General features: G+C 46.5%; 5 protein-coding genes and 1 non-coding gene across 7 annotated transcripts in view; 3 read left to right on the forward strand and 3 right to left on the reverse strand.

Annotated features, from left to right (window-relative positions):
- LOC144763997 (uncharacterized) overlaps nt 1-6,862 on the forward strand; it is an 8,990-nt gene extending 2,128 nt beyond the window's left edge. The window contains exon 2 of the mRNA XM_078650118.1: nt 4,315-6,862. Within this exon, the coding sequence (XP_078506244.1) occupies nt 4,880-6,373 (1,494 nt within the window). The 5' untranslated portion in view covers nt 4,315-4,879 and the 3' untranslated portion in view covers nt 6,374-6,862. The remainder of the gene's footprint in view (nt 1-4,314) is intronic.
- A 37,202-nt stretch (nt 6,863-44,064) lies between these two features.
- Nucleotides 44,065-648,583, forward strand: LOC144762020 (uncharacterized). Of its 2 annotated transcripts, none has more exons than XM_078647186.1 (5): nt 44,065-44,195; nt 265,885-266,050; nt 355,036-355,179; nt 435,185-435,328; nt 648,093-648,583. In XM_078647186.1, exons 1-5 carry the CDS (start codon nt 44,184-44,186, stop codon nt 648,107-648,109), a joined length of 483 nt encoding a protein of 160 aa, XP_078503312.1. In that variant the 5' UTR covers nt 44,065-44,183; the 3' UTR covers nt 648,110-648,583. The 2 variants fall into 2 exon arrangements, with proteins under 2 accessions (XP_078503312.1, XP_078503311.1); XM_078647185.1 differs by having other exon boundaries at nt 44,106-44,237.
- TRNAV-CAC (transfer RNA valine (anticodon CAC)) lies at nt 183,795-183,866 on the reverse strand. Its single transcript has one exon. It is a non-coding gene; the product is annotated as a tRNA-Val (tRNA).
- A 153,968-nt stretch (nt 648,584-802,551) lies between the features above and the next one.
- On the forward strand, nt 802,552-1,079,413 carry LOC144763999 (tyrosine-protein kinase FRK-like). Its single transcript, XM_078650119.1, has 10 exons — nt 802,552-803,192; nt 921,520-921,638; nt 989,575-989,735; nt 999,781-999,946; nt 1,031,166-1,031,330; nt 1,053,265-1,053,320; nt 1,057,588-1,057,741; nt 1,063,320-1,063,451; nt 1,073,880-1,076,569; nt 1,077,029-1,079,413. The coding sequence occupies exons 1-9, from the start codon at nt 802,921-802,923 to the stop codon at nt 1,074,077-1,074,079; spliced, it is 1,425 nt and encodes a 474-aa protein (XP_078506245.1). The 5' UTR covers nt 802,552-802,920; the 3' UTR covers nt 1,074,080-1,076,569; nt 1,077,029-1,079,413.
- Nucleotides 1,079,414-1,091,782: 12,369 nt separating this feature from the next.
- LOC144762980 (coiled-coil domain-containing protein 166-like) lies at nt 1,091,783-1,092,751 on the reverse strand. Its single transcript, XM_078648294.1, has one exon. The coding sequence runs from the start codon at nt 1,092,749-1,092,751 to the stop codon at nt 1,091,783-1,091,785; it is 969 nt and encodes a 322-aa protein (XP_078504420.1).
- Nucleotides 1,092,752-1,119,030: 26,279 nt separating this feature from the next.
- CCDC121 (coiled-coil domain containing 121) lies at nt 1,119,031-1,120,381 on the reverse strand. Its single transcript, XM_078647187.1, has one exon. It carries the CDS (start codon nt 1,120,370-1,120,372, stop codon nt 1,119,431-1,119,433), a length of 942 nt encoding a protein of 313 aa, XP_078503313.1. The 5' UTR covers nt 1,120,373-1,120,381; the 3' UTR covers nt 1,119,031-1,119,430.
- Between the last annotated feature and the right edge of the window lie 33,052 nt (nt 1,120,382-1,153,433).

Here is a 1,153,433-nt window from a genome sequence, read left to right on the forward strand (position 1 = left end):
TATACTCCTTGGAATAGAGCGGATGTTATGGCCTTAAAGAAAGCGTTACCTGACCCACGGAAAAATCCTGCTGCCTTTTATGAGGAAGTTGAGGGGGCTTTGAATTCTTGTACTATGACATTAGCTGACGTTGATTTATTCTTTGGTCTTATATTACCCCCTGACATGTGGAGATCAGTACGGAAAATTGATGATTTAGTGACGTTTAAAGCTAAATGGGAAGACATTGAGGAGGAGGACAGAGCTAGGAAACCTGCGCAGAAACCACCCCAGCTCATTCTAGACCTCCCTGCTGCTATTTTGATTAAATTAAAGACGATTATTCCCCCTAAAAAGATTGACTGGACTATGTTAGCATCTTGCAAGCAAAAGACAGATGAATCAGTTTCTGACTTCTTTACGCGATTTGAAGAAACTTTTCATGATTTTAGTGGTCAGTCTCTGACGGATGACACGGGTCGACATCTGTTTGTAGACAAGTATGTTTCAAATTTATTACCGGGAGTAGCAGCTCGGTTGAAAGCGAGTGAAAGCTCCTGGACGACTTCGACTCCGGCATCCCTCCTGACTATGGCTCAGTATTACGAGCGTCAGGAATTAGAAGCAAAAAGTAATGAAGATAAGAAATCTAAGGATTTGAAAACAAAAGTTATGTTAGCACAAGTGTATGGACCACCCCAGAGAGGAAATAATAGAGGTGGTCGGGGTTTTTATGATTCTACATATAACCGCACAGACTTGGCTAAAGATCAATGTGCATATTGTAAGCAACGAGGCCACTGGGCCAATGAGTGTCCTTTAGCGCGAGAACACAGGGCTATGGGACGGGGTAGAGGTTTTGGGAGAAATCGTGGGGGTTTTTCTGGCCCACGAGGTAACCTAAATGATAGGGCTAGATTCGAATCTAGGGAGCAACAACAAGGAGGGTCTAATACCTTTGATAGACGAAATCAGTATCAGATGTCTGACTATGTGCACCCCGAAAGTCATGATTCCCAATATGCATAGGATTGCGTAGGATGGGGGGAGGAATCAGTTGAAGTACCAGTAGATCAGAGGGGTCCTTATGTTACAGCACATGTTTTGGGTTCTACTGATCAGTTTTTGGTTGATACAGGGGCTACTCGTAGCGCTTTGTCTAAACAATTGGTTCCGAGGGCTCCCCTGTCTGGCTTAATGATCACATCTGTAGGGTTCGATGGAACACCTTCTCTTAGCCCATTATCCCAACCCCTTGCATTTCATGTCGACAAATTTACAGCACCATGTCCATTCTTGCTTTCCTCAAACACGCCTGACAACATTGTGGGTCTAGACATGCTGAAACATTTTAGAGCCACAATCCGCTGCTCCCCTGAAGGAGTACGCGTGATTTTAAATGACAATTACCCTGCAAAAGAGAGAGTGTGTATGGTCGCTGAAAGTGCTGCATTAGCCTCTTTACCTCACACGTTGTGGGCTACTTCAGACACTGATGTGGGACAGATGGTCATTCCTCCGGTTCACATTAGTGTGAAGGAGGGAGCTGTGTTACCACGCCTGCCTCAATATAGGATTTCACAGGAGGGTGAGGAGGCGCTCATACAGATTGTGCAGGATCTCATCCGAGTGGGGGTGGTGGAAGAAGTCCCATACAATGTTTGTAACAGTCCTATTTTACCAATCTTGAAGAAAGACACTGATACTAGGGTATATCGATTTATTATTGATTTGCGGGAGGTGAACAAGATAGTGGTGCCCCAATACCCTGTTGTTTCTGACATCACGACACTCCTTACCTTGGTTCCACCAACAGCGACAACATTCTCGGTTGTCGACCTGAAGAACGCCTTCTTTTCGATCCCTATTCACCCTGATAGCCGTTACCTTTTCGGCTTCACTTTGAATAATCGATCGTATAGATTTTGTAGAATTCCACAGGGCTATACTGAGAGCCCTAGTATCTACAGTCAGGCGTTGAAAAGACAGTTGGATTCTTTTGTCTTGCTTGAGGGGGTAGTGCTTATTCAATATGTCGATGACATTTTGTTGGCTGCTGACACCCCTGAGCAATGTGAGACTTGTACGTTGTCCTTGCTTTCCTTTTTGGCTTCTCACAATCATAAGGTATCTATGAAGAAATTGCAATTCTGTAGACCTAAGGTGACCTACCTAGGCCACCTTTTGTCTAAGGAGGGGCGTGCACTTACATCAGATCGTATCCAAGCCATCCTGGACACACCAACACCTTCTACACAGAAAGATGTTCGAGCATTTTTGGGTCTTACGTCCTTTTGTAGGCAGTGGATACTGGGGTTTTCACATATAGTCAAACCACTGTTAGCGCTATTGACAAAAGACACTCCAATTCCCCTTCCTTGGACAGATGAATGTGAAAACGCTTTCCAACAGTTACGTCAGGCCCTTTGTTCAGCACCAGTGTTAGGCACTCCTGATTACACGAAACTTTTCACATTATATGTACATGAGAGAGATGGATGTGCGTCATCTGTGTTAGTACAGATGCACGGGGACAGGCAGCGTCCGTGTGCATATTTCTCGGCATTGCTCGATCCTGTCGCTCGGGCATTGCCGGGGTGTTTTCGTTCGGTCGCAGCGACAGCTGTGTCAATACGTCAGAGTGAGGGAATAGTGTTATCTCACAAGCTGTTAGTGTTGGTTCCCCATGCTGTTGACGCCCTTTTGAATCAAACAAAGACGCAGCATTTAACAAGTGCCCGTCTGACCGGATATGAACTAACGTTGCTGGCTCCCCATATCACATTGAGGAGATGTGCTACGTTAAATCCAGCAACATTGTTACCATTCCTGACGACTCAGCCTGAGGCACAAGAAGCACATGATTGTATTTTTGTGACTGAGGAACAGACAAAGGGTCGTATCGATCTCCAGGATACGCCTTTCTCAGATGTAGATGGAGAATTATGGGTGGATGGCTCCTGCCTGAAGCTACCGGATGGTACGACTTCGGCAGCATATGCCATCACTACTTTGTATACTATCGTGGAAACAGCACGCATTCCACAGAAATCAGCCCAGGCAGCGGAGCTGATAGCATTGACACGAGCATGTGAGCTTAGTGCAGAGTTGTGTGTGAATATTTATACAGATAGCCGCTATGCTTTCGGAGTAGCGCACGACTTTGGCCTGCTCTGGAAGGAAAGAGGTTTTCTGACATCACACGGAACACAAATTATGTATGGAGAACTGGTGCACAATCTTTTGACTGCCCTGACATTTCCTAAGAAAATAGCTATAGTGAAATGCAGTGCACATAAGAAAGTTATTGACAAAGTAGGGCAAGGAAATGCTTTCGCTGACCAAGTAGCACGAGAAACTGCAATGAGACCTGACTCCACTTCAATGTATGTTGTGAAGTCACAAGCAGAACGATGGCATGATGCTAGGAAAGAAGTGAGGGAAATACAGAGAGTTGCTTCTGATAAAGAACGAGAGCAATGGTCTGAAAATGGAGAACTGGATGATGAAGGTTGTTGGCGCAACAAACAAATGGATAGGTGGAAGTTGCCCACAGCTTTTGTCCAACCTATGGTTCAAATGGCACATGGGCTATCACATGTTGGAGCTTCAGCGATTGTGAAATTGCTTGCGCAAGTTTGGGAGCATCCAGAGATTGCTAGCACGGCCAAGAGAGTGGTACAGACCTGTATGATCTGTCTTAAATACAACCCAGGGAAAGGAACACGGACTCCAGCAGGAGGATTTGAAATACCTACTGCACCTTTTGAAGTCCTGCAAATGGACTATATCCAACTTGAACGCTGTAATAATCTAAAGTACGTCTTGGTAGTGGTGTGTGCTTTCAGTAAATGGATTGAAGCCTACCCTACTAAGGACAATACTGCAATGACTACAGCAAAGGTGCTACTGAAGGAGTTTTTCCCTAGGTATGGTGTTTGTAGACTATTATGGAGTGATAACGGGCCTCATTTTATAGCAGACGTTATCAAGTACGTTCTGAGAGGTCTGGGGATAAAACAGAAGTTTCATGCAGTGTTCCATCCACAGTCGGCTGGCTTGGTGGAACGCTACAATGGAACACTGAAGCTTAAACTAGCAAAGATCCAGGCTTCCACTTCCCTGACTTGGCCCGACGCTTTGCCTTTGGCATTGTTGTCAATAAGATCAGTACCTCACTCCCGAACCGGCCTTACACCGTATGAGGTGGTGTTTGGTCGTCCCATGAATATTTGGGGAGTGCCCAAACCAAGTTCCGTATATGATGTACCTTGTGTATTGATGAATGACTATCTGGCACAATTAACTGATAACTTGGTTTCTATTCATCAACAGGTTCGAGAAGCACTCCCTGACCGGTCCACAGGTGAGGGTCATAGTCTCCGACCCGGTGACTTCGTCCTCATCAAGGCGTTCGAGAGGACGAGTGGCCTGGAGCCCCGATGGTGCGGTCCCGAGCAGGTTCTGCTCGCAACAAGAACGGCCGTCCGAGTGACCAACCGGAAGAACTGGATTCACTCCCTTCATTGTCGCAGAGTGCAACCCGGATTGGTGGAGCCTGCCGTGTTGACTGACCATCGAGAAATCCTGACTACAGAGAAAGGCCCTGCTGTGGTACCTGATGAGCAAGAGGAGTTCTTCCCGGACCCGACGACTTCTGGAGTAAGAAAATACAACCTTCGACCCAGGAAGAAGTTTTCTGCTGTTTAGACTGCTGTCAGAACGGCCTCTTGGTTGGTGCAACGGAGAGCCGATGAGGCAAGGGGGGGGGATCAGCCTTGCATTAGAGTAGTGACACCCGTCTTGGCCCGTTGGTGAAGAAAACAACAGCCGCCTTGGGGGAAGAGTTCTGACAGCCTTTTTTTTAGTTTCAGGAAGATTTGCGAGACATTTGTTCAACATGGAGAGAAAGAAAGTGATCTGCGCCTTCGGATTTATTGCTAGTGTGGCAGTTGTTGCCATTATCACGTGGTTTGTTGAGGATGTAATTCCTGCCCGTGATCTATATGTGGTTTCTACACCGGTGCCAGAGGAGCATTTCTTTTATACGCTCCCCTATCAGGAATCAAAACACCGCTTGTCCTTTGTAAATAACACCTTCATTCAGATGCTACATCATACCCACACTGCTACAAATGAAACAAATTGCTGGATATGTGGTATGATGCCAGCGCACCAGAAGAAGGGGGGAACACCGTTTATACCTCTCCCTTTCTCTCATAATGGTTCTTGTCGTGCCTGGTATACTCTTCTATTTGCCACAAGAAAGCCTGCTGTTGGAAGATTACTTTTTAGACTAAACAAAGAATGTCACCAGAATAAAGAAGGCTATCCACAAGCCAATGGAACTATATGGGAGTGGGAAGAATATCGACCGGACAATGAGTCTACTCCCTACATTTTTACGAACACTAGAGACACTGTCGAAAGTGAAAAATTTGTGATCTCAGTTGCACAAGCACAAGCGGACTTATGCGTACAAAGTGTTGGGAACATCCCTGTAGGTGTTAGTGATTGTATTAAAGTCTTAAATATAGATGGTCTGAATAATAGCACATTTTTAGCATCCCATAATACATATTTTGTATGCGGTAATAGAGGATATTATCGATTACCAGCTGGCTGGTCAGGAGTATGCTATGTATCGTTTTTATTACCACCAGTGTTTTTAGCACCTGCCACTTATCATAAAGACTTGAAATTGTTGAATAATGCCACTGTGAATAGATACAAACGTACTTTATCTATCGATGATGTGGACCAGACCGACACTAGTTTGCAGCAATATGTAGATTTTAACCTAGGGTTATTCTTTTTTGTTGGAGCTGCCCTAAACAGTAGAAAGATAAGAAGATTAACTAGAGTTGTAGAGGCAGTGACCAACCAAACTGCTGCAGCACTAGGAAACGTAACTGAAGAGTTGCAAATTACTAGAATTGTTGCCCTGCAAAACAGAATGGTGTTAGATGTCATATTAGCAGAAAAAGGAGGAGCTTGTAGACTTATTGGAAGTAGCTGTTGTGTCTTCATCCCAGACAACTCGCCTTCTGTTTATAATGCCATAAATAAACTGCATAAAATAGCTGCTGACATACATGTAGATAATGGTACATGGACCTTCTCTAGTTGGTTTTGGACCTTATTTACTACATGGGGTTGGAAGATCCTCACTGGCCTTTGTATAATAGTAGTAATTCTTTTTACTTGCTGTATGTGTATTCAATGTGGTCCTATGATATGTTCTCTTTGCATTACCTCTTGTATACCCAATAAGAAAGCTGTTTCCGAAGCTGCTTATCAAAAGAGTCTAACTAAAGAGATTTCTAACATTATGAGCATTGACATTCAAGATGAGTTTGATGACTACCCTATGAAATGGAATGGCTTCAGCTAACGCTGAAAGGGTCGTCTGTTGTAAATAAAACAGCGGTATTATTAAGCATTAGCTGAAGCCATAATGCATCAGTCCAAATATCTAGTATAGGGATTCCATTTTGTATTTCGAGTCCGCCATTTTTCATGCCCTACATTGCCATGTGCTCAATGTTCTGATTGTCCTACCTCTCTGCCAGTTACACTGTGGATTCTACCTAGCAACAGTTATTATTAGTCCTTCTTGAGAGTGTAGCGCATGCTCAGCAGAAGTAACAGTTGTTCCTTATTAGCATAGCCCTCCCATGTTCTAGAAATACTGTTAGCTCCACCCACTGATATATTTGGAAATGTCCTTACGTGGTTGCAACCTCTGTCTAAGCTGTAAGCTGAACCCCTTCCACTGTGTATAAAAGGGGCCATGTGCTTGTATTCAGTGTGCTACTCTGTACAATACTGTAGAAGTGTTGTGGAGGTTGTATCACCACCTTTAAAGGTTTATTAAACTATGTTTTTGTATTTCCAGTTTCCTTGCCAACTTCATTTGTAAGTCTAAGGACTTTGTACACAGAAGGGCGAACCCTTTCGGTACCTTTGGGCCTTGCTGAGGCCTGAACTCATCAATTGGGTTTAGACCATCTCTGGGCTAACACTGATGTAACATGTTTTCCATCAAAGATCATCTTGAAGAAAATGTATTGGGCCATGGTTCGGTCATCTGCTTTTTGTACTGGTTCGAACTCCAAATTAACTTGACGGTTTCTTGATGTTAAAACAGTACCATTTTGTGAACTTTATTGGGACATTATCGAAAAACCGTTCGACAGAAAACTGTATTTTCAATTCAGATTTGGAACTCTCCCCCTAAACGTATTTACACAAAATTGGTCTACGAACCGGGATGAGAAATGCCACTACTGTAAAGACCTTGTTGAGAATGTTTCACATTTACTGTTTGTGTGCCCTCTTTATCATTGTCCACGTCGAAAATGGATAAAACCAGTGTGTCGTAATTTAGGAACACACAGGCATATAGAGGCGCTTAGAATACTGGAATCAGATTGTTCACCATACTTTGCGATTGCTGTTGCAAAATTCCTAGGATGGGCTTGGTCTATTCGCACCCGCACTTTACAATTATCTGACGCAGTCTAATGAATTATTGTTACCATGGTTTTTATATACGATCGATTTTTATATAATTCTTGATGGAATATTTTATATTGAGTAATGAAACTGACAGCATATAAGTGTTTAATGTATGTTTTAAATATGAATTTTAGGCTTAGTATTTATTGTGTAGCGCTAGGATGTAATTGCTTTTATGACTTGCTGTCGAATAAAGCTTTGAAATTTGATTTGTATATATTTACTTCTCTTTAAATATTTTACATATTCATATCATATGTCAAAATATGTCAATCTGAAAGTTAGACCTCTTACTTCAATTCATAAACATACATGTAAACAAAACTTTGTTGACGATAAACCTAAATCTCACAATAAATATACACAATGTACAATGTGAAGGGGATTACACTCATGATAAATCCAGTCAATATTCTAAACAGCAGCCAATATCATAGTTATTTTTCAATTAATCATTTTTTGAAAGGCCGCTGCCTACTGGGGACACCTATACGGCCTGTCGAGGCAGAATTTTACATCAAGCTGCTCCCTGCGGGAATGTTTGGCTCAGTCAATGTATGCCATAAACTATGCCAGCATAACAGTGTCAATACCAGTAGAAACAATGTCAATGTATGCCATAATCTATGCACGTATAACAGTGTCAATACCAGTAGAAACAATGTCAATGTATGCCATAATCTATGCACGTATAACAGTGTCAATACCAGTAGAAACAATGTCAATGTATGCCATAAACTATGCCAGCATAACAGTGTCAATACCAGTAGAAACAATGTCAATGTATGCCATAAACTATGCCAGCATAACAGTGTCAATACCAGTAGAAACAATGTCAATGTATGCCATAATCTATGCACGCATAACAATGTTGATATCAGTAGAAACAATGTCAATGTATGCCATAATCTATGCACGCATAACAATGTTGATATCAGTAGAAACAATGTCAATGTATGCCATAATCTATGCACGCATAACAATGTTGATATCAGTAGAAACAATGTCAATGTATGCCATGACAACTCCATAGGCTGCCCATAAGAAGCAGAAAGAAATTTAAAGCTCTCTGTATTGCCTACAAAGCAATTAGCAATGCAGGACCAGAATACTTAAAGAAAGCCTTTTTGGCTTACACACCAATTAGATCTCTTCGGTCAGCAGACGCTAAACTCTTGGTCGTCCCTAGAACCAAGAAAGGCAATTGGTGGTGACAGAAGCTCCATAGTTTCCACAGTCAAACTGTGGACTTCTCTTCCCGTGCAGATTAAGGGTAGTCCCACGCTGCTATCATTTAGAAAACAAATAAAAACTTGCCTCTTCAAGCATTAGGCTTTCTGACCAGCTTTTGCATACCTTTTCAGCAAATAGCGCTGAGACACCTACGGGTATTTGTGCGCTTTACAAGTTGCTAAAATAAATAAATAAATAATAAATCTAGTCACGTATACCAATGTTAGTATAGACAATGTCATGTACGCTATGACAACTGTATGCACAATACTGAGGATGTAGATGAAAATCATATCAATGACCGCCACATTATTTGTAGAAGTTCCAACAAACTCGTATCATTGCTGTCGGATTCACCCAAGGTGACCTCTCTATCAATATATATATATATATATATATATATATATATATTACCTACTGGCGGTCGCCAGTAGGTATATATAGTTAGGATATTTTCTCTATGGGATTTTTGAAAATTCTATGTCTAATAACTTTGGCGTTTGTGGACGGAATTGGCTGAAATTTTCAGGAAAATGGAACATTTTGTTTCTGAGCAGCCCCTGAAAATTTGGGGGGGGTTCGTCAAGGGGGGGCCGAGAAAAAAGGGGGGTCCCAAAACGTGTTTTTAACATTGAGTTTTCCATAGGGCGGTTGGCCTCACTTTTAGCCCGAACGGCTGAATGGATTTGCACGAAACTTGGCAAAATTGTAGGGACTGGTAGCCCGATGTGCCTTTGCTAGGTCTCAATATATGTGCTCCAGTGGATTTTGAGAAATTAACGTTCAAAAAAAGATATATATCTGTAACAGCGGACCAGGCAGCGCTCCGGTTCGCGGACTTTACGCGTTACGGAGCTTTGTGAAGCGAAGCTGATTGGTTCTCCGGCGTCTGTAAACATTCCAAACAGTCCGTAGCGGCCGCCATCTTGTCTCTCGGTAGGATCGAGAGACAAGAGGAGGCCAAAGCGAAGGGGCAAATGACCATAAGGGGGCATAGTAGATCCTCCCTGACCCTCTAGGTTTGATGTGGAGGTTTTAAAAGGGCCCCGCGGGGCAAAAAAAAAAATAATAATAATAATCGAACGGCTGAATGGATTTGCACGAAACTTGGCAAAATTGTAGGGACTGGTAGCCCGATGTGCCTTTGCTAGGTCTCAATATATGTGCTCCAGTGGATTTTGAGAAATTAACGTTCAAAAAAAGATATATATCTGTAACAGCGCTCCGCTTCGCGTACTTTTCGCGTAACGGAGCTTTGCGAAGCTGATTGGTTCTCCGGCGTCTGTAAACATTCCAAACAGTCCGTAGCGGCCGCCATCTTGTCTCTCGGTAGGATCGAGAGACAAGAGGAGGCCAAAGCGAAGGGGCAAATGACCATAAGGGGGCATAGTAGATCCTCCCTGACCCCCTAGGTTTGATGTGGAGGTTTTAAAAGGGCCCCGCGGGGCAAAAAAAATAATAATAATAATAATCGAACGGCTGAATGGATTTGCACAAAACTTGGCAAAATTGTAGGGACTGGTAGCTCGATGTGCCTTTGCTAGGTCTCAATATATGTGCTTCAGTGGATTTTGAGAAATGAACGTTCAAAAAAAGATATATATCTGTAACAGCGCTCCGCTTCGCGGAGATAAAATTATCTCTGTATTACCTAGCTGTTGCTAGCACCAGTTAGCGACCGCTAGTAGGAGATAGCGACCATCTTGGGCCCCACTTTGCATGTCAGTGATATTTATCACTAATGACATGCAAAGTGGGCATGCCAAGATGTTAGCGACTTGAAACAGTCGCTAACATCGCTATCTCCTATTACCAACTTTTGGAGATATTCGCGCTAAGCGCGAATATCTCCAAAAGCTAACACCTGCCCTGAGCAGTTCTTAGCCATGTTATCCAATGGGAGGTGGATAACATGGCTAAGAGCATTAGCTCGGTAATGCATGAATATCGCTGAGTTTTCAGCGATATTAATGCATTGCGGTCGTTTTTTATGGCATTTGCGATAAACCTTGATAATAGCAAGGTTTATCTGCGATAATTTCTGACGATGCTTAGCGGTAAAAAATTCGTTGCTAAGCATCGTTAGGGATAAATATCGCTTAACTTTGGTAATATGCCCCAACGTCTGTTAACGTTCGATTCGAAGGAAATCAGGAAGTGTTGAAAAACATTGTCTGCGCCATCTTGCCTTTTTTCAAATGCCACACTTTTGTCGTGCACGGCAGTCATTTTAGATGCCTTGACCAGACCCACTCTCTGCACGCTGTCGATCCTTAGCATGGCTCCCCACCCTCGCAAGCATCTCCCCCAGGCACTGGTCACCCCCGCTCTCTGTCTTATGCATGGGTAATAAACCTCCCCCCATCTGCGCTGCTCTTCCCTGAGAATCACACCCTGTGCCCGCCCGACACCTCCCTTTCGCCCTATTCACTACCGCACCCTCTGACACTCCTTTTCCTCTGTGTCCGATTGTCCAGGCCGGTCCTAGGCTATCAGCTAGCCCTGCAGATGTAGTTTATGGCCCCAGCTGTAAAGAATCACCCCTCTTCAAAGGAGTTATAGTAGATCAAGACCCACACTCGATGAGATCCGTCACAGCACACGCGTTCCTACTATCTGAAAACCATCCTGTATTGTGATTGGGAAGGGGACCGAGCCTGAAGCGGAAGATTCCAGGGATGACTCTTTGTACATCAAAGTTTTTACAATTATGTGTCACATTAAAAATATATAGCACTCCAACAAAGTAGTAAGATTATAAAACTTTAATAACTTATAAATATATACAACAAAACAAAAACAGTAAAAACATATAAACATTTTTAGGGAAAAACAACGAAGTAGCGGTCGGCTGTGCGAATAGTCCCAACGCAGCACAACGTCCAGATTTCTGGACGGCACCCAGGTGATGTTGCCTGGGTGCCGCACTGATTTCGGCATCCGGCGTGGGGCGTCGCGGGGGGTGGGTCATCAGTAGCAAACTGTTGTGCGAATAGTTCCAAGGCAGCAGAACGATGGCACCAAGGTGATGTCCAGTAAGTTGCCGCACTGGTTTTGGTATCCTACAATGCTGCTCCGAATAACGGCGTGGGGCGCCCCGGGGGGGGGGGGAGGCGGCGTGAACGGGCCTCTCCAGGTGGAGTCTCGTCTGTTGTAGTGGGGCGCCCCTTTACCGTTTCAGTTGCCATTCCGTCCGCTTTTGGTCCACTGTGTCAAAAGCCGCAATTCAGCTGAGTTGCGCCCACTCTTGCGGTGCAGCGATAGGCGGCTGCCACAGGACTCTCAAAATGGCGGCAGGCTCTTTTCTTTTTGGGCCTGGTCCACTGAAATGGCCCTGGGACACCTTGGAAATCGGACGACTGTCTGCTAGGTCTTGGACCCCATTCTCGAAAGCGTCCCCTCCGCCTTGAGGATTCAACAAAAGTTTTGGGGGCCCCCGACTCCTGCAGGCTTCTGGTGGGGAGCGGCTGCCATGATTGCTCGCGGAATGACCACGACGGAGCCACGAGATGGTGGTGCTTTCATGCTGACGCCAGCTTCAGTCTGAAACATCCAGAAACAAGGTGGGGCTTTCATCGTTTGGGAAAAAAAAAAAGTTTTCATCCAATGAAAAGTGTTATTTTTAGGTCATATGATCAAGCCTTCCATCATTAGGAAACCAAAAGTAAAATGAACCAATGAAAAGTTTTATAAACAAGTCACATGACCTGTTATGCGGCATAGGGTATAAAATGCGGAGAAAATACGTTGGCACGTGAGTTCGCGTCAGTAGCGGACCGATGTGCGAATAGGCCGAAGGCAGCACAACGCGCCAAGATACGGATGGCACCGAGGTGGTGTCTAGTAAGTTGCCGCACTGGTGTGGCCATCCTACAATGTTGAAAGTCGGCGTGGGGCGCCCCGTTGGCCTGTGAGATGGCGTCAGTAGCGGACCGATGTGCGAATGGGGCCAAAGGCAGCGCAACAATATTTTCGGAATAGAAGACACCACAAGGCGCTGAGATGCCAACATCCGGATGGCACCGAGGTGGTGTCTAGCAAGTTGTGGCACTGGTGTGGCCATCCTACAATGGTAAAAGTCGGCGTGGGGCGCCCTGTTGGCCTGTGAGATGGTGTCAGTAGCGGACCGATGTGCGAATGGGGCCAAAGGCAGCGCAACAATATTTTCTGACTAGAAGACACCACAAGGCGCTGAGATGCCAAGATCCGGATGGCACCGAGGTGATGTCTAGCAAGTTGCTGTACTGGTGTGGCCATCCTACAATGCTGAAACTCGGCGTGGGGCGCCCCATTAGCCTGTGAGATGGCGTCAGTAGCGGACCGATGTGCGAATGGGGCCAAAGGCAGCGCAACAATATTTTCTGAATAGAAGACACCACAAGGCGCTGAGATGCCAAGATCCGGATGGCACCGAGGTGGTGTCTAGTAAGGTGCACTGGTGTGGCCATCCTACAATGCTGAAAGTCGGCGTGGGGCGCCCCGTTGGCCTGTGAGATGGCGGCAGTAGCGGACCGATGTGCGAATGGGGCCAAAGGCAGCGCAACAATATTTTTGGAATAGAAGACACCACAAGGCGCTGAGATTCGGTTAGCACCGAGGTGCTGTCTAGCAAGCTATGCAGCTGAGTTGCGTGCGCACTTGCGGCGAATAGGTCGAAGGCAGCACAACAATGTTTTCTGAATAGAAGACACCACAAGGCGCTGAGATTCGGTTACCACCGAGGTGGTGTCTAGCAAGTTGCTGCACTGGTGTGGCCATCCTACAATACTGCTCCGAATAACGGCTTGGGGTGCCCGAAGGGGGGGGGGGAGGCGGCGTGAACGGGCCTTCCTAGGTGGAGGCTCGTCTGCTGTAGTGGGGCGCCCCTTTACCGTTTCAGTTGCCATTCAGCTGAGTTTTGGCCGCTCTTGATGCTACAGCGACAGGCGGCTGCAACAGGACTCTCAAAATGGCGGCCTGTTCTTTGGATTTGGGCCTGGTCCACTAAAATGGCCCTGGGACACCTTAGAACTCGGACGCTCGATTTTTTTTCCTTTCCTCTACATGCAAAAAAAGGTAAATGCCCGGTACGTTATACGCTTCATCTGCCACGATGTACTCTCCAGAGGAACCGAAAAAAAATATAGTTATGGTAACTATACCATGCATCGTCATATGGAGAGGTGGCACCAATTAATTATAGTGCTGCATAAAAGAGAGATTTGGAGGAGAACCCCCGACCTGCCAGTACATTCATCAAAGAAGTGGCACTGACAGCATCAGAGGCAAGGGAAACGGTCCCAAATATTTAGAAGAACTTTGCAAAGATTAAAATGACATGTTTAGATTGTGGCAAATTAATTTCATGTGGACAGATGAGTGTTACTCTATAAATACAGCATATGAACATCATCATAGTCGATGGTTGGTAGAGACATTTTGACTATATCCTGGACCTGCCCGTCCTCGCCCAAAATGGCGCCGGAATAAATGGGACTCGTAACTCCTTGTTGTGTACTGGTTGCAGAACCTTGAAATCACGAGATACGTATGCAGTTTTGAAGCACATGGCGGGCGGGGACGAGAATTGATTGAGTATTTCGACATCCCTATTGATATTAAGTTCTGATGTGTTATTGATTACTGTACTATTGAAAGTTCGAATTAACGTCACGCATGGTACTTGCCCGCAAATGTATATCTAGATAATTTTATTGTAACTGGCCCTGTCGTATTTTAATTATAAAATGTACGTCCACCGATTCCGCAACTGTTAGACACCTTAGTTCTTGCAACCTAATGGCCCGCCCGTTACGTTCCTCTACAGTGTAAATGTCTACTCATCATATACGATTACAGTTTGCTCCGTGGCCGGCCCACGTGGTTATAGGCTCGTATTTGTATAATGAAATTTTCACAATAAAGGTTTTTAAAAGAAAACATGGTAGTAGTATATACATTGGTAAAGTTTTTAATAATAGTCACTGTTTTAGAATCATTAAAAGGCAAGTGAAATAAAGCAGACCAATTACATGAAGGGTAAAAGGTATAATACGCAGGAACGCAGTAAAGATAAATGGTCAAGGGCTGTTGTGTTTTCTACTCCTGCAACATAAAGTGATCGATAAGAATCTCATATTCAGGCGTATCGGCGACTAAGACAGCAGGTCGACCCTCTTTTGCTCAACGGCTCCGTCATGGGACGAAGAAACGCCCTTTTTCTCGAAAAAAGAATATATTTTACTTGCAGGACAGTTGTAAATTTTCCGGGAAAGTACATTAGCCTGGAACATTATAACATATATTTAAGAAAAAATAATGTTCGGAAGTAATAAAAAGCGTAATTTTTAGGTCATATGACCAAGCCTTTCATCATTAGAATAAGAAAAGTAAAATGAACCAATGAAAAGTTTTATTAACAAGTCACATGACCTGTTATGCTTACGTTACGCGCTGCGCGTCGCGCCCCGGATGACTTCCGGATGCGCTAACGCGGCGCGTCATATGACGCATTACGCGACAACGCAGGTCCAGAATATAGTCAAAATGTCTCCACCAACCAGCGGTCGGAACACAACCCCTTTCAGCAGGCTAAATAGTTCTGTTAAATGACAACAGAAGGGACAGGCAACAAGAACCATCAGTCAAAGAGGGGAGGGCTAGTTCTTCTCTACCGGGTTACATTGGGGCGCTACCGGAACTGATCGAATTGGTAGTCTACAGTGTTTCTGGATGTTTCAGACTGAAGCTGGCGTTCGCATGAGAGCACCACCATTTCGTAGCTCCGTCGTGGCCATTCCGCGAGCAATCATGGCAGCCGCTCTTTATCGTTATTTTGGGCGGGGTGGGTGGTGGAGCCGAGCTGTATTGCAGCCATCATGGTGTGGAGTTCAGTTCATCTCACTAGTTTCGTATTTGTCATGAGGGGTTGTTCTTAATGTTTCTATTTTAGCGAGGTCAAAAAGAGATCCCATTAGTGGCCTACTGATTTTGCTCGATTCCTTTTGTTTTTTTACACGATTTTTCGTTATCTGCAAAGACTAAACAGAGTATTGCGACTCTGTGTTTGTTTGTAAATAGAGAATGAACCAAAGAGAACCAATTCTAAAACAGTAAATGCTTGGATAACAATCAATCAAATGGAGAGAGAAGCAGGCACGACGTATTACAACGGGGGCAAAGGCCTGCGTTAACTACCTTTCACTATCTGCAAAGAGAGAGTACTCCTAATAGAAATGAGGGGGGGGGGCAGCATTCAAAGCAGATCAGTGTGCATAAACACGAAAATGTTTTTACTTACCACGTACTTGACATTCGACAGCTTATGATATTTGCTATTAAAAAACCATTGAAATTCACTGAAAAAACCATAGGTTATAGACCATATATAGTTAGGAATTAGCATTTACAAAACCTTGAAAATTCACTGAAAAAACCATAGGTTATAGACCATATATAGTTAGGGATTAGCATTTAAAAAACCTTATTTTACTCACACAAAACCATTGAAATTCCATATATAGTTAGTTGCACTAACTATATATCGCGCACCCGCAATCCACTGCTGATGATGTCACATATTACATCATTCATGACATGGTCAGTGACATCACTGATGACATCACTGATGACATCTCAAATGACATCACTGATGACATCACTGATGACATCTCAAATGACATCACTGATAACATCTCAAATGACATCACTGATGACATCTCAAATGACATCACTGATGACATCACTGATGACATCTCATTTGACATCAATGGCCACATCACTGATGATATCATTCATGTGACAATACAATGCATCTCCTCACACTTTAATATAACCTCTGTTACACCCAGTGTTAAATACAGAGTATAATTTTTGAAACCATTGACACACCAATACTAGTTACTACATACGCACTCAGTGATTCCTATGTTTACACACACATTCACTCATTTACCCATACAATCATTCATACATACAATCACTCATCTTTACAACACTATCATATGCACTCATACACCTATACAGACTCTCACACTCTGTCACTCATCCATGGAGTTACTCACACACCTAGTCAGTCCTGTAAAGAATCAATCACACTTCCATTTTCTAATCTATACAGTTAAACATAGAGCACCTTACATTTTGAAACATATACTAACACATACTTACTCTCTTATACAATCATTGATACAAGTACACATTGATCTGCACAGAGTCACACACCTCCCAGCCAGCCACACACACACTCAGTCTCCCATACAAATACTTGGGCAATCAATCAATAACCCATATAGTTACTCATATAGCTACTGATCAACACATGCAGCAGTTTACAGAACAACAGACATAATGATGCACAAATTAAGACAGTTTAGTCAGTAACCCATGCACTCAGTGAGACACATTTAATCACTCACTCATACAGTCAGTCACGCACCTACTAAATCCTTCATCCAGACACTTCTACATCTACTCATTCTTCAATATGTAAAACATATTTAAACTTTACAGAAACACACAGTCACTGGATGATGTCATCAGTGATGTCATTTGAGATGTCATCAGTGATGTCATCAGTGATGTCACTGACCATGTCATGAATGATGTAATATGTGACATCATCAGCAGTGGATTGCGGGTGCGCGATATATAGTTAGTGCAACTAACTATATATGGAATTTCAATGGTTTTGTGTGAGTAAAATAAGGTTTTTTAAATGCTAATCCCTAACTATATATGGTCTATAACCTATGGTTTTTTCAGTGAATTTTCAAGGTTTTGTAAATGCTAATTCCTAACTATATATGGTCTATAACCTATGGTTTTTTCAGTGAATATATATATCAATAAAGAGCATGATACCTGGGGGGACCGTGATTGAATTTCTAGACAGAATGAGAGAACGATGGGGGCAAGAGGCAGGACAACCCTGGACCGACACTGGTCCCCAGGTTGCATTCTTCTACACCATCCTCAAAAGGGGACTACCCCATGAGATCCAGACCAAATTAGATGACCTGGTAGGGCTAGACACCAAACCTTGGCAGGAAATACAGGCCCACTTATTACACTATTACCGGAAAAGGACACGGAAAAGCAGAAGCAGGCCCAGTCAGACACTGCCAAACTGGCCCAACAAAAGCTGAAAAAGACTGTACTTGAAGGAGCCTCGATGGCCGAAAACATCCAGATGGCACCAGTCTCAAGGGCAGCTCTGCCTGAGGACCCAAGAGGATATCCTCCCAGTCCCAGCGTTCGTGTTCGGGGAGGCTGGGTCGAAACCTGCTTCACAGAGTACTACTAGTGTCACAGAGTGGGCCACATGGCTTACTGGTTCCATCTAAAAATGTACCATGATCAGAATGGAATACTCATAGAGCATCCACCCCCAAAATCAAGCCCAAAACAACGCAAATGCATCGCACAATCAGCTTCGAGGAGATCAGGGTGCAGCCACCCCACCGCAACAGGGGCCAGATGGTGTGGCAGAATACAGGGCAACTGCTGCAACAGACAGGAAGCTCAGTCCAACAGGGACAGAGCCCATAGCTACAGCAAGGAGGAGTGACTGTCTGGGTTGGCCATGCCCATCACAATCATAGGGTACAAACACGCAGTAGGTTCAAAGCCAATCCCCGAAATGACCTATCCCCCTCATACCGCTTCCAGTCACATTTTCTTACATGCATTCACAGCCAGCCTTTAGGGCCATCCTTCTAAGTTGACAGGGAATCCTCACTAGAGTTCACCGTCCAGGTGCCCGCTGGGACCTGGGCTAGCTCCACGGTTGATCCCTAAGGGCGGGGTTGACTTATGACAGCCCTGGGGGGGGGAAGACAGTCTGATGAGTGGCAGGGCGGGCCCCAACTGGAGCATAAAATCGGCACCTAGATCCAGCAGTCCAAGGTCCAGCCTTGGGCGAACTATGTAGGTTTCATCAACCCCGGGGTTTTCACCACATAGAGGTCCTCCCATGGTTCCAAAGCGAGGCAAATGCTCCAGTGATGTGAGCCAGGTTTCTAACATGTTTAGGACAGGGACATCCTCAAAACTTCGGAAAGAAGCAACCACACAACCCCAGTCCATAGGGAAAAATCTATTGATCACATTAGAGTTACATACAGCACGCCGAGACCCAATGGGACCCCAGACTCTTGTTGAAAAAACACAGGCATTCCCCGGCAGGTCCGTTTTGGGGCTGCAAATGACCCCCCCCCCCGACTACCTCCAGCATGTAGAGTTAGTGGCAGCAGCACCCAAACCACAGGAAACGTCCAACAGAATATGCACAAATTAGCCCAAACACTGCAACCTTCCAGAAGGAGGGCGTAACCCAGCAACATGACCCAATTATAGAAAACCTCGTTCCACACCACTTGCAGAGACCCAAGGAACCTTCATGTGTCAACGGAACATTGGGCTAAAAATTAAACATCAAGTTCCCCCCACAATTGCTCGCAACTCATGCAGGTCAAAAGGACACCTCTGCACAAGTTAAACATCACACCTTTAAATAGAGAGTAGCCGACAGAGGAGAAGGGTGAACCAAAATACAAATAGAACTAAATTACCTTAAAGTCAACATTCCCCAAAAAAACCAACATCTCATTCCAGTACTTCACTAGGAAAAATCACCCTCAATTAAACCGCAGAGTGAAAATGCAGGAATTTTCCGAACAACTGCCTAACATATGTGTTTTTTCCAAGCTAACCTGCAACCCACAGCTCTTATCCTACAGGTCTGGAATTGAGCTGCAAGTGCACCATCATTGCCGCAGGCCACCACCCTTTCAATCAAAGCTTTCAAAAGGACTGTCACAAGGCAACCTCTCAAGTAGCACAGACTACAAATTGACTTTACAACCATTCTTATAAAAAAACCTTTTTTTCTACTGTATCAAGACAAGATTCCTCTGCGTGCCTAGATGACAAACATTTCCCCTGAAGATTATCCTACAGCCTACGAATTTTTTCTAAATTATGTATTTTTGTACACGCTCTTGCGCCCCTCCAGAGCCAGAGGTATGCCCAGTCACATAAACTTTATTTCAACATTCTTGCAACGCATGCGCAGAGAACTCCCTCCCATTGTACACCTATACTGAACCAGATGCTAGCATTCCTCAAACACTACACAGCACACTCCTACACAACACCTGGTACCAACATACCATAGGTATTCAAACTACAAACCAGTAATTCTACATATGTTCACTGATAAACCACATCATAGGCACAGACAGGCTTTAGTTATCCCAGGAGACAGCCCCTGAAAATTCAGAGTGCCTCGTGCATATGTACCTATCGGGGCCTAGATTCAACCCAATAGAGTTGAACACGGTAGGGCAATAGTAAACATCACACGTTATAAGACCAACCCCACAGCACTGTACCTTTTCACCAATCTTAGTGATAACCAAACCTTGCTAGACAGGGTGCTCAGAAGGGTCATTATAGAGAGGACACTGTTTGGCCCTGGGACTTCATAGAAAAGAGGTTCTTGACAGTAGCAAGACCACTGCATCAGTGCACAAATACATCGGCTCCCTTCGTTAATGACAAGTGGACCCGGTACAGGAAATTCCAGTACAGGGTTGCTCATCTCGATTATGCTAGGGGAAATGAGTCTCATAAAAGGGGGGTCCAACACTAGTATAGACGCTCCATGCCAGGAAATCTGGGATACCGAGATTGATAGGTACACATGGTTGGAGCAAAAGGAGCAACCCCTAATTGTATGGAAGCTTATGCTGTATTCTTTGTTTCAGAGGCAAAGGACCATACCGCACGACAGCAGCAAAAACTGTGGCGCGATACTACATATACCAAATGCACTGGGGCACCTTAACGTTAAAGAATATCTACAGGCAGTGTGGTGAACATGCCTACAACCAGTTTGTCCATGGATGGCAGGGCCTCTGCACCCTCATGACCATACACACCCCAACGCTGGTCATCCCTGGAGAAGATCTATCTGAGTTGTCTCAACATCCATTACAGAAGAAAAGAAATCAGGCTCAGGGAAGAAGAACTGCTTATTATTTTGGTTGGACTCAGTACAATGACACTCCAGAAAAATGTAAAAACTTTACAGAGACTCAAGTAAATGCAGGAAGGTCGAGACATTTCTTTACCATACAAACAAAGACGAATGCCCGCTGGTTACTGATAACCAGGTGGGAGTTGCTGAAGATGATAAATGACACTGAGCTTGACATAAATGCTATCAAGGAAGAACTAAGAGCGTAACGCCTAATGCCTTATGGCAGTGGTTCTCAAACTTTTTTGCCCTGTGGCTCCCTTGACCTAATCGGCAGTTGGCTGTGGCTCCCACCATTTTTTTACCACGCCCCTTTAAGAGACTCCCCCACCACACCCACAGCCCTCCTCTGGATCCCACTTAAAACACTGGTTAAACCCCTCCATGCGTACAAAAAAGGTCTCTGGTGTCAGTGGTAACCCCAGCCCCCGTGCTTTATAATGTGCTGCCACTATCACCACGTCGCAGAACAATGTTGAATGTCTACATCAGTTTGCCTGACCAACACAACGCTGGACCAGAGCTGCCAAGGTTTCAGATTTCTATGTGTGACATGTTCATAATTTCAGTTTAATTATGAGTCACATTTTAGTGACTATGAGTGACACTTTCTCTCGCACAATATCAAGCAATGAAGACTAGGGAAATAGGCATAGGACCGAGTAAATAACACTTAACACAAACAAGTACAGCGCATTGTGAACAAAACTGTAATATTTAAAAAGTGAACTCCACTCAAACACTAATAAGCTGCGTGCAAACCGGGGGGACCTCTCTGGGTTAATGGTTTATTAGTCTTATGTCACAAATAGCAGTCTTATTTATGCAGTCAGCGGTACCGATCACACCATGACCCACAGACTATCACAGAGGCTCTGCTGACTTTGATGACGCTGCTGGCACGGAAAGTAATTTGACGACAGGGGCACCACACAATCAATCAATCATATCATTTGTAAAACGCACTAATCACCCGTGAGGGTCTCAAGGCGCTGGGGTGGGGAATGCTGCTACTGCTCGAAAAGCCAGGTCTTGAGGAGTTTTCTGAAGGTCAGCAGATCTTGGGTCTGCCGTAGGTGGATGGGGAGGGTGTTCCAGGTCTTGGCGGCGAGGTGGGAGAACGATCTGCCCCCTAAGGTCGCTCTTCGGAAGCGGGGGACTGTAGCGAGGGCGAGGGCGAGGGCGGTGGAGCGGAGATGGCGGGTGGGGGTGTAGAAGCTGAGTCATCTGTTGAGGTACGATGGTCCGGTGTTGTGGAGTGCCAGGTGGGGTGTGATGTGGCTGCGACAAGGGATGTCGAGGATCAGGCGTGCAGAGGCATTCTGGATGCGTTGGAGCCGTCTCAGGAGTTTGGCCGAGGCTTCTGCATAGAGGGCGTTTCCATAGTCCAACCTGCTGCTGACAAGGGCCTGGGTGACTGTTCTTCTCGTTTCAGTGGGGATCCACTTGTAGATCCTACGGAGCATAGGGAGGGTGTTCAAGCAGGAGGAGGAGACCGCGTTGACCTGTTTAGTCATGGAGAGGGTGGAGTCAAGGATGATCCCTAGGTTGCGTGCGTGGTCGGTGGGTGTTGGAGCGGTTCCCAGTGCGGTCAGCCACCAGGAGTCATCCCAGGCCGAAGGGTTGGATCCGAGGATACGGACCTCCGTCTTGTCCGAGGTCCGCTTCAGTCGGCTGTTCCTCATCCATTCAGCAACGGCCTTCATTCCTTCGTGAAGGTTGGTTTTGGCAGTGTGGGGGTCCTTGGTGAGGGAGAGTATCAGCTGGGTGTCATCGGCGTAGGAGAGGATGTTGAGGTCATGCCAATGGGCGACGTGGGCGAGCGATGCCCTGTAGATGTTAAACAGAGTTGGGCTGAGGGATGAGCCCTGGGGTACGCCACAGATGATCTCGGTGGCTTCGGAGCGGAAGGGGGGAAGGCGGACGCTCTGTGTTTTGCCGGAGAGGAAAGAGGTGGTCCAGTCCAGGGCCTTCTCTTGGATCCCAGCGTTGTGGGGGCGTGTTTGTAGTGTGTGGTGACAGACCGTGTCGAAGGCGGCTGACAGTTACAGGAGGATGAGGGCCGCCGTTTCTCCGTTGTCCAGCAGGGACTTGATGTCATCGGTGGCGGCGATGAGGGCAGTCTCGCTGCTGTAGTTGCTGCGGAACCCGGACTGGGAAGGGTCCAGGATGTTGTTCTCCTCGAGGTAGCGGGTCAGTTGTTCGTTGACGGTCTTCTCGATGATCTTTGCCGGGAATGGGAGCAGGGAGATGGGCCGGAAGTTCTTGAGGTCCTTGGGATCCGCCTTGGGTTTCTTGAGTAAGGCGTTGATCTCGGCGTGCTTCCAGCTCTCCGGGAAGGTTGCTGTCTCAAAGGAGGTGTTGATGACTTTCCGGAGATGGGCTGCGATGGATGTGCTGGCTTTGTTGAAGATGTGGTGTGGGCATGGATCTGACGGAGAACCGGAGTGGATGGTGTTCATGTTCTTGATGGTGTCATCGTCGTTGATGTTGGTCCAGTAGAGTAGGCGGTTGGTGCGGATGGTGGTTGTGGGGGTGGAGGTCTCAATCGTTGTCGGGCGGTCGTGGCATTGAAACTCTCGTGGATGTCTGTGATCTTGCGGTGGAAGAAGGTGGACAGCGAGTCGCAAAGGTCTTGCGAGGGTGGGACGTCATTGGTGTTGGAGCTGAGGTTGGAGAGTTCCTTCACGATGTTGAAGAGCTCTTTGCTGTTGTGCGCGCTGTTGTCTAGGCGGTCTTTGAAGGAGGCCCTTTTGGAGGATCTGATGAGATGATGGTGTCTGCGGATGGCATTCTTGTGGGCGGTGTGGCTGTCCGATGTTCGTTCACGGAGCCAGATCTTCTCCAGCTTTCGGCAGGTTTGCTTGGAGGCCCGGAGGTCTTCAGTGAACCAGATGGCTTTCTTGTTGGTATAATTGTTGGAGGGTTTCTTGATCGGGGCGAGGGTGTTGCGCAGTCATTGATCCACTGTCTGAGGTTGCGGGCGGCGGTGTTGGGGTCGGTGAGTGGGCTCTGGGTGAGGGTGGGGGTTAGCTGGTCTTCGGTGACTTTGCTCCAGCAGCGGTGAGGCATCTGTTGGGTGCGGTGGTGCGTGGTGGGTTTCTTGAAGGTGAAGTGGATGCAGCGGTGGTCGGTCCAGTGGAGTTCGGTGGTATGGTTGAAGGAGACGTGTGGGCTTGCGGAGAAGATGGGGTCAAGCCTGTGGCCGGCGGAGTGGGTGGGTGTTGTGACGAGTTGTCTGAGTCTGAGGTTGGCTAGGTTGTCGATCAGGGTGGTGGAGTTGGTGTCGTCATTGTTCTCGAGGTGGAAGTTCAGGTCCCCGAGGAGGATGTAGTCCGTGGAGGCGAGGGCGTGTGTGCTGACGAAGTCGGCGATGGAGTCGATGAACTGTGGTCGGGGTCCGGGCGGTCTGTAGATGAGGGTTCCTCTGAGGGTGGTGTTGGGGTCGGTGTGCATCTGGAAGTGAAGGTGTTCGGCGGTGCTGAGGGTGTCGTCGGTGTTGGTCGAGACTCTGAGAGTGTTCCTGTGGACGATGGCGATTCCTCCTCCCGCTCTGTTGGTGCGGTCCTTGCGGGTGATCTTGTAGCCTTCCGGAACGGCTATGGCTATGTCGGGTGCCGAGGCGGGGTTCAGCTAGGTCTCCGTCAGGAAGGCGACGTCTGGGGAGGTTGAGTCGAGTAGGTCCCAGAGTTCAACGGCATGTTTTCGGGCGGAGCGGGTGTTGAGAAGGATGCATCTGAGGTGGTTGGGTTCTTTCCTGGTCGGCAGCACGGTGGGGCGGATGCTTGTGAAGCTGCAGTTCCGGCAGGTGAAAGCTCCGTGGGTGCGCTTCGGGGCGGCCAGGAAGCAGGTGTGTGATCGTCCGGTGTTGAGTGCGTGGAGGGTTCTGGCATCGTAGCGGTGTCGGGCGTCGTGGCATTCGTGGTGTCCAGGGGTCCTGGCGCTGGGCGCGGTCCAGGCACGGACGGGCACAGATGGGCTTGCCATATGAGGGGATGTGGGGGGGAGGGGATGTGGGAGGGAGGAGCAGCTGGGAGGCGGGAGCGGGGCGGCGAATGGGATTGCAGGTGGGTGGGGCCGCAGGGACTCAGCGGCGGGAAAAATAGGCGGGGGCCGCGGGAGAACTGGGCACAGGAAGGAAAAGCAAGTTTAGACAAGAAAACAAGTACAGGCACAGAGGAATAAAAACAAGTCTGGGCAAGAAAGCAAGTACAGGCACAGGGGAATAAAAACAAGTCTGGGCAAGAAAGCAAGTTAGGCACAGGGGAAAAATACAAGTGAGTCACAGTGTGACCCAGTGACCCCACCGTCCCAAAATGAGCTGGTGTGTTATCACAACACATACCCACCAGGCGCGCAACTCCCATTGGACTCTAAGGGCTTCAAGCCCCCTCGCCCCCGCCCCTCTCGTCTGTGTGTGTGCCCGGGATGAGACAGCTCCAGGGCACACACACAGGCGCACTCGAGAACTTCACAGGTCTTTAAAAGACCATGTGCATTTTAATGAGGCATTGCTGTTGTTTCACCCCTTCAAAGAGCCCCTGCAGCTCCACTATGCCACAATGTCACACAGTCAGCTATACACAGGCATCTGGTACACACGCAGGGGCGCGTTAAACAAAACCCACATGTTGGACCCGGCCTCGTGGCGTGGTCCTACCCCTCCCACATGGCGGGCCCCGGACGACATCGGCCCTCCATCCAGCCCGGGTCGGCCTCGGGCACACCTCTGCACGCCCTCCAAACCACCAGATCCGCCACCCGGCAGCCCACAACCACTGACACGGCACACTCGGGCCGCCCCAGCATTACCGGTCCGGTGCCCACCCCGGACCCACATTCCAGGCCCGACGCCATCTTGGGCCCATCACGTCACAGACACGTGGTCCCGGACCAGCCGCGGCCACGGCCCCAGCGAGCCCGCCATGGAGGCACCAAGAACCCTCCGGGTGGTAGAGTGGCCACTCAACCAGAGACAAGGAGAGGGGAGTTTCGATGGCTCTCCAACCGTCCCCGGATGCCTGGTTTCGATCGACCTCCGGCCTCCCTGAGCGCTGGCCCCAACCCCTGCTGGGTGTCTGGACACCATCATCCCCGCCCCTCTGACCCCCAGGCGAGAGGGTCCGGACATCAAAGGACTCCAGACCTATATCTGGGCCAGCCCCGGAGTAGGACGGCAGTTGTATCCCGGAGTCGAGAAGCCCTGCTGACGCAGTCGCGGCTGACCCTGAGACGAACTCCCCTTGCTGCTCTACCTGGAACCTGCTGGCGCTGCCGCAGTCCATCTTCGCTGTTGTAGTGTAGTTCCTATTATCCCAATAGGCTCTGCGCATTGGAATAATATCTTCAATAGTATAGACGTAGGACAGAGGTTAACTAGGTCTTCTACTGACGATATTAGACTTAAAGTTTAGTGTTTGCCAGCTAGCTCAGAGTTCACTAGAAACGTTCTCGAATAGACAAGGAGGAGTTTAACCTCCCTGGATAGACAAGAAGGGATTTAGTTTCTGACAACCATAGAACATGACAACTTTGCTCTCCCCTAATCAAGAGTGTATCTCTAGAGTCGTGTGAAAACAAAAGACAACTTATTTTACTCAGTCAGTTCAGTGCATTCTTAGTTTCACCAGATTGTAGAGAAAAGGAAGAGACGGGCGTGTTCAATAAAAAGATGTTATTTATTGATCAGTCTCTTTTCTCATACAAGAGAAATGAATCGCTATTATTGCAATACTTATAGTTAAGTAAAGTGCATACAGTAATAACAGAATTATAAAATAATACTGTAAAAGCATTGATATGGTTTCTTAGCCATATGATACTTAAAATGGATAAAATAGATACATACATATATACATTGACTAATCGTACTCAACTGGTGCTTCTAACTACGCCTACCCCAATGTACCTGACCTAAGCCTAATACGTGGGCGGGAGTAGATAAGTAGCAGTTTAAGTTAAGTTTGCTTTGCCAAGGGTCTGCTTCAAGAATTCTCTGCAAGGGGTTATTCAGTTCAGTACCTGGGATTTAGAAGGCTGGAGGGCTGGTATCTCTATCTCAGGGCTTGATATCCCAGCTGCCTGCAAGGGCGGCTGGAAGCGCCGGAGCTGGATTTCTCGGCAGGAGAAAAGGCAGCGTCTCCCTCTCAGCGCGTCAGAAAGGAGGGGCAGCGTCTGTGGGCTTCGCTGTCAGCTGGGCTCCTCGGCAAGTCTCGCTGCTCCAATCTTGTCACCACCTCGTGTGTTTGCTTAAGGCAATGTCGGTATTATTTATACCTGAAAGGTGCCGAGATTGACGTAAGGAGGGACATAAATACGTCAATAAGGATGTCATACGAACTGATCGTTCGCACATTCTTTACTGAAGTTCTCGGCTAAATCAAAACAATGGCTGCGGGGATTTCCTAGGTCGCTGTAGGTTTGATTTGTTTTGAGAACACCGTATGCCTATTAGGGGGCTGGAGAAATAGTGCTTGCCTAATGAGATGGCATGCGCTATGACCTAATCAGATAACGGGTTTCTGTGCCGTTGTATGGCTAATCAGATAACGGGTTTTCGTGCAGTTGAATGGCTGCTAGTTAATTGTTAACCAGACAAGGGTCAGAAATAGGGGGATCGATACAGTACCCATAGTAAATACATCACACTGTAACCACCTTGGAGCCTGCTGGCGCTGCCGCGGTCCATCTTCGCTGTAACCACCTTGGAGCCTGCTGGCGCTGCCGCGGTCCATCTTTGCTGTAACCATCTTGGAGCCTGCTGGCGCTGCCGCGGTCCACACTCGCTGAACCATCTCGGAACCTGCTGGCGCTGCCGCGGTCCACACTCGCTGAACCATCTTGGAGCCTGCTGGCGCTGCCGTGGCCCCCACTCGCTGAACCATCTTGGAGCCTGCTGGCGCTGCCCCGGTCCACACTCGCTGAACCATCTTGGAACCTGCTGGCGCTGCCGCGGTCCACACTCGCTGAACCATCTTGGAGCCTGCTGGCGCTGCCGCGGCCCAACCTTCCGGAACCCCCCAGCTCGAGGATTGAGAGCTGTGCGTAGGGTCTCCTTGCAACCGACCATCTATAAGACTGTCCCGCTACCTTGCCCCTTGCCACGAGACTTTCCAGATCTCGGGATCTGCTGTATATATATTGAAACGATACTAATTGCCCGATAAAGATTGAAAACTCTATCTACGTGTGGTGTATATTTGTAGTGGTGTGGTTACTCTGCTGTACGATTCTAGGAGAGGGCCCTCCCGTCGGAGGCCTCTCGACATCGCTCGGTCCCTTCTCTGAAGGAGGGGTAGACCTAGGGGTGGTCAGTCAGACACCTTCTGCCTCCCCCGGGTTCACCTTTCTAACATTGGTGGCAGGCGCTGCGATCCGAGCCAACGCAAAATCGTACAGAGAGTGATCTACCCGCTACGACGGAAAAACACACAGAGACCATGACGACCCAAGGAACCAACCTACCTGCCGAATTCCAGAAAGAGAAGATAGAAGAATACAGCCACAAAGAACTAAAACAATTCTGTAAAGACATGGGTATCGCTACCACTGGCCTGAGCACAAAAGAGGACTTCAAATCGGCCCTACAAGCCTGGGTGGAAACCCGAGACAGACCACCCCAAGAGGAGAGTGGCCCGAACGGGCAACAGGAAACCCGCGCACCCCCCACGGGGGAAAGAACCGCAACACTAAACGCGGACCTCATCTATGAAGACGCTCGAGAACGAGAGCGCAACCGGCTACACGAAGTGGAGCTTGCACGACTCCGGCTAGACGGAGAACTCCAGCTAGCGGAGAAAAAGATAGCCCTCGAGCAACTACGGCTGGAGGGGGATCTAGAAGAGAAACGGAGACAACGTGACCTCGAAGAAAAACGACTAGTATATGAACACGAACGAGGCCTGAGAGAACTAGAAATCAAGGCCAAGATCAACGAAGATAGCGCGGCCGGGGCCAAGACCTCGGCCCCTCCCGTGGACACCAAGGTTCACCTACCGAAAGATGTAGTCAAAGAATACTACAAGAACGATGATATCCAACAATGGTTCAAAGCCTACGAGGTGGCCATGACCGCCCATCGGGTGCCCCTGAAGGATTGGGGCGCCGGCCTGTGGGGGAAGTTCGTCAACGAAGGGAGGGACGCCCTGCTGGAACTCCCTGACACCGAAATGACCTCCTATGAACACATGAAAACGGCCCTACTCACGCGCTACGGACTCACCCCCGAAATGTACCGGCAGAGGTTCCGAGACTGTAAAAAAATCCCCGGTACCACTTGGGTAGAATATGTGAACTTTTTTAGCAGAGCCTTTGAGGGGTGGGTCAAAGGCAGTCAGGTCACTACCTACCAGCAGTTGGTCGACCTGATGTTATGGGAGCACCTCTCCAACAACTGCTTCATTGAACTACGACAGCACCTCCTCGACAGCAAGTTGACCGAGCCGCGAAAGCTAGCGGTCGAAGCAGATCGGTGGGCGAGCAACCGCGTCCACCGGAACACCACAGGAGAATACGGACGGGGGTCCCCGGGGAACCACCGGCCGCGAGGCGGCGGGTCTGGCATCAGCCGAGGCCGAGACCTCCCGCCGGGGTCTTCGCCCGCCTCCTCTACACCAGCCTCCAGCCCGAGGGGGACCCATCCAGCCCGACCGGGGCCACGCCCCAACGTTACGTGCCACAGATGCCAGCGGCTGGGTCACTATGCCAATGATCCTCTCTGCCCCATGAACCAGCGGCCCGGCACCACCGGGCCCCCCGGTCGACAAATCACGGCAGCTGCTCTGAGCGAAGAAAAGGATGAAGAAGAGGAGGTCCCTATGGAACCCGAAGAATGGGAGTCCGCGGCCATGTGCCTCGCCTCCCTGGGCGACAAAGACATGATCCCCCGAGACCAGATTCCGATCAACACCCAGAAGTACCGCCAGTGGGTCACCATCAACGGACGCCGGGCCGAGGCTCTCCGTGACACGGGGGCCAGCATAACCGCCGTCCGCTGCCATCTGGTGACCCCAGAACAAATCTTGCCCCACGTTCTGTGCCCTGTCCGGTCAGCGGACAATTCCGAGAGCCTGTGCCAGATGGCTCGCATCCCCTTCGAGTGGGGAGGAGTGTCCTGCATGCTGAAAGTCACCGTCCCAGACGATGCCCCGGTGGACTGCCTCCTAGGGAACGACCTGGAAAGTTCCCCCTGGGCACAGATCGAGCGAAGAGAGCATCTGGGGATGCTAGGCCTTCCTGAATGGGTTTGCGTAACGACCCGATCCATGTCCACCCATGACGCCGCCCCAACCAAAGACACTCTGCCCGAAGAACCTGAATGGCCGGCACCTCTGCCACCCGCCACTGCCACAGCCGAACCCGAACTGGGGCCGCAGGGCCCCAGCCATGAAGAACTTCCCGAGCTCGGGCCCCTTCCCAAACTAGCCCAGTGGCGCCAAGAAGGGGGCTCCACCCGCGAGCAGTTCCGTCGGGAACAAAAGACATGTCCTTCCCTTGAGGGACTCCGACAACAAGCCGCCACGCAAGCCACAGGAGACTCCTCGGGGTCCCACTGGATCTATTGGGACCAGGACCTCCTGTACAGTGAACAAAAAATCGCCGAGCTGGGGGCCGGCCGAGTGCTAGTCGTCCCCCTCCACTTCAGAGACTTTCTCTTAAACCTGGCCCATGATGTGCCCCTCGCCGGGCACCTGGGGCAGGACAAAACCTACAGCCGCCTGGTGACCCACTTTTTTTGCCCGAAGATGCGCCGCGATGTGTACAACCACTGCCGAACCTGTCCGACCTGCCAAGCCAGCGGAAAGAGTGGGGGGAAAATCAAGGCCCCACTCCAACCGTTTCCCTTGGTGACCACTCCCTTCGAGCGAGTAGGGATCGACATCGTGGGTCCCCTGGATCCCCCAACCTCTTAGGGGCACCGCTTCATCCTTGTCCTGGTGGACCATGCCACCCGCTACCCAGAAGCTATCCCCCTCCGGACTATCACAGCCCCCGTAGTGGGTCGGGCGCTAATGGGGATCTTCTCCAGAGTCGGCTTCCCCCGAGAGGTCGTCAGTGATCGGGGCACAAACTTTATATCGAAATATATGCGGTCCCTGTGGCAACAGTGCGGGGTCGCGTATAAGTTCACCACCCCGTATCACCCTCAAGGGAATGGACTAGTGGAGCGATTTAATAGGACCCTGAAAGGAATGATCAAGGGCCTAGAAGAGCCCCTCCGGCGCAAATGGGACATTCTGCTGCCGTGCCTCCTGTTCGCCTACCCGGAGGTACCCCAGAAGTCCCTGGGGTTCAGCCCCTTTGAACTATTATATGGACACCCGGTGCGAGGCCCCCTCAGCCTGGTCAAGGAAGGCTGGGAGCTGGCAGCCTCCGATGCTCCGCCTGATGTTTTCCGATACCTCTTGACTCTCCGCAACCAGACTCGGAAGTTCCGGGAACTGGCCGAAACCAACCTTAAGGCCAGTCAAGCGGAGATGAAGCGCTGGTATGATGAAAATGCCTCGTCCATTGAATTCGAACCGGGCCAGCAGGTCTGGGTCATGTCCCTGGTCGACCCCGGCGCCCTCCAGGACAAATGGACGGGGCCCTTCAACGTGGTGGAGCGCAAGAGCCCCGTCACCTACCTAGTGGACATGGAGTCCCCCCGGAACCCTCTCCGGGTCCTACACGCCAATCGGCTCAAGCCCCACTTTGTCCGCACCGAACTGAGCCTGTTGTTGGCTACCGATGACGGAGCAGAGGACGACTCCGAGCCTCTACCAGACCTCCTGAGCACCTCCGAGAAAGATGGCTCCGTCGAGGGGGTCTCCCTCTCTCCCGCGCTGACACCCAAACAGCGCCAGGACTGCCAGAAACTGCTGGGTCAATTTGCGAACTTATTTTCCCTCACCCCCGGAGTCACCCAGTGGTGTGTTCACGACGTCGACACCGGGGACAGTCCGCCCGTGCGGCACCGAGCCTACCAAGTCCCCGACCGAGTCCGGGCCTGCATCCAAGCCGAAGTTTCCAAGATGCTAGCCCTAGGGGTAGTCGAGCCCTCAGACAGTCCATGGGCCAGTCCCGTTGTCCTGGTCCCTAAGGCCGCCGCCCCCGGGGTGCCCCCGGAGCTGCGGTTCTGTGTCGACTACCGGGGACTGAATGCCGTCACCAGGACCGACGCCCATCCCATCCCCCGAGCGGATAAACTGATCGATCGCCTGGGAGCCGCCAGGTACCTCAGCACCTTCGACCTCACGGCCGGATACTGGCAAATCGGCCTCACGCCAGTGGCCCAAGAACGATCCGCTTTCTCGACCCCCGATGGCCACTTCCACTTCAACGTGATGCCCTTCGGCATGAAGAATGCTCCGGCCACCTTCCAGAGACTAGTGAATCGGGTGCTGGCAGGGCTGGAAGAGTTCAGTGCCGCCTATCTGGACGATATTGCGGTGTACAGCCTCTGTTGGGACGAGCACCTGACCCACCTCTGGAAGGTCCTGACGGCCCTCCAACGGGCCGGACTAACAATAAAAGCCAGCAAGTGCCAGATCGGTCAAGGGTCCGTGACCTATCTGGGACACCAAGTGGGGAGCGGCCAAGTGGCTCCCCTCCAACCCAAGATCGACGCCATCCAGGCCTGGGAGCCCCCCGTCACCCAGACCGCCGTCCGAGCCTTCCTGGGGCTCACTGGATACTATCGGCGGTTCATAAAAGACTATGGGAGCATTGTGGGGCCCCTCACAGAACTAACCTCCAAGAGACTACCCCTGAAGGTGCACTGGACCCCCGAGTGCCAAGTAGCCTTTGAGACACTAAAGACTGCCATGTGCACCGCCCCGGTGCTCCAGGCCCCCGACTACAGCCGAGAGTTCATCGTCCAAACGGACGCCTCGGAACACGGCATTGGGGCCGTACTGTCCCAAATGAACTCTGACGGAGTTGACCTCCCTGTGGCCTTCATCAGCCGGCGCCTGCTGGCCCGAGAACAACGATGGAGCACCATCGAGAGGGAAGCATTCGCTGTCGTATGGGCCCTAAAGAAGCTCCGGCCCTACCTCTTCGGCACCCACTTCCGAGTACAGACCGACCACCGGCCCCTGCGGTGGTTGATGCAGATGCGGGGCGAGAACCCGAAGTTGCTACGTTGGTCCATCTCCCTCCAAGGGATGAACTTCACCGTGGAGCATCACCCTGGCAACGACCACGCCAACGCTGACGGCCTCTCCAGATTCTTCCGCCTTGGCGAGGAGAATCCCCAAGAAGATGGGTGACTCTCCCCCGCCTTCAGCTGGAGGGGACGTGTGTTGGACACGGCCTCGTGGCGTGGTCTTACCCCTCCCGCCTGGCGGGCCCCGGACGACATCGGCCCTCCATCCAGCCCGGGTCGGCCTCGGGCACACCTCTGCACGCCCTCCAAACCACCAGATCCGCCACCCGGCGGCCCACAACCACTGACACGGCACACTCGGGCCGCCCCAGCATTACCGGTCCGGTGCCTACCCCGGACCCACATTCCAGGCCCGACGCCATCTTGGGCCCATCACGTCACAGACACGTGGTCCCGGACCAGCCGCGGCCACGGCCCCAGCGAGCCCGCCATGGAGGCACCAAGAACCCTCCGGGTGGTAGAGTGGCCACTCAACCAGAGACAAGGAGAGGGGAGTTTCGATGGCTCTCCAACCGACCCCGGATGCCTGGTTTCGATCGACCTCCGGCCTCTGGCCCCAACCCCTGCTGGGTGTCTGGACACCATCATCCCGGCCCCTCTGACCCCCAGGCGAGAGGGTCCGGACATCAAAGGACTCCAGACCTATATCTGGGCCAGCCCCGGAGTAGGACGGCAGTTGTATCCCGGAGTCGAGAAGCCCTGCTGACGCTGTCGCGGCTGACCCTGAGACGAACTCCCCTTGCTGCTCTACCTGGAACCTGCTGGCGCTGCCGCGGTCCATCTTCGCTGTAACCACCTTGGAGCCTGCTGGCGCTGCCGCGGTCCATCTTCGCTGTAACCACCTTGGAGCCTGCTGGCGCTGCCGCGGTCCATCTTTGCTGTAACCATCTTGGAGCCTGCTGGCGCTGCCGCGCTCCACACTTGCTGAACCATCTCGGAACCTGCTGGCGCTGCCGCGGTCCACACTCGCTGAACCATCTTGGAGCCTGCTGGCGCTGCCGCGGCCCCCACTCGCTGAACCATCTTGGAGCCTGCTGGCGCTGCCGCGGTCCACACTCGCTGAACCATCTTGGAACCTGCTGGCGCTGCGGCGGTCCATACTCGCTGAACCATCTTGGAGCCTGCTGGCGCTGCCGCGGCCCAACCTTCCGGAACCCCCCAGCTCGAGGATTGAGAGCTGTGCGTAGGGTCTCCTTGCAACCGACCATCTATAAGACTGTCCCGCTACCTTGCCCCTTGCCACGAGACTTTCCAGATCTCGGGATCTGCTGTATATATATTGAAACGATACTAATTGCCCGATAAAGATTGAAAACTCTATCTACGTGTGGTGTATATTTGTAGTGGTGTGGTTACTCTGCTGTACGATTCTAGGAGAGGGCCCTCCCGTCGGAGGCCTCTCGACATCGCTCGGTCCCTTCTCTGAAGGAGGGGTAGACCTAGGGGTGGTCAGTCAGACACCTTCTGCCTCCCCCGGGTTCGCCTTTCTAACACCACATGGCACAGTAACGGGTATTCACCTTTTCACACAACTAAGCTATGTGGTTGTAAATATTGTGATTCGTGTCGTTGGAGTGATGCCGTAAGCAGGTATTGAGTCTCTTCACACGTGCAAGGGTGCACGTATCGTTACTGCAGCAGGTGCAGTGTCACCGGGGCATAACGGCCCGTAAACTCCACTGCTTCAACGTCATGAGACTTTTTAATACCCTACCGATGGGGGCGTTTTTGTTCTTTACAGTAGGGCTCGTTGCCCTCAGACTACACCACTGCATGCACGTAAACATGGATGACGTGAACGTAACTCGTGGAGGTGCTGAGAAAACACTCCACGTCACACTTGCGAAGGAACGCATTTACGGCATGTGTGCGCTGTTCTTAGCTTGTATTGTACGCATACGCAGTGGTTGAAGTACATGAAAGTATTGGAACTGTGATCCCGAGTGCAGTAAGGGCGGGGGTCAAAGGTGTGGCTAAAAACGAACAAAATATTCCGTAACTTCTGAAAACGAACTGCAAATGTAACTAATCAGTGGGTAATCTTTTCTTTTATGCAATGACATCCCAGCTAGTTACTGTGATCACTGCAGAAGTCTGTGTGTGTAACCAGGGAGTCCTAGTTTTGAATCCTGGTTGACACAGTTTGAAAAAGCGGATTTGCATATGTATACTGCTACACGGTCCTAGTTTGTGACAGAAATCATTGCGAATATGCAACTTATTACTTTAAAATTGTTTTACACACAGTATAAGATAAAGTGCCAAAAATGAGACCGCTTCCCAGGGACACACAGCCGCACCCGAGCACTTCACAGGTCTTTAAAAGACCATTTGCATGTTAATGAAGCATTGCTGTTGTTTCACCCCTTCAAAGAGCCCCTGCAGCTCCACTCTGCCTGCTTAAAGATTCAGCCCCCCGCCTCCCGCCCCGAAATTTGGCTCTAGTTGAGCCTCTGAAAACTACTCTCTCCCTGCCCATTACTGGCTAGCATGCAATTTCCCTCATCGTGCGCGCGGCGCCCCTGGCACCTCATTACGGCGCACCATGGTGCCGCGGCGCAGTTTGGGAACCACTGCCTTATGGCGATACAACATCGATACATGTTAAACTTGATGACCGCGATGGAGGGTGGGGTGTGTATGAAGATTGATGCTTCCAGTTGTACTTTTATTCAAGGAAATGATCTCGAAAACGGAACTCGGATATCTTGCGCTTGTCATCCAAGAACTGCATCGTCTACTAGCTGAAATGAAGAAGGAAGGAGATGCCCCTGAGCAGAACTGGTTGCATAGTATCTTTTTGTGAATCCCCCTATGGGTGTCCAAACTATTCAAGTCACTATATAGAGGACGTCTGTAAAAATAATATCGATGACCGCCACATTATTAGTAGAAGTTCTAACATACTTATATCATTGATGTCTGATTCACCCAAGGTGACCTTCCTATCAACCCTGAGTCAGAGATATGAGGTCAGACAGGCCCTGCAACCCTAAACCCACACCTTTCAAGTGACAGATCACAGGTGGGGTCTCACTTAGCCCAAGACAAACACGTACCATGTGAAAACCCTGATCGACCCCACAAATAGACAGTTTCACCACAAACAGGCCTGTGGAAATTGGCCCCAATAAAATGCGTTTGACCAGAGGCAAATCAGGACACAATATGCACACCACATATAGTGATCAAGCACTCCCCACACCAGATATCTGGACACATTCACACTGGCCAACACTAGCGGTCCCCGAGGTCGAGTGCCATCTGTGTCCCCTCATCAGATGACTGTACTTGTTATTTACAACTAAGAAGCTTTTCCAAGAATGCAGAATTGTTTTTTTGTACCTCACAAAATGTATATATTGTCATCCAAAACTCTGTACAGGTAGAGACTTTCTTAAGGTGCAACTCTGTTGAAACGCTCTCGGCCGCTGCGTTTAGTTAAACCAAATTGTTCCTGTTTTGCCAAATGCCTCTTGTCATTTCATTTGTTTAAGGTAAATTCATATCCAAGCAGCAAGCAGTTTCTGCTTCTTGAAGCAATTTTAATTTAAACCTTTAAAATCGCATATCTGTGGTTCTACTGATTGGATTTTTGTCATTTTTGTTATTGTATTTATTAAATTTTACTTTATCATTCTAAATTAATGTGGGATGATTTTTGTGTTGTGTGTTCACCTTATTACTGTTTGTGTGCTGTATACATACTTAACACAGTGCCTCTAAGTTAAGCCTTACTGCTTTTGTGCCAAGCTACCAAAGGGTTAAGCACGGGATAATTTTGTGTCTTTTGTGATTCACCCTGACAAGGATTGTGATGGGTGCTTAAGAAAGGTTTTCACTCCCTCGATCAAAAATCTAATTTCTTACAATGTTATTAGGTCTTGTTGAACTTTGCACTAAACTGTTGGTGTTTAGATGGCACATTGTAGAGAAGTGGTATGAAATTTGTCCCTATGTCAGAAATCCCAGTTTTGGTAAATCCGAACCTGGATTAGATTACCAGGAGTGCCCTTGCTAATAGCCAAGCAGTTCTGATTCTGAGAGGCACCGCCTCTGGATACCGATTGGTATGGTCCACCATAACCAAGATGTACTGGTTGCCTCACACAGAGGGCTGATCAAATTAGCCAACAAAGGTAATTCTTTCACGCTCAGGCAGTTGGACTAATGGTGACATGGTCTTACCTCCTTCGTCGGCCAGTGACAACAGAAAATTATTATGCATTAGAGGAATTAATAGCCTCTTGCTAGCTCTTGGCTCTGGGGTCACAGGCTCAATGAACAGCAATCCCTCCTCCCAGTCAAGATAATGCCTTACAACACTTTTTTGCTTACCTGTTCCTGGGCTTCTTTCTGAAGTCCTACAAATGTAGATAGCTAAAATTGTGTCTGGTGCAATTCGACCTGAGTAGGCCCTTCAGCAGCAACAAAAAGTCTGCAACTCTGGGAGAGAGACAGATACCAACACGTTGTCTACTTCGGTTACACCATCCTTCTCTATGTCTGTGGAGCATCGAGGCTTCTGGCCCTAGTAGTAACACCTGTGCAGTCAAGACATTGGCTAAAAGTCAACTATGGCTGTTTTGCATTAGATTTCTACCTCTGCTGTGGCAGGTTGGCACTTCATGTTTTCATCTGTCATTACCACTGGATACCAAGACGGTCCCATAGGCATCAGGGAGAACCTCATTTAATGTCCTTCCTCTCAACCATATTCCTATAACCACATCTATCTTCAGGGCAGATACCTTCCCTCCATTCATACTAGCTTCTAAAACAAAACCCATGGTGTTTGGATGGCTGTGTTTCAGGTCATCCGGGCCCATTTCCTCAAGCCCAGATCAACTAGGCTGAAAGGTATAGGCCTTCTTGGGTCCAATCACCAACAGTTAACACACTATTGTGGCTATAGCTTGTGTTGCACCTGACGGTCCTTTTTGGTAATGCCCCTGCTTGTGGCATCTAAGCAAGTCAACATTTTCAGGTGTAGAGGAAACTTCCTTCCCTCCATTGTTCTTGTGCTCCTGACTAGGAACCCAACTGCGTCTCTGTTTGCGTCTGGTCATGGATCCTTGGGAAACTGCTTGGGCAGTTGGGAACCACACCGGACTTTTGTAACTGCTTTTGTCATAAAACCTGGCACCCCAGTCTTTTGTTAACCCTGTTAGCTAACCACTTGTCAGCCAACAATGGAAGTTTCTATGGATACTTCTCTGTCAGATCTGGTATGTACTACCTAGGAGGGGCATAGCTCCCATTAACTAGTTAGGGATCTGAAAACCTGCACTTACATCCCTCACATCCACCCATTCCACACAACATAGTTGAACGTTTCAAATGGAAAGCCATCCCCTCTGTCTCAGTTTCTGAAAGTACTAGGCTGATTTCAGCCCAAACTATCTAATCAGCGCTTTTTTCGGTCACTCATAGTTCATTTAATCAGTTTTAGGCATTCTCCCAATGACAAGTGTTCCTTCTAAAGACAAACAACTCATCAGTGCAGCTGCATCAGCTATGTCATCAAACGTTCTCATTCTACATGCAACTACAAAACTTTCAAACAATTCCACAATATATTTGCCTTTCACATAGAGGTGCAAAGCTCTTTTGTAACCTTTACAGGTAATCATGTAAAATTAGAGATGGAATCACTTTTCCCAGAAGTAGCTTTCTCTTCATCAATCCTGAATTTGCATTTACCTCTCTCCAATCCTCTTTCACTTTCTTGCCTTTAACTTTCTTCTCCCTCACCTCCCATTCGGTTTCCTTTTATTCCTGGGATCACTCTAGTTTACCCCAGCTCCCCCATCTCCTTTCCTCTTGTTTCTGGAGAGCTAACCTTTCCAAAAAACAGTAGTCCCATGCCCAGCCAAGGGAACACTTTTGGCACTCATCCATGACCTCAGAGCCATGTTCTGGGCATCAGTGTCAATTTCGGGATAATTCCTGTAGTGCACGTGTGTGCTCAGGCCAAAACAACGTTAGGATACCAGCTTCACTTGCTCAGTCAGCCACTCAGGGCAGGGTCAAATTTATTTTACCGTGCAGGAAGACATTCTTGTCCCATCACAGGCTGACCCATGGAGTCAGCATCAACATAGCCCTTGAATAGGATTTCAGTACTCATTCAGACAGGGGCATAGGTGATGTGCTCAGCAGGGGGTGTACCTATTATTGGTGTAAAGGCTGCAGTGGCACTGGAACCCACAGTCCTGAGGGGCACATAGAACCCTGATAGCTTCTGTCATTTATTAACCCTACAGCGGTTAAAGGGGCATTTTTAGGTTTTGCCTCGCCAAAAAGATGCGCTCTGCGCATCTTTTTCGGCGCAGGCGAAAACCTGATGAGAACAGTAGTGTGGCTTTGGTTCGGCCCTCGTCATTGATTGGCTGGCTCCGTAAACGGAGCCTTGCCATTGGACGAGGGGCCTGTCCGTCAATGCCGGACCAGACACGGGGGCGTTCCCGACATTCTTTGGCTTTTGCCGACGTCACGGGACGCCGGGAACGCCCCCGAGTCTGGTCCGGCATTGCCGGCACCCGCCTTCCGTCGTCAGCGTCTCTCCTCCCCCTTCCTGCTCCAAGGCCGTCGTCGGCCGTCGTCAGCGTCTCTCCTCCCCCTTCCTGCTCCAAGGCCGTCGTCGGCCGTCGTCAGCGTCTCTCCTCCCCCTTTCCCGCCCCCTCCCGCACTCCTCTGAGACACCTCTCTTCTCCTCTGAGACACCCCTCTTCTCTTCTGAGACACCTCCCTTCGTTTCTTCCTGCAGACTCTACCTCCGCCTTGGAGACACCCCCTTCCGCTCGCAGACACTTCTCATCACCCCCTCACAGACACCTCCTTTTTCCTCGCAGACACCTCGTTTCTCTCTGCAGACACCCCAGCTGCCCCCCCCCCCCTCTTCCCGGTCCTTCAGTTCAATCCGAGGCGGTCTTTCGACAGCACCGTCGCCTCTCCGAGCAGGAAGCAGCCTCGTGCCTTTTGGGGCCTCTCTGAGATAGACATCGGAGAAAGAATTCATTTCCAGCGGGAGAGCTGCTCAGAGCCGCCTCATTATCAGCAGGCCGCGTCCGACACGGCGCAGTCAATCCCTTTCCCGCCCCCTCCCGCTTGTTTCCTCATGGCCGCCTTCCTCCTTCCCCGCCCCCGGAGCCCGGACACAGACTCAGCGCGGCGGCTGCACTCCACACGGACCCGGCTCCTGGCCCCCTCACCCTACCGAAACGGTTCCAGCAGGTTTCTGGGGCCCAACACCCCCGTCCAGCAGGTAAGAACGGCACCCCGGGAGGGAGGATGTGCTGCAGGGGGAAGGGAGCTGGGAGGAGACAGCCGGATCGGTCCGAGCCCGGAGACCAGGCAGGTAGGACAGTGGCACGGGGCACTTGGTTATTCTGTGGATTATTGTAGCCGTCCCAAGTGGCTAGGCTTCAGGGCGCTTCATCTGTAACTGGAAGACAAGTCCCCGAGGGTGCGGGCATTGTGTGCGCCAAGCGATACCCTGCCTGCCTGTCTGCTCTCTTTACTGGAGCGCTGCAGCCAACTGTGTGAGTACAAGTTGTGTAAGACCCTTCATTCACATTTCGTTCTCCTAACTGAATGTGCCTGTAGCTCTCGGAGTCTTCTCAATGTGTCTGTTGGCAAGCTTGAAACCCTTGCTTTAGAGTCCAGCTCTACACCTGGATCTGATGGGTCCCTTGGTCTTTTTTTCTGCCCGACACCTCACAAAGCACTGTCGCTTTTCTGAAAAATGTTATTAATGTTGCACATTCGATTCTTTTTCCTGCTTCACCTCATCATGAATCATTGAGTTAGTGCAGCATATGCTCTGAGCTCACAACTTTCTTTACTGCCCTTTCCTCAAACACGTTGACATTCTCGAACACGGCACAAGGCGCTGTGGTGTACTGGTAGAGGTAAGAAAACAAACTGTGTGCGTTTCCCCATATCTGCTTCTCTCCGACACGCACTCACCATCATCACTGCTTCATCTACACGAGCATGACACTGACTAGGCACTCTCTCAGTTCTATGTGGTCATATACCGAAGTCTTTTTTGGCCACAAAATGTGGTGTATCATCTAGAATGTTCCCTTGATCTTTTGTGAGTGCTTTGCAAACGTGACCATAATGCATAAAGTGCTGTATCCTGGAGTGTACTATACGCCTTCCTAGCTTCTCTTTTGTTGAAATCCATAATTCAAACTGGTTGCAAATTATGCAAAATACGTAATTTGTAACTATGAACTCATTCCTGCGAGAAACAACTGCTGAAGCTATAATTAGTATCCAAAACCTTAAAAAGCATGCACTTTGCCTATTTGTGGTTCGCAGTGGTACCACTGCCTTCCCAAGTTCACTGCCTATACACTGCAGACATGCCTTGTAGCCAAAATTCCCTTGCTCGTGGTAATCTCTGGGCATGGCAATGCTTCACTGGCAGAGAGCACCACTCACCTTCAGCCAGTACCCATAGGGCATGCCCTCAGTAGGGCCTCCTTGATCTTCTGCACTGATGCCCTGTTCCAAGTAGGCCTGATCGCAGTCTGTACGTGTGGTACGGTCAATGTCAACCCCATTATATCTGTCATTCATTAACACTACGACAAGCTGCGCATTGCAAGTTACCGAATGTACAAGTACTCGCGCCACCTTCAAGTGCACAGCATTGGCAAAGTCCTGACGAGCAAACTAGCGAAGAGACGGACTACTTAATGTTTGACATAGAAATGTATGAATTTGGAAAGTTTGCAAATATCTTAGCTACTTGTAAAATGCCTGTTCAACGCAAGGGCAGTTTCAAAGCGCTGCAAATGTCACCAGCCTTGGGGTTGGGAGGACCGAAGCAAGAACCGGGACTCGAGCCTGTGATCGCAGGTCCCACCCACAGCTCTGCCCGGGGGTGCGATGAGGCATCTCGAGTTCTATAGTAAATGAAACATTACCGTTATGGCTTGTTAAAATATAGGGCTTCAAGACGGCCTCAGTGTTGAGCTTTCATGTATCAACCTGTTGTATTGTGGGAGATGTAGTCTTGGCCAGTTTCAATTAAACAAACGGGACCAAGATACCGGTTAACAGGAAACGTACAGGGCATAACATTCATTAGTCATGAAGACAGCTTGTACCTCTAAAAATCCGGAAACCCTGCATGCGAATATGATGTTACGTTAAATGCACTTGAATCGCACAATCCCAACCTTTCACGATCCGCGTGCCCTGTCCGGCTCGCCCATTCACTGGCGTGAATGCGGTTGTGTGTAGAAATGTGTCCCTCAGAGAGGCGGGCAGGCTGGGAGCAGACTGGTATGTGCATTGCTTGGTGGTGGGTTATAGTCAGGGAACAAATCCTAAAAAAATAAGTGGGGATACAGAGTGCAGATACAGAGTGCAGATACAGAGTGCAGATACAGAGTGCAGATGCAGAGTGCAGATGCAGAGTGCAGATGCAGAGTGCAGATGCAGAGTGCAGATGCAGAGTGCAGATGCAGAGTGCAGATGCAGAGTGCAGAGTGCAGAGTGCAGAGTGCAGAGTGCAGAGTGCAGAGTGCAGATGCAGAGTGCAGAGTGGAGCTTCAGAGTGGAGCTTCAGAGTGCAGAGTGTCAAAAGCAATGCCAATAGCTCTAACTTTAACAAAGGCAAAACCATTGCATTGTAAATGCTTGTTCTATATTAACATCAGGATCCATAGCACCTTTGCTATGCTAATGTTGCCCAGTGCAGGGCATGTTTCAGAGAATCCACTACCTGGTATCAATTTCAAGATCGCTTCTGTAGGAAGAGATGAAGCGGCATGTCACCAATGAAATGTACAAGCTGATATTGTAGGCTTTAATGAAGTAGCTCAGTAACAATGTATAGGAGAGATGATAGAAAAGATCCTTGAGGTTCACAATAAGTGGAACTCAGTTCGAATAGAATGATCACAGCTCAAATTGGTGAGTCTGGTTTGTTAGGAAGGAATAGGGCCAGGTTGAATCTTTCCCATTAAATACATATTGGCTTTCAAAGTTATTCAAATAGCGTTCTGTGTTCGATGGCACTGAAGGCCACCGACAGGTCCACAGAAAGAAACGTACAGACACAGTTAGCGACTTAGAAGTCTGAGTCTTACTCATTGTACAGGTAGAGTGAATAGATGTTTTAAACAAAAGAAGGAGACATTTTGCAAAAATAGAAGTAGGGCTAAAATTACACATCGATTGTGGGGTGCAGAATTACTGAAAACACCATGCTCACCAACGCAGTAAACGGAGACACCAAGGCTCTAAGAGGAATACATTATATACAACTTTTACTGTAAGTGCTAATTAAATTGATTTCTGAAAAGGCTTCTGCCTAATCCTGCCCGGGTACATATAAAAGCTTGTTCAGTCGACCCTGTCTGAGAATGGGAACAAGTGCTGAATTTAGTGACATTTGCTGGGACCAACGATTAAAAGCTGGGACTTCCCAAGAAAATCCAGGACACCTGGTCATCCTATGGTTAGGCTTGGTGAGGAATGCATCTTCAATGCAAATGATACGAGTCACAGGGTTGAATTAGCAACCATTTGCCCTGAGGGAGATCTAAGAATTCAATCAAAAAATGTAAATAATATTGAGCCCCATTGCTCAGGTGTGGTAAACTGCTGAGGTGGCAGGGGCCCTGCCTCAGGCAGCAGGGCAGCAACCTGGTCACCGTAATGTGAGCTCCACACCAATATTGTGGGAACCCTTTACACAACCTTTGCCAAATTGCAGCTATCTGTCATGCTCTTTATGGTCCTCTTAGTGCAGTGTTCCAAGTTCTCATACGCCAACAGTATTAGTATTCTGTATAGAATGTATGGGGGGTTCAAGAGAGACCGTGGAGAACAATCAAGTTACAAAGATATAAATAATAAAAAATAATAAACAATAATAAATAGTATTATTAAATAATAATAAATAATAATAAACAAGTGCCCTCACACTTTCTGTGCACTTGTCACTGTGCAACACTGGTACCCAGGCACCACAGACCACCTCTGAGAGCCCACAGAGGCATCATATTTAATGATATTCAATGGTGACGTCAGAGTTGAGAAACCACTGCAAGGTGGGGCCCTCTGGATGTCATCGCCTCTGCTGTGTTTACTGTTTTCAGACCAAGGTCGTCGAACCGCCACGTGGCACGCTCGCGCTGCGCACCCGGAGGAGCGAAGGCTCGTGCTCGGACGCAAGCGCCGTCCTACCGTGCGTCAGCACGCAGAGCCACGTGCCATCAACCTCCATAACCGCTACCGGTTGGCTGCTGAGCCCTCATGAGGGTCGAGGTGAGGAGAAATGCTGTCGCTTTGCACTGGAAGGAGACACGGGTGAATGAATTGGGTTATTTTGTGTAAACGCCTGCCTTATATGCCAATAGACCCGGTTTAATGTGAAAATTAATGAGCTATTACCCACCTGAAATTGCTTTGTTTCATAGAAAACAATGGGTAAAATCCATTCCCCGTTTTTTGTTTGTTCAAATTCACCTTTTCTGTTCTTTAGTGTTGCCATGTATGTCGTCTGCATTGTTTACACAATTACACAGATTACTTGTTACAGGTGGTAGAGCTGTTGTAAGGTCAAGGCAGTTATCTGGTCTGGCTCATGGCACTTCTAAAATAAAAAGAGGAGACTCTCTTGGGCGTGCACCGAAAACAGCTTATAACAAGGGCTCCTGGTTTTATGGTATTTATTTTTTTGACATTTCTGTCTGTATTTATCCATATTTATTTTTGGGTCATTTTATCGGTATTTATCCACATTTATTTTTGTAGCAAGCAAAAGAAGACGCTGCAGCCAGTATTTTTCCAAATTTATTTAAAGTGGCACTGCCCGCTTACACTCAGTTGTAATAGGTTTAGATATATTTATATATATATACATCAAAGTAAGTAAACACAATCTATTCATCTGAAAACTTTGCCAAAATAATTTAAAGAGAACGTAGGCCTAAACAGACCTTGAGTAACTTGCATGAGGAAACCTTTACTGTGGGGCTGTGCAACCTACTGACCTTTAAATCCTGTCCTTCTCTTGTCACATTTGATGTGCCTTCAAAGACAGAGGTCAAATGTCAAGCTGTGTCTTTGAGGGAGTAACCCATTCTTTTTTCCCACTGCAAAACTATTTCCCTGGGATTATTTAGGCCTACTTAGGAATTATTTTGGCAGATTTATCTTCCATTTTTTTTAAACGGAGAAGATAATTTTCCAGCCTACACTATGATAAATATCTATTTATAACTTGCTAAAACGCAAGGTGACTGATCATTTTTTTGAGGGGAGGAGGGTGCAAAATGCTTTGTGTCAGTATCAGAAACAGTCTTCCACCAGAGCCAACACAAAGTATAATTGAACTGGACCCGGAGGTATTGGAGAACTTTACCAGAGCGTCAGTTCAATTTTACCTGTTCATATGCATTGTTTACAGGCATGTGGGAATGAAGTGATATGCTCAGAATCACAATTGTTTTCCGATGCAGCGTCCAGGATTACCCACTGAAAGTATTTAAATGTATTAACTGGCCAAAGTGTTTCCCCCTGCAACAATGGGGCTGCAAAAATGTGTACACAATAACGCAATGCACTCCTCCCCTTTCTTCTCTGGAGTGAATCTGAAGTCAAGGGACTGCTGAAAGCACGGACCCAAGTAAAGCAATGCACATTCTCTAGGCGAAGGCACCTAGAGGCAGGAGCAACAGTCCTCAACACTGCCCAAGCTCACCTTAATAAAGCAAAGCACTCTCAGACAATCAGACGCTTCACACACCCAGAAGCAGGCACGTAACACCCATTGGGCTCAATGGGCTTCAGCTCCCCCTCTTCTCCCCCCATCACTGTCTTTTCCTTGCCCCGGCCATCAGTGCTAGATGTTCACACTGCCCACCCAGTTCTTCACATTACCCAACAGTGCCACATTCTAACACTGTTCACCAGTGTGACTTTACCATTCTGAACCCCACAGCCTCTTACTCACAATGTTCATTGTGGCAGCATCTTAAACTGCCCATCACTTGCAACTACACATTTTGCCCTCACTGCCCATTCTTCATACTTCCCACTTGGGGAGATCCTCACATGCCCCCAATTGCCAGTCCCTCATGCTGTCTATCAGTGGCAGCATCTCACACTGCCCGACAGGGTCGGTCCATCACATTGTTGATGTATGTCAGTAGCTGACACTGCCCATCAGACTCAAGGCCCATTTAGTCCTAGGACTCTTTGCTGTGACTAAAAGCTGTAAGACCATGTTTGTGCCAGCTGTGCATGAGTGAAGTGAGGGAACGCAAGGAGAAGTGGGGTGTAAGGCTGAGAGTGGATTCAGTGGGTGAGTGTAGAGTACGCGCAAGGATGGAGGCGGGCAGTACATGTGAGCTTGAATTGTAAAGTGAGAAAAGAGATTGTGTGAAAAGGTGAGTGTGTGTGGTGGTGCAGATTGGAGTAAATGAGAGAGTCGAGCACGTATGGGAGTGGACAGTACGCAGTGGAGAGTACGTGGGGAACCCTGCAGCATCAGGTACAAGGCGGCTCTACCTGGCCTGGCCGACAAGATGAAAGCCTCTGGAAGTCAGGGGGGCCTCTAGTGGCCCAAACATGCTCCAAATGACCAAGAGACAAGCAACCTCCATCTGTGCGTCAGGATGTCGAAAAGGCCCTTCTCCAGAGAGGCTTTACAACCCCTAAAGTGGCCAGATAGGAGCCGAGGGGGCGCCGCATCACTGAGTACTTAATGCGCCATTGACACGGGTTCTCGGCCCCTAACCCCTCGCCGCGGTCCGAGTCCACAGCATATACTGGCTCAGCAAAGGTAACATACAGTATTGAGCAGGGTACAGGTGAGGCACTGTAGCGAGTGGGAGGGGACTATGACTTCTGCTGGATGTGCCCTCTTCATCGCCTCTCCTGGAACCAGCGCCTCCCTGTACTCTCTACCCTTCTCATTACACCGTCTCTGATCTCTTCCCTTTACTCTCATCCCGTGACTTTACCCTCGGCCGTTACCTCCCCTCACTTCTCTTTCCGTACCCTTTAACCTTGGTCTCTTTCACTGCAGTCATCAGGTCTGGTCCTTATCATCTTTCTTTACTCTCCGATCTTATCTGTCCTATGCAGGCGATAATAGCCCCCCCCAATCCCCCTTTTGTGTGTGTCTGTCCGGGCTGAGATGCTTCCCGGGCACACACACAGCCACACCCGGATACTTCACAGTTCTTTCTAAGATCATTCACTTCACTTGTTAGCGAGGCTTTGTTGTTTTTTTCACCCCTTCGGCTGGAAGAATTAGCTCCCCACCCATCTGAAATTTTTATTGCGCCTCTGCCCAGAAGTGATACGGGGGAGAGCATCCCAGATGGGGATGACTACCCCAGGCTCCCCTCAGGGGTCCTGATGAATGACGTGTGAAGGGAGCGTGCCAAATGCGGCACTAAGAGTCCTCCCTCTTAGTAGGGCGCCTTTCATGTGCAGAGAGCAGCCTGCATTCTATGCATCAGATCAGGCGACCCTGAGCTGAAGCACTTTGTCAGTATTTTTCTGTTTATATTTATAAATACAGACGAAGGACAAAAAGTTTTCCGTTTGCATTTATAAGTAAAAATCCGTTTAAACGGAAAACCGGGAGCCTTACTTATAACCAAATATACAATCAGACACTCGTCACCCCATGTACACTATTATCTCAGACACATATAAGTGCATCCATACAAATGGAGTCACAAATCTGGACCCAAAAAGCAACCATATATTGCACAGAGATAGAGAGCCCAAAAGAAATAACACAATCAGGATTTATTTAAAATAACAATAGAGAAATACACAAATTTACACGTTAAAAAGTATTAAAAAAACTTCATGAGAGACAAAGAAGTGTCTGTGAAAAATACAAATTCATCAAACAGTGGGTGTTACCAACAAGAATCAAGTGTATAAATACCATCAGTCTATTCACTCATTGGTTGTATTAGACATGAGGCTGTTCCTGGATATGACCCAATGTAAAAATACATTACATTGGGGCATACACAGGCCTGCGTTGCAGAGAGGTGGTCCAGGCCATGTCCCTTTTTACACCTCTCTGCAACACAGCTCTGTGACGCTTCCTGGTGGTACCTGGTGGGCTAATTGGACCCCAGGGACCCTCAGGATGCAAGGGGACTTAATCCCCCAACTTACAACGTGCCGGGGGGGCGCGTTTGCAGAGTGGTGGAGAAAGGGGACATGGCCTTTTTCTACCTCTCACCAATCCCACTGCGTGGGGCTTGCTGGAGGTAAAAGGTAGGCTGGTTGGCCCCTAAAGGACCCCCAGCAGTGAAGGGGACTTCAATCCCCATCCAAGAGCGTGCCAGGGAGAGTGGTGGGCAAAGTGGGCATGGTCTGATACGAGTACTTACCAATGCTGCTGTGTGGGACTGACTGGAGGTAATAGGAAGTCGACCCCCAAGGATGTCCTTGGGGGCCAACTACCCCTCTTGTTACCTCCAGTAAGTCCCACACAGTGGGATTGCTAAGACGTCTTCGGAGGCCATGGCCCCCTTTCTCTACCACTCTGCAAATGTGTCTCGTGGCAGATTACGGGATGGGGGATGAAGTCCAATTTAGTCCGGAGGGAGTTTCGGGGCCAAGGATCCCTCCTGGTACCTCCTGTAAGTCCTACGCAGCGGAATTCCTGAGCGTTGGTTAGACGCCCAGCACCCTTTCTCCACCACTCTGCAAACACGACTACTAGTTAAAGTAGCATATTTCTGCACCTGTGACTTAGAGGTAGTTTTAATCCCCCTGCTTATTATGTACAAGGGCCTTACAGAGGAGGTCATGCTAATCACAGGGGTACCCCAACACATAGTGTTCCCTAGTGTATGTAGGTGTTTTTACTGTATTCTAAATGTCTTTTAGCATAGCACTGCCTCTAGGCCTGGTTAGTCAGAGTCAATTACTACCAGTACCCATCTGAAAAAGTTGTGGGCACAGGATGATTTTACAACAAGGCCTGTTCGTTTGTTGGTTCTTTCAGCACATTTCTTCTTCTTCTTGCACTTTTCTTCGTCTTTCTGGACTTCTGTTGCCTCTTTCTGCATTTGTCTTGCTTCTTTCTGCGCTTTTCTTCCTCTTTCTTCACATACCCTACCTTTGTAGGCATAGTTAGAAATTTCCATTTAAAAAACCTTAGAAATTCACTAAAAAAACCATAGGTTTTAGGGATGTGATAGTTAGTTGGAGATTTCACTCGTATAAAACCATAGAAATTTGTCTGTTATAGTTATAGTTAGTAGACCTAACTATAACTCGCGCACCCGCAATGCACTGCTGATCACGTCACATATTACATCACTCAAGACATGCTCAGTGACATCACTGATGACATCACTGATTACATAATCTACTTGATCATCTGATGCAGCTCCTCATACCCTAATAAAACCTTTCATAGACCCACTCTAAAATACAGACCACCAATATCGAAACCATAGACAGACCACTAGCAGTTAGTACATAGCTGCTCAGTGATTCATACATCTATACACACATCCACCCACTAACCGTACTGTCACTCATACACACAGTCATTCATCTACACAGCCACTGATATATCCACTCATGAACCCATATAGACACTCACACACTGTCACTCACCCAAAGAGTTACTCATACACCTGGTCAGTCATGCAAAGAAACTATCACACACCCATTTCTTTGCTTATACAGTCATACACACACCAGCACACTTATTTCTACAGATACTAACACATACTTACTCGCTTAAACAATCACATATAGAAACACACACTCATCTATACAGATCCTTTTGCAATCCCTCACTCTCACATATAGTCATTTATATACTCCAACACTCACATATACTGCTTTAAAACATATGTAGTTACTCACACATGCACCACTGAGACATCCATTTACTCATCAACACACCCATAAACACACTCACCCACCCATACAGGTGTTTCCATATGCACTCTTGAACCTATACACCCAGTGAAACAACTACTCACATATCTATGCACAGAGTCACACCCCCCACCCACCCACAAAGACACTCAGGCACCCATACAGATACTCAGACATCCAATAAATAACCCATAGAGACACTCATGTAGCTACTCACTAAGCCATGCAGCCGCTTACACACTAACAGACTAATAAAGACATTCACAGAGTTTAGTCTCTAATCCATTCATTCAGTAAGACACATTTAATCACTCACTTATACATTCAGTCACACACCTACTAAATCTTCCATTCAGACACTCATACACCCACTCATACTTCAATACTCCTTGGCATATATATATATATATAAAACATATTTTTATACTTTATAGAAACACACATTCACTGGATGATGTCATCTGTGATGTCATTTTAGATGTCATCAGTGATCACTAAGCAAGAGTGTTCCACATGGGCCGTATTATTTTAACACTGATATAAATCTCAATTTTAATTTTAGAAAAGGTGACAGATACACAACATACTGATTAATTATTCTTCAAAGATAAGAAGTTTATTATTTTCATCTTATAAGTGCTTATATATTTTTCAGTATAATTTCATTTTATTTGAAAAGTCATTTTATCACAAATACAATACAATGTTCTAAAGATATATACAATTTCACAAAAAAGAGAAGAAGGAAACAATCTATATAATTCTGTAAATGCAAAACAGAGACACAAAATACATTAAATAAATAAATAGACCCCTGGAAAAACAAACTCAAGCATACAACAACTCACACTATCATACACATACTTCATCCACTACAAAAACGACTGAAAAAAGGAAAACTGGAATCAAAATGGCAGAGTAGTCGTGCCAAGTAATCGGTCTCAAGGAATGAGAACCAGCACTGGGTCATGAGTGATGTAATATGTGACGTCATCAGCTGTGCATTGAGGGGGCGCGAGTTATAGTTAGGTCTACTAATTATAATGGCCGAATTTCTATGGTTTTATACGAGTGAAATTTCCAACTAACTATAACGCCCCAATATATATATATATATCTGGGAGCACACTGCACTTCCCTGAAAAGATTATGAAAAAAGTGTTAGTTGGACTAACTCACCTCCATATGTGCTGTCTTACAGAATTGCGTGGGTTATCGTAGACTGATACGGTTAAACCTTGCTGGGTAGAAGTTGGGAGTCTGTATTGTATATATGTATGAGAATGTATATATCTGTATATATATATACAAAACAGAATTTGCAGTATATGTTTTACAATGCCCCTGTCAACTCAGATATGTGGGCAGCACCAAACATGCTGTCCACAAACGTATCCTCCAGCACCTACGTGCAATCACAAATGGCGATAATACCTATCCTGTGTCGCGTCATTTTAGAGATGTCCACCACAGTGATAACACCAGCCTTAAATATTGGGTGATTGACGCAGTCATGAACATTAGGAGAGGAGGGGACAGGGATGCCAAATGAAGAAGGCTCAAAACTAAGTACATCCTTTTGCTTAATACAAAGACCCCTGTAGGCCTTAATGTAACAGAAGATCTATATACATGCTTGCCATAAAAACTTATTATATAAAGAATCTTGTTTGTTAAATGGTCTCCTCCCTGTGGTATGCATATGTCGGAAAAACCCGGCTGGGTGAAACCACATACGCACCATGGGAAGGCTGCGACTAGATCTATATCTAACAACAATTACTGAAATCTGCTGCTACCTATAATGAATTGTAATTTGATTTTAAAAATCACCTTTGTTGAGCACTTTACACAGATAGGGACTGTATGGAACTTTATTCCCAAGGAGTACTCTGTGATTTAATTTTTGGGATTTTTTCAAACATTCACACAATGTATGGACTATTTAGCATATGTTTATTTATATTGATTATGATAATATGGTAAATCATGTGGGTTGTCAAAAGATATGAGCAAACCAAAAATAACAGGTTACTAATTTGATATAAAAATAACAGCTTTCTGTATATACTAGACATATATTTTACCTCAGATATATTGTTCAAATAATCAACATTTGGTATAGAGTGGGACTCTGGTTTAGGATAGGAGAGAGTAGCGTATTTTGCACATGAAGATGGGGGATATTATGCCCAACTTGCTATATTTTGCACATTTTGCGATATTTTGCACTATCATTATGTACTGTAGGCAATATTTGCTCATCTTTAGGAAAGCACTTGCACTTTAAACTAATCCCTCTCCATGAGTCAATTTTCAGATATTTATTTATTTCAAACAGTATTATCGAACAGAAGACATAATCTGCTTTTTGATTATCATACAACATTGTATAAAACCTGAAAAATCAATCTTGCTCATACTAAAAAATGTATTTGACTATGAAATTTTCTCTTTATTTTAACCCACATTTATCTATTCTTGAGATGATACCAGCAAACGTATTTATTTACGGTATTTTACTGAAATTAGAACGTAAATATTTTGATAAGATTGCTGTATTTCACTTATCAGATTGACGAAGTATGTCTTTTATGTCCATACCAAAGACTCACAGGTGGTGTTAATTATGTTATAATGGAGAAGTGTGGCTCACTGGTTAGAGGCGGCAGACCCGTAAGCAGAGAACGGCCTGGGACCAGGGTTCGATTCCCGACGCGGCAGGGTCGTGGACCAGGGTCAGCGGACTCGATAATTCTCGCCTCGGTGCCTACTCTAGTCAGAAACCACACTCGGCAACTCTGGGCATCAGCTTGCCTCATCTTCACAACGGCCCCCCCAGACCGCCGGGGATGCTTGGTCGCACCTTAGAGATACCCATCAGGGACCATCTCTCAGGGTGAGCCAGGACGGGTTCCCCAGCGGTCGAAGCGTGGAGATACTCCTCCGGGAGTCGATTCCTAGCGCTATATAAACCCGCAATTAAATTAAATTAAAATAACACGTGCACTTTAAAAGGGCTGTCCTCTCAAAGTAACGTTGTCATGTGAACAAGGCTCAGTTGAGCCGAAACGTCTTTGACTTTTTTCTGCTATTAAAACTACACCACCTAACTGGTCCGTGTACTGCTTGCCGGCTGGTGAGACTCCTAAGTGCAGATAAAGTAGGAGACGGACCACTGGAATCACAGGTTCTTACTTTATTGCAGCTGGTAAAACAGGAGGGCAATGCGCGTTTCGGGCTTCAAGAGCCCTTGTTCACATGCAATGAACTAGTGCAACTTTTTTGTTTTTATAATGCTTAGTGAATAGCATAGACTCCGCCCTTCAAACAGTCACATGACTATAGACATAGACAACATCTTGTGTGTTCTATGACAATTATCCGTGCAAATACGCAAAAATAAGTTAGACACATTTATACATAAGTTAATTATTTTCTTAAACATAACAATCATGATTTTATCAATTAAAATTTATACAAGTGTCTCTAAATGCGAATTTGTAAACCAATAGCAGGATAAATCCATTAAACATTGTGTCTCTGAGTCTATAGTAGGAGTATTCAAGTGTTTTTGAGGCAGGTTAAATATAAAGTGCAAATGACAGTGCTGGACTAGATCAACGTCTAACTGTGCGTAAAGTGCAATCACGCGTGCTATAGGGAGTAGCAGTGTAAAATATTACAAATACATGATAAAGTGACCTGTGTAAAAAATGCATAAATGCTTAATCCGACAATTAGGATACACTCTCAATTTTGTCATTCTAAAAAGCATCATTTAAAACATTTTAAACATGTATAAAAATATTATCATGTTAAAAAAGTGATAAAAACACCCATGAATAAAAAGTGCTAAAATCCTAAATAGTGATAAATATGAATATATACAAGGAAGTGAAGAGTAATTAACTGAAGTTACGTTACCGTGGCTAACAAGGAACTTGCCTAGCCACGGAAAACAGGGTATCGAAGATCAGATATAATTAGAGAAAACTAGGACATACAGTTCATTTCGGGAGTGATCATCTCTAGGTAATAGGGAACCTGACTACCTGAGGATATTTAAGTTATTAGGTCCCGGGGCTTGTATCAGAGAAAGTTACGTAAATCCTCAGTATTGTTAAGCCCGTTTGGCCACATGCTGTCGTATTCGAGGATAAAGCGAGATTCTAGTTGCCTTGGTTTAAGCTCTCGATTGCCACCGCGCCTAAGAATGGGAACTGAGGCTACAACATAATAAGTTAGGCAATTAACATCTTTATTATGTATACTCTGGAAATGACGAGCCACCGGGTATGATTGGTCACAGTGCAGGATGGCCCCAATATGCTGCAGGATCCTGACGTGCACCTGCTGCTTGGTACTGCCTATGTAATTGAGGCCGCAGGTGCACGTCTGGACGTATACAGCATATTCAGTTTTACAGGTGTGGTTGCCAACAATGGGTGTATCCACTGATTTGAACGGGGTACTGTAGTGAGTTTTATTGATGCCGAATTGGCATGCTCTACAAATAGAGCACGTGCGGAACCCAGATGCCGGTTGTAGCCAGACAGCTTTTTGTTTTAATTCTGGACTACTTTGGTCCAGCACTGTCCCCATACTTTGTGCTTTCCGAAACGTAACTAGTGGTTTGTTTGGCAACATGTTTGCTAACACTGTGTCCGTCAGAATGGTTGGCCAATACGGTTAATAATTTTTCTGATCTTTTTCTCTTGACTACTGAATGCAGTAATACATCTAGGACAGTCATTAGAAACTGCCACTGTTGAGGTTACTGCAGTAAGATTATTATCAGTAGTTTCTGGGAATACAGAAGATCTAGGTCGTTTGTCGGCTCTAGCCAGAGCTCGATCAAACACCTGATCAGAATACCCTCGAGCTTTTAATCGTATCCTTAAATCCATGACACATTTGAGAAATTCTTCATGAGAGCTACAAATTCTTTTGATGCGAAGGATTTCACCTAATGGCATGCTTTCAATGGTGTGCATGGGATGGAGACTAGACGCATGCAGAGTTGTGTTACCTGCAGTGGCTTTTCTGTGTAGGGTCGTTTGTAACCTGTTGTTTTTGTCTATATAGATTCTGACATCCAAAAATTCAATTTCTTTGGCACTGATGTGGGACGTGAATTTTAAGTTAAGGGCATTGTTATTGATTTCATCAATGAATTGACAAGCTTCCCTTTTGTCTCCCTGCCAAACTATAAAGATGTCGTCTATATAGCGTAAAAATGTAACCATTTTTTCTCTGGCCCAAACCTGGTGTGTGACGTTAAGAACCCGCTCCTCCCACCAGCCCACGTGTAAGCACGCGTAACTGGGGGAGAAGCAGGCCCCCATCGCCACACCTCGGAGTTGTTTCCGAACCTCTTTTCCAAAAGAAAAGTAATTATTGTGTAAACACCATTCCATTAAGCTCAAAATCATTTTGTTATGCTGATAAAATTCCAATGGCCTTTGCCCTAAAAAATGAGCTGTCGCATTTAAGCCACAACTATGGGCAATGCTAGTATATAATTGCTCAACGTCCAAAGTTATAAGTAGCATATCTTCCTGCCATTCTAGGCCTTCTATTGTTTCCAAAAAGTCACTCGTGTCGCGCACATAGCTGGGCAGTTCGCTTACCAAGTTTTGCAGAAAAAAGTCAATGAAACGTCCAACATTTTCCCCACTGCTCTTGATAGCGGAGATAATTGGCCTGCCAGGTATTGGTGATATTCCTTTGTGAATTTTAGGTATTAAATAAAAAACCGGTAAGACAGGAAATTCGTTGAGCATGAATTTGAGTTCGTCACCTGAAATGAGGCCTTCCCTGCGCCATCTCTGTAACAATTTTTTCAAATTTTCATTAGCCTTTTTGTAGTCTTTAAGATTGGATTTAGCATAGCATGCATTGTCCTTTAGCTGTCTTTGTGCCTCCTGGATATAATCTGGTTTTGGCCAGATAACAAGGTTGCCGCCTTTGTCGGCAGTTTTTACCACGATATCAGGGTTGTCATTAAGTCTTTTGATCAGATCATAGTAATTGGCTCTTTTCTGATTAAAGGTTTGTCTCTTCTGATTGTTAATTTTCCTGTATAGATCTTTAATTTCAGTAATGATACAGTCTTGAAAAACGTCCACCGCATCTCTGGTCATTAGCGGTACAAAATCAGATTTGCCTTTGAAGGGGGTTATGCCCACCCCTTTCTGTACAATGTTAATTTTCTCCAGTCTTCTTTGGGTGTTGAGGTCTTGTTCTGGACCCATAGGTTGTGAGTCCGTTGCTTGATTTAAATCATGACAGTCAAGGAGCGCTGGAATATCAGCCACTACTAACTGGGGGTTGTTAGTAGAAATCTTAGCCTTAGCTGGATTGGCAATGTCTGTACTTGATTTGAGATGTTGCATTTATATGAAAGAAAAGGTTGCCCTGCATGAGAACGCACTCACAGGAAGTAAAGCCACTTAATTTGAGGACTGCAACTCGTTCTGGCTCCATCCGCGAATCCTCCCAAAGGGGCCTTACGCGTTTCGAACACCATCGTTCTTGATCACAGGGGGGAGGAGCGGACCCACACCAGTCAGCTTACAGGCAGCAGGGAAGCACTTACCACGATTACCATTCCGGTGTTGGGCGCTCGAGAAGGCGCAAGCCGAAATGCATTCGCCGCCACGGGAGCTGTACTAAACAAATAAAGCCTTTCTGAACTGTTCCCCTTGGGCTTCTACTTCTTCCTTTTGGAGGGAGGTTATAGACACATTGTTTGCACTGGCCAGCAGCGCTTTTCTGAAGTCCCCGCCACGATTTGGGTCTGGACTTTGGCTGGCTCGCTTCACATCAGTTTCCTGTTCTTTCTGTAATGAAAGGTGTCCAGTACCCGCCCCTGCTATTGGAGGACCTGAGCAGTTGAGGTATCGCACCTCTTTCTGGGCAACTTGCATTCCGCTGTTAGTCCCTGCATTTTGGACTTTCTATCTCGGGGGCTGTGACGGTACGAGGGGACATGAGGAAAGGCTGGAGGTGTTTGGGACAGTTTTTTTTTGTAATGTGTCCTGCTACATTTGGGTTCTGCTACAGGATTATTACTCTCTCTCCCCCCATGTTTTCACCAACCCGAGTTGCTGTGACAAAAGGCATCCTGGGAGTTGCAGTTCGGAGGATCTGAAACGATCTGCAACAGGTGAACAGGGTTGTAGGGGGGAGGAGTGGACCCACACCAGTCAGCTTATCGGCAGCAGGGAAGAACTTACCACGATTACCATTCCAGTGTTGGGCGCTGAAGAAGGCGCAAGCCGAAATGCATTCGCCACCACGGGAGCTGTACTAAACAAATAAAGCCTTTCTGAATTGTTCCCCTTGGGCTTCTGCTTCTTCCTTTTGGAGGGAGGTTATGGACACATTGTTTGCGCTGGCCAGCAGCACTTTTCAGAAGTCCCCGCCACTATTTGGGTCTGGACTTTGTCTGGCTCGCTTCATGGCAGTTTCCTGTTCTTTCTGTAATGGAAGGTGTCCAGTACCCGCCCTTGCTATTGGAGGGCCTGAGCAGTTGAGGTATCGCACCTCTTTCTGGGCAACTTGCATTCCGCTGTTAGTCCCTGCATTTTGGACTTCCTATCCCGGGGGCTGTGATGGTACGAGGGGACATGAGGAAAGGCTGGAGATGTTTGGGACAGTTTTGTTTTGTAACGTGTCCTGGTATATTTCGGTTCTGCTACAGGATTATTACTCTCTCTCCCCCATGTTTTCACCAACCCGAGTTGCTGTGACAAAAGGCATCCTGGGAGTTGCAGTTCGGAGGATCTGAAACGATCTGCAACAGGTTAACAGGATTGTAGGGGGGAGGAGCGGACCCACACCAGTCAGCTTATAGGCAGCAGGGAAGAACTTACCACGATTACCATTCCGGTGTTGGGCGCTGATGAAGGCGCAAGCCGAAATGCATTCGCCGCCACTGGAGCTGTACTAAACAAATAAAGCCTTTCTGAACTGTTCCCTTTGGGCTTCTGCTTCTTCCTTTTGGAGGGAGGTTATGGACACATTGTTTGCGCTGGCCAGCAGTGCTTTTCAGAAGTCCCCGCCACGATTTGGGGCTGGACTTTGGCTGGCTCGGTTCACGGCAGTTTCCTGTTCTTTCTGTAATGGAAGGTGTCCAGTACCCGCCCCTGCTATTGGAGGACCTGAGCAGTTGATGTATCGCACCTCTTTCTGGGCAACTTGCATTCCGCTGTTAGTCCTTGCATTTTGGACTTCCTATTCCGGGGGCTGTGACGGTACGAGGGGACATAAGGAAAGGCTGGAGGTGTTTGGGACAGTTTTGTTTTGTAACGTGTCCTGCTACATTTGGGTTCTGCTACAGGATTATTACTCTCTCTCCCCCCATGTTTTCACCAACCCGAGTTGCTGTGACAAAAGGCATCCTGGGAGTTGCAGTTCGGAGGATCTGAAACGATCTGCAACAGGTGAACAGGATTGTAGGGGGGAGGAGCGGACCCACACCAGTCAGCTTACAGGCAGCAGGGAAGAACTTACCACGATTACAATTCCGGTGTTGGGCGCTGAAGAAGGCGCAAGCCGAAATGCATTCCCCGCCATGGGAGCTGTACTAAACAAATAAAGCCTTTCAGAACTGTTCCCCTTGGGCTTCTGCTTCTTCCTTTTGGAGGGAGGTTATGGACACATTGTTTGCGCTGGCCAGCAGCGCTTTTCAGAAGTCCCTGCCACGATTTGGGTCTGGACTTTGGCTGTCTCGCTTCACGTCAGTTTCCTGTTCTTTCTGTAATGGAAGGTGTCCAGTACCCGCCCCTGCTATTGGAGGACCTGAGCAGTTGAGGTATCGCACCTCTTTCTGGGCAACTTGCATTCCGCTGTTAGTCCCTGCATTTTGGACTTCCTATCCCGGGGGCTGTGACGGTACTAGGGGACATGAGGAAAGGCTGGAGGTGTTTGGGACAGTTTTGTTTTGTGACGTGGCCTGCTACATTTGGGTTCTGCTACAGGACTATTACTCTCTCTCCCCCCATGTTTTCACCGACCTGAGTTGCTGTGACAAAAGGCATCCTGGGAGTTGCAGTTCGGAGGATCTGAAACGATCTGCAACAGGTGAACAGGATTGTAGGGGGGAGGAGCGGACCCACACCAGTCAGCTTACAGGCAGCAGGGAAGAACTTACCACGATTACCATTCCGGTGTTGGGCGCTGAAGAAGGCGCAAGCCGAAATGCATTCGCCGCCACGGGAGCTGTACTAAACAAATAAAGCCTTTCTTTTTTTTTTAACATACATTTTTATCGAAAGCGTTGCAGAGTCAAAATCAGTGTACAATTGACATGGTCAAGCAAAGTCATGGTACAATCACAATAAGAAATCATCGTGCTGTTCAGCCCAGTAGTCTAGTCCGGCTCATGGCCAGCTCCACCGTGGGGGACTCACAGATTTCACCTCGGTAAATGTTCCAGTGGCCCCACTTCTTGTCCCACTTTGCGGGGCAGCCACGGAGCTTATAAACAGTTTTTTCGGCCAACATGCACCTGTCCAGTTCAGCCATCCAACCCACCACCAGAGGTCTATCAGCAGCACCCCACTTCATTGCAATTGAACGCTTAGCAATTAAGAAACTCAAAGCGGCCCATTGTAACTCTAGGTCATTCAGGTCTGTGGCACCCCAGATATTGAGGACGGCTTCCTTTGGTGACAAAGACATGGTTTATCCCAGTGAGTCTCTCATTTTTCGGGTGACCCCCTCCCAAAAGCGCTGTATCACTTGACATTCCCAAAATATATGCTAGAAGGTGCCAGTTTGTCCGCAACCTCTTAGGCATCTATCATCCTCTCTCCTCCCGATTGTGGCTAATAGAGTTGCAGGCATGTAGGTCTTGTGTAGGATTCTCAGTTGGATCAGTCTGAGTTGGTGATTAATCGCCACTTCCCTGGGGGACATCAGGGCCGCCTGCCACTCGTCCTCTTCCAGGTTGCCTAGGTCTGTCTGCCATTTATCTCTTAGGGGCTGAAATGTATTTGGGAGGTTATTACAGAGCTTACGGTATGTGTAGGAAATGGCCTTTGTCCGGAGGGGTTCTGAGAGTAATCTGTCTTCCAGGGGGGAGGACTAGGGCAAGGAGGAGAGATCAGGGACGGCAGAAAGGAGGGCGTGTTTGATTTGGAGGTATTGGAAGGCCTCAGTTTGTGCGAGTGTGTATCTGGCTTGTAAGTCTGTAAAGGTTAAGAGTTTACCCTTATGTATCAGGTCTCCTATTGTTGAGATGCCGATTGTGTCCCACTTGTCGAAACCCAGCTGGAAGCAGAGGGTACCAAGTTGTTGTGATGCCCACAGTCGGGTGGCTTTAGTGAGTCTGTTCGACCATCCCAGGCGAGCCGTGGCTTGATGCCATATTTTGACCGTGTGAGCCATAGGGCCAATGTATCTATTCTTTTTGGGCTTACTGTATAGGGCCCCAAAATATCCCTCCCGTCCAGTCTGGTATCTGTCAAGGTGGAAGGCTGGGTCATTGGGTGAGCCGTGTATCCAGTGGTTCGTGGCAACCAGTTGCGATGCCCAGTAATAGAGGCGCATGTTGGGGAGTGCAATGCCTCCGTCATACCAATAAAGCCTTTCTGAACTGTTCCCCTTGGGCTTCTGCTTCTTCCTTTTGGAGGGAGGTTATGATCACAGGCCAATCAGCATAGGAGCAGCTACTGCATTGCCGAACCAATTTGTATTAAAACAATGTCCCGCCCCAGTGGGCTGTGCCAAAGTGCATACTGGTAGTTGTGATTCTGGAAATGTTCAAAACCCTTGTGGGTGTAGCTGTCATCCTTAATTCTTTAAAAATATAAATACCCAACAGTGGGTTGATTCGTCGTTGGATACACTGAATCCGCTGCCCATTATTGTCCAGCAAAAAGGAACTTCCCGCTCTGTCGGCATTAAACCATCAAAGGTCGCCACAGATCCGCTGTTGCTTGCGGCGGTGCGTTCTCACGGCTGAGCGGGCCGCTGTATTTGACAGAAAAGGTTGCCATGCATGAGAACGCACTCACGGCAAGTAAAGCCACTTAATTTGAGGACTGCAACTCGTTCTGGCTCCATCCGTGAATCCTCCTAAAGGGGCCTTACGCGTTTTGAACACCATTGTTGTTGATCACAGGCCAATCAGCATAGGAGCAGCTACTGCATTGCCGAACCAATTTGTATTAAAACAACGTCCCGCCCCAGTGGGCTATGCCAAAGTGCATACTGGTAGTTGTGGTTCTGGAAATGTTCAAAACCCTCGTGGTTGTAGCTGTCATCCTTAATTCTTTACAATTATAAATACCCAACAGTGGGTTGATTCGTCGTTGGATACACTGAATCCGCTGCACATTATTGTCCAGCAAAAAGGAACTTCCCGCTCCGTCGGCATTAAACCATCAAAGGTCGCCACAGATCCGCTGTTGATTGCAGCGGTGCGTTCTCGCGGCTGAGCGGGCCGCTGTATTTGAAAGAAAAGGTTGCCCTGCATGAGAACGCACTCACGGGAAGTAAAGCCACTTAATTTGAGGACTGCAACTCGTTCTGGCTCCATCCGCGAATCCTCTCAAAGGGGCCTTACGCGTTTCGAACACCATCGTTCTTGATCACAGGCCAATCAGCATAGGAGCAGCTACTGCATTGCCGAACCAATTTGTATTAAAACAACGTCCTGCCCCAGTGGGCTGTGCCAAAGTGCATATTGGTAGTTGTGGTTCTGGAAATGTTCAAAACCCTCATGGGTGTAGTTGTCATCCTTAATTCTTTAAAAATATAAATACCCAACAGTGGGTTGATTCGTCGTTGTATACACTTAATCCGCTGCCCATTATTGTCCAGCAAAAAGGAACTTCCTGCTCCGTCGGCATTAAACCATCAAAGGTCGCCACAGATCCGCTGTTGCTTGCGGCGGTGCGTTCTCGCGGTTGAGCCGGCCGCTGTATTTGAAAGAAAAGGTTGCCCTGCATGAGAACGCACTCACAGGAAGGAAAGCCACTTAATTTGAGGACTGCAACTCGTTCTGGCTCCATCCGCGAATCCTCTCAAAGGGGCTTTACGCGTTTGAACACCATCGTTGTTGATCACAGGCCAATCAGCATAGGAGCAGCTACTGCATTGCCAAACCAATTTGTATTAAAACAACGTCCCGCCCCAGTGGGCTGTGCCGAAGTAGATACTGGTTGTTGGGGTTCTGGAAATGTTCAAAACCCTCGTGGGTGTAGCTGTCGTCCAAATTCTTAAAAAATATAAATACATCAAAGGACCGGGGCACCCCGGGTGTGGAGACAGTTGCGCGTAGTGCGTCAACAGCTGGCGGCACTGGACCAAGATAGGGCAGAATATGCTGCACTGCGGGTGAGACATGCGTACTACACAGGGGGCGACAGGTGCGGGAGGCTGCTGGGCCGCGCTCTCCGTGAGCAGCAACAGCGACACACGGTGCAGGAGATCCGCACGCAGAGAGGGGAATTAGTAACCGAGGATGGAGCCATAGCGAAAGCCTTCAGCGACTTTTATACTGCACTGTACGAGGGGGCTCAGCTAGATCCTGCGGACAGTACGGCCTTCCTGGACTCAGTGTCCCTTCCGGCTTTATCGACGGAGCAGTCGGAGCTCCTTGAAAGGGCGATCCGTCCCGAGGAGGTAATTGTGGCGATTGCGCGCCTCAAACTAGCTAAGGCGCCGGGACCGGATGGCTTCACCACCACCTTTTACAAAACTTTCTGCCCCCAGGTTGTCCCGTTACTGACTGCTCTCTTTAACTCCTTCTCAGACCCCGGCGCCATCCCGAGGGACCTGATGGGTGCCATGATATCAGTCATTCCCAAACCGGGGAAGGACCGAGCACAATGCGGGGCCTACCGCCCTATATCATTGCTTAATGTGGATCTAAAGCTCTACACCAGCATACTGTCGAAACGGTTGGGCCCACTTATGCAGGGTCTGATTGACCCGGACCAAGCCGGCTTTATCCTGGAGCTACAAACGGTCGATAATACCAAAAGGGCGCTCCACCTGGTGGAGCGGGCCTCTAGGTTACCGGGAGAGTTCATGATGTTGGCGATCCCTGCGGAGAAGGCCTTCAATCGTGTCCATTGGCCGTACTTGGAGCAAGTACTCATCAAGGCAGGGTTAGGAGCAAAATTCCGCACGTGGATTCTAAATTGCTATACCTTCCCCACAGCGTCAGTACGGGTAAACGGCTGCTCATCACCCACATTCCCCATCGAACGCAGAACTCGGCAGGGGTGTCCGCTCTCACCCCTGCTTTTAGCGCTGTATATGGAACCTCTGGCGCAGGCCATGCGTACGAATCCAATCGTTAGAGGAATTAAGTTCGGGGCATATACCCACACGATACGTTTATATGCCGATGACGTCCTGCTCTCCTTTGCCTCCCCTGCGACATCCTTACCGGCCGGCGCGGCAATCTTGGATGCGTTTGCAAAGGCTTCTGGTTTTAAAGTTAACTTGGCAAAGTCAGTAGCCCTCGATCTCTCCCTGGAGGCACAGACGCGGGCTTTGCTGGAGGCACAATTCCCCTTCCGATGGGCGGACGGTGCAGTCCCCTACCTGGGCATACAACTGGCGGCCACACTGCCGGACACGGTGCGTATCAATTACGCCAACCTTAGTCGCACTATTCGTACAGAGGTCGGGCGGTGGCGTCATCTCCCGCTCTCCTGGCTGGGCCGAGTGGCGGCGGTAAAGATGACAATTCTCCCGCAAATTTTGTACGTTTTTCGGGCTATCCCGCTTCGCCCCCCTGAGGGATGGATCCGTCGTACACAATCGGAGTTAGCGCAGTTCGTTTGGAACGGGAAGCGCCCCAGGCTCAAGCTGAGGTTAGCGATGCTTCCTCCGGAAGGCGGTGGTTCGGGCCTGCCGGATTTACAACTCTATTACCAGGCGACCCAGCTCCGGACCCTTGTGGAATGGAGCAAATGGGAATCGGAACGACATTGGCTGTTCCAGTAACAGGCGGTGGCGGGGCGTCCGTTACAAGAGGTGCCCTTCTTGCGTCGCCAGCACCGGCCCCCAAATCTATATGCCTCATTTATTACGAGGGTCCCGCTTGAGGTCTGGGATCGAACTTGCATCCTGCACGGCTTGACGACCTTTCCGTCCCCCCTTACGCCTTTGTTGGAAAATCCAGACTTTGGCCCGGGCAGGGATGTCCAGGCATTTGCGCGGTGGCGCCCAGCGGGATGCCGGTGCCTCTTTCATGTGTACTCAGGTGAAGGAGTGATGCCTTTTGAAGAATTCCGGACGGCCTATGGCCTTCCGGAAGCCGAACGTCTTAGGTACCTGCAGGTCCGACACTGGGCGCTTCACCCCCTGACCCGTGAGGACGCAACACGCAAGCTTAGCAAATACGAATACTGGCTTCTTTCGCGCACCACAGACAAGCGGCTCATCTCAGACATATATCGGCTCCTCTTGGACAGATACTCGCGTGTTTATAATGCAGGACGGGCAAGATGGGAAAGGGAACTAGGGCGGACTCTGCGCAACAAGGAATGGGAGGACATTTAATACCGCGCCCGACTCTCAGCCTACCACATGGGGTTGACAGACACATTTACCAAACTAGTAACCTACTGGTATTATACACCAGAACGCTTGCATGAGATGGGCCAAATGGGGGATGCGTCCTGCTGGAGAGGTTGCGGGGAGAGAGGCACCTTGACACACCTTTTGTGGGACTGTAGACACATACAGGGCTTTTGGAAATTGATTCTGGATGAGGTGGACGCCCCCTTTGATACGGAGATCCCGCGATTTCCGGCCTATATCCTGTTGGGGCTTCCTAATGCTCTAACCTACCCATTACGAGCTCGCAGGGGTCGATTGATAGCGATAGCGCTGGGCTCCGCTGTTCAGGCCTTGTTGGCCTTGTGGCGAACCACGCAGGTCCCCACCATTCAGAATTGGCTGTGGCGACTCTGGTCTGTCCTTGGTATGGAGAAACTCTCCTTGGTGAAAGCAGGGGAGGGGGCGAAATATGCGGAGTTGTGGCAGCCTTTTCTGTCCCTGCTAGCCACTGAATTTCGAGAAGTGACCTGTCCTAGGTATTTAAGGTTGCTCCGCTTGTCACAGGTGAATGACGGAACTGTATAAAGGTGTGAGGTGGTATTATGGTGTGGGAGGTTGGATCCGGAATGTGGGAGAGGGGTGGGGGGTTGGGGAATAGTTCAGGGGGGGTGGGTTGAAGTTACGTTTTTTTTCCTTTTGTGGCTCTAAGGGCACTGGACAGACTCTGCCGGTTGGGCTCGCAGCTCCCGAAGCTTATCGGACAAAGTGACTCTTTCGTAAGGTGGAGCTCTGCTGAGATTGCTATAACATTGGGCGCATTGTTATCTGCACTGTACCTTGATATCTCGCAGCTGTGTGTAAGAGCCTTTCTTTTTGCAATAAAAAGATTTAATACTAAAAATATAAATACCCAACAGTGGGTTGATTCGTCGTTGGATACACTGAATCTGCTCCCCATTATTGTCCAGCAAAAAAGAACTTCCCGCTCCGTCGGCATTAAACCATCAAAGGTCGCCACAGATCCGCTGTTGCTTGCGGCGGTGGGTTCTCGCAGCTGAGCGGGCCGCTGTATTTGAAAGAAAAGGTTGCCTATATATGTATGTGAATGTATATATATATATGTGTATATATATATATATATATATATATATATATATATATATATATATCCACAATGTCTTCCTTGAAGAAGAAATCAGCCGCACTCCGACAACGGAGCTTGCATTATTTATTAAAAACCAACGGCAATCCTGACATGTTTCGTTCTCTCTCGAACTTTTTCAAAGGTACGCTGTAACTTCCATGTTCATTTTTGTGACACCACTCCGCTTATGCTTAATTTGTAGGTTTGTCCCCGCCTTTATTGGCTTGCAGTGTCTTCTGGTTCATGTGGTTCACTAATTGGAATGCATTTACAACCCTCCATTGGGTAATTATTTCGAAGTTAGTTTTGTCCTGGTTTGATAAAATGCAAAGTTCTATATATATATATATATATATATATATATATATATTTTCCACCAAAGGCCCAAGCAATTCGAAGGACGCACTCACAGCCAGTGCGAACCAAGGTTCATAAACAAGGAATCAACCGGCAATGATATTTCCAGGATTTATTGTCGATGATTTGTAATGCTGCGACGCGTTTCGAGGCACCCGCCTCTCATCAGGCAGCTAGGATATATATATATATATATATATATATATATATATATATACCTACTGGCGGTTGCCAGTAGGTAGTTATAGTTAGGACCTATTATCCATAGGAAAACCGCAACATTCTATTGCCAATAACTTTGGCGTCGCTTGATGAATCTTCTTGAAAGTTTCCACACTTTTGGCCAGCTCAGTTCCGCCCCTTCCCTGAAAGTTTGGCGGTGATTGGTCAAGCCGAGAAAAAAGGCGGGTCCCAGAATGTGTTTTCCCCATGCAATTTCCCATAGGACCTTTAGCCACGGCTGAAGCCCGAACGGCTGAACGGAATAACACCAAATTTGGCAGAGAGGTAGTCCTCAGTTTCGACTTGTGCCTTTTGCCTATATGGTGTTAATCTGTTCAGTAGTTCCTGAGAAAATTAAGGTTAAAGTCATTTATATATCTACTAGCAGCCCGCACCAGTGTTGCCTGGGGCAGAAAGGGGCTGGGGGCTGCATTTGAGGCTTGCGTGCACTCCCGGCCCCCTCCCGCCCCCGGCCCCCTCCCGCCCGTATCCCTGAGAGCCTGATCCTTACCTGAGCCGCCGGTCCCGCTCCAGGCGCCCCTCCCGCACAGGCCGCCACTTCGCCCAGCAGCTAGCACCCAGTCCACCCAGCAGGTCGCGATCTTCGGCGCCATTTCAGGAAGTGTTGCCATGCAGCGCAAACGCAAATGATGTCATCACGCAGACGTCGCGGCCGGCGCTACTTGCAAGGGACTACTTTATTTTTATTTCGAAATTTTTTAAACAACGTTTATTTTTTATTTTTAATAGCCTATGTCCTTCTGCTTGCCCTGAGGTTTTCAAAGATGTCTTGGGTGTTTTGATTGGTGGTGTACTTTTCGAGTTTACCTGGCTCAAAGGACACAGTTCTCTCTTTATAATAGTAGTATAGATGGGTCCGATGGATCCGCCGACTGTGCGCGAATTGTCATCGTATTATAAGCTCACCGTCCCGATCACGCGCTCAATGCTAATTGGCTGTCAAGCGGTTATAAACATTTGAAACCAGGAACTGTTGGCAGCCATTTTGTGCCTCAGTAGAAGCGAGGCTGAGGAAGTCAGTTTAATATGTGTTCAAAACACAGCGTGTAGGGTGGATGGACTGTGCCGTAAAATAAATAAAGAAAAAAAGTTGTTTTCTAAAAATAATTAGTCTTAGAAGAATTAAAGTCCGGGGGCAAAATTATTAAATTTTATGTGGGGCCCAGAGGGGACCCCCAGCCTCGGGGATCGTCAGTGCCCAGGGCTAAACAGAAAAAAAATGGTGGGGGGAGGGGTCGAAGGTCCTAAAAGCCGCTGGGACCACCACCCGTCGGGGGTTTATGTAATGTGGGAGGGGGAATACTACGTGGCTCCCCTACTGGAGCACTCGAGGGCCCCGTTATCCACTGGGGCTACGAAGAAAGTATGGCTAGGGAGGGGGCCTGTAAGGTCTCCAAAGCCCCGGGCACCACCACTCCCCGGGGCTTTATGTATTGTGGGAGGGCCGGTTCCCGTAGTGTTCAGGGTTGTCCATCCCGCCCTCCCATAGCAAGGAAATCTGTTCTCTCTTTCAAAATCAAAATCAGATTTCTTTTCCACATGGGGAGTTGTATGTTAGTAGCTCGTGATGTGGAAAAGTAATGCCGAGTCCCAAACGCGTAGAAGTTGTGCATCAAAGGCGCTGAAGTCGTGCACCGTACAGATTATGATTTGTGAATCCAGCGGGTGCACACCAGGGGGCCGCACTGAGCACTGCGCTGGGTGCACGACTTGTAATTTTACCATAAAAAATAGCCCCTATTAGTCATTTCTAATATCTCCGGGGACCCTATCACCCGGGTCTTATAACAAATGTCGGGGACCGTGAGGGGAGCTACAATGCCCCCACGGTCCCGCCGGCTTCCTGTGTTCTTCGGGAGTCGGCATTGCTTTTCCACAAGGGGAGATACTAACTTATATGTGGAAATGCAATCTGCTTTTTATTTTGAAACTGAGAACAGATTTCTCTGCTCTGTCTTTCAAAATGCAAACTAAGTCTGTTATGGGAGGGCGGGAGCCATGAGATTCCCGTCCTCTCAAAGCAAACAGCAGTGTCCCGGGGGTAGGCACCTTGGGACACTGCATGAGCCGTCCGTCGGGCGTTGTGGGCTCCAGGACTCTTGAGGGCTGTAGGCACAAGGGTCACGCAGTCTGTCTCTCACAATACACACATTTCCGGGGGTGGTGGTTCCCGGGGCTTGAGGGGGGTCATTGAGGCCCACACACTTCTAATTTTGTAGGGTGGGGGCCTTGGACGCGAAAGTGGTGCAAGGGGGTTGTAAATCTAGTACACAGTGTTTTGTTTTAGTTTGCTTTCCTTTTTGGTCTTGTAGAGGATCCAGGGTTAATATTACCGTTAGTCGTAGGTATAGACTCTGGTAAAGATCTGGTAAAGAGTTAGCCTCAGAATTATACTTCAAATTATAAATATAATTTCTATTGGGGACCGCTTACCACCCCCAAACAAAAGACGTATATACTTTTTTAAAATTAACTTTAATTAAAACAATAAATAACTGGAAATGTAACTTAAAGATAACAATACAATAAATAACTAGAAACATAACTTTAACAAAACATTATAATAAACAAAATGTGATATGGAGTCCAATAGAAGTACGGTAGGTAATCTGCAGACCAAAAAAGATAATTAGTGTTTAAAATTAGATCAATGTGACTAAATGAGGTCAAACATTACAAGTCAAAATAACAGTTGAAGATATTTCCTTCTTTTAACGTGTGCATTGTGCCTGATACATTTCACTTGTCTTATAGGCTTGCGTTCAAGCGGTGTCTGTATGGAAGAGCCTACTGAGTCATATTTACATTACAGATCAACAGGTCTTTAAAATGATTTAGAGATGAGACAGAATTAGGTGAGAGATCAAGCCATTATGCAGGACAATATTCTTTAGGGCTTATTTACAAGACTCTTGCGCCAGTTTTGTGTTACTTTTCTCATGTTGAAAGTGGCGCAAGGGGCTTGTAAATAAGGTCTTTCATTTCTAATGCATTTAATCGGAGGCATTCAAAGGTACGCTGTAACTTCCATGTTCATTTTTGTGACACCATTCCGCTTATGCTTAATTTGTAGGTTTGTCCCCGCCTTTATTGGCTTGCAGTGTCTTCTGGTTCATGTGGTTCACTAATTGGAATGCATTTACAACCCTCCATTGGGTAATTATTTCGAAGATAGTTTTGTCCTGGTTTGATAAAATGCAAAGTTATATATATATATATATATATATATATATATATATATATATATATATATATATATTACCTACTGGCGGTCGCCAGTAGGTATATATAGTTAGGATTTTTTCTCTATGGGTTTTTTGAAAATTCTATGTCTAATAACTTTGGCGTTTGTGGACGGAATTGGCTGAAATTTTCAGGAAAATGGCACATTTTGTTTCTGAGCAGCCCTTGAAAATTTGGGGGGGGTTCGTCAAGGGGGGGCCGAGAAAAAAGGGGGGTCCCAAAACGTGTTTTTAACATTGAGTTTTCCATAGGGCGATTGGCCTCACTTTTAGCCCGAACGGCTGAATGGATTTGCACGAAACTTGGCAAAATTGTAGGGACTGGTAGCCCGATGTGCCTTTTGTAGGTCTCAATATATGTGCTCCAGTGGATTTTGAGAAATTAACGTTTAAAAAAAGATATATATCTGTAACAGCGGACCTGGCAGCGTCCCAGGACGCGTACTTTACGCGCAACGGAGCTTTGTGAAGCGAAGCTGATTGGTTCTCCGGCGTCTGTCAACATTCCAAACAGTCCGTAGCGGCCGCCATCTTGTCTCTCGGTAGGATCGAGAGACAAGAGGAGGCCAAAGCGAAGGGGCAAATGACCATAAGGGGGCATAGTACATTGTCGCTCACCCCCTAGGTTTGATGTGGAGGTTTTAAAAGGGCCCCGCGGGGCAAAAAAAAATAAAAATAATAATAATCGAACAGCTGAATGGATTTGCACGAAACTTGGCAAAATTGTAGGGACTGGTAGCCCGATGTGCCTTTGCTAGATCTCAATATATGTGCTCCAGTGGATTTTGAGAAATTAACGTTCAAAAAAAGATATATATCTGTAACAGCACACCGCTTCGCGTACTTTTCGCGTTACGGAGCTTTGCGAAGCGAAGCTGATTGGCTCTCCGGTGTCTGTAAACATTCCAAACAGTCCGTAGCGGCCGCCATCTTGTCTCTCGGTAGGATCGAACAGCTGAATGGATTTGCACGAAACTTGGCAAAATTGTAGGGACTGGTAGCCCGATGTGCCTTTGCTAGGTCTCAATATATGTGCTTCAGTGCATTTTGAGAAATTAACGTTCAGAAACAAGATATATATCTGTAACAGCGCTCCGCTTCGCGGAGATAAAATTATATGTGTATTACCTAGCTGTTGCTAACACCAGTTAGCGACGGCTAGTAGAATATAGCGACCATCTTGGGCCCCACTTTGCATGTGAGTGATATTTATCACTAATGACATGCAAAGTGGGCATGCCAAGATGTTAGCGACTGGAAACAGTCGCTAACATCGCTATCTCCTATTATCAACTTTTGGAAATATTCGAGATAAGCGCGAATATCTCCAAACGCTACCACCTGCCCTGAGCAGTTCTTAGCCATGTTATCCAATGGGAGGTGGATAACATGGCTAAGAGCATTAGCTCGGTAATGCATGAATATCGCTGAGTTTTCAGCGATATTAATGCATTGCGGTCGTTTTTTATCGTATTTCCGATAAACCTTGATAATAGCAAGGTTTATCTGCGATAATTTCTGACGGTAAAAAAATCGTTGCTAAGCATCGTTAGGGATAAATATCGCTTAACTTTGGTAATATGCCCCAACGTCTGTTAACGTTCGATTCGAAGGAAATCAGGAAGTGTTGAAAAACATTGTCTGCGCCATCTTGTCTTTTTTCAAATGCCACACTTTTGTCGTGCACGGCAGCCATTTTAGATGCCTTGACCAGACCCACTCTGTGCACGCTGTCGATCCTTAGCATGGCTCCCCACCCTCGCAAGCATCTCCCCCAGGCAGTGGTCACCCCCGCTCTCTGTCTTATGCATGGGTAATAAACCTCCCCCCATCTGCGCTGCTCTTCCCTGAGAATCACACCCTGTGCCCGCCCGACACCTCCCTTTCGCCCTATTCACTACCGCACCCTCTGACACTCCTTTTCCTCTGTGTCCGATTGTCCAGGCTGGTCCTAGGGTATCAGCTAGCCCTGCAGATGTAGTTTATGGCCACAGCTGTAAAGAATCACCCCTCTTCAAAGGAGTTATAGTAGATCAAGGCCCACACTCGATGAGATCCGTCACAGCAGAAGCGTTGCTATTATCTGAAAACCATCCTGTATTGTGATTGGGGAGGGGACCGAGCCTGAAGCGGAAGATTCCAGGGATGACTCTTTGTACATCAAAGTTTTTACAATTATGTGTCACATTAAAAATATATAGCACTCCGACAAAGTAGTAAGATTATAAAACTTTAATAATTTATAAATATATACAAGAAAACAAAAATAGTAATAACATATAAACATTTTTAGGGAAAAACAACGAAGTAGCGGTCGGCTGTGCGAATAGTCCCAACGCAGCACAACGTCCAGATTTCCGGCGTGGGGCGTCGCGGGGGGTGGGTCATCAGTAGCAAACTGTTGTGCGAATAGTTCCAAGGCAGCAGAACGCGCTGAAATCTAGATGACACGAAAGTGATGTCTAGTAAGTTGCCACCCAGCAAATAACGGCATGGGGCGTCGCGGGGGGTGGGTCATCAGTAGCAAACTGTTGCGCGAATAGTTCCAAGGCAGCAGAACGATGGCACCAAGGTGATGTCCAGTAAGTTGCCGCACTGGTTTTGGTATCCTACAATGCTGCTTCGAATAACGGCGCGGGGCGCCCCGGGGGAGGCGGCGTGAACGGGCCTCTCCAGGTGGAGTGTCATCTGTTGTAGTGGGGCGCCCCTTTACCGTTTCAGTTGCCATTCCGTCCGTTTTTGGTCCACTGTGTCAAAAGCCGCAATTCAGCTGAGTTGCGCCCACTCTTGCGGTGCAGCGATAGGCGGCTGTCACAGGACTCTCAAAATGGCGGCAGGCTGTTTCCTTTTTGGGCCTGGTCCACTGAAATGGCCCTGGGACACCTTGGAAATCGGACGCTTGTCTGCTAGGTCTTGGACCCCATTCTCGAAAGCGTCCCCTCCGCCTTGAGAATTCATCAAAAGTTTTGGGGGCTCCGACTCCTGCAGGCTTCTGGTGGGGAGCGGCTTCCATGATTGCTCGCGGAATGACCACGACTGAGCTACGAGATGGTGGTGCTCTCATGCTGACGCCAGCTTCAGTCTGAAACATCCAGAAACAAGGTGGGGCTTTCATCGTTTGGGAAAAAAAAAAAGTTTTCATCCAATGAAAAGTGTTGTTTTTAGGTCACATGATCAAGCCTTCCATCATTAGGAAACCAAAAGTAAAATGAACCAATGAAAAGTTTTATAAACAAGTCACATGACCTGTTATGCGGCATAGGGTGTAAAATGCGGAGAAAATACGTTGGCACGTGAGGCGGCGTCAGTAGCGGACCGATGTGCGAATAGGCCGAAGGCAACACAACGCGCCAAGATCCGGATGGCACCGAGGTGGTGTCCAGCAAGTTGCAGCACTGGTGTGGCCATCCTACAATGCTGAAAGTCGGCGTGGGGCGCCCCGTTGGCACGTGAGGCGGCGTCAGTAGCGGACCGATGTGCGAATAGGCCGAAGGCAACACAACGCGCCAAGATCCGGATGGCACCGAGGTGGTGTCCAGCAAGTTGCAGCACTGGTGTGGCCATCCTACAATGCTGAAAGTCGGCGTGGGGCGCCCCGTTGGCACGTGAGGCGGCATCAGTAGCGGACCGATGTGCGAATAGGCCGAAGGCAACACAATGCGCCAAGATCCGGATGGCACCGAGGTGGTGTCCAGCAAGTTGCAGCACTGGTGTGGCCATCCTACAATGCTGAAAGTCGGCGTGGGGCGCCCCGTTGGCCTGTGAGTTTGCGTCAGTAGCGGACCGATGTGCGAATAGGCCGAAGGCAGCACAACGCGCCAAGATCCGGATGGCACCGAGGTGGTGTCTAGTAAGTTGCCGCACTGGTGTGGCCATCCAACAATGCTGAAAGTCGGCGTGGGGCGCCCCGTGAGTTTGCGTCAGTAGCGGACCGATGTGCGAATAGGCCGAAGGCAGCACAACGCGCCAAGATCCGGATGGCACCGAGGTGGTGTCTAGTAAGTTGCCGCACTGGTGTGGCCATCCAACAATGCTGAAAGTCGGCGTGGGGTGCCCCGTTGGCCTGTGAGTTTGCGTCAGTAGCGGACCGATGTGCGAATAGGCCGAAGGCAGCACAACGCGCCAAGATCCGGATGGCACCGAGGTGGTGTCTAGTAAGTTGCCGCACTGGTGTGGCCATCCTACAATGCTGAAAGTCGGCGTGGGGCGCCCCGTTGGACTGTGAGATGGCGTCAGTAGCGGACCGATGTGTGAATGGGGCCGAAGGCAGCGCAACAATATTTTCGGAATAGAAGACACCACTAGGCGCTGAGATTCCAAGATCCGGATGGCACCGAGGTGGTGTGTAGCAAGTTGCCGCACTGGTGTGGCCATCCTACAATGCTGAAAGTCGGCGTGGGGCGCCCCGTTGGCCTGTGAGTTTGCGTCAGTAGCGGACCGATGTGCGAATAGGCCGAAGGCAGCACAACGCGCCAAGATCCGGATGGCACCGAGGTGGTGTCTAGTAAGTTGTCGCACTTCTGTGGCCATCCTACAATGTTGAAAGTCGGCGTGGGGCGCCCCGTTGGCCTGTGAGATGGCGTCAGTAGCGGACCGATGTGCGAATGGGGCCAAAGGCAGCGCAACAATATTTTCTGATTTGAAGACACCACAAGGCGCTGAGATGCCAAGATCCGGATGGCACCGAGGTGGTGTCTAGCAAGTTGTGGCACTGGTGTGGCCATCGTACAATGGTAAAAGTCGGCGTGGGGCGCCCTGTTGGCCTGTGAGATGGTGTCAGTAGCGGACTGATGTGTGAATGGGGCCAAAGGCAGCGCAACAATATTTTCTACAATATTTTCGGAGTAGAAGACACCACAAGGCGCTGAGATGCCAAGATCCGGATGGCACCGAGGTGATGTCTAAGTTGCGGACCGATGTACGAATGGGGCCAAAGGTAGCGTAACAAGATTTTCTGTATGGAAGATACCACTAGGCGTTGAGATGCCAAGATTCGGATGGCACCGAGGTGATGTCTAGCAAGTTGTGCCACTGGTGTGGCCATCGTACAATGGTAAAAGTCGGCGTGGGGCGCCCTATTGGCCTGTGAGATGGTGTCAGTAGCGGACTGATGTGCGAATGGGGCCAAAGGCAGCGCAACAATATTTTCTGACTGACACCACAAGGCGCTGAGATGCCAAGATCCGGATGGCACCGAGGTGATGTCTAAGTTGCGGACTGATGTGCGAATGGGGCCAAAGGCAGCGTAACAATATTTTCTGTATGGAAGATACCACTAGGCGTTGAGATGCCAAGATTCGGATGGCACCGAGGTGATGTCTAGCAAGTTGGTGTGGTCATCCTACAATGCTGAAACTCGGCGTGGGTCACCCCATTAGCCTGTGAGATGGCGTCAGTAGCGGACCGATGTGCGAATAGGCCGAAGGCAGCACAACGCGCCAAGATCCGGATGTCACCGTGGTGGTTTCATAGTTGAGAGGCACTTCATCTGCAGTGGGGCGCCGAGATCCGGATGGCACCGAGGTGATGTCTAGCAAGTTGCTGTACTGGTGTGGTCATTCTACAATGCTGAAATGTAGTGGGGCGCCCATTTACCGTTTCAGTTGCCATTCAGCTGAGTTTCGGCTGCTCTTGATGCTACAGCGACAGGCGGCTGCAAGAGGACTCTCAAAATGGCGGCCTGTTCTTTGAATTTGGGCCTGGTCCACTAAAATGGCCCTGGGACACCTTAGAACTTGGACGCTCGATTTTTTTTTCCTTTCCTGTACATGCAAAAAAAGGTAAATGCCCGGTACGTTACACGCTTCATCTGCCACGATGAACTCTCCAGAGGAACCGAAAAAAAATATAGTTGTGGTAACTATACCATGCATCGTCATATGGAGAGGTGGCACCAATTAATTATAGTGCTGCATAAAAGAGAGATTTGGAGGAGAACCCCTGACCTGCTAGTACATTCATCAAAGAAGTGGCACTGAGAGCTTCAGAGGCAAGGGAAACGGTCCCAAATATTTAGAAGAACTTTGGAAAGATTAAAATGACATGTTTAGATTGTGGTAAATTAATTTCATGTGGACAGATGAGTGTTACTCTAATAAATACAGCATATGAACATCATCATAGTCGATGGTTGGTAGAGACATTTTGACTATATCCTGGACCTGCCCGTCCTCGCCCAAAATGGCGCCGGAATAAATGGGACTCGTAACTCCTTGTTGTGTACTGGTTGCAGAACCTTGAAATCACGAGATACGTATGCAGTTTTGAAGCACATGGCGGGCGGGGACGAGAATTGATTGAATATTTCGACATCCCTATTGATATTAAGTTCTGATGTGTTATTGATTACTGTACTGTTGAAAGTTCGAATTAACGTCACCCATGGTACTTGCCCGCAAATGTATATCTAGATAATTTTATTGTAACTGGCCCTGTCGTATTTTAATTATAAAATGTACGTCCACCTATTCCGTAACTGTTAGACACCTTAGTTCTTGCAACCTAATGGCCCGCCCGTTACGTTCCTCTACAGTGTAAATGTCTATTCATCATATACGATTACAGTTTGCTCCGTGGCAGGCCCACGTGGTTATAGGCTCGTATTTGTATAATGAAATTTTCACAATAAAGGTTTTTAAAAGAAAACATGGTAGTAGTATATACATTGGTAAAGTTTTTAATAATAGTCACTGTTTTAGAATCATTAAAAGGCAAGTGAAATAAAGCAGACCAATTACATGAAGGGTAAAAGGTATAATACGAAGGAACGCAGTAAAGATAAATGGTCAAGGGCTGTTGTGTTTTCTATTCCTGCAACATAAAGTGATCGATAAGAATCTCATATTCAGGCGTATCGGCGACTAAGACAGCAGGTCGACCCTCTTTTGCTCAACGGCTCCGTCATGGGACGAAGAAACGCTCTTTTTCTCGAAAAAAGAATATATTTTACTTGCAGGACAGTTGTAAAATTTCCGGGAAAGTACATTAGCCTGGAACATTATAACATATATTTAAGAAAAAATAATGTTCGGAAGTAATTAAAAGCGTAATTTTTAGGTGATATGACCAAGGCTTTCATCATTAGAATAAGAAAAGTAAAATGAACCAATGAAAAGTTTTATTAACAAGTCACATGACTTGTTATGCTTACGTTACGCGCTGCGCGCCCCGGATGACTTCCGGATGCGCTAACGCGGCGCGTCATATGACGCATTACGCGACAACGCAGGTCCAGAATATAGTCAAAATGTCTCCACCAACCAGCGGTCGAAACACAACCCCTTTCAGCAGGCTAAATAGTTCTGTTAAATGACAACAGAAGGGACAGGCAACAAGAACCATCAGTCAAAGAGGGGAGGGCTAGTTCTTCTCTACCGGGTTACATTGGGGCGCTACCGGAACTGATCGAATTGGTAGTCTACAGTGTTTCTGGATGTTTCAGACTGAAGCTGGGGTTAGCATGAGAGCAGCACCATTTCGTAGCTCCGTCGTGGCCATTCCGCAACCAATCATGGCAGCCGCTCTTTATCGTTATTTTGGGCGGGGTGGGTGGCGGAGCCGAGCTGTTTTGCAGCCATCATTGTGTGGAGTTCAGTTCATCTCACTAGTTTTGTATTTGTCATGAGGGGTTGTTCCTAATGTTTCTATTTTAGCGAGGTCAAAAAGAGATCCCATTAGTGGCCTACTGATTTTGCTCGATTCCTTTTCTTTTTTTTTACACGATTTTTCGTTATCTGCAAAGACTAAACAGAGTATTGCGACTCTGTGTTTGTTTGTAAATAGAGAATGAACCAAAGAGAACTAATTCTAAAACAGTAAATACTTGGATAACAATCAATCAAATGGAGAGAGAAGCAGGCACGACGGATTACAACGGGGGCAAAGGCCTGCGTTAACTACCTTTCACTATCTGCAAAGAGAGAGTACTCCTAATAGAAATGAGGGGGGGGGGCACCATTCAAAGCAGATCAGTGTGCATAAACACGAAAATGTTTTCACTTACCACGTACTTGACATTCGACAGCTTATGATATTTGCTATTAAAAAACCATTGAAATTCACTGAAAAAACCATAGGTTATAGACCATATATAGTTAGGAATTAGCATTTACAAAACCTTGAAAATTCACTGAAAAAACCATAGGTTATAGACCATATATAGTTAGGAATTAGCATTTAAAAAACCTTATTTTACTCACACAAAACCATTGAAATTCCATATATAGTTAGTTGCACTAACTATATATCGCGCACCCGCAATCCACTGCTGATCATGTCACATATTACATCATTCATGACATGGTCAGTGACATCACTGATGACATCACTGATGACATCTCAAATGACATCACTGATGACATCACTGATGACATCTCATTTGACATCATTCTTGTGCTAATACGATAAACCTCTTCAGACTCTAATATAACCTTAGATACACTCAGTGTATACAGACACTCACACACTGCCACTCATCCATGGAGTTACTCACACACCCAGTCAGTCATGCAAAGAAACAATCTCACCTCCATTTCTTCAACTATACAGTTAAACACACCTTACTTATTGAAACATATACTAACACATATTTACTCTCTTATACAATCCCTGATACAAGTTCACAATGATCGATACAACCACTCACTCATTCAGTGGCTCTCATGCACAGTTATTTATATATGCCAACTCTCACATGTACTGTGTTTAACATATGTACTTACTATGACATGTAGCATTGAGATATCCATTCACTCATCAATACACTCATGCACACAGTCAACTGCCCATGTAGCTGTTTCCACATGCAGTCTTGAACTCATACACCTAGTGAATAAACTGCTCACACATCTATGCATAGAGTCACACACCTTCCAGCCACCCCCACACAAACTCAATCTGCCATAGAAATACTTGGGCAACCAATTAATAACACATATAGCCTCTCGTATAGCTAATGATCAACACATGCAGCAGTTTACAGAACAACAGACATAATGATGCACAAATTAAGACAGTTTAGTCACTAACCCATGCACTCAGTGAGACACATTTAATCACTCACTCATACAGTCAGTCACGCACTTACTAAATCCTTCATCCAGACACTTATACATCTACTCATTCTTCAATATGTAAAACATATTTAAACTTTGCAGAAACACACAGTCACTGGATGATGTCATCAGTGATGTCATCAGTGATGTCACTGACCATGTCATGAATGATGTAATATGTGACATGATCAGCAGTGGATTGCGGGTGCGCGATATATAGTTAGTGCAACTAACTATATATGGAATTTCAATGGTTTTGTGTGAGTAAAATAAGGTTTTTTAAATGCTAATTCCTAACTATATATGGTCTATAACCTATGGTTTTTTCAGTGAATATATATATATATATATTTTCCACCAAAGGCCCAAGCAATTCGAAGGACGCACTCACAGCCAGTGCGAACCAAGGTTCATAAACAAGGAATCAACCGGCAATGATATTTCCAGGATTTATTGTCGATGATTTGTAATGCTGCGACGCGTTTCGAGGCGCCCGCCTCTCATCAGGCAGCTAGGATATATATATATATATATATATATATACCTACTGGCGGTTGCCAGTAGGTAGTTATAGTTAGGACCTATTATCCATAGGAAAACCGCAACATTCTATTGCCAATAACTTTGGCGTCGCTTGATGAATCTTCTTGAAAGTTTCCACACTTTTGGCCAGCTCAGTTCCGCTCCTTCCCTGAAAGTTTGGGGGTGATTGGTCAAGCCGAGAAAAAAGGCGGGTCCCAGAATGTGTTTTCCCCATGCAATTTCCCATAGGACCTTTAGCCACGGCTGAAGCCCGAACGGCTGAACGGAATAACACCAAATTTGGCAGAGAGGTAGTCCTCAGTTCCGACTTGTGCCTTTTGCCTATATGGTGTTAATCTGTTCAGTAGTTCCTGAGAAAATTAAGGTTAAAGTCATTTATATATCTACTAGCAGCCCGCACCAGCGTTGCCTGGGGCAGAAAGGGGCTGGGGGCTGCATTTGAGGCTTGCGTGCACTCCCGGCCCCCTCCTGCCCCCGGCCCCCTCCCGCCCGTATCCCTGAGAGCCTGATCCTTACCTGAGCCGCCGGTCCCGCTCCAGGCGCCCCTCCCGCACAGGCCGCCACTTCGCCCAGCAGCTAGCACCCAGTCCACCCAGCAGGTCGCGATCTTCGGCGCCATTTCAGGAAGTGTTGCCATGCAGCGCAAACGCAAATGATGTCATCACGCAGACGTCGCGGCCGGCGCTACTTGCAAGGGACTACTTTATTTTTATTTCGAAATTTTTTGTATATCTAGGTCACTCTGCTTACCTTGTGTAAACACTGAGGCCAACAGAGTTCACAACTTGAACTCAGCTTTGGTTGATCACGGCACAGTGGACAACAGCGTCCATAACTTAAAAAGAGAAAGAGAAATTATGTGAGAGGGCGAGAGAGAAAGAGAGAGAAAACGACATTAAAACTGTGAGAGAGTGAAAGTTATAGATGGAGCAGTTAATAGTGGAAAAAATACTCGTAGCTCACCTTTTGTCATGGTTGTGTGTCCAAGTATGTGCTGGTTCATAGTGCACCCTCCAGTTTAGTGATCTGAAATATAGTATATAGAGTTAGTCATAGTATAGTACATATAAAAGTGGCGTAAGGGGCTTGTAGATTTGTCTCTCAGACTGTTTAATCTATCTATTGTCACTGCTCGGAGGTAATTGTACATTCCTATGCAGTAAAGCTGCTGCACACTACCCACTCTCTCCTTTCATAGATGACTTGTCGTTGTTTCGGAAAGAAGCTTTTTTGCTCACCTTGTGCCATTGGCGTGATTCAAAGAGGGTGCACCACGTGTCGTAGCATCCTTCTCAAACGTTGTTATGATGGCCACGCATCATCGCAGAATCCTCGAACGTTGAGTTTTGGAGGTGTTGGGGGGGCACCAATTTGTGAAACACAACCTATAAGATAAAAAGGAAGTTAACATTGTGTCTAATTTTTTTATGAAAGGAGAGAGGAAGTGAGAGAGTGACTGCGAAGAATATTCGGAGCTCAACTTTCTGTCACCAGTGTGTTTTTCACCACGTGCTGGGACATAATGCACCCTGAAGCTCTACATCTAAAAGATAGTAAAAGAAAGATGTTATGTTTGGTAATTGTTACTATCTTAATGTGGAGTTGAATAACATCGGCCTTTCACACACATTCCCTCTCACATTTAAAAGAACTATTTGTATAGTTTATATTCCGGACGTTTGAACGATTATAAAAACGTTTCTGCTATGGGAAAAAAAAAATTTACATGTAATTTGACACACTATATAGGACTGTGCTTGTCTAAATCGCTGCGTCGTTTTCTTGTATCCAGTCTGCTGCAGCCTATCGACTCCCTCCGATGCGCACCCAGGCCTCACTGCTCACCTTTTCGTGGACAGGACCTTCTGCATCATGTAGTCCCGCTCTGCCACCAAGAAGTCTCATATATGGTGCCGAGTCTTGATATCGGTATGGCTAATGACATACTCGTGCTCCCATTATCATCGCTGGTTCCTCACCCGCTCAGTGCTTCTGATACCACTAACTCAGTGACCAAAGAGGCCACACACGTAGTGGTGGGCCCCCCTACTCGGTGGTTAGGGCCTACATGAGGCGTTTGAATAACTAGTGTAGTATCGAGTCTCAGCAAGGCCTTGTTATGCTGCTAAAAACCCTTAAACCTTAGAATTGAAGTTGGCACGGAAACTGGAATAGAAAAGACAAAGTTTATTAAGACCTCATGAGGTGGAACTACATTCAGACAATACCCTTCGGCAATGCATGAAGTAGCACCCCGAATGGAAGGCACATGGTCCTTTTATACCCGCACAGGGGCTCAGAAAATAGGTGGCACAAACACAAGACGAATGTATGTACATATAAGGACATTTTCAGTGCACATTCAACAAGTGGGAGGAGCTAACGGTTTGACCAGTTTGGGGTAAACACATCTCGACAGTGATTTATCAGAAACAGATGTGGCTCGATATAGCATGCGCATATTTGATAGAAAGCTAAAAATAGCTTGTTACTAGGTAGAATATATGAGCAAGTAGCAGAGAGGTAGGACAAAGCACATGGCGAGCACGAGGTAATGTAAGGCATACAAAATGGCTTCCGAAAACGGGCAACATAACAGTGGAAAACACATTAGCTTCAGCAAATACTAACCTAATCGTTGTCAATTTACAACAGACGACTCTTTTAGCATTTAGCTGAAGCTAGTCCTTCATTCTAGATAGTCGGGGTATGCATCGTATACATCTATTAGCATTATTTCGGCTATCTCTTTACTTAACATTTGTTGAGCTTTTGTCTCAGCAATATTTCTCTTGGAAGGGATACAAGCATAAATGCAAATAGAACAAAGCATAGGACCACATTGTAAACATATACAGAAAATAAATAATATCGTAATTATTACCCATAGAATAGTCAATAATTTCCAACCCCAAGTGGTAAATAATGTCCATATCCAACCTAAAAATGTCCATGTACCGGTTTCTGGATGAATTTCTGCAGCAATTTTATGCAGTTTGGAAATTGCACTATACGCTGAGGGCGAATGGTCTGGGGTGTAAATACAGCAACTACTTCCGATGATGCGACGTGCACCACCTCGATCAGCTAACATTACTTCAAAGACCATTCTATTTTGAAGCGCTACAATTCAGCTCCTCCGTGATATTTCCTAATGCCGTAGCTGTCTGGTTAGCAACAGCTTCTACAACACGAGTTAATCATCTTATCTTTCTACTGTTTAGTGCAGCACCCACAAAGAAAAACAGGGCTAAATTAAGATCGACATATTGTTGCAAGGTAGTATCAGTTTGATCCACTTCGTCTATACTTATTGTTCTCTTAACTCTATTTACAGAAAGGTCATTAAATAGTACAAAATTCTTATAATATAATACAGGGGGGCAACAGAAAAGATATATAACACACCCCTGACCATCCCACTGGAAGCTGGTAATATCCTTTATTTCCACATATGAAGTAAGGGTTATGAGAAGCCGTAAAAGTGCTATTATTTCTCCCGTCAATAGTCAGAACAACAGTACATTCACTTTCCCCTACTGGAACTGTCCCCACACTTCCAATACATAAATCCTTTTGCTTTAGTAACAGAAATCACAAAAAGTCCATCCGTATTTATTTTTCTTGTTTTGGTGAAAACATATGGTGCGGAAGCATTGTCTGGCTGGTATTCTTCCCACTCCCATTTAGTTCCTTTTGCTTGAGGGTAACCGTCTTTGTCTTGGTAACAAACTTTATTAAGGCGAAAGTTAATCCCGCCTACTGAAGGTTTTCTAGAAGCAAAGAAAAGCACGTACCAAGCTTGACAAGAACCATTGTGAGAGAAGGGAAGAGGAATAAAAGGTGTTCCTCCTTTTTTCTGGTGGACTGGTAACATCCCGCACACCCAACAATTGGTGATGTTCGTAGCATTATGCGTATGATGTAACATCTGGATAAAAGTGTTACTCAAATAAGATTGTCGATGTTTTTGCTCATGGTAGGGAAGAGTAAAATGAAAATGCTCAAGCGGGACAGGAGTAGTGGCAAGCAAATATTTTCGAACAGGGGCCACCTTTTCCACAAACCAAGCTGTTATCGCCATAACCACCATAGCAACATCAAATCCTACAATGCAAATGAGCCTGTTGTTACTCATTTTGGCAAAAATGTAAATGAACTTTCTATAAAACTTGTTGAAACAATCGTTGGAGTGCTTAGCCCTAGGGCAGCTGTTGATTTCTTCACCGAAGGTTAAGACGGGTGTCACTACACTAGGCAGGGCTGATCCCCCCCTTGCCATATCGGGATTCCCCTTCACTAACCCAGGGCGGTAGCTCAGCCAGTCTTCTTTGGCAAAACAGATTCTTTCCTTGGTCTCAATTGATATCTCGATGCTCTAGAAATTGTGTGTTCCGGTAAGACCTCCTCAGATTCGTCAGGTGAGATGGCTGGGTTTTTCTCCATATCCAGGATTTCTCGATGGTCGGTCAGTACAGCAGGCTCCACCAAGGCAGGTGATACCTTTTGACAGTGGGTACCATGGATCCACCTTTTCCGGTTCGTCACTCGAACTGCTGTCCTTGTAGCCAGGAGTACTTGTTCTGGACCTCGCCACCTCGGCTCTAGACTGTTCGACCTCTCAAAGGATCGGACCATCACCTGGTCTCCGGGTCGAAGATCATGAGCCTCACCCGTAGATCTGTCAGGAAGAGCTACTCGAACCTGTTAATGAATAGAAAGTAAATTATCTGTTAATTGTGCAAAAAGTCATTCATCAATATACAGGGCACATCATATATGGGACGTGGCTTGGGAACACCCCAAATAATCATTGGCCTTCCAAATACCACCTCATAAGGCGTAAGGCCAGATTGTGAATGTGGCACTGATCTTATGGATAGTAATGCCAGAGGTAGAGCGTCCGGCCACTTTAAAGACGTGGAAGCCGCAATTTTCGCTAATTTGAGCTTCAGAGTAGTATTGTACCTTTCCACCAATCCTGCTGATTGCAGATGAAAAACTGCATGGAATTACTTGTTTGATTCCTAATCCTTTCAGGACATGCTCAACAACTTGCCCAATAAAATGGGGTCCGTTGTCGCTCCATAAAAGTTTGCAAACACCTTATCTGGGAAAAAATTCCTTCAGAAGCACCTTAGCTGTGGTCAACACTGTATTATCCTTTGTAGGGTATGCCTCTATCAACTTACCAAAGGCACAAACCACCACTAGGATGTTAAAATCTGGATTGTGGCGTAAACATTATCAGCGCCATCTTGTCCTTTTCAGATCCATACGTGCGCGTAAGCAGCAACCATTTTGATTGCCATGGCCTCTCTGCCCACTCCCGATAGCCAGCGTCTCTCTCTCCCCCTCACTCCCCAGCCTCGCAAGCATCCCCAACAGACCCCGGTCTCTCCTGCTTGGGTCATAAACGCACCTCCAGCGCGACCCTGTCTCCGAGCCACATCCCGTGCTGAACCCCCCTCACTCTTTCATCTCATTCATAGAACAGGCCCTTTTGATAACCTCTTCCTCCCTGCCCGATTGTCCGGCCAGACCCCAGGCCATCAACTAGCTCAACAGATGCAGTTTATTGCCCCCTACAGTAGGATCTCGCCCCACATCAAAGGAGCGGGGATTAATCAATGCCTTCACACCCCTAGATCCGACCGATCGCCCACATTCCTGTTCCCAGCGGAATGTCCAGCTGCGCGATAGCCATCATGCTGAGATTTGGGTGGGGACCTCTACTGTAGATATGTGTGAGAACGGGCCTGAACCGGGGATTCCAAAGATGCCTTTGTGAACTTCAAAGCAATACCACGGATGTCATAAATGTAATAAAGCCATAAACCTGTGTATAAGAGGCCAGGCCTCAGAGATGCGGTTAGAGCACCTCGAGAAAATACTCTGTTGTCTGATTTGACGTGTCTGCTCCGTCGGAATAAACTCCTGTTTCCTGCCTTCCAGTCTCCAGCGCCTGCCTCTTTATTTGGTAACCGTGAGTTGGGTGAGAGGCGGCTAACGCCGGGCAAACCTTGAAAAGGGGTAATCGACCTGATCTGCCTGACCCTTTTTCCTCAATTGGCGTCCCAAACGTGGGGCCCATCAGCGACACGTGGATCCAGTGGGAGAGGTCCTGACGACGGAGTGAACGACTGCAACGATCGGGAAGTGCACCTGCCCGATAGACCCTCGTCTGGCAGCCGATCATCCGAACTTCACTGGTTCCGAGCAGACCTCTCTCGAGTGATCTACGGTCCTGACTGGGAACCATCAGGAGTGCCACGACAGAAGATAGAGGACGATCGGGCGCTGGAATCGGAAGACAGGAAACTGTCCATGCGGTCCGGGTAAGGTCGTGTAACACGACAAACTGTGAAATATTTGATTGATTGATTGGAAAATACTAGTATTACTCTCCGAATTGTTGGTTCTCTTGGAGATTCTCTGTCTGCAAACGGAGAGGAATAGAAAGTATTCTCTCTTCCTTTGCAGGTAGTGAAGGGTAGGTAACGCAGGCCTTTGCCCCCGTTGTAATCCGTCGTGCCTATCTTTCTCCCCCACTGATTGATTGTTTGCCCGAACATTGTTTGTTCGAGGATTGTTTTCTCGAGAATTCTCTGTCTACAAACGGGGAAGGATAAAAGTATTCTGTCCTCCTTTGCAGATAGTGAAGAATAGGTAACGCAGGCCTTTGCCCCCGTTGTAACCCGTCGTGCCTATTTCTTTCTCGCCACTGATTGTTTGATTGAACGGACATTAATTGTTCGATATTGGTTCTTTGGAGGTATTCTCTGCTTACAAATAACGTGGAATAGAGATATTCTGTCTAGTCTTTGTAAGCAGTGAAAGGATAGGTAGTGCAGACTTTTGTCCCCATTGTAACCCGTCATGCCTATCTTCTCCCCATTGTTCAGTAGTTGGTTCAGCCCGGACCGCTTATTGTAGGTGGATCATCCGGCTCCTCTGGAGGGCACCCCTAATAAGGATATGTTTTTAAAGTATGGACTAGTCGCCGTAGCTTATAGTAAGTTATGGCATAAATATACTAAAAAGGATCGAGAAAGTCAGTGGCCACTGATAGGATCCTTCGATGACGCAAAAATAAGCGTGCTGGAAACAGCCCTTTGTAACAATAAAACAACGCCCACTATGCTTGATAGTTTCGGCATGTGGCGCAAGGAGATGGAACAACGAAAGAAAAGAAACGAAGTCAGACTAGAAAAAGAATTGCGAAAGGCAGCTCATTTAGCCGCGAGCAAGTTGAAAGAAGAGATAAAGGAAAGAGAGGGAGCTAGACTGAAGCAAGAATCCAAGACATCGAGCCAATGTCCCGTTAGAACACCCTCTACTCTTTACCCTGAGTTACCTTCGAAGCAACGAGCGAACGATGATCTACTACTAGGTCCCCCGATCATCTACATGCCCCCTCCATACGCCCCTTCCCAACCTCTAGTGCAACACACGCAGCCCCCTAGCACAGGTGAGAGCAGTGCCAGAGCCTCGGTCCTCACGGCCTCCGCGCCGGCCGAGCCCCTTACTCAGCGCAGCGCAAACAGCAACATTAGATGAGCCCGAAACTGAGAAGAAAGACTCTGCTAGGCTCCATCGATTGAGTAAGGATGAACGAGCAGGGATTGATAAGATCGCAAAGACGCTAGTAGAACGGAAAGAAAACGAAGATTACGTGACAGATATATGCAATACATATGCTGATAACCACAAACGACACTTTGTTGCACGTTTCTGTTACCACACCCTTAACGCCTATGAAAACCGGTATCGTAACAAAGGTCCTGAAAGCCTAACGACTCTGTATAGAAAAGTTGACATTGGAGAGCAGGGCGAGGGTGATGTGACGGACCTCTTCTCGCGCACGCTTGAAGTCTTCCGCCACCTCACTGAACAGAGATTAGAGGCCGACACCACGACCCCTGTAGCGACTGAACCTCAACCCGAGAGAACTGACGCCATGATGCCAATAAGAGAAGCGGCACCTTATGTTATTTTATTTTATGTTACGGACTTTTGTACTGCGCACAGCTGCCCCAGCTAAGGGGCGTCCTGGCGCATGGCAAGTAATAAGCAACACCTACAGGGAACATAACAATGAAGAAGACAAAGGCAAATTATTCAAACAAAAAAGTTTTTAAAGCTTTACGAAAAGCTAGAAGATCAGCAAGCAATCGCATCTCAACAGGAAGAGAATTCCAAAGCTCAGCCGCTCTGACCTGGAAAGAGCGGCCACCTACCCGACACAACCTGTATCGGGGGATCACTGTAAGAGCTTGACCCAAAGATCTAAGAGACCGGGCAGGCACATACCAGGACAAAAGGTTGGCGAGAATTTGAGGACTCCCACCCCTCAAAATCTTGAACGCCAGACACAGCACTTTAAACTGGATTCTTGGCCTGATAGGCAGCCAATGCAGTGATCTCAAGATGCCGGAGACGGAACAGGTTCGGGGTAAGCCAACAATGGCTCTCGCCGCGGCATTCTGAACGCGTTGGAGGCGGGTAACCTCCGCCACATTAGCCCCGACCAGAAGCGAGCTGGCATAGTCCAGGCGAGATAACACTGTGGCCTGGACTATCAGCTGCCTGGTGCGATGGTCAAAGAACTTCAAGACGGGACGCAGCGACCGTAGTATGCCAAAGCAACAGGCCGCAGTTCTCTTCGTATGGCCCACGAAGCTGAGGGAGGGATCCATCCATACTCCGAGGTTCTTCAACTCTGTGACCGGAATGGGGGCCGGCCCCAGTTCCGCTGGCCACCATCTGTCTCCCCATAGTTCCGACCTCCTACCGACGATCATGATCTCCGTTTTCTTTGCGTTGAGCTGGAGACAGTTGTTCTTCATCCAGCTCGCCACCGCCCTAAGTCCACTCTGAAACCTGGGGGCATCCCGGTCCGCATCCCCGCTGATCGTAACCGCTAGCTGAGTATCGTCGGCATATGAGACCATGGTCATGCCCCATTGCTTGACGACCTCAGCCAGCGGTCTCACGTAAAGATTGAACAACGTGGGACTCAGCGAGGAGCCTTGCGGCACCCCCTGTTTCAGAGGATGGAATTGGGACTGGAACGGTGGGATAGCAACGCTAAAGAAACGATCGTCTAAGAAGGACCGGAACCACTGGAGGGCCAGACCACTCAGCCCAATCTCCTCCAGGCGATGCAATAGGATGGTATGCGAGACAGTATCAAACGCGGCGCTCAGATCTAATAACACGTGCGCCGCTGTCTGCCCCGCATCCATCACCATGCGAAGATGTTCAGCCATGGAGAGAAGGGCGGTCTCCGTGCTGTGCCCAGCACGGAACCCGTTCTGGGTGGGATCCAAGATGTTAGCATGGATGAGGTGAGCTGAAAGAACTTTGTTAACATGGGCCTCCAATACTTTGGTCGGCCACGGGAGCAAGGAGATAGGCCGGTAATTTTCAGGTTTCTCTGGATCCAGGGAAGGTTTCTTCAGAATGGGAGAAACCACCGCCCGCTTCCAGCTAGCGGGTACCGTGCCTGACTCCAACGAGATATTAATCAAGGAGTGTACCACGGCCCGGCCCACGAATGATCGATCTCTAAAAAGAGTCGGTCTAAGCGGATCAGCGGGGGACCCCGATTTAACCTGCTGAGCCAGGAGGTCAAACCACTCAGATGTCAGTGGGGGCAGCACGTGCAAAGAGGTGTCTCCATGGATGTTGATCGGAGACTATTGGGTCCCCTCACGAGGACAGGGAACACACGACGATATTAACCACCAAGATGCGAAAGGGAGGGTAGTGTACAACTGGGTCTACCAGCCCTGGGATCGGCAAGACATCCTGACTTTCCGAAAGTCCTTGCCCGATCTACGAAAGAACCCCACTGCCTTCTACACAGAATTAGGTACCGCCTTGGGTTCGACGATTATGACCCTAGCGGACATCGACTTGTTTTTCGGGCTATGTCTGCCAGCTGACGTGTGGAAGCAAATCCGGAAAGTCGACCACCTTGAGCTGTTCGGACATACCTGGTCGCAACTCGATGGCATAGACAAGCAGCGAGAGCCCGGACAGAAACCCTTGAAATCGATTCTAGACTTGCCAGACAAAATAATACTAAAACTGAAAACCATAGTACCAGAAAAGAAGGTGGACTGGTCGGTAGTAACGGCCTGCTGCCAGAAACCACAGGAAGACGCCTCAGAATATTTTTCCCGGTTCGAAACGGTGTTCTCCGATTACAGTGGCCAGGACATGACCTCTGCGACCGGACATCACTTGTTCGTCCAGAACTTTGTAAAAGGCCTGACACCAGAAGTCTCGCAAAAACTGCAGACTAGTAAAAGTAGTTGGGCTGCCTCCAAACCCGCGGCTATCCTTCAGATGGCTCAATACTACGAACGGCAAAAGAACGAGAACGATAGGGCGACTGAGAAAAAGAAAAAGGACTTGAAAGAACGAGTGATGATTGCTCAATTGCAAGGAGTGACGACAGGAAGGGAACAGTATAGAGGAAACTACCAGTCGAATGCTCATAGAAATCCACCCCCTAGAGACCGCACACCCGCACCCGGCGCTCCACGAACAGACCTCGATGAGAACCAGTGTGCGTTTTGCAAAGGATATGGGCATTGGAAGTCCCAGTGCCCGGTCCTGCTAGAAATGTACAAAAATAGGGACGCAAAAGACGTAGCGGGTGGGCCGAAAAATAGAGGACAGGGACGAGGGCACGCGAACGACGCCAGCAATAACAGATCAGGCAGTCCGAACACTTTTGACCATCCCCCGACAGAACCAATGCCAGCAGACTGACTGTGACGATGCCCGCGACTTCGCATAGGACTGCCTAGGGCAAGGGAGGGATCCAGTCGAGCTCTATGTTGACCAGCAAGGTCCTTATGTCACCGCTAAGGTCCTAGGTACGAAGTCTCCATTTCTGGTAGACACTGGCGCGACACGTAGTGCGTTATCTAAACGACTGATTCCATGGCACCCTTGTCTGGCACACGCATAACATCAATAGGCTTTGATGGAACGCCCTCCACTAACCCCTTATCCGCACCGGTTTCCTTCGACTTGGACAGTAACCCCACTGACACAATGTTTCTGCTTTCCTCCAACACCCCCGATGCCATTATGGGACTTGACTTACTGAAGCATTTCCGAGCTACTATCAGGTGTTCACAGGATGGAGTTCGAGTCATTCTGTACGATAACCCGACTTTGCTCAGACCTCATCCCGCAAGACACATGTTCTCCATCTCTGACGCTGACGCATCCTTACTTGACTCTCTACCTCTGTATCTGTGGGCAAAAACTGACGCTGACGTAGGACGAATGATGATCGACCCCGTGCACATAACTGTTCGCCAAGATGCGATACTCCCAAAACTCCCACAGCATCGGATATCGCCTGAAGGTGAGAAGGCATTGGTAATGATAATCCAGTCCCTGGTAGAGGCAGGAGTGGTAGAGGAAGTAGTCAGCAATATTTGCAACAGCCCTATCCTACCCATTGTGAAGAAGCAGAGCGAGGGAGATGAGAAAGCGTACCGCTTCATCATCGACCTTCGAGAGGTCAACAAGGTAGTTGTACCTCAGTACCCCGTAGTCTCAGATATCGCCACCATTCTGACCCTGATTCCTTCCACAGCCACCACCTTCACTGTAATAGACCTCAAGAACGCTTTCTTCTCCATCCCCTTTCACCCAGACAGCCGCTACCTTTTCGGCTTCACGTTAAAATCCCGCTCATATAGATTTTGTAGAGCTCCCCAAGGTTACACGGAAAGTCCCAGCATCTATAGCCAGGCCCTCAAGAGACAGCTGGACGCCGTTCAGCTACCGGAGGGAGTGGTGTTGATACAGTACGTCGATGACATCCTTTTGGCGGCCGACACCACTCCACTTGCAGTCACAGCCACCATCCAACTCTTGCACTTCCTTGCGGAAAATGGCCACAAGGTCTCCAAGAAGAAGTTGCAATTCTGCCAACCCCAGGTCACCTACCTAGGCCACCTCTTGTCCAAAGACGGGAGAAAGCTTACACCCGATCGAATTCAGGCCATTCTAGAAACCCCTGTCCCAAAGACCCAGAAACAAGTCCGCTCCCTGGTAGGCCTCACCTCCTTCTGCCGGCAGTGGTTGCCAAATTTCAGCCTCATTGTAAAGCCACTACTTTCCCTACTAGCCAAAGATGTCCCCTTCCCACTCCCTTGGACCCCCGAATGCCAATCTTCCTTCAAAGAACTTCGAGACGCCCTTTATTCTGCACCAGTCCTAGGAACCCCTGATTACACCAAGCCCTTCTCTCTCTACACTCACGAAAGGGAGGGGTGCGCTTTGTCTGTCCTGACTCAAACTATTGGCCCCAAGCAACGACCCTGTGCCTATTTCTCTGCCACCCTTGACCCCGTAGCGAGAGCCTTGCCTGCCTGCCTTCGAGCCGTAGCTGCCGCTGCTGTCTCTATCCGACAAAGTGAGGGGATCGTACTATCGAATTCCCTCACGGTATTAGTGCCCCATGCTGTTGACATCCTCCTGAACCAGACTAAGACGCAACACCTGACTAGCGCACGACTGACTGGATACGAACTGACTCTGCTTGCACCCCACATCACGCTGAAAAGATGCACCACACTGAACCCAGCCACCTTGTTGCCTCTGCCCGAAAACGACCCAAATGTCCCCCTTACACATGACTGTGTGACCCTCACAGACGAACAGACTAGGAGTAGAGTTGATCTTCGAGACACCGCCTTCACAGACCCTGACGGAGAGCTATGGGTAGACGGCTCTTGCATCAAACTCTCCGCCGGCACCACCTCAGCTGCCTATGCAGTAACGACAGCCCGAACAGTAATTGAGACAGCCCGCATCACACAACGATCCGCACAGGCGGCAGAACTGATTGCCCTCACACGAGCATGTATTATAGCGACAGGGACCACGGCAAACATTTACACGGACAGCCAGTACGCCTTTGGAGTGGTTCACCATTTCGGACTCTTGTGGAGAGAAAGGGGATTCCTGACGTCCCACAGCACGCCCATCCTCCACGGAGATCTAGTCTCCGCCCTGATTGAAGCAGTCCTCCTCCCCAAACGATTAGCCGTAATCAAATGCCAAGCACACAGGAAGGTGACGGACATCATAGGACAGGGAAACGCACTGGCCGACATCACTGCCCGAACCACAGCTGAGAATAGGACGACGACACGCATGTATGTGACCAGGTCACAAGCAGAAAAATGGACTGACGCTAGGGAAACGATTAAGGATATCCAGATGGCCAGCTCACCACACGAATTAACTGAATGGTCACGGGTGGAATTGAAAGACGATGAAGGCTGCTGGCGGACAAAAGACACAAACAAATGGTTGCTGCCTGACTCGTACCTGATCCCCATACTGACTATGGCACACTCCCCCGCACACATAGGATCTGCCCCCATGATCGAACTCATCTCCAAGGTCTGGCACAATGACAAAATCCCCGACTCAGCCAGACGCCTGGTCCAGCAATGCCTTATCTGCCTGCAACACAACCCTGGGAAAGGAACTGTGGTACCCCGGGGAGGGTTTGGGGTCCCCGACCATCCCTTTGAGGTCCTCCAGATGGATTACATCCAACTAGAAAGATGCCAAAGCCTGAAGTATGTATTAGTCATTGTGTGTGCCTTCAGCAAATGGGTAGAAGCCTATCCAACCCGTGATAACACTGCCATGACCACTGCCAAGGTACTACTGAAAGAGTTTTTCCCTCACTACGGTCTTTGTCGAATTCTATGGAGCGACAATGGCCCCCACTTCATAGCTGAAGTTATCCAACTAATCTTGAAAGGGTTGGGTGTAAAACAGAGGTTTCATGCAGTCTTTCACCCCCAATCTGCTGGCTTAGTTGAGTGACACAACGCCACACTGAAACTAAAACTGTCGAAGATAGTGGCCACCACAGGACTTAAATGGCCAGATGCCCTCCCACTGGCATTGCTATCGATGCGCTCCACTCCCACTAAGCACCATTTGACCCCCTACGAGGTTGTATTTGGGCGACCGATGAACCTCTGGACCGCCCCTAAACCGACCTCCATTCACGACGTCCCGGATGTCCTACTGTCTGATTACTTGTGCAAACTGACTAAAACGTTGTCTGTCATTCATCAGCAGGTGCAGCAGGCCATCCCCAATGCTTCCAGGGGTCCGGGTCACGATATCCAACCGGGGGATTATGTGCTGATCCGAAATTTCCAACGGGCGAAGAGTCTGGAACCCCGGTGGACGGGCCCCTGGCAAGTACTGATCACCACCCGGACGGCTCTTCGAGTGGAGGGGAAACGACACTGGCTGCACACACACCACTGTAAGAAGGTCTCCTCGACCCTGGCCACGACAGAAAACGTCAGCACCCAAGAAGAGCTCCTGAACAAAGACCGGCCATCACTGAACTGTTATCCTGATACCGAGGCACTCGAACTTGCAAAATTCTCTGATCCCACTGTGCCATCCAGGGAAGGGTATTTCCTGCGTCGAAAGGAGGGAGCTTCGGCTAAGTAGACCACGGACTAAGTTGAATCTCAGAACTGTAGCCTAACCACAACCAAGGGTTACCCGGAGAGAAGCTAAACGAAGTCTGCGGTTCTGCCCACTACCGAGCACCTCGAAGATGATGGAAGCGCCAGATAAGAAGATGATGGAAGCGCCAGATAAGAAGATGATGGAAGCAACCGGAAATACCCACTACAGGAACCCAAAGACTGACAGTATGCACAAATCAAAGACAATTGCCCTTTTCATTGTCCTCCTCTTTTGCCTCTTCCTCATGACTTCCTTCTGGATCGTGGAAGAGAGCGCACCCGCTCATCAGATATTGCTGACCACTGCATAGCCAACCACTATAAAAGAGCATCACCTGATCTCCCTTTCACCTCAGCTCCGAGAAAGGCGTAAGGAGTTCTGGAACAATTCCTTTGTGCAACTGTTGCACCAACACAACCTTGCCGCCAACGCCACAAACTGCTGGATCTGCGGGTTGCTCCCGCATGCCACCGGACACTCCATCCCTTTCATCCCTTCCCCTTTCTCAGTTCATGGCTCCTGCCTTGCCTGGTTGATCCTCTTGCAAGAGAGCTACAAGGACAACGCCACTTCTGGTCAAACAGTGTCACACTTTTACCATGGGTTCTGGCTGAACAAAACCGGGAGGACATCTGCTCCCTTTTGTCCTTTGACCTCTGGTTCCTCCTTCCATATGGACATCCCTGCCAAGGAACGAGTTGAAATGCAGGTGTTCCATAATCCAGCCAGACCCACCTTCTCCTACCTACGGAAACGAACCGCTGCCACCCTGACTGTGGCTCTGTCTGTTATCAATGTCACGGGCCTCGTATGCCTCGAAGGCCTGGGAACACAACTGGTGGGTCACAGTTCCTGCCACATCACCAGAACATTGGACTCAATTGATCCCCCCTCCTTTGTTGCTTCTCCGAATATGTACTTTGTTTGTGGCACCAAAGCTTACACTTGGCTTCCAAAAAGTTGGGGGGGTACTTGCTACATCGCCTTCGTTCTCCCTCCAACGTACGTGGCCCCAGCAAACCATCACCGGCAGAAGCACGCAAGAGACATTGAACAAGCCGACTCCACCGGAGCACAGTTCCTGGATGCAGTGAAGGGACTTGTTCCTCTGTGGGGCCCAATGGCAAACAGCCCCGCCATCCGACACCTGACCCAGGCAGTAGAAACGACCATGAACATCACGGCTGGCATCCTCACTAACAATACGGCCGAGCTTCAGGCAGTCCGCCTGGTGGCTCTTCAGAACCGCCTTTTTCTAGATGTGGTTCTAGCTGACCGTGGAGGAGCATGCCGCATCATCGGATCCAGCTGTTGCACCTACGTGCCAGATAACTCGCCCTCAGTCTACAAAGCAATCGAGCACCTCCACAGACTTTCCTCAGAAGTCCACCAGGAGCAAGAAGGATGGTCGCTTGGGAGCTGGTTTTGGGGTACTTTGAAGGACTGGGGATGGAGGTTGTTAACATTTATATTGATACCGGTCGTGGTACTGTGTGGGTGTTGCTTAGGTATTCAATGCTTGCCACCTTTGTGTTCACTCATTGCTAACTGCATGTGCCCTAAGACTCCGAATTTCGAAGCTGAACATATGAAAGCTTTGTATGATATCGAAATACGTAATATAATGGGGATAGACATAAACTGACAAGCTGGCTAGATATGTTGAAAAGGGAGGACTGTTAAAATCTGGATTGTGGCGTAAACATTATCGGCGCCATCTTGTCCTTTTCAGATCCATACGTGCGCGTAAGCAGCAACCATTTTGATTGCCATGGCCTCTCTGCCTACTCCCGATAGCCAGCGTCTCTCTCTCCCCCTCACTCCCCAGCCTCGCAAGCATCAGCGACAGCCCCCGGTCTCTCCTGCTTGGGTCATAAACGCACCTCCAGCGCGACCCTGTCTCCGAGCCACATCCCGTGCTGAACCCCCCTCACTCTTTCATCTCATTCATAGAACAGGCCCTTTTGATAACCTCTTCCTCCCTGCCCGATTGTCCGGCCAGACCCCAGGCCATCAACTAGCTCAACAGATGCAGTTTATTGCCCCCTACAGTAGGATCTCGCCCCACATCAAAGGAGCGGGGATTAATCAATGCCTTCACACCCCTAGATCCGACCGATCGCCCACATTCCTGTTCCCAGCGGAATATCCAGCTGCGCGATAGCCATCATGCTGAGATTTGGGTGGGGACCTCTACTGTAGATATGTGTGAGAACGGGCCTGAACCGGGGATTCCAAAGATGCCTTTGTGAACTTCAAAGCAATACCACGGATGTCATAAATGTAATAAGTGTAAGAATTGGCTTTTGTAGTCTGGTCTGCCCTGTTCCCATGATGCACTGGGCCAGGGACAGACTAATTTGCATACAGCCAGGTTCTGAAACTGGGATGGTGCAATGAGCTAAAAAACGGTGTTGGATCTAGCCCTGATCTCTTGACTGGGTGAGAGTATTCTGCTTAATTCAGAGACTCTGTCCATCACCACCCCTTGTTGTAAATATAAATGTAATAAAGCCATAAACCTGTGTATAAGAGGCCAGGCCTCAGAGATGCGGTTAGAGCACCTCGAGAAGATACTCCGTTGTCTGATTTGACGTGTTCTGCTCCGTCGGAATAAACTCCTGTTTCCTGCCTTCCAGTCTCCAGCGCCTGCCTCTTTATTTGGTAACCGTGAGTTGGGTGAGAGGCGGCTAACGCCGGGTAAACCTTGAAAAGGGGTAATCGACCTGATCTGCCTGACCCTTTTTCCTCAAGGACATATTTTAGATTGTTGCAGCGTTCAAGTTGGATATAATCCATCTGCAAAACTTCAAAAGGTGCAGCTCGGTGTAGCAACCCCTCCTGTAGGAGTTTGTGTCCCTTTACCAGGATTATACTGCAAGCAAATCAAACAGGACTGTACTACTCTCTTAGCTGTGCTGGCAATCTCAGGATGCTCCCAAACTCGCATAAGCAATTTCGTTATTGCTAGAGCTCCAACATGTGCCAGCCCATGTGCCATTTGGACCATAGGTTGTAAATAGGCCGCAGGTAATTTCCACTTATCCATATCCTTGCTGCACCTGCAACCTTCATCATCCAATACTCCTTCTTTGGACCATCACTCAAGTTCTGCTTCTGAAGCAGATCTCTGTACATCTAGCACTTCCTCTTTAGCATCATGCCATCGCTCAGCTTGAGACTTCACTACATACATAGGGGTGGCATTTTGTCGCATCGCGGTCTCACGAGCTACGTGATCAGCAAAAGCATTTCCTTGTCCTATTTCATCAATCACCTTCTTGTGTGCACTACACTTCACAATCGCTATCTTCTTTGGATATGTTAGTGCAGTTAAAAGGTTGTGTACCAATTCTCCATGCATTATTTGTATCCTGTGTGATGTTAGAAAACCTCTTTCCTTCAAGAGTAGGCCAAAATCATGGGCCACTCCAAAAGCATAACGACTGTCTGTATAAATGTTCACACACAAATCAGTACTAAGCTCACATGCTCGTGTCAAAGCTATCAATTCAGCTGCTTGGGCTGACCTCTGTGGTATGCGAGCTGTTTCCACCACCGTCTCAAGTGTCGTGATTGCTTATTCGGCTGAGGTCGTGCCATCTGGTAGCTTCAAACATGATCCATCAACCCACAGTTCCCCATCTACATCTGGAAGGGGCGTATCTTGTAGATCAATGCGACCCTTTGTCTGTTCTTCAGTAAGGAAAATACAATCATGAGGCGCCTTTGACTGAGATTCAGTCACAGGATATTGCAACAAAGTAGCTGGATTTAGCGTCGCACACCTCTTCAAAGTTATATGAGGCGCTAGCAACGTTAATTCATATCCTGTCAAACGAGCACTAGTTAAGTGCTGCGTCTTAGTTTGATTCAACAGGGCATGGGGTACTAGTACCAACAGTCTGTATGACTAGACTATCCCTTCACTCTGACGTATGGACACAGCTGTTGCAGCCACTGACCGAAAACACCCAGGCAACCCTCGAGCAACAGGATCAAGAACCGCTGAAAATCATGCGCAGGGACGCTGCTTATCACCGTGTGTCTGCACTAAGACTGATAATGCACACCCATCTTTCTCGTGTACATAAAGCGTAAAGGTCTTCGTATAATCCGGTGTGCCTAACACTGGTGCAGAACAAAGAGCTTGACGTAACTGATGAAAAGCATTCTGACATTCATCTGTCCATGGAAGGGGAATTGTAGTGTCTTTAGTCAAGAGTGCTAGCAAAGGTTTAACAATGTGTGAAAATCCTAATATCCATTGCCTACAAAATAAAGTCAGACCAATAAAAGCACGAACCTCTTTCTGAGTGGAGGGAACTGGTGATTCTAAAATTGCTTGAATGCGATCTGGTGGCAGTGCACGCCCCTCCTTCTGTCTATAATATTGCAATTTCTTTCGTGACACTTTATGATGGTGTGTAGCAAGGAAAGAAAGCAAAGATAAAGTATTTTCTTCACACTGTTCAGGCGTATCGGCTGCCAGCAAAATGTCATCGACATATTGTATGAGAACCACTCCTTCGTGCAAATCAAAAGAATCAAGCTGCCGTTTCAATGCTTGACTGTAAATACTTGGACTCTCCATATAGCCTTAAGGAACTCTGCAAAATCTATACGATTGATTATTCAAAGTGAAACCGAACAAATATCGGCTATCAGGATGAATAGGGATCGAAAAGAAAGCGTTCTTCAAGTTTATCACAGAGAATGTGGTCGCTGTAGGAGGAACCAAAGTAAGTAGTGTCGTTATATCAGAGACCACAGGATATTTTGGTACTACAATCTTATTCACTTCCCGCAAATCAATAATGAATCGATAGATCCTAGTGTCAGTATCTTTTTTCAAAATGGGAAGAATAGGACTATTGCAAACATTATAAGGAACTTCCTCCACAACCTCAATCAAGTCTCGAATAATGTGTGTTAGTGCTTCTTCACCTTCTCGTGAGATTTTATATTGTGGCAATCGTGGTAACAAAGCACCCTCCTTCACACTGATAAGCACCGGTAGAATAACCATCTGCCCTACATCGGTATCTGAAGTGGCCCACAGAACACTCGGGAGTGAGGCTAATGCAGCATCCTCTTTAACAAGACAAAATCTTTCAGACACAAGGTAGTTCTCATTCAAAATAATACGCACCCCTTCGGGAGAACAGCGTATCATAGCTCTGAAATATTTAAGCATGTCTATACCCACAATATTATCTGGTGTGTTCGGAGAAAGCAAGAATGGACATGGAGCAGTGAACTCATCAATATGGAATGGAAGTGGTTGTGACAATGGGCTAAGGGAAGGTGTTCCATCGAACCCTATAGATGTAATGGTCAAGCCAGACAGGAGAGCCCTCGAAACCAATTGTTTAGACAAGGCGCTACGAGTAGCTCCTGTATCAACCAGAAACCGATCAGTAGAACCCAAAACATGTGCTGTAATATAGGGACCCCTCTGATCTACTGGAACTTCAACCAATTCCTTACCCCATCCTAGGCAATCCTATGCATAAGCTGAATCTTGAAAATCAGATGGCACACTATCAGATACTAGATATTGGTTCCGCCTATCAAAGGTAGTATACCCATTCTGTCTTCGTTCATTAGAATAAAACCTAGCACGATCAATCGTACTTCCTCTAGGGCCTGAATATCCAAATCGATTCCTCACTTGGCCCTGGCCACGTTTATTTTGCTGTGCACGTAACACTGGACAGTCGGATAGCCAATGTCCAAACTGTTTGCAATTCGCACACTGGTCAACCGAAAAATTAGGACGAGTAAAAGACGGACCATAAGATCCACGTCTACCTCTATCATTGACTCTAGAAGGCGGGGCATGAGCTTGAGCCATCATAACCTTTGTTTTCAAATCTTTAGTCTTTTTATCTTCATTACCTTTCGCTTCTAATTCCTGGCGCTCATAGTACTGAGCCATAGTAAAAAGAGAAACCGGAGAAGAGGTAGTTCATGAACTTTCACTTGCTTTTAGGCGTCTAGCTATTTCCGGCAAAAGGTTTGTAACATATTTATCGACAAACAGATGCCTACCCGTGTCATCTGTCAATGATTGGCCACTAAAATCGTGAAAAGCGTCCTCAAAACGTGTGAAAAAATATGAAACTGATTTGTCAACTTTTTGTTTACAAGACGCTAACATAGTCCAATCAATCTATTTAGGGGGAATAATCGTTTTTAATTTAGTCAAAATAGCTGTTGGAAGATCTATAATCAGTTGACACGGTTTTCGTGCAGGTTCCCTATCTGTATCCGCTAGTTCTATATCCTTCCATATAGCCCCTAGATTTGCACGATCATCAATTTTACTAATAGTTCTCCACATATCAGGTGGTAATATTAATCCGAAAAATCAATCAATATCAGACAGGGTCATAGTACAAGAACTAACAGCACCTTCTACTTCTTCATAGAAGGCCGCTGGATTTTTCCGCGGATCAGGCAATGCATTTTTAAGAGCCATAACATCCGCTCTATTCCAAGGAGTGTAAACCCAATTATAACCAAAATAACCCTTTGCATCGACAGAATTGTTTTCATCATCTGTTCCTTCGCCTTTAGGAGGAATATACAAAGGTGCGGCTTCCCGCATGGGTTTCGCATGAACTATCATACTCTTCTCTGATCCGAAGATAGAGGCTTCTACTGTGCCGGTCTGAGACGAGCTAGCAGCTGCGTCCGCTGTCTTTTTCTCCAAAGTCGAGCTGCATCATCACGTACTTTAACCAAACGCCTAATGAAATCAGCTACCTGTGGAAAAGAGAAAAAGACCATTACGCATGTTCTTATAGTCATCTGTTATATCATTATGTTCCAAGTCATCCGAATAAGTCCTAAACCGTTCAATAACTTCTCCAGCAAAGGCTTCTGTAAAATATAAATGCTCCTTTTCTGACCAAGTCCTCATACCCTCTAAAATATCAGGGACGGAGGCAGTATTAAGGTTAACTTTATGAGCGAGAGATCGAAGCTCAGCAGAATGTGCATTAGAAATCATGGAACGAGTGCCTTGTGCTTTATGCCGGTCTTCAGAGGATTTCCCGTTGGGCACGTCAGGATCCGAAGGAAAGACATACGGCGGCGGAGAACGATCTAATAACGAAAAATCATCAAGTTGTTTATTAAAGACAGGATAAAGAGGTTGTCTAACAGCGTACTGACCATTGATCTGCAAATTACGCTACCTTTCCTCTCTTTCTTTTTGCTCCTTTGTTTCCTTATCTTGTAGCTGTAAAGCTTTGACATGAGCAGCCTTCTGTTGTTCCTTTTCAGCTAAGGCCTGCTCACGCTTCATTCGCTCACGTACCACTTTCTCCCACATTCGTACACAATCAAACATATCTTGTCTAGACTTTCGCTGAAACATACACTGCTCCACATACTGAATCTTTCGCAAATCAAATGACCCATGCATAGGCCAACGTAACTCAGGATCCTTTTTAGTGTATTTATTCCATAACGTACTATACATTATGGAAGAAAGACCATACTTAATATACATATGCCTATTAGGTGTCCCTTCTGGGGGAGCCGGTTGCGCTTCATCTAATCTTAAACTGGTACCACTACAAAAGCAACACATCCTTCGAAGTGCGCTGAAAACAGGTATCCCAAAAATACTGCGAAATATGCAATATTATGATCAAAGTAGCGCTTAAAGTATCTACGTACGTTGCGCCGTTCAAACAAATATAAAAGCAGAGAAAAATCTCCTCATTACCTGCCTATATGAATTGCAACTCATATATTCCTTAACAAGACAAAAATCAAATGTTAGCTAACGCATACAAAAGCCACAGTGGGTGTCAGTAGACTACCTTACCAATCAAAAGCTTCTTACCAATCCTTTTAGCATACAGATTCCAACTGCCAAGTTCTCGAATCGGCCAAACGGTCACTGCACGGCGATTCAACAGAAGAGATCTCAGTCGGGGACCGGCGCCACTTGGATGGTCAGATCGGAAAGAAAGGGAAAACGCCGTAGATGCAAAGACGTGGGTCTCCTCCGGCAGTGATCACGTCCAAAGCGAGTTTCCAATCCTTCGTCTCGACCAGTCCTTCGGGCATCCGAGTCGCCGATGAGCCCCACGTTGGATGCACCAATTCGTAGTATCGAGTCTCAGCAAGGCCTAGTTATGCTGCTAAAAACCCTTAAACCTTAAAATTGAAGTTGGCACAGAAACTGGAATGGAAAAGACAAAGTTTATTAAGACCTCATGAGGTGGAACTACTTTCAGACAATACCCTTCGGCAATGCATGAAGTAGCACCCCGAACGGAAGGCATGTGGTCCTTTTATACCCGCACAGGGGATCAGAAAATAGGCGGCACAAACACAAGACGAATTTATGTACATATAAGGACATTTTCAGTGCACATTCAACAAGTGGGAGTAGCTAACGGTTTGACCAGTTTGGGGTAAACACATCTCGACAGTGATTTATCAGAAACAGATGTGGCCCAATAGAGCATGCGCATATTTGATAGAAAGCTAAAAATAGCTTGTTACTAGGCGGAATATATGAGCAAGTAGCAGAGAGGTAGGACAACGCACATGGCGAGCACGAGATAATGTAAGGCATACAAAATGGTCGATAGGAATACAAAATGGCTTCCGAAAACGGTCAACATAATAGTGGAAAACACATTAGCTTCAGCAAATGCTAACCTAATCCTTGTCAATTTACGACACTAGGACGCGCCATCACAGCGCTAGGGATGGGAGCAACTCTAAAATAGCGTAGAGCACGTGCGCCCCATCTTTTTTATTGGTCGGTTCACGTGTGTTGTGACGCAGGTGCTGGATGAGTGTGGTGTGGGTGTATTCCAGCCATGAGGGAGTGTGTGTGTACCGTTCTGACAACTAGTCCTGCAAGTAAGAAATCACTACAATTAAATCTGGGCAATGTTTCCTTGTTATGTTTTCCTGGAAGCGTAAGTGGAGTGGGCTGGCCTGACGTCTGCTAGTGCTGCGCGAGACTCTGAACCATGATTCCGAAGCTATGGGCGTGGTCCTGTCGTGAGCTATATGAGAAATCAAGTGATTCGGGTGTCCGTTTTGTAGTGCTGACGTCACCCGGGTCTTAAAAATAAATGTGTCATTATATCTGTAAAGTCCCACAACTTGGCCAACATGTAAGGTACGGGGTATCACTGACTTTATATTCGTTCATAGATGCATACATAAAAGATGGTGGACATGACACATTTCTGCGATTATGAATCTTTGTTATACATTCAGTGGAGCGTTGTAGCTGTAGTAATACAGGGCTGTGAAAGGTTTAAGTTGCAGTTTTTGGCACATGAAGGGCAGCTTATATATATATATATATATATACGTATGAGGTTATTCAGTTACACTGTAGAACTTGGTGCTGGAAATCAGTGTTCGAGCCTCGGAGTTGCGTCCACATCGTGTTATTGTAGAGTAATGACGTAATGTACGCGTGCCTGAAAATTTATTTATTTCGAGTTGATTTTGCGCTATATAAATATCCTAAAAAAAAAAAAAAAATGGAGGAATAGCCCGCACTTACTGTCACAGTTAAGATGGTTTCATACGCTTTTTATAGCACAATATAATGTGGTAGGGCGGAGGAGCAGCATTTTACAAACACAATAGATACACAGACACAGATAGATAGTTGAAGTGGGTGCGAGCACGTGTGCTTGACTCCATTTTATTACATTGTTGATAAGAAGTAGAATAGTAATCATGATATCATATACAGATATTTAATCATAAACGGTTTATGACTTCTGCTGTACAAAGGTAGGAGCATTGTATATCAAATAATACACAGAAGATTCTTTCGTAAAGAGTTCATGAGTTGTGGTGGACTGAGGTAGGGGCGGTTTGTGTGGAGCGTGCGATGATGCGTGGTCTAGGCATACTGCACTGGTAAAAATGTGTGTTGGCTATTAAATTTTCCTTAAAAAGGGCACGTGGCTATTACTTATGGTGTACTGAGTTAGTGGTACGTCTGGTGTTTATCATGTGCTCACCCTGCGATAATGCGTGGTCTGAACAGGCTGCACTGAAATCATTCTCTGTTGCATACTGGAGTATATGAACTTTGAGGGGGGGGGGGGGAAACTAGCATCGATGGTTATCAATTGCTGTGAAAACTAGGTGTACTGATTGCTCCTCATAACAAATTACACAATTCCTCTTCACGCCGTGCATTGTAACTTTCACAAATTGGGGATGTATGTCAAGTGGCGATGTTGAGGGTGATACCCCAGATGTACTTGGTATCGCTGGTGGTGGAGGTACATTTTGGCGCAAACTTGTACATTGTTTGTTATCATAGTTCACATGATGCAGCTACTGAAGGTGCTTGCACATACTAGCAGTGCAACAGCACTATTATTTTCTCTGCTTTAAATAAATTGGGGCTGAATTTAATGCTGTCTTTAGTGTAGATGAAAAAGTAAATTCAGGTTGAGAACCCTGCTGTGCACAGTGTACATAGAAGCTAGTAGTCGGTACAGTTATAGAACAATGTTTTTTTCACAAAATCTGAATATATACAGTATAATTGTCTCTGCATTAAATAAATCAAGGTTGAATTTCCTACTGTCTATAGTGTAGATGCAAAAGTGAATTCAAGTTGTATACCCTGCTGTCTGCAGTGTAGATCTTAGGGTGGAGTGTATCATTAGCAACCATAGTGGAAGTGGAAGATCGAACATGTATGCATCGTGCATTTTATTATTCAACTAAATGTAAAAGTGATATAAAATAAGTTTTCCAAGAAAGCATAATAAAGGGATATTGTGTAGGGTTTGATAGGTGTTATACTTAGTTTGGTTTCTACTGAGTTAGTGGTATCTAAAACAAGAAGGTTCTGTGGAGCCTGCAACGATGCCTGGTCCGGGCAGGCTGTACTGATAGTAATGTTTTTTGTGTTGTGAATGGTGCCTTAACAAGGCCACGTGATAATCATTTTTGGTGCACTGAGTTACTAGCACCTTTGGTGCTTAGCGTGTACATATTCTGCGATGATGCGTGGTCTGGGGGAGTCACAGTAATTGGAGTAATGTCTTTTGTCGATTGGATTCTGCATAAATTCCACTTAAAAGTGATAGTATGCCTCATTGCTGACATAAAACTTCACTCTTCTTTCCGATGATTTATGGTGCACTGAGTTAGTAGTATCTTTGGCACTGAGCTTGTACGTACCCTGCGATAATGCGTAATGCAGGGGGGCTGTACTGGGAGCAATATTTTTTGCCTAGTGAATTCTGCTTTAATAAGGCTACGGGAAAATGACTTGTGGTGCAGTGATTTAGTGGTACCGAAGAAGTCAGCGTGTGTGTACCCTATGATGATTCAATGTTCAGGGGGTGGGGGTCACAGTGGTATAATGTCTCTTGTCTGCTGGAATGCGTGATGTACAATCGTCATTCTATCTGAAAAAATCTGAACACATACAATACAATTGTCTCTGCATTAAATTAATCAAGATTGAATTCCTTATTGTCCGTAGTATACATGCAAAAGTGACTTCAAGTTGTGAACCCTGCTGTCTGCAGAGTACATCGAAGGCTGTAGTTGACACACACATCGATGAATGCTTTGTTTTGTTACATACTTTAACAAAATCTGACGACATAGTACTATTTTTCTGCCTTAAATAAATCAAGACTGAATTTTATGTTGCCTGTAATGGGCTTATGCGCCACTCGTATCAAGCGGTAAACTCTTTTTGTCGCAGTGTACATTTGAAAACAGAACTCACTACAGTCATTGAAGAATGTTTTTTTGTGGCAACCTTTAAGAAAATAATCTTTGCCTTACATAAGTCAAGGATATCTTGAATGCTGTCCGTAGTGTAGATGGAAAGCTGAATGCAAGTTGTGAACCCTGTTGTACGCAGTGTAGATTTAAGGCAGTAGTCGACACAAAGATCGAAACATGCTATTTTGTCACAGAATCTGAGGACACAGTACAATTGTCTCTGCCTTAAATAAAGGAAGGCTAGATTCAATTCTGTCTTTAGTGTTGATGCAAAACCTGAATTGAAGTTGAGAACCCTGTTGTACGCAGTGTAGATTGAAGGCAGTAGTCAGCACTAAGATCGATGAATGCTATTTTGTCACAGTTAACAGAATCTAAGGGCACAGTACAATTGTCTCTGCCTTAAATAAAGCAGGGCTCGACAAATCCTAAAAATGGTACTAGTCCTGCAGGTCTAGTACCATGGAAAATCCCCTCGACCTGACTGCAACCCACTTGACCTCCGTCTCTGAAAACGGAGCAAAAGTGACAAGATAACAAGATTTAAAGGCATCTTTATTGCTCATTCCCTCTGTGAGCAATAAAAATGCCTTTAAATCGTGTCATCTTGTCACTTTTGCTCTGTTTGCAAAGACAGAGGACAAAAGTTAGATTGATTTCCTACTCGCCAGAAAGGGCGAGTAGGACCTAAAAATAGCTCGTCCTCATCCATTCTCCCTCGCAAATGCGAGCGGGCGAGTGGATTTGTCGAGCCCTGTAAAGCAAGCCTGGATTCAATGCTGTCCGTAGTGTTGATGCAAAGCTGAATTCAACTGGTATCAAGTTGTCAACTACTGACAGCAAAATAGATTGTAGGCACTTCTCAGCACAGATACTGAAGACAAATTTAGATCCAAAGTTGAATTCAAGTTGTGAACCAAATTGCTGTATTCACCCGGGCCAGATCCCCTTTTTTCCTCTGAATCAAGGGGTCCCATTTTAGATGATCATCAAATAAGACCCCAAGATAAGAGAAAACACTTGTGCGAGGAATTTTATCATTGCCGGATCTAAACTGTAAACTTCTTTTCGTGTTTTTCCCTATTTTCATGACATAGGACTTCGAGTTGTTAATAGTCAGGTCCCGATCTGTCATAAATCCCAGGACGGCAGTTAAAAGGGTTTGTAAACCCAATTCAGTTCTAGAAATTAGGACGGCTTCATCTGCGTAAAGCAACACAGGAATGCCTCGTCGTCCTACATAAGGGAAATCAGCTCCGGTTTCCAGCAACACTCTTTCTAAGTCATTAATATAAAAATTAAATAAAAATGGTGCCAGAATACAGCCTTGCCGGACTCCTTTCTTAATCTCAATGTCCTTAGTGACCCGCAAATCCTGTGAGAACCTGACATTCACTTTGGTCGATGAATGCAGGTCCTCAAGAAAGTTAACAATGCTAACTTCCACCCCCATTGCCTCCATGGACTGCCACAGCCCTGCCCTGTTGACACAGTCAAAGGCAGATGACAAGTCCATGAAGGCAATGTGGATGGATCCGAAATGCGCAACAGTGTATTTACTTAATATCATGTACAGATGAAGACACTGGGCAATAGTGGAACGCCCCGGCCGAAAGCCGTACTGGGCGTCCAACATTATCCTATTCTCATCAGCCCATGTAGTTAATCTTTGTAAAAGGACCCTACCCACCACTTTGACCACTGAGTCAATAAGTGAAATGGATCTATAGCAGTGAGTGCTATTTCTGTTGCCCTTTTTACAAACTGGTACTATAGTGGAAGAAGCCCAGGACTGGGGACACTCAATCCTAGCCGCTGCATTAAATAGAGACTCTAAAATCGGGGCCCAAAACAAAGGGTCTGACTTAAATAGATCAGGGAGGACCCATCTGGGCCCGGGGCTTTGTTGATAGTTAGCCCAGAAATTCCTTCCAATATCTCGCTTCTATCAAAGCTGATCACAACATCCTTCCTGTTCCGGGGTTCACTACAGTTCAGATCAAGTGGGCAATCAAACATGGTTTTGAAGTGGAGTACCCACTCCTGCTCAGTTTGTTATGTGCGCCACCATGCCCTGACCCCTTCTTTGTCAAACAAGGGCCCATTCACGATGCTCCAGAACCTCGAGCTGTTCCTCAGGGTACTGGAGTCAATCTCATTCCATGCATCTTCTTTCAGGGCTTCCTTACGTTTGGCCAGGGCTATCTTGTATTCTGTGCGACAAGCTCGGACCTCAAGTTGATTTCTTGGTATGGCTGACAGAGCTACCCTCAGCCGCTTAGCTGATTTGGCATTTCTAAATAGAACCACAAATGTCCATTGTGCTTAACTGTTGTGGTATCTATTTTTGGTCAAAACTTGCTGTGATTTAAAACTGAATGCAGGTGGGCAGAGCTCAAAGTCTTTGCCTGTATTTCTGTTTTGGTTCGATTGTCTGTATTGTTACCCCATTCCCCCACACTTCCCGGTTCCTTAAAGGTACAGGCTTGTTCCTCACTATTTATGCTGTTCTAAGTATTTCTGACTTTATTTTCTCCATTGTAAAAATAAAACTCCATTGTCCGGCTGGACACTGGATGGCTAGAGTAACCCATCGTTGGTTATCTTCTAATTATTTTGTGTACATTATTATTTGCTTAGGACCTTTGTTCCTTGAAATAGCTTAGCTGGTTTGGAGCAGTATGAGTCAACCCATCTAGGGCCCTGTATAGTGTTACCACTAGCCGGGACATTTAACAGTTCCCCTACTTTTTGCACTAATACTTCATATGCTCCAAGAATCTCGTTAGGAGTAGAACAAACAGATGTACACGTTTTCAGTTCTGGCGCACAAGATAATTTCACATTGTTATAGAAACTATCAGGGGATACTTGGGACCACTTTAGTCTGCGCTTTCCATCCGTCGGTTTCAAAGTGCCTCTATTGGGGACCTTGAATATTTTTATTGCTAAAGGGCCCAACATATTAACTGTTACAGGATTATGGTCACTAAATTCGCTATCTAACATTTTAAAACCATTAAAAAAGGATTGCAATGACGCAGAAATTAGAATAAAATCAATGAAAGATCCTCTTCCGTTTCCTTTAAACGTCGCTACAGGGAACTTGGTGAATGGTCAGGTAAGGACATCATAACCATCATAGCTAATTTATTCAGCATATTATTCAGCAGTTCCCCTTGAGGGTGGTGTTCCAAAGTGAAAACTCGACACCCGAGGGCATCCCAACTCTGAAAATACAGGATGTCGAAGGATTGCCACAGGGGTGTATATTAAAATCACCAGAAACCAGAAGATTGTAGGATCCAGATCCCATAGTTTTTTTATAAAAACCTCCCAGATTAGTGATATTACACTCCTCTTGCGGGAGAGCCACCGAGTTATAAAAATAAAGAATACCCCATCTAGAATCCCCCCTGGTTGCAGACAATGCCAAAATTCCCCTATATGGAGATGGGGATCACCTACATCTTGCAATTAATGGCCACGGAAATAAAAGTAACTAACCCACCCCTGGGTCTTCCACTCACCAATAGGATAGCCGGGACAAAAAATGCCTTATAGCCTTCCAGGAAAAGATTGCAATCCACCGCCCATGTTTCTTGGAGACTAATTACGGTGTATTGCTTCACATAACGTACCCACCTTGGATCTTGGAATTTATTAGCCAGCCTCGCAATATTCCAAGATAAAAAAATATTATTGGGCCTCACATCTACAAGCTTCATGGCCTTAGCACTTAAAATCTGGGGTGATCTAGCTGAATTAGGTCCAGTCGGTGCAGAAACCTGCAGTCAATCACAGTTTTCCACCCCAGACAGGGCAGCAAATCTGTTGTCAAGCACCAATGTTTGGGAGCTATATAGCTGTCCATCTGATTCAGAAGCGTACTGGGCTGGGGAAGAAGGGAGTTGCCGAGGAGCTTGTTTGTTTAAGCAACCTCCTAGTTGGTATACCCTGTGACCATGCTCCAACATTTCCCTAAGGGAGGCTGGCTTGTAAAAATAACGCAGGGGTAATGCCTTCATAGCAGATCCAGTTAGTGGGGTGAGACTGATGCCCCAAGATAAAATGCGCCCGGTAGTAAAGGGATTATCAAAATTAACAATAACACAGTCTCCACTATCCGATTTGCGTGAGTTGCCTATCCAGCTAACCCTACGTGCCATTAAGATGTTTTTGGATACGCGATGGCCCAGTGTGGTATTGTGTGAGAACCAGTGGGTTAGTTTATTTCTTAGCTGCTCAAAATCTTCCTTTGCCGTGGTGGGAAGGGGAGGTACATTCCCCAATACCACTACATATGGGGTGGATTCAGGTGGAAGGTCTATGGTCGGAAGGCTCAATGATTGGTGGTCCCTGCCCTCCATGCCCCTTTCCCTGTAGGGCCCAGATGATCCTGCTCTACTAAGGGGCTGGCAGGGGATAGCCCTGGTATCTGGGCCTCTAGGCCTAGTGCTAGCGAGACTACTCTTGTCTTGTGCCTCGCTGTTAGCTACAAGCCTTACTGTAGACCCACCCTCCATCCCCTCCCGCACATCTCTTTTACCCCTCATGGCTGTGTCAACTGGGTAATTGGATGGGCTCACTGTCGGGATGACTAAAGGGTTACAGCGAGTGACCCCTCTAGTTGGGCTAACCTAGCTTCTATCATACATATTTTTTTATAACATGGGATCTAAAAGGGTGGATAACACAGTTTGCAATCTTATTCAAAAATTCCCCTCCTCATAACTATCAATTGGTTGCCCTGCCGTAGGGTGATTCATAGCAGTTAAGTTACCCTCATTATCATCACTTGGGGGGAGAACAGGTAAAACGGACACTCCAAGCGTTCCCTGAGCAGGTTTTAATTTTGTACACCCTTGGCCCTTTCTTTTTGTAGTAGGAGAATCGTTGTTACAGACTGATTTTAGCTTGGCCGTCTGCCCTCTGGTGGTCACCAGAGTAGGTTCATGCTCTTTAGAGGGACATGAACCAGAATTTATCAATGTTGCTGAGGGTGCAGGTGGAGATGGACTCCGGCTGACTGGGGGAACATCATGGGTTAGTGCCAACGAAGAGTCGGGAAAGGCAGGGGTTAGGGATAGTCTACCTAACGGGGATTTTGGGTCAAGAGATAACCTTTGTTGTGTCAATTGTATTTTGTGAACGAGGGCAGATTCTGCCCTCAAATTGAAGGCATCTAACGTACCGACCACACTATTCCCCGCTTTTACTTTCCGCGTACTCATTACTGTTGATCTTTGGGCACCCTGTAAAAAATAAACCAATCCCTCAAGAAATACAGATCTGCAGAAATTGGGCAATTACTTAATCTAACATTCACCGTGCAAGATGCAACCAACAATGTGCAAATATACAATTCAAAGCTAAAACATAATAAGCTAAAATGACTTCAAACAAGAACTCCTCTAAGTCTGTGATGCAATACTCAAAAGTGCAGAGTGCATATATAAAATAGCCTACGGCATCCAAAAAAAGGCAGTTGATCGGTGGAATAACCTTAAAGTGCGCAGTGCGAAGTCCAGGCGCTCCGGACAAAGTCTATAGCCCAATAAAGTTTACAAGTGCAAGTTTAATATGGAATAGGCAGTTCACAAAACACCCAGCATGGCAATAAACGGTCTAGGTTTGCAGCACTCCAAATAGCACCTCACTGGCCGGCAATAAAAATATCAGTTAGCACGGAACAGTAACACTAGTATCTTAATAGTAGATGAAGGGGGGGTGGCCCTGTCCTGTCTCTTCCTGGCGATGACGGGCGCAGGACGGGCCCGCCAGGGCACGCCCGCACGCGTCCCGCGCTGCAGGAGGGCCTCTGTGAATTTGAAGGCCTCTGGCGCCTTCAGGTGACACCCTCAGTCAGCGCCGCTCAATGCCTGCTGGGAATTGTGGTCTTACGTGAGAGTCAGTGATTGTGAGAGGGGCTGTATGGATGAGTACGTGGGTACTGAGTGGATGATTAGAGTACTGCATGGAGAGTGCATGGTGATTTTATAACTGCCTGGGTTTTGGCGGAGTGATTGGATAAGTACATGATGCTGGATGGGTGATTTCAGGAGTGCATGGGTAGTGACAGAGGGATTTCTGGACTGCATGGGTACAACCTGGGTAATTGGAGGAGTGAATCAGTACTGTGTAGGTGGTTAGAGGTCTGCATGGGTAGTGCACAGGGGATTATAGCAGTGTATGTGTTAGTGCCTGGGTCATTCCATGAGTACTGACTGGATGATTAGAGTACTGCAAGTGCGTTGGCTTTGGTGGAGTAATTGGATAAGTACATGGTGCTGGCTGGGTGATTGGAGGAGTGCATGGGTAGTGACAAGGCGATGGCTGGACTACATGGGTACTGCTCAGGGTATTGTAGCAGTGCTTGAGTTAGTGCATAGGTCAATGCATGAGTGCATGGGTAGTGGCTGGATGATTAGAGTGCTCCGAGAAGAGTGCATGGTGAATTTATAAGTGCATGGGTTTTGGCGGACTGATTGCATAAGTACACACATGTCACATCAGGCCCTGCCCCCTCCCTTCACCACTGTGCAAACGTGCCCCCTGGCAGGTTCTATGTTGGGGGATTAATTCCCCTTAAATCGTGAGGGTCCCTGGCGGCCAACTGGCCTACCAGGCACCACCAGTAAAAACCACAAGCTGCGTTGCAGAGAGGTGTAAAAAGGGGGGTGGCCTCTCATCACCTCTCTGCAACGCATCTCCCTGGGGCATACTGAAAGCACCTGGTGGGCTAGTTTGCCCCCAGGGACCCTCAGGATTGAAGGGGACTTAATCCTCCAATTTGCAATGTGCCAGGAAGGGCATTTGCACACTTGCTATATTCAGGCCCTACAGCCTCCCTTCACCACTGTGCAAACGCACCGCCTGGTGCATTTTAAGTTGGGGGATTAATTCCCCTTGAGTCCTGATGGTCCCTGTGGGCCAACCAGCCCAATAGGTACCTCCGGTAAGCACCACAGAGCTGCGTTGCAGAGAGGTGTAAAAAGGGGCGTGGCTTCTGAACTCCTTTCGGCAACACAGCTCCCTGGTGCATATTGGAGGTACCTGTTGGGCTAGTTGGCCCCCAGGCACCCTCAGGTTCAAGGGGACTTAATCCCCCAACTTAAAACGCGCCACAGGGCGCATTTGCACACTTGTCACTCGTGCCACACCCCCTCCCTGCACCACTGCAAACGCACCCCCTGGTGCGTTGTAAATTGGAGGATTAAGTCCCCTTGAGTCCTGAGGATCCCTGGGGGCCAACTAGCCCACCAGCTACCTCCAGTAAGCACCACAGATCTGCGTTGCAGAGTGGTGTAAAAAGGGGGCGTAGCCTTGGACCACCTCTCTGCAACGCAGCTCTCTGGTACATACTGGAAGTACCTAGTGGGCTAGTTCACCTCCAGGGACCCTCAGGATTGAAGGGGACGTAATCCCCCAATTTACAATGTGCCAGGGGGTGTGTTCGCACACTTGCTATGTCAGGCCCGGCCCCCTCCCTTCACCACTGTGCAAAGGCACCCCCTGGGGCGTTTTAAGTTGGGGGATTAATTTCCATTGAGTCCTGATGGTCCCTGGGGGACAACTAGCCCACTGGGTACCTCCAGTAAGCACCACAGAGCTGCACTGCAGAGAGGTGTAAAAAAGGGCGTGGCCTCTGAACACCTCTCTGCAACGCATCTCCCTGGCACATACTGAAGGTACCAGGTGGGCTAGTTGCCTCCCAGGGACCCTCAGGTTTCAAGGGGACTTAATCCCCCAACTTCAAACTTGCCACTGGGCGCATTTGCACACTTGTCACATCAGGCCACGCCCCTTCCCTGCACTACTGTGCAAACACGCCCCTGAGCAGAGAGGTGGTCCAAGGCCATGCCCCCTTTTTACACCACTCTGCAACGCAGCTCTGTGGCTCTTACTGGAGGTACCTGGTGGACTAGTTCGCCCCCAGGGACCCACAGGATTCAAGGGGACTTAATCCCCCAACTTAAAATGCACCACACGTTTGCACACTTGTCACATCAGGCCATGCCTCCTCCCTGCACCACTGTGCAAATGCGCCCCCTGGAGCGTTGTAAATTGGGGGATTAAATCCCCTTGAGTCCTTATGGTCCCTGAGGGGCAACTAGCCCACCAGCTGCCTCCACTAAGCTCCACTGAGCTGCATTGCAGAGAGGTGTAAATAGGGGCGTGGACTCAACACCTCTCTGCAACACAGCTCCCTGGGTCATACTGGAAGTCCCTGGTGGGCTAGTTCGCCTCCAGGGACCCTCAGGATTGAAGGGGACATAACCCCCCCAATTTACAATGTGCCAGGGGGTGCGTTTGCACACTTGCTATGTCAGGCCCGCCCCCTCCCTTCACCACTGTGCAAGTGCGCCCCCTGGGGCGTTTTAAGTTGGAGGATTAATTCCCCTTGAGTCCTGATGGTCCCTGGGGGACAACTATCCCACTAGGTACCTCCAGTAAGCACCACAGAGCTGCATTGCAGAGAGGTGTAAAAAGGGGCGTGGCCTCTGAACACCTCCCTGGCGCATACTGAAAGTACCAGGTGGGCTGATTGGCCCCTAGGGACCCTCAGGATTCAAGGTGTCATATAGTTACTGCTTATCTTGTAGTGTGTTATCTAGGAAACCTGAATCGATATTCCTATTTCATGCCCTTGTCTGGCTATAATCAATAATATCCATACAACGGCATAATAATCATATCCATAATTCAGTCGTAGCACATGCTGTCACATTAAGCAAGGCTACTTTTCCGGCCCCCTAGTCAGACCCCCCAGGATATAGCGGCATGGATTAGCAAATTTAGCGGCACAAAAATGGAAATTTAGCGGCACAAATATGGAAATTTAGCGGCAATTTTGCGGCATTTTATTTGGCCATTTTTCCTACAACAAACACAGATATCTTAGTTTTTTTTGTTATTTAACAACATGAAGCTATGTATGTATACTAATGTAAGCATTCCTCCATAGAAACACTCTTGATTGTGGGTTTAAGTAATTCCCTTTTCCTACAGCTTGACAGTTACACGCAATGAATGTCCACAATGTAGTGGTAAAGCTCTGGTTTAGGTGTTACTTTTTGTTAAATGCTAATGCCCCATTAAGCCCGGAAAGTTATTCTTTCGTGCTTCTGTGTCCTTCCCGCCCGCCCCAATAAACAACGTAATACAGATAGTGCTGGCACATATGTTGCGCCAGTGCGCTCTCTCAATAGGGCGTTCTCTCCCACCATGCTGATGAGGGAATCTCTTTACATCTGCGCCCACGATGTATCATGGACGCGGGCGCAGAGGTAAAGAAGCTGTCAGGAAGTGGCACTGAGCCCTCGGTCTACACAGACACATCTCTCTGAAGGACCCTGGCACCGAGCCCCCGGTGCCCACAGACAAATCTCTCTGAAGGGCCCTGGCACTGAGCCCCCTGTGCCCACAGACAAATCTCTCTGAAGTGCCCTGGCACCGAGCCCCCGGTGCCCACAAACCCTAGCCTGTGAAAGGTCCCTGGCACCACCGACCCGGGTGCCCTACAGAGGGAGCCCATCTGAGGCCCTTCCACCAGGGTTACCCGGTGTTGCCACTCTGACACATCTCTCTGAGCTGAGAAGGAACCTTGGCACGAGTAGGTCCCGGGAGCCCCTGTGTCCCATGGTGGATTCTGTTACTGTTACTTTTGTACAAAACACGACTTATTATTATTAGTCGCGTCCCCGCGGGTGTCAAGTGTACCCCCCCCCCCATCCCCGCAGCCGTCTCCTGCACAAACAAGGCTTTCTGCAACTTTATTTGTCTCTCACATCTCTTTTCATCCCACAAAATTTGATCGGAATTTAGAGGTGGGTAGGTGGACGGACGGACAGATGGATAAGTGGTTGCCTAGGGGATGGATAGATGAATGGATAGTTGGGTGTGGTTGGTTTTATGGAATGGTGGATGGGCGTGGTGCTGGGTGGGCGGAGGGGATGTATAAGCGGGTGGCTGATGGATGGGTGGGTGGATGGAGGAATGGATGTGGATGGATGGATAGGTGGGGTGGATGGATATACGGATTGCTAGGTGGATGGATGCATGTAAGGACATTAAAGCCAGGCCTATTGGCGTTACCAGTGCTTGTTGAATGAGTTCATCTTGCTGGTGACGCAAGGGTCTTTCCGGTTCTTTTCATCCGCCTGTCCCCTCCGCCTGGACTTCTACGTGCATCAATACCCCACCCCCGAGCCCATATAGCTGTTCCCCTATAGATCTACGATTCTACGGGACCAGAAACTTCAACTTCCCATAATTCTGCAAAGCCCCCCATACAAAATACAGAAATTCGCATCCTGTTTCTTCCTTGCCCGATGCATTTCGGGACAATTAAGTCCATGCCTCAGGGGCATACCTGAAACCCATATAATACCAACACTTTTCTGTATTATGTAAAATATTACAGTATAACTTTTGATGCTAAAAAAAGTTTAATGTAAACTTATGTTAGAGAATGTATTGCTTAGGTGATGTATGAGGCATTGCAAACAATGTGAATACAACGAACTAAGGTTGTAACAAAAAAATTAAAAATTAAGTATCAGAGAACTTTGTATATTGTTATAAATTGATAGGTTGTTTATTGGTGAACAATGCACACTCCATTCGAATACCGGCTTTGAGGGCCCAAAAAACCCAAAATAGCATTTTCCCATCTAACTTAATTTTGAGATTGTGCCACAAGGATGTTAGGAGTGAACCTGACATATGATTACAGAGGCGCTCTTATTTATTCGTAGCAAAGCAGTGATTGTGTCAAGAAAAATAGGTTCAGAGTGGGTTATATGCAACTGGTTTAGAAAGCGCAGGGCTGCTCGCCGTGCCCAGGTTAACTGCAGCAGGCGGGGTGGCTTCAAGAGCGAGACAGAGGGGGAGGAAGGGGAGAGGTGAAGAGACAGTCATCAGAGAGGGAGAAGAAACAGAGGGTAGGAAGGGGAGAGGTGAAGAGACAGAAGACCGCCCAGAAACCAGGAGGGCAGTGAACAGGCGCTCAACACCCATTGAGCTCATGGGGCTTCAGCCCCCTCCCCCCCGTCGTGTGTGTCAGCCCGGAGACAGCTTCGTGGGCTGGCGAGCATCTGATTCCAGCCGCAGCCGAGTACTTACTTAACAGGTCTTTAAAAGACCATTTACATGTAAATGAGGCTTTTTTGTGTGTTCACATATTCTTACAGCCCCTATGAAGGTACATTTGCTGGTCCCGAGCTGCCCCCACCCTCATTGGGTCACTCAGCATTACAAGCTGCCTCTAACCCTCAGGGCCTCGGGCACGTCCACCTGCATCCCTTGGATTCCGCGGGCACTTTAGAAAAAATCGCGGCATTTACACAAAACTGCCGATTTCGCGATTTTATTGCAAATCGCGAAATCGCGAAATCCTGGAGGGTCTGCCTAGTAAGCACACCGAGTTCTCTAAACAAAACCAAGCCTCCAGCAACCTGGGAAATCCCCCTTGCTATTGTTTTGATTTCGTCCTAGAACTCCTGTAAAGCACTGTAAGAACGGCCAGTTCTTAGTGACATCTTTATTGACGTCTTATGTCCAACCTTACGTCAAACCCGGCACCTTTCAGGTATAAATATACCAACGCTGCCTTAAGCAAACACACAGTGGTGAATCTGGAGCAGAGCAGCTATCTACTTCCGAGAGCCCAGCTGATGCGAGAGCCCACGGACGCTGCCCCTCCCTTTTGACGCGCTGAGAAAGACGCTGTCTTTTCTCCTGCCGAGAAATCCAGCTCCGGCGTTTCCAGCCTACCCTTGGGGGTTGCTGGGATATCGAGTCCTGAGAGAGAGATACCAGACCTCCTGCTTTCTATTACCCAGGTACGGAGCTGACTAAACCCTTACAGAGAATTTTTGAGTCAGATTCTTGGCAAAACAAACTTAACTTAAACTGCTACTTACTTACTCCCTCCCACGTATTAGGCTTAGGTCAGGTACACCGGGGTAGGCGTATTTAGAAGCACCAGTTGAGTACGATTAGCCAATGTATATATGTATGTAAATATTTTATCTATTTTAAAGTATCATATGGCTAAGAAACCATATCAATGCTTTTACAGTATTGTTTTATAATCCTGCTTTTACTGTACGCACTTTATTTTACTATAAGTATTGCAATTGTAGCAATTCATTTCTCTTGCATGAGGAAGGAGACTGCTCAATAAATAATACCTTTATTGAAAACGCCCGTCTCTCTTTTCTCTGCAATCTGGTGAAACTAAGTACGCACCTTTTGACTGAGTGAAATAGCTGTCTTTTGTTTTCACACGACTCTAGAGATATATTCTTAATCAGGGAGAGCGAAGTTGTCATGTTTTATGGTTGTCAGAAACTAAATCCCTTCTTGTCTATCCAGGGAGGTTAAACTCCTCCTCGCTTATTCGAGAAAGTTTCTAGTGACCTCTGAGCTAGCTGGCAAAACTTAAGTCTAATATAGTCAGTAGAGACCTAGTTAACCTCAGTCCTACGTCTACACTGCTGAATATATTATTCCAATGCGCAGAGCCTATTGGGATTCTAGGAACTACACTACAATCTATATACCGTGTTAAGTTAGCATGAGCTTATTAAATGTTTAAACGCCATTTTTTCCTTTTTGCTGCTTTTGCACACGACACATAATTGTTGATTTAGCTTTCAGCCTAGAAGAGCGTTGTGATTTACATGAGAATAATATGTTATTGCTCTGATGTCAGCTTTGCTTCGTAAATTATGTCTGTACAGTGAGTGCTGAAGCTTCAAGGATAACTCAACACAGAATTGTTGTGAGGTCTGATCTCCGCACCTTCATAGACATAACATAAGTGCAGCTCCTGCCAAATTCAGGCTTTAGGCGCGTTTTATATTGCTTTGCTCAGGGCACACAAACACACTTGATGCTGTTCGCATGCAGAGAGCTGGTGGAAGCTGATGTGATCTCTTCATACTAGGATCTTGAGGTATGGGCCCGCCCTGCTAAAACCCAAAGAGACCTTCTTAGATATTAATATGATATGCTAGTTAGGGAGGGTGAGAATTAGGTGTTGTTAACCCTTATTCATTACAGCATCTTAGCATGCTATCACCTTTTGCTTTCTATGGACTAGTAACTATGCTGTTAACTTTGCTTCTGATAATATGTTTCCTTGTATTATCGAAGAAACTGCGCTTGAGAAAACGGCATTAGTAAATAAATATTTCAAATGTGCACGTGTCCTCATTTACTCCACGTTCTGGTTTGAAATGATTGTATAACGAAAGAGTGTTCATGTGTTCCACGTAACCTGAGGTATCGTAAGTTCATGTTCTGGTTTGTCTAAACATTGGGAGTTTGTTATGACCAATGAGACACTGTAGCTAGCCTGATAAGGGGATTTTGGGTACTGAGGTGAGTTTTGGGCCACCCTAATTCGCCGAGGTTCCAAATCTCTATGCACAGTTCTGTAGAACGGAATTCCCGCTACATGGCGCCCATTCGTTGGTGGTCTTATATCATGACACTCGAGTAGTATATCATTCAAACCTTAACCCCTTCACTGTCGTTTCCGGAAAACGGTGGTGTCGGACGAAACCTATTTTTGAAATAGGTCTTTTCAAGCTTAAATCTTTCTAAAACGGTTTCCTTGAATTACTACCCAGTTGTGCTACAAAGTTTGCTTTGTTCTTCTACGTTCCTGTGCTGTCATGGCCCAGCTAGTGGACATTCCGCAGCATAGTCGCATTGCGGTGCGCAATCATTTGCAGACTTACAATGTTCCAGTTGATGGCATGGCTGTGATTTTGGTGGTGAGTGCGGAAGCAGCTTACCCATACGAACTCTTTTATTCGTGGGTGACGTTTCCGGCTGTGGACGCTAATTCTGGTGTGTTCCACAATTACACTCCCTCACCTGTGCTGAATGAATATGTTCCGTACAGGGCACTGGAGGTACCTATTGATCATTGGCAGCATCGCGTTTGGTTTGGTGGCGCCCTACCCAATTCTTTAACCGCTCCGAGGTTAGGTCCTTTGTCCATTCCAGGCGCAAATTGGCCTGTTTTGGCTGGATTTACTCCTCATCCTCAACACGGCAACTGTACCTTGGCGGAGGTTCGTAGACTACATGTAGTTTCAATTGCCGTGATTCGTGCATTAGTGCAATACATAGGTCGTCATCTCCCGTGTGGGCCCCCGGGGGGTCCGGCTCTTCCGGCAGGACAGTGCGGTTTGAAGCTCAGTCCTGTGATAGTCAATGCAGTAATGGGTAAGCGTCCCCAGGAAAAGGATGATTTTCCTTTCTGGCTTGCCGAGAAATTTGACCAGCTGGAAGCAGTATTTCCTAATACAACTCCTGGCGATAAACATAGGATCTTGACGATTAGTTTACCGAAGGATTTGGCCCCCGAACTCGTTGACTGTGAGACCTGGGGAAAAACATTTGCGGCGGTCTATGCGAGGTGTTATGGCACTCCGTCTATGGCTGTCCTGCCTACGATCATTAAACGTGTTCAAGATGATCACGGACCGGAGGCAGCGGTTGAATTGGGTATGTGCCTGTGTGGCTCCTTTGATATAGTTTGCGATCTCATTCTTGCTAATGTCAAGGGGGATGCAGTGAACTTTCAAGTGGCTAATGCTTTGGAGGCGGTTCCCGATGCCGATAAACCCAGGCAGATAGCGAGGATTATTGTGGCTGCTTATAGAAAAGTGGGTCGCAATAGCAAGGGTCTAAAGCCTTTTTCTGTCAAAGAGAAAAAGCAACCCCAAGGGCAGACTTCAGAAACGGAAGTTCAGCCCAAGTCCAAAAAACAAAATTGGCCTAAAAAACAGAAACAGGGTAGGCAACAGCAACAACAGCAGACACAAGAGTCTCGCCCTGCGTCTCCGATGCCTGCGCAAACAGAACGTGTTTATGATTTGCACGATCGCGCGATGATTAAATCACCTGATCGATTTCAGGTTTCTGATCAACGCTCTCCTCGTTCCTTTCAGGACTCATCGGCCCGAAGACCGGTGGTGGAGGAGGCGGAAGAGGTCGGGATGGTCAGCAAGGACGTGACCAGCCCCGCCAGACAGACGGTACAGGAAAGCAGGACGGCTCAACGCCGAAGAGACCGCAGTTTGCCAAAAAGAAAGTTGCGGCTTTAACAGCGCATCGATATGCCACAGATAGTGAGAACGCGGCTTCGGAATCTGACATGGGCTCTGACTTTGCTGGACAGCGGAGATTACCATTGTGAGAGAGGCCCTGCGTCCACTGCTGAAGGTGACAGCGACTGATATTTATGTTGTGATAGAAACAGCTGATACAAGAGTTGCTCCCCCTGATAGACTTTATGAAATTGTCCTGTTAATAGAAGGTGACATGCAACGTACCATAAAAGGGTTATTTTGGGAAAATCTTTCGTCTACGTATGACATTTTGCTTTCGGAGGCTGATTGGCCCCACCTTTTGTTCTTGCAGCACCGCGAGGGGAGGAGGTAATCCTCCCAAGTTTCGCGAACACTGTCTCGAGAGAGCATGCGCAGCAGTTTGCAGAAGAGTGGGCTAGGTCTCTAGCACCGGCTCTGTACCGCAACCAATGGGGTTGGGATAAATTGTCCACTTGCCACGAGATACCTTTGCGGTCGCTGCCGCTGCTTCAACCTCAATATCCCATTCGGCGAGAAGCCAAGGCTTCCGTTGCGGCAATCCTTGAACAATTGGAATATCAGGGAGTTATTGAAACATGTGTGTCACCGATGAATAACCCTCTTTTTACTGTGAACAAGCCTGATGGTTCATATCGTTTGGTATTGGATTACCGGCATTTAAACTCGCATTGCCGTAACTGTGCAGTACAGAATACTCACGGCTCTGCCCTAGTGGATAGTCTTGTGCGTAAGCGTTTTAAGACCACGCTTGACATTTCCAACGGTTTTTATGCCCATCGTTTGGATGGTCTTAGTTCCCAATGGACCAGCTTTACTTGCGCCGGTGTCCAAAAACATTTTCGGCGTCTCCCAATGGGCTATAAGAATAGTCCTGGTATATTTACCGCCCGCATAGTCTCTCTTTTGGAGAGAATCGACCCAGATGCTTGCTCGTATGTGGATGACATATATCTCACAGACGAAATTTGGGAGCATCTGTGTCGAGTAATCTCAATAATTTGTACCTTTGCAGACATGGGTTACAAATTTAACTTTGCAAAATCGCACATTGCGGAGTACACAGTGTTATTCCTGGGCTATGAGCTCAACAATGAAGGTAGAGGCTTGGCTCCTCACTTCTTGGAGAAATGCGCACAGTTGCGCGATCCTACGACACTGAAAAAAATACAGTCTTTGCTGGGTTTTTTAAATTTCGGAAGGACATACATTCCGGAATATGCCCAGCGTATCAAGCCTTTGTATGCTTTGATACAACCAACTTTTACCAAATCATGCTGGCTGCCTGAGCACTCAGCCATCTTGCAATCCTTGCAGGCTGATCTGCTCGCTTCTAAATTTTTACTGACTCGTGATAACCACACTAACCTGGTGATAAGAATCATCCCATGGTCGGTGGGTTTCACGTACCTTACTTTTAATGAAGGAGACACAGTACCTATTGCTTACAAGTCACACGTGTACACTTCGGCTGAAATGCGGTTTTCCACTGTGGAGAAGGTTTTGACGGCTGTGCAGATGGCGATACTTAAGGAACGTGCTCTGTCACAGGGAAAACGCATGTTGGTTGTTACACCCTGCCCTCATTTGGAGGCGGTTACAAAAGCCAGTGTACCGAATTCTAAAGCTTTGCACCCTCTGTGGATTCAATGGGCTGCTTCCTTGACGTCCACGGATGTCACGTTTATTTTTGACGCCTCATTACGATCGCAGGAGTACTTGCAGTATGAGTTTGTTCATCCTGCTCCTCTAGCTATGCGACCTTTGGAGGACTTCCATTGCATCATTTACACTGATGGTTCGGCGCAGGTTGCGCATGGCTCTAAACACGCCTACGTTTCCGCATGCGCCATTGTGGTCGGTGCCATGGTGTTCAAGTCCAGAGTAGTGCACACGCAGACTCTAGGGGACTGCACCGCACAATTGGCAGAGCTTCGTGCTCTCTTACTAGCATTGGAGTACTCTGACCCTAGTGTGGCTACTCTTATTGTGAGTGATTCTTACTACTGTGTCCGGTCTTACAATGAAAACGTGTTCTTTTGGATTCAGAATGATTTTCGTGATTCCAAAGGTAGCACAATAAAACACAAGATGATCTGGGTTCGAGTGGCTGAGCTTAAGGCTCAGTTGCCACTCGTTTTTGTAATTCATACTCTCGGCCATCAGCGTGTTGGAGTTCACGCTGTCGGTAATTCGCTTGCGGATGAGGCGGCGAAATCAGCGGTATCTACATATTTAGTTGCAGCAGTTACACAGTCCAAAAGTAAGATTGATGATGACATCTTGGCGGCTGTTGCTGCCACTGAGAAGGGAGGTAAACATCCTACGGGGTTCCTTTCGAAGTACACATACCACTTAAGTCCCGAAAAGGTTCCTTTTGTGACAATTTCTGAAGTTGGGGAACGTTTGATTCCCAACTCGTATCGCAGAGCTAGCTTGTTTACAGCGGCGCATGAAGGTGTGGCGTCTGCGCATGCAGGCGTCTCGGCCACTGTAGCTCAATTACAACGACGTTTCTGGTGGCGGGGACTGTACATACAGACGCGAGACTATGTCCTTCAATGTGACATTTGCCAGCAGATTAAACCGACTGCTGCGCGTCAGCCACAGACACAGTTGTACATATCTAATAAACCGCTAGGTTGTGTTTATTTAGATCACTGCGGTCCTTTTTCCTCTGATATTGCGTATAAGTACATCTTAGTAGCAGTTGATTCATGCACACGCTTTGTGTGGGTTTGGCCCCATCGCAGCGCTGATTCACGGACTGTCATAAGAGATTTGCGTGTCTTTGTAGGGATTTTTGCCTTTGGTACCTTCCATTCGGATCAGGGTCCGGCTTTCGCCTCTAAGGCGTATAAGGATGCCATGACTTCGATGGGGGTCCAAGTCAAGTTTTCGTCTCCCTACAGACCTGAGGGTAATAGTGTGGTGGAGCGAATGAACCGTGACTTAAAGCAATCATTGACAGCTCGAGTTATAGGCACTGGCAGAAACTGGCTGGCCCACCTCAATGGCATGCAGTGTGCACTTAATAATCTCCCTGGAAGGTCTCTGGGTGGGCGGACCCCATACGAAATGCTCTTTGGCATCAAGATGTACGTCCCTGACCTTGATGGTCTAGACTGCGTGGCTCGCGCCACAACCTTTGACGTAGATGAACATTGCAATGTTTTACAGGATCTACAAAAGACCAGAGACAGTCTTGCAAAGGAACATATGCCCTCCACATCGGATGTTGCGCTGCAGATCCCGGTAGTTGGCTGGATACCCCAAGTTGGAGAACTGGTTCGAGAGAAGATCGATAACAAGAAAGAATTTGGATCTTCCTATCGAGCTCCGGTTCCGGTCCTTGGAGTGAAGGGCACAAGAACAGTCATTTTACCACCGCTTCCAGGTCGTAAGGAAAACAGGTTTATCTCCATTGACAATGTCAAGATCCACAGAGTGGCCGATTCTTCTTAGTATGACACCGGCAGTTTCCTGTCCTTATATTGTGAGGAATTCTGTTTTGGCCACTGCTTCTAATCCTGAACCAGAAGTGGCCATTGAGTTACCTGCAATTTCCAGTCCTTTATTAAGTTCTTTGCCTGGTACAGACCATGATGCCATTGATTACACTTACCCCACTGACTTATCTATGCCTGACCTGCACGTTTGGCCACGGAATCCAGATTTTCTTTTGACACTGTTTCTAATGCCTCACAGAAGCCCTCACGGTTTGCAGTTTATGCCAGTTTGTTTAAAAAACACTTTTTGATTCCCCCTTGGACATATATTTGGCTGGTGCTTTTTTCAATTTACCTTTTTATGTCAATTGGTTTTGTGTTTTATTTTTTTGAATTGTCAATGGACACTATGTCGAGGAAAGACCATGCATTCGGCATCTCAATGGAACTTTGGCCCTTCTTTCCTCGTCGCATTCTGCACACAGACTGAAGAGAGACTTGACATTTGTTAACATCATTGCTTGGCCTGTCCTAGATGGAATTGTGTGGGATGCCGTTAGATTTCAAATTCATGGCCCTACAGAGGTTGTCAATGTCCCTAATGTGCTTAGAGTTAACATGGGGGATGTACATACATTCTGATGATTGGGATGTTCAGGCCGTAGAGACTTTGTTTTCTGATTTGAAATACTATGCTGCCTTTGATGCTGAGGATTTGTACTTAGAATCTGCTAATTATGGTGATTTGTTTTGCTTTCAACATTTTGGCAATCACTTCTTACATAAAACTGCTTCCAGAAGGAATACTGTAAATTATACGCAATGGGAGCATTGCCCGGCTCCTATACAAGGCAGTTCAAGTACTTTTCTGAAAAAGTACACTTATTTTACTGACTTCAATCAGTCCAATCCGGAGTCCTTTTATTTTAAATTGACACAGAAGCCAATGTCCAAGGTTAGACTTACCGATACCAAATTATTGTACTCGAAGTCCTTTCTTGATCAGCTGGCTATTGGCGGCTACGAGTTGTGGAAGGAAACTATTGAACTTAAATCTGTTTGGGGTTCTAAAGGCTGGCAGGTACAAGGCACTGAGGCTTTGCACCGTGCATGTCTCATCCCGAATCATATGTTGTTTTTGAATTCCTCTATTTCACAAACAACATGCTTTGGATTGGCTACTTCTAAAAAATTAAATACTCCTACCATCCCTGAATTAGAAGAATACTCTGGCTGGAGTAATTTTACTCAGTTTTCCATTAGGGACTTGCAGACCCTTTTGCTAAATTCTTCCTTTAACATATCCAGTATGGATCCAAAAGGCTGGCTGATGTGGCACAGAAGTGCTGATTCATGCCAGCACCGTTTTCTGGGTTTATCTGATGGCTTTAAATAGGTCAGACCTGATCCACGTTTTGAAGTTGACCACTCTGTCACAACTTACTCAGTAGGCAAATTATGTCAAAATTGGCTGAAACACTCTACCTTGGCTGCGGTTAAACTGCATCTATCCAAGCTGAATGAAGATGTGGATCTAAATGATTTCATAAAAGGCCCAGCTAGTGGTAGATCAAAAAGATGGATATATGCGATTTACAATGAAATCTGGAAAACTTCACAGATTGAGGCGGCAACACGCCTTAGGGCTATTGATCAAGCTAATCTAGAAAAAGTGCTTGCAGTAGTATATAACAGTATTAACAGGCTTTCTTCACACATTTACACGTTAGATAACATTGTGCCCTCTGTTGTGGATATAGTGCAGGATGAAGTGTCTGTATTGTACCATGGTCAAAATCAATTGCGTTCTATCATGCAATTTGCGTGGACCCTGCAGACACTGAAGTCTGGCAAGGTGCCATGGACCTACATGAATGTGTTCTCCCTTTTTGCCCCCTTTAATTTAACTGACAAGCAGCGCTTGCTTTCTATGCGTGATGCCTCTTTTTCCATGTTACATATTGAGAGGTTAGAATCTTTGCCTTTTTCTGTGGCAGGGGCCACTGCTGCAACGTGGCTTATCCACGGGTTAATAACATTACCATTTGCTTTATATAAATTTACAAATTGTATGCGTTATGTTGCTATCGGTCGATATGAACCTTTAGGTAAGGCATTTCTCCATGAGGTCTGGTCCCTCCCATTTACTTATAGATGTTTAAAAGACGAGCAGGAAGTTTATCTGAATGGAGAGGAATGCACGGAGACACCAGATCACTCTTTAATGTGTAGACACATACAATTGCACGGTTCTTGCAACCAGGACCGCCCTAACTTAGCCTGTGTTTTGAAAGGAACACCAGTTCCCGCAATCGTACCCACTTTCACTTTACTGGCAAACAGGAGTTATTTACTTTTAAATAATGAGGATTGTTGTGGGTTAATTAAAGGTGTTGCTTATGTGGTGACAGTATCTCAACGTGTGGTTTGCTGCAAAAATGTACTGTACCCACCCCCGCATGGGAAAAGGGATGTTTCCATCTGGCCGCGCATCCCAACCTTGACTGCGGAGTTCAACGGCATGAGTAGAATAAGAGCTCTTTTGTCCCAAAAAGAAGTGGCCTTGAGTTCGGCACGAGAAACATTTGTGCTTCACATAGCTAACACCCGCACAGAGGTGCAGGCCCTTTTAAATACTGATTTGCCGTTGCATTTCAGCGAATTGGTTCATTCAATCTTTAACGCGTCCTCCACGACTGGGCTCGCGCACTTTTTTAAGATAGTCAGCAGTGGTCTCGTGACTTCATTTGAGAAAATATTTGGGGTCATTCCTGCTTTCTTTCATTCCATTTTTTTGAGTTTGTTTGGTGGATTCCCAGTTTTGCTGGCACTGGCGGCAGGCGTTCTGGTGATATTTCGCTTTATTAAACATGGATGCCCTTCCTGTGCAAGAAGCCGCGCAGCCCCTCCTGGCACTGTTTCGCAACAGGATGCTTGAATACTATGGCACTCTGCCGCTTGCGACTTTAAGCACGGCATATGGATTATCGTTTCGATTTTCCTATTTTACATGTGTCCAGCCTGTGTTTCATTGCCTCAGCTGTGATTTTGACTGGGCCCTTGATTTGTGTCTCTGTAAGTCGGTTTCTCCTGACGTCGGTTTTAATCAACTGATGGGTCCTATCGTCACTCACGAGTTGGTTTGTTCTGATGAAAGGATTATGGCCTTGGCAGCGATGCATGGACTAATGGGTCATTGGAATATACTCGCAGCAGCGCAAGATTTCTTGGCACAGAGCTTTCTTGAGAACCCACCGAGCTGTCCTCTGATGGTGATAGAGGCTCCGGTACTAGAAGAGCACGTGTGTTCTTTCCCGCTATTAAATTGGATGGCTGAACTGTTTTCGGATGAAGAAAGTGACTTCATGTTGGAGGCTGTTGCTGCATATTTTACATATTCGGTCTTGCCCTAAAAACTTTCTAGGTTTCTGATCATGACACCTTTTTCTTTGTTTTTTTGCCTCCCAGACCTATTGGCTTGAGTAAAAGTGAACACTGTATTGACATTTTGGAATTTTTCATGAAAATTTTTTCCATCAAATCTTAGAATTATGATACTGCTCATCGTTCTTGAACTCTGCTTTCATGAGGAGGTCCTTATCTTATCTTATCTTATCCGTGCTCGGATCATGGGGGGGTGTCATATAGTTACTGCTTATCTATATACCGTGTTAAGTTAGCAATAGCTTATTAAATGTTAAACGCCATTTTCTCCTTTTTGCTGCTTTTGCACACGACACATAATTGTTGATTTAGCTTTCAGCCTAGAAGAGCGTTGTGATTTACATGAGAATAATAGTTATTACTCTGATATCAGCTTTGCTTTGTAAATTATGTCTGTACAGTGAGTGCTGAAGCTACAAGGATAACTCAACACAGAATTATTGTGAGGTCTGATCTCCGCACCTTCATAGACATAACATAAGTGCAGCTCCTGCCAAATTCAGGCTTTAGGCGTGTTTTATATTGCTTTGCTCAGGGCACACAAACACACTTGATGCTGTTCGCATGCAGAGACCTGGTGGAAGCTGATGTGATCTCTTCATACTAGGATCTTGAGGTATGGGCCCGCCTTGCTAAAACCCAAAGAGACCTTCTTAGATATTAATATGATATGCTAGTTAGGGAGGGTGAGAATTAGGTGTTGTTACCCCTTATTCATTACACCATCTTAGCATGCTATCACCTTTTGCTTTCTATGGACTAGTAACTATGCTGATAACTTTGCTTCTGATAATATGTTTCCTTGTATTATCTAAGATACTGCGCTTGAGAAAACGGCATTAGTAAATAAATATTTCAAATGTGCACTTGTCCTCATTTACTCCACGTTCTGGTTTGAAATTATTGTATAACGAAAGAGTGTTCATGTGTTCCACGTAACCTGAGGTATCGTAAGTTCATGTTCTGGTTTGTCTAAACATTGGGAGTTTGTTATGACCAATGAGACACTGTAGCTAGCCTGGTAAGGGGATTTTGGGTACTGAGGTGAGTTTTGGGCCACCCTAATTCGCCGAGGCTCCAAATCTCTATGCACAGTTCTGTAGGAGAACGAAATTCCCGCTACAAAGGGGACTTAATCCCCCAACTTAAAACGCACCACAGGGCACGTTTGCACACTTGTCACACCAGGCCACGCCCTTTCCCTGCACTTCTGTGCAAACGCACCCCCAGGTGCATTGTAAATTGGGGGATTACATCCCCTTGAGTCCTGTGGGTCCCAGGGGGCCAACTAGCCTACCTCCAGTAAGTGCCAAAGAGTGTAAAAAGTGGTGTGGTCTCTCAACACCTCTCTGCCCGTAAGGCTACATCCTCTCTCCAAGATAGAAATATCCTCTAGATACTGGACACCTAGCTTGCCTCTTGCCTGTGGCCTCAGGTCCCTGCTTGTTTCAGATTGATACAGTGACACCGCAGCTGCCTGGGTTATCCCACTGAGGTTTTCCCCATCAGGTATTCTCACTCACCGTTCTTCCCGCTAACAGAAGCCCTGCCCACCCCAGGACCTAATCAATGCAGGCCCCAGCACGACCGTGCCAAATGGAAGCCAGTTTGCAGCTGTCTGTGCCTTAACCACGCCCAGCGTCATGGCCCTTTGCCCTCCCGCCCCCAAAGATACACCATTGCTGAGCTCTACAACCTCAACCCCAGACACCGCAATAAACACTGCCACCGCGCTGGTCCATGCTCCACAGACTTTTCCACTGTGCCCACTGCTGCTTCACCCACCACTGCACACACACCAGCCCCACCCGAACACACCACAGACACCACCTGAACAAAAACACAACTCGCATGTTCCCTTTTCAGCACAAGCTCACTATGCAAGTATTATACTGAATTCTGGGACCTCATTACCACCCTCGCACCTGGCATAATTTCCTCACTAATACCTGGCTCAACCCTACAACCGCCCCAGACATTGCCACAGCTATCCCAGACAAATAAAAAATCTCTTACCAAGGCTGCACCAACAAGCCAGGAGGAAGGACAGCCATCATCCACAAAGAGACCATACAGTCTCCAGGACTCACATGGACCGATCCCTCCATCATCCACTTCAGCATCTCCAGACCAGGCACTGCCACCCCCAAGATGACCAACACCCCCTCTCTGCTACTGCCACCAACCTCAAACAGGGAGTGAAAAACATCAACACCTGGATCACTAATTGTGCAGACAACATCGCCCCCAGCAGGAGCAACATCCAGAGAAAATCCTCCAAGAAGGCCAGCTGGTACACCCAAGAACTCAGAACAGCTAAAGAAGACACCAAACAGTTGTGGAGGGGATGGCACACCAGCAAGGATACCTCCAACAGGGCAGCCTGCAGTACTACCCTTAACCTCTACCACAACCTGCTGAGGGCAACAGAAAAGACAGCCCTTGTTGCATGCATCATAACCAGTGCCAACAACCCCAAATAACTTTTCAACATCTTTAAGGACTTCCCCAATCTGGCTGCCAACAAAACATCATCACATCCTCACTGGAGCTGTGCAAGCACTTCGCCCACTTCTTCCACTACAAGATCACAACCATATACAGAAACTTCAAACCCCAACCCACACCTACAGACTTCCTCAACAAAAATGCCACCACCGTAACTGACTCAAACCGTACACCCACCATCTGGAACATCCTCTCCATCCAGGACACCACCTCCATCATGAAATCCATCCATTTGGGAGCTCCCACAGACCCATGGTAGCACCAGATCTTCAATGTCTGAAACCTAAGGATGAGGCAGGAACTCACCACCATACTCACCACCTCTATCAACACTACAATATTTCCCGACACCTGGAAACACGCCGAAGTCAGACAAATGCTCCAAAAAAAAAAACCACCAACCCCAATGAACTGAAAACTACTGGACAATCTCCCTTCAACTCATTCCCTGCGAATGTACTGGAAAAGATCATCAACAATCAACTCACGACACACCTGGAGTAGAATCACCTACTTGACACCTCCCAATCCGGCTTCCGCAGCAATCACAGCACTGAATCTGCCCTGATCGCAGCCACCAACGACATCTGAACCCTCCTCGACCGATGAGAAACAGCAGCTTTGATCCTAGGCAGCCTTCAACACAAAATCCCACCACGCACTGATCGAAAGACTCCACTACATCGGCATTCAAGGGGACACGCTCAGATGAATCACCTCCTTCCTCAACGTAAGAACCCAGAGGCCCACCTTTCATATCTGAATCCAAGGAGATCACCTGCATTGTCCCTCAGGGCTCATTTCTCACCCCCATGGTCTTCATTGCATATATGACCCTGCTGGCCAAGAGTCCAATACCACGGTCTTAACATAATTTCCTATACCACTCACCCTCTCACTCACTGACGACCCCACCACCACCAGAACCAATTTCCGTAGATATATGACAAACGTCACTGACGCAGACAAGATGGAAGCACTGATCAGACCTAGGACCCGCACCCTCTTCCTCCAACCACACCAGAAACCTCGGAATCACTATGGACAATAAACTCACCACGAAATCATAGATCAAAGCCGTCTCCTCTAGCTTCTTCCCTACTCTGTGCATGCTACGTAAGATCTTCAAATGGCTACACCTGCACATGAGACACACTGTAATACAAACTCTCATCGCCAGACAACTGGACTGTGGCAATGCCCTCTACATAGGAAGTGATACACACATCGTACAGAGACTTCAGACAATACAGAACGCTGCAGCCAGACTCATCCTCGGATTTCCCAGATGAACCAACATCACAAGCCACCTGAGGAAACTCCACTGACTCTCCATACAGAGGAGATGCCAATTCGAGCTGCTGAACCACTTACACAAGAGTCTACACAACCAAGGACCCGCCTACATTCACCACCGCCTGAACTTCCTCCAACTGTCAAGAAGACTACGCTTCGCCTTCTTTCACTCGTCCATACTCCCCGCATCTACTGAAGCAGAAGTGGAGGACGCTCCTACTCCCACATCGCATCAAAGACATGAAACAGCCTCCCCATGCACCTCTGGACCATCGCCTAATTTCAGAAATTACAAACGGCCCTCAAGACCTGGCTGTTCGAATAAGCCTCCAGGGTCTGCAAGTGCCTTAATACCCTATTGGGTATTTAGCCACACTTTATAAATATAAAAGTATAGCCTCTTTGATTATGCCAGGGCTGATACTGAGGTAGGGTTTGAACACTATCAGTTCCCTTGTTTTGCTACCTTTCTGCAGATCTACATGCTGTGTCTGGCAGTAGCAGTAAGTTCCAGAGTTGGAATTCCTTTTTGAGTCTGTGCAAACTTACTAACTTGCATGTTCTAGAGGTTTCCCTCAGCACTTCTCAATGTTTTTCCCATACTGAGAAAGTTTGGAAATTTTCTCCTGAAAAGTGCCGAAGTAAACGTCTTCCAGGTTTGCTAAAAAGTGGTTGGAGGAAAAGTGAACTTGTAAATGCTCAGCAGGGTTTCTCATAAGCAAATCTACACATGCAGATTTGCCCGTGTTAAAATGCAGCACGCAAACATTTTCTAGAAGTAATATTTTCTGGCCTATTTCTTTAAGTTCTTGTGAATTCATGAAAGACGCAAGTCTGCAGTAATGCAAGGACATATAACATGGGTGCACTATTCAGATTTTTTTTTTTTTAATCGGCCTCTAATTAGATCTGCTGTTTATCCAGACATTTTGTTTTTATTAAAATTATTTCTCACTCTCTGTCTGTCTATTTGTTGGTTTCACTTGAGTGACAGCAGTCTACTGTTGCACAAGGAGCCTATCAGCACACAAAATTGTTTTGTTCAGTGGGACTACTGTGGTAATGAGTCCTTAGTGACTTTGTGTGCTGTCTGAGACCAAAAATTACTTTTGCTTTTTACCCATGTTTGGTATATTGGTGAGGTCCTGCCAGCTCCCACAACTATAAAGTTTTACAAAAACCACGTCAAAACAAGATACCCATTGATAAAACTAAAAGGCTAACCACCAATATCAGACCTATTATCTTTGAATATGCTTGTTTATTTTCATGTTTGACATAACCTTGTTGAAATTGGTTACAATGATTTTCATTATAAATATTTTATTCTGAAATAGAATCACGCATCAACATATTTTACAAAATGATACTTCAAAGAAATGGTTCCTAAAATTTCACAATCGTTTAGCAAAACATTTTTTTTCCTAGTTGAAAGCAATATGTGAATATTTACATCTACTTGGAGAGCGTTTTGGGAGAATTAAACATAGCCTGTATTACCTCAACTGCAGACAATGTCCTTCCCTGATCCAGAATGTGGCACTGTAAACTGGCAGCCAAAGGGTTGTGTTGCAGGGGACTGGGCCTACGTGTACCCAGGACAAACCAAGCATGAAAACCTGTTGTCCTTGATCCCGAACAATATGTCCATGGTGCCGAGCTATAGGAATTCCACACCCCTGCATCTGATCTGGCTGCCCTTTTTGAGGATCTTCTGTTGCAGCAGCAGGTGAAGGCTCTCTCTCCCGAACTTGTCAACGCTCAACCTCTTTGCGTGGAGATTTAGCGGTGATAGTTGACAGCTTTCAACTTGACACTCAGGAGTAGTTATTGAATCCATAGAAAATAACTTCAGTTAGGATATTGCTGGATGGATATGAATCAGCTGGTTGTAGTCCCTCGTACAGCTCAAATAGATATATTGTACCAATGTGCTTCAAGCGCTCCCCAAATACATCTTTGTAGATGCGCTCCGAGGGCTAATTATACACAAATTTAAATGTTACCTTTAACACATAGCACACTGGTTCCTAAACCTCATACCCAATAAGTCTTGGTAATAGTTACGTGCACAACTCAATAAACGCCCATCAGTGGATGGGAAAAAAGTATTACTTGCCGACACATGCAGGCACTATGCTACATGCACTTGTTCAAAGACATCAGATTACAGGCATGGCAATGTGCTTCAGGTTCAAGAGCACACAATGTTTTACACAGTGCTCCTTGAAAGTGTGCAAAATCAATCAAGGAAACACAAGAACGCTTCCAGCGTGTGCTGAACACTCAACTGGGGTAATGTTGATTCGCTTTGGTACATATGCATTGTACATATAATGTGTTCCCTGTGCATGTGCGTAAAACAATGGAAATTCAATATCACTCTTCCTGTATGTGTCGGCCAGTCTTAGAGAATAGTACATGCGCTTCCTGCACCTATTGCAACACCAAGCCTGGTGCAACTGAATAAGTGCTCCACACGTTGGTACTCATGGAAATTCTGGGAGGAGGTCAGATTGCAAGAAGCGGTATCACACGCTCCTTCGGTAAGTCTCCAAGTTGCAGTAGAGCAGCTTCCAGGTTCAGAATAAGAGGCAAATCTCTGCCAGAAATGTGTATGCATACTAAACACATGCTACGTCCCGGAAGCTAGCTAGCCTCACGATGTGTGCCAGGAATTGTGCATGGATGCCTAATTGAATGCAAACGTGGAATTTCTCTGGAGCAATTCAGCACGAGCCATGACAGTGCCCTCCCCCAGAGACAGAAGCCCTAAAACCAGTGTCGCCGGACGTGGTTTCATTTTCAACGGAAAACATATGTGGAATGCATGAATCAGACTAGAGGCATGGCAGACATGGGAGAGAGGTTCCCAAGATCGTTCTTCAGGACCATAGCCTTTCAAGTCCACAAGGTAGTATAATCGTCCCCTAGTTCTATGGGAATCCAAGATGGCTTTCACTTCATACTCCTACTCGCAACCAAATCACAAGGCGGTGAAGACACGAGTTGGCATTCAGGATGTACCCTTTTTAGAAGAACGACTTGGACAACAGGATGTATTTTCATGGTGGTGGGTAGTTCTATTTTCATGGATATCTCATTGATGACCTTGGCTATGCTGAAAGGACCCAAGTATCATGGTAGTAATTTCTTAGAGCCCTGCAGATTCCGGTTCTTCAGGGATAGCCTGACTTTGTCTCCAGTGACGTAGGCTGGTTCAGTTTGTCGATGGGCATTGACTGTTTGTTTGTAAATGTCTTTGGCTTTAGCAAGTTCAAAGTGACCACACTGTGTATGTAAGAAAGAGTGGAATTCTTGCTCGGTAGGCATCGGGCTGTTGTATGGGTTTTCCCATGGGAAGGCCCGTGGATGTGTCCGTGGAGACAGAAGAATGGGGGAAAACCTATGGATGCGTGTTCAGTGTTATATAAGCATACTCAAAGACCCACACTACTTTCGACCATTCCTTGTCGGTGGAAAGTAGTAGGCATCTCAACTACTGTTCCATGGTTTGGTTTGTTCTCTCTGCCTGACCATCAGTTTGTGGATGGTAGGCAGAAGAGAGGCTCCACGTTCAGTAATGCGCATAGTTCCTTCCAGAAACGGGATATGAATTTGGAACCTCTATCTGTGATAAAAACAGAGGGCAGACCATGTAAACGTACCACTTGTTCCATGAATATTGCGGTGAGCTAAACAATGGATGGCAGTTTCTTTAGGGGGAACAAAATGTGCCATTTTAGATAGATGGTCTACAATAGTGAATATGGGCGTGTGTCCTGTCTTGGTTTTAGGTAGTTCACCCATGAAGTCCATGGACACAGTGTGTCAAGGGCACGGAGGTATAGGTATTGGATGTAGCAATCCTACAGTGGGTGTATGTGGTCTTTTGCCGCCTTGTGCACTCTGCACATCTAGTGATGTCCCCCCTTTGTATCCTTGGGTATGGCAGGCCATCAGAAGTGTTGCTGGAGATGCTCTAAGGTCTTATGATATCCCGGATAAATGGGCATGAGATGCTCATGGCATCCATATAGTGCCTGTTGCTGTTGTTCTGTGGAAGGCAGAAAATACTTGTCTTTATACAGGAGCCCCTCTTTGTATGTGAGATCACTATTGTTTCTAGTCCACTCTTCCTGTGTTTTCTTGCATACCTCCTGTTACACAGTTCCCAGAAAAGCAGAGGGCAGGACCAGAAAAGCAGAGGTCAGGACCAACCCTTGGAAATAATGTGTGGAGATGATCGGAGAGGGTTCCAGGATCGGTGGATCTCCTTCTTCCTCTCCAATCCTAGACAGAGTGTCTGTTTTAGCATTCTTTATCCCTTGATGGAATGTACAAAGTCAGAATAATTTAAGAATAATCTCCATCCCGAATGTTGTGCTGTAAGGGCTTTAGCTGCTTGCAGGAATTGCTGATTCCTGTGATCTGTATAGATGGTAACTGGACGTCTGGTATCCATTAAGTGATGTTCCCATTCTTCAAAAACGGCCTTGATAACTAAACGTTAAATGGTCAGCAAGGGTGTAGTTACACTCCCCTGGGAGGAGTTTTTGTGAATAGCAGGCTATGGGGTGAATCTGTCCTGTTTTACTATCCCTTTGTGACAGAATAACCCCTAAAGCCAGTCAGTCAGTCAGTTCATCTTTATTCGGGTACAGCAGTACCCATAAAAGCACAGAAAAAGACAATACATTTTAAAAATTGACCATTCAAGTAATCTAAAAATATACATTGTACAAGTCAAAAGTGGCTTAGTGCAAAGTTTAACATCGTCACAGTGCAGATAAATTCTTAAGCTACAAAAGCAATAAAAAGACAGTACAGGACTATTTATATTAATGTCAGACTTCAAACATAGATCTGCGTGCTCTTACTGCCGATTTTAGAAAAGTGCAAGTGCGAAAAATAAGGTCCACATCATCTAAAGCTAATATGGAACCAAATGCTGCCTCTAAGCTAATTGGTCTTCTCTTAGTAAAATACGAACATAAAAACTGTTTAAAATATTTAGCATAAAATTTACAGGAGAAAATAAAGTGCTTAATAGTTTGCTCACTCCTCACATCGCAAGGGCACAAAGACAGATTTAAATTGGGACTGTGACCAAGTTAAAAAGAGAATGCAAAGCGAATTGTGCCAGCTTTTAAACGGAACAGTAAGCTTGTCTCCCAACGGGTCATTGGTAATAACAAGTAGAGGTGGAGTGGATAGCTAAAACGTTCAATGGCCATGTAGTTGCGCACAGTATTTTTTCTGGCCTCTGCTGCCACCCGCTCAGTCTTATATAAGGAGTACAGAGCTTTCTGCATGTCCTTTTTTGCGACTGTGGCAGCAAGTGTAGGGTCCCAGAAAATACTTTCCATGTTTATACTGCGCAAACTACTCAGCACTCCGCCCAACCATGGGATATCTAGCCCCTTAGCACAGCCTAGACAATCCTTAATGATTGACTGAGTCAAGAAGGCTGCTTCGTTCTTCCACACTGCATTCCACATAAGTGCCGGGCGCGCCCTAATAAAATCAGTGATAAAATTAATATTGAGCTCTTTGTGGGATATGTAGTGGGAGGTTGAGATAGGAACATTTAGTAGTTTTCTACAAAACCTATTCTCCTCCTGCTGTATACCAGAACAGTTGGCCATCCCCCATATCTCGGCACCATAAGTTGCTACCGGGATACACTGGAGTTTGTAAATCCTTTGTACAGCTAATACTGCGCCCGTCGTCTTAGGGCGAGGGATGCTTAGCATCGAATTGTTGGCCTTTGAGAACTTGCTCCTGGCGTGAGCTAAGTGCTCACTCCAGGAGCTGTTTGCAGCAAAGGCCAAACCCAAGTATACAAAGGATTTTACCAAGGTCATTTTATGACTGTCTATTACAATCGGGCGTATGGCCTGTTTACCTTGGCCACTGCTCATTAGAAAAGATTTTTTTAAATTGACTTGCAGGTCTAAGATTTTTCATAAAAATATTAAAATCTTGGACAAGGAGGCGCAATGAATTAGGTGTACGATCTATTAAAACCGCATCATCGGCGTAGAGCAATGCAGGGATGGGTACTTTGTTAATATGTGGGACGTCTTGGGCAGCCAATTTCAGGCAAACATTCAGGTCATTAATGTATATAATAAAAAGCAGGGGGGCCAAGACACAACCTTGTCTGACCCCCCTGCCAATGTCAATGAGTCCTGGTACAGGTACACTCTTCGGAGCAAAGGTATTTGGGGACAGGAACTAGCTCCCTCAGAGAGTCTCTAAGGAGGCACTATTCCAAAAACTATACAAGTGGAGTAAGTGACCTCCCGTACACACGCGGAGGGAAGTAAACCTGTGAGAGCAAAAAATAAAAAGCAGGCTAAACCTGTCAGCACAGTGAGCTCTCGCGTTACCCCCTCCCTTCGTACCTATTTTAAGGTTCAAGCCCAAGCCCAAAATAAAGTTCAAAATATGCAGGTAAACCAAACTACCGAGGAACACGAGAATTTAGATACAGGGCTCCCTGGTAAAATTAGTGCCAGAGGAGACTTGGAGGCTATGGAGCAGAGTGAAAACATGATCTCCTTGGAGAACAGTTTTTCCTGTTTAGCAGGGCTGGAGGAAGATGAAGCCACGCCACAAAATGAACAAGATCTAGTATCAGTGCAGAATCCCTCAGATACCATAATTCTAGCAGTTAGTATTAGAACCTCTCTCTCTTCAGATACTCCTCAGGGTTCTGACACCACGCTCGATGGCGCACCAACAAAATTAGCTGACCAAAGGGGAGGTCACCTAGAGCAAGCAATGGGGTCCAACACCAAAACAGAGAGTCTGCTTTTAAACTTAATTTTAGAGATGAGAGAAAAGTTCACAATATCAGAAAATAAGCAACTAAAGATTCAGGGGACTTGTGAGACTTTGGAAACCAAATTAAATGACATAATGGGTCAAGTTGAAGCAGTTGAAGCAATAGTTGAGAGTCCCTCGAAACAAGTTACAGAAAACACAGGAGAGATCAAGAGGTTAAAACTGAAAGATAAACTCTTAGCAGAAAAACTGGAGAGTTTGGAGAACAGCGCTAGGAGAAATAACATCCGGATTTTAAACATTCCAGAAGACCTCGAAGGGGGGATATAAGGACCTTCATAATTGATCTCCTAAATGATATCCACCCCGAAATTGAGAAATTGACCCTACAAAATGATATCCAGAGAATCCACCGAGACCCGTTTAATAGACGGCTAGGAAAGAAAACGCCAAGGAAAATACTAGTGAATTTTAAATCATATTCCATAAAAGAAGCTGTCCTCTCACAGGGGCTAAAAAGGGGGGATTATACCAAGAGTGATTGGTCCTTCCGCATTAGATCGGACATTTCTCGCACCACTCAGGATAGGCAGTGGGAATTGGGAAAGCAGGTACAGGAGCTGAAGAACCTAGGGGCCACCACAAAACTCCAATTCCACGCCTCTCTGAAGGTAATGTGGAAGAATAAAATGTTCCATTTTAAAGATCCGGAAGAAATTAGCTCCTGGATTCTGCAGATCAAAAGCTCGTCCAACTAAGGCATAAACTCTAACTTATATGTATTATTCCTGTTCGACTTGAGAGGGTGAGAGCCCAAAGGAGAGAGGCATCTAGTATGCCTCTAGAGATGAGGGAGGGTTCCCCAGGGAGGGAAGGGGAGGGAGGGCTTAAGGGTAAGCACCAGAACACAAAAATCATAAAAGAAAAACTTTTAATCACTGGGTGGGGGGTGCATTTTGTGAAAAAAATTAAAAATAATTGTCCTCACTCACAAAAGAGTGCTAAGAAAATATGAGATATTATGGCCAAAAAGTTCGCTTTCACAGAAGTCGCTCTTTTTGTTAATTATGGGTAGCTCCCAAGTTCTAAGGATTCTATCCTGGAACGTGAATGGGCTCAGGTTCCCTGTCAGAAGAAGAAAAGTTTTGGAATATCTGCGCCTCACTAACCATGATATTATACTCATCCAAGAATCACACTTCGCAAAAGAAAAGTGGGCAGGAACGCTTATAAACCATAAATGGATCGAACATTGTTTCTTTTCAACGCAAACAGTCCCGACAAAAGGTGTAGCTATTTCTTTTAGGAAGAGTAATTGGGTAATCATTGGAAAAGTTGTGGCAGATACCCACGGCAGATGGATAATTGTCAGGGCAAAAATTAGAGCTATTTGGGTAACGTTTGTTAGTTGTTATGGCCCGAACACTGACGATCCGTACCATCTTCAGCCCCTGTTCCTCCAACTGGTCGATATAAACGACCAAATTATAATAGGAGGAGATTTTAATGTAGAATTAAATCCCAATTATGACTCCACGTCCACGAGAGCTGCAGGGGCCACCCCAAAAACTCGAAAAACACTTAAACATCTATTGAAAGAGGGTGGTCTCTTAGACATATGGAGAGAAAAAGTGCATGTGAGAGGGTCAGCAGGGGGAAAGTACACCTACCATAATAAGAAACATAATCACCACTCAAGGATCGATTTTTTCTTGGTGGATCGTATTACCTGTAGAGACACAAACAAAATTACCCATCTACCAGATCACTCTGCCATCTCTTTAGAAATTACAATATTACAGCGTTCCAACCCTCGTAGATGGACTCTGAATCGGGTAATACTCCTTGAACTCTCAATTATTGATAAATTAAAAATAGCCACAAAAGTGCTTTTTATATTTTATAAAAACTCAGCATCCCTTTCTATTGTCTGGGATTCCTATAACGCCCTTTTAAGGGGATTACTAATTTCACACTCTGTTATACATAATAAAAAATAAAAAGAAGATATTGAAAAAATAGAAACTAAAATTGCTCAAATTACTGGCAAAAGCAAAAATTCTTTTGTTCTCAAAAATCACACATTGCATAGTAGTTCCTGGCACTGAATAAAACAACTGTGTGTCGAAACGCTCCGTGTGAAAGAACAGAATGAAGTCACTTACAGTGAAGCTAGCCAAGAGAGAGAGAGCAAGAGAGACAACATTTTATTAAACATAAAGGTCATGGTTAACGCCAGACCTAATTAGGGGCCCAATTATTAAATAAAGTGCTCCCATGTCCTTGTATTATATGCAGATATACAACTTTTGTGAATTCACAAGACTACAGAAATAGGCCAAGAAATAGTACTCCTAGAAAATATTTGTGAACTGCAGTTAAGCATGAGCAAATATGCAGGTGTAGATTTGCTCAACCGAAAATCTGAGTGATTGCAAGCTCCTATTACTCCTATCCTTTGTAGTCCCTGGCGAATGCACTGCATTTGAATGTATTTTAGCACATTCCACCTTACAATCTAATTTGTTACAACAATATTCTCTTCAACTCTGAAGAACCGAGGAATAAAAAACATTAATATACATACACATTATTTCTTTTAGATACACATATAAAACAGCACTTCTCCTTGCGCCATTCAAATAGTCAAAACCCTTCAAGAACGCAATATACCTAGTACTATTATATATATGGCGGTATTTCTGTTGCGGCTGATCACCTGTCCTCTTCCTCTTTGGGCTCAGGAATGATGTTCACAAACCATAGTCACACAATACTCATGTTGACTGTCTTTGGAAATAAAAATATATACTGACAGTCCCTCGCAAAAGCCGAGGAAGTTTGATAACTGACTATCATAAATTCTCATGTGCCAGTCACAAGACATATAGTGGCACATCTTATCCGGGACTCTGAACCGCTCCTGACCCCGCAAATAGCTGAGATTTGCATCATCAAAACTCCTTGCCTTCCTGCACAGGCGTAAACTCTTAAACACAAGAGGAAATCGTTAACCTGTTGGCCAGACAGATACGGTATTCCTACTTCTTTCTCAGGACTACTGACTGAGAGATATCCCTTCCCTATCAAACCTTATAAGTAGACAGAGGTATACCTTAAATATATTTTATAACCAACCCAAAATTGAACACTGAAAGATGCCAGATGCAATCTTCCCTTCCCTGTCAGTCCTTACAAGTAGACAGATGCCCGTCCCTGACTCTCAGAGAAGCACCGAAAAAACCAGTTATAACAATAATAAAACAAAATAATAACTGAAAGACGCCAGACGCAATCTTTCCTCTGACTCTACGAGAAGCACAGTAATAAGGTATGTCTACAATATAGAAAGATAAATACATAATTCAAACAACTTCCTAACGTCACTCTTTGGCTTAGAGTTCCACTTCGCACACACGTTTCCTCAGCTTGGGAATGTTCTTTAAATAAGGGAGACCAGCTAGGCTGGGAAGAGGACCGATAGGGACGCAGATGTCTCACAAGTGCTCCTCCAAAACTGTTCCCAAAAAAGACACAAGCACATCAGGCAGTCATCATAACTTACCCTAGCGCTGTTCTCCGTGGTTCAGTCAGAAAAGAGGAACGAGTGTTTAGGCTGCATCCTCGCTCGGTCCCAGCTGTCTCCTGTCAGCTGGAGTTGCAAATCTGAGTCATGGCACCAAATATTCGAGGGAGCGTTTTTCTAAAGGGCAGGGGGGCACTGGGGCACTTCACTGAATGATCGAAGGAGTGATTTAGGGACAAAAGGGGCACCTTAATTTGAGGTGGGTGTCTGGGAATGCTCGCCCTAAAAATGAAGGAAACAGATGTGTGAGTCATGGAAACCAAGCCCAAAGTTTAACAGATGTATTTAAGAGGCACAGTGTTGAGAAAAAGGCATTATTAGTGCAAAATACAGAATATAGTGACAAATGCATTTCTGCATGAACGCATTGAACTGTTTGAGAGAGACACTAAACCTCAGACACATTAACAAATACACTATAAAAAAGTATAATTCAAGGAAAATGTTTTCAAAATGCGCAACACATTTGATCTAAAATACTGAGAATACTCGCATACCTACCTAAATCCTAAAAGAAAGCAGCCTTGCAAGTGTAATACAAGCTTTAAATTCTCAATAAGAAAACACCAATTTAGAGACAAAATAGCATATATAGTATATATAGCAAATATATTGGCAAATTAAATTGTATCTTAAAAACAAAAAAAAGAGCTCTTGGGCACCACCCACACCCGCCTGCCATCTACTAACAGACGGGTGGGGTAGTACGCCGAGAACCTCACTGGCTCCCTTTTTATACTTTTTAAGGCAGTGAGAAGTGCGTACACGTCATCTCACGCCACTTCTACCTACGCCACTTATACCATGGTTCGTACATCTATTAGACATTGTTGCGCTTATTCTACTAAATGCGGAACATAGACTAGGTGAAAGGTTATATTCTCAGGCCAAGGGCTCGTCGTAAATTGCATTGGGCAAGCAGAAAATATATAATGTAAGGAATAGGATATATAGCAATGTCTTGGTTGCAACATCCAACACCCCAGCTTGACGTGGCTGCAGTGGGAACTTCTCTATTCTCATGTTCAGACCCAGGATGTGGTGTGCTATATGTCGACAGGATAGAGAGACAGTGAACTCTGCGCCAGTGAACTTTGCACAAGGGTAGGGTGTGGGCAATCCAGTTTGGAGCAGAAGTGCCTCGCAGAAGAGGAGCTGGATGAGATTTTGGGTCAGACTGGCTTGGAACCTGCTGTACAGAAAAATGGCAGAACTATGGTCAATTTAACAAAAAGCCTGCAAATTAAACAAAAGGGCCTACTTAGAGACGGCAGGGCCTACATAGGGGTTCATGCTGGCTGAGTGATGAGGATGTCCCAGGGCATTTGTTATATAGTAAAACCGGAACCTCTGGTCAATTTAACACGGCCTACAAATTAGGCTGGCAGGGCAAGGATACGGGTCTCATACCTCAGGTGTGGGCAGAACAGTCCTGGGGTACCCTATGATAAAAATAGAACCTCTCTCAGGAGGTTAGATATCCAAGCCCTAAAATGCAAATGGCATTGATTACAAAAAACACAAAAGCTTCTTGTTATCACCATAGAAGCACTCGGATGCTGCCAAAGAGATGGGATGTGGTGTGATTGCCTGTACTTGTGTTGGAATACCTGGGTTTTGTGGAGTTTTCTCAGGTAACGACGGTACAGTGCCACCAGGGGAAAATATAGGTGCCCTTAGCACCTACTTCTGTTTAGGTTTAACTGATGTGTCCGGACTGGGATATGAGGAAGAAAGACTGGGTATTCCGGAATAGTAACAACAATGCTATGCAGTGAGGGTTCCCTACTTAAAGCACTTAGTGAAATCCAATTCTTCACACAATCAAATTATAATTGTTTTAGACACTCAACTTGGACTGGCCCACCACAAAGGCCACTACAACTGAAAATTATATACAAAACCAAGGAGTATCTTGTATTGAAAATTCAATCTATCAAGAGTCATATGTGGACATAATTCGTACAACAATAAAAGAAACTCTTTATAGCAAGCTTGCTTCTTCTTTTGTGTTTTTATTTTTCTTTCCACTTCAAGTATTATTTTTCAAAGATGCTTCAGAAAAAAAGATGATCAAATACATCCAATTCAATTGATGGTCAAATACATCACAATACAGCCTACGCGTTTCGTCCTCAATGGGACATCATCAGGGCTGTAAAGATAAAGAAGAAAAACAAATATAACTAACCATTCAAAAATATTCTAGTTAACAAACCTACTTTTCATAGTACCTTGACTATAAATTCCTTCTAATTCTACCTATATAACAATCTAAAACAATATGAAACACAGCCTGACTATTTAACATTCTACCAAATAATGTTATTTAATTGAGAATTTTAAACAGAACAACTCCTCCTGAGTGTGACATGTAACCTTTCACCCTTCTTGTTAATTTACCAAAACAAAAACATTTTGCCACAAAATGATTCATTTTGTGTCCACGTGCACCTTATAATTGACAATTATCCCCTATTTATGAATCAATAAGTAATAAATGGTCGCTCACCTAAATTTATAAAGAAAAACGGGAGAAATTCCTCCGTTAAAATGAAATGGTTTTTAACGAGGCGGTTGAGAAGTCTCCAATTTTAAGAACACGTCACTCTTTTGGTCCACTAGTATAAAACAAGAAGAAAATGTGTATATTTGAAAAAAATTTTTTTTTACTTTTTTTTACGTCCTAATATAATTTAAAATCAATGTTTAGAGAAAAAGGAGAAATGTTCTCAGTCCCTTTAAATTCAATCGATCTCTTTTTAATATGAATATTGTGCCTGCACCTAGAAAAAACGTACGGTCACCCTAGATCCAGTACCAGGTAACGAATTCTAGGTTCTTGGTGAGACACTATATCTATTCAACAAGAAATTCAAGTTTAAATATTTCCTACCCTTCAAATCTTGCATGTGCTGTCTGTTCAATCAAAATGCCACAAAATTATCTTCCATACGATATTTCGCAATTCAAACGATTTCCTACGAAAAAAATCACAAGGGCAAACATGGAGACAAAATGATTAATAGTCTCCTTTCAAAAATAGCCCTCATCTCTATTCTAAACGAGACTGTCAGCCAAGTAAACCTCCTGTCTATCAAGCGCTTACCTCTATCAGTAAAGGTCTGCTTCTCCCGCATCTTACATCCTCGGCGACTCGCTTGGTAAAGAGTCGACAGTTCACTATGAGTTCCTGCCTCTATTTGAATCCTCCATTAGCCAATAAAAATGTTTCAAAATACGCGCCAACACCTGCCTCTATTCTTAGGATCTATGTTCCCTAATACGTCCGCTACCGCACGTGACCGGAAATAATACATAAAGACATTATTTTAATCTGTGAATACGTCTGTGCGGGTCACAGTATGCACCAACGAAGATCAATGGAGTGTTTCCGGTTTATTTCTAATGTTCCGTGATAGGTGCAAATACAAGTAATCTAGTGGTCAATGTTACTGACCGGAAATGTTACATAAAGACATTATTTCCATATGTAAAAGCATTTGTACAAGTCACGGTGTGTACCTACGGAAATCACTGAAGTATTTCCGGTTTGTTTCTGCCCTTCAGTGATAGGTTCAAATGCAAATCATCTCTCGGCCAATCATTGTTAGTGATTCGAGACATAATATCGTATGTTTAACTATTCCCTGTAAGTTACTGCATATAACCATGCGCGCCAGTTACCACTTCTATTTGTTAGACCATGTTCCCTCATCGGTCCGCACATCGGTATAGCAGGAAATACTAGCATTCCCCACGACAAAAATAAATAGAAAAATGTATCCAGTTACTCTCAACTAATCGAAAATAGGAAAAAACAGCTATTATTTTTTTACCTTTTTTGTAAAAAGTGATATTTGACAAAAAAAGCGCCTAGGTTAATTATTTGCATCGGTGAATGAAATACGTTTATCCGCTCGAGTTTGCCATATCTTCATCAATATGTATAATCTATCTCGTATTAAACAGGTGCAAACATGCCGTGACCTTGTAACGCACAAATGTATCTATTGATACGTTTTAGCATTAGTTTTCTCATGACTAAAATCCTGACGGCTAGTGTTGCCTGTTCAATTTCGAGTAAACAATATGGTTCAATATGAGTTAATTGAACTATATTAAGAGGAGACCCCAATTGTATCCTCTTGTGTTTTAAATGCTTGATGCCTGGGGAAAGATCTTTAATTTATTAGGATGAAGGCCAGTCAGCGACCTTATGTATAGCTAAACATAATCAGAAATGTAAAACACACCTCCTGTACATGCAATGATATTCATAATCAAAGTGATGTCACCACATATGTAGAATGATCCTGAATTTTACATGTTATAAAAAATGGTGCATTTCTGAATCGCTATTGAGACCGTCTTTCACCATCCTACAACGACTTATCCATCTGGCTTCCTCCTTCCTGATATGTAGTTCCCAGTCTCCACCTCTCACATTAGGTTCTATTTTTTAGAGACCATGGAACTTGAATTCTTTTAGTCTTTCATGGAATCTTTTTATATGTACAAATATGGGTGAATTGTGGTCTTCATTTAGAATAGCCCTTCTATGTTCTTGCATGCAAATCTCAAGAGCTCTCTTCGTGCTTCCAATATAAACTTTATTGCATGCACAAATCAATGCATATACCACTCCAGTACTATTACAGTTAATAAACTGTTTGATTTGATAAGTCTGTGTGCTATTGTACCGGAATTCTTTAGTCTTGTTCAAACCCCAGGGACACATGTTGCATCCGCCACATGTAAAGAACCCATTAGGTGTTATAGGCATCCACTCCTGTCTGACTCGTTGGATGGGCTGAATGTAATTTCAAGTGATAAGATTACTGATAGTGGGGCTCTGTCTGTAAACTACTTTCGGAGTTTCTCCAATTTGTCCTAATAGACCAGGTACACCCATTAGCAAGTGCCAATTCCTTTTGAGAATCCTAAAAATTTTGTCTTTGTCTGTGTTGTATGTTGTTACAAATGCTAACGGTCTGTTTGACTCTTTTCTGTCTTTTGATTTGGGTGTCAAAGTTGTGTGTCTTGCTATCTGACTTACTTTCCCGCGTGCAGAATCCAATAATTTTTTAGAGTAGCCCCGATTTTTTAACCTGTAGCAGAGCTTATCAATTTCTTCTTTAAAATCTCCATCCTCACTGCAGTTTCTTCTAATTCTAACCATTTCGCCAAATGGTATGCCCTTAATCACTGATGCTGGGTGTGAGCTCTCTGCCCTCAAAATGGAATTAGTTGCGGTCTCTTTTCTAAATAGTTTACTTTTGATTGAATCTCCCTCTACAAATAATTCCACGTCCAGATATTCAATTCTATCAAATTGCAAATTCATAGTCAAAGTCACATTGAACAAATTATTGTTCAAGAAAAGTAAATATTCTTCCATCTGTTTCCTAGAACCTAGAAAAGAGTCAAACAGACCGTTAGCATTTGTAACAACATACAACACAGACAAAGACAACATTTTTAGGAGTCTCAAAAGGAATTGACACTTGCTAATGGGTGTACCTGGTCTATTAGGACAAATTGGAGAAACTCCGAAAGTAGTTTACAGACGGAGCCCCACTATCAGTAACCTTATCACTAGAAATTACATTCAGCCCATCCAATGAGTCAGACAGGAGTGGATGCCTACAACACCTAATGGGTTCTTTACATGTGGCGGATGCAACATGTGTCCCTGGGGTTTGAACAAGACTACAGAATTCCGGTACAATAGCACACGGACTTATCAAATCAAACAGTTTATTAACTGTAATAGTACTGGAGTGGTATATGCATTGATTTGTGCATGCAATAAAGTTTATATTGGAAGCACGAAGAGAGCTCTCAAGATTCGCATGCAAGAACACAGAAGGGCTATTCTAAATGAAGACCACAAATCACCCATATTTGTACATATAAAAAGATTCCATAAAAGACTAAAAGAATTCAAGTTCCATGGTCTCCAAAAAATAGAACCTAATGTGAGAGGTGGAGACTGGGAACTACATATCAGGAAGGAGGAAGCAAGATGGATAAGTTGTTGTAGGATGGTGAAAGACGGTCTCAATAGCAATTCAGAAATGCACCATTTTTTATAACATGTAAAATCCAGTATCATTCTACATATGTGGTGACATCACTTTGATTATGAATATCATTGCATGTACAGGACGTGTGTTTTACATTTCTGATTATGTTTAGCTATACATAAGGTCGCTGACTGGCCTTCATCCTAATAAATTAAAGATCTTTCCCCAGGCATCAAGCATTTAAAACACAAGAGGATACAATTGCGGTCTCCTCTTAATATAGTTCAATTAACTCATATTGAACCATATTGTTTACTCGAAATTGAACAGGCAACACTAGCCGTCAGGATTTTAGTCATGAGAAAACTAATGCTAAAACTTATCGATAGATACATTTGTGCGTTACAAGGTCACGGCATGTTTGCACCTGTTTAATAAGAGATAGATTATGCATATTGATGAAGATATGGCAAACTCGAGCGGATAAACGTATTTCATTCATCGATGCAAATAATTAACCTAGGCGCTTTTTTTGTCAAATATCACTTTTTACAAAAAAGGTCAAGACATAATAGCTGTTTTTTCCTATTTTCGATTAGTTGAGAGTAACTGGATACATTTTTCCATTTATTTTTGTCGTGGTGAAAGCTAGTATTTCCTGCTATACCGATGTGCGGACCGATGAGGGAACATGGACTAACAAATAAAAGTGGTAACTGGCGCGCATGGTTATATGCAGTAACTTACAGGGAATAGTTAAATTTACGATATTATGTCTCGAATCACTAACAATGATTGGCCGAGAGATGATTTGCATTTGAACCTATCACTGAAGAGCAGAAACAAACCGGAAATACTTCAGTGATTTCCATAGGTACACACCGTGACTTGTACAAACACTTTTACATATGGAAATAATGTCTTTATGTAACATTTCCGGTCAGTAACTGTGATGTATTCCTATAGGTTCTGAATCGATCCCCCTATTCCTGACCCTATTCTGGTTAACAAACCAACAAGTTAACTAGCAGTCAGCCCATGAGGCAGCAAACCCCCATGATGCAGATACCGTTATCTGACGAAGCCACACTACGGCACAGGAACGTGTTATCTGATTAGGTCATAACGCTTGCGATCTAATTAGACAAGCGATATTCCTCCAGCCCCTGATAAGGCATACGGAGTTCTCATAACAAATCAAACCTATGACAACCTGGGAAAAACCCTGCGGCCATTGTTTTGATTTCACCAAGAACTTCAGCAAAAGAATGTGCTAACGACCTGGTCGTACGACATCCTTATTGACGTATCTATGTCCATCCTTACGTCAATCTCGGCACCTTAAAGGTATAAATATTACCGATATTGCCCTATGCAAACACACGCGGTGGTGACGAGACGGAGCAGCCATACTTGCCGAAGCCCAGAGCAGAGCAGACCCCGCTGGCGCAGCCCCGCCTTCCTGACGCGCTGAGAACGAGACACGCTGCTTTCTCCTGCCGAGAAATCCAGCACCGGCGTTTCCGGGTAGCCCTCGCAGGCAGCCTGGAATATCGAGAGCAGAGAAGAGAGATACCATCCCTCATTCATCCTAACTTCCAGGTACAGAACTGAATAACCCCTCACAGAGAATTCTTTAGTCAGTCACTTGGCAAAAACAAACTTAACTTAAACTGTAACTTTCTATTCCCGCCCACGTATTAGGCTTAGGTCAGGTACACGGGGTAGGCGTATCTAGAAACACCAGTTGAGTACGTTTAGTCAAATGTATATGTGTATGTAATATATTTTATTCATTTTAAACCTTCATATGGCTTTTAAACCATATCAATGTTTTTACAGTATTATTTTATACTTCTGCTTTTAATGTATGCACTTTACTTAACGATAAGTATTGCAATAATATCGATCCATTTCTCTTGTACGAGAAAAGAGACTGATCAATAAATAACATCTTTTATTGAACACGCCTGTCTCTTCCTTTTCTCTACAATCTGATGAGACTAAGAATGCACGTACTGACTGAGTAAAATAAATTGCCTTTTGTTCACACGACTCTCGAGATACACTCTTGATTAGGGGAGAGCAAAGTTGTCATGTTCTATGGTTGTCAGAAACTAAATCCCTTCTTGTCTAATCAGGGAAGTTAATTCCTTCCTGAACATTCGAGAAAGTTTCTAGTGAACTCTGAGCTAGCTGGCAAACCCAAAACTTTAAGTCTAATATCGACAGTAGTAGACCTAGTTAACGTCTGGTCTAGGCCTATACTATTGAAGGTATTATTCCAATGCGCAGAGCCTATTGGGATAATAGGAACTACACTACAAGGCGCCCAACGCGTTTGGAAAGGGCGATAAAACTAACGTAAGACATTTAGAGTAACTCAGTCGTGCTTTCTCACTCAGACCCCTTTTTCCCATAATACTCCAAAGACGTCTGGAGTGGGTGAAAGGTAATATCCGCCAAACATCGCAGGAGGAAACTCCTATGTATGGTACTTGGTTTAGTCAACGTTGAAGGATAAACCGTTCCAAAATATTGTGCATCTAATCTTTGTTTCCATAAGAAACCTGATCTGCAAACAAACAAAGTAACCATCCTGTCGGTAAAATGGTAGACAGTGATGATGAAAGAGAGGCAGTTAGATTAGCAACTGAACTCGCAGCAGCTGATACTGCACTGCAAGACGCAGACCCGGATATAATACTCATCCCGGTCATTAAAAGGAAATCTATAACTTTAAAACTTATAGAAAATGGACTGACACCTAGAGGTGGTACAGTCATATTCGTAATTGAGGCACACGAATATCGGCAGACAGAGGTATACTATTCATGGATAAATTTTCCAGCAGCAAATGCTGTAACAAAGTACTTCCACTATTACAAAATAGAGGAACCTCCTGAAACGTACACTCCTTTCGAGGAGGTGGAAGTACCACTCAAATTTCAAGAGCACCTGCTCTTATTTGATGGCGCCCTAAAACATAATAATCACATCACCAGGCTCGGTCCCTTAGGAAGACCAGGAGCAACGTGGCCGGTCCTAGCCGGATACACACCACATCCAGACATCGACGGGATGTCTGCAGCAAACCTTTTAACACAGCTAAAACAATTAATAAAAATACATAGACAATTAGTCCAGTATGTGATGCGGACTTCTACAATTCAGCCAGCAATTAAAATTCCACAGCTGACCCCTCACCAGGGGAACACAAATAAAATTACACAACACAACATACAGTCCTGCCTAGGTAAAGTACCAGCTAAACGGGAACAAATACCATTCTGGTTGGCGCAGAAAATAACCCAAATAGAGGCGGTGTTTCCTGACACCACCCCGTTAGAAAAACACAGGATTCTGACTATCTGTCTTCCAATGGGAATCGCACCACACATTGAGGACTGTGACACTTGGGGTACAGTCTTTGCTTCCATTTACACAAAAACGCACGGTGTTCCATCCATTTCGGTTATACCAGATGTGCTAAAACAAATTCAAGACGAATATGGTCCAGAACCCGCTTTAACTCTTGGTATGAAATTACTAAAAGACTTCAAGCAGGTCTCAGCTATATTATTAGCCAACATAAAGGGAGAAGCAGCAAACGTGGCGATCCGCCAGAGGTTAAAGGAGACAGATATAGCAGACCAACCAGCTGAAATTGCCAGAATCATAGAAAAATCCTATGAGGAACTAGGTAGAGATAGTTTAGGTGGAATACCAGTAAAACCACAACTGATTGAAAGTCCTGAAAAAATATTTTTTAATAATAATTCAACATCACAGAAAAAGAGCTGGGATGGAAACAAACAATCCAATCCTAAAGAAAAGAAATTCCAGTCCAGAGGCAGGTCTCCAAGGCGAAGAGAAAAATCTCCGAACCAAAGACACAGGTCACCCCAGAGTGACCCCTCTGGGAAAAGATATAACCTTAGAAATAGGGATAATATAAAAAAGCCTGATAGATATCAAGACATTGATACACGTCCCTCTCAATCTTTTCAGACTTCCTCGCAGAAATCGGAAAGAAGAGGACGATCAGAACACAGAGAAGAGCACGCCAAGTCCAAAGACAAGGAACCTGCTCAGCTAAAAAAGAAATTACAATTTCCAAAAAAGAAGGTAGCCAGTATCAAGGTAGTTAACAATGCCGAGAATACTGAGGACACAACTGAAAAACGGAGAATGGGCTCAGACAATGCTAGACAGCGCAGCAGAAGTGAGCATAGCTCGCAAAGTCCTTATGAATCATCTGGAGACAGTGGACACGAATGAATATCTTCAAGTGGAAACTGCAGACACCAGAGTTAGCAAACCTCACAAAATATACGAAATAACATTACGTATAGAGGGAGATAAGACTAGAAAAATAAGGGGACTATTTTGGGATAATCTCTCCAAGGGCTGTGACATCCTTCTAGCTGAAAAAGTCTGGCCACCAGAATTTGTCAGGGAGTGCCCTCATGGCGAAGAAGTAATTATGCCTGCCTTCTCAAATCACATCCCAATTCATAAAAAATACACACTTGCTAGAAAGTGGGCAGTAGCTCTAGCTCCTGCTTTATATAAAAATCACGTAGGATGGGATGAGGACTCTCCTCCTCACAAAATCCAGTTAAAATCACAACCTACTGCACAAAGGCAGTACCCAATTAAGCAAGAAGCTAAAAAACAGGTAAAAGAAATTCTAGATCAGCTAGAATACCAGGGGGTGATTGAAACTTGCACCTCACAAATGAACAACCCTTTGTTTCCGGTCTCCAAACCAGACAATTCATACCGTCTAGTTTTGGATTACCGACACCTTAACTCATGTTGCAAAACTTTTGCAGTGCAAAACTCACATAGTGCTGCACTAATGAATAACATAGTGCGCAAAAAATACAAAACAACCTTAGACATCTCTAATGGATTCTTTTGTGAAAACATAGCACCAGAGAGCAGATATTTGTCTGCGTTCTCAATAAATGGCACTCAAAAACAATTCTGTCGGTTAGCCCAGGGGTACAAGAACAGCCCGGGAGTATTCTCAGCGAGAGTAACAGAATTACTACAAATATATGACGACGAAGCATTATTGTATGTCGACGACATATACTTAACAGATGATGACTTGGAGACTCACTTGAAGAGAGTGAACACCATAATACTTGGGTTCGCAGCAGAGGGTTACAAATTCAACTTTAAAAAATCCAGAATTGCCCATCTGACAGTCCTGTTCTTAGGATATGAATTATCAAGTGAAGGCAAAAGCCTGGCTGACAATTTTCTAGAAAAATGTGCCGTACTCCAAGCACCTAGAACACTAAAAAACCTACAGTCAATTCTAGGCTTCCTAAATTTCGGAAGAACATATATTGCAAATTACGCAGAAAGGGTCAAACCCCTTTATGATCTAATAAAACCAGATTTTAAAAGATCTAATTGGACTCAAATACACACAGAAATATTGAGATCCTTACAAACAGACATGCTAATTAAAACAAAATTAGAAACACGTGATAACACACGCAATCTTGTGATCCGAGTCATCCCAGGGAGATGCGGATTCACATACCTGACCTCTAATGAGGGAGAAAAGGTACCAATTGCATTCAAATCACACGTGTACACTAAGGCTGAAATGAAATTTAGCCCAACGGAAAAAATTCTTACCGCAACACAGACAGCTATAGCAAAAGAACGAGCCCTGGCACAAGGTAAACGAATAATAATCGTGACACCGATACCAGCCCTAGAGGCTGTAACAAAAGCAAGCATTCCAAATGCTAAAGCTCTCCATCCGAGATGGATACAATGGGCTAATTCTCTTGCTGCAACAGACGTGGCGTACGAATTTGATCCTTACTTAAAAACACAAGAATTTCTCCAATATGAATTTGAACGTCCTCCGCCGACCGAAATTCTGCCTCTAGAACACTACGGCTGTATAATATATACAGACGGATCAGCACAACCCGCAGTGGGGGGTAAGCAAGCTTACAGTGCTGCGTGCGCGATCGTTAAAGGTCGCTGGCACGAAGGAAAATTTAAACCAGCAATCACTAAAACACAATCTCTAGGAGATTGTACAGCTCAGCGAGCTGAACTACTGGCGTTCAAGATGGCGCTTGAAAATACCGATCGAGAATTCCCCACACTCATAGTGTGCGATTCGTATTATTGCGTTCAGTCTTACAATGAATACTTGCAGATCTGGCTTCAGAATGGTTTCAAGGATGCGAAAGGTGGCACAATCAAGCATAAAATGCTCTGGGAACAAGTAGTTCTTTAACAAAAAGAACTACCAAAGACTCACGTGATACATACGCTGAGTCATCAACGTGATGGCGTTCACGTTGCAGGGAATTCATTGGCTGATGAGGCCGCGAAGGCAGCTGTGCAAACGGCTTCCGTAGCTGCCATCACCCGGTCAAAAACAAAAATAGACAGCGAAATATTACAAGCTGTCAGCACTTCAGAAAAGGATTCGATAGAAACACTCCCGAAAGGCTTTCCAGTAAAATATTCATACATAACTGATACAAACAATGTTCCTTTTGCTCGAATCCCTGGAGTGGGGGATAGGGCAATTCCAAACATGGAACATAGGTTAGGACTAATATTAGCGGCACACGAAGGGCTTGCTTCTATACATGCTGGCGTCTCAGCCACAGTATCATTATTAAAACAGAGATACTGGTGGCCACAAAGGAGAAGACAAACAAGGAACTATGTTCTAGAATGTGAAATATGTCAAAGAATGAAAGTATCAACGGTGAGACGTCCAGCGCAGACGCCCCTTCTAATCTCGGATAAACCATTAGCCTGTGTTTACCTAGACCACTGTGGTCCCTTACAAAGGGATGGTAACTATAAATATATCTTGGTTGCAGTGGACTCATGTACGAGATTCATATGGATGTGGCCCCAGCGAACGGCTGACGCCAGAACTGTTATAAAAGATTTGCGAGTCTTTATCGGCACATACGCGATTGGCATGCTGCATTCGGACCACGGTCCTGCTTTTAGCTCTAGAGCTTATAAGGAGGCCATGGTCAGCATGGGCGTGACATTGCGGTACTCTTGTCCATTTCACCCTGAGGGGAACGGAATTGTTGAAAGAAAAAACCGTGACATAAAGCAATCTATAACGGCAAAGTTATTAGGTTCGGGAGCTGGGTGGGTCAAACATCTAATAAGTGTCCAACGTAGTCTAAATAACTTGCCAAGAAATTCTCTGAAGGGATTCAGTCCGTACGAATTATTATTTGGAACTAGGATGTTGATCTCTGACCTTGATAGTCAGACTTCAGTGGTGAAAGAAAAAAGCTTTGATATCATAGACCGTTTGGCTATTTTGCAGGACTTAAACAAAACAAGAAAAGACCTGAGCAACATAAAGTTGAAACAACAGCCAACAACCACTGAAGAACCACCACCTGTCCCAGCAAGACCTGTCTGGATTCCAAAAGTCGGGGATCTGGTCAGAGAAAAGATCGCGGTAAAGAAGGAATTTGGGCCTTCTTACAGAAAAGCAGTTCCTGTCTTGTCTGTCAACGGGACAAGATCAGTTGTACTACCGCCGCTTGCTGGTAAAAAGGAGAACCGAGTTGTATCCATCGACCTGGTAAAACCACAATCATGTGGCCGATAACAAATAGTAGGCCAAGTGGACTCCCAATAAGTAGCAGAACACCAAGGTTTGCTACCAGTACAGAGGTCCTAACTAAGAGGCTCATTACATTCGAAACGCCTACAGAAGAACAACAAGGACTATGCAACAATGCAATGGAACTTAGACCTCTGAAAACCCAAATAAAAACATTTAGCAGAGACACACCAATCTATAATGAAGTACCAAGTGCAAATGCAAGAAACAGTGATCCTGAACCAATTGGAACAATTGACAGAACTGCATCCGGCTACTTCATAAACTTCGATGATTCCTCTGAAGGCTTCAGTGAATCAAAGACACAGCCATCATCAAAAACCTTTAAAGATAAAGCTAAAGAACTTTTGAAACAACTGAAAGAAACATATCTGGTTTCTCCATGGCTTGAATTTTGGGTGGGTTTTGGTGCATTTATCCTCATACTTTGGCTCATCATGGTACTAACTTTGGGACGCTTCATTGAGGGAAAATATGCTAAAATGGACACAGCAAGTCAGAAAATCAACTTGATCCTCAAACCACACACATCTTCACACGTCGAGAAAAGAGAACTTTCTTCAGCCAACTTCACAGCCAATCCTATACCGGGTGGGGTAGCATGGGATAACACTGACTATGAAATTTATGGTCCGGTCGAAATCCTGAAATATCCACACCAAATTAAGATCTCATTGAGTGACTTTGTAAAACCAAGCTCATTTGCTGATGATTGGGACTTCGAAAGCATTAATAATATGATGTCTGACTTAGTAATGTCTGCTAAATTTACCAAACATGATTATTTGCAGGGTTCTACAAATTATGATAGTATGTACTGTTATAACCACTATGGTAACCATTTTCTACATAGATCTGCACAACCTAGAAATGTTTTAAATTATAATCAATGGGAACATTGTGCAACCCCTCCAAAAGGAAGCTCAAGAACCGTTTACGACAAATATTCATATTTTTCAGGTTTTAACATAAGTAATGCTGAAACATTTTATTTCAAATTGTCAAATAAGACAGGGATGAAGACCATGATAACCAACACGAAATTGATATATTCAGACTCATTCTTTGAACAAATGAATACCTTTGGTTTTGATTATTGGGACAAAAATGTTGAATTGAAAAGTGTTTGGGGTACAAAAGAATGGCAAGTACAGGGTATAGAATCTTTGTTTAGAGCCTGCATGATCCCAGAACAAATTATATTTTTAAATGACACTGTTCAACAAACCACCTGTCTTGGCCTAGCCAAAATCAAAGACTTAAATAAACCGTCTATTCCAAAACCAACAATGAACAGCAATAGTTCTACAGAAGAAGAGAAAGACGTAAATTATGTATTAAACCAAAACAGAACACATCCAGATTGGAAACAGTGGTTGATCTGGCCCACAGATACTAATAACTGTCAAGACAGATTCCTGAACAAAACACAAGGGTTCAAAATGACCAGGCCAGACCCTAGATATCCTCAAAGACAACACCCAGGGATAATAACCACCTACAGTGTGGGCAAATTATGCCTTCAATGGCTATAAACTTCCACACTGGCAGAAATTAAGCAACACCTAACTTTACTTACTGATGGTGCTGACTTGCGTGATTTCACTATGGGACCACGCAAACAGCGTCAAAAGCGTTTCATAGCAGCCTCTGTATATGCAGCATACAATGAGGCCTGGAAGGTTACTCAAATTGAAACAGCAGAGAGAATACGGGAAATTGAACGTATTAGTTTGGAAAAATCACTTTCTGTAGTGGACAATGGGTTAATGACTCTGTCCTCCAGAATTTTTTCTTTGGACAGCATTGTGTCTTCAGCAATCGACATATTATCGCAAGACTTACTGTTATTACAACACGGTCAGTCCCAATTGCGTTCTATTGTACAGCTTGGCTGGACGTTACAAAATCTGCGTTCAGGCTTTGTGCCTTGGCGTTTAATCAACACAACGTCACTATTCTATATCTTTAACCTTTCTGGTAGACAAATCAGTATGGCCCAAAAGGGAGCTGATTATACAATCCTGAGCATTGAGAAACTTGAGAGATTACCAGTGACAATGTCAGAACGACCTGTCAGTGAATGGATAATACATGGGATAATAAATATTCCAATCTCAACCTTCAGGTTTCAATACTGCCAAAAATATATACAGGCTGGCATGTACGAGAAATTGGGAAAGGGGTACATTAAAACAACATGGGACCTGCCCTATTCACATGCATGTGTCAGTAATAAAGGACAGAAAGTGTTTCTTAGTGGCAATAATTGTGCAATGTCACTAAGCGGTACACTTCTGTGTAACGGAATTAGTTTGCACGGAGCCTGTGAAGGGAACTCAAATAACCTTTCATGTCACCAGCAAGGCGCACCTGCAACAGAGATAGAACCATTCTTTCAAAGACTCTATAATGGGAGTTACATTCTAATTGTAGATCGCAGATGTTGTAGTCTTATGCCCGGGACTCCTTATCTCATAACTACGACTGCGAAGGTCAAGTGCTGTGGACACTCATTGTTCCCCAGCTCCTTCCCAGACAGGGAGGCAAGGGCATGGCCCAACTTAAAAATTACTTCTATTCGAATAGATACTTTAAGCAGAATGAAAACAGTGCTTCTTCAGACGCCGACCAGGCTCACGTCATCAAAAGAAACATATGATCTACAAGTCGCAAGGACGACTGCAGAGATACATTCATTGTTATCAACTAATTCCCCCATACATTTCGCAGAAATCCTGAATGAAATCTTAAATATTTCTGATACCAGTGGGGTCTCACAAGTATTTAAGACAGTATTTTCAATGGCATTAACACCATTCAAAGCCATACTGGGTATTTTTCCAGACTTCGTCCATTCGATTTTTGGCGGACTTCCCCTCATTTTAGGACTGATTGCAGGAATCCTATTCCTAGTCCTTATTTTTCGTTATGGCAAACCATGTCACAGACAAAACACCTGCGACAAGGGAAGAAACAATCCTAGCCATTGGATACCGGGACCCGATATCAAGAATCCTGGGACTATCCCGGCTTAGAGACCTGAACATGACTTGGTTTCTATCCTTTCGACCTATGTGGCAACGATGTGTTTTACCTGTATTAAGGTGCCTTCTATGCGTAGAAGAATGCGTGTTAGACACCTGTCTGACGCTACAATCGGATGCGCCACTGGATGCAGAAACATTGTTGAGTCCGATCAAGGCTCATGCTTTGTGCTGCCCTCAAAGGCTACCAATCCTGATGACGGCATTCGTGGAAGCTTCACCACTACGATTAAGGGGTAGTGAAGTACAAGATGAAAGCAGCATCGATCAGGTACGACCTTCTGTCAGCAATCCAAATCAGAATGTCAATGGAGACAATCATGCGCATGAATGCATGGTTACACCTATTTCCGAGTTAGTGGAACTCTCCCAGGAAGCTGTTGACAACTTTTTCGAAAGCCTAAATGATATGATGTTCTCACCAGAACAGAAATAGGGACTTTTGAACAAACTCGTACACGGCGTTCCCTGAATTTGGCCTTCAACTTTAATAATATAGTCACATGAACAGTTTTCCCTCCAGTTCACGGACAGCAATTTTTTCAGCAGCCCCAAATTATTTTTTACAATTTTTCGGGACACTTATCTTCTGCTTAAAGTAAGAAACTATTCCTAGAGAACTAAGATTTCTATTTTTAGACAGCTTATAGACATTAGCTGCCCGCTGGTATGTTCATTGTATTATATTCTGTGATGAAGTGGTCTCGAACTTTTTTTCTGTATTGAGAGCCATTTCATGTGTAAATCTCATATACCAAATAGCAATAATGTATACAAATGCGTTATTACTTTAGCATTATTCTACAGCTTGAGTGCATACTATACATATGACTGCATTTCTTCCGTATATTTGAAAATTTCAAAATGCGTTTATGTATTTTGGGGTGGTAAGGTATACACAATACTCTATAAATATATTGTACTATGTTTTACTATGCATAGATTAGTAAATATGACCATAGTTAGCGTGGAGTGGGTGTGATGTATTCCTATAGGTTCTGAATCGATCCCCCTATTCCTGACCCTATTCTGGTTAACAAACCAACAAGTTAACTAGCAGTCAGCCCATGAGGCAGCAAACCCCCATTATGCAGATACCGTTATCTGACGAAGCCACACTACGGCACAGGAACGTGTTATCTGATTAGGTCATAACGCTTGCGATCTAATTAGACAAGCGATATTCCTCCAGCCCCTGATAAGGCATACGGAGTTCTCATAACAAATCAAACCTATGACAACCTGGGAAAAACCCTGCGGCCATTGTTTTGATTTCACCAAGAACTTCAGCAAAAGAATGTGCTAACGACCTGGTCGTATGACATCCTTATTGACGTATCTATGTCCATCCTTACGTCAATCTCGGCACCTTAAAGGTATAAATATTACCGATATTGCCCTATGCAAACACACGCGGTGGTGACGAGACGGAGCAGCCATACTTGCCGAAGCCCAGAGCAGAGCAGACCCCGCTGGCGCAGCCCCGCCTTCCTGACGCGCTGAGAACGAGACGCGCTGCTTTCTCCTGCCGAGAAATCCAGCACCGGCGTTTCCGGGTAGCCCTCGCAGGCAGCCTGGAATATCGAGAGCAGAGAAGAGAGATACCATCCCTCATTCATCCTAACTTCCAGGTACAGAACTGAATAACCCCTCACAGAGAATTCTTTAGTCAGTCACTTGGCAAAAACAAACTTAACTTAAACTGTAACTTTCTATTCCCGCCCACGTATTAGGCTTAGGTCAGGTACACGGGGTAGGCGTATCTAGAAACACCAGTTGAGTACGTTTAGTCAAATGTATATGTGTATGTAATATATTTTATTCATTTTAAACCTTCATATGGCTTAGAAACCATATCAATGTTTTTACAGTATTATTTTATACTTCTGCTTTTAATGTATGCACTTTACTTAACGATAAGTATTGCAATAATATCGATCCATTTCTCTTGTACGAGAAAAGAGACTGATCAATAAATAACATCTTTTATTGAACACGCCCGTCTCTTCCTTTTCTCTACAATCTGATGAGACTAAGAATGCACGTACTGACTGAGTAAAATAAATTGCCTTTTGTTCACACGACTCTCAAGATACACTCTTGATTAGGGGAGAGCAAAGTTGTCATGTTCTATGGTTGTCAGAAACTAAATCCCTTCTTGTCTAATCAGGGAAGTTAATTCCTTCCTGAACATTCGAGAAAGTTTCTAGTGAACTCTGAGCTAGCTGGCAAACCCAAAACTTTAAGTCTAATATCGACAGTAGTAGACCTAGTTAACGTCTGGTCTAGGCCTATACTATTGAAGGTATTATTCCAATGCGCAGAGCCTATTGGGATAATAGGAACTACACTACATAACATTGACCAATAGATTACTTGTCTTTGCACCTATCACGGAACATTAGAAATAAACCGGAAACACTCCATTGATCTTCGTTGGTGCATACCGTGACCCGCACAGACGTATTCACAGATTAAAATAATGTCTTTATGTATTATTTCCGGTCACGTGCGGTAGCGGACGTATTAGGGAACATAGATCCTAAGAATAGAGGCAGGTGCTGGCGCGAATTTTGAAACATTTTTATTGGCTAATGGAGGATTCAAATAGAGGCAGGAACTCATAGTGAACTTTCGACTCTTTACCAAGCGAGTCGCCGAGGATGTAAGATGCGGGAGAAGCAGACCTTTACTGATGGAGGTAAGCGCTTGATAGACAGGAGGTTTACTTGGCTGACAGTCTCGTTTAGAATAGAGATGACATGGCTATTTTTGAAAGGAGACTATTAATCATTTTGTTTCCATGTTTGCCCTTGTGAATTTTTTCGTAGGAAATCGTTTGAATTGCAAAATATCGTATGGAAGATAATTTTGTGGCATTTTGATTGAACAGACAGCACAAGCAAGATTTGAAGGGTAGGAATTATTTAAACTTGAATTTCTTTTGAATAGATATAGTGTCTCACCAAGAACCTAGAATTCGTTACCTGGTACTGGATCTAGGGTGACCGTATGTTTTTTCTAGGTGCAGGCACAATATTCATATTAAAAAGAGATCGATTGAATTTAAAGGGACTGAGAACATTTCTCCTTTTTCTCTAAACATTGATTTTAGATTATATTAGGACGTAAAAAAAAACAATATATTTTTTTTCAAATATACACATTTTCTTCTTGTTTTATACTAGTGGACCAAAAGAGTGACGTGTTCTTAAAATTGGAGACTTCTCAACCGCCTCGTTAAAAACCATTTCATTTTAACGGAGGAATTTCTCCCGTTTTTCTTTATAAATTTAGGTGAGCAACCATTTATTACTTATTGATTCATAAATAGGGGATAATTGTCAATTATAAGGTGCACGTGGACACGAAATGAATCATTTTGTGGCAAAATGTTTTTGTTTTGGTAAATTAACAAGAAGGGTGAAAGGTTACATGTCACACTCAGGAGGAGTTGTTCTGTTTAAAATTCTCAATTAAATAACATTATTTGGTAGAATGTTAAATAGTCAGGCTGTGTTTCATATTGTTTTAGATTGTTATATAGGTAGAATTAGAAGGAATTTATAGTCAAGGTACTATGAAAAGTAGGTTTGTTAACTAGAATATTTTTGAATGGTTAGTTATATTTGTTTTTCTTCTTTATCTTTACAGCCCTGATGATGTCCCATTGAGGACGAAACGCGTAGGCTGTATTGTGATGTATTTGACCATCAATTGAAGTGGATGTATTTGATCATCTTTTTTTCTGAAGCATCTTTGAAAAATAATACTTGGAGTGGAAAGAAAAATAAAAACACAAAAGAAGAAGCAAGCCTGCTATAAAGAGTTTCTTTTATTGTTGTACGAATTATGTCCACATATGACTCTTGATAGATTGCATTTTCAATACAAGATACTCCTTGGTTTTGTATATAATATTCCGGAATAGTAGTCCCTCTGAGTAAGCGTTGCTATACCTTTAGAATAATGGGAATAGTGTCAGTACTGATAAATGTATTTGTGTCCCGTCCGTGTATTCCCTCCCACTATTGGGCCGTACCCTTACTTATAAAGGGAAGGGATGTATGCCGATGAACCTTTGTGATTGATGGAATTAGGACTGTAGTATTGGTAAGTTGTAGAGCACTCAGGAGTAATTTCTGTAGTTACTCAATCCATAGAAAATAACTTAAGTTAGGATATTGCTGGATATGAATCAGCTGAGTGTAGTCCCTCACACAGCTCAAATAGATAAATGTTCCAAATACGTCTTTGTAGATGCGCTCCCAGCGCTGGCTATGCACAAATTCAAATGTTACTTTTAGCACACAGCACACTGGTTCCGGTACCTCATAACCAATAAGTCTTGGAAATAGTTCCATGCACAATTCAATAAACGCCTGTCAGTGCGAGGAAACTGGATATTATATGCACAGACACATCCAGGCACCATGCTCAGTGCACTTGTACAAAGAAAGCAGGATACAAACTGGCAAAGCGCTTCAGGTTCAATAGCACACAACATTTCACACAGTGCTCCATGCATGTGTGTAAAACCAATGAAGGAAATACAAGAACGTGCTTCCATCGCATGCTGAACACTCAAGTGAGGTAATGTTGATATGTGCTTCGGGCGCAGAAGCTGACTATTGTAATGGACTCTTTATGAACTTCCGCAAACATTGCCTCAAGAAACTGCAGATTATGCAATACGCTGCAGCGTGGCTTCTGGTAAATATCCCTAAACACAAATCACTCTCCACAGCGCTCAAAAAGATACCCTGGCTGCCAGTGGAAAGGCAGATAGAATTTAAGGCGCTCTGTATTGTGTTTAAGGCCACTCACGATGCGGGCCAGTATTTTTTTAAATGAACTTCCAGCCTTATGTTCCTGCCCGCCAGCTCCGCTCAGCATACTCACACAATCTGGTTGTTCCCAGGTTCAAAAAGTGTGCTTGGGGGGGAAGGAGCTTTCTGGTCAGTACGACCCGACTCTGGAGTACATTACCACTGTAGGTTAAGAAAGAAAATCAACTGCTGTCTTACAGGAAGGTGTTAAAGGCGTGGCTCTTCAATCTTTGAGCTGGCTCTATCGCCCTTTTCTGTTTTGTGTGGAGCCAGTGCCATAATACCTTTGGGTGAATGTTTTGCGCTCTATAGGTCTCCATTTCTTTTCATTTCATATACATTGTCCATATAATGTTTTATACGCTCCCTGCTCGTGTGTAAAACAATCTGGAAATTCAATACTGCGCTTCCTGCACGTGTCGGCCAGTCATGGATAAAAGTACATGTGTTATTAGCACCTTTTGCAACACAAGCCTGGTGTAACTGAATAAGCCCTCCATGCGCTGGTACTCATGGAAATCTTGTGAGGACCTTAAACTGCAAGATCTGCTACAACGCGCTCCTTCAGTGAATATCTAAGTTGCAGGACAGTGGCTTCCAGGTTCAGAATGAGAGGCTAAGCTTTGCCGGACACGTGTATGCGTACTAAATATGCGCTACGTCCCGGATGCTTGCGAGCCTCGCGATATGTGCCAGAAAAAGTGCATGGACCGCTAAAAGAATGCAGAAGTGTAATTTCTCGGGCGCAGCTCAGCCCAAGCCATGACACTGGGCCACGTTTGTGGCATGGTGTGCAGAGACACAGGTTGACCCTATTTCTGCTCCCCTGTCTCAGGTCCTTCTTTTGATCCTTTTCCTTGACAAGCTATGTTTCTTTTATCTCTGTCTCTTTGCAGTTATCTGACCAGCCATCTCTCTTTAAATCCCCTATTGTACATAGCTTCTTGAAAGATTTGCAACATATTTTACTTCCTTCTCTCGCCATCGTGCCTCATGCCCGGAGGGTCAGTGAGCTTCAGGCTTTGTCATTCAAGCCTCTATACCTGAACATCTACCCAGACAACAAGCTGGTTGTTCGCATTAGAGCTTCCTTTGTGCCCAAAGTGTTTACTCCTTTTCATATTTGCCAGTTCTATAATGAGGCAGTTTCCATGCAGGAAAGAGGAGGCAGACTCAGGGCTCGGTGGAAGGTCACTTTATTAATTGGCTTGTGATCGCGGGAGAGCGCCGAGCGTCCTCTCCGCTCCGATCCGCGGTCTCTCCTTGCGCGTATGCGCACTCGCTCTGACTGAGTGTCTTCGCGTGTTGCGTCATGACGCAACGCGCGAAGACTAGAGCACAACTCTACATATCTCCCCTTTTTACACATACACAAAAGAGTCCTCTGAGTCCCCAGGGGCTTAACATTCCCCTAGTTCAAAGTCTCTGAATCGATTGGGTCTGACCACCACTCTACCAGCGCGTGTGCGTCTTACCGGCGTGGAGGCTTCTCTGGTGCAGCTCTCTGCAGGGCTTACAGTCTTGTCTCTCTGCTGGCTCTGCTCTGCTCCTTTTGGTGTTACACACCTTTCTCCCAACGTTCCCTCGGCAACGGGCTTTTCTTGATCTCCCAAATCCTCGTGAGATCCTTCTTCCGTCTGGCACTCTTCCCTAGCTGGTGTACCTCCTTCCCTGTCTCTTGGCCCTGGATCTTGTAGGGCTCTCTCTTCCTCCGCAGGCCACTGTAAGATCTTGTTGATTTTGGCCATGCGGTCTTGGGACCACACGTTCCCGTCGCTGAGCAACGCCGCTCTATCATATACTTCTTCTACTTGCAGGGGCGGGCAGTATTTGCTTTCTCCCTTCCTTTTCAGTACTGCCAGTTTGACTCTCACCCACTCCCTTCTTTCGAGTGCAGTCTCTTGGACGTTTCTTCTCCGGTTATAATGGTCGGTATATACCTTCTGAGCTTTCTCTAGGTTATGTTGTACTACTGCAGGAGACCATTTGCTGGTGATGGTCTTTTCTCTCCAGGCCACATTGTCCTTAGTGAAGGGGTGTCTGCCTCTCAGGATTTGGAATGGGCTGTACCCGGTGGAGGTGGGGGTAATTCGGTAGGCCCATATCATCTTCAGTATCTCTTTTTCCCAATCCTTGCCTTTCATGATGGAAGCTTGGATGGACCCCATGATGACCCGATTGAATCTTTCCACCTGTCCGTTGCTCGAGGGGTGGTATATAGAAGTGTGTTTGGCGTTGATACCATTCCTTTCTGCAAACTTGTACCATTTCTCAGAGGTAAATTGCAGGCCATTGTCGCTCAGGATGGTCCTCGGGATCCCTTCTCTTAGGAAAACCGACGTGAGGAACTTTGTCACAGTTTCGGAGTCCATTTCTTCTTGGATATGAATTTCCGGCCACTTTGAGTATTTGTCCACCAAGACACATACATACTTCGGCACTCCTTGGTTGTCCAGAACAGGTCCTAAGATGTCGACCGAGACATCTTCCCAGGGGTCGCGTGGCTGGTCAAATTTCCCCAAAGCTGGTCTTAGTGGCTTCAGGATTTTGTCAGCTCCTTGGCACTGGCTACAGTCTCTCACATGCCTTTCCACTTGTATGTCCAGTCCAGGCCACCAGTACATTTGCTTCACTCTCATTTTGGTTTTGACAATCCCGAGATGCCCTTCATGTAACTGTGTTAACAGGAACGGGATCAATCTTGTAGGAGGCACCACTGTGTCTCCTCGGTATAGAAAGATGCCCGAGTCACTCACAGGCAGTTCCTTGTGGACTTCATAGAATTTCCGGAGTTCTTCCTTCACTCTCTTCTTTTCGGGCCAGCCCTTGATTATGTTTTCTTTGACCTCACGCATCTCTTCATCCTCATCATATGCCATGACCCATTCCTGCTTACTGATCACTCTTTCTGGATCATCCGTTATCGCTATCATCTCTTCATCCTCATAGGAGAGGGTTGGGGCTTCTTCCATGGCGGAGGCTCTACTAAGGTAGTCAGCCACCTTGTTGCGTGTCCCTGGTATGTACTCCACGTCATACCGGTGCTCCAGTAGCTTCAACGACATCTTGGCTATGCGAGGCGTGGCAGTCGCATGTCCACTCGAGGTTAGCACTTTGACCAGCGGCTTGTGGTCCGTCTGCAATCAAAATCTCGTGCCCCACAGGAACTGCCGGAACTTCCCCATGGCCCATACCACCACTAGCATTTCTTTCTCAATTACACTAAATTTCTGTTCTGTGGGTGACAGAGTCCTGGAAGCAAAGCTGAGGGTCTCCACGGTACCGTCTGTTCTCCCCTGTGCGAGGACTGCCCCCAGACCCTTCTCACTGGCATGTGTCGTCAGTATGGTCTGTCCCATGGGGTCATATCCTTGTAATGGCACCGCTTGACTTATGTTCCTTTTCAACTCTTCAAATTCTTTCTGCGCTTCCTCGTTCCACTTGAACACTGTCTTGTCTCTTATCAGCTGCCTCAGGGGATGTGTTTTAGTAGCGAAGTGCTGAACAAACTTGCTATAATACTCGGCCATCCCCAGGAAGGATCTCACCTCCTCTTTACCTTCGCGCGCCCTGGCCTCACAGATTTCCTTTACGTTCTCTTTTTTTGGCGTTATTCCGTGTTCTCCTATTTCGTGTCCAAGGTAAGTGACCGATGTCATTCCTAGTCGACATTTCTCTCATTCTGCTGTCAGGCCTGTTTCTTGTAGTACACCCAGCACCTTGTCCAATTTCCTGTCATGGTCCTTCCGGTCCTTCCCCATTACCAAAATATCATCCTGAAAGTATTGGATGCCCTCGATGTCCTTGAACAGACGATGCATTAGCTTTTGGAACACCGCTGCAGCTGAGGCAAGACCAAAAGGCATCCTGCGAAATTGATAGCATCCAAAGGGCGTTATGAAGGATGTGAGTTTCCGGCTTGTGGGGTGTAGGTCTATTTGGTGATAGGCAGATGTAAGGTCGATAGTGGAGAACCACTTTACTCCTCTTGTTTTGGCCAGCATTTCTTCTATGCAGGGTAACGGGAATGTTTCCACGATCAGGCACTTATTAAGTTCCCTGAGGTCCACGCACAGACGCACCTTGCCATTTGGTTTTCTTGCCACAACCAAGGGCGCCAGCCACTCCGAACTGTCTATGGGTTCGATTATTCCCTGTTCTTCCAGTCTACGCAATTCTTGTTGTACTGCTTCCTTCACTGCTAGGGGCACATTCCTAACCTTGTGGGACACTGGATTGGAATTCTCCTTGAGCAGAAATTTGTGCGAGAACTATTCTAGTTTGCCGACCTTCCCTCCGAACACCCTCGGGAAGTCCTTCTTTAGTTTCTCCAGGTCCGGCCAGCTCTCAGGGACTGTCATCAACACTCGAATGTCTCCTCCAGGGTCCAGTTTTATCCCCAAGTCACCTTGATCCATCCAACCTAAAACCGATGGACCTTTTTCTGCCACATACAGCTTGCACTCTGCTGTAAATGTAAATGTCGGAATTTGTAAAGCGCACAGCTACCTCCACCGGAGGTGTCCCGGCGCTGTCCGTATACCGCTTAGGAACCCTTCCTGGCTTTCCTGGGAATTGTCCACTCCTGGGCACCCCCCAGGTGCAGCCAGGCATCCCAGCGCTTTTGGGGCCGTTGTGGAGACTAAGCAAGCTATTGCCCAGAGTTGCAGCGTGGGACCCATGATCAGAACAGGCACTGAGGCGAGAATATCCAGTCAGTGGAATTAATGAGCCGGAGACCCGCCGAGGCGGGAATCGAACCCTGGTCCCTGGCCAGAGCTCTGCATCAAGGTCTGCCTGCTCTAACCATTGAGCCACACTTCTCCTGTCCTTCCTCTGAATTCAAATGTTAGAGTCCTGTACCCCACCATGGGGATGGGGGTGTTCAAGTGTGTCACCGGCCGTATGTCTGGTGGTTCCAGTCTGGGTCCTAGGCTGGGCTCGAACTCTTCCTCCAATACTGATTTTTGGATGATGGTGAAAGGGGAGCCCAAGTCTATCACAATCTTGATTTTCACCCCTCCTATTACCATGTCGCATTGAGGTTTGCGAGAACGTTTGTTCCCTATTCCCAGCACCTGCTCCTCTATACACAACACATGGTCATCGTCATCCAGTTCGTCCTCTTCTCCTTCTGTGTTACGTACTTCACTACCGGTCTCTTCATTTTCCTGCGACTCACTTTTTCATAGTGGCCCAGTAGGCCACAGAACATGCATTTCGCCCGGAATGCCGGGCAGCGTTTATCCTGGGCTGCGTGGTTCGGACTTCCACACCTGTAGCACGTGGACTTGTTTTCCATGGGTTGTTTCCTTGTCTGTCCGATTTTTTCCTCCCATCTGTTAGTCCCTTTGCGTCCTCCTGGCGCAGTTCTATTCCTTGCTAAGGTTCCGAATCTTCAATTCTGTTCACCATGGTCTTCAGGGTGGATTCCCTTTTCACTGCTTTGGCACATCGTTTCGACAATTCCGCCTTCTTTACCATGGCTATGACTTCTTTCAGCGTAGCTTCTCCGTGTGCCCATAGTTTATCTTGCACAGTCCTGTTGGTGGTGTGCATGACAATTTGGTCTTTTATAAATTCGTCATGCAGAGCTCCATATTTGCACGTCATCGCTAACCGTCGTAGAGCAGCGACATAATCATCGATGGTTTCTCCTACTTCTTGCTTCCTTTGCTGGAAATTGTAGCGGTCGATGGAGACACATACAGCTGGGCGGTAGCGATTGTCTAGATCTTCTAAGGCATGCTTGAAGACGTCGACATACGCTGGTGGTCTGGTCGTGGGAACTAAGTTCGTGAAGACTCTTATCCCCTCCGGGCCCAGAACGTGCAAGAGTATCCTTCTTCTCCTCGCACTGGTGAAGGGTTCCCCGTTTTCATCTTCCAGGGCCTCAAGATAATTTTTGAAATACTCCCTCCAGTCTTCCCACTTCATCTGGGGTTCACACGGTTTGGGCAAGAACGGGACTGGCGCAGTGAGTGACGACGTCTGCATCTTCATTCTGGCCTGTTCTTCCGGTTCTGCTCCCTGGTTTCTTGGGCTGCCGGGCGCGCTTGCGTTTCCACCTTGCGTCGGGTTCGGTCGGGGTTATCCTGCACCCCCTTCTCTGCGGTCTTCTAGTTCCACCAAGGTCTCTGTGGGGTTTTATCGATTGGCTCCGTGCTTCACCCCCTTGGTTCCCGCCTTCTAGCCTTGTGCATGTTGTAGGTGCTCTCCGCCTGTTTGCGCTTCTGCCGCGCTCTCCCTGCGATCTTCCTGCGCCCTCCTGGGCGTTGTTTCTTCCCTCGTCGTCCCCTGCCAGGGTGGGCTATGTGGGGTGTGTTTCCCTCTTCCTTGTGCTGCTCTTCCGTTTTTTTTTTTTTTTTATTTTTTTTTATCTTTGTGGGCAATCCCAATCCTCGTCGCCACTATAATGAGGCCGTTTACATGCAGGAATGAGGAGGCAGACTCAGTGCTCTGGGGAAGGCCACTTTATTAATTGGCTTGTGATCGCGGGAGAGCGCCAAGCGTCCTCTCCGCTCCGATCCGCGGTCTCTCCTTGCGTGCATGCGCACTCGCTCTGACTGGGCGTCTTCGCGTGTTGCGTCATGACGCAACGCGCGAAGACTAGAGCACAACTCTACAAGTTCCTCACCCTGGATACTTTTTACACTCTGCCACATCCCTCGAAGGCAGAGTTCTTCAATCTGTGGAGCGCGACGCCATCTCAGGGGTGGCGCGCACTCCCTAAGATCTTTCCTTTCAGAGTCTATTACTGCCCCAGAGGCGTGCAAGTCTTCACCCCTTCAAATGGAGTCTGTTTATTGTCGAGCTCCGGTAACTGAGGGTTGGAGGGGGAGGGGGAGTGAGGGGAAATAGATAAGGCACGGACTTGTGCTTTTGTGATGAGGAGAGCTAACAGCCTTCCCAGGAGGGGGTTAATCGGTAGAGCTGGGATGCTTCAGCTGCAGTGGGAGGCAGGGTCTCCTCTGCTAAAAAAACGAAAGCAAACCAACAGGCAGTCCTGTTCCTTTGTGTTCGCTTTCATAGCAGAGGAGACTCCTTGCTTCCCACTGTAGCTGAAAGGACAGTCTTTACTTGCTTTCAGTTTTAGCAAAGGAGACATCCTGCCACCCAAAGCAGCTGAAGCATTTCAGATCTACCAGTTTAACTCCGTACTGTGAGGAAGCTCTTTGCAGAAAGGAGAAAAAGTTTCTTTTAAATGTGCACAGGCAGGCAAAGTTTCTTTTAAATGTGCACAGGCAGGGCAGGCACCGCAACACCCACAGGGCTTCAAGTTACCAAGAGAAAAATGCCAGCCATCCATGTGTTTTTTAAACAGCATGCACATTGCTTGTCTTGACACCAAATATGCTTAAAAATAAATAAGTGCGTATACATTTGTAATGTGACTTTTCTGTCTTTGTTCCGTTTTATATTTTATTATCAGTCATGGACCATTCAGGGAGCCCTAAAACACAATTAAAAGTGCTACTATTTATATTTGCTGTTCAAAGTATGCACAGACAAGTGCTGACAATACAGCTTTAGGTGCCTATTTATTTTTGTACCAATTGGGCCATCAAAATAATGAGCTGGCAACCCTAACCATAAAACTGGAAGTTTGTTGAAAGATCAGCACATTTATTTCTTCCACCTTGATCCATGGTTAATGCCATAATAGCAATAGTTTAACATATCTGAAACCCTACGCTGCCGTCAATAACCTGCTGAGTTACTTCAAGTGTCTGGGAATGCACCCTGCATTCAGACAACTCACTCCTCATTCTCGCTTTTCACTTTCATGCTCACTCTGCACTCACAGTGATGACAGTGCACTCACAGCGATCACAATGCACTCACACCATTCACCCTCTCACCCTGCACTCACACTCATAACCTTTCATTCACACCATTCACCCTACACTCATAGTGATCACAATGCACTCACACTGATAACCTTTCATTCACACCATTCACCCTGCACTCACAGCAATCACAATGCACTCACAGCGATCACCATGCACTCACAGTGATCACCATGCACTCACACCATTCACCCTGCACTCACAGCGATCACAATGCACTCACACTGATCACCATGCACTCACACCATTCACCCGCTCACCCTGCACTCACAGTGATCACTCTGCACCAGTCACAATGATCACAATGCACACACTATAATCACCATGGGATGTATGACGATACGACGCGGGCTATTACCACACGTACCGTTACAACGCGTGTTTTACAACGCAAGTCGTTACCACAACTTGCGCTGTAGGGTACGGACTTAGGAATAGTTTAATTTACTATTCCAACACCAGTCCCCGTGGATAGTAGGGAAGGTGTTGGAATAGTAAATTAACTATTCCTTGTCCTTGAGCGCCCTCCAGCGCAAGTCGTGGTTACGACTTGCGTTGTAAGAGACGTGTCGTAATGGTAGTGCGGGGTAACATCCGCATCGTAAAGGATGTTCCCCTCACCATGCACTGACCCTGATCACCATGCACTGACTCTGATCACCATGCACTCACACCATTCACCCGCTCAACCTGAACTCACAGTAATCACTCTGCACTCACACTGATCACCAGGCACTCAAACTGATCACCCGCTAACCCTGAACTCAGTGATCACTCTGCACTCACAGTGCACTTGTGCTGTTCACCCTGAACCTCACCCTGCAATCACACGAGCACACTACTCACTCTGCACCAATGAAACACTTCACTCACATGTCCCCCTTACTGCTCAATGTGCATACTCACTCAAATAAGACCATCACTAACCATACATTAATTTGTCCCACTCTGCACTTACATCCGCACCCAAATTCATATGGTCACCTCACTCACCCTGCAGTCACTCCTCTTACCCTACTCCCACACTGTCGCATCGCTCAACGTGCACTCACATGGGTACTTCTGACACCCGCACAGTGCACAGGTTTAATGTGCCTGCTACAAAGAACGTGTACCATGCAGATCAAAGAACTGAGTGTGGGTAAACTATGAGTAGCGCGATTAAAAAAATTAAATGTTTACCAGAAAGGTGCTATAGAGAGATGAGGTGCACTGTTGGGGAGTGGTAGTGTGGAAATTCATGGAGGAGGAGGATATGGGGAAGGGGCACCAAAACAGACTGTTGCACTATGTGCGACCAGTGTTAGTCCCAGCCCTGGATGGGAGTGTTAGCCCCCCGAAGTTCGGGTCTTGTTGCGCCCCTGTACACAAGTATGGGCATGTCGTGCCCCATCAAGGTTTTCCTCCTAAATTACAAAAGGACATATTTACATGCACTGCAATCCAGACTTTCAGGGGTTCCCTTGATAGAGGCAGCTCTGTTTTTGCCCTGATGGCCTGGAATAATTCCTAAACAGATTCTTGTAAATACTGTTTTGTTTCATTTCTTTTTAATGTGATTGATATGAGAGAGTCTATTACTATTTGCAGAGAAATGTTTTTGTTTCATGCAATTCTAGATCAAAACGGGTCCACACATTTATGTTGGTGGTGTTATTACTAATCTAGGTCAGGTGTAAAACAAAGCATCCTAGTAAAAAGAATGTGCGCACATTTTATCTTGGAAAATTGTGTTTTGAGCTGTGTAATAAACCTCTGTCATTTCACCACACCTAAACACAAACCTGCAGTTTACTAAACACTCTAATTATGTAAAACATTATTTGCCGAATATGGTCCGTGATATGCACATGGCAGACAATTATGTAGTGTACCAGATTCCAGAAATTTCTGTAAGGTGGTGGGGGGCCCGACATCTAAAAAAATTTAACTGGGGGGGCTCAGCCTACAAAAGTTTGAAGACCTCTGCTCTAAGGAAGAGGAGCGACTTCCACCCAAAAAGAGCATTGTTGTTCTACTTTGACTGGACGAAAGTGTTCCCGGTGGAAGACCAACTCTATGTTGGAGTGAAGAAAGGAAAGGCCGTGCAGAAGCGAACCATCTCCAGATGGATTTTGCTCTTCATTAAGGTCTGCTACGCATTGGCCAAGAAGCAACCCTCTGAAGGTTTGCGTGCTCAAGCCAATGCTACGACCACTGCGTTAGCACTCGAAGTTCAAGTCCTGGACATCTGCCAAGTAGCAAATGTGGGCGTCTCTGCTTGCGTTTTCCAAGCACTACTGCCAGGACAGTCAGGTCCCTCTGGACGGACACTTTGTCAGCTCAGTCCTGCAGGATTGTTATGTGTAAAATTGATCCGCAGATCCACTTCTGGGGAGGTATTGCTTGGGTATCTATTCTAAAGTTAAGGGCTCTGTTGCTAAAATCTCTGTCAGATGAACAAGTTACTTACCTTTGGTAACATCTATGTGGTAGAGACCCTATCTAGCTGCATTTTCCTTACCGACCTACCCACTCTCCCCACTCTCGCATCAGAATTCTAGGGACAGGGCTGTTCCCTTTTCAGATCCCTAGTTTTCCACACCAGTGGTTAGTTTCTTTTTGTCGCTCTGCACTGCTGCTGTGGAAAGTTGCCCAAAAAAATCTGTCGGCAGCATGCTGGGATGGCGCCTATAAAGGCACCGCGCACACCATTTCTGGTGCAGACGACGCCAAGCGGACGTGAACTACACCATCTACCGGCATGCATGTGTATGCTCACATAAAATGTCTTGATCAAGTCTGACGCCTGTGGATAATTGTAAGGTAGGGAAGCGATGGCTAGATAGAATCTCTACCAGATAAGGCATCACCAAACGTAAGCAACATGTTCATCAGAAATAATAGGATGTTTGTTGCATGTGCCCGCTCTACAGTTTCTTCCTCATTAAAATGGCCATCATGTGCCTCATAAAGCTTTTGACATCGTGAAAACCAGCGCTGTCCATTTTTAGGTCACGCCTGATCCAGCTCATGCGCTGGTCTGGCCGAGCCATTTAGTAGCTGCTTTAAAAAGTGCTACCAAAGCTGCCACCAGCTTACTGTCACGCACATCGCGCATCCCTAGCATGCTTTAGCGCGTCATCGTGATCGCTTTTTATTTCAGAGTGATCGCGATGACTTGCGCTTTCACGGCCGTGCGGTGTTACTTTTACTGCCGTGCGGCCAATGCTTGTTTTTCTTTACCATCCGACCTTAGTTTCCCCGAAGTTTCAACGAGGTGCTTTGTAATTTACTCGCTCGCATGCGCATAGAGGCAGGCTTTGATCGCTCCGAGGTCGACAGGATAATTAGCATGTTGGCTCACCCAGGAGCTCCAATTACAAACTCCTAACCAGTAAAACAACTCTGTGAATTATGCGATGGGTCACGGATTGTAATAGCAGCTGCCATCGGGGCTGACCCAGGCTTTGATTGCTCCAAGGTCGACAGGATAATTAGCATGTTGGGTAATAAACAATATTACAGCACAGCTCGCGCTGTCTATCTGTACTGTGAGTAGCGGTACCATATTCATCTCACTTTCCCTGACTACCTACCTAGGTAACTGCAGACATTTGCCCTTCCCATCTGACCTAAAATACCTTGAAAGGTCGTTGAGGAACAATGCGCCATACTTCCAGATAAATGGCTACCACCGATCAGTGTATAGATTAGTGTATATATTTTCCACCTCTTGTAGTGTAGTTCCTATATTCCCAATAGGTTCTGCGCATTGGATTGATATATCCTATAGATTAGACGTAGGACGTAGGTCTGAGGTCTACTCGGTCTCTATCGAATATACTAAACAATAGTGAGTGCCAGCTAGCTCAGAGGTCACTAGAAACTTTCTCGAATTCACAAGAAGGGATTCGTTTCTGACAACCGCATAAACATGACAACTTTGTTTCCCAAGAATAAGAAATATATCTCTCAGAGTCGTAGAAACAATAGATAAGATTCACTCAGTCAATTGTGCATGCTCCGTTTCAACAGAGTTGTAGAGAAATAGAGAGACGGGCGTTTTCAATAAAAAAGGTTTATTGAACAGTCTTCTTTCTCATACAAGAAAAGTGAACTGCTACAATCATTATGCAGACTGCAAAGTATAATGCGTACAGCGAGAATAGTATTGTAAAATAATACTGTAAAAGCATTGTATGGTTTCTAATCCATATAAAAATACATACTTAAATATACAGGCTAAAAGTACTCAACTAGTGTTTCTAAAATACGCCTACCCCAATGTACCTAACCTAAGTCTAGTAGGTGGGAAGAAGTAAGTATTGTGTAGCATAGGTTACGTTTTTCTCTGCCAAGAATCTACCAAAGGTTTCTCTAGGTTCTAATCAGCTCCTTACCTTGGTTTAGAATGAAGGAGGTCTGGTATCTCTGCCTCGGGACTCGATTTCCCAACACCCCGCAAGGGGAGCTTGGAAACACTGGATCTGGATTCTCTGCAGGAGAAAGGCAGCCTCTTGATCAGTGCCTCAGCTGGAGAGTCGGCTTCCTTCTGCACTTGCTGTAGCGAGCTGCGTCGGGCAAGTAGATAGTCGAACTGCTCCGAACCACCGTAGTTTGCCATAGCAAGTGAAGGCATATTTATACCTTGAAGGTGTTTAGGAATGCCATAGCTTGACGTAAAGTCGGGCATATGAACGTCAGGAAAGAACCCCTAGGGAATAGTTGTTCTTTGCAAAGTACATGAGTTCTTGGACAAATCAATATTCAAGCAAGGGGAAGTTCCCTAACTGCTTAAGCCAATTTTCCAAGAAATCGTTGTGACGTTTGGTACGGGTGGAAGTAGCCATGCCTGTATTTGGGTAGCATGGGCTATGCCTAAATAAGGAATTGATTTCTATGCCTATATAAGGGCAATGTGAATTGTACCTATACCAGGGCATGAATCGGGAAAATTCACTCTGAGCTCTAAACGCCACACAACACTCTTACCAAGTACCAGCACTTCTTCGAGAAGGAAACGCGTAGAAGCGAGTCATTTCTACTCAATTTCCTCACTCACTCACCCAGCGTCGCCAGAGGCTTTGGCAGTCCCCGCACTTCCTCGCGAACCAAGCGCTTAGAAGCGGCTCATTTCTAAAAAGAAGCTACTCACGTTCCTCACTAACGCACTTACCCAGTGCTTTTACCTTTCCCCGCACCTCCTCAAGCAAGAAGCACTTAGAAATGGCTCATTCCTTAAAGGACACTACACAAGCTCCTCGCTCACGCACTCACCCAGGGGCTTTGCTCCCCATCTCTCACTCTTCCTTGAGCAAGTAGCACTTAGAAGAGTTGCTCCCCAGTGCGGCCATAGGCATCTATCCTTACCTGTGCCGGCTGGCAGTGTGGTGCCCATTCCGCAACTGGGACACGCCCTGCGCCGTCTGCACATGGTTCTGCGGTGCCATGCTGCCCATGTACAGGTTGTAGCGGTGTGGGTAGTTGGCCACCGGGGCCCCCGCCAGCAGCAGCAGGGCACAGCCCCAAATCCACATGAAGCGAGCGGCGGCAATCCCAGCCCTGAGATCCAAGAATAGCACCTCCCAAACTTCTAGGCACTGCGCAGTTGGGCAGGAGAAATCTCACACGAGGGCCACCCTCACGCAAACATTTTCAATCGTAATCCTGTGATGTCCTCCCAAAGTAAACAGAAATCACAAGCTCCAACCCAAGTACAAATCTGACCTCGAAGAGCCTGCGATGCGCCTCGGACCACAAATCATGCACCCATGCTGCACTTTGAATACTTCACCCTCAAAGATTATTTGTTGCACTTTAAATGGATGCACTGTGTCAGTAGGTAAAGGACCTGGCTCCCTTCTCACAGCACTTTACACGAATACACCGTTCGGCACTGTAAGTGCACCTATGTCAGCTAAGCGTTATTCAGAAACGTATTTAGACATACACCCAGCAACCCTTTCAAAGCACATTACCCCCAGGTCCCTCCGTCCTCGACACCTTCATAACAAAGTTAGATAACCCATCTCACTGACAGAAAAAAAGAACGAAGGAATGCTGGACCTACCCTCCCCCTCCCGCTGGGAGTACATAAGCGTACTGGTCCCAGCATTCCCTCTGTTCTTTTTTTCTGTCTCTGACAGAATAGGACGTGTTTGCTGCTTACCAGATTCTTCGGTGGATTCCTCTTCCTGGTCCGTGTCTCCTGGCCTGCCGGGCTTGCTGGGAGTCGCGTTGATGGGCGCCCGCTCCTCCAGGATTCCTTCCGGGTTGCTGAGCGCGTCTTCCTATGGCCAGGCCTGTTGGAGGACGCGCGGTTGCGCCTGTTCTGGGGGCCCAGGGGCTGCGCCGGGCGGTGCTCCTGGTCCCCCTGTCTGACTTGATGGCGTGATGGCAGGCTACCCTTCTGGGATACTCCGGGGTGGAAGGTGGTGATGCCTGGTGATGCCGAGGTTTGTATTGGTGGGTGGGAGGAGCACTCAGGGTTTTTTTCAAAAGTTTAACAATAATACTGAAATGTTTCTGATATTTTTTGATATTTTTCTCTCAGCGTGCTGCTAAGGTAGCACGTTTGTCTTATCCGTGCCTACACTAGAAACTTATCTTAAGTGTCTGAGACACTTAACCTCAGCGCACTGTCGCTCTGCGCGGTTGTAAAGCAAACACTCCGCCTTAAATTTTTTTTCCAATAAACACAATTATTTTGCTTTCAAGAATGTACTTTTTATCGTAAGATTAACCACAAATGATTCGGTAACTTTTCCTCAGTTACATAATGCTTTCATTCAAAGGTTTATACAATACTAGAAAATTCACATTGTAACATTTTCAAACAATAACAATAGATGACTTTATCATGATGCCCAATGCATTTCAAGCTCTGACGAGCTCTTCCTCAGGGGCCTGTGGAGTAAATTATACGTGTAAGTTATTCTATATTGAAACAGGAAACACTACATCACTATGTACAAGGTGTCCAAACATTGAAAACATGCTTTGCAGGTTAAAAACACACATCACCATCACCTCGGTGAAAGCACCTCACCGTGCTGAAAGAAACCCAAAATCACGAGGAAACAAACTTACTACGCCGTAGTCACATAAGACTTCAATCTAAACCCTAAACAAATGTGGGAAACAAATGAAAGACCATGTGAAATGCTGCTTTCAACTATCTAATAGTCCAAGTGAACTGGCTGGCCGGTCACACAATTCTCTCTTACCTTATGGTGAACGCTCTGTTCAAACACGTGGGGATCTGCTATTACGGAGATTAGATCTGCGAAAACAAACCATGCCACTTAACCCTGGGTTTCAAAACCTCGTGACCAAGTATCTGCGTAAACAGAATATTAAGAAACCCCTTACCGGATTCTAATGGGCTGCGCTTCAAACTTTTCTCCACTGCTCTACAATACTCCGTGACTGCTGCACAATGTGCCGACACGCTGTGTACATTGCACCGCGGTCTTCCTCAATCCACAACGGGACGACTGGGGGTATAAACACTGAAAACAGACTAAACTAACCAGCTAAATGTCACTAGAAAACGGGCGCCATATTCAAAGGGTCAAAAACGACTCTATATTCACACGAAAATGCCTCAAAGAGTGAAAAATTAAATAAACAAAAATAAATAAAACGGACCCTTACAGGGGACAGTGTGTGTTTTTTTAAAGCATGGATAAAACTCCTACTTAGCATCATTTTCTTTCTATTCTATGATGATCATGACATTTTACACAAAAAAGCAGACATCAAACTGAAACAGTCTACAGGGTGAAGAGACTCATATAAAACACGATAAATCTATTTTTTCATTTAACCCTTTGGGTTCCTGAGTGGCCAAAAATTTAATCCAATGAGTTTCTCTTTGGAGGAGGGATCTGGAAAGATCAACCCCCTCGTGGACTTTCACCACTTCAAGAATGGAGAACTTGATCTGAGCTATGCCATGGTTGTTGTCATTCCAATGTTTTGCCAGATTGCTTTTAACGTTTTTGTTTCTTATTGTGCTTTTATGTTCAGTTATTCTCGTTTTGAGTTTTCTCTCCGTCTTACCTACGTAAATTTTCCCGCAGGGACACTTGATGTAATAAATTAAATTATTTGAATTACAGTCTCCATTGTAGTGCAGCTCAATTGCTTTCCCAGTTTGTGGATGGTGTAAAGTTTTCCCTGTGATCACATTGGAACAATGAACGCAATTCGCACATTTCTTCATCCCTCTGTTAGACACTGCTCTGTCTCTTACCGGAGTCTGCAACAGTTCTTTAAGGTTCTTTGACCTTGTGTATGCGAATATTGGTTTGTTATTGAAAATTCCATTAAAATCATCCTCGTTGCTTAAAAGATCCCAGTGCTTGTTGATAATAGTTTTCAGTTTTTGAGAGGAAGTTGAAAACTTAGATACAAACACGTGCCTGTCCGTGGTCTTTTTTGGTTTCTGGATTAGTAAATTCTCCCTACTATTTGAATCTACCCTTTTTTCCGCTTTTAGCAGAATTTCATCAGGATAACCTCGTTCTTTGTAGCGTAGATGTTGGGTTCTGAGGTTCTCTTTCAGATCTTCCTCTTGAGAGCAAATCCTTTTAATCCGCATGTATTGCGATACTGGTAAATTGTTCTTTAGGTTCTGAGGGTGGAAGCTGTGAAATAACAATGAATTGTTCACATCAGTCTCTTTTCTGTACACTTTCGTTTTTATCTGGGTATCCTCAATATTGATCAAGACATCTAGAAATGGCAGTTCTTTGTCGCTGATAACATGGGTAAATTCAATGCTGTCTACATAGTGGTTCAGTCTTGCAATTTCAAATTCTAGACTCTCCTTTGTGCCAGACCATAGTATAAATATATCGTCTATAAATCTACGATATAAAATTGCATGTTCGTTCCAGACGGTGTTCGTGTAAATATGGTCGGCTTCAAATTTGGCCATGAAGGTGTTAGCATATGCCGGGGCCCCAGCAAATCCCATGGACGTACCGTTCTGTTGAAGATAAAACTTTGATGACCATTGAAAATAACTATGATACAAACAAAAATGTAATAGTTCCAAAATGAAAACTTTTTCTGCCTTTACGGAGGGTTGTTGGAGCAGAGCCCATTCCACGGCCTCCATTCCTGCTTGATGAGGGATAGAAGTGTACAGCGACTTCACGTCGATAGTACACACAAGAATGGGACATGATATTTGAGTTTCTTTTAAAGTCACTAAGAAATCATTGGTGTCCTTAATGTACGACGGCCATTTTTGTACAAAAAACTGTAGAAATTTGTCAATGTATTGACCCAATGGTTCAAATACCGTCCCACAACCGGTGACTATGGGACGCATTGGTGGATCTAGTAGATTTTTATGCACCTTGGGGAGCATATAGAGACGTGGTCTTCTGGGAAATTGTACTGTCAAAAATTGTTTGGTCTTCGCTGAGATATGCCCTAATTCAAGGGCTTTTGTCAGAATATCATTGAGTGCGATTTGTAGATCTTCAATGGGGTCTTTGTCCATCACTATTATGGCGCCTCCTTTATCAGAAAGCTGATAAAGGAGGCGCCATAATAGTGATGGACAAAACCATGTACAACCGAAAGGTAGAAGAACATGTGGCTGACACTTCCATTTATTTTGAGTTGGACAAAGACCCCATTGAAGATCTACAAATCGCACTCAATGATATTCTGACAAAAGCCCTTGAATTAGGGCATATCTCAGCGAAGACCAAACAATTTTTGACAGTACAATTTCCCAGAAGACCACGTCTCTATATGCTCCCCAAGGTGCATAAAAATCTACTAGATCCACCAATGCGTCCCATAGTCACCGGTTGTGGGACGGTATTTGAACCATTGGGTCAATACATTGACAAATTTCTACAGTTTTTTGTACATAAAATGGCCGTCGTACATTAAGGACACCAATGATTTCTTAGTGACTTTAAAAGAAACTCAAATATCATGTCCCATTCTTGTGTGTACTATCGACGTGAAGTCGCTGTACACTTCTATCCCTCATCAAGCAGGAATGGAGGCAGTGGAATGGGCTCTGCTCCAACAACCCTCCGTAAAGGCAGAAAAAGTTTTCATTTTGGAACTATTACATTTTTGTTTGTATCATAGTTATTTTCAATGGTCATCAAAGTTTTATCTTCAACAGAACGGTACGTCCATGGGATTTGCTGGGGCCCCGGCATATGCTAACACCTTCATGGCCAAATTTGAAGCCGACCATATTTACACGAACACCGTCTGGAACGAACATGCAATTTTATATCGTAGATTTATAGACGATATATTTATACTATGGTCTGGCACAAAGGAGAGTCTAGAATTTGAAATTGCAAGACTGAACCACTATGTAGACAGCATTGAATTTACCCATGTTATCAGCGACAAAGAACTGCCATTTCTAGATGTCTTGATCAATATTGAGGATACCCAGATAAAAACGAAAGTGTACAGAAAAGAGACTGATGTGAACAATTCATTGTTATTTCACAGCTTCCACCCTCAGAACCTAAAGAACAATTTACCAGTATCGCAATACATGCGGATTAAAAGGATTTGCTCTCAAGAGGAAGATCTGAAAGAGAACCTCAGAACCCAACATCTACGCTACAAAGAACGAGGTTATCCTGATGAAATTCTGCTAAAAGCGGAAAAAAGGGTAGATTCAAATAGTAGGGAGAATTTACTAATCCAGAAACCAAAAAAGACCACGGACAGGCACGTGTTTGTATCTAAGTTTTCAACTTCCTCTCAAAAACTGAAAACTATTATCAACAAGCACTGGGATCTTTTAAGCAACGAGGATGATTTTAATGGAATTTTCAATAACAAACCAATATTCGCATACACAAGGTCAAAGAACCTTAAAGAACTGTTGCAGACTCCGGTAAGAGACAGAGCAGTGTCTAACAGAGGGATGAAGAAATGTGCGAATTGCGTTCATTGTTCCAATGTGATCACAGGGAAAACTTTACACCATCCACAAACTGGGAAAGCAATTGAGCTGCACTACAATGGAGACTGTAATTCAAATAATTTAATTTATTACATCAAGTGTCCCTGCGGGAAAATTTACGTAGGTAAGACGGAGAGAAAACTCAAAACGAGAATAACTGAACATAAAAGCACAATAAGAAACAAAAACGTTAAAAGCAATCTGGCAAAACATTGGAATGACAACAACCATGGCATAGCTCAGATCAAGTTCTCCATTCTTGAAGTGGTGAAAGTCCACGAGGGGGTTGATCTTTCCAGATCCCTCCTCCAAAGAGAAACTCATTGGATTAAATTTTTGCCCACTCAGGAACCCAAAGGGTTAAATGAAAAAATAGATTTATCGTGTTTTATATGAGTCTCTTCACCCTGTAGACTGTTTCAGTTTGATGTCTGCTTTTTTGTGTAAAATGTCATGATCATCATAGAATAGAAAGAAAATGATGCTAAGTAGGAGTTTTATCCATGCTTTAAAAAAACACACACTGTCCCCTGTAAGGGTCCGTTTTATTTATTTTTGTTTATTTAATTTTTCACTCTTTGAGGCATTTTCGTGTGAATATAGAGTCGTTTTTGACCCTTTGAATATGGCGCCCGTTTTCTAGTGACATTTAGCTGGTTAGTTTAGTCTGTTTTCAGTGTTTATACCCCCAGTCGTCCCGTTGTGGATTGAGGAAGACCGCGGTGCAATGTACACAGCGTGTCGGCACATTGTGCAGCAGTCACGGAGTATTGTAGAGCAGTGGAGAAAAGTTTGAAGCGCAGCCCATTAGAATCCGGTAAGGGGTTTCTTAATATTCTGTTTACGCAGATACTTGGTCACGAGGTTTTGAAACCCAGGGTTAAGTGGCATGGTTTGTTTTCGCAGATTTAATCTCCGTAATAGCAGATCCCCACGTGTTTGAACAGAGCGTTCACCATAAGGTAAGAGAGAATTGTGTGACCGGCCAGCCAGTTCACTTGGACTATTAGATAGTTGAAAGCAGCATTTCACATGGTCTTTCATTTGTTTCCCACATTTGTTTAGGGTTTAGATTGAAGTCTTATGTGACTACGGCGTAGTAAGTTTGTTTCCTCGTGATTTTGGGTTTCTTTCAGCACGGTGAGGTGCTTTCACCGAGGTGATGGTGATGTGTGTTTTTAACCTGCAAAGCATGTTTTCAATGTTTGGACACCTTGTACATAGTGATGTAGTGTTTCCTGTTTCAATATAGAATAACTTACACGTATAATTTACTCCACAGGCCCCTGAGGAAGAGCTCGTCAGAGCTTGAAATGCATTGGGCATCATGATAAAGTCATCTATTGTTATTGTTTGAAAATGTTACAATGTGAATTTTCTAGTATTGTATAAACCTTTGAATGAAAGCATTATGTAACTGAGGAAAAGTTACCGAATCATTTGTGGTTAATCTTACGATAAAAAGTACATTCTTGAAAGCAAAATAATTGTGTTTATTGGAAAAAAAATTTAAGGCGGAGTGTTTGCTTTACAACCGCGCAGAGCGACAGTGCGCTGAGGTTAAGTGTCTCAGACACTTAAGATAAGTTTCTGATGCCGAGGTTTGTCCCACCTTCTCCTGCTGGGCTTCTTCCCCGGTTCTGTGGAGGTGCTGCTGGCCTTCTTCCTCTCTCTCGCCCCTGCTGTTCGTGGTGTCGTTGCAGGGGCTGGATTTGTGGAGGTTGGTGTTGGACCTGGTTCCTCCTCCGGTGGCTGCAGTCCTCTTCCCTGCCCAGCGCTGGTGTCTTGGGTGGCGCCTGGGCTGGCTCTTAGGGGCAGGTCGCTTGGTGTCATTCCTGCCCCTGTGTTGAGTACCGCGTAGCGGTTTCCGTTTTTCCCAGTTGACTCGCACTTGCCTGCTGCTCTGGCTGTGTGTCTTGTGCTTTGTATGGGTTGGCCTGGATGTTTTTTTCCCTTTGCAGGTGCCTTGCTGCGCGCGGGAGTCTCCTGGAGATGCCGGGATTTGAACCCGGGGCCTCATGCATGTGGTGCATGCGCTCTGCCACTGAGCTACATCCCCGCTGCTGTCCTCCTTGGCGCGTCGGCTCCCGGGGCTGCCTCCTGGTGCTCTGTTTCATGGTTTGGGGTGATGGTGTGGCGCTGCGGCCAGGGCGTCTGCCGACGAATGCTGGGGCTCTAGTAGCCACCTTCGCCTCGAGTGTGGTTTAGGAATGTTTTCATTTCCTCTTGGTGGGGGTTTCCGTTCCTGCTTTTCCTACTGCTGCCTCTGCTCCCTGCTGCTCCCAGGGGTTGGTTGCCCTGGTCGAGTGTGCCTTCGGTTGGGTCTGTGCTTCCTGTGTGGGCTCCATCCTGGTGCTCTTTGGGGCAGTCTCTGCCCCGCCTTCCGCCTTGGGTGGTTGTGTCTGTTCGTGTGGTGCCATTCTGCCCGTGTCTATGCACTGGCCGTCTGCCTCCGGGTGCTTCTTGTTCATGTGCCTGCGGCCCTGCCGCCCTGCCTGCACCTGCTCTCGTCTGCTCTCCACTCGCTCGTGATGGGGTGTGGTGCTGCTGTACTGGATTCCCTTGCAGTCGGTCACTGTAGTTCCGGGTTCGGTGCTGGTCGTTGCCGCTGGATCCTGGGCTCCTCTCCCTTGGTCTCCATGGCCTGCTCTCTCTTTGTTCTGCGTGGTCGGGCGTGCTGGGGGTATTCTGCTTTTTGGGTCGCTTCTTCCTACCTGGTTTTGGCGTGGGTTCCTGTCGCCTAGGTGGTGGCTGGTTCCTTTTTTGGCTGGCTGTGCTTGTGCTTGCTTTTGGGTTCCCTGTGTTGTTGGTGTCTCCCTGCCTGCTTGCTTATGCCTTGCCCTCTGTTCTTCTTTCCCTGCCGTCCTGCCCTCAACCCCCCGCCCCGGGTATGTTTCCGGTGGGGGGGTTCGCCTTTTGGTCCCTGGGGTTCGGGCCGCTGCTGTCTGGGTCTGGTTGTCTTTGCTGCTTCCTTGTCCCGGCGTGCCGCCTGGGTTTCCTTTTCTGCAGTTCTCCGGGTTGGTGGCCTGTGGTCGTGTTCCCCTTTTCTGTGCCGGACCTGGGGGTGATGTCCTGTTACTTACCTGTAATCATGTGTGGTCGGACCGGGTTGGTCCCTGCCTGACCTACTGGGGCTGCCGGGTGCTGTTGGCTTCTTCTTCCATCTGCACTTGGGTGTGTTTGCTCCCCAGGTTGTTCTGGTCTCGGATGGTTCCCGTGCCTGGGTGTCTGCTGGGGCTCTCCGCTCCTTGTCGGGCTCTGTTTCCTTGTCTGGGCTCTCTTTTGGGTCCTGGCGGGGTGCTGTGCTGTTGTAGCGGCATCCTACTGGGTCCTTCTGGGGTCCTGTGGATCCTGGTCTGTGGGCTTCCTGTTGGTCGGCTGGCCTCGGGCTGTGCCTCCTGGGTTCTTTGGCTGTGCTGCCCCTTTTTGGGCTGCTGTTGGGGGTGTTTTGCCGATGTTTCCTGGTGTGGGTCTGTTTGGGTGCCCCTCCCCCACCCTCTGTGTTTGGGGTGCGGTTCTGTGGTGCTCTTGCCTCTGTGGGCCTCTCCTCCGGGAGTTTTCCTGGTGCTTGGCCCTCTGCCTTTCTGCTTCCTCCTGATTCCGCTTTGGCCCTCCGTCAGGTCCTGCGGTGTTGTGCTGGTGGTTCCCGGTTCCGGCAACACAAGGTATACCTGTAGTCTAAGAAATGTGTCAGTAAGCATAAGTGGAGTGTCTCTCAAAATTTGCCACAAGTGAAAAAGTTAAGGGGGAAGGGGAGACATCCCTTAAGGATAAGAACCCTCACTCACCCGAAGGTGACATGCTTCATCATTTGGGTCCTCCTTACCAATGCTGAAAACCTAGTCAACACTGGGAGCTACTACTTCGGGATTACTTAAGGAAGGAGCTCAGAGATGTTTTGATTGGTAAGGAATAGGATGATAATCCCATATGAGAGCTGTAGGGTGTAGTGAGGTGTGCAGCGCTGTGAAAAAGTGGTGACGTTAAAACTGCCTAGGTAGAATCACAGAAAACTACTTTAATTATGTGTTATACCTGACAGGATTAAAAGAGAGAACAGCACAGTGGTATTGATTTAAAACCACTGTCACTCAGTGGTCAACATGTTTCAGCCTCTTGATCACTAACCGTGTATCAGCGGCTTTCTTCAGGACCAGATTGATTAAGTGATAATGCTGCTGCACTGTTAAGTGTAAACCATATGAAATGATAATAAAGATTATTTATACAAAACCGGTATTCCTGCTTGTCTTGTCTGTCAGGTCATACCCAGGTATCCTCAAATGTAGGATATTCCTGCCTCACCTCTACCTGGCAGACTGCTCTGGAAGGAGGCCCCGCTCTATCCGTCGGTACCTCGACACCCTCGAGAGCCAGTCCCGGGAAGTGGATCCCGGTTCCTCCTGCCCTTTGTTTTCGTCTGGGCTCTGCGTGGCCTGCTTCTGGGATTGTTGTCCCTGCCAGTCCTCCTGCGTGGTCGGGTTGCTTGGCTCTGGTCCTCGCTTCCTGGTTCCTTTGGCGTTTTTTGCCCTGCTTTTTGCTGTTTGCTTGGCTCCTCTCCGGTGTTGCTGGGTTCGTGCCTTCTGCTTGTGGCCTGGTTGCTGTGCACCCTGACGCTTTCCTTTTGTTCGCTGCTCCTGCCCTGGCGGTTTGCCTGGCCTGGGTGTGGGGTGGTGGGGCGATCCTTTGCCATGTGGGCGCCTCCTTTGTGCTATCTTCTGTGCCTGGTTTTGGGGCTGCTGGGGTTTCAAGTTTGCTCTGTGCTCCCCTCCTGCCTTGTTTTTCCTCCCTTTTTGGGGTTGGGGGTATCTGGGGGTTGTGGCCGGTGGCTCTGTGCTAGCCCTTGTTGGGCTTCTTTTTTGTTGGTTTCCGGTCTTGTTGGCCTCTCCTTGCTTGGTCGTTTTTCGGCTGGTGTCTGGGGGGGTCTCTGTGCGATGGTCTTTGGATTGGGCTCCTCTGCCCGGGCTGTTCTGGGTTTGGTGGCCTTCTGGGTTTTGTTGGTGGCCTCCTTCCCTGTGTTTTTTTTTGGTGTTCTGGGGCTTGTGGCTTTCCCCTTCCCTGTTTGTCGGTTTGGTTCAGGTCTCTTTGGGCCGCGATCCTTGGTTTGGGGTGGTAGGCCGGTTTTCTGGCCTGTGCTTCTCCTTCCTTTTCTGGTCTGGGTGCTTGTGTCTGCGCTCTGTTGGCCGTTTCTTTCTTTGGCGTTCTTGGGGGTTGTCTCGGTGTTTTCTTCTGGGACTGCCGGGTCCCGTGTGCCTTCCTGCTGGTTCTGGGCTTGGCTGTGTTCGCTCCTGGTTTCTTCTGTTTTTGTCGGTAAATCCCTGGGCTCTTTGTGTCCTGGTGGTTTGTTGTGTTTTTGGATGAATGCCGGGGTTTGCTTTGGTATTTCTCACTTTGTTATGAAGGTGTCTAGGACGGAGGGACCTGGGGGTAATCTCCTATTACTTACCGGTAATCTTCATTACTCCGGGTCCCGTAGTCCTCGACACCTTCATGGATTCCCTCCCTCCCTCCCGATCTGCCGGCCTTCATCCATGGCTTGGTATTTCAGAGGGAATGCTGGGATCAGTATGCTTATGTACTCCCAGCGGGAGGGAGAGGGTAGGTCCAGCATTCCTTTGTTCTTTTTTTCTGTCTGTGAGATGGGTTATCTCACTTTGTTATGAAGGTGTCGAGGACTACGGGACCCGGAGTAATGAAGATTATCGGTAAGTAATAGGACATTACTCATTTGATTTACACTTTACATTCATGCACTCATTCAATTTACGCTTGTGCACAATAACTGGACTTTAAATCCATACACCCCTGTCAGTTTGTATGTACAGATGTCGCCTGCACTTTAACACATTCTAACCGTAAACATTATACTAGACACCGCCGCTGTACTTCGGATTCACACGTTACGCGGTACGCTTTAGGTTTGAATCCGAAGTGCGGCGAATCCCTTTTCTTCCACTGCACTTTAAAGGAATTTTCTTCAGCTAAAGTCTCCTTAACTACCCCCGCGGCACATTGAGTTCACATCCACTCTGCACTTTGTTATGTATTAATAGTTTACCGAATGCATTTAGGATTAACCGCCACTACTTTTTCATTATTTGCTCCACGTTCACTATTTTTTTCTCCGTCTTCAATTTTTGGGGAGAGAGAGTGTTAGAAGGGGCAATCTCCGAGGGCCAGGTTGTGCTCACCCAGACACCCCAAGATCCACCTCTCCCACGGAACTTGCCGAGTCTTGATTGTGAGGTCCTCACCGGGGAGGACTTTGGGTCTGGGATCGTACACACTGAGCTCACACCACACTACGAACAGACACTACACCGTTGGATTTTAGGAACAAGTTCTTTATATAAGCAAATAACGAAGGAAGCACTCTTATATACACAGTGGCCACAGGACCACAAAGTCTCTGAGGATTCGGGAAGAGGGAAGCGGGACAGTCTTTTAGTCTCTGGGTCAGTACGAGGCGTACCCTACGCACAGCTCTCAATCCTCAAGCCGGGGGGTACGGGATGGTGGTCGTACTGGTTGCCTCACCTTCGTCGAGTCGGCTCGGTCGTGATGGTGGTCTCGCTGGTCCAGCCGGACCAGAGTACTCCTCGAGCCGCGACGAGGTCAGCAGGGCTCGATCGGGAGGGGTTCGTGAGAGCCGCGACAGCGTCAGCAGGGCTCGGATGGTCTTAGAGGTCGAGCCGCGACAGCGTCAGCAGGGCTCGGATGGTCTTAGAGGTCGAGCCGCGACAGCGTCAGCAGGGCTCGGATGGTCTTAGAGGTCGAGCCGCGACAGCGTCAGCAGGGCTCCGATGGTCTTAGAGGTCGAGCCGCGACAGCGTCAGCAGGGCTCCGATGGTTCAGTTCCTTAAGGCGGAGAAGGAGCCGCGACAGCGTCAGCAGGGCTCAGAGGTTCCAGATGAGTCTTCTTAGGGTCAGCCGCGATCAGATCAGCAGGCTTCAGGTCCAAGATACAACTGCCCGCTAGTTATCAGGCGGCCCCAGTTATAGTCCTTCTACTCTTTGATCTCCGGACCCTCGCAGGCAGAGGTCTCCTGCCCGGGGGGCTGGTCGTTGGCGAGGTCCGGCGGTTGGCTCTTTTATCCCTTTGAAAGATGGGTCCGGGAATTCCCAGACGCCCAGCGGGTCTGGAGCCAGCCCTCGGGGAGGCCAGAGGGGTGATTGAACCTGGCCCACAGGGGAGGGCCAAAGGTGTGACAGAAACCAGCCCCTCAGGGGAGGCCGGAGGTGCCATCGAAACTCCCTGGCTTATCTCACTCGGGAGCCCTTTACCCCCCCAGCCGGGACTGGCGCGCCTTTGGAGTCTGGGCTTCGCTGGGGCCGGGGTCACGCTAGGCCTAGGGAGACAGGGATGTCGGGAAGGGAAGATGGCGTCCGGGCCTTGTGGGGCAGGTATGGTTAGGCGCTCGGAGCCGGGCGAGGAGCGGGAAAGGCAGGCCTGGTCAAGGTTCTCGGGGGATCTAGGCGTCACTGGGTAGGACGACCAGGCTCGGGTTGCAGGCTACACTAACGGGGAGGCCGCGCAGGGGACTCGGGGTACAAGCCTACGCTCACAGGGTGTGGAGGGACAGAGGTGAACCACGCCACGAGGCCGGGTCCAACAGAGAGGATATAGTGTAACAGCCCAAACTGTCGACTTTGAATCTGGGGAACCGGGTTGGAGTCTCAGCGTTGGCACAACGCCCTGTGATTCTGGGCAGAACACTCACTCTCCCTGCACCTACGAAAAATGAATGGGTTCTTGCCTATTGTAACCAGTGCTCATGTAAAGCACTCCGATACCTTCGGGTTCGGTTTGCCCTATATAAAACTGCAACAAAAAACAGTTCTTGCTGCTTGGACACCACTTGTCTGCTATGCAGGGAATCCATGCTTCAGGCCACACTCAACATCTATATCCTCTCCACCGTTACATTTTACATTGATTAGATGTACATTGTTGCACTTTCAATGACTATCCTCGCCCCATGCACTTTACACTAGTAGTTACGGATGGCACTTTGAAGAGATATACCCCACGACCTCCACAGAGCTTTGTACTGGTGGTTACAGGTGGCACAGAATGGACATCACCACACAGCCCTCCAACCCCAAAGACACAGCACTCCACATGATTATTATGGCGGCACTTTGAATATTCCTGCGTTGTTTTGGTTAAGGCGTGACTACATTTTTACTCCTCTCTTCAGACCCGAACTTTGACATCACACTCCACAACAGTCGGGGGTTGTGCTCACTTCGCTTCTCCCAAAGTTGAATTACAAGAAAAGGACGGTGCAGCCGACAACACTGATTAAACATCACAAAGTAAACAACAATCAAAGGCTCCGACCCAAGTTCAAATCTGACCTCGAAGAGCCAGCGAAGCGCCTCGGTCCGCATCTGACCTCGAAGAGCCAGCGAAGCGCCTCGGACCGCATCTGACCTCGAAGAGCCTGCGAAGCGCCTCGGACCCCATCTGACCTCGAAGAGCCTGCGATGCGCCTCGGACCGCATCTGACCTCGAAGAGCCAGCGAAGCGCCTCGGACCGCATCTGATCTCGAAGAGCCTGCGAAGCGCCTCGGACCGCATCTGACCTCGAAGAGCCTGCGAGGCGCCGCGGACCGTATCTGACCTCGAAGAGCCTGCGAAGCGCCTCGCACCGCATCTGACCTCGAACAGCCTGCGATACGCCACTGACCGCATCTGACCTCGAAGAGCCAGTGAAGCGCCTCAGACCGCATCTGACCTCGAAGAGCCTGCGAAGCACCTCGGACCGCATCTGACCTCTAAGAGCCTGCGTAGCGCCTCGGACCGCATCTGACCTCGAAGAGCCTGCGAGGCGCCGCGGACCGCATCTGACCTCGAAGAGCCAGCAAAGCGCCTCGGACCCCATCTGACCTCGAAGAGCCTGCGAAGCGCCTCGGACCGCATCTGACCTCGAAGAGCCTGCGAAGCGCCTCAGACCGCATCTGACCTCGAAGAGCCTGCGAGGCGCCACGGACCACATCTGAACACGAAGAGCCAGCGAAGCGCCTCGGACCCCATCTGACCTCGAAGAGCCTGCGATGCGCCTCGGACCGCATCTGACCTTGAAGAGCCAGCAAAGCGCCTCGGACCCCATCTGACCTCGAAGAGCCTGCGAAGCGCCTCAGACCGCATCTGACCTCGAAGAGCCAGCGAAGCGCCTCGGACCGCATCTGACCTCGAAGAGCCTGCGAGGCGCCGCGGACCACATCTGACCTCAAAGAGCCAGCGAAGCGCTTCGGACCGCATCTGGAAGCGCTTCGGACCGCATCTGACCTCGAAGAGCCTGCGAAGCGCCTCGGACCGCATCTGACCTCGAAGAGCCAGCGAAGCGCCTCGGACCCCATCTGACCTCAAAGAGCCTGCGATGCGCTTCGGACCACATCTGACCTCGAAGAGCCTGCGATGCGTCTCGGACCACATCTGACCTCAAAGAGCCAGCGAAGCGCCTCGGACCGCATCTGACCTCGAAGAGCATGCGAAGCGCCTCAGACCCCATCTGACCCGTCCCAAATTATACAAACCGAGAATGATTCACAGCAACAACAAAACCATTCAAGCACAAGAATAAAGCAATAACAAAATAACAAACAGTAAAGCAATATAATCATATTTAAGAAACTACAAATGAAAAATTAATTTCGGAAAAGACAACTGGTGACTAAAAGCAGCAAAGATTCAGTAACCATTCAGGATTGGCAAAGCAAAACGATGTTTACAGACCGGTTTCACATGCTCTCTGAAGATAACTACTGTCTGCAATATCGGGATGGGACACGGAGGGAAACGCGAGGAAAATATTGGCATTGGTTAACAGGACGCTCGAGCTCTGAGTACCTACCAAGGCCTGTTCTTTCCGGATCTGGCGAGTCTACTTCAGTAATTTCGTCTGAATCTCCCTTCTCTTTACTCCCTCAACACTGCTTTTCTTCTCCTCTGCTCATGGACTGGACAGAGATAAACCTCTCACTTCTCACTCATTTGGAGGACGTCACATTTCTTAGACTCATCTTCACAAGACTCCTAAACAAACATGTCGCCCACAGACTTCACTGCGATCAACAGCGCTGAAAACTTTACACGTCTTCCCCCAAAAATTCATCCATTAAATTCAATAGGTTCTCCCTCCCAAACCACCCCATCGCTGGAGACTCAGCCTGCACGTTACTTCGAGCAGCTGAGAGGCACCCCGTGTACTTACGGCCCGCGACCAGATGTCCATGGAGCAGACATAGCTGCACCACCAGCGGCAACAGCATTCTCGGCCTGGTGTTGGAGGGCCGCTCTCAGGCACATCTCTTCAGCGCTCCTCCTCCCTTCCTTTGTCCGAGTGCAGATAGGTCTGAAGAGCTACACACACCCAAAACAAGCATTAGCATAGCCAATAGGTCTTGCTATTGGGACCTTATAAGTATTTAGTTCTCTTCCAGGGGATACTCATTAATAGTCATAAGCACTGAATTATCTCCGCCCATGAGCGGGAACCCAGAACACATAACAATATACATATATATGTGTAAATATATCAAAAAGTACATTGTACTAAAATAATTATACACATATACATGTATAACAACCATAATATGCAACCTAACATATACACATAGGCTAATAAAGCCAACCTTACACATGTTCTGAAGCATGAAAATATGCTAAATATAAATGCAATAAACAGGCATGAGCCTAAAATGCATTACATAACCATGAAAAAACTTTTATTTTCATCAAAGAACCTGTTGTAAACAGTTATTAGCCTAAAAGGCTGCATATGAAAATTTGTCTGTGTACAGAAAATCAGACTGGCACCCTGCCTTTAAGGCCCCAGAGAATCTGCACACTTTGCATTTAAGGCCTCTAGGAGAACTCTGTTCCCATCATGCACCACAGGTGACAGTTAGGTCAGTTCTTTTTTCCGGCTTGTTCTGTGAGGAACCTGGAACTTGAGCTCTGCTCATTTGTAGTAATTTCTGTCAGAAGTTGGTTTTTTCTTGACATTTTTTGACAAATAGTACTTTGGTGGTGTTTATTACCTTTTTTCTGACTAAACTGTTGTGAATTTTTTAGTCAGTATGCCACCTTTATTTTATAAATGTCCTTCCTGTGGGAAGAAAATGGCAAAAACTGATCCACACTCTGTTTGTGTGGTGTGTCTTCCTGATACTCATAAGGTGGAAGATTGTTATCATTGCCTCAACCTTTCTAGTAGGACTTTAAAAGAAAGAGAGAAAATGAGGCTTCTGGGCCTTCTGGAGAGAGAGAATCGTGGTGAGAAGAGTTCTAAGGTTTTCTTATCGACTTCTAAGCCACCTTCTCAGCCTAAACGTCGAAGATCAGCGTCTCCAGAAGGTAAAACGAAGAAAAATCGACTCCAGGAAGTTTTTCCTGCGAAAAAGAGGCGTTCGACGTCGAGATCCAGATTGCCGTCAGCATTGTCGGCGTCGAAGAGGACTCCGTCGACGTCGAAGAGGCCTCCGTCGACGTCGAAGACTTCGCCGGTGAGGCAGAATACAGCGTCTCGACCTTCGCCGTCGAGATCTTTATCGACGTCGAGACATCTGGTGTCGATTGCAGTAAGGACGACGTCGGGGGTTCAACGCTCGACGTCGAAGGAGAAGAAGCGTTCGACGTCGAAGGATCATGGGTCGACGTCGAAGAGTAAAGTGTCGACGTCGAAGGATCATATGTCGACGTCGAAGAGTAAAGTGTCGACGTCGAAGGAGATTCATACTTCGTCATCGAGGAAGAGATCGACGTCAAGAGGAAGATCGAAGGATTCGACGTCGAGGTCTAAGAAGAGGAGGTCAAAGTCTCCATCGCGACGTAGATCGGCGTCGAAGCATGCTTCGGGCTCGAAGCATGGAATGTCTAGGTCTCCCCCACCTGTGCACAGGTCGGCGTTGAGACTGTCACGATCAGCCTCTCGGACCTCAGTTAGGTCTTTGTCGAGGTCAGACATAAGTCCTGAGCCTAGAGTGGTTTCTTCACCGCAGGATCAACAGAAAGATGCGGTGGGACACGAGACAGTGCATCAGGATTCTTCTATGGTGGCTCAGTCGGGCTCTACCTCAGGCCAGGCAGATGATAGACAATTGGTGCCCAGTCAGCGGACTCCATCTAACTCAGTGGTATCTGAGCACAGTGTAGTCTCCGGAGCTTCCAAGTCTTCAGCAGACCTGAATATTGTGCAGGTGTCACCTGAAGTTTCACCTGAGCGTGTAGGTCGGCCCATCAACTTGTCACCGAGATGGCTGGAAAGTCTTCGGCATTGGAAGATGCGTCCATTATTGGGTGACAGAGCTCCGGTTCCTCGGACGGAGCTGCAAAGAAGATCACGTTCGAGATCATTGGAAAGAGAGAAATCTCGATCAAGGGAGCGAAGGAGGCAGCGATCTGCAACTCCTCAAGAGAAGCGTAGGACTCCTGCTCCATCTCCTAAGTCTGTAGAAGGACGGAAATCTCGTTCAAGGGAGCGAAGGAGGCAGCGATCTGCAACTCCTCAAGAGAGGGGTAGAACTCCTTCTCCGTCTTCTAAGTCGTCTTCGTCTTCTACAAGATCTTCATATAGAGACTATTCTCCCACAATATCATCTACTCCTCCGTCCAAAGTGTCTCCAGTGGATGATTTGGGCACATTTAATGATGTGTTATGTCGTGGGGCGAATAAGTTCAAGATCAAGATGGCAGTTCCTCAAATAGCAATGTCCGTCATCTTTGAAACCCTACATCACAAGACGACTGGTAGGCCTCTTCTACCGTTAGTGCCCGGGTTGATAGAACCAGCGATGAAAACTTTCTTAACTCCGGCCACAGTGGGTTCAGGACCTTCTAGGATTGCAAAGAAGTACAAGGCTCCAGAGGAAGATCCTTTATTTTTGCGTTCTGACCCACCTCCAGATTCTCTTATTGTGGCGGCAGTCAGAAAAGCACATTCGGCAACATCTACCTCTTCTGCTCCTCCAGAGAAGGATAGTAAGAGTATGGATTCCTTGGGGAGACGAATGTGCAACACCTCAGGTTCAGTCATGAGAGTGGCCAGTGCGTCAGCCTTATTGGGCCGCTATGATCGTCTGCTGTGGGACTCAGTTTCTCGTTTTGCAGAAAAACTCCCTAAGGAGGATCAGAAAGACTTCCTGGAAATAGTGGAAGAAGGAGGATTGGTGGCTAATCAAAGCATTAGTGCAGCTGCTGATGCGGCGGATCTGTCAGCTCATGGTTATGCACATGGTGTTTGTGCTAGACGTACGGCTTGGCTTCGCCTTACGGGTCTAAAACCTGAGGCTCAGAGAAAGATGGTAAATCTACCTTTTAATGGTTCGACTCTGTTTGGATCTCACGCCGATGACGAGATGTCTAAAATGAAAGTGGAGTTAGACACTCTTAAGGCCGTTGGTCTTGAAAAGAAAAAAGAGTTTAAGCGTCGAGGTAATTTTCGTCCCTATGACAAAAGATCTTTTCAGCAGAGGGGCCAACAGACGAATTGGTCCTCGCAAAATCAAGGCCAGAGTCAACAGAGATCGCAATTCCAGCAGAGGCGACCTGGACGAGGCAGAGGCAGCGGAAATAGGCAGCAATCATCAGCTACCAAGCAGCCTCAAAAACAATGAATGGAAGCTTCCTCCACAACCGTGTGCCACTCCGGTTGGAGGAAGTATTGTGTGTTATCTGGAAGAGTGGAAACAGATCACAAAGGACAATTGGGTACTCAATGTCATTCAGAGCGGGTACCTTTTGAAATTCAAGAAGCCACCCCCTGTCATGCGTCCTCTGAAAATGGTACAGTGGAACTTAATGCGCTTACAACAGGAAGCGGATGTCCTTCTGAAGAAGAATGCCATAGAACCAGTGCCTTTTCAACAGAGAGGTCAGGGCCTGTACTCTCGGTTTTTTCTTGTAAAGAAAAAAGGTCCAGTTACGGAGTTCAGACCCATTCTGGACTTGAGGCGTTTGAACAAATTCATTCGGAAGGAGAGGTTTCGAATGCTGGCTCTTCATCAGATTTTCCCTCAATTACACCAGGGGGATTGGATGTGTTCCATAGATCTGAAAGATGCTTATTTTCATGTCCCAGTATCCAGAAAACATCGCAAGTTTCTCAGATTTCAAGTAGGGGCTCGTCATTATCAGTACGCAGTGCTCCCCTTTGGCCTGAGATCAGCTCCCAGAACTTTTTAAAAATGTATGGCGGTAGTGGCTGCTTGTCTTCAAAAACAACGGATTTTCATTTATCCGTACTTAGACGACTGGCTTCTGAAGAGTTCATCCCCATCTCTACTGGAAGAACATCTTTCGATATGCCTCCAACTCATGTACAAGTTGGGTCTTCAAGTCAATTACAAAAAGTCCATATTGAATCCCACCCAGAAGATCCACTATCTGGGTGCACAACTGGACACGGCAAAAGAAAACGTGTGTCCTTCGGAGGAGAGGTGGTCATCCATCAAGACAAAGTGTGTGTTTCTCCTTCAGTCTGCACGTCCGACAGGTCGACAAGTGTCCTCTCTTCTGGGATCCATGGCATCGTGCATCTTCATAGTGCCAAACGCACGTTTGCAGATGCGTCCTCTACAGCAGTGTCTAGAAGATCAATGGAAGCAGAGGACGGGATGCTGGGAGGATCAGATTCTTCTCCAACAGTCTGCAAAAGATTCCATTCGATGGTGGATGAAGAAGACACACTTGATGAAGGGAGTTCCTTTTCATCAGGACCCACCAACGCAGACTCTGATCACAGATGCCTCTCTCCAAGGTTGGGGAGCACATATGGGCCCGCTGCAAGTACAAGGGCTATGGTCAGATTTCGAGAAAGGGTATCATATCAATCTACTCGAACTCAGAGCGGTCCATCTTGCTCTCAAGTCCCTGGCTCCATCTCTTCAGACTCGGTCCCTCTTGGTGCAAACAGACAATACAACTACAATGTATTACTTAAACAAGCAGGGGGGTACCAGGTCCAGGACTCTGTCCATAGAAGCTCAGACCATCTGGCACTGGCTACTTGCACAAGACCTGTCCATAACGGCTGTTCACTTGCCAGGGAGCCTCAACACGCAGGCGGACGACCTCAGCAGAGACTTCGTCGAAGCGCACGGCTGGGTTCTCAACGAAGAAGTCGCGCACAGCATTTTCCAGGCTTGGGGAACACCAGACATCGATCTGTTCGCAGACGCGGCAAACGCAAAATGCCCCGTCTTCGCGTCCAGGTTCTCCCAGAAAGGATCTCAAGGGAATGCCCTTTTGATAGACTGGTGTCAAAATTTGCTGTACGCCTTCCCGCCGACACCGTTGATACCAGCAGTGATCAACAGGATGTACAAGACCAAATCCAGAATGATATTGATTTGCCCAGAGTGGCCACGCCAATGGTGGTTCCCAGATCTCCTCCAGTTGTCAATCAGGCCACACAGGAGATTACCTTGTCGCCCGGATCTTCTGTCCAAACAGGAGGGGCGTGTGTTTCATCCCAATCTGCCCTCCCTGCGCCTGGCAGCATGGCTCCTGAAGTCATCCAGTACGGGCATTTACAGTTAAATCCGGAGCGTATGAACATTCTTAAAGAGGCAAAGCGGCCTTCTACAAGACAATCCTACGGATTTAAGTGGAAACGCTTTTTTCTTTGGTGTCAAAGCAAGGGTCTTAACCCTATTCGAGGCCAAGAACAGGTGATCTTGCCTTATCTTCTTTATCTTGCTGAGTCTGGTTTGCAGTTTAATTCTATCAGAGTCCATCTTGCTGCAATAACTGCTTATAGAAAATCACCAACACAGATATCGTTTTTTCGGATGCCTGTGGTGAAGGATTTTCTAGAGGGATTAAGAAAGGTGTTTCCTCCAGTCAGGTCTCCTTCTACACCTTGGGAGCTTAATGTGGTGTTGGCTAAGTTGATGGGCCCACCCTTTGAGCCCATACATAAAGCGTCATTGCAACACTTATCTTGGAAAGTAGCATTCCTGGTGGCTATCACGTCTGCTCGTAGAGTGAGCGAAATTCAGGCTCTGTGTTGCAAGGAACCGTACACAGTTTTTCATGCAAACAGAGTGGTGCTCAGGACTCATCCTTCTTTTCTACCTAAGGTGGTGTCGGATTTTCATATTAACCAATCCATAACATTGCCTACTTTCTTTCCAAACCCTTCAAGTCCGGCTGAGCGGGCTTTGCACTCTTTAGATCTAAAAAGGGTTTTGAAGTTTTACTTAGATAAAACCAAGACTATGAGACACACAGACCGTTTGTTTGTGAACTATGGTCCTACGAATACTGGTTTGGCAGCATCCAAGAGATCCATTTCTAGATGGATAGTGTCATGTATCTTACTTGCCTATCAACTAGCCCACAAGTCTTTATCAGGTAGACCTAGGGCTCATTCTACGAGGGGAAAAGCTTCTACAACAGCTCTCCTCAGGAATGTGGCTATGTCAGAGATATGTAAAGCAGCTACTTGGCGTTCAGTGCATACGTTTACACGCCATTATTGCTTGGATTCTGATGTGCAAACAGATGCTCAAGTGGGACAGGCATCACTGAGAAATGTGTTTGCTACTTCTAGTTAAACACTGTGTTGTTTGAAATATAGCTATGCGTTTATCTGTTCGCCCGCTTCTAGTGGGTATGAGCTTGCTACTCTATTCAGTGCTTATGACTATTAATGAGTATCCCCTGGAAGAGAAGGATTAGTTACTTACCTGTAATCCTAGTTCTCTTCCAGGGGTATACTCATTAAAGTCATAAGCACCCTCCCGCCTCCCCGGGCGAGCAGTGGCATTGAAGTTTTCAATATATAATGTAAAGTTTTAAGGGCAGTTTCCTGCTAATGTTTACTGTACCGTACAAAAGAACTGACCTAACTGTCCCCTGTGGTGCATGATGGGAACAGAGTTTATTGCATTTATATTTAGCATATTTTCATGCTTCAGAACGTGTGTAAGGTTGGCTTTATTAGCCTATGTGTATATGTTAGGCTGCATATTATGGTTGTTATACATGTATATGTGTATAATTATTTTAGTACAATGTACTTTTTGATATATTTACACATATATATGTGTATTGTTATGTGTTCCGGGTTCCCGCTCATGAGCGGAGATAATTCAGTGCTTATGACTTTAATGAGTATACCCCTGGAAGAGAACTAGGATTACAGGTAAGTAACTAATCCTTATGCAGCACAATATCCTTGGTGCAACAACATCAACTGTTGCATAGCTAAACACTTATAAGGTCCCAAAGGCGAGACTTACTGGCTATGCCAATGCTTGTTTAAGTTTGAGTCATTACTGTTGTTTTTAAAAAATATTTGTCCTATCTCGCACTTAGTTGCAACGTGAAACAATGGGTATTACTCTTATGTTTTTACAAGCAAAGCTGGGATAAATGTTGGTTTAATATTAATATGCTTAAACATTTCTTTATTAACAAAAGTCACTTCGAATGAGTTATTGTCCATACCATGAGTGAATTATTGACTGCTTGATAAATAGTCATCAGAATTTAAGTGATAGCTGTTCCTGAGCGGATGCTTTTGAAACATGGCAAGAATTGGCACGTTTTGTTGATTATTAATATCACTCGTAATGTAATTGTTAGGGCTTACCCCAGCCATTTGGTCCCACAATAAAGGGACAACCCCTGAAATGCATTGGCCCATTGGATTGCATTGAAACTTTTTTGACACAACTGTGACAAGAAGTGACATGAACATTCTTCTAAAAAGAAAAACATATGTTTGAAAGTTGAGACAGTTCAATGCAGGGAATGCTGTGTGGTGAGTCACACCAATTCATCGCGACAGAGATCTTTCTATGGTTAAGTATAGGGAAAACTAAAAACTTTATTAAACTTGAAAATAATAGTTAAAGTGTTTTATATTAAATATCAATGCAAATTAATGTTATATAATAATTTTGAACATAGACCCAAAAAAAAAGAATTAGCAAGACTGTGTTTCTATGCAGTTGGTGTTATGGGTGGTCAGCAAGCATTGTAGGTACTGTTGCAGCAGGTGCTTTACATGTACCGTTTGTTCATCGTTCTGCAGATGATGGGTGGAGGTCAAATGGACATCAATGTCTAAAGGTGCACTGAACACGTGCCAATATTTTGTCACAAACTGAGGCCCCTGATCAGTGGAAATAGCAGCAAGAATTCCGTTTAGTAATACAATATGTTAAATAAAAGTATCAGTCAGTTTCTTGACACTGTGTAACTTAAGGAGGGGAATGAAATGGGCTATTTTGGTTAATGAACACGTTTGTTTGTACTGGATGCAAATCAGTTTCTAAGTCCATACTGATAGTATGTGAAGTGAAATCTGGATAAACGCCTTTGTATCCTTAGTGTGGATTTTTCACCAACACCAACATTGGCTGGATGGAAGAGTTGTAAGCTCTCCTGGATGTGTGGAACAACATCAAGGAAGTGCCTTCAACACAAGTCAGGGAAAGCTACATATAATGCCCATTATTTGAAGTACAAACCAACAAAAGTGTTGGAAGATTTTACCACTACTTAAAGGGGTTTATAAGAACAGAAACAAAACAGACATCATCTAGAAATGTGTCTAAGGCTATTGCACCCATCATGGTTCCTTCCTTAAGAATCACATCAGCCTCCACCTACAGGGCTCGACAATCTTTAATTTTTACTAGACCTGCTGGTCTAGTTACCTAAAAAAGGTACTCGACCTAACTGAAATGCACTTGACCTCAGTTTCTGGAAGCAGAGCAAATGTGACAAGTTAACCAGATTTAAAGACATTTGTATTGCTCTCTCACTTTGTGAGCAATAAAGATTCCTTTAAATCTTGCTAACTTGTCACATTTCCTCTGCTTGCAGAGACAGAGGTCAAATGTAAGTCAGCCTTCCTACTCGCCACAAAGAGGGAGTAAGACCTAAAAATAGCTTGCCCTAATTGAATCTGGCTTGCAAATGCAAGCGTGCGAGTGGTTTTTTCGGAGTCTGACGACAGGTGCTAAGATGAAATTCTCTTTGAACTTTGGGAAGATAACTTCTGCAGTGCAGGAAAAGAACCACATATTTCTTAGGAAGATTGATTCTAGGAGCTACAAGTTATTAATAAACCGCCTGCAGAAATTCCTAGGAAACTTTGAACTTCCTTGATTGTAGGCCAGTTCAAAGTGTCATGGGCCTTTGTTTGGTCCATTTGTGTTCCTGCAAAGGTGATAAAGAAGGAAAGAAATCCAACATTCATAGTGTGTGTTAGACCTGGCACCATTGGCATGGGTCTCCCTTCCACTTTTTGCTGTTGCCTCTTATGTTTTTTCTGGTTTTAGATGCTTTTGGGCACTGTACCGCTGCTGTTCAGTGCCATAGTGCAAGTGGTCCCTATGGTAAATTGATGTATGGATTAATGTCTCCATGATTGACTAGATTGGTTTACTTGTCAGACCGTAGTAGAGTGCACTGCATGTGCCCAGGGCTTGTAAGCAATGCTGCTGGTGTGCTTGCAGCACTGATTGTGCCACCCTCCTGAGCAGCTTGTAAAGTGTGTCTCAGGCCTGCCATTGCAAAGCCTGTGTGCAGACTGGTACTGCCATGTTGACTGGGCAAGTGCACCCACTTACCGGTCCCTAAACCTTCCTTTTTATACATATTAGTCACCCCTATGGTTGGCCCAATGGCACGGTGCATTGTAGGTAAAATGTAGGACATGCCCTGATGTGTGTGGCATGTTCTAATCGTGATTAACAGCAATTTTTGTGTTTCACTATTGCAAGGTACCTGTTTCCCATAGACCAGAATGGGCAGTTAGATTATAACATTTTATAATCCTAACTGACTCAGGGAACTAGGTAGAAATTCGAGTTTAGTATGCCTGAACTCGGAATGATAAAATACAAGTTTTAGTGAAGTTGGTTTTAACATTCTGTGTTTGAAAATACCACTTTTAGAAAGTGGGTATTTTCTTGCCTAACTATCCAAGCCTGCCTCTGCTGGGTTGTGTATTCCTTGTCTGGAGTTTGAGTGACAGGGGCTGGGGGATTCCAGAGACAGGGTGAGTCAGCACAGGGCTGAATAGAGAGATCTGCATGCAGATGGGAGGGAGGAGTTGCACTTGGGACCTGAATAGGGCTGTGCCTTCTCTCCACAATGCTGGCTCCAACAGTAAAAGAAAAAGAAGGAGTCCTGTAAACAAGGTGCTCCAGGACTGACCGGAACTGGTTTGGGCTAGGTACAGACACTCTCTGCCTTCAGAGACAAAGGATTTTGGTGTATTAAAGAGGGGACCCAGACCCCACAACTTTAGATTACTTCTGGGAATTAAGACGAACCTTTGCTGAGGAGAAGAACCAGGAAGCTGAAGGAGGAGACTACCCCTGTGCTGTGTGTTTGGGGGTTGACCTGCAGTGGTTGCTTCATTGCCAAAGAGAGGGGAAAAGGACTGAGTGTGCTCTCTATCAACTTGAAGAAAAATCTCCAATGGCTTGAACTAGAGCTTGCCTCCTGCCTGAAGTCTCAGGGATACAACACTTCACCAACCAGCTCCACCCTGAATTCCCTTGCTGGGAATTGAAGTGCCTGCTGTTGTGCTGGGCCTTCCGAGAGACTATACAGAAAAATAAAGAGTCCCTAGTAGAAGGAAGCTAATATCCTCAAGCTAACAATAACTGTAAAAATATAAGTGAAGAGATACTAGTGCCACAATATTCGATATACCACTGTGCAAAAAACAACACAATACAAAAAGGAGAAAAGATTTATCGCTTATCGTATATTCTTCATTTTATTCAATACAGTATACATCAATATTCATGTCTCCCAATTGATCACACACAATGCATAAAAGTTACAAATTTAAAATCACATGATAAAACAAATTTTTTGTGACGTTACAATATTCAAGACGTGGTTGTCGACGCAGAGTTTCGGTTTTTAGGAATAAAACATCTTCAGGACAAATTCTCAAAAATAACAATTTTCAAGACAATCTCGATTTTGTTTCAAATATTTGGGTCGTCAGAACATAACTGAAAATATATTGGTTCTGCTTCTCACATCTGGTTGTTTATCCTCAGATTGTGACTGTGTGTCCTTTTCACGTACAGCGGAGCCACCGATATTGATTAAGAGATTCAAAGTTGAGTCATTTTAAAATCTGACAATGATTTCTATAGCCGCAGCCTCAATTTGGACTGTGCTTATATGAACGGCATATAGTACGTGGGTTGTCCTCCCGTGTTCTGATGAATTATATTTATTCAATCACTGATAAAAAATCCGGCCTCCCTGCTCCATCTGTCGTCAGCTGTCTCTTGTGGTCTTTTGTGAGACTGCGTGTCGCCGGGATCTGGAAGTGCGACGTAACAACGAGAAGTGTGTCACCGCCGCAGCTGCTGTCATTGCAACGCTGATGAAGCGAGCTGCCGCTGTCATCATCGCATTGCCGAAGCGTGGCGCATCGCTGGAGAAGTGGGACGCTGCCATGGAGTTAATCGTCGTGCCACCGGAGAAGCGCGACGCAAGGCCTGTCGCAGTTCCAAAGATCATCGAGTCGCCGCACGGCTGTTGGGCATGCATGCATCGCACCAACATTGTCGCATCACAACCGAGACGCCATTTTGTCGCATCGCACCAGAGAAGAGAATCGCATCGAGATGCCATCTTGTCGCATCGTACCAGAGAGCAGTAAGAAACCAACGCATCACCTCCCCACACAGTAAGGAAGCGAGCATCAACTCCCCTGCGCAGCAGTAAGGAACCGACGCATCCACTCCCATGCATGTAAGGAACCGACGCATCAATTTCCCTGCGACCCTTTTGTTTTCTTTGCGTTACGCATTCCAGGTACATTGCGAGTAAAGTGTTGCATTTACAACTTGAGAGAACTGAGCACTTTTATAACCGTTTAGAGACTATTTGTGAGTATGGTATTGTGGATTTTTGTCGTTTGGTCTTGTGTTAAGTCTTTATAAAAATACTTATTTTTATAATACACCCTGTGTGGTGCCCTTCTGTAGTGTTGTCACTGTATTACTGCATGTGTTCACAAATGTTTTACACACTGCCTGAGATAAGCCTGCCTGCTCGTGCCAAGCTACCAAGGGTGTGAGCAGGGGTTATTTTAGGAGTGTAGCCCCTTACCCTGACTAGACGCAAGGGTCCCTATTTGACACAGGTACTTACCTATGCCAACTAGAGACCCCCAAACCTAACAGTGTGGAAAATGCATTTTCTAAAAGATAGTACTCACTGTTAGACCCGCCCTAAGCATTTGTACCCCACACTAGGACCACAGATCCACTGTTAACACCTTCCCTAAATCGAGAGGGGCAGTCTGCAAAGAAACGTATCCATTGATGAATCTGTTTAAACGTATTTAGGTCAATTCTATTATATGAGATGACCATTGCTTCCCAGTTTTTCATATTTTAAAGAGGAAATACAGAAGCTTTTCTCAAAACAGACTTTTATACAGTTGGTAGACAATGAATTGTTACAAGAAATCTTTCAGGACCTACTGTTGTATCTGACAACATTTAACAGATAAGTCACTGAAGCCAATTGGCCTGAATACAGAAAAGGATCCTTAAAATTGAGCTAAAGGATCTATAAGCTAAAGTTGTGGACCCCACCTGGAAAACTGTAGAGAATTAATCAAACTACTGATTATGTTAGATCATATATTATATGAGAGACAAGCTGAAAAAAACTAGAGGCGAAACAAAGATAATGGTGGTCAAGTATCATGACAGAAAGGTAGAAATCCGTAAGACCATGGACAATATTCTGAAACCTACTAATAGGAGGAATCTGAGGACCTCTATTTAAAGGTGAGTTGGGGAAAAGAAGAGTAGGAGAACAAAAAAACAATCTCTGTCTCTACTGTGATAAGTCGTAACATTTCATTAACAATTGTTCCTCAAAACCTAAAGCAAAGTTTGGTCCAGGGAACCCCACCCTGCCCTTTCAAAAAATATCTAAGTTAGAAAACTAGCAGGTTCACCATTGGAATAGTTTGCTTCTTTGAGTTAATCGAATTAGGAGATCTCTAATTCCCTGGCTCATATTCATAATCCACATCAAAGTCTTTAAGAGTTGTTAATCTCCTTACAAATCACACCAATTAAAGCAATCCAGGTGTCCATGGTGGTTGATTTAAGAGCCACCAGGAATGTATGGACCTTGCTTAAGCCAAATAATTTGAGTTACCATTTATTTTTAAAAAAAGACACCCGAATTAGTCCTGGCCATTGATGGCAAGGAATTGTCATCTGGGCCTTTAACATTTACCTCATCCAATTAAAATGTATGTTGGGAAGGAACAAAATGAAACCATGTAGTGTGATGTAATCAATGTTCCCAAAATACAATAAATTCCTAGTGATGCCTTGGGTAAAAACCATAACATAGCAGTAGACTCGGTCTAAGGAGTGGTAATAATAAATTTAACTTTCTGTAATACACAATGTAAACCTGTAGTAAACACAATTACATATGTCATTACTGAACACTGTGTGAAGAAAATTATTTTTGAGGAATATCATGAAGTGACTAATATTTTTAATAAAATCAAGGTTAGCACATTACCACCTTACAGATACTGTGATTGCCAGATTGACGTAATTCCTGGCTCACAGATGTCTGGTTGTGGCATATAAACTCGAACTGAACCTGAGAATCAATACCTTAAAGAATATCTGAAAAGAAATCTGGCTACAAGGTTCATCTTGCACTCAGTCATGTGTATCTTCTCCTCCCTTTTTTGTGCCAAGAAGGTGGAAATGTGAGCCCATGAACTGATTATTGTGTTGTAAATAAAATCAGTAAAAAATCGGTATCCATTACCATTGATGTTCTATTAGAGCAGCCGAGAAGCATACTAATCTTTACCTAGTTGGACCTATCATCTAGTTACAGTGGGAAGGGTTGATAAATGGAAGATCACATTTAGAACAAATGAAGTCTTTAAGAATACCAGGTCATGCCCTTTGGACTCTTCAATGACCCAGCAGATTTCTTATTCTTCATTAATGAAGTACTGCACAATTTCATAGATGGATGTATTTTATCGTGTAGATTGATGACATTGTAATGTATCCAAAGGAGTATTCAGAGAGTTTTTTCTAGCCTTGAGAAAGAATAACAATGTCACAGTGGAAATCATCTGTGTCTGTAAAGGAAGCTCAAAATGTCTTAGGTTTCACACATTTTTACAGTTATAGTGTTCATTTTCCTACAACAGCAGCACTAATTACTAAACTATTAAGGAATGAGTGACCCTTTGACTAGAGCAAAGAAGCTGAGCAAGTATTGAACCCTCAAAATTACATTTTGTATCCGTACCCATACTCAAGCACCCAGACAGTACGCAGCCTTTTTTGTTAGGAGCATGTGCTTCTTCAGTGGTCATAGGTGAAGTTTTATGGCAGCTGGAACCTAACTCAGGCCAGTTACACCAATTAGCCTTTCTGTCTCATAAATTAGCTCCAACTAAAATCAGCTATCTAGTTGCTGCCCGATATCTGCTATCCATAAAAAGGGCTTTTGAATAATGGAATCTGCTTCTTCTATTTTCCGGGGCACATCATACAGTTATTCTAACTGACTACAAAAACGTACCATTTTTAGAGTCAGCCGGAGCTCTATCCAATAGACTATCGTCTTGGATTCCATTCTTTAACAAATATGACTCTGTCATCCAATATCAGCCTTGAAAAAAAATCTGATAAAGAGGATGGCTTATCTAGATATGAGTGTCCTGTTCAAAATAAGATCTCCAATCTAGAGTCACCAATAATCTTTGCTGAGGCAAAATGTGTAAATGTAGTATTATATACATCTTAACTCCTCTATAGCAAGTTCAGTTAAAAATTGGCTACAATATTGTGACTCAGAAGTAGTCACCATTGAAGATTGGTGGTAATACAAAGATCAATCCTCATACCAACCTACAGAGTCTCTAGAGAATCAGCCACAAACTGGTGTCCCCTTGCAAACGGCCCAACAGGAAAGAAAATGTTAAAATAAGGTGAATGATATTTTTTGAGGTCATCTATGTCTTAAAACGTTAAAGAATTTGTTGCTGTCTGTGTGATATGCACTCAAGCCAAAACCAGTAATCAATCTTTGGAGGTTCTATTACAGCCGATTCTTGTTCTCCCATCCCCATTCACACAGCGTTTAGGAATTTAATAGTTGGATTACCATAATCCCTAAGAGGTTACAACACTATTCTAGTTGTTGTTGACCATTTAACTGAGTAGGCTCATTTCCTTCTCCAAAAGGAGTAACATCAGAATCTAAACTTGTTACAGCATTCTCATAAGAAATAATTCTGCTACATGGGATACCATTAGAACTATTCACCTACAGAGGGATCCAGTTTGTTTCCTGCTTCAGATTAACTCCTCGCCTGTTAGTAGACATTAATGCTAGGTTATAGTCATGTCACTACCCACACCTTGACAGCCAGACATAGAGAATTAACCAAACAGTGGAACAATTCTTACACCGTCAACAGGTACAGATTCAGAAGACTGAATTGATACTCTCTGTTGGGTGAGGTTGCCTGCAACAATATGCCAAATGCTTCTTCTGGCTTTTCCACATTCTACTGTACATATGAAGCCCAAAATGCTAGAGACTAGGCAAAAACAAGAGCTATTATTGCCGCATTCACTGCATTGGGAGGGGTAGGCAACAGAGCAGCGTATCCACTGATGAATGCGTGCAAATGTGCATTCGTTCCACGATCTCGAGGGAATACCCAGAGATCTTGTAAACATCAGCAACCATCTATGGTGTGGCATTTGTATAAATGCAACATCTAAGTTATAGCCAACTGTCAGTTCTTCCAGGAATCCTGAGTAGTAGAATTGCGTCACTGACTTCGAAACCCGAACACCCATAAGGAAGAAAACTCCGGTCTTCAGAGATCTTGCGGTAGAAGCTCCTTGGTACCTGTGCTAATACAAAATACAGAGAAAATTTATAGAAGAATCAACATTCAGGAAGGAAGAAAGATTACTGCAATTCCAAAAAGGACGGAAAAGTTACTTATCTGGCCTCCCGAAGCTTGTTTGTTGTAATGTCCTACAAATCTTGAGAACCTACCAAAGGGATACAAAAGAACCTGAAAAATAAAAGAAAGGACTAACTCTGATTTGAAGATGCATAGGAAAGGAAACTGTACAGACTCTAAAAGAGAAGTTGGACTGGGCAGTCAAAGAAAATATATGCCTTAATGTATGCTGTAAAAGGTTGCAACTATTGAAAAGTAAGAGACTCAGGGCCAGATGTAGGAAGGCCTTTACCGGTTGGTAACGGCCGAAAATCTGTATTTTCGGCCGTTACCGACCGGTATTTAGCTTTCGGCATGTAGGAGATCGAAAATCATCCGAATCGGTAAATTTACCGAATCGGTAAAATTACCGAATCGGAAATATTACCGAATCGGTAAATTTACAGAATCGCAAAGGTTTCCGAATCGGTAAATTTACCGAATCGGTAAATTACCGAATCGGTAAATAAGAAGTGGTAAAAATGGATATTGAGATGTAGGGAAGCTCTGAAATACCGATTTTGCTTGAAATTTGGTATTTAAGAGTCGGTATTTATCATGGATTGGAATCAGGTGGTAAACAGGTGCAACCTATAAAAATGGACCCAAAATGCAATTCTTCTTACACAATGGCGGCATTTTATGTCATTGCAAGACGGCTACGGCTACAGGAGGAAGGAGAGAGGGAATGGCTGAGAGAGGAGCAGGTCTACAGGCAGAGGATAACCCTGTTCATGCTCACAGAGGCAGAGATACTCCAGAGGTACAGGTTGGCCCCAGACACAATCACTGACCTCATCAGGGACCTCCACCCACTGTTGGATCACACTACCCCAAGGGCACACGCTATTCCTCCCCATGTGCAGGTGCTGTGCAGCCTACACCTGCTTGCCTCTGGGAGCTATCAGAGTGTGGTTGCTGCGGTAGGTGGGGTGACCCAGAGCAGCCTGTCAAGGTTTTTCCACAAATTCCTTGACGCAATGTTACAGAGGATGGAGCATTACATCTCATTCCCTGCAACCCATGCTGAACTGGTCCAAACAAAATCTGACTTCTACCAGATGGCACGTTTCCCCAATATCATTGGCTGCATTGATGGCACGCACATTCCTATTTGTCCCCCAGCTGCCACAGAATACATCTACAGGAATAGGAAGTCCACCCACACCATCAATGTGAAGGTGATCTGCAATGCAAAGTTCGCCATTACTGACCTTGTGGCAAAATTCCCTGGGAGTACCCATGACTCCTATATATTTCAGAACAGTGGCATCTATGCACGGCTGACTGCTGGTGAATTTGGTGAAGGATACCTCCTAGGTAAGACACAGTTGTGCGACCCCTATAAGACTATTGCAGTAAGCAGTACATGTATGCATGTGAGTAAATTATTCCCTTTACATTTTAGGAGACAGTGCATACGCCCTCCGCTCCTTCATACTCACTCCCTACCTCAACCCCTCAACACCCAGCCAAAGGAGATATAACCGGGCACACAAGAGCACACTCAATGTTGTAGAGCGAACATTTGGTATCTGGAAAAGCAGGTTTAGATGCTTGCACAAGAGCGGAGGTGCAAGGCAGTATACCCCCATCACGTGCTGTAAGATAATTGCTGCCTGTGCTATGTTGCACAATATTGCTGTTAAGAGGGGGACTGAGGTGGAGTTATCAGACTATGAGGATCATGACGACGACAATGCTGTGCCTGAAAGACAACCTGCTGGAGTGTCAACACCAAGTGATGGCAGATACAGACGTGAGGAAATAACACGCAACTATTTCTGAGTAAGTGATGACACTGAGAGCTATATTGAAAGCACAAGCTTCTGTTTAATTAGATTATTTCAAGATATGTTAAAGAACAGAAGTGCAACAGTAAGCATTTGACAGCAATGCTCACAGTGAGCAAACACACACAGACAGGTGTTGAATCCACCCACCGTAGTTGTATATTGTCACTAGGCAGGTTGAAATGGCACAAATGTGCAAATGAAACTTTATTAACTATGATTCAAATGTCCAATGGCAGTAGGCCATAGTTACAACTGTTCATTTGCGGCCACGCTTTGCACTGGCAGGTGTATGTGGCTCAGCCTGTTCACTGGGCGTTTGGCCTGTACCCTCACCCTGTCGCCTGCTGCTCCTCCTTGGCTCAACGCCATGTTGGCTTGCTGTGCTGCTCCTACTGGTGCTAGCTTCAGTGTCCGGCACGTCAATAGCAGAACTTTGTGCACTTTGAGCATTGAGTAGGGCCTCCAGCGCACCGGTCATTCCGCCTATGCCCCTTGTCAACTGGTTGCTGTTATGAGTCAGGGCTTCCTGACTATTGATGCTACGCCTGCATAGCAGGGATGTGGCTGTTGCCAGGCGGTGGATGGATTTCTCTGTTCTCTGTGCGCGCTGCTTCTCCCTGCGCCTTGATGTGATTTCAGAGTCCAGTTTTGAGCACAGTTGCTCCATGGATTGGGACATGTCATGTATGCCTGTTGCCATGCTTTTGTTAACCTCCACCAGCTCCATGATGCCCTTGCCAATTTCCTGCATGTTGATGTTCAGGTTACGCATTTGTCTTTGACAGGACATGATGCCCTTGCCCTGCATCCTCTGAATCCTGACCATGGTTCCCTCCAGGCCCTGGAAGACGCTGGACCCCTCCCCACGTGCATCTACACTCCTCCCTTGTACTGTGCGGCGTCTAGTGGTGCTTGGTACAGGCTCTGTGCTGGGCTGCAGTGTGGCAGTGATGTCAGCTTGAGACAAGTTCTGTGAGTCATCACCCACCATTTCATCCGCAGCTGTCTCCATTTCCAGCATGGGGGAAACGACATGCCTCCTGCTAGGGTGTGCAGCAGGTGTTTCTACTACTGGGGAAGCAGGCATTTCGGGTGATGAGACCAATTGTGGTGACTGTGAAGGAATTGGTGAGCCCTGCATTTGAAAACTGATGTCAGTTTCTTGGGAGGGTGGCTGCCCACTCGGAACACCTGTGTCCTGTGATGCACTGGGCCCAGGCTCCTGACTGTCATCCCTCTCGGGTGCCGTGCCTTCTGCCTCCTCAGACTGCCTTCTGGATGTGTGACCTGTGGACATATGAGCACATATCAGCTAGGTGCAAATGTGTCACAGCCACTACAATTAAAAATATGACATTGCACTTTGTACATGCTGCCTGCCCTTCATTTTGTCTGCATTCATTTAAATGACTTGTTGGTTACAGTGCTGTGTGACATGGTCTTTCAATAACTGACTACGTGTACCATGATGCATTGCTACAGTTTTGCACAGACACCCTGGACCTGTGGTAACTTAGCTGCAAGGGGTGAGGGATGGATGGGGGTGTGAGGGGGATTGATGTGCATGCTTCTTACCTTTTTTAGTTGCAGATTTCGCCGAGCTGTCCACTTCTCCCAGTCCATGGACGCTTTCAGACTCCAGGGTTGTGGCTACCAGCTCCTCCAGGTCAGTGAGGGGTGGTGCAGTGTTCTTTCCTCCACCTGTTTTCGAGGCCTGTTTGTGGTGGTCAGCCATTTTTTTCTTTGTGAGGCTCCTTAGGTCATAGAACCTTTTTTTTAAATCTTCAGTGACTCTGGTGGTCACTCCCACTGCATTTACTTTCTGTAAGATTTCCAGCCAAATCTTCCTTTTTGCTGATTCAGGCACAGTAAGGGACTGCTTTCCAAAAAGTCTGTGGTGTACCTTTACCACCTCCTCAACAAGGACCTGTAGCTCCATGCTACTGAATTTAAGCTTTCTTTTCCTTTCAGCCTGCTCCGTGTCCCTGCTGCTTGCCATGTTAAAGTTTTAAAAAAACACAAGCTCTGTCTGCTGCTGCTGCTGCTCCCAGTCCCTCTGCTCCAACTGCCTTTCCAGAACCTTCTAATTAGTTGCAGCTGCCTGGGTAGCCACTTCCTGGTAGGAAGGGGGAGGGTGGTTGCACCTGATTGGCTGTTGTGTTAAGTTTCACTTTTGTTTGCTGCCCGATTCGGAAAATACCGATCGGTATTTACCGATCGGTATTTACCGGTCGGTATTTCCAATGCATTCCTATGGGCCTTTTGGCCTATAGAAATGCATTCGAAATACCGAACGGTAAATACCGATTCAGTAATTACCGAATCGGTATTTTCCGAAAGTCCGATACCGAATTTTACCGAATCAGTAAAAAATACAGATTTTTCCTCTACATCTCAATTACCGATTTTTGAATACCGATTCGGTAAAATTCGGTAATTTTCGGTAATTAAGAATCGGTAAATCTATTCTACCTACATCTGGCCCAATATTTTCCCAAAGGTAAAATGTAAATTTAAGCAATTCTTGTACCAATATGTTCTTGTTAACAGAGAAGCCAACTTGCTTTATCTGTTTACTGGTAAAAACGGTAAAACATTTTAGGAAAGAGTACTCCAGGTACAACCCATCCAGATAACTCAGATAATTAAGATATAGGGTGTAGTATGATGTTTAAAACAGATTATAAACTATGGATAAAGTTGTACAGTAGTGTTGTGGCTAATTATTGCGTCATTCTCTAATCAGATGACTTTGAGGACCTCAGGTGACCACCCCCAGAGAAAGACAACTTCGTCTTGCTGACACTTGGTGTAGGAGGGTGGATACCTGACTATCGTTACCCCAGATTTTTTTTGCCTTGTGTTTAGCTGGTTTTCAACTTAGTTGGCCTGGGATCCTGCTAATCAGGGCCGCAGGCTATCTGCTCTCTTTAAATGGACTCCATGTACTATAGGTACATCACCAATTTGGTACTGGACACCTTATCAGTCCCTGTACAGTGCACTATAGGTGCCCAGGGCATAGGTGCATCCAAGGCCACCAGGGGCTGCAGTCTATCTTTTGCCACCCCTGGCTGGTCACTTAAATCGACACAACTGGCTGATCACTCAGCTGGGGCAAGGTGGTGTACTCATCCCTTGCTTAGATATAGTATACCTATGTCTAAACCTATATCTGGACACATATACACATATAAGTCACTCCTATGGCAGGCCTTTACAATTCTGGAGGCAGAGTGCTTGGTTTTATGTGAGATGGTGCTCTAGCGTGAGCTGAGCCTGTCTGCAGTGTTCGGAACCATTTCCTTACTGCTGTTCCAGTGATACTGCCATACCATATACTCTTAAGTGCATTATAATCCTCGCGGTTAATGCTAACTTTGGTTTGGCTTTATCAAAACATGTCGTGTTTGGTGTCATACACTTTGGAATACTACCCCCTCGCCAGTCCTGGCGACGGGGGTAGCATTCCTCCCTTCTAGAGGGAGAAGACATGTTACTGTACTTAAAACGCGGTTAATCCTAACCACAAAATGGATGCTGCTGCCCCGACACAAGTCTGACCTCCTGGTGCTGACCGAAACTTGGCAGGGGAGGCCTGGACAAAGGGTTTCCTGTCACAGGGAGGTGCTACACCACCCCAGACAGGAGATAGTGGATTGGAGCAGGGAGGGTTGAAAGAACCTAGACACTGCCTGGGGCACAAAAGGTGTCCCATGCAAAATCCAGTCAAACCGGTTCTGGGGCACCCCAGCCCCAGCTCTGGCAAGAAACTGGACAAAGGGAAAGGGGTGTAACCACCCCCTTCCTGGGTCCCACCCATAGGAGGGACCTAGCAGGTAATCCAGCCCCTTGATTTGGAATAAAAGTAGAAGCTGTGCTGATGCACATCAGATTATCCTGACTGAAACTTATGAAACGAAACTCTGGACCCTTCGACATTCCACTCGACGTGGAAGACTGAAGAATCTCCCTTGTGGTCAAGGAGTGACCACCCTGTGCAAACAGGCACCATTCAGCACCTCACCGTTTGCTTTGTTGCAGTTCCCGCCGGAACTCGAGCGACAGAGATCGACAAGATCCAGCGTGCCTGCCTTCTAACAGCCCAATCCACAGTCCCTGCAAAGCTGAGACCCGTGGAGGCGACCTGAAGCATGGGGCCGGCCATCTTGGAAAAACTACGAAGCGCTGACCGTGCAGCATCCGAGGCTCCCACGAAGCTGTACAATGGAGTTTGAGAAGCTCCAGCCCCGAGCAGCTTTTGCACCGAAGCTCACCCCTCCACACTCATCGAGTGCTGCGTGGGGCCCTTTTGCATTTTCCTGCTCGACGCGTTGGTCCGGTCGCTTGCCCGTTGGCTAGTGACCCCAGTACCGACGAACCTTTGAATTTGCTCTGCTAGTCTGGTTGCTCCAGACTGGCCCTCGCTCCCCTGAAAAGGAGCACCCGCTCAGACCTTGCTGGTCCGAGTAAGAAGCGATCTTGGAATCCTGCGTGGGTTGCATTTGCCAAGGCCTGTTGACTCCGATCCGGAAGCCGACACCGCCGACAGCAAGAGCCTTCGTGGGACAGCTCGTGATTCACTCCACGACATCCTCAGTGCCCCAGAGACCACGAGGCAGCGGAGACAAGCTTCACGACAACCACCTGATTGCGCCCGACATCGCCTGGTTCCTTGCTGGTTCCTTCCTGGTCACTGGCTAGTGACCCAGACTCTGTCCCCTCTGCTTTCAATACTCTACATCTTCGATCCACCCTTGGATCACACCGGACACTTCTCTTCTGGACGCCTGCAGCATCTTCATCTCCAGGCACCATAGATCTTCGTGACGAAACCCGACACATCTTTGCACCTGTGCACCCGCTTCCTGTGGGTGAGGTAACTCTTGAACGCCGGTGCTCCTGTAGTGGTTTACACCTCTAGTGTCTAAGTCTAAAGTTTTGTCCTTCTAGTCCAGTCTGAAGACTCTTAAAACTGTAACTCGATAACTTTTACGCACCATTGACTTTGCATTGGTGCATGCGTGTGCTTTTAGCGCTGCACCCGAATCCCGCGGGCTACTCCCATCCCAACTGGTGTTAGTCCAGTGTAGTCCCAGTGATTCCCAAGGCCCTAGGCCTTACCACTGATCGAATAGTGATACGTATACCACTTTTTTGATATATGGTTTGAGTGGCCACCGGCCTCATCCATAATTGTGCAACTTTCATATGTTATATTGTGCTTTTGTTTAAACGCTTGTGCTTCTATACTCAAAAAGAGTACAGGGGATTATTCTGAGAATAAATACATATATTTTTATAATATATAACTTGTGTGGTGTACTTTCATTTGATATTACAGGATTGCATATGATAAAACAGCTGGCTTCACATGTCCTCTTGAGTTAAGCCTTTAGGCTGCTTAGTCCATGCTACCTCTAGGATAGCTTGTCTTTAAGGTTGACTTACAACCACCACCATAAGAGATTGTTTGGACTGATATAAGGTGCCCCCAGAATTGGAGACATCATACATCAGGCCAACTTCTCACATTGGTGAGCAGCGGTACGGATTTGAGCTTTGCTGTTGTTTTACCATTGCAATCTTTTATCAAATTGAAAGATCACATTAAGTACCATAGGTACATATAAACAAAGCTTAGCATATTTAAGTTCTACTGAACTTAGTAGTTGTAGATAAAAGGGCTTAGCACACCCTGACTACAACTCACTAGCAAGGTACAGGAGGAAAACACTTAGTGTAGGTAAGTGCATCACTTACACCTCACTAGAGTCATGTCTGGCACAGGTGAAGCTCCAAGCTCTCTACCTGTGGTGGTTGACCCTCCACAGGCAACCTCCAGCTATAACAAATTCAGCCATAGAGACTTGAGTGCCTTGTGCACTGCAAGGAAGCTGAAAAAGGGTCACAACCCTACCATTCCCATCCTGATAGGCATCCTGGAGAAGGATGATCTTGAGAAAGCTAGAATAGTTCCCTCATGGTCAGGAGAAGGAGTGAACCCCCCAGATACTGAGAACACCACCCCAGACGTAGAAGATGAGGAGGTGGACCCTGAATCAGAAGGTGAAGAGTCAGATCAGGATCAGAGGGAAAACCAGGTACCAGTTGGGAGGCTTAGCCAAGTCAACTTGGTCCTACATGGGAATGGAGAAGGGCACTTCTCCAGACCCAATAGCAGAATTCTCCCAGGCAATAGAAGAGAGAGATCTCCTTCCAGGGATTCTCACATTTCTAGTGCCTCAAGAGAATCTCAGAGGGGAATGACTTCCCCCCAGAGGAAAGAGCATAAGGCCAGGATGAGAGCTGTTAGACTCCAAATAGAGAGGGAGGAAGTAGCCCTGGCCCAAGCTAGACTTGCTTTGGCAAGAGACCAGAGATTGAGTGGGGAGATACCCACTGGTGGCAGCATTATCCCTAAGGATAAAGACAGGTCCTATGACCATAGAAACCTGAGTAAGATTGTGCCCCCCTACAGAGATGGGGATGATATCGACAAATGGATAACTGCTCTGGAGAGGGCCTGCATGGTACATCAGGTCCCTCAAGATCAGTGGGCAGCAATCTTGTGGCTCTCCTTTTCTGAGAAAGGGAGAGATAGGCTCCTCACTGTTAGACCTGAGGATGCTGAAAACTACTCTGTCCTGAAGAGTGCTCTTATTGATTGGTGTGGCTTAACCACTGAGCAATACAGGTTGTTGTTCAGTAATACCCAAAAAGCTCAGACTCAGGACTGGACTGATTTTGTAGATTGTGCTACTAAGTCTCTGGAAGGTTGGCTACATGGCAGCAAAGTACATGACTATGGAGCAGATCCTAAGTAATTGTCAGAACCAGCTTTTGCACCAGCACCTGATGGACTCAGATCTGACCTCTCCACAAGAATTGGGTAAGAGGGCAGACAAATGGGTCAGAACCAGGATTAGGCCTAAGAATCAGGGTAATGACCAAAAGAAGGATACTTCCAAGGCTCAAGAGAAGGGTGGGGATAAATCTAAAAACAAATCTCCCACAGGGCCCCAAAACTCCAAGGATGGGGGTGGGTCCCAAAACACTTCCTATGACCAAAAGAAACCTTATTGCCATGCTTGTAAAAAGCCTGGCCACTGGAAAACAGACAGCTGTGGTCCAAAGAATAGTAATAAAGAAAATATACCTCCAAGTACAGCTCCAACACCTCCTGTTACTATCGGTAGTAATCCCCCAGGTGGTGGGAGCACCCCCAAGAATTTGGGTGGGTTTACTTTTGGAACTCAGGTGGACTCTGGCCTAACCAGGTCCCCCAATGCAGCTACTCTTGTCTGTGAAAATGGCAAGGGGTTTGCCAACTTCACTGATTGCCCAAACACTTTGAGCAAGTATAGACAGGAGCCCATCATCAATGGTCAAAAAGTTGAGGCCTACAGAGACACAGGGGCTAGTATCACTATGGTGACTGAGAATCTAGTCCCCTCAAGGCAACTTTTACCTGGTGCCACATATCAGGTGACTAATATTGATGGAGTGCAGAAAAATCATCCCATGGCAGTAGTAAATCTCAGCTGGGGAGGTGTCACTGGCCCAAAGAGAGTGGCAGTGTCAGCAAACGTGCCTGTAGATTGTCTACTTGGGAATGATTTAGAAATCTCAGCCTGGGCTGAGGTTGAACAGGAAACCCATTCTAAAATGGTAAATGTCCATGGAAAGGTTAGTGGGGCTGTGATGGCCACAGCCCCAATCCAAGATGTCCTTCCTGAAAAGGTTGGTAGGGCTGTGCAAGACTCAGCCCCATCTTCAGCAGAATCCCTTCCTGAACAGGTTAGCAGAGCTGTTATGGTAACAGCCCATACCCAAACTGAGTCCCTTCCTGAAAAGGTTGGTGGGGCTGTGATGGCCACAGCCCAAACTAAAACTGATTCATGTGTTGTGTAGCCTGAAACTATGGATCACTCCACACAAACAGAGAGCATTGAGGAGGAAGAGAAATTTCCCTCTCACCAGACATTAGGAAAGGATCAGCCTCCTCAGGGAACTGATCTTACCCCTTGTGAAGAAACTGCCCCAGAGGTAGTCAGGCCTAGCCTGGCAGAGCCCCTGATGTCAGTGGACCTTTCCAAGGTGGGACCCAGTCTGGAGCAGTTAACCTTCCCCTCTCTACCCTGCCTCAGTCAGCCCAGGGCTACAGAGGTCAAGGAGGTCAGTGAGCCCCAAAGGACCCCCTGTCAAATAAAACACCCCCATCAGCAGATTAGGGGCACCAAAGCTAGCAGCCCTATAAAGGTAAAAACTTAAAAAAATTCCTGAGGGATCCCCTTACAACTAGTTAGGGACCTCCCCTAAATGGACACTGCTGGGCACAGCCAAACCTGGGACCCCAAGGCCCCAAACCTGATCTGTCCCTCCAGTAAGCCAACAGAAGGGACCCAGCCTCCAGCTGTAGGCAGCCAGAGGTTGACCCTGAGAGCACAGTGCAACTCAGTCAAGGAAAGAAAGGCACACATGGTGGAAGAGGATTGGAGGAAGCTGAGCCCTACATTAGTGGAGCCTCACTTCAGTACTCCATCTCAACACCAGCCTTTTACTTTGCCAAAACACACCACAGGTAGTGATTTCCTATGGTGGAGACCCTCTGATACCCCTAGGGTGAGGGATTGCTTAGTGGACCATGAGACAGGAGGTAACCATGCTGGTGCAGGTACTTCCTGATATGGCCAGTTAGGCAATATAGGCTTACCTGGTCAAAGATAGCCTTATCTCCTTTCGTTTGGGGGGGGGGGGGGCTATGTAGGAAGGTGGATACCTGACTATGGTTACCCCAGATTTTTTTTGCCTTCTGTTTAGCTGGTTTTCGACTTAGTTGGCCTGGGATCCTGCTAATCAGGGCTCCAGGCTATCTGCTCTCTCTTTAAATGAACTCCATGTACTATAGGTACATCACCAATTTGGTACTGGACACCTTATCAGCCCCTGTACAGTGCACTATAGGTGCCCTGGGCATAGGTGCATCCAAGGCCACCAGGGGCTGCAGCCTATCTTTAGCCACCCCTGGCTGGTCACTTAAATCGAAACAACTGGCTGATCACTCAGCTGGGGCAAGGTGGTGTACTCACCCCTTGCTTAGATATAGTATACCTATGTCTAAACCTATATCTGGACACATATACACCTATAAGTCACTCCTATGGTAGGCCTTTACAATCCTGGAGGCAGAGTGCTTGGTTTTATGTGAGATGGTGCTCTAGCGTGAGCTGAGCCTGTCTGCAGTGTTCGGAACCATTTCCTTAGTGCTGTTCCAGTGATACTGCCATACCATATACTCTTAAGTGCATTATAATCCTCGCGGTTAATGCTAACTTTGGTTTGGCTTTATCAAAACATGTCGTGTTTGGTGACATACACTTTGGAATACTACCCCCCCGCCAGTCCTGGCGACGGGGGTAGCATTCCACCCTTCTAGAGGGAGAAGACATGTTACTTTACTTAAAACGCGGTTAATCCTAACCAGAGCCTCAGCATCACAAAATGGATGCTGCTGCCCCGACACAAGTCTGACCTCCTGCTGCTGACCGAAACTTAATATAACAGAACAAAATGCCTACACTGATGAATGGATCAAAACCCTTACTGTGACTCAAATAGAAGAACAAATTATTTCCACTGGAGTTTTTGCTATTTAATAGCTCTTTTACTCATTTAAATAGAAACACGAAAATGCAAAAGTTTATACACTTTACATTGAGAAAACATTGGACACAACATATTTCAAAAAGAATAATATAAACACAGTCACTCTTCAAACATATCACAGTCATTCAAAACATATGAACCCACTCATACAAAACCTGGCACACTCAAAAGTCCCGGTGTGTCAGTGCAAAAGAAAAAAAAGGAAAAAGGATTCGAAATTGCTCTGTGGATCAACACATTTGATTATCAATCAATATAGCACGAAAATATATATTCAATACACTTTTCTGTTTTTCTACACAATTTAAACACAAGTATATACAATATCATGCAATTTAGAGTGAAAGAAATTCACTCCGCGTTTGGAACTTCATAGCAGAGCAATTCCTAGGATAAGGGCCTACGCGTTTCGAATCCCAGCGGCTCAAAGGGGAGGGATTCTCATCAGGGCCAGCAAGTATCTAAAAAGACAGAGAAATAAATGCCACTTGTCAGCCTGAACCATCTTCATTAAACGAACACAAGTGAGTGATGGCCACCATCAAAACACTCAGCTTACCTTACTCAAATATGAGACGTGTTTCAGATGTTGTGGAAGAAAGAAGATTCTGTGGGAGTGGAACAAAGGAAGGCGGGGAGCTTTTTAATAACAGATTATTCAAGAAAGGTCAGGCATCAAAACGCAGGAAGAAAATTGCGTGGATAATTACCTGTCCGTGGGGACAAAATTGCCACGGCGGAACCGGCGCGCTTATTCACTCACAGGGAACCGGAAATTCTTTCTAATGCCCAAGCATGTTTGAATGGCGAGCAGATAAAATTCTGGCTGGAAAGAGGAAAGATGGGCAGATTAGAAAGGTCCTTTCTTCCAGCGGGGGAGGGGTTTAGTCCATTTTAATCACACGTGGGCTTTGGAACAAACAGTGCAGGTACGGGATTGAAAAAACCCCGGCGTCTACCTGAAGTCTCAAGTGTGTAGGTCCACATTTTAGTGAAGGGGACAAGGTCATTTGGGGGAAACAGTTGGGGTCGAATTATCAAAAAAGTACCTGTTTGGCGAAATTCAGCACACTTATCTAGAAGGCATGCAAAATCGGCGGTTTTGTTTAGGGAGGCTTGACTGCTCACAGCGGTAAAGTCGGATCTGAAACATGACAAAACCGTGGTGCAGGCGTCATTAAAAACCAGAATGGAGCGCATCCTTTCCCTAAAGTTAAGGGGCAGTTATGCGCAGCTCAAATAGAATGGGTTCTCACCTCGTAGTCAGTCGAGAATAAATCATGAAGGCCAGCTCGAAGTGTGCTGGCGGCGTCTACGGAGCACTACTCACTCACGCACGCGCCGTGTAGCGATGCAGCGGTGGGGGCGAAGTGTCCTAAATACATGTACCTGGATGTCAAGTGTCCGCCCACAATTACAGAAAATCACTTGGGGGCACTACTCACTCGCGCATGCGCTGTGTTGGAGTGCAACGGTGTAAATGGAAAATACTGGTAAGGTGTGACTGAATCAGATATGTTCGCCCACCAATGCAGAAAATAACTGGAAGGCAATAACGTGTCTGACGGCTATGTCGAAAAGATGAACTGCTTAAAAGCAGGGACGATTATGACACGGCTTGTCAGGGGTAGGGCAAAGAGAATTACAGTTTGTAAATCTCAGACAGCTCATTTAGTCCTATGACAGCTGTATTGAATTTCACAATAAGAAATGCTTCTCGTTTCGACAGTTTAGAATCCCAGTCTCCCCCCCTGGAATCACGTTCCACTTTAGAAATGATAGTCCACTTCAGATCTTTAATTTGGTGGTTGAGTCTGTTCCAGTGATTAACCAGGGGTGCTGATTCTACTCGATTCTTTAGCCTGGATTTATGTTGGGAGATTCTCTGGCGGGCCTCTTGGTTCGTTTTTCCAATGTAGAGGAGTCCGCATGGGCATAAAATCCTGTAAATGACATATTTAGACTTACAGTTACTAAATGTTTCGTGTTTCCATGAAACACCTCTATGTTGAAACAATGCTTCCTCGATTGTGGTGTCGCAACACAAACAAGTCCCACATTTGTGGTGAACTGTAATGGGATTCAAGCCCAACATTTGGCGAATCGATGGAACGGTTTCCTTTGAGATGGCTGCCTTTACTACATAATTGGCAATGCTGTTCTCTTTTTTAAAAGCAAACAGGGGAGGCTGGTTAAGGGTCTCATCAAGGTTTTTTACCAGGTGCCAATTTTGGCCTATAACTTTCTTTAGTTGGTTTGCATTGGGGCAAAATGTCTTAACACAAACCTGGCGCTTTAGCTGTGGCTTGTGACGCCGTTCTAGGAGGGTTTCCCTAGGTGTCCAGCGTGCTCTTTTCATTGAGTTTCTTACCAATTTTTTTGGGTAGCCTCTGTCACATAGTTTAGACACTAGGTTCGTGGCATGGGTCTTAAAATCTTAATTAGATGTACAATTTCTATGCACTCGAAGAAATTGGCCATATGGCAGGTTCTCCCTAAGGCTTCTCGGATGGTTGCTCGAGTACAACAGTGCTTTGTTCCGGTCAGTTGGTTTGACAAAAAGTGATGTGACTAATTTGCCCTCACAAGGGAACACTTCCACATCTAGAAAAGATATTCTTTTGTGGGAGGAAGCCATGCTAAACTTAATGTCCGAAGTTCGTGCATTGAGCCAGTTGTAGAATAATTTGAGGTCATCCTCTCCTCCCTTCCAAACCATAAAAACATCATCTATGAAGCATAGCCATACTCCTATATGATTTTTAAAAGGATTATTGTTATGAACATATGTGTCTTCATAGAGGGACATGAAAAGGACTGCCAATTCCGGTGCGAATGGGCAGCCCATCGCCACTCCTTTTACTTGAAAGTAAAAGTCCTTCCCAAAACAAAAATAGTTTTTTTTCAAGGCAAAGGCGGCCAAGGTAGCCAAAAATTGTGTTGGCACTTGTACCGGTCTCGGTCTCAGATCCAGGAAGTGAGTGAGCACTGCCACTGCCTCATCCTGGGGGATCTGCGTATACAGGGAGGTAACGTCTAGCGTAACCAATATGTCTTCTCCTTCAACAAACTCAATTGATTCCAGTTTGTTAATAAAATCCGTCGTATCTTGTAAGTATGATAAAACCTGTGGCATAAACTGTTTCAGGAAGCAATCAACATATTTTGCGACCGGTTCCAGCAGGGAGTCGCATCCTGCCACAATCGGTCGACCAGGGGGCTTACTTTGATCTTTATGGACCTTTGGTAGAATGTAGAACAAAGGTACCTTTGGGTGTTTGTTAAGCAGGAATTCAAATTCTTTAGTGCCTACATAGCCTTGTTCAAAACCCTCTTTGATGAGGGGAAACAGCTGGTTCTGTAGTTCCAGTGTCGGGTACTTATTAATTTTGCGATAGCAAACTGGATCATTAAGTTGTCTGAGGACTTCTGTAGTGTAATCCACAGTGTCCCAAACCACAATGGCCCCGCCTTTATCGGCTTGTTTAATGGTCACCGTAGAATCATTTCGCAATTCAATGAGGGCTTTAGTTTGTTCTTTTGTAACATTGAATTTGACATATTTTTTCTGTTTTTCCATTTCGGAAATAGCAGAAAGTACAGTCTTTTCAAATATCAATATTTCCTTTGGTATTTTATGTCCTGGGGGACAGAAGGTAGATTTTTTCCTCAGTCCTGTGACTTCCGATGATTGGGGAGCAGGAGTCTCTGAAAAAAACGTCACTAATCTAAGTTTACGGCAAAACTCTATGAACTCAGTTTTCATTCTGACAAAATCTGTCCTTTTTGATGGTACAAAGGTTAAACCTTTTGAGAGGACACTCTCTTCTGCCAAGGTCAATGATTTAGAAGAGAGGTTGAAAATAGGTGATGCCCTTAATTTTGATAATGTTGACGGCGGGTTGTCATTTCCCATCTCACTTTCCCCCTCGGTCTGGTTTGGCCTCTCCCTAAAAAAGAGTTCTGAGTAGAGCCTTGTGGTTGTTGGTTTTTGTTCCATTTTCGATTTCTATTTGGTTTGCTATTACTATTATTGCTGGTGTTATCACTGTCACCACCGGACGAGGACGTATCTGAAAACGTAATAAACTGGTTCCTAGATCTACCGCGATTATCTGGTAAATAGCGCCTGGAGTCGGCTTTTGTATAAAAGTCAGTTTGCAAATAAGGATACACGTTCTCTAACAAAAAGTTCTTTTTATCTTTTTCGAACTGGTTTGTTTTTTGTGTTATGGTGTAATCCTTAAATTCCTGTATTTCTTTTGAGACTTTATCTAACAATGCCTTGGCGTCTGCGATCGTGGGGTTACTGTTCATTTCAGACTCCAACTGGGCTATCTCCTCCAGTTCTTGTCTCGAGATTCGAACTGCTGTTTCCACAGTGAGGACCATAAGGTCCCTACTGCATTTTGTTTCAATTTGACTAAAACCTTTTTTAAAAATGGGGTCCTCAACAAAAATAACAGGTATATTTTTGATTTGAAGGCCCCCCGGGATGGTACCTTCCCGTAAGTGTTGAAGCAAAAAATGGCCGTGTAGGTCAGTTCCTATTTGCTTCTTTTTTAAACAAAGCAATTTCTCAGATTCGTTTTGCGAGGTTGCCGAGACACTTAGGGAAACTGAGGTAAATACAGGTGGATCACTCAAGAGGTTCTTAATATGGTCTTCTGTATAGGCAAAGGTGTCCTTCTCTGCCATAAGGAATAGATGGGAAATGTGAAAAACAAAAAATGAAAAATGAAAAGATATTAAAATACAAATAACTATATATATGTCTATACACAACTGAACGGGGGCGTCTGAGTTTACCCGAGTGTGCCTAGTGTGCCTAGTGTCTAAACTATGTGACAGAGGCTACCCAAAAAAATTGGTAAGAAACTCAATGAAAAGAGCACGCTGGACACCTAGGGAAACCCTCCTAGAACGGCGCCACAAGCCACAGCTAAAGCCCCAGTTTTGTGTTACAACATTTTGCCCCAATGCAAACCAACTAAAGAAAGTTATAGGCCAAAATTGGCACCTGGTAAAAAACCTTGATGAGACCCTTAACCAGCCTCCCCTGTTTGCTTTTAAAAAAGAGAACAGCATTGCCAATTATGTAGTAAAGGCAGCCATCTCAAAGGAAACCGTTCCATCGATTCGCCAAATGTTGGGCTTGAATCCCATTACAGGTCACCACAAATGTGGGACTTGTTTGTGTTGCGACACCACAATCGAGGGAGCATTGTTTCAACATAGAGGTGTTTCATGGAAACACGAAACATTTAGTAACTGTAAGTCTAAATATGTCATTTACGGGATTTTATGCCCATGCGGACTCCTCTACATTGGAAAAACGAACCAAGAGGCCCGCCAGAGAATCTCCCAACATAAATCCAGGCTAAAGAATCGAGTAGAATCAGCACCCCTGGTTAATCACTGGAACAGACTCAACCACCAAATTAAAGATCTGAAGTGGACTATCATTTCTAAAGTGGAACGTGATTCCAGGGGGGGAGACTGGGATTCTAAACTGTCGAAACGAGAAGCATTTCTTATTGTGAAATTCAATACAGCTGTCATAGGTCTAAATGAGCTGTCTGAGATTTACAAACTGTAATTCTCTTTGCCCTACCCCTGACAAGCCGTGTCATAATCTTCCCTGCTTTTAAGCAGTTCATCTTTTCGACATAGCCGTCAGACACGTTATTGCCTTCCAGTTATTTTCTGCATTGGTGGGCGGACATATCTGATTCAGTCACACCTTACCAGTATTTTCCATTTACACCGTTGCACTCCAACACAGCGCATGCGCGAGTGAGTAGTGCCCCCAAGTGATTTTCTGTAATTGTGGGCGGACACTTGACATCCAGGTACATGTATTTAGGACACTTCGCCCCCACCGCTGCATCGCTACACGGCGCGTGCGTGAGTGAGTAGTGCTCCGTAGACGCCGCCAGCACACTTCGAGCTGGCCTTCGTGATTTACTCTCGACTGACTACGAGGTGAGAACCCATTCTATTTGAGCTGCGCATAACTGCCCCTTAACTTTAGGGAAAGGATGCGCTCCATTCTGGTTTTTAATGACGCCTGCACCACGGTTTTGTCATGTTTCAGATCCGACTTTACCGCTGTGAGCAGTCAAGCCTCCCTAAACAAAACCGCCGATTTTGCATGCCTTCTAGATAAGTGTGCTGAATTTCGCCAAACAGGTACTTTTTTGATAATTCGACCCCAACTGTTTCCCCCAAATGACCTTGTCCCCTTCACTAAAATGTGGACCTACACACTTGAGACTTCAGGTAGACGCCGGGGTTTTTTCAATCCCGTACCTGCACTGTTTGTTCCAAAGCCCACGTGTGATTAAAATGGACTAAACCCCTCCCCCGCTGGAAGAAAGGACCTTTCTAATCTGCCCGTCTTTCCTCTTTCCAGCCAGAATTTTATCTGCTCGCCATTCAAACATGCTTGGGCATTAGAAAGAATTTCCGGTTCCCTGTGAGTGAATAAGCGCGCCGGTTCCGCCGTGGCAATTTTGTCCCCACGGACAGGTAATTATCCACGCAATTTTCTTCCTGCGTTTTGATGCCTGACCTTTCTTGAATAATCTGTTATTAAAAAGCTCCCCGCCTTCCTTTGTTCCACTCCCACAGAATCTTCTTTCTTCCACAACATCTGAAACACGTCTCATATTTGAGTAAGGTAAGCTGAGTGTTTTGATGGTGGCCATCACTCACTTGTGTTCGTTTAATGAAGATGGTTCAGGCTGACAAGTGGCATTTATTTCTCTGTCTTTTTAGATACTTGCTGGCCCTGATGAGAATCCCTCCCCTTTGAGCCGCTGGGATTCGAAACGCGTAGGCCCTTATCCTAGGAATTGCTCTGCTATGAAGTTCCAAACGCGGAGTGAATTTCTTTCACTCTAAATTGCATGATATTGTATATACTTGTGTTTAAATTGTGTAGAAAAACAGAAAAGTGTATTGAATATATATTTTCGTGCTATATTGATTGATAATCTAATGTGTTGATCCACAGAGCAATTTCGAATCCTTTTTCCCTTTTTTTCTTTTGCACTGACACATCGGGACTTTTGAGTGTGCCAGGTTTTGTATGAGTGGGTTCATATGTTTTGAATGACTGTGATATGTTTGAATAGAGTGACTGTGTTTATATTATTCTTTTTGAAATATGTTGTGTCCAATGTTTTCTCAATGTAAAGTGTATAAACTTTTGCATTTTCGTGTTTCTATTTAAATGAGTAAAAGAGCTATTAAATAGCAAAAACTCCAGTGGAAACAATTTGTTCTTCTGTTTGAGTCACAGTAAGGGTTTTGATCCATTCATCAGTGTAGGCATTTTGTTCTGTTATATTGGTATTAGTGCTCAGCCTCACTGATTAGAGCCAGCTCTTGTTTGTTATTGGGCTGACCGAAACTTGGCAGGGGAGGCCTGGACAAAGGGTTTCCTGTCACAGGGAGGTGCTACACCACCCCAGACAGGAGATAGTGGATTGGAGCAGGGAGGGTTGAAAGAAACTAGACACTGCCTGGGGCGCACAAGGTGTCCCATGCAAAATCCAGTCAAACCGGTTCTGGGGCACTCCAGCCCCAGCTCTGGGGCGAAACTGGACAAAGGGAAAGGGGCGTAACCATCCCCTTCCTGGGTCCCACCCATAGGAGGGACCTAGCAGGTAATCCAGCCCCTTGATTTGGAATAAAGGTAGGAGCTGTGCTGATGCACATCAGATTATCCTGACTGAAACTTATGAAACAAAACTCTGGACCCTTCAACATCCCACTCGACGTGGAAGACTGAAGAATCTCCCTTGTGGTCAAGGAGTGACCACCCTGTGCAAACCGGCACCATTCAGCACCTCACCGTTTGCTTTGTTGCAGTTCCCGCCGGAACTCGTGCGACAGAGATCGACAAGACCCAGCGTGCCTGCCTTCTAACAGCCCGATCCACAGTCCCTGCAAAGCTGAGACCCGTGGAGGCGACCTGAAGCGTGGGGCCGGCCATCTTGGAAAAACTATGAAGCGCTGACCGTGCAGCATCCGAGGCTCCCTCGAAGCTGTGCATTAGAGTTTGAGAAGCTCCAGCCCCGAGCAGCTTTTGCACCGAAGCTCACCCCTCCACACTCATCGAGTGCTGCGTGGGGCCCTTTTGCATTTTCCTGCTTGACGCGTTGCTCCGGTCGCTTGCCCGTTGGCTAGTGGCTCCAGTACCGACGAACCTTTGAATTTGCTCTGCTAGTCTGGTTGCTCCAGACTGGCCCTCGCTCCCCTGAAAAGGAGCACCCGCTCAGACCTTGCTGGTCCGAGTAAGAAGCGATCTTCGAATCCTGCGTGGGTTGCATTTGCCAAGGCCAGTTGACTCCGATCCGGAAGCCGACACCGCCGACAGCGAGAGCCTTCGTGGGACAGCTCTTGATTCACTCCAGGACATCCTTGGTGCCCCAGAGACCACGTGGCAGCGGAGACAAGCTTCACGACAACCACCTGATTGCGCCCGACATCGCCTGGTTCCTTCCTGGTTCCTTCCTGGTCACTGGCTAGTGACCCAGACTCTGTCTCCTCTGCTTTCAGGTACTCTACATCTTCGATCCACCCTTGGATCACACCGGACACTTCTCTTCTGGACGCCTGCAGCATCTTCATCTCCAGGCACCATAGATCTTCGTGACGAAACCCGACACATCTTTGCACCTGTGCACCCGCTTCCTGTGGGTGAGGTAACTCTTGAACGCCAGTGCTCCTGTAGTAGTTTACACCTCTAGTGTCTAAGTCTAAAGATTTGTCCTTCTAGTCCAGTCGGAAGACTCTTAAAACTGTAATTCGATAACTTTTATGCACCATTGACTTTGCATTGGTGCATGCGTGTGCTTTTAGCGCTGCACCCGAATCCCGCGGGCTACTCCCGTCCTAACTGCTGTTAGTCCAGTGTAGTCCCAGCGATTCCCAAGGCCCTAGGCCTTACCACTGATCGAATAGTGATACTTATACCACTTTTTTGATACATGGTTTGAGGGGCCACCGGCCTCATCCGTAATTGTGCAACTTTCAAATGTTATATTGTGCTTTTGTTTAAACGCTTGTGCTTCTATACTCATAAAGAGTACAGGGGATTATTCTGAGAATAAATACATATATTTTTATAATATATAACTTGTGTGGTGTCCTTTCATTTGATATTACAGGATTGCATATGGTAAAACAGCTGGTTTCACATGTCCTCTTGAGTTAAGCCTTTAGGCTGCTTAGTCCATGCTACCTCTAGGATAGCTTGTCTTTAAGGTTGACTTACATCCACCACCGTAAGGGATTGTTTGGACTGATATAAGGTGCCCCCAGAATTGGAGACATCATACATCAGGCCAACTTCTCACACTTGGGAAGAAAGCAAAGCCTCAACAGTCTCCGTATTTCTCTTCTCTTATCCGAACCCATTAGCCCCTGTTCTACAACATCGGCTCCCAGGAGGAACTCCTGGGCGTAGTTATTGTTCAGTAGAGTTTGGTGGGATTTCTCATCGCTCCTGGTAGCATCAAGACTAACAGGTTAGTGGGCTAAGGGTCTGACACTCAGGTAGATGATTAAAGACAGCCCACATCTTTTCCACATACATCCAGAAGTTCCTCATTCATAAAAAACTGGAAGGTCTCGGTGTACCTGTTCTTTATGGTGAATGTGTTAAAAGGATATGTAGTTTAGATAGTTCTTTATTTCTTCCTTCTTTCTCAGTACACAAAAGAGTGGTAAGGACCAAAGATGTTGAATTTTTAATAAACTGGTTGGTCAGGACCTCATCAAAGTATTCTTGCAGATGTTCATTTCCTTTCTCTGTTAAGGCATATACTCAACTGCATGGTACAATTGCGCCTGGTTGCAAGTCTATTTGGCAGTCAAAACTCCAGTGAGGGGAAAGACGTTAGGTTTTGTTTTGCTGAATACATCTTGGAAATCAGTATATTGAGCTGGTAGACAACCCTCAATAGTGGTTTCCACCACTGCACAAGACAAGGGGATATCTCACTGTGGAGGTTCATGTTAACAATTCTGATAACAATGAATAGAGTAAACATCAGTCGATCTTTGGATTATGTTCATAGAACCAGGCACAAAGGCTGTGTTCCTGTGGGGATTGAAGCTGTGAGACTGGGCTGAGGGTTGGGTATCAGAACGCAAGCTGATTGCTAAAACGATGTAGGCCTAGGCTAGGTTGTAACTGGCTTTGGCTTAAGACCAAGAATCTCTTCTGTGTTGTTACATTTCCAGTTCTGCCCTCGGGGCTTGCTTCTCTAGACAGAAGGTCTATAACTCTGTCTGAATACTAGCTAGAGTGGCTACGACAAAAACGTTTTACTGTCGTCCTCTAGGACCGCAGCTATGTTGTGAGAGTCCAGAGTGTGTTCAGGAGGTCAGGACTAGGTTTCCCACACCATTTACGTTTTGGTGACGCCCTCAGTGGGCCCGATGGCCAGTGATTCTTTGAATCCGAGAGTGCGGTTCTTACCTACAGGCTGCAGGGGACTAGTACCTCGAGTCCAAGGGAGATCTAGTGTTGCCTTTGGCTTGCAGAGGGGTTCCTCTTTCCTTTGGAACCAGTCTCTGGTTACAGGATGAGTCGTAGTCGTGCAGTTGCAGGGTGGTTGCCACGTTTGAAGTCTTTGGCTCCTTTTCTTTGTGCAGGTTCTGAAGTCAAAGACTGAGTCTCTTCTTTGTCCTTTGTTGCAAGTTGATCAGTGATGGGGTTCTTATGCCAGGGAAGACCCTTATACCGTAGATTATGGGGTGTTACGGGTGTGGTGCGATCTAGCAGCCAATGGGCTACCATCCCCTGCGGCTAAAATCCGACTTTTGGAAAAAGTTGGGCTTGATGCAACAAGTTGTTTGATACAAAAATTGGCTTTCTTGGACAGCCTGTTTCTGACCCATTTGTTATCTATGTTCCCTAGCTCTCTGGAAGAAGACAACTTAGAAACTGCCAAATGCTGATGCAATTTTTCTGTGGTACAATTAGTTACAAGGTTCTCTTTCATAATCTGATTATAAAAGCCCATCATAAGTGTCCCCCTCATTGTTTTTTACCCAGCCTTCTAGTGCTTGGGCTGAGGCTTCTACAAAGTCAACCCATGTCTGGTTTTGACCTTTTCAACTGTCCCTGAACCTCACTCTGTACTCTCCTGTGGTGAGTGCAAACCCTTCTATTAAAGTTCCCTTCATTGTGCTTGTAGCCACGTTCTCATTAAGGATCAGAAGTCTATTTCTGCCCTTGACTGAGAACAACTACCACAGTGGAGAGCCCCAGTGCTGGTGACCTATGTTTCTCATTTTGCAGGCCCTCTCAATGACTGGACACCATTTATCAATGTCATCACCAGCACTAAACTTGGGGACGATCCCTTTTCAGATCTTAGGGTCAATCGTTTCCTCTTGGTTCCTGTTTAATTTGCTGCCAGCACTATCTTTGGGCTTTAAGGCCCTCTTGACCCATCTTTCTTCAGGGGCTAGTCTCCTTTCCTACAGTTCAGTATTTTTCTTCTCTAGTGAGAGGAGGTTGGGCCCTTCCTGAAGGTTAACTACCACCTTACCAGTCGAGGTGTTAGTAGTGGGACTTTCATCACTCACCTCTGGTGAAGGGGGTCTGGTGAACGGTAGAGAGTTTTGGTCTTCACCTTCTTCCCCCTCATTTTCGACTTGGGCCAAAACATCATCCTGATCCTCTTAAGGATTTTCTTCTGGGGAATGGCCTTCCCTCTCTAACTTTTCTTTCTCATAGGAGCTTAGGGCTCTCTAAAGCTCCTCCTTTGTGGTTGTCTTTGGGAAACCATGGGCCTAATTGTGCACAAGGCTCCTAGATCACTGATCTTCAGAGCTGGGAGTGTGGACAGGTCAAAGTTCTTTTCAGCCTCCATTATGCACTAACCTTTTATCTGAAAGTTGGGTCCTTTTTTTCAAAACTTAACAAAAACTTAATGTTGGACCCGGGGTTACCAATCCACATAGGGTAGCTTGGCTCGGAGTGGGAAGGCCTATCTCAAAGGTACATGTGTTAAGCTTGCGTCTCACCCACTCAGTAACTCAGTGTCCATCCATCCAAAAATGACCCTACACCTTAATTTTTATAAAAGTAGAAAAGCTTTATACCCACTTATGGTAGATTCTTGTTTTTCTTTTAGTCGCCTCTAGGACCACATTTACATTACTTGTTTTACTATTCGCCAAAATCATTCTGGACTATTTTAACTCCACTCGGGTGGTATTATTAAGACCGCTTCAGTTTTCAATCCACCCGGGTATGAACAATTTACACTCCCTCCATTTCTTATTCTAATCCTTCATATCGAGAAGAGTAAGTTATTACTGTCCATTAGTATGTTGCCATTACCAGATTCAACAAAAAGGAACCTCTGACTTCAGTTACATAAAAATCTCACATTGAATTAGTTAGGTATGACATCATTCCAGTCTGATTACAACTTTCCTTGTCTAGTTCACCTCCCTCCTGGTTCCACAATTACACGGTTGTTGCCACTCTGATATTGCTTTGGTTCCCCCTATTCAAGGATGTTTTTGTGCTGAAATAATTCACTTCAATTCCTTTTCAGACACCGTTTGAGCCGATTCCCCAGTTCTCTGTGACTCACCAGCCCTCGTTAAATGTTGAAGGCTCCCCACGGTAATGTCAACAACTTCCTTCACTCCCCCCCACCACCATGCTTACTTTATAGTGGTTGATCTCGCTGCTGTGAGGCAGTTTCAGGGGTTACGGTGGACACTCGGGGGGTAATTACGTGACAGTACGAGGGGATCAAGCAGGGGAAAAGAACCCGTCTCCTGGTACCTGTCGAGACGCTCTGAACCCGAGCGTTTCCCTCCTCGAACATCTCTGTGAGAGGCAGAGGACAGGGCAAGGGCTTCCCTCTGAGGAGGCTTCCACACAGGGCGGCACAACACGCAGGAGTCGGCCCCAGCTTCGTAGCTGAGCACCCGGCAGTCAAGTACCTCCGCTCCTGCGCAGTTCGCTTGCTACACGCCTCCCGGTCACGCCTCCTCCCCGCCTCTCTCTCCCTTTCCGGCTCCGCTCTCCCACACTGCGGTTTGCCCCTGTCAGGAGACCTCCGGGCACCGGCCTGATGATGGCCCGCTCCTCCGCAGCTAGCGTCTCAGGAGCCCGTCTCCCTGCGCGTCCGCCACCTCCTCACCTGGCTCACTTCATGAGGCGCTGTCGGACTCGTCCTCACAATGCGGCACCCCTTCCGCTCCGAGCCCCCACAGACTCGCCGCCTCAGACCACACAGATGCCGGGCTAGGATAATGCAGCAAAGTCCCGGTAAGGAGATAGGTGAGGGGAGGGCACCTCCGGTCAGCGTTTCAAATCCCACAGCCAATTAAGGATTGTGTCAGCCCTCCGCTTCCACTGCTGGGGGACGTATTACGAAGAGGCTTCTTACTTCCCTACTGGAGGTTGACCTCTCCACCTCCACCTGGCAGTTTCTCTTCAGTTCGCAGCCTGTAGTCTTTTCAGGGTACGGTTCCGCCGGGTCAGATCTATAGCTGAGGGGGGATGTCAGACAACAAAGAGAGCAGCCCCAGGGGACTGTCAAACTCCTTACTAAGCGCCCACCTCCTCACTCCACAGCCTGGACTCCAGCTGACCTCCTCTCACACCAGTACTACACACAAAATGGCCGCACAACATTCCACTATATATAGCCTAGGGCCAGTGGCTCTAGAATGGACCAGAAAGTTCTGAAGCCCCTCTGTTTACCCAATGGCCCAAGCCCTGAGGTAGCAGTTGGCAGTTGGCAGGACACCATTTTATGATTCTGTTTTTCACCATTTTATGGAGGCAGCTTGATTTAGGAAAAATAGTGGGGCGAAGAAGCACCTATCCCCCAGGACAACACCTGAAGAGTCCAGTGGACATCAAAAATAAAAGGGTTGAGGGGCAAAAAGGGGACAAAAAAAATAAATAAACAAATAGGAGGGACTTCTCAAAGGGCAGACAGGTCTAACACGCGTCCCCCCCAGCTGAAAGTGGGGAGAGCTACCCAACCCCTTGGGAGTCCTCATCACTAAGGCGGAAATACCTAGAGAGACCGTCTGCATTGGCGTGGTCCACTCCAGGCCGATGTTCCACCCGGAAAACCATTCCCTGTAGGGAGATGGACCATCTCAACAGCTTGGGATTCTCCCCCTTCATTTGCATCAGCCAACGAAGGGGGCGGTGGTCAGTCTGAACCAGGAAGTGCGAGCCAAAGAGGTATGGCCGCAACTTCTTCAGAGCCCATACCACTGCAAAAGCTTCCCGCTCAATTGCTCTCCACTTCTGTTCCTGGGGAAGCAGTCTCCTAGACAGGAAAACAACAGGCGGATCCAGACCCTCTTCATTGAGTTGCGATAACACTGCCCCAATGCCATGCTCTGACGCGTCTGTCTGGACAATGAACTCCTTGGAGAAATCCGGGGCCCTCAGGACCGGTGCTGCACACATTGCTTGTTTCAGCTTCTCAAAGGCTTGCTGATAAGCCTTTGTCCAGACTACCCGTCGAGGGTGCTTCTTAGATGTGAGCTCCGTGAGGGGCGCCACAATAGTGCCATACCCCTTCACAAAGCGACGGTAGTAACCTGTGAGGCCCAGGAAAGCTCGGACCTCAGTTTGGGTCTCGGGGGGCTCCCAGGCCATGATTGCCTCAATCTTTGCCTGGAGGGGCTGTACCGCTCCCCTGCCCACCAAGTGGCCCAGGTACACAACCGACCCCTGCCCGATCTGACATTTACTGGCCTTGATTGTCAAGCCAGCCTGTTTCAGGGCCTGGAGAACAGCTTGTAAGTGACACAAATGGTCCTCCCAACTGCTGCTGAAGACCGCAATGTCATCCAGATAAGCAGCGGAGAAAGCCTCCATTCCAGAGAGGACCTGGTTCACCAGCCGCTGAAAAGTGGCAGGGGCGTTCTTGAGCCCAAAGGGCATCACACAGAACTGGGAGTGGCCCTCAGGCGTGGAGAAGGCTGACCTTTCCTTTGCTCCATCGGTAAGGGAGATCTGCCAGTACCCTGAAGTGAGGTCAAAGGTACTTAAGTATTGGGCAGCTCCTAGCCGGTCAATGAGTTCATCCGCCCTTGGGATCGGATGTGCATCAGTCTTAGTTACTGAGTTCAATCCCCGGTAATCCACACAGAACCTTAGTTCTGGAGTGGTGCCCGGTGGGGCAGCTTTTGGTACCAGAACCACCAGACTGGATCAGGGACTACTGGAAGGTTCGATAACTCCTAGCTCCAGCATCTTTGTAACTTCACTGTGGATGCTGGCCTTCACCTTGTCTGACAGCCGGTAGGTCTTAGACTTCACTGGTGGGCTGTCTCCTGTGTCCACATCATGGGTACACAGGTGGGTCCTTCCCGGGACAAGGGAGAACAACGAAGAGTACTGCTCCAATATCTGGCGGCAGTCCTCTCGCTGCTCAGGAGTTAGGGATGGGGAGAGAATCACTCTCTCCACCGACCCATCCTTTTCCTGAGACGAAAAAAGGTCAGGGAGAGGCTCGCTTTCCGCTTCCTCTCCTCCATCAGTCACCATCATCAAGATGACCTCAGGCCTCTCATGGTGGGGTTTGAGGCGATAAGCATGCAGCACCCGTAGGGGCTGTCGAGGGGTCTTAAGATCCACCAGATAGGTGGCCTTACCCTTCTTCTCCAACACCTCAAAGGGGCCTGTCCAGCGATCCTGGAGGGCACTTAGCTCTCCAGGTTCCATCACCCACACTTTCTGGCCAGGCTCCAACTCCACAGGGTGAGCGTTGTGGTCATACCACTCTTTCAGTGCACAGACATAATATCGACTCCAAAATATCGTTTGGACAGAATATCGAGTTTTAAATATCGTTTGGACAAAATATCGACTAGACAGAATATCGACAGCCAAAATATCGTTTTTAAGGTAAGTGAAGTAATATCGACTGTAAATAATATAGACAGTGAAAATATCCAAGTATATAATCTAGATAGTAAAAAATATCATTTTTTAAATAATATTTAATTATTGATAGTGTTTTTAGGTTATAATATGTTTGAAAAGTGTCATTTTATGTTATAATTATTTTTAATTAATGATTTTTTTTAATTATTGTGTAATTTTATTCTGTAGCGGGTTGTGGGTTTATAGGGGAATAGGGTGGGAAGTAATTTAATTATAATTAATTAAATATGTAAATTTATTAATTGGTAGTAATAATTAATTAATTGGTAATTAAATAATATATGATAATTTAATTATAATTAATTAAATATGTAAATTTATTAATTGGTAGTAATAATTAATTAATTGGTAATTAAATAATATATTATAATTATTTAAAATTTAATTGGTAATTAATTTAATTTAATTGATTAATTGCTAATTATGTAAATTAAAATAATGTATTTTCTGTAGCGGGTTGTGGGTTTGTAGGGGAATAGGGTGGGAAGTAATTTTATTATAATTAATTAAATATGTAAATTTAATAATTGGTAGTAATATTTAATTAATTGTTAATTAAAAAATATTTGTTAATTAATTAAAATGTAATTGGTAATTAATTTAATGTAATTGATTAATTGCTAATTATGTTAAATTAAAGGGGTATTTTTAGGGTTCAGGGTCAGTTTGGGGTTTTTGGGTAAAGGGGTATTTTTAGGGTTCAGGGTCAGTTTTTAGTTTTTGGGTAAAGGGGTATTTTTAGGGTTCAGGGTCAGTTTTTAGTTTTTGGGTAAAGGGGTATTTTTAGGGTTCAGGGTCAGTTTTTAGTTTTTGGGTAAAGGGGTATTTTTAGGGTTCAGGGTCAGTTTGGGGTTTTTGGGTAAAGGGGTATTTTTAGGGTTCAGGGTCAGTTGTTAGTTTGTGGGTAAAGGGGTATTTTTAGGGTTCAGGGTCAGTTTTGGGTTTTTGGGGTACATATACAATATTGGCTATTATTTAATTAAATTTTGTTAATATATATATATATGTTTTAAGAAATATGATTAAAAAAAATTATTTTTTTACTTTCATTAATTATTTAATTATTAAAAGTTATTTTAAGTATTGTTAATTATATTTTAGTAATTAATTTTTTATATTAATGGAAATAAACATTGTTTTTAGTAAAGTCGATATTTTTTACAACTATATTTTTCTAAACGATATTTTGTACTCGATATTTTTGTACTTACCTGTTTGTAGATAGAAACTCGATATTTTGACTGTCGATATTTTCTCAACGATATTTTGGGTAGTCGATATTCTTTCAGTCGATATTCTTTCAGTGATCCCACTCTTTCATCACTGCTTGGCTGGCTTCCAAGTTGTCAGAAGCTTGCTTCCACAACTTAGCCATTTGGCTCCGGAAAGCCAGCATGTAGCTCACCAAATCCTGAGGAAGCTTCTTGGGAGACTTTTCCCATCCATCTTTCACCAGGCTGAGAGGTCCACGCACAGGGTGCCCATACAGAAGCTCGAAGGGGCTGAAGCCCACTCCCTTCTGTGGCACTTCCCTGTAGGAAAACAGCAAACAGGGGAGGAGGACGTCCCATTTCCTCCGCAGGCTCTCAGGAAGACTTCTTATCATGCCTTTCAAGGTCTTGTTGAACCTTTCCACCAGACCATTGGCCTGTGGGTGATAAGGAGTGGTAAACCGGTAGGTAACTCCACACTCCTTCCACATAGCCCGCATGTACGCTGACATGAAGTTGGTCCCCCTGTCGGACACAACCTCCTTGGGGAAACCCACTCGGGTAAAGATCCCCATCAGGGCCCTAGCCACTACAGGTGCAGTGACAGTCCTCAGAGGAATTGCCTCTGGGTACCGTGTGGCGTGATCCACCAGAACCAGGATAAACCTGTGACCAGCTGTAGTTGGTGGATCCAATGACCCCAGAATGTCGATGCCCACCCTTTCAAAGGGGGTGCTAACGACAGGAAGTGGTTCCAGGGGAGCTTTCAGCTTCACCCCTGTCTTTCCACTGGCTTGGCAGGATACACACGTCCGACAGTATGTGTCAGATGCCACTTTCATCTGAGGCCAGTAAAAGTGGGGGACAAGCCGGGCAAAGGTCTTGTCCTGTCCTAAGTGTCCTGCCAAGGGAATTTCATGAGCCAGTTCTAAAAGAAAGGCGAGGTACCGTTGAGGGACTACCAAGGCCCGTGATGACCCGGGCAAAGGTACCTTCGGTTCACTGTAGAGGAGTCTGTCCTCCCAGTAAATATGGTAGTTCCCAGCAACGTTCCCTGCTGCCTGGGCTTCGGCCTGTGGCCTCAGTCCCTCAAGGGTAGGGCACTCCTTCTGGCCCTTACAAAACTCCTCCCTGGTAGGCCCTTCTTCCACATGCCACTCAGCAGGGATAGGTAGGTCCTCCAGGTAGACTACTCCCCCCCCCACGGACTCCTGGTCCACCACCGCAGGTGGCCGATCTGTCTCATGGGGCGTGGAAGCCGAAGCAGGCTTCTCCTGACCTCGGTTCTTTCCCTTTTTGGCAGCGGGTTGGGCCATTGTTCTAGGCCCCAGCCCATCCGAACTCCCTCTCCGGGTAGTCGCAGACCTTGTGCTTGCACAGGCCCAGTCAGGTGTACCCAGCATCTCCGAATGAGTCCGGTATTCCACCTCCTTCCAAGCATTGTGCTCCATGTCATTTCCCAAAAGACAATCGACTTGCACGGCAGGGCTTACGGCAACTCGAAGTGAACCTGCAACCCCTTCCCACTCAAAGGGAACCTCGGCCACAGGGTAGTGGCCCAATCTGCCGTCAGCCATCGTGGCGGGGTGGAGTACATGTGGAATCACCTGCTCTGGAGACACCAGTTGACTCCTTACCATAGTCATACTGGCTCCTGTGTCTCTCAGAGCCTCCCCTCTTTGGCCATTGATGGTGACCCATTGCCCATACTTTACAGTATTTGGGGGCACCTGGATCTTAGGAACCATCTCCCGATCTCCCAGGGACACTAAGGTGACACCCGCCCACTCACCCCCCTTATCTAAGGGCAACTCCTCCCCGAGCACTACACTAGCGACTCCCGGGGCTTTTCCTCCGGTGGGAGGGGGTGGTCTTTTTGGGCACTTGACATCTCCCTTATAATGTCCAACACCACCACACTCAAAGCAGTGGACAACCCTTGGCTGCTGGCTTTGGCCAGGATGAGGGTTTCGGGGCGGGTTAGCCTTAGGGGTGAATCCTGTTCCCTTTCCCTGGAAACTGTTTTGGGGCCTTTGAGAACTCCCGGTTTTTATCTCCCCCCTCCTTCTTCTGGGGGGCGCCCTGTCCGGCCCTTTGAGAATCCCCTCCAGTCCCCTTTGAGGACACCCGGGTACTCGCCCAGATGTCCGCCTCCTCTGCAAGCTTCCAGGGGTTGGTCAGCTTGCTGTCCACCAGGTGTTGACACAGCTCGGGAAAACATTTCTCGAGTAGGTGCTCCTTGAGTATAAGGTCATACAACCCCTCATAGTCTTCTACCTCGCTGCCCTGTACCCAGCCCTCTAATGCCTTCTTTGCGTAGTCCAAGAAATCCACCCAATTCTGTGTGCCTAATTTGTGACTACCCCTGAACTTCTGCCGAGACTTCTCTGGGGTCAGTCCAAACTTTCTTATTAGCGCCACTTTCATGGTGGGGTAGTGGGTCTGCTCTCCCTGCTCTAGGGCCAAGAGTGTATCCCTTCCTGCAGGAGGCATGTATTTGTACAAGCCACCCCCCAGTGTTTTTCCAGGATCCCATGGGCTCTTAAGGAGAACTCATAGGCAGCCAGCCACTTGGCGATGTCATCCCCTGTACTGTAGCTGGCGACTACATCCTTGGGTAGGTAAGGCCTGGGTTCCCTGGTCAAATCCTTTGATTCGCTGCCACCATTTGGAGAACTGGAAGTCCATGCCTGGAGGGCCTTGAGATCTAACTCTCTGAGTTTCAATTCGTGAGCCATTCTCTGCTCCTCTTTCTCCTTTTCCAACTTGGCTAACTCCCACTTTAGCTGTCTTTTTTCCCTCCTGTCCACTAGTTTAGCCTCGGTTAAGCTTCTTCCGGAGACACTGCTGCCCTCCCTTGAAAGGGTCCTAGGTCCTGGTAATAGGTTCCCCATCTCAGGTTGGAACAACCCATCTACCCCTATGACCGTGTCCCGGTCCGTCCCCTCTTCCTCCTCCTTCCCCTCGCCATGTGCTGCCACCCATGCCCTCAAACTGGTCTGGAGTTCCCCCTTCTTAGCACCACGCTTAAAAAATACTCCCATCTTCTGGCAAAAGTCTCTAAGCTGGGCTGTAGTATAGGTCTCCAATTCTTCCAGAGCAAATTCCATTTTGCTAATGATAGATATAGGGACAGCCACTCGGAAGGAATTGGTTCAAAGGATAATTCAAAGCTACCTCCACCCACCACCAGGAGTAAATTTGGAAAAACCAAAAGAAATAATTAGGAAGTCCGCCAGGAGAAAACTCCAGGTGTAGGCCTATGGAGTACACTAGGTTACTATAGAGTGGACGCAAGCACAGTTCTCATCCCACCACTGGACACCAATTATGTTGGACCTGGGGTTACCAATCCACATAGGGTAGCTTGGCTCGGAGTGGGAAGGCCTATCTCAAAGGTACATGTGTTAAGCTTGCGTCTCACCCACTCAGTAACTCAGTGTCCATCAATCCAAAACTGACACTACACCTTAATTTTTATAAAAGTAGAAAAGCTTTATACTCTCTTATGGTAGATTCTTGTTTTTCTTTTAGTCGCCTCTAGGACCACATTTACAATTCATACAGTGCATTTACATTACTTGTTTTACTATTCGCCAAAATCATTCTGGACTCTGTGGATCACTATTTTAACTCCACTCGGGTGGTATTATTAAGACCATTCTGCTTCAGTTTTCAATCCACCCGGGTATGAACAATTTACACTCCCTCCATTTCTTATTCTAATCCTTCATATCGAGAAGAGTAAGTTATTACTGTCCATTAGTATGTTGCCATTACCAGATTCAACAAAAAGGAACCTCTGACTTCAGTTACATAAAAATCTCACATTGAATTAGTTAGGTATGACATCATTCCAGTCTGATTACAACTTTCCTTGTCTAGTTCACCTCCCTGCTGGTTCCACAATTACACGGTTGTTGCCACTCTGATATTGCTTTGGTTCCCCCTATTCAAGGATGTTTTTGTGCTGAAATAATTCACTTCGCTTCCTTTTCTGACACCGTTTGAGCCGATTCCCCAGTTCTCTGTGACTCACCAGCCCTCGTTAAATGTTGAAGGCTCCCCACGGTAATGTCAACAACTTCCTTCACTCCCCCCCACCACCACGCTTACTTTATAGTGGTTGATCTCGCTGCTGTGAGGCGGTTTCAGGGGTTACGGTGGACACTCGGGAGGGGTAATTACGTGACAGTACGAGGGGATCAAGCAGGGGAAAAGAACCCGTCTCCTGGTACCTGTCGAGACGCTCTGAACCCGAGCGTTTCCCTCCTCGAACGTCTCTGTGAGAGGCGGAGGACAGGGCAAGGGCTTCCCTCTGAGGAGGCTTCCACACAGGGCGGCACAACACGCAGGAGTTGGCCCCAGCTTCGTAGCTGAGCACCCGGCAGTCAAGTACCTCCGCTCCTGCGCAGTTCGCTTGCCACACGCCTCCTCCCCGCCTCTCTCTCTCTTTCCGGCTCCGCTCTCCCACACTGCGGTTTGCCCCTGTCAGGAGACCTCCGGGCACCGGCCTGATGATGGCCCGCTCCTCCGCAGCTAGCGTCTCAGGAGCCCGTCTCCCTGCGCGTCCGCCACCTCCTCACCTGGCTCACTTCATGAGGCGCTGTCGAACTCGTCCTCACAATGCGGCACCCCTTCCGCTCCGAGCCCCCACAGACTCGCCGCCTCAGACCACACAGATGCCGGGCTGGGATAATGCAGCAAAGTCCCGGTAAGGAGATAGGTGAGGGGAGGGCACCTCCGGTCAGCGTTTCAAAGCCCACAGCCAATTAAGGATTGTGTCAGCCCTCCGCTTCCACTGCTGGGGGACGTATTACGAAGAGGCTTCTTACTTCCCTACTGGAGGTTGACTTCTCCACCTCCACCTGGCAGTTTCTCTTCAGTTCGCAGCCTGTAGTCTTTTCAGGGTACGGTTCCGCCGGGTCAGATCTATAGCTGAGGGGGGAAGTCAGACAACAAAGAGAGCAGCCCCAGGGGACTGTCAAACTCCTTACTGAGCGCCCACCTCCTCACTTCACAGCCTGGACTCCAGCTGACCTCCTCTCACACCAGTACTCCACACAAAATGGCCGCACAACATTCCACTATATATAGCCTAGGGCCAGTGGGTCTAGAGTGGACCAGAAAGTTCTGGAGCCCCTCTGTTTACCCAATGGCCCAAGCCCTGAGGTAGCAGTTGGCAGTTGGCAGGACACCATTTTATGATTCTGTTTTTCACCATTTTATGGAGGCAGCTTGATTTAGGAAAAATAGTGGGGCGAAGAAGCACCTATCCCCCAGGACAACACCTGAAGAGTCCAGTGGACATCAAAAATAAAAGGGTTGAGGGGCAAAAAGGGGACAAAAAAAATAAATAAACAAATAGGAGGGACTTCTCAAAGGGCAGACAGGTCTAACACTTAAGAACACTTTTTATTTACTTTGGATTGGGGGTCTACACACGGCCTAACAATTCCAATTGAAAAAAGTTTTAAAAAAATCTAAATAAATATTTTGGGTCTAATGTCAATAGTGGATTTTGCGTGCAAAAACACTTTTGACCAATTGATACTGTGAAACACAAGTTCAGGATCCCACCACCGTAACACTAATGGAGGAAAGTGGGTTATTGTGTAGTGACACTTCACTATATAATAACTTCACTTTATCCCAAATAGGTCCTTGGATTCACACTAATAAATCCATAGCTTAACATGTGTTAAGTATTTCAAAGCACCCACATGGGTGATAAGTATTTGTAATGACTCAAAAGAAATCTAACAACAATTTATAAATCTAAAGCAGACTTTTATATAAAAGTAGACACCAAAACTAACACAATCATATAAATGTAACCGGGGTTATTGATTTTTAAAGAAAAAATATACCCATGCACTTCACTCCTGCGAAACATTAACGTTGCAGTCAGTGGGGAAATGAACTAATGGCCATCAGTCACTTGTAGGTTGAGTTCAGTCGAAACTACTGGGGCGAAAGGTGAGGCAAGTCCCAGTTCTGGACAGTCAGCTGATTTTTGTCTGGCTCATAGGATCCATGTACAGAGTAGTCCTGTTGGTCCCTGGTGCTGCAGCGGGTGCTGACTAGATTGCTTAGACTGTGCTGGTGAGGAAGGGGATGGAAATTCTCAACAATGGGGCACCCTAGAGGGAGAGCGTCGAACAAAGGCGGTGGTAGCCTGATTGGCCAGCAACAAACCTTGGCAGTGGCAAGCTCAGCCTTCGCTCAGTGCAACGTCCTGGAGTCCAGGGGAAAACTGTAGATGCCTGAAACTTGCTGGAGGTCAGGCCTACGTTTCCCACAGAGCACAAGACCATTTACTTTTGGGCATTTCGGTGGGCCCCATGGCCAGTGATTCTTTGGTCCTGGAGTATGGTTCTTGATTGTAGGGGATAGTACCTCTAGTCCAAGGGAGTTCTGGAGTTGTCATTGGCTTGCAGAGGGTGTACCTCATTTCTTTCGAACTGGTCTCTGGTCCCAGACTTGTCGTTGTTGTGCAGTTGCTGGGTCGTTCCCACAGTTGCAGTCTATGCTACCTTTTCTTTGTGCAGGTATGGAAGTTGCAGACTTGGGTCTCTGCTTTGTCCTTTTTTGCAAATTGATCAGATCTGAGGGTCTGGGGCCTGGGTGGCCCCCTATATCCTAGATTTAGGGCTGTAGTAGCTAATACACTAATGGGTTACTAGCCCCAATGGCTCATCCATCCCTGAGGTGACCACTTCCTGGGGAGGGTGGTAACTTTTCGTCCTAGAATCCTCTATTCTTCAATGTTTTAAAATGGCAGAGCCCTTCTATGGCTGTACAGACCAGAAAGCCCACTTTAGGTGTGTGGCTAGCCTTCTCGGGGTGTACACCTCCTGACTACCTAATTTTCCTACCTGCCCAGGTTGCAAATGTGCCTGGGGTAGGGGGTTGACTTTTCCTCCTAGGAGGAAGCCTACTTGTATATCAGAGGCGGTGAGAGCTTTGAAGCTCACTACTGTGATATGCCACTTCACTAGCCATCCTGTCAGGGAGGGAGGTGACACCTCCCGCCAAGGCAGGCCTTTGTTTCTAACTCCTAGGAGTGTTCCACCTCCTGGCAGGGGATAAGATTCCTGCCCTGGCAGCAGCACCTGCAAGCTGTCAGCCAGGGCGCAGAAAATGCTGGGGCAACCAGGTGGGCAACCTCTAAGGCATTCACATGGGTGCATGACACATTAAGTCCGCCTTTGGGAGAAAGTCAGGTTTGAAGAGACAAGTTGCTTGATACTAAACATGACACTCACTCTTCAAAGGGTCCATAATGGAGCTGCCAACATGAAAATGCCCATGTTATCCTTTGGCCCCCCCTGAACACCTATAGTAGCCCCCATTGCTGAAGTTTGACGTGACCTGGACTACTAAAGCTTTTACTTAGAGGAGGCAGATGGAGAGTGAAGCGTGGGCGATGTTGAAACAGTCCGTAAGGCACTCTGTCGGTATTCAAACTACTTTGTCAATCAAGCCATATTTATGTGCTGGATTATCAAACTAAAACAGATATTTTCTTACTAGATTTAGTATGAATCTCTTTCATCATTTATTGATCTTGCCTACGGGATGGACCAAAGATTCTGACATTTTCCCGTGTAGATGTGACAGCATAGAACACTTTTCGTTTTATTATGTTTTGTCCAATGTATTGAGTACACGTAGGAGCAAGATAGAAAGGTAACCGGCCTCATTTAGGTAGGTTAGGAAGGCCCTCACTCACCACCTGGTGGTGACATGCTTCATCATTGGGCCCCACTAAAGAGGCAGAGTGCCTCTTTAGTGTGCTTCGACGCCAGATCTACTGCGGAGCAGGATTTGTGAGTTTAGGGCGTGCAGTGAAAATAAATTAAATGGTGGTGAGGGGTATATAAAAATGTCTAAGTGTAACCAAAAATGATTTATTATATGGTCACTTAGGGCATATATTTAAAATTATGTGTTGGGAAAATCGTCCACAATTAATTGTGTGGTTGTTTCCAATAATTATCGTCAGTCAACATGTTTCTGCCTATAAAACGGTGTAGGGTTACCAGGCATTCTTCAGGACTTTATGAGTGTTCTAGACCCTGGTGGTATGGACGCGCTAAGGCTCACCCTTGCCTAGGGACGTGAAAGTGAAAAGTGGGTGTAAAAAAGTGCAAAAAGGAAGAAAAATGGTAAAAATTATCTTCCTAGGTAACTCCTGGTTTAGGAGGCTTCTACACATTAGGTTTCTGCACCTGTGGAAGAAAACGACAAGGACATACATACAAGACAAGACATACAATTAGCGGGTTGTCTTAATCATACAGGTCGGTTTTTGGGTGCTCCATACATGGTGGGTGGGCAGTGAGCAGCATCATAACTGTACGTTTAACACCACCTCTTTACCCGGGGTAATACGCCCTAGTCACTGGGACGTGCGCGGTGCTAAGAGTGAAGTAAAAAAATGGTGATACTGGGTATTTAAAAAGGAAAACCATTTCCAACGGTTTTCTCTCCAAAAATGAGGCGGATTTCCTGAGCACTAACAATAGTGTTACACCATACTTTTACACATTGCCTAAAACGCATAAAAATAAGATGCCACCACCCGGACGTCCCATCGTCTCTGGCATCGGCTCCTTGCTAGAGCCATTGTCGCAATTTTGTGACCATTACCTAAAGCCGATTGTGCAAAATACTCCCATCTACTTAAAAGACACAAAAAGTCTACTCCAGCTCTTGCAAGACCTACATTTTGCCGAAAACACAGTGACACTAGTCACATTAGACATCGAAAGTCTCTACACGAGCATTCCCCAGGATGATACCATCAGTGTTCTCGGCGAAGCATTGAATACAGTGGTTTGGAGTTACCAAACCCCAAAGGAGTTTATCATCGAATGCGCCACACTAGCACTAAAAGAGAATTTCTTTCAGTACAAGGGCCAACTATTCCTACAATGTACGGGTACCTCTATGGGTAGTACCTGTGCCCCAAGCGTGGCAGGCCTGTATGTCGCAGATTTTGAGGCTAAACATATCTCACCACCCAATGGTCTTTTCACCTCATCCATACAGTGCTGGATAACGTTATATCGATGACGTTCTTTTGATCTGGACCGGCAGGGACGAACAACTAACAACTAATCTAACCTGGATCAACACCTTAGATCACAACCTTAAGTTCACTTAAACAACTAGTAGAACTGAGGCGGTCTTTCTTGATATAACAATCACGGTTACTGGCACAGGCTTTACAACGAAAACACACTATAAGCCAACCGCAAAAAACAATTTATTGGAGTTTACCAGTTTTCACCCTCGCCCTTTAAAAGAAAATCTACCGTATGGTCAATACCTACGGATCAGACGCAATTGTTCAAAGGTGCAAGACTTCAAAGCACAATCTCTAGACCTTACAGAAAAACTGAAAATAAGAGGTTATCCCCAGACTACCTTGAGTAAGGGTTACAAAAGAGCACGCAACCAACCACGGGAGGCTCTTCTTGAGGATAACAATAACCACCTCAAGGACATTCCACTCACCTGCGTAACTACTTACAGTACCCTCTCAAACATCATGAAAAAATCCATCAACAAAAATTGGAAGATAATAACTAGCACAAAAAAACGTGGTAGAAGCCTCTTTTCTCCTTCAAGAAGGGACGCAGCTTGAGAGATGCATTAGTACACACGTGACCAAGGGAGCCTGCAGCAGTAATAGCAAGATCAGTGACAGATACATGGGGCCTTCCCAGAGTTACGGGACATTTCCCTTGCTCCAATTGTAGCGTTTGTCACTTGACTTCACCAACAAAATCCCTTGCACTTGAACCTGGAAAAGTATGGACGCAGAGAGACCATACCAATTGCAACTCTGCAAAAGTCATCTACCTCATTACCTGCCCGTGTGACCTACGTTATGTGGGCATGACGAGTCGGAAAGTTAAGCAGAGGATCTGCGAGCACAGATCAAACATCAGGTGTAAAAAAACTACAACCAAAATGAGTAGACATTTTTTGGAGAACAATCACACCACCAACGATATGCGGTGGACTGTGATTGAGCAGCTGAACACTGGTAACAACATAAGCAATCGTCTGTTTGAAAAGGAGCAAAGGTGGGTCTACAGACTGGGGACCCATCAAACTGGACTGAATGACGACATCCCCTGGACCTCTATATTAACCACATTGGTGCTAAGGCAATTCCCGCTGGGTGCTGAACTCTCCAGATGTACATTGTTCATGACAAGGTCAGCTCGTCATTAGCACAGCTCCAGTGTGTCTCATGACGAGCTGACCTTGTCATGAGCATGGAAGGGGTTAAAGTAACCTCCATTTAAGTCACTAGACTATGTCTAAATCACCCATTATCAACTGGCACACCGACACATTGTAATGGTACCCCGTGATCAATGTCCCACGATAGCCCCTATCCCAAACGATTAAACTTGGCTACCAGCCACCAGTACACCTCGGATTCACCGCGGGGGATACCTTACACCTGACGCTTTGACTCATAGTGTCATCGATCCTGGCTGTACCCAAATATGTGATACCCCTAATAACCTTCTTCAACTAGTGACCCCACGTAATCCACCTCCATGTAACAGTGTCGGTTACCCTGAGGGCTCTTACTTGTATGTCACCTTATTTCAAAATCAATAGATGCGTGAGCCAACAAAACCTAGCACAAACACATGCGCATCCCGCATATACTCTCTCAAGTGACTCCTCGGACCTTCCTTCTGATATACGCTAGAACCAACAACCACGCATTATTTTGTGTGCATTTGGTTTGCAACAAAGTTCTCTCCCTTTCAATAGCCCAGACCAAGTCGTGCTTCCATGGTAACACAAACACCGTCTACGGCCGCTCACGCGTGCAACGTGACTACCCGCGTCACGCGTCGATCCCTGCCCTGGTAGGCTAACCCTTTCCGGCCCCGCCCCTCACCGGCAGGCCCCGACCCCGGAAGATACTGGATATATTCGACTACTCCGGCCCCGTTCTCCATCGTCGGGGTCCGGTAAGAGGACATTCGCAGGTACACTGCGGGTATCGGGCGTCAAGGGCGTAAGTGGACTACAATATTGGGGCAACGACTTTCGTGTCGACATATCTCTAAGCTAAGTACCGCCCAATGTGTGTGTCATTTTGTGTCTGACTCTCTGCCTGTTTTTCTCCTTTTAAAAGGGTGTGCCAAATACGATTCCACCCCCTCCTGTGACCCATGGTGTCCCCTCGATACACCATAAAAGTGAGAAATTTTAATTTGTGCATTTAGCGATCGCCATAACAACAATGTTATTCCATTGATAGCTATTAAGAAATGGTTTTCCTTTTTAAATACCCAGTATCACCATTTTTTTACTTCACTCTTAGCACCGCGCACGTCCCAGTGACTAGTGCGTATTACCCCGGGTAAAGAGGTGGTGTTAAACGTACAGTTATGATGCTGCTCACTGCCCACCCACCATATATGGAGCACCCAAAAACCGACCTGTATGATTAAGACAACCCGCTAATTGTATGTCTTGTCTTGTATGTATGTCCTCGTCGTTTTCTTCCACAGGTGCAGAAACCTAATGTGTAGAAGCCTCCTAAACCAGGAGTTACCTAGGAAGATAATTTTTACCATTTGTCTTCCTTTTTGCACTTTTTTACACCCACTTTTCACTTTCACGTCCCTAGGCAAGGGTGGGCCTTAGCGCTTCCATACCACCAGGGTCTAGAACACTCAAAGTCCTGAAGAATGCCTGGTAACCTTACACCGTTTTATAGGCAGAAACATGTTGACTGACGATAATTATTGGAAACAACCACACAATTAATGTGGACGATTTTCCCAACACATAATTTTAAATATATGCCCTAAGTGACCATATAATAAATCATTTTTGGTTACACTTAGACATTTTTATATACCCCTCACCACCATTTCATTTATTTTCACTGCACGCCCTAAACTCCCAAATCCTGCTCTGCAGTAGATCTGGCGTCGAAGCACACTAAAGAGGCACTCTGCCTCTTTAGTGGGGCCCAATGATGAAGCATGTCACCACCAGGTGGTGAGTGAGGGCCTTCCTAACCTACCTAAATGAGGCCGGTTACCTTTCTATCTTGCTCCTACGTGTGGTCTTACATAACCATACAACACTCTTTTGTTGTTTGAACAGACATAACCGGGGAATAAGAGTGTTACTTACCTCTCCCTACCTCTCTTCTTGTTTATACACAATGTATTGAGTACTCAGAAATGGTAATATTGACCCTATTCTGAATATTTCTTAATTTTAAACAGGTAAGGCCAGTGCTCTTATATTTACAGAATTTACTGAATATGAAAGTCTGTTATTCAGTTGTTTGTTTTCTTGCTGGGCAATGAGAGAGAGAGAAGAGTTTTAGGTGATACATGAATTATGTCCAATTTAAAAAGAAACATTATGAAATGGTTTTTATGAAGTGGATGAGATTCTTTGTAATCTTTACTTAAAGTATGATTTATGATTGATGATGTTGTACTTTTATGGTTTTAAAGTAAACCGAATAAAGTTGGTTGATTGACTATGAGTTGTGTGATAATTATCACACCCACAAATTCTTCCACTAATAAATGATGGCTAGTCAGACATACAAACATTTTTTGGAGGAGGGGGAAAGCCCATAAACAAAGGCAAAACATGATAAATGTGGTGTGTTAAACACTGATAAAGCAATCTATGCCTCATCTTCAAATTCAAACCTCAGGATATTTACCATTGGTAATAAATATATCATCCTTGGATTAACGATAAATACTCCACCCTTTTCTGCCCAACCTTTAAATAGGGCTTAGTGTGCACATAGTGAATGGAATATTGACATAGTAGCATGAAAATACTGCTTGGTAAAACCATGTGGCAATGTTGTACAGCTCAGTGACTCAGCAACGAGTGACGAAAGATATATTGAGCACATTGGAGAATATTGTGAATAATCTATCAGTTGTAAAGCTAATTGACTAAGAGGATATAGTTGTGATATCCATTCTTCATTTATCCATTTCAACCTAACAATCACCACACAGGATTATCCTTCAAGTTTCAAGGCAATCTTAATGACCTTCAGTGTCTGATCTTTAAATGTAGTACATTGTAATACTTGCCCGAGTTCTAGTGAACAAAGTGAAGAAGCTCACTTCTTGTGTAGGGTTTTCAGGATGTTCAATCTCAGAGAATTTGTTGTAAAGAAAAATGTGATCAAGTATTGGATTTTAAAACATAATTTTCCCACTCATTTGCTCAAAATCCATTGGTGTGCCTAGCCAATAAAACCTGATGTTCCTCATGGATTGGCCACATTTTTTCAAAATTTACAGTGGGATGCCACTCATATCAACGGATGCCCCTTATCGTTAAAATGATGTCCATTATGCCTGTGCCAGCATTTTGTGGCTGGTGTGCAACATTCCAAGAGTTTCTTCTATTCTGACAATGTCACATTTAGCCACAAGAGCCTCTTAGTCCAAGAATTACATCTAATATGCCAGTGCTAGCATTTTTCCATGGGTATCCCAAATGACAGGATTACCGACAGTATGCCAGGGTTAGCAGAATACGTGCAGGAGAAACTAACTCACTAATACTTACAGACTCATGTACACTGCTTCTCTCTCTCACTCTCACTCCTTAACTGATTTACTCTTACACCTGCTCTCACTCACACTTGCTCTTGCAGTCTAAGGGCCTGATTTACAAAGGTAAACTTAGACTAAAAGTTTAGACCTGAAGTCTAACTTTAGACCCAAGGTCTAACTTTACTAGTAGTAAAGTTAGATGTTTGGTCTAAGTTTAGACTAATGTAGACTTTTTGTCTAAACTTAGATCAAAATTTAACTTTACTACTAGTAAAGTTAGACTTTTGGCCTAAACAAAGACTTCAGGTGTAAACTTATATTTTCGTGTAAATTTACTTTTGTGAATCGGGCCCCATCTCTCTAATTCTCACTAAGAGCCCAATTAGGATGCCCGCCACCATATCGGGAACCTAGACTGCCCGACAGGTTGTCGGCGGTTCCTATGAGACATTACAATGTGACTGCCACCACGGTGGTTACAATGCCTATAGTTTGCATTGTGGCGGGTGCTGCTGGCTGCAGTATCTGCCGCAATACAAAATAGGGACACTGCACATATCCCTGCACTACATGGCAGGCACCATGTGCTGCCTGCCACAGGGTGCTGGGATATGTAGGGGGGCACCTATGCCCTCCAGTGCCCATATCATACGTCCAAGGAGGTAGCTGGACTCGCTACGGGCCCCCAAATTCCCCCTGCCTTTTCATGGCGGGTTCACCGCCATGAAAGGGCCGGCGGAAAGGAACATTGTAATGCCTACGGCGGGGCCTGGTAGGCGCCACCACCTTTATAGGCATTACTCCGCCTCTGATGGACCGTCGGGCTTCTTGAGCCCATTGGATCCGTGGGGGTTGGTCTTACCGACCGCCACACAGCCGCCCGCTGCGGCAGGCCCACCGTCATCGTAATTGGGCCTTTGTAGTCTCACTCATTCTCCTTCTGACTGACATATTCTCACTTACAAATGCACTCACTGTCATTTGTTCCCAATTATTCACCCACAATTTCCCTGTCACTCGCTCAATTTCACTTACAAATACGTACAGGCATACACATTTACATACACACACTCTCTAACCTACACACAGGCAATCGTATCATTCACGGATACCCTGGACTCTGTGAGTTTGAAGCTTGAATCACCCAGGCTAAGTTTACAGGCGATTCTGCATGGAATCATTAATGGGGAAGCACTGAGGTACATCTGACCACAGAGCCCAGGGTTAGATTTCACCAGCCCTGGAGAACTTCTGTCATAGCTGGTACAAGCAAATTTGTATGCCTGCGCTATCTTTCTGATAGATACATCTGCCAGTGGATTCCTCACCTTGTGAATATCTCCTTGCGTCAGCTACATTCGGAAATTCTTTTTGTAGCTTCGCGCCGACGTGGACGACGTCACAGAGGCACGGCATCGCTCGCGACTCCGATGACGTCACCGACACCATAATAGGCCCACGCCGGCGTGATGACGTCAGTTCTTTTTTTTCCGCGTCATCGACGCTAACGGTTTCGGGGAATCTCTGAAGCTGTTGGTCATTTTGTTACTGTTTTCTTGCTTCTTTGTCTCATTGAAGATGTCGACTAAGAAGACCGGATTCAAGCCATGTAGAGAGTGAGGCAAAATGATGTTGATCACGGACCCGCACGAAGACTGTATCTGGTGCCTGAGTTCGGACCATGATGTCGATAGCTGTTCTTCGTGTAGGAAGATGAATCCGAAGGCGCTTCGAGAGAGAGAGAGAGACTAAGCTTTTAATGGCGAAGTTAAGAGGAAGTAAAGATAAGAAGTCTTCGAGATCTCGTTCGAGAAGGGCGAGGTCGAGATCAAGGTCAAGATCACAATCGGCGTCGCTTTCGAAGTCGTCATCCGGTCATGCTTCGAAGTCGAAAAAGAAGCATAAGAAGCGAAGACATGATTCTCGACGTCACTCTGGTAAGGATTCGGACTCGAGACCGAAGTCTCCTAAGAGGAAGGCATGAGAAGGATGTAGTGTCTCCATCACCAGAGGTCTTGGATCCAGAAGGTGAGGCTTCGCCTTCGGAGTCGCAGGTTCAATCGCCGACTCCGGTTGTGAATCCGTCTCAGGCGCCGTCTTCGGCTCGAGAGGATGAAGAAGTCCCTTTGGATGAGGGTTCGATGACACGACCACCTGTGGAAGAGGAGGCGATTCCGGAACCTCTGAAGGGTCAGTCTGTGGGTTCTTACCCACCTTGCCCAGCTCCAGGTCAAGACCCTACTGCGTTTTTAAACGCTATGTATGGTGTCTATTCCAGAGCGTGGTACCCCTCTGGTGCACCTTCGGGTCCTATGGGTCCTCTGGCATATAATTTAGGAGTTCTCCACTCCTATGCTTCAGCTCCCTTTATGCCATTTATGCCGGCTCCGAAGCCGCCTTGGCATTACTCGGCACCGCCGAGGTCGTCGACGCCGATACCGACGTCTCCGACTCGACCTCGAGAACAGCGCCCTGGGCCTGCGGATTCGATCTCGACGTCGATACCGGCTCCGTCGGAGTCGTTCACGGATCCAACGGCGCGGCTGTTAAAAGAGAGATGCAGAAGGGATGCTCAGCGCCTCATTGAGGAGCAAAGATATAGAGAGGCTGAGGCTGAGATGGAAGAAGGAGAGCTTCAGGAGGACTGTTTTGAAGATCTAGGAGAAGCTAGTTGTTTGGAACTTTCTCCAGAATGGGAGCTGCCATCTGTGTCTGATGCCCCTTCAAAGGATGTTAGGCCATACCACATGGTCATGAGGAAGGCTGCAGAACTTTTAAATTTAACCTTGCCTACGGTGGAATATAAGTCCAGTCTCTTGACTGAGGTTCTCCATTCCCCAAGTTCTGTTATTGAACCGTTACTTCCCTTTAATGAAGCATTAACTGAACCTATTTTGGAGGTTTGGAGCAAGCCTCTTACTGCTCCTGCAGTGGCTAAAAGTGTTGCAAGGAGGTATAGAGTTGCACCTGGGGATCAGGAGTTTTTATCCTCGCATCCTTCGCCTGAAAGTCTGGCTATTCAGGCAGCCTGTTCAAAAAAGACTGTGGGTGCTTTCCCTCAAGTGCCTGGGGATAAGGAATCCAAGAAACAAGATCAGACTGCGAAGAAGTCTTTCTCATCAGCAAGTATGGCTTTAAAATCAACTAATGCCACTTCCTTATGGGTAGATACATACATGCCCTGATGGATTCTTTGCGTTTGTTGGCTCCTAAAATTCCTGATGACAACAGGAAGGATTTTGATGAAGTATTGGCTGATGTGCAGGCAGCTGCACGTCAAGTGATCCAGAGTGGACTTGACACCGCTGATTCAGTTGCTCGCATCACAGGAACTGCTGTTGCCTCTAGAAGGGCTGCCTGGCTGAAGTCATCAGACTTTTCGGCGGACATTCAGGCTGCGTTGTTGGATTTGCCTTTTAACGGTGTTGGTCTTTTTGGTAGAAAAGCTGATGCAGCCTTGGAAAGATTTAAGGACAGTAGGGCTACTGCCAAATCTTTGGGGCTGCAGACTAGAGGTTCATCTACCAAAATGTTAAGAGGTTTTTTACGTTCTTCATTTCGTCCCTACCGTCAAGGTCAACACCAGCAGCAACAGCAGAATCCACTGTATAAATCATACAGGGGTAGGCAAAGAGCTCGTCCACGAGGACGTCAAGCCTCCTCCTCCACCACCTCTTTCAAACCCCAGCCACAGAAAAGCAGCCCTAGATCCGCCCTTCCGGATCATGTGGCCCAGTGGGGGCCGGCTTACCCATTTTCTACGGGATTGGTAATCGGTTACATCAGATCTTTGGGTTCTCAATCTCGTAGAAAATGGGTATGCTCTTCCCTTTCGGGAATTCCCTCCGAATTACCCTCCTTGCCAAGGTTTTTGCACGGAGGAACACCTGTTTCTCCTGCAGGAGGAAGTCCAGACATTGTTAAGAAAGGGTGCGATAGAGATGTTTCCAGAGGAGGAAAGGGGTCAGGGGTGCTACTCCGGTATTTCCTGATTCCCAAGAAGGATGGCAGACTTCGTCCAATCCTGGATCTCAGGATCTTGAACCTTTATCTAAAACAGGAGAAGTTCAAGATGCTCACCCTTGCACAGGTTCTTCAGGCGCTGATGGAAGAAGACTGGATGGTGTCAATAGACTTGCAGGATGCATATTTTCACATCCCTATCCTGCAGTCACACAGGAAGTATCTCCATTTTACGGTGGGATCGCAACATTACCAGTTTGTGGTTCTACAGTTTGGTCTTACTACTGCGCCTCGAGTCTTCACCAAGGTGATGGCTGTGGTGGCGGCACATCTCAGAAGATCGGGGTTACCAGTATTCCCGTATCTGGACGATTGGCTGATCAAAGCAGAATCTCAAGAGAAGGTGCTCCATCATCTGCAAGTGACAACTCAGATGTTGTACAGGTTGGGTTTTTCAGTAAATGTACCCAAATCTCACCTGGTGCCCTCCCAGCGCAACCTGTTCACAGGTGCGGTACTGGATACAACTTTGTCGTGCATTCCCTCCTCCACAAAGGATTTGCAACATACAGGAGTTGATTCCTTTATTTCACAATGGAGAGGTCGTTCCAGTCTTGAAGGTCCTTCGCCTGCTCGGTCTGATGGCTTCCTGCATTCTGTTGGTCAACAATGCACGCTGGCACATGAGGGCACTCCAGTGGTGCCTCCGCAGGCAGTGGTATCAACACAACGGGGATCTCAGGGAGTCTGTGAGGATCTCCAGAGAAACTGCAGCGGATCTGACTTGGTGGGGAGTGGAAGGCAACCTGTCTCAAGGGAAGCCTTTTCAACTGCCTCCAGCTGTGGCCACAGTGATAACGGACGCATCCACTCATAAAAAAAAAAAAAACGGGTTAACCGCTAAAAACACATTGATGCTTGTGACTTAAAATTCATGAGTAAAATACACATTAATTAATAACTTCACATTAAAAACCTTTTTGATCAGTGAAACAGAGGAAACAAAGAAAAACAACAGTGCAATTTGTGCTTTTAGTCTTATGATGATTGTTCTAGTTTGGGGTGACTTTTTCTTATTCTTAAATTGGCTCGAGATGATTATCTAAGAGTTTTTCAGAGTCAAGTTCCATGTCTTTCTTTTCTAGTGCTTTTGCCGCCAGGCTTAGGAATTTTAATGATTTACATGCCAATTGCACTGTTGATCCTCCTAAACATTTTATTACTGCGGATCTGCAGGTCCTTATCTGCTCTTTTTTCATTGACGGCCGCAGAAGTTCCTTCCGTTTGGAGGATAATGCCGAACAAATACAAAGTAAGTGGAGCACTGATTCATTTCCTTGTCCACAGAGGCGGCAGTCCATTGAAGGCCAGGTGCGTTTCCATATTGGCGTTAGATCTTTAGTCGGATACACTCCCAGCCTCATTAAAATTAGTTGCTGTTTCATTCGGTTTGCAAAGTGTTCCAAAAGATATGATTGGGGCTTTAGCTTTTTATATGTTGGCAGCACCATCCATGCATGTGTTTTCTTGGACAACGTGGCTTTATCCTGTTCTTGGGACCTTTGATTAATTATTTTGTTAACCAATTGTTTAAACTCCGGATAGGTCGATATGGTGTGCCATGCTTCCTCTAACTTTAAAGCCTCGATCGATTTCTTTAGGATTGAATAAACAGAATTACTCGATTTGGATTGTTTTTCGACCTCCAGCCAACAGTAATGTGCCAGAGAGTCGTCCTTTGCTGCCCGCATTCTCCAGTAGTATTTTACCAGCGCTCCTTGTCTTGACATGGTCTGGTTTTTTAGCCCAAATTCAAGTCTAATTCGATCTTTAGAGATGTGGCGTGGAATATTAAACAATTTTTTGAAGAGGCTAGTTTGGGCGATATTCAGAGATGACGTATCCTTTAAGTTTAAAAGTTCAGAACCATATGTAATTGCAGGTAGACATTTTGATGCCACAACCTTTAGTAAGTGAGTGGTAGACCTATCATTAAGTTTCTTTTGCAAAATTTTAAATGCAAATAATAGCTGTTTGGCTTTTGTTTTTCGCTGTTCTTGGTGTAGTTTGTAGTTAAGATGACAATCCAGAGTAAATCCCAGATACTTGTAAGTCCCCTCACGGTCCAAACAGTTGCTGTCAATCGTCCAAATAATTTTTGGTATTTTTTTCTGTAGACTAGAAAAACACATGACCTTTGTTTTTTTGAAGTTTATCTGTAGTTGGTTTAGGTCTGTGTATTCTACTAGTTTGTTAATCAGTCGTTGTAGCCCGCGAGGAGTTTGGGAGAGCAGCACAATATCATCTGCATATTGTAGGCTTGCTATTCTCACGTTCCCCAGTTTTGGGGGGTCCCCTAATGACGAACGTAGGTTGTAGTCTAGATCAGCTGTATATATGTTGAATAGACAGGGGGCCAAAACGCACCCCTGTTTTAGGCCATTGGTGGTTGTAATTTTGTTTGTTAGGGTTCGGCCGTCTCCCATTTTTACTTAAACCCATGTTTTTGAATAAAGGTTGATAATCGCATTCAGTAGATTTGTCGGTGCACCCCAAGATTTCATTTTTTCCCACATGGCTTGTCTAGGGACCTTATCAAAGGCCGCCTTGAGGTCTATAAAACACGCGTACAATACTTTTGAGTTTACAATAGCTGGGTTAGCTAGGAGTGTTACGGCGGATATGTTTGTTTAGGTACCCATTCCGGCTCGAAAGCCCGTCTGTGTATTGGGGATCGGTTTGATATTCTCTACCCAATCTTCTAGATCTTTAAGCAAGTTTGCCGCGTACATTTTTGCCTCGACATCTATGAGGGCTATTAGCCTATAATTTGCGGGATTTGCGTGAACCCCTGATTTAAATATTGGGTGCAGAATACTTCCTCGCCAGGAATCGGGGATAGTGTGGGATTCCAAAATGTTCTCAAACAGTATGGCTAGATGGTTGGACCAGAATGCTAAATCTTTTTTGAATAGGGCGTTTGGCAGACCATTAGGTCCCGGCGCGCCCCGTCTGATCTCTGTTTTTTTATGATGTTCTTTACTTGTTTTTGTGTAGTGTGGAGGTCAACAATTGATTGATCTGACCCCGCTGTTTCTGGCTGATCTTGTAGCGATTTTCCTTCCATTTGTTTTTGTTGTGAGTTGTTATTTTGTTTCTGGTTCAGCTTACTTGTCGTGTGGTATGGAGCAGGCAAGGATGGTATCTGTATCTCTGCCTTCCTCTGCTCTCTTAACTGAGGTTTCCCTGGTTTAGTTCTATCGCCATCCGTATGTCAATTTCGGTAGTAGTCTGTGAGTTATATGTAGCTTCTATGTGAGCTCGCCATGCATGCTCAGTTATATCGGAGTTGAAATGCCGTTTTTTCCCATTGGATAGAGCATTAATTTGGGCCCAAAACTGTTTGGAATTTTGTTGTTGACTTACGTAGAGCATTCTTCTCCATAATTGCTCATTATATGTGCGTTTGGCATCCCGGGTCTCTTTTGTTAGGTCACTTTTCATTTTTTTAATTGTCGTTAAGACCTCCTGGGAAGGTTGCTGACCGTGAGTTCTCATTTGTCTCAATGCTTTATTTAATTTTGTTTTTTTATCCTCAGAGAGTTAGTGTACCATTCTGACCTGCTGATCTGTGACGTATTTCGGTTTTTGGGGCTGTGTATAAACTTTCTGTTCAAGTTGTTAATTAAGGACTCCCACGCCTCTATCCCCAATGGTTTTTCACCTATAGTGGTCAGGAAAGCTGTACAGAACTCCAAAATTTTGTCTATGGTGTTTTCGTTACATATTAACCGGTTTAAATTGTACGGTTTAGTAAATTGGGTCAAGGCTCTTGATGGTAGAGGCTTTTTTCTGAAATCAATTAGTGTAAAAGTTTGAGGGTAGTGATCACTCTCTACTCTTTCTAGTATTTGAAAATTTGTGATACTGGGGAATAGATCTGGATCTGCTAAGGTGAAATCAATGGTTGCTCCTGATTTTGCCGTCACTCTTGTGAAAGCTGCCGGACTATCTTGTGGGCCTCGGCCATTTAGCGTATATAATGCTTGTTTGTCTAGCAATGCGGCACATTTCTTTCCAAATGTGTCACGTCTGGTTGTGTTGTCTCTCCTGACGGTTATTCCATTTGGTAGATTTTTCTCTTGTGCTTGCATCAAATTCATATTGAAATATCCAGACAATATTATGTTGGCTTGTGGTTTTGTTGCCTTTAGCGTTTTGATAGTGGCGGCCAATTGTTGTATATCTCTCCCCTTGTGCTTGTGGGCTGGGTGGATGTATATGTTCATAATTATCAATCTACAAGCGGTGTTTACTGCAAGTTTAATGCATTGCATCCAACTTGAATCCAGGTCAATATTTTCTTCTTCCCATCGGATATCTGTGGCGATGTATATTGATAAGCCACCCTTGGCTCTTCCATGTGCTGACTCTTTTTTTAGCTAAGTTTAAATGTTCTTTGTAGCCTACTATCGGAGTAAATGTTGTCTGCCAGGTTTCCTGCAACAGCGGTATATCGTACTGTAATATGAAGTCAGCAAAGTCAATTTCTCCTATTTTGGATGCTAGGCCATTCACATTCCAAGAACAGATGTTAATGTCTTGCAATGTTTTCACTTTTCTTTGAGATTTTATTCATGCAACTCCTTGTTGCTTGGTTTGAGATCTCAAATGTTGATTGACCTCATTTTTGGCTTTATCTGGGTGTGAAATTGTGACTGTGATTTCTCTTATGAATTTGACGTCATCCTTTAATTGTTCACGGGTCTCTGGTCCTTTAGCTCCTTTTAGGACACCCTCTATGCGGGGAAATTGTTGTAGGGGGCTCGGGTAACGAGGGGGTACCACCTCATTTAGTTCTATACCCCATTCTTCGAATGCCTCCTTGTGCCTCAAAATCTGTTCAGTGACTAAATGGTTTGTCCAAGTGGCTATTGTTATTTCTGCCCCCTTTTGGTTTGGAGTAGATTTGAATTCAATTCTTTCCAGGTCGCCAGATGTTATATGGCTCAGGGCAGGTAAAGATTTGAGTAGCTTTATTATTGCGCTTCGATTTAATGTGTCATGAGATCCTCTCGATTTGTAATGTGGAATCAGTTCTATATGGTTTTGGGCAATGGGTGATTGTGTTTTATTGTAATTGATCGGATTGCCTGTAATTACTTCTGTTGGATCTTGTCGCTGTATTTTGACATGCTGGGTTGATTTGACTTCGTCTTGGTGTATGTTTTCGATGGGATCTGTGGTACTATATGACTGTAAATTATTTTGGGTTTCTTTATTTCTTGTTGATGGTTACACTGAGTGGGGACTCAGGTCTGGAGGCTCCCAGGTTCTGTGATGGTCTGCGGGAAGTGGCTAACTGGATGAATTCCAACTGTCTCCAGTTAAACACCAAGAAGACGGAGATTATGGTGGTTGGTAAACAGGTCGCTCTGTGGGGCGACAAATGGTGGCCTTCGGATCTTGGTGTGACTCCCCTCCCAGCGTCAGAGATAAAAAATTTAGGGGTGTGGCTTGATCCGTCTCTCAGTTTCATCTGTCATACCAAGAAGGTGGCGGCTTCTTGTTATGGCATTATTAGAGGACTTCGACCCATTCTCAAATTCTTTGATGCACCCACAAGACAACTGGTGGTTCAAGCTTCAGTGCTGTCCAGGCTGGACAATGCCAGCTCACTACTGGCAGGGGTCAACCAGTCAGAACTTCTTCGACTGCAGCGGGTCCAAAACGCTGCGGCCCGACTGGTGACAGGCCTGCCTAGGCGATGCTCGGTGTCCAAATCCCTGCGCTCTCTCCACTGGCTCTCTATGCAGCAGAGGATTAAATTCAAGGTGCTTTGCCTTGCTTTTAAAATCCTCAAGGGTACTTCCCCACAAATTCTGGAGAATCTGCTGATTCCTTATGTCCCCTCCCGCACTCTTAGATCTTTAGGCCAGAACCTAGCAGTGGTCCCGCGTTTTAAACTGAGCAGAGTTGGTGGCCGCTCCTTTCGAGTTCTGGCGGCGAGTTGGTGGAATTCTCTTCCTCTGCAAATCCGGGCCATTGACGAGCTCTTTCAGTTTAGAAGGGCCATTAAGACCTTCTTGTTTGTTTAGTCCCTCCGAGGTGTCTCCTTTCCTTTCTGCCTTTTTGTAGTGCTGTGTTGTGTTTACCTTTTCAAAGCGCCAGGACGCCCCTTTGCTGGGGCAGCTGTGCGCGGTATAAATAAAAATAACATAACATAACATAACAATTCCCCTTTCCCACTTTTTACTATGTCCTGCGTGGTGGTTTCTTTTTCCTTTAGAGTTTGAGTTGTATCTGATTTTACGTTTTTTCTTTTTTGACTTTGTCCTTTTCCTTCTCAGCTGTTGATTTGAATATGTCGTAAATTCTATTGGTTGACTGATTTCCCTTTTTTGTTTCGTTTTTGCCATCGTGAGTTTTTATGGCCGCAATTTCTTTTGTTGCCAAGACTTTATGGTTCGTCATGCTGAGTGTGTCACTGTTACTTTCATTATTTTTTTGATTCGTCGTAATAACAGTATCTCTATCCCTTTCGTCATTTTTGTCTTGTTTTTCCTGGGTTGATGTCAGTGATGCTTGTTGGAGGGCTTTGACTTTGTTCGTTTTAATTTTCCTTGCTTTCCTCATGCGTTTGCGTTCCCGTTTCGAGAGAGGTTTTTCAAAGTTTTCTGATTCCTAGCTTTGTGCCAGTGCCTACGATGAAGATCTTTGATTCAGGCATGATTTTGAGCTTTCTGAATGCTGATGTTCCTCTATTCGTTCCCCGCCTTTCTCGGTGACTGAGGTATTTCTACCTTTGCTTTCTTGCGGGTTGTTTTCTTCTTTTATTGGTGTAATGTTAGTTGCAAGGGCATCCTTGTAAGTTCCATCTGTCTCCTTGAGCCCTCCCTCCATTGTAGTTGAGGAGTTTAGTTGTGTTTCCCTTACTATCCCCAACAACTCTGACATTATAGTCGGGACGGCTGCGAGCTTGTCAATTATTTGATGGCAGTGACACGTATAATATGTGGTGACCCGTGCTTGTTGTACCCTTGTTATCATTGCATTTAAGTCATATAGTTTTTGATCTATTCCCTGCACATATAAAGCTAGTGCATTTAATAGCTCAACTTGGCTATCCAGCTTGTCAGCATGATAGGTTACAGCTGATCCGATATTCTTCATGGTGCCTAATAACTGATCCCAGAATAGTCCGGTTGATTGGTCTTCTTGTTGTTCCGTGGGGTAATGACCCTCGTGTTTCTTGGTGCATCGTCGTGGAGATGGTAATTTTTGGAGTTCTTGGTGACTAACAGGACCAATTGGTTCAATCTCTTGGGGATTTTTAAGAGGTGATACGTTTGTCTTACTTTGACTGGGCGTCTGTGTCAGGTACTGTGCCATTAGTGGTTGCTTGAATCGTGGATTCAAGTTTGTAGGAAGTTGTTCCTGTGCGTTAGTTATTTGCCCCCCTTTCTGAGCTAGAAGTGGATCAAGTTGTAGGTCTGCGGGTGTTCTTAGTATAGCGCAGGAGCTGTCATAGCTGTCTTGCCCGAGCACCAAGCGCATCCACTCTAGGGTGGGGTGCTCATCTGGGGGATCTGGAGGTCAAGGGTCTTTGGTCTCCAGAGGAAAGGTTGCTTCACATCAACCTTCTGGAATTGCGGGCGATACGTCTGGCGCTCAAGGCCTTCCTCCCTTCCCTTCGCGGTCGGTCGGTTCAGGTCCTGACGGACAACACCACCGCGATGTGGTATGTCAACAAGCAGGGAGGAGTAGGGTCGCAGTGTCTCTGCAGAGAGGCTCTGCGGCTCTGGTCCTGGGTTCAGGATCATCAGATTTGTCTGATGGCAAATCTACTGGCCGGAGTTCTGAACGTTCGTGCAGACAGTCTCAGTCGGCAGTTCTCAGCCGACCACGAGTGGAGGCTTCATCCAGAGGTAGTTTGTCACGTCTTTCGGACGTTGGGGACTCCTCAGGTGGACCTGTTCGCCACTCACGAGAATGCTCACTGCCCGTCATTCTGCAGCCTCCAGGATCCGATGCAGGGAGCCTTGGGGGACGCGTTTCAGTTGAGTTGGGACTCGCAACTCCTTTACACGTTTCCTCCCATACCCTTGATTCCTCGGGTTCTGAGGAAGATTCACCAAGACCGGGCCCAAGTTATATTGATCGCCCCGGATTGGCCAAGGATGGTGTGGTACACAGATCTTCTCCACCTCTCCTCGTGCCCGCCTCTCCGTCTCCCTTTTAGGGCAGATCTCCTCTCTCAGATGGAGGGGCAGGTTCTACACCCCCACCTGCAGACCTTACACCTTCATGCCTGGAGATTGAACGGGGCAACCTGAATTCCTTTTCTCTCCCACATGATGTGGTGGATGTCATTCTTTCGGCCAGGCGTGACTCCACCAAATCAATCTATTCTTACAGATGGTCTAAATTTGTCACTTGGTGTGGAGAGAAATCTGTTGACCCTTTGAAGGCTCGTTTGTCTGATATTCTGCAGTTTGCTCTTTCTTTGGCGCAGCAAGGGTTTGCTGTTGCTACAGTCAAGGGTTATCTTTCGGCACTGTCGGCATTTCTCTGTTTGCCGGATCAGCCGTCATTGTTCAAATCTCCTGTGGTTTTAAGATTTTTAATGGGCCTTACAAATACATTTCCTCCTACTCCCTTTATTGTGCCTCAATGGGACTTAAATCTGGTGCTTACTTTCCTGATGGGTTCTCCTTTCGAACCTTTGCACAAGTGACCCATGAGGTTTTTGTCTTTTAAGACGGTCTTCCTTGTTGCAATTACCTCGGCAAGGAGGGTAAGTGAGCTTCAAGCTCTTAGTTCAAAGCCCCCATTCTTGACTATTCATGCTGAACGAATGGTTCTTAGGACCAGGTCTGCTTTTCTGCCTAAGGTGGTAACTCCCTTCCATCTAGGACAGTCTATTACCCTTCCTACCTTCTATCCTCCCCCTCACCCTTCCAAGGAGGAGGAGAGACTTTACCGCTTGGACCCGAAGAGGGCGGTGAGCTTCTACCTGGACAGGACAAGTGAGCTCAGGGTGGATGACCAGCTGTTTGTTGGATTTGCTGGCTGCAAGGAAGGAAAAGCTGTGCACAAGCGCACACTTTCAAGATGGATCATACTATGCATCAAGATCTGCTACTCCCTGGTGGGTAAGGAACCTCCAGAAGGTATTAGGGCTCATTCTACTAGAGCAAAGTCTTCAACATCTGCTGTGCCTGTTGAGGACATTTGTAGAGCGGCAACTTGGGCCTCCCTCCACACTTTTGCGAAGCATTACTGCTTGGATACCGAGGTGAGGAGGGACGGCCACTTTGCGCGTTCTGTCCTCCAGGATTTTCTGGTATAGGAGAGGGGACACCCTCCTCCGGGAGTGGGGACTGCTGTGGGACTCTATTCACAAGGTGAGGAATCCACTGGCAGATGTATCTATCAGAAGAACAAGTTACTTACCTTCGGTAACGCTTTTTCTGGTAGATACAATATCTGCCTGTGGATTGCTCACATGCCCACCCGCCTCCCCGTTGTCCACTCTTCTATACCTTAGATAATGGCAATGTCTTAATATATATATGTTATTCTCAAAAGCAGTGTTTTATTCTACTTGATTTACTGCATTACACTGTGTGTGTTATCTTGACTATTGTATACTGTGTATATATCTACTGTTGTCGGTCCGTCCGTGTGCCTCGAAGGCACGGACAAAAGGGCGGAACTGACGTCATCACGCCGGCGTGGGCCTATTATGGTGTCGGTGACGTCATCGGAGTCGCTAGCGATGCCGTGCCTCTGTGACGTCGTCCACGTCGACGCGAAGCTACAAAAAGAATTTCCGAATGTTGCTGACGCAAGGGGATATTCACAAGGTGAGGAATCCACAGGCAGATATTGTATCTACCAGAAAAAGCGTTACCGAAGGTAAGTAACTTGTTCATCTGACAGTCACTGACTCAAACAGGCTGTTGCTTATTGCGAGGGTCAGCATTTTGTTACATCAGGAGTGTATAATAGGCTATTATTTATGGTTAGTATAATAAAACATAGTGAGGATACAAGTAGGGCAGAGGCCCAGGCACCTATGGTGAGTAATCATTGGTTACCTTCCCAGCTAAAAAAAACAGTGTAATGCATATACCAGAAAGCGTTACTTCTCTCACTGTATCCCTAGACTCTTGTCTCTAATTTACCTTTATCCCCATCTGGGCACTCCCAATCTCTGTGCTGTCAAATCAGTCAGGGTTGATGAGACCTGAAGGTGGTCTTCAGGGAACACTCTGCGTTCATTGTATTGTATAGTCAGCAACAACAATAAATATACAGTGAGGACTGAGGATCACCAGTGGCTGACAAGTAGAGAACCTGTTTTTTTACTAGCGACTCAGTAGTTCCTCAGCTATTCATGGTGCTAATCTTTCCAGTTGTCTGCAATAGGGATACTCTTCCTTATCGCTCACAAACTTTGCTGCCACTACACCAGGTCTGCAAAGCTCCCCAAGCCATTAGTGATCCTCTGCTGTTAACTTGTGTTTCTCCTGTTTGAGAACACAAAGCTGATGACTGCATTGGAGCCTTCTGTAGGTGCACCTCAGCAAGCACTCCCACCCCTGAAGAGTCTCTCAGGCCGGCAGTATTAGATAAAGTCAAAACAGTATGCCTGTGTGGTCAAAGGGCACTGTAGTACAGTAGACCTGTGCTGCCGTGGTCTTCATTTCCATTGTGCCTGATGCTCTCCCTAATCATAGATTCAGTTCTACACCTTAAGGACTTTACTCTTCACATAATTATTGTCATTGAACAACCCACATGAAACATACGAATACATCAATCATGTGTTGACATTTAAAAAGAGAAGATACATATAATAATGTCAACATTATTTTTGCAAACACAATGGTAACAAATCTTGACTCAAGTCTTGACCGGAGCTTCTGCTCCTTGAGTTATTTGTGGACACCTGCAGTCAGTTATTGAATGTTGAAATGAATGAGGTCATGTATGAGGGTACTGTAGTGATGCATTAGTATGAGTGCCCATTGTTATACATACTGCAGGCAGCCCTTAAAGGTTTGTGTGGCACCCAGTACCTCCTGATGTATACCTGTGAATTTCGATCTCCATTCTGTGAGACAACAGCTCAATGAGATCTTCCTTGGGGCCCAAATTGTTGAATTTTCAGAGGTTACGTAAGCCAGGAAGCTTAGTGCTTCTTCTGATGCTGAACACTAGGCGGGAAACTATTCCTATTTGTTGTAGAGATGTTTGAAAATACATTGCACAGTTGCCATCTTGTTTTTGGTCATGTCATCTGCTTAAGTTGTCTTGTTCCAGCTGCAGGATGGTTGTTTGCTGTAGTCGGGGTTTTCACCCAATATAACATGCACGCAGGAGACCTTGTCTTTTCTCGACCCATGGAATACAGCGTCTCTTGCCCATCTTTGTATTGTTGTCCTTATAGTGTAGTAGACCTGTGCTGCACTGCTCCTGCCCTGCTTTAAAAAAATTCTGACTAACTCAGTATGTTGTCCTACAGAGGAGTGGTGAATTCTGGTAGAGATGGGATTGACCCACTGAGGTCTCTTGTTTTAATTAACACTGGATTTATCTTTAAAGTTGAATGTTTCGGTGACTGCACAATCACTGATATTCATTTCTCATCAAAATCCCATCAGGCAGTTGCAGTGTTGCAAAATATCTGTTTTTATCTTAGTAAACAAGCCTGACTGAAGAAATACCGTTTATAAATGTACTGCCTCTTGAATAATGCTTCTTATTTTGACATAAACATTTTTAAAATAGTTATATTTGTCTGGTGCTCTGTCTCCATTTGTCACTATCAGGGTCAGCCTTCCCTCCTGCTCCACCCATGTTATCCAGTAAATCCCAGTCACAGATGCAGGAGCGATTCAGGTTTTGCTGCCGACATCATGATGAAGACAACTGGTGTCATCTTGCTTCTTGCTATCCTCTTTGTGCTTCCTGTGGAGGGATTGGACCCTCCTCCAGGTGAGTGCATAGTGATTGGGCTTTCAGTACTCTCCACATCTGATTGGAAGTTGTGTCTCTTTGACTCAATTCTAAGTGAAAAATAATTATCTTGTGTCAGGGACGTCCAGACTACTACGAGTGAAGTCTGCCCCATAGCGGTTTATCTAAGAAAGGGCATGAGGAGTTTGAGGCTAGAGGATAAAGAATGTCTATTCAGTGTTTTTGTGTCAAGAGCATAACTTATGTGTCTGAAGTCAGTGAGCTGCGTGTGGCGGTTTTCCTCCCAGGGCCTTTGTTCTTTTTTGAGTTTCATATAGCGCAAACTAGACACAAGACACCGGGTTTCAGAGCACTTTACATGAGCACCAGTTTCATTATAGAAGGACACATTCATTTTTGTTAGGCACGGGGAGATTAAGCGATTTGCCCAGAATCACAAGATGTTGAGTGTTGTTGCAGAGACTCAAACCCGGTTCCCCAGCTTCGAGGTCGCCTGCTCTAGCCGTAAGGCTAGTGCCCGATCTCACAGTGAGCAGTAGAATAAAAGGGAGCATTTTGATGTTTCCATTCACTTTCATACATTACCGCACGAGAAGATCAAGTATTACAGCTGCCAGGTTTCACAGATGTAAGCTTGACTAGCTGCTCCAGGCCTGATTTTTGAGTTTCATTCTGCGACTTGTAGTTCTGATTTTAAAACCAGGTAAACCCAACAACAAATCTAAATTCAAGAAAACCATCAAGTGGTTCAGCCAGTTGCACATGGACTTGGGAAACTTAGCAGGGCTGTGTCATGCTAATGTGGAATTCAAGACCTCAGATGGTACTAGCAGACCACCACTCCATGCCAACATTGAGCAGTCCTGCAGTCATGGGTCCGCAATAATCACAGTTTTCAGGTGTGCTAGTTCAGTTGAAGTGAATCAACACTACAAGTCCTGGAATGCTTTTGTTTGCTACAGAGAAGCCCAGCACTTGGATACACTGTGCCTGGCATGGACATGTGAAAGTAACAATGTCAATGTTGACGACCTGCTCCCCCATTTGAAAATCTATAGTTTTCTGTTGCCCCAGCAGCCAGTAATGCCAGAGCCACTGGTCCAGACTGAAGTTTCCATTAAAATCAGATGAGGTAGAGACCGGGTTGAGAGGTTTGGGACTGTGGTACACATCTAATGTGGAGGGTGAATATGACTCCCAAAAGGAGAACACATTGACAGCATATCACTAACCTGCGCAAAAGAAACTTATCCTTCCTGGGATGTGTGTGTGTGTGTGTGCGTGTGTCAGGTGAATATTACAACAGTGGTCGTAACCTGTAATCATAAGACCCCTGGGGGTCCATGACTGTTTTATGAAATAAAAAATATTTCTATGAAAATGAATAAAGTATATACAAATAAAGATGCAAAACTGAAAATGTGAAAACTTTTCCTAATTTTGTTGTGAATTAAACAACATATTTAAATATTTGATCATTTGGTGTGTACTTGTTTTCATATTTTTGTGTATTGTTTTTGAGGTTCAAATCGTAGAAATTGATTAGGCTGGAGGTCTCTGGTTCCCAATAATGACTCAGTGGGGGTCCCCGGATTCTAGTAGTGTTCGGATCTACAGTAGTCAAAAGGTTAAGAACCACTGTATTACAGCACATGCATTGAAATAGAGCTTCTTGAGTCGAGGTAGCGCCAATGAACTCTCCCTTGACATATCCTGGAGTAAAATGTGCTTCTCGAACTTTGGATCTTTTATATATTCACTGGTTTGAATCATTCTTCATCATCAGGCAGGGAATACCAGGTACACCAAAATAGCAGTACACAGTGTTAAATTACAGTATACTATATAAAATGGCCATAGGTCTGAAACATTGTAGATTTATTAACACATCCACCTCATTTGAAAGCAACCAAACGTTAGCCAGTGAGGTGGTAGCTTAAGCTCTCCTACTCCCTGTAGAGACGTGTGTGAAAGAGACCCCTGACAGAGCTCTGCTCTAACCTTTGAATGAACCCAAAATGTGTTACTTTCTTGATCTGCCGTCAGTTTGTACAAGCACTGTCTTCATCACTGGACTACTGCGAGTTGTTGGTCATAAGGAAAGTTTCAAGGATAAGGAGGCGAGGATTATGCATTCTATTCTTCACTTTATTACATCAGAAGCCTTTAAAAAACCAATTAAAGAAGAACAACAGCAGACTACATATTCCCTGAACCCCAGAGGCATGAGTCTCTATAGTAATCAGAGTATATTCACAGTCCATCCCCGTATATATAACATTATGACGTTCCTTCCAGTTCCTCTTCTTCACTGGAGGAATTCAACCTGGAACGCATTTCCTAGTCGAATTTCTGATCATTTCCTACAATAGAGAGGTAACACCCATTATCCAAATCTTTGTAATATAATGTGGGTTCAATCACATCCATGAGCCTTCAATTTGATAAACACATACAAATTACTTTACTTACTGATAATGAAGTGGGTCCAGAGATCATTCCATGATGTACCCCGTGTGGGATAAGCCTAGCCTCATTGTCCTTAATAGAAGTCAAACTTTCCTTCTTGCTAGCTAGGACATTTTTCATTCTATGTCCGGACCAGAGGTGAGGATTTTGCATGTTCAACACTTACTTACTACCAGAGTGGTGGCCTCCTAAATGGGTTTGAAATAGAACTTTTTGAAGGTAGACTCGGATGACCAATCCACAGCATTCATGATGTCTTCAAATCTGCCACTTACCTGAATGACCTTAGATACCATTGCCCCTCTGGTGGAGTGGGCCTGAACGTATGCACTTTCACACCAGCTTCGGCCATGGTCCACCATACCCACCTGGCAATAGAAAGAGTCAAAATTGCAGTGAACGTTTTTTGCATGGCAATTAAAAGTTGTTTCTCACCTGCCGGCCTAATGACTACTGTCATCTCCTCATATTCCATAATGCATCTGACTACACATAGTTTAGGATGTTCTGAGAATGAAGGATAAGATACCCATGGTATTAGTCTTAGTTCTCGTAGAAAGGTAAACATGACTCCTTACAGTATGAAAACTCTAGCAGAGATATCCAATGCCCTCACATCTGATACCTGTTTACACTAAATGAGGCATAGTAAAATAGGCAATTTTTCGTAGAGCTCCTTCCATGACAGGTCTGGTTATCTTGACAGTAAGGATTGCTGTGAGACATCATTAACATCCCATAGGCCCGCATATATGGCTCCAGTGGTCTAGAGACCTCATCAGCTTACAGACCCAAGAGTGTTCTCCTGCCGGTTTGTTATTAATAGTGTTATGTCTGGCTGATTTGGCCGACCTAAAAGAATTGATGGTATGGTTTGCCATCCTTGAATGTGTTTAACCTCTGCTCCCAAGGGATCCAGATTTCGCGCCACACACCAACAATACCATTGTCTGAAAGCCGAGTGATATCTCTTGATGGTGCCTGAGGCTCTGGCTTGCTGTATAAAGTTTGCAGCATCCGCTGAAAGTTGGTTGTCTTCCCTGCGTCCCCGGAAATTCTCCAAGCCATGTGGGAGAGGTATCCCTGAAGGACCAGGGGATGCTGGGAACCCTGTAGGTCACAGAGAAGGGAAGGGAATAATGGCAGTGCAATGGGAAGGTCCCAGGACAATTCCAACAGCGTTGTGAACCATGCCTGTGACTTCCATATCGGTGTGACCAACACCAGGGAGGCTGACTGTTATCCGACCTATGCTGCTACCTTGTGGATCATCAAGAATAGTGCCTGGAAGAAGGCATCAACAGCTATGGCTTCTGGGTCTGGTCTTCAGCTCATGTATCGTGGAAGTTGATGGTCAACCGTGATTTAAAAAGGTCCAGATCTCAAGGACCCCATCTGTTTTATCAGTGTCTGGAAAATCTTGGAGCCAGCTGCCAATCGCTGCTATCCGAAAAGTTACTGGAATTCCAGTCCGCTACTGCATTCTGTAATACTGGTGGCTACTTCACTGTCACAGAAATCTGTTTTGAAGCTAGTAATGGCAGAAATCCTTAGTCAGATTCTAAAGAGTCTTCGAGCGGGTGCCTCCTAATCAATTCATGTACTGGATCATCAAGATGTTATCCATCTGAAGCAGAATGCAACAGGACACCACCCCCACCTCCCCCATTGACACATCTTCACATCTGGCCCCCCAGCCCAGGCGGCTGCCATCCAATTCAATGACGATGTACGACGTGGTCCTAAAGATCACACTCTCATTCCAGGAATCCATGATATCGATTCACCATTGAAGTTCTGTCCTGACTTCTTGTGTTAGGGATATCAGCTCCAAATAGGTCAGACCTCGTCGTAGGTGAGTGGCTTTCATCCTCTGCAGGGCCCTGTAATGAAGCAGGCCCAGGAAGATGGATTGTATGGACGATGATAGTAGTCCCACAATCCGGGCCAATTGCCGCAAGGAGATTCCGTCCCTCCGTAGGACTGTTCAGAGTTCCTTCGGATCTTCGATACCTTGGAGGATGGTGGGCTCAGGGAAGCTGAGATAGAGTCGATGAGATACCCCAGTAACGCCATCTGTTGTTGATGATGAAGTCTAGGTCTTGTAGTAGTACAATAGTCATGCTCAGATTGCGTGTGAGTTATATGGGAGACTGTTCCATGAGGAGGATGTCGTCCAGGTAAATAATCACTCGTACTCTCCTTGTGTGCAGGGTCTCTACCACTGGCCGCAGCAACTTGGTGAAGCACCAGGGGACCGATGACATGCCGAAGGTAAGCCCTTAAAACTCGTAAATGTTCCCCCTCCAGTTGAATTGTATGAATCGTCAGTGCGTCTCGTATATGGTAACCGACAGGTAGGCGTCCTTGAGATCCAGCCTGACCACCCGGTCCTCTCCTAGAAGTATATCCCTGAGTATATGGATGCCCTCCATCTTGGAGTGGCAATACACTTGTCACTTGTTGAACTCTTAGCTTTTGGGTGAACTACTGACCTGTAAATGGCACTTTTTTGCGCAAGCTCTGCTTCCTCGAAATCTATTAGGTGCATGTCCTCGGTTGAGATAAACCATGGTCTCAGGCGTGCATCCTGCACGGAGGATCCGTAAAACTATATGTTAAATCTCCTCACTGTTTGGTGGACCCATGTGTGTACTGTGATCCTCCCCCAATTGTGCATGAACCACAGGAGTCTCCACCCTAGATCTTAAGGAGAAGAAGGGGTAAGGCTTACCAGAGTTTCCTCCTGTAGTGTGGCTCTTTCCTCTGCCGGAGCCCCTGCTGGGGTAGAATGTTCCCTCTAGGCCAACATTCCAGCTGTTGTTTCATTTGAATTGGGCTCAAGAGGGAGCTTGCTGGTATGACCGGCCGGAGGAGCGGCCCTTGTCTCTTCTGGCTCCTATAAAAACCTTTCTAGCAAAATTCTTTTGTATAGAGACTTCTGCCTTGTCAAGGGTAGAGAAGGTAGTCACAAACTTATTTAACTCCTTGACAAAAGGTTCCACAAATACGTTTACCTGAGCTAAGGCCCCTGCTTCCAATGTAGCCGGTTCACCCCAGCTTAGGATCGATCTTGTTGAGGAGAGATCTCCTCTTTCCTGCTGTTAGAGTGCAATTAACATTGCCGAGTAGGCAGATAGCTGTCTGTGCACAGCCAGACACTATCTCCGTGGACATGGGAACCCCTGATTGTTTGGAACGTCCGCCATCTGAATTATTTGAGTGAGAGGTCCCACTACATCCAAGAGCTTATCCTGGCAAGTCCCCCAGGATCTATCAATGACCTACTTGTGGTCCCTCATGTATTTGCTAAAAAAGGTGCAAAGCTTGTCATCTATATTGGGTGTGGTCAGTCACTACTTTCCCCTTCAGAGATGGCATAGGACATTCCCCCCTGAGTCTTGCCCTGAACTCTTTAATTCAGGGGCTGGCGATTTTTGCCAGCCATGTACTCGGCAACCTTCTGGTCTGGGGTCCACTCTACTGACCTAGGATGGTATATGTCAGTTGGGTCAAACATGTCCGAGTATCCCCCGTACCCGTCCGGGGATTCAGAGAAGTTGGATCGGGCACCATGGTCTGCCCGAGTCCTGATCCTCATTGGAGGAGAAATCCCTGTCTGATTCACCCTCCCCTCTACAGGAAACCCCACTACTAGGGTCAAGATTTTGGGGGACCTCACCGCAGTTTTCTGTAAGTTTCTCTTCCTCCCGGTAAGGTAAATTTTTTAAGCGTGCACGCACTCTTATGGAAGATTTGCCTAAGCCTCTCGAAACCTTCCAGGTGCCCTGCGTCGCACTCAGAGGCCTTGTTTCCGCCACTACCACTAGGTCCCGCTTCCTTAGAAGAGAGTCATTGAAAACCTTGGGAATACATTTAGTTAGTTTGTCTACCAGATCCCCAATGGGGGGGGGGAAGGGGCAATGCCCTGGAAATAGCTTGGGACAACTCCTGACCACAGCTGGAGGAAGGCATTCGCGAGGCCATTCTTCCTCAGCCTCCTGAAAGGATGAATATTCATGGTCCCTAGCAGGATTCATCTTTAATGAGAGTGAGAGCACACAGTCAAATATAAAGAAAAATGCCCTTTATACTCCTTAGGGCAACCTCCTTGCAGGTGCTCGAACTGCAGTTTAACCGGCTGCAATAATACCAAATCGCCACCAGGTGGCGCTGCAATGCTCTGTGTTCCCATGGAACTGTGGCATACCTACATCATTGGTAAGTGTTCTATATTACATCATTGTTAGGTGTTCTATGAGGCTGCACTGTCTTGTTGTATTCTAAAATTTAGATAGTTCAGTTAGCTGTTGGACTTGCTTGTATGATGACCTGTCCTTGTACCTGCTTGGAATAAATACTTCTATCAAATATATCTGGAGTATTGGATACTACAATGGCGACAGGATGGGATAATTGAACTCAAGAACTCAATTAAAACCACCTCCAGATTATTTTCTTCGTTCCAAGATCTTGAAGATTTTAAAAGACTTTGATTAAGAACATAATATTGTGAGCAGCGCAATTTTTTTTTGTTTGCCAAGCAGAGCGCACTGCTCATTTGAGGAAGGACAAGAATAAAGAAGATATAACAAAAATCGTGTTATTGAAAAATCGGTAACTACAAGTTTATTTTCTTGTCTATGGTGTGGCTGCATTTAAACTCCATATACAGTGAGTGGAAATCGTGAGTAATTTCATATTTGTGAAGCGTGAATTTTGACATATTTTTTGCACAAGAAACGTGTTTTAGAAAATTAAGAAACTCCTACCGGCTCAAGTGCATCTTTTGAGTCGTGGCAACGTTCGCAGCATGAGCGCTGGTTCAGCTTGACTCGCGCTGGTTAAGCTTGACTCGCGCTGTGAAACAGAGTGACAACACACAACGTATCTTGTCATCACGTGGAAACGTGTACGCGGCGATGTCATCACGCACATCCACGCAGCGGCCATTTTAAAGAGCGTCTGTTACCAAGATAAACGTTTGCTTAGCAACTAATCTACGCGTAGAGATTTCATCTATACCAATTGAGTTTGCAAGTGTTTTGACATTATTTTGCACTAAATTTCCAGCGCTAAAGTAAGTGGAACAATTATCTGACATTCTTATATGGAATTAAAAAAATAAAAGTGTGAGTACTAACATCTATCGTAGAATAATCTACAATACATTCACCACATCCACAAAGATCTACTTATCACACCTAAGAGCAAGTTTTATAATTACTTGTTCCCTCACACAAATATGGCTTCACAATCTACAGGGTTGGTTACTCCTGTTCCATTTCTTCCTCGACCTGGTGAGCCTTCCATCAAATGGATTGATTGGAAAGAGTACTTTTTAAACTATGTAGCAGCTCTCGAGGAAGAAAATTATGAGGCTTTCACACCATCAAGGAAAAAAATGCTTTTGCATAATTTAGGACCAGAAGGAATAAGGATTTATTTACAAACGGAGAAGAAAACAAGTGTGGATAGCAGCTCAGACATTTTTCTGGATACCTTAGCTGATTTAGACAGATACTATCAACCGACTGTCTGTGTTGGAATAAGCCGATATGAATTTTTCCAAAGGAAACAAAAGAAAACTGAATCTGTGGAAGATTATGCATCATCCTTAAAGAAGTTATCGATAAATTGTCAGTTTGAGAATCTTCATGACAGTTTTGTCAGGGATCAGCTTGTCATGCACTGCAATAACGCTTCCATTCAGGAAAAGCTTTGGGTTTGTGGGGATTCTCCATTGAATGAAATAATAGCCATTATTAAAAAAACAGAAATGTCTAAGAGGTGCGCCCAAGTGGCACTAAAAAAGGATTGTGATAATAAAATAGTCGCTATTGTACAAGAGAAAATAAAGATTGATGGCAAGAAATATGATTATCGCAACAATAGAAAAGATAATTATAAGAACAAAAATAATAGTGATAATAAGAATACTTGTTATAGGTGTGGATATACAGGTCACACTGCATTTGATAATAAATGTCCTGCTTTGAACTCTAAATGTACGTACTGTGGAATACTGGGCCATTATGCTAAAGTATGTAGAAGACGAGTTAACAAAAATCAAAAAAAGCATGTAAACTATGTTAATGAAAAAGAGGAAAAAGATAGTAATAATGAAGTAAGTTCTGATGATGAAGAAATACATTGCATATTAGATTTTGATGACACTGACAAAGGTGTTTTGAATGTCAGTGTAAATAGGAAAAAGAAACCAGTATGTGATATTGACATTGGTGGGGTAACCATTAAAATTATTGCGGATTCTGGATCCCCTTATACTATTGTGCAGAGAGCAGTTTGGGATAAAGAATTCGCAAAGTTCATCAATAAGGAATTAAAACCTCCAGATATTCATCCTGTTACATACACTGGTGAGAGAATTCCCATGGTGGGGTATGTAGAGGAACTTTTCAAGTTCAAAGATAGGTCTACCATGGTGTTGGACTTGGCCCTTTTCACGGAAATTGTTTGCTTTTTGCTTCCCCGAATTCAGGATGTCCCCCCTTTATAATGTAATTGTATAGGCCCTGTGAGGTTGTAATGCCCTGGGTAATGTTAAAATCCATGCTAGGTGCAGGTGCCCTCTACCCTCAACATGGCTGCTGCCACTGACCCCTGTTACTGCAGCGTGGTCTTGTTAAGGCGCATTCTAGTTGCCAGGAGCTGGCAGGGACCCCAAACATTGTTGCCATTCCAGCCTGCCTTGCCTGCCCACAGTTAGAGTAGGGTGCTGCCTCTTAAGTTGAGTGAGGTACCCTGAACGCCGATTTTCGAGGTACCGACGGACAGAGCGGTGCTTCCCCTGGTCAGGTGGGGTAAGGTCTGTACCTCTTACCAGTCTGAGTATTCACACGACTCAGAAGAGTGGAGAAGAACGATGCGGACACCTAGTGGATTCAGGTGATCTCTGTATCAGTTCTATCTATGTTGGTTTTGAGCACTGTTTTGTTTCATTAATCACTTTGTTGCAGTAGCCATCAGTATATTTGGTCCTGAAGAAAGCAATGACATAACGTGTCGATAATTGCTGAAACATGTCGACCTTATAGTATATCCGGGCAGTCTAAATTTTTGTGGCTGTTACTGACTACTTTTTAATGTTGGAAGAGTGGGTAGCATCAGAATAAAATCACTTCCAGTACCCCCCATCCAATTTTATGACACCTTTTTATTTTATTTTTTCACACACCTTTTTGTGCACTGCAACATCAGTCCCTCTTTTGTGCCAATATCCTCATAATTGAGTAACAAGACCATAGAAAGACCTGGCTGATCGGTTGAGGGCTCTTTTATCATCTGGGCCCCCCTCTGTGAACACCCAGTGGCCGCCTAGTGGTGGTCTTGAAGGAATCCCAAATGATGAAGGGCGGTTCCGTGTGGTGACTGATGGGCATCCTTGCCTGACCACTATGTGGGTCTGTTGAAGGGATGACCTTAGATAGATATACACATGGCAGGGACATTTAGGTTTTCTTGTTAGTTTACACCTTGCGTACACATTTTCTTGTTAGACCCTCTGATATTTTTTGTGTTGTTCAGTACATGTAGGGAACATATCGGAGCCTGGTCTTTAAAAATTCCCTTTGGTCCTAACCAATAGTTATTGTTTGACCCTGAACTAACCCACTGATCTGGCCCGGCGGGAGGGGAGAACCCAGGGACCATCTACAGTGACCTGCTGACAAGCCCCCAACTTAACCCCCCTTCAAGAAACCAAGAAACTGCTATTTACAAGGGCGCCAAAACCATCAAGCGCCGAGAAGAAGTCTACGTACGCTTACCAGGTACTGGGCTGTGTTACTTCTGCGCCCCTTTTGTCTGGACCTGGGCCCCGGCGCTGTCCTGTATCATCCCCTCTGCTGTCCTGCTTCGCCTGGACTGTTAACAGTCCGAAACCTGAAGTAAATTGGGCTACCTGAGTAGCGCTGGGGGGGACTGCCGATCTGCTGAGCGCTATTGTCAAAAGAGCGCTGTGGTAATTGCCCCTTTCAAAAGCGCTGACAGCCTTATTCCTGCCCTGCTTGCGCTGTGGCCCAAAGCGCTGCTGTCCCTGAAGCCCCCCTGCCGAGGCGCTGCAGAAATACTCACCGCCGCCACCCCGGGCTACCTGCTGTGCCCTGAGGAGCGCAGATTCTGCCGACAACTGCCCCCTGCGGCCCCCGGTGCCGTGAGAGGGCCGCCGCCGTGTGCTGTGGGCCGCGCTCGGCCCGGAAGAGTGAGGGGGGAGAGGCGCCGTCATCCGTTGTGCTGGAGGGCAAAAATCACCGCCGCAGCCCAGCCCGAACGTGGAAAGTCCCTGCGGCGGCTCCCGGGACCAGGAGAGGGCCGCCGTAAAATTCCAGTCAGGCCGCAGTAGGCCCGACGAGGCCTGAAGCCGAGGAAGCCGTTCTGCCGGCCTCACGTGACGGGGGTGCATCAAGCCACGCCCCCGCCACGCAGTGATTGGCCGTGTGGCCGGGCCCCTTAAAAGCCGAATCCTGATTGGTTCCCGGGCCGTGAGCACTACGGAAGGCCCGGGAACAGCCTCTCCTCTCCAGAGGGCTTAGCGAGAGTGCAGGGTCCCCCACCAGCCTCGGGAGGAGCAGCGGAGCGAGCGGGCTTCCCTAGAAAGGCCCCCTCCCTCCCGAGGCCAGCTGAAATCTTTGCAAGGGCTCCCCGGGGAGCCGAAGAACCCCGGTTAACCCCTGCAGTCGCCGGACCTCACTAGAGGGCTCCAAGAGGAGCCGGAGCCCTCCCCCAGAGCTTACGCAAGGGCCTTGGAAAGGCCGAAGAGAGAAGGTAACCCCAGGGAGGTGGGCGGGAGGCCGGAGAAGGCCCCGGGTTCGCCCCTCCCTGGGGGAAAGTTGAAGTTGGGCCCCTTTGGCCCTAATTACCCACCGAAGGCCCGGGGTTGGGCCAGAACATGAACTAAGCGCATCGGGGACCCCCCCTCAATTGGGCAGTAGGCCTGTGTTGACTGCATGGTAGAATGCACCCCTGACCTGGGGGTCTGTTACTGTTTATTATTGCCTGCTGAAATGCGCATTCTTGCAAGATGAAATGTTTAGCCTTGCCTAAGAGGATTAATGAAATGTTCACTTTTCTCCTTTGATGGAATATGGTCCTTTGAGTTAATGCTACCCACGTTAAAGGAAATATTTATCCCCGAGTAAGGAAAGGTTTTGCTTATGCCTAAAGAAATGGTTTCCTTCTGCAAAAGGAAATGGTTCATATGCCTAAGCCAAGTTTTATATGTTTAAGGCTATGCTGATCTCGAGTGTGAAGAGGTGCTCATGTTACTGCAGGCACTGCTTCTTACTGCCTTAGGGAATGGCTTTGAAGTCTTGTTAAAATGGTTGCCTAGTGAAAGGGCCGGTTTCACCCTACTGAAATGTGTACTCCTCATTAATTAAATGTTTTACTCCTGTCTAGGGTAGGGGTTCCTGAATGCCTACAGTGATATAGGGAAATGTTCTACTCTTAGCCTTATGTATGGTTTAACCTGACTAATGAAACGTTTCACTCCAGCTAATTGAAGGTTCTACCTTGAAAGAAATGTTTAGGCTCCTGTTTGGCACTGCATCCCCTGAATGCCTGCAGGTGAATAGCGATGGCTCTACATAAACTGTACTCAAATGATTCTTTAATGAATTCTTTGCAGGGGCGGGCTTCATGAAATGTTTATCCTATCTAAGGAACAGTTGCCCAAATGCCTATAAGTGCTATACTGCACGGGTTGTTTATTAAGGAAATATTTTACCCATGCTGGAGGCAGTGTGTAAAATTACCTGATGACATGCTGGTTTATACCTGATGAAATGTTTTACATTTAATGAAATGTTTTATCCTCATGTAATGCACTGCTTATTTCTGCGGAATGATATGTTTTACTCTTGCAAAGGAGTTTTATGTAATGTTCACCCTTGCTTGGTGAAAAGCCAATTGATTTGCCTACTGAACAGGTTACTTACCTGAAGACCTGTGGCCTCTTGCTACAGGATATGCCCATCCTTGCCTGATGAGCTGGTTGTCCAAGCTAAATCTTTCATGAAAAGTTTATTGTTAACTAATGAAATGCTAATACCTTCATGAAATGGTTTTTGCAATATGATACATTGATTATTGGACTGCTCCCTTTACTCCCCTCTGATGAAATGCTTTGATGAGTAATTGAAACTGTGATTTTCCACTCCTGTACCTCAATCTTATATAAAAGTTATTTGATTTTCAATCAAACTCACTGGAGTGGCGTCAGACATTGCGTGCCTTTTATTGTCTCAGTGGTGGCGTGTGCTGTGTAGTCACTTAACACCTAAGCTTTCGGGTGCCTACCTGCTCGTGCCAGGCTACCCCCGGGGAACTGGTGACCCCAGTTCCTACACATGGGAAAGCATTATGTTGCTGAAAAAGGTCCATCTGTATTGGGATGGATAGATCAGGGGGAGTTGGGAATCATTTTAAATCCCAAAGCAAGTGATCAAGTCATGCTTATAGATGACTTTGATAAAGTCTTTATCGGAAATATAACAAAGAAATTTCCAAAGGTATTTTCAGGTGATGTTGGAAAACTAAAAGGGTTTTCTCATAAGATCATCTTGAAAAAAGACAACACTCCAGTATGTCACAAAGTAGGGAATATTCCTTTAAGCATTAAAGATGATGTTTTGAAGGAATTAGATATTCTAGAAAAAAAAGGGATTATCGAGCCTGTGGAGATTGCTGAATGGTTGGCTCCATTGGTTATTGCACGCAAGCCAGATAATCGCCTTCGCCTATGCATATACTTAAGAGATTTGAACAAGAATATCGTTGTAGATAAGTTCCCTCTTCCAAAGATTGACCAACTTCTTGCTCAAACCAAAGGTGTGAAGTCGTTCTCCACTCTGGACGTAACGTCCGCCTACCACCAGGTGGAATTACATGAAAGTTGCAGAAATTTAACAGCATTTATAACATCTTTCTGGTGTTACAGATTTGTAAGAATGCCGTTCGGTCTTGCTAGTACTGCTGCTGTTTTCCAACGATTAATGCACCGGTTATTCAAAGGGATCAGCGGTATTACTTATTTTCAAGATGACATATTGATAATGGGACATGACCTGAGAGAACATGATGATAGACTGGAGTTAGTGCTTAATAAATTAATGGATAAAGGGTTGACAGCAGAATTGAAGAAGTGTAAATTTAGAATGAATTTCGTAACTTACTTGGGACATCAAGTGAGTGATAAAGGTATTTCACCGAAAAAGATATTAATGGAGGCTATTGAAAAAGCCCCGTCCCCTACTTCCAAGGATGATGTGCGATCCTTTTTAGGATTATCAGAATTCTACTCTAAGTTCATAAAGAACTTTGCTATAAAAACTTTTAACTTAAGACAGCTTCTGAAAGTCAAGAATGAATTTAAATGGAGTGTAGATGTAGAACAAGATTTTCAGAACATATAAACAGATTTGACAAATGCTTTTCCTTTGCAAGCCTTTGACAATTTTGCTCCTAGCATTATAACAATTGATGCAAGTGACAAAGGATTGGGCGCTGTCCTTTCTCAAATTAATGAGTTAGGTAAAGAAATCACCATAGCTTTTGCCTCACGCTCATTGTCTCCAGCGGAGGTCAGATACTCTGTGATTGAAAAAGACATGTTAGCTGCTGTGTGGGCGATGACTAAATTCAGGCAATTTGTGTGCGGAACCAAATTTCTTCTACGCACGGATCATGAACCCTTATTGAAAGTCTTAACATCTGAGAGTAGTATTAAGGCTACTCCACGTATTGCTAAAATGAGTTTGAAGTTATTGGATTTCCATTATGAAGTGGAGTATTTACCGGGGAAGAGCAATCAGGTTGCTGATTATTTAAGTAGGTCTCCCATTCAACAAGATTTAAAATGTTGTAAAGAGGATGGTAATTTCAGTGTGGCTGTAGTACTAGAAGGTTCTGAAGCCATATCTAGGAGTTAATGGAATAATGGTTTATGTCAAGATGTGCTTTTGTGTCAGGCCAAAACGTTTGTTACTAGAGGGTGGCCCAATAAAAATGATTTAAGTGGAGATTTAAAAGCAATGTGGGAAATACAAGACGAGCTGTCCTTCGATGATGATGGCTATGTTTGTAGAGGTGGGAAAGTTGTTGTACCACAGATTTTAAGGAATAAAGTTTTAGAAATTAATCATGAGGGCCATTTGGGTATTTCTAAATTAAAATCAAGAATCAAATCACTATATTGGTGGCCTGGCGTAGACAAAGATGCTGAAAACTTTGTAAGGAATTGCTCTATTTGTTTGGACTCTGAAAAATCTTTGAAAACCTAAAGACCTACCCTTGGATTGAGATCTTTACCTGATAATCCATGGGAACATTTGTGTATTGACTGGTTAGGGCCTTTTGAAGATCAAGTTGGTGTCAACAAACATGTTTTGGTTGTTATGGATTATTTTTAGAAGTGGCCTGAAGTAGATGTTACAGAAAATTTTGATGCAAAACATGTTATAAACTTTCTTCAAAGTTTATTTATCAGGGAAGGTATTCCTAAAGAAATTTTGAGTGACAATGGTCCTCAATTTTCTTCAGTTAAATATGGAAAGTTTTTGGAAAGAAATGGTGTCATCAGAAAATATACACCCATTTACAATCCTGCCGGGAACGGATGTGTGGAGAGATTTAACAGGGTTGTAATGAGTAGCATTCAGGCTGCAATTAATAGTGGTAAGGATTGGGAAAAGGAGCTTCTGGCAACATTATGGGCATATAGGATTACCCCTACAGGTATTGGATTTAGTCCTTTTAGGATTTTGAGGGGAAGAGAACCTTTTTGTAAAGATAATGTGGCTTGGAGTACTAAGAAGATACATAGTAAATGGTCTCTAGCCCTTGTTAGAGCGAATATGAAGAAAATGTATGATTCTGGGAAGGTCCAGTTTGACAAAACACACAATGCAAGTGAATTCTCTTTCAAATCTGGAGATGTTGTCAAGGTAAAATTACCTAACAAAGTCAAAAAGGGTTTGAGTAAATATTCGCCTCCTTTACAAGTAATTACTCCATATTCTAAGTCTGCAAAACTTAGTGATGGAAATATTTGGCATTATAATAGGATGTGCATGTATAAGAACAAAAGTTCTAATATAAATGAGATGATTCCATCGTCCTCTTATTCTTGGATGTGGGATGATGTCATGGACTTTGATTCTTTTGGTGTAAAAAACGTACCTAATAGTGAGTTAATCTCTCATTCTTCTGGTGATACCACTGTTCCACAGGAAAATGTTACTGATTCACAGGAACGTGTGTGTACTAGTTCAAGTGTTGATGCACTTAATTCACAAAGAAATGTTCAAAATATTTGTAGTACTACCCGTATAGGAAGGGTTACTAAAGTTCCTGCTAGATACAGGAGTTATGTTATGTAATTTTTTTTATATAAAAGAGGAGATGGGAATTGCCATCTAGTCAATTTATGTTATTTTCTTATTCTAATTTTGGTTGTTTTAATATTCTGTATTATATGTTATCCTTGTCATTTTATTTATGTAATAGGTTCTTTATTCTATTGTTGTTTATTTTAAAGAAGGGAGATGTGGCATACCTACATCATTGGTAAGTGATCTATATTACATCATTGTTAGGTGTTCTATGAGGCTGCACTGTCTTGTGTGTATTCTAGGATATAGATAGTTCAGTTAGATGTTGGACTTGCTTGTATGATGACCTGTCCTTGTACCTGCTTGGAATAAATACTTCTATCAAATATATCTGGAGTATTGGATACTACAGGGACTACAACCGCCAGAAGTGGTTTAAAGTGCGAGTGTTGGTGGGGCAGGAAAGCTCTGCTAAGAGATTCCCTCCGAAACGTGCTAGTGTTGCGGGTGAAGCGCTTGTCAAAGTTGCCTTAAATGGTCGTAAGCGCAACTGACCGGCTTGAAGGCACACGCAGCAGCATCCTCTCAAGACCTGCCGAGGAGCGGGAGACTTGGTTGGGCTAATAAGCCTACTGTGTGCGATAGCGGCCCCATGAGCCGATTTCAACAGAGCAATCCACAACAATAAAACACTAGTAAACCACAGTAATTTAAGCATAATGTAGACAGTATGAAAATGACTTAACTGATGAACAATGAAGAAAGAGGAACAGGAAGGGACGTCATAATGTTTTATACACCTGGCTGAACTGTGATTGGACTATCGTTACTACTAAGAATTGTGCCCCTTGGGTTCATGGGATATGTAGTCTGCTGTTGTTTTTCTTTAATTGGTTCTTTATGCTGATTTAAAGTGAAGAAAGAAATGCATAATGCTCGCCTCCTGTCCTGACATTGAATTATGTAAGATTCTAGGCCACCAGGTCTTTCTGCTTGACAGCCGACTGCCTCCAGCTGTCACCATGGCTGACAGAGACAAGAAAACTCTTTTTAATGCTTGTTCATCCTGCGGTCTAAAAAAGATTTTCTTTGAATATCCTCATTTAAAGTGTATTATTGGCTTCCTCCAAATCATGAACATCCAAGTATGATATTTGTAGGAATTTTTCAACGGAGACTCTTAAAGACAGAGAAAGGAGGTTAACTTTGGATCTGATGGCTTAAGCGAATTTTCCTCCTTGTTAAGGAGAAGTCCCCTCTTTAGAGGAAGGTTCAGTGAAAAATGCTCCACCAAGCCCTTCATGAAGGCAGTGCAAAAAGGAAGCTTATTCAGTTTCCTGAATTGGACTTGTTTGCAACAGGGCTTCCAGCCACCCTTTCTGTGACAAAACAAGGAAAACTTGTATCTAAGGCATCAGAATCCGCTAAGATTCAACCTCTGAAGACAAAAAATCTACATAATTTCAAATCTCTTCATTGACAACATCGTCGCTTACAAGACCGTTGAGAACAAGACCATCGGCATCATCGGTGATAGCTCAATTGACAGTGAACCTGACTACCCCGTCCACGCCGACTTCATCGCTGCCGATCTGCCGCCGATGGAACCTACATTGTTTAGTGCCCTGGTGTCTCACTTTACTAAAGCCAAAGAGGGTAAAAATATTTCTTCACCCGGGCCGTCCCCGTCTTGGTAAAATAAAGAGTGCCTACAGGCAAAGTCCACGTTAATCAAGGATGTCAAAAGGGGAGATCATGAGGGAATCCAGATAGCCCAATCAAATTATAAACAACTGACCTCTATTAACAAACAAAATTGGGTGAATGTGAATTGGGAAGCCGAAGTTGAGGCATTCAGTCACAACGACTTGCAGAAGTTCTGGCAAATATTTTCCCATGGCTGCCCATGTTCTGTTAACCCATAAGAATAGAAATTTGCCTAGCACGGTAAAGGTAAGTTTCAATCCTATTATCTAGGGATTCTCGATCTTCCTGGGTCATTAAAGGGAGTGTGTGCATCACCAAAATAGGCAACTATCTGTGACTCCCCTGCTAGTGTCCTGGCATCGTAAAACCCTGTATAGAATCGGGCAAATGCCCCCGTAATGGCGTGTGCTGTGATGTGCTCATCTTCATCTTCCCATATCATGGCCACAAATCTTGCCTCTCTTTCGGTCCTGCCAAACCAGGCCAGCAATTTCCCTGCCCAATCTCCCGACTCATAGAGTCGGTGATGCGAGGTCTGAATTTGGGTCTGTACCTCCCTTTCTGTCAGGGCTCGGAGTTCCAGGCGTGTGAGTGCGATTTGGCATAGCCTGGCCGTGTCCACGTCCGGGTCTACGTCTTTCTCAAGTTGTAGGAGCTTTCTCTCCAGTATCTCCACTTGGTGGACTGCCTCCCGTCTTTTGTGCGCTATGACGTCCTGTATCTTGCCTCAGATTACCCCCTCAAGGCCTCTCATAGGGTTGTCGCCAAGGGCACTGAACCCTCAAGTTCGCTAAAATAGTTCAGTCTCGGTTGTTATCACTCCCTTAAGTGTTTTGTCATGCAGTTCCCATGTATTCTGTCTCCATTCTGAGTATTGTCTATGTGCCCTGCCTCCCACCGTTAACCAAAGTGGCGAGTGGTTGGAGATTCCTCTTGCTATATACTCTGCCTTTTCTATGGTTTTTATTTCCCCTCAGGGGCGAAGAGGTAATCAAGTCTAGTGAAGACTTTGTGCACCCTAGAAAAGTATAAATAGTTATGAGCCATCGGGTGGTGGCGACGTCAAAGGTCCGTCAGTCCCAGTGAGTTTGCGAACTCAGCCAGTAGGGTGGGTATGGGGGTCCTGATACCTAAGTGCATGCGGTCTAGTCTAAGGGCACTCACGTTGTTAAAATTGCCACTAATTATGTGTGTAGAAGGGCCGGATTCTAATAAGATTTTAGCAACGGGCCTAATGTCTGGTTCTGTAGTTGGGGCGGAACATAAACGCTAATTAGTGTCAGCTCCCACCATCCCCATGTGCCCTGCACAGCCACGAACAGCCCATTGGGGTCGTTCCAAGTCTTCGTCTCATGGAAGAGTGGGGTTTTCTTAATTAGCAGTGCAACACTTCTATGAGCACCTTGGTGTACGAGCACAGTGTATGTTCCCCTACCCAAAAAGGCACAGTGTGTACCTATTAAATTAGTGTCCTGCAGAAAGACGATGTCAGATTTGTGTCTCTTGAGAAATCTCGTGACTAGCCTTCTCTTGACCTTATTCCCTAATCTGTTGACGTTCCACGTCAATGCTGTGTATTCTTCCTCACCCATTTTGTGTGGTACTCTCCTTCTATCTCCTAGTTTGGGAGGGCTCATTTGTACCTGTCTCCCCTCTCTTGTCTCTACCTGTGACTCTGGGTCTCCTACTGCTGACAGAAAAAGAAAGAAAAAACGTAACTGCTAATCTACCAGTAATTCTTAGTTCCCTGAACTTGTCCCCCCACCCCACGCTCTCCCACTTACCACGCCCATCCCTCAAATTGTGAACATGACAACCTGGCATAGGTATAGCCTGAGAGGTCTGTACTCTCACCCCTTCCCTTATCTACCCTACACTCAAACAAGCAAAAGGATATGAACTTTGAACAGATCGGTCAGCTCTGTAAGACTGAGCGTACTAGTGTCCTGGGGGCTTCTTAGCCGGCTACTGTTTTCCTTCCTGCGGCTAAGGCCATATCTCAGCCTTCCTCGCTGGCCTTGCCAGGCCGCTGATGGAGCGTCTCTGAGTTTTCAGTTTCGGTGTTCGGTTTTTCCATACGATTTATTTTCCTAAGGAGCGGGTGGTCGCTGTCTGTATTGGTGAGGTATTCCGTATCTGAGAGTTCGGAGTGGGGACTGACTCGTTGGTTGGAGCCTAATTTACTATTTTTGGCTTGTGTCGAGTCCCCTTCAGAGTCGCCGATTCGCTCTCCCTCCAGGGTGTTCAGGGTTCCCTTCTGAGGTGTCCCCATGCGGATCCTGCGCAGTCCTAGTTTTTTTCCTTTGCCGCTTGGGATCTGGTCTTTTCGGAGTGTCCCTGTGTGTTGTGCCAGCAGTTCCTGTCTCCAAACTTAAAGAGGGATGCTCTTCATTCCAGGCCCATGCTTCTTCTTCTGGAGTCTGGAAGAAGTGAGACTTGTCCTGGAAGATAATTTGGCTGGGAAGAGTAGCATGTATTGAAGTTGTATCGGACTTTTGCCGAGTCAAATGTGCGCCGCATCTTCTGGACCTCATGTGTTTGATAGGGGGAAATCATTGTTTTGCTGTTTACATATTTGATTTCACCCACTCGTCGCGACTCGCGCAGGATCAGGTCACGATCTTGAAAGTTTAAGAATCAAGCAATCAGTGGTATGGGGGTGGCCCGAGTGGTGGCCTTGCGGCCGGCATCCTGTGGGCACGTTTATATGACAGGGTGAGAACCGTGCGGCCGGAAGGGAATCTCTGAGCCACTCCAGCAAGAAGGCTCCAGGGTCTAAGCCCTTTGTCCACTCTGGAAATGCTATGAAGCGCAGATTGTTTTTCCTTGCCCTATTTTCAGCATCGTCCACTCTCCATGTCACCTCTCTCATGGCTGCCTTCAGGTTGGAGATGTCGGTTTTTAAACTGTGCGACGTGTTTTCCACTTCCCTAATATGGGCCTCTGCCTGGGCCACTCTATCTGAGAATTTATGCATATCTTGGCATAGCAAGGTCACTTCTGAGCGTATCTCTGTCATCTTCCCCTCAATGGCCTCTCTGGAGGCATGGATCCCCTGATGGAGGGTTGTGTTGTCAGGCGGTCCCTGAGGTTCTCCCTCTCTCCCCGATGGTGGAGGCAACACTTATTTGTATTTGTCCATCTTGCCTTGCTTAGAGGTTTTAGGATCTTTGTCTCTCGCCATCATTAATTTGTATGGGGTAGGGGCTTACACAAATATCTCCTATTCCTCTTCCTCCCCACGCTGTTTCTTAATCTTTGCTTTCGTTTACCATTGAAAGGTATTTGATGTCTTGAGTGGAGGGTGTCCCTAGTTGGGTTACCACAGCTGGATTCTTTTGGGTGCCTGGTTTTAGTATCCCTCTGTTTCTGGAGTACTGTTAGATTGTCTTGTTCAGCTCAGGAAGACACGGTGAGGTGGTCTCTGTTGTCTGCTGTTGGCTGCTGGTTGCTTGGTTGGTGAGCTATTCCAGCTTTTTTCCCCTTCTCCAGGTCACTTACTTGTCTCAAGCCAATTATGCCAATCCATTGTGACAGGCCGGTGGGAGATCTCTGTAAGATCCCAATTTTCAGGCTCCCCCCCCAACACTGGGTATTTCGGCGACTGACGTTTACTCCACTACCCAAGAGAGGAATCTCTCTTCTCCCTCTTTATTATTTGCCCAGGCCCTCACTTGGAAACGGAGGGGGAGGGGGGAACCGGGGCTGACCTCTCAAGTCACTGTCCCTTTCATCTGTATGTGGACTCGGTCCTCCTGGCATGTGTCCTCGAAAGTTGGTTGTCAGCTTGCCTACACAGGTCCTCCCCCGCCTCTGGGCATGTGATTTCCCCCTTCTCTGTACCGGCAGCTCTCTATGGAGACAGGCCTCTTCTCTATGCACCGGGGTCCCAACCACGTTTGCCCCAGGGGGCCCACCTCGTCCACTGGTAAGACTACAGGGGAAGTCGGTGGGGAGTGTTGTCCTGTCTTCAACTCCTCACCTCTGTCTACTTGAGGTTGAGGGGGGCCACCCGATTCGTTCGGCCCGCTCAGTCCCTCTCACCTGCTTGTGGGTCCGGATCAATCCGTCTCAGGAGACCCAACATCTCACTGCCTCCACCGGCTGCATCACAGAGGAGCCCGGGCAGGGAGTGCAGTCGTATCTTCCGCTCCTCACCAGCTGTTTCTTTAGGCCCCTCTCAGGCCGTCGCTATGCCACTCGACAGCCACACGGCAGCCCCCCCCCCCCTTAGGGATACAGTATCTTCCCATCTTGGGCCAGGGGGGGGGGCCGGTCTATTCAGACCTGTGCAGTCCCTCTCACCTGCGTGCCTGCCCTCCACCGGTTCGGCCGCTCGTCCTCCCTGTCGTCCTCTTCGCCACCGGGTGGAATCCTCTGTGGTCGCAAGTTGCTGATGACTGCCCAATGCGACACTTTGTCTTCCCTTCTCCCGCCCGGGACGGGCGCCACAAGTCAGTCTTCTCAATCCGCCATTTTGGGCAGCTTCTCGCCAACACGAACCTTTCTCGTTTTCATCCCGTCTCACTTCTCGGGCTGCGATGGTTTAATCCAGTAGGTGCCCGCTCCGTGTGGGGAAGTAACAACACCAATTTTGGGGGGTTAAAATGCGTTCTGAAGGTCAGCATCATACACAGGATTCCGTGTTGGCTGCCGGCGCTCCGGCAGAAGCTGTTAGCCAGCCATGATCCTGGCCATACCCTGCCCCTCTCCTCCCTCCCCCTTCCCCCCCAAAAAATATAACCTTCTTGGACAGTTTTGCAATGCTATAGCAAGCTCTGTGGCAGTGCTTTTTTATACCTAAATGTAAGCCTCATGGTGGCCACGAACTACTGCTTGCTGAGACTGACATTTCACTCCCCCACCCAATCACTGGTTAGAGCCTAGTTAGAGGCCTCCAAAGATTCTCTGGCTCTCTACCAGCCTTTCTGATTGACTGTGAGCCCCAGAGGGCCCACAGCCTGTATTATTTACATGATCTAATGTCTACTTGTCCTTCTGACAAAATAGACATTTAGGGCCAGATGTAGGTAGGCATTTACCGGTCGGTAACGGCCGAATTCGGCCGTTACCGACCGGTAAATGCAATTTGAGATGTAGGGCCCTGTATTTTACGGACTCGGTAAATTTACCGATAGGTAAATTTACCGATTATGTAAAATACCGAGTCGGTATTTTTAAGGAATAGGGACAATTGATATGTAGGTGGGACTCTTCTGAGTCCCACAAGCATTAAAAAATCGGTATTTTACCATCAAATACTATTTGATGGTAAAATACCGATTCTGGTGTGCATGCACATGTGTGCATGCACACCTATGCCATATGACAGGCAGACCTGCCCTTAGGGCAGGTATGCCTGCCACATGGCCCCCAAACCCGTTTTGGGGGTGCTAGAGGGTGTCAAAGTGACACCCCCTGCACCCTTGTGTAAATCGGTATTTACCGATGCGGTAAATACCGACCGGTAAATGCCCAATCATTCCTATGGGCTTCAAAGCCCATAGGAATGCATGGGCATTTACCGGTCGGTATTTACCGCATCGGTAAATACCGATTGTTTCCGAATCGGTAAATGCACATCTGCATTTACCTACATCTCGGTACTTTTATTTTACCACTTCTTAAATACCGAGTCGGTATGATGCGGTATTTAAGAGGTGGTAAAATAAAATGTACCTACATCTGGCCCTTAATCTTCTTCTCTGTCTCAAAAAACAACATGGTTTGGGTGAAGGGCGATCTGATTCCCCACCCTTGCCTTTATTAAAAGGAAAAGGAAAGGGAATATGAGACATTGTTAGACAATAGGCTGGTATTCAAAGAATAGTAGAGAAAACTGGCACTGTGCCTTTAAAAACCTCACTGTACACCCTGTGTACTTGCGTCAGAGGTAAAAGTTAAGCCGTTTCATTTTTCCGGCTACTGCAGTCAGGATCTTGGAGTACTGAGCTCTGTCTTTTGGTATGAAATCTCTGGAAAATCTTTCCAAATTATTGTCTTCAAAAGTTATTTGACATTTTCCAACACCTAGAGTGTATATAGCCTTTTTCTGACAGAAAATGTTTCATTTTCCTATAAAAAATGCCTTCACTTTTTGTGCAGTGCCATTATTGTGGGATGAAAAAAGCCCAGGCAGACCCCCAGTCTGTCTGTAGTGCCTGTCTTCCAGAATCTCATCAGCCAGAAGTCACTGTCAGACGTTTTCAAATTTACTTTGAAAGAGAGATAAAAGATCCAAATACATGGTCTCCAAGAAAGAAGGACAACTACTTCATTAAGGGACCTTGGGGAAGGTCAGTATTCCTCCAAAGAGCCCTCCTCTCACTCCAGAAAGGGACACTACCATCACAAAAGAAGATGTTCCCAGTCAATGTTGAGAGGGATGATGTTGAGAACGGTACACCGTCAAACACCATTGAAGGTAGGGGTGAGTTACCACTCGACCTCAAAGCATCCTCTGCATTCACTATCAAAGACACAGTTGATGGCGACAGTCCACCACCCATAGACATTGAAGTCAAAGTCAAAACTAGAGGAGAAGCCACCATCTACGTCAAAAGGAAAACATTTGAAGCCGCAAACAGCGTAAAAGCCTACGTTGACATTGAGAGAACAACATTCAACATCAAAGGACAAGTCACAGCCTTTACCAGTGCCTATAGCTCATTTGAGGCCTTGTTCTACATCTAGAGCTAGTTCCCACTCACCTTTGAATATTTCTCCACGCTGGCGTCAAAGTCTACAGCATAGACATGTGCCCCATACTTCGGACTCTGCGTACTCTTGTACGTATTTTCAATCAAGATTCACACCTGGCGTTCTCATTTCACGTACACATCTCCTATAGGGGCTGCATCTCCAGTTTTCTCCAGGTATACGGTCTGCGCTACATGCGACTCCAGCAGGCCCCAAAAGTAACTCACATATGCCATCTGCGACATATAAGTCTCACGAAGATCTAGGAGTCCACTGTGTCACTGCTCCAGATCTAAAGTCACATCCAGAATTAGATCTACATCCAGATGTAGAAGATCAAGCAAATTCACATCTAGACACAGAAGAAGGAGATCTCCATCTTAGACTATGAACACTTGCTCTCCTACTCTGATAGATACACCTCCTGCAAGAGTGTCCCCTGTGGATGATCTTCTTACCTTCAATGAAGTGTTAAAACCATTAAATATTGATATCCCTACAACCACAACATCGACGGTGAGTTTTGAGACCCTACATCACAGAACACATACACAACCACTGTTTATCCTGTTTCCCGGTCTACAGAAAGCGGCGATGCAATTATTTATTATGCCTACATCAGTGAAGTCTGCTTCATCTTGACTTCTTTGTTCAAGATGTTCCTCAGACCCTCCTCCTACATTGTTTCTCCTCAGACCCTCCTACTGATTCAACCATTATAGCAGCAGTAAGAAAATCCCACATTGTTTCTTTGTCTTCTTCTGTCCCACCAGACAAGGAAAGCAAACAAATAGATACTCTTGGCTAAAAGATGTGTGGAACTTCAGCATCTACTATGAAGGTGGTCAGTGCTTCTGCTTTGTTGGGAAGGTATGATAGGCCTTTGTGGGATTCCCTAAACAGGTATATGTAAAAACTCCCAAAAGAGGACAGACACTATTTCCAAGAGATCTTAAATGAAGGTCGCTTGGTATCAAAACAGATTATAAGATTACAGCGGATACATCAGATATGCTGTGCATGGATATTGTCACCAATGGCGGCTCCTCCATTGGGGCGTTTTGGCATTGCCCCACTGCTTTCTCGCAGTGCGAGAAGTAGAAACATAAAATGGTAAAAACAACCATTTTGTGTTTCTGCTTCTCGCACTGCGAGAAAGCAGAAGTGCCTGGTTGGGGGCGGGTGGGTGGGCGGTCCTGCTTGAGGGCAGGCAGGGAGTGGCTTACCCACTGTTGTGGGTGTGGACTGTTTTGGTCGGCCCTGGAGCCGACCAAACAGTCAGGACCCACAACAGTGGGTAAGCCACCCCCCGCCCGCCCTCGAGCTGGACCGCCCACTCTCCCTTTTTCTCTATGTAGGCAGCCTACATAGATAAAATGGCGTGGCTGGGGCGCTCTCTGCTGTGCCTCACCAATCACAACAATGCCATTGCCGCGTTGTGATTGGCTCCCATGAAAAGTCGCGGCGGCGGCATCATGACTCGCGGCCCGCGACTTTTGAATATGCTTCCTTAAATTGTTGGTTTCAGTTTAAAACAGGTACCTTTACTTTTGAGGGATATTGGTGTTTCAGCTTCTGGAGGAAACTCTGGCTGTGGTGTGAGCCGAGGCGTGGAGACTAACCCCCAGATGCATCAAGCACCCACTCTGCGAATGCTAAATAGCGAAAAATACCGAATCGCTATTTAGAAATCACAGAATGGGATGCATCACCAAAATCGGTAAATATCTCCAAATGTGAATTCGCTAAAATCGCTATAAAATTGCAGAATCGGCTGTTTCCTACCCCAAATTGCGATTTCGCAATTATTGAAATCACAATTAGCGATCTCGCAGATTGCGAGATCGCAAAAACGTGAAGTCGCATTTTGAGCACAATGATGACATCACTACCAGGAAGTAGCCTGCTCCATGCATCATTTGGATCACAGAGCTGGATACAGGAGGAGGCAGAGCACTGAGATCCAAGAGACACACCCTGCAGTCCCAATACAGGATACAAATAAATACCACAATGTCCCAGGAAGCTGCAGGACAAAGTGAAAAACCCAGGCAGCGTAAAATCAAATTCTCAGAAAAAAAACTGGAATACCTGATAGAAGGAGTCAGCAGGGACGATGACCAACTTTTTGGGAAGCTGTCCTGGAAGGTGCCCAAGGCTACCAAGAGGCGCATCTGGGTGCGCTTCAAGGCTAAGGTGATCGCGGTGGGAGTCACGCACCGGTCCATTGATGACCTAAAAAAGAGGTGGTACGACCTCAGAGGCCGTGCCAAGGAGCGCATTACGGAGAGACTGGGGGAGAGACTGGCTACGGGAGGAGGACACTCCACAGTCCCTGAGAACACAACCTTGGAGGACCTAGTGGAGGACACCATCAACCTTGCAGCATGCATGGGCGTGACTCAACTGGACACCTCCCGCGCTACACACCAATCTCAAGGTAAGAGCCATGCTACAGTGACCCCGTACACTAACAATGCCCATGCCCCCAGAGAAAGCCATATTTGTAACCCCAGTAATCCAGTTCCTGCTCCTTCCAAACGCCCAAATGCATTATGGGACCTGTAGTGTGTCAATGTGCCCTGATAGCTACACACAATCAGAATAGTCAAGTGAAACAGACCCCTAAAGCCAGTCAGGGAATGCAAGCCTGCATGCATGTTGCTACATCCCAGGTGCCTGAATCATATCATTAATCATGCACTCATCCACATCACAGGTACTGCAGATGCTGACACGTCTGACAGTGAGATACTCCACATTGCGGAGACACCTGATAAGATGGAGGGAGAGAGCCGGCCAGCACCAGCACCTGTACCAGCACCTGGACCAGCACCTGTACCAGCACCTGGGTCAGCATCTGCACCAAGACACAGGGTCACCCCTGCAGCACCAGGTGGAGCACAACCTCACCACTCGGCACACATGGCAGTGGAGCAGATACCACCCCCACCCAGGAGGCCGACACGACTCCCAGCAAGTGTGCGGTCCCACGCAAGCAGCAGGTTGAGGCAGCAGCGCTCTGTGCTCACCACAGCAGACATGGAGCAACAGGCACACAACTTGGGCCTGGGCATTGAGGCTCGGATGCTTGCTGTGCACCATAAACAGGCGCAGCACATGGCAGCAATCCAGCTGCAGCTATATAAAACTGCACGCAACTTTAGTCTACTCACTGAGAGTGTGCAGGAGCTGACCACAGCGATCAAGCAGAGCAACCAACTGATCGTGGCTCAGCAGGATATCACCCGCAGACGCCACAGGCAGCTGCTCACACGGCTATCAGCCTACACACGTTCAAACCACCTGATTGGGAACGCCACTTCCCAGCTCTCGCGCAGATCATTGGCCATGCAGATCCAAATGGTCCAATGCTGTGCTGATGTTGCAAGGGCCCTGGAGCAGGTCACCACCGCTGTGGAGAACCAACAGGCGGCCGACCATGGCAATGGAAAGGGGGGGATGGTGCCAGTGAAGGGACATCTAGCTTCAGCAGCCTGTCTGTGCCGGTGCAATCAGAAAGGCGCCGCAGTTCATGGCCCAACACTGCATCACGACAAAACAATCCCAACGTGGACGGTGAGAGGCGACAGGGTGCGTCCGGCAGGAGGCGCTAGTTACTAGACATTTCCCGCAGTGCCGTGGTGCGGTAACCACGCACGCCTGCTCAGGTTACATGAGCCTGTATGTCTGAATACAGTTGCACTATTGTTTGCTGATCGAGAGCTTGTGAATTAAACAAAAGCTTTATTTTGAACACAAATCTTCCTCATGTCAATCATTCATGTGGCTTGCATGAGTGCAGTGTTGTGTGAGGGGAATGGGTGCACTAGAAATAGTTCTGTGTGATGTTGGCGCGGCCGCCTGTGACCTTCAGCAGGATTCTCCCTGTGTGCATGATGCACATGTGCACGTGGCATGTTGTCCCCCTCCGACTCACTACCAGACACCTCCACAGGTATCCTCCGCTTGGTGGCAATATTGTGGAGTGTAGCGCACACGGCCACAATGCAGCAGCAGATCTCAGGCCGGTATTTCAGGGCGCCGCCAGTCTTGTGGAGGATGCGGAATCGACTCTTTAACATGCCAAATGTCCGCTCTATCACATTTCTGGTGTGTATATGCGCAGCATTGTACCGCCGTTCCTGTGGTGTTGCAGGGTTAAGGTATGGGGTGAGGAGGTATTCACGGAGTCCGTAGGCGCTGTCACCTGAAGGGAGGAGCAGAGGGTCAGTGCCTGTTATGCGCGGCAACATGGTCTTAACATACTGTATGTGGGCATGTGTACTTACCTAGGAGATGTCCCTCGCCAAATTCACCCCTGGCCAAGCGTGTGTGTATGCCGCTGTGCCGGAAGATGAACGAATCATGCGTGCTTCCAGGGTATTGTGCCACAATGTCTGTGATGATGGTCTTCGCATTGCAGACCATCTGGATGTTGAGGGAGTGGTATGACTAGCGGTTCCGGTACATGTATTCGGTCTCTGCGGGTGGACAGATGTGAATGTGGGTGCAGTCGATGCAGCCAATTACATGGGGAAATTGTGCGGTGTGATAGAAGTCCAGTTTTGTTTTCATTAAGTCCTGTTGGGTTGTTGGGAAGGTGATGTAGTGGTATATCCGGCTCAGCATGGCGTCCAGGAAACTCTGTAGGCAGCGTGACAGTGTACTCTGTGATATACCCCCTGCATATGCGACTATCCCCTGGAAGCTGCCCGAGGCCAGGAGGTGCAGGCAGCACTGGACCTGTACATGGGTGGGCACGGCATTGGTCCTCCGTGTTGGGTACTGCATCAGGGGGTCAAGGTCTCTGATGAGCGTATTAATCATTGCCCCATTGAGCCTGTATTTTGAGTAGATCTCCTCTTCAGTCTGTCCCAGGAGTGTAATCCGCAGCCGGAAGATGTGCTCCTGGATCCTGCGTCGGTTCTGGGCTGCAGCCTGGAGCCTCAGCCGCCTTGCCACAATGTAGAGAACTGGCATTGTGACTTTCCTCATGCTCCTACTGAGTCTCCTTAAGTGTGTTTGATATACCCAACACCTGTTTCTTGTAAGAATGTTTTTTTTTTTCCACCATTTGGACTTCATGTTTACCACCTGGTTTGGCTGCTCCTTAAATTGCGACTCGTATTTAACGATTTTGGGTATTTTCCCAATTTGCGAATTTTGATTAATGGGATTAGCGATTTATTAGCGAATTCGCAATTTGATTGCAAATTCGCTATTGATTTCGCAAAATTTGTGGATAATCGCTGTTAAGGAATCGCAATGGGGGTTTCAAAATGGTTTTGCGAATCTTTGTTTTGCGATTTCGCTATTTGCTGGTTTTGTACTTGATGCATTGCTGAAGTGGGAATTGCAATCGCAATCACTGTTTCGCAGCGATTGCGATCGCAATATCGCTTGATGCATCTATGCCTAGGAGCACGTTATCAGGGAATCAGCTCGGAGCACGATGCAATCCGAGCGATGAGTTTCAGCGTTCCTCGTGCTGCTGCCTTTAAAGGTACATTAATTCATGGCTTGGGGAAATGGGGGCTTTAATTTTCCTTGTTTCCTCAAAAAAAGTAAAGCATTTCCAAACTTCATCCCCATCTGATAAAGCAGCTTTTTATTCCTGTCATAACCCTTATCATCCGAGCACCGATAAAAGTTTTCACACTAGGAAGGCGGAATAATTACTTTCATTACTGGTCCTGGGGCACCAGCATCATAAAAGTATTACAAGGGTCGGCACAACCTGAGTTCAATCTTGAAAATCTTTCAACAGTTTTTTGTTTAAAATATGTGATGTTTGGCCTGCTCCAAAAACATTCAACTGACAGTATTGTGTGATGCGTGTTGTGACAAGTATTCTCCCAACAACCAACCGTTGTTCTGTGTGATGTCCTGTGTGTTGCTGTTGTGTTCTGTGTTACTATTGTGTTCTGTGTGATTTCCTGTGTATTACGGTTGTGCTCTGTGTAAGGTCCTTTGTGCTATTGTTGTCTTCTGTGTGTTTCCAGTGTGTTACTGTTTTGGACTTTTACGCCTCACTACTTTCAGATTCCACCAGCCGCCACTGATTGTAAACACCCTACAAAGCAGAGAGGGATCTTAAACACCCTACAAAGCAGAGAGGGATCTTCGATCCAACACAGAAAATCTCATTGCCGTCCCTAGAGTGAGAAAAGCTAACACCGGTGGCCGTCGCTTCTCGGTCCACACGGCAAAACAATGGAACCAGCTACCTCGAAAACTTAGGACCGAGCCGAACTATCTTCAGTTCAGAAAGAACTTGAAAACTTTCCTCTTCCCGCTAATATAATCCCCCAGTTGGCTAAAACCCCTGGAGACGCAGTTTCAGCGCCGGGATGCTCCTCGGAGTTACTGTGCGCTTTACAAAACCATTAAATAAATAAATAAAATAAATAAATCTGTGCATGCAGATCATCTTGGCTCAGACTAACCCGCCTTAAGCTAGAGGCACAATATTGGATTTGAAGTTTACAGTTTCCAGGCAATACTCTTTTTGGCTCCCATGCAGATGAAGAGATGTCCAGAGTAAAAACTGAGATGGACACTTTGAAGGCTGTTCGCTTAAAGAAATTTAAGGAGTATTGTAGGCAATACAAGCCTTATGATAGAAGGTTTTTCTCTCAGAGTTCATCCTCAGTGTATAGACGCTGAGTCTTCCTACTGCCTCAGTACCCAAAATCCCAGAACCGACTAACTATAGTGTCTCATTTGCTCTCCTACATAATCACAAAGCTGCAAATGATTAGTCAACCCAGAACACAACACCCCGACTCCTGAATCGCGGTAGCAAGACGTACCCTTTCGCTCACTCACTCGTACCTGTCCACAATAAGAATTGACAGAGTCACTGTTATAGTTCAAAATGTTTTTTTTAACTATAGTGCTCTATAATGCAGTATACAAGCCGCTACCAGCAGCAAAAGGCATAAACCTAAAACAGTTACAATTGTAGCAAGTCCATATATTGTAAAGGGGGATGCCACTGTATGTAGACAGTGGATAAAGGACTATAAGGCCTAACCACCCTCCCCTTGGTAAGAAGAAGTTTTATTATATAAAAGAAGATCCCTGAGCTTTGTCAGCAGACCCCATTTTTTACATCATTGGAACAGCATAGCTCTTCTCCCCTGAAAGATCCCTCTCCAAGCGTGTGTTAAGCCAACATGCATCCCCATAATATTAAAGCACGAGTTTCCAGCAGCCGCAGCTGTGTTAGCATGTTTTCTCTAGTGGCTAGGGACCGATCAGAACAGAATAACAAGGGCCATTTTTTATCGACTTTGCACACCGTGTTCAGACTAAACTTCAGTAACAGGAAGAGAACGCAGAAAGCAGATGGTTCTCATGTGCAAGGCACAAACAGAGTTTTGCAAAATAAAGTCATGGAGTAATGTGCGCAAAAGCAGCATCATGGCAGCAGAGCTCATGCTAACTTAGCAATGTCAACAATGACCCTGACGGCCAGTTTGACAAATGTTGTTTCCATGCCTTTCTAGCTGTGATACCTAGATCCTTCTCCAATCCTTGGTGCACAAATGTCTTAATTTTTTTCTACAGACTTTTTGACAAAAGGGCTTCCTCAGTTTGATTTAGAGTCTGATTCTGCCCAAGGTGTAAAGTGCTGAAATTGGTGAATGGGTTTCAATTTGTGACTTCGATTGACTCATATAATGCACAGGAAACAATTTTTGTGTGTTAATCTGGTGATAAGCTGCTTTTGTGCCTCTTTAATTGATAAAGATTTGCATGAATCATCAGTGACCTCGCACCCTGAAAATTCATTTGTGAGCACTCTGGTATTCAACACTTGGAGACTGGTAGTTTGGTTCTCTTTTAATTGGAGAGTTGGTGTGGTAGAACAGTTTAGAGAGACTTGCATTGGGAGTCAAACCAAGTGTGTTTCCTTCTTTTGATTTTTCTTTGTGTGTGCGCTGTAGTTAATGATAAACTGACAGTTTTCTTTAATATGGTGACCTCAATGGTGTGATGTTCCTCTCCTTCACAAACCCTCCCTTTCTTACTCTCTTTTCTATTCCCGCTCTCTTACTCTCATCGGATGCTCATCTTTTCTCTCTCCATCTCTCTATCCATTTCATTTTCCCTGTCTTATTTCTTCTCTCTTCAACCAAGTCTCAGTTTTTATTTTCTTCCTCTCACATGCATCAACTAACACAAAAACACAGCGTATACGGTATAACTCCTTGGGGTATTTCTACACAGTTAAAAAGGAGTCAGTATGTATATAGTCAATGGCATGTCGACCACGTAAGGGTATACAGTCAAAATATAGAATTGCATTAATAAAAATATAGAATTGACTAAATATCGAATAGACAGAATATAGACAACAAAAATATCGAATGTAATGGACAAAATATCGAATGGACGAGATATAGACAACAAAAATATCGATTTTGAGGTAAGTAAGTTAATATCGATTTACATTAAATATAGAAAGTCAAAATATCTAAGTATATAATATAGATGTTACGTTTAAAGTTGTTTTTTATGTTAGTATATGTGTGAAAATTTTATATTTATTTTATAATTCATTTTAAGTAATGAATATTATGGTATTTAATTTTTGCGAAATTTAATTCTGTAGTGGGTTGTGGGTTTATAGGGCAATAGGGTCAGAAGTAATTTAATTATAATTGATTAAATATTTTAATGTATTTATTGGTATTTATCTTGAATTAATTGTTAATTAATTTTTAATTGGTAATTAATAAATTATAATTGGTAATTAATTTTTATTAATTGATTAATTGATAATTATGTAAATGTTATGAATTTATTTACTATAGCGGGTTGTAGGTTTATAGGGGAATAGGGTGGGAAGTAATTTATTTGTAATTAATTACATTTTTTAATTTATTTATTGGTATTTATTTTTAATTAATTGTTAATTATTTTTCAATTGCTAATTATTTAATTGTAAATTAATAATTAATTTGTATTTCTAATAAATATTTTTTATTTGTATTTTTAATTGAATAATTATTATATTATATTAAATTTGTAATATTTTTTTAATATTTTGTAATTGGTATTAATATATATTTTTTTTTAATTATTATATGAAGTATTTACTTTCCCTACTGTTGCACTCAGTGGAGTGGGAATAGTAATTTTTACCCCTACGCTATTCAACGCTTTCCTTACTGTTGCACTCTCTGGAGTGGAAATAGTAATTATTACCCCTACGCGATCCAACGCTTTCCCTACTGTTGCACTCACTGGAGTGGGAATAGTGATTTTTACCCTCCCGCTATCCAACGCTTTCCCTACTGTTGTACTCTCTTGAGTGTGTAAAGTAATTTTTACCCCTACGCTATCCAACGCTTTCCCTACTGTTGCACTCTCTGGAGTGGGAATAGTAATTTTTACCCCTACGCTATCCAACGCTTTCCCTACTGTTGCACTCTCTGGAGTGGGAATAGTAATTTTTACCATCCCGTTATCCAACGCTTTCCCTACTGTTGCACTCTCTGGAGTGGGAATAGTAATTTTTACCCCTACGCTATCCAACGCTTTCCCTACTGTTGCACTCTCTGGAATGGGAATAGTAATTTCCCCTACGCTATCCAACGCTTTCCCTACTGTTGCACTCTCTGGAGTGGGAATAGTAATTTTTACCCTCCCGCTATCCAACGCTTTCCCTACTGTTGCACTCTCTGGAGTGGGAATAGTGATTTTTACCCCTACTCTATCCAACGCTTTCCCTACTGTTGCACTCTCTGGAGTGGGAATAGTAATTTTTACCCCTACGCTATCCAACGCTTTCCCTACTGTTGCACTCTCTGGAGTGGGAATAGTAATTTTTACCCTCCCGCTATCCAACGCTTTCCCTACAGTTGCACTCACTGGAGTGGGAATAGTAATTTTTACCCCTACGCTATCCAACGCTTTCCCTACTGTTGCACTCACTGGAGTGTTAATAGTAAATTTTACCCTTTCCGCTATCCTACAATACAAATATTGTAATTTTTTAATTAATAATATGTTTATATATATATATATATATATTCCAAGAAAACAAATTCCGGTGTTTCACCAGTCACGCTCACGGGTGGGTCGGAGTAGGGCTCCCGGTCACCCACTATTTTCTCCAAAGTACTCCATTCATTCGAACAGACGTCTCCGACACTCAAAAGATTGCAGTGCACGTAGTATTTAATCAGCAGGAAAACAACGCGTTTCGCATTACAGCTTAATGACGTTTACAAATTGGCACCAAACAATTGTCCTTTTACTCTTTTGAACAACATAGAAAATGGACTAACACCCAAAAGTGTGAAATTCGGTACTGATTGTAGCAGACATTTTGAAAGAGTCAATCTGTAAAATACATGTCATACATTTATGTTCAAACACGAATCAAACAATGACATTTTGCCACCAATATTCTCCATGTTTATAGTCAGTGTTTATGTACCTAAATTTTTGCCACAGAATTGAAATTTATCACATTTTGTGTGTATCACTATTCAGATAGTTATATTCTTGGGCAAAATAAATAAATGAACTGTCATCATTATTTATCAGTTTGAGAGGATATAAGTCAAACATATTTTAAGGAGTTGGTATCCCTACCGATACTCGTATATCCCGCCCAAGTGTGCACACGGGTAAATAGGTCTAGTCATATTTACCTACATCACGCCCAAGTGGGCAAATAGTTCCAAAATGTCTCATAATGCACACAACATTGGTTCAATAAAGTCACAATTATAGCTGCGAAATTCAAGCCCCAGTGGGCAAAATCCTCCATATCTACCTTCAATAAGATAACAGTTCGTTGATAAATCCTTTCGTAAACAAACTGACTGAAAAAGTATATATAATGGGCGGCTATATGATCTTCAGCATTCAAATCTGATTGGCTCCATAATCACTGTCACCTAGATTCCTCAAAGTACCTATAAATAAAATACATAGAAACATTTTAAAAGAAAGACCTATAAAGATCCATCAGCGGACAGTTTAACAGTTAATATACATATCAATTTCATTATCATGCAAGGTGTACAGCTAATTCCTCGTTAATGTTCAACCCATTAGGATCCATATATTCGAAATCAATGATATATCTCGATTCCATTTGTCGTAGAGCCAGTTTTCTGTTTCCCCCCTGGATTCCCAGATTCACTTTATCGATGACCACCATCCTCAACAGATTTTCATTTTGAAAATGATGGTCAAAGAAATGACGAGCTACAGGATATTGTACATTGTGGTTTTTAATTGCCCTACGATGCTGTAGAACTCTTTCTTTTGCCTTTAGAGTAGTGCTGCCCACATACCACCTATCACATGGACAGATGAGTATGTACACGCAGTACATTGTGTGACATGAGAGTGATTTTTTGATTGTGAACACTCTCTAGTAGGAGCAATCAGCTCTTTACAGTTTGTGCTAATTCGACAGGCTTTACATGACCCACAACATTTGAAGCCTGGATTTTCTTTAGGTTCCATTTTACTCCTTACAGCATTAGGGCTAAGGTCATCTTTTAGTGATCTGCATTTTCTGAATGTTATCTGGGGATTTGGGTTTAAATGGGGCTTCAGATGATTGTCAGTCAGAAGGACATGCCAGTGTTTGTAAAAGATCCTTCTGATCTCATGTGCCTGACCTGAATAGGTTGTAATAAACCTGACTTGATTATCTTCTTCCCTGGTTCTATTTGGGTTGAGTAGCTCATTTCCAGTAGTACTGTCAGCTCTTTTACATGCCTGTGCAATGATCTTATTTGTATAGCCTCTTTCTTTGAAGCGTTTACACATAGTGGATTTTTCCAACTCGTAAGCCTCTATTGTACTGCAGTTTCTTTTTGCTCGCAACAGTTCCCCATAGGGGATACTGTTTACGAGACTTCTAGGATGTGCGCTTTTAGCATTTAAGAGGCTATTGCCTGCAGTTTTCTTACGAAAGAGGCTGGTTGTTATATATATATATATATATATATATATATATATATAACCAACAAATTGTCCTGTCGCAACGGGAGCTCTGTTGCGGTGGGTGCCCGCGAAGAGACCAGGGCAGTGTCTCTAATCAATTTTACACAAAAAAGAATCTCGCGGCACACTTCTTGGATGGATGCAGTTATTTATTCAAAACGTGGCACAACACCTACGCGTTTCGAACCGTAGTTCCTGGTCACGGTAGTGATTGTGATTAGTCCCTTTTCACTGTTATTTATAACATTGCATGCACCATTGATTTGCTGGGGCATACTGGTCTTTGTAGTTCAAGCGATTTCACTGTTGCATTACTTCATGCGTTTGGGTGCTTGCTATGTACAACAAAGGGGAGTGTTTAAGTCACTGCTTATGGAGGCGTGCCTAGTTTTACAGGGTCTCTCGCTTCCAAAACGCTCGTGAAACTCGCATGCGTGTTTAATCCTGCCTGCTGTGTACCTGTAGGCTGGATTTAAAGCGTGACTACAGACTGATTGTCTTTTGCAATAAAGGGCTGAGTGCCCTACGTCCCCGTTGTTGTCTTATGTCAAGCATCATAAATTAAATTCTAATAGTGAGTTACCAAAAATATACAGAATGTTCGGTCTGTCACTGCCATTAACTGATTGCTATTATTCAAAGATATGGAGAGTCTGCTGTTCATAAATGGACATAAAGTTCTTCATCGCCATTGAGACCAGCCGGCTGTTTAGTTTTGAACCTGATTATCAACTTTGATTCGAGACGTCTCAATGTTTGTTTGCGGTTGCCACCTCTTTCATGTTCAGGAATGTTCGCCAGTCCAAAGAATTTCACATCAAGCCAGGTTTTTGATTCATGACTGGCCATATGTTTTGCTATTGCATAAGAAAAGTCTCTGTTTTGAATGGCACGAATGTGTTGCAATATTCTTGTTTTCAATGGACATGTCGTGCTTCCTATATATGCTTTACCACAGAAACATTGTAGCATATATACAACAAATGACGACTCGCAGGTTATGCTGGTCCTAATGATAAAGGTTTTTCCTTCTGGATCTGTTAGGTTCTTAATGTTTTTACCAATTTTACAGGCCTTGCAGGTTGGACATTTAGTGAATCCTTTTTTCCTTTGGTCCAACCAAGATTCCGGTTTGTTCATTACAAAGTGACTTTGTGTTAATTGATCTGCAAGGTTGGGAGCTCTTTTGTATGCTATCAATGGATGGTCTCCGATGGTCATACCAATATCAGGGTCTTTGCGCAAAACATGCCAATATTTCATCATTGTCTTTTGTATTTTATAGCTCTCCTTGCTGTATGTTATTATCAGCCGCGGCTGCTCCTCCTTTTGTGCTGCACTGTGTAAATCAATGTTTGTCAATTGGTTTGTTTGTTGGTCTTTATTTACGAGGGTGTCTGCTCTGGTTTTGGTACGTGCTCTTGTTTCACATATTTCTAAATCAGTTTTTTTATATCCTCTTTGTAGGAATCGTTCCTTAGTTTCTTTGAATTTCTTTTCCATTTCGTGGTCTTCCGAACAATTCCTTCTCATCCTTAGAAATTCTCCATACGGAATGCTCTTTTTTAACTGATGTGGATGAAAGCTCAAGCCATGTAGGAGACTGTTTGTTGCGGTTTTCTTTCTATGGACAGTTGTTTGTATTTTGTTGTTGGAAATATACACTCTTGTGTCCAGAAATTCAATCTCTTTGGCGCTTACTGTATAGGTGAATTTTAATCCCAAGTTGTTATTGTTTAAGACTTCAAAGAAAGTGAGGAATTCCGATTCAGTTCCCTTCCATAAGAGAAAAAGATCGTCGATAAATCGTAGCCAAAGTGCCACTTTGGCCATATGGTGATCATTTTCCTCTCTCCAAGCCACGCTCCTCTCCCACCATCCCATCACGAGATTCGCGTAGCTTGGAGAGAAGGACACTCCCATCGCTGTTCCGCAGCATTGTTCATAAAGGGTTTTGTTGAACAGAAACACATTGTTGTGCAAACACATGGAGATCATTTCCTTGATCATTTTCGAGTGTTCCCTTCGCGTGATAGGTAGTTGGTCCAGAAAGTAACTAATTGCCTTAAGCCCAATGTCGTGATTAATGGATGTGTATAGTGATATCACATCGATTGTTACCAGCAGGTAGTTCGGTTGCCATTCCGTGTCCATGAGTGTACGCAAGAAGTCGCCTGTATCCTTAATGTAGGAACTTAATGTGGGCACAATAGGAGCAATGAAGTGATCCACATAGCTGGAGACATTTTCATAAAGACTGCTGCAGCTCGAAATTATAGGGCGTCCCGGAGGTTTGTTTAAGGTCTTGTGCACCTTTGGCAGGAAATATATGGTCGGGATAATTGGATTCTCGACCATTAGAAATTTCTTTTCATTCTCCGTCAGTAGACCATTCGATTGCCAAGTAGTTAGTTTGATTTCAAGTTCTTGTTTCATCTTGTTGATTGGATTTTTCACTACTACTTTGTAATTGTTGGTGTTGCTTAATTGTCTAATTGCTTCCTCCACATAATGGTCCTTGTCCATTACGACAATGTTGCCGCCTTTGTCAGCGGGTTTGATCTCTATTTTATGGTTGTTCCTCAGACTTTGTATTGCCATGCGTTCTCCCTTTGTTAAGTTCTCTTTTTTGTTTTTATTGTGTGTTTTGAGTATTCCTTCAATGTCATTGATTACTAATTCATGGAATGTATCTATTTTGTTGCCCGGATATAAAGTTGGGCAAAATTTTGATTTCGGTTTGAAGTTCGTATGGCAATGTTCATCTTTTGTGATGCCCATTTCGTCTAGCACCTGGGTGTCTGGTATTTGCGTGTCTTCAATCTCATTGGCCAACTCATAGGCGATGCGTAGATGTGGAATTTCTGATGTTGAGTATCCAACCATTTGGTCTGCTGGTGTTGGTTCCACTTGAGTTCTGTCTACATTCTTCATTTTTTTAGCAAAGAATTTCTTCAATTTTAGTTTTCTTGTATATTTGTAGATGTCGATTTTTGTCTCAGTTAAATCATGGTGCATTTCAGGGCAAAACGAGAGTCCCTTCTTTAATAAACTCTGTTCATTGGCTGTTAAATTATATCTAGACAGGTTTATCACTAGATTCGGGGTTCCCCTGTCAGTTATTTCTTTGTCACCGTGCGTGCCCTCAGGTTGTATCTGTTTCCTTCTTCGTTTGCTGCGCCTTGTTTTGCGCTTTGGTTTGTTTGAGGAGCGTAGCCCCTTCCCCGTGGTCTGCGTCTGTTTTGTCCTCTGCCTCTTGTGTTGCCTCGCGGTGTTTGTTGCTCCTGATAGAGCAACTTCATCTCGTCTAAAAAAGAGAACCGTCGTAGTCCTGGTCTTCTTTGTTCTCCCTCGCTGAGGTCTGATTCGGAGCCACTTGTTAGATCGCCCGGGGTTACGGTATTTGCTCCCCACTGTTGTTTGTGGATGTCATATTTTCTCGCGAAAGTTAGGATGGTGCCATATTTGTAATCATCTTGGTCTCTGCAAAATTTTCTTTGCTTCCGATTTTGGACCTCCTCCTCATGTCTGTCAAGATTTTTCTCCATTTCAGTTCTTAGTTTTGTGAGGACACTCTTTTCCTCATTAGTAGCAGATAATTTGGTTTCTATTGCTGCAATTTTGTCATGGAGTTCGTCCACTTCTATTTTGGCAAATTTGATGATTATTAGCATCATGTTGTTCGAGCAGACCATATTGTTTTGGCCCCATTCTTCTAACATTTCGGGCTTAGTGTCAGGGTGATTTGGTAAGGTGAATATTCTAAGTCCTCTCGGTACCATTTTGCACTCCACATATTTCTCCAAAGTTAAAATCTCCCATTCTCTGGAAATTTCTTTGCGCATTAATTTTTCCAATTGAATAAATAATGTCTTAGTGGTGGTTGCTGTCTCTTGTGGTACCACCGTTGCTTCATCCCTATTTTCAATAGTAGTGTAGTGTAGCTCCTATTTTCCCAATAGGCTCTGCGCATTGGAATAGTACCTACAGCAGTAAAGGCCTAGGCCAGACGTTAACTAGGTCTACTACTGTCGATACTAGACTTCATTTTTGGGTTTGCCAGCTAAGCTCAGAGTTCGCTAGAAACTTTCTCGAATGTTCAAGGAAGGATGAACTCCCCTGATTAGACAAGAAGGGATTTAGTTTCTGACAACCATAGAACATGACAACTTTGCTCTCCCCTAATCAAGAGTCAATCTCGAGAGTCGTGTGAGCACAAGGCAATTATTTTACTCAGTCAGTACGTGCATTCTTAGTCTCATCAGAATGTAGAGAAAAGGAAGAGACGGGCGTGTTCAATAAAAGATGTTATTTATTGATCAGTCTCTTTTCTCGTACAAGAGAAATGGATCGATATTATTGCAATACTTATAGTTAAGTAAAGTGCATACATTAGAAGCAATAGTATAAAATAATACTGTAAAAACATTGATATGGTTTCTGAGCCATATGATGTTTAAAATGATTAAAATATATTTACATACACATATACATTTGACTAAACGTACTCAACTGGTGTTTCTAAATACGCCTACCCCGTGTACCTGACCTAAGTCTAATGCGTGGGCGGGAATAGAAAGTTACAGTTTAGTTTAAGTTTGTTTTTGCCAAGTGAATAACTAAAGAATTCTCTAGGAGGGGTTATTCAGTTCTGTACCTGGAATTTAGGATGAATGAGGAATGGTATCTCTTTCTCTGCTCTCGATATTCCAGGCTGCCTGCGAGGGCTGCCCAGAAGCGCCGGTGCTGGGTCTCTCGGCTTGAGATAGCAGCGCGTCTCTCAGCGCGTCAGGAAGGCGGGGCTGCTGCCTGCGGGGTCTGCTTCTGCTCTCGGCTTCGGCAAGTATGGCTGCTCCGTCTTGTCACCACGCGTGTGTTTGCATAGGGCAAGGTCGGCAATATTTATACCTTAAAGGTGCCGGGATTGACGTAAGGATGGACATAGGTACGTCAATAAAGATGTCATACGACTTGCTCGTTAGCACATTCTTTACTAAAGTTCTCTGTGAAATCAAAACAATGGCCGCACGGATTATCCAGGTTGTCATAGGTTTGATTTGTTATGAGAACGTCGTATGCCTTATCAGGGGCTGGAGGAATATCGCTTGTCTAATTAGATCTCAAGCGTTATGACCTAATCAGATAACACGTTCCTGTGCCGTAGTGTGACTGCGTCAGATAACGGTATCTGCATCATGGGGGATTTCTTGCCTCATGGGCTGACTGTTAGTTAACTAGCTAGTAAGTTTAACCAGAATAGGGTCAGGAATAGGGGGATCGAATCAGAACCTATAGAAATACACGACACCCACTCCACGCTAACTATGGTCATATCTACTAATCTATGCATAGTATAACATAGTACAACATACTATAGAGTATAGTGTATACCTTACCACCCCAAAATACATAAATGCATTTCGAAATTTTCAAATATACTGGAAAAATTGCAGTCATATATATTGTATGCACTTAAGCTATGAATTAAATGCAAAAGTGAACACGCATTGTTATGCATTATTGATTGTTGGTATATGAGAAATACACATGAAATGGCTCTTAATATGGCTATACAGAAAAAAAGTCGAAACCATTTCATCACATAAAATCTATTGCGAACATACCAGCGGGCAGCTAAAGTCTATAAAGTCTATAAAGTATCTAAAATAGAAATCTTAGTTCTCTAGGAATAGTCTCTTACTTTAAGCAGAAAATCAGTGTCCCGGGAAAAAATATATAGAAAAATATTTTAGGGGCTTGCTGAAAAAAGTTGCTGTCCGTGAGCTGGATTGTAATTGTTCATGTGACTTTATTTTTAAAGTTGAAGGCCGAATTCAGGGAACGCCGTGTGCGAGTTTACTCAAAAGTCTCTATTTCTGTTCCGGAGAGAACATCATATCATTCAGGCTTTCGAAAAAACTGTCAACAGCTTCATGGGAAAGTTCCTCTAAGTCGGAAATAGGGGTAACCATGCATTCATGCGCATGATTGTCTCCATTGACATTCTGATTTGCATTGCTGACAGAAGGCCGTACCTGTTCGATGCTGCTTTCATCTTGAACTTCACTACTCTTCAATCGCAGTGGTGAAGATTCCAGGAATGCCGTCATCAGAATTGGCAGCCTTTGAGGGCAGCACAGTGCGTGAACCTTGGTAGGAACCAACAGTGTATCTGCATCCACCGGCGCATCCGATTGTAGCGTCAGACAGGTGTCTAACACGCATTCTTCTCCGCATAGCAGACACCTTAGTACAGGTAAAACACACCTTTGCCACATTGGTCGAAATGATAGAAACCAAGTCATGTTTAGGTCTCTAAGCCGGGATAGTCCCAGGATTTTTGATATCCGGTCCCGGTATCCAATGGCTAGGATCGTATCTTCCATTGTCGCGAGAGTTTGATCTGTGACATGGGTTGCCATAACGAAAAATAAGGACTAGGAATAGGATTCCTGCAATTAGTCCTAGGATCAGGGGAAGTCCGCCAAAAATCGAATGGACGAAGTCTGGAAAAATACCCAGTATGGCTTTGAATGGTGTTAATGCCATCGAAAATACTGTCTTAAATACCTTTGAGACCCCTGTGGTATCAGAAATATTTAAGATTTCGCTCAGGATTTCCGCGAAATGTACGGGGGAATTAGTTGATAATAATGTATGTATCTCTGCAGTCGTCCTTGCGACTTGTAGATCATACGTTTCTTTAGATGACGTGAGCCTTGTAGGCGTCTGAAGAAGCACTGTTTTCATTCTGCTTAAAGTGTCTATTCGAATAGAAGTAATTTTCAAACTGGGCCATGCCCTCGCCTCCCTGTCTGGAAAGGAGCTGGGGAACAAAGAACGTCCACAGCACTTGACCTTCGCCGTCGTAGTGACGAGATAAGGAGTCCCGGGCATAAGACTACAGCATCTGCGGTCTACAATAAGAATGTAACTCCCATTATAGAGTCTTTGAAAGAATGGTTCTATTTCAGTTGCAGGTGCGCCTTGCTGGTGACATGAAAGGTTGTATGAATTCCCTTCACAGGCTCCGTGCAAACTAATACCGTTACACAGAAGCGTGCCGCTTAGTGACATAGCACAATTGTTGCCACTAAGAAACACTTTCTGTCCTTTGTTACTGACACATGCATGTGAATAGGGCAGGTTCCATGTTGTTTTAAGGTACCCCTTTCCCAATTTCTCGTACATGCCAGCCTGTATATATTTTTGGCAGTATTGAAACCTGAAGGTTGAGATTGGAATATTTATGATTCCGTGGATTATCCATTCACTGACAGGTCGTTCTGACATTGTCAACGGTAATCTTTCTAGTTTTTCAATGCTCAAGATTGTATAATCAGCACCCTTCTGCGCCATACCGATTTGTCTATCAGTAAGGTTAAAGATTTGGAATAGTGACGTTGTGTTGATTAAACGCCAAGGCACATAGCCTGAACGCAGATTTTGTAACGTCCAGCCAAGCTGTACAATAGAACGCAATTGTGACTGACCATGTTGTAATAACAGTAAGTCTTGCGATAATATATCGATTGCTGAAGACACAATGCTGTCCAATGAAAAAATTCTGGAGGACAGAGTCATTAACCCATTGTCCACTACAGAAAGTGATTTTTCCAAATTAATACGGTCAATTTCCCGTATTCTTTCTGCTGTCTCAATTTGAGTAACCTTCCAGGCCTCATTGTATGCTGCATATACAGAGGCTGCTATGAAACGCTTTTGACGCTGTTTGCGTGGTCCCATTATGAAATCACGCAAGTCAGCACCATCAGTAAGTAAAGTTAGGTGTTGCTTAATTTCAGGCAGTGTGGAAGTTTGTAGCCATTGAAGGCATAATTTGCCCACACTGTAGGTTGTTATTATCCCTGGGTGATGTCTTTGGGGATATCTAGGGTCTGGCCTGTTCATTTTGAAACCCTGTGTTTTATTCAGGAATCTATCTTGACAGTTATTTGTATCTGTGGGCCAGATCAACCATTGTTTCCAATCAGGATGTGTTCTGTTTTGGTTAAGTATATGGTTTATGTCTATTTCTTCATCTGTTTCAGAGTTATTGCTAAACATTGTTGGCTTTGGAATAGACAGGTTATTTAAATCTTTGATTTTGGCTAAGCCAAGACAGGTGGTTTGTTGAACGGTGTCATTTAAAAATATCATTTGTTCTGGGATCATGCAGGCTCTAAACAAAGCTTCTATACCCTGTACTTGCCATTCTTTTGTGCCCCAAACACTTTTCAAATCAACATGTGTGTCCCAATAATCAAATCCAAAAGTATTCATTTTTTCAAAGAAAGAATCTGAATATATCAATTTTGTGTTGGTTATCATGGTTTTCATCCCTGTCTTGTTTGACAATTTGTAATAAAATGTTTCAGCATTAGTTATGTTAAAACCTGAAAAATATGAATATTTGCCATACACGGTTCTAGAGCTCCCTTTTGGAGGTGTAGCACAATGTTCCCATTGATTAAAATTTAAAACATTTCTAGGTTGTGCAGATTTATGCAAGAAATGGTTACCATAATGGTTATAGCAGTACATGCTGTCATAATTTGTAGAACCCTGCAAATAATCATGTTTTGTAAATTTAGCAGACATTACTAAGTCAGACATCATATTGTTTATACTTTCAAAGTCCCAATCATCAGCAAATGAGTTTGGTTTTGCAAAGTCACTCAAGGAGATCTTGATTTGGTGTGGATATTTCAGGATCTCGACCGGACCATAAATTTCATAGTCAGTGTTGTCCCAGGCTACCCCACCAGATATTGGAATTGCTGTGAAGTTGGCTGAAGAAAGTTCTGAAGAAAGTTCTCTTTTCTCGACGTGTGAAGATGTGTGTGGTTTGAGGACCAAGTTGATGTTCTGACTTGCTGTGTCCATTTTAGCATATTTTCCCTCAATGAAGCGTCCCAAGGTAAATACCATGATGAGCCAAAGTATGAGGATAAATGCACCAAAACCCACCCAAAATTCAATCCATGGGGAAATCAGATATGTTTCTTTTAGTTGTTTCAAAAGTTCCTTCGCTTTGTCTTTAAAGGATTTTGATGATGGCTGTGTCTTTTGTTCGCTGAAGCCTTCAGAGGAATCATCGAAGTTGATGAAGTAACCGGATGCAGTTCTGTCAATTGTTCCAATTGGTTCAGGATTTTTGTTTCTTGCATTTTCACTTGGTACTTCTGTATAGATTGGTGTGTCTCTGCTAAATGTCTTTATTTGGGTTTTCAGAGGTCTAAGTTCTATTGCATTGTTGCATAGTCCTTGTTGTTCTTCTGTAGGCGTTTCGAATGTGATGAGCCTCTTTGATAGGACCTCTGTACTGGTAGCAAACCTTGGTGTTCTGCTACTTATTGGGAGTCCACTTGGCCTACTGTTTGTTATCGGCCACATGTTGTGGTTTTACCAGGTCGATGGATACAACTCGGTTCTCCTTTTTTCCAGCAAGTGGCGGTAGTACAACTGATCTTGTCCCGTTGACAGACAATACAGGAACTGCTTTTCTGTAAGAAGGCCCAAATTCCTTCTTTACCGCGATCTTCTCCCTGACTAGATCCCCGACTTTTGGAATCCAGAAAGGTCTTGCTGGGACAGGTGGTGATTCTTCAGTGGTCGTTGGCTGTTCTTTCAACTGTATGTTGCTCAGGTCTTTTCTTGTTTTGTTTAAGTCCTGCAAAATAGCCAAACGGTCTTTGACATCAAAGCTTTTTTCTGTTACCACTGAAGTCTGACTATCAAGGTCAGAGATCAACATCCTAGTTCCGAATAATAATTCGTACGGACTGAATCCCTTCAGAGAATTTCTTGGCAAGTTATTTAGACTACGTTGGACACTTATTAGATGTTTGACCCACCCAGCTCCCGAACCTAATATCCTTTCTATTATAGATTGCTTTCTGTCTTGGTTTTTTCTTTACACCATCCCATACCCTCAGGAAGGAAGTGAGAAGATTCCCGCTGGGCTGTGCTCATTTGGCCATTCTTTCCCCCCCCCAGGCTGGATTGCCTGAGAAAAAGAAAAAAATGGTCGAACGTAGCATGCTCTTAGCGTATATGCCATTTAGACTCGCAAATCTTGTATAACAGTCCGGACGTCAGCCGAGTGCTGTGGATCTACATTATAAGTGGGAACTAGCCTGTATATGTTAATCGCAAGCCATTCTTTTTAGTGGTGATGTTATCTGCCTTGATACGACGAGGTATTAAACTGCTTCTCTCCCCACTGCGATCTCTGTTGCAGTTTGGGCAGTTTTTTACAAACATGGTGTAGTGCAGGCTCATGCCTGGCCACCAGTACCGTGATTGTAATTCTTCCAGAGAATCTTTTAATTTAAGGTGTCTGAGACCCTCGCCCATGTGTGCGTCTGCGATTTAACAAGTGTCTCCTGTCCATGTTTGGAATCACTCTATCCCCCACTCCAGGGATTCGAGCAAAAGGAATGGAGTTTGCATCTATGATGTATGTGTAATTGAGTGGATAGTTGATCGGTAACGCCGAGCAGTCGCCTTTTGATGACGTTTTTACTGCCAGCAATGTTTCGCCGTCAATGTATTTTAATGTACGCTTTTTTCGATCTACGGGAGCCGGTTTACTGGCTGCCGCTGCGGCTGTTTCAGCCAATGAATTCCCTACAACGTGAACGCCATCACGCTGGTGACTCAGTGAGTGTGTCACGTGAGTCTTTGGTAGTTCTTTTTTCAAAAGAGCTACCTGTTCCCAGAGCAGTCTCTGCTTTATTGGTGCATCCGTGTCATCTTTGTAATCGTTCTGAATCCAGGTCTGCAAATCCTTGTTATATGCTTTGACGCAGAAATATGAATCTGACACTATAAGTGTCGGGAATTCGCGATCCGCATTATCTAGCGCCATTTTCAAAGCTAATATTTCAGTTTGTAGTTCTGAATTAGTTTCTACTGAGTGTGATTTTGTTAACAGAGGTCTTAGTTCACCTCCGTGCCACACTTCTTTTGTAATCTCACATGTGGGATTGTATGCATGTTCTCCCCAAACGGAGGGTTGAGCATGTCCGTCTGTATAGATTACACAGGCGTAATGTCGTAGAGGCAGAATGTCGATTGGCAGAGGATACGTTTTTTCATATTTTAGATTTTTTAATTCTTCTAGTTCTGGATCAAAGAAGTAATATACTTTGTCCGTTGTGATTGAATTTACCCATTGTAACCATTCTGGATCCAATGTTGTTGTTGGTAAATTACACGGTGTTGTTAATGCCTCAAAGGCTGATTCTGCTGTTCTGACTGTGATATGTCTACCGTCAGCTATGTCTTTTTCTCTAGCTATTGCGGTTTGAACTGCTTGAACAATTTTTCCTTTGTTGTTGAATCTCTGTTCAGCTTTTGTGTACAAATGTGATTTGAATGCAATTGGTACCTTATCTCCCTCATTAGAGGTTAGGTATGTGAATCCGCATCTCCCTGGGATGACTCGGATCACAAGGTTGCGTGTATTATCACGGGTTTCTAATTTTGTTTTAATTAGCATGTCTGTTTGTAAGGATCTCAAAATTTCTGTGTGTGCTTGAGTCCAACTGGATCTTTTAAAGTCTGGTTTAATTAGATCATAAAGGGGTTTGACCCTTTCTGCGTAATTTGCAATATATGTTCTTCCGAAATTTAGGAAGCCTAGAATTGACTGTAGGTTTTTTAGTGTTTTAGGAGCTTGGATTACGGCACATTTCTCTAGGAAATTGTCTGCCAGGCTTTTGCCTTCACTTGATAACTCATATCCTAAGAATAGGACCGTCAGATGGGCAATTCTGGACTTTTTGAAGTTGAATTTGTAACCCTCTGCAGCGAAACCAAGTATTATGGTGTTCACTCTTTTCAAGTGAGTTTCCAAGTCATCATCTGTTAAGTAAATGTCATCGACATAAGATAATGCTTCATCATCATATAGTTGTAGTAATTCTGTTACTCTCGCTGAGAATACCCCCGGGCTGTTCTTGTACCCCTGGGCTAACCGACAGAATTGTTTTTGAGTGCCATTTACTGAAAATGCAGTTAAATATCTGCTCTCTGGTGCTATGTTTTGACAAAAGAATCCGTTGGAGATGTCCAAGGTTGTTTTGTATTTTTTGCGCACTATGTTATTCATTAGTGCAGCACTGTGTGAGTTTTGCACTGCAAAAGTTTTGCAACATGTGTTAAGGTGTCGGTAATCCAAAACTAGACGGTACGAATTGTCTGGTTTGGAGACCGGAAATAAAGGATTGTTCATTTGTGAGGTGCAAGTTTCAATCACCCCCTGGTATTCTAGCTGATCTAGTATTTCATTTACTTGTTTTTTAGCTTCTTGCTTAATTGGGTACTGCCTTTGTGCAGTAGGTTGTGATTTTAACTGGATTTTGTGAGGAGGAGAATCCTCATCCCATCCAACATGATTTTTATATAAAGCAGGTGCTAAGGCCACTGCCCACTTTCTAGCAAGTGTATATTTTTTATGAATCGGTATTTGATTCGAGAAGGCAGGCATAATTACTTCTTCGCCATGAGGGCACTCCCTGACAAACTCTGGTGGCCAGTCTTTTTCAGCTAGAAGGATGTCATAGCCTTTGGATAGGTTATCCCAAAATAGTCCCCTTATTTTCCTAGTCTTATCTCCCTCTATACGTAATGTTATCTCGTATATTTTGTGGGGCTTGCTAACTCTGGTATCTGCAGTTTCCACTTGAAGGTATTCATTCGTGTCCACTGTCTCCAGATGATTCATAAGGACTTTGCGAGCTATGCTCACCTCTGCTGCGCTGTCTAGCATTGTCTGAGCCCATTCTCCGTTTTTCAGTTGTGTCCTCAGTATTCTCGGCATTGTTAACTACCTTGATACTGGCTACCTTCTTTTTTGGAAATTGTGATTTCTTTTTCAGTTGAGCAGGTTCCTTGTCTTTGGACTTGGCGTGCTCTTCTGATCGTCCTCTTCTTTCCGATTTCTGCGAGGAATTCTGAAAAGATTGAGACGGACGTGTATCAATGTCTTGATCAGGTTTTTTAATATTATCCCTATTTCTAAGGTTATATCTATTCCCAGAGGGTTCACTCTGAGGTGACCTTTGTCTCGGGTTTGGAGATTTCTCTCTTCGCCTAGGAGACCTTCCTCTGGACTGGAATTTCTTTTCTTTAGGATTGGATTGTTTATTTCCATCCCAGTTCTTTTTTGGTGAATTATTATTAAAAAATATTTTTTCTGGACTTGTAGTCAGTTGCGGTTTTACTGGTATTCCACCTAGACTATCTCTGCCTAGTTCTTCATAGGATTTTTCTATGATTCTGGCAATTTCAGCTGGTTGGTCTGCTATATCTGTCTCTTTTAACCTCTGGCGGATCGCCACGTTTGCTGCTTCACCTTTTATGTTGGCTAGTAATATAGCCGAGACCTGCTTGAAGTCTTTCAGTAATTTCATACCAAGAGTTAAAGCAGGTTCTGGACCGTATTCATCTTGAATTTGTTTTAGCACATCTGGTATTACCGAAATGGATGGAACACCGTGCGTTTTTGTGTAGATTGAAGCAAAGACCGTACCCCAAGTGTCACAGTCCTCAATGTGTGGTGCGATTCCCATTGGGAGACATATAGTCAGAATCCTGTGCTTTTCTAATGGGGTGGTGTCAGGAAACACCGCCTCTATTTGGGTGATTTTCTGTGCCAACCAGAATGGTATCTGTTCCCGTTTAGCTGGAACTTTACCTAGGCAGGATTGGATGTTCTGTGGTGTGATTTTATTTGTGTTCCCCTGGTGAGGGGTCAGCTGTGGAAGTTTAATCGCTGGCTGAATTGTTGAAGTCCGCATTACATACTGAACTAATTGTCTGTGAATTTTTAGTAGTTGTTTTAGCTGTATTAACAGCTCTGCTGCAGGCATTCTTTCGATGTCTGGATGTGGTGTGTATCCGGCTAGGACCGGCCACGTTGCTCCTGGTCTTCCTAAAGGACCGAGCCTTGTAATGTGATTATTATGTTTTAGGGCGCCATCAAATAAGAGCAAATGCTCTTGGAATTTGAGTGGTACTTCCACCTCCTCGAAAGGAGTGTACTCATTAGGAGGTTCCTCTACTTTGTAATAGTGGAAGTACTTTGTTACAGCATTTGCTGCTGGAAAATTTATCCATGTATAGTATACCTCTGTCTGCCGATATTCGTGTGCCTCGATTACGAATATGACTGTGCCACCTCTAGGTGTCAGTCCATTTTCTATAAGTTTTAGAGTTATAGCTCTCCTTTTGGCGACCTGGATGAGTATTATATCCGGGTCTGCATCGAGTGCTGTAGTATCAGCTGCTGCTATTTCAGTAGCTAATCTAATTGCCTCTCTTTCTTCATCACTCTCTGTCATTTTACCGACAGGAAGCTTATGTCTTTTGTTTGCAGATCAGGTTTCTTTATGGAACAAAGATTAGGTGCACAATATTTTGGAACTGTTTTATCCTTCAACGTTGACTATACCAAGAACCATACATAGGAGTTCCCTCCTGCGAGGTTTTGGAGGATATTATAACCTTTCACCCACTCCAGACGTCTTTGGAGTATTTGGGAAAAGGGGTCTGAGTGAGAAAGCACGACTGAGTTACTCTAAATGTCTTACGTTAGTTTTATCGCCCTTTCCAAACGCGTTGGGCGCCATGTAGTGTAGCTCCTATTTTCCCAATAGGCTCTGCGCATTGGAATAGTACCTACAGCAGTAAAGGCCTAGGCCAGACGTTAACTAGGTCTACTACTGTCGATACTAGACTTAATTTTTGGGTTTGCCAGCTAAGCTCAGAGTTCGCTAGAAACTTTCTCGAATGTTCAAGGAAGGATGAACTCCCCTGATTAGACAAGAAGGGATTTAGTTTCTGACAACCATAGAACATGACAACTTTGCTCTCCCCTAATCAAGAGTCAATCTCGAGAGTCGTGTGAGCACAAGGCAATTATTTTACTCAGTCAGTACGTGCATTCTTAGTCTCATCAGAATGTAGAGAAAAGGAAGAGACGGGCGTGTTCAATAAAAGATGTTATTTATTGATCAGTCTCTTTTCTCGTACAAGAGAAATGGTTCGATATTATTGCAATACTTATAGTTAAGTAAAGTGCATACATTAGAAGCAATAGTATAAAATAATACTGTAAAAACATTGATATGGTTTCTGAGCCATATGATGTTTAAAATGATTAAAATATATTTACATACACATATACATTTGACTAAACGTACTCAACTGGTGTTTCTAAATACGCCTACCCCGTGTACCTGACCTAAGTCTAATGCGTGGGCGGGAATAGAAAGTTACAGTTTAGTTTAAGTTTGTTTTTGCCAAGTGAATAACTAAAGAATTCTCTAGGAGGGGTTATTCAGTTCTGTACCTGGAATTTAGGATGAATGAGGAATGGTATCTCTTTCTCTGCTCTCGATATTCCAGGCTGCCTGCGAGGGCTGCCCAGAAGCGCCGGTGCTGGGTCTCTCGGCTTGAGATAGCAGCGCGTCTCTCAGCGCGTCAGGAAGGCGGGGCTGCTGCCTGCGGGGTCTGCTTCTGCTCTCGGCTTCGGCAAGTATGGCTGCTCCGTCTTGTCACCACGCGTGTGTTTGCATAGGGCAAGGTCGGCAATATTTATACCTTAAAGGTGCCGGGATTGACGTAAGGATGGACATAGGTACGTCAATAAAGATGTCATACGACTTGCTCGTTAGCACATTCTTTACTAAAGTTCTCTGTGAAATCAAAACAATGGCCGCACGGATTATCCAGGTTGTCATAGGTTTGATTTGTTATGAGAACGTCGTATGCCTTATCAGGGGCTGGAGGAATATCGCTTGTCTAATTAGATCTCAAGCGTTATGACCTAATCAGATAACACGTTCCTGTGCCGTAGTGTGACTGCGTCAGATAACGGTATCTGCATCATGGGGGATTTCTTGCCTCATGGGCTGACTGTTAGTTAACTAGCTAGTAAGTTTAACCAGAATAGGGTCAGGAATAGGGGGATCGAATCAGAACCTATAGAAATACACGACAGTAGGATTGCGTTGAAAAATGCTCTCTGCCTTGGTTAATCGTTTTGCTCTCCTTTCCTCCATTGCTGTTGCACCAGTTGCCGTTTTGTGACACCGAATAAACTGCAGCGGTATTAGTGAATAATTTCTGGAATGTGGTGGACGTTTGTTTCACTTTCACTAATGGTTCTTTGTTGGGGGGAGGGGTTATTTGTTGATGACCCCTGGGCACGTCAGGAACTGCTTCCGAGAAAAGCTTACATGGACTCCGTGTGATTTCAATAGAAAGTCTGTGGGGTTACAGCGCGTTGTTCACGTTTGACACGTAGTGTAGCTTCACCGCGGCTGCTGTGTTTAAATAGAAGTAAGTCGGAGTGTCTCTTACCTGGGAGACTCCTGTACTCGCGCTTGGTCCTCCGACTTCACGCGCCGGCGCTCAACCAGGGCTGGACACTCCACGTTGTTTAATGGCTCCAACGTTACTTCTTCGGTTCTGCCTCGAAAATCCCAGCGGCTTCTTGCGTCGCTTCAGGGCTCAGAAGAGTAACGAGGTTTCGAACTGTAGCTCGCCGGGCTCCCCGTTGTGTGCTTGTACAACCAACAAATTGTCCTGTCGCAACGGGAGCTCTGTTGCGGTGGGTGCCCGCGAAGAGACCAGGGCAGTGTCTCTAATCAATTTTACACAAAAAAGAATCTCGCGGCACACTTCTTGGATGGATGCAGTTATTTATTCAAAACGTGGCACAACACCTACGCGTTTCGAACCGTAGTTCCTGGTCACTCGTAGGTGTTGTGCCACGTTTTGAATAAATAACTGCATCCATCCAAGAAGTGTGCCGCGAGATTCTTTTTTATGTAAAATTGATTAGAGACACTGCCCTGGTCTCTTCTCGGGCACCCACCGCAACAGAGCTCCCGTTGCGACAGGACAATTTGTTGGTTGTACAAGCACACAACGGGGAGCCCGGCGAGCTACAGTTCGAAACCTCGTTACTCTTCTGAGCCCTGAAGCGACGCAAGAAGCCGCTGGGATTTTCGAGGCAGAACCGAAGAAGTAACGTTGGAGCCATTAAACAACGTGGAGTGTCCAGCCCTGGTTGAGCGCCGGCGCGTGAAGTCGGAGGACCAAGCGCGAGTACGGGAGTCTCCCAGGTAAGAGACACTCCGACTTACTTCTATTTAAACACAGCAGCCACGGTGAAGTTACACTCCGTGTCAAACGCGAACAACACGCTGTAACCCCACAGACTTTCTATTGAAATCACACGGAGTCCATGTAAGCTTTTCTCGGAAGCAGTTCCTGACGTGCCCAGGGGTCATCAACAAATAACCCCTCCCCCCAACAAAGAACCATTAGTGAAAGTGAAACAAACGTCCACCACATTCCAGAAATTATTCACTAATACCGCTGCAGTTTATTCGGTGTCACAAAACGGCAACTGGTACAACAGCAATGGAGGAAAGGAGAGCAAAACGATTAACCAAGGCAGAGAGCATTTTTCAACGCAATCCTACTATTGAAAATAGGGATGAAGCAACGGTGGTACCACAAGAGACAGCAACCACCACTAAGACATTATTTATTCAATTGGAAAAGTTAATGCGCAAAGAAATTTCCAGAGAATGGGAGATTTTAACTTTGGAGAAATATGTGGAGTGCAAAATGGTACCGAGAGGACTTCGAATATTCACCTTACCAAATCACCCTGACACTAAGCCCGAAATGTTAGAAGAATGGGGCCAAAACAATATGGTCTGCTCGAACAACATGATGCTAATAATCATCAAATTTGCCAAAATAGAAGTGGACGAACTCCATGACAAAATTGCAGCAATAGAAACCAAATTATCTGCTACTAATGAGGAAAAGAGTGTCCTCACAAAACTAAGAACAGAAATGGAGAAAAATCTTGACAGACATGAGGAGGAGGTCCAAAATCGGAAGCAAAGAAAATTTTGCAGAGACCAAGATGATTACAAATATGGTACCATCCTAACTTTCGCGAGAAAATATGACATCTACAAACAACAGTGAAGAGCAAATACCGTAACCCCGGGCGATCTAACAAGTGGCTTCGAATCAGACCTCAGCGAGGGAGAACAAAGAAGACCAGGACTACGACGGTTCTCTTTTTTAGACGAGATGAAGTTGCTCTATCAGGAGCAACAAACACCGCGAGGCAACACAAGAGGCAGAGGACAAAACAGACGCAGACCACGGGGAAGGGGCTACGCTCCTCAAACAAACCAAAGCGCAAAACAAGGCGCAGCAAACGAAGAAGGAAACAGATACAACCTGAGGGCACGCACGGTGACAAAGAAATAACTGACAGGGGAACCCCGAATCTAGTGATAAACCTGTCTAGATATAATTTAACAGCCAATGAACAGAGTTTATTAAATAAGGGACTCTCGTTTTGCCCTGAAATGCACCATGATTTAACTGAGACAAAAATCGACATCTACAAATATACAAGAAAACTAAAATTGAAGAAATTCTTTGCTAAAAAAATGAAGAATGTAGACAGAACTCAAGTGGAACCAACACCAGCAGACCAAATGGTTGGATACTCAACATCAGAAATTCCACATCTACGCATTGCCTATGAGTTGGCCAATGAGATTGAAGACACGCAAATACCAGACACCCAGGTGCTAGACGAAATGGGCATCACAACAGATGAACATTGCCATACGAACTTCAAACCGAAATCAAAATTTTGCCCAACTTTATATCCGGGCAACAAAATAGATACATTCCATGAATTAGTAATCAATGACATTGAAGGAATACTCAAAACACACAATAAAAACAAAAAAGAGAACTTAACAAAGGGAGAACGCATGGCAATACAAAGTCTGAGGAACAACCATAAAATAGAGATCAAACCCGCTGACAAAGGCGGCAACATTGTCGTAATGGACAAGGACCATTATGTGGAGGAAGCAATTAGACAATTAAGCAACACCAACAATTACAAAGTAGTAGTGAAAAATCCAATCAACAAGATGAAACAAGAACTTGAAATCAAACTAACTACTTGGCAATCGAATGGTCTACTGACGGAGAATGAAAAGAAATTTCTAATGGTCGAGAATCCAATTATCCCGACCATATATTTCCTGCCAAAGGTGCACAAGACCTTAAACAAACCTCCGGGACGCCCTATAATTTCGAGCTGCAGCAGTCTTTATGAAAATGTCTCCAGCTATGTGGATCACTTCATTGCTCCTATTGTGCCCACATTAAGTTCCTACATTAAGGATACAGGCGACTTCTTGCGTACACTCATGGACACGGAATGGCAACCGAACTACCTGCTGGTAACAATCGATGTGATATCACTATACACATCCATTAATCACGACATTGGGCTTAAGGCAATTAGTTACTTTCTGGACCAACTACCTATCACGCGAAGGGAACACTCGAAAATGATCAAGGAAATGATCTCCATGTGTTTGCACAACAATGTGTTTCTGTTCAACAAAACCCTTTATGAACAATGCTGCGGAACAGCGATGGGAGTGTCCTTCTCTCCAAGCTACGCGAATCTCGTGATGGGATGGTGGGAGAGGAGCGTGGCTTGGAGAGAGGAAAATGATCACCATATGGCCAAAGTGGCACTTTGGCTATGATTTATCGATGATCTTTTTCTCTTATGGAAGGGAACTGAATCGGAATTCCTCACTTTCTTTGAAGTCTTAAACAATAACAACTTGGGATTAAAATTCACCTATACAGTAAGCGCTAAAGAGATTGAATTTCTGGACACAAGAGTGTATATTTCCAACAACAAAATACAAACAACTGTCCATAGAAAGAAAACCGCAACAAACAGTCTCCTACATGGCTTGAGCTTTCATCCACATCAGTTAAAAAAGAGCATTCCGTATGGAGAATTTCTAAGGATGAGAAGGAATTGTTCGGAAGACCACGAAATGGAAAAGAAATTCAAAGAAACTAAGGAACGATTCCTACAAAGAGGATATAAAAAAACTGATTTAGAAATATGTGAAACAAGAGCACGTACCAAAACCAGAGCAGACACCCTCGTAAATAAAGACCAACAAACAAACCAATTGACAAACATTGATTTACACAGTGCAGCACAAAAGGAGGAGCAGCCGCGGCTGATAATAACATACAGCAAGGAGAGCTATAAAATACAAAAGACAATGATGAAATATTGGCATGTTTTGCGCAAAGACCCTGATATTGGTATGACCATCGGAGACCATCCATTGATAGCATACAAAAGAGCTCCCAACCTTGCAGATCAATTAACACAAAGTCACTTTGTAATGAACAAACCGGAATCTTGGTTGGACCAAAGGAAAAAAGGATTCACTAAATGTCCAACCTGCAAGGCCTGTAAAAATGGTAAAAAAATTAAGAACCTAACAGATCCAGAAGGAAAAACCTTTATCATTAGGACCAGCATAACCTGCGAGTCGTCATTTGTTGTATATATGCTACAATGTTTCTGTGGTAAAGCATATATAGGAAGCACGACATGTCCATTGAAAACAAGAATATTGCAACACATTCGTGCCATTCAAAACAGAGACTTTTCTTATGCAATAGCAAAACATATGGCCAGTCATGAATCAAAAACCTGGCTTGATGTGAAATTCTTTGGACTGGCGAACATTCCTGAACATGAAAGAGGTGGCAACCGCAAACAAACATTGAGACGTCTCGAATCAAAGTTGATAATCAGGTTCAAAACTAAACAGCCGGCTGGTCTCAATGGCGATGAAGAACTTTATGTCCATTTATGAACAGCAGACTCTCCAAATCTTTGAATAATAGCAATCAGTTAATGGCAGTGACAGACCGAACATTCTGTATATTTTTGGTAACTCACTATTAGAATTTAATTTATGATGCTTGACATAAGACAACAACGGGGACGTAGGGCACTCAGCCCTTTATTGCAAAAGACAATCAGTCTGTAGTCACGCTTTAAATCCAGCCTACAGGTACACAGCAGGCAGGATTAAACACGCACGTGAGTTTCACGAGCGTTTTGGAAGCGAGAGACCCTGTAAAACTAGGCACGCCTCCATAAGCAGTGACTTAAACACTCCCCTTTGTTGTACATAGCAAGCACCCAAACGCATGAAGTAATGCAACAGTGAAATCGCTTGAACTACAAAGACCAGTATGCCCCAGCAAATCAATGGTGCATGCAATGTTATAAATAACAGTGAAAAGGGACTAATCACAATCACTACCGTGACCAGGAACTACGGTTCGAAACGCGTAGGTGTTGTGCCACGTTTTGAATAAATAACTGCATCCATCCAAGAAGTGTGCCGCGAGATTCTTTTTTGTGTAAAATATATATATATATATGCATTAACAAACCAATTTCTATGTTTTTTTTAACTTACATTAATTATTTATTAATTTTAAGGTTATTTAAGTATTTTAAGTATGTTTAAGTAATTATATTTATTATTTCATTAATTTTTTATTACTTTAAAGCATTTAAAAAAAAAACGATATTTTGACTACCTATATTTTTTACAACAATATTTTTGATTCAATATTTTTGTACTTACCTGTTTGGAGATAGGAGTTCGATATTTTTGCATTCTATATTTTTTACTCGATATTCTTGTAGTTCTATATTTTTGACATCGATATTGTTTCAGTGATCCCCTCAAAACATGCGCCTTGAGACCCTCCGGGTGAGTAGTGCGCTCTATAAATGCCTTGATTGATTGATTGATTGATTGAGGTCCTCATCAGGACAAGGTCTGTGAGCACCTAGTATCTATGAAAAATAGAAGAAAAAAAATCGGTCATAGTCTGTATTAGCAATTGCCTACATGTATTATTTAGAGGTAAATGAGGACATGCTTGATAACTGGGTAGGGAATTATTCCTACACCTAGGGTTTTCCCTCTGGGGAGGACACCTTGGAAAGGGCCGTCAAATGGCCTGGAAAAAAAGGATGCAATTAGCCTCACTTGAAGAGTCCCTGAATGGACGTGGTGGGGAGAAAAAAGGGGTGAGGGAGTGAAGGGAGTGAAGGGCGAGAAGAAGAGTAGGGGAAGGGGAAAGAAATAACGGAAAAAGACATGGAAGGAGGGAAATGATAAAGTAGTCTAGAAGAAGGGAGGGGAAGGACACCTTGGAAAGGGCCATCTGGGGACCTGGAAGAAAAAGGAGGTGATTAGCATGACTCAAAGCGTCCCTGAATGGACGTGTTGAGAAAACAGGATGCAGGGGGGAAAAAGAGGGGAGGAGAAGGGTAGGGGAGGGGTGAAAAAGAAGTGGAAAAGAACTGAGAAGGAGGGAAAATATAAAGGGGAGTAGAGGGGGAAGCCTAGGAAGGGATGGTGAGAGGGCCAGAACTACCCTGTGTTCAAACTTTAGTTCACCTGCAATGGAAGCGAAGTCCTGCAGGGAAGGCTGTATTTTTAACAAGGCACTGTTTATATTGCATTTATTGTGGAAATCGTGTTGAGGCAGCCTTTCTGAATACCCAGTTAATGCTGGCAGGCTAAAAGTGTAAAGATTTAGAGAATGATTAATAATAATAAGCCAGATCTTGCTGCAGCCACTCTTTCTATCACTCTGTTTCTCTCTGTTTCTCTCTGTCTTTCTACTGCCAGCTCTCTCTCTACATATATGTGCATAGCTTTGATTGCTCTGTCCCTGTCTCATTGTAGCCATTTCTTATACCATACCTCCTATTCTCCCTCTTTCTCTGTCTCTTATTCTGTCATCCTCAGCTTTCTTTAGCTCCATATCTTAAACCACCTCTCCTTTACTCTCTTTCTCTCCACTTTCCCCTCTTTCTCTCACTTAATTGCTCTGCGCTGTTACTCCTCTCTATCTCACTCATCTCTCAATCGCTCTCTTTTGATCACTCTCCACTCCTCCTCATAGGGTTCCTCTGTCACCCGTTTCCTTTCTCAACACAAATCCACCTGCATTCCATTCATCTGTATGTACTATATAATCTCCTCCCTTTTTACCTTGTCAAGGGGGTAATGGTTTCAGCTGTACCTATCCCACGGTTGACACAGAATTAAACTAAGGTCAGGTCCTGGCAGGGACTTGCAGCTGGGGAGAAAAATTAAACCAAATAATCTGTACTCAAAAAAGCTGTGTTGTCCTCATTGCACTTAAGGATATATTTGATGGCCACATTGCACATAAGGATATATTTGAGGTAGTTTAATCCATGGAGAGCGCTTTCTAAACTACATACATTTTACTCATATGCATTTTTACTTCTAATTTCACCTTAGTGAGGTCATTCGCATAAAAGAATGACTTCATCCACATTTTTGTGTCAGGAGGTTTTCCGTTATGAAATGAGTTCCCTCACTCTGCAAGGGTCAGTAAAACAAATGACTTTCTACATCGTCTAATTACTTTCTTAAATTCATGGTAAAGTCATGTGTGGTAAAGGCACAACATGGTTAAAACCTCATTGTAAAGGCTGTTTCCCATGAATAGTACCTCCCCAGGTTTCACACCTATTGCTGAGAACAAAAGGTCTTATAGCACTAAGTGAGCAAAATACCCCTCCTGCCCGGACCTGGCTATCCAGGCAGTAATTGATTGTGAACCTGTGGACTGACACCCACATCACTGCCTAGCACATGTCCAAGACAGGCACTCTCTTGGCTTTGGTGGAATGAGCCGGCAGGTCTTCCTGTGGCTGTTTCTTTGCCAGTCTGTAGCATATCTACTCATAGGGCAACCCATCTAGAGATGGCCGCTACTACACTGCTTTTCCCGTCTTCATCCCAGAGAATCCCCAACAAAAAGCTGATTGTTCACCTGATAATCCTTGATGCAAACAATTTAGAAGGTAAGGATTCTATTGGGATCTAAGCTATATAGCCTTTCTTCCTCTGAAGGTAGAAGTGGGACAAAGTACCTCAACAGGGCGGTAGACTGCCCCATGTGGAAAGGTGTGACAACTTTTGGGAGGGTCGCTGCCTTAGTTCTTAGCACTAGCTTGTCCGGAAAGAAGGTGGTGTACAGTTGCTGGACAGAGAGTGCCTGTAGCTCACATGCGAGACAAGCTGATGAAGAACACTGTCTTCAAGGTTAATACACTTGGAGAGCAACTGTGCATTGGCTCAAATGTGGTGGACATCGGAAATGTGAGAACTAAATTCAGATCCCACTGGGGCATCACAGAACGTTTTGGTGCAGATATTTGGGTCAACACTTTTATAAAAAACGCTTCACAACAGATGATTTAAAACTGTGAAAAGGCCTAAATGGCTGAAAACCTTTAACCGTGGCCATAGACCTTGCTGGGCTAACAAAAGGGAGAAAAGAAGGACATCAAATAACTGAGCTTGCAGGGGCTGGATATGCCTAGAAAAACACCACACAACAGCCATCTCTCAGTGTTCCACATAGATGGAACACTGAGAGATGGCTGTTGCGGAGTACCCCAAGGCTCATCCCTGAGTCCGACACTCTTTAACATATACGTGTCGGACCTTGCCAAAACCATTCGTGCTCATGGGATGAGCCTTACATCTTACGCCGATGACACCCAGTTGGTTTTAGCCATCCGAAATGACTGCCAAAAAATCGCCAATAATTTCAATCTGGGCATGCAGGCCATAGGGAATTGGATGGCATCCAATTGCCTTAAATTGAACTCGGATAAGTCTGAGGTGGTCATCTTTGGAAGCTTAACCCCAGAATGGTCCTCCCGCTGGTGGCCACAGTCTATGGGTCCTCCCCCCACTCCTGTCAGCAAAGTGAGGAACCTAGGTGTCATGTTTGACGACCGTCTCACTTTTTTCCCTCATGCAAACCAGATTGCCTCCTCTGCTTTCTATAAGCTACGAATCATTAAAAAAATCCCCCCTTTCCTTCCTGCGTCAGCTGGTAAAACCCTGATCACGTCCCTGGTCCTGTCCACCTTGGACTATTGTAATGCCCTATTCTTGAACTCCCAAGAAAAAGTCCTCAACAAGCTGCAAACCATTCAAAATGCTGCTGCCAGACTGCTGGGTGATATCCCCAAGTTTCAATCAGTCTCAGGAACCATCAGAGAACTTCACTGGCTTTCCATCAGGAACAGAACTAAATTTAAAGCTCTGTGCATTGTTTACAAGTCGTTGCACAACCAGGGACCAGCCTTTCTCACGCAACAACTTGTTCCCTACCGGCCCACTAGGTCCCTGCGGTCTTCTGACCTCTTCCAGCTGGAAATACCCCGTACCAAACTGGTTTCATGGGGTGACAGAAGATTCCTCGTTTCAGCACCCAAGCTCTGGAATACTTTGCCACTATCCATAAAGAGCAGCCCCTCCCTGTGGTCCTTCCGAAAGCACCTCAAAACGTGGCTATTTGACCAATAATCACATCCTCCTGTAGGGCCGAATTTAGCAGATACTCAGCGCCGAGATGCCCACGGGCCGTCGTTGCGCTTAATAAGTGTTTACATAAATAAATAAATAAATAGATGGTTTTGATGGAGAGACGCCTGGGTGCCAGAGTGACATTCAGTATCTTGGGAGTGAGATCTAAACAGTCAACTGACGCTGCTCAGTCTTCAAGCATACAGGTGTAAGTTGTACATATATTTCATATGTAGGTCTGACAGTGAATCCAAGGACAAGATATTAAAAATGAATAAAACTCTGATACTCTGCTAGAAATCACTGTGATGGTCAATGAGTATCTATAGGCAGCAAGAGAAGAAGAATATTCTCATATATACAGTAAGTATATTAGTTTATTTTCCTTGTATTAGATAGATACAACCCCGCGGGGGACGTAACCAATCCAGAGACACCGCCGTACGGAATGACGTCTCGACCGTCCTAGAAATCACGATGGCGGAAACGACACACCAAATCGCTGCGGAAAAACAACCAACCTGAACACGGCGGATTCACCACAGCGGAGAGGCAAAACATTGCAGAGATACCCACCTCAGGCAGACCGCCGTCATGGACCCAGCTCTACACGCATTTCCGCTACTCTTCGTGCTCCACCACCAGCAAGTCATGGACAGTCGCCACAGACGACGCAGGTACGTAAACACACCAACCGCTGTCGGAAGGGGAGTACCTGTCAGGGCTGTGACGTGGGGAGGGGGAGTTGCATGTTGGGGGACAATAATGTATGGCAAACGGATGTATGCAGGTAAGTAAACATAGAAATGATTCGTACGAATATCTTAGCGTCCACTGCATCGCATTTGGGTATGCAGTGCACACCAAGAAAATCTAATGTTCACTTACCTGCAAACATCCATCTTCCATACATCACAAACCCCCAATGCCCCTCCCCCTCCCCACGTCACCACCCCAGGTACTCCCCTGCCAACCACGGTTGCAACACACACACCACACACGTGTCGGAGCCCCTGCCCACAACAGAACACCAGCTCTGGAGAAGAAAACACAATCATGCACCACCAGCAAAACCACCTGGGCACAACAGACCCGACTCACCCAGAACACACATGCACCGCTAACAATCAGCCACACCACGGACAACGCTACGGAGCAGAGCAGACGACGGAAACCATGCCCACAATCAACTAGGCAGGCAGACACAAATGGCAAGGCCACACAGCTCACAGGCCCACATACACACACCAACACACAAGGCATACCACACTTAAGGAGACATGCTGGCCCACCCTCAGTCAAACCCCACACCTACCCCACTAACAGACAGAGGCCCATACACCACACACCACAAAAAACAACACTGCTGCACACACATAAACAACCAACACACACACGATGAGCCCTGACATGTACACTGACAAAGTCGACACTGAACAACCTACTGTGTACCCACAATTCATGAGTGTGACACATGCACCAAATGAAAAACATCCACATAACCTGCAGTGCATGGTAAGCCACTGTTGTCCCCAAATGAGACTCCGAGTGCCTCCTCCACCCTTACACAGTCCACAGCCACATTGCAATGACTATCCCCCCAGCCAAAGTAAATGAAAAAGTGCTGGGCAATGGTAATGTGAAAGTGGCAGACACAGCATGTACGACAGCAACAATATATCAACGATGCAAGGAGACAACCAGGAATGACACAGAGAAACCACTACAGAGGAGTAACTTGCTTTATTGCACATAATAGAGGTTGACTCCAAGAGTAGCCAGGAGCATGGCCACTGGATAGAACAGAGCAGGTACGTCTGAGGCAGCACATGAGTAGGGCAACGAGCATCAACAGTCCATGGCACAGAACAGGTACATCTGAGGCAGCACATGAGGGGCTAAGTGCATCAACAGTCCATGGCAGAGAGCAGGTACATCTGAGGCAGCACATGAGAGGGGCAAAGAGCATCAACAGTCCATGGTACAGAGCAGGTACATCTGAGGCAGCACATGAGAGGGCACAATGCAGCCTCCTAACAGCAACAGGGCAGTGTTCATAACAGAGCAGGTACATCTGAGGCAGCACATGAGAGGGGCTAAGTGCATCAACAGTCCATGGCACAGAGCAGGTACATCTGAGGCAGCACATAAGAGGGGCAAAGAGCATCAACAGTCTATGATACAGAGCAGATACATCTGAGGCAGCACATGAGAGGGGCTAAGTGCATCAACAGTCCATGGCACAGAACAGGTACATCTGAGGCAGCACATGAGAGGGGCTAAGTGCATCAACAGTCCATGGCACAGAGCAGGTACATCTGAGGCAGCACATGAGAGGGGCAAAGAGCATCAACAGTCCATGGTACAGAGCAGGTACATCTGAGGCAGCACATGAGAGGGGCAAAGAGCATCAACCATCCATGGTACAGAGCAGGTACATCTGAGGCAGAACATGAGAGGGCACAATGCAGCATCCTAACAGCAACAGGGCAGTGTTCACAACAGAGTAAGTACACCTGAGGCAGCACAAGAGAAGGGCTAAGTGCATCAACAGTCCATGGCACAGAGCAGGTACATCTGAGGCAGCACATGAGAGGGGATAAGTGCATCAACAGTCCATGGTACAGAGCAGGTACATCTGAGGCAGCACATGAGAGGGCACAATGCAGCATCCTAACAGCAACAGGGCAGTGTTCACAACAGAGCAGGTACATCTGAGGCAGCACATGAGAGGGCACAATGCAGCATCCTAACAGCAACAGGGCAGTGTTCACAACAGAGCAGGTATATCTGAGGCAGCACATGAGAGGGGCTAAGTGCATCAACAGTCCATGGCACAGAGCAGGTACATCTGAGGCAGCACATGAGAGGGGCAAAGAGCATCAACAGTCCATGGTACAGAGCAGGTACATGTGAGACAGCACATGAGAGGGGCTAACTGCATCAACAGTCCATGGTACAGAACAGGTACATCTGAGGCAGCACATGAGTAGGTCAACGAGCATCAACAGTCCATGGCACAGAACAGGTACATCTGAGGCAGCACAAGGACGTGTGTCATACGCACCGTCCCATGGACAATAATAATGCAAGGGTGGTTACAATGGACATTCCTGATATCAATTACAATCACATTTCAGTGATGTGAGCTGCACCTCACAGCACAGAATCAGGTGGACTGTGTGAGCCCGTAGCTTCGGACACAGTCGCAGGATCTGATACAGAAATGGGAGATACAGGCCCAGTACTAGTGACAGACACATCAGCCATAGATCCAGACACACTGGCAGCACCAGATACAGGAGTGTGAGACACAGCCACAGCTGTAGTGACTGACACATGAGCCATAGACCCAGACACACTGCCAGGACATGTCCCTGTAGAGTGACCAACAAATACCATGCCAGCATCTGAGACATGGGAGTGGCGGACACACACAGTGGCAGTACCTGAAACAGGAGAGGGCACAACTGACACAGTCCCACTATCTGGCCCATGAGAGTGAACTGCAGCTGACCCACTAGGACCACTGAAATGATGAGCCACAGGGATGTATGGTCCAGGAGGCAGGGTGGCTCTGGGAGCTGGGGACAGCTGTACTGGAGCGACATAGGGGTGGTCAGGTTTCACCGGTGTGTGTTTCCATTTCTTTGGGATATGTACGGGCACCCTGGACATGACTGAACTGGTAAGTGGTGTGGCCTCATCAGAAACATCACCCATCAAAGGTGGATCATGTGCTGGTGGGGGTCTGCTCTCTGGGGACGTGCTGGACCCTGCTTGACGTTTGCTGTGGCCCTGCCTTCTGCCCTCTGCATCATGTGTAATGGGGGATGCAACAGTGTACTCCTTCCTCTGCTTCAGCGGGGTGTCGATGGGAGTAGAGGTATGGGGGGACTTCACCGCTGACACATGTGTTTTACGTTCCTTCACCAACACCAGCCGCAGGGGTGATGTATGCCGGTCCTTGGTGGAGCTCGTGTCCATGGGAGAACCCTTGGCCCTGGGAAGTGACTGCTCCCTGGGAGGAGCCTTGGCCATGGGAGACGCCTTGGCCGTAGGAGGTGTCCTGTCTCTGGAATGTGCCTTATCCGTGGGTGGTGCTCTGTTCCTGGGAGTTGGCTTGTCCTTTGTAGTGTCCCTGCCCATTGTAGTGTCCCTGTCCTTGGGAGTGTCCCTGTACTTGGGAGGTGCCCTGTCCTTGGGAGTGTCCCTGTCCTTGGGAGGTGCTCTGTCCTTGGGAGGTGGCCTGTCCTTGGGAGTGTCCCTGTCCTTGGAAGGTGCCCTGTCCTTGGGAGGTGCCCTGTCCTTGGGAGTGTCCCTGTCCTTGGGAGGTGCCCTGTCCTTGGGAGGTGCCCTGTCCTTGGGAGTGTCCCTGTCCTTGGGAGGTGCCCTGTCCTTGGGAGGTGCCCTGTCCTTGGGAGTGTCCCTGTCCTTGGGAGGTGCCCTGTCCTTGGGAGGTACCCTGTCCTTGGGAGTGTCCCTGTCCTTGGGAGGTGCCCTTGCCTTGGGATGCCTGTGTGCCATGTGAATCCCTGTCCCCCAATACCCCTTGAGGATCCTGTGTGTCAACTCAAGAGTAGCTGGTGTTGTGTTCTATGAAATAATTCCCTGTTCCAGGGGATGGTGTCTGTGGCCTCCGTGCCCTGCCTTGCTGCCTGCGCCTGCTTCTAGTGCAATACCCAGAAAATGAGTCCTGTTCTGAAATGTCACTCTCCCCAGAGACATTAAGTGGTGTGGATGGGGGAACTGAAGTAGAACCTTGTCTATGCGACTGTTGAATGACTGCAGACACTGTGTTGGATAATGACTGTACTGTTCTGTGGAGACCTGCAACATCGCCATACATCCCCTCCATGGATGCCACCACCTGACCTAACTTCCTATCGTGGTCCAGGAATGCATTAATCATGTTTGTCTGTCCTACACACAGCTGTCGCAGCAGATCAACCGCCTCAGCACTAAGGGCAGTTTGTGTCACATGGGCAGGAGCAGCGGTGCCTGCACCGAAGGCCACTCTGCTCCCCCTACTCTGGCGAGCACGAGCAGTACTTGTTGCAGTTGGTGGCAGTGTGGGCCCAGTGTGCTGTGTATCTACTGAACGTGTAGATTGTACACTCCCTGTCTCCACCAACAGTGCAGACTCACCACCACTGTCTGAAGAGGAGGACGATGGGCTCTCCACATGAGAGTCCTCGGGGACAGTTCTGTCGCCCTCTCCAGGGCTGCTCTCTTCAGTCTCAGTCTGTGTGTGTGTGATCTCAGATCCGGATGCATTGCCACCACTAAGCTCCGTCGTTGTGGGTCAGTGCCCTCGTCCAAAGCTGAAAAAGAGAGAAAAGAGGTATACATAAGTGCCACACTCACGTACTACAAATTCAAAAAGCCAAACTTCCTTGACTGCCGACCAACATGTAGCACCCATCTTGCACACAAACCACCCCTACCAGACATCCTCATGTCAAAGAACCAGGGGTGCCAGTGAAACATGTACATCAAACAAACAGGGAAAGTGCATGCAGACCACCAAACATGTTTGTGGGTGAACAGTGTGTGTGTAGTTATCTGTAGTGCCCTATATTTCTGTCATGTCACACATACAATCAGTGTCTGCAACATGTATTATTTAAATTGTGTTGGTCAAGATGTGATAGTGTGCCACAGCTGTGCGGTGTTGGACGATTGACATCTGCTACCATCTACTCCCACACAGGAGGGCTCCAAATGTGCATCGACCATACACTGTGCTGGAGGACATGGTTGAAGAGGAGGTGATCCGCAAATTCAGGCTTGATCGACCGACATTGAAGGAGCTTGTAGCTAAATTGGCACCTCATCTGCAGCCCGGCAGGCCATATCCTAGAGCAATTACACCCACAGCTAAGGTGATGGCGACACTTCACTTCTTTACGACAGGCATATACCAGTACACAGTTGGTCATGCCAGGGGGATGTCCCAATCCATGTTCAGCATGGTACTGCAGGATGTGCTGGAAGCCATGATGCGTTACAAGGATGATTACATCCATTTCCTTTCTGGCAGAGTTGGCTGCAGTGAAAGGGGACTTCTATGCCCTGGGCCAGATTCCACACGTAGTGGGTTCCATCGATGGCACACATATTGGTCAGGGTCCACCACAGGCACGTGAACCCATCTATCGCAATCGGAAGCACTACCATTCAATCAATGTGCAAGTGGTGTGCCTGGCTGACAACATCATCTCCCATGTGTGTGCCATATTTCCCGGGCCCGCACATGACTCACACATCCTGCGGAGCAGCATTGTCTCCCAACTGATGGCAAATCTGCGTCAAGAACGTGCGTGGCTTTTTGGTGAGTGTGCTGTGATGACTACTGTGTTGTATGTGTGCCATGCTGTTCACACCAGTCCTGGTAATGATGTATGTGTCTGTCATCCCCCCACCTAGGTGACTCTGTGTACCCAAACCGGCCGTGGCTGCTAAGCCCCCTACGGAATCCTACTACCCCAGGTGAAATGCGCTATAATGAGGCCCATGGAAAGACACGTAGGGTTGTGGAACGTACTTTTGGACTGCTGAAGTCTAGGTTTCGCTGCCTGGATAAAACCGGAGGGGCACTGCCATACTCACCTGCTGCATGCTCCACAACCTGGCCTTGCGCAAGGATATTGAACTGATCATGGACCCTGATGACCAACAGGTGGCTCCGCCTCCCATCGCAACCATGTCCAGTGATGAGGACAGTGGGGAGGAAGAAGGTGTGGACCAGAGGCGTCAGCTCATTGATTGGTACTTTCCTTGATTGTGAGTAACTACCTCTTGTGCTGCTGTTCAATGCATGATGTATGTCTGCTAGTGATGGGTTGATGTGGTGTGTGAATGCTGCCTGTTCTGTTATGTTCTGTTTGCACATGTGTGTGGGACATGGTGTACGAGCAACGCTCCCTGATGTGTGTCCTGTGATCCGCTTACTTTGTGATGATTGTGGTTTGTGGGATGTTGCAGTACGTTGTTGTGTGATGGCTGTGATTCAGTTTCCTAACCTGTGCTTGCTGTTCTCTGATTGTCCCTAGGTCACTCACACAGAGCCATGATTCCAAAGAAAATTGATCCCTGCACCTGCTGATGATGACAACAAAGACAAACCTGTGTTTAAACATGGAGATCACACAGCCTTGAATGTTTCCGTGAGTTTTATTTACAGGGTGTTGATTTGTGTTAGTAGATATTTACAAATGTGTGGTGGAGGGGAAGTGTGAGTTGAAGGTCAAGTCAGATGACACCACCGTGGGGACACCACATTGTGTGATGTACACCTAGTCCAGCAGACGTGTGCCAATGCTTGGCAATGTGGGGCAAGATAGTACACAGAGTCAATGCCAGGCTCAAGGAAGGGTGTAGTCAGTGCCGGCCCCTCTTCATGTGGGTGTCTGGTGCTTTGCCACTGCTCTGTCCTGGATCCAGCCTCGGACGGCCCCTCCGTCTTGGAGCCTGAGTGGAGCCAGCTGTGGGGGCAGGTTGTTCGGGGGACACCTCCCTGTCAGTGGCCTCAGGTGATGTTGGCAGTGGTGGTGGTTTCCTGTCCCTCTGGCCACTTGGGGGAGGGGGAGGTGGTGTGGCGCGGGATAACCACTCCCTCCAAAGAGTTGTTTGCTGCCCCATGAGGTCCACCATTTGGCCCATACGGTTGTCCATGGACCGCAACAGCTGGCAGGTGTGATGTGAGTCTTGGCGCGCCCGATCCGCCTGTGCCTGCGACCACTCGTACAACGCTTGCACTCTTGCAATGGCATCCAGGGTCTCGGTCTCAGGATTGTGTGGGTCTTGTCCCCGACCTCGCCTTGCACCTTCCCTCGTGTTCGTGAGCTGTGGCCTCACCTGTGTCCTCCCCCGTCCACTCTCCCTGCTAGCCTGTGATGTTGATGGTCCATCATCGTCCGATGGGTCAGGCAGGATGGCACTGACAGGAGTAGTGGTGGTGGTGGTGCTGGTGGTAGCTGCACAGGTCACAATGGCAGTAGTTGCTGTTGTTCCACTGGCCGAGGTGGTGGAGGCAGGGATGTCCGGGGAGCCTGATGGCCCTGGGAGTGGAGTTGGACCGGCATCGTCCTCCGCACCCGAGTTGTCCAGGGAATCATCACCGGAGAGTCAAGGCTGTGAGGGGGTGGACTGGTGCTGGCGGCTGGTGTTTTCTCCTGTCAAGTCTCGGTCACCTGAGGGACAAGAATTTAAGAATCAATGCTATGGACATGACATGTTTCTTGTTGTTACATTTCAATTTTCTAGGGAATCAGGACATGGTTGTTGGTGTCATCAAATTGGTGTGGTACACAGTACTGGGCATTATGGTGGTGTGGATGTGGGGAGACAATACTTGGATATATGTGGTCCTGTCCTGCTATTGGATGGTGCCCCTGTGAAGATGGCTATCTACATGTAACTTTGAAGAGGGAGATGCAGTGGTCAGCACATGGTGGGCGGAGTCCATCTTGCTCTGGGATGGGACATGGGGGCCTGTTGGGAGTTGTAGTGCTGGACCAACCCCCACCCTCCCTGTAGACATGGGGGGCATGTTGGGAGTTGTGGTGCTGGACCCACCCCCACCCTCCCTGTTGACATGGGGGCCTGTTGGGAGTTGTAGTGCTGGACCCACCCCTACCCCCACCCTCACCCTCCCTGTAGACATGGGGGCCTGTTGGGAGTTGTAGTGCTGGACCCACTCCCACCCTCACCCTCCCTGTAGACATGGGGGCCTGTTGGGAGTTGTAGTGCTGGACCCATCCCCACCCTCACCCTCCCTATAGACATGGGGGCCTGTTGGGAGTTGTAGTGCTGGACCCACCCTCACCCGCACCCTCACCCTCACCCTCCCTGTAGACATGGGGGCCTGTTGGGAGTTGTAGTGCTGGACCCACCCCCACCCTCACCCTCCCTGTAGACATGGGGGCCTGTTGGGAGTTGTGGTGCTGGACGCACCCCCACCCTCCCTGTAGACATGGGGGCCTGTTGGGAGTGGTAGTGCTGGACCCACCCCCAGCCCCAGCCCCACCCCCACCTTCACCCTCCCTGTAGACATGGGGGCCTGTTGGAAGTTGTAGCGCTGGACCCAGCCCCACCCTCACCCTCCCTGTAGACATGGGGGCCTGTTGGGAGTTGTGGTGCTGGACCCACCCTCACCCTCCCTGTAGACATGGGGGTCTGTTGGGAGTTGCGGTGCTGGACCCACCCCTACCCTTACCCTCCCTGTAGACATGGGGGCCTGTTGGGAGTTGTAGTGCTGGACCCACCCCCACCCTCACCCTCCCTGTAGACATGAGGGCCTATTGGGAGTTGTGGTGCTGGACCCACCCTCACCCTCCCTGTAGACATGGGGGCCCGTTTGGAGTTGTAGTGCTAGACCCACCCCCACCCTCACCCTCACCCTCCCTGTAGACATGGGGGCCTGTTGGGAGTTGTGGTGCTGGACCCACCCTCACCCTCCCTGTAGACATGGGGGCCTGTTGGGAGTTGTGGTGCTGGACCCACCCTCACCCTCCCTGTAGACATGGGGGCCTGTTGGGAGTTGTAGTGCTGGACCCACCCCCACCCTCACCCTCCCTATAGACATGGGGGCCTGTTGGTATTTGTGGTGCTGGACCCACCCTCACCCTCCCTGTAGACATGGGGGCCTGTTGGGAGTTGTAGTGCTGGACCCACCCCAACCCTCACCCTCCCTGTAGACATGGGGGCCTGTTGGGAGTTGTAGTGCTGGACCCACCTCCACCCTCACCCTCCCTGTAGACATGGGGGCCTGTTGGGAGTTGTGGTGTTAGCTGCTTGACCACATGCAAGCCTGGGAACGTAGAAGGCTACATTTGTGGTTGATCATGGTGGGTGCATTTGAGCCCTGGCCTTCACATTTGGGTGACTGTGTTGTCCACATGCATGGATTGGAGCCTGGGAGATGTGTCTTACCGGTTTGCAAGGCAGAACATGACAGTGTGATAGTGGTCATTGGTTTGTACTTACCAGCCTCGACTCCCTCTTCTATTCCTTCCAGACTCTCAGGGTGCAGTATGCCTAGCACCTTCTCCTCCCATTCGGCGTATGGTATTTGCTCCGTGGGACCGCCACCGCCAGTGTCGTGTGCCCGCAGGTGGTTCTTGGACCTGATGCCTTTCACCCATGCCTTGAGGTCATGCCACCGCCTCTGTATGTCGTGTTTGGTGCGTGGCACGGTCCCTGAAGCATTGACTCTGGTCACTATCCTGTCCCACATAGTGGTTTTAGTTGCCAAGGTGGTCTGCTGCACTAGGGTACCAAACAAATGTGGTTCGACACGCATGATTTCATCCACCATGACCTTCAACTCACTCTCTGTGAACTTGGGGTTTTTCTTGGGTGCCATGGTGTGTGATGTGCAAGGTGTTGGTGGTGTGGGGTGTGCAGGTGTGTGGTATGTAGGGATGGTGTTGTGGGGGTTTGTGTGGTGGGTGTGTTGGTGTGCAGGTTGTATGTGTATTTGTATGTGTCTGTTGTGTGTGATGTTCTGCCTCTTTCTTCCAGCTGTGCTGTGTTGCAAAGGATTGTGGTTATGGGAGGTATTCCTTTTATACTCTGTGTGGTGCTTGTGTCCCATTGGTTTTTAGCAGTCAGGTGTTCTGTGGGTGTAGTGACTTGGGTGCTCTTGTTTGTGCTGGGGGGGTCATTGGGGCGTGTAGTTGTTGGGGGTGGGTGTTCCAGGTGGGTGTGTGTCCTGTTTTTTGGGTTTTCTATTTACTTCCGTCCACCATTTTAGTATCGGTTTGACGGCAGGGGTGATGTTCGTTTGGTCCTTCCGCAGTCATGTTCCGTTTGTCGATGCTTTTTTTCCAAGGCGGTCGAGGACGGTGGTGAGTTCCGTTGGGATGGCGGGGTTATCCTAATCGTGCGCCTGGACCCTCCACAGGTCTGGAGGCGGTAGGCTCGTTTCCGCGGTCATTGCGTCCGCGGCGGAGGGTGTTTCTGTGGTTTCGTCCACGTGCGGTGGTCTTTGATGTGATCCATCCGCCGCGGTCGGTGTGTGATGACAGAAATATCCTAATCGCACCTGCAGTTTATCCGCTGTGCGGTCGGGAGTTTATTTGCCAAGACCATGGCGGTTGGACCCGTTTCCGTCCGCCATCGTAATCAACGTCTAAGTGTGGATTCAATCCAACAAACAAAGAGAAAGGAAAAAAGTCCTGTTCTTTTAGGTATGTGCAACATACTCGGTGAACAAGATATGAACGGTGTAAATTAAATGAGAAAAATAAATAACTCTAAAAGGAGCTATGCATATAGATATATAGGACCTTAATAAGTAATTGTGTGGTATGTTTTTTTAATGTAAAAAAGTAATCTAGTAACTAGCCATGGGTCACTAGGAACCTTGTGTTTAAAAAAAATGACCATACCATTAATTAAAAGTGAGCTGAGGTAGATTTATTAGGACACAGAAATTTTGTAGTATGAGAATGAATGAGGTGGATACATAGAGGCATATATTTGAAAAGTGTAATATCTATACACTGAGCCTGTTTATATAAATTTGTCTTCGAAATATCGTAAATTGGATTAAATAGATTAATATTGTTTGTTATTTTTTTATAGAAATATATGTCTTTTAAATAGATTGTTTGTCCTTAAGAAGGTGGAGTGCATTGTTACAAACACCCACCGAAATGCTGTGTTGAGAACTTGTGACAAAGATTTTAGTGCTAAATGATGTTGTGATAACTGTTGGTATATTTGATATATTTAAGGATATTGTCATCCATAACCATTTGTAGAAGATTACCATTTGGAGATGGATTTGTGATGAATTATTATGTTTAATAGCATGTGATTTTCAAAGGTGAAGTCTTTTAATGTAATGTTATTTTTATAAAATTCTATATATAAATATACAATAAACTTGACATTTTTACATAAGACAGTGTTCAGTGTTTAGAGAGTGTGGAGACTCATTAATAGATAAAAGATAAAATGTCCTCTTTGTTAAGAAAAATTGAGATCTATAGTTACGAATGGTGTGAATTGATGTTTGTGCGACAAAAGGGATTCTTATTTTTTTTATTAAGTTTGAGACCCTGTCCCTTTGTGTAATGGAAGGGTACCTTTCCAAATTGTGTGGAGTAAGTTGTGCAGGACCCTGCCTTGCTGTTGCAACAGAAGATCCTTGCGAAAAGGCAGCCAGATCGGTGGACAGATGCTCGCAGCCAAATGTTTGAAATACCACACTCTCTTGGCCTAATCCAGAGCCACTAGGATGATTTGGGCCTGGTCATTCTTGATCTTTTGAACTTTAGACAGGAGAAGTAGAGACGGAAAGGTGTTCAGGAATCTTGCACTCCAGTCCACCCGAAAGGCATCTCTGAGGCTGAGTCGCCTTGGGAGATCTAATGTGCAAAAGTTTGGATATTGCACGTTCTCTGCTGTGGTGAAAAGATTGAGTCAGGGTTTTCCCATTCCTGGAAGATATTCTACACTACCTATGAGTGTAGCTGCCATTTGTGATCTGCTAGCAATTCCCGATGAGTTTGTCTCCCTGGCGTATACAAATGCTGCCATGATGTGTATGGCCTTAGAGATGCCCTAACTACTTAACCAATTCCAAAGGTGTAGGACCTCCTGGCACAGGATCCATGATCCCATTCCGCCCTGCTTGTTGAAGTACCACATGGCAATGGTGTTGTCTGTGAGGACCTGCACCCATTCCCCCTTGATAAAAATGACTGACGTGGAGTACTGTGAGCTTCACCTCTCCCAGATGACCTTCTTAACCCAGAAACAGTGCATCCATCATGACCATTAACTCTCAGTGGGGCAGGGATAAGAGTCTGCCACCAGTCCAATAGCAGTTCAGTATCCACCACTGCAGATCTTTCATAGTCTCCTCCATCACGTGGATGGCAACTGAGAGGTACCCCTGGAGCTGAGCCCACTACGGCTTCAAATCTTATTACAAAGCCTGCATGTGCTACCTGACGTGGTCCACTATCAGAATGTGGTAGACCAAGAAGCCTCAGAGCTGCTCTCACTGAGATCAAGATCAAAGGTTAAAACATCATGACAATTGCCCAAATATTCTAGACTCGTTGAGACAGAGGAAAAGTTTGAAATAGCACCGGATCCAGCATGGCTCCAATGAAAGGGATCCTCTGTGATGGAGTCAGGTGTGACTTCTGTACATTGATGGAAGACCTCAGAGATTTCAACAGGTTGACTGTTGTCTGTAGATGGTTTGTGACTTTTTGAGACAAACTGCCTTCAGTAACCAGTCATTTAAGTGTGGGAAGACCAGTATTCCCAACCTCGAAAGATAGGCAGCTTCCACCACTATCACTTTTGTGAACACCGTCGATGCACTGGTAAGGCCAAAAGGGAGCACTGAGAGTGAAAGTGCTCATGACCTACCTGAAACCACTGGTTGTTTGTGTGGGGCTGCAGGACAGAGATGTGTACATAGGCATCATGCTGAACCAGCACCACCATCCAATTGCCTGAATACAGGGCAGACAGAAACTTGATCTGAGTGTGGATTTTGAATTTGTCCTTTTTGAGGAAAAAATTCTGAGGATGAAAGTCTAAAATAGGACAAAGTCCTCCATTCTTTTTCGGCACCAGAAAGTAGCGTGAGTAGCAGCCAGTCCTGATCTCTCATGCCTGCACTCTCACTATGTTTTCCTTGACTAAGAGTGTTTTGACTTCCCTCTGTAAGATGGACAAGTGGTCCTCTGGAAGCTGTTGTGGTGCAGGTGTTGTGTTGAAGGGTGGATAGTAAGTGAAGGGCGTAACCATCCTGGACAATGTGAAACACATATCTGTCCGATGTGATGTTTTGCCACCTGTAGAGGTAACACCTTATCTGGCCTCCAACCAGCTGACAGTGCACCGCTGAGAGAAAACTAAAGGGGTTTTGCAACAGTGGGGGTAGGGGGTGTTGGGATTGGGTGGTGCATTGCCACTGGGGGCCTATGAGCTGGTGGCCAGATCCCTCACTTCTGTCTCAAAAGACTTGTGAGGCAGATTTCGGCATTGCTTCTGCTAGATGTCTCTTCTGAAGCCTTGAAAGATGTGATATTGATGTAGAAACTGATGTACATGTGGCACAAGGTCAAATAAGTGTGCCATACCGTTGCTGTCTTTAAAACACTGCAGGACTGAGTCTTTCTTGTCCAAGAAAAGAACAGGAGAGCCTGCCCTGCCTGCAGAACCTCTGTAAGGACAATAGTTTTTACCTTCACTAAGGGTAGCTGGAGGTCAAGAACCTCTACTGCTCATCCAATGACCATTGTAATGGAAGTGAATTCCTCCGTAGAGGCACCAGGTAGAGAAGTGAGGTAAGTACCAGGAGGTGTCAAGGCCACTGGCCTCCTGGAGGACCGAAAATGAATTCTCATCATACAGTTGCGATTTGCCATTGTCGTATGGCTCCGGGTCAGAAAACTGTTATGGCAATGGAAGCGTTCCTTTGGAGTCTGATGGGGTTGAAGCTGAGCTGGGAATGTGTCGATTTGCTTTGACTCTCATGGCACTATGGTTTCTTTCTCTGGGATCGGTGGCGCCGCTGTTGGAGTCAATGTGCAGGGGGCCTCTGATGGTCTTGGAAGTGGAGTCAGAGCGGGCGTCGCCCCTGGAGCCAGGGTCGAGAGGCCCAGTCAGCATCGGGGACAACCCATCTGCAGGCCTTCTTGGATCCTCTGGGGCCTGAAAGTGTGCCAGAGAGATCTGCAAGAGTAGAAAAAATGCAAAACATGATCTCCTTGAAGTCTTGTATAAGTTACACCAACGCTAGGAAATCAGACTGAATATGGGCTAGCTCTGGGATTTGTTCCATGGTGGGAGACCAGGACCTAGAGTTAACTGACATCAGCACGACTTCTCCTGCGGAAAGTTGTGAGAAGAAGGGGAGCCATATTTCGACTTCTTGTATTTCTTCTTTCACTTGGATGTACACGAAGGTTTGGAGTAAGACGATGACTGTATTAGAACAACAGGAGAGGGGCCCCCTTAACCAAAGGGACAGGGCACCAAATTGACAACCAGTCAAAAATAAACAATTTCCCTTTGGATAAGTATAAAAAAAAAAACTGATTTAAAACCGCTCACTCATTCATCCAAAATTAAACCAAGAAGTACTATTTGAATTTATAAAGAAATATACACTTTTATTTAAAAAACTGAAAGTTTCATTAGAACACATTCAATGTAGCAATAAATATGTGCAAAACAGGTTCATCCATAGAATTCTATGTTCTATATGAAAATTCAAATACACACCAAAATTGTACTAAGTTCAGATTGACAACCCTAAATAAACACATTAAAATTCATATTCACACAGGTAGAATACCACAGACATTTGTTTTTGTCATTGAAAACCACTAATCCATCAAGTACCGCTCTGGCGAAAATGGGCTACAGAGATCACCCCGGGTGTGGGAGGGGGTGTGGCCAAGAGGGAACATTTATTCATATCATCTGGGAATGTGTCCACATTAAACGTTATTGGGCAGAGGTGACCCAGTGTATGGCGGATGTGCTGGGGAAGCAGATAGATCCGAATATGAATACAGGGCAGACAGAAACTTGATCTGAGTGTGGATTTTGAATTTGTCCTTTTTGAGGAAAAAATTCTGAGGATGAAAGTCTAAAATAGGACAAAGTCCTCCATTCTTTTTCGGCACCAGAAAGTAGCGTGAGTAGCAGCCAGTCCTGATCTCTCATGCCTGCACTCTCACTATGTTTTCCTTGACTAAGAGTGTTTTGACTTCCCTCTGTAAGATGGACAAGTGGTCCTCTGGAAGCTGTTGTGGTGCAGGTGTTGTGTTGAAGGGTGGATAGTAAGTGAAGGGCGTAACCATCCTGGACAATGTGAAACACATATCTGTCCGATGTGATGTTTTGCCACCTGTAGAGGTAACACCTTATCTGGCCTCCAACCAGCTGACAGTGCACCGCTGAGAGAAAACTAAAGGGGTTTTGCAACAGTGGGGGTAGGGGGTGTTGGGATTGGGTGGTGCATTGCCACTGGGGGCCTATGAGCTGGTGGCCAGATCCCTCACTTCTGTCTCAAAAGACTTGTGAGGCAGATTTCGGCATTGCTTCTGCTAGATGTCTCTTCTGAAGCCTTGAAAGATGTGATATTGATGTAGAAACTGATGTACATGTGGCACAAGGTCAAATAAGTGTGCCATACCGTTGCTGTCTTTAAAACACTGCAGGACTGAGTCTTTCTTGTCCAAGAAAAGAACAGGAGAGCCTGCCCTGCCTGCAGAACCTCTGTAAGGACAATAGTTTTTACCTTCACTAAGGGTAGCTGGAGGTCAAGAACCTCTACTGCTCATCCAATGACCATTGTAATGGAAGTGAATTCCTCCGTAGAGGCACCAGGTAGAGAAGTGAGGTAAGTACCAGGAGGTGTCAAGGCCACTGGCCTCCTGGAGGACCGAAAATGAATTCTCATCATACAGTTGCGATTTGCCATTGTCGTATGGCTCCGGGTCAGAAAACTGTTATGGCAATGGAAGCGTTCCTTTGGAGTCTGATGGGGTTGAAGCTGAGCTGGGAATGTGTCGATTTGCTTTGACTCTCATGGCACTATGGTTTCTTTCTCTGGGATCGGTGGCGCCGCTGTTGGAGTCAATGTGCAGGGGGCCTCTGATGGTCTTGGAAGTGGAGTCAGAGCGGGCGTCGCCCCTGGAGCCAGGGTCGAGAGGCCCAGTCAGCATCGGGGACAACCCATCTGCAGGCCTTCTTGGATCCTCTGGGGCCTGAAAGTGTGCCAGAGAGATCTGCAAGAGTAGAAAAAATGCAAAACATGTTCTCCTTGAAGTCTTGTATAAGTTACACCAACGCTAGGAAATCAGACTGAATATGGGCTAGCTCTGGGATTTGTTCCATGGTGGGAGACCAGGACCTAGAGTTAACTGACATCAGCACGACTTCTCCTGCGGAAAGTTGTGAGAAGAAGGGGAGCCATATTTCGACTTCTTGTATTTCTTCTTTCACTTGGATGTACACGAAGGTTTGGAGTAAGACGATGACTGTATTAGAACAACAGGAGAGGGGCCCCCTTAACCAAAGGGACAGGGCACCAAATTGACAACCAGTCAAAAATAAACAATTTCCCTTTGGATAAGTATAAACAAAAAACTGATTTAAAACCGCTCACTCATTCATCCAAAATTAAACCAAGAAGTACTATTTGAATTTATAAAGAAATATACACTTTTATTTAAAAAACTGAAAGTTTCATTAGAACACATTCAATGTAGCAATAAATATGTGCAAAACAGGTTCATCCATAGAATTCTATGTTCTATATGAAAATTCAAATACACACCAAAATTGTACTAAGTTCAGATTGACAACCCTAAATAAACACATTAAAATTTATATTCACACAGGTAGAATACCACAGACATTTGTTTTTGTCATTGAAAACCACTAATCCATCAAGTACCGCTCTGGCGAAAATGGGCTACAGAGATCACCCCGGGTGTGGGAGGGGGTGTGGCCAAGAGGGAACATTTATTCATATCATCTGGGAATGTGTCCACATTAAACGTTATTGGGCAGAGGTGACCCAGTGTATGGCGGATGTGCTGGGGAAGCAGATAGATCCGAATATGAAATTATGTCTTCTGAATGTATGGGAACCTACTGACTTAAGCAGTAAAGAGAAAACCTGAGTGGCCTTGGGGATGATAGTGGCTAAGTGGAGCACTGCCAAATTGTGGAAAGCACACACAGCACCATCATTAATTGCATGGAAGAGAGACATGGACTGGTGCATGGTAATGGAAAGGACTATATATGTGTTACAAGGTTGTCCCAAGAAATGGTCATAAATATGAGGAAAATGGAACGAATTCAGAGGGAATATTTGTGCAACCCCCTGCAAGTGACACATCCCCCGGACATGTACATAGAGTGAGAACAACATAGAGTAAAGGGATAGTCTTAAATTTGTTAGATGCTAGAGATAGGAATGTAAAAGCATGATTCATTGTAAATGCATTTATCTCAGTGATGCTCGCTACTACAATTGTAATGTGTAAACGTTGTTATTAATAAGAAGAATTATAAAAATAAAACACTAATCGAACAATAAATCATTGGTTAAACCATAACTATAAAAGAAAGTCTCTTTTACAACCATTGTTGAGTCGATTTAGTGTAAAGACGTTTCAGCATAGACGCATTTCAGTGGGTTTTAAATAATACAAACCACCTTCATCAGGAAAAGAATAGATGTCTCCCACTAGTTGAAATCTATCATAAAACATTTAAAAAACAAAAAAATTAAAACCATTTTCAGATGTAATACAATCTCTACATTGTAAGACAAAATATAGTTGTACACTAGATGGTACTTCGTACATGCACTTGAAAATATATGTTTAAATATCTAGGTGGTATAAAAATTGCAATTATTCTAACTTAAGTTTACTTCTATGAGTAGGTCTTTTATAAATATGTTAACTCCTTCTATGCTCATGACAGAATGGTTCTGACATAAGCATAAGTGCCAGTGTGCTCATGACAGAACCATTCCGCCCTGAGCACACATTTAAAAAATCTCTCTGCTGTAAACACCAGAGGGATTTCCCTTTTTAGGTCTCGCGACCTATCTCAATGCGCATGCGCATTGAGCGGGAGCGAGATATATAGGGGCTTAAATAAGCTTTACCTAGACTGGCGATTGACTGGCGATTTAATGCTGTGCCCGTGCGCTTTTAGGTCAATGCGCAAGCGCATTGACCTAAAATGCGCGTGCACATCATCAAATCGCCAGTCAATCACCAGCAGCACTCCTCCCACACCTTTGAAGTGAAGCTTAGCTTCACTTCAAAGGCCCCTGCTGCTTCACACCCTCATGCCGCTCTCCCCGTTCCGCCCCCTCCCCTGCCCGCCGTGTCGCATTTCTCCTCCCCCCTCCCCACAGCAATGCCCTCCGCCGGCCGTACTTTCACTTTGACGGCCGCAGGCCGTCTCTCGTGTTTCTCCTCCCCCTCCCAGTGTACTTTTTTTTTTTCTTAAACTTGTTTTCTTTTACAATTATAAAACACAGTCTTTATTTTTTCAAAGCGCAACATGCCGAACTTTCACTTAAACAATTGTGGCTGCGTGCCTTTTCTGTATCCGCGGCTCTATGTGTTCACTTTTAAAAAACATCAGGTCTTTATTAAAAGTTCCACTTTCACTTTAGGCATGCCTTTATTTTTCATAATTGGTGCCCCTTGCAGAGCTGATCACTGCTCGTTAACACGCCTTTACTTCTGCACGATGTCTTGCAACTCCTCCCTTGTTAACTGCTTCCCATTCCGAGCAGCTGCTCTTCGCTCCCTCTCCTCGGCCACAACTGCCTCCTCCCTATGCTTCTCCTGTGCCATTGGAGCTTCAAAAGGATGTGACGAGAAAGATGGTAATTATATTTTTTTATCAAGTTTAAAGGCACATTCCTGTCACAATGACAACATGCCATACTTCCGTTTCAAAGGTGGAGCGTGTAGCAGGCCAATGTCCGCAACGTAAATTTATCGAAGCGTCTCGAACAATCAGCGCCCTATTGACTCATAATTAAATGCACCCTATACAGAAAGCGCAGCTGAAACGAGTACTAGTAAAACATTTAATTAGCACATGTAAATCAGCTGCACCCTTACGAGGCTCTGCCATGCTACTGGATTGGACTAATGAACCAAATAACAATAATTTGTAATAAAAAGGCAAGACTCGAGACCTGGAATCCAGATAACAATCCCTCTGGTGAGATCATAGACATCAGCAGCGATAAACAAAGGCTCTTCCACACAATAAACAAACTAAAGACACACCTATTATTTTTAAAGCTCCCAAGCTTTCCAGAACTGCCTAGTAATTGCTATCAAGTGTGTAACAAAGAAGAGTGCTGGCAAAAGAATTCTGCAGCGCCATATTTACAACACACCGCTTGCTGATGATATAATTAAAAAGACTGCTATTTTTACACAAGCTAAATCTGATTCGCACAGTATTGTTACTTTTTCAAAAATTACATGTATTGTGCGAAAATCACTCGTTTATTCATGAGCATGGAAGTGGTTATTCTCATCTTCATCTCCCCCATGGTTACTCCTTTCCCAGGTCTATCTCCATTGCTCTGCCTTCCACCTCTCATGCCTCTCTCCCAAACTCATCTTCTCCCTTTCTATACTCCACTCTCTCCCTTTCTATACTCTCAGACTCCCTCTCCTGCTTCTCTCTCTTGCTTCGCTCTTGGGCTCCCTGTCCGTACTTCTCGCCCCTGATACACTCTGTCTCCCTCTCCATGCTTCTGTCCCCTGCTGCACTCTCAGGCTCCCTGTCCGTGCATCTCACCCTTGCTTCACTCTTGGGCTCCCTCTCCGTGCTTCTCTTCCTTGCTGCACTCTCTGCTCCCTCTCTGTGCTTCTCTCCCCTGCTGCACTCTCGTGCTCTCTAGAGATGTGGCCTAACGACCAGAGCTGCCATCTAAGTCACGTTAATACAAAACATGTTGCATTCCAAATGCTATAGGTGTCACATTCGCGTAAGTTATAACTATTGGAACTGTAAATGACAAAGCTATCCATTTAGCTATTTTAAAAACCAACACATAAATAAAATATTTGTCATTTACAAGACCAATAGCTCCAACATTTCTAATGCGAGACCTATTGCATTTCCAATGCTTGTTTTGTTTTTTTTTGCTTTGGGAGATGGGGAAGAGCTTCCCCAACCTCCCAAAGGATTGTGTCTGTTTTCATTGTAATGTCGATCGTGCGCATGGCATTCTGTTGTCATTACAATGAAAACGAAACTGAAACTTAGTTTTAGTCTCACGGTTTTGGTGCTATCTCAGCCCCCCGAGCATTGAAAAACATGGGAGAGGTATCGTTGGAAAGGGGAGAATCCACCCACTAGCGACCAAGGAAGGGGGAGCGGCCCCTTGGGCAAGGGCCTTTTCTCCCCCCCTATAAAATTATGGCAGATAACCTTTCTGCCTCCCGGGGGGCAGATGGGGGAGATAGCCCCCAATCTGCCCCGGGGGAAAGAAAGCACCTTAGGCGCCAGGGATTTGTTTTTACATGCCAGGGGTGGGGGCTGCCCAGAATGGGTATACCAAGTCCCCCACCCTACCCCCCAAAGAAGGCACAATACTTTCTGCCCCCCAGGAGGCAGCAGCAGGGGGTAATAGCCCCTGATCTGCCCCTGGGGGGAGTAGAAATCCCACTAGGCCCCAGGGTCCTTTTTATTTTTATATATACATAATGGTGGGGGCTGCCCAGAATGGGCATGCCAATACACCCCCCCCCCCCCCAAAAAAAAATTGTAGTCTTTCTAGCCCACTAGGCACCAGGGATTTTTTTTCTTCAAAGTTCGGGGCGGGGGCTGCCCAGAATGGGAATGCCAATGCCCCCAGCCCCTAAAAAAGACCAGTCTTTCTGCCCCCTCCCCTTAAGGCAGATGGGGCAGTAGCCCCTGATCTGCTCCCTCTCCCCGGGGGGCAGAAAGCCCACAAGGTACCAGGGATTTTTTTTTCCATATACGTAGAGGTCGCGGCCACCCAGAATGGGTTTTCAAATGCCGCATCCCCTAAAAAAATTGCAAAAGCCCCTTATCTGCCTCTCAGGGGAAGCAGAAAGACCAATAGGAATCAGGGAATATTTTTTTTAATTAAGGGGTGTGGGCTGCCCAGAATGAGCATGCCAATGCCCCACCACACCCCCAAAAATGCCACAGTCTTCTGCCCCACCAGGAGAAAGATTGTGGCAGTTGCCCCATATCCGCCCCCTAGGGTGCGTCAGAGAGCACAATATGCGCCAGCGATTACGCTGGCGTTTTTTATGCGTGGGGGCTGCCCAGAGTGGGCATTCCAATGCCCCCAAACTAATAGCGACAGTCTTTCTGTCAGTATCATTTTACTCGGGAGACTGAGGGAAACGCTGTGGGGTAGGACATTTGTGCCGGCACGGTTATTCCACCCAACAATATGTGGAAAATGCGTTTTTTAAAAGCTAAATTTGAGGTTTTCAGGGGATTCTGGGTAGGAAAACATTGGGGGATCCATGCATGCCATACCTCGCTAGACTCCCCTGGGTGTCTAGTTTTTAGAGATATGTTGGTTTGGTAGTTTCCCAAGATGGCCGCCGAGTCCAGGCCAAAAAACCCAGGTGACCCCCCTTGCAAAACCAGGTTGTTTTGTGATAGGTAATTTTGATGTCTCCTCAGTACGTTTTGGGCCCTTGCCTGTCGTGGGTACTTGACCCACCCACACGAGTGAGGTACTATTTTTACCAGGAGAACTAGGGGAACGCTGGGTGGTAGGAAATTTGTGGGTCCATGAAGAGTCCAGAACCTTGTAGTAATCAAAAGGAGCAAGCTACTTGGATAATATTGGTGTTCTATGTGTCTTATTGGGAAAACCTATTGGTTTTTTAGAAATCCCTCACCCTCCAACCTAGTTGGTGGCATCCTTCATCATCGGGCCCCACCCGAGGCACCTAGTGTGCCTCAGGTGTGCTACGAGGCCTGATTACAGCGGAGCAGGTTGTGTTAGGCGAGTGTGCAGTGAAGGTGTTTAGAGTGGGGTTAAAATGCTGTCCCAGAGGTCCCAAACGGGTAATATATTAGTGGGCCCTAGGCAGAGTTAAAAACAAGGCTGGGGCCCGATGATGAAGCATACCACCAACTAGGTTGGTGGGTGAGGGCTTTCTAAAAAACCAATAGGTTTTACCAATAAGACACATACAACACCAACATTATGCAAGTAGCTAGCACCTTTTGATTACTACATATCCCATAGGGAAGTGAACTAGCTACCCTAGTTCCTCGCTCTCTTTGTGATTCAAAGTGATTCCAGAACCTTCCCACACTGAAAGAAGTTTGAGAATTTTTTTATTTGTTTCAGCTAAATTTGAGGTTTGCAGGGGATTCTGAGTAGGAAAACGTTAGGGGGCCCAGGCAAGCCATACCTCGCTAGACTCCCCCGGGTGTCTAGTTTTCAGCCCCGTGCTTGGCGGCCATCTTGGGAAACCTACCAAACCCACACATTTCTGAAAACTAGACACCCGAGGGAGTACTGCGAAGTATGGGTTGCCTGGGCCCCCAAACGTTTTCCTACTCAGAATCCCAACAAACCTCAAATTTAGCTGAGAAACATAAAATTCTCAAATTTCTGTTTGGGAAAGTTCTGGAATCTGCATGGATCCACAAATTTCCTACCACCCAGTGTTCCTACAGGTCTCCCGATAAAACTGGTACCTCATTTGCGTGGGTGGGTCAAGTACCCGTGACAAGCAAGGGCCCGAAACGTATTGAGCAGACATCAAAATGACCTATCACAAAACAATCTGGTTTTGCAAGGGGAGTCACCTGGTTTTTGGCTCTGGGCATGGTGGTCATTTTGGGAAACCTACCAAACCCACACATTTCTGAAAACTAGACACCGAGGGAGCCCAGCGAGGTAGGGCTTGCCTGGGTCTCCCAACGTTTTCCGGACCCAGAATTCCCTGTGCAAACCTCAAATTTAGCTGAAGAAAATCACCTTTTTTTTCAAATTTCTGTGTGGGAAAGTTCTGGAATCTCCGTGGATCCACAAATTTCCTACCACCCAGTGTTCCCCCAGGTCTCCAGATAAAAATAGTAAAATATGTTTTTTTGACAAAGTTTGAGGTTTACAAGGGATTCTGGATAACAGAATCTGGTGAGAGCCAGACAAGTCACCCCATCCTGGATTCCCCTGGGTGTCTAGTTTTCAGAATTGTATAGGTTTGCTAGGTTTCCCTAGGTGCCGGCAGAGCTAGGTTTCAAAATCCACAGCTAGGCACTTTGCAAAAAAAGAGTCAGTTTTCACAGTAAAAATGAGGTGTGTCCACGGTGCGTTTTGGGTCGTTTCCTGGCACTGGCACTAGGCCTACCGACACCAGTGAGGTACCATTTTTAACGTAAGACTTTGGGGAATGCGTGGTGGGTGGAATTTTGTGGATCTACGCAGATTCCAGAACTTTCCACCACAGAAACGTGAGGAAAATTTGTTTTTGTTTTTTACAAATTTTGAGGTTACAGACCCTGGTGCGAGCCAGACAAGTCACCCCATCCTGGATTGCCCTGGGTGTCTAGTTTTCAAAAATGTATAGGTTTGCTAGATTTCCCTAGGTGCTGGCAGAGCTAGGGTCAAAATCTACATCTAGGCACTTTGGAAAAAAAGGGTCAGTTTTCACTGTGAAATTGTGGTGTGTCCACGTAGCATTTAGGGCCCTTTCCTGTTGCGGCCACTACACCTACCCACACAAGTGAGGTATCATTTTGATCAAGAGAGTTAGGAGAACACAAAATTGTTGAGCATCTATTATTACCTCTTGGATTGCAATGCTTTTCTGCCTTCCAAATGTAAGACAATGTGTAAAAAAGAAGTCACTATGAAAAATGACCTATAATTCACATGCTGGTATGGGTACTCAAAATTTCGGAGATGTGCAAATAGCTATTGTTTCTAAACTCTATATTTTGTTCCCATTCCAGAAATTCATATGTGACTCTCATACCGATTTTTCCCTGTTTATATTTTTCCAAATGAATTGCTATGTACCCAGTACACAATAAAAAACCATTGCAAGACGCTGCTCAGTTCATGGCTCTGGGATCCTCGGGTTCTTGGTGAACCTACAATTCCTATATAACCCCACAACCAGAAAGGTCCAGTGGATGTAACGGTATATTGCTTTCAAACATCTGTCATACTTAGTAGAAGTTACAGGTGAAACCGTTGGCACAAATAGCTGATTTTTGTAACTCTTTTAAATTTGTTCTATTTTCAACTGTAAGTTTCTATACAAAAACCTTGAAGGATCTACACAAATGACCCATTGCTGAATTCAACATGTTGTCTACTTTTCAGAAATGCATAGCTTGCCAGGATCCATCATTTCTTTCATACTGGAAGGAGGTTGAAAGCACAAAAAATAGCAAAAATAGGCTATGTCCCATAAAAATGCTAAAACAGTGTAAAAAAATGTGGTTTTCTGACAAAAGTCTGCTTGTCCCTGAAAGCTGGGAAGATTGTGATTTCAGCACCACAACCCCTTTGTTGATACCATTTGTAGGGAAAAAAACAAACAGACGCTTTCATCTGTAGCTCTTCTTTCCCTTTTTTCCCCAAAAAACAAAATTTTGCTGTATTTTGGCTACTTTCTGGGTCCCCTCCTGGAGAATCCACAAACCCTGGGTACCTTTAGAATCCCTTTGATGTTGGAAGAAAAGGGCTCAGATTTGGCGTAGATACCTTATGTGGTCAACACGTTACAGGGGTCTTAACGCGAACTACCCTAATAGCCAAAAAAAAAGGCTTAGCACAGGGGAGGTGGGGGGGCCTCGCAATGAAGGGTTTATAAACCTTGTTAAACATGATTTGGTGATATTGGGATTATGCACACTCAGGATAACCCATATGCATCTCACTCACACACAACAACCATGATCCCTACCATTTTTATCCCCACCCTACTACATAAAGGTATGGGGATTGACCCGCCAACAATAAAGGTTTAGTACCAAGCATGTATTGCTCCTTTTTAGATGAATCCTTGAGTTCTTATGCCTCACACGAGCTCGATATTTAAACATATATTTTCAGGGGTATTTATTAAGTTCTATCTAGTGAACAACTATATTTTGTCTTACAATGTAGAGATTGTATTAAATCTGAAAATTAGTTTTGTTTTTTTAAAAATGTTTTAGGATAGATTCCAACTAGTGGGAGACATTTATTCTTTTCCTGAAGAAGGTGGTCTCGATCATTTAATGCTGAAACGTCTTTACACTAAATCGACTCAACATTGGTTGTAACAAGAGACTTACTTTCATGATAGTTGTGAAACCAATGATTTATTGTATGATTTGTGGTTTTTAATAACAAAAACGAATGTCTATGGTATTCTCCCCATGTGAATATGAATTTTAATGTTGTTTTTATTTAGGGTTGTCAATCTGAACTCAGTGCAATTTTGGTGTGTATTTGTTTTTGCATATAGAACATAGAATTCTATGGATAAACCTGTTTCGCATATATTTATTGCTACATTAAATGTGTTCTAATGAAACTTAGCTTTTTAAATAAAAGTTGATATTTGTTTATAAATTTGAATACTACTACTTGGTAATATTGGTTTAATTTTGGATGAATGAGTGTGCGGTTTTAAATCAGTTTTTTTGTTCATACATATTCAAAGGGAAATCGTTTATTTTTGACTGGTAAGACAATGACCTCCTGAATAGGAATGCATAATCGTCTTTGACTGGGACTGAGTCTTTTGAGGATTCCTGTGATTCTCAGTGATGTAAAGCTTGGCCTCTTTGCCCTGGATGGCATAGGATTCATCCGAGCGTAGTAGCTCCACGATTTCAAGTCATGTGCGAAGCCCAGACTCCAAGGTGAGGGTCTGTCCCGGGCGATCCCTGCAGGTTTTAAAAGCTGCGGGGAGACATGTTCCTTGCACATCTGAAAGATTTGGAAATGTCTTCATTCAGGTGACAGAATTTGAGAGAGCAAGCTCTGAATCCACGTCGGTAAACGCAGAACGAAAGGATCTGATGTTGAAGCGTGGACGTGGTGCTTATGTGGTTCCCCCACATCACTTCCAGGGCGGGGCGGCCCCGTCGCAGATCAGCACCACATCACCTACCGGTATGCTGGAGAAGTGTGGCTGTCAGTGAGTCCCTTTATGCACGAGCTCACAGTGTTCACAGTTGCAGACCACTTTCCTTGTGATCCTGTGGGGCGAAGGCCTGGTCTACTAATATAGACTGGATTGCTTTTTTGAAGTTAGATCAATGGCTGGTTGGAAATGGTATGTCCCCCTCTGAAATTACACCACTGATGTATAAAAAAGTAGGATGTAATGTAACGTTATCCACGAAAATCCCCAGGGCATTTGCATGCATTCCTTTTTCATTGCCTCTGTTGTAGTATACATTATTAAAAGGGATTTGCACACGGCACTACAAGTGGGCCGCTATAATCCAATCAGAAAGGATTCCTATATTCAAAAGAACCCGTTTTCATCTGTGTTCATCCATGATCCTGTGATCGGCTGGTGTACCTCCTGTTAGCTGCACAGCATTTTTCCATCTTTAATAAAATCACTTTACCACTTCATGCTTTGTCCTTAACCATCCATCCACTCCAGTCCCGTCTTTTTTCATGTTTTGTAATCATTTTGAACCTCACATTGGCACAGCGAATAGAGAATTGAAATGACAGAATTCCCTTTTATTGTCAAGTACTGACCCGTCAACTGTCAATATGATTATTACTTTGCTGTTACTAGCATATGTAAGCATTTCTAATACTAATATAATCATTTGAACCACACCATGTCTCCAGTAAGGACATGTAGAAAGAAAGCTGGGGGTGGGTTAGTGAATGTTATGACTGTAGCTTTCTCTCCTACAGTAAGACCTGGTGTGTGCCCGACGCCATCTAAGTTGTGCGCCGCTCCGGTGCCATCTCCAAAGTGTACTCAAGACAGTGACTGCCCGGGAACGCAGAAGTGCTGCACCCCAGTGTGCACCCAGGAATGTACAGACATCACCACAGGTAAGTGAAAGACTCTTTTGTAGGATTCAGAGCTGAGAGCACTCACCACACGACCCCAGAGGATGCACACACATTGGAGCAGTGCAACGTTTTTTGTCCTTTTTCTGCATACATTGGGGCGTACTTTTGTGGGAGGTGGCCATGGTATAGACCCACTTCCTGTGTACCATACGGACATCCCTCCTCAGGCCAGGTGCAGAGGACCTCAGTGGGAGGGTCTTGTAAACATATCTATGATTAGCTAGAAAGGAATGTTATAGTTTGGAACGTTTCACGATAGTTGTATCCCTCATTTTAGCAAAACAGTTTTGAATCTATACAATATTTTGTCATATAATCAAAAATGATCGCTTGATGGTGTTCCCTGCTGTAATGAACCCAGTTTGTAATCTATGCTAAATGGCACAGTAATGTAACTGTACTGAATTGTTAATCACTCATTTAAGACCAAACCTTTGTCAGCAGCAGCACCCTTCTCCGGGTCGTCAGTTATCAGTTTGGGCTTAGGCTGGCTTGCTTGCTCTACCCCATCGTACACATTCGGATTCGCTGATGGTAATGAGATGTGAGCACATAGAACATCACCAGGTGACGGCGTCCACTAGCTGTACGTTTCAGACCATCATCATGTCTATTTTGGGGCGTTCTGTTGAGCGTTGTTATTGTCAGACACTTTTGAGACAGTCGGAGATAGGTATTCAGACCCCAGTGTGAAAACTAGGTCACTCTATTTCTACGTCTAATCTGTAATAACATCGGGGTTAAAAGCTCTGTAAGCCTGTTGCTATCGACAGTTTGGAAACATGTTTTCTCTTCCAGGGGATCCTCATCAATAGTCATAATCGCTGAATATTCCCGCCCATGTGCGGGGACCCTGGAAATAATATATACAAATTAAATATGGAAATCATATATATACAGCTCTACATATATATATATGTATATATATATATATATATATATATATATATATATATATATATATATATATATTCACTGATAGGAATTAGCATTTACAAAACCTTATTTTACTCACACAAAACCATTGAAATTCGCATATATAGTTAGTTGCACCAACTATATATCGCGCACCCGCAATCCACTGCTGATCATGTCACATATTACATCATTCATGACATGGTCAGTGACATCACTGATGACATCTCAAATGGCATCACTGATGACATCACTGATGACAACATCCAGTGACTGTATGTTTCTGTAAAGTTAAAATATGTCTTACATATTGAAGAATGAGTGGATGTATAAGTGTCTGGATGAAGGATTTAGTAGGTGCATGACTGACTGTATGAGTGAGTGATTACATGTGTCTCACTGAGTGCATAGGTTAGTGACTAAACTGTCTTAATTTGTGCATCATTATGTCTGTTGTTCTGTAAACTGCTGCATGTGTTGATCAGTAGCTATATGGGTTATTGATTGGTTGCCCAAGTATTTGTATGGGAGACTGAGTGAGTGTGTGGGTGGCTGGGAGGTGTATGACTCTGTGCATAGATGTGTGAGCAGTTGATTCACTAGATGTATGGGTTCAAAAGTGCATGTGGAAACAGCTGTATGGGCGTTGACTGTGTGCATGAGTGTATTGGTGAGTGAATGGATATCTCAGTGCTACATGTCAAAGTAAGTACATATGTAAAACACAGTACATGTGAGAGTTGACATATATAAATAACTGTGCATAAGAGCCAGTGAATGTGTGAGTGGCTGTATGGATCATTGTGAACTCGTCGTCGTAATAGGTGGCCGCGGAGAGTCTTGAAGAATGCCATATTGAGCACTATTGGCACGTTCACGAATAAATAAAGAAACCTGGGTAGCACGACCATTTTGATTAATGCAATACGGTCCGCGAGCGACAATGGTAGCGAAATCCAGGTCTCGACCATAGCCTCCAGTCTCACGCACGCTGTGCCATAATTTTCCTTGATCACAACCGTGGGGTCCTGGTGTACCCACACTCCCAAATACTTAACCGGATCCTCGGACCACATCAGGGGGAATTCTAGTCCTGGCCGTGCAGTACCAGCCGTGAGCGGAATTATATAGGACTTTTCCCAGTTTATCTGCAGACCAGAGATGAGACCGAACCTCACATATTCCCGCAGCAAGTGCGACAAATATCTAGATGGCTCACGCACAAAAAGAACCATGTCGTCCGCATACAGCGATATTGCAATGCGGTCTCCCTGTGCCGCTGCCGAATGACACATGCCAGTGGTTCGAGAATAATCGCGAACAGCAATGGCGAAAGAGGGCAACCCTGCCTGGTTCCTCGCTCGATACTCAGTGCCTCAGATGTGAACCCGCCCACTCTTACTCTCACCATCGGAGCCGCGTACAGCACTTCGATCCATTGTATGAACATTGGGGGGAACCCCTATACGACATAGCACCCGGAACATATATCTCCATTCAACTGAGTCAAACGCCTTTGCGGCGTCTAGTATTACCGCCGCAGCTTCTGGAGTAGGTTCCAAGACATGAAACAGAGAAGAGTGTGCGAAGATTGTGCGAGGTGGATCGTTCCGGGACGAATCCCGACTGATCAGGCAGTGTCAGCCCTTGTAGCAGTGGTTGTAATTTGGTTGCAAGGATCTTTGCCAAAATCTTGGCATCGATGTTCATTAACGACAGTGGGCGGTACGACTCGCAGAGGTCCGCCGGTTTGTCTTTTTTGAGCAGGGTGACGATTAGTGCCTCCCTTAATGAAGGGGGAAGCATCCCCTCTTCGTGTGCCTCCGCATAGACTTCAAGCAGATGTGGCACTAGAAGGTCCGCGTATTTTTTATAAAATTCCACCGAGAGCCCGTCTGGCCCTGGCGCCTTCTCATTCGGCAGCGCCGCTATAGCCAGTTTTATGTCTTGCTCGTCTATGGGGAGACTAAGATATTTACGCTGCACATGGGACAGCCAAGCGCATGCGATGTCTTCTAGATACTTATCAAAATCCTCTCGGCTGTGAACCTCTCGTGCTGTATAGATCCGCATAGAACACGCGGAACTGGTCGGTGATAGCTTCCGGAGCGTAGTGCTCCTTTCCGAGTCATCCACTATCCTGTCCACACGTTGCTGGTCATGACGCTCTCTGATCTTAAATGCCAGCGCACGACCCGGCCTGCCCGCCTCGCCATACCGTCTAGCTGTGTGTCTACGAGATAAATATTTGATCTCCGACTCTGCAAAGGAGTCATAATCCTGGATCAATTCTTGTATCCGGGCTAATTTAGGTATCTCAGGCTGATACGCATACTCACCTTCAAGAACACGCTGATCATTTTCAATTCTCTGCATTTGTTGTCTTATATCTCGCAGTATGCCCGCTGCCGTTCCCATACACACTCACCTTATGGTGACCTTAAAGGCCTCCCATAGCGTTGCCGCCCGATCTACTGTGCCCTTATTCAATGTAAAGTACTGTACTATGGCGTCTCGTATACAGGGTCAAGAAGTGCCTCTGAGCGCAATCTCCACGTGAACGGGCGATGCACCCCTTTCGAATAACGTAAGGACAATCTCATCGGATTATGGTCCGATAGTGTGCGAGCCAGCGGTATCGCCTCATCAACCCATTCCATCAGTTCACCATCAACTAGCCAATAGTCAAGCCTCGACCAGCTTCCGTGTGTGGGTGTTGCATGCGTACCTTCCCTCTTGTGCGGATCCCCTCCCCAGACAATTGGTGCAGACGGCCACTCCCGCAACTTTCCACACATACGGTCTATACATACTGGGTCATCCGCTATCGATCCATACATGTTAACAATTGTAATCAACGCACCTCGCAGCTTCCCACAGACCATTGTGCACCTCCCTTCCTCATCCACATATGTATGTAGCTCTTGAACATCAACCCCTTTCCTGACCAGTATCATCACACCTCTTGCATACGATAAGTACGAGGCAGCCAGACGGAATCCCGCCCGCCTACCCATCACACCTGATGCTGCTAGTGGCGTCAGATGTGTTTCCTGCAGCAGAGCGAGCTGTATCTCATGCCTATTCAAATACGCGATCACCTGTCTCACCTTCTTCGGGGAATTGAGGCCGCGCACATTCCAGGTCAACATTGTACATTTATCTGCCATCAATCAATAGTAGTTCCGATAATTACTATGCTCGACACAGAGCCACGAGGGGGCACAACGCAAGCAGCAATGGAGCAACAGAAGCATTACTAAAACATCTTGCCTTGACATGCACATATTGCCAAACTTAATGCCAAAAGAGAACCAAACAAAGAAAAACGTCCCGGACCCGGCCTCCCCCCCCCACCACCCACTCCAACTTCCCAATCAGGTCAAGAACTATACCCACCCTCCCCTCGCCATACTACTACCATTTGGGTGATGCCCTCTCAGGGAAGAGGTACAGCAGCGTGTACACGCACCAGGGTGCGGCCGCCGAAGCTATTGCCACCAAACCCCGTCAGGACCAATGCTGAAGAACATTATAATCCACAAATTGCAATCCCCTCTCAGAACTCGCACAGAGCATTCGAATTGGACCGACATCTGCACCCTCCTCCCGGCCAACCCTCTCAGCCGTGGCAAAACAACATAATGTCTAAGGCAGGGTCCGCATGTACGCTCTGACATGCGTAGCGAGCGATCTTATGTAGTATCCTGTCTCTAGTCAGCGTCATCCAGCCCTGATGCCGCCGGATCATCCTCGGCCCGCTGCCGTCGTGGCTTCAGCTTACAGACATGCTTCGCGAATTTCAGTGCAGACTTCGCATCTGTAAAGAAGTGCGACTGTTCTTCATGAGTAACTTTTAGCTTCGCCGGGTAGAGCATTGCATATGGTACCGCCGCTTCCCTCAACAATTTTTTCACTGGCACAAACTCCCGGCGCGCGGATTGCACGGCCCTTGCCTCTCTCAGGATAGCGTCTCTATCGGCATAGTTGAGTAATCGCGCGATTATCTGGCGCGGCGCTGCTCCCGGCTTAGGTCTGGGCCCTAAGGACCTATGCGCCCTCTCCACAATCACGACACTAGATAGGGCCGATCCAAAAAGCTCACATAGCATTCCATCAATGAAGAGCTCCATTTTGGAAATCGGAGTGGTCTCCGATAGGCCGATAATTCTAAAGTTATTGCTCCTAGAGCGTGCCTCCAAATCCTCATTCTTCGCACTTATCACCTCGAGGATTTTCTCCATTTGTAGTATCTGTGTGCGCGCCTCTGCCTGTGCGTCATGTTCGTCTGACACCCTGTTTTCCAGAACATCTAGACGGTGTTCATGTTTATCCACTTTTTTTTTCACGACGTCCAGTCCGGTCGCAAGGGCATCGATTTTGCTGTCTATAGATTTCATTCCGGCTCTCAGTTCCAACAGGATCGTTCTGGTGTCATCTTCAGCATCATCCTGGCTACCCTGAGCTCCCCGCTGGTCTCCATGTTCGTTAGACCCGTCTGCGGTGCGCATCTGTCTTTTATTTTCGAATGTCAGTTTCACCTGATTTCCCCACGGCGGGCAACTGTGAGGGCCGTCGGTCGAATCGCACCGGCAAGTCGGCTGGATGGGAATATGTGTGCCGCTGCAAACAGAGCGTGGCCCAATCGTTCCAGGCGCCCCGTTGGGCTCGTGACTCCGTGCCGTACCCACTAGCGCACAGGTCCGGCGAAGGACAGTTACTTTTGCCAAGGGTCCGCTCCGCTCTCAGCGGGCCATCTCAGAGGACTAGCAATCAGCCAAACCAGTAGGGTGAACAGAGGCCAACCCCAGCCTCGTTCGCCACTGATCCAGGGAATAGCCGTCCAGCCGCACGAGGGGCCGCTGTAATCTTAGTTAGACAGCTGTAAGTCTCATGTGGCGCACAGATGCAGAGAAGCGCAGAGGCGCCAGAAGCAGGGCCAGCCCCGCATTCTGAGTATCTCCACCACCTTGCGCAGCCTGTGTCCCACCGGGTCAGCCAGCGAATATGGTCTCGCCGGGCGTTCCAGGCAGTCCGCTGGAGCCCAACTCAGACCCTGGCGCCGACCCCGGGCGCCCCCGGGGCCCCCTGCCTCCCCTCGGACGCCTACTGGAGAAAGACCTATGCCGTTGCATCTTCTTACACTGTACCACCAGACAAGGAGAGCAAGACACAAGATGCCTGGGGACAGAGGGTGTGTGGCACCTCGGCTTCCTTGCTAAAAGTATCAAATGTGGAGGCGCTCCTGGGCCGCTACGATAGATCCCTGTGGGATTCTCTACAATGCTTCACTGAGAAGCTTCCTCAGGAGGATCGCAGGGATTTTGAAGAAATCCTTACAGAGGGCAAAAGTGTTTCCTTCGGAGGAGAGACAGTGTTCCATCATTCAGAAATGCCAACTGGTTCTGCACAACAAGAAGTTACCGGTGCGACGGATTGCCACCCTGCTAGGGTCAATGGCATCCTGCATCTTTCTGGTCCCCAATGCCAGAGTACGAATGCATCCTCTCCAGCAGGATCTGGAGGACAAGTGGGACCAGCAGGCAGGTCACTGAGACGACAAAATAACTTTGTCAAACGCAGCTCGAGAGTCCATACCTTGGTGAATGAAAAGACGAAATATGCAAGTCGGAATTCCGTTCCATCAACCTCCGCCTGCACAGACACTGATCACAGGTGCCTCGCTACAAGGTTGGGGGCGCACATGGAACATCTCCAGACACAAGGACTGTGGTCTCCCAAAGAGCGCTCCTACCACATCAACATGTTGGAGTTGAGGGCTGTCCATCTAGCCCTCAAAGCTTTCCTGCCCTCGATTCAAGCAACATCAGTGTTAGTACAAACGGACAACACCACCACCAAGTACTACTTAAACAAACAGGGAGGAACACGTTCACGTACCCTTTCCCTGGAGGCACAAAATCTGTGGCATTGGCTTCTGGCTCGGAATCTGTCAGTCACAGCAGTCCATCTTCCAGGAGAACAGAACGTGAGAGCGGACGCTCTCAGCCGTCATTTCGAAGACAGAGAGCACTGGGTTCTCAACAACGAGGTCATCGAAGACATCTTCCAGTCCTGAGGTCATCCCTCCATAGATCTCTTCGCGGACAACGAAAACACCAAGTGCCGAGACTTCACCTCACGGTTTTACCGCACAGGATCGAAAGGGAATGCCCTTTTGATAGACTGGTCAGGGGCATTTGTGTACGCCTATCCACCCCTTCCGCTGATCCCGAAGGTGGTAAACAAGCTAGCTCACTCGTCCACGAGGATGATTCTCCTTGCCCCAGACTGGCCGAGGCTGTGGTGGTACCCGGACCTTCTATAGCTATCAGAGTGTCCTCACAGGAAGCTGCCGTGCAGGCAGGACCTGCTATCCAAGATGAACGGGAGGATTCATCATCCCATTCTTCCCTCACTGAACTTGGAGGCATGGCTCCTGAGGTCCTACAATACGGCCATCTAGGACTGCTGCAGACCTGCATGTCCATTTTGAAAGAAGCAAGAAGACCTTCTAAGGGGCATTCTTATGCATGCAAGTGGAAGCGTTTTTACTTGTGGTGTATGCAGAACAATTGTAATCCTATCAAGGGTCAGGAAGAGATCATTCTCCCTTACCTTCTTTATCTGGCGAAAGCAGGGTTGAGGTTTAATTCCATTAAGGTGCATTTGGCAGCTATAACGGCTTATAGACGCTCACCCTCTCAACCCTCTTTTTTACAATTGCAAGCTGTAAAGGATTTTCTGCAGGGTTTGAAAAAAGTCTACCCTCGGTACGACCCCCGTCGCCACCCTGGGAGCTAAACCTGGTGCTATCGAAATTGATGGGTCCACCTTCTAGCCCATACATAAAGCAACCTTGCAACATATTTCTTGGAAGGCTGCTTTTTTGGTAGCAATCACGTCAGCTCGCAGAGTGAGCGAGATACAGGCACTCTGTTCCAAAGAGCCCTGTACAGTTTTCGATCTAAATAGGCTGGTGTTGAGGACACATCCCTCTTTTCTTCCTAAGGTGGTGTCAGATTTTCATGTGAACCAGACCATCTCTCTACCCACCTTTCTTCCTAATCCCTCTACTCCAGCTGAAAGGGCTTTGCATTCTCTGGACCTGAAAAGGGTTTTTAAATTCTATCTAGATCGGTCCAAATCTATAAGTAAATCTGATCAACTGTTTGTCAACTATGGGTCAATCATATCTGGTTTTGCAGCTTCAAAACGTTCCATTTCCCGATGGATAGTTTCATGTATCAAACTTGCTCACCAATTGGCACAAAAGCCCCTGGGATTTTCTCCCAAAGCACATTCCACCAGAGGAAAAGCGGCTGCTACAGCTTTTCTCCAGAATGTACCCATGTCTGAAATCTGTAAGGCGGCAACCTGGAGGTCCGTCCATACGTTTACCAGGAACTATTGTCTGGAGTCAGACACCAGAGCAGACACCCAAGTAGGCCAGGCCTCCTTGAGGAATCTGTTCAACAGCTTATTTTGGCTGTTGCATTTTGTTGGGTCATGGTTTTTCTCATTTACCTGCAGGTAGTTGATGGGCTTGCTATTCTATTCAGTGCTTATGACTATTGATGAGGATCCCCTGGAAGAGAAGGATAAGTTACTTAACTGTAATCCTAGTTCTCTTCCAGGGGTTTCCTCATCAAAGTCATAAGCAACCCACCCGCCTCCCCAGGTAAATGAGACACTGTCTAAGTGTTAACCCCTTCGCTGCTAGGCCTTTTCCCCTCCTTTGCTAAGCCTTTTTTTGGCTATTTTGAGTAGTGCGCGCTTAGGCCCCTGTAACTTTTTGACCACCTAAGGTATCCACGCCAAATTTACATCCTTTTCTTCCAACATTATGCGGATTCTAAAGGTATCCGGGGTTTGTGGATTCCCTTGGAGGGGTCCGAGAAATTAGCCAAAAGACAGCAAAACGTTGTTTTTTTTCCGAAAAACGGGAAAAACGATCTATAAATTAAAGCGTCTGGGTTTTTCCCTGCAAATGTTATCAAAAAAAGGGTTTGTGGGGTTGAAATCACCATTTTCCCAGCTTTTAGGGAATAATAGTCTTTTTGTCAGAAAACCAACATTTTTTACACAGTTTTGGCATTTTACTGGGACATAGCCTATTTTTGCTATTTTTAGTGCCTTCAATCTCCTTCCAGTTAATGGTAAAAATGAGTATGAAAGCAATAGTGGATCCTGGAAAACTATACATTTTAGAAAAGTAGACACAATTCTGAATTCAGAAAGGGGTCATTTGTGTAGATCCATCATGGTTTCCCTATAGAAACTAACAGTTAAATGTTGGAAAAATGTAAAATGAGTTGAAAAAAACAGCCTTTTGTGTCAACGCTTTCTCCTGTAACTTGACAGCTCTTTGAAAGCAATGTACCTCTACATCCGCTGGACCTTCCTGGTTGTGGGGATATATAGGACTTTCAGGTTCACCAAGAACCACACGAACCCGGAGTAAAAAACTGAGTAGCAGTTTGCAATGGCTTTTTATTATGTACCGGGTATATAGCAATTATTGTGTGAAAATGTATACATGGAAAAATCGGTATGAAAGACTCCTATGTATTTCTGAAATGGGTACAAATTATAGAGTTTAGAAACACATACATATTTGCACATTTTCAAAATTGGGAATACTCATACTAGCAAGAGAATTATTGGTCATTTTTCAAAAGGACTTCTTTTTAAACAATGTCTTTCATTTGGAAGGCAGAAATGCATCAAAACTCAATAGGTAATAACAGTTGCTTTACAAATCCGAATTACCCTAAGTCTCCTGATAAAAATGGTACCTCACTTGTGTGAGTAGGCATAGTGTCCACGACCGGAAAAGGCTCAAAACCCAACGTGAACACACCACATTTTCACAATGAATATTTACCCTTCTTTTGTAAATGTGTAGCTGTCGTTTTTGAACCCTAGCTCTGCCAGCACCTAGGTAAACCTAGCAAACCCATACATTTTCTGAAAACTAGACGCCCAGGGTAATCCAGGATGGGGTGCCTTGACTGACTGCCACCAGGTTCTGTTACCCAGAATCCCTTGCAAACCTTAAAAATTGATTAAAAAAACACATTTCCCCCACATTTCTGTGGTGGAAAGTTTTGGAATCTGCGCGGATCCACACATTTCTACCCACCCTGCGTTGCCCAAAGTCTTACAAGAACAAGCATTGGAAATGCAATAGGTCTCGCACCATTAGAGTTAGTGCTTTTAGAATTGTTTATGGGTTTTTTTTGTAAATGTTTAGCATTTTTGTTTCCTGTAGCCAATGCTAAAGTATTACAAATAAAAAAAACATAAACATTTCTAAAAGCTCTAACTGAAATGGTCTGAGAACTATTGCACTGTGTGAGGGTGAGGGTGAGTGAGGGTGAGGGTGAGTGAGGGTGAGTGAGGGTGAGGGAGTGAGGGTGAGTGAGGGTGAGTGAGGGTGAGGGTGAGTGAGGGTGAGTGAGGGTGAGTGAGGGTGAGTGAGGGGTTGAGGGTGAGGTGTTGAGGGTGAGGTGTTGAGGGTGAGGGTGAGTGAGGGTGAGTGAGGGTGAGGGTGAGTGAGGTGTTGAGGGTGAGTGAGGGTGAGGGGTTTTGGGTGAGTGAGGGGGAGTAGTTGAGGCTGAGTGAGGGTGAGTGAGAGTGAGGGTGAGTGAGGGGTTGAGGGTGAGGGGTTGAGGGTGAGTGAGTGAGGGTGAGGGGTTGAGGGAGGGTGAGGGGTTGAGGGTGAGTGAGGGGTTGAGGGTGAGTGAGGGGTTGAGGGTGAGTGAGGGGTTGAGGGTGAGTGAGGGTTTGAGGGTGAGGGGTTGAGGGTGAGGGAGGGTGAGTGAGGGTGAGGGGTTGAGGGTGGGTGAGTGAGGGTGAGGGTTTGAGGGTGAGGGGTTGAGGGTGAGGGGTTGAGGGTGAGTGAGTGAGGGTGAGGGGGTGAGGGTGAGGGGTTGAGGGTGAGGGTGAGTGAGGTTGAGGGTGGTTGAGTGAGGATGAGTGAGAGTGAGGGTGAGTGAGGGGTTGAGGGTGAGGGGTTGAGGGTGAGTGAGTGAGGGTGAGGGGTTGAGGGTGATTGAGGGTGAGGGTGAGGGGTTAAAGGTGAGTGAGGATGAGTGAGAGTGAGGGTGAGTGAGGGGGTGAGTGAGGGGTTGAGGGTGAGGGGTTGAGGGTGAGTGAGGGTGAGTGAGGGTGAGGGGTTGAGGGTGAGTGAGGATGAGTGAGAGTGAGGGTGAGTGAGGGGTTGAGGGTGAGTGATGGTCAGGGTGAGTGAGGGTGAGGGTGGGTGAGGGGTTGAGGGTGAGGGTGAGGGTGAGTGAGGGGTTGAGGGTGAGTGAGGGTGAGGGTGAGGGGTTGAGGGTGAGTGAGGGTGAGTGAGGGTGAGGGGTTGAGGGTGAGTGAGGGTGAGGGTGAGGGAGGGGTTGAGGGTGAGTGAGGGTGAGTGAGGGTGAGTGAGGGTGAGGGGTTGAGGGTGAGTGAGGGTGAGGGGTTGAGGGTGAGTGAGGGTGAGGGGTTGAGGGTGAGTGAGGGTGAGGGTGAGTGAGGGTGAGGGGTGGCCAACATCGCTATCCTCGTTAAACCAGTTGGCTCATCAGTGTTTGTCAACAGTGCGCCTTGTTGAGTAAGCAGAAAGAGATCGACGCCGGTTCGATAATGCCACAGCTCTGTGCTAACAAAAATGCGGAAAAAATAAGCATTTAAATCATTGGCAAATTCAGTAAGCAGAAAGAGATCGACGGTGGTTCGATAATGCCACAGCTCTGTGCTAACAAAAATGCGGAAAAAAGTAAGCATTTAAATCATTGGCAAATTCTACGGAAATTGATTGCAAATGGGAGCAGCTCTGCTTGCAAATCCTCCCTCCGTCGCCCAGGCTGCTGGACTGGAATTGCAGCAGCTAGAAGTGAGGAAGAAAAAAACAAGCAGCAGAGCACGGCGTCAGTGTTGGCATTGCTGGGGGGTAGGGGGGAAGTGGGGATTTAAAAAAAAATGCGACACGGCAGGCAGGGGAGGGGGCGGAGCGGGTAAAATAAACAAAGCGCAGAAAAACACACCAGGGCTACATTTCACACATATTAAAGAAACCAGCAAACAACTACAACATAATGCAAGGCAAAATAAATACTAATTAGAGCAATGGTGCCAAGTACTAATCCTGCGTAAGCATGTGTACTACACTAAACAAGCATATGTAAAATGAAGAATGAAGGAAACAGTCCCAAATTTTGTGAAACTTATTAGTAGCAGCTTGGGTTGAAGACCGGAGATACAAGAAGAGAGATAACGACCAGGAGTTAGATGGTGAAACGTAATCCTCACGCTGCATCCAACACCAGCAACAACCGGAGGCCAAGCGTAGCCTGGCAGCCGGTAGCACGAGCCAATAGGGAGCTTGATTACAGACACAGGCAACAGCAGACAACCGCTGCAATCGCAAAGGACCCTGAGCTGAAAATAGCGTCCACAACCTCTACCTTCACTCTCATTTCAAAATCCTTCTTGGTTTAGTAATCCTCTGAGGGAAAAATGCTTGTGACGTGTGTCTGTTTACAAAAAGGACAGGCAAAAATACAGAAAGAGCTTCATAATCCAAACCAAATTTAAATCCGATAAATATTTAATAATATTTCACAAGCAGAAATGATCAAAGGTGGATCAGATCATCAGGGAGAGCGGGCTTTGTAATGTAATTGACACGGCCGGCCGGTCGTGAAACTGAAAGCATGGCCGGCCGGCCGTGAAAGCCTTTGATGCGGCAGGGGAAATGCGAGACGGCTGGGAGGGGGCGGAGCGGGTAAACAAAGACGGACGTGCACGCGCTTTTAAGCTCAATGCGCATGCGCATTGAGCTTAAAAGTCACGGGCACTGCAAGGAATCGCCACGATTCCTTGCAGTGTGGATAAAGAGTGGATAAGTCCCAATACTCTCGCTTGCTCGATGCGCATGCGCATCGACAGGCGAGACCTAAAAATGATACCTTACTTGTGTGGGTCGGCCTAGTGCCTGCGACAGGAAACGGCGCAAAACGCAACGTGGTCACACCTCAATTTCGCAGTGAAAAATGACCCTTTTTTTTCAAAGGAAACCTAGCAAACCTATACATTTTTGAAAACTAGACACCCAGGGGAATCCAGGATGGGGTGACTTGACTGCCTCCCTACAGGTTCTGTTACCCAGAAACCCTTGCAAACCTAACAAATTGTCAAAAAAAACAATGTTTCTCCAAATTTCTGTGGTGGAAAGTTCTGGCATCTGCTTGTATTCACAAATTTCCTTCCACCCCGCGTTCCCCAAAGTCTTCCGAGAAAAATGGTACCCCACTTGTGTGGGTCAGCCTAGTGCCTGCGACAGGAAATGGCACAAAAGGCAACGTGGTCACACCTCCATTTCGCAGTGAAAAATGACCCTTTTTTTGCAAAGTGCCCAGCTGCAGTTTTTGAACCCTAGCTCTGCCGGCACCTAGGGAAACCTAGCAAACCTATAAATTTTTTAAAAGTAGACACTCAGGGAAATCTAGGATGGGGTGATTTGACTGCCTCCCACCAGGTTCTGTCACCCAGAATCCCTTGCACACCTAAAAAATTGTCCAGAAAAAACACATTTTCCCCACATTTCTGTGGTGGAAAGGCCTGGAATCTGTGTGGATTCAGGAATTTCAACCCACCATGCGTTCCCCAAAGTCTTCCGAGAAAAATGGTTCCTCACATATGTTGGTCAGCCTAGTGCCCGTAACAGGAAACGGTGCAAAACGCAACGTGGTCATACCTCAATTTCACAGTGAAAATGACCCTTTTCTAGCAAAGTGCCTAGCTGTAGTTTGTGAACCCTAGCTCTGCCGGCACCTAGGGAAACCTATCAAACCCAAACATTTCTGTAAAGTAGACACCCGGGGGCTTCTAAGGAGGTATCGTTTGCGTGGATCCACCAACGTTTCCTTACCCAGAATCCCTTTCAAACCTCAATTTTAGCTGAAGAAAATCAATTTTGTCACACATTTTCGTGTGGGAAAGTGTGGCATCACCGGCTCACACAAATTTACTACCACCCAGGGTTCCCCCAGGTCTCCCGATAAAAACGGTGCCTCACTTGTGTGGGATATATATTAAGAACAACAAGGGGACCCAATTAAGTCAAAAGGGACCTTGGGAGAGATGCTATTCAGACAACAGTGGTCCCTTAAGGAGAAATATATACAGTGAATAAATATGGAGACAATTGTAGCTATATTGGTTAGGACTTATCCAGCCGGACAGAGGTCTAGTATTAGCTTATAGTTGAATATGAGGAGGGTTACACAACAATTCACAAAGTGGGGCACAAGCCTGCACCCTACTTAACACATGTGCAACAACATTCAATGGCAAAACAGGAACACAAGGGCGCGTAGGCAAAGAGCAAGAGGTTTGAGGTACCAGTAATTGCACAATGTCATGGTACATCAGAACATGACCAACACCTTTACATTAGTAATACATATACGGTTTTGAACTTTGTATAAGGTGTTTATGAGAAGTCGGCGGCGTTTCGATCCATGGTCTTGATACAAGGATCATCATCAGGACATAATTATTATGCCTAACAATTGTGGCTTCAGGTGCCTAACGGGGAAAGGGGAAAAAAACACAATGGGCAAGGGGAATTTACATTAAACCATCACATGCTACGTGCTAAGATTCATTCCATGCACATTCCAGTGCATAGGTGTAAACGAGATAGGAATACGAGGGTGACTTAAAAACAATGTGAAGGTAAGTGAAGGTGACGTTTACTAGGACTTGTGTGGGAGGCGCATGTACCCGCGACAGGCAAGGGCCCAAAACATAGTAAGGCGACATCAAAATTGCCTATCCCAAAACCACCTGCTTTTGCAAGGGGGGTCACCTGGGTTTTTGGCCCTGTGCTTGCCGGCCATGTAGAGAAACCCACCAAGCCCACACATTTCTGAAAAGTAGACACCCGGGGGCTTCCAAGGAGGTATGGCTTGCGAGGATCCCTGAACGCTTCCTTACCCAGAATCCCTTGCAAACCGCAATTTTAGCTGGAAAAATCTGATTTTTCACACATTTTCGTGTGGGAAAGTGTGGCATCACCGGGCTCACACAAATTTCCTACCACCCAGCGTTCCCCCAGGTCTCCCGATAAAAATGGTGCCTCACTTGTGTGGGAGGCGCAAGTACCCGCGACAGGCAAGGGCCCAAAACATAGTAAAGCGACATCCATCAAAATTGCCTATCTCAAAACCACCTGCTTTTGCAAGGGGGGTCACCTGGGTTTTTTGCCCCGTGCTCGCCGGTCATCTAGGGAAACCCACCAAGCCCACAGATTTCTGAAAAGAAGACACCCGGGGGCTTCCAAGGAGGTATGGCTTGCATGGATCTCCCAACGTTCCCTTACCCAGAATCCCTTGCAAACCTCAATTTTAGCTGAAAAAAATCTGTTTTTTCACACATTTTCGTGTGGGAAAGTGTAGCATCACCGGGCTCACACAAATTTCCTGCCACCCAGCATTTGCCTAGATCTCCCGATAAAAATGGTGCCTCACTTGTGTGGGAGGCGCAAGTACCCGAGACAGGCAAGGGCCCAAAACATAGTAAGGTGACTTCAAAATTGCCTATCTCAAAACCACCTTCTTTTGCAAGGGGGGTTACCTGGGTTTTTGGCCCCGTGCTCGCCGGCCATCTAGGAAAACCTACCAAGCCTACACATTTCTGAAAAGTAGGCACCCCGGGGCTTCCAACGAAGTATGGCTTGCATGGATCCCCTAATGTTCCCTTACCCAGAATCTCATCAAACCTCAATTTTAGCTGAAAAAATCTGTTTTTTCACTCACACATTTTTGTGTGGGAAAGTGTCATCACCGGGCTCACACAAATTTCCTACCACCCAGCATTTCCCCAGGTCTCCCAATAAAAATGGTGCCTCACTTGTGTGGGAGGCGCAAGTACCCGCGACAGGCAAGGGCCCAAAACGTAGTGAGGCGACCTCAAAATCGCCTATCTCAAAACCACCTGCTTTTGCAAGGGGGGTCACCTGGGTTTTGGGCCCCGTGCTTGACGGCCATCTAGGGAAACCTACCAAACCCACACATTTCTGAAAAGTAGATACCCGGGGGCTTATAAGGAGGTATGGCTTGCGTGGATCCCCCAACGTTCCCTTACCCAGAATCTCTTGCAAACCTCAATTTTAGCTAAAAAAAAATCAGTTTTTATCCCACATTTTCCATGTGGGAAAGTGTGGCATCACCGGGCTCACACGAATTTCCTGCCACCCAGCGTTTCCACAGGTCTCCCGATAAAAATGGTGCCTCACTTGTGTGGGAGGCGCAAGTACCCGCGACAGGCAAGGACCCAAAACATAGTGAGGCGACATCAAAACTTCCTATCTCAAAACCACCTGCTTTTGCAAGGAGGGTTACCTGGGTTTTTGGACCTGTGCTCTCCGGCCTTCTAGGAAAACCTACCAAGCCCACACATTTCTGAAAAGTAGACACCCGGGGGCTTCTAACTAAGTATGGCTTGCATGGATCCCCTAACGTTCCCTTACACAGAATCCTATCAAACCTCAATTTTAGCTGAAAAAATCAGTTTTTTCACACATTTTGTGTGGGAAAGAGTGGCATCACTGGGCTCACACAAATTTCCTACCACCCAGCGTTTCCCCAGGTCTCCCGATAAAAATGGTGCCTCACTTGTGTGGGAGGCGCAAGTACCCGCGACAGGCAAGGGCCCAAAACGTAGTGAGGCGACCTCCAAAACCACCTGCTTTTGCAAGGAGGGTCACCTGGGTTTTGGGCCCCGTGCTTGACGGCCATCTAGGAAAACCTACCAAACCCACACATTTCTGAAAAGAAGACACCCGGGGGCTTCCAAGGAGGTATGGCTTGCATATATCCCCCAACGTTCCTTTACCCAGAATCCCTTGCAAACCTCAATTGTAGCTGAAAAAAAAGTTTTTTCACACATTTTCCTTGAGGGAAAGAGTGGCATCACCAGCTCACACAAATTTCCTGCCAACCAGCGTTCCCCCAGGTCTTACACAAAACACAAACAAATTGCAAATAGATACAAACATACTAACACAAAATCTGAAACTAAATACATTGCACTAATGCCAACCTTGAAACAGAATAAACATTTTTAAACAATACAGACCAGGCAATTCACATTACCACTCATAGATACTCCCCAAAATTCTTTTGCGTGTGGTACGCTCTAAAACAAGCAGGCACACACAGCCCAGGGTTAGAATGACACCCGGGGTAGAAAAGACGAGTCTCCTTCCGCAAACCTCTTTGCCAACAGTCTCTACATCTCCTAGTGGGAAAGTCTTTTGTAGATGTGGGAGGAATGTAATCAGGAAAGTGGCGATCTTTCAATTGAGCCACATCCTCCACCACTCCAAATCTAGGAACACTTACCTGTTCCACAACAACAAGCCTAGCTATCACAGAGTGCTGAAACTGAAGAAATGTCAACTTTGACGCAGGAGAGCACTCCTTGAACACAATAAAAGCATTGAAAGTTGCTAAGATGAAAAAATGGATGGCCAACTTCTTGTACCAAACATAAGCCTTCCGAATAGCAGTGAAAGGTTCCAACCTCTGATCTACTCTGTCAACACCACCCATGTGCCTATTGTAGTCTAGAATGCACAGAGGTTTGTAAACTTCAGCAACCTGGCCCCAAACAGGCACAAATGAAGTACTCTCATCATGGATGGTAGTCAGCGTGTACACATCCCTCCTGTCCACAAATTTCACAGCTAGTAGTTCATCACTGCGCAAGGAACTGCACTGACCCCTCTAAAGTTTTTTGCAAACAAGCTCTTTCGGATAACCTTTGCGGTTAGAGCGGATTGTGCCACATGCAAAAGTGTCCACTTTAAACAATTCCTTAAATAACTGCACAGCAGTGTAGAAGTTATCAAGGTACACATGGTGGCCTATGTTAAACAGTCTTCTAGCAAGAGCCCGCACAATTTTTTCTGAAACTCCAAAAGTGGACGGACAACCAGGGGGGTCAATAGTGGAATCTCTACCAGTGTACACATGAAAATTAAAAACATATACAGCTTAATTCCATAGCGTGCCATCTTGCTAGGGATGTACTGCCTAAAACCCAAACGACCCTTGAACAAAACCAAAGACTCATCAATAGATATTTCTTTCCCTGGAATGTATATCTCAGAAAATCAATCTACAAGGTGGTCAAGAACAGGCCGAATCTTAAAAAGACGGTAACTGTCAGGGTGACTACGTGGCAACGCTAAATAATTATCAACAAAATGCAGCATGCGTAGCAAAAGTAAATACCGATCACGAGTCATAACTGCAGGAAGAATAGCTGTTGCCATCAATGGGCTGGAAGACCAATATGAAGTCATGTTCGGCTTCCTTAGCAAACCCATCAATAAAGTCAAACCCAAAAAGTTCTTAATCTCTTCCAGATTTGTGGGAGTGCACCGGGTAGCTCTAGAATGGGGCCTAAGTTTGTCACTGTTGTCCCTCAAAAACTGTTCAGCATACAAATTAGTCTGCTCAACAATCTCACCCAAAAATACATCATCCAAAAATAACTCAAAATACTGTATAGGCAAAACATTTTCACAATCCACTCTACACCCTGCATCACCGCTAAAGGCCGGCAACACCGGCTGCACCATGTTTGGATCAACCCAGAGTCCAACACTTCCAGTAGAAAGCCTAGCAGCCTCAGGCTGCAATCCAGATGCCTCTTGCACCATCGGCACAGCAGTATCCTCCTCTAAAACAGGCACTTCATCTGCACCGAGAGAACCTTCATCATCCGATGATTCCATGTGGAGAGAAAACTCATTGCCAGAATCTTCCCCTCCCTCCTCTCCCTCGGACGCACTGTCAGTCTCATAATCCGGCTCAGAGGAAGATTCAAGAAGCATACCAACCACCTGCTGAACAGTTATTCTACGGATAGCCATACTGATTAATAATAAAGGTAACTTGTCAAACAAGTCAACAACAACAAACACTTTGTAAAATAAGTAATAAACAAAATGCACCTTTATCAAAAATACCTATACACTCCAAAACGATACCACTCACTTGCCAGAAGCAGCTAAACTCACCACCACATACTCTGCACAGACACAGTATGGATCAACACTATCCCACTAAAAAAGAGAGAGAACAGAAAATAACTTATAAGGCACTGCAAAACACATCACAAAGATTTTCATGCTCAAAACACTAACCAAATGCCACTTACAAAAAAAAAAATGAATACATTACAATATTACTCATTTGGAGTGCATAAAACAAAAATGTTTTTCTTACATAAAAAAATGAAACTACACAAAACTGCAGAACAACCACTGTCGAAACCGCAAACAGGAATCAAAAGCTTTACACTAGATTTAAAATGAGAAACAAAACATTACAATCACATCTGCAAATAATGACCCCACCAACCCGGACGACACCACCCACAACCTCAGACAATGGATCAACAACTGCGCCAACACCCTCGCCCGCTCAAGAAACCCTCCAACAGCCACTCCAGCAACAAAGCACCCTGGTTCACCAAAGAGCTCCAGACCTCCAAACGTACTTGCCGGAACCTGGAGAAGATATGGCTCCACGATTGTACACCAGACAGACACGCAGCCCACAAGGATGCCACCGGCAGACATCGCCAACTCATCAGAACAAGAGATCTTCCTTCAAAGCCCGCCTGGACATCAACGCACACAACATCAAAGAGCTTTTCAGCATAATGCACCAGTCCACCTGCCAAGCTAAGGGGTAGGCGGGCCTAACAGTATAAATTCAATATTCACCCCGTAAAAGGGAAGCAACCCTTGCCCTTGAGGCCACCCCCCAAAACAAAATTTTTAAAAACTCTGGTGTCTGGTGGCTTCTGCCCCCATTGGGGCAGATGGGCCTAAACACATACTGCTACTCTGCTACTCAAAGAGGGCAGAAAAGGCCACAATCATCCTCCTATAAAGGGGAACAACCCATGTCCAAGGGGCGGCTCCCCAACATAAAAATAAACCCTGGTGCCCTAGTGGCCCTACAAAAAAAACAGCCAATCTGCCCTTCAAGGTGATACCAAAGGGGATGATGGCTGGAGCGCTTGAGCAAATCTAACACTCATCCCCAGTCAACTGATCTTGGTTTAATCCATCATCATTGTTTAGCTCACTTCACCACCCCATTTCAGACATGTCTATATTCAAGTCAGACTGACCTTGTGCGCTCTGATTGCTCTAAGTTGGCAGACGTGGGTCCCTTGCTCACTTTGCAACTAGACTCAAGCTAACCTGGCTGATGACGGCTGATTAGCCAGAAACCTGTCCCACTATGGTTGTTTCCGGGCCAGGGAAGATATGGCTTGGCAGTTCGGCCTGGACTGTTCCCACGAGGCACAGGGTCAGACTAATTTGCATATGGCCATATCTGAACTGGGGTGCTGGAGTGAGCTACCCCAACCAAAACCTAACATCATGAGCATACCAAAATGGCCCCCAAAGGGGAGTGACCCTTGCCAAAGGGGCCTCTCCCCAGTACATTTATTACATTACCCCAGTGGGCAGATGTTTTCAAAATAAATAAAAAAATGCCCCCTCAAGGGGGCAGACAAAAAATAAATGCCCCAAAAAGGGGAGTGACCCTTGCCCAAGGGGCCACTCCCCACTAGATTTACTCAATTGGCCCAGCGTGCCAAATACATTTTTTAAATGTTTTATCTGCCCCCCCCCCCCAGGGGGGAAAATAAAGCAAAAATGATGCCCCCCAAAAGGAGAGTGACCATTACCTAAGGGGTTGCTCCCCCCAAAAAAACAAAAAAAATTCCTAAAATGGCCCTCAAGGGGCCACTACCCAGCACATCCTAAAATGTACACTAAATTTCCCCCCCCCCCCCGCCCCCTCCGCGTCATTGATGACGCGGAGGGAGCGCGGGGGGAGGCAGGGAAAGGTCTTCTTCTGCCTTCCCCGTAAAAAACTTTAGGATCGCGCACCCACGGGGGGAGCGCCAGCGCTTTCCCCGTGGGTGGGTCTCATGACGAGCTGAGCTCCTCATGAGCACAACGCGACTGTATGCCCTGACGAGCTCAGCTCATCATGAGCATACAAGGGGTTAATGGATAATGTTTAGCCCTGACTCTCAGGGTTATGCAAAGAACAACTGACCTAACTGTCACCCCTGAGGCATGATGGGAAGCCCAGGGTCATGACTGCCTTAAAGGCACGTACCAGTTTTGTTGAAAATGCTTTCATTGTCTATGCTTTTGGTTTGCAATGCAGCATGTAGGCTAACAATGTCTACTTTATTTGCAGTTTTCATGATATATGAGTGTTTGGCTCATTAAAAAAACAGAGTTCAAGTGTTACTTGCCCTCATGTGTTTTTTATATGTTTGCAAATAATCTTTATATGGGTAATTCCATTATTTAGCCTCCTATGCGGAGCTGCATTGTTATGAAAAAAAATGATATATGTACATACATATTTGTAGAGCTGTATATATGTGATTTGCATATATAATTTTTATATAATTTCAGGGGTCCCCGCACATGGGCGGGACTATTCAGTACTTATGACTATTGATGAAGATCCCCTGGAAGAGAACTGACGGTTCCCTCCTCTTTCCCTGTTGGATCGCCGGCTTTGATACTGTGATTTCTGCTGACCCTGTTGGTTTTGGTTCTTTTGCCAATGAGGGGTTTGAACAATCTGTTGGAAAGATCACCGATCAGTATTGCGGTAACGGCGACAAAACTCTTTTCTCTTCTCCAGCCCTACCACCTTCAGGGTATCTAGCTCGGTCTTCATCCGTGCCATCTCTTCATCGGTGTGCGAGCCAAACAATGATGAACCGGTAAATGGCAGGTTGAGAATCCTGGACTGCGCCTCTGGCTTCCAAGTTGTAAGGCGAAGCCATGAAGATCTTCTGGCACAAATTCCGTGGGAGTAGGAGTGTGCTTCCATTGTTTAGCCTCCTATGGGGAGCTGCATTGTTATGAGAAAAAATTATATATGTACATACATTTGTGTAGAGCTCTATATATGTGATTTCCATATATAATGTGTATATTATTTCCAGGGTCCCCGCACATGGGCGGTAATATTCAGTGCTTATGACTTTGATGAGGAAACCCCTGGAAGAAAACTAGGATTACAGGTAAGTAACTTATCCTCCTCTACCTCGACGAAAGCTTCAGCCAAGCAATGAGTTTCTGCTTCCTCCAGTAGCGTTCACCACTCCAGTTGGCGGAAGTTTTTCAAATCATCTGTAAGAGTGGCGAGCCATCACGAAGGATCAGTGGGTGCTGGCTACGGTGCAAAATGGGTACTCTCTAGGTTTCTGACGTCGTCCTCCCTTGATCCCTGCGGTACCATCATCAGGCTACCAGGTCAACATGCTACAGAGGGAAGTGGGCATCCTTCTCCAAAAATCTGCCATAGAGAAGGTCCCACGGTCAAAATGAGGTCTAGGAGTTTATTCCAGATACTTCCTGGTAAAGAAAAAAGGTCAAAGGACGGAATACAGACCCATTTTGGATCTGCGAGCACTCAACAAGTCCATCAAACGAGAACATTTTTTGCATGCTGCCTCTCCACCAAATATATCCTCACCTCCGCAAAGGGGATTGGATGTGTTCGCTGGATCTGCAAGATGCCTATTTTCATACACCGATAAATTGACATCACTGGCAATATATACGATTCATAGTCGGAACTTCCCACTATCAATTCAAAGTACTCCCCTTCGGACTGAGATCAGCTCCCCGGGTGTTCACGAAGTGCATGGCAGTGGTGGCAGCTGCTCTGCGACGCAGAGGCATCTTCGTCTACACAGGGCTGGCTTTAGCGCTGGTGGCGCCCTGTGCGACAATGTTTGAAGGTGCCCCCCAACCACCACCTTCGCCACAGATTCCCTCACTACCACCCTTTAGCAGTGCCCCTCAAGTCCCCTTAATTACTTTCTTGCTGAGATGCATTTATTTAGGTTTATAGCGCCACTCATACCAGCGTTGGATGTCAGAGCACTTTACGTCACACACACATTACACAGAGACAATCAGTCATACGTGTAAATCGGTGTATACGAAGGTTACCTAAGATAGAGGACTACAGGGTGTAGGAGTCACATGCCATCCATACTGGTAGACAGTATGATTTAATAATGCTTGGCCTGGAGAAGCACAAACTTAGAATTGAAAACATAACACCATAGTTGGAGGTTACATTTAATAATAAGAATTGATTTTTTTGCAGTATTTTGTTTTACTATTTTGCAAGGTTAGAATAATGAAAGGCTGGGTGGAAAAGCATAACGCTCTAATGACTTATACCTTGCAGTTTGCATGCAGCCCTTTGATGACACTGGTTAGCTCGCTGGTCTATATTAGGATTTTAACTGATACACTGCAATATACAAAAGGATCTCTCTTCTACTTTTGGTTGAGTCAAAACTCCCAATAAACAAAACTCCTATCTCACTCCAAGAAGAACATTAATCACCGGAGTTATGTAGCCATTTTTTTGTATGAAAATTTCTGATAGATACATCTGCCGTGTGGATTCCTCACCTTGTGAATACCCCCCTTGCGTCAGCAACATTCGGAAATTCTTTTCGTAGCCTCGCGCCGACGTGGACTTGGACGTCATAGAGACACGGCATCGCATGCGACTCCGCTGACGTCACCGACGCCTATAACAGGCCCACGCCGGCGTGATGACATCAGTTCCCTTTTTTCCAAGTCGTCGACGCTAACGGTTTCGAGATACTTTGTAGCTTCTAGTAACTCTATTACGGTATTTCTTCGATTCTCCGTTCTCTGACCTCTTTGCTCTTTTGTCATGTCGACAAAGAAAACGGGTTTTAAACCCTGTAGAGAATGTGGAAAAATTATGTCTGTTACGGACCCACACCAAGACTGTATTTGGTGTCTGAGCTCTGACCACGACGTGGATGGGTGTTCGTCGTGTCAAAAGATGAATCCGAAGGCTCTTCGAGAAAGGGAGTCTAAACTTCTTGTGGCCAAGCTGAAGGCCGATAAGGTTAGAAGATCTTCAAAACACTCGAAGAGGTCGAAGTCGAGGTCCAGATCGAGGTCTCGAGAGGCGTCTGCTTCGAAATCATCATCAGATCACGCTTCCAGCTCTCGTAAAAAACATAAGAAGAGGAGTCATGAGTCCCAACGTCGTTCGGGTGATAAATCTGACTCGAGGTCGAAATCTCCCAAGAGGATGAAGTCGAAGGTAATTCCTCCACAAGTATCGGATCAAGAAGGTGAGGCCTCGCCTTCGGAGTCGCTAGTTCATTCTCCGACTCCGATTCCCGATCCGACTCCAGCTCCGTCTCCGGCTCCATCTCCGACTCCAGAAGACGCCGGTGGAGTTCCTGTTGAGGAGGAGACTTCGACTCCTGTTATTGAAACAGATTCGAATCTACCTCGAGGTTGACCTGAGCATCCACCTTTTCCAACACCAGGTCAGGATCCTTCGGCGTTTCTTAACGCTATGTATGGTGTTTTCTCTAGGTCATGGTACCCCTCTGGAGCGCCTTCGGGTCCCATGGGTCCAATGGCATTTAATTTGGGTGTACCTCACTCATATGCCCCGGCACCTTTCATGCCGTATATGCCAACACCGACCCCGCTGTGGCAGTACCAGGCTCCACCGAGGTCGACGCCGATATTGACGCCGGCTCGACCGAAGTCGACGACTCCAGCACCGACGTCGCCTGCTACACACAAGTCTATGGAGCATCCTTCAAAGCCCTCAGATTCGATTCCGACGTCGGCTCTGACGCCGTCGGATTCGGCATTGGATCCGGCTGCACTCCGCGTTAAGCAGAGGTCTAGGAGAGAGGCTCAACGTCTCCTAGAAGAACAGAGGTATTGTGAGTCTCATTCTGACTTAGAAGAAGGTGAGCTGGATGAGAATTATTTCGAGGACCTAGCAGAGGCGAGTGGTCTTGAGTTTTCTCCAGAGTGGGTTTTACCATCAGGCCCTGATGCACCCTCTAAGGATGTTCAGCCATATCATGTGGTTATGAGAAAGGCAGCGGGGCTTTTAGGTTTAACTTTACCTACTGTCGAATTTAAATCAAATTTACTAACTGAGGTTCTTCATTCTCCGAGCTCTGCTGTGGAGCCTTTGCTCCCGTTTAATGATGATTTGACTGAGCCCATTATGGAAGTATGGAAGAAGCCTTTTTCTGCTCCTGCTGTTTCGAAAGGTGTGGCTAGGAGGTATAGGGTAGCTCCTGAAGATCCTGCCTTTTTGTCGTCTCACCCTTCTCCTGAGAGTTTGGTGATTCAAGCGGCATGTTCTAAGAAGTCGGTTGGTGCCTTTCCACAGGTGCCTGGCGACAAAGAAGCTAGAAAACATGATCAAGTGGCCAAAAAGACTTTTTCTTCTGCGAGTATGGCATTAAAATCAACAAATGCCACTTGCCTTATGGGAAGATATGTACATGCACTTATGGACTCTATGCGTTCATTGGTCCCTAAGGTTCCAGAAGATTGCAGGAATGACTTTGAGGAAGTTTTATCTGACACTCATGCAGCAGCTCGTCAGGTCATCCAAAGCGGCCTCGATACTGCGGATTCTGTGGCAAGGATCATGGGCACGGCGGTTGCCACAAGGCGTTCAGCTTGGTTAAAATCATCTGATTTTTCGGCTGATGTACAGTCTGCTTTGTTGGATCTGCCTTTTGATGGTGAAGGACTCTTTGGCAAAAAGGCAGACACGGCCTTGGAGAGGTTCAAGGATAGCAGGGCAACTGCTAGATCTCTTGGTCTTCAAGTCAGAGGTTCTACGACCAGGAAATTTAGAGGTTTTGGTCGCTCTTCCTTTCGTACATTTAGACAAGGTCAGCAGCAGCAACAACAGCAGCAGCAGCATCAAAATACCTTGTATAGGTCGTACAGGGGAAAGCAAAGGGCATGTCCTCGAGGGCGTCAAGCCTCTTCCTCCTCCACTTCCTCCAACCCCCCAGCCACAGAAAAGCAGCCCTAGATCCGCCATTCAGGATCATGTGGGTCCGGTGGGGGGCCGGCTTACCCACTTTCTACGGGATTGGGAATCGGTTACATCAGATCTTTGGGTTCTCAAACTCGTAGAAAATGGGTATGCCCTTCCCTTTCGGGAGTTACCTCCCAATTACCCTCCTTGCCAAGGTTATTGCACGGAGGAACATCTGTTGCTTCTACAGGAGGAAGTACAGACTTTATTAAGAAAGGGTGCGATAGAGGTGGCGTCAGAGCAGGAAAGGGGTCAAGGGTGCTACTCCCGGTATTTCCTGATACCCAAGAAGGATGGCAGACTTCGTCCAATCCTGGATCTCAGGATCTTGAATTTTTATCTGAAGCAGGAGAAATTCAAGATGCTCACTCTTGCGCAGGTTCTTCAAGCACTGCTGGAAGAAGACTGGATGGTGTCGCTCGACTTACAGGATGTGTACTTTCACATCCCAATCCTGAAGTCGCACAGGAGGTATCTCCGTTTTACGGTGGGATCGCAACACTATCAGTTTGCGGTCCTTCCATTTGGACTTACTACTGCGCCTCGAGTCTTCACCAAGGTGATGGCAGTGGTGGCGGCGCATCTCAGAAGATCAGGGATTCCAGTTTTCCCTTATTTGGACGACTGGCTGATCAAAGCAGAGTCGTCAGAGAGAGTGCTCTATCATCTGCGAGAGACAACCCAGTTGTTGTACAGGTTGGGTTTTTCGATAAATGTACCCAAGTCTCACCTGGTGCCCTCCCAGCGCAACCTGTTCATAGGTGCGGTACTGGACACAACTGTATGTCGTGCATTCCCTCCTCCTCAAAGGATTCGCGACATTCAGGAAATGATTCCTTTATTTTACAATGGAGCGGTCGTTCCAGTCCTGAAGGTTCTTCGCCTGCTCGGTCTGATGGCTTCATGCATTCTGTTGGTCAACCATGCACGCTGGCATATGAGGGCGCTCCAGTGGTGCCTCCGCAGGCAGTGGTATCAACACAACGGAGATCTCAGGGAGTCTGTGAGGATCTCCAGAGAAGCTGCGGTGGATCTATCTTGGTGGAGCGTGGAAGGCAATCCGTCTCAAGGGAAGCCTTTCCATCTACCTCCATCGGTGGCCACAGTGATAGCGGATGCGTCCACTCTAGGGTGGGGTGCTCATCTGGATCTGGAGATCAAGGGTCTTTGGTCTCCAGAGGAAAGGTTGTTTCACATCAACCTTCTGGAATTGCGGGCAATTCGTTTGGCGCTCAAGGCCTTCCTCCCTTCCCTTCGCGGTCGTTCGGTCCAGGTCCTGACGGACAACACGACCGCGATGTGGTACATCAACAAACAGGGAGGAGTGGGGTCGCAGTGTCTCTGCAGAGAGGCTCTGCGCCTCTGGTCCTGGGTTCAGGACCATCAGATTTGTCTGATGGCAAATCATTTGGCCGGGGTTCTGAACGTTCGTGCAGACAGTCTCAGTCGGCAGTTCTCTGCCGATTACGAGTGGAGGCTTCACCCGGAGGTGGTTCGCGACATCTTTCTGATGTGGGGGACTCCTCGGGTGGACCTGTTCTCCACTCGCGAGAATGCTCACTGTCCGTCATTCTGCAGTCTCCAGTATCCGATGCAAGGAGCCTTGGGGGATGCGTTTCAGTTGAGTTGGGGAAATCAACTCCTTTACGCGTTTCCTCCCATACCCTTGATTCCTCGGGTTCTGAGGAAGATTCGCCTGGACCGGGCCCAAGTCATATTGGTCGCCCCGGACTGGCCAAGAAGGGTGTGGTATACAGATCTTCTCCACCTCTCCTCTCACCCGCCGCTCCGTCTCCCTCTCAGGGCAGACCTCCTCTCTCAGATGGAGGGGCAGGTTCTACACCCCCACCTCCAGACATTACACCTTCATGCCTGGAGATTGAACGGGGCAACCTGAATTCCTTTTCCCTCCCACCTGACGTTGTGGATGTCATCTTGTCTGCCAGGCGTGACTCCACTAAGTCCATCTATTCTTATAGATAGTCAAAATTTGTCACGTGGTGTGGGGAAAAGTCTATAGACCCTTTGAGAGCCCATTTGTCTGATGTTCTCCAGTTTGCCCTTTCTCTGGCTCAGCAAGGGCTTGCTGTTGCCATGGTTAAGGGTTATCTTTCTGCGTTGTCGGCATTTCTCTGTTTGCCTGACCAACCTTCTCTTTTCAAGTCTCCTGTAGTCTTAAGGTTTTTGAAGGGCCTCGCAAATAAGTTCCCTCCTACTCCTTTTATTGTGCCTCAGTGGGACTTAAATCTTGTCTTGACTTTTCAGATGGGTGCTCCCTTTGAGCCTCTTCACAAAAGTCCTATGAGGCTTTTGACTCTTAAGACAGTCTTCCTCGTTGCAATAACCTCGGCAAGGAGGGTAAGTGAGCTTCAAGCTCTTAGTTCCAAGCCCCCTTTCTTGACCATTCATGCTGATCGAATGGTTCTTAGGACCAGGGCTGCTTTTCTTCCTAAGGTGGTTACTCCTTTCCACCTTGGTCAATCCATTACCCTCCCTACCTTTTATCCTCCCCCACACCCTTCCAAGGCTCAAAACATCATGGCGGAAAAAGATTTACTGAAGGGTTGGGGCAGCCGTGTAGATAAATGTCCAACGGAAAAGTATCCCCAAGAACTATTACAGAGGCTGTACACACAAGCGGCACCAGCACCACAGAAAAGTATTCTAAGGGGCATGAAATCGATCCTGAGTCAATTCTGCGACAATATCATTAAAATCAAGCTCCCGAAGGGTGATGCTGCCAGACATTGCATGGAGGTAAGAGCATCTCAGGATGTCACATCAGAGGACTGGGCCTGAATCTCAATGGCACTGCATACCAATGGGAGGGCAAATCCCTATCTGAAGAAATCCTTCAATCTTGCCCGCACTCCCAACAAAACGGCATACCAGGGAAGGCTCAAACCAACAATCTCGGAGGAACACAAGAGGTGAGAATAAGAACGAAGATCAGACTAGTAAGTTGGAATGTGGTCGGGCTCAGATCCACCTTAGCCAACAAAGAAGCCATGGATTTTCTCAAAACAGGAGATATTTTATGCTTGCAGGAAACATGGACAGTAACACCAAATTCATTCAAAGGCTTCCAGGCGATCCACACATTGGCCAACAAGAAAAACATCTTTGGAAGAGCGATCAATGGGGTTTCAATCTTTGTCAAATTAAACCTGCAAGTAGGAAACGAGGAATGGCCTAGGCATTCACCTGACGTCCAGATCACCACTATAAAAGGAATTGGATTAGAGGGTATCCCGACCACAATCGCAGTAATAAACCTCTATGTTAATCCAAACAAAAAGGCAAAAATCGCAAATACCAGGATGATTACTGGACTGATTAGAGAATATTTCTATGAGAACCCTGGGCACAAATGTATTATTACCGGGGACTTCAACATGGGAGTTCTGTGCTACCCGGAACAAAGTCAAGGGGATAGCGGACAGAATATCATGGAAGCCTGTATCAACGAATTTAACCTGGAGTCCTTGAACCAAGTAGGGCAGCCTATTGGAAACAACAACCTACATTTAAAAACATCTCCACGCTTGTTTACATCTTTCTGAGCAGGAACCTTCTGAAGAGGTGTGAAGAATATAAGGTGTCACACACTACTGCAAACGATCACCATCCAATATCCATCCTCGTCAATATAAGCACCATGATGCATGAGGAACACCTAACTGCTGGTAAATAGCTCAATTCAAATAATGAAACAGCACTGATAAAACAAATTAAATGGGGACCCATAAGCCAGGCTAGATACAACAAGTGGGAACAGGTCATATGCACAACTGGCCCTCAGAAACATTGGCCAGAAATCATATCCTCGCTATCTAATGCACCAATTGCAGGAAGGCAACCCACATATAAAGGAAAACACACCGGAAATGGGCCAGTCAACTTCAGCAACATCAAAGCGTTCAGAGAGAGTAAAAAGCGTTGCCGTCTGGCAGAGTTACAGTATAGGAGAGAAAAGTGCCCACAGACGGGAACACTTTTGAAAACATATAGAAAACTGCATAAAAACTGTTTGGCAGTTGAAACAAACCATCATAGAAGAAAAATGGAAGCACATCTATGCTCTGCTAGCACCCAATGAGAACAGGGAGTTCTGGAGCTATGTTAATGGTCTAAATGGTGAAAGCCACATCCATAACGCTGTACCTGCCAACAAATGGGCTGACCACGCAACAAGGTTATATGTCGACCAAGACGAACCCATGGAAAAAACCATGGAGGTGGAAGGCAATTACGCTGATGAGAATGAGGCTGAGGACCATGCCCCAACAGAAAAAGAAATTTGAACCGCCCTCGAGGGAATCAGGAAGGATGGGGCTCCCGGGCCTAATGGGCTACGAGGCAGCATCTTCAATGAAGATCGAGATTTTTGGGCCCCCGATATGTATAGCCTTTTTAACCACTGCTATAACACCTCAGCAGTACCGGACTTGTGGAAAGGTCCCATCCTGCAACCCATTTATAAAAAAAGGGATGCTTCACAGTCAGAGAACTATAGACAGATCGCATTATTGGACGTCGATGGGAAGGCATTTGCAAAAGTGCTCTTGAATGAGTTAGAGGTATGGATAACAAAAAATCAAATCATACCGCAATACCAGACAGGATTTCAGCTGAACTTATTGACCCTGGACAATGCCATTGCACTATATCTTGCAACAAAGGCCACAGATCGCCACCCCTCCACTATATGCATGTTTTGTGAACTATAGTGCCGCTTTCAATGGCATTGACCGCAACATACTGTGGGCAAAACTTGCAAAGTGGGGTATTCCGAGAAAACTCCTGGCGGCCATCATGTCACTCCATACCGGCACTTGGGTCCGCACCAAGCTCACACAGACATGTGCAACAGCCAAGATCCACACAAACAAGGGACTAAAACAGGGTTGTGTGATTGCACCTACACTGTTTAACTTATACACTGCGGACCGGGTAGAAGCCATCTTAGACTACCGATCATGCAGTATGCGGATGACCTTGTCCTATTGGGTCAAACTAGAATAGGCATGAAAAGGGCCGTTGGGGACATTAGATCTTTACAATACAGAAACAAACTTCAAGCCAATACAACTAAACCTAAGGTGCTGGTCTTTGGCCACAAACCCCAAAAAAACCCTACTGAGTTGGCATCTCGGCCCGTTAAGAATTGATACTGCCAATAAGTATACTTATCTGGGAGTACAATTCTCAGACACTGACAGAACAACACTGCAGACCAAAGCACTTGAGGCAAAAGTGGCCATGGTTACACATGCCCTATGTAAATTAAATCATAAGCTGCTAAGCCACTCAACGGAGGGCATTTAACGAGTAATGCAAGCCAAGCTAATTCCAATAGTGAGCTATGGCCATCTTGCTTTCCCTGGCCTGTTGGCCGACAAAGTGGAGCACCTGCACATCATGGCTTTTAGAAAGGTTTTTAAGCTTCCATATTCGACAAGGCGCACACTGATTCGCCTAGAATTCAGTATTCCAGCAATGGACATAGAATGTAAAAAAGACATAGTAAAATGTTATCATCATGTGATTAACACCTTCCATGCTCATGACAAGGTCAGCTCGTCATGCAGTACACTGGAGCTGTGCTTATGACGAGCTGACCTTGTCATGAACAATGGGTTTTTGCAATTTTCAGCACTCAGGGTAAAATCTGCACAGCAGTAAAGGTGTTAAGGCAGGTCCTGGTACAATCAGGGAAGCACTACAAATAGTCTTCACCGACTACATTAGTCACTGGGCAAGGTACCTCTTGATGGCCAATAAGACATTGGGTCTGCCAGCTGATCTTCTAACGGACACACAATTAACAATGGCCAGCCTATAAGACCTGCTAAAGAAGCAGGGAAAGATCATTTCAAGTCAACAGTATCTGAAACGGATCAGATCTATTTGTGGCGCAGAGGGCCATGACTACTCACACAAGCTATCTCATGCCAACCATACCTGAAAGCAGGATTGGGGAAGCAAGCTCTACAGAATTTACTGAGGACTAGGCTCCTAACATTACCAATACAGGATTACAGGGCACGCTGAAAAAATACACCATCAAGAAGCAGTGGATGTCGTTTGTGCCAATATCATATAGAATCTGCAGAGCACGTTATCTGCTGCTGTCCAGTTTTGTCAAGCCAGAGGCTCCTATATCTAAGAACTATGTTCATTCAAAATGGTGTAAGTTCATGCAAGGAGGCTCTAATGTTCATCTACACCACTACAGTGCCGATGGAGCTCACACAAATTGGGAAGTTCTATGCAGTAGCTGGAATGACTCTGCGATCAACGCAAGAACAGAAGATGACAGTAAAATAATATACGAGCCACAGATCACCAACTCTGGCAGCAACCTTGGCATCATGACTCTGTACCTCGCCCATTTGCACTATTACTCATCATTTAACACTGTACAGTTCGCTTTGGGAGGTGCATTATCCCTCAACTTATCCCACATGCCTATGTATATAAAAATCACATGCATGCTTCTATGATACTCTTCCGCATGCTCACGCACTCATGCCTCTCAGTCCTATTCTGTGACGTCGCTCTATCTTCTGTTAGGTCCTTTCATTGTTCTCTTACGGCTCACATATGGATCATTCTATCCATCTGCCTGGGTACAAAACGATAACACATATGCCTGCACTGTCCCTCAACTTATCCCACATGCCGATGTATAAAAATCACATGCATTCTTCTATGATACTCTTCCGCATGCTCACGCACTCATGCCTCTCAGTCCTATTCTGTGACGTCACTGCGTCTTCTTTTTATGTCCTGTCATTGTTCTCTTATGGCTCACAAATGATCCATTCCATCCGTCTGCCTTGGCAAAATAATCACACTTATGCCTGCATGACGGATCTATGATGTTACAACGCGTTATTTTACAACGCGTTCCGTTACAACGCAGATTTTACAACGCGGGATCCATTACAACGGATGTCATTACAATGCATGGCATTACATCGCAGGTGCTATTACAACGCATGGCATTACATCGTAAGTATAGATAAGTTGACTTTTTTTTTAAAATGTTATTTAGTTTATTGTAATTAAATTTTTTTAAATAATTTAATTAAAAGACATTTAAAAATTGTCATTAATTTAATTTAATAAAATAATATCTATTTAATAAATGCAAATATAATAAAAATTGTAATTAATTTAATTAAAAAATGTAATTAGTTTAATGTACATATTTTTTATAGTGAAATTAAATTAAATTAATAATATTAAATTATTTAATTTAATTAATTTAATTAAAAAATGTAATTAATGTAAAATAATTAATTTAATTTATTAAATATATTTCATTTAATTTAAAAATGGTAAATATAATTTAATTATCCCTAAAGCCAAACCCTGCCCTAAAACCTAAAAACACCCCTGTACCCCAAAACCCAAACCCTACCCTGAAACCTAAAAACACCCCTGTACCCCAAAACCCAAACCCTACCCTGAAACCTAAAAACACCCCTGTACCCCAAAACCCAAACCCTGCCCTGAAACCTAAAAACACCCCTGTACCCCAAAACTCAATCCCTGCCCTGAAACCTAAAAACACCCCTGTACCCCAAAACCCAAACCCTGCCCTGAAACCTAAAAACACCCCTGTACCCCAAAACCCAAACCCTGCCCTGAAACCTAAAAACACCCCTGTACCCCAAAACCCAAACCCTACCCTGAAACCTAAAAACACCCCTGTACCCCAAAACCCAAACCCTACCCTGAAACCTAAAAACACCCCTGTACCCCAAAACCCAAACCCTACCCTGAAACCTAAAAACACCCCTGTACCCCAAAACCCAAACCCTACCTTGAAACCTAAAAACACCCTGTACCCCCAAACACCTATACATATACTCCTATACTCATATTTATTTTAAAAATTTCTTAAAATAATAAATATTTATTTATAATACTTAAAATAATAAATATTAATTTATAATATTTAAAAACATAAATAAATATTTTTATTTATTTTTATTTATAATTAATATTAATTAAATCATTTATATAATATTAAATAAAAATAAAATAAAATATATACTTACCAATACTTACGATGTAATGGTATGCGTTGTAATAGCATCTGCGATGTAATGCCATGCGTTGTAATGCCATGCGTTGTAATGGATCCTGCGTTGTAATAGCTGCGTTGTAACAGCATTACGACGTAAAAGTTGCGTTGTAAGTGATACACACCCTGCATGACATATTATTGCACGTTTGCACGCCTACGCTCCCTTGCCTTTCAGTCTCGCTCCTTTTTTCTGCTGCATCTCTTTTTCCTTTTCAGATGTTCTTATAATTTTTTAGAACTTTTAACCAACCAAATGCACTTTTTTCTGATGTAACATGTATTGTATTTGTAAATGATTTTAGGGAATCATACGATAAAGAATTACTAGTGTTTATTTTTTATTGGCAAAAAATCTCCTCTCTCGCATAGTTTTCGCCTTCATTCTCCGTCCAAGAAATCAAAATTCTACTTACCTCTGGGGTTAATGAAGCTGCGGTGGCAACATCTTTTTAACTAACAATCAGTACCTCAAAAGTGACCAGCCAGTATTAAGGGAAGAAGTTTAACTAAACACAGTGTGTTTTTCTCTGAAGTTATTTTGGGAAGAATACTCTCTCAAAACACAGCAGCCTAACTTTTGGAGTTCTTTAAATCTTCCCGGTGTCACTGGTGAGGTGTTACCATATAATAATATTAGCCCAATAGTATTGTCTTTTCTCAGATATATTAACACAGTAGTGTAGTTTGAACACTAGTGCTCGACAGTACGTGCTAAAATTGCAAATAATTCCAAACCCGACATTTCCTAGGTGCGGTTCAGACCCCACTGATTTCTTTCGCATAGTACGGACATGCCCACACATTGCCTCCTACTGGATTGCCTTAGAAGCGGAGCTCACCGAGGTATTAGGATGGGAAGTTTCACACAACCCCCTGAACATATTACTGGGCATCACTGACGGATTGGATGGGTACAGGGCAGACAAGATATTCCTGGGAACTGCTCTAGTCCCACCCCGCCCACTGTAAATAAATGGCGCCGGTGAGTTGACTGGTGCACCACACAGGAGCTCTCGTTGTACAAAGCCAGAGGTTGCCCTGCTAGACACTGAAAAATCTGGGGCAAATGGCTGGGTATGCTGGACTCAGTGCCGCCTATAGATCTATGGGTCTAGTTCATTATGCCCTGGGGGAGAGTGATTATACTATACTTTGCAGTACCTGTACCGTGTGCCGAAATCCACGTTATGATGATGCCTGATATGCTGTACTGTTTGTTCTTAGTTCTTTTTCACTTCTTGGAAAAATCAATAAAACTTATTATCAAAAAAAAAATTGGGAAAAATTGCCTCTGCACACGGTGCTCGTTTTTGGACATCTGCTGAGGTCAGGGACCTGCTAAATAGAAGTTAGGTACTATATGTTCTACGTAAATGATATTAACGTTTACTCTTGAAGTGCAGATGCTCTGGTTACGGCACTGGCTAGATGTGAAGTTTGGACACAAAGCTGGCCTTTAAGGGTGCAACATGCATATCATAAAGAAGAGGAGTCAGACAGCCATGTAGAGTTACATATGAGCATAGTTATTTGACTCTTAAGTAGGATATCTATCTTACTGTGCAGAAGTATGTGCCATGTGGTATAGAGTGCCACATCACAATCTAAAGTCATGTCATAGTATACCATTTAAGAAAAAAGCATAAATAGTCCTAAATTGATACAGTGAGTCTGGTGGCAGTGGCCAATACCAAAATTAATGAATAGATGGTATTTTGGCAAAAGGCAGGCCTCAGAAGACCAATTATAATTATCTACTTTACATTTTGGAATATGGACGTTAAAACATTTTATGAGTTTTCCCGCCAGGGTGTACTACAGAGCATAACTACTTCTCTTTAATTAAAGTAAAAATTAATTAGCAAAATTGAATGGCCTTGCTCTGGCCACCTGTCAGTGTTGAAAGGAATTTCTGGGCAATAGCAAAAGATGAGCGTGTGGAGCTATGACGAATTATCCTGGTTTTGCGTGGAAAGGCTTACCATCCCCGATTGGCTACTAGTTTCAAAGCAAATTACTTTCAAACTTGCCTATATAGGTTTCAAATGCATTAAAGGCACAGGCCCATGTGTCCTTAAGGAACAAATCACTTTCTCCAACATTGGATCTTTTATATATTCACACGTGGAGTGGTGTGGCTCACTGGTTAGAGGCGGCAGACCTGGAAACTGAGACTCACCCACAGAATCCGGAACCAGGCGGCTCCCTGTTTCTGCACCTGACGGCCTGAGTTTGAGTGGCCCAACGCCATGAGGAGGTCTTCCCAGCGACCCTGACCTGGGATCTCCTGATCCCTGATCTCCCTCAAGCCGACGCCTGCAGCCTCAACCTGAAGGGTCCCCTCGTCCGTGACCGGAGCTGGTAAGAAGACTCAACGCCAAAAGACGTTCCTGCACCTGATGCCCCACGGTCCTGGGTGGGCCAACCGACGGTGTCCAGGCATCCCCAAGAACCAAACTTACCTCTCCAGCCAGTAGTTGCCTTCAGGAAGTCTCCCTGCCCGAGCCTCCAGGATATTTGCCAAACTGAAGGTCCTTATCGGAATCCACAGGTTCCCAGATGTTTTCTTGTCACACTGCACTCAACCCCCCCTGTGCCACTGGTGGTGCATCTCCTGTGCTGATTTTTGGCTCCTACAGTGCTGACCTTACCCCCAGGAGCTATGCTCCAATTCCCGAGTCGCCAGCAGTCCGTAACGTAAGCCCCCTTAGCCACATTGGCTAACATTAGGCCCCTGCCTTCTGCACCGAGCCACCCAGTGTCGCTGGTGGTGCAACTTGAGTGCCTATCTAGACCTTGTGGAGCCTTGGTCCTAACCCCCAAAACTCCCACTCGTAAGTTGTTTGGTTACCTTAGAAACCGCTAAGACTTTTTCCCATAGGAACCCATGTTACAAGTTTTGTTCCTAGAAATGTCCTGTAGAGCTGAACTTTGTACGAGAGAAAAAGTAGCTAAACTGTAAACCTTGTATTTTTTTTTTTTCAAAGGTATGTTTATTGTTTTAACCAAAAACATGCTACAATCCCGCACATCTTCCCACGCATGGGGGAGCAATTAAACCAAAGCCCAAGTACAACAGGTTGTAACAGGCCCAGCACCCCAACTAAACAAAGACCCCTGGCTAACAAGACAACTCTCTGAGGGTTAAAGCTTCTGACAGAAACGGGGTGTGCCATGCCACCTGTCATTTGAAGAGGATAGGTTTCAAAATCTCGGAGCGTCCGCACTCTAGTCATCAAGTAGAATGTCCTGCACTTCCAAGACAGAAAGTGATATCTGCCTCAGTGCGAAGCGTGAGTCGGAGCGTCTCCCCGCTAGGCTCTTCTTACGGGCAGTGTCGTAACAGAAGTAATAGGAAAGAACAAACACAAAAGCAAAAATCAAATACAAAACCCAATCCCCCCTTCCCATACCACTCCCCCACCCCAGTGGTGGCAGTTAACATAAATTGGAGGTCAAACTCACATACTGTCAAGGATTCAGAGCTGGAAGAGGTGGAGGGCTCTAACACTAGCAGGGCAAACTGCAGACGGAAGGCCTCTGGAAAGAAAAGCAACCATGGGGCCCCACCGAAACTCAAAGTTCTTAAAATCATCCCTAAAGATGTCCGCCATGCGCTCTAGACTCAATAGCTTCCATAAACGCGAATGCCAGAGGGAAATGGCCGGTGCCTCTCTCTTCTTCCACGCCACCGCCAAGGTGAGCGTGGCGGCCCCAATGCTAAGCCACATAATCTTTTTATCTGCCTTAGTCTGATGTTCCAAGAGTGGATCACGGAGACCGAGAAGGGTAGTGGCCATTGACGTGGGGATGGGGTAACCCAGCATCTCTTTAATGTGGGCTAGAATTTCCTCCCAAAACGGACAGATAATGGGGCAGTCCCACCAAATATGTTAAAAAATCCCCTAAGAACCCACACCCCCTCCAACACCTATCGGAGGTACCGGGAAAAATCTGCTTCAACTTGGCCGGGTATAGGTACCAATCCATCATGGTCTTCAAGTGCGCCTCCCTAAGTTCCAAGGAGTGGTTAAACTTTGCGATATCTGACCATAAATGCGCCCACTCCTCGTCAGTGATATCCTGTTGAAGAACTCCCTTCCACATAGACATGTATCGGGGCCTAGGGGAAATTGCCGTGGAGAGTAAGAACCCATATATGAAGGAGATAACACCCTTCATCGAGGAGGTCTTGGTGAGAAATGCCTCAAATTTCGTGAGAGGGCGTGTAGCTGCTTCTCGCACCTGTGGGGAAAGTGCCCAGTGGAGTAGTTGTGCATGATGGTACCTTTCAGAGTCCCCAACCCCATAGTCCCTCTTACAATTTACGAAAGTGAGCGGGTCGAAGTTGTGGAAAAGGTGTGTTAATACAAGGCAACCTCCCTCCTTTCATGCTGCAAAGGGACCCTCTCCCAGTGCTGGGGGGAAAGCGGGATTGAAATGTAATGGTGTAAATGGGGAGGGAAAGGTAGTCCACCTATCGTCTTTAGACACCAAGTCCCAAACTCTTAAGGTTGTGCGGGTGGGGGTGCTAATATACACATTCTTAGGTCTGTCACATTTGGGCCTCCATACCAAATGCCAGATTGTCCTACCCGCAACACTTCGATCCATATGCAGCCAATGTTTTTCTGATTCCAACTGCGTCCACTCAACCAACAGCCGAAGTTGTGCTGCTTTATAATACAGTTGAATATCTGGAAGCCCCACACCTCCCTCTCCCCTTGGTCGGCGCAGAATAGAGAAGGAAAATTGTGCTCGACCACCCTGCCAGATAAAGCGCAATATCATAGATTTCACTCGCCGGAAAAAGTCCCCGTCAAGCTCGAGGGCTTGGAACTGGTACAACAGTTTAGGAAGAAGGGACATTTTAACAGCGTGGATCCTCCCCAGCCAGGATATAAACATTGGTTTCCAACGAGCGAGGACGGCTTGGATCTTAGCCAGTATCGGGGGGAAATTGGCCGAATATAGTTTCCCCAACGTGGAAGTCAGGTGGACCCCAAATATTGAATAGAAGACCCTGTGAGAGGTGTGAGTGCCTTGAGTCTAAGTACTTCGGAATGGGGGAGAGTGAGATTAAGGTAGTATGACTTGTCAAGGTTTATTTTAAATCCCGCCACTGCTTCGAAACGCTCCAGTTCCGCCTGCACAGATGGAAGGGAGTGAGCCGGCTCAGAGAGGGAGAGAAGGATATCGTCCGCGAATAGAGTGATTTTGTGCGTCTCTCCAGTGAAGGGCAGGCCCCAGATATCGGAATTGGCTCTAACCGCCAGCGCCAAGGGTTCTATGCTTAAGGCAAAAAGCAGAGGCGATAAAGGACACCCCTGCCTAGTGCCCCTTGAGTGTTCAAAAAAGGAAGAGTGGTGCCCGTTCACCGCGACCCTAGACCTGGGGAACAGATAGCATGAATCATAGATAAGAATTTAGAGGAAAAGCCAAAGGCTGTCAGTGTCTGAAATAAAAAGCCCCAATCCACACTATCAAATGCCTTTTCGGCATCGAGCCCTACTAGGACCACCGGGATTTTAAACTTATTGGCCTTCTCAATCAGATGCACTACACGCCTAGTGTTATCATGGGTCTGGCGACCTTTAATGAATCCGGATTGGTCCGGATGAATGAGCGCCGGCATCAGATCGTGAAGCCATTTCGCTTATGGAGGAGTATAATTTCGCATCTAGATTCAGAAGGGCAATTGGCCTATGGGAGGCACACCTACTAGGGTCCTTCCCGGGTTTGGGTATGATTGAAATCAGGGCCTCAGCCATAGTTCCCGAAGTCTCGCCATCGTCAGCCATACGGTTAAATAAGCGCATTAGATATGGACTGAGTTCAGAGGAGAAGGTCTTATAAAATATAGCCGTGTACCCATCTGTCCCAGGAGCCTTATGGGGTTTCAAAGCCTTAATGGCAGCGACCACGTCCTCCCTAGTGAAAGGAGCAGAAAGCGTTTTATTCCATTCTGCCGAGACCTGGGGCAGCGGTAAGGTCCGTAGGTACTCACGTTGCTCAGATGGGTCAAGAGAATCCCCCGAATACAGATTCTTGTAGAAGGCACCGAAGAGCTCGGCCTTGACTTCGTCCCTGTGTGTGATTTCCCCCACGGAATCCTGGATCCCCCCTATATATTCCCGCTCTCTCTTGTCTCGTAGTTGCCTAGTAAGATGTTTACCCACCTTGTTACCCTGAGAGTAAGGAAGATGCCTCAGTTTCAACAAGGTATATTCTGCCTTGTTATTATTGAGCGCCCGAAGTTTGCCCCTAACTGCCGTCAGGTTACGTTGCACTTGTCTAGTGGGGTTCGCCTTGTGGGCTTTCTCGAGAGTGGACAGCTCCTCCTCCAGTTGCTCCCTCTCCCGACCACGCTGTTTATTGAGAGCGGCATTTAGAGCTAGACACTGCCTTCGAAAAAACGCTTTAAAAGCGTCCCATGTGTTGTAGACTGATGTGTCCCCCGGTTCATTAAGGAAGAAAAATTCAGTGATAGCCCCCCTCAGAGTATCACAAGAGGTTTTGTCTCGGGCCAGGGATGCTGAAAAGTACCATCTAGGAGTGGCTTGACCCCTCACACCCCAGTTAAGGCAAATTGAGAACAAGCTACGATCAGAAATGGACAGCGGGAAGATCTTGGCCTCACGCAGATCACCCCGAAGGGACTGGGTAAGAAAGATGTAGTCTAATCAGTAATAGGAGCGATGAACGTGGTAGAAAAATGTGTAGTCTCGGGATTGAGGGTACAGAGCCCGCCAAGCATCGAGAAGGCCTAGGTCGCGAATCTTCTGTTGCGTGTAAGGAGAAAATGAGCCCATGTCTGATCATTGCGGGTGAGTGCTATTGAGATCTTTCTGCCACACCAAATTAAAGTCCCCCATGAGGATCAACGGCCCCTCAGCAAAGTCTGTAATTTTCCCCAGGAGAACTTGGAGAAACCCGGTCTGGCCAGTGTTAGGAGCATACAGCACTGTAAAGGTACACTGTCTCCCCCACAATCGGCCCTTCACCATAACCCAGCGCCCCTCTTTGTCACTCTGAACCCCCAAAGGCTGAAATTGCAAGGCCGAACGGAAGATAAGGGCAACCCTCCTGTGCTTCGTGGAGTCAGAGGACCTATAGATGAGCGGGAACTGTTTGTGCTTGAGACGCGCGTCTTCCGTTTTAACTAGGTGGGTCTCTTGGAGGCCAACTATACCCAGTTGGTGATCTATGACATATTTCCAAAGCTTTTGGCGCTTCTGGGGAGAATTTAGCCCCTTGATGTTCCATGTCCCAATAGTTACCGGCATCAGAGATAGGGACAGAATCGCTGCCCTTTAAGAAGCTCCCCTCCCTTCCCAACCTGGGGGGCTACCGTGGAGCTGTCCACCCTGACAACCCTCCTCTCTAAACCTCCCACTGCGCTCTGAATTCGTCCGAACATCACAATCCTCCCCCTTTCACGGGATCACCCCCCCTGCTATTCCCCACCCCTCCATACTTCATCCTCGCATTTGCAGACCCCCAGAGCCTAACCTTGCTGCAAACAAACAAAATATTGCCACCACCACTGTCCCTCCCAACCCACCCCCCAACCCCTACAAAAACCAACAAAAGAAGAAACCAGAACCAAAATCTAGAACCAATGTTCAGTCGCATCGTAGGGCGAGTACGCCCCCACATGGACTAGGGGGGACCACGGGTCCTGGGACCCAGACCGCACCCCACCTCGGCGAGAACTCATAACTGAATCATCAAATTATTCAGGCTGCTCAGTTTCAATTCAACCCTGGCTATGCAGCTAAAACACAGGGCCCATACAGAAAGACCACTGCTGCTGTCGAACTAATCATTTCAAGATTGAAGTTATCTCATCACCCCCCATCGGAGCAAATATATGGCTCAGGCCCTCAACTGAGAGTTCAATGAACAACATAAGTCTCCGGAGTCATAACAGCAGCCCTCGCCCTCTCCCACAGAGAGCTGGAACAGGATAACCTAAGGGGGGGTACAGCAATTAACATGGGGAGTACGTAGTCTCACCTCTGTCGAGGCTCAGGACTCTAGGAAATCCTCCAGTCCCGAGCATGGTGGCCCGGAACTCAGCATAGCCCCCACAGTGGGGCAGGCAGATTTACATTGATGGAGTGACCCTCGACCGCTGTCAGCCTTCGCCCTCTTCTCGAGCTCGGCACCCAGGACGAAATGGAAGGTGCACCCTTCGCAGGGTCACCAGACGCTTCAGAGGAAGTACCCCCCCTCTTCCGAAGGGAGGCCCAAAAGATGCAGTCCATCCTGCAAATCGGTGATGTGGCGCTTCTTGTTGCGATATTCGAAACTTAGACCAAAAGGGTACGTCGATCGGTATCTGATACCGTCCTCCTGGCGCTTGGTAGAGATAGGTCTCATCGTCTGCCTGCACGCCAGCGTGGATGGAGCAACGTCTTGGAAGATGGAGCATGAGAAGTTCTGGAAGGAGATAGAATCCTTCGCCCTGGACGCCTGCAAAACCGCCTCCTTGGTTTTGTAGGAGTGGAACTTCACCAGCACATCACGGGGCCTCCTCCGATCACCCTTCTGCGGGGGGCCCACTCTATGAACTCTGTCCAGCTTTATCTTAAGTGCCTGGGGGCTCAGGATTTCCGCAAAGAGGCCCTCCATAAAGGCTTTTAGGTCTGTCCCCTTCTGCGCCTTCCTCAAGGTCCCTGACCCGAATGTTCTCCCGACGTGCGCGGTTTTCCAGGTCCTCGGCCTTAAGTTGCGTCTGCTGGAGTTGTTCCTTAAGGGAATGGATGTTGTCCTGGAATTCCCCAACCATTTGTTTGTGTTCCTGGTTTTGCGTCTCCAAGTCCAGAACTCTGGTGCCTACGGAATCCACGTCTTGCTGGAGAGAGGCCAGACGTTCGATAGGTCTGTGCGCAGTTGATCTATAGAGGATTTAATGTCCTGGCCAAGCTCAGAGCGGAGCTCGGATTTAAAGTCTTTAAACATGGATAGTAGGTCCGCTTTCGTGAGGGCCATGTTCGTCTTGTTGTGCCTCCCCTAAGAGCTGGCCGATTGTCAGCGGTAGCAAAAAAAATCCGACACCTTGCCTGTCCCCTTGTTCGTGCCCTTCTTCAGTGGCATAGAGAGGTTCACCCCTATGAAACTCAGTGGAGGCTCAGGAGGGGGCCGATCTTCAGTACTCCGTACATTCGCAGAAGTCAGCGGCGGTTAAACCTTCAACACCCCGGGTAACTCACCGTCCGGGTGGTGTCCGTTCTCGGGCTATGCACCCCGCATCCAACCGCTGGTAATTGGGGGAAGCAGAGATCACAAGTGGCCCATAGTGGCAGGGACTCTCCAGCGTAGAACCGGGAGGTCAGCAGTATAGTCTCCTGGGCCCCATCTGCCGCCGCGACCTTCGTGTGTGCCCACAGCCGGCATCAGAGGGGCCCTCTTGCCCCCATCGCTGCTCATCACCTTTCGCCACTGCCCCACGTCCGCAGCTCCAAAGTGTTGTCCTCCGACGGCGGAGAGCCTGCAGGGATCCTCAGTGTCTCCCTGGCCGCCATCATAAGGTCAGGCAAAGGAGAGCACACCTCAACCAGGGGTCTAAATCGTCGCAGCAGAGCCAGGACTCACCATCAATGCCTCCGCTGCCTCGGAGTCCCCGGCATGTCTTCGCTGCCGCCTCTGTCAGCGCAGGACAGCGCGATCTCGCAGCCCTTCAGGGCCGAGCGCTGGCCGCCATTTTGTCCCCGGGGTCTCCCGCCTCTCCGAAATCGGCGCGTGTGGACCCCCGAGACCACGGAGAATCGCCGAAAACGCCGTCAGCGGTGCCTCAGGTCATCCGCCGCCTGGGGATGTGCCGTGGGGATGATTCCGCTCAGGAGTCATCCCTCTGAGTATGTGCCATCAGTCTTGATCGAGTGAATGCAATAAATGCTTAACACACCCTCTGGATATGCCTAACTGCTCGTTCACACTACCTCAAAGAGAGCTGTTAGTACTTACCTAATTTAGCCTCTGCTAACCCTTTGTGGACTCCCTGGACTCTATGCACACTGTACCTTACTTTGGTATTGTATATAGAGAGCCAGCTTCCTACATTGGTCGCTCAGCAGGTGGGATATAAAGCCTTGCATTTATTGGACTAATTTAGTCAACTTCTAATCTCATGATAAGACTCCAGAAGTTGCCTCTAGTACAACTCATTCTCCAGTATTGGATCGTTCATAGATTCACATGCTTGAATCATTCCCCGTCGTCGAAGTGAGAGTCCCCCATTATTATATCAAAGCAATCATATGAATAGCATAGGCTACAAGGCCATAAATTGAATAGCCTATCTATGACCTTTTTAAAACAAGCATTTGCAATGCAACGGTCTCGCCTTTAGGATCTTACAAGTATTTACCTATGCAGCACATTATCCTGGCTGTTATATTAAGTCTTGTCATTTAGCCTTACACAATTGCTATAAACGGATGAAAAGAGCTTTTGTTTTCATTAGGGCGCCATGTGACGCCGATGCCGACAGACGGCTCATGTGGTCAAACTGAGAAACCTTTTAGAGTATATTCGTTTGTGTTCTAGCAGCTGGGTTGAAGATTTTGCAGCCTGGATAGGAACACAATTAAGAACAAGGTGGGCCTTATAATAAAGGTGTGAGATTCAGCAACAGGTGAGTGAAATTGTTACATGTTGAACAATGTAAGCATTTTGCGTCAAGAGCAGATGGAGTCGGATCTCGGACCAATGAGTATATCATGGTATGGCATATGCAGAATGATTTGAATGTAACAGTACATAAACTCGCATAAGCACTTTTATTAAAAGTTGAACAGTCTACGACAGTGTGTATCTTATATAAGGTCGATCTCCAAAAGCAACCAATTTAAATACAAGTTCCATTGCTACTCTTTTCCATCATCCCTCCATCAGTCTGTAGCATCTTTAGAAGAGTAGAGTTTGTTACCATCACCCCTCGGTACAGTTTGCTGACGTTTCCCGTCACACTATGGATATTCCTGGCCTGAGTGACCATCAAAACCCCGATGCCAGCCCACCTGGAGTCTCATTTCAGACTACATTACTCCCAGATATGTCACAATGAGTCCTTTCAGCACCAATCCATTGGGCGCTCCATCCAGATGGTTAATACTCCTGGACAGACCAGACACTTCCTTGATACTGGAGGAGATCGCCACTGTGTAGCCCGAAAACTTTCAAGAACGAACAGATCATTACAATTGCTTTAGGACAGTAACACACTTACAAGCTGTGTCTCATGTTCACTCATACTTACAAATATGTAAATAGGCCAACACATTTCAGACTGCCATTTGCACTTTACCGCTAGATAACCAACTTTAAAGCTGGGCTCTAGCCAGAAAAACAAAACTGCTCCGGATTAGTGACAAATATTCCTCAATTGCAGGAGCATGCCGCTACTGGGCTGGGTTTTGGGTACACAAAAAGAACAGAACAAGTAACAAAACATGAACATACGGTATAGATAGCATACCAACATCAGAAATCTCTCCCAAGCTATTGCAACTGTATGCAAATACATTAATTCACCCATTACCAAATTGAAGACTAGTTCCAGAGCACCAGAGGTTTGATATCAGAGAACACAACCAACATCAAAACCATCAAGATTAAAAAGCAAACCATCTTCTGACAGGATGAATATCTTTACCCTAAATTAAGGTTCTTTCAAGTGAAAAAATAACACAGGACATCAAGGAATATATTTGTATTAATCAATGGAGGAGATCGCAGACAAAGCAGGTTGACCAGGACATCATCAGCATTAAAAAAAATGTATTACAATATCAACGCATAACAAGTTTAATTAAAAACCCAAAACATTTAGTTAGAGAGCCAGCTCAACTCTCATTACTGAAATCAAACGGAACCACGGTGCGACAAGTGAAACCAGTAACAGCGAAAGACAGCCAGGACCAGGGCAACACCAGGCACCGCTGACAAATTAAGAGGGCCGGGCCCAGACCTATAACAGCCGCAAAAATCACTCTGTCTTGGCTTCACCAGCCACTCAGGTACCAGGACTCTGGCCGTGACACGTTCAGTGGTGACATCCACAGACAAACAGCCTGGCATTTATCACTCACAGAGGACCGCGTGCATGCATTTAAAAGCCTCCTACCAACCAAAACAAGGAATGGAGAATGGGTCCCAATGGTCTGAGCCTCGAATGGTGTCCCGCAAGGCTCTCCCCTATCCGTTTTAGCATACACATGAACCTGTTAAATGGGCTGTTAGCTTCCTGGAGGATTGGCTTTGACATATACTCTGATGATATGCAGCTCGTGCTTTCTTTGACCGGAGATTACCAGGCTGGTGTTAAGCATCTGACTAATCTATTTGAGTACATTTCTAATTGAATGAAGGAGAGTTAGCTGGCTTTTAACACCAACAAATCCCAGCTGTAACCAGTGCTTTCAAGGGTCGTACCAAAGGAACTGCTGGTTACCCATAAAGTGATGCCGATAAGGATTGCGCAAACGATGCTCTTCGAAAAAGACCATGTCGGCTATCTTACAACATTTTATGGCTTTTATCTTCACGTACCCACACTTTAACTATATCTGTCTGAAAGCATCTGCGAAGCTCTGACTTGGACTGTATTACTGCTGCTCTTTGTACCTTTGAACTATTAAGAAAGTCTTCAGAAGACTCCCAAACTCTACACACTGCTGCAAGACTGGTAATGGATGGAGGTGGGTGGGAGCGTATCAGCCCTATATTAAGCAGTTTACATTGGCTCACAATTGCTGATTAGATAAAAAATTAGCCTAGATAATGTTGCACGAAGTAATCCATCATGCACACACCATCCCTCCAGTTTGAGGGTCCACACATTGTGTACACAAGCGGCTGCACATCGAATAGAATGTAACTGACCTGCCTTGCTTTAATGCATACATCGTGCAGGACGCCGGAAGAGTGGCTTCTGGTTTTGAAATAGAGCAAGGGGTCCCTTAGGTGTAGGGGAGGGCAGTGGGCGGCGGTGGAGAGAAGGCTGTCGCGGTATTGTACATGAAACGCGGGCCCTTGTGCTCTGCGCTCCTAATCACAGCAGTCTGGCTGGGTGCTTTTATGGGATTCCTATTAGGGCCATTAATGGGAACAGTAGACCTTCTTGGGGGAATGACTGCTTTACAGGCTCTTGGAAGTTCATAAAACTGCGTCGGGGTGATGTTACCAGGCCTGAGCCGATCGGGTCCTGTATGAGTTGCCCGTCTCCAGGAGCTGCTCCAGGCCCTGATCAAGCATGAGGCCCCCTCTTTACTCCTTCACACACCGACAGTGTTTGAGCTGGTCTTTCTTTCTCGCGTTTAGAAGTGGATGCTGATCCGAATGAAATAATAACAAGCCGTGAGCGTGCACACTCCCGAACTTCCGGTTTCGGCACTTCCGGTTTCGGGATGTGCACGCTCACGGCTGTCGTGGGGCGGGACTTCCGTCTTTGCGAGAAGCCTGCGCCCATGGAGTGGATGGCCCAGAGGACCAGTGGCAGCAGGAGTCAGGAGTGGCGGCTGATGCGGTAAGTGGGGCTTTGGGGGCTTGGCACGTGTGTGTGTGTGTGTGTCTGTGCGTGTGTGAGTGTGTGTCTGCGCGTGCATGTGTGCGTCTGTCTGTGTGTATGCATGAGTGTGATTGCCTTCGGCCGGCCTGCTGTAAGCGCGTCCACAGACCCCGAGGAGCAGCTCGTGCACCGCTCTGTCGCGCTCGTGACCCTCTCTAAGTCGCTTCACAGGCAGCTCAGCCACAATAGGTCTCCAGCGAGACCTAAAAAGGACTAAACTTAGTCACCAACCAATCAGGCAAGAGCATCCTATAGAACCTTCCGACAAAGGCTAGCTCCATCACATTTTCTACTGCACGTCGTGTGGAGGGAGTCTCCATGAGCTCTGCTAAGTTATTTCTTCTGGTTACAAGAAACTTATCTTCTCTTCAGGTCAGATATATATTCCTTTCTATATTGGGGCGCTTGAGGGCGCACACGCAGTATGGCCGCACTTACATGAGGCTCCTGCTGCCTGGATCATTTATCCTTTATTTATCCTGTTCAACTGGGTCGGTACAAGGCTATAACCTTGCATAACCAAAGCACTGGGGACGCTCTTCCTCGGTGTGAGTTTGGGCTTGATCGGCCGCTGTATGCCCTGGCGCTGCTCGGTCCGAGAACTGACTGACTGCTGCACTGCTGAGAGCTGGATGAGAGGTGCGACATGACATATTGGGCGAGACCGTGGCCCCGATAACGGCGACTGGGCCACGCCGTGCTGCAGGCGTTTGAGAGCTGCTGGCGGGAAGATGCAAGTGACGGCGGCGCCGCCGAAGTGAGAAGAGATCCGGAGCGCAAGTGTGGCCAACGGTGGAGGTCGGAGCAATGAAGGCGGCTGGGGAACTGGAATCGTCAGAGAAGCGCAAAGCTTTGGAAAGCCGGAGGGTATCGTTTGCCCGGGAAACCTCCAGGAGTGCACAGAGACGTGGCAATACCGGCGGGCAGCTGACAGTGCGGTAATTAGACTCAGCGGCAGGAATTGGGACTGTGGGTGCCTGGACTGCCCGAGAGCTGCGGGACGCTGCACGTAGCGCGTGCGGCCTGGAATTAGTGACGGGACAGTGACGCATGCGGCCCACATTAAAGATTGAGCTGCACAAGGCATATAGGTCTAATGGAGTGTCTAAGGTGACGGAAGTAGGCACTTATTTGTATTTGTGCAGAGGAACTTTAAAGCTGTGGCAGGCGGAAGAGTGGAGAGGTGCACCCCCTCCCCCTGAATTAGCGTGCAGGGAGATGTCAACGTGATCCTATGTAGGGGGCCCGCGAGAAGATTAGGAAAGTAGGGCATTACAGTAATACTTTGCAGAAGACTGAAAAACGGATACGCTCGCTGTGGGCTGGGTATGCCGTATATCTCCAGATAACTGCCGGAGTGTACCAGCAAATTCCCAGAGCCCCCAGCTGAACGGAGTGCGGCTGCATTCACGCCCGGATACCGGTCAGGAGTCCCTAGGGCTAGAGAGGAGCACTATCCTTGGGACTGGCTTGGCATTCGGAGGGATGTGGCAGAGTGGCGTATAGTAACGTCATAACCTCACAGAATCGGAGCGCAGGGGGCAGAACGGGCAAACCTGATACCAGGCAGCCCAAACTTAATTTTGACGGAGCCAAAAAATCGACCAGGCCCACGCAAGAAGATGACAACGGAGGGAGGCCCGGCGGTGGTGCCGCAAAACAGCCTGCAGACATGCAAAACATCCTTCAAGAAATGAGGCACGGGTTTGCAACAGTTGTCGACAAAGTGGATCGCATGTCCTCTAGAATGAACGCAATCGCGCACAAATTGGACTCGCATGAGGAACGTATTAAGAGATTGAAAGACGAATATCTGACACGGAAGACGCGGCGGCCGGGCTCACAGCACAGATAACGCGCATGGATAAACTACTGAAGGTCATAGCGGCCAAAAACGAGGATTTGTAAGTGCGTAGCAGGTGGAATAACATTCGTATTATAGGTATTCCAGAGTCAACCAACACGGGCAGGATGGAGGTCTATGTGGAGAAATTGTTATTGACAGCCATTGGGTCAGAGGCGTTTTCCTCCCAGTTCATAGTTGAAAGGGCCCACAGATCCCTAGGTCCACGGCCAACACCTGGTAACCCTCCTAGGCCCATCATAGCGCGCCTGCTGAATTATCGAGATCGGGACGTGGCTCTTCGAGCAGCGAGAACCAAGCAGCCTTTGAGCTACGATGGAAACACGTTCTCGATATATCCGGATTTTACGCCCATAGTGCAGGAGGAGAGACGTAAGTTCACCGATGTGAAGAAAAAACTTCGGACGGCACAAATCGATTACGCATTGCTCTACCCGGCGAGGTTGCGAGTCACGCACCAGGGAAAACAGCAACTCTTCACCAACCCCCAACAAGTTGAAAATTCCCTCCGTACATCGGGGCGGAGAGGGCCCTGGTTCTTCACAGCAATCTTCATCCACAGGTGCAGAGGAGGACTCACAGTGACTTTGGGAATGTCGGAGGGACAACGGAACGAGTGAGTATGAAGGAGGACGGTTGACGTAAGTGAGGGTCGAAGAGATGAAGCAGTTGTTCGTAAGTACTTTGATCCAGGCTCCCCTCCCTCCAAAATGGGGCCTGGGCGGAACACCAAAAGGTGGCCTTTCGGAGGGAGGTGTGACTGTGTTGTCATCTGGAAATTACCCCCAAAGGGAATAACCCAATAACTGAACACTGCACAAGATGTGCGGGGACCTTAAAGGTGGTTTTAGCTTCGTTGGGAGGGCGGGATGGGGGAGGGAAACAGATGCTGGCAAGTTTGGGTTGCTTCAGTGGGAGGAGGAGGGGGAGGGTGGGAGTGGGGTAGTTTGTTATTCGAGAATGTATGTATTAGCATTAGACAATTTGAGGTACAAGTGGTTCTGTTGCGTTATTCAGTGCATCTACACCAATGCGCTATGCCAAAGATGCGGGAGGGGTACTGGAGAATGGGCACGCTGATAGGGTACCACTTGTTGTACGACCAGTATTAAACGGCCATGGCTGAGGCGACTGAAGGCACGATCAACATCATCACATGGAATGTGAGAGGACTGCGGGATCCCAGAAAGAAGAGGCAAATCCTATTGTATCTTGATAGGCACAATGTGCACATAGTGATGTTGCAAGAAATTCATTTTCCACGGCACACATCAAACACTTTCGCTAACAAATGGGCGGGACATAGATTTTTATCTTCCTATTCCACATATGCAAGGGGTACTGCGATACTGATTAAGAAGCAGACACTGTTTCAGCTGTCGGGCGCCTATTGTGATTCGGAGGGGAGATATTGTATTGCATGGGGACGGATAGGATCCCAGTCAGTGACACTGGCCTGCTGCTATGGACCCAACACAGATGATCCTGATTTCTTTGAGAGGCTTTGGGCTAAGATATTTGAGACGGACTCCGCGCACATAATCTGGAGGGGAGATTTTAATGTTACCTACAGTCCCACTGTGGACAGGTCCCAATCAGCACCACACCATTACACAAAAACACAGGCAGTAGTAAAAGTGATAATAGTAGCCTACCAGCTGACTGACGCGTGGAGACATACACACCCACAGACACTGAAGGGTACACATTTTACCGCACAAGTTTGGTCTTGGGCTAGATTTGATTACTTTCTGGTGACTAGGTGACTGACTCCAGTGATAGCTACTACTAGGCACCTTGCTAGGACCTATTCGGATCATGCTCCGGTTCTGATGGCGCTCACCTCTACCGATTTTAATGTGCCGCGCAGCCCTTGGAAACTCTATGCACCCATGCTCCTTGATGCTGTTTTCCAAGAGGAATTGCGAGAGGAGATCAGTGAATTTTTTAAGCACAATAAAGATTCAGTCGATAATGTGAAGACAGTGTGGGAGGCATTCAAAGTAACGATGCGGGGGTACTGCATAGCGAAGGGGGCGGGAGTCCTAAGGGACATACAGGCTATGTTACATAAGTTGGAGTCTGAGCTTAAAACTCTGGAGACAGAGCTCGCTTGGAACCCCAGTGGCCCAACTCAAGCTGCATTTAGGGACAAACTTACGGCGTACACGGAGGAAGCACAGAGAGAAGTGAGGTTCAGGGGTAAATATTGGGTAGCCAGGAACTATGGAGAGGGAGATAGGCCTGGCAGGATCCTAGCACAGAAAGTGGGTAGACCTCGCTGCTCTACTTATATAACGGGAGTAGAAACTTTGGAGGGAGTGGTGTGCCGTGATACAGCCGTAATACTTAACACATTTCTGAGGCATTATAGACAGCATTATACTACGACATGGCGAAACAGCCTTGACCTGGACGGCTTCCTCGGGGATGTGGCCTTGGGATGGCTCAGCGATGGGCAGAGGGCTTTTCTGTGTGCGCCGTTCGAGTTGGATGAGGTGAGGGACGCGATAATGAGTCTGCAATCTGGCAAGGCAGCGGGCACGGATGGGATTCCTGCCGAGTTCTATAAAACTTCCACTGACCTGATGGCCCCCATCCTTAGGGAAGTATATGAGGATGCGCTAGACGTGGGACATCTACCCCCCACGATGAGGGAAGCTCTCATATTGTCATTATTGAAACCGGGAAAGGTACCTGCACATTGCGATTCTTATAGGCCTCTCTCACTCCTTAACTGTGATGCCAAGATCTTGGCCAAACTCACTGCTACAAGACTGTGCCTGCTAATGGAGACTTTAATATTGCCTGATCAATCGGGCTTCGTGCCTGCCAGAGCCACCTTCCACAATTTGAGGACGCTCTTTGCGATCCTAAACAATGTGACCCGAACTTCCCTATGGCGGCGATTTTCTTGGATTCCACTAAGGCATTCGACTATATAGCGTGGGATTACATTTTTGGTGTGATGCTACGAATGGGGTTCCCACCATTGTTTCTATCATGGATCAGACTCCTGTACACCTCGCTAGCAGCAAAGATTCTGATCAATGGGCACACCTCGCATTGCTGTTTGCCATTGCTGTGCAGCCGCTGGCAGCTAAATTACGGCAAACACATAATGACAAGGCCCTGAGGTGTTTTCAAAGGCAAATTCTCATATCCCTATATGCTGACGACATTACCTTGTATATCCGCGACCCACAACAGAACTTGAATCCGGTACTGCGTGAGTTCATAGTGTTTGGTCATCTGTCTGGGGTTCAGATAAATTGGGGGAAGTCTAATTTCTTTCCACTTACAGAGGCTACTGCACATTTCCAGATGGACTACCCGTTAGAATGGTGTGAGGTGGACTTGAAATATTTGGGGATCAGAGTCACCAGAGATAGGGGGGAGCTTATAAGAATGAATTATGGGACGGCCATCACTCGAATCGCAGACAGCCACACGCTGGGTGGCCTTGCCTTTGTCTATGGCTGGGTGATCGTCATTGATAAAAATGGTTATTCTGCCCCAGTTGTTGTATTTGTTCTTAAACATACCCTTCAGGCCGGGAGCTATTTTTTTTTAAGAGGCTTAGATCAGAGATGATACGCCTTGTATGGGGGGGCAAGCAGCCCAGACTGCAGTGGGAGATACTGACTCGACCGTATTCGAAGGGCGGGTTTGGAATGCTGAATTTTGAGCTATATTTTATTGCTGCACAGGCACATTACGCGTGGTTTTGGGTAAAGCAGCCAAGATACATGCCACAGATGGCGGCGGAGCACTGGCTGGCACACCCTACACCTATTGAGGGATCGCTATACCTTCCTGTGGGGGATCGAGAACGCCAGCCTCACGCCCTAGCATGTACGATAATGGCGTGGCAACATATTGGACGTATGCTAGAAGTGCCCCTGTTGTACTCTCCGTTACTGCCATTAGCATATCACCCAACCATTCCGCTGCTTCAGGAGAATGTGTTCCATCAATTTAAACAAAGGACCAACATTAATAACTGGGGGGATCTGTACTTTGAAGGCAAGTTTCGTTCTATTGATCAGGTTTTTCCAACAGAACTGAAGACACCTCTTGACGTCTTCTTGTACATAAGGCTAAGACAGGGGATGCGGTTGCTTACTCCTAACTTTCCCAAGGAGCCTCCAGTGCTGGCCCCCTGGAGCTCTTCTTGCACAAACCCATGGCCAGGAGATTGGTATCCCAGATATACACGACAATAAATACACAGAGAGAGCTACCGGCTACGATGTCGCGTATGCGATGGGGAGAGGAATTGGGTACTGACCTGACGGATGAACAGTGGGAGACATGTTGTTTGCAGACTGAGCGCGTCTCCGCGAGCAGCAGACTCCAAATTATACATTATAAATTCTTGCACAGGTTATATTACACTCCGGCCAGGATGTATAAGTATAACCTCAGGGCAGACGATAGATGTGATAGATGCCATGTTGAGGGGGCAGATTTCCTACACCTGGCATGGGTCTGCCCTGAGGTTCAGGAATATTGGGTCCAAGTGTTTCACGCATTGCAATTAATGATTGATACTCCACTGGCTCCGTCTCCCCTGCTGGCTTTGCTAGGGTATGTCAAACCCATGCGGGCAGAACACCGAAGATTTGTTACTATAGCGCTGTTACTGGCTAAGAGGAGAGTGGCATGTATGTGGGGCAGGGGGCGAGCGCCCAAGTTCAAGACGTGGATGCAGGACTTGATTATGTGTCAGGAACAATTAGCTACTTATGCGGAGCTGCTGCCTGTGTCCTCCAGACCTAATGATATATGGGCACCATTGACATGTTATATGATTGCCCACCCGAGGGACGAGAATGAGCCTCCTTGAAATTGCTGTTAGTGGGAAAAGCACTTATTGTAATAATGATCTGGATTTCAATGTACCTGTGGTTTGAGGTCTATGCTAAGTTATATGCTTAGGTAAACTGTTTACTTGCATACCGAGTTAGGAGATGTCTCTTGGGTCGGGGAAGATCAGTGGAGTGGAAATGTGCCTGAGGGAGCCTGCCAGTGATACCATTGAAGGCTACAGTGGTGGAGAAGGACGAAATGTGTACCCTAACCAAACTGATATGTCTATGATACTGCTGCACAGATACTGTTACTTAACAATATGTATATGAAATGTATAAAATGCCATATTGAATCTGATTTGTTTGTAAAGAAGATGTCTATTTGACGTTGTAGTTACCAGTAACCTAAAATCAATAAAACGAAGTTTAAAAAAATTATATATATATATATATATATATTTATTTATATATATACTAGCAGCCCGTCCCGACGTCCGGGAGCAATTAGGCTTTAGGGCCCCCGCCCGCCCCAACGTTGTCCGTGGGTCCCCCGGAGCCTTCCTCCATATATTGCAGTATTATACCTCTATGTTTACTTTGTACGCTTTTTTAACCTGCACACGTCACTTTTTCCTCCTGTAATGCCTGTAATGCAGTATTATACCTCTATGTTTACTTTGTATGCTTTTGTAACCTGCACACGTAACTTTTTCCTCCTGTAATGCACCGCTTGGCTCACTTTTGTAATGCTCCGTTTGCTTCCTCTTGCTCACGATGTACGCTTTTGTAACCTGCACACGTAACTTTTTCCTCCTGTAACGCACCCTTTGGCTCACTTTTGTAATGCTCCGTTTGCTTCCTCTTGCTCACGATTGTCATTTTTGCTTCATTTTTCCGCCGCTCACCGCTCCTAACTAAATAAATAACCTACCTCATCCGCCGCTCACCGCTCCTCCCCGCCTGTCCGCCGCTCCTCACCGCCTGTCCGCCGCTCCTCACCGCCTGTCCGCCGCTCCTCCCCGCGCCATGTCCGCCGCTCCTCCTCGCGCCCCTGGACGCCGCTCCTCCCCGCGCTCCTCACGTCAGCATGCACGTCGCGGCCGGCACTTCTTCCAAGGGACTACTTTTTTTCGGTAAATTTTTTAAATAACGTATATTTATTACGTTTATATAGCCTATGTCCATCTGCACACCCTGACAATTACAACGATGTATCGGGTGTGTGGATTGGCGCTGTGGTTCCCGAGTTTACCCACCTCAAAGGTTCAAAGTTCTTCCTTTATAATAGTAGTATAGATATATATACATATATATATATATATATATATATATATATATATATATATATATATATATATATTCCTTTCTATATTCCCACGGGACTTTTTGAACATGTCAAACCATTCTAAAAAGGGATTGTCAGGTCATGTAGCACCTGAGGCAAAAAGAGCCTTTACATTGAGTAGGAAATGTTGACTTGCACTAATATCGAGTGCAAAATACGAGATACATAAATATCTAATGCAAGAATATCGTGCTCAAGAATATCGAGTTTCAGGTAAGAAATATCGTTTTCTAAAATATCGAAGTTATTAATATCGTTTTCAAAAATATAGTTGTTAAAAACATTGGTTTTTTAGTTAGTGTTATGTATTTTAGTAAGTATTTTAAATGTATGTGCTCTATTTTGTTGTCTAAGTATTGCATTTGCTTTTTAATATATGTGTTAAATTTTTAGAAGTTATTAATTTTATTTTAATTAGATTTTGCGTTTTATTTTCGTTGCGGGTTGTGGGTTAATAGGGGAATAGGGTGGGAAGTAATTTCATTATAATTCATGTATTCATATTTTTTATTAATAAATATTTTTTATTAATACATATTTATTTAGTTTATATTGTTGATTGTGGAAATTATTTTATTAATTATTTATGAATTGGCTGTTAATTATTATTAATTAATTAGTAATTATGTTAATTGTGTCATTTCTTTAGGAGCAGGATGTGGGTTGATAGGGGTGTAGCGTGGGAAGTAATTTAATTATAATTATTTAATTAATCTTTTTTATTAATTCATATTTATTTAATTATATTTTATATTGATAATTGTGGACATTAATTTATTATTAATTGTTTAATAATTGGTTGTTAATTATTAATTAATTAGTACATATGTTAATTGTGTTATTTGTTTAGGAGTGGGTTGTGGGTTAATAGGGGAGTAGGGTGGGAAGTAATTTAATTTTAATTCATTTATACATTTTTTTAATATATTATAAAATGTTATGTTATAGTGTTAATTGTGTTACTTTATTAATAATAATTTATATTTGGCTTGTTAATTGTTAATTAATAATTGTCAATTAATTATGTTAAATGTGTAATGTTTTACAAAATTGGTGGTGGCATTTATAGGGCAATATGGTGGGAGGTAATTTATTTATAATTATATAATTATTTCTTAATTAATGCTAAATAATTAATTAAAATGTAAATATGTCAATTGCGTAATAATTTTGATGTATGAGCTGTGGGAGTTATAGTGGTAAATGGTGTGAAGTCATTTTTTTAAATTAATTAATGATTTGTTGTTAATTGATGTTAATTTAATAGTGTAAAATTAGTTAAATTAATTAATCATTACTTGATCATTATTATTAAGTTATTAATTGATCAATATTTTTGGTAATTGTTTAGTTTTTATTTTGTTGGGGAATCCTCACCATTTGAATTCTCCCCTGCGCCATCATTCCGCGGAAAAAAAAATTCTAGCTCTCCCTCGTCGACGAAGACGTCACAATGGCATGGTTCTGCTCGTGAGTCCGTCTGATGTCATCGGAGCCACAAATAGACCTCGTCGGCGTGCTGATGTCAGTTCCCATTTTTCCGTGCCAACAACGCGTAACAGTTTTCTGGGACTCCCTTCACTTCTTAAATATACTTTGTTTCTGCTATTCCCCTTGGAGTGGCAGTGCGATGGCATCAAAGAAGTCAGGTTTTAAACCTTGTAGAGAATGCGGGGGCCATATATCAATCAGGGACCCCCATGAAGACTGTTTGTGGTGCATTTCCTCGGACCACGACGTCGATGGTTGCACCAGCTGTTGGAAGATGAACCTGAAAGCTTTGAAGGAGCGTGAAGTGAAGCTAAGCTGTTCTTGGTGAAGACAAAAAATGAGAAGAGGGGTCAAAAGAGATCAAAGTCGAAGTCGTCAACTTCGCATGATTTGGAGTCGAAAAAGCACAAGAAAAAGAGAAGGAATGGTTCTCGAAGTCGTTCGTCGAAAGGTAGGGCATTGAGATCCGAGGCGTCGCTCTAGAGATGTCATCTCTCCATCGCCTTCTCCTTCTCCAGGGACTCCGGCTGTCTCTCCGACGTCGAGAGGTTCTCCGGCACGTTCACCGACGCCGAAGGGTACTCCTGTGCCGAGTTCTTGACCGGCGCCGTGGGATTCTCATGAACCTAGGATGCCCTGTCCTGTGCCTGCGACCTCTCCTGTCTTGGGTCCAACGTCACCAGCGCCTTCTCGGCCTTGTGTGGATCCAGATGCGCCTCCTTATCCACCCTTTCCTGGGCCTGGGTCGGATCATTTGCATTTCTTCAAGGCAATGTAGGGCATGTTTACCAGGGCAGCCTACCCTACCGGTGTGTCGTAGGGCCCCGAGAGTCCCCTTGCTTTTAATTTGGGCGTTTCTGAGCAATATGCCAGGCACCTTTCATTCCATTTATGCCAACGGCGCCATCCTGGCAGTTTCCGGCTCCGAGGTTCTTGACGCCGTTCTCTCAGTCTCTGGCTCCATCTGGTGGTCATTCTTCTTCTTGACTTCAAGCGGCATTGCCCACGATGGAAGCTTTGCCTTCTACGCCGGCACCAGTTTCATCGGCGCCGCGCGTGGCTCCATTGACGCAGATTCAGGATGAGGCTGAAGAATGTGAGATTGAAGAGGATGGGTTTGAGGGCCTTAAGGAGGCGAGTAGTTTAGATACTTCCCTAGAAGGGGAACTTTCATCACCAAAGGCTTTACCCTCGCAAGATGTTGCACCATATCATGCAGTTATTAGATAGGCTACTGAACTTTTAGATCTTCAGCTACCCACTGCTAATTTCGGACCAAATATTCTGACAGAGGTTTTACACTCTCCTTCCATTGTGATTGAGCCTCTTTTGCCGTTTAATGAGGCTTTGGCTGAGCCTATTTTAGAGGTGTGGCTGAAGCCCCTTTCTGCACCTGCAGTTCAAGGACTATTGCAAGAAGGTACAGGCCTGCTCCAAATTATCCTACTTTTTGGCTCATCCTTCTCCTGAAGGTTTAGTGGGGCAGGCTTCTTGTTCAAAACAATCGTCAGGGTCTTTCCCTCAGACTCCTGAAAACAGAGAGTTGAAAAAACTGGAATAATCCGATACAAAGGTTTGCTCCTCTTCAAGTATGGCTTTGAAATCCACCAATGTAACGTGCTTGTTGGGGAGGTATATTCATGCCTTGATGGACTCAGCAAAACAGTTGGTTCTAAAGTTGCCGGAGAAGGTTCGAAATTCCTTTTTAGGGATCATGGCGGATACGTAGGCGGCTGCTCGCCTGGTTATCCAGTCTGGTTTGGACACTATGAATTCAGTGGCAAGAGTGATGGGCTCTTCTATTGCTACAAGGAGGCATGCCTGGCTTAGGTCTTCAGGGTTCTCTCCTGATGTACAGAATTCTCTTCTCAGTCTTCCATTTGATGGATCCAAGCTTTTTGGGGAAAAGGCTGATTCTGCGCTGCAGAGGTTTAAGGATAGTAGAGCCACAGCTAAATCTTTGGGTCTCCAGTCCTAGAGGGTTTGGTTTTGAGAGGTATTGTGGCTTTGGCAGGATGTCTTCCTTTCGAGGCTGTCAACAACTTCAGCAACAGCAGCAGCAGAACCTCCAGTACAAATCTTACAGAGGAAAGCACAGAGGTCATCTGCGGGGTGCAGCCCGTCAACTCTCCTCCTCCTCCTCCTCTTCTGCCCCTACCACTGATGTAACTGGAAGGCATCTCTAGATCCTCCATCTTGGAGCATGCTGGTCCTGTAGGGTGTTGGGTGTCCCATTTTCTACAAGATTGTACATCCATCAGATCAGACCTTTGGGTTTTGCATCTTGTGGAAAATGGATACGCCCTTCCCTTCCGGGAGTTTCCTCCTCCTTACCCTCCTAGCGAGGGCTGGTGCTCAGAGGACCATTTGCTGCTTCTGCAGCAGGAGGTTCTTGTATTATTGTAGAAAGGTATCATAGAGGTGGTCCCGGAGCAGGAAAGGGGTTGGTAATGCTACTCCTGGTATTTCCTGATCCCCATGAAGGATGGCAGGTTAAGGCCTATTCCGTACCTCAGGGTCTTGAATTTTTACCTTAGGCAGGATAAATTCAAGATGTTGACCCTAGCTCAGGTTCTTCTGGTGCTGCAGCAAGAAGACTGGATGATGTCAATCGATTTGCTTGATGCATATTTTCACATTCCCATCCTGAAGTCGCATCAGAACTATCTTCGTTTCAAGGTAGGGTCCTAACATTACCAGTTTGCGGTCCTCCCGTTTGGTTTTACTTCCGCGCCTCGAGTCTTCACAAAGGTGATGGCGGTGGTAGCCGCACATCTCAAAAAGTCGGGAGTTCCTGTCTTCCCTTACCTGGACGACTCGCTGCTCATAGCAAAGTCGCCAAAGATGGTGCTTCATCATCTGCAAGTAACAGCTCGGTTGTTGTACGTTTTGGGTTTCTCGATAAATGTACCCAAGTCTCACCTGGTGCCCTCACAGCGCAAACTGTTCATATGGACAGTACTGGATACTACGGTGTGTCAAGCCTTTCCACCTCCGCAGAGGATTCTCGACATTCAGGAAATGATTCCCTTGTTTCCAGATGGAGGGGTTGTTCCAGTCCTGAAGGTCCTACTCCAGCTTGGTTTGTTCGCTTCTTGCATTTTGTTGGTCAACCATGCACGCTGACACATGAGGGCGCTCCAGAGGTGTTTCCGCAGGCTGTGGTATCAGCACAACGGAGATCTCAGGGAGTCAGTCAGGATCTCCAGAGATACTGCAGTGGATCTGTCTTGGTAGAGTGTACAGGGCAACTTGTTTCAAGGACAGCCCTTTCACCGGTTGCCACAGCGATCATGTATGCCTCCACTCTAGGGTGGGGTGCTCTTCTGGGGGATCTGGAGGTCAAAGGTCTTTGGTCTCCAGAGGAAAGGTTGCTTCACATCAACCTTGTGGAGTTGCGGGCGATAACTTTGGCACTACAGGCCTTCCTTCCATCCCTTCGCGGTCAGTCAGTTCAGGTCCTAGCGGACAACACTACTGTGATGGGGAACATCAACAAACAGGAAGGTGTAGGGTCGTAATTCCTTTGCAGAGAGGCTCTGCGACTCTGGTCCTGGTTTCAGGGCCATCAGCTTTGTGAGATGGCGAATCATCTGACCGGTGTGCTGAATGAACGTGCGGAGAGGTCTCAGTTGGCATTACTCGGCCGATCACGAGTAGCGGCTTCATCCAGAGGTGGTCCATTTTGTCTTCAAGATGTGGGGGTTTCCTTGGTTGGACCTCTTTGCCACTCATGAGAACGCGCACTGTCCGTCGTTCTGCAGTCTCTAGTTTCCAATGCAGGGAGCATTGGGGGATGCGTTTCAATGGATTGGAGATCGCAGCTCCTTTAGCCGTTTCCCCCATGCCCTTGATTCCTCCAGTTCTGAGGAAATTTCGCCAAGACCAGGCCCAAGTTATATTGATCGCCCCGGATTGGCCACAAAGGGTGTGGTACACAGCGCTACTACACCTCTCATCGCACCCTCTGCTCCGCTTCCCTCTCAGGACAGATCTCCTCTCGCAGTCGCAGGGGCAAGTTCTACACCCCACCTCCAGAGCTTGCACCTTCATGTCTGGAGATTGAACGGGGCAATCTGAGTTCTTTCTCTCTCCCACCGGATGTGGTGGATGTTATTTTATCATCAAGGAGACGCTCTACCAAATCTATTTATTCCTCTAGGTGGTCCAAATGTGTTAAATAGTGTGGAGAGAGGTCCATTGAAAGCCCGTTTGTATAGCATTCTAGAGTTTTCTCTATATTTGGCCCAGCAGGGTTGTGCTGTGGCTACAGTAAAGGGATATTTGTCAGCCTTGTTGGGTTTTCTATGTTTGCCGGACCAGCCATCTTTATTTAAGTCCCCCATTGTTATGAGGTTCATTAAAGGCCTTACCAATAGGTTTCCTCCCACTCCTTTCATTATGCCTAAGTGAGATTTAAATCTTGTTCTTACATTCCTAATGGTTTCTCCTTTTGAGCCTCTTCATAGTTTCCAGCTGACTCTTCTTTCTTTTAAGAAGGTCTTTATGATCGCTATTACCTCGGCCAGGAGATTAAGTGAGCTTCTGGCTCTTACTTCCAAACCTCAGTTTTTAACCATTCATGCAGAAAAGTTGGTTCTCAGGATCAGGGTTGCTTTCCTGCATAAGGTGGTTACTCCTTTCCATCTTGTGCAATCCATTACTTTACCTACCTTCCATCCTCCCCCCCTTACATGAAGGAGGAGAGACTTCATCACCTGGATCCTAAGAAAGCTGTCAGTTTCTGTCTGGACCGAACTAAAGATCTGATACTGAACGATCAGCTCTTCGTGGCCTATGTTGGTCGAATGAAGGGCAAGGCTGTGCACAAGCAGACTCTCTCCAGGTGGATCATCTTGTGCATCAAAATCTGCTACGCCTTGGCCAAGAAGGAACCACCAGAAGGTATTAGAGCTCATTCCATTAGAGCTAAGTCTTCTTTTTCTAATGCTTTGGCTACAGATGCTCCTGTTGTCGACATTTATAAGGCAGCATCTTGGGCCTGCCTCCACACCTTTGTGATGCATTACTGCTTGGATTTGGTGGTTAGGAAGGACAACCATTTTGCACGCTCTGTGCTTCAGGATTTTTTGGTATAGGTTGGTGGATACCCTCCTCCGGGAGCGGAACTGCTGTGGGATTCAATTCAAAAGGTGAGGAATCCACAGGTAGATGTATCCATCAGAAGAACAAGTTACTTACCTTTGGTAACGTTTTTTCTGATGGATACAGTATCTGCCTGTGGATTCCTCATGGTCCCACCCTCCTCCCCGTTGTCCACCTTCATATGCGAAAGCTATTATTGATTATTTGGCATGGTTGTTTTCCTGTGTCTGTTGATTGCCTTGCTATTGGTTTATAGTAAATGGTTTGTTTCTGTAGCTTCTCCTAATTTTTATTATACTATGTGTATTTGTGCTTATATTGTATACTGTGTATACTTCAATTATGTTGTCGGTCCACCCGTTCACCTCGGAGGCACAGAAAAAATGGGTGGAACTGACGTCAGGACGCCGAGGAGGTCTATTTGTGGCTCCGATGACGCCCGACGGAGTGGCGAGCGGAGCCAAGCCATTGTGACTTTCTCTTCGATGTGGGAGATCTAGGAAAAAAAATTGCGCAGAATCCTCGCGCAGGGAAGAATTCAAATGGGGTGAAATTCACAGGCATATACTATATCCACCAGAAAAAGCATTACCAAAGTTAGGTAACTTGTTCTTTAGGTTCAATAGCTGTAATGTTTGATTTGTAAATACATTTTTTATGTGTTTTATGATTATTAATATTTGTTTAATTTATAATTAATTGTGTTAATTATGGAGGTACACTTTTTAGTTTAATTTAGATGTGTGTTGTAAATTGTGTGGTGTTATTGGGTAGGAAAATAAATATGACATGTATGTGATTTTTAATTTTTTGATTAAGATGAATTTCTATTACAAAATATTTGTTTGTAATTTTTTACATTTCAAAAATCAATATTTGTATGTCAATTTTAGATTTTTGCTACATTAAAATATTTGTATATGTTTTGTTAATTTTTATATTTTTATATATGTTTTGTTTTTGTTTTTTAAAATTATATTTTATATTGTAGTTGATATATTGTTTGTTTTTAAATTTGATTTTTGTTCTGTGGGAACAGTAATTTTTACCCCTCCCCTATCCACCACTTTCCGTACTGTTGCACTTGCTGGAGTGGGAATAGTACATTTTACCCATCCGCTATACAACACTTTCCCTCCTGTTGCACTTGCAGGAGTGGGAATAGTAATTTTCTCCCCTCTGCTATCCAACACTTTCCCTACTGTTACACTCATTGGAGTGGGAATAGTAAATGAATACCCTCTGCTATCCAACACTTTCCCTAGGGAATTTGTTTTTGAATTTAATCTTTATTGTTTAGTTAATTAAAACCATAACAAATTTCCTTTACAATACTCATCCAAAGCTTAAAAGTAAAATCACATTGATTATATTCAATTAAAAGATAAATAGCAACATGATAAGATCCAAATCATACATCTCCGGAAAGTGAACTAAAATCGATATAAAATGTCAAAGAAGCAAAATGTTTTAACCATAGACCTGATAAGTCTTAAAAATATTAGATTGCTTTCAGGCGTTTCTCAAAGGTCAGCAAGAACTTTACCATCTTGCAGTTTATTTGAGGGGACGATGAGTCCAAGCCACCGATTACTGCAGTCCTGCAAGTGCGTAGTCTCTTAGCCAAAAAGATGTTCTTTAAAAAGAGTCTTTGTTCCGTTTTCAACATCTTACAGTGACATATGATGTGAATTAAGTCTTCTTTTGTGTTTCCACAAAGGCGACAAATAACAGAATTAGTATGCTTCCAGACAGGCTCATCGGCCAAAGTTGAAATTTGCCGAATCTCACGGCCATCAACCTTTTTTTGATAATAACGGAGTAGGTTGTATCCAAGTAAGCCGCTGGTGTGAGTGATTTATAACTATTGATCACAGCCCAAGAATGAGAACGATGAGAGAAGATTTCTTTGTCCGTGATCAGTGAATGAAATTTCGCAGCTTTATTTAATGCCTCTTTGAATGACGTAAATGGCAAGTTTTTATCCCAAAGCTTGGCAGTGCATGTTAACTCCAAAGCACTAGAAATGAATTTGTTTGCCTCTGATTTTTTTTGCGTTTCTAGTTCCTGCCAAAAAAATGTGTTCAGATTATTATCGATGGCTTTCTTCTTGATCTGATACCACACCTTGATACATGAGTAAAGTTGACCCCATGACTCGTTTTTTAAACCGAATTCAAGGCACATTTGCGCAGGTGAAGCAGAGTTGGGGAGACGTAGGACCTTTTTGTAGATTTTAGTGATTAAATTGTTTAAAAGAACAGAATCCCTGCCATGCATAGCGACGCTGGCATAAGCTAAGGTGGGCAAGGCTTTGTTAGCAATCACAGTTAGTAATGTTTTTAACGATAGACCTTCCAATTTAGTTGCCAAGGTACTGAGTGCAAATATTAAGGCTCCTGGACCCGCTTGAAGACCTAGTTGGCGGCCTAGGATCTCCGTTGATGACTAGTTCCTCTTGATGATATATAATAGTAAATTATTCCCCTCCGCTATCCAACACTTTCCCTACTGTTGCACTCACTGGAGTGGGAATAGTAATGTTATACCGTCCGCTATCCAACACTTTGTCTACTGTTGCACTCATTGGAGTGGGAATAGCAAGTTATTCCCCTCCACTATCCAACACTTTTCCCTACTGTTGCAATTGCTGGCATGGGAATTGTAAATTATTCAACACTTTCCCTACTGTTCCACTAAATGTAGTGTAAAATTACATATTTTAACATTTTGATTTATATTATAATTTTTTATTTTTTATTTTTTATTTTTATGTTACAGGTGTATTATATATATATATATATATATATATATATATATATATATATATATATATTTATCTTTGTTTTTTAATATATTTCTAACACTTTATAATTAATTAAAATTATTATTTTTAAGTAAATATATATATATATTACATTTTATATATGTATGTTTAATTTATTTTTAAATGACATTTATTACACCATAATTGTTAACATTTACAAATTAATCTAATTTTTTTTAAGTTAAATGTATTATTTAATTTATTTTACATTATTTATAATACATATAAAAAACTATATTTTGTACTTCGATATTTTTAACAACTATATATTTTTTTGATATTTTTGTACTTACCATTATGAAAATAGGAGGTCGATGTTTTTGACAACGATATTTATGTCCCGATATTTCTGTAGGACAATATTAGTGTTGTCGATATTCTGTCAGTGATCCGATGACAACTATTTAAAAAAGGGCTGGGCTCACTTGCTTCCCATCACTTAGTGGTTTGGTTCAAAGTGGGGGTATTTTAATTTTCTGGCTACTCCCTTATAAATGTAGTTTATCCAAAGTAATTGTCTTACTCTTTTGTGGGTGTGTATTTTCATTAGCAAACCTCGTCACTTCCTTAAATGTCCTTAATTCCCTTTTATGAAGTTGTAGATAGGCTTAATGTTCCTGCCACTTCTCCAGTGTCTCCCCACACTATCTGCTGAAATGTACACCTACATTGATGGAGATGTCTGCACAGGTAAGATAGAAGAGGCAAAGACTGAGGTCTCCACCCATGCACTTGTGTGGAGAATTTTGTAGTATACGAGCAGTACTACTTCAAAACTACTTATCATGATATAAAATGCAGCTTATGAATAGACTCCATAATTTTGTGATAGATTCCTTACTTTAGAATTACCCCTGCGCGTCGGTAGGCGTCGTCGTGTGGCTTCGCATACGTCATTGGCATCATAGATGCCAAGATGACGTAGCTGGAGCTACTTAGACGCACCCATGCACGCTGATATCAGTTCTTTCTTTTTGCGCGCCAGCAAGCGCAGATCCGGAGAGAGCGGTACCCCCAGTCAATTTTTGACTTAGTTTTTGTAGGACTTTTATCTCTGTTCTTTGAGTCTTTGGCTCCTGGTGTATAGGGATGCCCGGTTTTAATGTCAGTGATGGACCCACACCGTGAGTGTCTCTACTGCCTGGGGCGCGACCGCGACCACGACTCCGCGTCGTGCCCCGAGTGCTGGGCCATGGCTCCAAAAACTTTGCAGGAGCGGTCCCCGAAAGTTGCTAGAGGCCCCGGAGTCAGCTCCGTGCCATTCAAGGTCCCAGTCCCATGGGAGGAAGAAGGACCGGTTGCGGAGCCACCACCACCTTCATTCGACAAAGTCTTCGTACTCGGAGTTAGGTCTTCGCCTTCCCCTAGCCTGTTGTGCGACGAGGCTGAGGGTTTGGGTGGTTCCAACCCCGCAGCTCCGGCGGAGCCTGCGCAGTTCCTGACGGCCTACCCCCTGTTCCAGGGTCCATTGGCGACTCCGGCCCAGCTGCAGGAATTTCTGTCAACCATGACCTGCTTCTTTGGCCCATCGGGCCCTGCTGTGACACCTTCGGGCTCCGCGGGTCCAACTTGGGGGCCTCGCTCTTCTTCGTCGCCGGCTACGGCCCCAACGTAGTCAACAACTACGCTCTCTATGCCGCGAGACCCCCATGGATCCATGCATGGATCCCAGCCGATGTCGGGTGGCCTTGTCACTCCTTGGCCAATGCCGTCCCCGACTTCCACCCCGACGTGGAGACGGCGCTGGACCGGTGTCGATTGACGCTGATTCCGACGCCGATGGGTAATTTCTATCCCTTTCTCCATCCGCCTCCTTCTTTTCCACCTGCCCAGCAGGTTGTGGAGGACGGGGAGGACTGGGAGGGGTTTGAAGACCCTCTCGCAGCCCAATGCGAGTTAGAGGATTTGGAGGATGCAGGTGAGCTGGATTTTACTCTAGAACCTGGCGCACTGTCTCCTTCTACCATGACTACGGAGGAGGTTGGTATATATTCTGTGGTGTTGTGTAGGGCAGCAGAGGCACTTCACATCGAGCTCCCTACAATATCCGTTAGGACTAACCTCCTGACTGAAGTGCTTTGGCCAGCATTTTCCTCTACAGAGTCACTGCTGTCTTTTAATGACGCACTTTTGGACGTTCTAAGGGGAACCTGGTCCAGGCCCAACACAGAGGCTCCTGTGGATAAGATCATGGCCCGACGCCATTGCCCAGCCCCGGGCGATCTCCCATTTACCTCTCCCAACTCCCTACCCCTGAGAGCTTGTTTGTCCAAGCATCTGCGCCCCCAAGCGCATTGTCTTCCGCACCGCCAGACAGGGAATCCATGAAACTGGAGCAGTTTGAAAGAAATATTTCACTTCTGGCAGTTCAGGGCTGCGGTCTGTGTACACCGCATGCCTCTTGGGCCGTTATTCCCACTCTGTGTGGGATACGGTTGCGCAGGTTCTGCCTCAGTGTCCGGAGGAGGCCCAGAAAGTGCTCTCCCAGGCTATTGCTGAGGGGAGAGATGCAGCCAAGCTCACAATTAATTTTGGCCTTGACACCACCGACTCGCTGGGCAGGGCGATTTCCACGACAGTGGCGCGACGCCGTCATGCCTGGCTGAGGACCACTGGCTTTTCCGGGGATGTCCAGAACACTCTGATGGACATGCCCTTTGATGCCACTCGCCTTCAATGTGACACGGCAGACAGTGCGTTGGAGCATTTCAAGGACTGGGCTACTGCCAAGTCCTTAGACCTTTCGGCCATGCGCACTCCTTCCCCTTCTGCTTTTCGCTCCTTTCATGGCCAAGGAAGAGGTGCCCAAACATTTTTGTTGCGCTGAAACAGTCTCAGAGCAGCCAAGGACGTGGGACCTGCAGAGGTGGAATTTATTTGAGGGTTGGCGAAGCCCTCCTGTTTTTACTCTGATTTAAATTCATAAGCGTGCTACGGAGGACAAATATTCCAAAGAATTTCAGGAAGGGAAACTGAGGAAGTTTAAACGAGATACGCTGGATTATAAGCTAAATGAGGTGTATACTTGGGTGGAGGTCTACGCCAAAAGAAGAGTTTACCCTAAGAAGAAAGCACCGACAACATCTGAAGAGAGTTTAGTTTCTGATAGTGACTTAAACACCAACAGACCACCAGCACAGACACAAATTACAGGAGAACAAGCATCTGCAGAGCCAGTGGAGAGAGGAGCAATAAAAGTAACAGGAGCCAGCCAGCATTTTTTGTCCCAGGTAGGGGATTCAAGTCAACCCCCAGGGAAACCAAAATCAACAGGAAAACCCGGAGAGGCAGTGGAAGGAGCACGAACAAGGAGTCACAGACAAACTTAGTGATAAACATTTCCAAAACTGAATTGACTTGGGATGAAATAAGAGTCTTAAACAAAGGTTTGGGGTTTGTTCCCACCTATGATACCAACAGTTTGGAAATCGAAATTGCATTATTCAAATTTATGAGAGTGTTAAAATTGAGACACTTTTTCACCAATGTTGTACCTAAACAACCAGAGAAAGAAAAAACTGAATTTTTGGAATTTGAACCTAAATCAAAATTTCAAGCGCCAGTTTCACATAAAATTCTGGATCCTTTCGAGAAATCAGTGAGGAACGACATTGACCGATCAAACATGCGGAAATCCCACAAGAAGAATCTTTCCGTTCAGGACAGAAACATCCTTAAAGGTCTTCAGGAAAATGGAAAAGTGGTAATCCAAAAAGCAGACAAAGGGGGAGCCATCATTGTTATGGATAAAGATATGTACCTTCAAAAAGTGAATGAACACGTGGCAGATAAGTTAACTTATTTTGAATTGGATAGAGACCCAACGGAAGAATTGAAAACTACTCTTCAAATCATCCTAGAACAAGCTTATGACTTAGGTCATATTTCATCAGCAACAAAACAATTTTTATCAGTCCAATATCCCAGGAGACCACGCCTCTACATGCTCCCCAAGGTTCATAAGAACCTACAGGATCCACCAATGAGACCCATTGTGACCGGATGTGGCACCATTTTTGGGCCACTTGGTCAGTATATTGACAAATTTCTTCTACCTTTCGTACAACAATGGCCATCCTACATTAAATATACTAATGATTTCATATTGAAACTCAAGGAAACCATGTCTACAAACAACATGCTATTGTGTACAATAGATGTCAAGTCTTTGTACACATCGATCCCCCACAAATCCGGTCTGGAAGTCATAGAATGGGCTTTGTTGCAACAACCTTCCGTCAAAGCTGACAAGGTGTTTCTTTTGGAACTTCTTCATTTTTGTTTACATCACAGTTATTTCCAGTGGAGTGCTAAGTTTTTTCTTCAACAGAATGGAACATCCATGGGATTTGCTGGGGCGCCTGCCTACGCAAATACCTTTATGCTAAAGTTCGAGGCTGATTTTATCTACAGTGACAGAGACTGGCAAGACCAAGCAATCATATATCGTAGGTTTATTGATGACATTTTTGTGTTATGGTCTGGAAGCAGAGCAAGCTTGGAAAGGAAAATAGAGAGACTCAACGAGTGTGTGGAACAAATCAAATTCACTCATATCATCAGTGAAAAAGAAGTATCATTTTTGGATGTAGCTATCAGTGTGAAGCAGTCCAAGATTCAAACTGAAGTCTTTTGAAAAGAGACGGATGTGAATAATTCACTATTGTTCCAAAGTTTTCATACTCAAAATCTAAAAAACAATTTGCCTGTTTCACAGTATATTAGGAATAAGAGAATTTGTTCTGAGATGGAGGATCTAGAAAAACATTTGGATTTGCAACATCAAAAATACATGGAGAGGGGGTACCCAGTGGAAGTTTTAGAGAAAGCAAGGAGGATACAAACTTGTGATAGAGAAAATCTTCTTAAACAGAAACCGAAGAAAACAGTAGAAAGACATGTTTTTGTCTCAACAGTTTCCACATCATCCCAAAAGATCAGGAACATTGTAAACAGACATTGGGAATTACTACAGAATGAACCAGACTTCGAAGGAATTTTTTCCCAAAAACCAATTTTCGCTTTTACCAGATCAAAAAATTTGAAAGAACTTTTGATGACACCAACAAGGGAACAAGAAGTTTCCCATAAAGGAATGAAAAGGTGTGCAAATTGTGTGCATTGCCACAATGTAATTATAGGAGGGATCATACATCACCCACGGACTGGGAAAGAAATCGTGTTACACTATGATGGAAAAAGTTAAAGCACACGAAGGAGCGGATCTAACTAGATCCCTTCTTCAAAGAGAGATATATTGGATCAAGAGATTGGAAACACAGGAGCCGAGGGGGCTAAATGAAAAAGTAGATTTGGCAGCGGTCTATGTGGGGGAGGGAGGTCCTTCTATAAAATCAGCTGTGGGCAGAGATCTTTGCTACGAGTGTGGGTTGGTGGCAGCTCCCATGCTGACCCGCTTTGCTTTGCGGCCATATTCTTGCTATTTTAAAATTTTTATTCTGCATATCGACCTGTGTTACATTTTAGAATTGTTTTGCACTACTTTGCACATTTGAAGACTCGCGCTCTCGAGTCCATGTAATTTCTGGCGCTGGCTTTTTAAAACCTGATTTAATTATTTGGGGGGTGCTACGACCTTCCAGATTACTTCCCTAGGGTGAGGTGCACCTTCCCTGCCCCGTTCCACCGCGGCTGCAGTGCCGTTTGTGTGGAGGGCGGGTGGCCATCTTATTTATTTATTTTTATTTATTTTGAAAGTTTTATATAGCGCGAACAAGATCTTTGCAGATAACAGAGCGCTTTACAAAGGCAAGTGGAAGGGTAGGGAAACGAGGGAGCATAGTAGGAAGGTAGGCCATCAAGTTAATGTAAATAGTAAAAATATTACATATAGTACAGGTATGAGGTAGCATGGCATAGTTGGAAGGTAGGTCATCAAAACAATGTAAATAGTACAAATAAAGAAAATAATACAGATATGAGGGAGCATGAGCCTGAGCAATTAGGCCAATACAAGTAAAAACACATGTGCATAGGAATCGGACCGGTAATACTGATCGACGCAGAGTAAATCAAACGTAGTTGTTCAGGTGTATTTAGCCATGAGGATATTTTTTACTTCTTTCTTAAAAAGAAGAGTGGAGGAGATGAGTCTGGTTTCAGGAGGGAGTGAGTTCCAGATCCTTGGCGCCATTCCTGAGAAGGAGCGTTTGTAGGTTTTTTCCTTCCGGAATCTTCGAGGCTTCAGCAGAAGATTGTTTGTACTTCTGGTGGTTCTGGACCCGCCGGAAATTGTCAACTTATGAGTGAGGTAGCTGGGTGATTTCAGGTGTATAGCCTTGTGCGTCATGCAGGCAATTTTCAGCTGTATTCGGGCTTCAAGAGGTAGCCAGTTCAAGGATTTAAGGTCAGGGGATATATGCGAATGTTTTTTAGATCTAGTGATGAGTCTTGCTGCCGCGTTTAGTGACGCTCTGAGGGGTGCAGTTGTAGTTAGCGGGAGGCCGCAGAGGGCCACGCTGCCGTAGTCTATGCGAGGGATGACTAGTGCTTGTACTGCAGTTTGGAAGTCTTTGGCTGGGAGGAAGGGTTTAAGTTTCCTCAAGGTATTTATTTGGAAGTTCGCCCCCTTAGTTGCCTTGCTGATATGCTGCTGCATGTTGAGGTTGGTGTCAAGTGTTATGCCCAAAGATTTTGCTGAATCCACGATGGTCGGTTGGACATTGAGTGCTGTTAGGTGCTTAAGCCATGTTTGTGTGAAAGATATTTTCATGGGAGGTGAGATCAGGAGGAACTCAGTTTTCATAGCATTGAGTTTGAGGTGGTTATCGGCCAGCCAAGATTGGGTGCTTCTGATCTTCCTAGTTGTCCTGCACCCTGGCTGAACCTGTGGCAGCTGTCTAGCTGGGGGAGGGAGGTCCTTCTATAAAATCAACATGCCCTCTCAGACGCACAGCGGTCGCGCGTGGCGGGTACGCCAAAGGCGCGCCCAAGGTAAGCCAAAGGTCAGCCCATCTGCGCCCGTCCGCGCCTCGGCCGTGGCGGGCGCAGGACTCGCTGACCTTCTGTCGCATGCTCCAGACAGAGCTGACATTTCTTACACACGTGAGCAGCTGAGCTCTTTGCGTCCTTTGGGTTGTCTGGGCTCAGGACGGGGTGGGGAGATTTTTGACCTGTTCAACCCCTGCTCTGCCTGTGGGTTCAGCTGTGCTGCCACACTGATTGATCAATCTCCTCCTTTGAGTGTCTCTCATTCTATCTCAGCGGCTTTGGTTAATGCTCGATCGTTGAGCAGGCACGCTGCGGATATATTTGAACTTCTGGTGGAGGAGTCTTTGGACATTCTGTTTGTGACAGAAACCTGGCTTAACAACGCCAGTGCACCGGATGTTGAGTTGGCCATTCCTAGAGGCTATAAAATATGCAGGAAAGATCGGGCCCTGGGAAGGGGAGGGGGACTGGAAATTATTCTGAAAGAATCTTGGGTTCTTCATGTTGATCCCCCGGACGAGTTAGGAGTCGGGGAAGTCCTGAATTTTTCTCTGGTCCTCTCTCCCCATTTCACTCTAGGTGGCACCTTAATCTATCGGCCACCAGGGCCTTCTGGTTCTTTTCTTAAAGCATTGCTGGAGACTATGGTGCCTCTGGCCCTGAGGTTTCCGTGTTTTCTGCTGTTGGGCGATTTTAATATTCATGCTGAGGTGGCGGAGCTCCCTGAATGTAAAGCTTTGTGGGATTTTTTCAATCTGGCCCACCTCTCTCAATGGGTCTCTCTGCCTACGCATTCGGGGGGTCACACGCTTGATGTGATCTGTTCGAACTTCCCCCTTCGGGTGGAACCCCCGCAAGCCCTCATGTGGTCAGATCATCGGCTAATCAGATTTGCGTGGTCAGCCCAGAAAATTACCCCTACAGCGGTTAAAACCGTGTGTGCCAAGAAAATTAATATGCGTACTTTGTCTGCCGCCCTGAGTGAGAGCCGGCCCGTGTTGGGCGATGAGCTGGCCAAGGCGGTGCTGACTTTCAAAGAATGGGTTGCAGTTGGGGTGGCTTCTTCTTCCAAAAGTGGTAACACTGGCAGAGCCCGCTCTTCCCCTTCCAAACCTTAGTTTTCCCCCATGTTGCGCGCACATAAGCAGGCCTGTAAAAAGCTAGAACTGGCTAAGGCGGCTCTGCGGGGGGCACAGAGGAACTACTATGCCTGTATTAAAAGAGCAAAGGGTGAGTACTTTGCAAGCAGGATTGATAAGGCTAACAACAGCAGCCGTGAGATCTTTGCGATTGTCAAAGGTTTTCTCTCCCCCTGTGCAGAGCAACGGATGGTCCCGGCCTCGGTGGCGTGGTGTGAGAGTCTTTCCTCGTTCTTTGAGCAAAAAAGTGTTGCTATTCAGTCTAGTTTTGACTCTAGTAGCACCTCCGACTTCATTTCCGACCTCCCCCCGCCCTTAGGATCATCCTCCCCCAGGATGGCGGAGTTTGTGCCACCATCAGCAGTCGACACTCTGGCCGTGATTAAATCCCTGAAATCAGGGTCACCAACTGACCCCTGCCCGGCGCGAGTGCTCGCCGGTATAGCTGAGGTGGTGGTACAGGAAATTTCACATATCATTGGCCTTTCATTCAAGTCGGCCATTGAGCCCGCTGACTGGAAACTGGCTAAACTGCTGCCTTTGCTCAAAAAGGCGGGTGCTGATCCTGCTGTGCTCGCCAATTATCGCCCAATCTCATTACTTCCGGCTATGGCAAAAATTGGTGAGAAATTGGCATTCCGTCAGCTGAACGTTTTCGTTGAATCGTCAGGGGCTCTCCACCACAGCACGGAGTCTGCATTGGGGGAGATCTCTGAAGCGGTTAGGGAGTGTCTGGACAGTGGCGGCAGGGTGGCTCTAATTTTATTAGACCTCTCTGCCGCGTTCGACACTGTGCCACATCAGTGCCTTCTCGCTCGGCTTGCTGATATTGGTGTCACGGGCTTAGCTTTGGACTGGCTGAGTTATTTTCTCTCGTCCAGATCCCAGCAGGTCTGGCTTCCCCCCTTTTCGTCTACGGCTCAGCCTCTCTCGACGGGGGTCCCTCAGGGCTCCACATTGAGCCCTTTGCTTCTTAACGTCTATTTGACCCCCTTGATAAAGATGGCCGAACAACTGGGGGCTAAAATTATTGCCTATGCTGATGACACGCAGCTGCTATTTACGTGGCCTAGCGATGTCCTAGACACAGTGCTGATTCAGTCCTGTCTTTCCTCGGTTTTTAATTGGTTAGCTGCCTCACAATTGAAATGTAATGAGGACAAGACGGAAATTTTGCTGTATGGTCATTTTCCCCCTAGCTTTAGAGAATTACTTTGGCCGGTCGGCTTTCCGATGCCCTGCTCAGTTAATGTCCCCGCTAAGAATTTGGGGGTCTGGTTCGGAGAAGACCTCCGGTTCGAGGCGCACATTAAGAAACTGACGGGGGGTTGCTTTGGGACCCTTAAAGCGCTATGGAAGTTTTTTCCTTATCTTCCTTCCACAGCAAGAGAGTCAGTAGCGAGGGCATTAATTCTCTCGCGCCTTGACTATGCCAATGCCTTGCTGAGCGGCTCCCCGGCCTATTTGGTGAGGCGTCTCCAAGTTATCCAAAATGCTACCGCCAGACTTCTAGGTAATATTTCCAGCTGTGTGAGTGTAAAGAATCATTTGCAGAGATTACACTGGTTGCCAGTTCCACAACGGATCATTTTTAAAATTCTTACACTTGCTCATAAAGCTATAAATGGTCATGGTCCTGCCTATTTGATGAAACGATTTAGCCGTTACTCCCCCAATAGACCATTGCGTTCTGCCGCTCAACATCTGTTGCAGGTCCCACGTTTCCGACGTTCCCGACCTTCCATTATTTTTGCGAGCTACCCTGAACTTTGGTCCGTTTAAAAAGCTTTGAAAACCCATTTGTTCAGGCTGGCTTTTTAGCTGTTTCCTATAGTTACTCCTTTCTTTCTGTCTCTTTCTTTCTCATTTCGCGCCAGGATACTCCGGAAGTAATTGAACGCGTAACAAAACAGCATAATAATAATAATAATAATTTGTTTCTTATGAAGTCCTGTATTATCACCCTGTACCTGCAGGAAAGATGCATGTATCTCAGTAATGTATTTCATCAATGTATTCCACGAAGGAAGTCAACTTCTTTGCGAAAAAATCACCATGAAGTTAAAAGTTTAAGATTTTGTGATACTAAACATCATTGTCATTTTTTGTCATTTTTTGTGAGCAATTCTGTCCCAGCGTTGCTCTGCACTTGATTCATTTACTCAGCAACACACAATAGTTTCACTCTTTATCTTTTTATTCTTTGGGGTGTTAGTTGAGAGTATTGGATTACATAAGGTTAGTGATGATCACCACTTTTTAGTAGAAGGAGCCACATTCCAAGATGGCACCCGGAGTTGAGGCAACGGGGAGTCCGTTTTTAGTGTTTAGATCACTGATAGTAGAGCGTGAAAAAGTGGAGGAGTTTGTACTCGTTTGTGAGGGCACCGAGAGATTTGGAGATAGACTGAGGTTTTTGAAGCGCCAAGGAGAGGAGAGTGTTGAAAGCTTTTGTACACAGGTATGGCCAAGGGCGGTTTTTCTGCCAAATGGGAGAGTTGGAGGCTCTCCTCATGAGCTAGCGTCCCGTTAAACACTTTAATTTTCCTGATTTCCAGGTGATAGGACCAGTTTGTTAGTTTTCGACAGCGGAGTTTGGCATAGCAAGTCATTTACGAGGGAAGAGAGGGTAAGAACGCTCAGTGGGTCTTGTGATAGTATCATCATGGCAGAAATAGCGTAAGTTTTCATTGAGGTTTCATTTTGTTTTTTGTTGTAACAAGTGGTGTGTTGAGGATTGTAAACTCAGAGAGTGAGTATGGTAGTTTTGTTTGTTCATTATTTTCAAGCACAGCAGCGGTGAGGTGTGGGGTATCTTCTATAAACATCACAACACCCAATCTAAAACACAAGGAGTAACAGATGGTATATAGCAAAGAACGTCTTGCACTATTTGGATGTTAATGCAAAGGTTCATACTAAATCTATTTACATGTTTAGTTTACAGGCCCCTGAAGAAGAGCTCTCAGAGCTCGAAATGCATTGGGCACTGAGGGGAATCATATTTGAAGTATTCATGAATATGATCAATTGGATTGTATAAAAAAGAAGATGTTGATTTTGGAATTGTGAATTGTATGTTATTGTTTATGCTTTAATTGAAGAAAATGGTAATACCTCATATGAAGGTATAAAATACATATGTGAGAAAAATTTATGAAGTTATAAAATACATATGTGAGAAAATGTCATGAGATATAGTATGTTTATTTATTGTTTAAACTTGTAGAAAAGAAAGTGGTGTTCTAGCCCTAGAATCACACCAGCAACAGTGCACGGAGGTTAAGTGTCTTGTTCACTTAAGATAGGAGGTTTACCTGCAGCGGTGGGTCACGGGGCCAATGGGCAGGTCAGTCCACCACCTCCCCTGCTGCCACTGCCTCCAAACCGTCCTAGTCCGGTGTTTCAAGCCCACAAAGCGCCAGTGGGTGGCAGGATTCGCCATCATTTCCCCCACTGGTGCACCATCACTTCGAACAGGTGGGTTTTCAAGATAGTCCGAAGGGGTTACTCCCTTCCCTTCGAGACTACCCTTCCAGCAATGCCACCACAGTACCACCGCATGTCGGGGTTTCATTTGGCACTTCTCCAGCAAGGAAGTTACGGCCTTCTTGGCCAAGGGGGCCATCGAGCGCATTCCGAAGCCAGAAGTAGGTCGTGGTTGTTACTCCCATTACTTCTTGGTTCCAAAGAAGGACAAGGGCCTGCGTCCCATCTTAGATTTCGGAATGTCAATAGCTTCCTCCAGAAGGAGAAGTTCAAGATGCTCACGCTTGCTCAGGTCTTGTCTGCCCTAGACCCGCAAGACTGGATGGTAGCGTTGAACTTGCAGGACGCTTATTTTCATATCGCCGTCCTGCCGGCCCATTGGCATTACCTACGGTTCACGGTAGGCCACGAGCACTTTCAGTTCGCCGTGCTCCCCTTTGGTCGAGCGCCCCTCGTGTGTTCACAAAAGTAATGGCGGTGGTCGCAGCTCATCTGCGCAGATCAGGGGTTTCAGTCTTCCCTTAGCTCGACGACTGGTTGTTGAAGGCAGGCTCGCCACAGGCAGTCGTCTCCCACCTCCAGACTACGGCCGACCTCCTGCATTTGCTGGGGTTCTCCATCTACGTGCCAAAGCCGCACCTGATTCCCTCTCAGAAGCTCCTCTTCATCGGAGCAGTTCTGGACACAGCGCAGTTTCGGGTTTATCCTCCTGAACAGTGAGTCCAGGACGTTTGGGCTATGACTCCGATATTTCAGCCCTTGTCCGGGTTTTGATTAGGATGACCTTGAGGCTGTGGGCCTTAAGGCCTCCTGCATCCTGCTGACCAATCATGCCAGATGGCATATGCAGGCTCTGCAATGGGACCTGAAGTTCCAGTGGGTGCAGCATCAAGGGGACCTGTCCGAGTACATCCAGATCTCGGAGGGCACTGCGCAACAGTTGCGGCTCACAAAATCAGCATTGGGTCAGTGGCAGATCACTCTTCCTTCCCCATCCGGAGCACACAGCGGAGACGGATGAATCCCTCCTGGGATGGGACGACCACATGGGAGAGGTGGAGATCAGAGGCCTCTGGTCTCCGCCGGAGTCCAGGCTGCATATCAACCTTCTGGAGCTCTGGGCAATCCTCCTTGCACTGAAAGCATTCCTTCCCTCTGTCAAATGGAGAGTAGTGCAGGTGTTCACGGACAACACCCCCGCCATGTGGTATTACAACAAGCAAGGCTTGGTTGGGTCGTGGACCCTATGTCAGGAGGCTCTGCGTCTCTGGACATGGCTGGAGCATCAAGGCATTTCCTTGACGGAAAACACTTGGCAGTTTATTTGAAAGCCAGGGCGGACAAACTCAGCCACAGGTGCATGATTGATCACAAATGGCACCTTCACTCGGCAGTGACGTAAAGTCTCTTTCAACAGTGGGGAGAGCCTTGGTTAGATCTATTTGCTATCAAAGAGAACGAGCAATGTGATCACTTCTGTATGTTGGAATTTCCAAGGTGGCACTCGCTCAGCAACGGTTTTCGTCACAAGTGGAGCTGCGGTCTATTGTATGGCTTTCCACCTATACCACTTCTACCCAGAGTGCTGAAGAAGATCAGACGCGATCGGGCCCAAGTCATTCTTGTGGCCCCGGACCGGGCTCGAAGAGTTTGGTATCCCGAGCTACTCAGTATGATCATGGATCACCCGATCCGACTGCCTCTTTGGGAGGATCTTCTGTCGCAGCAGCAGGAGATGGTCCTCCACCCGAACCTGTCCAGCCTCCTACCACATGCATGGAGATTGAGTGGCGACAGTTGATTCAATTTGACTTGCCTCCTGAAGTCTGTGATATCATTCAGGCAGCCAGGCGTCCCTCCACTAAATCGATATACGCCTGCAGGTGGAACAAATAAGTGGCATGGTGAACAGCAAAGGCTGTGGATCCCCTTTCTGCCCCTCTTTCAGCAGTCCTTTTGTTCCTTCTTTCTCCGGCCCTGCAGGGTTCTGCTCTGGGCACTATTAAGGGTTATCTTTCTGCAATTTGGACCTTTCTCAGGCTCCCTGATCAGCCCTCTCTTTTCAAGTCCCCTGTTGTAAATAGATTTCTCAAAGGCATTACTCACCTTTTCCCTCCTATTCCGTTTGTGATGCCGCAGTGGGACTTGAATCAGGTTCATACTAATTTGATGTGTGCTCCTTTTGAGCCGCTTCACATCTGTCCTCTTCGTTTATTGACTTGACACAAGAGGACTATCTCCAGCTTGGTCGTCTTGTGTATGAAGGCCTGTTATTCTTTGGCTAAAAAGGAACCTCAGGTGGGGTTGTGCTCCCATTCTACCAGGGCGACAGCAGCTACTATTGCATTAAGACGTGGAGTCCCCCTGCAAGATATCTGTCAGGCAGCCGCTTGGGCCTCGCTGCACACTTTTACTAAGCTTTATTGCCTTAACAGTCAAGTGACTTCTTTGGTCATTCTGTTCTCGGTGTGATCTTTGTTCGCAGACCCACCACCGGGGTTGGTATTGCTGGGGTATCTATTCTAAGGTAAGGAATCAGATGAACAAGTTACTTACCTTTGGTAACAATATATCTGTAAGAAACATTAGTTAGTGATAGATTCCTTACCGCCCCACTCATCCTCCCCGTTCAGCAAACTGATTTCTAGGGTTAAGGTCATCCCTTTTAGGGCCCTGGTTTCAATGCACCAGTGGTCAGTATCTTGCATAGCTCTGCGTTCCTTGCGCTGAAAGTCGTGTACTGAACTGACGTTGGTGCGCTTGGGTGCGTCTAAGTAGCTCCAGCGACCTCATCTCGGCGACTACAACGTCAACGACGTATGCGGAGCCGCACAACGACGCCTATCGACGCGCAGGGGTACTGCTGACGAAAACTTTCTGGATCCAGTCTGACGCCTGTGGGTAATTCTAAGGTAAGGAATCTATCACTAACTAATGTTTCTTACAGATATATCGTTAACGAAGGTAAGTAACTTGTTCTTTTCTGCAAATGGGATGATGCTTTCTAACATACTTTCACTGAATCTTATTAAAAATGTGTCCCCCTCAATGGCATCAAACAATGTAAAATGTTCATGTTCATGTTCATCCATGCTCTTTTTACTGGCTTGTCTAGAACCCATCATCTGTCTGCTTGGGACTTACATCATTTCCTTCACTCCTGTATGTTTTATTCTAGTTTTGAACCTTAGATAATTCAAATGTCATAATTGTATTTTATTGTCAGTTATTGACCTTTCGCTGGATTATGAGCCATTTCTCATTCTTTATACCAGTAGCTATTTTTTATAGTAACATATAAATTAAAACTGGAGAAAGCAGAAGATGGCTTTGTCTAGGTTTGTTAACTGTGGCTTACTGTCTTACAGATAAACCTGGCCAGTGTCCAGTTTCGTCTTCAAAATGTCCATCTCCTCCACCACCTCCAAAGTGCAAGCAAGACAGCGACTGCCCAGGGGCACAAAAGTGCTGCACCCCAGACTGCACCCAGGAATGCACAACCATCACCAAAGGTAACAAGTAAATACCATATACAGGATTCAGATCTCAAAGCATTCCCTGCATGAGAAACCCCAGTCATTCCAGGCAGCTCCATCTGATAAGCAGCGAAGGTGCAGACCGAGCTAGGATCTCAGGATAGGGTACAAACAAAATTAGTTTATTTTCATTGCTTGCTGAACAGTAAATATAGGCACATTTGCAGAAGGACACACATGCTGGGGCACAATTGTTTTGTCCGGTTTCTGTGTGAATAGAATGTGGCCAAGCGTATTTGACATCCCGTCCGGTGCTCTCTATGTACTTATCCCTCATCGGGCCGGGGCTAGGACATCATTCAGTGGTTATTGCAGTTGCCTTTTGGATTAGCTTTTGCCTGATGTATCATCACACATGGCAACATACAGAAAGGAAAATTATACTTTTGAAACGTATGACCATAACAGTATCGCTTATTTAACAAAATACATCTTTAATCTATATACATTTTTGTCAAAGAATCAACAATTAGACCTTGATGCTGCTCAAATAAATCAAGATTGTAGACTTTACTAAGTTACACATATATGTAATGTTAAAACCAAGTATTGCTCCTTCCGCTCTCCACGCCCTTCGGAAGAGGATCGCTCGCGCCAGCGGAGCACGCCGGACCTTGAAATCTAAACATAACAGTTCAATAAGACCATCACTCAGGGGGTAAATCCAAGGGTAGTTGTATTGATATCCAGTAACGCGTTTCGACTGTCTTGCTCACATGCTGGATGCGAGTTACATCACAGAATACATACAGAACCTTCAAAATAAAAGGCGGACATCAGAAGGCTGTAAGCCACATGCAAACATGGCATCCATATTGAAATGTGTAATTACATGAAATCCAAATGCAAATTGCTTCATAATATAAACATGTATAATATACATACTGTACATATTTCTTGTTCCTAATTTTCTATGCAAATATAAATATTGATATTTACCCTTGTATTTACCCCCTAAGTGATCGTCTTATTGAGCTGTGACTTTTGGCTATATGTAATGTTGTAGCATCCGGCACCCTTTTGGAATTTGAATAGGTGATTTGATGATGTTTTTTTCTTTGCTGTCTCTATGCTTTTACATTCTAATTAAATTCAGATACATTGGCTTGACAAGATATATTTTTTTGTAGATGATTGACCAGTCCATGCCCACTTATACAGTATTAGAGTATCTTTCAAAGATTCACATGCTTGAATCATTCCCCCTCTGTAAAAAGTTCATTCGGGTCGGGGACAATCGATATTTGCCCGGCGGTATTGCCTCTGTGACCCTCTAGTTATTTAAATCAATGAAGAGGCAGGCGCTGGAGACTGGAAAGCAGGAAACAAGGTTTTTTTATTCTCTCCGGAGGAGAACACAACGAAACGGACAGAAGGTATCGTTCTGAGGTGCTCTAACTGTATTTCTGAGGCCTGGCCTCTTATATCCACATTTATGACTTTATTGCAGATTACACATACATGTTTAAAGCTTTGATGTGCGGAAAAGACATTCTCGGAACTCCCCTTTGGGCCCGTTCCCACACACATTTACAGTTAAAGTCCCCACCCTAGTCACAACAGGTGATGAGCATCGCGCAGCTGGATAATCCGCCGATTCACGGAATGTGGGGAGTCTGATCGGATCTCATGGGGTGGGGGGGCTTTGATCAACCCGGGGATTCTTTGATGGGGGAAGCTTTCTATTGTACGGGGAGGGGCAAGGATGGTATCGGCAGAGCTGGGTGTCGGCTTGGGAACGGGGAGGACAAAACGGGCTCACGGGGAAAAAAGGGGGTTCGCATCTAAGGGCCGGAGATCATGAAAGGAAAGCAGGGAGGTGTCGCGCTGGGAACAGGATGAGGGCCGGGGGCAGAGCAGCGCCGAAGAGGGGTTTATGACTCAAGGCAGGTGCAAGCAGGGGGTGGTCAGCGTGCAGGCGTAGAGAAGGCAAAGGGCTATGTCAGGGGCCAGCGGCATGCAAAAGGGTTTGTTCTGACCGGGGCATCTTAAAATGGCGAGCGCACGACAAAAGTGTGGCATCAGGGGAAGAGGCAAGATGGCGCAGATAATGTTCACCAAAACGCACTAATTTTCCACAGTCCCTCCTTTAACATATTCAAGACATCTTGCTGGTTCATTTTCTACTCTGGTCTATTGTGGTGGGCATGAGAAAGAAACCGGTAGGAACCCTAGAAAAAGAGTTTGTAAACAATACATTTTGAGGTTTCTAGTTTTAGGAGGTGCACCTATTTGATAAACTTTGATAAATTTGTTCAGCAGGAAAGTCATAGGAATGAAATACAAAAAACGGCGAGCAGCAAGTACATATCATAACGTGAACTGGCAGGTTAATACATATTTCAGATTCGGTTTGGAGCAGGATCAATACAATGGCGGCTGGGAGAGAAATGAGGCAAAAAAACGGTGATTGAGGATGTCAAATGTTCGAAGTTTTACGAGTTCTCATTGTTCTTTGTGGTCTTTCGTTGGCGCTGTTGAGCACCGGCGGTGGAGCTACAAGTCCAGCTCTGTTCTAAGTTCTGCGTTGCAGGGCACGACCCTTTCCTCGCGTTTCTGGTCGGAAAGGTCCTTTTCGCCCTGTGTCCTTTGAGGTGATTGTCAGAAAGTTCCGATGGAAGAAGAGCGTTCAAAACAGTCCATAGGGTAGGTCAGAGGAAAAAGGGGGATGGAGCAAGGCCAAATTAGGAACAAACTAGGGGAACGAGAGACTTCAAATAGGCGGGCGTGTGACGGAATTCAGAGAGCGGGGACTTGTCGACAGGCACTGGACGTCGAGCAGGGGCATCAGGTCGACCCTTTCTTTTCACGCTGTCGAAAACAGTGCCTCGTCCTGCAGCTCTTTTCAGTCGTGGTCTCGCCTTGACTAATGTCGCAGGTGTCCCTTAGTCTGCAGTCGGGCCTCGTGCTCCCACATCCGGTCCTTCTCTCCTCCAACAGCAGTACCCTTAAACAAGTTTGAAAAGACAGTCTTTTAGAAAATTTGCGGATGAAGATAATCAAAAAGTCTATTTCTCTCCCAGCTCCAGGTAAAGAATGAAAAAAGTCCGTTACATTTAATGTTCACAACCGGCATATGAATGACCGGTGGCGGACCTGTTGGATTTACTAAGACTTTCCTTCATAATCATTTATTACAGGCATGACAGTTCATCTGATGGTAACCCACCTCCGGGAGACAAATCTGGCAAAGATATGCCGTTCTCTAGAGTTTCACATTTACAAAAGGGTACAGTGAGTCGTCAACATGGTACTACACAGGTATTTTGCTGAGAGACGAACATGGCTAAACATTTCCTTTCTATCGGTGCATCCTGTTTTTCACCTACTGCGGGGTTCATTTTGATGATTTCTTTACCTTGGTCTAGTCTGTTAACCTTGTAAAACATCATTCTGGGTCCTACGTAACCTTTTACAGCCCGGTTACTTTAACTAGGAAGGACAGGGGTTTTATGGGAAACAACCAGGGACATAGACAGGGGAGGTAACGGGGGTGATCGTTCTTCTGGGTTGGGTATTGCGACGATTCGGGGAGGGGAGGGTCGCGTATTCTGAGGTCCTTGTTTTATACTATAGGAGCCGTTGACATGTAGTTCCCTTATTTCGGGCCAGATTAGGGAACCTCTGTCGTCTTACCTGTCCTTTCCCTTACGGCCCAACCTGGGTTCATTGACTTCTAGCGGAAAAGGAGAGGTAATGACGTGGCCTCAGGGTGATTGTATTTAAAGACAAACGTTTGTGCAAATACTGACGGTATTTGAAGCCAATTAGGTGGGGTGCTAGGGGTGGCAATCTGCCAATTTCGGGGCTAACCACTCGGGAGAGTGGTAGTGCAAAAATAGAGAGAGAGAGAGAGAGAGAGAGAGAGAGAGAGAGAGAGAGAGAGAGAGAGAGAGAGAGAGAGAGAGAGGGGGAGAGAGAGAGAGAGAGAGAGAGAGAGAGAGAGAGTGCAACGGCAGGCTAAATAGTGCACGTGCAACGGAGAGGGCGGCAGTGCATTCAAGAAAGGCTATTTAGTGCATTACACAGTAAAGGGTATTCACGAGTCCACGGTAGAATCTTGTAATCATGCAGTTTGAGCATTAGGCAGGGTAGAGGGGACGTGCTTTGAGAAAAGGAAAGAAGAAAAAGGAGGTACCATTTTGTCGCACTTTCTCGCATTCTCGGTCCTTTGACCAGTTGGGTCAACGCCTCAGTCACACACACACACACATTCCCTCACAGTTTCGCATCATACGTGACATGGGTTCATTCTTCCGGTCTGGTTTAAGGGTGGTCACTTTTTATCGGGTTGTGCTAATTTTTCGGGCTTGTTCGATACGTGAGTAGTTTGCAGGCGTGCTTGGGCACCACCCTGCGGCGCTAGTCCGTTTCGTGTATTTAGACATGGCAAGGTCTCAGATCTTCGCCACACCTCGGCTGTAATTTCTGACGTAACCTGCAGAGGGAGGAAAAGAGGGGGGGGTGGGGGAGACAGCATTCGCGCGCATTCAAATACATGGATTCATAAGTCCTTTACTTACCTCTTACTCGTCTTTTCCTCCTTGGGGCAGGGTCCCCGGGGATATGGTTTTCGGAGTCGGGGGGGTAGTGTGTTCATGTAGGGCGTGTGCGGGGAAACATAAAAAGGAAACCAGAGGGGCCTAGTGCGAGGTATCTAGTCAAAGGATATATCTCACTATCGGGATCCTTAAACCTCTTTCAACGCCGTGGCGTTCTAAAGTTCTTCGGTTCTTGGGTCCCTGCTACTTTGGAACGTTGTGCTTTACAATATTTACATTATTTCATTTTACCCTCCTTTTACATTCCCTCGTTTACACCATTCGTTTTACCCATCCTTGGAAGTCACGGTCTTCCTCTACGCGAAAGTTCATGAGTCAGTCGCGTATTTTTAAGACGGAGTGTCGTGTTGTCGATCCGATCCGTCCTCCAGGGCTGGGCAACCATCTTCCTTTAACCTTAAAGAGAGAGCAGAGTAGGGTGCACAGAAAAAGAACTTTCCTACCCATCCCATATTGTTTTAAAATAAAGCATGCAATACCCGTCCATAGTTTCAAAGACTTTATTTTGCAAATTCATTTCAGCATATGGTTTAGGAGGGTGTGGTCGTACTTGGTCGGTCGTGGCAATGGCTAAAGTGCGTACAGTGGGGGGGGTGTCGTTGGCAACAGTAAAAACATCGGAAAGTTTTACTCATTCATTTGTGAGAGACTAAAACGTCTATTAATTGGCTGGGGGTTCGGGGGCATATATTTTCATAATTTAGAAACATAATCATAACAGTCGTAATCAGATTTCTTATATGCATACCGTACGTATGCATCGTAAATGAGGTTTACATCAGTTATAAAAATATAATACACTGTATATTCGTAATCAACATTTGTAACGGGGATCTTTTCATACTGTTCGTCGAGTGAGCTCTCCTTGTCTTTTCTAGCCAAGTGTACAAAGGATCACAAAAATCTCAGAACATCAAGTTTATATTAGTGCGAAGGAACACCACGAGGTGTTCGTAAGTTCCGATTGATACCAGCGCCATTTTGGGCGGGGCCGGCACAGTCCGGAAGCAGCATCAGGGGGAAATGTTTCCATTACTGGCAGTTTGGACCAGAGTCCTTTTCGGCAGTTCTAGAATTCACGCTAACAGAAGGTGTGGCAATGTCATGTTTGTTTCGTTGGCGATCGAAGCAGCCGTCCCTTACCGGAAACCTGCAAAGGCCGAAGGCTCCGCCGGGGACCTTTGTATGATCTTCAAGGCTGCGAAGATGCTGTCGGAGATGGGGGCTCGTGCTCCATGGGACAAATGTTCGAGTTGTATGGCTGGCCAGAGTTACTCTAGTGGCCGGGGCCCGCCTTCCAGCGGATCCAGACGCCATTTTGAGGCCCTACAGGGGCCACTCTCGTCGAGTTTGCAAGAATGGAAGAGACCCTTCGGAGTGAAAGGAAGAGGTCCCTGTTTTGTGAGAGCGGGACGTTCAGCTGGGGTGCAGCTGTGATGCCCTCACCTGGGGGGGGGCAAGGGAGACTCGTTCACATCGTCTCCTTCTCCCGGTGCACTCCATGCCGCTCCTTTTCATCGCCCCGCATGAAGGCCTCTCCACATCCGGTGTTCCCCGAGTGCCACCATTGTACGTTCGGTGCTGCGCAAATACTGGGGTGCCACCATTGTGTGTTCGGTGCTGCGCAAGTACTGGGGTGCCACCATGGTGTGTCCGGTGCTGTGGAAGTATGGGCACCATCGCCTGACTGGGGGTGTTCGGCGCCGGCTGGGGGCTGGGAAACCTCCTACCGGTGGAGGTGGGAGAGGCTCGTCCGCGTCGCCTCTCCCTCCCAGCCCAACTTGGACAGATTGTTGTGGAGGTACGTGCAGGACATCCCGCCGTCCAGGACTGCTACGGCTGTGACGGAAGAGAAAAGGAAGAGGTGCCTCGTTCTCCTTTTGACATGTGGCGGGACTACCTTAGTCTTTCCAGGCCCGTTGCGGCCGGCCAAGGAGACATGTGGCGGGACTACCTGCAAATGCCCAGGCTGCGGGCTCCTGCCTCTCCTCCGGCTCCCCCATACGTTAAGATTTCCTGACCAAGAGTTGGCGGCGGGGCTCGCCTTATATGGGTTGCCGTTGGTTGGGCGTAGCCGTAACCCTGCCCTACTTTGGAAGGTTCCAGAATGGGGGGGGGGGCGAATGTTCTGTTTGACTTTCATTTTCTACAGTTTATCGTTATTATTCCTTGTTTGTTGTGTTAAATTAAAAGTTCAAGTTTATTAATGGTCTACGGATTTTGTTTTATCATTTCTTCCTTTCCAGGTTGCTTTTATGCTAAGTTTCTGCTAACAGGGGTCGAGTAACACGGAAACACGTGTAGAGGGATGACGCAGATTTGTACATTACGTACACACGAACTCAGACGGGGGACAGTACAAGTACGACATACAAAGACCCAAGACAAATATAAAAACAGTTATTGGTCATAATTATCTCTTTCCGTCTGTGAATTTTAAACGAGGCTGGGTTCCCGTCTTGACATTGCCCGACCTAGGAGAACTTGATCATGCCGCTGAGATTTTCCTGGCGAAATCTGTGCCATCGGGCATAATCAAACGTGGTGGTTCTGTCTGGTCTGTCTATGTAAGTCGAGTTCTCCTCTGTCTCGCGCCTTTTCTCGTACTGTCGGTCTGTCGTTCTTGTCGGCCCTTTGCCTTTACTCACGCTCAGTAGAGTCGGGCATTGGGCTTTCCAGTGTCCGACATACCTACAAAAAGCGCATTGGTCTGACCCTAAGTCTGGTCGTCCTTTGTATAGTGTCGGGGGATAAGTTGTGGGTAGCGGTGTCCTGGGGTTGTCCTGTCGGTATATTTCCCTACTTGGTTTATCCTCGTCTTTTCTCTGTCGTTTCGTAGCCTCTCTGCGCCACATACCGAGACTGTCGAGCATAATTGGCGTCGTCTTATTATTTCGAAGGGCTATTTCTAACGTTTCTATTTTATCAAGGTCAAAGGATCCTGCCAGTGGCCACTGTTTGTCTTGGCTATCTTCGGTATACCTGTGCCATAATTTATTATAAGCTATGGTGACTAACCCATAGTTTATGAACATGTCCTTATTAGGGGTGCCTTCTAGTGGAGCCATATGGTCCACCTCTAACACCCGGTCCGGGCTAAACAGGCTATTTATCAATGGGGAGAAGACAGACATGACGGCTCGTAACGAGGGACTAAAAAGTCAGCACTGCCTATCTTATCACTAGGTGCAAAGACTAGACAGAATATTTCTATTCTACGTTGTTTGCAGGCAGTGAATACCTCATGGAACCAAAAAAAACAAAAGACCAACAAAATAACAATGGGGAGAATGAGTAGGACCGCAAAGATCTGCGTTACCTACCCTTTTCACTATCTGCAAAAAGGATGGTCTCTTCCCTGCTTGCAGACAGAGAATCTCCAGGAAACAATAGTTTGTGAACAACAGTTCAGTTTCAAGCAATTATTGAGTGGGGGAGAAAAAGAACAAGCACGGCTGCTACCCTACTTATCCTCCACTGCTTGCAAAGGGAGAGAGAGCCTGTTGCTTCTCCGTTTGTAGACAGTGAATCTCTAAATAAAAATAAACAAGGCAATACTAGTATTTTTGACAATCAAGCAATCAAAACAAATTCTTTCGCAATTTGTCGTGGCAACACGACCTTACCCGGACCATGTGGACAGTTTCTTGTCTTCCGAATCCAGCGCCCGATCGTCCTCTTTTTCTCGTATTTCTCACGGCACTCCTGATGGTTCCCAGTCAGGACCGTAGATCACTCGAGAGAGGTCTGTTCGGAACTAGTGAAGTTCGGATGATCGGCTGCCAGACGAGGGTCTATTGGGCAAGAGCTCTCCCGATCGTTGCAGTCGTTCACTCTGTCGTCGGGACCTCTCCCACTGGATCCACGAGTCGCTGATGGGCCCCACGCTTGGGACGCCAATTGTAAAAAGTTCATTCGGGTCGGGGACAATCGATATTTGCCCGGCGGTATTGCCTCTGTGACCCTCTAGTTATTTAAATCAATGAAGAGGCAGGCGCTGGAGACTGGAAAGCAGGAAACAAGGTTTTTTTATTCTCTCCGGAGGAGAACACAACGAAACGGACAGAAGGTATCGTTCTGAGGTGCTCTAACTGTATTTCTGAGGCCTGGCCTCTTATATCCACATTTATGACTTTATTGCAGATTACACATACATGTTTAAAGCTTTGATGTGCGGAAAAGACATTCTCGGAACTCCCCTTTGGGCCCGTTCCCACACACATTTACAGTTAAAGTCCCCACCCTAGTCACAACAGGTGATGAGCATCGCGCAGCTGGATAATCCGCCGATTCACGGAATGTGGGGAGTCTGATCGGATCTCATGGGGTGGGGGGGGCTTTGATCAACCCGGGGATTCTTTGATGGGGGAAGCTTTCTATTGTACGGGGAGGGGCAAGGATGGTATCGGCAGAGCTGGGTGTCGGCTTGGGAACGGGGAGGACAAAACGGGCTCACGGGGAAAAAAGGGGGTTCGCATCTAAGGGCCGGAGATCATGAAAGGAAAGCAGGGAGGTGTCGCGCTGGGAACAGGATGAGGGCCGGGGGCAGAGCAGCGCCGAAGAGGGGTTTATGACTCAAGGCAGGTGCAAGCAGGGGGTGGTCAGCGTGCAGGCGTAGAGAAGGCAAAGGGCTATGTCAGGGGCCAGCGGCATGCAAAAGGGTTTGTTCTGACCGGGGCATCTTAAAATGGCGAGCGCACGACAAAAGTGTGGCATCAGGGGAAGAGGCAAGATGGCGCAGATAATGTTCACCAAAACGCACTAATTTTCCACACCTCGTCGAAGTTGGAGTCCCACAGTACCATAATCAAGCAGTAATACAAACTATCATAGGCTAGATTGGCCCTAGGCCACGAATGTAATAGACTATCAATGTCTGTTTTTTTTAAAAGTACCAACCTTGAACACTAACAAGTCAGCTGCTCGCACCCTCTACACTCCCAAGAAAGGCTTAGTCCCTCAGATTTTCACAGCACGTCGTGTGTGAAGAGAGTCTCCCTGAGCTCTGCTCAGTTTTTCTAATTTCAAAACTTGTTCTTCTGCTTATTTATTTATTTATTTAGTTAGTTGCTTATATAGCGCAGGACTCGACCCCCGTAGGGGTATCTCTGCGTTTGGTTCAACTAACGTGCAAAAGACTGAGCTATAGGAAGGCATATGTGACTATGCTGTAAGGAACAGGTGTGTCTTAAGTGTTCTCCTAAATTTAAGATAGTCTGTGGTTTGTCTCAGGCCAGGAGGAAGTTTATTCCACAGGGTTGGGCCCATATAAGATAGGGCTCGCCCACCCTGTCGTGCCTTTCTAACCGAAGGAATCTGTAACAATAGTTGGCCGCTGGAACGAAGAAGACGTTCCGGGTTGTAGATGTTAAATATTTCAGCCAAATATTGAGGGCCAGAGCCAAATAGACTTTTATGTATGGTACAGCAGATCTTAAACTTAACCCGTTGATAAATGGGCAGCCAGTGGAGTCTATCAAGGAGGGGGAGAGAAGGTGTTCTAGGGGGAAGATTTAAGACCAATCTTGTCGCGGTATTCTGGGCCACTTGCAGTCTGCTGAATACCTCTTCATTAGCGTGTGGAAAAGTAAATTTTGCCATGTTCTGTGTCCCTACGCTTCATCCATCATATGTTATGTGTGCATGATCAATATGCATATGTTATTCCCCATGTCCGATTAAAAACGCAATTACAGTTGTGTCCACCTCTAGTATGCTAGTTTCCAGTCCTCGTGAATACTACGAATATCAGGCCTATGTAAAGCTACGTTGCCACGTTTCTCAGTGTGCACGTTATTCCATTATAAAGTCCCCGTTTCCAGGCCTCAAAAGGGCCCGGACATCAGATTCAGCTCCTGTCTCCTGAAAGCCTCGCTGAGGAGCGATACAGCCCCCACCTGTATCCTCGACCCTTCACTTACTTCCTGCCTCGCAGTGCCCGGTGCAGCCCGGCTCTGCCTCTGAGTCTGCCAAGAGTATGTTATAGTTCCAGCTATCAGTTCAGTCCTCCTTCCCTGCATTCCTAAGCTACTGAACTGCATCAATAGTTTCCGTCATTGTCTAGCCTTCTCGTCTCCATGTTAGAGAAATACTGTATTTAATGGTCATTTAGTATTCTTCATCACGCACTACATGTAGAATAATGCATGGTCCAGTCTTAGAGTCAAGTTAGCTTTTCCCCTCATGACTTCTAGTTTATATCAATATGTTCCCTAAACATCAGATACTAGATAGGGTTTAGGTACATGTCGCTCCGACCCTCCAGACTCTAGTCTCTGCTCCTAGCACAGAGTTCGTAGCCCCCAGCTTCTCCTAGTAACACGTCATTGCCAGTTTTCGCGCACCATTAGGTTAGAGGTCCCGGCTCCTTAGGTAGCCCCCTCCTATGTTTCCGCCCATTCATGACATATTCTGTTACGTTTGCATCACATGTCTATGTATACTCCCAGTTACACCTACTTTTACTGTTATCTCTCGCGACTGCTACGCGTCACGCCTTCTGCTCCACCCACTGTTACGCCTACTGCAATGTAATGCTATGTGTTTGCGCTATGTATATAAGTTGATGTATTGTTATTAAAAGTTAGCGCGCTCATTCCAGATCAAGCCCCGGCAGCTGCTGGGCCCCGGTTGTCCTGCCGGGCCCTGTTACCCCCGTTCTATGCAGGTTGTCCTGATCCTGTCCTTATGCTGTAATAAACCTGCAGAAACTCCTACTACCTCGAATCTTGACTCTTATTCTATTGAGCTATCTGTTATTCATTCATTCATTCAAAAATAGATCCGGTATTATTTATTTATATACCACATAATGGCGCCCGAATAGGGACTTGCCCTTTCCCCACGCGTCGGTGAAGCCACGCCGACCCCCTGACCCTCTGCAGTCGTGACGGAACCATACCGTGCACTGGCAGATATTTCTGCTCCAAGTATCCCTCAGGCCCACGGAGGAGACGGAGGAGGCGGTCCAGCATCCAAGCGAGACGGTGGAGGAACGCGGCGAGTCCCGACCAGAGCCCAAGCCGAGAGTCCAAGGTCCGAGGTATCCGGAGGCCCACCCGTAACTGAAGTCCGAAGTTCGTCGTCCGTCGTCCAGTCCAGTCCGAGGCCTTCCGTTCCGTGCTGCCCGGTGAGTACCATTGCTGGGGTAGTATCTAGACAGGACCAATCTAAATTGACTCCTGGTCCGTGGGTTGGTGGTGCCCAGACTCACAAACGAAGTGTTCACCTAGGTGGATACGGGTCTTGATGCGTCCCTTTATGGGACCGGTATGTTCCGTACTGTTACAGCAGTGCATCCAGTAACTCTAGTCTGTTCCGTTCTCGAGAAATTCTGTTCTGTTTCTGTTCTCAGTATTTCAGGTAATATTCTGCTCGAACTGTTATTTATAATGTTCTTTATGTATTTTAATGTTGTGGTATGAGTGTGATGTGATTTCGTGTTTTTATTGTGTATTGTATTGTGTCCAGATTACAGTTCAGTCATGCCTATATTTTCCAAGTTACGTCAGTTAAAAACTAGAAAGGGTTTATTAGAAGAAGCAGTTCCTGTCCCGCCCAGGGACAGTCCAGGTCACTTTATGTATCAGAAACATGGCATAAGCGCCATATTGTATCTAGATTTATGGGTAGAGTATACCAAACAGTTAGAAGAAAAGTATAGATGGCCCGTATCGGGTACATGGGATGCCGAATGTATCATGCGAGTAGAAGAAGCATTATGGAAAAAGAAAGCCAGACAGTCACAGAAAGATGCCATCGAGTTATGGCGTAAAGAAGCGCATAGAAGAACTGAAAAGGAAGTCAGAAAGTCAGAGTTAAGTAGAGAATCCCAGGAACGAGCCCAAGAAAGAGAATTAATCGAGATAGGTGAACAAGTCAAAGCCGAACAGTCAGACAGACAGAGGCATGCCCTCATTAAGGGTATGTATCCTCTTCTTGCTGAAGGCTTGCCAAAAGCGACCCCGGAGGCATCCAGTAATTTTCCGCCACCATTAGTTCCGACCAAGCTACGTCACAAACCGACCGCAGCTGATATTTTTATTTCGTCCTATCTGGACGACACAGTCCCAGAATATGCAAATCCTGTTCGCGCTCCGCCAGTCCCTGTAAATCAGGCACTTCCCGCTCCTCCAGACACCGGAGTACCTGTTACGGTACCCCCGGTCCAGCCACCATTTCAACTTCCCGCTCCGCCACGAAGAATGTCCGTCGATGATTCCAGTTTAGGGGCCGCAGGAGGAGGTCCTCCTCAAACCCCGCCGCCACACAAGCGTTTAACGTTAGCCGAGTTACATGCACAAGCATCACAGCGTACGCCCAGATATCAGTCTGTTGCAGAAATAAGAAAATCCCTTGCCGAATGTTGCTATGATCCAGTCCCAGGCGAGGATAATATGGTTTTATATTCATTCCGCGTAAGAAAGGTGGCCGAGTATCTAGTCACCTTGCCGAATATGAAAGAAGATCTAGACAGAATATATCGTTTCATCCGTACAGGGGATGATCCAGAAAGTATTGGCGAGATTATGTCTCAAAGGAAAGCCGAGATTCAGCTCATGATATTAAAGTTCCTGATCAATTGTCTAATAAGAGAACAAGATTACCCGTCTAAAGATTCTGCCGAAATGAGAATCCTGACAAGGTGGAGTGATAATATAGCCGAGGGTAAGCACAAGACCGTCGGTGCCATGGAGAGTATGTACAAGAAAATTCGTAAAGAAATAATAAGGTTACACGACCAGCGTAAAGCAGCACAAGTAAGCGAGAAAGAAAGTATCTCTGATCCTGAAGAGGAAGACGAGAATTCCGCCAGAATAGCGTATGTAGGAAAATCTAGATTTCCAGATCGCCATTTACGTCTAGAACACAAGTCTATTTTTCATCATCTAGCACCAGAACAAGGTTCCCTAGAACAAGTATTTCAAGCTACCGATCACATTCTGAAATCACGAGTTGGTTACAGTGAGTTAAGTACCATGCATGAACAAGAACTAGCCCGATCAGCAGTCCGATGGATTACTGACTCTACCACTTTTCCAGACGAAATAGTGGCACAAATGTTTCTGAAATTGCCCCCAGCCGAGCAGCGACTGGTGGGTATGTATATGATTCAGCACCTAATTACTCTGTATGAGGGTCAACATACTGATCCAGGTCCGTTACATGATATCCTGAACGAGTTACTCCAGTATAGATGGAGAGGTCTAGGTACCGATTTAATTAGTGTCATTCTAGAACAGCGTCATAAATATAGAACGTTTCTGAACCCGCACTTTGTTCATGTCTCACCCCCAGAAAGTAAATCATTCTACATAGACAGACAGAATCCGTTACGAGAAGTCCACCCAGTCAGAGGGACGGGTGGCGAAATGCAACGAGTGTTTGTATACACTCCAATTACAAAGATGGAACTTCTTGAAATGAAGAAATTAATTCCCTGTCATGACAAAGATCCAGCAGGGTTCCATAGAGAATTAAAAGACATGCTCCGTATGGGAGAATACACCTACCCAGATATCATTAAAATGTTAAAGGTCCTGTTACCCGCAGGGGTGTATGAAAAGCTAAAGGAAAAAGAATGGGAGGTGGGAGAGAAAAAGATAGATTGGGCAGCTCTAGAAGCTGAAGACAAGGCACGAGTACCAGGTACCGGTCTTGGAGATAAGTGTAAAGAATTACCAGAATTATTGATTCAAGTTTTACCCAGATTATTGACAACGAGAAAAGAAGACTGGGATGCAATCTCAGCCTGTAAACAGAAACAAGATGAAGATATTAGTGATTTTTATTCTAGATTTGAAAAATGTTTCAGTATCAACAGTGGTCTCAAGACAAGTAGTGAGTCATACCCTCACCTTTTCGTTACTAAATTAGTCGAGAATTCAAGTCCACAAATTAAAAACCGAGTTTTGAAAGTCGAAAGCACCTGGCAAGCAAATACTCCGTCCCAAATGCTCCAGATGCTCCAGTATCACCAGAATAGAATCAGGGAAGAGCAAGAACACGAGAGAAAACGTATGAAAGACACGAAAATGAAAGTGCTAGTTGCACAATCTGTTCCTCAAGACAGCCAGAAGAGGGGTCCGAATCAAGCCAGTCATCCTGCAGCTCCCGTTAAAGGGAACTGCAATTATTGTAAACAGCCAGGTCATTTTATAAACGAGTGTGCAGTTCTGAAACATAACATAGCTACTGGTAAGACTAAAGAAAGACCACGTCCGCCTAGACAAGAACAAGTTTCACAGATTCCTCAGTCACAGAATGCACAACAGACAGTTTCCGCACCGCAGCCTATTGCTGCAACACAGCACGTTACATCGCAGATGTACCAGTATGCTCAGACAGAGTATCCAGAGTACCAGCCATATTCATGAAACAGCCTAGAGAGGGAGGTAGGCTTGCCTCTCATCGAGATACCTGTAGATCAAGAGGGTCCCTATGTTCACAGTCAAGTATTAGGGAAAGACAGAAAGTTTTTGATCGATACAGGGGCAAGTAGGACCACTATTAGTCACGCCGAAGTTCCAGGGGCTCCGCTCTCAGGCTCAAGAAATGTTTCCCTTGGATTTTCAGGAAAGCCAATAGTTAATGAGATATCAAAGCCAGTTACTCTAGAAGTAGGTCCATTGTCCCGTACTACTGATCTGTTACTTACTAAGTCATGTCCAGAAAATCTATTAGGCATTAAGACACTGAAAGAATTAGGTGCAGTTATTTGCTGTTCCCCAGAGGGAATACGTCTGTTCCTACGTGACTTTAAGGGTCACTATGTATTACGAGATTTTGATTCAAGATTGTCTAATGTTCCGCAGCATTTATGGGCGCAAGGTCCAACTGATGTAGGTTACATGCAAATCACACCGCATCGTGTGACTCTCAAACCAGGTGTAGTGTTACCCCGAATCAGACAGTACAGATTGCCACCTGAGGCTGTAGCAGCCTTATCCAAAATTATTGACGAGCTCATGGCTCAAGGAGTAGTTGTAGAAACTGACTCCAATGTATGCAATTCTCCGATCATTCCAGTCATGAAACGCACTGATCCAAATGCACCCCCAGTATATCGATTAGTGATTGATTTACGAGAGCTCAATAAATGTATTATTCCTCAGTACCCAGTTGTCCCAGATATTTCTTCCCTGTTAACTGCTATTGATTCCGAAGCCACGTTTTTCGCTGTCATAGACCTTAAGAATGCATTTTTTAGTGTTCCTATTCATCCAGACAGCCAGTTTCTTTTCGGATTTTGTTTAAATGGAAGGAGCTATATGTTTACACGCGCTCCTCAAGGTTTCACAGAAAGTCCTAGTATTTACAGTCAAGCACTCAAGAGACAACTAGACAATATTCACATGCCAACTGACACTGCCCTGCTCCAGTATGTCGATGATCTACTGATCACAGCCCGTTCTGAACGTGACTGCGAGCGAGCGTCACTGACAGTTCTGTATTTCCTTGCCGAGATGGGGCACAAGGTGTCACCTTCGAAGCTTCAATTCTGTGTCCAGCAAGTGGTATACTTAGGACACTTGCTGTCCAAGAGGGGTAGGCAGTTGACACCCGACCGTATCCAGTTAATAGCGAGTCTTCCCCAGCCCAGAACCCGGAAGGAGGTACGTGCCTTTATCGGCCTTACTTCTTATTGTAGACAATGGATTCCCCAGTATGCATTTCTAGCCAAGCCACTGATACAGTTAACGACACAGGAGGCAGCCGTATCGACTGTCCTCCCTTGGACATCTGACCATACACTTAGTTTCAACGAGTTAAAGAAAGCCCTATGCCAAGCTCCAGTTCTAGCTACACCGAACTACAGTAAGCCTTTTACACTTTTCGTTACTGAACGCGAAGGTACAGCATTATCTGTTCTCACACAAGATCAAGCAGGACAATCCAAGCCCTGTGCTTATTTTTCGAGCACACTAGATCCAGTCGCCCAGGCGTTGCCTGCGTGCCTCAAGTCAGTTGCAGCCACAGCACTAGCTATCAGACAAAGTGATTCCATAGTTTTAGGACATTCCTTGACAGTACAAGTCCCACATTCAGTAGAAGTTCTTTTAAACCGAACACAAACTCAGCACTTGACAATAGCACGTTTAACAGGTTATGAATTGACACTGTTCCAGCCACACATAGAAATCAGACGCTGCAACGTTCTGAATCCTGCTACACTGTTACCATCAGTCAATTCAAATCCAGACACACATGACTGTGTGGAAGTAGTCAACATTACGACAAAGCCAAGACGAGACCTGACAGACATTCCGTTACCAGATCCCGACCTGACACTTTATGTGGATGGTTCATGTATGAGAACTAGTACAGGAGAACTAGTCGCCGCGTATGCAGTGACTACTGACACCGAAGTTATTGAAACACACCGTATTGACACCCTGTCTGCTCAAGCAGCAGAGCTAGTCGCTCTGACACAAGCCTGTATACATGCCAAGAACCTGAAAGTTAATGTTTACACAGATTCACGTTACGCATTCGGAGTTGTACACGACTTCGGAGTGCTCTGGCAGGAGAGAGGTTTCATGACTTCTCATGGAACCAAGATTCAGCATGGTCTCCTTATTCAAGCCCTGTTAGATGCCATACATTTGCCGACATCCATTGCCATCATGAAATGCAAAGCACATACGAAAGTTACTGACATTATTTCCCAAGGTAATGATCTAGCAGATCGCACAGCCAAGCTTACAGCACAGACTCCAGACATTCCAGTTAACATAATACATACTCCAGATCCGACTACATGCATGACAGTTAAGGACCCTACTCAAGATGTCATAGATATCCAGTTACATGCTACTCCCGATGAAATCAAGAAATGGTCTGAACAAGGAGGGGTCCAGACAGATCAAGGATGGTTAACGAAGGGTAGAGCCACATGGTTTCTCCCCGATTCTATGGTTCAAGTCATTATCAATACCGCACATAGTCCAGCACATTTAGGAGAAAAAGCTATGTTAGACAGTATCCAGAACATTTGGTTCAACAAGCATTTACGAGCTGCAGCCAAGCAGAAAGTCCGTACCTGTATGATATGTTGTCAGTTTAATCCAGGTAAAAGTGTCCCGGTGGAACAAGGTGGTTTCCAGCCCCCTGACCACCCTTTTGAGGTCCTCCAGATGGATTATATTCAGATGGAGCGATGTCGAGGTTTCAAGTATGTCCTTGTAGTTGTATGCGCTTTGTCCAGGTGGACAGAAGCATATCCAGTCCCAGATTACACAGCCGCGACCACTGCCAAGCAGTTGGTTCGTGAATTCTTCCCTAGATATGGACTCCCTAGAGTCGTATATTCTGATAACGGTCAGCCATTCTCCTCAGAGTTAATGAAGCACGTTTCCCTGTTGTTAGGGTACCAGTGGAAGTTCCATTGTGTACGCCATCCTGAAGCAGCCGGTCTAGTCGAGAGACATAATCAGACCCTGAAAATCCGCATTGCCAAAGTCTGTAAAGAAAAAGGTGTGGACTGGCTAGTAGCTCTGCCAGTCGCTTTGTTTTATATGCGCATGGTCGCACATTCCAGATCAGGTCTGTCCCCGTATGAGGTCGTATTCGGCCGCCCCCCTAACATGTGGGGTACTCCTAGACCCCGAAGTATTACCGATGTTTCATGTAATATGCTGACAGATTACCTAGCTTCCTTGATGTCTGCCCTCAACTCATGTCGTTCACAGGTTGCCGCCGCATTTCCAGACAATACCGAGGTGGCACCGCATGAAATCGTTCCAGGTTCCCTTGTGATGGTCCGAAATTTTGACAGATCAAGTCCGCTGGAGCCTCGTTGGAAGGAGCCACGTCAGGTCCTCTTGACCACCCGTACCGCCGTCAAGTTGGAAGGCAGAAAAGGATGGATCCACCTTTCTCATGTTAAACTTTTCAATGGATTAAAACCGGTTTCTAAAAACATTTCCAAGGATTCCCAAGATTTTAAAAACTGTCAAGACATTGTTTTAAAGGACTGTCCCGCAAAAGACATTATTACAACCCCTCCCCTGTTAGAGAAAACTCCGCAGCAGGAGTATAAGTTAAAGCTCAGGTCTAGTAAAATAAGTCAGTCAGTTTGATTGTATAAGTCCTCCCCTAGGTGAAACGGTTAGATTGTTTCTGACATGTATAAAATAGACCCCCATAGTGAGAGAGTCAGTAATAACTCAATTCCTTGTATCGTTTTTCTGAGTTTCATATTATTCATCAGCATTTTGATTTCCTGCACCAGCTATGCGTTCTATCTGTATTTTCCAGTTCCTCATGCTAATATGTCTGCTAATGCTACAGTAGAGCACACGTTTAGTGATCTGCCTCCTCACGAATATTCTTACCGCCTTGCTATGCGCAACAACACATTTATCCGTATGTTACATTACTCACACCAGACCAGCAATGCCACTAATTGTTGGGTGTGTGGTCGACTCCCCCCTTTCCAGACACCGAAGGGAGTTCTGCCACTCTTTCCTTATCCATTTTCACATAACGGTTCATGTGGAGCATGGTCCACGTTAACGTCATCCTCAACAGATATGTCTTTTCTTAACAGTACATGTTTTCCAGACAAGCAAGGTTTCCCCCACAGAACAGGTTTAGATCTAGAAAATGAAGTATATAATTTAGGTAATTATTCGTCGAATTTCATGGTCCTGAATGTTCAGTCTGATACTACTCCAGACTTACCTGCTATTTCAGTACTACCTGTCAAAGGCGAATTATGTGTCCGTAGTTATGGTTCCATACATGTAGGTCATAGTGAATGTACTACTGTTATCCAGTATAGTGACAGTGGGAAATCTGTTTTCAAAGCTTCACGTCATTCTTATTTTATTTGTGGTCAAACCGCATATGTTCGTCTGCCCCTCGATTGGGAGGGAACCTGTTACATTGCTTTCCTACTACCACCTGTTTTCCTAGCCCCATCTGATTATCACAGAAACACACATCTAGTACACATTAGACATAGAAGGGAGTCCCCGATTGTCGATTATACTGAAACTACTCTAGAACAGTATACAGATTTCAATAAAGGTTTCTTCTTCTTTGTAGGACCTGTCCAGAATAGTAAACTGATCCGTAGGTTAACAAGAACCCTTGAAGCTGTAGTTAATGAGACTGCCTCTGCTCTAGGTAACTTAACCGAAGAACAATCTGCTATGAGATTTGTCGTTTTGCAAAATCGTCTCGTCCTTGACGTCATACTGGCCGATAGGGGCGGGGCCTGTAGAGTCATCGGATCTAGTTGCTGCATTTTCATTCCAAATAACGCGCCGTCTGTTTATTCAGCTATAACCAGACTCCATAAAATTGCCCATCTGTTACACCAAGATCCAGGCACCTGGACATGGTCCGGTTGGTTCTGGAATATAATTTCCGCATGGGGATGGAAAGTCCTGTCCTTTCTAGGTATTGCAGTAGCGATCATATTCAGCTGCTGCCTCTGTATACAATGTGGCCCTGCGATTTGCAGCATGTGTGCTACCTCTTGTATTCCTAGTCCCAAGCCCCGTTCTAAATCCCGTTCCAAGACAATTCGAGATGAGCAAATGATACTGTATGAAATGATAGATGGTATCATGAAAATTGATGTTTCCTGATGGAAACGTAGTGACAAGGAGGGAATGTGGAAAAGTAAATTTTGCCATGTTCTGTGTCCCTACGTTTCATCCATCATATGTTATGTGTGCATGATCAATATGCATATGTTATTCCCCATGTCCGATTAAAAACGCAATTACAGTTGTGTCCACCTCTAGTATGCTAGTTTCCAGTCCTCGTGAATACTACGAATATCAGGCCTATGTAAAGCTACGTTGCCACGTTTCTCAGTGTGCACGTTATTCCATTATAAAGTCCCCGTTTCCAGGCCTCAAAAGGGCCCGGACATCAGATTCAGCTCCTGTCTCCTGAAAGCCTCGCTGAGGAGCGATACAGCCCCCACCTGTATCCTCGACCCTTCACTTACTTCCTGCCTCGCAGTGCCCGGTGCAGCCCGGCTCTGCCTCTGAGTCTGCCAAGAGTATGTTATAGTTCCAGCTATAAGTTCAGTCCTCCTTCCCTGCATTCCTAAGCTACTGAACTGCATCAATAGTTTCCGTCATTGTCTAGCCTTCTCGTCTCCATGTTAGAGAAATACTGTATTTAATGGTCATTTAGTATTCTTCATCACGCACTACATGTAGAATAATGCATGGTCCAGTCTTAGAGTCAAGTTAGCTTTTCCCCTCATGACTTCTAGTTTATATCAATATGTTCCCTAAACATCAGATACTAGATAGGGTTTAGGTACATGTCGCTCCGACCCTCCAGACTCTAGTCTCTGCTCCTAGCACAGAGTTCGTAGCCCCCAGCTTCTCCTAGTAACACGTCATTGCCAGTTTTCGCGCACCATTAGGTTAGAGGTCCCGGCTCCTTAGGTAGCCCCCTCCTATGTTTCCGCCCATTCATGACATATTCTGTTACGTTTGCATCACATGTCTATGTATACTCCCAGTTACACCTACTTTTACTGTTATCTCTCGCGACTGCTACGCGTCACGCCTTCTGCTCCACCCACTGTTACGCCTACTGCAATGTAATGCTATGTGTTTGCGCTATGTATATAAGTTGATGTATTGTTATTAAAAGTTAGCGCGCTCATTCCAGATCAAGCCCCGGCAGCTGCTGGGCCCCGGTTGTCCTGCCGGGCCCTGTTACCCCCGTTCTATGCAGGTTGTCCTGATCCTGTCCTTATGCTGTAATAAACCTGCAGAAACTCCTACTACCTCGAATCTTGACTCTTATTCTATTGAGCTATCTGTTATTCATTCATTCATTCAAAAATAGATCCGGTATTATTTATTTATATACCACAAGCGGATAAGAAGAGGCCATTACTGTAATCTAGTCGGCTGACTACAAGGGCCTGGACAAGGGTCTTTCTGAAAATGTCCGACAGGAATGGAAAAACACCCCTCAGAAGTCCTATCATCCGGAAACAGGACCCGGTCACCTGATTTGCATGCTCTTTTAGCAGCAGTCCCTGCTCCAATCGTATACCTAAATTCTACACTGTCTGTTTAGGGGAGGGAACAGGTCCCAAGTCGAGTGGCCACCAATCCGGAGACCAGAGGAGAGGAGCCTTCCCGAAAAGCATGACCTCTGTCTTGCCCACATTACATTGTAGGCAGTTAGAGGCCATCCAGTCAGACACTGCTCTCATTCCCTCCGCGAAAGAGTGTTTAATTGCGGGAGTGAGGGTCTGAAATGGAAACAGAAGCTGAGTGTCGTCAGCATACGACACTGGCGTGAATCCATGTATTCTCACAATGTCAGCTAAAGGGGCCACTTACAGATTAAATAATGTGGGACTTAAACTTGAGCCCCGTGGAACCCCCATGGTGAGCTCCCTAGAGATGGAATGGTAGGAGCCTAGGCTGACATTTTGTGAGTGGCCTGAGAGAAAACTCTCAAACCAGGACAGGGCCAAACCTCCAATCCCCGCCTTCTGCAAGCAGCCGAGCAGAATATCATGCGAAACCGTGTCGAAGGCTGCGGACAGATCCAACAGCACCAGAATCATAGAGCCCCCTCTGTCCTGTGCCATCCTGATGTTATCTGTCACAGAGAGGAGCGCCGATTCGGTGCTGTAATTGGGTCTGAAACCTGATTGTGAATGGTCAAGCCCTCCTGATGCCTCAATGAATTTGGACAACTGGGTGTTCACATGTTTCTCGGTCAGCTTGCTTAAGTATGGCAAAAGGGAGATAGGGCGGAGATTGGAAAGGTCTGTCCATGGTAAGGCCGAGTTCTTACGAATAGGATTAACTACCGCTCTTTTCCAATCTTGGGGTACCCGACCCTCCATAAGAGAAAGGTTTATTATTGATTGAATCATAGGGCCAAGTAGGTTGCATAAGAAAGCAACCACTTTGGCAGGCAGGCAGTCCAAAGGAGACCCTGTTTTAATATGACTTGTCAATAAATTGATGTCATCTAAACCTATCTCCGGAAAGACAGTGAATGTAGGTGCAGGCATTTCACTATTGTGTAGGCTTAATGATGGAGAAGTGCTAGCGGTGTTGCTCTTACCATTAATTACTTTTAACCATTTTCCATAAATTAGCTTTATTTTATTTTCAAAGAATAGGGAAATATCATCACACAGGGACTGTGAGAAATCGTCAGGACTCTCACAGGCTATAGGTTTCACAAATGTCTGTAGAATCCTGTAGAGTTCTTTAGAGGAATTGCCTGCCTCTGTCAGCTGTGAAGTGAGACAGCTCCTCCTGGGCAGACTGATATTTTTGTGGTATAAGGACAGGGCAGCAGCATGTTCTTTCCTACTTTCCTCTGTGTGGTTCTTTCTCCATACTTTTTCTAGTCTCCTACATCCCTGTTTCTCCAACCTAAGTTGTTCAGTATACCATATTTCATGTTTAGATATGGGGTGCTGGTTATGCAGTTTCATAGGGGCCAACACATCAACCGCCTCTAAAAGGGAGGTATTAAGCTTAGATAAGGCAGAATCCACATTGTCCGTAGCTAGGACCTTAGGTTCTATCCACACTTTCTGTAGGTCATCCAGTGTCACCTTATGCCATTGTCTACGCCACTGGGGCGGAAAGGCCGGCTGTTTGTTAGGTTTGTCCAGGCCAAGGAGAAAGAATTCCAACAGAAAGTGATCGGACCAGCTTATTTGTGTCGAAGGTCTACACAATATCTTAGCGCAGTTGGAAAAGATTAGATCCAGAGTGTGGCCTCCTATGTGAGTGGGACCTTTATTGTGTATTTCAAGCTCTAAAAGGGAGAGATCTGAGAACAGAGACAATGTCTCAGGAAGATTGGGGAGATCTACGTGGATGTTGAAATCCCCCAAGAGAAGAAAGTGTTCTTTAGCTTTGAAGTGTGGAGCTGATAGCTTGGTCAGAGCTAAAGTAAATCCTGTGCTAGGCCCAGGAGGGAGGTAAACTAGTGCTCCCTTCCAATGGACTTTAGATGTCGAACTGATCTTAAAGATCATGACTTCCATCAGGGAGCAACTTCTTTGCTCAATTATATTTACCTTCAATCCTTCTTTATAGACTATTGCAATGCCACCCCCAGTTTTTATCGGACGGTCAATTTTTAACATTTTATATCCGGCAGGGATCCCTAAAGCAACAGCAGGGATCGTATGCGGTTTTATCCAAGTTTCAGTTAAAAAGCAAATTTCGGGCCTTGTCGTTGTGATAAGGTCCCAGAGTTCGCAGTGGTGCTTTGGTAGAGAGCGAATGTTAAGGAGGAAGCTTTTCACGCCCTTAGGAGCCGGCGTCGCCTCTATCTTATAACTACTGAAGGTGCCATTGTGAGATGCCTGAAAGTGGCAGTGAATACACGAAAAGGGGCCTCTGGACATGGCCAGGAGCTACGAGCGCAGCCCACTAAAGGCACTGGTTGCAGATTTTTAAGGGATTGGGCTGTATATTTGATGTAATGATCTCCTGTGGGGTACGTGCCGAGTTGAGCAGAGTCCATAGCCCCTGGCCCCGTCCAGTCACGGACGGGCACAGACGGGTGACTCTTAGGCTACTCTTCGGCTCCCCTGCGCGCGACCACTGCGCGCTCGGGAGGGGGCGAGGGCGAAATAGCCCTGTGAATACGACCACTAGAGCGCTAACCTCTCAATAGTGGACAGGAAGTGCCTGGCTCTCCCTGACCCGCCCTCCGTGCAACGGTACTGGCTACCGCGTCGGACCGGGGCGGGCAGGAGTGGTGATCGAGCCCAGGCTTCCCAAACTGCCCTGAAGGTACCGTCCCCCCCCTTTTCAATCAGGATAGGGAGAAGGTGTAAACAACAGCGCAACTCAGGTACAGGCTAGCGCTAATGAACCTGCAATTCCAATTTTCTGATTACCAATTTTTAAAATCAGCAACAAATTAAATTAAACGTTTTAAAATATCACATGCGCAGCATAGAGCACAATTTAGGCACATCAGTTGAGCTAGCGGGTCGGGGAACTCTGCCACAGCCTCCCTACCGCAGCTTTCCGGTGCTCGGGCTCAGCCTAAATAGCCCTGTGAATACGACCACTAGAGCGCTAACCGCTCAATGGTGGACAGGAAGTGCCTGGCTCTCCCTGACCCACCCTCCGCACAACGGTACTGGCTACCGCGACGGACCGGGGCGGGCAGAAATAATGATCGAGCCCAGGCTTCCCAAACTGCCCTGAAAGTACCGTCCCCCCCCTTTTCAATCAGGATAGGGAGAAGGTGTAAACAACAGCGCAACTCAGGTAGAGGCTAGCGCTAATGAACCTGCAATTCCAAAGATTTCCAATTTTTAAAATCAGCAACAAATTAAAATAAACGTTTTAAAATATCACATGTGCAGCATAGAGCACAATTTAGGCACATCAGTTGAGCTAGCGGGTCGGGGAACTCTGCCACAGCCTACCTACCGCAGCTTGCCGGTATTGCTATGTCTGACAAGAAAGCCCTCTGTTCGAGGCAAATGAGCTGTAGATCATATGCTTTGCATATACCACCATCTAGTGTGGGGTCCGGATGTTTGCACTTGTTTTTTTCCCAAAGAAGTCTTTTCCAGTCACGCAGTAGGTGACTCCTCCTTTCGGTGAAAGTCGGATGTTAGTCGATATGCTCCGGTTCAACACCGTTCTTCGGTTTCCCTCGGCGCACAAGACATTCTACCTCCGGTATTGTTTCCGATCCCGTATTCCATTCTTCTCTTTTGATCGGAGAGCTTGTGGTAGGCCGTCAGGCATACCCTCGTCGGTTCGACTCGCAGTCGATGGAACTGACTCCATTTAAATTGTGCCCTCAGGGCCACATAAAGTACCTGCGCACCATCTCGCACGAAGTGTGTTACCTGGGCTTGTCCCCTGAGCACCGTCAACAGGACTACGACACATACAAAGCCTTCCACACCAAGAAGACGCTTCGCAACCATCTGGCTCGACGTCGCAACATGCAGAATTGACAGAAAGGCTCCATACCTGACCTCTTTGGGACTGAATCAGAAGAAGGAGCCGGCGATGCTATCTGGGCCGAGGAAGAACAGGAACCGATCTCCGTTTCCGAGTACGGCTCCGACCAGGATGAAAAATTCACACAGGGACAGCGTACTGTAAGTACAGATCCTCCCTCGCCCCGAAATCCACAACAAACAAAGAAAAAGGATACGGACCAACTCACGCCATTGGGCTCTGGTCAGCACTGAGAAAACGCTTCTAACACCCCGCTTGCTGGCATGACACCGAAGCCCACGAAAAAGCCTTTTGATGGATACATCCGCCTGTGGACTCCTCACCTTTTGAATTACCCCTGCGCCAGCATTCAATGGAAATTCTTTTCTTAGCTCTCCCATTTCGACCAGGACATCATAATAGCACGGCTCCGCTCGTGACTCTGTATGAAGTCACCAGAGCCAAAAAGAAGACCACGTTGGCGTGCTGACGTCAGTTCCCTTTTGTCCGCGCCGTTGACGCGTAACGTTTTTTTCTGGGCCTCTCCATTTCTCTATGATGACTTTTTTTCTTCCATCTTCTTCGCGGTTCTGTAGGAATGGCTACTTTGAAGAAGTCAGGTTTCAACCCTGCAGGGAGTGTGGGGACAATATGTCTATACAGACCCTTACGATGACTATCTTTGGTGTCTTTCTTTGGACCACGACGTCGAAGGGTGATCGTGCGGTCGAAAAATTAACCCAAAGGCGCTGAAGGAGTGTGAAGCTAAACTCTTCATGGCAACGGCGAAAAAAAGAAGAGCGGTCGTAAGCGCTTGAAGTCATCGACCTCACATGCTTAAAAGTTAGAGAAGCATAAGAAGTAGAATAGAAGACACGGTTCACAACGTTGCTCTTCGAAGGGCAAGGCTTTGAGATCAGCCTCACCTGTTCAGCGGCGCTGAGAGAAGGACTTTGTCTCTCCGTCGCCTTCTCCTTCACCGTAGGCAACTCCGATCCACTCACCGGCTCGAAGGGGTTTGCCGGCGTCCAGACACTCTTCAACTCCCAGAGGTTCTCCTGCGCCCAAGAATTTTTCGCCTCCCAGGGAGTCTTCTTCTGTTCCTGCGGCTTTGCCTGTGCGGGCGCCGATGTCACAGGCTCCGCAGCCCCAGCCTCCAGTTTGGCTTCTGATGGATCCAGACAAAGGGGGTTCGGATCCTTACCCACCTTTCCCAGGAGCGGATCCATCGCATTTCCTGAATGCAATGTTTGACATGTTTGCCACGGCATCCTACCCTACTGGTGTGCCTTCTGGCTCCGCGGGTCCGCTTGCCTTTAACTTGGGCATCCCCCAGCAGTATGCCCAGGCACTCTTTGTGCCTTTTATGCAGAGGGCTCCATCGGGGCAGTTTCCGGCACCAAGGTTTTTGACTCCGAAACCTCAGTCTTCGTCTGGTGTTGAATCCGTGCTATCTCGGATTCGATCGGCGCCGTTGCCTGTTTCGGAAGGTCCTCCTTCGATGCCGGCATCGTTGTGACCAGTGCTGCCATTGCCGATCCCGAAGCTGCGATCCAGGACGGAAGCACAAAGATTTCTATAGGAGAATGAGCACCGGCAGGAGCAACAGGAAGGGGAGATTCTCGACTCCGTAGATGGATTTGAAGGTCTACATGAGGCTAGTGTCTTGGACACTTCCCCGAAGTGGGAGCTCTCTTCTCCAAAGGCTATTTCCTCTCAGGATGTTCCCACATATCATGTGGTAATCAGGAAAGCTGCTGAGTTGTTGGACCTTCTGTTGCATTCAGCTGAAGTAAAGCCAAATATCCTGACTGAAGTGCTTAATTCTACTTCTTCTAGTGATCCTCTATTGCCTTTCAATGAGGTGTTGACAGAGCCAATTATGGAGGTGTGGCAAAAGCCCTTCTCTGCTCCTGCAGTTTCAAGGTCAGTGGCAAGGACATATAGACCTGCCCCTGGTGATCCAGCTTTTCTTTCTGCCCACCAAACTCCAGAAAGCTGGGTGGTTCAGGCTTCTTGCTCCAAGCAGTCGTCTGGGTCCTTTCCTACCACCCCTGGGGATAGAGATTCAAAAAAGTTAGAACAGTTGGCCAAAAAGGTGTTTTCTTCAGCAAGTATTGCGCTGAAGTCTACAAACGCCACTTGTTTGCTTGGAAGGTACATTCATGTCCTTACAGACTCAGTTAAGCATTGGCCCCTAAACTTCCTGAGGAAGATCGAGTTCATTTTCTTGAGGACCTTTCAGATTCACAAGCAGCTGCCCATCAGGTCATTCAGATGGGTCTGGACACTGCAGACACGGTTGCCCAGGTAATTGGTTCTACGAGAAGACATGCCTGGCAGAGATCTTCAGGTTTTTCGCCTGATTTTCAGGCTACTGTACTGGATCTGCCTTTTTATGGCTCTAGATTGTTTGGTACCAAAGCAGACTCTGCTTTGCAGCGTTTTAAAGACAGTAGGGTTACTGCAAGATTGTTGGGCCTACAGTCTCAGCCTAGGGGCGTTGGCTACAAGAGATATAAAGGTTTTGGGAAGGCGCTTCTTTTCGAGGCCGGCAGCAGCCTCAGCAACAACAACAGCAGAATACTCTGTACAGGTGGTACATGGGAAAAAATAGAGGCTGTCTATGAGGAACCTCTCGGCAGCAGTCCTCCTCCTCTTCTCCTGTCCCCGCCACTGGTACCACGGGAAAGCAGCTCTAGATTCCCCATCTTGGAGCATGTGGGTCCTGTAGGGGGTTGGGTGTCCCATTTTCTACAAGATTGGAAATCAGTTACCTCAGACCGTTGGGTTTTGAATCTTGTGGAATTTTGCGGAATATGGGTAGGCCCTCACTTTTCTAGAGTTTCCCCCTCCTTACCCTCCTCGCCAGGATCGGTTTTCAAAGAACCATTTACAGGTCTTACAACAGGAGGTTCTTGTCTTGTTGCAGAATGGGGCGATAGAAGTGGTTCCAGAGCAGGACAGGGGCCAGGGATGTTACTCCTGTTTTCTCCTGATTTCCCAAAAAGGACCTCAAGGTTATGAATTTTTACCTCAGGCAGGAAAAGTTCAAAATGTTGACCTTGGCTCAGGTTCTTCTGGCACTGCAACAAGAGGACCGGATGGTGTCAATCAAATTGCAGAATGCATATTTTCATCTTCCCATCCTGAAGTTGCATCAGAAGTATCTCCCGTATATGGTAGGGTATGGTCGCAGCAGTTTGCAGTCCTTCTGTTTGGTCTCACTTCTGCACCATGAGACTTCACAAAGGTGATGGCAGTGGTGGCAGCACATCTCAGAAAGTCAGGGGTTCCTGTTTTTCCTTATCTGGACGACTGCCTTCTAAAAGCCGAGTCTCCAGAGAATGTGTTGCACCACTTGCATGCGCCAAAGCAATTGTTTTTCAACTTGGGTTCCTCGATAAATGTACTCAAATCTCACCTAGTGCCTTCTCAGCTCAGCCTGTTCATAGGGGCAGTACTGGACACTACTGTGTCTCAAACTTTCCCGCTTCCGCAGAGGAGTCTTGACATACAGGAGATAATTCCTTTATTTCACCATGGAGCAGTTGTTCCAGTCCTGAAGGTCTTACGCCTGCTTGGTCTGTTCGCTTCCTGCATACTGTTGGTCAACCATGCACATTGGGACATGAGGGCACTCTAGTGGTGCCTCCGCAGGCAGTGGTTTCAGCACAATGGAGATCTCAGGAGAAGCTCATAATCTCCAGAGACACTGCAGTGGAGCTGTCTTGGTGGGGTGTGCAGGGCAACCTGTCAAAAGGAAAGTCCTTTCAGCCTCTTCCACCAATGGCCACGGTGACCACGGATGCCTCCACTCTACGGTGGGGTGCTCATCTGGGGGATCTGGAGGTCAAAGGTCTTTGGTCTACAGAGGAGAGGTTGCTGCACATCAACCTTTTGGAATTTGCGGGCAATTCATTTGGCTCTCAAGGCCTTCCTTCCCTCCCTCTGCGGTCAGTCGTTTCAGGTCCTGACGGACAACACTACAACAGTGTGGTACATCAACAAACAGTGAGGTGTAGGGTTGTATCGTCGCTGCAGAGAGGCTCTGCGACTCTCGTCCTGGGCTCAGGGCCATCAGATTTGTGTGATTGCAAATCATCTGACTGGGGTGCTGAATGTACGTGCGGACAGTCTCAGTCGGCATTACTCAGCCGATCACAAGAGGCATCTTCATCCAGAGGTGGTCCATCACATCTTCAAATGTGGGGGTTTCCTTGGGTGGAACTTTTTGCCATTTGAGAGAACACGCACTGCCTGTTGTTCTGCAGCCTTCAGTATCCGTTGCAGGGGGTGTTGGGGGACGTGTTTCAATGGATTGGAGCTCACAACTTCTTTACACGTTTCCTCCCAGACCATTGATTCTTCGAGTTCTGATTAAGGTTCGCCAAGACCGGGCCCAAGTCATTATGATCACGCCGGATTGACCTAGAAGGGTGTGGTACACAAGTCTACTTCACCTCTCGTCGCATCCTCTGTTCTGTCTCCCTATCAGGGCAGACCCCCTCTCGCAGTCGCTGGGGCAGGTTCTACACCCCCACCTCCAGAGTCTGCGCCTTCATGCCTGGAAATTGAATGGGGCAACCTGAGTTGTTTCATTGGGAACTAAGGCTGGATGATCAGCACTTCGTGGTCTACATTGGACGAATGAAAGGAAAAGCTGTCCACAAACGAACACTCTGCAGGTGGATCATCCTGTCTATCTGCTACACCCTGGTTAAGAAGGAGCCGCCTGAAGATATTTGAGCTCATTCCACCAGAGTTAAGTCTTCTCTTTCTGCTTTGGCTGGAGATGTTCCTGTTGTGGATATCTGTAAGGCAGCGACTTGGGCTTCACTCCAAACCTTTGCGAAGCATTACTGCTTGGATTCTGAGGTTAGGAGGGACGGCCATTTTGCTCGCTCTGTGTTGCAAGACTTTTTTGTATAGTCAGGTGGACACCCTCCTTCGGGAGAGGTACGGCTTGGGGATTCAGTTCAAAAGGTGAGGAATCCACAGGCAGATGTATCCGTCAGAAGAACAAGTTACTTACCTTCGGTAACGCTTTTTCTGGTAGATACAGTATCTGTCTGTGGATTCCTCATCACTGACCCACCCACCTCCCTGTTGTCCTCCCCTTTTATACTGAAAAAGTTCTGGCTGTCTGACATGGTTATTTTTTATATATAATTTTCATGCGTACAGTTTGCTGCTAGGAATTGCTTTGTTTTTTTACTTTTCCTTTATGTTTATGTATATACTACTAGCAGCCCGCCCCAGCGTTGCCCGAGGCAGAAGGGGGCTGGGGGCAACATTTCAGGCTTGCGTGCACTCCCGCCCGGCCCCCGCCCGCCACGACATTTCCACTCCTCCCCGCAGCCCGCCCTAGCGTTGCCCGGGGCAGAAGGGGTCTGGGGGCAGCATTTCAGGCTTGCGTGCACTCTCGCCCGGCCCCCGCCCGCCACGACATTTCCACTCCTCCCCGCGCTTCACTCAGCCGCACACGTTCCGCCTCCTCCCAATGCTCCCGCGCTTCACCTACCTCAGCCCGACTTACCGCTACTCGTTCCGCCTCCTCACATCAGCCAGACTTCACCGCTCCTCGTTCCCGACTTCACCGCTCCTCGTTCCGCCTCCTCCCATCAGACCGACTTCACCGCTCCTCGTTCCGCCTCCTCCCATCGCTTCTCTGAGCCGCACATGTTCCGCTCCTCCCCACTCTTCATGTATCTCAGCCCAACTTCACCGCTGCTGTCCGCCGCTCCTCCCCGCGCTAGATGATGTCAGCACACACGTCCACGTTGTTAGCGCACACGGCCGGCGCTACTTCTTAGGGACTACTTCTTTTTTTATTGTTTATTTTTTAAATAATGTTTATTTTTATTTTTTTATAGCCTATGTCCATCTACAGGACCCCCACTTTCTAACGCTGTATTGGGTGTTGTGATTGGTGGTGTACTTTTCGAGTTTACCTGGCTCAAAAGACACAGTTCTCTCTTTATAATAGTAGTATAGATATGAATTTGTATATATATTATGTATACTGTGTATTCTTGTGGAAATGTTGTTGGTCTGCCCGTTGGCCTTGGAGACTCGGAAAAAAATGGATGGAACTGACGTCAGCACGCCATCGAGGTCTTATTACGGCTACGGGGACATCAAATGGAGTCGCGAGCGGAGCCGTGCTATTATGATGTCCTCATCGACATGGGAGAGCTAAGAAAATAATTTCCGTCGAATGCTGGCGCAGGGGTAATTCAAAAGGTGAGGAATCCACAGGCAGATACTGTACCCACCAGAAAAAGCGTTACCGAAGGTAAATAACTTGTTCTTCTGGCTCCGAAAAACCCCACGCCAAATCGGGTACCGAGCCGAAACCTTCAGGATCAAAACCTAAGTCTAGTTCTGATCCATAGCATTGGGTGCCAAAACATACTTGGGATCCAAAAACACCGGCCCCTAAACCTTCGATACTGAAACCTTCAGCGCCGAAACAACCACAGGCGCCAAAATCACCCAAAAAGCACAGTTTTGACAACCCTCCCGATAAACCGGACCCGAAACAGAAAATGCTTTACATTCATCCACAAACTGGACATATTACAACCACAGTGACTTTAAAAAGACCAACTGATGCTGAAGAGGAATATCACATTCCTTTGAAGAAGAGAACTGTCGGAACTAACCCTTCTCCTCCTTCTCTTCCTCCTCTTATCCCATCTCCCACTTCTCCACAGTCTATAACTGTGCTTACTTCACCTCAGCACTCACCACATACACCTGATAACCAGGATGATGGTTATGATAATGGGGACGGGTATGATGATGGCCAACCAATACATGCAGACTTAAGGGACGATTATAATGTTAACTTGCCCACAGGGAATGATCCTGACTTATATCCTACCAAACACTCTCCTCCCGACGATAGTGTGGGATACATTGAATTGCTCGGTAGGGCTGCTAATTATCATGGGGTGCAGCTCCACAAAGATTCACTTGAAGACGATTTCCTTTTCGAGACCCTTAGCACTACTCAAAAGTCATCACACACTTTACCAATGCTCAAGGATATGGTCAGACATGTGGATGATAGCTTTAATGATCCTGTCAGGGCACGTATCATTATACCTAGAGTAGACAAAAAATATAAGTCTGCCCCATCTGACCCAGCGTACATTAAGGGAAAATTACCGTTAGACTCGTTAGTAGTGTCTAACGCACGCAAAAGGTCTTACTCCCAAACCACAGGAGATGATCTACCCCCAAATAAGGAATCAAAGCTTCTTGATGTTACGGGGAAAATAGTTGCATCTCAGGCAGGAATCTTCTGGTGCATATCCAACACACTAGCCTTGCTAGCTAGATACGACTGTGCGCACTGGGACGAGATGGAACAATTAATACAATATTGTAGGAGAGTAGGGTCTGCTTCCTATGGTCACCCCCACTTTTTATTGTGATTCTCTGTTTTTTTTCGACTTTAGTGTGGCTCTGGGCCTGCTAATCAGACTCACAGCCCAGCTGTATTCTCTCTAAATTGATACCATGCTCTTTAGGTGCATACCAGATTGGTTACTGGGTCACCCTTGTGAGCCCCTGTATAGTGTACCATAGGTACCCAGGGCATAGGTGCACCCTAGGCCTACCAGGTGCTGCAGCATTTATTGTGCCACCTCTGGTTTGCCTTCCAAACTGACACCACAGGTCTGTTCACACAGCCTGGGTAAGGTGGTGTAATCACCCCTTACTTAGATATAGTATACCTATATCTACCTTTACATATAGACACATGTACACCTATTAGCCACTCCTATGGTAGGCCTCGACAATTCTGGAGGCAGAGTCCTTGGTTAAATATGAGAGGGTGCTCTGGCATGAGCTGAGCCACTCTGCAGCTTTCGGAACCATCTCCTTATAGCTGATCTATGATATAGCTATACCATATACTCTTAAGTGCATTATAATCCTCGTGGTTAATGCTAACGTTGGTTTGGCTTTATCAAAACATGTTGTGTAAGGTGTCAAACACTTTGGAATACTATCCTCCCACCAATTCTGGCAGCGGGCGTAGCATTCCACCCTTCTAGAGGGAAAAGACATGTAAGTTACTGCTTTACCCGGTTAAAGTTAAATAGAGCCTCAGAATCACAAAATGGATGCTGCTGCCACAGACACGAGTCTGACCTCCTGTTGCTGAGGGACACTGCCTGGGGCACACAAGGTGCTCCATGCATAGCCCGGTTCAAACCAGTTGCTGGGGCACTCCAGCCCCAGCTCTGGCGCAAAACTGGACAAAGGGAAAAGGGTGTAACCACCCCCTTCCCAGGTCCACCCATAGGAGGGACCTAGTCAGGTAATCCAGCCCCCCTTCTTAGTTTAAGTATAGGAGCTGTGTCCCCAGGACTTTAGATCATCCTGGACGAATCTTAGAAAGACATATCTTGGACCTTCGACATTCCATTCTGACTGGAAGATGGAAGACATCTCCCTTGTGGTCAAGGAGTGAACACCCTGTGCAAACAGGCACCAACAGCAACTTCGCCTGTCTGCAGTTTCAAGGCTCCCGTCGGAACCAGAAGACTCTGTGACACAAGAACTGGACTTCCAGACTTCTCTGACCCCGACCCACACCCACAGCAAAGCTGAGACACGTGGCGGACACGAGAGACATGGGTCCGAACATCTTGGACATCCTGCATTTTGCTACCTGCACTCCTTGCCTGAAGCCTCAGTAAGTTGTGTATTGGGGCCTTTGCATTTGAGCTCGACGCGTCTTCCTGTCTCACTGGCTTGTGAGCCCCTGAAGACCTTCCTTTGAATGTAACTTGCTTTCCTGGTTGCTCCAGGCTTGCTCCAGCTTCCCTGAAAAGGAGAAACGCCACAGACATTGCTGGTCTGCAACAGAGCCAATCTCGACATCCTGCGTGGGTTACGCTTGCCAAGACTTGTTGGGTCTAATCCAGATACCCATGCCGCAGTCATCTAGATCCATCGTGGGACAGCTCGAATCCAGCTCCTGGTCATCGTCGATGCCTCCTGGACCTCGTGGCTGAAGAGACAAACTCACCTTCTTCACCTGCAAAGCACCCGACATCGCCTGGTTCCTTCCTGGTCACTGGCTAGTGACCCGGACTCTGTCCCCTCTGCTTTCAGGTTCTTCACATCTTCGATCCACCCTTCGATCCACCCGGACACTTTTCCTCTGGTCGCCTGCTGCACTTCTTTGCTTCTCCATAGAAAACAACGACGAAACCCGACATGAAAAGACACCTATGCACCCGGCTTCCCTGGGTGAGGTAACACGAGTACTCCGGTGCTCCCGTGAGTCTTGACTATCGAAGTGTCCTAGTTTAAAAGGGTTCCATCCTAGTCCATCCGGAAGTGTCCTTAATTTGTAATTTTGTAACTTTTACGATCTCCATTAAAAGTCAATGGGAACCCGCGCCTGTGTTGAGACACTGCACGCGTCTTCCGTGGGCCTCCTACTTCCTAACCTTTGGTTGTTTAGTGTAAACCCCAGCGATTCTACAGGCCCTAGGCCTGCTTTCTAACTCTCATGTGGTACTTATACCACTTTCTTAGTATGTGGTTTGTGAGGCCCCTAGGGCATAACGTATACTGTGCAACTTATCGTATATTAACTGTGTGACTTGTATTGTATTTTTACCTCTGACCTCATAAAGAGTGCAGAGGGGTTGTGTTTAGATTAAATACATATATATTTGATATATACCTTGTGTGGTGTCCTTTCATTTGGTATTCAAGGGATTATATATGGTAAAACAACTTGCTTAACTCGCCTACTGAAGTCTTTGCCTGAAGACTGCTGGTTCATGCTACCACTAGGATAACTTTCTATAAGGTTGACTTTACAACCACCATCAATAAGGGTCGATTAGACTGGTGCAAGGTGCCCACTAGAACTAGTGGGCATCATATGCCAGGCTAACTTCTCACATTGGTGTGCAGCGGTTGGGATAAGAGCTTGCAATTTGTTTGACCAAATAATCTTGTAATATCATCTGAAAGATCATATCAAGGTACCTGTAGGTACATATAAATCAGGTCTTATGTACATAAGTTCTACTGAACTTAGTAGTTGTAGGTGGTAAGGGCTTAGCACACCCTGACTGCAACTCCTGTAGAGGTTCTAGTAGGAAACCATTTAGTGTAGGTAGGTGCACACACCACACCTCACTAGAAAATGTCCTTGGAAGCAGGCCCTAGTGGACCTCTTCAAGAAGAAACCCAGAGGGTTCCTTCTAAGTATGACTCATTCACTTTTCAAGAACGGAGAAGCCTGCGTGCAGTCAGAAAGTTTAGACAAGGGCAGAGTCCAACCTTTAACCACCTGGTAGATATCTTAGTGGCGCATGATGTAGAGAATGCATCAGACCCAGGTAGCCAAGGGGGTAGAGAGGGGGGCCATCTCTCAACAGAGGAAAATACCACTGGAGAAGATCCACTGGTCTCTGATGAGGATGCTGACCAGGATGCAGTTGATTAAACTGACCTGGGCAACCTAGGACTAACTGGAAGTGGAGAAGGCCATTCACCTCAGTAGGCCAAACACTGGAAACAGAAGGCACAGGTCACATTCCAGTGATTTGATTTGATTTGGTTATTGAATTTGTAGAGCGCACAAATGTTCGAGGGCGTCTTGGTGCTGAAAATGACTTAAGACTGCCAGTAGTGGGAGAGCAGAGGTACGTCAGAAACGTCGGGGGTTAGTTGAACAAAATTATTTTGAAAAGAGCCAAGTCTTTAGAGACTTTCGGAAAGATAGCAGTGATGAGCGATTTTTTATTGCTACTGGTATCTGATTCCAGGTCTTTGCTGTATGCAAAACAAAGCTTCCCCCCACCATCTATGCTGATTAAATCTGGGGATCTTAAGTAGCATGGCACTGCTAGACCTGAGGGTCCTCGGTGGGTCATATTGTCTTAAATTTTGTTTCAGAAACTGGGGGCCTGAGCCCTGCAAGGTCTTATATGCGAGGCACGCTGACTTAAATTGAGTTCCCTTCTCTATGGTTAGCCAATGGAGACTGCTCAGTCTGTGAGCCACCGGCTCAAATCTGGGTGTATCTAGGACTATCCTGGCTGCCGCGTTCTGGAGGCGTTGAAGCTTTAATAGTAGCTGTTTTTTAAGCCCCGCATACAGAGCGTTTCCGTAGTCCAGTTTAGATAAGGCAAGCATTGTTACAAGAGTTTTCCTGGTGTCTAAGGGGACAAATGGGAGAAGCTTTCTTATCAGCTTCAGAGTGTACCATACCGATGAAGAAAGCTTGTTGATCTGGGCCTTGAAATTTAATTTGGAGTCAAACATAAACCCCAGGTTCCATACGCTATCCACCGGTGATGGACAGCAACCCAGACTATCAGGCCACCAGTCCGGTGACCAAATACTGTGTTCAGCCCCCAACAACAGAACATCTGACTTGTCACCGTTTAATTTTAGGCAGTTTGCCTGCATCCAGTGGCTGACCTGGCCCATACAAAGCCTAAACCTCTCTGCTGTCTCACCTGTGTTGTTCGAGATGGACACCACGATTTGGGTGTCGTCAGCATAGGATATAGGGATAAAGCCCCAGTTCCTGATGATGTTTGCTAGAGGGGCCACATATACGTTAAAGAGGGTAGGGCTTAGTGACGAGCCCTGTGGCTCTGAGCATTCTGATTCCTCAGTAGGGTGTAGTGCCTCTGCTCAGAGGAGGATGACTTCCCCTCAGAGGAGAGAGCACAACGCTAGGATGAAAGAAGTCAAGCTTAGGATCAAGAGGCAAGAAGTTGCCCTTGCAAGACCCTGGCTCTTGAAAGAGAGAAAAAGTTGAGTGGGCTAGAGCCCACTGGTGGCAGCATAATTCCTAGAGATAGGGAAAGGTCTCATGACCATAGAAACCTGAACAAGATTGTCCCTCCCTATCAGATTTGGGATGACATCCACAAACGGATAACTGCTTTGGAGAAGGCCCCCCTGGACGTGTCACAAACCAGTTTCCAGTAGAGAGAGGAGTGCGCCAAGGTTGCGTGTTAGCGCCAACCCTCTTCTGTCTCTACATCAATAATGTGGCAAATGTCCTGATTGAGGCAAATGTTGATGCTCCAACTTTAGCAGGCGCCAAAATATCAATTTTAATGTTTGCCGACGACTGTCTAATTATTTCCAAGACCCCAAGTGGCTTGCAAAAAGCACTTGGGATCTTCGAAACATTTTGCATTGACCACGGGTTGGAAATTAATGTTTTAAAATCCAAATTTATGTTTTTTAATCAACACAAGTCATTCAGAGGGAAGGTATTGATGAATAACTTACCCCTGGAACAAGTTAAATCATTCTTATATCTGGGCGTAACCATCCAGCATGACCTGCGATGGAACCAACAGATTGACTTAGCAACCCTAAAGCATAGGCAAATCTCAGGGGTATTGATCAGTGAACATGCCAAGTCCCTGACAAAACCGGTGGCCCCTGCAATCATGGTCTACAATGCGAAGGCTGTGAGCGCAGCGCTCTATGGGGTAGAGATATGGGGGCATGGGAATCTAAGTAAGTTAACAGTCTCTGAAAATAGGTTCCTACGTAATCTTATCATGCTACCACATAGTACCCCCATGGGCCCGGTCTTTCAGGACCTAGGCATGAAACCAATCGAGATTATTGCAAACCTCCGCCCAGTATTATACTGGAGGCGAATATGGGTAACGCCGGAACTAAAAATATTCGCCATGGGACTCCTGGACATTATTAAAAGTGATGTTTTCCACCAGATAAAATGGCTCTCTGGAATTGGAGTGTTCTCAGAGAACTGGGTCTGGCGGAGACTTGGGAAGACCCAACTAACGCTATATTTCCTTCAAAAAAGGCAATTAAGGGATTGTATTGGGGGATGATATCCTCCAAACTGTTCAGGACCACCTCTCCACTCTCATTAGCTGGGGTGTTTATGGAGTTCAAGGATGAGACTCGTTTTCAGTCATTCTGGGACGACATAACAAAGCCACTCTGCGCAGAGTCTGGTTGCGACCCATGGCTAAACTGTTGGGTACTCGGAGTGGAATAGTGGCCGTTAGAATCATCTGTACAAACCCAAGCCCTCTAATATATATAGCGGTGGTGAAATTTCTAGGATGGTCATGGGTCATCAGGAATAAAAATGTAAAGGGATAAGTTATTGAATGACTATTTTTCTCTTGATCACTTGATGTATTTTAACATGATGGAAACTTTTATTGCGATGAATTGTAGATCATTTCTATGTATTTGTGTACTTTTTTATCTTTATTGTTATAAATACTTTTCTACCTGTAATGCTTTTATGACAATTGTCGAATAAAGCTTGTTTGACTGACACTCTGGGAAGGAATCGGATTCGAGATCGAAGTCGACAATTAGGAGACGTCGTAAGGAGATATCTCCTTCTCCAGTTGTGGATCCGGTAGGTGAGGTTTCGCCTGTGGAGTCGCCGGAGCATTCACCGGCTCCGGTGTCGAATCCCTCTCCGGCGCAGTCTCGATCTCCAGTTCCAGAGGAGGAAGAGACTCCCTTACCTGAGGGTTCGAGGACTCCGGCTCACCGACCGGAAGAAGAGGAGACAAATCCGGTGCCTCCTCGAGGGCAACCTGTGGGTCCATACCCACCTTTTCCGGCCCCAGGCCAAGACCGTACACAGTTTTTAAACAAGATGTATGGAGTTTATTCGAGAGCTATGTACCCCTCTGGAGCACCGGCAGGTCCATGGGTCCATTGGCATACAACCTGGGAGTCCCCCAGACTTATGCTCCAGCTCCGGCGGGGAGAGAAGGGAACTGCACACAGTGGGCCGGCGTCACAGGGATCGGGTTTAAATATGGCTTCTATGTTGACACGCTCTATCCGGAGCCTCCCCATCACAACCACATCATGGGTAGCACGCTTCAGTGCAAGATCTGTGAGCTGCTCTTCCCCGCTCAACTCTACTGCTGTGCAGACCAAGAGCAAGAAAACTCTATCCAAGCCTGGAGTGATGAATGTGGTGGTTGTTGAAGCTATCTCGTACAACTGACCCCTGACGAAGGGCACTACGTTGCCCTAAATGCATTGGGTTTTTACCGAATAAACACTGTCCGCATCTGTTCATGTTTTTACAAGAGGCCAGAGGAGCACAGTTTAAACATTAAGAAATTTGGAAATGGCGTTTCAGAATCCATGTGGGTACTAAATAGGAGAAAAATGAGGACAAATTGAGAACATTGGGAGAAAAGTTCACGAAAAAGTTTGGATTAACTATGTATACATGTTTGCCAATGAGGCATTTTCATACTGTGCGTTTGGTTGGGGCGGCATCCAGCCCCATATCCTACGTCCAGCTCTGCTTATGCCATTTATGCCGGCACCGACTCCGCCTTGGCATTTCTTGGCGTCGCCAAGGTCTTCGACGCCGATACCTTCGTCACCGGCGCCGGTCCTACCTCGGGTATAGAATACACAAAAATGCCTCAACCACACTTACTTCAAACAAAAACCTTTCAAGGAATGGAAAAATATTTATTCAAACAAACCTGGCAAATTAATTTATTGCCAATTATTTTTATATTTCATCAAAAACTTTTCATGTTTTAAACAACAGAAAAAACACACTGTACATTGAAATATTTTACACTTTTTGTACATAGAAACCTAAACAATATTTAGACCAATGTACTAACATCAGACATCATACAAAGGAATAAATACATTACACAAAAACCACAAATACATGTTTTTTTGGTGGAATACAATTTCATTAGTTATGACAACTAGGACTCACGAGTCCAGTGAATAATCTATTACTGTCATTTATTTGACAATATTCCCCATGCACTAGATCTTTTCATTCATTGATTGTTCATATATGTATTTGTGGTTTTTGTGTAATATATTTAGTGGAGGCTTCATCCAGAGGTAGTTCGTCACGTCTTTTGGACGTGGGGGACTCCTCATGTGGACCTGTTCGCCACTCGCGAGAATGCTCACTGCCTGTTATTCTGCAGCCTCCAGTTTCCAATGCAGGGAGCGTTGGGGGATGCGTTTCAGTTGAGTTGGGACTCACGTCTCCTATACGCATTTCCTCCCATACCCTTGATTCCTCGGGTTCTGAGGAAGATACGCCAAGACCGGGCCAAGTCATATTGATCGCCCCGGATTAGCCAAGAAGGGTGCGGTACACAGATCTTCTCCACCTCTCCTCAGGCGTGACTCTACTAAGTCTATCTAGTCTTATAGGTGGTCTAAATTTGTTTCTTGGTGTGGAGAGAAGTCCATCGATCCTTTGAGGGCTCGTTTATCTGACATTCTTCAGTTTGCAGTTTCTTTGGCTCAGCAAGGGTTTGCTGTAGCTACATTTAAGGATTATCTTTTGGCATTGTCGGCATTTCTCTGTTTTTATTTAAATCTCCTGTTGTCTTGAGATTTCTAAACAGCCTTACAAATAAATTTCCTACTACTCCCTTTATTTTGCCTCAATGGGACTTGAACCTTGTACTTACTTTCTTGATGGGTTCTCATTTTGAACCTTTACACAAGTGTCCCTTGAGACTGTTATCTTTTAAAACGGTCTTCCTGGTTGCAATAACCTCGGCATGGAGGGTAAGTGAGCTTCAAGCGCTTAGTTCAAAGCCCCTTTCTTGACCATTCATGCTGAACGAAGGGTACTTAGGGCCAGGGCTGCTTTTCTGTCTAAGGTGGTGACTCTCTTCCATCTAGGGCAGTCAGTTACCCTTCCTTCCTTCTATCCTCCCCCCCACCCTTCCAAAGAGGAGGAGAGACTTCACCGCTTGGGCGGTGAGCTTCCCACCTTGACAGAACCAGAGAATTCAGAGTGGATGACCAGTTCTTTGTAGGATTTGTTGGAGCCAGAAGAGGCAAGGCGGTGCACAAGCGCACGCTATTAAGATACATTGTCTTGTGTATCAAGATATGCTACTCTCTGGCGGGTAAGGAACCTCCTGAAGGTTTGAGAGCTCACTCTACTAGAGCAAGGTCTGCTACATCTGCTTTGTCTAGCGGTGTACCTGTAGAGGACATTTGTAGAGGGGCAACTTGGTCCTCCCTCCACACTTTCACGAAGTATTACTGCTTAGATACCGAAGTGAGGATGGACGGCCACTTTGCGCGGTCTGTCCTCCAGGATTTTCTGGTATAGGAGAGTGGACACCCTCCTCCGGGAGTGGGGACTGCTGTGGGAATCTATTCACAAGGTGAGGAATCCACTGGCAGATGTATCCATCAGAAGAACAAGTTACTTACCTTTGGTAACGCTTTTTCTGGTGGATACAGTATCTGCCTGTGGATTCCTCACATGCCCACCCTCCCCGTTGTCCACTCTTCTATACCTAAATTTATGGCAATGTTTTATTGTATAGGTTTTATTTGAAGAAATATTGTTTTTCAAGCATTGTCTTCTCACTGTGGGTGTTACCTTGACTATTTTGTACTGTGTACACTGTATATACATTTATTGTTGTCGGTCCGTCGGTGTGCCTCGAAGGCACGGAAAAAAGGGCGGAACTGATGTCATCACGCCGACGTGGGCCTATTATGGAGTCGGTGACGTCAGGCGGAGCCGCGCGCGATGCCGTGCTTCTGTGACGTCGTCCACCTCGGCGCGAAGCTACAAAAGAATTTCTGAATGTTGCTGACGCAGGGGATATGCACAAGGTGAGGAATCCACCAGAAAAAGCGTTACCGAAGGTAAGTAACTTGTTTGTTTGGTATTCAAGGGATTATATATGGTAAAGTAACTTGCTTAACTCACCTACTGAAGTCTAAGCCTGAAGACTGCTGGTTCATGCTACCACTAGGATAGCTTTCTATAAGGTTGACAACAACCATCATCAATAAGGGTTGATTAGACTAGTGCAAGGTGCCCACTAGAACTAGTGGACATCATATGCCAGGCTAACTTCTCACAAATATCTATCCCAATTAGAACACAAATCTAAGGCTGAAGACCTAATAACACCTAATAAGGGAGGGACAACTTATTTCCAATAATCAAATTAGGTGTTCCCTCAATGCTGCAGACAGCTGCCAGAGCAGTAAATGCCAGTGTCCATTTAAGAAGACACGCCTGGCTATGTATCTCTAGATTCAAACCCGAGGTTCAAACCTCTATCTTAAACACACCTTTTGATGAGGAACACCTTTTTGAACAGGTGGTGGACTCTTCACTAGAAAAAATGAAGAAAGACACTGAATTGGCCAAATCCATGGGGGCGCTTCAGTTACCACAAGTACGTGGTTCCTTTCTACGCTCTTTTTATCGAGCTGGGTCCAAGAATTCTTCCTCAGAAAATACCTCCACCTATTAGGGTAATAACCAACCCTCTGGCTCTAAGACCTACTTCAGAGGGGCTTACAGAAGAAATAATGGTAAGGGAAGAGATAAAGGTTCAAACACATGCACCTTCCCCTTTAATAGAAAACAGTGACTTACCTCTCCTTCCCCCGACCACCTAACACCTGTCGGAGAAGAATGTCAATTTTCTTACCAGCTTGGCAGTCAATAACAACAGACAAGTGGGTTCTACAAATTATCAGTTCTGATTACTGCCTGGAGTTCATCAATTCTCCTCCAAACATTCCCCCATCGTCACACAAACTCTTCTTGGACCATCTACACCTCCTCAAACAAGCGGTACAGTCTCTACTCTTCAAAGGACCTATGGAGCCCATACCACTACAACACCAATGGTCGGGCATGTACTCCTTTTACTTCCTAATACCACAAAAGGAAGGGCCTCTCAGACAATGTTAGATCTTAGAGAACTTAATTTTACATACAGTCAGATCATTTTCACATGGTCAAACTTCAACAGGTAATTCCTCTGTTGCAAAAAGGCGACTTCCTGTCCACCCTAGACTTAAAAGACGAATACTTTCACATCCCAATCCACCCTGCTCATTGCAAATTTCTCAGGTTTGTGCTAGCCGGCCAACAGTACCAGTTCAAAGTACTCCCATTCGGGGTCACCACTGCCCCCTGAGTCTTAATAAAATGTGTGGCAGTAGTAGCTGCTAATCTCAGGAGACAAAGCATCCATGTCTTCCCATACTTGGACGACTGGCTCATCAAAGCCAGCACCTACCAAGAGTGTCTCAAAAACACTTATGTAACCATCAAGTTACTACATCAACTAGGATTCACAGTTAATGTGCCAAAGTCACATCTCCAACCAACCAATATTCAGAACTACCAAGGAGCTACTTTGGATACTCAAAAGCCTCTAGCATTTCCCAACGCAGCCAGAATTCTCAACATTAAGGCTTTGGTTAATCAGTTTCAACCCAATCAATCTCTTCCAGCTCGGAGATGATGGCATCCTGCATAATGATTGTGCCGTACGCCAGACTTCACATGCGTCCGCTCCAGAAATGCTTAGCCAGTCAGTGGAACCAGTCAAAGTGTCTATTAACTGATCTAATGTTGGTAAGCGTCCGTACTCATCGCTCTCTGCGGTGGTGTAGCACACAAAATCTGTCAAAAGGACAGCCCTTCATAGACCCGGTACTAACAGCGGGAGCGTCTCTAACTGGCTGGGGTGCCCATCTACATCAACACACAGTACAAGAACTGTGGAGCAACCAACAAAAGTTGCTTCATATAAACCATTTATGGCTGATGGCCATATTTCTAGCCCTCAAAGCTTTTTAGACCCAGCTGAAAGGGAAAACTGTCCTAGTTTGTACCGACAACATGACAGCCATACATTACATACAGAAATAAGGGGGAACACACTTCGCCCAATTGTTCCACTTAGCCCAGGAAACCTGGAAGTGGGCCATTTATCACAAGATCTATCTGCTAGCAGAACATCTCCCAGGAGTAAACAATCACATGGCAGACCTGCTAAGACAACGCAAGTCCACGAATGGGAAATACATCCTCAAGTTCTCTTCCCATTCTTCCAAATGTGGGGCTTTCCAGATATAGACCTGTTCGCCAAGCATTAAACGCAAAATGTCCAAACTTCGCGTCCAGGTATCCACACCCATTGTCCAGAGGCAATGCACTATGGATAAACTAGCCTGGGATATTTGCTTACGCTTTTCCACCTCTCCCACTCATTCCATTAGTGGTTCAGAAAGTCAAACAAGCATCCCTGATACTAATCCTTGCTGCTCCCACATGGGCACGTCAGCCATTGTTCACAAGCCTGTTGGAGCTCTCTGTAGTTCCTCATCAAAAGCCACGTCTTACACCCACTCTCCTCATACAGAGCCGTGGAGACATAAGAACCCAGATCCCCGTCAACTCAATCTGGCGATCTGGCACCTTAAGTCTTAGAGTTTGGCTATCTTAATCTACCGCCAAAATGTATGAATATCATCAAGGAAGCTAGATGACTTACCACAAGTGCCTGCTATTCAGCAAAGTGGAAGCGGTTTGTCATTTACTGCAATAACAACCACATCAACCCGCTTGATGCTTCTGTCCAGAATATTATTTGCTATTTGTTACATCTACAACATTCCAATTTAGCATACACATCCATAAGTCTACATCTAGCTGCAATAGCTGCATACTTACAAAATAGACAACATCTATCTCTTTTTAGAGAGTCATTAAATCATTTATGGAGGGACTTGTAATGAATGTGCTTTTTGCTAAAAGGATACACCGTAACCCAACATTCCCAAAAGGCGAGGTAAGACCCTGCACTCCCTTAAGGCGAGGTAAGACAGCAAATCCCAATGTATGTAAAGTAACACACACAGAAGTTTATTAATGCAACATTTTAAAAAGGCGGGCCAAATATATCAGTCATGGCAGACTCCCATATATTAAAAGGACAATTGAAATAAATGAGCAAAATAGAATGCAGTATATATACAAGTAGCAAAGATTGGAAAATATGTACAGATGTGGTTAGAAACACCTCACCGACTGATTCCGCAACATCCTTGCCAACTCTAGCTGTGGAAGTCCTTTTCAACAGCACAGGAAGGAGTTCAGTCAGGACCCAAGTTCCGTCACCTATCAACAGCAATACGTCTATTCTGTGGTGAACTTCCACCTGGCCCACGAAAGCTCCCAGTTTTAATACCATTATTCAAAGTGGGATGAAGCTTCTAGAAAACCCAGCCCCCTTCAAATTGGAAAGAACCGGGCTGGCTGGTACCATTCTGCGTCAAGGCCAAGACGGAAGCTGGCCAAGCTCCCGTATTTTGACTGAGAGACAGAGTTGTACATTCCACAGATAATATCCAGTTCACTCTGGCCGGTGAGGAACAAAAAACAAGTGAGGAGCGAAAAACAAGTGAGGAGCATAAAACATGCCCTCCCCACTTTGCAGCTACGTGCGAGCACAGAACATGGTGTAAGTTATGAAAATCGAGTCAGTTATGCAAGAGCTGCCATGCACACAGAAAAGCCTAAAGCAAGTTGGAGTTAGAAGCCAAGATGACATGAGGCCATGTCAAACCTAATATAAGCACTGCCGGGAAGCAAGGTAAAGTCATAGAGCAAGATGACATGAGGCCATGTCAAAGCCAATAGTAGGAACTCTTAATATAAATGTACTGTTCTACTCCGTGACGGCTCCCACTTAGCAGGCATATGCAGGGCCGTCCTACATTAAGGCTAGGGTAAAATAACACACTAAAGTCAGTTTAAGATGGTGATAGTTGACGGTCATCATAGGGTGCTCAACCATAAGAGTGGCTCTTTCACTACAGGACTCAAAAGAGTTATTTCCCCGAGACGTCCACCTGCTCCAGTGTGGAATCTCAACATTGTCCTCACCAGACTAATGGGCCCACCTTTTAAGCCATTGCACAAATGTGAACTACAATTTCTTGCATGGAAAACTGCTTTCCTTGTGTCTATCACATCACTCAGCAAAGTAAGTGAACTTCAGGCATTAACTATAGAAGAACCTTTCTTACAAAGGCATCAAAATAAAGTAGTTCTCCAGACTAATCCTTAATTCCTTCCTAAAGTAATTTCTGCTTTGCAATTCAATCAATCGGTTGAGTTACCAGTGTTCTTCGCTAAACCAGATTCAGTAGCAGACCGTGCTCTACACACATTAGATGTAAAAAGAGCATTGCTGTATTACATAGAAAGAACAAAACCTTTACGTAACACAAATCAACTTTTTGTCGCTTTTGTTCCACCGCACAAGAGAAATCCCATATCAAAATCAGGAATTGCTTTGTGGATAGTCAAATCCATTCAAATCTGTTACGCAAAAGCAAAAAGAACATTAACAGTTTTCCCTAGAGCACACTCTACACGCAAATTGGGGGATTCAATGGCATTCTTAGATGACATATGCAAAGCTGCAACATGGTCTACATCTCACACATTCACAAAACACTATTGTGTAGATTTTTTAGCAAGACAACAAGCTGGAGTGGGCGAGGCAGTTTTACGTGTACTATTTCAAACCACTAGAACAGATACAGGTTAGTCACTGCTTGGGAGATAACTGCTGTATACTACAACAGATACAGGTTAGCCACCGCTTGGGAAATAACTGCTGTATATTCAATGCAAAGCATATGATCTACGAACAGATAATGCTACTTACCCAGCATGCATCTGTTCTTGGCATATAGAGCTGGAGAGTCATATGCACCCACTCACCTCCCAGGGTACTATATCTGTTGTTGTAATATCTTACTTAGATACATGCATTTGTGGGCATCTCCTTTTACTACTTCTACTATCTCCATTATCACCCTCTGCGGGAACACAATCTAACAATGGAGTTGATGCTCATTCGGACTATCACCGAAACGAGGAGTCACCTACCTCGTGACCGGAAAATACTTCTTTGAAGAAAAACAAAGTGCAAACATCCAGACCCAACACTAGATGGTGATATACGCCAAATATATGACTCAACAGCTCTAAATGCCAAGAACAGATGCATACTGGGTAAGTATAATTTTCCTTTTAGAAATTGTCTACCACTGCAAGTCTTGACAATCAGCATATAGTGTGCTATTCCTAATCCAGACCTTGTTAAAAAGTAGGTCCCCTGCTCCAAAGAACTAATTGTGATATGTCACAAACAAGATGTAGGGGACACAGAATAGGCCATTTCACACTGTTTACATGACACTTGCACATCTGCCAACTGGCAGATGATGCAGTTGTGTCACATGCGTAACTCACATAGAAGTCAGAAGTAGAATATAGGCTTTAAAAAACAAGATTCATATCTACAAGTAGTGTCATGTCAGCACAGGGCAACAATGACATAGTTTATCAAAAAACCTCAACACTGTAAACATTAGTGCATGTAAACAAAGCTTATAACACTGCCACTGTCAATGATTGCATATTGCTTAAAAGGACATGTGGCTTAAAATACCTCCAGGCCTTGTAGAATCCTTAATTGTGCCCATTATAGGAGTGGAAATCATGTAACTTAATACCTAGAGGCAACACTACTTACAAGCCTTTGAATAATGCTGATATCCATATATCACCATGACAAGTCAGCCTATCCCTCCCTGATAAATATCATCATTCACATATTGACCCGCATGGATGCAAATGTGTTCCTCACCTGAAAACATCTGCCCTTCTCAGAGGTATGTTAAGGCACAATTCCAGACTGGTCATTTATGTTTCCAAACTAAGGATAGTTTCCCCATGACATGTTGATCGCCCTTGTGACATCCATCAATGCCATTGGGAGTGTGTTACTCTTACATCAATGTAGTTACCCACCCCTCCAACCCCAGTTACTGGGCAACACCTACTCTGTTAGCCAATCACAAACATATGTTGTCATCTCCACATAGGCCTAAACATGCAATCATCTTGAAAACAAATAGGAGGCAATCAAGTCCTTACTTAAGGTAAGGGCCAGCCTAACATGTGACATCATTACACATAAGTCCACACCTGCCTGCTGGACAACAAATAGCACTGGTGGTGTTAGCATTTTCTTCACACCGATCATTCACCACTTATCAAAGCCTGCAATTACACATTGCCTGCTGCCTAATTGTATTGCATGGCATGTCACAGTCAAGTGATCCAGCATCACTTATTACAGAAATGTTGTTGTTCAATACAGAGACTAGGGTAAAAAGTGGCTTTTTTGAGGAAATATGTTGTGCATGACTAAAATACGTAAAGGGTATTTTCTGAGACACTGTGTAGTCATGTGCCCATTCTACAATGGAATAGCACACTCTGCCTCGTTTAGCCTTACATGTCCCTTAATTAATGGACATTACCATGGACCTACTACTATTCTTGCATATGCTACATTTTACACATTACATGGGTCTGGAGTCTCTCCATACCTAAAATTTTGAGCAACTAGCTGCAATACATGAACATGCATGGTAATGTACAAAGTTTATCAATGCCCATACTCACCCCTCCTTGCTGCTGTCTGGCTCTCAACTGCCCATTGAGGTTGGGACAGGCCACTGCTTGTATGCGGCTCATTGGGGGGGGGGGTCAGTTGCGCTTCCCTTCCGCCTGGAGGCGACAGACCCATCTGGACTTCAGCTGTTTGCTTACTCCAGCCTCAGAAGTCCTGCAACCATTTGCTACAGTGGACACTGCGCCAATATGTGACCCCCAGGGACTGCACATTTCGGGCAATGGTTCTCAACAGGAAAGCCTTTTGATGGGTGTTGACCTGTAAGGATGACATGGTATCAGAAACTTGGTACATGTGCAAGATGTAGATCTACAGCTAGTTTGTCATATAGGTCAGACTACAGCTAGCTTAAGAATTTAATAAGTTAGCAGATTACACATTTTCACACTGCACATGTTGCAAAAATTCCAACATATTAACATTTTAAAAAATTGTTCAGTTCCCGCTGGCACCAACCTCCATCCTGACCTTGCCCTCCACATCTCTTATTACACTGTGAACAGGACCACACCACAGGTGGCATGAAACCTTTTACCAACTAACCCAGCTCACCATTGTGTCCTCTGGAAGGGAACAGTAGCACTTCAGCCCTGGACTTACACCTAGCTAGTATTGACTATTTACCATAATCACACTGTCTAAAATAACACTGAAATCTGGTCATTTTGTTCAGTAAATGTTGTTGGGAGCAACGTTAAGGTAGTATACGTGTGTAAGTTGTTGATCACACTCAGTGTAACAATGGACTTGTGTCTGAACCAATAAGACAACAAATCACGGTTGTCTGTGTTAGCCTGTGAAAACTCAGTTTCCCCCCAAAAAATGTATGCAATATGTGCCAGTGTGAAGAGTGTGAAGGGAATAACAACAACATATCATTGAACAACAATCATTACCACAGTACAACAGTGCATGTGATGCACTTATACTGTGCACTGCAGTTGTCCCAAAATATCTACTGGTGACATGTTTGAGATCACAAATAAACACATACATCGTGGCATAACTCATGACACTCTAACTGCCAACCGGTATAGTAAAGTGTTTTATTTTCAAGCAAACATACTTGGTGACAAAATTTGTATATATCCCTGACAACTTGGTCTGTGCCTCACAACATGTACATGAACTTATATTGCTACACTAAGAGCATAATTGTCAAACCATAGTCCAATGAGACTTGATAAAGCCGAAAAAGAGGTCATGGAAATCAACAGACGGAACAATCTGTACAACAGTCACATTGTCCACATACATGTGCTCCAGCTTGGATAATGGTCCATACAGTGCTTACAACCTTGCCTGTGTGTCAGCTCAGCATTATTGCACTGTTATTGAACATGATCATCAAATTGCCTGACATAACATAATATACTATACACCCCGTGGCATTCCTCATCTCACATGACCATTGTTGAGCATTGTGAATTGCTTTGTTAGGTGTAATGATATGGCTGACTTAACATTAAAATGTTATGTTATGTTATGTTATGTCCACTTGTAGCGCGCACGGATACTCATGAGTGTTCCAGCGCGATGCAGAGGGGTAAGGGAAGAAACTTAACAGGCAAATAGGTGGGTCTTGAGTTTTCTTTTAAACACAGCAAAGTTCTGAATGGACCGCAAGGAAAGGGGGAGGGCGTTCCAGGCTACACTGGCCTTCACTGCAAAGGAACTGCCACCCATCCTCTGAAGCTTAAAGCGAGGAACCCAAGCAAGACGCAAAGACATAGATCGAAGCGCACGCGTCAGAAGGTAGAAGGAGAATCGCCTCTGGAGGTGGAGGGGGCCAGAACCATGGAGAGCACGATGGGCCAAAACTAAAGATTTGAACCTGACCCTGTCAACAACAGGAAGCCAGTGAAGAGGACGTAATAGAGGGACAGCACTATTCCTCGTCGAGATGCCCAATGACAATCTGGCGGCCGCATTCTGGACTACCTGAAGCTTTTTGAGCAGGTATCCAGGGGACCCAGCAAAGAGAGCATTGGCAAAAATGGCCTCATATGTGTTGATTTGTTGTTGTGACTATACACATCAGCAACTTATCCACATATGCAACTAACAGTTTACAAATACCATTTGAGTTTAAAGAGCTATCACTCCATAAGCGATTCTTTGTTAGTAATTAACAGAAATCAAAATTAACTTTGTGTTAACGTGATGTATGCATGCATACCTAAAACACCATACGATGTATGATAAGATATGCACATGACAATATTGATGTAATTTCCAGAACATTACTGTCACACAGACAGCAGTGAACTTGTCCATAACCACATGAGCTAGTATGATTTTGTTATCTGGTTTTATTTTTCAGACAACCATGATTATGTGAAATACCACAATATGGATAAAAAAAAAAACTAATGGAGTGAAGGTGTCTGGGTTGATTGTTGAAATCATACAGAACAGAGCCACAGTTACTGGAGTCCAGAGTCCAACAGAGTTATTGCATTTGAGGTGGAACATTTGGGATGAATAGTTGAGAAAGTGAACGGTTAGCACACAAAGAAGGATATTAGGGGCACTGTTTCTTACTAACTGGGGTTTGTGCACTGCCATCTGACCCTCCTGGATTTTTCTTTGGACATCCCACACCATGTCAGGTAGGGGTATCCGCAATTGCAGGCTTCAGACTTACTGAGGATTCTCCACCCTGCTCAACGTCACTCCCTGTGGCTTGCGCAGGTGTTGAGGGGACAGATTTAGGTGTCCCACAGGGAGGGGTAGTTGTCTGTGCAAATTTCTGTCTGAGAGTGGTACTGATGTCCCTAAACACCCCTATGACCTCATCCATTTGGTCATTGTGTCTTTCTAGTCTGTGATCTAGGGACACCTGCAGTTGTTTAATTTTCTGAAGTTCATGAAATACCTGGCCCATTGCTTCCTGGTACCCCTCATAGGCATCCATTCCTTGTGGTAAATAAATAATTAATTACCGGTACTATTTTTGAATATATTAAATAAAACAGATAGCTCAATAAATAAGAGGCAGGATCCGAGGAATCTGAGTCTAACAGGCTTTAATCAGGCACAAGGGAAGGGACAGGATCGGAACAGCCTGAAATAGAATGGCATGGACTGGCAGCTGCAACGTCTCATTAACAGTACATGGTATATATAGTAAAACATTATAATTGCATTACATACAGTAGGCGTAACAAGTGACAAACGTAAGATAAGAACAAATGGGCGTACAAAGAAGGCGTGCACAGGGCGTGTACGTAGACATGTGATGAGAACGTCACAGAAGTGTCATAAATGGGTGGATACATGGAGGGTGCTACCTGGGCAGCTGGAACCTTTAACCTACTGGTGCGTGCAAACGGGCCATGACGTGTAACTAGGGAGAGCTGGGGGCTATGACTTCTGTGCTAGAAGAGGAGACTAAAGTCTGCGATGTCAGGACGACATGTACCTATATCATATCTGGTATCTGGTGTTTGGAGAACATGTTGATAGAATCTAAAAGTTATCAGGGCAAAGGCTACTTGACACTTAAGACTGGTACATGCATATATTCTTCGTGTATTGCGTGTGCTATGAATCTTCTATGAATATTAATTCAGTAATTCACTTGCATGGAGACAGAAAGACTAGACTATAGCTGGAGATGTTTATGCGGTTCGTTAGCTTAGGAATGTGAAGACGGAAAGCTGAACTGATAACTAGAGGCATAACATATTCTTGGCAGACAGGCAGGCAGAGCCAGGCCGGGCACCGCGCTGCGCGGCAAGAAGTAAGCGAAGGGTCAGGGATGCGGGAGGGGCTGCATCGCTCCTCGGAGTGGTTTCAGGAGACTGGAGCTTGAATCTGGTGTTCAGGCCCTTTGAGGCCTAGAAACGGGGACAGTTCGATGAATTAACGTGCATAATGTAAAACGTGGGCAACATAGGCCTAATACTCGTTGCTTTCACGAGAACTGGAAACTGGCATACTAAAGTTGGACACAACTATAATTGCGTCTTTAATCGATCATAGGGGGACATATGCGTATCGATCATGCACATATAGCATAGGATGGGGAACACGTAGGCACACATGACAAGGCAAAATTCAATTTTCCTCATTCCCTCCTTGTGCCCTACGTTTCCTTCAGGAAACATCAATATTCATGATTCCATCTATCTGTTCATAGAGCATCATTTGCTCGTCTCGGATTGTCTTGGAACGGGACTTAGGACTAGGAATACAAGATGTAGCGCACAAGCCGCAAATCGCAGGGCCACATTGTAAACAAAGACAGCAACTGAATATGATCATTACTGCTATACCCAGGAATGACAATACTTTCCATCCCCAGGCAGATATTATACTCCAGAGCCAACCGGACCATGTCCAGGTGCCTGGATTCTGGTGTAACTGATGGGCTATTTTATGAAGTCTGGTTATAGCTGAATATACAGACGGTGCGTTATTAGGAATGAAAATGCAGCAACTAGATCCGATGACTCTACAAGCTCCGCCCCTATCGGCCAGTATGACGTCAAGGACGAGACGATTTTGGAGCACAACAAATCTCATAGCAGATTGTTCTTCAGTTAAGTTACCTAGAGCAGAAGTAGTCTCATTCACTACTGCTTCAAGGGTTCTGGTTAACCTACGTATTAGCTTACTATTCTGGACGGGACCTATGAAGAAAAAGAAACCTTTATTGAAGTCTTCATACTGTTCTAGAGCAGTTTCAGTTTGATCGACAATTGGGGACTCGATCTCCCTTCTATGTCTGACGTGTACTAGATGTGTATTTCTGTGATAATCGGATGGGGCTAGGAAAACTGGTGGCAGTAGGAAGGCAATGTAACATGTTCCATCCCAATCCAGAGGCAGACGAACATATGCGGTCTGACCACATACAAAATAAGAATGACGTGAGGCTTTGAAAGTAGATTTCCCACTGTCACTATACTCAACCACAGTATTACAATCACTGTGTCCTAGATGTACTGAACCATTCTTTCTGACACATAATTCGCCTTTCACTGGTAGAACTGTAATAGCAGGCAAATCTGGAGTAGTCTCGGACTGAACATTCAGAACCATGAAATTTGAGGAATAATTACCTAGATCATATACTTCATTTTCTAGATCTAACCCTGTTCTATGGGAAAGACCTTCCTTGTCTGGGAAACATATTCTATTCAGAAAGGACATATCGTTTGAGGATGACGTTAACGTGGACCATGCTCCACACGAACCATTGTGTGAAAACGGATAGGGAAAGAGTGGCAGAACTCCCTTCAGTGTCTGGAAAGGGGGAGTCGACCACACACCCAACAATTAGTGGCATTGCTGGTCTGGTGTGAGTAGTGTAACATTCGGATAAAAGTATTATTGCGCATGGCAAGACGATAGGATAACTCGTGAGGAGGTAGTTCACTAAAAGTGTGCTCTACTGTAACATTAGAAGACAAATGTACATGTGAAACGATAGGAAAACATAGATGTAAGGCATAACTTATGCAGGTAACCATAAGACTCAGAAATAACAAAAATAATAGAGTCACAATGCAGCGACTTCGAAGATTCTTACAATAACGTATTCTCTTAGAGCTTTGACTAACTCTCTCACTATGGGGGTCTATCTCATACATGTCAGGAACCTGTCTAACCGCTTCACCCGAGAGGGACTTAGACAATTAAACTGGCTGACTTACTAGACCTTAACTTTTCTTTATACTCCTGCTGTGGAGTTTTCTCTAACAGGGGAAGTTTAGAGTCAGTATCTGGGCAGTCCTTGAGAACGGGGCAGTCCTTGAAAAAAGTTTTTGGAGGGAGTCCATGAAATCGCTTCACGTGACTGGAATGCAACCAGCCTTTTCGACCCTCGACCTTGATCGCCGTTCTTGTTGTCATCAGGACGAGTTTTGGTTCTTTCCATCGGGGCTCCAGCGGACTTGAACGATCAAAATTACGAATCAGAACGAGGTCGCCTGGTATGACCTCGTGCGGTTTCACTTGGGTGTTGTCTGGAAAAGCAGCGGCAACCTGTGAACGACAAGAGAGTAGTGCAGACATCAAGGAAGCCAGGTAATCTGTCAGCATATTACTGTCAACATCGGTAATTGTACGTGGTCTAGGTGTACCCCACATGTTTGGGGGACGACCGAAAACTACCTCGAAAGGGGACAGACCTGAACGGGAGTGGGCAACCATTCTCATGTAAAAAAGGGCGACTGGCAGTGCTACCATCCAATCTACGCCTTTCTCTGCGCATACCTTGGCAATGCGGATTTTCAGGGTCTGATTATGTCTCTCGACGAGACCAGCTGCTTCAGGATGTCGTACACAGTGGAACTTCCACTGGTACCCTAACAGAAGGGATACTTGTTTCATGAGTTTGGATGAGAATGGCTGGCCGTTGTCTGAATACACGACCCTCGGTAATCCATAGCGGGGGAAATATTCACGAACCAACTGCCTGGCAGTGGTCGCGGCAGTGTAATCTGGGACTGGATATGCTTCTGTCCATCTGGACAAAGCGCATACAACTACGAGGACATACTTGAAACCTCGACATCGATCCATCTGTATATAATCCATCTGGAGGACTTCAAAAGGGTGGTCAGGAGGATGGAATCCACCTTGTTCCACCGGGACACCTTTACCTGGATTGAACTGACAACATATCATGCAGGTACGCACTTTCTGCTTGGCTGCTGCTCGTAAATGCTTGTTAAACCAGAGGTTCTGAATGCTGTCTAACATGGCTTTTTCTCCTAAGTGTGCTGGACTATGTGCGGTGTTAATAATGACTTGAACCATAGAGTCGGGGAGAAACCATGTGGCTTTTCCCTTCGTCAACCATCCTTGATCTGTCTGGACCCCTCCTTGTTCAGACCATTTCTTGATTTCATCTGGGGTAGCATGTGACTGTTTATCTAGTACGTCTTGAGTGGGGTCCTTAACTGTCATACAAATCGTCTGAACTGAAACATCTGTCTGTGTCGTGTTAACTGGAATGTCTGGAGTCTGGGCTGTAAGCTTGGCTGTTCGATCTGCCAGGTCGTTACCCTGGGAAATGATGTCAGTGACTTTCGTATGTGCTTTGCACTTCATAATGGCAATGGCTGTCGGTAAATGTATGGCTTCTAACAGAGCTTGAATGAGGGGGCCATGCTGAATCTTGGTTCCATGAGAAGTCATAAAACCTCTTTCTTGCCAGAGTACTCCAAAGTCGTGAACGACTCCGAATGCATAACGTGAATCTGTATATATGTTTACTTTCAGGTTCTTGGCTCGTATGCAGGCTTGGGTCAGAGCGATGAGCTCTGCTGCTTGAGCAGACAGGGTGTCAATACGATGTGTTTCTATAACTTCAGTTTCAGTAGTCACTGCATACGCGGCTACTAGTTCTCCTGTACTTGTTCTCATACATGAACCATCCACATAAAGTGTCAGGTCGGGGTCAGGTAATGCAATGTCTGTCAAGTCTTGTCTTGGCTTTGTCATGGTGTTAACAACTTCCACACAGTCATGTGTGGCAGGATTTGAAGTAACTGAGGGTAACAGTGTAGCAGGATTTAAAATGTTGCAGCGTCTGATTTCTATGTGTGGCTGAAACAATGTCAGTTCATAACCTGTTAAACGTGCAATTGTCAAGTGCTGAGTCTGTGTTCGGTTCAAAAGAACTTCCACGGAGTGTGGGACTTGTACTGTCAGGGAATGTCCTAACACTATGGAATCACTTTGTCTGATAGCTAGGGCTGTGGCTGCAACTGACTTGAGGCACGCAGGCAGAGCCTGGGCCACCGGATCTAATGTGCTAGAAAAATAAGCACAGGGCTTGTGTTGTCCTGCTTGATCTTGCGTAAGAACAGATAATGCAGTACCATCACGTTCAGTGACAAAAAGTGTAAAAGGCTTACTGTAGTTTGGTGTCGCTAGAACAGGTGCTTGGCATAAAGCTTTCTTTAACTCATTGAAAACAAGTGTATGTTCTTGGGTCCAAGGGAGGACAGTCAATGTGGCTGCCTCCTGTGTCGTTAACTGTATCAGTGGCTTGGCTAGATATGCGTACTGAGGAATCCATTGTCTGCAGTAAGAAGTGAGGCCGATAAAAGCTCGTACCTCCTTCTGAGTCTTGGGCTGTGGAAGATGTGCTATTAACTGGATACGGTCAGATGTCAACTGCCTACCCCTCTTGGACAGTAAGTGTCCAAGGTAGACCACTTGCTGGACACAGAATTGTAGTTTCGAAGGGGACACCTTGTGCCCCATCTCGGCCAGGAAATACAAGACTGTAAGTGACGCACGTTCGCAGTCACGTTCAGAACGGGCTGTGATCAATAGATCATCGACATACTGGAGCAGGGCAGTGTCAGTTGGCATGTGAATACTGTCTAGTTGTCTTTTAAGTGCTTGACTGTAAATGCTAGGACTTTCCGTGAAACCTTGAGGAGCTCGTGTAAATTTATAGCTCCTTCCACTTAAACAGAATCCGAAAAGAAACTGGCTGTCTGGATGAATGGGGACACTAAAGAATGCGTTCTTGAGATCAATAACAGTAAAGAACGTAGCTTCGGAATCAATGGCAGTCAATAGGGAAGAAATATCTGGAACCACTGGGTACTGGGGTATGATACATTTATTAAGTTCTCGAAGGTCGATCACTAATCGATAAACTGGAGGTGCATTGGGATCAGTACGTTTAAGGATCGGAATAATAGGAGAATTACATACATTGGAGTCAGTTTCTACAACTACTCCTTGAGCCATGAGCTCGTCAATAATTTTGGATAAGGCTGCTACAGCCTCAGGTGGCAATTTGTACTGTCGGATTCTTGGCAATACAACACCTTGTTTCAGAGTGACACGATAGGGTGTAATGTGCATACAACCTACATCAGTTGGACCTTGCGCCCATAAATGCGGTGGTACATTCAATAATCTTGGATCAAAATCACGTAATACATAATGACCTTTAAAATCGCGCAAAAACAATCTCACTCCTTCTGGGGAACAGCATATAACTGCTCCTAATTCTTTCAATGTCTTGATGCCTAGTAAATTTTTCAGGACATGATTTCGTAAGTAACAAGTCTGTAGTTCGGGACAATGGACCAACTTCTAGGGAAACTGGTTTCGATATTTCATTAACAATAGGCTTTCCTGAAAATCCAAGGGAAACATTTCTAGAGCCTGAGAGTGGAGCCCCTGGAACCTCGTCATGACTGATGGTAGTCCTACTTGCCCCTGTATCAATCAGAAACTTTCTGTCTTTCCCTAATACTTGACTGTGTACATAGGGACCCTCTTGATCTACAGGAACCTCGATGAGAGGCAAGCCAACCTCCCTCTCTAGGCTGTTTCATGAATACTGCTGATATTCTGGATAATCTGACTGTGCGTACTGGTACATCTGCTGTGTAACGTGTTGTGTGGCAGCTATAGGCTGCGGTACTGTAACTGTCTGTTGTGCATTCTGCGGTGTCTGAGCATTCTGCGGAACTTGTTCTTGTCTAGGAGGACGTGGTCTCTCTTTTGTCTTACCAGTAGCTATATTGTGTTTCAGAACTGCACATTCGTTTATATAATGACCTGGCTGTTTACAATAATTGCAGGTCCCTTTAACAGGAGCTGTAGAATGACTAGTTTGACTCGGACCCCTCTTCTGACTGTCTTGTGGAACAGACTGTGCAACTAGTACTTTCATTTTCGTGTCTTTCATACGTCTCCTTTCGTGTTCCTGCTCCTCCCTGATTCTGTTCTGGTGATACTGGAGCATCTGAAGCATTTGTGACGGAGTATTCGCTTGCCAGGTACTTTCGACTTTCAATACTCTATTTTTAACTTGCGGTAAAGAATTCTCAACTAGTTTGGTAACAAAAAGATGTGGATACGATTCACTACTTGTCTTCAGACCACTATTAATAATGAAACATTTCTCAAATCTAGAATAAAAATCACTAGTGTCTTCGTCCTGTTTCTGTTTACAGGCTGAGATGGCATCCCAATCTTCCTTTTTCGTGGCTAGTAATCTTGGCAAGACTTGTATCAGTAACTCGGGCAATGCTTTAGCTTTATCCCCAAGACCGGTACCTGGAACTCGTGTGTTATCTTCAGTCTCTAATGCGGTCCAATCTATCTTTTTCTCTCCCACCTCCCATTCTTTTTCTTTAAGTTTTTCATATATGCCCGCAGGCAACAGGACCTTTAACATTTTGATAATATCAGGATACGTGTATTCTCCCATACGGAGCATGTCCTTTAATTCACGGTGGAACCCCGCTGGATCTTTGTCGTGACAGGGTATTAACTTTTTCATTTCCAGAAGCTCTATTTTCGTGATAGGGGTGTAAACAAATACTCGTTCGAGATTTCCTCCCTCTCCCTTAACTGGATGTACTTCTCGCAACGGATTCTGTCTGTCTATGTAGAATGATTTCCTTACTGGGGGTGGAACAGGAACAAAATGTGGATTCAGGAACGTTCTATATTTGTGGCGCTGTTCTAGAATGACACTAATTAAATCGGTACCTAGACCTTTCCATCGGTTTAGGAGTAACTCGTTCAGTACATCATGTAAAGGACCTGGATCAGAATGCTGATCCTCATACAGTGTAATGAGGTGCTGGATCATATACATACCCACCAGTCGCTGCTCGGCTGGCGGTAGTTTCAGAAACATTTGGGCCACTACTTCGTCTGGAAACGTGGCAGAATCACTAACCCATCAGACTGCTGATCGGGCTAGTTCTTGTTCATGCATGGTACTAAGCTCACTATAACCTATTCGTAATTTCAGAATTGTATCGGTGGCCTGGAATACTTGTTCAAGAGAACACTGTTCTGGTACGGGAGGAGGAAAAACTTTCTTGTAATCTAGACGTGAATGTCTGTCGGAAAATCTAGTTCTACCTACATACGCTATTCTGGCGGGATTCTCGCTGTCTACCTCTTCACTTGAAGAGTCATTTTCTTTCTCGGTTGCTCTTTTTGCTTCCTCCTTCTGGTGTATACTTATAATTTCCTTACGAATTTTCCTGTACATACTTTCTATACTACCTTGTGACTTGTGTTTTCCCTCGGCTATATTGTCACTCCACCTAGTCAGGGCTTTCATCTCGTCTTTATCTTTATCAGGATAATCTTGTTCTCTTATTAAACAGTTAATCAAGAATTGCAAAATCATGCCTTGAATCTCGACTTTCCTGTGTACCATAGCTTCGTGAATACTTCCTGGATTCTCTCCTGTACGGATAAAATGATATATTCTGTCTAGATGTTCCTTGATCTCGGGCAGGGTGGCCAAAAAGTTGGCAACTCGCCTTAAACGTACTGAATATAATATCATGTGATCTTCGCCTGGAACTGAATCATATATGCAGTCAGTAAGATGTCGCTTGAGGTCTGCGTATGTAGTTACTTTTGGCGTGTGCTGTAACGCTGCGTCTCTCAGCGTCAGTCGTTTTACTTGAGGCGGGGTGATAGGAGCACCTCCCCCCGCTCCTCCTGAACTGGAATCGTTAACTAATACTGAATGTGCGGGTGCTGGTAAAGTGACTGGTAGGAGTACGTAATGTGGGTTGATCCTGGGGGACTGGCGCATGGACAGGACCAACGACTGGAGGCACAGGAATTACATTAACAGGAGGCTGGACTTGAACTTGGACTGGCGGAGTAGGATCTGTATTAGCATATTCTGGGACAGTGTCGTCTAAATAGGACGAAAGGAAAATTTCAGCTGCAGTCGGTTTATGACGCAGTTTAGTCGGGACTAATGGTGGCGGTAAATTACAGGGTGCTTCCGGGGTTGCCTTCGGCAAGCCCTCGGCAAGAAGAGGATACATACCTTTAATAAGGGCATTTCTCTGTCTGTCTGACTGTTCTGCTCTAACTCGTTCACCTTCTTCTAGAAGTTCCCTTTCTTGGGCTTTTTCTGAGGATTCTCTACTTAACTCTGCTTTTCTGAATTCTTTTTCGGTTCTTCTATGAGATTCTTTGCGCCATAACTCGATGGCATCTTTCTGGGACTGTCTGGCTTTCTTTTTCCATAATGCTTCTTCTACTCGCATGATGCACTCGGCATCCCATGTACCTGATACAGGCCATCTGTATTTCTCTTCAAGATACTTGGTATAATCAACCCATAAATCTAGATACAGTATGGCATCTAAGCCATGCTTATGATACATAAAATGTCCAGGACTGTCCCTAGGAGGGACAGGAACTGCTTCTTCGAGTAACCCTTTTCTGGTTTTTATCTGACATAACTTTGAAAACAGAGGCATATCTGAATCGTACTTGAATTAAAACACAATACACAATAATCACAGTAATGAAATGGCAAACAAATCACTCATACCACGACATAAAAAAATACATTAATAACAGTTCGAACAGAATACTACCTGATACATTGAAAACATAATACTTGAATTTCTCGAGAACGGACTTACTAGAATTACTGGATGCACTGCTAAAACAGTACAGAACATACCGGTCTCATAAAGAGACACGTCATACCGTATCCACCTAGATGGACATGTCGGACTGGATCTGTGTACCCAAACCCATCGGACCGGAGACAAACTAATGACCCCGTCTAGATACTCCCCCAGCAACGGTACTCACCGGGAAGCAAAACTTGAAGGCCTCGGACTGGACTGGACTGCTACGACGTCGGACTACGAACTTCGGAAACAGGTGGGCCTCCGGATACCTCGGACCTTGCTCTCTCGGCTTGGGCTCTGGTCGGGACGAACCGCATTCCTCACCGCCTCGTCTGGATGCCGGACCGCAGTCTCCGTCTCCTCCGTGGGCCTGAGGGAGACTTGATGAAGCAGAAATATCTGCACGTGCACGGTAGAGTTCCGTCACGGCTATAGAAGGGTCAGGGGGCCTGCGTTACATCGCCGGCGCGTGGGGAAGGGGCTCGTCCCTATTCGGGCGCCATTATGTGGTAAATAAATAATTAATTACCGGTACTATTTTTGAATATATTAAATCAAACAGATAGCTCAATAAATAAGAGGCAGGATCCGAGGAATCTGAGTCTAACAGGCTTTAATCAGGCACAAGGGAAGGGACAGGATCGGAACAGCCTGAAATAGAATGGCATGGACTGGCAGCTGCAACGTCTCATTAACAGTACATGGTATATATAGTAAAACATTATAATTGCATTACATACAGTAGGCGTAACAAGTGACAAACGTAAGATAAGAACAAATGGGCGTACAAAGAAGGCGTGCACAGGGCGTGCACGTAGACATGTGATGAGAACGTCACAGAAGTGTCATAAATGGGTGGATACATGGAGGGTGCTACCTGGGCAGCTGGAACCTTTAACCTACTGGTGCGTGCAAACGGGCCATGACGTGTAACTAGGGAGAGCTGGGGGCTATGACTTCTGTGCTAGAAGAGGAGACTAAAGTCTGCGATGTCAGGACGACATGTACCTATATCATATCTGGTATCTGGTGTTTGGAGAACATGTTGATAGAATCTAAAAGTTATCAGGGCAAAGGCTACTTGACACTTAAGACTGGTACATGCATATATTCTTCGTGTATTGCGTGTGCTATGAATCTTCTATGGATATTAATTCAGTAATTCACTTGCATGGAGACAGAAAGACTAGACTATAGCTGGAGATGTTTATGCGGTTCGTTAGCTTAGGAATGTGAAGACGGAAAGCTGAACTGATAACTAGAGGCATAACATATTCTTGGCAGACAGGCAGGCAGAGCCAGGCCGGGCACCGCGCTGCGCGGCAAGAAGTAAGCGAAGGGTCAGGGATGCGGGAGGGGCTGCATCGCTCCTCAGAGTGGTTTCAGGAGACTGGAGCTTGAATCTGGTGTTCAGGCCCTTTGAGGCCTAGAAACGGGGACAGTTCGATGAATTAACGTGCATAATGTAAAACGTGGGCAACATAGGCCTAATACTCGTTGCTTTCACGAGAACTGGAAACTGGCATACTAAAGTTGGACACAACTATAATTGCGTCTTTAATCGATCATAGGGGGACATATGCGTATCGATCATGCACATATAACATAGGATGGGGAACACGTAGGCACACATGACAAGGCAAAATTAAATTTTCCTCATCCTCAGGAAAGGTTGGCCTGGACATATGTGACGCCAGCTGTTGGACGATGTGGACCCACATGCCTCATTCCACCACCCTTACCCCCAGGGGCTGGCACAGTTTGTGCCTGCACCGTTGAACCAACTCCTCCATTCTGATTGAGTGGGTTTTGATTCCTCAACTCTGGAGTAGACTGTAGTGCACTGGAAATTATGTGGAAGTGTTCAGGAGAGTCGTTATCGCCTGAGAGCTCATTCCGGGTTGGAAATTGAGGCTGGTTTCCAGCCTCGATGTGTTACCAGATCGCCCTGTTGGTACAGATATCACAGTTAATTATGTAATTATACCTCAACAGGTATACATTGAGTAAATGCCTGGAACATGAAACAGATTTAAATTTGGCAATTGGGACTTTTTCTATTAAGGTCTTGCTCCATCTCATTGCTGATATGGTCATTGTCACAATTAGGAGTGTAACATGGCTACTGACAGTGACTAGAACCTCACACTCTGTAGATGACACTTGAGGCTTATTGAATTCAAATTCCAATTTGTTGGCAGGACATACTTAAACATCAATTGGTAATATTTCGTTGTTGGTATTACTGTGTGCTGTGCTCTGTGAATGTATCAAAAGGCACATTGAACTGACAGCCTTACACCAAAACAGTTGTAGGATTTTATGTACAAATTGTAATGGTGTCAGTAATGTGCTCATTATTTTCTACTCAAGAGTCTTGGGTAGAGCTGCTTATGTAGGCAAACGTGTCAGAGCATAGCATTGTGCATACACCGCTCAGTGAACTGTTCTTACACTTAGGGGACGATTTCGATACGGCCCGTAAAGCCTCCGACCTATGGTCCGAGCCTTTAGGGCTGCATCGTAATTGCCCGCTCTGCTTCCTTTCCGACCTCCTCATTTTGCTGGAGGCGGTCGGAAAGGAAGCCGTCCGCCAGTTGGAAGCCGGCAAGTAATCTCAAGGGCGGGTCTTTCCACCCTTGAGATTATAATCACGGTTTCCGACATGGTTTCCATTCTGGTCTGTCCAACATGAAAACCCTGTTGGAAAGCGCGTTTGGGGGACACCAGCAGGGCCCCAGCTCGGCCTACATCCTCCGGTTGTAGGCCGAGCTCCCCTGTTGATCCCTTTCGGTGCCTGCTATGGGGTGCAGGGATGAACTGCACCTCCCTTTCCTCAATATGAGCTTGTGTTAGGGGTGGTTTACGGCTGTAACACAAGAGCCCATTGAGGAAAGGGACCAGGCTACAAAACTTTGTTTGGTCGCATTGAAATCAGTCAGTCGGGACCGCCGACAAGGTGTCAGTTGATCCCATGACCGAGTCGGTGTCGGCGGAAGAGATTCCACCCGACATCATAATAAGCCCCTAAGATGTGAGATAAATGATTACCGAGGTACATCACGGGTGTCTGTTTTTGTGAGTTTGGGTTAGAAGGCCTGATGGTAGTTGTGGTTATTTTTAACACTCCTCCCCCCCACTTGATCAATAGCTTCTTGCCATTGAGGAGAACATCAGTTGAGAGATGGCTGGCACAGGTAACTGTAGTTTGGAGAAAGGAGTACACGGCCTGATGATAGTTGTGGTCAGTGCAAAGAGTTCTCCTCCCACCCAGCCAACCCACTACTTGGGCCTACTGCTTCCTGCCAGTGAGGAGACGTTCAGTGGAGAGATGTCTGACACAGGTGGCTGTTGTTCTTAGGTGGACTGATGGTAGGTGTAGTCCTTTACTTTTGCAAGGACTGATTACTTAATGAACTGGTTAGCATTACATACCCAGTAACTACTTACGCTAGTTATAGTCCATGTTTTAGGATGTTGACAGATGTTGTTTTTGCTGCCACAATGACAATGGATATGCACTTACATCCTGCATGTAGACATTTGTAAATGTCATTGCTTTGGTTATTTTTCATCTTATGTGCAATTATACAGGTTGTCGGCATTAATTACCCATCTCGAATACTTTGGCTACTGCTTTCCTAAAAAATCAGATTTACACAACTTTGACCATTACAGTAATATATGCTAAGGTGTAATGGATAACTTGAGGAAAATGTTTACGTATTACTTACCAGACTCTGTTCCTTCAGGTATTCCATACAACCTTTCAGGCGGCAGGATGGCATGCACCTTCTTCTCCCGGACAGTAAGATGTACTGGTGGCATTCGAGGGCCACTGCCAGTCTGTGTTGCTGCCACTTGGTTCCTGTTGGCCAAGGCCTTGACCCTCTTCTTGATGTTGTGCCACCTCTTTCTGATATCATCCTGGATGTATGACGTTATAACGCATACTTTTACTCCGCAGACCATTACAACGCGACTTTTACACCGCATACCGTTACAACGCATAGCGCCTTGGGGCGCTGGATAGTGGTAAGTATAATTTACTATTCTAACTCCAGTCCCCGTGGACCCTAGGGAAGGTGTTGGATAGTAAATTATACTTATTCCCTATCCTAGAGCGCCCCCCAGCGCAATGCGTTGTAATGGATGCGGAGTAAAAGTCGCGTTGTAATGGTAGTGCGGAGTAAAAAATGCGTTGTAACAGGTGTATACCATCATCCTTTGTGTACAGGGTGCTAGCTATTGCATTTACCCTGTTGGCTATCCTGTCCCACATCAGATTTCTCTGGGTGACTAAAGTTTGTTGGACTTAGGCCCTGAATAACTGCGGCTCAACTCTGAGGATTTTTATCCACAAGCACTGACAATCCCTCAAGGCTGTTTCTCTTTTTGGACAATTTGCCTGAATTAATGAGTGGGAATGTGCAATTGAAGCAGTGTACAAAAAGTGCAAAAAAATATGATATGTGCAGTGAATGGTGCTATGACAGTGTGTGAATTGTGTGAAGTGCTGGCTGCTGTGTGACAGGAGAAAGCAATACGGTCAGTCAGACTCTGCAGAAGTCTGTTAGCAATGGATAATGGTCTGGTATGGGTTACTTTATAGGTGAATTGGTAGGTGTGTCTACTCTTTCAATTGGCATCAGCTGTGTAGTTTTGTGAACGCATTCTATGATTGGTGTTGTCATCCTTAGCGTGAGTTTCTCGAAATCCCACTTGCCGTGTGGCCTATAAGCTGCCATGGAACGGCAAGCATCGGATGCATCATAATCTGCTTGGTGGTACAACAGATGCAAACACAGAATTAGAATCCCTATGAACAGCCTTTCCGACCGCCGCGGTCCTGTTGGAGTCGTCTCCAACCGCCGCGGTCGGCCAATAGACTGGTATACATCATAATACGGCGGTGAGAGACATAGCGGACTAGTCAGTCGGAATCTCACCGCAGCCACATCGGTTGGACGGTCATTTCGCCCGACCTCGTAATCAAGCCCCTAGTTGTTTAAAATATCATTTTTTTAATTATTATGTTTTTAGTACATACTTTAAATGTATAAAATGTTATTCTTTTTTGTTTAATTATTGTTTGTTTTTTACTATATTTGTATAATTTTTAGTAGGTATGAAATGTAAACACATTTTGTGTTTTTTAGTTCTTTATGGGGTTGTGGGTTTATAGGGGTATAGGGTGGGAAGTAATATAATTATAATAAGTTAATGATTTTTTTTTCATAACACACTTTCTTGCATTTTAAAAACACAATGGCCGGTAGGCCATAAAGATTTATCATGTAACATATTAACAAATTAATGATTTTTTTTAATGTAATATTATTTATTTTATTTATATTTAATTATGTTAATTGTCCTAATAATTTATAATGTACACTTCCCCTACTAGTAAAGAATATGAATTAATTGATAATTATGTTAATTGTGTATTTCTTTTAGGTGAGGGTTGTGCGGTTATAGGGGTAAAGGTTGGAAATTAATTTATCTTTAATTAATGAATAGTTAAATGATATTTATTAATGAATTATGTTAATTGTTTAATTCGTTTTAGGTGTGGCATGCGGGGTTTGTAGGGGTAAAGGATGGGGAGTAAATTAATTTTAATTCATTAATAATTCATTGTCAAATACTATTAATTATTTAATTGATAATTAATTATTTTAATTGTAAATGTTGTAGTACTTGAATAGCGCCCGAATCACCCCACATGGGGTCTCTCCGGCTCTTGTACGCATACCGCTGTGGAACCCTTCCTGGCTTTTTCCCTGTGAGGCGCCCACTCCTGGGCAGCCCCAAGGTGCAGCCAGGCATCCTAGCGCTGTTGGGACCGCTGTGGAGATTAAGCAAGCTATTGCCCAGAGTTGCAGAGTGGGACCCATGATTAGAATAGGCACCGAGGCGAGAATTATCAGGTCTGAGGAAATTGAGCCCAAGACCCGCCGAGGCGGAAATTGAACCCTGGTCCCGGCCAGACCTCTGCATCAGGGTCTGCCGCTCTAACCATTGAGCCACACTTCTCCACAATTGTGTAATTAATTTGTTTTAAATTTTATTTTAGTTGCAGGTTGTGGGGTTTATAGGGGTAAAGGGTGGGAAGTTAATTAGTTGTAATGAATCAATATTTAGTTTTAAATAATATTTGTGTAATTGATAATTATGTTAATTGTACTATTACATTAGATGTGTGTTGTGGCTATTGTAGTTGTATGGGGTGGGAGGTAAAACAATTTAAAGTAATTCATAATTATTTTTTAATATAAAATATTAATCTGGTGACTAATTAATTATAATTGGCTTATTGATTAATATTTATATTAATAGTGTATAATTATTTTTTTTAAGTTTAGTTTTAAGTTGCAGGTTGTGAGTTTTGTGGGGTCATAGGTTGGGAAGTAACTCAAATAAATTGATGTAATAAATAATGTTAACAAATCATTTCTAAACGAAAATATTTATTTGTAAAAAAATTATTTTTATATTTTACTTATAATAATATTTGTTTGTATTTGTGATATGTATTTCAAATTGTAATATTTTCATTTTTTTAAATAAATATATTGTTTTTTCATTCAACATATTCATATTTTTTACTTACTTTATTTTTGAAATAATTTTATTATTTTTATTTTTTTTATTTTTTTTAAATCAAAAACTTTTATTGCATCATTCAATTACACTGCGGAATGCCTACAACCTGATGGGCTGGCCGCTATGTCATGGTCAAAGTCTCGATGCAACACCACATAAATTTCGAAGGAGTATTCCACAATACACAGAGCATTACAGGAGTTTCAAGAACAAGTTGCGGCACTTACAGCAGTTGTCCAGAAAATAATGGTTTTTGATTTCCCATTTTTACAACCAAGAAAACAAACAAAGTAACTGTTAGGAACAAGAATGTGGTAATTTATAGTAAATACTGATCATCTGTAAGTATCTTTCCTAGGTATCCCATGACAGATCCTTCCTGAGTCTCTCCATACCCCATAAGTGTCAAATCTATATCTAATCATGCAGACCTCTAACGCGGAGTTCCATGCACTTCCGGCCCTGTGTTCTTGCGAATCAATGTGTAAAGGGTCCCCGTTCCCTAAACCCCGGCCCCTTTGCTCTCACAGAGCGTGCAGTCCGCTATCCCTCCTCCATCCGATTCATCCAGGTCATCCTCCGGCAAGGGATCACAAATCTCGCCTCTGTATATATTCCATTTTGACCAGATTTTATTCCATTTCCCCGGGCAGGCACGGTTAGAGTACACCGCCCTTTCTGTCACCATTACCTTATCCATATTTAAGCACCATTGCGACTTGGTCGGCACTTCCGGCACCCCCCAGCGCTGTGCGACATCTCTCTTCGCTACTATCAATCCTACTGTAACCCAAATACGTCCATGTCTGGAGAGATCTGTAGGTTCCCATACATTTAAAAGGCACCTCTTCGGGTCGGGTAATAGTGTTATTTCTAGTGTTTGTGAGATTGTTCGTAGTATCTGTTTCCAATATTCCTGAATTCGGGGGCAATCCCATATGGTGTGAAAGAATGTACCTTCCTCCCCACATCCTCGAAGGCAGTAAGGGTGTTCGATCCTGTGAATACGGTGTAACATCGTTCTAGTATAATACACCCTGTGTACGATTTTCAATTGCACTAGTCGTAGTCTTGCAGAGATGCCGACCTCCCTAGGTGACGCCAGTGCCTCATTCCACTCATGTTCATCCATCTCACAAGTGTCCCCCTCCCACTTTGTCTTTAATGTCAGTGTTGGGTCTGGTAAATTGTTAAGTAGTTTGCGATAGGTAAGGGATGTTGCGCGTTCAACCATGAATTCAGTAAGAAGGCGATCCTCCAGCGGGGAAGACTCAGGCAATTCTGTGTCTACGGGTAGAACCGCTAGCAGTGCATGCCGTATCTGGATGTATCTGTAAAGTTCCCTCTCACTGAGGTCATACATTTCCTGCAGCCTATTGAAGGGTATCACCCCTCCCCTTTCCCAAAGATCTCCATTTTGTTTGTTTTTAATGTTGTACTTACTGTAATTGGAACAGTAAATGTTACACTTACGCATTCCAACACTTTCCCTACTGTTGTACTGACTGTAAATGTAATGTAATGCAACTGTAAAAAAGATTTCTATAGCGCACTACTACCCTACGGGTATCTTGGCGCTGAGAGAATACTTTCTTGTTATAAGCGTGCTAGATCAGTCACCCCAAAAATGACAGGAATTTAGTTAGAGAGAGCGGGGGAGGAGCCAGACGAAGTCAGAAAATGGACCAGTAACATTGCATCTGTATATTATTTCTCGGTCTGGAATAGCCATGTCTTTAATATCTTCCTAAATTGCATTACTTTCTCACTCGGCCTGATGTTGAATGGAAGCTCATTAATCCACTGTCGTGAGGCCACTGAGCTAAAGCTCTTCCTCCTGTCCTTGCTCTTTTAAGTATCAGGATGTTGACCAGATTTTCTGTTACCAAGCGGAGATTTCTTACAGGAGTATACCACGTAAATGTCCTCCGCAGTGGGCTGGGGCCCAGGCTATGTATTGCCTTGACAACAATGCGGAGAGATTTTAAATAAATCCTCTGCTGTATCGGTAGCCAATGATGGTCTCTTAGAGCTAGGGATGCTGAAGATCTACGCTGCTGATTTAAGGCCAGCTTTGCTACTATTGTTTGGATTCTTTGTGGCTTCAGTAACGTGGAGTTAGGGGCTCCAAGATACAAAGAGTTGCAGAAGTCCAACCTGCTCAAGATAACACTCCTCACCATTTGTATTCTTGCAGAGGCTGGTAGTAGCGGGAGAATCTTACGTAGAGCTCTGATCAGCGAGAAGCAAGTGAATCCAATTTGAGATTGTTGTCCAACAATACCCCTAGATTGCGTACTCTTGTAGTTGGAGGTAACAAGTTCTCCGTAGGAGTAAGCTGGAAGTCAACAGGAAGGGGACGGCTATTTTGCTTGTAGTGCAGAAGACAACTTCTGTTTTGTCTCTATTAAATTGGAGAAAGTTATTTCTGAGCCAGTTTGTAGTGCTTTCCATGCACTGATGAAATGTATCCATGGAAATTGCTTTATCTCCTTCCAGCGTGAACATGAGCTGAGTATCGTCAGCATAGTTGACCAGTTCCACTCCAAAGGATTTAATGATGGGGATAAGTGGGTGCAGGTAGATATTGAATAAAATCGGACTGATAGCAGAGCCCTGCGTGACCCTGTGCGGAACAGCAGTCCTTAATGATGTAAAAGGTTCACCGTGCCAAATGCTACTGACATATCCAGCAGCACCAGGACAACCGATTATCCATTTTCAGCCGCATTCTCATGTCGTCAAATATAGTTACTGGGGCTGTTTCTGTTCCGGACGGATTCCAAACTGTAATTCATCTAGCAGATGATTAACCTCTAGATAGTGGGACAGAGACTTGCTCACTATTCGTTCGAGGATTTTTCCTGGATAAGGTAGTAAGGAGATAGGTCTGTAACTGGACATCTCAGAAAGGTCAAGTGTTGGTTTTTTAAGTAACGTGGTCACTACTGCTTGTTTCCAGCATTCTGGGACCTCTCCTTCCTGTAGCAATTGGCAGCATATCTGACGCAACTTGGGGGAAAGTTCTGCCTTAAATTCCTTGCACACCCTCTGAGGTAGGGGATCCAGAGGTAATCCTGAGGAAACGATCAGCGCTATATTATTAAACGTTTCCTCCAAAGGCAGTTGAAACCACTCCAAGGTAGGCTGATGGTTACTATCTAGGGTCTCAGTCTGTGTCTCCAGCACATTTGGCCCTGGTAAATCATTCTCCGCCTTTGTAGGTGTATTGGTATCACCGTTCACCCCAGTCTGCTTCTTAGAATTAAAACTGTTGATAATTTTGTTAATCTTTTCATTAAAGTAGGTTGCCAAATCGTCACACAGCTTTTGTGAGGCTACTATCTTATTACGCAAATTGGCTTAGAAAGATCCTTTACTATATTAAAAATAGTTCTAGCCTTATTCGATGATTGCAAGATGGTATTTGCGAAGTATTCAGCCTGAGATTTGGCAATTGCCTCCTCGTACTTAAACAATTGAGTTTTGTACGTTTTTTGCATCTTTTTCATCATATATCCACCTTCATTTTCTTTCAGCCAATTTGCATTCCTTCTGCTTTAACCTCAGGTCCTCGCTGAACCATGGGGCGGAATGTTTATATCTGTTTTTCAACCTCTTTACAGGGATTCTTTGATCTAGGGTATCTGTTAGAAAAGTTAAATATCACAAATAATCATGAAGGTCATCGATGTATTCTTTAAGTGAAGTTTATTCAGTCTTCAAAAGTTCGGGTAAATCGTACAATGCCGCTTCAACCGCAAACCACCCGCTAACCTCCCCATCGAACCTCCATCAAAACATAACAACCCATTGCCAAGCGTGAAAGTCAAGAGCGGAATGAAAAGAACACGCTTGTGACTGACACGCTTAACACGTTTCATATATACAACACATCTTCCCCCCCCTTTTAAAAAAAAAAATGAACTCATGACGAAGTCCTTGAACCTCCCAGGAAGATGATGGACACGCATCCTCCTAGTAGGACGACGATTATGGTCGGGATGAGGCAAATCATGGTTGATTGGAACATTACTGTGCTCAACATCTAAAAATACATTTCTGCTGGAATCCTTAGATAAATGGCTTAGAGGTTCTAGACACTTCCACCCTCATTGTTGAAAGCTTCAATAATTCTCTTGGGATGTGACCAAACTGGAGAACCCTTTACAAAACCTTCTTTCTTTTTTAAGTGAATAAAATCACCAATTGCATTCCTTTGTTTACTCGCAGTACCGCTCTTCCTATCCATGACTTGTTTCAACTTTAGATCTCGCCTACGCAGCGCGTATGCGCTGCATAGGAAAAAGATCTTTAGCCAATGCTATTCTTTTGCAGGCAAAATCGTGCATGCGTTGCATTGCTTCCAATGGTAACACGTGCACATTTGGCGATTCCATTGCGGGAGCGAGCAGCGACGCCATATGTTAGCAATTATCGTGCCATGCTGCTCACTCCCGCAAGGGAAACCTGTGCAGGCCCCCTCCTCTTTCCCCTCCCCCTGCTCCCATGCGAGGCACAACTGCGGTGCTCTTTTCTCTTTTTCAGAGCGAAATTGCAAATTGAGATGCCCACATAGTGAGGCAGAATGCCCCCACATTTAGAGACTACCCCAAGACCTATAGATAGAAACAAACTGACACACAGGAGGACACATATCGTTTTGGTTACTATGTGGCAGCAAAGAAGTGACACTTCAGCCATGTCTGTCCGCCTGTACATAACTATAGTACTCTGTAGCGCCAAGAGAGGTTTGTTGCTGTGCCACATCACAGCGAGGGGCGCTGCTTACTTTGAAAGGTGCACCCGAGGTACGACTCGGGTGTGCCTCGCTCCCTCCTTGTTTCCAAGAAACTTTCTCTCAGGCCGTCCTTCCCAGGGTTATGTTACAGCTGCGTAACTGTAAACGGGAACTTTCTTCCGAGTTAGGGAGCTGGCAGCTGCCCAAGACTTCAGCCAGGCACAGACAGGGAGCTGAGATTACAGCAGCTACGCGCGGCTGGCCCCGCATCTCTCCAAAAGTCCAGTCCTCACGTGTCGAAGTGGAAGACAAAAACAAATCACAATAAACATGGCGTTGGACTGTACACCGCAGCTTCAGTGCGCTCTCTATTCCTTACTAAGTCCCTCGGTGTGTTGTACACACCTGCCTTCTTGTTACACAAAGATTTTTCCATGTTCAGACACAAATGCCCCCCTGGTGGGAGGAGGCCTGCCGAGTAACTCTCAATGGCACAGCAAGGGATTAGCAATATAAATCACTGCTTTATCAAGAATTGTGCAACACAGTGTGCGTTGCGCGAAAAGCACAAACAGTGCAGTGCTGCATTTATTCTCTTTCACGCTCTGATGATGCTATCAACCTTGTTCACACCAAAAATGGCTACGTTTAGAGCGAAAATAACATCACGATTTAGCATTGCGCTACGACGCACTGTACAGGCAAATAATGTTTTGCATGCAAGAGTAGATCGATGCTGATTTGTGGGTCTCTTTGCAGAACATATCACCACTTACTGTCGCATGAGCGCTGGAGCTAATGCTTAGTAAATCTTGGCCATCATGTGTTTACAGGGCACAAGTTCTTAAAAAGAAGTGGGAAGGCTAACCAAGGTAGGCAGTATGCAAGTGAAATCATGGCAGGTGACATCACAGTCTGTAACATCTCACTGCTGACATCGCACATGGCATCATAGGAAGTGGCATCACAACCCATGTCCTCACAAGAAGTGACATCACAAGTAGTGACATCGGATCTTAAGCCCTCACACATATGTTTAGCAGGTCTACCACGAGCATATTTGAGTGCATTACAATTTTTAACAAACTAGATTTTGCGTTGGGCTTGAGCCAAAAAAGTGACACAACCCCAATACAAAATCTGGGCCTCAATTTATACAGTTATAATTTAAAACCCTGCTAGAAAGAAATTGACAACAAGGAGAACCAGGGCAGTAGATCTGTTGTGCTTAATTGGTTACAAAGTTTACATTTTAAAATATCTTATGGGGTAAAGGTACCTGCTGAAGAGACTTTTGTGTCCCAACTACATTTCAGGGAACAATAATAATGGTAGGATAACCTGAGAGGTTAATGCATTTGCGGAGAAATCTGTGTTTTATTTAGTCCCAGTTTTGAATCAAAGCGAGGGTTTATATCTCTCCTACAAAGCACAGTATGTTACACATAGATGACAGCTTTTCATCCTATGTAAATGGGTAAGTGGGTCACTGCTTTTAACACAGAACCTTTTGTTACTTGCAGTTCATACATTGTAATCCTAATATAGCACAGCGAGCTATTAAAGATATGTGCCTCCTACACCTTGTAACCCTCACTGTCTTATGTAACACATCCAGTACATTGATTTACACACATATGATTTATTTTCAATGTATAATGTGTACATGTGATTCCAAGTACTCTGACACCCTGCAGTGGGATAAGTAGCACTATAACGCTATGAAAGAAATAAAACAAAATAGGTGTATTTAAATTGTTATAAATATAAATACTGGAACAGACCAACATGACATTCTTACAGTGCTCACATATCTCCTATTTACAGGAACTGAACAAAGTCAAAAACATGCCTCTCTTAACCGCATGCGTGCGGGCGGAATTCCGCCCGTACGCTGAGTTTTGCGGAAACGCATGTTACGTGACGAGCTGGGCTCGTCATGAGCGTGCGAGGAGGCTACGCCATGACGAGCCCAGCTCGTCATGAGCGTCGAAGGGGTTAAGTACCTGTGCAGTAATAAGCTGTGGGCTTTTGTTTTCCCTTCATTAAGCCTGTGGATCCTGATACCTCCGAGCCAGGACATTTCAACAAATGTAGGCAATGTTGCCCCTTTCCTTCGGCCTCTGTTATAGGTCCGGCTGGAATCTTATAAGCCCCTTCTCCACCCGCGCTTTGCTGCTCTGAACGAAAGCAGACAACATGCACTGGTCTGCCACCACTGTGCTTTCACAGGGACTTAACTGGATGCCATTTCAGGTTCTTCCCTAAGGCATACTGACAACTCTGACTGAATACTGGTTTGGCTGTCACTGTGTGAGAGTGAAGCATTTGTTCTGATACTGCTGACCCTGTTTGTCAGTTCACTGCTTCCGATCCAACCCACAGAAGCCACTTCGAGAGCCGCATAGGAGATGTGCAGATGCCTTTCAGCTGCCGCTACAAAAAAATACCTTACCTCTTGCCACAGCTCCTCTCCGCCTGTGCCCGCTGCTGACATTGCAGCCGCTCGCTCCTCATTGCTGGTCTGGCATTGGGTTTGAAGTGTCGCGTCACCTAAACCATTGTTGTGCCTGCCCCTGCACCACCCACTGAACTGCTGTGGCGCCCTCCTCCATGGCGTTGTTTAGGTCTCGTCTACGCAGCGCACATGCGCTGCATAGGAGAGACCTTTAGTAATCGGTTTGCTTTTTCGCCCAAAAACGTGCACGCGTTGCATTGCTTTCAATGGCAACGTGTGCACGTTCGGCGATTACCTTGTGGGAGCCAGCTTTCAAATCCATCTCTTTGTAATTAATAGATGGTTCCTGTTTGCTCCCGCAAGGGAAACAGGCGCATGCCCCCTACTCTCTCTCCTCCCCCTGCTGCAGTAAATTATCGCTGCAAGACTTGAGGCTCGCAGCCGACTTACGGAGGGGGTGCAGCCAAGCCATCAGCGTCTTCGTCCCTGCAACCTTGTTGAAGTTTATCTTTGCCTTAATAACAATATCAGGATTAATGCCTATCGCCGAGGTGCTGGCAGCAGGAGTTGATGGAGGTAGGAACTCTTTACCTACTGTTACAGCTTTATTTGCCGGCATCCGCAGCATTGCTAGCATCGGAGGATTTGTTGCTGCTTGGGCTGCACTGTCATTGCTGTTTATAATAGTCTGCATGTACCGGCAGGGTCGTTCGTCAGGCAGCATGCTTGGCTGAGATGGAGCAATTTCACTTTGTGCCTCAGTGTTGTTCTGTAGGCAGCATGCTTGGCCAGATGGGATGTATCATTTCACTTGGTGTCTCGGGGTGTTCAGCGGGCAACGTGCCTGGTCGGGTGGGTTGGAGTCATCAGTTCACTTTGTGTCTCGGGGTTTCAAGCAGGCAGAGTGTTGAGGGGGTGGGTTGGGGTGATTTCACTTTGTGTCTCGGGTTGTTCAACAGTCAGCGTGGTTGTCGGGGTTTGTTGGAGTGGTTGCACTTGGTGTCTTAGGGTTGTTCAGCAGGCAGCGTGCTTGAGGGTGGTGGTGGGGGGGTGAAAGGGTTGGAGTGACTTCACTTTGTGTCTCAGGGATGCTCAGCAGGCAGCGTGCTTGTCCAGGTGGGGTGGAGTGATTTCACTTTGTGTCATGGGTTGTTCAGCAGTCAGCATGCTTGTTCGTGGGGTGGGGGTTGGAGTTATTTCACTTAGTGTATCGGGGTTGTTCCACAGGCAGCAGGCTTGACCGGGTGAGTTTGTTGATTTTTTTTGTGTCTCAGGTTGTTAAGCAGTCAGCACGCTTGTTCTTTAGGTTGGAGGGAGCCCAGTATTAGGGTGATTTCACTTAGTGTCTCAGGGTTGTTCAGCAGGCAACGTGCTTGGCCTGGGTGGGTGGTAGTGATTTCACTTGGTGTTTCAGTGGGTTCAGCAGGGAGCGTGCTTGGCCAGGGGGTTGTAGTCATTTCACTTGGTGCTTTTGAGGATGTGGTTTGCAGGTGTCAGTGTCTAATTCCGCTGTGTTGAAGCGGTCCATTGTCAGCTTCGCTGCATCCACGATGTAATCTTTTGCAGTGTGCTTCTCTGTGGTTTGATGGTCTCTGCTGTGTCGGCGCTCATTCTGTTGCAAAGTTAACAAGCATTGGCATAGCCAATAGGTCTCGCCTTTGGGACCTTATAAGTGTTTAGCCATGCAGCAGTTGATGTTGTTGCACCAAGGATATTGTGCTGCATAACTAAATACTTATAAGGCCCCAAAGGTGAGACCTATTGGCTATGCCAATGCTTGTTTTTATGTAAGCATTCACTCTGTATCTAACTAACTCATTCATTTCATTTCATAAGGCTTTATTCGGAACATAAAAGAATGTCCATAAATGCACACATAGTAGTTAAAACAGGTCACAGTTACAGTACAATTTACATAAGCAATTAACAATCGTTGTTAAAAACAAAACATAATATACAGGCGGGGACAGAATAAATATTTAAAAATTCATACTTTTCCTAATGCTAATTGCTTTAAGCAAAAAGGTAGCAGTAAAAAAACAGACGTCAGGATGGTGCAGGTTAAAAAGCAATTTCATAGAATCATGGACTGTCCTTACACCAAACTTGACGAAAATCGGTTTTAAAAAGGTTTTACGATAATTCCCATACAATTGACACAGCAGAAGAAAGTGCATAGTGCTTTGTGCAGAGATATTGTCACACGGACAGGGGCCAACGGGGTGCTTGTTCACGGAAGGGAAAGCAACTAAATTATGCACAATCCCCATCCTTAACCTAATTAAAACAAACTGATGGGATACTCTGGTCACTTGGGTCAGATATTGTTGATAGCCCCCAATTTCATTCATACTGTTGTAGAAGACACAGGTGGATAACTTGCCTTCCTTACAGGTCCTCCTCTCTGATTTACAGTTCAAAAAAATATTCTTCATATCAGACTTAGAGAAGTCTACAGCGCCATATCGGTCAGTAAGAATATTAAGACCATAGAATTCCTGGAAGTTGTCAATAATATATTTAATCCAGGGAATTTTTAAATGGTAATCCACAGTGAGACAATCATTAATAATATCTCTAGTTAGAGATGTCTCCTCTTTCCGCCATATGGAGCGCCACAACAATAGAGGTCTCAGAAGAATCAAATTACTTAAGTATTGGATTCCGAGTTCTCTATGGACTAAATCATTAGAGGTAGATTTAGGCAGACACAATAATCTTTTTAAAAAGGCCGTTCTCCTCCACCTGAAGGCTCCCAGCAGGGGCCTGACCCCAAACCCCAGCCCCATAAACAGCAACCGCAAGACATCTGGACTGAAAGATCTTAAGCCTGTCTTTAATCTGTTTGTTCCCTATTTTGGTGGCAAAAGTGAACACCCCGTTGGCACTCCTCAGCATCTTAATCTTAACATTCTTATGCTCGCTGGCCCAACTGCAATTCTTAGAAAAAGTAATCCCGAGATAGCAAAAGTTATCAACTTTTTGGGCCCTTTGACCTTCTATATAATAAGACTGAGGCTTACTCGGGCCAAGCCCACACTCCATGACATAGGTTTTGCTTTTATTAATCACAAGTTTTCTATCCTTAATAAATTGCGGAAACCTGTCCATCAAACGTTGAAGGCCAATCGGAGTCCTTGCCAGCAGCACCGCATCGTCCGCGTAGAGTAATACAGGAACATTAAAATCATTAACTCTCGGGACATCTGCCGCTACTGTCTGTAAAACCGAGTCTACTTCATTTATGAAGAGTGTAAAAAGCAAGGGGGCTAAAACACACCCCTGCCTTATACCCCTCCCGATATTACATTTGGTGGAACACTCCCCGTTTCGGCCATATTTAACGCTGGTACGTAGTTTGGCATAAAGGCGGGCCAAAAAGAAAATGATACCCTCAGGTGCCCCCATTTCGATCAGTTTTGTCCAGAGAATAGCGTGGTCCACCATATCAAAAGCGCTACTCAAATCTGCGAAACAGAGATTGCCTGGGTATATTTTCCGATCAGAAGTTCGAGATTTAAGCCCTGCTCAATTGTTCCACGTCCTTTCCTAAACCCAAACTGGCAGTTAGCTAAGATCCTGTTAGTTTCAGCCCATTCTTCCAGTCTAACCAGAAGTACCCGGCTCATAATTTTCACCGAGGAGTCCAACAAAGAAATTGGACGATAATTTTTCACATCCCCCCGGTCACCTTTCTTAAATATGGGGATAATAATTGATTCCTCCCAGGTCGCGGGTATCCCATAAACATACTGCTACATTAAAAACTTTAACCAGCAGTGGGCCCCATACATCCGGGGCTGTTTTATAAACATCAATGGGGACCCCATTAGGTCCCTGAGCCTTTCCCCCTTTGCTAGCTCTAATGCTGTCCAGTACCTCTATAATAGTAAAGTCCAGAGGGACAATGGGCTACCCATCCATACAATTACCCAAGGCTTTGTCTGAATCAAAGATAATAGAGAAGTGGGCATTCCATGATTCCATACTAATCATAGAAGTTAATTCTGGAACCTTCTCATCTTTGAGAAACGGGCAATTAACAGTGGCCCAAAATAGTGTGCAATTTTTTTAACTCTGCCGCCTCATTCAATTTATCCCATGCCTCAAGCTGAAGCTCTGTCTTTCTTCGTTTTAAAATTATCTTATAGTTAATTTTAAGCTGGGACACCTGATTCCTATCTCTGGGTTTGACTGCCAGAGCCTCCTTAAGCTCTTTTAGTGCAATAGTGCAAGCATGGTCAAACCATCCCCTTGATTGGTCGGGCTTAGGGCCAGCTTTTTTGGTAAACTTATTGTCAATGATGGAATTAATTTTAATAAAATATCCGATCAGTTCAACAGTGACATTAGCTTGCTTGAGGATCACAGTGATTTCTGACAGGAAACTACTTATAATAAAATCTGACGTCATTTCAGCCTTATCCCCCTTCCATCTTAACCTAGTACCATTAGGTCTATGGGGTTCAATGTTAACAATAACACCTGGATCAGGTACAGGTTTTTCTTTCCAGAGTGTGGCCTCAATGGTTAAACAGTTATGGTCGCTAAGCATTATATCCACGACCCTGGGGGCCAGACTCCAAGGGACAAGGCTAGAAGACATACATATAAAATCAATAACAGTATTTGCCCCCCTACCTACAAAAGTGGGGATACATTCATCTAAATCATTCCTCATATTCTCCAATATTTCCATATCAAGTACTGCCAACAAATTGTTCAAGGATTCACCGTACAAGTTATGAGGAAAATGGAGATCTGCATCCCCAACACGGTTGGTAACCCCACATATACCGTGGAGGGAGAGGGGACAGACTGCAATATTAAAATCCCCTGCCAAAATAAATTCAAAAATAACATTTGAGCCATCTATGATGTCAACCAGAGCACTCTCTACTGCATTAATCACCAAATGCCTGGTACTATTGAAAATGTTATTGTAAAAATTGATTAAAAGAATGTTCGAGGCATGTGGGCTGCTAAATTCATATCTATTGCATAGATCGCCGCCTAGTGTTGGGTCCGGATGATTGCACATTGTTGTCCTGGAAGAGTCTTCGAAGTATCACGAGATAGGTGGCTCCTCCCCTGGACTACAGTGCGCATGGGCATCGACTCCATCCCCAGATTGTTTTTTTCCGCCATTGGGTTCGGATGTGATTTCGACGTCTCCTGTCGGAATCGATAAAAACAGTTCTCTAAAGGCCAAAAGGCTTTCTAACCTCGTCGGTATTGTTGGCGTTCCGTTCTCGTGTATACTCCAACTCTTCGAGTCGGTTTTCTGGGGAGTCGTGTGACTCTTCGGTCATCGAGGCCCTTTGACGCAGCAAGACCCCGACGAAACTACAATGGAACGAAGTCCGTTCAAAAAGTGTCCCGTGTGCGGTTCGAAGTACCCACACATCGACGTGCATCCTGTATGCAACAAGTGCCTGTCGCCGGACCACAACGAGGCCGACTGTATGGCCTGTTCGAAGTTCAGGTCGAAGAAGACGCTCAAGATTCGGCGCGTGGCGCGCCTTGAGGCCCAGCGATCGGCACCGGCCCCGGTGGACATCTTCAACGACCCCGAAGCAGACGAGCAAGAGCTTCAGCTTCAGATATCGCCTCCATCGGCAGAGGTCGAGGCCGACTACGGAGAGGCCGTGGAGAGCCTGGACCTAGACGAATACGTTGAGGAGGTAAGGGACGACGAGGAAGTTTATGGGGCCGCGGAAGATAGCTCAGAGGAAGAGCTATGCCCCGTCCGTACCATAACTAAGGCTCAGGTCACGGGATCGCCACTCGGCCTTACCCAAGACCTTCCACCTAAGTCCTCGGCCCCGCCTTCTGGCCCGGCTACAGACATTTCAGCGGAGCCTCCGTTACAGAAAACAAAACCGAAACCATCGGCTTCGACTTCTTCTAAGATGGCCGACGCGCCATCGAAACCGAAGACGGCAGAGACGGCTTCAAACCCGTCGTCTACGGAGGCTTCCAAGCCGAAAAAGGCAGTCGAACACGACAAGGCACCCAAAGGGGCCAAGGAGGCAGGCTCCAAGAAAGTCGTTGAGCATGTGTCGAGTAAGGTGGTGGAGTCGACGTCCAAAAAGAAGACTGTCGATACACCTTCACCCAAGACTGCCGTGCCGACCTCTGAGACCACAACGCAAAGGGGAAAACCTGCCGATCCGAAGCCGGCGGCGTCCACGCCTAAGGCCAAGACAGGGGACCGGACCCTTGCTGTCCAGGGTGCGTCCGCGCACAAACAGAAGTCGTCAAAGCTCAGATCCTCACCTGGTGGTGGATCGAAGGCCTCGGTCGGATCGACGAAGCCGTCCGCTTCTTTTACTAAGCAGGTCGCGGACTCCCTGAAGAGGATACGGGACAAGGCGTCGGAACCGATATCGTCCTCGGTACCAACGGGGGATGTCCCGCTGAAGAAGACCTCGTCGCCAATCCTCTATACTCTGCCGCCGAAGGTAGCGCCGAAGGCTTTCGCACCTCGTACGGTGCCCGATGCCTCAGAGGGGCTGCAGCAGACTCAGCGTACTAGCAGCTCTGCTGGACAACTTTCGCAGAACGAAGATTCGGAGCATTTCATCGACGCCGACACGGGCAAGTTAATGCTCTACAAGAGGAAAATTACATCCCAGCCAGTGGACTCCTATGTAATCCCTCTAAAAAAGAAAAGGCCTGCACCAGATACTCCAGAGCTTGTGGAACCCATTCCTCAACAGCCTAGGAGGAGTCCGACACCTTCACCCACCTACTCCGATGGGGATGGAAATAAACAGAATGATGAGTATAGCTTCCCTGCCAATAATGACCCTGATGTACAGCAGGACTCATGGATAGACACTGGTGACCAGGGTGACCAACAGGTGGTTAGTGACCCACAGCTTTATGGAATAAAGACTTCTCCTACTGAAGACTCGGCGGCATTTAATGCCTTAATTGAACGGGCGGCTGCAAATCACAAGGTGGAGATGCATGCCGACCCTGTGGAGGTTGACTTTTTGTTTGATACATTCTCTGCATCCAAAAAGACTGTTAAAACACTGCCGATGCTTAAAGGGGTTCTCAAACATGCCAATGACATTTTCAAGGAACCCACCAGGGCTCGGGTGGTCAACCCACGTATAGAGAAGAAATACAGGCCGGCACCTGGGGACCCTGCTTATATACGAGGCCAGTTGCCTCTGGACTCTTTGGTCGTTTCAAATGCCCGCAAGAGGGCTAATTCACAGACAACGGGTGAAGCTCCTCCCCCGGACAAAGAGTCAAAAGTGCTGGAGGCAGGGGGCAAAAGGGTGGCAGCACAGGCTGCAAACATATGGCGCATATCCAATACACAAGCCCTGTTGGCTAGGTATGATAGGGCGCATTATGACACCTTGGAACAGCTTTTGCAACACCTTCCAGACGAGTTCAAAGAAGGAGCTGAAATGTTGATCCAAGAGGGCAAGCTCATTTCTAATGCTGCGATTAAATGTGCGCTTGATGTTGCAGACACAGCTGCAAGGGCGGTGAACACTAGTGTTATGTTGAGGCGTCAGGCTTGGCTCCGCATCTCAGGGTTCAAGCCCGAGATCCAAACAACTATCCTCAACCAACCCGTCAATCCAGACAGACTGTTTGGCCCGGAGGTTGACACCACCCTTGAGAAGATTAAAAAAGACACTGAGACGGCTAAGTCCATGGGTGCACTTCAGTCTCAGCAATACAGGGGCAACACTTTTCGTCGCTCAAGTGCAAGGGGTGTTGCCAGAGGACACTTGGCACAGCAGACAAGTTTCCATAAAGGAGGCGCCCAGGCCTCTTACCCCAAACAGAATAGAGGTGGTTACAGAGAAAACAGCGCCAAGGGCAGAGGCAGAGGCAACAATACTTCCCGTTCCTCTGCTGCCAACAAACAGTGACTCCCTGTCGCTGCCCCCCGACCATCCATCACCTGTCGGGGGCAGACTCCAACAGTTCCTGCCAGTCTGGAAAAACATCACCACAGACAGGTGGGTAAGGAAGCTTATCCAGTTCGGGTATTGTTTGGAGTTAACGTCCACTCCCCCCAACATACCCCCAAGACAACGTCCTATGTCAGCAGAGCACTTGCACTTGTTGCAGCAGGAGGTTCTCGTAATGCTGCAAAAAGGAGCAATAGAGCTCGTGCCAGTGGAGGAGGAAGGCACAGGGGTTTATTCCCTGTAATTCTTAATACCAAAGAAGGACGGCTCACTCAGACCCATTCTAGACCTACGCCCCCTCAATCTATACATACGCTCGGAACATTTTCACATGTTAACGCTACAACAGGTTCTTCCACTTTTGACCCAGGGAGACTTCCTCGCAACCTTGGACCTCAAGGATGCTTATTTTCACATACCACTCCACCCATCCCACAGAAAGTACCTCAGGTTTACCATACAGAACAGGCATTACCAGTTCAAGGTCCTACCCTTCGGAGTGACCACTGCCCCCAGAGTGTTCACGAAGTGTCTGGCGACCGTGGCGGCGCACCTCAGGAGACAGAACATACATGTCTACCCTTACCTAGACGACTGGCTCGTTCAAGCAAAGTCAGAACAACAGTGCGCCGCGGACATGTCCCACACTATTCACCTCCTTCACAGTCTGGGGTTCTCCTTAAACTATCCAAAGTCGCACCTCCAACCTGCCCACGTGTGGCAGTATCTGGGCGCTACCATCAATACTCTGGCTGCCACAGCACAGCCAAACCCGGCGAGGATCGACAACATCCAGTCGCTAATCCAGAGGTTCAGACCCCAACACTCACTCCCAGCGAGGGTGTTCATGCAGTTGATAGGCATGATGGCCTCCTGCATCTTCATAGTCCCGCACGCAAGACTGCATATGCGTCCGCTCCAGGAATGTCTAGCACATCAGTGGACACAGGCTCATGGACAGTTGAAGGACCTAGTGTTGGTCACCGGTCGGGCATACAACTCTCTGCATTGGTGGACTCCACACAACCTTTGCAAGGGCCGACCGTTCCAAGAGCCTGTACCACAGATCATCCTCACGACGGACGCCTCTCTCCAGGGTTGGGGGGCTCATGTGCTCCACTACACGGTGCAGGGACTATGGACGACACAGCAAAGGAAGATGCACATCAACTGCCTGGAGTTGATGGCGATCTTTATGGCGTTAAAGTCCTTCAAAGTACATTTGTGCAACAAGGTCGTGCTGATCTGGACGGACAACATGACGGCCATGTACTACATCCAGAAGCAGGGGGGTACGCACTCTCCAGAGCTGTCTCCTCTGGCTCAGAGCTTGTGGAAGTGGGCAATTCAGAGGAACATCTTCCTCATGGCGGAACACCTTCCGGGCAAGGACAACCAGATGGCGGATCTGCTCAGCAGGTACAGCCATCAAATGCACGAGTGGGAGATACATCCATCTGTACTCCGCCCGTACTTCCAGCAGTGGGGTCATCCAGAGATAGACCTGTTTGCCACAAGGGAAAACGCAAAATGCCAAAGCTTTGCCGCCAGGTTCCCTCACCCACAGTCGCAAGGCAATGCGATATGGATGAACTGGTTAGGCAGATTTGCGTACGCTTTTCCCCCAGCACCTCTCATTCCGCTGGTGGCAAGAAAGCTAAAGCAACACTCGATGACGCTCATCCTGGTTGCTCCAACGTGGGCACGCCAACCATGGTACACCACGTTTCTAGAACTCTCCGTGGTACCGCATCAAAGGCTGCACCTCACACCCAGGCTCTTGACGCAGAACCATGGCGACATTCAGCATCCAGACCCGCAACAGCTCAATCTGGCGATCTGGCTCCTGAAGTCCTAGAGTTTGGCTACCTTAATCTGCCTCCTGAATGTATGGACATCATCAGAGAGGCAAGAAAACCCACTACCCGAGCTTGCAATGCAGCGAAATGGAAGCGTTTTGTCATCTACTGTACAGAGCATGACATAAATCCGCTAGATGCATCCATTCCAAACATCATTTGCTACTTGTTACATCTTTACAAATGCAATCTAGCGTACGCTTCCATTCGAATACACTTGTCAGCCATAGCAGCTTATCTTCAGAACAGGCAGCACCTCTCTGTTTTCAGGGTGCCTGCCATTAAAGCTTTTCTCGAAGGGCTGAAGCGGGTCATTCCTCCCAGAACCCCACCCGCTCCAGTTTGGAATCTCAACGTGGTCCTCACTAGGTTGATGGGTCCACCCTTTGAGCCTCTACATTCATGTGAGATTCAATTCCTGACATGGAAAGTGGCTTTCCTCATTGCCATCACGTCTCTCAGACGTGTTAGTGAGCTACAGGCGCTCACGATACAAGAGCCATTTATTCAAGTTCATTCCAACAGGGTGGTGCTCCGCACTAACCCCAAGTTCCTTCCAAAGGTGGTGTCACAATTTCACGTCAATCAGTCAATTGAACTGCCCGCATTCTTTCCAAATCCAGAGACAGTAGCGGAAAGAATGCTCCATACCTTGGACGTTAAAAGGGCGTTGATGTACTATATTGACAGAACACAACCATTTAGAAAAACACAACAACTATTCGTTGCCTTTTCCGCTCAGCACAAGGGCAACCCCATTTCCAAAGCGGAAATAGCCAGGTGGATCGTTAAATGTATTCAGATTTGCTATCAGAAAGCTAAACGCACTTTATCGATCCCACCCAGAGCACACTCCACACGCAAGTTAGGAGCCTCCATGGCATTCCTGGGAAACATTCCTTTAGAAGACATTTGCAGAGCAGCCACGTGGTCCACACCACACACGTTTACCAAACATTACTGCGTAGACGTGCATTCCAAACAGCAGGCAGCTGTAGGACAAGCTGTTCTCAAGACTCTATTTCAAACTTCTGCAGCTGGCACGGGCGGCCGCCGTTAATGGAGGGACTGCTATATATTTTATGCAATAGATATGAATTTAGCAACCCACATGCCTCGAACTGAATATGCTACTTACCAGTATGCATCTGTTCTTGGCATGTAGGGCTGCTAACATTCATATCGCCCACCCTCCTCCCCGGCGCCTGTAGCAGCTGCAGCTTGCTTCTTGCATTCAATCATTAGCATGGACATCTTTAACACTGTCATACTCCATCTTTGCCGCAATGGCTAAAAACAATCTGGGGATGGAGTCGATGCCCATGCACACTGTAGTCCAGGGGAGGAGCCACCTATCTCGTGATACTTCGAAGACTCTTCCAGGACAACAATGTGCAATCATCCGGACCCAACACTAGGCGGCGATCTATGCAATAGATATGAATGTTAGCAGCCCTACATGCCAAGAACAGATGCATACTGGTAAGTAGCATATTCAATTTCTTCCCTCCTCCTGTGACAACCATAAAATTTGAGAGTGAGCCCCCACGATAACATATTTTTTAACGATTATAGGTATTTTAACAGAAATCAAAACCAAAAGCCCGCCCTTAGCTCTACCAGAGGTTGACGCCGTAGCGGGCAGATGGTAAGACGCAAAACCATTATAACCAGAATTTGTTTTACACCAGGTTTCCTGGAGGCAAATAATATCAAAGAGGTCAACAAATTCCATCCACCCCAGACAATCCTCCTTAGACTTTAGACCCGCAACATTCCAACTGGCAATAAAGCAGCTCGAAAGCCCGGTAGGTGTATGCATAGTATCTACAGTAATAATAGTTGGATTGATACAATGGTTGTCCTGTGCAGCATTGGGATCTATATAAGTTGAACTTAACCTATCTACTGTAGGTAAACCCTCGATATGCCCATCAGAATCAACCAAGGCACTGTGAATCATCCGATTAACATGTTGCTTACTTACAATAGTAGTAGACCCTAAATCATTTCCTACTACTACTAATTCTCACCATGGGGTACACTTTTTACTACAGGTTGAGAAAGGGACTGGTCAAAGTTCAATCAATAATTGGAGTTTAAATCACTCAGAGGTTGGTAACGGTTAGATGTTGCCAACTCAAAACCCCTAGACATACTGGAGGCACTGCCTCTTCCCCCAAAATCGTTAATTGGCTGAGCAAATAAATGTCTATAAAAGAACTCCAGAGGCCTTAATGAGATCCCCTGATCATTCGGTGGGCGGGAGGTAGCTCTAATCAGAGAGGTAGTGGCTAGATGGGGATTTTTAAAATTAACTATTACACAATCGCCACTAATATTTTTATGTGATTTCCCTATCCAGTTGGTTCTAGTGGTAGTTAAGATCTGGTCAGACAAAGCTACAGGGAAACCACACTCTCGATTGAGCCAACCCACAGTTTTGTTCTTCAGGGATTCTTGAGTTTCCGGATTGCCAAATAATCCTGACTCCCTGACTGGTGGAACATTGGTCAAGACTGCCACATAAGGGGCACAGTCAGGTGGTAAATCGGGTTGCGGATAGCCATGTCGCCTTGACTTCTCTTTTACTGGCCCTGGCTTATTCGCAGAAACTGTTGCAATAGGGGTCCTTAAACACACCGTGGGCACAGGGTTAGGTATAGCTACGTTAACAGGACAAGGTCCCTCATTGGGAATCTCTGGTATCTCTATCACAGGACCATTAACCCTAGTACTGGTTTCTGAGATAACATTAGACCCTGCGTGTGAACTCAGAAGACCTCCCAACCTTGTTACCTCCCCCGAGATAGTATCAAGTTTTTCCATTAACGGTTTCATAATTTTATCCAACTTTGCGTCAATAATGCTGATCAAGAGCTCTAACTGTTCTGGGACCAGTTTAACCTGGGGATTGTTAATAACAGCTTCTAAGTCGCTTGTGGCGCTGTTAGATAATGGCTCTGGTCTTTTCTTGCTGTGCTTCCCCCCCCCCGTTTTTGTGTATTTATCCTGCTGATATTCCTCCCAGATCTTAATACCCACTGGGCTCTTGGAGCCGGAGAGTCAGAAACTGTTATATCAAGAGGAGACTCGGGCATAGCCACATTAGGCTCAGGTTCCATAGGGGTAGCCACAGGGAACTCCGGATTGCAGCTTACTTCGGTTAGAGAAGTAGACAAGGATATGGTTGGCTGGGGTGGGTTAGAAAGAGTAACAGAGGGGCTCCCCCGCCCCAATGAAAGTCGGCGATCTTTATTAATTTTATCTACTACCTTAACAAGATAATTGTCAAGAGTAGCTAGGGCGGGACGAGTATTTACACTGTTACATTTAGACATTATTAACACACTCAAAATACTACACAAAGAATATTACAATTCCGAAAGCCTTAGTCAGGAACAGAATATAGTTCCAATACACAGTTAAAATATGATTCAATACAAACACAGTCCAAGGAACGAACCGGCAAAAAGCAGCTGGGAAATTACAAATACAGGCTTGAGTACCAGTAACAGAACCGGATAGTTTAAGGGTACCTCAGCTTGTTCCAGAGCCAAAGTCCATGGCCCTGCCCTGCCCCTATCTGTCCCGGACTGTGACAGACTGTCCGCCCTTAGTCCGGGCTTCGTCCGGCGCGTCCCGCGCGCGACCCGCGCGCGTCCCGCGGATGCGGGAGGCGTTCCTTCCTTTTCAAGTACCTCCGGGCGCGGTAGTCTAGCCGTTCCCATCACGGCGTTTGCGGGACACTCTCCGGTGCGGCCGTTCCCCTCACGGCAGGATAGAGTGTCAGGTAGGTTTCCGGCAGCCTTTTCAACGTCCCCCACTGAGCGCTCGGCGCTCCTTCCTTTTCAAGCGCCTCCGGGCGCGGTGTTACCGGCATCAGGTGTGCGCCGCCGGGGCACCTGGGGGCTGTAGTCCAGCCGTTCCCCTCACGGCGTTTGCGGGACACTCTCCGGTGCGGCCGTTCCACTCACGGCAGGATAGAGTGCCAGGTAGGTTTCCGGCAGCCTTTTCAGCGTCCCCCACTGAGCGCTCGGCGCTCCTTCCTTTTCAAGCGCCTCCGGGCGCGGTGTTACCGGCGTCAGGTGTGCGCCGCCGGGGCACCTGGGAGCTGTAGTCCAGCCGTTCCCCTCACGGCGTTTGCGGGACACTCTCCGGTGCGGCCGTTCCCCTCACGGCAGGATAGAATGCCAGGTAGGTTTCCGGCAGCCTTTTCAGCGTCCCCCACTGAGCGCTCGGCGCTCCTTCCTTTTCAAGCGCCTCCAGGCGCGGTGTTACCGGCGTCAGGTGTGCGCCGCCGGGGCACCTGGGAGCTGTAGTCCAGCCGTTCCCCTCACGGTGTTTGCGGGACACTCTCCGGTGCGACCATTCCCCTCACGGCAGGATAGAGTGCCAGGTAGGTTTCCGGCAGCCTTTTCAGATATTGTGCTGCATAACTAAATACTTATAAGGCCCCAAAGGTGAGAACTATTGGCTATGCCAATGCTTGTTTTTTGTAAGCTTTCACTCTGTATCTAACTAACTCATAGTCTACCTTTGTACAAATGTTATCCTCACTTAAAAAATGTTTTAACCACCAAGGAACCAATTTGGTACTCTGCTTACATCACCTTTGAAGTTTAAACAGACTAAGGTGACTGAATTAGATGATGTCCTGTACGCTAACAACATAGACTGCAAAGCATTATGCCAATTAAGTCCACCTTTAATAGATAGTTGAATAGCTTCCTTCACAACACGGTTAAAATGCTCAACTTGCCCATTTGACTCAGGGTGGAAAACAGCTATTCTTCTATGAGTAATTCCACTCTTCTCTGGAAAAGATTCAATTTCCTTACTAATAAATTGAGGTCCGTTGTCTGTGACTATTTCCTGTGTTATACATTCTCTACGAAAAATATTGTCAAGAAATTCAATTACACTTTGTGAAGTAACATCCTTAACCATCTTGACCTCTGGCCATTCTGAATAATAGTCAATATGAACAATGCCAAAACGTTCATTTTTGGGTAAAACATGAAATGGACCAATAATGACCAAAACCAATTTTCGCCACGGAGCAAAAGGAAAATCCACAGGATGAGATTCAGCATGCAAAACAACAGCTGACTTATCACTGTCTGAGCAATTGGTACACACACACACAAAATGCTTAACATACACATCTATCTATATCAGGCCACAAAAACACTACTCTGATCCGTCTCCTAGTAGAAGAAATACCTAAGTGCTATCCCCATAATAGTGTTTCTCCAGGAAAAAGGCGGAATAATCTTATCACCTCTCATAACCAAACCATTTTCAATAGCTAATTCATCCTGAACTTTGAAAAAACTCATCATATCTCCTGATAATTTCCTCTATTCCGGCCACCCTTGTACAATGTACTTTTTAACATTGTTTAACTCAAAATCCTTTTCAATTTCTAAAAGCCAGACCTCTTCGCAAAAATTGGATTGTTCACATGTAATAAATTCACATCAAGTGTAGTAAATGCTGCTTCACAGTCATCCTCGTGACACATTTCCTCACTAACTATAGGTAATCTAGACATGCAATCAGCATGCATATTCGCTTTCCCTTGAACATGTTCAATCTGGAAATGAAAGGATTGTAACCTTGAAGATAACCTAGCCAGACGTTCGGACATAGAACGACCTCCACCTGGTTACATCAAGAATACAAGGGGTTTGTGATCTGTTTTGATAATGAATTCAGTACCCAATATGAAACTTCTAAAATGTTCTGCACCCCAAACACAAGCAAGTAGTTCTCTTTCTAAAACAGAATAGTGTTTTTCTGCTTCTCTTATTGCTCTAGAAGCATATGCTACTATCCATTCATTTCTGTTGTCCTTCTGCAATAATACACCTCCCAGACCAGAATTGCTGGCATCTACCATTATGATGCATTTTTTCCTCAGACAAAAGGTTTTAAACACGGGGCATTGATAATTAATTTCTTCAAACTTTCAAAAGCATCAGACATGTCATTAGACCAAATAATTTTTGCATTTTTCTTAAAAAGACATCTGGAGGAATCTACATTTGATGAGTAATTAGGTATAAATTTTGCATAAAATTCAATTAAACCAAGAAATGCTACTAATTGTTCTTTAGAAGAAGGAAAAGGAGCATTGATAATACTTTCAATATGTTAGGTTTAATGCCTTTTCCACTAATGGTTTGTCCAAGATATTCTACCTCTTAGCCTTGATTCTGCATTTATCCAGACGAAGAGTAAGACCTTTCTCAGATAAGGCAGCTATAACATTACGTAAATTATGATCATGCTCCTCATCGTTCTTGCCATACACCAACATGTCATCTGGAAATGCAATTGCACCAGGTAACCCCTCCAGAGTTTCTTTCATTAATCTCTGGAAAACAGATGCAGCAATAGCAAGACCAAAAGGCATACAACAATACCTGAAAAAACCTTCAGGTTTTATAAAAGCAGTTACATTTTTTGACTCTTTTGCAAGAACAACCTGGTGATACACACTCACTTAATCAATGCATGAAAAGCCGGGGTTGTTACCATTTTGTGCAAATTAGCCAGGCGATGAGCATCTACCCAGATGCCACGATTTAGGCTGCGTACGTCTACACACAATCTTAGGTCGCCTGAAGATTTGATCGAAATAACAATGGGAGAAACCCATGGAGAAGACTCTATGGGTTATATAATATTTTCTTTGCATAGATTTTTAAACATGTCTTTCAACTTGTTCCTGTAAGAAAGAGGAACATTTCTTACCTTATGACAGATAGGTACAGCATTATCATGTAATTTAATAACATGCTCAAAACCTTGATACTTCCCTAATTTCCCGCTGAATACACTGGGAAACGCTGCAATCAATTTATCAATGCAATTTGAATTAGATTGAGCAACTGTATTAGACTCAACAGCATAAACAGGAGGATCAGCTCTGGGATCAAGCCTGATGACCAACTGCTCTTGATGTGGCCATCCTAAAAGTGATTGTCCTGACTTCGCAACATAAACTTTACTAAATGTGTGATGACCTAAAAAGGTTAGATGAGCTACAAAATAACCTACTGAATCAATTTTGTGTCCTGTATAACCTCCAGGGGACACATCAGGAGGGAACAGAGCTCTATTAGGCCATCTGTCGTAAAAGATATCTGAGGAAATGATAGTCTACCATGCACATGAGAACAACAAAAAATCTCAGTTTGATATCATCTACAATAATGAAACATGAGGAACATTTGGAGAAACCTTCATCAGTACAAACATTGATGACCATGTTGATCTCATTTTCATCATTGTCACAAATAGTGTCATCACCCTCTAGACGTTGTATATAATTCACTTTCCTGGAAATAGTCTTACAAAACTTCCCAAACTGGCCTTTCTTATTACATTTTGAACAAATGTTATCAAAAGCAGGACAAGCTTCAAAATTGGCCAAATGGCCATTACTTCCACATCTGAAGCAAAGTAATTGTAAATTCCGTCTTTCATACTCTGTATTAGCATTCCTAGATTTGTAATCAAATTTAGTGGTATTGTCATTTCTTTGAGTAGATAGTTTTTTTGTTTCTCTGTTTCCTTAGTTTCCTTGGTGACATTGAATACATCACCTTTCTCGTTGCCTCTAATTTCTTTTACAAATTTTTCTGAATGTTCTAGGGGAGTAATAAGAAAACATTATTGTTGATAAATTAAAAACCTTACAATATAAAAGCATGCATCATGTTCATGAAATAATACTTTTTTTTTTTTTAAATTGTTGGAATAACATTTTGGTTAAAACTCTACTTAGCTTCTTAACTGGTGTTGTAAGTATCGCGGACCAGGGGGCGCTAGGTGGCCGCTCTAGCTTAGAGCTCTTGCCCTACCAGGAATAAACATCATCATAATCCTGCCTTCTCGCCGAAATCTAAGACTGTCACCGATGTATTCAGGAGGCCGAGCTGCTCACTCGGTGTGAATCTGGAGACTGTAGCTGTCACGGCGAGCCCGGAATCAGCGGTTGAAGCTGCCGCGGGAAGAGGCTGCTGCACTGACTGGTCCACCGTGCGGCCAGGGAAACTACGCGAGACCGGTGCTGCGTGGCCCTGTAGGCCGCCGCAGGATACAAGCCCGGCGCTCCCCGGAACACTTTGCTCTGGACTCGGCGCCTCTGCGCTGTATGCGTGGCCCCCCCTTCCCCCCCCCGATTCTGCTGCGGGGCATACCTGATGGCGGGACGCTGCTGCCCTCCCCACCTACCTCCGCCGATGATTCCTGGCTTTGCTGGGGTTGCCGGGAGAGACCGGAGGCCCGAGGCAGCCCCCACGGACATCCTGGACGCTGCTGCAGAGGGGATGTGTCGCCTTCGTGGTCCAGGGGGCAGCGAAGACCATACTGCATGTGAGGGCCGGGGGCGTTGCAGAAGGGAGAAGCCGTGTCCGCCATCTTAGCAGCCCTGACCAGCCCGGGTCCCTGAGCCTCTATACATAGTGCCTGCTCGGGACTGTCTTGAGCCCCATCTCCTGGCTAGTCCGTCGCTTGGCGGGTCGTGCAGTCCTGTTGGGCCACCTGCATTGAGTGGGTGACTGAAGCATTGCCGGAATCGACACACACATCGGCCGCCATTTTAGGGTAGACTGTGGGGCTGCTGCTGCCTCTCTGCCCCGTGACCTGCCTTGCGGCCATACAGTAGTAGTCGCGAGCCGTGTCCGAGCTGGGAGTCCTGTACCCCCGAATGTGCTGGAACCACGGGGGACGCAAGCACGCCCTGCCTCATCCTGTTACATTGATTTTGGACTTGAAATGCGTTATCCAGCATTGTCCACTGCCGTTCCATGACATACATATATACAAATGGCAGACTCACATGGTCACTGACGCTGCTAGAGGTCAAGACAGCAGGAGAGCAACGAGTGGCGCGTGTCCTGTCCATGCCAATTGGAAACTACAGTGCCAGCTGATCAACCAGGTATCCAATTCCCCCCTCCCCTCACATGACGGGTGGTGAGGTGCTGGGCCACGATCGCTCAGGTGAACTGACTTTGCTGTGCTCTTGCTCATTACTTTCTCGAACTGGACCTGCGCAAACAGCTGGGTGGACGTGCAGCGGCCTCCCGATCCCCTACCTCACCGCGTTCGCACACTGCCCGACCCGCCGTGAGGGGGAAAACTGAACCAAGGCAGTCAAAATTGCTATTCGATGGACACAAGACATCGGGCGCCAACTCTAGGTCCCAGGGTGAAGAGGACCCTCCCGAAACACGAGATGAAAGCTGGAAAGCACTCCTAGTCACTATGCAACAAAGTCTCACCTCTATAGACTCTAAAATTGACTCCATGAACCACAGGTTGGATAATGTAGTGGCAAAATTGGATGGGCACGAAGAACGCCTTAAAGAGGCTGAACAAAGAGTATCTGATCTGGAAGATGGCGCGACCTCTACCCAACAACAAGTGACACAAATGGACAAACTATTGAAAGTAATAGCTGAAAAGAATGAGGAGTTGGAGGCGTGCTCCCGAAGAAACAATGTCCGCATGCTCGGTTTGACGGAATCCACCAACACAGGCCGACTAGAAGACTACATGGAGCGCTTGCTGAGTGACCTCTTCGGACGAGAGTCTTTCTCAGCACAATTGGTTATCGAACAAGCACACCGCTCCCTAGCACCAAAGCCTCCTCCGGGAGCGACACCCCGTCCGATCATCATAAGGTTCCTTAATTATCTCTACCGGGATACCTTACTGCGCCTGGCAAGAGAGAAGGGAGAGGTACATTTCGAAAACACCGTATTGTCCTTTTATCCGGACTTCACCCAGGCGGTACAGGATGCTCGGCGTAAGTTCCTCGCGGTGAAGAAACAACTCCAATCCCGCAGTATCCAATACGCGATGCTCTACCCTGCGAGACTGCGGATTCACCATCGAGGCCGTCAGCACATCTTCCAGACACCCCAGCAGGCCGAGGAATGTTTGAAACGTGACAGGAGATCGGCCTCGCGTGAGGCGGCTGCCAGTCTCCGCTCGCGCTCCTATTCACCCATGTCAGAACCTTCCTGAGACGCTATCTCCTCGCAGGATCGACCTAGAGCTGGTGATCCCCCTCCTGGAGGCATGATGAAGACCGACTGACTGGTGATGTATAATGATCCTATCGACATGAGGGCACTTTATATTTCCTGGCCGCTCACCTCCTCCCCGTCGTTTCGACCCCTGTGACCCAGGTGGTAGTAGATGGGTGAAATAAGGAGATGGAGTGGAACGGGCATGATCCCCTAGTGGCCCCCCGTCAGAGGGCATTACCCATTGAGATATAATGACTGTTACATTTTGGGATTGTTTCTGCTGGGAGCAACGACTCAGCGGTTTGTTTAGGGGGGGATAATTCTTTCCTGGCTAGTTGGGGTGGCCAGTGTGGGAGCGGGGGGAGATGGAGGAATTGTGTTATTCAGTCCGAAGTATCACTGTTCTGTTCATTGTACATGGTATGTGGCGCTATTTTCTCAACTGCTCACTTAATCTATCATTTGCCACTGACCTGCCTATCGTATCATGCCGCATACGCCTCTGTTTACTATGACCCGTCCTGAAGCAAGTCAGATTATCAGATTAGTCTCCTGGAATGTAAGAGGCCTAAATGACCCTAGAAAGCGTAGACAGATTTTGGGATATTTAGACAGACATGGCATAAATGTGGCTCTTCTACAGGAAACGCACCTAGCCCCTGGACACGCTCCGCAATTTGCAACCAGATGGACCTCCAGTCGCACCTTCTCACCCTATTCTAATTATGCTAGAGGGGTCACGATTTTGATAAAAAAGGGAGTATCCTTTACACCCACAGGGTTTGATGCTGATAGAGAAGGCAGATTTTGTCTAGTATGGGGACGCTTGTACACGCACGATGTTCTTTTAGCTACTTTCTAAGGCCCCAATGTGGATAAGCCCTCCAATCTGCTGACATTGTGGAGTAAGATACATACACTGGGCATCACGCATGTTATTTTGGGAGGAGACTCTAACACAGCGCTGCAGCCTACCCTTGACCGGCCTCGTCCACTTCCTTCACACTATACTAACACACAACGCACGCTCTGTGACATAGTAGTAGATAATCACTTGACAGATGCCTGGCGATACCTACACCCCGCATCAAGGGAAGGCACACACTATTCTACCTTACACTCCACCTCGGCACGAATGGACTATGTTTTTGTCTCTGCAGGTTTGGCTCCCTGGCTGCGTCACGCAACCCACCTCGCCCGCACATTTTCTGACCACTCACCAGTCCTCTTGGAACTACAGATCTCCCTGAATAGTTCCCCTTACCTGTCCTGGCGTCTTAACCTGGCTCACCTTGAGCAAAGTACGTAACCTGTGGGTGCTGATTGGCAAGGACCTCCAGTTGGAATCACAGGCCAATAAGACCGCCAATGTCTGCTTTGCGTTGCTACGCATGCTGCGTAAAATTCTGCCCTTGCTGCCTAAAGAGGCTCGCCCACTGGTAGTTAGTAGCATAGTGGGTAGCAGGCTGGATTACAGCAACTCGTTGTATCTAGGGGCCCCGTTATATATTCTACAAGGGCTCCAAAGAATCCAGTCTGCGGCAGCTAAACTTGCCCTTGGTTGGCAACGCCGCTCCTCGACAACAATGGCATTGAGGGAGCTGCACTGGCTACCGGTGACGGAACGTATTCGCTTCAAGTCCCTGTGCCTGGTTTTTAAAGCGATACATGAGTTAGGGCCAGTCCCTATGCAGGAAAGGTTCTCTAGGTATCAACCCCCCAGGCAGCTGCGATCATCTAGTGTCTCACTACTCACGGTGCCTAGGTTCAAACGTGCCAGGTTAGGAGGTAGAGCATTTAGTGTAGTTGGCGCTCGGCTGTGGAATGGACTTCCCCAGAGCCTTAGTCAGATTAGCGCCTTGCTAGAATTTCGCAGGAACCTGAAAACCTGGCTCTTCCCCAAAGCCTAGTAGGAATCCTCTATTCAGGTAAAGGCTGATGTAACCTATTTAATCGTGACTCCGTTTTTAGTCGAAAGCGCCAGGATACTCGTGGGGTGACAGTAAGCGCTATACAAGTTTTTAAATCAAATCAAATCAATCACCTTCAAGACGCGGCCTTTAAGGCCGAACTTGAACGGGATATTCGGGAATTTTTTTAACGCAACATTTCATCTGTAGATAGCGTTGTCACTGTTTGGGAAGCCTTTAATGTGACCATCAGGGGCTGGTGTATTGCTAAAGGGGGTGGTATTTTGAAATCTTTACGCACTGATCTGCATAAGCTTGAGACCGAGTTGAGGGATTAGGAGAGGTCCATTGATCACTGCCCTGCAGATCTTGAGATCCATGTACGCATTCGACATAAACTTTATGAGTACACGCAGCTAGCTGACAAAGAGAGCAAATTCCTAGGACGCCCACACTTGGCCCGTATATATAGGGAGGGCGACAGACCCGGGAAAGCCCTGGCGAATGCTGTTAAGCCCCCTAGATTCACTACCTACGTTACCGAAATACATGATGAGTGTGGCGATATTCATAGGAACCTCCTTGACATAATTCACACTTTTTGTGACCACTATCAGGCGCTATACTCCTCGCACAGAACTGAGCCCCTTGATCCCTCCACATACTTTGAGGATGTTGCACTGGCATGGTTGGGGGACAGCCAGCAGAAGTTCCTCCACGCTGAACTAGAACTGGATGAAATCAGCGAGGCCATTATGAGCATGCGATCTGGTAACGCCCCGGGCTCGGATGGCCTCCCTATTGATTTTTACAAACTCTTTGCCCCCATACTGGCCCCCATTCTGAAACAGGTGTACTATACCGCTCTGGAGGAAGTTAGCCTGCCGTACCATGCGTGAGGCTCTTATTACTTCCCTGCTTAAACCAGGTAAATCCCCCTCGCACTGCGACTCTTATCGCCCGTTATCTCTTTTAAATTGCGACACCAAGATCCTTGCCAAGGTGCTAGCTACACGACTCAACCTACTCATGGAACGCCTAGTTCTCCCTGACCAAGCCGGGTTTCTGCTCAATCGCGCTACCTCCCATAACCTCTGCACTCTTCATGCCGTGCTTCAAGACCTCAACCCTAAATGCGACGCCGTGGCAGTGTTCCTCGATGCCACCAAGGCTTTCGATTCACTAGAATGGGATTACCTGCTAGGCACATTACAAGATATAGGGCTGCCTTTCAGCTTCCTGGACTGGGTGAAATTACTATATCATCAACCCACGGCTACTGTGCTACTCAACGGGTCTAGGTCCACTCCATTTATTGTCCAGAGGGGAACCCGTCAGGGCTGCCCACTATCCCCCATTCTATTTGCCCTAGCAATCGAACCCTTAGCCGCAATGCTCCGGCAAAAACACAATCATCGCTCCCTCATTTATCGTTCCCGACCACTCCTCGTCTCGCTTTACGCTGATGATCTTACGCTTTATATTGAGAAACCCTGCAAGAATTTAAATCCAGTCCTATGTGAAATTACAAAATTTGGAGGCATTGCCGGAGTACAAATTAACTGGGCCAAATCTGCAGTCTTCCCGCTCACTGACAGCACGCATCCATTCCAACTTGACTACCCGCTAGTGTGGGAGCAAGATGACTTGAAATATCTAGGTATCCACATCCACAGGGACAAGGAGGCACTGATGCGTGCCAACTATGGCACCACACTGGATAAAATCATGGACAACGTCACTAAGTGGCTGCACCTCCGTCTTTCCATGGCGGGCCGCATCGCGTTAATTAAGATGAATATACTACCCAAACTGTTATACCTTTTTGTAAACATCCCGTACAACCCAGGCAATTTTTTCTTCCGCTCTCTTAAGTCCCAGATCACGCGATTAATTTGGGGTGGGAAACAGGCACGCCTCAGCCTTGACACCCTTATGCTTCCCTTTCACCTTGGCGGATTTGATGTACCCAACTTTGAACGATATTACGATTGCGCACAGGCTCACTTCGCCGTCTACTGGTATCACCCACCACCATATATGGCTCACTTGGCTGTTGAGGAGGGCTACATGGCTCCTATAGTCCCAACTGGCTATATCAACACCTTGGTGAGCCAGAGAAGCCGGGATCCCTCCCCTGTGGACTGCACTGTGCAGGCATGGAACCGACTTGTGCGGGCTCTTGATAGTCCATTTGTTTATTCACCCAATCTCCCCTTATTGAATGATCCGAGACTACAAGTCACCTGCGAAGTAATTTGTCATAAACTGCTCCGGAAACAAAAAATTTGCTGCTGGGGAGACTTGTACGTGCAGGGCACCTTCCGTACAACGGAGCAGTTTTTTGGGGATGTGTCCCCATCCTGCATTGATACTTTCCTGTTAACTAGACTGAGGCAAAATGTCCGAGCCCTAACCCCTTCATTCCCCACTGAACCAGACACATTTGCTCCGCTTCACGCCATAGTACAGCCCGACGCACCGCGGCACGTAGTATCCATGCTTTATAAACATGCACAGACCACACCTAGGGTCGCCCCTACTAGGGCTAGAATGGAGTGGGATAGAGACCTTGAGTCACCACTTACGGACGAACAATGGGAAAGCAGCTGCACTCAAACACAGGCGTTTACAGGCAACAATAGACTGAGGCTCCTACATTATAAATTTCTTTGCAGGCTGTATAATACACCTGCCAAGCTGAAAAGACTTCACTTATGCGACTCTGACTGCTGCCTTCGCTGTGGCGCCGCTGGTGCCGATTTTATACATCTAGCGTGGTCCTGCCCCCAGATTGCTAGGTATTGGGAACAAGTTTTTGCTGGTCTTACAAGCATGCTAGGCGTGGCACTGACTCCATGCCCACTCCAAGCGCTGTTGGGGTTGACGCAGTCTGTGGTTACTACCCACAAAAAGTTCCTGGCACTCAGTCTTTTACTCGCCAAGCGCTTAATAGCGTGCCGCTGGGGTAAAGGTCGTGCCCCTAAGTTGAAGTGCTGGATTCGCTCTATGTCTACATGGCAAGAGAGCTTACATGACTATTCAGAACTCCTGCCCCCTAGCTCACAGCCAAAAGACATATGGGCACCATTCATGGCGTATCTCCTCAAGCTGAGGGTAGAAGAAGAAGATGACCAGGTTGAAGAGGCTATATCCACTAAAACATTGCCTCATGCACTGAGTGGGTAATGCTCCCTCCACATGCACTTCGCAATTGCTCACCTGCTTGTTGTAGGGTAACTGCATGTTCCTTGCTATGCCTGATGTATGAATGGGGTCAACTAGTGAACCTCTATCAGGGACGTTGTTTGTATGTTGTGTCTACTGATGGGACTTGCGTAATTGCTTGGTTTCGGTGGTGAAGGTCTCAATTTCCCAGATGTGGCTTCAGGACTTGCATATGCTGTTTCTTGATTACTTCGGACATTTGCTCACTGTATTAGGATACTATGTTAAGGGGGAGGGAGGGTGATTGCGGTTATGCATCGGTTATTCTTTGTGTACCAGATATTTGTTCAGTACTGCTCTGCATGGGAAGATGCCACTTTTCTGCTTAACAATACTATGTAGAAGAAGCGGCATTGCTCTTCTGACTCCCCCCGACACTCGCGCGACACGGCCAGGCGTTCGGGCGACAGCGCCCACGCGGCTCCATCGGAGCCACAAGCGCCCCGTCCAGCCCCACACCTGCCAGTCCCTGGAATGCACGCGACGTCGGAGGAGATCAGCACCTTCCTCACGGCCATGAGGTCGCGCTTCCCTCTGTCGGACCCCGTGGTGGTGCCTTCGGGCCCCGCGTGTCAGGGATACACATGCAGCCATCAGTTAATCTCTAAGACATTAATCCAGTTCAGTCAAGATATGTTCCTTTATTCCAATATTTGCCTACTGTTTAGTTAAACTGTTGTAGGTAGCAAAGCTTGTTGATTTCCCACTAGGTTGCAATGGATGTTGTCTAATCTTTTATTTGGTACATGCGTTATGAAAGCAGGAGGGGCCCCACGTGCGGCGCGTGCCTAATTGCTGCAACTGCCATTCTCTGACTCTATAAATGGAGCGATCGCTAACGTGACGGTGCTTCGGTTCTTTGGCATCGCGTCACGACGAGCGATCCGGTCCAGCTCTCCACCCTTCGAGTATCCGCCCTTCGAGTATCCTGAGCACTGAGCAAGCCCTCCACTTACCTGGATCCTGTTTTTTCCGACGCGCCTTTCCAGCTCCATCGGCAACCTCGATCTTCCTCCGGAAACACCGGAACCTTTCCCCACCTTCAGGAATCCCTAAACCCGGAACAGAGAAAAGGACAGTAAGCTTTCACGTTGCTTAGCAACACTCGTTTTCAAGTTTATTCTAAAACGGAAAAGACTCTGTTGGTTTCAGAACATTAGCAGATTGATTGTATGATTCAAGGTTGATAAATAAGCATTGGACAATGTAACTAATGACTGAAGATTACAGAAAACAAGCACAAGTAAACCCAAAGAAGGTTTAGTCAATAACGCATATGATTGTGAGTTCATTACTTGAAAGAGACATAAGGAGCTAAACAACAAGCATTGGTAAAGCAAACTCAAGTACTGGACATTTGATAACAAGCACTGAACAATTCAAATCTAGATCCAATAAGGGCATTTAAGTGTATAGAAACTGTATAATGTATAAGTGTGAAGTAACACTTCCAGACTAGAACCCCAATTACTGCAAGTCTTCCAGGGTCTTCAGGTATGTGTATGCAATGTAGAGTGTACATGTTTAATACTGACACTATTGACCCAGTTTATGTTCATTTATCAAGAGACCTGTTCATGCTCACTGATTAAGAGTTTTTTCTTTGCTACTTAAAGGAGTTACATTTAAGATAAGTCAAACTGACTGCACTCCAGACCTATTGAAGTGAAGGCAAGGGCCAGGTGACAAAAGGTGTGCATTTTTGGAATAGGTCTGTTAATAGAAGAATAAGTTCTGAATATTTGGATTGTTTTAACTCACTTTGGGTTTCTTGCACTGTGAAGACATCGTGAGGATCCAAGGCCCTGAACACTTCCAAGAGAAACGACGCCTGGACGAAGACCAGTGTTGTTTGTTTGTTTCTCTCTCCGCTTCCCCTTTCCCTTGCGGACAAGTTTGCCTATCAAGAGTTTATATCCTTGCTAAGTTCACTGGTTCGTGAGGGGGTTGGGACATTACATCACCAAGAAGGAAACAACTGGAGCGCCTTGTGTGATTGCGCAACACCGCGGGTCCGTCTGGGAACCCAAGCGGGCCGGCGGCTGTGGCCCCGGCACCGTCAGGTGCTTCGGCCCCGGCGCTGTCGACGACTCCACTCCCGACGCAGCAGGGTTCCTCAGGATCCAGGCCTGGATCCGTGACAACCTCGACCTTACGACCCCTCCGCTGGCGTCATCACCAAGGGTGTCACCCCCGATCCCACCCTGGTCCGGATCCGGCGTCGGACCAGCGCTGCCTTCGATGCCGATCGGTGAGCCCTTCACCGATGACCCAACTCCATAATTTATTCCTGACTTCCAGGAGATGGATGATGAGGGGGATTGGGAGGGGTCTGAGAACCCTCTGGCACTGCAGTGCCAGTTGAGCAAGGACTGGGCAGATGAACTGGGGGAAGCCAGAGGTCTGGAAACTTCGTCCGACACTGGATTTGTCTCCCCTCCTACCGTGGCTACAGAGGAGGGGGCTGCTTACAGCGTGGTGTTGACTAGGGCTGCCAAGGCCTTGGCTCTTGAGCTCCCAGTCGTGGCGGTGAGGATTAACCTCCTCACTGAGGTGCTCAAACCGCAGGCAAGCTCCTCAGAGCCTCTCCTGCCATCTAATGAAGCCCTCACTGACGTTCTGTTGGGCACCTGGTCCAAGCCCTCTACAGGCCTCCCTGTAGATCGGAACAGGGCCCGACGCCACCGCCCGCCCTGGGCGACCCCAGTCTCCTGTCCGTTCACATCACCCCTGAGAACCTGGTCATCCAGGCCTCCATCTCCCAGACCGCATTCCCGACCGCCCCTCTGGATCGGGAATCCAAAAGGTACGATCAGTTCGGAAAGAAACTGTTCTACTCACTGAGTTTGAGGTTGCGGTCTGTCAATACCGCTTGCTTTTTTTTCCGTTATTCCCACTCTCTGTGGGATACGGTTGCAGAAGTGCTGCCACAGTGCCCGGCGGAGGTCCAGGCAACGTTTACCTAAGCCCTGGCAGGAGGACGGGATGCAGCACGCTATTGTATTCGGTGTGGACTGGATACCACAGACTCGCTAGGCAGGGCGATTGCAACAACAGTGGCGGTCTGCCGCCACGCCTGGCTGAGGTCTGCCAACTTTTCGGGGGATGTCCAAGCCTCCCTTATGGACATGCCCTTTGATGGCCGTCGCCTCTTTGGCGACAAGGCAGACCGTGTGCTGGAGTGTTTCAAGGACTCTAGGGCTACGGCAAGTCCTTGGGCCTCGGCCAACACCAGCAAACTTCCACCTTTCGTCCCTTTCGTGGCCATGGAAGGGGCGCCCCCCACATGTCCTGCTAGCCACAGGCCGCAGAACCAACCTCAACGCGGTCGCGGATGTGGGAACTGCCGTGGCGGTGCATGGGGACACCGGCAAGGTCAGTCCACACCCGGCCCTCAGCATCTGCCTCAAAATCCTCCTAGTCCGAGTTTTCAGGCCCATTCGACGCCAGTGGGGGGCAGGGTCCGCCATCACCTTCTCCACTGGCCCTCCGTCACGTCGGACAGGTGGGTGCTGGAAATCATCCGAAGGGGCTACTCCCTCTCCTTCGAGGTGACCCCTCCAGCCATTCCACCGCAGTGCCACCGCATGTCGGGGGATCACTTGCAACTTCTGCAGGAGGAAGTTACGGCCCTCTTGGCCAAGGGGGCCATCGAGCGCGTTCCTGGGCCAGAAGTAGGACGTGGTTGCTATTCCCACTACTTTCTGGTAACCAAGAAGGGCAAAGGAGGCCTACGCCCTATCTTGGACCTACAGAACGTCAACGGCTTCCTCCGGAAGGAGAAGTTCAAGATGCTGACTTTGGCTCAGGTCCTAGCTGCCCTGGATCTAGAAGACTTGATGGTAGCGTTGGACTTGCAGGACGCATATTTCCACATCCCAGTCCTGCCGGCCCACCGGCGTTACCTGCGGTTCACAGTAGACCACGAGCACTTTCAGTTTACCGGGCTCCCCTTCGGCCCTACCAGCGCCCCACAGGTGTTCACGAAAGTGATGGCGGTGGCCACAGCTCATCTACGCGATTAGGGGTTTCAGTCTTCCCCTATCTCGATGATTGGTTGTTGAAGGCGGGCTCACCCCACACAGTCGTCTCCCACCTCCAGACTACGGCCGACCACCTGCACTCGCTGGGGTTGTCCATCAACGTGCCGAAGTCACACCAGTGTCCCTCTCAGAAGCTCCTTTTCATCGGAGCGGTTCTGGACTCAGCGCAGTATCGGATTTATCCTCCCGAACAGCGGGTTCGTGATATTCAGGCTCTGATTCTGATCTTTCAGCCTTTATCTTGAGTCTCGGTCAGGTTGACGCCTCGGCTCCTGGGGCTGATGGCCTCCTGCATCCTTCTGGTGCATCACACCCGGTGGCGGATGTGGGCTCTGCAGTAGGACTAGAAGTTTCAGTAGGCACAGCATCAGTGCAACCTGTCCGACCACGTCCGGATCTCGGAGGGCACTGCAAGACAGTTGCAGTGGTGGCTCACGAACCGCGATTGGGTCAGCGGCAGATCTCTCTCCCTACCCCAACCGGAGCACATAGAGGTGACGGATGCATCCCTCCTGGGATGGCGGGGGCCCCATGGGAGAGCGGGATATCAGAGGCCTCTGGTCTCCGGCAGAGTCCCTGCTCCACATCAACCTGCTGGAGCTGCGGGCGATCCGGCTTGCACTGAAGGCATTCCTTCCCTCTGTCCAGGGAAGTGTAGTGCAGGTGTTAACGGACAACACTATCGCCATGTGGTACTGCAACAAACAGGGCGGGGTAGGGTCGTGGACCCTTTGTCAGGAGGCTCTGCACCTCTGGCAATGGCTGGAACACCAGGGTGTCACCCTGGTGGTTCAACACTTCGCAGGTTCCCTGAACGCCAGGGCGGACGCACTCAGCCACCGGTGCATGATGGATCACTAATGGCGTCTGAACTCGGACGTGGCGCAAGCCCTCTTTCAGCAGTGGGTAGAGCCTAGCTTAGATCTATTCGCCACCGAAGAGAACGCGCAATGTCATCAGTTCTGCGCGTTGGAATTTCCAAGGCGGCACTCGCTCGGAGACGCTTTTTGTCGCGAGTGGAGCTGCGGTCTGTTGTATGCCTTTCCGCCTATACCACTTCTGCCCAGAGTGCTGAAGAACATCAGGCGCGACCGGGCCCAAGTCATCCTTGTGGCTCCCGACGATACTGGTATCCCGAGCTACTTAGCATGTCAATCGATCCCCCGATTCGTCTGCCTCTCCAGGAGGACCTTCTGTTGCAGCAGCAGGGGACAGTCCTCCACCCGAACCTGTCCAGCCTCCACCTCCATGCGTGGAGATTGAGCGGCGGCAGGTGAGGCCATTTGACTTGCCTCCTGAAGTCTGTGATGTGATTCTGGCGGCCAGACGAACCTCCACAAAATCGGTATATGCCTGCAGGTGGAAAACATTTGTGGCATGGTGCACAGTAAAGGCTGTGGATCCACTATATGCCCCCCTTTCTGAGGTTCTCCTCTTCCTCCTTTCTCTTGCCCAGCAGGGCTCTGCTCTGGGCACTATTAAGTGCTATCTCTTTGCCATTTCAGCCTTCTTTAGTCTTCTTTATATTTATGAAATTTAATTTGGTGGGTCGCTCCGGTGTAGTGGCTGCCTGCACTGTGGATGTTTTTTCAAGAACAGTGCTTGGTCCTGATCTGTCGGATGTTTTCTCCCTCATCTCCGTTGCCGGTGCCCTCTCCTCCCTCTCCTGCGCTGTACTACGCGATGACTCTGCTGTGGGCAGATATGGACAATGGGTCAGTAGTGTTGTTCACCTGTGTGACATTATTAAATCACATTCCTATCACACAATTGCCTAGTCCTCAACTGCTTATGGGTGTAGTGTGTGGCATGCCATGCTGATTTCTATGTTGACTGCATTGATGTATCTTCCTATGACTACGTCTCCTATGATGCATTGGTGTTAAAAACTAAAACCAGTTCTGGAGTGTGATGCAGACACGCACATTGGGAAGGGGTCTGGGAAAAGGGTGGGAATTTATGAACATGCATCTTACCTTGTTTTCTTGAAGCTCTGGCTGAGCTGTCAGCATCCTCGTTCCCATGGATACTGTCTGGCTCCAGGGTGGATTCCACCAGCTGCTCCAGGTCTGTCAGTCTTGGTGCACGGCTCCTCCCTTCACCTGTGGCTCGGGCTTCTTTCCTCTGTGTGGCAAGTTTTTTTTGGTAATGATCCGCAGATCATACCACCTTTTCCTTAAGTCATCTATGTCCCTGTGTATGACCCCAATGGCATTGACCTTGGACTGGATCTCCAGCCAGGTGTTACTTTTTACAGACTCTGCAACATGCAGAGACTGCTTGCCAAAGAGCTGGGTGTTGCAAAAAACACAGTTGATGGACAGAATGTAGAACAATGTCATACATTCACCCCAGTACAAGGATCTGGGCCTAAATCTATCGTTTTTTTGCACTCCACACCACCCTGGGTTAGACACTGGCTATATGCAAATCAGCTCTGACCCTGTGCCTCATGGGAACAGTCCAGTCCGAACTACCAAGCCATTTCTTTCCCAGACCGGAAACAAGCATCCAAGGACCGGTTTCTGGCTATCAGCCTTCATCAGCCTGGATAGCTTGACTTCAGTGGTGTGGAGAGCCTGGGACTCACGTCTGAGCATACCCAGCCCACTCGGGGTGAAAATTGCAAAAAACACAGTTGATGGACAGAATGTAGAACAATGTCATACATTCACCCCAGTACAAGGATCTGGGCCTAAATCCATCGTTTTTTAGCACTCCACACCACCCTGGGTTAGACACTGGCTATATGCAAATCAGCTCTGACCCTGTGCCTCATGGGAACAGTCCAGTCCGAACTACCAAGCCATTTCTTTCCCAGACCGGAATCAAGCATCCAAGGACCGGTTTCTGGCTATCAGCCTTCATCAGCCTGGATAGCTTGACTCTAGTGGTGTGGAGAGCCTGGGACTCACGTCTGAGCATACCCAGCCCACTCGGGGTGAAAATTGCAAAAAACACAGTTGATGGACAGAATGTAGAACAATGTCATACATTCACCCAGTACAAGGATCTGGGCCTAAATCCAACGTTTTTTTGCACTCCACACCACCCTGGGTTAGACACTGGCTATATGCAAATCAGCTCTGACCCTGTGCCTCATGGAAACAGTCCAGTCCGAACTACCAAGCCATTTCTTTCCCAGACCGGAATCAAGCATCCAAGGACCGGTTTCTGGCTATCAGCCTTCATCAGCCTGGATAGCTTGACTCCAGTGGTGTGGAGAGCCTGGGACTCACGTCTGAGCATACCCAGCCCACTCGGGGTGAAAATTGCAAAAAACACAGTTGATGGACAGAATGTAGAACAATGTCATACATTCACCCCAGTACAAGGATCTGGGCCTAAATCCATCGTTTTTTTGCACTCCACACCACCCTGGGTTAGACACTGGCTATATGCAAATCAGCTCTGACCCTGTGCCTCATGGGAACAGTCCAGTCCGAACTACCAAGCCATTTCTTTCCCAGACCGGAATCAAGCATCCAAGGACCGGTTTCTGGCTATCAGCCTTCATCAGCCTGGATAGCTTGACTCCAGTGGTGTGGAGAGCCTGGGACTCACGTCTGAGCATACCCAGCCCACTCGGGGTGAAAATTGCAAAAAACACAGTTGATGGACAGAATGTAGAACAATGTCATACATTCACCCCAGTACAAGGATCTGGGCCTAAATCCAACGTTTTTTTGCACTCCACACCACCCTGGGTTAGACACTGGCTATATGCAAATCAGCTCTGACCCTGTGCCTCATGGGAACAGTCCAGTCCGAACTACCAAGCCATTTCTTTCCCAGACCGGAATCAAGCATCCAAGGACCGGTTTCTGGCTATCAGCCTTCATCAGCCTGGATAGCTTGACTCCAGTGGTGTGGAGAGCCTGGGACTCACGTCTGAGCATACCCAGCCCACTCGGGGTGAAGATTGCAAAAAACACAGTTGATGGACAGAATGTAGAACAATGTCATACATTCACCCCAGTACAAGGATCTGGGCCTAAATCCAACGTTTTTTTGCACTCCACACCACCCTGGGTTAGACACTGGCTATATGCAAATCAGCTCTGACCCTGTACCTCATGGGAACAGTCCAGTCCAAACTACCAAGCCATTTCTTTCCCAGACCGGAATCAAGCATCCAAGCACCGGTTTCTGGCTATCAGCCTGGAAAGCTTGACTCCAGTGGTGTGGAGAGCCTGGGAATCCCGTCTGAGCATACCCAGCCAACTCCTATGATGCATTGGTGTTAAAAACTAAAACCAGTTCTGGAGTGTGATGCAGACACCCACATTGGGAAGGGGTCTGGGAAAAGGGTGGAAATTCATGAACATGCATCTTACCTTGTTTTCTTGAAGCTCTGGCTGAGCTGTCAGCATCCTCGTTCCCATGGATACTGTCTGGCTCCAGGGTGGATTCCACCAGCTGCTCCAGGTCTGTCAGTCTTGGTGCACGGCTCCTCCCTCCACCTGTGGCTCCGGCTTCTTTCCTCTGTGTGGCAAGTTTTTTTTTTGGTAATGATCCGCAGATCATACCACCTTTTCTTTAGGTCATCTATGTCCCTGTGTATGACCCCAATGGCATTGACCTTGGACTGGATCTCCAGCCAGGTGTTACTTTTTACAGACTCTGCAACATGCAGAGACTGCTTGCCAAAGAGCTGGGTGTGGTGTTTGACCACCTCCTCCACCAGCACCTGCAGTTCTGCTGGGCTGAATTCCATCTTCCTCTTATGCTCAGCTCCATCCTTCTCGCTATCCTGTGACTCCATCATGCAGCTCAGCTATGCTCAGGGCAGCCTGCTCCTTATGTTTCCTCCAGCTCTCCAAACAGTTCAGTGGCTCTGCACCTGCATGGGTGTGGCCACTTTCAGGTACTGGGGATGGGTAGTTGCATCTGATTGGTTGGTTCCTCTGTTGCTTTGTTGTGGGGTGTGGTGGGTGTTCCTGATTGGTTGACTGGCTCACATGGGTTATTTTTGTTTTACCGAATCGGTATTTACCGAATTGGTATTTACCGATTCGTTAAATACCGATTTGGTATATCCCATTCATTCCTATGGGCCTGGAGGACCATAGGGTTGAATGGGTATTACCGAATCGGTATTTACCGAATCGGTATTTACCGATTCGGTAAATACAGAATGGGATATCCGAATGTTACAGAATCGGTAATTTTTATCGATTTTTTAACTACATCCCGTTTTCCGATTATTAACCCCTTGCATGCTGGTGACGAACCCCAGCCGTCACGCTCCGCGGTGCTCGTGTGCGGATGACGGCTGGGGTTCGTCACGGCCCCGCCCTGTTCGTTTGTTTACCGCACAGCGGCGGAAACGGGCCAGCATCGAAGGGGTTAAATACCGAATCGGTATGATTCGGTATTTAAGAATCGGTAAACTGGGATTACCCACATCTGGCCCCTAGTCTCTTCTTTATGTTTCTTATTATCCCCCTTCTTAAAAGATTCGGGCTCTTGGTTTGAGTTATCCTTTTCAGAATTACTCTTAATGTGTGGTTTAGTAGGTCTGGCTCCTGAATTATCTCTGCCTATGGATGCATAGGTTTACTCAATAAATGTAGTGCTCCTGTTCTCTTGTTGTCAAGTTAGGGAGTCGTTGGCATAATGCCAACACTGCTACTTCCCCTGTAATGTTACTCAACATAATGGGGGCTACTTCTGCAAAGTTGCCCATCTGTTTGATCCCAAAATCCAGGGGAGGGTCTGCCCGTACTTATTTAGGATCTGTTTAAGCACATCTAGCATAATAGCTAATGAGGGTGTGCCATGTATTCTATGGCAGGACCTAAGGTGAGGATTATGCTCTGCTTTCTTTATTTTCCAACACCAGCAGATTAAACATTTACAGAAAAACTATTTTTCCCAAGGACCACAGGGAAAGGGTGGTCCGGGAGGTCAGCCAATCAGCATCCATGCATGTCCTGAGGGTCAAGGGATTGATGGAATAACTTCTCTTTCTTTTCCTGCTCACCAGCAGATAAGTCACATTCCATTATTCTCTATGGTTTTGCTGTATTTTGTTCTTGCGCATATCTTTGTTTCTATGCTTTTTTTTTAATATTGGCATTTTGCAAGGTTGTAGCGCGAGCGCTTGTGTGCTTTTGTTTCATATTGGCATTTTTATATTTGCATTTTGGTGACCGCAGGAGCGCTCCTTTCGCGTCTTTGAGCGCGGGCTCACAGTGATGCAGGCGGCCGGCAGAGGGCACCGGTGTAGCGCGTTTCACAACCTGTTGCTCGGCGGGAATGCTTTTTCCTGTCAGGAAGTTCCTGTCAGTGCGTCCCCTGCCGAGAACGGAGCCTGCAAGCCTGGTGCTTTGACACCCGACTTCGTGTCTGTGTTTCCTGCAGCCTGACGCCCTTGAGTGGGTCGGTAGCATCCCAGTGAGCCATTATCTGTTTTTAAGGCTGTCATCACCATCAGGGGCCCGGTCCAAGAGATAGATTACTGGTGCTCATCATTATTGACAGTGCCTCAGTGCCCATTTTTTCAGTGGGTGGTAGGCCCCAGGGTTGGTTTTACATAATTCCTTGCTTAGCAAGCCAAAATTACAGGGTTAGTCCTGCCAAAGTGTGAGAACCTTTGGTTCACCAAATTTCGACCTGACAGTCTGTTCCTAAAATTAATATCCTTTCACTAACTATGGAAGGGGAATATGTGGAGGAAGAGACCTTTCAGGTTCTTCCAGTGGATGATGATTTTTGCGACTCTGCTGACTCTTCCATCCACCATGCCGTCGCTGCAGCTAAGGGACCCTTCAAAAGGCGCATTATGAAAGTCGCCTGCGCCTATGCCTCGGGGGAGCGTCAACCCTCCCCCCCACCACCACTCTCCCACAAGAGGGAAAGCCGAGGCGGCAGTGGATGTAGGGGCTTTTGAACGCCTTATAAAGGCCTTCTTGGCGCGGGCTCCTGTGTCTCAGGTAGACCCTTTAGATGAGGGAATCCCTTTATCCCCAGAGGGCGATGATTATGAGGGCGATGATTCCCTTGATAGAGTCCCTGGATGGAGTCCCTGGGTTGAGCGCCAGGCCCTGTCGCCCAACCCAGAATGTGGCAGAGGCCCCTACGGACATGCTTGTCTCAGAGGATTTGGTCAATCCTCGCTCCTCAATGTGGACCCCGAGCGATAAGGTGACGCAATTTGTCGCCAGCTGAATGAAGAAGGCCGTAGAGAAGCAAGTTAGGGCCTGTTTGCGGGCGGAGTGCCCTTGCCCTGCCGGGCAAGGTAGCTGTCACCCCCGAGATAGATGCCAGAATGGCCACTTTCCTTCAAAAGTATATTCAAGACCCAAAGAAGGGGATCGATAGGTCCTGGAAAGCTTGCCAGGACAAGCTCCTGGACGCCTGCGGCCCTCTCACTAAGATATTGGACCTGGCGGAGGAGGCGAAGGCCTCTGGCACAGCTCTTTCTCCAGAGTTGGTTTGAGGTTGGGCCCAGCGGGCTATCGTATTCCTGGGGAATGCGAACTGCGCCCTCGCGGCGGAGAGAATGCGCTCCTTGTTACTTAAAGTGGACCCAGAGAACAGACAACATGACCACCCTCAAGCAAGCCACCCGAAAACACCACCAGCTGATCCACACCACCAAGAAAACCGCATTTTTAAGGAACGACTAGAAAACAACGCCCACAACACCAAGGAACTCTTCAACATCGTCAAAGAGCTCTCGAACCCTAGCGCCGGAAACAACGACATCACAAGACCTCTGCAACTCGCTCGCCGCATTCTTCCACAACAAGATCGCAGATATACACAACAGTTTCAGCACACAGCCGACGCACCCCACGACCGCACCAACGCCCCCCACCACCACCCTCCGCGCCTGGACCCCGATCAACACCGAAGACACCATCCGCAAGTTGAACTCCATCCACTCCGGATCACCAACCGACCCCTGCCCGCACCACGTCTTCAACAAGGCCGACTCCATCATCGCACCTCATCTCCGAGACATAATCAACGCCTCCTTCGACACCGCCACCTTCCCAGAGAGCTGGAAGCACGCCGAACTCAGCGCCCTACTGAAGAAACCTTCAGCGGACCCCACCGAACTCAAAAACTACCGCCCCATCTCACTTCTTCCTTTTCCTGCCAAAGTCATCGAGAAGACCGTCAACAGACAGCTGGCCGCCTTCCTCGAGACGAATGGATCCCTCGACCACTCGCAGTCCGGTTTCAGAGCCAACTACAGCACCGAGACCGCCCTCATCGCAACCACCGAGGACATCCGAGCCCTGCTCGACAACGGGGAAACAGTGGCCCTCATCCTCCTGGACATCTCCGCAGCGTTCGACACTGTCTGCCACCGCACCCTAGTGCAGCGCCTCAGCAACGTCGGAATCCAAGAGAAGGCTCTGGAGTGGATCATCTCCTTCCTCGCCGGAAGAACACAGAGAGTCCGCCTCCCCTTGTTCAGATCAGAGGCCACCGAAGTCATCTGCGGCGTACCACAAGGATCATCGCTCAGCCCCACACTGTTCAACATCTACATGAGCCCCCTCGCGGCCATCGCACGCCAACACAACCTTAACATCATCTCCTACGCCGACGACACCCAGCTGATCCTCTCCCTCACCAACGACCCCGCCACCGCCAGAACCAACCTACACGAAGGGATGAAAGACGTAGCAGAGTGGATGAAGAACAGCCGCCTGAAACTGAACTCAGATAAGACGGAAGTCCTCATCCTGGGATCATCACCCTCCGCCTGGGACGACTCCTGGTGGCCACCTGCCCTGGGCAGCGCACCCAAACCGACGGACCACGCACGCAACCTGGGCTTCATCCTGGACTCCTCCCTCTCGATGACCAGACAAGTCAACACCGTCTCCTCGTCATGCTTCAACATCCTACGCATGCTACGGAAGATCTTCCGGTGGATCCCCACCGAAACCAGGAAGACGGTCACCCAGGCGCTCGTCACCAGCCGACTGGACTACGGCAACGCCCTCTACGCCGGAACCACAGCCAAACTTCGGAAAAGACTCCAGCGCATTCAGAACGCCTCAGCACGACTCATCCTGGACATCCCCCGACACAGCCACATCTCTGGACACCTGAGAGACCTGCACTGGCTCCCAGTCAGCAAGAGAATCACGTTCCGCCTCCTCACCCACGCACACAAAGCTCTGCACAACCAAGGACCCAGATACCTCAACGACCGCCTCACCTTCTACGCTCCCACACGCCAGCTGCGATCGACCAGCCATGCCCTCGCCGCCGTTCCCCGCATCCGAAGAGCCACAACGGGAGGAAGATCCTTCTCCTACCTGGCTGCCAAGACGTGGAACTCCCTCCCTATCCACCTCCGCCTGACCCAACACCACCTCTCCTTCAGGAAGCAACTCAAGACCTGGCTGTTCGAGCAGTAGCGGACCCCCAAACGCCTTGAGACCCTCCGGGTGAGTAGCGCGGTATACAAATGCTTGATTGATTGATTGAGTGATTGACCCAAAACTAGGCTTGGCCTCCTCGGAGGCAGGAGCAGTTGCTGACGGGGGACTTTTCGTTGAGCCTTTTGTAAAAGAGCTCACAAAGTTTGTCTCAACCTTCACCACCCTGGATAAGGCGCAAGCCTTCATTAAGAGAGTGTTTCACCCAAAGATTTTTGTCGAGGTCGGTAGTGGCCGGGGGCGCTCAACCGGCCGCTTCTACACTTGGGCCCTTAACAAAGGCTTCAAGAAGGCGAGTGACCAGCCAAAGCAGGAATTCTCCCAATCTCGAAGAAACAGAAGAGGCCGAGGCGCAGGGGAGGAGGCAGGGGCCAGTTCCAAAATTAATCAGTTGAGTCTCTCCCCCTACTCCCATTTGCTAGTGGGGGGCAGGCTAGCTTTGTTCCCCCACAATTGGGAGGCCATTACTTCAGACTCATGGGTCCTTCATACCATCAGGGGTTTTCACATAGATTTCTACGGGACCCCGAAGCAGGAATCTCGGCCACGGCCCCTGGTAATCATGTCAGCCCAGACTGCTCTGGTGGACGAAGAGGTTCACTATCTTCTCCGCAAAGGGGTGATAGTGTGCTCCTCCCTCCACCCAAGCGGTTTCTTAAGCAACATCTTTTTGGTGGACAAAACAGAACAGATGGGGGTCAACGACTGGTTATCAATCTGAAGGAGTTCAACTACTGGTTGGGGTATTGCCATTTCAAAATGGAGGGAACCCACCTGCTGTGCGACATCCTGCGGCCAAACGACTGGATGGTGCGCTTCGACCTGAAGGACGCTTATCTTTCCGTACCTATTTTTTGCCCACATCGCAGGTTCCTTCAGTTTCAGTGGAAAGGGCAGGTTTATGATTTCACCACACTGCCCTTCGGTCTCTCCTCAGCTCCTTGGTGCTTCACCAAGGTGCTCAAGCCAGTGGTGGAATACCTCAGAGCCTGAGGCTTCCGCCTCCAGATTTATCTCGACGATGTCCTCCTCTTGGCTCAATCCCCAGCCTTGCTTACAGAGCAGATCCGGACCATGATACATCTTTTACAGGGCCTAGGCTTTTTTTCATCAACTGGAAGAAATCCCTTTTGGTCCCATCCTAGCAAACAACATTTCTGGGTTTCATCATACACTCTGTCAAGAAGACGTTGAGTCTCCCCTTCAGGAAGGTTTTCAAGATTCGTCGAGAACTCAGGCGGTAGTTAAGTTCTGATTAATTTGATATTCTTTCACTTCTTTCAGAACCTGAAACACCTAAAACGGACTAATGGAATTTGTTAATGACCGGATGATTCGCAGTCAAAGAGGTGGTATTGCAGCAATCCCCGGACCCTCAGGACATGCATGGATGCTGATTGGCTGGCCTCTCAGACTGTCCTTTCCCTGTGGTTCTTGGGAAAGAGAGTTTTTTCTGTAAATATTGACTCTGCTGGTGTTAAATAAAGAAAGCAGAGCATAATCTTCACCTCCGAGTCCTTAATAGTATTGAAGCTTTCCTTTGTGTCTACTAGGAAATATTTCATTCTGGTACGTACTGCAGCAAACAATGTACCTCAAGTGGCTCAGTCCTCCACCGGGGGAGCCAAACCCATTGGCAAGCAATTGTAAGACTTCAGGTTTTTTTTTTTGTTCCATATGGGAAAACACTGCTTCAAACCGTTTCGTTTTTTAGTGTAATCCAAAACGTTATTTCCTTCCATCTGACGGGAATATTAAGCATGACTTAATTTATTGTTTGTGGACTAATTCCAGGAGTATTTAATTGTGGCTGTGCAGCTTGAGCATCCTTCCCAGGATTTGTCATTGTTCGCATGACAAACTGTTTTAAACATCTATATTTTCTAACCAGATCTGGGTTTAATGGCTCGTAGTCCTTCAGAATTACAAGTGAAATGTCAGGACTATGATGATGATGACCAATATTATGAAGAGGATTATGAACAGTATCCTGCATACATACCACAAGATCAACACGATCGTTCTATCCAGATTCCTCTGGATTTAGTAACCACCCTGCAGGGCCTGCTAAAAGATTATTACAAATATCAAAAAGGACTAGCTAGATTAGTAGAATAAGAAAGACTCTATAGGTACGTCGAGAAGCAACATAAAGTGGGGAAAAGCATTGTTTTCCTCATAAAGCCCTCACCCACCGACCTAGTCGGTGGCATGCTTCATCATCGGGCCCACCACAGTGGCACCGAGTGTGCCCCGGGTGTGCTTCAACGCCAGGAGACTGCGGAGCTGGTATGTTGCTGAGTGTGCGGTGAAAAGGGGTGAGATAGTGTAAATTAAAAGCTATGCAAGAGGTCCCAGCACCCGAGGGTAGATTATCTTTAATGAACTGGGCCTTTGCTAGCAGATAAAAAGGCAAGGAGACGTGGTGGAGTGCTGATTATGACCTCCAGCGTCTGGTGCGGTCTACATGTTTCAGCCAGTGCCTTGTTGAATTTAAGCTGGCTTTCCTCAGGACCTTTTAATATGTGCAGGGTGCAAAATAAACTTAATTTAAGTGAGAGTGGTCATTTGGCTATGTGTCGCGCTCGCTAAGGCGCTATAACTGTTTAGAGGGGATTCCCTCAAGCTTGACTACATATAACACATAGGACAAAGAACAAGACGTACAGGGTAGAGTCATGTCAATATAGTATAATTCACTACAATGAGCCGGCTTATAAGGTGGTGTACGGCCTATAAACGGCTATTGTGGGCTCATGGCACGTGCATGAGACAGGTGATGATTTTATCAAAAACCGGTAGTGTTTAGGTGGTGGGCTAAAAGAGCGTAATCACAAGGTGAGGTACAGGTAAGTATGGTACTAGGTCCTCACTCTGTGTTTCCTTGTAAAAAGCTTCATGGGTCGCTTGGCAGAGAAAGAGACCCTGTTGGCAGAAAGGTAGGTTCAACAAATATCCGACCTGTGGGAGGAAAAAGGTGGCTTACCCTGTTTGTGGTTGTAGCGATTCAAAGTTACTCACGAGATTTTCGGTCTGGTTCCTCCTTGGACCTATTCGTCCTTCCGCGGCGCCCGTTGTAAGAGAAGTGGGACTTGCCGCCTCTACTTTATACTGTCCGGTGGAGTAATTTCACCTGTGTATAGTAGAGATAGAGGGAGGGGAAACACGCTAGCAGCCTAGTCATTGCGGGCTGAGCGCGCGGGTGCCGATGAGTAGTGCGTGGTCTTGCGCATGCGCTGAGAGGTAGAGGCAGGTTCCGGTGCACGTGCCGTTTCAGTGCGCATGCGTGTATTGAGACGCTAGCGCAGGAATGATGCGCATGCGTGTAGGCGTCAGGTGAAGTCCTACAGAGGACTCGGATATGGGCATGGTTTGCGCGAAAGGGTTGCCACTTTAGCGTGTACACAAAGTGCTAGCCAGCCTCTAAAAACATTAACAGCAGATGCAAGATATGTGTATACTGGCATTAAGGGGAGAAAGCCCGTTAGATAGAAGAGGAGCATGGGTGAACACGCTCATGCAGGGGATGCCCTGACATTGGTATCTCAAGGTTGTGCATTCTAGTGCCCATGGTGTGGGGTTTAGACAGCTAAGGAGTTCCAAGGTATGGCATCATTAAGACCATTGGTGTGAGTGGACAAACGGTATATCCAACGTTGCTCTTTTTGGAGAAGAGTTTTTTCATTGATTGAGTTGTCAAATTTCTCAATGACTGTCCACGAGAAGTCATTGGGGGTGTGGTTGTGGGTAAGGAAATGATCTGTAAGTTTGCTGATATTTTTGCCACATCTTATGGTGCTCCTGTGTTCAGTCATACGTGTCCTTACTTTCCTGGTTGTCATGCCAATGTATCTGAGGCCGCACCGGCAGGTTATAAGGTACACCAAGTTGGATGAGTTACAGTTGGTTAACTGTCGTTGCGTCCAGACTTTGCCTGGTTCTAGGTCCAGAGTTTTTGAAGGGGACGTGAGGTGGCACACACTGCAGTTGTTGCAGGGGTGGTGGCCTGTGACTTTCGGGAGTCCCCAGATGTTGACTAAGGTATTGTCGTTGGTGTTTACCTTCGGCAAAGGTCTGGTTTTGACTAGTTGGTCTTTCAGATTTGTGGCCCTTCTGTATGCGAAGCGTGGTTTTTCCCAATTCCTGGTGCCAGAATTGATGATCTTCCAGTTGCGTCGTATGATATTGGCTACCTGGTTGGATGCTGTGTTGTAGGTTGTCACACACGTCAGTGTGGGTTCTTCCTGCTGTTTTTCATAGGTTTCCAGGAGTGCCTCTCTGTTCTGGTTCCTGGCTCTTTTGCAGGTTTTGTTTATTATCCTGGACGGATAGCCGCGTTCTTTTAGTTTGTCTGTAAGGTCGTTGGCCTGTGACTTGTAGTCCTGAATGCTGCTGCAGTTACGTCTGATGCGTAAAAATTGCCCGTAGGGTAAATTCTCCCTTAGGTGTCGGGGGTGGAAGCTGTCAAGTCTGAGTAGGGAGTTCCTTGCTGTGGGTTTGTAGAAGGTGCTCGTCACTAGGCCCCCATTCTGTGGTTTTATTTTCAGGTCAAGAAACGCCAGTTCAGTTGCACTGCTGGTGCTGGTGAAGCGTAAGAACAGGTCTTGAGTGTTGATCCAGGTCATGAAGGTGTCCAGTAGTGCTTGATCGCCTTCCCATATCAGTAGCACGTCGTCAATGTAGCGACGCCACATTTTGATGTTGGCCAGGAAAGGGTTGGATGGTTGTTGTATGTAGATGTTCTCAAAGTGTGCTACATACAATCCGGCCACACTGGGAGCAAAGACACTGCCCATGGAAGTACCATTGGTCTGAAGGTAGTAGGTACCTTCGTATTCAAAATAGTTCTCTTTGAGAGCCAAAGTGGCGCAGTCCATGATGAAGCTGCGGGGGGTGTTATATTCCCAGGGGCTCGCCATGAGGACATCATGTAGTACCTTTAATGTAGCGTCCTGTGGCAGGCTGGTGTAAAGGCTCTCAATGTCTAATCCTACTAGTAATTCAGAACTGGGGTTGAACGTGATGTTTTGGATTACATTGAGGAGGTGTTTTGTGTCCTTAATGTAAGAAGGAGCTTTTTGAACCAAGGGATTGAGAAAAAAGTCGCAATAGCGTGAAAGAGGCTCCCAGTGTGGCCGGATTGTATGTAGCACACTTTGAGAACATCTACATACAACAACCATCCAACCCTTTCCTGGCCAACATCAAAATGTGGCGTCGCTACATTGACGACGTGCTACTGATATGGGAAGGCGATCAAGCACTACTGGACACCTTCATGACCTGGATCAACACTCAAGACCTGTTCTTACGCTTCACCAGCACCAGCAGTGCAACTGAACTGGCGTTTCTTGACCTGAAAATAAAACCACAGAATGGGGGCCTAGTGACGAGCACCTTCTACAAACCCACAGCAAGGAACTCCCTACTCAGATTTGACAGCTTCCACCCCCGACACCTAAGGGAGAATTTACCCTACGGGCAATTTTTACGCATCAGACGTAACTGCAGCAGCATTCAGGACTACAAGTCACAAGCCAACGACCTTACAGACAAACTAAAAGAACGCGGCTATCCGTCCAGGATAATAAACAAAACCTGCAAAAGAGCCAGGAACCAGAACAGAGAGGCACTCCTGGAAACCTATGAAAAACAGCAGGAAGAACCCACACTGACGTGTGTGACAACCTACAACACAGCATCCAACCAGGTAGCCAATATCATACGACGCAACTGGAAGATCATCAATTCTGGCACCAGGAATTGGGAAAAACCGCGCTTCGCATACAGAAGGGCCACAAATCTGAAAGACCAACTAGTCAAAACCAGACCTTTGCCGAAGGTAAACACCAACGACAATACCTTAGTCAACATCTGGGGACTCCCGAAAGTCACAGGCCACCACCCCTGCAACAACTGCAGTGTGTGCCACCTCACGTCCCCTTCAAAAACTCTGGACCTAGAACCAGGCAAAGTCTGGACGCAACGACAGTTAACCAACTGTAACTCATCCAACTTGGTGTACCTTATAACCTGCCGGTGCGGCCTCAGATACATTGGCATGACAACCAGGAAAGTAAGGACACGTATGACTGAACACAGGAGCACCATAAGATGTGGCAAAAATATCAGCAAACTTACAGATCATTTCCTTACCCACAACCACACCCCCAATGACTTCTCGTGGACAGTCATTGAGAAATTTGACAACTCAATCAATGAAAAAACTCTTCTCCAAAAAGAGCAACGTTGGATATACCGTTTGTCCACTCACACCAATGGTCTTAATGATGCCATACCTTGGAACTCCTTAGCTGTCTAAACCCCACACCATGGGCACTAGAATGCACAACCTTGAGATACCAATGTCAGGGCATCCCCTGCATGAGCGTGTTCACCCATGCTCCTCTTCTATCTAACGGGCTTTCTCCCCTTAATGCCAGTATACACATATCTTGCATCTGCTGTTAATGTTTTTAGAGGCTGGCTAGCACTTTGTGTACACGCTAAAGTGGCAACCCTTTCGCGCAAACCATGCCCATATCCGAGTCCTCTGTAGGACTTCACCTGACGCCTACACGCATGCGCATCATTCCTGCGCTAGCGTCTCAATACACGCATGCGCACTGAAACGGCACGTGCACCGGAACCTGCCTCTACCTCTCAGCGCATGCGCAAGACCACGCACTACTCATCGGCACCCGCGCGCTCAGCCCGCAATGACTAGGCTGCTAGCGTGTTTCCCCTCCCTCTATCTCTACTATACACAGGTGAAATTACTCCACCGGACAGTATAAAGTAGAGGCAGCAAGTCCCACTTCTCTTACAACGGGCGCCGCGGAAGGACGAATAGGTCCAAGGAGGAACCAGACCGAAAATCTCGTGAGTAACTTTGAATCGCTACAACCACAAACAGGGTAAGCCACCTTTTTCCTCCCACAGGTCGGATATTTGTTGAACCTACCTTTCTGCCAACAGGGTCTCTTTCTCTGCCAAGCGACCCATGAAGCTTTTTACAAGGAAACACAGAGTGAGGACCTAGTACCATACTTACCTGTACCTCACCTTGTGATTACGCTCTTTTAGCCCACCACCTAAACACTACCGGTTTTTGATAAAATCATCACCTGTCTCATGCACGTGCCATGAGCCCACAATAGCCGTTTATAGGCCGTACACCACCTTATAAGCCGGCTCATTGTAGTGAATTATACTATATTGACATGACTCTACCCTGTACGTCTTGTTCTTTGTCCTATGTGTTATATGTAGTCAAGCTTGAGGGAATCCCCTCTAAACAGTTATAGCGCCTTAGCGAGCGCGACACATAGCCAAATGACCACTCTCACTTAAATTAAGTTTATTTTGCACCCTGCACATATTAAAAGGTCCTGAGGAAAGCCAGCTTAAATTCAACAAGGCACTGGCTGAAACATGTAGACCGCACCAGACGCTGGAGGTCATAATCAGCACTCCACCACGTCTCCTTGCCTTTTTATCTGCTAGCAAAGGCCCAGTTCATTAAAGATAATCTACCCTCGGGTGCTGGGACCTCTTGCATAGCTTTTAATTTACACTATCTCACCCCTTTTCACCGCACACTCAGCAACATACCAGCTCCGCAGTCTCCTGGCGTTGAAGCACACCCGGGGCACACTCGGTGCCACTGTGGTGGGCCCGATGATGAAGCATGCCACCGACTAGGTCGGTGGGTGAGGGCTTTATGAGGAAAACAATGCTTTTCCCCACTTTATGTTGCTTCTCGACGTACCTATAGAGTCTATCTTATTCTACTAATCTAGCTAGTCCTTTTTGATATTTGTACATATAACCTAGGGGATCTGGCCTAGCTTACCTAGTCCTCTCTCTCCCTTCATCTAATCAAAAGATTATTACAAGCAGTTCCCAGGACCTGTTTCTTCTACTCCTACTTCTCGACTGCAACTAAAAAAAAATACTATCTCCACAACATGCGCCACCTCTTTGGTCGTACACATTGCACATCTCAGGTACTATTCAACTCCACCATTGGCAGATCCACCTGTTCATGACCCTGACACTTCAAATGGCGATCAGAAAGAAAAGGGAAAGATCATGCATCCACCATTAATGAGTGGGATGACTATTTGGTTGTTACACCATCTCCTCTGGTTCCACCTCCAGTGGATTCCGCGCAGGATGATATGGGTGGTTTTCATAACATCATAGAGAGGGCACCGAAGAGTTTTCAGGTGCCTTTCACTACCAAGCAAGCAGTGGCGGCAGTTATGCCCAGATTGGATAAGAAATATAAGGCACCGGATGATGCTCCATCATGCCTTACTAGACAACCAAGACCGGATTCCATTATCAGTCAAGCAGTCCAGATATGCTCAAGGAATTTTTATTCCACCACTAACACAATATCACCAGATCGGGATGGACGTCACTTGACACTATTGGTAAACATTTTGACAGATAAATGTGGTCAGGTAAGGCACAATATGTTGATCTACCTCCAGAGGAAGTTAAACCTGATGCTAAGAAGATTCTCTTGGAAGGCAAACTAGATTCTTCGGAAATAATTGACTATGTGGTTGATATCTCTTCAACCAGTCTTCGGCAACTAGCTGGTGCAACAGTTCTTTGCAGACTGGGCTGGCTTAAAGCAACAACATTCAGGCCAGAAGTCCAGACAAACAGTTTGGATATGCCCTATGATGGAGAAGCATTATTCAGAAAACACGTTGACGAAGCTATGCAAACTATTAAAGTGGTACAGGCTCTGCCAAGTCCGTAGGATCTATACAATTTTGCAAACAACCTTTTTGTGGGGTTAGAAGAAACAGTTCCTACTCTTACAGAGGAGGATACCAAAATTATAGAGAAAAATACCAATCTTATCAAGGCCAATATAAGCCACAATATGCACAACAGTACAGACAACCACCTGCCGTTGCTTACAAACAACCAAAGAGAGGAAAACAGCCCAGTAGGGCGCGAGATGTAACCAGAAAGCAATGATCTTTCTCTTGTGCTGGCTACTTGCCATCATCCCAGGGCGCAATTAGGGGGTCGTTTTTCTCATTAGATCCACCAATGGTCCATGATATCATCGTACAAGTGGGTCCTGGACATCATAGCTCGGAGGCATACCCTCGAATTTATCAACGAGCCACCGAATGTACCACTAAAAAGAACGTTTTTTCCCCCATATCTAAAACAATTGCTGAAAGAGGTCGCTATCAAGTTACAAAAAGATTGGCTAGAGAAGGTCCTGAAGCCTCAGAGGGGCACATGGGTTTTACTCCTGTTTCTCCTGGTAAGGAAAAAGTCAGGAGACTGGCACACTATCTTGGATCTTCGACAGTTGAACAAATACTTGAAAAAACAGTCATTTTGAATGGTCACCCTGCAAGACATTTTTCACCTTCTCAACCATGGGGACATGACGGCTCTCGACCTTCAAGACGCATACTTTCACGTCCGAATTCAATACAAACATAGGAAATGCCTATGTTTTCAGATAGCTGGCATGCACTATCAGTTCAAAGTGCTCTCTTCTGGTCTGCGATCTGCCCTACGAATATTCACAGTGTGAATGGCCCTGGTGACAGCCTGGCTAAGGCTAAATGGAATTCAAGTTTACCCGTATTTATGTGGTTGGCTAATAAAAGCCCCAACGTACCGACGAGCCAGAGCGGACACAACACTGTTCCTTTCATTGTTCAAGAAATTGAATCTCACACCAAACCAGCAAAAATCGGCTCTCAACCCGACAACACTGTTAACGTTTCTAGGAGCAGTCTTAGACACTAAGTCAGACATTTTTGTCTCCCCAGAGTGACAAAACAAGATCCAGCTATTAGCACAAAGGCTTTGCAAAAGGAAGTCAGTTTCTGTCTGACTGTACAAGTTGTTTCTAAGAATGTGTTCCTCCTGTATTCCCTGATACCAAACTACAGGCTACATATGCGTCCTCTACGGGGACAGCTCGACAAGCAGTGGGTGCAAATTTAGGGGTCATTCCACTATGTAATCCTCATAACCCAGACAATGGTCATGGCTATGCAATGGTGGACAGTGACACACAATATCTCACAAGGGATGACTTTTCTTAATCAGACAACAGATGTCCGTATCACCACAGATGCATCCCTGGAGGTATGGGGCACTCATCTTCAGGATCTCTCAGTCAGTGGCAAATGGACAACCTCCGAAGAAAGGATGCATATAAATCTTCTAGAGCTGAAGGCCATAGACCTGTTTCTGTTCTCATTCCTCCCCAGAATTGCATGCTCGTCCATACTTATCCGTACAGACAGTACAACCAGCATTTATTACTTATACAATCAAGGAAGAACAAGGTTGGATGCTCTATCATATCAAGCGCGAACAGTTTTTAATTGTGTGTGTTTCACAGTACTTTTTAAAAAAAAACGCTGTGTGTGTGTTTCACGGGAAGACTCGATTTCCCTTTAAAACGCTGCACTCACCCGCGCTCCTGCACCTACTCGATCCCTGGTCCTTGCACAGCGATTTACAGCTGATGCTCCGAACTCAGGGACAGAAGCCATCTTAGAGAGAACAAAGGGCAGCGCTCTAGTCTTGCGACGCCTCCCACCCTCCTCCACCACTATATGAAGACCAACACCTCCCGTCCGCGCAGCGGGCGCGCCGGTGGCGCGCCGAAGGCAAACCCGTCTGCGCCCGTCCGCGCCAAGGACGCGACAGGCGCAGGACACTCTGGACCCCCTCTTCCCTCCCTTCTGTATCAGGCAAGCGACCTTCATGCTTTTAATAATACAAATTCCTGTGCCTGCACCATGAATAGGACTATGATTGAGGGAAAAGTTGCAAGTGGACCTCCCTCGAGCCCCATGTTGAGATTACAGTCCCGCCTACCATTATGCACACCGACATTCCAACTTTTAAAGGTGGACTGATAAATGCACGTTCCATGGGTGCCCATAGTCAGGACATTAATGACCTCATTCTGGAACAAGATCTGGACTGCCCTCTCATAACTGAGACATGGCTTACGAATAGCAGTAACCCAGACTTAGCAATAGCTCTACCTGACGGCTATACTATTGTTAGGCAGGACAGAACGAAGGGAAGAGGAGGAGGTCTTGCTTTGGTGTTGAGAAACCATATAAAATGTCACACTTTTAACTTAGACTCTCTGCAGGGTTCTGAGGGGATTGGATTCTCCATCAAATTAAACGACACCACCTCCTTCTCAGGAGGACTAATTTACCGCCCACCAGGATCCACAACTAAGTTTTTAGAGTCACTGAGCGACTCCCTAGGCCAGCTCCTTCTCCGTTACCCTCACTTCACACTCTTGGGAGATTTCAATTTACATCTGGAATCCAATACAGACACCCAGGTGCTTACCTTCCACCAAATTCTGGAGATCTTCAATCTACAGCAAAAGATAACCAAACAGACACATCAAGCAGGCCATATCCTGGATGGGATATGCTCGAACTTTCCCCTTTTGAATGTCCACACTCCCATTCCACAAATTTGGACAGATCATAGTCTGATACCCTTTAACATCAAAATAACACGCCCCCCTAATTCATCTAAATTGAATCAACAGGCAGTAAATAGTATAAACTGGACTAAGGTCAAAGATAGTTTTAAACTTCGACCCACAATACAGAATCAGACTCCTAACTTGTCCGGCAATGCAGAACTTGACTCAATACACTTCCACGACTGGATGGAGCAAGAGATCACACAACGTGTTCCTCCAAAACATCCCCGCAAAATGGAAAAAAGAGGAAAGAAGAATGCCCCCTGGTTTATACCAAAACTAGCAGAGCTCCACCTATCATGTAAGAAAGGGGAACGCAACTGGCGCAAACCTATGATCCTGCCCACAGAATCCTTTATGTCCAACAGAGGAAAATATACCTAGCCTCTATTAAAATTGCTAAGAAGGATTACTACACTAATGCTATAAGGGAAGCAAAACAAAAACAAAAAACATTATTTTCCATCGTAAAGACCTTTACGCACCCAAAATTCCTACAGCCAGAAATTCCACCCTCCTTAGAGCTCTGCAACCAAATTGCAGACTTCTTTGTGGAAAAGATTGATCTTATACAAAAAGACTTTCCAATTCCTAAAGTCGACCAGCCCTCAACTCCCTTTCACCAAGGAGCAAATACAACTGACAATCTTAACACCTTCACACCAGTATCGCTTGACCTCACCAGGGAAGTAATTCTCGCCTGCAAATCAGGTGCCCCTTCTGACTCGTGCCCCCCACGAATTCTCCATCAGGCAATCGAAGTGGTCAACCCTTTGATAAACAAGATTGTAAATACCTCTCTTAATACAGGCATAGTCCCTCGCCAATGGAAACAGGCAGTCGTAAAACCACTGATGAAGAAACCCAACAAACCCCCCACAGAGCTGGCCAACTTACGCCCAATATCACTTCTCCCAGTTCTGGGCAAGATTACAGAACAGATGGTACATAAAGAACTAAAAAGGTACGTGGAGGCCAACAATATTTTGCACCCTCAACAATCGGGTTTTAGATCTAGCCATTCCACAGAAACAGCCTTGATCGAACTCTCCGACTCCATAAAAATCTTGCAGGACCAAGGAAAGAACGCCGTCCTAATCTTATTAGACCTTACAGCGGCATTCGACACCATCTCCCATACAATACTGATAGGGAGACTTAGAGATATCGGAATCTCAGGGGTAGTATTGTCATGGATTACTTCTTTTCTGACGGAGAGATCACAAACTATCGCTCTAGGCCCTTTCCTATCTAAGGAAAAAAAGATCATGTCAGGAGTTCCCCAGGGCTCTATTCTGAGCCCACTCCTGTTCAATATTTACATGGTCCCTCTCATTTCCCTCATTGAATCATACGGCATACTGGTAACATCATATGCCGATGATACTCAGCTCATTGTTCCTCTGGAGAAGAACTCTACTAATGCTGAGCATAACCTTAAGAACTGTTTGAAAGATGTGTTTCTCTGGATGGACAAAAACCATCTTAAATGCAATATCAGTAAAACAGAGATTCTTCCTATGGGAAAGTTCCAACATTTCTGTCCCAGTAAATGGTGGCCTGAAGACTCTCCTGTTCCCCCACAAACTGTGACATCAGCAAGAAACTTAGGGGTTTTATTCGACACCGAGCTTTCATTTGACCAACACGTGAGGAATGTCGCAGGAAGTTGCTTTAGCATCATCAAATCCCTAAAGAAATTCTTTGACTTCCTGCCCATTGACTCCCGAAAAGCCGTCACGGTAGCCCTAATTCTCGCACGCTTGGATTATTGCAATGGCCTGATGGCTGGCGTTAAGAAAACTACACTAAAAAAACTCCAAAGTGTACAACACGCGGCAGCCAGACTGGTCCTTAAATTACCAAGAAAATCCTCAGCGTCGGCTGCCCTAAAAACCTTACATTGGCTACCCCTCCACAAGAGGATTTTATTCAAAATCCTGATTGTTGCCTTTCGAGCTTTCAATGGCGCCGGCCCGAAGTATCTTACTAAGCGTTTCCCCCCATTACACTCCAACTAGGACATTACGATCAGCAGGAGAAAACCTCATTAAACTGACCAAATTCAATCTCAAAACAAAGGGGGGTAAGACCCTAACTTTCTTATCCTCCAAGGCCTGGAATGCTATGCCCAAACACCTTAGACTGCTCACTCAGGAAAAACAGTTCAGGAAACATCTGAAAACCTGGATCTTCAGTCTTCCAGATGAGTACGTAATGACAGCCATCTAACCCAAAACCCGCAATTGTATGCACTTTGTTTTAATAGCGCCAAGATGCTCCTTCCGGAGCGATAGTTGCGCTCTATAAATAACCAATACAAATACAATTCGGGATTGGGCCTTGCAGAACAATGTAACACTGAGAGCAGAACATGTTCCAGGGGTATCCAACGCACTGACGGACACTTTGAGCAGAGTAACAACCAGTTGTCACGAGTTTGAACTCGATCTCTGAGTTCTGCAAGATATTTTCCTTCTCTAGGGCACACCACATCTCGATCTATTTCCAACCAGGACAAACAAGAGATGCCGATACTATGCATGCTGGCATCCCCGGAAAGGATTGTGGGGAAATGCTTTTTGATCGGATGGTCGAAAATATTTGCTTACGCTGTTCCCCAATTCATTTGATACCAAGAGTTCTCAGAAAAATGAAAAGAGAACAATGCAGATCAAATCTCATTGCTACAAACTGGCCTCATCAGTTCTGGTACAAAGAAATGCTCCTTCTCTCGGAACAACCTAACGTTCCTCTGACAATCACTCCAATGTTGCTCTCCATGACCAGGGGTCTGGTACTTCATCCCAATCCGACCTCTCCATTTGTCGGCCTGGCTCCTGACTACCAATGTGTCCTAGCAACCTTAGATTTCTCCAGAGACTACAGAGAAATCCTCGCTAAAGCTCGAGCAGATTCCACTAACCAATCATAGCAACTAAAGTGGAAACTTTTCTGTGTATGGTGTCATGAAAAAGAATTATATCCGTTCCTCCCTACAACAGTGCAGAACTTACCATATCTTCATCCAAGTTGGGCCTTGCACATTCATCAATAAAAGTATATTTAGCAGCGATATCTCACTTTAGGAGATCTGGAAACTCTTGCTCTCTCTGGTCCGCAAGAATCGTTAATCAGTTCTTCAAGGTTTTTCTTTTTAACTTTTCCACCTGTGAAGGAACCTCCTCCTTCCTTTGCATCACAATGTGGTGTTTAGTCAGTTAATAAAAAGCCCCTTTTGAGCCAATCCACGAGGCAGATCTGAAATATCTTTCTTGGAAGATGGCGTTACCATTAGCATTAACATCAGCTAGAGAAGTACTAATCCTAAATTCATTCCAAAAATACCTTCGGATTTCCACCTTAACGTGCCAATTGTTTTAAAGTCATTTTTTCCAAACCCTCATACTGTTGCTGAAAGGTCTCTACATGCCTTAGGTTGTAAAAGTTGTATTAAGTTTTATCTGCACAGAACAAGGCAGTTAAGTAAATCTGATTAGTTGTTTATTGCCTTTGGCAATTTGCGTAAAGGGCTACCAGTCTCTAAACCTTCCATTGCAAGATGGATTGCATCACCATTAAATTCTGCCATAAAGCAGCAGAACTCAGTTAAGGCTCATTCAACGAGCTGTATCTACATCCACCACTCTATTTGCGGGATTGCTGATTCAGCAAATCTGCATAGCGGGGACATGGTCCACCGGGCATACCTTTACCCAGCATTACTGCCAAGTGCTGCAGAAAAAGAAGAAGCGGCCCTGGGGCAAGCTGTATTGCACCATCTATTTCAGTAAGGTGAGCCTTTTATCAGATTCTTTTCGCACCATCCGCCACTATTATTTTGTTGTTATTAACATTATTGTTCTTATTATGACTAGTGTTAATATTTGCATTATTACTGTATGCTAATATTTGATCATGTTTACTGCTAACTATTTTGATTCAAGCATGTGCATATCACTTTTCTTTTATTCCTAAAGCTGTAAAATATCACGCATAAATCTGTGAATATGTGAGATTTTATGGCTTTAGGAATAACCTTAATTTGCAAGGAGAAAAGTGATATGCAAAGGCTAAGCATTCAGCCTTTATCATTGTCAGCATTGCAAATAATAGTGTATTCATGTACCTACTATTCAACACCAATATATTGTAACAACAAGTGTTAGAAAAACTTAACAAGATATGTGAGGAAACACTTCATTAGTTTAAAGCATGAACTAAATGTTATAAGTTGGCCGCCGTAGGCAACTTCAAGAAAAAGTCCTACTTTTATTGTTAGTGGTGTAAATCCCTAGTATTTATGAACTGATTGTTCAAACGTAACTGACCCAGGATCGAGGAGCTACAAAACACATTGGCCATTATTGAAAAAATCAATGACGCTGAAAGGAATTGAGCCGCGGCCCATCTCTTCTTTTACGTTACTCCTGTATCTGAGATGGGGAGTGTTGGAGTAATTAGGGGTTTGGTACTTCTCCAGGGGCTCGCTATCACAAGAGGCGGGTGAGTCAGCGGTTCACTGGTGATGGATTTAGAAGTTTTACCAGCCTCCCTCTGCACAGAATAGAGAATTAAGGGCTAGCAGCACAGACCAGTGGAAGACAGAGCCTATGGGGAGGTGAGGACGCACCAGCAGAGTTTAAGGACAGCTGTCTGTCGATCTATACACTAATGCAGTAAGTGTCATTTACTACCACCGGGCTAGCCCCCCTTAATATTGCTATGAAGGAAGACTGATGGAATGGACGACTGTCTTAGTTACGGGCTAGTCGTTGTGATGCGTGAAGGTGATGTTTGTCACCTCTAAGCCGTTTGCCCAATAAGATTTTTGGTGCAAAACAATTGCAGCGAGTAGAGATTTGAGCTGGAAAGAAGCAACTGAAAATACCTGTTTACTCAATCTTCCAGAAATGGGACAGAAAGTGATCAAATTGATTGCTCTAATGTAAATGATATTCACACCAGAAAGGAATTATGGGATAAATTATGGAAAGGCTCAAAGCAAGAACAGGTCAAATGGTGGGAGACAACCACTCTGCAGAAATATGTGGACTGTGAAAGAATCCCTGGGGGACTCAGGATTTTCATAACCTCCTCCTTTAACAATCCAGATCCAGAGCTTATTTAGAAATGGGCTCCTAACAATCACAACTGCTCTACAATTATGTTGAAATTGCTGATTAAATATGCCACGAAGGACACAGAACGGCTATCAGTGGAAATAGATAAACTGACTAGTGTGTTGAAAGAAAACTACACTGACAAAGAGTTTGATTTTGAAATGAATAAATTAAATATGAGATTGAAAGAAACAAAAGAGGAGATGAAGGCCATAAAACAACTCGAAATTTTACAGAGATCAAATTTATTATGAAAAAGGATACATTTTAACCTTTGCATGCAAATTTGATCATTTAAGAGAAACTAATCAAGAAAAAACTTAAGTAGTAGAACCCTCCACCTCCGCCATAAACAACTTGGGGAGAAAAGGAGGCAGTGACTGCCAATTCATGACAAGCGGATCAAACAGAAAGCGATGTCAGTGAGAATGACGCGTCTGTGCAATCTGAGATAGTTGGAGTAAAATCCAGAATTTTAAAACAATTCGACCTGATGGCACAAGGAAGATTGTCAGCACCATGCAACCAAGGGGCCCAGAGATACAGAGGTCGAGGCGACAGGGGAGGTAGCAAAAGAGGTGCAAAAAACTAAGGCTAAGTTGAGAAGGCTACATTGGAAGGCAAACAAGACGCCAAGCAGCATCCAAGTAATGGATACATTGACTGTGGTAAACTTATCAAGTTTAGTACTTTCTCTACCCAAAATTGAAGTTTTGTCCCTATGTTTATCCTTTTTCCAAGAGCCATATTCAATTATACTAACAGTAGAATTGATTTATTTCATTTCACCCGTAAAGCTGCTTACTTTACTTAGGAAATCCATTCTAGTAGCAATCCAACCAAGTATATTTTTAAAATACTAAATGATTTTAAACTCTGGAAATCTCCTACTACCTTTGTTATCATGTCCAAACAACAATGTAAGGATCTCGCCACCTTTTTTGTTAAAAAGGTGAGGTCAATATATCATTTCTTTCCTCAGGTCCCTGTAAGTCTTAGGCTTGTATCTAGGCCACTGATCGTTCACTCTTTGACGGTGTTCCCTCCTGTTGATCAGGATGAGCTTTGCCTGCTCTGTAGAAAAATTAAATCTGGCTTCCCTGTAGATCCTCTCAAGCCAGACCAGTTTTTAAAAACAGTGCCTGTGGTCGCGGCGCCGTTGTCTCAACAAAAAGGAGGGAAAGTGGGAGGGGGCTTTTTAAAGAGGTCCAAGGTCCGTGCCCACCTGAGTAATGCTCAACAAAGCGAAGGGGAGCTGTTCCTCTGGAAAGGGAACCAACCACCAATCAGTATTGAGGGTGTTGGTAGGGGGTAGGAAAGGAAGCGGAAGTGGGATGGGGGATCCCGCTTTCGCGGAACTAGGGTCCTCACACACCCAGCAAGCTAGGTGTCATGCTTCATCATCTGGACCTGCTCCTCGTTGGACCGGCGCTGCAATGTCCAACGACCACCCGCGAAGGGGCTCTTTATCAGAGATCTTTTGTTCCTTTGCCGTATGATGAAGTGGGGGTGTGTGGCCCGTGTGTGTGTAGATACTAGGTGGTGCAGTGAGTGCGTGGATGGTTAAAAAAGGTTGGATATTCCAAGTACATATATTTATTCTGGCTGGTAATCCACCTTGCTAAAAAGAAAATATATAGAATTATAGAGTGGCAGTTCCCTGTGGCAAGGGTGATCAGTTGCTATACTGCTCTACTCTCTGGGTCAACATGTTTCTTGCCCTGTTGGTTAAAAATATACCGTGGCAATTCTTCAGGACCAAAAAGGGTGTAAAAACAGTGAAGTTGTTGTGTAATATCTACACTGAATGGTGCTTCTAATGATATGCTACCAATCAGTAGTTACTACAAGTCAGGGGAAGTCATGTAGTTGTTTAAAAAGTACCCGTGGAGACAAGGAATGTAGAGAAAAACGGTATAGTCAACTATTAGAGCGCTGTCTTAAAAGTGACTCAACGTTGAATACATTCGTCTCCCAAGTGGTCCACACCTCCTCAATGTGACACAAACAATGTGAGACAATTTGTAGTCTATAACAATAAAAACATTAAAAACTCTCTCTCAGCCAAACTCCAAAATCACTACTCTCAATCATGCTGTTATGGTCCCACTCAGTGTGAGGGAATTAAAAGCAACCCTGCCCAGGTGGCTCATAGCACTTCATAACTCACCTCTCTTCTTGGTGAGAGGGACCTCCACAGGGGCAGACAGGTAATGTAGGCGCCTCAATAGTAGGTGCCCTACGTTGGTGAAGAAATTATAGACAATTGTTAGGGAATCCACTCCCTCGCCAACGCTATGAGCAGGAGTTCGCAAGTCTCCCGGCAACCAGGGGAGGACAGCGCTAGCCACGGCCACCCGCGGCCGACGGTCGCACACACAGGGTGTGCTGTTTGTCCGCCGCTGGCAGAGACCGGAACAACGCGCGCCCCAGCCAGTCCCCGGAGCAAGAGGCCTCTATTACTCAATGGCGGCTCGGTAACAGGTGAGTAAATCCTCTCCTATCTAATGAGCGCGGGGGCCCACAACTTACTTGAGTCTCCGTAGTCAGACCTACCCAAGCTGTCCGTCCCTGGACCGCTGGTGACGTCCTTGTGTTAGCGTGGCCATAAGTAAGAATCCAAGAGCGAGCGCCTCAGTGGGGGCGTGCGCGTAGGTTGGGGCGTGTCCTCTGGAGAGCACTTCCGGTGTGGAGTACCTCGCGGAGGTTCCATGGCTATTGGCACAGTCTGGTGGCCATCTTGGAGTCTGTCGATGGCACGGGGGTACTAATGTACTGTTGCGGTCTACATAGAATATGTATATAGCGTTGCGTGTGTTGCAAGACTAAATTAAAGCCCCTTCAACTGGACGTAGGTAGCTGGTTATACGTATCAAATAGCCCCGAATACTGTGGTGCTCGGGTAGTACGGGTACTCGGGTAGTTCTGGCTGACATTTAGAAGTGTGGTAGAAGTACGCTATCAAGCGTGTTTAATTACTTCCGCATAAGGTGGGTTAAAGTGCGGTGTAGGTACGATGTGAGGCGTGCAGGATACTTCAGCATGAAGTAGGTTTCTGTTCAGGCAGCTGTTGCGCTATACAAATCAGACTAACATAACATAACTTAAATTAAAATTTAACCTTTGACAATAGACTATCCCCGGTACAGCCTACAAGGGATACTCCATGTGATTTACCTATACAAGATATGGACATTTTACACACTATGGGGAAACTTGAAGGCAATGACAATTGGATTGACATTCCAGTTTTGAATTTGATTAATGAAGAAATTGATGTTGATCAGGCAAGTGTGAGTGGTTTTACACCAAAATCGATTTCTTTTTTTTTACCACAAATGACTAATGAGGCTATAGATGTTTTTAAAATAAGGAGTTATAAATGAAATTATGGAATTTGACAAAAAGAGAAAGTTTATTCAAGGTACCTTAGGTACACAACAGTTGAATGCAATTCGAAAATTAAAAGAAAATACATCAGTAGTAATAAAGAAATCGGATAAAGGAGTGAATGTTGTAGTAAGGCCTGTTGAAATATATTTAAGAAAAGGGAAAAGGCAATTAAGTGATAGGAGTAGTTATAAAAATCCAATAGATCGACCTATGAGAAATGTAATGAGACATACCGGAAAAGTTTATCCGTATGGGGAGATGAAACATTAATAGAATGGGGTGAATGCAAGTTTTTAAACTGTAGTTTCCCCAAATTGCCAGCCCTCTACATGTTGCCCAAACTACACAAAGACATAGGTACTCCCCCCTGAGAGATCTATAGTTTCCTCAAGAGGAAGTATGTATGAAAACACCTCTAAATACATAGATTATTTTTTAAGACCTTTTGTACAGGCACTTCCCTCGTATATAAGAGACACAGGGAATTTCGTATGATTGATCAATGAAATAGTAAGGGAAAAGAAGTACTTACACATGTGTTATGATGTGAACAGTCTCTATACTGATGTATCAGTTGCATACTGAGATGCTTTTAGACATGATGTATATTTTTCTGACCAATAATTCTTGAATTTTTTTACCAAGTGATATACAGACAAACTCAAAGGATGGTGATGGGGACCTGCTTTGCCCCCAGCTACGCTGTCCTCTACTTAGGCTGGTGGGAGGAGCAGGTCTTCAGCAACATCAGACCCTTTGAACACCACATCGTTCTTTGCGTTTGTTACATTGATGACATCTTTTGTATTTGAAATGGCAGTAATAAAGAAGCTCAAGAAGTTGTTGACTTTTAGAATGCAAATAACCTAAACACCAGGTTTAATAGTCCGATACATCCAGAAGAAATCGAATTCCTCTATATTCGAGTGAAGGTATGCAACAATAAATTGGAAAGTAGCCTCTTCTGTAAACAAGCATTTGCAATGCAATCAGTCTCGCCTTTGGGACCTTATATGTATTTAGCTATGCAGCACATTAGCCTGTGTGCTGAAACATCTACTGTTCTTTATCATGGAGCGAAAGTAAGCACCAAACATCGTGGCACACCAGATATGGGAACACATGGAGAGAAATATTGCCTTACAGTGGGAAAGCTCTGTTTTTAATATAAAATCAGGGCCTTTGGTGGCCATATCATTAAAAATACAAGAATTGAAAAAAATATTATTGTCTACAGGTGCTTGTGAAAGACAATTTCTATGGACGTTTTTTTTTACCTATATTGTTGTAGGTAGTATGGAGACCACCAGATAAAGAAACGAATGCAAGAGAGCTATAATATATCTTGGTCGGTTCAGGACAGCTGGGCGACCATTATTTTATTCTGTTTTTGATTTATGTTGGTTGATTTGTTTAGTTTGCAATAAGAGAAATGTACAATTGTAAGAGTATGATTAAATGAAGGGCCCACTTGGGCAGAATGGTTTAAACCAGCCTTGCACAGGCAAGATAATGCCAGAGTACGAGTATTGGACTCAATTTTCTTATGAGCGTCTTAGCCCACTTGGGCAGAATTGTGGTGCACTAATATCTGTATGAATTGAGGTATAAGCAGAAATCTGTGAATATGCTATATTTTATGACTTTAGTAATAACCTTATTTTGCAAGGAGAAAAGTGATACGCAAATGCTATGCGTTCAGGCTTCATCATTGTCATCAGTGCAATAAATAGGGTGTTCATGTACGTACCATTCAACCCCAATATATTGTAACAGCGTGTGTTTTAAATGCTTAATCAGATGTGTGAGGAAAGGCTGCATTAGTTTAAAGCATGAACTACAATGTTATAAGATGGTCGCCGTAGGCAACTTCAAGAAAAACTGCCATGCAGACCTACTTTTATTGTTGGTGGTGGAAATCACAAATATTGAATAACTGATTGTGTGAAGGTAACTGACCTGTGACCAAGGAGCTCCGAGTTCCGTAATCTGTTGGCATTTATCACGCAGAAAGGAATTGAGCCGCGGCCCGTCTCGTGTTTTATGTTACTCCGCTATCTGAGGAGGGGAGTGTTGGGATCTATATATATATATATGTATATATCAAACACAGCCAAGTTGCGGTTACTGGCTTGCTGCCTAATCACAGAAGGTGCAGGGGAGAGAGCTACCACAAATCAACGAAAACCTACTTTCGTCAAAAGAGAGCCTGCACTCGAAACATTCTTTGTCTTTATTGCTCAGTGTTGCACAACGAAGAATCCACTTGTTTTTTCACCGGCGACAGAGTTAAAATCCATTTTTTTTCATACTGATAGCAGAAACATATCAGCTGACCTCTCAGCCTTTCTCAATCCAAACTGAATATGGAACAAATACTTTGCATTTCTCGCCTGCAGCCATCATCAGCAGAATGTAATTTGCTGTATCACATGTATAATATTGTCTGCAGCCTTCCAAACATTTGATTAATAAACCTAAAATAGGTAAGTAACTTGCATTTTATAAATAACATTTGGTATTGTCATAATATTTTATCAAATAAACATGTGCAGCGAGGAATGGGTGCTTGTTTGGATGTGTGAATGGGTACATCAGTGGTTGTTGAGAAGTTGTATGGGTGAGTGACTAGGTGCTATATTAGTGAGTGACTAGGTATGTGAGTGGCAGTATGGAGGAGTGAATGGCTATGAGTGACTATGGGGAAGTAAGTGGGTGTGGGAGTAGCTTTGTGGATGATGCCATCAGTGATATCATGAGTGATGTTATTTGAGATGTCATCAGTGATGTTACTTACCATGTCATGAGTGATGCAATATGTGAGGCCATAAGATGCATTGCAGGGGCTCGAGTTATAGTTAGCTGAGGCAACTACAACTGCTGCATTTTACTGGTTTTGTATGATTGAAATCTGAGCCTAACTATAACATCCCTGTAACCTTTGTGTTTTTTCAGTTAATTTCTAAGAATTTTTAATTCCTCCTCCTAACTATATTTAGTCCCTATAACCTTCGTTTTTTTCAGTGAATTTCTATATTTTTTTTATTCTATTTCCTAACTAAAATGTACCTGTAACATTTGTTTTTCTGGGAATTTCAAATTTATTACAATTGTGGTCTCTGAGTGGGGGGGTGAGTAGTTTTGTGGGTGTATGAGTGACTGGATGGGTCTGAGAGTGGGTGTGTGAATGACTGTATGGTTATCTACACGGATGTGTGAGTACCTGTGTGAATCTGTGAGTGGGTATGTGAGTTTCTGAGTGGGTCTGGGAGTGGGTACGTGATTATCAGAGAGGGTCTGTGAGTGGATGGATGAGTCTCTGCATGGGTGAGTGAGTGCATGTGTGAGTGTTGTAATGGGTCCGTGAGTGGTTGTGTGGGTGTGAGTATCTAAGTGGGTCAATCAGTGGGTGCTCGGAGTGGGTGCATGAGCCATAATGGGTCTGTGAATGGGAACATGAGTGTCTGAGTGGGTCTGTGAGTGGGTGCACAAGTGTCTGAATGGGTCTGTGAGAGCGTGCATGAGTCTCTGAGTAGGGTTGTGAGTGGGTGCATGAGTATCTGAATAGATCTATGAGTGGGTGCATGAGTCTTTGAGTGGGTCTCTGTCTCTGAGTGGCTTTGTGAGTGGGTGTCTGAGTGGGTCTGTGAGTATGTTATTTAGCCTCTCTTTGGGTCTGTGAGTGGGTGCATGAGTGCTTGAATGGATTTGTGAATGGGTGCATGAGTGATTGAATAGCCCTGTGAGTGGGTGCATGAGTGTCTGAGTGGGTCTGTCAGTGGGTGCATGAGTATGAGTGGGTCTTTTAGTGGGTGTGTGCTAAAAAAGCTGGGTACAACCACAACCACAAAACGTGCCTACACCACCCTTCTTTATACTCAATGTTATTTATCAAGGTCAAACAACCATTTTTAAATTTGACCAGGTATTTTTATGTTATACCATTCATTTTCTTTTTTCTTTAGATAAAATCTTTATCAACACATTAATGTCAGAAAACGAAACAACTGTACATTCATACATTTACACTAATATACAATACAATTTACAAACATGGCTGGAACAATACATATATACATAAAAAATAAATTCTTAACATCATCCATCCCAAAAAGAATTTTAGAAAAAACAAGACATTATAACTTCATGTATAATCAATTTCAGGAAATGAGAGACAAAATCAAAAAGCGGGGAGTGCAATCAATAAATGAAACCAATCAATAATCTTATAGACTAGCTGCTGCTAGTCTATACTGTAGTTCATTCACTCCTCCAAGTATGCCGACGCGTTTCGAAACCAGGAAACCAGTTCCTGGAATCTCATCAGGGCTTTTTCCTTTGGTCTACATGAGATGTAAAAAACAATAACGTTTTATTTACAATTGTGTGTGCTCTTCTCTCTTACAGTTACACTTATTCAATTTTGAACCTGTCTGACTCTAACTAAATCAACCTACCAGGTTGTTACAGGAAGCAGGGGGCTGTAGAAAATGATTTCTTTATTCCCACTAGAGCGTTCGTTCTTGAGTTGGAATGCGCTCCACACTCATGGTATTCAGGTCTTACTCCTGCTCCCAGATTTACAATCCACGCACCACTCTACCAAAGAAAATGACAGAAATTAGTCATTTCGCTGTGGTACAGTTACTTCGTTTAAAAAAAAAAAACATCTGTGTTTACACGTACCTTTTTTATCTTGTTACAGTGAATGCGAATCGCTTTTTTATTTTAACTTGCCGAATCACCACTTCAACCGGCATGTTGCATCTCGGCACTGTTTCAAAAAAATATATACGAGGAAACATTTGTAACTCTTCAGACATCCCTTGCCAGTTAATCCTATTAACCGCCTCCAAAAAAAACACACGCAAGGCGTACCTGTGTCGTTTTGCCAGTAGCTGCAATCTTTATGAATTTCACAATGAGCGCAAGACCTAATGAGACAATATCGGGTATTTAGGTAAATATGTATGCCTTAGTGCTCTAATACCGACAAACAAATCTCGGGGAAAGCAAGCAACATTACCTTCTACTCGAGCTTTCGAGTGCCTCCGCTGTCTGGATCCCGATAGATTCAAGATGAAGGCCTGCTCGTATGTGCTCAATTTGTTTGGAAGTGCTGTTTCAAAGGATTATGGGACCTGTAGTCACCCATTTCGTGATATCCAACAAACTCATACGAAGTTGTGCTAATTCTTTACAAACAGCTTTTGCGACCTTCATTCTATTTACACATTATTTCTATGGCCCGATTGCGTGTAAAAACGCATCGGGCACAACTTGCAAAGAGAAGTCATGGAGTACTTAAGGAGCATGTAATATTATTTGGCTTGTGCCATGGGTTCAAAACGTGGGGGAGTCATTTTCGGCTGCAATCTAAGTTCGCATGCCCTGACTACCAAGTCACCTCGCAATAAAGTAGAAAAAACCAATAAACACCTTGTGCAAAAAGGTGGTATCATGTACAATGGCATTTTAATCTAAAGGCACTATATAATTCAGAACCTGCTCTATCATCCTAATTCTTTCAGGTCTATAATCTTGCTACTTCGGACAAGTTATTCAGCCCTGTCTGGGTGCTGTTGAATTTCAGGATTAAATAAGTCTCTTTTTGTAATAGCATTTTATCTACATCTGGGGGACGATTCGTTTGGTTCATTGTGAACAAAAGGGACCATTTAAAATCATTCTCTTAATGCCCCTTTTCCACAAAATGCTCTACCATTGGGGCTGTCAAAAAAGGTGGGGGCACACAGGGCCTCCCTCCTATAGCTTGTCAAAATCTTCAAAAAAGATATAAGGGTACCATGTAGGAATACCTTGCCCCCCTAGATCTGGTGGTGGAGTCCCACAGGGACCCCGCCGGGTGTTAAAAGCCTTTTTTTTAAATGTTGCCAGATAATCATGGGTGGATCCTCGAATTTGTGGCAAAATTGAAAAAGAAAACAGTACGGTATCCCATCCTTTTTTATATTATAGCCCCGGGTAGGCCAGGTACTGGGGGCATGTGGGCATATTGAAAAGAAATGTGGGGGGGCGCACAGGGCCCCCCTCCTAGGGTCATTTTAGCCGTGGGGACCAACAATATATATGTTCATTATATTGGAGGAGAGCGACACGGACCCCCCTCCTTTGGGCTTATTGAGCCCTTGGGGCCATTACCTCCCAGGAGCTTTATTTTATCAAGGGGGGGTGTGCATAACCCCCATCTGGGGCATTACCATATTTCGGGGTCCACCACATCCCCAGGGGCTAAATTTAAAAATAAGCATGGAGTGAGCGGATACCCCGGGTCCTGGGCACCACCACCTCTCCTGCGCCTATTTAATGGCCCCCTCCCCAGGCCTATTTCAGCCCTGGGGGCCCCATCTCCCGGGGCCTGGCCATGTCTACCTGGGTGCCCCAGCCTCACCCAGGGAACCCAGTGTGCTTTGATGGAGACTGCAGGGAGCATGAATAGCCCATGGTCCTTGCCAGCTCCCTGCCGCCTGCGGGAGCCGGCATTGCTCTAGCACACACGGAGCTGCTAAATATGCAGCAGCTCCCTGCATGGAGGAGCAATATTTCATCTGTTCCCTGCCCTCTTGAAAGTGGGCAGGGAAACAGATGAAAATTTCGCTCCCAGCAAGAAGCAGCAGTTTGGCAGTTCCTGCTTGCTGGGAGCCAAGTAATGTTTACTCTTGTTTGGCAGGAGTTGTCACACCTCCTGCGATCCAGCTATCTACCGAGGGTGGGCATCCCCCAGGCGATAGCAGAAACTGACCCTAGGGGGTGGCGGCCCCAGGACCATTGTTGGCTTCAGTAGGAGTTCTGCATGCCCCCTCCTTTATTGTGCATGGACCCCCTATCAGTTTTAAACGTCTTTGGCCCTAGAAGTTGGTGATCACTGGGGGGTGGTGGTCTTGGGGCTCAAGAAGCCCAATGAAGGGGGTCCGCCAGGCACACCTCCAATATACTAAAAAAAAATCCCCATGGAGGTGCTGGTCCCTTGGGCTACAAATTCTCCTTTCTTTTTTTTTATGTCCACATGTCCCCCCTTTTTCTCGGTTCCCGCTTGACGGATCACCCAAACTTTCAACACTACAGCTGAACAGAGAGCCGTATTAATTTTGAAGAGTAGGTATATGTTCAAGGCATATGAGCTGCAGAATTCATACTTTTGCATAGATCGCCATCTGGTGTTGGGCTCGGATGCTTGCACCTTGTTGTTGTTTTGGAAGAAACGTTTGTAGTCACGAGATAGGACTCCTCCCTTGGACGATAGTGCGTATGTGCATCGACTCCATCCCAAGATTCTTTTTTTCTGCCATCGGGTTCGGATGTAACTGTCCCGTGAACAGGATGATTGCCCGCGCCACTGCCTGGCTCCGGGCGAACCCACTTTCCTTTCCTAACATCCCACCCAAGAAAGCTTGGTAGTTCAAGTTTCTACCTCCAAGAGTGCCTTCCCTACCGCTCCACCGGAAAGGGAATCCGAGAAGCTGGACCACCTTGGCAAGAAAATGTTCTCTTCCGCCAGCTTAGGACTGCGGTCCGTAAACACTGCATGCCTCTTGGGCTGTTATTCACACTCAGTGTGGGATATGGTGGCGCAAGTGCTGCCTCAGTGTCTGGAGGAGGCCCGGGCAGTGCTCTCCCTGGCTGTTGCCGCCGGGAGGGATGCAGCTAAGTTTACAATATGTTGTGGGCTGGACACCGCAGACTCTCTGGGCAGGACCATTTCAGTGTCGGTAGTGCTTCGTTGCTGCACCTAGATGCGGTCCACTGGCTTTTCAGCGGATGTCCAGAACACCTCGATGGATCTGCCCTTTGATGGCCGTCACCTTTTTGGCAACAAAGCAGACAACGCCCTAGAACGCTTCAAGGACTCACGGGATATGGCCAAGTCCTTGAGCCTCTCCACCCGCCCGGCGCAGTCTGATTTTTGCCCCTTTTGTGGGTATAGAAGGGGTGCCCCTCTATGTCCCACCCAGAGCCACGGGCCGCAGCATGTTGCCCAACCTTCGTGCGGCCGGGGACATGCGGGAGCCAGCAGGCGGGCCAGTCCACCAAGCCTCCAAACCCTCCTAGTTCAACCTTTCAGGCCCATCAAACGTCAGTGGGCGGCAGGATTTGTCATCACCACCCCCACTGGCGCACCATCACAGTTGGTTAGTTTTGCTAATAGTATGAAGGGGCTACTCCCTCTCCTTCAAGAGTACCCCTCCAGCCATGCCACCGTGATACCACCACATGCCGGAGAATCATCTGGCCCTTCTCCAGCAGGAAGTTACGGCTCTCTTGGCCAAGGGAGCCATTGAGCACGTTCCTGTCCCTGAAGTAGTTTGTGGTTGTTACTCCCACTACTTTCTGGTTCCCAATAAGGACAAGGGCCTGCGTCCTGTCTTGGACCTCAGGTACGTCAATCGCTTCCACAGCGAGTCCGGAATATTCGGGCTATGATCCCGACCTTTAAGCCTCTATCTCGGGTTCGGTCAGAATGACCCTGAGGCTGCTAGGCCTCATGGCCTCCTGCATCCTGCTGGTCGATCATGCCAGGTGGCATATGCAGGCTCTGCAGTGGGACCTGATGTTCCAGTGGGCGCAGCATCAGGGGAATCTGTCCGATTGCGTCCAGATCTCGGAGGGCACTGCTCAGCAACTGCAGTGGTGGCTCACAAACCAGGATTGTGTCAATGGCAGATCCCTCTCTCTTCCCCAGCCAGACCACACTGTGATGAGGCAGCCGCATGGGGGATGCGGAGATCAGAGGCCCCTGGTCTCCGGCGGAGTCCAGGCTTCACCTCAACCTTCTGGAGCTCCGGACGATTCGTCTTGCACTGAAGGCGTTCCTTCCCTCTGTCCAGGGTAGAGTAGTGCAGGCGTTCACGGACAACACCACCGCCATGTGGTACTGCAACAAACAGGGTGGGGTGGGGTTGTGGACCCTATGTCAGGAGGCCCTCCACATCTAGACATGGCTGGAACATCAGGGCATTTCCTTAGTGGTTCAGCACCTGGCAGATTCTCTGGATGCCAGGGCGGACGAACTCAGCCGCAGGTGCATGATGGATCACGAATTGCGTCTTCATTCGGAGGTGGTGCGAGGTCTCTTTCAACAGTGGTGAGAGCCTTAGTTAGATCTATTCGCCACCGAAGAGAACGCACAATGTCAGCCATTCTGCGCGTTGGAATTTCCAGGGCGGCACTCGCGAGTGGATTTGCGGTCTGATGTACGCCTTTCAGCCTATACCACTTCTACCCACAGTGCTGAAGAACAGGCGCAACCTGGCCCAAGTCATTCTTGTGGCTCCGGATTGGGCACGAAGAGTCTAGTATCCCAAGCTGCTCAACATGGCCATCGATCCTCCGATCAGACTGCCTCTTCGGGAGGATCTTCTGTCGCAGCAGCAGGGGACGTTCCTCCACCAAAACCTGTCCTGTCTCCACCTCCTTGCGTGAAGATTGAGCGGCGGCAGTTGACATCTTTCGAATTGCCTCCCGAAGTCTGTGACATAATCTTGGCAGCCAGGTGTCCCTCCACAAAGACGGTATACGCCTGCAGGTGGGACACATTTGTGGCCTGGTGCACAACAAAGGCTTTGGATCCCCTTCCTGCCCCTCTTTCTGAAGTTCTTTTGTTTCTTCTCTCTTTAGCCCAGCAGTTCTCTGCTCTGGGCACTATTTAGGGCTATCTTTCAGCCATCTCTGCCTTCCTTCGGTTCCCAGATCAGCCTTCTCTTTTCAAGTCCCCGGTTGGTAACCGTTTCCTAAAAGGCTTAATGCATCTTTTTCCTCCAATCCCCTTTGTTATGCCTCAGTGGGATTTGAATCTTGTGCTAAACTATTTAATGTGTGCTCCCTTTGAGTGCCTGCATAACTGTTGTTTGCGTCTTTTGACTCTTAAAATTGGTTTACTGGTAGCCATCACTTCTGCTAGAAGGGTGAGTGAGCTCCAGGCTCTTTCTTCTAAGCCTCATTTCCTGTCTGTACATCCGGACAAGGTGGTTCTCCAGACCCGTCCATCCTTCTTTCCTAAGGTGGTTACTGCCTTCCACATCGGGTAGACCATTACTTTGCACTCCTTCTTTCCTCCTCCGCATCCTTCAAAGGAGGAAGAGAGGCTCCACCGTCTGAACCCAAAACGTGTGCTCTCCTTCTATCTGGATGGCACAAAACAGTTTCGGGTGGATGATCACCTTTTTGTTGGTTATGTGGGCGCAAAGAAGGGTCAGGCTGTACACAAATGCACCATTTCTCGATGGGTCGGGTTGTGTATTAAGGCTTGTTACTCTCTGGCTAAAAAGAAGCCTCCAGTCAGGCTACGCTCTCACTCCACCAGGACGACAGCAGCCACTACTGCCTTGGGAATGGGAATGCCTCTGAATGACATCTGTCAGGCAGCCATGTGGGCATCGCTGCACACGTTCACCAAACACTACCGCCTGGACAGCCAAGTCCGGTGAGATGGCTTCTTTGGCCGTTCTGTTCTCCAGGATTTTCTGGCGTGATTTTGGTTTGCGGACCCACCACTGGGGTTCGTATTGCTGGGGTGTCTATTCTAAGGTAAGGAATCTATAATAACGTGTTTCTTTCAGATGCACTAGTTACTTACCTTCGGTAGCAATAGATCTGTAAGAAACATTAATTCGTTATAGATTCCTTACCGCCCCACCCATCCTCCCTGTTCTGTGAACTGATTTCTAGGGTTAAGGACATCCTTTCACAGCCCTACTTTTTTGCACCAATGGTCAATGTCTTGCATAGTTCTGCGTTTCTGGCGCGGAAAGTTGTGTACAAAACTGACTTCAGTGTATTAGGGCAGCATCTACGTAGCTGCTGCAACGTCATCCCATCGACCATGACGACAGACGCAGAGCCGAACAATGTCACCTTCTGACGTGCAGAGGTACTGCAGACGAAAAACATTCTGGATCCAGTCTGATGCCTGGAGGTAATTCTAAGGTAAGGAATCTATAACTAACTAATGTTTCTTATAGATATATTGTTACCGAATATTTTCATTCTCTTTAATACTCATATAAATAATTTTTGTTTCAATTCAAAAGCAGTATCTACTACACTTTCAATGTGTTGCTTCTTCTTATATGCTGCTGATCTTCTTTTATACTTTTTGTAATCTTTTAATAAAGTTTGAATTACTCTACTTTGAAACATTCGCACACGTATCTCTTTAAATTGTTTTTGTCTTTTTGTGACATGTTGTTTTTCCAAAAATGAATGTTTTTTTCCATTACAATTCTTCATTTCCTTGTGCTCTGTTGTAAATATTTTCTTGTTTCTTTCATTACTATTGTCTTTCTTCAATCTCTCTGCAACTGTTTTAAGAGATTGTTTAGTTCCCTTACCAAACAAAATAATTTTCAAATAAAAAAAGAATAGTTTCAATAGTTTCTTACATCATTTAAGTATTTTAAATTAATTACATGTCAATATTCATAATAACTAGTAAACAATTACAATTACATTGTTATTCTCTTTATAACAAATAAAAAAGGGTACTGAAAAAACAAGAGAAGTTCAGGAAAAAAGCAACAGAGATAAGAGAGGTGTAGAAAGATGCAACATATATGTAGAAAGAAGCAACAGAGGTGCAGAGACATTCAAGAGAAGTGCAGAAAGAAGCGGGAGAACTCCAGAAATGCAAAACAGCAATCATTTGCAATATTACTATTGTAAGTCTCACCATGTACCTACAAATATACATACAGGCATCTCTACCTTTTGCTGCTGGCATCACACATAGTAGAAGCATACAAATTGTTCTATACCTGTGTTACACACATCTAGCATCTTCAGATGCGCAACATGTATGAGAATACTTGTGCAAGTACAGACATACCTCAGTCACAAGACCATGCAGACCTTAAAACTTCACAGACTGCACTCCCATTTCAAGCAGACACGTAAAATTATGCAGCGTATTCAAAGTGTACCTTTCCGCAGACTCATACAACCTAGCCTAATCACTAATCTCTCTGCAACATGTTTTAAACCTCACTTTTGTGCTGTAGCTGCACCATTCTACTACTCTCAGGGTGTTGGACCTAGCCAAATACAAAGCAGAACCCCTTTGTGTGTGTCTGTCGTAAGTCTCACCATATTCCAGAAGCATGTATGCATGTGCCTTTGCCTTTTGCTAGTGGTATCCTATTTAAAAGTAACATACAAATAGACGTATACCTGTGTTTTACATGTCTAGCATCTTCAAATGCATAACACATATGGGAATACATGTGCAAGTAGAGACATATCTCAGTCACAAGACCATGCAGACCATAAAACTTTACAGACAGTAGTTCCCATTTCAAGCAGACACCTAACATTGTGCTGTACATAAAGTGTACCTTTCCACAGACTCATACAAAGTAGCCTAATCACTTATCCCTCTACCAACATGTCCTAAACCCCACGTTTGTGCTTACGCTTCACTATTCTGTGACTAATCAAGGTGTTGGGCCTAGCCAAATATAAAGCAGTAACCCTTCGCATGTTATGTTATGTTATGTTATGTTATTTAATCTTTTGTATAGCGCACGGCGACTCAAAAAGAGTATCCCGGCGCTTTTAGTAAAGGAGAGCTGCATCATAATAACATAACACGTTTAAAAGAAGGGGAAGAGAAAAAGAAAAAAAAGAAAAAGAAAACCAGAAAAGCATACAAAATAAGATCTACTGAGTAAACAACCATGTTTTAAGGCCCTTCCTGAAGGCAAGTAAGCTGGTTGCTCCCCGCAGAGAGAGCGGCAGGGAGTTCCACAACTGCGGTGCAAGTAAACCAAAGGAGCGACCACCCAAACAGGCTCTCTTCACTCGCGGAACAACCGCCAGGAACAGAGACTCCGACCTCAAAGAGCGAGTCGGATGATAAAAAGTCAGTCTCCTTTGAAGATATTTTGCTCCCACCGCATGAAGGGCCTTATAGGCCAGGGTCAGAGCCTTAAAGGCAATCCGTTTCCGGACTGGAAGCCAGTGCAAGGTCTTCAACAGCCCTGTTGCACTAGCCCGCCTATTTAAGCCAAAAATGGCTCTTGCGGCAGCGTTCTGCACCACTTGGAGCCGTTGCAGCAGGTACTCTGGCAGGCCCAGGTAGAGGATGTTAGAATAATCTAACCTGGACCCGATAAGAGCCTGTACCGTCAGCCTCCTGTGCTCCTCAGACAGCAGGGGAAGGAACCTCCGCAGCATCCTGAGGAGGCCAAAACAGGTGCCCGACACCCCGAGAATCTGGGATTTTAAGGTAAGCCCATTGTCCATCTTGACCCCCAAGTTCTTAGCCATTTTGGAGGAACAAGACGGAGGAAACATGTCAATGGGCCACCAGGCCTGCCAATTTGGCTCGGTATCACACCCAAAGAAGAGTACCTCAGATTTCTCGGAATTGCACTTGAGGCTGTTGAGTTGGAACCAATGGAAAACAGCCCCAAGGCAATCCCGGATACTCTCCCCATCAAAATCTCCTCCTCTCGTACATGAGAAGAGGAGCTGGGTATCGTCCGCGTAGGACACGATCTGGGCCCCAAATGACTCCGCCAACGCCGCCAAAGGAGTCATAAAGATATTAAATAGGGTCGGGCTCAAAATCGAGCCCTGAGGGACCCCGACTCCCAAAGGCGGCATTGCGGCGGAATCTGGCGAGGCCCAGACCGTTTGCCGGCGGCCGGCTAGAAAGGAGGAAAACCAGCCGAACACCGTCCCCCGCAAACCTATCTCATAGAGTCTCACGAGAAGGCCGTCATGGGGGACGGTGTCAAAAGCCGCCGACAAGTCCAACATCACCAGCATGGCTTTGCCCCCCGAGTCCAGAACACCTTTAACAGTCTCTGAGACCTCAAGGAGCGCAGTCTCTGTGCTGAGATGGGGACGAAAGCCCGACTGGGTGGCGTGCAGGATCTCATTAGTCTCAAGAAAATTGGAAAGCACCACCTGAACGTGCTTTTCCAGAATCTTGGTGAGAGCCGGCAGCAAAGAAATAGGCCTATAGCTGACAGGGGCCTTCGGGTCCAGGCCTGGTTTCTTAAGGAGCGGGATCACCATCGCCTGCTTCCAGGCCGACGGGACTACTCCCTGGCTCAGCGAGAGATTTAATAACGGGTTCGCCAGCGGATTGATCACCTCTGCCAATTTGTCTCTGTTGTACGTCTCACCATATTCCTGAATGCATGCATGTGTCTGTACCTTTTGCTAGTGGTATCATATATAAAAGAAACATACATATAGATGCATACCTGTGTTTTATTCATCTAACATCTTCAGATGCATAACACGTATGAGATTACATGTTGAAGTAGAGACATACTTCAGTCACAAGATGATACAGACCTTAAATCTTGACAGGCTGCACTTCCTATTTCAAAGACACACCTAAAATTATGTGGCGTACTTCAACTGTACCTTTCTACACACTCATACAAACTACCATAATCACTAATCCATCTACCAATGTACACATATTGGTATGCACAAACTATTTCAATCATCATTTCAGTGCAATAAAACAACTTCAATACATTCTGTACATTTTGTAACAATTTCAAGCATCACACTTCTCACATAATTTCAAAACTTTGAAAATAAAGCTTTTCAAATCTAAAAATATCACTACAAATAGTAAAACACTACTACATAATACATAACACACTTAAAAAATGTGTAACTAACCTTTCAAATATTATTTCAGAATATGAAATAACACAAACTCATTAAAGATGTTATTTTGCACAATAAATATAATTCACCACTCTCAACAAAGTAAAACCTGTAATGACAAACTTTCCCTCTCTTTCTGCACACAAATAAATGTAAGTAACAAATCACATTGCTTCCTACAATATTTCAAATTGTGATACGCATTTCTATTGGTTAGATATATAAACCCTTTTTAACTGTCTACTAAAAGTGCCCAAACTGGTTCTGTGATTTTCTGGAGTCTCGACTCCTCTGCGGTGCCGCAGGGTAGTGTTGGGATGGAACCCTGAACTCTTACGGGAGTTAGTTCAAAAACCTATTTCTAATAATATTAGTATTTTTTTAACAACACACTACTTCTACACACACTACTGACTTTAGTAACATATCACTTATATATAATTTACCATTTCACATTTTAAATCCACAGTTAAGTTTCAAGCTTTCCCCTATTCTGCTTAATCCCAGTTCCATAGTAACAGTTTCTGCAACATTCAACTGTTTTGGCAGATCACAAGTTCACCATATTTTCAGGTTCAGCACAGTAGCTTACAAATGCAAATAGTAGGTGTGGTTGACTTTTGCAACCTTATCCTATCTACTGTACCTTTCAAACATTTTTAATCACCAATAAGAAACATGCTTCTTCAGGAAAGTAACATGCATCTTATTTTTGAGTGCACAATGTTAATGAACAGCCTATCACTTATCAGCATTTTCGAAAACAGTATCTTCTCCACCATTTTAGATGCCTCTCATTCCACTCTCCGACTACCTCAGCTAAAGACATCTTTTCATTCCTTCCAGACATCCCTTCAAGATGTTTACAGTATGGGTTGTTGGGCACAGCTGTTTTCCGGTGCAAAAAGTATGCTGAACACAGAGGTATTGACAAAGATCTAAGTTTGCAAAATGTGGATATTAAATAGATTGCACAGAGAAGATTAAAGTGGCACCAATTGATGCCTTTGGTTAAAGCCTTTTTGCATCTCCAGCCCCCTAACCTCATGATTGTGCACTATGGTGGCAAAGACCTAGGCACATTTACTTTGGTAGGTCTGGAAATCCTTATGAAGGGTACCTTTACACAATTGATGTTGCTTTTGCCTCAAACTGTCTTTGTATACTATATATGCCAAAGACAGAAATGGAAGTGGTCAAAAAAATACTGTCCACAGATTGTGAAAGCTAGGAAGAATATCAATAAAGCTGTTTCTGCTTACCTTAGAGACCATAGGATGGGCCCCATCCTTAACTACATTGTACGCGTTTTGATATGGATGACATCTACATCATTGATGGAGTTCACTTCACAGTTGAATGGAACAGAGTGTTCCTCAACAACCTTAAGCTGTGCATCCACATTTACATGTAGCTCCAACAAAGTCATAATAATAATAATAATAATTTGTATTTGTATAGCGCACATATCATCCCCAGGGGGGTCTCAAAGCGCTGGTACGCATACCGCTGTGGAAAAAATCCTGGCTTTCCCTGTGAAGTGCCCACTCCTGGGCACCCCCAAGGTGAGGCCAAGCATCCCAGCGTTGTTAGGGCCATTGTGGAGATTAAGCAAGCTATTGCCCAGAGTTGCAGAGTGGGACCCATGATTAGAGTAGGCAACTAGGCGAGAATTATCGAGTCCGCGGACACTGAGCCCAAGATCCTGCCGCGTCGGGTCTTGAACCCTGGTCCCGGGCCTGACCTCTGCTTCAGGGTCTGCCGCCTCTAACCAGTGAGCCACACTTCTCCACTAATGAAAACAAGGGCTCCTTTTAGAGCCACCCGATTACCCAAAAGTGAATTTTTTTTTTTTTAATATATATATTATTTTTAAAAGCACAAATTCAATGTACTACAACACAATACACTTTCAAGTTTAACTTTTAATTTAAATTTTTTTATTAATACTAACTCTATCATATTTAATGTGATTATTAACTTCAATCTCATTAACTCTATAAAAAAAGTTCACACATGCAACACTGCCTTCTGAATTATATATTAATTACATTATTTATTTAAGGTAGATACGCAAATCCACTGCGACGTTACACTTTGGAGCCATGCTGAGAGCTGTGATGGGTTGCGACTCCTATCACAAGAGGAAAAAATAAATAATTAATGCCTCCAGAGCCATTACCCGATGTCTACCTCGGGGACCCCATCCCTCGGGGCCCAACCATTTTTATTAAACAAAAAAGGGAGAGGGGCCCCTTGGCCCCCTCAACCCATCGCTGCCTCCCGCCTCCCTCACTTTTAATTCTATTTTTTTATATTATTACTAACTCTGTCATATTTAATGTGATTATTAACTTAAATCTCATGAACTCTGTAAAAAAGTTCACAAATGCAACACTGCCTTCTGAATTATAAACGAATTAATGATTTATTTAAGGTAGATACGCAAATCCACTGCGATGTTACACTGGGGAGCTGCGATGGGGTTGCGACTCCTATCACGAGAGAAATAAATAAATAATTCCACCCAGTTCCATTACCCGATGTCTCCCCGGGGACCCCGTCCCACCAGGGCCCGGCCATTTTTTATATAAATAAAGAGAGAGGGTGTAGTGTAGTTCCTATATTCCCAATAGGCTCTGCGCATTGGAATAATATATCCTGCAGCTTAGACGTAGGACTTAAGTCGACTAGGTCTCTGCCGAATATATTAGACTTAATTATGAGTGCCAGCTAGCTCAGAGATCACTAGAAACCTTCTCGAAAGTACAAGAAGGGATTAGTCTCTGACAACCATACAACATGACAACTTTGTTTCCTCAAAATGAAACGTATCTCTAGAGTCGCGGAAACAATTTCACTCAGTCAGATGTGCATGCTTTGTTTCACCAGAGTTGCTTAGAAATAGAGAGACGGGTGTTTTCAATAAAAGTATTTATTGAACAGTCCTATTTCTTAAGCATGAGAAATGCACTGCTACAATTGAAATGCTAGTTAAGAAGTACAAGGCATATAATACGAATATTATTATGAAATAGTACTGTAAGAGCATGATATGGTTTCTAAGCCAAAAACATAGAATACATAAAATGCATAAAATACATACAGTGATAAAATAGTGGCTAAAAGTACTCAACTGGTGCTTCTAAAATACGCCTACCCCGGTGTCCCTAACCTAAGTCTAGTACGAGGGAGGAGTAAGTGTGGTGTAGCTTAAGTCTAGTAATTTTCTGCCAAGAATCTGTTCCAAGAATTCTCTAAAGGTCTAATCAGCTCCGTACCTTGGTTTTAGAATGATAGAGGTCTTGTATCTCTCTCTCAGGACTTGATCTCCCAGCAACCCGCAAGGGTAGCCTGGAAACACCGGAGCTGGATTTCTCGGCAAGAGAAAAGACAGCGTCTTCTCAGTGCGTCAGTTGGAGGGTCGGCTTCCTTTGGCACTTGCAGCAGCAGGGCGTCGGGCAAGTAGTTAGTCGATCTGCTCCTAAACCACCATGTGTTTGACTGGGCAAATGTAGGCATATTTATACTTTGAAGGTGCAGAGTTTGACGTACGATTGGACATAATATAGTCACTAGTGCCTCAGTTCCTTGAAAACTCCAGGAGTTCTTGGCTAAATTAGTATTCAAGCAGGGGGAAGTCCCTGACTGCTGAAGGCTGGTTTTTCCAAGAAATCGTTGTGGATTCTCGGAGTTTAGTGGAAGTAGCCATGCCGTATTTGGGCTGCACAGGCTAAGACTAAATAAGGTAATGATTCCTATGCCGATATAAGGATTGGGTGAATTATACCTATATATGGGCATGAATCGAGAAAATTTCACTAGGGTCCTAGATTCCCATATAACACCCACTCCACGATTATTAAGTTCAATAATACCTAAGCACTGAACATATCTAAAGCAAAGTGTTCACAATCCCACCCCAAAATACAAAAATGCATTTGAATAGGCTTGTTCACATGAAAAGAGTATATGTAGAAGTTATAGGCGTCATCTGAAATCAAGAATAAATCATGAGCATATATTCTCCCATTAAATAAAACAAAAGTACATTCATCAATTGATACCTGAAATCTGTCCCATAGCATGAGTTTTTTTTTTTAACTCTGTTTGTTTTCGAGGTTGAAGCCAAATATTGCCATTTTAGGAAGTTCAAACATGAATAGTTCTACTTTAAGCAGATTACTCCGTGCCAAAAAGTTCTATTTTGGAAAAGTTCAAATTAGTGGATTGTTTTGAAAAATGAAGGCTGAATTGCAGTGTTCAGGGAACGCTGTGTGAAATACTCGGAAGTTATTCTCAGGAGTGTCAGGAGAAAACATCAGATCATCTAGCTGGCAAAGAAACCTTCTACCGTGGTAGGTGAAAGTGGAACCACTTCAGTTAGCAGATCAAAAGTGCAGAAGTGTGGATCATCGCCGTCAGCGTTTGATGCATTAGCAATGTCCGTAGTAGATGGTACCTGTATGCCTGTAGTTTCTCGTATCTCACTCTCAGTTAGACTTGCCGGTGAGACTTCAATGAATGCCGTCATCCAAATAGGCAGCCGTTGGGGGCAACACGAAGCATGAGCCATTACTGGACCTAGCAAAGTGTCAACATCCGATGGCAGTACTGATGGAAGTGTAAGACAAATGTCCAACACGCATTCCTGTCCGCAAAGCAGGCATCGAAGAACAGGTAAGATGCAATCTTGCCAGATTGGTCTGAACGATAGAAACCACGTTGTGTTCAGATCTCTTAAACAAGCCAAGCCAAGAATCTGTGAAATCCTCTCACGATAGCTCATGGCAAGGAGGCATTGTTCCATGGTAGTTTCGGTGTTGCTGGTGAACGGACTTGCCATATCGGAGCAGAAGGAATAAAAATAGAATTCCTGCTACTAGTCCCAAGATGAGAGGCAGGCGACTGAACACAGAGTGCACGAAATTTGGAAAAATGCAGAGGACTGCTTCAAATGGTGTTAACAGTCCCGAAAAAATCGTCTTAAATACATGTGCGATGCCGCTGGTATCAGACATGTTTAAGATTTGACTTAACATTTCTGCGAAATGTACTGGGCAGTTTGTTGATAATAATGCATGTATCTTTGCAGAAGACCTTGCTACTTGCAGATCATACGTTTCTCTAGACGAGGTCAGTGGGACTTTTTTTGTAAAAGAATGGCTTTCATTCTGCTTAAAGTATCAATTCGTATAGAAAAGATATTCAGTGAAGGCCATAAAGCCGTCTCCCTTCCTTTCTCACTTTTTGGATACAATACTTGCATACAACAAGTGACCGTGGATGACACAGTTACGAGATAACTTTTTCCTGGCAACATGCCACAACAGCTGTGATCATTGAGCATAACGTAGCTGCCATTGGATAGCTGCCTGAAAATTGGTACTATCGCTGTGGAGGTGGAACCGTGCAGGTGGCATGAAAGGTTTTTACAATTCTTTCCACTAAGGAATACTTCATGTCCCCCATTCCAACATCTGTGTGTTTATGGTAAAACCCAGGTCGACTTAATGTATTCTTTACCCAACCTTTCATACAGGCCTACTGGTATATGTTCCAGACAATACTGAAACAGGAACGACATCACTGGTATCGTAATGGTGCCATGAATTATCCATTCAATGACAGGTTTCTCAGAAACTGTTAATTGTAATCTTTCGAGTTTTTCAATGCTCAGCACCGTATAGTCTGCTCCTCTTTGTGCCAAAGAGATTTGTTTATCTGTAAGGTTAAATACAGCAAACAATGACGTGGTATTGATTAGATGCCATGGCACATAGCCTGAACGCAGATTTTGCAACGTCCAGCCCAGCAGCATGATAGAATGTAATTGAGACTGGCCATCTTGTAACATTAACAAGTCTTGTTCTATGATGTCAATGGCAGATGACACGATGCTGTCCAAAGAATAAATTCTAAAGGACAGAGTCGTTAACCCATTGTCCACTACAGAGAGGCTTTTTTCTAAATTTATACGGTCAATTTCTCGCATTCTTTCTGCAGTTTCCATTTGCATCACTTTCCATATTTCGTTGTATGCCGCATATATTCCGGCATATATGAAATGTGTTTGCCGTGGTTTGCGAGGCCCCATTAAGAAATCTCGCAAATCATTGCTTTCTTTGTTATGTTATGTTATCTTATACTCTATTTCTAAAGCGCACGGCTACTCAGAGTGTCCCGGCGCTGCTACAATGAATCCCCCACCGCCCGCCTAAGAAGAAAGCATCACAAGAAAGAACTCAGAACAAAAGAGTTTTCAATTTCTTCTTAAAGACTAGCGGGTCCGAGACCCTCCTAAGCGCAAGGGGAAGCTCATTCCAGCCAAGGCCAGCTTTGCGAGTGAAAGAGCAGCCCCCCAGCCTATGACGCAGAAACCGCGGGTTTTGTATGAGGAGTTGGTCCGATGACCGCATATGCCTAGATGGAATATAGAAAGCGAAGCGCTTCTGAAGATAGAGTGGGCCCTGTCCATACAAGGCCCGTTGGACAACGGCCAGCATTTTAAATTTAAGGCGAGCCTCGACTGGGAGCCAGTGAAGGTGCCGGAGATGAACCCGCACACTCTGCCTGGACGAAAAACTACCTGCAGTTTTTTTATCAGATAGCCCGGGCAGCCCACTAGAAGCGCGTTGGAATAGTCTAGCCTGGAAAGAATCAGCGCCCGGACCACCGTTTCTTTAGCCTCTGCAGGCAGGAGGGGGAGAAATTTGCGCAGCGTTCTCAGTAAGCCAAAACAAGTCCCAGTGAGTTTTTTGACATGCATCACAAAATTCAGATTTTCCTCAAACCAGACCCCTAAATTTTTTGCAAGACCTTTGTCAGATTGAGGGAGCGGAAAGTCTGGAGGCCACAGTCTGGCTCTGAAATCCGCAGGAAGCGCTCCGAACAGGAGCACCTCAGATTTCTCCTCTTTACATTTAAGCTGCGCGTTGGACAACCAACGAAACACAGCAGAGAGACAACACTGAGCCGAACTGACCGAATCCTCGCCCCTTCTCCAGGTCAACAATAGCTGCGTGTCATCCGCATAGGCCATCACCTTGGCCCCCAGTGACTCCGCCAGGTAGACCAGGGGAGTCACATAGATGTTAAACGAAAGGGGGCTAAGCGAAGAGCCCTGCGGGACACCAGTGGAGAGGTGGGATGGAGACAAGGCAAATGGCGGCAGCCAGACCTGCTGAGATCTATCCTCCAGAAAGGATCGAAGCCAGCTCCAGGCTGAGCCCGCAATACCGATGGCGTCCAGCCACTCAAGGAGGAGAGCGTGGGGAACCGTATCGAATGCCGCCGAGAGAACCAGCATACCTAGAGCTGCTCTCCCGCCGGCATCCAAACAGTCCCTGATAGCCTCCACCACCTCTAGCAGTGCCAACTCCGTGCTATGGGCGGCTCGGAACCCTGATTGCGCAGGATGCAGCGCGCCCGCCTTCGCCACAAAGCTAGTAAGCTGCGAGGTGACCACCTTTTCGCAGACCTTGGCCAAACTAGACAACAAAGAAATGGGTCTGTAATTGGCGGGGAGCGATGGATCCAGGGTGGGCTTCTTGAGCAAGGGGAGTAGGAGAGCCTGCTTCCAAGCATGCGGAACATACGCCTCGCGAAGCGACTGGTTAATCAAAAGATTAACCTCCGGATTGACCGTGTCGGCTAATTCAGCCAGCATGCGAGCCGCGCAGGGGTCGTTGGGGGAACCAGATTTCAGTGCCCCAAGGATTCTGCGGGAGGTCATAAGATCGATAGAGCTAAAGGCCAAGAAGGAGTGATCCCAGTCCTTCACTAGCCCAGACCTTCGCATGCACAAGGACGGCATCGGATTTTGGGGGAAGGAAACTTGAATATCCCTGATCTTCTCCCTAAAATGATTAGACAGCGTGTTTGCCCAAATGGCTGAGGGGGTAACAGCTACCACCTGCGCTCTGGGCGCCACAAAACTCTGCACAATGGCAAAGATTTCCTTCGCATTATTATTCGCCCTATCAATGCGAGTGGCATAATGCGAGCTTTTAGCCGAGGAGATGGCAAGATAATACAATTTCTGTTTGGCCCTAAGCACCAGTTTGGCCATAGGACAGTATCCCGTGGCCCTCCATGCTCTTTCCAAAACCTTACAGGAGTGTTTGAGGTCCCTCAACTCCGAAGTAAACCAAGGCTTCGAGGGGGTTTCTCTCCCCAGCTTATAGGGTCCAGGGGCCGATAGGGTGGAGACAGCACCACTAATCCAACTCGAAAATGTGGTGACATTGTCGTGAAGGGCACTTACTAAGGTCGGGCGCGATACCGCCAGCTGAGCCCTTAGAAGAACCGCATCAATCTTCCTGGCCAAGGGGGCACGGTGGGAAGATGGCGGTGGACGAACGCGATGGGCAGGCCACGAAAAGAATACTGGGAAATGATCTGACCAGGTGATTGGGAGAGGTTTTTTGACATGTACCGGGAAATTGGAACAAATGGGATCGAGAATGTGGCCCCCCTCATGGGTTGGGTCAGTCACCCATTGTGAGAGCATAGCTAGCTGGAGAATATCCCTGAACGCGGTGGCGTCAGACGACTCAGCCAAGTTAAGATCGCCCAGCAAAAGGAAGTTGGAGAACCTTAGGACTCTCTCCGCTAAAGTGTCACCACAGCCTTCCAAAAAGACTCCCGCTGGACCCGGAGGGCGATAAAGTAGTGAGCCACCCAAGGTGAAGTGGGGAGACGGTTGGAGGCTGAAGTCCAAAGCCTCACAGCCTTCCCAATTGTTGGGAGATTACCACTGAAAAACCCAGCAGTCTCTAAACAGGATCACTGACATAATATCGACCTCACAAATATCGAGATACAAAAATATCGAGTCAAAAATATCGATTGACAAAATATCGACTCCCTATCTTCAAACAGGTAAGTACCAAAATATCGACTCCAAAATATCGACTTACAAAAATATAGACTGTCAAAATATATTTTTTTAAATGTCTTAAAATTAAGTTAAAACTAATATAGTAATAAATATATTTAATATAAACTTAGAAATAATTATTAAAAATATGTAATTTTAATAAATAATTTATATAATTAAAAAAATTATATCACCAAAAATAATACATATATATATATATATATATATATATCAGGAAACAAATCTCCCATGTACAAGGAAACGTACGACACTCCAGGAGTTGCTGTGCTTCAAAGATTTATTTTGGCAGCAAAACAAACTATATATATAAACATATAATTAAATAAACATATATAACATTTTTAGCGTAGCATAGAAAATGGTTAAAATGTATTGTTACAACTATAGTGAGTTCAACATTAGCAAAAGTGTTGGATAGCGTAGAGGTAAAATTTACTATTCCCACTCCAGTGGGTGCAACAGTAGGGAAAGCGCTGAATAGCGTAGGGGTTAAAATTACTATTCCCACTCCAGGGATGTATGACGTTACAACGCATACTTTTACAACGCCTACCATTACAACAAAACTTTTACAACGCAAAAACTTTTACAACGCATACATTTACAACACAAGATTTTACAACGCATATACCTTTACAACGCATACCATTACAACGTAAGTATTGGTAAGTATATAATAATGTTTTTAATATAAATTAATTAAAAATATTATAATATAATTTAATTTTATTTAATTTTATTTAATAAATTTAATTTAAATGTAATTTTACTTTATTTTTACAAAGTACCCCTGTACCCCAAAACCCCCAAACTGACCCTGAACCCTAAAAATACCCCTAAACCCAAAAACTGAAAACTGACCCTGAACCCTAAAAATACCCCTTTACCCAAAAACTGAAAACTGACCCTGAACCCTAAAAATACCCCTTTACCCCAAAAAACTGAAAACTGACCCTGAACCCTAAAAATACCTCTTTACCCAAAAACTGAAAACTGACCCTGAACCCTAAAAATACCCCTTTACCCAAAAACTGAAAACTGACCCTGAACCCTAAAAATACCCCTTTACCCCAGAAACTAAAAACTGACCCTGAACCCTAAAAATACCCCTTTACCCAAAAACTGAAAACTGACTCTGAACCCTAAAAATACCCCTTTACCCAAAAACCCAAACATATAACATTTTAAAAATAATTATATACTTACCAATACTTACGTTGTAATGGTATGCGTTGTAAAGGTATCTGCGTTGTAAAAACATGCTTTGTAAATGTATGCGTTGTAAAAGTTTTTGCGTTGTAAAAGTTTCGTTGTAATGGTAGTGCATAGTAAAAGTTGCGTTGTAAACGTTGCATACCCACTCCAGTGGGTGCAACAGTAGGGAAAGTGTTGGATAGCATAGGGGTTAAAATTACTATTCCAACTTCAGAGAGTGCAATAGTAGGGAAAGTAAATACTTCACAAATAGATATAAATAACATAAATAGTAATACCAATTACAAATAATTAAAATATTTTACAAGTGTATAAAATATATTAAATATTTATTTATAAATACAAAATAAAATTATTTAATTATAAAAATTGCCTACTCATACTAATTAATTACCTATTAACAATAAATTAATTTACAATTTAAAAATTAATCAATTAATTTTAATTAAAAATTATATTGTAATTTATTTCCTATTAATAATTAATTAACAATTAATTCAAAATAAATACCAATAAATTAAATGACATATTTAATTAATCAGAATTAAATTACTTCCCACCCTATTCCCCTATAAACCAACAACCCGCTACAGAAAATAAATTAATCAAATTAATATATTTATCAAGTAATCAATTAAAATTATTTACCAATTATATTTTAATTAATTACCAATTATTATTTAAGTAACAATTAATTCTAAATAATTAACAATTAATTAATTAACATATTTATTTAATTATAATTAAATTACTTCCCACCCTATTCCCCTATAAACCCACCACCCGCTACAGAAAATAATTTAATAAAATTAACATATTTATAAATTAATCAATTTGAATTAATTACCAATTATATTTTAATTAATTACCAATTATTAATTAATTACAAATTATTTCTAAATAAATATCAGTAAATAAATAAACTTAATTACCACCCTATTCCCCTATAAACCCACAGCCCGCTTCAGAAAATAAATTACCAAAATTAAAATATTTATCAATTAATAAATTATAATTAATTGCCAATTATATTTTAATTAATTACCAATTAATAATTATTTAACAATTAATTCTAAATAAATATCAATACATAAATTAACATATTTAATTAATTATAATTAAATTACTTCCCACCATATTCCCCTATAAACCCACAACCCGCTACAGAATAATATTACACAAAAAATTAAAAATATTATTAACTTACCTTAAATTCGATATTTTTGTTGTATATATTATGTGTAGTCGATATTATGTTCATTCTATATTTTTGATTCGATATTATGTCCATTCTATTCGATATACATTTTTTCTAGTCGAGATTTTTGTTGTCTATATTATGTCTAGTCGATATTTTGTCCATTCTATATTTTTTACTCGATATTCTGTCCAGTCGAAATAAAAAACTCGATATTATGACTGCCCACCCTCTAAACATTATGGCTACACCCCCCTCGCCCCACTGGGTGGTCCGTCCGATGTATTTTATATCCAGCGGGGGTGGCCAGGTCGACTGTAGGGTTAGAAAACGCATCTTGCCAGGTCTCCGTAACAAATAGGAGATCAAGATCATTATCCAGGATCAAATCGGCAATATCTGCATGATGCCGTTTAAGGGATCTGGAATTGATGAGGCAGGCTTTAAAGCTGGCCGGGAGACGGGGGTCACCACTCCGCACCTCAGACAGGTGAAGGGTGGAAGGAAGGAATCCACAATCTGGACAAGCCAGGACACTCACAGGGTTGACAGTATTCATAGGGAAGATGGGGCAGCATGTTCCCCACAAGGACCTTAGAGCCATGCTGGAGCACCGAATCCGCGGACCGATGTGGTGAGTGGGAGCCAAACCGGCAGCATGGCTCGCCCTGAGCCCTGCCTTAGTGCTGACGGGCGCAGACGGGCTTGCTTCGGCACGCCAACGGCGCGCCCGCTGCGCCCGCCCGCTGAGCGTACGGCCAAGGCACATTTAAATAGGGAGTGGACAGTGCCGGGGGATTGGAGCCACAACTGGACTGCTGACCGCGCCAAGCGCGTGTCAGGTGCAAGATGGCCGCTACCCGGGCGGAATTAATGTCCGGAATGCAGCCAGGCAAGAGGGAGACAAGCCCCAAGCGAAATCGAGCTGCGGTAAGAAATGCAGTATTTAAAAAACAGTAGTAGCCCACACAGAGCCTCGAAAATAAAATAATATAAGAAAAACCAGGCACTCCCCCCCAAATTCCCACTCAAGCGCTCCCCCCCAAATTCCCACAGGCACACAAAAAGAAATATAAACAGCGAAGCAGTTTTAAAATTGAGCACTAGCACTGGCAGGAACGGTGCTCACCGTAGCAGCATTCACCCGCACTGGGCCCCTCTAAATAGATTTGCTCAGTGCCGGGGGATTGGAGCAACAACTGGACTGCTGACCGCGCCAAGCGCGTGTCAGGTTCAAGATGGTCGCTACCTGGCCGGAATTAATGTCCGGAATGCAGCCAGGCAAGAGGGAGACAAGCCCCAAGCGAAATCGAGCCGCGGTAAGAAATGCAGTATTTAAAAAACAGTAGTAGCCCACACAGAGCCTCGAAAATAAAATAATATAAGAAAATCCAGGCACTCCCCCCCAAATTCCCACTCAAGCGCTCCCCCCAAATTCCCACAGGCACACAAAAAGAAATATAAACAGCGAAGCAGTTTTAAAATTGAGCACTAGCACTGGCAGGAAAGGAGCTCACCGTAGTAAAGTAATGATAAGTGTTGTTTGATTTCTGGAAGTGTAGATTTCTGAAGCCACTCAAGGCACAGCTTCCCTTCACTGTAAGTTGTTACTATCCCTGGATGTTGTCTCTGGGAATATCCTGGATCTGGCCTATTCATTTTGAACCTGTGTTTTTCCCAGGAATCTATCATGACAGTTATTAGTGCCTGTGGGCCAGATTTACCATTTTTTCCAATCAGGATTAGTTCTGTTTAGTTTAATGATATATGGTACGTCTACCTCCTCATCTGAAGTGCTATTATGTCACTTGTGGGTTTAGGTATAGACGGTTCATTTAAATCTTTTATCTTAGCCAGGCCAAGACAAGACGTCTGTTGAACAGTGTCATTTAAAAACATTATTTGTTCTGGTATAATGCAGGCTCTGAACAGGTCTTCTAAACCTTGCACCTGCCAGTCTTTTGTGCCCCAGACAGTTTTTGTCTCGATGTTGTCTTTCCAAAAGTCAAAACCTAATGTAGACAGCTGAGCATAAAAGTTTGCAGAATAAATGTATTTAGTATTGGTCAACATTGTTTTCATTCCTGTCTTATTCTCATTTTTGAAATAAAACATTTCTGGATTTGTAACATTAAACCCTGTGAAGTATGGAAACTTTTCATAGAACGTTTTTGAGCTTCCTTTTGGCGGCGTTGGACAATGTTCCCATTGATTGTAATGAAACACATTTCTAGGGCTTGCAGATTTATGCAAATAATGGTGACCATAATGATTAAAACAATACATTTGTTCATAATCTGATGACCCTTCTAAGTAGTCATGTTCTGTAAATTTAGCTGACATTTCTAAATCTTTCATCATGTTGTTAGCAGTCTCAAAGTCCCAATCATCAGAAAATGTACTGGGTGCGACAAAGTCACTCAAAGAAACCTTAAACTGATGTGAAATCTTCAATAATTCCACCGGACCATAGATGTCATAATCAGTTCTGTCCCATGCTATACCCCCAGCTATAGGAACGACTGTGATGTTTACTGCTGACAGGCCTCTTTTTTCACATTGAGATGATTTGTAAGGTTTCAGGACCAAGTTGATTTTCTTACTTGCTGTGTCCATAGTACTATATTTTCCATCAATCATCCTTCCTAAGCTTAACACTAGTACGAGCCAGAGCAGGAGTAAAAATACACCTAATCCAATCCAAAATTCAACCGATGGTGAAACCATATATGTTTTTTCCAGTAGATGAAGAAGTTCTGTTACTTTTTCCTTGAAGTTTGTCTTTGCTGGCTTATCCTCAGGTTCACTGTGATCCTCAGAAAAATTAACGAAGTTGATAAAGTAGCCAGAAGCAGTTCTGTCAATTGTTGGGATTGCATCAGGATTACTTGAAATCACTGTAGCTGTTTCTTGTTTCGTCATGTTTGTATAGTCAGATGTCACATCATTGTAGACAGGTGAGTCTTGACGAACTGTTATTTGGGTTTCCAGAGGTACAAGTTCCATGGCTTTGTTGCAAAGTCCTTCTTATCTTACTGCAGGTTTATCAAAAGTGATAAGTCTTTCAATTTGAACCTCTTGGATTGTAGCAAGATTTGGTCGTCTGCTACTTCTCGGGAGTCCACTGGGCCTACTACTTATTATCGGCCACATGTTGTGGTTTGACCAGGTCGATGGATAGAACTCTGTTCTCCCTTTTACCAGCAAGGGGCGGTAGTACAACTGATCTTGTTCCTTGGATTGCCAAGACAGGTACTGCTTTTCTGTAAGAAGGCCCAAATTCCTTCTTAGCCGCGATCTTCTCTCTCACTAGATCCCCAATCTTTGGAATCCAGACAGGCCTTGCTGGGACAGGTGGTTTTTCTTCAGTGGGCGTTTGCTTCTGTATTGTATTACTCAGACTTCTTCTTGTTTCATTTAAGTCCTGTAAAACAGCCAAAGATCTTTGACATCAAACGGTTTTTGTTCCTCCACTGAAGTCTGACATTCGAGGGCTTCGATTATCATTCTAGTACCAAACATTAGTTCATACGGAGTGACTCCACCCAGAGAATTTCATGGCAGATTGTTAAGACTACTTTGGACACTTATTAGATGTTTGACCCACCCATCACCCGGACCTAATACCTTAGCTGTTATGGATTGCTTTATGTCATGTTTTTTTCTTTCCACTACCGCATTACCCTCAGGATGGAAGGGACTAGAATACCGCAATGCAACGCTCAAGCTAGCCATGGCCTCCTTGCAAGCTCGAGAGCTAAACGCAGGGCCCTGGTCAGAATGTAGCGTGTCAATTGCGTATGTGCCGATAAAGACTCGCAAATCCTTTATAACAGTTCTGGCGTCAGCCGAGCGCTGGGGCCACATCCAAATAAATCTTGTGCAGGAATCCACTGCGACCATGATATACTTATAGTTACCATCCCTTTGTAAGGGACCGCAGTGGTCCAGATAAACACACGCTAGCGGTTTATCTGAAATCAGGAGGGGCGTCTGTGCAGGACGTTTCACTGTTGACACTTTTATTTTCTGGCAGATTTCACATTCTAGAACATAGTTTCTAGTTTGTTTCCTCATGCGCGGCCACAATATCTCTGTTTTAATAATGATACTGTGGCAGAAACTCCTGTGTGAGCAGATGTCAGTCCTTCATGTGCTGCTAAGATCAGTCCTAACCTAGGTTCCATGTTTGGAATTGCCCTATCCCCCACTCCAGGGAGTTGAGCAAAAGGAACATTATTCGTATCAGTTATATATGAGTACTTTATTGGAAAGCCTTTTGGGAGTGTCTTACCACTGTCTCTAACTGAAGCAGTGACAGCTTGCATTATGTCGCTGTCTATTTTTGTTTTTGACCGAGTAATCGCAGCTACGGAAGCCGTTTGCACAGCTGCCTTCGCGGCTTCATCAGCCATTGAATTCCCTGCAACGTGAACGCCATCACGCTGATGACTCAGTGTATGAATCACGTGGGTCTTTGGTAGTTCTTTCTGTGCTAGAACTACTTGTTCCCAAAGCGTTTTATGCTTAATTGTGCCACCTTTTCAAGCGCCATCTTGAAAGCCTGTAGTTCAGCTCGCTGAGCTGTACAGTCTCCGAGTGATTGAGTTTTAGTGACCATAGGTCTGAATTTACCTTCGCGCCAACTACCTTTAACGATCGCGCATGCAGCACTATAGGCTTGTTTACCCCCAATTGCGGGCTGTGCTGATCCGTCTGTATATATTATACAGCCGTAATGTTCTAGAGGCAGAATTTCGGTCGGCAGAGGACATTCGTATTCGTATTGTAGGAATTCTTGTGTCTTCAAGTAGGGGTCAAAAACGTATTCAACGTCTGTTGCAGCAAGAGAGTTAACCCATTGTATCCATCTTGGATGTAAAGCTTTAGCATTTGAAATTAAATGAAATGAAAAAGACTCTTATATAGCGCATGGCTACTCGGGAGCATCCCAGCGCTTAGGAGTGACCAGAAGGGAAAGGGCAGAGTACGGAAAGCCCAGGCAGCCTGGGGATCTAGGCCCTAGGGAAGAGCCAGGTTTTTAACTTTCATCGGAATGCGAGGAGATTGGGCTCCTGGCGAAAGGACGGGGGCAGGGATTTCCAAAGTTTTGCCGCATTATATGAAAAAAGACGGCCGCCAGAACGGGCCCTATTGATTCTAGGAATCTCTGCAAGGTTCAAATCGTTAGAGCGCAGAGTTCTGTGGGGTTTTGTATGGTCTGATCATCATGTCTAGAATGGGGGGGCCTCTGCCATGGAGAGTTTATGCACCATACAGAGTGTCTTGAAATGGATCCGTTCCTTCACCGGAAGCCAATGGAGAGCATTCAACGCGGGTTTGGCTGAGGAGCGAAGACTGGTACCCATTAAGAGTCTCGCCGCCAAATTCTGGACGACCTGAAGTTGCCGGATCACCGATGTTGGTGCTCCTAGGTAGATCGCGTTACCGTAATCTAACCTAGATAGGATTAGGGCCTGGCTAGGATTTTCTTGGCTTTTTCTGGCAATTGAGGAAGGATTTTACTGATCGTCTTCAGTAGCCCAAAGCAAGTGGCTGCTGTTTTTCTTGCTTGAGGTTTAAACGAAAGGTCCACATCGAGCCAAATGCCCAAGCTCTTGATCTCGGTTTTGGGGATGGGGCCGGGGCTCATACAGGGAGGCCACAGTATGGAGGTGTCAAAAGTGGCCTGCATTCCTAGTAGCATCAGCTCGGTCTTTCCCCCATTCAATTTGAGGTGAGACTGGTCCATCCATTTAGCTACTGATTCCAGGCAGCTGCACAGATTCGTGGGGTGGGGGGCTCTGCCTGGTTCAAAGAGACCACCAACTGGGTGTCATCAGCGTAGCTTACTAGTTGAATCCCGAAAGGGGCCACTATCTCCGCTAAGGGAGCCATGTACACGTTAAACAGTGTGGGGCTGAGGGAGGAGCCCTGCGGCACCCCACACTGCAACGGTACCGGGGAGGAGCAGTTGTTGTCCGCAAACACCTTAAAAAACCTGTCCCTAAGGAAAGATTCGAGCCACGCAAGGGCTTTGCCCGTGACTCCGATGTTAGTAAGGTGAGATAGGAGGATACGGTGATTAACCGTATCAAAGGCGGCGCTGAGGTCCAGGAGGATGATGGCCACGCTGCCACCTGCGTCCAAGATCCTCCTGGACTCCTCAACCACCCTCAGCAGAGCTGTTTCCGTTCCCTGCCCTTTGCGGAACCCTGTTTGGGATGAGTGAAGCAGATTAGATGTTTCTAAAAATGAGGCAAGTTGACTGTTTACAAACTTTTCAGTCAACTTGCTAATGCCAGGGAGAAGGGAAATAGGGCGATAATTGGAAAGGTCACCAGGGTCGAGGTTAGGTTTCTTTATCAAGACCTTAACCATGGCCATCTTCCAATCTTGTGGGACTGTGCCTGACTCAATCGAGGAGTTGACCAGATTGACAATGGGCTTACTAATGTGGGGCAGGGCTGAGTTTAGGATATTCATCGGCGCAGGATCAAGCGGGGAGCCGCTCTTTATGGCATTCAGAAGAGGGGGTAGGAGGTCCACACTAAGCGGAGAAAAGAAAGAGAGCCGGAGAAGCGTCGATTGAGTATTAGGAAGTGGGGGAGGTTCAACAGAGGATATGGGAGAAAGGGTAAGGAGGATCTTTTGGATTTTTGTAGCAAAGAAATTCGCCAGTTCTTCACAGCGGGCACCTGTTTCATCTGGGATGGACGGCGGGTCAGGGGCTTTTAGCAAAGTTTTAACAATTCTGAACATCTCTCTTGGGGCATTAGCGGAGGCCTCAATTTTATCTGCGTAGAAGATGGATTTGGCGGAATTTAGGGCAGATTTATAGTTCTTTATGGAGGCTCTATATTTACTTTTCTTCTCAGGGTGGAAGTCTTTCCGCCACTGTCTCTCCTCCCGTTTACACTCTTGTTTAAGAGTCCTAAGTTCCGTGCTAAACCACGGTTGATTAGTGGGGCCCTTCTTTTCAATTATAGATTTTTTTGGGAGCACGATGTCAAGTGACTGCTCTATCCAATGATTGAATTCACTGTTTGCTATATCTATATCAGAATTGGTGGAGGGTTCATTCGTCCTCAGAATTTCAACCCAATCGTGGACCTCAAGTTTGGGCCAATGTCTAGCTAATGTTCTAAAAAAAGGTTTAGTTGGGCCGGGGCAGGGAACCTTACAAATAAAAGGGATTACCATGTGGTCCGACCACGGGATTGGATACGGGTCCTCAGTTGTTAGGCCTGGGATGTTTGAAAATATTGGGTCCAGGAGATTACCTTTAGAGTGGGTAGGACACCAAACTTTTAGGCTCATATCACAAGACCCCAGATCTTTGGTCAGATCTATGGCTGTGGAGTCTAGTGGATCGTTAAAGTGAAGGTTCATGTCCCCCAGCACCGTGAAATTGGATGCTGTGCTAGCCAGGTCCATTACTGCTTCGACTAGTCCCTCGTAAAATTGTCCTGGGGGTCCAGGTGGGTGATATATCAGGAGTCCTGAGAAGGAGGTTTCTGGGGATAAAGTGATGGAGAAATGTACATTTTTACAATCCGGGATAGGGCTGCCTAGTAGACGACACTTGTGGGACACCCCCGCGCCGCACGGCCACCAGCTGCTGCGTGTGCCCCCAGTGCCTGCCTCTGCCTCAGCGCCGGCCTCGCTGCCGCCCTGAGCGCTCTCCTTTGGTTTTCGCCCGTTTTTGACTGGTATTTGTGCTTGTTTTCTCCCTGTGCCCCAGATCGTGTGTTACTGTCTTTTTCCCCCGTTTTTGACTGGTATTTGTGCTTGTTTTCTCCCTGTGCCCCAGATCGTGTGTTACTGTCTTTTTCCCCCGCTTTTGACTGGTATTTGTGCTTGTTTTCTCCCTGTGCCCCAGATCGTGTGCTACCGTCTCTTTCCCCCGTTTTTTCTTGAATTTGTGCTTGTTTTTTGTATTTGCCGTTCCCGTCGTGTTTTGCACTCCTCTGCAAATTGTGCCTGTCCCCTTCCTGCTTCCCCGCCCACCTCGCCGCCCCCCGCTCCCGCTTCCCGCCACCGCCATTAGCCCCGCCCCTTTTTCTCTTCGGTTTCCCTCCCCGCTCCCGCCTCCCAGCTGCTCCGCCCACCCGCGCACTTGGCCTTAAATGGCGACCGTGCGACGCAGGTGAGTGTGACCCACTTGTGGGACACCCCCGCGCCGCACGGCCACCAGCTGCTGCGTGTGCCCCCAGTGCCTGCCTCTGCCTCAGCGCCGGCCTCGCTGCCGCCCTGAGCGCTCTCCTTTGGTTTTCGCCCGTTTTTGACTGGTATTTGTGCTTGTTTTCTCCCTGTGCCCCAGATCGTGTGTTACTGTCTTTTTCCCCCGTTTTTGACTGGTATTTGTGCTTGTTTTCTCCCTGTGCCCCAGATCGTGTGTTACTGTCTTTTTCCCCCGCTTTTGACTGGTATTTGTGCTTGTTTTCTCCCTGTGCCCCAGATCGTGTGCTACCGTCTCTTTCCCCCGTTTTTTCTTGAATTTGTGCTTGTTTTTTGTATTTGCCGTTCCCGTCGTGTTTTGCACTCCTCTGCAAATTGTGCCTGTCCCCTTCCTGCTTCCCCGCCCACCTCGCCGCCCCCTGCTCCCGCTTCCCGCCACCGCCATTAGCCCCGCCCCTTTTTCTCTTCTGTTTCCCTCCCCGCTCCCGCCTCCCAGCTGCTCCGCCCACCCGCGCACTTCGCCTTAAATGGCGACCGTGCGAACGCGCAGCGGTCACGCGCAGCGGGCGCGCCGATTGTGCGCCGAAGGCGTGCCAAAGGTAAGCCCGTCTACGCCCGTCCGCGCCTGGACCGCGCCCAGTGCCAGGACCCCTGGCCCCCGAAGAGCCCGACCGACCCGCCTGACGTACTCCGCCGCCACCCTCACCGCTCTCAACACCGACCGACTCCCAGATTGCCATCAAGCCACTCCACGACGTACCCACGGACCTTTCAGCTGCCACGCCTGCAAGTTCTCCTGCATCCGGACCTGCCTCGCACCAGCACCCGCCAAATCGAACACCAGCAGCACCCACCTCAAGTGCATCCTGATCAACACCCGCTCCGTCCACAGACACGCCATCGAACTCTGGAACCTCCTCGACACCACAGCCCCTGACGTTGCCTTCCTCACGGAGACCTGGATGAACACCTCCTCAGCTCCCGACATCGCCATCGCTATCCCAGAGGGCTACAAGATCGTCCGGAGGGACCGAAACGCCAACCGGATGGGAGGAGGCATCGCCATCATCCACAGGAACACCATCCGTCTCACGACCAGCACCGACAACACCCTGACCAGCGCCGAACACCTGCATTTCCAGATCCACGCCAACCCGAACACCACCCTCAGAGGCACCCTGATCTACCGACCCCCTGGACCACGCACACAATTCAGCGAGGACATCGCCGACTTCGTCAGCCCGCATGCCCTCCCCTCCGCTGACTACATCCTCCTGGGAGACCTCAACTTCCATCTGGAGAACAACAACGACCGCAACACCAGCACCCTGCTCGACAACCTCGCCAACCTGGGACTCAAGCAACTGGTGTCCACCCCCACCCACCTCGCCGGACACACACTCGACGCCGTCTTCTCCTCCAGCACAGACATCGACTTCAGCCACGCCACAGAGCTTCAATGGACGGACCACAGCTGCGTCCACTTCACCTTCAAGAGAACGACGACCCACCACCACCAACAACAGGCCGCCCGCAGAAGCTGGAACACGATCACAGCAGACCAGCTCGCCACCTCCCTGAGCCAGCACCCTCCTGCCAGCTCAGCGAACCCCAGCCAGGCCGCCGACTACCTCACGAAGTGGATCAGCAACTGCGCGGACGAACTCGCCCCACTGAGGACCCCGCCCAGCAGACCCGGCAGCAAGAAGGCCCCTTGGTTCACCGACGAACTCAAGAGCTCCAAGAAGAACTGCCGAGCCCTCGAGAAAGTCTGGAGAAGGGATCCGACACCGGACAACAGGACCTCCTTCAAGCTTGCCACCCGGAAACACCACCAGCTGATCCGCGCCGCCAAGAAAACAGCATTCAAGGACAGGCTGGACAACAACGCACACAACAGCAAGGAACTCTTCAACATCGTGAAAGAGCTCTCCAACCCCAGCGCAGGAAACAACAACATCACCCCATCGCAAGACCTCTGCAACTCCCTCGCCTCATACTTCCACAACAAGATCGCGGACATACACAACAGCTTCAACAACCAACCAACGCACACCATGACCAAACAACCACCCCCCACCACCACCCTCCACGCCTGGACCCCGATCAGCACCGAAGACACCATCCGCACGATGAACTCCATCCACTCCGGATCGCCGACCGACCCCTGCCCTCACCACGTCTTCAACAAGGCCGACGCTGTCATCGCACCCCATCTGCGAGACATCATCAACACATCCTTCGACACCACCATCTTCCCTGAGAGCTGGAAACACGCCGAACTCAGCGCTCTACTCAAGAAACCAACAGCGGACCCCACCGACCTCAAGAACTACCGCCCCATCTCGCTCCTCCCGTTTCCAGCCAAAGTCATCGAGAAGACCGTCAACAAGCAGATGGCCGCCTTCCTCGAGACGAACGGATCCCTCGACCCCTCACAGTCCGGCTTCCGAGCCAACCACAGCACCGAGACCGCCCTCATCGCCGCCACCGATGACATCCGAGCCCTGATGGACAATGGAGAAACAGCGGCCCTCATCCTCCTAGACCTCTCCGCGGCATTCGACACGGTCTGCCACCGCACCCTAGTGCAGCGCCTCAGCAACGTCGGAATCCAGGACAAGGCGCTGGAATGGATCATCTCCTTCCTCGACGGAAGAACACAGAGAGTCCGCCTACCACCGTACAAGTCAGAGGCCTCCGAAGTCATCTGCGGCGTCCCTCAAGGATCATCTCTGAGCCCCACCCTCTTCAACGTCTACATGAGCCCCCTCGCGGCCATCGTACGCAAACACAACCTCAGCATAATCTCCTACGCCGACGACACCCAGCTGATCCTCTCCCTGACCAACGACCCCGCCGCCGCCAGAGCCAACCTGCACGAAGGGATGAAGGAGGTAGCCGAGTGGATGACGACCAGCCGCCTGAAACTGAACTCGGACAAGACGGAGGTCCTCATCCTGGGCTCTTCACCCTCCGCCTGGGACGACTCCTGGTGGCCTCCCGCCCTGGGCACCGCACCCAAACCGACAGACCATGCACGCAACCTGGGCTTCATCCTGGACTCCTCCCTCTCCATGACCAGGCAAGTCAACAACGTCTCCTCGGCGTGCTTCAACACCCTACGCATGCTACGGAAGATCTTCTGGTGGATCCCCACCGAGACCAGGAGGACCGTCACCCAGGCCCTCGTCACCAGCCGACTGGACTACGGCAACGCCCTCTACGCCGGTACCACCGCCAAGCTCCAGAAGAGACTCCAGCGGATCCAGAACGCCTCAGCCAGACTCATCCTCGACATCCCACGAACCAGTCACATCTCCGGACATCTCAGAGACCTTCACTGGCTCCCCGTCAGCAAAAGAATCACCTTCCGCCTCCTCACCCACGCACACAAAGCCCTACACGACCAAGGCCCGAGCTACCTCAACAGCCGAGTCAACTTCTACGCTCCCAAACGCCACCTTCGATCAGCCAACCACGCCCTCGCCGCCGTCCCCCGCATCCGAAGAGCGACTACAGGAGGAAGGTCCTTCTCCTACCTGGCTGCCAAGACCTGGAACTCCCTCCCTCCCGACCTGCGCCTGACCCAAGACCACCTCTCCTTCAGGAGGAAGCTGAAGACCTGGCTGTTCGAGCAGTAGCGGCACCCCCCCCCCCCAGCGCCTTGAGACCCTACGGGTATGTAGCGCGCTTTACAAGTGTCATTGATTGATTGATTGATTGATAGAGGATCTTTATAAAGGATGGCAATCCCTCCTCCGACCTTGGATACTCTGTCAGTATGCTGGATCAGGTATCCTGGTGGTAGGGCCTGGATAATATCGGGGCCAGAGTTGGGTCCCAACCAAGTTTCGGTGATAAAGAGTATGTTGAGTGCCAGACTGTGCAGTAGGAGGGAAATTTCAGTGGCATGCTTAGGTAGTGATCGGCAGTTTAATAATGCCATATTTAGTTTCACCTCCGGTTTCCCTCTGGTTTCATCGGGGCTCGTCACTTTGAAGGGGCAGTACTGGCATGAGAATTGACGGTACGCAAAGTCTATAGAGTGGCTGCATGAGAATGGGGTTTCAGCTTTTAGTTGAAGGAGTGTAGAACGAGAGTAACTAAGTTGGGAATTAGTTGCCGGGGCAGAGGTCCTGGTCTCTGGGCCCGACCGTGCGCGAATGGGTGCAAACGGGCTTACCTCTGGCGCAACTCCGGCGCGCCGTCGGTGCGCCCGCTGCGTGCCGTCGCTGCGCGCCAGTGTTTCCAGTTCTCGTTATCGGGGTGAAAACCCGTCCCAACCACTAGAGCGCCTCCCCACCTATGGCCGCCACTGATGGAAAGGCCTGCCTCACTCAGCCAAGATGGAGCGGCCGTGTGAAGGGAGTGAGTGTTCCCGCTCAAGCGGCGGGTGCCCATTAATGATTTTAAAGTGCGGGTAAGTGGGGGTACAAGTCAGATTAAAAAGCGGCGATTATTTTTAAAAGATTTTACAAATACAATTAATCATGAATCCGGACATTTACACAAAAACAGACAGAGGCTGATGCTCTTCGCGCTCCACAGAAGTAGTAATCACTTCTGTAATCCTTGAAGATGCGCGAGCAGTTCTCCCTCTAAATACTGTCAGCTGTAAACCCGTCCCAACCACTAGAGCGCCTCCCCACCTATGGCGGCCACTGATGGAAAGGCCTGCCTCACTCAGCCAAGATGGAGCGGCCGTGTGAAGGGAGTGAGTGTTCCCGCTCAAGCGGCGGGTGCCCAGTAATGATTTTAAAGTGCGGGTAAGTGGGGGTACAAGTCAGGTTAAAAAGCGGCGATTATTTTTGAAAGATTTCACAAATACAATTAATCATGAATCCGGACATTTACACAAAAACAGACAGAGGCTGATGCTCTTCGCGCTCCACAGAAGTAGTAATCACTTCTGGAATGCTCGCTTTCGTCACTGCCTCTAAGGCAGGTACAGGTGTAACGATTATTATGCGTTTACCCTGCGCGAGAGTTCTCTCTTTTGCTACTGCAGTTTGAACTGCTGTCAGAATTTTTTCTGTTGAAGTGAATTTCATTTCAGCTTGTGTGTACAAGTGTGATTTGTATGCAATTGGTACCTTTTCACCTTCATTAAAGGTCAGGTATGTGAATCGCATTTCCCTGGGATGACACGGATCACGAGATTGCGCGCATTGTTGCGTGTATCTAATTGTGTTTTGCTAACTTCTGTTTGTACTGAACGCAACATTTCTGTATGTCCAATTTGTTGGTTTGAAATCAGGTTTGATTAGTTCGTAGAGAGGTTTAACCCTTTCTGCGTAATTTAGAACATAAGTTCTTCCAAAATTCAGGAAACCTAGAATTGACTGTAAGTTTTTCAGCGTCTTCGGAGGTTGGAGCAGCGCACATTTCTCAAGAAAGTTTGCTGCCAGGCTTTTGCCTTCACTTGACAACTCGTATCCTAAGAATAGGACGTTGAGGTGGGCAATTCGTGATTTCTTAAAATTGAATTTATACCCTTCAGAAGGGAACCCAAGTATTATGGTGTTCACTCTTTTCAAGTGCACGTCCGAATCATCGTCTGTAAGATATATGTCATCGACATAAGATAATGCCTCATCATCGTACATTTGTAGTATTTCTGTTACTCTGGCTGAAAATAACCCTGGACTATTCTTGAATCCCTGGGGGAGACGGCAAAATTGTCGCTGTGTCCCCAAGATTGAGAAAGCGGTCAAGTGCCTACTTTCTCGTGCAATGTTGTGACAGAAAAACCCATTTGAAATGTCTAATGTGGTTTTATATTTTTTACGCACAATGTTATTCATCAGTGCTGCACTATGTGAATTTTGTACCGCAAAAGTTTTGCAACAAGAGTTTAGGTGTCTGTAATCCAAAACTAGACGATGTTGGTGCTCCTAGGTAGATCGCGTTACCGTAATCTAACCTAGATAGGATTAGGGCCTGGCTAGGATTTTCTTGGCTTTTTCTGGCAATTGAGGAAGGATTTTACTGATCATCTTCAGTAGCCCAAAGCAAGTGGCTGCTGTTTTTCTTGCTTGAGGTTTAAACGAAAGGTCCACATCGAGCCAAATGCCCAAGCTCTTGATCTCGGTTTTGGGGATGGGGCCGGGGCTCATACAGGGAGGCCACAGTATGGAGGTGTCAAAAGTGGCCTGCATTCCTAGTAGCATCAGCTCGGTCTTTCCCCCATTCAATTTGAGGTGAGACTGGTCCATCCATTTAGCTACTGATTCCAGGCAGCTGCACAGATTCGTGGGGTGGGGGGCTCTGCCTGGTTCAAAGAGACCACCAACTGGGTGTCATCAGCGTAGCTTACTAGTTGAATCCCGAAAGGGGCCACTATCTCCGCTAAGGGAGCCATGTACACGTTAAACAGTGTGGGGCTGAGGGAGGAGCCCTGCGGCACCCCACACTGCAACGGTACCGGGGAGGAGCAGTTGTTGTCCGCAAACACCTTAAAAAACCTGTCCCTAAGGAAAGATTCAAGCCACGCAAGGGCTTTGCCCGTGACTCCGATGTTAGTAAGGTGAGATAGGAGGATACGGTGATTAACCGTATCAAAGGCGGCGCTGAGGTCCAGGAGGATGATGGCCACGCTGCCACCTGCGTCCAAGATCCTCCTGGACTCCTCAACCACCCTCAGCAGAGCTGTTTCCGTTCCCTGCCCTTTGCGGAACCCTGTTTGGGATGAGTGAAGCAGATTAGATGTTTCTAAAAATGAGGCAAGTTGACTGTTTACAAACTTTTCAGTCAACTTGCTAATGCCAGGGAGAAGGGAAATAGGGCGATAATTGGAAAGGTCGCCAGGGTCAAGGTTAGGTTTCTTTATCAAGACCTTAACCATGGCCATCTTCCAATCTTGTGGGACTGTGCCTGACTCAATCGAGGAGTTGACCAGATTGACAATGGGCTTACTAATGTGGGGCAGGGCTGAGTTTAGGATATTCATCGGCGCAGGATCAAGCGGGGAGCCGCTCTTTATGGCATTCAGAAGAGGGGGTAGGAGGTCCACACTAAGCGGAGAAAGGAAAGAGAGCCGGAGAAGCGTCGATTGAGTATTAGGAAGTGGGGGAGGTTCAACAGAGGATATGGGAGAAAGGGTAAGGAGGATCTTTTGGATTTTTGTAGCAAAGAAATTCGCCAGTTCTTCACAGCGGGCACCTGTTTCATCTGGGATGGACGGCGGGTCAGGGGCTTTTAGCAAAGTTTTAACAATTCTGAACATCTCTCTTGGGGCATTAGCGGAGGCCTCAATTTTATCTGCGTAGAAGATGGATTTGGCGGAATTTAGGGCAGATTTATAGTTCTTTATGGAGGCTCTATATTTACTTTTCTTCTCAGGGTGGAAGTCTTTCCGCCACTGTCTCTCCTCCCGTTTACACTCTTGTTTAAGAGTCCTAAGTTCCGTGCTAAACCACGGTTGATTAGTGGGGCCCTTCTTTTCAATTATAGATTTTTTTGGGAGCACGATGTCAAGTGACTGCTCTATCCAATGATTGAATTCACTGTTTGCTATATCTATATCAGAATTGGTGGAGGGTTCATTCGTCCTCAGAATTTCAACCCAATCGTGGACCTCAAGTTTGGGCCAATGTCTAGCTAATGTTCTAAAAAAAGGTTTAGTTGGGCCGGGGCAGGGAACCTTACAAATAAAAGGGATTACCATGTGGTCCGACCACGGGATTGGATACGGGTCCTCAGTTGTTAGGCCTGGGATGTTTGAAAATATTGGGTCCAGGAGATTACCTTTAGAGTGGGTAGGACACCGAACTTTTAGGCTCATATCACAAGACCCCAGATCTTTGGTCAGATCTATGGCTGTGGAGTCTAGTGGATCGTTAAAGTGAAGGTTCATGTCCCCCAGCACCGTGAAATTGGATGCTGTGCTAGCCAGGTCCATTACTGCTTCGACTAGTCCCTCGTAAAATTGTCCTGGGGGTCCAGGTGGGTGATATATCAGGAGTCCTGAGAAGGAGGTTTCTGGGGATAAAGTGATGGAGAAATGTACATTTTTACAATCCGGGATAGGGCTGCCTAGTAGACGACATACTAGATGATCTTTATAAAGGATGGCAATCCCTCCTCCGACCTTGGATACTCTGTCAGTATGCTGGATCAGGTATCCTGGTGGTAGGGCCTGGATAATATCGGGGCCAGAGTTGGGTCCCAACCAAGTTTCGGTGATAAAGAGTATGTTGAGTGCCAGACTGTGCAGTAGGAGGGAAATTTCAGTGGCATGCTTAGGTAGTGATCGGCAGTTTAATAATGCTATATTTAGTTTCACCTCCGGTTTCCCTCTGGTTTCATCGGGGCTCGTCACTTTGAAGGGGCAGTACTGGCATGAGAATTGACGGTACGCAAAGTCTATAGAGTGGCTGCATGAGAATGGGGTTTCAGCTTTTAGTTGAAGGAGTGTAGAACGAGAGTAAGTAAGTTGGGAATTAGTTGCCGGGGCAGAGGTCCTGGTCTCTGGGCCCGACCGTGCGCGAATGGGTGCAAACGGGCTTACCTCTGGCGCAACTCCGGCGCGCCGTCGGTGCGCCCGCTGCGTGCCGTCGCTGCGCGCCAGTGTTTCCAGTTCTCGTTATCGGGGTGAAAACCCGTCCCAACCACTAGAGCGCCTCCCCACCTATGGCGGCCACTGATGGAAAGGCCTGCCTCACTCAGCCAAGATGGAGCGGCCGTGTGAAGGGAGTGAGTGTTCCCGCTCAAGCGGCGGGTGCCCAGTAATGATTTTAAAGTGCGGGTAAGTGGGGGTACAAGTCAGATTAAAAAGCGGCGATTATTTTTAAAAGATTTTACAAATACAATTAATCATGAATCCGGACATTTACACAAAAATAGACAGAGGCTGGTGCTCTTCGCGCTCCACAGAAGTAGTAATCACTTCTGGAATGCTCGCTTTCGTCACTGCCTCTAAGGCAGGTACAGGTGTAACGATTATTATGCGTTTACCCTGCGCGAGAGTTCTCTCTTTTGCTACTGCAGTTTGAACTGCTGTCAGAATTTTTTCTGTTGAAGTGAATTTCATTTCAGCTTGTGTGTACAAGTGTGATTTGTATGCAATTGGTACCTTTTCACCTTCATTAAAGGTCAGGTATGTGAATCGCATTTCCCTGGGATGACACGGATCACGAGATTGCGCGCATTGTTGCGTGTATCTAATTGTGTTTTGCTAACTTCTGTTTGTACTGAACGCAACATTTCTGTATGTTTCTGAGTCCAATTTGTTGGTTTGAAATCAGGTTTGATTAGTTCGTAGAGAGGTTTAACCCTTTCTGCGTAATTTAGAACATAAGTTCTTCCAAAATTCAGGAAACCTAGAATTGACTGTAAGTTTTTCAGCGTCTTCGGAGGTTGGAGCAGCGCACATTTCTCAAGAAAGTTTGCTGCCAGGCTTTTGCCTTCACTTGACAACTCGTATCCTGAGAATAGGACGTTGAGGTGGGCAATTCGTGATTTCTTAAAATTGAATTTATACCCTTCAGAAGGGAACCCAAGTATTATGGTGTTCACTCTTTTCAAGTGCACGTCCGAATCATCGTCTGTAAGATATATGTCATCGACATAAGATAATGCCTCATCATCGTACATTTGTAGTATTTCTGTTACTCTGGCTGAAAATAACCCTGGACTATTCTTGAATCCCTGGGGGAGACGGCAAAATTGTCGCTGTGTCCCCAAGATTGAGAAAGCGGTCAAGTGCCTACTTTCTCGTGCAATGTTGTGACAGAAAAACCCATTTGAAATGTCTAATGTGGTTTTATATTTTTTACACACAATGTTATTCATCAGTGCTGCACTATGTGAATTTTGTACCGCAAAAGTTTTGCAACAAGAGTTTAGGTGTCTGTAATCCAAAACTAGACGATATGAATTGTCTGGCTTGGAGACAGGAAACAAAGGATTGTTCATAGATGAGGTGCATGTTTCAATCATCCCTTGATATTCAAGTTGATCTAAGATCTCCCTGACTTGTTTTTTAGCTTCTTGCTTGACTGGATACTGCCTCTCTGCAGTAGGTTGATTTTTTAACTGGATTTTATGGTGAGGAGAATCCTCATCCCATCTTACGTGATTTTTATATAATGCTGGAGCTTGAGCTACTACCCATTTCCTGGCATAGGTATACTTTTTATGAATTGAAATGTGAATTGAGAAGACTGGCATAATTAACTCTTTGCCGTGTGGTCACTCCCTAACAACTGCAGGTGACCAGTCTCTTTCAGATAGAAGTATGTCATAACCCTTGGAAAGCTTGTCCCAAAAGAGAGCTTTTATTTTTCTAGTTATGCCCCCTCCATCCGGAGTGTTACTTCATATAACTTGTGGGGTACACTAACCCTGGTGTCGGCAGTTTGAACTTGAATGCATTCATTCAAGTCCACTGTCTCCAGATGATCCCTCAGGATCTTGCGAACTATGGTTACTTCTGATGCGCTGTCTAGCATTGTCTGAGCCCATTCCCCGTTCTTGAGTTGTGTCCTCAGAAACCTCGGCATGTCTGATCTTTACACTTGCTACCTTCTTCTTGGTGAATTGAGTTTTCTTATTTTTTGGAACGTGCTGTTCGTCTTTGGATTTCACGCGTTCTTCTTTCTGTTCTGACCGTCCTCTTCTTTCTGATTTCTGCGGTGAAGTCTGAAAGGTACGAGAGGAACGTGTATCATTATCTTGATATCTATCAGGTTTTCTTAAAGTATCCCTATTTCTGAGGTTGTACCTCTTTTCAGAGGGCTCCCGTTGGGGAGACCTACCTCCTCTTTGGGGAGATCTGAGATCTGACATCCTTTCAATGTCTGGATGTGGTGTATAGCTGGCTAGTACCGGCCATGTTGCTCCTGGTCTACCTAGTGGACCGAGCCTGGTAATGTGATTTTGATGTTGTAGGGCGCCTTTAAACCAGAGCTGATGCTCTTGGTAAGGTAATGGAATTTCAATGTCCTCGAAAGGAACGTATTCTGCTGGAGGTTCCTCTGCTTTGTAGTAGTGGAACTCACGTGTTCCCGCATTTGCTGTTGGAAACTGAATCCATGAAGAGAATACCTCTGTCTGCCGATATTCATGTACCTCTAGAACCAAAGATTACGCTGCCACCTCTTGCTGATACTCCATTGTTTATTAGTTTGTAAGTTATACTTTTCCTTACATTTACTGGGATGATTATAGCATCCGTATCATTTTCTAGGATAGCAGCGTCATCTAAGACCGCTTGAGCTGCTGCTGCAGCTCTTTCCAATTCGGTATCTCTATCCGGCATTTTAGTTGGCTGAGAGTTTGCAGAACAAGTTTCAAGGAAACAAAGATTAGATGCACAATATTTTGGAACACTGTATCCTTCAACATTGAACAAACCAAAATCGAATACATAGGATTTTTCGTCCTACTCAGTTTAGGCGGATATTATACTTTCACCCACTCCAGACGTCTTTTGGAGTTTTTACGGGAGAAAAGGGGTCTGTGTGAAAAGCATGACTGAGTTACTTTAGTATCTAGCGTTAAATTATCGCCTTCCCAAACGTTGGACGCCATGTAGTGTAGTTCCTATATTCCCAATAGGCTCTGCACATTGGAAGAATATATCCTGCAGCTTAGACGTAGGACTTAAGTCGACTAGGTCTCTGCCGAATATATTAGACTTAATTGTGAGTGCCAGCTAGCTCGGAGATCACTAGAAACTTTCTCGAAAGTACAAGAAGGGATTAGTCTCTGACAACCATATAACATGACAACTTTGTTTCCTCAGAATGAAATGTATCTCTAGAGTCGCGAAAACAATAGACGGCTATTTCACTCAGTCAGATGTGCATGCTTCGTTTCACCAGAGTTGCTTAGAAATAGAGAGACGGGCGTTTTCAATTAAAGTATTTATTGAACAGTCTTATTTCTTAAGCATAAGAAATGCACTGCTACAATTGAAATGCTAGTTAAGAAGTACAAGGCATATAATACGAATAGTATTATAAAATAGTACTGTAAGAGCATGATATGGTTTCTAAGCCATAAACATAGAATACATAAAATGCATAAAATACATACAGTGATAAAATATTGGCTAAAAGTACTCAACTGGTGCTTCTAAAAAACGCGTACCCCGCTGTACCTAACCTAAGTCTAGTACGAGGGAGGAGTAAGTGTGGTGTAGTTTAAGTCTAGTCATTTTCTGCCAAGAATCTGTTCCAAGAATTCTCTAAGGGTCTAATCAGCTCCGTACCTTGGTTTTAGAATGATAGAGGTCTTGTATCTCTCTCTCAGGACTCGATCTCCCAGAAACCCGCAAGGGTAGCCTGGAAACACCGGAGCTGGATTTCTCGGCAAGAGAAAAGACAGCGTCCTCTCAGTGCGTCAGTTGGAGGGTCGGCTTCCTTCAGCACTTGCAGCAGCAGGGCGTCGGGGAAGTAGTTAGTCGATCTGCTCCTAAACCACTGTGTGTTTGAGTGGGCAAATGTAGGCATATTTATACTTTGAAGGTGCCGAGTTTAACGTAAGATTGGACATAATATCGTCACTAGTGCCTCAGTTCCTTGAAAACTCCAGGAGTTCTTGGATACATTAGTATTCAAGCAGGGGGAAGTACCTGACTGCTGAAGGCTGGTTTTTCCAAGAAATCGTTGTGGATTCTCAGAGTTTAGTGGAAATAGCCATGCCGTATTTGGGCTGCACAGGCTAAGACTAAATAATGTAAGGATTCCTATACCTATATAAGGATTGGGTGAATTATACCTATATATGGGCATGAATCGGAAAGATTTCACTAGGGTCCTAGATTCCCACATAACAAGGGGCCCCTTGGCACCCTCACCCCACTCCCCACTACCTACCCCCTCCCTCTCTGTTAATTTCTATTTTTTTTATATTATTACTAACTCTATCATATTTAATGTGATTTTTAACTTCAATCTCATTAACTCCATAAAAAAGTTCACATATGCAACACTGCCTTCTGAATGATAAACTATTTATTTATTTATTCAAGGTAGATCTGCGAATCCACTGCGACGTTTTACTGGGGACCCGCGCTGAGAGCCGTGATGGGGTTGCGACCCCTAATACGAGAGAAAGAAAGAAATAATTAATGCCCCCATCCCCTGGCGCGGCAATTTTTGATTTAAAAATAAATAAATTAGTAGGCCCCTTGGCCCCTCACTCCCACCACCCACGCTGCCCCCCTCTCCTGCCCCCACCCTCCCCCTAACCCCCACATCCTCCTTCCCGGGCCATTTTTGGCCCTGGGGACCAAATCCCCCAGGACTTGGACAATTTTTTTTCTATTTAAAAGAAAGGAGGTCCCCCCTCCGGGGCCCCCATGCCCCAGGGACCCCATCCCCTGAGTCATGGACAATAAAAAAAATTATATTTAGAACGGAGGGGGGCCAAGGTGCCCCTCTCCCGAGCCATTTTTGGCCCCAGGGACCCCATCTCCTGGGGCATGCCTCCCGTTGGGGACTGCGGGGGGAGCCCCAATGCCCCCGCGGTCCCTGCCATCTCTCCGCCTCCAGCCGGAGCCGACATTGCCTTTGGGCAAGGGGAGCTGCTGACGTGCAGCTCCCTTTGCCCAAAAGCAAATCTGCTTTGCTTCATGGAAGCGAGAGCAGTTTTCCTGCTCTCGTTTCCATTAAGCGAAGCAGAAGTTTGCTATGGCATGGCGGGAGCCATAGCAAACTGCAATGTACCGGGGATGGGCACCCCGGGACATTGCTGGAGCTGGCCCTGGGGGGGTGACGGCCCCAGGGCCATGTATAATAATCCACATTTGTAAAGCGCACAATCACCCGTAAGGGTCTCTAGGCGCTGGGGGCCGTCGGGAAGATTAAGCGAGCTATTGCCCAGAGTCACATGGTGCTGGGCTGAGCTGCCGCCGGAGCCGGGGATCGAACCGTGGTCCCCAGATTCCATCGTCAGTCGCCCTGGCCGCGGCGCCACACCTCTCACCACAAGGGGGGCCACGCTGCCCCCTCAATCAAATTTAAAGCCCCAGGGAGGTGATGGTCCCCGAGCCGCCACGGACCCTCGCATTATCATAATTAGTGCACCAGGGAGGTGATGGTTTCTGGGGCAGTGTGGGGTGGCTCGAGCCCTCCACTATCATTTTAGATTCAGCCCGAGAGGTGGTGTTCCCAGGGGCTGCGGGGGGGGGCTGCGTGCCCACCTGCACCCGCATTGATTGTATTTTGCCCCAGGGAGGTGGCGGTGCCTGGGGCCATGGAGGGCTCTACGACGAGAGCCGCGTTGCCCCCCCTCCTTCAAATTTAAATGTGGTGGTCCCCCCGGGACGGGGGGGGCGTAACGAATCCCGGCATTTACATAATAAGTGCCCCAGGGAGGTGATGGTCCCTGGGGCAGTGTGGGGGGGGGGGGGCTCGAGCCCCCCCACACTTTAATTTTAAATTCAGGCCCAGGGTGGTGGTGTTCCCCGGGGCTGTGTGCAAACCCCACCCCCACACTTTTATTGTATATTGCTCCAGGGAAGGGGCGCATAGCCTCCCCACTCTTTTTAAATAAAATGAAGCCCCGGGGAGTTGGCAGTGCCTGGGACTGCGGGGCACATGCCCCACCTGTATTTAATGAGTATTGCCCCGGGGAGGTTGTGGTCCCCAGTGCAGCGCACCGTACGCGAATCCCACCGACAATGTAAAAAAAGAAATGCTTTTTTTTGGCTCTCTGTGTCACTCTAAAACCCCTAGAGCAGGCCTAGGGGCTCAGGATGTTTCTACCCTGCCCCTTTTCTTGTTTTTTTTTTAACCTAATCACAAGATGGCTGCCAACACTTCCTCGTTTGAAGTGTTGGCAGCCATTCACGCTCGTGATTGGGAGGGTTTGTGGATCCACTGCAGTCACCAGATACTAATATTTGTTTATATATGAATTTCTCAGGAACTACTGAATGGATTTACACCATGTAAAGCAAAGTGTGCACTCTAAACCAAGAGCTACCTTTCTGCCAAATTTGGTAATTCCGTTCAGCAGTTCAAGCAAGAGCTGCAACAAAAGTTTCCTATGGAAATTAACATGGAAAAAACGCGTGTTTTGGAACCCCCCTTTTTTCTCAGCCCCTGCTTAACTAATCACCCCAAAATTTTCAAGACAGAAGTTGACCGGACCGCTCCATTAGTTTTGAAACTTTAGCGAAGATTCGTCAAACATCGCCAAAGATATTCACAGAAGAAAACCTCTTTTGGAATAGAAACATGGTCCTACTATAACTACCTACTGGCGACTACCAGTAGGTAAAATATATTATATATCTATCTCACAGTGAGTATTTATAGTTAGATCAGCTGTTCCATATGAAAAGCATTTTTGTGTTGCTGTTTGATGAATCTCCACGAAACTTTCCAAAAAGGTGCTAATTTTGTATTCATTTTTGAATGGAAGATTGCAGGATGATCCGTCAAGCGTGGGCCGAGAAAAAAGGGGAGCCCAATGCGCAAAATCCCTATGCATTTTCCATAGACTTCTTTAGGCAGGGCTACATCAAAAACTGCTGAAAGTAGTTACACCAAATTTGGCAGGAAGCTAGATCTTACTCCACAAATTGTGCTTGTTGCGATTTGGTGTAAATCCATTTAGTAGTTTTTGAGAAATTAAGGTAAAAAAATATTTTTATATCAAGATGGTTAGGTCTGCGAGAGGCTCCAGAGAACGTGTTTTTTTTAACAACTTTATTTTCACTTTATCAAAAAAATAAAGTCAACAAAATTACACACAGAAGAGCTATATTTCTCCACTGAAAGCAAGCATTGCAGAGCATCAGTAGCCAAAGACCTAATAGTACATTCATTGAGTACGAGTGATGATCCCAGGGCAATCCACTTCAAAGAGAACGGGAAGAATGGGGAACCAAACAAGCATATTCCCAACAGGAGTAAGCATTCCATCAATGCCCCTCTCACTTCCCCTGCTCCCTCCACCGACTCAAACCAATTCCATCATGTAACGGCCTACAAGGCCTGCAGTAGCTATAAGACCCTAGGGGCGCGCATGTGCTTGTCATGCATAATTGTCTTTCACAAAGGTCAAGAAGGAGGCACATATTTTGTCAAAATGTAATTTTGTGTCCCTCACCATGGCTGTTAGACTCTCCATATATATCCCAAGTCTTGGCCCACCACAGTGTCATAGTACGGACCGCCGGGCCCTTCCATCGGAGGGCAGTCACCAAAGTACGGCCTACAAACAATGTGTGTTCAGTTTACCTGAAGAGGGATTAAGTGGGTAAAGCCCTGAGGTGCTCTTCTCTTGAAGGGGGTTGGGGTTGAGTGTAGCTTGTAAGATTTAAAAGATTTACCAAAATATTTTTCCAAAAATCAGCAACCACCGGACATTCCCACCACATATGGAGATATGTGACTCAAATTCCACACCTCTGCGAACAGCCATCGTTCGCCCCCATTATGTAGGACAAGCGGGCCAGGGTGAGAAACTAGCACAGGAGAAATGTATAGGTATTATCTTTATATTAGATGCCCATAGATGACTTAGCCACTCTGCCATGTTGCACCCCAGTCTCCCTTGTCAATTTCCGTGCCCAGATCCTGCGACTACTGTACAATATATCCAATGTTAGTAACATCTGGGGGAGTTCCAATACTCTATGAAAACATGAAATTGCTTTCCCCTTACCCTCACCACTCAGAATATCTTCCAGTAAATGTGTCTCCCATGTCTCTCCCTGGAGAGTGGCTTGATGAGCCCAATGGGTCAACTGTGTCACTCTATACAAGTCAGTGTGATGTAATGAAAGTCTCTGGTCTTGGGCACCCTGTCAACATATAGATCCTGAAGGGTGAGGTCTTTACACCTAGCCCACCTGCAGAATCTCCCATCCAGTATACCGGGGGAAAAGTCTGAATTAACTTCTGCTCTCTACAGATGAAGAGCTAAACCAAGAAACACGTGTCTAGAGATAACAGCACTACCTGCACCAACACTCCAGTCTCAAGCACATGCTATAATAAATGTCAGAGTAAAAACACATATAAACATCAACAATAATGACATTTTGATGATCTTTCTTAATTTTTTGACCTCCAGGCTTCTGCTTCTTTTTTTAGCCTTAGAACCAACATGTGTTTTGTTCCTACGGAGCATACCCCACGACTTCCTCAGGGCTGTCCAGCCAATCTAGTAGATGTTCTTAGTCCCGTTTGTACTTAGTCCCGGATAAAATCAACAACTGTTTCTTATTATTTAAATCCTTGCTTACAGTCTCTTGATACTGTGTTCTCAAGTGCATCCAAGGAGGCAACAGGGTCAGTCAAAAAACTAAGCCTGTCTCCCGCGAACATTGGAATCTTTAGCTGTGTATCACTCACAGGAAGCCCCCTGTATGTTTGGAACCGCCTGGGCTTTCTCTATGTGCGGCTCCACACAAAGGACAAACAATGCCGGAGACAGGGGGCACCTGTCTGTAAATCAGACAAAAGATCTTGAGTCTTAATCTTTGTGGACGATATCACAACAATGGCTATAATATAGCACCGCAATCTTTGGCCTAACTTTACTCAATCAAATGCTTTACATGCGGTGTCCCTCAGGGCTCAGCATTCTCTTCAATATCTATCTACAGCCTCTGGTAGCTGCACTGGCCCGCATGGAGTGCCAAGTTTTCAACTACGCGGACGATACTCAAATCATCATCCGGATTGACAACTCTCCCACAGCCCATGCACGAATGCAAAACATTCTGAGTCAATTGTATGACAGCCAATTCTCTCAAAATCAACCCAGATAAAACCGAGGTACTGGCCATTACCACAGGTAACAACCCTTGGAGTGACCTTTATTGGCCACGAGAGCTAGGCACTACTCCCAAGCTAGCCCTAGTCGTAAAAAGTCTCTTCTTAAAAATTTGAAGCCAAGCTCTCCATGTCATATCAGGGATCTACCATTGCAGGGACATGTGTGGGCCTACTGAGACAGCTACGGAGACTCGCCCCCCTTCTTTCATTTACGGCACTCCGTATGGCTGTGTCAGCAATGATAATGTCAAGATTAGACTATGATAATGCTCTGTATATTGGTCTTCCAGAGAAGCTGCTAACGAAACTCCAAGTAATCATGAATGATGCCACCAGACTGATTTTCAGGCTTCCAAGGCAGGCAGACACCACCCCCCTACTGCAGCAGCTGCACTGGCTTCAGGTCAAACAGAGAACCAGGTTCAAGGGTCTTACACAGTCCACAAACCCATCCACCGTCAGGTCCCAGCATACATTAATGACCGCCTTGTAAACTATGTGCCTGGGCGTACCCTTCGATCATCTGATACTAGTTTGTTGGCTTGCCCCCGCTTTAACACATCCTCCAAAGGTGGCAGAGCTTTTTCCGCAATGATCCCTCAACTTTGGAATAAGCTGCCTGCAAGCCTTCGCGGGAACCCGCCCTCCTTCCATGTAGAAAAAAACTTAAAACACTTATTTTTATTGAACCCTGGGGTACAACCTAGGCCAAGTTTTAGTGCACGTACTTGCGGACGTGGTGGTTGGTCTCTCTCTCATAGCGCTTAGAGACCCGTCGGTGATTATGCACTTTAGAAATCCCAGTTAACATTAACATTATTCGCATCCAAAGATAAGAGAAGCATCTGCATCCCATCTTTTGTGGCCCGCTCAGTGGCATTAATTGCTAGCCCCGTGTTGTAACTGGTCTGTCTATTCCTACTGAAACCACTCTGAAGCGGGGAGATAAGGGTTGGCCAAACCCTGGCCAAGTGATTCACCAGAATCTGAATATTTTATCGTCACTGTTTAAAAGTACCATCGGTCTATGTGACCCACATTAGTCGGGGGTTTGGATTGCTTCATAGAGAGTGTAGACTCCATCATTGTCGGGGTAACCAAGCCATTGTCCAGGAAAGAATTAAAGACCTTTGTCAAATGATGACCCAACATCTCCCTGAAGGATTTGTAGAACGAATTAGGGAACCTGTGAAGTTCTGGGGCTTTATTATTCGTCAGGGACTTAACAGTGGCTCTCACCTCTTCTTCAATAATGAGGGAATTTAGTTATTTCCCCAAACTCCTCAGGGATATCCAGAAAATGGAGGTGTGTTAAGTAATTGTCCTGCTTAACTGAGTCGAAAGTTTCCCCTCTGTACAGTTCAAAGTGACAGGTGCATGGTCCGGTGAAACCTGGAACCCAATAGTTGTGTTGTCTAATCTAGACAGTAGGGTGGCAGACATAAAAAAATAAGATTTGTTTTTGTTCAAAAGTACAAATAATACCCTGTGCTGGACACAGTCCAGATGAGCCTCCCCACCCCCTTGGTTTTATTAGAATTGGAACAATGGAATTGGCAGGGAAAAGGCATTGTTTGCCAGCTAGTGGGTCTCCTGGAGAAGCACTATGTCTGCGCTCCCGGAGGACAACCATTGGAGTAATGCTTTACTTTTACAAGGGACGTTAAGGGCCTGCACATTGACAGACCAAAAATGTAGCTTAGGATCACCTGCCACGAAGGGGCAGAACCCTCAAGGTACGCTGTACACAGGCAACCCTATTGGACCACGCCCTACAACCCAAATTCTCATGCTCGCCCTGTTACAATCCACTAAATGAAAGAATAATAAACAAAGAAAAATAATAATGACAAGGAAAAAACGATACAAACATGAAGCAGGCATCAGCAACAGTAACTTCTCAGAAAACTCTCCTCAATGTAACCAATAAGGCATGAATAACAATAACACAAAAAAGATTTTTTTTTTTTTAAAGCAAACAGCAAAAAATCACTCCTAAACCACAACAATGCCTCCCCAATGCATTCCCTCCAAAGAGGCTTCCCTTCTAAAGGAATAAAAAAAAGGGACCAGCACCAGATGATGAAAAATAAAAGCTTGGTTAGTAGAGGAGAGTATGAAGCTGGCTCTGTATATACTATAAACAAATGAGGTATAGTGTGCAATGAGTCCAGTGGAACCCCAAAGGTAGGCAGAGGTCAAAGTAGATAGCACCTTACTCTCTATTTGTGATAGTGTGGACGAGTAGTAAGGCTTTATCAGAGGGTAGTGTTAAGCATTTGTTGCACACTCAGGCAGCAAATGATGGCACATACTCAAAGTCTGAACTCAGACTAATCTGTATGTACCAAAAATATTATTTCGTTATTTTATTTCTAGAACCAAGCCAAGCCTGGTGCGGGTCAGTAAAATTTTATTTATAGTGTTTTACAGTTGAATGCAGGTTCAAATGCAGTTGGTTGAATTACAGGTAAGTCAACAGTTCAAAATTACTTTTTAGTCACTGCAGATTTCTACGTACGTTACCTTTTAGATTACTTTTCAGATTACTTGTGCTAATCAGTGTCATATGCCTAGATATCACACTAAGACATCTCCTAGACAAAAGGTAAGTAATTCACTTTTAGTACATACGCAGTTTTTCAATATTCCATACAAATCAACTCCACACTTCAAACAATTTTCAAGAAAAGCAGTCAATGCAATCCTATGGGAGGAAATGGAGTTATCAGTTTACAGGTAAGTAGTTATTTAGGTGAGTTTGTATTCTGGGGTTAGAACCAGGGTTCCCCCAGGGTCGAGGATGCACTCTTGAAATATCCTAAGCGGCACAAGGGCCGCCGGGTGCAGAGTGCTGAGGCCCAATGTTATCCAACAGGGATAAGGCGCCTCCGCTTGGTGGCTGCTCACGAGCAGGCCACAAGGTTGTGGGACCAAAGCTCCTGGTGTTAGGCTCAGGGCAAAGGGGGATCTGAGTTAGCACCTAAAGTACACCTGCAGCTGCTCATGGGCAGCTGGGTGCAGGGTGCTGTTTTGTCATCGGGTGTCCTGTTGTTTTCAATGGGAATTCTCCGGTTGAAGAATGGCTGCCGGCTTTGGGACGAAGATCTGCTGGAGAGGACCACTGGTTGGAGATGTAAGTTCGGATGTTAGGACACCGTCGGTTGGGCCCAAGAGCATAGGATGTCGGGTGCAGGGGTGTCTTTAGGCATTGGGTTGTCTTACCAGCTCCAGTGGTGGTCTGGGAGATCCTCCAGAAAGGGGCTGCAGGCGTCAATTGGAAATTCGAGGCAGGTCAGAGATCACCAGATCTCGGGTCAGGATGGCCAGTGAGACCTCCTCGTGGTGTTGGGCCACTCGAACTCGGGCTGTGGGCGTCGGGTGCAGACTTGCGGTTTTGGCCAGAGTCTGTGGGTGAGTAAATCCGGCGCTCACGGGAGACAAAGTCTTGGGTTTTGAAGGCAGGGCATGTCCTCCGGGTTGTTGAGGACTGCTGGATGCAGGACACACCTGGATTTCACTGGAGCAGGTTCGAGGTGCGAACAGGCCAGTAGGCCTGGGGCCAAGTCAATGGGCGTCCTCCTCTTCTTAGTCCAGCACGCCTTCTTTGGTCCATCTTACTCTCTTCTTCTGGTTAGTTCTTGTCTGAGGAGGCAAGGTTTGGTGTTGCCCCTAAATAGATTTAGGGGTGTGACAGGTAGGTAAAGGTTGGGACCAATGGGTCCCTTTCTTAGAGTGGGTACACATCCCTATTATGCCACCCTCCAGTGGGAGGGGGGCATAAACACCTCTCTAGTTGGCTAGGTCCCTCATCTACAAGATGGCGAGGGCTGAGAGTTGTGCTTCACATCGCATTCCCCACCTGAGGGCTGTGGTTGGCAAAGTTGGGCACACCTCCCTTCCTCACTTGGTTTTCCTGCCGATTCTCCCACCCAGAGTGGTGGTCAGAACCAGTGGGGGCCAGTTGCTGGAAGCAGCAAAGGCCTGGGTTAGCTTACAAAGGCGGCAAGCCTTTGAAGCTTCCCCTTCGTGGACCCTGCCCATCCTGGGGGAGGAGTCATGGCACCTCGTTCCAGGATGTGCATAGTTTCAGACCTTTGGGAGCAGGATGATCTCGCCCCAGGGGTCCAGAAACATGTCTAGTGGTGGCAGCTGGCAAGCAGGCACTCAGCCAGGACACTAGAGTTAGGTCGTTTTTCAGGGGGTATCTCTAAGATACCTTCTGAGTGCATTTTTCAATAAATCGCACACATCAGTGTGGGTTTAATGTGCTGAGAAGTTTGATACCAAACTTCCCAGTTTTCATTAATGCCATTATGGTGCTGTGGAGTTCTAAATGAAAAACTCCCAGCACCATATACTCTTAATGGCATTACTGCACTTACAATGTCTAAGAATTGGCTTAGACACCATAGTGGTATGGTGCTCACGCACCTGTACCCTCACCACTGGTATAGTGCACCCAGTTAGAGGGGTGGCTTACCAATGCCAGGGCAGTGGTTTTGTAGGCATGGCACACAGGGATGTGTGCCATGTCGACTTTTCACTTTGCTCTGCACCAAAACATACAGTCTGAAATGGCAGTGTGTGTGTGTACAGGTACAGGGCCTCCTAGGGTGGCACAGTAAGTGCTGCAGCCCCTAGAGTCCTTGCCTGGCGACAGTGCCCTTGCTACCTATGAAGTGGCCAAAGAGTGCCAAATAGAACATAAGCCCTGGGTACCTGGTTTGCAGGAACCCAGGGCACACTTAGTCAAAATACATCAACAGTTTGGCAAAAAGTGGGGGCAACCATGCAAAAAGAGGGCACTTCTTTACAAGGAGCAGATGAATACACCCACATATAGAAAAAGAGGCACCATCATTTAATGTGGGATATCAACATCATACTGCCCCAGAAAAACTAGCCATCAAAGTTATTTCATGTCCATTAATAGTACATTGTTCATGTTTTGTTGGCCAGTTGTTGCTGACGTTATTACGCTCTTCGGGAGTGCTGCGTCTTCCACTCGGTTTAGCTCTGCCCCTTCGAGCTCGCAAAGTAAACCCGCCTCAGAGAACAATCCCAACAGCTGCATGCCTTCATCTACAAAGGAGGGCGCAACGGGCTTGTCCTGGTAGAGAAAGAGGATCTTAAAGGGTAAGCCTCAATGGTAAGAAATATTAAGGCTTTGGAGATGGTCCATAATGGCCTTAAACAAATTGCATTTCACTAGGGTATAGGGTGATATGTTTTGGTAAAGGTGCAATGTCGAGCCTTGGTAAATTAGGGCATCTTTGCCCCTGGCTGCCCTCAAAATGTGATCCGTAATGCGAAAAAGTAAGCTTGGACCAGAACATCAGGGGTGAGTTTATTGCAAATTTGATAGGTGTTTGTACCCCTGTTAACCCGGTCAAGTTCAATGTATTGAACCTAATGTGCAGCCAGCAGGATGCAAAATAGGCCCATGACATATCCCTGGAGCTCTGAGGCGGCAACATACTGTGGCACCCCTCGAATGCGAACATTATTTCTGTGGGACCTGTTTTCATTATCATCTATTATCTTGCTGGAGTTTATAGCGCTGTTCAAGCTCAGGGACCCTAGTGTTAAGAACATCTGATTCGTGCTTCCCTTCTGCCATCGTCCTCTCGAGGTCATCCACCCTATGGTCGATCTTCTGCAAATTCTGGTCCAACCTAGCAACTGCATTGTGAATCTCTCTTGATCTCTCCCAAGTCCTTATGGAATTTCTCCATCATTTCACGGATGTCAGCCTTCTTCATCAAAGTTGAACCGTCGAATATTACCAAATGAGAAGGAGCCGGTGCTGTCATCTTCACCGCATCCTGGGCACTATACTTAGGGGCGTGCTGATGGAGCTCATCTTTGCTCTGGCCTTTGGGTATTTTCACCCTCTTAGCAGGCATTGAGGCACATGCCCAGCAATACCATAGGGGGAGAGGGGTCGCTGGACTAGCTGCACCCATTTTTTTACTCCAGGGAGAAGTAAAGCACAAGCCACCCAATCACCTCATAATGAAGAAACACTGCAGCCAGCCAGGCATCGGCCAGACTGCCTCATAGCCACTGAAATGTATTCTACTGCTGATACCAAGAGGCAAGCACTGCCTAAGTGGTAGTTAAATGGGCTCAAACTAGTAATCCGCCCTCCTGAGCCCCTCCATCCATTTTAATTAATGCCCCTTCAAAGTACTCACCTCACTCCAGGAAAGCACTTCCCCACATCAGGGGGCAGCCTCTCCGAGGACCCTCAATTGCCAATCTCAGCATAGGCCTCACCGCTAGGCCCACTCACTCCCTCACAGGGCCGTATCTCCAGCACCACCAGGCATTTATGCACAGTGCAGTGGCTGAGGAAAGAGGGAGGAGCCAGCGATGTCTGCCACGGTCCTGCCTGAAACTCAGCAGGCCGCCCAGATCACGGCAGCCTCTGGCGTAATTTCTTCCTCTGGCCGAACGCGCTGGCGCCATCTTAGAACAAGCATTGTGAAATGCAATCGGTTTTGCCAATGTGATTATTATTTTTTGTTGTAAGTTTAAGCTTGGTGAGCAGGTGTAAAACTGATATGGTAAACTAATATTTTAAACGGGTTACCTGAATACCAGGCACTATGTTATGAGACAAGAGAAAGGGATAAATAATGAGAAAATCAATAAAAGGAAAGCACGAGAGAGGGAGGGAATTCTATTTACATATGATAAGTCAATTAGTACTTATTTTAAGTAGAATTCGAGCTGGGATCTGATTCGTTCTCCCCTCAATGTGATTTGAACACCTGGATTATGATGCTGCGCATTATAAGGATCTTTTGTAAACACACTGCATCACTCATTAAGGTGAGATCTCATTGAGTTATTTACACAGGGATATATTAGCTTTTTCTTTCCTGTATATTTAGGTACTTCCCTTTCCTCGTTATGATTTTAGTGTATTACTTTACCAATATATATTTACTTTTCTCATTTCTTTCCCACCTGAACACATTTTAACTCATTTTAAGGATGGCACTATTAGAATTTACTTTTAGGCTACACACAAACATTTGTGTATGTTTATTTGTGTGATTTTATTGTTATAGTTCATGTATTGTCGTTATTCTATACAATTGTGGATATATGTTATGTGGGCTGTCTAGCGACTTTGTCTAGTGTGACTTTTTTAGTAATAATCCAAGTTATGCGTCGGGTACTGAGAGACTAAGAAGTGAGGGGAATACGTAAACAGAGCATATCTATGGAATGGGCACAGCTACTACACAAATTCAAACAAGAAACCACACATGTGGAACTACCTGAGACATCCCATCCCCAAACGACACATCTACCCCCGGAAGGATTGTTAGAAGAACATAACAGGACAAGCCAGACATACTGAGGTAAGCACAACACAATGGTCCTGTCTGATAATATCACACCCTAATCTAGGGACGCCAAATCTGACCCCCCACACACGTACTGTTGCACTAACTGGAGTTGGAATAGTAATTTTTACCCCTCTGCTATCCAACACTTACCCTACTGTTGCACTCACTGGTGTGGGATTGGTATTTGTTACCCCTCCGCTATCCAACATTTTCCCTACTGTTACACACACTGGCGACTCTCTTGGCCTTTCACTGGGAATTCCTTTACACTACTCATGGAGCCCAGCTGCTTGATCATATCGCTGAGTCCTGTTCCAGCCTTGTCCTTCTGTAGTATCAATAGCTGTTGAGGAGAAGGTAGGATGGTATCCGGTTTAACTTTTGCGTTATATTTGCACTGGTGTTAAGCACGTGGATTGTAGGATTGTAAGGGAGCCTGTCTACAGAGTGCTTCAGTGTTTTGGATATCTCAGAGTGGTACTCAGACACACTTTATTCTGTCAACTTTACTTTATTAAATCTCGGAGCAATATCGGAGCTATATCCTGCTATCTAAGCGATTTAACCCGCCAACCTTGAGTCTATCATGGGTAGGTGGAAGGTGACATTAGCCCCCGGAAGGGCTGCGACTGGTACTACCGCCCCAGTGACTACCATAGATTTGTTCCTCCAGCGAGCTGCAGCAGTGCTGGACAAGGAGATTAATTGACGCCTCTCTAGGTCACCCGTCACTGCTCCGCACCCTATGCATTCAGACACACACGTGTCTTTGATCAGCGTTGTTGACGATTTATTGAACTTCCCAAATAACCCCGGGTTGCATGGGGTCGTGCAGGATTGTACCGGCCTATCCTGTCAATCTGCAGCCCAACTACTACCCCTTCCCCCTGCATTAGCAACATGGGGGGAAATGAAGCATTTTCAAATCAAGGGCTTGCTGTGATTACCCCCAGCAAGCACCCGGAAATATCGAAAGCAACCATGCAAAGGAGCTTATTCTTTAGCTGAGTCAGGTGGTTCAGGGACAGGGACAGGTGCCAAAAGGAAATCCCAAACAATGGGGGGTGAAGCTAAAATATCAAAACCTAACCTGCTCCCTAAAGTCCCAATGTCCACCCACACACTGGCCAAGTCAGACTTGATGGGCGCACTGGAATCTCCCAAGGTAACGATGATGAGTTTGTTGGACTCGCAAGTTGGGCCCCATAAATCCAATGGCAGACATCAGTTGAAAAGAGTTTATTGGATCTTAAACTCTGTGTTTCACCTGCATTAACCAGATGGTCAACTGCCCAATCAGGACAAGGTACTCTATTGGAGCCCCCGATTCTGCACAGCTTGCCTAAAAATACTAGGAGACAGCCACAGCCACTGGGGGGCCTGTATCTGTAAACCAGTTAGCGCTTACACAGAGTGAAAATTATAACAACAGGGCCAGAGTGCCCACGGAGGCACAGATCCTAGAACAGAACTGTTAGAAATGGAATTTCCGGTTGGCTGAGGCTTGCGCCAAAGCCAGGCAGAAAGCACCACTCTAGTCAGGGCAAGGGAGTTACACGCCAAAGATAACCCCTGCTCACCCTCTAGGCAACGTGACGCGAGCAGTAAGGCTTATCCCGGAGGCAATGTAAGTTAAGTATTTGCGCACGCACCCAGCAACAACACCCAAGGCCCACCACAAAGGAAACTCCACTCAAGGTTATGTATAAAAATAGCCTTTCTATTATAACAAACACATTAGATAAAAATCACACAGGTACACTGTGCCAACAGGCACGGGCAGAATTTACAGGGGATATGTGTACAGAACAGGGCCACTTGGACCACTGTCAGGAATAAGCACTTTTTGAACTAGCACTAGGTAGAATTAGCACTCTGTAGGAATAAAACTTAGCATATAGAACATATCATAACTGTAGCACCAAATCGCAAATGTACCACACAACCAGTAATTACTGGTAAAAGGTAAGTACCACCTACGCAATCCTAACCACCTTAGGAAAATATCACTCAGGGAACCATGAGCTCACTAGCATAACTATACTAGGAAAAACAACCTCCTAAGCATAACAATACATTCAGAGGTAAAGGCACAAAGACATTACACATGATGCAGAAATGACCTTAGGCAGGTAATCACAAATTGCGCAAAGATCACATAGGGTCAAAAAACATGTACCCCACGCAAGGGCATAACACATGAACTGTCCCCCAGTCCAACTGGCCTCTCAGGGGCTGGAACGCCCTGTGTCCAAAATGTCAGGGCAGGCTGCGCAGGCAGCCAAGGAAGATGCAGGGGCCTAAACGAAGCAGCTGCCCAAGAAGTGCTGGGCAGCTGTGGGACCTGAGCCTGGCACCAGCGTGCCTCCTGGCTCTCTTCTGGGGCACTTGAACAAACAACAGGGCTCAAAACAACGTAGGAGCCTGGGAGCCTCGTAGACTCTAAACAAATGCCACCACACTGGGGGGAGCGGCCCGCTGCCTACCGGGGCCGCTCTACCCTTCAAAATGCCCCCAGGAATGTAGGAACCTCTCGTGGGCTTTAGACAGCGGCCCCCAATCGTTGGAGTCCCCCCTCTGAGGACTCGGGAATAGCAGAATGCCCAGGAGCCTCTTGTGGGCTCAGAAGAAATGTGCCCCGTCATTGGCGTCCCCCCTCTGGGGACTCAGCAAAACAATGGGGCCGCACTAGGACTCGGAGCTCCCACCCAGCCGGTTTCACTTACCGGCACTTCTGCAGGCGGGGGCTTCTTCTGGCGGTCGCTGTCCTCTTTGCCGGGGGCTGCGGGGCTCTCTCCACACCATGGGAGCCCCGCTGCTGGACAGGCGGCTTCTCCCTCTATTTGGCGAGTACACCGGAGCACGGAGTAGGCTCCCGCCTGCTCTGATGCTCGTCCAGCTGCGACTCTTCCGGGGAGGCGGGGTAGGCTCCCGCCCTTCCTGCTTCCTGTTTCCCGCTACTGCTTTCGGGTCATTCTACTGCGGCCAGCCAATGGCAGCGCGGCCTGGGGTGGGGGGCAAGCACCGCGCCTTCCAGGCAATCCCCGGGCCGGTGGCGGTAAAAACACGGGGTAGGCTCCCGAGATAGATTACAATATGAAGCGGGGTAGGCACCCGCTTGAGGAGGAGAAATATCTGCCAAAAATGCAGGGTGGCACCTGCTGGGGGAGCACAGCCCAGGGGTAACAAATACGGAGGGAATCCCTCAGGATGAAAGGCAGCTCAGCGCTGCGACAGCCTCACACGCTCTGTTCCTACTGGAAAACAAAAGCGCTCCTTAAGGACATACAGTGCTTCCAGGCACTTCAGGCAAAGGAAGTCCAGGCAAAGTCCTTTTTAGACTGCAGGCAAATGGGGGGGCAAAGGCTGGGCCCAGGGGCCAGCTCACAGGGCCGTCCAGGCAGGGAGGCAGTCCCCAGTGGCGGTTCCTCCTGGAGCCCAGCAGCAGCGAGCCCCCCTCAAGTTAGGATCAGCAAGAGAACATCTTACAAGAGGTCACAGCCTCTTTTTATACACAGAAACCCTTTGTCTGTGTCTGTGTGGTGGGGGAAAAACCAGATGCAACTGGTTTTGGAGCACTTTGTTGTGCCCAGTCACTCTTCTCATTCACTGGCCAGGCTAGGGACATCAGTCGCACCATAGGGGGCGGAGCCAGCATTGTGTAGGGAAAGCCCAGCCCTATTCAGGTCCCAGGTGCACCCCTCCCTCACATCAATCATGCAGATCTCTCCACTCACCACCGGGGAAGACCCATCCTGACTTCTGGAGCCAGGCTTACCATCCAGCTCCAGCCAATCATAAGCCAGACAGCCAATTCACATAAATTACACAGACATGCCAACTTCTAGAAGTGGCACTTCCACACTAGACACAATAACGCCGCACACATCATCGCGCAGCATTTAATCACGCGAGTCCACACATACCAAACTTGCACCTGCACTCCCCACGCATCAGGAACTACCAGGGACACATACATTCCCCATGCATTCCTATGGGAGGGCAGGCCAACCTCACTACACGCACGCACTTTACCCTGGGACACAGTGGTAAAGTGCGCAGAAGCCAAAAATCACTAACACCATGTCACCATTAAAAGCAAAAAGTTCAGGGGTGAACCTGCCAGAAGGGCCAAGTCCAACAAAAACCATCCAACAGGGGGACGGCCCCAGGGGGAGGGGAAGCCCACTCGCAGCGCCTACCATTAATTCATCTGCCAGCGGAATCTACACCCTATGTAGTGGTACTGGGGAATGTGCCAACTCTCCCACAGGGTACCTAGGAGGACTTTCTCAGTTAAAGAATAACGTTTTATACTGGCTATCGCACAATACAACCCTGGGAATAAGGGTGGAGAAAAATATTAACATGGTGAGAATAGTCAGCTGGATTGGTAGTTCTTGCAAATCATGTATGTGGGACTGTGTTATTGTAAAATGTATTAGGCCTCACATAGCAGAAAGGATTTTGTTCCCTTCACGTACCTACATTCTGTTCCTTTCGGTTCAAAGTCGACCATTGTGGCCTTACCACTTGGATTTTTGTATAAAGCAGAACTACCAGAACCTCCAGTACGTAACCATTTGAACACTAACAATATGGTTCCTTTTGATGGTTCGATGCATAGAATTCCATCCATCAGGAATATTCTTTCGAATTTGCCTCCATCAACAGTTTACCTAAATCAGATGCCTGCATGCCGACAGGATCCACCCCCTTGGAGTTGTTTAATCAGTTTACTTCTCTCGCTACGATGGATGCTTGTGATTGACTCAGTAGTTCCCCACTGACAGACTCAGAGAACCTGTTAGCCCACCGGGACTCCATAGAGCAAAGCCATGGGTGTCTACGCGTATATGATAATAATGTTATATCCTGGAATGTCGCAGGTTTGGCCAATAAGTTCTCAGATCCTTTTTTGGATGGCATTTGTGAAACAATTTTGATTGAGCTGTTTGCAGGAAACCTGGTTGGCGGATTGTAGTATATTTTTGTAGCGTAACAAGTCCTTTTTTGTTCCAGCTTCCCCCTCTACAGCTGGTAGACCAAAGGTTGGTCTTGTTATTTTTATTTCTTTAGTGGTAAAATGCCAGATACAGGTTTTGTCTCCGACAAACCCGTGTATACAGTCCTTGGTCTAAAGAAAGGGATCTAACAAAATGGTTCTTATCAATTTCTATAATTCTGTATCATGCCTTATTGATGGGTGTAATATTACTCTGCTGGGGTCTTTTATAAGGCAACACTCTACAGCTGAACTTCAAAATCTCATGATTACAGGGTACTTTAACATACATCCATGTGGAGACCCCAGGGTTACAAGATTGGCTGACCTAGGTTGCCCATGTGTGGGGGGGGATCCACTTTGAACACTCTGTTCAGGGGGATGTTCTCAACAACCTTCTTCACGAATTTGATCTAGTGTCCCTTATGTCACTAATTGATTGTAGCAAGGCACGCATCCCTTCCTTTAAAGGGAGAGGTGGTGGCACATTCATAGATTTTATATTAATATCATCTCTCTTACAATACTCATTTTGGGGTTTTACCATACAGGAAAGTGCCCATAGTGACCTTGACCATCTGGGTGCCAAATTCTTTGGACCTTTATCGACATGTAAAAGAGAAGTTGAGCAGAATAGGTCTATAAGACCAACTGATGGTAGAAGACAGCTAAAGTGGACACAGATTTCTCCAGGTGCTTTTTACAAATTGGTAACAGAATCTTGTGCCAGTTAACTAGCTCAGTGTACCTCGCCGTGCACATCCCCGGTGGAGGTTATTAGTGCTGTCAGAGCGTGCCATGAAGATTATAAACTGTAACTGGCCAAACGTGAGTTGGTTCTGAAGGAGGAAGCGTGGAGGGAGTTGACTGAGGCAAGTACTCTGAGTAAAAGCTCTAGATTTTGGAGCATTATTAACAGCCCCTTTTTAGAGCATGACGAAGCCAGTGCAATAGGTGCACATATTACCGAGGATGAATGGGAGCTCCATTTTAAAACCATGTTCGAGAGCCCGCCAGAGTTAATTGGTCAATCACGTCGAGAGGTAGTTACCCCCAAACTGACTTTTAGTTTGGGGGAGGTTGAAGGGGGTATCACGGGGCTGACAAGTAATAAAACCCCGGGACCCGGCGGCATGCCTCCAGACCTTTTTAAATCGGATCCTACTCTTTGGGCCCAGGTCCTTGTTGCCGTAATCAATGCGACAGCAAACACTGGATGCCCTGAGTCCTGGGCTACCTCAACTATAGTGCCTGTTTTTAAAAAGGGTGACCATGACAGTACACACTATTATAGGCCGATCTTATTGTTGGATTCGGCAGTTAAGGTGGTGGACAGTGTGTTTTTAGATAGGTTGACCAGCTGGTCAGAGGAACATGATAAACTATCAAATGTACAGTACGGGTTCCACCCAGGCAGGTCCACTTGGCCTAGTGCATTAACCTTACTGTGATTCTTAATAAATACACGGTTGCACGTTCCGGCACCATTTATTTACCTTTTATGGACTTATCTTCCGCATTTGACCACGTGAATAGGGCTAAACTGTGGCAGTCCATGAAAGATATTGGGGTAGACAGCAGCATTGTCCATTTTTTAGAAGATCTTCACCGTGTAACCAAGGCCAATGTTAGATTTTCACAGGACCTATGTGTGTCACAGAACTTTGATATAAAAGAGGTGTACGCCTAGGGTATATCTTGGCTCCCTTTCTGTTTAATCTTTATATTAATTATCTAGATTGTATTGTATTGTATTGTATTGTATGAACATTTAGAAAGCGCACTGTAACCATACGGGTATCCTGGCGCTGGGGGCCTACAAACCCTGCTTGATGCCTTCTCGGCCTTTACGTCGGAAAGGGATTCATCTATAAATAACTCGAAATCCTATGTCATGCAAGTTGGATGTGCCCCAAAAATATTTTCCAATTCAAGGTAGATTCGGCTACGGTACCTCGCACAGACGTTTTTTAATATCTGGGGGTCATATCAGATGACCAAATAAAATAGGGGCCTCTCAAACAAAGAAAGAAGGGGGATCTGGTGCGGTGAACGTGGCCATCTTCAACTTTGCCTCTAAACTGGGAAACTGACCCATTGCAGCACTGCTGAAGATCTACGAAGCCAAGAGTGTAGCGACAGCCGCTTATGGAAGCGAAATAGGGGGACATGTTGTTGTGTGTCGATTTAGATACCGTATATAGATTTCCCAAATCATGCCCTTATATAGGTACAATTCACATTGCCATTATTTAGGCATAGAAATCCAGCCCTTATTTAGGCATTGCTCATGCTAACCAAATACAGGCATGGTCAACTACATCCGTTCATCTTCGCCACAACGAGTTCTTGGAAAACCAGACTCTTAAGCCCTTAGGACTTCCCCTTGCCTGGATATTGATTTCTACAAGAACTCATTTATTGTGCATGAACATCTATTCCATAGGGGTTCATTCATGAGGTTCTTATGCCTGACTCATACGTCAATACCGGTATTCCAAAACACCTTCGCGGTATAAATATACCTTCACTTGCCCTGGCAAACTACAGTGCGCAGCGCAATTCAGCTACCTACTTGCACGAAGCAGCTCGCCACGGCAAGTTCAGAAGGAAGTCAAGTCCCCAGCTGACACACTGACCGGACGCTGTCATCCTCCTTACCGAGAATCCAGCTCCAGTGTTTCTGACTCCCCTTGCGGGGTGTTAGAGATCGAGACCCGGAAAGAGATACCAACATCTCTCATTCTAAGGTATGGAGCAGACTAGAACCTAGAGAAATTTTGGCAACTCTCGGCACAACTAAACTAAACTAAAGCTAAACAGCACCTACTTCTTCCCTCGTACTATACTTAGGTTAGGTACACTGGGGTAGGATTATTTTAGAAGCACCAGTTGAGTATTTTAGCCTGTGTTATTTATGTATGTATTTTTATATATGTCATAGCTACAGACCATGCTATTGCAGTATTATTTTATCTTACTGCTAACGCTGTACGTATTATACTTCGCATTCGGTCTTAAGATTGTAGCTGTTCATATCTCTTGCATGAGAAATAAGACTGTTCAATAAACCCTTATAATTGAAACACCTGTCTCTCTATTTCTGTGTAACTCTGTAGAAACGAAGCATGCACCATTGACTGAGTGAAACTGCTATCTATTGTTTCCACGATTCTGAGATTGTTCCGACTCTAAGGGATACAAAGTTGTCATGTTTATGCGGTTGTCAGAAACTAATCCCTTCTTGTTCATTCGAGAAGTTTCTAGTGACCTCTGAGTTAGCTGGCACACACAAGTAATTAAGTTTAATGTACTCAATAGAGACATACTGACCTCAGTTCTCTGTCAAAACTATAGTGTATATTATTCCAATGTGCAGAGCCTATCAGGGATATAGGAACTACACTACATGGCGCCCAACGGTTTGGTAAAGCACTAATTTAACACTAGATACTGAAGTAACTCAGTCGTGCTTTTATCAGAGACCCTTTACTCTTAATACTCCATAGGACGTCTGGAGTGGGTAAGGGATAATAGCCGCTATAACTGAGTAGGATGAAAAATCCGATGTATTAGCTTTTTGGTTTGTTCAACATTGAAGGATACATTGAAGGATACAGTGTTCCAAAATATTGTGCACCTTATCTTTGTTCCCTTGAATCTTGCTCTGCAATTTTCATTAAACAATGTCTACTAATGGCAGTAACACCGAAAACGGTGGAGCTGCGGCTGACCAAGCCAAAGCAGTTTTAAACTTTACAGGTTTTACTGAAACCGATGGCAATGCTATAATCATTCCTATTAATTTGAGGAGAGCCTTCACTCTAAAACGTATAAAACATGGCCTAACACCACGAGGTGGTAGAGCAGTTTTTGTAATAGAGGCACATGAATGGCTGGTTTTTGCAGGTTACACACCTCATCCTGAAATCGAAGACATGACAGACGTAGAATTACTTGCTCAACTCAAGGAGTTAATCAAAATCCACAGACAATTGGTCCAATATGTCATGCGGACTTAACATTAGGTTTTCCACAACAAACTTCTCACCTTGAGGTCAAGTTCATTTAAGTTAGGTCGAGGAGATTTTGTAGTTTACTAGACCTGTAGGTCTAGAGCATTTTTTATGATTTGTCAAGCCCTGAAATCACTCCACAGACTTTACACGCAGTCATGGGTAAATAGCCCACAAAACATGAACAAATTCGATCCTGGATAGCACAAAAAATGACTCAAATAGAAGCAGTATTTCCTAATATCAGCCCTTGGGAGAAACATAGAATTCTAACAATCTGTTTACCAATGGGGATCACACCACATCTGGAAGACTGCACCGCTTGGGGCACAGTCTTTGCTGCTATCTACACTAAAACACATGGTGTTGCCTGACATCCTGAAACAGATTCAAAATGAATACGGGGCAGAGCCTGCTCTGAATTTAGGTATGAAATTACTGAAAAATTTTAACCAGGTTTCATCAATAATATTATCTAATATTAAAGGAGAAGCAGCATCAGTGGCGATCCACCAGAAATTAAGGGAATTTGATGTAACAGAACAACCACAAGAACTAGCCGGAATAATTGAAAAATCCTATGAAGAATTAGCCGGAAACAGTTTGGGTGGGAAAACCAGTTAAACCGCAAATGTCTGAAAGTCCTGAAAACGTCTTTACTAAAAGCAATCCTACATTTTATAAAAAAGAGTGGGAAAATAGCAAACAACCTTCCAGAGAGAGGCGTTCACATTCCCGAAGTAGGTCTCCTCAAAAGGAGCCCTCTGAAAGGAGGTATAACCTCAGGAATAGGGATAATTTGAGAAAACATGATAGGTATCAATATACTGATACACCTTCCTCTTTTACCATTCAGATATCGTCACAGACATCCGAAAGAAGAGGAAGGTCAGACCACAAGGAAGAACGCATAAAGTCCAAAGACGATCAACACATTCAGAAAAGCAAACAAAAACCTCAATTCACCAAAAAGAAGGTAGCAGGTATAAAGATCAGAAATGCCGAGGATTCTGAGAACACAACTCAAGAACGGAGAAGGGGCTCGGACAATGTTGGACAGCGCAGCAGAAGTAACAATAGCTCACCAGAACGTGAAGGGACTTCTGGAGACAGTGGACTTGAATGAAGACATTGAAGTTGAAACTGCAGACAACATAGTTAGCTCTCCACATAGGTTATATGAAATAACACTCAGAATGGAAGGAGACATACCAAGAAAAGTAAAAGCACTCTTTTAGGAGCGACTTTCAAATGGTTATGATATACTTCTAGCAGAACAAGACTGGCACCGAGAATTTGTCAGGGATTGCCCACATGGTGAAGACATCATTATGTCAGCCTTCTCTAACCATATTCCAGTACATTTAAAATATACTTATGCCAGGAAATGGGCAGTCGCCCAAGCCCCAGCTTTATACAAAAACCATGTAGGATGGGATGAGGATTCACCTCACCATAAAATCCAGTTAAAAAATCAACCAACTGCGCAAATGCAGTATCCAGTTAAGCAAGAAGCTAAAAAACAGGTCAGGGAGATCTTAGATCAACTTGAATACCAAGGGGTGATTGAAACATGCACCTCATCAATGAACAATCCTTTGTTTCCTGTCTCCAAACCAGACAAATCATATCGTCTAGTTTTGGATTACAGACATCTAAAGTTTTGTTGCAAAACATTTGCAGTGCAAAATGTACACAGTACAGCATTAATGAATAACATTATGCGTAAGAAATACAAAACTACATTAAATATATCAAATGGTTTCTTTTGTCAAAACATTGCACCTGAAAGCAGGTATTGAACAGCTTTCTCAATAATGAGGACACAGTGTCAATTCTGTTGTCTCCCTCAAGGATTCAAGAATAGTCCGGCGTTAGTCTCATCAAGGGTAACAGAGTTACTACAAATTTATGATGACGAGGCATTGTCATATGTTGATGATATCTATCTGACAGACGATGACCTAAACAGGCACTTGAACAGGGTGAACACCATTATACTGGGCTTTGCCTATGAAGGGTATAAATTCAATTTTATAAAATCAAGAATTGGCCATCTCAACGTCCTTTTTCTAGGATATGAACTATCAAGTGAAGGCAGAAGCCTGGCAGACAACTTTTTTAGAAAAGTGTGTGCTGCTCCAACCTCCAAAAAAGCTGAAAAACGTACCGTCGATTGTAGGTTTCCTGAATTTTGGAAGAACATACATTCTAACCTACGCAGAAAGGGTTAAACCTCTCTACGAATTAATCAAAGCTGATTTTAAAATCACACATTGGACACAGGAACACAAAGATATCCTGCGTTCACTTCAGGCTGACATGTTAGTAACAAAACACTTACAAACGTGCGTAAACATGCGCAACTTAGTGATCTGAATCATTCCGGGTCAATGCGGATTCACCTACTTAACTTTTAACAAAGGTGAAACAATACCAATTGCATACAGATCACCTTTGTACACACAAGCAGAAATGAAATTCACTTCTACAGAAAAAATTCTGACAGCAGTTCAAACCACGGTAGCAAAAGAAAGAGCACTAGCACAGGGAAAACGCATTATGGTCGTAACTCCTGTAACAGCCTTAGAGGCAATTACAAAAGCGAGCATTCCAAATGCAAAAGCTTTACATCCAAGATGGATACAATGGGTTAATTCTCTTGCTGAAACTGATGTTGAATATGTTTTTGATCCTTATTTGAAAACACAAGCATTCCTGCAATATGAACATGAATGTCCTCTGCCTCCTGAAATTCTCCCTCTTGACCAGTACGAAGTTTTAATTTATAATGACGGTTCTGCACAACCCACTACGGGGGGTAAGCAAGCTTATAGTGCAGCATGCGCGATTCTTAAAGTTCGTATGCAAGATGGCAAATTCAAAACGATGGTCACAAAAAAACAATCTCTAGGAGATTCTACAGCTCAGCGAGCTGAACTTCAAGCATTCATAATGGCACTTGAAAATACAGATCGCGAATTCCCCACACTCATAGTGTGCGATTCTTTTTATTTTGTTCAATCTTACAATGAATATTTACATAACTGGCTTCAAAATGGTTTAAAAGATACGAAAGGTGGCACAATCAAGGATAAAACGGTTTGGGAACAAGTAGTTCTGTTGCGAGATGGACTACAAAACACTAACGTGATACACATGCTGAGTCATCAACGTGATGGCGTTCACGTTGAAGGGAATTCATTGGCTGACGAAGCCGCGAAGGGGGTCTTGCAAACGGCTTCTGTAGCTGCAATCACTTGTTCAAAAACGAAAATAGAGAGTGAAATAATACTGGCTGTCAATGCTTCAAGCAAAGGCAGCGGTGCGGCGTTACCTAAAAAGTTTCCACTCAAAAACTCATATATAATTGATATGAACAATGTTCCGTTTGCTCGAATCCCTGGAGTGGGGAATAGGCTGATTCCAAACATGGAACATAGATTAGGATTATTCCTAGCAGCACATGAAGGGCTCGCCTCTGCTCATGCAGGTGTTTCCGCCACAGTATCATTATTAAAACTGGTGGCCAGGCATTAGCAAACAGACCATAAACTATGTTTTGGACTGTGAAATATGCCAAAAGATGAAAGTCTCTACTGTGAAACGTCCTGCGCAGACGCCCCTGTTAATTTCAGATAAACCATTAGCTTGTGTTTACCTGAACCACTGCGGTCCCTTACAAAGGGATGGTAACTATAAATATATCATGGTCGCAGTGGATTCATTCTCAAGGTTCCTATGGATGTGGCCTCAGCGTTCGGCTGATGCTTGAACTGTTATAAAAGATTTGTGAGTCTTTATCGGCACATACGCAATTGGCACACTACACTCTGACCAGGGCCCCGCGTTTAGCTTGCGAGCTTACAAAGAAGCCATGGCCAGTTTGGGCGTAGCATTGCGATATCCTTCTCCATTCCATCCTGAGGGAAATTCTGTTGTGGAAAGAAAAAACCGGGACATAAAGCAGTCTATAACAGCTAGGATATTAGGTTCGGGTGATGGGTGGGTTAAACATCTTTATGGGGTCAACGTGCATTAAACAATTTGCCAAGAAGTTCTCTAGTGGGTGTCACTCCATATGAGGTCCTATTTGTGACTAGAATGTTGGTACCGGACCTTGATTGTCGCGGAAAAGTGGTGGAAAATAAGAACTTTGATATCAAAGATCATTTGGCTGTTTTACAGGACTTAAATTAACTAAGATTAAAACAAAGCAATGTGTTCCTGAAGCTAACCACCTCTGGGGAAAAAGCAACCGTCCCAGCAAGGCCTGTCTGGATCCCAAAGCTTGGGGATCTGGTCAGAGAAAAGATCGCAGACAAGAAGGAATTTGGGCCTTTTTACAGACAACCAGTAACTGTCCTAGAAATCCACGGATCAAGAACAGTACTATTGCTACCCCTTGCTGGTAAAGAGAAAACATTTGTGCCCATCGACCTGATCAAACCACACTATGTGGCCGATACTAAGCAGTAGGCCTAGTGGACTCCGACAATGTAGCAGACCCACTCCTCTAGCCACAATCCAAGAGGTTCAAACTGAGAGACTCATCACTTTTGAAGATTCTACAGTGCGAAATGAAGGACTAAGCAACAAAGTTATGGAACTCGTTCCTCTTGAGACCCAAATAACAGTTTGTCCTGATATACCTTTCTACAACATAGTAACAAGTGATCAACTGGTTCCAGCGATTTGAACTAATCATGATGCAATTCCAACCATTGACAGAACTGCCTCCTGCTATTTCATTAACTTTGATACATTTTCTGAGGATCTCAGTGAACCTGAAATGACACCAGCACAAAGAACTTTCAAAGAGCGAGCAACAGACCTTTTTCATCTCCTGAGAAAGTCTTATCAGGTTTCACCATGGATTAAACTATGGATTGTTTTGTGAATATTTTTCTTTCTATTTTGGTTAGCTCTGGTAATAACTCTGGGTATGCTGGTAAGTGGAAGATATATTCAAATGGACACAGCAAGTCAAAGAGTGAACCTACTTCTCCAGCCACACAAATAATCCCATCGTAAAGCAAGAGACTTGTCAGCAGTGAACATCGCAGCCGTTCCTATACCAGATGGTATAGTTTGGGACACAACTGAACATGACATTTTTGGCCCGTCTGAACTTTTGAAGATTCTACACTTATTTAAGATTTCATTAAGTGACTTTATTACCTCTAGTACCTTTTCTGATGATTGGGACTTCAAGACTGTTAATAACATGATGTCTTATCTAGAAATGTCTGCAGTGTTCACAAATCATGAATAGTTAGATGGTCCATCAGACTATGAGCAAATGTATTGTTATAACCATTATGGTCATCATTTCTTGCACAAATCTGAGTCACCTAGAAATTTATTTATGTATAACCAATGGGAACATTGCCCTACTCCTCCAAAGGGTAGATCAACAAATTTTGCAATGAAGTTTCCATATTTTTCAGGGTTCAATGTATCAAATCCAGAAACGTTTTACTTTAAAAATGTGAACAAGACAGGAACGAAAAATATGTTAACAAATACAAAACAGATTTATTTTGAAGCCTTTATTGCCCAACTGTCCAGACAGGGTTTCGACTTTTGGAAAGACAACATTTAGACCAAATCTGTCCGGTGTACAAAAGATTGGCAAGTGCAGGGGTAGAAGCTTTGTTTAGAGCCTGTATCATCCCTGAGCAAATTATGTTTTTGAATGACCCTGTCCAACAAACGTCTTGCCTTGGGTTAGCCAAGATCGAAGACATAAACACTCCGTCCATACCTGCACCTGCAAGTAATAGCACTACACAGGGGGAGGGCGACATACATATTATTTTGCATCACAAAAGATCAGCTCCAGATTGGAACAAATGGTTGCTCTGGCCCACAGACAGAAACAACTGTCAAGATCGATTCCTGAACAAAACAGAGTTTCACTATCAATAGGCCAGACCCAAGATGTGTTCAAAGACAGCATCCAGTGGTAGTAACAACATACAGTGTAGGGAAACTATGCATTGATTGGCTACAGAAAGCTACACTAGAGGATGTAAAACAACACTTATCTTTACTTAAAGAAGGCGCAGACCGTAGGAAATTCTTGCTAGGACCAAGAAAACCGCATAAAAAATGTTTCATATATGCCGGTATCTACGCTGCTTATAACAAAATATGGATGATTACCCAAGCAGAGACTGCAGAACGAATACGAGAAATTGATCATATTAATTTAGAGAAATCTCTCTCTGTAGTAGACCACGGGTTAACGACTCTGTCGTCCAGGGTATATTCATTGGACAGCATTGTGTCTTCTGCCATGGACATCATGGAACAAGACTTGGTCATGTTGCAACATGGTCAGTCTCAATTACGTTCTATCATGCTATTAGGCTGGACGCTACAAAACTTGCTTGCAGGCTATGTGCTTTGGCATTTAATCAACACTACATCACTGTTTTCAGAATTCAATCTCACTGATAAAAAGATCAAACTGGCACAAAGGGGAGCAGACTATAGGGTGCTGAGCATTGAAAAACTGGGAAAATGACCTTTCACAGTGGCAGAAAAACCAGCTACTGAGAGGATCATACATGGTAAAATTACTCTGCCTGTTACAATTTTCCATTTTCAGTATTGCCTAAAACATATACCAGCAGGCAAATATGAAAGGTTGGGTAAAGAATACATCAAGACATCCTGAGATTTACCTTACACACTCAGATGTTGGAGTGGGGAGTATGAAGTGTTTCTTATCGGTACTAACTGTGAAAACGCACTAAGTGGTTCTCTCCTTTGTCAGGGTATTAACTTACATGGGGCCTGTGACAGTTCCACTACAAACTTATCCTGTCACCTGCAAGGTTCACCAGCTGCAGTGATTAATCCAATTTTTGGACAACTTTCAAATGGAAGTTACCTCATGTTGAATGATCACAGCTGCTGTGGCATGTTGCCAGGTATCCCATATCTAGTAACGGTTAGATCCAGGGTCACTTGCTGTATGCAAGTCTTGTTTCCACAAATAGACACAGTCAGGGAGTCCCCTTTATGGCCTTCACAGAACATCTCTTAAATACGAATTGATACTCTAAGCAGACTGAAAGCCCTTCTTTTGCAACAAACAGTGCCACTGACTTTGTCCAAAGAAACCTATGATCTTCAAGTCGCAAGGACTTCTGCCGAGATACATGCCCTTTTGAATACTGTCCTATACATGTCACAGAAATGTTGGAACATATCTTAAACATGTCTGATACGAGCGGTATTGTACATGTATTTAAGAACGTGTGTTCAGGACTGTTAGCACCTTTTCAAGCAGTCCTCGGAAATATTCCAAACTTCGTGCACTCTGTGTTTGGCGGACTGCCACTCCTTTTAGCACTCGTTGCAGCATCCTGTTTTTATTCCTACTGCTACAATATGGCAATCCAAATCACCAGCGATACCCAATTCACAGTGGAGAGAGCTCTGCAGGAGATTAAGTGTTGTGAGCGCTTCGTCCAAATTTTGGGTTTACCTCGTCTACGGGAATTAAATACCACATGGTTTCTGTCCTTCAGACCAATCTGGCAAGATTGCATCTTACCTGTTCTACGCTGCCTGCTTTGCGGTGAAGAATGCATGCTAGACATCTGTCTAACACTCCCATCAGTCATGCCTACGGATGTCGATACTCTGCTGGACCCTATAACAGCCCGTGCTCTGTGTTGTCCCCAGCGGCTACCAATCCTGATGATGGCATTCATTGAGATCTCAAAGAGGCAAATTGCTACTGCTGAGGTACGAGAGGAAACAACAGGCACACAGGTAACCTCCGATATGAACATTGCTGATGCGACCAATGCTGAAGGCATTGCTTCTCATCTATGTGTGATTAGTCTTCTAAACGAGGTAACGCAACTTTCACCTACAATGGTAACAATGGTAAACAACTTTTTGTCTACAGGATTAGAAGATTTCATGTTTTCTCTGTCCCCATACACTGACTTTTGATCTAGCACACAGTGTACTGAGAAACTCTGAATTTGACCTTCTTAATTCAAAACAAGGACTAACTTTGGAGCTTTTTTCCTATGATTTATTTTCCCAAATTTGTTTTTTTAGGTTGGGCAAAAGTAATCTGCTTACAGTAGAACTATTCATAGTGAACAGAATTCTTTGAAAAACTTCCAGAGACAATATGTCACCTTGTCAATGACAATTGTTTTATGTAACTTGACATGAAATGGTTTCGACCCTTTTTTTCTGTATTTACGAGCCATTTCATAATAATGTATACACTCATGTTCATTTATTTAGCATTCAAATGTAAATATATGCTTAGAATGAAACATATCTTTAATACATATAGCACCATTGCATTTTATGCATAGCAACACTTTTAGATGCATTTTTTTAGAGAATGTTTTTTGGACCTGTTTTAAAAAATCATGCGAAACTCTTTTTTAGATATGTTTAACATGTTTAGGATTTAGCAATGTCGTTCATACGAAAGTGGAGTGGGTGTTGTGTGTCGATTTAGATACCGTATATAGGTTTCACGATTTATGTCCTTATAGATGCACAATTTGCATTGTCTATATTTAGGCATAGAAATCCTACCCTTATTTAGGCATTATCCATGCTAACCAAATACAGGCATGGCCACCTACATCTGTCCAGCCACGTCACAACGAGTTCTTGGAAAGTCAGACTCTTAAACCTTTAGGACTGCCCCTTGCTTGGATTATTGATTTCTCCAAGAACTCATTCATTATGCATGAACATCTATTCCTTAGTGGTTCATTCATGACGTTCCTCTGCCCGACTTTTACGTCAATACTGGCATTCCGAAACACCTTCAAGGTATAAATATACCTTCACTTGTCATGGCAAACCATGGTACGGTCCAGCTGTATACTTGGATGGCTCAGCTACGCAGCTCACCACGGCGAAGGAGATCGAGTCCCCGATTGACGCACTGACCAGACGCTTTCATCCTCCTCGCAGAGAATCCAGCTCCAATGTTTCTGACTCCCCTTGCGGGGTGTTAGAGATCGAGACCCGGAAAGAGATTCCAACCTCTCTCATTCTACGGTATGGAGTGGACTAGAACCTAGGGGGACTTTTGGCAAATCTTGGCAACACCAATCTAAACTATAGCTTAACTAGACTATAGAAAAACAGGACCTACTTCTTACCTCGTACTACACTTACGTTAGGTACACTAGGGTAGAACTAGCTAGAAGCACCAGATGAGTATTCACATTTTAGCCTGAGTTATTTATGTATGTATTTTTATGAATATATGTCATAGCAGCAAACCATGCTATTGCAGTATTATTTTATCTTACTGCTAACGCTGTACATTTTATAATTGGCATTCTGTCTTACGATTGTAGCAGTTCATATCTCTTGCACGAGAAATAAGACTGTTCAATAAACCCTTTTTATTGAAATGCCCGTCTATCTATTTCTGTGTAACTCTGTTGAAACGAAGCATGCACGATTGACTAAGTGAAACTGTTATCTATTGTTTCCACAATTCTGAGACTGTTCCGATTCTAAGGTAAACAAAGTTGTCATGTTTATGCGGTTGTCATAAACTAATCCCTTCTTGTTCATTCGAGAAGTTTCTAATGATCTCTGAGTTAGCTGGCACACACAAGTAATTAAGTTTAATGTACTCGATAGAGACATACTGACCTCAGTCCTATGTCAAAACGATAGTGTATATTATTCCAATGTGCAGAGCCTATCAGGGATATAGGAACTACACTGCAGCTTATTGGGTGTTCCTCTTGGCTTGTTCAACATGGTGGTACATGAAGAACTAGGGGTGCCATATTTAAGCAACATCTTGGCACTTCGTCCCCTAACATTCTGGATAAATATTTGGTTGGGGCAGGGGTTAACGCTGAGCCAGACAATTTTAAAAGAGTGTATGACCCTTGACCATGCGCTCAGTATACCATGGCTGAGATACATCAAGAGTAGTTTTGAAAAGCTAGGAAGAGTTGAACTGTACACCAGCCCTGTACTAATAACCAAAAAAGATGTGGGGATAATAACGGAGTCCTTTAGCAGTCTAAGGAAACTGGAGAGGGAGAAGCTGGAACTGTCAAAACCTTGTGTCCGTAAATTTCTAATGCTAAAGACAACATCACTAGCTGAGCCTTATCTTCTGTTTTTTTTTACTATTTATGAAACATTTTTACTGACCAGGTTTCACCTGGATCTCTTTCACCTCCTGCTTGCCATACCTAGGGGGAGCAGTAGAGGTCAGTTACTAGCACCCTATGGCTGCGATGGTGAGTCTCCACAAAATCTGCTACACTTTGTATTGTTTTGTAAATTTTATGAGGTTCCCCAGAAGTTTTTTATTGTTCCGATTTGAAAGAGGATGAATTTTAAGTAGCCTCTCGCAGTTCTCCCGTATCTACAACTGCTGCAGGATGAATATATCTTCTTTGTCTTTGGTTATCTGAAATCTGTGGTGAAGTCTAGGGCTTGTCTTGACTAAATGCTAACAAGCGTCTGGGTTTAAGATCATTTTTAAGATATATATACCTCAGTAAAAGCACTAGGACTGGTTAATTTTTCTGGTGTGCTTTTAAATCAAGGGTAAGATTACATGTACTCGAATTGTGCACCTTATGTTACAGGTTACCATGGGTTGTTGTGGAATGTATTATAACTGATAAATTGGGTCTCTATTTTATGGAATTTTGATGTATTTATAACTTTTATGGTTTTATATTTCTGAAACCGAATAATGTTGAACTGAACTGATATTTTTTCAGAGCATGCCATAATATTTTGTTCATAATAACCTATAGCAAGCGACTGTGTTTGAAGAGTTTTTCATTGGCTAGTGTATGTTTTCGGTGAACATACAGCAATTTGTATCTTATCCACTGTGTTCTTTTTTGTTTCAAGATTCCTCCAAAGCCTGAATTGAGCCTACTTCTGACACTAGGATTGTGGTCCCTCGCGTCCTTCGTCTCCTCCACTGCAGCAAAAGAGTCAGTGTTCTTACTTTGCAGCAATGCTGTTCTTGGGATTTTGAGGCTGGCTCTATTTTACTCACCACTTGCACTGTTTCATAGCTTAGAACGCAGAAGGAATAATGTTTTATTTATTATCAAATATTATCCATTGGCTTGTGGAATAAAATATATATTTCACACCTTCAACAATAATTGGTCCCTTTCATTCAAATATTCACTTTTAATGAAATAGTATCAAATTCTATACTATCATTAATCAAAATATTTGTTCTGTAAAATCAAGAAAAGTTTCCTTTTCTAGTGTTTTGTTTCATTTTGATTACTTTACCTATTGTAGAAGCCGTGCCTTAGGAGTACACCCTGTAAAATAAAAGATTGAAAATACTAATGTATCATAAATAAAGCACTTAAAAGATTACAGTTAATATTGTTTGTACCTTATGAAAGCATTGCTGTTTGATTCACAGTAAAATCCATCTGATTTCTTATTTTTTTAGGCATACTGTAATCCAAAACATAAAACAACCTCAGGTCTTTTGTAGTAAAGGATTTGACTTATCTTTAGAGTCTGAGTTGTATAAACTGTAAACTAACAGGCTTTCCAAAGAGAACAAATTGCAATGTATTAAGGGCCCCAAAACTCCACAACACCCACATAATTAGCACAAATACTCTAATACTCTGAAGCAGAGCCAGTAACCTGGTGGGAAACTGGAGAATTGATCTTTTGACAACATGGATTAAGCATGAGCTGAAAATCTATTCGGATATGATCAAGCCAATGAACAATTTTGAGATAAAATAGCAAGGAATATATTTTCTTAGTTGTCTGGTGGAGTGTTTGTGCATATTACTCCAGTACTGAAACTTTAATAGATTCACATGATTAAATAATTTCCTGTCGTTGAGATAGGATTCCCCCGAACCTAACAAAAAGCAATGTAATAATAGACATTGACCATAGAGGCCCTAGGCCTTTCGGTTTAGTAACCTATCCTAGTCTCTCAATTAATCAAATATATTTAATGCTGCATTACTGCAGCATTAAAGCGCAGCTCAAGATAAAAGAAAGAGAATAAGATGCATTCCATATTCATCACAAACATAAAATCGAGATAAAAAGTATAAAATTCATTCAATTGTCATCGTAGATCATGTTATCATGATACAAAGGAATGATTAATAAAGATCACTGTAAAACTGAGCAAACAGTGCATATTCAATTAGGTTTGCCCTCCATTCCTTCTATCCGTACACCTGCCAACTTGTAGAGATTAACAAGTGTCAAACTGACTTATCTCCTGACTACTAATTGCATTCCTTCTTAGTTTCAAAATCTGTCATATAAAGGTTGACTTGGAAGAACATACCAGAGGACAGTGTAGCTGCTGGAGAAACAGTAGCGTTGGCCTACACTGCCAAAATTTTAATAATTAAAAAAGTGGTAAAATCTTATTTTTCCTTGGAATCTTATAGAAAGAACAGAAAAACACGATGTGCAAATTTGTTTGGATAGATTCACTATCACAGAGGCAGGGGGCAAGCTTTAAAATCGAATAGTAGTTTAATGTGTATCCCACCATAAGGGGAAGGTAATTAAAACAAAATCTAGTTAATGCTGCAGATTCTGAATAGAAGATAAAGAAAATTGAGGAACCTTCCTGGGTGGGAACCAGCTTACAAAAGGATAATGTTTTCTTATGTCTCTCAGTCACTACTATATTTGACATAACCTTGGCCAGAAACCTATTTATCAACCTATCCTTAGGGTAACCCCTACAGGAAGAGGGTGAGGTAAATAGATCTGATAGCCCAATCTGATCCAGGGCTGTTTTTTTTTAATTTGAAGTCTGTTTTTATTTCACCCCCTAAGTTGGGAGTACGCAAAAAAAGGTGACATATACACAGCGATAAGCCTACAACGCCACAGGGGCCGGCCGCATCAGAGGAAAAGCAGTCAAATAACATGAGAATTGTGGATACTTCCTAACATTATACACAGCGTTCCACCTACAACCCAATTGGGCCGGCCTCGTCTGAAAATAAAGAAATCTTTCTGTCATGCCAAAAGGTCACTGCTAATAAAACCTGGCCTCTAGGGCCGAGTGCAGACCAAGAACTAGAACTGATAGAACTACCGGACCAGAGCGGTCCAAATTACAACCAAGAGCCTAGAAGGAGGCAACAGAACAGAAAGGGTAACCGAAGAGAAGAAAAGGAAAGAATCAGAAAAGAGGAGAGAAAGGACCTAGAGAGCAGCTAAGGGACCAGAGGGGTACGAGTCCTCACTGGCCTCACCTACAACAGGAACATCCGCCGTGTGCCACAGTTCGGACCCCAGGGCTATTGTACCACAGACCTGCGTGAGGTAGGGGGAAGCACAGCGTCATCCACTAAATGTAGCGCCCTAAGTTTAGGGGGCATGTTTCGCGCATGTTCTGTTTTGCACAAATAGGACACCAAAGGTTGCCATACCGCCTTGAAGCGTGTGTTGCGAGACTGCAGTCTAGCTGAGAGTAATTCAATGGTAAGGACATGCCAGAGTCTCACAAACCACGCAGCAATGGGGGGCGCCTCCGTTTTCTTTCAGTATAAAGCAATAAGTTGTCTGGCAGAGCCCAGCATTTGTAGCGCTATGGTCCAATCACTCCGGGTCAATGCTAACAAATTTGCAGGTTTGACTCCCAGCAACAGTGTACTAGCGGCATCAGGCAGAGGAAACCCCAGGACCCCCTTAATGTGACTCAGGACCTCCTTCCAGAAGACGGTGATCAAGGGGCAGGTCCACCAGATATGTAGTGTTGGACCCGGCCTCATGGCGTGGTCCTACCCCTCCCGCATGGTGGGTCCAGGACGACATCGGCCCTCCACCCAGCATCGGGCAGCCCTTTTGCCCGACACTGCACGCCCCAACATTGCTGGTCCGGCCACCATCCCGGACCCCCACTACCGACCTGGCTCCAGCGTGGGCCCCTCACGACCGAAGCACGAGGCTGCGCCCGACTCCATCTTGGGCCCACCACGCCACGACCACGTGGCCTCGGTCCCGGCCCAGGCCTCAGCACCGCCCAGACATCGAGGCACCAAGATCCACCCAGGTGGTCGAGTGGCCACTCGACAGATCCCGGAGGAAAGGGTGTTTTGATTGCCCTCCAGCCGTCCCCGGACGCCTGGTTTTGATCGCCCTCCGGCCTCCCTGGGCGCTGGCTCCACCCCCCTGCTGGGTGTCTGGACACCATCATCCCGGCCCCTCTGACCCCCAGGCGCGAGGGTCCGGACATCAAAGGACTCCAGTCCTATATCTGGGCCAGCCCTGGATTAGGACGTCAGTTGTATCCTGGACTGGAAAGCCCTGCTGACGCTGTCACGGCCGACACCAGAAGAACTCATTGCCTGTAACCTGAAGAGACCTTGAGAGCCTGCTGGCGCTGCCGCGGCCCACCTTTGCTGAACCATCTTGAGAGCCTGCTGGCGCTGCCGCGGCCCACCTTTTGCCGAACCATCTTGAGAGCCTGCTGGCGCTGCCGCAGCCCACCTTTTGCCGAACCATCTTGAGAGCCTGCTGGTGCTGCCGCGGCCCACCTTTTGCCGAACCATCTTGGGAGCCTGCTGGCGCTGCCGCGGCCCACCTTTTGCCGAACCATCTTGAGAGCCTGCTGGCGCTGCCGCGGCCACCCTTTGCCGAACCATCTTGAGAGCCTGCTGGCGCTGCCGCGGCCCACCTTTTGCCGAACCATCTTGGGAGCCTGCTGGCGCTGCCGCGGCCCACCTTTTGCCGAACCATCTTGGGAGCCTGCTGGCGCTGCCGCGGCTCAACCTCTCGGAACCCCCGGCTCGAGGATTGAGAGCTGTGCGCAGGGTATCCCTTCATACACCCTAACCGAGACTGTCCCGCTCCCCTGACCCCCCTTTTTCAAGACTTCACAGACCCCTCGGTCTACTTGTACATATCGCTGGGAACCAGTGGCCTTTACCTCCTGATAAAGCTTACGAACTCGACCTCTGGTGTGGTGTCCATTTGTGGTGTGTGGTTACTCTGCTGTGCGATCCTCGGAGAGGGCCCTCACCCAGGAGGCCTCTCAGTAACGCTCGGCTACTTCTTAACGGAGAGGTGGACCTAGGGGTGGTCAGTCAGACATCTTCTGCCTCCCCCGGGGTCGCCTTTCTAACATTGGTGGCAGGCGACGGGATCCGAGCCGACGCAGATCGTACAGAGAGTAATTCACTCACTACCGAGAAAAACACCCGCGACCATGACTACTCAGGAAACCAGACCGACAGCGGAATTCCAGAAAGAAAAGATGGAAGATTACAGCCAGAAGGAATTAAAACAATTTTGCAAGGACCTAGGCATTGCTACCACGGGCCTCAACACCAAAGAAGATTTTAAATCAGCCCTGCAAGCCTGGGCGGACGCCGATAACGCGCCGCCCCAGAATGAAGATAACCCGGGCCCGAATGGACGCCCAGAGACCGACGCGAACCCAGCGGGGGAAAGAACCGCAGACCTAGACACGGGCCTCCCCCACGGAGACGCCCGAGAACGAGAGAGGAACCGGCTCCACGAGTTGGAGCTCGCCCGACTCCGACAAGAAGGAGAGATACAGCTGGCAGAAAGGAAATTAGCCCTCGAGCAACTACGGCTGGAAGGAGACCTAGAGGAAAGGAGAAGACAACGAGACCTCGAAGAAAAGAAACTCGTGCTCGAGCATGAGCGCGGCCTCAAAGAACTGGCAATCAAGGCCAAGACAACAGAAACCGGCACCGCCGGGGGTAAGGCCTCACCCCCGCCGGGGGACACGAAGGTGCACATACCCAAGGAGGTCGTCAAAGAATACTATAAGAACGACGACATCCAACAGTGGTTCAAAGCCTACGAGGTCGCCATGACTGCCCATCGAGTACCCCTCAAAGACTGGGGCGCCGGCTTATGGGGAAAGTTCATCAACGAGGGGAGAGACGCCCTGCTAGAGCTCCCGACGCCGAGATGACCTCGTACGAACACATGAAGACCGCCCTCCTCACTCGCTACGGACTCACCCCCGAAATGTACCGGCAGCGATTTCGAGACTGTAAAAAAATCCCCGGTACCACTTGGGTGGAGTACGTGAACTTTTACAGCAGAGCCTTCGAAGGGTGGATCAGAGGCTGCCAGGTCACCACCTACCAGCAGTTGGTCAACCTCATCCTATGGGAGCATCTTTCCAATAATTGCTTCGTCGAACTCCGGCAGCACCTCCTCGACAGCAAATTGACAGAGCCACGAAAACTCGCTGTTGAGGCGGATAGATGGGTGAGCAACCGAGTTCCCCGGAGTCCGATGGGAGACTACGGCCGGGGATCCCCGGGGAACCACCGACCCCGAGGCGGCGGAGGAGGCCAGAGCAGGGGCCGAGACACCCCCGCGGGGTCATCCCCTACCTCCCCGTCGCCATCCCTGGGTTGGAGGGGAGGCCCCCCAGCCAGGCCCGGGCCCCGCCCGAATGTTACGTGCCACAGATGCCAGCGACAGGGCCATTATGCGAACGACCCTCTCTGCCCGATGAACCAGCGACCCGGCACCACCGGTCCCCCGAGCCGCCAGATCGCGGCCGCCGCCCTGAGTGCAGAGGGAGGCGAAGAAGAGGGCGACGACACCGAGCAGGCCGAGTGGGAGCCTGCAGCCATGATCTTAGCATGCCTGGGTGATCGAGACATGATCCCCCGAGACCCGATCCCAGGTAACACCCAGAAATACCGCCAATGGGTCACCATCAATGGACGCCGGGCCGAAGCCCTCCGGGACCCTGGAGCCAGCGTGACGGCGGTCCGCTGCCACTTGGTGACACCAGAACAAATTCTCCCCAACGTCTTGTGCCCAGTGCGGTCGGCTGACAACTCTGAAAGTTTGTGCCAGATGGCCCGCATCCCCTTCGAATGGGGAGGGGTGTCGGGCATGCTGAAAGTGACTGTCCGAGACGATTCCCCCGTGGACTGCCTCCTCGGGAACGACCTGGAGAGTTCCCTCTGGGCCGGCGTAGAGCGGAGAGAGCATCTGGGGATGCTAGGCCTTCCCGAGTGGGTTTGTGCGACCACCCGCTCCATGTCCGCCCGGGCCTCCCCCCCCACGGAGGAAGCCCCGATCGAGGAGCCGGAGTGGCCCGCACCTCCACCGCCCGCCGTCCCTGAGGATACCGACCCTGAACCCGGCCCCCCGGGGCCCAGCCATGAGGAAATCACCGAGCTCGGCCACCTTCCAGAACTAGCTCAATGGCGCCAAGAAGGTGGCCCCACCCGCGAACAATTCCGACAAGAACAGAGCACCTGTCCCTCCCTCGAGGGAATTCGACGACAAGCCGCCACTCAAGCCGCTGGAGGCCCTGCGGGGTCCCACTGGGTCTATTGGGACAACGACCTTCTCTACAGTGAACAGAAGATTGCCGAACTAGGGGCCAGCCGGGTGCTGGTCGTCCCCCTCCGATTCCGAGACTTCCTCTTGAACTTAGCACATGATGTGCCCCTCGCCGGGCACCTGGGGCAGGACAAAACTTACAGCCGCCTGGTGACTCATTTCTACTGGCCAAGAATGCGCAACGATGTGCACAATCACTGCAGATCCTGCCCGACCTGTCAAGCCAGCGGGAAGAGCGGGGGGAAAGTCAAAGCCCCGCTCCAGCCGTTTCCCGTGGTCACCACCCCCTTCGAGCGAGTGGGGATAGACATCGTGGGGCCCCTGGACCCCCGCACCCCTCAAGGACACCGCTTCATCCTCGTGCTGGTGGACCATGCCACCCGATATCCGGAAGCCATCCCCCTCCGAACCATCACGGCCCCAGTAGTAGGCCGAGCCCTAATGGGGATCTTCTCCAGAGTCGGCTTCCCCCGAGAAGTCGTGAGTGATCGGGGCACAAACTTTATTTCCAAGTATATGCGATCCCTGTGGCAACAGTGCGGGGTCACATATAGGTTCACCACCCCGTATCACCCCCAAGGAAATGGACTTGTGGAGCGGTTTAACCGAATACTGAAGGGAATGATCAAGGGCCTCGAGGAGCCCCTACGACGCAAATGGGATGTTCTGCTGCCTTGCCTCCTGTTTGTGTACCGCGAAGTACCCCAGAAGTCCCTGGGGTTCAGCCCCTTCGAACTATTGTATGGGCACCCGGTCCGGGGCCCCCTCAGCCTGGTCAAAGAAGGCTGGGAGACGGCTGCCCGAGGTGCTCCACCAGATGTCTATCAGTACCTCCTGACCCTCCGCAACCAGACTCGGAAGTTCCGGGAACTTGCCGAAGCCAACCTTGAAGCCAGTCAGGAGGAGATGAAACGCTGGTATGACCAGAACGCCTCGTCCATCGAATTCGAACCGGGCCAGCAGGTCTGGGTCATGTCCCCGGTTGAACCTTGTGCCCTCCAAGACAATTGGACAGGGCCCTTCAGAGTGGTGGAGCGCAAGAGTCCCGTCACCTATCTGGTGGACATGGAGTCCCCCAGGAACCCCCTCCGGGTTCTACACGCTAACCGGCTCAAGCCGCACTTTGCCCGCACTGAACTAAGCCTGCTGTTAGCGACCGATGAAGGAGCTGAAGACGACTCCGAACCACTGCCAGATCTCATGAGCACCACTGAGAAGGACGGCTCCATCGAAGGGGTCATGCTCTCCTCCACCCTGACCCCGGAGCAGCACCATGACTGCCGGCAGCTGCTGGGGCAGTTCGCAGATCTGTTTTCCCTCACCCCTGGAGTCACCCGGTGGTGTGTCCACGATGTAGACACCGGAGACAGCCCGCCTGTAAGACACCGAGCTTTCCGAGTGCCCGATCGAGTTCGGGCCTGCATCCAGTCCGAGGTGGCCAAGATGCTAGCGCTGGGGGTAGTCGAACCCTCCGACAGTCCGTGGGCCAGCCCAGTTGTACTGGTCCCTAAAGCCGCCGCCCCTGGCACGCCCCCGGAGCTCCGGTTCTGTGTTGACTACCGGGGGCTGAATGCCGTCACCAGGACCGACGCCCATCCCATCCCATCCCCCCGGCGGATGAACTGATCGATCGCCTGGGGGCCGCAAAGTATCTCAGCACCTTCGATCTCACGGCCGGATATTGGCAGATCGGCCTCACCCCTGGGGCGCAAGAGCGATCAGCCTTCTCGACCCCTGATGGCCACTACCACTTCAAGGTGATGCCCTTCGGCATAAAAAACGCCCCGGCCACCTTCCAGAGACTCGTGAATAGAGTGCTGGCCGGGCTAGAAGAGTTCAGTGCCGCCTACCTAGACGACATTGCACTGTACAGCCTCCGCTGGGATGCCCACCTGACCCACCTCCGGGAGGTCCTGTCGGCCCTCCGACGGGCCGGACTAACCATAAAGGCCAGCAAGTGCCAGATCGGCCAAGGGTCCGTGACGTATCTGGGACACCAGGTGGGAAGCGGCCGGGTGGCTCCCCTCCAGCCAAAGATTGACGCCATCCGGGCCTGGGAGCCCCCAATCACCCAAACAGCCGTCCGAGCCTTCCTGGGGCTCACAGGATACCATTGGCGCTTCATCAAAGACTATGGAAGCATTGTGGGGCCCCTCACAGAACTGACCTCCAAGAAGCTACCCCAGAAGGTGTGCTGGACCCCAGAGTGCCAAGCAGCCTTCGAGACTCTAAAAACTGCCATGTGCACCGCCCCGGTGCTCCAGGCCCCCGACTACAGCCGAGAGTTTGTGGTCCAAACCGACGCCTCGGAGCACGGCATTGGGGCGGTCCTATCCCAAGTAAACCCTGAGGGAGTCGACCTTCCCGTTGCCTTCATCAGCCGGCGGCTGCTGGCCAGAGAACAACGATGGAGCACCATCGAGAGGGAAGCCTTCGCCGTCGTGTGGGCCCTAAAGAAGCTCCGGCCCTACCTCTTCGGCACCCACTTCCGGGTCCAGACCGACCACCGGCCCCTGCGGTGGTTGATGCAGATGCGGGGTGAGAACCCGAAACTGTTGCGATGGTCCATCTCCCTGCAAGGGATGGACTTCACTGTGGAGCATCGCCCCGGCAACGACCACGCCAATGCTGACGGCCTCTCCAGATTCTTCCGCCTCGGCGAGGAGAATCCCAAAGAAGATGGGTGACTCTCCCCTGCCTTCAGCTGGGGGGGACGCGTGTTGGACCCGGCCTCATGGCGTGGTCCTACCCCTCCCGCATGGTGGGTCTAGGACGACATCGGCCCTCCACCCAGCATCGGGCAGCCCTTTTGCCCGACACTGCACGCCCCAACATTGCTGGTCCGGCCACCATCCCGGACCCCCACTACCGACCTGGCTCCAGCGTGGGCCCCTCACGACCGAAGCACGAGGCTGCGCCCGACTCCATCTTGGGCCCACCACGCCACGACCACGTGGCCTCGGTCCCGGCCCAGGCCTCAGCACCGCCCAGACATCGAGGCACCAAGATCCACCCAGGTGATCGAGTGGCCACTCAACAGATCCCGGAGGAAAGGGTGTTTCGATGGCCCTCCAGCCGTCCCCGGACGCCTGGTTTCGATCGCCCTCCGGCCTCCCTGGGCGCTGGCTCCACCCCCCTGCTGGGTGTCTGGACACCATCATCCCGGCCCCTCTGACCCCCAGGCGCGAGGGTCCGGACATCAAAGGACTCCAGTCCTATATCTGGGCCAGCCCTGGATTAGGGCGTCAGTTGTATCCTGGACTGGAAAGCCCTGCTGACGCTGTCACGGCCGACACCAGAAGAACTCATTGCCTGTAACCTGAAGAGACCTTGAGAGCCTGCTGGCGCTGCCGCGGCCCACCTTTGCTGAACCATCTTGAGAGCCTGCTGGCGCTGCCGCGGCCCACCCTTTGCCGAACCATTTTGAGAGCCTGCTGGCGCTGTCGCGGCCCACCTTTTGCCGAACCATCTTGGGAGCCTGCTGGCGCTGCCGCGGCCCACCTTTTGCCGAACCATCTTGGGAGCCTGCTGGCACTGTCGCGGCTCAACCTCTCGGAACCCCCGGCTCGAGGATTGAGAGCTGTGCGCAGGGTATCCCTTCATACACCCTAACCGAGACTGTCCAGCTCCCCTGACCCCGCTTTTTCAAGACTTTACAGACCCCTCGGTCTACTTGTACATATCGCTGGGAAACAGCGGCCTTTACCTCCTGATAAAGCTTACGAACTCGACCTCTGGTGTGGTGTCCATTTGTGGTGTGTGGTTACTCTGCTGTGCGATCCTCGGAGAGGGCCCTCACCCAGGAGGCCTCTCAGTAACGCTCGGCTACTTCTTAACGGAGAGGTGGACCTAGGGGTGGTCAGTCAGAGATCTTCTGCCTCCCCCGGGGTCGCCTTTCTAACATGTAGGAAATCCCCAGGTGCAGCCTGACATCTCCAGCAGTCAGGAGAAGAGGTTGGGAACATTTTATGTAAGCGCTGGGGCGTGTAGTACCACTGGGTCATTATTTTATATGCGTTTTCTTGTTGTGGTATACTACGATATACTCTAGGAATATCTCGCCACAGACGAAGCCACTGCGCCGGTGTAATATCGGCTCCTAACATTGTGTGCCACCACTGTTGATAGACCTACGAAGGTGGCACCTGAGGGTGCTGCAGAATCTGGTATATCTTGGAGATCAAGCCCTTTGTTTCAGTACAAGAACGGGCTAGTCTCTCGAACTGGGTAAAATCTCGGGTGGCCCCGGGATATGTTGCATCTGTCAGGGCCCAGTGTCGCAACTGGATATATTGCATCTCGGCTTCAGGCGGGAGTCGAAATTCCTCCCTGCAATGAGCAAAAGACTTCAGGGTGCCCCCGTCAAAGAGGTCTGTAAGGACCCTGCAATCACCCTGAGACCACCCACGAAAGGCTCTAGTACGGAAGGCCGGCGGAAACCACGGGTTCCCCTCAATAGGGGTGTGTGGCGAGGGAAAAGTCGTGAGACCTCTACGCACCGCCACTCTGTCCCATATTTCCAATACTGTTTTAGTGGGCATCGCCAAGTAGGCGCTCGGGGATCGCCCTGTCTTATGGTTCCACGTCAAGTCCCAGATGGTATGACCTGTTACCGCCCTATCCATGTGGAGCCTCCCCTTTTCACTTTCTCTGGTGCCCCACTCAATCAGGAAGCGTAAATGGGCGGCCCAATAATAATCCACCAAGTTGGGACATGCCAGCCCTCCGCGGTCTCGCGGTGCCATAAGGAGTGCCTGGGAGAAGCGTGGTCGCTTCCTCCCCCAGATGAAGCTGGTTAGCTCTCTCTGCAAACTCCGGATACTATGTAAGGGGATGGGTGTAGGTAGACACTGAAACAAGTAAAGAGGTTTGGGCAGGATGGACATCTTTACCGCATTGAGTCTACCCAGCCATGATGGTATCAGCGATTTCCATCTCCGCAGGTCGTCAAGGACCGACCTGCGACAATCCTTCCAATTAACTTGCGACCAACAATCTAATGAAGGAGTCAGGAGTAAGCCGAGATATCGAATGTGGTGTTCTGTCCAGCGATACGGGCAGATCTGCTCCAGTGGGGGAACTTCGGATTTGGGGATTGTAAGGTTGAGTGCCCAGGACTTGCTGTGATTAATTTTCAGGCCAGAGGCACGCTCAAAGAGGCAAAGCGTAGGATGGACCGCAGGTAAGGACTCTCGAGGCTTACTGAGGGTAAGAATGAGATTGTCCGCATAGAGCGCCACTTTATGGTCCTGTTCCCCCAGTGGGATGCCATGAATGTCCGGAGCACGACGGATCATATCCGCCAGAGGTTCAATCGCCAGGGCAAACAGTAAAGGCGAGAGTGGGCAGCCCTGCCTGATCCCTCTCCCTATACTAAACGGTTCCGTTAGCTGTCCATTCACGCGGACCCTGGCCTTTGGCGCAACATAGGGCGCCATAATTCTAGTGATCATCTTTGGGCCAAGGCCCATCCTACAGAGGCCCGACCGGAGGAACGACCAGTCCACCCGGTCAAACGCTTTTTCAGCATCCAATGAGAGGAGGCAGGCCGGGATCTGCCAGTGGTGTGCCTTCCCCACCAGATGAGCCACCCTCCGCACGTTATCAGCTCCCTGACGACCGCGTATGAATCCCACCTGATCTGGGTCAATCAGGTCAGGCATATGAGGGTCCAGTCGCTTCGCCAGCACTTTGGTGTAAAATCGGTGTTTAGTAGAGCTATCGGGCGGTATGACGAACATAATGTGAGGTCTTTCCCAGGTTTCAAGACTAAGGCAATTTCTGCCATTCCCATATCCGGAGAGGGACCCAGTTCGTCCGTGAAAGAGTTGAAGAGCCGGAGAAGGTAAGGCCCCAGCTGAGCCTGAAATATGCGATAGAAGGAGAGCGGAAGCCCGTCTGGACCCGGCGTTTTCCCCAGGTGAAGCCCACGAAGAGCCAAGGTCACCTCCTCCAGTGTTATCGACTCCTCCAGGAGTTCCGCAAATAGGGGGTGCAATGCCGTCCCCCCATACTGCTCCAAGACTTCCTCCACCACTTCAGGAGGCGGCGTCTCCGCAGCGTAACGTGAAGCATAGTAATCCCGGAAAGCCTGGCATTTATCCGTAGCCGCCGTAGCCCTGGACCCATTTGGTAGCTGTACATTCGCTATATGAGACTTAGCAGCTCTGACCCGCTGTCTCCTCGCTAAGAGTCTCCCAACCTTGTCTCCCCCCTCAAAATGTGTCTGTTTTAAAGCCAAAAGGGAGCCTTCCGCCCTATTCGCATGCAACAACCGCAGTTGGCCTCAAAGATTCGCCAGGTGTCGTCTCGTTTGTAGAGTAGTGCTGCCCTGATCTTGCGCCTCTGCCTTCTTTAGGTCCTCCACTAGGCCATCCTCCACCGCTCGCGCCTCTCGCGTTCTCGCAATGACAAGGAATGTAATATGGCCACGGATCGTGGCCTTAAAGGCGTCCCAGACCACTGGGAAGGGCGTCTCAGGTAACTCATTGTTCTCAAAATAGAAGGTAATGGCCTCACGGATGTCCTCAACATTTACTGTATCCCGGAGGATACTTGGCGGCAAGTACCATCTCCGTTCTCGGGGAGGGCCCGCACCCGGTTCCCGAAGGAGCAGTTCCACATGAGCGTGGTCTGAGATTGAGATGTCTGACATCTCCACTCCCCTCACATCCCGGACGAGGTCGTGCGACACAAACACATAGTCGATGCGAGAGTAGGAGCGGTGAGCACTCGAGTAAAATGAGTACTCTCGTTTATCCGGTGAGAAATAGCGCCACGCATCGAACAGCCCTAAGTCCCCAATCTGCCTGCGAAGAGCCAGAGATATTGCTCCAGCCCCACTGAAGGAGCCCTCGCTCCAATCCATCTTTGGGCACCACACCATGTTCAAATCCCCCCCCAGAATCAGTGAAGGGCTGCCCTGTGGTATCTGATCCCGCAGGAGGTCCCGGAGGAAGCGATCCTGAGCCTGGTTGGGGGCGTATACATTACACAAGGTTAATCGGCGACGTTCCACCTCAACACTCACCCTGAGAAAGCGGCCATCGCCACTTCGGAAGGGCCTGCCCTCCCCCCGCCTGATGCCAGCCCTGCACAAAATCGCTACTCCTGCTGTTTTCGTATCCGCCGCTGCCCATAACTGAAGAGGGTACCGAGGGTGAGCCATACGCCCAGTGTCAGCCTGTAGGAGGTGGGTCTCCTGCAAGAAGATGATATCCGGATTGTGACGCAGGAGATAGTGCCAGACCTGTTTGCGCTTGTTGGGCGAATTAAGACCCTTCACGTTGAGGGTCATGACCTTCATAGAGCTAGCCACATTCATAGCCATGCCAAGATATCACATGAGCGATCATGATCCACACATCAACCATACCATTCGCAGTGCAGCCCCCTCTAATCCAGGGCCGTACATCCTCACCCCCCACCCGTAGTCCACCTCCCCTCCCCAGGTCCCCATAAGAAGAAAGGAAAAGAGAGGAAAAGAGCAGCAAGAAACCAAGAAAGGTAGAAAGAGATAGGAAGGGTACGAAGAGTCACAAGGGCCATCCATCAGGAGAAAACAATCGCGGCCAACTGGGCCGCAGGACACTGACCCCGTTACACGGCATCCTACACCCACAGGTTCGGACGCTCTCTGGGATGTCACTCCCTAAGGGGTAGGTCAATTACACAGAGGGGGGTGTGACGGTCTCAAAGGGAATCCCGCTAGGGAGCCCCCACCGTCCCCGCCGCCCACAAAGTCGGAGTCAGGGGTGGAATTAAGGAGTCTCCCTGTACCTCCCCACTTAGAGCCCGACATGTTCAGGGGCATATCCCCCCCCCGCATCAGGGGCAGAGAAAGATACAGGCCATTGATCAAGATGTGAAGGGGCCCTCGTCAAGTTCTGCCTTATCCCCCTCCAGGGACCGTATGTGGGCTATAATGTCTTGCTTGGCCCGAGTGGGGGAGAACCCTTCTGCAGGGGGGGTGCGACGATGCCGTTGTACCGTGGTCCAATCTGGTCCCGCCGGTGTTCTCTTCTGCCTGCGGGGCTGAGACGGGCTCGACGGAGGAGTCGTTGCCAGACGAAGGAGCTGCGCCGCCTCTTTGTATGATCTCACTGATCTGCGCTTCGATTCCCACTCAAAAATAAGTGCGAAGGGGTGTTCCCATTGGTAAGTAATGCCCAGGCTTCGCAGCTTCTCAGTCACCGGCGCCGCTTAAGGGTGTTGGGAGCCAGGTCCTGGAAAATTTGAATCTTATGGCCGTTGTATCGCAGATCCGGGTTGTCACGGGCATTCTTCCAGATCGCCTCCTTTTCAGTGAAAAAGTGGACCCTGGTCAGGATATCCGGCAGGAGTCCCGACCCCCCCTAGCCGGGGCGGCCACCCGATGTGCTCGGTCCAACGTTGGGGGTGAAGCGTTCTCGCCTCCCCAAACCTCGTGCAGAAGCTGCGCCACATAGCCCATGATGTCCCCTTCTTCTCCCAACGGAATGCCCCGAATGCGGAGATTGTTGCGCCGACTTCTATCCTCCAAGTCCTCCTGCTTCACCTGGAGCTCGATGTTCTGCTCCGCGAGGGCCGCCAGGCGCTGCCACAATTGTTCACGATCTTCCGTTCGCGTATCCATTCTCCGTTCCAGTCCATCAACCCGGTCTCCAAAATCCGTCACCTCCTTCCGAAGCTCTTTCACACAGCTGTGAACCTCGGATCGCAAGGAACCTATCTCCGCTTTCAACTCAACCATGAAGGAGGGCATGAACGCTTGAGTGACCGGCGGACAGCTTTCCGCACCCCTGGATGGGCCTTCATCCGCCGCAGGTGCCCCCGCTTTGCCCCACATGGCCACAACCGTATTGTCCTTGGGGGTTGCTGCCGAGTCGGCCTTGCCGCCTTTGTTGGAGTGTATCATCTCTGTAGGTCCGTCCGAGCCGGCAATGCAGGCAACTCTCCCGCTGATTAGGGGAGGAGGTCGGCCCTTCGCAGGCTAGACAAGGGATATAACAAGGCCCCCCCTACTCACACTAAAGATTCTGGTCTCACACCAGTGCAGGACCCACCACCCACAAAGCAAAGGTCCAGGCCTCCAGGAGGGCCCTCCACAGCAGTTTATCATGTTCCAGGGGGTGAGCAGCCAGCCGCCCCACCACTCAACACTGTATCACACCCGGCCGCCCCACACCGGGCCAGAAAGAGCACTTCAAGAAGGCAGTCTAGGGACCGGTCCGCTTAGGCCCAGGGTGCCTCAGCTAATGACTCCCCCGAGGGGTGAGGGTGCAACTCAGTCACCCCCGGGACCGGGGGACTCCACAACCAGGGGCCGAAGAGAAAGCGGGAAAGAGATCTCCCCCTCAGGTCCTCAGAGGGCCCTGCATAGGACAGCAGGCCTCCCAAGGCCTATATCACAGGAGTCCAAAGATGACGGACTGCTCAAGACGCCTCTGCCACACCCCCGGGATGACACCGCTCACCTGTGGGCGTCAGGACCTCTCACCTCGCCAGATCGCTTCTCGGGGGGCTCCACTCGTCCACTGCTGCCGGCAGAGCCAGAACGGCGCCGGGGGGGGTAGGGGGGGAACGGGCCAGCACCAGCACACAGTTCGACCAGGGCCGGCGCCGACCAGGGCCTCAGTCCTCGCCGTCCGTCGAGAGCCTCTGCCGCCGCTCACAGAGGCGGCACCATGCACCTGACCCGCAGCGCTCCAAGGGCCCTAGAGACCCACAGCGCGCACAGGCCTCCTCCGCAGCGCACAAGATGGCGGGTCACGGTGTTTAGAGGGCCCGCATAGGACAGCAAGCCTCCCAAGGCCTACCTCACAGGAGTCAAAAGATGACGGACTGCTCCGATCTCCTCTGCCTCACCCCCGGGACGCTACCGCTCACCTGTGGGCATCAGGACCTCACACCTCGCCAGATCGCCTCCCAGGGGACTCCGCTCCTTCACTGTAGCCGGCCGAGCCAGGACGGTGCCGGGTGGGGGGGGGGACGGGCCGGCAACAACACACAGTTTGACCAGGGTCAGCGCTGTCCAGGGCCCCAGTCCTCGCCGTCTGTCGAGAGCTTCTGCGGCCGCTCACAGAGGCGACCTCATGCACCCGCCCCGCAGCGCTCCGAGGGCTCCAGAGACCCACAGCGCGCGCAGGCCTCTTTCACGATGCTCAAGATGGCGGGCACAGTGTCCGGTGGAGTATCTGCTGCCACTCCGCTGCACCCGCTGCACAGATGAGCCGCCGACAGGACTCCCGTGGTCCGCACTCCAGGACTGCAATTGCAGGGGTGCCCACAGCGCTCAGAGCCCGGCACCCGGGCCGCAATCTCGGACCGTCAGGCACCACAAAATGGCGGAGTCTCCTCGTCCGATCCGCAGCGGGGACCCAGCACCTCCGCTCGTCCGCTGCTCACCGGGACAGGGAGAGAGTCAGCCGCAACTGGTCAGCAGTGCGGCACTCCGGGGGCCCTCCGGGAGTGCATCAGCAGCGCTCTCAGGCTCGCGCTCACCTCCCGGTCGACCAGGGTGATGTCAGTGGCAGGCCGGAGCTCCAAGATGGCGGGCACCACTCCGATCCCCGGTCAGCGCCGCTAAGGAGGTCTCTTTCTCCGCTCTCCCATCAGCTCTCTCGACCGGACCCCGCTCCGAGGCCAGCAGCCCCCACCAGCAGGCTCCGGGGGTGTGTTGAAAGCCCTCTGACTCCGCTTTAATCGCTTACAGATTCTGGGAACGGCGGGAGCTCCAACAGTGCGCGTCTGCTCACCTCGCCATGCAAGACACGCCCCCCAGGGCTGTTTTAACATAGAGTAGCAAGGGTATCTCAAGGGCTGCATGCAGTTTTAAACCATCCTCAATAACAAGTCAATTTAGTGGGACAGAATTCCTCACCGCAATAGATCGCCAGGCCAAAAGTGGGACTAATTTAATTTTATCTCCTATAAAAGGGATACCAAGCTCCTCGTGACACATAGAATTTAAACAGCCACGCTGAACCGCTAAGGTTTTTTTTAGAAAAGAGTTTTCACCCAGTGTATATAATAGCTATCAACGATACCCCAAATTCCATATGTGACAGTAGACACTGACTGCTGTATAAATAGTCAACCGCACCTTCACAAGTTTGGTTCCCAGCTTCTTACAAAAACTCTATGTCCCTACTAAGTTTTTTCAAACACAGCCTGTCTATTAGAAACCACAGTGTTGCACTTGTATTTGGCATCAAAAAGGAGACCTAAATAAGAAATGGTCTCCAGCTCAGCTACCCCGATGTTGTTAATGTAAATGAAGGTCTTATCTTGGGTCTCTCCCCGCAGTTCATAATAAAAATGTTACTTTTATTGACTCGCAAGTCTAGGTCCCTCATACAGCAAATATAGTCATCCATTAAGCCCTGCAACGCCCTCCCAGTTCTTGCAACTAAATCGGCATCATCCCTATATAGAAGGATCGGCAGTGGAAGAGTTCCCACATAAGGGGTATCAGCAGTTTTGATTATTTTCATGTACAGAGAAAAGAGGACGGGGCAAAAACACATCATTGCCTCACAACTCGCTCAATACTAAACAGATCTGTGCACTCACCATTCCTTCCATAACAAACACATGCTCATGCTTTAGTCTCTGAATACAATTGTCTAACAAACATATGATGTCCTCCTCAATACCCATCTCTATCGTGATAATCCACACCTTTGAATGAGAAACACAATCAAAATCTGCAGTTAAGTCCATGAATGCCATGAACAAAGTACCTCAAGTTTATACATTGGTCTATTGTCCCCATCCCCTTTTTGAAACCATATTGGGTGTCTACAAAATATTATTAGTAGTTGCCCAAACTTCTAATCTATGAAGCAGGATGCATCTCATGATCTTGATGGTGGTATTCAAAAGAGAAATTGGTCTATAGTTCTTGAGAATTGACCGCTCCCCTTTTTTATAAACGGGGACAATAATTGATTTTTTCCACGTCAACGAGGTTCCCACCCTTGCTAATAGTTGTCCCACAGGTCCTGACATTCCAGATACATATCCGCAGGAACCCCATCTAGTCTAGTGGCCTTGACTCTACGACTTTCCTTTAATGCCAACATTATCCGAGCTAAAAATATAATCAATTGTGGTGGAACAATCCCTACCCTGAAAGGTCGGGCCAGGCATCCAATCTCCCTTAGCTCGTTTACCATCTTGAGGTTATATATAACCATAGAATTATTTACGGTGTTTCCATAATCATAGTGCTTAAAATGCACCAGTTGATCATCCTTGTTGTCTGTTAAACCACATACTGGTTTTGTAAGTATTGGACAACAATGTGCATTGAAATCCCCTGCCCTAAGGATCTCCATTGGTTTCCGATGTTCTTCCATAATCAGTACTGTAGCTGCCTCTAGAGCAGCAACCACATGAGGAGCCGTCCCATCAAAAGAACTGTTATAAAAATTAATTATTACAATGTCCCAATCTTTTGAAATATCACAAAGCAAACACTGAAAGTATAACGAGTCATTATACAATTGAAAGACTTCCCCAGGGAAGGAATTCACAATAAACATAACCAATACCAGGGGCGCAACTAGGTCTTAATTTCGGGGGGGGCTAACATGGCAAATGAAGGGGCGTGGCTAATGTTAATCAATGGGGCGGGGCTAAAATGTCAGATAAACGGGATCGATTAATGCTCAGGTCAAGTGGAGAAAACATGCAACCCTAAAATTACCCCCTCGCAACCCAAAACCCATTACCACCCTGAACCCTGAAATCATCCACCTAGAACCCCAAACCCACGCCGATCCCTAAAATTACACCCTTACCCCCCAAAACCCATACCCACCCTGAACCCTAAAATTACCTCTGGCTCCCCAAAACCCATACCCGCACTGATCCCTAAAATTACACCCTTGCCCCCCCAAATCCATTACCACCCTGAACCCCAAAATTACCCCCAGGCACCCCAAAACCCATACCCACCCTGAACCCTAAAATTACCCCCTGGCACCCCAAAACCCATTACCACTCTGGACCCTAAAATCACCCCCTTGAAGCCCAGAAACTCATACCCGCGCTGATCCCTAAAATTACACCCTTGCCCCCCAAACCCATACCCACATTGAACCTTAAAATTACCCCTGGCACCCTAAAACCCATACCCATGCTGAACATTAAATTCTCCCCCTGGCACCCCAAAACCCTGTGGCGTCACTGGGGTTGGTGTCACCCGGTGCGGGTAACTCATGGTGTCACCCCCTCACGACTTACCGCATGGACCACCTCTGTCAGAAATGTACGGCGCTAGGTACTGTCTTACTCCCTCTAGCTCCTTCTCTCTGTCTAGCTCCCTCTCTCTGTCTTACTCCCTCTAGCTCCCTCTGGTTCCCTCTCTCTCTGTCTTACTCCCTCTAGCTCCCTCTCTCTCTCTCTTACTCCCTCTAGCCCCCTCTCTCTTACTCCCTCTAGCTCCCTCTCTCTCTCTCTTACTCCCTCTAGCTCCCTCTCCCTGTCTAGCGCCCTCTAGCTCTCTCTCACTCTGTCTTACTCCCTCTAGATCTCTCTCTCACTCTGTCTTACTCCCTCTAGATCTCTCTCTCTCTCTGTCTTGCTCCCTCTAGCTCCCTCTCTCTCTCTTACTCCCTCTAGCTCCCTCTCTCTGTCTAGCTCCATCTCTCTCTGTCTTACTCCCTCTAGCTCCCTCTGTCTCCCTCTCTCTCTTACTCCATCTGTCTTCCCTAGATTTGTATAAACAAGAGTGCGAGCAACAGGTTGCACTGTAGTGAAAAGCAAGCTGAAATTTGGAACTGGTTCACTGAAAAACTGAAGACTGTGCAAGATACTGAAAAATAGGAAACCATGCACCCTCAGGTGAGCTAGGCTGCTATAGAGTTGCCTTGTGAGCAAAGAAAATTGTAGTCAAGAATTGCAGATCTCCTGCGAGACGCTGGCGAGTGTGAACAGCATGAGGAACAAGCTTGCACAGGGAGCGACAGTAAAGGTGAGAGCAGATGTGAGGCTGCAGTGCAGATTGGTGTCAGCCCATGTGTTGGTGTCACCCGGTGCGGTCCGCACTCCCCGCACCCACCTAGTGACGCCACTGCCAAAACCCATACCCACCCTGAACCCTAAAACTGCCCCCCTGCTCCCCTGACACTCGAAAACCCACACCCACCCTGAAACCTAAAATGTCCCCCCCTCACAAACCCAAAACCCATACCCGCACTGAACCCTAAAATGAACCCCATGGCACCCCAAAACCCATACCCACCCTGAATCCTAAAATTGCCCCCCTGACACCCGAAAACCCATACCCACCCTGAACCCTAAAATTAACTCCATAGCACCCCAAAACCCTTAACCACCCTAAACCTTAAAATTACACCCTGGCACCCCAAAACCCATACCCACCGTGAACCCTAAAATTGCCCCCTGACACCCGAAAACCACACCCACCCTAAACTCTAAAATGTCCACCCCCTCATACCCTAAAACTCATACCTGCCCTGAACCCTAACAACCCCATGGCCCCCTAAAACCCATTACCACCCTAAACCATGAAATTACCCCCTGGCACCCCAATTCCCATACCCACCCTGAACCCTAAAATTACCCCAGGAACCCCAAAACCCATGCCCTCCCTGAACACTAAAATTACACCTGGCACCCCAAAACCCATTACCACTCTGACCCCCAAAATTACCCCTGGAACCCTAAAATTACACCCTTGCCCAACAAAATCCATACCCACCCTGAACCCTAAAATTACCCCTGGCACCCCAAAACCCATACCCACGCTGCACCCTAATATTACCCCTGGTTCCCCAAAACCCATACCCACCCTGAAGCCTAAAATTACCCCTGGCACCCCAAAACCCACATCCACCCTGAACGCCTAAATTACCCCCTGGCCCCCATACCAGTCCTGAACCCTAAAATTGCCCCCTGGCACACCAAAACCCATTACTACCCTAAAATTATCCCTGGCACCCTAAAACCCATACCCACTCAGAATCCTACAATTACCCCCTGGCACCCCAATTCGTAACCCACCCTGAACCCTAAAATTACCCACTAGCACCCCAAAAAATGAACACTACAAACTTACACTACATATTCATATTCGGAGGGGACTCTCCTCTTTAGAGAAAGATACATGGCCCTGTTCACCATTTATCTGGTGAGGTGCGCTGTGGATGTGAATTCCCTACAAGTGCATGGACAGCAGGGGGAATGGGATGTCCAGTGCAAGTGAAGCTTTTCATTTGTAAATTAATTCCTTCTGGCGTCATAGCCCAGGGTTTGCGGTCTGTGCACTTGTATGGAATACACATCCATACAAGTGCACAGACAGCAAACCCTGGGATATGACACCAGCAGAAATTCCTTTACAAAGGAAAAGCGTCACCTGCACTGGCCAGCCCTTTTCCCCTGCTGTGTGCATCTTCCCACTCCCACCCCATGCTGAACACATCAAGTGCTTAGGTGAAATCCCTGCCTTCAGGCAAGGATATCACCTCGGCGCTAGTAAAGGAAAACAAGAGGGGGGGGCTGGGGGTTTACTTGATACTGTTCAGAGGCTGGCTGGCTCGGGCTGCCGGGCCTCTCAGAATGCATCAATAACAATGACATTCTCAGCTCCGATGCGCAGTCATCTCAGTGCGTGTCAATTAGCCCGGGCTGAAGAAGACGACGGGGGGGGCTGAAGCCCGGTGAGCCCAATGGGTGTTGCGCGCCTGACCAATACCCACCCGCGTAGCTAGGGGGGTGCGGGGGGGGGGGAGGGGCGGTCCGCCCCAGGCGGCACCGCAGCCGCGGCCGCACGGGCCGGCACTGCCTGTCATAGGCCGAGGCCCGTTGCGGCCGCGGCGGCCTCTGCGAGTGACACACACTAGTGACTGTAAGTAGGGCGGGCGGCGGCGCTCTTTAGTTCTATACTGCAAAGTTTAATACTGTCACACACTGTCTTTGTTGCTATCACGGTCGGCCCGGGTTCGACACGAAATAAAAATCTTCAACATTCACGTGATCACCGTCACCGTTGTTGGCCTGCCCCTCCTCCTCCCAGCCTCGCTCAGTCACACTAGTAGTCCAGTCCTCCTCCAGGGCCGTCAATCCAGTGGTAGCGTGCGCAACCAATGACGGCCCTGTAAGGACTTTGGCAAGCAGTGTGACGCGTTACGCGCTCACTGCCTGCCCCGCGCCTACGCTCGCCCCTCGTCGTCTTGTCGAGCCTGGAGAGTCGGAGGAGTGCGTCACCATTCTCTTGTCGTTTCATTTTGCCTGCCTGCATATGGCCAAGGGCAGCAGCGGCACGCACGCAACAAGTACAACTATAAAATAAGTCAGGTGAGGAAAGGAAAGAATAAAGATGACGTCCGTCAAATTACGCTGCAATCATTACACTGTGCACTACCGGCACGCACCAGTGTTACACTACTTGTACACACTCTTTAAGTCCCCAGGCCCCAGACTCGTTTTGCACTCTGCAGTTAGTTAGGATCTATGGCTATGCACTTCGTTGAAATTCTAATACCCATGCATTAGTATGAGTTTGCATCTTGTGCCCCCTCCCTCCCCACAGCCTATGTTTCTTGATCAATAAAGTACTTATTTTATCGACCTTGGATGGATGGAAGGCTGAGTGGCCGCCTTGCCGTAGTTCTTGCCTGTGTACTCGAAGTAACATGCTGGTGGTGGCAGTAGGAATATATGATGATACAACGAATTCCGTTGCAACGCATGCCTTTACCACGCATGCGTTACAACGGAATTCGTTTACCACGGATAAACATTACCTCGAGTAATTGCGTGGTGACGTCATACGTCGTTAAGAGAAAACTGAATTTTTTTTCCGATTTCTCATTAACGACGCTGACGCCGACGTGACTTATGGTGAGTTGTTTTATTTGGGGGGGACACCCCCCCAAGCCCCCCTTTTTTTCTTTTTACCTTTACCACATATGCCTTTACTACAAACATCGTAGTAAAGGTATGCGTGGTAAAGGCATTAGTGGTAACCACGCATGCGTTGTACTGCTTGCGTGGTTAAAGATTTCGGGGAAACTGCTTCGTTGTAAAGGCCGTTTCCCGGCAGTAGAACCTTTAACGCAGTGAGCGACGAGGCCTTGTTAAGAATGGGGGGGCATGAGAATGGGATATGGGATGGGATTTCTGACGGGCTAGTGCCTGAGCCAGCCACATTGTCAAGCATGCCAGCCTGGCTAGCAATGCCCTGTTAGTAAATCCCTCTCTTACTTTAATTGCACGTTAGCCCTACATGCATTCTCCCCTCTCTGTACTAATTCTTGAGGAAGTAGCTAGACCAGTACAGGTTAACTCTTAAACACCCGTTCTGAAAACTTTGAGAAGTGCAGTGCCAGAAAGAAATCAACTCCGCAGCGATTCCTGGAAATCTGTTTTCAAAACTGTGAGGGGCACATTTTTATTTTATTTTAAAATATATTTAATTGTGCGCACTGCTGAGGCTCAACGCCTACATCAGGGCCACTTGAGTGAAGCAACAGTAGAAAATTGTATTATGCGCTAGCTTTAGCTAAATTATGTGGCAAGAAAAGTTCAAATATGCAGCATTATGCTTCACATAGAGTGTGGTAGTATTAGCTGTGCGTTCCTCATGTTAACACGCATTGATAAAAAGGAGTGTGGTAGTATTAGCTGTGCGTTCCTCATGTTAACACGCATTGATAAAAAGGAGTGTGGTAGTATTAGCTGTGCGTTCCTCATGTTAACACGCATTGATAACAAGCATTTACAATGCAATGGTTTTGCCTTTGTTAAAGTTAGAGCTATTGGCATTGCTCTTGACATTATTTTTATTTATGTTTTTTTTAACATAAATAAATGGCATTGTCATTTACAATGCCACTAGCTTTATCTCTCGCAAATGACACACACAAACACACACAGAGCCCCCCCACACACACCCACACAGAGCCCCCCACACACACAGCCACACAGAGCCCCCCACACACACAGCCACACAAAGCTCCCCACACAGAGCCCTCCACACACCCACACAGAGCCTTCCACACACACCCACACAGCACAAGCAGGCAACAGGGGCACGAAAACGGAGGCACAAGCAGGCAACAGGGGCACACGGAGGCACAAGCAGGCAATATGGGGCACACGGAGGCACAAGCAGGCAACAGGGTCACGAAAACAAGCACAAGCAGGCAAAAGGGTCACAAGCAGGAATTGTAATTTAGACGGGGCTGAAGTGGAGAACGGTCAGTAGGGAAGTAGTGCGGCTGGTGCAGTGGTACCAGGCTGAAAGGTGAGAGGGGCTGTCTGCACCCCAGTTTGGACAGTTTCCACTACCTAACAGGGATTGGTGGGAGGGGGGTGTACTTCTTGCTTTCTTTAGGGCTGTTACTTCGGGGACGCAGTGCACGCTCTTGCCTGCTGCCTGCTGCCGCCGGGACACGACAACAGGCAGGGAGAGGACAGGCTGGGAGAGGGCAGGGAGGGGACAGGCTGGGTGAGGGCAGGCTGGGAGAGGGCAGGTTGGGAGAGGGCAGGCTGGAAGTGGACAAGCTGGGAGAGGACAGGCTGGGAAAGGTCATGGAGGGGACAGGCTGGGATAGGGCAGGCTGGAAGTGGACAGGCTGGAAGAGGACAGACTGGGAAAGGGCAGGGAGGGGACAGGCTGGGAGTGGGCAGGCCGGGAGAGGACAGGCCGCGAGAGGACAGGCTGGGAGTGGGCAGGCTGGGAGTGGGCAGGCTGGGAGTGGGCAGGCTGGGAGTGGGCAGGCTGGGAGTGGACAGGCTGGGAGAGGGCAGGGAGGGGACAGGTTGGGAGAGGGCAGGCTGGAAGTGGACAAGCTGGGAGAGGACAGGCTGGGAAAGGTCATGGAGGGGACAGGCTGGGAGAGGGCAGGCTGGAAGTGGACAGGCTGGAAGAGGACAGGCTGGGAAAGGGCAGGGAGGGGACAGGCTGGGAGAGGGCAGGCTGGGAGTGGGCAGGCTGGGAGAGGGCAGGCTGGGAGTGGGCAGGCTGGGAGTGGGCAGGCTGTGAGTGGATAGGCTGCGAGAGGACAGGCTGCGAGAGGACAGGCTGCAAGAGGGCAGGCTGCGAGAGGGCAGGCTGGGAGAGGGCAGGCTGGGAGAGGGCAGGCTGGGAGAGGGCAGGCTGGGAGAGGGCAGGCTGGGAGAGGGCAGGCTGGGAGAGGGCAGGCTGGGAGAGGGCAGGCTGGGAGAAGGCAGGCTGCGAGAGGACAGGCTGGGAGAGGACAGGCTGGGAGAGGACAGGCTGGGAGAGGACAGGCTGGGAGAGGACAGGCTGGGAGAGGGCAGGCTGGGAGAGGACAGGCTGGGAGAGGGCAGGCTGGGAGAGGGCAGGCTGGGAGAGGGCAGGCTGGGAGAGGGCAGGCTGGGAGAGGGCAGGCTGGGTGACGACAGGCTGGGAAGCAGAGAGGGTCTTAACTGAGAAGTCTGCCAGTGCGGAGCTCTCCGGGGCGCAGAGCAGCAGCAGGGCCCAGCAGAGCAGGGCGGGGGGCGGTAGGGGCTCGCAGAGGTGTCTCCTGGGGCAGCCGACCAGGTCCACCATGGTTTGGCTCCGAGCCCCAAGCTCACATGGTGCCAGCCCTCCTCCGGGGCAGGCGCTTCACACCTTTGTGACACTTCACACCCCTTCACTGGCCTCTTTTTAACAGAAGGCGATGGTTGTCAAGCTACGCTCCTTGCTAATAAACTAGCGGGTCAAAAAGGGACATTTGCACCTAAAGTATCGGAGAAACCGATACTGGAAACGCACACAAGGGCTGAAGTAATGTGCTTAATTAATTTTATTCAACGCACTCCAATTTAACATATATGAGATATGATCACATTTACAGGAGCACATTATGCATTTTACGGACCTTCATTTGAAAACATGGACACATAAAACGTAGACACAACCATGCATACTAAGGCCGAGGGAGACAGCCTGGCATCTGATATATTGGGTATCACCAGTTCTTGTCCTTGTGTCTCGTCCATGCAACGAAAGTACTGACGTTCTCAGATGGGTGTGCGTTTACCTATGAGCAGGGCATATAGGATCTGAATGAGGGGCTCGTGTTTCAGCCCCCTAAAGGCAGTACTGGGGATCCGTTCCAGAATCCCCTCGTAGATGCGCCGTGCCACCTCCTGGTCCGAGGGCTGAAATTCCCGAATGTAAACCCGGTCCTTGGTCCTGGCATCCTCCTCTTCAGCGGCGACAAAGGACGAGGAGACCGGGGCAGCTGCTGGCATCAAGGGCCACATCTGGGAGGAGGACACGATCTGGGCATCTTTCTGTGTGCTCCCCGGTATGGAATTGTGATCTTCAGCCACTATTTTAGTCTCGCAAACCATTTTGGAAGACGAATACATCCTAAGTCATTCCGATCCTTATGACTCGTGGGGGGGGGGGGCTCGCGCGGGGTGAGGGGGGGGGGGACTTGGGGGTGCGGGGGACGACGGGACTTGGGGGTGCGGGCGGGGGGTGGGGGGGGGGGAGGGGGACTCGCGCGGGGGTTAAAAAGTAAATTTGTTTAAAATAAGAAAACTTACCTGACTGCCCGTTTCCGCGTTAGAGCAGAGGAAGCAGCTCTAGTGATGACGCGACTCTTTGCACCTGCCCTCCTCACCACATCTGTTGCCTACAGCCACCGGAAGCCCCTCTTTTTCGTCCACTTCTCACCACATCCAGTTTAGATTACAATTTACAAGTCAAGCGCCTCGAGGCCAGGCTTCCCTCCTCTGCTTGCTAACACCCTTCACAGTTTGCTACACTATTGGTTAAAGCTTTGCTGATGCATTGCTGCTCTCAAGTTGCTGCCAGTGCCAGTTTAGTTGCTCCCTTGGTTAATCATTTACATAGTTACACCCATGTTTATGCCATGGCTTTGAAAATAAATGTGGCCCATTAACACATAACATGTTATTTAGATTAACCGTACTAATAAGCACACATTCACACGTTACTACTTCGGTGCAAAGATCAAATTAGATGTTATTATCACAATTCAGCAAAAGAAGCAGGAGAAAAACACCTATGTTGCTTCACAGATTGCATTCAACTATTACTCTACACAGGGAAACAACTCCCCTAATAGTCACAGATATCCCTTCGGTGTGGTTGTACAGTGCTGAACAAATTGCAATAGCCTCTGCATCCTGATTTCAGTGAAATATGGTTACAAAAATAAATAAAGAAAAGAAACACAATAAAATTCTCCGGCACAAACCATATATGCAGGTGCACAATATATAACATGAGATTTAGTACCACAGTTTAGTTTAGGGAGGGGGGTCATGGCCTGTTTTACAATGGAAATAAAAGACAAATTATATACCTGCGTGTTTATTATATATATATGTGTGTGTTTACACACACACACACACACACATACACACACACACACAACTCCCGCTCCCGAGGAATAATTTATGTATCTCATTGATTTCCTTTTTCCTGGTCACAAGCTGATTACTCGAGTTGACAGAAAATATCCGAATACAACGAACACATCCAAACATGATACCCGGATTCACCACTAGTATTGATGCAATCAGCCTCCCCTGCAAGAAATGTACACAAAACGGGGACATTTCCATTGAAACCACGGACCACTGCAAGCCGAACACTGCAGGAATCTGCGAGGCAACCCTTCACTTCTGCATACAATTGTGCTCATTGTGCAATGTGTGCGTTCATAAAATCTCCCTCTTCTCAAGAGCACACTCGAACATGCCCTGTTCTTGTACCACAGAGAACGGACAGCCGAACAGCAGGTGCAGTATTTGCATTTCTGTTTTCAAAAACATGATCCGTTTTAAAAAAAAAGAGGCCAAGTATTCCATACCTAGTGTGGCAAAACAATCATGAAATATAAAAAATACATAACGGGTGACAAGTGTTTTATGGTCTAAGGTGGGGATGGACATCTTGTGAGTAAGGGGAGAGCACAGTAAATTCCCGCTTCCTTTCCCCCATCTTCCTTCTCTCCCTAAGCTCTCACGAGCTCTCGAGAAGAGAGAGACACTCGGGAGAGCACCTACCGTGTCACATTCACACGCGCACAGACGGTGCTGTCACAGGTACCCTATGACGCAGAGGAGACTGCAGCAGACACTTCCACGTGCCGAGCTGCGCAGTGTAACATGGCGCTCCCAGTGCCAGGCACCAGAGCCACGCCCCCACCAGACTTGTAATTAAATATGTGTCAGCCTCCTGTCACCAGGAAGCTTCTCGGCACCAGCAAGGGAGGTTAATCGCTTTTTTAGGGCAGTGGCTAGATTGCTACTTGATACATTATGGAGCCCCATTGTTAATCCTCCTGGCTGCCCCACTTGGCCAGACAGACTGTGTGATCCTCGGACGCTAGCTTTAGCCAAGTGTGCCTCAGTTCTATTCGCAGGATACAACGGAGAGCGGGAGGGGGGCGGGAACGGCCACACACTGACAGCGGAGGGGGAGGGAGGGGGGGGTGCGAACAGACACACACGGACACACTGACAACGGAGGGGGGGGTGGGGGAGCGGGAACAGACACACACGGCAAAAAAAACAAAGCACTCACGCAAGCAGGAAGGTGGGTGCCGGTCAATGCCGGACCAGATTCGGGGGCGTTCCCGGCTTTCGGCTGACGTCGCGTGACGTCGGCAAAAGCCAAAGAATCTCGGGAACGCCCCCGAATCTGGTCCGGCATTGACGGACAGGCCCCTTGTCCAATGGCTAGGCTCCATTTATGGAGCCAGCCAATGAATGACGAGGGCCGACCCAAAGCCACACTACAGTTCTCATCAGGTTTTCGCCTGCGCGAAAAAGATGCGCAGAGCGCATCTTTTCGCCAGGCAAAACCTAAAAAGGGGATTTCGATTTCTAGACTAAGTCCAAAGGATTCTTGAGAAACAGAACTGAACACGTGCACCGATTCTATTGCAAAATTGGCCCTCAAATGGTGATTTTATCTCACTGGGAGCACTGGATCACAATGTTATTAGCGCTGTCCCGCCTATACCTAGAGGAAGATAGTTTGGGTAAAATGTACAGTGTTGCATGCAGCAGAACCTATGCCTGCGCGTGCACACTTCATGTAATAAAGGAGCTGGTCTTCACTTTAGCTTTTTATGTGCTTCCAGCACATCCTATTTCCTTTACGAAAGTGCCCTGCAGAGCAGAAGTTTACATTCCATATCTATAATTGATGTTTTTTTGTTGGGACTGGGAGGCATTCAAATATGCAATTCCTCAGCCCCTTGAAAAGAGATGTATAATGTTTGAGATTTTCTGTACTCTGGTGGCGACTTGAAATAACTACTGTTGTGATAACAGCATGGTGTAACGCAAATTTGCTTGCATAATGAAGCAAATGGTTTTCATGACAAAGAAGGAATAATTAATTACACACTGTCTGATTACTTTAAAGACGTCAAGATTTGTTTCATGCTGCAGAAAAAAGCCATCTCCAGTACTATCATTGTGGATTAATTCCAGCAGAGCACTTGAATACAGAAAATTGGAAAGTGACCTGTTACCTTTTGCAGAATGTATGCCACTGCATTTTACTAAATGTGTCATGTTGTATTTACTAAACTTTTGAGCCATTTGAGTTATATTTTTTGTTAACAACTGCACATTGTACAGCAGAGATGAAATACACTGTGACTTTGGCAAATCTGTATTTCTGCAAAGAAAATGCCACAGTTGTGCATTCACATTTTTCCAGTGGCCCGAGCTGGTTAAAGGGGCTACACTATTCTATAAACATTAGGCAAATCATCAAAAGGGGTAGAGCCAAAATTAGAAAACTTCATTTGGTAATTAAAAAATAGCAATTTTTAGCAAATAACTGTTTCTGAATTTGCAGATATTAGGATCTAAGGCTTACCAAATAGCCATTTCTTAATACCAATTTCCAATTTGCGATTTTGGAAGCATCATAAATTGTAAACCTTTATTTCAAATTGGGAACCTCGCACCGACTGATGACATTACCGTTATTGGTCTTGTGTTAAGTCTATGCATAAAGATACGTATTTTTTATAACTACTTGTGTGGTGTCCCTTTGTAGTGTTCTTCACTGTGTTACTGTGTATGATTATAAATGCTTTACACACTGCCTCTGAGATAAGCCTAGCTGCTCGTGCTACGTTACCACAGGGTTGAGCAGGGGTTATCAAAGGGTGTAGCGCCCTTACTCTGACCTAGGAAGAAGGGTCCCCACTTGGACAATGGCCAGCCATTGCCAACTAGAGACCCCCATTTCTAATAAACATCTCAATGCCCATTAGATTCCCCATGTTAGACTAATGTTCTGTTCTAATGATTTGTTACATTTGCCTCAAATTGTAAAGCGCTCTGATATCCTTCGGGTTCAAGTTTGCGCTATATAAAACTTTATAAATAACTAAATGTAACTTTGATGATCGAGGTAACTGTTGGCAGCAATACTACGCGTGTCTCCTCGGAGACTCGGACATCTTTCAAGTGCTCACCGTCCTTTTTCCCCAGCACCCCCCACCCCTCCAAGGGGCGGCAATCTGAGGGGTAGCCCCGGGCGCCACAAGCTCTAGCTACGCCCCTGCCAATACCTCCTTGCCCTACAAGCATTTGAGGGGCTGGCTGATGGAAAAAAATGTACTATGCCGATCCATATAACATGTCTCTAGCTCCCATCTTACTTTTAAACATATAACGTGGTAATTAGTCACCAGTTCTAGCCAATCCGAATCACTCATCTAATTTTTTCTCCCTCAAATATTCCATGATAGGATCTTAATGGTGGCATGGTCAGGGGAATTTATTGTGAGAGGGTCAAGGTGTATAGGACTCAGCCCTGTTCTCCACAGTTATATATCTAGAGATTTTCCCAGTCAGTTGCAGCTCTACAACTTCTCTAACGATGCAAATCTATTGCTGAGCGGTATCCCTAATGTGCTACCAGTATGATCCACAATATTATGTTCCACTGGGGTCCTTAGGGTTGTATTACAGTGTGGCTCTTGGCTGTGTTCCTTTTCATGCTGCAGGTAGTCATCCTGCTTAACACCAGCAGAAAGCAGGTATAAAATCCCTGTTGCTAACGTGGCTTATCGCCGGAATTTGTTTCGCATTGCAGTTGTTGTGAAAGTTGTGATGTGATTTTTTCGTGTGCAGAACAATATACGAACTGGGCAGTGTATCCCGTCAAGATCCAGCACCTGATGCACTATTCCCAATCAATATAAATACAATAAGATTTCTTCATTGATTTTGTGTGGACACTGTAAGTGCGGCCACTACCTCAGTGCAATTCAATACAGGATTTTAGTATTTAGAATAAATCGCAAAGGTGCACCTCATGTCTTTTTGCACGGGAACGGCTAGTTTGCATTTCATTATCAGCACTTTAATGCAACTAAAGTTGGGATAAATCTAGCACACTATTCAGAAGTTGGTGCAAATTGCAGACATCACCAGTATTCCCGTGATACGTGCCCCAAAATTTAACACCATGGTGGACACCACCAAATAACAGTAATAAGAACAAGAAAGAGTCACACAGCAGTTAAGAAAACAACCAAAACGTTATAAAAAAAATTCAAACTTTCTTTTTTTATAAACATAGATATATAAACGATAAACTATTTTCAAACTTAATTTTTTTATTAATATATATATATAAACGATAAACTAATAAACAAAATTTTACAAAAGTAATACAAAACAACAAGGCGGAACACTCCTGTGGGGACCATGGATGTCGATGACAGAGCCTGGAAAATAAAGCACAAAATAAGGAAGTGTGTAATGCGCATATCAAGGGAATGAGACACTGAAAAAGAGAGAAGGAAAAAGAAGCCAGAGAGAAAAAGAGAGGGAAGGAAAAAAAGGGAGTGAGAAAGGGAGAAGGACGAGAGAGATAGAAGGAAAGGAATGAAGAGAGTGAGAGAGAGTGAAGAGATGGAAGTGAGAGAGAGAGAGACACTGTCACCCCTGTGCATCCATGAGCAAATAATTCCCTGGTGCCACTGGAGTGTGCAGCAGTGGGCACTCCACGTGCCTGTCTAAACTCCGCGGATCTCAGAAATGTCGCTGAGTCCTGAGTCATGAATGGCGGAGACCACATCATCTTCTCCATGGCCCGGCAGATCTCACACATGTTGCATGAGTCCTGAGTCATCAATGGCAGAGACCACATCATCTTCTCCGCGGCCCGGCAGATCTCACACATGTCACTGAGTCCTGAGTCATCAATGGCAGAGACCACATCAGGTTCTCCACGACCCAGCAGATCTCACACATGTCGCTGAGTCATCAATGGCGGAGACCAAGTCAGCTTTTGGTGCCGCTGAGCTTGTGGAACTCAAGTCCTTGCCACGTGATGGTAGGCCCCTGGTGGCCACATGAGCTCCAGGTGGCACTAACCCTGTGCATCTGAAGTCCGCACCAAGGGGATGGTAGGTCCCTGACGGCCATACTGCTCAGGGTGCGACTAACCTTCTGCGCAACTTTTCAAGGACTTTTTATGGTTGATACCCGTGGAGCGTCTGCCATCAAGTCAGCACTGGCAATAAAGGATGTGACATTGTCGATCTATTATATTTGGGTGGTCACCTGGCCTGTGATGCATGTGCCGGATGGGTGTGGTGTGTGTGCAAACCTGCCCTCAGGGAGTGGCCGTGAGATGTTGAGAACTAGACCACTGACCTGCACGCCAACAGCGAGTACGCCTGCGACAGGTAGCTATGTGGGGCCAACTTTGGAACGTAATCGGAGTGGCGTGGCGTACGACGGAACAGGGCAGGGATAGCTACAATGACGCAGACAGCTCTTAGTACCGCGTCTATGAGTCAAGCGAACCGCAGCTGTCCCTGTGCGAGCCTGGGTGCAAACTATTCATAACTCACACTACATAAGTATTGAAGAATCATTTTGTAATTCAGTCCATCAGCTGGCATCTGTCCGAGGCATTTGTGAAAACATATCGGAGTTCTTTCTGTGAGAGCTACCCCTTTGACGCTGCCTCTCCCCACATCAGCAGGTAACGCACCCTCTTCCCACATTACCAACATACCCCCAACAACCTTCTTGGGCCCGGAACTGTCCCTGTGCGGTTGGACAAAGAAGAATCTTAGTCATGTATAGATTTACATATAAAAAAAATATTTAAAGAAAAGAACATCAAATAAGACTGAAGGGAGTCTGGTGCTGTGGTCGCTTCCACGAAGTTGGGGTCACTGCCATTCAGAACTCAGGACACAGTTACACATGTGGGATTGGATTGTGTTAAATAGGGTTAGTGGCACCAGAAGCATTGAGACTGTATGACCCTTTGATGGTGCTTGGTGTGGACGGCCTCACTGGGAGTATTGTGTGTTGCCTACTGGACAGCGTCATTTGGAATCAGGACTCTATCGAAATTGTGAGGCGTGCTGACCGTAGTATAGGCCAGAGGTAGTGGTGAGCAAGGGCCCACAGCCATGTGCATACGTTGGTGGCCCCACCGGCCTGCGTAGTGCAGGTTCAGTGGTATCACGTGTCACTGGCCTTCCATATGCATATACCCCTCACTGATCAAAGGGAGTCTGGTACTGTGGTGGCTGTCACGAAGTTCGGGTCACTGTCTTTCAGGACTCAGGACACAGTTACACATGTGGGATCGGCTTGTGTTAAAGAGGGTTAGTGGGAATACATGTCGCTGGCCTTGCATATCGAAATATGCCTCACTGATCGAAGGGAGTGTGGTGCTCTGGTCGCTGCCATGGACTTGGGGTCACTGCCATTCAGGACTCGGGACACAGTTACACATGTGGGATTGGCTTGTGTTGAACAGGGTTAGTGGGAGTACGTGTCCCCGGCCTTGCATATCGAAATATGCCTCACTGATCGAAGGGAGTCTGGTGCTGTGGTTGCTGCCACAGGCTTGGGGTGACTGCCATTCAGGACTCAGAACACAGTTACACATGTCGGATTGGCTTGTGTTAAAGAGGGTTAGTGGCAGCACGTGTCGCTGGACTTGGATATGGAAATATGCCTCAGTGATCGAAGGGAGTGTGGTGCTGTGGTCGCCGCCACGGACTTGAGGTCACTGCCATTCAGGACACCGTTACACATGTGGGATCGGCTTTTGTTGAACAAGGTTAGTGGCAGCACGTGTCGCGCCTTATCTTGTACAGGGTTAGTGGCACCATGTGTTGCCGGCCTTGCATATCGAAATATGCTTCACTGATCGAAGGGACTCTGGTGCTGTGGTCGCTGCCACAGACTTGGGGTCACTGCCATTCAGGACACAGTTACACATGTGGGATCGGCTTGTGTTGAACAGAGTTAGTGGTAGCACGTGCCGCCGGCCTTCCATATGGAAATATGCCTCACTGATCGAAGGGAGTCTGCTGCTGTGGTTGTCCCATGGAGTTGGTGTTACTGCCATTCAGGACTCAGGACACAGTTTCACATGAGGGATCGGCTTGTGTTGAAGACGGTTAGTGGCACCATGTGTCGCCGGTCTCCCACAGTGTAGGCCAGAGGTAGCGGTGAGCAAGGGTCCACAGCCACGTGCATACGTTGGTGGCCCCACCGGCCTGCGTAGTGCAGGTTCAGTGGCACCACGTGTCGCTGGTCTTCCATAGGCAAATATCCCTCACTGATTGAAGTGAGTCTGGTGCTATGGTCGCTGCCACGAAGTTGGGGTCGCTGCCATTCAGAACTCCGGACACAGTTACACATGTGGGATTGGGTTGTGTTGAACAGGGTTAGTTGTCGCCACGTGTCGCCGGTCTTCCACAGTGTAGGCTGGAGGCAGCGGTCAGCAAAGGTGCACAGGCACATGACGTTGACTTGAGCTGCACAGATTGGGAGCATTTGGTCTTCTTAACCCTTTATAGTCTCTTACACAATTTACGTTGCTACTAATCTTGAATTGTGAACCGTGCTAACCCCAGTGTAGGGCTGAGGCAGCGGTCAGGATGGGCGCACAGCCATGTGGCGTTGTTGAGCTGCACAGTTAGTGGCACCTGGAGCACTCAGCGTGTGCGCACCCTGCGATAATATGTGGTCCCGGCGGGCCGAACTGGGAGCAATGGCTTTTGTCTAATTAATTCTGCCTTGAGGACACATGGCGATGACTTATGGTGCAGTGAGTTAGTAGCACCTGAAGCACAAAGCGTGTGCGCAGCCTGCGATCATGCATGGTCTGTGGGGGCCGCACTGGGAGCAACGTGTCTTGCGTACTGGAGTGCGTCATCTGCAATCGCCACTGCATCTGAATTGTGAGCCCTGCTGTCCGCAGTGTAGATCGAAGACAGTAGTCTGTACAGACATAAGTCTGCGGTGCTGTGCCGCTGGGTTTGCAGGGGGCTTGTGTGGCAGCGGCCCGCGTTCATAGCGGCAGCCAAGTACCAGGGTGAGGGCCGCCGCTCTCCAGACTCGTTGGTCTTCCCACAAGTGTTCAATGCCCAGGGCCTGGCCTATTTATTCATACTTCTCCACTGGAGTGGTGTACGTTGGACTAGGCCACTCCGCTTCCGCTTCCAGGAGGGGACAACACAGCTACATGACCAAGATCTTCCCTACTGCCAGAGGTAACATGGTTGTGTCCACTGTGCACTACACTACAAGTATCAATACTATATCTCCACATGGAGAGGTTTGTGCTTTGCATAGTGAGGTCTGTGCAGCATTTCAGTGTTACACTTGGCATTGTGTGCTTTATTATTGATGGGTGACTTAATATATAGTAACTTCATATATAGTTGGTTGCCACATCTCCCAACATTCAGCTATTGTGCGGCTGAGAGGCCACGGCGTTTTGGGAAGGTCTGTTGTCCTGTTTTGCACTGCCTCGGTGGTAGTGTTAAATATTGCAGGGATTTTTTAGCATGAGCTGAAAGCCATTTTGTATTTTGGCAGCCATTTTAGTTAGCCATGTGCTCGCCATGTGCTGTTTCCCTCTTCAGAGCTTTGCACATGCTCAGAAGGGCCTAGCTAGTAGAATGCACCTGCTTCTATAGTATAACTGACAGGCTATTTTTGCTGCTGTATGGAGAACTAACTCTCCTCCCACTTTGTTGAGCAAGCAGATCTTGCATGTGCATGCTTACATGTGCAGGACTGCCCCTTGGTCTTATGCTGACTATGTAACCCTATTGTTACAAAACACAAGGGAAACCCAGTCAAGCAATTGGTCAGGGACCTTGGGTACATATACTATTTCAAAAACAGTGGTCCCTAGACAGTTAGGGGTACGCTTGAGAAAATAAATATAGATCAAATGAATTCTATATTCTCTGTCCAGACGGACAGGTTTTTAATGAATCATATATTGGTGTAGTCAGTTTATCTAAACAATATCAAGTGGGACACGGCCTGTGTCCTACTACCACATATAGAGAGGTGTGACATACACAAAAGGTTAGTATCAGGCAAGGGGAGACAGTCTGCATACAATCAAATTTTTGCAGATTAATAAATCGTAGATATACTATTGTGACATTTCATATGGTATAGTCAAGAACATATAGTGTATATAGTGTCGACGAAGTTTCGATCCCTGTTTTTAAGATGAAGGGATCATATTCAGGACATTGTGATTCATGCCTGTATTACATTTCTGTCACACTAGGAGCGAATAAGGGAGGCAATGGTCAAAGTTAAAAGTGGACCGTTTAGACGTGAGTGCTGATTAAAACCGCAATATGATATGCTGCGAGTCCGGTAGTTTTAAGGTAAAAGGGCGTCTTATATCGTTGCTGGTCGTTCTACAATGGAGTCCAAGCCTGCAGTCAAGCTGATGCTCCGAATGACTGTGATTCATTAAAAACCTGTCCGGCTGGACAGAGAATATGGAATTAATTTGATCTATATTTATTTTCTCATGCGTACTCCTAACTGACTAGGGACCACTGTTTTTGAAATAGACTATGTAACCCTAAGCATATATAAGGCCCAGTTTTCTGTACTCTTTGGACTGCCTCATTCAGTTGCTAAGACTTCTGTGTGACATAGTCTCCATCATCTGAGGTGAATAAATGCATTCTTTTTATAGTTCAACTTCTGTGCCAATTTCTTCTTTGTTGGTTTGAAAGGACCAAGTATCAGTGAGACCCCATAGAAGGTTTCTATGTTCTTCAGTAGTAGGGTTGGTGGTCCAGGGGGAGGTTCTGGTGGTGAAATGTAAATGTAAAAATAAATGTAAATGTAGTGCTTATATAGCGCACGAATCACCCCTGAAGGGGTCTCAAGGCGCTGTACACATACCGCTGTGGAACCCTTCCTGGCCTTTCCCTGTGAAGTGCCCGTGAAGTGCCCACTCCTGGGCACCCCCAAGGAGTGAGCATCCTAGCGCTGTTGGGGCTGTTGTGGAGATTAAGCAAGCTATTGCCCAGAGTTGCAGAGTGGGACCCATGATTAGAATAGGCACCAAGGCGAGAATTATCAGGTCTGGGGCAATTGAGCTCAAGACCCGCCGAGGCGGGAATTGAACCCTGGTCCCGGGCCAGACCTCTGCATCAGGGTCTACCGCTCTAACCATTGAGCCATGCTTCTCCACAAGAGAAGGTGGTGGCGCTGGGTGTTTTGGTGTTGTTGGTGTCGGAGGGGCATGATCAGTAGCTCTATCATGTGTTCGTCTTTAGATATGGCTGTGAGTTGGGTCCAATTCACGCAGTTAAAGGTTGATGTTAATTTGTTACTGCTAACTCGGCTTATCGCCTCCTTTTTGGATCGCATTGCAGATTTGGCTGGTCGTTGAAGATATGGGGAAGTGGTGTTTATCGTGTTTTTTTGCACAGGAGCGCCTACTTTGCATATCATTAGCGTTAGCTGTGGCTCTCGTTTGTCGCTAATTTATTGGCATGAAGGTATCAATGGAAAAGTGGTGAGATTTGCAGTTTTTACCAGGTTGAGAATGGGATGATAATTAAAATAATCAGAAAAAAAGATAGGTTTATTGAACATTATATTTAGAAATTAGCATTTAAAAAAACGTTTGAAATTCACTAAAAAAACAGTAGGTTTCAGGCATGTTATAGTTAGAAATTAGCATTTAAAAAACCTTAGCAATTCACTGACAAAACCATATGTTTCAGGGACGTTATAGTTAGTTGGACGTTTCACTCATAGAAAACAATAGAAATTCCCCTGTTATAGTTAGTTGAGCTAACCATAATTCGCGCCCCCACAATGCACTGCTGACGACGTCACATATTACATTATTTATGACATGGTCAGTGACATCACTGATGACATCTCAAATGACATCACTGATGACATTATCTATGTTAAAATCTGATGCACCTCATCAGAAAACACTTGATACACCCACTTTAAAATACAGACTATAATTTTCGAAACCATGAACACATCAATACCAGTTAGTACATATCCACTCACTAATTCCTAGGTCTACACACACATCCATTCATTCACCCATACAGTGACTCATACATACAGTCAGCCATCAATACAGAATTATCATATCCAGTCACATATCTATAGAGACACACAACGCCTCTCATTCATAGAGTTATTCACAAACCTAGTCAGTAATGGACATAATGAATCACACTTTTATTTACTCACCTGTACACTTATACACATACTACCTCACGTATTTAAACATATACTAACACATACTTATACTCTAATATAATAACTAATACAAGGACTCACTGATCCATACAGGCACTCCCACAATCACTCACTCTCACATACAGTCATTTAAACAGTCCAACACTCACATATACTGCCTTTCACATATGCAGTTACTCACACATGTATCACTGAGGCATCCATTCACTCACCAAGACACCCTTACACACACTCACCCAGCCATACAGCCCTTCACAGATTCAGACTTGAACACATATACCCAGTAAATTATCTGCTCACACATCTATACACAGAGTCACACCCCCCACCCACCCACACAGACATTCAGGCACCCATACAGATACTCAGACAAGCAATCAATAGCCCATATAGATCCTCAAACCAAACCATGCAACCGCTTACACACCAACTGACAACCTAAACTGTGTGAATGTCTGTATCAGTCGCTAACACATGCATTAAGCAGGACACAAATAATCACTCACATATACAGTCATTCATACGCCTACTTAATCATCCATCCTGACTCTTATACACCCATTCATTCTTCAATACACCTTGGCGTTTATATATATATATATAAAACATATTTATATTTTATAGAAACACATAGTCACTGGATGATGTCATCAGTGATGTCATTTGAGAGGTCATCAGTGATGTCACTGACCATGTATACTCCTTTAAAGAAAAACAACTTGCAAACCTCCTTTCCCGACACTAATTGGTATGAGTATGCGAAGCATGTGTGTCTACAGCACACATGCCTCAAACATGTACAGAAATGCATCACCAGATGCTCCTATTGGCCCATCCATTCACAGAATTCTATTGGCCAATGAATACTGCTAAAACGGAGAGACCTATAAAATTGGCCCACTTTCAGTATCAACGTCCGAGAGACGGAACATAACTTTGAGTCCCAATAAGCTCAAAATACCAGGACAAGCAAGAGAGAACCTTCTCTCTTTTTTTATTAATAAATATGTGAAACGTGAATATGTAGGAAAAACGGTGCACATAAATGTGCAGTTCAAAATTTAAGTGCAGCCCTGTCAACAACAGGCATATACGACACCTGTGATACAAGACAATATAATAAACACAGCAGCACATATTAATATGTATATCCGCATATCATCATATATACCTTCTCTGAAATGAAAGATTTGGTAAAAATTACACGGCCAAAAAAATAAGCATTTGCAATGCAATCAGTCTCGCATTTGTGAGAGTGTAAGCTATTGGCATTGCAAATGACAATGCCTTTTATTGATGTGTTGTTTTTAAAACGGATAAATAAAAGGCATTGTCATTTATAATGCCAATAGATTAAACTCTCGCAAATGCAAGACCTATTGAATTGCAAATGTGTGTTATAAAAAAAAGCGTTAGGAGAGAACGTGTCCTGCCTGCAGCAGCAGACAGGACAATGCTATTTGAGAAAATAGTGCATGGAGGCTGTAAATAAAGCCTACCGAGCAACAGCAGATGTAACAGGGAGTGTCCCTATGGGAGGTTACAATATGAGACCAGGCTGTACCAAGGAGGGACTACTAAGCCTCTTGACCAATGAACAGCCAGTTTACAGTGGATAATGACAAGCCACAGAAAAATGTGGGCGGAGCTTTAACTACCTACTTCCTTAATACAGCATGCCTCGCAGTGCAAGCGCTGTCCAGGCTCAACCTAAAAAGGGACCGCTCCAACATGGCAAATGTAATGTACCTCGTTTTCCAACATATTTTATAGCATTTAAATTTGGATATATGTAAAGTTTTATGGTTCCCTTAGATCATGGAGCGGTTGCAAACACAACCATAAATTAAATTATTCTATTATGTTCTGGGAAATAGTTTGCTGTTAAAGTTATTGTAGACAATAAACAAAATCCATGATGGTGGAAGAAGCAGGAGATCAGGTCTAGGTGCAGTTAAAGATGGTTTGGAGAACTGTGTTGCTGATTTGGCTGCAAGACCACAAATAAATATAAAGGGAATGCTTCAATAGGGCAAGTGTATTTTAGCTGCTTTGCCAATATAATTCTTATCATTGTAAATGTGATCGCTGTAATGTGTTATGGTGCACTGACATTCTGGAGAGGGTGATAATTTATCACACACGCACACAGAAAATAAATTAATCCATTCTGTTTGTGGAAATAGGTTGCTGTCAAACTTACAGCAAATATAAATCCGAATCTATTATGGTTAGTAAAGCGAAAGAGTGTGTCTTATTGCAATTACACACGGAGAACCAGCACAAATTAAAAAGTTAATTTATTACAGTTGGGGAAGTATGAGTGTGTGTTATGTTGCACTTAGACCCAGGCTGCGATCAAAACTTTACAGAAACACAAAACAAAATGCCTAAGAGTCTAAAAAACCTGCCTGGGATCTGTTGTTGACGGGGGTGGCGAAGTGGCGGTATGATTTGAGATATTTGCTATTTTGCACACTCTTGTTGATGTCGAACCTTTTAAAAATAATGTTGTGAACTATTTTATTGAGCGCTGCTTGTATTGATTTTATTAAACACTAAGCTCACCTCTGCCTCTTCTTACACCCGCTGTCCTGTCCGCCGGCTCCCCGTTCCACCACGGGTTCTCCCGCTTGATGTGGAGGGAGTGAAGGCGGGACAGGGACTCAGTTACGGGTTAGAGGTCGGGGGTGGGACCAACCCTGCTGGAACACTATTTAGACGGTCATGTGCTCGTCGCGCAGTGGACGCGCGCAGCGGGCGCGCCAAAGGCAAGCCCGTCTGCGCCCAGACGGGGCCAGGGGCTACCCCCCTTGCCCGATTCATAAAGCACATGGCTACTCTCGGGATGATCTACTCAGCCTCAGGGTAAAACGCAACACTAAGGGGCCGATTATGATGGCGGACGGACCTGAGTCCATCCGCCACCATAGAGTAGGAGGGACCGTCCGCAGGGGCAGCAGCGGTCCCTCCATGCAGATTAGGATGTGACCGCCAGGGTGGCGGTCACATCCTCTATTTTTAACATTGCGGGGGGTGCAGTTTCAAGCTGCACCCGCCGCAATGTTAAAAATGCATGCACGGCATTTGCATGCACAAAGCGGCAGGCACCGCGCGGTGATTGCCGCTTTGTTCATGCAAATGCAGGGGGGTACCATAGTTACCCCCGATGTGCACCCCCTTCACCCAGGGGGCCCGCAACGGGCCCCCGAAGTGAAGGTCCGTATGCTTTTCCACGGCGGAAAAGCCGCCGTGGAAAAGCATACTTTCCACTCCATCATAATATGGCTGGCGGTGTCTGATAGACACCACCAGCCATGTTAATGCGTTTCCACCGCGGTCGGAAGGCGACTGCGGCGGAAAAGCGGCGGACAGATTCAAAGACCCACCAGCCATCCTAATTTGGCAGTGGGTCTTTAAAGCATCCGCAGCGGTTTTCCCGCATCCTCTGGGCCGGCGGTGGCTTCCGCCGGCCCGGAGGATGCGGGAAATCCGCAATCCTAATGAGCCCCAAAATGTGAGTCACTGCCTTTTGAAGGCTCACCACCCCTCTGCCCGGATTGTAAGTTCTCCCTTTTCCATTTTCAGCTAGTAATAACTGGGGAGAATGGAGAATGTATGAATCACACCTCTGTAACAGATAAAACCCATGACAGACATTTTAACTTCCTCAGCACCAATTGTAGATCGCTCCCCAAACACAAAGAGGACATTTTTAATCTTTTAATTGATCAGAAGCCGGATGCTCTATTTTTAACAGAGACCTGGCTAAATGCTAGTTCTGGTCCGGACATTGCCACGGCCCTACCCCCAAACTATGCTATATTCAGGAAAGATCGATTGATCCAAAGCGGGGGTGGCATAGGCATTATTGTTAAGAAAACAATCAAATGCAAATGGGAAGATCTTAATTTGGCCAATTGTGAAGCTGGTCTTTTCAAACTGGCCCTGGCACCCCAAATTACATTTACAGGGATCCTGGTGTATCGTCCACCAGGTGCGGCCGGGGATTGGGTGGCGGCTCTTTCAGAGTGTATCACCCCACTCCTAATGGAAGCATCCATGTTCTCTATTCTTGGGGACCTTAACCTGCATCTGGAGGATCGCAGTTGTCCTATGATCCTCAACTTTCTGTCTGACCTAGAAACACTCAATGTCCTATTGTGGAACAATGGCCCCACACACATTGCAGGTCACTTATTGGACCCAATTTTTGCAAACTTTGATAGCATAAGGTGTGAGCCCGCATTTCCTATTCTATGGTCCGACCATTACCTCATCAATTTTAAAATCTGGGTTCCCACTACTAAAGACCTGATTAGATCTGAGATGTGGTTTTAGGAACTGGCAAAAACTCAATATAAATGATCTCAATGTACAGCTAATACGATCTAGTCCCGATATTGATCCTAAGGAGCTTAAAATTAGAGACTATAAAGAGATCAACAGCTGGCTATCTAGGGCAGCACAAACCATAGTCCCGCCTACTTTAAGTAAACGGAAATCATGTAATCCCCCAGTCCCGTGGTATACAGAGAAATTAAAGGAAGAAAAAAGTAATTGCAAAAAACTAGAGAGGCAGTGGAGAAGAGACAATCATTCAGTTAACAAGGAAATCTATAAACAAGCACTTAATGTCTACCATCTGTCTTGTAAAATAGCTAAGGGAAACTACACCAAAAACTCCATCCTAGTAGCACAAAGCAACCCAGCTTTTCAAAGTTTTAAAAGACCTATGGGGAGCGGCAACACAACCAGAACCCCCGACTCTCTGTCTACCACGCAATGTAATTGTATTGCTAATTATTTTAACGAGAAAATAACAAAAATTTATTTGACTTCAATAAAGATGGTGACGACGCAGGTCCCTCATTAATAACCACCATCCCTAGTGAAAGCGACAAAAGTGAGATTTCCACGGAAACGGTACTTACCATGTGGCAACCTCTGGACCCCACAACTTTTGTGGAGGTACTAAATAGTATTAGATCAGGCTCACCTCAGGACCCAATGCCAGCCTCTGTCCTGAAACAGTTGGATCCATTCATCCTGGACATAATTAGATCAATGTTAAATGCTTCCTTAAAGGAAGGAGTGGTACCCGATGACTAGAAGCGTGCTATGGTGGTACCCCTGCTAAAAAAGGCGAACGGCGACCCGGAGGTCTTCTCTAATTTTCGCCTATATCACTCCTGCCAATATTTTCTAAAGTCCTGGAAAAGCATGTGAACAAACAGCTAGCTGACTTTGTCAACGATAATAAATTACTCCATCACTCTCAGTCGGGGTTCAGAAGGGGTCACTCCACGGAGTCTACCCTATTAGGGGTCACTGAAGCGATCCGTCAGGAACTAGATAGTGGGGGCACAGCGGCACTCATTCTTTTAGATTTGAGTGCCACTTTTGACACCATCTCCCACAAGACCTTGATTCAGACTCTAGAAGACATAGGGGTAAGAGGGAAAGCGCTGGAGTGGCTGGAGCAATTCCTCTCACATCGGACTTTCCAGGTTTTCTCTAAAAATAACACCTCCGATGTCCTGAACTCCCTGTACGGGGTACCCCAGGTCTTAATATTGAGTCCGCTACTCTTCAATATTTATGTTACCCCCGTTAGCTAAAATTGCAGTAGAAATGGGCCTCACAATTTATTCCTACGCGGACGACACACAATTAGTGTTCTCCCTAGCAACCACTGATGAATCCAAAACGTCCTCTCTTCACTCTGGGCTCCTGAGAATGGCTGATTGGTTGCATTCCAAGAAATTAAAACTGAATGGGGATAAAACCGAGTTGATTATTTTTGGGATCATAAGGATCTTTGGGGTCCTACGCACTGGCCGGCAGAAATGGGTCCGACCCCGGTCGCGGTACAATCTGTACGCAACCTTGGGGTAATAGTTGATGACAAACTATCAATGCGGGCACAAACAGCCAAAATGGCCTCAACCTGTTTCGCAATCCTCAAATGGTTGAGGAAAATATTATGGCAACTCCCGGAAGGGGCGCAGAGAACAGTATTACAGGCCTTAATCGGTTCAAGATTAGATTACGGGAATATTTTATATTTAGGAGCCAATAAAGATACCATAAACCGACTTCAGGTCATTCAAAATGCCGCAGCTAGGTTGCTTCTCCATCTCCCAGGGCGGACGAGTGTGGCGGAACATCTTAAAAAACTGCACTGGCTGAAGATAGCCAACAGAGTGAAATTCAAAGCACTTTGTTATATGTTCAGGATTAACTCAGGGGAAGCACCTGCTTATTTATGTAAGCTGGCCCATAAATACTCACCCTCTCGTAACCTCCGGTCTATGTATCAGGCCAAATTTGCTGTCTCCAGGTATAAACGGGCACGATTGGGCGGTCGCTCATTCACCTACCTTGCCCCAGTTTTGTGGAATTCACTTCCTCTTAAACTACGCCTGGAACCTAGTTATATCCAATACGGGAAGGGCGTCAAAGCCTGGTTGTTCAACCAATAGTTCCAAACTCCTTTTTTTCTGGAATCAGATCCAAGGCGCCGGGAAACCCTCAGGGTAGCTGTTGCGCCATATAAATGCAATAAATACATAAATAAATAAATAAAAAACGGGAGACCCTGTCACGGTACACTTAGACTCTGTGCTGAAGAAAACATAACACAAAGACCATATAAAATGCATAACAGTGGGGGAGCAGTCTGGCGCTTACGTGCCAGGTGGTCTGTTGCTTCTTCCACTCCTCCGCATCAAGCCTTATATGTGTTTAAACCTCATGCTCTCCAAAATCCTTTATTTCTTTCCTACCCCTTTCCCCCTCCCTGACTGCTGCCCACTCATGCATTGACTGCTCTCTACCGCCCCCAACACCCCTACCCCTCACCGTCGCTGTTTCAATAAATAACTAAAAGGAGATGTAGCTCAGATTCTTTTGTGTTGAAATTTTTTATTAAAAGATTTTTAGATGAAGATACAGAAATACATACATATGTAAATGGATAATAACATAAAATATGAAAATGATATATTTATACATAGGATATTTTAAATGTGGAAAAGCAAGAATAGCAATTATTCTATAAGCTATAAAGCAAAACAAAATACAAAATTAAATAAATAAATAAATAAATAGTAGAAAAGAAGGAAGCAAAAGAATGAAAGGAAAAGAGAAAAGAAAAGAAAAAGGAACAAAGAATCAAAGAATCAGAGAATCCCAGAGTAACAAGAGAAAGAAGAGAAGAAGAGGAGACCGAGACAAATGAAAAGGATTAAGGAGCAGGATAAAACCAGGAAGAGTACACAAACGTAAAATAAAAATGAAAATAATTAAGAAGGGATAGCAGACGTTGGGGAGGAAGGAATGGAAACAGAGTCACTATCCACCGTGGCTTCTATGAATGGGGACCATGTTTGAAGGAAGACAGAAGCCTGATCTTGCAAATTATAAATTACACGTTCATAAGAGGCTGTTTGTATCATGTCCACCAGCCACTCTTCCTGAGAAGGAGATGAGGAGGACTTCCAATGGCGTAGTATACAGATTTTAGCCGTAGCCAAAGCAGTATGAAGAAGACGAGTCTGTGGTTTTGACAATGACGGGAGACCTCGGAAATCATGTAAAATAATATTTGCAGAAGTAAAGGGTAAAGGTAATGACATGATAGATGCCAGAGTCTTTCTAACAAAAAGCCAAAATGATCTAGTACGGGGGCATTCACAAATAATGTGTGTAATATCACAGCGAGAAGCAGAACATCTCCAGCACAAAGAGTGTGTTATCAATTTAGCATGATGTAGTTTAGATGGAGACCAGTGCCATTCATGGATGATTTTGAAAATGCAAAATTTGAGACGAGCCACACGGACACCTTTATGTAAACCTTCCAGAATTTGATCCCATTGAGTAATGGAATATGTAACTGATAAGCAAGATTGCCACTTTAATTGAAGAGCTTTCGAGAGGGGTTGCGAAAAGAGAGGATGCAGAAAAGTTTTGTAAAGACCAGAAGTCACACCTTTAAGATTTCCCCACAAATGTAAATAAGATAAGTTAGGAGATACAGCCAACAAATCGGGTAGAGAACCTAAATGTTTTGTGATGGCTTGTTGAAGTTGAATATATTAACGGGATTGTGTGGATGGTAAATGGAATTCGTCACTGATTTGAGAAAAAGATTTTAAGTTATTGTCATGGAACAATTGATCCAAAGAGTGAACACCAGCCTTCTGCCACAAAGGCCATGAGATCATGTGACCATGAACACGAATAGCGGAATTGGACCATAAAGGAGCCTTGACATGAAGCCGCGGGTTAGATGTAAGTAAGCGATGGCTTCTTTGCCAAGATTTATGCATAGCATATAAGATAGGATTTTTAGGGTCGGAAGAACTGGAACCTTTACCATATAAAAGGGACAGGCCAAGACTAGAAGATAATAAGTGACGTTCAAGTGGGACCCATTGAGGTATGTCTTTAGATTTGGGCAAAAAGAAGGAAAGTTGTGAAAGATGGAGGGCGAGTGAGTAATGCACAATAGAGGGAAGACCCAAGCCACCATGTAATTGGTGGGATTTGAGTTTGGCCAAGGTAAGACGCGGCTTAGCCGTACCCCAGATAAAATATTTTATTTTGGAGTCAATGGACCTTAGGATAGTCAGGGGAATATTTAAAGGGAGCATACCTAAAACATAAAGAAATCGCGGTAGGGTGACCGTCTTAACCGCCTGAACCCGTCCCCAAAGAGATAAGCCGAGGAATTTCCATTTATCGAAATCTCGTTGCATTTGTGCAATCAGCGGTGTTAAATTGTCCATAACTATATTATCCAATCCGCGGTTAATGAAAACTCCTAAATATTTAAGGCGGGAAGATTGCCAGTGAAATGGAAAACCGGAAATTGCAGCTTTTGTAGTACCAATGGACATAGGCAATGCTTCACTCTTATCCCAGTTAATCTTATAACCGGAAAAAGAAGAGAAATTATTTATGATGCGAAGAAGAGCAGGGAGAGAGCGGGGAAGATCGGTAAGCGTGAGAAGAATATCATCCGCGTATAAATAGATTTTTGAATGACCAATTGGAAGAGGAACTCCAACCACTGCAGGTGATTGACGTATTGCAGCAGCCAAAGGTTCCATTGCTAGAAGGAAAAGAAGAGGGGAGAGAGGACAACCTTGACGAGTACCCCGTCGATTGGAAATGGAGTAGAAAGGAAACCACCACAGTTAACTTGAGCTGAAGGACTATCATATAGCAGACGCACTTTAGCTATAAATTGGTCGCCTAAACCAAATCGTTGCATTATGGCAAAAAGATACTCCCATTCAATACGATCGAATGCTTTTTCGTCATCTAAAGAAAGGAGTATAGTATCACAGGCATGATTTTTAGCTGACCATAAGGCATGGGAGAGAGTACGTAAATGGTTTCGAGATGAACGACCAGGAACAAAGCCTACCTGTGAATTGTGGATTAAAGAGGGTAAAACCTTACGAAGACGCGATGCAAGGATACTTGCAAGAATCTTAACATCAGAGTTTAAAAGAGAGATAGGGCGGTAACTACCACAAAGCAGAGGATCCTTACCAGGTTTTGGTAAAACAGCTATGATGGCCTTGTTGGAAATAGAACCAAGAGAGGAGTCCTCTGTGGCTTCTGCAAATGCGGCATGTAGAGTATCAACCATACTCTGACCAGTCCACTTGAAAAATTCAGGGGGGAAACCATCCTCACCTGGTGCTTTATGATATGGTAAAGTAGCAATAGCTGAGGAAATTTCCTCCTTCGTTATAGGTCCGTCAAGTAGAGCTCTACCATCATCAGAGAGTAGTGGAAGATGTACCGTGTCCAAAAAATTGGACATCTCTGACGTGTCAATATGAGTGTTTGGTGAATAAAGAGATCTGTAAAATGAAGCAAATTCATCAACGATTTCTTGCGGTCGAGTAAGCAGATCACCAGAACTTGATGTAATAGCGGGAATTGCCATAGCAGCTTCCCTCTGACGCAATTGCGCAGCCAGTAGCCGGCCAGCTTTTTCACCTTGCTCGTAGTGACGCCCTTTCATCCTTTGTAAGGCATATTCGGCCTTAGAAGTAAAAAGACTGTTGAGAGACATGCGTGCCTGTTCCAACAATTTACGGTTTTGAAGGGTTGGTTTTGAAACATATAATTGGTAAAGGCGGCCAATGTCTTTTTCCAAATCAGCCTGTTTGGCAGCATTCTTCTTGTTACATAGAGCAGCGTCCCGCATAAGTTGGCCTCTGATAGTTGCCTTAGCAGCTGCCCATATCGTTCTTTTAGAGGGGATTGAGTCCCCAATATTCAAAAGGTAGTCCCGTAGGTGCGACTGTAAGAGAAGTTTACCAGATGATGTCTTATATTTATTAATGTTTAAGCGCCATGATTTGCGCCCCGGACTGGAAAGACCCAAATCAAGAGACAAGAAAACAGGGGAGTGATCAGATATGGCTGCTTCCAGGATTTCCGATTCTGTAACTAGTCGGACTGTATGTTGCGAAAGAAGAAAGTAGTCGAGACGGGAGAGTGTACCGTGGGTAGAAGAAAAGAATGTGTATTCTTTATCCTGAGGGTGACTGAGTCTCCAGTGATCAACCAGACCAGTATCAGTAAGAATGTCACGCAAAATGGCTCTATCGGATGCATTGACGGTATCAAGGCAACCTGTCCTGTCAAGGGCAGGATCTGGAGTCAAGTTCCAATCACCTCCAATGAGAAATTGGGTAGCATTTATTTCTGTGAGGAGGCGATTGAGTCGAAGAAAAAATTGCTTTTTGGAACCTAATGGAGCGTAGACAGAACCAAGACAAATGAAAGAATTTCCAAGTTTCAACTTAACAAATACATACCGACCATCCGGGTCAGTCCATGTCTTGATAATCGTAAAAGGAAGTGACTTTTGAAAAAGAATGGCAACGCCACATTTACGAACGGGGTTGGGATTAGTGGGGACAGGTTTAGAAACACTGCTATGAATGACTTTACCCACCCAATCCCTGCTAAGTTTACTAGATTCGATATCGTCCAAACGGGTTTCTTGCAGTAAGGCAACGTCTACATGTTTAGAATGCAAGTAAGAAAGAACCTTCTTTCGTTTAATATAGTGGGTGAGGCCATGAACATTCCAAGAAATCACTGACAACGGATGGGTAGAAGACATGACAGTAAAATTGAACAAAAAGATGAAAGAGAAAAATAAAAATAAATAAAGAGAAGAGGTGTGTTACTCTGGGCAAGGAAGAAGAAGAAAGAAGAAAAAGAAAAGGGAAAGTAGTTTATAAAGGCAGAATGAAGAGTGGAACAGTCAAATCAAATATGAATAGAGAAAGAGAAAGTATGAAGGATGCAAAGAAGAAGATGAAAAAGAAAGAAAACAAAAAGAAAGAGAAGAAAAAAGAAACCTAGACTATTAACTACGGGTCTGGGTGCACCTACAGCAGCACCAAGGGAGGCCGGACCCCCTTCGAGCAGAGAAGAATGGGGATTCAGGGAACAAGTAATAGAACTGAATATGTAAAACGCAGTTAGAATATGATTACAACAAGAAAAATATGGAAAACCATATAACATTATCATGAAATGTTGGTAGTAAAATGGAAAAAATCATGATAGAAGAGCCATACAATAAGAGAATAACAGGAGGAGAAATAGAGCAAGGGAAATAGAATAAAATGAGACACATTACATAATAAAGGAGGTGCGAAAGATAGAATGAAAGAAATATGAAAGTTAAATGAGAGAAATATGAAAGTTAAATGAGAGAAATAGAGAAGTCCAGCACCCTCAGAAAGAGCAAGAGAAAAGGGAATAGAAAATACAGATAATAAAACATGGGAATAAAAGCATAGGAAAATACCAGAACCTATTTTAATAAATATATGAAAGTATTGAAAGCGAAGTGATCACTGAATGAAATGTATAATGTCACGTTTAAATAACGAGTACAATAGCATAGGGAAGGAATACATTGGAAAAAGCACCACCATAGTAAAGATAACAGTTTTGAGGTAAGCCTACAAAAAGAAATATACCTTGAGAAGGTCAAACGCATAGTATAAAACTATGAAAGAACATGGAGGTAAAAACACAATATGAAACAGAGAACAGAAGTTATCACAGCCCTAAAAGGAAGACAACGTTAGAATAGCACCTAGATGAGAACATTAGAGTAAGGAAAAAAAAACACCAAAAAAAAACACGAAAAGGATACAAACCAATAATGGCACCTAAAAAGAGGGAAAGAGATAACATGTAAAGACAAGGAGGGAAAACCATAAAATCATGCAATGGAAGGGAAACAGAAAGAAAATGATCAGAAACAGTCTAAAGATAGAAAACAGTGAAATAAATAGACAACATTCAGAAGCGAAATAATCAATAAATGGAATATTGAATGATTACCCGAACAGCAGTAACATCACTATAACAGGGAGAATAGATCTGAAGAGAGAAAACTACCTATGGAAAGATAACAGCCTTATAGTATATAAGAAGCAAAAGCTGTAAAATGATTGAATGACTGTAAAACTGAAAATCACAAGTTAATAGTAAATATAGAATAACAGTAAGGCATGAGGCATTATATAGAACACTAAGTATAAGGAGCCATGTTATACCATGCATGAAAAGCTCAGTAGAGCAAACAAACAGTAAAAGCATTATAAACAACAAATACTGCTTATAAACGTATAGAATTAGAAAACCAGAACATAGAAGAAAATTCAGTCAGCATCAGAAGGCGTCTTAAGAGGTGACCTAGACTTGTCTCTCCGCTGTGTGTTAGTGAGAGAGGAGACAGAATGTAGAGCTGAATCTCTGTCCTCCTGAGTACGAGGCAGACGGGTGAGATCCCTGCCACATTGCCTAGATTCAGGAGAGGTGTAGAATTGAGATGTTGGTAGATTCATAGAGGAGGACGTGGACTGAGGAGGATGGGCAGAGGAAGAAGACTGAGTGTCCATATCATGGAATTTGATATCGTCCAGGAACTGTTGTAGAAGTGCAGGATCATAAAAGTCTTTGGTTTCTCCATTCCTGGTAATACGGAAACGTGCAGGTTCAAATAAACCATATTTGATGTCCATTTGACGTAACTGGGGCCGCATAGAAAGAAACGCTTTCCGCCGCTCATTCGTTTCTTTAGAAACATCTGCAGCCATATGGATGGTATGACCTTGAAATAGGAAGGAGCCATGAGTGTGAGCCAATGATAAAATCTGTCTGGTCTGTTCATGCCGAAGAAAACAAGCAATAATTGGCCGGGGCCTTGACGAAGAACCAGAACGCGGTGGGCCCAGTCTATGGGCACGTTGAAGCTCAAGAGGAGGGACAAAAGTAATTCCAGTCAACGTGGGAAGGGCATTACAAAGAAAGGACTTCATATCTTGTTTTTCGATATTTTCTGGAAAAATAAAAAAGCGGATATTGTCTCTACGACTGCGGTCTTCCAAATCGATGATCTTACTATGTAAAAAAAGTAGATCTTGATCTGAACCGTGAACAGAATCCAGTCGGCTTTCTATATCCACTATTTTAAAGTCAATGACGTCAATCCTTGTGTGGAAAGTAGTGAGTTCTGCCCTGATAGACTTAGTCTCTGCGGTTAATGAAGTCATGGCAATATCCAGACCTTCCAGTCGTCGGTTAACCCCAGAAAGTTCTTGCAAAATGCGTTGCATAGTGTCAGATAAGGATTGGTCGCTCTGAGGCAAAGTAGCTTGTGGTGTAGGAGGTGGCGCAGATCCATTACCTTTAGCTGTTGAAGTAGGGGATTGTTTAACCACATCAGTAAAAAGTGTTTGTTTAGGCCCACGACCACCATTCCTATTATTAGACATTTCCGTGCACCGTCGTAGTGGTGGTCTACAATAGCGAACAGAGGAAATATTGGAATATGAGGCAATGATGAAATATATCAAAGAACAGGAAGGTAGTAAAATATGAGCAGCAAGTTAACGTCCAAACCTCATTGCAACATTGCCATAAAGTAACAAATAGTATGCCACTAAACCAAGGTAATGCTGAAGTGACAAGTCACGCATACCAAAAGTACTTCAGAAACAAGCATGAAAATACAGTATGATAATCCTGTCAGTGAAATTTCAGTAGCATAAGCGTATCAACAGCCCATGTATCTTTGTCATCAACACATTAATGTATGCAAAATACAGTTGAAAGAGTTCCAAGAGTATCAAATGCAAAGAGGCAGGACAGGAAATCTAGGAGAAAGTACTTTAAACAGCCTCTAATTGGTGAAATTCGTCGTGAAGAAATATTTCTGCAAGGATTCTCTTATTATACTTCAAAGAAATCCATTGAAAAGCAGTTTGAAATGAAGGCGCCGTGTATGAAGAAGCTACACAATGTAGGCATAAAATAGTTCATGAAAGAGCAGAGTCATGGAGAGGAACAAAAAAATGTGACAGAATCCAATAGAATGAATTGTCATTAACTGTCAAGCAAAGGTAACATAATGAAGTATGCAAATCATCCTTGAGAATTCAGAAGCAAGTTGAGGTAAAATGGAAATTCCTGTGAAAAGCATTGTTAAGTCTCCAAAACATAAAGGGCTCCGTGAAAAATCAGGTCTCAGAGTGTATTATCATAGGACGTCGAAAAAATCCTCTCATTGCATTGAGAGAGGGCGCTGTGTGTTAAGAACCCACACAATGTGAGTCACAGCATGTGAAGAGTTAAAGGAGCGCAGCCTCGTCGACTGAGGGGGTGCGGCCTATGGCAGGAGAAAGCCCGGCCCTGGAGTCGTGGGAGGCGCGGCTTACCCTGACAGGAAGCGCGGCGTCATCAGCACACAAGTCTCGGTGTGCGCACCGGAGCAGACAGTCACGTCATGGGCTCACCGGAGATGAAAGGAGCAGCGCTGCCTCATAAAAAGATCACCGCTGTGTTCCTCGTAAAGTCCGCCGGCAAATACACATGAGGAGCTATCAGGTATGAGAGGAAAGCTCGTTAGGGGTCCGTCCCTCGGCGGAGCTGTACCCTCAGGCGGCCATCTTCCTGCGTGGCCAGACCACGCCCCCGTAGCCCAGATTCTGAAGGAATTGATTGTGCCAGCGTTCATGAGAAACTGCTTTCATGTCAGTAAAAGCAATGCAAACTAGGCTTGAGAGAAGGTTGTACGGCTACAAGCTACCACTTTATGAATTCACTGTATTTGTCAAAATTATAGCTAAACTCATTTAGCAGTTATGCCTTTGCACTCTGACAGCAAATAGTTCCCCTATGCACAATTAGAATCCCCAATGTTTGAGAGTTAGAGGCCTTGGCTTGAAATAGCCATTTTTAATGAAAACGTATGAGGCTGTTGACGCATGGTGCCCGATATGGAATGTGGTCATGGTTATTGAACAACGGTGGATACAGCATGTTCTCTACTGCCGTGTACCAGAAGATCAGCTTCGTTCACAAAGCACATGGATTCCCCATCAAACAACGGCACAACTTAAGAAAATTATTTGTTGTAGTCTGCCAGAGAGTAACATTTCTATCAGTTCATTTTAAAAATTTAAACTGCATGGATTATGGTGCCATCTGCTGGTTGACATTTAAATTAGTAAATGTTTTTGCTAGGTCAGACGCTCGATTTATATTATTTCTACGCAATAGTTTGTGCAGCCGCGGTCGGTAGGGGAGTACCTGCCGGGGCGGTGACGTGGGGAGGGGAAGGGGCAGGGTGGAGGTTAGTAATGTATGGATAATGGAGGTTTGCAGGTAAGTAAACATTTAAATAAATCAAACAAATTTTGTTGCGCGCACTGCATTGCATTTGGGGATGCAGTACGCGCAACGAAATTCGTTTGATTTATTTAAATGTTTACTTACCTGCAAACCTCCATTATCCATACAATACTAAGCCCCACCCTGCCCCTCCTCCTCCCCACGTCACCGCCCCGGCAGGTACTCCCCTACCGACCGCAGCTGAGTTTGTGTACCTTCCTCTGAACTCAATGCCATGTGTTGCTACTTCCTGTCAGCAGGGTGAGAAGATTCAACTCTAAGGGACTATTGTCCGTAACCCAGAGATTCCATTGGCTCTTTTAGCTACTTTTAAGGTGAAAGAGCCTCATGGGCATACGTTACGTTCTCCCTTGTGTCCGCCCCATGTAACATTGACACTGACAGTTTCATAGCTCATACTTCCTTCCTTAGTCCTTCGGGACCCAAAGCGCATGGCAACTACTCACGACCTGCCTTTTCTGTAGTTCCTCAGCTACGATTCTGTACCTCAACTCCCATCGAGCCTTGCCTGGGAAGCTACAGCTTCAATCACTTGTCGTTTCACTTGGGTAGTTTCGGCAGGAAACTTCCGTGAACATCCTATTGCGGGCGTGTTAATCTATAAGACGTGTCATCCAGGCGTGTCTTTCCGGCTGTAGCGGTGATACGCACATCAATTTGTAGAGGACCATAAGGCTGTCCAGTGGTAAACAAGCATTGGCAATGCAAACAGACTCTATTGCACTGCAAATAGCAATGTGTGCGGCGGGTGACGAGGCGGGAGAAGGCATCGGACTGCGGAAGGGGCCACGGGATGAAAGTAGTCTGTGCTATGAAGGGGTCAGTAGCCGTGGAAGGACACAAATGACTGACATGGTTGTCATGGGGAGGGACTAACATGCTTAAAACCAATTGGAAGGCAGCATTTAGAACCTAAGTCAATGAGGAAGATGGGCCGGAGAGTGGACGGGGCTTCCACAAAGCTTCCACACTATAGTGTATTCTGCATGCCTCGCAAAGCAATGGCAGCACATTAGTGCTGCAATGCTAGGCGAGACCTAAAAAAGAGGGAGGAACTACATTACCACTACAACACTGTGGGTGATTTGTCGTAAGAAAATTGCTGTCTGTCAACTGGTATGATTGAGAACAAGAAACCCCAGTCATGAATCCTCACTAAGTGAGAAATGCTGAAAGACATGGGTACATCCCATCCAGAAGATAGGGAATGTTGATCAGACAGAACTACATTTTATCAAGAACATCTAAATAATTGTTTGCAAATCGTGATGGATGAATGGACCAAACTTGTAATAACTTTGGGAAAAGTTGGACCAATCACAACCTTTTGGCTGCCAATATACCGCACCACAATGTGGAGCATGGATAGGTATTGCCTGTATTTGATGATAAAAAGCATGTCTATACTAGACACTGTTCTTTACCCTAAAGGGAGAACTCACAAGCAAATAGCATCCAACAAATGCAAATGTGAACTCTGAACTAGAGCAACGTTCCAACTTGCTTAACTTCTTCAACGTTCTGATGCACTCAAAATAAACAATTTGTACACTAAAGAATCGAAAACATATTGCACAAAAGCCAGTGGTTTGGAAAAACCATAGATGCGTGCTCTTAGTTCCCTACAATAGTCCTTAAAAGAACATAATGCAAAGTCCGAGGAAAAAACAGCTGTATAATAAAGATGTTCTACAGTAGAGAAATACACTACCACAGTAGTATTCATGAAGAGCTATACAATTAAGCATGGGCGTAAAATCCGCTCCGCTCGCGGATTTTTCGGATTTTTGGCAAATTCGCAATCCGCGAACTCTCGCGAATTTGTCAAAAATCCGTGAATTCGCTCGCGGCGGATTTTTTGCTTGGTGATACAATATTGCGGCGCGCGGCGTGGTTCACGGCGTTCACTTTCCGTCATTCAGCGTTTGCCGAGTTGTTTTTCTCGATCATATTTTGCGAGTGCTGCGCCATTTTGGATCTTGCTGCGGGATCCCGCGGGAGTTTGGCGCCCGCGAATACGTAATCGCGGCTTGCCACCTTGCACAGCACCCCTCGCGAGAGTTCGCAATTGCGAACACGTAGTTGCGGGGGAAAGGAACAATCTCGCACTCGCGAAATAGAGATTTAGCAATTCTGCACAAGAAATCCACCAGCAAACAGGATAAACCTTCAGAAAATGATGATTTTTATCAGAATCACTCCTCAGGTTGACATTTGCATGGCCTTTTTTTTTGCAAGGAGTCCATTTTTGGGGGGGGGAGGAAGGAAGTGCCCCACAGTCTCCAACTTCCTGTTCCTGTCCAGCAGGCTCCTCCCAGTGCTTTCTTCATGTGCTGGTCACTTTCATTTGGACCTTGACCTGGAAGGATTACTTTTTGTGGGTGCTGCTGGATATTTGGATTTGAGGCCTTTTTGACTTTCTTTGGATCACTTTTGGATTAGAAATCAACTTTCACAAGTAAGTTTGTTTGGGGCATTACAGTCACTGCAACTACAATTTTGGAACTTTTTCAGAACATTAAATAAAATATATTGTGGGTAGCCACAGTATCCAGTAGGACCAGTGTTGGTTATGGGTGCATGATACACCTGTTTTGTTGAATTTAAACACCATTGAGGCCATGGATGGGCTTGGATTGTGCTGATTTTTGTTGTTTTTGTCGTTTTTTGGGGCTGCTGGTGGGGCCCTTTGCCCAGGGGTGGTGAGTGTTGCATGGGCCCAGTCTTTCTGTGGGGTGTCCTCTTGAATTTAAACACCATTGAGGCCATGGATGGGCTGGGATTGTGCTGTTTTTTGTGTTTTTTGTCGTTTTTTTGGGGCTGCTGGTGTGGCCTTTTGCCCAGGGGTAGTGGTGCATGGACTGAGTGTGCCTGTGGGGTCTCACTCTCTTTAAGGTAAACATCCTGAATGGCATTGGATTGTGGTGATTTTTGGGTGTTTTTCTGTTTTTTTGGGGTGTACTGTTGATGTGGACTGGCCATGTGGGTGGTGGTGGTGGCCATCTTGAGTGCTGGCTGGTACCGGCAACATGTGCTTGGGGTGCAAGGGGCCATTTTGAAGAGAGGCAGTGTCTGAGGCCTGCACTTATTTAGCCTACTTTTCATCCATCATCCCCAGGGGTAGTGAGTGTTGCATGGGCCTAGTCTTTCTGTGGGGTGTCTTCTTGAATTTAAACACCATTGAGGGCATGGATGGGCTAGGATTGTGCTGAATTTTGTGGTTTTTGTCGTTTTTTGGGGCTGCTGGTGGGGCCCTTTGCCCAGGGGTGGTGAGTGTTGCATGGGCCCAGTCTTTCTGTGGGGTGTCCTCTTGAATTTAAACACCATTGAGGCCATGGATGGGCTGGGATTGTGCTGTTTTTTTGTCGTTTTTTTGGGGCTGCTGGTGTGGCCTTTTGCCCAGGGGTAGTGGTGCATGGACTGAGTGTGCCTGTGGGGTCTCACTCTCTTTAAGGTAAACATCCTGGATGGCATTGGATTGTGGTGATTTTTGGGTGTTTTTCTGTTTTTTTGGGGTGTACTGTTGATGTGGACTGGCCATGTGGGTGGTGGTGGTGGCCATCTTGAGTGCTGGCTGGTACAGGCAACATGTGCTTGGGGTGCAAGGGGCCATTTTGAAGAGAGGCAGTGTCTGAGGCCTGCACTTATTTAGCCTACTTTTCATCCATTATCCCCAGGGGTAGTGAGTGTTGCATGGGCCTAGTCTTTCTGTGGGGTGTCTTCTTGAATTAAAACACCATTGAGGGCATGGATGGGCTAGGATTGTGCTGAATTTTGTGGTTTGTGTCGTTTTTTGGGGCTGCTGGTGGGGCCCTTTGCCCAGGGGTGCTGAGTGTTGCATGGGCCCAGTCTTTCTGTGGGGTGTCCTCTTGAATTTAAACACCATTGAGGCCATGGATGGGCTGGGATTGTGCTGTTTTTTGTGTTTTTTTAAGGTAAACATCCTGGATGGCATTGGATTGTGGTGATTTTGGGGTGTTTTTCTGTTTTTTTGGGGTGTACTGTTGATGTGGACTGGCCATGTTGGTGGTGGTGGTGGCCATCTTGAGTGCTGGCTGGTACAGGCAACATGTGCTTGGGGTGCAAGGGGCCATTTTGAAGAGAGGCAGTGTCTTAGGCCTGCACTTATTTAGCCTACGTTTCATCCATTATCCCCAGGGGTAGTGAGTGTTGCATGGGCCTAGTCTTTCTGTGTGGTGTCTTGAATGTAAACATCATGGATGGCATGGGATTGTGCTTATTTTTCTGTGTTTTTCCATTTTTTGGGGTGTGGAGAAGCGTGGCTCAGTGGTTAGAGGCGGCAGACCCGGAAGCTGAGATCGACCGTGGACCAGGGTTCGATTCCCCGCCTCGGCGGGTCTCGGGCTCAAAAATTCCACGGACTCGACAATTCTCGCTCCGGTGCCTACTCGAATCACGGGGTCACACTCTGCAACTCTGGGCAATAGCTTGCTTAATCTCCACTACGGCCCCTCGCGGCGGGATGCCTGGCTTTCACCTTGTGGACACCCTGCCGGGGTTTCTCACAGGGGAATACCAGGACGGGTTCCCTAAGCAAGCGCCAGGATGCCCTTTGGGTGACAGGTTTGCGCTATATAAGTACACCTACATAACTGAACTGATGTTCCTCTGTCTTCCATTGCTTTTAGGTGCACAAGACTCTAGAGAACCACCAGTGCCAGGAAGAAGTCCTGCAGCGGTGTGTGTGTGCAGCATAACGTCACGCGACGTCACGTCTGGACACAGACAACTCTGCAACTTGTGCAACTGCTGCCTGCTGTTCTGAAGAAGATGGCCCCAAAAAAAGTTACCCGTAGCTCCTCTAGCAAGAAAGTTGCCAGTAAGGAGCAGAAGAAGCAAGTTACCAAGGAGACTGGTGTGCCGGCCGCCCCTTTTTTTGGGAGTAAAAAAAAAAGTATGCCTGCAGCAGCAGCGGGATCTGCTGGGGACCAAGCTGGGAGCAGCACCCCCGCTCCATTGGGCTCAGTGCCACCACCACCACCACGCCAATTTAAGTCCAAGCCCTTCAGTGCTGCAGAGGCACTTAGTCTAGTTGTTCAATCACCATCGACCAGTGATGTTGGCTCATCGCAAGAAAGTAGCAGCAATGTCCCTCAATCAACACAGGTTGTTGTAACTCATCTGACGAGTGTTGAACAACCACAGCCGCAACAAAAACCACATGTGCAAGTACAAGCCCAAGTACATGTGGAAGGAGAGGCAGCGCAAGGAGATGCACAAGCAGAGGTGCATGGAGGGTCACAAGTGCCCACAATAGTTGTTCCTCCCGAAGTAGGAGCACATCAGGAAATCGACAATCAAGGCGAGGTATCATTTGAGGAAGACACTCCTCCTGATGATCATTCATTGTCTTCCACACCCCTAGCAAGGAAGAGATCAAGGGTGGTGTCTACATCTTCTTCAAGCACACCTCCTTCTGATGATACGGATCAAAATTGGGAACCAGCACCACTGCCGTCTGAGAGTGAGGCACATGATCTGACAAAGGTAGTTAAGCGTAAAAGGAAGCTCGTCCAAAGTCTCAGAGTTATGGAGTGTGATGATGAGGCTCAACAAGAAGTGGCGGATACTGCTGCTGATGAAGACTCTGACAACGACGACCCAGTCATCATAAAGGTCACTGCAGCCCCAGCGGGCATGCAGCAAACAGACATTTTGACCCTAGCCCGAAAAGCTGCTGAGCGTGATGATGATGATGTTGTCGACGAGGAGGCAGTGGAAACACCACAATCATTGGAGTTAAGTACACCAACTCGTACCGCTTCCATATTTCTTTCTCACAAGAAGGGACCTCCATCCACCTTGACCTTAATTAGTGGCGGTGAAAGTGCACAACGTACAAAAGTTGGGCAATCCAGATCCTCCACTTCATCTGGCATTAGCAGCATGACCACCACCACCAGTATCGCCGCCTCCTCCAGGCCCCACAGACACTTCAAGTCCCCAGTTTGGGACTTCTTTACTGTTTGCCCAAAAAGGGAAAAGTTCACCATTTGTACCCTTTGTAAGCTTGCAGTTAGTCGTGGTAAGTCAGGTACCAACTATGGTACCGGAGGCCAGAGAGGTCATCTTGAGAGACAGCACACTGTCCTATGGTTTGCGCACCTAAATGCGATCAAGGAAGCCCGAATTGGAAGTCAAGAAAACGTTGATGTTGCATCTGATGATAACAAGGAGGAAGAAGACGTGTCAAACACTTCACTTACACCCAGTACCCCTGTCAGCAGCACACCCCATGTGAGGCACACTCAGAGTGTTGGAGCGAGTGAGACACCAACGCGCAAAAGTTCACCAGCGAGCATAATTGGGTCAACGAAGTCATTATCATCCCGTAAATGCTTGGTCCAGGGCAACATTAGAATCATGTTTTCTTCAGACGCGCCATATGAACGCAACCACCCACTGACGCGTCTGTATAACACTAAGCTGGCTAAAATGCTAGCTGTGGACCTTCTCCCTTTTTCTTTTGTAGAAGCGGTAGGTTTTCTAGAATTAGTGGCAACGCTCTGCCCTAAATGGAAGGTTCCTAGCCGGTTCTATTTTGCCAGAGTTGCGGTTCCAGCACTACATGAAGATGTGCTGGAGGCGATTGGGGCAGCTTTGCAGAAGAGTGCTGTTCACACAATACATCTGACAACAGACATGTGGACCAGTGGCGCAGGCGCTGATTACATGTGCATCACTGCACACTGGGTCTCTTTTTCAGGTGTTAAAGCAAAGCTAAACGCAGGTGTTGACCCGGACCAAGTTTTTAAAGCTGCTCGTAAACATGCAACACTAGCCATGTTTGGCTTGGAGAAAAGTCACACATCAGAAAACATTTTGGACGAGTTTAACAAAAAGGTCTTTCACTGGCTGTCCCCAAAAAAACGCAAGATTGGTTATGTTTCCACGGATAATGGCGCCAATGTAGTTAAGGCCATGGCGCTGGGTGACTATTTCAGAGTGCCGTGTTTGGCGCACTGTATCAACCTGGTAGTTAAAAAATTCTTGAGTGATAAAGACAGTCCAGCGTGCGAGGTAATGGCCACCTGCCGCAAAATGTGCAACCATTTCAGCCATTCTTTTAAGGCCCGGAAGCATCTGAGGAGCCTGCTACTTGAACGTCGAATGCCAGTGAAAGCACTCATCCAGGAGGTGGCAGCACGTTGGAACTCAACCTTCTACATGCTTGAGCGTCTGTATGAGCAGTATACGGTACTCAATCACTATTTCTTAAAAGAGGGTACAGCTCAGAAGGACCTGCGGATGGGTGCTGCGCAATGGGACATAGTTAAAAGCCTGACAGACATGCTTCGTCCTTTTGAGTTCTTCACGCGTGCAGTCAGCCAGGAGGACTGTAATTTGGGAAAAGCTATCCCATTGTTGTGCATGCTGGAGCACCAACTGAAGGCGGTGTCTTCTGAGTTAGAAAAAGATGAAAAAAACAAAGACCCTTTTCTTTTGTCGGAGAAATTATTAGAGCGCCTACGTGGTGATGAACGTCTGAAAAAGATCAACTCAGAACAGCATTACATTTGTGCTACTATTCTGGATCCACGCTACAAAAAGGCGCTGGCAGGCCAAGCATTCTTTCTTTTGCTGATGAAGATGTTAAAAAGTACAAACGTTGGCTAGCCTGGTCAGCCAAGAGGTTTGAAAAAGAACGACAGGATATTGAAGGAGAAGGTGGTACATCAGCATCAGCATCAGCAGACCATCCCCAGTCAAAAGAATGCACTTCTGCACCTGTGGCTGTGGCACAAGTGACCTTTCAGCCGTTAAAGACACCGGCAACCGGATCATCTGCACCACACACAAGAGTAACAGTGGCTGCTGAAGCGGATTGGCTAACTTTGCTTGGGTATGGTTCTCAAAAAAGGTCACAGGCACAGCAAAAAGTAAGCAAAGTGGAGGAACCGTTGAGGACCTTGAGTCGATGGTGCAGGACTATCTGAATGACTCAACAGAGGTCTTTCTTAATGATGAGCCATTGCAGTATTGGCATGGGAAAAAACAATTGTGGCCACAGCTCTCCAACCTGGCTATAAACTATTTGTCTTGCCCACTCGCAAGTGTGTCTTCTGAACGTGTTTTCAGTGCTGCTGGTGGCATTGTAACTCCCAAACAGAGCCGCCTCTCGCCCAAAAATGTGGAGAGGCTAACAATGATCAAGATGAATCGGCACCTCATACCACCAGATTACAAAGTACGAGAAAGCACGCCTCATGAAGACGAGGAGGACGGCAACGTAGATGAGGGGATTTGTTCTCTGTTCGGTGACGCTGACCTCATCCTGCCTGAATTCGCAGAGTATGATGAAGAAATCTTCTTCTTATTCCCTGACACCGAGTCCTGAAAATGAGACAATGAATCAATAACTTTCTTTTTCGTCCTTATTCACTTTTATTCCTGTGTGTCTGTCTTTCTTTGTTTTGCACAGTTAATTTAATTCAAACTTTAATCACCTAATCCCAAAAACAAGCCCATCAGCAGAACTGTCTTCACTTGTTTGCTTATTGATTTGAAGGTGCCGCAGTCTACATTCCTCAGGTTCACAAGTTCAGAAGAACATGCTCCTCTATCTTCCTCCTCCTATTTCCCTCAAAGCAGAGGCTGGATTACGCCCAATGAAGAAAGACTCAGCACTTGTGGGGGTGTTCTACTTCTTTGCGGGTGAGTTGACGGCTCTGAGCCCATTGCTGTGAAGCTCTAATAACGGATAAAAGTGTTTTGGACCAAATATGAGGCGGAAATTTCTTGCCGTTTTTGCTGACTTGCTTGCCTTTGAGGTGCTCTTTGGCGGGGTTCCGGGTGTTTGTGGGTGAGTTTTGGGGTCTGGGAGCACTGCTGCGACAGTCTAATCTTGATTGCATTTGCTTTTCAGGAAATCCGTGGTGGAAAACAGGAGTTATGATGATGACCTAGCTGCACAGCGCGTTTAGACCGAAGGCCGAGAGATATTGTAAGTATGAGATTTTGCTTTTTGGCTGTTTGGGGGTGTTGTCGCGTGCTTTTTTGCGGGTGGGTTGGCGGGTCTCTTGGGGCATTCCTGGGAAGGTCTAATACCGGATAGAAGTGGTTTGGACAAAATCCATAAGGAAAAGCCTTTTTTTTGCTATTTCTTCTGACATCTTGCTCAATGTAGCGTTTTCGGGGGCCTGTTTGGGGGGCTTCCTGGTGTTTGTGGGTGGGTTGCGGGGTCTCTGTCGAAGCACTGCTGCGACAGTCTAATCTTGATTGCATTTGCTTTTCAGGAAATCCGTGGTGGAAAACAGGAGTTATGATGATGACCTAGCTGCACAGCGCGTTTAGACCGAAGGCCGAGAGATATTGTAAGTATGAGATTTTGCTTTTTGGCTGTTTGGGGGTGTTGTCGCGTGCTTTTTTGCGGGTGGGTTGGCGGGTCTCTTGGGGCATTCCTGGGAAGGTCTAATACCGGATAGAAGTGGTTTGGACAAAATCCATAAGGAAAAGCCTTTTTTTTGCTATTTCTTCTGACATCTTGCTCAATGTAGCGTTTTCGGGGGCCTGTTTGGGGGGCTTCCTGGTGTTTGTGGGTGGGTTGCGGGGTCTCTGTCGAAGCACTGCTGCGACAGTCTAATCTTGATTGCATTTGCTTTTCAGGAAATCCGTGGTGGAAAACAGGAGTTATGATGATGACCTAGCTGCACAGCGCGTTTGGACCGAAGGCCGAGAGATATTGTAAGTATGAGATTTTGCTTTTTGGCTGTTTGGGGGTGTTGTCGCGTGCTTTTTTGCGGGTGGGTTGGTGGGTCTCTTGGGGCATTCCTGGGAAGGTCTAATACCGGATAGAAGTGGTTTGGACAAAATCCATAAGGAAAAGCCTTTTGGCACTTTTTGTAACTTAGGGTTCGTTAGGGTTAGCCCTAGCAGCAGGATTGCATGTGTTTCGGGGTGTTCTAGATTTTTGCAACTGAGTTCTGGGGTCTTAGAGCACTCTTGGAGCGATGCTGGCTATGGATACTTTTGCTTGCTTGCAAGTGGTTTGAATACAATCCACGGTGGGTATGGGTGTATTTGGGCCTACTTTTACTTTCAAAGTACGTTTTGTCACCATTTTTCTGCTAGGCCTCGTTTTTTGAGATCTGATTGGGGGTCTTCTACATTTTTGCGACTGGCTTTAGTAAGGGTCTTGGTGGGAGCATTGCTGGGAAGGTCTAATTTTGTTCTAAAACACAGTTTACAGTACACCTAGCTTGAGGTAAAAGATCCGCTAAATTAATTTGGCCATACTTATTTATCCTTAAAAAGGTGACTCAGACAGATTACGCAATTTCAAAAATATTGTACTGTCTATTAGGAAAATCAAAGTGTGACTTTTTGCACCACACAGCGTACATACCTTATATTTATTTATCAGTGGTATTGTAATAGCACTTCCTGTTTTCCGTTCAATAATTACAGGCCGGGTTTCAGTCAACATCCGCCAGGCAGGCAGTGGACAGGGTGTCTTCTGTCAGTGGTCACTGGTCACCAACATTGATGGACGAAGCGTCAGCTGGAATGGAGGAGTGCCGCTAATAAGAGGAATTGTTTGCTGCATGCAACTTACTTACCAAATTCAACAGGACAACTCCAACAACATACAGAATACAGATACAGTATCCATTGTTTTCTTCTATGAGTGTGACTGCATGTGGTTAGCTTTAGTTTGTACCCAAAGATTTCTTTATCTTCAATTATTGTTTGTCCATGCTGTGCTTTTTTTTTCTTCTCTCAACAAAACCTACCCAAAAAGAAACCCCCATTCCCATCCATTTTCCAAACCCTAACCCTCTTCCCCCGGGCTGTGTGGTTTTGCTTGATGTCTGACTAAATGACATCAATAATTCCACACACTTGCTGGGGAGGATAAGGTCATAGCAACAGGCTGGTGAAGGAATACGAGGATATATTCTAGACTTACTCAGCTTCAGTACTATTTCTTGTAGTAGTAGGAGCCAATGTCAAATAAATTCAACGCAAGTACTAGTTATACTTGCAATACTTTACCATTTGTTAGACTACATTGTGGCACTGTTCTAGTGTACTGTCACCTGCTATATTCTCTATCGTACCGTAACCGTTGTAATGCTACAGTAAGGACAAACCAGGTTTCGTTTTCTTTTTTTCTATAGGCATGCAACTGCCACTGTGTCACACCACTAGTACCACCGCAACGAGGAAATTTCATCCGCCCAGGATTGCCAACCTTAATCCCCATTTACCGTGGAGCCAGCCCTGGGCCTAGCCCTAATTTCTAACACAAATTACAGGTAAGATAAGCGTTTGGTGGGAGGTAGTATAATGGAGTATTAGGACTAGACAAGAGATTGACGGTAGTACTACTAAAGTCCTAGGACTCTTCAGGAAAACAAACTTACTGTTAAACCCCCACCCACCAGACTGAAAAGCAGTAAAAAACAGGTATGGTCAGATAAAGTTTAAAAAAGTATATTTATGTAGCCCTAACAAAATAATCTCCCTCAAGACCCTCCCTAACCCCAATGATTGTCTTTCAAAAGTCCCAAAAAGAACCCAACTCCCAAATCCCACCCCCCAAAAGTCTCTAAAAAAGGGGCAAGGGACACTCCACTACTGGAGGGTGCTGGTGAATTTTGCGGCCAGGGCATCATACTCCTTACGGAGGGTGGCATGGTCGAAGCGGAGGCCCTCCACCAAGTTCTTATAGTTATGGACCTCCTGCTCCAGGTACGACACTCTGAGTCCTAAGCGGCGCTGGCGTGCCTTGCAACTCCTGTGGGGGCAGCTGGTCTTTTTGCTGCTTGCCGGTGGCGGTTGGCTTTGTTAGCCCGGCTCCGTACTGCTGGAGCACTGCGCTGGCTGGCAGCCCGTGGGGGCACGGAGGAGGATGCAGCTGTCCCAGTGGAGGATGTTGTGGTTCCACCGGTTGACTGCGTGTCCTCCTCCTCCAGGGCCACCAGCCGCCGATATTCGGCGACAGTGGCATCCAGCCTCCGTTGCCGGGCCATTCGAGCCTGCTCCCTCCGTGATGTCGATTTGGAAGGAGCAACTATATGAAGAAAGAAAGACATAGTCTGTAACCAATGCTCCTTAACATTAATAACACAAAGTGATTGAGCCGAAAGTTGTGTCACAGTACAAGTAGCAAATTGAAAGCACAGTACATAACTATTGAGGACAGTATCTATCTAACCTCCCACTTCTGCATCCTTGCTCTAACATTAGTGGGAGTTTAATGAACAAATTCTACGACCACTATGGACTTCCATTACAGTCAACTATGACAGTACACCAGTCTTATTCTTCTTATTCTCTCTTGTTTAGGAAAATTGGTATGTTATCTTATGCAAGCCGGCAGAATGCCAGCGCAGTGAACTTGCACCCGAGAAAAACAGACGCACACCATGATGAGTGAGACAGACTTGCGTTACTGTACCGGTCCAGTACATGCAGGTGGTGAAGCTATTACTTTTCTATTACGGGTGGCACTGAGAATACTCTGTTACAAGGGCTACTGCTTAATTAATTTACCTTTCACCCTACAGTGCAAATGAGTACTAGAAAAGGAAAATGAAGAAGCTAAATAATTTGATTATCTATCACTTCACATGGGATGTATTTGATGACATATGGGATGACTTTAGGTGCTTTGCTTATTATTGAGTGAACAGTGATACACCCACACATGAATGACGTACTACTACTAAACTAAAGATATTAAGAGAGGTACGGAGTGTCCACCGTAATAACCGGATATATGCTGTGCTTGCAGTTGCAATACAAACTACTGCTACTATTCATGGTAGTATTGGACACATTTACAATTTCTTTTCCTTGCCTTCCCTACACTGGAACGGACGTGCGGGTGCGGTGTTACATGCTCTTCAAGGTAACACTTAGTTCATCCAGTGACCATCTACTCTCTCTAGATACACATGTGCTATCTAAGAGTCAGATAATACCATGCTCCAGGCATCCATCCATTCAAAGTATATGCACACATACAGTTTCTGTTTCACCCACCCAGGCTGTTGTCCTTCCACCCATCCTTGCTTCATCATTGACCCAGCCATGCACCATACCATATTCTTTCCTTCCCAGCCACCTCGGGGGCCAAGCAAACACATATCATTCTTCTTTGCCAGCCATCATAAAATTTCTCGTCCTTCCACACTTACTTACACCCTTCTTTCGCTTTTCGTTCATCCCATCCATCAAGTTCATCTAAGATCTTATTGGGATTTTCTCACCAAAAACTTCACAGCTAAGTTGAAGTACATTTAGAGGAGGCTACTACCTGGTTGATTTATAATACACCCGTGCAGAAAGCACACTATGCAGTCTTCAATCTCAATAAGTAAGGAATATATAGCTTACCTCTTCCCGCCACCACCGTGCGAACCCTCACAGGAACGTCCGGCACTTGCACCGCCTCCTCCCCAGAGTCCTCGCCCAACACCACCACCTCCGCGCTGGCCCCGCCACCAGATGTTCCACCTACAAAGTACATTTAAGAATGTTAGAATACACCACTCACTACTATATAATATTTGGTCTAGGAGAAATAAACAAATGTTAAAAAAACAAAATACAATGTAATAATTTGTAACTGTCTACTCTAAAGTAAAAATGTCCCTTTTTCCACAAGAAATGTGTCCAATTAATCGTTAGCACTAAGCACTTTTCCATTTTCAGTTAAACGTTTACTTTTATGACAAATTTGATTTTAATAAATGTGTTTACTTTTAATAAAGCTTTTAAACTTAAATAGACTCTGTGGTTTTTGGTCCTCCCGACTAGAGTGGATGAGCTAAAGGTTTTGGAATTTTCGCAAGCATGAGTGCCTCTGGCACTTCTTGACTCTGACTCCGTACTCTTGTCCTGCGTTGGATAATCTAATGATCATTGGGGATCAATCATCGGTGACTTTGGGAGCTAAATGACTCTGCCACACTATCTAGTCAGTAAGGAGATTGGGGGTTCTTCAAAGTCTGATATCACTGAGGAATGTGGTAAGAAAGTCTACCTGCGCCTATTATAATTGATAAACAATGCACTATTTAGTGTTCATAGTTCGGTTTGTGCAGATTTGTCCCTGCAACAGTAGTAGAATGGATTGTCCTCCTATCCAAACCAAAAGTAAAGTAGTATCTTATTCTTTCTTGGTGGTCATTCACCTTTTTATTGTTGGCAATTGTCAAAGCATAAACATTTAGAAGACTTGAAAAGACATTATGGACAATCCCAGAGGACTGCACTCAGTGCATAGAGCTATTGCTGACTAGAATGGGAGTCCAATGGAATTGCCAAATGTGCAATCTTAGTTAGCTACACAGACAGACTAATAAGAATAATCTAGTAATACCCCAGGGAGTCATAGTCGAGGCAGGATAAGAATTTAGATCCAGTCTACAAGAAGATCAAAGACGATTTAGAAAAATGAGGAACGCTAGGAAAAAATAGGTACTCTATATTAAAATTAAAACTTACTGGGGCCAGCAAAGGAGCCCTCGCCTGCCCGATCCTGGCCTGCATCCTCCTGAACAGCACCCTCCTCCTCCTCCTCCTGTGTCCTCTTGCCCTTGGGGGGAGCTGATGTACAACATGAAAGAAAGAAAGACCAGAAAACATGGATGAGATTTGTCAACCAAATCAAACATTTCAAAAGAACAAAAACAAAATATTTTGGAGAAATAGCAAATAGATAGACAACTATTCCACGGGATATATTGACCTATCTCATGTGGTATACTACGTTATTCGTATTGCCTGATTTGCGGACCGTTGACTTTGAAAGTTCCTATGTAACTCACTAAACAGACTACTAAAAAGGTTTGCCTAGGCCTGGCAGGCAGCAGTCCGCAGCACGCGAAGTGACAGACAAAGTCCATCCTGCTTGCAGATCAGTGAATACTCAAACTATCAATCCACCGACCACCACCACTATTTCTTCTTATAGCCATGTGTCTAAAGGAAGGACTGGACTTCAGTCTGTTGGGGCTGATTTAGAAGTCCCTTGCGGCTCATTTTCCTCCATTGTTGCGTGACTTTTGTGACGCAGCGGCAGAACAAAAGAGTCGCCATGGTGCGGCGTATATATAAAAAAAACGCATATGGGAGATGCATCACGTTGTAAAGCCCTGCGCCATCAGGGGGCGTTCCGGCGCAAGTGAAGGCGTTCCTGCGCAGGAACGAATCCTAAAAGTGGCTGAGGGAAATCTACAAGATGTCAATCAGTCACTTTTAGGACAATGATGCGTGACTCAAACCCTGCGCCTGCTTGAAGCCGACGTACGGCTTGATGCAGCATTGGGGAGATAGGGCACCCCAGAGCATTGCTGGAGCTGTGCCATCGTTGGCACGCAACTCCAGCAATGCGCCGCCTTTACGGCACAGATGCGTAAGGCTTCTGTGATGTTTTGGGCCAATGGGTGGTGGTGGCATGGCGCACAATTACTGCCGCATCCCTGCTACTTTGCAGGGATGCGCCGGTAATTGAAAATATGACCCTTAGTGTCTAGCATTACGCAGTTCTTTACACTACACTCATACATAATTTCTCAGGCCAATGAAATGAACACAAAATACAAACAAATAAGCATAGTAGCAAGCAAGGCTACTGAGAAGGAGAGCAGTGCACCTGAAATGCATAGAAGATTTTGAAATATAATTTACCTACAATGTAATCGGCAGCATTATTGCTCTTGGTAAAGAACAAAGATTTGCAAATAACAGAGCCGGATAAAACAGATTAGTGATGAAATAACTAGAAATAGCTACTACTACTCACCAAGCCCGGGGACCTCTACGCCGAGCGCGTCCAGCAAGTCCCGTTCCCGGTCCATGACATCCGTCCAGCGGTGGGTGGCCTGGTTATAGGTGCGCCGGACCCCAGAGAGCTTAAACATGGCCCGGCACACCTTCTCCCACCGCTTCCGGCGCTCCCGGATGCCATAGCCGGTTGCGATCTTGCCGCCTCCCAGGATGGTCTTGGGGAGGCGGCGCTGGACGTGGAAGATGAGTGCGGCCACCTCCTCCGCGCTAAAGATCTCCCGTGGCATCACTAGCTCCCCCCTCAAACGCCCGCACGGGAGCCGGGCACGGGGTGCGGGACCCTTCCCCTTCTCAGGGTGCTTCCCGGCTCCCTTTACCATGGTCTGGGCAGAAATGAGTTAAATAATAAAGAAGAAATAGAATAGGGAAGAAGAAAAGAAAAGAGTTAAAAAAAGTAGTTTAAAATTAACAAAAAGTAGCAGAAAACACAAAAATATAGAGCTAGAAAAATAGAGGGATAGATAATAAGTAAAATAGATCAAATAAACTTCAAACAAGCAAAGGATGGCAGAGATTCAGAGAGGATACAGAAAGCATGCCCAGAACCATAGCAATGAATGAGAAACAAGATGGCCGCGCCCATTAACGACCGCGTGGGTAAGTTCGCGCGAGATTTTCCTCGCGATCACGCGCGAAATTGTACTAGCGAGCAGCACACTTTGCGAGATTACACATAGCGGCCGGAAACGGAATTACGTCACGCAAACAAGATGGCCGCGCCCGTGTACGACCGCTAGGGTAACTTTGCAAACGTATAGCTACAAGCGCCTTGCGAACACGCAAAAAATCACGCGAACATACACGCCGCAAAAAAAAAATAGTGTATTCGCACGCATTCGCGGCTTCCGAAATCGATCTCGCACGGATTTGCGCCCCGCAAATCGCGCGAAATTGCAGAAAAACGATTTTTGCTAAACTGAAAGCAATCAGCAGGTGCAAAAGTTCAAACTTAACATTAGTAACCATTCACTCTAGTGCTTCCTGAGGGGCCCCTCCAGAGTTCAGTTGCCTATTTGCAACTATTCCATGACCCTGCTATGACCCAAACAGCAGGCTCATAGAATAGCTACAAGTAGACCATAAAGGTCCTGTGAAAAAAAATTGCACTGCAACAGAAAGCAAATTACAGATAAGGAAGGAAGCAGGTGCCAGCCAGACTGGAAGTTTCAAAATTACTGACACATTAATCACCCCCTAATTAATTCATGGCAGTTGAAGAAGGGCAGGTGTGCTTGCTTTCACTGCAACAGAAATCAAATTACAGATAAGGAAGGAAGCAGGTGCCAGCCAGACTGGAAGTTTAAAAATAAGTGACACATTAATCAACCCCAAATTAATTCATGGCAGTTGAAGCAGGGCAGGTGTGCTTGCTTTTTTTCACCCCCATAATCTACAGTGATAAACAAACCTAATGGGTGGCAGTGAGGATGTACCAGAGGGTGGCATGGGTGTACCAGAGGGTGGCAGTGGTGAAACAGAGGGTGCTGTGAACCTGTGATGATAAACCAGACGTAGAAACAACATAGTCGCGGCCGTTGCGAGCCGAAAAGTACGTTCGCAATTGCGAAATGGTCCACAAATCCTCGCGAACGCTCGCCAACACAAAAAACTTAAAAATCCGCGAAAGTTCGCGGATTTTGCGGATTGCGAATCCGTAAATACGCAAATTTGCCTACGCGAGATCCGCTAGATCCGCCCATGCTTATATACAATAGCAAACCAATACTCCACAAAGAGTGAGTCACATACCCATATAAGAGGGATTAAATCTCTTGAGATTAGCTCTTGATCAGGGAAAATTGAAAATAAAAGTAAACCAGCTACCCAGCTGCAAAAACCATCCCCGAATTAAAGACTCCAACCCGGAGACTAATACTCTCATTATAAGTCAAAAATTGTGCTTATACTTCAACACTACTAATTCAATGAAGGCCATAACAAAGGGACCACGGCCTCTGACACTAAAGAAACAAGCATTGGCATAGCCAATAGGTCTCGCTTGTGGGACCTTATAATTATTTTGTTTTGCAGCACAATATCCTTGTAACTAAATACTTTTAAGGTCCCACAAGCGAGACCTATTGTGGCTGTTCGTGTGTGAGTGGCGTTGCGTGTGTGAGTGGCGTTGCGTGTGTGAGTGGCGTTGCGTGTGTGGCGTTGCGTGTGTGAGTGGCGTTGCGTGTGTGAGTGGCGTTGCGTGTGAGTGGCGTTGCGTGTGTGAGTGGCGTTGCATGGGTGAGTGGGGTTGCGTGGGTGAGTGGGGTTGCGTGGGTGAGTTGCGTTGCGTGGGTGAGTTGCGTTGCGTGGGTGAGTGGCGTTGCGTGTGTGAGTGGCGTTGCGTGTGTGAGTGGTGTTGCGTGTGTGAGTGGCGTTGCGTGTGTGAGTGGCGTTGCGTGTGTGAGTGGCGTTGCGTGTGTGAGTGGCGTTGCGTGTGTGAGTGGCGTTGCGTGTGGGAGTGGCGTTGCGTGTGTGAGTGGGGTTGCGTGTGTGAGTGGCGTTGCGTGTGTGAGTGGCGTTGCGTCGATGAGTGGGGTTGCGTGGATGAGTTGCGTGTGTGAGTGGCGTTGCGTGTGTGAGTGGTGTTGCGTGTGTGAGTGGCGTTGCGTGTGTGAGTGGCATTGCGTGTGTGAGTGGCGTTGCATGTGTTAGTGGCATTGCGTGTGTGAGTGGCATTGCGTGTGTGAGTGGCGTTGCGTGTGTGAGTGGCGTTGCGTGTGAGTGGCGTTGCGTGTGTGAGTGGCGTTGCGTGTGTGAGTGGCGTTGCGTGTGTGAGTGGCGTTGCGTGTGTGAGTGGCGTTGCGTGTGTGAGTGGCGCTGCGTGTGTGAATGGCGTTGCATGTGTGAGTGGCGTTGCGTGTGTGAGTGGCGTTGCGTGTGTGAGTGGCGTTGCGTGTGTGAGTGGGGTTGCGTGGATGAGAGGGGTTGCGTGGATGAGTGGGGTTGCGTGGATGAGTTGCATGTGTGAGTGGCGTTGCGTGTGTGAGTGGCGTTGCGTGTGTGAGTGGCGTTGCATGTGTGAGTGGCGTTGCGTGTGTGAGTGGCGTTGCGTCTGAGTGGGGTTGCGTGGATGAGTTGCGTTGCGTGTGTGAGTGGCGTTGCTGTGTGTGAATTGCTGGTTGGGGGAGTGGGGGGGGTGGGCAGGGGAGCAGCAGGCAGATGCGAGTGGAGCGCGCGCTGGAGAGGGAGGGGGTGGGAGGACTAGGCAGCGGGAGAGAGGGAGAAAGGAGCGCGAGGGAGGCGTTTTTAGATACATGAAGCCAAAATTACAAGTGAGCATGTTACAAAAGCAAACGTTACGTTACATGAGACAATAGTGACAGTTGTGCAAGTATCAAGAGCAACAAAATACAAGAGGTAGCAAACGATATGCAATAGCATATCTGAGGGAACACGGCCTGGAGGTAGCAAACGATATGTTCTTAGAGGAAACAAGCTTCTCGGCATTGCTAGTTGGGGGAGTGGGGGCGGTGGGCGGGGGAGCAGCAGGCAGATGCGAGTGGAGCGCGCGCTGGAGAGGGAGGGGGTGGGAGGACTAGGCAGCGGGAAAGAGGGAGAAAGGAGCGCGAGGGAGGCGTTTTTAGATACATGAAGCCAAAATTACAAGTGAGCATGTTACAAAAGCAAACGTTACGTTACATGAGACAATAGTGACAGTTGTGCAAGTATCAAGAGCAACAAAATACAAGAGGTAGCAAACGATATGCAATAGCATATCTGAGGGAACACGGCCTGGGGGAAGCTGGCTGGGGAGGGGGAGGAGAAATGAAAGGAAGGCTGTGTTTGCGGGGAGAGAGAGGGGAGGTGCTGGTGTGGGCGGGGGGAGGTGCTGGTGTGGGAGGAGTGCTGCTACGGCAAGGCTGTGTTTGCGGGGAGAGAGAGGGGAGGTGCTGGTGTGGGAGGGGGGAGTTGCTGGTGTGGGAGGAGTGCTGCTAGGGGAGGAGAAGCCCTGGCCGTGAATGCTCGTGCATGTTCACGTGAACTGCAAGAAAACGCCGGGCTGAAACCCCTTAGTTTGAAGAGGATTTTGCCGACATGAATTCGATCCTATCCATTCCTGCGGAATGGGACAGGCTCGACCTAAAAATTATACAAGACCTGATAAGGTCCAATCACAAACTGCCCTTTGCAGCTCTTCATCCTAATTCTTGTGGCCCTCTGTGGCCCTACTGGTCCTAAATATAATAGATGTTCTAGCCCTCACAAAAAGAAAATGGAAAAATCAAGTGAAAATGTTTTTATTAGATATTTGCTTTTAGCTATTCTGAAATTAAAATGAATGGTAACTTAAAAGCATAGGAGCCCTGAAAATGTTTTTACTAGACGGTTTTAGGATTTGCTTTTGCTTAGGACTAGAAAAATGATAATTCTGTATGTATAGTGGTCATTACTCTCTCCTGCTATCTGTATGTTAATTATGACCCAATGCTCCGTTCTCTTTGTATCCCTGCTTATACCTCATATATACCTGCTTAATGAAATGTTTAGAATGGAAAATTCCCACCTAGCAATGAATTAGGATATTGATAAATTTATGAAAATTAATGTGCAAATATTTTCTGAGTTCCTACTGGATCATGGGAATGTCTTTAGCTCATGCTAAAAGGATTTGCTAGCATGAGCTGAAATCCATTTTGTATTTTGGCAGCCATTTTAGTTAGCCATGTGCTCGCCATGTGTTGTTTTCCTCTTCAGAGCTTTGCACATGCTCAGAAGGGCCTAGCTAGTAGAATGCACCTGCTTCTCTAGTATAACTGTCAGGCTATTTTTGCTGCTGTATTGAGAAGTAACTCTCCTCCCACTTTGTTGAGCAAGCAGATCTTGCATGTCCATATTAGGCATTGTGCATTCTTACATGTGCCAGGACTGCCCCTTGGTCTTATGCTGACTATGTAACCCTATTGTTACAAAACACAAGGGAAACCCAGTCAAGCAATTGGTCAGGGACCTTGGGTTCATATACTATTTCAAAAACAGTGGTCTCTAGACAGTTAGGGGTACGCATGAGAAAATAAATATAGATCAAATGAAATCTATATTCTCTGTCCAGATGGACAGGTTTTTAATGAATCATATATTGGTGTAGTCAGTTTATCTAAACAATATCAAGTGGGACACGGCCTGTGTCCTACTACCACATATAGACAGGTGTGACATGCATAAAAGGTTGGTATCAGGGCAGGGCAAGGCCGATGGTAACCTTCCTCAGGCCTTAGTCCTTTTGGATCTGTCCGCTGCGTTTGACACGGTCGATCATACTATTCTTCTTGACCGTGTCAGCGCAGCGGGCATTCAGGGCGTTGCCCTCTCTTGGATCGCGTCCTTTCTGCAGGGACGCTCGCAGGCAGTCCACCTCTCCTCTTTCTCGGCTCCTCCCCTCCCGGTCACGTGTGGGGTACCCCAAGGCTCTTCTCTTTCCCCCCTTCTCTTCAACCTCTATATCCGTCCCCTCATTTCCTCTCTTCTTGAGCTGGGGGTCTCAGTGTATAATTACGCTGATGACCTCCAGCTCGTCTTTGATCTATCTTCTCCCACCCACTCTCTTCCCAAGCTCAGGTCAACTCTTGTCTTTATTTCTCAGTGGATGAGCTTCAATCATTTGAAGCTCAACCCTGACAAGACAGAGCTTGTCCTCACTGGTGGCCCCTCTAACCCCTGGTCCTCTGCCCACTGGCCCCTTTCTTTTGGTCCTCCACCTTCCCCGGTCCCCTCTGTCCGGACTCTGGGCATCAAGGTCAGTAATGACCTTTCGATGCATGCGCACATTAGCTCTGTCGTATCCTCTTGTTTTCTCTCCCTCCGCCTCATCCGTAAGATCTCCCGGTTTTTTTCTGTTGATGCCCTTAAAGTTATCATCACTGCCCTTATCACGTCCCGCCTGGATTATGGTAATGGCCTGTATGTAGGCATTCCTGCCTACGAGACCCGTCGTCTCCAGGCCATCCAGAACCAGGCGGCTCGTCTTGTCCTTCGTTTACCTAAGTTCTCCCACATCACTCCCGCCCTAAAAACCCTTCACTGGCTCCCCGTTCAGTACAGGTCCCAGTTCAAACTTGCCTGCCTGGCCTTTCGGGCGCAGGCCCGGTCCGCTCCTCTCTTTATCAATTCTCTGATCTCCTCCTATGCTCCTCCTCGTTCCCTCCGATCTTCCTCCCTCTCTCTTCTTCACGTTCCCCGCTTCCGTAAGTCCCGCACTGGGGGCACTCGCTTCTCGGTGCGTGCTCCACAAATCTGGAACTCTCTTCCCCTCTCTATCCGCTCCATTCCCATTTTTTCTCATTTTCGGAAAGCCCTTAAAACTTTTTTCTTTCTTCAGGCTTTTCCTGGCTAATCTCTCTCGCACCAGTTAGGCAGATTCCGATGTGTTCCTCAGCGCCAGGAAGCCGCTTGGCCACAGAGCGCTTTATAAATTTCTTTTTCATTTTCATTTCATTTCAGGCAAGGGGAGACAGTCTGCATACAATCAAATTTTTGCAGAATAATAAGTCGTAGATACACTATTGTGACATTTCATATGGTATAGTCAAGAACATATAGTGTCGACGACGTTTCGATCCCTGTTTTTAAGATGAAGGGATCATATTCAGGACATTGTGATTCATGCCTGTATTACATTTCTATCACACTAGGAGCGAATAAGGGAGGCAATGGTCAAAGTTAAAAGTGGACCGTTTAGATGTGAGTGCTGATTAAAACCGCAATATGATATGCTGCGATTCCGGTATTTTTAAGGTAAAATGGCGTCTTATATCGTTGCTGGTCGTTCTACAATGGGGCCCAAGCCTGCAGTCGAGCCCATGCTCCGAATGACTGTGATTCATTAAAAACCTGTCCGGCTGGACAGAGAATATTGAATTAATTTGATCTATATTTATTTTCTCATGCGTACCCCTAACTGACTAGGTACCACTGTTTTTGAAATAGACTATGTAACACTAAGCATATATAAGGCCCAGTTTTCTGTACTCTTTGGACTGCCTCATTCAGTTGCTAAGACTTCTGTGTGACGTAGTCTCCATCATCTGAGGTGAAGAAATGCATTCTTTTTATAGTTCAACTTCTGTGCCAATTTCTTCTTTGTTGGTTTGAAAGGACCAATTATCAGTGAGACCCCTGAGAAGGTTTCTATGTTCTTCAGTAGTAGGGGTGGTGGTCCAGGGAGAGGTTCTGGTGGTGGTAGCGCTGGGTTTTGTGGTGGTGTTGGTGTCGGAGGGGCATGATCAGTAGCTCTATCACGTGTTCGTCTTTAGATATGGCTGTGAGTTGGGTCCAATTCACGCAGTTAAAGGTTGATTTTATTTGTTACCGCTAACTCGGCTTATCACCTCCTTTTTGGATCGCATTGCAGATTTGGCTAGCCGTTGAAGATATGGGGAAGTGGTGTTTATCGTATTTTTTTTGCACAGGAGCGCCTACTTTACATATCATTAGCATTAGCTGTGGCTCTCGTTTGTGGCTAATTTATTGGCATGAAGATATCAATGGAAAAGTGGTGAGATTTGCAGTTTTCACCAGGTTGAGAATGGGATGATAATTAAAATATTCAGAAAAAAAGATAGGTTTATTGAACATTATAATTAGAAATTAGCATTTAAAAAACCTTAGAAATTCACTGAAAAAACAATAGGTTTCAGGCATGTTATAGTTAGAAATTAGCATTTAAAAAAACTTAGCAATTCATTGACAAAACCATATGTTTCAGGGACGTTATAGTTAGTTGGACATTTCACTCATAGAAAACCATAGAAATTCCCCTGTTATAGTTAGTTGAGCTAACCATAACTCACGCCCCCGCAATGCACTGCTGACGACGTCACATATTACATTATTCATGACATGGTCAGTGACATCACTGATAACATCACTGATGACATCTCAAATGACATCACTGATGACATCATCCATGTGAAAATCTGATGCAACTCATCAGACTCTAAGATAACACTTGATACACCCACTTTAAAATACAGACTATAATTTTCGAAACCATGAACACACCAATACCAGTTAGTACATATCCACTCACTAATTCCTAGGTCTACACACACATCCATTCATTCACCCATACAGTGACTCATACATACAGTCAGCCATCAATACAGAATTATCATATCCAGTCACATATCTATAGAGACACACAACGCCTCTCATTCATAGAGTTATTCACAAACCTAGTCAGTAATGGACATAATGAATCACACTTTTATTTACTCACCTGTACAGTTATACACATACAACCTCACTTATTTAAACATATACTAACACATACTTATACTCTAATACATTAACTAATACAAGGACACACTGATCCATTCAGGCACTCTCACAATCACTCACTCTCACATACAGTCATTTATACAGTCCACCACTCACATATACTGCCTTTCACATATGCAGTTACTCACACATGTATCACTGAGGCATCCATTCACTCACCAAGACTACCTTACACACACTCACCCAGCCATACAGCCCTTCACAGATTCAGACTTGAACACATATACCCAGTAAATTATCCGCTCACACATCTATACACAGAGTCACACCCCCCACCCACCCACACAGACTTTCAGGCACCCATACAGATACTCAGACAAGCAATCAATAGCCCATATAGATCCTCAAACCAAACCATGCAACCGCTTAAACACCAACTGACAACCTAAACTGTGTGAATGTCTGTATCAGTCGCTAACACATGCATTAACCGCATCGGTGCAGCGCATTTTCCCGCTGTGCACTGGAGATTGCGGAATCCCACGGTTCATGACGAGCTCAGCTCGTCAGGAGCGTACGAGAGGTGTAACTCATGACGAGCTGAGCTCGTCATGAGCGTCGAAGAGGTTAAGCAAGACACAATTAATCACTCACATATACAGTCATTCACTGGCCTACTTAATCACCCATCCTGACTCTTATACACCCATTCATTCTTCAATACACCTTGGCGTTTATATATATAAAACATATTTACATTTTATAGAAACACATAGTCACTGGATGATGTCATCAGTGATGTCATTTGAGAGGTCATCAGTGATGTCACTAACCATGTATACTCCTTTAAAGAAAAACAACTTGTAAACCTCCTTTCCCGACACTAAGTGGTAGAGGTATGCGAAGCATGTGTGTCTACAGCACACATGCCTCAAATATATACAGAAATGCATCACCAGATGCTCCTATTGGCCCATCCATTCACAGAATTCTATTGGCCAATGAATACTGCTAAAATGGAGAGACCTATAAAATTGGCCCACTTTCAGTATCAACGTCCGAGAGATGGAACATAACTTTGAGTCCCAATAAGCTCAAAATACCAGGGCAAGCAAGAAAGAACCTTCTCTCTTTTTTTATTAATAAATATGTGAAACGTGAATATGTAGGAAAAACGGTGCACATAAAAGTGCAGTTCAAAATTTTAGGAGAGAGCGTGTCCTGCCTGCAGCAGCAGACAGGACAATGCTATTTGAGAAAATAGTGCATGGAGGCTGTAAATAAAACCTACCGAGCAACAGCAGATGTAACAGGGAGTATCCCTATGGGAGGTTACAATATGAGACAAGGCTGTACCAAGGAGGGACTACTAAGCCTCTTGACCAATGAACAGCCAGTTTACAGTGGATAATGACAAGCCACAGAAAAATGTGGGCGAAGCTTTAACTACCTACTTCCTTAATACAGCATGCCTCGCAGTGCAAGCGCTGTCCAGGCTCAACCTAAAAAGGGACCGCTCCAACATGGCAAATGTAATGTACCTCGTTTTCCAACATATTTTATAGCATTTAAATTTGGATATATGTAAAGTTTTAAGGGTTCCCTTAGATCATGGAGCGGTTGCAAACACAACCATAAATTAAATTATTCCATTATGTTCTGGGAAATAGTTTGCTGTTAAAGTTATTGTAGACAATAAACAAAATCCATGATGGTGGAAGAAGCAGGAGATCAGGTCTAGGTGGAGTTAAAGATGGTTTGGAGAACTGTGTTGCTGATTTGGCTGCAAGACCACAAATAAATATAAAGGGAATGCATCAATAGTGCAAGTGTATTTTAGCTGCTTTGCCAATATAATTCTTATCATTGTAAATGTGATCGCTGTAATGTGTTATGGTGCACTGACATTCTGGAGAGGGTGATAATTTATCACACACGCACACAGAAAATAAATTAATCCATTCTGTTTGTGGAAATAGGTTGCTGTCAAACTTACAGCAAATATAAATCCGAATCTATTATGGTTAGTAAAGCGAAAGAGTGTGTCTTATTGCAATTACACATGGAGATCCAGCACAAATTAAAAAGTTAATTTATTACAGTTGGGGAAGTATGAGTGTGTGTTATGTTGCACTTAGACCCAGGCTGCGATCAAAACTTTACAGAAACACAAAACAAAATGCCTAAGAGTCTAAAAAACGGGAGACCGTGTCACGGTACACTTAGACTCTGTTGCTGATGAAAACATAACACAAAGACCACATAAAATGCATAACAGTGGGGGAGCAGTCTGGCGCTTACGTGCCAGGTGGTCTGTTGCTTCTTCCACTCCTCCGCATCAAGCCTTATATGTGTTTAAACCTCATGCTTTCCAAAATCCTTTATTTCTTTCCTACCCCTTTCCCCTCCCCGACTGCTGCCCACTCATGCATTGACTGCTCTCTACCGCCCCCAACACCCCACGGCACCCCTACCCCTCACCGTCGCTGTTTCAATAAATAACTAAAAGGAGATGTAGCCCAGATTCTGAAGGAATTGATTGTGCCAGCGTTCATGAGAAACTGCTTTCATGTCAGTAAAAGCAATGCAAACTAGGCTTGAGAGAAGGTTGCACGGCTACAAGCTACCACTTTATGAATTCACTGTATTTGTCATAATTATAGCTAAACTCATTTAGCAGTTATGCCTTTGCACTCTGACAGCAAATAGTTCCCCTATGCACAATTAGAATCCCCAATGTTTGAGAGTTAGAGGCCTTGGCTTGAAATAGCCATTTTCAATGAAAACGTATGAGGCTGTTGACGCATGGTGCCCGATATGGAATGTGGTCATGGTTCTTTAACAACGGTGGATACAGCATGTTCTCTACTGCCCTGTACCAGAAGATCAGCTTCGTTCACAAAGCACATGGATTCCCCATCAAACAACGGCATGTAGTGTTGGGGCCCTGAGCCCACATGGTGGAGTAAATGATGACACAGGACACCAGTTAGGGGATCGTAGATCTGGCCTCGAGCACGTGCGCTCAGGGTCTTTTATTAACAGCGTCACCTGACCCAGTGACGTCTGTGGTGGGTGGGTGTTTAGTGTAGGGTTACACATGGAACAACTAGACTGTGTCCTAGCAGGACACTACATTCCTCCCAAACTTTAATGAAAGGAAAAACGAATGTCCAACCTGCAAGAAAACAGAACAATAACATTTGATAGCCCCAACAGATCTTCTTCAGGCGATCAGCTGGGAGAACGTTGAAAGTTCCAGGACTACAAAGTCAGTCAGATGAGCTTCACCTCGGCGGTGTACTTCAGATCATCCTTGTCTTGCTGGGTTGACGCTTATATACAGTGTTCATCACTTGGAGCATTGGGAGCAGAATGGGTGTGACCCTTGAGGGGTCTCGCAGGTGTTCCTAGTCCAGTGGATGACAACGCTTGTTGGTTGTAGGAGACGATTATGGCACGAGAGGTCTTTCCTTGGATTTGCTGATCTTGATGCCTTCACATCTCCGTCCGGCCAAGTAACTTCCGACTTGCCTTCCTTGCCAGACTCCTCTTTCACTGGAGCCTCTAAGACTGGCCTCTCCTGCTTGGACTCTTCTCTCACTAGAGACGCTGGGAGGACCCTCTTGCCGGACACGATGGGACCGGGTGGGCCGTGCGGGCTTCGCATGAGCCGCGCAAAGGCGTCACTGCCAACGGACTCACCGCCAAGTCTCTCATGATGTCCTCGGGGGTGTTGATGTCATCCGCCAGGATGGTCTTGCCGTTAGGACATGGGTTCAGTGTCTTCAACAGACCGTTTCTCGGTGCCAGGTGTTTACCTGGGGCCTTCATGCTTCCTGTTGCCTGTCGTGGAGCTGCCGCTGCTGCACCTCTCCCATCCGGATTCCTCTCTCACAGGACATGCGACCGAGGCCCTTGTCCCCTGGACTGCCACATGATCGCGTGGGCTGTGCGGGTCGCTGCGGAACTTCGGACATGGCCACAGTCAAGTCTTGTGTAGTCCACAAGGGTGGATTGTCTAGTGCTCGGGTATGCTCTGCTTCGGCAAGCTTCAGGTTCACGGGGCACCCATGCAGTTCTTCCTTGGTTGGTCTCCTTGAATGCAGGTTGTAGGGATTACTGGGATCCACACGGATGTTGCGATGTTCCTTGGCCAGCACCGATGTTCCTATGTGCTGACTGTTGCGATGCTCCTTGGACAGCACCGATGTTCCTGTGTGCTGTGGTTCTCTCTCCTCCTCTGTGGAGTGATGTTGTGTTACTCCATTCTTCCTCTTCGTTCACTTCCTCGGCGCGGTCCGGTCTTCTTTCTTGCTTACTCATGCTAACCAGGCTTCTCCATGTAGCGGGCCCTCTACATGTCGTCCTCTTGGTCTTGTCCATGTGGTAGGACACTGTCTTCACTTGGCTTGGTGACTAGACCTGTCGTCGTATCTTCCTGTCCCTTCTTCCTTTTCTTTATGGCGTCGCGCCCTTCCTTTCCATGTTCCTTCTTGCGACGTGGTCTGGTCCTCTTGCTGTCGTTGGCCTTCCCGACCAGTCTTCCCCAGGCGGCGTGCACTCCACCTGTTTCTTTCTGGTTTGGGCATAGCTCTCCAGCATGGTGCTCTTCTCTTCTCTGACTGGACCAGTTGTCGCGATCTTCTCTGTTGCTGCTTTTCTTTCCTTGGTGACCAGACTGGGTGGTCGGCTTTCATCTTGGGCATGAGTTGTCATGCTGTGCTATTTCCTTTGTGGTCGCTATTCACCGTCACGGTGTTTTGGCGTTGGCGCGCTTTTGTCTGCGCGGAGGAGGGTTGCGTCACCGCTCCTGGTGCATGCCACCATACGTGCTGATGATGGCGCTCTGGTTGCTGCGAGACGTCGCTGTCTCTGTTGGGGACTTTTGTGCTCTGTCCCGTGGCGTTGGCGTGTCGCTGTGCAGCGTCACTCTGGCGCTCCTGGCACGTTCCGGCGCAGTGCTGCGCGGTCCTGGCGTGCGGGTGTGGAGCTCTGGCACTCCTGTCGCGTTTCTCGCGGCACGGTTCCGTGCTTTTGGCGCGTTCTTGCGTGGTCTCCTGATGTGTTCAGGAGGTTGCATATTGACGTGGCGTCATTCGGGCGTGGCTGTGTCCTTGTGCTTGGACAGATTCTCCTTGTGCTGTTGCTAACTTGCTTGGCTGTATGGGCGGTTCGCCGCTGGGTGCCTTCTACAGGGAGTCTGTTGTCCTGAGGTACACTTGGAGCTGCTAGTGTAAAACTGCAGTGGTCACTCGCCTTGTTGATGGCTTAACTGGAAGTTGTGTTTTCCTTTTTCACTGTAGTGGCGCCGAAAGGCCACTAGATGGCAGTGCTGACTTTGGAGCGGGCTCCGGTAGTCTTTGTCTGATTGCAGGCTTTCCTGGTTGTTGCCGTGCGGGGCCCCGGCGCTGCTGAACACCGAGATGCAGAGCCTCTCCTCTCGGCGAGTGTCCCTTCCTCTTCTTTTAACTTGGCGGCAGTAGGCACGACTTGGGAGCTGTGCCGACTGAAGGTGGAGCCCTTTTGTGTCTGTGTCGTGGAGGGGACAGAGAGAGATGCCGGTCACTTTCAGAACCTGTACCCAGTTTTGTATGCCTGCTGGGCGCGTTCTGGCAGCCGGCCTCAGTCTTCATGGGCTGCGCAGGGGGGTCCTGGTGCAGCATGTCGCTCTGTCTCCTCATGACCTCCGCTCTCAGCAGTGTAAGTGCTTTCTCGCTTTAGCTTGTTAGGTGCGTTCTCCTACTGACGGGCTCACTTGGATTACGCTTGTGGCACACACTTTGGAGCACTTTGCCGTAGTGAATGTTAAGGCGCTCTGTTGTCAGTGCTGGGCCCTCCTTGCTGCCTCTTGACTCGCCTCCGTAGCTATTTACTCGTTGCACACTGAGCGGTGGGGGAGGGGTGTCGGTGCTGGTCTCCGGGCCGTTATCTGCCCCGGCCTCGCATGCACGGATCTGCGGTGGGGCGAGGCAGGCGGCCACTGCCTGCTGGTTTCCCCTTGAAACTCCGGTAATTTACTTTGTCTCGGCTGCGCCGAGATTGCTGGCTTCTCACTCCTCCTCCCCTACCGCCGCAGTCACACACTATACGGGGTGAGGAGGTGTTCGCATTTCTGTGCGGGTGCCGCCGCAGCAGCTTCAGTTAATCGCTGCGCGGCGGGGTCGCTGAAGGCAGGCCGCGGGTGGGCTCCGCTTGGTTTGCTTAATCAATGGGCCACTAGTTAATGTTCACAGCGGGTGGGCTCCGCTTTATATGTGGTGCTGGCGGCGCTAGCTGGCAGCCGCCATTGGTACCGCTGTGTGCGTTGCGGGTGGGCTCCGCTTACGATTACAGTCACGGGGGTCGCTTCAGGCTTGCGCGGCCCCCTCCGCTCACCTTCGGCTGGCTGGCGTCCGTCCTTCACGCGGGTGGGCTCCGCGGAGGTCGTAGTGCTTGGCTACCAGTCCTGGCTCGGTGGCGGTCGATGCAGGTGGGCTCTGCACGGCTCGCTTCTCCGGCGCTGAGGGTCACTTTCGACCGGCGGGCCTGACGCTCTGTCGCGGTCGTGGCGGGTGGGCTCCGCCCGGCCGGTGCACCTCTCCGGTGGGGGTCTCTGCCTCGCGGCCGTCGCAGGTGGGCACTGGGCGGTCCGCTCCTCCCTGGTGGTGCTTGTTGGTGGCGGCCGACGCAGGTGGGCTCCGGTCAGCTTGCTGTAGGCCTCCCGGTCGCTGCGGGGCTCCGACGTGCCCACCGGCTGGCTTCTTGGCGCGCTGCGCCGTGCTGCAAGGGATGCCCTCCAGGCGGGCAGCTCTCTTCCCCTTTTTCTTCTTGTTGTGCTGTGGGTAGTGGCACGCATGGGCCTTACTACCGACCTCGTCGCCAATGTAGTGTTGGGGCCCTAGGCACACATGGTGGAGGAAATGATGACGCAGGACACCAGTTAGGGGATCGTAGATCTGGCCTCGAGCACGTGCGCTCAGGGTCTTTTATTAACAGCGTCACCTGACCCAGTGACGTCTGTGGTGGGTGGGTGTTTAGTGTAGGGTTACACATGGAACAACTAGACTGTGTCCTAGCAGGACACTACACGGCACAACTTAAGAAAATTATTTGTTGTAGTCTGCCAGAGAGTAACATTTCTATCAGTTCATCTTAAAAATGTAAACTGCATGGATTATGGTGCCATCTGCTGGTTGACATTTAAATTAGTAAATGTTTTTGCTAGGTCAGACGCTCGATTTATATTATTTCTACGCAATAGTTTGTTTGTGTACCTTCCTCTGAACTCAATGCCATGTGTTGCTACTTCCTGTCAGCAGGGTGAGAAGATTCAACTCTACCGGACTATTGTCCGTAGCCCAGAGATTCCATTGGCTCTTTTAGCTACTTTAAGGTGAAAGAGCCTCATGGGCATACCTTACGTTCTCCCTTCCCCATGTAACATATACACTGACAGTTTCATAGCTCATACTTCCTTCCTTAGTCCTTCGGGATCCAAAGCACATGGCAACTACTCACGGCCTGCCTTTTCTGTACTTCCTCAGCTCCGATTCTGTACCTCAACTCCCACCGAGCCTTGCCTGGGAAGCTACAGCTTCCGTCACTTGCCGTTTCACTTGCACTGCAAATAGCAATGCGTGTGGCGGGTGATGAGGCGGGAGAAGGCATCGGACTCTGGGATGAGCCACGGGATGACAGTAGTCTGTGCTGTGAAGGGGCCAGTAGCCGTGGAAGGGCACAAATGACTGACATAGTTGTTATAACTTATGGGGAGTGACTAACATGCTTAAAACCAATTGGAAGGCAGCATTTAGAACCTATGTCAATGAAGAAGATGGGCCGGAGAGTGGGAGGGGCTTCCACAAAGCTTCCACACTATAGTGTATACTGCATGCCTCGCAAAGCGATGGCAACACATTTGTGCTGCAACGCTAGGCGAGACCTAAAAAAGAGGGAGGAACTACATTACCACTACAACACTGTAGGTGATTTGTCATAAGAAAATTGCTGTCTGTCAACTGGTATAATTGAGAACAAGAAAACCCTGTCATGAATCCTCACTAAGTGAGAAATGCTCAAAGACCTGGGTACATCCCATCCAGAAGATAGGGAATGTTGATCAGACAGAACCACATTTTATCAACAACATCCAAATAATTGTTTGCAAATCATGATGGATGAATGGACCAAACTTGTGATAATTTTGGGAAAAGTTGTACCAATCACAACCCTTTGGCTGCCAATATACCGCACCACAACGTGGAGCATTGATAGGTATTGCCTGTATTTGAGGATAAAAAGCACGTCTATACTAGACACTGTTCTTTACCTTAAAGGGAGAACTCACAAGCAAATAGCCTCCAACAAATGCAAATGTGAACTCTGAACTAGAGCAACGTTCCAACTTGCTTAACTTCTTCAAAGTTCTGATGCACTCAAAATAAACAATTTGTACACTAAAGAATCGTAAACATATTGCCCAAAAGCCAGTGGTTTGGAAAAACCATAGATGCGTGAAAATGCAACATTACCCTGTGAAACATCACAAGAAGAAAATAGAGTTCTTAGCTCACTACAATAGTCCTTAAAAGAACATAATGCAAAGTCCGAGGAAAAAACAGCTGTATAATAAAGATGTTCTATAGTAGAGAAATACACTACCACAGTAGTATTCATGAAGAGCTATACAATAGCAAACCAATACTCCACAAAGAGTGAGTCACATACCCATATAAGAGGGATAAAATCTCTTGAGATTAGCTCTTGATCAGGGAAAATTGAAAATATAAGTAAACCAGCTACCCAGCTGCAAAAACCATCCCGGAATTAAAGACTCCAACCCGGAGACTAATACTCTCATTATAAGTCAAAAATTGTGCTTATACTTCAACACTACTAATTCAACGAAGGCCATAACAAAGGGACCACGGGTGCGGACACTAAAGAAAAATTATACATGACCTGATAAGGTCCAATCACAAACTGCCAGTCATGAGGCACTGGACTCAAATAAATTGATTCTGTTAAAAGGTAAGTCCTTTGGACTGTCCCAAACATTCTAGGGGAAATTGGAATCACACAACCAGCTTGCCTCCTCAGAGCTACTGATCTAGTTATAGCTATACCTAGTCAGTTGACAGAATTCCATAGGGCAAAAGAAGCCCTTGAAAAAACACAGGACATGTTTAAAGATTGTAGGTCCGAAAGAGTGGACGCAAACAAATTTCGGACACACGTCTCCAACCACCGAAACTCTCTGCTCGGCGAAAGCAATGGAGGAGCTCCCAAATTCAGCAAAGCTGAAGCTGCCTGCACAATAAGCCCTCTTGCCTTAGGAGTCTGATAAAGACAAACAGGGTCATCTGGAGTAGGTTGATGACGGTGTGCAATGGCATGCTGAACAGAGACTCCCAACGTTGGCCTTGCCCATGTTCCCAGAAGAATGTCGTATAGTGACTCTCCGAAAGGAAGCAAAGGCTCAACACCAGTGCCTCCTTGATGGACACCACAGGAGGCTGCAACTTTTACATTTCAGCAGCCCTTTTAATGACCCCAGCAAAAGCCGCACTAGCCTCTGTCGCTGTTCTAGGAGGTGAAAGTAAATCGTAGGTAGGGGACTGTTGTAGACTAACGTCCCCAACAAAAGCCAAAAAACCTCCTGCATGAGGCGGGCCAAGAGCACCCAAATGCTCAACGCCACCAGTATCTGCAGACTCTTCCTGTAACGCTGGGGAAATGGCAACCAAAGTGGCCTCATTCTCAATTTGTAGAGGTGATGGCACCAAAGCCTCACTGGCAATAAATGGTGTCTCCGGCGCCAACCGACGTCAAGATGGCATCGTATCGACATCCACCATTAAGGGCGTCTCCGGTGCCGAACGTCATCTAACCTACGTCCAACACTAAAGGTGCCCTCGGCGTTGCACAATGTTGATTTGGTGACAAGTCCCCCACTGCGGACGCCACCAACATCATAACAGGAAGCCAGGATCCTCAGGGTGCGCAAGGGCGAACCCGCCGGCGAACTTTCAATCAGAATACCTTCAACCTCTTTGGGGCCCGAAGGCATACCCTGGAGAGGTGTTAACTCAAAAAAGACTTGTAAAGTTTGGAAATATACTTCCATTTTGGCCATTGTTGCTCCCTCACCAGGATATGGTGGAAAGCAGGGGGTTGACTCCTGGGCAACTGCCTCCGGTAAGGACCGGGAGGAACTGGCACCAGTGTCATGACTTCGCAAGGCCGAAGTCCTCCGTGACTTCGATCCCTTCCGATGGGATATACCTGATTTTGAAGAGTGACGTCCACTGGAATGGACCCGTGACCTGCCTCGAGCAGTAGCCTCAGAACGTGAAGGAGTTCGGCACTGCTTGGACTCCAAATTGGATAGCCTAGTTGATAGCAACTTCTTCATGACTTGGGCTTCAGCCTCTTACAGGCATTGCACTCCTCAGAGTCGTGGTGCTTGCCCAAGCACCACATACAAACAGTAAGTGGATCCATCGCCGACATATGCTGTGTACAGGTCTTGCACGTTTTAAAGCCTTAAGGCATTGGCACACTGTTCCAGACGCGAAAGGCGTTGAGGAAGCCAAAACACAAAAAGAGGCCCAAGGAACTGTTTATGGATCTGCCTTACAGCGCGGAAAAGAAGAAAATGGACGTCCACGCGCTGGAGGGGACCGATATGCCTCCACTGATGTCATATCCATAGACCACATAAAAAATGAAATGAAAGAAGGTACTTATATAGCGCATGACTGTCACCCTACGGGTATCCTGGCGCTTAGATCGGAGTAACCGTTATAGCAGTGGAAGCAGCTGTCAGAAATACAATCTAGTTTTCGCTCCTAGGGAACAGCCAAGATTTCAAATTCTTCCTGAAACAGGTCAGCAAGTCACTTTGTCTGAGATTCTGCGGCAGCTCATTACATAAGCGTGCAGCCACCACACTAAAGGCTCGGCCCCCCAACCTAGATGTCTTAAATCTAGTAGCCGTTATCAAGTTAGCACTAGAAGATAGGAGTTTCCTTCTGGGGTTATACCAGGTGAACCTCTCTTGTAGAGGGGCAGGTCCCAAATGGTGAACCGCTTTGTAGACATTTCAGAGAGATTTAAAACAAATTCTCTCCTTAATAGGCAGCCAATGAAACGCACTCAAAGCCATGGCTGTCAAGGAACTGTGCTGTCTATTAAGCACCAACTTTGCTGACCTAGACTGGACTCTTTGCAACCCCTGCACAATATATTGCTGTGCACTTAGGTATAGAGAGTTACAATAATCCAGTCTACTTAAGATTATACTCCTAACTACCAAGGAGCGACTATCATTTGGGAGTAGCGGGAGAATCTTCCTTAGCATGCGTAGCAAGGAGAGGCAGACCCTGATCGTATTATTGGCCTGTGACTCACATCAATACAGAGCCATATGACGCCGTCCCCCGGCGTGCAGAGGTACTGCTGAAAAGTCTCTGGATACAGACTGGGCCTGGGGGGAAGTTAAGGAATCTGTGGATAGATGTCTCTATGAGATGCTGTGTTTCACCTTACGAGTTCACATGGCAAGCACACGATTTTAACTATGTGCTTACCCACTGGCTTGGTTCCCACTCTGGCTGACTGCAACACCTGGGGGACTATTTTTACCTCAGTTTACACTCTTAGTCATGGCGCTCTCTCAATGGCCGTTCTACCAAACATCCTCAGTCAAATACAGAATGAGCATGGGGCAGGTCCTGCCTTCGATTTGGGGATGAAACTTATAGGTAATTGTAGGAGGCACCTTGCACTAATACAGACAACCCTAATGATGAAGTTAGTGCTCTTTGATAACCATAGAAAGCTCTCGGAGTGGTAGCAGTGAAGAGCAGCCTTCAGGCTTATCTTGAAGGAATGTTAAGCAGCTTGATTTACAGTTTATACTGTGGTGTAGATTAGATGAAAAGAAACCATACAGTGTTCAGCAAAAATATGTCTATTTATTACAACACAATATCACTATCACATTGGCATATCTCCTACCTGGAGATACCAACACAATACACACAAATACTTCAAAAACAATCAGGTAAGTAGCACAAAATACAGTGGTCTCCAGGAGGAGACCAAACCTTATACTAAAAAAGAGAAATGTGAACTGTAAAGGAGAATGGAACTTGGACAAAATGACCCAGAGGAGCTATGGACACCAGAAACCACCCAAGGTAAGTACTCAGGAACTACATTGAGGCTGTGTGCAGAGTGGGAACACAGCCACATGCCCAATGGAAGTCAATGAAGAAGTCGTGGTTGTAGTTTTGAAGAAGGACCCCTTTGCGGAGGACCCGAAGTAACCCTTTGGATGACAGAAGGTTGGAGAGCCTTCCCACCCGTGGATGCCCCATGATCCAGGTTGCATACACCTGGGAAGTCAGGTGCATAAGGGTACATTGACAACGGATCCTGCAGTAGACAGCAATGGGAGATTTTGAAAAAGATGCCTCTGGAGAAGATGTCAAAGGAGTATGGTGGAATCGAGGGGTGGATTCTGGAAATGAAGAACCTGCAATCAGAGGGGACAGAGTCTATGCCACTCGGAGGTGACCAGGAGGCACAGAGACACAATGCCCACTGATGTTGGGAGGTTCTGATGAGTCGATGGTGACATTGTTTCTGGAGCTGTGAGGACCAGGTGACACTGAGGAAGACGAGGAGCAATGCACAAGCTGTCCCACTTTGGATGTTGGTGACTAGGTGGCCAGTGTCTGGCGGGAGCACCAAGAAGCATTGGTAGCCGCAACTGGGGTGGAAGACGAAAATGGAGCAACATTGGGGCCAACAAAGTCCATGGGACTCACCAACAGCAGGAGAGTTGGAGCAGGCCATGAGCAAGCAAGGGAGCCCGCTGAAGCAGTAGAAGACCCTGACGAGGATCCACAGGCCGAAGGCACAAGAGACGCATGAGGACCTCGAGCAGCTCACCAAAGATGAAGGCCCACAATGCAGAGGATGTGGTGAGGATGTTGATCTTAGAGAAGAGAGATGCTGGAGTCAGGAGCTTCTTGTAGCCCCAAGATCTCTCTGCAGTGCAGAGCCAACAAGCCTTGGCAACGGCAAGTCAACGCACTGAATAGGGATTTGGTCCCAGCAATTCCGACGAGGCATACAGGCCTCAAAATTGCAGAGAAGACAGGTACGGCCTTGAGGCAGTTGCAGAACCCCCACCTGTGTTGCTGAGCCTCAGGACGTCCATAGGACAACATGAGCAACAGACCAGTCAGCTTTGCTGCGGTGCCTACAGATTAAGGGAGATTTCTTTGGGTGTCTTTGAAACCCACAGGCCTTTGAAGAACTTGGGTGAAGCACAGACAATGAAGAAGGCTTGAAGAATAGCAAGACCAGAAGCAGTCAGAGTCTTCCTTTGTGGAGTCGCGGTTCCAGTCTAAGTCCAATGAAGTCCAAGTGTCCAGACAACTGTTGACCAACGTAATTTCAGTGTTGAGTCTTGTCCCACGACTAATCTGAGGACCCATCCCAGCCCAAGACACTAAGTCCTGTCTGAGAGTTGGTCACACATCCCTGTGACAAGAAACCTATTGGTCTACCATCCCCTGCTCGAGCTCAGGTCAGCAGCAGGAGGGCAGAATCGTGTCTGTGGTCGGCAGCAGCACCAGCTTGCTTGCAGACCCTGAAAGGCTATTACCGGGAGTACAGGGGATACCCAAGGGAGCCCCCCAGAACATGGGATCATACTTCCAACAACAGAATCGGTGTTGGGGTATGATTCCAACATGTTGGATACCTAACATTACCGGTCTTGGTGCAGCCATTATATAGCAAGACATTTCGTAATGACCAATGTCCACTATATGTAATAAATGGCTGACCGCACTTACAAAGCCTGGAGAATCGATTCCGGGGTTTGTAGGGTTGCACTTATAACCAAGCACCCTGCCCTCAGGACTGAAGAGCCTGCCAAAGGGATAACTTATACGTTTTCAGTGCAGTAACCTCAGCTATAGGGAAACTAATATCTGTCAGGAGAGGTGCAAGCACCTACTCACATAAGCTGCAATGGCAAGCCTGTAGTCACAGTTCAAGTGGACCCCCATGGGTGGCATAATACATGCTGCAGCCCATGGGAGACCCGTGGTGTACCTGTGCCCTGGGTATTTTACTCCTATATACTAGGGACTTATAACGGTGCACCAGTAGCCAATTGTGTAGGTACCAAAACTACTTACCATGTCAATTTAGGGGAGAAAGCACAGTCACTGGGGTCTTGATTAGCAGGATCCCAGCAGACTAGGTCAAAAACACACTGACACCAAGGTAAAAGTGGGGGTAACAAAGAAAGCAGATTCTAATTTCCTACAGCCATTTTCCCATTGTTTCTGAAAATTATTTTTCTAATGTTAAATGTGAAGCAGCGTCTTTGGCTCTAGTTTCTGATCAGTCCCTTATAACACAAATTCTCATGGCGAGAAGGGTGGATTGAGTGGGCCCTTCCCCTGTCAGTTATTGTTGTTGCCTATTTGTTTCGTTAAACCTTGCCCTTGGTGCAGGACACCCGATAAGATGTACGCCTACGAATAATGTTTAAATGTTTTGCTACATGAGCTGTATGTTAGCCTAACGCGCAGGTACAGACTTGGTTAAGCCCAACATGATATATATTGTTTGCCCATTCCCTTCTCTAAAACGTTCATTTTGCACGTGTATTACTAATGTTGTAATGACTTAATTATCTACATTGGCATAATTATTATATTCCTTATATTTATTTGTATTTTACCCCTTTTCACTTTTAAATTACCCTGTCCTCTTCTCTTTCCCCATACTTATGTGCACAATGTCCATCCCTCTTTCAATATATCCTCAATATCCTCATACATTCTGGGTTTTTCCTTTTCCTTTTTTTTGGGTGTCACTCACCAACAAATGACCTGTTTCCTCCACTATATCAACCACTCTCTTTCTTCTTTGCAATACCTTCTTTTCCCCTACCTCTCTCTCCGTTTGTCACTCTCATTCTCCGTCTTCTCTCCCTTTGACTTCTTTGCTATACCTTCTTTTCCCCTACCTCTCTCTCTGTTTGTCACTCTTTTTCTCTGTCTTCTCTCCATTTGTTTTTGTTGCGTTTCTCACTTCACTCTCTCACTCAATGACTTTCCACCTTTCCTGTTCCTACCTCTATTCGCTACATATTTCTCATGACAAACCATATTTGGTGCAGCCTTGAGAAAGCCCTGGCTTTTTTGGCCCCGAGCGAAACATGTGTCCGCTGTCTTTCTTTCCTGCACATGACATCAAATAAAAGAAAAGAATACCAAAGATGAGTTCTTATTTTCTCAGTATGTATGATGCAGAAAACTAAATGTGGGGATTCTACTACCCGTGAAATCTACATTCAGAAGGGCATAAAACCAGTGCCCATGATAGGTTTGTATTCTGCATGTCACTGCTTACCCGGCGAATGGCTGCAGGAGAATTTGGCAACAATTGGCTATTGGGTAAGTACCAAGCACAAAACATGTGGGATATGTATAAATGTAATGTATGAATGCCATCTCACATAAACAACCATTTTAGAGTAAGAATAATCATGCCACATACACGGCCTCAACAGACACTGCATGTACCAAAGTATAGATCATGTTCTGTAAAGAGGAAAATGTAATCAAGTGCTCTATTTTCCCGCCTCAGCTGATGCTGGGTATGCACTCTCCCCTCAACTCCTCACACCATACAGATGTGCCACCACTGTACCTTAGCGTAGGTACAATAGGGTACACATACAAACTCGAGCCATCATAGAGCTCACTTTTGGTCTTCTGAAGTCGCGATTCAAATGTGCTGACCGTACGGGGGGTGCTAATGTTCTCCCGAGAAGTGCAAGATTATATTAGCCTGTTGTGTTTTACACAACATAGCTTTAAATCTTGACTTACACATACCTCTTGTACCTCAGCTAGCTCTGAATCCAGGCAACCGGGTCACTGCACAGAACAGAGGTCAGAGTATTCAAGTCTGTGATCAGCTGGTCGGCACTTTTTTCACATGAGCAACCTGTGATACAGACAAAATCTGATTTGCAGTCTGTTGTCAATTATGAAAGTTGGATAATTACGACTCAGTCCAAAAATTCCATCCTGAGACTAGTTTACAAGCAACACTAAATTTATGTAAACCCCAGCTGTTGTCAGGAGTCAAAACACTGGCCATGCATGCATCAGGGCATGTGCAGATGTCCGCAATCAGTGTTAATGTCCAATGTCCATTGTCTCAGAGGATTAAATGTGTGTGCATGTGTGAGACCACCCAGGTCCTTTTGACAATGGGTGCCTGATTCAGAAAGGGACTTTGTGAAGTACTTGCCCCCAACTGAATCGATTCACACACAACTGAGGGGCACCCAATGTGAGTGATGATGAGCTTGGTGAATCAGGCCCTATGTGTCTGGGATAACACAGCACTGCTTCCCCTGCATTTACTGTAACACTACAAGCAACTCTTGAGCACAAAATATGAACTACATGTACCATAATGCAAAGGAGCAAACTCTCCTGGGAAGTGATGTTGTGACTAGCCACACACTTTCCCAGGCAAAACATAAATTAGGGGTCTCTTCAACCTTTTGTTTAATGTCTCTGATACTCCATTATTGTGTCATTTTAGGGGTATCCGCTACAGAGCAACAGGATGGCAGGGGATCTGATCTGGATGACTCAGAATGAACAGAAAATGGCTGCCAGAAACTTCCTGTGATGTATTTCCTGCCTACTACTGTATGTCATTTCCTGTATGTTAAAATGGATGCCTGTCCGTTCCAGAACCTCCAGCCCGAATGTGTACTCTCTGTATGCGGAGCGTATGCCTCGTACGCGGAGCTGAGGCTCTGCTTACAGAATCTGTGCTGTGCAAACGGAGAGTACGTTTTCGTGCCGGAGGTTCTGGAACCAATTCTTTCATACAGGAAATGACATAATGGAAATACATCACAGGAAGTTGCTGGCAGCCATTTTCTGTACATTCTGAGTCACCCTCTGTCACAGATCAGATCCTCTGCCATCCTGCGGCTAAATAAAACCCAAGTACCCCCAGAATGGCTGAGGGATATGAGGAGGAAGAACCCCCTTTCACTGAAAGGAAATTGGACATTCTAGCAGAGAGGGTGCTAGAAACATTTCCTCAGCTGTATGGGGGCTTGAAGACCAGTTGAGCAATGCAGCATGAGCCAGACTATGGGCCACCATTGGGGAGTGCTGCAGTGCAGTGGGCAGCCATACCCGGCGGGCCAGGGCATGCCGCTAGCGCTGGGAGGGCCTAAAATGATAGGCCCGGATAAAGGCCCAGAATATCTTGGGCCAGTCCTCCCAGCACCATGTGCATCGGCCCAGCCTAGCGCCACTGTACAGGAGGGTTCTGAGGATAGCCTGGCCAACCCTCCATGCTCAGCTGGAGGAACATGAGCAGCAGAGAGCAGGTAAGTGCATTAACTGCAATATGTGTCTGAAAGTATGATGTGAGGGAAGACAGAGCTGTACCATCATGTGCCCCATGCTTCCATTTACCTATTCTGTGCAAATGCAGCAGTCATCATAAGGCAAAAAGCTCACTGTAGCACATATAATGCACTGACCAGATTGCATTCTGGGAGCCGTAGTTTTTGTTTGCCACCTGGGAAATTGAGCCATACATGTGCATTTGTATATAAAATTGCACAGCCAGCACCATTACCAGTGAACCAAGGGCATTATAACTGATATGTGCATTGGGTGAGGATTGGTACAGACACTGTCCAGTGTGTGGATGAGAAGCCTATGTGTGTTGGATGCTGTGACTTGCATTGTATTTGGTAAGTTTGGGTTCTGATCAAGACAGATCATCATGTGCCATGAAGTTAATACAGACTTTGAGATCCTTGCTTCACTCTTAAGTGATTCCAAATTATCCTAGTGGGTCCACATACACACGTCTTCCCAACAGTGGCTTGTATGTCAATTGTCCAGTCAAGGTAGCTGTAACAACTAGCCACAGCTGTTCACCAGGGTAAGGCACTACCTGAGCAGTTTTCAAAGCCAATATGTGGCACTGGATTGTCTGCTTTTTTGAGGGAATAGCAAAAGTTTAGACCCCCTCACTTAGCAAAACTAATATTCCAGCCCCTGTATGGATGTGTATCCCCAAATCTGCATTTGTATTGTCTCATGCAATGCTGCATAGCAGATGACATTTGTCAAAAAGTAAACGTGCAGAGACTCCATATCACAGACGCATTCCAATACCATCTGAACTGTCTCTGATCTCCTTTTGTCGACTGCCACTGGAATATGCCTATGTAGCAATGACAGGAAACACAGATCACAGGAATGCAGAAGGTAAGGGTTAGTCAGTACAGAAGTGTAAGCCATCAAAAGTCAAGTAAGATGTCAATGTGCGAGTCAAATCAGGAGATCACAGTGATCAAACATGTACTTTAGGTTACTATTCACTTATATCTGCATCAGAGGAGAGCAAAGTCTACCCTTGCCTCATGTAGTTGTGTCTCGTTCTGACGTGTACATCCACTACCTTATGATTTGTCTTACATTTCAGTGGGCTCAGGGCCCAGGTTGGAGCAGGACATCGTTGGGGCACCCGCGACCATGACCTCTCTCCTGGACTGATGAGGAAGAGGAGGGACCATCTACATCAGAAGGCAGGGGAATTGCACCCACTCGGGCTGAGCAGGAAGACACCTCTGGTGCTGTGGACCGGGTGGAGGCTGAGGTCATTGAAGTGGGGGGATGAATAACTGGACACCTCTGGCCGGGGGGGAAGAGATCGACTCTCCTCCGACCATTCATTACTTTCTTTCGGCGGGGTGTCCCCAGGTTAGGCTACAACTCAATCTGGGCCTGCCATCAGCCCCTCCCTGGCTTCAGAGGTCTTCATTCCATCAGGGTCTCCAACTGCATCCCCTACAAGTACTCCACCCTCCAAGTGGTGGTCAGAAAGACCTCAACATAGGCTTCAAGCCCGAGACACCACAAACCTAATCTTCTACCCAAACCCCTCCCTGTATTGTAATTCATGTGGCTGCACTATTGGAAGTGATGGAGGCATGTGAGGGTCAGCTAGATTTGTCCTCTCGCATCATGCTGCAGATCTTCAATGAGGTGCTTATGATGCAAGAGGAACTTGCAAGATCTATGGCCACCCTCACTGCCAGTGTCGCTTCCTTGTTGTCTGTCCTATCCCAACATCCCTCCCAAACCACCTTTAATGTTTGCCCCAAACTGTTTCCCCCCTTCTCCTCATGTATTCCAACCCCGTGTGGTGCCTGGTCCTGCACCGGCCAGCCAGGAGCCTGCATCGGATTCGGAGGATCTGAAATTTGTAGAGATTGAGGATGACCAGAAGGACAGTTGACCTGTTGGACTCTGACCTTGTTTTGGACACTTATTTCTTTTGCCCATTGTATATAGACTGGTTCCCCAGACGCTTCCTGGCGTGTTTTATTTATGTTGCCCCCCTTCAAGTGCCCTTGTCCTTTCTGTTTAAATAACATTATTTGTTTTCCTTTCTACCTTCCCTTCCAAACGGCCTGTTTTATATTTTTCTTCTTCAAACCATTTTATTTACATAAACTTATATTTGGATTCATACCTTCTCTATCTTGTTAACTTCATTGTGAATGCTGTTTTCAAAATATGGACATATATCTTGGGAGTAGTTATTTGCCCTGCACATGATAGCTTGTTGCACTGATGGGGTTACACTTTTACATGTGTCACTCACACACATTTAGCCTCACATCTCTGAACCACCACAAGGGGAAACATTTGCCCATCAATACATATTATGCAACTTAGTATTGACTTGTGAGGAGATTTATATTTTATTTACACATATTCATGCAGGATGATATATTTGCCATCTGATCAAGGGGGATCATTATTGTGACTTCGCAAAGTTGTTGATGTGGATCGCTGTGAGTGAGTGCGTTTATGTTGTCGCCGAGGTGCAGGTTGTTGTGGTGTATCTGCCTGTACAGGGGGAAGTTCATAGACAAGGGCTGATGGTGTCTGTACAGTTGGTGTGGGTGCATGGACAGGGGGTGGATGTGCAGGTACGGGGAGTACCTGGACAGGGGGTGGTAGTGAATGCACATGTGGGGGAGTGCCTGGACAGGGAGTGGTGGTGGATGTGCAGGTGGGGGAGTGCCTGGACAGGGGGTGGTGGTGGATGTGCAGGTGGGGGAGTACCTGGAAAGAGGTGGTGGTGGATGTGTACACTTTCTGTGAGCCTGTGCAGTTTATGGTACAGGTGTATGGGTGTTATGTGCTGTAGGTAGAGGTGAATGCTCCCCTTTCTGCGTTGTCCTTGAAGGGAGACTTTGGATCAGTTTCAGCATGCCCTCCATCATTTTCTTGGCCGAGGCATGGTGTCTTGCACTCGCTTCCCTATATATGGTTATAATGTCATTGATCTTCTTGGACATGTCTTTCCAAGATCTTTCCATCCTGTCCAATACTTGGGTCAGTCTGTCCGCCACCTGAAGGATTTGCTACATGTCCTCAGACATGTCTGACAAGGTAGCCCCTATGGCACTAATGTCCTGCCTCACATCAGCCTGCTGTTGGAAGATGTCCTCCTCCCACTGGTCACTATGGCCTTCTGATGGCCCTTCCTCTGCAGGGGACAGCCATGGATAAGACCGCCAGGTCCACCAGCAGGGGGGAAGGGGGGCAGGTGGTATTATGTGCACAGGATATTGGTGCCTAAGAGATACCTGCACCACACCAGGGGTGGTACCTCCCTCCGATGGTAGAGTAAAAGCCTGGGATGCACTGTAGAGGGAGGAGTATGTAGGGGAACTAACACTTCTCTCCTGGATGTGAGGGAGTGATGTCTGTGTTGGAGTATGGGAGGGATGTGGCTGGTTAGCGTTATGCTGAGGACAGGCAATCTGGCGTTTTGGAGGCAGAGGCAGTTTGCTGGGTGGAGGGGGCGTGGCCTTGCTAAATTGGGCCAGTGTAATAAATGTTCTGGCCAGGTCATCTGAATCCTCATCCTCTGTGTGGAGGGACAGATAGTCTCCCTCATCCTCATCCTCAAATTCTGCAGCCTCCTCAGGTGCTTCCTCCTCCTCCTCTTGCACAGTACTTGCAGCCAACATTGCTGCTTGCAAGAGCAGTGGATTCTTCCCATAGATTGCCCATCGCCCACCACTGGTGGAAGGTCCATTCTCCTCATTGTCCTCATCACCTGGAAGACAGAGGGTGCAACAGGATAAGTATAAGAGGTGGTGCAACACAAGGGTTGATTCTATTGTACTTTGTATCAACAGATGATGCACATGTGACCTGCTTTGGGTACATCTACACTTGACGGCACACCATAGCACTGGGGTGTTGAATGGAGATGTACAATGCACAAGCAAACTCACTAACTGTGTTGCTGTACGATCCCCCCTGATGTCAACTGCTAAACCTGGCTCCCATGGGTGTAGCTGAGGAAGCGGTCCCCGATCCAGCAGCTGGAGAGGGAAGTGACACCATACTCAATGATCTGCATTAGTAATATGCAAACAGGCACATGTGACACTCACATTTATGAAATGGTATGTATGTAACATTTTACACACCAACTGCAGATGCTATGCAGAAGGGGATTAGGATCTTTGGAATGATTTTGGAATCCTTGATAGGGAAACACTTCATGGCGCCCTTACCTGATGGACAGATGGGAGTGGGTTTCACTGCTGCAGCCAGGATGTCTTGCATACCCCGGGATGTTGTCCGCAGCACTGATGGCATCCTGTCAGCAGCTGTTATTAGACATACATGTCCATATTTAAGTGCATAGGATAGTATCTATGCGTTAACATGTATATGACATTCTCAAAGACCATTGATATGCCATTTCTGGCCAGTGTGCGGCATGTTTACCTCCTGAACTTTACATGTGGGCCCCTGCTCACCAGCAGCAGTTGCCAGCTGTTACCTCCACACAGCACTGACATCAACAACATGATTTCATTAACAGACACACGTGTATGAGAAGGTAACTGATATTTGAAGGCAGGGGTTATTCTGGACGCCTCCGCCTACTTTGGATTTCACCTTCATCGTTTAGCCGATCATGAGTATGATGTTGTCTGTTGACAAATCTAAAGGAGTGTACATCATCATGCTGGCCAGTTTCACATTTGCACATCAGATCATATCATTACATTAGAAAGTTTATATGTGAGATGTCCAACGGTCATGTACATTTTGTGGCTCATTTGTGCTGCCCTCCCCATGAAGTCACAACGCTCATTTGGGACTGTGAGATCAGACTTTTGTTATGTTCGATTTTTGTGTGTCCTCTGTTCCCAATATCCATGTACGACATCATGGTAGAACTTAGCTGTCAATGGATGATGTCCTGTCCGGCACACATCCTTATCATCCTACTTAAATATGAGAATACGGTCAAAGAGGAGGCAAGCTGAATTCAACATTTGACTAGTATGGAAAGTGTAGAAGCTTGGATGGTTGCCACCTACACTGGATTTGCATTGTGCATTTCAGCCACCAGATATATATATTTCCCTTCCTCAACCTCCACCTTGGCACCCCTCCCAAAACAACACAACTGGCATCATTGTGACCCCTCATCCACACACATTTCAATTCATTTTTGTGATCTTCCTTGAGAGTTTTCATATCATTGACTTACAATCAAGTTGTGGCTATTCCACTTCATATGACACAATATAGTCTTTTATGTACATACTGCCATACATTTAGTGTCAAGCTTTCACTAGCTACCATGGTGTGATACGGTATGTGGTAAAATGCCATATGCAGGCACATTTCATGAGCATTCAGGTACATTATTCTTGGGTTTACTTACCAGGGTCCTTCATCTGCCTAGTGTGTGGTCCCTGACCAGATATCACAGCCAACCTTGTAGCAGATTTTGCTGTGGGTACTGGAATCCGGAACATCATTGGACCTACGAAGATATGTGTGTTTGCCAATTAACATTCCAGCTGCCGCATGTGATGCATTCGATTTCAGACACAAAGCCTAGAAGCCACAACTATTCAATTTATACAACAAAAATTCCAAAAGAAGGGTCCACTATATTGTTTTGTTTCCAGCCCAAAATCAGGCAATCCTATGTCCACAAATATAACCAGCTGGGCTGACTGGCCAATTTCATGTATTGAAAAATCAATGAAAGTTTGATACTGGACGCATGCTTAAGACTCCTGACAATTGAATCTCACTTCTTGTTCCTCATTGTTATATTTGTTAACATTGGATTTCCAGATTTTGCATTGGAAACAAAATAATATAGTGGACCCTACTTTTTTGACTTGTTGTTGTGCTCAATTCCAGAGTTTAGTTCACAGTTCTGGCACTGTTGATGGAAAACGTGTAATGGGCCTGAATCACAAAGGTATACTGAGCCAAAATATCTAATTTTATGACTTTTGTTATTCACAAAGGGCATTTACTACTCGTAAATGTCCTTTCTGAATACCGAAAGTCGTAAAATTAGACTTTCATCTCAGGTTACGTTTGTGGATTGGGCCCTATATGTCCATCTGCTGTCTGCTGGCAATGTTGGCTTTTGGACCCTCTCCTGACCAATTTTACTTACCAGTTAGTGAGTGTGGTATGCCTTGCTCTGGATGATGTTGTTCCTCACAACAGATGCCGGGACCTCTGCTACTGTGGTTGACTGTACTCTGACTGAATGTGTTAATAGGAGAGAACAGAGATAAGTCAGCAAAGCAAAAATGTACATGTACAACTTGTCATAAATGTCCTCAGTGCTTCTACATGCTAACAGTAATGCTAAGGGGAGCCGCAGCCGGTGCAGGTAGGAGCAGTGAGGGGGGAGTGCATGGCGGGGCAGGGTGGGAAATAAACATACAACTGAATTGGGAAAATCAATGTTTCAAAGATAATATTTCACTCACCTTCTGCTCAGCAATGCGGTGAGCACAAGTTAAGTGGTTTTGTTTGTTTATTTTATTTTCCCTATTATGTTGTCTGTCGATGTTCCACTGTCCCCACCCCCCAATGGTCTTGACTGCCTCCGCCACGTATGGCTAAGTGGAAGGGGCGCTTTGTCAGTTGCTATTTACCATTGTTAGGTATAAACGGCAGCAGTACTGGGCCCATGTTTTCGATAGTGGGAATGGGATTTGCCATTTCTATATCAAAGGAGTCTTGGACTTGTGGTGCAACGTACAGAAGGAGACACATGAGGCTCTGACTCACTATACTTTTTATACACACTTTGGACAACTTCCTTAATCACAATTGGGGTGCAATGCACAGTCATTTTATGTACATGTTCTTCTCATCAGATTTACCTGGTACCACATTGCAGACGACACTCACAGGCAGCCCATTGAGCATGTGGGGGTGTATCGTGTTGAGGACATCCTCCTCAAGTGTATTGAGACGGAGGCGGGGTCCGGATTGTACACAAGGGACAATTCTGGCCTCCTCAATCCTGGCGTACTTCTCCTTCACCCGCTTATTTTTGTCCTGCCACTTTTTCTTGATGTCATTGACAGTGGGCACATCCTCCCCCAATGCCACTGGAGTGGCCATAGAACTGCCTTCTGTGTGTCACTGGTGCTGTAAGGGGTGACACCATGGAGCCATTTGTGGTGCCTCACAATGTACTCCAAGAGCATGGTGGTTTCCTCATCTGTGTAATTTTTCTTACTCCTCTGGTGGAGCATTTTCCTGATGTGATGCATAGAGCAGGCAAGCAGGAACTCTCTTAGGACGGTTCCATGTTTAAATACCGATAACAAAAATATAGTTGACAAAAATATAGATGTAAAAATATCAATTACAAAAATATCGACTCCCTATACTTAAACAGGTAAGTACAATGATATTGACTCAAAAATTTAGATGTAAAAAATATCGACTTTAAAAAATAATATAACTTAAATTAAATAATTAAATAATATTAATATTATTAACAAAATAAATTAAATTAAATTTATATTTTAACTAATTATAACAAATAAACTTAATTTAATCAATATAAACATAAGAAATGTGTACATATACATATATTTACTTAAATACGTTTTATGTTATTGTTATGTTATTAAGATATTTATAGAGCGCACTATCACTGATTAGTTTCTTGGCGCTAAGGTCAACAGTAACATGGACATGGGTGAGAGGTGGAGAGTTTATTAAAATGCTTGTCTGAATATCCATGTCTTCAACGTTTTCCGGAAGGAGAGGAGATCTTGACAGTTCCGGATCTCCAGAGGAAAGGAGTTCCACAGGCATGGGGCAAGTATTGCAAACCTACGACCACCAGCACGCTTGAGTTTGAAAGGGAGAGTCTGGAGGAGGCCCTGGTGGAGTGAGCGGAGGTTGCGAGATGGGACGTATCTAGTGATTAGTTGGTCAATGAATTTAGGGCTTTTGCCGTATAGGGATTTAAAGATCATACAGCCTGCTTTAAAAACACATCGTTGAGTGACCGGAAGCCAGTGCAGTTTGTTGAGTAGGGGAGTAGCTGCATGCCACCTCGGTTGCATCAGAATCACCCTTGCGGCATAGTTCTGTACCATCTGGAGACGTTTAAGTAGATAATTGGGAAGACCCAGGTAGATGGCATTCGCGTAATCCAGATGGGACAGAACAGTGGCAATCACAACCTGGGTGATTGCCTCCGACGTGAGTAGCCGCCGGACCTTCCGGATTTTATTTAGCTGAAAGAAGCATTTGGAAACCACCTGGCCCACTTGTGCTTTTAATGAGAGATCGCGATCCACGATGACTCCAAGCGTTTTGGCCGATGGTGAGGGTGGCGGGGCTTGACCCAGATCCGATGGCCAATAGTGGGGGCCCCAGTACTTGGCGCTGTCCCCGGTGAGAATCAGTTCGGTTTTTCCTGGATTTAATTTCAGCTGGTTTTGGTCCATCCAGGATTTAATGAACCTCATGGTTGACTGGAAATGCAGGATGGAGTTTCAGAGTTGTCAATGGTAAAGAGTAGCTGTAAATCATCAGCCTAATTGAAGACTCTCACCTGTTCGTCTCTGAGGGTCTGAATCAGAGGGAGTATGTATAAATTGAAAAGGTGAGGTGACAGGGAGGAGCCCTGTGGCACTCCACATGCAATGAACTGTTTAACGCCGGTTAGGTCTCCCAGGCGCACCGCTTGAGAGCGATTCTTCAAGAAGGGCCTCAACCAGCAAGCCGCCGTGTCCCGTATGCCGGCCTGTCCGACACGGTCGATCAAGATGTTGTGGACGACCGTGTCGAACGCGGCCGACAGGTCCAGGAGCACCAAGGCCTGGGGGGAGCGTCTTCTCGGCACAGTCCTGCAGCGTTTCTAGCACTGTGGTGACCACTGCCTCTGTTGAATGTGCTGGCCGGAATCCAGCCTGGTGGGAGTCAAAACAAGAGGAATCTTCCAGAAAATTAGATAGGCATTTAGCCACGTGTGCCTCCAGGACTTTTGCCAGGTATGGCAATAAGGAAATGGGCCGGTAGTTAGCCTTACACGCTGGGTCAGCCCCAGGTTTTTTCAACAGAGGTATGATCGTAGCTTCTTTAAAAGCTGGGGGAACTATGACCGGAGTCAGGGAGTCATTCAAAAGTGTAAGGGCAGGGGCCGGGAAGGTGGAGAAACACTCTTTTAGGATACGGGGGGGCAGTTATCTGATGGAGAGCCAGATTTAACTCTTGTCAGTAGTTCCAAGAGCTGGTCCTGGGTTATAGGCGAAAAATTAGTAAGAGTGGCGGTGCTCATCTTAATTGCCATACCGGTCATGATTGGGGACATAGGTAGAGGAATGCTAGCTTTAATGTCTGCAATTTTGTCACTAAAGTAAATGTTAAGTGAGTCGCAGAGAGACTGGGTAGGAATAACCTTCGGGCGAACATTGTCCAAACTCGTCAATTCATTAAAAATAGAGAAGATATCCTTAGATTTGTTTGAAGAATCTAGGATTCGGGAAGAAAAGTAAGCTGCCTTTGCTGCGGAAATAGCATTCATGTATTCCTTTCTAGTCCTTGTGTATTTAGTTTTTAGCTCAGGGTCGTATTCACGGCGCCAAAGGCGTTCTAGATGCCGCAGGGCCAATTTCCTAGATTTTAAGTCAGAGGAGAACCATCTATTAGCGTCAGCTCGCCGTGCCAATCTAATTCTTTTGTACGGGGCGTGGAGATTGCTAGCCGCTTGTAGCCAGCCTGTAAGATTGGTTACTGAAGAGTTAATGTCGTTGTTCAAGGGAGGAATGGTGTTAGCTAGTGACTGTAAAAAAGCAATTTTGTCCAATGCGTTCCAGTTTCTAGCTAGCACGCCGGCGATTGGCGCGGTGGTCCTAGTGGGGGTGATACATACTTTGAATTTAAGAATTTGGTGGTCTGACCAAAGACATGGCAAAATTGTCGGGGTTGTTACACAGGTGGTGTTGGACCACACCTGATCTAGGATATGACCCTTGCAGTGGGTAGGGGAGAGCACTAGTTGATTAAAATTTAGGTTGGACATAAGGTCAGTCAGTTCGGCCGATTGAGGGCCCTCCGAAGGATCTTTGTACCAGTAGTTCAGATCACCTACTAGGAGGATCCTGGCATGGTCGAGTGCTAGATTAGCAACTTGATCGCTTAGGGCCATAGGGAACGATGGCATCGAAGTAGGGGGTCTGTACAAGAGGACACATGCTATTGTCATGTGGGGGGTGGCAATTTTTAACACTAGGTTGTCGGTGTTTGCTAACGTCAGGCAGGTAAGAGTGGTGACATCCAGACTAGAGCGGATAATTGCAGCAACTCCTCCCCCCCTTTCCCCGCCGTAACACGGTCTGCCTGGATAATATAGTAGTTAGGTGGCAGAGCCGCTATTATATCGGGTGCGGAGGCAGGAGTTAGCCACGTTTCCGCAAGTAAAAGAATGTCTGGTTTCTCCGTGTCTAGCAACAAAAAAATGTCCATCTGATGTTTGACAAGGTAACGAGTGTTTAAGTAAAAGATAGTAAGCGACTGGAGGGGTAGGTCAGACTGTACCTGGTTATTTGCAGGGGTTGTCAGGTGACATCCCTGACTCAGAATGCCATACTTGCAGAGCCGACTGAGTTTTTCCCTTGATAAATGTCCCTGAGCTTTGTTATTACACTCCGAAAGGTCAGCCCTGGGGTAGTGAATGGGACGGGCAGTATAGTCTGCCCCTAGTCCCGGCAGGTGGCGGACGGGCTTGTCTTTGGCGCGTCTTCGGCGCGCGTCGACACGCCCGCTGCGCTTGTCCGCTGCGCTTCCTGGGAGGGGGTTTCATTTAATGGCCGTAGAGGTGGGAGGGGCCGAGCACTTTATTATTATCTTTATTTAATTTATAAACTTTAATAATTATATAAAAATTAAATAAACACATATATAAAACATTTTGAATAAAATGAAATATTCTATATTTAATTAACACATTAAAGTATTAAAAAAAATAATACATACATTTAATAACAAAATAAAAACATTAGTAGTTAAAACATTTGGTAGCGAAGGGGTGAAAATGACTATTCCCACTCCAGTGAGTGCAACAGTAGAGAAAGCGCTGGATAGCGTATGGGTAAAAATTACTATTCCCACTCCAGTGATTTCAAGAGTAGGGAAAGCGTTGAATAGCGGAGGGGTACAAATTACTATTCCCACTCCAGAGAGTGCAACAGTAGGGAAAGCGTTGGATAGCGTCGGGTTAAACATTACTACTCCCACTCCAGAGAGTGCAACAGTAGGGAAAGCGTTGGATAGCGTCGGGTTAAACATTACTACTCCCACTCCAGAGAGTGCAACAGTAGAGAAAGCGCTGGATAGCGTATGGGTAAAAATTACTATTCCCACTCCAGTGAGTGCAACAGTAGGGAAAGCGCTGGATAGCGGAGGGGTAAAAATTACTATTCCCACTCCAGAGATTGCAACAGTAGGGAAAGCGTTGGATAGCGTAGGGGTAAAAATTACTATTCCCACTCCAGAGAGTGCAACAGTAGGGAAAGCGTTGAATAGCGTAGGTGTAAAAATTACCATTCCCACTCCAGAGAGTGCAACAGTAGGGAAAGCGTTGGATAGCGTCGGGTTAAACATTACTACTCCCACTCCAGAGAGTGCAACAGTAGGGAAAGAGTTGGATAGCGTAGGGGTAAAAATTACTATTCCCACTCCAGAGAGTGCAACAGTAGGGAAAGCGTTGGATAGCGTAGGGGTAAAAATTACTATTCTCACTCCAGAGAGTGCAACAGTAGGGAAAGCGTTGGATAGCGTAGGGGTAAAAATTACTATTCCCACTCCAAAGAGTGCAACAGTAGGGAAAGCGTTGGATAGCATAGGGGTAAAAATTAAGATTCCCACTCCAGAGAGTGCAACAGTAGGGAAAGCGTTGGATAGCGGAGGGGTAAAAATTACTATTCCCACTCCAGAGAGTGCAACAGTAGGTAAACGTTGGATAGCGTAGGGGTAAAAATTACATTCCCACTCCAGTGAGTGCAATAGTAGGGAAAGCACTGGAACCCAAAACAATAAAAAACAAAACTATTAAAATTGTTATTAAATTTAATTTCCAATATAAACATAATTAATATATACATTTAAATATATTCTTATTAACAAAGATAATAACAAATAGTTGATTACACATTATTTTACACTATTATATCCACCACACACACCTAAAATTAATTACACAATTACATTTAATATTTACTAATTAATTAATGAAAGTTAATGTATTATTTTTTATTAATTAATCAATTAATTACTTACCAGCTTTCACACCATATACACTTATAAACACCACAACACACACCTAAAATTAATTAGACATTTACAATTACTAATTACTAATTGATTAATGGTAATTAATTTAAAAAGTATTTAATATTTAATCAATAAAAAATTAATTACTTACCACCCTTCACACCATTTACACGTATAAACTCCACAACACACACCTAAAATTAATTAAACAATTAACATAATTAATTATTAATTGACTAATTGAAATTAATGAACAACTAATTATTAAACTATTATTAATAAATTAACACATTAAATAATCAATTAATTTTATATAATTAAATTACTTCCCACCCTATTCCCCTATAAACCCACAACCCACTACGGAACTGATAACACAAAATTAAACATAAAATACATTAATAACTAATACAATTCCAAAACATATAATAAAATGACAAACAATTCTCATTAAAAACACTAAAATACATACCATTATTAATAAATCTTTATTTTTGTAAACTATATTTTTGTAAACGATATTTATTACAACTATATTATTGTTATTGATATTACTTACCTGTCAGTCGATATTCTGGTCAAACTATTTCTTCCAAACGATATTTCTGCGGAGATATTAATGTCCCACGATATTTCTCTGTCAATATTCCTGCTCTGCACCCTGTGGACAAACCAGTTCCTTGTTTGTGTGCTGCTTTTATATGGTTTTTGGTGTTGGTCTTGCAGGTGGTGTTAATTGACTTCATCTGATTCAAGCAGGGGTGTAGTGTAGTTCCTATTTCCCTAATAGGCTCTGCGCATTGGAATAATATACACTATAGTTTTGGCATCGGACTGAAGTCAGTATGCCCCTATTGAGTATATTAAACTTAATTACTTTGTGTGCCAGCTAACTCAGAGGCCACTAGAAACTCCTTGTAAGCAAGAAGGGAGTAGTTTCTGCAACCGCATAAACATGACAACTTTGTTTCCCTTTAGAATCTGAACACTCTCAGAATCGTTGAAAGAATAGATAACAGTTTCACTCAGCTAATCGTGCATGCTTAGTTTCTGCAGAGTTACACAGAAAGAATAGAAGGGCGTTACAATAAAAAGGATTTATTGGACAGTCTTTTTTCTCGTGTAAGAGATATGTGCTGTTACAATCATAAGACAGTATGCAAGATATATTATGTACAGCGTAAACAGTAGAAAGAAATAATACAGTGCTAGCATTATCTTTTAGCTATGGCATATTGTGACGGTGGGGTACCGGGGGAGCCCCGCACTGACTCGGAGTGGTGGTCTACTACTGCTCTCTCACCCTGCCCATTGTCCCTACAGCTGCCCGAGAACGAGTGGCAAGAGATTCAGGACGATTGCTGGACATCCGCAGTAAAGGGACGTGGTACCTTTAAGTGGAACGACGAGGACGGCGCAGCTCCGCCCCCTTTCCAAGGCGCGACGTCAAAAGGCGGAAGTACCTCATCATGGACGGACGGCGTTTCCCTGGAGGTGGACGGTGTGGAGAGGACCCGAAGGAGCACAGAGGCGAAGCAGGAAGAGGTCGGAGAGCAGACGAGCCCAGCGGAGTTCTACAAGCCAGGAGGCCAACGTTTCCACCCATCGCCCCGCCACGGTCCCGAGGGAGGAACGTGGCTTAACAAGGTACGGGGCAGAGTCGCGGAGTGGGTGGGTCGGAATAGCCCTACCGAGTAAACGCATCCGCTGCCGAGAGTTTAAGGCGTCCCAGGTGCCCCTCCCTTCACGAGCACCGAGAGCACTGCGTGACGTTTTGCCTATAGCACTGACACTTGGTTTCCCTCACTTCCCCTACCCTCCACTGTATATATAGGACGTCTCAGTAACCCGATATATGTCCTTTGTTTGTTTTCTGGGTCAACTACCGTGCTGACGAGGGAGACGCCGGCGAAGGGGAATCCACAAAGCCAGGACCCTTACACCGAGGCCGCCTAAAGCACGGACTCCCCAGCCTGAATTACCTGGACTTGGAATTTGTTTTCCCCCCCCCTTCAAGAGACTTATATTTCTTTCCTGAACACTGTGATTGGTATGCAGAGAAAAACATACATACCAATAAAACCCTCGTTAAAAGCATTGCTGAGAGAGCCCACATTTGTGTTTACTCCTAGAACGGAGACAGTAGAACCGCAGGTACCCTCAGTGCAACCCCCCCTGGGACACATATGTATTCAAATACACAAATAACATAGGCTTAAAATGTGAGTACTCATACAATGTCGTTCTCTAACTACTTCTACCCCAGTGTACCGAAGTGTAGAACAAGGTAAGAAGTAGGTGCTGTTTTCTATAGTATGGTATGCTATAGTTTAGTTATGTTAAATTTGTATGCAAAGAATCCCACTAGGTCAGCGTTCTTCAATTTGTGGGGCCCGCCCCCCCAGGGTGGCGCTACACCACCTCAGGGGGACGTGCACTCTACCCTAAAATCTTTCCTTTGTTGTCTATTACTGTCCCCGCTTCGAAGTCTTCACCCATTTCAAATGGAAATTTCTTTTCATTAGAGGGTTGGATGGGGGAGGGAGGGGAAATCATGAGGCATGGCGTGCCCATGCCTTTGTCTGTTAAGAGCTAACAGTTCACCGTCCCAGGAGGGGGTTAATTGGTACAGCTGAAATGCTTCAGCTGCTGTGGGAGGCAGGAAGGCTCCTCTGCTAAAACCGAAAGCAAACGAACAGACAGTCCTGTACCTTCGCGTTCGATTTCATAGCAGAGGAGACTCTTTGCCTCCCACTGCAGCTGAAATGACTGATACTGAGCGAGATGTCCAATGAAATCAGAAGGTATTGGACGAAGGAGACTAAAGTGTATTCATGAGCCATGTTGTGGGTTCCGGACTCAACAGCTCTTCTGTCGGGTTAATAGCTCTGTCACTGTCCATTGTATTTGCCAATTTTCTTTGTTGCTATAGTTAGTGCTATATATATACATATGTATATTCAGATTTTATCATTAGAATTTAAATGCCTGTATATATTGCTTGAACATGAAGTGATAGTATATAAAATTGATCATACTTTTGTTTGCTTCATCCCTATGTGTTCATTACCGAAGCACCTAACCATCCATTCACATCCACCCATTCTTCCACCAACCCACAGCTAAACATATATCCATACACAAAATGAATCCATTCATGTATATAACCACACCCATCCATTTCGTGCTCAGGCAGCCATCCGTTTATCCTTGTATACAGTCATTCAGGGTAAACATCCTATACCACGAAACTTTTACAACGTAGTACCATTACCACACAGGTTTTACAATGAAAGTCGTTACAACGACTTTCGCTGGAGGGCGCTACAGGATAGGGAATAGTTTAATTTACTATCCAACACCTTCCCTACTATCCACGGGGACTGGAGTTGGAATAGTAAATTAAACTATTCACTATCCAGCGCCCCCCCCAACGCAAGTCGTTGAAACGACTTGCGTTGTAAAACCTGCATTGTAATGGTACACATGGTAATACCACTCGTTTTACCGTCATACATCCGTCATTCAGCCATCGATCAATCCATCCATCCATCCAGGTATCTAACCAACATCCACCTAGTGCCAATATGCATTTTCTGGCTGCATGTGCATCTGTGTGTGTTTTGCTCTGCATGAATGTTTGCTTCTGGGAGTGTTATGTTTGCATATACATCTCTGGAACTGTGGTTTCTGATTTTGTGTCTAGTATTATCAAACAACATACACCCATTCCAACAAACAACACATAGAACTAAAAAACTCAAGACAAAAGGCTTTACCAATGTTTGTTTTATTAATGTCCAACTGCTGCATCTACACTCTATTTAAGATGCAGACCACCACAGAGTATGCATTCCTTTAAAGACTAGCAATGGCAGGTTTGTCTGCACTGCTGAGCCCATACAGTAACTATTTTCAGGAAAAAATGTCTTCCCCACCCTACAGCCCGTGTTTCTCATTAGTCGAGTAGACCCTTCCAAAAGACTTCTCTACAGACTGGCCCCAGCGTCTGCTAGGTATTGCTTTCCCTCCTTTGGAAAAGGGGATGTTCCAGTGCATCTCCCCTCCTTCTTTCCCTGTGTTCCCTACATACATGGCCAGAGTTTCCTCTCATTTGTGGATGGATGCTCTGGCCTCGTGCATCTGTTGTCTGCAATGAACGTGGCAGTAGCTTGACTAATGCTGTTTGCTTTCTGTACTTATTTCTGTTGTAAGGGGTGTCTATACTGTTCTCATTTGTGCTTTTCTGGTTCTTTATGTGTTTGAGGATCTGCTGATGCTGCTGGACATTCCATGTACAATTCATGTTTGGTTTGCCCTGCTGCTGCTTGTGCTGTCCTGCTACATGTGTGAGGCAATCTTACTGTGTTGCTGCCTGTGCTCTGCCTGACTTGCTTGGCTAAGGAAACTTTGTTTAGTCCGGCATTTGCTGTACTGTTCGTTGCTTGGGGAAAGTATTTCCTGCTGCAAAGCGAGTTGTATTATTTAGCTAATGCAAGTTTGCACTGCTCAATTCTGGGGTGTATCTGTTGTCTTTGCATAAGTAAGCTTATAGTGCTGTTTCTGATACCACGCATGTTCGTCGTACGTAATGAAAGCTTGGACTGTTTATGCTTACACCGCCGACTTGAGAAATACACTTGTGCCTTTTCGACAGTACTTGTTCTATGTGACTGAGATTTGCATTGCTGCTGTCCGTGCTGCACCTGTTCTGTGTGTGTGAATAAAGCTTGCAGTGCTGCTGTTGCTGATGTTTCTGTCTCGTTTGCACTGCTTTTCTCCAGGCTGCACTTCTTATGTGTGTGTGGGAGAAGCTTTCACTGCTGCTGTCGGTGATGTGTCTGTCTCGTTTGCACTGCTTCTGTCTGTGCTGCTTTACCTTCCCCCCCCAAAAAATCAAAATCCTTCACTCTCCTATCCCTCCACTATCCTTTTCAATCAAAATAACAGACTAACATGTTCACTTCTCAAATCTCATATTCCACTGTACTAATTCACCACTAATCCTTTATGAGTCTCAGAGTAGCGTGCTACTCGCCAAAAATGCACTTCAACACCTCATCAGAGGTAAGCAAGCATTATATAAAAGCAAACCTTTTTCTCTCTTCTATCCCTCCTCTCACAAACCTGCAATTTACTAAACACTCTTATTGTGTACAACATTATTTGCAGGATATGGCCTGTGATATACGCGTGGCGGTCTATTATGTAGTGCACCAGATTCCAGACATTTCTGTCAGGTGGTGGGGGGGCCAACATTTTTAAAAAATTCAGCTGGGGGCTCAAACTACAAAAGTTTGAAGACCTCTGCTCTAGGTTCTAGTCAGCTCCATACCTTAAGAATGAGAGAGGTTGGAATCACTTTCCCGTTCTCGAACTCTAAAACCCTGCGAAGGGTGTCAGAACACTGGAAGCTGGATTCTTTTCGAGCAGGGATTACAGCGTCTTGTCAGTGCGTCCGGTCGGGACTTGGGCTCCTCTAAGTCGAGGTCTCCTCCTTGCTTGCCGCCGTATTTGCTGTAGCAAGGGAAGATATATTTATACCTGGTAGGTGGCTAGGAATGTTAGCATTGAAGTAAAGTCGGGCAGAGGAATACGTCAGGAATGAACCCTTAGGGTATAGCGGTTCATGCATAATGAATGAGTTCTTGGAGAAATCAATAATCCTGGGCTAGGGAAACTCCCAACAGCTTAAACGTCTGGTTTCTAAGAACTCGTTGTGACGTTGGGGTGGAGGGATGTAGGTGACCATGCCTGTTTTGGATAGCATGGTTAATGCCTAAATAAGGACTGGGATCTTGTGCCTATTTTTTTTTTTTTGTAAAACGATTTTTATTGCAGAGCTATACACTTGACATATCAACAGTTTGCACAGAGTATTTGCAGGCTCATTCCCCGCCATAATATGGTACACAGCCATTTAGCCCTCAACCCGGAGGTCGGGCGGCGGTTCTCGTGGTCTTGTTATACTCCTAGGTGTGCAGGTTCGTGTAGGGGGAGTATGGTTCAACCGTCCTCTGCTTTATGTTTTTATTCTCCTCTCCTCTCTCCACTCCTAGTATTGGTCGTTGAGCCATGTCAATACTCTTGCTGGTCTGCGCCCCCCCCCCCCTCCCCCTCTGTGTGTCTACGCCTATGTCTGGTGCTAGTGCATGTAGTTATGGTGTTGGTCGAAGGAGTTTTACGTACTTCCCTGTGTGTGCGTGTCTGGTGCCAGTGCTGGGTGAACAATGGGCGTCAATGGAGTTGATGGGCCCTCAGTCTCCTCCCCCTCCAGTTCCTCTAGTGTGTTGTCTCTCAGAGCCTGAACTAACGCTTCCCACGCCCTCGCCGCATCCTGCCCTTTCTCGTCTGAACTTCGGCGGGCTAGTTGGTATCTGATCGTGCTCTCGGCTGTTGCCCACTTCAAGAATTCGTTCAGCCATCTCTTGTGTGTTGGCCCTGTCTTCGATTTCCATCCCTTGGTCAGCTCCCGTTTGGCTAGGAGCAGGCCCATGTCTATGAATTTGCTTGTTAGCTTGTTTTTGCGTGTGTGTGGGAACCAATGTAGAAGTGTGACCTCATTGTCGTAATGCAGTTCCCTGTCTGTCACTGTGTTCAGTGTGTCACCTATCCCACTCCAATACTCCTGTATGTGAGGGCAACCCCGGAGCATACAGAGTAGATCCGCCTCTATTAGGCTGCATCTGGGGCACGCTGCGTCTGTCACTCCAAAATATGTTGCTACTTTGCTCGGGGTTCAGTAGGCTCTGTGAAGGATGTACAGGTGGATAAGTTGGAAGCGCGCATTCCTGGTGCTTTTCCTAGCTCTGCGCACCAGTTGGGACCACGTTGTGTCGAGGATTTCTTTCTGTAGGTCTGCTTCCCACTTCATTTTAAGTGGTGTGAGGGGTTGAATGTTTTCGGAAGATAATCGGGAATAGAGGCACGTGACTACTTTGAATGTCCCTGCCGCCATCATCGTGTATTGGCACGCCAAAGTTGTCTTTGGCTCGACCAGCCCCTCTCCCCAGTGCGCTTGTATGGCTCTCACTACCGCTGCGTGTATTAAATAGTCGCCCCTTGGAAGGTCGTAGCGCTCCTGAAGAGTCTGAAATGGTACTAGAACTCCGTTGTCATAGAGGTCCCCTATCATTTGTAAGCCTGCCTCTTCCCAGTCCTGTAGTCCCGACCAGTCCCCCCCATGCGGTAGCGCCGTCACCATACCCAGTGGGATTTCGGGCGCATACGGGTGCGTCGGCCCAGCTCGCATCTGCGATCTGTTCCAGCATAATCGAAGCGTCCGTTCCTCCAGAGATAGTCTCCTGAGCACTAATTTCTGTTGCAGAGTAATGTATGCCAGGACATGGCGGGGTATCCCAATTTCCCTATCATGTTCCGGACCTCGGTAGGCTCTCGCAACCTCTTGTGTAAAGTATTGTAGTTGGGCCGCCAGGTAGTATAATTCAAAGTCCGGGACCGCCAGGCCCCCCTCGTCTTTCGAGCGGGTCAGCGTCGCCAGTGCAATTCTACGCCTGCCCGTTCCCCACAAAAAGGATATTACTAACGACTTAAGCCGTTTAAAGGTTGCTCCGGGTATCCATACCGGGAGGGTCCGGAAAAAATATAACAGCCTTGGTAGGGCTATCATTTTTAGCAGTGATACTCGACCCGTCATGGACAGGGGCAGGGTTGCCCAAAAGGCCATACTGCTCTGCAAGGCTCTGATGCAGCGTCCGATGTTGCCGTCTAGTAGGTCAGCAGGGTCATGGTATATGTGCACCCCCAGGTAGCTTAGGCAGTCGGGCTCCCATCTCAACATCGAGTCGGTTGGGGGACGCGCCTCCTCTCTCCGCAGGGGGAAGAGACAGGTTTTCGTCCAGTTCACCCGTAATCCAGAGATGTCGCCAAAGCATGCTAGCAGTCTCTCGGCTCCTTCTACCGCCTCCTCGGCATCCTCTAAGAAGAGGAGCAGGTCGTCTGCGTACAAGGAGATAAAATGGCGGGTTCCCCCGGAGTCCAATCCGCTGTAGTGGTCGCCCCGTCTGGCAGTTGCCGCCAGGGGTTCCACTGCGAGCGCGAATAGTAGGGGGGAAAGTGCACACCCCTGTCTGGTTCCCCGGTTCACATCGTATCTGTCTGATACCAAGGCTCCGACCCTCACTCTGGCTTTTGCCGACGCGTACAGTACTTTCGTCCACTCTATTTAACCCTCTCCTAATCCAAAGATCCTCATTACTCTATAGAGGTAATCCCACTCTAGGCTGTCGTTGGGATCTTGTGCCTATAGAAGGGGAATCGCATTGTGCCTATATAAGGACATGTATCAGGAAAACCTATATACGGACACCTAAAGCGGAATACAACGAGGGATGGTTAGCACTTGCACAAGTGTTTAGCATTTAAGACAATGATCATCCAGACCGAATGCGGAGTCTCCAGCCGAGTGTGGAGATTCCAGCCCGGGTGCGGAGATTCTGGCCCGTGTGCGGAGATTCCACCCGAGTGCGGAAATTCCAGCCCGGGTGCAGACGTAAAGATACGATTCGGAAATTACTTTTGTGAATACCAAAAGTCGTAAGTGACTTCTGTGAATACCAAAAGTCCTAAAGTTAGACTTTTAGCTCAGATTACCTTTGTGAATTGGCCCCAGTGTGTACAGTCCCAACCCACTTCAAATTTAGGCAGGGAGTAGGCACACCGGTAGATGATGTCAAATACTCTCAATGGTCAAAAGGTCAATACAGTTCAATGTCTGTTTACTGCTTACATCAAAAAGTAAAGTCTTAAGTGTGGGTTTAATGAGGTACGCAGTCCCGCGCGCATGGCTGATGATCCTCACACAAGGGTCCTGTTGTATATTTATACTTACTTCAATATGACTACTTGGTGTCTGTAGTCCTTTCTTAGTGTTTCTATCTTCTCAACCTCTCATAGTACCTAAGAGTGTTCTATCTGGTATGTGAAGATTCCAGCCTTGGCAGTTGATGGTCTGGACAGCTGTGAGGCTTACTGCTCTGCTGTCTTATCCTGTACTATCTTAATAAATCTATCTTAATAACTTGAAGACGTGTCCTGCTGCCTACCTAATCTATTTACAACAGGTCCCATGGCAGCAGGTGCACTCTAGACAACGTTTGCATGGATGGATTAAGTGAGACAGGTCTGCACAGCAACACTCGGCATCTGCACAGCAGTCCTTCTGGCTGGTTGCATCCAGGTGCACTGATTCAGCATTTGCAGCCTCTAGGCATAATCCGCCATGATGGTGTCTTTTGGGCAGTTGTAGCCACTGGGACAATGAGGGCTTCTGGCTTCTTAAACAACAAAGGTCCTGTTCTCAAATTTGGCTGTGGCAGCACCAGTCTCTCGAGCCCATGATGGACTGCTGGGCAACAGAGGGGCTCCTTGATCTGGTAAAGACTTAAGGCAACTCATACTGGAACTGACTGGGGAGATGGTGTGACCCCTTCAAGGCACGGATCACCCCTGGCTTTACTTTCTGTGAAAAGCAGCTTTCTCTGTGTGGTCCTCTGAACTTCTAGATAGTCCCTCCTTTGTTGGGTTAGGCCCATATCTTCCCTCTCTCAGCAAGCAGGCAGGCTTCTAGGGACTTAGGCCAATCTTCAGCTCCTCCAGCTGAAAGTGCATACTTCAGGTGATGTCCCCTCCTCTCGAAGACTGGCTGTTAAGGAGACATCAGCCCTGGTTCATCTCTATAGAGCACTTCTGTTAGACTTGGCTTTTTCATAAGGTTTACCCCAGATGTTTTGCTTTTTGACCTCCTGATTTTGACCCTGTTTTTGTTGGTTTTAGGACTCTGAGCACTTTACCACTGCTAATCAGTAGGCCTGAACTCAGAATGTAAAAATACATCTTTTAATAAACATGATGTTTATGTTCTGTGTTTGAAAATACCACTTTTAGAAAGTCTGGCTTTGGAGTGACAGTGGTTGGGGATGTACATTCACTGTAGACAGCCACTGGAGGGTCGAGGTGTGTCCTGCCTTTCCTGGATAAGGCAGGGCTGGGCTGAATAGACCTGGGCTGCATTCAGAGCAATGGGAGGAGTTTCACTAGCACCTGAATAGGCCTGGTCTGCATTTAGAGTGGTGGGAAGAGATTTCCCTTGCACCTGAATAGGCCCTATCTCCCTTGCACAATATTGTCTCCACCTCCTGCCGGGAAGCTGGACCAGAGAGGACAGAACTGGTTTGGGGAAGGTTTGGTGGAAGCAGAAGTCAATATTCCACTTCTCAATTTTGAATCCTTGTTTGTCATGTTTTTCACTATTATTCCTCATTTTATCATATATTCATTTTTTCATCATTCTTCATCCACTTGCAAGGAAATGCCAATTTCCTGTGCTTCTCATACTCCCGATGGGCCATCCGTGCCTCTTCATTCAAGAATACGTAAAAACGCCAATTTCATCTGAAGCAGTTTATTTAAAACCCAATGCATTTCGGGCCTCCATGGGCCCTTCATCAGGGGTAACTGGAAAGATCAATTAAACAAAATTAATATACAGTACATCACGTTATGTAAAAGTAAAACATATTGTTTTGCATCTTTTCCGTTCAACCAGCAGTACTATCCTGCAAACTTTTCTCAAAGGGCCCCATAATAGTCACCGCATATTAATACGGTAGGGTTAATCACTCAGGTCTCATAAATTTGCCTATGCGCAAACAACGTTTTCCTGTCATCCCGACGAAATTGGCGTTTTTACGTATTCTTGAATGAAGAGGCACGGAAGAGAATGAATATATGATAAAATGAGGAATAATAGTGAAAAACATGACAAACAAGGATTCAAAATTGAGAAGTGGAATATTGACTTCTGCTTCCACTATAGCTACAGTGCCATGGCCAGGGGTACTATCCAGTGCCCCTACGTTGCTATGTCTTACCTTCACGTGTCTTTTGGGCTGGGCACGTTACCATTGAGCACGCTTGGTTTAGTAAAGTAATATGACTATTGGAGCATAAAAAAGGTGTGCAACCTAACCTTACATGAATTTGCTATATACTGGCCCTACTAGGTTAGCACCCACTAGAAAATGGAATACAAGCTTTTTACTTAGAAGGAGCTACGACCCACGAGCAAGGCGGAACATCTAATTTCAAGCAGCAAGTTTATTTCTGGAAGTGTCGGCAGTACGCTGGAGATGATTCATTTAATATGGGACTATGTTCACGTTGTTATTTTATAATGTACTGAAAGTGTTTTCAAAAAGCAGTCTGGACTTTTAGAAAGGGCGTGACCTGCCTGTGTAATAGAGCACCCTGGGAGTTGAAGTAGTAATCGCAAAATGTCAGGTGTGAGTTCTGTTGTGTTAGTGGGCGGCACAGACTAGGAACCAGGGGTGGGCCGAGGGTTTAAATACCAGGTGTTTGAAGTATCACAAAAGATTTTCTCTGTTGGAAGCGAGGGGAGCGCGTCGGCGTCAGTGGAGCAGGTATGCAAAGGTATCAGCGGGCGGTTCAGCATAGCAGATGGGGCAGCGACAGGGGGTTTCAAGTGTTCAGTGGTTACTGCCATGGGCAAAACGTTTGAGAGAGCTTAGGAAAGCGGTTGCGGAGTTTATTTAATACGAAGCATTGTCTCAAGTGAATCTTGTGTATGACAGTATAAACATGGCGCCTCATTGGAAAATCTGTTTCTGTAATCGTGCATTTTAGCTGGGCATTATGAACAAGTGATTTAACCAGAGGGACGTAGTGAGATGCATACGGGTTGGAGAGGAGGGGTGAGGACGTGTGATGGGTTCACTGTCGGGATGACAGGAAAACGTTGTTTGCGCATAGGCAAATTTATGAGACCTGAGTGATTAACACTACCGTATTAATATGCGGTGACTATTAAGGGGCCCTTTGAGAAAAGTTTGCAGGATAGTACTGCTGGTCGAACGGAAAAGATGCAAAACAATATGTTTTACTTTTACATAACGTGATGTACTGTATATTAATTTTGTTTAATTGATCTTTCCAGTTACCCCTGACGAAGGGCCCATGGAGGCCCGAAATGCATTGGGTTTTAAATAAACTGCTTCAGATGAAATTGGCGTTTTTACGTATTCTTGAATGAAGAGGCACGGATGGCCCATCGGGAGTATGAGAAGCACAGGAAATTGGCATTTCCTTGCAAGTGGATGAAGAATGATGAAAGAATGAATATATGATAAAATGAGGAATAATAGTGAAAAACATGACAAACAAGGATTCAAAATTGAGAAGTGGAATATTGACTTCTGCTTCCACTATAGCTACAGTGCCATGGCCAGGGGTACTATCCAGTGCCCCTACGTTGCTTTACTTTTCTAGAGGCACACAAGTTCCTCACTTCCTGGAACTGAAGATCACTGTATTTAGATGGTTGAAACCCACTGGGATTCATAATTAAAGACATAGTGACTAGGTGTAGTGTGATATTGCACCTTCCTACCCTAGTGAAACTATACGTCCAACGATTGGAGAAAGGTTTGTGCTGGGCCCTTAACAACCAATCTAAACGTTTAGTAGAAATTACTACTTCCAGAAGTATTTTAGATGTGCTCAGTGCTAGTGATGGTTTTTCATTTAATCCACACCTAGATTAGCCCCTAAACCAGAGCTGACTGAAATCCCAACTGCTGCCCTCCAAGGTAGGAGGCTGGCTTAGTACATGGTGCACACTTATTTAACCCCTTGCCTGCGGGGCTGATTCCCCCTCTGTGCTGGGGGGAGGGGGGCAGCGCACAGCGCCCCGGTGCTCATGACGAGCTGAGCTCGTCATGAGCCACGGTGGCTGTGTGCTCATGATGAGCTGAGCTCGTCACGGCCACACCCGTTCCTGTAGAATGTTCAGCACAGCGAGGTAATTAGCCCCGCGTGCGAGCGTTATGGCCATTATGACGAGCTCAGCTCGTCATGAGCACATGGCCACCGTGGCTCATGACGAGCTGAGCTCGTCATGAGCATGGGAGGGGTTAACTGAAGCACCTTTAACTAATCCAGACGATACTTATGGTGAAGTCAGTGGTCTTAGACAACCTTAGAAAGCTCTGTAAGTGGTAGCTGTTGAGAGCAGCCTTCAGGCTTAGTCCAGAAGGAGTGTTAAGTAGCTTGTTTTACCAGATCTAATCATATAGTGTAGGTTAAATGAAAAAGAACCGTGTAGTTATTAAAATATTTCTATTTATTATGCACACTCACTAACAAATTGGTGTATCTCCTACACGGAGATATAAACACAAATACACAAATACACACAAACAATGCTTCAAATGTAAAGAATTAGAATGCGAACTGCGGCCAAAGTCGGTACTTGGACCTCAAGACTCAGAAGAGCTGTGGACACAAGGAACCACCCGAGGTAAGTACCCAGGAACCCCATGGAGGATGTGTGCAGAGCTGAAACGCAGCCGCGTACTCAATACAAGTCAATGGAAAAGTCGTGGTTGCAGTTTTCAAGAAGGACTCTTCCCAGTGGACCCTGAAAAAACTCTGTGAAAGACAGAAGGTTGGAGAGTCACCCCACCCGTGGATATCCCAGGTAACAGGAAACCTACACCAGGGAAGCCGGGTGCATAGGTGTGAAGTGACGCCAAAAACCACTGTTGACCACAATGGAAGACTTCAGGAAAGATGCCACTGGTGAAGAAGGTGGAAGAGTCTGGTGGAATCCAAGGGTAGATTCTTGATAAGAAGAACCTGCAAGCAAAGAGGTCAGAGTCTATGCCACTCGGAGGTGACCAGGAGGCATGAACGAGCAATGACCACCAATGACGGAAGATGCAGGAGTGTTGACTGTGACCTTGTTGTTGTAGCTGTGAGGACCAGACGATGCTGTGGAACACCAGGAACCATACCCGAGCTGTCCCATGTTGTAAGTCAAGAACCAGGGTGTTGTGTCCGGCGGGAACACCAACAAGTCTTGGCAGCAGCAACAGACGTGGTCAACAAAAAAGGTGCAACGTTGGGACCAGCAAGGTCCAAGGAACTCACCATTGCAGGAGAGTCAGAGCAGGCCCAAGCGAACAGGAGAACCACTGAAACCAAAGAAGATCCTTAAGAGTTCCCACAGGCCAAAGGCACTTGAGTCGCAAGAGGATCTTCAGCAGCTTACCAAAGATGCACGCTGTGAGATGCTGGCCTGATATGTGATGTACACTTATGTAAGTGGACACCTTGCACCAGTCCAGACAACCTATAGTGATTTAAGAGGTCTTAGACAACCTTAGAAAGCTCTCTAAGTGGTAGCAGTGGAGATCAGCCTTCAGACTTAGTCCAGAAGAAGTGTAAAGTAGCTTGTTTTACCAGAATGCAATCTCATAGTATAGATTAAGTGAAAAAGAACCACACAAAGTAGTTATAAAAATATGTATTTATTATATAACACTCTCTAACACATAGAAATATCTCCTACCCAGACATATGGACAATGCACACAATACTTAAGCAAAGACACACAGTAAATAGCACGAAATACACAGTGGCCCCAGGGGGGACCAAACCATACACTAAGAAAGTGGTATAAGAACCATGACTGGAGTCAAGACAGTGTCGAGAGGAGGTAGTAGTGCTGGAGACCCAAGGAACTACCCAAGGTAAGTAGATAGGGACCCACGGAGAGCGTGTGAGTACACGACCACGTGCTCCATACGACTCTACGTGTAAGTTGCAGTTGGATTTTTTAAGATTAAGGACCTTCCCCAGTGGACCCTGAAGAAACCCCATGGAAGACAGAAGGTTGGAGAGCCATCCCACCCGTGGATACCCTAGTACCCACGTTACCTACACCAGGGAAGCCGGGTACATATGTGTGAAGTGGTGTCGGAAACCGCCATCGAACCCAATGGACGACTTCAGGAAAGTGCCGCTGCTGAAAGAGGAGAAAGTGTCCGGTGAAATCAGAATATAGATTCTTGATGAGAGGTACCTGCAAGTGGAGGAGACAAAGTCTATGCCACTCAGGGGTGACCAGGAGACTTGGAAGACGAATGCCCTCCGGTGTCGGAGGATGGATGATGATGACCTTGACTCTGCAGCTGTGAGGACCAGGCGATGCTGAGGAGGACCAGGAGCCGTGCACGAGCTGTCCCACGAAGGATGTCAAGTGCTGAGGGGTCTGTGTCTGGCGGGAGAACCAACAAGCCATGGCAAATGCAACCCATGCCGGATTTGAAGAAAGAGAGACGTCGGGACCAGCAAGGTCCAGGGGACTCACCAAAAGCAGGGTAGTCGGGGCAGGCACCGAGAAAACAGGGGAGCCCAAGAGAAGCAAAGGTGACCCTCAAATGGGCCCACAGTATGGAGGCACAGGAGTCGCGAGAAGACCTCAAGCAGCTCACCAAAAGATGCAGACCACAATGCACATGATGCGGTGTGGCTGAAGATTCTGGTCACAGGAGATGTGCGAGGTTGTGGCTACTTGGAGCCTGAAGATTTTCTTTGAAATAAATCAACAAGCCCTTGCAACTGCAAGTTCACGCAGGGCACAGGGGTTTGGTTATTACAACCCCCTCGAGGAAAGCTGGCCTGAAACTTGGTGAGAGAGTAGAGCAGGGCTCAGGAGCTGTGGAAAACCACCACCTGTGCTGCAGAGCTGTTCGAAGTCCGGAGGAGCTCAGGATCAGCAGACTGGTCGACTTAGTTGCGGTGCATGCGAATGCAGGGGAGTGACTCCTTCACTCCAAGGGAGATTTCTTCAAGTGTCTTTGATACCTCACAGGCCTTGGAAGGTTCCTGTATGATGCACAGGCACAGACGACGCAGCAGACTGGAAGGGATATGAAGACAGGCCTAAACGAAGTCCAGCGAAGTTCAGAGTACCCAGACTTTAGAAGAGCAGTGGTGTCTGATCTAAATCTTATCACACAACGAATCTAGGAATCACACCCAGGTAAGCACTTAAGTACCATAGGGAAACGGTTGGGAAGTTTCAGGGGACCCCTTTCCAGGGGAGGTTGTGGACGGGGGGGGGGGGTTACTCCCATGTCCTTTGTCCAGTTTCATGCCTTAGTGGACTATGTACTTGGTCTCTGCTCCAGGATGGCTGAGTATATGAAAAAGGCAACCAAAAACCTTGAGGCTAGCCAGGAATTGCAAAAGGCCTGGCATGACCAAAAGGCTGTAGTGACTGTTTACCAGCCGGGACAGAAAGTGTGAGTGTTGGAGCCTGTGGCCCCAGCAGTCCTCCAGGACAAGTGGAGTGGTCCCCATACAATTGTTGAACAGAAGGACAGAAGGGAGAGGTTACCTATTTGGTAGACCTTGGAACTCCCAGGAGCCCCAATAGGGTGCTTCATGTCAACAGCCTGAAACCTTATGTTGACAGGGCAGACATGAGCTTGCTCATGGCTACTGTGGGGGACAGGAGGAAGAGAGTGATCCAATCCCTGACCTGCTCTCACAGAACGCTGATGATGGGTCTGTTGATGGTGTAGCCTTGGCAGGCAGCCTCACTGCTTAACAACAAGCTGATTGTAGACAGCTGCTCAATCAGTATAGGAACATGTTTTCTCTGACTCCTAGTGTGATGTATTCCTATAGGTTCTGTATCGATCCCCCTATTCCTGACCCTGTTCTGGTTAATAATTAACTAGCAGCCATCCCACGGTACAAAAAACCGTTATCTGATTAAGCCACACCACGGCACAGGAACGCGTTATCTGATTAGGTCATAACGCTTGCCATCTAATTAGGCAAGCACTATTCCTCCAGCCCCTGATAAGGCATACGGAGTTCTCAAAACAAATCAAACCTATGACAACCTGGGAAAATCCCTGCGGCCATTGTTTTGATTTCACCGAGAACTTCAGCAAAAGAATGTGCGAACAAGCCCGTTCGTATGACATCCTTATTGACGTATCCATGTCCATCCTTACGTCAATCTCGGCACCTTACAGGTATAAATATTACCGACATTGCCTTAAGCAAACACACGCGGTGGTGACGAGATCGGAGCAGCGAGACGTGCTGAGGAGCCCAGCAGAGAGCGAAGCCCACACGCGCTGCCCCGCCTTCCTGAAGCGCTGAGAACGAGACGCTGCTTTTCTCCTACCGAGAAATCCAGCTCCGGCGCTTCCAAGCAGCCCTCGCAGGCAGCTGGAATATCAAGACCAGAGACGAGAGATACCAGCCCTCAATCATTCTAGACCTCAGGTACAGAACTGAACAACCCCTTGCAGAGAATTCTTGAGTCAGTCCCTTGGCAAAACAAACTTAACTTAAACTGCTACTTATCTACTCCCGCCCACGTATTAGGCTTAGGTCAGGTACACTGGGGTAGGCGTGGTTAGAAGCACCAGTTGAGTACGATTAGTCAAATGTATATATGTATGTATCTATTTTATCAGTTTTAAATATCATATGGCTTAGAAACCATATCAATGCTTCTGCAGTATTATTTTATACTCCTGCTTTTATTGTATGCACTTTACTTAACCATAAGTATCGCAATAATATCGATTCATTTCTCTTGTACGAGAAAAGAGACTGATCAATAAATACCATCTTTTATTGAACACGCCCGTCTCTTCCTTTTCTCTACAATCTGGTGAAACTAAGAATGCACGTACTGACTGAGTGAAATAAGTTGTCTTTTGTTTTCACACGACTCTAGAGATACACTCTTGATTAGGGGAGAGCAAAGTTGTCATGTTCTATGGTTGTCAGAAACTAAATCCCTTCTTGTCTATCCAGGGAGGTTAAACTCCTCCTTGCCTATTCGAGAAAGTTTCTAGTGAACTCTGAGCTAGCTGGCAAAACCAAAAACTTTAAGTCTAATATCGTCAGTAGAAGACCTAGTTAACCTCTGCCCTAGGTCTATACTATTGAAGATATTATTCCAATTGGGATAATAGGAACTACACTACATGGCGCCCAACGTTTGGATAGGCGATAAAACTAACGCAAGACATTACAGTAACTCAGTCGTGCTTTTTCACACAGAACCCCTTTTTTCCCATAATACTCCAAAGACGTCTGGAGTGGGTGAAAGGTTATATCCGCCAAACCTCGCAGGAGGAGACTCCTATGTATGGTTCTTGGTTTAGTCAACGTTGAAGGATACACTGTTCCAAAATATTGTGCATCTAATCTTTGTTTCCATAGAAACCTGATCTGCAAACAAACAGAATAACCTTCCTGTCGGTAAAATGATAGACAGTGATGAAGAAAGGGAGACAGTTAGACTAGCAGCTGAACTCCTAGTAGCAGACAATACTCTGCTGGAAAATGACCCAAATGCAATACTCATCCCGGTCAACATAAGGAAATCTATAACCTTAAAACTTATAGAAAATGGACTGACATCGAGAGGTGGTACAGTCATATTCGTAATTGAGGCACACGAATATCGGCAGACAGAGGTATTCTATTCATGGATAAACTTTCCAGCAGCAAACGCTGTAACAAAAGAGTTCCACTATTATAAAATAGAGGAACCACCGGATACCTACACTCCTTTCGAGGAGGTGGAAGTACCACTCAAATTCCAAGAGCACCTGCTCTTGTTTAAAGGCACCCTAAAACATAATAATCACATCACCAGGCTCGGTCCACTAGGTAGACCAGGAGCAACGTGGCCGGTCCTAGCCGGATATACACCACATCCAGACATTGAAGAAATGCCTGCACCAGATCTTTTAATACAGCTAAAACAACTAATCAAAATACATAGACAATTAGTCCAATATGTAATGCGGACTTCAACAGTCCAACCAGCAAGTAAAATTCCACAGCTGAACCCTCATCAGGGTAACACAAATACAATTACACCACAGAACATACAGTCCTGTCTGGGTAAAGTACCCGCAAAACGGGAACAAATGCCCTTCTGGCTAGCACAAAAAATTACTCAAATAGAGGCGGTGTGTCCAGACACCACCCCGGTAGAAAAACACAGGATTCTGACTATCTGTCTTCCAATGGGAATCGCACCACACGTGGAGGACTGTGACACTTGGGGTACAGTCTTTGCTTCCATATACACAAAAACAAACGTGGCGATCCGCCAAAGGTTAAAAGAGACAGACATAGCAGACCCACCAACTGAAATTGCCAGAATCATAGAGAAATCCTATGAAGAACTAGGAAGGGATAGTCTGGGTGGAATACCGGTAAAACCTCAACTGATTGAAAGTCCTGAAAAGGCATATATTAAAAATAATTTAAACACTCAAAAAAAGAGCTGGGATGGAAACAAACAATCCAATCCTAAAGAAAAAAGATTCCAGTCCAGAGGAAGGTCTCCTCGGCGGAGAGAAAGATCTCCGAACCAAGGACGCAGGTCTCCCCAAAGTGAGCCCTCTGGGAAAAAATACAACCTTAGAAATAGGGATAATCTGAAGAAACCTGATAGATATCAAGATAATGATACACGTCCCTCTCAATCTTTTCAGACTTCCTCGCAGAAATCGGAAAGAAGAGGACGATCAGAACACAGGGAAGAGCACGTCAAGTCCAAAGACAAGGAACCTGCTCATCCAAATAAAAAGTTACAATTTCCAAAAAAGAAGGTAGCCAGTATTAAAGTAATCAAAGATGCCGAGAATACTGAGAACACAGCTGAAAAACGGAGAATGGGCTCAGACAATGCTAGACAGCGCAGCAGAAGTGAGCATAGCTCGCAAAGTCCTTATGAATCATCTGGAGACAGTGGACACGAATGAATACATTCAGGTGGAAACTGCAGATACCAGAGTTAGCAAACCTCATAAAATATATGAAATAACATTACGTATAGAAGGGGATAAGACTAGAAAAATAAGGGGACTATTTTGGGATAATCTCTCCCAGGGCTATGACATCCTTCTAGCTGAGAAAGACTGGCCACCAGAGTTTGTCAGGGAGTGTCTTCATGGCAAAGAAATAATTATGCCTGCCTTCTCAAATCATATTCCAATTCATAAAAAATATACACTTGCTAGAAAGTGGGCAGTAGCTCAAGCTCCTGCTTTATATAAAAATCATGTAGGATGGGATGAGGACTCTCCTCCTCACAAAATCCAGTTAAAATCACAACCTACTGCACAGAGGCAGTACCCAATTAAGCAAGAAGCTAAAAAACAGGTAAAAGAGATCCTAGATCAACTTGAATACCAGGGGGTGATTGAAACTTGCACCTTACAAATGAACAATCCTTTGTTTCCTGTCTCCAAACCAGACAACTCATATCGTCTAGTTTTGGATTACAGACACCTTAACTCATGTTGCAAAACCTTTGCAGTGCAAAACTCGCATAGTGCTGCACTAATGAATAACACAGTGCGCAAAAAATACAAAACAACATTAGACATCTCTAATGGATTCTTTTGTCAAAATATAGCACCAGAGAGCAGATATTTGACTGCGTTCTCGGTAAATGGCTCGCAAAAAAGTTTCTGCCGTTTACCCCAGGGGCACAAGAACAGCCCAGGATTATTCTCAAAGAGAGTAACAGAATTACTACAAACATACGATGACGAGGCATTATCATATGTCGACGACATTTACCTAACAGATGATGACTTGGATACTCACTTGAAGAGAGTGAACACCATAATACTTGGGTTCGCAGCAGAGGGTTACAAATTCAACTTTAAAAAAATCAAGAATTGCCCATCTAACAGTCCTGTTTTTAGGATATGAATTATCAAGTGAAGGCAAAAGCCTGGCTGACAATTTCCTAGAGAAATGCGCTGTACTCCAAGCTCCTAGAACACTAAAAAATTTACAATCAATTCTAGGCTTCCTAAACTTCGGAAGAACATACATTGCAAATTACGCAGAAAGGGTTAAACCCCTTTATGATCTAATAAAACCAGATTTTAAAAGAATCAATTGGACTCAAAAACACACAGAAATGTTGAGATCTTTACAAACAGACATGTTAATTAAAACAAAATTAGAAACACGTGACAACACACGCAATCTTGTGATTCGAGTCATCCCAGGAAGATGCGGATTCACATACCTGACCTCTAATGAGGGAGAAAAGGTACCAATTGCATACAAATCACACTTGTACACAGAAGCTAAAAAGAAGTTCAGTATTAAAGACAACATTGTTCATGCAGTTCAAACGGCTATAGCAAAAGAAAAAGACAACGCTGACGGTAGACGTATCACAGTCAGAACAGCGGAGTCAGCCTTTGAGGCATTAACAACCCCATGTAATTTACCAACAACAGCGTTGAATCCAGAATGGATACAATGGGTGAATTCAATTACAACGGACAGAGTAAAATACTACTTTGATCCAGAAATAAAGGAATTAAGATATCTAGAATATGAAATGACATACCCTCTGCCAATCGACATTCCACCTTTACGACAGTACGCCTGTGTAATACATACAGACGTGCATGCTCAACCCTCAGTTTGGGGAGAGCTGGCTTACAAGGCCACATGCGAAATTATAAAAGAAGTGTGGCGCGGAGGTAAATTAACACCTCTACTTACAAAAACACACTCAGTGGAAAATAATTCAGAACAACAAACGGAAATAATAGCGTTAAAAATGGCACTAGATAATGCCGATCGCGAATTCCCGACACTTATTGTGTGCTATTCGTATTACTGCGTCAAATCATACAATAACGATTTACAGAAATGGATTCAAAACGGTTACAAAGATGACACAGGTGCGACAATAAAGCATAAAATGCTTTGGGAACAAGTAGTTCATTTGCAAAAAGAACTGCCAAAGACTCACGTGATACATACACTGAGTCATCAACGTGATGGCGTTCACGTTGCAGGGAATTCATTGGCTGAGAAAGCCACAACGGCAGCAACTGAATCGGCTTCCGTAGTCAAGAAAAAGCGTGCAGTAAAACACATTGACGGTGAAACTATGCTGGCGGTGAAAACGTCATCAAAAAGCGACTGCTCAGCACTACCGATCAACTATCCACTCAATTATACATACATAATCGATGCAAACTCAGTCCCTTTTGCTCGAATCCCTGGAGTGGGGGACAGAGTGATTCCAAACACGGACAGGAGAGGCTTGTTAATAGCAGACGCACATATGGGTGAAGGTCTCAGACACCTTAAACAAAAAGATTCTCTGGAAGAATTACAATCAGTGTACTGGTGGCCAGGCATGAGCCTGCATCATCAGATTTTTCTAAAAAACTGCCCAGACTGCAATAGAGATCGCAGTGGCGAGCGAGGAGGACTATTACCATGGCACATCGCTCCAGAAAAACATCAACTATAATAATATACCTATCACGAAAAAGCGTTATATTAACATAAAAAGACTAATTTCCACTTATGAAGTAAGACCCCAGCACTCGGCTGACGTCTGGACTGTTATAAAAAGATTTGCGAGTCTATAATGGCATATACGCTAGAGGCATGCTACGTCTGGCTGAATGTTTTTTCTTCTTGCCCTAAAGCGTATGAAAAAACATGGCCAAATGAGCATAGCATAGCGGGACTCTTCTCACTTCCTACCTGAGGGAACGGGATGGTGTAAAGAAAAAACCAAAGGCATAAAGCAATCTATAACAGCGAAGGTATTAGGTTCAGGAGCTGGGTGGGTCAAACATCTAATAAGTGTCCAACGTAGTCTAAATAACCTGCCAAGAAATTCTCTGAGGGGATTCAGTCCGTACAAATTATTGTTTGGAACTAGAATGATGATCTTAGATCTTGACAGTCAGACTTCAGTGGTTAAAGAAAAAAGCTTTGATATCAAAGATCGTTTGGCTATTTTACAGGACTTAAACAAAACAAGGAAAGACCTGAGCAACATAAAGTTGAAACAACAGCCAACGACCACTGAAGAAAAACCACCTGTCCCAGCAAGACCTGTCTGGATTCCAAAAGTCGGGGATCTAGTGTGGAAAAGTAAATTTTGCCATGTTCTGTGTCCCTACGCCTCATCCATCATATGTTATGTGTGCATGACCAATATGCATATGTTATTCCCCATGCCTGATTAATGACGCAATTCCAGTTGTGTCCACCTCTAGTATGCTATTTTCCAGTCCTCGTGAATACTACGAATATCAGGCCTATGTAAAGTAATGTTGCCACGTTTCTCAGTGTGCACGTTATTCCATTATAAAATCCCCGTTTCTAGGCCTCAAAAGGGCCCAGACCACAGATTCAGCTCCTGTCTCCTGAAAGCCTCGCTGAGGAGCGATACAGCCCCCACCTGTATCCTCGACCCTTCACTTACTTCCTGCCTCGCAGTGCCCGGTGCAGCTTGGCTCTGCCTCTGAGTCTGCCAAAAGTATGTTATAGTTCCAGTTATCAGTTCAGTCCTCCTTCTGCATTCCTGAGCTACTGAACTGCATCAATAGTTTCCGTCATTGTCTAGCCTTCTCGTCTCCACGTTAGAGAAATACTGTATTTAATGGTCATTTAGTATTCTTCATCACGCACTACATGTAGAATAATGCATGGTCCAGTCTTAGAATCAAGTTAGCTTCTCCCCTCATGACTTCTAGTTTATATCAACATGTTCCCTAAACATCAGATACCAGATAGGGTTTAGGTACATGTCGCTCCGACCCTTCAGACTCTAGTCTCTGCTCCTAGCACAGAGTTCATAGCCCCCAGCTTCTCCTAGTAACACGTCATTGCCAGTTTTCGCGCACCATTAGGTTAGAGGTCCCGGCTCCTTAGGTAGCCCCCTCCAAAGTTTCCGCCCATTCATGACATATTCTGTTACGTTTGCATCACATGTCTATGTATACTCCCAGTTACACCTACTTTTTACTGTTATCTCTCGCGACTGCTACGCGTCACGCCTTCTGCTCCACCCACTGCTACGCCTACTGCAATGTAATGCTATGTGTTTGCGCTATGTATATAAGTCAATGTTTTGTTATTGAATGTTAGCGCGCTCATCCCAGACCCAGCCCCGGCAGCTGCCGGGCCTTATTGTCCTATTCCTATGCAGGTTGTCCTGATCCTGTCCTTATGCTGTAATAAACCTGCAGAAACTCCTACTACCTCGAATCTTGACTCTTATTTTATTGAGCTATCTGTTATGCTATAAGTCTAGTCAAAAATAGGGTATTATTTATTTATTTACCACATAATGGCGCCCGAACAGGGACTTGCCCTTTCCCCACGCGTCGGTGAAGCCACGCCGACCCCCTGACCCTCTGCAGTCGTGACGGAACCATACCGTGCACTGGCAGATATTTCTGCTCCAAGTATCCCTCAGGCCCACGGAGGAGACGGAGGAGGCGGTCCAGCATCCAAACGAGACGGTGGAGGAACGCGGCGAGTCCCGACCAGAGCCCAAGCCGAGAGTCCAAGGTCCGAGGTATCCGGAGGCCCACCCGTAACTGAAGTCCGAAGTCCGAAGTCCGTCGTAGTCCAGTCCCGTCCGAGGCCTTCCGTTCCGTGCTGCCCGGTGAGTACCATTGCTGGGGTAGTATCTAGACAGGACCAATCTAAATTGACTCCTGGTCCGTGGGTTGGTGGTACCCAAGCCCACAAACGAAGTGTTCACCTAGGTGGATACGGGTCTTGATGCGTTCCTTTATGGGACCGGTATGTTCCGTACTGTTACAGCAGTGCATCCAGTAACTCTAGTCTGTTCCGTTCTCGAGAATTCTGTTCTGTTTCTGTTTTCAGTATTTTCAGGTAGTATTCTGTTCGAACTGTTATGTTATGATATTGTTTAATGTATTTCCAATGTCGTGGTATGCCTGAATTGTTTTCCCAATTGTTATTGTTTTTCGTGTATTGTATTGTGTTCCGATTCAAGTTTAGAATGCCGCTCTTTTCCAAGTTACGTCAGTTAAAAACTAGAAAGGGTCTGTTAGAGGAAGCAGTTCCTGTCCCGCCTAGGGACAGTCCAGGTCATTTTATGTATCAGAAACATGGCATAAGCGCCATAATGTATCTAGATTTATGGGTAGAGTATACCAAACAGTTAGAAGAAAAGTATAGATGGCCCGTATCGGGTACATGGGATGCCGAATGTATCATGCGAGTAGAAGAAGCATTATGGAAAAAGAAAGCCAGACAGTCACAGAAAGATGCCATCGAGTTATGGCGCAAGGAAGCGCATAGAAGAACGGAATAGGAAGTCAGAAAGTCAGAGTTAAGTAGAGAATCCCAAGAACGAGCCCAAGAAAGAGAATTAATCGAGATAGGTGAACAAGTCAAAGCCGAACAGTCAGACAGACAGAGGCATGCCCTTATTAAGGGTATGTATCCTCTTCTTGCCGAGGGCCTGCCAAAAGCGACCCCAGAGGCATCCAGTAATTTCCCGCCGCCATTAATTCCGACCAAGCTACGTCACAAACCGACCGCAGCTGATATTTTTATTTCGTCCTATCTGGACGACACAGTCCCCGAATATGCAAATCCTGTCCGCGCTCCGCCAGTCCCTGTAAACCAGGTAATTCATGCTCCTCCAGACACCGGGGTGCCCTTAACAGCTCCCGGCCCAGTCCGCCATACAAGTACAATTACCGACCCTGCCAGGACGAAGAATGTCAGTCGACGACTCCAGTCTAGGGGCCGCAGGGGGAGGTCTTCCTCAAACCCCGCCGCCACACAAACGTTTATCAGCACTCGAATTACATGCTCAAGCATCACAGCGTACTCCTAAAAGTAATAAGTCTGTCACAGAAATCAGACAAGCCCTTAACGAATGTGTCTATGACGCAGTCCCAGGCGAGTATAATATGGTTTTATATTCCGTACGTGTAAGAAGAGTGACCGAGTATCTAGTCACCTTACCGAATATGAAAGAAGATCTAGACAGAATATATCGTTTCATCCGTACAGGGGATGATCCAGAAAGTATTGGCGAAATTATGTCTCAAAGGAAAGCCGAGATTCAGCTCATGATATTGAAGTTCCTGATCAATTGTTTAATAAGAGAACAAGATTACCCGTCTAAAGATCCCGCCGAAATGAGAATCCTGACAAGGTGGAGTGATAATATAGCCGAGGGTAAGCACAAGACCGTCAGTGCCATGGAGAGTATGTACAAGAAAATTCGTAAAGAAATAATAAGGTTACACGACCAGCGTAAAGCAGCACAAGTAAGCGAGAAAGAAAGTATCTCTGATCCTGAAGAGGAAGAGAACGAGAATCCCGCCAGAATAGCGTATGTAGGAAAATCCAGATTTCCAGATCGCCATTTACGTCTAGAACCCAAGTCTATTTTTCAACATCTAGCACCAGAACAAGGTTCCCTAGAACAAGTATTTCAAGCTACCGATCACATTCTGAAATCACGAATCGGTTACAGTGAATTAAGTACTATGCATGAACAAGAACTATCCCGATCAGCAGTCCGATGGATTACTGATTCTACCACTTTTCCAGACGAAATAGTGGCACAAATGTTTCTGAAATTGCCCCCAGCCGAGCAACGACTGGTGGGTATGTATATGATCCAGCACCTCATTACTCTGTACGAGGGTCAACATTCTGATCCAGGTCCGTTGCACGATATCCTGAACGAGTTACTCCAGTATAGATGGAGAGGTCTAGGTACCGATTTAATTAGTGTCATTCTAGAACAGCGTCACAAATATAGAACGTTTCTGAACCCGCATTTTGTTCATGTCTCACCCCCAGAAAGTAAATCATTCTACATAGACAGACAGAATCCGTTACGAGAAGTCCACCCAGTCCAAGGGGCGGGTGGCGTAATGCAACGAGTGTTTGTATACACTCCAATTTCAAAGATGGAACTTCTTGAAATGAAGAAATTAATTCCCTGTCATGACAAAGATCCAGCAGGGTTCCATAGAGAATTAAAAGACATGCTCCGTATGGGAGAATACACTTACCCAGATATCATTAAAATGTTAAAGGTCCTGTTACCCGCAGGGGTGTATGAAAAATTAAAGGAAAAGGAATGGGAGGTGGGAGAGAAAAAGATCGATTGGGCAGCTCTAGAAGCTGAAGACAAGGCACGAGTACCAGGTACCGGTCTTGGAGATAAATGTAAAGAATTACCAGAATTATTGATTCAAGTTTTACCCAGATTATTGACAACAAGGAAAGAAGACTGGGATGCAATCTCAGCCTGTAAACAGAAACAAGATGAGGATATTAGTGATTTTTATTCTAGATTTGAGAAATGTTTCAGTATTAATAGTGGTCTCAAGACAAGTAGTGAGTCATACCCTCACCTTTTCGTTACTAAATTAGTCGAGAATTCAAGTCCACAAATTAAAAATCGAGTTTTGAAAGTCGAAAGCACCTGGCAAGCTAATACTCCGTCCCAGATGCTCCAGATGCTCCAGTACCACCAGAATAGAATCAGAGAAGAGCAAGAGCACGAGAGAAAACGTATGAAAGACACGAAAATGAAAGTGCTAGTTGCACAATCTGTTCCTCAAGACAGTCAGAAGAGGGGTCCGAATCAAGCCAGTCATCCTGCAGCTCCCGTTAAAGGGAACTGCAATTATTGTAAACAGCCAGGTCATTTTATAAACGAGTGTGCAGTTCTGAAACACAACATAGCTACTGGTAAGACTAAAGAAAGACCACGTCCGCCTAGACAAGAACAAGTTTCACAGACTCCTCAGTCACAGAATGCATCACAGACAGTTACAGTACCGCAGCCCATTGCTGCAACACAGCACGTTACATCACAGATGTACCAGTATGCACAGTCCGAGTATCCAGAGTACCAGTCATATTCATGAAACAGCCTTGAGAGGGAGGTAGGCTTGCCTCTCATCGAGATACCTGTAGATCAAGAAGGTCCCTATGTTCACAGTCAAGTATTAGGGAAAGACAGAAAGTTTTTGATCGATACAGGGGCAAGTAGGACCACAATTAGTCATGCCGAAGTTCCAGGGGCTCCGCTCTCAGGCTCAAGAAATGTTTCCCTTGGATTTTCAGGAAAACCAATAGTTAATGAAATATCTAAGCCAGTTACTCTAGAAGTAGGTCCATTGTCCCGTACTACTGATCTGTTACTTACTAAGTCATGTCCAGAAAATCTATTAGGTATTAGGACACTGAAAGAGTTAGGTGCAGTTATTTGCTGTTCCCCAGAGGGAATACGTCTGTTCCTACGTGACTTTAAGGGTCACTATGTATTACGAGATTTTGATTCAAGATTGTCTAATGTTCCACAGCACTTATGGGCGCAAGGTCCAACTGATGTAGGTTACATGCAAATCACACCCCATCGTGTGACTCTCAAACCAGGTGTAGTGTTACCCCGAATCAGACAGTACAGATTGCCACCTGAGGCTGTAGCAGCCTTATCCAAAATTATTGACGAGCTCATGGCTCAAGGAGTAGTTGTAGAAACTGACTCCAATGTATGCAATTCTCCGATCATTCCAGTCATGAAACGTACTGATCCGAATGCACCCCCAGTATATCGATTAGTGATTGATTTACGAGAGCTTAACAAATGTATTATTCCTCAGTACCCAGTTGTTCCAGATATTTCTTCCCTGTTAACTGCTATTGATTCCGAAGCCATGTTCTTCACTGTCATAGACCTTAAGAATGCATTTTTTAGTGTTCCAATTCATCCAGACAGCCAGTTTCTTTTCGGATTCTGTTTAAATGGAAGGAGCTATATGTTCACACGCGCTCCTCAAGGTTTCACAGAAAGCCCTAGTATTTACAGTCAAGCACTCAAGAGACAACTAGACAATATTCACATGCCAACTGACACTGCCCTGCTCCAGTATGTCGATGATCTACTGATCACAGCCCGTTCTGAACGTGCTTGCGAGCGAGCATCACTTACAGTTCTGTATTTTCTAGCCGAGATGGGGCACAAGGTGTCACCTTCGAAGCTTCAATTCTGTGTCCAGCAAGTGGTATACTTAGGACACTTGCTGTCCAAGAGGGGTAGGCAGTTGACACCCGACCGTATCCAGTTAATAGCGAGTCTTCCCCAGCCCAGAACCCAGAAGGAGGTACGTGCCTTTATCGGCCTTACTTCTTATTGTAGACAATGGATTCCCCAGTATGCATTTCTAGCCAAGCCACTGATACAGTTAACGACACAGGAGGCAGCCGTATCGACTGTCCTCCCTTGGACATCTGAACATACACTTAGCTTTAACGAGTTAAAGAAAGCCCTATGTCAAGCTCCAGTTCTAGCTACACCGAACTACAGTAAGCCTTTTACACTTTTCGTTACTGAACGGGAAGGTACAGCATTATCTGTTCTCACACAAGATCAAGCAGGTCAATACAAGCCCTGTGCTTATTTTTCGAGCACATTAGATCCAGTCGCCCAGGCGTTGCCTGCGTGCCTCAAGTCAGTTGCAGCCACAGCACTAGCTATCAGACAAAGTGATTCCATAGTTTTAGGACATTCCTTGACAGTACAAGTCCCACATTCAGTAGAAGTTCTTTTAAACCGAACACAAACTCAGCACTTGACAATTGCACGTTTAACAGGTTATGAATTGACACTGTTCCAGCCACACATAGAAATCAGACGCTGCAACGTTCTGAATCCTGCTACACTGTTACCATCAGTCAGTTCAAATCCAGACCCACATGACTGTGTGGAAGTAGTTAACATTACGACGAAGCCAAGACAAGACCTGACAGACATTCCGTTACCAGATCCCGACCTGACACTTTATGTAGATGGTTCATGTATGAGAACTAGCACAGGAGAACTAGTCGCCGCGTATGCAGTGACTACTGACACTGAAGTTATTGAAACACACCGTATTGACACCCTGTCCGCTCAAGCAGCAGAGCTAGTCGCTCTGACACAAGCCTGTACACATGCCAAGAACCTGAAAGTTAATGTTTACACAGATTCACGTTACGCATTCGGAGTTGTACACGACTTCGGAGTGCTCTGGCAGGAGAGAGGTTTCATGACTTCTCATGGAACCAAGATTCAGCATGGTCTCCTTATTCAAGCCCTGTTAGATGCCATACATTTACCGACATCTATTGCTATTATGAAATGCAAAGCACATACGAAAGTCACTGACATTATTTCCCAAGGTAATGATCTAGCAGACCGCACAGCCAAGCTTACAGCACAGACTCCAGACATTCCAGTTAATCTGACACATACTCCAGATCCGATTACATGCATGACAGTTAAGGACCCTACACAAGATGTCATAGATATACAGTTACATGCTACTCCCGATGAAATCAAGAAATGGTCTGAACAAGGAGGGGTCCAGACAGATCAAGGATGGTTAACGAAGGGTAGAGCCACATGGTTTCTCCCCGATTCTATGGTTCAAGTCATTATCAATACCGCACATAGTCCAGCACATTTAGGAGAAAAAGCTATGTTAGACAGTATCCAGAACATTTGGTTCAACAAGCATTTACGAGCTGCAGCCAAGCAGAAAGTCCGTACCTGTATGATATGTTGTCAGTTTAATCCAGGTAAAAGTGTCCCGGTGGAACAAGGTGGTTTCCAGCCCCCTGACCACCCTTTTGAGGTCCTCCAGATGGATTATATTCAAATGGAGCGATGTCGAGGTTTCAAGTATGTTCTTGTAGTTGTATGCGCTTTGTCCAGGTGGACAGAAGCATATCCAGTCCCAGATTACACAGCCGCGACCACTGCCAAGCAGTTGGTTCGTGAATTTTTCCCTAGATACGGACTCCCTAGAGTCGTATATTCTGATAACGGTCAGCCATTCTCATCTGAACTCATGAAACACGTTTCCCTGTTGTTAGGGTACCAGTGGAAGTTTCATTGTGTACGCCATCCTGAAGCAGCTGGACTAGTCGAAAGACATAATCAGACTCTGAAAATCCGCATTGCAAAAGTCTGTAAAGACAAGGGTGTGGACTGGTTAATAGCTCTGCCAGTCGCTTTATTTTATATGCGTATGGTCGCACATTCCAGATCAGGTCTGTCCCCGTATGAGGTCGTATTCGGCCGCCCCCCTAACATGTGGGGTACTCCTAGACCCCGAAGTATTACCGATGTTTCATGTAATATGCTGACAGATTACCTAGCTTCCTTGATGTCTGCCCTCAACTCATGTCGTTCACAGGTTGCCGCCGCCTTTCCAGACAATACCGAGGTGGCACCGCACGAGATCGTTCCAGGCTCCCTTGTGATGATCAGAAATTTCGACAGATCAAGTCCGCTGGAACCACGTTGGAAAGAGCCACGCCAGGTCCTCTTGACCACCCGAACTGCCGTCAAGTTGGAAGGCAGGAAGGGGTGGGTCCACCTTTCTCATGTAAAACTTTTCAAAGGATTGAAACCAGCGTCTAAAAACATTTCCCAGGATTCGAAAGACTGCCAAAATATTGCTCTTAAGGACTGTCCCGCACAAGACATTATTACAACCCCTCCCTTGTTAGAGAAAACTCCGCAGCAGGAGTATAAGTTGAAGTTAAGGTCTAGTAAAATAAGTCAGTCAGTTTGATTGTATAAGTCCTCCCCTAGGTGAAACGGTTAAATTGTTTCTGACATGTATAAAATAGACCCCCATAGTGAGAGAGTCAGTCAAAGTTCAATCAAATGTATCGTCTTTCTGAGTTTCATATTATTTCTCAGCATAATGATTTCCTGCACCAGCTACGCACTTTTCCTGTGTTTTCCAGTTCCTCATGTAAATATGTCTGCTAATGCTACAGTAGAGCACACGTTTAGTGATCTGCCTCCTCACGAATATTCTTACCGCCTCGCTATGCGCAACAACACATTTATCCGTATGTTACATTATTCACACCAGACCAGCAATGCCACTAATTGTTGGGTGTGTGGTCGACTCCCCCCTTTCCAGACACCGAAGGGAGTTCTGCCACTTTTTCCTTATCCATTCTCACACAATGGTTCGTGTGGAGCATGGTCCACGTTAACGTCATCCTCAACAGATATGTCTTTTCTTAACAGTACATGTTTTCCAGACAAGCAAGGTCTCCCCCACAGAACAGGTTTAGATCTAGAAAACGAAGTATATAATTTAGGTAATTATTCGTCGAATTTCATGGTCCTGAATGTTCAGTCTGATACTACTCCAGACTTACCTGCTATTTCAGTACTACCAGTCAAAGGCGAATTATGTGTCCGTAGTTATGGTTCTGTACACATAGGTCATAGTGAATGTACTACTGTTATCCAATATAGTGACAGTGGGAAATCTATTTTCAAAGCTTCACGTCATTCTTATTTTATTTGTGGTCAAACTGCATATGTCCGTCTGCCCCTCGATTGGGAGGGAACCTGTTACATTGCCTTCCTACTGCCACCTGTTTTCCTAGCCCCACCTGACTATCATAGGAATTCCTTCCTAGTACATACCAGACACAAGAGAAATCTCCCGATTGTCGATTATACTGAAACTGCTGCAGAGCAATTCATTGATATTGATAAAGGTGTGTTCCCTTATTTAGGCACAGTTGTAAACAGTAAGCTAATCCGTAGGTTAACAAGAACCCTTGAAGCTGTAGTAGATGAGACTGCCTCTGCTCTAGGTAACCTAACCGAAGAACAATCTGCTATGAGATTTGTCGTTTTGCAAAATCGTCTCGTCCTTGACGTCATACTGGCCGATAGGGGCGGGGCCTGTAGAGTCATCGGATCTAGTTGCTGCATTTTCATTCCAAATAACGCGCCGTCTGTTTATTCAGCTATAACCAGACTCCATAAGATTGCCCACCTGTTACACCAAGATCCAGGCACCTGGACATGGTCCGGTTGGTTCTGGAATGTAATTTCCGTATGGGGATGGAAAGTCCTGTCCTTTCTAGGTATTGCAGTAGCGATCATATTAAGCTGCTGCCTCTGTATACAATGTGGCCCTGCGATTTGCAGCATGTGTGCTACCTCTTGTATTCCTAGTCCCAAGCCCCGTTCTAAATCCCGTTCCAAGACAATTCGAGACGAGCAAATGGTACTGTATGAAATGATAGATGGTATCATGAAAATTGATGTTTCCTGATGGAAACGTAGTGACAAGGAGGGAATGTGGAAAAGTAAATTTTGCCATGTTCTGTGTCCCTACGCCTCATCCATCATATGTTATGTGTGCATGACCAATATGCATATGTTATTCCCCATGCCTGATTAATGACGCAATTCCAGTTGTGTCCACCTCTAGTATGCTATTTTCCAGTCCTCGTGAATACTACGAATATCAGGCCTATGTAAAGTAATGTTGCCACGTTTCTCAGTGTGCACGTTATTCCATTATAAAATCCCCGTTTCTAGGCCTCAAAAGGGCCCAGACCACAGATTCAGCTCCTGTCTCCTGAAAGCCTCGCTGAGGAGCGATACAGCCCCCACCTGTATCCTCGACCCTTCACTTACTTCCTGCCTCGCAGTGCCCGGTGCAGCTTGGCTCTGCCTCTGAGTCTGCCAAAAGTATGTTATAGTTCCAGTTATCAGTTCAGTCCTCCTTCTGCATTCCTGAGCTACTGAACTGCATCAATAGTTTCCGTCATTGTCTAGCCTTCTCGTCTCCACGTTAGAGAAATACTGTATTTAATGGTCATTTAGTATTCTTCATCACGCACTACATGTAGAATAATGCATGGTCCAGTCTTAGAATCAAGTTAGCTTCTCCCCTCATGACTTCTAGTTTATATCAACATGTTCCCTAAACATCAGATACCAGATAGGGTTTAGGTACATGTCGCTCCGACCCTTCAGACTCTAGTCTCTGCTCCTAGCACAGAGTTCATAGCCCCCAGCTTCTCCTAGTAACACGTCATTGCCAGTTTTCGCGCACCATTAGGTTAGAGGTCCCGGCTCCTTAGGTAGCCCCCTCCAAAGTTTCCGCCCATTCATGACATATTCTGTTACGTTTGCATCACATGTCTATGTATACTCCCAGTTACACCTACTTTTTACTGTTATCTCTCGCGACTGCTACGCGTCACGCCTTCTGCTCCACCCACTGCTACGCCTACTGCAATGTAATGCTATGTGTTTGCGCTATGTATATAAGTCAATGTTTTGTTATTGAATGTTAGCGCGCTCATCCCAGACCCAGCCCCGGCAGCTGCCGGGCCTTATTGTCCTATTCCTATGCAGGTTGTCCTGATCCTGTCCTTATGCTGTAATAAACCTGCAGAAACTCCTACTACCTCGAATCTTGACTCTTATTTTATTGAGCTATCTGTTATGCTATAAGTCTAGTCAAAAATAGGGTATTATTTATTTATTTACCACAGAGAAAAGATCGCGGTAAAGAAGGAATTTGGGCCTTCTTACAGAAAAGCAGTTCCTGTCTTGTCTATCAACGGGACAAGATCAGTAGTACTACCGCCCCTTGCTGGTAAAAAGGAGAACAGGGTTGTATCAATCGACCTGATAAAACCACAGTCATGTGGCCGATAACAAACAGTAGGCCAAGTGGACTCCCGATAAGTAGCAGAATACCAAGGTTTGCTACAAACATAGAGGTTCAATCTAAGAGGCTACTCACATTTGAAATGCCAACAGAACAACAACAAGGACTATGCAACAATGCTATGGAACTTAAACCTCTAAAACCCAAATAAAAACATTTAGCAGAGACACACCAATCTACAATGAAGTAACAAATGACTATGCTGCTGCAACAAAACACACTAATAAAGCAAACAGCAATCCTGAAACAATAGGAACAATAGACAGAACGGCATCCGGTTACTTCATCAACTTCAGTGATTCATCTGAAGACCTGAGTGAATCAAAGGAACAAACATCAACAAAAACCTTTAAAGATAAATCTAAGGAACTTTTTCAACATCTGAAAGAAACCTATCTGATTTCTCCATGGATTGAATTCTGGGTGGCCTTAGGTGCAATAATCCTCATACTTTGGCTCATCATGGTACTATGTTTGGGACACTTCATTGAGGGAAAATATGCTAAAATGGACACAGCAAGCCAGAAAATCAACCTGGTCCTCAAACCACACACGTATTCACACGTCGAGAAAAGAGAACTTTCTTCAGTCAACTTCACAGCCAATCCTATACCCGGTGGGGTAGCATGGGGCAATACTGATTATGAAATCTATGGTCCGGTTGAAATCCTGAAGTATCCACATCAAATCAAGATCTCATTGAGTGACTTTATAAAACCAAGCTCAGTTGCTGATGATTGGGACGTTGAAAGCATTAATAATATGATGTCTGACCTAGTGATGTCTGCTAAATTTACAAAACATGATTATTTGCAGGGTTCGTCTAATTATGATAAAATGTTCTGCTATAATCACTATAGTAATCATTATCTGCATAAATCTGCACAACCTAGAAATGTTTTGAATTATAATCAATGGGAACACTGTGCAACCCCTCCAAAAGGTAGCTCAAGAACTTTTTATGACAAATATTCATATTTTTCAGGGTTCAACACAAGCAATGCAGAAACATTTTATTTCAAATTATCAAATAAGACAGGTACAAAGACCATGCTTACAAACACTAAATTGATATATTCAGACTCGTTTTTTGAGCAAATGAGTACATTTGGTTTTGATTACTGGGACAAAAATGTTGAAGTAAAAAGTGTTTGGGGTACAAAGGAATGGCAAGTACAAGGTATAGAATCATTGTTTAGAGCCTGCATGATCCCAGAACAAATTATATTTTTGAATGACACTGTTCAACAAACTACCTGTCTTGGCCTAGCCAAAATCAAAGACTTAAACAAACCGTCTATTCCAAAGCCATCAATGAACAGTAATAGCTCTATAGATGTTGAGATAGACGTAAACCATATATTAAGCCAAAACAGAACACATCCTGATTGGAAAAAGTGGTTGATCTGGCCCACAGATACAAATAACTGTCAAGACAGATTCCTGAACAAAATCCAAGGGTTCACATTGACCAGGCCAGACCCTAGATATTCCCAAAGACAACACCCAGGGATAATTACCACGTACAGTGTGGGCAAGCTCTGCCTTCAATGGCTACAAACATCCACACTGGCAGAAATTAAGCAACACCTGACTTTACTTACTGATGGTGCTGACTTGCGTGATTTCATTATGGGACCGCGCAAACAGCGTCAAAAACGCTTCATAGCAGCCTCTGTATATGCAGCTTATAACGAAGCCTGGAAAATAACTCAAATTGAAACATCAGAGAGAATACGGGAAATTGACCGTATTAATTTGGAAAAATCACTTTCTGTAGTGGACAATGGGTTAATGACTCTGTCCTCCAGAATATACTCTTTGGACAGCATTGTGTCTTCAGCAATCGACATAATATCGCAAGACTTACTGTTGTTACAACACGGTCAGTCTCAATTGCGTTCTATTGTACAACTTGGCTGGACGTTACAAAATCTGCGTTCAGGCTATGTGCCTTGGCGTTTAATCAACACAACGTCACTGTTCAATATCTTTAACCTTACTGATAAACAAATCAGTATGGCACAGAAGGGTGGTGATTATACAATCCTGAGCATTGAGAAACTCGAGAGATTACCATTGACAATGTCAGAACGACCTGTCAGTGAATGGATAATACATGGAATAATTAATATTCCAATATCTACTTTCAGGTTTCAATATTGCCAAAAATATATACAGGCTGGCATGTACGAAAAATTGGGTAAAAGGTACATTAAGTCAACATGGAACTTGCCCTATTCACATGCTTGTGTCAGTAATAAAGGCCGAAAAGTGTTTCTTAGTGGCAATAATTGTGCCATGTCACTAAGCGGTACACTTCTGTGTAATGGTATTAGTTTACACGGAGCCTGTGAAGGGTCCTCAAATAACCTTTCATGTCACCAGCTAGGCACACCTGCGACACAAATAGAACCATTCTTTAGGAGACTATCGAACCGGAGTTACATTATAATCGTAGACCGCAGATGTTGTAGCTTGGTGCCCGGAATAGCTTATCTCATAACTACGGCTGCGAAGGTTATGTGCTGTGAACGAGTATTGTTCCCCAGCGCAATGCCAGACAGGGAGGCAAGGTTATGGCCGAATTTGAAAATTGCTTCCATTCGAGTTGATACTTTAAGCAGAATGAAAACAGTGCTCCTTCAGACGCCGACCAGGCTCACGTCATCAAAAGAAACATATAATCTCCAAGTTGCAAGGACAACGGCAGAGATTCATTCATTGTTATCAACTAATTCCCCCATACATTTCGCAGAAATCCTGAACGAAATCTTAAATATTTCTGATACCAGTGGAGTCTCAAATGTATTTAAGACAGTGTTTTCGGGGGCTTTAACACCATTTAAAGCCATTCTGGGTATTTTTCCGGACTTTGTCCATTCCATCTTTGGTGGACTTCCTCTCCTTTTGGGACTAGTGGCAGGAATCCTATTTTTGATTCTGTTATTTCGCTATGGCAAACCGTGTCACAGACAAAACACCTGCGACAAGGGAAGAAACAATCCTAGCCATTGGATACCGGGACCGGATATCTAAAATCCTTGGAATGTCCCGGCTTAGAGACCTAAACATGACTTGGTTTCTTTCATTTAGACCAATGTGGCAAAGCTGTGTTTTACCTGTATTAAGGTGCTTGCTATGCGGAGAAGAATGCGTGTTGGACACCTGTCTGACGCTACAATCGGATGCGCCAATGGATGCAGAAACTTTGTTGGGTCCGGTCACGGCTCATGCATTGTGCTGTCCCCTGCGGCTACCAATCCTGATGACGGCATTCGTGGAGACTTCACCACTACGATTGAGGGGTAGTGAGGTTCAAGATGAAAGCAGCATCGATCAGGTACGACCTTCTGTCAGTTATGCTGATCAAAACATCAATGAAGGCAATCATGCTCATGAATGCATGGTAACATCTTTTTCCGAGTTAATGGAACTTTCGCAGGAAGCTGTTGACAGTTTTTTCGAGAGTCTAAATGATATGATGTTCTCACCAGAGCAGAAATAATGACTTTTGAGCAGGCTAGCACACGGCGTTCCCAACACCCTGAATTTGGCCTTCAACTCTGATAATAAAGTATCATGAACAATTTTTTCCAGTTTACGGACAGCGGAACATAATTTTTTCAGCGGCCCCAAAATATGTTGCAATTTTTCGGGACACTTATCTTCTGCTTAAAGTAGAAACTATTCTTAGAGAACTAAAATTCTATTTTAGGAACTTTAGAGACATTAGCTGCCCTCTGGCATGTTCATATATATTTTATTTTGTGATGAAATGGTCTCGCATTTTTTTCTTCTGTCTTAAGAGCCATTTCATGTGTAATTTTCATATTTTATTAATAATGATATATGAATATGCGTGATTAATTTAGCATTTTCTACTGCTTGAGTGCATATAATGCATATATTTATCTTTTAGTATACTTCATGGTTTCAAAATGCATATGAATGTATTTTGGGGTGGTACGGTATACACATTCTCTACTAGTATATTTACTATGCCTAGATTTGTAAATATGGACATAGTCTGCGTGGAGTGGGTGTGATGTATTCCTATAGGTTCTGTATCGATCCCCCTATTCCTGACCCTGTTCTGGTTAATAATTAACTAGCAGCCATCCCACGGTACAAAAAACCGTTATCTGATTAAGCCACACCACGGCACAGGAACGCGTTATCTGATTAGGTCATAACGCTTGCCATCTAATTAGGCAAGCACTATTCCTCCAGCCCCTGATAAGGCATACGGAGTTCTCAAAACAAATCAAACCTATGACAACCTGGGAAAATCCCTGCGGCCATTGTTTTGATTTCACCGAGAACTTCAGCAAAAGAATGTGCGAACAAGCCCTTTCGTATGACATCCTTATTGACGTATCCATGTCCATCCTTACGTCAATCTCGGCACCTTACAGGTATAAATATTACCGACATTGCCTTAAGCAAACACACGCGGTGGTGACGAGATCGGAGCAGCGAGACGTGCTGAGGAGCCCAGCAGAGAGCGAAGCCCACACGCGCTGCCCCGCCTTCCTGACGCGCTGAGAACGAGACGCTGCTTTTCTCCTACCGAGAAATCCATCTCCGGCGCTTCCAAGCAGCCCTCGCAGGCAGCTGGAATATCAAGACCAGAGACGAGAGATACCAGCCCTCAATCATTCTAGACCTCAGGTACAGAACTGAACAACCCCTTGCAGAGAATTCTTGAGTCAGTCCCTTGGCAAAACAAACTTAACTTAAACTGCTACTTATCTACTCCCGCCCACGTATTAGGCTTAGGTCAGGTACACTGGGGTAGGCGTGGTTAGAAGCACCAGTTGAGTATGATTAGTCAAATGTATATATGTATGTATCTATTTTATCAATTTTAAATATCATATGGCTTAGAAACCATATCAATGCTTCTGCAGTATAATTTTTACTCCTGCTTTTATTGTATGCACTTTACTTAACCATAAGTATCGCAATAATATCGATTCATTTCTCTTGTACGAGAAAAGAGACTGATCAATAAATACCATCTTTTATTGAACACGCCCGTCTCTTCCTTTTCTCTACAATCTGGTGAAACTAAGAATGCACGTACTGACTGAGTGAAATAAGTTGTCTTTTGTTTTCACACGACTCTAGAGATACACTCTTGATTAGGGGAGAGCAAAGTTGTCATGTTCTATGGTTGTCAGAAACTAAATCCCTTCTTGTCTATCCAGGGAGGTTAAACTCCTCCTTGCCTATTCGAGAAAGTTTCTAGTGAACTCTGAGCTAGCTGGCAAAACCAAAAACTTTAAGTCTAATATCGTCAGTAGAAGACCTAGTTAACCTCTGCCCTAGGTCTATACTATTGAAGATATTATTCCAATGCGCAGAGCCTGTTGGGATAATAGGAACTACACTACACTAGTAAGACTACCTGGTGCACTCATGAAGTGGACACTGCGGGCAGTCTGCCTGTTAAAAATAAGATGTACAGGCAATCTGACTGTTAGAATCGGCTGGTCTCTAGTTGACAGAGGTATACACTTCTGACAAATAGGGACCCACCTCCTCTAGTCAGGGCAAGGAGATCACACACTCAGATAATCCCCGCTCACCCCCTTGGTAGCTTGGCAGAGCAGACAGGCTTATCTCAGAGGCAGTGTGTTAAGCATTTATGACCACATACAGTAATAAAGTGAATACACCACAAATGGACACAACACAGAAGGTATTATAAAAATAAGGATGTTTATATAAGGCTTAGCACAAGACCAAATAACGACAAAAATATACCACAATCTCAATAAATACTCTTTGGAAGGAAAAAATAATAGTTCAGGTAAAGTCTCTTCTTAGTAAACAGTTCTTTAGCAACAAAGGTAACTCTTCTTCTCTAAAGCACTGTTCTTGGCAACAATGTAACCCCCACTGGAGTCACACGACGTCGAGACAAAGCTATTCCAAAGGTTCGGCGTCGACCGCGAGGAGCGCTACGTCGAGCCCGGAGTCGAAGTAGACCCCACAAACACAGTACCTTTTAGAATGAAGAAAACGATGATCCGCGGCATCGAGAAGTATCGGCGTCGGCGACTATCGAGCCTCGGGGTCGGGGCGGTCCGCAGCGGCGGCGAGAGATGTCGGGCTGGAGCAGCATTCATGGTGGCGAAGCAGGATACGGCGTCGTTGTCGATGTCGTAGTTGCAAGAGTGAGCAGCGCTTACGGCGTCGAGAGGGCATCGGTGTCGAGGCGATCGGTAGCAGCGTCGCTACTGGCGTCGATCGGGCCGGCGGCCGGCGTCGAAGGTGCGGGACACTGGAGTCGAACTCACGATGTCGCGCTGGATTCGGCGGCATCAGCGGCATCGTGATTGCTGCTTTCTTTAGATGTGCTGGACTCCCTCGTTCCAGCAACAGGCAATTTTAACAGATGGTGAAGTCCTTTAGCCCTGTGACTTCAACAGGAGACTGGCACTCTTCCAGCCCTTGGAGATTTTCTTGGCAAAGCTTGAGAGTACACACTCAGTTCCTCTCTCCTTGTTCCTTGGCAAAAATAAAGAAGCAACTGCAGGATTCCCCCCAGCAAATAGCACTCTGGCAGAAGGGGTAGGCAATTCCTTGGATCAGCAGGCTTCTGGTCCTTGGTATAGGTTTCCTTGTCAGAAGTGATCTAAATTCTTTGGTTCAGGGGTCCTTCTCTTATACCCCTTTTCTGCTTTGATCCCTTTGTCCATGCAGGGGGATTTCCCCCATCCTGGGTTTGTTGTGGGCGTTGCCAGGCCGAGGCACCTGGCCTATTCACTGTGCAGGGCAGGGTCTTCAGCCGCCCAGCAGGAGGTGGAGCCAGTATTGTCACTGGCAGGGGCAGGGCCATCAGTCTCCCGGCAGGAGGTGGAGCCAGTATTGTGTCAGGCAGGGCAGGCTATCAGGAACTACTCTTCCCCCACTCTAAACGCAAATGCCTCATTCACCCCACACTGACTCATTCAGACCTCTGGAGCCACCCAGCTCCTGTCACACACAAAAACCAGCAGCGACCGGTCGACAGTTAGACAAGAAACTAGTCACTTTCTAAAAGTGCTAGTTTCAAACTCAGAATCTAAAAACCATCCATCCTAAAGGATGTGTTATCAAATTCTGAGTTCAGGGATACTAAACTCGACTTTCCACCATGCTCTCTGAGTCTGTTGGGATTATATAGTGTAATAATTCCAGCAGCCCAGTCTGGCCTAAGGAGAGCAGGTAGCCTTACAATAGTGAAAACGAAAATGGCTGTAATTCACTATTAGGACATGCCACACACATCAGGGCTTGTCCTACCTTATGCTTACAATGCACCCTGCCCTTGGGCCTACCATAGGGGTGACTAACATGAAGTTAAGGGAAGGTTTTAGGGACTGGCAAGTAGGTGTACTTGCGCAGTCAGCATGGCAGTACCAGACTGCATGCAGGTTCTGCAATGGCAGACCTTAGACATATTTTTCTAGGCCGCTTCTGTGGGTGGCACAACCAGTGCTGCAAGCCACCAGCAGCATTTGTATTTACAAGCCCTGGCACTCCTGGTGCACTATACTAGGGACTGATAGTAAACCAAATAAGCCAAACATGGAATCCAATCAGTGTATCAATTTAACATAGGGAGTACTTGCACTGTGGCACTGAGCAGTGGCACAGTGCCCAAAGCAATATTCCAGCAAAACATCGTAAACAGAGGAGGCAAACAGACAAAAAATGGAGGAGAGATTCATGCCAATGATGCCAGGTCTAACACTGGCCATATCAGGGACTGTATCAGGTCTGAATGCCAGAAGATGTGGGATTTGGGAATTATTGAACCCTCAGATATCCCTTGGGCTAGTCCAGTGGTCTTGGTACCTAAAACTCACACCCAGGGTAGTAAGAGAGAGATGAGGTTTTGTGTAGGCTACAGGGGTCTCAATGCAGTCTCTAGGACTGATGCCCATCCAATCCCAAGAGCAGATGAGCTTATAGATACTTTGGCCTCAGCCAAGTTTTTTTAGCACATTTGATATTACAGCTGGCTACTGGCAGATTAGACTAGCCGATGATGCAAAGCCAAAGACAGCATTTTCTACCCCAAGTGGGCAGTACCAATTTGTGGTGATGCCCTTTGGTTTGAAGAATGCACCTGCCACTTTTCAAACATTGGTGAACAAAGTCCTAACAGGCCTGGAAGACTATAGTGCAGCATATCTAGAAGACATTGCTGCCTTTAGCTCCACCAGGGAGGATCACCTGGTCCACCTGAGAAATGTTTTGGAGGCCCTGCAGAAGGCGGGCATAACTATCAAGGCTACTAAGTGCCAGCTAGGGCAGAGTCAGGTTGCGTACCTGGGGCACCTTGTAGGTGGAGGCCAGGTTCAACCCTTACAGAGCAAAATCCAGACCATCATGGACTGGGTTGCTCCAACTACCCAGACTCAGGTCAGATCTTTCTTGGGCCTGACTGGATACTACTGAAGATTTGTCAAGGGGTATGGATCCATTGTGGCACCCCTGAATGACTTAACTTCTAAGAGAATACCAAAGAATGTTCAGTTGACAGTTAGCTGTCAAAAGGCATTTGATGACCTGAAGCAAGCCATGTGCACTGCACCAATTCTGCAAACTCCCCTCTTGTCCTACTTCTCATATAATGTGTTTTAACAAGATACCCCAGCGTGACTGTTGGGAAAATCTGAAGAGCCCCCGCCCCCAGCTTATTGACCAGGCCACTCCCCTGCTGCAGTGGTTAGGTATATGAAAACGAGGGAGTTGGGGGGACTCAGTGCTAGGGTGAAGAAATGCCCCCCTCCCTTAGCATACCTTGCAGGGGGGTGGGGGCCATAGGTTGTTAGCCACTGGCCTTAGCTAGTTAGCATTGTAGCTAGGCACTTCCTCGGATAGAGGAGAACCTAGGGCTTTAAGTGGGCCGGGTCTCACTGGGTGCTGAGCACCAGCAGTTTTTTTTAAGGGGGCCTTGAAACGAGTCTCTATTGGGCTCTGTTTTGTGCCCTGGCACAGGCGGTCCTTTTTTCTTCCCGGACTGCAGTGACAGCAGGCACGTCGATGTGCACGTGGTGAGGGATGTAGAGGAAGGGAAATTCTTAAAAGAGAGTCATTTTCTCTCTGGATTTCCCTTCTCTTTTTGAGACTCAGGAGCAGCAATATTGTCGTGGTGTCACCAGAGCTTTAAGTGGAAGATTTTTTCAATATTATATACAAGCCAGAGTTGCTGCTTATTTATCTTACGCTACTAACAATCATTGACAAAGCCAATAGTCCTGGCTTGTAGGTATGATGTGACTTGTTGTATCATATATCTGGACGCAATGGCAGGAACAGCAAAATACAAGTTGGGCGGCACTCTATGCTAAACACAGATTTTTTGTTTACCTGTTTTTGAGCCATGTCCTTAATAACATTGACCACACCCCTTTGAGAGACCCCCCAGTTTTTTCATCCCACTTAAAGCCCTGGAAGAACCAATAATCGTGTGGCATGTTTAGGTTCTGTTGATGTCTTAGGAGAATTAACTCTGGCGAGCTGGGGTACAGGCTTTGACAGACCAGGCACGTCCTGTAGTTTCTGTTCATCCCCTGGGTCCGAGAGGTTTCAGTGCTCGCTTTAAGTAGTATCGTTCGGCACCCATGAATCTGTCCAAGGGAGTACCTCAGGGCTCATGCCTGAGCCCCACTCTGTTCAATATCTATATTGCTCCCTTGGCCAATGTCCTGAGGACATATGGGTTTATCCCAATATCATACACCCACGATACACAGCTGCTTTTGACAAATTCACCCCTTCTGTACAGCTGACCTTCTCCTCGGGAATGAGAGCCATTTCACACTGGAAGAAGAGTAATCTCCTCCAGTGTAATGTTGGGAAAACAGAGATTTTACTCTTCGGACAGTCCCCCTTACTCTGGTCTCCCGAGTGGTGGCCGACTGACCTTGGCGCCTCTCCTGCTCCTAAAGCCTCTGTTAAGAACCTAGGCATCCATCTGGATCAAGCCCTTACCTTGAAGGAGCATGTCGCTCAGACAGTGGGTACTTGTTTCCATACTCTAGGCCTACTTCAGCAAGTCTTTCCTCTCCTTCCAGATTCCACTCAGAAGACTCTGGCTCAGGCACTTATATTAAGTCGTCTGGACTACTGTAACGGCCTGTTTATCTCTGCTAATGAGATCTCGAACAGCAGACTGCAGGTGGTCCAGAAACTGCGGCGTGACTGGTCCTTAACGTGCCTTTGGCATACAGCCGAGTTGGGGACTGATGTCACTGCGGTGGGGGCTAATTTCATTAATGGAGACCAGCGTGTGCTTCGAAATAAACAAAGCAAAACAGATTTCGTTCAGCACACGCAGGTCCCAATCAACGAAATCAGCCCCCAGCTCGGCAGCATGCCAAACACCTGGTGGCCAGTCCAGCCCTGCCTTCCGCCCTCCTCTTCAACGACTTCATTGGCTTCCCATACTCCAACGGGTAAAATTCAAAATTTGTTGTACCATTCATAAGGCGCTTTTCAATCTTGATCCCATTTATCTTTCAGAGAAATTCACACCCTACCAGCCCTCTAGGCCTCTCCGGTCAAGCTGCAAACATCTTTTGGAGGTCCCCCGAGTTAGGAGGGCAAGACTAGGGGGAAAAGCCCTCTCCTACCTTGGCCCTTGCTCTTGGAATGAGCTTCCCTTGCACCTGAGACAGTGCTCTAACCATCTCCACTTCAGGAAGCTGCTTAATACCACCCTCTTGTGTTTCTGATCCCAGTTGCATTCACACTTATTTATGACGCCTGTCTGAAGCGCAGAGATACTCATCCGGGGTAAACAGCGTTTACAACGCAACTTTTACCACGCACTACCTTTACCACGCAACTTTTACAACGCAAATCGTTACAACGAATTGCGCTGGGGGGCGCTGTAGGATAGGGAATAGTTTAATTTACTATCCAAAACCTTCCCTACTATCCACGGGGACTGGAGTTGGAATAGTAAATTAAACTTATGTCCATTTTACAGTAACCCTAGACGTTTGTTTTTGGTAGATATTTTTAAGAAACAGAAATTCCGCCAAGCAAAAACTGCATTGTTGTTTTTACAGAAAGCCACTGATCCCCACACCCTATGTGCCATTTTAAGCTTTTTAAAAGTAGCAGTAAGATTGAGGAATACAAGAAATGAATTTGTTTTGTAAAACTATACCTGCCTTGTGGATCATATCCTCTCTTCTCTATTGATGTTTTTACCATGAAAAGTTCAGGAATGAAATTTAATGAAATTTTATAATGCAATGTGCTTTTATGAGGAATTTTTATTCTTCGAAATAAAGATTTACTGAGTCCTGAGTACTGGGTCCTGAGTCCTGAACTATTCACTATCCAGCGCCCCCCAATGCTGTAACGACTTGCGTTATAAAAGTTGCATGGTAAAGGCATGCGTTGTAAAAGTATGCGTGGTAACGACATACATCCCTCCTCCGGGAGTCGATTCTGGCGCAATATAAACAAATAAATAGTAAAAAGTACAAAGTCTTTTGTCATTTTATCAACATGTGCATTCAAGTCGGGTTGGAGAGTTCTTGTTAGTCACTCGCTGTGAATTTTCAAAGAATTACAGAAGAAACCGGTCTGAAAAGCCACTCCCTCTCTGCGTCAGAAGGTTGAGTATCTGTCTGAGCCCTGCAGGACAAAAGTTCAGGTCCCCTAGGGCTCTCGTTCGGACTTTTACCCTTTTGAGTATCTGTACTTCTAGAAGCTAATCTATCTGGCGCCTTTAAAAGCAGACGAACTGGCTTCCAACCCCGCCTTCCCGTCTTCAGAGGCACCGCGTGTGATCCTGGACAGGTCATCACATTATCCACGAGCGCCCAGAGTGCCTAGAAGCAGATTGAAGATAAGAATAAGGCACTATATCCAATTGAGCGCAGTGCTGCGAGGCGCGCGTCTGGCAAGGGAGGGCTGAAGCCTAGGCCGATCCCGGCAGCTCCCCTGGCAGCCAGTGTGACCTGCTGGGCCGGTTGGTGACTTCCTGGTTCACAAGCAGCCAGGGGGTGCGCACGGAGAGGAATGCAGCAGCTCGGCAGGGCTGAGCGCGGAGCATGAGGCTGCAGCATGGCGCTGGCCCTGTGCAAGAGGTACTGCTGCTGCCCCCGGGGCCCCTGCTGCCCCGGGGGCCCTGCCCACGACGACCTCAGGCGCCAGAGCCGCTTCGTGTCCATCTACAGCTACGGGCCCCGCACCAGCCAGGACCTGCGGCTGCAGAAGGGGGAGGCCTTCGAGGTGCTGCGGGAGAAGGGCCCCTGGCTCTACGTGCGGCAGGGGGGCAAGGAGGGCTTCGTGCCCCGGGCCTTCACCGCCAGCGCCGACAGCCTGGAGGCCAAAGAGTGAGTCCAGCCCCCGGGGGCAGCTACCTTCCCTCCCTCTCTGCCGTGAGGCTCATTCATCCATCCACTCATCCAGATGCGCACGTCATTGAAAGGCAAAAAGACGACCTCTTCCCTGGTCCCCGCGGGGAAGCTGTGGGTGCTGCCACCCTCCCTGGTGCCCCTGCTTCTAATACTACCCACGGGTGATGCCCCACGAGTGCCCCGCCAGGTTAACGCTACCTGCCCCCTGGTCACCTATAGGGCTGTCACGCTCCCGACCCTGCTCTCACAGGTGTCCTCTTCACCTATGACTGTCACTCCCCTGCTCTCACAGGTGTCCTCTTCACCTATGACTGTCACTCCCCTGCTCTCACAGGTGTCCTGTTCACCTATAGGGCTGTCACTCCCCTGCTCTCACATGTGTCCTGTTCACCTATATGACTGTCACTCCCCTGCTCTCACATGTGTCCTGTTCACCTATAGGGCTGTCACGCTCCCGTCCCTGCTCTCACATGTGTCCTCTTCACCTATGACTGTCACTCCCCTGCTCTCACAGGTGTCCTCTTCACCTATGACTGTCACTCCCCTGCTCTCACAGGTGTCCTGTTCACCTATAGGGCTGTCACTCCCCTGCTCTCACATGTGTCCTGTTCACCTATATGACTGTCACTCCCCTGCTCTCACATGTGTCCTGTTCACCTATAGGTCTGTCACTCCCCTGCTCTCACATGTGTCCTGTTCACCTATATGACTGTCACCCCCCTGCTCTCACAGGTGTCCTCTTCACCTATGACTGTCACTCCCCTGCTCTCACAGGTGTCCTGTTCACCTATAGGGCTGTCACTCCCCTGCTCTCACATGTGTCCTGTTCACCTATATGACTGTCACTCCCCTGCTCTCACATGTGTCCTGTTCACCTATAGGGCTGTCACTCCCCTGCTCTCACATGTGTCCTGTTCACCTATAGGGCTGTCACGCTCCTGTCCCTGCTCTCACATGTGTCCTCTTCACCTATGACTGTCACTCCCCTGCTCTCACAGGTGTCCTCTTCACCTATGACTGTCACTCCCCTGCTCTCACAGGTGTCCTGTTCACCTATATGACTGTCACCCCCCTGCTCTCACAGGTGTCCTCTTCACCTATGACTGTCACTCCCCTGCTCTCACAGGTGTCCTGTTCACCTATAGGGCTGTCACTCCCCTGCTCTCACATGTGTCCTGTATACCTATATGACTGTCACTCCCCTGCTCTCACATGTGTCCTGTTCACCTATAGGGCTGTCACTCCCCTGCTCTCACATGTGTCCTGTTCACCTATAGGGCTGTCACGCTCCTGTCCCTGCTCTCACATGTGTCCTCTTCACCTATGACTGTCACTCCCCTGCTCTCACAGGTGTCCTCTTCACCTATGACTGTCACTCCCCTGCTCTCACAGGTGTCCTGTTCACCTATATGACTGTCACTCCCCTGCTCTCACATGTGTCCTGTTCACCTATAGGGCTGTCACTCCCCTGCTCTCACATGTGTCCTGTTCACCTATATGACTGTCACGCCCCTGCTCTCACAGGTGTCCTCTTCACCTATGACTGTCACTCCCCTGCTCTCACAGGTATCCTGTTCACCTATAGGGCTGTCACTCCCCTGCTCTCACATGTGTCCTGTTCACCTATATGACTGTCACTCCCCTGCTCTCACATGTGTCCTGTTCACCTATAGGGCTGTCACTCCCCTGCTCTCACATGTGTCCTGTTCACCTATAGGGCTGTCACGCTCCCGTCCCTGCTCTCACATGTGTCCTCTTCACCTATGACTGTCACTCCCCAGCTCTCACAGGTGTCCTCTTCATCTATGACTGTCACTCCCCTGCTCTCACATGTGTCCTGTTCACCTATAGGGCTGTCACTCCCCTGCTCTCACATGTGTCCTGTTCACCTATAGGGCTGTCACGCTCCCGACCCTGCTCTCACAGGTGTCCTCTTCACCTATATGACTGTCACTCCCCTGCTCTCACATGTGTCCTGTTCACCTATATGACTGTCACTCCCCTGCTCACACATGTGTCCTGTTCACCTATAGGGCTGTCACTCCCCTGCTCTCACAGGTGTCCTGTTCACCTATAGGGCTGTCACTCCCCTGCTCTCACATGTGTCCTGTTCACCTATATGACTGTCACTCCCCTGCTCTCACAGGTGTCCTCTTCACCTATATGACTGTCACTCCCCTGCTCTCACATGTGTCCTGTTCACCTATATGACTGTCACTCCCCTGCTCTCACATGTGTCCTGTTCACCTATAGGGCTGTCACTCCCCTGCTCTCACAGGTGTCCTGTTCACCTATAGGGCTGTCACTCCCTTGCTCTCACATGTGTCCTGTTCACCTATATGACTGTCACTCCCCTGCTCTCACAGGTGTCCTCTTCACCTATGACTGTCACTCCCCTGCTCTCACAGGTGTCCTGTTCACCTATAGGGCTGTCACTCCCCTGCTCTCACATGTGTCCTGTTCACCTATATGACTGTCACTCCCCTGCTCTCACATGTGTCCTGTTCACCTATAGGGCTGTCACTCCCCTGCTCTCACATGTGTCCTGTTCACCTATATGACTGTCACTCCCCTGCTCTCACATGTGTCCTGTTCACCTATAGGGCTGTCACGCTCCCGTCCCTGCTCTCACATGTGTCCTCTTCACCTATGACTGTCACTCCCCTGCTCTCACAGGTGTCCTCTTCACCTATGACTGTCACTCCCCTGCTCTCACAGGTGTCCTCTTCACCTATGACTGTCACTCCCCTGCTCTCACAGGTGTCCTGTTCACCTATAGGGCTGTCACTCCCCTGCTCTCACATGTGTCCTGTTCACCTATATGACTGTCACTCCCCTGCTCTCACAGGTGTCCTCTTCACCTATGGGGCTGTCACTCCCCTGCTCTCACATGTGTCCTGTTCACCTATAGGGCTGTCACTCCCCTGCTCTCACTTGTGTCCTGTTTACGTATAGGGCTGTCACTCCCCTGCTCTCACATGTGTCCTGTTTACGTATAGGGCTGTCACTCCCCTGCTCTCACAGGTGTCCTAATCACCTATATGACTGTCACGCTCCCGTCCCTGCTCTCACATGTGTCCTGTTTACGTATAGGGCTGTCACTCCCCTGCTCTCACAGGTGTCCTCTTCACCTATAGGGCTGTCACTCCCCTGCTCTCACAGGTGTCCTCTTCACCTATATGACTGTCACTCCCCTGCTCTCACATGTGTCCTGTTCACCTATATGACTGTCGCTCCCCTGCTCTCACAGGTGTCCTCTTCACCTACATGACTGTCACGCTCCCGACCCTGCTCTCACATGTGTCCTGTTCACCTATATGACTGTCACTCCCCTGCTCTCACATGTGTTCTGTTCACCTATAGGGCTGTCACTCCCCTGCTCTCACATGTGTCCTGTTCCTATAGGGCTGTCACTCCCCTGCTCTCACATGTGTCCTGTTCACCTATAGGGCTGTCACTCCCCTTCTCTCACATGTGTCCTGTTCACCTATAGGGCTGTCACTCTCCTTCTCTCACAGGTGTCCTATTCACCTATAGGGCTGTCACTCCCCTGCTCTCACAGGTGTCCTGTTCACCTATAGGGCTGTCACGCTCCCGTACCTGCTCTCACATGTGTCCTGTTCACCTATAGGGCTGTCACTCCCCTGCTCTCACGTGTGTCCTCTTCACCTATATGACTGTCACGCTCCCGTCCTTTCTCTCACATGTGTCCTGTTCACCTATATGACTGTCACTCCCCTGCTCTCACAGGTGTCCTGTTCACCTATACGACTGTCACTCCCCTGCTCTCACAGGTGTCCTGTTCACCTATATGACTGTCACTCTCCTGCTTTCACAGTTGTACTGTTCACCTATATGACTGTAACGCTCTTGCTCTCACAGCTGTCCTGTTCACCTATACGACTGTCACGCTCTTGCTCTCACAGGTGTACTGTTCACCTATATAACTGTCACACTTCTGCTCTCACAGGTGTCCTGTTCACCTATATAACGGTCACGCTCTTGCTCTCACAGGTGTCCTCTTCACCTATATGACTGTCACTCCCCTGCTCTCACATGTGTCCTCTTCACCCATATGACTGTCACGCTCTTGCTCTCACAGGTGTCCTCTTCACCTATGACTGTCACTCCCCTGCTCTCACAGGTGTCCTCTTCACCTACATGACTGTCACTCCCCTGCTCTCACAGGTGTCCTGCTCACCTATACGTCTGTCACTCCCTTGCTCTCACATGTGTCCTGTTCACCTATAGCGCTGTCACTCCCCTGCTCTCACAGGTGTCCTGTTCACGTATAGGGCTGTCACTCCCCTGCTCTCACATGTGTCCTGTTCACGTATAGGGCTGTCACTCCCCTGCTTTCACATGTGTCCTGTTCACATATAGGGCTGTCACTCCCCTGCTCTCACATGTGTCCTGTTCACCTATAGGGCTGTCACTCCCCTGCTCTCACATGTGTCCTGTTAACGTATAGGGCTGTCACTCCCCTGCTCTCACATGTGTCCTGTTCACCTATAGGGCTGTCACTCCCCTGCTCTCACAGGTGTCCTCTTCACCTATATGACTGTCACGCTCCCGTCCCTGCTCTCACATGTGTCCTCTTCACCTATATGACTGTCACTCCCCTGCTCTCACAGGTGTCCTGTTCACCTATACGACTGTCACTCCCGTGCTCTCACAGGTGTCCTGTTCACCTATATGACTGTCACTCTCCTGCTCTCACAGTTGTACTGTTCACCTATATGACTGTCACTCCCCTGCTCTCACAGGTGTCCTGTTCACCTATATGACTGTAACGCTCTTGCTCTCACAGGTGTCCTGTTCACCTATACGACTGTCATGCTCTTGGTCTCACAGGTGTTCTGTCCACCTATATAACTGTCACACTTCTGCTCTCACAGGTGTCCTGTTCACCTATATGACGGTCACACTCTTGCTCTCACAGGTGTCCTCTTCACCGATATGACTGTCACTCCCCTGCTCTCACATGTGTCCTCTTCACCTATATGACTGTCACGCTCTTGCTCTCACAGGTGTCCTCTTCACCTATAGGGCTGTCACTCCCCTGCTCTCACATGTGTCCTGTTTACGTATAGGGCTGTCACTCCCCTGCTCTCACATGTGTCCTGTTCACCTATAGGGCTGTCACTCCCCTGCTCTCACATGTGTCCTGTTCACGTATAGGGCTGTCACTCCCCTGCTCTCACATGTGTCCTGTTCACCTATAGGGCTGTCACTCCCCTGCTCTCACAGGTGTCCTCTTCACCTATATGACTGTCATGCTCCCGTCCCTGCTCTCACATGTGTCCTGTTCAATTATATGACTGTCACTCCCCTGCTCTCACAGGTGTCCTGTTCACCTATACAACTGTCATTCCCCTGCTCTCACAGGTGTCCTGTTCACCTATATTACTGTCACTCTCCTGCTCTCACAGTTGTACTGTTCACCTATATGACTGTCACTCCCCTGCTCTCACAGGTGTCCTGTTCACCTATATGACTGTAACGCTCTTGCTCTCACAGGTGTCCTGTTCACCTATAGGACTGTCACGCTCTTGCTTTCACAGGTGTCCTGTTCACCTATATAACTGTCACACTTCTTCTCTCACAGGTGTCCTGTTCACCTATATGACGGTCACGCTCTTGCTCTCACAGGTGTCCTCTTCACCGATATGACTGTCACTCCCCTGCTCTCACATGTGTCCTCTTCACCTATATGACTGTCACGCTCTTGCTGTCACAGGTGTCCTCCTCTTCACCTATGACTGTCACTCCCCTGCTCTCACAGGTGTCCTGCTCACCTATACGACTGTCACTCCCTTGCTCTCACATGTGTCCTGTTCACCTATAGGGCTGTCACTCCCCTGCTCTCACATGGGTCCTGTTCACCTATATGACTGTCACTCCCCTGCTCTCACATGTGTCCTGTTCACCTATATGACTGTCACGCTCTTGCTCTCACAGGTGTCCTGTTCACCTATACGACCGTCACGCTCTTGCTCTCACAGGTGTCCTGTTCACCTATACGACGGTCATGCTCTTGCTCTCTCAGGTGTCCTATACACCTATATAACTGTCACACTTCTGCTCTCAAATGTGTCCTCTTCACCTATATGACTGTCACGCTCTTGCTTTCACAGGTGTCCTGTTCAACTATATGACTGTCACGCTCTTGCTCTCACAGGTGTCCTGTTCACCTACATGACTGTCACGCGCTTGCTCTCACAGGTGTCCTGTTCACCTATATGAGTGTCACGCTTCTGCTCTCACAGGTTTCCTCTTCACCTATAGGACTGTCACAAGCCAGCCCCTTCTCTCACAGGTGTCCTCTTCACCTATAGGACTGTCACGCTTCTGCTCTCACAGGTTTCCTCTTCACCTATAGGACTGTCACAAGCCAGCCCCTTCTCTCACAGGTGTCCTCTTCACCTATATGAGTGTCACGCTTCTGCTCTCACAGGTTTCCTCTTCACCTATAGGACTGTCACAAGCCAGCCCCTTCTCTCACAGGTGTCCTCTTCACCTATATGAGTGTCACGCTTCTGCTCTCACAGGTTTCCTCTTCACCTATAGGACTGTCACAAGCCAGCCCCTTCACTCACAGGTGTCCTCTTCACCTATAGGACTGTCACGCTTCTGCTCTCACAGGTTTCCTCTTCATCTATAGGACTGTCACGCTCCAGCCCCTTCTCTCACAGGTGTCCCTGCTTCTAACAGTGCACACCTCTATGGAGGTCTCTTTCGTCCTCGCTCTTGCCAGGACTTCTTACCCCAGACAGTCCTCCCTCACCTGTTGCACTCTTCAGATCGCGTGAAGTCATAAATACCCGGCAGGTCTGTGTCTCACACTACTCGCTTTCTTAGGAAGGTCCGGTGTGTCTCTGCGGCAGAGGTCTGTCTTGAATCAGCAGGACACAGGGTCGGGTTTTAATAAGGCCCACTCAGCCTTTTATCTTCCAAAGGTCGATAGAGTACTCTTTATTCGTCCTTCCAAAGACAGGAGATAAAAGATACACATAGATATAAACATCATATAAAATCAATCGCAGCACATACAAACTCATTATCTGTTTAAAAAGAATACAACAGCTCACAAATACAGTACTTTTTCTAGACACTAAAGTAGCAGTGCAAAAACACGTGGGTTCGTAAGTAGCAGCAGATTTATCAGATGTGGACTAAAGTGACAGTGCAGAATGCTTGGCTGAGCTTCTGAAAACAGAACGATCTGTCCAGGGAATTGTCTGAAGCAGCCAAACCCACGGTCAGGGATTATTACCTTATACAAGTTCCTCCCTACATTGCCCCATATCTAATATATGTAAATACTGTTTATGAAAGGAATCTGTTATCTAGCTTCAAGCTGGGATTTTTCGTTGGTTGATTTGCTCTCCCTGGGTCAGTATTCTTCAGAATCTATTATGGTCTGCCCCTGCGATGAACATTCAAGTCAAACAGTTTGACATTTTGTATTTTTTTGTCAATTTTATCTTCCATCTACCAGGACATTTTTATACCTCTTGCGCAGACACAGATTCTTTAAGTTCAAAATGGCTTTGTACTTTTAGCAGCAACTGAATGATCACGCTCTCGTTTTGCTGTTGGCAGCTTTTTGAAGTGCATTTTAGCAAAGAGAAGGAATATGCTGTTTTAATTTTAATGTATTTTATCATTTACTGCATGGATAGAGTACTCATTTGAACAACGCAAGCTCGGAGCGCCAACACACAAAGTAGCTTGTGGTTGGCGCTATTCTCATGGATGTTTTCACTGCTCCTGATTTTCTTCCACCGTCTCATGCCCCTGTTCAAACATTGCTTAAACGCCCTATTACCCAGGCCTTTGGTGTGTTTTATGTAGGTCCTGCCTCAGCTGGGCCCTTCAGTGTGTGTCATGCCACAGTTGCTTTAGTGTGATGTGTGTCAAGGCAGCAGCTGAGTCCCTTCAGTTTGTGTCATGTCAGTGGCTGAGCCCCTTCAATGTGTGTCACGGCAGCAGCTGAGCCCCTTCAGTGTGTGTCACAGCAGCAGCTGAGCCCCTTCAATGTGTGTCACGGCAGCAGCTGAGCCTCTTCAGTGTGTTTTACGCCAGAGGATGAGTCCCTTCAGTTTGTGTCATGCCAGCGGCTGAGCCCCTTCAATGTGTGTCACGGCAGCAAGTGAGCCCCTTCAGTGTATGTAGCGCTAGTGGCTGAGCCCCTTCAGTGTGTGTCACGCCAGCAGCCGAGCCCTTTCAATGTGTGTAACGCCAGTGGCTTAGCCCCTTCAGTGTGTGTTAAGACAGCGACTTAACCCCTTTGGTCTGCCCTGTTCCCATGATGCACTGGGCCAGGGACAGACTAATTTGCATGTAGCCAGGTTCTGAACTGGGATGGTGCAGTGAGCTAAAAAACGGTGATGGATCAAGCCCTGATCTTTTGACTGGGTATGAGTGTTCTGCTTAATTCAGATGCTCTGTCCATCACCACCCCCTTTTCTGCATCGTTTTGGCCACCACAAGCGTGGAAGGGTATGCTCACATGTGAGTCCCTTGCTCACTGCACCATCAGGATTCAAGCAAGCCGGGCCGAAGACAGCTGTAATGCCAGAAACCGGTCCCCGGAAGCTTGTTTCCTTTCCAGTAAAGAATTGGCTTGGTAGTTTGGTCTGCCCTGTTCCCATGATGCACTGGGCCCGGGACAGACTAATTTGCATGTAGACAGGTTCTGAACTGGGATGGTGCAGTGAGCTAAAAAACGGTGATGGATCAAGCCCTGATCTTTTGACTGGGTATGAGTGTTCTGCTTAATTCAGATGCTCTGTCCATCACCACCCCCTTTTCTGCATCGTTTTGGCCACCACAAGTGTGGAAGGGTATGCTCAGATGTGAGTCCCTTGCTCACTGCACCATCAGGATTCAAGCAAGCCGGGCCGAACACGGCTGTAATGCCAGAAACCGGCCCCCGGAAGCTTGTTTCCTTTCCAGTAAAGAATTGGCTTGGTAGTTTGGTCTGCCCTGTTCCCATGATGCACTGGGCCCGGGACAGACTAATTTGCATGTAGACAGGTTCTGAACTGGGATGGTGCAGTGAGCTAAAAAACGGTGATGGATCAAGCCCTGATCTTTTGACTGGGTATGAGTGTTCTGCTTAATTCAGATGCTCTGTCCATCACCACCCCCTTTTCTGCATCGTTTTGGCCACCACAAGTGTGGAAGGGTATGCTCACATGTGAGTCCCTTGCTCACTGCACCATCAGGATTCAAGCAAGCCGGGCCGAAGACGGCTGTAATGCCAGAAACTGGTCCCCGGAAGCTTGTTTCCTTTCCAGTAAAGAATTGGCTTGGTAGTTTGGTCTGCCCTGTTCCCATGATGCACTGGGCCAGGGACAGACTAAATTGCATGTAGCCAGGTTCTGAACTGGGATGGTGCATTGAGCTAAAAAACGGTGATGGATCAAGCCCTGATCTTTTGACTGGGTATGAGTGTTCTGCTTAATTCAGATGCTCTGTCCATCACCACCCCCTTTTCTGAATCGTTTTGGCCACCACAAGCGTGGAAGGGTATGCTCAGATGTGAGTCCCTTGCTCACTGCACCATCAGGATTCAAGCAAGCCGGGCCGAAGACGGCTGTAATGCCAGAAACCGGTCCCCGGAAGCTTGTTTCCTTTCCAGTAAAGAATTGGCTTGGTAGTTTGGTCTGCCCTGTTCCCATGATGCACTGGGCCAGGGACAGACTAATTTGCATGTAGCCAGGTTCTGAACTGGGATGGTGCAGTGAGCAAAAAGACGGTGATGGATCAAGCCCTGATCTTTTGACTGGGTATGAGTGTTCTGCTTAATTCAGATGCTCTGTCCATCACCACCCCCTTTTCTGAATCGTTTTGGCCACCACAAGCGTGGAAGGGTATGCTCAGATGTGAGTCTCTTGCTCACTGCACCATCAGGATTCAAGCAAGCCGGGCCGAAGACGGCTGTAATGCCAGAAACCGGTCCCCGGAAGCTTGTTTCCTTTCCAGTAAAGAATTGGCTTGGTAGTTTGGTCTGCCCTGTTCCCATGATGCACTGGGCCAGGGACAGACTAATTTGCATGTAGCCAGGTTCTGAACTGGGATGGTGCAGTGAGCAAAAAGACGGTGATGGATCAAGCCCTGATCTTTTGACTGGGTATGAGTGTTCTGCTTAATTCAGATGCTCTGTCCATCACCACCACCTTTTCTGAATCGTTTTGGCCACCACAAGCGTGGAAGGGTATGCTCACATGTGAGTCCCTTGCTCACTGCACCATCAGGATTCAAGCAAGCCGGGCCGAAGACAGCTGTAATGCCAGAAACCGGTCCCCGGAAGCTTGTTTCCTTTCCAGTAAAGAATTGGCTTGGTAGTTTGGTCTGCCCTGTTCCCATGATGCACTGGGCCCGGGACAGACTAATTTGCATGTAGACAGGTTCTGAACTGGGATGGTGCAGTGAGCTAAAAAACGGTGATGGATCAAGCCCTGATCTTTTGACTGGGTATGAGTGTTCTGCTTAATTCAGATGCTCTGTCCATCACCACCCCCTTTTCTGCATCGTTTTGGCCACCACAAGTGTGGAAGGGTATGCTCAGATGTGAGTCCCTTGCTCACTGCACCATCAGGATTCAAGCAAGCCGGGCCGAACACGGCTGTAATGCCAGAAACCGGTCCCCGGAAGCTTGTTTCCTTTCCAGTAAAGAATTGGCTTGGTAGTTTGGTCTGCCCTGTTCCCATGATGCACTGGGCCAGGGACAGACTAATTTGCATGTAGCCAGGTTCTGAACTGGGATGGTGCAGTGAGCTAAAAAACGGTGATGGATCAAGCCCTGATCTTTTGACTGGGTATGAGTGTTCTGCTTAATTCAGATGCTCTGTCCATCACCACCACCTTTTCTGAATCGTTTTGGCCACCACAAGCGTGGAAGGGTATGCTCACATGTGAGTCCCTTGCTCACTGCACCATCAGGATTCAAGCAAGCCGGGCCGAAGACGGCTGTAATGCCAGAAACTGGTCCCCGGAAGCTTGTTTCCTTTCCAGTAAAGAATTGGCTTGGTAGTTTGGTCTGCCCTGTTCCCATGATGCACTGGGCCAGGGACAGACTAAATTGCATGTAGCCAGGTTCTGAACTGGGATGGTGCATTGAGCTAAAAAACGGTGATGGATCAAGCCCTGATCTTTTGACTGGGTATGAGTGTTCTGCTTAATTCAGATGCTCTGTCCATCACCACCCCCTTTTCTGAATCGTTTTGGCCACCACAAGCGTGGAAGGGTATGCTCAGATGTGAGTCCCTTGCTCACTGCACCATCAGGATTCAAGCAAGCCGGGCCGAAGACGGCTGTAATGCCAGAAACCGGTCCCCGGAAGCTTGTTTCCTTTCCAGTAAAGAATTGGCTTGGTAGTTTGGTCTGCCCTGTTCCCATGATGCACTGGGCCAGGGACAGACTAATTTGCATGTAGCCAGGTTCTGAACTGGGATGGTGCAGTGAGCAAAAAGACGGTGATGGATCAAGCCCTGATCTTTTGACTGGGTATGAGTGTTCTGCTTAATTCAGATGCTCTGTCCATCACCACCCCCTTTTCTGAATCGTTTTGGCCACCACAAGCGTGGAAGGGTATGCTCAGATGTGAGTCTCTTGCTCACTGCACCATCAGGATTCAAGCAAGCCGGGCCGAAGACGGCTGTAATGCCAGAAACCGGTCCCCGGAAGCTTGTTTCCTTTCCAGTAAAGAATTGGCTTGGTAGTTTGGTCTGCCCTGTTCCCATGATGCACTGGGCCAGGGACAGACTAATTTGCATGTAGCCAGGTTCTGAACTGGGATGGTGCAGTGAGCAAAAAGACGGTGATGGATCAAGCCCTGATCTTTTGACTGGGTATGAGTGTTCTGCTTAATTCAGATGCTCTGTCCATCACCACCACCTTTTCTGAATCGTTTTGGCCACCACAAGCGTGGAAGGGTATGCTCACATGTGAGTCCCTTGCTCACTGCACCATCAGGATTCAAGCAAGCCGGGCCGAAGACGGCTGTAATGCCAGAAACTGGTCCCCGGAAGCTTGTTTCCTTTCCAGTAAAGAATTGGCTTGGTAGTTTGGTCTGCCCTGTTCCCATGATGCACTGGGCCAGGGACAGACTAAATTGCATGTAGCCAGGTTCTGAACTGGGATGGTGCATTGAGCTAAAAAACGGTGATGGATCAAGCCCTGATCTTTTGACTGGGTATGAGTGTTCTGCTTAATTCAGATGCTCTGTCCATCACCACCCCCTTTTCTGAATCGTTTTGGCCACCACAAGCGTGGAAGGGTATGCTCAGATGTGAGTCCCTTGCTCACTGCACCATCAGGATTCAAGCAAGCCGTGCCGAAGACGGCTGTAATGCCAGAAACCGGTCCCCGGAAGTTTGTTTCCTTTCCAGTAAAGAATTGGCTTGGTAGTTTGGTCTGCCCTGTTCCCATGATGCACTGGGCCAGGGACAGACTAATTTGCATGTAGCCAGGTTTTGAACTGGGATGGTGCAGTGAGCAAAAAGACGGTGATGGATCAAGCCCTGATCTTTTGACTGGGTATGAGTGTTCTGCTTAATTCAGATGCTCTGTCCCTCACCACCCCCTTTTCTGAATCGTTTTGGCCACCACAAGTGTGGAAGGGTATGCTCAGATGTGAGTCCCTTGCTCACTGCACCATCAGGATTCAAGCAAGCCGGGCCGAACACGGCTGTAATGCCAGAAACTGGTCCCCGGAAGCTTGTTTCCTTTCCAGTAAAGAATTGGCTTGGTAGTTTGGTCTGCCCTGTTCCCATGATGCACTGGGCCAGGGACAGACTAAATTGCATGTAGCCAGGTTCTGAACTGGGATGGTGCATTGAGCTAAAAAACGGTGATGGATCAAGCCCTGATCTTTTGACTGGGTATGAGTGTTCTGCTTAATTCAGATGCTCTGTCCATCACCACCCCCTTTTCTGAACCACTTCAGTGTATGTCACACCAACAGCTGAGTCCTTTCAGTGTGTGTCACGGCAGCAGATGAGTCCCTTCAGTGTGTTTCACGACAGCGAATGAGCCACTTCAATGTGTGTCACGCCAGCAGCTGAGTCCCTTCAGTGTGTGTCACGCCAGCGGCTGAGCCCCTTCACTGTGTGTCAAAGCAGCGGCTGAGCCCCTTCAGTGAGTGTAACGCCAGTGGCTGAGTCCCTTTAGTGTATGTTGTGGCAGCAGCCAAGTCCCTTCAGTGTGTGTCACGACAGCAGCTGAGTCCTTTCAGTGTGTGTCAAGGCAGCAGCTGAGCCCCTTCAGTGTGTGTCACGCCAGCGGATGAGCCCCTTCAGTGTGTGTCACGCCAGCGGATGAGCCCCTTCAGTGTGTGTCACACCAGCAGCTGAGCCCCTTCAGTGTGTGCCACAGCAGCAGCTGAGCCCCTTCACTGTGTGTCACAGCAGCAGCTGAGCCTCTTCAGTGTGTGTCACGCCAGCGTATGAGTCCCTTCAGTGTGTGTTACGCCAGCGGATGAGTCCCTTCAGTGTGTGTCACGCCAGCAGCCGAGCCCCTTCAATGTGTGTAACGCCAGTGGCTTAGCCCCTTCAGTGTGTGTTAAGACAGCGACTTAACCCCTTCACTGTGTGTCACGTCAGCGGCTGAGCCCCTTCAGTGTGTGTCACGGCAGCAGCTCAGCTCCTTCAGTCTGCGTCACAGCAGCAGCTGAGCCCCTTCAGTGTGTGTCACACCAGCAGCTGAGCCCCTTCAGTGTGTTGCACAGCAGCAGCTGAGCCCCTTCAGTGTGTCACAGCAGCAGCTGAGCCCCTTTGTTGTGTGTCACAGCAGCAGCTAAGTCTTTTCAGTGTGTGTCACAGCAGCAGCTGAGCCCCTTCAGTGTGTGTCACGGCAGTGGTTGAGCCCCTTCAGTGTATGTCACGGCAGTGGCTGAGCCCCTTCAGTGTATGTCACGCCAGCAGTGGAGCCCCTTCAGTGTGTGTCATGCCAGCAGCGGAGCCCCTTCTGTGTGTGTCATGGCAGCGGCTGAGCCCCTTCAGTGTGTGTCACAGCAGCAGCTGAGCCCCTTCAGTGTGTGTCACACCAGCAGCTGAGCCCCTTCAGTGTGTGCTACAGCAGCAGCTGAGCCCCTTCGGTGTGTGTCACAGCAGCAGCTGAGCCCCTTCAGTGTGTGTCACGGCAGTGGCTGAGCCCCTTCAGTGTGTGTCACGGCAGTGGCTGAGCCCCTTCAGTGTATGTCACGCCAGCATCCGACCCCCTTCAGTCTATGTCACGCCAGCAGCGGAGCCCCTTCTGTGTGTGTCATGGCAGCAGCCGAGCCCCTTCAGTGTGTGTCACGGCAGCAGCTGAGCCCCTTCAGTGAATGTCACGCCAGCAGCGGAGCCCCTTCAGTGTAAATGTAAATGTGGGTGTACTTGTAAAGCGCACTGCGACTCCATGGAGTATCCTGGCGCTGAAGACCGCTGGGGAACCCGTCCTGGTTTTCCCTGTGAGATGGTCCCTTTCTGGGCATCTCCAAGGTGAAACCAGGCATCCCCGGCGTCTGTGGGGGGCCGTTGTAGAGATGAGGCAAGCTTAATGCCCAGAGCTGCCGAGTGTGTTTCCTGGTTAGAGTAGGCACCGAGGCGAGAATTATCGAATCCGTTTTGACCCTGGTCCACGACCCTGCCGCGTCGGGAATTGAACCCTGGTCCCGGGCCGTTCTCTGCTTACGGGTCTGCTGCCTCTAACCAGTGAGCCACACCACTCCAGTGTGTGTCACGCCATCATCTGAGCCCCTTCAGTGTGTGTCACAGTAGCAGCTGAGCCCCTTCAGTGTGTGTCACGGCAGCAACTCAGCCCTCTCAGTGTGTGTCACAGCAGGAGCTGAGCCTCTTCAGTGTGTGTCACGCCAGCGGCCGCAACCCTTCAATGTGTGTCACGCCAGTGGCTGAGCACCTTCTGTGTGTGTAACATCAGCGGCTTAGCCCCTTCACTGTGTGTCACGTCAGCGGCTGAGCCCCTTCAGTGTGTGTCACGGCAGCAGCTGAGCCCCTACAGTGTGTGCCACGGCAGCAACTGAGCCCTTTCAGTGTGTGTCATGGTAGCAGCTGAGTCCTTCAGTGTGTGTCACAGCAGCAGCTGAGCCCCTTCACTGTGTGTCATGTCAGCAGCTGAGTCCCTTCAGTGTGTGTTATGCCAACAGCTGAGTCCCTTCAGTGTGTGTCACGGCAGCAGCGGAGCCCCTTCAGTTTGTGTCACAGCAGCAGCTGAGCCCCTTCAATGTGTGTCGCGGCAGCAGCTGAGCTCCTTCAATGTGTGTCACGGCAGCTGCTGAGCCTCTTCAATGTGTGTCGCGGCTGAGCCCCTTCAGTGTGTGTCACGGCAGCAGCTGAGCCTCTTCAGTGTGTGTCACGGCAGCAGCTGAGTCCTTTCAGTGTGTGTCACGGCAGCAGCTGGGCCCCTTCAGTGTGTGTCACGGCAGCAGCTGAGCCCCTTCAATGTGTGTCTTGGCTGAGCCCCTTCAGTGTGTGTCACGGCAGCAGCTGAGCCTCTTCAGTGTGTGTCACGGCAGCAGCTGAGTCCTTTCAGTGTGTGTCACTGCAGCAGCTGAGCCCCTTCAGTGTGTGTCACAGCAGCAGCTCAGCCCCTTCAGTGTGTGTCACGGCAGCAGCTCAGTCTCTTCAGTGTGTGTCATGCCAGCAGCTGAGCCCTTTCAGTGTGTGTCATGGCAGCCGCTGAGCCCCTTCAGTGTGTGTCACGGCAGCAGCTCAGCCCCTTCAGTGTGTGTCACGGCAGCAGCTCAGTCTCTTCAGTGTGTGTCATGCCAGCAGCTGAGCCCTTTCAGTGTGTGTCACGGCAGCAGCTGAGCCCCTTCAGTGTGTGTCACGGCAGCAGCTCAGCCTCTTCAGTGTGTGTCACGGCAGCAGCTGAGTCCTTTCAGTGTGTGTCACAGCAGGAGCTGAGCCCCTGCAGTGTGTTTCATGTTCGCAGCTGAGCCCTTTCAGTGTGTGTTATTCCAACAGCTGAGTCGCTTCAGTGTGTGTGTCACAGCAGCAGCGGAGCCCCTTCAGTGTGTGTCACAGCAGCAGCTGAGCCCCTTCAGTGTATGTCACGGCAGTATCCGACCCCCTTCAGTCTATGTCACGCCAGCAGCGGAGCCCCTTCTGTGTGTGTCATGGCAGCAGCCGAGCCCCTTCAGTGTGTGTCACGGCAGCAGCTGAGCCCCTTCAGTAAATGTCACGCCAGCAGCGGAGCCCCTTCAGTGTAAATGTAAATGTGGGTGTACTTGTAAAGCGCACTGCGACTCCATGGAGTATCCTGGCGCTGAAGAACGCTGGGGAACCCGTCCTGGTTTTCCCTGTGAGATGGTCCCTTTCTGGGTATCTCCAAGGTGAAACCAGGCATCCCCGGCGTCTGTGGGGGGCCGTTGTAGAGATGAGGCAAGCTTAATGCCCAGAGTTGCCGAGTGTGTTCCCTGGTTAGAGTAGGCACCGAGGCGAGAATTATCGAGTCCGTTTTGACCCTGGTCCACGAACCTGCCGCATCGGGAATTGAACCCTGGTCCCGGGCCGTTCGCTGCTTACGGGTCTGCCGCCTCTAACCAGTGAGCCACACCACTCCAGTGTGTGTCACGCCATCATCTGAGCCCTTACAGTGTGTGTCACATAGGCAGCTGAGCACCTTCAGTGTGTGTCACGGCAGCAGCTCAGCCCTCTCAGTGTGTGTCACAGCAGGAGCTGAGCCTCTTCAGTGTGTGTCACGCCAGCGGCCGCGCCCCTTCAATGTGTGTCACGCCAGTGGCTGAGCACCTTCTGTGTGTGTAACATCAGCGGCTTAGCCCCTTCACTGTGTGTCACGTCAGCGCCTGAGCCCCTTCAGTGTGTGTCACGGCAGCAGCTGAGCCCCTACAGTGTGTGCCACGGCAGCAACTGAGCCCTTTCAGTGTGTGTCATGGTAGCAGCTGAGTCCTTCAGTGTGTGTCACAGCAGCAGCTGAGCCCCTTCAGTGTGTGTCACGGCAGCAGCTCAGTCTCTTCAGTGTGTGTCACGGCAGCAGCTCAGTCTCTTCAGTGGGTGTCACGGCAGCAGCTCAGTCTCTTCAGTGTGTGTCATGCCAGCAGCTGAGCCCTTTCAGTGTGTGTCATGGCAGCAGCTGAGCCCCTTCAGTGTGTGTCACAGCAGCATCTCAGTCTCTTCAGTGTGTGTCACAGCAGGAGCTGAGTCCTTTCAGTGTGTGTCACAGCAGGAGCTGAGCCCCTGCAGTGTGTGTCATGGCAGCAGCGGAACCCCTTCAGTGTGTGTCACGGCAGCAGCTCAACCTCTTCAGTGTGTGTCACGGCAGCAGCTGAGTACTTTCAGTGAGTGTCACAGCAGGAGCTGAGCCCCTGCAGTGTGTCATGCCAGCAGCTGAGCACTTTCAGTGTGTGTCACGGCAGCAGCTGAGCCCCTCCAGTGTGTGTCAGACCAGCAGCTGAGCCCCTTCAATGTGTGTCCTGCCACGAGCTGGTGCCTTCAGTGTTCTATTTGTGTCACAGAAGCAGCTCTCCCTTCGGTGCCCTCTGTATGTTATGCCCACAGCCTAGCTTTTGCCAGCTCCTCAGATTAAAGTTCGTAGTGCTCTGTGCCTCGTAGCTGGCACGAAGGGCACTCCGGGCACAAGGTGAACAATCCACACCGTATCAGCGCCTCTTCAGATAGTCACAGTAAACAGATTAGAAAGTCCCCAGGGGCAAACATACACACCACTTCCTGCTCTAGAGGCCACTTGAAACTGCAATACTGGATGACGTAGATATTTAGGGCTGGGAGGGAGCAGTTGCATGCCTACTTCCTTTTATCGTTTAACTCTACAAGTGCATAAGCTTTAACTTTGTTCTTGGTGGTCCCTGCTGGGGTGAGCTCCAAGTCATGTTCATATTATTGACACTGCATAAGCCCCTGTCCCTGGTGCCATGCTCATTCCTCTCTCTAGTTCCATGCTCATTCCTCTCTCTGGTGCCATGCTCATTCCTCTCTCTGGTGCCATGCTCATTCCTATGTTTGTGGTGCCATGCTCATTCCTCTCTCTCTGGTTCCATGCTCATTCCTCTGTCCCTGGTGCCATGCTCATTCCTCTATCCCTGGTGCCATGCTCATTCCTCTCTCTCTGGTTCCATGCTCAATCATCTGTCTCTAATGCCATGCTCATTTAACTCTCTGGTGCCATGCTCATTCCTCTGTTCCTGGTGCATGCTTATTCCTCTCTCTGGTGCCATGCTCATTCCTCTCTCTGGTTCAATGCTCATTCCTCTCTCTGGTTCAATGCTCATTCCTCTCTCTGGTTCCATGCTCATTCCTCTCTCTGGTGCCATGCTCATTCCTCTGTCTCTGATGCCATGCTCATTCCTCTGTCTCTGGTGCCATGCTCATTCCTCTCCCTGGTGCTATGCTCATTCCTCTGTCCCTGGTGCATGCTCATTCCTCTCTCTGGTGCCATGCTCATTCCCTTTCTCTGGTTCCATGCTCATTCCTCTCTCTGGTTCCATGCTCATCCCTCTCTCTGGTTCCATGCTCATTCCCTTTCTCTGGTTCCATGCTCATTCCTCTCTCTGGTTCCATGCTCATTCCTCTCTCTGGTGCCATGCTCATTCCCTTTCTCTGGTGCTATGCTCATTCCTCTGTCCCTGGTGCCATGCTCATTCCTCTGTCCCTGGTGCCATGCTCATTCCTCTGTCTCTGGTGCCATGCTCATTCCTCTCTCAGGATCCATACTCATTCCTCTCCCTGGTATCATGCTCATTCCTATGTCCCTGGTGCCATGCTCATTCCTATGTCTGGTTCGATGCTCATTCATCTGTCTCTGGTGCCATGCTCATTCCTCTGTCTCTGGTGCCATGCTCATTCCTCTCTCAGGATCCATGCTCATTCCTCTCCCTGGTATCATGCTCATTCCTATGTCCCTGGTGCCATGCTCATTCCTATGTCTGGATTGATGCTCATTCATCTGTCTCTGGTGCCATGCTCATTCCCCTGTCCCTGGTGCCATGCTCATTCCTCTCTCTGGTTCCATGCTCATTTCTCTCTCTGGTTCCATGCTCATTCATCTGTCTCTGGTGCCATGCTCATTCATCTCTCTGGTCCCATGTTCATTCATCTGTGCCTGGTGCCATGCTCATTCCTCTGTCTCTGGTGCCATGCTCATTCCTCTCTCTGGTTCCATGCTCATTCCTCTCTCTGGTGCAAAGCTCATTCCTCTCTCTGGTGCCGTGCTCATTCCTCTGTCTCTGATGTCATGCTCATTCCTCTCTCAGGTTCAATGCTCCTTCCTCTCTCTGGTTCCATGCTCCTTCCTCTCTCTGGTTCCATGCTCCTTCCTCTGTCTCTGGTTTCATGCTCATTCCTCTACCTGGTTCCATCCTCATTCCTCTGGTGAAATTCTCATTCCTCTGTCTCTAGGTCCTTTGCTGAATCCTTGGTCTGGTTCCATGCTCCTTCCTCTGTCTCTAGGTCCTTTGCTGAATCCTTGGTCTGGTTCCATGCTCCTTCCTCTAGATTGTGTTGCTCTGCTCTTTCCCCTGTCCCTTGTATTTTTCTTTTTCACACTTCTTCGTCTGCCCCTGATGGCGCTCTGGTTGTGGGTGTGCCAAGAGCCACCAGAGAAGGTGAGCTTGTCTGGAAGATAAGCGGGGTGCTGGTTGTCTTTGCTTTGAAAGTGATGCAGCTGGTTTTGAAGATAGTGTGGAGCAGCAAGTGGAACAAATGGTGGTCTATTAGGATAGTAGTGATATGATCATAGGTCTTCAGGCCTGGATGAGATGTGCTGCGATATGTCTGATGTCCTCAAGAGGTGCCAGCGTTGGGTCTGGGAGGCCATCGACTATGGCATACCACCATCCAGAGGGCTTGAGCAGCAACTCACTTCACTTTCTAGAAGAAACTGTTTGTCTTTCTTCGGAAGAGGGAGTTGGTTGTTTTTTGGCATTGAGTTGCTTGAGGGGGAGGTTGGGCCCAGGGTGACTTCAAGGGATTTGAAATACAGTGTAAGTTGGGGGTTCAAACCCGTCAAGGTTCATGCCATTGATCTAGGTTTGTCCTGTATCTTGGTTGTTGTTTTTGGCAAATAACAGGAATTCTGTCTTGTTTGAGATGCGCTTCAGGTAGGCTCTGGGTATCCAGGTCTGGGTGATATGCGGTGCTTGAGGCGTTGGATGGCTGAAGCAGGGGAGACCTTCAAGTAGAGTTGTGTATCACCGGCATACTGGTGAATCTGCATGCTGTTGTTTGTGCATAGAGCACCGAGCGACCCCATGCAGAGCTTGAATATGACATGGGACCCTATGGAGCACCGGGGGCTCCGCGGGTGATGGGGATCTTTTCCCTATCCAAGAGTAAAGAGCCACGCTACCCAATGGAGCCTGCGCTAATGATGGATAGGATCTCTTAGAAGAGAGTTTTGCATGTTGATTAAACTTAATCAACAACCATTCATTGATTTGCATCTAGGGAACACTACCTTATAATTTGGCATATTAGGGGCGCTACCTTGCCACTCTGCTCCTTATGCCTATATTTATTTTACTCACATTGCACACACTGCATGCAGTTACTTATAGGCTCAGGCACAAATGAGGAGAGCATGAGGAAAGAGAGTGAAAGTTATCTGGATGCATCGAGGCATATTTATGAGGGCTTTGTGTCATGTTTGCATCACACAACGTGGTACATGCATGACGCGAGCCTCGCAGTCACACTTATGCAGCCACACTGAGCCCCTCTGCTTGTCAATGAATGACTTCAGAAATGTGGAGTAATACAATGCAGCGCAAATCGCATCTCTGCCTTCCTCTGCGCAAGAGAGGTGCTGCAGTGGGTGGATGCAACTCCCCTGGTTTTTGACACATTCCCAGATTTACAAGGGCTTGTAAACCGGGGAACGCCCCAAAAAGATACGCCTTCCCAGGAGAGGCGTAACGAGGAGAAATATCTTTATTGCCCCTCGTTACTTCCTCTTTCTATGTGTGCTGCACTCTGCAGCGCACATAGAAAGAGGAAACTACCTCAGGAGGTCGTGTCTGTGCAGGAGGGTGCCCCTTCTTGGACAAAAACAATCCTGCACGCAACAGATGCACCCGTGCACCCTGGCGCAGGGTGCATGATGCAAGGGTGCCTGCAGTGGTGCTAGGCACAGCGGGAAAGGACAGGAACGCACGGAATTGTATACATACAGCGCTTTCCTGCTCTTTGCCAGTGATGCAGGGCAGCACAGCAAGTGGCTTAACTCTGCCTTGTGAATAAGACAAAGCCCATCCCGCCACAGGAACGTCTTTAAAAGGGACATTCCTGTGGCGTTAGGGGCTTGTAAATATGCCCCTCTAATGCTTTTAGATGTGCATGTGGGCCTCAGCAGTGAGTTGCAAGGCCGCTAACCCACCAGAAAGCTGTATACCCTAAAACTACTGACCCACCATGCTAGAGGCAACGGCCCACTGCACTGAAATGTATGTTGGCGATACTAACACACCAACAACATTACACCAAGGGGACACTCACTCACCATGTTACACTGCCTAGTATGGGATGCTAACATGATACACAGCATCTTGGAGGCGGTAACCTGTCACACTGTGATATATCCTAGGAAAACTAACACACCTCACTGCACTGCATCCCAGGGGCAGTGCTCCACTGCAGTCCATCGCATCCTACAGAACATAAACCATCATAGTGAAGCACGCAGTAGTGGCATCGATAGCAACATATTGCACTGCACCCTTGCGACAACAGCTCACTACTGTGCTCTGTATTCTCGGTAGACAAACAGACCATATTGCACTGCATCCTACAGTCATTATCCTGCCACACTTCACTGGTGAACAGCCTTTACAGCGAAACTTTTACAACACACTACCTTTACAACGCAACTTTTACAACGCAAACTATTACAACGCATTGCTCTGGGGAGCGCTCTAGCATAGGGAATAGGTTAATTTACTATCCAATAACCTTATAACCAATAACGGGGACTGGAGTTGGAATAGTAAATTAAACTATTCACTATCCAGCACCCCAAAGCACTATGCGTTGTAATGGACTGCGTTGTAATACTTACGTTGTAAAGGCATGCGATGTAAATGCATGCGTTGTAATGTCATACATCCCACTTCACTGCATCCTAGGGAATCCAACGCGCCACACTGCGCTGTATTCAGGTTCACTAGTTCAGCACAACGTACTGCACTGTACACTGGAGACACTAAAGCACTACACTTCATTGCATCCTAGGAACACCAACTCACCACACTTCACTGAACACTGGGGACACCAACCCACTACAAACCAAAGCACCATACTGTATTCAAGTTCTCTAGTTCAACACGCCGCACTGCATTGTACACTGAGGACACAGAACCACAATACTTTGAAGCACTCCTTGGAACACCATCTTGCCACAATGCACTGCATTCAAGTTCCCTGGTTCAGCACTCCACTGTACACTGGGGACACTAACCCACCACACTGCGATGCACTCCTAGGACATTAACCTGTCATAGTACACACCTTATAGAGACACCAACCCCCAGGGACCCAAACCCACCACACTCCTAGGACATTAACCTGCTGCACTGCCCACCATCATAGAGGCACCAACCCACAAATCTGCACGGCAGCCCAGGGACACAACCCCGCTCTAGTTCTCCGTACCTATGGTAGCTAGGGTCATGAATTAAAAAAGTGAGGCAACACCCACTCAGTGTCAAATCCACAAAGAAAGCCTTTTCAAATTAACACGCAAGAAATGCCACATCCGCTTTCGGCGCCAACTTCCACTTGTGAGGCAATATTTGCTATTGTGAAGAAATATTGGTGATTGCAAGAAAATATTGGCTTTCACGAGAAAAATTGCCAGTCTCCAAAAAGTATACAAGTGATTTCCCACAAAAAAATGGGAACAACCACAAACTCTGTGTAGGGCAATTATCTGGAACTAGACTCAACAGCCGTATAATAAAAACTTTGCACAGGTTTACACTTACCTTCTTTTTAGGTTGAGCCTACACAGCGCATACGCTATCTGCAAGACATGCTGTATCTCTTCCGTGGGCTTTTGGCACGCCCATCGATTGCTATTGGTTATTTTCTGTGGTATTCTGAAATGCTTGCTTTTCATGGGTTAGTTACTGCTATTGTCTCTCCTTTATGTGTCTCATTCGTCCTATTGCGATTTCACGAATGATTCCTTTTGGTTGACCCGCAGGATGAGGCAGTGCCTGGTGGGCAGGGGCGAGTGTGCGCTCTCCTGCCTTTAGTTAGAGCTTTTGGGGGAAACATCCATCGCAACTTTTACAACGCACTACCGTTACGACGCAACTTTTACAACGCAAGTTATTACAACGAATTGCGCTGGGGGTACTCTAGGATAGGGAATAGTTTAATTACTATCCAACACCTTCCCTACTATCCACGGGGACTGGAGTTGGAATAGTAAATTAAACTATTCACTATCCAGCGCCCCCAACGCAAGTCGTTGTAACGACTTGCGTTGTAAAACCTGCGTCGTAATGGCATGCGTTGTAAAAGCATGCGTTGTAGTGTCATACATCCAGCTTTTGGAAGGAGAGTGACTAGCTCCATCTGCCACATCCCCCCATCCAGGACACGCCTAAAAATATCAACTTGTTTTGGGGGTGATCTGTTAGCAACAGGCCTCTGGTTCTAACCCCATTCATTCTCTGAGGAGTGGTGGTAAACCATTCACGATTAAAATTAGTATTGATTTAATACAATTCTTAGGGACACTGTGGCGAACCACAGACTACCCGGCATGGAAAGCACATTGCCCCCACTCATTCTAAGCAGACAAAGCAGCCCTCCCGGGGGGTGGGGGGGGGCATGTGAGTCGCTACTGTGTGATCGTGGCTGGAGACAGGATGGAGAAGGGGTGGGGCTGTGGAGGGGGCAATTGCTTGACACTGGCTGGCTGGAGCTGCTCTGTGGCATTGGGTGAGGGAGGTGGAACTGCCACGCCTGTTTGGGATGGGCAGCATTGCTTCTAGCTTGGAAGGCTAGATCACAGTAATTTGCCTGGCCATGTGTTAGAAAATGCAGATAGTGGGAGATGTAATGTTCATTAAATATGTGCATAATACCAAAAATATATTTGAAACTACTTAGAAAATATTTACTGTGAAATGTTTTTTTCTGCAATTGCTGTAGTAGTTGAAATAGTCTTAAAGTGGTCTCGTTAAAAACACTTTTCCAAAGTTGCCCGTTTGCCACATAGCGCCTCCACATTATACATGCCCGCCAAGTGCAGCACTCGGTACCCAGAAACCCATGCCCTCCCTTCCATTCCATTGGACATCACAGGGGCTGTGCAGCCAGTGGTCTTGGAGCTGATGGTTTTACTTCGAGACAGTTGCCTGGAAGATCTTCAATTTGTTGTTTTTCTAATTTCAACTTTCACCCTTTCATCGCAATTCAGGTAGAGCTTTCAGAAGGACATTGGTCAGCTCCCTCTGCCCCCTTCCTCTATCCTCACACACAGCTAGTGCACCTTTCTGTTTTTTTTCCCTATTGTGGTAACAGCAAATTACTTTGGTTTTGTTTTTGTTATGCCCTGTTTTACACACTGCTTGGACTGGAGATCAGAAGGGATAGCCCAACCAGACCTCCAGCAGATAATCCAGTGTAGCACCCTGCACGTGTACGTGCACATCTGCCCTCAAGAAACTATCTCTCCATTCTTTTGCAGGAAATGTGCACATCCGCCCTGCCATCTTTCATACCTTTAACTTAAGCCTGGGTGTTGTTTGCAGAGTTTTGCTACGGTAACTCCGCGAAGGTGCAAAAACACTCCGCGAAGTTCCACGAGTGGCGTAGCGCAGTGCGAACTGCAGTTTGTGCTGGTATTTCTGCAAATCAGATAGAACTTACCATTTGCAAGCGGGGAAAAAACTCAGCTGCACATTACGAAGCTGAGTTTTCTACACTCTACGAGTTCCCCGGAGCGCAGAAAACTGCACACTCCGCGAATGGAGCGAAGTTCACCGCCCAGGCCTAACCTTTATAGCGATTCTGTTTCAACACTTGCCTAAAAAGTTCCGTTTAAAATGTGACGCAAACATGGTTCGGTGCGTCCATTGGGGCGTAGGGGCGTAGCCCCTCCAGCCACCATGGACGCATCGCGGCCGCCGGCCGCAATAAAATAAATTGAGAATACTAGCAATCAACCGCCGGCGGGAATTGTGTAGGGGGGTGGCCTGCTGCAGCTTGAGTGACAGTCCACACTCAGGCTGCAGCAGACAGTAGGGCACAGTTTCGTTGGGGAACTTATAGTGCGCATGCTTGGGAAAGTTGAAAACTTTCACAAGCATGCGCACTGTAAGTTCCCCAGCGGGACCCAGGGGTGCTTCTTCGGTGCCACAGCCCGGGTTTTCTAAGGGCGACAGCGCGAGCAGCAAATGCGCCTCGCTAGCCAATCAGATTGGCTGGTGGCACACTGGCTCAGGCTCAGCACTGCATGGCCAATCACTGTGTGACTTCACTGTGAAGCCATGCAGTGATTGGTCATTCTGGACGTGCGCTGTGACGTTTGCCTGGCTGGTTGTTGCACAGCACTCACGGAATCTCGCCAGACCTGACTGCGGGGATAAGTGTGGTGAGTAGCAAATAAGTAAAAAAACAACAACTCTGCTTCCTGTTTTAAGTGCCGAAATAATCAGGTTTTTTTCATTTTTTGGGTTGCGAATTCATTTCTTCGGCTATCTAAACCTTTATTGGACACGGTTAATAGAAAAAAGGGTTTGCCTCGTCATCTAAATGCATTTACAATACAGTTTGCCTAAAACGTGACGTGCAAGTGTTTTTACTAAGACATATGGTGATGCCTGAAATAATAAACACGCACCCTCGAAGGCGTTAGTCGTTAAGATCCGGTGTCAGCGCCTTCCCATTTGGCTCATCGCCCCCTCATGGGGAGCCGACACAACCTGTACCCTCAATGGGGCCCCATTTCCTGTGCTGAAAAGCCCATTCAGCGCCTCGTAAGTACCCTCATCATGATCCCAGTGAATCGCCCCACCCTACGCTTTAGCCAATTTTAAATCTGAAGTTTGGAGCGTTCTTTGCATGAAAGCACCAGCGTTTGAGACGACACGCTGCCAAACGAAAAATAATTAATTCTATTGAGGCTGGGGCTGGGCAGTAATACCCTTCATGAACTCTGGGGACAGATAACGAAGGCGTGGGTGATGTGGGGTCTTTACAGTAATTTGCAGCTTTATATAGCGCCAAGTAGCGAACGCGTCCCGAAGGTATCAAGCGCTAGTACAGGTCCCAGTGGAGTGTGCCGAGGTGGAGGACATAGCAGGACGCAGGTGAGAGCGAAGGGCCTAGGGAACAGTGCAATTGAGTCCATGTGAGAATGAAGGTCCCAGGAGTGAGTGCAGCAGGATCAGGAGGATAATGAGGATTTCATGGAGAAAGACCATGGGGAACTGGGCTGGGGTGGGGGGGGGGGGTGGAGAACTAAGTGGACGAAGAGAAGGCTAGAGAGGAGTGAGAAGTCCTAGGCTAATGTTGCAGGACCCAAAGCAGTGCCTCCACTCAATAAGGCACACGCACCCTCACTGCATTCCCAGTGCACCAAGCCTACTTTCAAAAGGGCACTGTGCCTCCCTCACACCTCCCTGTGTCACTGTTGTTGGCAGAGTAAGGGAGTGCTGCGGTTGGCCATCTCTGCCTATTTGTTTAGTGCTGTATTTGGGTCATAGTAATGTATCTCTAATACTCCAGTCACGACACAGATCACACAGTGCTGCCGTGCTCACAGCCAGGTGCCACAGATCACACAGGGCTCTGCTGACGCCGTGCTCACAGCCAGGTGCCACAGATCACACGCTCCTGCTCTTAGTTGTCTGCTTTTTTTCTGTTAACTTAAAAAAATCAAAAAGTTCAAACAGACCACCGATAAATTCCTAGCTGTGCCCTGAGGAAGCACATTTTTGGGAAGCAAATGTAACAAGCATTTGCAATGCAATAGGTCTCGCATTATTAAAGTTTGAGCTATTGGCATTGCTAAATAATTCAACACCAATAGCTCAAACTTTAATAATGCGAGACCTATTGCATTGCAAATGCTTGTTGTATATGTGTGTGCTTGTGTATATTGTGTTGCTTCATCTTTTGATTCGTGTTTTTTTTTGTTGTTTGCCTTCCCTCTCTCCTCTTTTTCTTCACTCTGGAGTTTTTTTTTTCTCGGACATCTCCCTGCCCGTGTTTCGTCTTCTCCCGGCTCGGTTTCTCCCTCCCTTCCACTGCTGTCCTCCCTGTCCCTGTCCCATCGCCTTTGCCACCTCCCTCGACTCTTCTTCTCCTCCACGCGCACCCCTCCGCCTTCCACCACCTCTCCTCCGCCTCCCTCCACCTCCCTTCCACACGGCTGAAGTATTTTTTGTTCGCGATCGTAAACGCGATTGATGCCCCTTCAGCGCAGAAGACTAAATTTGAGGAGAATTAATGGAAGCGGCGTGCTGTGTGCCAGCGCGTGATGGAACCATTGCCGCGCCAACCAGGGGGAGCAGAGCCGGGGTTATTGTTCGGTTATATTGCCTTCTCCAAGGATCCCTTCCACCTGAGATTGGAACCGTTAAAAAGAAAAGTCTCCGACCTTCGGCGTCATCTCCATTTGCGCAAAAAAATGCATCTTCCAGAGCAGATGCGCCTGCAATGAAGATTGTGGCAGCAGAATGTGTGCAGCCCAGACTCGCAAGCGCCTCTGCTGCGAAGCCCGTGCTTGCAGGGGCCTCTGGTGTGAACATCGCGCCAGCGGCATCTCTGGTGCCACAGGTGTGTCCCCCCTAATGCTGATGTGAAACTCAAGCCTGTAAACATATCTCCGTCGAAAATCATGTCTGCCCCTCTTGTAGCGTAAAGATAGTGCCTTCCCCGCTTCTGGCGGAATGATAGCATCCGCAGCCATCTCTACGAAGATCCTGCCCGCAGCCGCCTCTCGATGTGAAGATATTGTCATATCTGATCGACCTATAATGTGTAGATTAAACCAAAAGCAACATTATGTGCGAAAATCGTGCCTGCATATGCTTCTGGCGCCAGAATCTAACCCAGTTATCCCTCGTTCAAAGACCATGATTATAGCCGTGACGCAAAAGTGATCATCGTCAGACAACAAAATACAAGAGGAGCGAACGGTGCATTAGAGGAAAACACCGGAAGCAGATGTCCGGCCCGCTGCCTGGTTGTGGGCGGGGCCGGAAAGAGGTGTGTCGACTCCCAGTGCCTCGCGGAAGCTTTGCCTCAGCCTGTTGTGATCGGAGATGCCGTGCCAGCCATGGCGGGGGGGGGGGGGCGTGCAGAAGATGGAGCCCCCGCTAGAGAAGGAGAGACCGGCCCGCCGCCGAGCGCCAGCCGACCCGGTGAGTCCCGATGTATGCGGCGGCCCTTCTATGTATGCGGCGGGGGAGGGGGTGGCAGGGGGGGGGCGGGGGGGGCAGGGGGGGTGGTGTCTCTGTATGTGTGTGCGTGCGTGTGTGGGTGCGGCGCGGGGGAGGGGGGGCGCGCGCGTGTCTGTGTGTGTGTGGGCCTTCCTGCCTGCGTGTGCATGTGTGTGACTGTGGCAGGGGATGTGCACGGTGCCGGGCTGGGCGTGCGCGCTCACGAGGTCGAATCTCGGCCTGCAAATGCGCGTGCCACTTTGCTGTGCTCATTCCCTGAAAAGTAACAACATAAGTTGTCTCGCTAGACGCAAAAGCTTCGCTTTTGCTTACGTCTAGCGAGACCTAAAAATGAAAGTCGGAACAAGACTCGTGAATGAGGATTGTTTTCCTCTCCACTCCCAGCCCCCCCCCCATCCCAAATTTGCCAGTAAGCTTTGAACTGCTTTCCTGTAATAGAAAACTGCATAATGCACATGTTGTTCTGCTGTGGTGAGTGACGGATGACTGTCATTTCAGTGGGTCATTTTCCCATTTAATAGCTAGACCTCGGATCACGTATTCCTGCGCTGTTAAACCGTTAGCATTGTTAATCTGATTTGGGCATTTAAGGCTGCAGCCCTCTCGAGTTCTCCCTTATCAGGCCTGTGTAGCTCCTTCAGATCGGTGTTGTTTTTTCTTTACATTCCTGCAGGTGTCAGAATGCAAAGAAAACAAAATTGCTGTTACCAATCGTGACAACGTGAGGTCTCGGTGAGTAGTGCCCATGGTGCTGATTAAAGAACCTCCAGACCCCAGTTTATTTTTTATTTTTTTTTGTATAGCGCCGAAGTTAGCCCAAAGGCTGTCTGAGAGCTTTGCATTTGAAAAGTGCGAAGAGAAAAACCATTTGAAAATCAAAACCACAATTTGCTTCAGTTATATAAAATAATGTCACAGAACTGAAATAAAGATGAATTATTGTCAATCAAGAATGAGCTGTTACAGTTAAATTTATGAAATATATCCAGTGAGTTGTCGATTTATAGTTAGAAAAAATAGGAAGGTGGCAATGGAATATAAATGTAGAGCATGTAGTTCTGGCTTACCTGCCTGATCATATGTGAAGTTATGCAAATTCTCGTTGTATTACAATAGAATTAGATTAACATGCTGCTTGACAAGAACCACAATGTTTCTAAATCGGATCCCAGATTTGGTATTTGGTATTTTGGTATGAACTGGATAAATGCAACACAATAGATTTGCGAGCACATTAAAAACCAAGGAAAGGCTGTTTACTTCACTTTGCATTTTGAAACACTTGAATGTAATTTTAGTTATCTTACATTTATAAGTGCAAGGTTACAACTACTAAAACTCAAATCAAGGCAAGGCCTACTCACTGACATGGGGCAAGCTGATATCTCTAAATGTAGGCTGTGATCTGTGTTTGCCAGAATCTGGAATTGTGAATTTAGAGATTGGGATAGGTATTTTTACAAATTAACTTTCACTGACATGAAGAAAGTTTTAAGACAGTAAAACCTAGACTATCATTATTTTTTGCCAAACAAAACCACGGGTCTCCAATTAATGTTGACATGTTGCCTGTACATCTTGATATTTACCACGTCCACAACAGTCCTTTGCAATTTCGCTGTACTGAATGATCACATCATATTAGTAACATGTATAAATTCCTTTGAAGTGGCCCTGGAGAGAATATCCATACATTCAATAATTACTCTTTTTATGTCATTGAGAGCTGTACCTGTTTTCTAACATAGTTCCAGAATTAATCAGTTTGTGAGAAAAATGCTAAGACTGAAATTGGAAGGGAGCCTAGTTTTTGAAAGTCTGACTACTTCAGTGTGTAAAATGTTAGCTGTTGTGATAAAAGTCAGTGTAAGGCAATAACTGTGCAGGATGCCGCTTGCAATCACTCAACTCTACGTTTCATACGCCTGAGATCTGAGTGGAGAGCCAGACTGCCTCTTGGACTTGTTAGAGTCCCATAAGGGCATAGGAAGTAAAGCAGGTGACTCAGTAATAAAACATCAACCAGCAGGTTTAAGAATATTTCTGAGGCCCACAGCTGGAAGTGATATTTTAGAACCACTGCAGTCTAGGAGAGTATTTCAGGACTTTGATCTTGCTTTTGAAAGTTGTTGGCTATTTTTGAGAGTAAGACGATCCAAAGGAGGTAAAACACAATCATGTGTATATTGAAAATTACAGGTCTCTTGAAATTAGTAGCCATCTGCAGCCCAGTCACATTCTTTAAGAAAGTACACCTCCCATGTCTCCAGTGGCAAAGTGACCAAGGGACTCACGTCTGAGCATACCCTGCCAACTTTGCCTCAAGTTTGCCTCTTGAGTATTGAACGACCACTGATCTCTCACTGGCTGAAAGGACTTGTGTGACAAGCATCAGTTCCCAAAGTGGATGTGGTTTTTAATGGGATGGATGGATGTACGCTTTTAATGGGATATGCTAAAGTATTACCAAAGTATTCCTAACTGCCCCCGGCTCCTGGTTGTGCAAGCACACCCGCACACAGCAACCTCGAAATGGAAATAAAAAATAAAAAAAACTCAGAGATAGTGCAGGAGGCACTGAAAGGTTTGAAAAAAATTAAAGAGGAGTGTTGGGAAAGGGTTAGAAGGCATGGGAAGGTGTGCCAGGCAACAAATGGCTAGGGGCTAATGGGGAAAAGGTGAAATATTTTATAATAAGTTGAGCGGGATGGGGACGAGCGGAGGAAGCTATGGACGAGTAGAGGGAAGCAACAATGAAAGTGACGAGGTGGGGGAAACTAAAGGGGAAGCAGCACACAGAGGAGAGAGCAAGAGAACACACACATTCCTGAGCAAGAGACGGCAGCAACAAAATCTCTCAAAAGCCAGTGCTTCTCTCAGACCCAGAGCATTTCTGCTGCAGATACATGGCGGTGAATGCATTAAAACCACATAATCTTTGGGTCTCCCCCAGATTTGTGCACTGGTTCTTCCGGAGAGCCGTCCAACTGTGTTCACGGCTCTGTAGCCAGCCCTTGTAGTTCTTCTACCCTCTCTAGGAGGGAGAGCAGCCTACTGCTGGGTTGCTATTACATGTATATCTGATATTTTATTAATTTTACTGGTTTATCACGCTGTAAATTTTGCTCTGTCATTTCCCTTTTTTGCCCATGTATGTTTCCTATTCCTCCCCTGTTTTTTGTTATTTGACTAGTTCATTCATCCTCTTTTGTATGGTTTAAGGGAGGGGTAGTTCCACTTGTTTTGTTCTGCTTTAGAATATGCTGTAGAACCGTGCATGGTCATTCTGTGGTTATACTGAATAAGCACCAACCTATGTTATGCCATCGATTAATGTAATAACTGCACTTTCACAATTGCTTTATTAACCTTCCTGCTTTCTCAAATTTGCTTGAAAATGCTCGATTTTTCTTCTTTTTTTTCAAATTTTTCTGGGGGGGGGGGTTATCCCCCCAAACCCCCCTTTTGGGGTTGGGGCTCGCTCGCTGCGCTCGCTCGCTACGGTGCTGTATGATAATCATTTTGCGCCCCACCACTTTGAAATGTCACCCACCGCCCCTGTTGCCATGGGGTGCAACATTTTGCATTCCCTTTTAGTGGATTATGACATTACAACGCATGCATTTACATCGTATGCCTTTACAACGTAAGTATTACAACGCAGTCCATTACAACGCATAGTGCTTTGGGGTGCTGGATAGTGAATAGTTTAATTTACTATTCCAACTCCAGTCCCCGTGGACACTAGGGAAGGTTATTGGATAGTAAATTAACCTAATCCCTATCCTAGAGCGCCCCCCCAGAGCAATGCGTTGTAATAGTTTGCGTTGTAAAAGTTGCGTTGTAAAGGTAGTGCGTTGTAAAAGTTTCGTTGTAAAGGCTGTTCACCCCTTTTAGTTTGCCTTTATTTGATGAAATATAGCCATATAGCCACATGCAGACACTGCTGCCTTTGTCCTTACTGCACTTAGAATTGCTACGTCCCTAGCTACAATTCTCGGAGTTCCTCATTTAACTTAACTCTCTTCTTCCTATTCCCCTCCAACTCAAATCTCCTTTCTCCCTTTCAGTCTCAACTATTAGCCTCCCGTTCCAGTCTGTCTCTCACTTATATACATTTCTTTCCATTTCTTCTCTTTCCAACTTCTCCATCAGCATCCTCTTTCTTTCTGCGTGTATACCTCAGCGCCAAGACGCTGATTGGCAGTACCTGCGCTTTTTAAATTAAATAATTAAATAAATAAATAAATAAGCTCCATGCTCCCCTCTCCTGCGCCCACCCTTTAATCCATCTGTCTTCTCCATTATCATACTTCCATTCTATTTCACATCTATATGTACTACCTACTAACACATGCTACCTTCCTATAAATGCTTAAAGTAGTTTTGAATGCGGCTCCCACCACCACCCTCTAATTAACACTTACACTGCTTCCTCTCTCTTTCTCTCCCACAACACTATCTCGCACTCTCCCACACAAATCCATCACTTCTCTGATTCGTTCGCTACACGTCTATTGGCACAGTTAAATACACACAAACAAAATCTACAAATTAACACCTCTAACACACACTACCACCCTCTGCTTTTCTAACTACACAAACACAGACTCTCAATAAGTCTTCAACATTCTCTACCCATCTTTCACTCCTTCGCACAAACCTTTTCAAGTAATCTCTGCAGCGTTCATTCACCACATCATACACAAAGTAACTACCCTTCTCCACATTACTTTCAATATATTCTATACACCTCCCAAAATCTATTCTCCATACCACATAATTCCACTACACAAATACGCTCCACACAATTACACAACTAGCAATTCCAATACAAAGCACAGGATACCAATACAAACAATTGACATTCACTACACTACAAACAAATAAACATACGTAAAAAACATTATCATTTACAATACCAATAGCTCGAACTTATACAAATGCAAGACTGATTGCATTGCAAATGCTTGTTAACTTAAGTAGTCTCTACTTTTCCTATGCCTGACATCATCTCTTCTCATGGCAGTGCCTGTTCGCCCTGACTTTTCATCACCACCCTGTGTTGATCAGTTTTACCCATCTACTCTCCTGCCTTTTCTACTGCCTGAAAACTTTCCATACTCAGAAAAGCAACAACGGGCCTTGGCTCTAGCTCAGCAAGGCTGAGCCAATTAACTATAAAACAGAACAAATGCCAATGCTGAGCCTAATTCCTCAGACAGTTTATAGCACGACTTTATGAATGAAACATAAACGCCTGCTTTTCAAACTGCACCAATTAAATGGTTTATTATACTTTTTTTGCTTTCATTATTTTTAGCAAAAAGCAATTCTTTGTGCATCACAATACAATGAAAATGTACTAAACAAGTAAATATATACAGAGTTAAAAAAAAACTACAAACTGATTTTCTTTAGATTTGTGTATTTACAGACAGAAATGGATTCAGAATCCATTTCTGCCTAAATACACAAATCTAAAGAAAATCGTTGTATTTAAACTTGCTTTACTCTTTTGTAGTGTTGATACTGGGACCTTTTGTGTAGGATGGATGAAGTTTGAGTGTGGTTGGAATGTTTTGGCCAATTGTGTGAATAAAAGGAATGGTGTGTCAGTTTGTAGTTTTTTTTTAACTCTGTATATATTTACTTGTTTTGTACATTTTCATTGTATTGTGATGCACAAAGAATTGCTTTTTGCTAAAAATAATGAAAGCAAAAAAAGTATAATAAACCATTTAATTGGTGCAATTTGAAAAGCAGACGTTTCTGTTTCATTCATAAAGTCGTGCTATAAACTGTCTGAGGAATTAGGCTCAGCATTGGCATTGAAAACTTTCCATAGCAGATTAAGTTCACCCTGCTTTTTCCACTCCCAACCCATATGTTAGCGTAGGTTTTTATTTGGCTGTAGTGTAATGTTACATATACGTAGCCAGTTTATGGGGCGCAGCATCTTTCCTACTCATGAATACATGAGCAAACGGCCCCCACTTCTTTCTCTTGAGCTCGTGAAGTTTCTTCTTGAGCCCAGGGATGCTGATGTGAGGATGCTGTTGGAATAGCCACTTCAGTGGTATGTTCTGTGCTTCATTTGTGCTGCTGGGTGGTGTCTGTTGGGGATAGCCACTTCAATGGTATGTTCTGTGCTTCATTTGTGCTGCTGGGTGGTGTCTGTTGGGGATAGCCACTTCAATGGTATGTTCTGTGCTTCATTTGTGCTGCTGGGTGGTGTCTGTTGGGGATAGCCACTTCAGTGGTATGTTCTGTGCTTCATTTGTGCTTCTGGGTGGTGTCTGTTGGGGATAGCCACTTCAATGGTATGTTCTGTGCTTCATTTGTGCTGCTGGGTGGTGTCTGTTGGGGATAGCCACTTCAGTGGTATGTTCTGTGCTTCATTTGTGCTGCTGGGTGGTGTCTGTTGGGGATAGCCACTTCAATGGTATGTTCTGTGCTTCATTTGTGCTGCTGGGTGGTGTCTGTTGGGGATAGCCACTTCAATGGTATGTTCTGTGCTTCATTTGTGCTGCTGGGTGGTGTCTGTTGGGGATAGCCACTTCAGTGGTATGTTCTGTGCTTCATTTGTGCTGCTGGGTGGTGTCTGTTGGGGATAGCCACTTCAGTGGTATGTTCTGTGCTTCATTTGTGCTTCTGGGTGGTGTCTGTTGGGGATAGCCACTTCAATGGTATGTTCTGTGCTTCATTTGTGCTTCTGGGTGGTGTCTGTTGGGGATAGCCACTTCAGTGGTATGTTCTGTGCTTCATTTGTGCTGCTGGGTGGTGGTGGTGGCAGCAGCACTTTTTTTTGGGAGCCAGGACTTATTTTCCATCATCAGACCTTGGCTCAGAGCTCAAGAGAGAAAGTTAGGGAAGGAGGAAAGGAAGAAGAAGAGAAAGATGGAAAGACAGCTGCAAGAGTGAGATAAAAGAGACAGGAAATTTCGGGAGGTGAAGAACGAGGCAGGATGTGGAATCAAGAGGAGGGGGTCTCTTGGCATTCCGCAGTTCTGGCATCCGGGCTGTCCGGCGGTGGGCTCCTAAGAACAACGCTTGACACTTCATTTATCTTTTTTTTGCAAACTAAGCACTGGCTACTTGTCCTATTTGTACGTCAAGACCATGCAGTTGCTGAGAGTCACACTGACGCTCCAAGTGGTCAAAATTTCATTGCGTTGTGCATTTGAAAGAGTTTGATTTCAAAGCGGAGTGAGGAAGGAATGGAGTCCCAGAGTCTCATTGAGATGAAGAGAAGACAAGAACAGAGAAGAGAAGAGAAGAGAAGAGAAGACAACATGAGAAGAGAAGAGAAGAGAAGAGAAGGGAAGGGAAGGGAAGACAACATGAGAAGAGAAGAGAAGAGAAGACAAGAGAAGAGAAGACAAGAACAGACAAGAGAAGACAGGAACAGACAAGAGAAGAGAAGACAAGAGAAGACAAGAGAAGACAAGACAAGAGAAGACAAGAGAAGACAAGAGAAGAGAAGACAAGAACAGACAAGAGAAGAGAAGACAAGAACAGACAAGAGAAGACAGGAACAGACAAGAGAAAAGACGACAAGAGAAGACAAGAGAAGACAAGAGAAGACAAGAGAAGACAAGACAAGAGAAGACAAGAGAAGACAAGAGAAGAGAAGACAAGAACAGACAAGAGAAGATAAGACAAGAACAGACAAGAGAAGACAGGAACAGACAAGAGAAAAGACGACAAGAGAAGACAAGAGAAGACAAGAGAAGACAAGAGGAGACAAGAGAAGACAAGAGGAGACAAGAACAGACGAGACAAGAGAAGACAAGAGAAGAGAAGAGAAGACAAAACAAGAGAGGAGAATACAAGAGAAGACGAGACGAGACGAGAGAAGAGAAGAGAAGAGACTACAAGACAAGACAAGACAAGACAAGAGAAGAGAAGAGAAGAGAAGGGTAGGGAAGACAACATGAGAAGAGAAGAGAAGAGAAGACAAGACAAGACAAGACAAGACAAAAGACAAGACAAGACAAGAGAAGAGAAGACAAGACAAGACAAGAGAAGAGAAGAGAAGGCAAGGCCTGCCACCTTGCGGGGTTGCGTGAGCAGGCATGGACTGGGACCCAAAGCGGTCCAGAGTGATGCATACAATGGAACAGATGGGGCCTCACAGTGCATTCAGAAATGTTTAAAGAAATGTGATTTCAATGTTAGAATTTTAAAGTGCACTGGGCCAATGACATTTGTTAAAGATGGATAGAATTTGAATACATGGTGACATGGATTTCCAGGGGTTACTTCAAATCAGTTTTTAGGAATGGGTCCCCAAAAAACAAACTTGGAGGAATCAGGAACGACAGTGTGAAGAATGTTTGTTCAATGCCAAGAGATATGGTGGCTGCTGCTGGACCTTCAGTTGTCTCCAGGGTCCATAGTGCTCTGAAGTTCCTGCCCACTCTTCCAGCATCCCCATCAAATGTCCGCATTCTCGCTATCCGCCCTTCATATCTGCACACAGAAGATCATCGAAGCAGTGAAGGGCTGGCTCATTACCTCCTCGTCCGTCTTCCTCGCCACAGTAATTACCCATGAGCCTCCGGCTCCCACAGAAACTCCAAGCAACTTTTAGCTCTCTAGTCTCCCTCTCCCTCCCTCCAAGATGGCCCCCAGTGGCTACAGCCAATCCCATAAAGGGATACAGAAAACATCTAAACGACCTGTTTTTTGGTTTCTGCACTACTCCGAGTGCTGTCTGTCTGTGGTACATGTAAGTGGGGGCTGGGGTCTTGCTGGAGCAGCCCCTTATGGTCTTTGGTATCTGGAAGGGGGGAAGTTAGTGTTGTTGGGTACTTTTCATTACTGTTATGTGTTTTTTATCGTAATTTTGTTTTCCCCCCTTCTTCTGCCTGCGCGCTCCGTGTCCTGCTCTAGTGGACTTTCGGAGTGTTTGTGTGTGCAGGGTCGCTTTGGGCCTCAGTCCGTGGGGGCGCACCTGAGGTCCTGCTGAGCCGGACCGTTGATGGGTGTGCTCTTTTCCCGACCGCGCGTCCTGCTTAGCGGACGTGGCGCAGCCGGGTCCGATTTGATTTGGGAGCCAGAGGCTCCCGGTGACGCGCGCTTACCTTTCCGCCGCCTCTGTTGTTCGGGCGCTATGGGTGGTGCGTCTTGGCTTCTGATGCTGCTCTTTGTACACGATGTGTCCAGGCATTCTTTGCTAGGTGCGCGCGGGTCTTCCTACGGTTTTATGCTCTATTGTGGGCGTGGAATGGGAGGTTTGTGTGGGTTGCCTAGCAACCTCCGGCCTTATTTTAACGGGCGTGTTTTTCGGTGTATTGCCTGTGTTTTTCACTCATGTGTGGCTATCATGGAGGGTGGTTCTTCCGATGTGCCTGCTCCTGGTCCCTTGGATTTGGCTTCTGGTTCCGGGGTGACAATTCCGTCTTTGGAATTATTGCAGAAAATTATTAATTCTGCTGTGGCTGCTGCTTTGCAGGATCAGGTGCCGGTTCCTCCTGTGAAAAGGGCGAGGGATGATGGCACTCCTGATCTTGACTCTGAGGCTGAAGAGGATGTTGACGTCAAGGGACGTTTTGTGCAGGGTACTGAACTTAAGTTGGTACTTGGTCACATTCGCAGGAATTTGGTGTTTCCTGATTCTGTTGTCCCTCTGGAGGATGATTTGTTCTCTCAATATCAGCGTCCTCAGCCTGAGTCTTTACCCCTTCATTCTTCTGTGTTGAAGGTTTTGGAGTCGGAGTGGAAAGATGTGGACAAGGGCTCTTTTCCTCATTTTTTGAATAAGCGCTATCCTCTGCAGGACTTTGCTGTTAAGTTTCCTTCCTCCGTTAAGGTGGATTCATTGATGGCCAGTATGTCCTCTCATGGGACTGTTGTTTCTGAGGATTCCTCTCCTGCTGACCCTGTGGGTCGTAAGGTGGATGGTGCAGTGGAGCGCACTTTTGCGGCTGCAAATTTTTCCATCCGGGCTGCGGCCTATTCTTCTTACGCCATCCAGTCTTTGCTTAAGGATTTTCAGTCTTTGGCTGAATTGTTGGACCAGGGAGAGGATGTCTCTTCTACTCTGGCGATGATGGAATGACAGGTTCGACTGCTTTCTGATGTTTCTTTTGATTCGTTGGGGGCAGCTGCTTCTGCTGCTGGGTCTTCTGTCGCTGCGAGACGGCAGTTGTGGCTCCAATCCTGGAAAGCTGATGCTGCGCAGAAGGGTCTGCTGATGAAGATATCTTTTTCTGGTGTTAGACTGTTTGGTCCCCTATTGGAGGATATGGTGAAGAAAACGGCGGAAGACCATAAGCTGCTTGCTCCTGACCATACTGGTCGCTTCCGTTCTTTTGGTTCCCAGAGGGCTTTTGGTCAATTCACGGAGGGGCCATGCTAGTCAGCCCTTTTGTGGTAGGGGGCGTGGCCGGGGTGCTCCTTCCTTTGACAAGTCCCGGTTCTCCGGTGCTTCTTCCTCCTCCTCTCCAGCTTCAAAATCATGACTGTGTTGCTCCTGGAGTGGGTCCAGTTGGGGGTCGTCTAAGTTTCTTCCGGGACTCTTGGAACGAGACTGTTTCGGATCAGTGGGTCCTTCAGGTGATTTCTGAGGGTTTTCATCTTGGATTTACCCAGACTCCCCCAGACTGTTTCCAATCCACTCCTTGTCCCAAAGACGCTCTGAAGAGGTTAGCGCTTTTGGAAGGCGTCGAATCCCTTGTGCGAAAGAATGCAGTGATTCCCGTCCCGGAAGATCAGTTGGGGTTGGAAGTTTATTCCATTCTGTTCATGGTGTCCAAACGCACAGGGGATCTCAGACCTGTGATGGATTTGAAAAGGGTGAATACTTTCATTCCTCATCAACAGATCAAAATGGTTTCTCTCCAGGTGATCCTTCCTCTGGTTTCTCAAGGGGATTTTCTGGCCTCGATAGACTTGAGGGATGCTTATCTGCATGTGCCTGTGCACCCCGCATCTCAGAGGTTTCTGCGATTCTGCGTCATGGGTCGGCACTATCAGTTACAGGTATTGCCTTTTGGGCTCTGTTCTTCGCCCAGGGTTTTTACTAAGGTTCTGGCTCCTCTTGTGGGCCATTTGCATGGGGAGGGCATTAGTATTTTTCCTTATCTGGACGATATTTTGATTTCTGCTTCTTTTCTTTCTGAGGCGGAGTTGCATGTCCAGAGAGTGTGCCATGTCCTGGAGCATCACGGATTCCTGGAGAATGTTCCGAAGTCCTCCCTGGTTCCTGTGCAGGAATTGACTTTCATTGGGGCCCTTTTCATGACTCAGTTGGGGATGGTGTTCCTGCCCCGTGCTCGGATTCTGTCCCTGATATCTGCTGTTCGTTCCCTGTTGTTGGGGCCTTCTCATCCTGTGAGCCTGTGGTTGAGGGTTCAGGGTCTGATGTCGGCATCTTTGTTGACAGTGCCGTGGGCTCGCCTTCACATGTACCGGGTGGTGTCTCACATTTTGTTGCATTGGGACCCCTGTTCCCTAGATATGGAGGTTCTGGACCCTGTGTCATCCGAGGTTCAGGTGGTCCTGGGCTGGTGGTTGGACGAGGTTCATCTGTCTTGGGGTCGCCCGTTTCTGGTTGTTCCAACTCGGGTTCTCACTGAAGTTGCCAGCCTGCTGGGGTGGGGTGCTACTCTGGGGGATTTGACGACCCAAGGGGTTTGGTCTCCCTCTGTGATGTCATGTTCTTCCATCTACAAGGAGCTGAAGGCTGTTCTGTTGGGTCTGTTGGCCTTCTCGGATCTTCTTCGGGGTCACCATGTGCAGGTCCGGACGGACAATCAAGTGGTGATGTCTTATGTCAACCATCAAGGGGGTTGCAAGGTTCTTCCCTCAGTTGCCTCCATCATCGGATTTGCTCCTGGGTGGAAATACACCTGGCGTCCCTGTCTGCGATTTACCTGCCTGGTCGGGAAAACACTGTGGCATAATGTCTGAGCCGTGTGTTTCCGTCCATGGGGTCTTTGTCCCTGAAGCCCTTGATGTTCGGGAGGTTGAAGAGGATGTTAGGGTCTCCGATTGTAGACCTCTTTGCTTCCCAGTCCAATGCCAAAATACGCTGCTTTTGCACAATTATGCCTTGCTGGGATGCTTGGAGAGTGGATGCTCTATCATTCCTTTGGCCACAGGGCCTAATGTATGCGTTTCCTCCTGTTCCCCTGATTCCGGCTGTCTTACAGAAGATCAAGAGGGAGGGGTCCTTTGTCCTTCTGATTGTCCCGGGGTGGTGTCGTCGCCCTTGGTATCCCCTATTGTTGGAATTGGCTGTGACGCCGGGGGGGGGCCTTGCCATTCGTGCCTTACCCTCTGTTGGGACCTCTGCTTCCTCTGCCTGTGTTTCGGTTCCTGGGTCTGCGAGCCTGGCTCTTGAGAGGGATTGGCTGATACGTGGGGGTTGTTCGTTGGCTGTTGCTGATGTTATTCAGCAGTCCCGGAGGCCTTCTACGCTGAAATCCTATGCTAATCATTGGGATAACTTCACTTCTTGGTGTGTTCGTCGCGAGCTGTCGGTGGATTCTTTAGACTCGACTCGCATTCTGGATTTTCTGAATGATGGTTTTGCGTTGGGGTTGGCCATTTCTACCCTTCGTGCTCAGTGGGCTGCCATTAGGGCCTTTCATGTCCTTCTTTTGGTTTTGGTGGCTCCTTTGGTGGCGAGGCTTTTTAAGTCTCTGCCTTTCCAGCGTCTCTGTACTATCCTATGTCCTCCTCCTTGGGACCTTCCTTTGGTCTTACGCTCATTGCAATTGGCTCCTTTCGAGCCTTTCAAGTCGGTTGACTTGAAGTTTTTGATACTTAAAGTAGTCTTTCTTGTGGCTATTGCTTCTGCCAGGCGTATTGAGGAGTTGGGGGCTTTCCTGCGGTCTGCTCCGTTTTTGGTTATTTTGGAGGATTGTGTGGTATTGCGCCCTCATCCTATATTTGTTCCGAAGGTGGATTCCTACTTTCATCGGTCTGCTGAAGTGATCCTTCCTGTTCTGTGCCCTGTTCCCTACTCGGCTGAGGAGTGTCTTTTGCATCTGTTGGATGTTCGACGTGCTTTGTTAATTTGTCACGCACGTCTTCCTTCTGTAAGGTAGACAATTTATTTGTCAATTTTGGTTTGTCCCGTCAGGGCTTGAAGCCTTCCCTTTCCACGGTCAGTCGTTGGATTAATGAGACTATTTTGTTGGCATATGGTTCTGTTTCTGGGGTTCCATCTCTTCCTGTTCAGGGTCGGTCCACCAGGTCTGTTGCTGTCTCTTGGGCAGCGTTTAAAGGGGTCTCCATGGAGGATGTTTGCCGGGCTGCCACTTGGTCGTCCCCTCATACCTTCATGTCCCATTACCGCCTTCAGGTTGGGGGTGGGGGCTCGGTTTCCTTTGCCTCTTCTGTGCTGACTGCTGGTATTTCTTGAGGGGATTTCTTTTGTTTATCTGCCTCTTGTTAATAAACTTGTTGTTTGACTGCCTTCCTGGTGTGGGCTGTTTTTACTTGCAAGAAGCTGATTTGCTTTGGTATCGGCTCATGGGTAATTACTGTGGCGAGGAAGACGGACGAGGAGGTAATGCCCCGGTTACTTACCGGTAATCTTCATTGCTCCAAGTCCTTGTCTTCCTCGCCACAGTATAGTTTCCCTTCCCTCCTGGCCCTCTTGGTGGCTTCATGTCTGCGGCTTGGATTTCAGGTCGTTTAGATGTTTTCTGTATCCCTTTATGGGATTGGCTGTAGCCACTGGGGGCCATCTTGGAGGGAGGGAGAGGGAGACTAGAGAGCTAAATGTTGCTTGGAGTTTGTTTGGGAGCCGGAGGCTCATGGGTAATTACTGTGGCGAGGAAGACAAGGACTCGGAGTAATGAAGATTACCGGTAAGTAACCGGGGCATATCCCACAACTGTCTTCATCACCCATTCCAGGAATGACCTTAAGGTCCCGAACACAGCATACGTCACGAGCAGCCCATCGGCAGAACCTTGTTCACAAACATTTGTCCTTCAGGCTGAATCCCTAAACAGGGAAACTCTTTTGGGTGCCCAGCGCTGAAGGGTTGGCTTAGTATTGGATTTCCCGTCTCAGCCTGGCCCCGCAATTCTAAACTATTTCAGTGGCCTCGTCAGTGCTGGAATGCGACACCAAAAACTCACTCTGGTCAATATAGTAGTTGACTGACCCACTTGCTGTCCATGATATGTGGCGAGTCAGCCTCAGCTCTCTCTTCGCCATCTTTGTAACAATGCCTACTAGAGTTGTAATAAAGTCCCGAAAGGGGCGTGCCTCCTGTCCAGCTTGTGTTTACTTTGACAACTTAGCCTGTACAATACCCATCATGCCCTTCACTGAGCTCTCAGCCCGGCCACTCTGTCAGTGTCCAGCATTAGGGGCATATTTATGAGCCCCTTTGAGTCCCTCTTGCGCTACTCTGCATGGTGTAAGAGTGACGCAAATGAAAAATGAGGTTTATGACACCACGAAAGAACACCTTCTGTGGCCATGTATAGCTTCATAAATCTTGCATAAGTTGACACAGCGCAAATCGCTGTGTTGCATTACTCTGTGCCAGAGGGGCATTTCCATGGATTCTGACGCATTCCCAGATTTACAAGAACAGGTAAACCTGTGAATGTGCCAAAAAGATACACCTTGCCAGGAGACGGGTAACGAGGAGAAATATCCTGCACAAAAACAATCCTGCATGCAACACAGGCCCTTCTGCACTATGGTGCCAGGGAGTCTTCGTTAGTCAGCCCATTGTGCAGCAGTGCAAGGGAAAGAACAAGAATATGACACATTGCATCAACTACTGCCCTTTCCCGGTGACGCAACGCAGTGCCGCAAGATGACTCTGCTTGAGCCACTTTGTCATAAATATGCCCCTTGGTATCCTAAGTCCATCTCTCAACCCTTGAACACACCTTCCTGACCCATATTTCTTTTACCACTGATCAGTCAGTTCCCCTTGACCTAAAGCACCAGCCCTTGCCCAGAGCCACTCTCCCGTTCCCTTTGCACCGGAAGTCCCCGCCTGCTCCTTGTCCACTGAAGCATTGGACCAATGGGGTGATATCTAAGGTGCAACCAATATTGTTAAAAAAGAAAGTGTAATACGCAATTCGGCTGCACGCCCATAGTCAGAGGTAAATTGAGAATGAGAGAAAGAAAACATAGGGCAGGGAAGACAAACAGAGAGACGGCGGGACCTAAAAAGAGATAGCAGGAAAGAAGAAAGAAGAATGGAAATCGCTCGAAGAAGTGGCGAAAAAAATGGTTAAGGGTGAAAAAAGCACAAGAATAACAATGGAATTGAAAGAATAAGAGCAGAAGAAAGAAGTATATAAAGGAAGGAAGCCATGAAAGAGGATGGATAAGACAACGAAAGAAGAATGAGTGAGATAGAAACAAAGGCAGACTAGACAGGAAGAGTGGAGGAATGAAGTGGGAGCCAACACTGAGAAGAAGAACTAAAAAGAGGAGGAACAAGAATAGAGAAACACCCAGGGATAAAAGAGACGTCAGAATTACAGAGAGGAAGAGGAGGAGAAGTGAGGACAGTGGCAAAACCTTAAGGGAGATAGAGGGGGCTAGGAGAGTGGTGGGGGAGGCATGAGGCATTGAGTAGCGATAGAGGACAGAGGTAAGAGAGGAAACAGAGAGGCAATTGGAGGAGGTAACAGAACCCAAAAAATGAGAGAGATACCGATTTATTTGTTTATTTATGTAATAAGTTTACCCAGTGCATCTGTCCCTCCACAGTATTAGAGCGCTTTACAAAACAAGCATTGAAAATGCAATAGGTCTCGCCTTTTATTAAGTTAAAGCCATTTGCTTTGCTAATGGTATTGTATAGCAAAGCAAATGGCTTTAACTTAATTAAAGGCGAGACCTATTGCATTTTTAATGCTTGTTCTACTTATGTGGTTGGGAAAAACACACCGACTCGGCTACGGAACGGCGGCGGGAAGCAACTGCTCACGATCGGCTACGCCGCTGTTTCGCGGACTCAGAATGAAATAAAAGACACCTCGTGCCCGGTAATCTCCGTTGTGTGGTCCAACAGCGCCCTCGAATCAATACACCTCGAACAATATCGAACTGTGTTGAGCACGTGGGTTGCGAATACTTCCTTGTGACCTAAAACCACGCCACAGATGCAGTGGGCGCAGCGCGCAAAAACGCACAAATGCGTCAGTCTTTGCAGGCTTGTTTACCGCAGGCGGTAATCTCAGAAATTAGCCGTAATGTCTGGGTGTCGCTAGCGCTGGGCCGTGAACTCTGGCGGCGGCGTTTGCGAAATGCAGATTAATGCTGCTTCTCTGGGTGTTTTTCGAGGGGGCGGGGTGCTTGCGAGACACGTTCTTGCTACTTTCAAAACGCCATCCTTGCCTGAAAGTGCTGGGAAGCCTGTGTGCTCTGCTGGGAGGCACTTTCGGTTTGTGTTGAGAGAAGAGGGACGGAAAAGGAAAAGGGGCAGAGAAAGAAGCAGGAGTGGGTGAAGAGGGCGAGGGAGGGAAGAGGGTGACGGAGAGAAGAGAACGGGGTGGGGTGGAGAGACAGAAAGAGAGGGCAGTTGGAAGATGTAGGGACGAGGAGGACGCAGAGGGAAAGACAGCGAGAGATAATGGTGAAGCGTGTAGAGATATTTACAAACAGAGAAGCAGAGGAAATAGTGAAAGACGGGAGGGGCAGTTCGTGTGAGCGAAAAAGGGGTGGTGGCGAGAAACATGGAGATGGATGAAAGAGACAGAGCAAAAGGTGGCACGTCAGTAGAGAGAGAGAGAGAGAAATAAGCTCTCAGCTTTGGCAAAGGCAGCCGCTTGTTTATAATTGCATCGCGCTTTCACTTTAAGTGAAAGTGCGATGCAAAAATAAACACGCGGCTGCCTTTGGCAAAGCCGAATGATAACAAAAAAGTGCGTAGCAGCTAATTAGGAGCCACTGTGTCCCGCCGCCAGTAAAAGATCCAATCCCGGTGGGCGGGTCAAAAGAAGACAGGGTGGTAACCAGGAGGGACTAAAAACCCTCCTGGACAATCAGAACACCCGGTTTTGCATAATTGGTGACCCAAAATGACACGCACCAATGCAAAACACAGGCAGAGCAGAAAGCGAGCTTCTGGAATCAAATCGATTCCAAGAATCCCTTGTATGACGAGAGCAGTGCATGCACTGCTTTTGTCAGGCCTAGACCTAAAAATCGTGTGATTTACATCACAAGTGACGTGGTAACACTGAACGGCACGTGATGCAGTAACAGGCAATAGGGGCATTTCTGGGAGCTTGGAAGGAGCAGAACATAGTAACTGGATAAACTGGGGGTCACAGAGGTAGTGTGTATGAGAGAGGAGAGGCAGACATTAAGAAGGGGAGTTTTAGGGGAGTAGGGTGAGTTTAATTCTGATATCCAAGGGCAGAGAGTTCCAAGCAGAGGCCACATCAGCAGGGAAGGGATGTTGTTTCTGTGCAAGAGGCTTTGAGGTGAGGTACTTCCGGGTGAGCAAGCCTAGGCTTCTGGGTTTACCACCAGGCACGTGGATCTTGGCTACGTGCATGGGTTTAGTCCAATGTAACACTTTTCCAGGTGAGGCAACATTATTTGAATGTACTTCTTGCTGTTATAGAGAGGAAGGCATGGGTCAGCTTAAGAGAGGGAGGTGAGACAATGGGATGCAGGGATGAGGTGAAAGGGAAGCAGGGAGGGAAAGTGACAAAAAGAGATCAAAGGTAAGCAAGGAGTTCATAGCTGTCTGGATAGAGGAGACGTGGATGTGAGAAAAGAGGTGGGGAGAGGGAAACTGTGAGCGAGGGAAGTGAGAGCAGAGCAGCACAGAAGGGAAAAAATGAAAGCAAGAGGGAAGAGAGAGGGATGTCACCGAGCACCTTAGACGACTCCTGAGTGAGGGGGGTACAGTTGCACTCATTCTATCCGACCTTAGCGTGCCCTTTGACACTGTGTCTCATTCCATCTTGCTCGAATGAATGTCCTTTTTGGGTAAGCCTTGGACTGATTAACATCTTTCCTTAAGGACCACACGTTTCAAGTTTTTTCAGCCAACGCCAGATCGAATATGCTGTCCTTTGCCTCTGGTGCCCCAGGGTTCTGTGCTAAGTCCTCTGCTATTTACAACCAACATCCGCCCTTTGGCAGACGTGTTGGAGAGTTGCGGTTTGGCCATTTTTAATTCTACAGATGACACCCAAATTATTTTTTCTCTGTCATCTGCACAGGATTATAGGCCTTGTAATCTCAACCTGGGCTTGAGTCGAGTGGCTACTTGGACGAATGCTAACTTTCTCAAGCTTAATGGCGATAAGACGGAGGTCATGGTGCTGGGTACGCATGTTCAACTCTGGGGTCCCCAACACAGTCTGGGATCCTTAGGACCTCTCCCCAATCTGAGCCCCAAGGTTAAGAGATTAGGTTTTATTCTTTTTCTTTTTTTGCAAAACTTTTTATTGAAGCCAGAAATTTTCATCAAAAACATATAAACATTGCATCAACATTCCACCAATTCCTGAAACAGAAATAATACATTCATAATACAAACCACCAGGATCAATAAAATGCATTAGCACAATCAGAATCACGTAAAACCACAACCCAATCTATAGAATCCATCTTAAATCTTAAAAACCCAATTCCCCCCCTCTACAATTAATCAAAATAGCTGCCCCAAATCTGATCAAATTTCTTAATACTTCCCCTCGGAAGTGCAAAAGTGCGTTCACTATTCTTCACCAGTTTCATTTTATGACCCCATTCCAAGAACGAGGGAATCAAGTTTGTTTGCCATTTTTGCAATAGGAGTGACCTGGCTACTGCCATTGCTATATATAAAAATGTAATCACTGGATCTTTAAAAGAAAGGTCAGGGTCAAATCCCCAGAGCACTAATTTTTCGTTCACTATCAGTTGGATGTTGCATACCTGTCTCAAAACGCCAAATAGGTCTACCCAAAACGTATGAATTTGGGGACAACTCAGCATAATATGAGACCAATTGGCTAATGGATGGTTTATGCAATGAAAGCATTGGGGGGACTGGTTAGGATATATTTTAGATAAAGAATGGGGAGTTCCATATCATAACCATTTGCTAAAAAATAACATTCTACGCCAATTTGCCCCCCTCAATGTACTAAAATTAAGTTTGTTAATATTTGACCAAGTATAGGATGACATTTCTAAATTTTCATGATCCGACCATTTTTTAATGGCTTTTAGCTCAAGATCAGCTCCCTGGATTGAGGCTAAATATTTCCTCCAAGCGGTGTAGAGACAAAATATCGAGTTTTTTTTATCGACTAGACATAATATCGAGTCAAAAATATAGAATAGACATAATATCGACTAGACATAATATAGACTACCAAAATATCGAATGTTAGGTAAGTTAATATTTCATTTTTATTTTTTGTGTAATATAATTCTGTAGCGGGTTGTGGGTTTATAGGGGAATAGGGTGGGAAGTAATTTAATTATAATTAATTAAATATGTTATTTTATTTATTGTTATTTATTGAGAATTAATTGTTAATTAATTATTAATTGGTAATTAATTAAAATATAATTGGTAATTAATTGTAATTGATTAATTGATAAAAATTTTAATTTTAGTAATTTATTTTCAGTAACGGGTTGTGGGTTTAAAGGGGAATAGGGTGGGAAGTAATTTAATTATAATTAATTAAAAATGTTAATTAATTAATTGGTATTTATTTTGAATTATTTGGTAATTAATTTATAATTGTTAATTAATTAATTGTTAATTGATAATTAATTTTAATTAATTTTTTTATTGACAATTATGTGAATAATATTTTATTTTCTGTAGCGGGTTGTGGGTTTATAGGGGAATAGGGTGGGAAGTAATTTAATTATAATTAATTAAATATGATAATTAAAAAATTGATTTGTATTTATTTTGAATAAATTAATTAATTTTTAATTGGTAATTAATTAATTGATAATTGATAATGAATTTTTATTAATTGATTAATTGATATTTATGTGAATAATATTTTTTTATTTTTAGTAGCGGGTTGTTGGTTTATAGGGGAATAGGGTGGGAAGTAATTTAATATAATTAATTAAACATGATAATTAAATAATTTGTATTTATTTTAAATAAGTTGTTAATTAATTTTTAATTGGTAATTAAAATTAATTAATTAAATTTTTTTTAATTATGTGATTTATATAAATGTATTTTCACTATAGTGGGTATATTAAAATGTACCCCTATGTTATCCAACGTTTTCCCTACTGTTGCACTGTCTGGAGTGGGAATAGTAATTTTTACCCCTACGCTATCTAACGCTTTCCCTACTGTTGCACTCTCTGGAGTGGGAATAGTAATTTTTACCCTTACGCTATCCAACGGTTTCCCTACTGTTGCATTCGCTGGAGTGGGAATAGTAATTTTTACCCCTACGCTATCCAACACTTTCCCTACTGTTGCATTCTCTGGAGTGGGAATAGTAATTTTTAACCCTACGGTATCCAACGCTTTCCCTACTGTTGCACTCTATGGAGTGGTAATAGTAATTTTTACCCCTACGCTATCCAACGCTTTCCCTACTGTTGCACTTACTGGAGTGGGAATAGTAATTTTTACCTTTACGCTATCCAACGCCTTCCCTACTGTTGCACTCTCTTGAGTGGGAAAAGTAATTTTTACCACTACGCTATCCAACGCTTTCCCTACTGATGCACTCGCTGGAGTGGGAATAGTAATTTTTACCCCAACGCTATCCAACGCTTTCCCTACTCTTGCCCTCGCTGGAGTTGCAATAGTAATTTTTACCCCTACGCCATCCAATGCTTTCCCTACTGTTGCACTCTCTGGAGTGGGAATAGTAATTTTTACCCCTACGCTATCCAACGCTTTCCCTGCTGTTGCACTCGCTGGAGTGGGAATAGTAATTTTTACCCCTACGCTATCCAACGCTTTCCCTACTGTTGCACTCGCTGGAGTTGGAATAGTAATTTTTACCACTACGCCATCCAACACTTTCCCTACTGTTGCACTCTCTGGAGTGGGAATAGTAATTTTTACCCCTACGCTATCCAACGCTTTCTTCACTGTTGCACTCGCTGGAGTGGGAATAGTAATTTTAACTCCTACGCTATCCAACGCTTTCCCTACTGTTGCACTCGCTGGATTTGGAATAGTAATTTTTACCCCTACGCTATCCAACGCTTTCCCTGCTGTTGCACTGTTTGGACTGTGAATAGTAATTTTTATCCCTACGCTATCCAACGCTTTCCCTACTGTTGCACTCGCTGGAGTTGGAATAGTAATTTTTACCCCTACGCTATCCAACGCTTTCCCTACTGTTGCACTATTTGGAGTGGGAATAGTAATTTTTACCCCTACGCTATCCAACACGTTCCCTACTTTTGCACTCGCTGGAGTGGGAATAGTAATTTTTACCCCTATGCTATCCAACACTTTCCCTACTGTTGCACTTGCTGGAGTTGGAATAGTAATTTTTACCCCTACCGGATCCAACGCTTTCCCTACTGTTGCACTGGCTGGAGTGGGAATAGTAATTTTTACCCCTACGCTATCCAACGCTTTCCCTACTCTTGCATTCTTTGGAGTGGGAATAGTAATTTCTACCCATACGCTATCCAACGCTTTCCCTACTGTTGCACTCGCTGGAGTGGGAATAGAAATTTTTACCCCTACGCTATCCAACGCTTTCTCTACTGTTGCACTCGGTGGAGTTGGAATAGTAATTTTTACCCCTACGGTATCCAACGCTTTCCCTACTGTTGCACTCTTTGGAGTGGGAATAGTAATTTTTACCCCTACGCTATCCAACGCTTTCCCTACTGTTGCACTCGCTGGAGTGGGAATAGTAATTTTGACCCCTACGCTATCCAACGCTTTCCCTACTGTTGCACTCTCTGGAGTGGGAATAGTAATTTTAACCCCTACGCTATCCAAAGCTTTCCCTACTGTTGCACTCTCTGGAGTGGGAATAGTAATTTTTACCCCTACGCTATCCAACGCTTTCCCTACTGTTGCACTCTCTGGAGTAGGAATAGTTATTTTTAACCCCTACACTATCCAACGCTTTCCCTACTGTTGCACTCACTGGAGTGGGAATAGTAAATGTAAACCTCTCGCTATCCTACAGAAAAAATATTGTATATGTTTTGTTAATTATATATATATATATATATATATATATATATATATATATTGAAAAATATATATATATTTTTAAGTTACAATAATTATTTATTAATTTTAAGTTTATTTAAGTATTTTAAGTATGTTTAAATTAATTATATATATTATTATAGTACTTTAAAATTACTTTTAAGATATTTTAAAAAAAATCGATATTTTGACTGTCTATATTTTTTCCAATCGATATTTTGGAGTCGATATTTTTGTACTTACCTGTTTGTAGATGGGAAGTCGATATTCTGGCATTCTATATTTTTACCTCGATATTTTTGTAAGTCGATATTTTGACTGTCGATATTATGTCAGTGATCCCTCCAAGCACCTGGTTTCTTATCTGATGCCCTCACCAATAATTCATTTATCAACTCGCTCTGCTCAATTAGAAGAGAAACATCCAATTCTATAAGATATTTATATAAAGTACTGTAAGAATTAGCCAAAATAAAATAATTCGGAATTAATTGTACCATTTCAGCTGCCGTAACCCATTTACCATTTCGCAAAAAATCCATCACTCTACTAAATCCAGCCACTGCCCATTTTGATGCCAGATATAGAGTTTCTCTTGCCCCCACCAAAGAAAGGATTCCGTCTAGAAGTGTAGCTGAGTTAATTGCCGGAATAGAATACTTTTTGAACAAAGCCTGTCGTTTTTTAAAAAAACAGAGAAGGCACTTATAACGAACCAGTTTCGGGGATCTAAAAATCAACAAGGGGAAATGTATTTGAGTATTTTTACACAGTAAATTCATAAAATAATTACAATAAAGCTTAGGATGTGGCGAAACCTTGAATCTAGATAAATATTGTACAAAATACGCATAATAGTAATCCCTGAGGTTGGGTAGAGCTAACCCACCCCGATCCACATCTTCATATAAAGTGCTAAGTGCTATACGGGGTGTTTTCTTTGCCCAAATAAAGTCTGTATACATAGACTCCTCCTGTGAAAAAAAAGAACCTGATAAAGTGCATGGTATAGTAGAAAAAAGAAAATTAAATAATGGAAAAACTGACATTTTAATTAAGGAAACTCGTCCTAAAATAGAGAGAGGGAGTATGCTCCAATGGGCAAGCAAGCCCTGAACCTTCTTAAGAAGAGGAGCACAATTTAATTGATATAGATCATTGACAAATTCCGGAAAAAAAAACTAAATATCTTTTTGGACTAATATTGACAGAAGCAAGGATATCGGGATGCAAGTCTAAGGGTACCCTCCCACACTGCAAAACTTCGGTCTTCCCTTTGTTAATACGGTAGCCCCCTAGGGCCTCGAATTCTTCAAACAGCTCGAAGACTTTTGCTTGAATCTCAATTCTTGGTGTAATTATAAGCATGATGTCATCTGCGTATAGTTTTAATTTTGGCATTGATGGAATTGGTGGACAAATCTCGGCACAGTTCCGAATGACTATCACCAAAGGCTCGATAAAGAGGGCACCCTTGCCTTGTGCCTCATTTAATAACTAACGACCCTGCCACGGCCGTATTAATAACTACGTTGGCGACCGCACCGGCATACAGATTACGGATCAAACATATAATCTGAGATGGAATGCCGAAATGCTTCAAGATTGTAAACAGTGTCTCCCAAACCACGAGGTCAAAAGCCTTTTCGGCGTCTAATAATAGAACTAAGGCTTGTATCCTCGGTGTGTCGAAATAGTCCAAAGCCTCTGTCAAGAAATGAGTATTAGTAGCCAACTGTCTTCCAGTGATAAAACCGTTTTGATCCGAATGAATCAAATTTGCCGCAAATTTATTGAACCTAAGGGATAAAAGTTTTGTTACAATTTTATAGTCCGAGTTTAACAATGTTATCGGGCGATAGGAATTAGGATCCCTGCTATTCTTGCTCTTCTTTACAAAACTCACTATGTTCCCCAGTCTAAAAGATTCTGGAACTACCCCTCCCTCTAACATAGCGTTCATCAATTGAAGAAAGAAATCAGAAAAAAAACAAAAAAAACTTTATAAAATTAGGACGGAAGTCCATCTGGGCCACAGGTTTTGCCACTAGGTAGACTTCGGACAACTTCCTCCAACTCTTCCAGCGAAAACGGATTAGTCATAGCTAATTTCTCGGTCTCCGGAAGTGTTGGTGGTGGATTATCATAAAGAAATGTTTCTAATAAATGATCGCCCAACGTCTGAAGCCTACCATAGATCGAAGAATAGTGATCAAGCATTATATCCCTAAATTTCACTGGGTCCTCTGTGCACGGGCAGTAAGGGGGCAAGTTAATTCTTTAATATGATTTGCCGCTGCCTGCTCTCTGGCCTGCCACACCAGGAGCCTACCCGTGAAATTACTCTCCTCATAGGTTTTCTGACAATTCTGTTGAAAGATAGTTTCACTTTGAGTATAGTAAAAGGAGCTGAGTTCCCGTTTGGCCTGATCAAGCTGAGTTTTAATCAAGGCAGTGGGACTATACAAAAAGGCCTTGTGGAGTGCCTGGATATTATCTTCCAATCTTCCCTTATTTATTCTCGCTTTTTTTGAGGTTTTAGCATCCTTTCCAATCATCAAACCCCGAACAAAAGCTTTGAGTGAGTCCCATACAATATTTATGACTGCAGACTGAATATTTTGGGCTAAGAACTCTTTAATCTCGGACCCAATTGACTTCACCCAATCCTCATCGTTAAGATATTGTTTATTTAAAATCCAACGCTTAGGGAGTTTTGTCCCTACACCAAAATTAATTTCCAGCACCAACATTGCGTGATCAGAAAATCGGTTGTAACAAAATGTTTGCTGGGAGAAATTTAAACAATGAGAAATCAAGAAAAAAATGTATCCGAGATGAGGAACGAAACCGCCCTGACCAACATGTATATTTAACTTCTGAGGGAAATGCTGCTCGCCAAGGATCTCACAGATCTAATATCACCACATAATTTTGCAGGACCTTGAAAGACTTAGATTATGTCTGTTTTTTCCCCCGCGCTGAGGAGTCTAATTGGGGATTCATTAACATATTAAAATCCCCCCCTACTATTTTATCGCCGGGAACCTACATCAACGCTTGACACAGCTCCTCATATGCTTTAGGCCAGTCTTCTATAGGAGCATAAAAACTTACAAAAGTCAATGGTCTGTGTCTTTCTCTAAATGAACAAGTCACCCAACACCAATGCCCCTGTTGATCTTTACCAGAATTTACATAATCAGCATGCAGATTTTTACTCAAAAATATGGCCGTCCCTCTATGGGAGGCGGAGGAAGAGGAAAACCCCCTATAAGCTGCCCAAGATTTAAACATCGAACATTCTGGAAGTTTCGCGATTGAAATGTGGGTTTCATGTAGTAGAATGACCCCCGGACCTTCAGTTTTTAACCACATTTCAATTGCCCGCATCTTTCTACGATTATTCAGACCATTGAACGAAACAACTTTCAACATTAGCCTATTAGTCATATGACAAACAAAGCTAACATTTCTAACAACCTACAATCGTATCGAAAATCATTTGGTAGAAAATGCAAATAAACAAAACAAATCTGAAAAATGGCTGGCTTCGCTTTTTCCTTTTTCATACCGTACCCAACCCCCCCAAAAAGTGGACTTTCCTCCCACCACCACACCCACCACTTTCCCCCTCCCCTTATTAAACTTGGGTGTCATGTATTTACACCCTAATGATTCTGCCCCCCTCCCCCCAGCAATGTCACTTTTTATAAGGCCTCAAAAGTCCATACTAACAATCTATTCAGAACCCTATTCCAAAACGAGATTTTTTTTTTTAGGAGTAATCAAACAGAATATGTATATAATTTTTCCTTAGCCCTTCGGATTTGGAGCTTGAGATATCTCTTTTAAGAATTCCTGGGCTTCATCTACATCGGTGAACATAAAAAGTGTCCCCTTCACCAACACTCTCAACTTCGATTGCTGAGCAATGGAAGCTTGCACCCCATTTGCCATGAACAAGTGAAGAATTTTCACAAACTTCTTCCTACGACGGGCTGCTGCTGCTGACATGTCTGAGAAAATTCGACACTTAGTTGTCTCATTCACTGCAAATTGTCGCTGTTGAATCGCTTTGGTTAGAATTGTTTCCTTTACACTAAAGTCAGCAAAGTTGACCAATATAGTACGTTGAAGTGTAGAGTTTGGAAATGGATGGGCCGGAACACGGTGAGCCCTTGTAACTGTAAGATCACCTTGGAATTCGGGGATGACTTTTTGTTTCAAAGAAGTGTTCACCCATTGCATCATTTGAGACCCTTCCAATCTCTCTGGAACACCTACTATGCAGAGATTCGATCTTCGGGAATGGTTTTCCAACTCCTCCACTTTATTGTCCAGAGCATTCTTGCTTTTGGCTACTGCTTTGACTTCCTGCAAGTCCCATGACAACTGGTCCTCCAAGGCTGATATCCTCTCTTCAGCCTCCTGAAGCTTAACTGGAAGACTCCCCATTGTGCTTTCGATCTTCTCTAGGCGTAGGTTGAGTGAGGCCAGCTCCACTTTCTGAGTTCTCTTTAAATCTCGAACCTCCTCCAAAATCAAATTCAACATATCTTTGAGCTGAAATTCCTTGCCCCAAGTGTCCCTGTTGCGAGGCAGTGACCTTACCCTGAGCTCTACTCAGGGGTGAAGAAGCACTATCTTGACTCTTAACAGAATCTTCTGCCTGATCACACGCTCGTTCGTCATCTGGGGCTGCCAAATTTGCTTCAACCAACCCGCTTTGGGTAGTTAGTAAAACAGTTGAGCTTGATAGATGTTCAAAGTCAATAGCAGAGTCAGTAGTTGTAAGGACAGTATTTAGCGACACTTGAGCATTATCCGGTTTATCCGGTTTAAGGGCCTCGCCCCCTGTTTCAGGTACATCAGTCCTGGTAATTGGTCTTATAACATCAGGATGCTCCTTAGTGCTAGATACACTGGAAACGCTCGGGCCTGGAGAGGATGTTGGAGGCATTGATTTTTTAATAAACAAAGAAAACTGTTTAATCCCCTTTGAGGCCCTAGTTCCTTTTTGTAAAGCAGGATCAACTTCTTCTGGCAGCCTCGGAAGAGGACTCATGATGACTCCCTCCTTCCCCAATGTACCTTCTACCTGGACTAACTGTTCCATAACGGCCCCTGCGGAGGAGGAGTTTCCATCCTCCCCTTCTGAGCTCTCCAAAGTAGAATCCAGGCCATGTAGGGGAGGAGCATTTCCTATTCCAGCTAGGCGAACTGCCTCTTTCGCCTCCTTCACTTCTTTAGCCAGAAGCCGCCGAGTTTTAACTTTAGGAGGGCGGGCTTTGAGTATTTTCCCCATTTTCAGGGCGACTGAACTTTCGGACTCAAAATCCCAGAATGCAGTTCAGCCCTATGGAAACACACTGGATCTCGCCTGATCTCCGAATAAATCTTATGCCTCTTATACCTCTTTTGCTTTAAAATGCACAAAGTATCTTTAAATGCCCTTCCAATATCTCTTCTCTTTCGTGCGGTCACTGTGCAAATAGAAAATACTTGACCTTCACTCCTGAGCTGGTCGCCACTGTCTCATCCAAACAAGGGTACACTCTTGCCCCCTTATGAGTGCTATCCTCACACCAGGGCATACGTTTAATAAACGAAACTGCCGCAGCCCCTGCAGCCTCTTATTCGCCGTTCTCTCCCTCTCACCTGTCACTGACTCAGGAGCTGCCAGAGAGACACAGGCACTGCAGCGGGAGACGCTCACACATCCGAGCAGAGGAGAGAAACTGCCGCCAAGAGACAATGAAGGCAAAAGATTGCATCCATTTCTTCACCAAATACAGCTCCGCAACAGCAAAGACACATACCCCAAAGCCTGCCGAATCCTCAGAAACTCCTCCGAATTTCTCGAAGTATCGCAGCAAGCCCTGCACTCTGCAAACGTGGTCAGAAGGAATTCGCCATTGCTGGGGGCGGGACTGGAATCACCTGCCTACTCGGAGGTGTGGCACTCTGACATAACCGCCCTCCAAGTATTACTGCAGGTTTTATTCTTGACGATAAACTATCGATGAACCTCAAGTGTCTACGGTTACCTCTACTTGTTTCGCTGTGCTGAAATGGATGAGGAAGATCACCTGGATGATCCCCCAAGAAATCTGGCCAAAGGACTTTGATTCAAGCCCTAATCTTAGCCAGACTGCACTATGGCAACATCTTTGATTTAGGAATAGACCAGACCTCTATCAGATAGCTGCAGATGGTTTAGAATTCAGCTGCCATATTGTTGATCTGCTTCACAAGCACGCTTCAGTCTCACACCTCTTCCTTGAGCTGCATTGGCTCACAGTCACCTAACGGATTCAATTCAAGGATCTTTGTTGCATGTTTAAATCCAAAGTTGGAATAGGTCTACGTTTCTTTCAGGACCTAGTGACTCCTTACATCCCTTTGCGTTCCCTGAGATCATCCAACCTGGCCTTTCGTACTGTGCCTAGGTTCCATCTGGCTCGGATGGGAGGGTGTTCTTTTGCAGTGGTGGCTCCGAGACTGTGGAATTCACTTCCCAATTCCCTCAGAGGCTGCACTTCTCTGCTTGCATTCTGCAAAGCCTTGAATATTTGGCTATATTAAGTTGGCAATAAGATTTCTTGTTGATTAGTGTCGGGAAACCCTTTTTGAGTAGCTGCGCTCGATTATAAAATTATAAGGTTATAAAATTATAAATAAATAAGGGCCATATGTAGGTGGCCAAATACCGGTCGGTAAAGCCGAAAATCGGTAGATATAGGCTTTACCGACTGGTATTTAGCCATGTGAGATGTACATAATACCGAATGGCATCGATAATAACGAATCGGTAAATAATTACCGATTCCTAATTTACTGATTGGAGAACACCGAAACAATGAATACCGAATCGGAAATAACGATTCGGTAAAAACCCCAAAAAGTGATGTAGCAAACATCGGTATTACCGATTTTGACCAAATTCGGTAATAACGAATCGGTATTTACCACTTATCCTGAGCAGGTGGTAATCAGGTGCAGTGCATACAAACAGCCCCAAAATGCAACTGTGTGAACACAATGGCGGGCCTCTACCTCATAGCAAGGCGGCTACGCTTGAGAGCAGCAGGAGTGAGGATCTGGAGACGGGAAGAGCGGGTGTACAGACTACGCATCACATTGTTTCAATTGACTGAACCTGAAATCCATGAAAGGTACAGACTGCACCCACACAACATCCTTGACCTAATACGGGACCTAAAACCCTATCTGGAGCATCAGACACCAAGGGCACACGCAATCCCCACCCATGTCCAGGTACTCTGTTGCCTGCACCTCCTTGCATCAGGAAGTTTCCAGGGTGTGATAGCCGCAGTGGGTGGTGTGTCACAGAGCTGTCTATCCCGTTTCTTCAACACCTTCCTGGATGCCATGATGGACAGAATGGAACATTACATTACCTTCCCCAGTACACAGGCGGAGCTGCAGAGGACAAAGCTGGAGTACTACCAACTTGCGCAGTTCCCACATGTCATTGGCTGCGTCGATGGGACCCATATACCTATCTGCCCACCTGCAGCAACTGAATACATCTACAGAAACTGCAAATCCACCCACTCCATCAATTTGCAGGTGATATGTGATGCCACGTACATCATAACTGACATTGTGGCAAAATTCCCCAGGAGTACCCACGACTCGTACATCTTCCGGAACAGTGGCATCCATACACGTCTGCTTGCTGGTGAATTTGGAGAAGGATACCTACTAGGTAAGTCAATGTGACACACCCTGATGTACACCCTGGCTCAAGCTGTTGGTCACACAAATGAATGGCACTTTCTTCTGTACATAGGTGACAGCGTATATGCCCTCCGGCCTTATCCACTCACACCATATCTCAACCCAACCACCCCACCCCAAGGGAGAGGAGATACAATATGGCACATAGGAGCACACGCAACGTGGTGGAGCGCACATTTGGATTGCTTAAAAGCAGATTCCGTTGCCTCCAAAAAAGTGGAGGTGCACGTCTGTACAGCCCCATCAAATGTTGCAAGATAATTGCTACATGTGCAATGCTACACAATCTGGTCACAAAAAAAGGAACAGCAGTGGAACTAACTGATTCTGAGGACGAGGACAACCCTCAGCCAGAGCCCTGCGCAGCTGGTGTTGCAGTTGAACATGATGGGAGACAGAGACGGGCAGAGATTACGTCCAACTATTTCTGAGTGAGTAACGAGACAGAGCCAGTAACAGTTTTATGTTAAGGTGTTTAATAAGCACCCCACCAGTATTGTGAGCAGTGTCCAATCAGACATGGGTTACATCACCCATCTAATGTTTGGCAATAGGCAGTGGTCCCTACTTCCTGCGTCCACGCGCTGCATGTGCACGTTCCCTGGCAACACTGTCTGTAGTGTCAGACTGTTCCTTCGTAGCGCCGTGGCGTTTGCTGCGCCTCCTGCCCTCGGTGGGAGAGGACGTAATGCTACCACAGCTGGTAGCCTCCTCACTGTCCCCCCCCCTTCCATTGTGGCCGCCTTTGCATTCTGCTGGAGCCCTAATGCTGAGGTCATAGAAACCATGCCCCTGGCCACATCCCTGCTGCAATGCGCCATCTCCTCCTGCATGGTGATGGACCTGCAACACATCAGTGAGGTTGCTGTGGCCAGCCGGTTCACGGACTTGGTATAGGCCTGGAGCCTCTGCCTATCCCTGCGCCTGCCAAGACGGTCCTGGGCCAGCTGGCTGCAGAGGTTGTCCACAGAGGTTGCTACTCTCTCCATTCCCTCACACAAGTTGTCTCCCATTGCACTGATGCCCTTTTCCATCCTGTGCATGTGCTTGTTGATGTGTGCCACCTCCCTGTGCAGTGATCTCATCTCCCTCCATTGCAGGCGCTGGGCCTTCAGCATGTTGCTTTCCAATCCAGCAAACACACTTTCTCCCTGTTCGGATGCTTCAGGACTGTCCGGCCTTGCCCTGCGGCGTCGGGATGAACTGTGGGCGCATTCTGATGGAGTACCAGCCCTCTCCCTGTTGCCTCCCTCATGGATTGGACTTTGTTGCCCCCCTGTGCCCTCCTCTGACGACTCCTCCATCTGCTGGAGGGTGGCCACGGCATGCCTCCTGTCTGACTGTGGTGGTGTTGGTGATCGTCGCAGTGGGGACTGGGTATGAGGGGATGGCGGCGTTCCCTGGCGGTGTGGTGATGCCTGTGGTGGAGGATTTGGTGGTTGTGATTGCGCGGAGCTTGTGGTCCCTGCAGGCATGCTTTCTTCCTCATGTTGCCTCCCCTCTGGCCTGGCTGTCTTTGCTCTGCTCCCCTCTGCATCACTGCGAGATGTCTCGCCTGTAATGACACACATGTAGATATATTCACTGCTCTGTCTGCATTTGAATTACATTAAACATCATGCCTACAGATCACAGTGATTGTCCTGACATAGCCAATTACTTTAACATGCTATTGTGTTTGCTAGCCTGACTGTCCTATACATCAGTTCCCTCTAACTACATCTCCCAAAATGCATTGCAGGTAATGAGTAAGACATGGAGTGGAGTGGGAGCCCCTATGCCACTATGGGGATTGGGGTTGGGGAGGGGGTAGGACAGCATGCTGGGCATGCTTCTTACCTTGTTTTCTTGCTGCTCTGGCAGAGCAGGCTGCCTCTCCCACGCCACTCACACTCTCCGGCTGGATGGTGAACTCCACCATCAGTTCCAGTGGTGTTGGTGCTGGTGCTCTGTTCTTTCCTCCACCTGTTTTGGCAGCCTGCCTCTGCCTCTCTTCCATCCTTGCTTTTCCTGTCTTCCTGAGGTCGTACCATCTCTTCCTGATGTCCTCAATGGTACGCTGGGTCACACCTATGGTATTTATTTTGTCCCGAATGCCACTCCAGATTTGCCTCTTCTGTGACTCGGGCACATGGTGGGACTGCGGACCAAAAAGCCTGTGATGGTCCTGGCTGACATCCTGGATCAGTACCTCCAGTTCCTTGTCACTGAACTTCAGTTTTCTTTTCCTCTCACTTCCCTCCTTCTCCCTGTCCTGGCTTGCCATTTCAATGCTTGTTTCCTTTTTTGTTTTCTTATTTGTAGCTGTGAGGCTCTGTTGCTGCTGGCTCCTCAGCTCACCTGCCTGCCTGCCTCACAGTGAGCTCCAGGTCCTGTGCAGCTGCCTGGGTGTGGCCACTTCCTGTTTGGGAGGTGATTGGGTGACACAGGATTGGCTGATTCATAGAATTACAAATTTTTGAATTACCGAATCGGTATTTACCGATTCGGTAATGAATTCTGTAATTCCGATTCGGGATTGGAATTTCGGTATTTTTTTTTACCGATTTGTTACAATTCGGTATTTTTTACCGAATTTTAACGAATCGGTATTGTTTACTGATTTTTTTTCTACATCGCATATACCGAATTCTTAATACCGAATCGGTAAAATTCGGTATTAAGGATTCTGTATTCTTGATTTACCTACATATGGCTGTAGGTAGCCTAATACCGGTCGGTAACGGCCGAAATTACCGAATTTCGGCCGTTACCAACCGGTATTAGGCATTTGAGATGTAGGAGGCCAAATTGAAGGATTCGGTAATTTACCGAATCGGTAATTTAAGGAATCGGTACATTACCGAATTCTTAAATACCGATTCGGTAAATTACCAATCCTTAATGTAGGGAGCACTCAAGTGAGTGTATTTTTCATTTAAGGATTCATATTTATTTACCACCAACTACAAGTTGGTGGTAAATACCGAATACATTTAAAAAAGCAATTGTTTGCTTTTTTAAAAGTGCCATGTGGCAGACATACACCACATGTGCACACATGCACGATTCAGAGGTGCAACAGGGTGTCAATGTGACACCCTGCCACCCTTGAATATGTGCCCCCTATTACCGATTCGGTATTTACCGAATAAGTAAAGGTGAATGGCTTCCCATTCATTCCTATGGGCCTCTAGGCCCACAGGAATGAATGGGAATTACTGAATCGGTATACCGAATCGTGCCAATTCGGTAAAAGTTACCGAATAATTACCTACATACTATTTACCTATTCTTAAATACCGAATCTGTAAAATTCGGTATTTAAGAATAGGTAAATTTACCTACATATGGCCCAAAGTGTGTTATTTGTGCTTTGACACAGTGATGCTTGTTGATTATCAATAAAATATAGCTGAGCCATAAACCTGGTGTCATCTCAGCTGCATCTGATTTATGATTGTTATTTTCCCACCGTGAAGGTGCGCGCTGTGCCAGGCTCTGTGTGATTTGCTGCTCCAGGGACACAATGATCCTGGGACACACGCGGAAGAACAGAAACATTTTAAGTTTCTCTTTAGATCTGAAGTAAAAAATGTACTTTTTAGACCAATATATTCAAAGAACTCGAATGTAACTTGGCCACTTTGACCATTTTACATGTAATGTTCTTGTGGGGACAGACCCAAGGCTCTTCCTGTTCATGCAGGCAATAGTATGACCATTGATCAAAGGTTCACCAGTCACCATTCTATATATTCCATATGTAAACTGCGTGGGCCATATCGCGCTTTTGTGAAATATGTGCACGCGCTTGTAAAAACAATTGTGGCTTCAAGTGTAGCCAAATTTACAACTTGTTTACTCTCGTGCTCTCTTTGTTAGTGGTGATTTATAACGCACACGGCTACTCAGAAGAGTGTCCCGGCGCGAGCCCAGCCAAACGAGATCAGTGCAACAGGAATAGAGGCAGAGAGAAAAAAACAGGCTTAATTGAATAAAAAGTTTTTAGTTTTTTCTTGAACTGAGTAGAGTTTTGAAGGCTACGAAGCTCCAAGGAAAGAGAGTTCCACGACTTAGCTGCCAAATATGACAAGGAGCTGCCCCCCCTTTCTTTTCAGACGAGTTTTGGGTATGGAGGCCAGGCACGTGTTCGAAGAGCGTAAGAGTCTGCCCGGAACATAAAACGAAAAACATTTCCTCAGATACGCTGGGCCGTATTCATAGAGTGCTGCATGGGCCGTAACTAAAGTCTTGAACAAGACCCTAGCTTTTATCGGCAGAGATGTTGCCTCACGCTAATGTGTTTGGGTAAGTCCAGCAGCAGCCGCACAGCGGCGTTCTGCACCACCTCCAACTTAACCATTAGGTAGCCCGGGAGACCCACATACAATGCGTTGGCATAATCAAGACAGGAGGTGACTAAGGCCCGGACTACTGTTTCTTTGGCGGAGAGAGGCAACAGGGGCAGAAATGTTCTAAGCATCTTCATAATGACGAAACATGTACCTGTCAATTTACTGATCTGATTGACTAAGCTACGTTTTTCGTCAAACCAGATCCCCAGATTTTTCACTGGGAGACCAGAAGGGGATGGTCGATGGGTATTAGCAGGCCAGCAGTCATGCCAAAACAACGGAGGAAATTCCCCCAAACCAGTATTTCTGTTTTATCTTTGTTGCATTTCAACTGGGCCGAAGTAAACCAGTTGAACACAACAGACAGGCAGGTTCTGAGGTGATCCGTAGCAGACTTGTGCTTTTTCCAAGTGAATAAAAGCTGGGTATTATCAGCATATGCTACCACATTAGCGCCAAGATCCTCAACTAGCTGGATGAGAGGGGTCATATACAGGTTAAATAACAAAGGGCTCAGTAGGGGGGGCGGAGCTAGCTCGGGAGCGTAATGGCCGCCTGAGCCCGGAGCTCCGTGAAGCCATCAACAATCCTGTAATTATCCTGCAGCTAAGGCGGTGTTGCTGGATCTCAACCTGCCCCCACGGTGACTAAAGGGGTCCGGAGGCGAAGGAGAAGATCGCCCCTCTTAAAAAACGGCCGGGGGAGCGTGAGCAAGTGACGAGGCGTCTCCCGGCGCTGGGCCGCTGATCCCCGGTGTGTGGTGGTCTCGGCGGCCGGGTTGCGTCAAAGAACGTACGGCGTGCTGGAGCCCTTGATCCCGAGGGGGGAGGGACCCGAGCGGAACGCTCCCGGCGGGAGCAATGAGTGCTACAGAGGAGAGGGGCACAGGACATAAGAAGAGTATTGCAGCAGTGGGGGGGGGCCGCTGGCGGAAACTCGACGGAGTTACTGCAGAGGAAGGGAGAGGTGAGATCCTTGCGGCGTGGAGCGGAGCAGGGCCCCTGGCGATACCGGCTGGGAGCAGCATTGTGGCACAGGGGGTGAGTGTGTGAGCTGGTCACCTGTGGCCCCCCACCCCTTGGGAGTCGGCTTGTGACAGTGTGGAGGAGCCGGGGTCTATTTACAATCTCCACGACTAACATATCTGCAATATAGGCCATATCGGGGAAGCGAGCTGACTCTTACTAGTGGCCTGATCCCCCCCGTGGAACTGGTTATTGGCTGTGCGATGCTTACTAGGCGCTCTTGCACCTGCTGTGTGATCGGGCTGGGCTGGAGGAGACCTAGTTACCCTAGGTTGAGACGCTGCCAACCAGTCTCACAAGGTGGCAGCAGTGGTTGAATGTGCCGGAAGGAGGATCAACTGCGTCTGAGTGGTATCTTTGAACTGTTGGCCTAGATTATCACTCAGTACACAGATCGAGGAAGGCGCGCACCACTACTAGCCACGCAATAGCGGAAGCACAGGACTCTGTGGGGGTAGCGGGACGAGTTGCAGGTGGAAGGTGGCTGCAGGACGCGAGAAGCTCTACCAGTGGACTTGTGCGGCCAGCATTGGAGCGGCACCTGCCTTATAATTGACCGGGGAACATGAGTGATTGAGCCCTATCTGTTTGGAGCAGGCGCCCAAAGCGAAAATGGGCAAGGGGGACAAAACTCAGTCTAAGTTAGCCTTTGAGCAAAAAGCGATCCAAATCGCTAGACCCCGGCCCTGGTAGGGGTGCTGGGGTGTTGGCGCAATCACAGGATGACACTGAAGAAGATATAAAATCCATCTTCAAATCCATGGAACATTCACTCCAGAGCGGCATTACCACCTTGGGCACTAAAATGGACGCTTTATCCTATAGGATGGATAGAACGGTGGAAACGCCTAGATAAACACGCTGAACGTTTGGATATGTCACAGAGGCGCCTGACGGAGGTTGAAGAGGCACACACCACATTGGACGCAGACCATAAACAACTGGGAAAGGTCATGCGTATCCTGCAGGAGAAGACGGAAGACATAGAAGCGCGTTCCCGACGCTGCAACCTGCGAATCGTAGGCCTTCCTGAATCGACAGCCACAGGTAATATGGAACAGTTTATTGAAAAATTGAATTGCTTGTTCAGCTGTTGGGGGACGACGTCTTCTCGGCAATGTTTGTGGTGGAGAGAGCGCGCAGGGCTCTGGGGCCTCGACCGCCGCCGGGTGCTGCCCCGCGCCCGATTGTAGCAAAACTGCTCAACTATCGTGATCGAGATGCGGCCCTTCGTGTTGCCAGGGACAAGAAGACTTTGAGGTATGAGGGGTCGGAACTCTCTTTGTATCCAGACTTTACTGCTAGAGTACAGGAGGCCCGTAGACACTTTGTACCATTAAAGAGCCAACTCCGAGAGATGGGGTTGGACTACGCCATGTTGTATCCTGCGAAGCTATGGGTAAATAGACTGGGGAGATTGCACGTCTTCACGGACCCTAAAGTCTTGCAACAAGCCATCAAGAACTGGACGAAAGAACGGAAGAACAGTCCGGAGCGAGGGCAGCAGGATGTGTCAGAAGAGGCTGCGCTGGATGACCAGGATTGATAGTTGCTGAGGACATTGTTGGGTAATGTGAGGCTCTAAAGGCTGCGCTGAGGGGGGAACTATGTTTTCAAGTTAGAGAAATTGAGGTGGTAATTAATGTGACGCCTGATTAAGGAGGGTAAATTGCTGAATAGTGAATTGTGTATTGGGGGTGGTTACGAATATTAGCACTGGTCGCTGGTGTTGGTTGGGATTGCTACAGGTCAACAGAATTCACGTAAAGATGATGGGTCTGGGGGGTTACGGGGTAGCCACAAGGAGAGCAAGTTGGGGCTGTTATATTACACTATGTTATGGGGGCATGTATATTAACATGTGGGGGCTTGACGCTTTATAGCCTACGCTGAAAATATGACTTTGATGGCACACGAGGGCTGGGCCAGTACTTATGATTGTTGGTAATTACTGGAGTTGGGAACACTTGGCTACCTCCGCTCACATGTGCCTTGCACTGTTGTTGTTTTTTCACTGGAAGGGATTTGGGAACAGGGGCTGTTGGGGGGTGGGGACGGGGATTTGAATTACATGCGGCCATGTTGGGGGAGGTCTGCTGTGGGCGGGAGGTAGCGGAGGGGAGGGGTAGGTTGGATGAGGGGGATCGTTACAGATGTTGGGTGTTTCTTAAGTGGAAGCTACACGGCACGTCAATGCACAAATTTGCTTACTTCACAATAAGTATTGTTTACTCGGATAATGATACGTGATCATCAGGAGGAGCGGGGGAGGGAGATACGGACGTTGACATGGAATGTTAAAGGATTTAACAATTATCGTAAGCTCAGGAAGGTGTTGAGTTATCTTAATAGGCAGAATATTGATATGACTCTTTAGCAGGAGACACATCTGCTGAAAGTGAGCCCCATGTTGAGACATAGAGGGCTGGAGGGTAACATTAACTCGGCAGGCTTCAATACACATGCCAGAGGGGTACTGAATTGGGTCAATCCAAGGTCATCCATTAAACGTACATTGCTCAGAGACGACCCTGAGGGTAGATATGTCATGTCTAAATGTACGGGTCAGGGGCTAGACCTACTGGTGGTGAATATATATGGCCCTAACTTTGACTGCCCTGAGTTTTTCGGATACATAGCCAGGATTATTGCGCAAGGTGGGGACATTAAGATACTATGGGGGGGACTTCAACTTGGTGAGAGATCCGGACATGGATATATCGGCAGGCCCAGCTAGGAGCCTGGCAGCGGCAGAAAGAAAGTTGGAGGAAGTTATGATACGTTTGGATGTGTGTGATGTGTGGCGAGAAACAAAGGGAAGGGGGTTATACGTACTACTCGGCATACCACAACATACACACCCGCATAGACTATTAGATGGCTTCCACTGCATTAATTAATAAGGTACAACACTGCTCGGCATTACTGCGCACACTCTCGGATCACCCTCCCCTATTGCTGGTATTGGAGCACCCGGGTAGGCGAATACCGCTGTTTACGTAGAGATTTCCCCCTTATTCCTTACTGGATCCGGTGTTTGGGGAGGAGATGGCAGTTGCCATTGATACCTTCTTTGAAGCCAACGTTGGCTCAGTGGATAGCTATCAAACTGTTTGGGAGGCGTTTAAGGCGTACATTAGGGTTGATGCAATGGCTAAACATTCAGGAGTGCTCAGGACTCTCCGTAGGACATTAGCTGATCTGGAAGGGAAGTTAAAGCGCCTAGAGCAGATGCAACTCGCTGGGGGGATGAGGCTCTGGATGATGAAATTAAGTCGGTACTGGAGGAATATCATTTGAGTCCTTAATAGCGATTCGGTAATAATCGCTATTAAAACTCGCAAAATTGAAGTTACCTATATCTGGCCCTAAGTCTTTTGGTATTATAATAATGTTAATAAGTACTATACAAATGCCCATCATGTACATGACATCGCATAGCTCATTTGTTCCAAGCATACCAGGTCCCCAATGTAGACCCCGCCCAGCCTGCACTGTGTGTCCCTTCCAATGAATACTTAAGTGCAAGCTTAGTGTTGGTAACAGAACATATTTCCATAAACTAACTTAACGTTGGAACTCTATTCATGTACCTGGGATATAAGTTCGAGGGTTAGAGCCCCCTGCCTCCTTCACCATAGGATTCAAGGGAGTCAATCAATGCCAGAGCAGAAGGCATATGCACACTGATGTAGCACTCCCGGAGGGTACAGGGTTAGGGTTCTGCTGGTGCACACTGCTGTGGCACTCGTGGAGGGTCCAGGGTTAGGGCCCCACTGGTGCACACTGCTGTGAGGCTTGTGGAGAGTCCAGGGTTAGAACACTGCTGGTGCACACAGCTGTGGGACTCGTGGAGTTCCAGGGTTAGGGCCCTGCTGGTGCACACTGCTGTGGGACTCCTGGAGGGTCCAGGGTTAGGACCCTGCTGCTGCACACTGCCATGGGGCTTGTGGAGGGTCCAGGGTTAGGGCCCGCTGGTGCACAAGGCTATGGCACTCATGGAGGGTCCAGGGTTAGGGCCCGCTGGTGCACACTGCTGTGGGACTCCTGGAGGGTCCAGGGTTAGGGCCCTGCTGGTGCACACTGCTGTGGCACTCATGGAGGGTCCAGGGTTAGGGCCCTGCCGGTGCACACTGCTGTGGCACTCATGGAGGGTCCAGGGTTAGGGCCCTGTTGGTGCGCACTGCTATGGCACTCATGTAGGGTCCAGGGTTAGGGCCCGCTGGTGCACACTGCTGTGGGACTCCTGGAGGGTCCAGGGTTAGGGCCCTGCTGGTGCACACTGCTGTGGCACTCATGGAGGGTCCAGGGTTAGGGCCCTGTTGGTGCACAGTGCTGTGGGACTTGTGGAGGGTACAGGGTTAGGGCCCCGCCGGTGCACACTGCTGTGGCACTCATGGAGGGTCCAGGGTTAGGGCCCTGTTGGTGCACACTGCTATGGCACTCATGGAGGGTCCAGGGTTAGGGCCCGCTGGTGCACACTGCTGTGGGACTCATGGAGGGTCCAGGGTTAGGGCCCTGCTGGTGCACACTGCTGTGGCACTCATGGAGGGTCCAGGGTTAGGGCCCTGTTGGTGCACACTGCTATGGCACTCATGGAGGGTCCAGGGTTAGGGCCCGCTGGTGCACACTGCTGTGGGACTCCTGGAGGGTCCAGGGTTAGGGCCCGCTGGTGCACACTGCTGTGGGACTCCTGGAGGGTCCAGGGTTAGGGCCCTGCTGGTGCACACTGCTGTGGCACTCATGGAGGGTCCAGGGTTAGGGCCCTGCTGGTGCACACTGCTGTGGCACTCATGGAGGGTCCAGGGTTAGAGCCCTGCTGGTGCACACTGCTGTGGCACTCATGGAGGGTCCAGGGTTAGGGCCCCGCTGGTGCACACTGCTGTGGGACTCATGGAGGGTCCAGGGTTAGAGCCCTGCGGGTGCACACTGCTGTGGCACTCATGGAGGGTCCAGGGTTAGAGCCCTGCGGGTGCACACTGCTGTGGCACTCATGGAGGGTCCAGGGTTAGAGCCCTGCGGGTGCACACTGCTGTGGCACTCATGGAGGGACCAGGGTTAGGGCTCTGCTGATGCACACTGCTGTGGCACTCATGGAGGGTCCAGGGTTAGGGCCCGCTGGTGCACACTGCTGTGGGACTCATGGAGGGACCAGGGTTAGGGCCCCGCTGGTGCACACTGCTGTGGCACTCATGGAGGGACCAGGGTTAGGGCTCTGCTGATGCACACTGCTGTGGCACTCATGGAGGGTCCAGGGTTAGGGCCCTGCGGGTGCACACTGCTGTGGCACTCATGGAGGGTCCAGGGTTAGAGCCCTGCGGGTGCACACTGCTGTGGCACTCATGGAGGGACCAGGGTTAGGGCTCTGCTGATGCACACTGCTGTGGCACTCATGGAGGGTCCAGGGTTAGGGCCCTGCTGGTGCACACTGCTGTGGCACTCATGGAGGGTCCAGGGTTAGGGCCCTGCTGGTGCACACTGCTGTGGCACTCATGGAGGGTCCAGGGTTAGGGCCCTGCTGGTGCACACTGCTGTGGCACTCATGGAGGGTCCAGGGTTAGAGCCCTGCTGGTGCACACTGCTGTGGCACTCATGGAGGGTCCAGGGTTAGGGCCCCGCTGGTGCACACTGCTGTGGGACTCATGGAGGGTCCAGGGTTAGAGCCCTGCGGGTGCACACTGCTGTGGCACTCATGGAGGGTCCAGGGTTAGGGCCCGCTGGTGCACACTGCTGTGGCACTCATGGAGGGTCCAGGGTTAGAGCCCTGCGGGTGCACACTGCTGTGGCACTCATGGAGGGACCAGGGTTAGGGCTCTGCTGATGCACACTGCTGTGGCACTCATGGAGGGTCCAGGGTTAGGGCCCGCTGGTGCACACTGCTGTGGGACTCATGGAGGGACCAGGGTTAGGGCCCCGCTGGTGCACACTGCTGTGGCACTCATGGAGGGACCAGGGTTAGGGCTCTGCTGATGCACACTGCTGTGGCACTCATGGAGGGTCCAGGGTTAGGGCCCGCTGGTGCACACTGCTGTGGGACTCATGGAGGGACCAGGGTTAGGGCCCCGCTGGTGCACACTGCTGTGGGACTCATGGAGGGACCAGGGCTAGGGACCGTTTTTGATACAGGGAGCCGGCAATATTGGCCCCCTGTAACAAAAGCGGCCGAAATCGGCCCTAACAAACAGCTCGGCTGCACCCCCCTCTACCCCCCAGGGGGCTAGCCAAGCAGTTTGCCAGGGCTGGTTTTGGTTCCCAGTCCGGCCCAGAGTACACTGCGGCGCCCTGAATGCCCTGCAGTAGGTCTGCTGTTCCTCCCAGAAGCCCCAGGTGCAGAGTTTAATGGTAATCACACTGCTCTGGCACAAAGCGTTCGATAAGGCATGTTGGCCAGCTGGGGGCAACGGGTGATGTTTTACAATAAACCTCAGTGAGAGGCTGGCGCCCCAAACACATCTGAGTCCCAAGGGCCTCATTACACAATATGCGCATTTTCATTGTTTGCGCCGGGCGCACCTTTAAAAAGGTGCGCCCGGTTTGAACAATACAAATGTGCCTTATTACAGCGAACGCGTTGCCCCCAGGGCAGCCGCAAACTCATGCTGCCCTGGGGCAGTTCATTCAGGAGAAAAGGGGAATAGCTGCTTTGAAGGCGCTCCGTGTTTTCACTGTGCAGGCGGCACCCGCCTGCGCCTTTGAATGGGATTAGAGATCCCCTTGCTGGTGGGTGCAGTCAGTGTGTGGAAAAGTAAATTTTGCCATGTTCTGTGTCCCTACGCTTCATCCATCATATGTTATGTGTGCATGACCAATATGCATATGTTATTCCCCATGCCTGATTAATGACGCAATTCCAGTTGTGTCCACCTCTAGTATGCTATTTTCCAGTCCTCGTGAATACTACGAATATCAGGCCTATGTAGAGTAATGTTGCCACGTTTCTCAGTGTGCACGTTATTCCATTATAAAATCCCCGTTTCTAGGCCTCAAAAGGGCCCAGACCACAGATTCAGCTCCTGTCTCCTGAAAGCCTCGCTGAGGAGCGATACAGCCCCCACCTGTATCCTCGACCCTTCACTTACTTCCTGCCTCGCAGTGCCCGGTGCAGCTTGGCTCTGCCTCTGAGTCTGCCAAAAGTATGTTATAGTTCCAGTTATCAGTTCAGTCCTCCTCCTCTGCATTCCTAAGCTACTGAACTGCATCAATAGTTTCCGTCATTGTCTAGCCTTCTCGTCTCCACGTTAGAGAAATACTGTATTTAATGGTCATTTAGTATTCTTCATCACGCACTACATGTAGAATAATGCATGGTCCAGTCTTAGAATCAAGTTAGCTTTTCCCCTCATGACTTCTAGTTTATATCAACATGTTCCCTAAACATCAGATACCAGATAGGGTTTAGGTACATGTCGCTCCGACCCTTCAGACTCTAGTCTCTGCTCCTAGCACAGAGTTCATAGCCCCCAGCTTCTCCTAGTAACACGTCATTGCCAGTTTTCGCGCACCATTAGGTTAGAGGTCCCGGCTCCTTAGGTAGCCCCCTCCAAAGTTTCCGCCCATTCATGACATATTCTGTTACGTTTGCACCACATGTCTATGTATACGCCCAGTTACACCTACTTTTACTGTTATCTCTCGCGACTGCTACGCGTCACGCCTTCTGCTCCACCCACCGCTACGCCTACTGCAATGTAATGCTATGTGTTTGCGCTATGTATATAAGTCAATGTTTTGTTATTGAATGTTAGCGCGCTCATCCCAGACCCAGCCCCGGCAGCTGCCGGGCCTTATTGTCCTATTCCTATGCAGGTTGTCCTGATCCTGTCCTTATGCTGTAATAAACCTGCAGAAACTCCTACTACCTCGAATCTTGACTCTTATTTTATTGAGCTATCTGTTATGCTATAAGTCTAGTCAAAAATAGGGTATTATTTATTTATTTACCACATAATGGCGCCCGAATAGGGACTTGCCCTTTCCCCACGCGTCGGTGAAGCCACGCCGACCCCCTGACCCTCTGCAGTCGTGACGGAACCATACCGTGCACTGGCAGATATTTCTGCTCCAAGTATCCCTCAGGCCCACGGAGGAGACGGAGGAGGCGGTCCAGCATCCAAACGAGACGGTGGAGGAACGCGGCGAGTCCCGACCAGAGCCCAAGCCGAGAGTCCAAGGTCCGAGGTATCCGGAGGCCCACCCGTAACTGAAGTCCGAAGTCCGAAGTCCGTCGTAGTCCAGTCCCGTTCGAGACTTTCCGTTCCATGCTGCCCGGTGAGTACCATTGCTGGGGTAGTATCTAGACAGGACCAATCTAAATTGACTCCTGGTCCGTGGGTTGGTGGTACCCAAGCCCACAAACGAAGTGTTCACCTAGGTGGATACGGGTCTTGATGCGTTCCTTTATGGGACCGGTATGTTCCGTACTGTTACAGCAGTGCATCCAGTAACTCTAGTCTGTTCCGTTCTCGAGAATTCTGTTCTGTTTCTGTTTTCAGTATTTTCAGGTAGTATTCTGTTCGAACTGTTATGTTATGATATTGTTTAATGTATTTCCAATGTCGTGGTATGCCTGAATTGTTTTCCCAATTGTTATTGTTTTTCGTGTATTGTATTGTGTTCCGATTCAAGTTTAGAATGCCGCTCTTTTCCAAGTTACGCCAGTTAAAAACTAGAAAGGGTCTGTTAGAGGAAGCAGTTCCTGTCCCGCCTAGGGACAGTCCAGGTCATTTTATGTATCAGAAACATGGCATAAGCGCCATAATGTATCTAGTTTTATGGGTAGAGTATACCAAACAGTTAGAAGAAAAGTATAGATGGCCCGTATCGGGTACATGGGATACCGAATGTATCATGCGAGTAGAAGAAGCATTATGGAAAAAGAAAGCCAGACAGTCACAGAAAGATGCCATCGAGTTATGGCGCAAGGAAGCTCATAAAAGAACGGAAAAGGAAGTCAGAAAGTCAGAGTTAAGTAGAGAATCCCAAGAACGAGCCCAAGAAAGAGAATTAATCGAGATAGGTGAACAAGTCAAAGCAGAACAGTCAGACAGACAGAGGCATGCCCTTATTAAGGGTATGTATCCTCTTCTTGCCGAAGGCCTGCCAAAAGCGACCCCAGAGGCATCCAGTAATTTCCCGCCGCCATTAGTTCCGACCAAGCTACGTCACAAACCGACCGCAGCTGATATTTTTATTTCGTCCTATTTGGACGACACAGTCCCCGAATATGCAAATCCTGTCCGCGCTCCGCCAGTCCCTGTAAACCAGGTAATTCATGCTCCTCCAGACACCGGGGTGCCCTTAACAGCTCCCCCGGCCCAGTCCGCCATACAAGTACAATTACCGACCCTGCCAGGACGAAGAATGTCAGTCGACGATTCTAGTTTAGGGGCCGCAGGGGGAGGTCTTCCTCAAACCCCGCCGCCACACAAACGTTTATCAGCACTCGAATTACATGCTCAAGCATCACAGCGTACTCCTAAAAGTAATAAGTCTGTCACAGAAATCAGACAAGCCCTTAACGAATGTGTCTATGACGCAGTCCCAGGCGAGTATAATATGGTTTTATATTCCGTACGTGTAAGGAGGGTGACCGAGTATCTAGTCACCTTACCGAATATGAAAGAAGATCTAGACAGAATATATCGTTTCATCCGTACAGGGGATGATCCAGAAAGTATTGGCGAGATTATGTCTCAAAGGAAAGCCGAGATTCAGCTCATGATATTAAAGTTCCTGATCAATTGTTTAATAAGAGAACAAGATTACCCGTCTAAAGACCCCGCCGAAATGAGAATCCTGACAAGGTGGAGTGATAATATAGCCGAGGGTAAGCACAAGACCGTCAGTGCCATGGAGAGTATGTACAAGAAAATTCGTAAAGAAATAATAAGGTTACACGACCAGCGTAAAGCAGCACAAGTAAGCGAGAAAGAAAGTATCTCTGATCCTGAAGAGGAAGAGAACGAGAATCCCGCCAGAATAGCGTATGTAGGAAAATCCAGATTTCCAGATCGCCATTTACGTCTAGAACCCAAGTCTTTTTTTCAACATCTAGCACCAGAACAAGGTTCCCTAGAACAAGTATTTCAAGCTACCGATCACATTCTGAAATCACGAGTCGGTTACAGTGAACTAAGTACTATGCATGAACAAGAACTAGCCCGATCAGCAGTCCGATGGATTACTGATTCTACCACTTTTCCAGACGAAATAGTGGCACAAATGTTTCTGAAATTGCCCCCAGCCGAGCAACGACTGGTGGGTATGTATATGATCCAGCACCTCATTACTCAGTATGAGGGTCAACATTCTGATCCAGGCCCGTTGCACGATATCCTGAACGAGTTACTCCAGTATAGATGGAGAGGTCTAGGTACCGATTTAGTTAGTGTCATTCTAGAACAGCGTCACAAGTATAGAACGTTTTTGAACCCGCATTTTGTTCATGTCTCACCCCCAGAAAGTAAATCATTCTACATAGACAGACAGAATCCGTTACGAGAAGTCCACCCAGTCCAAGGGGCGGGTGGCGTAATGCAACGAGTGTTTGTATACACTCCAATTTCAAAGATGGAACTTCTTGAAATGAAGAAATTAATTCCCTGTCATGACAAAGATCCAGCAGGGTTCCATAGAGAATTAAAAGACATGCTCCGTATGGGAGAATACACTTACCCAGATATCATTAAAATGTTAAAGGTCCTGTTACCCGCAGGGGTGTATGAAAAGTTAAAGGAAAAGGAATGGGAGGTGGGAGAGAAAAAGATCGATTGGACAGCTCTAGAAGCTGAAGACAAGGCAAGAGTACCAGGTACCGGTCTTGGAGATAAATGTAAAGATTTACCAGAATTATTGATTCAAGTTTTACCCAGATTATTGACAACTAGGAAAGAAGACTGGGATGCAATCTCAGCCTGTAAACAGAAACAAGACGAGGATATTAGTGATTTTTATTCTAGATTTGAGAAATGTTTCAGTATCAACAGTGGTCTCAAGACAAGTAGTGAGTCATACCCTCACCTTTTCGTCACCAAATTAGTCGAGAATTCAAGTCCACAAATTAAAAACCGAGTTTTGAAAGTCGAAAGCACCTGGCAAGCTAATACTCCGTCCCAGATGCTCCAGATGCTCCAGTACCACCAGAATAGAATCAGGGAAGAGCAAGAACACGAGAGAAAACGTATGAAAGACACAAAAATGAAAGTGCTAGTTGCACAATCTGTTCCTCAAGACAGTCAGAAGAGGGGTCCGAATCAAGCCAGTCATCCTGCAGCTCCCGTTAAAGGGAACTGCAATTATTGTAAACAGCCAGGTCATTTTATAAACGAGTGTGCAGTTCTGAAACACAACATAGCTACTGGTAAGACTAAAGAAAGACCACGTCCGCCGAGACAAGAACAAGTTTCACAGACTCCTCAGTCACAGAATGCACCACAGACAGTTACAGTACCGCAGCCTATTGCTGCAACACAGCATGTTACATCACAGATGTACCAGTATGCACAGTCCGAGTATCCAGAGTATCAGTCATATTCATGAAACAGCCTAGAGAGGGAGGTAGGCTTGCCTCTCATCGAGATACCTGTAGATCAAGAAGGTCCCTATGTTCACAGTCAAGTATTAGGGAAAGACAGAAAGTTTTTGATCGATACAGGGGCAAGTAGGACCACAATTAGTCATGCCGAAGTTCCAGGGGCTCCGCTCTCAGGCTCAAGAAATGTTTCCCTTGGATTTTCAGGAAAGCCAATAGTTAATGAAATATCTAAGCCAGTTACTCTAGAAGTAGGTCCATTGTCCCGTACTACTGATCTGTTACTTACTAAGTCATGTCCAGAAAATCTATTAGGTATTAAGACACTGAAAGAGTTAGGTGCAGTTATTTGCTGTTCCCCAGAGGGAATACGTCTGTTCCTACGTGACTTTAAGGGTCACTATGTATTACGAGATTTTGATTCAAGATTGTCTAATGTTCCACAGCATTTATGGGCGCAAGGTCCAACTGATGTAGGTTACATGCAAATCACACCCCATCGTGTGACTCTCAAACCAGGTGTAGTGTTACCCCGAATCAGACAGTACAGATTGCCACCCGAGGCTGTAGCAGCCTTATCCAAAATTATTGACGAGCTCATGGCTCAAGGAGTAGTTGTAGAAACTGACTCCAATGTATGCAATTCTCCGATCATTCCAGTCATGAAACGTACTGATCCGAATGCACCCCCAGTATATCGATTAGTGATTGATTTACGAGAGCTTAACAAATGTATTATTCCTCAGTACCCAGTTGTTCCAGATATTTCTTCCCTGTTAACAGCCATTGATTCCGAAGCCATGTTTTTCACTGTCATAGACCTCAAGAATGCATTTTTTAGTGTTCCAATTCATCCAGACAGCCAGTTTCTTTTTGGATTTTGTTTAAATGGAAGGAGCTATATGTTCACACGCGCTCCTCAAGGTTTCACAGAAAGCCCTAGTATTTACAGTCAAGCACTCAAGAGACAACTAGACAATATTCACATGCCAACTGACACTGCCCTGCTCCAGTATGTCGATGATCTACTGATCACAGCCCGTTCTGAACGTGCTTGCGAGCGAGCATCACTTACAGTTCTGTATTTTCTAGCCGAGATGGGGCACAAGGTGTCACCTTCGAAGCTTCAATTCTGTGTCCAGCAAGTGGTATACTTAGGACACTTGCTGTCCAAGAGGGGTAGGCAGTTGACACCCGACCGTATCCAGTTAATAGCGAGTCTTCCCCGGCCCAGAACCCAGAAGGAGGTACGTGCCTTTATCGGCCTTACTTCTTATTGTAGACAATGGATTTCCCAGTATGCATTTCTAGCCAAGCCACTGATACAGTTAACGACACAGGAGGCAGCCGTATCGACTGTCCTCCCTTGGACATCTGAACATACACTTAGTTTTAACGAGTTAAAGAAAGCCCTATGTCAAGCTCCAGTTCTAGCTACACCGAACTACAGTAAGCCTTTTACACTTTTCGTTACTGAACGGGAAGGTACAGCATTATCTGTTCTCACACAAGATCAAGCAGGTCAATACAAGCCCTGTGCTTATTTTTCGAGCACATTAGATCCAGTCGCCCAGGCGTTGCCTGCGTGCCTCAAGTCAGTTGCAGCCACAGCACTAGCTATCAGACAAAGTGATTCCATAGTTTTAGGACATTCCTTGACAGTACAAGTCCCACATTCAGTAGAAGTTCTTTTAAACCGAACACAAACACAGCACTTGACAATTGCACGTTTAACAGGTTATGAATTGACACTGTTCCAGCCACACATAGAAATTAGACGCTGCAACGTTCTGAATCCTGCTACACTGTTACCATCAGTTAATTCAAATCCAGACCCACATGACTGTGTGGAAGTAGTTAACATTACGACAAAGCCAAGACAAGACCTGACAGACATTCCGTTACCAGATCCTGACCTGACACTTTATGTAGATGGTTCATGTATGAGAACTAGTACAGGAGAACTAGTCGCCGCGTATGCAGTGACTACTGACACTGAAGTTATTGAAACACACCGTATTGATACCCTGTCCGCTCAAGCAGCAGAGCTAGTCGCTCTGACACAAGCCTGTATACATGCCAAGAACCTGAAAGTCAATGTTTACACAGATTCACGTTACGCATTCGGAGTTGTACACGACTTCGGAGTGCTCTGGCAGGAGAGAGGTTTCATGACTTCTCATGGAACCAAGATTCAGCATGGTCTCCTTATTCAAGCCCTGTTAGATGCCATACATTTACCGACATCTATTGCTATCATGAAATGCAAAGCACATACGAAAGTCACTGACATTATTTCCCAAGGTAATGATCTAGCAGACCGCACAGCCAAGCTTACAGCACAGACTCCAGACATTCCAGTTAATATGACACATACTCCAGATCTGATTACATGCATGACAGTTAAGGACCCTACACAAGATGTCATAGATATACAGTTACATGCTACTCCCGATGAAATCAAGAAATGGTCCGAACAAGGAGGGGTCCAGACAGATCAAGGATGGTTAACGAAGGGTAGAGCCACATGGTTTCTCCCCGATTCTATGGTTCAAGTCATTATCAATACCGCACATAGTCCAGCACATTTAGGAGAAAAAGCTATGTTAGACAGTACCCAGAACATTTGGTTCAACAAGCATTTACGAGCTGCAGCCAAGCAGAAAGTCCGTACCTGTATGATATGTTGTCAGTTTAATCCAGGTAAAAGTGTCCCGGTGGAACAAGGTGGTTTCCAGCCCCCTGACCACCCTTTTGAGGTCCTCCAGATGGATTATATTCAAATGGAGCGATGTCGAGGTTTCAAGTATGTCCTTGTAGTTGTATGCGCTTTGTCCAGGTGGACAGAAGCATATCCAGTCCCAGATTACACAGCCGCGACCACTGCCAAGCAGTTGGTTCGTGAATTTTTCCCTAGATACGGACTCCCTAGAGTCGTATATTCTGATAACGGCCAGCCATTCTCATCTGAACTCATGAAACACGTTTCCCTGTTGTTAGGGTACCAGTGGAAGTTTCATTGTGTACGCCATCCTGAAGCAGCTGGACTAGTCGAAAGACATAATCAGACTCTGAAAATTCGAATTGCTAAAATATGTAAAGACAAGGGTGTGGACTGGCTAGTAGCTCTGCCAGTCGCTTTATTTTATATGCGTATGGTCGCACATTCCAGATCAGGTCTGTCCCCGTATGAGGTCGTATTCGGCCGCCCCCCTAACATGTGGGGTACTCCTAGACCCCGAAGTATTACCGATGTTTCATGTAATATGCTGACAGATTACCTAGCTTCCTTGATGTCTGCCCTCAACTCATGTCGTTCACAGGTTGCCGCCGCATTTCCAGACAATACCGAGGTGGCACCGCACGAGATCGTTCCAGGCTCCCTTGTGATGATCAGAAATTTCGACAGATCAAGTCCGCTGGAACCACGTTGGAAGGAGCCACGCCAGGTCCTCTTGACCACCCGAACTGCCGTCAAGTTGGAAGGCAGGAAGGGGTGGGTCCACCTTTCTCATGTAAAACTTTTCAAAGGATTGAAACCAGCGTCTAAAAACATTTCCCAGGATTCGAAAGACTGCCAAAATATTGCTCTTAAGGACTGTCCCGCACAAGACATTATTACAACCCCTCCCTTGTTAGAGAAAACTCCGCAGCAGGAGTATAAGTTGAAGTTAAGGTCTAGTAAAATAAGTCAGTCAGTTTGATTGTATAAGTCCTCCCCTAGGTGAAACGGTTAAATTGTTTCTGACATGTATAAAATAGACCCCCATAGTGAGAGAGTCAGTCAAAGTTCAATCAAATGTATCGTTTTTCTGAGTTTCATATTATTTCTCAGCATAATGATTTCCTGCACCAGCTACGCACTTTTCCTGTGTTTTCCAGTTCCTCATGCAAATATGTCTGCTAATGCTACAGTAGAGCACACGTTTAGTGATCTGCCTCCTCACGAATATTCTTACCGCCTCGCTATGCGCAACAACACATTTATCCGTATGTTACATTATTCACACCAGACCAGCAATGCTACTAATTGTTGGGTGTGTGGTCGACTCCCCCCTTTTCAGACACCGAAGGGAGTTCTGCCACTCTTTCCTTATCCATTCTCACACAATGGTTCGTGTGGAGCATGGTCCACGTTAACGTCATCCTCAACAGATATGTCTTTTCTTAACAGTACATGTTTTCCAGACAAGCAAGGTCTCCCCCACAGAACAGGTTTAGATCTAGAAAATGAAGTATATAATTTAGGTAATTATTCGTCGAATTTCATGGTCCTGAATGTTCAGTCTGATACTACTCCAGACTTACCTGCTATTTCAGTACTACCAGTCAAAGGCGAATTATGTGTCCGTAGTTATGGTTCTGTACACATAGGTCATAGTGAATGTACTACTGTTGTCAAATATAGTGACAGTGGGAAATCTGTTTTCAAAGCTTCACGTCATTCTTATTTTATTTGTGGTCAAACTGCATATGTCCGTCTGCCCCTCGATTGGGAGGGAACCTGTTACATTGCCTTCCTACTGCCACCTGTTTTCCTAGCCCCACCTGACTATCATAGGAATTCCTTCCTAGTACATACCAGACACAAGAGAAATCTCCCGATTGTCGATTATACTGAAACTGCTGCAGAGCAATTCATTGATATTGATAAAGGTGTGTTCCCTTATTTAGGCACAGTTGTAAACAGTAAGCTAATCCGTAGGTTAACAAGAACCCTTGAAGCTGTAGTAGATGAGACTGCCTCTGCTCTAGGTAACCTAACCGAAGAACAATCTGCTATGAGATTTGTCGTTTTGCAAAATCGTCTCGTCCTTGACGTCATACTGGCCGATAGGGGCGGGGCCTGTAGAGTCATCGGATCTAGTTGCTGCATTTTCATTCCAAATAACGCGCCGTCTGTTTATTCAGCTATAACCAGACTCCATAAAATTGCCCATCTGTTACATCAAGATCCAGGCACCTGGACATGGTCCGGTTGGTTCTGGAATGTAATTTCCGTATGGGGATGGAAAGTCCTGTCCTTTCTAGGTATTGCAGTAGCGATCATATTAAGCTGCTGCCTCTGTATACAATGTGGCCCTGCGATTTGCAGCATGTGTGCTACCTCTTGTATTCCTAGTCCCAAGCCCCGTTCTAAATCCCGTTCCAAGACAATTCGAGACGAGCAAATGGTACTGTATGAAATGATAGATGGTATCATGAAAATTGATGTTTCCTGATGGAAACGTAGTGACAAGGAGGGAATGTGGAAAAGTAAATTTTGCCATGTTCTGTGTCCCTACGCTTCATCCATCATATGTTATGTGTGCATGACCAATATGCATATGTTATTCCCCATGCCTGATTAATGACGCAATTCCAGTTGTGTCCACCTCTAGTATGCTATTTTCCAGTCCTCGTGAATACTACGAATATCAGGCCTATGTAGAGTAATGTTGCCACGTTTCTCAGTGTGCACGTTATTCCATTATAAAATCCCCGTTTCTAGGCCTCAAAAGGGCCCAGACCACAGATTCAGCTCCTGTCTCCTGAAAGCCTCGCTGAGGAGCGATACAGCCCCCACCTGTATCCTCGACCCTTCACTTACTTCCTGCCTCGCAGTGCCCGGTGCAGCTTGGCTCTGCCTCTGAGTCTGCCAAAAGTATGTTATAGTTCCAGTTATCAGTTCAGTCCTCCTCCTCTGCATTCCTAAGCTACTGAACTGCATCAATAGTTTCCGTCATTGTCTAGCCTTCTCGTCTCCACGTTAGAGAAATACTGTATTTAATGGTCATTTAGTATTCTTCATCACGCACTACATGTAGAATAATGCATGGTCCAGTCTTAGAATCAAGTTAGCTTTTCCCCTCATGACTTCTAGTTTATATCAACATGTTCCCTAAACATCAGATACCAGATAGGGTTTAGGTACATGTCGCTCCGACCCTTCAGACTCTAGTCTCTGCTCCTAGCACAGAGTTCATAGCCCCCAGCTTCTCCTAGTAACACGTCATTGCCAGTTTTCGCGCACCATTAGGTTAGAGGTCCCGGCTCCTTAGGTAGCCCCCTCCAAAGTTTCCGCCCATTCATGACATATTCTGTTACGTTTGCACCACATGTCTATGTATACGCCCAGTTACACCTACTTTTACTGTTATCTCTCGCGACTGCTACGCGTCACGCCTTCTGCTCCACCCACCGCTACGCCTACTGCAATGTAATGCTATGTGTTTGCGCTATGTATATAAGTCAATGTTTTGTTATTGAATGTTAGCGCGCTCATCCCAGACCCAGCCCCGGCAGCTGCCGGGCCTTATTGTCCTATTCCTATGCAGGTTGTCCTGATCCTGTCCTTATGCTGTAATAAACCTGCAGAAACTCCTACTACCTCGAATCTTGACTCTTATTTTATTGAGCTATCTGTTATGCTATAAGTCTAGTCAAAAATAGGGTATTATTTATTTATTTACCACAAGTGAATGCGTCTGCCTGCAAGGGGTGTCTGGGGGGTCCATAGGACTTTTTAACCCCTGGAGAGGGCTGCTCTGAGGAGGTGCACTGACAGTGCATCACCTTTTAAATGGCACTGTCAGTGCACCTTCTGAGGGCTTCTATGCCTCTGTGCCCTCGTCGGTATTACGGTGCAGGCGCAGAGGCAAAGGGATTCCCTCATTTGCACAGGGCATGCCATGCAAGTGAGGGAACGCGCTGGCACTTTATGTGCACCCGCGCTGTCGGTATTACAGAAGCTGCCGGGCAAGTGTCTGCGGCCCCTTCTGTATTTCCAAAGTGCCCGGGGGACACGCACAGCGGGCACAAACGCCCGTTGCGCCCCCAGGGCACGTTATGTAAGACTGCCCCATATGTATTGGTACGACACGTAGATGTGGGCTTTAGAATTGTTAATATGTACTCATCTACAGGAACTTACCGAGAAAACGATATTCTGACTATAATATTAATGGGCAACAACCTTTACAACGCAACTTTTACAACGCAACATCCATTACATAGCATGCCATTACAACGCAACCATTACAACTCATGACACTACAATGCATACCATTACAACGCATGTCATTACAACGCAGTCATTACAACGCATACCATTACAACGCATACCATTACCATCCAACACTTACCCAGCTGTTGCACCCCCTGGAGTTAGAATAGTCATTTTTACCCCTACACTATCCAATACTTACCATACATATAATGTAATGTTATGCGTTGTAATGGTATGCGTTGTAAAGGTAGTATGCGTTGTAATGGAATGCGTTGTAATGGGTGTTGCGTTGTAAAAAATGTGTTGTAAAGGTGTGCGTTGTAAAAGTATGCGTTGTAACGTCATACAACCAATATTATTAGATGTCTGTCATAAAAACTCAGTATTTTGACAAACACTCCCTTGTCCAGTTCCCATATAAATTGTCTTTAAATGTTTGAAATTGGCCTGATTTCCAAACGTGGGCCTCTTTTTCAACTATCTGGTACGCTAATGGGGGCCTAGTTTTTTTGGGTGCCTGGGCCTTTTTTTCCCAGTCTGACCCTGGGCCAAGTCCCACCCGTGCTGGGAGTCATATTGCTGTGTCCCTCAGAGGTAGGTTTCTCTTGCACTGTACGCTGTCACCTCTGCTATGTTAGCATTACATTGAATGAACTTTGCCCCTGGAAAGTTGCCTAAAAAAAGTAGAGCAAAGTAGTGTTGGTGCTACTATTTGCTATTTTGCGTTAAGGGCGTTCTATGGGGGTAAAACCAAGAATTTTGGATGCAAAGCCGTATCTAAGAACAAGTGGACAGGGCTTCGTGCCAAAAAATACACCTCCTTCTCGTAGGAGCAAAAAAAGGTTTCTTTCTTCAAACCTTTCTGACTTTCAATGTGTGTTGCACTGTTCAGCACATATCCAAAGTGGGAAACGCTTTAAAGTTAGTCTAAGCATAGTATTTTATACTGGAAGGTTTCCCTTCCAGTACAAAACCTATGCTAGACTCACATAGACACCCTTGCACAATGGTGCAAAGATGCGTGCACGGTTAAAGGCAGCCTGGTTGTGCGCCAGCGCTTGAGAAGAGAGCAGCACCACCATGTGTCAGTACACTGCTGTCTCCATGACGCACAAGGTCAGTTATCAGTAAATCTACCTCTGCGGGTCAAGGATGGGATCCACCCACATTCTGGGCAGGTGCTCCGTCGCGAGGAAGCGTTCCAGGACGAGTAGATTTTCCCGCCATTCTTACAAGATATTGAAAGCCCAGATATACGAGATGATCGCGCAGGGCAGTGCTGCCGCTCCGTGAGAAGAGCGCCATATTTACAGCATTGTAGCACTCTCCTCCCGCCTCCCTAGCATCTGTGCAGAAATGTGCTGCCGTGCGCCACGGACACACCTCTGCACCATAGTGCAAGTGTCTCTGTGAGTCTAGCATAGGTTTTGCACTGGAACGAGACCCTTTCAGTACAAAATACAATGCTTCGATTAACTTTAAACCTTCTCCCAGTTTGTATGTGTGTTGTACATTGCAGCACACATGCAAAGTCAGAAAAGAAAGAACAAATTAAAGCATTTCTCCTTCATAGCACCTATTTGAAATGGGTGCAGTTTTTGCCCTAAAACCTTGTCTACTTCTTTTAGGTAAATAGGGTTTTCGATTAAAAACCTTAGGTGGTTGCATGGGAACACCCATGCACCACCTATAGAATGTGCCCTTGGCGCTAAGTAATGTAAAGCAGGTCCGTGCTCTGCTTTGCGTTACTTTCAAGTGATTTTCCAGCAGGTTTTGCGCTGGAAAGTAAATAGGTTAAAAAAAAAAGCCTAGTTTAGCGGCACTTTTCTGATGCAAACACGGCGTAAAATCTTAGTAAGTATACGCGATAATACCTACAGAAAGGGCTCAACCTGAGCTGAATGTGATTGTCACCCCATAAACGAGAGACCATATGATGGGATCAGGGATCACAGGGTTGTATGTATTCATTAAATGGGATATCCAGTAGTTGACTATTTTTACTAGTTGTCTGTGATTGTTGGGGAACGATGAGAAACACCCAAAACACACTCGGACTGCGGGGAATGAGGCAAAGCTGCCTGTGAACACACTGAGGTCCTGGCAGGCACCACTCATAGGGCTCAAAGGGCTTTAGCCCCTATCGCTTGAGCTTCTGTGGCACCAGCTGGGCAGTCTCTTTAGTCTTATTTCCGCCACCACTGAGTATTTCACAGATCTTTAAAAGATCATTTACATATTTGCATGCCTTTGTAAACTGGTTAATGAGGCTTAGTTTTTTTCACTGATTCCAGTACCCTCTGGGTCCCCACTCTGCCTATTCCTTACATTTGTATTGCTCTATTACTGCCACAGTTGGAGAATGCATTTCATGAAAAGGTATATCACAAGTAGGGATGCCACCTTTCCAAAACAAAAGTACCAGCCATTTGTTGTTTAAAAAGCCGGGAGGGCCTTGCCTTGGAACTAAAGAAGGTTGTAAATAAATTCTGTCTTTGTTTCCTTTAATTATTAGTCATGGATCCTTAATGCAGCCCTAGAACACATTTAAATGTGTTTTCTATTTATGTTTGCTGTTTGAAGTATGCACAGATAAGTGCTAAAAATATCGTTTTTAGGTGATTTTGCTTATTTTTGTACTGGGTGGGACATCAAAATACCTAGCTGGCAACCTGAATCACAAGACTGAAAGTTTGTGGCAGGATCAGCACATTATTTATTTCCTCCACCCTCCATCCTTGATTGATGTATAAGAGCACGTTATTGACAGCCTAACATAGGGTTTCAGATGTGATAGGCTATTGCTGAGTTACTCCCTGTGTCTGGGAATATATCCTGCATTCAGACATTGCACTTCTCATTCTCACCCTCCACTTTAACGCTCACCGTAAACTCACACATTCACCCTCCTACCCTGCATTCACACGAGCACACCGCTCTCCCTGCACGTACATGACACTCCACTCACCTTTCACTTTCACCGCTCACCCTACACTCATAGAGATCACACTGACTAACTGCTCACCATGCACTCATGCTATTACCCTACACTCACACCGTTCATCCTCCTCTTACCTTGTGGTCACTGCTCACCTCTTACCCTGCACTCACAGCAACCACACTGTACTCATGCCACTCACCATGAACTCATGCCGTTCTTCCTTCACTTACCCTGTGGTCATATGAGCCCACTGCTCATCCTGCGCTCACAGTGATCACCCTGCACTCACACCACTCACCTTGCACTTGCACTGATCACCATGTACTCACCATGCAATCTCACGGGCACACTATTCACCCTCTACTCATGTGACACTTCACTCTCCTATCGCTCTCACTGCTCACTCTGCAATCTCACTCAATCAATCAAATAAGCTTTATTCAATTCTAGTCATATAAAATCATAAAAGCAGAGGTAACAGATAAAAGACATTTTACACATTCTTAAAATACATAAAATTATTCAATGTTTCCCGAAAATTCATTTTTCCTAAAAAAGGGCCAAGAAGTACAGTTAACTGTAACCTCACCCAAACAAGCACATCACTAACCACGCATTAATTCGTCCTTCTCTGCACTTTCAACTGCACCCAAACTCATCTGGCTACATCACTCACCCTGCAGTCACTCCTCTCACACTGTTGCATCGATCACTGTGCACTCACATAGGCACTGCTGTCACTCATGCAGCTCACCTCACTCACTCACCTGGGCACAGAACTCACCCTGCACTCACACCACGCAAACAAGCACATTATTCACCCTGGAGTCACACCACTCACTCTGCACTCCCTCCTCTCACCTTGCACTCACATGGACAAACCTCTCCGCCTGCACTCATACAGGCACTCTGTTCACCTTGCATGCACATAGGGACAAAAGTCTGCTGGAACTCATAGGGACACACCATCACCCTGCACTAACTCCTCTCAACAGTCACTCTCGTAGATCACTCTTCATTCTCACCTGGGACCGTACACAGGCACACCAATCACCCTGCATTTACAATGCCCACACCACACTACACTCGCTCTTCTCACTCTGCACATACTCCTCTCACCTAACACTCCCATAGGCCCTCGTCTCACATTCCATTCATGCAGCTCACCTGACACTCACATCGGCACATTTTTCACCCTACACACGCACCGCTCACGCGGCACTCACTCACACTATTCACCACCACCCAGCACTTACATGAGCACACCTCTTACTCTGGATATATACAAATGTATACAGTTATTATGAATATACACATATTTCTTCAGAAGGCACCCACATGAATACCTGCTCTTTCCATAGTACTAGATGACTACTTAACTCTATCTGCAACAACGGGGCAGGTGCAAGAGGGGAGGATGGACCGAGAATGTGGGATGGCACAAGGAGGGAGAATAGGGCTGAGGCTTTGGGGTATGATGCTGCATTCAGGATCATGTAACACCTTTAGCAGTCTTGGCTTTCCATGCACAGCAATACTTTATTCCAGGACATGGCTTTTTTTATTTACAATGTATGTTGAGTCTGGAAATCGCAAAATGCCAAGTGTTTTTTTATTTATTATTTATTTATTCTGGTCAGACAAAGAATACACAATTCCACATCATTTGTACAAGTACTATACATCTGTTCATGTACGAATTCACATGTTGACCTGTTTAAACAATTTTTCCACATTTAAATAGTTGTTTGTTCTCAACTTCAGCTTGTTGATTTATCTTGATGCATCCTTAACAAGCATGGTTCTCAGTATTTACAGTCTACATCACCCGACCGCTACAGCCGTGTCATCTACGACACACTGTAATATAGAAGCCCATACACTGTGAATTCCATTTACGTACTAGCGTGTGTGTTCAGTCATCTGCTTGTATGGATCTAAGGTATTGCACAAATGGTTCCCAGAAGTCCCTAGATCTGGAGGCCTGTGGTATTTCCTTTGCATATGTTTCCAGTCTCTCCTTGCAATATGTCATGTCTCATCCAGTCTCTACACTGTGGTGTCCGTCTGCTCCCCCATCGCAGGGCTATGCGTCTCTTGGCCAGTAGTAATGCCACAGCCAGGAGTTTACGTCTACGAGCCTGTCTGGTTTTGTATATCCCCAGTAGGCACACCAGAGGCGCATTGGGTATCTGTTCAGTCAGCATGAGAGCGAGGGTGCTGGTCACCTCCTGCCAGTGTGGGTGAAGCCTGGGGCATGCCAAAGCCATGTGTAAGAAGTCTGCTCTATGTGCACTGCATCTATGACTTCTGTCATCTATTCGCAGACCATGCTTATGCAATTGCACCGGTGTATAATATGCTTAGTGTATAAATTTGAAATGTACAATTCACAACTTGCAATTTGATGTGAGCATTTGCATCTTGCGCAACTATACTCGCAGTCTTCCTTGGCAATGGGGTTACCGAGTGCCTCCTCCCAGCGCAGTAGAGATTTTTCTTGTTCTCGGAATTGTTCACATTGAGCCGCGTTATAAAGGCATGTGACTAAGCGTTGGCGTGTCGGAGACGTTAATAGAATCTGTCGCGCATTATGTGTCGGTGGCTCTTCAAGGAATGTGGGGTATAGTTCCCTCATAGCCATATGCAGCCAAAGATACACAAATATCTTTAAAGGTGTTTGATGTACACTGAATGCGGCGTCAGTTTGTGGTATAAATTGTCCGTGTGGAAATATGTTGCCCATGGTGCGGAGACCCATTTCCCCTGGTAGGTTCATCATATTCTTTTCTTGCTTCACTGTTATTCGCGGGTGGTGGTTTATGGGAAGTGCTGGTGCATATATTGGAAGTTTATGTGCTCTTTTCACCAGCATGTGCCACATCATCGATGTGCAGCTTACCAGGTGTATTTCAGCTCTCGGGGTGTTCCATCTCGGCTCCGATATAAATAGAATCAGAAGGGTCGGTTTTATGCTCTCATATTCTACTGCTATGTGCGGTATGTGGTCATGTGGGTGTAGCCAGTAGTGTGCATGTTGTGCCTGTGCATAATAATATCATAATTGGAAATCTGGTGCTCCAAAACCCCCTTGAGTGTATGGTCTGGTAAGTTCCTTCCACCCCACTCTTGCCTGCTTACCTGATCATGTCAGCCTAAGCATGGAAGTACGCAGTTTGGTACATAATTGTTGTGTAACCCATACTTGTATGTTCATGAATAGGTAAAGGAATTGTGGCAGCACCACCATCTTCTGTATTAAGATCCTATCAGCTAACAACAAGGGTAGTTTGATCCATCTATCTATCTGGGCCTCTAGTTTTGTTGTGGCTCTACCGTAGTTTTCACGCAGCACCATCTCCGGATCCCGATGAATCCAGATGCCTAGGTACCTTGCAGGTTCCGTCTGCCATTGTAGTGGGTGATCTAGCAGTGATTGTGTTGTACCTGGCGTGAGTAGGATCACCACAGATTTATTACAGTTTATACTGAGTCCCGAGTAGTGTGTAAAATGATATACTCGCTGATGAGTGTATTTAACCCCTTCGCTGCTAGGCCTTTTCCCCTCCTGTGCTAAGCCTTTTTTTGGCGATTTGGGATTGTGCGCGCTTAGGCCCCTGTAACTTTTTGACCACATAAGGTATCCACGCCAAATTTGTGTCCTTTTCTTCCAACATCATGTGGATTCTAAAGGTGCCCAGGGTTTGGGGATTCCCTTGGAGGGGTCCCAGAAATTAAGCAAAATACAGTAACATTTTTGGTTTTTTCAGAAAAACGGGCAGCAAATGAAAGCCTCTGGGTTTTTCCCTGCAAATGTTATCAAAAAAGGGTTTGAGGGGCTGAAATCTCCATTTTCACAGCTTTTAGGGAATGACAGTCTTTTGCCAGAGAACCAACATTTTTCACACAGTTTTGGCATTTTTCTGGGACATAGCCTATTTTTGCTATTTTTAGAGCTTTCAACCTCCTTCCAGTTAATGGTAGAAATGAGTTTGAAAGCAATAATGGATCCTGAAAAACTATACATTTCCGAAAAGTAGACAACATTCTGAATTCAGAAAGGGGTCATTTGTCTGAATCCATGAAGGTTTCCTTATAGAAACTAACAGTTAAATATTGGAATAATTGAAAATTAGTTGAAAAAAACAGCCTTTTGTCTCAACGTTTTCACCTGTAACTTCTTGTAATTTTGACATCTCTTTGAAAGCAATATACCGTTACATCTGTTTGACCTTACTGGTTTTGGGGATATATAGGACTTGTAGTTTCACCAAGAACCCGATGAACCCAGAGCCAAAAACTGAGCAGCAACTTGCAATGGTATTTTATTATTTACCGGGTATAGAGCACCTATTCTTGGAAAATGTATACATGGAAAAATCGGTATGAAAGGCACCTATGCATTTCTGAATTGGGTACAAATTATAGAGTTTAGAAACAGTATATGTTTGCACATTTTCAAAATTGGGAATACTCATACTAGCATGAGAATTATTGTTCATTTTTCAAAATGTTTTTTTTTTTACACAATGTCTTTCATTGGGAAGGGAGAATGCATAAAAACTCAATAGATAATAACAGTTGATTTACAAATCTGAATTACCCTAAGTCTCCCGATAAAAACGGTACCTCATTTGGGTGGGTCGGCTTTGTGCCTGCGACAGGAAACGGCGCAAAATGCAACGTGGTCACACCTCAATTTTGCAGTTAAAAATTGACCCTTTTATGGCAAAGTGCCTAGCTGTAGTTTTTGCACCCTAGCTCTGCCGGCACCTAGGAAAACCTAGCAAACCTATACATTTTTAAAAACTAGACACCCAGGGTAATTCAGGATGGGGTGACTTGACTGCCTCCCAGCAGGTTCTGTAACCCAGAATCCCTTGCAAACCTAATAAATTGGGGGGGAAACAAATTTTTCTCACATTTCTGTGGTGGAAAGTTCTGGAATCTGCGTGGATCAACAAATTTCCACCCACCCCGCGTTCCCCCAGGTCTCCCGAGAAAAATGGTTCCTCACTTGCTTGGGTCTGCCTAGTGCCTGCGACAGGAAACAGCGCAAAACACAACGTGGTCACACCTCAATTTCGCAGTGAAAACTGACCCTTTTTTTGCAAAGTTCCTACCTTTTGTTTTTGAACCCTAGCTCTGCCGGCACCTAGGGAAACCTAGCAAACCTATACATTTCTGAAAACTAGACACCCAGTTGAATTCAGGATGGGGTGACTCAACTGCCTCCCACCAGGTTCTGTTACCCAGAATCCCTTGCAAAGCTAAACATTTGACAAAAAAAACACATTTTCCTCACATTTCTGTGGTGGAAAGTTCTGGAATCTGCGTGAATCAACAAATTTCAACCCACCCCGCGTTCCCCCAGGTCTCCTGAAAAAAATGGTACCTCACTTGCCTGGGTCTGCCTAGTGCCTGCGACAGAAAACAGCGCAAACACAACGTGGTCGCACCGCAATTTCACAGTGAAAACGGGCCCTTTTTTGGCAAAGTGCCTACCTTTAGTTTTTTTAACCCTAGCTCTGCCGGCACCTAGGGAAACCTAGCAAACCTATACATTTTTGGAAACTAGACACGCAGGGGAATTGAGGATGGGGTGACTCAACTGCCTCCCACCAGGTTCTGTTACCCAGAATCCCTTGCAAAGCTAAACAATTGACAAAAAAAATGCATTTTCCTCGCATTTCTGTGGTGGAAAGTTCTGGAAACTGCGTGGATCAACAAATTTCCACCCACCCCGCGTTTCCTCAGGTCTCCCAAAAAAAATGGTTCCTCACTTGCCTGGGTCTGCCTAGTGCCTGCGACAGGAAACAGCGCAAAATGCAACGTGGTCGCATCTCAATTTCGCAGTGAAATCTGGCCCTTTTTTGGCAAAGTGCCTACCTGTAGTTTTTGAACCCTAGCTCTGCCGGCACCTAGAGAAACCTAGCTAACCTATACATTTTTGAAAACTAGACACCCACGGGAATTCAGGATGGGGTGACTCAACTGCCTCCCACCAGGTTCTGTTACCCAGAATCCCTTGCATAGCTAAAAAATTGACAAAACAAAACGCATTTTCCTCACATTTCTGTGGTGGAAAGTTCTGGAATCTGCGTGGATCCACAAATTTCCACCCACCCAGCGTTCCCCCAGGTCTCCCGATAAAAATGGTACCTCACTTGCGTGGGTAGGCATAGTGGCTGCAACAGGAAAACGCCCAAATCGTATGGTGGAAACTTAAAAATAACCTATTGCAAAACTACCTTATTTTTTGGGGGGCACCTGAGTTTTTGGCCCGGTGCTCGGTGGCAAACTTGGGAAACTACCAAACCCAAACAGTTCTGAAAACCAGACACCCGGGGGAGTCCAGGGAGGTATGGCATGCGTGGGTCTCCCATCGTATTCCTACCCAGAATTCCCTGCAAACCTTAAAATTAGTTTAAAAAAAACACTTTTCCATACATTTTTGTGTGGGATCTCCGTGCCGGCATAAATGTCCTACCACCCAGCGTTCACCTTGTTCTCCTGAGTAAAATTATACCTCACTTGTGTGGGTGGGCCAAAGCAGAACAGGCAGAAAAATAATTTTTAAGAAATTGTAGTGTTCGGGATTGACAAATAAAGCACAGAGAATTCTACTGTTTTGGGCTCATCCTAGTCACAGGCCTTTGGCCCACCCACACAAGAGAGGTATCATTTTACTCGGGAGAACAAGGGGAACGCAGGGTGGTAGGACATTTGTGCCGGCACAGAGATCCCGCGCAAAAAATGTATGGAAAAGTGTTTTTTACCTAATTTTAAGATTTGCGGGGAATTCTGGGTGGGAAAACGTTGGGAGACCCACGCATGCCATACCTCCCTGGACTCCCCCGGGTGTCTAGTTTTCGGGACTGTTTGGGTTTGGGAGTTTCCAAAGATGGCCGCCGAGCCCCGGGCCAAAAACTCAGGTGCCCCCCAAAAAATAAGGTTGTTTTGCTAAAGGTAATTTTTAAGTCTCCACCGTACGATTTGGCCCTTTTCCTGTTGCAGCCACTATGCCTACCCATGCAAGTGAGGTACCATTTTTATCGGCAGACCTGGGGGAACACTGGGTGGGAGGGAATTTGTGTGAGCCCAGTGATGCCATGCTTTCCCACTCAAAAATGTGTGAAAATCTGATTTTTTTCAGCTAAAATTGAGGTTTGTAAGGGATTCTGGGTAAAGGTACGTTGGAGGATCCACGGAAGCCATACCTCCTTTGAAGCCCCCAGGTGTCTACTTTGCAGAAATGTGTGGGTTTGGTAGGTTTCCCTAGATGGCTGTCTAGCACGGGGCCAAAAACCCAGGTGACCCCCCTTGCAAAAGCTGGTGGTTTTGACATAGGCAATTTGCCTATGTCAAAACCACCAGCTTTTGCGAGGGGACTTATTTGCTTAAATAATGTATGTAGAGGAGAGCGGGAGGGAGGTGCGTAGTGGGGCTACGCGGAGTGCGGGAGTGGGCGTAGCTTCTCGCCCACTCCGCGTAGCTCCGTGGAGCCCCACTACGCCCACTACGCCCGGGCTAGGTTAGCAAGTGATTTCACAAAAAATGAAATACACTGTTAATAATGGAAAGGATGAGAAACTGAACCATTGACTCATGTATGTATGTATGTATAGGCATTTATATAGCGCACTACTTACCCGTAGGGTCCCAAGGCGCTTCGACCGCTGCGAAACCCTTCCTGGCTTCCCTGAGAGATGGTCCCTTAATGGGTATCTCCAGGGTGAGACCAGGCATCCCCGGCGGTCTGGTGGGGCCGTTAGTGAAGATGAGGCAAGCTAATGCCCAGAGTTGCCGAGTGTGATCGCTGATCAGAGTGGGCACCGAGGCAAGAGAATTATCGAGTCCGCTGACCCTGGTCCAGAAACCTGCCGCGCCGGGAATCGAACCCTGGTCCCGGGCCGTCCTCTGCTCTCGGGTCTGCCGCCTCTAACCAGTGAGCCACACTACTTCACTGTCGTGAGCTGTAAAGCCATGACAAGGCACCAACCTCTTTACAGGCCATTCATACATCTTTCATACATGTGACACATACAAAACATTCACACCGCCAGCAGTGGACCTATCACATTACTACACTTCCACCAGCAGACAACGCCAATCAATGGCCCATCACTTTCACACATCCACATTCCTGACACAGCAACTACACAAACTCATGGATTGCATTGAGTGGCGCTCAGCTAGCGCTGTGTGTAGTAACCAGCATTAAGTCACTTCCCACACACCGCCAGCCGAGCACCAGTCCACGCACACCACCAGCCAAGCACCAGACCACACACACCGCCATTCAAGCACCAGACCACGCACACCACCAGCCAAGCACCAGTCCACACACACACCACCAGGAAAGCACCAGTCCACAGACACCGCCAGCCAAGCACCAGTCCAGGCACACCACCAGCCAAGCACCAATCCAAACACAACACCAGGCAAGCGCAAGACCACACACACCGCCAACAAAACACCAGACCACGCACACCGCCAGCCAAGCAGCAGTCCACACACAACACCAGGCAAGCGCAAGACCACACACACCGCCAACAAAACACCAGACCACGCACACCGCCAGCCAAGCAGCAGTCCACACACACCGCCAGGACAGCACCACTCCACACACACCGCCAGCCAAGCACCAGTCCAGGCACACCACCAGTCAAGCACCAAACCAAACACACCACCAGGCAAGCGCAAGACCACGCACACCACCAAACCAAACACCAGACCACACACACCACCAGCCAAACACCAGTCCACACACACCACCAGGCAAGCGCCACTCCACACACACCGCCAGCCAAGCTCCAGCCCAGGCACACCACCAACCAAGCACCAGACCACGCACACCGCCAGCCAAGCACCAGTCCACAGACACCGCCAGCCAAGCACCAGTCCACAGACACCGCCAGCCAAGCACCAGTCCACAGACACCGCCAGCCAAGCAATAAACCATGCACACCGTCAGACAATGGACACTACACGCAAACCAACATCATACTTTAGTTTTTTTTAATACAAATAAAAAACAAAAACAAATTGCAAATTGATACAAATCTACTAACACAACAACTAAATCTAAATACACTACACAAATGCCAACTGTTAGACGGACCGGGAGGGTCGGCCGAGGACAAGGGGAGAGGTCTCCGGGGAGAGCCGTCTCCAGCGAACCGTACAGACGAGTAACTTCCCCCCCACAGACGGACACCACACAATGATAAAGTTCAACGATACTTTATAGGCAATTCTTTAAGTACGGTAGAATGGTACAAGGAGGTCTGGACTCAGGGGTCCCCTCTATTCTGGTCTCTGTTTGGGAAAAGGGTAGCGGGACAGTCTTGTTACCAAAAAGATGGAAATAGCTCTCAATCCTCGAGCTCGGTGGTGTAGATGAACGGGCCGCGGCGGAGCCAGCGGGTCCCGAGATGGATGAAGGAAGACGACGGTCCGTGGCAGAGCCAGCAGGTCCCGATGAAGGTGGTGGTTACAAACGGTCCGCGGCCACGCCAGCAGGTCCCGACGACGATGAAGGATAGGGTGGTTCCCAAAGCCGCGGCAGCGCCAGCAGGCAGGACGAGGGTGCACAAGACAGAGCTACGGCAGCGCCAGTAGTCCGTCAAGGATGAGTTCTTCTTTGCGTCTCTCGACTCCAAGATACAACTCCCGTCCTGCTCTGGAGCTGCCCCAGTTATAGGGCTGGTGTGCTTTGATGTCCGGACCCTCGCACTTGGAGGTCGGGAGGTCCGGGATGAGGGGGTTCAGACACCCAGCAGGGGGGTGGAGCCAGCGCCCGGGGAGGCGATGGGCGAGCGGCACTTGGCGGGGGAGAGCCATCGACACCTCTTGCTCCCATTGACTGACCAAGTAGCCCGCTCACCTCCTGGGTGGATGTTGGTGCCGGAATGTCTGAGGCCTGGCCAGGCCCAGGGTTGAGGTCGATCGGGGGCCAGGCGGCCTCGTGGTGGAGTGTCCAAGATGGCGCCCAGGATGGGCGCGCAGGCCGGTAGTGGGTCGGCCTACGCGGTCAACAGGTTCGAGTGTAGGGGTCCCTGCGGGGACGGTGGACGTGCAATGGTGGTGTGTGGTACTTGCGTGGCTGGTTCGGGCCTGGTTGGGCCGGGGGAGAGCGGCCCTTCATGTGGCCTGTCCAACATGCGTCCCCCCCAGCTGAAGGCGGGGAGAGTTACCCATTCTCTTGGGGACTCTTCTCGTCGAGGCGGAAGAACCGGGACAGGCCATCTGCGTTGGCGTGATCTGGCCCAGGCCGATGTTCAACTGTGAAGTCCATCCCTTGTAGGGAGATGGACCAGCGTAGTAACTTCGGGTTTTCCCCCCGCATCTGCATCAGCCACTGCAGGGGTCGGTGGTCGGTCTGTACCCGAAAGGGTGTGCCAAAAAGGTAGGGCCGGAGCTTCTTGAGGGCCCATACCACCGCGAAGGCCTCCCTCTCTATGGTGCTCCAGCGTTGTTCCCGTGGTAGGAGTCGCCGGCTGATGAAGGCCACCGGCTGATCACGGCCCTCGGTGTTCACTTGAGACAGGACTGCCCCAATGCCATGGTCGGAGGCATCCGTCTGGACGATGAACTCCCGGCTGTAGTCGGGGGCCTGGAGCACAGGGGCGGAGCACATGGCGGCTTTCAATTGTTCAAATGCAGCTTGACACTCTGGGGTCCAGTTGACTTTCTGGGGCTGATTTTTTGACGTGAGCTCTGTGAGGGGCCTCACGATAGTACCATAGTCTTTCACGAACCTTCGGTAATAGCCCGTGAGGCCCAGGAAGGCTCGTACCTCGGTCTGGGTAATGGGGGGCTGCCAGGACTGGATGGCGGCAATTTTTAGCTGCAGAGGGGCCACCAGGCCGCTTCCCACCTGGTGCCCGAGGTAGGTTACAGACCCTTGCCCAATTTGACATTTGCTGGCCTTGATCGTGAGGCCAGCTTGCTGAAGGGCGTGCAGCACTGCTCGGAGGTGGTGGAGGTGCTCGGACCACTGGTTGCTGTATACAGCGATGTCGTCTAAGTAGGCGGCGCTGAATCCTTCGAGCCCCGCCAGGACCTGATTGACGAGCCGTTGGAATGTTGCTGGGGCATTCTTCATGCCGAAGGGCATGACTGTGAAATGGTAATGGCCATCGGGAGTGGAAAAGGCAGAACGTTCTTGTGCCCGGGGTGTGAGGCCGATTTGCCAGTAGCCCGCCGTCAGGTCGAAGATACTGAGGTAGCGGGCAGCTCCCATGCGGTCGATTAGTTCATCTGCCCGGGGGATGGGATGTGCGTCTGTCCTGGTGACCGCATTCAAGCCCCGGTAGTCGACGCAGAACCGGAGTTCTGGTGTGGTGCCGGGGGCAGCTGCTTTGGGGACCAGTACTACCGGGCTGGCCCAGGGGCTGTCTGAGGGCTCGATGACCCCGAGCGTGAGCATTTTGGCTACTTCCTCCTGGATGCAGGCCCGTACCCGATCTGGCACGCGGTAGGCCCGGTGGCGGATAGGGGGGCTGTCCCCAGTGTCCACATCGTGCGTACACCAGGAAGTGACACCTGGGGTGAGGGAGAACAGGCTGGCGAATTGTGACAGGAGCACTTGGCACTCCTGGTGTTGCTCTCGGGTGAGGGCCTCTGAGAGTCGGACCCCATCTACGGAACCGTCTTTCTCCCGCGTTCGTAGGAGGTCCGGGAGGGGCTCGGAGTCCTCTTCAGCCCCATTGTCTGTGGCCATCAGGAGGCTGAGTTCTGTCCGTACAAAGTGCGGTTTCAGTCTGTTAGCGTGGAGGACCCGGAGGGGGTTCCGGGAAGATTCCAAGTCGATGAGATAGGTAGCCGGACCCTTGCGCTCGACCACTTTGAAGGGCCCTGTCCACTTGTCTTGTAGGGCGCAGGGTTCGGTGGGGGACATCACCCATACCTGTTGCCCAGGTTCAAATTCGATGGAGGAGGCATTCCGGTCATACCACCTTTTCATGTCCTCCTGACTGGCCTCTCGGTTGGCTTTTGCTAGTTCTCGGAATCGCCGGGTCTGGTTGCGGAGTGTTAGGAGGTAGCGGAAAACATCTGGTGGGTTCTTTAGAGGGGGCATCTCCCAGCCTTCCTTAACTAGGCTGAGCGGCCCGCGTACGGGGTGTCCATATAGCAGTTCAAATGGGCTGAAGCCCAGGGACTTCTGGGGAACCTCTCGATATGCGAAGAGGAGGCACGGCAGCAGCACATCCCACTGGCGACGGAGGGGCTCTTCCAACCCCCCGATCATCCCTTTGAGCGTGCGGTTGAACCGCTCAACGAGTCCGTTTCCTTGAGGGTGATAGGGGGTCGTGAACCGGTAGGTAACCCCGCACTGTTGCCAGAGAGATTTCATATATTTCGAAATAAAGTTCGTGCCTCTGTCACTGACGACCTCCCGGGGGAAGCCCACCCGGGAGAAGATCCCCATCAGAGCCCGGCCGACTACCGGGGCTGTCACAGTCCGCAGGGGAACAGCCTCCGGGTAGCGGGTGGCGTGGTCCACTAGCACCAGGATGAATCGATGGCCTTGTTTTGTGCGCGGGTCCAGGGGCCCTACGATATCGATTCCGACCCTCTCGAACGGGGTGGTGACCACGGGAAAAGGTTGCAGGGGGGCTTTCAGTTTGCGGCCGCTCTTCCCACTGGCTTGGCACGTGGGGCAAGATCGGCAATGCTGGTGTACATTGTCCCTCATTTTGGGCCAGAAGAAGTGGGTCACCAGGCGGCTATAGGTTTTGTCTTGACCCAAGTGTCCTGCCAGGGGGACATCGTGGGCCAGGTTTAGCAGAAAGTCTCTAAAACGGAGGGGTACCACTAGGACTCGACTGGCCCCCAGCTCCGCGATTCTTTGCTCACTGTACAGCAGATCATTGTCCCAGTAGACCCAGTGAGTTCCGGAGGTATCCCCTGCGCTTTGGGCTAGCGCTTGCTGGCGGAGTCCCTCGAGGGAGGGACAGGTCTTTTGTTCTTGGCGAAATTGTTCTTGCGTGGGCCCCCCCTCTTGAGGCCACTGGTCGAGGTTAGCGAGGTCTGGAGGTTGAGCTGGTTCGGGGGGGACGTCACGGTCGGTGGTTTCGGCGGGGGCGACCGGAGGCGGTGGCGCCGGCCATTCGAGTTCCTCTGGGCGGGTGTTGGCACGGGCGGTCATGGACCGGGTGGTGACGCACGCCCAGTCCGGGACGCCCAGCATCCCCAGGTGTTCTTTTCGTTCGACTGCTGCCCATGGAGAGCTTTCCAGGTCATTACCCAGGAGGCAGTCTACGGGGGCATCATCTCGGACCGTCACCTTCAACATGCCGGAGACCCCTCCCCATTCGAAGGGGACGCAGGCCATCCGACACAGACTTTCTGAGTTATCGGCTGAACGTACAGGGCAGAGAATGTTTGGTAAGTATTGTTCGGGGGTCACCAGGTGACAGCGGACGGCTGTTACACTGGCCCCAGTGTCACGAAGGGCTTCAGCCCGGCGTCCATTGATGCCCACCCATTGGCTGTACTTCTGGGTATTAGCGGGTAGGGGGACCCGCGGGACCATGTCTCTCCCCCCTAGGCAGGCGAGAGCCATGGCGGCTGGCTCCCATTCTTGGTGTTCCTGTTCATATTCTTCTTGTTCCTCTGAGATCTGTTCCTCCCCCAGAGCAGCAGCGGCTACTTGGCGGGGTCTTGGGCTCTGGTACTGGGGGCAGTTTGGGTCGTTTGCATAGTGTCCGACTCGTTGGCATCGATGGCAGGTAACATTGGCTCGATGTCCCGGTCGCGCTGGGGTGCTGCCCCGGTTGGCCGGGGGGGTGGTGCTGGTAGTGGGGGTGACCGGAGCGTTGCTCCTTCCGCGTCCTTGGCCTCCACCTCCTCGGGGACGGTGCTGACCATTGTTGTTCCTGTTCTGTTCGGAGGACCCATTTCGACTCACTCTGGTGATCTCCCACCGGTCTGCTTCGGCTGCGAGCTGCCGGGGATCCGTTAACTTGCTGTCGAGGAGGTGCTGGCGAAGTTCAATGAAGCAATTGTTCGACAGATGCTCCCATACCATAAGATTGAACAGTTGTTCGTAGGTTGTGACCTTGCTTCCTTTGATCCAGCCCTCGAAGGCTCGGCTAAAGTAATTGACATAGTCCACCCAAGTTGTACCCGGGATGCGGGTGCAGTCTCGGAACCTCTGACGGTACATTTCGGGTGTGAGGCCATAGCGGGTGAGGAGTGCAGCTTTCATATGGTCATAGGAGGTCATCTGGTGGTCCGGGAGTTGCAGCAGGGCGTCGCGGCCCTCATTGAGGAATCTCCCCCACAGACCGGCCCCCCAATCGCTTTTATCGATCCGGTGTGCAGTCATAGCGATTTCATAGGCCTTAAACCATTGCTGGATGTCGTCCTCTCGGAAGTATTCTCGAACGACATCCTTGGGGATGTGTACCTTCTTCTCTGTTGCCCCTGGAGTGTGGGGTTGCTCGGGCACCCCTGTTTCTTTATTCTGTTTGCGTAGGTCGATTTCAGCTAATTTCCGCTCATGTTCATATGCCAGTTTCTTTTCCTCGAGCTCCCTTTGTCTCTGTTTCTCCTCTCTTTCTTCTCGGAGACGCAGGTGCTCTAAGTTGATTTTCTGTTCGGCCAACTTTAGTTCAACGTCCATTTTGAGCCGGGCCATTTCCAGCTCGTGTAGTCGGGTTCTTTCTCGTTCCTGGATCTCGTCTGGCGAGAGACCCGTTCTTCGTTCTTCAGGGGCCATGGGGGTTTGTGCTGCGATGTCTTGATCGGGGGTTCCGGCAGCCCCGGTTTCTGCCCAAGATTCTAGGGCCTGCTTAAAGTCATCTTTGGTATTTAGTCCGGTGGTAGCGATACCTAATTCGATACAGAACTGTTTAAGTTCACGATGGCTGTATTCGTCCAATTTCTCCATCTGGAATTTCTCCGTTGATCCGCTGTCTTTAGTTGACATCGTGATTCGCCGTGGGGTGAGCTACTCTCTGTACGGTTTATGCGGTGATTCGGATCCCGTCGCTGGCCACCAATGTTAGACGGACCGGGAGGGTCGGCCGAGGACAAGGGGAGAGGTCTCCGGGGAGAGCCGTCTCCAGCGAACCGTACAGACGAGTAACTTCCCCCCCACAGACGGACACCACACAATGATAAAGTTCAACAATACTTTATAGGCAATTCTTTAAGTACGGTAGAATGGTACAAGGAGGTCTGGACTCAGGGGTCCCCTCTATTCTGGTCTCTGTTTGGGAAAAGGGTAGCGGGACAGTCTTGTTACCAAAAAGATGGAAATAGCTCTCAATCCTCGAGCTCGGTGGTGTAGATGAACGGGCCGCGGCGGAGCCAGCGGGTCCCGAGATGGATGAAGGAAGACGACGGTCCGCGGCAGAGCCAGCAGGTCCCGATGAAGGTGGTGGTTACAAACGGTCCGCGGCCACGCCAGCAGGTCCCGACGACGATGAAGGATAGGGTGGTTCCCAAAGCCGCGGCAGCGCCAGCAGGCAGGACGAGGGTGCAAAGACAGAGCTACGGCAGCGCCAGTAGTCCGTCAAGGATGAGTTCTTCTTTGCGTCTCTCGACTCCAAGATACAACTCCCGTCCTGCTCTGGAGCTGCCCCAGTTATAGGGCTGGTGTGCTTTGATGTCCGGACCCTCGCACTTGGAGGTCGGGAGGTCCGGGATGAGGGGGTTCAGACACCCAGCAGGGGGGTGGAGCCAGCGCCCGGGGAGGCGATGGGCGAGCGGCACTTGGCGGGGGAGAGCCATCGACACCTCTTGCTCCCATTGACTGACCAAGTAGCCCGCTCACCTCCTGGGTGGATGTTGGTGCCAGAATGTCTGAGGCCTGGCCAGGCCCAGGGTTGAGGTCGATCGGGGGCCAGGCGGCCTCGTGGTGGAGTGTCCAAGATGGCGCCCAGGATGGGCGCGCAGGCCGGTAGTGGGTCGGCCTACGCGGTCAACAGGTTCGAGTGTAGGGGTCCCTGCGGGGACGGTGGACGTGCAATGGTGGTGTGTGGTACTTGCGTGGCTGGTTCGGGCCTGGTTGGGCCGGGGGAGAGCGGCCCTTCATGTGGCCTGTCCAACACCAACTTTGAAACTGAACAATAAGTTTTAATGAATAGAGACCAGCCAGTTCACTTTACCACTCATGGATGCTCCCAAAAATTATTTTGCGTGTGGTACATTCTAAAACAAGCAGGTACACATAGCCCAGGGTTAGAAGGACAGTCGGGGCAGTACATACGAACCTCCTTCCGCAAAACTCTTCGCCAACAGACTCTACATCTACGACTGGGAAAGTCTTTTGAGGTTGTAGGAGGAATTTGATCAGGAAAGTGGCGATCTTTCAATCTGGCAACATCCTCCACCACTCCAACTCTAGGAACACTTGCCTGTTTCACTAAAACAAAGCTGCCTATTACAGACTCCTGAAACTTTACATAAGTCATCTTTGACTGAGAACAAGATTGCTGGAACACAACAAAAGCATTAACGGTTGCCAAGTGGAAAAGATGGATAGCCAACTTCTTGTACCAAATGTAAGCCTTACGAAGAGCAGCATACAGTTCCAACCTCTGATCTACTCTGTCAACACCACCCATGTGCCTATTATAGGCTAAAATGCACACAGGTTTGCGCGCTTCTGCAACCTGACCCCAAACAGTCACCGGTTCAGTGCTTTCATCATGTATGGAAGTCAACATGTAGACATCTCTCCTGTCTGAAAACTTCACAGCTAAAAGCTCCTCACAACGCAATGCACTGCACTGTCCCCGAGCAAGCTTTTGACAAACAAGTTCTTTTGGGAAACCTTTACGGTTAGAGCGGATTGTGCCACAAGCAACAGTGTCCACTTTGGCCAATCCCCTGAACAACCGCACACCAGTGTAGAAGTTATCTACATATAAATGATGGCCTTTGTTAAAAAATCCTCGACCAAGTTCCCACACAATTTTCTCAGTCACTCCAAAAGTCGACGGACAACCAGGGGGGTTAATCCTGGATTCTTTACCGGTGTACACCCTGAAATTAGTGACATATCCAGTCCGACTGTCACACAGCACATAAAGCTTAATTCCATAGCGTGCCCTCTTACTAGGAATGTATTGCCTAAATACCAAGCGGCCCTTGAACAACACCAAAGACTCATCCACTGCAATTTCTTTCCCAGGAGCAAAGATCTCAGGAAATCGATCAACAAAATGATTAATGACAGGCCGAATCTTGAAAAGACGGTCACAATCAGAGTGATCTCGTGGCAAAGCTAAACCATTGTCAACAAAATGCATCATCCGAAGCTTGTAGCCTCAGGCTGCCGCCCAGCTGCCTCTTGTCTCACTACACCAACTGGAAGTCTAGCAGCCCCAGGCTGCAGCCCAGATGCCTCTTCCTGCACTACCGGCACAGCAATGTCCTCCTCTAACACAGACACTTCATCCACACCAAAAGTAGCTTCATCAGTACTCAGAGTATCTTCATCATCAGACGATGCCATGTGGAGAGAAAACTCACTACCAGAATCTTCACCTCCCACCTCTGCCTCAGAATCAGAGTCAGTCTCAGCACAATGGTCAGAGGAAGAATCAAAAAGCATTCCAACAACTTGCTGAGCGGTAATCCAGCGGCTAGCCATTATCCTCACTAAGAAAGGAGACTGCACAAACAACTCAACAACCAACACTGTGCAAAGTAGGTAAAAAAAATGTAAGCCTTTGTCACAAAGATCTATAAACTGAATAACTATACAATTCACTTACAAAATACAGCCACACTCACCAGCACCTACTCTGCAAAAACACAGCAAATAGTCAACGATATCCCACTAGAAAGAAGAAAAAAAACAAATGTACAGAAAAAAAAATACACAACAAGCACTAATGCAAAACATGTTTTACAATCACAAAAAACAGAAACAGAACATACTGGTATTATTACACACTTTGCAAAAAACACATTTACATTGAAATAGTACAAAAAAGGTCTCTTACCAAACACATGCAACTGCACAAACAGCAGAACCACCAGTAACAAAACCGCACACTCCAACAGTCTAAAGAGCAAAAGCCTAGAACAAGAACAAAAAAGGGGAAATTAAAACATTACACTTTACAAGAAAAACAATACACATTATAACAAGCTATGTCACAGGCTATGTCACTACACAAATGGGGGCAGAAAGGCTGATTACACATAAACAAATATATGTCCCCTGGAAGCAAGCACAATATTTATTTTCAAATTGGGCCCCCAGGAAGCGACCCTTGCCCAAGGGGTTGCTTCCATTTAAAAATAAAAGAATTCCCTGATGTCTAGTGGGGTTTTCTGCCCCTCCTCGGGGCAGAAAGGCCAAATTAAAAAAACAATCTGCCCCCAGGGGGGGCAGAATATACTTTAAAAAAAATGTGGGCCCAAGGAAGCGACACTTGCCCAAGGGGTCGCTTCCAATTTTACTAAAAAAAATTCGCTGGCTCTAGTGGGCTTTTCTACCCCCACTGGGTTCAGAATCAGCCAAAAAAAACGGCGATCTGTCCCCAGGGAGGGCAGAAAAGTCTGAAAAAAAATGTGCCCCTTAGGAAGCGACCCTTGCCCAAGGGGTCGCTTCCGATTTTGAATAAATTGAAAATCCCTGGCTCCAGTGTGCTTTTCTGCCCCCCCTGGGTGCAGATCGGCCAAAGAAACGGCTGATCTGCCCCAGGGGGGGCAGAAAAGTCTGAAATGTATTTGCCCCTCGAAGGAAGTGACTTTGCCCAAGGGGTCGCTTCCGATTTTGAAATAATTGAGAATCCCTGGCTCTAGTGGGCTTTTCTGCCCCCCCTTGGGTGCAGATCGGCTGAAAAACGGCCGATCTGCCCCAGGGGGGGCAGAAAAGTCTGAAAATTAATTTGCCCCCAAAAGGAAGCGACCCTTGCCCAAGGGGGTCGCTTCCTGCACACAATATATACAAAAACAAACAATCCCTGGTGTCTAGTGGGGCATTCCTGGTGCACGATCGCGACGCTGTGCGCGATCATGCACCAGGAATGCCCTGCATTGGGACATCAGGGGAGAAAAAACACTGTTTCCTCCCCCCCGATGCCTCAAGGCACTGAACAACGCCCCCCCCCCCCACCCACCAGAGGCCAAAACCTACCTCCTCTCGCTGGACGCGCTGGAAAGAAATGGCTTCCAGTGCGTCCAGCACTTCCTGATGACATCGGCGCCCGCTGTGCGCGCTGATGTCATCAGGAAGCGTGGGGAGGTCCGGGGGTGGCAGCGGAAACTCTTCCGCTGCCACCCCTGCTTAAGGCACATTGATCGATGCCCCAGGGGGCGAGTGCCAGCGCTCCCCCCGGGGGCTGTGCTGATGACCGAGCGGTTCCGTCATCAGCACAGCCCAACCGATGCTGATGACGAAACCGCTCCGTCATCAGCATCGAAGGGGTTAAGTTAACATCTGGGTGCCTTATATAGAGGACCATATCGTCTGCATACAGCGATATTGTGACTGGTCGGAGCTGGAACTGCAATGCAGTGTCTGCATGCCTTTGCGTATCTTACATGCTAGTGGTTCTATGCTAGTGTGAATAAGAGTGGCGAAATCAGGCATTCCTGCCTTGTCCCCTGTTCTTATATTAATAGGTTCAGATGTATTGTCATTTACTCTCAGTCGTACATACGGCTCCGTGTATAATAGCGCTATCCAGCGTAGAAACGGCTCGGGAATCCCATTTGCCGCAGCAGAGTGAACATAAAGGGCCATTCCTCAGAGTCAAAAGCTTTCGCTTCATCCGAGAGGGCCGCAGCTGCTGGCAACTCAGGGTTCAGGTGATGAAACATTGCGAATGTGGTCCTTAGATTTTGCGTTGTTGACCTTGTTGGTATAAAGCAGGCTTGATCCGGCAGGACCAGCTTATGCATTAGGTGTTGTTTCCTCAGTGCAATGATTTTTGCCAATATTTTGGCGTCTATATTTATTATTGATAATGGTCGGTAAGATTCACATTTTACGGGGTCCTTTTCAGGTTCTGGGAGTGTAACCAGCAGTGCCTTGCGAATGACGCCGGCAGCATACAACGCAGCAATGTGAGGGATTAGTCTTTATATTCTTTATAGAATTCCCTGGGTAACCCGTCCATTCCAGGGGCCTTATTATTTGGGAGGGACTTAATCGCCTCTTTTATCTCATCTTCTGTAATGTAGTGGCAAAAGTATTCTTGATACTCATCAGATAACCATGCCAGGACAATGTCATCTAAATACTGGTTTATCTCAGTGTGGGTCTTACTCAACTCAGCGGAGTATAACCGTGCGTAGTATTCCAAGAAGCAACCAATAATAGATGGAGTGTCGTATTTGGGTCTGTCCTGTGCGTCTACTATTTGGGTTATGTCGATCACTGTGTGTGCAGAGCGTATCCTACTCCAAAATGCAAAGTGTTACTGCATAAAATCCATAGTTGCAGAAGAAGTCAAACATTTCATAAGATCAGTTGGATGCTGTGATATTACATGTTAGAAAGCGGATTTGTGAATTTCCCATAGTGCTTGATCCACATGTGAATACCAAATATAAGCCATGTACAGCTTTTTTAAGGAAGTGCACTTTTCCGCCACATCATACTTCTAACAAACATTGAATAAGCAATATATTATTTTTTATTAGAGATTGACTTATGGGAGTGTGAGTGGCAGTGTCTGTGTGTGAATGTTAATGAGTGCAAATGTACAAAAGAGTGCAAGCGATAAAGTGAGAATATGTGTGTGAATGAGAGTGTATGAGTATGTATTTGTGTGTGAGTGTATGTGTGTTATGCATTCAGGTGTACTGCTGATCTGGCATATGGCAGGTTATTTTTGACTTATGGTTAATGTAGGAAAGTGCCTCATTTTGTATGGTTACCCTCTAATTTTTGCCTGCCATCTGAAACAACCTGACTTGATGTGCCCTGGGTCCCTGCCAACCAGGTTCCCAGGGCCTGTGTTTGTTCCCAAAGCTGTACCTCTGTACCCACAATTGGCACATCCCTGGCCACAGGTAAGCCCTTTGTAAAAGGTACAATGGGTACCAAGGGCACTGTGACCAGGTAATACCTTGAAGGGCTGCAGTACCTATTGTGCCACCCTTAGAGGCCATGTACCTCAACACCCACTCACTGCTATTGCATGCTGTGTGTTTTGGTGCAGAGAAAAGTGAAGAGTCGACATGGCACACATCTCTGTGTGCCATGCCTAAACCCACGGCCTGAGGCCTAGGTAAGTCACTCCACTAGCAGGGTGCACTAGCCTTCAGGTGAGGGTACATTGACAAGAGCCCTGTACCCCTACCGTGTCTAAGTCCATTCTTAGGCGTTGTAAGTGTAGTAAAGCCATTCAGAGTATGTGGTCTGGGAAGTGGTCATTACAAACTCCACAGCTCCATAATGGCTTTACTGAAACCTGGGAGGTTTGGTGACAAACTTCTCAGCACATTAAACCCACACTGATGCCAGTGTAGGATTTAATGTAAAAAATCACTCAGAGGGCATCTTAGAGATGCCCTCTGAAAATCGTCCAGCACTGGTGTGGTTCCAGAATGGCTGGCTGCCATCTGCCACCACCAGACAGGTTTCTAGATCCCTGGGTAGAGACCCTCCGCTCCCCGGGTCTAGAAACGAAATCCATCCTGGGCAGAGGTGTCATGCCTCCTCCCCCAGGTCGGGCTGGGTCCATGAAGGGGAAGCTTCAAAGGCCTGCCGCCTTTGGGAGCTGTCCCTGCCTTTTGCTGCCCCCAACAACTGGCCCCCACCGGTTCTGCCCCCCACTTTGGCAGGAGAATGGGCAGGAAAACCAAACTAATAAAAGAGGTGTGCTCACCTTTGCTGTGTGCCCTCCTTTGCCAACCCCACCCCTCAGGTGGGGGAAGCGAGGTGAAGCACACATCTCATTCCCCTCCATCTTGAAAGTGTGGGGAATCAATCAATTAGGGAGAGGCTTATGCCCCCTCCCACTGGAGGGTGACATACAAGGGGGGGTGTACCCACCCCAAGGAACGGACCCATTGGTCTCAACCTGCACTTCCCCTTAACGCCCCTAAATCTAGTATTTTGGGGCAACCCTAAACCTTGCCTGAAGGGAAGAAGAAGAAGGAACGAACAGCTGTGCTGACCTTGGAAGAAGAGGACACCTACTGCATTGGCCCCAGTCCAACTGGCCTGCCTCAATTCCGAATTGCCTACAGCAAAGAAACCAGCATGTCCAGCAGCCCCCCAGAGCCCGGAGGACCTGCCCTGCACTCACCTTACAGACTTTGTCTCCTGTGAGCACCGGATTTGCTGAACAAAGACTCAAAAACCTGAATCCAGATTCCCGTGACTCCGCGATTCTGAACCACTCAGCACCCAGCCGCCACAGCCTGAGTCCTAGTGGCCCAACACCACAAGGAGGTCTCCCCAATGATCCTGACCTGGGATCTGGTGACCCCCAACATCCCCCAAGCTCATAGATGGTGCCTGCAGACTCAACCTGAAGGGTCCCCATCGACCGTGACCGAAGGCGGCGGTAAAAGACCCCGACCGTGACCAAAACGGTCTGAAAAGCCTTATCGTGACCGAAGGCAGTCCGAAGAATTTGACGCCAAAAGACGCCCCACTGCCTTAGGTGACCACACCGACGGTGTCCAGGCATTCATGCCCCAAGATCCCAGTTTACCTCTCCAGCTGTTAATCGCCTACAGGAAGTCCCCCTTCCCAAGCCTCTAGCAACTTCACAGAACCGAAGGTCTCCACTGAAAACCACAGGGCTCCCCACGTCTGTTTGTCACCCTGCACCCAACCACCCCAGTGTTGCTGGTTTTGCAGCTCCTGTGCCAGTCATTGACCCCTGCAGTGCTGACCTTAACCCTAGGAGCTTTTCTCTCACACCCAAGTGGCCTGCTCATCAGCAGTTCTTAACCGAAGGCCCCCTTAGCCCCATTGGCTAACATTGGGTCCCTGCACTCTGCCACCCGGCTGCCCCAGTGACGCTGGTGGTGCAACTTGAGTACCGATCTGGACCTTGGGCAACCTTGGTCCTAACCCTCAAAACTCCCACACGTAAGTCGTGTACTTACCCGAGAACCCACTAACACCTTTTCTCCCATAGGGAAACCCATGTTTGAGATTTTGGGCCTAAAATGTTCTAAGTGTTGAACTGATGTTTGTATGGAGAAAAGAGAACTAAATTACAAAGTATAAAAGGTCTTACTTACTGTGTTGTAAGAACCTTAGGTGTGGTATCTAGGCATACCACTCCCAGTACTCAAAGTAATTATTGTATAATGCAAACTACTTTCTGAATATTAACCACCTGTAGCTATTGCAATCCTAACTGCATTGCATTGTGAAACCCTGCATTCCAAGTATATTTGACCTACCTGTACCAAGTCCTGCTTGGTTCTAGAAGTAAAATGCAAGTATACCTTTTTTATGCATACTTAAATGGTCTGGATTCAGTTTCTGAGTGTGTGCATCAGTATTGATTGAGTGAATAAAATAAATACTTAACACACCCTTAGGATAAGCCTAACTGCACGCCCACACTACCACAAAGAGAGCTGTTAATACCTACCTAATTTAGCCTCTGCTATACCCCTGAGGACGCCCTGGACTCTGGGCACACTATACCTTACTTTGGTATAGTATATACAGAGCTAGCTTCCTATAGTCAAGGGCACTAATAGCATATGGATGTGAGGTATACCTATGGCAAATTGCAGACTGACATGCTTCTATTAAGACACCATCATTGGCTGCAGGGACTCGAACTGTCTAAATAAGAATGCTGCTAACCCAGTCCTACCCAGCGACAGAGACACAAAGCATGCTCCACCACACCTGGCCGAATACCATGACATGATGCACGTAGTTTATAGCATATGTGGTGGATCCATAGAAAAATATTGGAACTGATATTTGAGGTAGTTCTTGTCATAAGATTGCCGGCACTCAATTTATAGAGGTTGTCGATGGCAAAATGCTGACCCTTGTATACTGGCAGGAATGTTTACAGGTATCTATCACTATGGCTGAAGTATCCATGGTAAATTTCTGGCACTTTCATATTGTCTTAACTCCGTGGCATAAGGGACTAACCCATGAAAACATACTGCCATAAAGAGTTTGTTTGGGCAGATAACATATTGATCAGTAAAGCCAACACCCCAAACACGGGGTATGCTTTAAATCCTGTGTTTGTGCTTCTCCCGACCAAACTATGTTAAAACAATACTGCCCACCATTATGGATGACGTGTGATTCCTACATCTGGTAATCCACATTAGCTTATGTGACATTCACTATAGGCTGATTTACATACTTGTATGATTCATTGTCTCTGCATAATGTGTACGTGATGTAAAGTACTGTGACAACCTACACTACAAGTAGCACTATACAGCAAATGAAATGCATATGAGAGAGGGGCTACGGAGCGATGAAGGACACTGTTGGAGTGTGGCAATGAAGGAAACCGAGGAGGAGGTCACGGGGGGTGACTTTGGAGCGATGAGAGGTGCTGGTGGAGGCTGGTAGGGAGGGAGTCTGAGGAGGAGGTCATGAGGGGAGAGGCTACAGAGAAATTAAGGGCAGTGTTGGAGGGTGGCAGTGGGAAAATCAGAGGAAGAGGTCATGGGGAGGAGCTACAGAGGGATAAGAGGCACTGGTAGATAGTGGTAGTGAGGGAGTCTGAGGAGGAGGTCACGAGGGATTTGTGCAGAGAAATACGTGCTGGACAAATTGCAACGAGTAAATAGCCAGCCCTTCTAGTACAATGATGTCAAGGCTTTTGTGTGGTAATGGGGACTTCCTTAACCGCATGCGCGCTAGCGGTTTTCCCGCTGCGTGCTGCGTTTCGCAAAAAGCCGCGTTACATGACGAGCTCAGCTCGTCATCAGCGCACGGCACGTTACGCTCATGACGAGCTGAGCTCGTCATCAGCCCCGAAGGGGTTAATCTTTAACTATTATAATATGCTTGGCATTCAAGTACTTGTGTTGAAGCCTGCCCTGCTGGAAATTGAGGGTTTGTTGTTAGGTCTAGACATTGCTCTTACTTTCAAATAACTCTCCACATGCTCTGTATACACACAGAAGCAATCCGCAGTATCATTCTGACTGTTTGCAAGTAGATATGATGTAATCTAGGGCTTGTAGGGTACCACAAGAAGCGACAAATTGGGAACGTAGTGGGCCACGCACCCTTGGCCCACCGGAATAAGAATTCCTGGAGCCGGGACTGACTATGAGTAGCGTTATAAAAGAAATGAAAAGTATTTCAGAGAGGGGCTATGGAGCAATGAGGGGCACTGTTGAAGGATGGTAGTGAGGGAATCATGGAGAAAGAGATCATGGGGAGTGGTGCCAAAAAAAGACTGTCGCACAGGGTGCCACCAGCGCTAGAGCTGGCCTTGGATGGGAGCGTTAGCCCCACCAGTTCGGGTCTTAGTCCCCCTCCCCTCGCCTCCCCTCGCCTCCCTGAAGTTCAGGTCCAGTTGTGCCCCCGCTGGGGTCAATAGTGCACAGTGCTGAGAGTCTGTGGGGGCTGCACACACCTGTCCGCTGTCTCGAGCTCAGACCTCCCTGAGTGCTGCTGTTGTTTCGGGACCCAGCGGGCCAATGTGGGTGGAAGCCACTCAGCCGGTTCTTGGATTCACTGTGAACAGATTGTGAGCATACCACGGATACCACAGATTCCATGCGAGGGAGCCCCGAGGCAGGCTGTAATTGGTGTGTGTAAAGTGCCCCTGGGTATATGGGCGCACTTACATAACACGCCTACCATGCAACAGCATGGACAGACACTAGACTCTGTGTACGGTTACGTGCAGTAAGCCATGATCCTCGTATTACCTCCGGACGGAGCCCGGCCCAGAGGCTGTAACATGCAATCAAGGGCCATATTATCAAGAACGGCGCAAACATTATCGCCGCTTTGATGTCCTTGACACCAGAACCTGGGCTTCTATTGGAATTCTCTAGGGCATATTATCCAGCCCCTTATCGCCACTTTAGCGGCAGTTTCCTGCTGCTAAAGCGGCAAGACTGTCTGTGCCGTTCTTTATAATATGGCCTCAAGTGTTCTAGTGGCCGGACGGCTCCCTACAGTGAGAGTGTCAGGGCCGGAGAGTGACGTCTCGAAGAATGTGTCCAGCACCTCCGGGGTGGTCGAGAACGGGGACCACTTGCGTCCCCTGTGGCATCGGGGACGCAAGTGGTCATGTCTGGTGCAGATGCACCGGGCCAGTATGTACTGGATTCTACAAAGGTGTGGCAAGTTACACAATCAGATGGCTGACGATTTCATGCCTTATTTATCTAAACTTGACAAGCTGTGCGATATGCAAAACTGAAGAATTTTAAACAAGCATCCTTAGCAACAATTCACAGCATCCCCTTCACAGCACACCTTTAGAGCGCCCCTTCACAGCACACCCTTCACCGCATCCCCTTCAAGGCACCCCCTTCACTGTACTCCTTCAAAACATCCCCTTCTCAGCATTCGCTACCAGCACCACTTCACAGCACATCCTTTACACCACAGCTCTACAGCATCCCTTTCACAGCAGTCCATTCTCAGCAACCCCTTCATAGTACACTCTTCACAGCTTCTCCTTCGCAGCATACTTTTCAAACCATTCATTTCACAGCCTCCCCTTTAGAGCACTACCTCACAGAATCAGCTCCACAGCACCCCTTCAAAGCATCATCATCCCAACATCCTCTTCACAGCATCCCATTCACAGCATCCCATTCACAGCATCCCCTTCACAGCATCCCATTCACAGCCTCCCCTTCACAGCATCCCCTTCACAGCACCCCGTCAAAGCATCATCATCCCAACATCCTCTTCACAGCATCCCATTCACAGCATCCCATTCACAGCATCCCCTTCACAGCATCCCATTCACAGCCTCCCCTTCACAGCATCCCATTCACAGCATCCCCTTCACAACATCCCCTTCACAGCATCCCCTTCACAGCATCCCATTCACAGCATCCCATTCACAGCATCCCCTTCACAGCATCCCCTTCACAGCATCCCCTTCACAACATCCCCTTCACAGCATCCCATTCACAGCATCCCCTTCACAACATCCCCTTCACAGCATCCCATTCACAGCATCCCATTCACAGCATCCCATTCACCGCATCCCCTTCACAGCATCCCCTTCACAGCATCCCCTTCACAACATCCCCTTCACAGCATCCCATTCACAGCATCCCATTCACAGCATCCCATTCACAGCATCCCCTTCACAGCATCCCCTTCACAGCATCCCCTTCACAACATCCCCTTCACAGCATCCCATTCGCAACATTCCCTTCACAACATTCCCTACACAGCTTCCCTTCAGAGCATCCCCTTCACAGCATCCCCTTCACAGCATCCGGTTCACAGTATCCCCTTCACAGCACCCCTTCACAACATTCCCTTCACAGCCTCCCCTTCACAGCACCCGCTACACAGCACCCCATCTCAGCATACCCTTCACCGCACCCCTTCACAGCATCCCCTTCACAGCACACACTTCACAACATCCCCTTCACAGCACACCCTTCACAGCATCCCCTTCACAGCATCCGGTTCACAGTAGCCCCTTCACAGCACCCCTTCACAACATTCCCTTCACAGCCTCCCCTTCACAGCACCCCCTTCACACCACCCGCTACACAGCACCCCTTCTCAGCATACCCTTCACCGCACCCCTTCTCAGCATACCCTTCACCGCCCCCCTTTACAGCATCCCTTTCACAGCACCCCATTCACAATAGCTTCTCCACATCACCCCCTTCACAGTAGCTTATTCACAGCATCACCTTCACACCACCCCTTCACAAAATTCCCATTAGCAGCATTCCCTTCACAGCACCCCCTTCATAGCACTCCTTCACAGCACCCCTCCACAACATACCTTTCACAGCCCCCCTCGCTGCATACCTTTCACAGCACCCCCTTCACAGCATCCCCTTCACAGCACACCTTTCACAGCATCCCCCTCACATCACACCTTCACAGCATCCCCTGTACAGCACACCACCACAGCACCCCCTTCACAGCATTCTCTTCACAGCATCACGTTCACAGACACCTTCACAGTCCCGTTCTCAGCATCCCTGTCACATTATCCCCTTCACAGCCCCCTCTTCACAGCTTATCCTTCACAGCATCCCCTTCACAACACCCCATTCACAGCAGCCCATGACAGCATCCCCTTCAAAGCATCCATGTCACATTATCCCCTTCACAGCCCCCTCTTCACAGCTTCCCCTTCATAGCATCCCCTTCACATCATCCCCTTCACAACACCCCATTCACAGCACCCCATCACAGCACCCCTTCACAGCATCCCCTTCACAGCACCCCTTCACAGCATCCCCTTCACAACATCCGGTTCACAGTATCCCATTCACAGCACCCCTTCCCAACATCCCCTTCACAGCCTCCCCTTCACAGCACCCCATTCACACCACCCGCTACAGAGCACCCGCTACATAGCATCCCTTCGCAGCATACCCTTCACCGCACCCCTTCACAGCATCCCCTTCACAGCACACACTTCACAACATCCCCTTCACAGCACACCCTTCATAGCATCCCCTTCACAGCACACCCTTCACAGCACACACTTCACAACATCCCCTTCACAGCACCCCATCTTAGAATCCCCTTGACAGTAGCACCTTCTCAGCTTCCTCTTCACAGAACCCCTTTACAGCATCCCTTTCACAGAACCCCCTTCACAGTAGCTTCTTCACAGTAGCTTATTCACAGCATCACCTTCACACCACCCCTTGTCAAAATTCCCATTAGCAGAATTCCCTTCACAGCACCCCTTCATAGCACTCCTTCACAGCACCCCTTCACAGCATACCTTTCACAGCACCCCTTTACAGCATCCCTTTCACAGCACCCCCTTCACAGTAGCTTCTTCACTGCACCCCCTTCACAGTAGCTTCTTCACAGCATCACCTTCACAAAATTCCCATTAGCAGCATTCCCTTCACAGCACCCCCTTCATACCACTCCTTCACAGCACCCCGTCACAGCATACCTTTCACGGCACCCATTTCACTGCATACCTTTCACAGCACTCCTTTCACTGCATACCTTTCACAGCACCCCCTTCACAGCACCCCTTCACAGCACACCTTTCACAGCATCCCCCTCACATCACACTTTCACAGCATCCCCTTTACAGCACACCACCACAGCACCCCCTTCATAGCATTCTCTTCACAGCATCGCATTCACAAACACCTTCACAGTCCCGTTCACAGCATCCCTGTCACATTATCCCATTCACAGCCCCCTCTTCACAGCTTCCCCTTCACAGCATCCCCTTCACAACACCCCATTCACAGCACCCCTTCACAGCACCCCTTCAAAACACCCCTTCACAGCACCCCTTCACAGCACCCCTTCACAGCATCCCCTTCACAGCATCCCCTTCCCAGCACCCCCTTCAAAACACCCCCTTCACAGCACCCCTTCACAGCATCCCCTTCACAGCACCCCTTCACCTTTCACAGCACCGCTTCACAGCACCCCTTCACAGCAACCCTTCACAGCATCTCTTCATAGCACCCCCTTCACAGCACCCCTTCACAGCACCCCTTCACAGCACCCCTTCACAGCACCCCTTCACAGCATCCCCTTCACAGCATCCCCTTCCCAGCACCCCCTTCAAAACACCCCCTTCACAACACCCCCTTCACAGCATCCCCTTCACAGCACCCCTTCACAGCACCCCTTCACAGCATCCCCTTCACAGCATCCCCTTCCCAGCACCCCCTTCAAAACACCCCCTTCACAACACCCCCTTCACAGCATCCCCTTCACAGCACCCCTTCACCCTTCACAGCACCGCTTCACAGCACCCCTTCACAGCAACCCTTCACAGCATCTCTTCATAGCACCCCCTTCACAGCACCCCTTCACAGCACCCCTTCACAGCATCCCCTTCACAGCACCCCTTCACAGCACCCCTTCACCGCACACTTTTCACAGCATCCCGCTCACATCACGCAGTCACAGCATCCCCTACACAGCAGCCCCTTTACAGCACATCATCACAGTCACACGCTGGAACTTATTAAAAACACCAAAGTTTAGGGAATAAACACGCGCAGGCCTGAGCCCTTCCCCTAGAAGTAACCCGAGAGTGCATTACAGGGGTCTAAGGTTTCAAGTGTGACGCTGGTGCTTACAGCCGTCCCTGGATGAACCAACTCACTGAGGTTAAATGGGGACAATTTCAATATCAGGGGAAGAATCCCTCTGTTAATAGACACAAATGGGGGCCACTACAAGTCAGTGCACATATGACTCAGATATTGCATCATAGTTGAATACATATTTCAGCAAATGGCGTCATGTAGATGGCGTAGGGCTCAGTGCACGAGTGAGTAAGTATCAAAAGTGTCACTTGCACCGCAGGGGGCTTATTTATGTGCCCTTGCATCACTTGTGCGTTGCCGGTGCATCACGTTTTTGTGATGCACCAGCGGCGTAAAAATGTGCCATGTTGCGTCATATTTACAAAGTGACGCATCTAGGTAGATGCGACACTTTGTAAACCCCTTCGCCACATTATGCCTACGTCAGGTATATTGTATCCAGGGGGCGGCGTTCCAACGCAAGAAAGGGTCGTAGAAGTGACACAGTGCAATGTTTAGGATTTCACTGCACCACTTCTAGGACGCAAATGCGTCAATATCTTACAACTGCCTCATGGCAGGTACATTTAACATGGGACTTGCCCTGTGTAATGACCCATTGCTGGAGTTGCGTCACTTTTGTGACACATCCATCAATGCGTCATTTTTGCACCTAGAGATACGTCAGAAATCCTGCTGTATCTGTAACTCCTTGCGACATGATGAGTCATCTGTAAATATGACGGATCATTGGTGTGGCAAGGAGGGCGCGATGAAAAGTGACGCATCCCTGTTTTCTCGCAGCGATGCGTCACTTTTCATAAATGAGGCCCTGGTTTCTCTACAGAGTTAGAGGCAAAACATGGTGTGGATGTGACTGTGGAAGGTGCAACCTTAGCTGTACTGTATCTAGTGTGTCGGGGTATCTCAGTATAGGTGGTGATTTCACTCTGTAGGACGCCCTCATCCCTGGCTTCTCCGCCACACACACCTCATGTTCACTGAAGTTGAGAGTTGGTGAAGCCAGGGCCTGCATGAACAGATCTGCATTCAGTCCATGAATGATAAAAGCTGACTGCGGCAATGTACGTTAAGAATGAAAATAAAACAACCAGCATTCAGCATGGGTGTTTCAAATCTCACATTCACAGAAAAACCCTGGAGTACTTAGGGGGAGCTCTGACAGGGGTTTCCAAGATACTCTCAAGCAAACGTATTCATTTGCGCAAAGATTGCAGGTGTCAATTGAAAATTAGGTTTTTCTTTTTTCCTTCAAGAGAAAACATTTCCCGTCACAGAAACACTTTCCGCCTGGCCTTCAACAATATCCTCCCCATGTTTGTCCTTGACGCAAGTGAGGCCAATGTAGAAAACACATTTGCTGTCGCAATACCTGCAATTCTATAAATCTCCTACCTTGTGAACGTAAAAAACCGTGTTTTTGATGTGCTGAGCTCTTTTTCCTACTCTGCAAAGTATTTTTGACTTGCAAAGGGGGTTCTACAAGTTTTTGAATCGCAGTGAGGAAAGCCCTGAAAGGGACATCGGGGCACATGCATCGATCCCGCATTTTGCGATTTCTAAATAGCGGATTTTACCGATTCGCTATTTAGAAATCGCAAAATGCAATGCATGAAGGATTTGCAAAAAAAAAAGTGATTCCTTAAAATTCCTTAATTGCGAGTTCTAATTAAGGAATGGCTTCCCATTGATTCCTATGGGCCCTACTGCGATTACTTGAATAGCTATTTTTGCATTTGGGATACTGCATCCCAAATGCAAAAGTTGGGGTCGCAAAAAGCAATGATGCATGTGCCCCACCCTGTCCTGACTTGGGATTTGCAGTGACACGTATCAATGGTTTGTTACTGCCCTGGTTGCGACCCATTGGTCAGATTCCGACACGTGGGCAGGTGTGTTATGTATGGTAGCTTCTCCTTTGTGAATGGTGTCTGGGGCCTTGGGGGAGCAGGCTGTGCTACAGGGTACCACACCATGCCCCCACCCCCTGATGTATCCCATGATAGGAAACATCTGTAAATCCCCACCTGTCCCTATAATGGACATGGGGCTTTAACACATGTTTTCTGTTTAGCAATACAAGTGCAGGGGTGGGCTCTGCTGTCCCTTGCAGGCCACCGTCCCTGTATTTGCAGAGGGTCGCACAGCGTCGCAAATTGCGACCTACCTAATTAATAAATCGTTAGCTAGATGATTTTGCGACCCACTGTTATGCTGTGTTATGTTAAAACCATTTTTAAAGCGCACGGCTACTCGAAGAAGTGTCCCTCGCTGGCAGAGGGAGGCCAGACACAAGAAGGGTACTAATCTTTAAAGAGATGGGTTTTGAGTTTCTTCTTGAACAGTTCCAGACTGTCTATCAGAATCAGGTATGGAGACTGCAAATGGATACTTTGCAATGATAAATTTGTACATAGGTTGCATCGCAAATTGCATTCCTGTTTGCAAATTAGTCAGTATTCGAATATCGCCTCCTGGTAGCCATTGCCAGATTGGGATTGTGGCCGCCCGCAAACTTGCATATCCACCTATTCAATCAGACATGTCCGCCCTGGAGCGCCTCGAGCTTCCCTTTGGGACTATATACACTTGCACTTAATACCGACCACAGTCCTGTAATATAACATCTGAGCAAATCCATTTATGAGTGTAAATTCACGTTTCTGCCTGCACGGCCTGAGGTCACACTCATGAACGGGTAGGTGCACAAAAGCCCTGGTGAACCAGGGCGCAGCGGGGACCGGCCCGGTGACTGTGGGATGGGAGTCGACGGACCAGATCACGAGAGGATTCCTTACCCAATACTTTACAATGTTCTCAAACCCTTCTTAGTGGCAGAGTGAATGGCATGGAGGTGAAAGAGGACCTCGTGTGAAAGCAAGGAGTGACTTCCTTGATGATAAACTCACTCCTTGAGCTAGGCCTCACCCGGCAGAGTTCATGCTCTGAGGGCTTTCCGCACCCAAGGGGTGACCCATCATGTGTCTTTGGGGACTGCCTTGACACATAAGACTCTTCTTCTCCGTTGCAGGTGGTTCTTCGGGAAGCTCACGCGCCTTGATGCCAAGAGGTTCCTGATGCAGGCGGAGAACTCGGATGGCGCCTTCCTGGTCTGGCGGAATGAGGAAGTCAACTGTTATTACCTCTCAGGTATCTGACTTTGGCCATGCGGTGTGGTAACCAAGGGGTGTCTTGTGTATTGTATTGTTTTTTTATTGTATTGCATTTGTATAGCGCTTACTACCCCTGATGAGGCGTCAAAGCGCTTTTTCGGAGAGTAGCACGCTACTCCGGGACCCATAAAGGATTAGTGTTGAATTAGTATAGTGAAATATGAAAGTTATTAAAGTGGTGGATAGGTTAGTCAGTGTATGAGCCGCGTCACTCCGCTGCTGGAAGCACCAGGGTACAGTGATTTACCACACTCAGGGTAGTGCCGCACAGTGTTGCGAAGATTTCTAGGTGGTCCTGACTGGAAGGCGTGGATGGCATTTTATTATGAGAGATTAGCTTGATTCTCAAAGCCGTTTGCATACTGCAGTGGTATTTAGATGTGCAAAGGACTGTTTTTTGGGCCTGGTTCACAAACTGCACTTTATAGTAAGGTATGCAGTACTGCAGCAATACTTCAAAAATTACTGCAAAGTGCTATTCACAAACTACACTTTTGTTGTAACTTGCACTCTTGATGGGTTTACTACTTTTCCTTATCCACAAACTGAACTTTTGTAGTAACTTACACGTTTGTAGTAAGTCCTTGCCTCCATTATTTTCTTATGGTGGGTGTTGCAGTACCAGAGATTGGCCATGTGTAGTGCTGGACTTACAACAAAAGTGTAAATTACAACAAAAGGTGCAGTTTGTGAATACCGAAAAGTAGGAATTTATTCACCAGTGTAAACTTACTCAAAAGTGTGTTACCTTTGTGAATCTGGCTGTAAGAGTCTCAATTCACATGTTGGAGTTGCAGCGAAGTGATTCACTCTAATACATCATTACTCCCGCATGTGTTGTGTCCCATGTGGGATCATGCACTCAAAGAGATGGGGAGTGGGTGTGCCCGGGCATGGATGCCTTGGAAAGGAAACAAAGAACCTCCCAGGGGCTCATTGATGAGAGGCTTGCGTCGCCTCAGCACCACTTTTATTGACACTCCGGCAGAGTAAGCCTCCCAGTCAGATCTATTCCGACCCACACCCCTAGGGTCTAGAACTTGGGAGTTTGGTTGGATAACACATTATCCATGAGTCACCAACTCGTGAAGGTGGCTGCTACTTGTTTTAGCATCCTAAGGTGGCTTGAGAATATGTTGGGCTATCTCTCCGGCTCTGCCCAAAGAACGGCCATTGAGGCCTTAGTTATTTCCAGATTCGATTATGGAAACAGGCTCTATCTAGGGGTCAAGAAGAGTTTACTCAGACAGCTGCAAATTGTGCAAAATACGGCTGTAAGACGTTTACTCAATCCCCCAAAGATCTCTCCGAATGCCAATCTATTCTGAGAACTCCATTGGCTCCCTATTGAGCACTGCGTGCAATTCAAAGCACTGTCTTATGTGCATAAATGTCTATCTAATTCCGGCCCTCCCTTAGGTCTCTGGTATCACCTTATACACCCAGTTGAACCTTGCGGTCAAGTGATCTTGACCTGCCTTTGGTTCCCAGAATCATGAGATCTCTGCAAGGAGCTCGAACCTTCTATTTTTTAGGCCCAAAGCTATGGAATTCCATTTTCCCTGATTTGAGAGCCTGTCACTCCCTTCTGACTTTCCGGAAGAGGTTGGAAACCTGGTTCTTCTGAACTTCCTGGAATAGGAACCACCTGCTTAATGTGTAGCCGGATCTGTTGTGGTAGCAAAGCGTTGGGAGACCCTGCCAGGGTAGGCACGCGCTGTATATATCCAATTAACATAACACAACAAAAGGGCACTGGACGATAATGAGACAGCTTCAGGTCTTCTGTTTCAGGATTAGCTGAGTGTTACTAGACAGTCAGAGACATTCAGAGGTAAGCAGAGTCCAGAGCACAAGTTCTTTCCAGTGATTGCTTCTTGTGTTATCAGGTAGATGCATCTTTACAAGCGCCCCCTGTCTGCAGGGGAGGGTGTTGTGTACCTTGGACTTCAGAGCTCTTCTTGCAGCCGGGGTAGAGAGTCAGCCTAGCATTGGCCTGCAGCGTTTACTGACAACTCTTTACTGACAGACTGTAGGAGTCATCCTAGTGTACATACAACTCTCTTTCATTGAAAATAGAAAGGCCTGTTTTGTACCACACCCTCTCTTACCACTTATCCATTATGCAAATATACTTTGAATATTAAAACCGAGAGCATGGCCGCAGGCATCCCAGAATAGCTTTGGTTTTTTTCTTAAATGTTAAATAACAGGAGTATTGCAAAATTACAAAATATCTGTGCACTTTTCGCCAATTAAGAGACCTTGTGTATCCCTCTATTATTAGAACAGAGCCCTGACTAAAACTGGGAGTTAACAAGGGCAGTGCTCTGAGTGAATCCGGACAGTGGCGTGAACAGAGCTCTGAGCCAGCCTGGGTATCAGCATGAACAGAGCTCTGGGTGAATCTGGACAGTGGCGTGAACAGAGCTGTGAGCCAGCTTGGGTATCAACAAGAGCAGAGCTCTGGGTGAATCTGGACAGTGGCATGAACAGAGCTCTGAGCCAGCTTGGGCATTAACAAGAGCAGAGCTCTGAGTGAATCTGGACAGTGGCATGAACAGAGCTCCGAGCCCGCTTGGGTATTAACAAGAGCAGAGCTCTGAGTGAATCTGGACAGTGGCGTGAACAGAGCTGTGAGCCAGCTTGGGTATCAACAAGAGCAGAGCTCTGGGTGAATCTGGACAGTGGCATGAACAGAGCTCTGAGCCAGCTTGGGTATTAACAAGAGCAGAGCTCTGAGTGAATCTGGACAGTGGCATGAACAGAGCTCCGAGCCCGCTTGGGTATTAACAAGAGCAGAGCTCTGAGTGAATCTGGACAGTGGCATGAACAGAGCTCCGAGCCAGCTTGGGTATTAACAAGAGCAGAGCTCTGAGTGAATCTGGACAGTGGCATGAACAGAGCTCTGAGCCAGCTTGGGTATTAACAAGAGCAGAGCTCTGAGTGAATCTGGACAGTGGCGTGAACAGAGCTCCGAGCCAGCTTGGGTATCAGCAAGGGCAGAGCTCTGCGTGGATCTGGACAGTGGCATGAACAGAGCTCTGAGCCAGCTTGGGTATTAACAAGAGCAGAGCTCTGAGTGAATCTGGACAGTGGCATGAACAGAGCTCTGGGTGAATCTGGACAGTGGCAAGAACAGAGCTCTGGGTGAATCTGGACAGTGGCATGAACAGAGCTCTGAGCCAGCTTGGGTATCAGCAAGAGCAGAGCTCTGAGTGAATCTGGACAGTGGCGTGAACAGAGATCTGAGCCAGCTTGGGTATTAACAAGAGCAGAGCTCTGGGTGAATCTGGACAGTGGCAAGAACAGAGCTCCGAGCCAGCTTGGGTATTAACAAGAGCAGAGCTCTGAGTGAATCTGGACAGTGGCATGAACAGAGCTCTGGGTGAATCTGGGCAGTGGCATGAACAGAGCTCTGGGTGAATCTGGACAGTGGCATGAACAGAGCTCCGAGCCCGCTTGGGTATCAGCAAGGGCAGTGCTCTGAGTGAATCCGGACAGTGGCGTGAACAGAGCTCTGAGCCAGCTTGGGTATTAACAAGAGCAGAGCTCTGAGTGAATCTGGACAGTGGCATGAACAGAGCTCTGAGTGAATCTGGACAGTGGCATGAACAGAGCTCCGAGCCAGCTTGGGCATTAACAAGAGCAGAGCTCTGAGTGAATCTGGACAGTGGCATGAACAGAGCTCCGAGCCCGCTTGGGTATTAACAAGAGCAGAGCTCTGAGTGAATCTGGACAGTGGCGTGAACAGAGCTGTGAGCCAGCTTGGGTATCAACAAGAGCAGAGCTCTGGGTGAATCTGGACAGTGGCATGAACAGAGCTCTGAGCCAGCTTGGGTATTAACAAGAGCAGAGCTCTGAGTGAATCTGGACAGTGGCATGAACAGAGCTCCGAGCCCGCTTGGGTATTAACAAGAGCAGAGCTCTGAGTGAATCTGGACAGTGGCATGAACAGAGCTCCGAGCCAGCTTGGGTATTAACAAGAGCAGAGCTCTGAGTGAATCTGGACAGTGGCATGAACAGAGCTCTGAGCCAGCTTGGGTATTAACAAGAGCAGAGCTCTGAGTGAATCTGGACAGTGGCGTGAACAGAGCTCCGAGCCAGCTTGGGTATCAGCAAGGGCAGAGCTCTGCGTGGATCTGGACAGTGGCATGAACAGAGCTCTGAGCCAGCTTGGGTATTAACAAGAGCAGAGCTCTGAGTGAATCTGGACAGTGGCATGAACAGAGCTCTGGGTGAATCTGGACAGTGGCAAGAACAGAGCTCTGGGTGAATCTGGACAGTGGCATGAACAGAGCTCTGAGCCAGCTTGGGTATCAGCAAGAGCAGAGCTCTGAGTGAATCTGGACAGTGGCGTGAACAGAGATCTGAGCCAGCTTGGGTATTAACAAGAGCAGAGCTCTGGGTGAATCTGGACAGTGGCAAGAACAGAGCTCCGAGCCAGCTTGGGTATTAACAAGAGCAGAGCTCTGAGTGAATCTGGACAGTGGCATGAACAGAGCTCTGGGTGAATCTGGGCAGTGGCATGAACAGAGCTCTGGGTGAATCTGGACAGTGGCATGAACAGAGCTCCGAGCCCGCTTGGGTATCAGCAAGGGCAGTGCTCTGAGTGAATCCGGACAGTGGCGTGAACAGAGCTCTGAGCCAGCTTGGGTATTAACAAGAGCAGAGCTCTGAGTGAATCTGGACAGTGGCATGAACAGAGCTCTGGGTGAATCTGGACAGTGGCATGAACAGAGCTCTGGGTGAATCTGGACAGTGGCATGAACAGAGCTCCGATCCCGCTTGGGTATCAGCAAGGGCAGTGCTCTGAGTGAATCCGGACAGTGGCGTGAACAGAGCTCTGAGACAGCTTGGGTATTAACAAGAGCAGAGCTCTGAGTGAATCTGGACAGTGGCATGAACAGAGCTCTGAGTGAACCTGGACAGTGGCGTGAACAGAGCTCTGAGTGAATCTGGACAGTGGCGTGAACAGAGCTCTGAGCCCGCTTGGGTATTAACAAGAGCAGAGCTCTGAGTGAATCCGGAGAGTGGCATGAACAGAGCTCCGAGCCCGCTTGGGTATCAGCAAGAACTGAGCTCTGAGTGAATCCGGACAGTGGCATGAACAGAGCTCTGAGTGAATCTGGACAGTGGCGTGAACAGAGCTCTGAGTGAATCTGGACAGTGGCGTGAACAGAGCTCTGAGCCCGCTTGGGTATTAACAAGAGCAGAGCTCTGAGTGAATCTGGACAGTGGCATGAACAGAGCTCTGAGTGAATCTGGACAGTGGCATGAACCGAGCTCTGAGCCAGCTTGGGTATCAACAAGAGCAGTGCTCTGAGTGAATCTGGACAGTGGCATGAACAGAGCTCTGGGTGAATCTGGACAGTGGCATGAACAGAGCTCTGGGTGAATCTGGACAGTGGCATGAACAGAGCTCTGGGTGAATCTGGACAGTGGCATGAACAGAGCTCTGGGTGAATCCGGACAGTGGCATGAACAGAGCTCTGAGCCAGCTTGGGTATTAACAAGACCAGAGCTCTGAGTGAATCCGGACAGTGGCGTGAACAGAGCTGTGAGCCAGCTTGGGTATTAACAAGACCAGAGCTCTGAGTGAATCTGGACAGTGGCGTGAACAGAGCTCTGAGCCAGCTTGGGTATCACCAAGAGCAGAGCTCTGAGTGAATCTGGACAGTGGCATGAACAGAGCTCTGAGTGAATCTGGACAGTGGCGTGAACAGAGCTCTGAGCCAGCTTGGGTATCAACAAGAGCAGTGCTCTGAGTGAATCTGGACAGTGGCATGAACAGAGCTCTGGGTGAATCTGGACAGTGGCATGAACAGAGCTCTGGGTGAATCTGGACAGTGGCATGAACAGAGCTCTGGGTGAATCTGGACAGTGGCATGAACAGAGCTCTGGGTGAATCCGGACAGTGGCATGAACAGAGCTCTGAGCCAGCTTGGGTATTAACAAGACCAGAGCTCTGAGTGAATCCGGACAGTGGCGTGAACAGAGCTGTGAGCCAGCTTGGGTATTAACAAGACCAGAGCTCTGAGTGAATCTGGACAGTGGCGTGAACAGAGCTCTGAGCCAGCTTGGGTATCACCAAGAGCAGAGCTCTGAGTGAATCTGGACAGTGGCATGAACAGAGCTCTGAGTGAATCTGGACAGTGGCGTGAACAGAGCTCTGAGCCCGCTTGGGTATTAACAAGAGCAGAGCTCTGAGTGAATCTGGACAGTGGCATGAACAGAGCTCTGGGTGAATCTGGACAGTGGCATGAACAGAGCTCTGAGCCAGCTTGGGTATTAACAAGAGCAGTGCTCTGAGTGAATCTGGACAGTGGCATGAACAGAGCTCTGAGCCAGCTTGGGTATCAGCAAGAACAGAGCTCTGGGTGAATCTGGACAGTGGCAAGAACAGAGCTCTGGGTGAATCTGGACAGTGGCATGAACAGAGCTCTGAGCCAGCTTGGGTATTAACAAGAGCAGTGCTCTGGGTGAATCCGGACAGTGGCATGAACAGAGCTCTGAGCCAGCTTGGGTATCAGCAAGGGCAGTGCTCTGGGTAAATCCGGACAGTGGCGTGAACAGAGCTCTGAGCCAGCTTGGGTATTAACAAGAGCAGTGCTCTGAGTGAATCCGGACAGTGGCATGAACAGAGCTCTGAGCCAGCTTGGGTATTAACAAGAGCAGAGCTCTGGGTGAATCTGGACAGTGGCGTGAACAGAGCTCTGAGCCAGCTTGGGTATTAACAAGAGCAGTGCTCTGAGTGAATCCGGACAGTGGCATGAACAGAGCTCTGAGCCAGCTTGGGTATTAACAAGAGCAGAGCTCTGGGTGAATCTGGACAGTGGCATGAACAGAGCTCTGAGCCAGCTTGGGTATTAACAAGAGCAGAGCTCTGAGTGAATCCGGACACTGGCATGAACAGAGCTCTGAGCCAGCTTGGGTATTAACAAGAGCAGTGCTCTGGGTGAATCCGGACAGTGGCATGAACAGAGCTCTGAGCCAGCTTGGGTATCAGCAAGGGCAGTGCTCTGGGTAAATCCGGACAGTGGCGTGAACAGAGCTCTGAGCCAGCTTGGGTATTAACAAGAGCAGTGCTCTGAGTGAATCCGGACAGTGGCATGAACAGAGCTCTGAGCCAGCTTGGGTATTAACAAGAGCAGAGCTCTGGGTGAATCTGGACAGTGGCATGAACAGAGCTCTGAGCCAGCTTGGGTATTAACAAGAGCAGTGCTCTGAGTGAATCCGGACAGTGGCATGAACAGAGCTCTGAGCCAGCTTGGGTATTAACAAGAGCAGAGCTCTGGGTGAATCTGGACAGTGGCATGAACAGAGCTCTGAGCCAGCTTGGGTATTAACAAGAGCAGAGCTCTGAGTGAATCCGGACAGTGGCATGAACAGAGCTCTGAGCCAGCTTGGGTATTAACAAGAGCAGAGCTCTGAGTGAATCTGGACAGTGGCATGAACAGAGCTCCGAGCCCGCTTGGGTATTAACAAGAGCAGTGCTCTGAGTGAATCCGGACAGTGGCATGAACAGAGCTCTGAGCCAGCTTGGGTATTAACAAGAGCAGAGCTCTGGGTGAATCTGGACAGTGGCATGAACAGAGCTCTGAGCCAGCTTGGGTATTAACAAGAGCAGTGCTCTGAGTGAATCCGGACAGTGGCATGAACAGAGCTCTGAGCCAGCTTGGGTATTAACAAGAGCAGAGCTCTGGGTGAATCTGGACAGTGGCATGAACAGAGCTCTGAGCCAGCTTGGGTATTAACAAGAGCAGAGCTCTGAGTGAATCCGGACAGTGGCATGAACAGAGCTCCGAGCCCGCTTGGGTATTAACAAGAGCAGAGCTCTGGGTGAATCCGGACAGTGGCACGAACAGAGCTCTGAGCCCGCTTGGGTACTAACAAGAGCAGAGCTCTGGGTGAATCTGGACAGTGGCATGAACAGAGCTCTGAGCCAGCTTGGGTACTAACAAGAGCAGAGCTCTGAGTGAATCTGGACAGTGGCACGAACAGAGCTCTGAGCCCGCTTGGGTACTAACAAGGGCAGAGCTCTGAGTGAATCCGGACAGTGGCACGAACAGAGCTCTGACCCAGCCCAACTATCTATTAGCCTGAGCAGAAATCCGAAGGCGGTTCGATATTACCAGTACATATATTTATTGTCTCTGTTTTTTATAACGCCTAAAAATATATGAACTTTACTTTTTGATTTTCCGTGAGAATATTTACCGTAACTCTACCAAGGAAACATCGCCAGGAGATATGGTGGAGTTTTTCCTAATTTACAAAAGAAATTGTGATTTGAGGATTTTAGTCTTCTTATCGATCATACAAGAAGATGAATAAAGTTTCTGATAAAACAGTGAGAACTGCTCCAGAATAGCTGAGGTTTAATTATGTAAAACACCATCCGGGCTCTTTATAACACTAATTTTAGTTTGGGCCTTCGTTTCTGCTGTTTGAAAAGCTAACAGCCAGATTCATCAAGCGAAATGCGCTCGCAAAAGATCAGTGTAAATTCACATTTCAGGGGTGCTACAGGGTGTCCTTTGGACACCCCTGCACCCTTGAAATCGCAACCTTATTTGCTAATTGCAAATAAGGAATAACTCCCCATTCATTCCTATAGGCCTGTAGGCCCATAGGAATGCATGGGGAGTTATTCCTTATTTGCGATTTGCGATTTGCTAATAAAGACTCGCAAAACGGGTCTTTGATGAATCTAGCAGTAAGACTTTACCAATATGTTCACCATATTCGTATTGTGCCAGACAGTACTTATTGTACCTTACTGCTATTTTTTCCCTAAAAAAAAGTTTCACTGCTATTCTAGCATCTAATACAGTAAGAAAAAGTTGATCCTGATCTAATTGGCCTTGTGTTACTGCCTCTACATTATGTGTTTCCTTATTTTGTAAATCCTTAATCAGATTCTCCATATTGTTTTTTCTTAATTTATCCTGCCGCCAAATGTATTGTTGGGGCATAGCTCTGACAAAGCTTTCATAGTATCCCAGACGATCAATGGGAAAGCTGTCCCTACCTTTTCCTCAAAGAAAGTCTCTAGTTGTTGCTTCATACTAGAGACATATTCCACATCAGTAAATAAATATCTAGGAAAAGAGAATGGTCTTCGGGGCAACCATGAAAGATAACAGAATAGGGTTATGGTCAGATGTCACCCGAGGGCATATGCCAATATCTAAGCCTAAAATTAAACTGTCAGAGACCCAGGCCATATCAATCCTAGATCAAGATATATGCTGAGCCGAATAATAAGTATACCCCGGGAGAAGTGGATACATCTGTCTCCAAGCATCCTGCAAGGATTGTAATCTAGCCATTTCTAGTATTGCTGCCCTGACCTTTCGCATTCTTCTAATACCCCCTTTTTTTGTTGAGTCAATATTATAGTCCATTACACAGTTAAAATCTCCCATTATCAGACGTTCCCCATCCCAGTTCAATAATTCCAAATTAAGAAAATCAAATATGCCGGGATCATCGGTATTTGATCCATAAATCGAGCCAAACACATATTTCTTTCCCTGAATTTCAATTTAACCAATACCCATCAGCCTCGGAGTCAGCCAATGTCTTAACTATTTTACAGAAGAACCTTTTATCTTTTAATATAGCAGTCCCTTTCATAGATATAGTTTGGGAGGTACTAACAATTGTTTGATACCGTAAGTGTTTTAACAAATGACGATCCTTGGAGGCCAAATGGGTTTCAGTAATTAAAACTAAGTGTGGTTGATACAATTTTAGCTCCTCCTGTACCAACTGACGTTTATTAGCGCTATTAAGTCCGGCCACATTCCATGCCATACAGTTTATCTTAGCCATAATAAATGATATTCCTCATCGACCTTCCTCTACAGATAAAGATTAACCCTAAAAAAACTAAGAAAACAAACAAAATCTGATGACAACTTAATAGTCCTTTATGACAGCTATATTTCATCCTAATGATGTTCTCATTTTTTAAAAATGTTTGCCCCCCCACAGACCCCTTCCAGTCCTCCCTTTGACCCAAGAGACCCTTGGAACCCACCCACCCACCCTCCCAGTAACTAGAAGGATGAATCCTCCCTTTGACCTACTGCCACTGAAAAGGCAGTACTAGAGAGCTGCCATCACTATGTTAGCTGCCCCTCACCTAAACAAGTACCATAGGTAAGAAAATAAGAAGTACCAATTAAGCTTAATCCCAAAAGGCTAGTTATCTTATCATACAAATTTTTTCCCCCTTTTTAAAAAAATATTAAGGCTCAGGGGGCGCTAGAGGGCGCACAGCAAAATGGCCGCACTGCTGTGAGGCTCTGCCTGACCGAGAACACGTCCGTCCATTATCTGCTGCATCCCGCACCCCTGACGGCGCAAAAAGTCTTGTGTGGATTTCAAATCTACTGCTGTACGGCCTGGTGCACCTTGTGGCCGCACTCTCCTACCTGCTGCTGTGAGCCGGGACGTCTCCCCTTGCCCTGCTGTTCGGCCTAGTAATAGCGGCTGCTGGCTTCTGACCGGGGTGCTTCCCTGGGCCTCGCGGATTTCTGGTGCGCCCCCTTCGGGCTGTTGGCGGCTGGGCTGCTGCTGAGACTGCGGTGTGCCTTGCTGAACGGTGGCTGTGCGGGGAAGCGATGCCGGGGTCTGCCCGGCCTGAAGGAGTATTCGTCCCGCAACTGTCGGCTGCGCGGGTGGTGCTGCCGGTGGGGGTCCGCGGCCGACGCTGAAGATCTGCGGCAGCGGAGGTGCGGGCCCAGCAATCCTGATCTGAGGAGCCTGTCAGCGCCGGACGCGGTGAGTGGGTCAGTCCGCTCTGAGGCCCGGCTTGCTGTGTTTGGCACGGGCCTGTGCACGAGGTGGAGGGGCGTCTGTGGCCTGGCGGGAGCCTCTGGAGTCGCCTTGTGTGAGGAGTTGACGGGGGACAGCTGCCCTGCAATAAGCGACGGCGGGAGTACCTGTTGATTCCCTTTACTGCTGGCGATATCGGGCCCTGAGTGTGTGGAGTGGTCCGGCCCTGGAATTTACGGCAGTTCTATTGGCGGCAGGGTTTTCTTCAACATAGAGCGGACAGCTACTGGGGCTGTAGTTTCCACTGCTCCCTGCTGCACACTGCCCTATGGAGCCCGGATGGTGAGGGGTATAAGGAAACTGTGAGCTGTTGTCTGTGCTGCACTGACTATCACACTGTCTGCCCTCTGAATTGGCAGTTTGGGCCTTCACTGCACCTGCACCTGTATCTTCGGCCTAGCGCTCCGGCTGGATCGTCTGAGGTCTGGCTGAGGGAGTACCTTAGTGGATGGGAAGCAGATCTGGTGGTATCTAACAGCTGGAGCTGGTGGTAGGCACTGTGATACTTTGGGGCCTCGGGTGGAACAGCGGTGCCCCCCCTTTATCTGGCGGTGGTGTGTGGGGGAGGGCCTAGTGGCCTATGTGTACTGTCCCTTGCTGGTTCTCATATTGGCACCTGCGGTTTGGCCTGTGACCATGGGGCGGGCAGACAAACATCAATCTAAACTCACTTTTGAGCCAAGACGGGCACCCAAGACCCCACAGAAGGCTGCCTCGGACTCGGGGCGGACGCGTCGTCAGACGGGCCCCCCACTTTGGAGGCTACTCTGGTAGCCATGCAGCGGACTTTGCAGTCAATTGAATGGGCAATGACGGCTGTCAATCACAGGCTGGATCATATGTCTTCTCAATTGGAGAAGTAGAGCGCACGCATGGGGGAAGTGGAGGAAAGGATCTCGGTGGCGGAGGACGGACTGTCCATAGTTACAGACAAGACATTAAACACGGAAAAAGTGCTATCCCTTATCCAGGCGTAGAATGAGGATTTAGAGGCGTGGTCCCGGCGCAATAACATCCGCGTCACGGGGCTGCCGGAGTCCACCAATGTGGGCAGGATGGAGACTTAGATGGAGCGCCTTATCACAGATATTTTTGGCACGGAACAGCTATCAAATATGTTCATTGTGGAGCATGCACACCGTTCTTTGGCTGCTCGTCCTGTCCCGGGGGCTTCCCCCCGCCCCATAATAGTTAGGATTTTAAGCTATAGGGACCGGGACACCATTTTGCGCCTGGCGAGGGAGAAGGGAACTATAGAGCACCAGGGAAATACGCTTGCTTTCTTCCCCGATTTCACGGTCGCAGTTCAGGCTGCACGGAGGGAGTTTGGGGCTGTGAAGCAGTTTCTACGTAGCGAGGGGGTCCCGTATGCCATGATGTATCCGGCCTGACTTTGTATTGGAGCTGCGGCCGATAATAAGCTTTTCTCTTCCCCAAAAGCTGCAGGAAGTGTAACTCTGCTGCGGAGCCTGATGAGGAGGGGTTGGGGGACACTGAATGCTGAGGGGTCTTTTTTGGGATGCACTGTGACTTCTTATTCGAGACTCCCTGCCTGGGCTGGGTTCCGTATGTGCCTCCATGCTGTCATGTTATCCTATTAATCGGAAAATGTTTGTGCCTTTCTATTTAGCTGAGGGGTTGTGTTTTTGAGTAAGTGGGAGTGTGGGTCGGATCATCCAACAGTTGACATGAGATGGGTGGCTTAATCGTTATTTCCCCTTATTTGATCAATTGAGTGGCTGTTATATGTGTGGAGCTTCCGTTTTCTCCAGCTCGGCTCGCATGTGAGCACCTTATTTTAATCAGGGCCCCCGAGCTACCCTGTGTTCCTGCTTTAGAGGACTCCATTGTCTCAGTATAGTTTGTCGGATTGGGTTGGGATGCTCGGTCATTGTCCGCTTGGTCAACTCCTACTTTGTGGGAGGACTGCGCACCTGTGCCCCCACTTATGGATGTTCCCCAAACACTGTTTTCTGTCTTGGAGTGGGGGGGTGGGTTGGGTGGGATTTTGGGATGGCTTTGGCATGGTTGGGGTGCTGAAGTGGGTGGTGGTTGGGTGCAGTTGGGGTTTGGGGATGTGGTGGGTGGGTTTCCTGTTTTTTCTCAGGTGTCCGGTGGTGATGTTCTATATTTACTGCTGCTTATGGTCGCATTGCTTCGAATTCATCAATCATTATCTGATTTTCATGCCGTTAAGAGATGGGTAGCTTTATTAAATGTCTCACATGGAATGTCCGAGGCCTGAACACGCCCCGGAAGATCAGGATGTGAATGTTGCCTTCCTTCAGGAAACACATTGACTGCTGAATCGGTGAGGAATGTGGGTGCACGCTGGTCCTGTGTGCGTGCGTCCTCCACATACTCATCGCATGCGAGAGGGGTACTAACACTAGTAAAGAAGGGTGTCCCTTTCACCAAAGTAAAAAAACGGAAACGGACGATAGCGGAAGACTCGTGATTTTGCTTGGCAGATTGGGTGGTGTAAGTCTGCTTTTGGTGAACATATATGGGCCTAATGTGGATGACCCTGCCTTTTTTTCAGATGTGTGGCGCAGGATACTGCTATACCCTTCTGCTGAGATTATCTGGGGAGGGGATTTCAACTGATATTTGGATGCTTCTAAAAATCGGTTTGGATCTGGACTGAAGTAACTCGTATATTGTCGGAAGTGGTGCTGGAACCTGTGGCCTGCATGCCTGAGTTGTGTCTTCTGGGCCATGTGAAACAGCTGAAGTCGGCTAATAGACACCTGGTGGCGGTTTCCACTTTGCTTGCAAAACGGGCGGTGGCCCAGAGATGGGGATCGAGGTCGGCTAAAAGTGTATGAGGAAGAGTTGCCAGAATCCTCCCTTCCTAAAGATTTTTGGAGCCCCTTAACAGCGTATATGATTGCTCATCCTGATGTATTCTGAGGCCTTATGTTCCATGAGTTGTATTTATGTGTAAATCTCTACTACACTTTCTATGATCTAGGACTAAGCTACCTTCGGACTTAGAGCTGAATGCCTTCTCATTCTGTGCTGATACTCTCAGACTGCAATGGACCGTGAAACTGTGCATTTTCCTATTAAGTTGCCTTGATGGGGTGTAAGCAGTACACTTGTCGCCTGGTTGAGGGTTGGGGTGAGGCGGGGGGTTTGGGGACAGTTTATTGGGGGATCTTTGTTTTTTCTCTTAGCTTCAATATGCACAGCGATGCCTTTCCATTGTGATGTACTTGCTGGTTTCGATTCATGTACACTGTGATTGTAAGATGTCTTTTGGTATTATAGAAAATCCAATAAAAAGTAAAAAAAATAATAATATTAAGACCCACACAGAAAGAGGGAATTAAGAAACCACTCATCTTCGTTAAAGCATACACACATACATGTAAATATACATCTTATTAAGACTTCTGTGCAGCTTCCGTTTACCAATTAACAATAGCAGATTTAACTTCTTGTTCATCAACAAAAAATATGACCGACCATTTGTGAAAACCTTCAAGCGTGCCGGTTCTTGTAAATACACTTGTGCCCCAAGCGCCTTAAGAGGGTCAATAAACTGGCGAAGCTGCCATCGTCTGTCCATAGTAGTCTTACAAAGGTCTAATCTAACAAAGAAAGTAACAGACTACACAGTAACAGGTGTATTGGGTCGAGCCTTAAGGGCACCTGCCTGCCTTAAAAAAGTTTCCAAAAAAGACCAAGAGTGGACGGGGGTATTTACCTTCCTGATTACGTTTACCACTAGGGAGCCTATGAACTCTTTGCAGTTGAGAATTCCAGTCCCAATCCGATAAATTGGGGAAAGCCTTTTGGAGTAACTGTACAAGATAGGCCCTGGGATCTGCTCCTTCTGCCCCTTCTGGAATGCCATATAATCGCAGGTTATGATGGCGTTGATGATTCTCTAAGTCCTCGAGTTTAAGCTGAATAGTTGAAATTTGAGTAACCTGCTGCCAAACTGCATTATCTGTTAGGCTTACAGTTTGCTCCGTCTCTCCTACTCTCTGTTGTAGATCTAATATATCGCTAGCAAGGCCCCCCACTTTGACTGACATTTCCTGTATCATCTGCGACTGCTTGTCTGTGTCCGACTTGGCTTGCATATAGTGTTCTTGTGCCTCACTTCTTTGGTCTTTTAAAAACTACATTATTAAGGCAAGTGTTGGTTCAGCATCCGCCAGAATATCAGCTGGCTGAGTCAGTGTCCCTCAAGACGATACTGCTGAAATAGATACTTGTTGGGAGCAAGTTCCCCTCTCTCTCCGTTCTTCTGACAAGCTGGCCCCTTTCTCTGCTAGTTTTACCGCAAGAGTATTGCTCACCATGTTATCCTCAGTAATGTTTTCAATGGGGCTATTACCAGTGATCCGGGAGACCATACTCTTCACTCCTCCCTAAGCTTGAACCCATTTACGAAGAGAATTATTCTCCGAATTACATTTTCCACGTATACACTTTTGAGGTGACTTGTGTTGTAAATGGTCCGGCCTCTGGGGAGTTTTCTTATTTTTAACTTTGGCCTTGATTTTCTTTCCAGGTGGTGTCTTGTTAGATCTAGTACTTCCTCCTGCTCCCGCTATTGAAGCTTTTGAAACATCATTAGTGTGGGAAACCACCTCTTCCCATTCCAAGGCGTTCTCTCCAATGCCAGCACCCTGCTGCTATCCGCATGTGCCGGTAAACTGATTTCTGATAATCCGCCCCTTAGCTCCATTAAAGACTGGCTCATTAGCTCACCCATTTCTGGTGAGTTCACTGGCGTACAAATATCTTGATTATTTTCAATAAAGACTTCTGTCTCTGCTTCTTTTTGAGTCTCTTTATTCCCCCCAGCTCCGTTACCAGTATCAGTATTATATTGTATTCCTTACTGCGAGTAGTCTTTAAAATTATTAAAACAAATCGGTACCGCCTCCAGCAACATCTCCGAAAGTTTGTTCCCTGACATTGTCTGACTACCAGACCCGGCTGCGAGCAGCTCAGCAGCCCTCCCAGTCTGACACAGGCGAAGTATTGGCTTGCAACGATTACAAATCTAATCTTGTTTTCAGTGACAACATTAGCAGTCTTATTTTCAGCAGCAGCAACATCTTCACTAACATCACCCCCTACATCGCCTCCATTAGCAAGAGCAAGGGCACGGCCAGCCCGTGTTCCTCTCGGGGGGGGTTTCGGAGGTGCCATAGCATGCCTTATTATCAGCGTTGCCATCTGAAAACCCAGCAAAAACAACCCTGGCCAGTGGGGTACCGAGCAGCAGCCGAATACCTAACGTGTCAGCCTGGAGGCTCGCAGCCCACGTCCAATTCGCCAGCACCAATTGCCTGCATGCGTTCTCAAGTCTACTCGCAATTCTTCACCAACAATATAGTGTTGAAGCTACCTCCCACTCTCCCCCAGCTCCTCTGACCGTTGACCGTTGGCTCTTGTTCAAGTCTGATTCCACTCCGCAACTCCACAATTCTGCTCCACTCCACTCAAACTATGGACTACACAACAGACCAGGGGAAAGCGACAAGACTCCACCTCCAACTTCCAGCTCAATATCCTCTCCCCAGCGCACAGTGAGTGATTGTTGTTTATGAAATTGACAGTTGAAAAACTCTTTTTTTTAACAAACTAAAGGCAGCTTCCGGTTCAAGCAGCAGTTTGGGCAGTTTTTGCACTCGCTGTAAGGCAGCTCCCTTAAGTCCCCGGGGCACCAATTCGTGTCCTGCGACCCCTGCCCCAGTCCCTGCTGCAAACTGCAACCCGGTGGCTCCCTCGCAGTTTAGCTCGACTGGTTGGCTGGTGCCCTGGCTATCTCGGCATATCACAGTGTATCAAATCGCATCACTGTGTATCAAATTGCATCAATGCAGCTCGCTCGCGTCTCACCTCTCCTCTCTCCCTGATGGGTTCAGACGCGAAAGCTTGAAGGCTGACACAGTACATTACTGAGAGTAATCTTCCGATATTAAGTGATGATGAGGTAGTATCCTTAGATAATACAATATCATTGGAAGAAATAGGATTAGTCATTTCTGCTTTACCGTCAGGTAAAGCTGCAGGGGTAGATTAGTTACCAATTGAATTTTATAAGATTTTTAAAAAGTATTCTGCTGGCACCATTCAGTACAGCCATTCAATATGTTGGTGTGAGCAGAAGGACACTGGAATAGATCCAAAACAAGACTCAAATTGTTTTTTCCTTAAAAAGGGCAAAATATCTACAAACTGGGGATTGTACCGATCCATCTCCCTCATAAATAAATATGCAAAGATTTTTTCGAAAATCCTTGCAAATCGACTCGCACCAATGATGTCAGGACTAGTCTCCGACATCCAACATGGTTTTATACCAGGTAGAGACACTACAGCCCATGTCAACATGGCCATTGATGCGTTTGATTCAAGCGAGGAGTTAACTAGATTAACAATGGGAGGGATTATGACCGGCGTAGCGGATTTCAGGATGTTGAAGGGGGCCGGGTCCAGCGGGGAACCACTCTTAATCATATTAAGGATAGAAGGAAGAAGTTCCTTAGTGAGAGGGGCGAAGGATTCAATCTTGGGGGAATTATTCTGAAGTTCTGCTTCAGACTGCACGGGGGGTGTTCATTATTGGCCGGTGGGAGCAATTTAAGTATGAGCTTAATTTTAGTGGAGAAGAAAGTCGCTAGCTCTTTACAGCGGAGACCCGTAGAGTCTGGGACCACAGGGGGATCTGGAACTTTCCTAAGTTTTTTTACGATCCTAAATAATTCTTTGGGTGCATTGGAGGAGGATGATATTTTTTCTAAATAAAAGGCTGCCTGTGCAGTTTTAAGTGCAACTTTATAGAAGTTGATAGGTGCCCTGTATTTAGACTTCTTTCCCTTGAGAAGTCTTTCCTCCATTCTCTTTCTAATCTTTTGCACCCCTGGTTTAGTTTACGGAGTTTGGGTGTGAACCACGGTGCATTGTTTGAGTTGGCTTTTTGTTTTGTAGTATGGATCTCCTGGGAAGTACTGAGTCTCTAGTGAATTCTCAATCCATGAGTGGAACTCACCGCTAGCTAATATGAGGTCAGGGTTATATGAAGGTGCGTTAAGTTGCAGTTCCTTAGTCCATTCCTCTATACTTAATTTAGGCCAGTGGCGGGCTTGAATGCGTGTAGCTGGTACAATCAAGTTGGGGGACGATGGCTGCCATCTAAAAGGGATTAGGAAATGATCCGACCAGGGGAGGGGGACAGTTCTGCAAACTAAAAGGAAAGAAGTTTCCACTCTGGGGTAGTCCAATGTTTCATGAAGTATTTCAAGATTATAGTTGTATATCGTGGTATAAATATGGGATTTTATGCTTGGGTGATTTGTTTGTGGCCAGAGGAATCAAATCATTTGAAGTTTTACAATTACAATATAAATTACCTACTACCTCTCTATTTAAATATCTTCAGATAAGGGATTATCTGGGGAAGAATTTGGATCCAAGTGCGATTACTAAATCTTCTATCAGGGATGGAAATATATGGGAAGAAAACTAGTTCTCTCATTCAAGTCAAGTCAAGTCATAAAATTTGTATAGCGCACTACATACCCAGAGGGTTTCAAGGCGCTTAGGAAGGGGAGGAGGATTATTTGTCAAATATCCACGTTTTAAGCTGCTTTCTGAACGCTAGGTGATTCTGGGTGAGGCGAAGGTAAGCGGGGAGTGAGTTCCATGTTTTGGCAGCCAGGTATGAAAAGGATCTGCCTCCCATGGTGGTCTTGTTGATGTGAGGTACAGTGGCGAAGGCTTGGCTGGAAGAGCGAAGTTGGCGGGAGGGGGTGTAGAAGGACAGTCGAGAGTTGAGGCAATCTGGTCCGATGTCGTAGAGTGATTTGTGTGCGTGGGTAAGCAGTCGGAAAGTGATCCTCTTATTGACGGGTAGCCAGTGGAGGTCTTTAAGGTGACCAGAGATGTGTTCGTTGCGTGGGATGTCTAATATGAGCCTGGCTGAGGCGTTTTGGATTCGTTGTAGTTTCTTCTGGAGTTTAGCGGTGGTACCTGCGTAGAGGGTGTTTCCGTAGTCCAGTCGGCTCGTGACCAGAGCGTGGGTGACTGTTTTTCTGGTTTCGGAGGGGATCCAGCGAAATGTTTTTCTGAGCATGCGAAGAATGTTAAAGCAGGAAGAGGATACGGCGCTGACTTGTCTGTTCATTGAGAGTGAAGAATCCAGGATGACGCCAAGGTTCCGTGCGTGGTCTGTCGGGATGGGTGCTTTTCCGAGGGCTTCCGGCCACCAGGAGTCGTCCCATGCAGAGGGGGATTTACCTAAGATGAGGACTTCTGTTTTGTCTGAGTTCAGTTTCAGACGGCTTTGTTTCATCCATTCGGCGACTTCTTTCATTCCTTCGTGTAGGTTAGTTTTGGCGGTGCTGGGGTCCTTGGTGAGAGAAAGGATCAGTTGAGTGTCATCCGCGTAAGAGATGATGTTGAGGTTGTGTTGGCGGGCGATGGCCGCGAGGGGGCTCATGTATACGTTGAAGAGGGTGGGGCTGAGTGAGGATCCTTGTGGTACGCCGCAGATGACTTCAGTGGCCTCTGACTTGAATGGTGGAAGGCGGACTCTCTGGGTTCTTCCGGTGAGGAACGAGGTAATCCATTCAAGTGCTTTTCCTTGGATTCCGATGTTATTGAGGCGTTGTAAAAGGGTGCTGTGGCAGACTGTGTCGAATGCTGCAGAGAGGTCGAGGAGGATGAGGGCGACTGTGTCTCCATTGTCCAGTAGAGTTCGAATGTCGTCTGTTGCTGCGATGAGGGCGGTCTCGGTGCTGTGTTTGGCTCGGAAGCCAGATTGTGAGGGGTCGAGTGATTTGTTGGCTTCGAGGAAGGCGGCGAGCTGGTTGTTGACAGCTTTCTCGATGACTTTGGCCGGGAATGGAAGAAGCGAGATGGGGCGGTAGTTTTTGAGTTCGGTGGGGTCTGCTGTTGGTTTTTTCAGAAGGGCGGTGAGTTCAGCGTGTTTCCAGTCTTCAGGGAAGGTAGCGGAGTTGAAGGAGCAGTTGATGACGTCTCGGAGGTGCGGAGCTATGACGGAGTCTGCTTTGTTGAAGATGTGGTGAGGGCATGGGTCTGTGGGGGATCCAGAGTGGATGGAATTCATCAGGCGGATGGTGTCCTCAGTGGAGATTGGGTTCTAGGCGTTAAGGGTGTTGACGGGGGGAAGATGGTCAGCAGATGGTGGGGTGGGTTGTCTTCCGGGTTGGTCGTCAAAGCTGTTGTGGATGTCAGCAATCTTGTTGTGGAAAAAAGAGGCTAGGGAGTCGCAGAGGGTTTGAGAGGGGGTGATGTCGTTGGAGTTGGCCGAGGGGTTGGAAAATTCCTTGACGATGTTGAAAAGTTCCTTGCTGTTGTGGGCGTTGTTGTCAAGTCGATCCTTGAATGCTGTTTTCTTGGCTATTCGGATCAGTTGGTGGTGAGTGCGGGTGGCGCTTTTGAAGGCGTCCTTGTTGCTGGTGGATGGGTCTTTTTTCCAGGCCTTTTCAAGGGAGCGGCACAGTTTCTTGGACTTCTTGAGGTCATCGTTGAACCATGAGGCCTTCTTGTTGCCAAGTTTGTGTTGACGTTTTTTCAGTGGTGCTAAGGAGTCGGCGGTGTTGGATAACCAAAGGGTGAGGTTGGAGGCGGCTTCGTTGGCGTTAGAAGAGAGGGCTGGGGAGGTTCGAAGGAGCGATGTGGAGATCTGCTCCGTGGTGATTTTGTTCCAGTTTCTTTGTAGAGTTGGTTGGAGGTGGATGATGGGTTTTGGCTTGTTGTAGGTGAAGTGAACGCAGCTGTGGTCAGTCCAGAGGAGATCCGTAGTGTGGCTGAAGGAGATATGGTTGCTGGAGGTGAAGATGGGGTCGAGTGTGTGACCTGCGATGTGGGTGGGGGAAGTGACCAGTTGTTTAAGTCCGAGGTTGGCGAGGTTGTCTAAGAGGGTGGCGGTGTTGCGGTCGTTGATCTTTTCAAGGTGGAAGTTGAGGTCTCCCAAAAGGATGTAGTCTTTGGAGGGGAGCGCGTGTGGGGTGATGAAGTCCGTGATGTCTTCACTGAATTTTGCGCGGGGTCCTGGTGGTCTGTAGAGGAGGGTGCCTCTAAGAGTTGTCTTGGGGTCGATGTGGATCTGGAAGTGAAGGTGTTCGGAGTTAGCGAGGTTGGCGTCGGAGCTGGTAGAAATGCGCATGGATTTCTTATGGACGATGGCGATTCCACCTCCTGTATGGTCGATGCGGTCCTTGCGTGTGATCTTATAGTCATCAGGGATAGCGATGGCGATGTCAGGGGCGGAGGAGGCGTTCATCCATGTTTCCGTTAGGAAGGCGACGTCAGGAGAGATGGTGTCTAGTAGGTTCCAAAGGTCAATGGCGTGCCTGTGGACCGAGCGGGTGTTGAGAAGGATGCAATGTAGGTGGTTGGGGTCGGGAATCTGTGTTGTGGTCGTAGCGGAGATGTTGTCGGTGCCGCTAAAATTGCAGGAGAAGCAGGAGAACGGTCCATGGGAGCGTCCAGGAGCGGCTTGGACGCAGTTGGGGGCGCGACCGGGGTTGAGGGCTAGGAGGGTGGCGGCATCGTAGGTGATGCGGGAGGGCAGCGCAGCGTGAGGGGCAGGGGGTCTGGCGCTGGGCGCGGACCAGGCGCGGACGGGCGTAGACGGGCTTACCTTTGGCGCACCTTCGGCGAGACCGCTACGCGAGACCGCTGCGCTAGAGTTCATCTATCATATACGGATAGTGGAGGGGAGGGGCGAGGGAGGGTCAGCAGGGAGGCGGGGTGGAGATCAGGGGAAGGAGGCAGGGCAACAATAAACAAAATGGCAGCAGCAAAACAGGCAAACTTGCAACAACACTGGGGCACAATGGAGGCGAGCGCGATGTCAGAGGCTGCGGCGCTAATACACAGTGCAATAGCAGGCAATCTTATCTATTCAGGCAGCACGGTGCAGGAGCTGCTGTCACACAAGCGCACTTTGGGGGCTTCAATATGTTAATGGCCTCGGCGGAATTCTAAACAAATGCTGGGAGGTCGGGGCAGTCTAGCGCTACACACAAGCTAGGCGCTTCTAAAACTTCAAAAGCTGTGCAGGCTTAATCAGGTGAGAACTCTGCTAGCGCTACACACAAGCTAGGCGCTTCTAACACTTCAAGAGCTGTGCAGGCTTAATCAGGTGAGAACTCTGCAATAACGATACCAAATCCGGAGGCTGGGAGCGTGGAGCGGCCGCTTCTGCTGAAAGCAGGACGGTCACAGCGCGATCGTGGAGGGGCAGCGAGGTCAGTATCAGTGGGAGGGAGGGTCAGCAGGGAGGCGGGGTGGAGATCAGGGGAAGGAGGCAGGGCAACAATAAACAAAATGGCAGCAGCAAAACAGGCAAACTTGCAACAACACTGGGGCACAATGGAGGCGAGCGCGATGTCAGAGGCTGCGGCGCTAATACACAGTGCAATAGCAGGCAATCTTATCTATTCAGGCAGCACGGTGCAGGAGCTGCTGTCACACAAGCGCACTTTGGGGGCTTCAATATGTTAATGGCCTCGGCGGAATTCTAAACAAATGCTGGGAGGTCGGGGCAGTCTAGCGCTACACACAAGCTAGGCGCTTCTAAAACTTCAAAAGCTGTGCAGGCTTAATCAGGTGAGAACTCTGCTAGCGCTACACACAAGCTAGGCGCTTCTAACACTTCAAGAGCTGTGCAGGCTTAATCAGGTGAGAACTCTGCAATAACGATACCAAATCCGGAGGCTGGGAGCGTGGAGCGGCCGCTTCTGCTGAAAGCAGGACGTCATTGGTAATTTGTACAAACAGTTGGCCAGTTTTAAGGTAGATGGTTCTGTAAAATTAGCGACACGTAGGAGTCAAGTGCTGAATACAGTCATAACACCTGGTATGATCACTCAGGCTTTGGGTAATATAAGGGACTCTGTCCATTCTCTTAATTTACGATTACAACAATTTCGCACAGTTGGCATGTTGTATTATACACCAGAGAGGATTGCCAAATGGGCAGGAGCTAATAATGACAGCGAGAAGACCAAGTGCCCTAAATGTGGGACTCAAGCTGCAAACCTTACTCACATGTTTATAGAATGCTCGGAATTGCGGACATACTGGCAGAAGGTTGGTCAAGTGTTTTTTAGTAAGCTTGGCGTGGGCCCTATGCTAGTGGATGTAGAAATTATGCTAGGCTGTAAAGCTGATAAACCAGCTGTCGCATGGTCTTTTTCAATAATGATGGGGGCAGCAAGGCTTTTAACTTCTCTCACTCCCCCTCTTCTGTCCAGAACTTCCAAACTGTTATGTTATTCATCCAAGATTGGATGTACTGCAAACACCTCAAACTCAACCCTGACAAGACAGAGCTGGTCTTGACAGGAGGTGGTTGCAGTCCCTGGTCCCCCTCGTTTTGGCCCCTTTCACTCGGTGCCCCCCCCACCCCCGGTCCCTAAAGTTAAAACCCTCGGGATTTTTCTCAACTGCCAACTCTCTGTAAACCCCCAGGTCAGTTCGGTGGTTTCCTCTTGTTTCTTCTCCCTCTGGACAATCAGGAAGATATCCCGCTTCTTCTCCCTTCCGGCACTAAAAATAATTGTGATGGCAACGGTGCTCTCGCGCCTTGATTATGGGAACATAATCTATAACGGCGCACTGGCCTATGCCATACACCGCTTGCAGCTAGTGCAAAATCAGGCTGCCCGCCTGATCCATGGGCTGCCCAAATTCCATCGAGTCACCCCATTGCTGAAATCATTGCACTGGCTGCCTGTGAGGGAGCGGGCTTTATTTAAATTAGGCTGCCTCACCTTCCAGGCCAGGATGGGCACCGGCCCTGAGTTTATATGCTCAGCCATCAAACCTTACCTGCCGGGCAGAGAACTCCGCTCTACCCACATGGCACTCCTGGCCACACCCCGCTTTAAGAAAAAGAAAGCAGGCGGTATCTGTAACGGACAAGCGCTGCCACTGACCTGACACAGACCTGCTGAGTCCTGCATTCGCTGCTGCCTGCCCTCCCGCCTCCCGCCCTGCGTTGCCCGACTCCATTGCCAGCTGGGAGTTCGAGGTAGACGCCTGGAGCGCGGTAGAGGGAACTACAATCCCCAGAAGGCAAAGCGGCGCACGCCGCTGCAACAGCGCGACAGCGCGCCAGGAGGCGCTGAAATAGCGGACCACCCCGGTCGAGGGGGTGTATCTGTAACGGACAAGCGCTGCCACTGACCTGACACAGACCTGCTGAGTCCTGCATTCGCTGCTGCCTGCCCTCCCGCCTCCCGCCCTGCGTTGCCCGACTCCATTGCCAGCTGGGAGTTCGAGGTAGACGCCTGGAGCGCGGTAGAGGGAACTACAATCCCCAGAAGGCAAAGCGGCGCACGCCGCTGCAACAGCGCGACAGCGCGCCAGGAGGCGCTGAAATAGCGGACCACCCCCGTCTCGCGGGACGCGAGCGGGACGCCGGGCTAAGCCCGGGCAAAGGGCGGGCCCTCTGTGGCCCTCTGTGGCCGAGGTAGGCCGGGCTGGGCCCCGTTATTTGCCTTTCGTTGTTCTATTCTTATGTTGTTTGGTCCGGATGATGTAGGGTCTCGACTTGAGAGGGACTTTACTATTCCATTATCCAGAGTGCCTGAACGCTGACCGCATTGACTTAATTTATTATTTCAAATTGTGATTACTCACTTTTACGTATTATCTTTTAATACTACCATCTTGCAAAGCCGGAGTGTGCGAAGTTTATAGTAAAAGATGACAAAAAAACTTCGCTCGGGGAGAATGGTAGGTGGAAGAACCTGTGCCAAAACAAAATCAAATCCCTTGAGAAATAAGGTCGTGAATCAACAGCTGTTAAAAGGCCAGTGTCAGCTTTTTGAACTGTGGGAAAAACCGGTGGAAAACTCCCCAATGGTCGCTCTAAAAGGTAACACTGTCTCAGACATCCAAGCGAATGATATCCACATTGCAGATACTAATGCCTCTTTTGTGCCTCTTGAGACACCAAAGGTGCCATGTTTGGACACCTCCTGCATTGTGCATTCGGAGGAGGGCAAGGTTAATATTCTTGCTGCCCTCTCACTGAATGATTCGCTAGTGAATAATTCCATGCCACCTCTGGAGTCTTCCTTGAACAGCTTGGAGGCTCAAGCCTCACCACCTCTCTCTATTGATCTGGAACTTTGTGGCCGGTATGTGAAGCCGATCAGTCCGGCTGCTCCAGAAACTGATAATCTTTTAGGAGGGGCGACTCCGTCCGGGCTGCTACTCTATAGTAGTACCCCGTCTGTGAATAGTCAATGCTTGTCTGATGCATTGAATGATTCTAGGAATCCATTTTTCAATCTATCCGGCAATTGTCCTACAGTCGGGACTGGAGATAAGCCTTTATCAGAATCCTTGATTGCACTGGAACATCTGTTAGCCTCTATTCTGTTCCTATTGGGAAAATTTGTAGGCAGTTCGGACTGTATTTTGGATTCGGTTACTCAAATCTTGGAAAATTTACTGCAAAAAGCACCGGCAATGAGGACTACCCCCCTTTTTTCACAGGGTACGAAATTAAATAAGGGGGAAGCTGAGCAGCATATAGAAAATTCCAAGATAAAGGTTCCGGAACCAGTGCTAGCAGAACCTTACTGCAGTATTGTTAAAGGTTCATCTGTATCTGCTGTACCGAACTGTATCATGAAGGCGGATTTGGGGATAACGGAAGAAATCATGCCTAGCCCTGACTGTCAAGTACCACAAGAACTTTTTCCGATCTTCTGTTCGGAAAATAAAAAAGTTATTTCCGAGGTTAATCTAGAAGGAGGGGGAAAAAATGGAAAATGTATAAAACATAAAGGCAACAAAAGGAAACTGGTGCGTAAACATAAGAAGAAAAGACAGAGGCGGATAAGGTTTCTTGACTCTATAATTTTAACTGATCAGGAAGATAAAGCCACTGAAGTTATTCGATCCACCGTTACGGTGACTCCGGAAGCCAATCCTTCCTATTGTGTTCCAGAGATCTTGGGAAATTCCCCACTCATGATCAGGGAGGTCTTAATACAAAAGGATGGCTTGGGCTCAAACTCTTCCTTTGAATCAAACTCAAAGAGTCTTAATCCAGCTATTTCTGAGCTTCTTAATCCTTTGGCTGCTCCTTTCCCTTTCACAGGTGGGACAGGGGAACCGCTTCGTCCTACTTTGGAACAAAAAGAGGTTATACCCTATGTGGACACTCATGTGTTGGACTTTCTTCCACTATTTGAGGTTGACTTACTATTAAATAGATCATGGCTACTCAAACGCTTTAGCGAAATGGATAAGCTACATCGTATTCAAACAAGCGATATTGAGTTAGTTTCTTTGCTAGGGGGAAATAATGTTACTAGTATAAGGGTCAAATTCTACTCTAAAATAATTGTAAATTTGGTTTTGCAACAAGCAGAGAGTTTCCAACGTACAGGCATTGATGTTTTACCTATTGTGAATTTTGATTATAAAGACGTTTCCCATGGGTTGTCCCAAAAGGATGATAGACAAAGTGGGGCTACCTTATCACTTAAAGATATAAAGATCTGGGTTGCAAAAGGAAAACGTGTGGTTTCCCAGGTGAAACCTCCACCACTGATTCAAAAGCCCTCGCAATTAGAGGACTCTAATCAGTGGAATTGGTTGCATAACGCTTTATCCTCTAAATCCACAGACAACCCTAAATTGTTTCAGCACCTTTAACAATCAATTGAAAATTATTTCATGGAACGCTGCCGGGATACACAGTAGTCCAGAGAAATTTGAGTTTCTATTCTCTTTGGGTGCAAATGTGATCTGCATCCAAGAAACATGGTGTATTAATAGAATGGATGACATAAAGGATTATTTTGTGTTGGAGGTCCCGGCGGTTGCTTCTAGGAAAGGGCATGCTAAGGGGGGTATCGCGTGCTTGCTATCAAATGAATGGAATTGGAAATTCTCGCATTATATTGACCCAAGTAACCTCTTCCAAGCCATAACTTTAGCCAATCTCCCCACTCCCTCTAAGATGGCGTCTTTTATAATTATTAACGCTTATATCCCTCCGGAAGAGGGTTTTAACGTTGTGTTGAAGCAGATCTTTCAATATATCGACCAGGTTAAAAAAATATCACCCCTTTCAGAAGTGGTCCTGGTGGGTGATTTAAATTGTAAAATATCTAACTCCAGTATGAACCTCTTTAGAAATAAAGCCAAAGAAGAGGCGCATTTTATTCCCCAATCCCTTTTTCCCGATAAAATAACTACCAATAAAAGAGGGAAGATACTGTTGGAGGAACTTTCGGTAGTCGATGGTCTTATCCTAAATGGAAGATTCCCCTCGGATGTACCTGCAAAATTTACGCATAAATCGCACAGTAAATCTTCTATAATTGATTATGCGATCTCGGACTTTAATATATTTCCTTGTATCTTGGATCTGATGATAGTCCCCACGATATTGAGTGACCATAATGTAATACTCTTGACTATCTCCTTAAAACTTCCTAGCACGGCTTCATGGGCGATTAATAGCAAAGACACAGCCTTTCATGCATCTTCCGGTAGATGTTTTTGGAATCCATCTTTAATTTCCGGGGTGCATGTTATTTTATGTAAAACCATAGCAGATTTGAATGCTTGGTATGGCTCGGAAATTGCTAGTTTTGAGAACCTTATGTTGAACATCACTTCTGACGTGAAAAAGGCTAGACGGCCCTCGAAGCGGGCATATGTGCCCAATGCTCTGTACATACTGAATAGAGAAATAAATAAATTAGTCCGTGCCCAATTTGTAAGTAGATCTGGGGAACGGGGAAAAGAACTTTCGAGGTTAAAAAGAAAGAGAGTTAGACTAAAAGTGAAATTACAAAAGGAAAAGGAAGATCTGGTTTGGATAAATCTAAGGGAAGCAGTAGCGCATGGTAAGATCCGCAAATTTTGGTCCTTAATCGGGATGGGATGCGGCAATAGATTAGCCCCCTGCCCAATCCCTATTACCGAAGAGGTTTGGTCTGCCTATATCAGGGAGCTTTACGGGGGGTATGGTACCTTAGCGGATACTAGTCCCCCCGATGTACTTACTGATGGAGAAATCATGTATCCATCAGAGGAAATAATAGCTGCGGCCATAAAGAACATGCGCTCGTCCGGTGCAATGGGGCCGGACGAACTCCCTATGACGGTCCTGAAGCAGGAACCCTCCCTCTGGAGTAAAATACTCTATCCCTTATTCAAATCCTGTTTTGATTCAAAGAAGGTTCCAGCATCTTGGAGGGGTAGTATCCTGGTACCCATCTTTAAGAAGGGTTCGAGGGATACGCCCAGCAATTATCGCTTAATTGCTCTCCTCGACGCAGTCGGTAAGATCTTTGCAAAGTGTCTTTTAAATTTACTTTCGGACTGGGTCGATGCGAACAATATTTTACCACGCGAACAAACAGGATTTCGTAGGGAGCACGGCACTCTAGACAATCTGACCGCCCTTCATGTGATAACGGACAAGTATACGCAGGTGAGAGGGGGAGTTGTGTACGCAGCTTTCATCGATTTCTCCACGGCGTTCGATAGAGTGGATCGTAGAACGCTGTGGAGAAAATTAGCAACTATTGGAGTACCCCCATACTTGCTGGAACTTGTTCGTACATTACATACGGAAACTTGGTGTAGGGTGCTGCAGGGGGGTGAAAGGGGTCTCTCTGATCGCATACCCTCTCTAAACGGCCTGAAACAGGGATGCCTTTTGGCACCTCTGTTATTTTCTCTATATACCCAGGATTTACCTGCAGCCGTATCTGTTTGTGAGGGCATTGCTCCAGTGTTAGGGGGGGCCCCCATCTCCTGCTTGATGTATGCTGACGATATTCTCGTTTTGGATCTAACACCCAAAGGTTTAGCAAATAGGTTGCAAGCACTCCACGCCTTTGCAGTTGTCCACTTTATGAGGATTAATATATCTAAAAGCAAAATCATGTGCATAAGGGGGAAAAAATTGTGCCGCTCCGAAAACTTTGGGTGGTCGATTGGTGGTCAGAAGTTGGAGGTAGTTAAAACTTATACCTTTTTGGGAAAGATTATTGCCGCCAACCTGAGCGAGAGGCCTCATATTGATCACTGTTCTCGAAAAGCCCTTGCGCATGGCAAAGGCATAAAATCATTATACGTAGCGACAGGGAAAAGACATTTCTCTTGTATGCTTGAGGTTTATAGAGCTAAAATCCCCGCTACCCTTATTTATGGTATTGAACTCGTTGAGTTAAAACTCTGGGATTTCTGCCATAAAACTGAAGGGAAACTACTTAGATCCTTGACTTCACTAAATACCAACTGCTCTTTGGCAGCGTGCAGACTTGAGTTCGGCCTAAGGAGCAGTTGGGTACAGGGAGTATGTGCACTGGTACGTTGGGTGGCCTCGCTTGCCAGAGCAGAACCGGGGACGATGAGAGCTCTACTTAAAAGCGAATTATTAGGTAACTTTAAGGAGTTTTCACAACTTATAAAGAACTTCAGAAAAGCGGTGACGCTCTTGAAACTAGATGAAAGTTCTCTGTTCCTCCACTCTCGAGCACAACTAAAAATGTTGCTAAAACATGCTTCTTGGGAACTAGGCTTTCAACTAGACAAGAACGAGATACAAAGAAAAGGCGGTTGTGATCTCCTTATTAACTCATATGTTGCCAAGAAAGCCCAAGCCTACGTATTATGGAATATACCTCATGGCATTAGAAGGTTGTGGTTCCTTATTCGTCATGACCTATTGCCTTTGAATATCCTCTTAGCCAAATGGTATGGAACATCGAAAATGTGTAATTTTTGTAACCTAAGTGTACAGGATCGTATGCATGTTCTATTAATTTGTCCGGCACTTCGTACTTTGCGCCTTAAATGGCTAAAACCAATTTGCATTCGCCTGGGTATTTCCAATGTAAATATTTTCCTACAATTTTTGTACTCACCTATAAATGAAATGTTCTGCTTCTACATTTTTAAATTTTTTAAAGGATTTTTAGATATTTATTAATATGCTATAAAAATCTTGTCGGCCTTTTGATGGTACTCTTGCTAATGGATGAATCACGGACTTTTATAACATATGTTTGTGGAATATTTTGTTTGAATTTGTAGTTACTCTTGAACATGTTGTATGTGTTTTCTTTTATCTTTTATGTGGCCCTCTGTGAGAGCCAAAACATAAATAAATAAACTTTGACTTTGAACTTTGACTTTGAAAGCAGGCGGGGTGAAATTCGCGGCCCTTGCACCTGTCTTCTGGAACTCCCTCCCTATGACACTCAGATCTTCAACCTCCTATCTGGAGTTCCGGAAGAACTTGAAAACCTTCCTTTTTTCCAGAGCTTTTGCCGCCTAGCCTGTCTTTTCTGTTGCTGCTGCTGGTCGTAGTCCTCAAAGCGCCATGAAACCGCTGGGTATAAGCGCGCTCAATAAATGTTTTTAAATTCAAATTCAAAGGCTAGCTATTGCTCGGAGCTGGATTTCCCCACTACCGCCAACCATTTGTGATTTGTGGTCTATAATTAAAGAAACCTGTGGCCTGGAAACTGCTCTGGTTAAGACTAGGGGATTAAGAGCCATGGTTAAGACTGAAAAAATTTGGGGTCCTGTTGTCGCAACATAGATTAATTTAGATAAAGAAATCTATTACTTGGTCTTTATGTATATAGGATTGATGGGTTGTACTAAGAATAATTATTCATGGTGTATTGAAATTATTTTTGTTTAATTTTTGCTGATCAATTATACCAGATGTTGATTGTGATTATATTTATCTACTTGGATTTATTGAATGTACTTTAATGATGAAAGTTATTATTATTTACTGTTATTTTTGTTACGAATTTATGCAAAATAATATCCTAATGTGATGTCAATAAAAAAAATATGATAAAAAAGAGGATTTTAATCTTTATGCATGATGGAAGATGGACTGTCATTTATATCACTTGAACACCAGGAGAAGTGACACACCATATTAATTGAGTTTGTTGAAATTATATTTATTTTTCTGTTGTGATTTGTTCTTCTGAGAACCCAGCAGAATGTTATAGGAAGAAACATTGCGACAATTTGTATATTTTTCAAGGGTGTGATAGGACCTTCAAGAAACCGACGAACAAAGAATCGTTAACTCTTCTTTTAGTTATGTTTCAAGCAGAGCTGTGAATGACACACATATTATTTTATAATATTTAATTTGCCCTACCAGGGATAAGCATGACAGAAGCCTTGTCATGATTGTTCAGCTGTTCCCATAGGACACAACCTGCTCCCTACTGAGGAGGCCAGAACTGGTCCTGGGCTGCCTGTGTCCAGCTCAGGGGGAGTTGGTTTGGGTCTTCGGGCTGGACTGTTCCTACTAGATCTGGTCTAAACATGTGATTTCATTTGTAATCATGAACATAGGCATAGAGTAAAGATGTATGTGATATGCCATGTGTGACTCTTTTTTATTGTTTCTTTGAGGAAGATATTAGTTTATGTTTTCCATGATGAGGACTCACAGGAGGTTGATGCTTTTGTGTCTGTTGAGAATTAGTATCTATACATATTGAGGGGCAGATTTACAAGAAAGTGACACATCTATATTTACAATACGGCGCACCATGGTGGAAGGACTAACTGATGCGTCAGAAATTCTGACGCATCTGTTTGGGCAAAAGTCACGCATTGCTGGAGTTGTATCACAAGCACGACGCAACTCCCGCAATGCATTGTATTGTAGTCTATTCCAACTACCGTGCGTCACTCCTTACACCTGCTTCAAGCAGGCGTAAGGTTTTGACGCAGTGGTGTCCTAAAAGTGACGCAGTTAAATCTTGTAGATTTCACTGCGTCACTTTTACGAGGCTTTCCTGCGTAGGAACGCCCCCCTGCATACATTATACCGGACACAGGTATAATGTGACGCAGGGCTTTACAACGTGACGCACCTCCCTAGATGCGTCACGTTGTAAATAGGGCGCATTGTTTGTGCCGCCATTGCGTCACTAAAAGTTAAAAGCATGGCTATTTTAGTGTACTGACTCTGTACAGCGTTGTCTGCATCCCGGGCGCCGAGAGATCCTTCTGGGGATGATTTGTGCGCCATATAAATAATAATAATAACAATAAAAATAAAAAAGTGATGCAATGGCGGCGCAAAGAAGCGCAAGGGGCTTGTAAATCTGACCCTCAGTGTCATTAGTGCTGTACATGGTGCGCGGTCCTCCTGTGAATGTAGGAATGCTGCTGCCGACGATGATAGCCAGGTGGTCGGCTCATGGTGGTCGCTTACCAGCCACTTCCTATCAATTGCCCCAAGGCACCGGTTTTGGAAAGTATCACACCTGGGCATATGGTCTGACTCTGAGTTGTTACCCTATAGATGACGCTTGCCCGAGAGTGGTGTCCTATGTATACATATATTTTTGGGTGTGACGAGCACTAAGGGCCTTTTTCGTGGTATTGGTTCTTTGAGTAGAGGGCGCTCATGGTACTTTTTCTGCTCCTCTGTAGCTCCTGTAGTGTATGCATTCAGTGCTTTACCAAGACGGGCAAACCCGGAAACAGTCAAAATCGTGCGCCTTCCTGAGAGAGGAGCAACCAGAAGAAATATCTGTATTCGCCCTCGTTGTTTCATCTTTCCAAGTGTGCCGCATTTTGCAGTACACTTAGAGAGAGGAAAATCCATCTAAAGATGGTTTTTGTGCAGAAAGGTGTCCCTTGCTGCACAAACACAATCCTTCCTGCCACAGAGGCACCTTTGCACCATGGTTCAAGAGTGCCTGCATTGGCGCGAGGCAGCACAGAGTGCACCAGCTCAGGGACAGAGGAGGAATGGGCCATATCTTGACAGATAAGGGGACATCCCTGCCCTCTCCATGTGACGCACCACAGCAAGTTGTCGCGCTGAGTGGCACTGCGTCAAATAATGATAACTCTGGGCCCTGCTCTCGGTAAAACCCAGGGCGCCTCCGAGCTCCTCAATCAGAACTCTTTCATAATCTGAGTCACTTATAGAGCTATGAGCCTACAAGTATCAGCTTCCAGGCGCTACCTTACTAATAGCATTAATGTACTGGGAGCTCTAACGCATAGGCTCACCGTGCCTAGCTCCTGCTGACACCCCCAGATCATCCTGCATCTGACAGATGTACTCACACAGAGCTCTTCTGGTCTTACTACCAGGAGTAACTCAAGGCCACGATTAGTAAAGCACAGACCTACTTTGGCATTTTCACTTATCATCACTCAGTGCCACAGTCTCTATTGTTCCCATAGTGAGAATCCTTCCAAGCCTGACTTGGCTTGAGTAGGAATGAAATTCAAATTCTGACCTCCTTTTCAAGTGGCTTCTTGGTGAAAGGTCTGGTTGATTGTGGGGCTGAGTGTGCTCCTGTGCCTGGTGATTTTAAACCCACTCCTTATAAATAAAGAAGCCTGTTGTGCGAGGGCAGGATGTCTAAGGGAATAAAGCAGGTGCCCTCACAGCGGTGGCCTCTGCTGGGACTGGGTGGAGGACAGACGGTGGACCCTTGAAGGATGACAGACATTAATGCCGCCCCTCGCCCCATTCACTGTTCATTCTATTCGTTGTTCCATAAAGCCCTTGCTAGATAGCTCACGGGTGTGCACCATGGCACGTTCACCAGACCTGGTGCATGTCAATAAACACGGCATAGCACGTGCATCAGTAAAGCACAAGAAGCAAAACTCTTATGGCACTGAGCATGCGAAGCAAGTCATTGTTATCCTCCCCAGAAGAGCTCACTTGTCTATTCCATCCAAGCATCTATCCTTTCATCCTTCCGGCCACCCGCTGATATCCATCATTTCACCTTTACTCTCTGTTATCTATCCTTTCCTTCTTTCAATAGTCAGTCTGTAACCATCCCATCTGCCTGTCCATCCGTCTGCCCATCCATGTCCAAACCTATCCATCCATCTGCAAATCTATCCATCAAGCACGTCCATCAATACATCCTTTCACTCAGCCACCCATCCTTCCACTTAACCACTCCTTTTTAGGTCGAGCTGGTACAGCTGGAGACCTAATGTTGCCTGTCAGGAGGGAAGGAGGACAAGAGGGTGTTACGAGCTTTTTCCCTGGATTTGTGTGCGCGAACGTGCACGTTCCGTCCTGCGCCGCGCCGTGCACTTCCCTCCCATACTCCCAGCAAGTCAGCTGCACACAGACAAACACACACGCGCGCACACGCACTTACACAGACACGCAGGCACCCAGACAGGCAACCCCCCCCACCCCCACAGTCACACACACGCATACACAGAGACTCTAAGACACATACACACACGCACGCTCACACACATACACAGCCCGCCGCCGCGCGCGCACACACACATGTCCCCCGCCCTCGCAGCCCAACCTAACAAGGCGAAGCCCCACTCACCGGCTTCCTTGGTGCAACGGCTCTCACCAGCAGCAGGACTCTTCCTCCCTTCTTCGGCACCGGGGCGCAGGGTAGGCTCCTGCCTGCTCCGGTGCTCTAAACAATCGCGGCTCTTCCGTGGGAGGCGGGGTAGGCTCCTGCCCTCCTACTTCCTGTTTCCGGTTGTCCCGGCCGGCCTGCCTGACTTCCTGGTCGCAGGCCGGCTGCGCGAGCTTTCGACGGACTGCAGCTCTCGCGTTAATTTTGTAACCAGAGGCCCCAGAGAAGGCGGATGCATGGAGTTCCATGATGAGACTATTGTAAGAAGTATGTCATTTGAATAAAGTATTATCTTGAGGTTGCGGGCTGGAATGTCAATGCCTTGTATTTTGTCTGAGCAGCGTATTGCAATCTCGAGTGGTTCCAGGGCCAATATAAAGAGTAGTGTTGATAGTGGGCATCCTTGTCTCGTCCTGCTATAGGTATCACATTTGCGAAAGTTATAACTATTAGCATTGTAAATGACAAAGCTATTAATTTAGCTATTTAAAAAAAAAAACATAAATAAAAACTTAGCCATTTACAATACCAATAGCTCAAACTTTCCTAATGCGAGACCTATTGCATTGCAAATGCTTGTTATTCATCCATTCATCCGCCTATCCTTTCAGCCATTCTCTCTTCTGCTCATCTATCCACCCTTTCACTCATCCATCCATTCCCCCTTTCACTAACCCATCTATCAACCCTTTGTCTCAGTCATCCATCCTTTCACTTATCCACACACCTTTCAACCAATCTTTACACTCATCCGTCCATCTATTTACCCTTTCACTTATCCATCCTTTCATTCACTCATTCACCCACCCTTTCACTCATTCGTCCATCCATTCATCATTACACTCATCCATCCATCAACTCACGCATTCACTCTTCCATCCTCCCTCTTTCACTCATTCATCCTTACATCCATCCTGTCACTCAGTCATCCACACATCTATCCATTTATGCTTTCACTCACACATCCATCCATTAATTTACTGTTTCGCTCATCCATCCATCCATCCTTTCACTCACTCATCCATACCCCTTTCACTCATCTTTCCATCCATTCACCCTTTCACCTATTCATCTACCCTCCCTTTCACTCATCCATTCATTTGTTCACTCATCCAGCCATCCTTTCACTCACTCATCCATCCATCCATTCAACCTGTCACTCATCATCTATTCAACCTGTCACTCATCCATCTATCCACCCTTTTAACCCATCCATTCATCCAGACTTTCAATCCATCCGTCCATCCATCCATCCAATCATCTATCCATCCATTTATCCTTTCACTCAGTATCCATATTTTCATTTACTCATCCATCAATCCTTTCTCTCATCATCTATCTAGCCTTTCACTCATCCATCCATCCATTCACCCTTTGTCCCTTTCACTCATCCATCATTACCTCCACCCTTTCACTCATTCATTCATGCATCTATCCATCCACCCTTTCACTCACTCACACATCCATCCATCCATTCGCTCACCCTCCCATCTTTTCACGCTTATTATGACCCTTTGTCTGTGGAGTTGCAGACAGAAGAGGCCCACTGAGGACCCCACCTCCGCTGGGGGCACATCTGGATGTAGCTGGCGCTTCATAACTGATGTTTATTGGTACCCAACTCCTTGCTACTCATCTTCCAACCTTGGAGGATGAAGGGCTGAGTAGACTCCAGGATTCGACCCTGTGACGAGGGGGTGCGCACAGATCTCTTCAGGGGATCCATAGGTCGAAAGGCCCTCTCGACCTGCCTCCTCTAGGAGCAGTCTGCGCCTTCCTGGGACGAAGAGCTGACCTGGGCATGCCACTTACCTGTGCAGGAAGCCCTCCCACCTCCCTTTCACAAGTGCAATACTTATGGATTTATAATAACTTGTTTTTAGATTGCTCTTAATACTTCTGTTTAGCTGTTTCAAGCACTGTAAATAATAGGTGTTGGGATTAACTGTTTGAACGGCACTCAATGGATTGACCTTTGAAAGATAAGAGGCTGAGTTGGTCTTTCCAGGATTCAGAAATCTGACCTGCAGAGCACACACATGGCAAGTGCTTAACTCGCTGAGTCATGCTACTAGCTGACGTCATACATACCTGCTTTTTGTCTGGCTGGTTTGCCAATTCTCCACTTGTGATATACTTGCTAACTCCTTGCCACCTAACGCTTAAGTGACTTAGCTTCTGGTTCAACATGATATTCTTAAAATAGGTTCTAAAAAGTTTCTGAACTGCGGATCAGATTGGAGGCAACCGTTTTATATTTTGTAGCACCTAAAATTGTATTGAGCTTAAGAGGCGCTTTGCTGCCTCAGCCCTATGCGTAACAGGAAGGCCTGAAGGGTTCTGTTAACCAGCAGGTGAGCATCAGTTACCTGTTTAAACGGAGGCGTCACCCGAGGGGCTCATACTGCGCAGATCCCACCCAATCAGAGAAATAAGGGGCGCCATTAAGGCATTGGCTCTGCACCCCTGGTCCCGCCTTCGATGAGAGCTGGGAAGTAATCATTGGGCCGATTCATCTGCCATCCATCGTGAGTGACACTTCACATCCACCAATGGCGGCTGAATGTGGGCTGATCAATCTGTGAGTGGCTGAGGAGTGCTGGACCGTCTCCTCTCTCTCTCTTTGGGTGTAGATCAGATTATCTCTGTGAAACACCTGACTCTGTCTTTGGCCAGACCTAAAATGCAAAAGGACCGAAAGTGGATTTGTAGCTCTGATAAACAAACAAACATTGGCAAAACCAAGAGAGCTCTCCTTGTCAATGGGGCGAGCCATGCTACTGGCTGTGCCAATGCTTACTTCACCAGTTTATAATTGGCATGGTTAATTTGTCAAATACTTTTCACTCAGGATACTCTGACTCAAATTTGCCAAGGCCTAATTTACTTTCCACAGGACTCTGAATCAAAACAAATGCTCCAGCCATGTTATATTCAGCAGTAGCCCAAGGAATTGGCTTATGGGCCTCTTGGAGAGAGGACATCTCCTTTTCAGTGATGATACATACAGCTTCTGCCTCCGCTGTCAGCGGGGTGCAGCAGTCCACCCTACTCCAGTACATAATAAACGCCTTCGTGTGCCAGGGCCTCTGCCATCATGGAACACGTGGAACGAAGAGACAAAACAAAACAACCCTTAAAGTGTGATCTTTAGTAATGTCAGGCAAAAATACACACATTGCAGTACTTTTACAGACATCCTTGGAGGGGTGGAGAGCCACACTGAGAGTGCGGCGGGAGGGTATTTCAGGGGTAAGCAGAACATGGGGGAGAGAGGGCAAAAAAACACATGCGTCCCCATGGCGTGCTCAAACAAGATGAAAAGAGCTCCCTAATGTGAGATGAGTAAGGACACAAGCCAGCCAATCAAAAGGATGGTAAATTCAATTCAATTCCATTCATTTATATAGCGCGCTACATACCCAGAGGGTCTCAAGGCGCTTGAGGAAGGGTGGGGGAATTACTTGTCGAATATCCATTTTTTAAGATGCTTTCTGAATGCTAGGTGGTTCTGAGTAAGGCGAAGGTGAATGGGAAGTGAGTTCCAGGATTTAGCCGCTAGGTAGGAGAAGGATCTTCCTCCCATGGTGGTTTTGTTGATGCGAGGTACAGCAGCAAGGGCTTGATTGGAAGAGCGTAGCTGGCGGGAGGGAGTGTAGAAGGAAAGTCGTGTGTTGAGGCATTCTGGTCCAAGTTCGTAAAGTGCTTTGTGTGCGTGGGTTAGGAGGCGGAATGTTATCCTCTTATTGACGGGGAGCCAGTGGAGGTTTTTCAGGTGACCAGAGATGTGGTCTTTACGCGGGATGTCTAGTATGAGTCTGGCTGATGCGTTCTGGATGCGTTGGAGTTTTTTCTGAAGTTTTGCGGTGGTACCGGCGTAAAGGGTGTTTCCGTAGTCCAGGCGGCTTGTAACCAGTGCGTGGGTGACCGTTTTTCTAGTTTCGGTGGGGATCCATCGAAATGTTTTTTTAAGCATGCGGAGGATGTTGAAGCAAGGTGATGAAACGGCGTTGACTTGTCTGGTCATCGAGAGTGAGGAGTCCAGGATGACGCCCAGGTTCCGTGCGTGGTCCGTCGGGATGGGTGCTTTTCCAAGGGCCTCTGGCCACCAAGAGTCGTCCCAGGCGGAGGGGGAGGAACCTAAGATAAGGACTTCTGTTTTGTCTGAGTTCAGTTTCAGACGGCTGTGCTTCATCCACTCGGCTACTTCTTTCATTCCTTCATGTAGGTTGGTTTTGGCGGTGTTAGGGTCTTTGGTGAGTGAGAGGATCAGTTGAGTGTCATCAGCGTAGGAGATGATGTTGAGGTCGTGTTGGCGCGCGATGGCCGCGAGGGGGCTCATGTATACGTTGAAGAGGGTGGGGCTGAGTGAAGATCCTTGTGGCACACCGCAAATGACTTCAGTGGCCTCTGATTTGAAAGGTGGGAGGCGGACTCTCTGGGTTCTTCCGTCAAGGAACGAGGTGATCCATTTCAGTGCTTTTCCTTGGATTCCGATGTTTCTGAGGCGTTGTAACAAGGTGCTATGACAGACTGTGTCGAAGGCTGCGGAGAGGTCGAGGAGGATGAGGGCGACTGTGTCTCCGTTGTCCAGTAGAGTTCGAATGTCATCTGTTGCTGCGATGAGTGCGGTCTCAGTCCTGTGTTTGGCTCGGAAGCCGGACTGTGAGGGGTCGAGGGATTTGTTGGTTTCGAGGAAGGCGGCGAGCTGGTTGTTGACAGCTTTCTCTATGACTTTGGCCGGGAATGGAAGAAGCGAGATGGGGCGGTAGTTTTTGAGTTCGGTGGGGTCAGCTGTGGGTTTTTTCAGAAGGGCGCTGAGTTCGGCGTGTTTCCAACTTTCTGGGAAGGTGGCGGAGTTAAGGGAGCAGTTGATGACGTCTCGGAGGTGTGGAGCTATGATGGAATCAGCTTTGTTGTAGATGTGGTGAGGGCATGGGTCTGTGGGGGATCCTGAGTGGATGGAGTTCATCAGGCGGATGGTGTCCTCAGTGGAGATTGGGTTCCAGTCATTAAGGATGTTCAAGGGGGGTGAAGATATGGCAGAAGGTTGGGTGGGTTGGTATCCGGGTTTGTTGTCGAAGCTGTTGTGGATGTCTGCGATTTTGTCGTGGAAGAATGAAGCTAGGGAGTCGCAAAGGGTTTGAGAGGGAGTGATGTCGTTGGAGTTGGCAGCGGGGTTGGTGAACTCTTTGACGATGTTGAATAGTTCCTTGCTGTTGTGGGCGTTGTTGTTTAGTCGGTCTTTGAATGCGGCTTTCTTGGCAGTCCGGATCAGTTGGTGGTGTATGCGGGTGGCGTTTTTGAAGGCGTCCCTGGTGCTTGTGTTTGGGTCTTTTTTCCAGGTCTTCTCAAGGGAGCGACATAGTTTCTTGGATTTCTTGAGATCCTCGTTGAACCAGGGGGCGTTTTTGCTGCCTAGTTTGATTTGACATTTCTTCAAAGGTGCTAGGTTGTCGGCGCTGTTGGTTAGCCATTGAGTGAGGTTAATGGCTGCTTGGTTGGGGTTCGAAGCGTGGGCAGGGGGGTTTTGAAGAAGCGATGAGGAGATCTGGTCGATGCTGATTTTGTTCCAGTTTCTTCGCAGAGTAGGTTGAGGATGGTTGTGGGTTGTGGTCTTTTTGTAGGTAAAGTGAACGCAGCTGTGGTCCGTCCAATGGAGAACTGTGGTGTGACTGAAGGAGATGTGTTTGCTGGAGGTGAAGATAGGGTCGAGTGTGTGACCTGCGTAATGAGTGGGGGTATTAACAAGTTGTTTGAGTCCGAGGTTGGCGAGATTGTCCAGAAGGGTGGTGGCGTTGCTGTCGTTACTCTTTTCCAGGTGAAAATTGAGGTCTCCCAATAGAATGTAGTCCTTGGAGGGGAGGGCGTGTGGGGTGATAAAGTCAGTGATGTCTTCACTGAATTGTGCACGGGGTCCTGGTGGTCTGTAGAGGAGGGTGCCTCTGAGTGTGGTCTTGGGGTCGGTGTGGATCTGGAAGTGAAGGTGTTCGGCGGTAGCGAGGTTGTCCTCTGAGCTGGTTGAGACGCGGATGGTGTTCTTATGGACGATGGCGATGCCTCCTCCTGTTTGTTTGGCGCGGTCCTTACGGATGATCTTGTAGCCGTCTGGGATGGCTGTGGCGATGTCTGGGGCTGATGAAGCATTCATCCATGTTTCTGTTAGGAAGGCGACGTCAGGAGAGATGGTGTCTAGTAGATTCCAAAGGTCGATGGCGTGTCTGTGGACCGATCGGGTGTTGAGCAGGATGCATTTTAGGTGGTTGGTGTCAGAACTCTGTTTGGTGTTAGTGGATGAGGAGTTGGTCATGGTGCCGTCATACTTGCAGGAGTTGCATGTGAAGGGTCCATGTGTGCGTCCAGGAGCGGCTTGGGCGCAGTTGGGGAGACGACCGGGGTTAAGGGCTGAGAGGGTTGCGGCGTCGTACGTTATGCGGGCGGAGTTGATTTTGCGAGGGCCAGGGGGTTTGGTGCTGGGTGCGGTCCAGGCGCGGACGGGCGTAGACGGGCTTACCTTTGGCGCACCTTCGGCGCGCATGGGGCGCGACCGCTGCGCGTATACGCTGCGCGTAGAGGTGTTTGACTTATATAGGCGGATCAAGAGGGGAAGGGGCGAGGTGGGGTCAGCTGGGAGGTGGGAGCTGGGAGGTGGGAAGAGGGGCTGAGAGGCTGAACAACAAAATGGTGGCAGCAAAAACTCGACCAGGTCAACAACAACTGCAACAACACAATCAGGGCTATGCAGGAATAAACAATTAAGTCTATACAGTCAGCGCTACGATCCAATTCAGTTATTAACACACGTTAAGCAGAGCGGGTAGTTGGGATCAGAGAAGCGCTACGGACAACTCAAGCTGCACTTGAATATTTCTATGTACGGGCAGAGAAGCGCTGCAATGTAAACAGGCTGCAATTACATATATCTATGCACGAGCAGGGAAGCGCTACGATCAGATCAAGCTGTGCTTAAATATTTCTAAGTGCGAGCAGAGAAGCGCTACAATGTAAACAAGCTGCACTTAAATGTATCAATGCACGAGCGGAGAAGCGCTACGATCAGATCAAGCTGAAATAAGTGAAGGGTTATAAAAACAATTCTGCGCTACGATCAGATCAATCAGCAATAATAGAAGGGTTAACAATGCAATTCTGGATCAGGGAAGCACTACGGGGTCCGAGGAGCACACGTAGTGGAGCGCTACGATACCAGTACAGGGAGCGGCCGCTTCTGAGCCAGTCAGGGCGGTAAAGAAGCTATACTCCAGGGAAGAGACAGTACAAGAAGAGGAAGGAAAGCTATTAAAAAAGAAGCAAGCACATAGAGGCACAAGAAAGCCAACCAGTGGTAAGATTTGGGCTGGTAGTCAACGTATCCTACGAATACACTGGCCACTTAGGGAGCCACTCACCTATAGTTCAGAGCGATCCCTCAATTCCCGGTGACCGATCGGTCCCAGTCACTCAGTTTTAAGACCGCGATGGCATTTGCCTAAAAGGAACGGGATGGCCTCACTCACCCCCTGGATATCATGCATCATAGTCTGCCATCCTGTGCCCACCAAAGAGTCCTCTAATGGCAGACAGCCCCCATCAAAAGACTGGGGGAATTTTTAAGGAAAATACAAAAGGGATCAGGTTCAAAATCCCTAGACCAGCCTAGCCAGAAAAACTAACCTTTTATTAGAATGGTGGTGTAGGAATGGTTAAAAAGAAGTAATAGGACACATGAGACTCTATTAGGAAGCTCATATCCATAATAGTCAATATGTTTCAGCCCTAAAAGGCCCTTTACAGGGTCTGGGACTTTCCTCAGGACCTGAACCTTATTATGTCTACTTCAATCCCTAGTCCTATACACACTGTTAACGCGCATGCATACACACAGTACCAGATGCTAATTTCAGGTTACTCTAAAACTGTTTTTTCCTCTTCTTTTAGCCGTGGTCCCCAACTTTGGGACATTAATACAGACATTTGGAGGAGATAGGAGATCCTAAATAGGTGCGCTCTCGGGGGATAGCTTTGATGAATGTGCGACTACAAGGCTCCTCCACCAGGGGATACCCTCGGATATGACTGTCCCAAAGTGACAGACCCTGGCTAAAATAAGAGGAAAAAATACATTTTTGGAGTAACCAAAAATTAGTATCTGGTACTGTGTGTATGCATGTGCATTAAGAGTGTGTATGAGCATATGACTAGAGATTGAAATAGACATATTTGGGTTCAGGTCCCGAGGAAAGCCCCGTAACCCGTTGCGGCCTTTTCAGGGTTGAAATATGTGAACCATTATGGATATGAGTTACCTAATACAGCCTTGATTTGAAAGAACAATCGCACTCCTTTTGAAAGGTGACAAGATGGTATCTGTGTTATGCTGGTAAGTAGGTGCTGTTTGGTGTGCCCTTCTGAGTACCAGGGTCCTTTGTTTATGAAATAAGTAGCGTTATCCTAATCGAGGGTAACGTCTCCAAACGCACACTGTGCAATACATTTCCCAATAGTTTGTATAGTTGAAATGAATAAAGTTTTATTCAAAAAAGGTTTGTCATTCTTTTCGGTATTTCTTCTTAATAGTTATCGATGTTTAAATCACATCAAAACATAGTTCACAATTCCATTTTCATATCGGTTGCCCAATGCATTTCGGGCACTGGCCCTTCTTCGGGGGCTCAATTTCTGTTCAACAAAGGATAAACATCGCTATTAATTCACAAAGCATAATTCAATTAAAAAAACATAACATATCATTTTACAATTATCACAAGGGCTGGTCAGTTGAAGCTCAGAAACTTAATATCCCTCTAAATGCCTAATTAATCTAGTAATTTAGCATTTCTCTGGTAAATACCGCAATCTGGAATAATAATTATGTGCCTGTGGCTTAATCAAGTATGAAACCTGACTTGTAAGTTTGGTGGTCTGGTTACGAATATTGGAAATGGGTAGAAATGTGCAAAACATAATAACGAATAAATAAACAATGGATGGGCAATCCTCGTGTGAGCATAATACGACATAGTGCTGTGTCAAAGTCATACCTTTAATGTCGAGGTGAACGATCTAGTAGGCATTGAGTTGTGATCTATTTACTATGGGTACTGTATCGATCCCCCTATTTCTGACCCTTGTCTGGTTAATAATTAACTAGCAGCCATTCAACTGCACAGAAACCCGTTATCTGATTAGCCATACAACGGCACAGAAGCCCGTTATCTGATTAGGTCATAGCGCATGCCATCTCATTAGGCAAGCACTATTTCTCCAGACCCCTAATAGGCATACGGTGTTCTCAAAACAAATCAAACCTACCACGACCTGGGAAATCCCCACAGCCATTGTTTTGATTTAGCCGAGAACTTCAGTAAAGAATGTGCGAACGATCAGTTCGTATGACATCCTTATTGACGTATTTATGTCCATCCTTACGTCAATCTCGGCACCGTTCAGGTATAAATAATACCGACATTGCCTTAAGCAAACACACGAGGTGGTGACAAGATTGGAGGAGCGAGACTTCCCGAGGAGCCCAGCTGACAGCGAAGCCCACAGACGCTGCCCCTCCTTTCTGACGCGCTGAGAGAGAGACGCTGCCTTTTCTCCTGCCGAGAAATCCAGCTCCGGCGCTTCCAAGCCGCCCTCGCAGGCAGCTGGAATATCAAGACCTGAGATAGAGATACCAACCCTCCAGCCTTCTAAATCCCAGGTACTGAACTGAATAACCCTTTGTAGAGAATTCTTGAAGCAGACTCTTGGCAAAACAAACTTAACTTAAACTGCTACTTATCTACTCCGGCCCACGTATTAGGCTTAGGTCAGGTACATTGGGGTAGGCGTAGTTAGAAGCACCAGTTGAGTACGATTAGTCAATGTATATAAGTATGTATCTATTTTATCCATTTTAAGTATCATATGGCTAAGAAACCATATCAATGCTTTTACAGTATTATTTTATAATTCTGTTATTACTGTATGCACTTTACTTAACTATAAGTATTGCAATAATAGCGATTCATTTCTCTTGTATGAAAAAAGAGACTGATCAATAAATAACATCTTTTTATTGAACACGCCCGTCTCTTCCTTTTCTCTACAATCTGGTGAAACTAAGAATGCACTGAACTGACTGAGTAAAATAAGTTGTCTTTTGTTTTCACACGACTCTAGAGATACACTCATGATTAGGGGAGAGCAAAGTTGTCATGTTCTATGGTTGTCAGAAACTAAATCCCTTCTTGTCTATCCAGGGAGGTTAAACTCCTCCTTGTCTATTCGAGAAAGTTTCTAGTGAACTCTGAGCTAGCTGGCAAAACATTAAACTTTAAGTCTAATATCGACAGTAGAAGACCTAGTTAACCTCTGTCCTACGTCTATACTATTGAAGATATTATTCCAATGCGCAGAGCCTATTGGGATAATAGGAACTACACTACATGGTGCCCAATGGTTTGGATAGGCAATAAATCTAACGTAAGACATTAGAGTAACTCAGTCGTGCTTTTTCACACAGACCCCCTTTTTCCCCATAATACTCCAAAGACGTCTGGAGTGGGTGAAAGGCTAAATCCGCCAAACTTAGTAGGAGGAGACTCCTATGTATGGTTCTTGGTTTATTCAACGTTGAAGGATACACTGTTCCAAAATATTGTGCATCTAATCTTTGTTTCCATAGAAACCTGATCTGCAAATAAACAAAATCTTCTTGACAGTAGAATGTCAGAAAATGAAGAAGAAAGGGAGACAGCTAGAATAGCAGCTCAACTCCTAGCGGCTGACAATAGTCTCCTACAGCAAGACCCGGATGCAATACTCATCCCGGTCAACATAAGGAAATCTATAACCTTAAAACTTATAGAAAATGGGCTGACACCGAGAGGTGGTACAGTCATATTCGTAATTGAGGCACACGAATATCGGCAGACAGAGGTATTCTATTCATGGATAAACTTTCCAGCAGCAAACGCTGTAACAAAGGACTTCCACTATTACAAAATAGAGGAACCTCCTAATGAGTACACTCCTTTCGAGGAGGTGGAAATACCACTCAAATACGAAGAGCACCTGCTCTGGTTTAATGGCGCCCTAAAACATAATAATCACATCACCAGGCTCGGTCCACTAGGTAGACCAGGAGCAATGTGGAAAAGTAAATTTTGCCATGTTCTGTGTCCCTACGCCTCATCCATCATATGTTATGTGTGCATGACCAATATGCATATGTTATTCCCCATGTCCGATTAAAGACGCAATTCCAGTTGTGTCCACCTCTGGTATGTCATTTTCCAGTCCTCGTGAATACTACGAATATCAGGCCTAGGTAAAGTTATGTTGCCACGTTTCCCAGTGTACACGTTATTCCATTATAAAGTCCCCGTTTCCAGGCCTCAAAAGGGCCCGGACCACAGATTCAGCTCCTGTCTCCTGAAAGCCTCGCTGAGGAGCGATACAGCCCCCACCTGTATCCTCGACCCTTCACTTACTTCCTGCCTCGCAGTGCCCGGTGCAGCTTGGCTCTGCCTCTGAGTCTGCCAAAAGTATGTTATAGTTCCAGTTATCAGTTCAGTCCTCCTCTTCTGCATTCCTAAGCTACTGAACTGCATCAATAGTTTCCGTCATTGTCTAGCCTTCTCGTCTCCATGTTAGAGAAATACTGTATTAATGGTCATTTAATATTCTCCATCACGCACTACATGTAGAATAATGCATGGTCCAGTCTTAGAGTCAAGTTAGCTTTTCCCCTCATGACTTCTAGTTTATATCAACATGTTCCCTAAACATCAGATACCAGATAGGGTTTAGGTACATGTCGCTCCGACCCTCCAGACTCTAGTCTCTGCTCCTAGCACAGAGTTCATAGCCCCCAGCTTCTCCTAGTAACACGTCATTGCCAGTTTTCGCGCACCATTAGGTTAGAGGTCCCGGCTCCTTAGGTAGCCCCCTCCTATGTTTCCGCCCATTCATGACATATTCTGTTACGTTTGCACCACATGTCTATGCATACGCCCAGTTACACCTCTTTTTTACTGTTATCTTTCGCGACTGCTACGCGTCACGCCTTCTGCTCCACCCACTGCTACGCCTACTGCAATGTAATGCTATGTGTTCGCGCTATGTATATATGCCTGTGTTTTGTTATTGAATGTCAGCGCGCTCATCCCAGACCTAGCCCCAGCAGCTGCTGGGCCTCTTTTCCCCTGTTGGGCCCCAGTTGTCCTGCTGGGCCCTGTCATTCTGTTCCTATGCAGGTTGTCCTGATCCTGTCCTTATGCTGTAATAAACCTGCAGAAACTCCTACTACCTCGAATCTTGACTCTTATTTTATTGAGCTATCTGTTATGCTATAAGCCTAGTCAAAAATAGGGTATTATTTATTTATTTACCACATAATGGCGCCCGAATAGGGACTTGCCCTTTCCCCACGCGTCGGTGAAGCCACGCCGACCCCCTGACCCTCTGCAGTCGTGACGGAACTCTTCTGCGCAGTGGCAGATATTTCTGCTCAAGTATCCCTCAGGCCCACGGAGGAGACGGAGGAGGCGGTCCAGCATCCGAACGAGACGGTGGAGGAACGCGGCGAGTCCCGACCAGAGCCCAAGCCGAGAGTCCAAGGTCCGAGGTATCCGGAGGCCCACCTGTAACTGAAGTTCGAAGTCCGAAGTTCGTCGTCCGTCGTCCAGTCCAGTCCGAGGCCTTCCGTTCCGTGCTGCCCGGTGAGTACCATTGCTGGGGTAGTATCTAGACAGGACCAATTTAAATTGACTCCTGGTCCGTGGGTTGGTGGTGCCCAGACTCACAAACGAAGTGTTCACCTAGGTGGATACGGGTCCTGATGCGTTCCTTTATGGGACCGGTATGTTCCGTACTGTTACAGCAGTGCATCCAGTAACTCTAGTCTGTTCCGTTCTCGAGAAAACCTGTTCTATTTCTGTTCTCAGTATTCCAGGTAATATTCTGTTCGAACTGTTATTTATAATGTTCTTCATGTAATTTACTGTTGTGGTATGAGTGCGATGTGATTTCGTGTTTTTATTGTGTATTGTATTGTGTCCAGATTACAGTTCAGTCATGCCTATATTTTCCAAGTTACGTCAGTTAAAAACTAGAAAGGGTCTGTTAGAGGAAGCAGTTCCTGTCCCACCTAGGGACAGTCCAGGTTATTTTATGTATCAGAAACATGGCATAAGCGCCATAATGTATCTAGATTTATGGGTAGAGTATACCAAACAGTTAGAAGAAAAGTATAGATGGCCCGTATCGGGTACATGGGATGCTGAATGTATCATGCGAGTAGAAGAAGCATTATGGAAAAAGAAAGCCAGACAGTCACAGAAAGATGCCATCGAGCTATGGCGTAAGGAAGCTCATAGAAGAACGGAAAAGGAAGTCAGAAAGTTAGAGTTAAATAGAGAATCCCAAGAACGAGCCCAAGAAAGAGAATTAATCGAGATAGGTGAACAAGTCAAAGCCGAACAGTCAGACAGACAGAGGCATGCCCTCATTAAGGGTATGTATCCTCTTCTTGCCGAAGGTGTGCCAAAAGCGACCCCAGAGGCATCTAGTAATTTCCCGCCACCATTAGTTCCGACCAAGCTACGTCACAAACCGACCGCAGCTGATATTTTTATTTCGTCCTATCTGGACGACACAGTCCCAGAATATGCAAATCCTGTTCGCGCTCCGCCAGTCCCTGCAAATCAGGCACTTCCCGCTCCTCCAGACACCGGAGTACCTGTTACGGTACCCCCGGTCCAGCCTACAGTTCCATTTCCCACTCTGCCAGGACGTAGAATGTCAGTCGACGATTCTAGTCTAGGGGCCGCAGGAGGAGGTCCTCCTCAAACCCCGCCGCCACACAAGCGTTTATCAGCACTCGAATTACATGCTCAAGCATCACAGCGTACTCCTAAAAGTAATAAGTCTGTCACAGAAATCAGACAAGCCCTTGGTGAATGTGTCTATGACGCAGTCCCAGGCGAGTATAATATGGTTTTATATTCCGTACGTGTAAGGAGGGTGACCGAGTATCTAGTCACCTTACCGAATATGAAAGAAGATCTAGACAGAATATATCGTTTCATCCGTACAGGGGATGATCCAGAAAGTATTGGCGAGATTATGTCTCAAAGGAAAGCCGAGATTCAGCTCATGATATTAAAGTTCCTGATCAATTGTCTAATAAGAGAACAAGATTACCCGTCTAAAGATCCCGCTGAAATGAGAATCCTGACAAGGTGGAGTGATAATATAGCCGAGGGTAAGCACAAGACCGTCAGTGCCATGGAGAGTATGTACAAGAAAATTCGTAAAGAAATAATAAGGTTACACGACCAGCGTAAAGCAGCACAAGTAAGCGAGAAAGAAAGTATCTCTGATCCTGAAGAGGAAGACGAGAATCCCGACAGAATAGCGTATGTAGGAAAATCCAGATTTCCAGATCGCCATTTACGCCTAGAACACAAGTCTATTTTTCATCATACAGCGCCAGAACTAGGTTCTCTAGAACAAGTATTTCAAGCTACCGATCACATTCTGAAATCACGAATCGGTTACAGTGAATTAAGTACCATGCATGAACAAGAACTAGCCCGATCAGCAGTCCGATGGATTACTGATTCTACCACTTTTCCAGACGAAATAGTGGCACAAATGTTTCTGAAACTGCCCCCAGCCGAGCAACGACTGGTGGGTATGTATATGATCCAGTACCTCATTACTCTGTATGAGGGTCAACACTCTGATCCAGGTCCGTTACATGATATCCTGAACGAGTTACTCCAGTATAAATGGAGAGGTCTAGGTACCGATTTAATAAGTGTCATTCTAGAACAGCGTCACAAGTATAGAACGTTTTTGAACCCACATTTTGTTCATGTCTCACCCCCAGAAAGTAAATCGTTTTACATAGACAGACAGAATCCGTTACGAGAAGTCCACCCAGTCCAAGGGGCGGGTGGCGTAATGCAACGAGTGTTTGTATACACTCCGATTTCAAAGATGGAACTTCTTGAAATGAAGAAATTAATTCCCTGTCATGACAAAGATCCAGCAGGGTTCCATAGAGAATTAAAAGACATGCTCCGTATGGGAGAATACACTTACCCAGACATCATTAAAATGTTAAAGGTCCTGTTACCCGCAGGGGTATATGAAAAGTTAAAGGAAAAAGAATGGGAGGTGGGAGAGAAAAAGATCGATTGGGCAGCTCTAGAAGCTGAAGACAAGGCACGAGTACCAGGTACCGGTCTCGGAGATAAATGTAAAGATTTACCAGAACTATTGATTCAAGTTTTACCCAGATTATTGACAACGAGAAAAGAAGACTGGGATGCAATCTCAGCCTGTAAACAGAAACAAGATGAAGATATTAGTGATTTTTATTCTAGATTTGAGAAATGTTTCAGTATCAACAGTGGTCTCAAGACAAGTAGTGAGTCATACCCTCATCTTTTCGTCACCAAATTAGTCGAGAATTCAAGTCCACAAATTAAAAATCGAGTTTTGAAAGTCGAAAGCACCTGGCAAGCAAATACTCCGTCCCAGATGCTCCAGATGCTCCAGTACCACCAGAATAGAATCAGGGAAGAGCAAGAACACGAAAGAAAACGTATGAAAGACACGAAAATGAAAGTGCTAGTTGCACAATCTATTCCTCAAGACAGTCAGAAGAGGGGTCCGAATCAAGCCAGTCATCCTGCAGCTCCCGTTAGAGGGAACTGCAATTATTGTAAACAGCCAGGTCATTTTATAAACGAGTGTGCAGTTCTGAAACACAACATAGCCACTGGTAAGACTAAAGAAAGACCACGTCCGCCTAGGCAAGAACAAGTTTCACAGATTCCTCAGTCACAGAATGCACAACAGATAGTTCCCGCACCGCAGCCTATAGCTGCAACACAGCATGTCACATCACAGATGTACCAGTATGCACAGTCTGAGTATCCAGAGTATCAGTCATATTCATGAAACAGCCTAGAGAGGGAGGTAGGCTTGCCTCTCATCGAGATACCTGTAGATCAAGAAGGTCCCTATGTTCACAGTCAAGTATTAGGGAAAGACAGAAAGTTTTTGATCGATACAGGGGCAAGTAGGACCACAATTAGTCATGCCGAAGTTCCAGGGGCTCCGCTCTCAGGCTCAAGAAATGTTTCCCTTGGATTTTCAGGAAAACCAATAGTTAACGAGATATCAAAGCCAGTTACTCTAGAAGTAGGTCCATTGTCCCGTACTACTGATCTGTTACTTACTAAGTCATGTCCAGAAAATCTGTTAGGCATTAAGACACTGAAAGAATTAGGTGCAGTTATTTGCTGTTCCCCAGAGGGAATACGTCTGTTCCTACGTGACTTTAAGGGTCACTATGTATTACGAGATTTTGATTCGAGATTGTCTAATGTTCCACAGCATTTATGGGCGCAAGGTCCAACTGATGTAGGTTACATGCAAATCACACCCCATCGTGTGACCCTCAAGCCAGGTGTAGTGTTACCACGAATCAGGCAGTATAGATTGCCACCTGAGGCTGTAGCAGCCTTATCCAAAATTATTGACGAGCTCGTGGCTCAAGGAGTAGTTGTAGAAACTGACTCCAATGTATGTAATTCTCCGATCATTCCAGTCATGAAACGTACTGATCCGAATGCACCCCCAGTATATCGATTAGTGATTGATTTACGAGAGCTTAACAAATGTATTATTCCTCAGTACCCAGTTGTTCCAGACATTTCTTCCCTGTTAACAGCCATTGATTCCGAAGCCACGTTCTTCACTGTCATAGACCTCAAGAATGCATTTTTTAGTGTTCCAATTCATCCAGACAGTCAGTTTCTTTTCGGATTTTGTTTAAATGGAAGGAGCTATATGTTTACACGCGCTCCTCAAGGTTTCACAGAAAGTCCTAGTATTTACAGTCAAGCACTCAAGAGACAACTAGACAATATTCACATGCCAACTGACACTGCCCTGCTCCAGTATGTCGATGATCTACTGATCACTGCCCGTTCTGAACGTGCTTGCGAGCGAGCATCCCTTACAGTTCTGTATTTCCTTGCCGAGATGGGGCACAAGGTGTCACCTTCGAAGCTTCAATTCTGTGTCCAGCAAGTGGTATACTTAGGACACTTGCTGTCCAAGAGGGGTAGGCAGTTGACACCCGACCGTATCCAGTTAATAGCGAGTCTTCCCCAGCCCAGAACCCAGAAGGAGGTACGTGCTTTTATCGGCCTTACTTCTTATTGTAGACAATGGATTCCCCAGTATGCATTTCTAGCCAAGCCACTGATACAGTTAACGACACAGGAGGCAGCCGTATCGACTGTCCTCCCTTGGACATCTGAACATACACTTAGTTTCAATGAGTTAAAGAAAGCCCTATGTCAAGCTCCAGTTCTAGCTACACCGAACTACAGTAAGCCTTTTACGCTTTTTGTTACTGAACGCGAAGGTACAGCATTATCTGTTCTCACACAAGATCAAGCAGGACAATACAAGCCCTGTGCTTATTTTTCTAGCACATTAGATCCAGTCGCCCAGGCGTTGCCTGCGTGCCTCAAGTCAGTTGCAGCCACAGCACTAGCTATCAGACAAAGTGATTCCATAGTTTTAGGACACTCCCTGACAGTACAAGTCCCACATTCAGTAGAAGTTCTTTTAAACCGAACACAAACTCAGCACTTGACAATTGCACGTTTAACGGGTTATGAATTAACACTGTTCCAGCCACACATAGAAATCAGACGCTGCAACGTTCTGAATCCTGCTACACTGTTACCATCAGTTAATTCAAATCCAGACCCACATGATTGTGTGGAAGTAGTTAATATTACGACAAAGCCAAGACAAGACCTGACAGACATTCCGTTACCAGATCCTGACCTGACACTTTATGTGGATGGTTCATGTATGAGAACTAGTACAGGAGAACTAGTCGCCGCGTATGCAGTGACTACTGACACCGAAGTTATTGAAACACACCGTATTGACACCCTGTCCGCTCCTTATTCAAGCCCTGTTAGATGCCATACATTTACCGACATCCATTGCTATCATGAAATGCAAAGCACATACGAAAGTTACTGACATTATTTCCCAGGGTAATGATCTAGCAGACCGCACAGCCAAGCTTACAGCACAGACTCCAGACATTCCAGTTAATCAGACACATACTCCAGATCCGATTACATGCATGACAGTTAAGGACCCTACACAAGATGTCATAGATATCCAGTTACATGCTACTCCCGATGAAATCAAGAAATGGTCTGAACAAGGAGGGGTCCAGACAGATCAAGGATGGTTAACGAAGGGTAGAGCCACATGGTTTCTCCCCGATTCTATGGTTCAAGTCATTATCAATACCGTACATAGTCCAGCACATTTAGGAGAAAAAGCTATGTTAGACAGTATCCAGAACATTTGGTTCAACAAGCATTTACGAGCTGCAGCCAAGCAGAAAGTCCGCACCTGTATGATATGTTGTCAGTTTAATCCAGGTAAAAGTGTCCCGGTGGAACAAGGTGGTTTCCAGCCCCCTGACCACCCTTTTGAGGTCCTCCAGATGGATTATATTCAGATGGAGCGATGTCGAGGTTTCAAGTATGTCCTTGTAGTAGTATGCGCTTTGTCCAGGTGGACAGAGGCATATCCAGTCCCAGATTACACAGCCGCGACCACTGCCAAGCAGTTGGTTCGTGAATTTTTCCCTAGATACGGACTCCCTAGAGTCGTATATTCTGATAACGGTCAGCCATTCTCATCTGAACTCATGAAACACGTTTCCCTTTTGTTAGGGTACCAGTGGAAGTTTCATTGTGTACGCCATCCTGAAGCAGCCGGTCTCGTAGAGAGACATAATCAGACTCTGAAAATCCGTATTGCAAAAGTCTGTAAAGACAAAGGTGTAGACTGGCTAGTAGCTCTGCCAGTCGCTTTATTTTATATGCGCATGGTCGCACATTCCAGATCAGGTCTGTCCCCGTATGAGGTCGTATTCGGCCGCCCCCCTAACATGTGGGGTACTCCTAGACCCCGAAGTATTACCGATGTTTCATGTAATATGCTGACAGATTACCTAGCTTCCTTGATGTCTGCCCTCAACTCATGTCGTTCACAGGTTGCCGCCGCATTTCCAGACAATACCGAGGTGGCACCGCACGAGATCGTTCCAGGCTCCCTTGTGATGGTCCGGAATTTCGACAGATCAAGTCCGCTGGAACCACGTTGGAAGGAGCCACGTCAGGTCCTCTTGACCACCCGAACTGCCGTCAAGTTGGAAGGCAGGAAGGGGTGGGTCCACCTTTCTCATGTAAAACTTTTCAATGGATTGAAATCAGTCTCTAACATTTCCAAGGATTGCCAGGATTCGAAAGACTGCCAAAACATTGTTTTAAAGGACTGTCCCGCACAAGACATTATTACAACCCCTCCCTTGTTAGAGAAAACTCCGCAACAGGAGTATAAGCTCAAATTAAGGTCTAGTAAAATAAGTCAGTCAGTTTGATTGTATAAGTCCTCCCCTAGGTGAAACGGTTAGATTGTTTCTGACATGTATAAAATAGACCCCCATAGTGGGAGAGTCAGTCGAAGTTCACTTCAATGTATCGTTTTTCTGAGTTTCATATTGTTTCTCAGCATAATGATTTCCTGCACTAGTTACGCACTTTTCCTGTGTTTTCCAGTTCCTCATGTAAATATGTCTGCTAATGCTACAGTAGAGCACACGTTTAGTGATCTGCCTCCTCACGAATATTCTTACCGCCTCGCTATGCGCAACAACACATTTATCCGTATGTTACATTATTCACACCAGACCAGCAATGCCACTAATTGTTGGGTGTGTGGTCGACTCCCCCCTTTTCAGACACCGAAGGGAGTTCTGCCACTGTTTCCTTATCCATTCTCACATAATGGTTCGTGTGGAGCATGGTCCACGTTAACGTCATCCTCAACAGATATGTCTTTTCTTAACGGTACATGTTTTCCAGACAAGAAAGGTCTTCCCCACAGAACAGGTTTAGATCTAGAAAATGAAGTTTATAATTTAGGTAATTATTCGTCGAATTTCATGGTCCTGAATGTTCAGTCTGATACTACTCCAGACTTACCTGCTATTTCAGTACTACCAGTCAAAGGCGAATTATGTGTCCGTAGTCATGGTTCCATACATGTAGGTCATAGTGAATGTACTACTGTTATCAAGTATAGTGACAGTGGGAAATCTGTTTTTAAAGCTTCACGTCATTCTTATTTTATTTGTGGTCAAACTGCATATGTCCGTCTGCCCCTCGATTGGGAGGGAACCTGTTACATTGCTTTCCTACTGCCACCTGTTTTCCTAGCGCCATCTGATTATCACAGAAACACACATCTAGTACACATTAGACATAGAAGGGAGTCCCCAATTGTCGATTATACTGAAACTACTCTAGAACAGTATACAGATTTCAATAAAGGTTTCTTCTTCTTTGTAGGACCTGTCCAGAATAGTAAACTGATCCGTAGGTTAACAAGAACCCTTGAAGCTGTAGTTAATGAGACTGCCTCTGCTCTAGGTAACCTAACCGAAGAACAATCTGCTATGAGATTTGTCGTTTTGCAAAATCGTCTCGTCCTTGACGTCATACTGGCCGATAGGGGCGGGGCCTGTAGAGTCATCGGATCTAGTTGCTGCATTTTCATTCCAAATAACGCGCCGTCTGTTTATTCAGCTATAACCAGACTTCATAAAATTGCCCATCTGTTACATCAAGACCCAGGCACCTGGACATGGTCCGGTTGGTTCTGGAATATAATTTCCGCATGGGGATGGAAAGTCCTGTCCTTTCTAAGTATAGCAGTAGCGATCATATTTAGCTGCTGCCTCTGTATACAATGTGGCCCTGCGATTTGCAGCATGTGTGCTACCTCTTGTATTCCTAGTCCCAAGCCCCGTTCTAAATCCCGTTCCAAGACAATTCGAGACGAGCAAATGATACTGTATGAAATGATAGACGGTATCATGAAAATTGATGTTTCCTGATGAAACGTAGTGACAAGGAGGGAATGTGGAAAAGTAAATTTTGCCATGTTCTGTGTCCCTACGCCTCATCCATCATATGTTATGTGTGCATGACCAATATGCATATGTTATTCCCCATGTCCGATTAAAGACGCAATTCCAGTTGTGTCCACCTCTGGTATGTCATTTTCCAGTCCTCGTGAATACTACGAATATCAGGCCTAGGTAAAGTTATGTTGCCACGTTTCCCAGTGTACACGTTATTCCATTATAAAGTCCCCGTTTCCAGGCCTCAAAAGGGCCCGGACCACAGATTCAGCTCCTGTCTCCTGAAAGCCTCGCTGAGGAGCGATACAGCCCCCACCTGTATCCTCGACCCTTCACTTACTTCCTGCCTCGCAGTGCCCGGTGCAGCTTGGCTCTGCCTCTGAGTCTGCCAAAAGTATGTTATAGTTCCAGTTATCAGTTCAGTCCTCCTCTTCTGCATTCCTAAGCTACTGAACTGCATCAATAGTTTCCGTCATTGTCTAGCCTTCTCGTCTCCATGTTAGAGAAATACTGTATTAATGGTCATTTAATATTCTCCATCACGCACTACATGTAGAATAATGCATGGTCCAGTCTTAGAGTCAAGTTAGCTTTTCCCCTCATGACTTCTAGTTTATATCAACATGTTCCCTAAACATCAGATACCAGATAGGGTTTAGGTACATGTCGCTCCGACCCTCCAGACTCTAGTCTCTGCTCCTAGCACAGAGTTCATAGCCCCCAGCTTCTCCTAGTAACACGTCATTGCCAGTTTTCGCGCACCATTAGGTTAGAGGTCCCGGCTCCTTAGGTAGCCCCCTCCTATGTTTCCGCCCATTCATGACATATTCTGTTACGTTTGCACCACATGTCTATGCATACGCCCAGTTACACCTCTTTTTTACTGTTATCTTTCGCGACTGCTACGCGTCACGCCTTCTGCTCCACCCACTGCTACGCCTACTGCAATGTAATGCTATGTGTTCGCGCTATGTATATATGCCTGTGTTTTGTTATTGAATGTCAGCGCGCTCATCCCAGACCTAGCCCCAGCAGCTGCTGGGCCTCTTTTCCCCTGTTGGGCCCCAGTTGTCCTGCTGGGCCCTGTCATTCTGTTCCTATGCAGGTTGTCCTGATCCTGTCCTTATGCTGTAATAAACCTGCAGAAACTCCTACTACCTCGAATCTTGACTCTTATTTTATTGAGCTATCTGTTATGCTATAAGCCTAGTCAAAAATAGGGTATTATTTATTTATTTACCACAGCAACGTGGCCGGTCCTAGCCGGATACACACCACATCCAGACATTGAAGAAATGTCTGCACCAGAACTTTTAGCACAGCTAAAACAATTAATTAAAATACATAGACAATTAGTCCAATATGTAATGCGGACTTCAACAGTCCAACCAGCTATTAAAATTCCACAGCTGATCCCTCACCAGGGGAACACAAATAAAATTACACCACAGAACATACAGTCCTGTCTAGGTAAAGTACCCGCAAAACGGGAACAAATTCCATTCTGGTTAGCACAAAAAATCACTCAAATAGAGGCGGTATTTCCAGATACCACCCCGGTTGAGAAACACAGAATTCTGACTATCTGTCTTCCAATGGGAATCGCACCACATGTGGAGGACTGTGACACTTGGGGTACAGTCTTTGCTTCCATTTACACAAAAACACATGGTGTTCCATCCATGTCAGTAATACCAGATGTGCTAAAACAAATTCAAGATGAATACGGTCCAGAACCTGCCTTAATTCTTGGTATGAAATTACTAAAAGACTTCAAGCAGGTCTCGGCAATATTATTAGCAAATATAAAGGGAGAAGCAGCAAATGTGGCGATCCGCCAGAGGTTGAAAGAGACAGATATAGCAGACCAACCATTTGAAATTGCCAGAATCATAGAAAAATCCTATGAAGAACTAGGAAGAGATAGTTTGGGTGGAAAACCGGTGAAACCCCAACTTATTGAAAAACCTGAAAAAGTATTTATTAAAAATAATCTAAACACTCAAAAAAAGAGCTGGGATGGAAATAAACAATCCACTCCTAAAGAAAAAAGATTCCAGTCCAGAGGAAGGTCTCCTCGGTGTAGAGAAAGATCTCCGGACCAAGGACACAAGTCTCCCCAGAGGGAGCCCTCTGACAAAAAATACAACCTTAGAAATAGGGATAATCTGACGAAACCTGATAGATATCAAGATATTGATACACGTCCCTCTCAATCTTTTCAGACTTCCTTGCAGAAATCGGAAAGAAGAGGACGATCAGAACACAGGGAAGAGCACGTCAAGTCCAAAGACAAGGAACCTGCTCATCAAAATAAAAAATTACAGTTTCCAAAATAGAAGGTAGCCAGTATTAAAGTAATCAACCATGCCGAGAATACTGAGGACACAGCTGAAAAACGGAGAATGGGCTCAGACAATGCTAGACAGCGCAGCAGAAGTGAGCATAGCTCGCAAGATCCTTATGAATCATCTGGAGACAGTGGACACAAATGAATACATTCAGGTGGAAACTGCAGATACCAGGGTTAGCAAACCTCATAAAATATATGAAATAACATTGCGTATAGAAGGGGATAAGACTAGGAAAATAAGGGGTCTCTTTTGGGATAATCTCTCCAAGGGCTATGACATCCTTCTAGCTGAAAGAGATTGGCCACCAGAGTTTGTCAGGGAGTGCCCTCATGGCGAAGAAATAATTATGCCTGCCTTCTCAAATCATATTCCAATTCATAAAAAATATACACTTGCAAGAAAGTGGGCAGTAGCCCAAGCTCCTGCATTATATAAAAACCACGTGGGATGGGATGAGGACTCTCCTCCTCACAAAATCCAGTTAAAATCACAACCTACTGCTCTGAGGCAGTACCCAATTAAGCAAGAAGCAAAAAAACAGGTAAAACAGATCCTAGATCAACTTGAATACCAGGGGGTGATTGAAACTTGCACCTCACAAATGAATAATCCTTTGTTTCCTGTCTCCAAACCAGACAATTCATATCGTCTTGTTTTGGACTACAGACACCTTAACTCATGTTGCAAAACCTTTGCAGTACAAAACTCGCATAGTGCTGCACTAATGAATAACATAGTGCGCAAAAAATACAAAACAACATTAGACATCTCTAATGGATTCTTCTGTCAAAATATAGCACCAGAGAGCAGATATTTGACTGCGTTCTCAATAAATGGCGCGCAAAAAAATTTCTGTCGTTTGCCCCAGGGGTTTAAAAACAGCCCAGGATTATTCTCAGCAAGAGTAACATAGTTACTACAAATATATGATGATGAGGCATTATCTTATGTCGATGACATCTATCTAACAGATGATGACTTGGATACTCACTTGAAGAGAGTGAACACCATAATACTTGGGGGTCGCAGCAGAGGGTTACAAATTCAACTTTCAAAAGTCAAGAATTGCCCATCTAACTGTCCTGTTTTTAGGATATGAACTATCAAGTGAAGGCAAAAGCCTGGCTGACAATTTCCTAGAGAAATGTGCTGTAATCCAAGCACCTAGAACACTAAAAAACTTAAAATCAATTCTAGGTTTCCTGAATTTCGGACGAACTTACATTATAAATTATGCAGAGAGAGTTAAACCTCTCTATGATCTTATAAAACCAGATTTTAAAAGAATCAATTGGACTCAAAAACACACAGAAATTTTGAGATCTTTACAAACAGATATGTTAGTTAAAACAAAATTACAAACACGTGATAACACACGCAACCTTGTGATTCGAGTCATCCCAGGAAGATGCGGATTCACATACCTGACCTCTAATGAGGGAGAGAAGGTACCAATAGCATACAAATCACATTTGTACACCGAAGCTGAAAAAAGGTTCAGCATTAAGGAAAACATTGTTCATGCGGTTCAAACAGCTGTAGCAAAAGAAAAATACCAAGCCGACGGTAGACAGGTTACAGTCAGAACAGCAGAATCAGCTTTTGAGGCATTAACAACACCATGTAATTTACCGACAACGGCACTGAATCCAGAATGGATACAATGGGTAAATTCTGTTGCTACAGACAAAGTAAAATACTATTTTGACCCGGAAATGAAAGAATTAAAATATCTAGAATATGAGAGAGAATACCCTCTGCCAATCGACATTCTGCCTTTACGACAGTACGCCTGTGTAATATATAGCGTTAAAAATGGCGCTAGATAATGCCGATCGCGAATTCCCGACACTTATAGTGTGCGATTCGTATTACTGCGTCAAATCATACAATAACGATTTACAGAAGTGGATTCAAAACGGTTACAAAGATGACACAGGTGCAACAATAAAGCAAAAAGTGCTTTGGGAACAAGTAGTTCTTTTACAGAAAGAACTACCAAAAACTCACGTGATACATTCACTGAGTCATCAGCGTGATGGCGTTCACGTTGCAGGGAATTCATTGGCTGAGACAGCCACAGCGGTAGCAACTAAATGGGCTTCCGTAGCTACAAAAAAGCGTACAGTAAAATACATTGACGGAGAAACTGTGCTGGCAGTGAAAACGTCATCAAAAGGCGACTGCTCAGCGCTACCGATCAATTACCCACTCAATTATACATACATAATCGATGCAAACTCAGTCCCTTTTGCTCGAATCCCTGGAGTGGGGGATAGAGTAATTCCAAACACGGACAGGAGAGGTTTGTTAATAGCAGACGCACATATGGGTGAGGGTCTCAGACACCTTAAGCTAAAAGATTCCCTGGAAGAATTACAATCAGTGTACTGGTGGCCAGGCATGAGCCTGCATCATCACATTTTTGTAAAAAACTGCCCAGACTGCAACAGAGATCGCAGTGGCGAGAGAAACGGTTTACTACCATGGCGTTTCACTCCAGAATGTATCAAATCAACAAAAAATAATAAAAACACAGTATGAATAATGCGTCGTATTAACATGTAGAGACTATCTTCACTTATAATGTAGACCCCAACTTTCGGCTGACGTCGGAACTGTTATACAAAGATTTGCGAGTCTAGAATGGCATATACGCTAGAAGCATGTTACGTTCTGACCAAAATCTTTCCTTTAGCTCTAAAAACAGCTTATGGGGGGTGACTGGCCAGAATGAACATTGCATTGCGGGACTCTTCTCACTTCCTTCCTGAGGGAAACGGGACGGTGTAAAGAAAAAACCAAGGCATAAAGCAATCTATAACAGCAAAGATATTAGGTTCAGGAGTTGGGTGGGTCAAACATTTAATAAGTGTCCAACGTAGTCTAAATAACCTGCCAAGAAATTCTCTGAAAGGACTCAGTCCGTACGAACTATTGTTTGGGACTAGAATGTTAATCCAGGACTTAGATAGTCAGACTTCAGTGGTTAAAGAAAAATGCTTTGATATCAAAGATCGCTTGGCTATTTTACAGGACTTAAATGAAACAAGAAAAGACCTGAGCAACATAAAGTTGAAACAGCAGCCAGCAACCACTGAAGAAAAACCACCTGTCCCAGCAAGGCCTGTCTGGATTCCAAAAGTCGGGGATCTGGTCAGAGAGAAGATCGCGGTAAAGAAGGAATTTGGGCCTTCTTACAGAAAAGCAGTTCCTGTCTTGTCTATCAACGGGACAAGATCAGTAGTACTACAGCCCCTTGCTGGTAAAAAGGAGAACCGAGTCATATCCATCGACCTGGTTAAACCACAATCATGTGGCCGATAACAAATGGTAGGCCAAGTGGACTCCCAAGAAGTAGCAGAACACCAAAGTTTGCTACATCCACAGAGGTTCAAACTGAAAGACTGATCACATTTGGAAAATCTACAGTGAAACAACAAGGACTATGCAACAAAGCAATGGAACTTGAACCTCTTAAAACCCAAATAAAAACTTTTCATCAAGGAACAACAACCTACGATGATGTAACTACAGACTTTGCTAATGAAATAAAGCAAAATCCCAAAACAAAAAGTAATCCAGAAGCAATTGGAACAATTGACAGAACGGCATCCGGCTACTTCATCAACTTCGACGATGCTTCAGAAGATCCAAGTGAACCAGAAGTACAGCCATCAACAAAAACTTTTAAAGACAAAGCAAAGGAACTTTTTCATCAACTAAAGGGAACCTATCTGACTTCTCCATTGATTGAAATTTGGGTGACATTAGGTGCATTTATCCTCATACTTTGGCTCATCATGGTACTATGCTTGGGACATTTCATTGAGGGAAAATATGCTAAAATGGACACAGCAAGCCAGAAAATCAACTTGGTCCTTAAACCACACACATCTTCACACGTCAAGAAAAGAGAACTTTCTTCAGTAAACTTCACAGCCAATCCTATACCAGGCGGTGTAGCATGGGTCAATACTGATTATGAAATCTATGGCCCGGTTGAAATCCTGAAGTATCCACATCAATTTAAGATCTCGTTAAGTGACTTTGTAAAACCAAGCACATTCGCTGATGATTGGGACTTTGAAAGTATAAATGATATGATGTCTGACCTAGTAATGTCTGCTAAATTTACAGAACATGATTATTTGCAGGGTTCGTCTAATTATGATCAAATGTTCTGCTACAACCACTATGGTAACCATTATCTCCATAAATCTGCACAACCTAGAAATGTTTTAAATTATAACCAATGGGAACATTGTGCTACTCCTCCAAAGGGTAGTTCTAAAACATTTTATGATAAATATTCATATTTTTCAGGGTTTAACACAAGTAATGCAGAAACATTTTATTTCAAATTGTCAAATAAGACAGGTATAAAGACCATGCTTACAAACACGAAATTGATATATTCAGATTCATTTTTTGAGCAAATGAATACATTTGGTTTTGATTTCTGGAACAATAACATTGAAGCAAAAACTGTTTGGGGTACAAAAGATTGGCAAGTACAAGGTATAGAATCATTGTTAAGAGCCTGTATGATCCCAGAACAAATTATATTTTTGAATGACACTATTCAACAAACTACCTGTCTTGGCTTAGCCAAAATCAAAGACTTAAACAAACCGTCTATTCCAAAGCCAACAACGAACAGTAATAGCTCTATAGATGTTGAGATAGACGTGAACCATATTTTAAACCAAAACAGAACACATCCTGATTGGAAACAATGGTTGATCTGGCCCACTGATACAAATAACTGTCAAGACAGATTCCTGAACAAAATACAGGGGTTCAAATTGACCAGGCCAGACCCTAGATATTCCCAAAGACAACATCCAGGGATAGTAACTACTTACAGTGTGGGCAAGCTCTGCCTTCAATGGCTACAAACATCCACACTGGCAGAAATTAAGCAACACCTGACTTTACTTCAAGAGGGTGCTGACTTGCGTGATTTCATTATGGGACCACGCAAACAGCGTCAAAAACGTTTCATAGCGGCCTCTATATATGCATCTTACAATGAAGCTTGGAAAGTAACTCAAATTGAGACAGCAGAAAAAATACGGGAAATTGACCGTATTAATTTGGAAAAATCACTTTCTGTTGTGGACAATGGGTTAATGACTCTGTCCTCCAGAATATATTCACTGGACAGTATTGTGTTTTCAGCAATCGATATAATATCGCAAGACTTACTGATGTTACAACACGGTCAGTCCCAATTGCGTTCTATTGTACAACTTGGCTGGACGTTACAAAATCTGCGTTCAGGCTATGTGCCTTGGCGTTTAATCAACACAACGTCACTATTTAATATCTTTAACCTTACTGATAAACAAATCAGTTTGGCACAGAAGGGTGCTGACTATACAATTCTGAGCATTGAAAAACTTGAGAGATTACCATTGACAATGTCAGAACGACCTGTCATTGAATGGATAATACATGGGATAATAAATATTCCGATAACAACTTTCCAGTTTCGATACTGCCAAAAATATGTACAGGCAGGCCAGTATGAAAGGTTGGGTAAAGGATACATTAAGTCAACATGGAACTTGCCCTATACACACGCATGTGTTAGTAATAAAGGACAAAGTGTGTTCCTTAGTGGCAATAATTGTGAAAGGTCACTAGGCGGTACACTTCTGTGTCAGGGTATTAGTTTGCATGGAGCATGTGAAGGGACTTCAAATAACCTTTCATGTCACCAGCTAGGCACACCTGCAACACAAATAGAACCATTCTTTAGGAGACTCTCGAACAGGAGTTACATTCTAATTGTAGATCGCAGATGTTGCAGTCTGCTGCCCGGAAAACCTTATCTCATAACCGTGACTACGAAGGTCATGTGCTGTGAACGAGTATTGTTCCCAAACGATGCCCGAGACAGGGAGGCAAGGTTATGGCCCAGTTTGAAAATTTCTTCTATTCGAATTGATACTTTAAGCAGAATGAAGACTGTGCTCCTACAGACGCCAACCCAGTTAACGTCATCAAAAGAAACGTATGATCTCCAAGTTGCAAGGACAACTGCTGAGATTCATTCACTGTTATCAACCAATTCCCCCACACATTTTGCAGAAATACTGAGAGAAATCTTGAATATTTCTGATACAAGTGGAATCGCGAGTGTATTGAAGACAGTGTTTTCGGGAGCTTTAACCCCATTCAAAGCCATCCTAGGTATTTTTCCTGATTTTGTCCATTCCATCTTTGGCGGACTTCCTCTCCTTTTGGGACTAGTGGCAGGCATCCTATTTTTGATCCTGTTACTTCGCTATGGCAAACCACGTCACAGACAAGACACCAGCGATAATGGAAGAAACAATCCGAGCTATTGGCTACTGGGACCGCATAACTAAAGTCCTTGGACTAGCACGGCTACGAGATTTAAACATGACTTGGTTTCTTTCATTTAGACCGATGTGGCAAAGTTGTGTTATGCCTGTATTAAGGTGCTTGCTATGCGGCGAAGAATGCGTGTTGGACACCTGTCTGACACTACAATCGGATGTGCCAATGGACGCAGAGACTTTGTTGGGTCCGGTAACGGCTCATGCATTGTGCTGTCCCCAGCGGCTACCTATCCTGATGACGGCATTCGTGGAGACTTCACCACTACGATTGAAGAGTTGTGAAGTACAAGATGAAAGCAGCATCGATCAGGTACGACCTTCTGTCAGCTATGCTGATCGAAACATCAATGAAGGCAATCATGCTCATGAATGCATGTTACAAAATTTTTCCGAGTTAGTGGAACTCTCGCAAGAAGCAGTTGACAGTTTTTTCGAAAGTCTCAACAATATGATGTTTTCACCAGAGCAGAAAGAATGACTTTGAACAAACTAGCACACGGCGTTCCATACACCCTGAATTTGGCCTTCAACTTTGAAAATAATGCAATAAGAAATTTTCTCACCAGTTTTTACGGAGAGCGAGACATTTTTTTTCCCCCTTCCATTTCCAAAAATATTTATGATTTTTTGGGACACTTATCTTCTGCTTAAAGTAAAACTATTCCTAGAGAACAAAATTTCTATTTTTTAGCTACTCTAGAGACATTAGCTACCCTCTAGCATGTTCGCAAGTATTATGATTTTGTGATGAGATGGTCTCGACCTTTTCTTCTGTATTAAGAGCCATTTCATGTGTAATTTCCGCATTTCGTTCATACTGATTTCAAAATATGCGTATTAGATTTAGCATTATTATACTGCTTGAAGTGCATATAGTAACTATACTCATCTTTTCGTGTATTTCGCATTTCCAATTTTCAGAATGCATTTAATTGTATTTTGGGGTGGTTCGGTATACACATGCACTACTAGTTTTGTTTACTATGCCTAGATTTGTAAATATGGACATAGATTACGTGGAGTGGGTGTGATGTATTTACTATGGGTACTGTATCGATCCCCCTATTTCTGACCCTTGTCTGGTTAATAATTAACTAGCAGCCATTCAACTGCACAGAAACCCGTTATCTGATTAGGTCATAGCGCATGCCATCTCATTAGGCAAGCACTATTTCTCCAGCCCCCTAATAGGCATACGTTGTTCTCAAAACAAATCAAACCTACCACGACCTGGGAAATCCCCACAGCCATTGTTTTGATTTAGCCGAGAACTTCAGTAAAGAATGTGCGAACGATCAGTTCGTATGACATCCTTATTGACGTATTTATGTCCATCCTTACGTCAATCTCGGCACCTTTCAGGTATAAATAATACCGACATTGCCTTAAGCAAACACACGAGGTGGTGACAAGATTGGAGCAGCGAGACTTGCCGAGGAGCCCAGCTGACCGCGAAGCCCACAGACGCTGCCCCTCCTTTCTGACGCGCTGAGAGAGAGACACTGCCTTTTCTCCTGCCGAGAAATCCAGCTCCGGCGCTTCCAAGCCGCCCTCGCAGGCAGCTGGAATATCAAGACCTGAGATAGAGATACCAACCCTCCAGCCTTCTAAATCCCAGGTAGTGAACTGAATAACCCTTTGTAGAGAATTCTTGAAGGAGACTCTTGGCAAAACAAACTTAACTTAAACTGCTACTTATCTACTCCCGCCCACGTATTAGGCTTAGGTCAGGTACATTGGGGTAGGCGTAGTTAGAAGCACCAGTTGAGTACGATTAGTCAATGTATATATGTATGTATCTATTTTATCCATTTTAAGTATCATATGGCTAAGAAACCATATCAATGCTTTTACAGTATTATTTTATAATTCTGTTATTACTGTATGCACTTTACTTAACTATAAGTATTGCAATAATAGCGATTCATTTCTCTTGTATGAGAAAAGAGACTGATCAATAAATAACATCTTTTTATTGAACACGCCCGTCTCTTCCTTTTCTCTACAATCTGGTGAAACTAAGAATGCACTGAACTGACTGAGTAAAATAAGTTGTCTTTTGTTTTCACACGACTCTAGAGATACACTCTTGATTAGGGGAGAGCAAAGTTGTCATGTTCTATGGTTGTCAGAAACTAAATCCCTTCTTGTCTATCCAGGGAGGTTAAACTCCTCCTTGTCTATTCGAGAAAGTTTCTAGTGAACTCTGAGCTAGCTGGCAAAACATTAAACTTTAAGTCTAATATCGACAGTAGAAGACCTAGTTAACCTCTGTCCTACGTCTATACTATTGAAGATATTATTCCAATGCGCAGAGCCTATTGGGATAATAGGAACTACACTACAGAGTGATGTTTCAATATCCCTCATAGTTCATATCTAGAATAAACAGTGAAATGTAGATGAAGAATCCAGATCGTAAACATATAAATGAAAATAAACGCCGATATCTGCAGTGAAACATCACTCAATGCCTACTAGATCGTTCACCTCGACATTAAAGGTATGACTTTGACACAGCACTATGTCGTATTATGCTCACACGAGGATTGCCCATCCATTGTTTATTTATTCGTTATTATGTTTTGCACGTTTCTACCCATTTCCAATATTCGTAACCAGACCACCAAACTTACAAGTCAGGTTTCATACTTGATTAAGCCACAGGCACATAATTATTATTCCAGATTGCGGTATTTACCAGAGAAATGCTAAATTACTAGATTAATTAGGCATTTAGAGGGATATTAAGTTTCTGAGCTTCAACTGACCAGCCCTTGTGATAATTGTAAAATGATATGTTATGTTTTTTTAATTGAATTATGCTTTGTGAATTAATAGCGATGTTTATCCTTTGTTGAACAGAAATTGAGCCCCCGAAGAAGGGCCAGTGCCCGAAATGCATTGGGCAACCGATATGAAAATGGAATTGTGAACTATGTTTTGATGTGATGTGAACATCGATAACTATTAAGAAGAAATACCGAAAAGAATGACAAACCTTTTTTGAATAAAACTTTATTCATTTCAACTATACAAACTATTGGGAAATGTATTGCACAGTGTGCGTTTGGAGACGTTACCCTCGATTAGGATAACGCTACTTATTTCATTACCTAATACAGCCTCATGTGTCCTATCACTTCTTTTTAACCATCTTTTCACCACCATTCCAATAAAAGGTTCGTTTTTTTGGGCTAGGCAGGTGATAGGGATTTTTAGATCCCTTTTGGGTTTTCCTTAGATAGTTCCCCAGTATTTTCATGGGGGCCCTTTGCCATTAGCGGATTCTTTGGCGAATGCGGGATGCACGATGAAGAAGTTTGATACCCAGGGGAAGTGTGAGGCCATCCTGTTTCTTTTAGGCAAATGCCATCGCGGTCCTAAAACTGAGTGACTGGGAACGATCGGTCACCTGGAATTGAGGAGTGGCTCTGAAGTATAGGTGACTGGCTCCCTAAGTGGGGAGCATATTCGCAGGATACATTTGTTTTTCCGGTGGTTGGCTATTGATTGGGAGAGCACAAACGTCTCTAAATTTCTCTATCCTTCCCCCAGCCCTCTGGATATAGAGGGCGCCTGTGTTATACAGAGATCTAAAAAAGTACAAAGAAGAGAGCAGGAAAAAGAAAGGCAAATTCCGAGCTGGCCTGCATGATGAGTGGGTCCTTGTTAGAGTTGAATTCAGCCTGTAAAGCGATACTGCTGTGCATTGGTCTAGTCCCCGCAAACACAGCTTCCCATGTCTACCTATCATTTGTTCATGTTTATTCTGTTTCGGTTCCAATGTTTGGGGACTTTTTTAAGAAGTTGTTGCCTAGGATACACCCTGGCAAACACCTGCTCTGATTTGTTCAGGGACTTCTTACCCAGTGTGTTTCTTGTTTTTCAGTGCGGATCCGGAAGTTGGTCAGACACTACCAAATCGAGGCTTCGGACCACAGGTTCTTCCTGGTGCAGAGACAGAAGTTCCCCTCTCTGGAGAAACTGGTGAAGTATTACTCCAACAACGCGGATGGGCTGTGCACAAAGCTGGAGCTGCCCTGCGTGAAGGTGAGAGGGGCTGGAGCAGATCTGGTAGACGTTGTGGTGGGCATGAAATAGGGGCTTAGCCTTCATGAGGACACATTTAAAACTCTACATCCATATTTAGGAGAAATAATGACACATTGCCTCCACCTCTCACTTTCACAACTTTTGGGAAACATGAAAGCGACCACCCACTAGCATTGCCACACTCCTGTCAGCTAAACGCTAGCCCAAGCCTTACCTGTTTCCTGTCATCCAGGCCCAGCACAGACAGGCGAACGTGGTAAAAAAGTTATTGAACAGTGCCCACTTGTAAATCGCATCCCATGCATGGCCAAGAAGTCAACGCCAAAATATGTTTTCAATACGTAACAACATACAATATTGCACAGGCAACATTAATCAGAAAAACACACACACACAAAATGTAAGTAACTGCCCCCCCCCCCTTAGTGCTACAGCCCTTGGCACAGAAGGTCACATTGTGAATGCATATTGGCAAACTCGATGCTTGGCAAGGTGTGGTGCGCAGCAGGGATACAATCTGTCACCACAAACTACGCAGCTTGTGGTACTCATCATAATACCCGCACAATCATAGTACTGACTGATCCCCCTGGTCAGTAAAACAACAACCCTTCATACAACTTCAACCATCCACCTAGGTCTGTCCACTGTCGATACACAACCCCACCGGGTATCACAAAAGAGTGTACAAGTATTGGCCAATCAGTTGGTGGGGCCACCCTGTCCTGATGTTCATACTGTCGCTTATAAAGTTATTGGCGTTGGTCCTGTACACAATGTGCATGATGTGTTGGCTGCTTATACCAGTTTCCTTTCGCCACCGTATGCAGCAGTGTTTGTTCCCGTAGATGCATAATTTTCAACTCTACAAGAAGTCAATCAATGTCCACTGTGGTTAGGAGGACCCTACTGATGTCAAATGTCACTATTATGATGACACAAACATCTACCACATGTCTCAACTAATCAAGGAGAAAGAAATGAGGTCCTGTACATGGTTTGTGGAACCACAAAGTCTCCTGCAGGTTCACCGAGTTGCCTAGCATCTTCTTTTTATGTAGTGACTTTCGGGTGTTACGCAGTCGAACAGTCATGATTTACTGATGGAAGGTTGTGTGGTTGAACGTCTGAGACAGATAGCATTGTTATAATAGAAAACAGTGGTATTATACAGTCAGTGTCATATCTTGTATAAAATGAATGTGTGAAATACCCTGAAAATTGAGACAGTCTAGAAGCATAGTGCAAGCACTAGGTGCATTTACACACTCACTTTGGATACACACTCTATGTAATGGTGTTTGAAGGGATATCCATGGCGGTAGGGTAGCCTGGGCCTATTCCAATCCTCCATTTCAAGCGAAGTTACTCGAGAATGGAAAGTGCTCGACTTTGGAAGGGTGAGAATTACTATTTCCAATCCAACCTAAGCCACAGTAGAAAAAGTGTTGGATTTGGTGGGGTCAGCACGTACACTGGTCAATACGTCTAAAACATGTTTAGTTGTAAACCTGCTGCAAGTCCCTGGTGCTGGTTTACAATTAAACACGTTTCTGCAGTAGTGATGAGTGTATGTGATGGTTTTTGAGTAACTTCACGTGAACTGGAGATTCGCAATAAATATACAAATAAATATATAAAAAATGTTTAAAAAAAGATAATTCATGCTTTAAAAAATATAATAATTTAAAATGAATAAAATAAATAAATAAATGTATATTAAGCATGTATAATTACATAAGGTTTTTCAAAAATTATAAAAAATACTAATAATAGCAAAAATGTTTAAAACAAAATATATATAGTATCGATTTGTAATAAGAATTGAAAAAATGTATAATTGTTAAATCAACATTACATTTAAAAACTCTTATTAATACTCATGTAACTGAAAAATAATTTTCAAACGTAAGCAACAGCATAGAAAACATTAGAAAAAATGTTTAATAATTATTAGAAAAAATCATTTTTATATTACAACAATAAAAGTTAAAGTCAAAAATACTCAGTGAAAATATTCTTAGCAAATGAAATGTTTAGAAAAAGTCTTTATAAATAACTCCAAACTCCAAAAATGTTCTTAAATATATTTGGAAATAATTTACTTACTGAACAAAATACCAGTTTAAACATTATTTTTCAAATAAAAAACAGTAACGAAAAATTCACAGTAAACCTTTCCCTCCCTATTTCCCTAAAGTTCCAACATCCTGAAAAAATAATATGAAGTGAAAACAAAAAATGAAATCATTACAAAAACTTTAACGAAATTATTACATTAAAAAAAGCAAAAACATAATACATTCTAATAAAATATAGAAACTAATAATTCGGTTAAATATTTTACATTAATAATAATGTTATTACCCAGTGACAATAAACAAATAATTAACAATCTACTAAAAATTAATCACATAATTAATGAATTAAAACCTTTTCATAATTAATATTCTAATTAACCAATAGAAACAACTCCTTTTTTAAATTGTATCAAATAAATAATGTAAGAATTAATTTACTCAATTAATAATCAAACTAACCAATTAAATTTAACAGATTCTAAAACATGCATAAAAACATAAGCTAAATATTAAAGTTTTTTCCAACTTACACCTCAACAAATCCAATTGTCCATTAATAACTGAAAAACATTATAAACTCAAAAACAAAACTTTAAAATATTACCAAAATGATCAAACAACAACTAATACCTTACAGACATAGAAAGTTTATGTAATAGCTAAAAATACATAAAATCATAAAATATAAAAACAACACAAAATCAATATCATATACAACTATATTAAACAAATAATGTTAAAGACTTAAAGTTTGGTTTGATTCAGAGTTTGCCAGTCCGACCGCACGAATACCATGTCCGGGGCCGCTAGTAGACTGCTGTGCTTGTGGTCTTCAAACTGCTGTATTACGAGTTTAAAAGCGCGGCCCGCAGTGTGCTTTCGGGGTTTTGTGGCGGTGGGCAATGGTTTTCCATATCTTCTGATGCATGTGTGTACATTTTGAATGCACGTGTCAAATGTACACATATGCATGATACATGTTGAAAAATACCACCTACCCATTGCAGGAGTCCGGCCCATATGTAGCCAGTCCAGGCAATGGGTATATGGTCTAAAAAGGATTTACCTGTAGATCACTGCAAACAGGGTCTTATACTTTGGGGTGGAGATGATGCTGTGAAGGGGGACCTAAAGAAAGGAATCCACGTTTAACTATGATGGATAGAACAAGAGAGGGGTGAGTATCCACGCCAAATCCTTCGCTTCCGCCGACTTGAAGCTGGCGGCTCCACTACCACGGTTGGCTCAGCGAAAAGACAACTCGTAATATGGATGGCGGTGAAGCTCCTCAGTACGGCTCTAAAGCAGCTGCCTTTCTTCCACTGCAAGCCAGGCGGTGGGTTGGCGGTGTCAGTAGTTCAGTCACAATCTTTGCAATCGCAATCCACCTATCTCGTAATACGGTGGTTGGACTGCCAAGTTCATGGCTTTCGAACCGCAGGTACAGCAGTTCACGTACTGCCAAACTAGTAACAAAGGCCCTTAAAACACAATACTCCTGCCTGCAATATTCGGTGCCATGTTATTCCTGTCACCACAAATGTTTTGTGATGGTATTTGTGCCAGGCAATATTTTTAACACAACAATAGGATGCATTACTTATGCAGAGATAGTGACAGTTGCCACCAAATTAACTGACCACTCACATTCAAGGTTTTACTGAAGACTTTGGAAGGACCCAATCATTCCTTGATTCTGTGGAAGAAATCATCAGTATTCTGCATTTGAAACGAGTCTGCAAAATATATTCCTTGTAGAAGCTGTGATCACAGTAAAATCGAGCAGGCATTACCCTGGGCAGCAATCAGTAAGCAGAAGCTACTGAAGAAAAGCAGTGGACACATTTATTACAAAAATTGGAAACCTTTAGAATTGAGCCAGGTGATCACATGTTCCACTACTCTGCAAACATTTTTTAGAATGTGCTCATAAAAAACAGTGAAACCCAGAGCAAATGCCTTTCAATTGTCTCTAAGTGTAGATCATGGGTTCTCATTATTTTATAGACACACAAAGTTTATAAATTCACATCTTCAGAGACAAATGCAATCCTCATCTTGCTGCGAGTCATTGGCAAAATACATTAGGATTAGAAAAAGATGGTTGCTACAGGGTATATGACTGCCTAACATGATTTTACTATGGGTCCCGGAGTAGCGTGCTACTTGCCGAGAAAGCTCTTGACGCCTCGTCAAGGGTAGTAAGCGCTATATAAATGCAATTACAATACAATACAATACAATATTACTGTAGGTGTTGTTTTACTCCTTGGATATTAGTATTCCTAAAGTTTTACTGTAACTCTAGCTCCCTTGGTCATGGTAGGCATCCCATATTGTCTACTAGGATTGTGTATAGGACCCAGATATCCTGCAGTAAGCTAGAGGCTGCTGCTTGTCTCCCCTCATCTTGCCATAGTCAAGTGCAGAATGTTAGGGCTGGGCAACTGTCTGTCTCATTTATAAAGGTGCTTGGCACCCATCCTGCCAAGGCCATTTGTTCATGTTCTGACTCTCTAAGCCACAACTTGACCTACTAGAATCCTAGATTGATCCAGCAGATATGAAGGTGAAGCATCCATCATTCACCACTGAGGAGATGATTACGGGGAACAGCCATTACAACGCGGATGTTACCACGCATACGCGTTGTAATGGCACGCGTGGTATTAGTATGCGATGTATTGACATACACCGATGATTACAGAACAAGAAACACAATACCTGGCTACACTGGCTGACACCGGGAGGCGGAAACAGAGCATGCAGCACACTTACTGACGACTGCTATTCCTATGCCTCTTACACATATATATGTATAGGATGGCTACTTGTTTCGGATTACTGCCCCTCCGAATTACCATCCAGGCATATCCAGGCAACACAGAAAGACGGCAAGGGAGAGTTTAAAGATATCCAACAGCAATATTATTCTTTATACTTTTTTCCTTCTTTAAGGAAAGTGCAGTGCGTCAGATTAACAGATATACCAGTTTCAGCTGTAGCCTTCAACTGGGTCATACATATATATATATGTACACCCACACACGAAAGGGAGCCCAAGACCACAGCAGGGCGCCTTCGGTGATATGGGGACAGAGCACACCGCTAAAATTGAAAATCCACTTCTTATTCAAAATAATCACCACACACCAAGCTTTCAAGGATTCAGGTGCATTTTTCAATACACAAATTGCGGATGTGGCTTTCAATCCTCATCCTGACGCTTTTCAGCTTGCGGTGCAGTCAGACCGCCACCGACAGCCTGTCGGTGATCCAACCGCCTGACATTCTAATCAGGCCCTTAGTCTGTTGTTTTTAAAGTATCATACTTTTGTGCATTTTTTAGTGTTAATATTTTATGTCATTTTCAATTCATTAAAGCATGTGATATTGCTTATTTTTGGGTAATGTATTAATTTGTTGATATATTTAAATTTCTATAAAATGTTTTCCAAAATAGAATCATTTTGCTTTGATTTTTAATCCCTTCACAAACATGGTTTAGATTGGAGTGGGAATAGTAAATATGACCCCTCCAGTGTCCAATACCTTTCATAAATTGGTTTAGATAGGATCGTAAATAGTAATTCTGACCCCTTCCGACACATACCCTAAAATGGTTCAGTGTCCAATGCTGTCCAAATGAGTGTTCAACACCATACCAAAAATTGTATAAATTAGAGTGGAAATAGTACATCTTACCCCTTCAGTGTCCAACACCTTAGCAAAAATAGTTTAGGTTGGAGTGGGAATAGTAAATCTGACTTGAAGTGTCCAACAGCTCCCTCAAAAGGATTTACATTGGTCTGGAAATAGTGAATCTGAACCATTCACTGCCCTTCCCCAAGATGGTTTACATTGTCGTTGTCATACTTAGTGCCATCCCTTTAATTTTTAACTGTTTATTTAGTTTAGTTTGGTGTGGTGATTGTATGTATTATGTTTTAATGTACACTTATTCCTAAAAATATTTTGATGTTAGTGGGTGTGTTTTAAATTATCTAGTTTTTATTTAGGGAAAAATGTGTTGTAGAGATGAACAGTATAAAAATGTAGGTTTGTATGATTTGTACTGCTGTTTTTTCTGTAGTACTTCTCATTTCAGTAAACACTTGTATAGTATAACATATGTTTTTTTTGCATTTGCAATTTTTTTAACATACATACATTTTTTATTTTACATTTTACTTTTTTACAAGCAGGAAAAAACAGTTTCACATTTACATTTTACATATTCATTTTCGAATGTCAATAAATGCTAACATGTCATTTGTCTTGTTATTCATAATAATAAAGGTCACATTGTTACATCTTGTGTCATACAATTTAAACTTGTTTTTACTTATACATTAATAGCTACAAAATGTACATTTAATGTAGTAATATATAACTCAATGTACATACATTTGTGCTTTTACTTCATTATATTAATTTTATTGTACTGTTTAATTTATATTTTACTAATAATTTTTTTACATCTTTATTGTATTTTTGCACATTTCTAATGTTACTGTGTAGTCATAATACGCTCGGCGGTTGGCCCGTGGACATAGAGGCAGCAATGGATGTACCGGTGACATTCCAGACCACTGCGGTCTCACCTGGTAGACCGCCATGGATGCGGTCGGCTTTTCAGACAGCACAACTTGTAATGCGGCATGCGGTAGTTTGCTGGCGCAGCGGTGGGGTGAACGACGTGGTTCTCGGGCAGAAAAACTGCCAACTCGTAATAAGCTCCTAAGTGTATAAACGGTCAGCCACTGGAACCCTCACTAAGCAGGGCTCTTGATGCAGTCACCCAGATAACTATGTGAGTCTGAATGTATGCCCATTGACCAGTCTCTGATAGGATTGTAGAATGAGAGTGCAGTCTTTTTATCTGAGTAGCCCAGATAAGACATTTTCCTGCAGCATGGAAATGTGGTTTACATAGAAATCCAATGAGAAAGCTCCAAACTGGTATTGGAAATGTGGTTTACATAGAAATCCAATGAGAAAGCTACAAACAGGTATTGCAAGACTCTCTGAGGTTGTGGCAGAGTTGAGTGGGCTAATAGGCCTGCAGTTCAAGGAGATATTTAGTACAGGATAGGTAGGTGTGAGATGATGACGACGATGACTTTGAGCTTGTACTGAACTATTTTATGTATGTCTCAACTTGCTGTAAATCAGGTATTAATATTTGGCAGTAGTACTGAAAAAGAGTTGAGTTCCTGTACAAAATTATGGTGGAACTTACGGTCAATGGACATTTATTGCATGCTGAGAAGTGTAGAGGGGAGAACCAAATCATTAAACAAGATCACAATTTACAAGGACTGTGACTCTGAAGGACCACAGACTCCGGATTCCACTTTAGTAGGTTTATAACAAAGCCAAAAACAACTGAATGAACAAGCACCTCATTACAAGGTTGTAGAAGTACATGGGAACTAATACAAACCCAAACCTACAGGCCAACTTTATGCGATGGATCATAAACTGAATGACAATCTCCAGAAGTAGAACGCAGGCAATGATTGCCCCCACATCCAATTCGGTCTTCATCTGGCATGAGTAAACAAAAAGCATTAGTCTGTCCATACACTATCACTAACGTGACATCCCTACTTAGCATTTCCCAGGCAAGATCAGGAAAAAGGTGTCAGCTCGTGAAGACTTCCTAAGAAGTACAATCACTTTGTATGGGTAAAGTAGCCAAAGCTACAGAGGTTGTTCTATGATGCTCCTTCTCTCTCCTTCGATCTCCTCACCCCTTCTCCTGTCTCCACCCCGGGACACTATTCCTGATACAAAACATGAAAATGCAAAACACGCCCACAGATCACCTCATCTCACTAGACACTTCCAATAGGTGATTTTCCACACGGTGTCGGTGCTTCCAGCTCCTGGTTTGATGTTCTTGATTCCCAGCCTCCCTCAAAGAGAAAGTACACCATCTCCCAATTATCAGCTCCTTCCAGCAAAATGTATCACATCCTCCTAAGCCTAACTCTCCTAAACAAAAGATGTCATTCTAACTATAAAGACAACCTTCTCCACCTGCAACAGAAAAGTGAGAACAGAACAAATCCATGATGTACATGAATTTACCAACTTCACAAAGAGCCAACCAGGGAAAATACATTTCAGGCCTACAGAAATCAGCCAACATAAGAGTGAAACACATAGGCCTTTCAAATAAACATAGGTGAACATTTCATTTAGACCTTTCTACACCATTACATTACAAAGCATATCAATGCATTTTATTGAAAGCGAATACACGGAAACCTACACATTTTGCAATTTACCACGTCTATGTGCAACTGTAATATGGTGCACGTTAAATCATAAACATCGGATGTATGACGTTACAACGCATACTTTTACCACGCATACCTTTACAACGCGGTATTTACAACGAATACCGTTACAACGCATAGCGCTTAGAGGTGCTGGATAGTGGTAAGTATAATTTTCTATTCCAACTCCAGTCCCCGTGGACACTAGGGAAGGTGTTGGATAGAAAATTCAACTTATTACTTACCCTAGAGCGCCCCCCAGCGCAATGCGTTGTAATGGTATGTGTGGTAATACCTGCGTTGTAATGGTAGTGCGTAGTAAAAATTTTGTTGTAAACGTTGCATACCATAAACATCATGTCACATATAAGCCATTTCGTTAGGCAAATAACATCAACACTATGCATTACCATATTATAACATGAAAAATATGTTGTTTCTTTACCTAACACAACACTTTCCCTAACAATTGCACTTTCATGTGTTATTACTAAACTCTTCTACTGATCAAATGTTATCACGACAATGGAATATATGTGGGTGCGGACTATCCATGGTTGTTGTGATGCACCCCTAAAATTTTCAGAACGCCATCACATTCCTTCAGTTCTCATTTTATTAAACTTGGAAGGGCAAAGGACGGTATGTACCCACCATTATTTAGCCCACTGACCCCCCGGTAGCTCTCAAGTCTCTACCAGAGGGAGATTAATCTGCTAAAATATGTTACGGGCTTATCAAGGGCCAGAGAGCAAGGGCAGATAGACCACTATAGTATAGGCCTGTCTATAATCAAACCATTGGCAGCTGAATTTTGTTGTTGGCAGACAGGAGTTTATGAAAGGCATGAGCTATGCAGGCATTCAAGGAGTTTGTCTGGGGCCCTGGAAGCAGCAGTAGGAAGGCACGCATCACGACCAGGGGTCGACAGGCTAGACATGTCTTTGTTGAAAGGCATTGATGAAGGTGCTAGCCTTGGGTCTTGGCTGGAGACCCTTCAAGTCATTGTTGACTTAAGCAGGACACAGGTTTCTTGTGGTTCCTTTCTTTTAACCACAGATGCCAGCTGAAGCCCACTTAGTTTTTGGGGAAAAGTACAAGAGCAAGTGTGACAGGAGTATGTTGTGTTCTCTTGTGGTTATGATTATATCATTGTCCAGTGTTTATGTTCTTAGTATTGGTGTTCAGGACATTCTGTTGTCATCTAGTGTAAGCGTCCTTTCATTGGTCAATGCTGTGTTCTAGACTAGAATGCTTGTGTGATGGTTGGGATGTTGGGCAGTTGAAGCCATCTTCTGTGGTTTGCACCTGTACCTGTGCTCATCTATATACTTCTTTATCAATAAAACTTGTTATTGGTTCACCACATTCTGTCCACGCGCATCCATTGCTTCAGAGAATGAGAGTAAATATGGCTTAAAGTGTGAGAGCAATGATAGGCGCAGCAGATGATTGAACGGCCTCAGATCCAGTGGGCAGAGTTGAATAGTAAAGTCTTCCTACCTCAGTGAACACGCACTAGTGGAAAGATGGGTGGAGAAGATATCATTCAAAAGCTTCTAAGACTTGACTTCCATCTAGGTCCTGATTATGCTTTGTAGATTCATACACTCTCAGACATCATCTGATTATCTCAGGAAGCAAGTCAAATGATTTGTCTTTTGTTCTTGGTAGCTAGAGGCGCCTTCGTTGCCGAGCCTGTCCCACAACACTGTTGGCCTCCTGGAGATCCAGGCTGACTCCATCGAGAAGATGAAGAAGTTGGGCAGCGGCTCCTTTGGAGATGTCTGGCTGGCGACGTGGAACGGAACAACAGAGGTCGCCATCAAGGAGCTGCGAGGTAAATCTCTCCCTGTTAGGAGATCCTTCATAACTAGTGGTCTTTGCTATGAAGGTTGATGCCAAGCTTCATCATGACCAACCTCCCCTGGTGTCAACAGCCTATCTTTGCAAGGGGAAATGGCTGAAGGCCTGAAGTTTGGGGTTAAGGTGGTTACAAAGTGCTCCTGATGTTGGGAGAAGAGGGAAATGAGACAAAGAGGAAGAAAACTATTTGCAAGGACCATTTGGTCAGCTGGTGATGCCAGGACTAGAACAGAGGTTTCTGGGCTCCAAAGCTCCCAACATAATCTCTAGACTGTTCCTCGTTCTTAACAAAAAGTCATCAGAAGTTTGATTGTTATGAAAGAGGTAAAAAAAGATGATCTTACCGAAAACCCTTGATTATCTCTGAAATTGGCTCGCATGTCCTCTACTTCCCAGGACAATTCTGCAGTGCAACACTGGTGGCATTACCCACCCATGTTATCCAAAATGCTGCTGAGTACCATCGCCAGGCAGGCCCTCTTCCATTTGCAAGGGAATCCCATTCTTTGTCTATGATTTGGCATAGGCACACGTGAGATGCCAATCAACTTTTGCACAGACAATGATTTTGATGCTGAAAGTTGATATGAATGCAGCACTCATTAATTTAGCTCCATGTTGCACCTGCCTCCTGATTATTCTAGCAAATTGGGTGTAATGGGGCAGAAAAACCGCAAAAAGCCACATGATTTCACGCAAAGCCTGATCATCTAAAGTTCCGCAATGTGGCATGACCTGATTTTATTTGGAATCGTAGCACTAAATGAAAATAGGTCGAAACATTGGCCAAATAGAAAATGGCGTGATGTTCCCACACGTAATCATGTATCAGTGGCTGAGAGCCTTTCATATCGAGCTCACTTGAGAAACAGCAAACCCCACAATCACGAAGTACATTAGTGAGTCGCATAAATACAGCCCGCTAAAAAACTAAATCTAAAACTACTAGACACACTGTTCCATATTCACAAGGGGAATGGCGGAGTGAGACGTTAGCCTTCTTGGTTTAATGCCTCACTCCACTTCAGAAACACAGGGCTGCACCATATTTACAACAATATGGGGCAGCCCTGCATTTCCCCCTGCACTGGCGCTACACTTAGCAGTGTTGCGCCAGCGCAGGAAACCTTGCACCTTAGGGTAGGTTTGTTTATGTCCAGGAAGGTCCCCCTTCCTGCACATAAACAATCTTTAAATGCTGTTTTGTAACTTCTATGTGTGCTGCTTAATGCAGCCCACATAGAAGTTACAAAAAAGCATTTAAAAAAATTATTGTTTATGTGCAGGAAGGGGGGCCTTACTGTACATAAACAATCATTGGACTTTTGCTGTTTTCACGTGTGCTGCACAACGCAATGAAAACATAAAAAACGAGGAAAAATGAAACATTTCTCCTTTTTGCGCCAGGGTAAGACCAGGTTTTCCCTTTTCTTAATTTTGGCACAGCATCCTATTTACGTGTGTCTTATGGGGCAGCGTTAGAATTAATGGGTGTTGCGGTGGAATGCGCACTGCAACACCCATTGCCCTCCCCTTTCATGCTAAGTATAGCGTGAAAGGGGTCCTTATTTACAAGGCAACGTTAAGCCTTGTAAATAAGGCGAAGCCCCTATCACCACATGAACTTCGTAAAAAGTGACGGTCCCGTGGCGATAGGGGCTTGTAAATATGCCCCACCTTCTCCAAACCTGATAACTGATAAAGCTGCGCTGGTTGTGGGTCTTCTTATACATAGCCCTGCGGCTCGAGAGGAAACCTTGGGGCATATTATCAAGGGGGTTTATCTCCGCTTTTTTGGCTTTAAAAGTCAAGAAAGGGGAGATAAAATTATCTCCCTATTACCTAGCTGTTGCTAACACCAGTTAGCGACAGCTAGTAGGAGATAGCGACCATCTTGGGCCCCACTTTGCATATCAGTGATATTTATCACTAATGACATGCAAAGTGGGCGTGCCAAGATGTTAGCGACTGGAAACAGTCGCTAACATCGCTATCTCCTATTACCAACTTATGGAGATATTCGCGCTAAGCGCGAATATCTCCAAAAGCTAACACCTGCCCTGAGCAGTTCTTAGCCATGTTAGCCAATGGGAGGTGGATAACATGGCTAAGAGCATTAGCTCGGTAATGCATGAATATCGCTGACTTTTCAGCGATATTCATGCATTGCGGCCGATTTTTATCGCATTTGCAATAAACCTTGGTAATACCAAGGTTTATTTGCGATAAAAATCGCCGCAGCTCAGCGGTTACTTTTTGTCTCTAATCAAGCAATAGCGATAAATATCGCTATTGCTTGGTAATATGCCCCCTAGTGACAAACTGATTGAGAAGACCTTGGCCCTGGCATACAAACACTTTACGTAACATACGGCAGTTTACGGACGTAGAAACTGCAGATCGGCAGGCTTATCAGGGTAGTGCCATTCTCTTTTTTGTGAACTATTATTGAAGCAGACACAAATTTGGGGGATTATTCTGTCGTCAGTCCATTATTGGGACAACTCTTACTTTGAGGCTCCAGACGGAACCATTTTTTACACCTTGCAATCATCAAGTCTGGAGAGATTATAAGCTTAGTTGGACATATCGCCATACTCATAGCCTTGAAAAAGTCCAGGTGGACGAAACGCGTTTAGTCTGCGGTATTTTTGGACAACATTGTATGAAAATCTGCTTTTGGAGTAAAAAACGTTGTAGTAGACGTTGACTTGTGTGGACTGGATTTGATAACGGACTACAAACAGGAGACCCATCTTGTGATTTGAACTGTGTGTGCTTGAGTGCATTTATGTACTGGACATTGGTTCCACACTCAGTTTTCAAAGTGTGGCCAAATTTGCACCAAAGGTGGCTTGGTGCTTCGCACGATAGCACCACGAAGTGCCTAAACCTTCGATCTGATGTTCTGATTATAGCCAATGACTACAGATAGATGTGCAGACATTGGGCCTAGTCATCAGAGGTTGCTAAACACTTTACGTACACTTTGCATCACTTTTTCAATGCAGACCCAATGCAAAGTGTTGGGTTGGTAGACAACCCAAAGCAATTTGCGATTTTCATTGAATTGTAACCGAAAGTAACTCAAAGCGATGCCTTGTGTAAATTTGCATCCAGTGGGCATTTCATTAGTGGTGGTCGTTCCCATGCATCCACCCCTGGATTTTGATTAAATCTATATCTACAAAGACTAATAGACATATATTTCAGCCAAAATCCTGGGCCTCACTGGAGCGGACGTAATGAGGAGAAATATTTGTATTCCTCTTTGTTTTTAACCTACTCATAGCCATGTCAGCCTCAGCTGTATATGAAATAATTGGCTTCATGTTATTGTTTTTTGAATGTAACATATTGGCTTCCACAGCTAAAATTCTTTTTTATTTCTCCATCACACTACTGTGTCTTTTCAGTGCCTTGGTGAATGTAAACTAAATCCTGGTGTTTGTGAGTAGCGCAGTGGGTTTCGTGGTTCAGGTAACAGTTTGTAAGAATACTCTACTGCTTTGCCCTCATAATGTCTTGATTCATGTGTATATTATTATGGTTTGCGGGCAAACCCTACTGTTGTGTATGCATAACTCAATGTCCCTATATTTAACATATTGGTGCATATGTATAATGTATTGATTTTCCCTCATAAAGTGTTGGTTGTATGCAAACAAAACATGTTTGAATGTATATCTTACTGTTTTGAGTAAGTATTTACATGGGTGCACTTTTAATGTGCTGGTTCATATACAGCATTAGAACATTGGAATGGGGAGCACTCCATTGAATACACTGGAGTGCTACGGGCCTCTGCAGGCCGGTGGAAGCCTACAGAGCGACATTCCATTGTTGTTTTTGTTCACAGCTGCTGCTGTGAACAAAGCACTTTCAAAGACTGAGGGGATTTAAAGCACTCGTGCTCTGAGAGGCCTTTGTTTTTAATAATTTGAACATTGTGCCCTCTAGTGGCAGAATGATCTAATAGCCTTTGAGCCTTCCCAGCGGGCTCTACTGGACATTAAAGGCCCGCTCCCTTGTTAAACGCTGGAGAGGGCCTTTAATGGCCGGTAGAGGCCGCTAGGTCGGGCTCGAAGGCTATATCAGAACGTTGGAATGTGGAGCACTCCATTGAATGCAGTGGAGTGCTCCGGGCTTATAATGGCTGATAGAAGCCTGCAGAGCTACATTCCAATGTTGTTTTGTTCACAGCTGCTGCTGTGAACAAAGGCCTCGCAGAGTCCGAGGGGATTTAAACCCCCTTGGGCTCCAAGAGGTCTTCGTTTTTAGTAATTAGATCATTCTGCCCTCATGGGGTGGAATGTTCTAATAGCCTTAGAACCTTCCTAGCAGGCTCTACCAGCCATTAAAGTCCCGCTCTCTTGTTAAAAGCCCTCATCTTTGGCTTGGGCCTTTAACGCTGGAACGGGCCTTTAACCCTTTCGGGGGCCGTCCGATGTCACGGTGGGTGTGTCCGGAGGATGGCCGGGGGGCGTCCAAACCACGCCCACCCTTTATTTCACCCCCAACACGGCAAAATTCGCATCGCGGTAAATAGGCTAATGGCCGGGTGAGCCCGCTATGTCAGGCTCTAAGGCTATATTAATTAAATCACTCTTGATATTTTACGGGTTTGTATGTATAATATTTGTATTTCCAAGCACAACAATTGAGTGTTTTCTTTAGAGCTTGGCAGACAGAATGAGCTGCCATAAACATGGCAGAGCACCTTGTCCGGCAAACTCATGGCTCCCACTACTCTACCTAAAATTGGTAAACTGATAAGTTTCTGACCGCAGAACCTATGCTGGATCTTCCAGCAGAAACCTTTGGCCCGACTGACATTGGACCCTCGGTCAATGGACATCGTTTTTTCATGTTCTGGGTTTCTAGGGAAAGCCTGCAGTTCCAAACATGAAATTGTATTTATGAACTTCGCACATTAGGAAAAAGCTGCCAAAGCATTCATTATTTTGTTTTTCAACAACAAACTTCTGCTTTGGGAACTTGTTTTTGAAAAACCAAAAGGTTTGCAGGGCAGGCGCATAGAGCCTGGTGCTCGCACCAGAAAAAGCCTCAGCGCCTTCAATAACGCTGCTGTGGTGGTGGCTCCACCTTGCAAACATCTCCAACTATAGTAGACTTTATCCCTCCAGGGCAGTGGAGTCCATTCCTCCACTGACCCCACCAGGGCAGTGGAGTCCATTCCTCCACTGACCCCACCAGGGCAGTGGAGTCCACCCATCCACTAACCCCACCAGGGCAGTGGAGTCCATCCCTCCACTGACCCCACCAGGGCAGTGGAGTCCATCCCTCCACTGACCCCACCAGGGCAGTGGATTCCATCCCTCCACTGACCTGTGCAGTGGAGTCCATCCCTCCACTGACCCCACCAGGGCAGTGGAGTCTATCCCTCCACTGACCTGTGCAGTGGAGTCCATCCCTCCACTGATCCCACCAGGGCAGTGGAGTCCATCCCTCCACTGACCCCACCAGGGCAGTGGAGTCCATCCCTCCACTGACCTGTGCAGTGGAGTCCATCCCTCCACTGGCCCCACCAGGGCAGTGGAGTCCATCCCTCCACTGACCCCACCAGGGCAGTGGAGTCCATCCCTCCACTGACCCCACCAGCGCAGTGGAGTCCATCCCTCCACTGACCCCACCAGGTTAGTGGAGTCCATCCATCCACTGACCCCACCAGGGCAGTGGAGTCCATCCCTCCACTGACCCCACCAGGGCAGTGGAGTCCATCCCTCCACTGACCCCACAAGGGCAGTGGAGTCCATCCCTCCACTGACCCCACCAGGTTAGTGGAGTCCATCCATCCACTGACCCCACCAGGGCAGTGGAGTCCATCCCTCCACTGACCCCACCAGGGCAGTGGAGTCCATCCCTACACTGACCCCACCAGGGCAGTGGAGTCCATCCCTCCACTGACCCCACCAGGGCAGTGGAGTCCATCCCTCCACTGACCTGTGCAGTGAAGTCCATCCCTCCACTGACCCCACCAGGGCAGTGGAGTCCATCCCTCCACTGACCCCACCAGGTTAGTGGAGTCCATCCCTCCACTGACCCCACCAGGGCAGTGGAGTCCATCCCTACACTGACCCCACCAGGGCAGTGGAGTCCATCCCTCCACTGACCTGTGCAGTGGAGTCCATCCCTCCACTGACCTGTGCAGTGGAGTCCATCCCTCCACTGACCTGTGCAGTGGAGTCCATCCCTCCACTGACCTGTGCAGTGGAGTCCATCCCTCCACTGACCTGTGCAGTGGAGTTCATCCCACCACTGACCCCACCAGGGCAGTGGAGTCCATCCCTCCACTGACCCCACCAGGTTAGTGGAGTCCATTCCTCCACTGACCCCACCAGGGTAGTGGAGTCCATCCCTCCACTGACCCCACCAGGGCAGTGGAGTCCATCCCTCCACTGACCCCACCAGGGCAGTGGAGTCCATCCCTCCACTCGCCCCACCAGGGCAGTGGAGTCCATCCCTCCACTGACCCCACCAGGGCAGTGGAGTCCATCCCTCCACTGACCTGTGCAGTGAAGTCCATCCCTCCACTGACCCCACCAGGGCAGCGGAGTCCATCCCTCCACTGACCCCACCAGGTTAGTGGAGTCCATCCCTCCACTCGCCCCACCAGGGCAGTGGATTCCATCCCTCCACTGACCCCACCAGGGCAGTGGAGTCCATCCCTCCACTCGCCCCACCAGGGCAGTGGATTCCATCCCTCCACTGACCTGTGCAGTGGAGTCCATCCCTCCACTGACCTGTGCAGTGGAGTCCATCCCTCCACTGACCTGTGCAGTGGAGTGTAGCTCACCATACCATAAAGAAGGCCCTTAGTTTGAATTGAAAATAAACTTGTTTGTGGAAACAGTGTACCATTTTCTACGCATCTCCTCCTGATTTATGTGCTCTACTGGCAGATAGTTGTTGTTTATGCCTATTGCATTTGTTTTGTTTGGCAATCACACTGGCAAATGGAAATCAAACACCTTGGTTTGAATATGTTTACAATCAAGGCCTACTCAGGATAACCTTGATTGTCCTACTTCTGTGCTGGCTTGGCCCATCCAGGAAGGCTGGTGGTTGAGTGGTGCTTGAAAAAAAAATACAAAATAATACATTTTTAAATGTAACATTTTACAATTGTTAATTGATTTTCTGATACTACAGAGCACATTGTAGCCATGGCAATATATAAAGAAATCAGCAGTAATGTATAAAATTCCCAAGGGTTCACATATTCTAAGCAACAGGTATTGGGATATTGGTTCAGTGGGTACCTTATTCACAAACTTTGATGAAACAATGTAAATAAGCCAGTCATAACAGACACGTACAGTCAAAAACCTTGCGCGAATGGCAGGTAAGTAGTTCAGCATCGGTAAAGAACGCCCAGGAGAGCATCTCTGAGCGGTTTGTGGTTAAAATATCGCAATCCCCACACCAGAGGGAGAGGAGTTTCCAGCATCAGACAGGTAGCCATACCCTGGGAGGCGAGCTTTAAGGAGGGAAACAATAAAAGGGAGAGCGTAACAAAGGAACAAAGAGATTATCCAACATGTGTCATGGAACGGCATACAGAGTGGAAATCAGTCACGGACTCCTAGCCAACAGGGGGTCTCGGAGTTCTTCAGCACGCACCTGTAGCTCATGCATCAGTGTGTCCCACTCTGGGGGTCCTCACAAGCCCCTTGCCTCCTCTTTACGGAGGGCTACGGACTCAGCCTCATGGCTGCAAACCAATATAACAATTCAGGGAGGTGAGTGTCTTTCCACTCCATGGCGAAAGGTCTGCGAGCAATGAGCCGGCTAGATCTAGGAAGCCATTAGTAGCATTCTCTGCTTTTTTACGGCTAAATAAGCCCATAGGACCCACGTCCATGCTTCTCAAGTCCTTCCTCAGAGCATCCGTGACTTTCTCCCACAAACATTGTGCTTCTGGGCAAGTCCAGAACATGTGCGCCATGTCTACGTTCAGGAAGCCACACCCGGGACAACTTGATGTACTACCATATATTCTATGCAAGCGTGCAGTTGTAAGGTACGCGCTGTGTAGTATGTTGCATTGTATATACTGGAACTTTGCATTGTGAGAAACCTTACATGGGTATAGAAATACCTTGTCCCACTCTTTCTGCATTAGGGCACTGTCAATGTTGCGTACCCAATGTTGTCGAATTGGGTGCAACATAACTTGCGGTGTGTGAGCCATTGTGCATGTGAACCATGTATATTACGGGTATACCTACTAGGTATACTACGGGGCAGGACCTTTGAAGTACGTGTGACTACAAGACTACCCTTCCCGTGATCCATGAGAAACGTTTTTTCCCCTCATATTGGCGTAATTGTTACTTACATACAGAAGGGAGATAAGTATACTCCCCATTATTTTCACGAAGGTTACAGCTTTCTGTACCTTCAATATAAATATATAGGCTAATTTTCAGTCAACACCAGGGAAGGAATGTTTGTTGTGTCCTGATGAGGACCAATCTGGCTATTTTTTTACGGGTTGAAACATGTTGGCAGATTATTAGCGTCATAGGACCATAACCTCCAAAAAGACCCGTTTTTACCTTTTTAATATCCGCTGCATCCCCATGAATAAAAGGGATACCTGGGGAACGCAGTAGGATTTTTATCTTTAAGTTCCCCTGGCCTACATCTCCTAAGAGCTCCCTGAAATATGGCTGGGCCCAGTCTGACCTTTCGGAGTCCGGGTGAACCCGATGATGAAGCATGACACCAATAGGGTGTGTGAGGGTTAAATAAACAAAAAGGAATTGCTTCCTTCCTGCATTGTGTGGTGTACGCCACGTAAGGATTTAATCCGTTTCTAGAGCTTCAATTGTTCTTGATACAATTTTGGTAGTGAATTTCTAGTTGGGAGGAGGTATCCACGTCCTAACCTCTCTTCCCCCTTGTTTGCCAGTGGAGGGCTCTCCACTGTCACATGTGGTTTATACTCCTCACAGGCTCTCCAGGCAAGGCCTCGTACCGAATCTCCACATGAGTTCCACAGCCTTGGAGTCGTTCGGCAGACCACAGCAGCTCTCTCAGTGTCCAAAGTGATCTTCGGGGTCTACAGACGCCGCACGCTGCACCACAGCTGTGATGGGGGTAGTCGGGCACTAGAATGTGGACGGCTAGCAGCGATTGTGAGTCGAGGCACAGAGCAGCACTAGATTGCATCTGCCATCTTGTCACGGTTGGCCACGCCCCCTACATTTTACATTTTAGACATTTTGGTTTCCCTATTTGTAGATTTATTTAGCAGATTGCCAAATAACATTTAAATATTGTTTTAAAGACAGTACTGTATGTTGCCAAAATGTATCTGCAGCTTTGAATCCAAATGTATGGAGATTGTTTAAAAACAGCTGCAGCTAAATTCAATATGTTTATATTATACGGCTTACAACTGTTTTGCAAGGAAACTGGTTTTTTGCATGTTTACCCCAATTTTTCCCCCATATTGTCTAATATATGCTGTTTTTTTTACTCTGAGAGAGCACCGAGTCCTGCAAACTAGACCTCAGTGCCAGTGTTCTAAACCAGTGCAAAGTGCATGTCGAATTGCCTACCCACAATTGGCAGAGACTAGTTTATTTGGAAGCCCCTAGTATATGGTACCCAGGGCATGTAGGGAAGAGTGTCCACCCAGAGCTGCAGCACTGATTGTGCCACCCTGTGCATGACAAGGCACACAATGGCTCCCAGCCTGCCACTGCAGACTTGGTGGAGAAGTGTGGCTCAGGGGTTAGAGGCAGCAGACCCGGAAGCTGAGATCAGTCCTGGACCAGAGTTCAATTCCCCGCCTCGGCGGGGTCTTGGGCTAAAAATTCCACGGACTCGATAATTCTCGCTCCGGTGCCTACTCGACTCACGGGTTCACACTCTGCGACTCTGGGCAATAGCTTGCTTAATCTCCACAACGGCCCCTCGCGGCGGGATGCCTGACTTTCACCTTGTGGATACCCTGCTATCTCACAGGGGAATACCAGGAAGGGTTCCCTAAGCAAGCGCCGGGACACCCACTGCGGGTAGCTGTGCGCTATATAAGCTCAACTACATTTACATTTACAAGGGCAATGGTAACGCTGCTAGTTCGACTTTGAAAATTAAACTAATGGCAAAACCCCCACTTCCCTTAACAATCTATGTTAGTCTCCCCTTATGGAAGGCCTATCGATCCTTATTAAGCAGGACATGTGTTTTTATGTGTCTTTAGCACCAACACATCTAGATTGTCAATTTGTTGTGGGAGAATTAGTAGCCCCATTGGCTAACACAGTGTTACCAACTGACCCCCTCAGCCCAGCTAACTCCTGAATACAACTACTCAGATGGGTACTGTAAGGTATCAAAATAATTGTGGCATTACACCCAACTTGATGCCCAATGTCACTATTAAAAAAAAATCAACTTTTAGAAAGTTGCCAATCTGTGACCCAGTTGGTTCAGTGGCCTATCACGGTCACTGGCTACCAGACAGGTTTCTGCCCACCTACGGAGTCATGTGAATGACTCCCAGCTTAGGAGCCAGACCATCCTGGAGCGGGGTGAGGTGTTACCTCCACTTCGCAGAAAGCCAGTCAGACTGTTAGCCCAAAATGCGAGACAACGCCACCTTTGGTGGTCAAAACACATTCACACTCCTGAGGGGCTTCCCTTTGTTCTTGGTAGAAAGGCTGGAAACAGGGACGGAGATGGGAGACCAGTGCCCACACCGGTTTTCCTGTGGGCGTGTAGTGCACAGTTAGCCATACCTCTAGGGTAGGCTACCAAGCTCCTAACATCCGAGGCAGGGTCCCGACATTTTGAGAGTTGGCAAAATAGTGCACTTTGGGACATGCCACACATTGCCGGAAAGTCGTCACCAAGAGGGAGGGCACCTGGTTGTCCATTGGATAGTAACTGCATCCTCCCCCCAGGGCAATATCTGGGAATAAATATTGAATCCTTGGCACCCTGCCTACTAGATCACATCTGAACTGGAACAAGGATCAAAAATGGACTGCTCTGCTGGCCCTTGGACTGCACAAAGAGAAAGTGCACTCTGCTGGACTACACCACCTGCACATTGGGCTGTCGAAGAGAGGACTGTGGCTCCTGGCTTATGGGAAAGTCATGCCCCAGTGCCAGACTGAAGGAGAAGAGAAACTCAAATGAATGGTGGACTGACCCCCTGGAACCCGCGCCAGGGTCAGCACAACTGAAGTAACCCACACCGGCAAGTTGGTAGCCACCACCGAAGATTTACTACTAGCTGGGCACCCCGAGAAACCGATCCTTGGCAGCCAAAAGTTGTACCAGAGTCAGTCGGACCTGGGAGTGCCATCTGAGTCCATGTTGGTCGTCCAAGAGGGAGACCAGCTCCCACCACAAAGGACATTGCTGGGACATCTGTGGACAGAGCCCGATAACCCAGCTTCTGCTGGCCTTCTACGGCCTCAAAGAGGACTTTGAGGGACACCAGTCTCTCTGCCGAAGGATTGAATAACCACAAAGGAACACCATCAACAGCACAGCACAGCACCCGGAGCATTCTTGAGCATCTTCATCTCCTGCATCTGCAGCATCAGGACTACTCCATTGAAGTCTATGGTGGTTGTGCTGTGAAATTTCTCTCTGGTGGCCTGGTAACTGTCCAAATCTAGCTCACTGGCTCCCCAGACCATCTCCCTGTGAGATGTGGTTGCCCAAACTGGGCCAGATTAGCTGAACCAACTTTGACAAACTTTTCAAAAGTTTAGAAACTTTAGGCTTGCCAATACTTCTTTGCAGTTGGATTTAAAAATGATGTTTTCTTTAAAAATCTGTATCTCTGGAACCCTCAGGTGGATTTTGCTCATCTTTAACTGTAATTGTAATAATTAATAAATATATACCGTGCCGCTCAACGTGGTGACTGCTTTTGAGTTTGCTTTGCCGTGCCTGACTTTGGAGGACATCGGAGGGACATTGTGATTACTTTTCGCGGCCCCCGCTACGCGGGAGCCGCTCAGGGATGTCAGGATCTGCAGCCTCTTCCCTCAGTGTCCACGCCCCCTGCCTGGTCTCCTTATCAACCTTTCGCGGCTCCCGCTCCGCGGGTGCCGCTCAACGTGGTGACTGCTTTTGACTTTGCCTTGCCGTGCCTGACTTTGTAGGACATCGGAGGGACTTTTTGATTACATTTTGCGGCCCCCGCTACGCGGGAGCCGCTCAGGGGTGTCAGCCTTGCCGTTGCTTGAAGGGCTTTTCGGAGGGACTGCGAGGCCCAGCAGGCTATTCCATTCGCAGCTGCAGCCTCTTCCCTCAGTGTTCACGCCCCCTACTTGGAAGGTTGAAATTGACCTCACTCTCCCGCGACGCGGGACGCGCGCGGGTGGGCGTCGGGCGCAGCCCGGGCAAAGGGCGAGCCGTCTGAGGCCGTCAGAGGTCGCAGAGGCCGGGCTGGACCCACTCTCTAATATTTGGGTTTGTGCAGAGTCTTTCTTACTGTTTGATTGTATCATAGGTTATTATCCTTCCAAGTATTTTATCGGGTTTGTGCATTTTGTTTGTATCCGTCCTTGTGTTAAAGTTCTTTACAACTAGTTAACATGGCTCTTCGTTCCGGGAAGGGTAGAAACGTTACACTCTCTACCACGGGCGGGGTGGTTGCTGGTACTATGGACCAATTTATTAAACGGGCAACAGTAATCTTAGAAAAAGAAATAGCCCTCACGGAGAAACGCTTGTCCCTAGACTTAGTGACGGGGAAGCGCTCATCTTTGGGTCCTATTGGGTCAGCGGTATCCCCAGTACCATCACGAACAACAGATCCCCTAGTTGCCCAGTGCTTTACATCTTGCCCTATGTTGGTAGAGCCTGATAATGTAGTGGCTTGTACTATTTTAAACTCCACAACAATTAGTACGGATTCCAGCGGTTCAATCTGTAGAGTCTCCAAATATCCTTCGCCACATAGACCGCCCCCAAAAGTCCAAAGTTTGGGGCTACAAAAAGGTAAAAATCCGATTACAAACCCAAAAAACTGTAAAAGGAAAAAAGGGGGTGGCCCTCAGAAGGGTGGCTCCGCTAAAATCCCAAAGAAAAATAGCCAAACCCCGACCCTACAACACTTAGTTCAGTCACCTACCCCGCCCACGGGCCCTCAGACCCTATTCATTTATCTCCCCACGATAGTGTAAATGAGGGATTTTTGGGAAAAATGGAAATACTAGTTAAGTCCCTAATGTTACCCTTATTGGAGAGAACGAGAATGATTAATACCAAACTAGACCAGTTGGAAAAGCTAGTAGTAGCAAACACCAGCGCATTGGATAAGTTAGTAAAAGGTATGCTGACTACAAAGCCACTGGTGACTGCTCCCCTAGCCCCAGGGTCTGGTAGTGGTATTAGGACTGCCCAACCAGCTACCATCAATAAACCTACTATTCTACCCGCCAAACCTAGTGGGGATAAGCGTCCTGTAGAGAAGAATCCATCTGGCACCACTAGGGATAGGGGCTTGGGGGCAGGTGTGGAGACTAGAACGCAGTCCGCACCGTGTGTACAAATTGCAGGGAGACAGAATAATGGGCACTATTCTCCGGGTATTGAGGCCTCTAAACAGCGGCACCCCTGTGTAAACCTCCCCCCTGCATCTGCACCCTATACAATTATATTGGTGGGAGTCCCAGGAATTGGGGTGGAGCAGTTTGAATCACACAGGGAGTTGAAGAACAAAGTCATTTATTGGCTTAATAAGAACAGAACTCTCCCTCCCTCCTCCAATACTCTATTTTTATAAATGTTTCTTTTGTGTTGTGTGGCTTTCTTATTTCATTGTATGGTACTGTTAAATGCTGTACACTAGTTCCTTTCTTCAAGTTTTGCTGCTCGAAGCCATAGCTACCCAGGGTTGAGCTTAAGGTTGTAAACATGAGAGCCTAACTGGACCCAAGGTAGTTTTTGTGAGTGTGTTCCACAGTAAGGCCACACGTGCCATATAATACACCCAAATCCTCAAGCTTCTTCTCAGTTTTGCCAATTCTCTGCATTTTCCACATGGTCTTTATATTTTAGTAGTTAGGAAGAGGGTATGCCTAAAACCACAAGTCTTTTGATTTCCGTGAACATCAGGAGTCATATTTGTATTGAATAAAATTCACTTCCTTTTTGCACATGAGTTTAACAATAGCCTGAAATGACATGTGCAACAACAAATATTTGAAACAAATGATTGTTGGTTTCTTTAGAAAAGAAATGACTATTTACAGCGCACATGCGTTCATTAACAACTGTACTTGTTTATAATGCCAGTTTGTACTGGTCTTTGATTCTTGTGCCTTGCACAGGTCTTGGAAGCCTTGCACATGTCTGTTATTCTGCACAGCTCTTTGAATTGTGTGCCTTTTTTTTGGGATATTTGAATTGTGTAATATTTGTAATTCATTATTTTGCCTTACATAGGACTTTTATACTTGTGCTTTGCACAGGTCATTGATCCTCGAGGCTTACACAGTGTTTTGATTCTCCTACTTTTCAGAGGTCTCTAATTTTGTGCATTGAGGACATCTGTGATTCTCCTGCCTTGCACAGGCCTCTGATTCTCATGCCTGCCCGGGTCTTTGATTCTTGTGCCTTGCACAGGTCTTTGATTCTTGTGCCTTGCACAGGTCTTTGATTCTTGTGCCTTGCACAGGTCTTTGATTCTTGTGCCTTGCACAGGTCTTTAATTCTTGTGCCTTGCACAGGTCTTTGATTCTTGTGCCTTTCACGGGTCTTTGATTCTTGTGCCTTGCACAGGTCTTTGATTCTTGTGCCTTGCACAGGTCTTTGATTCTTCTGTCTTACACAGGTCTTTGATTCTAGTGCCTTGCGCAGGTCTTTGATTCTTGTGCCTTGCACAGGCCTCTGATTCTCATGCCTGCCCGGGTCTTTGATTCTTGTGCCTTGCACAGGTCTTTGATTCTTGTGCCTTGTACAGGTCTTTGATTCTTGTGCCTTGCACGGGTCTTTGATTCTTGTGCCTTGCACAGGTCTTTGATTCTTGTGTTTTGCGCATGTCTTTGATTCTTGTGCCTTGCGCAGGTCTTTGATTCTTGTGCCTTGCACGGGTCTTTGATTCTTGTGCCTTGCACAGGTCTTTGATTTTTGTGCCTTGCACAGGTCTTTGATTCTTGTGCCTTGCACGGGTCTTTGATTCTTGTGCCTTGCACAGGTCTTTGATTCTTGTGTCTTGCGCATGTCTTTGATTCTTGTGCCTTGCGCAGGTCTTTGATTCTTGTGCCTTGCGCAGGCCTTTGATTCTTGTGCCTTGCACGGGTCTTTGATTCTTGTGCCTTGCACGGGTCTTTGATTCTTGTTCCTTGCACAAGTCTTTGATTCTTGTGCCTTGAGCAGGTCTTTGATTCTTGTGCCTTGCACAGGTCTTTGATTCTTGTGCCTTGCACAGGTCTTTGATTCTTGTGCCTTGCAGAGGTGTCTGATTCTTGTGCCTTGCACAAGTCTTTGATTCTTGTGCCTTGCGCAGGTCTTTGATTCTTGTGCCTTGCACAGGTCTTTGATTCTTGTGCCTTGCACAAGTCTTTGATTCTTGTGCCTTGCACAGGTCTTTGATTCTTGTGCCTTGCACAGGTCTTTGATTCTTGTGCCTTGCAGAGGTGTCTGATTCTTGTGCCTTGCACAAGTCTTTGATTCTTGTGCCTTGCGCAGGTCTTTGATTCTTGTGCCTTGCACAGGTCTTTGATTCTTGTGCATTGCAGAGGTCTTTGATTCTTGTGCCTTGCACAGGTCTTTGATTCTTGTGCCTTGCAGAGGTGTCTGATTCTTGTGCCTTGCACAAGTCTTTGATTCTTGTGCCTTGCGCAGGTCTTTGATTCTTGTGCCTTGCACAGGTCTTTGATTCTTGTGCATTGCAGAGGTCTTTGATTCTTGTGCCTTGCACAAGTCTTTGATTCTTGTGCCTTGAGCAGGTCTTTGATTCTTGTGCCTTACGCAGGTCTTTGATTCTTGTGCCTTGCACAAGTCTTTGATTCTTGTGCCTTGAGCAGGTCTTTGATTCTTGTGCCTTGCACAGGTCTTTGATTCTTGTGCCTTGCAGAGGTCTCTGATTCTTGTGCCTTGCACAGGTCTTTGATTCTTGTGCCTTGTACAGGTCTTTGATTCTTGTGCCTTGAGCAGGTCTTTGATTCTTGTGCCTTGCACAGGTCTTTGATTCTTGTGCCTTGCAGAGGTCTCTGATTCTTGTGCCTTGCACAGGTCTTTGATTCTTGTGCCTTGCACAGGTCTTTGATTCTTGTGCCTTGCACGGGTCTTTGATTCTTGTGCCTTGCACAGGTCTTTGATTCTTGTGCCTTGCACGGGTCTTTGATTCTTGTTCCTTGCACAAGTCTTTGATTCTTGTGCCTTGAGCAGGTCTTTGATTCTTGTTCCTTGCACAAGTCTTTGATTCTTGTGCCTTGAGCAGGTCTTTGATTCTTGTGCCTTGCCAGGTCTTTGATTCTTGTGCCTTGCAGAGGTCTCTGATTCTTGTGCCTTGCACGGGTCTTTGATTCTTGTGCCTTGCACAGGTCTTTGATTCTTGTGCCTTGCACGGGTCTTTGATTCTTGTGCCTTGCAGAGGTCTCTGATTCTTGTGCCTTGCACAGGTCTTTGATTCTTGTGCCTTGCGCAGGTCTTTGATTCTTGTGCCTTGCAGAGGTCTCTGATTCTTGTGCCTTGCAGAGGTCTCTGATTCTTGTGTCTTGCACAGGTCTCTGATTCTTGTGCCTTGCACAGGTCTCTGATTCTTGTGCCTTGCACAGGTCTTTGATTCTTGTGCCTTTCACAGGTCTTTGATTCTTGTGCCTTGCACGGGTCTTTGATTCTTGTGCCTTGCACAGGTCTTTGATTCTTGTGCCTTGTACGGGTCTTTGATTCTTGTGCCTTGCACAGGTCTTTGATTCTTGTGCCTTGCACGGGTCTTTGATTCTTGTGCCTTGCACAGGTCTTTGATTCTTGTGCCTTGCGCAGGTCTTTGATTCTTGTGCCTTGCAGAGGTCTCTGATTCTTGTGCCTTGCACAGGTCTTTGATTCTTATGCCTTGCACAGGTCTTTGATTCTTGTGCCTTACACAGGTCTTTGATTCTTGTGCCTTGCACAAGTCTTTGATTCTTGTGCCTTGCAGAGGTCTCTGATTCTTGTGCCTTGCAGAGGTCTCTGATTCTTGTGCCTTGCACAGGTCTTTGATTCTTGTGCCTTTCACAGGTCTTTGATTCTTGTGACTTGCACGGGTCTTTGATTCTTGTGCCTTGCACAGGTCTTTGATTCTTGTGCCTTACACAGGTCTTTGATTCTTGTGCCTTACACAGGTCTTTGATTCTTGTGCCTTGCGCAGGTCTTTGATTCTCCTGCTTTACATGGGTCTTTGGTCAACATCACTCTCCTGACGCTCTTGATCCACTCAACATCTGCCTGGAAATAACCATCGTTCTCTACCTGTCTTTTCAGTGCTGATATGGTTTATAGGTGGCCTGTTCCAGATCTCTTTCACACAATACTGGACTGAACTCAACCTAGGCCTCTTACCCACAGGATACCCAGGGAGTAACATTCCCAAGTCCATTCCAGGATCAATTTCCATGTCCTGCACGGCTGATCTCTTGGAAGGAAGACTGGAGCATCCCTTCCGCAGAGTCTGTGCTGCACCCACCCTTGTCTCCACAGAGGCAGGGTTGTCCAGCAGGGTTATCCCTGAATCTGAGCCCTCTGTTCAGCAAAATCCCAGTTGGAACGAAAGTGACCTTTCCCACTCTCTGACCCCAAAGACCTCATAGATTTGACCCACTGACTACCACATTCACCTTTCCTCTCCCACTCCCCCCCCTCATTCTCATTACTCTATTTTCTATTGAAAAGCCAGGGGGAGAAGCAATAGTGTGCAAATCAAAAAGTAAATCTGGCTCACTGCTTACTCTCTCTTCCTGTGCCCACCTTTATGTTCCCTGAGATATGAGCTAGCAGGGGCAGTGCCAGGGGTACCAAAAGAAATCCAGCAGTAGAAGCTACTACCCGTTGCTACCCGAACTGGCATCTATGGGCAAGCTGCGATTCTCAACAAAGGTACAGGAGTTCCTGTTGTGGACGTGGGACCCACCTCAACAGTATGTACTGGGACAGGAAAGAGAGATGTGGGGGTAGCAATCACAAACCAAGAGTTCTAGTGCATTGCTTCCCAAACTGTGCATGAGAAGGTGGTTCTGACCATTATATCTGCTTGGAGTTTTCGCTTTTTGTTCACCTCGTTTTTGACCTTTTACTGTGGGGGAGTCTGATAACCTCTGACTCACCCGCAGTAAACTCATGGTAAAATGGACTGCGCGTGGTTACCAACAGTATCTGCCTTTTAGATAAGGGCGCTGCAGCGCTGCTTTTCTGCTGGACACTGGACTTGGAGGCAGCCGCCATTCACAATTGGAAGGAGGAACCCCCTACCGCCATGTGGCCCCAGGACTCTGACTCTGATTGACCCCAGGACCAGTGGAGCACTTCCCCAGGACCAAGGACAGTGGTCCCCTTACACCCCGGAGGAACAGTTGGGGGAAAGACTAGGCTTCTGCGTGAGGAGGTGGAGAGGCCCAGAGGAAAATCAAGTGAAAGGCTGGCACAGGGAGCCAGTGAAATCACCTCCCTGCAAAGTTCTTCATATTTGAGGGACAGGAGGCCTGAAGAAAGTGCTCCAGGTAACTAGGTCTTACCACCAGGAGGAAAACAAGTTAAAGATAGTCTAGATCGGTCCAACGGTTTTGGGCAACCTTTACGGCAAGCGGAGCTCCGCCGCTGGATGGGTGGGCCAGACCCTGGAGGCTGCCCCTGAAAAGAAATGTGATGCGATGCAAGCAAGGGGACCAGAACCCCATCCCTGGGCCCCGAGAAGAAACAACAAGACTGAGTAACGTTGCACCCCGCTCGCGATGTGAAGAACGAGCCTAGGACCCCATCCCTGGTCCTCGGCAAAAGAAGTGAAGACGGGGAGCACTGTCACGCCACCTACAAAGCGACACAGGAGCCCATCCCAAGATGGAGGTGGGGAGCGCCATCGAGCCCCCATAAACGTACATGGCATGCCCAGGACCCCATCCCTGGGCCCCAGCGAAGAAGATGGAGGAAGGGGGAGTGCCGTCGCACTCCTCAACGTGACCCGGAAGGTCGCAGCAGCACAAACGTCTGGCTGCAGGAGCTGGCAGACGAGAAATGAAGTACCGTCTCCCGCTGCAGCACGCAAAGGGTGCGGGCAGGGCTGGCTTTAGGGCAGTGCGACTGGTGCGGTCGCACTGGGCGCTGACCTGGGTGGGGGGTGCTGACCTCAGGGGAGCGCTGTGTTTAGCAATAACTTATGATTCAAGAGATATGGGGCGCATTTGCCCTGTGGTAGTGAGAGAATCCATGGAGGCGATCATAGGGTGCGGGGGCGCCCAAAAACTATTGTCACACCGGGCGCAACCAGCCCTAAAGCCACCCCTGGGTGCGGGCCAGTCTGGGAGCTGGCAAGAGCAGCGGGGGTGGCTCCCCTAGCTGCTCTCCAACATGCAGGAAGGCTGTGGAGTGCCCAGGTGAGACCGGGCACCCAGAGAAAAAGCAAAGCGCGGCTCTAGGCCGCACACACAGGAAAAGCAAACAAGGAAACCCGATGCTGCTCTCCCCAGTGCTGCGGAAGAGCCGCTGTATAAATATTCAGGAAACCAGCGCGAGGAGCGCCCCATAATGCCCTGCGGGGCTCGGCACTATTTCAGATGAAAAAGCACTCATTTGTGGCTTGTGGTCACCCCAAGAGAGCAGAGTCACCACCAAAGTGTTCACAAAGTTGGGGGAGCCGCATGAGCAGCTCAGTTTCCGCACAATCAAGGTCAGAGTCCCCTCTCTATGTTTGGTGGGACTCTATGACGAATAACCCCTTTAAGGGTTCAAAGTGATTTGTAAACTTACACCTGGCTGCTATATTTGTTTTGCATTGGGGAAGGTTGTACCTCAGTGGTTACAGCCATTTGTGACCTGAAAGTGTTTAAATGTTAAGAGAAATTCTTTAGGGGTGAAAGGTGGTAATTGCACATGTGTTTATTTACCAAAGTGATTTATGGTAAACGTGTAGTATTGTTATTTTTATAAAAGTGTCTTTGCTGCAAACACATTCTAGGGGTGAAGGACTATAATTACATAGATGAAGTGATTTTAAATGTGATGCCCTCAGGGGCTAGTTTAAAGTTTGTTTTTCATGCTAAAGTAATTTGGATGAACCAAATCCCTTAGACATGCATGGACATGTTCCCTTGTGAATGCTTTAATGAAGTAATGAAGCTGACAACCCCTCATGCCAAGTAAGCCTGCTTTATTGCCAATATTAAGTGCACCTTCATTCAAAGTAATATTCCATTATTTCATTTTAATACAAGAGAATGTTCTGACGTGATTTGTTGATCTAGCCTCCCTCTGTAAGGGGTAGGCATGATTAGGCAATGTCACCCAAAAGTTTCCATCAGCTTGTGTATATTTGTATATTGAGTAGGGTATGTGTAATAAAAGTACTTTTTCCTTTTTCTAATGAAAAAGCACAGACTGGGCAATCATTTATTGAGTGTTATTACTGCGTATCTGTGAATGGTGATTACAGCCCACACCACCTCCATTGAATGGGCCTTGGATTGCTCCGCTTTGCTACCCTATGAGAGTCAAGCGCTACAATGGGATGTTTGGTTCCCAGTGGAAAACAAATGTAGACCCATTACTTGTTTAGGCCACACAACTAATCATTTCCTTACACTGTGTGATTGGGTAGGATTTTTGGTGGCTCTGGAAAGTCCAAGCAATAAAGAAAGATGCTTTAACAATTCTGTATTTATCTTGTCACATTTGGTGCACTTAAAAGACAGAGCTCAAATGACAGGCTATGTCTTTTGACAAACTGCTGCTTATTTTTAGGCCTCGCCTAGGCAGCGCTTGAGCTGTCTCTTTGAAACATGCTGTATTCAGAATATGTGGATAAAGCTCCGCCTACTTCCCACCCATTTTTTTAAATGGCTCCTCTCCCTGTCCTTTGTAAATGGTGGCTTTTCATTGGTCATAAGGCCTTGTCTCTTTTTGTGACCTCCCATGAGAACATCCCTGTTACATGTGTTGTTATGCCTTAGGTTATAATTACAGCCTCAAGGGACTATTTTCTTAAAGGCCTTCAGACAAAACACTTACTTCGTCCTAAACTAGATTGGCAGTGGTTACTTTACTCACTAGCACATCTTACATTTATATTAGACCTTCTATAAATTTCCCTTCATCAGCTCCACATAGAGTAAAACCTATTCTGGAATTAATTTAACAATTATTTTGTCATATTTCAAAGCTACTAATTGTATACATGGACATAACTATTTGAATGTACTCGTGGTACTGTCTTGCATGCAATGCATTATGGGTATGGTGGATTTACCATATCTTCAAAGTTTATGATGCTCACTAGAGACCTCTAGGCACAGCTTGTGGTCCTGCACCTAGACAAGCCAGTCAAAATTGCTTTATTCGAGATAAAAACCCATAAAAGCATGGTTAATAAAAAACATTCCTTTGTTACTACGAGGTATTTACAATTTCCAACGTTTGTCATATTTGATAATACAATTAAAAATTAAAAAAGAGATACATTTATCAAAGATAAAAAAGCATTTTGACAGCACTAATTAAAAGGAAAAAACCAGTGAAAAACAATCAAAATTCCTATGTTCATGGGATAATACTAGTGGACGCCCTATAAGCTCTTTCCTTTGTTTTAAAGACATGATGAAACATTTAAATTTGCCAAAAGCATGTACAAGCTAAGGGGGCGCAAATTAATCACAGCAGAAAATCAATCACAGCAGAAATTTTTTCCTGATCGCCCACGCCCACCCCAGGTATATAGCAACCGCAACTGTGATAACCGGTAAAGTGCTAGTGCAGATTAATCTTAATGCCACTGTGCTATCCCTAGTGCCTATCAATTTGTACATTGCCTTTAACCAAATACGCCTGGGGGTTGTATAAGCCCTACAGACAAAAAGAAGATGGGCGATGGTCTCTTTTTCATTTTTACAAGCCGGGCACATATTGGAATTACCTTCAGCCCATCTTGCTCTGAGCTGAAAGTAGAGCTTCCTGTCTCCGGGTTTTGGGATGCCATCCCAATAGGGCTCTAGACTGGGCAAAGATTTGATTTCCAGGAAACAACCCTCCATAGTAGCGGGATCAGCGCCATTCCAATTCCGGTACGCAACCATTTCCCAGTACTTTTCTTTTAGGGTGTTTTTAGATGGAAACAGAGCTACCTCAGGGTTCTCCCACAACCCCTGCATGCAAATTCCCGCTAAGGTTTTACAGAGCTCCTTCAGCCGGATTATCTTGTGGAAATCATCACTTTTGATTACGTCCAGGAATCCCTGGGCATAGTGGGTAAGTTCAGGAGTGACCCAGATGCGACGCCTATATAGTATAGGCCGTAATCTAGCCATATCTACTAGAGCCTTCCTACCTAGATCATATCGCAATGGTTTAATCGGTGTGCTCTTAGGGAGACCGACAAGATTGCGCAAAAATGTGTTTTCTACAAGTGTTATTGGTATTAAATTATCATAGCCCCATATCTCAGCACCGTAGAGTGCCGAGCTAAGGACTTTCGCCTCATACACTTGGAGTGCTGGCTGTATTGGCTTTGTCAGGGATTTCTTGTGCTCTCAAATTATTGCTCCCGCATTTTGGCGCAGTTTTAAAGTCACCATTTCTATGTGTTTCTTCCACTTAACACCCTTTGACACATGGATGCCCAGATAGATGAAGTCCGACACCATTTCCACCTTTTGCCCGTTCATAAAGAAATTCCCTTTAAAACTGTGATGCGGGTTGAACGCCATGAGCTTTGTTTTTACTACATTGACTTCCAGCCCACGGTCAACACAAAATTCCTCAAAAATCTTCAGGGCTCGTTGAAGATCACTAGGAGTTTTAGATAAAATAAGCGTATCATCCGCGAATAATAAAATAGGAGTCTTCACTCCAGCCAAAGTAGGGGCATCTACGCCTCCCAGAAGCATAGGTTCTACTACCCCGTTGATGTACAATGAAAAAAGCGTGGGGGCCATAGCACAGCCTTGGCGCACCCCACGCTCTACCGGAATTTCAGGAGTAACTTGCCCATGTCCCCCCCACTGGATTTTTGCATGGTTCGACTCGTGCAGCCTCATCACTAGCGTTAACATTTCTGGTGGCATGCCCATCTTGCTTAACACAATACACAGCTGAAACCGTGGCACCAGGTCAAATGCTGCACGTAAGTCAATAAAAGCAGCGTAAATGCTGCCTTTTCCTAGTACTACAGTCTTCCAGTGAAGTAAGGTAAAAAGAAATATCTGCGATACAAAAGGGGATGATGGACGGAGCGTTTGAACAAATCAAACACTCACCCCCAGCCAACTGATCTGGGTTTAATCCATCACCATTCTTTAGTTCACTCAGCCACCCCAGTTCAGACATGGCTATATGCAAATCAGTCTGACCCTGTGCCTTGTGGGAACAGTCCAGCCCGAACTGCCAAGCCATGTCTTCCCTGGACCGGAAACAAGCATCCTGGGACCGGTTTCGGATTCATAATCCTCATCAGCCAGGCTATCTTGAATCCAGTGGCCAAGTGAACAAGGGACTCACGTCTGAGCATACCCTGCCGCACTTAGGGCGAACAAAGCGATACAAAAGGGGATGATGGACGGAGCGTTTGAACAAATCAAACACTCACCCCCAGTCAACTGATCTGGGTTTAATCCATCCATCATCCCCTTTGAAACCGGTCCCAGGATGCTCGTTTCCGGTCCAGGGAAGACATGGCTTGGCAGTTCGGGCTGGACTGTTCCCATAAGGCACAGGGTCAGACTGATTTGCACATAGCCATGTCTGAACTGGGGTGGCTGAGTGAACTAAAGAATGGTGATGGATTAAACCCAGATCAGTTGACTGGGGGTGAGTGTTTGATTTGTTCAAACGCTCCGTCCATCATCCCCTTTTGTATCGCTTTGTTCGCCCTAAGTGTGGCAGGGTATGCTCAGACGTGAGTCCCTTGTTCACTTGGCCACTGGATTCAAGATAGCCTGGCTGATGAGGATTATGAATCCGAAACCAGTCCCAGGATGCTTGTTTCCGGTCCAGGGAAGACATGGCTTGGCAGTTCGTGCTGGACTGTTCCCATAAGGCACAGGGTCAGACTGATTTGCATATAGCCATGTCTGAACTGGGGTGGCTGAGTGAACTAAAGAATGGTGATGGATTAAACCCAGATCAGTTGACTGGGGGTGAGTGTTTGATTTGTTCAAACGCTCCGTCCATCATCCCCTTTTGTATCACTTTGTTCGCCCTAAGTGCGGCAGGGTATGCTCAGACGTGAGTCCCTTGTTCACTTGGCCACTGGATTCAAGATAGCCTGGCTGATGAGGATTATGAATCCGAAACCGGTCCCAGGATGCTTGTTTCCGGTCCAGGGAAGACATGGCTTGGCAGTTCGGGCTGGACTGTTCCCATAAGGCACAGGGTCAGACTGATTTGCATATAGCCATGTCTGAACTGGGGTGGCTGAGTGAACTAAAGAATGGTGATGGATTAAACCCAGATCAGTTGTCTGGGGGTGAGTGTTTGATTTGTTCAAACGCTCCGTCCATCATCCCCTTTTGTATTGCTTTGTTCGCCCTAAGTGTGGCAGGGTATGCTCAGACGTGAGTCCCTTGTTCACTTGGCCACTGGATTCAAGATAGCCTGGCTGATGAGGATTATGAATCCGAAACCGGTCCCAGGATGCTTGTTTCCGGTCCAGGGAAGACATGGCTTGGCAGTTTGGGCTGGACTGTTCCCATAAGGCACAGGGTCAGACTGATTTGCATATAGCCATGTCTGAACTGGGGTGGCTGAGTGAACTAAAGAATGGTGATGGATTAAACCCAGATCAGTTGACTGGGGTGAGTGTTTGATTTGTTCAAACGCTCCGTCCATCATCCCCTTTTGTATCGCTTTGTTCGCCCTAAGTGTGGCAGGGTATGCTCAGATGTGAGTCCCTTGTTCACTTGGCCACTGGATTCAAGATAGCCTGGCTGATGAGGATTATGAATACGAAACCGGTCCCAGGATGCTTGTTTCCGGTCCAGGGAAGACATGGCTTGGCAGTTCGGGCTGGACTGTTCCCATAAGGCACAGGGTCAGACTGACTTGCATATAGCCATGTCTGAACTGGGGTGGCTGAGCGAACTAAAGAATGGTGATGGATTAAACCCAGATCAGTTGACTGGGGGTGAGTGTTTGATTTGTTCAAACGCTCCGTCCATCATCCCCTTTTGTATCGCCTAAAATGAAATATCTGGTCAGTAGTGCTAGTTAATTTGCGAAAGCCAGCCTGGAAGGGGGACAGGATGTTTTCACCTTCTACCCAATCTAATATTTTCTCTAGGTTCATTTTTCCAATCACCTTTTGTACCGTGTCAATCAGGCTAATAGGCCTGTAATTCCCAGGCTGTGTTTTATCGCCTTTCTTATATACAGCGATTATTACGGCCCCTTGCCACGACTTTGGTACTGGCGCACCTAGAGCCACGGCATTGGCCAGCTTCATGATATACAAGCCCCAGTGTATCTTATCGTGGAGAAAAACATCCGCTGGAACCCCGTCAGGTCCTGGTGCCTTTCCCCTCGAGACAGATTTAAGGACCACTGCTAAATCATTGATGTTAAAGGGAGGGTCTAGACATGAGGTATTATTAACAGATTCTCTATACCTATCCTCAGTGCAGCATGCGTATTGGGGACCAAAATGATCTACCCAGCTACTCTGTGTTACATAGTTTATAGGTGGGTCTGGACGTCCTCCTTGCCCCCACTTAACAATACTCCAGAAGAGTTTAGAATCCTTTGCAGAACTGGCTAATTTAAGGTCTTGCCAGTGTTGCTCGTCCCAAAGTTTTTTTGCCGTATATAAACTTTTCCTATAATTCTGCCTGGCTATTCTGACAGCATGCGGGTCTCTTCTTTTAATTGCAGTTCCTAGGGCTGTTCTTGCAGATCTACAGGCATTGTATAACACCCCACTCTTTTTGGACGCATATTTTTGCCCTTTGGCTTTGTTACTACCTTAAAGAAGTGACCCGTTATGTTTTCAAAAAAGCTTTCATGGAGATTGGTAATTTCCCGCAGGTCACTCTCATTCTCTGCCCTAGCTATGATATCCATGGTGGAAATAGTTTTATTCAGCTCCTCACTAATATTCTCCAACACCCTACTATTCATCATGACTTGGGCCCACCTGACCCGCCGCATGTCATTTGTTGGGACAATCTCACCTAGGGCCTCCTCGACCTTAATCAATCCCCCTGACTCCCCCCCCCACAGATGATGGATAATGCATAGGGGGTTATGATCACTCTCTTGCCTAGCAACTACCTTCATGTCCTTCATAAGATGCCAAATTGCCATATTACAGATAACATAATCAATCCTACTTTTTGAGCGACCATTGTCAAATGTATTTTCACCTTGTCTGTCACTCACAGTTCTGCCGTTCGGTGCTCTAAGCCCTCTTTCACAGCATATTGCATTAATCTGGATTATACTATCTGTCCATCTGTCTATCGGTTTTAGATCCAATTTAGGAATCCCCCACTGGAAATCTTCTTCTTCTCCTGAATACCAAACTTCTACTGTAAGTGGCTCTAAGGTCAAGTTTAAATCGCCAGCGATTATCATGTTATTCTCGCTTGACTGTAGGCCAATCATGTGATCCAAGGCTGCCAGGACCTGAGATTTCCCTCCCCCTGACCCTCTAACATACAAGTTGTAGACGTCCAAAGTACCCAAAGAGCCCGCTGTTAGCCTAATCATCTGGATATCTCTGTTCATAGTCGGGAGCTCGACAACTCTATTAAAGAGATCTTGTCGTAACCAGATAGTTAGCCCCCCTTTCGGCCGCCCTTTGGGTCCTTTAACAGCAGGCACGAAAAAATTCAAGAAACCCTGAAGAAACTGGGGCTCGCAGGCCCAGGTCTCTTGGAAGAGACAGATATCAAAACCATTTATAAAAGAAAGCCATTTAGGTGATTGTAATCTTGTGCCCAGTCCAGCAATGTTCCAAGAGATTATCTTACCCCCATCCCCATTAATGGCTTGCAATAGTCCTGTGGTTGCTAAATTAGGTATACTTAAATCATTTACCCTCACAGGTTCCATTCCTATGTTTGGAGCTGAGTCTGGGGAAGAGAATACCATCCCAACCATAGCGCTGGGCTCATCGCCATTTGCTAGGCGATCCCCTGTCTGACCCTCATTAATAATCCCCTCACCCCCTATGTAGGCAACATCAGGATTACTCTCTCTATACCCCGATATTTCGTTAGACATTTCACCAGTCCCATTATTTAGCTGTCAATCTATGGCTTCCAGCCCAGAGCTGCTATTCCTGAGCCTGTTTTTAATTGAAGACATAAGGGGGAAGCGTGAAAATGGAAAAGGGGGCACCTTCCTCAGCTGAATGCCTGAAAAAATTGGAGGGCTGGATCTAAATTCTAGTTGGAATAGTTTCTCAGCTAAATCCTCGGTGCACAATGTTAGTTCAATTACATCATGGCTTTCCCCAGGGTGACTCAGTCTCGTTGCTTTTACTATGTCGTCTCTTATGACAGATCGACAGCCTCTGACGTAACGCAGCCAATGTATGGCTTTGTTCGTCAGAGAATCTACCCCTTCCCTGAGGCAATTAATCCTCCTGTCTTGCTTTGGGGCGTTAGTCATGTAAATAATCTTAGTAGGAAAATTACCCTTCATATGTACCTCCCCCCTGCCGAGCTCCAAACTACAATTTGATGTCCCCTTTTTTGGTAATTAGGGATACTACTTTGTGGTGCCCCTGCCCTCGATCTTGTTGCCTTTAGTTGAGCCGACCCCACTGGGCCACTGGTCCCCCTAGTGCTCCTCAGGCTCCTCTGCTCACTAGTTATAGACTGGTTTTCTAGTCTACTTTTCATCGGGAAACCTTGTACCCTACTTGTGGTGGCTTTAGTGATGCATGGCAAACTTTTCGCACCTCCTTCTACACGACGAGTCGGGGGTACTTTACTACCTATTGAGGCACGTTTCCCTAAGGATAAATGGGTTCCTTGGCTGGGTTTGGTTGGATAAGCAATAGGTTTCTTTTGAGCGGCCCCAGATTGAGTCCAGGGATCACCAGGGGTAGGTTTTATTGTTGAGATTAAGTTAATAATTAATGTTTTCATGACCTCGATCTCATCTCTCAGTAATGAGACTAATTTAACTAAGTCGCTAACAGTTCCCAAACTATCTTTAGAGCTTATGAGATCGCAGTCATCTCCTGTTCTTATAGTTTGGGGGGAGTTAGCTTCTCGACTAGATATAGTATTGGACTCCTCATGCTGTATGTCCGCTAGTACCGTAAATCTGTTGGAACGTAGAATGGTGTCATTATCAGTTACAATTTGGACAGTAGCTTCTCCATCTTGACCAGGGCTTCTATCGCCAGAATAACCACCCTTCCTGCCCCCCCCGGGGAGGTCCTTTCTCTCCTTGACGTGGTAGATTACCCACAGCGGATTTAGTCTGTGATCGAAACATATCGGGTATAGTGATAGGTGGACCTACTAGCTCTCGCACAACAGTCACCACCCCACCCACCACTTGAGTAGAGCCCAACATCCCAGGGGTCCCCGTTTCAACAGTCAAAATTTCGTGGCATTCATCGATAACAGAGACAATCCTGTCAAGGATACAGTTCATGGCTGCATGTTTTGGTGCTCCCTTCGATTTCTTTCTTTTACTCTGTTTTGGTGGTTTCACCGACTCACTCGACCCCCCCCCCCCCCCCCTCCTTCCATTGATTTGCACTTACCCATACATTAACCAACTTTCAAAGAAGACGTGGTTTTCGTTAGGACCGTGTTGTGACCCTGCTTAACTTAAAGTTAATAGTAAGAGAGTTTCTCTGGGGAGCCCTTCCAAGCCCTGAATTCCCCTGCTGCCTCACCTAAAGGCTTGCAAACGCCGAATGGTGAGGCAGAAGTACGGAGATGTTAATGGTGCGGCCCGGCCCATCCTCCTACGTCCTCGGACGGCCACAGATGGCCCGCCCTTTGCCCGGCTTCTCCCGGGACGCTCCCGTGCGCTCCCGCGACACGGGTGATAACGCCGTGCTTTAAGCGACTCCTGGCGCGATTATCCCGTTGGCGGCTTCCGGACGCGTTGCAAGCTGGAAGTGGTAGTTCCCCGCTCACAAGGCCCCCCCCCCCACACAGCGGCGGCACACAGAGGATGCAAAGGAGCGGCGGCGGGGGGAGAGTGAGTGCTGCGGCACAAGACAACGGGACCGGCAGGAAAAGCAGAAGCTGGCTCCAGGTCAAAATTCCCCCAATAAGACAGGTAGGGGTCAGCAGTGATCAATGGTGGCTCTGACAAGGTCCCCCTAGACAAGCAGTGCTGGTGTCTTGATCACTAGGGACCTCTAGGCGCAGCTTGCTGCACTGCTCCTACCACATCTCATTTATATTAGCCCTTCTATGAATTTCCCTCCATCAGCTCCACAAAGAGTAAAACCTAATGTGGAATTAATATAATAATTATTATGTCTCATTTTAGAGCTACTAATTGTATACATGGACATACCTATTTGAATGCACTTGTGGTACTGTCTTGCATGCAATCCATTATGGGTAGGGTAGATTTACTATAACTTCAAAGTTTATGATGCTCACTAGGGACCTCTAGGCTCAGCTTGTGGTACTGCACCTAGACAAGCAGTACTGGTGCCCTGCTCACTAGGGACCTCTAGGCGCAGCTTGTGGTACTGCACCTAGACAAGCAGTGCTGGTGCCTTGCTCTCTAGGGACCCTAGGTACAGCTTACAGAACTGCACCCAGTGCTGGTGCCTTGCTCACTAGGGAGCTCTAGGAGCAGCTTTCAAAACTGCACTGAGACATGCAGTGCTTGTTCACTACACAACCATTTGCAATGCACTAGGTCTTGCATTAGTATGAGCTATTGGCGTTGCATTATTATTTGCAATGCCAATACCTCAAACTATCAGTAATGCGAGACTGATTGAATTACAAATGCTGTTTTTCACATGGAATCAATGTTTACAGACTCCCCTCTCTTTTTTTTTTTTTTTTTTGCAGAGTTTTATATAGCGCGAACTAGAACCGAACCGAATCAGTTATCAGAGCGCTTTACATAGCACCAGTTACGTTACATGAGGACGGACACACATTCATTTTAGGCACGGGGAGATTAAGTGATTTGCCCAGAATCACAGGGGGTTTTTGGCGTCGTTACCGAGACTCGAACCGAGTTCCCCAGGTCCGAGGTCGAGCGCCTTAGCCGTTAGGCCAACCCCTCTCCCTCTTTGCAGTCAGAGACAGAAAAGTAAAGTGAATTGTGTGACAATCTTGCTCGGGTACATGAAGTGTGAAGTGAAAGGCGGTACAATGTCCTTTTTTGTAAGACGCAACACAATGTAATAGCCTGTAAATGAACTGTACACATACAGCAGTTAGGAAAGAAAACATTACACACGTTTTTTTGTAATTCTGAATCCTGATGGAAACAAAGATTTTAATAGGATCAAAACAAATCAAATACTTTACTTGACGATGCAGAAATGATAAATATTAATTAAAAAGCGGTTTTCACAAATCATCATGTTGTGCGATGTAGTTTTATATTTTTAATTGTATGTTTGTGCACATTTAGAGGCCATTTAAATGGAAAATGTACTGTCTGTAAACGACAGTGCTCTACCACACAATGCTTTCGTTAAATTAAAAATATCCTGCCTAAGTAGGTTTCAAATGTTTGTTGCTCTAAAAATTGAATTGTGTAAAATGTTTGGGAAGTATTGCTCTAGTGAATTTAATACCGAAAAGGTCTGTTAAGGTTTCTTATTTTCATGCTAGAACCATTTATGGCAAGTGGTAACATTTAGGTGACTCTCCAGCATGGAGAACCATGTACATGCTCCGCCTCCCTGGGGGTGCACAGTAGTTTGTCATGCACGGTATTCTTGTATTATATATATATCTCTGTTAATGCTTCCAGTGTGTGCTCTCTCTCTCAGCTCTGTGCAGTAATGTCTTAATGGCATGGCCCATTGGTTTACTAGCATCGCCTCTTTCTGCCTCTCCCAGTGAGCATTGAGTCCATGCAAAACAAGATTCAGGATGAAGCTGAGACCATGTGGAGGCTGAACCACCATCGGGTCCTAAAGCTCTACGCGGTCTGTATGCTCGCCGATCCTGTCTTCATTGTCACCGAATACATGAAAAATGGCAGCCTGAAGAAGTACCTGAAAGGTAAATGTGTGGCAGTAGAGGCATCCACCAAGGTTTGCAGTAATCCTTTCTCATTCATTTTCATGAGGTATCATTTCCTTTGCACATCCTTACCAATAGCTGTGACGGACAGGTGTTGGGGGAGGGCTGCATCTCTGTATTCACACTGGTAAAGAATTGGTCTTGCAACTCCTCCCCCTAGAGGCACAGGAGTTGCAATACAGTAAAATGGCAGAATGTGAAAGAGACCTGGCAGTAGCAGGCTCCCACTGGTCACCACAACTGCAACTTGCGCAGCTGGAGCTGTCTCTCACAGACAGCTTTCCCTTAGTGATTGGGAACGACTGCTCTTAGTGAGCGGTTATCAACTGCTCTTAGTGAACGGTTACTCACTGATCTTTGTGAACTGTCATCAACTGCTCTTTGTGAATGGTTACCGACTGTTCTTTGTGGTATACAGCCTTTACAACGAAACTTTTACAACGAACTACCATTACAACGCAACTTTTTCAACGCAAACCATTACAACGCATAGCGCTGGGGGGCGCTCTAGGATAGGGAATAGGTTTAATGTACTATCCAACACCTTCCCTACTATCCACGGGGACTGGAGTTGGAATAGTAAATTAAACTATTCACTACCCAGCGCCCAAAAGCATTATGCGTTGTAATGGTATGCGTTGTAAAACTTGCGATGTAAAGGTAGGCGTTGTAAAAGTATGCGTTGTAACGTCATACATCCGTTCTTTGTGAGCGGTTATCAACTGCTGTTTGTGAACGGTTATCAACTGCTCTTTGTGAGCGGTTATCAACTGCTCTTTGTGAGCGGTTATCAACTGCTCTTTGTTAGCGGTTATAAACTGCTCTTTGTGAGCGGTTATCAACTGCTCTTTGTGAGCGTTTATCAACTGCTCTTTGTGAATGGTTACCGACTGCTCTTTGTGAGCGGTTATCAACTGCTTTTTGTGAACGGTTACCGACTGCTCTTTGTGAGCGGTTACCGTCTGCTCTTTGTGAGCGGTTATCAACTGCTCTTTGTGAGCGTTTATCAACTGCTCTTTGTGAATGGTTACCGACTGCTATTTGTGAGCGGTTACTGACTGCTCTTTGTGAGCGTTTATCAACTGCTCTTTGTGAACAGTTACTGTTTGCCCTTTGCAACTGGTTACCAACTGCTCTTTGTGAATGTTTACAGACTGCTCGTAGTGAATGGTGATGCCTGCTCTTTGTGAACGGTTACTGAGTGCACTTTCTGAGCAGTTACTGGCTGCTCTTGGTGAACTGTGACTGACTACCCTTTGTGAATAGTTACAGACTGCTCTTAGTGAATGGTGACGCCTGCTCTTTGTGAATGGTTACCGACAGCACTTTCTGAGCAGTTATCGACTGCTCTTGGTGAACGGTGAGCGACTACTCTTTGTGAGCAGTTAGCAACTGCTCTTTGTGAATGGTGACCAACTACAATTTGTGGTAGGTTACTGACTGCTCTTTTTCAATGGTTACTGAATGCTCTTGGTGAAGAGTTACCGCCTGCTCTTGGTGAATGGTGGCCGTTTATCGACTGCTCTAGGTCAATGATGACTAACTGCTCCTTGTGAGTATTATAGTCCATTGGCCCTTATTAGGAGGCCTACACAACTTTTTGCAGCTATCTGACTGACTACCATCGATATTCTTTCAGAAGAGGGTCCAGACCAAGATAGGCCCGTTGAACCCTCCTGTTTTCCTACTTATTATTCATCATTTAATTCTTCGACTACCCTTGCCCTGACGAAGTTCGTTTTCTGAACGAAACGCATTGGCTGATGTTTTTACAAATTCCATGGATTGTTTAAAATAAATATTGATATTTATTTGCAACAAAGACACTGATCAAGCTTCTTTATTGATGAGATATTGACTTGGAAGTGCACCGCTACATTTTTCAAGTTCTGTACTTCTGCCTGGCAGACGGCATCCCACAACGGCGGGTGCAGGAGCCGAGTGTGCACACCAATTTCCACCATATAAGTACTTTATTACTAGGTGATCTCGTTGAGGAAAGTGCGGCAATTGGAGTCCGCCGTAGGTTCTTTATTCTCATTGCTCCTTTCGAGTAGTTACCGACATCTCCTTGTGAATAGTTACTAACTGCTGTCTGTGAACGGTGACAAACTGCTCTTTGGAAATGGTGACCGACTGCTCTTTGTGAATGGTTACCGACTACTCTTTGTGATCGGTTACCAACTGCGCTTGGTAAATGGTGAGCAACAGTTGTGTGGAGGGTTAGCGGTTGGTCTTTGTGAATGGTTAGCGACTGCTCTGTGTGATTAGTTACCAACTGCTCTTTGTGGATGGTGACCGACTGCTCTTTGTGTATGGTTACCAACTGCTCTTAGTGAAGGGTGATGCCTGCTCTTTGTAAACGGATACCGACTGCACTTCCTGAGCAGTTACTGACTGCTTTTTTGACTGCTCTTTGTCAATTGTTACTGACTGCTATTTTTGAGCAGTTACCGATTGCTTCTTGTGAACGGTGACCGACTACGGTTTGTCAATGCTTACTGACTGCTCTTTGTTAACGGTGACCGACTGCTCTTGGTGAATAGTCACCGGTTACTGACTGCTCTAGATGAATGGTTACCAAGTGCTCCTTGTGAGTAGTTACTGACTGTTCTTTGTGAACAGTTACCAACTGCTCTTAGTGAATGGTAAGCAACAGCTCTTTGTGGAGAGTTAGTGACTGGTCTTTGTGAATGGTTAGCGACCACTCCTTGTGAGCTGTTACCGACTGCGCTTTGTGAATGGTGCCTAACTGCACTTCGTGAACGGTCACCGACTGCTCTTTGTGAATGGTGACCACCTGCTCCTTGCCAACGGTTACCAACTGCCCTTTCTGTTAAGTTACCTGGTGCTCTTGGTGAATGCTGACAACTACTCTTTGTGAACAATGAGCGACTACAATTTGCAGAAGGTTACTGGCTGCTCCTTGTGAATGATGCTTAACAGCTCGTTTTGAGCAGTTAGTGACTTCTATTGGTGAATGGTTACTATCTGCTCTTGGTGAATGGTGACCGGCTGCTCTTGGTGAATGGTGACTGGTTGCTCTTGGTGAATGGTTACCGGCTGTTCCTGGTGAATGGTTACTGTCTTCTCTTTTTGATTAGTTACCTGCTCCTCTATGTGATCAATTGCCTACTGCTCTTGGTGAATGGTGATGACTGCTCTTTGTAAACAGTTACTGTAGGAAAGTAGGCTCTGCTTTCACGGTTACCTCCACTTTTCGCTGGTGTCAATATGTTTTTTGTTACTAGTCTGAAGAGGATCCTGCTAACCAGTAACCCAGCCACTGTGCTTCATCCCTAAATTTGACATGGTAACTAGTTCTATACCTCCAAAATTGGCTACTGGTGTACCTCTGTATATGGTACTAAGGTATCCAAGGCATAGGTATACCGGGGGTCTCCTATGGGCTGCAGGATGCATTATGCCTCACATGAGAGACAACTCAAACTGTGACTACAGGCCACCATTGTTGTCTGTGTAAGCTGGTGCTAGCACCACTTATGACAGATATCTTTCCTTATATCTTTGGTCACTATAATTAAAACCTATAAGTCACCTCTAAGATAGGCCTTTCAATCCTGAAGGCAGGGTGCTGGGTTATAATTATGATGGTCCCCTGCATGAGCAGGGCACTTCTACAAACCCTGGGGTTGATTCCCTTGTAAGTGCAGTGAGCCATTTTGATGCATATAGTGGCCATGCGTTATTATGTGATGGCTAACTATATTGTGGCTGTGCTGAACCTGGACATGTTTGGCATCAAACAAGTTGGAATCATACTCTAACACCATTACCGGTGTTGGAGGTATGGTTCAATGCACTGGGGGGCTCCAACGGGAATCTCCCGGTATTCATGTTAACAGCCTTTCAGGGTCTCCTAGCAAGCTAGGGCTGCTGCCAACCACAGACACAAATCTGGCCTCCTGCTGCTGAGCTAAGCTCGAGCATGGGAAGGTAGAACAATAGATTTCCTATCAAAGGGAGGTGTGACCACCTTCCAGACAGGACTTAGTGTATTGGGCTGGGGTGGGGGTGCTTGCCAGCGCCACCAGACTGCTTTGAAGGGCACATTTGGGGCCCTCCTTGCATACTCCGGTTTGAGCCACTTCAGGTAGGCATTGGCTCCCGCTCTTGCGCAAAACTGGACAAAGGACATGGGAGTATCCTCCCCTCTGTCCAGCCTCTCCTCTGGGAGGGACCTCAGAGTCATTCTAACACCTTTCTTAAGGTATAAAAGGGCTTACCTGTGGGTGGGTCCTCAGATTGCTCATGGGACAAGATTCAAGCCTGAAACTACGTCGCTCTTTAATCGTCTGAACACTTGAACTTCGCTGGACTTTGCCAGGAACCTAGACTGCATCAAGGTAGACTCCTGCTACTCCTGGTTTCTCTGTTATGCAAGTCTTCTCCGTCGTCTGTGTCTGTGCTTCTTCCAGGATCGTCAACAGACCTGTGGGCATCAAGGACACCCGAAGTAATCTCCCTTAAAGTGAAGGAGTCACTCCCCTGCATCTGCAGGCACTTCAATGAAGCTGACTGGTCTGCTGTTCCTGATGTCCTACAGACTTTGAAAGGCTTAGAAACACAGGTGGTGGTGCCTGCGAGACCTGACCTATCCTCTCTCCAATTTTGAGGGCACTGTACCTCATCGAACCGCTGTTACCAAACCCCTGTGCACCTTGTTGACTTCTGTTGCCAAGGCTTGTTGGCTCTGCACTCCAGAGATCTTTGGGCTACTAGAAGCTCCAGCCTGCTGCATGTCTTCCTGCCAAGTACAGCGTACTCTCAGCATACTCTGCACTGTGGGCCTTCCTCCTTGGTGAGCAGCTTGAGGTCCTCTTGCGACTCCTGTGCCTTCGGCCTGTGGGTTCTCCTGAGGGTCTTCAGCTCCAGTGGGCTCCCCTGTTTGCTCAGGCCTACTCTGACTCTCCTGCTTCTGGCGAGTCCCTTGGGCCTTGCTGGTCCCTACGTTGCTCCTTATTATCTCCATGCCAGTTGCAGTTACCAAGGCTTGTTGGCGCTCCTGCCGGACACTGACCCCCGGGTCCTCGACTTTCGATGTGGGACAGCTCATGCAAGGCTCTTGGTCTTCTTCAGCATCACCTGGTCCTCACAACTGCAGCAACAAGGTCACCATCATCATTTCTAAACCATCCGACATCCGTGGGCATTGCTGTTCCGTGCATCCTGGTCACCTCCGAGTGGCATAGACTCTGCTCCCTCTGCTTGCAGGTTCTCCTCTTCAAGAATCCACTCTTCTCCAGCGGCTTCATCTTTGAAGGCTCCCATTGTGGTCTACGGCGGTTTCCGACGTCACCTCACACCTATGCACCTAGCTTCTCTGGTGTAGGTATCATGGTTCCTGGGGGATCCACTGGTGGGGTGACTCTCCAACCTTCTGTCTTCCATGGGGTTTCTTCAGGGTCCACTGAGAAGAGTCCTTCTTAAAAACTGTGACTGTGACATTCATGTTGACTTCTATTGGACAAACAACTGTATTTTCACTCTGTACACAGCCTCCGTGGGGTTCCTGGGTACTTACCTTGGGTTGTTCCTAGTTTCAGGGATTACTTAGGAGATCCCGTGGTCTATTTTCATCTGTGTCCTTTTGTGATCCTGCGCATTGTTTTTTCAGTGTTGTGTTATGTCTTCCCCCTCCCTATTGCTCCACCTCCAGGGTTGGTCTGCATGGGTGTGTGTTAGCAGCCCTATGATGAAGTATGCCACAGATTTATGCATGTGAGGGCAGTATTAATACACTTGTGAGTTGTCTATAGTCTCTTTTTTATCTTTACGACCACACTTCTGGAACCCCATTTCTATATGTGTGTAAAGGTATTGGGAGGAGGGTGGAGTGGGGGTGTTCCTCCTACTCCTTAATTTGGTGTGTTTTATTGTTCCTAGTTTCCCCAGCACCTCTGAGTCTCCTGGTCCAAGTCCCAACTTTGGCTGCAGTTTGCTTTCCACTTTTTTAGTATATGGTTTAGTCTCCCCCTGGAAAACAGTGTATTTTGTGCTTACTTACCTGTTTGCAATTGAAGTATTGTTTTGTATTTGGGTTGATATTTCCGGGTAGAAGATATACCAATTTGTTAGTGAGTGTTGGGTAATAATTAGACATATTTTTATATATACACTGTGTGGTTCTTTAACCTACACTACATGATTAAACTGGTAAAACAAGCTGTTTAACACCTTCAAGATAAGCCTGATAGCTGCTCTCCACAGCACCCAAGATCGACTTTTGGATGAAGCATCTAACAGCCCTCAACTGTTCTCCTCACATTATGGACTCCGCTAGATCTTAGGAATTACACTAGACAAATACCTGAATATGGAAAAATCATATCAGTAATGCCACCAAAGGAGCGAATTACCAGATGAGTATTCTAAGGAAACTTAAACCCTTCCTCGCACAGGACGACTTTAAGCTTGCGGTCCAAGCTCTTGCGTTGCCCAGGTTGTACTATGGAAGCGCCACACTATGCTGCCTACCTAGATACAAACTGGCCCCGCTAAGGTCCACACTGAACACTGCTGCCAGACTTGTCTCTGAAACAAAAATAAATAATCACATATCCCCTCCTCTAAAAGCACTGAACTGGCACCCTTATGAGGCAAGAATACAACTAAAGTTTGCATGCATGACACATAAAGCCCTGCATTTCAATATATCCAGATATTTTGCACAAAAGCTGGAATTATCGGGCGGATGCAGATCTTCACTGCACAAGCTCCCTGCTACTAAAACCACGGATTTTCCACAAAAAGAAAATGTGCTACAGAGCCTTCTCGGGTTTCCCCCCCTACGATTTTTAACTTTGAGAGCTTTCTATGGTTATCAAAGACCACTAAAATCACTTTAAGGATTGCCTAGATTAGTGCAAGGTGCATCAATTAAATAAGTGTGCACCTTATACTAAGCCAGCCTCCTACAGTGACCGATTGCTCTTGGTGAATGGTAATTGACTGCTCTTTGGTAATGGTTACTGACTGCTCTTTGTAAATAGTTATCCAACTGCTCTTTATGAACGGTGACCGACTGCCCTTTGTGATCGGTTACCAAACACTGTTGGGGAATTGTGACTGACTGCTTCTTGACAACAGTGACAGCTGCTCTCTGTGAACGGTGACCAACTGCTCTCTGTGAACGGTGGCTGACTGCTCTTTATGAACAGTTAACGACTGCTTTTTGTGGTTGGTGACCGACAGCTCTTTGTGAACATTTACTGACTGCCCTTGGTGAATAATACCTGCTGCACTTTCTGAGCCGTTATCAGCTGCTCCTGGTGAATGGTGATCGACTGCTCTTTATGATTGGGTACAGATTGCTCTTGTGATCAGTTACCGACTGCTCTTTGTGAACAGTGACAGACTGCGATTTGCAGATGGTTACTGATTGCTGTTCGTGAACGGTGCCAGACTGCTCTTTTTGAACGGTTACTGCCTGCTCTTGGTGAAGCATTATCACCTGATCTTGGTGAACGGTAAGCGACTGCTTTTTGTGAATGGTTACCGACTGCTCTTTATGATTGATTACCAACTGCTCTTGGTGAATAGTAACGCCTGCTCTTTGAAAATGGTTACCGACTGCACTTTCTGAACAGTTACTGGCTGCTCCTGGTGAATGGTGACTGATTGTTCTTTATAAAGGGTTACCGACTTCTCCTTGTGGATGGTGAGCACCTGCTCTTCATGGACAGTTAGAGACTGCTCCTTCTCAGTAGTTACAGGCTTCTCTTGGTGACTGGTGAGTGACGGCTCTTTGTGAACGGTTACCGACTGCTCTTTGTAGATGGTGAGTGACCGCTCTTTGCGAACCGTTGCCTACTGCTCTTGGTGAACGCTGACCGACTGTGTGAACCATAGCCAACTACTCTTTGTGAACGCTTACTGACTGCTATGTGCGAACAGTGAAAAAGAAGGGCTAATGTTGCAATAAACATAATGTAAACAGTATGTTTTGGGATTCTGACACAATTGTCCTTCATGAGTCCACTGCAAGAAGTTGTAGGTTTCACACAGAGGAACCAAGTGGACACAGCCTTATGGAGCAAATGGCTTGGCACTTATATGGGAGTCATTTGCTGACACCTTCTATTGGAATGCAACCTGTTTGGGCTTTTCTTTGTGAAAAGGTTTTTACAAGTTTCACAAAAAGACAAAGAACAGAACCTGATTGGTCAGCAGCAATGCATTCTTCCCTCACACACACACACACACACACACACACACACACACACACACACACACATTGTTGGTACATCATGAGCAGCAACAGTGCATGCTTCCATCACACATTATTAATTCAATATTAACAGCAGTAATGCATGCTTCCGAGACACACACTGTACCACAGGAGCAGCAGCAGGGCATGTTTCCATCACACACAATCAGGTACAACAACAGCAGCAGCAGAGCATGCCTCCCTCACACACACACTATTGGCATAACATGAGCAAGATCAGTGCATGCTTCCCTCACACACAATCAGGTACAACATGAGCAGCAGCGGTGCATGCTTCCCTCACACACAATCAGGTACAACATGAGCAGAAGCAGTGCATGCTTCCATCACACATAATCAGGTACAACATGAGCAGCAGCAGTGCATGCTTCCCTCACACACAATCAAGACAGCAGCAGTGGATGTGTTCATCAAACACACTATTTGTCCAACATTAGTAGCAGCAATGCATACTTCTATCACACACACTGTAGTACAGGAGCAGCAGCAGGGCATGCTTCTATCACACACAATCAGGTACAACATGAGCATCAGCAGTGCATGCTTCCCTCACACACAATCAGGACCCTCACACACAATCAGGTACAACATGAGCAGCAGCAGTGCATGCTTCCCTCACACACAATCAGGTACAACATGAGCAGCAGCAGTGCATGCTTCCATCACACACAATCAGGTACAACATGAGCAGCAGCAGTGCATGCTTCCCTCACACACAATCAGGACAGCAGCAGTGCATGCTTCCCTCACACACAATCAGTTACAACATGAGCAGCAGCAGTGCATGCTTCCATCACACACAATCAGGTACAACATGAGCAGCAGCAGTGCATGCTTCTATCACACACAATCAGGCACAACATGAGCAGCAGCAGTGCATGCTTCCCTCATACACAATCAGGTCAGCAGCAGTGCATGCTCCCCTCACACACAATCAGGACAGCAGCAGTGGATGCTTCCCTCACACACAATCAGGTACAACATGAGCAGCAGCAGTGCATGCTTCACTCACACACAATCCGGTACAACATGAGCAGCAGCAGTGCATGCTTCCATCACACACAATCAGGACAGCAGCAGTGCATGCTCCCCTCACACACAATCGGGACAGCAGCAGTGCATGCTTCCCTCACACACAATCAGGTACAACATGAGCAGCAGCAGTGCATGCTTCTATCACACACAATCAGGTACAACATGAGCAGCAGCAGTGCATGCTTCCATCACACACAATCAGGTACAACATGAGCAGCAGCAGTGCATGCTTCTCTCACACACAATCAGGTACAACATGAGCAGCAGCAGTGCATGCTTCCCTCACACACAATCAGGTACAACATCATCAGCAGCATCTAGTGCATGCTTCCCTCACACACAATCAGGTACAACATGAGCAGCAGCAGTGCATGCTTCCCTCATACACAATCAGTTACAACATGAGCAGCAGCAGTGCATGCTTCCATCACACACGATCAGGTACAACATGAGCAGCAGCAGTGCATGCTTCCATCACACACAATCAGGACAGCAGCAGTGCATGCTTCCCTCACACACAATCAGGTACAACATGAGCAGCAGCAGTGGATACTTCCCTCATACACAATAAGGTACAACATGAGCAACAGCAGTGCATGCTTCCATCACACACAATCAGGACAGCAGCAGTGCATGCTCCCCTCACACACAATCGGGACAGCAGCAGTGCATGCTTCCCTCACACACAATCAGGTACAACATGAGCAGCAGCAGTGCATGCTTCCATCACACACAATCAGGTACAACATGAGCAGCAGCAGTGCATGCTTCCCTCACACACAATCAGGTACAACATGAGCAGCAGCAGTGCATGCTTCTATCACACACAATCAGGTACAACATGAGCAGCAGCAGTGCATGCTTCCCTCATACACAATCAGGTACAACATGAGCAGCAGCAGTGCATGCTTTCATCACACACAATCAGGACAGCAGCAGTGCATGCTCCCCTCACACACAATCAGGACAGCAGCAGTGCATGCTTCCCTCACACACAATCAGGACAGCAGCAGTGCATGCTTCCCTCACACACAATCAGTTACAACATGAGCAGCAGCAGTGCATGCTTCCATCACACACAATCAGGTACAACATGAGCAGCAGCAGTGCATGCTTCTATCACACACAATCAGGCACAACATGAGCAGCAGCAGTGCATGCTTCCCTCATACACAATCAGGTCAGCAGCAGTGCATGCTCCCCTCACACACAATCAGGACAGCAGCAGTGGATGCTTCCCTCACACACAATCAGGTACAACATGAGCAGCAGCAGTGCATGCTTCACTCACACACAATCCGGTACAACATGAGCAGCAGCAGTGCATGCTTCCATCACACACAATCAGGACAGCAGCAGTGCATGCTCCCCTCACACACAATCGGGACAGCAGCAGTGCATGCTTCCCTCACACACAATCAGGTACAACATGAGCAGCAGCAGTGCATGCTTCTATCACACACAATCAGGTACAACATGAGCAGCAGCAGTGCATGCTTCCATCACACACAATCAGGTACAACATGAGCAGCAGCAGTGCATGCTTCTCTCACACACAATCAGGTACAACATGAGCAGCAGCAGTGCATGCTTCCCTCACACACAATCAGGTACAACATCATCAGCAGCATCCAGTGCATGCTTCCCTCACACACAATCAGGTACAACATGAGCAGCAGCAGTGCATGCTTCCCTCATACACAATCAGTTACAACATGAGCAGCAGCAGTGCATGCTTCCATCACACACGATCAGGTACAACATGAGCAGCAGCAGTGCATGCTTCCATCACACACAATCAGGACAGCAGCAGTGCATGCTTCCCTCACACACAATCAGGTACAACATGAGCAGCAGCAGTGGATACTTCCCTCATACACAATAAGGTACAACATGAGCAACAGCAGTGCATGCTTCCATCACACACAATCAGGACAGCAGCAGTGCATGCTCCCCTCACACACAATCGGGACAGCAGCAGTGCATGCTTCCCTCACACACAATCAGGTACAACATGAGCAGCAGCAGTGCATGCTTCCATCACACACAATCAGGTACAACATGAGCAGCAGCAGTGCATGCTTCCCTCACACACAATCAGGTACAACATGAGCAGCAGCAGTGCATGCTTCTATCACACACAATCAGGTACAACATGAGCAGCAGCAGTGCATGCTTCCCTCATACACAATCAGGTACAACATGAGCAGCAGCAGTGCATGCTTTCATCACACACAATCAGGACAGCAGCAGTGCATGCTCCCCTCACACACAATCAGGACAGCAGCAGTGCATGCTTCCCTCACACACAATCAGGTACAACATGAGCAGCAGCAGTGCATGCTTTCCTCATACACAATCAGGTACAACATGAGCAGCAGCAGTGCATGCTTCCATCACACACGATCAGGTACAACATGAGCAGCAGCAGTGCATGCTTCCATCACACACAATCAGGACAGCAGCAGTGCATGCTTCCCTCGCACACAATCAGGTACAACATGAGCAGCAACAGTGCATGCTTCCCTCATACACAATCAGGTACAACATGAGCAGCAGCAGTGCATGCTTCCATCACACACAATCAGGACAGCAGCAGTGCATGTTCCCCTCACACACAATCGGGACAGCAGCAGTGCATGCTTCCCTCACACACAATCAGGTACAACATGAGCAGCAGCAGTGCATGCTTCCATCACACACAATCAGGTACAACATGAGCAGCAGCAGTGCATGCTTCTCTCACACACAATCAGGTACAACATGAGCAGCAGCCGTGCATGCTTCCCTCATACACAATCAGGTACAACATGAGCAGCAGCAGTGCATGCTTCCCTCACACACCATCAGGACAGCAGCAGTGCATGCTTCCCTCACACACAATCAGGTACAACATGAGCAGCAGCAGTGCATGCTTCCATCACACACAATCAAGACAGCAGCAGTGCATGCTTCCCTCACACACAATCAGGTACAACATGAGCAGCAGCAGTGCATGCTTCCCTCACACACAATCAGGTACAACATGAGCAGCAGCAGTGCATGCTTCTATCACACACAATCAGGTACAACATGAGCAGCAGCAGTGCATGCTTCCATCACACACAATCAGGTACAACATGAGCAGCAGCAGTGCATGCTTCTCTCACACACAATCAGGTACAACATGAGCAGCAGCAGTGCATGCTTCCCTCACACACAATCAGGTACAACATCATCAGCAGCATCCAGTGCATGCTTCCCTCACACACAATCAGGTACAACATGAGCAGCAGCAGTGCATGCTTCCCTCATACACAATCAGTTACAACATGAGCAGCAGCAGTGCATGCTTCCATCACACACGATCAGGTACAACATGAGCAGCAGCAGTGCATGCTTCCATCACACACAATCAGGACAGCAGCAGTGCATGCTTCCCTCACACACAATCAGGTACAACATGAGCAGCAGCAGTGGATACTTCCCTCATACACAATAAGGTACAACATGAGCAACAGCAGTGCATGCTTCCATCACACACAATCAGGACAGCAGCAGTGCATGCTCCCCTCACACACAATCGGGACAGCAGCAGTGCATGCTTCCCTCACACACAATCAGGTACAACATGAGCAGCAGCAGTGCATGCTTCCATCACACACAATCAGGTACAACATGAGCAGCAGCAGCAGTGCATGCTTCCCTCACACACAATCAGGTACAACATGAGCAGCAGCAGTGCATGCTTCTATCACACACAATCAGGTACAACATGAGCAGCAGCAGTGCATGCTTCCCTCATACACAATCAGGTACAACATGAGCAGCAGCAGTGCATGCTTTCATCACACACAATCAGGACAGCAGCAGTGCATGCTCCCCTCACACACAATCAGGACAGCAGCAGTGCATGCTTCCCTCACACACAATCAGGACAGCAGCAGTGCATGCTTCCCTCACACACAATCAGTTACAACATGAGCAGCAGCAGTGCATGCTTCCATCACACACAATCAGGTACAACATGAGCAGCAGCAGTGCATGCTTCTATCACACACAATCAGGCACAACATGAGCAGCAGCAGTGCATGCTTCCCTCATACACAATCAGGTCAGCAGCAGTGCATGCTCCCCTCACACACAATCAGGACAGCAGCAGTGGATGCTTCCCTCACACACAATCAGGTACAACATGAGCAGCAGCAGTGCATGCTTCACTCACACACAATCCGGTACAACATGAGCAGCAGCAGTGCATGCTTCCATCACACACAATCAGGACAGCAGCAGTGCATGCTCCCCTCACACACAATCGGGACAGCAGCAGTGCATGCTTCCCTCACACACAATCAGGTACAACATGAGCAGCAGCAGTGCATGCTTCTATCACACACAATCAGGTACAACATGAGCAGCAGCAGTGCATGCTTCCATCACACACAATCAGGTACAACATGAGCAGCAGCAGTGCATGCTTCTCTCACACACAATCAGGTACAACATGAGCAGCAGCAGTGCATGCTTCCCTCACACACAATCAGGTACAACATCATCAGCAGCATCTAGTGCATGCTTCCCTCACACACAATCAGGTACAACATGAGCAGCAGCAGTGCATGCTTCCCTCATACACAATCAGTTACAACATGAGCAGCAGCAGTGCATGCTTCCATCACACACGATCAGGTACAACATGAGCAGCAGCAGTGCATGCTTCCATCACACACAATCAGGACAGCAGCAGTGCATGCTTCCCTCACACACAATCAGGTACAACATGAGCAGCAGCAGTGGATACTTCCCTCATACACAATAAGGTACAACATGAGCAACAGCAGTGCATGCTTCCATCACACACAATCAGGACAGCAGCAGTGCATGCTCCCCTCACACACAATCGGGACAGCAGCAGTGCATGCTTCCCTCACACACAATCAGGTACAACATGAGCAGCAGCAGTGCATGCTTCCATCACACACAATCAGGTACAACATGAGCAGCAGCAGTGCATGCTTCCCTCACACACAATCAGGTACAACATGAGCAGCAGCAGTGCATGCTTCTATCACACACAATCAGGTACAACATGAGCAGCAGCAGTGCATGCTTCCCTCATACACAATCAGGTACAACATGAGCAGCAGCAGTGCATGCTTTCATCACACACAATCAGGACAGCAGCAGTGCATGCTCCCCTCACACACAATCAGGACAGCAGCAGTGCATGCTTCCCTCACACACAATCAGGTACAACATGAGCAGCAGCAGTGCATGCTTTCCTCATACACAATCAGGTACAACATGAGCAGCAGCAGTGCATGCTTCCATCACACACGATCAGGTACAACATGAGCAGCAGCAGTGCATGCTTCCATCACACACAATCAGGACAGCAGCAGTGCATGCTTCCCTCGCACACAATCAGGTACAACATGAGCAGCAACAGTGCATGCTTCCCTCATACACAATCAGGTACAACATGAGCAGCAGCAGTGCATGCTTCCATCACACACAATCAGGACAGCAGCAGTGCATGTTCCCCTCACACACAATCGGGACAGCAGCAGTGCATGCTTCCCTCACACACAATCAGGTACAACATGAGCAGCAGCAGTGCATGCTTCCATCACACACAATCAGGTACAACATGAGCAGCAGCAGTGCATGCTTCTCTCACACACAATCAGGTACAACATGAGCAGCAGCCGTGCATGCTTCCCTCATACACAATCAGGTACAACATGAGCAGCAGCAGTGCATGCTTCCCTCACACACCATCAGGACAGCAGCAGTGCATGCTTCCCTCACACACAATCAGGTACAACATGAGCAGCAGCAGTGCATGCTTCCATCACACACAATCAAGACAGCAGCAGTGCATGCTTCCCTCACACACAATCAGGTACAACATGAGCAGCAGCAGTGCATGCTTCCCTCACACACAATCAGGTACAACATGAGCAGCAGCAGTGCATGCTTCTATCACACACAATCAGGTACAACATGAGCAGCAGCAGTGCATGCTTCCCTCACACACAATCAGGTACAACATGAGCAGCAGAAGTGCATGCTTCTATCACACACAATCAGGTACAACACCAGCAGCAGCAGTGCATGCTTCCCTCACACACAATCAGTTACAACATAAGCAGCAGCAGTGCATGCTTCCCTCACACACAATCAGGTACAACATGAGCAGCAGCAGTGCATGCTTCCCTCACACACAATCAGGACAGCAGCAGTGCATGCTTCCCTCACACACAATCAGGTACAACATGAGCAGCAGCAGTGCATGCTTCCATCACACACAATCAGGTACAACATGAGCAGCAGCAGTGCATGCTTCCCTCATACACAATCAGGTACAACATGAGCATCAGCAGTGCATGGTTCCATCACACACAATCAGGACAGCAGCAGTGCATGCTCCCCTCACACACAATCAGGACAGCAACAGTGCATGCTTCCCTCACACACAATCAGGTACAACATGAGCAGCAGCAGTGCATGCTTCTATCACACACAATCAGGTACAACATGAGCAGCAGCAGTGCATGCTTCCCTCATACACAATCAGGTACAACATGAGCAGCAGCAGTGCATGCTTCCCTCACACACAATCAGGTACAACATGAGCAGCAGCAGTGCATGCTTCCCTCACACACAATCAGGACAGCAGCAGTGCATACTTCCCTCACACACAATCGGGTACAACATGAGCAGCAGCAGTGCATGCTTCCCTCATACACAATCAGGTACAACATGAGCAGCAGCAGTGCATGCTTCCCTCACACACAGGTACAACGTGAGCAGCAGCAGTGCATGCTTCCATCACACACAATCAGGACAGCAGCAGTGCATGCTCCCCTCACGCACAATCAGGAAAGCAGCAGTGCATGCTTCCCTCACACACAATCAGGTACAACATGAGCAGCAGCAGTGCATGCTTCCATCACACACAATCAGGACAGCAGCAGTGCATGCTCCCCTCACACACAATCAGGACAGCAGCAGTGCATACTTCCCTCACACACAGTTAGGTACAACATGAGCAGCATCAGTGCATGCTTCTATCACACACAATCAGGACAGCAGCAGTGCATGCTTCCCTCACACACAATCAGGACAGCAGCAGTGCATGCTTCCCTCACACACAATCAGGACAGCAGCAGTGCATGCTTCCCTCACACACAATCAGGTACAACATGAGCAGCAGCAGTGCATGCTTCCCTCATACACAATCAGGTACAACATGAGCAGCAGCAGTGCATGCTTCCCTCACACACAATCAGGTACAACATGAGCAGCAGCAGTGCATGCTGCCCTCACACACAATCAGGACTGCAGTAGTGTATGCTTCCCTCACACACAATCAGGTACAACATGAGCAGCAGCAGTGCATGCTTCCGTCATACACAATCAGGTACAACATGAGCAGCAGCAGTGCATGCTTCCCTCATACACAATCAGGTACAACATGAGCAGCAGCAGTGCATGCTTCCATCACACACAATCAGGACAGCAGCAGTGCATGCTTCCCTCACACACAATCAGGTACAACATGAGCAGCAGCAGTGCATGCTTCCCTCATACACAATCAGGTACAACATGAGCAGCAGCAGTGCATGCTTCCCTCACACACAATCAGGACAGCAGCAGTGCATGCTTCCCTCACACACAATCAGGTACAACATGAGCAGCAGCAGTGCATGCTTCCCTCACACACAATCAGGACAGCAGCAGTGCATGCTTCCCTCACACACAATCAGGTACAACATGAGCAGCAGCAGTGCATGCTTCCCTCATACACAATCAGGTACAACATGAGCAGCAGCAGTGCATGCTTCCCTCATACACAATCAGGACAGCAGCAGTGGATGCTTCCTTCATACACAATCAGGTACAACATGAGCAGCAGCAGTGCATGCTTCCCTCACACACAATCAGGTACAACATGACCAGCAGCAGTGCATGCTTCCCTCATACATAATCAGGACAGCAGCAGTGGATGCTTCCCTCATACACAATCAGGTACAACATGAGCAGCAGCAGTGCATGCTTCCCTCATACACAATCAGGTACAACATGAGCAGCAGCAGTGCATGCTTCCCTCATACACAATCAGGTACAACATGAGCAGCAGCAGTGCATGCTTACCTCACACACAATCAGAAACAACATGAGCAGCAGCAGTGCATGCTTCCATCACACACAATCAGGACAGCAGCAGTGCATGCTTCCCTCACTCACAATCAGGTACAACATGAGCAGCAGCAGTGCATGCTTCCCTCATACACAATCAGGTACAACATGAGCAGCAGCAGTGCATGCTTCCATCACACACAATCAGGACAGCAGCAGTGCATGATTCCCTCACACACAATCAGGTACAACATGAGCAGCAGCAGTGCATGCTTCCCTCATACACAATCAGGTACAACATGAGCAGCAGCAGTGCATGCTTCCATCACACACAATCAGGACAGCAGCAGTGCATGCTTCCCTCACACACAATCAGGTACAACATGAGCAGCAGCAGTGCATGCTTCCCTCATACACAATCAGGTACAACATGAGCAGCAGCAGTGCATGCTTCCCTCATACACAATCAGGTACAACATGAGCAGCAGCAGTGCATGCTTCCATCACACCCAATCAGGACAGCAGCAGTGCATGCTTCCCTCACACACAATCAGGTACAACATGAGCAGCAGCAGTGCATGCTTCCCTCATACACAATCAGGTACAACATGAGCAGCAGCAGTGCATGCTTCCCTCACACACAATCAGGACAGCAGCAGTGCATGCTTCCCTCACACACAATCAGGTACAACATGAGCAGCAGCAGTGCATGCTTCCCTCATACACAATCAGGTACAACATGAGCAGCAGCAGTGCATGCTTCCCTCACACACAATCAGGTACAACATGAGCAGCAGCAGTGCATGCTTCCCTCACACACAATCAGGACAGCAGCAGTGCATGCTTCCCTCACACACAATCAGGTACAACATGAGCAGCAGCAGTGCATGCTTCCCTCATACACAATCAGGTACAACATGAGCAGCAGCAGTGCATGCTTCCCTCATACACAATCAGGACAGCAGCAGTGGATGCTTCCTTCATACACAATCAGGTACAACATGAGCAGCAGCAGTGCATGCTTCCCTCACACACAATCAGGTACAACATGACCAGCAGCACTGCATGCTTCCCTCATACATAATCAGGACAGCAGCAGTGGATGCTTCCCTCATACACAATCCGGTACAACATGAGCAGCAGCAGTGCATGCTTCCCTCATACACAATCAGGTACAACATGAGCAGCAGCAGTGCATGCTTCCCTCATACACAATCAGGTACAACATGAGCAGCAGCAGTGCATGCTTCCATCACACACAATCAGGTACAACATCATCATCAGCAGCATCCAGTGCATGCTTCCCTCATACACAATCAGGTACAACATGAGCAGCAGCAGTGCATGCTTCCCTCACACACAATCAGGACAGCAGCAGTGGATGCTTCCCTCATACACAACCAGGTACAACATGAGCAGCAGCAGTGCATGCTTCCCTCATACACAATCAGGTACAACATGAGCAGCAGCAGTGCATGCTTCCCTCACACACAATCAGGTACAACATGAGCAGCAGCAGTGCATGCTTCCCTCACACACAATCATGTACAACATGCGCAGCAGCAGTGCAAGCTTCCATCACACACAATCAGGTACAACATCATCAGCAGCATCCAGTGCATGCTCCCCTTACACACAATCAGGTACAACATGAGCAGCAGCAGTGCAAGGTTCCATCACACACAATCAGATACAACATCATCAGCAGCAGTGCATGCTTCCATCACACATTCTACTGGTCCCACAATGAGCAGTGCATGCTTCCATCACAAACACTATACAACGGGAGCAGCAATGGATTCTTCCGTCCACAGGTCCAGCATGTGCAGCTGCCGTCCAAGAGCCCATCACACGTTGTAGTCCAGTTCCTTTGCCATCTGTATCAAATTCTGCAGCTTATCCATATAACAATAAATATGCACATTTAAAGCATTTCATTCAACTCTTTGGCATTACCTTAATCTTGATGGAGTTAGGAAGAGGTGTTGTCTCGTGATTCAAGATGTAAAGGCCACTCATGAGCCCGAAGGGCCACTTTAGGCTCCTGCAACCCCAACCCGGCAATACGGATTTTGCCTTGGGGATGATCCTCAATTCTGATGGATTCCTCAGCAGCAATTTGACTAGAGTTGATCTGTTTTTTGTTCAAAACGTGTGTTCATTTAATATGTCGTGCACGCAGCATAGATGAACTGTTAGTTCCTTGTTAGACTCCACCCATTGCTTAGATACCCTTTGCTGAAAGGGAAGTCGGTCTTGACGAAAGCCCCAGATCCTTCCCGGACTGGAGATGGAGGCTGACACATGTTAACCACACTCATAAGTCAAACTATTCGCTGTCTTTCTACTATTACCTCTTCCCAGTGGAAGCCTAAATGAAGACATTGGCTGACCATAAAGTAGTTTCAGCCCTCATTTTGAACTTTTACAGTAGGCCCATCATAGAAACACAAAGCGACAGAGTAATCTATATCATCGCAACTACTCCCTTATTAGTAAGTTTGAGTCATCTCGTGCCTCTGCCATTCAACGTGTGGGAGGAGCAGTCCCTATGATAAAGCATACCACACATTGGCGAGTTAGGGCTTGGCGTAATTTTAAAGAGACACCTTAGAAACTCTTAAGACACACCTGAAAGTAGACACAAGAGCCTTCAGCTGGTTCCCATGCCCAGAGGTACTTGTTTGTGACTTTTAACTCCTGTTCAGTGAACATAGACACGGAAAACCTTTCCACACTCTCTTGCTGCACTCTTCTGCCAGCAGGATCAAGCAGTCTTTGTGCACTAGAAAACATCCTGAGACCTCGTTGCTGCAGTCCCATTTTCCTGGAAGCCTCCATGAGATAGGTCTATGTCCAAAGGATGTACAACTGCTCGTCAACTGGACAGAATGTAGGCCTGGCTGTCCTCAGACAGGACATATGAGGGTTATGAGATTCTTCTGAAAATTTAGCAAAGTCAAGCCACAATAATTCAATGATACCAGTTGGGTGCTGCCAGGTGTGATTTGGGAACCTAATGCCCATATACAGTTCAACAGTCTGGTGCCTGTTGGTCATACTTTTCAGTATTCACCCATCTCTTGTCCACTATGGTCAGTGACTAATGTTATTAGAGATTTGTCCCTAGGTAATCTCCCAACCCACAATCCCCCCAAGAGAAACGAAGGCACATAAGATAGTCACAGCCACCCTCCCATTGGACTACAGGGATCCAAAAGCTGTAAGTGATTTTGTTCCACAATTGTTGCTGGCACATGCATTCATATTTTCTTCTGGCTTTTGTTTGATATGTTGGTCAACAGCCTTAGCAGGCTCCCTGTGGGTAGTGAGCTTACTGTCTCCTATATGGTGGCACAACACAGATATGTTTATTAGCAATTCAATCAAACATTCCTTCACAACCTAATCTGGTTGGCCCTATCCATCCCACAAGTACTATCAACAAGCCACCACCTTTTGTCGGTGATATCCGTGAAGGAACCCTAGCACTTCTTTAAGCATCATTTAAAAACTTCCTTATAACAGACTATTTCCTGTGATTGTAATCATCACATTTGTACAATCTACTAAGCAGCCCTGAACCTCACCTCTAAGGATCAATAATCTTATCTTATATCAAAGGTCTTAAGCAGATAGCCACCTGTGACAACCTTCACATGGGTCTCTCAAACTTTGTTAATGGTCTGAGATGTTCTGTGTGCCCAACAGGGAGAATAAATTATAAAATTCTTGTAACTGCTCCTGGAACACAGTGATTTCTGTGTCTTTCAGATCTGGAGCTCAATAAATGCTGTACTTTTTTTCTTCATCCTCACCTCCATGAGTGAGAGAGATTTCTGCATTGTATTGATCATTTGGTCTTGGAGCCCCAGCAGTGATGAGTACCATATCTTCATCCTAAGTCCCTCCGCTCAAATATAAAGCGCACATTCATTGCCTTTTACATCCATATCTTGGAGTCCTAACATTTCTGAATGTTAAATATTTAACTTCATGAAAACTGCAAGCCTGATGCAGGAGCCAACATATATATGTGGAGAAGTGTGGCTCAATGGTTAGAGCAGGCAGACCTTGATGCAGAGCTCTGGCCAGGGACCAGGGTTCAATTCCCGCCTCGGCGGGTCTCAGGCTCATTAATTCCCCTTACCGGATATTCTCGCCTCAGTGCCTATTCTGATCATGGGTCCCACGCTGCAACTCTGGGCAATAGCTTGCTTAGTCTCCACAACGGCCCCCACAACGCGAGTGATGCCTGGTCTGCACCATGGGGGTGCCCACGAGTGGACACTTCACAGGGAAAGCCAGGAAGGGTTCCCTTGCGGTATTCGTACAAGTGCTGGGAAACCCATTGCGGGTAGCTGTGCGCTGTACAAGTACAAAAAAAAAAAAAAAAATATGTTGCTGTGTTTTGTGCAGTAGGATTGCATACATTTGTTGCAATCACAATCTTTTCTTACTTATCATAAATCCAGTAACATGGAATTGATATCCCATTGACAGGTCACCGACCGAAGAAAGATCTGGAGTTCATTGCGCTGGTGGATTTCGCTATCCAGGTGAGGTCTCTATGGGTTTTTACAATACATTTTTACATTGCCGTATTCACATTTATTTCTGTGATGAATTGGGTTATTTATTGAGAGGGTGAGAACTCAACTCAAGAAACAATCACAACCCATGTCAGAGTGAGTCACTAAAGAGATTAAATAAACCCGAGCTCAACACTCTGGTTGATATGGAACAGAGCAGACAGGCTTAACTTAGTGGCAATGTGTAAAGTATTTATGTAATACCAAAACAGTAATGAAGTCAAAATGCAAAACATTCAAAATCCCAAAATGAATTTGAATAATTTGGTAAAATTCAATTGCAAAAATTACATCCAAATTACACACATCCAATAAGGGGAACCAAAGACATGAACATTTTAGGACAGAGGTCAATGTTCAATCTGTCTCTGTTAAATTGCTGCTTATTTATTTATCATGGAGATTGGTGTTTACTTTTCATTCTCTAACTACAATGTGGGAGGATTTTGTAAATTGAACCATCTGGCAATCTTGCTGGAGGCTGTAGGATGTGATTTGTTTCAACACAACAACATTTAAAAACCTGTAAATGGACTGAACAAATATTTTGAAATATATCAGTAGTTTAGAAAGCACATATGAAACACTTTTTTGTAGTTCTGAATTGTGATAGAAACACACATTTTAATGAGAACAAAACCATCATGATACTTTGTTGAGTGATGGGCAAATAATAATTATTTACTGAAATCTGATTTCCACATATTGTCGTTAGTGCACAATATAGTTTTAGCAGTAAAACTGCATGCCTGTGCTAATTTGGTGGCCATTTCAATGAACAATTTGCTGTCTGTAAAAAAACAGTGCACTACCAAATGCTACTTAATATATTTGTAGCAGTGTGCTCCAGAATGCACCACAGGGTACATATCATACGCTTACCACTCTCCTGTTGAACGGGCATGATTAATTTATGCACTTGTTCTTTGTGGGATTTTTCACAGTCCCTATGACTTGGGTGACGTAACTTTGATCGCAGCGCCCCTACTCTGAAATCTGTTACAGCACCACAAGTTATATATTAACCTAGCAGACCTGTCAAACAGGCTGTGGCACTGTAATGCCAAAAAATAACCACTGTGATTGGGGCCTAACAGACTGGAAAGACAATAGAAGGACCCTGCATAGGTGTGGGCTAACATTTGACTGTGACAGGGGAGACCTCTTTAAAGTGCAACCCAAGTGTGATATGAAAAGCTCCAGCAGACCTGTCAAGCAAGATGTGACATTCAAGCGGGACATGACACCTGCATATTCTTTCAGTCCAAGAGGGGTCAACTCAGCCCATTCAGGTCAGTCTATTGGTTTGCTCCTGGAAACAAGTTTGCACCTTATTCACTCCAATTTAAATGCTAAAATCTGGCTGGCCAAAGTGGGAGAACAAACCGCAGATTTAGCTTCCAGGCGCTTCAGGCAGAGCAACAGTAGCTTTTTAAAAGTTACCTTTCCATAATATTTCGAACCAATCCAACTGCACCATCACGTTGGATTTTTAACAACTATGAAAAATAGTTGTTTAGTTATTTTTCTAGCTTGTCCCAATCCCAAATTATAGGACTATTATTTAGTAGGTCATGATAGAGTTCCATACTGTTTTCCTATCAACAGCCAAACCTGGTACAGTGAAGCTGTGGGGGCATTTTCACTGTAAGGACGAGTTTACCATTAACATTTTACAAGTCCTACTTTTAAGTACCATGCACCCTACTTCATAAATCCAGTCATCCTTCTTGGGTCTGCATGGAAGCCTCGGTGACTCGCCCACGTCTAGTTGATAAGGAATTAGAAAAATATCTTCTGTGGTATATACAAGACTAAGAAGAATGGGTCACTTTCCTTGGCAAGCTGAATTCTGCTATGATAATATCAAACACACCTCTACACCATAGTATCGTCCGCGATTTCATCTTGATGGCATTGTGCAGCACACATAGTAACAGCAAATTGCCGTGAATGAATTAATGTTTATGTGCAAAAAGGTGTCCCTTCCTGCACATAAACAATAATTAAAAATATTGCAATTTGCAACTTCCATGTGTTCTGCACAATGCGGCAGACATAGGAGTTACAAATCGCCATTTAAGATTGTTTACGTGCTAAAAGGGACAACTTCCTGCACATAAACAATCGTCCCCCCCCCCCCCAAAGCAGTCACCCTTGCACTAATGTGCAAGGGTGCCTGCGTTGGTACTAGGCAGCTTAATTTAGTGCCAGCGCTAGCGGAAACACAGGGGCGGGCCACATCATTCTAAATACGCCGCTTACCTGCATTTTCTAACTGATGGAGCGCGGAATTAGCAATTATGAAGCTACCCCACACTACACCGGTTCATTGTACACATGTCCCAGACTGTTTCAACACTATAAGAAAACTGCCAGTTGAGAATGTATCAAGCCTAGCTAAGAAGTATCTACCACAGGCCATACAACATAGAGAATAAGGCAATGGCAATGGATTTGGTATATCTTTATTTATATATTTATTTGTTGTCAGTTTAGGGGCAAAAAATGATTGTAAATCCCTACATGCACCTTTTGCCAGAAAAGAACAACCAGCTACTGCTTCTATATCCTTGCCACATTTCATTCACTAATGTATTCTTGCTCTACACTTACATTGTGCGATCAGAGAGTCCAAAGGCAAAGGTTCAAATTCACTTCTATAGGCAGACATACCCACAATGAAGACCAGGCATATCGTGAAACATGGAGGCCGTCTTGGAGTTCTATTTTCTTCTATTATTTTATACAATTATACCTTTTCGAGATGGCCATCACGTTGAATCCGGATGCAATGTGATGGACAACTTCGATTGCTTAATGCGCCATGATGCCTTTGCTAGCCACCAGGTCCATGTGTGTGTGTTGTACTAGGCAGCCTGTTTGCCCACCAGTGGTAGGGGAGAGAGCAGCTGTGAAATATTTTAGTAGAGACGGCTCTATGACAACTTCTCCTTCTGGGTGATAGAACGAATTGTACCCTTGCAGGTCATAGATTCTCCAATTGAATTGAAGGGCTAAACCATTTGTATGGATTATGGCTGCCCCCACCATTATTATTAGGATGATTAGGAAATAATTGGGAGTTACCAGCTCCTCACGTGGAAAATCAGGCGTGTGATGTAACCACGTTTCAGCCATGCAACATAAATCAAGGTTGTAGGTTCTCACAGATCTGTGATTTTTGTCTGGTGTTCAATGGCCGATCAGGCGCTGCAGAACAAGGCTTGGTGGCAGTGACCAAAAAGAGGCGACCTTATAAAGAGATGCATTATGGTACACGTTGTCCCCCTTGTGTACTGTGGTCTCCAAAATGGTGTAATGAGGAGAAAAGACATTGGGAAGGTCTTGAGGGAAATAACAAATTGTTGTTATGATACGCTTACCCACATTGAAGGTAGAAAAGGTGGACTATCCTGTCTTTTGAGCAGCATGCCTGGTGGCTGTCAGCAATCAAGTGCACATGGGCTTTCCTATGGTGTGGTTTTAGTGCACTGCCAGTGGGATGACCACATGAACATGCAGTGGTCACCTCTAAATAAGCATCAGAAGTGTGACACACATTGCCAAAGGACTAAGAGAGCCCTCACTCAAAATGGCCCCTAAATAGAAATGAAAGAAATGAAAGAAATACTGTGCGGCTAGGATGAAAGAGTTGCTGACTGGCCAGTAGGACAGTGTGGGGGTTGATGGAATGAGGATAGAAGGTGCTCCAAGAAGAAAGTGACCAAGAATCAGCACCACACAGACCAGTCGTATATATACAGTTCACAGGTCAGAGGTCAAATAGAAAAAAATCAAAAAATCCATCTGAGCAGTGGTCATCTCTAAATAGGCACCAGAAGTGTGACGCTTCAGGCTGGAGCACGGTCTCCAAAGAACTGGGGGAACCACAGAAAACCCTCACCCAAGGTTACTGCGAAGTAGAAATGAAAAAAATACTGGTCTGCTCGGGGGAGCTATCTCCAACAAGGAACATTGTAGTGTAGTTGTAGATGGAATGAGCGACACAAAACATGACCAAGATTGAGCTCCACCCAAACCAGGCCTATTCGAAGCTCAAAAGACAGAGATCGGACGAGGAACATATGTTTGCCCACCTGGCCATGCATACCTTGATCTGTAGATTGGACTCCTACAGTGGATTCTGAAGGGTTAGCTGAATCATTGGTGCACTGTTGACAGTGAAAAGCGCTCTTCCCATCCTTATCCTCAGGTTTTCTGTTGCTTTCAGATCGCCCAAGGAATGGACTACATGGAAAGCATGCACTGCATCCACTGCGACCTGCGCTCCGAAAACATCCTCTTGACCGAGACGCTGTCCTGCAAGATCGGGGATTTTGGCCTTGCAAGCTTCACGGATAATCAATCGATTCAGCTCTTTGCAGGTGCGTTTTGCTGTGTTCGTAAGTGCATGATGGTGTCTATCCTCCTCACTTTTTCTAAAGTGGTTGGTTGAACATGGCTTACACCAGCACAAGTCTTGAGTGGCTTCTCTTCCCCCAGGTCCTTTGAAGATGCCTGGCTTTTTGGGTGCGTTAATAATATGGTCTTGTTCTTGTGAACTATCTGTATTTCAGTCTTGCGAACTATCTGTGTTTCAGTCTGTGGATTGATTCTGTTCAATCTTCGATCTCCCCACATTCATTCTCCTTCCTTTCGATGTAGTCAAAACCTTACCTTGTATCCAGGACTGTAACCAACACCACAAGCCCACCCCCACGTTTTCCATATGGATCTATTCTTTTCCAGGGTCCTAATGCCTCTCTCCACTTCGTGACTAATCAGCACTTTGGAGGGACACTTTTAAGCCTCCAAATCTACCATGTCAATAGTTAATGTTTCCACCATGCATACATAGAAGTCTGGATCTGTTCTTCCGCAAAGACCTCTTCATAATGCTTTTGTAAGGACCTTCCGTCTTGATATCTTTCCTATGACATGCCTGGCCTTCTCAAAGGTTTTCCTTCCTTGGGATCATCTGGCCCTTTAATATGAATGTTTTAAAATAAATGTAAATCCTGATGATGATCTTTAACTTACATGAGCGATCGAAACAACGTTGACTCATGCCACTGACCCTGTTCTCTTCTGTATTTTCTTGCGTCATGAATCAGTTGTTCACCTGTACACACGCGTTGCTTCTTCATGATTGCTGCACTGTGTGATCAGTCCTTATTTATTTAGCACTCTGGTGTTGTTTACTGAATAAATGTTTCAATAATAGGTGTTTGCATCAAGCATACAAGTATTGGCTGGGAGTGGGAGTGTCACACATCCATAATCTTGGCAGCAGTACTTGAATAAGTCCACAGTGAGCCACTGTTTTGTGTTATTCCATTAATAATCTCTGAATAACATCTCTCCTGTTAAGAAAATAACCTGTACCCTGATTAACATACATTGCGTTCAACCAAACTTCAGCTTCTGATTGTGCCAAAAGTCTATAGAGCGTGCTTGGGAGGCCGCTTGTTCTGTGTGCTGGCCCAGTCTCTGTCGAACTCGACGGCCCTTTGAATTAGTACTGGGCTCTGGCAACCAGCTCATTGAATTGCTTTGGACAACTAGAGAGTGACACTCCGGAGGCCAGGCATAGAGAGGTATGCATTCCAGGACTAGGACTCCGGTGCTGTTTGCTGTGCGGTTGGGTCCAAGCGTGGAGGAGCGTTGACATGTGAGGTGCTGGTTTTCAAGAAAAGTTTGAGCGAAGTCCAGGTGCTGCTCCGGGTAAACAATGACCCGAGACCAGCAGGATAGGTTAGTTGCCCAAACAGAACTCCTCTGAAAGGAGACCAACAAAGGATCCACACAGAAGAGCAGCCAAACTGACCAGAGTGGAAAAGAAGTAGGTTCTCAGAAGTAGCAATTACCAGGCAGCAGTGCAAGAGAACTTAGTATACTCCAAATATAGTCCACTCTCCTCCCATGGTCCTCTTATTTGTTGCCTGTGCAATTGGATTTTGGCCCAGAGCTTCCTTTTTCTTGGTGGCTATGAAGTTGTCTGCAAACATATAGGGCTTCCCAAGTACCAAAGACATGAGATGTCCTTAACCGCTTTGGTGACTCCCATTTTCATTGTTCCTTGGACATGTAGTAGAGCTGCAATAGAACTCCTCCTCACCTATGGATTATGTGTGGAGATCTGTACCCCGACTGTGGAGATCTTCATACAGGCAAGTATGTGCTTTAGTAGCAAATGTGGGAGGGACGGAGGGAAATACCTGGAAAATGGGGAATACTTACTACTAAAGAGAAACGGTTGAACGAGGAGTGAGTACGAGTTAAGGGAGAGTTAGTGCGGGGTTGAGGAAGAAACATACAACCACCCACAAACTACACTTCTATAGTTACTGCAGCCTGAAAAAAAATCCCCAAATAGTTGTAAATGTACGCCAGCTCAGAGCACAACACATGTCCACTCACAGGTACTGCACACCTTTCCACATAAAAATAATGGAGGCAGGGACTTTAAATAAAAACCCCATTGGAAATAATGTTATATGAATTACATTTATTTGAAATATTTGTAAGTATAAATACATTTGATTTAATGTGTTAAATATTACCTTTAAATAAAATCTTGTTTTTTATTTTAAATTATATTAATAATTTTAAAAATGTGCCATTATTTGATATAAACTTCAGAACAAAACGTATATTAATGTAATATTGTAAAAATGTTTAATGTTGCAAAAAAAAGTTAAGGATGCTTTTTATATTGTTCTATGTTTACAATAAATATATAAAAAATAATTAGCATCAATATTTCCCCCCCCAAAAAAAATTTCACATTTAAAAAAAACTTAAATCATCTTTTAAGCTTTTCCCTATACTTTACCAAAGGGAGATCTCTCCCCCTACATATGAAGAATTACAAGTCTCAACTTTTCACTTGTAAATTAGGCTCCACACCCAGAACTCAGGGCGTGGGGACATGTAGGTCCACACTTTTGAGTAACTTTACACTTGTAAATGGTGAATAGCCTGAGTAGTAAAGCTACTCAAAAGTGTAAGAGTAAATTTACACATGTAGATATACTCACATGATACCTCAGGGTAGCATTCCAAACCATTGTTTTTCACCTTAAGTGCTACCACAGGCAAAGCCCCACCCTCTTCAAATCAGTACTGACCCTGCTCCTCAAGGGAGCAATCATCCTGAACTGACAGAGAAGACCCCTCCAAAAGGGATATATGCTACGCCTGCTCTCCTCCTGGTGCACAATCAGGCTGCCTAGCACCACACACACACACACACACACGTGCACACGCACACACGCACACACACACACACACACACACTTTTGCACCACAGTGCAAAGGTGTCTGCATCATGTCTACGGCAGGTTTAGTACTGGAATGATACCCTTTCCTGTACAAAATACTTTATCTAGACAAACCTTGACACTTTTTCCACTTTGGATGTGTGCAGTACAGTGTAGCACACATGCAAATTCAATAAGGTTTGGAGAAATTGAAACATTTCTCATTTTTACTGCAAGCCTTCAATAGGTGATATTTTTTGGTGCAGAATCCTATCTACAAATTTTAGTAGAAAGGGCTTTGAGTCAAAACCCGCAGGTGGTTGCATGGGAAAGCCCATGTACTACCTATGACGGTACGTTCCCCGAGGAAAACAAATCAAAGCAGCTCTACTTTGTGAATCTTTAGGGCCGCTTTCCACAGCAAATAAAGTTTTGCGCTACAAAATAAATCACAAATTACATTTTTGCTCTGGTTTGTGGCACTTTTGTGACAAACCCGGCACAAAATGTTAGTGAATCTGCCCCTAGGTGTGATTTTCAGTAATACAATGTGATATTAATATTTTTCACCAGTACTCTCCAGGAACCTGTTACTGACAGTTTAGACTATGAGGTGTGTATATAATATACATTACTGTTGCTACCTAAATAATTCTAAGACTTATGCTTATAAAAAAAAGCACAAAAATTGCACAGGAAGCTACAGTGGTTTTGAGTAAAACCTGATGGAATTTAAATATATTTAACGCTTGTGTAAATATTTTCACAGACCTATTTGATTTCATTTAAAATCATTCTCTCAAAGACAATTGCACATGTTATTCACACTTTCTATGAGAAGGGTCTCCTTACAGTTCTGTAAGACTCCATGAATAGTTTGGGGTCAGTTAGTATTGGAATCTGTGTATGTCTTTGGCCAAACCCAAGCAGTCACTGTTAAATTAGAGATGTCCAAAAGGGTTTAGGTAGAATGCCAAGTGCAGCAATTGGTCCACTTGAGGTATGGTGCCATCAGAGATATATCCCACTGTGCGGAAGGCGTTTCACTAACTGTCTAGCTATGGACGAGCAGATACCAAACACATGCAATTGGAAAAAATCTTCATCTAAGTTTAAGTTGTTATCATGATAGATATTATGAAACAAGGAGTAAAAGATTATGTTATGCGAAGAAGCAGAAGTTCAGATCGTGGCATGACCACTTCAGGAATCCGACATTCAACTTCTGTACATGTCAACTCTTCAACGCTTATGTTTCTGGCTGGGCCTTACATTTACTTAAAACAAGGAAAGGCAGTGTATTTATATTAAACCAAATAGATTAATGTCAATGAAAAACCATATGGAGGTAATGATCAAGTTAATATTAATACAATACTAGTTGGTATGTGAGAAGTTCAGACTTCGGGTGTAGAAGATTGCAGTAATCCACAGATTTTGATAAATTTGCCTTCCGTTATCCTGCTCTGATCATATCTTTCTACAAAGTTGGTGGAATATTTATTAGAAGCCGGCTGACATTGGGAGATGTTACTCAAAGTTGTACCTTATTCGCTGAACTCTTTTCAACAAAAGCAAAAGTTTGGCATCTTGATCCTGTAGTATGGATGCTTCACATGGGCTGCGACACAGAGGAGCTGCTCCGTTTCCCATAGGCTAGGCAAGGAACTCCTGCTAGCTATTGGCTCCTGCCGAAAATGCAGAAATATTTTTACAAATGAATGTACTCTAAGGTATAATTTTGTGCGTTCTCCCTTGTGATGTCTCAAACCAAGAGACATTAAAGGATTACAATGCATGGCCCCGGGGATCTCTTTTCGCCCTGCTGTCTTCCGGCACAAGTTACTAACTGGTTATTAAATAATCTTGGGCAATTTAGAAGACCCCTCCTTCTGAAAGTAGGCTCCATCTAGCAAGCCTTCATTCTCCTCTTACTGTTGCTCTGGGTTTTCTTCCTCTGTTTTCATAATTACCTGCACAAAATATTACAGAATCTATGTAGCAAATTCATTCTGATCAAACTGCCTTGAGTACTTTATTCCATGTTGTGGTCCTGCTCTGTGATCCTATCAAGCTTCCCACTGTGGTGGTGAGTCTCAGCAAGGCCTACCAGTGCTAGGGGTTCTCCCTTCTCTGCATAGAGTCCTCAGACCAACAGGAAGAAGTTGGCACAGAAACTGGAATATAAAGTACAAGATTTATTAAACCTCATGAGGTGGAACTAAATTCACGCAGCACCCTTCGGTAATGTATGAAGTAGCACCCTTAATGGTCATTTTATACCCACACAGGGGCTCAAATGAAGGTGGTACAAGTACAAATGCTGGTTTTAGGTACATATAAGGTCATACAGAGAATGCACAGTCAACAAGTGGGAGGAGCTGAACAGTTACTAGTTCCGGTGGTCACATCCTGACAGTTACAAGTTGGGGACAGCTGCAAGCTCAACTGAGCATGTGCGAAACAGGAGAGGCTAAATATATCTCGTCTTTAGGCAGATTTCAGGAGCAGTTAACAGGAAGGTAGGACAGAGCACATGGCGAGCACATGATAGCACATGGCAAACAAAATGGCTGACAGAAATACAAAATGGATTCCACAAAACGGACAAGATAGTCTCTAAATACAGGATGTCTTCTGCTAATGCTTAACCTAATTGCTCCGAAATTACAACACCACTGACAGGTCTCTCTCTGCACAGAAATGAAACTGCCCATCAAGTGGATGGCGCCAGAGGTCTTTGAGAGCCAGAGATACTCAAGCAAATCTGATGTGTGGTCCTTCGGCGTCCTGTTGGTGGAAATCATGACCTACGGGGAGATGCCCTTCCCAGGTAAGCTGCCTGGTCTGCACTTGATCCCATGACACGAGCTGCTCCATTCTCTTTGGAAGCAGACACAATGCAAAGAAGATAACTACTAGAATGCATGATGTAAGCTTTTGGAACCTACTCCATTTGTTGGTAAGGGTGTATGTTAATTTCTTAAGAAAAATTTGTTTTTTCGAAGGGGCGAGATTGAACTTTATACAGTTTGAGGGCCACTTGTTTGCAATATCGGTTGGTAAAGGTATCAATTTTAACATGAATTACTAAGTGGACTACCCTTTGGGGATTTTGCAACGAACAAAAAGGAAAAAAGAGGTGTTTTAATCTTTTTAAGAACTGGGATGGGGAATGTGTAGGTGTATGTTTAATAAGCTTTGTTAACAATAAAGACCGGAAGGAATAAAAAACAATCATAACATGAAATAGAAATTGGTAAGAATAGTTAAAATGCAGCAGAAAACAAACCTGTTTACAATTTTAACAGAATTATGGAACGGATAAAAAGAAAAAGAAAATTCAATATACGTCATACAACTGTGGATCAAATGACATTGCATAATAATATAAAATTACTTAAATGGTTGAAAAACCTAGAAAACTAAGTTAGTGGCAAAAACTGATAAAGAAGAGAGCAGAGACAGAACAATTCATGGAGATTTAAAATGTTTGCGGCGATTACGAGCTCCTGTCGTTTTTTCAACCTTATTCAAATAAGTTGTTAAGGGCAGCCAAAATAAATCTCTGTTTACGTACTGTTAACATACTGTTAACATGAAGAAGCAAATGCCACATATAATCTATGATAATGGCAAACATTGTTCCACCAAGCCTTGATTGAAATTTTAGAGGAACATTTTCAATTTAGTGTAATTTGTTGGAAGGCTAAAGCACACATTAGGTCGAATAAACCGTATTTGCTAGAAATTATTCCCAAAGTATCAGATAAACTACAGAGAAAAAGGAATACGTCGGACAAGGGACAGTGTAAATTGAAAATGAGTGAAATATGGGACCAAACAGTTTCCCGAAAGGAGGTTGAGAGGAGGGCAAATTAAAAGAAGATGCAACAAATCTGCAAAAGGATGGCCACAAGACCAATACAACGAGTTTTTGTGCATGAAAAAGTGGCAATGGAAACCGTTGTGTGATATAATCTATCATATAAAAAGAACAGAGTTTGTGCAGTGGATGCAGATCAAGAGATTTTTAATGATCTCGCCCAAATCCTGTCCCAGAGACCGATGCTCCAAACACCTTCCAAATCTGCCATTTCCTTTCATTGATCCTTAAAACCGTGATTACTCTATCTGATCAAACAGTTGTCCTGGGCGTAACAAATTGCACTAATAAGAATATCGGTCATGAATTGATTTTTATTTCGATGGCCGTATTAAGAATTTGTATAGCATCAGCTTGGTTAGATCCTATTGGCCCCTCATACCAACAGTGGTTTTCAAGACTGTTAGCAATTTTTAATCTAGAAATGGCAATATGTAAAACTAAAGGTAGGAAACGTAGAATAAAAGGCTTAAAAATGTGGTCACCCTTAATAGAATGGTCTGAATCCGAGTGACTTATATAACAATACTTTGGCTACAATCATCTAGTTGAAATGTGTACCTATCTAACCCAATGTTTATTTGTCTTTGAATAACCATGTGTTAATGCATCTATTTACTTTTCTTTTATTATATATATATGCTTTTGAAATTCTTTTTGTTTCACATTTAATCTGCCCCATCGGAGGGGGGGGGGTGTTGTCTTATGTGTTGTATTGGTTTTTTTTTTTGTACAAAACCCAATAAAAAAAAAAAGTAAAAAATAAAATAAAATAAATCGGCCTCCCAAGAAAGTTCCAATTTAGTTTTAAAACGCTCAGGATTAGGAGATGACATTTTTATAAATCAAAGCAGCTTTTGGGAGGAGAGTAAGCATCTTGAGAAGGGAATCATCCGTCGTGAGGAAAACAAAAAGTAGCCTGAAATTGAGGGAAAGAAAAAGTAGTCATACCATTAAACAAATCAAGTCTATTATTAGTAATAATAAGATGATTGTACCATAGGGGAGATTGGAGAAAGTCATCTCTAGAAAAGACTTTAGGTTGATACTAGGGTCGCAGCAAAGAGCATATATGTTTAAATAACAGGAGAGTGGTAACAGCAGTCTTTGAGGAAAAAGCAAGAACTTCTTTCACAGCAAATGGTATAAATAAAGACTGTCAATAATACACCATAAAGGTAAAAAGGGGGAGGTGTTGGAAAGGAACTGTTTAGAAGCCTGCCGAAAACAAAAGGCTTTATGGTAAATTCGGAAGTCAGGAAAGTGAACTCCTTCATTAGATTTAGATTTCCTAAGATGTGCTAGGGAGAGTCTAGGGGGCATATTATCAAGGGGGTTTATCTCCGCTTTTTTGGCTTTAAAAGCCAAGAAAGTGGAGATAAAATTATCTCCCTATTACCTAGCTGTCGCTAACACCAGTTAGCGACAGCTAGTAGGAGATAGCGACCATCTTGGGCCCTGCTTTGCATGTCGGTGATATTTATCACTGATGACATGCAAAGTGGGCGTGCCAAGATGTTAGCGACTGGAAACAGTCGCTAACATCGCTATCTCCTATTACCAACTTTTGGAGATATTCGCGCTAAGCGCGAATATCTCCAAAAGCTAACACCTGCCCCTGAGCAGTTCTTAGCCATGTTATCCAATGGTAGGTGGATAACATGGCTAAGAGCATTAGCTCGGCAATGCATGAATATCGCTGACTTTTCAGCGATATTCATGCATTTCGGCCAATTTTTATCGCTTAGGAGATAAACCTTGATAATATCAAGGCTCCTAAGCGATAAAAATCGCCGCAGCTCGGCGATAAAAATATCGCCGCTAAACCAACATAGCGATAATTATCGCTAGTTGTTGGTAATATGCCCATAGGTTTTTTTAATATTCCAAAGAAATTTGGAAAGTAGCAAATCTATGTTTTTAAAATAAATAGATGGAATATGAAGTGGAAAAATAGAAAAACTATACAACAAAATGGGAATAATCATCATTTTAATGGAATCAAGACGTCCAAACCATGAGAGAAATTGCAGATTCCAAGAAATAGACGTTTTTCAACTCTATTGATTCCTCCCTTCATATTGATTGTAATTGTGTCTGAAATAGAGTTAGTAAACCAACTACCTAGATATTTAATTCTAGAACTATTCAAAATCAAACCAATCATGTCAAAACCTTTGTTTGACACATAATTTGGTAATAGGGAGGATTTCTGTTTTATCTGAATTGATTTTGTAACCTGAAAGTATAGAGAAGTCAGAAATTTCCTGCAATAAAGGGGGGATAGAAACATCCGGGTTGGAAAGCAGGATATCATCGGCATAGGCGGTCAACTTTAGATGCCGATCACCGTACTGAAAGCCAGAAATAGATTTATTTTTATGGAAATAGAATGAAAAGGGTTCTAGAGCTGGAATAAATAAAAGAGGTGATAAAAGCACCCCATATCAACCCCACACTATAGTGGAAAATATTGGGAAGTATGTCTGTTAACTAAGACAGAGGCATGAGAGCTGCATAAAGTAGAGAAATAAGAGAGATTAAAGAGTGTCCAAACCCATGCCAGGTAAGAGATTTAAGCAAAAAATACCAGTCAACTCCGTCAAATGATTTTTCTACATCAATGGAAACAGTAGCTAGAGAATAAGACAGATAAGGCTCTTTATTTCAGACATTAAAGAATAACTGACAATTTCCTGAAGTTAATCTATACTTAACAAATCCACATTGTTCTTTACCAATGAGATGAGATAAAAGAGTTTCAAGTTGCAAAGCAAGCACTTTGGCAAAAATCTTATAATCCACATTCAACAAAGAGATGGGATGATAATTCTTACAATGGACAGGGTCCCAACCGTTTTTAGGAGTTAGACCTTATATGACTTCCTGAAACGTACTTCCCACTCTACCCGTCTTATAAAAAAAAGAAAAAGTTGTAAAATAGTATATAATAGTATATACAAAACAAGGAGAAAAGAGGGGAGAATAGACTTGGGAAAGGAAAGAAGGAACAAGAGACACAGCAAGAAGGGACAGAACATGTCAAACTGATGACTGTAAATAAGTGTCTAAGGGAAAACAAGAAAAAAGACAAGGAGTGGCGACAAACAGATGAAGATGGCACAACGAACAAGGGAGGAGGTATCACATCGGGTTGCCAAGCATTACGAATAGGGAAACGGGCAACAAGGAATTCAAATAATCTGCAAAGGAATTGAAGAATAAAAATAAAGTCAAACAAGTGAGAGAACAAGCATCAAAGTAAAACCTGTAAAGGAAGTAAACATGAGTAAACAGGCACATCAAACAATTGCATAAAAGTCAAGTTAAAGAGGAAGGACCAGGAATCTCCATCAATGCCTTGGAGTGAGAATGAATGAATTTCGTGAGATCCGCAGGATCATCACACATAGAAATGTTATTTTGAAAGGTAACTTTAAAGAAACATGGATGAAGTAGGCTGCACCGTGCACCTAAGGCACACAGTGCAGGTCTTAGCTCAAGTAAGTCTTTCCGTCATTTAGCCGTTGCCGTGGAAACATTTTTGAAGATGAATCATTTTGCACCAGACCAAACATGATGCTTTTTATTCTTGGCTGCATTTAACACTTGCAGAAGGTCACTGAATTTCAAAAAGAGAAGGATCACCCCACAAGGTTTTGATGGAGCCGATGTCGAAGACAGGAGAGGTTCCAATCTGGGGGCTCACTGGATATTTAAATTAGTAGATGCAGGAAGGTCCATAAGCTTTGGAAAAAAAGAGGTGAAAAAAGCAACTGGATCATTCCCTTCAAAACAGTCTGGAAGACCATACAGACAAAGTTTGTTGCATCTGTTCCTAATTTCAAGATCTTCCGCTGACTTTTCAAGCAGTAAAATATCCTTCTCCAGAGCCACAATTTTTATAGATGTATCCTGGATGTCACTATCTGGCTGCTCCACCAAGGACAAACAAGACTCTGTGGATGACCATTTATTGTCCAGGACTTGCAAGCAAGTGTTAGTGTCCTCAAAATACTGTCGTAAAGCATGCATTTCCTCTAGAACAGTGTCTAAAGATATAGGAGAAAGAGGTTTAGGTGGAGAAGGTTGGTCGTGTTTAAGCCGTACAATAGCAGAAGATGCTGCTTGCATCTTGGACGATGACAAGGACAGAGCCACAGACCAAGAGGAGGTGGGTTGAGCCATAATGTCAGTGGAGTGTATACAATCCATGGAGTGCACAGTAGACGAAGACTCAGAAATAGGCAGACTAGTGATGCGACTCTTACTTGAGTGCAATAAACTGTTTCTTCTGCCCATAAGGGAATTTAAATAAAAGCACAAGAAAAATAACACTGACAACTAGGTAATCGCAAGTAAACAGGCAGAGTCCCCCTTAAATCACTCTTCCTGGTGAAGAAAAATAGCCAGCCAATGAAATGATGATATAAGCACGGGAGAGGCCTGAAAGTCCAATTAGACCTTGAGAGGAAGACATGGGCCTACCCAGTAAGGTGAAAAAATCAATACCTCATTCAGAGCCAAGCACTTGCACTGTGGAGCCACATTTAGCGAAGGAAGAAATCAAAATGGCAGGCGGAGTACAGTTGAGGAGCCCAGGTGACAGTCAAACAGCAAAGGACGCAAGAACCAGAAGCAAGAAGCTGGCCTTCCAAGCAGGAGAGAATCTGCTACAGTTAAATGCCCATTTCCGTTGTGTCAGGATCGTGGCGGACTGCATAAATCCAAGAGGCTGTCCTGACGCGGCATGGAGCTCCGTATCTAGGTGGCCATCTTAGGCGGTGCTGCGCATGGTCCCCTACGGAGCTCCTTATCTGGGCAGCCAACTTAGGCAGCGCCACGCGAGCTCCCCAAACGTGCAATATATTCCCTCACGGAGGGTTGTTAGGAGAAAGTGCAATTGTGGGATAGGAAGGCAAGGGAAGCTGCTTAGGTTTATAGGGATGGTTACAAATTAGAAGTTGCATTGGTCCTGTTTCTATTTTATCCTATTCAGGTACTGGGGTAGAGGCTATTGGTCAAAGGTGTTTGTAAACTTTTGTCCAAGGCCGCCATGAGTCAGAGATTTTCCTTTTACCTTCAAGCTTTTTTGCCAATTGGATCTCAGAAGAAACTATTTAATCTACTCTCTTTAATCTAATTAATTGGTTGTTATCCTTGCTCTCTAATCTCTATCCTTTTTTGTGACTGGTTCAGTACTAACGATCAGCTCAGGAAAGATGTCTCAAAAATGCCTTTTAAATTAATATAGCTAGGCAAGATATTTTGCAATGGTGGCGGAGCGTCGCCCCACTGATTCAGATCCAGCAGCTGAAAAAGAAAACAATATTTTACTATTGTTTTGTTTTTCAGCTGATGGCTGAGCCAGCGTGTGTAGGGAGAGGCCGGGACATGGTAGAGAGGAGGAATGGAGTGCTATGTGAACTTCTAAGTGTGCATGCCTGTTTGGCAGGCTCCCTGTGCATCCATCTCATCAAATCTTGGTGCTGCTCTCATCGTATGAGAGCAGCATCTGGATTGGATGGGGAGTCTGTTCCAGGGACTGCCAGGAGCAGCAGGAGAACAGAGGAGCACGAGAGCGTGAGGCAGCCGCAGGAGCAGGTACGTTTTATTACTGCAAATTAGCAGCAGCCACAACTGATATTCAGTCAGGCTTTACTGATCTGGATTCCCTATGTGACTGTGGCTCCTTACGGTGATTACCATAAGTTGTGTGGGATAAAGAGATACCATCACACCTCAGCAAAAAAGCGAACTAAATCCTTTGGTACTAAGGGAAATGCCCTGTTATACCCTGACCTGCAGCAGTCTTGTGGTGACAAATGGTCTGGTGCGCTACAAGTGGGACTTGTACTCTGTGGGCTCGGTGTTGCTTGTTCAGGCTCATCTTGCGTTTGGTTTATCTGAAGGCTACATTGCACGACTGCAGCTAATAGCGCCTTGGACTGGACAGTGAGAGCAAGGAGCAACATGGACAGAGAATGTTTAGTGGAAGTACAGATAGGTAGTGTTGGATAGTGCAACAGTTTTCTTTCAGGATTTATCAGGGCAGATGTGTGTTAGACTATTTTGTTAGGACCAATAGCATACAAGAGGGTAGTCAGAGCTTTAGGGTTTACCATCATTTTATGTTGCATAGCATGCTGTGATGTACAGTTGTACTAATGTTCTAGTCTGGTTTACAATGGTTGTTTTAATAGTAGTTCTGGCATTCTGCTGGTGTTTTTGGCTGTAAAAATCAAAGGCTATGGTGATGGCTGGCGTGTTATAGTATACTGTTTTGGTGCAAATCAAAGTGGTAGAGGCCAGGATTCTCGTAATGGTTGACGTGGAAGGGCCAAGCTGTCCTGTGCTGGCTGAGGTGCAGTAGTTACCAGTAAAGACAGTTTCAGTGGATGCCTTGGTAAAGTCTATTTTACGTGTAGTTGAGAATACAGTATGTACCACTGGTCTGTGGTGGTCAGCTATACAATGTGGGCGCTGGTTAAGTTAACACGATACATTGTTTCTGGTCCAGATAAAGATGCTACAGTGTACTGTTTTGGTGCAGCTGGGATGGCTGGTCCATTTTAATAAGTAAAAAGACATGGAGGGTGGTGGTTCCTGAACTGCTTAGAACCATTGGGAATCTTTCTGGGGGTCCTAATTGTGGTCCATCTGCTTCAGTCCAGGCTTCTGCTGCTGTTTGAGGCAGTAGTTTACAACGTGGTTCAAATGGTGCATGTTTGGGATGGTGAGTCCATAGTTTTGCTGTTGTTTGAGGAGTTGGGGTGCGCCTATCAGTTGCTGTGTCATGTGGTAGAGTACATAACCTTAACGCTGGGTGAGGTGGTGAATTAGTTGTGGTGGTAAAGTCCACAGCTACACTGCTTTTTGACTTGCATGCTTGTGTTGGAGGAGGGAGTGACTGCAGTTCTGGAGGTGCAAATCATACGTCTCCGGTGGAGTTAGTAGGTCTAAACGTTTGTTGGTGTTTTAGGTGGTGCTGGTCCACATGGTGGGTCTGCAGGTCTGATGGGGTTTGAAGAGCTGTAGTTTGAAGTTCTGGTTGAGTTGGTAGAGTCTACAGTTCTACGGATAACAGGTATTATGCACAAATGTGTTGTCTCTTACCACTGTCCTTGACACGTGTCTGTGTGTGCTGATAAAGGCAGCCAGGAGGTGGTCATTGGTCACTGTTCTGGGTTGAGGACTGCAGAGTGCTGCAGAACCTCCCATTGCAGCAGCTGTGGGTGTGTGATGCTGTGTGCTGCATACCAGAGACACAGCCTTTCAAATACAAGCGGGCCATGCTGCTTACAGCATGCATATCTATTTTGTGGCCTTTTCTTTTTTTTTACTGCATTATCCAGTTACTCTTTTTCCTACAAACAATAGATATATAACAGGAACTACAATAAGAATGATATCAAAACAGAATGAGGCAATATCCAATTTAACACACACAACATTTGGGTTTCCTCTGTTGCACAACACTACCAGCCCAGCTCGGACTCCCCAGGCCTAAAAATGAAGTAAGATTGTAGTGTTTCCCATTGTCAATGCTATTTCCATTTTTATGGAGTATTGTTTACTATAAAACAAATGATTCGTCCAGAACATCCATGAAACAAATGTTTTTTTATGGTCTTCCAGAAAAGTCATGACATATTGCAAAGATAAAGGGCAACCTGCAATGTTTCATCCTGCAGAGCTAAAGATGCACAAAGGGTCTGGTCCATCACCCTAGCTCCCATGACTACACAAAGGCACTTCCTGACATAAAAGAATCACTGTAATGCTTGCTGGGAGTCATCACCACAATTGTTATTTGGTTAATAATGGTGCCCCCTCAATTATTCCACCAGTGGGATGACTATTATACTGTTGTGACTGTAGTCTGCCCCATTCAGTTTTCCAGTTATTTCAGTTAGAATCAGATCTATGGGGTTTTATGCCGAAATAAGCCCCAAAAGCTCTTTTACTGATACCTATCCCCTGTAGGTTACTCTCTCAGTACTTGGCTCCCATCAGCTCTGTGCAGTCAATCTCCCCTTTGGTTAGTCTGTCACAAGTTAAACTCCCCTCTGGTTACTGAGCAGTGATTCGCACTATATTATGTATGTGAATTATTGGGAAAAAAACTGATACATCACATTGGAGGAAAACAAATCATGGAAAGCCAATTTTAAGGAAAGAGGTTTTTGAGGAAATACAAATAAATTGAAAATAAATGGATAGATTTAAGGAAAAATCCCAAATTATCTTAAACCTCTATAAAGTTAAGGGGCCGTGATGATGTTTTGGGTTCAAGAAGAGGTGATGGTTACGGATAAAGAGGGCTTTTAAGGGGTTAGGGATGGGTGAAGTAAGTAGTTTTAGGGTTCAGGGATGGATGGACTGTCGGGATGTTGAGGGTTTTTTAGGGCTCATGGATGGGCAGAGTTTAGGGCTGGTGAGAGTTTTCAAGGTTCTGTGGTGGGTAGAGTTTAGAGATGGTGATGGGTTTTAGGGGTTCAGGGATGGGTGTGGTTTAGGCATAGAAAGTGTATTAAAGGGGTAGGGATGGCTGGTGCCTACGGGTTGTGATGTGGTCAAGAATGGATGGTGTTTTGGGGTGGTGAGGGGTCAGGAAATTAAAAGCATCTGCAGTAATTGGTTGACAATGTAAAAGATATATATCTGAAGGAATGTTCCCTGAAGTAAAGCACTGAAATAAAAACCTCTGCTTAAAATATTTCTTAAAGACCTGCAACCATTGCAATTACACCTTAAAAATAAGCATGCAAAAGCCAATTTTGATTAAAAAATACATTATTTGTATTAGTATCCATGAAATGGCAAATGGCATTCATCCTGCAAAAGTCCAATAAACAATTTAAGTGAAAGGGTTTCTCAGCAATGCTATTCCATGAAATTGCTTTTCTTTTAAATTACATAGAACCAGCTCAATTATCTGTGTTGCCATTAATCACCCAACAGTATTTGCCACTAATTGGCTGCATCTGCTATTTTGTCGGTAACATAAATTATTTTGCAACAACTCACCCCATCATTTTCTGGATCAATAGACGGCTACCACCAGGGTTTTGCTGGGGGTGAGTCCGATTAAATATTTAATTTTGTTTTGCTCATCGGCTTAATGTGCAGATATCTACCCTACCTGGTACCATTATGATCCCTTCTTCTCTTTTTATTGAAAAAAATAAGAAACATTTATTTTCGGTTTGTATATATGTATGTTTATGTATTTTAACTTGAAAGACAATAGGTTTAGTAATATAACATTTCAAATGTTTTGTATTGTTTTAAGGCAGACATTGGAATAAGTCTACTGTTCACTACTTATGTCTAGTTCACTACTCATCTTACCTGTTTGTTGGTGTCCTACAGATATAAACAATGAAGCCTACATCCGGGGCTTGCTACAGGGTTCTCCCTTGCCTACACCTGAAGACTGTCCTGAAGGGATGGCAGACATCATGAGGCTGTGCTGGACACGAGAGCGTATGCAGAGGCCGTCTTTCAAAGATCTCGAGGAAAACCTAACCAGACTCATAGATCCAGGGCTGGAAGAGGACAGGGTGCATTGAAGATGCTGGAGCACCCAGCCTCCAGAGGCCAACGGTTCCCTCAAGATGGCGCATTCTGCGGCAGGACGGCATTCCAGAGACTAGAGCGAAACCTGTCCAACCCACCGCAAAGACTGCTCTAGAGGGAAAGCACATCAATGAAAGCATGAGATGGCCATCCCTGTCCACAACTGACAGGGACATTCCAGGAAGGGATAGCACATTGATAAATAGTGACCACGGTGGTATTAGATAAAGCCGCAGCGATTTGGAAAAACACTAATTTGGCATATTTACTGTGTAAACAAATTTGTATAAGATGTATGAAACCATCCCCCAAATGCTGTCCTTAACTCTGAAAGTCTGAGTGATCCTTTCATCACACACGGCAGCAGGAGTTACATGTGAAACAAATGGGTTGCCTTATAGAATAATTAACTCATATATTTTAATAGCATTTAATTTACCTGTGAATGTATAAAAGTTTTTGATTTAAAATATCTCTATGTTGTAATTCTACCTATAGCATGATTTAAGATATGAAAAGACTGTGTCTGATTTCTCTTCCTTTTTGAAGCATTTTTAAAAAACTTTTTTATCGTTTCGTTATATAGCGACTACCTCTGTATCGAGCACTGGTAACTAACCACCCATCCTTGTCTGCCCATATTGAGCGAACGACTGCATTAATGAAGGCTGAATCATGAGAATTTGATCAAGGAATCACTAGTCAATTCTCTCCCCATGATGAGAGATGAAATCCCATCAACATGGAGCTGACATTTTAAATGAATATCAGACTTTACCCCGCATTCCTCTACCCAGTGGACATCACAACTCGTTGACCTTTACAACACGTAGTAGCACGCAGGACCTTACAACACATGCATTAACAAAGCAATGCATTGGTATTGTCTGATTATCTGATATGTTTGTGGGGGGGCTATCCCCCAAACGCCCCTTCTTTCTCATTAATTCCCTTACGTCCGATTACCCCTTCCCATTCATGAATTCTAAAACCTCTTACTTCTACCAACCCAGGACCTGCCAAAAAACCTTAAATCACTTTACCTGCACCTGAACCCTAAATCGTCTTACCTCTTTTTACCACTACCACCCATGAACGCTAAAAAGAATTACCTCCTTGAACCCTAAAACCCCTTACCGCCCTTTACATCTGCCCTTCCTTACCCTTACGACCTTGTAACCTTACCCTTCTCTTAGCCTTTAAATCCATAATATTTATGACATTTAGGAAAGAATACCGGTGCGGTAAAGTACTGTATGGCAAAGTACAAAAAAATGGCCTGCGTGGTACTTTCCTGTGTGGTACTTACCTGAATAGTAATATCCTACGGGGTAAAGACTAGGGGTAAAGACTCTATACCATTGCAAACACCCATCCTCTTCCTGCCAGTTCAGGACAGTGCATCCACGGTAGCATGTTATCCATGGATACCAATGGCAAGAGAAGGCACTTCTTAGCAAACGTCCAATCTGCCACATTAATAAATGGGTTACCCGCTATAAGACAGATTCTGTTTTCTGGCTGATCCGTGAGTATATGATTTATAAACAAATCCTCAATTTCCTCCTGGCAGTCAGACAAGGAATGACCTGTTCAGACTCGGCAGCTATAACTGTCCCTCCTGCACTACCATTGGATATCTCTGCAGAATCCCAACCAATAATCCTTAAATGATTGGCACTAACAAAAGAAACATTTCAGTGAATACTTTTTAGTCGGCATCCAATAACCCAGCAATAATCCTCAAGTCATCAGAGATGTTGCAGTGAACTTATAGAAGACACAAGAAGGGGCAGCGAAGACCAAAGCTAAGAGAGGGGATGCTGCAGTGAAGTTATCAATGATTACAAGAAGAGAAGGGTCACTGCAGTGAAGACCAATGCTAAGAGAAGGATGCTGAAGTGAGCTTATCAATGATACAAGATGGGGCAATGCGGTGAAGTTCAATGCTGAGAGGGTGATGTTGCAGTGAACTTATAAATGATACAAGATGGGGCAATGCAGTGAAGTTCAATGCTGAGAGGGTGATGCTGAAGTGAACTTATCAATGATACAAGATGGGGCACTGCAATAAAGTTCAATGCTGAGAGGGTGATGTTGCAGTGAACTTATAGATGATAGAAGAAGGGGCAATGCAGTGAAGATCAACATTAAGCGATAGTATGGTGCAGAGAACTTACCCATGATATGATTATGAGAGGGGTCAATGTAGTGAGGATCAATGCTAAGAGAAGGATGCTGCAAGGAACAAAGCATTGATTTCAAGAAGGGGCAATGCAGTGAAGATCAATGCTAAGAGAAGGATGCTGCAATGAACAAAGCATTGATTTCAAGAAGGGGCAATGCGGTGATGATCAATGCTAAGAGAAGGATGCTGCAATGAACAAAGCATTGATTTCAAGAAGGGGCAATGCGGTGAGGATCAATGCTAAGAGAAGGATGTTGCAATGAACAAAGCATTGATTTCAAGAAGGGGCAATGCGGTGAAGATCAATGCTAAGAGAAGGATGCTGCGACGAACAAGGGCAATGCAGTGAAGATCAATGCTGAGAGAAGGATGCTGCGACGAGAAAAGCGTTGATTACAAGAAGGGGCAATGCAGTGAGGATCAATGCTGAGAGAAGGATGCTGCAATGAACTTAGCATTGATTACAAGAAGGGGCAATGCGGTGAAGATCAATGCTGAGAGAAGGATGCTGCGATGAGCAAAGCGTTGATTACAAGAAGGGATAATGCGGTGAGGATCAATGCTGAGAGAAGGATGCTGCAATGAACTTAGCATTGATTACAAGAAGGGGCAATGCAGTGAAGATCAATGCTAAGAGAAGGATGCTGCGACGAGCAAAGCGTTGATTACAAGAAGGGGCAATGCGGTGAGGATCAATGCTAAGAGATGGATGCTGCAATGAACAAAGCATTGATTTCAAGAAGGAGCAATGCAGTGAAGATCAATGCTAAGAGAAGGATGCTGCGACGAGCAAAGCGTTGATTACAAGAAGGGGCAATGCAGTGAGGATCAATGCTGAGAGAAGGATGCTGCAATGAGCAAAGCGTTGATTACAAGAAGGGGCAATGTGGTGAGGATCAATGCTGAGAGAAGGATGCTGCAATGAACTTAGCATTGATTACAAGAAGGGACAATGCGGTGAGGATCAATGCTGAGAGAAGGATGCTGCGACGAGCAAAGCGTTGATTACAAGAAGGGGCAATGCGGTGAGGATCAATGCTGAGCGAAGGATGCTGCGACGAGCAAAGCGTTGATTACAAGAAGGGGCAATGCGGTGAGGATCAATGTTGAGAGAAGGATGCTGCGACGAGCAAAGCGTTGATTATAAGAAGGGGCAATGCGGTGAGGATCAATGCTGGGAGAAGGATGCCGCGACGAGCAAAGCGTTGATTACAAGAAGGGGCAATGCGGTGAGGATCAATGCTGAGAGAAGGATGCTGCGACGAGCAAAGCGTTGATTGCAAGAAGGGGCAATGCAGTGAGGATCAATGCTGAGAGAAGGATGCTGCAATGAACTTAGCATTGATTACAAGAAGGGGCAATGCGGTGAAGATCAATGCTGAGAGAAGGATGCTGCAACGAGCAAAGCGTTGATTACAAGAAGGGACAATGCAGTGAGGATCAATGCTGAGAGAAGGATGCTGCGACGAGCAAAGCGTTGATTACAAGAAGGGGCAATGCGGTGAGGATCAATGCTGAGCGAAGGATGCTGAGACGAGCAAAGCGTTGATTACAAGAAGGGGCAATGCAGTGAGTATCAATGTTAAGAGAAGGATGCTGCGACGAGCAAAGCGTTGATTACAAGAAGGGGCAATGCGGTGAGGATCAATGCTGAGAGAAGGATGCTGCGACGAGCAAAGCGTTGATTACAAGAAGGGGCTGAAGTGACGAGATATCACTGCATACATGTTATACCGACCAATGATGACTGATGGCATTCCCTTTGCTAAAACAAGGCACTCTGCAGAATGGAAGCATCAATGGCCTTTCAAACACCCTTTTGCTCGAAATAGAAAGAACCTGGCAGTGAAGATGTGTGAGTCAGTGCCTGCTAATTCAACATGTAACTATCAGCGCCTCAAAGCTGTGAAAAGGAACATGGTAGTAGAGCTTTATCAGTGATTTTTGATGTACCAACCAACAACCTCACCTTCTCGATGTCTGGATGACGAACGCTGCAGTGAAGACATTTCAATGTGATACTGTCATGTTTCTTCCGGTTTGTTTTAGATACCCAAACCATTGTTCCACTTGTTATGGTCTTGTGTGGCTGCTGGTAGATTTTAGGGTGCATTTGCTTAGGGGAATTTGTAGGCTCAATTAATGGAGTGTGGCCTTCATTCTTTGTATGACTGTCTGTAATACAGTGCGTCTGTCTTTTCTAAAGCCTGTACCTGTGTCTCTCATTTCACGTGTCGGTGATCATTTCTCTGTTTCAATATCTGTGTTTGTGCCACAAAAACCAAGTGTTTTCTCTTATTGCAGGGCCTTTGTCTCTTGGGAGGAGATATGTATGTGTGTGTGCATATGTACACACACCACACATTCATGGGTTTGTATTTGCCGTTTCCCAGTTCCTGTGTCCAGTTTATAGTTAATCATTGCAGTCTGTGTCACTGTTTCTCCCTGTCCCACTACCTACAGGTATTTGTCTGCAGGATACCTGTCCAAAAGTTCCAATGTCTCTGGGTCTTCCATTCTCCACACCCTGTGGTCTTCCACAGTGCATGTCCACTTATCCTAGTGAATGTGTTTCCCTGTCCTGCTTCCACCTAGTGCCTGTTTCTCATTGGCCCCAATGTCCTCCTCCCAGTCCCTTCATGCATGCACTGCTCAAGGGGAGAGCTCAGTCACCTGGCACAATTGTGACACCCAATGATCCGGTGTCCATGCACAAACTTCCCAAAGAAAAGAGCCATGACAGTTGTATTCTCTTCAGATTAGTAAAGGTTGGGGCTCTAATCAGATAAACCTGTGGCTTTTGGGACACACGTAGGAACTAAAGAGGGTTATTCATGACTGTTGTGAACAAGCAACCAGCAAAGACATTGTTGAGCAGTTGTTGCTTGGCTTATCCTTAGCTGAGAACGAGGAACTGATGCTGAGAGGTTTGTGGTGGTCTATCTGCTAGGACCAGGGGCACGCAGGTGCATCACAGCCACCAGATACCCAATGCTACCTGTTGAACCTACTGATTGAGTCATACTTTTCATTTCCTGTTGTAAGTGATTCTGCTACTCAATCGTGCTATTTCACCAACTCAACATTGTTAAGATTCACAAATACCTCATTTTCAAACAATAAAAACGTGAAATAATGCCATGCCTGTTTTGTGGGGTTTATTGGTAGGGTTTCTGGTTGATGTTAGTGTGCTGAGCTCAGACTCATGCCAGCCCCTGGTGGGTTGAGTTCTAGTGTCAGACCATGGGTGCTTGTTTATTTTAATGGCCACCATCCCTATTGTGTCAGGGCCTCTGGTTTATACTTCTCTGTCATCATCAGCCTGTCTCCTTGAAGTTAACAGATTCCGTTCCATTTACACCAAACTGGACAGTAGGTACCTGGACCCCAAAGTATTATGCAGACAGTAAAGGGGTAACTGTTGGGCAGATGCCACAACAAGGAAAATCATGACATCCACCGGAGAAGCTTCAAGCTAGCAGAGCCAGTTTGGCTTTGATCAAAGGTGACTCTTTTGCCTTTGTTCGTTTTGCATTACTTCATTTTAGGATGGCATAAAATCCTTATACGTGAGTGGATTGAGGATTATCTCAAGCGAGTAGGAAAAGATGCAATGCAAAGGCCCTCTCATGAGTTCCTGCTTTCACATCTTGTTCGCTCTCTCTTTCTTGTGCTACTAAAATGGCACGTGGCATAATCCACGTATCACATCACAAGATAAAACATGGAGCAAGTACATATGAGCGAAGGAGGGGTTTTCTAGAAGCAATCTCATTCCTAAATAGGAGAACCTTGGGCTAGCAGGCAAGTGTTCTTCAGGAGCTAGGATTTCTGGAACCAGAGGTCATGACAGGAGTGTGGCTAAGGAGGTGGGCACAGGCTCAGATTCTACGCTAGAGGAAATTTGGATGATGGAGGCTGCAACAGGAAATTACTTGAACATGCCTGGGATGAAACCAGGGGCAGGCAAGTAAAACTACAGCCCATGTACGACTGTGTGGTAGGAGTAGCCAAGGTTCCTGTCAATTTCATTGTCTTTGTACTTGTTGGTCCCAGATTCACTCTTTCCTCCGAAGAAGTGAGGAAGAAACCAGGATCCCATCTTTAGAGTTTTTTTATGGCAGGGAGGAGAGTGCATCTTGCAATACTTAACTTTGTTGGTCCTTTCATGTGTCAAAGCACTCAGCCTTAGCGAAAGGAATAACCACTGAAAATAAATCAATGATGGTAGGAAACAGCCTTAAAGAAAGGAATAACCACTGAAAATAAATCACTGATGGTGGGACATCAGCTGCTCTCAGGGAAAGTTAGGTAGTCAGTGAATTTCTTTTACAATTACATTTTATTAAACCTCTGGTTTTTATATAGGAATATAGGAATACATGCAATAAATTCACATAAAAATATACATGAGGAACAAAAAAAACATTTCTAAAAGATAATGCTTCAAAATACTGAAAACACCTGACATTATCGTAAATACACAGTGGCACCTCTCAAACTATCAACATTTAGATTCTGAGCGGATGTGATCACTCCAGAAATTTAAGAAGATCAGTCCTCATTTTGGATGAGTCTTTCCACGGCTGCCTGTGTCCTCGCGTCTTCCACCCTTCACCAGTGCTTGGTTTGGCTAAAGTCTTGGTGCTCCTTAAGACACCATTCTCATCATAAGTAGATCTTTAATGGACTCAGATTACTTCCAATACCTACAACAATTGATAGAAAAAATGATCTCTGTAGAGTCAAGTCCATCCTCCCAAACTCCTCACTCTTGTTTCTGAACTTCTCAGGATGCAGTATAGAAGTGCACCTCACTAGCCTGACATAATTACATCAATATGACCAACAGATCTACTACAACCAGGACTGTGGCTTGCCATTTGCTTGACTTGGCTTTCAACCTCAAGTCAGCAAGAGAGACGTGATATCCATGAAATTGAGGTAATTGTAAGGTGATGTGATGTCATGGTCAATGTAATTGTTTGATCCATGTAGTGGTCAGTCACTGTAATGGGCTGCTGTTGATGTGTTTGTCTAGTAGAGTGTCTCGCTGTGCTTGAACAGCATCCTTCAGATGGAAGCGGGAGGAGAGGTGGAAGCATATCTGAGAACCTGTGGCTCTGGATCGACATGTTTAGTTTTTTTCATCTATAATAGATCACAGCCCTCTGGCTTGATGCTGATTTGATCTTAACTTACGATGTGTAGCACAAAGGTTCTTATGATCAATTAGTTCCTGTACAGCAAACAAGAAGCAATGCACTGATGTTGTGGTGCCCCTGGTGACACTCCCTTCACCATAGGATAATTTGCAGAAACTATACAGTTCGATCCTCCCTCTCCAGTTTTTCCAACTTCTCAGCTGTGAACCACTTCTCAAGTAGAGCCATGTGGCAGAGCTTGTTCACCACTAACTCTATACAGACTGTGGAGGGCATAAAACATTTCATAGTGTCCTGATTGTGTGATTTTACGCAGTTGTACTGTTTCTGCAACAGTGGGTTGTTGGTGAGGGGTAAGATCCTCAGGCCATGCACTATTCATCCACCAATCTAAATCTCATTAGATTAGGTTCCTACCCAAAGAGGATTGACTATTAGTGGGTCTTCTTAGGATTGACTAATGTAGGATCCCAGAAGGATTGACTATTGGCAGATCCAAGTAGGATTGGCTAATGGTGGATCCACTTAGGATTAACTAATGGTGGATCTACGTATGATTGACTAATGGTGGACCCACTTAAGATTAACTAATGGTGGCTCCACGTATTATTGACTAATGGTGGATCCATGTATGATTGACTAATGGTGGATCCACGTATGATTGCCAAATGGCGGATCCATGTATGATTTGCTAATGATGGATCTAAGTATGATTGACTAATGGTAGATCCACTTAGGATTAACTAATGGTGGATTCACTTAGGATTGTCAAATTGTGGAACCACATATGATTGACTAATGGATCTACCTATGATTGACTAATGGTGGATCTACATATGATTGACTAATGGTGGATCCACTTAGGATCAACTAATGGTGGATCCAAATATGATTGGCTAATGGTGGATCCATTTCAGATTAACTATGGTGGATCCATTTAGGATTAACTAATGGTCGATCCACTTAGGATTGACTGATGGTGGATACATTTAGGATTGACTAATGGTGGATCCACTCAGTATTAACTAATGGTGGATCCACATATGATTGACTAATAGTGGATCCACGTATGATTGACTAATGGTGGATCTACGTATGATTGACTAATGGTGGATCTACATGTGATTCACTAATGGTGGATCCACATAAGGTTGACTAATGGTGGATCCATTTAGGATTAACTAATGGTGGATTCACTTAAGATTGACTAATTGTGGATCCCCGTATGATTGACTAATGGTGGATCCAGGTATGATTGACTAATGGTGGATCCACGTATGATTGACTAATGGTGGATCCATGTAGGATTTACTAATGGTGGATGTACGTATGATTGACTAATGGTAGATCCACTTAGGATTAACTAATGGTAGATTCACTTAGGATTGTTAAATTGTGGTTCCACATATGATTGACTAATGGTGGATCCACTTAGGATCAACTAATGATGGATCCAAATAGGATTGGCTAATGGTGGATCCATTTAGGATTAATTAATGGTGGATCCATTTAGGATTGACTGATGGTGGGCCCACTTAGGATTGACTAATGGTGGATCCATTTAGGATTGACTGATGGTGGATGCATTTATGATTGACTAATGGTGGATCCACTTAGTATTAACTAATGCTGGATTCACTTAGGATTGTCAAATTGTGGATCCACATATGATTGACTAATGGTGGATCTACGTATGATTGACTAATGGTGGATCCACTTAGGATCAACTAATGGTGGATCCAAATAGGATTGGCTAATGGTGGATCCATTTAGGATTAACTAATAGTGGATCCATTTAGGATTGACTGATGATGGATACACTTAGGATTGACTGATGGTGGATGCATTTAGGATTGACTAATGGTGGATCCACTTAGTATTAACTAATGGTGGATCCACATATGATTGATTAATGGTGGATCCACGTATGATTAACTAATGGTGGATTTACGTATGATTGACTAATGGTGGATCCACTTAGGATTAACTAATGGTGGATTCACTTAGGATTGACTAAGTGTGGATCCACATATGATTGACTAATGGTGGATCTACTTATGATTGACTAATGGTGGATCCTCTTAGGATTAACTAATGGTGGATTCACTTAGGATTGACTAAGTGTGGATCCACGTATGATTGACTAATGGTGGATCTACTTATGATTGACTAATGGTGGATCTCCACATGATTGACTAATGGTGGATCCACGTATGATTAACTAATGGTAGATCCACTTATAATTGACTAATGGTGGATCAATGTAGGATTTGGCTTATGGTGGCTCCAATGCTTATTAATTAAATACGGCTTTTGGTCCCCAGCTTTCTATCAGCGTTGCTGACAACACAGCATGACATATATCGGCTGGCACTGCTCGTTTCCGCGGGTGCTGAGGCAGCGAGTGGTTATAGGGCAGTTCTTTCGTGAACCGTTGTCTTTCAACCAACAGTGTTCCCAGGACCCCTGGATCGCCAGCGCTACTGTTACCAGCCTTACCTCTCAGAAGGGAAGTGCAGTTGAGCGTTCAATGCCTTCACTAAAAGGTGGTGAGGGCTTGGAATTCAGACACTCTATGAGAAGTAACAGCATCGAATAAAGGTCATTATCTTTCACAACTTTATTTTATTTTAATTCTAGCGCTATATGTACAATGTCAACATTTAAAAGAGTAAAAAGGAGGATACAGATAAAGAAATAGAGACCTGGTCCCAAGACAGAACTGAAAGCATTTTATAGCACTTTTAACGTAAAGCGCTACAGTTTAAATAAATGTCAGGCACCAGGGCAATTTAATCCTACTGGGGAAAGATCAGGGGCATATGTCTACCCTTAGAACTGAGTCCTGTCTTCTCATTATGGTGCTATTCCCACTCCAGCTTCAACTGAATGAAGGCACCCGAAGGAATGCTTCAATATGCTAAGGATTCTACCATCCAGCTGCTCCTTCCCTACTTTCTCAGAGGCCTGGAACAAGAGGAGCAAAACAAACTTTTTGGAATACCCCAAAAAAACACTGCCCATAAGTAAACTGGGATTCCGGCTGACATAAAAATAGAAGCTTTAGGCTTCTCTCTTTCTAGCACTGATGCAAAATCAGGCTGCCATGCTCCACACACCCACCTTTGCACTATATTGCATAGGTGTCTGTGTGAGTCTAGCATAGGTTTTGTACTGGAAAGTAAAAAACACTGGGGCAGATTTACAAGCCCCTTGCGCCATGTTTACGCCGCTGTTGCGTCACGCAAGGCGGCGTAAACGTGGCGCATCCCTACGAGGCATTTACAACGTGACGCATCTATGGAGATGCGTCACGGTGTAAGGCCCTGCGCCACATGAAACCTGTGTCAGGTTTCATGTAGGTGGTCCGGTGCAGGGGGGGGCGTTCCGTCGCAGGAACGCCCCTGAAAAGTGACTCAGTGAAATCTGCAAGATTTCACTGAGTCACTTTCCCAACACTGATGAGTCAAAACCCTGCGCCTGCTTGAAGCAGGCGTAAGGCTTAACGCACCACGTTAAAGATGGGGCAAGTTGGAAAAGTGCTGGAGTTGCGTGCCGCACGCAACACAACTTCAGCACTGCGGCAACTTCACGCCCAAGATGCGACACGCATCTGTTCATTCCTGCGCCATTGTAAATGCAGCGCATCATGAGTGGCGCAAGGATGAGCTTGCGTGCCGTATCTCTCCTGGCGCATCTCTGCCGATTTGCAGAGATGTGTCAGGCAACGTAAATCAGCCTCCAGATGCTTAGAATAACTTTAAATCTTTTCCCACTTTGGATGTGTGAGGTACAGTGCAGAACACATGTAAAGTGGGAAAAGCTACAAGAAATAGAAGCATTGTCCTTTTTGACACCTGCTTTCAAGTGGCATTCATGTTTGGCTCAAGACCTCATTTACAATTGTTAGTGGATAGAGTTTTGCACCAAAAATCATCAGTTGTTGTACAGGAATGCACATGTACTGGCTATGGGAAGCCCCCTTGACGCAGAGTAACGCAAAGCAGTGCTTCAGGCTCGTCTGTGTTACTATTTCGTACAAACCAATGCAAACACCAAAACGGACTGTGCACCAGGTCTGTGTTAAAAAAGTAACACAAAATCAACGCAAAACCTTTGCAAATATGGGCCTCGTTGCGCTCAAGGTTTCCATGCCTGCGAGGAGTCCATGCAGCCCGTGACACTTACTGTGTCCCACTTGTTCTTAACACACCAATGTATGCCTTTAACCTCTTAGAGGCTTACAAGGGGCAAGAATAAGCCCCTAAGGACACAGACTGCAGTCCCCTCCTGTCTGCCTCCACCAGCTGGAAGTTAGTACTTCATGCTGCACACAGACACCCCTGCTGTGCCTTGAAAGTAGGGATGAGTAAATACTGCTGTAGTGGGACATACTTCTGGGCATTTTGGGAACGCAATGGTACGTGGCACAGCGCGGTCGACAGCCATCGGAGGTTGGCACTGGGTTGGTGGCACAGTGGAGTGTAGTCCAGGTTTGGCACAGGATTGGTGGCCTTGGGGCAGGCAAAGCAAGTGCAGGCCAAGTAGCCCGGGTAGGGGGGAGTAGCCCGTCAGGCTTGCATTGAGTGACACAGAGCAGTGTTTGGTTCAGGCTGGCATGGAGTTAGATAGCTGATGTATGTAGTGACAGTTAGCACATATATAGTGCCACACAGCAAAGTACCACTGTGTTAATGGCATAGTGGGGGTGTGGGCAAGGGTGGGTCCAGGTTACTGGTACAATGTACTATGCATTCCAGGTAAGCACAGGCAATACTTATAGAATAATTCAGTACAGATAGGTACTGTGATCATTGGCACTTTGTAGACTAAGCCACTCAGTGCTTAATTTGTAAACATAAAAACATACGCGCCAGGGCTCTCGTCAGGAAGCCACTGCTGCCTGCACCACAGATTGGCCCTGCCACGCTGCCAATGCTAGTAACAACACAGCAATTAACCATCACACTCCTATAATGTGACAATCCAGACTATTTCAGGCTCCCAAAGCTATAAGAAGGGCTTGTAGACAGGTAATAGTCATTTTTGTATATATATATATAAGTAGTGAATTAATAATTAACTGTTGTTGTGGTCATCTCTAAATTAGCCAGACAGCACCAACTTGTGGCAGACCGTCACAAGCACCAATGTTGACAATTAAATGCAGGTGCTGAGCACCGGAAACCACTGGCCCAGCCCTGAAGCCACCTCATGGTGCAATAGCGTGACTGATGTTCCCAAAGATGGAAATTCGCCAAACACACATGGCCAGGAATAATCCAGGCTGACAGAATCTGGGGTTGTATTGGAATCAATCAATCAATCAGTGACACTTATAAAGCGCGCTACATACCCGTAGGGTCTCAAGGCGCTGGGGAGGGGGGGTGCCGCTACTGCTCGAACAGCCAGGTCTTCAGCTTCTTCCTGAAGGAGAGGTGGTCTTGGGTCAGGCGCAGGTCGAACGGGAGGGAGTTCCAGGTCTTGGCGGCCAGGTAGGAGAAGGACCTTCCTCCTGTAGTCGCTCTTCGGATGCGGGGGACGGCGGCGAGGGCGTGGTTGGCTGATCGGAGGTGGCGTTTGGGAGCGTAGAAGTTGACTCGGCTGTTGAGGTAGCTCGGGCCTTGGTCGTGTAGGTCTTTGTGTGCGTGGGTGAGGAGGCGGAAGGTGATTCTCTTGTTGATGGGGAGCCAGTGAAGGTCTCTCAGATGACCGGAGATGTGGCTGGATCGTGGGATGTCGAGGATGAGTCTGGCCGAGGCGTTTTGGATCCGCTGGAGTCTCTTCTGGAGCGTGGCGGTGGTCCCGGCGTAGAGGGCGTTGCCGTAGTCCAGTCGGCTGGTGACGAGGGCCTGGGTGACGGTCTTCCTGGTCTCTGTGGGGATCCACCAGAAGATCTTCCGTAGCATGCGTAGGATGTTGAAGCACGCCGAGGAGACGCTGTTGACTTGCCTGGTCATGGAGAGGGAGGAGTCCAGGACGAAGCCCAGTTTTCGTGCATGGTCTGTCGGTTTGGGTGCGGTGCCCAGGGCGGGAGGCCACCAGGAGTCGTCCCAGGCGGAGGGTGAAGAGCCCAGGATGAGGACCTCCGTCTTGTCCGAGTTCAGTTTCAGGCGGCTGGTCGTCATCCACTCGGCTACCTCTTTCATCCCTTAGTGCAGGTTGGCTCTGGCGGCGGCGGGGTTGTTGGTCAGGGAGAGGATCAGCTGGGTGTCGTCGGCGTAGGAGATGATGCTGAGGTGGTGTTTGCGTACGATGGCCGCGAGGGGGCTCATGTAGACGTTGAAGAGGGTGGGGCTCAGTGATGATCCTTGGGGGACGCCGCAGATGACTTCAGAGGCCTCTGATTTGTACGGTGGTAGGCGGACTCGCTGTGTTCTTCCGTCGAGGAAGGAGATGATCCATTCCAGCGCCTTGTCCTGAATTCCGATGTTGCTGAGGCGCCGTATTAGGGTGCGGTGGCAGACCGTGTCGAATGCCGCGGAGAGGTCTAGGAGGATGAGGGCCGCTGTTTCTCCATTGTCCATCAGGGCTCGGATGTCATCGGTGGCGGCGATGAGGGCGGTCTCGGTGCTGTGGTTGGCTCTGAAGCCGGACTGTGAGGGGTCGAGGGATCCGTTCGTCTCGAGGAAGGCGGCCATCTGCTTGTTGACGGTCTTCTCGATGACTTTGGCTGGAAACGGGAGAAGCGAGATGGGGCGGTAGTTCTTGAGGTCGGCGGGGTCTGCTGTTGGTTTCTTGAGTAGAGCGCTGAGTTCGGCGTGTTTCCAGCTTTCGGGGAAGATGGCGGTGTCGAAGGATGTGTTGATGATGTCTCGCAGGTGGGGTGCGATGACAGCGTCGGCCTTGTTGAAGACGTGGTGAGGGCAGGGGTCGGTTGGTGATCCGGAGTGGATGGAGTTCATCGTGCGGATGGTGTCTTCTGTGCTGATCGGGGTCCAGGCGTGGAGGGTGGTGGTGGGGGGGGGTGGCTGGTCGGTCGTGGTGTGCGTTGGTTGGTTGTTGAAACTGCTGTGTATGTCCGTGATCTTGTTGTGGAAGTATGAGGCGAGGGAGTTGCAGAGGTCTTGCGATGGGGTGATGTCGTTGTTTCCTGCGCTGGGGTTGGAGAGCTCTTTCACGATGTTGAAGAGTTCCTTGCTGTTGTGTGCGTTGTTGTCCAACCGGTCCTTGAATGCTGTTTTCTTGGCGGCTCGGATCAGCTGGTGGTGTTTCCGGGTGGCCAGTTTGTAGGAGGTCCTGTTGTCCGGTGTCGGGTCCCTTTTCCAGGCTTTCTCGAGGGCTCGGCAGTCCTTCTTGGAGCTCTTGAGTTCGTTGGTGAACCATGGGGCCTTCTTGCTGCCGGGTCTGCTGGGCGGGGTCCTCAGCGGGGCGAGTTCGTCCGAGCAGTTGCTGATCCACTTCGTGAGGTTATCGGCGGCCTGGCTGGGGTTTGCTGAGCTGGCAGGAGGGTGTTGGCTCAGGGAGGTGACGAGCTGGTCTGCTGTGATCTTGTTCCAGCTTCTGCGGGCGGCCTGTTGCTGGTGGTGGTGGGTCGTCGTTCTCTTGAAGGTGAAGTGGACGCAGCTGTGGTCCGTCCATTGAAGCTCTGTGGCGTGGCTGAAGTCGATGTCTGTGCTGGATGTGAAGACGGCGTCGAGTGTGTGTCCGGCGAGGTGGGTGGGGGTGGACACCAGTTGCTTGAGTCCCAGGTTGGCGAGGTTGTCGAGCAGGGTGCTGGTGTTGTGGTCGTTGTTGTTCTCCAGGTGGAAGTTCAGGTCCCCCAGGAGGATGTAGTCAGCGGAGGGGAGGGCATGCGGGCTGACGAAGTCGGCGATGTCCTCGCTGAATTGCGTGCGTGGTCCAGGGGGACGGTAGATCAGGGTGCCTCTGAGGGTGGTGTTCGGGTTGGTGTGGATCTGGAAATGCAGGTGTTCGGCGCTGGTCAGGGTGTTGTCGGTGCTGGTCGTGAGACGGATGGTGTTCCTGTGGATGATGGCGATGCCTCCTCCCATCTGGTTGGCGTTTCGGTCCCTCCGGACGATCTTGTAGCCCTCCGGGATAGCGATGGCGATGTCGGGGGCTGAAGAGGCGTTCATCCAGGTCTCTGTGAGGAAGGCGACGTCAGGGGCTGTGGCGTCTAGGAGGTTCCAGAGTTCGATGGCGTGTCTGTGGACGGAGCGGGTGTTGATCAGGATGCACTTGAGGTGGGTGCTGCTGGAGTTCGACTTGGCGGGTGCTGGTGCGAGGCAGGTCCGGGTGCAGGAGAACTTGCAGGTGTGGCAGCTGAAAGGTCCGTGGGTGTGTCGTGGTGTGGCTTGATGGCATTCTGGGAGTCGGCCGGAGTTGAGAGCGATGAGGGTGGCGGCGGAGTACGTCAGGCGGGTCGGTCGGGGTCTTCGGGGGCCAGGGGTCCTGGCGCTGGTCGCGATCCGGTCGCGGACGGGCGCAGACGGGCTTACCTTTGGCGCGCCTTCGGCGCACAATCGGCGCGCCCGCTGCGCGTGACCGCTGCGCGTTCGCACGGTCGCCATTTAAGGCGAAGTGCGCGGGTGGGCGGGGCAGCTGGGAGGCGGGAGCGGAGGAAAAGGGGCGTGGTCAGCGGTGGTGGCGGGAAGCGGGGAGCGGGGAGGGAAGGCGGGCAGACAGGAAGGAGAGCGCGAAAAACGGGCAAACGTGACTAGAACAAGAGGCACAGGTGCAAGAACAGGACGCTAATACAGGAAGTGAACAGGCATAAAATGATATACAAGAGCAGGACAGACGGCAGCGGCGTTAGCCGGCCACGAGGCAGGGGAAAATACAAGCACAATAGTTGGACAAAACAAGCAAAACAGACGGCAGCGGCGTTAGCCGGCCACGAGGCAGGGAAAAATACAAGCACAATAGTTGGACAAAACAAGCAAAACAGACGGCAGCGGCGTCAGCCGGCCACGAGGCAGGGAAAAATACAAGCACAATAGTTAGACAAAACAAGCAAAACAGACGGCAGCGGCGTCAGCCGGCCACGAGGCAGGGAAAAATACAAGCACAATAGTTAGACAAAACAAGCAAAACAGACGGCAGCGGCGTCAGCCGGCCACGAGGCAGGCAGCGAGGCAGAGGGCAAAGCGGAGTGGCACACGCAGCAGCTGGCGGCCGTGCGGCGCGGGGGGAATGCCAGAAAGGCCTATTATCTACATGGTGCACCAAGAGAGAGTGGTCTTGCAGAACTCCGTGTCACTGGTACACGTCACATGTCGCGTGAGATGGAGTTTTAATGGTGAATGGAAGTATCTCAAACTCTAACGGAGTAATAAGACTATGGGGTCTTAAAAGCATCAACAATTTGGAACCTGTCTCAAACCCAGATTGGAGAAAACGTCTTCACCGGCATGGTGAGGGGAATTGTCACACCTGGGATGGTGCCACCCAAGCTGGCACTAGGAGAGGTTGTACTTGGCCACACCACTGTGTTTTCTTTTTACATTGAATCTTTATTTGAGCCTTTGGAAGAGGCTGTCCAGGAAGTTGACTTTGCTAACCAGACACAGCGATAACTCTGAACCTCGGTTTCCACTACAAGCAGCCCGTCAACGCCCTGTCCACTCTCCCAAATGCCCAGGGTTCCCCTTCCATGTTCAGCAATGTGATGTCCTGTCCCTCCACCTCCATTCACCACATGCCGCGTAGAGCATAGAGACCGGTCTGAGATTCAACACGCAGTTTTGGATCGAGCAATGCTTCGTTGTATAGATCTGTGACCACAAGAGGTCCTGCGACCACTGCTAAGGAGCACATACTATGTTCATTAAAGGATGATTGTACACATATGATAACTTCTACAATATGAGGAATCCGCATATCCTGAGCAAACGCCTTGTGTTCACCCTCTTTGCACCACTTTTGGTGACACAAGCTAGTAGAGAAGGGGCTACCCTGTAAAAGCATGAGCTCGTCTGTCCTTTGGGACCTGGTTTATGTTAAAAATGAACTGAGAAATTCTGAAGATATAATTAAAACTACATTTACCAAATCTGCTAAAATATTCTGACAGTTTGTTTATTCCTGATGGGATTCCAGAATGTGTTTCCTTAGCGGCGGAGAGCGGTGGCCATGTCCACCCTTAATGTGGCTAGCGATAATTCTGGCAGAAGTCTGTCCAACTGGTTGGGTGCAATGAGTAAATACTATCACCAACCTTCCCACCACTACTAGCACCATGATAAACACAGGGAATAAACAGGAGCCATGTTGATAGGAAGGGTCGGTTTTGTTTCCTGATTGGGTGCAGGTGGGCCCAGGTGCCCCCATAATCCGCTGCTGATTGGCTTCATATTCCTTTCATAAATTGCGTCATACGTGCAGGGATGAGTCAAGATGGACTATGATTGGTGGTCATTGCAAGTGTCATTCACGGGTTCCTCTGGCAGTCCCTTGAACCTCACCCTTGGCTTTTCACTGGTGGCTGCTCCACTGAAGGGCGGTAGTTGCTGTCGGCGTCTGCAGCGTTCCATGGTCTGGCTGTACTGGGACTCCTGGATGAGCTGCATGTTCTGCACCTTCAGGTGCAACTTGTGCGCCTGCAGTACTCGCGAGCGCCGGATGAGGTGCAGGAGCTGCTGGTGCAGCTGCTGGTTTTCTTGCACCACCCCCTCATTATGCTGCTTCATGAAGCGCTCCGCCTCCTCCCCCGCCTCCTTGGCCAGCGCCAGCACCTGCTGCTCAGAGTCCGCCACGTACGCTGCCTTACCCTGAAGGAAAGCCCTCTTGATCTTTAGCAGCGTGTCCGCGTTCATGGCCCTGGAGGTCATGACCTCTTGCTCCAGCTCCTTGATCCTGTCGATCTGCTCTAGCTGCAGGTTCTTGACGGGCTGGAGGTCTTCGATCTCCTGGTTGACTTGAGCCAGTTTGGCCTCTTGCTGAAGGAGCAGGTCGTTTAGCTGGGCCTCCTTCTCCATGAAGTTGGTTTGCAGCTCCTCCTGCTGCCTTCTGATGTCCTCCAGCTCCCTCTGGTTCTGGTCGCTTAACGTGATGATGGCGTTCTCACACTTCTGTGTCCGCTTGGACATGTGGGACATGTACTCTTGGTTCTCCACCTGGATCCGCTGGGCTTCCCCCTGCAAGAACTCCTTGTCATGCCGCTGCATGTCGAGTCGCTTCCTCAGCGACTCCATGTTCAAGGCGAGCTGCTTGTTCCCTTGTTGAAAGATGGATTCTCTCTCGGACAAGACTGGCTCGCCTGTGCCCTCGACCTCTCCTTGTGCCTCCCCTGCTGTGGGAGGAGCCTCCTTTGCAGATTTGCCTTCTGGGCTCTTGGCTTTGTCACTCGGTTGCTTCTTTTTGGGTGGCATGTTGTTGAGCCGCAGTCTTTAATCCTAGAGAAACAATCCCAAAAACAGTTGATGAGTCTGGGGAAAATGACTCCGCAAAACAAATACACCACCCACAGCATTTCAGAGTTATAGCTGAGGACATCTGAAGCAATCACCATTAAAACAGATGGTGAGGACCTTGTGTGACCTCAGTTTGAAGGTCACCACTGTCATCTCAAGAAACTGATATGAATGCTTGGGGGATGCATTCACCTGTTGCAGATTTGTTTCTACAATAAATTGAAGGCCTAAGTCAGATGCTGACTCAACATTATGTTATTGTTTCAGATTTTTCTTGGAGGTGTTGAGGGTGGTGGTTGCTCTACTGTCCAGGGGCAGAGTCCTGATGGTACGGAGGAAAGACATACCCTGGATCTCAAGGTAGCACGGAGATTTATAAGATGGTATGGTGGTGGAGTGTTTGGGCACTAAGCGTGCTACGAAGGTTGAATGAGGTCAAACATATAGAGAAAGGCCCCCATAAGTATTGGAAACCCACGCTGCTATGCTACAGATGCTGAATTTCACCTTAGGAAGTTCAGGGCTTGGCTTTTCAGCCCATGAAATGGTGAAATCAAGACAGTGCTTCAGAAAGATTGAACAATATGAAAATGATCCCATCTCATTATATAAATCAGTTGCATAAATGTGTTCATTAGAGATACCTTCAAAACATGACTTGATTCTTGAGTCTGGCACAAACAATACATTTTATTTTGAAAACATGTGCAACAAATCGGCTTTGGGGAAGCTCCCATCAGCTATTGGTTGCCTTAGGTTAGCCCCCTTTGCCTATTGCTTTGAGACACTTTTTTTTTTTAAAACTCTTTTTATTAATGAACAAAGACAATACAAAAAGGAAAATAAAAACATCAGGTGATCTCATACATTCTGTTACACACAGATCTTTCCGGTCAGATACAGAATATAGAGCAATATCTCGCGACGTTAGGATCATGGGGATTCCTGCGCTTCCAATCTCAAACTCGGCAATGGTTGTTCACAAATCTCTCCCCGGTGGGTATTTCATGCTCCCCACACCTTCTCCCATTTCCTCAGGCATCCCCTGGCTATGTACACCGACTTTTCCCCGAACCTGCACCAGTCAAGGTCCTCTGCCCACTGAGCGGTCCGGGGCGGTTGGCTGGCCCCCCAAAGTCGGGCAATGTACCGCTTGGCCACCATATGTGCCAGAGTGACCCACTGCTTCTGATACACATTCAGATCCGTGGGCTCCCACACATTCATTAAACACCTTCGGGCTTCCGGTAGTAGCTACGCCCCCAAAACCTCCCTCAACACATCATGAATCTTTATCCAGTAAGTCTGTATCGCCACACAATGCCATAGGATATAAATCAGGGTGCCAGATTCTCCACATTCTCTCATGCACTCACCACTCTCTCCCTGTCTCATTCGTGCCAATCGGGGCCCTGTGATATAAGACCTGTGTAGTATCTTCAACTGTACAAGTCGGAGCCTCATCTGAATTGAAACGACTTTAGAAGAGGAAATCGCTTCCACCCAGTCCTCATCATCCAGTTCCAGCCCGTCCATACACCATTGGTCTCCAACATGGAGAGTCCAGAGGACTCTCCATGTTGTTTACCAGCTTCTTATATATCAAAGAGACCGTCTTCTCGGGAATATGCCCATCAAGCATGCGATCCTCAAGAGGTGACGACTCTGGAAGAACCAAGCCCCTAGGTATATGTGTAGCAAGGGCGTGACGCACCTGCAGATACCGAAACCGCTCATTATTATGTAAACTATATGCCTTTTGTAGAGACTCGAATGTAAGCCCCCCATCTTTCCCCCAGACATCCTTTATACAAGTGATACCAATCGTGTCCCATTTATCGAACCTCTTAGTTTTCCAAAGGCTACCCAGCTTTTCTGAATTCAACAGGGGGGTAGCCAGTGTTAGTCTACCTTCCCACCCTAGACATCTGTTAGCCACGTGCCACACCTGTACCGCATGCGCAGTCGGGCCGGTTAAGGCGAACTTCCCAGTTTTAGCGTATGGAGCGCTGTCTATCATTCCTCCCGGCGTCTGTCGCTGGTCGATGGCAAATCCCGTGTTCCTGAGGGGGCCATAAACTATGTGGTTCACTGCCGCCAATTGCGAAGCCCAATAGTATCTCCGCAAGTCTGGGAGACCAATCCCGCCATCGTACCACGGGAGAGTTAGCTTGGCGAACGCGATTCGGGCCCTACCATCTCATAGAAGCTGCCGCTGGAGAGTTTCTATCTCTTTAAAATTGGAGGCCGGCACAGGGTCCATCGAGTTCTGCAAATAATATAGAAACCGAGGTAGGGCCATCATTTTGAAGAGGACGGCTCGCCCAAGCATGGATAGCGGAGAACCTTCCAACACTCCACATCCTTCCTGCATCTGTATGATGGGAGAGCCAGATTGTTGGTATACCGCAGCCGCGGATCCAGCGTGATATATATACCCAAATACGTGAAACCTACCCTCTCAATCTGGATTGGACACGATAGCGGGACCACCGGCGGATCTCAAACTAGGACAAAGAGCACCGACTTTGTCCAGTTGATGGCCAAGCCCGAGTACCTGCCAAAGATATCCAAGACATCCAGGAAATTACTCAGGGAGACTCTGGGATTAGTGAGGTAAAGCAAGACATCATCTGCATAAAGCGATATCTTATTTTCCCATTCAGGCGTCCATCATAGGCCCCGTATCTACTTGTCCCATCGGAACCCAGGCCGCTAGGGGTTCCATAGCAAGTGCAAAAAGTAACGGGGACAACGGGCATCCCTGCCTCGTGCCTCTCTTCAGGAAGAAGTCCCTGGACCTACAGTTATTAACCACCACTCTGGCCAGCGGTTCAGCATACAGCAATCGCACCCAACTGACAAACTCCGGCCCAAAGCCCAGTTTCGCAACACTGCAAACAAATACTGCCATTCTACCCTATCAAACGCCATGGTGGCATCTAGGGACACCACTACCGTTGGTTCATGAATCTGTGAGGAACCCCCAAGGATACTGTGAAGCCGCCGCAGATTCAGCCCTGTGTTACGACGCGGCATAAATCCAGATTGATCCGGGTGAATCAAAGACGTGATCACATTGGCCAGTCGAGTGGCCAGCAGTTTCGCCAAAATCTTGGTTTCCGCATTGAGAAGTGATATAGGCCTATACGAGGAACATTGTGCCTTGGGCTTACCCACTTTATGTATAACCACAATGTTCCCCACCCGTTGATCATAGGGAAGTCTGCCCTCCTCCCTGCTCTCCAAGAACATAGCTCGAATATATGGGGCAATTCGGCTGGCATTCAATTTATAGAGTTCGATCGGTATCCCGTTAGGGCCAACGCCTTACTTGATTTTATTTGCCCTATGGCCTGTGCAACTTCGTCATCGGAGATAGGGGAATCAAGATAGTTTCTATCCTCCTCTGACAGAGTCGGCATAAGAATGTCTCTAATCATATCACCATTCTCAGTCTCAGAATACCCACTACCAGCAGCGTAGACCTTCTCGTAATATTCTGAAAACTCGTCTGCCACCGCCTGCGGATCCGTAATCATATGCGACTCCGACCCCTTCAATTCCGGTACCAGCCTGGAGGCTCTTTCACCGTGCTCGAGCCATGCAATTAATTTACCTGCTTTGTCACCATGTTCGTATATGCGGCTCTGCATGGCACAATTGTGGCTATTGTCCTATCCCGCGCCAGACACTTGTATTCCTCCTGCCAGAGTCTCAGATGGTGGATCTCTGCAGCCATGTGTGAGACCTCCACCCTCTCTTCCAGGGGTATCACTTCTGCCTCTTTCCGCACCATCTCAGCTTGGCTCCTCTTCTTTTTCCCTGCAACTAAGGACAATACCTCCCCCTCGCTACTGTTTTGTAGGCTTCCCAGAGAGACTGCGCCGAGTCAACTGAGCCACTATTTTCCAGGAAGTATCGGTCAGACATTCGAAGTACCACTTTTTTAATAAGTGGGTCTTTTAACTGCCATGCACTAAGTGGAGCAATCCTACCTGCCGCAGGTCTGTCGGTTACGAGTTGTCGCCATAGTGGGGAGTGATCAGAGATACCTCTGGCAAGATACTTCACCTCTTGAATCACAGGGGTCATTGCCGCCGGCAACAGGAGATAATCTAGGCGCGACAAGCTACCATGTTCTGCTGATACGTGCGAGAAATGCGTCAGTGTTGGGTTGCACGCGCGCCAGCTATCAATTAGTCTGAGCGTTTCAACAAAATCTGATAGCCATCTCTGTGATTGCCTGAGCGCTCGTGGCGGGTTGCGGTCGGCTTCCCCATCTAGCACAGCATTAAAGTCTTCCCCTAACACTAGACCACCCAGTGGTAGTGTAAGGAAAACAGATCCCAGATCTCAGAAGGTGTCTGACTGGTGGCCCGGAGGGACGTACACCGACAATATGGTGATGATCTTACCCTCAACAAGCCCCGAGACGTCCGCATATCTGCCCCTCTGATCTAACCACGTAGCCTGGATCGTCAGGGGGAAGGAGTTTTTCAACAGAATCCCAACCCCCCTGGACCCAGACGTGAATCCAGTGTGCGCCACTAACTTATATCCCCCCCTGTGGAGAGCCATACACTTGTTACCCACCAGGTGTGTCTCCTGCAGCAACACAACATCCGGGGAGTGTCTCCTAATAAGTTGACTGACCATCCCTCTCTTAATCTTGTCTCCCAATCCATTCACATTCCAACTCAGTACTTTCATCCCGACCCTCGACTACGCAGCGCCATTCAATCCGGCTAGGAAACGCATCACAACATCTTCATCACCTGACACACAAAAAACAAATACAAATAGGAAAAAATCACTATCGCAACCACCCCAAAACAATCCCATCCCTCCGCCCCCCACCCTGCACCCCTGCTCTCGGCATTTGCCAACCCCCAACTCACAGTGTGCCTGTCGTCCCATAATCTAACTAACCGACTATCTAAATATAGATTAGAGGAGGAGGTCAAAGCTCCGCCACCCGCTCCCGTCCATCCCAGTCATTTCCTGTGCCTAATTGAAGGGGCCGGCTTGCAGAAATGTCTCGTACACGAATCCCCAACTGCCAGGCCACGTTGATCATGTTGTTTGATACTTATCAGTCTTGTTGCTAAGCACCCTGGTCATCTTCACCACCTTCCCCCCGGGGTTCCTCTCAGGGGCGAAAACTGTCCAGCCAGTCCGAAGCTATTGCCGGGTCATCGAAGAACCAAACTTTCTCCTCAGTCTCAACCCGCAGCTTAGCAGGAAACAGTATAGCATATTTCAATCCACGATCCCTAAGCCGCCACTTGACTCCAAGAAAGCTCTGTCTCTGCCTCTGGAGCGCCTGGGTAAAGTCAGGAAAGAAGTTCAGGGTGCAGTTCTCATATCGCAAAGGTCCTCCAGTTCTGGAGGCCTGCAGGATAGCATCTCTATCTCTGAAGTTGAGCACCCTCGCGGTCATTGGGAGCGGCGGGGCCCCGGGCCTAGGTCTTCCTCCCGGAATTCTGTGCGCACGTTCTATGGTGAAGAAATTCCCCAACCCTTTCGGTTTCAAGTGATTGAGGATAATGTTCTCCACAAATAGGTCAGGGGTCACTCCTTCCGCCTTCTCCGGGACTCCAATAATGCATATGTTATTCCTTCGGACCCGTCCCTCGAATTCATCCAGCTTACGATGCATCTGAGCGCCAGACTTCCTAAGATCCCGGACATCCTGCTGCAGCTGCGAAACGTCATCTGTCAAGCTTGTGGTTTTGATGTCCAACGATTTGACTTTCTCACTAGTTTTGGTGAGATCGGCACAAATCAGGTTGACTTCAATGGTCACCGTATCCAGCTCATGGTCCAGCAACGCTATCTGTTGCCCCAAGGATGTCTTAAGGCCATCTATAGCCACCATTGCGTCTTGCAGCGTAGGCTCCGACGCAGCATCGACCGACTCTCCAATACTCGACCCGATCCAGAGGGCGAGCTCTTGGGCAGCGTATAGCGGTCCAGCTTCTTGGATTGTACTGCTCGAGATCCCCTGGTCGATTTGGAAGGTTGTACCCCACTCTCAGCCCGCGCCACCATTACGGACCCGTCCCCAAAAGGTATGACCTCACTGACTCAGAGGCTGCGACTGTACACAGTGAAGCGTGTGTGTGGCACCCAACCGGGTCAAAGTCTACTTGTTTTACCGCTCCTGGGCCAGTTCTATCATGCTGCGCTAACCAGGGCCAAGACTCGGGCATCGCAGATGCACTGGACAGCTCCCCCAACTTCGGCCCCACCTTCTCCCTCTCGGGACCCCCGGCCTCAGGCAGAGAGGCGACGGGCAGCCGATCCCATGCAGCTCAAACACCAGCTGTCCAGCGGACCCAGGAGGCGTCTGCCGATGTGATCGGTGAGCAAAAGCAGTGGATCTCAGGCCACTATGGTTCAAATAGGAGGTTAGGGCTTGATCGTCTGTTACACGTCTAGTCAGTGGTATGCCAACGATCAACTGCAGGGCATGGGCCGCCACTCAGCATTAAACGTCCTCGCCCATATCCCCGGCGCAGCAAGGGGTCACCGCATCACCCAACGCCGAGGCCCAATCAGGAATACAGGGAGGTAGGGCCCACCAGGACCAGCGATGTCGCCTCGACACCGGCACCGGATAGGAGGTCAGGGCGTAGCTAGGCAGAACCCGCTCGGGCACACCGGTAACCCGGAGTGCTATGGCAGTCGGCCGTCTCCGCGATGGGGCACCCGGCGGCACCACGCGGTGTCCCACTTCACCTCACCGACAACCTCAAGGGCCCTATCTGGAAACACGAGCCCAGCAACTCAGCTCGCATCCACAATTTGGTCGGTGCTCCGACAATTGCACAAACAATAGTTCCATCAATGTCACTCCCTCGCACGGGCCCGGCGTCTATCTCAGCAAAGGGGGCCTGGACAAGTCCCCCCCCCTGAGCCGACAGGATAGTCTGTATGGTTGCCGCCACGGGCAGAGCGGCCTCCCCGATCGGTCTGCCAGGCTATGTTGGGCCGCGACCGGCGACTTCCGGTCAGTCCCTCCGATATTGTTGCACTCCGGGTGGGCCTTTAAAGCAACTCGGGTCCCCGGCTTCTCGGCAGATGAAGGCCCAAACTGCCCTCGTCCGCAGCTCCGGCTCCCTTCACCCCCGCGAGCCCGGAGTTGGACCAATCGCCGCCGCTACCCTTCCGCCGAAGAAATCTGGTCTCAGCGCCGCAGGATATCAACAGGATAGGCTCGGCGAGGCGCGGGTCGCACGGAGCTATAGGCTCACGCGGCCATATTGTATGGACGCGTAGCTCCTCCTCCAAATGCTTTGAGACACTTTTAATCACATCTTGGGTGAACTCAGAAGAGTAGTTGTCTCTTAGCATCATGCTATTGGCTGTTACGCATATTATTCTGCCTCCAAGGGAGTACTACATTTGCAGTGCATGAGGTTCCTTATTTTCACCATCTGGCAGGGCCTCTTTGCAGAATGCAGAAACCGTCTGCCAGAGAAGCCCTTCTCCACTGAGAGCAACACATTTCCAGTGTGAAGATTCATCTAAATGAGTATGTAAATGCACTGCAATCATTTACAGGTCTAATATTTATAATGTTTACACACTTATTTGGATCATACAATAAAGTAAGAGTTTTGTTTATTTTTGGCGTAAGTTGATTTTCGTGGGAAGCCACCTTTACATGATGACTTCCTTCACAAAAGAAGTGCTCTTCCTTTCTGTGACTTTTTTAGGTCTCGCATAGGCAGCGCTTGCGCTGTAACTTCGAGACATGCTGTATTCCGTATATGGGCATTCATCTCCACCCATACATTTTATTGGCTCCTAGCAGTGTCTTACAGAATTTCTTTTATTTGATTGGGTTATTTTGTTAGTAGTCCCTCCTTCTTCCTGCGTAGTACCTCCCTTTCTTCTGTTGTTACCTCCCATGAGGACAGCCCTTCTTACATGTATCTTACTCATTAGGGTTATTTAGAGAGCTTTGACTGCACTATTTTCTTATTGTTGGCCTGCCTATGCTCCTTAATTGTTCTGTGTACTTTGCTTCTAGCATTTGCCGTCCCCTCCCACCCCACTGCTTGACTTTACTGTGTTTAACTTTTGTTTTTCGATTTAAATTAGTAGGAGATTAAGTAACTTCCGTAGAATTGAGGTTCAATGGATTTTGAGCCGAAGCTCGAACGCGGATCCCCAGCTCCTGAGTCAGGAGCTCGGACCGCTGCACCATAAAGAATGCCTGGACTCGGACTAATAAAGTTTACCAGTAATTAATCGTGTCATTCTACGCAATTTCCAAATTTACAAGAGTGGCCCTCTGCAGATTTCTATCATGAAATGCTTTTTTGAGGGATAAACCACTGTGGGGGTGCTGCTCTTACAGATGTGTGGCTGTTGGGAGCGGTTAATCAGGTGAATCCTGTCAAGCCTACCAGGAGCTATCATTAGGTCGAGCCTAGAGGCAGAGCGCATGTGCTGTTCTGCAAAGCAAGCTGTATTGAAGTATGTACTTGAAGCCCCGCCCACTCTCTGCCCATATTTGTCATTGACTTGTGTCATTGTCCTTCGTAAATGCTGGCTTGTGATTCGTAAGTACGCTTGTTAGTCGCTCCTTGGTACCGCCTTGTCTTCATTTGAAACCTCCATTGGCGACTGGCTCTTTTACTTCGGTTGTTACATGGTACGTGTTATTTAGTCTGTAAGCACTACTTTCTTTATTGAGTTTCTCTTACTGCAGGCACGACTCTCATTGCTTCAGCTGGAACAACTTGTGTAAAGCACCACCTCCTCCATAAGACTGTCTACGTTGCCTCTATCCTTACTAATTCTGCCTTATTTTTGATTTGCCTATAACGAAGCATTGCTATCTCTTGGACAGCGGCTATGAGGCTGAGACAATTGCCTCAATTCAGGGGGGAAAAAGATTTCTATCTATCATTACTTGACAGAATTGTGCGGGAGCCGGAGAGGCGGAGTGGGTGAGCGAGCTGTCCCTTTCACAAGGGGGCCTTATCCCGCCATCTCTCCTATGACAACTTCATTAAACACGAGCATCTCCAAATTAGAAAACTTTGCAGGAGTTATCAGCGGGAGCAGCAGGGCCTGTGGCTCGGGGGATTCAGCAGAAGACACATCTGGCAGGACTAACTCGGCAGTGATAGAGGGGTGGGGGCTAGGAAGAATGTGGCCTCCTCCAGCCCAAATGAGTTGCCTATTTAGGGCACCTCCCAGCGCCCTCAGGCTGTAATGGGTGAAGACATCTACTATCTCTCTCTGGTCTCTCCTGCGCAACGGCTTTCGGACCAGGGCCCCCTGGCTTTCTCTAACAACCTACCCGAGGGTTTTAAAACCAGCAGTAATCATGAAAATCTAATTTGGAAAAGCTTTCCTTACACGGGTCTGCAGTGGGAGGGGGTGTGGGGATGCTGGGCGCCTTTAGCCTTTATGAGTGGGAGGCTCAGAGTAAGGCGGAGTGACACATAGTTCCGTTATCGGCGCAAGGTCCCCACCCGCACCAAAGTAGAAAAGGCCAGCATGAATAAATACACAACACAACTTTTTTGTTTGGAGAAAATATGGCTGCAGGTTTCTTCCATACAAAAGTATGCAAATTATGGTGGGTTATCCTACGGGCGATCCAAGGGCAGGTAGCCATCCTAACCTATGCTACCCTGCCCGCCTGATGAGGCAAGCACTGGGGAAACACAATCAGCGCTACCCTTATAGGGGTTATCCCCTTACTGGATCACGTGACACATTGGTCCCTTATTACTCACGCCCCTTTCAGGGCGGAGCGTAGCAAGGCAAGCCCCCGGTTGTTCAGGCCCACAACGGCCCGAAGGACTAACTGGGCACCAACGTCTTTGGTCAGGACCCTCCCATGAGGCTCCTAGGATTTGGCTCTGGCGCCCATATTGTGCTCTTGCAGCGGTATCCTTCTGTACCCAAACTGCTTCCTGATCGCCCTGTAACTCCGCCTGCAATGACAAAGAAAACATTACAACATCCTCAAACTTCCCTTGCCTGTCCCATGCCGGGTACATGGTAGGGTGGGAGACGTGTGTCGGGCAGCAAAGAGGAACAACAATGGCGGGGGAGGCCTAAATACCCCTCCCCATCTGCTGGCGTGCCGGACATGACATGTCCAGCGCACCCTGTAAGAGGACTCCTCCTGGAGTCCCTCAGAAGCGAGTGGGTGTGGAGAGGCATCTAAATGCCACTAAGGGTTGGCCGCCCTCCAAGGTGGCACCCTGTGGGGGCCGCTGGCAGCCGCATAGTTCCATTATCGGCGCAAGGTCCCCACCCGCACCAAAGTAGAAAGGGCATGCATGAATAAATACACAACACAACTTTTTTGTTTGGAGAAAATATGGATGGCTGCAGGTTTATTCCATACAAAAGTATGCAAATTATGATGGGTTATCTTACGGGCAATCCAAGGGCAGGTAGCCGTCCTAACCTATGCTACCCTGCCCGCCTGATGAGCCAAGCACTGTGGAAATCCAATCAGCGCTACCCTTATAGGGGTGATCCCCTTACTGGATCACGTGACACATTGGTCCCTGTGAGAGGGTTGGGCGAAAGGACAAACGAGGAGGCCGAATTCGAGGATCAATTTTGCTTGTTATTTATTGAAGGATAACGAAATTAAAGCATATTCTCTCTCAGAATGAAACAGGGTGAAGTGTCTGTATATTTTCCCAGAGTCTCTGGTCCCAAATGGCTGCTCTCTTCCTTCTCATTGCTGATTTCCTTCTCTTGGTAGGGCACCCCGGGAGGCTCAAAGGAGGAGAGAAAGACAGGATGGTCAGATTCTTGCTGGCTAATTATTCTGACATAGAACCCTCCACCTGTAACGGCACCCGTTGAATAATAAGGGATTGAGGTGTACGGGAACTTGGATTTCATGCAGAATAAGTATCTGTCTCTGGTAAAGGTAAATGAAGTCCAAAGCCAGTTTCTTTCCCTCAAGAAACTGTAGCGCTATTGGGGGTAGGGGGAACGGGGGATGTAGGCTTGCTTCTGGTTTGGGGTTTGTGCTCAATTGTGAAGAAAAAGGAATGGTGCACAGCATACGTGAATTGACTGGTGCCCTATAATCCCGACTCTCCCCACCCCTCACCCCCTCCCTACTCCCTCCCCGATCCATGTACCGCGTTAGCCGCAACTCTCCGGAGTTGCGGCGGCTCGTAGGCGACCTCCAGGGGTGTCCACCACTCCTCGGTCCAGGTCTTCGCTCCTTCGTCCGCGTCCTGAAGGGGGTTGATGCTGGCATCCCGGGTTCTCTTCTCTTAGGGTTCTCTCTCCGTACCACGCTCGCTCTTCACACCGTCTCCGCGTCGGCTCTCCTCTTCCGGTCCTTGACCCCGTTCTTCCCCTTCAGCGTTCTCTTCAAGCGGTCCTAGCTCTGCCCCTCCAGTGTCCCATTGGCTGCCGTCTCTTCTTCCTGTTTTGTGTTCCTGCGTGCAAGAAGAAGTGGCAAAGGTTAACCCCTGCGTTTCCTGCCTGCGTGCTTCCCCGTTCTCCGATGTCGACTCGCCAAGGGTAGAAGAAAAGAGAGGTAGAGGTTCCACAGCGTCATCCTCCTCACATCCCATTATTACGCACGTCTCTTTCAGGGCAGAGCGTAGCAAGGCAAGCCCCCGGTTGTTCAGGCCCACAACCGCCCGAAGGACTAACGAGGCGCCAACGTCATTGTTCCAGGACCCTCCCATGAGGCTCCTGGGATTTGGCTCTGGCACCCATATTGTGCTCTTGCAGCGGTATCCTTCTGTACCCAAACTGCTTCCAGATCGCCCTGTAACTCCGCCACAGGTCTGGAGGCAGCCCCTGTCGCCTGAAGAGCCCCCCACCAACCAAACAGCACTTTCTTCACTTGAACCCGTCTCTTTACAGTGTCTCTTGTATGTCCAAGAGGAACAGGTCCATTCCAACTTGTGACAAGTGAACCTCATCAGCATCAAAATAGCCTCTCACCTTCATTTGGATCAGCTCATGTCTGATAAACCCCAAAATCTCTTTGTTCTGTGAACTTGCACATAGCACTATTCCACACCACCGCCCTCCATTCGCTCTGACCTAAGTGCCTTCACCGTATTGGCCTCGTTGTAGCACGTCTTTAGCAGGTTTCAGCGCTGCAATGGCACCACGCGTCATAACAAATATAAAATAGTGCTCACCAAACACCACGCCTCTGGAGTTCGTCGTGTCGGTTTTAAAGTTCGGTAGTAGCTGTGAAGCAACGATGGGGCCTTTGACATAGTTTTGAATAACTGCAAAATGTAGTGATGTCTAGTGATTACCTGCCCGAAGCAGAGCAGAACTCACGAAGTGAGTGGGTTCAACTGACGTCACTCTAGACCTGAGGATACTATAGTCCCAATAACCGATCTCTGCCCAGTTCCTTCCTCAAACCTTTCCGAGCCTGCCTGGTCAACAAGAATGCTCCTTAATTTGCAAGCATGGGCATAACATACTTTCCTGGGGCTTGAAGTGAAAATACTTGTTGGGCCCACACAACCATTTGTCCAGAGGGCTTAAAGTGGGTTCCTTACTTGCATAAAACTGTTATTTTTAACTTCAGCTTTTATCTTGCCTGAGAATAATCCCAAGGACAAGACATATTCTGATCCCGATCAACCATCTCTCTTCTGAACGTCTTTTTTCTTGCACATCTTGCATCTAGTTGGCTCTCTCGTTTGTGCCTCCCTTTCTACTCTCTATCCCTCGCTTCTCTTCCCTGCACTTTTCCCTTCCCCTGTATATCTCTTCTCTGGTGCACTGCTCACTTACGCTTCGGTCATCTCCCATGACCCCATCACCCAAATGACTGTCCCCATTCCAAGCTAGGACTTGATATTCATTACAGCCAGCAAAAACAGGTGCCAGGTTGTTCAGAGCGCAGGTAAAATGAAGTGGTGCCTTTTGGATTCTTCCTTATCCTAATAAAAGGGCAGTTTTAAGCCATTTATTGACACTTTTCAAACTCTTGTTGCCAGACACGGTGGCTTCATAAGGTAGCAGCCTATAGTTGTCTTATTGCAACATCCGTGATGACTTACCAAGTGACAAAGTTGGACCCACAAAGTCACTACACCACAATCACCCCCTGTAGCATCATTGCTATACCAGTCCTTGGGCCGAAGAGAGCCTTGATGCACACCTTGACCAGGCAATGCAGCAAATCCAGACTGACCAGCAGCAGTCCAGCTATTTTAGTACTTGTTCCTTCTCACACACCCAGTGACTAACAGCACCCCTCGCTTTTCCAGTTTAAGGCCCACTCACAGCTGTGCCGGTGTGCCTGGTCCTGTTGTGTAAATCAAAGGTGAGGTAGGCTCTGTCGGGAGTTAGATAATTACTTTAACAGCATTTAAAAAGAAAAAGAAAAAAGGTAAACACACCTAGATTGATGTAATCAATATCAATTGTATTCATAAATTCATTTATTTTTCTGGTATACAATTAGAGTTATATCTTAGTCAGGCTTTCACAAAAAACAATTTTGTTTTCTTTTTTTTAAAAGGGCGGTGCAAACAATTAACTAATCAGTGATAAGGTGATCTAGAAGAGACAAAGTGCTTGGAGTGAATATCATATATACAGTGCTGTACAAAATGTATATAAAAAGTTCATTAAGTGACATCAATCCCTATTTCATTGAATCTCCAATCCATACATAGTTCTGCTATTACATGCCGTGTTGAGAATGGGGAAGGATTGTGAAGGCACGTCGATGTTTCGACCCAAGAAAGTGCGTGCTTCAATTGACGTCACGTCGAATCTTCTTCAGGACGAGGTAGGACAGCCTACAAGAGAATTTAGCCATAAGTGACGTGTGTTACATAGTGTGAAAGGATTGACCGATGGTTGTGAAAACCTACCATTAGTAGTAACTATCAAAGATCTGATGAGTGCTGCGATTGGTCGATCCACCTGGGTTGGATTCTTTGGAATTAATAATAGGGCAGTGTTAGACTTGGGCCTTAGGGCAGGTTCACCCCGAATCTTTTTGCCTTTATTTGTGACCCTGTGTAGTGATTTTTGGGTCTTGGCGCACTTTTTCCCTGTGTCCCAGAGTGAAAGTGCGTGCGTGTAGTATGGCTGGCCTGCTCTCCCATAGGAATGCATGGGGAATGCGTGTGCCGTGGTAGTTCCTGATGTGTGGGGAGTGCAGGCTCGAGTTTAGTATGTATGAACTCGTGAGAGCGAATGCTGCGCAATGGTATGTGCGGCTTGTATGTGTCTAGAAGGGAAGTGCTACTTCTGGACATTGATGTATGTGTGCAGTGAGGATACTGGAGCGTGATTGGCTGGAGCTGGCTGGCATGCCAGGCTCCAGGAAGTCTGGATGGGTCTGCCCGGTGGTGAGTGTGAGATCAGCATGAGTGATGTGTGGGAGGAGTAGATCTGTGTCCTGGATGGGCTGGGTTTTTCCCCACACAATGCTGGCTCCGCCCCCCTGTGGTTTGTCTAATGATCCTAGCCTCCCCAGTGAATGAAAGGGGTGGTTGGGCCATCAAGGGTACTCCCAAGCCAGCTGCAACTGGTTTCCCCCCACCCTGCACCTCCTAACAAAGGAATTCTCTGTATAAATATGGGGCTGTGTCCCCACAGAAATTGTTCTACTTGTGGATCCTTGCCAGAGGGGGCTGTTGCTGCTGCTGGGGCCAAGAGGACCGCCACTTGGGTTGTCTCCCTGCCTGGAGACCCAGTGTGCTGGCTCTGGCCCTGCCTTGCCCCCCTGTCTGCCTCCAGACCTTGCTGGAGCTTTGCTGTGCTGGGGGAGCGCTCTCCCTTGTCCCCAGCGCTGGGAGCGCTTCGTTTTGCTTTTAGCGCTGAGAGCGCTTTATTTTCCCCCTAAGCGCTGGGTGCGCTTTATTTTGATTATAGCGCTTTGGCGCGCTTTGTCAGGCATAGCGAGTGCCTACCTCGCTTTATATTTTGATTTGGAAGCCGGTGCCCACCCGGCATTGCCCCGTTTTTGGATATTGTAAATACCTCGAGGGAGCCCACTCCTCGGGTACTGAGAGCCCGCCTGCCTGTCTACAGCGAGCCGCCGCGCTGCCCGCGGCGACCCGGAAGTATCTGGCCGACCGGCCAATCACAGCGCGGCCCCTGAGAGGCCGACCGGAAGTCCCGCCTCCGCAGCCAGGCAGCGAGGAGAGAGAGGCGCCGCCAGCGAGGCTCCGAGGAAGAGGAGCCCCGCGCTGCAGAGGAGGAGAGCCGGCAGTGTTCCTGCCCCCGCAGCACCAGCGAGATACCGGTGAGTGCGGGGACAGGGTCCGTTGTTCGTCGAGCGGCCCCGATTGGCAGCGGGCCGCTCCAACGCTGCTGCATTTCTCTGGGGAGCCGCAGAGGCTCCTGGGGGCACTCCCATTGATCCTGAGTCCCCCGTGAGGGACTCCAACGCCCCGCATTTGTTGTTTAGAGCCACGAGGCTCTGAGGGGCCATTCTATTCTTCGAGCCCTGAGAGGCTCCGGGCATTCCTGATCTCGAGCCCGGCGAGGCTCATTGCCCCTAGTTGTTCTTTGAGCCCACGAGGCTCTCGCCCCTATTTAGTTAGAGCCCACAGGAGGTTCTGGGGGCATTTGATTAATTTAGAGCGCAGGAGCTCTACATTGCCTACTTTGTTTTGCGAGCTCAGAGAAGCTCGAGGGGGCAGTTGATTTATTTAGAGCCAGAAAGGCTCACAGCGCCCACAGTTGTTCTAGAGCCCCAGAGAGGCTCTTGGGTGCCAGTCATTGTTCTTGAGCCCACCTGGCTCCAACGTTGCCTACTCGCTATTCACAACTGTCCAGCACTTAGTGGACAGTTGCTACGTTTAGGCTTTTGTGTCTGTGCTGCCTGCGCAGACCCCCTGACACTGAGACTCAGGGCATTCCGCCCCTTTCGAGGCCAGTTGGCCTGAGGGACATTTTGAGGGTTGTGCTACATGCACCCTGCGCATTGTGATTTCTTTGCTATATGATTCTTGCGCAAAAGTTCTAACCTGCACCTCTGAATGTGTTTTAATGTTACATGTGCAATTCTTGTTCTTTTATTCCCCTTTGCTAAAAGTGACCTGCTTAGGTAATTCTTTATGTGTTTATCCCCTTTGCTAAAAGTGACCTGCTTAGAGGATTGTTGGTGTCATTACCTTTGCTAAAAGTGACCTGCTTAGGTAATGCCTTGTTCTTTTATTTCCCTTTGCTAAAAGTAACCTGCTTAGAGGAATGTTGATGTTTGATTGCCTTTGCTAAATGTTACTTGCCTAGGTGATTATTTTAGGTTTCCTTCCCCCTGCGTGATTTCCCTACAGAGACTAGGGTGGCGTAGGAGGTGATAGGTTTTCCTTCCATAGGTTTCCTTCCCCCTGCGTGATTTCCCTACAGAGACTAGGGTGGCGTAGTAGGTGATAGGTTTTCCTTCCATAGGTCCTAGCTCCCTGCGTGATTTCCCTACAGAGACTAGGGTGGCGTAGGAGGTATTTTCTCTTTACCAGTAGTTACTGGTTGTATGCTACATTTACTATTTCTGTGTTACAGTCATTGTATGTTTATGTGCTAAAGTGTTATACCTACAAGTATTATTTCTAACAAGTGCATACCCCTGACAGTGGTCCAGGTGGCCCTGTCCTGTACATAATCCCTTGTAAATCTTGCCCGTGCCCGTTGGCACATTGTAAAGTGTGTGTGTTATCTAATGTGTTTTTATTATTATAATACAAAGGCTATTTTTGATATAACCTTGTGTGGAGTTTCCTTTGTGGTGGGCCTTTGGTTGTTGTCGCTGGGGTGCGCGCGCAAACGCTTTACACATCGCCTCTGAGATTAGCCTTGCTGCTCGCGCCACGTTACCTAGAGGGTGAGCGGGGGTTATCTTGGTGTGTGACTCCCTTGCCCTGACCTTGGAAATGGTGATCCCTGACTGACCTCGACGCGAGTCTTGGCCGGCCGGGGTCCCGTTTCTAACATTGGTGGCTAGCGGTGCGGATTGGACTTGCGTTTGCGTTGTACCACAGTGGCGACAGGCCACACTTCAAAACTCTGCAATTTTAGATAACCACATTTTTGGGATTATTGTTTTTAGGGAAGTTCAGTTTTGCTTCTCCTGAAAGGTGTCATTTGTATTTTGTCCAGTACCTTGTTCCCCGCCCTGCTCCCAGAGTTTGGTACCTGTGTCGCTAGTGGTCAGGTTGAGATAATCAGGGGTGGTAGAAACTGCCTTACCAGTCCGAGGGGAGGGTTGTGTGTGAATAAGTGTGTGTTACGCTGGACAGTGGAGTGCAAGTTCTGAGATAGGAATCTTGCTGAATTGTGTAATTGTGTACTCCTGTGTAAGCTCAGACCCCCAGGTTCCCTGTGTCAAACTCTTCTTGAGAACGTCCGCCAAAATGGAGCCTGTTTTTGATCTCTGTTGTCTTTTTAGGTACAGTAGGTCAGAGCTGGTCAGATTCTGTGAAGAGGGAGGCATGGAGGTGAGTGTGTTGGATACTCAGTCCCAGCTTAGGGACAGCCTGATCCAATGGCAAAAGGGTCAGTGGGATCTTGAGTACAGTGAGAGAGATAGGGCCCGGGCCGCACGTCATGAGGATGGTGAGTCTGTGGAGAGCCCTGAAGAATGTGAGTGGTATGATGATGACAGTGGATGGATGTCAGCAGATGGTGAGGACCCCATAGGTAGGGAGTCCCTTGCTGAGTCCAGTGTCAGTACCAGCGCCCCATCCCTTTCCCTGTCCCCAGAGGAGTGGTTGGATAGGAAGGAAGAGAGGGCCTTGTTCAGGGAGAGTAGGTTATCCCCTGAGTGTAATTGTAATTGTCTGGATTCCCCAGGGAGGGTGGAGTCCAGTGGTGGCAGCTTTTTAAATATTTGTGTAGACAGTCCCACTCCCAGTTCCCCGAGTATGGTTCCTGTTTCCCCAGAGGAGGAGTATAGGTTGCAGTTCAGGGACAGTAGGAAACTGTCTCACCAGTCTTGGGAGGAGTTTACAGAGGACTGTCAGTGTGCACTGATTGAGTGGTTAGAGGTTCCCACGGAACATGATTTTGACAAACTGTTTTGTCTTATTCTCAAGGAAAAGGTGCTCAGTCATTGTCGGCCGGAGTTGCGGCAACACCTGTTGGGGTTGACCCTTGATCCTTGGGAGCTTGCAAAGGAAGCAGACCGTTGGGAAAGTGCGAGAGGTTCTTTTGAGTCACTAGTGAGTGATTCCAACAATAGTGGGTCAGGTGTCTTCCAGCCCAGTGTGGTGGAGGAGGGTGAGAGTAGCCCAGCTAGGTCCTTGGTTAGTGAGAAGGGTGTAGGGGCTGACTGCCTGTCTCAGTGGAGCGGGAGTGAGTGTGTGACCGAGAGTCCCCAGATGCCCGAAGCCCTGTCACAGAGCCTGGATGGTTTCTTTAGGGAACACCAGGAAAGGAACCTAGACTTGCCTGTTAGTTCACTTGAGGGAGATCTCCTAGTGTGTAGAGAACCTGGAGCATCTGTAAGCGGAGCTTCTATGGTCCTAGAAGCTGGCAGTACCGCTCCAGGAGGGAGAGTACAGAAGTCCAGTGAAAGGAGTGATTTGGGGATGTTGTGTGAATCCCCAGAAGTCCTGGAGTGCCAGGCATTGGTTCCACCGAAGGTTTTAGACCAGAGGTTGGATGGCCAGGTTCAGGATCAGCCTGACCTGAAGGGTGGGACTACTGTAATCAGTGTCCTAACCAGTTCTTTCTCCAGAGGTACCGCCCCGGTTGGGAGGGAGCAGGACTCTGGAAGGGGGTGCAGAGGGTGGGAAAGCCCACCTCTGACCCCGGTACCACCTGAGGGGTTAAACCCTAGGTTGGGAGAATGTTGTTTAGAGGGGACCCCTCGCAGGAGGAGGAGGAACCCTAGGAGAAGAGGTAAGGGGAGGAGAACCTTCCCTGAGGCTCCTGGTCCACCTAAGGTTGTAGACCCTAGGCTGGAGAACCAGTGGAAGTCTAGCCCTGTCTTGCAGACAGGAAGAGTGGAAAATGGCTGTTATGTGCCAGGGGTTACTACCCCCCACTTTGTGAGTATACAGGATCCAGTGGTACCTGGATGGCCTAGGGCCTGGTCCTCGCCGAGGGCAGCTGGAGAGTATCAGTGGGGTACCCCAGTTAGTCCCTACAGTAGTTTTAGAAGGAACCCTAGGGGTTCACCGTGGCGTAAAACAGGAGGGTGTCCCTGCCGTTGTGGGCCCGCGTCCTTGTTTTATCGCCCCAAGCAGGGAAGTCCATCACGGTGGTGATCGGTCTGCCCTGCGTTTTGGCTGGAAGGGGGTCGTGTTAGACTTGGGCCTTAGGGCAGGTTCACCCCGAATCTTTTTGCCTTTATTTGTGACCCTGTGTAGTGATTTTTGGGTCTTGGCGCACTTTTTCCCTGTGTCCCAGAGTGAAAGTGCGTGCGTGTAGTATGGCTGGCCTGCTCTCCCATAGGAATGCATGGGGAATGCGTGTGCCGTGGTAGTTCCTGATGTGTGGGGAGTGCAGGCTCGAGTTTAGTATGTATGAACTCGTGAGAGCGAATGCTGCGCAATGGTATGTGCGGCTTGTATGTGTCTAGAAGGGAAGTGCTACTTCTGGACATTGATGTATGTGTGCAGTGAGGATACTGGAGCGTGATTGGCTGGAGCTGGCTGGCATGCCAGGCTCCAGGAAGTCTGGATGGGTCTGCCCGGTGGTGAGTGTGAGATCAGCATGAGTGATGTGTGGGAGGAGTAGATCTGTGTCCTGGATGGGCTGGGTTTTTCCCCACACAATGCTGGCTCCGCCCCCCTGTGGTTTGTCTAATGATCCTAGCCTCCCCAGTGAATGAAAGGGGTGGTTGGGCCATCAAGGGTACTCCCAAGCCAGCTGCAACTGGTTTCCCCCCACCCTGCACCTCCTAACAAAGGAATTCTCTGTATAAATATGGGGCTGTGTCCCCACAGAAATTGTTCTACTTGTGGATCCTTGCCAGAGGGGGCTGTTGCTGCTGCTGGGGCCAAGAGGACCGCCACTTGGGTTGTCTCCCTGCCTGGAGACCCAGTGTGCTGGCTCTGGCCCTGCCTTGCCCCCCTGTCTGCCTCCAGACCTTGCTGGAGCTTTGCTGTGCTGGGGGAGCGCTCTCCCTTGTCCCCAGCGCTGGGAGCGCTTCGTTTTGCTTTTAGCGCTGAGAGCGCTTTATTTTCCCCCTAAGCGCTGGGTGCGCTTTATTTTGATTATAGCGCTTTGGCGCGCTTTGTCAGGCATAGCGAGTGCCTACCTCGCTTTATATTTTGATTTGGAAGCCGGTGCCCACCCGGCATTGCCCCGTTTTTGGATATTGTAAATACCTCGAGGGAGCCCACTCCTCGGGTACTGAGAGCCCGCCTGCCTGTCTACAGCGAGCCGCCGCGCTGCCCGCGGCGACCCGGAAGTATCTGGCCGACCGGCCAATCACAGCGCGGCCCCTGAGAGGCCGACCGGAAGTCCCGCCTCCGCAGCCAGGCAGCGAGGAGAGAGAGGCGCCGCCAGCGAGGCTCCGAGGAAGAGGAGCCCCGCGCTGCAGAGGAGGAGAGCCGGCAGTGTTCCTGCCCCCGCAGCACCAGCGAGATACCGGTGAGTGCGGGGACAGGGTCCGTTGTTCGTCGAGCGGCCCCGATTGGCAGCGGGCCGCTCCAACGCTGCTGCATTTCTCTGGGGAGCCGCAGAGGCTCCTGGGGGCACTCCCATTGATCCTGAGTCCCCCGTGAGGGACTCCAACGCCCCGCATTTGTTGTTTAGAGCCACGAGGCTCTGAGGGGCCATTCTATTCTTCGAGCCCTGAGAGGCTCCGGGCATTCCTGATCTCGAGCCCGGCGAGGCTCATTGCCCCTAGTTGTTCTTTGAGCCCACGAGGCTCTCGCCCCTATTTAGTTAGAGCCCACAGGAGGTTCTGGGGGCATTTGATTAATTTAGAGCGCAGGAGCTCTACATTGCCTACTTTGTTTTGCGAGCTCAGAGAAGCTCGAGGGGGCAGTTGATTTATTTAGAGCCAGAAAGGCTCACAGCGCCCACAGTTGTTCTAGAGCCCCAGAGAGGCTCTTGGGTGCCAGTCATTGTTCTTGAGCCCACCTGGCTCCAACGTTGCCTACTCGCTATTCACAACTGTCCAGCACTTAGTGGACAGTTGCTACGTTTAGGCTTTTGTGTCTGTGCTGCCTGCGCAGACCCCCTGACACTGAGACTCAGGGCATTCCGCCCCTTTCGAGGCCAGTTGGCCTGAGGGACATTTTGAGGGTTGTGCTACATGCACCCTGCGCATTGTGATTTCTTTGCTATATGATTCTTGCGCAAAAGTTCTAACCTGCACCTCTGAATGTGTTTTAATGTTACATGTGCAATTCTTGTTCTTTTATTCCCCTTTGCTAAAAGTGACCTGCTTAGGTAATTCTTTATGTGTTTATCCCCTTTGCTAAAAGTGACCTGCTTAGAGGATTGTTGGTGTCATTACCTTTGCTAAAAGTGACCTGCTTAGGTAATGCCTTGTTCTTTTATTTCCCTTTGCTAAAAGTAACCTGCTTAGAGGAATGTTGATGTTTGATTGCCTTTGCTAAATGTTACTTGCCTAGGTGATTATTTTAGGTTTCCTTCCCCCTGCGTGATTTCCCTACAGAGACTAGGGTGGCGTAGGAGGTGATAGGTTTTCCTTCCATAGGTTTCCTTCCCCCTGCGTGATTTCCCTACAGAGACTAGGGTGGCGTAGTAGGTGATAGGTTTTCCTTCCATAGGTCCTAGCTCCCTGCGTGATTTCCCTACAGAGACTAGGGTGGCGTAGGAGGTATTTTCTCTTTACCAGTAGTTACTGGTTGTATGCTACATTTACTATTTCTGTGTTACAGTCATTGTATGTTTATGTGCTAAAGTGTTATACCTACAAGTATTATTTCTAACAAGTGCATACCCCTGACAGTGGTCCAGGTGGCCCTGTCCTGTACATAATCCCTTGTAAATCTTGCCCGTGCCCGTTGGCACATTGTAAAGTGTGTGTGTTATCTAATGTGTTTTTATTATTATAATACAAAGGCTATTTTTGATATAACCTTGTGTGGAGTTTCCTTTGTGGTGGGCCTTTGGTTGTTGTCGCTGGGGTGCGCGCGCAAACGCTTTACACATCGCCTCTGAGATTAGCCTTGCTGCTCGCGCCACGTTACCTAGAGGGTGAGCGGGGGTTATCTTGGTGTGTGACTCCCTTGCCCTGACCTTGGAAATGGTGATCCCTGACTGACCTCGACGCGAGTCTTGGCCGGCCGGGGTCCCGTTTCTAACAGGCAGGAATCAAGGAACAGTTCAGTGCAGCTTACCTGGATGATATGGCTGTATACAGGTCTACCTGGGGGGATCACTTAAACCACCTAAGGGAAGTGCTTCAGGCCATACAGCAGGCAGGCCTGACTATTAAGGCAAGCAAGTGCCAGATAAGGCAAAGGTATGTGGTATACCTGGGACACCTGGTAGGTGGGAGCAATGTATAGCTTATCCAAGCTAAAATCCAAACTATTTTGGATTGGACAGCTCCTGTTACCCAGACTCAGGTCAGGGCATTCCTTGGACTGACAGGGTACTATAGAAGGTTTGTTCAAAATTATGGGACCATTGTGGGGCCCCTAACAGAACTGACTTATAAAAAGAGGCCCAAAAAGGTGCTTTGGACCTCAGAGTGTCAGAAGGCTTTTGACACTATGAAAGCTGCTATGTGTTCAGCACCACTGTTACTGGCCCCCTGACTACACACAAGAATTTGTAGTTCAGACTGATGCTTCAGAGCAAGGGATAGGGCAGTTTTGTAACAGCTAAATGAAGGGGGCCTTGATCAGCCAGCTGCCTTTATTAGCAGGAGGCTTCTTCCCAGAGAGCAGAGGTTGAGTGTCATTGAGAGAAAGGCTTTTGCTGTGGTGTGATCACTGAAAAGGGGGAGACCTTATTTGTTTGGGACTCACTTTCGTGTTCAAACTGACCACAGGCCTCTCAGGTGGCTCATGCATATGAGAGGGGAGAATCCCAACCTGTTAAGGTGGTCCATTTCCCTACAGGGAATGGACTTTACAGTGGAACACAGACTTGGGGTTGCCTATGCCAATGCAGATGGACTTTCCAGGTTTTTCCACTTAGTCGATGAGGACTACCAGGTTGTAGGTTAGTAACCCATCACCTTTCGTTTGGGGGTGGGGGGGCTATGTTACAAAGTCATCATGTGCCCTGGGCATCCCCCCAACTTTTTGCTGACTGTAACTGGTGGTAACTGACTGACTGACCCTGGGCTATGTTTAACCAGGCCCAGGGACAGTCAAGCTAAAAGGAACACATTAGAATACAGTTAAGACACCCAACATACACTAGAGTACACTAAGGTATGGTGGGGTACCCCTATAATTGGCATGACCTACCCCATAAGCCCTTAGTATGTAATAGGGCAGGGGATTGAAACTACCTAGAAGTCTCCAGTATCCTGGGGCATGGCAGTTTAGAGGCCAGCAGATTTTCTGCACCAACATGTGTGCACTGCTGAAGCCTGAGGTCAGTTTAAAAGCAGCACTGGTTGCCAGGACAGCTTTTAAACCTTAAATTGTGCTCAAACTCGACTTTGGGAGTAGGGGCCCTTAAAAATGAAAAACCTACCATGTTTTTGCATATTAGGGACCCCTCAGAGTCACCCCTCGGTATCCCAGGGGTGGGGGGTCAGTTATCTATAAGGTACGCCCTTATAAAATGAGTTTTTATATGCCTGGGTAAAGTAAAATTTTACATTTCACTCCCCACATTGTATTAAAAGCTGCTCAAATTCGACTTTGATGCTAGAAGAACTGGGTATGGAAGATCTGCAATATTTCTGCAGATTCAGAGCCCCTGAAGTCTTCCCTAGTTGCACAGGGGTGGGGGTCCTGTAGAAATTAGGGAAATACATATAAAATCTAGTTTTATAAGCCCTGGTGCTAGAAAAGTGGCCGAAGTCATTTTCCCCATTGCCAACCCCATGCCCATAGGTTAACATGGTAGAAAGTTATTGAATAATAAATATTGATAGGAGAGGACTAGCCGGACCATTCAAAGACTTCCCAGAATGGTAGTAGTAAATCCAACAATAGGATATTGTTGAACTTCTCCTAAAGTGTACATACAGGAAGTTATAAGACTTTCTTGTTTGTTAGTCCAAATTCAGCCTTCCAGTGGTCTGCCCTGATTGGTCAGAGTTAAGTGGATTAGCTAGGCTGCTTTGAAGAGGGGATGAAGAACCCCTAGGGTTAACCACTCTGCTGGGAGGGCAGTGTGCTGGTCTATATGAATGCCAGGCCAGGGGGTGGAGTCGTAAACCATCCTCTTCATAGGCAGAGGGGAGGCCTGGGTTTCAGTTTCACTCGACACTCTTGATACAGAGTCAGGGCTAGGCTTAAGGAAGGTATGTGCAGATGGTAGGGGGAGAGTCCATGGAAATAAGCCATCCCAGGTGGTGTGTTTAGCCAGCTCTTTCCTCCCTGCTGGAAAATCAGCCATTATGGATTTGGAAGAATGATGCACTCTGGGACAAAATAATGCCACACTCTACAGGATGTGGTCATAACTATGAGTAGTTGCCCTGCTCTCATTGGTCAGAAGTGACCTGGTGCTTGACCCAGAGAATTTTGAATACGTATCTGAGAGGGGCAGAGCCCTCCAGATTTGCTGCTTGAAACTGAATCAAGCAAGAAGTGCCCTGCTGAAAAGATTTTGCTGTGCAAGGAACTCTAAGGCCTGACCTATGAAGACTGCATCAAGTTAAACTGCAGCCCTGTGGATTACCTTGCTTCCAAAGGAATCAAGAGTGGAAGTACCTGCAAGCTACAGGTTAACAGAGCTCACCTGAACAGCCCCACAAAGAATTCAAAGCCTGGAGTACCAGTGGGTTTGTAGGGGTTTTGTTCAAGCGGATTGCGGAATTGAAGTTTCACACTTTCAAGGACCCTCTTGGAGATTACAGAACCTTGGATTGTGTTTTGGATACTTTGGGACCCGCAAGCAGAACTCCAGGAGGTGTTCTAACTGGACCCCGCTTGCTGAAGAAGGCGGCCCACCACAGTGGTGAGAAAATTCCTAAGAACAATTTATAAATGTGTGTCCCTGACAGAGAAAACAAAATGACTAAAAGGGGCACTGTTGGTTTCTAAGCACTAGAAAGTGACTAATCTTTAAACATGAATATCTCTGGTTCCCTGCAGTGGATGTTTTTCGTTTTGGTGTCAGTTAAAATATCAAAATATTACTTTTTGTATAAATTGGTGTGGGATTTTTATTTTGTGTTGTGTCACGTTACCAAGGGTTGAGCATAGGAATAATTTTCTAAGACCTATGCTGGGTCCTATCATGTGTTAGTGGTCTTATTGCCAGTGGCAGACCTACATTTGCCCCTACCAATAACCCACTTTCCAATGCTGACAGGATACGGGATTTTATTGGAATGCCAGAAAGGCCTATTATCAACATGGTGCACCAAGGGAAAGTGGTCTTTCAGAACCCCCGGTCACTGGTACACATCACGTGTCAAGTGAGATGGAGTTTTAATGGTGAATGGAAGTATCTCAGACTCTAACGGAGTAATAAGACTATGGGGTCTTAAAAGCCCCAAATATTTGGAACCTGTCTCAAACCCAGACTGGAGAACACATCTTCACCGGCATGGCGATGGGAATTGTCACACCTGGGATGGTGCCACCCAAGCTGGCACTAGGAGATGTTTTACTTAGACACACCACTGTGTTTTCTTTTTACATTGAATCTGTATTTGAGCCTTTGGAAGAGGCTGTCCAGGAAGTTGACTTTGCTAACCAGACACAGCGATAACTCTGAAACTCGGTTTCCACTACAAGCAGCCCGTCAACGCCTTGTCCACTCTCCCAAATGCCCAGGGTTCCCCTTCCATGTTCAGCAATGTGATGTCCTGTCCCTCCACCTCCATTCACCACATGCCGCGTAGAGCATAGAGACCGGTCTGAGATTCAACATTCAGTTTTGTATTGAACAATGCTTCATCGTATAGATCTGTGACCACAAGAGGTCCTGCGACCATTGCTAAGGAGCACATACTATATTCATTAAAGGATGATTGTACACATATGATAACTTATATAACATGAGGAATCCGCATATCCGGTGCCAGCGCCTTGTGTTCACCCTCTTTGCACCACTTTTGGTGATAGATGCTAGTAGAGAAGGGGCTACCCTGTAAAAGCATGGGCTCTTCTGGCCTTTGTGGCCTGGTTTTATGTTAGAAATGAACTGAGAAACTCTGAAGATAAAATTAGAACTATATTTACCAAATCTACAATATTCTGACAGTTTGTTCATTCCTGATGGGATTCCAGAATGTTTTGCCTTTGTGGCTGAGAGCGGTGGCCATGTCCACCCTTTAATGTGGCTAGCGATAATTCTGTCAGAATCTGTCCAACTGGTTGCGTGCAATGAGTAAATACTATTACCAAACTTCCCACCACTACGAGCACCATGATAAACACAGGGAACGAACAGGAGCCATGTTGAAAGGAAAGGTCGGTTTGGTTTCCTGATTGGGTGTAGGTGGGCCCAGGTGCCCCCATAATCCGCTGCTGATTGGCTTCATATTCCGTTCATAAATTACGTCATACGTGCAGGAATGAGCCACGATTGACTATGATTGGTAGTCACTTCAGGTGTCGTTCACTTGTGTTCCTCTGTCAGTCCTTTGAACTTCACCCTTAGCTTTTCACTGGTGGCTGCACCACTGAAATGCGGTAGTTGCTTTCGGCGTCGGTGGCGCTCCATGGTCTGGCTGTACTGGGACTCCTGGATGAGCTGCATATTCTGTGCCTTCAGGTGCAGCTTGTGCGCCTGCAGTACTCGCGCGCGCCGGATGAGGTGCAGGAGTTGCTGGCGCAGCTGCTGGTTTTCTTGCACCACCCCCTCATTATGCTCCTTCATGAAGCGATCCGCCTCCTCCCCCGCCTCCTTGGCCAGCGCCAGCACCTGCTGCTCAGAACCCGTCACGTACGCTGCCTTACCCTGAAGGAAAGCCCCCTTGATCTTTAGCAGCGTGTCCGCGTTCATGGCCCTGGAGGTCATGACCTCTTGCTCCAGCTCCTTGATCCTGGCGATCTGCTCTAGCTGCAGGTTCTTGACGGGCTGGAGGTCTTCGATCTCCTGGTTGACTTGAGCCAGTTTGGCCTCTTGCTGAAGGAGCAGGTCGTTTAGCTGGGCCTCCTTCTCCATGAAGTTGGTTTGCAGCTCCTCCTGTTGCCTTCTGATGTCCTCCAGCTCCCTCTGGTTCTGGTCGCTCAACGTGATGATGGCGTTCTCACGCTTCTGGGTCCGCTTGGACATGTAGGACATGTACTCTTGGCTCTCCACCCGGATACGCTGCGCCTCTTCCTGCAAGTACTCGTTGTCATGCCGCAGCATGTCGAGTCGCTTCCTCAGCGACTCCATGCTCAACGCGAGCTGCTTGTTCTCTTGTTGAAGGAAAGCCTCTCTCTCAGACAAGACTGGCTCGCCTGTGCTCTCGGCCTCTCCTTGTGCCTCACCTGCTGGGGGAGGAGCCTCCTTTGCGGATTTGCCTACTGGGCTCTTGGCGTTGTCACTCGGTTGCTTCTTTTTGGGTGGCATGCTGTTGAGACGCAGTCTTTAATCCTAGAGAAACAATCCGAAAAACAGTTGATGAGTCTGGGGAAAATGACTCCGCAAAACAAATACACCACCCACAGCATTTCAGAGTTATAGCTGAGGACATCTGAAGCAATCACCATAAAACAGATGGTGACAACCTCTGTTTGTGAAGGTAGCCACTGTTATCTCAACAAGCTGAAATTAGTTCTTGGGAGATTAATTCACCTGTTACAAACTTGTTTCTACAGTAAACTGAAGGTCAGAGTCAGATGATGACTCAACATTTTCTTATTGTTTCAAATTCTGCTTGGGGTGTTGAGGGTGGTGGTTGCTCTACTGTCTAAAGCAGAGCTTTCCAAACTGTGTGTCCCGACATAGTACTGTGTCGCCTGCAAATGGTGGGTGTGTCGCGGGCACTTAGCACTGCTGCTAATTAAGAGGCATTCCTAGACACTCTGCTCTATGGGGACCGGGTGATTCACAACAAAGCCTCATTAACAAGTAAAGGGTCTTTTAAAGACCTGTGAAGTGCTCGGGTGGGATGTGTGTGTGCCCGGGAAGCAGGGGTGAGGTGACAGAGAGTGACAGACGGAGGGACGGAGACAGAGGGAGGGAGACAGAGGGAGAGAAACAGAGGGAGGGAGACAGAGGGAGGGAGACAGAGGGAGGGAGACAGAGAGAGAGGCAGTAGGCGACTGACAGAGGGAGACAGACAGAGGAAGGAGGGCGACAGAGGGACAGAGACAGAGGGAGGGAGACAGGGAGGGAAACCGTGGGAGACAGAGGGAGAGGGAGACAGAGGGAGAGAGACAGAGGGAGGGAGTCCGGGGTAGACAGAGGCAAAGAGAGGGAGACAGATAGAGGGTACAGAGGGAGGGAGACAGAGAGAGAGAGAGAGAGGGAGACAGAGAGGGAGGGAGACCGAGAGGGAGGGAGACAGAGGGAGGGAGACAGAGGGAGGGAGATAGAGAGGGAGGGAGACAGAAAGAGGGATACAAGTTTCAAGTTTCAAGTTTAAATACTTTATTCGACAGCATTGTCATAAAAGCATGTTTCCCTAAGCTAAACAGAATAAATACTACACTAAAATTTTAAGAACAGGTTAAAATACATATTAAATACCATCAATTTATACAGTGCTGGCGAATATTTCAATTTATAAAACTCATACATTATAATCCGAGTCACAGTGCAGTGCCTTGACGAATTGAGTTAGCATTGTAATTACATATCCATAATTATTTGCAGTTTAAAGTGCGCGTGCGTATAATCCAGGCCCACCCCAAGTATTTGGCTACAGCGACAGCGACAGCAAGGATGGGGGCACAATTTGATCTTAATATCCTTAGTGCCTCTAGATATTTCCTTGTCCCCAAATTCCTACAAACCGGTTTTAGCCATCTACTTCTTGGGGCAGCATATAGTGGGCAGGCAAAAAGAAAATGTGGGATGTCCTCTACATATACTTTACAATAGGAACAAATATTTACATTGCCAGGGGACCATTTAACAGTGAAGGCATTAAGGGGTAGAGAGCCAATTCTAAACTGAAAATACAGCTTCCTATCTAGGGGCTTAGAAATCAAATCCCAATACTGTTCGCATTTAGGGATAATTTTAAAATCCAAGAACTGCGATGTCAACATGGATGATTGGTTGGAAGTCAAAACAGTATTATATATCATGTCCCAATAAATTTTTTGCAATAATGCCTTAGATGGAAAGGCTTGCGGGTCTACTGCATTCCACAGGTGACCTAGGTGCAATTTTTTGAGCAAGTTCCTAATTTCTTTAAGCCAAGATATATTATGAAACTGATCAGAGCTTACAACGTCCATAAGAGCAGCTGCGTAATGTCCCAATTCAGGAGTAGTCTTTATGCGCCTCCAATAAAGGAGGGGACGCAATCTGGCCATATCCTCAATCTTTTTCCTCCCAAGATCATATTGGAGCGGGATCGAAGGAGTGCTCTGCGGGAGACCAGCCATTCGACGAAGGAATTTATTTTCTGCAATGACCAGTGTACTCAGATTGGTAAAGCCCCATAGCTCTGATCCATAAAGGCAGGCGCCCAGCACTTTCATACTGTAAATCTCCATTATTGGCTGGATGGGTTTTGTAAATGAAGATTTGTGTTTTTGTGCTATAGCCCCGGCCAATTGGTTGAACTTTAGCACCACAGAGTCCATATGGGATTTCCAATTCATGTTGGCCTGTAGGGAAATACCTAGATAGGTAAAGGCGTTCACTTCCTCCAATGAAGACCCATTAAAATGCATTTTCCCCTTAAATTGCTTTGCAGGGTTCAGGTTCATAAACGTAGTCTTTGTTGTGTTTAGTTCCAAGCCCCGTATCCGACAGAAATCACCAAAAGCGTTTATTGTCTTTTGTAAACCACTAGGGGTCCGCGAGACCAGTAAGGTGTCATCAGCAAACATTAATACTGGAACCCGCACCCCATCTAGTATCGGAGCATCTGTCGGAGATTGCTTTAAAAAGTCTACTATGCCGTTGATATAAAGAGAGAATAAGGTGGGGGCCAGGACGCAGCCCTGCCTTACCCCTCGCTCCACAGGGAAAGATTCAGTGACGTCTCCCTGTGCACCCCACCTAATCCTGGCATAGTTATTTTCGTGCATCCTCACAAGCAGGGTGAGCAATTCAGGGCTTATTCCGATATCCCGCAAGACAATCCAAAGTTTTTGTCGGGGTACTAAGTCAAACGCTGACTTTAGGTCAACGAAAACAGCATATAATGGGCCATTTGTCAGGGTTACATTTTTCCAGAGCATGGTTAAAAAGTGGAATACCTGATCAACAGAGCTAGTTAATGGACGGAAGCCAGCTTGGTACGGGGAAAGGATATCCTTATCATCTATCCAGGCTTGTATTTTGTTTTGTAACATCCTGCCCATCAGTTTTTGTGCAGAGTCGATAAGGCTAATGGGCCTATAGTTGCTTGGTAAAGCCTTATCCCCTTTTTTGAAAACTGGTATTATCTCAGCACCTTTCCATGTTGCTGGAATCATTTTTCCTTGTGCGATGGCATTACCAAGCCATACAAAATATTTACACCAGTTGGCCCTGTCAGATAAAAACACATCCGCCGGTATTCCATCAATTCCAGGCGCCCTTCCTCTAGTTACCCCGTCCATTGCCTCGTTTACATCTTTCAATGAGAATATTCCATAAGTATAGAATACCCTTTCTGGTGGCATTTCGATTGAAGGAGGTGAATTATCTGCGTATTGTGCTTTAAAAAAGTCCACCCATGCTTCCTTTGCTACATGATTTTTCGGGCAGTCTACTATTCCCCCATTGCCCCACTTTAGGATGGCCCAAAACTCTTTCTGTTGTTTGGCTGCACATGCTTTCTTCAGATCTAGCCATATGTTCTCGTCCCACAGTCTTTTTGCCCTAATTTGTGCTTTCCTATAATCATCCCTGGCCTTTAATACTCCTATTTTAGACCTCAATGCTACACTGAGTTTCTGTCGCGCTTTTCTGCAAGACTGGTCATACCATCCTCTTGTTGAAAGAGGGATACAGAGAGAGAGAGAGAGAGAGGGAGACAGAGAGAGAGGTAGACAGAGAGAGAGGGAGACAGAGGGTGACATACAGTGGGAGACAGAGGGAGAGAGAGAGGGAGACAGAGGGAAGGAGACAGAGGGAGGGAGACAGAGGGAGGGAAACTGGCAAGAGGGGGACATACGAAGACAGACAGAGGGAGAGAAAGGGAGGGAGACAGAGAGAGGGAGACAGAGAGAGAGGGAGACAGACAGAGTGAGGGAGACAGAGAGAGAGAGAGATAGAGAGAGGGAGGAAGACAGAGACAGACAGAGAAAGAGACAGAGATAGGGACAGACAGAGACAGATAGAGGCAGAGACAGGGATGGGGACGGGCAGACAGATAGAGGCAGAGACGGAGAGGGAGACAGAGGGAGGGAGACAGACATACAGGGACAGACAGACAGATAGAGGCAGAGACTGAGACAGACAGAGAGACAGAAAGACAGAGAGGGAGACAGAGAGAGAGAGGGAGACAGAGAGAGAGGGAGATAGAGAGAGAGGGAGACAGAGGGAGAGAGACAGAGGGAGACAGACAGAGGGAGAGCTAGAGGGAGACAGAGAGAGGGAGGGAGAGAGAGGGAGACAGAGCGAGGGAGAGGGAGGGAGACAGAGAGAGGGAGACAGTTAGAGAGAGAGAGAGAGAGAGAGAGAGGGAAAGAGGGAGGGAGAGAGAGAGGGAGGGAGAGAGAGAGATAGAGAGAGGGAGGGAGAGAGACAGAGAGGGAGGGAGACAGAGACAGACAGAGAAAGAGACAGAGATAGGGACAGACAGAGACAAATAGAGGCAGAGACAGGGATGGGGACGGGGCAGACAGATAGAGGCAGAGACGGAGAGGGAGACAGAGGGAGGGAGACAGACATACAGGGACAGACAGACAGATAGAGGCAGAGATAGACAGATAGAAGCAGAGACTGAGACAGACAGAGAGACAGAAAGACAGAGAGGGAGACAGAGAGAGAGAGGGAGACAGAGAGAGAGGGAGATAGAGAGAGAGGGAGACAGAGGGAGAGAGACAGAGGGAGAGCTAGAGGGAGACAGAGAGAGGGAGGGAGAGAGAGGGAGACAGAGAGAGGGAGACAGTTAGAGAGAGAGAGAGAGAGAGAGAGGGGGGGGAGACAGAGTGAGTGAGACAGAGGGAGACAGAGGGAGACAGAGAGAGGGAAAGAGGGAGGGAGAGAGAGAGGGAGGGAGAGAGAGAGATAGAGAGAGGGAGAGAGAGAAAGAGAAAGGAGAGAGAGAGAGAGAGAGAGAGGGAGACAGAGTGAGTGAGACAGAGGGAGACAGAGAGAGGGAAAGAGGGAGGGAGAGAGAGAGGGAGGGAGAGAGAGAGGGAGGGAGAGAGACAGAGAGAGAAAGAGGGAGGGAGAGATAGAGAGAGGGAGGGAGAGATAGAGAGAGAAAGATGTGTGTATGCCGGGTCTGGTGGCTCAGTGGACATAGGCATCCGCTGCAGGGGCCTGTGTTCAACCTCATGGCCTCAAATTTGCTTGAAAATTCACCATTTGCCCACTTTTATTTAAAAAAATTCTTCCGGCGGGAGAACCCCCCTTAAGTGGTTCGGGCTCGCTTGCTACGCTCGCTTGCTACACTGCCTTACTGTATCCCAAAACGATAAATCTCCAAAAGGTGTGGCACCAAAAAGAAAAGTTTGGAAAGCTGTGGTCTAAAGGGCGGAGTCCTGGTGGTAGGGAGGAAAGACATACCCTGGATCTCAAGGTGGCCCGGAGAGTTATAAGATGGTATGGTGGTGGAGTATCTGGGCTCTAAGCGTCCTACGGTGGTTCAATAGGGTGAAAGATATAGAGAAGGCCCCCATAATTATTGGAAACACATGCTCCTACGCTGCAGATGCTGCATTTCACCTCAAGGGTTTTAGGGTTCAGCTTTTCAGCCCGTCAAATGGTAAAATCCAGAGAGGGTTTCAGAAAGATTAAAACAACATGAAAATGATCCCATCTCATTACATAAATGAGTTGCATCCATGTGTTCATTTGAGATACCTTTAAAACATGACTTGATTCTTGGGTCTGGCACAAACAATACGTTTTATTTTAAAAACATATGCAACAAATTGACTTTGGGGAAGCTCCCATCAGCTATTGGTTGCCTTAGTTTAGCCCCCTTTGCCTATTGCTTTGAGACACTTTCAATCACATCTTGGGTGAACTCAGAAGAGTAGTTGTCTCTTAGCATCATGATATTGGCTAGTACACGTATTATTCTGGCACCAAGGGAGCACTACATTTGCAGTGCAGGAGGTTCCTTGTTTTCACCATCTGGCAGGGTCTCTTCGCAGAAATAGAAGCCATCTGCCAGAGAAGCCCTTCCCCACTGAGAGCAACACATTTCCAGTGTGAAGATTCATCTCAATGAGTCTGTACATGCACTGCAATCATTTACAGGTCTTAATATTTTAAGTGTTGCTTACAAAAAATGAGAGATGACAATATTGATAGTGTTTGCACACTTATCTGGATGATACATTAAAGTAAGAGTTTTGTTTATTTGTGGTGCAAGCTGATTTTTGTGGGAAGCCCCCTTTCCATGATGACTTGCTTCATGCACGCGGTGCTCTTCCTTTCGGTGACCGTTTTAGATCTTGCATAGGCAGCACCTGCGCTGTCTCTTCAAGACATGCTGTATTCAGTATAGGGGCATTAAGCTCCGCCTATGTTCCGCCCATACATTTTATTGGCTCCTAGCAGTGTCTTTCAAAATTCCTTTCATTTCATTGGGTTATTTTGTTAATAGTCCCTCCTTCTTCCTGTTTAGCGCCTCCCTTTTTTCTATTGTCACCTCCCATGAGGACAGCCCTTGTTACATGTATCTTACTCATTAGGGCTATTTAGAGAGCTTTGACCGCAGTATTTCCTTTTTGTTGGCCTGCCTCTGCTCCTTGATTGTTCTGTTTACTTTGCTTCTAGCAGCTTCATTTGCCGTGCCCCTCCATCCGTCCCACACACTGCTTGCCCTGCCTCTCCTGGGTCGCTGTTCTGTTCACTTTGCTTCTCCCTGGTTAATTTCCCATGCCCTCCCATCCCACTGCTTGAACTTACTGTTTTATTTCATTTGTTGTTTAATTTAAATTAGTAGGAGATTAAGTAATTTGCAAAGAATTACAGCTCACTCGAACACGGATCCGCAGCTCCTGAGTCAGGAGCTCTGACCGTTGCACCACAAGGAAGGCCAGGACTCGGACTAATAAAGTTTACCGGTAAATTCCAATTTAAAAAGTGTCCCTCTGCAGATTTCCAACACAAAATGCTTTTTTGAGGGGCAAACCACTGTGGGGGTGCGGCTCATCCAGATGTGTGGCTGCTGGAAGCGTTTAATCAGGTGAATCGTGTCAAGCCTGCCAGGAGCTACCATTAGGTCGAGCCTAGAGGCAGAGCGCATGCGCTGCTCTACGAGGCATGCTGTATTGGAGTATGCACTTGAAGCCCATATTTGTCATTGGCTTGTGTCCTTGTCCTTCATAAATGCTGGCTTCTGATTCGTAAGTACGCTTGTTAGTCGCTCCTTGGTACCGCCTTGTCTTCATTTGAAACCTCCATTGGCGACTGGCTCTTTTACTTCGGTTGTTACATGGTACGTGTTATTTAGTCTGTAAGCACTACTTTCTTTATTGAGTTTCTTTTACTGCAGACACAACTCTCATTGCTTCAGCTGGAACAACTTGTGTAAAGCCCCACCTCCTCCATAAGACTGTCTACGTTGCCTCTATCCTTGCTAATTCTGCCTTATTTTTGATTTGCCTATAACGAAGCATCGCTATCTCTTGGACAGCGGCTATGAGGTTGAGACAATTGACTCAATTCAGGGGGAAAAAGATTTCTGTCCATCATTACTTGACAGAATTGTGCGGGAGCCGGAGAGGCGGAGGGGGTGAGCGAGCTGTCCCTTTCACAAGGGGGCCTTATATCGCCATCTCTCCTATAACAGCTCCATTAAACATGAGTGCCTCCGCATTAGAAAACTTTGCAGGAGTTATCAGCGGGAGCAGCAGGGCCTGGGGCTGGGGGGATTCAGCAGAAGACACATCTGGCAGGAATAACTCGGCAGCGATAGAGGGGTGGGGGGCGAGGAAGAATGTGGCCTCCTCCAGCCCAAATGAGTTGCCCATTTAGGGCACCTCCCAGCACCCTCAGCCTGTAATGGGGGAAGACACCTTCTCTCTCTCTGGTCCCTCCTGCACCGTGGCTTCCAGACCAGGGCCCCCTGGCTTTCTGTAACAACCTGCCAGAGGATTTTCAAACCAGCAGATAACATGAAAATCTCATATGGGCCAGTGGTGGTGGGAGGGGGGTGGGCGTGCTGGGCGGCTCTAGTAGTGGGAGGCCGAGTGTCCTCAGAGTAAGGCAGAGTGACACAGATTCCTTGTGACAAGAGCCTCCATGCTTCGCTCTCAGGCCGGTGCTGCCCCTCGCTGACCACTCCTGTGTCCCTGGACAGCCAGCAGATGAATGCCACACCGCCACCCTCCCTTCGGTCTGACCTGAGTGTCTTCACGATGTGGGCCTCGTAGCTCGTCTTTAGCAAGTCACAGCGCTGCACTGGCACCTTAGCAGAGCGGAACCCACGCAGTGAGTGGGTTCAACTGGCGTCACTCTAGACCTGAGGTCACTATAGTCCCAATAACCGATCTCTGCCCAGTTCCTTCCTCAAACCTTCTGAGCCTGCCTGGTCAACAAGAATGCTATTTAATTTGCAAGCATGGGCATCAAAGACTTTCCTGGGGCTTGAAGGGAAAATATTTATAGGGCCCATGCACCCACTTGTCCAGAGGGCATTGTGTGGGTTCCCTACTTACATAAAATTGTTATTTTTAACTTCAGCTTTTATCTTGCCTGAGAATAATCCCAAGGACAAGACATATTCTGATCCCGATCAACCATCTCTCTTCTGAACGTCTTTTTTCTTGCACATCTTGCATCTAGTTGGCTCTCTCGTTTGTGCCTCCCTTTCTACTCTCTATCCCTCGCCTCTCTTCCCTGCACTTTTCCCTTCCCCTGTATATCTCTTCTCTGGTGCACTGCTCACTTACACTTCGGTCATCTCCCATGAACCCATCACCCAAATGACTGTCCCCATTCCAAGCTAGGACTTGATATTCATTACAGCCAGCAAAAACAGGTGCCAGGTTGTTCAGAGCGCAGGTAAAATAAAGTGGTGCCTTTTGGATTCTTCCTTATCCTAATAAAAGGGCAGTTTTAAGCCATTTATTGACACTTTTCAAACTCTTGTGGCCAGACACGGTGGCTTCATAAGGTAGCAGCCTATAGTTGTCTTATTGCAACATCCGTGATGACTTACCAAGTGACAAAGTTGGACCCACAAAGTCACTGCACCAGAATCACCCCCTGTAGCATCCTTGCTATACCAGTCCTTGGGCCGAAGAGAGCCTTGATGCACACCTTGACCAGGCAATGCAGCAAATCCAGACTGACCAGCAGCAGTCCAGCTATTTTAGTACTTGTTCCTTCTCACACACCCAGTGACTAACAGCACCCCTCGCTTTTCCAGTTTAAGGCCTACTCACAGCTGTGCCGGTGTGCCTGGTCCTGTTAAGTAAATCAAAGGTGAGGTAGGCTCTGTCGGGAGTTAGATAATTACTTTAACAGCATTTAAAAAGAAAAAGAAAAAAGGTAAACACACCTAGATTGATGTAATCAATATCAATTGTATTCATAAATTAATTCATTTTTCTGGTATACAATTAGAGTTATATTTTAGTCAGGCTTTCACAAAAAAATGTTGTTTTCTTTTTTTAAAAGGGCGGCGCAAACAATAAACTAATCAGTCATAAGGTGATCTAGAAGTGACAAAGTGCTTTGGGTAAATACCATATATACAGTGCTGTACAAAATGTATATAAAAAGTTCATTCAGAGACATCAATTCCTATTTCATTGAATCTCCAATCCATATGTGGTTCTGCTATTACATGGAGTGTTGAGAATGGGGAAGGATTGGGAAGGCACGTCGACGTTTCGACCCAAGAAAATGGGTGATTCAATTGAAGTCACGTCGGGTCTTCTTCAGGACGAGGTAAAACAGCCTGCGAGAGAAATTAGCCATAAGTAAGGTGTGTTACATAGTGTGAAAGGATTGACTGATGGTTGTGAAAACCTACCATTAGTAGTAACTATCAAAGATCTGATGAGTGCTGCGATTGATCGATCGACCTGGGGTTGGATTCTGTGGAATTAATGATAGGGCAGGAATCATGGAACTGCATGGAATAAAAAATTTAAAAAAAGTGCTGGATGATTACCTAGTTAAGAAGGAACTGCGTCTTTGTAGAACCTTCAGGGGAAGGTTGAGTCAGATTCTGAATGCAGGAATGTAGATGAGTCACATCCACTGTCGTGAGAATCAAGGAGGTGTGCGGGTAAAGAGGTAGTAAGGTATGAACCTCTTGAGATAACTGTTAAAGATGGACAGAAGTCTCAGAAAAGGTGACTTAAGTGGGCTTCTCACTTAATTAGCTGACAATGAATATGTCCAGGTGCCATGGGGCATGCAAGTCATGCTTGTGCATTTGTTCTAGAGACATGCATAATGAAGAAGTGTGCCTTCACTTAGGTCTAGACAAGAATTGTGCAGTGATAGGATATGCGCAGTGGTGGAGGGCCGTTGCGGTTGCAACGAGTATAACTCATTAGTGTCTGACAGGAAGTGTGCAGTGAATGAGACTGCACTTCTTAGGCGAGGACACAATGATTAAATAGGTGTGTGCGCTCATAAGAAGTTCGCAAAATTAGATTAACGCTACTTTCATCATCGCAGTCTATGTCTGGAAAATAACGCTGTGTTAACTAAGTATTCACAACACAGAGGCATCATGCGATAGGCCCACGTCAACGCATCAAATGTCCTTGCTTAAGTCAACGCGACACCACAAAAATGTGAAACACGAATGCAAAAAAAGTTGGGATGAGGCCAATCGCGATACAAAAAGCAGCGAAAACCAGCGACAGGCCTGCAAATCCCACAACAAAAAGAACACACCAAAAATGTTTCAAAGTGTGTAGCAACATGGATGCACCCGTACCGAGTGCAGAGGTCAACACGAACCCCACAAGCCACACAGACCACTAGCAAGGAACAACTTGGACGGGGAAGGCCAAGGAGAAGAGAGAGAGGAAGACTGGGTGCAGTCCGCAGGAAAACCAGATCAGCGTCACAGAGGTGACAGAACACTACCATCAACTGACTCACAATAAGACAAATGTGAATGCAGCCGGAGTGTCGAGGAGGTCAATGGAGGAGGCCAAGAGGCCCTGAGATGATGTGAAAAGCCAAGCCAAGCACAAACCCGCTGCCAACATGAAGGCAGCAACGGCAACAAGGGGTGGGAGTCCTGCGCCACAGGAGGAGCTGGAGGAAACGAAGGCCACAGTCAACAGTGTGGAGACGGTGCAAGGAGTTGGGAGTCCGGAAACAGCTCTATAGGACCTGACACAACAACAACAGGGTGAGGAACGACCAGGGACTGGGGAGATGGGCACAATTGCACACATGGACAATAATGTGTAGCAGACTGCACACCCACAATGACCCTGAATCATATCCCTGATACCCGTGGCACCCTGCAGCACACACACAGCAAGAACAGCACATCCACATTGATGACAATGTGGTACAATGTGCAACCCCGACACTGCAGAACAGAGGCACAACTGGGTCCGCTCATGCGCAGAAACAGGCCACTCACATCTAACATAGCAGAAAACTGTGAGATGGAAATGTACGCATACATATGAAAATGGAATAGGATCCCTAGCGGTGGTGACCCGGGTTAGGTTAATAAATATAAAGAAAATAGCTTCCACTGCGTAATAACACTGTACAACTATCAAGTATTAGACCACAATAATAAAACAATTACTATATATTATAAGTCTAACTGTGCAATAACTACAAAAGGGGCTCCTCACAAAGCTGCTCAAAAGACATATTGGATTAAAATTTCACATAATTTTATTACATACAATTGTTTGTAAAAGATACTTTGTATTCGCAGTTTCACAGATAAAAAGGGTTCACTGAAGGTCAGTCTACAATATGCGGAATAATAAATACACAAATTCCATCAAATTAAAAAAATACATCAAATTGGAAAATGAACATACAATATTAAAAACACATGGGAAATTTATTTTAAAAAAGTCGACGCGGCGTTTCGGTTTAAAAAACCTTCTTCAGGACAGTGTTCTAAAAAGAAACACAGAGTTACTGAAACAATCATGACATTATTCACGCAGTTTATTTCAAATACTGACCATACATTTGTTTAAGAAATCTTATTCGTAAGAAGCTCTATTAACCCAGTGTCAAGGTTATCACAACCAAGGGTGCAGCATAACGTATTGCATTCTTGTTCAGTGGTCCCTATCTATTAAACTATAACAATGTACATTTACGTATATGTCTAATTTAAAGTTGGTAGTTGTACACATTAGCACGTGGAAACTATATCATCTTGGGGATTCCTGTTTCGGAAAAATACATCGCATCTAAATTCGGTGCGCCATTGTCCGGAGCATTACTGATCCCGGTAGTGGTATATGAGATGATACTCTGCTCTAAATGTATAGATTGTTTATCAAATTCAACTTCTAATTAATAAGACAGAATGGCGTCCTAGATTAGGTACAAACCAAAGACAGTAAATAGCCCCTTACGGATATGAGCTAATACCATTTTCCTGTGTGCCCAGTTTAATAGTGGCGTTTTAATCAAATGTCTAGTTGAAGAAAATGCGGAATAGCCTATAGCGTGAGTGCGCCGTAATGCAATATTTGTGCGCCATTATATAGGGAAAAGGACAATAATAATGATAGTCTATAAGATAAAACTCTTACCCAAGGATGTTATTAACGTTTAAAACTCAATTTGTCATTTCTGAGCTTGGTTTCTGGAATCGTGTCCTAGTGTGGGTCCACGCTTGAAGTATTGGCTGACCAAATTAATGTGGTCGGGACTAGAGGAGTTTTGGCCGTATCTGTAGAATCAAAAGAAACGTACGAGAGGGGTAGTTTTAAAATTATCACCCCGTATAAAGTTTGATAGATTCTTCCTTAGAGTACATTTCGATATATATATACCTGATAGCCAGACTTGAGAGGTCCCTGCTGTGTAGGAGTTGCCACCGTTTATAACTTGGTGTTCATATTGGGTAGTCTAGAAGATAAATGTGGAAGAGGGCCTGCTACAGTTCTTTATATATCAATACATCTTAGTTTTTGGACGATTATTTGTCTTATATTACTCACCTAGATAGTAGACTTTTTAGCCATGCTGTCTCTGCGTGCTGTATTGGCCTCGACAGCTATCTGTTTGTCAATTTCAGAAATTCGTCACAATACGAGGGGAGTTCTGTGGGAATATTTGGAAATAATTTTTTTTATATATATGTAATGTTACTATTTGGTCCGACATCGTATTTATGTTACATGTCTCGGTTCGGTTTTACAAGTATCAACTATATCCAAATATTAATATATCGGTTGAGACGTGCATCTATGTTCAAATAATTAATTCATTCATTGTCTTGAGATCTGCACTTATTTACTTTACAAGCATCGAAACAACTGGTTTAGCTGGCCAGAATGTCCCGCTGAAATACTACTAAATTAATTGCTTTTCAGTCGAGACATTGCACTTATTGTCTTTCTTGTTTATTTATGGAAGAGAACGGATTATGCTTACGAAAGTGTACCGTTATGTTATTTACGAAATACCCAAAAAATCTCGTTTAACGAGATAATCTTATGAATGATTCGCTAGATTATAACATGGGAGGGACAAACAGATTGTACACATTCGCTATGTTGGAGTTATCTCTAGCTGTTTAGTCCTAATTCGGCATGAGCGATGCATGAATGCTACGGCGTTTATACCTAAGCATGCTCGGAAAGTATCCTACTACGTCTTCGTGTGCTTACCCTGCTCCTCCTGACACAGCTACGGGGGTTCTTCTGTTTACAATTGGAAACGGGCTAAGGGGCTCGGGAAGGGTTTTAAATACAGGCGACTCGTGCATTGGTAAATGTCGTAAGTGACGTGATTGGATATTACGATTATTTAATTTAATTAAAATAAATAATCGTGCCGGTACTCTATTCACTTAAACCTATTGCGCAATTGTTTATGTTTATGTAGTACATCGACATAAAAGAAAGACACACGAGGATGTACTCTAAGCCCCCCGCGATCACGTGACAGTGTAATATCCAATCACGTCACTTATGACATTTACCAATGCACGAGTCGCCTGTATTTAAAACCCTTCCCGAGCCCCTTAGCCCGTTTCCAATTGTAAACAGAAGAACCCCCGTAGCTGTGTCAGGAGGAGCAGGGAGGCCGATCCACTTAATCCTGGTAAGCACACGAAGACGTAGTAGGATACTTTCCGAGCATGCTTAGGTATAAACGCCGTAGCATTCATGCATCGCTCATGCCGAATTAGGACTAAACAGCTAGAGATAACGCCAACATAGCGAATGTGTACAATCTGTTTGTCCCTCCCATGTTATAATCTAGCGAATCATTCATAAGATTATCTCGTTAAACGAGATTTTTTGGGTATTTCGTAAATAACATAACGGTACACTTTCGTAAGCATAATCCGTTCTCTTCAATAAATAAACAAGAAAGACAATAAGTGCAATGTCTCGACTGAAAAGCAATTAATTTAGTAGTATTTCAGCGGGACATTCTGGCCAGCTAAACCAGTTGTTTCGATGCTTGTAAAGTAAATAAGTGCAGATATCAAGACAATGAATGAATTAATTATTTGAACATAGATGCACGTCTCAACCGATATATTAATATTTGGATATAGTTGATACTTGTAAAACCGAACCGAGACATGTAACATAAATACGATGTCGGACCAAATAGTAACATTACATATATATACAAAAATGTATTTCCAAATATTCCCACAGAACTCCCCTCGTATTGTGACGAATTTCTGAAATTGACAAACAGATAGCTGTCGAGGCCAATACAGCACGCAGAGACAGCATGGCTAAGAAGTCTACTATCTAGGTGAGTAATATAGGACAAATAATCGTCCAAAAACTAAGATGTATTGATATATAAAGAACTGTAGCAGGCCCTCTTCCACATTTATCTTCTAGACTACCCAATATGAACACCAAGTTATAAACGGTGGCAACTCCTACACAGCAGGGACCTCTCAAGTCTGGCTATCAGGTATATATATATCGAAATGTACTCTAAGGAAGAATCTATCAAACTTTATACGGGGTGATAATTTTAAAACTACCCCTCTCGTACGTTTCTTTTGATTCTACAGATACGGCCAAAACTCCTCTAGTCCCGACCACATTAATTTGGTCAGCCAATACTTCAAGCGTGGACCCACACTAGGACACGATTCCAGAAACCAAGCTCAGAAATGACAAATTGAGTTTTAAACGTTAATAACATCCTTAGGTAAGAGTTTTATCTTATAGACTATCATTATTATTGTCCTTTTCCCTATATAATGGCGCACAAATATTGCATTACGGCGCACTCACGCTATAGGCTATTACGCATTTTCTTCAACTAGACATTTGATTAAAACGCCACTATTAAACTGGGCACACAGGAAAATGGTATTAGCTCATATCCGTAAGGGGCTATTCACTGTCTTTGGTTTGTACCTAATCTAGGACGCCATTCTATCTTATTAATTAGAAATTGAATTTGATAAACAATCTATACATTTAGAGCAGAGTATCATCTCATATACCACTACCGGGATCAGTAATGCTCCGGACAATGGCGCACCGAATTTAGATGCGATGTATTTTTCCGAAACAGGAATCCCCAAGATGATATAGTTTCCACGTGCTAATGTGTACAACTACCAACTTTAAATTAGACATATACGTAAATGTACATTGTTATAATTTAATAGATAGGGACCACTGAACAAGAATGCAATACGTTATGCTGCACCCTTGGTTGTGATAACCTTGACACTGGGTTAATAGAGCTTCTTACGAATAAGATTTCTTAAACAAATGTATGGTCAGTGTTTGAGATAAACTGCGTGAATAATGTCATGATTGTTTCAGTAACTCTGTGTTTCTTTTTAGAACACTGTCCTGAAGAAGGTTTTTTAAACCGAAACGCTGCGTCGACTTTTTTTAAATACATTTTTCATGTGTTTTTATTATTGTATGTTCATTTTCCAATTTGATGTATTTTTTTAATTTGATGGATTTTGTGTATTTATTATTCCGCATATTGTACACTGACCTTCAGTGAACCCTTTTTATCTGTGAAACTGCGAATACAAAGTATCTTTTACAAACAATTGAATGTAATAAAATTATGTGAAATTTTAATCCAATATGTCTTTTGAGCAGCTTTGTGAGGAGCCCCTTTTGTAGGTATTTCACAGTTAGACTTATAATATATAGTAATTGTTTTAATATTGTGGTCTAATACTTGATAGTTGTACGCAGTGGAAGCTATTTTCTTTATATTTATTAACCTAACCCGGGTCACCACCGCTAGGGATCCTATTCCATTTTCATACTCATTCCCCTGGTCCCTGTACCTTTCTAATAGGGGTCCTCCTGTACTTTTTGTCAATGTACGCATACAACCTCACATCCGTCATGTAGTCCAAATGTCCACTGTCCCGCATCAAAATCCAGCACCTCACAAACAGTCACAATGTACATTGACATACTGTCTGCATGTAAACAAAAACAATGCTCCACATACATGTCAACACAATGTCAACATGCATCTCCCGTTCACATTGCAGAGGGATACACAACACCTCCAGCAGAGCAGACCAGACAACTCATCAGTGGTGCTGGAGCGGACCCCCACACCTCTGACACCGACGTTCTACAACAGCTCATGGACATCCTAGGCAACCCACTCACAGGAGCAGGGCAGCAAGCTACATAAAGGAGAGCCCAGCCCCTGCACAGAACACACAGCACCATAGCTGGCTCACAACAACTCACAGAGGCACACATGGCATTACAATGCCAGGTGTCAGAATGCCTAAAGGAGGTGACCAAACAGGTGCGGGTGGGGTCAAAGCCCAAGGAAGCAGAAATAGTACACATACATGGGTGTCTAATTTCCATCAGGGACGACCTACACCCCACAAAGGATACCCACATTGCGACAGAGACACATGCATTTGCACATTTTCTGTACTGAACCACGCCCAGAGCCCCACTATTATCATACACACACACCCACGCTGGACCTGCGCACGATGGCCAAGTCCACTCCTCCTACATATTGAGTGGGTGACGACAAAGCTACATGCCCAAGGTCTTACCCCCTGCCTCTGGTGACATGTTTGCCTACGCTGCACACAGCACATTGAAATGTTGTTGGGCCCGGGGCCCTCATGCATACATTAAGACCACACGGACACACTCAGATAGCTTGTGGAACTGGCTACGGGCACGTGCGCCCAGCCCCTTTATTGCCAGGGTCACATGTACAGTGACACCTGTGCTGGATGGGTGTGGGGTGAGTGTAAGTTAGCCCTCACTGAGTGGTTGGTGTTGGTGCTGGCAACAACTTCAACAGTGATCACTATTAAAACAGAAAACACCAGCATTACATAAACAACTGTGAAGCATCATGGTGGTAGCCAGAGCAAGTACGGAGGACACCCACTATGCAAACATAAGTGTCCGTGAGTTGCAGTGCACGGAGGTTGGGGCACCAGAGCTGAGCGGGCTCATGTGAATGAATTGTCAAGGATTGTGTTCCTTTGGTATATACCTGATGCAGCTGCAGTGGGGTGTGTTTCGCCTGCATCATCTCCCTCATCATCCCAGGTTTCCCACACTGACTAAGCTGACATTGCTGAGTGACCTCTCCACAGCACAAAACTCAATCAGTAACGGTCCATGGCTTGCGGTGCACTGAGTTAGTGGCACCTGGAGTGCTGAGCAGGGTATCAAGCAGATTATGGCATCCACTACAGGTGTGAGCAACTGCGTTAGTCTGTCAGGACTACTGTTTCGACTATGGCAGTTGGCGGTTGGAGGTGGTCCTGGAGGTGGTGGCGTGTGCCTCCTGCAGTGATGTGACGTCCGGGCCAGTCAGGACTCGATTTGATATGTGAGCCCTGGTGTACCGCAGTTGAGGCCAACGGCAGCGGAGGGCCACATACACAAGGCGTTGATGACCCCGAGGCCATCGTCTCAGAGACCATCCACTATCTCAGAAGACAGGGTCCCTGACTTGAGCTGCACAGAGTTAGTGGCCCTGGATGCACTGCAGCTGGCACAGGCACTCCGCTGCGGGAAGGTGACTTGCGGTGCACTGAGGTAGGCCCACGCGGACTGAGCGGATCCTCATTGATGTTCGAAGTGAATGTGACGGAGGGTTGCGAGGGACAGTGGAAGGTGTCCTCCAGGGCATGATGCAGAGGGCAGAAACCGTCCAAATGGAGGAGTGGAATGCTACAGCCTAGTTTTCACCACCAATTCGGTATCAGCTACATGAGGATGAAGACAACCCCCAGTCCGTAGACTCAGATGTCCATGAATGTCGGGGAACAGACTTAGTGGCACCGGGACTGTGAGGGGATGCAGTCTGCGATGATGCCAGTACAATGATACGAACTCGGCCATTGCCAAATCAAGACTCAGTCCCATTTGTGTGACCTACTCGACTGCAGTGTAGGCCAGAGGCAGAAGTCAGCAGTGGCCCACAGCACGTGTCATTGGCTCGCGATGCACAGAGTTAGTGACACCAGGGCAGTTGTCGGTAGTGTTCGATCACCTCCCTAAAGACGATCCTTTTTTCCTCCTGACTGAAACGTGTCATCCTCTTACACCTCTCCTTAAGTGCAATGATATGTACTCTGCCATTGTAAAATCAAGACTCAGTTCCAAATGTGTGACCAACTCGAGCACAGTGTGGCCCGAGGGCAGTAGTCCGCGAGTGCACACAGACACCTGTGGTTGGAATGCTATGCACAAACTTGCTGGCACTACATCGAAGGGAGTATAGTGTTATAAACTCAGCCATAAATAATGTTCTCTGCCATAGTGTAATCAAGACTCAGTTCCAAATGTGTGACCTACTAGTCCGCTGTGTATGCTGGTGGAGTAAGTCAACGAGAATGGAGTACTACAGGCCTGTGTCGCGGAGGCCGTGATGGTCTGAGGAGGCTGCCTGGGTCGCAGCCCTCAGACTTGGAGCTTGCACCGGCACGTGGTGGGCCCTCTTCTACACACGCCAGTGTCGGCAGGTGAGCATTGAGGCCTGGGTGTGCATGGGCGGCCATGACTGGTTCGGGGACCACCGGCCCGGGGTGCAGCAGACACACAGGATCGCAGGCAACACCACTCACGATGACGGGGTCGGCCTTGTGGCGTGGTGAGAGGTGCCGCCCTGGCAGAGACGTTGGGCATTCCAGAAGAGAACCACGCCCAGAGTTGTGTGCCTTTTATTCACACCCCTACTCTGGCCTGGCATACGCCGGGCAAGCCCACTCCACTCACGCTTACGGGGAGGGACATTACAAGCTACATTTCCATGTGCTTCCCCACTGTCTGGGGTGACGTGGTTGCGTCCACTGTCCACTACACTCCAAACACCATCAGTATATGTCGACATGGATATGTGTGTGGTCTGCATACTGCAGTCTGTCCAGCACATCAACGCCACACTTGGCATTGTGTACATTCTCATTCATGGGTCACTTGCCTCCTTCGCACATGCCTGGTTCCCACCTCTCCCCACAATCTGGTATTGTGTGGCTGCTGTGCCATGCCGTTGATGGCTCATGTACATGGCTGCCCCAGGCTCCCACAGTAAGTTGTGCTGTCGTGTCTGGTGGGTGGGCATGTTGTTTGGCATGTTGTATGTGTGTTTGTAACATGTGCATTCCCAGTGTTGTGAGTTGCCTGATTGTGGAGTTGTGTGGTGTGTTCATGTGGTTCTTGACAACGAGCAGTGCATTTCCGTGGGCGCCATTCTGGTAGCACTGGTTGATGATGGACTGTCTGAAGAAGTAGGCATCATGCACACTGCCTGGGTGTTGGTTGGCATCGATGTTGGTAGAGAATCCCCGGTGGTCCCCTATTGCCTGCATATTGATGGAATATGTGCGCTTTCTGTTGCGGTAATTGTGTGCAGTGTTGCCAGGGGGCACAAGTAGTACATATGTGCAGTCAATTGCCCCTAACACAAGTGGGAAGCCAGCTATGGGGTGGCAGCCTTTCTTGGTCTCTAACTGTTCCTGTGCAGTGTGGGGGAAGTGAAGATGCTGGGGTACCAAGCTGAAGATGGCATCCAAGACAGTTGTGAAGAACTGAGATGGATTGGCCGTGAGACTCATCTGACTCAGGCAATTGTTGTTTGGAAGGTACCAGTGGCCAACTGGTGCAGCACGGCCAGCAGCTTTGTCTGAGGTGTGATGTTGGTTGTCCGCTGTGTTAGTACTGTCAGCCTGTGGGCAATGATGTTCAGGATGCGGAGGATGGTTGTCCTTTTGAGTCTATAGTGGGCAATGCCATCCTCTGGTGATAGGTGTGTGCGGCTGGTGCATTTTCTGTAGGCCCACTTTCTTTGTCTGCGCTGCCTCTGTGGTGGTCCGGGGAAAGGGGGTTTCGGGAGGGTAGGGAGTGCGGCCGTGGGTGTGGTGGCAGTGGGTGTTGTGTTCCGGCCCACTTGGGTGTCCGAGCCGCATGTTCGAAGGCTTAATGGCATCTGTTGTTCTTCTGGTGTGGCTCTGGGCTGTGCTCCCTCTTGTGGTGCAGGTTGTCGTCCGGCTTCACACCAGGTCAGAGCAGGTGTTATTTTCCTGTGGCTAACGCACCTTATCGCCTGTTTTGGGATCTGATCGCCGACCTTGCTGATCGTTGAGAATGTTGCGGAGTGGTGTGGAGGGAAACAATGTTGCCATTTAGGAAAGGGAAACAGATTTGGAGCATGATTCAGTGGAGCTCTTACCTCTGGCCAGCCGGTGAAGGAATAAACCACCTAGGCCTACCAGATGGAGAGTGTATTTAAGCAGATGAGGTCAGGTGATAGCGTGGAGCCTATACCTGTTCTCAATTAGTCGGTAATCTTGGGGGGCGTGCAACCGTTCCTCATTAGTGCTAGCCACACCTGGATGATGATGCTGATTTGGTTTAGAAGGTGATCGCGAGAGGCGTGAACCTGTTCATTATTAGTGCGAGCCACAACGGGATGTAGGAACTGGATGTAGGTAATGAGTCTGCCAAAAAGCAGTTATGTTTGAAATTTCAGTAGAATAAATAAATTGAAAACCATGCAAACAAACGCAATTATGGACGCTTAATGAGGAAATCAAGCGTGGTTGAGGATCCCCCATTATGAAGTCCAAAGCTCATAACATATCATTTGCTGTATGTTTAACGTGGTTGACTTAAGAGTGAATCACGAGTAGGAGATAATGCAAACAAACAACTCATAATGCATTACATAAATGACATTAGTACAAGGTATGAGAATGGCGTGAGAATGGCGTGAGAATGGCCTGGCGAGAGAATGAATCACATGGTTTTTAAAGGACGTTGACTTTAAAGAGATAATACACACCAACAATACATAATGCATTTCTACATGGTATGGGAATGACGTGGTGAGAGAATGAATCACAGATTTAGGAGTGATACAAGTCAGCAATTAATAAGAAAAATCCTTACAATTCAGGCTCACTTATATGGCGTACATACCATCAGAACAAATGTTATTAAATAAGAAAGAGAAAAAGGCCCATATATGGCATATAGCTTGTTTGTTTCAAGTGGGACAGTTGATTGCGGGCATAAGTGCTGGTTGTTACATTCTGAAAGGCATTATGGCCGAGATAACATCTTGTAAGGGAAAAAACGCAATTATGTTAAGCTTGTGATGAAAGTTATCCCAAGATTTGGACTACGGCTCTTACATGATGGTCAGCCTAGAAGGAGGATAAGCAGAGGAAAACTGATGTATGAACCAATGGGGGGTTTTATCTTCTTCCCAGAAGTCCCAATTGTCTGCTTGTTTCCTCCAATCCGTTAAGCCCTTGATTAACAGTATCCAAAGTGTGTATCCACCTACATTTTTTCAGGCTGAGGGATGTTGCGATATCCCCCCTTTTACGTGTGGCATGACCCTTTCCAAGACCCACCTTCTAAGGCTTTCCAGGTCATGGCCTAACTCCACAAAATTATCCACCAGCGGGGCACCCAACACATTGCAACGCAACCTACTACAGTGTTGGAGGATTCTGCTCTTTACTTTTTGTGTAGTCTGACCAATATATAGTTGGTCGCAGGGGCATTTGATGGCGTAAATCACATTTGTGCTATTGCTGTTGCAATTAGTGTGTTGGAGTAGTTGGAATGTCCGTTCTTGGTGTGTGAAGGTAGGACCCCATATCGTCAGTTTGCATGCCTTGCAGGTACTACATTTTGAAGTGTCCCAAGGGTGGTGGTAGTTGTAGTTGAGCCCTAATGTCCATTGGTGTAGGTGGTGCCACAACAAAGTCTCTGACATTTTCTGCTTGTTTAAAGGCAAACACTGGTTCAGATACTGAGTTGGTTTCTGTGGATGCAAGATGCCAATATCTTTTGATAATCTTCTTGATCTCTTGGCTTCTGGTATTGAAGGTTGTGACGCAGACTACCTTCTCCTCAGTGTCGGTCTTTGTACGTACTTCTAGAAGGGTCTCTCTGGGGCAGTACCAGGCTCTCTTTCGTGCATGATTCAGTGACCCTTTGGGGTAACCTCTTTCCTTTAGCCTCATGATCAGGGTGTCTGTCTCTTTAAAGAAATCTGTTTTGTGACTACAGTTTCTTCGTAGCCTTAAAAATTGTCCGTAAGGCAAATTGTCCTCAAGGCTCCTTGGGTGATGTGATGAGTATTTCAACAAGGTTGTTCGCTCTGTTGGTTTTCTGTATAAGGTTGTGTAGATCAGTCCCTCTTCAACTTTGAGCTAGATATCTAGGAAGCAGATGGATTTCCTATCATAGTTGACTGAGAACTGGATATCTGGTCACCTGTCATTGAGCCATAACAGGCAATGGAATAAGTCAGGCTCTGTCCCCTTCCAAACCTTTATGATGTCATCAATATAACGCTTCCAAATGGCAATGCTGTTGATGAAAGGGTTGTTGGTACTGTATATGAATTCATCTACATATCGGTCCATGTAAAGATTTGCTAGGCTAGGAGCAAATCCAGCCCCCATGGCTACGCCCTTACATTGGAAGTAGAAAGTTTTTGGAATACAAAAAGGTTTTTTGTCATGGCAATCTCGAGTACAGAGACCAGGAATTTCCTCGGGATGCAATGAGGAGGCGGCCTTTTGTTTAGTACACCACGTATGCATTTGATGGCCTGGTCCTGTGGGATGCTTATATATAGAGAAGCAACCTCTAAGGTGACTAGGAACTGTGTGGATTTGTCATAGGGTTTGCTTGCTCCCACCTGTACTGTTCTGTGTATGAGAAGCTTGCTTGCTCCCGCCTGTGCTGCACCTGTTATGTGTGTATTAGATGTTTGCTTGCTCCCGCCTGCGTTCTCCCTGTTCTGTGTATGAGTAGCTTGCTTGCTCCCGCCTGTGCTCTCCCTGTTCTGTGTATGACAAGCTTGCTTGCTCCTGCCTGTGTCCTCCCTGTTCTGTGTATGAAAAGCTTGCTTGCTCCCGCCTGTGCTCTCCCTGTTGTGTGTGTATGAGAAGCTTGCTTGCTCCCGCCTGTGCTGTCCCTGTTGTGGGTATGAGAAGCGTGCTTGCTCCCGCCTGTGCTCTCCCTGTTGTGTGTGTGAATGAGAAGCGTGCTTGCTCCCGCCTGTGCTCTCCCTGTTGTGTGTGTATGAGAAGCTTGCTTGCTTCCGCCTGTGCTCTCCCTGTTCTGTGTATGAGAAGCTTGCTTGCTCCCGCCTGTGCTCTCCCTGTTGTGTGTGTGTATAAGAAGCTTGCTTGCTCCCGCCTGTGCTCTCCCTGTTCTGTGTATGAGAAGCTTGCTTGCTCCTGCCTGTGCTCTCCCTGTTGTGTGTGTGTATGAGAAGCTTGCTTGCTCCTGCCTGTGCTCTCCCTGTTCTGTGTATGAGAAGCTTGCTTGCTCCCGCCTGTGCTCTCCCTGTTGTGTGTATGAGAAGCTTGCTTGCTCCCGCCTGTGCTCTCCCTGTTGTGTGTATGAGAAGCTTGCTTGCTCCCGCCTGTGCTCTCCCTGTTGTGTGTGTGTTTGAGAAGCTTGCTTGCTCCCGCCTGTGCTCTCTCTGTTGTGTGTGTGTATGAGAAGCTTGCTTGCTTCCACCTGTGCTCTCCCTGTTGTGTGTGTGTATGAGAAGCTTGCTTGCTCCTGCCTGTGCTCTCCCTGTTGTGTGTGTGTATGAGAAGCTTGCTTGCTCCCGCCTGTGTTGTCCCTGTTCTGTGTATGAGAAGCTTGCTTGCTCCCGCCTGTGTTGTCCCTGTTCTGTGTATGAGAAGCTTGCTTGCTCCCGCCTGTGCTCTCCCTGTTGTGTGTATGAGAAGCTTGCTTGCTCCCGCCTGTGCTCTCCCTGTTGTGTGTGTGTATGAGAAGCTTGCTTGCTCCCGCCTGTGCTCTCCCTGTTGTGTGTGTGTATGAGAAGCTTGCTTGCTCCCGCCTGTGCTCTCCCTGTTGTGTGTGTGTATGAGAAGCTTGCTTGCTCCCGCCTGTGCTGTCCCTGTGGTGTGTGTATGAGAAGCTCGCTTGCTCCCGCCTGTGCTCTCCCTGTTGTGTGTATGAGAAGCTTGCTTGCTCCCGCCTGTGCTCTCCCTGGTGTGTGTATAAGTAGCTTGCTTGCTCCCACCTGTGCTCCCCCTGTTTTGTGTGTGTATAAGAACCTTGCTTGCTCCCACCTGTGCTCTCCCTGTTGTGTATATGAGAAGCTTGCTTGTTCCTGCCTGTGCTCTCCCTGTTGTGTCTGTGTATGAGAAGCTTGCTTGCTCTCGCCTGTGCTCTCCCTGTTGTGTGTCTGTATAAGTTGCTCGATTGTTCCTGCCTGTGCTCTCCCTGTTGTGTGTGTGTATAAGAACCTTGCTTGCTCCCGCCTGTGCTCTCCCTGTTGTGTGTGTATAAGAACCTTGCTTGCTCCCGCCTGTGCTCTCCCTGTTGTGTGTGTATAAGTAGCTTGCTTGCTCCCGCCTGTGCTACACATGTTGTGTGTCTGTATAAGTAGCCTGCTTGCTCCCGCCTGTGCTCTCCCTGTTGTGTGTATAAGAACCTTGCTTGCTCCCGCCTGTGCTCTCCCTGTTGTGTGTATAAGAACCTTGCTTGCTCCCGCCTGTGCTCTCCCTGTTGTGTGTATAAGAACCTTGCTTGCTCCCGCCTGTGCCCTCCCTTTTGTGTGTGTGTATAAGAACCTTGCTTGCACCGGCCTGTGCTCTCCCTGTTGTGTGTATAAGTAGCTTGTTTGCTCCCGCCTGTGCTCTCCCTGTTGTGTGTATAAGTAGCTTGCTTGCTCCCGCCTGTGCTCTCCCTGTTGTGTGTGTGTATAAGAACCTTGCTTGCTCCCACCTGTGCTCTCCCTGTAGTGTGTATAAGAACCTTGCTTGCTCCCGCCTGTACCCTCCCTGTTGTGTGTGTGTATAAGAACCTTGCTTGCACCGGCCTGTGCTCTCCCTGTTGTGTGTATAAGTAGCTTGTTTGCTCCCGCCTGTGCTCTCCCTGTTGTGTGTATAAGTAGCTTGCTTGCTCCCGCCTGTGCTCTCCCTGTTGTGTGTGTGTATTAGAACCTTGCTTGCTCCCGCCTGTGCTCTTCCTGTTGTGTGTATGAGAAGCTTGCTTGCTCCCGCCTGTGATCTTCCTGTTGTGTGTATTAGATGTGTGCTTGCTCCCGCCTGTGCTCTCCCTGTTGTGTGTATGAGAAGCTTGCTTGCTCCAGCCTGTGTTCTCCCGGTTCTGTGTATGAGAAGCTTGCTTTATCCCGCATGCGCTCTCTCTGTTCTGTGTATGAGAAGCTTGCTTGGTCCCGCCTGTGCTCTCCCTGTTCTGTGTATAATAAGCTTGCTTGCTCCTGCCTGTGCTCTCCCTGTTACGTGTATGAGAAGCTTGCTTGCTCCCGCCTGTGCTCTCCCTGTTGTGTGTGTGTATGAGAAGCTTGCTTGCTCCCAAATGTGCTCTCCCTGTTGTGTGTGTGTATGAGAAGCTTGCTTGCTCCCGCCAGTGCTGTCCCTGTTGTGTGTGTGTGTATGAGAAGCTTGCTTGCTCCCGCCTCTGCTCTCCCTGTTGTGTGTGTGTATGAGAAGCTTGCTTGCTCCCACCTGTGCTCTCCCTGTTGTGTGTGTATGAGAAGCTTGCTTGCTTCCACCTGTGCTGTCCCTGTTGTGTGTGTGTATGAGAAGCTTGCTTGCTCATGCCTGTGCTCTCCCTGTTCTGTGTATGAGAAGCTTGCTTGCTCTCGCATGTCCTCTCCCTGTTGTGTGTGTGTATGAGAAGCTTGCTTGCTCTCGCCTGTGTTCTCCCTATTGTGTGTCTGTATAAGTAGCTTGCTTGCTCTCGCCTGTGCTCTCCCTGTTGTGTGTATAAGAACCTTGCTTGCTCCCGCCTGTGCTCTACCTGTTGTGTGTGTGTATAAGAACCTTGCTTGCTCCCGCCTGTGCTCTCCCTGTTGTGTGTATAAGTAGCTTGCTTGCTCCTACCTGTGCTCTCCCTGTTGTGTGTATATGTAGCTTGCTTGCTCCCGCCTGTGCTCTCCCTGTTGTGTGTGTGTATAAGAACCTTGCTTGCTCTCACCTGTGCACTCCCTGTTGTTTGTATAAGAACCTTGCTTGCTCCCGCCTGTGCTCTCCCTGTTGTGTGTGTGTATAGGAACCTTGCTTGCTCCCGCCTGTGCTCTCCCTGTTGTGTGTATGAGAAGCTTGCTTGCTCCCACCTGTGCTCTCCCTGGTGTGTGTATAAGTAGCTTGCTTGCTCCCGCCTGTGCTCTCCCTGTTTTGTGTGTGTATAAGAACCTTGCTTGCTCTCGCCTGTGCTCTCCCTGTTGTGTGTATGAGAAGCTTGCTTGCTCCTGCCTGTGCTCTCCCTGTTGTGTCTGTGTATGAGAAGCTTGCTTGCTCTCGCCTGTGCTCTCCCTGTTGTGTGTCTGTATAAGTTGCTTGCTTGCTCCTGCCTGTGCTCTCCCTGTTGTGTGTGTGTATAAGAACCTTGCTTGCTCCCGCCTGTGCTCTCCCTGTTGTGTGTGTATAAGAACCTAGCTTGCTTCCGCCTGTGCTCTCCCTGTTGTGTGTGTATAAGTAGCTTGCTTGCTCCCGCCTGTACTCTCCATGTTGTGTGTGTGTATAAGAACCTTGCTTGCTCCCGCCTGTGCTCTCCCTGTTGTGTGTATGAGAAGCTTGCTTGCTCCGGCCTGTGCTCTCCCTGTTGTGTGTATAAGTAGCTTGCTTGCTCCGGCCTGTGCTCTCCCTGTTGTGTGTGTGTATAAGAACCTTGCTTGCTCCCGCCTGTGCTCTCCCTGTTGTGTGTATAAGAACCTTGCTTGCTCCCGCCTGTGCCCTCCCTGTTGTGTGTGTGTATAAGAACCTTGCTTGCACCGGCCTGTGCTCTCCCTGTTGTGTGTATAAGTAGCTTGTTTGCTCCCGCCTGTGCTCTCCCTGTTGTGTGTATAAGTAGCTTGCTTGCTCCCGCCTATGCTCTCCCTGTTGTGTGTGTGTATAAGAACCTTGCTTGCTCCCATCTGTGCTCTTCCTGTTGTGTGTATGAGAAGCTTGCTTGCTCCCGCCTGTGATCTTCCTGTTGTGTGTATTAGATGTTTGCTTGCTCCCGCCTGTGCTCTCCCTGTTGTGTGTATGAGAAGCTTGCTTGCTCCAGCCTGTGTTCTCCCGGTTCTGTGTATGACAAGCTTGCTTGCTCCTACCTGTGCTCTCCCTGTTCTGTGTATGAGAAGCTTGCTTGCTCCCGCCTGTGCTCTCCCTGTTGTTTGTGTGTATGAGAAGCTTGCTTGCTCCCGAATGTGCTCTCACTGTTGTGTGTGTGTATAAGAAGCTTGCTTGCTCCCGCCAGTGCTGTCCCTGTTGTGTGTGTGTATGATAAGCTTGCTTGCTCCCGCCTGTGCTCTCCCTGTTGTGTGTGTATGAGAAGCTTGCTTGCTTCCACCTGTGCTGTCCCTGTTGTGTGTGTGTATGAGAAGCTTGCTTGCTCCTGCCTGTGCTCTCCCTGTTCTGTGTATGAGAAGCTTGCTTGCTCTCGCCTGTGCTCTCCCTATTGTGTGTCTGTATAAGTAGCTTGCTTGCTCTCGCCTGTGCTCTCCCTGTTGTGTGTATAAGAACCTTGCTTGCTCCCGCCTGTGCTCTCCCTGTTGTGTGTGTGTATAAGAACTTTCCTTGCTCCTGCCTGTGCTCTCCCTGTTGTGTGTATAAGAACCTTGCTTGCTCCCGCCTGTGCTCTCCCTGTTGTGTGTATAAGAAGCTTGCTTGCTCCCGCCTGTGCTCTCCATGTTGTGTGTCTGTATAAGTAGCTTGCTTGCTCCCGCCTGTGCTCTCCCTGTTGTGTGTCTGTATAAGTAGCTTGCTTGCTCCCGCCTGTGCTCTCCCTGTTGTGTGTCTGTATAAGTAGCTTGCTTGCTCCCACCTGTGCTCTCCCTGTTGTTTGTGTGTATGAGAAGCTTGCTTGCTCCCGAATGTGCTCTCACTGTTGTGTGTATAAGTAGCTTGCTTGCTCCCACCTGTCTTCTCCCTGTTGTGTGTATGAGAAGCTTGCTTGCTCCCGCCTGTGCTCTCCCTGTTGTGTGTATATGTAGCTTGCTTGCTCCCGCCTGTGCTCTCCCTGTTGTGTGTGTGTATGAGAAGCTTGCTTGCTCCTGCCTGTGCTCCCCCTGTTGTGTGTGTGTATAAGAATCTTGCTTACTCCCACCTGTGCACTCCCTGTTGTGTGTATAAGAACCTTGCTTGCTCCCACCTGTGCTCTCCCTGTTGTGTGTATAAGAACCTTGCTTGCTCCCGCCTGTGCTCTCCCTGTTGTGCGTATGAGAAGCTTGCTTGCTCCCGCCTGTGCTCTCCCTGGTGTGTGTATAAGTAGCTTGCTTGCTCCCGCCTGTGCTCTCCCTGTTGTGTGTATGAGAAGATTGCTTGCTCCTGCCTGTGCTCTCCCTGTTGTGTCTGTGTATGAGAAGCTTGCTTGCTCCCGCCTGTGCTCTCCCTGGTGTGTGTATAAGTAGCTTGCTTGATCCCGCCTATGCTCTCCCTGTTGTGTGTATAAGAACCTTGCTGGCTCCTGCCTGTGCTCTCCCTGTTGTGTCTGTGTATGAGAAGCTTGCTTGCTCCTGCCAATGCTCTCCCTGTTGTGTGTGTGTATAAGAACCTTGCTTGCTCCTGCCTGTGCTCTCCCTGTTGTGTGTGTATAAGAACCTTGCTTGCTCCCGCCTGTGCTCTCCCTGTTGTGTGTATAAGTAGCTTGCTTGCTCCCGCCTGTGCTACCCATGTTGTGTGTCTGTATAAGTAGCTTGCTTGCTCTCGCCTGTGCTCTCCCTGTCGTGTGTATAAGAACCTTGCTTGCTCCCGCCTGTGCCCTCCCTGTTGCGTGTGTGTATAAGAACCTTGCTTGCACCGGCCTGTGCTCTCCCTGTTGTGTGTATAAGAACCTTGCTTGCTCCCGCCTGTGCCCTCCCTGTTGTGTGTGTGTATAAGAACCTTGCTTGCTCCCACCTGTGCTCTTCCTGTTGTGTGTATTAGAAGCTTGCTTGCTCCCGTCTGTGCTCTCCCAGTTCTGTGTATGAGAAGCTTGCTTGCTCCCACCTGTGCTCTCCCTGTTGTGTGTATGAGAAGCTTGCTTGCTCCCGCCTGTGCTCTCCCTGTTGTGTGTATAAGAACCTTGCTTGCTCCCAACTGTGCTCTCCCTCTTGTGTGTATGAGAAGCTTGCTTGCTCCCACCTGTGCCTTCCCTGATGTGTGTATGAGAAGCTTGCTTGCTCCCGCCTGTGCTCACCCTGTTCTGTGTATGAGAAGCTTGCTTGCTCCCGCCTGTGCTCTCCCTGTTGTGTGTATGTATAAGAAGCTTGCTTGCTCCCGCCTGTGCTCTCCCTGTTGTGTGTGTGTATAAGTAGCTTGCTTGCTCCCGCCTGTGCTCTCCCTGTTGTGTGTGTGTATACGAACCTTGCTTGCTCCCGCCTGTGCTCTCCCTGTTGTGTGTATAAGAACCTTGCTTGCTCCCACCTGTGCTCTCCCTGTTGTGTGTATAAGTAGCTTGCTTGCTCCCACCTGTGTTCTCCCTGTTGTGTGTATGAGAAGCTTGCTTGCTCCCGCCTGTGCTCTCCCTGTTGTGTGTGTGTATGAGAAGCTTGCTTGCTCCCACCTGTGCTCTCCCTGTTGTGTGTATGAGAAGCTTGCTTGCTCCCGCCTGTGCTCTCCCTGTTGTGTGTATATGTAGCTTGCTTGCTCCCGCCTGTGCTCTCCCTGTTGTGTGTGTGTATGAGAAGCTTGCTTGCTACTGCCTGTGCTCTCCCTGTTGTGTGTGTGTATAAGAACCTTGCTTACTCCCGCCTGTGCACTCCCTGTTGTGTGTATAAGAACCTTGCTTGCTCCCGCCTGTGCTCTCCCTGTTGTGTGTGTATAAGAACCTTGCTTGCTCCCGCCTGTGCTCTCCCTGTTGTGTGTATAAGAGGCTTGCTTGCTCCCGCCTGTGCTACCCATGTTGTGTGTCTGTATAAGTAGCTTGCTTGCTCCCGCCTGTGCTCTCCCTGTTGTGTGTATAAGAACCTTGCTTGCTCCCGCCTGTGCTCTCCCTGTTGTGTGTATAAGAACCTTGCTTGCTCCCGCCTGTGCCCTCCCTGTTGTGTGTGTGTATAAGAACCTTGCTTGCACCGGCCTGTGCTCTCCCTGTTGTGTGTATAAGTAGCTTGTTTGCTCCCGCCTGTGCTCTCCCTGTTGTGTGTATAAGTAGCTTGCTTGCTCCCGCCTATGCTCTCCCTGTTGTGTGTGTGTATAAGAACCTTGCTTGCTCCCACCTGTGCTCTTCCTGTTGTGTGTATGAGAAGCTTGCTTGCTCCCGCCTGTGATCTTCCGGTTGTGTGTATTAGATGTTTGCTTGCTCCCGCCTGTGCTCTCCCTGTTGTGTGTATGAGAAGCTTGCTTGCTCCAGCCTGTGTTCTCCCGGTTCTGTGTATGACAAGCTTGCTTGCTCCTACCTGTGCTCTCCCTGTTCTGTGTATGAGAAGCTTGCTTGCTCCCGCCTGTGCTCTCCCTGTTGTTTGTGTGTATGAGAAGCTTGCTTGCTCCCGAATGTGCTCTCACTGTTGTGTGTGTGTATAAGAAGCTTGCTTGCTCCCGCCAGTGCTGTCCCTGTTGTGTGTGTGTATGAGAAGCTTGCTTGCTCCCGCCTGTGCTCTCCCTGTTGTGTGTGTGTATGATAAGCTTGCTTGCTCCCGCCTGTGCTCTCCCTGTTGTGTGTGTATGAGAAGCTTGCTTGCTTCCACCTGTGTTGTCCCTGTTGTGTGTGTGTATGAGAAGCTTGCTTGCTCCTGCCTGTGCTCTCCCTGTTCTGTGTATGAGAAGCTTGCTTGCTCTCGCCTGTGCTCTCCCATTTGTGTGTCTGTATAAGTAGCTTGCTTGCTCTCGCCTGTGCTCTCCCTGTTGTGTGTATAAGAACCTTGCTTGCTCCCGCCTGTGCTCTCCCTGTTGTGTGTGTGTATAAGAACTTTCCTTGCTCCTGCCTGTGCTCTCCCTGTTGTGTGTATAAGAACCTTGCTTGCTCCCGCCTGTGCTCTCCCTGTTGTGTGTATAAGTAGCTTGCTTGCTCCCGCCTGTGCTCTCCATATTGTGTGTCTGTATAAGTAGCTTGCTTGCTCCCGCCTGTGCTCTCCCTGTTGTGTGTCTGTATAAGTAGCTTGCTTGCTCCCGCCTGTGCTCTCCCTGTTGTGTGTCTGTATAAGTAGCTTGCTTGCTCCCACCTGTGCTCTCCCTGTTGTGTGTATGAGAAACTTGCTTGCTCCCGCCTGTGCTCTCCCTGTTGTGTGTATAAGTAGCTTGCTTGCTCCCACCTGTCTTCTCCCTGTTGTGTGTATGAGAAGCTTGCTTGCTCCCGCCTGTGCTCTCCCTGTTGTGTGTATATGTAGCTTGCTTGCTCCCGCCTGTGCTCTCCCTGTTGTGTGTGTGTATGAGAAGCTTGCTTGCTCCTGCCTGTGCTCTCCCTGTTGTGTGTGTGTATAAGAATCTTGCTTACTCCCGCCTGTGCACTCCCTGTTGTGTGTATAAGAACCTTGCTTGCTCCCGCCTGTGCTCTCCCTGTTGTGTGTATGAGAAGATTGCTTGCTCCTGCCTGTGCTCTCCCTGTTGTGTCTGTGTATGAGAAGCTTGCTTGCTCCCGCCTGTGCTCTCCCTGGTGTGTGTATAAGTAGCTTGCTTGATCCCGCCTATGCTCTCCCTGTTGTGTGTATAAGAACCTTGCTTGCTCCTGCCTGTGCTCTCCCTGTTGTGTCTGTGTATGAGAAGCTTGCTTGCTCCTGCCTGTGCTCTCCCTGTTGTGTGTGTGTATAAGAACCTTGCTTGCTCCAGCCTGTGCTCTCCCTGTTGTGTGAGTATAAGAACCTTGCTTGCTCCCGCCTGTGCTCTCCCTGTTGTGTGTGTAAGTAGCTTGCTTGCTCCCGCCTGTGCTACCCATGTTGTGTGTCTGTATAAGTAGCTTGCTTGCTCTCGCCTGTGCTCTCCCTGTTGTGTGTATAAGAACCTTGCTTGCTCCCGCCTCTGCCCTCCCTGTTGCGTGTGTGTATAAGAATCTTGCTTGCACCGGCCTGTGCTCTCCCTGTTGTGTGTATAAGAACCTTGCTTGCTCCCGCCTGTGCCCTCCCTGTTGTGTGTGTGTATAAGAACCTTGCTTGCTCCCGCCTGTGCTCTTCCTGTTGTGTGTATTAGAAGCTTGCTTGCTCCCGTCTGTGCTCTCCCAGTTCTGTGTATGAGAAGCTTGCTTGCTCCCACCTGTGCTCTCCCTGTTGTGTGTATGAGAAGCTTGCTTGCTCCCGCCTGTGCTCTCCCTGTTGTGTGTATAAGAACCTTGCTTGCTCCCAACTGTGCTCTCCCTCTTGTGTGTATGAGAAGCTTGCTTGCTCCCACCTGTGCCCTCCCTGTTGTGTGTGTGTATAAGAACCTTGCTTGCTCCCGCCTGTGCTCTTCCTGTTGTGTGTATTAGAAGCTTGCTTGCTCCCGTCTGTGCTCTCCCAGTTCTGTGTATGAGAAGCTTGCTTGCTCCCACCGGTGCTCTCCCTGTTGTGTGTATGAGAAGCTTGCTTGCTCCCGCCTGTGCTCTCCCTGTTGTGTGTATAAGAACCTTGCTTGCTCCCAACTGTGCTCTCCCTCTTGTGTGTATGAGAAGCTTGCTTGCTCCCGCCTGTGCTCACCCTGTTCTGTGTATGAGAAGCTTGCTTGCTCCCGCCTGTGCTCTCCCTGTTGTGTGTATGTATAAGAAGCTTGCTTGCTCCCGCCTGTGCTCTCCCTGTTGTGTGTGTGTATAAGTAGCTTGCTTGCTCCCGCCTGTGCTCTCCCTGTTGTGTGTGTGTATACGAA

Source organism: Lissotriton helveticus, chromosome 6 (genome assembly GCF_964261635.1).
Source record: "Lissotriton helveticus chromosome 6, aLisHel1.1, whole genome shotgun sequence".
Lineage (NCBI taxonomy): Eukaryota > Metazoa > Chordata > Amphibia > Caudata > Salamandridae > Lissotriton > Lissotriton helveticus.

Coding starts and splice junctions, on each gene's coding strand:
- LOC144762020 (XM_078647185.1), top strand. CDS start 44,184: ATGAGGGTCGAGGTGAGGAGAAATGCTGTCGCTTTGCACTGGAAGGAG. Junction 266,051..355,035: donor GGGATTGGACCCTCCTCCAG/GTGAGTGCATAG, acceptor TCTCTCCTACAG/TAAGACCTGGTGTGTGCCCG. Junction 355,180..435,184: donor ATGTACAGACATCACCACAG/GTAAGTGAAAGA, acceptor ACTGTCTTACAG/ATAAACCTGGCCAGTGTCCA.
- LOC144763999 (XM_078650119.1), top strand. CDS start 802,921: ATGGCGCTGGCCCTGTGCAAGAGGTACTGCTGCTGCCCCCGGGGCCCC. Junction 803,193..921,519: donor GACAGCCTGGAGGCCAAAGA/GTGAGTCCAGCC, acceptor TCTCCGTTGCAG/GTGGTTCTTCGGGAAGCTCA. Junction 1,057,742..1,063,319: donor ATCGATTCAGCTCTTTGCAG/GTGCGTTTTGCT, acceptor CTCTCTGCACAG/AAATGAAACTGCCCATCAAG.
- LOC144762980 (XM_078648294.1), bottom strand. CDS start 1,092,751: ATGCCACCCAAAAAGAAGCAACCGAGTGACAAAGCCAAGAGCCCAGAA.
- CCDC121 (XM_078647187.1), bottom strand. CDS start 1,120,372: ATGCCACCCAAAAAGAAGCAACCGAGTGACAACGCCAAGAGCCCAGTA.